Source organism: Pleurodeles waltl, chromosome 1_1 (assembly GCF_031143425.1).
Source record: "Pleurodeles waltl isolate 20211129_DDA chromosome 1_1, aPleWal1.hap1.20221129, whole genome shotgun sequence".
In the NCBI taxonomy this organism is placed as follows: Eukaryota; Metazoa; Chordata; class Amphibia; order Caudata; family Salamandridae; genus Pleurodeles; species Pleurodeles waltl.
Genome location: NC_090436.1, coordinates 965,395,744 through 966,402,348, shown reverse-complemented (window position 1 = coordinate 966,402,348; position 1,006,605 = coordinate 965,395,744). Strand labels below are relative to the sequence as shown.

General features: G+C 45.2%; 1 protein-coding gene across 3 annotated transcripts; it reads right to left on the bottom strand.

Annotated features, from left to right (window-relative positions):
• Nucleotides 1-31,790: 31,790 nt before the first annotated feature.
• EMCN (endomucin) lies at nt 31,791-710,344 on the bottom strand. Of its 3 annotated transcripts, none has more exons than XM_069230226.1 (11): nt 710,194-710,344; nt 560,890-560,952; nt 442,280-442,354; nt 382,871-382,942; nt 281,719-281,841; nt 254,369-254,488; nt 138,123-138,233; nt 132,018-132,122; nt 129,619-129,643; nt 126,553-126,614; nt 31,791-32,397 (listed from the first exon to the last, which is right to left on the bottom strand). In XM_069230226.1, the coding sequence occupies exons 1-11, from the start codon at nt 710,246-710,248 to the stop codon at nt 32,387-32,389; spliced, it is 822 nt and encodes a 273-aa protein (XP_069086327.1). In that variant the 5' UTR covers nt 710,249-710,344; the 3' UTR covers nt 31,791-32,386. The 3 variants fall into 3 exon arrangements, with proteins under 3 accessions (XP_069086327.1, XP_069086328.1, XP_069086329.1); XM_069230227.1 differs by having other exon boundaries at nt 382,889-382,942; XM_069230228.1 differs by lacking the exon at nt 560,890-560,952 and having other exon boundaries at nt 710,194-710,341.
• Between the last annotated feature and the right edge of the window lie 296,261 nt (nt 710,345-1,006,605).

Here is a 1,006,605-nt window from a genome sequence, read left to right as displayed (position 1 = left end):
ATCATGCTAAAGTCCATGCTGACCTTGGACCACAGTCTGATGCTGGGTGCTCCGTGATCACCAGAGCAGTAAATTGGTCATTAGCGGTGATTGCGCAGGGGTGACACCTCCTTACATGGTCATCAACCAGGGTGTCCAGGCCAGGGAACCACACTTTATTCCGGAGACAAGCCTTTGTCTTGGGTAGGGAGTAAGCTCCTTTCTGATAATGGGAAAATTGGGCAGCATTTCTGGCCCTAGGCCCTACCAGTCCCGAACAGGCCCAAACAGGCAGCTGCCCTTGTCCTCTCCGCCCTTAGCCGAGGCGCTCTTTGTCATCTTGTTTGCGGAAGGAAGACAACAGAAGCGGAGCCCACCCCCCCATGTGCACAGTAGACATCAGTAGCACAACCGCTGTGGTGCTGATTGACTCTGGTGCATCGTTCAATGTGATGGATGCTGTCCTGTACGACCAGCTGTCACCACAGCCAGTGTTGGCGCCCTGCAATACAAAAATATACACATACAACAGGCGTGACCCCCTACCCTTGAGGGGAGCCGTCGAAGTGAATATCGCCAGCCAAAGCTGCTCGGCAAAAACCAAGTTCCATGTTGTGGAAGGGGACCGTGGGACCCTCCAAGGGTGCTGCATGGCTGAGAACCTCAAACTGGTCTTTGTCACACAACAGGTCCATGATTGACCCGCAGGAACCCAACAACTACAGACCAATCACAAATGGACCTTTCCTGGCCAAACTGATAGAAAGACCAGCATTCGCCCAGATGTCACAATTCATTGAAGTCAATTCTCAGACTACCAAACTGGATTTCGCCCAGGAAGAGGCACTGGATCAGCACTCATAGCAATCTGGGATGGTCTTATAAACACAGTTGACCGCAGTGGAGTTGCTGCACTACTTCTTTTGGACCTCTCGGCTGCCTTTGATACAGTTGACCATGACACCCTAATTCAAAGACTTCACGAAGCCGGCATAGAAGGGACTGCTCTTGTCTGGATTACATCCTACATCTAAAACAGAACTAATATTATCTATTCTCCCCCCTTCTCATCCAAACCCTATCTCACAAAAGCAGGGGTCCCAAAAGGATCAATCATCTCACCTTTGCTTTTCAACATCTACAAGATATCATTACCAAAACTGATCAATGATTTTCAACTCACATGCTACAACTATGCAGATGACACACAAATACTACTTAAATTGGAATGTCCCAAAGACATTGAAAACTCACAAATCTTCAGTTGCCCCAGAGCTGTTGATCAGTGGATGACTTGGAGCCATCAAAAATAAATGCCTCCAAAACAGAAATACTCTTATGTGGTGAATGGAAAAAGTATGACCCACTGATGTGCCTGGCCTGACGATCTCAGACCACCTCCTCAATTATCCAAGGAAGTCAAAAACCTCAGAATTACCATGGACTCAAAGTTAACTATGAATGCCCTCCCCCACCTTGGATTTTCACACAAGTATCTCTCTTGTACTATCCAAACCGGATTATGCCAATGGCCTCTAACATGGATCATCTTTATCTAGTATGACAAAAATTACAATGTATTCAGTACTCTGCTGCCAGGCTACTATTACCTGTAAAGCCACATGCCCACATCTCCCCTGCCTTGAGAGCACTACACTGGGCTACCTGTTGCCAGAAGATCCACCTTCAAGCTCCTTTGTATCACCCACAAAGGTATACATGGAACAGGGCCACTTTTTATCAGAAACAAAATAACCAAATACATTCAACAAAGAAACCTCCGCTTAAGATTCGCACCCGGCCTTAGAACACCACCATACAAGAAAAAGACTGTAGGTGGTACATCGTTCTCCGTTCAAGCAGCTAAACTATAAAATTAATTACCCCCAAATATAAGATCCAGGGATAACTATCTTGTCTTCAGAAGACTACTCAAGAGTTGGATCTTTCCTTCATAACCACCATACTCAAACAGCAATGGACTGCGTATGCCTGTGTTGATAAATATTTTTAACCTGAATATGTGTATATTCTAAATATGTATAGTTCTTTAGGAAATATGTATCGCTACTATGTCATAACAATACATTACACACATAGGTGGTCATTACAACCCTGGTGGACGGTGTTAAAGCTGCGGTAATACCGCAAACAGGCCGGCGGACAAAAAAAGGGAATTATGACCGTGGCAGAAACCGGCAACATAGACAGCCACTTTAACACTCCACCCGCCACGGCGGTACAGACAAGCAGCACGGCGGTCACCACCAACAGACAGGCGGGAGACAATGTACCGCCCACAGTATCACAACCCGCCAATCTGCCACTTTTTCCGGGGCGGATTCACCGTGGATAAAAACACGGCGGAAACAGCTTTTGCAATGGGAAAACGCTCACCTTAACACACTCCACGAGGAAGGGGGCCACCATGGAGTCCGAACTACAAATACTCCCTGCGCTTGTCTTCCTGCTCCTCTAAGACAACGGTGAGTACTGCACCTACGACATAGGGGAGGCAAAAGTCAGGGGGACACAAACGCAACACCCCCACCCCAACCAGACCCTCACCCACTACAACACACACACCAATGCATGTCCAAACAGCACAGTAACAACCCACAACCCCCCCCCCCGGAAGAATGCAAAGACAAAAGGAAATCAGTTTAACCATTGTAATGTATAAAAATACAGTAACAAAATATATACAGATATATATTCACATTCAAGAAATTATACATAACGATTAGTAGTGCATGTATGCACATATCAATGTCCGTGCACCACTGGGCCCAAAATGCATGGGCGAGGCCCACACTAGATACCTGTCCAGAAACGGAGAGAACACTGCAGGGGCATCAGATAGAAATACAACAGGCACCTCAGGGGGAAGGGAAGGGGGGGCACCTCAGCCGGATTACAGCACCACGCCAGATCCACGACTGGGCTCCATGCCCATTGATGTATCCTGGGGAGTGCAAAACCACAGTCTCTCAAGTCTCTACAGTGGGTGGTTTGCCCACTGTACCATCCTGGGGAGTGCAAAGCCACAGTCTCTCAAGTCTCTACAGTGGGTGGTTTGCCCACTGTACCATCCTGGGGAGTGCAAAGCCACAGTCTCTCAAGTCTCTACACTGGGTGGGTTGCCCACTGTACCATCCTGGGGAGTGCAAAGCCACAGTCTCTCAAGTTTCTACAGTGGGTGGTTTGCCCACTGTACCATCCTGGGGAGTGCAAAGCCACAGTCTCTGAAGTCTCTACAGTGGGCGGGTTGCCCACTGTACCATCCTGGGGAGTGCAAAGCCACTGTCTCTCAAGTCTCTACAGTGGGTGGGTTGGCCACTGTACCATCCTGGGGAGTGCAAAGCCACAGTCTCTCAAGTCTTTACAGTGGGTGGTTTGCCCACTGTACTATCCTGGGGAGTGCAAAGCCACAGTCTCTCAAGTGGATAACAGTCTCCACTGGTTCTGGAGGGGGACTGGTGCCCAGACTGCATCACGCTCCCCGTGACGGTTCCTGTTCTGTCACTGTCCCAGCTGCACATGGGCTAACGATGCTTGATTTGGCGGTCTTTTCCCTGTTCAGCGGTGCTTTGCCATGTCGGTCTTTGCCCTGTTCAGCGGTGCTTTGCCCTGTTCAGTGGTCTTCACCATAGTGGTCTTTGCCCTGTTCAGCGGTGCTTTGCCCTGTTCAGCGGTCTTTACCATGGCGGTCTCTGACCTGTTCAGCGGTGCTTTGCCATGGCGGTCTTTGCCCTGTTCAGCGGTGCTTGACTTTGCTGTCTCTGACCTGTTCAGCGGTGCTTTGCCATGGCGGTCTTTGCCCTGTTCAGCGGTGCTTTGCCCTCTTCAGCGGTCTTCACCATGGCGGTCTTTGCCCTGTTCAGCGGTGCTTGACTTTGCTGTCTCTGACCTGTTCAGCGGTGCTTTGCCATGGCGGTCTTTGCCCTGTTCAGCGGTGCTTGACTTTGCTGTCTCTGACCTGTTCAGCGGTGCTTTGCCATGGCGGTCTTTGCCCTGTTCAGCGGTGCTTTGCCCTGTTCAGCGGTCTTCACCATGGCGGTCTTTGCCCTGTTCAGCGGTGCTTGACTTTGCTGTCTCTGACCTGTTCAGCTGTGCTTTGCCATGGCGGTCTTTGCCCTGTTCAGCGGTGCTTTGCCCTGTTCAGTGGTCTTCACCATGGCGGTCTTTGCCCTGTTCAGCGGTGCTTGACTTTGCTGTCTCTGACCTGTTCAGCGGTGCTTTGCCATGGCGGTCTTTGCCCTATGCAGCGGTGCTTGACTTTGCAGTTTCTGACCTGTTCAGCGGTGCTTGCCATGGCGGTCTTTGCCCTGTTCAGCGGTGCTTAACTTTGCAGTTTCTGACCTGTTCAGCGGTGCTTGCCATGGCGGTCTTTGCCCTGTTCAGCAGTGCTTGACTTTGCAGTTTCTGACTTGTTCAGCGGTGCATGCCATGGCGGTCTTTGCCCTGTTCAGCGGTGCTTGCCTTTGCTGTCTCTGACCTGTACATTGGTGTGTGGCATGACGGTCCCTCAATGCCCAGCGGGGCTGTGGCTGCTGGGGCCCTCCAGGGCACTGATGCTGGCGGTGGTCTCCGGACCAGTGACGATACTGCTGCCCTCCAGGGCACTGATTCTGGCGGTGGTCTCCGGACCAGTGACGATACTGCTGCCCTCCAGGGCACCGACTCTGGCGGTGGTCCCTGGCGGTGGTCTCCGGACCAGTGACAATACTGCTGCCCTCCAGGGCACCGACTCTGGCAGTGGTCTCCGGACCAGTGACGATACTGCTGCCCTCCAGGGACCGACTCTGGCGGTGGTCTCCGGACCAGTGATGATACTGCTGCCCTCCAAGGCACTGATTCTGGCGGTGGTCTCCGGACCAGTGGCGATACTGCTGCCCTCCAGGGCACTGACTCTGGCGGTGGTCTCCGGACCAGTGACGATACTGCTGCCCTCCAGGGCACCGACTCTGGCGGTGGTCTCCTGACTAGTGACAATACTGCTGCCCTCCAGGGCACTGACTCTGGCCGTGGTCTCCGGATCAGTGACGACAGTGCTGGCGGTGGCGTCCCAGCCGCCGGGGAGGATGGCGCCCTTCTCCGCCGTGCTGCTCTTACCAGACTTTGGAGACTTCTTCTGGCCCTTCACCACCTTTGGAGGAGTAACAGCTGACTCGGCACTCCCCACGGGACCCTTGTGAGCAGTTTCGCCACCAGGAGACTTCACCCTGTCCCGTCGGCCACTCTCCAACTTAAGGTGCTTTACAGGGGGTGGACTGGAAGTGCTTTGGCTCCGTGTCACACTGGCTGCCCTGGTGCCCGGTGCACTCCACACACCTTTAACACGCACCACTGGTACTGCACTTTTTTTGGCTGAGGTGCTACTACGGGACCTATGAATTGGAGGGGTGGGGGTGGTGCCAAAGAGGTCAACATTGGTGAGGGAGAGTTTCTGACGAAGACTGGGATGGGTAGCTGGAGGGGGTCTGGGAGTGGAGGCAGAGGAGGTGGTTGTAGGAGGTGTAACTTTAGGTGATTTGGGTGCAGGTGCAGGTACTGGAGGCTGTCGTGAGGTGGATGGATGTTGGGTGTGTGGGTGCCCGCGTTTGTGTACTTTGGGAGGGGGCGTCACAGACACACTGGGAGTGGACACAGGGGACGTATAAATGGTAGTGGGGGTGGTGAGTGCAGGTGAGCGGGGTGTGGTGCTGGGTGTTCTAGTGCGAGTCCTAGTGCCTATAGATGTAGTGCATGCAGGTGAGAGTGTAGACGACACTGGGAGGGAGGAGGGAGACGACGAGGAGGGGGACACAGTGGAGGCAGTGGATGTTGCTGTGTCTGTATGTGGGTGATGCTTGTGTGAGTGCCTGTGGGTTGTGTGGTGCTTATGTTTGCCTGAGCTACTTTTGTGTGTTGAGGTGTGTGCATGCTTGTCTGATGGTGTGCTTGGGATAGGCTGGGGTACAGGGGACTGGGTCTGGGTGGAGGAAGTTGGAGGGGGGAGGCTAGACACAGGGACAATGGCTGCCATCAGTTCTGAGGCCAGAGATTGCAGGGTTCGATGAAGGGCAGCCTGACGAGAATTAATGCCCTCCAGGAATGCATTACAGTGTTGCAACTCCCTTTCTACACCCTGGATGGCATTCACAATGGCAGAATGCCCAACAGTGAGGGACCTGAGGAGGTCAATGGCCTCCTCACTGAGGGCAGCAGGGGTGACTGGGGCAGGGGCTGAGGTGCCTGGGGCGAAGGTGATGCCCACCCTCCTGGGTGAGCGGGCACGGGGCGAAGGCTGAGGGGCTGCTGGGAGGGTGGTGCTGGTAGGGGAGGTGGCGGCTGTACCTGTAGAAGTGGGGGGCACAGATGGTGCCGCCACCACAAGGGAGCTCCCATCGGCGGACGAGTCCGTGTCGCTGTTTGGTGATCCGGTGACCGACGTGAAGCTCCCCTCGCCCTCCGTCCCACTGGTGTATTCAGAGTCTGTGGTGTGGCCCTCCATGGCCATGTGGCTCCCTCGTGCTCCGGTGCCACTGTACCTCTGCCCGATGATGCTGATGCACACAATAACAGGGAGAGCACAAAAAGGGGGGGGGGGCGACAGAAGAAAGACAGGTTGAGTGCATGGCTTACCGCTACCATTGGCGGACAATACAGACACAGCAGCCCCCTGCACTACGCCGTGCTCTTGGCCTCTACAGATGCAATTCCTGGGATCTCGCCTACATGGCTATGGTGGTCATCTGCACACATAGATGACACAGGGGCATGTATACCTGTACTTGCCACTCTACAGAGGTGGGGTGGAGTGCCACATGGCCTGCATTCCGGAGGGGCCTAACCTATGTAACTCGCCCTGGCCTAGGGAAACCCATATCCCTCCTCCCCCACCCAGACCCCTCCACTGCGCGCAAAGTCCGCAGAATGAGAGTGTACTCACCCCCTTGTGTCTGCTGTGATGTCCTCAAGCGCCCATCCAACTCAGGGTAGGCCACCTCCAGGATCCGGAACATCAGGGGGGTCATGGTGCGACTGGCACCCCTCCCACGTTGGGAGGCCAACCCAGCTGAGCCTCCGCCGTCTTCTTGCTCCAGCGGCGAATGTCCTCCCATCTTTTCCGGCAGTGGGTGCCCCGTCTCTGGTGGACCCCCAGGGTCCGGACGTCCTTGGCGATGGCACGCCAAATGTCCTTCTTCTGGTGGGCGCTGACCTACATGACATGTACAGGGGAAGAAGAGAAGTCATTAACAGCAGCACCGTCGAAGTGAGTGGCCCCCATCCCTACCCTTGCCATGTGGCACATGCATTCACAGTCCTTCATGTTCCCTGAACTCTGCCCCCTTCCTACTGACATCCAGCCCTCTCCACCCAGCATAGCCCATTCAACGTGCTCCCTGTGTACTTACCTGTTGGTCTGGAGGACCGTAGAGTAGCGTGTACTGGGGGAGGAGCCCATCGACTAGCTTCTCCAACTCCTGAGCAGTGAAGGCAAGGGCCCTTTCCCCAGACGCAGCAGCCATTGTCTCTTCCAGACCGAGGTCACAGCAGCACTTGCAGTGTAGGTCCTCTCCTGTCGAAGATCAGGTATCGAGTGATTGAACAGATAGAAAATGGCGGTAACGTCCGCGGTGGTGATGTCAGCGGCGGTGCGTATCACGCTCCTGGGACCCACAGGGTCCAATGTTAACCAATGCAGCATTGCGCCACGGTCTACGACCGCCTACCGCGACAGTGTACAAAGCCAGTGCAGATACCTCACATCCCATTATCCCACTTTAGAGGTCAGGCAGCCGCCATTTCAGGGGCCCATATGGCTTCATTTTCTACTGCGTCACACATACCTAGGCTTACACTCAACACACATACAGGAAGAGTTTTGTATTTGGTGTCGTGTTCTGTGTAGCTGTGGGTACATACCTGGGAATTTGTTGACTCTGTGGTCGCTGTTGTCATTCTTAGGCACCGTCAGCTGGGACATTTGAGGAGATGGCAGAATCCTCCAGTGTACCGACCGCTGGTGGACCTGTTAACAATGGAGGAGCGACATTTGATCATCACCTACAGGTTTGACCGTGCCACAGTCCAGGAACTGTGTACCCAGTTGGAGCCAGACCTGATCTCACCAATCCGCCATCCCACAGGAATACCCCCTGAAGTGCAGGTGCTATCAGTGCTCCATTTCCTTGAAAGTGGATCATTTCAAACAACAGTGGCCACGGCATCAGGGATGTCCCAGCCTATGTTTTCCAACGTGTTGTCCAGAGTGTTGTCTGCCCTGCTGAAACACGTAAGGAGCTACATCGTTTTGCCTCAGGTGGAGGATTTGGCTACAGTGAAAGGTGACTTCTATGCCCTTGGACATATCCCCAACATCATAGGTGCCATTGATGGGACCCATGCAGCTCTGGTCCTCCCCCCCCCCACAGGAGTGAACAGGTGTACAGGAACCGGAAGAGTTATCATTCCATGAATGTACAGATGGTCTGTTTGGCAGACCAGTACATCTCCCAGGTAAATGCTATGTTCCCTGGCTCTGTGCATGACGCCTACATCCTGCGGAATAGCAGCATCCCTTATATGATGGGTCAACTCCAGAGGCACCATGTGTGGCTATTAGGGGACTCTGGTTACCCCAACCTGTCCTGGCTATTGACCCCAGTGAGGAATCCCAGGACCAGGGCAGAGGAACGCTACAATGAGGCCCATGGGCGGACTAGGAGGGTGATCGAACGCACCTTCGGCCTCCTGAATGCCAGGTTCAGGTGCCTCCATATGACAGGAGGTTCCCTATTCTCCTCACCAAGGAAGGTGTGCCAGATCATCATCGCCTGCTCAATGCTTCACAATCTTACTTTGCGACGCCAGGTGCCTTTTCCGCAGGAGGATGGTCCAGATGATGGTGTTGTAGCAGCTGTGGAGCTTGTGGAGCCTGTGGATAGTGATGAGGAGGAAGCTGAGGAAGAAGACATAGACAACAGGGAGTCAGTCATACAGCAATATTTCCAGTGACACACAGGTGAGAACAATTTTTGTTTACTATTACATTCACTTTCACACTTCTACCTCTATCCTGTCTGTCAATTAGTAGCAGTATTTGGTAACTGAGTTGTCCCTTTCCATTACGGTTTCACAGGTGTGGTTACCAACGTGTGTCATCTGCTTGCATTGTTCATGGACTTGTGATGTGTGACATAGGTATGTTGGCATTACAATTAAAAACGCATTTTGACACTGTCATTGCTAATACAAAATTTCAAAATCACAGACTGACTCCAGATTGGTTTGTGGTTCAAGGGTGTTTATTGAAGTGCTAATTATTGGAGGGGGTGGCAAAATGGTGATGGGTGATGGTGGAGGAATGTCCATGGCAGAGTCCAGTCTATTAGTCACACAGGTGCACTGCCCATATGGACATAGGATGTGGAGCTGGGGCAGTTCCAATCTGGACAGGGTAACAAAGTGGGACAGTGGGAGGACAATCAGGGTGGACTCATTTCCTGGCGGGGGTCTTGCCATCTTGCTCTGTCCTGTTCCTGGATCTCAGGGTCCGCTTGCGGGGTGGTTGTCCGTCTGCAGGGGGTGGGGTGCTGGTGTGGTGGTCCTGTGGCGGGGCGTCCTGTCCACTAGCTCCGGCGGAGGTGGTGGGCAGTTCATCATCCATGCTAGTGTCAGGGGCCCCTTGGAGTGCCACGGTGTCCCTCATGGTCTTTTGTATGTCCTTCAGCACCCCTACGATGGTGCCCAGGGCGGAGCTGATGGTTCTGAGCTCCTCCCTGAACCCCAAATACTGTTCCTCCTGCAGGCGCTGGGTCTCCTGAAACTTGGCCAGGCCCGTCGCCATCGTCTCCTGGGAGTGGTGGTATGCTCCTATGATGGAGGAGAGGGCCTCATGGAGAGTGGGTTCCCTTGGCCTGTCCACCCCCTGTCGCACAGCAGCCCTCCCAGTTTCCCTGTGTTCCTGTGCCTCCGTCCCCTGGACCGTGTGCCCACTACCACTGCCCCCAGGTCCCTGTTGTTGTCGGGGTGGTGGGTTACCGTGGGTTCCCTGTAGTGGTGGACACACTGCTGATTGACGTGTCCTGGGTACGGAGTTATGGGCCCGCTGGGTGGGTGTTGTGCTGGTGTTACCAGAGGGTGGAAGGTCAGTGTTGGGCTGTGCCTGTGCGAGGAGAACCGACTGTCCCGAGGCCCACGATGGTCCGGGCTGGTCATCAGGATCCAGTTGGCCAGAGCTGCTGTTGTCACTGTGGGCCTCTTCTGTGGGTGGAGTGGAGATGTCTGGACCCTCTTGTGTGGTGACGTTCCGTAGTGGTCCTGCAGGGGTATAAGAGCATGATTATTGCATGTGTGTGTGTCATGGTGTGCAATGGGTGGGTGTGCGTGTACCCCAGTGCAAGCATTCCTGTGTGGGGCTTGTGTGATGATGGTTAGGGGGTTGTTATGGGTATGTGCAGTGAGCATGCTTTAGTGAGGGGTGACCATGCTTAGTTGTTGCATGCAGGGCTTGGTGTTGGGATGTGTGGTTTGTGTTATTAGTACATTAGTGAGGAGTTTGAGTGATAGGGGAGGGTGTGAGAGTGGGGGTATGTGATAGCATGCAGGTACGGTGGGGGATATGATAGTTAAGATTTGACTTACCAGTGTCCATTCCTCCACCGACTCCTCCGAGGCCCTCTGGATGCATGATGGTCAAGACTTGCTCCTCCCATGTTGTTAGTTGTGGGGGAGAAGGTGGGGGTCCGCCGCCAGTCTGCTGAATCGCGATGTTGTGCCTGGAGACAACTGAACGCACCTTCCCCCGTAGGTCGTTCCACCTCTTCCTAATGTCCTCCCGATTTCTTGGATGCTGTCCCACAGCGTTGACCCTGTCCACGATTCTGCGCCATAGCTCCATCTTCCTGGCTATGGAGGTGTGCTGCACCTGTCAGCCAAATAGCTGTGGCTCTACCCGGATGATTTCCTCCACCATGACCCTGAGCTCCTCCTCAGAAAACCTGGGGTGTCTTTGGCATGACATGGGGTGGTGTGGTTGATGTGTGGGGTGGTGTATGTGCTGATGAGTGTGGTGATGTGTAGTGGCGTGTGTTGTTTTGTGCGTGGAGTGTTGTATGGGTGATGGTGTTGTGTGCCTCTGTGAGGTGGGGTTCTCAATTGCTGTGCTCTCTGTCTCTCGGCTTCCTCAAAATTTCTGGTCGTAGATGTTTGTGGGTGATGTGGGTGTGTGTTTTATATTGTATTGATTGTGTGGGAGAGGTGTTTGTATGTGTTTCTGGTGTGTATATTTCGAATTGTCCAATGTGGCAGTGTTTTGGAGATGTGTGTGTAGTTTGAGCGCAGCGGTGTGTACCGCCAATGGAATACCGCGGTTGAAAGACCACCGCGTGGATACGTGTGTCATGATAGCATGGGCGTGTTTCTGTTGGCGTGACGGTGGAAGTTTTGTTTCTGCCAGTTTAACACTGACCTTTGGTGTGGCGGACTTGTGTGGGTGTCTGAATTTTGGCGGTTTACGGTATGTGTGTCATAGTAGCTGTGGCGGAATTCCGCGGCCGCGGCGGTGTATTGGCGGTCTTCTGCACGGCGGTAAGCAGCTTTTACCGCCAATGTTGTAATGACCCCCATACTCTTTAAACCTGTTTACCGAATGTATATTTACTCACGATTAAATATGTATGTGTATGTGAATATATGTATATATTATATATATAGATATATATATCTATATGTATAAATAAAATACAATCTATAAATAAAACTCAAATTATAAATAAGTAAATTAAAGTAAGAAAAAATAAAGTAAATAAATAATAATGATAATGAATAAAGTAAAGAAAAGTAAAATAATGGTTAACAAAGTATATATATATATATATATACATATATATATATATATAAATAAAATTATAAGTAAATAAATAAACAGAATATAAATGTACTCTCTTGTATGCTTTACTGTATCTAATCTATCCTCCATCCCCACTCTGACTCATCCAAAACCCATTCTACTACTTTCCTCTCCAAAATAACCCTGCCTAAGCTCTTCCCTCCTCTTCCACATCTAGCTCACCCAAACCTCACTTTACTACAATGATCTCCCAAAAACCCTAATAAATTCTCTCTCATTTATCTCACCTTGGCTCATCCAAAACCCCTCCTGCTAATATGATCTCCCTAACCGTTTCCACAGACTATTCCCTCCTCCATCTCTCCTTTACTCATTCCAAGCCTCATCCTATTCCTATAACCTCCCAATTAACACTTCTGGATTATTTCCTCCTCTATCCCTCTATTACTCTAGTCAATCCAACTAATAAACTCACATATCCTCTGCTCAAATTAACTCATATAAATACTAAAACCGAACCCATATTTCCCTATACTAATCCACCACTAATTCCTCTTTGACTCCAGAGTAGCATGCTACTCGCCGAAAAGCGCTTTGACTCCTCATCAGGGGTAGTAAACGCTATATAAATACTATTACAATACAATACAAAGGGACCTGGGTTGTAACCTACATATCCAAACGAGCCATCTGTGCTAGGAGGGAGGGGAGCAGTGGTCACTCACACCTGAAAAGGCTGTGCCTGCCCTCACACAATGCAGTCTCCAACCCCCTAATGTGTGTCTGGGGCCTGGACTGGGCAAGGCAGGATCACACAAACAAGAGAGACTTTCCTCTAAAGTAGGCCTACTTCAAAGGCAGAAAGGGATATAAGAAGAGCACTCAAACCCCTGAAAATTAGATCACTTCTGGAATCAAGAGGAACCTCTACCAAGGAGAAGAGCTGAATAGCTGTGGACAAGTGCCGCCCTGCCTGTGACTGTGCTTTGTGGAGCTATCCTGCAGTTGCTGCTTCTGCCTGTGAAAGGGGACAAAGACTGGACTTTGTTGTGCATTCCTGCTTGTGAAGAGTCTCCAATGGCTTGAACTCAGCTTGCCTCCTGTTGTTTTTGAAGACATCAAAGGCTTCCCCTGCCAACACCTGGTCTCTCTGCTGAGACTCCTGCCCTGCCAAGTGGTGCCCTATCCAGTTCCTGGGCCCTTGAAACGTGAAGCTGGCAGACCAAGACTGAAAATCCACGCACATACTGCTATACGGGGAAATTTTCAAAGTACCTTCCGTGACGTGGCTGAGAAACGACACGCCACCGGCTTCAAAGCTAAAATCAACGCTCCACCCTCATCGCGACTGGTGACGCGACGTGCAACACCCGCTAACGGAGGCTGATAACGACGCAAATCCCGTGCAGCGTGGTTTTGTGATACTGTACGACCGGATTTTCAACCCAACATCGCTGGGCGTGGAAAAACAATGTAAAACCTGACCAGACCCGAGGTGCCTGTCAGGATCGACGCATCGCTGTCTTGTAGGAGAGAAGAAACGACGTACACTGATCTGACCGGAGTAGGAACCACGCACGCTCTCACTTGCGAGTGGGAAATCAACACATCGCTCGCCTTTTTCGACGCACACTCGCCCGTGCGGCTTTATTTTGACACTACCCAGGTACTTTTGTACACTAACAACGTTCTCACTGTTTTCTAAATGATTTAAGACTTTTTGTTTTTTAAATTCATAACTTGACTTGTGTATGTTGCATTTTTTGTCGTTTTGGTCTTGTTTTGTTTAGATAAATATTACCTATTTTTCTAAACCTGTGTTATGTCATTTTGTAGTGTTTTCTTGCTTCTGAAGTTGAGCTTGCCTGTTCGTGCCTACTACCAAGGGGGTGAGCAGGGGTAAACTGAGGGTCATTCCCCTTTACCCTGACTAGAGTGAGGGTCCTTGCTTGGACAGGGGGTAACCTGACTGCCAACCAAAGACCCCATTTCTAACAGTACCCATTGAACAAGCAGGAGACCCTATCACCTTCAATAGTTTGCCTCATGTAGCATTACTCAGTTACCTATTGTCATTCAATAGTAGGGCAATGTCAAGTTCATTTACACAGATCCCTCAGAAGGTTATGCATTCAGCTAGTCTTCATATACCCAAGACTACATAATGAAGATAGGATGGCCGAATAATCCAGCCAGGTTGCTGATAGAAGTGCAGTAGCCGGAAGAAGGTGACATAGAAACACCCATGTCACATTGAAAACAAATCAACAATGGTCAATTCATTGTGTGTACATTGTCTAAATGGACTCATGGAGGTTGTACTAATGTTGCTCAGATAGATAACACATCTTGCACGAAAATATACACTGGAGAACAGTTGGACAAAATGTCAGGGAGATTTGTCTACAAAATCCACACCACAATGAATCAGCTAGCCCAAGGGATAACACCTCACTTCATTAGTACTCCTGATAATACCATGCTCTGATTGCATCAGTAGAACCAATAGTCCTTTGAATGTTGTAGAGGCCCAGGTATTCTCAAGTGCATATAGACGGCCCTTAACATTTTTCTCAGTGGGAAGCCATATCACTGTCTCTTTTAGTCCTGCAAACACACATTCCCTTGGATGAATGGTTGTGCACAACCACATATGATTTCCAAGTCACTTCCTGATGCATGCCAACACTTACGTAATGAACATTTCCCATTTAACATATGCAAAACACTTTGCTACACAATTCTATATCAGTGGCACGGAAATGCACATTGTGGGTAAACCTTTAGTCCTATCTGTCATGCCCTTCATTGCTATTGCAGCTGTACATGCCAAATTACATGCAATGACAGGTGAGGTCTATGTGTGAGCCACCAATCAATGGTGACACACGCCTGTCTGTGGCACCACATGAACTGTAGTCCCATAACATATGTCCAATTCTAAACAAATGTTGGCTTGCACACACATGGGACGAAATTTAGACATCATCCCATGAAGACAGGTAGACCAATGCATGAAACAGCAGTGAAAATGATAAGATAAATGTGAAAGGTACACATGTTACACATGTTAACATGTACGCACAAGGAATGATGGCAACAGAGATGTCACCAAAATCCAAGGTAAGTATTGCTATGTGAGCAATGTATGATCTTTCACATGTATGATGTCCATCTTCACATGAGAGACAGTAGTAAGGCACCAGCACCCGCGACACACTGAAGACAAGTGGCCTGTGGGAGACAGATGTCTATACTCACTTGAGCAGACACATGGCTGACGACACTGATCTATTTCATGTTGTTTGGGCTGTCACACTGAAGAGCAGTGTACTGTTGTGTACAAATGACACCCACAACAACAAACAACATAGCCTGATTGATCACTGTACTCAGCCATGTGTCTGCCCAGGAGAGTTGATTGGTTGTGGACTGTACTCTGTTGTGTCTTATGTCAGTGGGCTAATAGGCAAGGCACATCAGCATGCACCAACTTCTATACCCACACAAACAATTACTCATTTTGTGTGTCACACATGGCCCATCCCCACTCTTCAGGGGAAGATGGCAGAACGTAACACATCAACTTAGCAATGTAACAGGCAGGAATAGGGCTGGACTCACCCCCTTGTAGCTTCTGTGCTACCCTCAAACGCCCATCAAGCTCGGGGCAGGCCACTGCCAGAATGTAAGCCATCATTGAGGTCAGGCTCCGATGTGCGTCCAACCCACATTGAGAGGACCTCCCCAGCTGGACCTCTGCGATCTTCCGTGCCCAGTGTCTCAGGTCCTGCCACCTCTTCCGACAGTGGGCACTCCTCCAGCTATGGATCACCAGGGTCTGCAGCTGCAGGACGATGGCTCTCCAAAGCCCCTTCCTCTGATGGGCATTCACCTGTATGAATGCAAGAGACAAATCAAAAGGTTACAAACACAATTTTTTGCCCAGATGGTTGTGTCACACACATTTCAAAAACACCAAGCACAAAAATGTAAACTTTTTAACACACCACATATGTGAAGCCGACATGCTGATAAGTACAGGGACATGACTGCACACTTTTGGAGTCATCAGCAGACTAACCCACTGCCCTGCTCATGACATACACTGACTAAGCAAGCCTCCTAGCATCAGTTAGCCCAGGCTCAAGCAACATGTACTGCAATGTGAGCCACAATGAAACATAACAAACAATTGTGGCCTTCTCCTTGAGCCTGACCAGATAGCCCCACTTACATTCTGCAACATTGACTCACTGCCTTCACACAACTACTATAGTATAGTCTTCACCCTAACACTTAAGTGTCAATAAAAGGGCTGCCATGGCTGGCATGGAAAGTGTCTTCCCTGTGCATGTTTTGATATGTGGGAGACCCAATGATAGCTCATACCACTTCAGGGTGGGTTTGTGTGGTATGTACTTGTAGGACAGAACACACTTTTTATCATATGTGGCAATCCTACAGAGATGGCATCTAAGATACTAAGATTAGTTTGGTCTGATTTGTTGTATGTAATCAAGCTGAGTCACACTCTCCCCGGAATCAATAACTGTCTGCACTGTTAGTTTGGCACTTGTGCATTACGTCTGTAATGGACAAATATAAGGTATGTAAAAGTGACAACAGAGCTGTGGGACTAAGGGGCTTGTCATAAGTCTAGGATACACATTGGTGTTGAGGCAAAAATGTACAAATGTACTAGGTCATGGAGTTACTTCAGTGCCCACCCCAAATGTAGTCAATGGACAAAGGCCTTCTTGCCAAGTCTTACCACTGGAGACTCATTTTGGCCACATGCCAGGTTCTGCAGGTCTACACAGAGTGGGGCTGGTGCCACAGTACTGTAGTATAGCTATAGTAATTCCATACCAGTCTGCCTTATGTCCCATACTGGAAGTTACATATGACAGGCCCTGGTCTCTGCAGGCTGAGCATACAGAACCTTTATGACACTCACATTTCTATTGCGTCTATACATGACAGTACATCATGTGCTCATCATCTATGTTGTCTGTGGCTTGTGTGGCACTCTGGAGGACACAGGGATTTTTATATGATTCTCACACAACAGTTTGCCAAGGCCAGATGTGGGCTGAGTGCTGTGTGGCACTATACACACTGCTAACAAGATCCTCAAACAGTATACATTTACAGCTCATGCTGTGATGCACATATATGTCATTTGACATTTACAACCATCATATCATCGGATGACTGTAAAGTCTCCTTGCCTAGATATATGAATGTAACACAAGTAGGATCTAGGTTCTATTACACATCACACAACACAATGTTAATCTAAAATACATAGAGTACCTAACTCCACTACCTGAACAATGTACATCCTATGCATCCCACACAAAATGTGACAACAGGCACCCAAAAGCTCTAACTGGTACACAGAGGCACATTGTAGTCTATGAGAAAGGAAAGGATGGTGTTGAACAGAGTCAAAAATGCCTAGCCTAAGAGGTTCTTACCTGCTCCTCTGGTGAGCCATAGAGCTGACCATACAGGGGACGAACATCCTCTAAGAGCCTCTCCAGCTCCTCAGGAGAGAAGTTAGGTGCCCTTTCACCTGCTTCACGTAGCATTTGTGCTCCCAGAGGCTGCACCCAGCAGCTGAAGAGGAGGAGGTGTTGATGGCAACAGTGTCAGGAGTCAAGTGAGGGAATTTGCGAAACGCAGCATCTGTTTTCTCCTCGTGCACTGTCATCACCACCGACAGCCACAGCCATTGGCCTGCGACCGTCACAGGCAACAACTTTAGCCTATGGCTGTATCCATCATGGTACAAACCGCCCACTATTTGTCCACCAGTGGCCATGGGCGGTTTCGAATGTCCAGTAAACTAGGTCAGGCATCTGTCATTTTGGCAGTTGGAAATACAGTATTATGCCCTGATAAATGCTTCACAACACCAATACGTGTCAGATCATCACAAACATTCCAAAGCAGCCTTGCAGTGGAGGTTCTACTACACAATTACCAGTGAAGTGTGTTGCTGGGCACAGATGGCATATTACAGCAGTGCATTGTCCACTGCTGCTCATGGTATTTTTGGCAGTCGGAAAAGACTGTTAAATTTCGAAGAACATTTGAGCAGCAGATAGTTGGGTGTTACTTAAATCCATGTTGTGGACACAACCACACAACACACAACCATGGAGGTCACATTTGACCCTTGTGTAGTTGACAGCTGGGATGTGTACTGGGTGTAATGTGTATCCAGTCAGAAATGCTAGCTCACATGATTTTGTTGCCATACATCACATATCTTGGTGTGGACACAGTGACTAATACTCCAATTCATGTATTTTAACAAATAGGTACCCTGGGAGAGGGAGGAGGTGGCAACCTCCAGTGTACCGTCCATTGCCAGACCATCACACGAAGGAAGAATGTTGCATCATCAAACAGTACCATCTGAATGGGCAAACAATTGTGGATTTATGTTATCAGTTGGAGCCAGATCTGATGCCTGAAAACACTAATCCAACATGCATACCACCCATTGTTCAACTCATGGATATTGGGTCCTTTCAATATACAGTGGCCCTATTTGGTGGTATGTCCCAACCTATGTTCAGTGTTGTGTGCTATCAGCAATAATGAAACCGATTGACTGCTGTATCAGGTTCCCCAGATGTGAGGATTCAGCCAATGTGAAGGCTGAATTCTATGGTTTTGCTCACTTCCATACGTGGTGGGAGCAATTGATGGCAACACATGTTGCCTTGGTGCCACTGCAGTCCAGTGAACAATCTATTGCAACAGGAAACACTTCCATTCTATCAACGGGCAAGTTGTCTGCTAGTCAGATCCCAACATCTCAAACATCTGTGCCCGGTTCCCAGGTTCATCCCATAATTCCTTTGTAATGCAGAACAGCACCATACCCCACCTGATGTCACAACTGCAACCAGAGAGGGCCTGGCTGGTTCGTAAGTCACATATGACTTTGACCCTGCTTCTGCAGGCAGGTCGCTCCCCGCTCCGCCATCCGCGCCACCTCCACTCCTTATTTTATTCTTCCTTTCCCCCACCGCTTCATCCCCTGCGGCCCCTCCCACCTCCCCCTCCTCCTCACCGTCTTAGATTGCCTTTTTTCCTGGCGCTGCGTCCCCTGCGGCCCCTCTCACCTCCCCCTCCTCCTCACCGTCTTAGATTGCCTTTTTCCTGCCGCTGTACCCCCCTGCGGCCCCTCCCACCTCCCCTCTCCTCCTCACCGTCTTAGATTGCCTTTCTTCCTGCCGCTGCATCCCCTGCGGCCCCTCCCGCCTCCCCCTCCTCTTCACTGTTTTAGATATCCTTTTTTCCTGCCGCTCACGCCTCCTCCTCACCGTCTTAGATTGCCTTTTTCCCACCACTGCGTCCCTTGCGGTCCCTCCCGACTCCTCCTCACCGTCTTAGATTGCCTTTTTTCCCACCGCTGCATCCCCTGCGGCCCCTCCCGCCTCCCCCCTCCTCCTCACCATTTTAGATTGCCTTTTTTCCCACTGCTGCGTCCCCTGCGGCCCCTCCCACCTCCCCCCGCCTCCTCACCGTCTTAGATTGCCTTTTTCCCGCCGCTGCGTCCCCTGCGGCCCCAACCCCCACAGCCTTACAATTCGACAAGCCCTCCCTCCTCCCAGCTGCCACTCCCCCCCCTCCCCTCCTCTTATGGCAGCCGCGGAGCGGTAACAGGGAGCAACCTTTGACCCTGCTTCTGCAGGCAGGTTGCTCCCCGCTCCGCCATCCGCGCCACCTCCACTCCTTATTTTATTCTTCCTTTTCCCCACCGCTGCATCCCCTGCGGCTCCTCCCGCCTCCCCCTCCTCCTCATTGTCTTAGATTGCCTTTTTTCCCGCCGCTGCGTCCCCTGCGGACCCTCCCACCTCCCCCTCCTCCTCACCATCTTAGATTGCCTTTTTTCTGCGGCTGCACCCCCCTGCGGCCCCTCCCACCTCCCCCCTCCTCCTCACCATCTTAGATTGCCTTTCTTTCCGCCGCTGCATCCCCTGCGGCCCCTCCCGCCTCCCCCCTCCTCCTCACGTCTTAGATTGCCTTTTTTCCCGCCGGTGCATCCCCTGCGGCCTCCCCCTCCTCCTCACCGTTTTAGATTGCCTTTTTTCCTGCTGCTGCGCCCCCTGCAGCCCCTCCCCCCCTCCCCCCCTCCTCCTCACCGTCTTAGATTGCCCTTTTCCCGCTGCTGCGTCCCCTGTGGCCCCTCCCGCCTCCCCCCACCTCCTCACCGTCTTAGATTGCCTTTCTTCCCGCCGCTTCGTCCCCTTGCGGCCCCTCCCTCCTCCCCCCTCCTCCTCATTGTTTTAGATTGCCTTTTTTCCTGCTGCTGCGTCCTCCGCGGCCCCTCCCACCTCCCCCTCTTCCTCACTGTCTTAGATTGCCTGTTTCCAGCCGCTGCGTCCCCTGTGGCCCTCCCGCCTCCCCCCTCCTCCTCACTGTCTTAGATTGCCTTTTTTCCCGCCGCTGTGTCCCCTGCGGCCCCTCCCGCCTCCCCCCTCCTCCTCACCGTTTTAGATTGCCTTTTTTCCACCACTGCGTCCCCTGCGGCCCCTCCCGCCTCCCCCCTCCTCCTCACCGTCTTAGATTGCCTTTTTCTGGCCGCTGCATCCCCTGCGGCCCCACCCCTCCAGCCTTCCCATTCGACAAGCCCTCCCTACTCCCAGCTGCCACTCCCACCCTCCCCTCCTCTTATGGCAGCTGCGGCGCGGTAACAGGGAGCAACCTTTGACCCTGCTTCTGCAAGCAGGTCGCTCCCCGCTCCGCCATCCGCGCCACCTCCACTCCTTATTTTATTCTTCCTTTTCCCCGCCGCTGCATCCCCTGCGGCCCCTCCCGCCTCCCCCCTCCTCCTCACGTCTTAGATTGCCTTTTTTCCCGCTGCTGCGCCCCCTGCGGCCCCTCCCGCCTCCCCCCACCTCCTCACTGTCTTAGATTGCCTTTCTTCCCGCCGCTGCGTCCCCTTGTGGCCCCTCCCTCCTCCCCCCTCCTCCTCACTGTTTTAGATTGCCTTTTTTCCTGCCGCTGCGTCCCCTCCCACCTCCCCCTCCTCCTCACTGTCTTAGATTGCCTTTTTCCCACCGCTGCGTCCCCTGTGGCCCTCCCGCCTCCCCCCTCCTCCTCACCGTCTTAGATTGCCTTTTTTCCCGCCGCTGCGTCCCCTGCGGCCCCTCCCGCCTCCCCCCTCCTCCTCAACGTTTTAGATTGCCTTTTTTCCACCACTGCGTCCCCTGCGGCCCCTCCCGCCTCCCCCCTCCTCCTCACCGTCTTAGATTGCCTTTTTCCGGCCGCTGCATCCCCTGCGGCCCCACCCCCCCAGGCCTTCCCATTCTACAAGCCCTCCCTACTCCCAGCTGCCACTCCCACCCTCCCCTCCTCTTATGGCAGCCGCGGCGGGGTAACAGGGAGCAACCTTTGACCCTGCTTCTGCAGGCAGGTCGCTCCCTGCTCCGCCATCCGCGCCACCTCCACTCCTTATTTTATTCTTCCTTTTCCCCGCCGCTGCATCCCCTGTGGCCCCTCCCCCCTCCTCCTCACGTCTTAGATTGCCTTTTTTCCCGCCGGTGCATCCCCTGCGGCCTCCCCCCTCCTCCTCACGGTTTTACATTGCCTTTTTTCCCGCTGCTGCGCCCCCTGCGGCCCCTCCCGCCTCCCCCCTCCTTCTCACCGTCTTAGATTGCCCTTTCCCCACCGCTGCTTCCCCTGCGGCCCCTCCCACCTCCCCCCACCTCCTCACCGTCTTAGATTGCCTTTCTTCCCGCCGCTGCGTCCCCTTGCGGCCCCTCCCTCCTCCCCCCTCCTCCTCACTGTTTTAGATTGCCTTTTTTCCCGCCGCTGCGTCCCCTCCCACCTCCCCCTCCTCCTCACTGTCTTAGATTGCCTTTTTCCTGCCGCTGCGTCCCCTGTGGCCCTCCCGCCTCCCCCCTCCTCCTCACCGTCTTAGATTGCCTTTTTTCCACCGCTGCGTCCCCTGTGGCCCCTCCCACCTCCCCCTCCTCCTCACCGTCTTAGATTGCCTTTTTCCCGCCGCTGCGTCCCCTGCGGCCCCACCCCCTCAGCCTTCCCATTCGACAAGCCCTTCCTCCTCCCAGCTGCCACTCTCACCCTTCCCTCCTCTTATGGCAGCCGCGGCACGGCCGCGTGCATCTGGCGCCCAAAGGCGCGCCAAAGCCAAGCCCGTCTGCACCCATCCGCGCCAAGACTGCGCCCAGCGCCAGTCCCCCTGGCCCTCTCAGACACACCTACTCCCCCCTCACCTTCCACTCTCTCAAACCAGGCCCCCGCTCCACGTGCACCCCATCTAGCCCCACACACACTCATGGCCCCTTCACCTGCCACACCTGTCATTTCTCCTGCTCCTCATCCCTCACACCACACACCAACCAGAGCGACCCCACCTTCAACAAACACAACACCCCCAACGCAAGACTCACCCGCTCTGCCCCCACCAACCAACCCCGCCGCACCCCAGCCCACAACCAGAACACACCCTGCAACAACACCCTCACGCACCACACCAACACCACAACCACCTCAACTGCCTGCTCCTCAACACCCGCTCCTTTCAAAAACATGCCATAGAACTCTGGGACCTCATCACATCACACTCATCTGACATCGCCTTCCTCACGAAACCTGGACCAACCCCTCCTCAGAACCCGACATAGCCATCACCACCCCCAAGGGATACAAACTCCAACGCAAAGACCCCCTCAACAGGCCAGGTGGTGGCATCGCCATCCTACACAGAGACACCTCAAAGTCACCACCAGCTCCCAAGACACTATCAACAACACAGAACACATGCACTTCCTGATCCACATCAACAACAACTACACCCTCAGAGGTACATTAATCTACAGACCACCAGGACCACGCCCCACCTTCTGCGACACCATCACCAACACCATCAGCTCGCACGCCCTCACCTCCACAGACTACATCCTCCTCTGTGATTTCAACTTTCACTTAGAAAACCTACAAGACCACAACTCTACCTCCCTCATAGACAACCTCACCAATCTCGGACTCAAACAACTGGTCACTGCACCCACCCACTCAGCAGGACACACGCTCAACGCTATTTTCACCGCAAGCCAACACATAGCCTACACCCACACCACCGAACTCGTCTGGACTGACCACCACTGCGTTCACTTCTCCTTCACCAAACCCTCCACACACTACCATCAACACACCACACCCTACCACATGTGGGACAAGATCCCCACAGAACGACTAAACTCCCAACTGGCCCATAACCCCCCCCACGCCAACAACCCCAACACAGGAGCACACAACCTCTCCAAATGGATCACCACCTGCGCAGACATACTAGCCCCCCTTAGAAAACACCTCGCCACCCGCAACATCAAGAATGCCCCATGGTTCACCCCTGAACTCCAAGACTCCAAGGGCAAATGCCGCCAAGCTGAGAAAATATGGTGACTAGAACCTTCTACAACCAACTTCTCCACCCTCAAAACCACCATTAGCATCCATCACCATCTCATACGCACCGCCAAACGAGATCACTACAAGACACTCCTTGACAACAACTCTCAAAACAGCAAAGAACTCTTCACCATCAATAATAAACTCGCCAAACCCAAAGCCAGCAACATAGACCCCTCACACACACAGCCCGTATGTGACGCCCTCTCCAACCACTTCCTCCACAAAATCCTGGACATCCACAACAGCTTCATACCACACCCACCCACCACACACACCCCTTGCTCACCCAACCCAAACCCCACTCTTGATCCCCCACCACTCTCTCCACCTGGACCCCCACCACACACGAAGAAACCGAAAAAAACATGAACTCCATTCACTCATGATCCCCCTCCGAACCCTGCCCACATTGCATCTACAACAAAGCCAGACCAACCACCGCCCCCATACTCTACAACATAATCAACTCCTCTTTCGACTCCGCCACCTACCCAGACCCCTGGAAGCACGCGGAAATCACTGCTCTCCTAAAAAAAAAAAAAGCCGACCCGGAGACCCTCTCCAACTACCGCCCCATCTCCCTCCTCCCTTTCCCCGCCAAGGTTGCCGAGAAATTAGTCAACGCCTGCCTATCCCACTTCCTCAAAGCAAACAACACTCTTGACCCCTCACAATCCGGGTTCCGGAAGAACCACAGCACGGAAACCGCCCTCATCGCATGCACTGACGACATCAGGACCAAAGTCGACAAAGGCGAGACCGTCGCACTCATCCTCCTAGACCTCTCCGAAGCCTTTGACACCGTCTGCCACCACACACTCCGCACACGCCTCCACAACATAGGAATTCGCCACAAAGCCTTAGACTGGCTCACCTCCTTCCTCGCCGACCGGACCCAGAGAGTCCGCCTTCACCCTTCCACTCCAACACTACCAAGATCACCTGCGGAGTCCCCCAAGGGCCCTCCCTCAGCCCCACACTCTTCAACATCTACATGATCCCCCTAACCAACATCCTCCGAGCACACGGAATCACTATCCTCTCCTATGCAGATGACACCCAACTCATCCTCTCCCTCACCGCAACCCCACCACCGCCAAAACCAACCTACACGCTGCTCTCCTCGACACCGCCAACTGGATGACCACTAACCACCTCAAGATCAACTCCAACAAAACCGAGATCATCATCTTCGGCCCCAACAAAACCACATGGGATGACTCTTGGTGGCCCACCGCCCTAGGCCCGCACCCACCCCGAAAACCACGCATGCAACCTAGGCATCATCCTGGACCCCTCCCTCTCCATGACACAGCAAATCAATGCTCTAACCTCCTCCTGCTTCCACACACTCCGCACTCTAAAAAAATCCTTCAAATGGATTCCCTCAGAGACCAGGAAGAAAGTCATCCACGCACTCATCACCAGCAGACTGGACTACTGTAACGCCCTCTACGCGAGCACCACACTCAAACTTAAACGCAAACTCCAGAGAATCCAAAACACAGCTGCACGCCTCGTCCTTGGCCTCCCCCGCCACGAATGAATCTCACCACACCTCAAATCCTTTCACTGGCTCCCCATAGACAAGAGAATCACATTCAAGATCCTCATTCACGCACACAAATCCCTCCACAATACCGGCCCAACCTACCTCAACGAAAGAGTGAACTTCCACACTCCCACATGCAACCTCCAATCAGTCGACCTCGCACTAGCCACAGTCCCCCGCATCCAACGCACCACCACAGGAGGTAGGTCCTTCTCCTACCTCGCCCCCAAAACCTGGAACACCCTACCCACCAACCTTCGCAAAACTAAAGACCTCCTGCTCTTCAACAAGAACCTCAAGACATGGTTGTTCGATCAGTGACCCTCCCTGCCCCCCACCCTCGATTCCCCCCCCCCCAGCACCTTGAGACCCTGACGGGTGAGTAGCGCGCTCTACAAATATTTTTGATTGATTGATTGATCTGTCCTGATTTTGTGTGTGCAATGTCGGGTGCTACAATCATGAAATGCCAAATGAAGATGATAATGGTGAAGAGGAAGGAGCTGACTTGTGACAAGATCTCATCAGCAGCCTTTTCTCATGAGTGTACTGTATGTCAAGAGATGCCATCACTTTGACTGTACATTGAACTGTAGTTGTGATATTGGGTGGAGTTAATACTTGGTAATAGTTAGGGAGCTGATGCTCAGGCAAAATCTGCCAGAGGGTGTTTGATGAGGTACCTTTTAACACATCCACATCTTGATGCTGTTGCTTTGTTTGTGTCGGATTTATTGTCATGTGCTTTTTTCTCCAGATGCTTGCTATGTGACTTGTGTCATGTGTACAGTTTCATACCTATTCTCCTTGTTTTGTTCATTGTTCAGGTACCTTCACCATGACATCTTCATGTGGGCGTTTCAGAGTTGTGACATTGGCACATATGTGATGCTTGTTTGGAGATATGAAGTGGACACAAGACTTTGGGCGTAGAAGACCTGTGCAAAGACGGCTTGCACAGTGATAGGATGGAAGTGCGAAATACTCACCTGGACTTGTTCCTTGATGTGTGGTGGCCATGATGCATCATGTGTGTCATCATGTGGTCAGACAATATGTAGTCTTAGCCCAAATTCCTGATATTTTCTCTTCACATTGGCTGAACACTCTTTTTGTGTGAACTGTATGTAGCTGTTGATGTGTTCCATCATTGTGGGCCAAAGTGCCTGTGGCACATCACTGACATTTGTTTGTGTCATACCACCAGATGCGGAAGGACTGGATTGTAATGATCCTGTGATCAGAAACTGTTGTACTGAAAGTTTGCCTGAGTATTGCCATATATGTTTGCTTATTATACAGGACATTGGCTGGTAAATCTCTTCCTTCCATGGTCTGGAGGTCTGTACCTGTAAATATGATCATTTACCCAGTGAGATTCAATCATGCATGATTGGCTTTGTTTCAGACATATTGATAACCTATGTGCTCAACAATGTAATAAAATTTCTTCTTTGGCAAAACACTTGTATGTACATGTGTGTGGGGAATGGTTTTAATCCTGAGCTGGAACTGTATACTTGAAACATATCCCTGCTTGCACAAGTACCTTGGAGCATCATTGTATGGTTCACATTGTCTGACATAGCTACATGGCTAAATGTAAAATTTAAGGCAGCAGACAATGGGTTTGTGATGGGTGAATTTATTGGAATTCAAAGAAACTACAAAGAAAAATATTTGTGACATGAAGAAACACAAATGTAACGTGAAGGGGTCAGTCATGGTGAATGAAATCATTGGAGTAGATACCACAGCATTGGAAGTCTAAAGTCCAGAGTATTCCTCCCATTGGAAATGGGATATGGTTTAGAATCCGTCCACAGAGTGTATGTGTGACACACAAAGGAGGACAATAAGGAAGAGGTTTATTGTTGGGAGTGGTGGGTGTCTTGCCATTCGTATCTCCTGGATTCTTTGCTGGACGTCCCCACTTGCAAGGGGGGGGGAATCAGCTGCTGCAGAGGCATGGGTGTCTGTGGGTGGTTGTGCCTCTGGCAGGGGATGTCGTTGCCTCACAGGAAGGGGTAGACAGTGGGGTGAAAGCTGTGCTCAGGGTTGTGTTGATTTCCCTCAGCACCCCTGTCAGGGTGCCCATGTTCTCGTTATGGGCATCCATTTCCTCAATTATGTCTCTCTAAAACTGCTTTGTTTCCAGGAGTTCAGTCAACACCAGGCCCATCACGCCTTGGGACTCCTGATAGACCTCCAAGATGTGGTTGACGGTGTCCTGGCCAGGAGCAGACCCAGTGGCCTCACTCCACTGGCCCACTGCATCCCTCCCACACACCATACCCCCATGAGCCTGTGCCCTTGGCACAGGGTGCCCTCTCCAACTGGGTCCTGGAACCTTAGTGTCAGGAGTGTTGAGTTGCACCTCAGGATCCAGGACTGGGGGAACAAGATGGTTGAAACTGTGCTAGGTACACAGGTTGGGGAGGTGAATCCTTGGCTGGGATGTTGAAGCAATAGGGCTGGGAGGTGATGCTGTGGCCACAGTGAGACTCACTGTTGCCATCTGACCAGGTTGCCCAGACAGGCTAGGACCATCCTCCACGTCCACAACTCGAGGAGTATTGTCATCACTGAGGGCTTCATCCAGGGGGATAGTGGGTGTCTGTTTGGTGGAATCCGTGTTCCCAGTGGCACCTCGAATTGTTAATGGGAAAAGTACATTGTTGCTGGTTGAAATGTGATATTTACCTCCAAAGGTTTTATGTTACTGTAAGCAATTGGACATTCTTAAGTTGTAAGTTAGCCCATTGTGCCATGTTACCATGTTATTGGACTATTTGACATGAGTGTGTGAAGCTTGCCTAAACTATCAGGCTAAAGCAGCCCATGAGATGTGCAGATCAGTTACACTTTGGATGATGGAATGAAAACAACGTATACCCAACAGTGAAGCCAACACAGTGGAGGGGCAACATATGCCTTTGACCATTTGGAGGCCTATTTGAGTGAGATACAGGCAAACCCAGAACTTTGTTGTATATGTAATTGTAGTCATCATGTGTGCAGTGATGTGTCAATTTATTTGCTGCCACTACCAATCTGGTGATGCAGCTTAAGGCCTTAGGAATACTTGGTGTACACAATTGGTAAGGTGACATTCATGTCCTCAATAGTTTAATCTTAGGGTAGTAGGTCAAGTTGGAGCTAGGTAGACAGACACTTCTCTGAGTTGAGCATGATCTGTATATTGCTCACTCACAGGTAAGTGCACTTCAATTGAGAGTTTACAAACAGGGGTATATGGGCAAGTGACCACTGGGCTGCTGGCTAGGATTACAGACACAGGACCTCCTGAGAGTTGCAGTCAGGTCACCCTTCTACTTACCACACTTGACAAATGTTATCCTCCAAGGTGAGTATACTTCAATTGAGATTTATCAAACAGGAGTATATGGGCAAGTGACCACTGGGCTGGTGGTTGGAATTACAGACAGACAGCCTCCTGGGATTTGCAGTCAGGTCACTCCTTCTACTTCTCACACTTGACAAATGGTGTCCTCCCAGGTGAGTACACTTCAATTGAGAGTTAACAAACAGGGGTATATGGTCAAGTGACCAGTGGGCTGGTGGTTGGAATTACAGACACAGGGTCTCCTGGGAGTTGCAGTCAGGTCCTCCATTTACTTCCCACACTTGACAAATGGTATCATCCCAGGTGAGTACTCTTCAATTGAGAGTTAACAAACAGGGGTCTATGGGCAAGTGTCCACTGGGCTGGTGGCTGGAGTTGCTGAAACAGGGCCTTCTGGGAGTTGCAGTCAGGTCACTCCCTCTACTTCACACACTACACAAATATTGGGTATTACATATCTGTAGGCAGACTGCATTTATGTTTGAGCATGCATTTACATGCTGAGTCATACCATGAGTCCTATGATTTTGTTTTTGATATTGAAAGACCTACAGGCACCATTTCAACTTACGAAATGTGATGGGCCTTGGTAGCCGAGCTGTTGGGTCTAACAATACACATTGACAATGTTACATCTCATAAACTCTGGGTATTGAATGTAGGTGAAGTACATGAACAGCACTGTGGCAAATGCTGAGCTGTGAGCATACAGATCATTGCAGTTTTGTGACAGTTTTTGTGTCGTAACTTACCAGAATCCACTCCCTCAGTTATGCCTGTCAAGCCCTGAGGATGCAAGATAGCCAAGACCTTCTCCTCCCAGAGAAAGAGTATTAATGGAGGACTGAGAGGGCCACCACCAGACTTGCTGGCCTCCATCTGTTGCCTGGAGGCCAGGGAATGCGCCTTACCCGTCTGATCATTCCACCTCTTCCCAATGTCCTCCTTTGTGCGCAGGGTTGAGTCTACAGCATTCACTCTGTTGACGATTCTTTGCCACAGTTCAATTTTCCTACTGAGAGGAGCATCCTAGACTTGGGCTCCAAACAATTGTGGCTTTACTCTCATGATTTCATCCAGCATGACTCCCAACTCACCCTAAGAAAAATGGGAATTTTTGGGATGTGACATGGTGGACAACTAAAATAGTTGACAGGGACTTACTTAACAGGGGAAGTGCAGTAGGGACTAAATAGAAAAAGTGTGTGCACGGTGTTAAATAGGATAGTGAAAAAAGGGTGCCTAATCTATGGAAATTTTTAAAAACTGCTTTCAGTGTTCTTTGTCTTTCAGAGGAGATGCAAAGGATTGTGGTCTGAGAAGGGTTGTGCTTTATAGTGTGATTTGCAGGTGTGTCCACAGGACCTATCTGTGTCAGTTGTGTTGTTTTTTAATTAATTCAATGTGCATATGTCTATTACTTTGCGGAACGCAGACCAGAGTTGTCGACCTCCATTGGCTCACCGCCGCAAGGGGACCACCACAGCAACTGTGTGTTTGCAATAGGCTTGGTGGTTGACCACGGCGCTGACGGTACTGGAGGTCAGACAGCCTAGAGAGCAGACCGTCACGCCACTAGCGGTCTGCTTTTTTGTGTGGCAGGCGGCAGTTCTGCCTATTTGCATCATAATATGGTGGGCTAGGGACTGCGGGCGCATCGGTCTTATTAGGACCGCAACATGGCATTCTGGCAGTCTGACCGCCAAACTTTTAATCAGGCCCTAAATGCTTTATAGCCAAAGTATTCATGGACATTTACAAGTTGCATTGTTTTCAATTAGTGCTCATGGGAACATTTGGGAATCTCCAGAAATTTGGGAATCTAATCAAAACCAGGAGTAGATTTTTTACTTTTTAAAAGATGTTTGTGTGTAGACCTCACAATGGGTAGATTTGCACAAGTGAGCTCAGTAGTTTTGTATAGTTTTGTTCTTAGCATTTTCATACTAAAATTTTAACTGGCATTAAAAGCCTATGTTTTCTGAAGAAGGGCCTCTAGGTTGACCTGTAATAATATTTCTAAAGTCTACTTTTCAAAATCAAATTATTGATGAAAAAGAGGAGAATTTACTGGGTTGATTTATTTCCAGTTAATGTTTGTATTATTGCTACTGTTGGTTTCAAAGGTTTTGTCTGCCTCTTTACTGCTCTCCTCATTCTCTCCATTGTTTTAACATTATATGCAGACCTCACAATGGGTAGATTTGCACAAGTGAGCTCAGCAGTTTTGTATAGTTTTGTTCTTAGCATTTTCATACTCAAATTTTAACTGGCATTAAAAGCCTATGTTTTCTGAAGAAGGGCCTCTAGGTTGACCTGTTATAATATTTCTAAAGTCTACTTTTCAAAATCAAATTATTGATGAAAAAGAGGAGAATTTACTGGGTTGATTTATTTCCAGTTAATGTTTGTATTATTGCTACTGTTGGTTTCAAAGGTTTTGTCTGCCTCTTTACTGCTCTCCTCATTCTCTCCATTTTTTTAACATTATATGCAGACCTCACAATGGGTAGATTTGCACAAGTGAGCTCAGCAGTTTTGTATAGTTTTGTTCTTAGCATTTTCATACTAACATTTTAACTGGCATTAAAAGCCTATGTTTTCTGAAGAAGGGCCTCTAGGTTGACCTGTTATAATATTTATAAAGTCTACTTTTCAAAATCAAATTATTGATGAAAAATAGGAGACTTTACTGGGTTGATTTATTTCCAGTTAATGTTTGTATTATTGCTGCTGTTGGTTTCAAAGGTTTTGTCTGCCTCTTTACTGGTCTCCTCATTCGCTCCATTTTTTTTAACATTATATGCAGCAGAAACGTGACCTGAAGGTATTGGAGCACTTTACATGAACACCAGTTACATTAAAGAAGGGCACATAAATTTTTGGTTGGGCCTGCGACAGCACATACTAGACATTATTATTTATAATAATGGGCTTGGAGCCCGCTCATTGCTTAACATATGTTGGCTTCAGTGTCACTCTTCTTTGCTTTCTCCTAATTGGCCAGCACAGGGCAAGCATCACTTGCTTTCCTCTCAGTGGAGCATGGAACAAGCAAAAATTGATTCAACTTAATTAGTGCAGCCCCTATCACGGTCTATTATTGCATCTCCCCAGCGCGGCCTGTCTGCAACATGGCTTTACAAAAGCACAGCGCCTTCTTTTTTTACATTAATAAATGTTGGACAGAAGCTCGGGATGCTGTGCACCACATTAAAAAAGACTGACAAAGGCAATAGATATAGCATAGGCGAGACCTATTGGATTTGCCAATGCTTGTTTTGTTAAGCACAGGGAGCTTAAATGATTTGCCCAGAATAACAGGATGTTGAGACGACCTGGGATTCAAACCCAGTTCCAAATACGGCAGGACTGGCTGTAAAGCCACATTCGCTTCCTTTCTTTGTCTCCATCGTCGGCTTCCTTCTCTTTGATGAGAGGGTGGGACAGGAACAACGCCTGGCAGACAGAGCGTAAGCGAGAGGCTCTTTGGGCGTGTGCAGCAGTGCACTTGGAAGAAGGATAGGTGGTTTTGTTTGCATCACTACCTATGTGTCGCTGCAAAATAACAGACCGTGTACACACATTCGTTCAGCCTTTTGGTTTGCTGTTTATTTTACAACTGCGGTTCGTTCCAAACATTCAGATACTTTTGGGTACTATCTTCATAGCAAATACCTTTATTAATCTATTATTCACATGATAGAATGCACCCATTGAGATCCATACAGAATATCAAGTAGTACAATTTTCAGTTGTGGTAAACAGTTTATTTTGCCGTTTTGCATCCCTGAGAAACATAGAAGCTGCCACGTCATTAGATGGCCTCGCCATCAGAAGAGTACAACGTGACCATGATGTCAGAAGTCTACAAGTGTAAAATAATTTTCACCTCCTGTGTTTTGCTGCTTCCTACTCAGACCATTAGCAAGAAAAAAGGTAAACAACAGCGAATTCCGTAGGACACACAATTAAAAGCAAATAAATACGAAAATGTTCTTCTACATTTCTCCTTATTGAGATCAAAAAGATGTTCCCTCTTTAAGGCATTCGTTAACAAAGTAAAGGTACAAAAAACACGACAATTATAAAAAAAAATGACATTTGCAGAGTGCTGTTTGACTCCACCATTAAGTTAAGTGCAGCTGTATGTTCTTGCATGGAAGTCAGATAGATGGCTCTGAATTCACTTTACATCTGAAATTCAAACAGAAGAGAGTGCGGAGGTTAGTCCAATTCAGTGGGCGCATATAAAAGATTTCTAAGGCATCTCAGTCCAAAGCTGCTATTTTTTGACAGTGTGAAATAAAGGCTGCAACTCGGACGTGATATGAATCAGTGCAATACAATATTCTCTACGAAGGCTGAATGCTGCCAATACCTGAGTAGATTACTCCGAGCATGGCCATTTCTATAATAAGAAGCTTGTAAAAGATGCTAGAATTCCCTGGCATTACTCGAGACCGCAACTTAGAAATGACAACTCACAAGACAGGAAATATTGAATTCATAAAGCTGGTCTTGTCTGTGGCTAGACTTACTATGCCAAGCACTGTAGAGATCAAATACATGTTAAGGCATAGGTAAAGTGGGCAATTGCCCATGACCCCCACACTTCCATGGGTTTCCTTGGCAAAGTGAACTTTAGCTCTTTGATTTCTATTTTAATTATCTATCTAAACGTTTCCCCTTCACTGCTGATATCTACCTCTGACTCTCTACTCCGTTTCACCTGATGTCGATTTGAGGTCCCAGGTAAGACATATTTCAGCTGTTTTTCTGTGACACTGCTAAGTTTAACTAATAATTTAGAGCCTCATTACGACTTTTGCGGTCTTATGACCACCAATCTCATGGTGGCGGTCGGACCTCCGCACTCCTAATGGTCCAGTCTCCAGATTACAACCCTGGCAGTCAGACTGCAGGGGACCATGGCCACCACCAGGGTCACGGATTCTGACGGTGTGGCGGCCGTCAAAATCATGGTCAGCACGCAGTGCTGATCACGACTCCTCTTTCCGCCAGCCTTTCCATGGTACTTTAACCATCAGGCATAGGCAGGGAGCAGAGGCCAATGCCGTGGCACTGTTTCCGCCGGGCTGATTGGCGGAAACATCATAATACAATGTTTCCACCTGTCAGCCCAGTGGAAACATTGTAGTACAACGGCGGGTGAGGCCGCCTGTATGAGGGTGGTCTCTTCCTCACGGCTTTGGTGGTCCAAGTGTCAGACTGCCAAATTCGGAATGGGGCCCTTAGTATTGTTTGTTATCACACATAATTGAGTTAGCAGGAGATCAGTAATACAATACAAAATTTGTTCGATACAGGATGCTCCGAAATATGTCCTGCCAGGGGCACCCCAAATCCTTAAGATGACACTACTGGAGAGGAATCAATTTCAAATTTGACTTGAACTGTAAATGGCCAATGCTAATTATCACTAGGAGGCCTATGTTAATAAAAATCTGAAATTACAAAATGTATATTCTCTGTGACCTGGAGACGTCGTTATCAATGATGCCTACCATTCAAGGCTGTGTCATATTGCCAGGACTGGGATTAGCCGCCCCTAGGAAATGGTGCCTAATGTACCTCTAGGAAACAAAAGGGGTACAGCTCAGATTTGGAAGTCTCCCTCTCAAATGGTAGATGCTGATTATCATCTGGTGATCAATGTAAAAAAAGTGTTGAATTGTTCCAGAATTTCTCTTTTTAGTGAGCTGCAGATTACAAGGTCCAAGTTCTATTATGTTGCTGGGTGTTTGAACAAAATATACATTTTTTAATGAAAGGGAGACAAAAATATCAGAAAGGTAAGTAATATTGTTCTGAACATTATCATTGTTTTTAATATTGTTTTCACTAATATAGTGGCTAAAATATATATTTGAGTTATTTTAATTTGTTTGAATAATTGTATTATTCTATATATACATTTTATTACTGTTTTTGCAATATAGCTTGTAATTTTAAGTGAGTGATTTAGAATTTTTAATAGTAAAATATAGTGTAGCAGTGTAGCAGGCTGTTGGATTTGTAGGGGGATATGGTGGGAAGTTAATTAGGTAATCATTAATTAATAACTATTTAATACATTTTTAATTTATTATTTGATTGATATTTCTTATGTAATTTATGTAGTACTTATTTATTTTTTCGTTATTTGTGGGCTTTACCTTTGCAGGGGTATACAGTGGGAAAGTCATTAGTTCATATTTGATTAACAATTATACTTATTTAATTGATTTTAAATTATGACATATATGGAATACTTATTTATTATACTTATATTGAAGTTGTGGGCTGCTAGGTTAGTAGGGGTTTAGGGTGTGAAGTTAGGTAAGTAATATTTAACTAACAATTATTAAATGTTATTTCATTATTTCATACATTTTTAAATATGTAAAATGTGGGATAGTGATTTATTTTACTTATATTTTACTTGTGGGGAATGCTAGATTTGTAGGGGTATAAGACAAGAAGGTAACTAATAATTAATTAACTATTAACTACTATCTGTGATAATTATTTAATTGCGTTTTAAATATGTAAATTGTGGAATACGTCTTTATTTTCATTTTATTTTAGTTGCAGGATACTAGGTTTGTAGGTTCTGGGATGGAAAGCTAATTAAGTAATAATTAATTAACAATGAACGATTAATTGTTAATTAATAATTTATTTTAAATATGTAAGTTATGGAATAGTTATTTGTTAGTTATATTTTAGGTGCAGGCAGCTAGGTTTGTAGGGTTACAGACTGGAAATGTAATTACCAATAATTAAATAACAGTTATTCATTAATTAATAATTAGTTCTTTTATTGAAAAATAGTTATGTAAAATTATTTACTTTTTTAGTTTGTTTTTTAACACATATGCATATTTTTTATGTTAATTAATATTTTTAATAAGAATTAAAAAAGAAATCTACATTCAGGAGGTTACTCATTTATGTAATGTATTTGAAGTGAAGTTTTTCCCTACTGTTGCTTAAACTGCAGTAAGAATAGTACAATTAATCTCTTTGTATTTCAACACTCTTGCTATTGTTGCGATGTTTGGAGTGGGAATAGTAAATTTCAACCCTCCAAAATCCCATGTTTTCCCATGTGTTCCCTATAGTTGCAGAGACTTGAGTGATAACAGTACATTTTACCCTTCCAAAGTTCAATGCTTTCCCTACGGTTGCACTGACTGATGTCGGACTAGTAAATTTCACCCCTCCAAAATCCAATGCTTTCCCAGCTGTTGCACTGTTTTGAGCAGGAATAGTAAATATTACCCCTCTGAAATCCATTGCTTTCCTACTGTTGCCCTGTTTGGAGTGAGAATAGTAAATATAACCCAGCCAAAGTTCAGCCCTTTCCATATTATTGTTTTGTTTGGGTGTGAATAGTAAATTTCACTCCTCCAAAGTCCAACGTTTTTCCTCCTGTTGCACTGTTTGGAGTGGAAATAGTAAATTTCACCCCTCCATGGTCCAACACTTGCCCTACTGTTGCTTAGACTTGAGTGGGAATAGTCAATTTCACTTCTCCAAATTCCAACACATTCCATACTGTTGCATTAGCCAGGGAAGGAATAGTAAATCTAACTCCTCTGAAGTCCAACACTTTCCCTAATATTGCGGTGACTGGAGAAGTAATAGTAACTCTAACCCTTTGAAGTCCAACACTTTCCCTACTGTTCATAAACTAGAGTGGGAATAGTATATTTATTATTCGTAGACTCTGATTGCTCTCATAATATTGGATAAATAGGTTTTATAGCTTTTAGTGTTTTATTTTTTATGTTTTATATTGTTTGTTTTTATTTTTACATTTATTTGAAAATTTTAAATATGTTTTGTAAATGTGGGTTAATTTTTGTATTTTCTAAATTAATTAATACAGTTTTTAATCAAATGTTAATTTTATTATATATATAAATATGAAACCTGTTTTTTACATGATACTGAAAGTTCATAAAGATCTTAATAAGCCTCCGGGAAGACCTGTAACAACTATACAAAACAGTGTATTTGAAAATGTATTGAAGTATAGCAACTATTTTTTAAACCTATTTTCACCACTCTTCTCTCCTACATTAAGGATTCAGCACATTTTTAAAGTGAATATATGAGGAAAAGAGCAAACAAGATATGCTTTTGATAACATTAAATGTCCCAACGTATAGTAGTATTAGACATTAGGATGGTCTAAAGGTAACACAAAATTATCTCTTTATGAGACCTATATGTTATGCAGCACATAACAGAATGCTTGTAGAGATGATGAAGTGGTGTTTAACAGTCAGTCGTTTCAGCAACAGAGAGGGACAGCTATGGGCACCTGCTTCACCCCAGCTATGTGAATTTGCATATGGGTTTGTGGGAGGAGAAGGTGCTCGGCGTCCCAACATGGAACATTGGTTGAGTAACATCATATGGCTGAGGTTTATAGATGATCTGCTTGCGCTGTGGCAAAGCACTGAAACCGAGGCAAACCTATTTATGTTAGAGTTAAATAAAAACAATCTCAATTACAGGTAAAACAAGCAACAGGTTGATGGAATTCTTAGATTTATTAATTTGGGTGGGAGAAGAGAAGCTGGAGACAATTATCTATAGAAAACCCATGGTGGGGAATACTATTCTCCATGCCTGGAATTGTCATCCAGCCCCTCTGATAAAGAGTATCCCCTTTGGGGAATTTTTTTGCGCTAAAAGGGTATGCAGTCTTGAAGAGGATTATAATCAGGCTGAAACAGAGATTATGTTTCATACAGAGAGGATACCCACAAGAAATATTGAAGGCAGCTTCATGTAGAGCTACATTGCTGAATAGGGAAATGGCCCTTTTCAATCCCCCTAAATCTGTTGCAAAAAGAAAAGTTAAAAGAGAATTCTTCGCACAGATTTATGACCATATATAACTCTTAACATACTAGAGTGCATCAAGCCATACAAAAACACTGGCATCTGATCAATGAGGACCCCATCATAGGCACTCTTGTCCCCAAACCCCCTCAGATCACCTACAAGGATTATCTCGTTAAAAGTGATTTTAATACAGATGGTATTAAGAAGATATGACTGACTCCCAAGGATGGGTTTAAGGCAAACACTAAGTGTAAAGCATGTAGGAATGGTGAGAATCTGACTATATTACATACACCCTTTAAAAAAACAATCAATATCAAAGGCACTCTTACTTGCATATCTAGTTTTGTAGTCTACATTCTTAAGTGCCCATGTAGAAAGCTTTATGTGGGTAGTACTATCTTACCCATGCACAAATGTGTCTACAACATATAGGTGCCATTGTCAGTAATGATTGGAGCAACCCGATAGCGTGATGTTTTGAGGGTTGTCATCAAGGCGATCCTACTTATCTGATATGCAGCTGCATAGCACAAGTCCTTAGGAACAAACGAAGATGAGATAGGGAGAAGGATCTCCAGAAACTGGAAACATTTTTTTATTTTGGAATTTTTATAGTAGGGAGCAAGGTGGCTTTACTATAACTTGTGTCCTCACCACACACAGTTTTGTTATCAAAAATATTACTGCAAATATTACAGTGATATTATTAATTATGTTATCTAAGATGTCATGAATGCTGTAATTTGTGGGGTAATTAGCAGTGCATGTAAAGATTGTGAGTTATAGTTAGGTTAGGGCACAAGTTATCCTTACTTGAGATAACTCTAAATTTAACTGTTGAAATTCTATGGTTGTGAACATTTAAAATCTGAGCCTAACTATAACGTATGTGTAACGTTTGTTTTTTTCAGTGAATTTGCATGTTTTTTTTAAATTCTATTTTCTATCTATAATGTCTCTGTAACCTTTGTCTTTTCAGTGAATTTCTATGTGTTTTTTAATGCATAATACTTTTCATTACTATACATTAATCCAACCACCTCCATGCACGGCCTTTGGGCATGCATGACAGCAGTTGGCCTAAGAGCAAACCCGCTTTAAGCACCCAACATTGCACCCTGCACGGCCTTCGCCCATGCGCATTAAGGATGCCTGCAAGACCTGGCCTGCAGGCAGACCCTGCTTCCCACCTCACTAACCACCCTTTTAGTGGGTGCGTGATTGTGTGTGTGGGTCTGTGAGTGGGTGCATGAAGATGTCAATGGGTGTGTGAGTGGATGCATGAGTGGGTGTGTGAGAAACTGAGTGAGTCTGTAAGTGGGTGTGTGAGGGTCTGACTGGGGCTGTGAGTGGGTGCACAAGGGTCTGAATGGGTGTATGAGTGGGACAAGTGATTGAAAGAGATTGAGAGAGAAAGAGAGTGATAGGAGAGAGATGTCGTTTTTTAGGCTTTGATGGATGATATGTTTAGAATGAAATATTTCTGCACAAATTGAAAAGAAAAATGTAGTTGTCAAATAAAAAGAGTAAGATCACCTTTCAGTAGAGAAATGACCAGGGACACACTTGGACTCGAACTGTCAATGCTCAGTGTGAAGGTCTGTGACCTTCACACTTGAGCTAATATATTTGTTTAGGTCTTTATGGGTTATCGGGGACAGTGGGGGAGCCCCAAGGCCCCCTCCATGGTCCTGGATGACTTTTTACATTAATTTTTTTATATACCCCTACGGGCTGTCTGGGACGATGGGGGAGCCTCAAGGCCTCCCCTGCGGTTCCATTGCTTCATCATCCAAGGAGCTGCTTTAAGTAGCAGCTCTGTGGTTGCTGGAGCAATGTTTTCATCTGTCTTTACTACACGCATATCTGCGTGCAAGGAAGACAGATGAAAACTCCACTGGCTTGCAGGGAGACCTGTTTGACTGGTCCCACTGTCAGAAAGTGAAGTTTGTTTGCTGTGACTTGGCTATAGCTGTCAAAGCTGTAGCCAAGCCAAATCAAACAACTATGTCTCGGTGGTGGGCACCTGTGACATAGCAAGAGCCAGCCTTTGGGGATGGCAGTCTGCAGGGCCATCAGTGGCTCCACAAGGGGGCTGCACAGCCCCCCTCCAATGTGGAAGAAGTGCTAGAGAGGTGATGGTCCCAGGGGCAGCAGGGTGGGCAGCGTGGCCACCCCACATAAATTAAAGATAGCCCTGGGGAAGTGGTGGCCCCTGGGGATGTGGGGGGACATGCGCCCCTGCACACGAGATCAAACCCCCACACACAATTAGATCAATGCCCCAGAGAGGTGGTGGTCTCCAGGGCTGTGGGAGTGCCACGCAGCCCCCCTCCCCCAATTAGATCAATGCCCCAGTGAGGTGGTGGGATGCAGGGGGCCACATGCCCCCGTACACAATTAGATACATGCTCAGGAGAGTCTCTGGGGCTGCAGGGGGGCCAAGTGGTCCCCCACATTAACTTTGATTAATGCCCTGGGAATGTGGTGGCCCCTGGGGCCCTGGGAGGGGACCTGGTGGCCCCCCACACTTAAATAATGCCCCTGGGACTTGGCCCACCCAGGGGCTTAAAAAAAACGAAGAGCGGCGCCCTGCTTCATTAAAAAAAAAAAGGTATGGGGATCCACCATGACCACAACGTAAATTTAAAAACAAAATGCTTTTTAGCCTGGGTTGGTCCCTCTGGGACACACTACCAGCGCTAAGGGGTCAGAGTATCTGTACCCTGGCCCCTTTTCTTTTTTTTTACAATGTTTTCTGGGACTCGGCTGAAGATGAGTCCCAACAACGCTGACAACACATCCCCGTTGCAGTGTTTTCAGCCAATCAGATGCCAGCACGAGATCGGCAGGGGTCACAAATACTTTGCGTTCCTGTATACAAATTAGGATTATCATTAATTTCTCAAAAAACTGCTAAATGGATTTACACAAAATAACAAAAAGGGCTCTTTCTGAACCAAGGGCTACCTTTCTGACAAATTTGGTTTAATTAAGTCCAGTGGTTTTGGCGCTATTGCTGTTCAAAATCCCTCTGGAAAAATTAATGGGGAAAACATGTTTTGGGACCCCCCTTTTTCTTTGCCTTCGCTTGACGGATCGCCCCAGAACTTTCTAGATAGCAGCAGAAGTAAGCATCATATTTTCTGAAGATTCATCAAACGGTGCTAAAGTTATGAGCAAAAAAACACTCTTTGTATAGAAACTTGGTCCTAACTATAACTATTAGTAGTAGTAAACACTTTATTCAGTTGTATTCAGCAACCATAAAAGTACATTAAAACATATAAAACAATTTCAAAGTTAGCATGAAGTGAATTAATAAGTAGGACCATAAATACTGTGCATCAATAAATAACAATTAAATAATACCAATAAGCAGCCTATGTCCAAGGAACGTTTCAATGTAAGAAAATGCTTTTTTAATCGCTCAGTGTAAACACAGTTTTAAACTGCATGCAGTGAATAAACTTGTTAAGGCTAAAAAGGAAAAAGAAAATGTGATCCGTTAAAATTATGCAGAGCAGCTAAAAGTTGAGTGCAAGCAATTACAGAATTTATAAGTACAGTGCATGCATGATTATCTAAAAGGACTTTCTGGCTTTTAATACAGAGATAGTTTGTGAGGTCATAACAATTTTCAGTTGTTAGAAGATTTTGAAGATACAAGTAAGCTAGATGGTATTGTCGTATGTGCAAAGATCTTAAAAATGGTATTACAAGTTGCTTTCTCTGTCTAACGTACAATTTACGAAATAAAACTATGGCCCATATTTATACTTTTTTAGCACCGCATTTGCGCCGCTTTTTGACGCAAATGCGGCGCAAGCTTACAAAATACAATTGTAATTCTATAGGTGTTAGGGGGCCCACTGTTCCTCTGGTCTGGGGAGGGCACCTGTGGGCATATTCAATGGTGTTCCACCAAGGAAATAGTCCCACAGGTCCCCTAACGCTTGCCCTAACCCAGGCATTAAAAAATGGGGCAAAGCAAGCTTTGCACCATTTTTTGACCTCTCCTCCCTCCCGTGCAACATTTTTGCACGGGAGTATAAATATGGCGTTAAAGCCATAGAGTCATTTTTTGCACAGGAACGCCTACCTTGCATCTCATTAAGTCAAAGTAGGTTTCCACATCCAACAAATTACTTTAACTCCATAAATTCGATGCTCAATGGGTCTAGATCCAAAGTACGAATACGGAGTTAGTTTTGCAAGCAAATTATAGTAAAAAAAAAATATGACGCTAATTCGGTGTAAACAGAGTGTAAATATGCCCCTTAGTGTTTCCATTATTTCTGAAGTTTCATAGTAGTCCGGGTGGCCCAGTTCCTTAAAAAAGTTCTTAATGTACATCAGCCTTGATATTCTCAAAGAACAGCTTAGGTTTAAACAATCGTTTAATATGGCTTGTTTAAGGCTTGCATGCTCTGACAACCAGGCTTTGTGACTTAACAATACTGGTTGTACCCTTATTAAATCTGTAATGTATGCAGCCCCCAGTTCTGAGTGACACACAAATGATTAAGTGGTTTTTGGGATGGTTAAAAGTGAATTTAGGAAATCATTTTCAGCTGTTTGCAGCTCGTTACACTTTGTGTATCTCCATATCTCCACCCCATACATGGCAGAAGGAACGCATTTAGCATTATGAACTTTCAGCATATCTTTTGGGGTAATCGTACTTATTCGCTTAGTAAAGTTTTTCATGGTTATATTGGTTTTAATAAGCTGTCATTTCCTAGTGCTAAAGTATTTCGACCAGGTGCATACATTGTCAAACAGGATTCCCAAATACGAGAATGTTTCTGTAACTTTCATTTTCCCTCCATTTATTGTAATGGAACAACTCTTAACCATCTTTGTGCTGCATTTCATTCTGTATGTTTTATAGTGGTTAACTCTAAGACCTAAATCTGACCTAAAGTTAACAAAAGTTGCCAAAAGACGCTGTAGGGCGAATGGAGTTTGTACTATGAGAACGGCATCGTCGGTATACTAAAGAGCTGGGATCGCCAGATGACCAATTTGGGGTGGATCCTTACATTTATTAACTAGCAGTAACTCAAGATTGTTTATATATAATGAAAATAGGAATGGTGCTAGTACGCAGCCTTGTCATGCCCCTTTATTTATATTAAATGATCTGATGCACTCCCCTTGTACCCCAAACCTGACCTTTGTTTTGCTTCCAGAGTACAGCTCCCTTATAAATTGAATTATTGTTACATCTACCCCCTGGTCATTCAAGATAGACAATAATTTGCTGTGGACAACACAAAGGCCGGGCACAGGTCTACAAAGGCCATATAAAAATTTCCCTTCTTAATCTTGGTGTATTTCCCTATTAGGATGTTTAAATGTAGGCCCTGTTCCACCTTTCCTTTCCCGGGGTGAAAGCCATATTGAAAATCTGACAGGATTTTATTTGTTTCCGCCCCCTCCTGTAGTCTGTTCAGAATAATCCGTCCAACTATTTTTGCTGAGGAATCAAGACGCAAGATAGGCCTGTAGCAGGCAGGGTTGTGGCGATCACCCTTTTTATATATTGGCACTATGATAGACTCTGCCCAAGTTGAAATGAAACCTAGGGATTAGCATGCTCTCAGAACCTGGGTCGGTAAAGGGCCCCAGAGTGCAGTGTTAGACTTATATAAGTCCACTGGGACTCTATCTGGGCCTGGTGCTTTCCCACCCTTACTTGCTTTAATAGCTCTAATGATCTCTTCTATGCTGAACAGTGGTGTAATAGTGAGGAAGTTGTCTTTATAAGTGGCTGCATCGAAAGGCGGAGCACCTTGGTCCTGGTCTATTTCTGAGTCATACATTTCTGAAAAATTGACAATCCATTCGTCTTCCATAATGGCGACTTCTATTCTGGAAGATTCCGCCCCCCCCCCACACAGTGGAGAATTTACTACCTTCCAGAATGCTAAGTTGTCATTTTTAAGACCCACTTCGTACAGAGTATTCCAGGCCTCTTCTTTTATGTGTTCTTTCTGGTTTTTAAATGCGTTCTTGTACTCCTGTCTAAGTGTGTGAATCTCATTCTTACATCTATGTGTCTTGTTTAGGGCCTTCTTAAGATTTTTATGAGCCCTAGTGCATGCGGAGTCAAACCAGCCCATTTTTTTCTGGGATCCCAGCATTCCCCCACTGATTTCAAGGCTCTTTTTTATGCTGTGTGTAATTGCAGTATAAGTGCTAATTCTTTCTTGTGGGTGTGCGTCATCTCGAGGCAACCCCTAAAGGCTTCAGCGTGGTCACTAATTAACTGCTTTGTGAAGCCTAGTGTTTCAATCTGAGTGAGTTGAGATAAAAAGGTAGTCAATGCCATCATGCCACAGCCACACAGAATACACCAATAGTCATAGAAATGTGCAGTTGCACTGTCTCACCTGTGTGTCATTGGAAGTACAGACGGACAACTGTGATTCTGTTGTCCTCATCCTCGGACTCCTCATTCTCACTGTCCTCAGGGTCTACTGCTGCCACAGGGGCATCTCCAGTTTCCTCCTCCTGCAGAAAAGGTACATGGCGTCTGAGGGCCAGGTTGTGTAACATGCAGCATGCCACTACCATCTGGCAGACCTTCTCGGGTGAGTAGCACAGGGATCCACCTGTCAGATGGAGGCACCTGAACCTGGCCTTCAGGAGCCCGAAGGTCCTTTCGATGATTTGTCTGGTTTGCCTATGTGCATCATTATAAAATTCCTCCGCCTCTGGCCTGGCATTCCTCACAGGGGTTAGCAGCCACAATAGATTTGGGTAGACAGAGTTGGGTAGGCAAGTATTGAGAGAGCACATTTAGCCACACACAATTCTATGGGGTTAACATCAGAAGGCATACACTAACATACAGTGGGTGGGGACCAAGTCTTACCTATTAGCCACACCCTGTGCCTCTGTAGATGGGCCATCACATTTGGGATGCTGCTATTCCTTAGAACAAAGGCATCATGCCCCAACCCAGGATACTTAGCATTGACGTGGGTGATGTACTGGTCAATCAGGCACACTATCTGAACATCCAGAACCAGTGGAAGGAGGAATCCACTCACCCTATCCTTGCCAAGAAGAAGCACACTGGGCACAAAGCCCTCTCCAGAACTAGTGGAAGAAGCCATCTACTCAGCCCCACCTTGGCACGATGAAGCACACTGGGGACAAAGCCCCCTCCAGAACCAGTGGAAGAAGGATTCCACTAGAGAGACTGTGGATTTGCACTCCCCAGGACCAAGCAGTGGCCAAACCACCCACTTGAGAGACTGTGGCCTTGAATTCCCCGGGACCAAGCAGTGGGCAAACCACCCACTAGAGAGACTGGCTTTGCACTCCCCAGGACCAAGCAGTGGGCAAACCACCCACTTGAGAGTCTTTGGCCTTGCACTCCCCAGGACCAAGCAGTGGGAAAACCACCTACTGGAGAGACTGTGGCCTTGCACTCCCCAGGACCAAGCAGTGGGCATGGAGCCCCCTCCAGGAGCAGTGGCATTGTATCATCTTTCGGCTGAGGTGCCCCTCCCCTTCTCCGTCCCCCTGAGGTGCCTGTGTGTTTTTGACCTGATGCCCCTGCAGTGTCCTCTCCATAATGAGGCAGCAGTCAAGTGTGGGCTTGGCCTATGTGTTTTGGCCCAGTGTGCCATGGACATTTTGAGTGGGCATTGTCCCACCTTTTGTATATATTGTATATATTGTAAATATTTTTTTCAATTTCTGAACGTATTTCTAATGTTACACACATTTTACTCCATTCCTTTTGTCCTCTCGTTATTCCAGGGGTTTATGGGGTGTATATGTAATGTTGTTGCATGTGTTTGTGTGTATGGTGTTGGGGTGGGGGTGGGGGTGGGGGTGTTGCGTGTTGTGTGTGTGTGTCACTCTCTTTTTCCTCCCCCCCTCCCCTGTGTGCTAGGTGCAGTACTCACTGTGGTCGTCGTTGCCGGCGTTGGTGCTGCTGGTGTATGAGCAAATACATCAGCATGGGGAAGACCTGCAGCTCGGGCTCCTTGGCATCCTGGTTCTTCCTTGAGTGTCGAGAGGTGAGTTGTTTCCCTTCAGAACACTGTTTCCGCTGTGCTTTTGATGGCGTTGGTACCGCCCCGGAAAAGGTGGCGGCTAGGCCTCTTGTAATACAGTAGGCGTAACCTTGTCTTCTGTCTGGCTGTTAGCGGTTACCGCCACAGTATTTGTTGCTACCGGCGTGGCGGTCGGAGTGTTAAAGTGTCTGTCTGTGTTGGCGGTTTCCGCCGTGGTCATGATTCAATTTTTTTTTCCGCCTGCCTGTTGGTGGTGTTACCGCCGCTTTAACACCAACCGCCAGGGTTGTAATTAGGGCCTTAATCTTTGAACCTGTATTGACAGTCCTAACACATTTCGGTCTCATGACCTTTCTCAAAGGAAGTCTGGCAATCTGATGACCACTCGTAAAATTGCACCTTTTATCATTTTGGCCCCCTAGTGGGCCTCGCAGTAGAAACAAAATAAAGTGCATTGTGGAACTCGTGGTTCTTCCCATATGTTATCTGCCCTTCAGTGGGCATTTGATAATACCATTCTGTTGCTGTTATTGTTCAGCTTTGTGTAGATACTTGGCCAGCAAAAATCAAAAAACGTTGTTAATCCATTTCATGTATTGGATGCACATTGTGAAATTGCATTCATTTAAAGTTTTGGCCCTCCAATGGACCTTCCCAGAGAATTAAGGAAATTGCATTTAGCCACACATGTGCGCCAATTATCTCTTTCTACCCTTGAAGGAGATTTTTCTGTTGCCAAATTTTTTATTTTAAAAGCATGTGCTTTACCTAATTCCTCAATAACATCAATACAATGTCCCATAAACAGTTATTATGAGCCCTGCACCGAGTGGTGTGACCTTTAAGACCAAGGTGTCCCAGGTAGCTAGTGGTCCTATGAAAAAAAGAATGAAACACATAATTAACTGCAAGTACATATAGGTGGGCCGATTTCAAGTATGACGCCCGCGAGTCCGCAGTCTACGTATTGAAAACATCCCCAGCTGCATTGTGAGGCCACGAGTCCCAATTGCATACGGTCAGTTCCTGTTACATACATGGACATCAAAGAAATATACAAAATATCATTCCATGTCAGAAATCATACTGTGGAAAGTATGAGTAAAATCATGGTCATGAGGAATACCAAATTTAATGTAACTTGATGTAACTTCCACATAACAGACTAAATGAAACTGGGAAACTGTGTGTGTGCACTACGGTGTTTGTCTCATGTCAGATAAGGTTTTGTAGCACCTTTCTTCAAAGACTACGGGGGTCATTACAACCCTGGCGGACGGTGTTAAAGCTGCGGTAATACCGCAAACAGGCCGGCGGACAAAAAAAGGGAATTATGGCCCTGGCGGAAACTGCCAACAAAGACAGCCACTTTAACACACCGCCCGCCACGGTGGTACAGACAAGCAGCGCGGCGGTCACTGCCAACAGACAGGCGGAAGTCAATGTACCGCCCATAGTATTACAACCCTCCAATCCGCCACCTTTTCCGGGGCGGATACACCATGGATAAAAACACGGCGGAAACTGCTTTTGCAATGGGAAAACGCTCACCTGAACACATCCCACGAGGAAGGAGGACTCCATGGAGCCGGAACTCCAAATACTCCCAGCGCTTGTCTTTCTGCTCCTCTACGACCACCATCTACGTAGGCGCCAAAGACAACGGTGAGTACTGCACCTAAGACATGGGGGAGGCAAAAGTTAGGGGGACACCCACGAAACACTCCCACCCCCACCCTCGCATATTACAACATACACACCAATGCATTTCCAAACATCACAGTAACAACCCACAATCCCACCGGAAGAATGCAAAGACAAAGCGAGATCCGTTCAAACATTGTAATGTTGCAATAAACAAGTTTAGCAAAAATATACAGATATATACGAAAATCTTTCAGAAATATATACAGTACGAGAAGTAGTGCAGATATGTACATATCAATGTCCGTGCACCAGTAGTCCAAAAATGCATGGGCAAGGCCTACAAAAGATACCTGACGACAATCGGAGAGAACACTGCCGGGGCATCAGATAGAAATACTACAGGCACCTCAGGGGGAAGGGAAGGGGGGGCACCTCAGCCGGATGACTGCAAAGCCAGATCCACGACGGGGTTCCATGCCCACTGTGCCATCCTGGGGAGTGCAAAGCCACAGTCTCTCAAGTTTCTACAGTGGGTGGCTTGCCCACTGTGCCATCCTGGGGAGTGCAAAGCCACAGCCTCTCAAGTCTCTACAGTGGGTGGGTTGCCCACTGTGCCATCCTGGGGAGTGTAAAGCCACAGCCTCTCAAGTCTCAACAGTGGGTGGCTTGCCCACTGTGCCATTCTGGGGAGTGCAAAGGCTCAATTTCGCAAGTACATAACATCCGCCAGTGGCTCGTGAGGGGGACTGGTGCCCAGACTGGATTAGTCTCCCCGTGAAAGTGCTTGTCCCGTCACTGTCCCAGCTGCACATGGGATAAGGATGCTTGATGTGGCGGTCTATTCATTCTTACCCGGTGCATGCCCTGTTCAGCGGTCTTCACCACGGCGGTGCTTGCCCTGTTCAGCGGTCTTCACCATGGCGGGGCTTGCCCTGTTCAGCGGTCTTCACCATGGCGGTTCGGGACTGTTCAGCGGTGCTTTGCCATGGCAGTTCTGGACTGTTCAGCGGTCTTCACCATGGCGGTTCGGGACTGTTCAGCGGTGCTTTGCCATGGCAGTTCTGGACTGTTCAGCGGTCTTCACCATGGCGGTTCGGGACTGTTCAGCGGTGCTTTGCCATGGCAGTTCTGGACTGTTCACCGGTCTTCACCATGGCGGTGCTTGCCCTGTTCAGCGGTGCTTTGCCATGGCGGTGCTTGCCCTGTTCAGCGGTCTTCACCATAGCGGTGCTTGCCCTGTTCAGCGGTGCTTTGCCATGGCGGTGCTTGCCCTGTTCAGCGGTGCTTTGCCATGGCGGTTCTGGTACGGACATTGGTGTGTGGCATGACGTTCCCTAGACTGGGCATTGGTGTGTGGCATGACGTTCCCTAGACTGGGCATTGGTGTGTGGCATGACGTTCCCTCATAGCCCACCTGGGCTGTGGCAGCTGGGGCCCTCCTGGGCTATGACTCTGGCGGTGGTCTCCTGACCAGTGACGATACTTGGGCCCTCCTGGGCTATGACTCCGGCGGTGGTCTCCTGACCAGTGACGATACTTGGGCCCTCCGGGGCACTGACTCCAGCGGTGGTCTCCTGACCAGTGACGATACTTGGGCCCTCCTGGGCACTGAGTCCGGCGGTGGTCTCCTGACCAGTGACGATACTTGGGCCCTCATGGTCTATGACTCCGGCGGTGGTCTCCTGACCAGTGCCGATACTTGGGCTCTCCTGGGCATTGACTCCGGCGGTGGTCTCCTGACCAGTGACAACAGTGGTGGCGGTTGGGTCTCGACCGCCGGGAATGATGGCACCCTTCTCCGCCGTGATACTCACAACATGCTGGTCAGACTTCCTCTGGGCCTTTCCCACCTTTGGTGGAGTCACAGCTGACTCTCCAATCCCCTTGGAACCCATGTGAGTTGGTTTCCCACCAGGAGGCTTCACACGGTCCCGTCGTCCACTCTCCAATTTCATAGCCTTTACAGGGGGTGGGCTGCCAGTGCCTTGGCTCCGGGTCACACTGCCTGCCCTGGTGGCCGGTGCACTCCACATACATTGAACAGGCACCACTGGTATTGGAGGCTTTTTGGCTGAGGCGCTACGATAGGAATGATGAATTGGAGGGGGGTGGGGGCAAAAAGGTCAACTTTACACAGGGACGGTTTCTGACGGACACTGGGATGGGTAGTTGGAGGGGGTCTGGGAGTGGAGGAAGAGGAGGTGGTTGTAGGAGGTGTAACTTTAGGTGATTTGGGTGCAGGTGCAGGTACTGGAGGCTGTCGTGTGGTGGATGGAAGTTGGGTGTGTGATTGCCGGCGTTTGTGTACTTTGGGAGGGGGCGTCACAGACACACTGGGAGAGGACACAGGGGACGTGTAAATGGCAGTGGAGGTGGTGAGTGCAGGTGAGCAGCTTGTGGTGCTGGGTGTCCTTGTGCGATTCCTGGTGCCTGTAGATGTGGTGCATGCAGGTGTGTGTGTAGACGAGACTGGGAGGGAGGAGGGAGAAGAGGAGGAGGGGGACACAGTGGAGGCAGTGGATGTTGCTGTGTCTGTATGTGTGTGATGCTTGCGTGAGTGCCTGTGGGTTGTGTGGTGCCTATGTTTGCTTGAGCTACTTGTGTGTACTGACTTGTGTGCATGCTGGTCTGTAGGTGTGCTTGGGATGGGCTGGGGTACAGGGGATTGGGTCTGGGTGGAGGAGGTTGGAGGGGGGAGGCTAGACACAGGGACAATGGCTGCCATCAGTGTTGAGGCCAGAGATTGCAGGGTTCGCTGAAGGATAACCTGACCAGAATGAATGCCCTCCAGGAATGCATTACCGTATTGCAACTCTCGTTCTACACCCTGGATGGCATTCACAATGGTAGACTGCCCAACAGTGAGTGACCTGAGGAGGTCAATGGCCTCCTCACTGAGGGCAGCAGGGGTGACTGGGGCAGGGCCTGAGGTGCCTGGGGCAAAGGTGATGCTCACCCTCCTGGGTGAGCGGGCACGGGGCGAAGGCTGAGGGGCTGCTGGGAGGGCGGTGCTGGTAGGGGAGGTGGCAGTTGTACCTGTAGAAGTGGGGCGCACAGATGGTGCCGCCACCATAAGGGAGCTCCCATCGTCAGACGAGTCCGTGTTGCTGGTTGGCGATCCGGTGGCCGACGTGAAGCTCCCCTCGCCCTCCGTCCCACTGGTGCATTCTGAGTCCGTGGTGTGGCCCCCATGGCCATGTGGGATGCAGCTCCCTCGTGCTCCGGTGCCACTGTACCTCCGCCTGATGATGCTGATGCACAAAAGAACAGGGAGAGCAGAACAAGGGGGGGGGGGAGACAGAAGAAAGACAGGTTGAGTGCATGGCATACCGCGACTGTTGGCGGACAAGACAGACACAGCAGCCCCCTGCATTACGCCGTGCTCCTGCCCTCTGCATATGCAATTTCTGGGATATGGCCTACATGGCAATGGTGGACATCTGCACACGTGGATGCCACAGGGGCAACTCTACCTCGACTTGCCACTCTACTGAGGTGGGGTAGAGTGCCACATGGGCTGCATTACAGAGGGGCCTAGTCTTCATGTTTCTGCCTGGCCTAGGTACACCCACAGGCCTCCTCCCCTACCCAGACCCCTCTATTGCACGCAAAGTCCGCAGAATGATGTTGTACTCACCCCCTTGTGTCTGCTGTGATGCCCTCAAGCGCCCATCCAACTCCGGGTAGGCCCCCGCCAGGATCCGGAACATCAGTGGGGTCATGGTGCGACGGGCACCCCTCCCACGTTGGGAGGCCATCCCCAGCTGAGCCTCCGCCGTCTTCTTGCTGCAGTGGCGAACGTCCTCCCATCTTTTCCGGCAGTGGGTGCCCCGTCTCTGGTGGGCCCCCAGGGTCCGGACCTCCTTGGCGATGGCACGCCAAATGTCCCTCTTCTGGTGGGCGCTGACCTACATGACATGCACAAGGGAAGCAGAGAAGTCATTAGCAACTGCACCGTCGATATGAGTGGCCCCCCTCCCTACTCTAGCCATGTGGCCCATTCATTGACATGCATTATTGTTCCCTGAACTCTGCCCCCTTCCCTCTTCCAACCAGCCCTCTCCACCCAGGCCTAGCCCATACAACGTGCTCCCTGTGTACTAACCTGTTGGTCTGGAGGACCGTATAGTCGCGTGTACTGGGGGAGGACCCCGTCTACCAGTTTCTCCAACTCCTGAGCAGTGAAGGCAGGGGCCCTTTCCCCAGACGCAGCAGCCATCGTCGCTTCCAGACCGAGGTCACAGCAGCACTTGCAGTGTAGGTCCTCTCCTGTCGAAGGTCAGGTATCTAGTGCTTGAACAGATAGAAAATGGCGGTGACGTCCGCGGCGGTGCGCATCATCACCGCCGGCGCACCTGTTCATTGGCTCCTGGGACCCATAGGGTCCAGTGTTAACCAATGCTGCATTGCGCCGCGGTCCACGACCGCTTACCGCCACGGTGTGCAACGCCAGTGCTGTTACCCCACAATCCCATTGTCCCAGTTTAGAGGTCAGGCAGCCGCCATTTCAGGGGCCCACATGGCTTCATTTACCTCTGCGTCACACATAGCTAGGCCTACACTCAACACACATACAGGAAGGGTTTTTTGATTGGTGTAGTCTTGTGTGTAACTGTGGGTACATACCTGGATGAAAAATTACTGATTCGTCGCTGTTGTCCTTCATAGGCACCGTCAGCTGGGACATGTGAGAAGATGGCGGAATCCTCCGGTGTACCGACCGCTGGTGGACCTGTTGACAATGGAAGAACAACATGTCATCATCACCTACAGGTTTGACCGTGCCACAATCCAGGAACTATGTACCCAGTTAGAGCCAGACCTGATGTCACCAATCTGCCATCCGACTGGAATCCCCCCTGACGTGCAGGTGCTGTCAGTGCTCCATTTCCTTGCAAGTGGGTCATTCCAGACGACAGTGGCCATGGCATCAGGGATATCCCAGCCTATGTTTTCCAACATTTTGTCCAGAGTGTTGTCTGCCCTGCTGAAACACGTAAGGAGATACATCATTTTCCCTGAGGTGGAAGATTTGCCTACAGTGAAAGGTGACTTCTATGCCCTTGGACATATCCCCAACGTCATCGGTGCCATTGATGGCACCCATGTAGCTCTGGTACCCCCCCACAGGAGTAAACAGGTGTACAGGAACAGGAAGAGTTATCATTCCATGACTGTCCAGATGGTCTGTTTGGCAGACCAGTACATCTCGCAGGTAAATGCTATGTTCCCTGGCTCAGTGCATGACGCCTACATCCTGCGGAATAGCAGCATCCCTGAAATGATGGGTCAACTCCAGAGGCACTGTGTGTGGCTATTGGGGGACTCTGGTTACCCCAACCTGTCATGGCTACTGACCCCAGTGAGGAATCCCAGGACCAGGGCAGAGGAACGCTACAATGAGGCCCATGGGCGGACTAGTTGGGTGATCGAACGCACCTTCGGCCTCCTGAAGGCCAGGTTCAGGTGCCTCCATATGACAGGTGGTTCCCTATTCTACTCACCGAAGAAGGTGTGCGAGATCATCATCGCCTGCTCCATGTTTCATAATTTGGCTTTGCAACGCCTGGTGCCTTTTCTGCAGGAGGATGGTCTAGATGACGGTGTTGTGGCTGCTGTGGAGCCTGTGGACAGTGATGAGGAGGAAGCTGAGGAAGAAGACAACGACAACAGGGAGTCAGTCATACAGCAATATTTCCAGTGACACACAGGTGAGAACATTTTCATTTTTACCATTACATTAACTTTCACACGTCTACCTCTATCCTGTCTGTTGATTTCAACCAGTATTTGGTAACTGAGTTGTTCCTTTACATTACGGTTTCACAGGTGTGGTTACCAACGTGTGTTATCTGCTTGCATCCTTCAAGGACTTGTGATGTGTGACATAGGTATGTTGGCTTTACAATGGGGAATGCATTATGACTCTGTCATTGATAATACATATTTACAATCTCACAGACTGACTCCAGATTGTTTTTTGTTTCAAGGGTGTTTATTGAAGTGCTCAGAATTGGGAGGTGGTTGTAATATGAGGATGGGTGGTGGTGGAGGAATGTCCATGGCAGAGTCCAGTCTATTAGTCTCACAGGTGCTTTGCCCATCTGGGCATAGGAAGTGGAGCTGGGGCAGTTCAAGTATGGACAGGGTAACAAAGTGGGTCAGTGGGGGGACAATCAGGGTGGTCTCATTTTCTGGCTGGGGTCTTGCCATCTTGCTCTGTCCTGTTCCTGGCTCTCAGGGCCTGCTTGCGTGGTGGTTGTCCTTCTGCAGGGGGTGGGGTGCTGGTGTGGTGGTCCTGTGGCGGGGCGTCCTGTCCACTAGCGCCGGCGGAGGTGGTGGGCAGTTCATCGTCCATGCTAGTGTCAGGGGCCCCTTGGAGTGCCACGGTGTCCCTCATGGTTTTTTGTATGTCCTTCAGCAACCATACGATGGTGCCCAGGGCGGAGCTGATGGTCCTGAGCGCCTCCCTGAACCCCAAATACTGGTCCTCCTGCAGGCGCTGGGTCTCCTGAAACTTGGCCAGGACCGTCGCCATCGTCTCCTGGGAGTGGTGGTATGCTCCCATGATGGAGGAGAGGGCCTCGTGGAGAGTGGGTTCCCTTGGCCTGTCCGCCCCCTGTCGCACAGCAGCCCTCCCAGTTCCCATGTGTTCCTGTGCCTCCATCCCCTGGACCATGTGCCCACTACCACTGCCCCAGGTCCCTGTTGTTGTTGGGGTGGTGGGTTATCCTGGGTTCCCTGTAGTGGTCAGTGTTGGGCTGTGCCTGTGCAAGGGGAACCGACTGTCCCGAGGCCCACGATGGTCCGGGCTGGTCATCAGGATCCAGTAGGGCAGAGCTGCTGTCGTCACTGTGGGCCTCTTCTGGGGGTGGAGTGGTGTTGTCTGGACCCTCTGGTGTGGTGACGGTCCTTTGGGTTCCTGCAGGGGCATAAGAGCATGATTATAGCATGTGTGTGTGTGATGTTGTGCAGTGGGTGGGTGTCTGTGTACCCCAGTGCTAGCATTCCTGTGTGGGGGCTTGTGTGATGATGGTTAGGGGGTGTTCTGGGTATGTGCAGTGGGCATGTTTAGTGAGGGGTGACCATGCTTAGTTGTGCCATGCAGGGCTTGGTGTTGGGATGGTTGGTTTGTGGTATTAGTACATTAGTGAGGAGTTGGAGTGATAGGGGAGGGGGTGAAGGTGGGGGTGTGTGATAGCATGCAGGTAGGGTGAGGGATTAGATAGTTAAGATTTGACTTACCAGTGTCCCATCCTCCACCGACTCCTCCGAGGCCCTCTGGATGCATGATGGTCAAGACTTGCTCCTCCCATGTTGTTAGTTGTGGGGGAGGAGGTGGGGGTCCACTGCCAGTCTGCTGCTCCGCGATGTTGTGCCTGGAGACCGTTGAACGCACCTTCCCCCGTAGGTCGTTCCACCTCTTCCTGATGTCCTCCCTATTTCTTGGGTGTTGTCCCACAGCGTTGACCCTGTCCACGATTCTGCGCCATAGCTCCATCTTCCTGGTTATGGAGGTGTGCTGTACCTGTGCGCCAAATAGCTGTGGCTCTACCCGGATGATTTCCTCCACCATGACCCTGAGCTCCTCCTCGGGAAAGTGGGGGTGTCTTTGGCGTGACATGGGGTGGTGTGTGTGATGTGTGGGGCGGTGTGAGTGTTGATGTGTGTGGTGATGTGGAAAGGTGTGTGGTGTTTTGTGCGTGTATGTGGTGTGGGTGATGGTGTTGTGTGCCTCTGTATGGTGGTGTTGTCTTGGCTGTGCTGTCTCTCTGGCCTTCGTCCGTAAATTTTGGTCATAGGGGTTTGTGGGTGAAGTGGGTGTGTGTTTTATATTGTGTTGGGTGTGTGGGAGTGTTGTTTGTATGTGTATCAGGTGTGTGTATTTGGAATTGTCCAATGTGGCGGTGTTTTTGAGATGTGTGTGTATTTTGAGCGCTGCGGTGTGTACCGCCAATGGAATACCGCGGTTGAAAGACCGCCGCGTGGATTCGTGGGTCGTAATAGCATGGGCGTGTTTCTGTTGGCGTGGAGGTGGAGGTTTTGTTTTCGCCAGTTTAACACTGACCTTTGGTGTGGCGAACTTGTGTGGATGTCTGTATTTCGGCGTATTCCAAGATGTGTGTCATAATAGCTGTGGCGGACTACCGCGGCGGCGGCGGTGTATTGGCGGTCTTCTGCACGGCGGTAAGCGCCTTTTAGCGCCAATGTTGTAATGACCCCCTACGTCATGATATTATGTGAAGCCATCCAGAATGATGTGTGTTAATTTATGCATTTTCCTCCACAGCATCGACCATGCCAATATGTGATTTTGTGATTCTTGGCTTGGTTTTGTTTTTTGGATGGGTTTTTTTTGTGGCATAATGTGGCAAATATTTCACTAATGTTCGGTTCCATCTGCAACATACGATACTGATGCGGTCTATGTCATGCATTTTTCTTTCATGCTGCCCATCTGGGTTTAATGTATTTAGGGGCAGGCCTTGATTATACCTCGAGTCTTCCCCAGAAGAAGGATGACGAGGCCCTGGTGCCTTTTTTCGAGTTACTTTATAGTATGTGGGATGAGAGCAATCAGGATGGCTTCAGGTGTGCCATACGTTCGTCATAAGTAAGACTGTTGGAACTCTAGTTGTCCTTTAGAAAACTCTAGGAGGCTGCAGTAGAACACAAGGAAATCCACTGACAGACTGCTCCTGTTGGAAGTACATGTTTTACTGAGAATGTCAGACTTCATTCTCATATCTGGAGTACCTTTCATCACCTCTATGGGAAATTCATGAGAAAACAGTTTTCTCTCAAACATGATTCATGAAATCCCAGCAGGGTAAAATCACCTTAGAACACACCACAATTCCTAAAAGGAGTATGGTACAATCAACAAATGATTTATATTGTAACTACAATTTGTTTTTACCCTTTATACATTCTCATTTGTGACCCTCTAAACCTGCCATTCACTGAAATGCATTTCAATGGGGTGCTATCATGTATATTGGTCCTAAGATGGCTGCCAGTACTTCCTTGTTGAAGTGCCGACAGCCAATCAGATCTCACCATCAGATCTGTGTTTAGGCTTTACCTCAATATACAAATTTGGATTTTTTTAAAAAAATCCTGAACTACTGAATGGACCTACACTAAATAATAAAAACACAATCTGCAAAACAAAATTGAGCTTTCTGCCAAACTTAGTGTAATTTCATCCAGCGGTTCGGGCTGTAGTCGTGTTCAAAACTCCTATGGGAATTAACATGGGAACTGCATTTTTAACTCCCCCTTTTTCAGATCACCACAAAACTTTCTATGCACAGCAAGAATCACCGGCACACTTTTTGGGACAATTTTGTGAAGATTCGTCAAACGTCAAAAAAGCTTTTCCTACGGAAACATGGGACTAATTATACCTACTAGCAATGGTCAGTAGGTATATATATATATATATATATATATATATGTGTATATATATATATATATAAATATATACATATATATACATATATATATATATATACATATATATATATATATATATATATATATATATATATATATATATATAATATTTTCATACTAATTTAAATGTAAACAAAAAATAATGTAGTGTAAAATTAATAGCTTTATTAAGTTACAATACATATGTATTTATATACATACAAGAGCACATATATGTTTTTGTGTGCTTATATAAGTATGTATTTATAGAAGTATATATTCATATATTATTAAATATTAGTGGAATATAGGTCATTTGCATTATATTACATTTATTAAAATATTTAACAATTACCACTTTAAACTCTATTTTTTATACTTTAAACTCTATAACCTATATTTTTGTCTATTTTTTCAATGAGATTAGTGTCACCAGCATTTTTTCTGATGATTTTGTACTTACCATTATAAAGGTACAATTTGTCAACGAATTTTTTTTATCACAATATAGTGTCAGTGAACCGATTTGGAGGCCTCCATTGATAATGTATTATTCAATACTGATTTACACAAATCAAACTTTCATGGGGCCCAGAGTCACAGAAGTGTTATTATACCCCTGCTACTGCATGATGCTCTCTCTCTCTCACTAGACGTCCATGACCAGTGATTACTTCTGGGGACAATTCATGAAACATTGGGATTCTTAAAGAATATACCTATCCCTGCATTATTTTCTGAAGATAGTATCTTTACTAAGTCGGTTCTAAAAAGGCCTGCTAGTGGTTTCACAATATACCTAAGTGATGTTCATCATATACTGTATCCTGGTGGGATATACACTCTGTGTAGGAAAGTTCTCCTTTTTGCCTGGTCACCCCGAAACATATTGGACAGATGCTGGTGGTTACTGACTCTTGACTGTGCCCTGGGTACTGCTAACTAGTCCCAGGACCAATGCTCTGTGTAAAATGAAAATGCAAATTAGGCTAAGTATAATGGGGTGTATCAGCCTACCTAAAAGTTCCTAGTATATGGTGTGGCATGTTGGTTTAGGAATCCCAGCATAGGTAGTGCCCCATAGGTGCACTGCTGAGGTGCCCAGTGCCATTTTAAAGGCAGGCATGCCTTGATGGCTGCTAATAAATTAAAGTTACATTCAAGTTCAACTTTGGAATTAAAAGTACTTCCAAAGTCTTAAACTGCTCCCATTTTTTACATATAAGTCACCCCTAAGGTGTGCCCCCAGGGTTGGGTGCAGTGTAACTATAAGCAGGGACCTTATAAAATATGTTTTATAAGCCGTGGTGAAGGACAAATAGCCACATTCATTTTCCCTCATTGTAGTGAATGGGCTCCATAGGCTAACATGAGGAGACTTTATTTTGAATGAATAAAGTCTCAAAAGGAGCTAAATATTTAAAGTTTGTTATCAAACCTATTGTCATTATAAATACAACAACTTGCCATTGTTGAATATAATATAACTAGCTCAGGGTAAGAGTTTTAGAACTCTACCTGAAATTTGTCAGTTTCAGCTCTGTAGTGCCCTTCTCTGATTGGCCAGCCTCTGACAGCCTCGCCAGGCTGCCTTGATGAGGTGTGAAGTGGCCTGGGCTGAACACAAAGGATGTGCCCGGGGGAGGAGAACTGCCTCAGAAGATGGTGAAACAGGATGGAAGGAGAGCAGCCAAGCGGTACTTCAAAGGAAGGAAGGACATTTGGCCCTGTAAGTAGACCTTCCCTATTTGCTGCAAAACCTGACAGCCAGGTGCCTCCTGATTAGATTAGGAGTTGACTGAAAAGGGGTGTGTTGAGGGAAACATAGTCACACCAGTGGGTGGGCTCAGCCAGACCTAACCTCTGAGATTGAATATCTGTCATTTTGGATGTTTGAGGAATGTTGCTCCCTGGGATTGATTTTTGCCACACTTTCCAGGAAGTAGTCATCCAAGAGGGTGGTGGCCTGTGATTGGACAGTTGTCTCCCCTGCTTTCTACCCCAGGAGCAAAGACAAATATAGCAGAGCTGCACCCTCACTTCAGCTCCCTACAAGGAACAAGAAGAAGAAGAAGAAGAAGAAGAAGAAGGACTGCCGTGCTGAACCCCTGACCTGCACCTGGTTACTGCATTCTGAAGGACTATACTAGCTGCACACTTGGGCTTCACCACAAAAGGGACTTTGCCTGGCTTCAACTGGTTCAAGAAAGGTCTCCCTGTTTGTTACAGGTAGAAAATAGCTAACCAGAGTCCCCTGCATCAAAACCTGAAGAAACTGACCAGCAGACCACTGTCCAGTGGTCATTTTTGGATTTGAGCCAGGTGCATTCTGGGAGTTGGAGTCCTAACCCTCAAGGAGCACCTCAGAGCTTCTGGAACCTTGGGGTGAGCTGTGGCACTCCATAAAGGGACCGAACCGACTTTGTGAGTCAAGCGGGCTCACGTCCACTGCGACCTGGCCTGACTTGTAAGTTCATCCTGCTGAAAAGCTCTAGAGCCCCAGAATTCCAGGATTTCACAGGGGACTCCTGGAAAGGCAATCCAATGACGTCAACTCAAAATCGGCTTGCTGAGGAGAATTGTTCGACATTGGAGAGAAACAGACGTCGAACGAGGCTCCTAGCATAACGTATCTGAGGTAGGCTCCAGGGAGGTCGGATCAATTTCAAGTTCAGGCCGAAGATTTCCATCACTAAAAATTGCTTACGTCCGAAGGTAAACGTCTTCACTGAGGTCTCCTGTGACGCGTATCCGAAGAGGGCTCCAGGGAGGTCGGATCCAGTCTGCGACTTCGTCCCAGTGAGAAACTAATCCTGAAAAAAAGCATAAGTCCAAAGGTACAACTTTGCCCAAGGCCTCCCACTCACTGTAGCCAAGCCGGGCTCTATTGCTCACTGCCTCCAATTTTGACTTTTACCCAGTTGAGTGTGACCAGATGTCTACAATGGCGCTTTTAGTTTCCGTGCGCTAAAAAACATTTAGGCCCTTGTTTCAAGTTTGGCGGTGTTCACGCAAGACCGCCATGGAAAATACCACCACCATTCTGCCAGTGTTGGAGGCAGAGTCACTGACGTATTACGAGTTACAAACACCAAGCAGATGAAACACAACCAGAAATCCAATGCCACCAGTGTCACCGATGGTGAAAGAGTGACTGTCCGCCATCTGGGCCCACCACACCGACACCATACCGGCTGCCATATTAAGAATCAGATTTCAGCACAGCGGAACATGCATGCTGGAAACCATTGGCGCTGCGCAGCACGGCTGGCTAGAAAATCACCGCCAATAGAAGGCAACACACCTGTTCACTGTACCATAAAACACCCCCACAGCTCCCTCAAACCCTTCCGAACACCACCACGACCCAGACATACACGACCCATGAACCACTGCACATTGACCATTGAGTTCATATGGTACACGCACCCCCACAACATGTCACGCCACAAGCACCCATGCTTCACCGAAAATGAGTTGCGGGTCATGGTGGGCGAGATCGTCAGGGTAGAGCCACAACTGATGGGAGCACTATTCCAGCAAATGTCAATGGTCAGGAAAACCGAGCTATGGCAGAGGATCGTCGACAGGGTGAACGCAGTTAGCAGCTACCCACACACAAGGGCGGACACCAGAAAGAGGTGGAACAACCTTAGGGGAAAGATCCATTCCATGGTGTCCAGGTACAACATCGTCCTCAACAAGACTGGCGGTGGACCCCCACCTTCTCCCCTTGACTTGACAACCTGGGAGGAGAAGGTCTTGGACATCATGCATCCTGAGGGCCTGACTGGAATCATTGGAGGGATAGATACTGGTAAAGAACCTCCCCCCGAGCACTAACCACTCCAGTCCTGCATGCCTCCCATGCACCTACCACTCCCCATCATATCACAAACCACAAGGTTCCACCCCCCACTATCACCCCACCGTCCTTCTCTGAATGGCACACCACCCCTCTCCCACCATCCACACACCCACCCCGCACAATGCACACTAAACTTTCACTATCTCCTCAACTACCACTCCCAAACTCTATCACTAGGCATGCCGGATCCGAGTCACACTCACACCTCACAATGGTGCACCTGCATTGACAATCATCCCACAACCCACCCAGACTGCTAGCCAACATCACCTCACTAACTATGCCAATTACAGCAATGTCAAATAGCAAACCCACAACTACAATTGACATGACAAGCATGCAGTGTCAGCATTGCTGCAAATGTCATTGCCATCCCTGGGTAACGATTCCACCCATTGCAAGCAGCACACCATGACACTACAACAACATTCCTACGTACTAACTCTCACCCTTTCCACCCAGAGCTAACCCTGCTACTGCCATCCAGCAGAGGATGCCAGGGTCAGACAGCCCTCCTCAGGATGAAGGCCCCAGTGAATGTCTGGAGGATGATGAATTGCCGGGCCATCTGGGGCAACTAGCCAGGCCACCTCCAGCAGCCCCAACCAAGACACCCCAGACTCACCCTCCTGTGAGGCTACAGCACCACAGCTAGACCCTCCTCCCCAAACCTGCACCTCATGGACCACTCAATGAGAGGTGTGTCCCACAGAACAGGGACCTGAGTCAAGGGCACCTGCCCCAGACAATGAAGGTCTTGGTACTACTGGGAGTGGGCACACTGTGCCGGGGCAGAGGCACAGGGGGCCAGGGCTAGTAGGAGGGGATCTATGGTCCAAGGGAGGGGGCAGCAACAACATCAGACTGGCCAGGAGACCCTCACCCTTGTTCTGGGTGCATACCACCAAACACAGGACACCATAGACCAGATCCTCACTATGGTAAAAAAGTAAATAACCCCAGGGGGAACACAAACCCTATCCACCACTCAACACACTACACAATCAAACACACCCACCAATGATCAGTCTTGATAAAGGAAATATCTAAAGAATTATTCAATAATTAATCCCATATAAAACACCCAAATAAAATGCCCCATGAACAAACAAATGCTAAAAATTATACTAAAACCAATCAATTGACACCACATAAAATCCTCGCTACCATGCAGGAGAAACAGAGGCTACAGAGGGAGAACCATCAGGAGGCCATGCAGCAGTGGCAGACCCACAATGCCACCATGGCCTCCTTAGCACGGGTGTTAACAGAACTTACCTCTATCGCGCATCAGTCTACCTCCCTCTTGCAAGCCCCTTCCATTAGCCAGATCACATCTGAGACCTCCACGTCAGCCGCAACCAGTAGAATGGAGGCCCTGCCCCAGGACATGCAGTACACCAGCACCCCTTCCCCTGTAGCTGAGGAGCCCCCAAGCAAGACAGGATGTCCAACCAGACATCCAGCCTCCACTGATGGCAAGACCACCACCAGGAAGTGAACCACTCCAGAACATACCATCTTGTGTGTCATAGCGACACCCTGTTGACTGTCCACTGTCATTACTCCTTTTTCACATGGCCATCACACTGGAAATGACTTCCCACAGGTGAGCTAAGTACTCTGATGATCCCACTCTATGACCCCACTCATCAGCCCTTGCACTTGTATTATAAAAATAAACACCTTTGAGAACAGTTTCTGTCTGTGTTTTTATCTACCATCAGCACAAAATATATAGCCATGACATATGTAACAGCAGACCACTGACCTACCAAGTCATATGGCAGTTTCATGTGGCAGTGCCAGAAGGGGGAGCAATCATTTACAAGTTCTGTAATACAGTCAACAGCACCACATCTAAAGTAATGGGTTCACCCTATTCCTACATTTAAAACACAACCCTGGTAGCAGCCCTGCACACGGCACACATTGCTACTGGTTACATAGCATGGCTTTGACACATAAATGTATGTCAGTGGAAGTATTGTTATATCAGCTCTGCTCTGGAATCACCTGCATCCTCATCATCCTCCTCCTCATCACTCCCCATGTCCCCTTCATCAGCCACAGGCACACCTGCACCCTCCTCAGCATCCAGCAATGGGATGTGACATCACAAATTGTGTAACATGCAGCATGCTACAATGATCTGGCACACTTTTGCTGGTCTGTACAGTAGAGCCCCTCCAGTAAGGTGCATGCACCTGAATCTGGCTTTCAGCACTGCAAAGGTGCATTTGATTACCTGTCGGGTCCTACCATGGGCCTCATTGAAACTGTTTTCTGCTGCTGTAGTCGGTTGCCTGAGAGCTGTCAGTAGCCATAGCAGGTTGGGATAACCAGAGTCACCTGTGTGCACAGAGCTAATAGGCATATTGAAAACTTTAGGTAAATCTGGAAGGTGGTGTAGAGTGTGCAGAATACAGAGGCACACATATGACCCAGTGCATACCGATGAGCCAGGCATGATCCCTTTGCAGTGGTGCCATCAGGTGTGGGATGCTGCTGTTCAGCAATATGTATGCATCATGCACTGATCTTGGGAACCGGGCAGTCACTTAAATGATGTGGAGGTCTGCGAGACATACCACCTGAACATTGGTTGAGTAGACGTTTTTACAGTTCCTAAACACCTGTTCACTCATCCTGGGTGGCACCAGGGCGGCGATGTGGGTCCCATCAATAGTCCTGATCACACGTGGCACATGTGCTACAACGTAGTAGGCTGCTTTCACAGTGGGCAGATCATCACGTTGGGGGAACCTTATATAGGTGCCAATATGTTTGAGTAGGGCATATAGGACATTCTTCAAGATATTACTAAACATGGGCTATGACATTCCGGCAGCCCAGCCCACTGTTATTTGGAAGGACACTGAGGCAAGGAAGTGGAGGACTGCCAACACCTGTACTGTGGGTGTGGGCATTGGGATGATGAATACAAGGCTGCAGATCTGGCTCCAACAGCCACACAAGCTCCATGATGGTCTGACGGTTAAGCCAATAGCACTGGATGACGTGCCTCTCTTCAAGGGTGGCAAGATCGAACATGTGCCTGTAGACAGGAGCATTCCTCACCCTCATTCTTCTACCATACCTGGGAATAGGAGGGAGTGGCAATCATTATGTGCAGAAAGGACTGTGTGGGTGCAGTGAAACTGTGCACAGGTTACTATTGAACCTCAATGACGCACCTCATAAACCCATCTGTACACATTGTAGAAGTAAAATGGAAAGCCGCCTGTCCTGCTTGCACAGGACATATGGAGTGATAGAATTCTGCCGGTGTAAGACGTCATGGTGGTAGGCGGTTGCTACCGCCGTGCAACTCCTCATTGGTTAACATTGTTGCCTATGGGAGACATGAGCCAATGGCGATCACCGCCAACGGTGACGGTGATGTCGGAGGCGGCCGTGGCCGCCATTTCATGTGCTCATGTTTACTTGACTCCTGACACTCGTGTGACCTCCACTGCATGTGCTGCTGTGTTCTGCCACTGGTAGCCAAGATGCCATGTGCTGCAGGGGATAGGATCCCAGCCTTCTCACAGGAAGAACTTGAGAAGCTTGTGGAGAGTGTCCTACCCCTGTATGCGCAGTTGTACGGGGCACCAGGGCAGCAGGTGAGTTCACTATGATTGTACTGTCTGTGAATGGTACGAATGTGAATGGGGACCTTGGGACGAAGATGGGTGACTTGTGGAACGACCTGGGTGAGGGCTGTGAGGACCCCTGGAAGGTTGAAATGTGCGTATGTATAGGGGATGTGTTGTGTCCAATACAGTCCCTAAGATGCCACGCTACATGACTGTCTCCCACTCTCCGTGTTATCCATGAAGGTGAGCGCCCATCAGAAGAAGGGGATCTGGCGTGCCATCGCCAAGCAAGTACGGACCCTGGGGGTCAATGCCCGGTAGAGCAACCACTGCAGGAAGCGGTGGGAGAACCAGAGACACTTGTCGAGGAATGCCAGTGAGGACCAGCTGGGGACGTCCTCCCACCGAGGGAGGGGTGCCCGTTGGACCCTGACCCCGCTTATGTCTCGCATTTTGGCAATGGCGTACCCTGAGGTGGATGGGCGCATGTGGGCAGCGCAGCAGCCACAAGGGGGTGAGTTCACATTCATACTTAGGTGATGTGGTGAGTGAGAGGTGCAGCCTGTGTACTGTGTGAATGCTGTGGAATGTGTGCTAGGTAGCTACTGTCGGACTAGGCTTGGGACACATAGAGGCCGGATGTGCTACATACATGTGTTCATATGCTGAGCAGGATGAAAGTTGAGGTTGACTTAACTGCTATGTGGCATCAATGACAGGGCAACTGTGTAGTACATGAGCAGGGTCTTAGATGTGGACAAGGTTCCTGCTTCTGGAGTTCATACACATTGAAATCCCAACAATCCAATCAGTGTTGCTGGGGCCATATCCTGATCTGCTGTCTGCTGGCATGTGGTGTTTGTAAAGTCTGTGAAGTCTGAGGTTTCACATCATACAGCTATATGTGCTTGGTTTATGTGGCTGTGCAAGTATGCCTCCAAACACCCGTAGAGTACTAAGTTTGGGGCTAGTGATCATATAGAGCCATGAGCCAATGGGCTGGGTCAGTCATGTGTTGAGGGTATGGATTTCATCCTGTGCAGGTTAGATTGTGTGTCAGCATGAGTGAGACTTGTGTGCATGACTGAGGTGGCATGCATGGGCTGTCATTGCAGTGGCATGTGTGTGTGAAGGCATGGCATGTAATGGCATGGCATTAGAGTATGTTGTAGTGATGTGTGTGGCTGTTGTGCTGGCATTGACAAATGGCTCCCTGTTTCTCTTTCTACCACCCTGTTTCTCACTGTCCCACCATGCCTCCCTCTCCTCCTCTGTCTTTGTGTGCATCAGCATCATCTGGCGAAGGAGAAGCGGCTCTGGCGAGTGGGGAAGCGGCATCACACGGGACCCAGGAGGCTGATACCAGCGGAGCTGAGGCCACCAGACGGAGGGAGGGCGAGTGGAGCACCACGGGGGAGACAGGAACATCTACCCATCATCTGATTCTTCCTCAGATGGCGACTCCCTGGTGGGGGCCGAACCTTCAGGCCCTTTGCCTGCACCATCCTTGTCCACCATCCCCCTTACCAGCACCGCCCTCCCTGTAGCTCCCTGCCCAGTTGCCCGTGCCTGCTCACCCAGGAGGATGAGCGTCTCCTTCGCCCTAGGCACCTCTGCCCCAGTCAGCCCTGCTGCCCTCAATGAGGAAGCTATTCACCTCCTGAGGTCCATCTCTGTTGGGCAGACAACCATCGTGAATGTCATCCAGGGACTGGCATCCCAGATGCAACAGTCAAATGGGTTCCTGGAAGGCATTCACGGTGCCCAGTCTGCCCTTCAGAGATCGTTTCAGGCTCTGGCCTCCTCAATGACAGCAGCCAGTGTACCTTCTTCTTCTGTCCCCCCTCCAACTACCTGTTCCCACTCCCACATCCCTCTCCCATTTCCATCCAAAGCACAGTTTCATACCAGCATGCATCCCCTCCAACAGACCCAGAGCGGAAGGACTATTACATGCACCACAAACGCCAACACCGTCATGCACACACCCACCATTCAGACGCACACACAACAACATCTACTACCTACCCGGACTCCCTTACTTGCTACCCCCTCACAGTCACATCATCGTTCACACATGCAGACACCACATCATCATTCCCAGGTTCAGCCACATGTGCCGTCACTGCCACCGTCACCATAACAGCAGAACCACATACATGGATCCCATACACCACATCTGCACACACCACAACATTCAACACAACCACATGCAGCACATCCACCCTACCTGCACACACCAACCCAACATTCACTCACACCCCGCCAACTCCCTGTGTCTCCTCCACTTCTCCTACCAGTACGCCTTTACGCCTACACTCATCCATCCAACACACACCCAGCACACACATATCATACACCTATGCACCAGCACCCAAACCACATCCACGTACACACCTGTCAGCCATCTCCTCTACCTCCACTCCCAAACGCCTTTCCCATGACCTACCTACTGCCCCTAAAAAAAGATTCCTGCATGAATTTTCCCTGTTCCCTTCCCCTGGTCGGGTCCATGTTCCCCCAAACGCCCCGCTACCCTTCCCAGACTCCTGCCTTCCATCTCCCTGTCCTCCTCTGGGCTGAGCCATGCCCCTCAGACAGCAGTCTGCAGTGCTGCCACAACAGCAACACCTGCCCCTCACACCTCCAGCCCGGGTAGCACTCCATCTAGGTCCCCTGCTGTGGTGGCCTCCACAACCGTGCCACCAAAGAAGTCAGGAAAGGAGGGCAAGGCTAAGGCGTCCCCACAAAAGCAGGACAGTAAGGGGGGGAAGCCTAAAAAGAAGAGGAGGGACCCCCCCATCCAAACCCTGATTACATCCCCCCTCACCCCTCATCCCTGAGATGCCTGCATGCCCCATTGGCCATCATCTCCACCGCAGCAGTCCACTGATTGCCGAACCGTAATGAGGGCCCCAATCTTTAAAAATTCATATCTCTCATTTCCCATATCCACTTTTACTCAAATTAAAGATAAAAGTATAGGGGGTCATTACGACCCCAGTGGTCCCGGGAGCTGCCAGGCAGTCGTAATCTGCCAGGGCAGCGCTGCTTGCAGCGCTGCCCTGGGAATTATGAGTACCCACCCACCAGCCTGTCCATGGGGGTAAACACCACCATGGAAAGGCTGGCAGTTAGGGGGACTCGGGGTGCCCCTGGGGGCCCCTGCACTGCCCATGCATTTGGCCCGAATGCTGCTGCACCCGCTGCACATCAACATTGCTGCCAGCTCTATCACAAGCCGGCTTCAATGTTGATATGCTGTTTCCGTCCGCTGGCCCAGCAGAAAAGTCATAATAGGGCACCACGCATACCGCCAGCACTGGCAGTATTGTGGCGAGTGCAGTCTTAATGAGGGCCATAATCTATTTTTATTAATTGGTTTTGGATTTTTAAACAGTTTCCTGTGTTTTATTTTAGTACTGATTTGTGATTTTTGAATGCTTTACACTCTTTGGGCCTCATTACGAGGCTGGCGGTCTCAGGACCGCCAGCCTCATGGTGGCAGTCAGGAACGCCGCTGCTGTGGCAGTCCAACCACCACATTAAGACCCTGGTGATCAGACTGTCAGGGTTCTGCGTCTACACCGGGATCAGTGAGCCTGACAGGTTGACTGTAGGAGGAGGTCACAGTCTGCAGATTATGACCTCGGTCTTTGCCAGCCTTTACATGGTGGTTTCACCCTCATGAAAAAGCTGGCAGAGAACAGGGCAGGAGGGCCACAGGGGAGCCCTGCACTTGGCTTGGGCAGTGCAGGGGTCTTCTTGTCCAGCACCCTCACAATGTTCACTGTCTGCTGTGTCCTGCAGGCGACAGCATTGCCGCAGGCTCGATTCTGAGCCGGAGACAATACTGCTGTCTGTTTCCCGCTAGGCTGACGGGTGAAAACATCCGTCAGCCTAGCCGGAAACACATAGTAGGTCCGGCGGGGTAGTTGCCACTACGGCGGCAGCCACCCTGTCGGGAGTTTGCCGATGGGTTATCCCACTCGCCAACCTCAAAATGAGGCCCTAAGTCTCCTAATTTAAGACTTGTTACTTGTTGTCAAGTTACCAAGGGTTGAGCCAGAATTAATTTATTGAGACCTTGACTGGACCCACGTAGGGGAGTTGTGACCTATTGCTGAGTGTAGGTACTTACCTGCCCTTACCAATAATCCACTTTACATCACTCTGCATAATATTCTGAGTGCATTCATGTCACTGCACAACAATCTGCTGTCATATTGCTTAGAGGCATAGCTATCATCAGATTTAGACGGTTGCAGTTCCTTTCAAAGTACAAAACATTTGCTGGACAGTTGCTGCTGTTTTCCATGACCATCCACCAAACATTTCACATAATTCGTTTTTCAAAATGAAAAGTGAATAACCCCGGCAATTTTCGAGTTTTTTCCTAGGGTGTGGGGTGGAGGGGTAATTATTTGTTTTTTTCCCTTACCACCAGGTTTTTCCTGGCAGTGATGTGCAGAAAAAAAAACTTCAGTCTACATTAAATACACTGGGTTGTGTGATGGCTGTACTCTGACAGATTCTACCTTGTTATGCCTTCAGAGGTAGCCATCCTTTGACAAGCCAATGGGACTCCAGTGACAGAAAGCTGACAGACCGCTTGACCATAAATAGGGTGGGTGGACAATCATTTTGGTGAATAAGGTACTCAGTTGCATTTGTGACAGAGTACTCTGTTCACCAAACTCTAAATCATCCTCTTATATAGTTTGGCTCATTGAACTGAAGAATATCCAGACTTTTCCTGATCAGGAGGCTGTACTTCTTCGATTTGCTTCAGTGTGGGTTGTGTTTTGGAGTAAGTTTATATTAGTTGACCCTGGAGAGTGTGAAGTGGTGCAATACCCTATTCTGTTATTGATGTGTTTTTGGGGCTCCTCATACATCAATTGGTAGGTGGGTTTGGAGAGAGAGGGTATTAAAGTTGATGCAGGCTTTAACCTTTTCACTGCTGAGGGGTTTGAACAACTCTATGCTGGAGATTTTTTTTACACAAATATTGAGGCACATGTACCTTTTTGGTCTCTTTGTCCATATGTGAAAAACTACATGATTTTTGGGCACAGTCTGGGCTACAGATTGGTGCAAACATTGCATTAATATATCAATATCTCATTGTAACCTGAAGATATAGCGCCTTACCGCAAAGGTAACACATGCTTTTGAGTAATTTACACTTTTGAGTAAGTTTGCTACTTTTTCCTTATTCACAAAATCCAAGTGTAAGTTTAAACTAAAAACAAGTAGTAAGGCCAGCACCACACATGGTCTACCACTGGTACTACAACACTCTCCCATGGAAAATAATGGTAGCAGGAAATAATGTTACATTAAATTATTCACAAAATATAAAAATAGCACATATATATTATTTAACTATAAAATATTTTAAAACCCTATTTTGAAATTACCAATCAATTTAACAATAGTTTGTTATGAAAATATAACTAAATCAATTTTCATTTATTTTATGCATCACGTATATTAAGTATTAATACTTAATAAACCTTTTTTTCCTTTGGAAGGGAATTTATTTTTTAATTTGAACTTCAGAAATATTTCTAATTTCATAATTGTTCCATTAATTAAAGGTTTATTCCAAAATTAAGTTACTAATACTGTGGCATTTTTTTGTATTTTGTTCTACATTTAAAATAAAAATAGAACATTTACAATAATATTTAATGTAAAAATATTGTTATTATTTATTTTCATGTTATATAGATTTTTTATAATTTTCAATAAAGTTTCACATAGGGAGATTCCACAGTTGGGGAAGGGATTTCCACAAGGAAACCTGTGTAGAAAAATGTTAAAGAATGTATTTATGGGACAACTAGAGAGACAGCGCATATGTATTGACGCCTTTTTGAATTAAATCCAGCACATTGTGCACTAAGTAAAGATGTTGATGATATTGTTCTCATCTGAGAATAATCCAAAAGGAAACTACAGGAATATGTTATGAGAAAGAATCAAATCACTTATAAGATCAACATGACAGGTCGTATTTATACAACATAAGTAGAGTTTGAAACAGGTACACAGAAGTATCAGCTGCCAACATCATGTTATACCCTGCTTGTGCTTGCCACAGCACCAAATTTTCAGCATCCCCGTATGGATTTCCCACAGATTAGAAGAAACAGTAGTGATGACAGTGAGTTCCAGTTAAAGCCAGAAAAGCAGCTTATCAATTTTATTGATAGAGGCCATTTACTGGACTGACTTTCTGGAAAACATGGATCAAGCTGAAATAACAAAAAGGACAACTCTTTTCTAACATAGATGTACAAATGCAGCTATCCATAAACCACTGGAAGTGTGAGGTGGTCAGAGGTGAGGGTGAGACTGGATTAGTGTACCCTCAGCTAGTAGTACTGGTTAGGCGTGGGTTAGTTCTATGGGGAGGTGTGTATTGAGTGTCTCTATAAGGGTGGCTGTATCATACAAAGGGGAGTTCCTTTTATGGACTAGGTGGTCTCACGCACATAATAGTGTCTTGCTTCATCATTTGACCACCTAGCCCCACCCAGGTAAGATGGTACTACCTGGGCGGACTCAACCTCTTTGTTAAAGGAACAAGAGGGAGTGCTGAAATAAATCTTACTGGATAATTATCAGGGATCCAGATGGGGTAAGAATAAAATTACCATACATATCACCTATCTCAATTGATTAAATTTAATAAAGGTGCATGCAGGTAAGGTTAAAAAGTGGGAATGAGACTCATTTGAGTGCTAATGTCTCTTAGAGTCAAAAAATTAGGGACCAACATGTTTCTGCCCTCTCTAAGTGCTTGAAGGTCAGGGGCATTCGTCAGGGTCTAGGATCCCCTGAGCACAGCTGCTATTGGGTGTGCTCGCAAAGTGCCTTTGTTATTGTTTCTCCCCCCCCAGAGTGTGACTACAAGGGATACCCTCCCCGGCATCACCCAGACCAGAGGCTAATTGCCTTTTTTCCTGGGGTAAGTCACCACTGCATGTGATTGAGAGTGTTTCCATTTCAGCACTGTTTCTTACCACCTTGTTTGCTGTGTTGTGTGCTGTGTTTTGACACTCAATACACACCTCCCCATTGAACTAACCCACACCTAACCGGTACTACTAGCTGAGGGTACACTAATCCAGTCTCACCCTCACCTCTGACCACCCCACACTTCCAGTGGTTTATGGATATGTAGATTTGTCTTGGGAGTATGTGTGGGGCGGTATTACTCCAACAACTCTCTTTTGTGTTCTATTATCAAATGCAGCTATCAACACCAATATAATTCCTTTTAAAGCTCCATAAATTAAATAAAAAGTATATAAAGCACTACAAACAAAATTGAATATTCTCATAGAAATACCGGGGACTTGCTAAAATTCTTCAGTAAACCCCAAAGATGTAAATATTACAGGTTCCTCAACAAAATGAATACAAAACTCCCATTAGCTGAACATTGCTTACAAATACATGAACACGAAAAAGAATGTTACTTCTTTGTCATAGGAAACAAGTACAAAAAAGTGGAGGGAGCAATTGTAAACCATGTTTGCAAAGATGTATTGTGAATTGACTATTCAACATGGTCCCAATAAAGTTAAACTGTACATATAACGGATTTTTCAATACAAGTGCTAACCTTTGTATAATTGTCTCTGTCTGCCATATGTATATTACGAATTTGCAGTGTATTCGTACTGCACATCCAAGTAAGGTAAAAAGTTGCGATACCAAATTGGCTGTTTTTTTAATCAAGATTAGACCATTGGTTCATGCTGTTGAGACATATTTGTTGAAGCACAAACAGATTATCACATCTACCATATCAAATCACATCATCAATTCAAATTGTTTTCTTAGTTTTATTTGACAACTCCCAGAGAAAGTTTATTTTGTCATTCTGTGCCCTCACATGTAGTACCTCTTTGATTAAAATAAGATATGCCTGACTTTATTACTCATTTTCATATTCAATCTATGAATATTATGAAAAAATAGGGCTTGATTTAGAGTTTGAAAGGGGAGTGATGGATACCCCGTCTGCCATATTACGATCCCAGTATAGCCTATGGTGATCGTAATATGGTGGATGGGATCTCTCTCACACTTGTGACGGAGTAACCCATTCGCCAAACTCAAAATCAGGCCCTTTGTCTCCAGTTGTTGATCTGGAGCTAAGGCTGACATCTTGGAAACCTTTTTTTCTATGTGTATGGCTCCATGGCAGCTTCACAAATGACTGTTAACAGATAGATCAGCATAATATAGTGTTCTTTTTTCATTTTTATCGAATTTTATTAATTTTATGGTAACCAAACCAAGAAGGTGAAAACATTTTCTCCAGAACATTCGCCAGGACATTGCATTGCATCATGATACAAAGTATAAGCCTATGAGGACGGTGATGGTGAATTGGACTAATTATATGTTAACATCTGCATTTGTACATGGCTACTTTGGGGAAGACCAACCCCCCTTCCCATTGCTGTGTCAACTCTAGCAATCACATGATGTGCATCCGGGACTAGTTCTGAGTAAGTTACACCCATAGGATTCCGTCCTGCTCCACAAGGGGCACGTGACCATCACTTGGAGTGTCCACCTGTATCAGCATCTCTTTATGTGTGTAAGTAGCCCCATATATCTTTTGCTCTGCTCTTTGGGGGGTCGAAAAGGTAATAAGTGTCCAATTGTTCTTGATGGTATTTTGGGTCCTGAAGCCATATTTTCACTTCGAGTGAGTGGGTACATTCTCCCCCAATGTCATGCTACCCATCTTTTCAACATCAGCAGGGCAATTAATACATATCGTTGCCACCCATCTTTCTGTTATCATTGGTCCTCCTGTGATATGGCAATGGTACAGGCTACCAATGCTAATTCGGGTGATGGCACCAGGGGCCTGCCACCCATTTCAGAAAGAGTATGGAAAATTGTGGCCCAGTATGTGGCTATAGGAGGGTAAAGCCAGGCCCAGTGAATGAAGTCTGCCTCAATGGAACCACATCTGACACACCTGAAGTCCGCTCGTTGGCCCCAGGCAAAAAGTTGGAGAGGGGTATGGTACACCCGATGTAAAAACTTTAAGTGAATAAGCCTGAGCCAACCATTGTGGGCCAGGACTAGATACTGCATGCAGCAGAATGTACATTTTCTGGGGAGTTATTGTGTCTCCCAAGTCCCTTTCCCATGTAGCTCTCACACCTGGCACCACCAAGCCAAGGCTTTTGCAGTCATTTTTAAATGAGTAACCATATGTCTGCAAGACGCCGCCATTAGATTCTAACATTCTTGGGGATCCAGTTGGAAGGTGGAGTAGTGTCCCTTACATTGTGCATGTATCCACGTACATAGAAATAAGTCTAGGGCTTTGGTCCCCTCCCGATCAGTCACGTTTGACATCGGCAAAAGCCCACCATGCAGGAATAGGTTTCCAATTGACTGCACCTCCCATGTAGCCACTCTTGCCAACATACACGACCCAAAGGTATGGAGTAACAAAAGGAAGTGGGTAAGGGCCTGGTGAGGTGAGTACAACCCATCATTCCTATAGGGCTTGCAGATGCCCTCCCTTTCTAGCTGCGTAATGATCACTGTGTGGATTTCTGCATGCTTGCGCTTCACCACCCGTCCCCAGAGTGTAGGGAGCTGGGCTGGGAGGGTTCAATAACAGCGTGCACCATATAAGGTGGAGGGTGCAGCCAATAGTAGGCATAGTGTGCTTGCACACACAGATAGTATAGTTTAAAGTCTAGTGCTGCCTGACCACAACGTCATATGGCAGAGAAAGCGTGTCCCAGTAGACCCAAACCTGTTTACATGCCTTGGCAAGTTTAAAAATAAGCATGCTTCCTGATCTTCCAGGTGGACATCGTAGTGCCTTAGTATTCAGTAATTATTGTCTCTTTATCATGGTTCACCCAAATGTCAAGGTGTTTGATGGATGTACTCGGGGGGAGATAGTCAAGTTGCTGCAGCTTAATTGAAAATGTGAGTGGAAGCATAGCGGACTTAATTGTAGTCTATCCCTATTCCGGATAATATTCGTTATATGATGAATTCCTGTTAGGCCTGATGTTGTGACTAGGATTGCAGAGATGGAGGGTAATGTTTTATGTATATAGAGATATGATTAAATTGCATAGAGGAAAAGTCCATGCCACTTCCTGATGACACACGCAAAAGGCTCAGTTGCCCAGGCAAATAACAGGGGAGACGGGCATCACTGTCAGATGCCCTATATGTTCACAAACAGGTCAGATGTCAGGCCACTTACACTTGTGCTGTAGGGGTAGTGTATATCATTTGTATTAAGCAGGGGAATCACACCGGAAAGCCCATCTGGCTCAAGACAGCAAAGAGATATCCCCACTCAACAGAATCAACTTTTTTTGTGGCGTCCAACATTCCTAACACTGTGTCCTGCTGTGAGTCACTCTGGTGCAATAATGCAAATATTGTGCACAAATTGTGTGACATGTATTTCCCAAGTATGAAACCTGACTGGTCCAGGAGGACCATGCTTCATAGCAAGAATAGGATTCTGTTAGCCAATCTTCAAAAATAAAAAATCTTTGCATCAGTATTGATAAGCAATAATGGGCAATAGGAATCTGAGTACTGTGGCTGCTTGCCAGGTTTTAATAGTGTAATTAGAATAGCCTCTTGGAAGGGAGGGGAAACAAAACTAGCCATACAAGCCTCCTTGAACATTAGCTGGAGTTGCGGTGCCAGAATTGTTGCATATGCTTTGTACAATTCAGCTTTAAATCCCATTGCCTCTCGACGACTTACCTGTTTGAAGGCCAGGTATGGCCTCATTGATCCTGCCTTGTGTAATAGGTTTGTCTAGGAAAAGGTGACGAGATCCCGCTAACCAGGTCAGTGTGATCCTTTCAAAGTGAGCGGTATAGTCAGCTGTGGTGCCCTGATTACTCGTTGTATATAAGTTGGAGTAGTACACCACAAATTCTTATAAAATGGACTCCAATTACTGACAAATTGTCTCATCATCACCTTGCAGGTGTTTTACTATAGGGAGCCCTCTATTCTGTTGTATGAGTTGGGCAAGAGTTCAGCCAGTCTCCCCGTATGCCCAGGCAGTGGCAAAATGCAATAGATGTTTCACCTTTCTATTTGCTTAATCTTGAAATTCAAGTGTGGCCCAGATTTCTGATAATGTTTCTGAAGAGGTGTAATTGTTATACTTAAGTTATATGGTATTATGTCTTCTTTAGATTATTTAACTAGTGGCGGATAGTTGACCACACTCTGTGTTGGTTGGCACTGCATATCCCCATATGTACGCTTTGCATGCTATGCACAGAAGCTCAGGTGAAATAGCAGAGCCCTTATTAAGCAAGAAATATGTCAGGCTCTCTCCTCATGTTTCCGCCAGAAATGCTGTGTTAGTGAGCACCAGTGGGGGAAGGCATCATGTACAAGCGTGGTATTTGGAGTCCGCAATTTTTATGGTGAGTTTAATAGGTGAGTGTTCAGAGTAGGTATGTGGGAAATATTCAGTACTTCTGACCCGTCCCCTGGTGTCCCGAGTACCCAACCAATAATCAAGTCTGGCCCAGCTGCCATGTGCCATAGAAATATGTGAATTTTTTAGGCCTGGGTGCATTTCACACCATATGCATACTAGGTCATGAGTCTCCATAATGCCCGTAAGGGCTTGGGCTGCAGAGTGATGGCTGTGGGTAAGTGTATGGGAACTATCTAGGTACTTGTCTTATACCAGATTAAAGTCACCCCCCCCATAACACCTTCCTGGGGGATAGCAGCTCACAGCATTCCCACATTTGTCAGAAAAACAGTAGGTCTTCCATGATGAGCCTGTATTTACCTATTATTATTATATATTGCATGGCTATACGCACCTGAATTATACTATTCCTTCCTTGTGTATCATTCTCCTCTGCACTAACGGTGAAGGGTACCCCACAGTGGATCAATATGAGAAGGAGAAGGACCTGCTGCTGCTCCGCCATGCCACAAATGTTGGGGTTGTCTGTATTCCGAGGTGTTGCTCCTCAAGGAGCGCTATGTCAATTTTGTAGTGGTAAATTCGCTAAAAGTTGTGTAGCCTTGCAGTGGTTTACAACACCCTGTATATTCCAGGTTAGTAGGTTAATGGTGGCTTGTGAGTTACTCATTGTAGCCACAAGTCTGGTGATGGACTATCACTTTCACGTAGTGTGCTCTACAGCCGCACCAGCATACTGCTGACCTGGGTATCTGTAAAATCAGAATCACCATGCAAAGTGTAAAATTGCTTTTGCCCACTTCCTCCTACCCACACTAGCCACCCCAACTTACCAGTAAAACATTCCCACTGTTAACTTGGCCACCAAAATCTGTCTATATAACACGTAGCATGCCCATAAGTAACCATAGTTTAATGGTGGCAGAGTTTCCCTATGGGGGCAATCAGACTGCCGGCTAGTAGCACCTCCTGCTACAGGGAGCACTCGTCAGGCATCCAGTTGAGCATCTTACTAGCAGGACTTAAGAGGGGGCACTTATTATCATAAGCCACTATGAAGAAGAAATACAAAGTAAAGGAACAGCAGGGGTAATCATAACTCAGCTTTGGGTAGTTGAGAACACCATCCCAATAGGGGGGCACCAGCATAAGCACTGCTAGGGTGTCCCCACCACATAGGTAGGTGTCTGCAATTCAATGCAGAGGTCCAGGATAGATGAAACAGGGACTGCCAGCACTCAGAACGGCCAGCACTTGCCGCCCCCGGGGATCAGCAGTAGCCAGTGTCATTCCACATCACTCAGTTCTGCGTAGGGGGGTCAGGACAACTACTGGAGGGGGTGGGCTGTCCACTCTTAAGTTTACTCAGGAAGCATGAAGTAGCCTTGGGATTGGAGAAGATATAAACCTTATTTTCATGTGTGACCTTGAAATGTGCTGGATATAGCATTACATATTTGGTACCTTCCTGGTGTAGTTTGCGCTAAATCAGTAGGTAAACTCACCAGGCCGCTAGTACTTTTTGGGTGTAGTCTGGATAGATAGAAATAATTTTGCCCACATGGATGAGAGGTTGTCACTTCCAGGCCAACCGTAGGACCGTGTCCTGATCCCGGTAATTGAAAAGGTGGGCTATGATAGGCCATGGGGAGCACATAGAGGCGCATGGGTCCCAGCGAGTGGTGATTTCACCCGCAGCAAATAGAGAAGAAAAAACATCATCCCTGAACAGGCGCTTAAGAAGATTTTCAACAAAGTGAGCTATGATGCCAATGTTTGTGGATTCGGGGATCCTCACCAGTTGTAGATTGTTCTGCCTGGAGCAGGCCTTAAGGTCTTAATTTTTTGCTTGGATTACCTCAAGGACCTTTTGCATATCCAGTAGTGCCACTTGGAGTGTCCTATGTGGTGGAGATGCATGATTTGGCAAAATTAATGTACTTGTCTTGTTTCCCTAAGGCTGAGGTCATCATGCCAACTCTGTGTTAGGGTGTCAATTTTATTTGTTGATTGATGTCAAGCTCTTCTGCATTTGGAGCAGAAGAGTTTGAATATCTGGCTTGGCCAATTGAGGAGGTGGTACCGCCCTGTTAGCAGATAACATTCTGGCTGCCTTGTTGGCTGCAAAGCTCAGCTTTGCCTGTCGGTGTCTTGATCCCCCATTGCGAACGTCGTGAACTGTGCTGCAGGAGTGTTGATCACGGGCGTTGTCGTCTTCATATGCGTAGACTGTACAGGCCCCGTGGCCTCCAGCAGGCATCTTAATAGTCAACTAGAGACTTCAAGCAAGTGTCTTTAGTGTTTCTGAGGTCACCAGTGATGGCCAATCGCCCACAACTGAGTCCCAGCCAAGAACTAACATCACAAGGAGCTCCCTCCCAGGCTCGCACGCATCCCTCTCAGATTCGCCACACCCTTTCTCCACTGAATGCCACCTGTCCAGGTCTCATCATTGGAGTCAATGCTATTCCCATGACAGTTTGGGTTTGTGGTTAGGGCCCCTATTGCAGTCAAAGGAGATTTCCAGTTTAGCGTATCTCTGGAACCCATTCGCCAACCCACGCCCTCCCATGCTGATTCAAATGCTGAGTTGCACGAGCAGGCTGCAACTCTCGCCATTGAGTAGTCTGTGGGCCCCTCACAACCCGATGAAGTCTGTTGGGAATGTTTCAGGGCCCCTCAAAGCATTTGTGTGGTGGCCCATCACCGTGCCACACTGCCCCACGTCTGTTTGACCTACCCCTCCTCCTGATCAAGTGTGTAGGCTAATGCCACCTCAGTCACTGTCGCAGGGTGCAGAAAGTTGCATGCATCTGCCACAGCCATAGCCCAGTGGGGGGCCCAGCTGTAGTGAGGGTGGGGTGGAATTCCGTCCTCAGCACCAGTCTGCTGCAGCCTTGCCCCCAGGCCAAAGTCAAATGCACAAGCCAACTGCACCAACAATTCTGGTTCGGACACCCAGCGACTCAGTCAAAGCCTACAAATACTTGTCGGGGCTCCACACCCCTCACAGTACCACTCATAGGAGCTTGTCCTGGCACCCCACAGCAGCAGGCCTGCTGAGACCCAACTCTTCTCGCAACCGGTAAGGCCTGAGCAGTGTCAGCCCAGCCACCCTTGCTGCAGTGTAGAGTTTCTTTTCCCCTTAGCTTTCAAGTCCCATCGGCACAATTAAGACCTGTTGATTGGTTATCTGGATGCTTGTTCAAGATGCAGGTTTGGCTGGATAGTTTTGCCTGGCACAAGGAGCCTCACATAAGTGCGACCATCTTGGATTCAGGCACTCTAGCACCCCCTTTCAATCTAGTGTTCTTTCATGCGATCTAATGCAAAGGTGTCCATCTTACAATTTTTGTTTTGTAAAAAGTGGCACTAAATACAGACTAGCCCACAGACTGTAACTCAACATAATGTTGGATGTCTAAACAGTGATGATTTTGATCAGTTGGCAAAATAATTCAACAATACCTGTAATAAAGAAGAAGCACACTACTTTTTCTATCATAGTAATTGTCACCCCATTAATGTTTAATAATTTCCCCAGGATGGTCTATAATGTTAGCCTTTTAGTATATATCACTGTCCACAAATTGTTATAGATTGGAGTGGAAATTGTAAATTTAACCCCTTTTGCGTGTATCACCTTCCCTAAATTGGTATGGATTGGAGTGGGAATAGTATATTTCACTCCTTTAGTGTCCTACACCTTCCCCAAATTAGTATAGCTTCATGTAGGAATCGTAAATGTCACCCCTTTAGTGTCCAACAGTTTGTTAAAAAGGGACATGCTGGAGTGTCATTATTGTTTTTTTTTTTTAGTTTTAATGTGCAATCCTTTGAATTAATTATATTTGTATGTAGTAGATATACTTTCAGTTATATAATCAGTATTGTTAGTGTTTAGCGATACAGTAAAAAATAGTTGTATGTTTCCAATAAATATGTTTGTACTCAATAATATTATTAATTACATATTTTGTAATGTATATACTATAGTAAAGACATGTAATAGATTTCTGTAAATTTATGTTTTCAAAATGTATTTATTTATATGTGTACATTTTAAAATATATATTCCAATTAAAAAATACACATTTCTATATAATAACAAAGTAGCTTAATGCATATTTATTCCTACCCTCACATGAAAAGGCTGGCGTAAAGAGGACTCATGATCAGCATAAAAGTGCTGAACTCAGCGCACTGTGGCTAACCAAGACTCTGGCGCTGATACCCCGTCGGAACCCATGATTCTGGCGGTGGCAACAGTCCCCTGTCGGTCCAACCGCCAGCGTCATGATCTAACGGTCAGACCACCAGAAGTGCAGCGGTCTGACCGCCACCGCGGGTTTGCCGGTCCTCGGACCACAAAACTTGTAATGAGGGCCATATTAATTGATTTCCTTTCTGGGATGTTATCTATTTGGCATACTCTGCCATTTTATCTGAACGTAGTGTTAAAGTATAAATACATATATTTTTTCTAAAGTTTATGTCTTTGTTATTCACATATAAATTTATGCAACTAATGCTATTGTTAGTACTTACAAGTATAGATTTTTTAGATGTTTCACACTGTTTCGCAGCTTTTCTGTTGGGGGTGTTGTAATGTGGAGCAGGTGATTCCTTTTATGATAAAAAGTGTCAGTTTTACTTTAAATGTTTATTCTTTGGTATTTTGAGAACTTTGAGGTCTATTTTTACTTGCTACTGTGGTGAGATTATGGGGGTCATTACAACATTGGTGGTAAAAGCCGCTTACCGCCGTGCAGAAGACCACCAACACACCGCCGCGGCTGCGGAATTCCACCACAGCTATTACGACCCACATCTCGAAATCCGACAAAATCCAGGCACCCACACAAGTCCGCCACACCAAAGGTCAGTGATAAACTGGCAAAAAAAAAAACTCCACCGTCACGCCAACAGAAATACGCCCACGCTATCACAACCCACGAATCCACGCGGCGGTCTTTCAACCGCGGTATTCCATTGATGGTACACACTGCCGTGCTCAAAATACACACACATTTACAAAACACAACCACATTGGACAATTCGAAATACACACACCTGATACACATACACACACCACTCCCACACACCCAATACAATATAAAACACACACCCACATCACCCACAAACCCCTACGACAAAAACACAGAAAGAAGGCCAGAGAGAGACACTACAAACTACTACCAAGCATCCACAGGCACACAACACCATCACCCACACTACTTAAACACACAAAAAACCACACACCACTACATATCAGCACACTTATCACCACATACACCACCCCACACATCACCTACACCACCCCATGGCACGGCAAAGACACCCCAGGTTCTCGGAGGAGGAGCTCAGGATCATGGCGGAGGAAATCGTCCGGGTAGAGCCACAGCTATTTGGAGCACAGGTGCAGCACACCTTAATTGCAAGGAAGATGGAGCTATGGCGAAGAATAGTCGACAGGGTCAACACAGTGGGACAACACCCAAGAAATCCAGACATCAGGAAGAGGTGGAACGACCTACGGGGGAAGGTGCGTTCCGTGGTCTCAAGACACCACATCGCTTTACAGCGGACTGGCGGCGGACCCCCACCTCCTTCCCCACAACTAACAACATGGGAGGAGCAGGTCTTGGAGATTCTGCATCCTGAGGGCCTCGCAGGAGTCGGTGGAGGAATGGACTCTGGTAAGTCAAATCTTAACTATCATATCCCCCACCCTACCTGCATGCTATCACAGACCCCCACCCTCGCCCCCTCCCCTATCACTCCAACTCCTCACAAATGTACTAATAACACTAACCACACATCCCAACACCAAGCCCTGCATGACACAACAAAGCATGGACACCCATCACTAAAGCATGCCCACTGCACATACCCATAACACCACCGTCAACCATCATCACAGAAGCCCCCACACAGGAATGCTAGCACTGGGGTACACGGTCACCCACCCATTGCACACCATGACACACACAGATGCAATAATCATGCTTTTACACCCCTGCAGGACCACTACCCAACGTCACCAGACAGGAGGGTCCAGACATCTCCACCCCACCCACAGAAGAGGCCCACAGTGATGACAGCAGCTCTGTCCAACTGGATCCAGATGACCAGCCCGGACCATCGTGGGCCTCGGGACAGTCGGTTCCCCACACCCAGTCACAGGCCACCACAGAGCTTCCACCCTCTGGTAACACCAGCACAGCACCCACCCAGCGGGCCCATACCTCCGTCCCCAGGACACGTCAATCAGCTGTCTGTCCACCACTACAGGGAACCCAGGATAACCCACCACCCCAACAACAACAGGGACCTGGGGGCAGTGGTAGTGGGCACACGGTCCAGGGGACGAAGGCCCAGGAACACAGGGGAACTGGGAGGGCTGCTGGGCGACAGGGGGCGGACAGGCCTAGGGAACCCACTCTCCACAAGGCCCTCTCCTCCATCATGGGAGCATACCACCACTCCCATGAGACGATGGCAACGATACTGGCCAAGTTTCAGGAGACCCAGCGCATGCAGGAGGAACAGTATTTGGGCTTCAGGGAGGAACTCAGAACCATCAGCTCCGCCCTGCGCACCATCGTAGGGGTGCTGAAGGAAATACTCAACACCAGGAGGGATACTGTGGCACTACAAGGGGCCCCTGACACTAGCATGGATGATGAACTGCCCACCACCTCCTCCTGCGCTAGTGGACAGGAGGCATCGCCACAGGACCACCACACCAGCACCCCACCCCCTGCAGAGGGAGAACCACCCCGCAAACAGTCCCTGAGATCCAGGAACAAGACAGAGCACGATGCCAAGACCCCCGTCAAGAAATGAGACCACTCTGATTGTCATCCCACTGTCCCACTTTGTCACCCTGTCCATATTTAAACTGCCCCAGCTCCACTTCCAATGCCCATATGGGCAATCCACCTGTGAGACTAATAGACTGGACTCTGCCATGGACATTTCTCCACCATCACCCCTCACCATGTTACAACCCCCCTCCAATATTTAGCACTTCAATAAACACCCTTGAAGCATAAAACAATCTGGAGTCAGTCTGTGATTTCGAAAATGTGTATTAGCAATGACAGTAACAAAATGCGTTTTCAAATGTAATGTCAACATACCTATGTCTCAAGTCCATGAGGAATCTAAGCAGATGACACACGTTGGAAACCACACCTGTGAAACCATAAGGGAAATGTACAACTCATTTACCATATACTGGTTGAAATCGACAGACAGGATAGAGGTAGAAGTGTGAAAGTACTTGTAGTAGGCAGGAATGTGTTCTCACCTGTGTGTCACTGGAAATATTGCTGGATAACTGAGTCCCTGTTGTCAATGTCTTCTTCCTCTGCTTCCTCCTCATCACTGTCCACAGGCTCCACAGCTGCCACAACACCGTCATCTGGACCATCCTCCTGCAGAAAAGGCACCTGTCGTCGCAAAGCCAAGTTGTGAAGCATACAGCAGGCCACGATGATCTGGCACACCTTCTTTGGTGAGTAGAATAGGGATCCACCTGTCATATGGAGGCACCTGAACCTGGCCTTCAGGAAGCCGAAGGTCCATTCGATCACCCTCCTAGTTCGCCCATGTGCCTCATTGTAGCGTTCCTCTGCCCTTGTCCTGGGATTCCTCACTGGGGTCAGTAGCCATGACAGGTTGGGGTAACCAGAGTCCCCTAATAGCCACACCTGGTGCCTCTGGAGTTGACCCATCACATAAGGGATGCTGCTATTCCGCAGGATGTAGGCGTCATGCACTGAGCCAGGGAACATAGCATTTACCTGGGAGATGTACTGGTCTGCCAAACATACCATCTGGTCATTCATCGAATGATAACTCTTCCGGTTCCTGTACATCTGTTCACTCCTGTGGGGGGGGGGGGCCAAAGCCACATGTGTCCCATCAATGGCATCGATGATGTTGGGGATATGGTCAAGGGCATAGAAGTCACCTTTAACTGTAGCCAAATCCTCCACCTGAGGGAAAACGATGTAGCTCCGCATGTGTTTCAGAAGGGCAGACAACACTCTGGACAACACGTTGGAAAACATAGGCTGGGACATCCCTAATGACATGGCCACTGTTGTTTGAAATGACCCACTTGCAAGGAAATGGAGCACTGGTAGCACCTGCACTTGAGGGGGGATCCCTGTGGGATGGCGGATTGCTAACATCAGGTCAGGCTCAAACTGGGCACACAGTTCCTGGATTGTGGCACGGTCAAACCTGTAGGTGATGATCAAATGTCTTTCCTCCATTGTCGACAGCTCCACCAGCGGTCGGTACACCGGAGGATTCCGCCATCTCCTCACATGTCCCAGCAGACGGTGCCTAGGAATGACAACAGCGACCACAGAGTCAAACAACTCAGAGTTATGTAGCCACAGTCTACACAGAACACCATTCATACACAAAATGTGGCCTGTATTTGTGTTGTGCGACAAGGCCTAGGTCTGTGTGACGCAGTTGATAATAAGGGCATGTGGGCCCCTGAAATGGTGGCTGCCTGACCTGTAAAGTGGGACAATGGGATGTGAGGTAACTGCGCTAGCGTTGTACACCGTCGCGGTAGGCGGTCGAAGACCGCAGCGCAAATGCTGCATTGGTTAACATTGGACCCTATGGGTCCCAGGAGCCAATGACAAAGTACGCCGGCGGTGATGGTACTCACCGCCGCAGACTTGACCGCCGCGGACGTGACCGCCATTTTCTATCTGTTCAATCACTCGATACCTGATCTTCGACAGGAGAGGACCTACACTGCAAGTGCTGCTGTAACCTCGGTCTGGAAGAGACAATGGCTCGTGCGTCTGGGGAAAGGGCCCCTGCCTTCACTGCAGAGGAGTTGGAGAAGCTCATGGACGGGGTCCTCCCCCAGTACACACTACTTTACGGTCCTCCAGACCAACAGATAAGTACACAGGGAGCATGTTGTATGGGCTATGTCTGTGTGGAGAGGGCTCGTTGTAAGAATGAAGGGGGCACAGTTCTGCATGCATGATGGACTGTGAATGCATGTGCCACATGGCAAGGGTAGGGATGTGGGCCACTCACTTAGATGGTGCAGTTGTTAATGACTTCTCTTCTTCCCCTGTAAATGTCATGTATGTCAGCGCCCACCAGAAGAAGAATATTTGGCGTGCCATCGCCAAGGACGTCCGGACCCTGGGGGTCCACCACAGACGGAGCACCCACTGCTGGAAAAGATGGGAGGACATTCGCCGCTGGAGCAAGAAGACGGCGGAGGCTCAGCTGGGGATGGCCTCTCAACGTGGGAGGGGTGCCCATCGAACCATGACGCCCCTGATGTTCCGGATCCTGGCCTACCCTGAGTTGGATGGGCACTTGAGGGCATCACAGCACACACAAGGGGGTGAGTACAACATCATTCAGCGGACTTTGCGTGCAGTGAAGGTGTCTGGGTGGGGGAGGAGGGCTGTGGGTTTCCCTAGGCCAGGGCGAGTTCCGTAGGCTAGGCCCCTCCGTAATGCAGGCCATGTGGCACCCCACCCCACCTCTGTAGAGTGCCAAGTACAGGTATTCATGCCCCTGTGTCATCTATGTGTGCAGATGTCGACCATAGCCATGCAGGCCAGATCCCAGGAATTGCATCTGTAGAGCCCAACAGCACGACGTAGTGCAGGGGGCTGCTGTGTCTGTATTGTCCGCCAACGGTAGCGGTAAGCCATGCACTCAACCTGTCTTTCTTCTGTCGTCCCCCCCTTTTTGTGATCTCCCTGTTCTTGTGTGCATCAGCATCATCAGGCAGAGGTACAGTGGCACCGGAGCACGAGGGAGCTGCATCCCACATGGCCATGGAGGCCCACACCACGGACTCAGAATACACCAGTGGGACGGAGGGCGAGGGGAGAACCACTGCGGTCACAGGATCTGCAACCAGTGACATGGACTCGTCCTCCGATGGGAGATCCCTTGTGGTGGTGGCAAAATCTGTGCCCCCCACTTCTACAGGTACAGCCGCCACCCCCCCTACCAGCACCGCCCTCCCAGCAGCCCCTCAGCCTTCGCCCCGTGCCCGCTCACCCAGGAGGGTGGGCATCACCTTCGCCCCAGGCACCTCAGCCCCTGCCCATGTCACCTCTGCTGCCCTCAGTGAGGAGGCCATTGACCTCCTCAGGTCCCTCACTGTTGGGCAGTCTACCATTTTGAATGCCATCCAGGGTGTAGAAAGGGAATTGCAACACACTAATGCATTCCTGGAGGGCATTCATTCTGGTCAGGCTGCCCTTCATCGAACCCTGCAAACTCTGGCCTCAGCACTGATGGCAGCCATTGTCCCTGTGTCTAGCCTCCCCCCTCCAACTTCCTCCACCCCGACCCAATCCCCTGTACCTCAGCCTATCCCAAGAACACCTATCCCAAGCACACCTACAGACCAGCATGCACACACGTCAACACACAAGGGAAGCTCAGGCAAACATAAGCACCACACATCACACGGGCACTCACTCATGCAAGCATCACACACATACAGACACACCAACATCCACCGCCTCCACTGTGTTCCCCTCCTCGTCATCTCCCTCCTCCCTCCCAGTCTCGTCTACACTCACACCTGCATGCACTACCACTACAGCCACTACGTCCCGCACCAGCACACCCACCACCACACCCCGGTCACGTGCACTCACCACCCCCACTCCCATTTACACGTCCCCTGTGTCCTCTTCCAGTGTGTCTGTGACGCCCCCTCCGAAGATACACAAACGCAGGCACACACCCACCCAACAGCCATCCACCTCACGACAGCCTCCAGCCCATGCACCTGCACCCAAATCCACAAAACTTACACCTCCTACAACCACCACCTCTTCCTCCACTCCCAAACCCCCTCCATCTACCCATCCCAGTGTTTACTACCCCCCGTCCAACTCCTAGGTCCCGTACTAGCACCTCAGCCAAAAAATCTCCGGGGCCAGTGGTGCCTGTTGTTACAGGTATGTGGAGTGCACCGGCCACCAGGCCAGCCAGTGTGGCACGGAGCCACAGCACAGCCAGTCCCCCCCCCCCCCTGTGAAGCACCAGAAGTTGGACAGTGCCCGGCGGGAGAGGGGGAAGACTCCAGCCAGCAAAGCCGCTCACAAGGGTCCCGGGGGAGTGTCAACTCAGCTGTGACTCCTCCCAAGGTGGGGAAGGGGCAGAAGAAATCTCCAAAGTCTGGGAGGAGCAGCACGGCGGAGAGGACCGCCATCATCCCCGCTGCCCAGGAGTCCACCGCCAGCCCCATTGTCACTGGCCAGGAGGCCACCACCAGAGTCACTGCCCAGGAGGCCAGCCCCATCGTCACTGGCCAGGAGGGCACCGCCAGAGTCACTGCCCAGGAGGCCAGCCCCATCGTCACTGGCCAGGAGGCCACCACCAGCCCCAGAGTCACTGGCCAGGAGGCCACCGCCAGCCCCAGAGTCACTGGCCAGGAGGCCACTGCCAGCCACAGCCCAACTTGCCAGGAGGGCACCGCCAGCCCCAGAGTCACTGGCCAGGAGGCCACCACCAGCCCCAGAGTCACTGGCCAGGATGGCCCGCAAGCCATAGCCCAGCTGACCCATGAAGGACCGCCACCCACAGCCCTGCTGGGCAATGAAGGACCACCTTGGCAAGCACCGCTGAACAGGCCAGGGACCGCTGAACAGGGCAAAGACCGCAATGGAATGCACCGCTGAACAGGTCTGACACAGGCAACGCAAGCACCGCTAAACAGGCCAGGGACCGCTGAACAGGGCAAGGACCGCCATGGAATGCACCACTGAACAGGTCTGACACTGGCAACGCAAGCACCGCTGAACAGGCCAGGGACCGCTGAACAGGGCAAAGACTGCCATGGAATGCACCGCTAGCCCATTTGCGGCAGGGGCAGTGACGCAACTGGCACCGTCACGGGGTGTGTGCTGCACCCTGGGCACCAGTCCCCCTCCAGCACCAGTGGAGACTGTTATCCACTTGAGAGACTGTGGCTTTGCACTCCCCAGGATTGAACAGTGGGCATACCACCCACTGCATACACTTGAGAGACTGTGACTTTGCACTCCCCAGGATTTAACAGTGGGTAAACCATCCACTGTAGAGATTGAGAGACTGTGGCTTTGCACTCCCCAGGATGGTGCAGTCGGCAACCCACCCACTGCAGAGACTTGAGAGACTGTGGCTTTGCACTCCCCAGGATGGTACAGTGGGCAAACCACCCACTGTAGAGACTTGAGAGACTGTGGCTTTGCACTCCCCAGGATGGTACAGTGGGCAACCCACCCACTGTATAGACTTGAGAGACTGTGGCTTTGCACTCCCAAGGATTGAACAGTGGGCAATACACCCACTGTAGAGACTTGAGAGACTGCGGCTTTGCACTCCCCCGGATGGGACAGTGGGCAACCCACCCACTGCAGAGACTTGAGAGACTGTGACTTTGCACTCCCCAGGATGGTACAGTGGGCAAACCACCCACTTGTTAGACTTGAGAGACTGTGGCTTTGCACTACCCAGGATGGTACAGTGGGCAACCCACCCACTGTATAAACTTGAGAGACTGTGGCTTTGCACTCCCCAGGATACATCAATGGGCATGGGGCCCCCTCGTGGAACTGGCGTGGTGCACTCATCCGGCTGAGGTGCCCCCCCTTCCCTTCCCCCTGAGGTGCCTGTTGTATTTCTATCTGATGCCCCTGCAGTGTTCTCTCCGTTTTGATCAGGTATCTAGTGTGGGCCTCGCCCATGCATTTTGGGCCCAGTGATCCACGGACAATGAATGGTGCATTACCTGCACTACTAATCGTGGTGTATTTTTTGTTTAATGTGTATATATATCTGTATATATGGACTTACTGTATTTTGATATAGTACAATGGTTCCACTCATTTCCTTTTGTCTTTGCATTCTTCAGGGGGGGGTTGAGGGGGTGTTACTGTAATGTATAGATATGCATTGGTGTGTGTGTTGCAGTGGGTGAGGGTCGGGGTGGGGGTTGGGGTGTTGGTTGTGTGTGTCCCTGTGTTTTTGCCTCCCCCCTCTCCTATGTCGTAGGTGCAGTACTCACCGTGATCTTCGCGCTGACGTTGATGATCCTCGTATAGGAGCAGGAAGACTATCGCTGGCAGAATATGGAGTTCCGGCTCCATGGTGTCGTCGTCACTCGTGTAGTGTGTAAAGGTGAGCGTTTCCCTTTGAAATGGCTGTTTCCGCCGTGTTTTTATCCGCGGTGAATCCGCCCCGGAAAAGGTGGTGGATTGGTAGGTTGTGATACTGTGGGCGGTACATTGTCTTACGCCTGTCTGTTGGCGGTGACGGCCGCGCTGTTTGTCTGTACCGCCGTGGCGGTCGGAGTGTTAAAGTGGCTGTCTTTGTTGGCGGTTTCCGCCACGGTCATAATTCCAATTTTTTTACCGCCGGCCTGTTGGCGGTCTTACCGCCGCTTTAACACCGTCTGCCAGGGTTGTAATGACCACCTATATTTTTTAATAGTTTTGGTATACTTTGGCCCTGATTTATACTTTCTGGTGCAAAACTGCACTAACGTGGTTTTGCACTAAAAAGTTTAGCACCGGCTTGCACCATTTCTGTGCACCAGCCGGGCACCATATTTTTGGAATGGTGCAAGCCGGTGCAAAGGATAGCCTAGCCTCAACAAAAATGACGTTATTCGGGTGGGGCTGGCGATATGAAAGAAGGGGGTTTTGCACCAAAAAATGACATTAGGCAGGTTAGAGTAAAAAAAATAACTGTAACCAGATTAGCGTCATTTTATAGCGCTAAACCTACCATGCCACATGACTCCTGCCTTAGAAAAGGCAGGAGTCATGCCCACCTCCCTAATGGTCAGCACAGGGTCCCCTATGGCACTTTAAAAAATAAAATAAAATATTTACCTGTACTTACCTGGGATGGGGTCCCCCATTCTCTGCTGTCCCTCTTGTGTGGGTGGGGGTATCCCTGGGGCCTGGGGAGGGCACCTTTGGGCTTATTCCATGGTGTTCCACCATGGAAATAGGCCCACAGGTCTCCTAATGCCTGCCCTGACCCAGGCATTAATAAATGGGGCAAAGTAAGCTTTGCACTATTTTTTGACCCCTCCTCCCTCCAGTGCACCATTTTTGCATGGGCGTATAAATATGGCGTTAAGGCCATAGAGTCATTTTTTGCAGGGGAACGCCTACCTTGCATCTCATTAAGGCAAGGTATATTTCCACGTCCAGAAAATGACTTTAACTCCATAAATTTGGAGCTAGACGGGTCTAGCGCCAAAGTGTAAATATGGAGTTCGTTTTGCACCGAATTAGAGTAAAAAATTAACTGACTCTAGTTCGGTGCAAATAGAGTATAAATATGCCCCTTACTTTGTTTTATCATTTTGCTGGTTTGAGATAGTTTTTGTTTTGGCAGCATATCATTTTTCAAAGTCCAGTGTTTTCTTTCAGGTAGTACATGTAGAGAGATAGAAGTAGAAGAGTGTTTTGTTCATTAATTGCTATTTTACATTTTTAAGTGGTTTAAGTTTAAATAGAAGTTTTACAGACATGATTAGGCAGTCCAGATGTCTATATTTCATCTTTAAGGTTCTGGTTAGAGAATGCAGCACAGTTTCCTCCTCTTGCAGTGTTTGTCATTTTAGAAGTATTTGGTTGATAAAATTAGGGTGCCTTTTAATTGCTGATTTCATTGTTTGTCTCAATTTAATTGTTAAGCCCTTCTCTGCTAGGCCTTTTCCCCCTCAGGTGCCAGGCCTTTTTTGGCTTTTTGGGGCAGGGCGCGCTTAGGCCCTCATAACTCTTTGTCAACATAAACTACCCACACCAAATCTGCATCCTTTTTTTTTTACATCTTAGGGGTTCTAGATGTACCCAGACTTTGTGGGTTCCCCTGAAGGAGACCAAGAAATTAGCCAAAATACAGTGAAAATTTAGTTTTTTTCAAAAAAAGGGCTGCAGAAGAAAGGCTTGTGGTTTTTTCCCTGAAAATGGCATCAACAAAGGGGTTGCGGTACTAAAATCACCAGCTTCCCAGCTTTCAGGAACAGGCAGACTTGAATCTGAAAACCCAATTTTTCAATACAGTTTTGGCTGTTTACTGGGACATACCCCATTTCTACGATTGTTTTGTGCTTTCAGCTTCCTTCCAGTCAGTGATAGAAATGGGTGTGAAACCAATGTTGGATCCCAGAAACCTAAGCATTTCTGAAAAGTAGACACATTTTTTAATTAAGCAATGGCTAATTTGTGTAGATCATAGAAGGGTTTCCTACAGAAAATAACAACTGAAATAAAAAAAATATTGAAATTGAGGGAAATAAAAAACAGCCATTTTTCTTTCCGTTTTACTTTTTAACTTTTTCCTGTAATGTCAGATTTTTTAAAGCAATATACCATTACGTCTGCTGGACTCTTCTGGTTGCGGGGATATATAGGGCTTGTAGGATCATCAAGAACCCTAGGTACCCAGAGCCAATAAATGAGCTGCACCTTGCAGTGGGTTTTCATTCTATACAGGGTATACATCAATTCATTTGCTGAAATATAAAGAGTGAAAAATAGGTATCAAGAAAACCTTTGTATTTCCAAAATAAGCACAATATTAGGTGTTGAGAAGCAGTGGTTATTTGCAATTCTGGGGTGCCCATACTAGCATGTGAATTACAGGGCATTTCTCAAATAGACGTCTTTTTTACACACTGTCTTATATTTGGAAGGGAAAAATGTCGAGAAAGACAAGGGGCAATAACCCTTGTTTTGCTATTATATGTTCCCCCAAGTCTCCCGATAAAAATGGTACCTCACTTGTGTGGGTAGGCCTAGCACCCGCGACAGGAAATGCCCCAAAACACAAGGTGGACACATCACATTTTCTCAAAGAAAACAGAGGTGTTTTTTGCAAAGTGCCTACCTGTGGATTTTGACCTCTAGCTCAGCCGGCACCTAGCGAAACCTACCAAACCTGTGCATTTGTGAAAACTAGAGACCTAGGGGAATCCAAGATGGGGTGACTTGTGGGGCTCTCACCAGGCTCTGTTACCCAGAATCCTTTGCAAACCTCAACATTTGGCTAAAAACACACTTTTTCCTCACATTTCGATGACAGAAAGTTCTGGAATCTGAGAGGAGCCACAAATTTCCTTCCACCCAGCGTTCACCCAAGTCTCCCGATAAAAATGGTACCTCATTTGTGTGTGTAGGACTTTTGCTCGCAACAGGAAATACCCCAAAACAGTATCTGGACACATGGCAAGTTCATATATACAGTAAATACTGTAATTGAACAAGCTCAATTGCTGAGCTGTGCAAAACTAGTGTGAGGCATGCATACTGTTTTCTCCTTGACTTATTGGAGCTATGCAGAATATTACATCTTACCAGGAGTCGTAATCAAAGAGATGGCCAGTCAGTTGTATGACTGGTCTGTGATTTTAACTTTCTGGTCTAGCCTCTTATATGTTTGTTCTGTATAGTGTATTATGTTCTAATTAGTTTGTCAATTTATTGCATTCTCTTTCTCCTGTTTTGCACTTCATGTTTTTATGCTTTCACAGGTTCTTTTCACGAGGTGTTGGGGCGGGCACTTGTTCTTATCATGATGGTCAGTATGGCGTGGGATGTCTGCAATTGCCTTGCACTCTGGGATGTCCTCACGGTGACAACTTTCTTTGAGTAGAATGCCCACATGGGCAAGACTGTGCTTTGTTGACTGCTCCCAGATAATTGAATGAGAGAATGGGCTGATACTGTGCTATTGCTCCTTTAAACTTCTTGCGTACTGTGCCGTTGAGTCGTGTAAGGAAATTAGATGTGATAAGATGTGACAAGGCACATTTAAAATGTTCAATTATGGGTGCTATTTTGTTTTGGCTTATCATGGTGTTTTTCTGTTATATGTACTCATCAGCAATTATGATGTTTTCATGGGGGGTTAGTATGGTCAGCATTCTTTGCTGCCCTATTATTGGTGGTTGTTGCTATTGTATGCTACTACATTTCAAGATGGTGTCCACAAGATCATATTTGCATGTTGATTCATTGGTGTTTGTCCTTTTTCCATGCTGTTGACATTTTGTGCTTGTCCCTCACTGCTGTTTATCCAGTAATGGTGTATACTTAAGGTGAAGGGATGTATTATCACTTACCTGTGATCAAGGCCCAGCTGGGCCGAAACGCATTGGGGAAGAAGCTGTATAATCCCACAGTGCAGTCAAGGGCAGCACACTCTCAGCTGGTATGAGTGCAGGGAAGCAGGCCACCCTCCTCAATTCAAGTTTCTCTTCAAGCCTAGAATTCACCTTACTCCGTGAACTTCGTAGTAATTCTTTATTGGAATTTAGAAAATGCAACTGCACTGATGCGTTTTGACCATTGTGTTTTTTTTCACGGTGCAGCAGCAGGGAAAGTCGGGAGGCCCACCACTCTTTAAGGTGTTTCCACAGTGGGAGACAGAAGATTGAATTTATAAAGAGTCCGCATAGTCTGGAAAAAACTCCCTTTTAAGATCCCCATTGTAATGAATATGTTGTTTTAGAGTGTAAAAAATGACAAGGGGCCTGATTATGATCTCAAGGGACACAGTCTCACTGTTGAAACAGTGCCGGATTCCCTGCCAGCCTAGCTGGCGGTCAGTCCAGAGAGTTATGCTATTGGCGTGTTGCTGAACGAGAGACCGCTGGAGTCCCATCGAACCTGCCAGCCCTTCACCGACCACTTCGACGGCGGCATGGGGAAAAGCAGCTGTCAAAGTGTGGGACAGACAAGGTTCCCACCATCAGATTATGAAGTGCCTTTCCGTTGAGCCAACTGTGGCAGGGAGGCCATCTGTATGGAGAGAGGGCAAAATGGAAGGAAATGGGTGCAAGTTCACACATTCCCTTCTTTTCCCTTCAGTGTCTGAAGTGGACCCCTTCATCCAGAGCCCTCCCTCACAGCAGCAACTTGACCCCCAAAGAAAATTACCCAGTGGGGGTTGTACTTTTCACCCTTTTCTCCCATTGACTGGACTGGGCACATATGGTCCGGTCTCCAGCAATGGAAAAGTGATTGTGCAAGGTATTTTTTCACATGTCATGCATATGTGTATACTTATTCAGTCAAAATTTACACAACTGCATCAAGACATATGAAGAAATATTTCTTAAATTGCTAACCGCGTCCTCCGCCAGTCTTCCGCTGTCAGATACACCGCCGGGCCATTGGTGTCATCTAAATTTGGAGGGCGAGAGACCAAAACCAAACAATTTTAACCTCATGATAAGAGTTCTAACACAGATTTCCCGGTGTCTATCTGAACTCTTCCATTGCCCCACACAGGTACCTTAATGTGTAACCTTGCATGCACAATAGATTATGCACTTTGCAACACACACAAGTGGGTTTTGATCTGTTGTTGTTTCACTTTCAAGTAGACCAACCCCAGGCCTCCTGTTTTACCTATCAGTCAATAACTCTTCAATAGCTACCCATCTCCGCTTTTACAGGGTGGCGTGAGAAAAATATTTAACATGGGGAACAGCTCTTCTACCAATTAAAAACATCTGGAAGTGCATCTTGCCCATTTGAGATTGTGGCACCAGCACCCCACGTCTACCCTTCTCTATAAAGACTCTAGACCTATGTCGGACATGGCCCTTCCTAGGGGATTTTCCTGAAATGTTTTGCATTTTTCTCCCAGCCTTTTGCTGACTCTCTGTGTGTGACCTTAGGAGCTCTGAGCACTTTACCACTGTACTACAGTGGGATAGTGCATGCGCCTTTCCTACTCACGCCAGGAAGAGTTTGAGGTGCCATAGAAGTGAGTTTCCCATAAAGAAGTACCCCACATACCCAGGGTAGGTATGATCCGGGCCTCTAGTGGGACGTTGCAAGGAGTGTGCCACCCACCAGAGTAACCTCACCAACATGTATTTGACCTGGTAGTGGAGGCAAAGGAGGCGCAGGTACACCTACGCTCAGGGTGATATCTTCCCTGCAGGGGCCTTCCGCTACCCTTATAACACCCCATACGGTGGGGAAGAAGGTATGCAGAAGTCTGGGATACAAGGGTGTCCCCTGCCCTGGTTGGGGAGAACCCCCATGTGGGGTCCCCTGTTGAGGAGATTGGCTCCTCCTTGAGTAGGGGAGACACATGTCAGTTATTTAGAGATACACTTGTAGAGGCTCAGGGCGGAGTCCTCATACTGCGTGGCACACACTGTCAGAGGAATCTGTTGTGCCCAGGAATATTTACTGTCCTGGGAAGACATCACACACCCTTCCTGTATCATGGCTGGCATGCAGCAAGCAGTGTCACACTCTGAAGTGTGCTCTCCAAGGGCTTGTTGGCTTGCCCCCTATTCTGCAACAAGGTCTCATGGACATCAAAGACCTCCTGCAAGGGACCTACACTGTCTGCTGTGTCATCTGGAGAGTGGTGCCCTCCGACGTGTCTACGTCTTCTGCTGGATTTCACCCAGTAGCAGTGGCGTGGGCGTTGATCTAAGTACAAGCCACATTCAAGGAGTGTGACCTTTCATCATGGGGTCACATTGGACGTAAGCGTTTGGTTGGTAATGAACGAATTACTAGCTACAGGATCCAACGTGGCCCATTGTTGAGTGTGACACATTTCTCTTGCACAACCACCTGACTGCATACTTATTGCGTTCGGTGTAGGTGACACTTTTTGCGACTCTCAGAGGTGGGGGTGTACCTAGAGTAGTGCCGCATTCTACACCATGCAGTGTCACTGATCTGTCATTTCTCTGTGTGACTGGATTTGTCTGCTCAAGTCATTGCGCACCAGATGTTGTGTCTCATTCCAGGGAGGTACAGAACAGGAACTGATTATGTGATCAGAAGTGCTTGGTGCAACTGAAGTCATTGTGCACTAGGCGGGGTGTCTCCTCCCCAGGAGACACTGCAGTGTTAACTTTTCATGCAGTGGGATTTTCTGCTACTACGTAAGTCATCATGCACCAGACTATGGTGGTCATTATGAACACGGCGGGAAAAACCGCCAACCACTGTGGCGACGGTAAACAGAAGACCGCCAGTGGTGGTGAGCAGCACGCCGCCATATAATGATGCCAAAAACAGAAACCTCGAATAATTCTGCAACCTCCAGCCACCGCCAGGGCCCTTGGTGGTGGAAGGGCTGTACACCCCCCCCACCACCGCCAAACAGACAAATCCTCTGCCTACCAAATAATGATGTACAAATCACCGTGGCTGATAGTGGATGTCGAATGAACATTGGCGCTACGGACTGCCACGGCCTGCAATGGGACCCAACAGCAAGAAATGCACACATTGGCAAGTTTGAAACCCACACACCTGACACACATCCACAACACTATAAAACACTCACATGCACACCCCAACAATCCTTTGCAACGCCAATTGCACGACAGATATTGAGAACACAACATGCATACACTATACACAACATAACACCCTTACCAATACACCCAGAACACCACACACATAACACACACCTTGGCACACCCTAAGCACCGATGCTTTACAGATAGGGAGCTAAGGACCATGGTGGATGAAATACTCAAGGCCGAGCCACAAATCTTCGGGGCAAAGGTCCAGCACACATCCATCGATAGAAAGATGGAGTTATGGTAGACGATTGTAAACAAGGTCAACGCAGTGGGAAACCATCCACGCACAAGGGACGACATCCGCAAGAGATAGAATGACTTGCGTGGGAAGGTGAGGTCTATGGCATTCAGGCACAACATTGTGGTACAGAGGATGGGGGAGGACCCTCACCTACACCCCTCGACTACACTGACTGGGAGAAGAAGGTACTAGCTAATCTGCACCTGGAGGGCCTCACTGCAGTCCCTGGAGGACTGGACTCGGGTAAGTCATCTACAATTTCTTCATATTCACCACCTCTGTAATGCGTGTACCACCCCATCCCCTCACTACCACTAGGACTACTACCCCACACAGGCCACAATAACTACATCCAGTCACCTTGCATGCCCATACACCCACTAATGGGTCCACACCTCTCCCCCTGTACACAGTCACCTACCCCTGCAAGGAATCACCATGGCACTACTACACCCACAATGCTCCTCCGCATTCCATGCAAAATGATGGATAATCTCACAAAAGGTCCCTGCATGGCCAGACAGGGGAACAAGTAGCAGAAAATAGGGCAGAGAAGTACATCCTTATCCTTTTCTGTACATGTAACAAATATTTCCACTCCCCCCCACAGGCACCACCACCCATGCCACCCCGATGGAAAGGCCAAGGAGTGTCAGCACCCCACATGAAGACAGAGGCACCACTCAGGAGACTGAAGAGGGATGTATGGACAGTGAGGATTACCTTGGCCTGTCACACAGTCCTGGACTGTCACCCTCCAGCAGCCCCACCCAGTATACCACTGATACCCCTACCACCCAGCCAACAACATCAGCTCAGGCCAAACAACCCCACACCAGTGTCTCCAGGCCACAGACTGGCGGACCACATGTAGAGAGGCCAGAGTCTCCACCAACTAACAGGCAGGATGATGATGGCCCCAGTGCAAGTGGGACTGCCAGACCTGTACAGGGAACACAAACACAGGGGGCTAGGCCCAGTGGGAGGGCATCAGTGGCCCAGGGGGGAGGCCAAAGGATGGATGCTGTAGCCCAGGAGGTGATCTCTCAGGTCCTGAGAGTATACCACCATACCGAAGACAGGATGGGCCAGATCCTGGCCACCCTGGAGCAGAACCAAGAGGCCATGGAGCAGTGGAAACAACTCAATGCCACCATGGCCACCATTGCAGGGGTGCTGCAGCACCAATACCCAAGTCAACCTGAGACCCCCACAAACCTGGAAGCCCCTCTACCCCGCCCAGGGCACAGACCTGCCCTCTACATCTGCAGCAGCAACTGGACTGGTGGCACTGGCAGAGGACACACAGGAGACCAGCTTCCCTACACGTGCAGCTCAGCACCAGTCACTCAAACGTGCCCTCAGACCCAGATATGGCACTGGAACACCTGCCAAGACCAAGGCCCCCACTAACAAGTGACTTTGACCTCAACTGTCTCCCAAGTGTGCCACTGTGTAACCATCTTGACCCGCCAATAGCAACATACCAACTTGCAAGGGACATATGAACCAACACCCACTGCCACTAATTGCCGAGCCCATGTACCTTGTATGAACATGCACCATGATCCCACTCCCTATAACAGTACAGCGCACCTATGAAATTGTGACACGTAATAATACACATCTACACCAATTTGTATGTCCCCTGTTATTATGAATATTCAATTGTAAGTGTGAATGCATTAGCCAGTCAATTCCATAATCATACCTTTATTGCAGGAATGTTACCACACGCACAACAGTGTCTGGAGTAACTCAAAATGTATACCATGGTTGTCTCCATGGCACACGCCACCTCAGTCATCAGGCAATAGTGTCAATGACTATAGACACCACATCCCCAAACAAAGGAGTCAGACAAACATTATGCAGTGCAGACAACAGAATCAGTGAACAGTACCTCATAGTCACTGGAAGTATAGGTGGATCAGCTGGTTCCTGGAGTGGACATCTTCCCCCTCTTCATCCTCTCCATCACTCTCATCCCCTCTCAGAGGTAGCAGGTCTGGATGTACAGTACCCTCCTCCTCTAATAGGGGGATATCTCTCCTCACAGCCAAGTTGTGCAGCATGCAGCAAGCCACCACTATTCCACATACCTTTTCAGGGCCATAGCACAGGGATCCCACCAGAGAGATGGAGGCAACAAAATCTAGCCTTCACAAGATGTATAGTGCGCTCAATCTCCCTCCTAGTACGTCCATGGGCCTCATAATAATTCTTCTGTGCATCTGCCCGGGGATTCCTCACTGGTATCAGGAGTCGTTGCAAGTTGGGGTAGCCAGAATCACTTGCAAAAGTGGGCGAAAGAGCAATTAGACAAACTGCCATCACTTGCCTACTGCCTGGCTGTTAGCTATGTACTGATCCAGTGTCATACACACTCACCTATGAGCCAACCTCTGTTATCTTGTAGTTGGTCCATCATGTGTGGCACACTGCTGTTCCTCAGGACAAAGGAATCATGAACTGATCCTGGAAACCTGGCATTTACATGTGATATGTACTGGTCAGCAGTACACACCAATTTTTATGTTCATTGAGTGGAAGTTCTTCCTGTTCCTGTACGCATGTTCATTTACTCTTAGGGGGAATGAGAGCTGTGTGGGTTCCATCGATTACACCTATCATATGGGGAATGTTAGCAAAGGCATAAAATCTAGACTTGATGGCAGGGAGTCCAGCCCTTTGGGGAAACTTGACATATGTCTGCATGTGCTGTACAAATGCATCCAGGAATTTGGACAGGATGATGCTAAACATTGGCTGTGAGAAGCCTGCACCCATGCCCACTGTCACCTGAAATTAGCCCGTAGCCCAAAAATTGAGTACAGAGAGCACTTGCACTTCAGTATGGATGGCATGCTGATTCCAATTAGCCTGTCTCAGTACAGGATCCAGTAAAGCACATAGGTCCTGGATTGTTGAACGATTGAGTCTGTAGGTGAAAATTATGTTACGTTCCTCCATGGTAGCCAAATCAACAAGAGGTCTGTACACAGATGGTGCCCTTCGTCGCCACATGGGTCTGTAACTATGGGGAGGAAAGAACACATATGAGGGACGACATATATATACACATGCAAAACATGTTGTGATTCAATAACTGGTGTACAATATATAGGTTACACACACAAGCGATGTATGATGTACAACTTTAGGGACATGTATGCAGTGATACCTCTGGTCTGATGTGAGGAACAGACACTCATGTGGGCAGGAGACTAAGGGCTGGGATTTGAAGGCCCTGAATGGGGCCCCTGAACAGGAAATATGTAATTGGTGCTAGCAAAATTGCAGCCTCCTGTCATCCAGATATGAAGAAGTGGAAGTGACATCATTCCGCTGGCGGTAGTTCTCATGGCGGAAGGCGGTGTTCACTGCTGTGCCCCCATTCATTGGTTTACATGGTTGTCAATGGGGAAACTGGGCCTATCATGATCGCCGCCGGCGGTGATGGTGCACACCGCAGTGGAGCGTACGCCATGTCATCACCCCAATTTCAATTGACTCCCAAATCCTGTGCATGAAAGTACTCCACTGAGTGTGCTGCTGTGCCCTGACTCTGGTTACTCCAATGGCATGAGTCACAGGGGAAAGGGCCCCGGCCTTCACCACGAAGGAGCTGGAGAAGCTGGTGGACGGGGTCCTACCCCTATATGCCAAGTTATATGGGCATCCACAGGAGCAGGTGAGTTGGTGGTTGTCTTGCATGGATGTGTGTGATGGTGCCGGATGCCCGTATGCATGTGTGCGCATTTGTAACTGCACAGGCATAGATAGTGTGGTGTGTACTGTTAGTAAGTTGTTAAAATGATCCTGTGAATTTTCCGTCCCATAGGGGATGACATGTCAGCTGTATCAGATGGGCATATCCTGACGTCTGTTTATCTTCCCCTCGTGTCCCATACAGGTCCGCGCCCATCAGAAGAGGGGACTCTGGCAAGCCATTGCCAAGGAGGTGCGACCCTGGGTGTCTACAATCGGCGGAACACCCACTGTCGGAAGCGATGGGACGACCTGCGGCACTGGGCCAGGAAGACTTGTGAGGCCCAGCTGGGGAAAGCCTCCCAACGAAGAAGGGGTGCCCATCAAACCATGACCCCCCCCATGTCCCGCATTCTGCCGGTGGCATATCCGGATTTGAATGGGAGCTTGAAGGCAGCACAGCAGCCACAAGAGGGTGAGTACCAACATTGTTTAATACCACTTTGATGGATGTGTTTGGGTGCTATGGTGTGTATGCTATGTAATGCCAGGCACTCTGACAGGTGTGTTCCAGCAGTCCTGCCCCCCATGGGCACGGAAATGGTGTGGGGCAGGTGTCAACGATCACAATAGGCCCTTGGGGATATTGATCTACCTGTACTATGGGATTCTTTGTGGGCACATGGACTAGTGGGTGCATTGTCTGGCCATGGTCCCCATGTGTGTAGTCCACACAGTTCACCAGGTCTGTGTTTCATGTGGGAAATGAGTTATATTCTGGGGTAGTGGGTACTAGTCAGGGGCATAGTCATGACTTTTGTTGTAGGTGCTGTGTGTAGGGGTGTGAGCTGGATGGGAGTGTGTGTACAAGGAGTGTACATTCATTCAGGTATTAACATATTTCTCCCATGTTTTGTCTCCCAACCCCTGTGCTCTTGTGTCCTTTGTGTACATCAGCATCATCTGGCGAGAGAGCAGTGGCACCGGCGAGATGAGGTGCAGCCCACGGCTCCAAGTCAGCAGAGCCCAAGGGGACCAGTGGGTTGGAGGGTGATGGGAGTACCATGGGGGAGGCAACTACCACTGGTGGTAGTGACTCTAATACCTCATCCGATGGGAGCTCCCTAATGGTGGCGGACCCTACTGGCCCGACCCATTCTTTGTCATCTTCTGCCACCCCCATGCCATCACCGCCCTCCCAGTTGCTCCCCACCCAGTTGCCCGTGCCCGCTCACCCAGGAGGCTGGGCGTCTCCTTCGCACCAGGCACCTCATCCCCTACCCTAGTCAGCCCTGCTGCCCTCATGGAGAGGCTATTGACCTCCTGAAGACCATCTCTGTAGGGCAGACAACCATTGTGAATGCCATTCAGGGGCTAGCATCCCAGATGCAGAAATGCAATGAATACCTGGAAGGTATTCACGGTGCCATGTCTGGCCTACAGAGATCTTTTCAGGCTCTGGCCTCCTCTTTGATGGCAGCCAGTGTCCCTGGTCTTTTGGTCCCCCCTTCAACCACCTCTACCCCTTCCAGCACCCCACGCCCTTCACCCATCCCAAGCACACGTTCAGACAGCCATGCACACACCTCAACACACAAGAAGCACTCGGAGAAACACAAGCACCACACTTCCCACTACAGACATCCACACAGCCAACATACAAAGGCACACACAACAACATCCACTTCCCCCAGTGTCCACCTCTCCTGCCTCCCTGTCTGTCACCTCAACATGCACATGCACTGCACCCTCAGTCACTGATGCTGGCCCCATTCTTGCAGTCACCACAACATCTGACATCCAGCCATCCACCCCAGACACCACACATGCACTCACCACAACTACATTGACTGACACATGCAGCACACTCAACAGACCTGCAGACACCCAGACAACATCCATTTACACTGGCAGCCTGTCTTGTGCCACTGTGTCTACCACCCTCCTCCCAAGACACTCAAACATTCCCGGACACCCACTCAACACACATCCACCACACATCAGCATATTGTACAGGCACCTGCATCCACGTCCAGCACTGCTACACCTGGTACAACCACTGCCTCTACCTCCACTCCCACACCTACCTCCTTATCCACCCCAACTGCCCCTAAGAAGCATTTCCTCGCCCGTATTTACCAGTTCTAACCCACTGGCCCACCCTATCTTGTTCCTAAATGTGCCCCTCTCCTTGCCCTGTCCACTCCTTCCTCTTCCAAGTCCGCTCCAGCCTGCCCTTCCCATTCCTGTGTCCCTTCCCCAGAGAGGAAGAAGCCCTGTGCTGACCCAGGTCCCTCTGCCGCACTACCGGTCCAAGCCCACTCCCCCACCTTCCAAGGGCAAACCCAAAGACCCTCCCAAACGTAAGCCCAACCCCCCCCTTTCCAGGCAAAAGTCCCCACCCCGCTACCTCCTGCCCCTGTCCCCTGAGGTGCCTGGCTGCCTCATTGATGTCCCTTTACAGTGGAGTACCCTGTGCACATGTGGGAGTGAAGTCTGGCACATTTGGGCCCTTCAGGGTATTCTACATGGACTGCCAATGGCCGTATTTGGACAGTAATATTGTAATGTTGTAAAGTTTGTGTGCCCAGTGGTGCTGTTGGCACAATATGGAGACACTGTTCTTCGTTTCATTGTTCGGGTGTGGGGTGCACATGTGTATGCTTTGGCCAGGTTTTTTTTGCCTTGTGTCGGGTAAGTACCTCTTATTCTGGTGTGTATGGCATGTGATGGTGTGAGGGGTTGGGAGTGCATTGCTGGGTGGGTGGGGTGGGTGTGTAACTATGCCCTTTGTCCGCATGTTTACTAGGTTGCAGTACTTACCATTGTCGTCTTTGTCGGCGGCCATGGTCGTGGAGGTATATTGCAAGGAGCAGGACTGGTAGTATTTGCAACTCTCTCTCCATGTCTGCTTCAGCGTGTTCTGTGTGCCTACGGTGTGGGTTTCCTTTTATTTGGTTAATTTCCGCCACCCCGGAACTGACGGTGGTCTGGTGCTTCATTATTTGTTGGGCGGGTGGCACATTTCCGTCGGCCTGTGGGCGGCCTCTTCCGTCATTGTCTGCACTCCAATGATGGCGGTGTGTGGATGGCCCACATGCTGTTTCTCATGTGCTTCATTATTTGGCAGTAAGGACCTCCAGCCTGTTGGTGGTAGTTACCGCCACTGCCGGCGGAGCGGTGAGTGCCGCTATGTTCATAATGAGGGCCTATGTGCCTCATCCCAGGGAGGCACAGCAGTGGTAACTCACTCACGTGGAGTGGGATTGTCTGGTTTGACTCAAGTCATTTTGCACCAGACAATGGGGGTCATTCTGACCCCGGCGGTCTAAGACCGCCGGGGCCAGGGTCGGCGGGAGCACCGCCGACATGCCGGCGGTGCCCCGCAGGGTATTCTGACCGCGGCGGTTCAGCCGCGGCCAGAAAGGGTAAACCGGCGGTCTCCCGCCGGTTTACCGCTGCCCTTAGAATCCCCCATGGCGGCGCAGCTTGCTGCGCCGCCATGGGGGATTCTGACACCCCCTACCGCCATCCTGTTCCTGGCGGTTCGCCCGCCAGGAACAGGATGGCGGTAGGGGGTGCCGCGGGGCCCCTGGGGGCCCCTGCTGTGCCCATGCCAATGGCATGGGCACAGCAGGGGCCCCCGTAAGAGGGCCCCACAAAGTATTTCAGTGTCTGCCTAGCAGACACTGAAATACGCGACGGGTGCAACTGCACCCGTCGCACCTTCCCACTCCGCCGGCTCAATTCTGAGCCGGCATCCTAGTGGGAAGGTTGATTTGCCCTGGGCTGGCGGGCGGCCTTTTGGCGGCCGCCCGCCAGCCCAGGGCAAATGTCAGAATCACCGCAGCGGTCTTTCGACCGCGGTGCGGTGTTCTGACGGCGGTACCTTGGCGGACGGCCTCCGCCGTCCGCCAAGGTTAGAATTAGGGCCAATGTGCCTTATTCCATGGAGACACGGCAGTGGTAACTTTTCATGGTCAGTAGGCTTGTCTGGGGCAACCCAAGTCATCACGCGCCAGGCATGGTGTTTCATTTTCAGGGAGACACTACATTGTTATCTTGTCATGTGCAAGTGGGATGGTCTGGTGTGACTCATGTCATCACGAACCAGACAGTGGGCCTCATCCAAGGGAGGTTCTGCATTGAGCACTTTGCACTGGTGTTTGGAAGTGTCTGGTGCGACTCAGGTCATCAAGCACCAGACCGTGTGCCCATACCAGGGGGCCACAGAACTTGGTAAACTCATCGTGTTAACTGGAATGCCAGGGCAGTCCAAGTCATCACACCCCAGCTGTGGTGCCTCCTGTCCTGGGAGGTGCTGGATTGGTAACTATTTGCAAAGTAGTGTGTCTGGCTTGGCTAGGTGCCACCCTGAACAGCGTGCCCCAAGGCTACCCTCCCCTTGTGCTTTGCAGAATGGGGCCTGTGCCAGAAGGCTGGTGTGGAGATCCTTGAGTAAACTTCCTGAATGGGAACCAAAACCACCATTTGCAGACTGTTTCCTGTTTGGCCATTCTCTCCTTTCTCCCTGTACCTTTGCCCTGGGATCTTGTTTACGTGTAACTACTGTCCGTAAGTGGCCTAGCATCCAGGGAGAAGTTGCTGCACTTCTAACTCTGAGGGGGGCAGAAATAGTTTGGAGGGTGGCAGTGGGTTTGGGTCCATGAGGGGTCTGCAATGCCTTTATACTTCACCTGGTGGTTATCAGGGCACCGCATTAGGGTGCTGGATTGAGTGTGTGAGAATGGGTGTATACGAGCATGACTGACACCTGTGGCACCGCATATCGGTGTACAGTGAGTGTGTGGGAGGGGGTGACTGGGGTTCATATCACCGCACAACTGCATAGCCGTGCACGTTGTTTGCTATTGTTGTTGGCATTGACAATTACTCTGGAGCTATTTCAAAAGTGCTATAATTATCAGGATGTATACATTGCTGATATCATTGGAAACCAGGATGCAACCTATGATGATTTTGGATTGAATTGGAGTGATCGTTGGGGTGGGTCTCGTGCTGCCAATGCGGTAGCACTGCATGTTGTGGTAGGGAGGGAAAGTATTTGTTTTGTCATGTGTACATGCTGTTGATTTTGTATTAACACTGTTGGGCCTCAAACTACTAGCAATATGTTTGAATGTGATTCATGCCACGATTTAGTTGATGTTCATGTAGTGCTAATTCATGTGTGTAGTGAATATAAACTTTATTTACATACACCTCATGTGAAGTCTCATTTGTGACGCTCAGTGTACTTTTTATGTGGCTATGGTGTGCTAGTGCTTTACATATTATCTCTGTGATAAACCTGACTGCTCTGTGCCAAGCTACCCAAGGGTGAGCTCAGGTTATACAGTGAGTGTAATCACCTACCCCTGACGGGAGTGGTAGGTTCTGCCTGATGAGGGCCTTACCTCATCAAACCAGAATGTGAAGCTTCCAACACTGTAATACAGGCAGCAGAGTCCTGTTCCCTTAACAAGACCCTTGTTCCCCCATACCACACCAGCTGGGGCCACCCCTGTCCTGGTTCCTGCGATAACCACAGCCATTAAAGCTGGTGTGCAGCTAGGACAAACAACACCTGTGGCTACCTAGTCAAGGTCACTGGGCTGTTTTGACAGGGCTCGAGCAAGACCTACTGTCGCAAGGGACGCTCAGGGTGTAAAGGGGGTCACAACCAATGGGTACTGCCAGACCAGAGGAGGAACACCGCAGCCAGATTATAACAATTACCCAGAATGCTCTCCTATGGCCCAGAAGGAGATCCAGAGGCCCCACTATGATCTACTGGAGCAACACATGAGCAGCTACACCTTACATTCTGGTGTTGTGTAGAATGGATTTAGATCATTATATATAGCAGTGCCAAATTTAGCTGGCCTTTTTGGTGGTCAAGCAACATCTGCTGCCAGATCTGTTTCAGAAACATCTCCAGCTGGCAGCTCCACAGAAAGTGGGACACTATTGCCCATGCAACCACCTGCCACCATCTCCCCAGTTTGCACTCAGACTGCTTCCCCAGTTGGCACTCAGACTGCTTCAGTGGTCCTTAGGATGGGTCATAATCTAGCCCAGTTGAGGACATCATTCAACAAACCACCACCAAGAGATGAAAAAAATGAACTTATATGAGCATCTGGACTTTTTCATCCTATCCACCTTCTGTTCCCAAACCTGCATTCCATTCAAAGACTGTTGCCTGGAAAAGCACTCTAACAAATAGATGGCTCACCTTTCATTTCTAATCCACCATACCATGTAACTCCTGCGAAAATGCAATTTTTGTATTACCTTTTCTATTTAATAAAAAGTAACACAAATAATGTGCAATGGGACATTAACCTAATATAATTAAGTTAGATCTCTGATGATATTTAACACATACCAAATGTACAATAAAGTTAACAACTGAATCACACTTTTATTGGCTACACTCAAGACACATTTCACAGCAAATAACAAAGTAAGAAATTACTTTTATCTCATTTATTAAAAGCTCATCTACACACTTTATTCACTTTATATAAATAGGATACATTTGGTGGTACAGAATACACTAGTGACAGAGAAGTATCCATCATCTATTTTACAAACACTTTCCGAAATGGAAACCATGCAATAAAGACACATTAGGAAGTACCCAACTAACAACTTATTTGGATGCAAACTGAGAAAATAGGACAATTAAAACTAAACCAGAAAACCTTTTGTGGAGAAAGGAGTCATTATTACATTATTGTAGAAACTCGTCCTCCAAATACATTTGTATCACAAATAAGAGTCTTCAGCCTCAGTTTTGATCTGTCTCACATTTTTCACACGTTATGCTCAGACGTAGTCATGCAATACATCCAATTTTGGCACATATACTACAGATGACTAAATCAAAAAACAGATCTTGTGGCACACACGAACATGTTATTTAGCTTAGATTAAATTTCTCAGTAACAGTGGAATCACTGTATGGATGAGAGGGTGTGTGCAGATATTATTCATGAACAAGTCACACCAATGTTCTAGCAACTTGCAAAGCATATCACTTGATCCTCAGTTTCTACACAAGACTACTATATACCCACCAATGACTTGCAAGTACTGCAGCAGAGGATAGGATGAGATGAAATTGGAAGGAAGGATTTAGCAGACATATTGATAAGGTTTGTCAAACACTCTTGCCTTTTCAAATTCAATAAGCAAATTGTTTTTTTTTTTTTTTTTTATTTCATTGGACACACAGCGGTATAAAATTTCATCACAAAAAAAGACATCATGATCAATACATAAATCTCAAAAATCCATTATTAACATTTTTTATACACCAAGTAGAAAAATATTCATATGTAAAGAGCGGGAAAATTCATTAGTAGCCTGTTTTTTTTATCAGTTCACACTCAGGGCCCTGAAGCCATGAGCGCAATGGTGCCCAAATTTTGGAACCTTTTTTTCTAGCAGCGACACCCTTTATATTATATAAACCGTATTCCAGATGAAATGCAGATAAGAGCTGCGTAATCCATTGATTCCAGACGGAGGGTCAGATTCCCGCCAATCAGACGCCACACATCCACGTAATACAGACATTGCCAAGAACACAAAATATCTTGATTGGTTCTTACAGACAGACTCACCAACCCCTAACAGCACCAGTTGAGGTGTTAAATTAATATTCTGTTTCAAAACTTTCTTCAAAAATTCAGATATTTCATTAATATGCCTTGACAATTTCCCGCAATTAATAAACATATGGCAAAGATCTGCCTCCAAGCTTCCACATCGCGGACAGATGTTGCCCATTCTTTTTCCCCAGTTAGCAATCTTGGCCGGTGTATACTATAGATTATACAAAACCATGTAATGCTTGGCTTGTGGGCCGGGCGAAAATAAGACATTCCGAGCCATGTCCATGGATTCAAAAACTGCAGACTCATTAGCGCCTACCCGCAATTCCCATTTCTTAACAAGCAATGCCAGATCATCCTGTACTAAATCTAAGTGCATATTGTAATACAGCCGCCAAATAATATCATTTGAAATCAGGGAGTGGCCATTCCCCCTCTCTCCCTTGGAAGTGTTAAAAAGCGAAAAGCCCAGCGCGCTTTAGCGTAAGACCATATAAAATTACTAGTCAGCCCTTCCATTTGTTTAAACCATTCCTGTCCAATTTCTAATGGTATAGTTCTAAAAAAGTATAGCACTTTAGGTAGAAAGGTCATTTAATTCACATTACAGCATCCCATCAACAGGAGATGTAAATTATTGATACGGTACAGGTACTTCTTAGCCTTTGCTAAAACTGGGGCCAGTTTTATTTCTACTATCTCATCAAGGTTAGCCGTCATCTTGACTCCTAGATATTGGACCTGAGTCTTTTTGCGTTCATCCTCAAAAGCTGGTCAGCCATTAGGTAATATTTGACATTTAGTTTTATTCAGTAAGTAACCGGACACCATTCCAAACCGTGCAGCCTCATATTCTATTTCCTGTAAAGCGGTTGTAGGGTCAGTTGTAACGACCGCTATATCATCTGCATAGGTGAGTATTTTTGTACTGCCCCCTATCAATTCCTCTGGGCTAATTTGCTTATTGTTAAGTAGTTTCCTTATCAAGGGGTCGATATATAGGGCAAACAGCAAGGGTGAACACAGACAGCCCTGCTACGTGCCTCTCTGAATAATGATGGGAGCAGATTTTAACCCTGCTATTTGCATAGTGGCAGTACGGTTATGATAAAGCTGCTGAATCGCCTTAATAAACCCGGGGCCAATATTGTTTTTATGCAGAATTGTCCATAAGAAAGGCCAATGGACCCGGTCAAATGCCTTTTCCGCGTCAAGCAGTATGACTGCCATTGGGAGCTTAGCTACAGCCCTGGCATCCAACAATGTGATGACACGTCTAATATGATCAGCTGTGCCTTTTAAAGGGATAAACCTGTGCTGCCACAGAGATACCAGATTAGAAATCACTAAACTTAATCGACTAGCCAAAATCTTGGCATAAATTTTGGCGTCACTGTTAATTAAAAATTAAAGAAATCGGGCGATATGAGCCCGGTAGATGCGACTCCTTCTCTTTAAAAAAAAAACCTATTATCTTGTCCTCTTCCCATGAAGTCGGCTGAGAGGACCCTGACTGTATTTCAAGAAATAGCCTAAGTAGTTCCTTCCGTAATTCTAGGAAAAAAGTTTTATAGAACTCAGGTGGAATCGGATCTACCCCGGTTGCTTTACTGCTTGCCAGAGCACTGATTGCTATGCCAATTTCCTTGTCTGTTAGAGAGGCTTCCAGCTCACTCTTATCTCCCTCCTGCAGCTGTCCCAACGGAATATTCCCAATATTTAAGAGCGTCTCCTCCTCCTGAAGTTGCCCTTCTTGTGAGTATAGTTTTTGATAAAACCGTCTAAATACTTCTAGAATTTCAGGGACACTGCTAACTAATTGCCCTTCTTCATTCTCAAGTGTGCTGATGCTGCCATGAGTTATCTTCTGCCTTATTTTTAAAGCCAGCTGCTTACCAACTTTCTCGCTAAATTCATAGCATTCCTGCCGATGTGCCAGACATTTTGTAGCTGCTGTTTCCATATAAATCTTTACGGCCTCTGCTTTTGTAGCGGTTAATTCATGTAAAATATCTGAGGTCTCTCCCTTACTCCGCATCACCTCCCCCAGTCATTGTTCAGCTGCAGTCAGCTTTATCTGTATTAGCTTTAATTGTTCTGTGCGCAATCTCTCTTTTCTCACTGCGTACCTCAGCGTTTCTCCTCTAACGGTAGCTTTAAATGTATCCCATACAACATGGCAAGGGGCAGAACCCCGATTTATCTCGAAAAACTCCTGGATCCAGACTTTCATTTGTTGTACATACACTGGGTCTGCTAGTAGTGCTCTATCAAAAGACCAAGACTTAACTTGTGGCCCTTCCTTCACTAGATCCACCACCAAGACCAACGGATTATGATCCGATGTAATTCTGGGAAATCTCTCAATCCTTAATCCCTTTTGCAGAGATGCTGACACAAAAAAATAATCCAGCCTAACTGATTTATTATGTGGAAAAGAGAAAAAAGTATGGCCTGGTACTCTGCCAAACATGAATAAGCCCATAATTTAATACCAATGTCTGGAGTGCCAAACAAACGTAGTTTTTTCTACCCTGGTATGTCGTTTGCTCTTGAATGGGAATTTAATTATCCAAATGTATATTAAAGTCCCCACATATTACAACCGGGGTTGCCCGAGATACAATTACAGTGTTAACTAAATCCAGAATTTCTGTATCATCCACATTTGATCCGTAAATTGAACAAATTGTAAACTTGGACCCTCTAGCAAAACATTCCAGTAAAACCACATGACCCGATTTATCCGTAAACTGTTTTGCAGCCACTAGGGACATAATTTGTGTAAGTATGGCCACCGCTCTGGTAGTAGTGTTCTGGTTTGTATGTGCCACTAGTTTCCATCCGGGAAATTCCATCAAATGCTTCTGCGTGCCTGCAATATGTGTCTCCTGCATGCAAATAATATCGGCCTTAAAGGCCTTGAAGGCTTCCCTTACCAGCTGCCGTTTTTTACCATCGTTGAGCCCACAGACATTCACTGTAGCTATACACATTTTATTTTCCTGACCCATAATTTACCCATCTTCTCACATACCCTGCCTGGGCCAGCCACATGATCTTTTCAAATTCCATGTCAAAGAAACCCCTCACATTATTACCCTCCTTCCCACTGTGTGCCCCTTTACACCCTCTCCCCCCTTCCCTGATCGATCCCAGCACCCTCCCCTCAAAACCATCCCCCCCTCCCTATCTCACCCTCCCACCCGTAACCCTACACATAGGATCACCAGGCCACTAGGCCTGTAAGATGAATGTCGTCCACCCCACCAGCCCAGCCCACTAATAAAAACTAACATAATCAAAGTTCTTCTCCACCACCACCACAGTTCCCACCTAACCCTAACAGCAATCGCAGTGGAAGAAAAAAAACACACAAAAAATGCAGCAAAATTGAGAAGGGGAGGCCTCCCTTTAGACAAAAGAGACATCATTCCACACTAAACTTCTAATACCCCTTCCCCTAATCACCCTAATCACCCAGACCCATAGTTCAATTTAATTTCCACCACTGTTGCTGCTTCTTAATTGTTTCTTAATTGCTGCAGATATTCCCCTGCTTTGATTTCAGATACAAAAGTCTGCATTGTTGATTTGTAGATGATTTTTAACCGAGCCGGGCTTAGAAGATACGCTTCCGCCCCAGCCTCCTGAAAAGGTGCAATCAACTGCCTCAACCGCCACCGTCTCTCTACCATGGCATGTGCAAAGTCTGGTCTTGAAAAAAAGACACTCCCTCTACATTTGTCTTTAAATTGAGTCAGGTTTTTTCAAACACTATCTTCTGCAGCAAGAAATTGCCAAAGTATATAATAATGGCCCTTGGATAGTTCTGACCTCCATTAGTATCAGATATTTGTTTTGTTTTTTTAAATAGTGAAAATTGGTGTGCTCTCTAAATCTCTGTATCCCAATTCCATTCAAGGAGATCTGGGAAAGCTTTTTTAAACAGCAACACTATGTAGGCCCTGGTGTCTTGCTCCTAAAGGCCCTCTGCTATACCCAAAATCCGAAGATTGTTCCGCCGCTGGCGATTCTCTGCACCCTCTAGTTTCCATTGCATATCCAAGATCTGCTGTCCCTGCGTGCCCATTTGTGTAGCTGTAGCCTTGACCTCTGTCTCCAATGCCTCAGTACGAGTCTCCATTGAAATAATACGGGTACTTATATCCTGACAGGACTCTACCACTCTTTTAATAGAAGACTGCAGTTGTCTGTTTGGAATTTTGCCCTTCCTGCTCTCCTTCTGAGCTTGTTCATGGTTATGTACCATAGTACGGTAAATAAGCTCCAATGAGGGGGCCCGGCCTGTTCTAAGGGCCCCATTATAGATCCTGTTGGGATATCATTAGAACTGTCAATCTTTGAAAATGCTTGCTGGGTGGCCGTATAGTCCCACTGAAGTTCACCTACACCTTCTTGATCATTTGGGGGCACCCCCCTAGGCATTATCCCCGGGTTACCCCCAGTGCTAAACCGTTCAATTGATTTCCTTCTGCAAGTCAGTTTGTTCGACCCACAAATACTGGCCCGGGGAGCTGCATTCTGAATCTATATCTGTTAATGGGATCTCTTCACCCGAGTCCTTTGACTGGTCAGATAGGGAAACAAAACTCTCTGTGGTATCTGCTTGTCCCCAATCACTTTTAGTCCCCATTAGCTTATCCTCCTTCCCCCTATGACTGGAGCTCAATGCTTTAAGTTCAGATATTGGGGGAGTTTTTTGCGCATCTTCGATCTCTTGCAGTGTCTCATTTTGAGTTAAGCTGCAGGTCCCTGCACTGCTACTGGTCTCTCTCAGTTCAGTAATCCCCTCCCTCAGCAACTGGGAGTTTGTCGTATCACCATCCCACGAGGGGCCCCCCTTCCTGCGACCATTTTTTAGGGTCGTACCTGTTTAATCCAGGCTGTCAGTCCCTCTGGCCACCTTTCTTGTACAAAGTGTCAGGTTGCCATTGTCCTCCAAGGGGCCAGCTCGATCATTATATAGTTCTTTTTGGGGGGGGGGCCGTTTTGTCTTCCCTATTTGTTTAAACATTGCAGGGACCTGTGCAACATTCCCCAATGATTTTTCCATCATCGGTGCACCTTGCTGTGCTCCTTTTACTTGAGCGCATGTTCGATCCTTCAAAGGGGGTGCAGGCTGTTTCTTCTCTCTCCTCGCCGCTGTAATCTCCAGGCTGGATTTCCCCCATAGCGTCCGCGGCGTCTTAGTGGTTTTGGGCGCGGTGTCTCCGAAGCGGGTGCAGTAACCCGCCAGAAACAAGCAGGGCAGCGACCGGCCCAGCGCGGCTCGGGCAGCCGCAAGCCGAGCCAAGCGGTACACGGCACCCCCTGCCACACACCTTGCCGCGCACCACCCTTCCAACAGTCGCGCCGTACACTCCCCGGAAAACACAGCCTTCGCGGGGCATGCGCGGCCTAACATCGAGAACCGGCGTGGCAGCCGTAAACAAGCGGGCGGGCTGGAAAGCTGTTCCGAATCAGCCGGATCTACCTGCCGCCATTTTGGATCCCAGGAAGCAAATTATTTCAAATATCCAACATCAAGAGCTATAACATGTACAGCCTCACATAACATGCCCATCTTTATTTATCACATTTCATCTATACGATAAGGTTATTCCATGACAATTGAACTTTTTTTATTTCTGTACTCAAGCCTTCTCTAACATAATCTGTGAAAAATATAGCCTTAGAAGCTTACCTTGTAAAAGAGGAGATGCACAAATTTTGTTATATATTGCCACTGTACTTATATGTACTTATCATCAGACAAAGATGTTTTCAGTGAGCTCACAACTGGGGTCATTGCCCTCATCTTCATTCCTGTCATCTTGCTGACACGTTTCACTAAAATCACTCAGAGGTTCCCACTGATAATCATCATCAGAGATGAATGGGAGTCTGCCCTACAGGGCAATGCTGTGCTACATACAATACAACACAATTATTCGGTATTTGGCACAGCTTTCCAGGTGAGTAGAGGAGGGTTCTCCAAATTTGTCCAGGCATTGGAAGGGGCCCTTAGGAGTCCAATCCTTGCTCCACAGGTCCACTCATTCGTACACTGGCCTCATTGAAACACCCTTTCCATGGCGTTTTTGGGTTTCATAAATAAGCTGAGTTACCTGAAAAAATCAAAACCCAAACATAACTTTAATTATGTCTGTATGCCAACATTAGAACAAATGATATAACTACAATACTAATGTTAACACTTACCAACAAGCCAGGTCCTCATTGCTTCAAGGTCTGCCATATGTTTTGGTATGCAGCAGTTGCGCTACACTAGAGAGTCATTAGTTCAGTCAGGAAATCACGCCACACACTGTTTATGTCAAGACCGTATATGTAAACTATCTGCAGATTGATGTAACGTAAATGCTTCCTATTGCAGTACACTTGCTCCCGGTCATGAAGTGGCACCAATAAAACAAGAGTTCCATTTATGACACTGAAAGCATGTGGTATGACTACCAAGCCATAAAATGTGGCCTTGATATTCTTCAGTGTAGCATTATCTGTACGTAATTGGATTTATTCATTCATACTACTGAGCATCACATCCAGAACGTGGCTATGAAGAGCAGAATAGTCAGCTGAAACATCCCACTGGAGTGACTAACAGTCAGGGACCGCTTTAGCTCTGGTGGCACCTGCTGCAAGTGTCGTTTGTTGCACCCTCCCATGACCTCATTCTCCATGAATTCCCTCAATACCACCCTCCAGCCATCAGTGCCTGCATCTCTCCATAGCCTCTCTCTGGCATACATTTAATTTTTTATAGTACTACTCATAATTCACTCACACTCAGTTCTATTATCAGCTTGGTACACGTTCTTTGCAGCAGGCATATTAATCCTCTGTGCTACTATGATGAGTCAAAATTGCCACTAGACAACATTCTGATCCCTCACCAGCAGCAACATTAATCACCAGAGTTATTTGGACATTTCTATTGTTGCCTGAAAACTACTGGTCGCTCAAGGATGTTCACTTGCTTTTGAACCCATAAGTTATTTTTAAACAAAGCACTAAAGTTAGCACTATGTGAGGCTGCACTTATCGCATTGCCCTAAATCCAGCCCTGCTAAGCATTTACTGGAAGGAGACGTTGCACAGAAATATAATACTACTATTATCTTCACACTAGGTGGAATGTCAATTGGATGTCTAATGCCCAGCAACAGTTCAGATTTAAATTGTAGAGAGAAGGCTTGAATTATAGCATGGTTCGGCCTGTACTTCTTAATAATATGCCTTCTCTGCATGATCTGGAAGTGCTTTGTAGACTCTTTATTTATGTTGCGGTCTAGGTAATCTTTGCTGTCCTGGTGGATGGACATATCTGCTAAATATAAGTGCAATATATAAATATTGTTTGTTTACATACTGACATTGGACAAAAATGAATGAAAACACAATTATTCTTAAATAAATATAAATACATATATTATATAAGTTCATTTGTTGCATTTTTTTGATTTTTTGTGCAAAATGCCTAGCCCTTGTCACCCTCTTGAAAGATGTATGGACAATCTACATTACCACAGCTCCCTCCTGATACCCTTCTCCATTCAGTTAGCAATTCTTCTCTGATCTACCAGATCTGACAGCCCACTCACATCGATGGTTCACAATCTCACTCTCAATGGCTAAAGAGTGTATCCATTGCCACCAGTGACAAGCCTCCGCCCCAACATGTAACAAGTGGTTGGTTGAACTTCATAAAGTGGATGGTAATGAACAGACTACCTACACACTTAATGACAAACTTGACACTTTTAATGGCGTCTGAGAAGCCTTCTGACACTATAAAATGCAATCACGTAATGACCTCTTGGTGCACCGTCTTCAGTGGGTATGGTGACACCTGGCATAATCTTGCCCAATTGATCCCATGTATGCGCAGTCCAGTGGGCCCTGTAAGTACATTCCTGTCCTCGATCCATCCTTTCAAGAAGGGTACCAATAGCCAACTAACTAGTTAACTAGAGCGTTATGCCCTAATATCCTTTTCTCTACCATCTTCTCCTTCGTCCCTCCCTTTCTCCTAGTTTCTCCTTTATTCCCTTCTTCCCCCTCTACTGTTTTGTTCTCACCTTCTGGCTGGTTAGAAAGTGTAATTTTACTGTCCAGGTAAGTGCATCCCTCATATGTTGTCTCCCTCATACAGGGGAGTTTGCTGTACAGCTTGCCTCGTAACCAATGTATCACTCAGTCAGTGTACCTGTTGCTGTTTCTGTACATTTGTTTCCCTGCCAAACATCTCAATAAATAAATGTTGAAAAAAAGAAAATATTAAAGACCCCACCCCTTCTAAGAAGTAGGCACTACACAGATACCAGCTCCAGGAGGATGGAGAGCCCTATGACAAAAGTTGGGAAAGCAAGGTCTACGCATGAAGACATACAAACAATTGTTTGTTGGTCTGTAATAGGACACTCTTTGTTTCCACCCCTGGACTTTGATTTTGTCTTTTGTTCCTAGATTTTCCAGGGGATGAAGATTTGAGTTATCCCCTTTTTGTTACAAAAATGTGAAGCTTGAGAAAAGTCTGTGGTCTCCTTCAAGATATTTTCTGTGTAAAAAAAAAGTTATAAAAGCACTACATAGTTAACAAACCCCCTTTTTGGCATGGTCACCCTATATGGTTATTCTTTTTCAGAACACCATTTTAAGTTGATATGACTTTTGTGCACGTTCCCCCTGCTAAACAGGAGTAAAGTGGCTAAAATCCCCTTCTACAAATGGTTTTGTTAAGTTATCCCTAATTGGCATGTTTATTTTGCCCATAACCCCTTAGTACAAGTTGTGGAAAATACAACCAGGTCCTGATAGTTAACTGCTGCATATGTAGTCAAGCACCTCTGGTGCCAGTCAAAGATTTGCCCTGTAAAACCTGGCTTTACTGTGACTGCAGCATACTAATCATCTGCTGTCAAACAAATCAAAGGAACGTTTTTGCATAATGTGTTACCCCTGCTTTTAGTTCTCAGAAAGTCACCCCCAAGTCCACCTTTTTGGCCAGAAGGTAGGGTGCCTGATATTTAAAACTGGCATGTTTCTACCATGACTAGTCCCCAAAAAATATTTTCACTGGCATGCCTGCAGATGGATAGTAGAAAATGACTTTGTATAGATTAGAACCTTCTCTATCTAGATCAAACAGTCATAGTAGGAGGACTTTTGAAATGTATTAAACGTAATTCATTGCAGAAAATAGATTTAATAATAAATTATGAAAATGTACTTTCACGAAGTTAGTTTTTCCTTGCCTGAAAATACTGAAGGGTATTTGATATTAGCCTGCCATCAGCTGCCCAGCAAGTGATTGACCTTAATGAGTTCTGAAACATTGTCTCCGAGAAGACAAATGGCTTGGGAATGGTGGCAGGATAGACTACATGTGTGGTAATCTTGAACCCTATCAGCCAAGGAAGGACATTTAGGATGGAGCAAGGAGTTTGACTAACTTGAAAGGGGCAGAGGTGAAGCCTGACCATTCAATGTGTAGTGTAATGTGAGACCTGTACCAGGGCAAATTTAGGGTCATATTTATACTCTGTTTGCGCCGAATGTGCGTCAAAAATGTTGACGCACATTCGGCGCAAACCTTGCCCCATATTTAAACTATGACGCCCAACATCAAAAAACCTCTGTGTGCGTCATTTTTTGGATGCGGGAAACCGACTTGCGTTAATGACATGCAAGGTAGGCATTACCGTCCCAAAAATGACTTTAATGCCTGTGCGCCTTATTTATACCCCTGCGTCATTTTGACGCACAGGAGGAGGCGGGCCTTAAAAAATGGCGCACAGCCTGATGTGCGCCGTTTTTTAACACCTGGGTGAGGGCAGGAGTTAAGGGACTTATGGGCTCACTTCCATGGTCTCAGACCATGGAAGCAGTCCAGAGGTGCCCTTCTCTGCCCCCAGGGACACCCCCTGCCACCCTCGCCCACCCCAGGAGGACACCCATGGATGGGGGGACCCATCCCAGGTAAGTACAGGTAAGCTGAGGTAAGTATTATTTTTTTATTTTTTAAAGTGACGGGCCTAATATGGGCCCCCCTACATGCCACTGTGCCCCCAGGCCATGCCCAGGGAACAGAAGTCCCCTGGGCATGGCCATTGGGCAAGTGGGCATGACTCCTGTCTTTGCTAAGACAGGAGTCATTTCAATGGGGTTTGTGCGTCAAAAAATGGCGCAAGTCCGGTTTGAGCCATGATTTTTTACACAAACCTGACTTGCACCCTTTTTTGACGCACAACCCCCATTTTCCCCTACGTCGGCGCTGCCTGGTTTGAGTCTTTTTTTTTTACTCTGACTAACCCGCAGCGCTGCCTAACGCCAATCCTTAAATAAGGCGCCCGCATGTCGTGTAGGAATGGCGTTAGCCGGCGGTACATTTTTTGAAGCAAACCAGTGCCGGTGCTGGTTTGCGTCAAAAAGTGTAAATATGGGCCTTAGTCTGAAAGGCCTCCACTAGCCAGACAGTTAGAAACTTCATGGGACTGACGCTACCTACAGTACATGCCTTCAATGGACTCAAAGAAGGTGACTGCTTGTTTCAATAACTATATCCCTGACTGGAACACACGCTAACTCCAAGGGCAGACGGCCTGCGCCCTCTTGAATAAAACTTAAAATGGCATCACATTTAGGGGCATATTTATACTCCGTTTGCGCCGAAATTGCGTCGTTTTTTTTGACGCAATTTCGACGCAAAACTAACTCTATATTTATACTTTGGCGTTAGACGTGTCTAGCGCCAAAGTCCATGGAGTTAGCGTAATTTTTTAGCGTGGACACCTACTTTGCGTTAATTATATGCAAGGTAGGCGTTCCCGTCTAAAAAATCGACTCCGAGGCATGTGCGTGGGATTTATACTCCCGGGCAAAAATCACGCCCGGGAGTGGGCGGGTAAAAAAAAATGACGTGCGGCTGCTTTTGCGCCGTTTTTTAGCGCCTGCAAAAGGCAGGCGTTAAGGGACCTGTGGGCTCTGAAGAAGCCCAGAGGTGCCCCCCATGCCCCCAGGGACACCCCCTGTCACCCATGCCCACCCCAGGAGGACACCCAAGGCTGGAGGGACCCATCCCAGGGACATTAAGGTAAGTTCAGGTAAGTGTTTAAAAAAAAAAAAATTGTGGCATAGGGGGGCCTGATTTGTGCCCCCCTACATGCCACTATGCCCAATGACCATGCCCAGGGGACATAAGTCCCCTGGGCATGGCCATTGGGCAAGGGGGCATGACTCCTGTCTTTGCTAAGACAGGAGTCATTTCTATGGGGGTTGGGAGTGAAAAAAAAATGGCGCAAATCGGGTTGAGGCGCAAAAATTGCCTCAACCTGACTTGCCCCATTTCTTGACGCCCAAGCTCCATTTCCCCCTACGCCGGCGCTGCCTGGTGTACGTCGTTTTTTTTAACGCACACCAGACGGCGCCGGCGGCTAACGCCGGCTAACGTCATTCAATAAATACGGCGCCCGCATGGCGCTTCAGAATGGCGTTAGCCGGCGCTAATTTTTTTAACGCAAAACTGCGTTAGCGCAGTTTTGCGTCAAAAAGTATAAATATGGGCCTTAATATTTATCGTTAAGGCACATAGGCCGTGCTATAAAAGTGTAGCAAGTTGGCCACAGGAACTTTTTCTGCAGTGTTCAGGGAGAGACCACAAGTGACCTCCACCCACTGGCTAGTGTAAACCATAAATGGGCCACTCCATGGCACCCTGCTGACAACACTTTGCGTACCTGTAGAAGATCAGAAGAGGACTGTATTTACAGTCTGTGACCTGAGAGTTGCCCTGAAAGACTAGACCTCTTCCCTCTTGTACCCAGGATAAAGAGGTGTCACCAGGATCAGTTGCATGACCTCCTTTGTGGCTACAGGGACATAAAAGTATATAAATGCAATTTTCCTGAAGGGACCACGTGACCAGTTCCAATTAGACCAGGATTGGACCTTGAAGGTGATCTCTGATGGGTGATTCTTGGCCAATAGGTGTTGGCCTGTAGAGGTTCAGAAGAGTACTGTACTTGCTGTCTGTGACCTGAAAGTTGCCCTGAAAGACTGGACCTCTTCCGTCTTGTACCCAGGATAAAGAGGTGACTCCAGGATCAGTTGCATGACATCGTCTGTGGCTAAAGGGACCTAAAATTATATAAATTACATTTCCTTGAAGGGACCACTTGACCAGTTCCAATTAGACCTGGATTGGACCTTGAAGGTGATCTCTGCTGTGGTGATTCTTGGCCCATAAGTGTTGGCCTGGGGTCTTGGGAGCATTAGAAGGCACCCTAAGAACCTGCTCAAAGGCCCCTGAAAAGGTGGGACTTAGAAAATGTTTTGACTTCTAAGACCCTGAATCCCTCAGTGCGATATCCTGACAAACATTTACAACTTTGATGCTACTTTATTGGATACATTTTCAGATTTGTTCTGGTGAAGTATTTTGAGCTCCATAAAAATGACAAAGTTTGAAGGTAAACTATTTGACTGGCATGAATCTGCTTACTATATCCAATCTAGGCTCCACTACGCTCGTCCTGAAATGGTGCCTAGACCCCAGTCTAATGCTTCCATAGACTAGCATTGAAGCTCTGTGCATGCTGGAACTTTTTAAATTCTATTTTTGGAAAAAAATACCGTTCACCTTCTAAGATTTAGGACAGTTTTTATGGCATTTAAAAATATTTATAAAAATACATTTTTAAGTTTAAAAAATGTCATGTTTAGTGTTTTCACTTTTTTCTTGTTTTGAAGGTGTTTAAATGTATTTGAAGTTACGGGTCTCTTCTCTGTATCCTGCTAACAAGGGATTAATACATAATTTATATTTTTATAATTTATATTTATTTAATAACTAATTTATATTTTACAATATAACAAGGGATTAATACATATCATTTTAAATAATATTAAATAAACATATATATTTTTAAAAGTATAAGGAACACTATTTTTCAATCATTTATGCTTTATATGTAACTGTAAACATTGATATTTATAAAACAACATTAGTTCACAAACTTAGTTTAGGTGTGGGGATGTAAAAATGACATATGTGAGTTTTTGATAAAGGTGTGTAATATAAAATGTGGCCAGACTTGATGGATGACTACCTTGCATTTACTTAGATTACTTAAAAGGTGCACATATTAGCCGAAGGAATAAAGACTGTGCACATAAAACGCACACAAAAAGCATACCTGTCCTTCATCAAGCATTACCAGACAGAGACCCATGCATTGTAGTAACAGGGCCATCTTGTACAAATTGTTATAGTAGTTACTTTGAACAAAGATTGCCTATTTATACTTTTTTCAGGTGAGGGGGGTCAACTGCCATGATTATGTTGACAGAAAGCTAACTCTAATTATGTCAGGCCAAGTTATGTGTTTGCATACTACGTTCATCCATTAACCGAGGAAGAAAAAAGTGATGGGGACGGCAGTTTGACAGTGTTTCGGCTGTCAAACTTCTGTGCTTTAAATCAGACAGCTGAACCTCTGTGGCAGCAGACGGGTAAACAAACAGCTTTTGGCAGGCCGTTCTGATCTGCCAAACTCTAAATCAGCCCCTTGGTAATCCCAGGAACATTCAGTAAAGTACGCTTTGGGCTGTTTGTACAGGTAGTTGGCAAATAGGATATTGTATAACTTCATTTAAGAAAATCAGTGTTATAAATAATTGCTGCTCTGGGCTCAAGGCAATATCTTGTGCCCTTGTCCCATGGCTTCAGTCGCATGCAGTGGGAAATGAGTGTAGGAGGCAGCCTTTGCCCATTCCTTGTGCACACTCGTGCTCCAAGACTGCTGCTGAGTACAACGTTATCAGGACACTGCCACTTAATTACACAGACTAAATTGAGGTAACTGCAGTTAGAAAATAGAGCCTCAGAGTAAACTACTGTGTGGTGTTTTATGTTTTCCTTTTGTTTTAGAAAATGTACACACAAAATATCTACCACATTTACAGTGATCATTGAAAGACAGTATGAGCCAGGGATATGTAATTGGGTTACCTAGGACAGACATTTGATATGCCCTGTTAAACCACATATGAAGTTGTGATTATTATTGTGAGAGAAAAGGGCTGACTGCAGAGGCATCCTAACTTTTTGCCCCTGTGTTCCACTTTTTGCTGGTGTTGTCCTTACTCTAATGGTGCCCTGGGTACTGCTAATCAGTCCCAGGGCCTGTGCTCTGTGTAAAATCAGTATGCAAATTAGGCTAATTATAATTGGCTAAGTCAACCTACCTATAGGTCTCTAGTATATGGGAGGGCATATAGGTTTAGGGACCCTAGTATAGATATTGCAGCCATTGGTGCGCTGCTGAGGTGCCCAGTGTCATTTTAAAGGCAGGCCTGCCTTGCTGGCTGCTTGTAAATTAAAGTTACATGCAAATCAGACTTTGGAATTAGAAGTAGTTCCAAAGTCTTAAACTACCTTATTTTTACATATAAGTCACCCCTAAGGTGTGCCCTATGTGCCCCTAGGGCTGGGTGCCATGTAACTATAAGCAGGGACCTTATAAAAATAGTTTTATAAGCCCTGGTGAGGTAAAACTGCCAAATTCGTTTTTCCCTCATTGTAGTGAATGACCTCCATAGGCTAGAATGGGAAGAATTTATTTTTATTTTAAAAATCCTCTTAAGTAACAGATACAAGAAGTTTGGTATCAAATTAATTGTTACAATAAATCTACAACTTCTAGTTGTTGGATTTAATATAACTTGTTCAGGTAAAGAGTTTTAAACTTTACCTGAAAAGTTGCCAACTTCAGCCCTGTAGTGTTTTTGCTGCTTTGCTCTGATTGGCTAGCCTCTGGCAGCCTGGCCAGGCTGCATTGATGAGGTGTGAAGTGGCCTGGCTCAAAACAAAGAGATGTGCCTGGGGGAGGAGATCTTCCCTCAGCAGGTGGGGAAGCAGGAAGGGGGAGGGCTGCCAAACTGGTCTTCAAAGGCAGAAAAGGCCATTTGGAGCAACCCAGCAACACCCTCACATCCTGCAAACCCAGACAATTAGGTGCCCTCTTGATTAGATTAGGAGGGGGCAGGAGAGGGGTGTGTTTAGGATTTTTAGCCACACCAGTGGGTGGGCTCAGCCAGATGTAACCTCCAAAAATCACTTTCAGCCATGATGGATTTTTGAGGAATGTTGCTCCCTGGGATTGATTTTTGCCACACTTCCCAGGAAGTGGTCATCACAGGGGGAAGGACCCTGCCCCTGATTGGAGAACCAGGACCACCCTGTTTTTCACCCAGGAGCAAGGATAAAACTGGCAGCCCTGCACCTACACCTCAGTTCCCTACCCCATCCCTACCAGGAAAAACTACAGAAGAAGAAGGACTGCCCTGCTGGACCCCTGACCTGCACCTGGACACTGCACTCTAAGGGACTGCATCAGATGCACACTTGGGCTTCACCACAAGAAGGACTTTGCCTGACTTCAACTGGCTCAAGGAGGGACTCCCTGTTGGCTACAGGTGACAAATTGCTAACCAGAGTCCCCTGCACCAACTCCTGAGGAAACCAACCAGCTGACCACTGTCCAGTGGCCAAAAGGAGTTTGTGCCAGGTGCATTATGGGAGTTGTAGTCCACGCCCTCAAAGAACATCTAGGAGCTTCTGGAACCCTGGGGTGAGCTGTGGACCTCAAAAGAACCTTAAAAGAACATCTGGAAGAAGATCCAGAAGTTTGGAGAACTTTTGAAAAAAAGCTCCATGGAGGGACCGACCCGCCGCGGCAACTCTAGCCCGGTTGCCACATCCACGACCCGGCCTGACTTGCAGGTTTGTCCAGGTGAAGAAAATCTCCAAAAAAGAGACTAAGGGCCTGATTGCAACTTTGGAGGAGGGTGTTAATCCGTCCCAAATGTGACGGATATCCTGCCCACCGTATTACGAGTTCCATAGGATATAACGGACTCATAATACGGTGGGTGGTATATCCGTCACATTTGGGACAGATTAACACACTCCTCCAAAGTTGTAATCAGACCCTAAGTCCGAACAGAGGAAGTTGACCGGGACCTCCCAGCCAGCGTATCTGAGGAGGGCTCCAAGGACGTCGGATCAAGATTCAGGTTTGCCCCGGTCGAAGGATTTTCACCTCAAAAAAGTCCGAAGGCAAAAATCTCCACCGAGGGCTCCCGTGACGCGTATCCGAGGAAGAGGTCAGATTGGACTGGCAGGTTCATCCAGCTGAAAACAACTAGGTCCTAGGGTACACTTTTGACCGAGGCCTCCCGCGGGCTGTAGCTGAGCCGGGCTCCATCGCGGTCGGCTTTAAACTTTGATTTTTCCCCGCTTGAAATGCGACCAAATGACCAGATTGGTGCTTTTTGTTTCTATGCGCTAGAAAGCAATAATTCTTTAAAAATTTCATATCTCCGGTTCCCCTTATTGGATTTTATTTGGTTCTGTGTCATTTTAAAGCTGAAAATATTTCCTATTTTTATAAATCAATTTTGGATTTTTAAACTGTTTCCTGTGTTGTATTTGATTACTGTTTTGTGATATTTGAATGCTTTATGCTTTGTCTCCTAAGTTAAGCCTTGTCGCTCGTTGCCAAGCTACCAAGGGTTGAGCTGGGTTTAATTTACTGAGACCTAACTGGACCTAAGTGGAGGTTAGCGGCCTATTGCTAAGTGTAGGTACCTACCTGCCCTTACCAATAAGCCATTTCCCAAAAATTATGTAAAGGCAAACATACAATTCTAAAATTACAGATTCTCTTACTAAAAGACATGCTAGTTATAGCATAAATTGTGTTTGATTTTCTTTGTGTGTGAGCCAAAGATAGTTTTACAAATTGAAGGAGTGTCTTTGCTGCATTCTCTTGCTTACAAGTGTTTCCAGTGAATCAAGATCTCTATGCTGCATGTTTTAATTAGCATCTCAGGCACGCAATGGCAATCAACAGGCTACAAAGGTATTTCTGAAGAGCCAATAGTGGCACCTTTGACTTATATTTAGAATTTGTTGATAACATTGTTTTCATAGGATCCATATTGGCTGTATTGACCATGAATGATAAGCCCTTGAACACGTTTACTGTTTTAGTCTCTATAAATGATTTGATCATGGTCAAGGCCTTTCCTGGCAAATGTATGCATAAGGACAGTTGTCATTAAATGTGACAAGTATCTTAATCACTGTGCTGTAAGCAAATCCATCATTGGTAATAGCCGTACTCATTAAATGGTAGCAAAGTCTAAACTATTCAGACAAACTATCAGTATGGATCACACTTAATATAAGTCTTCAAATACTGGTAACATGTTTAATAATTTGCTGGAATCATATGATTGTACTCAGAAACAAAACAACTGTTCCTAAAAACCACCATACAAGACTTTTGACCAGGTATGTTTTTAGTGCCCGTGCAGTCTTTATTACAGAAGAGGCCCAACAAGTGCCTCCAGTCCCATCTGTAATACAAAAAATGCCATAGGTGCAGACATCAGGTGCAAATGCCTATTGCATTCTCAGGGCATTTAGGGGGTCATTCTGACCCCCGCCGGCGGCGGATGACGCCGGCCTGGCGGGAACCGCCAGAAGACCGTACCGCGGTCAAAAGACCGTACCGCGGTCAAAAGACCGCGGCGGTCATTCTGAGTTTCTCGCTGGGCTGGCGGGCGACCGCCAGAAGAAAGCGGGAAACCCCCTTCCACGAGGATGCCGGCTCCGAATGGAGCCGGCGGAGTGGAAGGGGTGCGACGGGTGCAGTTGCACCTGTCGCGATTTTCAGTGTCTGCCACGCAGACACTGAAAATCTATGTGGGGCCCTGTTAGGGGGCCCCTGCACTGCCCATGCCAGTGGCATGGGCACTGCACGATACCCGTTCCCGCCAGCCAGGTTCTGGCAGTGAAAACCGCCAGAACCAGGCTGGCGGGAAGGGGGTCGGAATCCCCATGGCGGCGCTGCTTGCAGCGCCGCCGTGGAGGATTCCCTGGGGCAGCGGGAAGCCGGCGGAAAACCGCCGGCTTCCCTTTTCTGACCGCGGCTTTACCGCCGCGGTCAGAATGCCCCCGGAAGCACCGCCAGCCTGTTGGCGGTGCTTCCGCGGTCGTTGGCCCTGGCGGTCCATGACCGCCAGGGTCAGAATGACCCCCTTAGTGCCATACAGCCCTTGGAGCCTACATTATGTTTGCAACCCTGAAGATACCCAATCTGACTCATTTCCAATAGAAATAAAACAAGAATATCCACGGTGCAAATTCATTAAATAAAATAAAAATGAAAATATGCTTCTTGTCGACTGTAAAGTCCAACTTCAGCAGGTATGATGAATTATTGGTTTTATAAGACAAATTGGAATAACATATATATTTCACAGAGGCTTAGGAGTAGTGATCCACTCTGAAACAAGTTAACCACATTTCCAACGACTAGAATACAAAACCATCAGCATTAACTTTCAAGAAAGTGACTTGAGTTGCACTCATCTCTTGCTGCATTTTACATATAAAATTGAGCTTAGTGGTCTTTTGCATTTATAAAGGTTTTTAAGAAGAAAGAGCTGAAACAAAAGTAACATTAAATAAGGTAGCTTATGATTTTGGAGTTTTGTCTCTACTTTAATTCTCAGGTTAGGGGTTTGTTCTTACTTTGTATTTTTTGCTTTGCCAAATGCATGATCAAGAGTAATGAGCAATAAACCAATCAAACCTTTATTACTTGCATGGAATGTCAGTTTGTAGATTATTACAATTATATGTATACTCAATCACTTATTGTTAAAAAAACAAAGCTATTGATATCAAAAGTAACATAAATTCCAAATAAATACAAAAAACAAATGTGCTCTTCTGTCAAAAACTACATATAGCTTTAAAAATAAATATCAGAAGATTGTGGCAACGTCTTCACTGGCCAACTGGCTAATATCATCAATAACCTACTCAACACAGACCATTCAAAGATACCACCCTTAATTCCACTCATCCAATTTAATAAGCTAACTCCTACTCAATGGACTTCCCCAGATCTCTGTCATTCGCAAACTTCAGTTCCTTTTAGACTCTCAGTCTAAGACTGGACTACTCCTGTCATTTAGTTTGCCATTTTACACTATCCATTGCAACTACTATACTGACATTTTTGGCTGACAGGCTTTAACACCTTCTAGCACAGTATCTTTACTGAAAGAATGCAATGTCCGAATGAGAACATTGGACTGGTGTCATTCCAACATGACTGAGAGAGAATAGAACAGCAAATTAAGTTAGAGAATCACATGCAATGAGGTTAAACCGTCACAGTGAGTGAGCATAGTATGTGGTGAGGTTCATATAACACAACAGTCATTTTTACTTTCATTTTATCCTGCTTGCATTTTTATAAAGAGACATATTTATTTGTAACAGTTGAGATGCTTATGTTGTTTGGACTATGTTAATTTTATCATCATTATAAAAAGCTTACCAGCTTGGGGAGTGGTTGTCCTGACAGAAAGAAGTTGAACGCTGCCTGTTTTGGAGACATACCTGTTTTTTTGCAAATAGTTAATAGAGCAGTTAATTGTAGTCATCATAGCTAACATCCAACAAAGCACCTCATAAAAACTAATAAAACATGTATTGATAGTCACCTTTGGATATCAAGGATAGAAAACACCTCACTGTCACTTGAAGATATGTCAGGCTAATTACTTAAACAAATCCACCCCACAGAAGTTTGCATTTTTTAAAACTGGTACATTATACGTCATTAATCTATGACACATACTGTAAATATTTATCTTTTACCTTATTTATTCTAAATTATTACTCATACATATGTGGGTTTCATGTGGCTGAAACAAGACTAACTTGTAGCAGCATTTGTTAGGTGCCTTCAACTGGACGGATAAAAATCGATATCCCACTGATAAGTCAATAAAAAAAGGAAAAGGGCTCTTCTGATACATTTGCCAAGTAGGTAACTGAGAGAGACATAGTAAGGTCCTTTGTGGTAAAGAGTGTGGAGATAAGACCACATATACGTATCAAATGATGGTTATATAGTAGTTCCAGACAGAATATTACAACAAAGTTTTAGTTAAAAATGACAAATGCGCATTTGTATGAGCAGGTCCATTTGGACAAGTTTTTTAACGTCAAAGGACACAATTTAAAACTTTGAAATGGGAGGAGCTATGTTATAACAAGAACCAGTGCTTAGTGAAAAATACCCATTTTTGGGAACACAAACCATCCCGAATAAGGATATTTTGCATGTTTTTCCACATAGCAGCTCACTGTACAAACATTCTGCTTATGAAAAAAAGAGTGTTTATGGACTTTGAACAAAAAATAGGGTAAGAGTATTTTTGGTTTGCTAGAAATAAAGTTTGAAATGTTGTATATGAATTTTAAAAAGCTGCAACTGTATGCTAAAAAATTAGGTTATGTACCAGTCCAGTCTGAACTCTTTGAAAAGATTTGAAAACATATGTAGTAGGTTAAAAAATGGAATTGCTAATTTAAAAATGATAAAAGATTAAAACATGTATATTGTTAAAAATGATTTATAAATAGTGTTGTACTCTCAAAACATATTGTTGCTGAAAAATAATGATTTTTTTTTGTGATGGCAGCAACAATAAATAGGCTTGTATGTATGAGCATAATAACAAACCTAAGAATGATGTAACCAGTATCAGACATTTTCCCAAAATACAAGTATGTACCAATGCAAAGAAACAACATCACATCACTGTCCCAATATAAATTTAGGGAGAACTCTATTAACTTTGTGCAAGAATTATACAGATTCTTACCTCTGTGGTGGTCACACTTCTCCGTTGGATGTTTGACTATATGTCTGCCCACCTAATTTAGATGGACGGACATATAGCCATTTTATAATGCTCATCACTTCCAAGAAAAAAGTGTTCAATTACCCCCCCACCACGCCCACCACAGGAGAAAACTCCCATGGCGAGCACAGCATTGTTTTTTTATTTCTTTTTTATTTTCAAAAAGAAAATCGTGCTTTTGGATTTTCTTTTTGAAAATTAAAAAACTTGATAATATTCCCATATGAGTCCGTCAGGTTGAAGGAGCTGTATCAGGAAAATTGTATTGCACTAACCGCTGCTAATGCTAGAAATGTCCACTGGGCCAGCAGACCTTGCTAAATTTGGCTGTATGCACAAATCCCAGGGTGGTGGAGTAATTTACTCCATTGCCCTGGTGGAGGACAGGCCCACCGACAAATTTTTATTTGGCTCCTTTGTTTCATTCACATTTTAATTCCATATGCCACACATGATAGCAAAGATGGGAGTAAAGGTGAAGGTCTCATTGTTTCTAGCTAGTAATCTGAGGTGGCTGGTAACTGCAGCTGAGAGGGGGTGGAGAGGCATGCACTCACATGCGGACACCAACATAGACACCCAATCACAACACTCATTCACAATACACATACATTCATACATACATGCATGCATGCACAAACTGTGAATAAAAAACAACAATTACCTTCTGTAGTTCTCAGGGATGGAAGCCTCGCAGGTGCCAGGAGGGTACAGACTGCTGCCTACCCTTATTGGTTGAGGGTAAGCAGCAGTCCCTACATTGTCACAGATTAGGATGGGGGGTCAGAGAAACTGCTCACCCCACCTACTCTGTAAGAGGTGTAAGTGGTTTAAAACTGAAGTGCCCAGGTACGAGGTTATCACTGGAGTGCTACCTCATTACAAGGGGGAGGACCTTGAGGACCATTTCTGAGGAGGTCACACCCACAGGAGCTGTGACATCCTCAGCCCAGCAATGATCAGCTAAGGCAGCCAGGGACCTGCACATTTTGCACATTTCTAGATCCTAATTGCCTGACCTGAAGATATAGAGTGTTTGTCAGGCTGACCTTTGCTCAGTCTGAGAGCCACTCTTTATATCATAAAGGTGTGAAACGGGGCCACTCAGCCCATAAGGCCAGGCCAATGCAGCCAGTAATGACACCCATCAACCTTAACTTCTCCATAGCTGGTTGTTTCAGTGATAATATTATGTTAACAAATCCATATCTTGTATCTATACAATCACATGTTTTAAATGAATTAAAGTTAAATATTGTGTATTACTTCGAAATACATCTCCATTATTCACTTACTGCTACACAAAGACATGTAGGTGGAAGATATTCTTTTAGGCAGTTCAGTGCACTCAGATATTAGGGTTTATCAATGTATGTACACAACCTAGAAACTCATTCATGAAATACTCAGATATTTAATTAATAATCTTCGGTAAATCCCTCACTATAGAGAACTGTTACATTTAATTCAAATATTACATATTATCCCACATGCCTAACATATTCTACTTGGAAGTTAAATATTTAACATAGGTGGATAATTCCAAAATGTAATGTTCTAAATTGCTCTCTGTTGCATACAAAGCTTTGATTTTGAAATGAAAAATGTATTTTATTCACATTTTGTAAAGACAATATTTTTGACAAAAGTGACTCTACAGTTATGTTTCTACTTCCCACTTCATTACTTACTTGGGATTTTCATTTTGGTCACTGCCTGTGAGGACAAAATAATGTTTAGTTAGCTTTAAATATTTTGAAAATCAGCATATAACACTGTGAACAGCCAGCTCTAAAAAAACTTAACAAACACTAAAAAGAAAATATTTTGATGAATATATGGCAACTAGATTTAATTAAGTCCAAGAAATAGGACTATGTGATGAAAATGCAATTTTCACTCAAGTGTGTCTTCTTAGCCTCCGGATGACAATGCCACTTTATGGCAACAATTGATTGACAGTTCTTTTTAACATAACATAACAATGCTCTGCAACTGGAACATATTACTATTGAATACAATGTATAAACTATTGCATTCTGTTACAACCAAACAGTGAAACCACGGCTTTGAGTATAAAGATAAATGGGAGAAGTGATGAAGTAAAAAGAGAAGAAATATTGAGATGTAGAAAAAAGAAAAAATACTATGAAAGCATAAAGAAGAGGAACAGATACAACAATAAAGAAACAAGTTAAAACAAAGTAAAATAGAATTTAAAAGAAGGAGAAAAGGTGAAAAAAAAGTTTCCTACTGTTTATAAAGCAGCAATTAAATTGAAACGAATATAAAAATGAAGAAACATTCAGTGATCTTTTCTCCAAAATGACATGGCTATTAGATAAATAAAATCAAGCATCCAAATCACATTGTGTGATTAAAAGGATCTTCATAAAAATGCAGCAGCATTTGTTGCCTTTTGGAGCATAAAAAGGGGCTAATTGAAAATGTGAAACATAAAGGAGAGGTAAGGTTTAACAAACACATTAAATTGTAAGATAATTATCAATCAGTGACAATATAAAAGTGATAATGCTTTCTATCCAATGCATCAGCTTTTGGGGCTTCTGTTTTGTTTTAAGAAAAGCCCTACATCAGTCCATTTTATGTGAACATTTGCATAAAAACAAGAGTCGTCATGTATATAATAATAATCTGTGTCAATGCTTGTTCTGTAGAACCTTGGGCCCGATGTATAATTTTGTGAATGGGTTTTTCCACCACAAACACTACGAGTGTTACAGGATATAATGTACTTACAATAAGGTAAACACTAAGGGGGTCATTCTGACTCCCGCCGGCCGTGGTATCCGCGGGGCCGGCGGGAGCCACCAGAATACCTCTGCGCGGTCACAAGACCGCCGCGGGTATTCTGGGTTTCCCGCTGGGCTGGCGGGCGACCGCCAGGAGGCCGCCGCCAGCCCAGCGGGAAACACCCTTCCACAAGGATGCCGGCTCCGAATGGAGCCGGCGGAGTGGAAGGGGTGCGACGGGTGCAGTTGCACCCGTCGCGATTTTCAGTGTCTGCATGGCAGACACTGAAAATCTTGGTGGGGCCCTGTTACGGGGGCCCCTGCAGTGCCCATGCCATTGGCATGGGCACTGCAGGGGCCCCCAGGGGCCCCACGACACCCCATATCGCCATCCTGTTCCTGGCGGCCGAAACCGCCAGGAACAGGATGGCGGTATGGGGGTCGGAATCCCCATGGCGGATTCCCCAGGGCAGCGGGAAACCGGCGGTACACCGCCGGTTTTCCGTTTCTGACCGCGGCTGTACCGCCGCGGTCAGAATGCCCTTGGGAGCACCGCCAGCCTGTTGGTGGTGCTCCCGCGGTCCCCGGCCCTGTTGGTCCATGATCGCCAGGGTCGGAATGACCGCCTAAATCAGGTCATCTGTCTTTTAACTGAAGATAATTGACCATCTCATCCCATAATATTATTGTATTCCTATCCCAAGTTATTATTACGTTCCAAATCGTCATTCAAAAAAATATTTGAAGCCTTCAAGACAGTGCCTTACCAGGAAGCAAAGTTCTCTTAGTCTGCTTGTAGGAATGTACCCACATGTGAGTTATTTTTCAAGAAAAATTCTGCGGTTTCCATTAAGAAAAAAAATGAGGCATCTCTGCATTTGTTTTTTTTTATTTACTTACTCTTCTAGTTTTTAAATGTTCATGCAGTATTCTTGGTTAACAGTCCCAGATATTCAACACAGATTAGTTCAGTTTATCCAGGTGTAAGGTTTTCTCAGTCAGTAGAGTACAGAGTACAGAGAAAACTGTTCTGTAATAGTGTGCCCTTTAAGAAAAGTGTTGTAATACATATTGGCACGCTGCAGTTTTGTAATGTCTACTATTATACCCCTTTCATAGTAAATTCACTAATTGAATTATTTATAATGAAACAATTCATATCCAAAATCTTGACATTATTTGATGTGCGTGTCTAAAAATTAAAAATGCCAGCAACATTTTTACAACATCAAAAATGACACTTGTGGCCTTTTGGGATCACTTAGTGGGCATATTATTTGAGCTTATTTTGCAATTTTTGTCTTGGCCGAAGACGAGCACTAAAGACCATACATCACCTGGGGGATCACTTTGACACATCTTCCATACTATAAATGAAACAGCTCCCACAAGGAGGATGGGGACCATCACAGCTGGAGCAATATATCTTGTTTTTTCAAGCACTGCAAAAAGAGATCAATATGTGTCAATTCTGTAATCTTCTCAATGTAGGTGTATTTTAGACTAGATCTGTCGACTTCTTTAGTTTAGAAACAGTAAAAAGGTTATTGGTCATTTCTCAAAATAAGCCATTTTCGCAAAAGTCAGAAATGTATACATAGTATATTTTCATGTATGCACTGTTTAGAATTTTATCTTTAAGTGGATTTACAAAATTTGCCCAGAGTGCCTGGAAATGTGTGCATGCCATTCACTTCTATGCGTACTACAGTTCCTCTAAATATACTCCAGCATATTTCACACATTGCAGACAACCTTCATGACAATTCACATTAAGGCCCTCATTTATGGGGATTTGGCATAGGGCAGTGCAGCAAGTCACCTTGCTGCGTTGCTCTAAGCCCTATGCTGAAGTGAAAGGGCAGCAATGCACTGTATTTATGCAATACAGTGCATACTTATTCTTTCCCCCTGCACTCATGCCATTTCAGCAGCCTACCACCAACAAAGTCACCCTTGCACCATGTGTTGCATTCAGGATTGTTTTGTGCACAATATGATTTTGTAGTTTGCGCCACCGGAGCATGACACTCCGGCCTAAATATGCCCCACTGTGCTAGACATGCATAATGCAATGCAAACTGCAATGCCTCCCATCTTTGCCTGTGTGCAAGACCTGAACTCAGGACACCTGCATGTAAACGGTGTCATCTGTGAACACCCAGCTGCCATTCTTGAATTGTGCTTGCTATATTTGTAATCTAATATGCATAAATGGTGCACAGATTTGCAGTGCTTTACCCAAAATAGTATGTTGCCTTCTTTAGCACCCCTTACCTGGGGAAAAACGGCCGGCTTTTGCTTTTTCATTCCTTTTGTTTTAATTTGGTACGATGTATTAATGCTGTCCCATGGCTGCTGCATTACCTTTTTTTATGGAAGAGCATGTCTTACTTTTATTTAGTGATTTATTTTTAATTAAACCACAACTTTCTTCACAACATGTAAATAAAAAGTTAATATTCTGAACTACTTGGGCTCTCACAATATTGGTTCGTTTTTATTGTTTCTTTTGAGGTAATCAAAAGGGAATAACATGAAGAGGCTCTTCCGCACACTCGGCAAAACAGTGCATTAATTGTAGAACCTGGAATGCATATGCAGAGCTCAGGAGTGAGTTTTTTTCCTGCTCATCTTGTAACATAAGTAGAATGCAAAGGAATTGGTGTCAAAACTGTATCTGGTTCACCGTATGCTCTATCGGAGTAAGGCTGTTATTATATAACTGTAGTGGCCTACTATCTCGCAATTTACTAAATTTCCTACAAAAAATAATCTCTTCAAAAGCCCTTCTGCAGTACAGTTAATTTTTTTTTAACAAAATGCATAAAACTGGTATGATTTACAAACCTATTTGCACACCGATATGTAACTGAGCAGTACAATTAGCAGCAGTTATAAAGGCAAAATTGTGTTCCTTGTTCATGGAATCAGGAATGATTTGATTTTGCCACCAAAATTAAGCTTGTTTTCCTTACAGCTGTAGAAGTATGCTAAATTTTGTAAGTCAAAGCAATCTGTTTACGGGCATATGCTTTGGAATTAGGGGTGTTGGGAGTGCTGCAGAACCCCCTATATACTCATGCTGTAGTTCAGAAGGTGAATAAACATTAAAGATGCCTCTGCATTTTGTGTTTATCTTGTTATATTTGCTGCGTGTTTAAAGACAAAGGTCAAATGTCAGGTCATGACTTTTGAGAAATTGCTACTTATTTAGAAACTGAAGTGCACTTCTATTTCTCTGACTGCAAAGTGGGAGGATTTTGTAAAAGTAAACTTGGTGGCAATCCTGCTGGGGGTACAGGAAACCAATGGAAAGACTGCAGGAAGACATTTTATTTCTAACACACATTTAAATATCCGAAAATAAACTATACAAATTTCAAATTATATCAGGAATTAGGAAAGCAGAAATCAAGCACTTTTTTGTACTTCTGAATTGTGATGGAAACAAAAACTTTAGTATGATCAAAACAAATCACTTTACTTGGTGATGATCAAATGATAAATATTCACGGAAATTTGATTTCCATGTATTATTATTTTTGAACTATATATTTTTTCCAGTAAAACCGCATGTCTATGCAAATTTAGTGGTCATTTCAATGGAAAATGTAGGGTCTTTAAGTGACAGTGCCCTACCTCACCAGTGCTTCAAATGGACCACCAGCTACATAATACAGCCTTACCATTCTCCTGCTGAATGGGCATTGCACATTTGCTGCACCTGTTTTATTGTATGTTACTTGGATTTTGCACAAGTCCTATGACTTTGGTGATATAACATTTAGGGCAGCACCCCCAGTCTGGAAATTCTTCCAGCACCACTGCTTACAACGACCAGTATGGGTGTTCCTGGTAGGGATATCAGCAAAAAAGTAACATCCACAAACTTGCATGTTTGTGGATATTCTCAAATCGTTTGCCTGTTGTTTCCCACCAGAAAGTTTCTGGAGATTTAGGCCCGTATTTTACTTTTTGACGCAAATCAATCAATGGGTATTGATCCATCCATGGGTATCCTCCAAGGGTGGTTGAGGGTGGCAGCGGGTGTCCCTGGGTGCAGGGAAGAGCACCTGTGGACTGCTTCCATGGTCCCTGACCATGGAAATGAGCCCACAGGTGCCTTAACACCTGCCCTGATCCAGCCGTTAAAAAACGGCGCAAATCCAGCTGGGCGCCATGTTTTAAGGCCCGCCTCCTCCTGTGCGTCATTTTGACGCTGGAGGATAAATAAGGCGCACATGCCTTAGAGTCATTTTTTGCACTGGAACGCCTATTTTGCATGTCATTAGCACATGGTAGGTTTTCACGTACACAAAATGACTCAAACTCTATAACTTTGGCGCAAGACGGGTCTAGCATCAAAGTATAAATATGGAGTTAAGTTTGCGTCGAATTTCAGACCACATCACTCCAGGACACTACACTGGCTATCATGAAAATAGTGATATGTAGTTTAAAGTTCCTATGCATTGCCAACAGTGCCCTGCATGGGAGGGCCTCAATAAACCTAACCAAGAAAGAAGACCTACAGTTGGCATCCCTGAACCAGTTAGTCATCCAGACCCAAACAGCCAAAAATAATCAGTTCTGTTTGAGATCTCCCCACGCTCTACTATCAAGGTTTACCACTCTAAATGCACCCTACCATATAATTTGCTATACTTCATATTAGAAATAAATTAATGACTCCTAAAGACCTTCTGCCCCGGTAATTTGTTTCAATCCTATGAGAATTCTACAAGACCAAGGCACTCATTATGAGTCTGGCTGTCCTTGCAGGAATGTGCCATACCTTAGGGGATATGGGGCATTCCTGCCCTCTCCATGTGACACAGCGTAGTAAGTTGCCTTGCTGCATTGCATTACTTCTTCATAAATCTGTCCCTCAGTTGTTTGAATTACAAAACCTTTCAGCATTGACTTTTTCTTATTCTTACTTGTTGTAAAACTTGACAGCCTTAGGGTGGTTTTCCTCAAATTTTTCAGTCTCTTTGCTTCTTATTTTGTTGGTTTCTTTTTGTTGGCCTTAGGACTTTGAGCACCTTACCGCTGTTGACCTGTGCTAAAGTGCATGTGCTGTCTCCCCTAAACATGGTTTGATTAGTACACCACAATTAGCATACCTAATTTACTTATGAGTCCCTAGTAAATTGCACTACACATACCCAGGGCCTGTAAATTAAGTGCTTCTAGTGGGACTGCAGCACTGTTGGTGCCACCCACTCAAGTAGCCCTTCAACATGTCTCAGACATGCCCCTGCAGAGCCCTTCAGTGCAATTTGCAATACCATGTCAACTTGGCATTTAGAACGTCTCGCCAAGCACTTAACTCCCCTTTTGTTACATATAAGTCAGCCCTAGGATAGGCCCTAGGTAGCCCAAAAAAGCAGGGTGCTACGTAACTAAAGGTAGGCCTACCCTTTTTATATGGTAACATTGGGGATTCCTTATTACAACTAAAGAGCTATAATTCCTAGATAAAAGGTAGATCTGTCACGCTTAGTGCCTATGGCCTTGTAATGATGAAACCTCTTTAATTGTAAAGTCAGATTTATGGTTACAAATTTGAAAATGTCACTTTTGGAAAGTTGGCATTTCCTTCTCTTATCCTGTGCACAAGCAGCCTGTCTCCAATACATGTTGGGAGGGGTGACAGCTGGACTTTGTATATGACCACTAGACAGCCACACACTGAGGGAGCTTAGGTGTGACTGATGGACCTTCAACACTCTGATGTGCCATTCTGGGCAGGATGGGAGAGAGGAGCTGGGCACATCTTCACACTTACATCTGAAAAGGCTGTGTCCTATCCCCACACAAAGGGATGCATACCCCCTGTAGTAAGTCTGAAGCCAGGGCAGAAAGAAAAGATCTCTGTGCACTTTAAAGACCCTTCTTTGAAGTCACCCCCCACTTCAAAGGTGCAACTGGGTATAAGTACTTGACCTCTGACCCTACCAACTCAGTACACTACTGGACCTTTGAAGAACTCTGTCAGGAGGATGGACTGCTGTGCTGCTACAAGGAGTGCCTCTCTGGACTGCTGCTGTGGAAGAACTGCTTTTCTGTTGTGCTGCCCTGCTGCCTGCTACCCTACGTGACCCATCTCACTTGAACCCAGAGTGACTACAAGGGCATGCTGGCTTGCTCCCTGTTCTAAGTCTTAGGGACATCACAAATTTCTCATCAACCTACAACAGCACCTGGACTTTGCTTGCTGCAAGTGTTGCCTTGCCAAATGGTGCTAATCCAGTTCTGGGCCCTTGGAAGGGGGTATAAAATGCTGCATGTACCAGAACCTGCACATCACCACCTTTGCGCTGAAAGAAACCAGTGCATCTCCCTCGATTCATTGCTGTTGCCACAAGGATTGTGGACACTGCACGCAGACAGCACGGCGCATCATCTCCAGCTTCCTCCGCATCTCTGACTTTGTGCGGCTTGTAGCTGATACATTGTCTACATCTGAAGGGTCGACGTCGCTGCATCACCTCCTCTGCTCCCCGCATCTCGGCTTCAACGTCAATGTATTTAGAGCCAAGGTACTTTTCCAGCAGGACAAGGCAGGTCCCTGTACCTGATCTGTGCTCCATTGTGGTCTTGCCTGAACTTTTAGATTCACCCCGGTCTCGTACGACCAGATAGCCCCAGTTGGTGCTTTAAGGTTTTGAGCACTACATTTTCATTTCACCTTTAAAAATTCAAAACTGGTTATACTGATTGGATTTTTGTTGTTTCAGTCTTGTTTTGTTCATAAGAAGATAAGCTATTTTTCTAACCTGGTACCATGTCTTTTGTGGTGTTTTGACAGTGTTGCTGTTTGAAGTGTTGTACAAATACTTTACACATTGCCTCTTAAGTTGAACCTGACTGCTTTATGGCAAGCTACCTCTGGGTGAACACAGATTAATTTATGGTGTGTTGTTGACTTGCCCTAACTAGGATTGTGGCTCCTGCTTGGACAGGGTGCAGACCTCTACCAACCAGAAACGCAATTTCTATTACTTGCCTTTCTTGTTCCACGGGCTGTGCATTGACAGCTTCCCTTTGCACTTACTCTTGCCAGTAACAAACACTACTCACTTTACCACCACTCTTCGCCCTCGACTTATCCATCATTTTTAGGATAATGTTCTTTTAATAATGAATTAACAACATTCGAAAATATTTAGTGCCCGGAAAATTGGGCCGCACAGAATATAAAAAAGAAGTCTTGTCTGCCAAGTCTGTACATAACTTAAAAATGCTGATGACTCGGGGTGTGAACATAATGTATCGCCAGTGCCTATTTTTTATGGCAGATATCACTCATAAAAAAATCTCAACAATTCAAACATTTTCTAGTGCAAATATTATTAGTATTTGAAATTACTATTTGAACAGTTGTGAAAATGTGCTCTGTGTACTTCAGCAAATCAATTACTTTTTACACTTACTCGAAGGAGTGGGTCCTGAGCTCAGATCGGAATCCTGTAGTGGCTGTGTGGCTTTGGAATAGTCAATGAACTTTGTTGTTAGCTCTGGCAGAATTCCAATTTTTGTAGGACCTGAAAAGGACAAAAACTTGCATTAAGTTTAGGTAGATAATCCGTATTCAAAAGAAATGATTAAACTATTTTCATATGTTGAGGCATGGTTTACTATACAGGGAAAATACATTTCTGCATTACAATTTATTTAAAAAATAACAAAACAGGTTAACTTGAAAGTTTATCTACGTCTTGAATCCACCCATATTTTCATTGTGTCCAATGCATTTATACGAAGAGAAAAATCTGCCGTTTCTATGAGAGTCATTTTTAGAACCATGGACTTAAAGTTATAGAATGTGAAGGTCTTGGAAATGTATTCTTTTATAACGACTTATGTGTCTGAAAGGTAATTGTTAAGGAGGCATCATTTCTCCTTAACAGACATGTTCATGTTGTAACATTCCTTTGCCGGCTACGGTTCCCTTTTTTCACACTGACCTCACACTAAACGAAGCACAAAATCACTGAGATAGTGACGGCAGTGGAGGCCTAAAACAGGTGAGTTATGCAACAAGTAAGGGAAGGATAAGTCTATAAATGGGCCTATGCACGCCTTCATGTATGACTGAAAGCATGTTTTTGTGTGGGTGTGTTTTTGGGTTGTGTGTGTGTATTTTTGCTTGCACACGTGTATAGTGACAGTAAATCTATGAAAACCTAAAAGACTCGAGCACATCCAGTAAATGTCCCTGAAAGAGCGTCTTTATTTTCTTAGTGCAAGCAAAAATCAGGTATCCATAAACCGAAGAAGAAGCAGTGGGCTGCGTGTTCAAAACCACAGGACTTCATCAATGCTGACATATATCTCACAGTTGCATGGAATTCTAAGTTTCATAGTAGTTGCATGGAGTTCCAAGTTTCATACCTTTCTCTATGCTGTAAGAGGACAGTTGCTGAATAACATAACAAATCACCAATTCAATAGTTGTCAGGAGCTGCTTTCTGAGGCACGCTGAAGAGCAAACAATAGTGATTAAAAATGGCTAAATCCTCTCGAGTTAGAATTTCTATTTCAAAAGTTCGGATTTTTAAATCTTAAGCAATATCATGAAGTATTTCCATTTTTCGAGCCAAAACATTATTTCAAAACAAACACTATAGAGACTAGGGCCCTGATTTATACTTTTTGGTGCAAAACTGCACCAACGCAGTTTTGCATCAAAAAGTTTAGCAGCGGCTTGCACCATTTCTGAGCACCAGCCGGGCACCATATTTTTGAAATGGTGCAAGCAGGTGCAAAGGGTAGGCTAGCATAAAAAACAAATGACGTTAGTCGGGTGGGGCTGGCGGTAAGGAAGAAGGGGGTTTTGCACCAAAAAATTACGTTAGGCAGGTTAAAGTAAAAAGAAAATGATTCTAACCAGGCTAGTGTCATTTTCTGATGCAAAACCATCCATACCACATGACTCCTGTCTTAGAAAAGACAGGAGTCATGCTCACCACCTCAATGGCGCTAGCACAGGGGGCCAGGGTCCCCTGGGCATGGCCATTGCACCCAGTGCCATGTATGGGGGCCCACTTCAGGGCCCCCAATGGCACTTTAAAAAAAATAAAAAATACTTACCTGTACTTACCTATACTTACCTGGATGGAGTCCCCCAACCTCCGCTGTCCCTCTGGTGTGGGTGGGGGTGTGCCTGGGGCCTGGGAGGGCACCTGTGGGCTCATTCTATGGTGTTCCACATGGAAATAGGCCCACAGGTCCCCTAACGCCTGCCCTGACCCAGGCGTTAAATAATGGTGCAAAGTAAGCTTTGCTTCATTATATGACCCCTCCTCCCCCCGTGCGTGATTTTAGCATTGGGAGATAAATATGGCGCTAAGGCCACAGAGTAATTTTTTGCATGGGAACGCTTACTTTGCATCTCATTGACGCAAAGTAGGTTTCCACGTCCCAAAAATGACTTTAACTCCATAATTTTGGCACTAGACAGGTCTAGCGCCAAAGTATGAACATGGAGTTAGTTTTGCACTGAATTTGCCCCGAAGGTCCATATTTATACTCAGTTTGCGCTGAATTAGCGTCCTGTTCTTTGACGTTAATTCAGTGCAAACCGAATTCCATATTTATACTTTGGCGCTAGACACGTCTAGCGCCAAAGTTATGGAGTTAAAATCGTTTTCTAGACGTGAAAGCGTACCTTGCATCAATGAGATGCAGGGTAGGCATTCCTGTCCACAAAAGGACGATATGGCCTTTGCACCATATTTATCCCCGTGCTGAAATCCAGCATGGGTTATGGGGGCCTTAAATAATGGCACTAAGCTTGCTTAGCGCCATTATTTAACGCCTGGGTATGGGCAGGTGTTAGGGGACCTAGAGGCATATTTCCGAGGTCCGAGACCATGGAAAGTGCCCACAGGTGCCCTTCCCTGGCCCCAGGAACACCCCCACCCACCCACACCAGAGGGACACCACAGGATGGGAGACCCATCCCAGGTAAGTATATATATTGTTTTTCACTACCCTGCTCAGGGGCCCTCATTTGTGGCCCCCTGCACAGCACTGGCCCCAGTGGCCATGCCCAGGGGACATTTGTCCACTGGGCATGGCAATTGAGGTGGTGGGCTTACTAAGACAGGGGCCATGTCCATGGGGGTTGTGCGTCAGAAAATGGTGCTACACAGCTTAGAGGCAATTTGTCTGCCTCTAAACAGTGTAGCACCATAATTTGGCGCACAAGCCCTGGTTTCCCCTAGGCCTCGCCTGCCCTGTTAACTGCCCTGTTAGCGTCCTCTCCAAGGACATTAACAGGGCAGATATAGCACCCGGCCAGCATCTTGAATTGGCGTTAGCCGGCGCTATACTTTTTGCTACTCGTGCTGCATGGCGGCCATGGTGCTCACAGCACAAACAGGCACAACATTGTGAACTCAATCAGTGGTATTGGAGCGCTGGTCACATTGTTCACAGTTACCTAATCAGAGTCATTTCTTCTGGCTTTCCCCTTAAAACACTTGAAAATGGTAAATGCCTTATGTAAATCAGGAATCGTTAAAGTGAAAGCGGCTCTCCCAGCACAGCAGGAGTGCCCTACAACAATATTCACTGAATTTGGGAAACTCACCTCATAATGCTTTGCAGGACATTACTTTTACATAACATTTTTGCTCATACCTCAGCCTGTGGTGGTCCTAGGACAACGGAGCCACCACCAAAATGTGCAGCGCAACACACTCTTTCTGTCTAGGTCAAATTTGGGTCCCCAGACTAGGTTAGTGGGGACCCCAAAATAATAACTGCTCCACCATTCAGTGTCTTTTGAAGTGCTCTTATAGTTAGAACCTTTGTTTTATGTCTGGGATTTGATTGTTGTTTAAGGACTTTGTTTGTAATATTATTTCTATATGCCTCCTATTTCTGAAATTGCATAATGCATTATGTCCTCTTGGTGTTAATTATATGGTTACGTTGCATTACTTTCTGCTATTTTACTCTTGTGTGATTATGTTATCTATGGGCTAACTATATACTTACATGGTCTTACAAATACTATTTTCATTATGGTGTCCTCTAGGGGCTGTTCTAATTATTACACTCAAGTCAAAATATTAAAATATTCATGGCATAGAAACTTGTCCCATGATTACTTTACAAAACATGTTTGCTCTTAACTTAACTTGTGGTGCTTCCAGGACAATGGGACCACCTTCAAAACATTGACCACAATGTGCTCTTTCTGTCTACATCATCTCTGGGTCCCCACACTATGTTAGTGGGGGGTTCCACAATAATGACCCCTACCACCATGCATTATCTTTTTAAGCTTAAGTTACAACTTTTGTTTTATAGCTACGAGAAATTATGTTTTATAGGCCTTGTTTGTAATATCACTGTAATAGGCCTGCTCATGCTAAAGTGCATATGTTTTCTCTTGTAAACTTGGTATGATTGGCTTATACTTAATTGGCATATTTAATTTACCTATGAGTCCCTTGCAAAGTGGTATTCCTATACCCAGGGCCTGTAAATTAAATTCTACTAGTGGGCCTGCAGTGCAGCATGCGCCACCCACTGAAGTAGCCTTTCAAACCTGTCTCAGGCCTGCTAGCTAAGGGCATGTGTGTGCAGTTTTCTGCCACAGGGACCTGATATCTAAATTTACTTGCCAGGCCCAGAACTTCCCTTTTACTACATGTAAGTCACCCCTAAGGTCCGCCCTAGCTAGCCCTATGAGCAGGGTGCCATGTATGTAGAGGGCAGGACATGTGCCTAGTAATGAGGCCTGTCCTGGTAGTGACTCACTGCTGTCAGTGCTGCCTTCTCATAGGATTGCATTGGAAATGCCCTGCCTTATGTGTAAGGGGTATTGTCTAATTTATGAGGGGTAGCGTAGGCATGTTTTGTATGGTTGTAATGGTGGTAAGAAATCCTGCTTGCTAGTTAGTGTAGGTGTATTTTGTTAGTACTATTACCGAAATGCCACTTCTAGAAAGTGAGAATTTCTCTGTGCTTATGACTCTGGTGTTTTGCAGCTTGACTCCAATCTAAGTCTGGGCAGAGTGACAGTTGGACTTATCTTACTTTTCAGACAGCCTGTACACAGGGAGGGTAGAGGTGTCACAAAGGTGCATCTACATACTGAATAGTCTTCCTGGGCTGAGAGAAGGGAGAGAAGGGGCACACCTGCATTTGTAAAGGCTGTGCCATGGCCTCACACAATAGGGTCATTTACCCTCCACTGATGTTAGAAGCCTGTGCTGGAGGATGGAAGGGGGCACTACCAGAATCAGTTGTAAGTGGCTGAAACACCCTCTCCTTCTCATTGTAAAACACACTGTAAACTGAGTATTGGTACAGGGGAATTTTCCCCACAATTTAGACATTCTTGGGACTCCAGAGACTTACTTGAAACTCAACACAGGACGCTGCTAAAATTGACTCACCAGGACCCACCTTGCACTGCTGCTGCTGTGCTGGCCTGTGACCTGCCTAGTCACTAGGAGGAACTGCCACCATCTGCATCCCTTGTGCTGGCCTGTTGCTGGGCCTGCTAGCCCTGCGCGTACCTTCTTTCTTGTCTCCAGGGGCAGGGTGCCGTGGCCCCTGGCCCCTGTACTCATCCACAGCTCGAGGAGTTCTATATCTCTTCATAAAGTGCCCGGAAGAGCGATTTTGCTGTATGCCCCTGCGCTTCTAAATGTTTTGCCGTGCCAGGGATTTACTCCCGTATCCCGGGACTCATTTGCGGTTTTTCTGTGCTTTGAAAGAGCGTGTGGTGTGCGCCCTGGTGGTTCTTGCAAATCGGGCTTGGAAGCTCATCGCCATGGGAATCATCGCCGCAGCCCGGGCGGGCTGGCTCTGCCAAGTGCGAGTGACGCGCGGTAACTCGGACCCCCGGGACACCATATATTGAGTAAAAGGAGTGAGCATGCTCCTATCGTACCCCCAGGCAAAGTGATCTCTGCAGAGTGCCCCCGAGGCACAAGTAGGCAGCTGCTTTGGTGCCTACACACCACCGCGGCCCGGGTGGGCCGATCCAGAAAAAGGAGACGTCGGGCAGGGAGGGAAGCCTCGTCCGAGGCTCCCAACCCCACCGGAGCCCCGGTGGAGTTATGCACAGGCAGGGGGAAAGTGAGCTCCCCTTGCCCCTGGAAGCCCTAATTGTTTGGGAGGAGATCATGGGCGGGTGGAGGCCTAGACGGAGTCCCCCCACACCGCAGGTCCCCTTTTTACGCCTCTGGTTGTTTTGTTTGAGGGCTGCCTTGCCCCCCATTGGAGGGCCAGAGAAGGCCGGGGCCTGTTGTAAAGTACTAGAGAGGGTGCAGACCGCCCCTCTCCCCAGGAGTAACATGTATCCCCCGTTTCTGCACAGGAGTGCTGGGTGCCCCCACGTTCATCTTCTTGGCACTAGGAGTGCCCTCTCATCATAAAACAGGTACTCTATGTAGGAGGCTGGCCTGGCTTGTAGTGGGTACCAGAGGTACTTACACCTTATGCCAGGTCCAGTTATCCCTTATTAGTGTAGAAGAGATGTTTCTAGCAGCTAAGACTGATAGAAGGTAGCTATGGCAAAGCAGCTTAGGCTGAACTAGGAGACATGTAAAGCTCCTACTATACCACTGGTGTCATACACACAATAGCATAAGAAAACATAATACACAGATATACTAAAAATAAAGGTACTTTATTTTTATGACAATATGCGAAAAGTATCTCAGTGAGTACCCTCAGTATGAGGATAAGATACATACACAAGATATATGTACACAAACCAAAATTATGCACGTAATAGCAAAAGGAAGTAATGCAAGCAGTGTAAAGTTACAATAGATTGCAATAGGAGCACATAGGGATAGGGGCAACACAAACCAGATACTCCAAAAGTGGAATGCGAACCTCGAATGGACCCCAAACCTATGTGAGCTTGTAGAGGGTCGCTGGGACTGTAAAAAAACAGTGAGGGTTAGAGAAATAGCCCACCCCAAGACCCTGTAAGGTAGGTGTAAAGTGCACCTACAACCCCCAGAGAGCACAGAAGTTGTGATAGGGGGATTCTGCAAGGAAAACAAACACCAGCAGTGCAACAACAGTGGATTTCTGGACCTGAGTACCTGTAAGACAAGGGGACCAAGTCCAAGAGTCGCGACAGTGTTGAGAGTGGGCAGGAGCCCAGGAAATGCCAGCTGAGGGTGCAAGGAATCTGCCACTGGATGGAAGAAGCTTGGTGTTTTGCAAGAATGAAGAGGACTAGGAACTTCTCCTTTGGAGGATAGATGTCCCACGTCGTGAAGAAGCTTGCAGAGGTGTTCCCATGCAGAAAGACTGCAAACAAGCCTTGCTAGCTGCAAGGGTCACCGTTAGGATGCTGCTGTGGCCCAGGAGGGACCAGGATGTCGCCACTTGGACGAGGAGACAGAGGGGGCGCCCAGCAAGTCGGGGAGCCCTCACAGAAGCAGGCAGCACCCTCAGAAGTACCGGAACAGGCACTTGGAAGATAAGTGAACCGGAGTCCACGCAAAGTCACAAAAGGGAGTCCCACGACGCCGGAGGACAACTCAGAAGGTTGTGCACTGCAGGTTAGAGTGTGGGGACCCAGGCTTGGCTGTGCACGAAGGAAATCGTGGAAGAGTGCACAGGAGCCGGAGAAGCTGCAAATCAAGCGGTACCCAACAATGCAGTCTAGAGTGGGGAGGCAAGGACTTACCTCCACCAAACTTGGACTGAAGAGTCACTGGACTGTGGGAGTCACTTGGACAGAGTTGCTGAGTTCCAGGGACCACGCTCGCCGTGCTGAGAGGGGACCCAGAGGACCTGTGATGCAGTCTTTTGTTGCCTGCCCTTGCAGGGGGAAGATTCCGTCGACCCACGGGAGATTTCTTCAGAGCTCCTGGTGCAAGAAGGAGGCAGGCTGCCCCCAGAGCATGCACCACCTGGAAACAGTCGAGAAAGCCGGCAGGATGAAGCGATACAAGGTTGCTAGTAGTCGTCTTGCTAGTTTGATGGGGTTTTGCAGGCTTCCTGAGCAGTCAGCGGTCGATCCTTTGCCAGAAGGTGAAGAGGGAGATGCAGAGGAACTCTGGTGAGCTCTTGCATTCGTTATCTGAAGAATTCCCCAGAGCAGAGACCCTAAATAGCCAGAAAAGGAGGTTTGGCTACCTAGGAAGGAGGATTGGCTACTAACAGAGGTAAGAGCCTATCAGAAGGAGTCTCTGACGTCACCTGCTGGCACTGGCCACTCAGAGCAGTCCAGTGTGCCAGCACCACCTCTGAATCTAAGATGGCAGAGGCCTGGGGCACACTGAAGGAGCTCTGGGCACCTCCCCTGGGAGGTGCAGGTCAGGGGAGTGGACACTCCCCTTTCCTTTGTCCAGTTTCATGCCAGAGCAGGGCTGGGGGATCCCTGAACCGGTGTAGACTGGCTTATTCAGAGATGGGCAGCATATGTGCCCATCAAAGCATTTCCAGAGGCTGGGGGAGGCTACTCCTCCCCAGCCTTCACACCTATTTCCAAAGGGAGAGGGTGTTACACACTCTCTCAGAGGAAATCCTTTGTTCTGCCTTCCTGGGCCAGGGCTGCCTGGACCCCAGGAGGGCAGATACCTGTCTGAGGGGTTGGCAGCAGCAGCAGCAGCAGCTGCAGTGGAGACCCCAGAAAGGCAGTTTGGCAGTACCTGGGTTCTGTGCTAGAGACGCCGGGGATCATGGAATTGTCTCCCCAATGCCAGAATGGCATTGGGGTGACAATTCCATGATCTTAGACATGTTACATGGCCATGTTCGGAGTTACCATTGTGACGATATACATAGGTAGTGAACTATGTATAGTGCATGCGTGTAATGGTGTCCCCACACTCACAAAGTCCGGGGAATTTGCCCTGAACAATGTGGGGGCACCTTGGCTAGTGCCAGGGTGCCCACACACTAAGTAACTTTTCACCCAACCTTCACCAGGTGAAGGTTAGACATATAGGTGACTTATAAGTTACTTAAGTGCAGTGGTGAATGGCTGTGAAATAACGTGAACATTATTTCACTCAGGCTGCACTGGCAGGCCTGTGTGAGAATTGGCCTATGGGTGGCAAAAGAAATGCTGCAGCCCATAGGGATCTCCTGGAACCCCAACACCCTGGGTACCTCATTACCATATACTGTACTAGGGAATTATATGGGTGTATCAGTATGCCAATGTGAATTGGTTAAATTGTTCACTAGCCTGTTAGTGACAATTTGGAAAGCAGAGAGAGCATAACCACTGAGGTTCTGGTTAGCAGAGCCTCAGTGAGACAGTTAGTCATCACACAGGGAACACATACAGGGCACATACTTATGGGCACTGGGGCCCTGCCTGGCAGGGTCCCAGTGACACATAGACTAAAACAACATATATACAGTGAAATATGGGGGTAACATGCCAGGCAAGATGGTACTTTCCTACACTCTATAAACGACATATATTTCTGATGGTCCTGGGATGGACATTATTGGTTTATATCTACCTGCCTACTTTTATGATGTTACATATGTATGCTGATTTTCCTTTTACGGGTGTGACATGCAGCTATATGTTTTTATGACTTTCCATATGTTCTCCTATGTTCCTTTTATGGATATTTATGATGTGTTTATGACAAGTACATATATTTCTTTACTGTGATTCCTGACTACTGCTTATGTTGCAGAATCCTGAGTACTTACGTGTTCTAATGTGACAACTGCTGATTCTTGCAGAGTATTAGTAACCTGTGTAACGTTCTGACAACTGCTAAGATAGCAGGGTATTTCTGACATGTAATGTTTGGTCCAATTATGTTTTGTGCAATACAATTTATTTTTACATTGCTGAGTGTTGAGTTTACTTTGTGGTGTACCTATTGCATCACGTGAGTTGCGTATGTTGTGCAAACGCTTTACACACTGCCTCCGGGTTAGGCCTTACTGCTTGTTCCAAGCTACCAAGGGAGTGAGCAGGAGTTATCTTGGATGTGTTACTCCCTTGCCCTGACTAGAGTGGGTGGGTTCTGCCTGGATTAGGTGCATACCCTAGCCAACCAGAAACCCCATTTCTAACATTGGTTGGCAGCAGTGAGGATAGGACTTGCGCTTGCACAGTACCATTGTGACTCATTTTTTCACCACAAATTGCACTTAGACCATTACATGTTTTAATTCTCTTTTATGTTCTAATTCTCTTTTTTTTTATTATTCTCCTGTTCTCTCAAACCAGTCATTTTTATTTGACTCCTGTGTTGTATACTTGCACTTTGGACTCTTGTTGCTTTACGCCAGTGTTGTGCTCTCATCAAAATGGAGTCTACCTTTGACATGGGGATTCTGCAGGGAGAGAGGCATACCAGTTATGTGTGGAGAAACCAATATGATGGACCTCAAGAGAGCCCTTTTTGATTTTGAGGAGGCAGACTGGATAGCAACAGTAAAGGAGGCCCAAGGGGGCGATGGTTCTGAGGGAGACCCTAAAGAGACCCATGAGAGTAGAGAGGACTCTGAGATTTTAGTTCCCTTATTCTATGCCTTTAGCCATTTTTGTAAGCTTGTAAATCTATTTATGAACTTGTATCCAGATATTTAATGCATGCGCTCCCGTTTCTCTGAACTGACACCACCATTTTCTAATCCGAAACCACATTTTGCAGCACTTCCATTTTTTTCTGCCCATGTTTGGATTTGAGCATATATCCCATGTTTTTGCATTTGTGCCAGTTTCTTTCTACATTCTAGTATTTCTAGTCTGCATCTTTCTTTGAACTTGCATATTTGTTTTTTTCTATTTTGAATCTTTGTATGTCGGACATCAATTAGGTTTTTTAATAAGCCTGCACCTGTGCTTTTGTCCTGTGCATCTGCAACAGTGGGATCATGCAAAGCATCACTGGCCTGATAGTCCTGGCCCCTTGATATAACTCAGTAAAAAGATTGTCGTCTAGAGATTTTCATTTTTGATTTGTGTTTTTGTATCATAAGAGAAGTAATTTTGCTTGGGTGGACATTGCTAATCCTGGCAGATTTTTCTGGACAACATTTTTAAAAATGACGGATGTGTTACAGTGATGATGTAATATTTCAGGAACCATGAGAACTATATACTTCTTTTTGGTGTCAAAAGATCGGTTTTGGGGGTCAAGTACTTTTAAAGAGACAGAAAATAACTCCTCAGAGCAACCCTTCTGCCATTTTCCAAAATGGCGACTCTATCATGATGGGTTTTAGCCATCATACTGGTAATTTATTTCCATATTGTTTTGGTTTCAGGTTTTCCATTGATTCAAATTCGTAAACATGAGCAGAGCAGGTGGTAGCAGAGAATCTTTACCACCTCACAGAGTGTTGATAATTACAAGATCTGAGGACTCCTTTAACAAATAAAAATGTGTCATATGCCAAACTAAACTGAAAGAAAAGCTAACATTATCTGGGGTTGGACAGAAGAGAGTTTGAGATGCCACAGAAATATGGCAAGCCGAATTCAGAAAAGATTGAAACTGATGGGTGAAGAGGATCTAATATTTCAGCACTGTAACAACAAGTAATACAAGTCGTATACAATGGAAAAAATCCTGGAAGAAATTCATCAAAAAATAGCAGAAACCAGTGAATCACAAAAAGTATCCGAGTCTTCGGCGAAAGCGACAACAACCAAACCCATTGCCTATCCACTTAGAAGATCGATGGCGACCCCTCCTCCACCTCCAGCAAGTGATCAGAAAGCAGAGGATCTTCAATGTGTTTCTGTGGTTTAGCCAGACAAGGGCCAAAGGTACTGACGAAAGAACAAAGTAGAGAGTTTGTGAGTCTCAAAGGGAAAACATGTTTTTATCTGCAGCTAGTTCCTTCCAGGATTACATTTTCAGCTGAGTAGCTGATCTAAACTGCAAGGTGAATTGATTTGCAGCAGAATTGTATTCCCATCCGAACTGCATGCATGCATACATTCGAAAATATGAATGTACAAAGAGCTCCCAGCAGCAGCGTAACTGCCAGCATTCAGTTAAGTTTGCACTCTTTGAACAAGAAATTAAGTTTTAAAGCCACTCTTGAGTACTGGCTACAGGTTCACACTCAGTGAGATCAAAGACATAATGGTGAGAATGTACAATGACAAAATTTGTTTTTGTCAGTCTAACAAAAAGAATGAGCCACTTATGGTGTTCTCAGCTGATTCCGCTCCTGACAGTATTCAGTAAAATCAGCAGGAACCATTTAAAGATTTAGGTCCATATTTATTAAACGTTTGTGCCACCTTTGCCTCATTAATTTTGATGCAAAATTTTTGCTGACTTAATTCTATGTCTGTATTTTGACGCTAGACCTTTCTAGCGTCAAAATATTGGAGTTAGCGCCATTTCATCATCATCATCATCATCATCAAAGAAACTTTATTCGATTGTTTTTTGCAATCATAAAAGTCATTATACATAAAAAACAATTTTCATAAAAAGAAGGAGTAAAGATGCAGAGAATAAAATACATATAAATATGAATATAAATATAAACAGGTTAATTTTTTTTAAAAAGAAGTAAAAATTAATAAACAATTTGATTAAAAGAAGTAACAAAAAAGACCTCAAATATAGTACTTGAAAGTCTCACCCATTTGCCTCAAGACATTTTCTGGCCTTAATCACTGAACACAGGAACTGGGCTAATCCATTGAAAACCATGATAGATGGAAGGGATAAAAGGTACAAGAAAGCTGGACGACATTTTTTAAAATGCATTAATTTTAAAAGTGGTATAACAAACATTTTCCTAAAAGTTGAATAATATTTGCAAAAGAGAAGTGTGTGCATTGTATTTTGATCAGAAACATTATCACAGGGACATTTTTCCAATTGTAAAGACCAGTCATTGATCAGGGGAAAACAAGGCGATGAAAGGACTCTAGTCTCAGGCGCGTAAGGACAAACCGATGTCTTGGGTTCGTGACTTTGCATAAGTATGGTTCCATGCCATTCGTTTGCTGTATCATATGATTTCTCTTGACACTATATTTATTTGCCCTCGCGTCCCATCTCAATTCGGCCAGATGGGTGAGGCAAGTGTTTTTCAGGTCATTCCTGGAAATTGCTTTCAATTCATCTGGGGTAAAAAACAGCTCAGGGTGGCCTAGTTTAATAAACAAGTGCTTTATATAATTTAGCCATGGAATTTTGGACGAGTAAGTAAGTGCTAGGGCATCTACTATGATAGCCCTATTCAACCTCGCAGGATCTGAGGTCCATACTTTATGCCAGAGTAGGATTGGTTGAACACGAATGAGATCTGTGAGGTATGTTACTCCCATTTCTGAATGGCATACTACTGTTGATGTTGATTGCGGGACACTTAGGACGGTTTTCAGGAGAGCGTTTTCGATCAGCTGTAAAGTAGTGCAGTCGCGATATCCCCAAAGTCCAGCCCCGTACAGTGCTACTGAGACACATTTCGCATTGTAAAGAGTCACCATGTCTTTGGGAGTTACTCTCCCCACCCTTTTAGAGAAGTGTTTTACCGCCATTACGGTTTTTGTAAATAACAATTTTCTCGCTTTTATGGCATGTACCCATGTACCTTTATCATCGAACACAATGCCTAAATACGAAAATGTCCCTGTGTTGACTAGTTTTGCACCTTTTAAATCTATATGGCAATTCTTTGTGCAGCATCTAGGATATGTCATAGAAAAAGTTTTAGTGTGATTAATTTTGAGGCCCAAGACGTCCATGCAGTTATCAAAGGTTGTAACTAATCTTTGCAAAGTAACTGGAGTGCGGGCCATCAGAACGGCATCATCCGCATACAAGAGGGCCGGGATCTTCCGAAAGCCTACTCGTGGAAGATCACCTCAGGCATCGGAAAGGGACCCCTCTAAACTGTTAACATACAAAGCGAACAATAGGGGAGCTAACACGCAACCTTGACACACCCCTCGTTCGATGGGGAAAGATGAGGTGCATTCCCCTTGATGCCCATAGCGGACCTTGGCGTTTGCACCAGCGTACAATTCCCTGATAAAATGGACTATGGAGGTATCGACCCCCATGTCCAGCAAGATGGGCCACAATTTTGAATGCACCACACAATCGAATGCAGAGCTTAGATCGACAAATGCAAGGTATAATGCTCCGGGCTTGGCCCTTGTATATTTACCAAGTATGATCTCTAAGTTAAGAGCCTGTTCCGTTGTCCCTATGCCAGCCGTAAACCCGTATTGTAAATCGGAGAGGATATGATTTTCCTCCATCCAATCTTGTAATCTATTTAAGATGATACGTCCCGCGATCTTTGCAAGTGTGTCAAGCAGTGAAATAGGACGATAACATGCAGGATTATGGCGATCTCCCTTTTTATAGATTGGGATAATTATAGACTCAGCCCAGGTCGAGATGAAAATAGTTGAACAGCAGGCGCGTAGCACCTGCGTCAATAGTGGACCCCAGAGAGAAATATTAGATTTATAGACATCAACTGGGACTCCATCTGGGCCTGGGGCTTTTCCGCTTTTACTTGCATTTATAGCGTCAGTGACCTCGTTTAGAGTAAATGGTAAAATGAGGTCATAGGAGTCTAGTTTAGGGTGATTAATTTCTAGTGTCAAATTTTCTGAGGAGTATATGGTGGAAAAAAAGGCAACCCACTCTTCTTCCGTGATGGCAATTTAAATTTTTGGTGTTTCTTCATCACATAGGAGCGGGGAATTCACAATTTTCCAGAATTTTACATTATCGTTCCGGATGCTTGCATCATAGAGGGATTGCCATGCCTCATTTTTTAAGTTCTGTTTTCTTTTCTTTATGGCATTTTTATACTCCTTCCTCTTTGAACTTAATTGGCGTTTATCTGGGTTTTGTGAATGTAAGTGACATTTTAAGTTCTTACGAGCTTGTGTGCATTCAGCATTGAACCAACCTTTGCCCTCTTTCGCTTTCGATTTACTAAAAGTTGCCTTAAGAGACTGTTTTATACCAGCCGTGATTACCATGAAGGCCTTGATGCAGTCTCGTGGACTCGTGTTATCTGCAAGGCAAATATTAAATTCGTTGGTATAATTGGTCACTAGTCGGTTCATAAAACCTATAGGTTCAATGTCTGACCACTGGATGGTGTAACCATTTCTTGCTCCCAATTCAATATTTTCTACTAACTCTTCCGTGTCCCTATGTATAAAGACGTGTTGGGGAAATGTAAGTCCTATGATTTGAGGGTTATGGTCGCTGAATATGGTGTCTTGAATGTCGTAATCAAGTACATAAGGAAAAAGGTTATTGGAAATTAAAATAAAATCAATTGTCGTGTTAGCTTTCCTACCGTTAAAAGTGGGTTTCAATTGTGGCCTTCCCTGAGTGAGGCAGTTGCATAGGATGAGGTCAAGGCTAAATAAAACTTAATTCATCGAGTTGCCTGAATTGTTGTGTATGAAGTGTAATGAATCATCTTCACCATCAGGGGCGTGAGGGCAGTAGCCCTTAGTTGAGCTGGGACACAGGCATATGTTAAAATCGCCTCCCCACACAATATAAGATTGTTTATTTGAAGAATCACATACTCGGTCTATATCATCCTGGAGGAGGTTAAGTACTGATCGAAGATCTTGAAAAGGTACATTATTATAAAAATTGATGACCACCAGTTGTGCAATATTTTTTAAATGACATGAGATCACTTGGTAAAACATGTTAGATATTAGAGCAAGGTCCTTAATTATATCACACTTATTGGATATAAAAGTGCACAAACCACCCTTAGCCCTGCCCCGTGCGGAAGAAACGGCTGGAGTATGTAGTGTCCTATACCCATTTATCTGAATCGGATTTACAGACCAGGTCTCTTGGAGGCATATCCAGGTGAAACGCTGGATGTATTCTAACCAGGCCTCAATCTCCACCTTAGATCGGAGGCCAGCCACATTCCAAAATAAAAAAGAAAGATGGTCTTTATGCATTGTTTTGGCCTGGCCAGAAAAAGACTTATCAGTTATCTGAGTTTTCCCTGAAGTAATAATGGTTTCTGTGCATACCAAGGGAGTCAGGGCACTAGTAGAAGTTTTTTTGGCAGAGCTCTTAGAAAGAATTCTTCATCGACAGATTGCCTAAAAGAGAGTTCCATATCCGATCGTTCTTCTCCAGCGTCTGCTGCCGAATTGTCTGTACCCAGATGGACGAGGTCCAATATTTCTGTGGGGTGCTTGAGTCTGCAGGGTTCCTTGTCAGATAATAGTCAATCAGTATCTTCCATACTGAGCCCCCAAAATCTGTTCACAGTAGGAATCATATATTGCGACTCAGGCCTGGTTCTATGATCCTCAGGACAAAGGCCAGGTCCATCATAGGTTTTGGTGCTCGTATAAAAGAAACCCAAAGGAAGCAGGGCAACACCATGGTCAGTAATCTGATGTGGACTTAAGCTTCTTAGGATATCTTTAACCAGCGTAGGGGTTTTAAATGAAAGAACTACGAAATCGCCCTTGAATATTTTACGATTTCTGCCCACCCATTTTACCCTTCTGACCATCTTAATGTCTTCAAAAAGTTTGTTTGTCAGGCCAGGTTTCAGGCGAGTTGCAATCCAGTGCAGGGCCTTGTTCCTCAGAGCTGCCCATGATTCCCCCCGTGCTCCAGATAAAGTGGGGACATTGGCAAGGACTGCCACGTAGGGGATTGCCCCAGGCGGGAGATCAAGTATGTCTCTTCCGGTTAAAGGGGCACCCTGATAGACTTTAGGAGTAACTACGTGTTCCCCTCTTTTGGCAATATTTTGTGGGGTTGGGCATTGCCAGTTCTTTCGGGTGATGCACAAGGGTCAACTTGTCTTTGGGTCATCTGAGAAATGGGTGGTTGGGTCTGGTGCGTTGAAGGGGGCCTGGCGTTGAAATCAGTGTAACAAAGCTGTCGTGCAGTTGAGGTTAAAGGGTTTATTAATTGTGGATTCAATGTTTTAAGCAGATGATCCATTTTCCCCTCCAGTTGGGTTAGACGTTCCATTACTTGATCAAAGCGTGTACTAACTAATTTTTCTAAAGCAGTCAATGGCTCTGCGCTACTAGTTTTCCCTTTCGCTGTATGAGATTTATTCTTATGGTCAGGTTTTTGGTTTTGAAGACAAGTTTGAACGTTTTGGATGCATGCATTGGGTTGTATTTTCGAGGAGCCATATCTAACGTTCACAGGCGGCTCTTGTTTGGATGGTATATCCTTCCTTGCTAGTTGGGGTTTCCTCTTACGTTTTGGTGAGGGAGGAAGGTCATCACCATCTGAGATAAAATCAATTGTATCTTGAATACAGCCATTACTAGTTTTAGACTGGGTTTCACTTCCGGAAGGCTTTACCGGATTCTCAGGAGTTGTTGTTAAAGGGGGAGGGTTAGGGGTTACTAATGACCTATTCTGGGTGAGTATTTTCCCCTCAACATTGGTGATCTGTTTGTCGATTTCTCCCATTGCTCCTGAGATAAATTTCAGAATTGACGTATGGCTTTTTTGAAGGGGACTATCAGTTGCACTGGGTTGTTTCCTTTTTCCCATTGTTACTAGCTGCCTTTAGCGCAAAAGTTCTAGGATAATTGTCTGCTAAGTAAAAGAACACTTAAAAGGTGGAATAACAAACTACTGCTTTTGGGAAGATGGAGGCGAAAAAAGGCGAGGTGCAGGCTACAGAAATATAATCACGGAGGGCCAAGAAAGAGAGACACAGTACCTGTTTTGGAGATATAGATGTCAGGTCCTGAGCACGCGGGGGAGATCTCAGGGGGGTAGCCCAGCCCAGCCTCTGCCGGCTACTGACGGGCGCAGGACGGGCCTGCCCTTGGCCCAGTCTTTGCCCGGGCGCCGCCCGTGCACGTCCCGCAGGCGGGAGCGCGAGATAAGAATTTAAAGGGCTCCTGCCCCAATTTCTCCGGTGCCGCTGCTGCCGCCACAGACGCGCCTCTTTCTAGGAAGCACCAACCCACCTTGCGTCAATGAGATGCAAAGCAGGTGTTCCCTTCCTAAACAAGACGCTATCCACCCAGCACCATATTTAACTCCCAATGCTGGAATGACTCGCAAGTAGGAGGTGGACCTAAATAATGGCGTAAAGTCCGCTTAGTGCCATTATCAAACGCCAGGTCAGCGTAGGCTTTAATGTGCAGGTAGACCCATTTCCATGGGAAAACATCATAGAATGGGCACAAAGATCCCCACTCCAAACCCCACCACCCACATCACAGGGACACTACAAGAGGAGGGAGCCCATCCCAGGTAAGTTGCGGTTAAGTGTATGTGTATTTGTGTGATGTGTCACTGGGGCCCCTTACATGGGGCCCCTGGCTGGCACTTGGTATTTTGGGCTTGCCCTGGGACACTGATTCCCTGTGGTGGGCATTGGGATAGTGGTAATGCTCCTGTCTATACTTTGAAAGGCGTCCTTTTTTGGATGCTTATGCCTCAAAGAAATTCTGCCGCTAATCAGCCTAACGTTATTCCTGACCCACTAGCGCCATTTTCCCTAACGCCATCCATCACCTGCTAGTGTCTTTTCTTGTGATGCTAGCCATTCTTTAGTGCAAACATGCATCATTTTATAAATATGGCATGCAGATGGCGTTAGGGAATGGCGTTAGCTCGTGTTAAATAAAATGACGCATAACTGCGCTAGCACAATTGTTCACCATTTTTCATAAATATGGGCCTTAGATTTTGGACTTAATGACAAATTTTGTGATGCCCCAGAGCTCTGCAAATCGTGGGTGTCAACAAGAATGCCTGATGTTGGCTTAACATTTTTTACATCATTGTTTAATATCAGCAAAGCAAAACTGTTACAAATTAAAGTTCTTGAGTTTGGAACAGAAGCCAACAACATTGAAGATGGCTTTGAAGATATAAGCGATGAAGTGGAAGACAATCCCAGGCACTGTCAGGCCTTTGCTATGCAAATATTGGGGCATATTTAAGAAAAGTGGTGCTGCACAGAGTGCAGCATCACTTTTCTTGCACCGTTTACCCCTCCCCATCACCACCATGTGTGCACCGTCTTTAAAATATGGCACACCATGGTTCAGGGTAGGGGGCAATAATGTCATTCTTTATGACGCTATTGATGTACTCTGCAAGAGTAGCACCAACATTTTGGTGCTACTCCTGCAGAGTACATAGGGGTCCATTGCAAACAATGGTGTGCTCTCTTTTAACACCTGCTCTGAAGAAACGTTAAAAGTGCTGAGAAAAATGACGCAAGGAAATCTGTTAGATTTCCTTGTGCCGTTTTTTTCAGCCACCTTACAAGGGAATGCCCCCTTTGCATACATTAGGCCTGGTGCAGGAAAATGTAGTGCAAAGGGTTACAAAGTGGCGCAATGCATGCATTGCGCCACTTTGTAAATATGGCGCAGGGATTTTGGACATCTAGTGAAACATTAATGGTGGTAGATGGCGTTAGAGGCTCTTAAATATGCCCCATACTGTTATTTCCAAATCATGTTTATGAATTACAACCCAGCAAAAAGAAAACTTCACTACACGATGACTGCCCATGCAAACTGTGACAAGTGCAAAAGTAGAGATCTAATCACTTCACTGAATAGGATTAGTGTAGCAACAAGGTATAATGATATAGTATGGAGCAGGAACTTGTTAGCAGCTCATGCTGTAAAATCTTGTGAATCCAAGAGTACACCACTTCCAAATCACTTTACCAGGAAAAGATTAGCAATTGCTGCTCTTGATAATTTTGATTTTGAAGACAACTCTTCTTTGTGTGGAACATCCAGCACACATGCTACTGCCATGGTGCTTTTTCAGGACTGTACCAATGATAAAGCTGCTATAAAACAAGTTGTGTCAGTGTAGGCATAAACAAACTAAGCTGCAAATGTATAACCCAACAGCCTCGCCAAGGTGTGCAAAATCACTAAAAGTCGTCAACTCGTACCAGTCTACCAGAAAGTTTCAAAGTGGCTGGGGACATGGATCATCTTCAACCAGATCCTGTAGTCCACAAAGCTGATTTAACTGAAAAAACAGTTCCTCCGGGGGCTGGAATCCATGCTCTGATCTCCCAGAATACCATCCTACTATAGAAGGTTGGGCTTAACATGACCTTGTAACCTCGTTACAGAGCATAGCACCACCTGAGCATCACGGAAAGGGACTCTCCACCACTAGGGACTCATAAATATGCCACCAAGTTTGTAGAGTTTGTCAAAGAATGTGAAGAAAAATAAGAACTTTTCAAGTACACATAATAGCACTAGTGAAAAACATGGTACATGCATATCGGGAAGGTGATTGGGAGCTGCACGTGAAGACTGTGGAGTCACTGATGATTGTGTTTTGCGAATTTGATTGCATAAACCACCTGCGATATGGGTACTGCTATTTGGAAAGAGTGAAGAACCCAGAGTTGTAAAACCATACCTCTACAGAAAATACATCCAAAGATATTTTGTGGTGAAAGAAAGAGAGGGAAGGTTCAATGCTGTGGCTCCAGATGTGAAACTGGAACAGATGATCCAGAGATCAAAGAAAAGCTCCAAGGGAATTGTTGGTCAGACACGTACAGGTGAATATGTTGCTCAATGGCAGCTGATTTACCATGAAGCCTTTCAATTTGCAATGTTTTCAGAGAGATGGCAAATTTAAAATTAATGAATCGACCATTGTGAAACTATTCCTCACCAGGAACTTGTGGAGAGAGAGTGGAATGTTTTGATAAAAATATTGACACCCTTCTTAATTTCATGCTGCACCAAGGAAACCCCTTTGAAATGACTGAGCCTGTGCAACTACACAGCTTTGTGACCAAACAATATGTGGATAGTGATATAAAGACAGGTCTACTAGATGTCTTGAACATGGAACGAAACTATAAGCAGAACTGAAGCAGGAGAGATTTGTATTGAAAGAGAAAAAGCTGTTTAACATAATCACTAAAGCTAAACATCCACGCTTTAGTTTTGTCCTATCAGCCACTACAAAACAGGTAACAAAAAAACAGCTTTTGCAACACCTAGAAAGATGGATGTAGCAAAAGAAAGGGTTGAATTTATCAAGGACAACAAACGCATTATCTGATGGAGATGCTGCAACCAAACCAGTGAAGCACAATATCGTACAAAAGCTTGAAAAAACATTTTCACCTGAAGAATTTAAATTTGAAAAGGTGTCCTCATTGAAAACTGCTGTTTTGTGGACTATATATCACAATTGCGAATGGTTAAGATTTCATTCATGCAAAACTTCGGAGAGGTCATTCAGACTGTTCTACAGATATCAAAGTCAGTGTGCACTTTGCAAGAACTGCACATTGCCTTTGACAGTTATCTTGAACTATTTGTCAAAGAATGTGAGAGAATCAAAGGAATGTCTACGAGTTGAACAATTGACCTTGCCCATATAAAAAAAAAACACGTATACCTGTTTCACTTGATAAATTCCAGTCATCAACATCGAATAAAATGAACTTTGAGATGTTAACTCCCCAAGACATTGCTGATGCTTTAGTGAACACTGAATTTCCAATTATTGCAAGTGGAATCATTGTCAATAAGGAGTTAGTGCCCGCAGAGATATATTCAAAAGATAGTGGCCATATTGTTCAAGACCTTAACAGTAAATTAGAGGAAGCTGACCTTCGTGTTTGCCACATGTTGACTGGGCTATCAAATGACACAGATGTTATTATTGTGGTACTTAGAGTTGTTGCAAAATCAAGGATTGCCGACGTTTTGGATAAGTTATGGAACAGGCGAGAAAAGACAGTTAGGGGGTCATTATGACCCCGGCGGTCTGTGGTAACATGGCGGTAAGTACCGCCAACAGGCTGGCGGTACCTACCGCCATATTATGACATTGGCGGGTTGGAGGAAGCCAAAACGCCAACGTACCACTCCGATATCTATCGCCAGCCCGGCAGCTGTCACTGTTCCACCCGCAGGCATTATGACCCTGTCTACCACCATGGCCCCCGGCTCCCCCTTCTTCTTCAGTTACCCCCCCATCCACCCTGCCTCTCCAATGCCCCCCAGCTCCCCCTGCATTCACACTCCCCTGTGCACACACACACACATTCCCACAAACATCCACACATGCATACTTCCACTCACACACACCCACACACACTTTCAAACATGCACGCACACATGCATTCACAAATCATAACATACACGCACTCACACCTTCATACATGCACACTCGCATCCAACACGCAACACACACCCGCAATTCATGCACATGCAAACATACACCCCCACACCCCCACACACACAACACCCCTACCCCTCTTCCCCTGTCGGAGCACCCAATTATCTGTGTGCAGGGTGTCCTCCGGCAGGAGACGATTAGGGGCGCTGCTGCCAGCAGGAGCATCCGCCAGCAGAACACCGCCAGTCTGTATTATTGGTCATAATACTGTTGACAGCGGTCTACTGATGTGACGCTGCTGCTGGCAGCAGCGCCACCTTACCGCCATCCGCCGGCATGACCACAGCTGGATTTCCGCCATCCTTCTGGTGGAAATCTGCTGTGGTCATAATATGGTGGACGGCTGATAGCCACGGCGATGGTCTTTTGGTGCCCATTGCTGCAGCAGTAGGTGGTTTTTACCACCAAGGCCAAATGAGGGCCTTAATCCTGCTTTGTATTCTGTACATGAAACTTGATCCAGAGATGCACAGTGTTCTAAACATGGCATATATTGTTGCGGGTAATGACACTATAAGCAAAATTGGAACAAAGCTTGGAGCTTCAACCGCAGAACCTGTGAAGTTTCTAAAAGGATTTGCTGAGACAGAAGAAGCATGTGACTTTAAAGACATAGAAAAATACCTTGGGCTTGTGTGGAAAATGTGTTCTGACTGTCACACATTTGATGGTCTTTAGTAAAGTGAGTTCAAGAGATCACTCCCGCTAAGTGACTTTCCACCAATGTCATATTCTGTGTGTGGACACATTAAAGGAGCGTTATACTTGATCAGAAGATGTGTAAATGTTTTGGATCATGTATGTGTAGAGAAAGATCTGTGTAGATTTGGTTGGGCAGATATTGATGAGGTGCTAAAGCCTACAAAATTTCTAAAGCCTCCACCCACAGAACTTACACGTACATGTTCTTGCAAAACCTGTGGTAAAAAATATATCCCTATTGATATGCTCTTCTCAAAGGTTCAACATTCTGCAAATGTACCACAAGTGATTGCTAAAACAAATAAATAAAGTGAACTATGAAAATGTGTCTAAACAGGAGAGATAAACATATTTTTTCATATTCCGATCATAAACATTGTTTGGTGTATACATGAAAGGATTAAAAACCATTAATATTTGTTTCATTTCTATATATGTCTCTTCTTCCTCTATTATAGCTGCCATTTTGGAAAAAAAAGCTGAATGATTGCTCTGATGAGTTATTTTCTCTGTCTTTAAGAGTAATTTACCCCCAAAACCTATATTTTGGCACCAAAATGACGTATATAGGTCTCATAGTTCCTGAAATATTACATCATCACTGCAACACATCCACCATTTTTAAAATGTTGTCACCCAGAAAAATTCAGCCTGGATCAGCAATGTCTACCCACGGTAAAAACCTTCTCTAATGATCTAAAAACACAAATCAAAAATGAAAATTTCTGGACATTTTTATTACAGAGGTATATCAGGGAGCCCGGATTATGACATCAATGCAGCTGTGTGGGGGTCTTCGCCCCAGAGCAAGCCATCCATGACTAGTAATTTGCATGATGACAGCGCTACAGCATCTTTGATCTGACTCATCCCCTGCACTGACTCTGCTGCTCAGTGCTAGGTACAGTGGGCGTTATAGGCAGCTTTTTGCCTGGTAACTGAAGAGCCCTGATTCTTGCAGTGCTGCTAGACCCAGATACAGATGATGCCCATATCTACAACAATAGCAACAATGAGAGAGGCAGTGATCTGCAGTAAGAACATGTGAAGAGTTTGCCCCTTTTGAGCTGCAATAAGGAGACAAGATGGTGCTGACCCAAAATTGCACAGGATCCGTTAGCCAAGGAAAATTCTGATCCACTGTTTGTGGCACAAGACCCAGGAATTATCACTGGCAAACCGGCCACGGATTACGTCCAGGAGCAGCAGAAGAAGCAGCATATGGAACTTGAACCATTGGAATATGTGTGGGACCCATTATGATGCTTAGAGCTGGAGAAAAAAAATCATCCCCTGAAAAAGGGCATAGAGAAGCTCACCAGCATGGTGATTTACAGCAACTACAAGGTAAATAGATAGTACGACCCAGAACAGTGGTCTTGCATCCACTGCCTTTATCCAGTTCTGGATTTCAAGGCAGCAGAACGTTGAATTCTGGGGCTTGGTGTTTCAGTTTTAGCACTGATAGTACGGGCTCACAAATCCTAGTGTGCAAAGTACTGGTGAAAGACATAGGAGTGCCTAAAGGAGGCACAAAGCAGCAGCTCTGTGCGTGCAGGGCACTAGGGGGTGCGTGTTTATTGTTGTTTGCGTTGTTCATTTGTTCACTGTACTTGTAAAATGGCACCTTACTCTCCTAATGGCACCTTATGTTTTCTAAATGACACTTAATATGAACCTATGTGATTAGTTTTTTTTTACATTGTTTTGTCTAAACACTGATGCAAATCCCTCCGTAAATAAGCCTGTGGTATTTTCATTTGGTTTGTGGTCGTTTTGTTGAAAAATAACTTGAGGTGGTGAGGATAACATGTTTGCTAGTTGTGCTGCAAAATTCTAGCAGGTCTGGCTGCTGTGGTCTTAATGAGCTTTGTAGTTCTAGTGAGACCTTTGGTAGAAATTCGGACTTTCCTGATTTTCTAGAAGCAATGTCACATTATCATCGTCGCCCTTCTTCCTTGTCTCAGTTCTCTCATCATGAGTCTTCTGTCTCCCTTGGTACAAAATACCCCTATGAATAAAAATTAATTGTATTGCCACTCTTAATGTGGATGCTGCGCAGCTTCCTGTCCTGTGACCTACAAAGGAGTAGCCTAACATATGCACTTCTTATTTTTTATTTCTTTATCTTATGAATCATTAATTTTCAGCTCAGAGCCTGTGGTTGACTGCAGCGCACAGCACTCCTTTCGGTTTGATGGAACAAACCGCATTCCAACCAGGTTACAATGTATTAGGGAGCACCAGAGTCTATCACTTAACCCAGTTCGTGGCACAGGTTGGGATTTAGGTAGAAGAAAACCTTCTGTCTCTGATAGCGATGTTTTCTTTTGGGGAAGGAAATGGGCTTGCAGAAAGGTTTAGTCATATAGGGGGTCATTCTGACTCCCGCCGGGCGCCGCCAAAATACCGTACCGCGGTCGGAAGACCGCAGCGGGTATTTTGAGTTTTCCCCTGGGCTGGCGGCGGCCTTCAAAAGGCCGCCCGCCAGCCCAGGGGAAAACGACCTTCCCACCATGAAGCCGGCTCGTAATCGAGCCGGCGGAGTGGGAAGGTGCGACGGGTGCTACTGCACCCGTCGCGTATTTCACTGTCTGCTATGCAGACAGTGAAATACAAGCGGGGCCCTCTTACGGGGGCCCCTGCAGTGCCCATGCCATTGGCATGGGCACTGCAGGGGCCCCCAGGGGCCCTGCGACACCCCCTACCGCCATCCTGTTCCTGGCGGCCGAACCGCCAGGACATGCTGCGCCGCCTTGGAGGATTCTGACGGGCAGCGGAAAACCGGCGGAAAACCGGCGGGAGACCGCCGGTTTTCCTGCACTGACCGCGGCCAAAGCGCCGCGGTCAGAATGCCCTAAGGGGCACCGCCAGGCTGTTGGCGGTGCTCCCGTGGTCGGTGGCCCTGGCGGCCACCGGCCGCCAGGGTCAGAATGACCCCCATAGTCCCTTCCTCACTGTCCATGAGTCTCTGCCCTCAGTTGTTTCACGAAATTCAGAGGTTTGCTTGGTTAAACCTTATTATTACCCTCCAGAATGCCCTTCTCCACAGGTTTTGTTTCCTCCAGCCATGTCCAGAAGCCTGGAGGGTGGATGCAATCAGTATCTGTAATCCAAGAGACATGGGGCCATATGTATGAACACATTTTCCCTTAGACACAAAATGGGTAAAACCCTTTGATACATCTGGCCCCTGATTCGTCTTTTCCAGCAAGGCTCTGTGCAAGATCCGGTAGGAACAAGTAGAAGTACTCTTGGTGGCTCTTTATTAATGTCACTGCCCTTATTTCCAGGTGTTTAATCTGTTATCAGTGCAACCTGTGGTCCTTCCGAATTGTTCCTTCTCTCCTGTGATACCCTCAGCTGTTTCAGAAAAGTCTTCCACATCTGTCCCTTGCAATTTGGAAATTGAGAGGTAGTGCTGAGAGTTGTTGAAATGTTACTCGTTACTATTAAATGCTCTTTCAATTAAAAATTGAAGAAACCAGAGCAAATTAACGTTTATGAGAGGCACTGTGAAAAAAATATTTTTGGTGTAATTAGAGAAATGCAGGCCCATATTTATTTCTTAGCGCCGGCTAACGCCATTCCCTTAAGCCATCTTAGCGCCCTAGTTATTAAATGACGCAAGATGGCGCTAAGGAATGGCTAGCGCCTAAAAAAAGATGCTAGCCGGTCAGAGATGGCATTAGGGAAAATGGGACGAGTGGGTCTGAAATGGTGTCAGGCTAGTTAGCGGCAAATAATATACCGTTAACCAGCCTAGGTTCAGTTTTTGATGCCCAAGTAGCCAAAAAATGACTCCTGTCTAAGTGTAGACATGAGTCATTACCACCACCCCAATGCCCACTACACGGGACTAGTGTCCCCTGGGCTAGCCCAACATACCCAGTGCCAGGCAGGAGGCCCCATGTAAGGGGCCCCTAATGGCCCTTAAAAAAATATATCATACTTACCTAAACTTACCTGGGATGGGGTCTCCCTCCTGTAGTTTCCCTGTGGTGTGGGTGGTTGTGTTCCTGGGGCTTGGGGTGGGCATTTTTGTGCCCATTTCATGGTGCTCCACCATGAAAATGGGCCTACCTGCACCAGAACTCCTGGTCTGACCAAGGCGTTAAATAATGGCACTAAGTGGATTATTTAGGCCCGCCTCCCCCTTGCGCGTCGTTTCTGCGCCTGGAGATAGATATGGGACTAGGGGGTAAGCGTCATGTTTAGGACGAGAATGCCTACCTTGCATCTCGTTGATGCAAGGTGGTTTTGCGCATCCTAAACATGATACTAACTCCAAATTTTGAAGCTAGACAGGTCTAGCGTCCAAAAATAAATATGGAGTTAGGTTAGTGCCATTTAAGCGCCAAAATTAATGGCGCTAAAGCGACGCTACCCATCAATAAATATGGGCCTTAGTTCCATCTTCTTCTTCTGAAGGTGGAAAGTTTCTGGAATCCTTGAAAGATGGGTTTCCTCTCAGTCTCTGAGTTTTTACCTTATGTAGCCAATGGGCAGCCGCTAGAGCTATTAGATGATCCTGTAGTTTAGAATTTAATACCCAGCGGCTCATTTCCTCAGAGGTTCTAATTCACCAGTGCCTTCCTGAGTACTACTCTATGTTCGTCAGGATTACATTTTTGAACCTCTTGATTCAGGATCATTAAAATGACTGACTCTTAAGTTTTTTTGTTTTTTTTTCCGAGAGACAATTGCTTCAGGTTGCACAATGGGGTCAATTCGAGCTCTCCTTTGTCATGAGCCTCTTATTAAGCTTTCCGAGGACAAGGTGGTTCTTAGACCCGATCCTGGTTTCTGCTCAAGGCTGCTTCCTCTTTTCATCTTTCTCAAGATCTGATTCTTCCTGTTTTCTTTCCATTTTCTTCTCCGGATCACAACGTTTTGTGGTAGTCTTTGGATCTACATAGAGCTAGCTCTCTCTATGTATTTTCAAATAACTACTTCTTTTACGTAGCTAGATTCTTACTTATCACATTCGGCATACTGAATAAAAGTAATTGTCCTTGTAACTTGATTTTACGTGGATGGGTGAGGAGAATTATTTTGTTATCTTACCAAAATTTGCTGATTCCTTTAAGTTCTATGGTGCAGGGTTGTTCCACCAGGGGCATGGTTTCTTCTTGGGCTGCAGTTAATGGAGCTCTGCTCAAAGATATCTGGAGCAACAGTATTATCAGCAGTTCAATAATAAATTTGGATTAGGTCACTTATTGTATAATAAATTTACTCACTGGGTTTCATTTGTTTGTGTACTGCTCTTAATAGAAAGTTTTACTAAAGCTTGGGTATAGACTCATGACATGAGGACTGAGTCAAGGAAGATGGACAAAGATGGCAATGCTACTATTACCTTCTAGTATTCTTCATTACTCCAAGTCACAGTCTTCTTCACCACTGACCTAGTTACCTCTCCTCCCCTCTCTGGGATTAAATATACAATAATTCAGCAATTTAAAAAAAACAAAGATGTGGATAAAAATTGCTATTTTTAAGGAAGAGTTTTATTATAATTGGGAAGCACATATGTTAGGCTCCCCCTTTATGAGTCAAAAGACAGGAAGCTGCATGACAGCCATGTTAAGAGCAGCAGTAATATTCTTTTTTAATATGTATATGGGAAATCTGTACCAGAGCAGACAGAAGGCTCATAACGTGAGGACTGTGGCAAGGGTGACTATGACTTGGAATAATGAAGTAATTGACAAAATATATATCTAAGGGAAGAGCAGCATCAAGGCATATGCTGCAACCAGCTAGATGCTTGCAGACAAGTAAAACCTCTAATGCCACCGAGGACAAATGCTGGTCCAGTCTCATTTGCCCCAACAATTAAAAAGTGCACTTTTAAACCGCACTTCTCTCGAATTATATATGTATTATGGAAACATGGAACTGAAAACTAGATTCACATAATGCTTCAATTGCTTTGCGTGCATTATTGTCTTTATTTCGTCACTTGACAGGAACTGAGAGACATAAAAACACACCGACCGGCAAAGGCAGCAGGCCTGGTGCTGGCCGCTGGCCTTTTATTTTTGTCAATCGTTGCTTGTCATGATTTAGGTAAAATGTTATTGTAAGAAAAGCTGTCGGGCCCTCATCAATTTATAAGAAAATCATTGACTACAAGCAAAAATATTTGATCTCAGAAGCGCACGTTTTCTATAGTAGTCCGAGTCACTTAGCCAAACTTCTTTGGGCAGATTTACAAGGAAGTGGTGCATTGGTCCAGATGCGCCACTTTTCTCGCGCCCCCTCTACCACCACCTAACAACACCATGGTTGCGCCATAGTTATAATACATTGCACCATGGTGGTCGTTAGCACAACAGCGTCTACATTTTTGACGCTATTGTGGCACTTTGCTGCCCTAGCGTAAAAAATGTTGATGCTAGTGCAGCAAAGCACAGGGAGGCCCACAGGTTACTATGGCTGCGTAATTTTAACGCCTGACTTGGGCAGGCATTAAAAATGACCCAAAAAATGGCGCAGTGCAATCTTGCAAATTTCACTGGCCCATTTTTTCGGGCCTTCCCTGCATCAGAAAGCCCACCTTGCATACTTTATGCATGATGCAGGCATAATGTGGTGCAAGGGGTCGCACAGTGGCGCAATGCAAGCATTGCGTCACTTTGTAAATCTGGTGCTGGGAGAAGTCCACCTTAGATCCGCCTTAGTATAAAAAAAATTAAGCTAGGGCAACGCAAAGTGTCACAAGGGGATTGTAAATATTCTCCTTTGTGTGTGGATCTGGTCCTTGTGAAAGCCTTGGACACAGTGAATCTAACCAATGGCTGAAGTGGGCTGACCAGTTGCCCCATGCTGTATGTTGTGGTGGGTGAAAGAAAAATGTGATGAGACCATAACAAACCAATTAATGATGATGTTTGGCAGACAGCTCCTATACATGCGCATTTTATACATATAATTTCAGGAAAACAAAAAGGTCTGGGTTATCACCAGACCTAAAAAGGCTGAATGAGGAACTTACCTATTTCCTTTAAGGAGTGCAACAAGCGCAGCTTCATTGCACTTTCCTGAAATAAAACATCTCCCACAGTTGTGGACCTTTTTCTGAAACTGCTTTTCAGGTTGCATCTCACTTTACACTGACAGCGAGCACAATGAAGCCTGAGCACCTAGGTAATTGTTTACTGACACCACAGATCGCGCAGGATGGAAGACAAATGCCAGGGAATAAATGAATGTTCAGAGATAATTTGTTGCGCTTGTACTCTTATCTTCGGAGTGAATGTATCCTGCAACCCTCTATGACCCGTATTCTGAATCATCTGCTTATGATCAATTTGTTTTATGCTAAGCAGTTGTCTGAGCTCTTGCAATATATTTTATTTTGTCTCTTCTGTCTTCCTCCACTATTGCCTCCTGCGACATTGAACTTAAAGTGCGAGTAGGATCCACCTAGGAAGCAGCACTAATCTCTCACACATGGATGGTAGAACAACCACATATTCAGCTATTTTACTTATAAAAGTAATCGACACTTGTATGGAAATTTCAACCCCAATGAACACCATCAAAGAGCAAAAGGCAGCATTTTCATTAACCAATTCGGAGGTAAAAACTGTACGTTGGGCGTGTAAGGAGACTTTGCAAAAGATACTCTTGAAAGGTCGGATTGATGGAGACATGGGACAAATGGGATACCTAAAATTATCTTCAAAACAAACACCGCATTCTGATGTCTGCTAAAACTGTTATTTTTCTCTCTCAGTATAATTATCCTGGCAGGGATCCTACATATACCCCATACATAAAAAGGACGATCCATCCAATTACGGGCTGATTGACCTCCTGGATGTCGAGGCAACATATTTTGCCTATCTGATCACATCTAGGATCACAATGTAGAATAAAAAGCATGGATTTGCTGAAAGCTTCACATATAACATGGCTGCATTCCACGCTATAAAGCTTCATTCTAACTGGCTCGCAATCCTGGTTTGTAAATATGCACCATTACCTCCAGGTATAGTATTTAGAGGGTACAAAATTACAGCACCATTCCAAATTTTACACCTTAAAATGAAAGATAACCCTCAAAGAGTATTGTATTCCCCACATTCCAATGAGCACTAACTTGGAATGTGTGCTATTTTCTAGATAATTTGCAAAAGGCGCAACATGACAGAAATCCGCTGGTTGTGGTACTTAGCAATGAGTTATAATCCCAGTGGTCCACATAGTGAAGTCTGCTTCCAAAATGTTATTTACAGGTCAGATAGAATGAGGCCCTGTTGGTGTAACTGAGGCTTGCACTGCTGCACCGCGTGCTGTACCTGTTTTGAGTGGGAGGCTTGCATTTCTGCTTGCTTCCTGCGCTGCACCTGCTTTATGTGGTGTGCGGGTTCTGCTAACGTCCCTCCTGCAACTGTTTCGGGAGAGAGGAAGGCTTAACGAGCTGCCGCCTAGGTTGTGTGTGTTTTGTTAAGGAGGCTTGCATATGTTCATTACGTCCTGCACTGCTGCTTTGTGGGAGAGGCTTCCACATTTGCTGCTCGTGTTTTTTAATATTTTGGACAACAGAGGTTTGTTACCGCAGAATTTTTAACAAGTTAACAAGTTTATTAATGAATATTCAAGTGTTTTGAGTGTTGGATTGTCGTAGAAATTGTATTAACTTAGAGAAAAATGATACACGCATTTGAAGGTGCGCCTACTAGAGTGGCCGTCAATATTCACAAAGTGTACTTATTAATAAGAAATGTTATGCTTATGTTTAATCAATGTAGTAATATGTCATATTAAGGGTTATGTATTATGTATTAGCTTTAATAATCATGGGCCAGATGTAGGAAACTTTTAGCGAGTCGCAAACGGCAAAAATTGCCATTTGCGACTCGCTAAACGCGTTTCCCAATGCAGAAATGCATATTGCGAGTCGGTACCGACTCGCAATATGCATTTCAGAATCGCAAATAGGAAGGGGTGTTCCCTTCCTATTTGCGAGTCTGAGTGGTATGCAATACCATTTGCGTACTTCAAGTGGATGGTAACCCACTCGCAAATTGGAAGGGGTCCCCATGGGACCCCTTCCACTTTGTGAATGGACCCAAAAATATTTTTTCAGGGCAGGGAGTGGTCCAAGGGACCACTCCCTGCCCTGAAAAAATACCGAAACTAAAGGTGTCGTTTTTTTTTTAAGTGCAGCTCGTTTTCCTTTAAGGAAAACGGGCTACACTTAAAACAAAAAAAACTGCTTTATTGACAGCAGTCACGAACATGGAGGTCTGCTGACGACAGCAGGCCTCCATGTTTGCGAGTGCCTATACTCGCTATGGGGCCGCAATTTGCGACCCACCTCATGAATATTCATGAGGTGGGTCATTGCGACCCCATAGCGAGTTGCAGTCGGTGTCTGAGACACCGTACTGCATACCAATTTGCGAGGTGCAAATTGCGAGTCGCATGGACTCGCACTTTGCACCTCGCAAATTTTTAAGTTGCTACATCTGGCCCCATATGCCTTAATATAGTTAGTTCTTGGCCTAGTTGCACAGCCTCATGTCAAGCTGCATTTCCTAGGCATTTAATAAAGGGCTGTCTAGAGAATTAAATTATGATTTTCCACTAACATGCCCATGTGCTTGTAGCTGAAGTTCTTTCTCAGGAGAAACTGCTTGCTAGAAGATGATGTAAGTGCTAGTGTAACAATGATTAATGTAATGTGTGTAAGACTGACCTTCCCAGGAGAAGACAATGGACCCACTGACTGGAGTAAAAGCGGCAACAATATTGATACCTGACGAGCCGAATTATGAGAGCGGGAGAAGAGGAGCCAATCATCGACATGTGAACCATGTACTAGTAGAATTATAGATCTGAAGTTTTAGCTTCATTGGGCTAAGTGTGAACATACAACTTGTTTACCAATTAGGACGTGGGAAGTAGTTTTAGGAAATCCAACTTAGCCAGACTGCACCGGGAGGAGTAAAATCATTCCAACGCTGTCATTTTCCTTGACTAGATATGTTTAACTTTACTGCTTAGAGAGACTTTGGTTTTTCTGAACTTTGATGCTGAATCCTGATGTCTAGCTGACCGAACTGATGTCCAGATGACAAAGAGTCTCATAGCTTGCTGAACCTTATTGAGGACAGGTATACACTGACATTACTGAATGCGATGTCTATTTGCTTTTGTTTCTAGGTACCAACCGCTATTTTGATAGAGCCATAGATAGATATTTTTCCAAATTTGTGTTGACTAAATTCTTTTGGATGAAGCCCAAACATGCTATTCTAATCTGATGTTAGGGTTCTCACTGATGAAGTTCGCTACATGTAATAACAGCTCATGTCTTTGCTGAATCTAAATGTATATAATATAGTTTGCGCAGTTATTCTTGCTATTCATTTGTACTGTAGCCTTAGAGTGGGTAGTAGCCCATGCTTTGATTAGATTGTGATCCTTTCTCCATTTTTGACAGCCGTATTGTTTCTGTATGTTTATCATTTGATTTTGAGGTTGAGTTACCTGATATTAGCATTGTTAATATAGGGAAATAAAAAAAATTATGCTTACACAAAGGTATGGTTATTCATGGCCACAAGGTCATGGTAAGTGGAGATTACTGACTCCTATTGGTTATTGATGTTATTGATTGTTGATGCTATTGACCTGTATGGGAATGGGATGTATGGTGGGAAAACCTCAAAGCGAGTCAAAAAGCCCATCAGCCTACTCGCGTCTCCCTTGTAAGTTTACTTAATAAGGTCTGACGCACTAACAGGTTTCATAATTCCTTTTTATATTGTGCCTGTTTTGTGAGTGATGCACTGTTACTTTGTCCACTTCGTCACTGCTGCCCTTGAAGAACCAAGATTTTGTTAGCGAGGGAAGCTTGCATTGCTGCTGCCTATGGTAAACTTGGTCCATGTGTGAAGGAATAATACACTTTTGCCTGTGCTGTACCTCCTTTGTGTAGATATGAAGCTTGCAATATTGGCACATTTAAAATACCTGATGCTCATGTGAGTGAAGTGCACTGCTGCTGCCTATACCATACCTTTTCCCTCTTGATGATTTTGCATTCTGTCACAAGTGTTAAAGTTATCTGTGCTCTGGCCCCTCATATGATTTTTGACATGGCCAGAAGACTTGGATCTGAAAGGGAGCAAAGGAGGACTCCCTATGGTTACACATGAGGGCAAACAGTGAAAATAAGAGCAAAAAAGAAGGGAGGGTAGCAGTGAGAGTAAATTAGAACACAAAATAGAAGAGAAAAGATTTAAGGGAGAGGGAAAGGAAAAAGAGGAGATGACAGAGAAGAAAAAGGGAAACAAATAAAGAGAAAGGAGTGTAAAATGGGAGTCAAAAACTAGCAAAACGAAGAAACAGAAAAAGTAAGATGTAACAAAATGTAGATGTAATACCAAAGAAAAAAGAAAATGAAAGTGAGGAAAAGAAAATAAGTGAATAGGAAAAAAAATAAGAACGAGCTAGCAAAAGAGGTAAATAGAAGGATCAATAGAAAGACAAATATATAAAATAAACCAACAGGGAAATACATAAACCGAAAAATGGAAATAGAAAGAGATGCCAGAGAGCATTGAATGAGTAAGAGGAAGATGGCAGCATGGGAGAAAGAAAGACAATGAGAATTGAGACAAGAAAAGGATGTCCAGAGATTGAATACTGAGATTCAAGAAACACAGGTAGAAGAATGTAGTTAGACAGTGCAATGCAGATAAAAAGGTAATAGCGGATAAACAGAGACATAGCAGGCTGAGTGGTGAGATGGATTGGAAGAAGAAAGAGACAGAGTGATAGGGCAGCAAGTAAGAAAATATTGAGGAGGAGGAGTGAGGTTTGAAACAGGAAGCTGAGATGGAAATTGTTATACGGAAGATGGATTGGAGAGAAAGCGATAGAGGTGAGGTTTGTGAGAAACCAGGTGATAAAGTTCTGAGAATATTAGAGCAGTAGATGAGAACTGACATTGCCTGATGATGTCTAGAGAATGAAAGAGTAAAAGCTGAAAATGATAGGACAACTATAGAGATGACGAACATTAGCAGTCAAAACTAGGGGTCAAGATAAAATGGTGGATCGATTAAGTTGAGCTGACAATTTTCCGCATCCGCAGGAGAAAGAGGAATGAGAAATGGAGATGAGAAAGGAAGTGGTGGAAGGGAAACTGGGAAGGATATAGGTTAATGAGGCACAAAAAGAGATAAACATGAATGAAAATGAGCCATAGAGCTTGTGGTCAGAGTGTAACTAGGCAAGAGAGAGGGAACAATGAAATAGGTTGAGCTATAAAGAAACCCAGGAGAAATAGAGAAAGAATAAGACTGCTAGATACAGAGTTGACAGAATGATAGGTGGATGTCATCAGAAGGTGACACTGCGCAAAAGTCTGAAAATATGAAAGGTACATTTTACAATGAACGAAAAGCCGAATGAGTTGGCTGTGAAAGAATTACAAAGGTGTTGTTAAAAGAGTTCTGGGAGACAGATGAGCAAAATAAGAAAGAGATATAAATGAGTGTGACAAAGAACGAGGTAAGATTAGAGGAAGACTGTGACAAAAGGAGATAAGAAGACGTCAGACTGTGCAGTTGAGAGGGCTGTGAGAGTGGTAGACACAGTAAAAGAAATAGTGATGCAATAATATAATCGATCTGTATATGACTGGCTTTCATTCTACCGCCAGAGCCAGAAGCAGCTCTGCGAAGCATGCGGAACTCAATAAACCTGACATATTAACACCCTGCTTATTATATACCTGGTAGCTAAAATATTTATGTAGGTTCTTTAGTAAGAATTCAGGTAATTTGTTATTTTTGCACGTATTGTTACTGATGTAATACATGGAATATCAGTAGGTCACTTCCAGGGAAGATATTGGGTCATATGTTGTCATTTTCTGTAATGTCATTAGGGGTCAAAGTGCAAAGGATGTCAATTTCACTACCAATGGCATTTTGATGAATGAATATTCATTGTTCAGGGTTATCAGTCGCCTAAAATGGGCACATATCACTGCCTAATGTCCAAACAGGATTGAGGATTGAGATCAGAGGCTCCACACTCACAGGGGATCAACCTAGCTGACTGGAGGAAAAGAAAAGTTAGACCATGGTGTGAGCCTCAGAAGCAGGTGCAAAGCCCAAAGGCACAAAGGGCTCTTCAAGACCTCTAAAGAACTGCCCAACCAGTTGCTGGATCAGTGCAACAGGAGGATCAATAAAGATTAAAGATAATAGGAAAATGCAGTGCTGAGAGGGAGTATGCTAGCCAGGCACAGTCACAACTCAGCTCTCCTGCACTATGAGTTGTAGGTTTCTAAGGGCAGGCCTTCTCCAGTTTTTGGAAAGGGGAAGAGAGTGCACAAAGTCCATATCTTTGTACTTCCTGGTCCAGTGGGGTACTTTAATGTAGGTAAAGTTACATTAGGCAACAGAGCAGAAGCTGCATCTTCAGGCTTGTTCCTAGCTAAGAGGAAAGTAGACACACCCAGCTGCTAAGTCTCGAGGCACCCACAGTAGCGGCCCTCACATAGGTCCAGGTCCAAAAGGTGCATCATTAACTGAAGGTAAACCCCATCATGTACCAAAAAGTTCGGGACTTTGGCCAGTCCCACTAGCAATCACAGTCAGTGTATCTCCCTCGGTCACACTATCGCTCCTCAATGAGTCTGGGATGGTTTTCTCCATATATTGCAAAGTTGGGGCTTTGCCTATGTGCAGATAATCAGGTAAAATGGATGGAGGGAAACCTGATGTTTCACATATAGATACCCTAGAAAAACAAAGAACAGAAAAATAATAAGTGGTGGATAGGTTGTCCTCTGGGAAAAACATCCATCCTATATGTCCTAACTGTCCTCTTATGAAAATAAGTGTTTGTCATTATCAATGGGAAACCATAACAGTAATTACACTGGTACTCTTCGCACATCATTTATCAGGTGCACACATTACAATGTTTGTGATGAGTTATTTCAAAGGTTGTGCACATAATGTTTGCAAACCTCTCAAACACAAAAAAATAGACATGAAAGGTCCCCATCTGCCTCACATATCTGGACATATTTTTCAGGTGGATACTACCTCCCCCAGACACAAGTATGTACTTTACAAAGAATAAATATTCTGCTGCGATTCAGGGCTTTTGCAGAGGGGTCAAGTTGGGCTACTTCGTAACTCTGTTGGCTACGGAGTCATATTTAGGATCTCCCCTTTCAGGGTTGAGCCAAACATGACTGTGAAGGGCAGTAGTTTAAGTGGTCCCTCAATGTCAGGGACTCTAGCCACAAAAGGTGGGGATTGCACAGCTATGTGTATAAATATCGACTACCAAATATTGACCCAAAAATCTTGATTAAAAAATATTGAGTTTACATACTTACAATATAAATAAATAATTAATTGAGCACAAACATATTGCGTAACAACATTTTAGCAAACAGTAATGAATGCCAAAATATAAAATACAAAATTCTGTATTACTAAAAACATATATTTAATCCAAATATTGATTTCAAAAACATACTCCAAAAAATATTGTAATAAAAGTTTTTAAATGACAAACAAAAGCAATGTAAAACAATTTAAATGACAATAATTAAGAACCATTTTTAGTTAAAATATTTAACATTTCATACGACTTCTCTATGCAAACTGAAAACAACTAATTCTAGTAATATACAACCTGCATAAATTAGAATACATATTATGTTTTAAATTATCTACTAAAAATGAATACAAATGTATTAATATTACCATTCTGAAACTGTTGATTACAATCTAATTTATATTAAAGCTTGCACAAAATATACATGTAATAAAAAGTACATATTTGTACTTATTAAAAATAACGTTAATAACAATACAACAATATATTATATTTATAATAAAAGTATAAAAATTACAATTCGAGAAAACTATGGATTATTAATTCAAATTAAAACATTTTAAAAAATCATAATTATTATTTTTCTAAGATATTAACATGTCACACTGTGGAAAAATGTCTTGATTTTTTATAGAATAATCTAAAAAGTGTTAAACACTATTATTTTTGTATACTAATTCCTATTGTACAACCAGCACTTAAAAAACAAACAAATGCATTTTATGGGATTCTCAGGTTTACTGTTCTAACACCAGTTCACAAACCTTTTGGAAATTGCATATATGGGAGAGGAGGGAGGTTTCTCTATTTGAACTTCAATCAAACAAACATTCGTAAAACGTATATATTGGGGAACATCAGATTTCCTATGCTACCTCCAGTATAACACGCTCAAACTCAACAAATTGAGGCAAGTGCATATATCGGGATGGGGGTCTAAACTGCAATTTGAATTGTAAACCCACTTATATTTGAGAAAGCACATTTATTGGAGGTGTCAGGCTTACCATTTAAAATCTGGCTCCACTTACACTGGGGAACATGCATATAACGGGGTAGTCAGATTTACTATTCTAACTCAAAGTTAACAAACATGGGGGAAGTGAATATATATTCAGGGTGTCAAACATACTACTCCAATGACAATGATACAAACAGTGAGAACAGAAAACATACATATGTGAGGGCTGTCTTAATTACTATTCTAACACCAGTCTGACTAACAAGGGAGAGTTTGTGTAAGTGGAGAGAGCAAATAAACTATTCTAACACCAGTCCTGCTAACATTGTAGAAAGTGCAGATATAGAAGGGGGGTGCATTCGTTTGGGTGGGAGTATGAATTACTATTCTAAATCCAGTCCATTTAACAAGGGGAAGGTGCATTTGTTCAGGGGTCACATTTCTTATTCTAACTCCAATTCAATGAATATTTTTAAACAAATTAAAACTAGTCTCTACTTTTTGCTTTAAACAAATGTTAGCTAAACTGAAAACAAATTTTTACTAATATGAGGGTGAATAAGTAATTATACAATACATAAAACAAGAACCATTAAAATATAAACATACACACAAATACAACAAAAAAGAAAACCCGACTAAATATGTTTTGAATAAGAAAAAGTGTATCTAACTTTAAATAAAATTTGAAAACTGAACCCCAATATAATAATTTAATGATATTTGTAAACATAATGTCAAAATAACACTTCCTATCACTTTCAACCCACAAAATATATATGTATGTGTGTATGCATGGATAGACAGATAGATAGATAGATAGATAGATAGATAGATAGATAGATAGATATAAGCATCCTAACACTAAAATACTACTCAACCAATACTCCAGTATAATCCTCAGCCAGTTTTCACTTTAGTATTTGCATTACTAAAAAACAATCTGAACCCCAATATAAAATTTTGGTATTATATATATATATGTACATATATATATATATATATATATATATATATATATATATATATATATATATATATATATAAAACCACAGAAAATAAGCAGTTATAGTTAGAGTTATTTCAAGCAACTATGATCTGTGTCCTAAGATGACTATAACTTGTGCCCCCACCATGCCGTCATTAATTTGACTGCTAATGCTTAGTTTATATTTTTAATATTGTTATAGAGGTTGTCATAAGTGCTGTAATATCTGCGGTAACTACCAGTGCATGGTGGGGATGCGAGTTATAGTCACCTTAGGGCACGGGTTATAGTTGCTTGAAATAACTGTAACTATAACTGCTGAATTTCTATGTTTTTGTATGAGTAAATTCAGAACCTAACTATAACACCCCTTTAACCTTTGTTTTTGTCAGTGAATTTCTATGTTTAAAAAAAATTCTATTTCCTAACTCTAAAGTCCCTGTAATCTTTGTTTTTTTCAGTGAATTTCTATGTTTTTGTTAACTTAAAGTATTTTTAATTACTATATGTTACACCCACCACCACTGCACACAGCCAAAGTACCCAGAGCCTGTCTCTCTGGGTGTGAGAACAGGTGTCAGAGGGTGTCTGGGTGTGAGGATGTCTGTCTGAGTGTGACAGAGTGTCTCTGGGTATAGGAGCGGATGTGAGAGTGTATCTGTGAGTGGGTGTGTGAGTGGGACCATGAGTGTCTAGGTGGGTCTGTGAATGGGTGCATGAGGGACTGAGTGGGTCTGTGAGTGGATGCATGAGTGTCTGAGTGAGTCTGTGAGTGGGTGTGTATCTGTGTAGGTCTGTTAGTAGGTGTCTCAGTGTATGGGTGCGTCTGTGAGTTGGTGCATCAGTGTCTGAGTGGGGCCTGTGAGTGGCTGTGTGAGGGTCTGAGTGGGTCTGTGAGTGGGTGCATAAGTTTTTGAGTGAGTCTGCCAGTGGATGTGTGAGGGTCTGAGTGGGACTGTGAGTGGGGGGGCGAGTGTCTGAGTGAGTCTGTGAGTTGGTGCATTAGGGTCTGAGTGCATCTGTGACTGGATGTTGGAGTGTCTGTGTGGGTCTCTGAGTGGATGCATGAGTGTCTGAGTGGGTCTGAAAGTGGCTCTATGGCTCTCTGGGTCTGTAACTGCGTGCATGAGTGTCTGAGTGCTTCTAAGAGTGAATTAATTACTGTTTGAATGAATCTGAGAATTTGTTTTGTAATTTTTTTGCAGATAGTCAAAGATTTGTTGTGACGTTACATGGGGGCCTTGCTGAGTACTACGACGCATTCCCGATTATCACAAGGCGTGAAAACAAATATTTTTAAGGTCATAATTTGAATCTCCAAGGCCCCTATATTACAGCCCTTGGGTCAGGGTACCTCCACCCTGACCTCATATTCCACTTTTCATTTTATTTTTCAGCCAATGGGACTGTGTCCCTTTACCTAAAATGGTGGGCGCAATGTTCTGGTCATGTTACGGCCAGCCAATCACACAATTGCTGTTACTGTGCGCATTCACGAATTTGCTGCGTCTGCTGCAAAAATGTTGCAATGGATCCACGGCCCTAGATATACAAATGTATTTCCCCTTATATCTCAAAAACTACTGAATGGATTTACACTAAATATCCAAAAGTGTAACCTACGTACAGAGCCCTACCTTTCTGACAAATTTGGTGAAATTCACTCGAGCGATTCGGTCTGTAGTCGTGTTCAAAACTCCTATGGAGATTAACATGGGAAGTACATGTTTTTTTACCCCCCACCCCCCCCCCCCCCCCCACCCTTTTCAGCTCCCACTTGATGGATCTTGATGAATTTCCCATGCACAACAAGAATCACTGGCACACCTTTTTTTAACAATTTCATGAAAATTCGTCAAACAGTGCCAAAGATATAGGCAAGTCAAAAAATGCTTTTCCTATGGAAACATAGTCCTAACTATAACTACTTACTGTAACATAATATATTCATTACATTACATTAAATAATCCATTAAATTAATTAAATACAGTTTTAAATTATTATCTTTATATTAATTAATATCACTTCAAATGATAACTCTAAAAACATAATCTCCCAAAGAACCCCACAACATATCAAATACATTTAAAAACTGAATGACTTAAAAATATTTAAAAGTGAATCACTACAAATTATGTGAATTATGTCAGCATAATTTACATTTCCAAGGCCAACTTTTTATGGCCTTGTGCTAGTCCATGGGCTTGTGATCATTCTGGATGTAAAGGCTGTAGAGAACATGTAGGGGTAAGACATTTTCACTACCCACCTAATCACAAAGCAATCCCTAAATGTAGCCAGTTCTGCTCCTAGGGTAGTAACTGCTCGCTAATAAACGCCACTAAGGGCCTGATTTAAGAAAAGTGGTGCTGCATCCAATGCAGTGCCGCTTTTCTTGAGCCCCTTAGCTCCCCCTTACCGTCACAATGTGCGCGCCATATTTAATATATGGCGCACCATGGCGCATGGTAGGGGCAATACTGTTGACATTTTTTATGCTATTGACGTACTGTGTAGGATTAGCGCCAAAAGATTGGCACTAATCCTGCAAAGTACATAGAGGCCCATTGAAAGCAATTGTGTGCCCCTTTTTACTGCTTGCTCTGTTCAGGCTTCAAAAGTAGCCACAAAAAAACAATGCAGTAGAGTCTTTTAGACACCCCTGTTGTATACATTGTGCCTGGCGCAGGCATAATGTGGTGCAAGGGGTTACAAAGTGGCGCAATGCATTGTACCACTTTGTAAATATGGTGCAGTGATTTTGGCCTCGTTGGGCCACACTAATGTGGCGCATGGAGGCACTAGGCCCTCTTAAATCTGAGCATAAGTGTTTTCTGCCATTCTCATTGAGTTGGCTGTAAAGAATTTGTGCCAAAGCCATGAGCTGAGGAGTAAGTTTGTACTATGTAGTGATGGCAGATGTCCAGCATCTTCAAAGCTGGGGCTGGATACAAAGCTTTTCTAAGAGGGTTGAAGGGCTGCTGACAATCCACAGTTAAGTGCATGTTTGTAGTCTACTTCATGAAAGTTAGCTCTGTAAGTCAAGAATACCCTCTTAGGGGTGTAGGTGGTTGCCATGATGATTTGCATGTTAGCCTTTTAAGTCACAACTTTTCCAGCACCTTCTCATATACCATGGTAAACCACTGAGCTCTTTCAAACTCTGTACTTGGTTCATGGTGAGCTTTTCTCTCTTTCGTTTCACCAACACTTTCTCAAGGTGTTTCAAGTGTCATGACCAGGTGTAAAGGAAAACAGCTATACCATTTAAGGAAACAACACAGATTGCATTCAGGTCATGCAAGACATGATTCACCAACCCCTGGAAAGTTGATGGTGCATGCTTCTACCTTAAATGCTTACCCAACAACTGGAACATTATTTTACTCGTGGCAAGTTAGTCAGTCAAGGCAGTTTGCCAATATCTGCTGATCAAGCCAAAGCTACTCATAACATGAGCAGCTCCTAACTTATTAATGAGTTCAGCAGTTCTTGGAAATGGGTGTGCATCAGTCTTAGTGACTGCACTGTGTTTTCTCTATTCATCCCATGTTTCAGCACAAGTGCCACTTGACTTTGGGGTTTAAAATGACTAGATTACATCTAGTCCAGAATCTTGTTTATTTCTATCTTCATGCGCTCTGGACTTGGTGCAACATCAGATAGTTCTTGAATTTGATAGGCATCCTGTCTCGTATCTACGCTGGTAGCTACACAGTGTCAGTCTAGGCAACAAAGAGAAAAGCTCTATGATGCACATTAAGAATTAAGAGAGGCTAACACTCCTTCTCTTGCTGTGATGCATGAGAGTAGAGAGTTTAACATAACTTCACTGAGTCATTTCGCTGACCCTTCACAGTATGTCAGGGAAAAGCTCATTTTGTTTTTTCCTCTGCCATTTCAAACTTTTAGAGAATTTTGTGGAGAATTTAAAAATAAAAAAGTGCATTGTCAAGCACTGCTAGAGAGGTGACTATGGCAGTGCTGCATTCCCCTATATCACTGAGATGTGAATTTTTGAACCTGTATTTATTCATTCATACCTTTTGTTACAGTAGCGGCATCAGCTCACTTTACATAGTCAGCATTTTCTTTTACACATCTTATACAAACAGCTTACATGATAATTGTTTTCCATGATTACAAATACTTTCTATCCTAATAATATACATAATTACAAATACTTTCTATCCTAATAATATACATACATATTCGCAATTGTATCATTTTTGCATATAAATTTATATAATTTTCTAATTCCTGTACATGTTTCATGATCTTCTATCACACCAGTCAGAACCTGTGTTCCTTTTCCGGGAAAATGTGTTGCCTGGCTATTTGGTTCCTCATAGATAGTTTGTACAAATGATCTTGTCCTGTTTTATTGAGCCAAAGTGATTATTAGTAGGAGTTGTTTCATTGTTTCATCCCCTCATTATGGGCAAGGTAGGATGGAGCCTTCCTATGCTCTGGTTGAATGTAATTTCGGATTGCAGGTGACGCACCACAGAATGTTTTGAGAATAAACAATCACCCTGCCTCCAATCCCCACTACAACTAATCCAATTAGACAGCTGTCAACCATCTCTCAAACCTTGACCTGGTCAGAAACCTCAGCTCCATCAACATCACCTCCTATCAAGACAATATGCTGCCACCATCCATTATGAACCTACTCCATGGAGGTTTTCTACTATCCTTTCTTGCCGTTATCAATGCCTTCCTCAATCCAAGGAAACTTCCAAGATTACCTTAAAACACAATAGATTCTTCTACACTTGAAGAAGTTCACCCTGACTCTAGGTGATCACACCCATTAGTGTCCCATCACACACCTTCCATTTATCAGAAATTATTCCAAAATATCATTTATAAGGCAGTGTACAGCACACAGATCAGCACACCAACCTCCTCCTAGACTAGCAATCCAGCTTCACACCATGGTACAGTACAGAAACCACTACTTTTGAGTTTGTCAAAAAATCCCTTTCTCCTGATCCTACTTGACCTCTGTAGCCATTGCCAGATTGACTCCAATCATTACATCACATACTGAAAACATGCAGGGGCAAATCAACAGCTCAACTACAATGGTTCAACTTTTGCCTCACCAAACATCACCAATATATCTAGATAAGAACAAACAAATTCAATAGGAATCTACTGTGGCGTACCAATCTATCCCCCAACATCACCAACCTTTACATAGAACCCCTAGAGCCGATATTCACCAATGGCAACATCAAGCTTTATCCATATGCTAATGATAATAATCATTTATTATTTTTAAAAAAGATAACAATGGCGTATAAGGTACTGGTGTAGGAGCAGGATTAGACATATGGACTGGATGCTGAGGGGAGATGCTGGATGGCTGAATTCCAACTGCTGACTTGATTGCACCTACGGCAAATGTTCATGGCTTGGCATAATAAAGCTTAGTGAACTAATTCAACCCTTTATGATAGATTTCCAGATACATTGGGAAGGGAATAGACTAATGAACTAGGGATGTGTAATTAAATATTACTGGGACTTTATTAACCTTCACCCTAATTTGTATATCATCTGCTGAGTTGTTAATAATAATTGTGATCATTCTGATGTGCTTATGTGGACTACTAATGCACACTAAATAACCATACAAATCTGAACCCTTTCGGTGTGCCGGATGGTTGAGAGCTGCTCAACGTCACGGCACTCATGTGCGTCGGAATGCTCCTAGCCATTCTTGCACATGAGCCAGGAAATCCCTCTGGTGCAGGCACCAGAGGTATTCCCTGTTGCTAAAAATATTCTCAGGAGGTGGGGAACAGCTTCCCAAGGAGGGTGATCCCTCCACCCCACTAAACATGAGGGAGAGGGAGCTGCTCCTTGGGCAAGGGCTTTTCCTCCCCCTATATTTTTCTGGCACAATTCAGTCATTCTGCTCCCCCTCCCCCAGGCCCACCAGGCACCAGGAAATATTTATTTTGATTAGAAAAGGATGGGGCTGCCCAGAATGGGTCAAGCAATGCCCTCACCTCCCCCCAAAAAATAATAGACACAGTCTTTCTGCATCCCTGGGGGGCAGATTGGGTTATTACACCATATCTGCCCCCCTGGGAGGCAGAGAGCCCCATAGACACCAGCGATTTTTTTTTTTTATAAAAGAGGGGTGGGGGCTGTCCACCATAAGCATGGCCATGCCCCCATCCCATATAAATGTGGGCCAAAGTCTTTCTGCCCCCCCACCCCCCCGGGGGCCAGATGGCATCTATGCCACGGGGGCAGAAAGCCCACTAAGCACCAGGATTTCTTTTTTTTTATATGTAGGGGTGGGGGCTTGCCCTCTAATTCCTAGCAACCAGAAGGGTCCAGCGGAAGTACCAGTATATTGCTTTTGAAAATCTGTCATAGTTAAAAGAAATTACTGATGAAAATGGAGACACAAATGGCTGTTTTTTTCAACTTAATTTTAATATTTTTTTTATTTCAACAGTTACTTTATATTTGAAAACCTTGAGGGATCTACACAAATGAGCCCTTGATGAATTTAGAATGTTGTCTAATTTTCAGAAATGTATAGCTTTCTGAGATCCGCTATTGGTTCCATACCCATTTCTACCACTAACTGGACAGAGGTTGAAAGCACAAAAATAGGAAAAATGGGCTATGTCCCAGTAAAATGCCAAAACTGTGTTGAAAGATATGGTTTTCTGATTCAAGTCTGCCTGTTCCTGGAAGCTGGGAGATAGTGATTTTAGCACCACAAACCCTCTGCTGATGCCATTTGCAGAGGAAAAAACAGACGCTTTACCAGGTGTTATAAACATTGCACCACTTACAATTGTAATCCCTACATAAACGGGTGTTTGTGCAGGGATCGGAATTTAATGGGCCACATATAATTTGGCCCATTGGAGACTGCTCACTAATGGTTGGCATGGTTACTCGTGTGGCACAATGCAGCAGGAGCATTTCATCGATGTACTTCAGGAGCGGCTCGTGGGAAGGTGAAGGGCCGGTGCGGCAAGCGGGGGAGGGGGTGGGGGATTAAAATAAAATAAAATAAAAAACATTTACCTCAATGCACCGCTCCGTTTCTGCTTCTCCTTCTCCTCGCTGCAGGCACAGGCTCCCAGCCTGCCCTGTGGCCAATCCTAGCACTGCTCAAAGCAATGTCAGGATTGGCTGGGAGCGCTCAGCCAGGGCGCTCCCAGGCAGATTGGGAGCCTGTGCAGGCTCCCTCCAACCCAGCAACCGAGTTGCTGGGCTGGAGGAAGCCTACAGCGCAGATGTGTTTGGCCGGCCCGAGACGGTCGGCCAAACACATATGCACTTAGAGGGGGAGTGCAGTGCTCAGGTTCTCGCTGCAACCTTGTGGAGGTCACCGCTAATAAGGTAGGTTTCAACAGAAACAGCATTCATTTTGTGTTCCCAAGCAATCCCAGATTTACAAATGTTTCCAAGAAAATTAGATGGATTTAGTTCCATCGCTCCCCACTCTCATTTATGGTCACGTAGGTCATGTCATCTACAATGCTCCTATACAAGGCCATATACTGCACTGTCAACTTGCTATGCACAGGATTGAGCGGTTAGTCTTTCAGCCTGATTGCTCTAGTACTTGCCATCAGCACTGCAATCTTTTTTTAATGGCTGTGTTTTTTTAGTTTGCAGTATAGTATGCATGCCACAATAATTTGTTTCACAAGCAGTAGTGCTGCACTGATAACACTTAAAGTGTAGCTGGGGGTTGTTCCCAGCAATGACTAATAGAGACACCATTTCATAATCACCAAAACATCTCTCAGCAGCCAGCTGGGCAGAGAACAATAAGGTGAAAGAGAAAAGAGGTGGAGGTGTGAGGTGAACAACTGTGTAGTGTTAAGATAGCCCACAGTACCCCATTTCCAGCCCATATTGCGTCTGGCAACCATCAGGCCCTGGACCAGGAACAATTTAGTATATCTTGGGGCAGGTTAACTTCTGACACCCAGTAGCATAATATATGAATACTTTTCAGGTGTCTTAGTGACACTAGCCGGTTTAATAGTCCCACTATCTCAGAATGGATGCAATTTTAGGCACTGTCAAAGCATATGATAAAAGTCCCTGTAGGAGGCTGGCCTGACTTATAGTGGGTACCTTGTGGTACTTACACCTTGTGCCAGGTCCAGTTATCCCTTATTAGTAGATTGGAGGTGTTTTAGCAGCTTATGCTAAACTGACTGCCAAACACTGAAGACGGATTCCTGGACCAGAGGACCTGTAAAGGAAGGGGACCAAGTCCAAGAGTCACGCAAGTGTGCAGGGGTTCAGGAGCCCACTAAACCCCGGATGAAGGTGCAAAAGGGCTGCCTCCTGAGAGAAGAAGCCAAAGATTCTGCAACAACGGAAGATGCCAGGAACTTCTCCTTTGGTCAGAAGATGTCCCACGGCGTGCTGGAGGATGCAGAGTTCTTTCCATGCAGAAAGACCGCAAACAAGCCTTGCTAGCTGCAAGAGTCGCAGTTGAGGATTTTGGGTGCAGCTAGGGACCAGGAGGTTGCCCCTTGGAGGAGGAGACAGAGGGGGCGCTCAGCAACACGGAGAGCCCATGCAGCAGCAGGCAGCACCAGCAGAAGCACCTGAACAGGCACTTAGAAGATCTGAAGACAGCAGTCAGAGTCACAAAGGGGGGTCCTACGACGTCAGAGTCCAACTCAGCGAGTTTGGCAATGCAGGACGGAGTGCTGGGGACCTGGGCTAGGCTGTGCACGAAGGAAGTCTTGCAAAAGTGCACAGAAGCCCGAGCAGCTGCAGTTCACGCAGTAGACAGGATTACTGTCTGGCGTGGGGAGGCAAGGACTTACCTCCACCAAATTTTGACAGAAGGGCCACTGGACTGTCGAGGACACTTGGACCCAGCTCCTGTGTTCCAGGGACCACGCTCATCAGGATGAGACGGTCGAGAAAGCCGGCAGGATGAGGCGCCACAATGTTGCTGGTAGTCTTCTTGCTACTTTGTTGCGGTTATGCAGGCATCCTGGAGCAGTGAGCAGTCGACCCTTTGCAGAAGTCGAAGAGGGAAGTGCAGAGGAACTCTGGTGAGCTCTTGCATTCGTTATCTGAGGAATAGCCCACAGGAGAGACCCTACATTGCCATCAGAGGAGGATTGGCTACTGAGAAAGGTAAGCACCTATCAGGAGGGGTCTCTGATGTCACCTGCTGGCACTGGCCACTCAGAGCTGTCCATTGTGCCCTCACACCTCTGCATCCAAGATGGCAGAGGTCTGGGACACACTGGAGGAGCTCTGGGCACCTCCCCAGGGAGGTGCTGGTCAGGGGAGTGGTCACTCCCCTTTCCTTTGTCCAGCAATTGTTAATTTTAAATAAATGTCATGGTTTTTGGGAGAAAGGTCAGGTCATCCTGCAAAGAAGAAATGAAAGGTGTGCTTTCCTTTCCACAAGTTCCCCTCAAGTCTGAAATCATCTAAGTTAAAAGTCTGTTTCTGCCAGGCAGTACGGGAGGAGCCTGCTCCGAGCAAAGAGATAAAGCGGGAAGGAGATGGCAGGGGGATGAAGGATGGAAGTCATAACTAAAACATAGCCTTGAAAATGTGTAACGTGTATATATATACACTTAGAAGTGTGTATGTGTGTTAGTGTATATATGCGCACATTTACAAGATTTGCAACTGTATCGCGCACACATACACATATCTATACACACGCATACACACTTACAAGGCTATGCCAAAAACGGGACAGGCCTGATATAGAAGCAAGCAGTGGTGGATGGTAATTTTAGGAGGGGTCAGGACATGCAGGCACACTCACACTCATTCATTCACACACAAGTGCACACACACATCTATTCACAACACTCATTATCAAATACTTAAACATACACATGCATGTACTAAACATTTGAAAGAAAAAAAACACATACACACACACACATGCACTTACTTTAAGCTCTGCCCTCGGAGGTCCCAGGAGGGTCGGGACTGCTGCCTTCTCTCACTAGTTAACCTAAGGCCAGCCAATGATCGAAGGCAGCAGTTCCAACTCGTCACAGAGTGGGATAGGGTCAGTGAGACTGCTGACCCCATCTCACTCTGTGACAAGGTGTCACTAATTGACATTCGGCCCTGAAGTGCTTCAGAGCTTAAAACTGAAGAGCCCAGGTCCAAAGCAATCGGTTACGTTCCCCCCCCCGTTATGAAGGGGAGTGCCTCGAGGCACCTTTACTAGGCTGAACAGGTCACACCCAGAGGGCTGTGCCTTCTTCAGCCCAGCAAAATTCAGCTCAGGCAGGCAGGAGCATGCGCAAATAGAGCATGTCTCACTCCTGGCTGCTTGACCTGAAAATGAAGAGTGTCTGTCAGGCTGACCTTTGCTCATCCTGATAGACACTCTTCTTGAGGTGAAAAAGGTTGGGGTGTGTGGCCCTCAGCCCCAAAGGACAGTCCACGGCTGGAATAAGGCTAAAGGCTTTAGTCCTACTTTTATGTCTGACCTGTCCCGGAACTTGCTACTCAAAAAATAGTCCCCTCTAGGGACTGCCACACCTCGGGACGCCAGGTCAGAAGCTTAAACTGGAAGAGGCTGCTCAAGATCTACTAGTGTAAAATAATCTCTCCCGGACTTTAATTAACGAGGAACCTGCAAGTTTGTTGGTGCTCCCACTTCCCTGCCACATTCTAAATGACGTCTAATCGCTTACCGATGTTCTTCAGTGGACTATGTCATCCTCTTCTGTAATCTTATGACTGTCTTTACTCGGAGTGTGTAATACATAGCTGCAGATCCTGCTGCCCCTACTTCCTTCCAAGTACGAAGAAATCTGGCTTTTATTGCATGCACAAAGCATCGACCTTCCCATGACTGATGTGATAGGCTCCCTTTTAGTTGTCATGTGTATGCTGGTCACTGCTGTGTATGACACAAGACGCACTGTGAATCAAGGGGAGGGATGGTTGTCAAGATAAGGGGAGGCTTGGTGGGGAGAGGGAGGTCGGAGGCAGCTCGCTTTGCCGGCTGCTAGATCCTGCCCGTGTCCGGGGAGGTAGGGGTGGAGATTTTAATATAGCAGCAGGTCAGTGACACCAAGGGCCAGGAAAGTGGTGGGTCGACACCAGTGCTTAATTTGTAAATAAAAAGGTTCCGGTGCTCTCCTCTTAAACAGGCGGCTGCTGCAATTAAAAGTGCGAGCACATAATACTGAGGCAGCGTAATCCTGAAGCCACATCGGGCCTCTTCCTACCCCTTCAGCTCACTCTTGTAGCTTCCTGCTTTTCCCCTTTCTGACGCTTTTTCGTTTTTATCTTCCTCCGTCTTTCCCACTGTCTTTTGCTCGAAGTAAATGCTTGAGACAGAAAACTAAGCACCGGCCCTCAGAAATAAGTGCCGGTGCTCAGCACCGGAAACAACAAGCACAAATTAAGCACTGGGTCGACTTCACAGTGACTATTTTTACTACAAAAATAGAGGATGGTGGGGCCAATTCCCTTGATTGAATTAAGGCCCAGGGCACACCTCTTAAGTCATTGTACCGATGAGGCGTCCGAAGTGGGTGAGAGAGGGAAGGGAAGGACCGACCCTAGAGTGGTACGGAGTTGTGAGGAAGTGTCCTTTAACAGGCGGGTCTGGGGGATGTCCCCGATTATGTGTGGAGAAGACGACGCCGGCATCCTCCGAAACACCACGTTATCAGGCGCCTGGCTGAAAACAAGACCTTTCCAAAAGCCTAAAGGGAGTCGGGCTGGTACTAAAGGGCTCCTCATCTAGGGGCATATTTATACTCCGTTTGCGCCGAAATTGCGTCGTTTTTTTTGACGCAATTTCGACGCAAAACTAACGCCAACTAACGCCATATTTATACTATGGCGTTAGAGGCGAATAGCGCCAAAGTTCCCGGAATGTGCGTCATTTTTTAGCGTGAACCCCTTCCTTGCGTTAATGATATGCAAGGGAGGCGTTCCCGTCTAAAAAATGACTCCCAGGCCTTTACGTGGTATTTATACTCCCGGGCAAAAGAGACGCCCGGGAGTTGGCGTGGCTAAAAACGGCGCATTTGCGCCACTTTTTAACGCCTGCTCAGGGCAGGCGTTAAGGGGCCTGTGGGCTCAAAATGAGCCCACAGGTGCCCTCCCATGCCCCCAGGGACCCCCCCTGCCACCCTTGCCCACCCCAGGAGGACCCCCAAGGATGGAGGGACCCACCCCAGGGACATTCAGGTAAGTTCAGGTAAGTATAATTTTTTATTTTTTTATATTTTGTTTTGGTGGCATAGGGGGGCCTTATTTGTGCCCCCCTACATGCCACTATGCCCAATGACCATGCCCAGGGGACATAAGTCCCCTGGGCATGGCCATTGGGCAAGGGGGCATGACTCCTATCTTTACAATGATAGGAGTCATGTTGATGGGGGATGGGCGTCGTTAAAAAATGGCGCAAGTCGGGTTAAGACGATTTTTTCGACGTAACCTGACTTGCCCCATTTTAAGACGCCCATGCGCCATTTTCCCCCTACGCCGGCGCTGTCTGGTCTACGTGGTTTCTTCCCACGCAAACCAGGCAGCGCCGGTCTGATTGCGCCGTCTAACGCCATTCCATAAATACGGCGCCCGCATGGCGCTTCAGAATGGCGTTAGACGGCGCAAAACTTTTTGACGCTAAACTGCGTTAGCGCAGTTTAGCGTCAAAAAGTATAAATATGGGCCCTAACGCGCCATTCCGGGAGGCGGTGCATCAGGGCGCCAGAAAGCGGAGGCTGTTAAATAACACTTTATTTTACATAAACACGGTTTCTCTGCTCTCAGCCCTGCAGGTGATGTGCTTGCTTTTTTCTCATTATTATTGCGCGCATTAGTCATATGCTGGGCTAGGAGCCAGAGGCATAATGACAGAGGCTTTGATAAATGATCGGCACAGCAGCAAGTAAATGTGTGCGCTGAGGAGGCCCTGGCGGGGCTGCACTGTAGAACGCGAGGAAGCCAGTCTGTGGTGCGTTTAAGGAGGGAAACTGAAGTGTAAAGAATTCACCTACATCCAGCGAAAGGCCGAGTGAGCATCGAGAATTGAGTGTTTCCTCGTGTGAATGCCTGTGTTCCCTCATATCAGTGTCGGTTTTCCTTACAATCCGGCGTTACCCTTTTATTAGTCGGAGCCCCGTCATTGAGATTTAATTTCTCACCGATTACCCAGGAAAATGTTAAAACGAGTCATCTTTCACCTCTTGTGTGAATTACTGTAATGTTGCAGTCTGGATTACCTGGGTATGTTTTCAGGGAATAATTTATAATTTGTTGAGAAGGTTGTTCAAAAAACAGTTTCTCGCTATGAACATCACAGTCAGGGCAGCAAAGCAAGGATGGCAAAGCATGTCCTCGTGTTACCCTTTACTGGAGGGAGAGTCTTATGGGCAGCAGATGACTGCGTTGAGTTCGAAATGCCCATATCGCAAAATTAATCTTGGCTATTGCACCAAAAACAATAACTTGGATTATTTAAATAGTCGCACAAATTAAGAATGCGACGAAAGCCTCTAAACCTTTGCATTTCATGTTAAAATATTGTATTCTGGCCCAGATAACTGAAAAAATAATATCTAGAATATATGTTGAATCCGTAAGCACGGCACGCATTATTTCGTGCCTTTAATTGCGCATCTCGTATCGAGATAATATAGCTGTATAGAACATACATTGCTGAGCCATATTTGCTACCGTTTTATTCAGGGAGACGTTTTTGCGTAGATAAACATATTCAAGAATATAGCCAAAAACACATTACTCAGCGCAGTATCATATAGTGTCACTAGAGGGTAGTAGAAGTTCACAAAGCAAAAGATCAGCAGGTGGGCGGCAGACGAGGGAAAAGTCGTTAGGGAATTGAAAACGCTCAACATGCCTTGGTACAGTGTAAGAAACTCCGCGGTGCGTGTACAATGACCCTCACCTTTATAACACGGAGAAGGACTTCTACTCTTCGGAGAAATAAACTGGGCATTTTATATTTCTGCCAACTCACGTTTGATTGCACCCTCATAGCATATTCATCACGAGGTTTTTCATTCAGCCTACAGTCTTTGTGGTGGACAGCTGTTAACCGCGAATTATTTTACCATAAGTCATGTTCTGGAATGTTAAGTCTTCCTGGGTAGTGATGCTGTGCTTAGCAACGGTGCGCTTCCACTTCTGGAATCCGGCTTGATGATTGACAGAAGCTGAGAAGCGGGCAGTTGCTTAGGATCACTCTCTGGCAAGAGGTCCTTGGATGCACTTAATTAACCACGCCTTTACTCTTGATGGATGCCGTGTCTTTCCTCTCAGAAGTGGCGACGAGGATGGGATATTAAAGAAGACACTACCAGCAAGAAGGTGATTCTCGTTTGTGAGCTTTCATCTAGGTTACTACCCCTGGCCAGAATTCTTTTGCCAAGGTGATCGTGACCGGCAGGAAGATACATTTGGCAATTATGAACTTGGCACTCCGGTGTTGTTGAGTGACTCATGATATTTTGGCAGCAGGAGCGCTCAAGTAGAGCAACTTTGTTGGTGAGAGGAGTTGCGGTTGGGGAGAGTTCAGAGATCAGAGATCTGAGGGAATTTTACGAGCCACGTTGTACGGTCAAGGTGAAGCCGGAGCGAGTCTGGATGACTCGGGGGCATTTATCGGGCAGAGAGCACATAGTCTACAGATGAAAACGACGACCTAGCGTGCTGGTGGAGATGCAACACTTTAGAATTTTATGTGGGGGTAGTGTTTGAACTTCACACAGACCATTGGTGGACGTGTTTTCCAAGGTAGATCCTGGAAAGGTCCCACCACGCATAGCAAAATGGTTGTATCGCCTTCAAGAATACATGTTCACAATGATAAATGTGCAAGGTGCGAAAAATATCTACGCTTAGTGTTCTTCAAGATTACCGTTGAAAGACGGGACAGAAAGGGAAGAAGAAGAATGGATGATGGTTGAAGTGTCAGATGTATGTGGTCCCATAGGAGAAAATGAGTGGAACGAGGCTGTTTTAGCAGACCCTCTGTTAGTGAAGTTGATGAAAGCCTTGCCACATACCCGGAGATGGAAAATGGAGGGAGAGTTGGAAGTGCTCAAAGATGTGTGGAAAGAAGTCATCTGTTGTAGGTGGAATTGTGCGAAGAAGTGAAATGCTGGCGGTACACAAACAATTGTGAGACAGATTGTTGAAATTATTACCTGAAGAGCACCAAGAGATGACAGTAATGAAAAGGAACACACAGGTCAATTTTTGATAGCCAGGCATGGACACTGAATAGAAAGATTTGTCCAGGAATGTATTCCTTGCATGTGTAGCAACAAATTGCACGTGCCACAAGAATCTACTATAAGTCCAGTAGCATTCCTGAAGCGGGCTTGGGAGAGGGCTGCCATGGACATTTGTCGGGAATTTGAGTGTTTGGGTATGGGTAAGAAATATGGGGTAGTAATTATGGATTCGTTTTCAAAATAGCCTGAAGTGACATTCATGAGAGAGGCAAGAGCAAAGAATGTGATTACATTTTGTGAAGATATATTTCACTGAGAAGGATTCCCTGCAGAAATATTATCAGACAACAGTCTGTAATTCATTTCTGAAGAATTTTGTGAATTTTTGAAGAAATGGGGAATCAAACATTGTAAGACTCCAGCATATTATCATAGCGGAAATTGCTTAATTGAGCGCTTCAACCATATGTTGCGGGAAGTATACAATTGGCCATATCGTGGAATATATGTTGTAGAACCAGTTCAGAGACATGTGTTTCTTATTCATGTGCACTATATGTAGTTTTAGGTATAGTCACTCTTTGTGTTTTTTGTTATTGTTCTAATGTCATGATTCTGTCAGTTGTTTCCTTCTATTCTGGATGCAGAATTGTAACAAAAAGGGAGTTGACTGCCTGGACTGAAGGCAGTTACTGTGCTATCTTCCCATTAAACCTTATATAATTCTTCTTAGACTTACTGGATTTATTACAATTTAATGGATTTGTCCGCAATTCGTATCTGAAGAATTTTGTGAATTTTCAAAGAAATGGGGACACAAACAATGTAAGGCTTCAGTATATCATCCTAGAGGAAATGGCTTAATTGAGCGCTTCAACCGTATGTTCGGAAAAAGTATACAATTGGCCATATTAAGCAATATATGTTGGAGAAGCCAGGTCAGAGACATGTTGTTGAATAACAGAACCACACCCCACTTAGCCACTGGAGAAATGCTGTGTTGTTTTTTGAAGGGAAGGGTACATAGTAAGTAACTGTACCCGCATTGGAGGCTGGATCTGGTCGACGAATGTGGAATACGAGAAGTTGAAAGTGGAAAGATACCAAATGGCACACAAGCAGCGACTTAATGATAGAGTTAAAAGAAGCCACAAGAAGTTTGTGGAAGGAATGTTTGTGAGAGTGTGCTTGGGGTATATAGTAAGGAAGTGTATCTCCAAGTTATCTGAACCAAGGGAAATATTAGAAGTAAAAGGAAGCACACTGAGATTGTCAAATGGGAAGTGGTGGAATATAAGGACAGTGACAGAGTGTTATGATGTGGAGCAGAAATGTGGGTTGAGGTCATGGTCAAACAGTCTAAGGAGAAATTCTGAAGAGATACACAAAGTCTACAAGGATAATGAAATAAGAGAAAGAATGCCAAGGTCTCATGTTAGACTGAAACCTAAAAACCACAACATTATACATGTCAAACTGTTATGTTAAAAGATTAAATAAGTATGTGACAGGTATTTAAGTTACGTACTAACTGTAGACTTTTTTTTTATAGCCAACTTAATTACTTTTAGATGAGAAATCATGAGGTGGTACAAGCACATTAGGGCCCATATTTATACTTTTTTAGCGCCACATTTGCTCCGCTTTTTAACACAAAAATAGCATACTTACAAAATACAATTGTATTTTGTAAGTTTGCGCCGCTTTTGCGTTAAAACTGATCGTTCCATTTTAGTGCACCAATCCAGTCCCTGCATCCACTGTGCTAGGGAGGAGGGGAGTGCTCCGCGGCAATCATGTAGCGATATCATTTTGGCTATAAACAGTGCTATGCCCAGAAATGTTTTTTGTGCCTGAGTGCCGTCAACTCCTTCCATCACCCCCAGAAGAATAATCAACGGCGAGGGTGCAAGGGTGAGCTCCAGCACCTCTGGCATCTCCCCTAGGATTTGGGACCAGTAACGTGTGATGATGGGGCAGGGCCAGGCTATATGAAAGAAATCAGCAGGAGATTGGGCGCATCTGTTGCATTCCGAGTTAGCTTGTTGCCCTGCTCAGTGGAGGCTGGTAGGTGTTAGGTATGCGCTGTGTAGGTAACATGTTTATATTAAGCGTAGTCTGGCAGATATGGTGAGAGTACGTGGTGCCATTAATGGGTCTCTCCAGTCATCATCGACCCTTGGCCCAATCCATGTCTCCCATCGGGAGCGCAAAGGCAGAAGAGAAGTCAAAGCATTCAACACTAGGGGTCAATACATTCTCGAAATCCTCCACTAGCGCACAGGGCCCCCATCATTATTTTTATTTCCATAGGGCTGAATTCAGGTACAGAAGTGTCCCCGGGAACGTGGACTGCCAGCGCGTGTCTCAGTTGTAGAAATTTATAAAATTGTGTCTTTGCCAGACCATAGATTTGTTGGAGTTCCTGAGAGGAGATTACGTGGCTGCGTTCCTAGATGTCACTGAATCTGGGAACGCAACTACATGAATCCCTCTAGGGTCACCACCTCCTGTATCATTGTCCTTTGACATAACAGTGTGCAGTGGGTGATTCTGTTCCACCAACCCATATGTTTCTGGGCAGAGCGCCACCCCTTAAAAATTTGTCTCGTAATCTCCAGAATAGTCTGACAGATGGGTTTCCCATATATCATATCCATGATTCTGTAACCCAATCATAGAGAGCTCTAGGAGATAGGTTGGGTCTTCCCACCCCCAATAAACCATTTGTTAATAATCAGTGTTTGCATGGCCAAGTAGTACAGATACAGATTTATTATGCCTAAGCTGCCTTCGTATGTATCCTGCTCACATACATCCCAAGAGATGCGTGCCTGCCATTGTGTCAAATAAATGCATAGGCAACCGCACCCATCTCCCAGAACCACTGGCAGGGGAGGTGAATAGGGAGATTCTGGAGGATGTAAAAGAAACACAGTAGAACTAGCATTTTGTGTAAGGCTATGCGCCCATTATGTTCAGCGGCAACGTTTGCCATCGCCTGAGATCGGCTTTCACTCTTTGGACAATAGGGGTGACATTTAGGGACCACATCATGGGTGGCTCTAGAGCGACTTTGATTCCCAGGTAAGTGAAGCTAAGATGTTGTATCGGAATATGGGATTGCCAGTCTATGGTGTCTCGAGAGCTCATAAGTGGGACCTAGAGGGATTTCTGATGGCTCACTCGAAGACCAAAAGCCTCTTATAAAACCCGGAGTAATTACAGGCATTTGGGACCGCTCACTGCCAGATGCAATAAATATAACATAATCGGCATAAAGAGCAATACGTTCCTCCTCTCCCTCAGTCCACCTCCATCCAGTGAGGAAGGCATCTTGAAGAATCAGATGTGCTAGGGGTTCTATGGCAAGGGTGAAGAGGAGGGGGACAGAGTACAAACCTGCTGCCTCCCTTTCCCCACTGGGAAGAACTCGGATAATACTCTATTAACGAGAACCTGAGCAGCTGGTTTCTGGTAAAGAAGTTGCACCATATGATGGAAGGTGGTTCCCAGATCCATTTTCCCAAGGACTGAGTTAAGATATCCCCAGTCTACAGAACAAAACACCTTTTCAGCGTCTATTAAAAGCAAAGCCAGTGGGGAAGAGATGATCTGTCGGTGTGCCAAGGCAACATGCAGCCTCCGTAGGCAGTGCTGAGTCCCCCAGGTGGGTATAAAGCCAAACTGATCAGGATGAACCAACTGGTGTAGGACCGTCTTGAGGCGGGTAGCTAAGATAGTGGCATATATTTTATTTCTCGATTTATGAGGGAAATTGACCGGTAAGGGTGCATGATATGGGAGGGGGATGGAATTTTGGGAGAACTACAATTATGGTTTGGTCTAGTTCCCTGGCTAAACAGCCCCTTTGCAGAGCCTCACTGTAGAGGTTGTGGAGGCGGGGTATCAATATCTCAAATTTTAGAGTAATATTCTGCTGGGTAGCCATCTGAGCCAAGAGTCTTGCCGGTTTCAGAGCCATGATAGCCTCATCAATCTTTTCGGGTGATATAAGCTCATCCAATGCTCGACTGAGCACTGTTGGGAGGCAGGGAAGGGAGATCTCATGTAAGAGTGGGACATCCTGTTCAATGGTCGGTCTGGAACAGCCGTACATAGGGAAGCGTAATATTGGGTAAAAGTGGAGGCGTTATCCCTGGAAGTGTTATGAATTGTCCCAGCTGCATCTCCTATCTCAAGAACCACTCGCCCTGCCAATGGTCCACGGGCCAGTTGGTACAATAGTTTGCTATTTTTATCCCCCCAGCCATATATGCTTGCCTGGGAAGCACACCAAAGCAGCTTCACCTCTTCAACCTGCTCTCGGTCCTCCCCACCACCCTGGCTCAGCTCTCATTTCAGCAGCAGCACCCAGGCCTTAAGCCGTATTATGCGTGTTTGCTTCTCTTTTTCTATTCGTCACAGGAGAGCCTTAGCATGACCCCGGATAGCCACCTTGCCAGCTGCCCATAGTGTTATATTGAAATGGACACTATCCGCCTTTTTCCCAGAAGTAGTGTTCTATTTTAATCCGGAGAGCGGTGGAGTAGGCTGCATCCTGCAGAACCCAGGTGTTAAGGTGCCAAACTGGCCTCTGAGTAGCATCTGGGTTAACCAGTAGTTAGGAGTAGCGGTGCATGATGAGAAATGCCCCGGGCAAGTATATGTACTTAGGTGAGCAAAGGGAGGTCAGTGGCCGGCATGATGAACATATCTATGCATGCATGTGTGTGATGGGTCACCGAGGTATGAGTATATTGCCGGGAGCAAGGGTGCCAAGTGCGCCAGACGTCACATAAACCCAGACTCTGTAGCCATTTGTTAAGAAGAGTGGACCACCTGTGCTGGGTAGCGAGGTGTGGCCTGTAATATCTAGATCTAAATTGAATACAGCATTCATGTCGTCCCCTATGATGGTGGGGCCTGTGGGCATTGGGCACCTGGGCGATTATATCCATTAGTGTAGTGAGGAATGCTTTGAATGCTAAGGAGAGGCATATATACTAAGAAGGTTGATGGGATGCCCTGCTATTGTGCCCGCTAGGGCCATAAACCTCCTGTGGCGGACAGGCCACGTTTGTTGTACCACCATCGGGTAACTACGGTGGAGGAGTATTGCGACTCTCCTGGCTCCATGTACGAAGCCCACATGGTGTATCCTATCGAAGTGATATTGGGCAAGAAATGGGCAATTAGTTCCCGTTAGATGTGTTTGGTGCTTAAATTTGGGTGCTAACACTGAACAGTACATAGGGGCCCATTGTAAACAATGGTGTGCCCTCTTTTAACGTCTGCTCTGAGCAGGCGTCCAAAGTGCCGAAGAAAATGACGCAAAAAAATCTCTTAGATTTCTTTGTGCCACTTTTTGGCCCCGCTAATGGGGGAATGTCCCCTTTGCATACATTATGCCTGGCAGTGGCATAATGTAGCGCAAAGGGTTACAAAGTGGCGCAGTGCATGCATTGCACCACTTTGTAAATTTGGCCCAGCGATTTTAGCCTCGTTGAGCCACATTATTAACATTAAAAAATGACGCTAATGTGGTGCAAGAGGCACTAGGGGCTCCTAAATCTGCCCCTTAGTTGGGGTAGTGATTATTGAGAGGGGTGCCACCAGGGTGGCAAAGGGCAAACCAGAACATTCTTTGGCGGGTTGGCTGTGGCTGGGCTCGTGTGCACCAGTTCCAAAGTCATCAACTTGCACATGTGTAACAAATGTGGCACCCCACACAATTAGTCACTGATTGCTCATATTTCTTTTTTAGTTTTTATTCATCACAGCGTTTTAAAGCACTGCATTTCCCATATTGCTGCACTTCCAGGCAGGAAATGACAAGTAATGCAACAATTAACCTAACAGTATAAATAGGGAAGACCACATGTAACTTCCTCTTTTATTGCTTCTGGGTTTGCACATGATTAACCTTTGAACTTTAGGCTGAAGAGAGAAGGCACAGACTCCCAGTCTGCCTGGGAGTGCCCTGTCTGGGCACCCACAGCCTATCCTAACACTGCTTTGAGCAGCGTAAGGATTGGCTGCAGGGCAGGCTGGGAGCCTGTGGTCCTACCTGCGCTGCCCCAACAAACACCCGCGAGCCACTCCTGGAAAATACTGAATTTTGTATATATAATGTTGAATTAGAGGAGGACATTTTTAAAAGGAATATTATGAATTTTTAGGCACTTCTGTGTCTAATGTCTAATTCAGTTTTGAAAGTGGTGTCAACCTCTTTTAAAAACGTAGTCATAGACATTGGTAACTCCGTAGCAACAACTGCATCAAATTTCCTAACTATGCTCATGGAGTGCACTAAAATTAACAAAGAACAAGCATCTGGGGGTGAAAGATAACATGCAGGAGCATAAAATTGTTGGCGGTTCAAGTGGAGGTCAAACTAAAAGGCATTTTGAATACCTAAATGACGCATGGATGATTTTTATAATGACACCTATTATGATGATGATGATCATGTAAATGTGACAAAGAAAGCAGAAGTGGATAAGCCCCAAACAGTAATTCTGGATGCAAAGAGTAACCCAGTATTCAATCCAGGCAAGGGTGTAACAGAGGCCACTCCAGCCCCCAAGGTGTAGAGGCCTCCTAGCTTACCCACACCAGAGGGGGGGGGGGGGCTCAACCCTTACTTATGTGAGTGTGGGTCGTCCCTTCATCATATCTTGCAAAGTGTCCGCACACATTGTTATGCCATTTGATTTAGGGTAATCACAGTACCCTCAAACTGCGTTATAGTTTTTGCCATCTTTTGGAGACAATTATACTAAGACTAGAACAAAAACTCCTATTGATAGAGCCACTAGAACACCAACACCAGTGTTAGATACAAATTTTTTAACTTTTCTGAGCAGACAGGGTAATGGTCCCTGAAAAGAGGTGCACTGAGCTTGGTCTTCCGGCCAGGATAGCGTACTGGGTACGCTGAGTCCTCTTGCTATGATTTTCTATTCTGCTGAACAGGCAAAAAATTCACAGGAGGCATTGGACCCTGAGATGATTTCTAGATGGGCCGAAAGGGCTATTTGTGTCCTGAGTAATGCAAATGCAGGATTATCCCTTGAGAGTAGAAAGGGACTACTAATAAGGATAGACCCTAAACTGGGAGACTCAGCAGTATCAGAGGTTGCTTTGTCTGCACAAGATTCTCTCCTTGGAGATGAATTTGTAAAAGAAATTGGCTTGTATGCGCAAGTAATTTTTCGCTGGACAGGGCATTTTCTTCACTGATGAGGGTTTTTGGCTGGGGGCTAGCAGACACATGAGTCAATTTGCTAGCTGGTCAAGCCTTTTCAGCTCCCACTACAGCCACCACTTCAGATACTTCAGGTCAATGTTCTTCCCACAAAGAAGAACATTGACTAAGATGCTTTGACTTCAATGATGGACGAACAAAGGGAGGGGGAACCCAATGTAGAGTCTTTTCCTTTCCCTTGCGAAAGTTAGAAGCTGGTTGGCCTTTTTAGTGAGGGAATGGGAGCTCATTTACAGTGACCATTGCATGTTACAAACAATGAGGGAGATTCAAGTAGACTTTTATGCCCTCCCTTTCCAGATCAGACTTTCGGCTCCAATGCAGTTTTCACAGGAAGAGAGATTTAATCTTTATAGAGGTACACAAGCTCATTTTAAGGGTGGCAACAGAACTTTGTCACAGGCATCACAAGGGGTTTGTCAGCAACATATTTTTGGTGCAAAAGAAAAACAATACGTAGGCTGGTGATAAACTTGAGGGATCTTTAACAGTTTGTAAATCTAACACCATTTTGAAATGGAAACAGTGATTTGTCTATGGGATATTGTTCTCCCAGGGGTTCGGATGATAAGGTTGAATATAAAGAATGTGTGTTTAACAGTTCCAGCTTTTTAGGGTCACAGGAAATATCTCTAATTAGTGTGGCAGGGCCAAATGTACAGAGTTCGGTATCTTCCTTTTGGTTTCTTATTTGCTCCATGGTGCTTCACAAAACGGTTAAAATCGGTAGCAGCATTTATGAGATTTAGTGCTGAGAATGGTGGTTTAACTGGAGAAGATGATCTGTCAAAGTGAGAGAAAAGAACTAATGTTAAAGCAAGTTCAGAAGTAATATATTTAATATGGATACTAGGATTTATAGTGAATATAGAAAAATCAGAACTAGTATCATCACAATTAATTGATTTTTTAAGGTTCCAGATGGTTTCCGACAGAGGAGTCTTAATGCTTCTCAACTCAAAACTAATAGTGATCCGAAGGAAGTTAAGAGATACTGTGACTCACCATCTGGTTTTCCTCAGCGACCTTGCAAGAGTAGTGGGTCTCCTTTCTTCTTCTATTCAGGCAATATTTTCATGAACTCTCCATTACAGAATGCTCCAAAGTTAAATATAAAACATTTACAAAGTAGTCTATGTTACTCTCCAGTAATTCCTTTGGACACGGAGACGAAGGAGGAACTGGGCTCATGGGTAAGCCATAGAGAGGAATGGAACAGTCAGGCTATCTTCCCTACATACCCAGATTGAACATTAAAATCAAATGCAACTCTCTGGGGTTTGTAATTCAAGTGTGGCACCTTCTTGACTGGGGGAAGATGGTCCAGGAAAGGGTCTTTAATACACATAGATTGTTTAGAGCTTCTTGCAGATTTCTTTGCAGTTCAGAGCCTAGCAAAAAATGCAAGGTGTGTGGTTTTCCTTTGTATGGACTGTTTGAATGTGATTAGATACCGCAACAAGTTAGATGGGACAAGGTCAAAATCACTAGTGGAATTGACTGAGACTCTATGGGAGTTTTGTTTCCGGCACAGAATTTCTTTGAAGGCAGAGTATCTTTCGGGGCCATCCAAAATGGTGGAATCGCTGTGACAGCAGTATGTGGTTTTGAGATGTACAAGTTTTCAGGGAGCTAGACAAGGTTTGAGAGGGGTGTTTGATATTGATCTAGGCTGAGAATGCAGTAGTAAATATGTTTCAACTGGAGACCTGATCCGGAAGCTCTGGCTACAGGTACTTTTCTCCAGGATAGGTCTTGGAGACTCACTATACATTTCTTCCCTTTACAAGGATTTCCAGATGTCTGACCCAGCTACAGAGGCAACCAACAATTGTGGTAGTAGTCACACTGCCATCAAACTCTACTTCCAATTTTCACATAGATTTTGAGAATCCCTTTTTGATAGAATCACAGTCTAGCCATACAGGGCAGACTAGGCGTAGTAATTTGGAACATTTCTGGGCATTTGCAGCTGTGTCAAAACTTTAGGGGGGCCAGCTGCCAGATATGTTAGGGCCTCCTGGGCCTCAGAATCATGGTTAAGGCATACAAACAAGCCTTGGAATTATGGAGTAGCTGGTGTATGGAACAGGGTTGTGATCCTAATTCAGCATATGTCACAGGGGTTCTGAATGGCATGGAGCCTTTAGCAGAAGGACAGAAGTCCTCCAGGGCAATTAATAGTTATAGGTCAGCAGTATCTGCTGGGCATGACAAAGTGGATGGTATGCCAGTGGGAGAATATCCTTTGGTGTTTTGGGTTAACTAAAGGAATAAGATATACAGTTCACCCTAAACCCATGTATTCAAATTTAGTGTCACATCTGTTTGAGTCATGGGATGAAAATGATGGTTTATCTTTGGAGGCATTAGCTACTAAACTGGCAATACTGCTGTGTGTGGTGCTGTTTAGGAGGGTGTCCAATGACAGAGGTCTGGATGTTTATGGTAAACCTTTTTCTTCAATAGGTGTTCATTTTAACACTGCAAGACATACTAAAAATGCCTCTACTTATGTGGAATTTCCATATTTTTCTTCACATCAAAAGCTGTGTGTGGTGAGGTATCTTAAGCGGTATGTGCAGGTCAATAATGATTTAAGGACATCGGCCCCGCAGCTCTACGTAGAACATTTGCTCATGTAACATCAACTGCATTGAGTAGATGTGTTAAAGGAGCAATGGCTTTGACAGGAATAGATAGAGCTCACTTTGGGGCTCATTCAGCTAGAGGAGCTATAGCCTCTAAAACGGTTTGTGCTGGGGCTCAATTGGTGGACATTCTAAAGTCTGAGAATTGGCCTAGAGTGTCAACTTTTCAGACATTTTGTTGTATGCCTGTAGAACATGCAGCAGTTACAGGTGTCAGTATGTTCTCAATGTGCATGATATGACCCTCTCTCTTGTGATAAAATTACCTATTCTTCTAGTCAGTTGTGAAGGGGAGTCATGATTTTATTAAAGACAAGGCGGTGACTATTATCCCACACCTGCAAATGTCCCACCCGGGAAGTGATGTTTGATGTATGTTTTTAGTTGTTTCTAGTGCCAGTTTCAAATAATCAATGGTAAGCTGTGAGAACTAAGTCTGAGAAGCACAAGGACATCTGCTATTTTGAGAGTGGGTGGATATTTCAAATGGAAAGCAGACAAGGATAGGAGGCACTGATGCAGAAACTAATGACGTTTTTCTATGGTTTCTGCTGTTATGATTTCCACACTGCTTATGAACATATTGGAGTATGACAACTTTAAATCAGAATATATTATATTCCTTTCACCTATATTCCCTTACTATGTAATCATGTATCTATATATGTATTTAGTCCTACTGTACAAGAGAAAACAGAGGTAAACAATCTCTCTCTACAATGCGTTACTCTTTCTCACCCTCACCCTATATCTCTATCAGTCTGTCCTCTACCTTTACTCTCTGACTCACCCCAAATCTCATTCTACTACTATGATCTCCAAAATAGCTCTTCCTAGACTCTTCCCTCCTCTACCCCACCTGGTTCACCCCTAATCTAAGTTTACTACTATGATCTCCCAAACAACCCTACTAAATTCTCCCTTTTGCATCTCTCCTTTGACTCATTCCAAACCTAATTTTCCTACTATGATCTCCATAATCCCTTTCTAAATACTCTTCACTCCTCCATCTCTCCTTTACCCACCCTAAGCATCATCTTACTCCTACGATCTCCCAATTAACACTTTTTGGATTCTTCCATCTTCTATCCCCCCATTACTCTATTCAATACAACTAACAGACTCACATGTGCTAGCGCAGGTGTTTTATAAAAAATTATTGATAAGTGTTCATGTATTCCGAGTAATGGATTTGTGTAGAAAATATAATAACATAGAAAAATAAGGCACGCATTTGAAAAGGTGATTACGATGAGTGGCCGCCAATGTTCACGAAGTGTACTTATTAATAGTCTAATGCTGTGAAATGTTGAATATATGTTTGACTAATGTAGTAATCTGTCATATCAAGAGTTATGCATTACGTGTTAACTTTATTAATTGTAGGCCTTAACTTAGCGCAGGTCGACGAGCCGAATGATGAGGACATTGCAGGACAACCAATCAACGACATGTGAAAGAGTAATGGTAGAATTCATAGATTTGGAGTTTTGTTTTATTGGACAAAGTGTGAACATGCGATCCCTTGACCAATGCGGATTTGGGAACTAGTTTTAGTGAATTCAGCTTAACCCCTTTGCTGCCAGGCCTTTTCCCCCTCAGGTGCCAAGCCTTTTTTTGGCTATTTGGGGCAGTTCGCGCTTAGGCCCTCATAACGTTTTGTCCACATAAACTACCCACACCAAATTTGCTTCCTTTTTTTTCAACATCCTAGGGATTCTAGAGATACACAGACTTTGTGGGTTCCCCTGGAGGAGACCAAGAAATTAGCCAAAATACAGTGAAAATTTCTTTTTTTTTTTTTAAATGGGAAAAAGGGCTGCAGAGAAGGTTTGTGGTTTTTTCCCTGAAAATGGCATCAACAAAGGGTTTGCGGTGCTATAATCACCAGCTTCCCAGCTTCCCAGGTTTCAGGAACAGGCAGACTTGAATCAGAAAACCCAATTTTTCAACACAATTTACTGGGACATACCCCATTTTTATGATTTTTTGTGCTTTCAGCCTCCTTCCAGTCAGTGACAGAAATGGGTATGAAACCAAGGCTGGATCTCAGAAACCTAAACATTTCTGAAAAGTAGACAAAATTCTGAATTCAGCAATGGGTACATTGCGTAGATCCTACAAGGGTTTCCTACAGAAAATAACAACTGAAATAAAAAAATATTGAAATTGAGGTAAAAAAACAGCTATTTTTCTCCACGCTTTACTCTGTAACTTTTTCCTGCAATGTCAGATTTTTGACAGTAATATACAGTTACATCTGCTGGACTCTTTTGGTTGCGGGGATATATAGGTTCATCAAGAACCCTAGGTACCCAGAGCCAATAAATGAGCTGCACCTTACAATGGGTTTTCATTTTATACCGGGTATACAGCAATTAATTTGCTGAAATATAAAAAGTGAAAAATAGGTATAAAGAAAGCCTTTGTATTTCCAAAATGGGCACAGGATAAGGTGTTGAGAAGCAGTGGTTATTTGCACATCTATAAATCCAGGGTGCCCATACTAACATGTGAATTACAGGGCATTTTTCAATTACATGTCTTTTTTACACACTGTATTACATTTGGAAGGAATAAATGAAGCGAAAGACAAGAGGCAATAACACTTGTTTTGCTATTCTGTGTTCCCCTAAGTCTTCTGATAAAAATGGTACCTCACTTGCGTGGGTAGGCCCGATGCTTGCGACAGGAAACGCAACATGGACACATCACATTTTTACATTGAAATCTGATGTGTTTTTTGCAAAGTGCCTAGCTGTAGATTTTGGCCTCTAGCTCAGCCGGCACCTAGGGTAACCTAGCAAACCTGTTTTTGAAAAACTAGAAACCTAGGGAAATCCAAGATGGGGTGACTTGTGGGGCTCTCACCAGGTTTTGTTACCCAGAATCCTTTGCAAAGTTCATAATTTGGCTAAAAAAAAACACTTTCTCCTCACATTTCGGTGACAGAAAGTGCTGGAATCTGAGAGGAGCCACAAATTTCCTTCTACCCCGCGTTCCCCCAAGTCTCCCAGTAAAAATGATACCTCACTTGTGTGGGTAGGCCTAGCGCCTGCGACAGGAAATGCCCCAAAACAAAACGTGGACACATCACATTTTCCCAAAGAAAACAGAGGTGTTTTTTGCAAAGTGCATACCTGTGGATTTTGGCCTCTAGCTCAGCCGGAACCTAGGGAAACCTACCAAACCTGTGCATGTTTGAAAATTAGACACCTAGGGGAATCCACGATGGGGTGACTTGTGGGGCTCTGACCAGGTTCTGTTACCCAGAATCCTTTACTAACCTCAAAATTTGGCTAAAAAAACACTTTTTCCTCACATTTCGGTGACAGAAAGTTCTGGAATCTGAGAGGAGCTACAAATGTCCTTCCACCCAGCATTTCCCCAGGGTTTCCTGATAAAAATAATACCTCACTTTTGTGGGTAGGCCTAGCGCCTGCAACAGGAAATGCCCCAAAACACAAAATGGACACATCACATTTTCCCAAAGAAAACAGAGGTATTTTTTGCAAAGTGCCTGCCTGTGGATTTTGGCCTCTAGCTCAGCCGGCACCTAGGGAAACCTACCAAACCTGTGCATTTTTAATAACTAGACACCTAGGGGAATCCAGATGGGGTACCAGCCAACATTCCCCTCAGCCTCCCAGTAAAAATGATACCTCACTTGTGTAGGTGGGTCAAGTGCCTGTGACAGGGAAGAGTCAATAACATGTCGAAAGTGAGGGGCAACCACAGTGGGTCCAAAAGGGCAGTTTGAAAAAAAGAATTTTAGGCTGACAAGTGCAGCAGAATTTTTATCGGTATAGATGGGACAATGTTGGGTGGTAGGAATTTTGTAGATTCCTGCAGATTCCGGAAGGTTCCATCACAAAAATGTGGGAAAAATGTGTGATTTTCAGCAAAGCTGGAGGTTTGCAGGACATTGTGGGTAAGAAAATGGTGCGGGGTGCATGTGAAGCACACCACCCTGGAATCAACCAGATTTTTAGTTTTCAGATGTGCCTGGGTCTTGTGGATTTTTCTACATGGCAGTGTCCCAAAGTCAAAGAAGTGCAGCCCTCACCATTCCAAGTTCGACGATTTTGAGAGTTACCAAGCTCTCATGGCCCAAATGTAAAACCAAAACCCCAAATAATCAAATGACTTCTTGCTTGCTGTGGGATAAAATGTTTTATTGTGCGGGGGAGAGCTGAAAGAGTGTTATCCCCTTCAGTTGTGGTGGGGGCATAACCAGGCCCATACTGGTTGGTAGCCACCACCCCACTATTTTTTGTTGTTTTCAATTCCATGCCATCTAGTAGACTTTCTGCCCCCCGGGGGTGTGGATCGGGGGTAACTTTGGCCCCATTTACTTGGGGTGGGGGTATGGCCATACCCCCACCCTCTTATTTTGAAAAAAAAAAATCTTCCCTGGTGGGCTTTCTGCCCCCCTTGGGAGCAGATGGGCCTTCCAAAAATAGGCCGATCTGCCCCCAAGTGGGGGAGATATGGCCAACAGTAATGTGCCCCCATGGGGAGCGACCCTTGCCCAAGGGGCAGCCCCCCAAACAAAACACACACATACACACACCAATCCCTGGTGTCTAGTGGCTGCTGCCGCCCCGGGGTAGATTGGCCTAATTATATTAGGCCAATCTGCCCCCGGGGGCAGGAATGGCCTAGAAACTATTTGCCCCCCCAGGGAGCGAACCTTTCTGAAGGGGTCACACCCTAAACCTAAAAGAAAAAAAAAGGAAAAAATCCCTATTGTCTAGGGGGTAATCAGCTTAATTATATTACTCCGATCTGCGCCCAGGGGGACAGAAATGCCCCAAAAAGTATTTGCCCTGCTGGGCGGCGGCCCTTGCCCAAGGGGCCGCTCCCCTTATGTTCATTTAAAAAAAATAATCCTTTGTGTCTAGCGGTTTTTGCCCCCCCGGGGGCAGATCGGCCTAATTATGTTAGGCCGATCTACCCCCAGGGGGCAGAAATGGCCTAGAAACAATTTGGTCCCCAGGGACCGACTCTTGCTGAAGGGGTCGCTCCATAAACATTAAAAAAAAAAGTCAAATCCCTGGTGTCTAGGGCCATGATTTTTTACTCTAACCTGCTTTGCACCATTTTTTTGACGCACAACCCACATTTTTCCCTACGCCGGCGCTGCCGGGTTACAGTCATTTTTTTTTTACTCTGACCAGCCCGCAGCACAGGCTAACGTCAATCCACAAATAAGGCGCCCGCCTGTGCGTTGGAATGGTGTTAGCCAGCGGTAAATTTTGCGCTGGTTTGCGTCAAAAAGTGTAAATATGGGCCTTGGTTTTATGTTGTAATCTGTCTGGGTTAATAGGTTGATCGGGCATGGTCGACAAGTCAAAGTGTAAGTCAAAGTGAGTGAGAGAAAATTTCGACTGAGATCTGGCGAGTCCTATGTGCACCAGGACAGACCGACTGATCAGTTGATCATAAAATTTGCGGGTCAAATTTTGGTTGCTAATCTGGGAGACTGAGAAATAAGGAGTAGCTGTAAGTGCGGGAAGAGCCATCAGTGAAAAAAACATAAAGTTTCTGAAGCGATTGTGTTACCTTTCCTGTAGTAAACCAGCAGATTTGGATTTTGGTTTTTGACTAGTGCTCGCAATTTCTGCATTTGTTTTGGGTTGAATCGAAGTTTGGGAGGACAAGCGGCAAGACTTTGTACAGTACGTGTGAGTGTGTCATTGGAGCAGCGCTGGGATAGGTCGGTTAGTGAAAAGGGTCGCGCATGGATTGGCAGCTGTCCGTGAGAGGCAATTGGCTGAGAAAGTAGGTGGAGGGAATTCTGGGATTAAAAGTCACTTCCTGATTTGATTTTGAAAAGTTGAAAATTTTCAAAGCTTTAAAGAGTGCTTTAAGGGGAGATGCATATATTACAATGAGTATAGGTGAGGCTACACCTCTAGAAAGTACACCAGCTTACATTGTAATGGAAGAGAAGGGTGTTGTGCCATGTCTTTTGCTAAAGGAATGGTGCAAAGTGACAGAGAATGATGGGAACTTAGCATTTCCTACAAATGGGACGTTCAATTTGAGGGTTTTGGAGCATTTAAGGATGGTGCTATATGAATAGAAGCCCCTTCCGAGAACAGCACAGTTTGAGGCATTCGCAATTTGGGAGCTAGTAGCCAGACAGCAACAGAAATTCAAGAGGAGGATGATAAAGGCAGAAAAGACTTTAGCCGCGGCTAGGTGGGACAGTGCTCAGAGCGTTTGGAGGATGGAGACTCTGCACGGAATTAAGTTGTTTCCAGCAATTACGCAGGACAATGAGAAAGAAGGAAGGAAAGCTACTAGAAAGACTAACAGAAGTCCCTCCGAAATTAAGGAGGCTAGAAAGTCTTCAGCAGTGAAGGAAGAATCAGATGATGATGAGTTTATTACACAGTTATTGAGAAATCGCCCACCACCATATACAGTACATTAGAGTGGTCCGAGCACCAGTGCTGATCCCTCAGCTCTGACACAGGTTAATGAGACAATGAGTCAGATGCAAGTTAATGCTAGCCTGACACAGAATGCAATGCAGAGTGGTCTTAATGTGCCTACTACTCCTGTAGTGCAAAATCAGGTGCAACCGCCACAGGTTCAGAGAATGTACCCTGATGTGCCCATTATGGAAATGACTTTGAACTTAATGGTACCTACGTAACAGGTTTTCCCGAGACCGATGTTAGTTCAGACTGAACCAACTCCACTTTTACTGCCCCAAGTGCAGCCGCAGGTAATGCCAAGATTCACTCCAGTATAAGGGACATAGTCAGGTATGTCTTCAATGATGAATCAGAACATGAGAGTTACTCTCCCACAGAGTGTAAGTGTCAGACCAAACCCAGATGTTATAACGCTACCTATTACTGTTGGTCCAGCCGTACCCTTATTTGCACAGAGTAAACCTACTGTAGGTAAACAGGGTGCCATGTCCCAGAATATAATGAGGCGAGGACATAATGAAAATGCTCGGGTAGTCTCACCTGTGGGACAGACTTTTGACAGATCAAAATCATTGTTAGACCTCAGTCCATTTGGAGCACTTCCAGATACAATGGTAGAGTCAAATGTTAGCCAGAGTTTGAAATTGTTGACACCGCAGACCCCAAATGCAGTTGCACAGCAGGTGCCACCAGCCCAAGCCAGTTACATTTTGTTGCAAGGTTTGACAGCTCTACAGTTGACTGAATGGTTAGACAGGTTGAATACCCCGCAGAGTGCTCCTAAGGGAGAGGAGTGTTTGAATTATGCTAGGCTAAGCATTGAAGCGGGTGAATTCATTGAGGGAACTATGGGTGTGAACAGGTTAGAATCCTACAAAGAGGCAGAGTTGAGATATTTGTGTCCGAAGATAGCAAAGGAAGTAATCAATGTGCATCAGAAACTAGCAGACCTGGCAGAGACATACAGCATAAAAATAGAGAAAACAAAGCATTTGAAAAGGAGTTTCAGATTAGACTTTGATACTAAAGATTTTGAACACATGAGATCTGCCTGAATGAAGGCACACCTTAAGGAATTGCTTCAAAGTACACAGACTTGGGGAGAATTAGACAAATGGGAAGGCAGATGGGTGAAGAAAGGAGACAAAAGAAAAAGGGATTCTGTGGAGCTAACTGCAAATGTGCAGCACAATAAAGATCTAGTGAAAATTTAACAATGAGAAAGATTCCAGGGGGGGAATTTTATTCACATACCTTGGAGCAAAAGTGACATTCTGTCATTTATAAATGATTATCCAAAATTGAGAGAGAAGCCAGTAGAGTGGTATCAGCAGACAGACAGGTTTGTGTAAACAAAGTGCCTGTGGGAGGACTTGATCATGTTACTAGAGATAGTGGTTCCCGCTGATCTGTGGCTAGAGTGTAAGAGGAGTGTAGATTGGCCAACAAGCGAACCATAGAGAGACAAGAATACAGGTGCCATATCCTGAGGTAGTGAAATATTACTATAATGTGATTGAATTTTTTAATATGAGAATGTCGCCCAAGAATATTGATTGGCAGAGGGTTGACAGGACAGCTCAGGAAGCTAAGGAGTCGATACATGCGTATTATGAGAGATTGTTGCATACGTTCAAGCATTACAGTGGTACTGAGACCATTGAGGTGAAAGACATGATTCATTTTGTGTTTAGATTTGTGGAACGGTTGAGACCTGAAATTAGCCAGATGATTAAGAGTCATTTGATTTGCTGGCAAGCAAAGCCAATTGATGAGGTGTTGCAGTATGCAAAGTACTGCAGTGATGAGAGTGAGTTGAAGCAGAGAAAGCTGAAAGAGAAGGCGATGGTGATGCAGATTAAGGCAACGCAAACGGATATGCAAGGGATATTTCTACAACAGTTACCACAGCAGCAGCAGGGAAACATAATGTTTCAGCCCCAGATGAGAGGTAGAGGTCACAGAGGGAGTGTTAACTGTGGTCCAGGCTTGGATACTGTAGGAGTTCAGAATGATGTACAGGGAATGAAGAAATTATTGCCATGCCACGTTTGCGGAGCCGTTGGACATTGGAAACAGGAGTGTCCAATGATGGTGCAGGAAGGTGTTGTTCAGCAGAGTAATGACATCAATTAGTTTCAAAACATGAGAGAGCCAAGAGTGAGAGGTCCTGATCCAAATGTTCAAAATAATGTAAATCAAGGGCAGAATTTTCAACCAATGCAGCAGCAGGTTCCCATGGTACCTAGACAGCAAATTCAAATACCTCAAGCCCCAATGGAACAACAACAGATGATGCTTTCTCAACAGGTCACGGGTCAGAGGCTTAACCAAAGTAATAACACAGTGCACCAATTCCCGTTACACAGTGAGAATGAAATAAATGATGATTGGAAGAGCGACAGTTCTGCTGAGGAGCCAAGTGTGCTTGCAACCTCCTTAGAAGTAGATCAGAGAGGTCCCTATGTGAAGGGAAAAGTTATGGGTCACAGAGTTTCATTCTTGGTTGACACCGGATCTACAAGCTCTACAGTGAGAAGTGCAGAAGTTCCAAACTTGCCAATTTCAGGTACAACAGTTCAGATTGTAGGAGTGGCAAATCAGTATTTGACCAACTCATTTACAGAACCAGTTCAGGTTAGAATTGGCAACTTTCAGGGATTACACCAATTTGTACTCTGTGATTCAAGTCCGGTATCCCTATTGGGAAGAGACTTGCTGTGTAAGACCAAGTGTTCGACTACTTGTTTCACTGATTCAGGCAAATAGTGATGATGAAGATGACCAAGTCCCAAAGATAGAAGGTGAAACTACAAATGAGGAGTACCCTCTGACTGAATTTTTCCCGATGTTCACAGTGAAGGAGCTTCATACTGATTTGCAGGGAAGGATTAAGGAAAACGTGTGGGATTTGACAGGAAAAGAAGTAAGTCTGACAAAGGGATTTGAGCCAGTTATAATTACCGTAAAGCCGAATGCAGTTTTTCCTCAACTTCCTCAGTACCACATGCCATAAAATGTCCTTATGAAGGTCACCCAGATAATTGCAGACTTTGTAAAGCAAGGGGTTTTGAAGGAAGTATTGAGCAGCCCATGTAATTCACCGATTATTGGTTTGAAAAAGCCCTGTGGGAAATTTTTAATTGTCCAGAACTTGAGAAAAATATAGGACATTGTGGTCAAATGTTGCCCTGTGGTGCCAAATCTAGCTGTGATAATGTTTCAGATTCCATGTGATGCTGAGTGGTTCAATGTAATTGATTTGTCGCAAGCTTTCTTTTCTGTGTCTCTTCATGAGGATAGTCAATTTCTCTTTTGTTTCAAATTTCTGGATTGAGTTTATTGTTGGTGCAGAATTCCTCAAGGGTTTTCAGAGTCACCTTCCATATTCAATCAGATCTTGAAAAGAAATTTGGAGTCGTTGGAATTGGCTTTCCAATCGACCTTGGTGCAGTACTTTGATGACTTGCTGATTGTGTCCAAAACAAGGGATGAGTGCAAGTACGATATGATTGCCTTAATGAACCACTTGGGAAAGAATGGTCACAAAGTGTCTCCGCTTAATTTGCAATACTGTCAGAAAGTAGTGAAATACTTGGGTCACCAGATTGAGAAAGGATCAAGAAAGATATCCAGAGAAAGGATAATGACCATATTGCAGATAAATCGTCCGACCATCCAGAGAGATGTCAGGATGTTTTTAGGGATTGTAGGCTACTGTCGCCAATGGATTCCAAATTTATCAGTCATTTCAAGACCATTACAGAAACTGACTCATAAGGAAGTCACTGATCCTACAGTGTTAGACCAGTCTGGAATGAAAGCGTTCACTGAATTGAGAGAGAGTCTGTGCAAAGCTCCAGCTTTGGGCATGCCTGACTATATGAAACCTTTCACATTGTTTTGTCATGAGCATGATGCATGTTCTTTGTCTGTCTTGACACAGGTCCATGGAGGTGTAAATCTCCCAGTAGCATATTTTTCAGCTACTTTGGACCCAGTTGCAGCAGCCTTACCAGGTTGTTTGCATGCAGTTGTAGCAGTTGGTCAAAGCCTTGCACAGTGTGAAGGCGTTGTGATGGGACAACCCCTGACTGTAATGGTCCCTCACTCTATGGAGATTCTACTTACAAGAACAAAAACCCAGTATTTGACTGGTGCGAGGTTGACCAGATATGAAACGAGTATTCTAGGGTCACCAAATGTGTCATTGAAAAGATGTACAGTGTTGAACCAGTCAACCTTACCCCGAAATTAAAATGTTGAGATTAAGCAATTGGAAGACATTGAGCATGATTGTCTTGAAGTAACTGACTTGTGCACAAAACCAAGACCTGACATTAGAGATACCCAATTGGAAGAGAATTACCAAATTATCTTTGTTGATGGTTCCTGTCTCAGAGACAATGCAGAGACACTGAGAGCAGGTTATGCCGTGTGCACAATTACTGGGATTTTGGCAGCTTCTTGGCTTCGAGGAGTGTATTCTGGGCAAGTAGCGGAACAAGTAGCCCTTACTATAGTGTGGCATGTTTTTGCTCAGCTGAAAGTTACAATCTATATGGATAGCCAGTATGGATTTGGAATTGTCCATGATTTTGCCCAGTTGTGGTCATAGAGAGGTTTCATGACCTCTTCTGGTTTATCAGTGAGAAATGGTGAAGGGATTAAAGAACTGTTACATGCTATTCAAATGCCTGAAAAGATTGCTGTGGTGAAATGCAGCACACATCTGAAGTCGTAGGATCAAGTCGCAAAGTTTTGCACATTGAATTGTACATCATTCAAAGATAAGTGGGAGCTGTTACCTGAAGAAGACGGAACATGTCCAAGTTTTGCATTGAAAGTAATTGACACCTTGGAGGAATTCAAAATGTTGCAGAATAATGTTGACACAGAAGAAAAACTTTCATGGAGCAAGATGAAATGTGTGCAAAGACAAGATGAATTGTGGGTTTCTGAAGATGGTCACTTGGTTTTACCAAATAGTCTGTTGTCTCAAATGGCTAGGTATTATCGTGGTCAAGCACATGTTGGGAGATATGCCATTATTCGGTTGTTCAAACATGTTTGGTTCAACCCAAGGTTTAGACAGGTTGCTGACGCAGTTTGCATTTGTTCTGTCATTTGCCAACAATTGAACACGGGGAAAGGGATAGTCGTTAACTCGAGCCACATTGGAAGAGCAGAAGGTCCATTCAGCAGAATGCAGATGGATTGTATTGAGATGCCTGTGTGTGGAGGTTTGAGATATGTGTTGATGATTGTTTGCATTTTTAGTCACTGGATTGAAGCTTACCCTACACGAAGAAATGATAGTCTCACAGTAGCAAAACTACCTCTTAGGGAACTGATACTGCGTTTTGGGTTTCCGATCTCTTTAGAATCAGATAGGGGAAGTCACTTCAACAATGAAGTAATTAAATTACTGTGTGCAGTATTGAACATTGAGCAGAAGTTGTATTGTAGTTACTGCCCTGAAGCATCAGGACTAGTGGAACAGATGAATGGTACCTTGAAGTCAAGAGTTGCAAAGATGTGTGCGTCCACATATTTGAAATGGCCTGACGCATTGCCTTTTTTTTATGTCAATGAGAAACACACGCAACAGGAAGACAGGATTATTGCAGCATGAGATCCTTATGGGCTGAGCCATGAGGTTGTCAGGGGTGCCTGCAAATGCACTTATCAACATTACAGATGATATGGTGTTGGGTTACTGCAAGGTCTGGCTGATGTGGTTCGCTCTTTCTCTCAGCAGGTGGAAGCCACCACATTGCCACCTATCCATGACCCAGGGCACAACCTGAGAGCCGGAGACTGGGTTGTGGTCCGGAAAAACATGAGGAAAACGCGTTTGGAGCCTCATTGTAAAGGACCATTTCAGGTAGTTCTGACAACTACCACAGCTGTTAAGTGCGCTAGAATTCCGAACTGGATCCATGCCAGTCACACAAAGAAAGTGGCATGTCCACTGGATTATGAGGAAGAAGAGTTGCTTAGAGTACCAACAACAGCGAAACAGGTCTCGGGGCTGGAAAGAGAACAAAGAGGAACTGAGACCGGATCTGAGCCCGTTGAGGACTGTTCAGTCACTCCTGTGAGAGACGAAGGAGAAGACCTCCAGAAAGGGTGACGGAGAGCCTATCTCAATTGAGGCAGCAGGAGAGCTTAGTCAGAGGAGGGCTTCCAAGAAGCAGACGATCTTGAGAGACAAACAGAGCAATTGTCAGACCCAGAGGGGAAAGGAGTTGAGGCGAATCAAAGCCATTGTGATGCAACTTCTCCTGAACATGTTGCAGGTCCGTGAAGAGAAAACAGCTCAGAACGAGGGGAAGTTCCAAGTTTGACTCTAAAGAGAACACTGACAAAAGGACCACTGAAAGGAGATAAGTGGCCAGAGTTGCAAGGAAAGGGAAAGGAAGTGGTTGTTGAGGCAACAAACGAGGAAGAAGAAGTAAATACAACAAGGAGAGAAGATCTAAGTGAAGGAGAATTGAATGGTGATCGAAAGTTGAAAAGAAAGAGAATAGCAAGTCGGAGATATGCAAGTCCTGAATGGGCATATGCAACTAAAAACAAATGGCAGCAAGAATTTTTGTCTTTTTGTTTTGATAGAGACATTACCAGTCAGTATTTTGTCACTTGAAGGATGGTGATGAACTGAACTGTTGGAACAATCTGAAAGAACTTTTTTGAAAAAGACACTATTCAAAAGTAATCAGACTAGACATTATTAACCTCATTTGACCTTTGAAACCTGATTTTGACAAGCTGCTTACTGATTTTGACAAGGGATCCTGGAAGTCAGACTGAAAGCTGTAAATAATTGCTGAAAGAGGAGTTGTTTGTTTTTGATTTTTTTTGCAGTTATTCAAAAAGTTCTTCTGCTTTCTGATTCTTTACTGACCATGAGTAACATTAGCCAGCAGGGTAGGAATACTAGGTGCTGTAAATATATTAGTATTGGTTTGGTGATTATGGGCCTCATTACAACCCTGGCGATCCAAGACCGCCAGGGCTGTTTTGACAGAAGCACCGCCAACAGGCTGGCGGTGCTTCCTGGTGTATTACGACTGCGGCGGTTTTCCGCCACAATGGCCCCGGCGGTTCTAATCCACCAGGGCAGCGCTGCTTGCATTCCTGCCCGGGGGATTACGAGTTCCCGACCGCCAGCCTTTTTCTGGTGGTCTGAACCGCAAGGAAAAGGCTGGTGGTATGGGGAGTCGTGAGGCCCCTAGGGGCCCGTGCACTGCCCATGCCACTGGCATGGGCATTGCAGGGGCCCCCTGACAGGGCCCCATGCGGCTTTTCACTGTCTGCTAGGCAGACAGTGAAAAGCACGACGGGTGTAACTGCACCCGTCGCACGGCCGCAACACCGCCAGCTCCATTTGGAGCCGGCTCCCATGTTGCGGCCCACATCCCCACTGGGCCGGCGGGCGGAAACTTGGTTTCCGGCCGCCGGCCCAGCAGGGATGCCCAAATGGGCACCGCAGGAGTGCGGCCGCATTGGCGGCCGCCCGGCGGTTACAGCCGCCGCCCGCCAATGTTGTAATGAGACCCTATGTGTGGGATATTGTTTGTGGTGTTGATTATGGGTATGTCTGTTCTTGATAAGAGTGAAGCCAACTGCTTCTGCTTTCGAGACAACTAGTGCACTAACAGCAATAGAGAGGTTTAGGTTAGATGAGAAGTATTTGCATGGGGATTCTAATGCGCAAGAAGAACTTTCTTCTAATGTCTTCTGGCGCTTATTGTTTGAGCATGTTGAGATGATAGATGCGAGGAATTGTTATGTGTGTACGTAGATTCCTTCATCAGTTGAGGAAGGAGTTACGTACCATAGTTTGCCTTTGTCATATGGAATAAGTTGTAGTCTGCTACTAACAAGATTTTATAACCAGGAGTACATCCAGTACTTTTACTCGAATCATGATGTTGGGTTTTCGCTGGTCCCTATGATTAGGTATTTGAGTAGAGCAGCTATGGATAATAACATAGTATTAGTTAGGGGTTTCTTTGGACCTACATTGATGTGTGGCACAGCTTATGCTCTCAGGAATATTCTGACATGCTTGCTTACACGTTTAGAGAAAAGCTTCTTAGATCACACAGATGACAGGAGCAGGGCATTGAAGGAGAAGTTAGAAAAAGGCTTAGAGAAAAGGACTTACAGGAATGATTATGCTTATAGAGCAATTAAAATGCAAGGAAAATTAGTTTTAGATGTGCAACACATAGGGAACCTTTGTATGTATAGGCCTAAATCACGCACTGACACTTTGTTTGTAGGAACGAGTGAATGTAAGCATGTGTTTTTGTTTCAGAGTAAATGGACATTTATGTTGAATGGACAGGACCTGGCAATTCCAGGAATCTATTATATTTGTGGTCTTAATGCTCATTACCGTCTTCCAAGAGGATTATATGGGACATGTTATTTGGGAATAGTTTTCCCAAAGATTTATCAAATTAATGACTTGAAGAAGGTTCCGAAAGTGACTGAATTACATCATATGAGACAGGGGAGGGAGTCTCCTTCTGGTATAGTATGAGATATATTTGGAGCAATGATTCCTTCAGTAGGAGTCATTCTAAATTCGATAAAGATTTAAAAGTTGTCTATTATTGTGGATAACATGCTGACAATTGTTTCAGGAGCCATACTCCTGATAGATATTGAATTAGCTGCTGATAGAGCTATCTCTCTTTAAAATCGTCTTGCTTTAGACATTCTTTTAGCAACGGATTACGGAGTTTGTAGAATTATTAATTCTAGGCATTGTTGTTTGTATATTCCTAATAATAGTAAAGAAATTAGAGGCTTAATTACTAATCTGACTAATGAAAGTGCTGATTTGAAAGAATTGAAAGAGCCAGGAGTTTGGGAAAAGATTGACAAAGGTTTTGCTTCAGTGGGAAATTGGCTCAGCAACATTTTGAATGGGATTCTATTGAGGATCTTGCAAGGGATATTAATTATCATGGTTTGCCTAATTGGAATATGGAGATTGTATAAATTATGCAAAAGAATCAAATTGAGAAGGTTGAAGAATAATTAGAGGAGGGAAGAAAGGAAAAGGGAAAAAAATTGTACAGGGAAAATTCAAAAGGTGAACAAAGGTATGAATGGGTTGAATTGACAGAATTTTAGCTGATGCAAAAATTTGTGGGTGATAGTTAGTGTGATGACACATTTAGTCATCAGAGAAGGGATTGCTAGCGCAGGTGTTTCAATAAAAATTATTAATAAGTGTTCATGTATTCTGAGTAATGGATTTGTGTAGAAAATATAATAACATAGAAAAATAATGCACGCATTTGAAAATGTGATTTCGATGAGTGGTCGTCAATGTTCACGAAGTGTACATATTAATAGTCTAATGCTGTGAAATGTTGAATATATGTTTGACTAATGTAGTAATATGTCATATTAAGGGTTATGCATTATGTATTAGCTTTATTAATTGTAGGCCTTAACTTAGCGAAGGTCTTGGCCTACTTGCCTGGCCTCATGTTGAGCTGTATTTCTTAACATTTAATAAATGGCTGTCCTAGAGAGTTAAACTGTGATTTTCAATTGTATTGTTTAAATGTGCTCATAGCTGAGAAGTTTTCTCATGAGAACCAATTGCTAGAAGATGCTGTTCTTGGTAAATGTAACAATGTGTGTATAATGTGTGTAAGACTTTCTGAGGAGGAGAACAATGGAGACACTGACTGGAGTAGAAGCTGCAACAATATTGTTACCTGACGAGCCGGGTGATGAGGACATTGTAGGACAACCAATCAACGACATGTAAACGGAGTAATGGTAGAATTCATAGATTTGGAGTTTTAGTTTTATTGGACAAAGTGTGAACATGCGACCCCTTGACCAATAGGGATTTGGGAAATAGTTTTAGTGAATTCAACTTAACGAGACTGCACTGGGAAGAAACCAGCATTCCGCCTTTTGCATTTTTGCCTTTAGCATTTCTTGTGCGTCTTTACATGAGACGTACTTAGCTGTATTGCTTAAAGACTTTGCGTTTTCTGAGCTTTGATGCTGAATCCTGATGCCTTGATGATCGACTGATGTCCTGATGACGGAGACTATCTTGTGTTGCCAATCCAATTGAGGAGAGACATAAATCGTGTGATTGTGTCTGTTATGCAAATTAGCTTTTTCTTTCTCGGTACCAACTGCACTGTTTTGATAGAGCCTTAGTTAGATGTTTTTCAAATTTGTGTTACTAAATTGTTTTGCATGAAGCCCAACATGCTGATGCTAATCTGGTATTAGTTAAGAGTCCTCACTAATGAAAATCTTCTAAGAGGGAATAATGCTTGATGAGTTTCTCTGCTGAATCTACTTGTATGTGATCTCGTAGTGAAATTGTTCTTGTTATTAATTTGCACTGTAACCTTAGAATGTGTAATGGTTCAAGCTTTGATTAGATTACTTTTTTCTGTCGCTTGGGACAGCCAATGTTGTTTCTGTATGTGTATCATTTGATTTTGAGATTAACTCACATGACTTTAGCATTGTTAGTATAGAGAAATACATATTTTAACTTTTACTAAAAGGTGAAGTTATTCATGGCTGAAAGGTCATGGTGAGTGACAATTACTGACTCCATTGATTATTGATGTTATTGATTATTGTTGATTATTGATTTTGTGTATTGGTTATTGATTGTTGATCTGCATGCACTAGAATTATGGTGGGATCATCTTAATGTCGAGTCAAAAGGTTCATCTACATATTCCCGTCCCCTTGTAAGTTTACTTATTAAGGTCAGATGCGCTAACACATGTCCACCACTCAAATGAACTCATACCTCCCTATACTAATACTAATACTATACTCATATTTCGTTATAATAATCCGCCACTAATCCTTTTGGGTTTCTGAGTAGCACAAGAATGTATAGTACCACATCCTGTCTTTAATAAAATCTGTACTCTCTTTCACAACTGGCTAGCAGAATCTGCAAATAGACTCTTGGAGTTGGTAAAATATGTAGATCTGGCTGGCAACTAAGGGTATAGATGTGATTACTGTATCTGAGTTGCAGTTCTTCTAGCGCCTTCTGAGTCAGCACTGTTTTCCTTCTGTCACTACTCTTGGAGAGGCGACTGAAGAAAGGGAGTAAGTTCACAATTCCATTGTAGCTAAATAGTGTCTGAGACCTTTGGACACCAATGATAAATGATGGTTTCCACCACACATAGTGGCCAGTGACCACCTACTGATTCAGAGAAAAGTCCTAATATTATCATTCTGCCTCTCTTCCTGTATCTTGGAACATTGTGAGCTCTTGTATAACTGGTTCTATTCAGGTGGGAAGGGGTAAAAAAAACAAGCATTGGCAAGCCAATAGGTCTGACTTTAATCAGCAAACACAGGTAAAGGCAATTGTTTATGCCTGTTGTATGTATTGGCTCATTAAAGCTTTGGCGTTGGTGGTACTGGAGGTGGTAACAGTGGTGGTAATAGTGGTAGGAAAGGTGGTGGTGGCAAAAGTGGTGGTAGCATTGACGGTAGTAATGGTGGTTATAAATTAGTAATGGCAATGGTGGTACAAATGATGGCCATGGCAATACTGGTGATGTTAGTGTTAATTGTGGTAATAGTGGTCATGGTGGTATGGAGTGTGGTGGTGAGGATAGAGTGGTAATAGTGGTCACAATGAACATGATAATGGGGAAAGTGGTAATGGTGACGATAACTGTGGTAGAGGTGGTGAAAATGCTAATGAAGGTAACAATGGTGGGTTTAATGGTGGTGCTGGTAATTGCGGTAGTCATGGGGTAGTGGTAGTAATGGTGGTGATAATAGTGGTGCTATATGTTGATGGATTAAAAAAGCGGGGTGGTTAGGCATTTACCCTTCTGATACAGGAAAATCATACAGCTAAGCAAACATTTTGGGGTCTCTCTTACAAGTGTAAAATGAGAACACACAGAGTACGTGATGCATAAACGGTAGCAATATTAAAGAAGAACTGATCAACTTTACAATACTATGTTGATAAAACTGGTTTATAGGGCCATTCTAAGGTGCAGGTGAGGTACAAGTCCTCTCCACAGCGCTTTTCGGAGTGAACACTGCTGGCATGTTTCTTCCTTAGCTCTAAGAGGAGAGATTGAGTACACTATCTCCTAGGGCTGGTAAACTTCTGCAGGGTTTTAACTAACTGCCATTGCCAACATAAAGCCTAGTTCTAAGCAGAACTGGAAACATTTATTTCCTTGTACTAACTTCAACATCCACAACAACTGTACCACAAGTCTTGAACTACAAGGGGCCAAAAGAAATCCTACATTCCAGAAGCAGCCATGTTTATCTGCTGACATTTAAGAATATTTTGGTGGGGGCTGCAGAAGATTTCATGAGCATAGTCACCTCCAGTGCAGTAGTCCTGTGACAAATCATAGCAAGACACCTTTAGAAGGACCTTTCTAAATACACATTCCACTAGAGCAGCAGTGTCCCAGCAGTGGGATGAGAGAGAGAGCCACAGGGCGTCCTGGATTGTGATCTTCGAGTGATAAATGAAAGAGTACATCCAACTATCAACAGTTTTCAAAATTGTAAAGAAACTTTACAGTGTACAAAAAAGGAGCAAGATAAGTTTAAAGGAACATTTGAATTGTAATCTACTTTACTGCAAAGAAGCTGCATCATGTACCCTGCAATGGTATCAATATACTGTACTGTTTCAGCTTTATGAATTAAATTGTACACAATGATCATTAAGTAAGAGACACATATTTATTGGAAAATGACAGAGCGCGACGCTGCGCCAAAATTGGCAGCGCTGCACTCCATAATTTTCACAATCCAGTGATTTAAGTGAATACGGCTCAACCCTGTGTTGTCCCCTACGCTGGCACTAAATTTAGCTGCCAGCGCCAACGCAGGCATCCTTGCACCATTGTGCACGGATATCTGCGTTGAGGGGTGTGATTGTTTCTGTGCGGGAAGGTGTCACTAATGGCACTTTGGCACTTCTGGGCCGAAGCGTAATTTTCAAATGATTGTTTATGTGCAGGAAGGGGCACCTTCCCGCACATAAACAATAATTTCTGGCATTTTGCTCTTTGCAGAAGGCAGCACGCATAGAAAAAGCAAAAAAACGAGGAGGAAAAAAAGTATTCCTCCTTGTTGTGCCTTGTTAATGCCACCCGTTGGGGTGGCGTTAGATTTCGGCACTGCCTAAGGTGAACGAAATATTGTAAATATGAGGCAGCGTCAAAATGCAATGGGTGTTGCTGTGGCACGCCCACTGCAACACCCATTGGACGCCCCTCTGATGCAGATAACTGCGTCGGAAGGGCCCATATTTACAATGAGGTGTAACGCCACAAAAAGTGGCGTTACACCTCCTTGCAAATATAGAACAGAGATTAGCACCACTGGAGCGTCACATGAAGTGACGCTCCAGTGGCGCTAGGGGCTCTTAAATATTCGCCAATGTATCTTCGATTTTTGCACAAGGGTTTCAATTGTATCCACTCTCATCATGTAAGATGCCGATTTGAAGGTTGCTTAGTGTTAAAAATAGTAATAGGGTGGTAATTAATATTTAAAATCAATGGGAAATTCCATATGATCTAAATTGCTTATTAAATAAACAATATTCTTTCATGAGTGCATCTACATGTTGTAGTCCGACAGAATTAATTTGCAGATAAATCACTTTATACTCAAAATGTAGCTTCACAGTTCCAGGTAGCAAATGTTCACTGATGATGACACCAAAAGCAGAAATACTTGCTGGTCTTTAACAGCACAGGTTTGGAGGCCGGATTTACGACCTCGAGTTTTGCAACTCGCCATTTGTGACTCATTTGTGGGTTGCGAATTGCGAATTGCAAAAACAAAAGTAACTCACACTGTTTGCAATTCCCAATGGGGTCTCAAATGACTTACCTCATAATATTCATGAAGTAGGTCGCAATTTGCGACCCCATTAGCAATGGATGCACTCACAGGGTTGGTGGCCTGCTGGGGACAGCAGACCACCATGTCTGCTTTTTAAATATAGCAGTTTTTTTTTAAAATGCAACCCGTTTTCCTTGAAGGAAAACAGGATGCATTTCAAAATAAAAAATGAAAAAATATTTTTGCACCCATTCACAAAGGGGAAGGGGTAATTGCGATTGTTTTGCGACCGCAGTTGCAGACACAAAACAATCAGACATCCCCCCTTCGATTGCGAGATACAATCCCTATTTAGTGAGTCGATATTTGCATGCCGGCTCAAAAAAATAGGGATAGTACATTGGGAAAGGCCATTTTGTGGCCTCAAAAGGCGAGATTCACCTTTTTTGCGCCCGCATAATGGTGTCGTACATTGGGCCCTTAGTTATATAACTGCAAAAAAACGGATTGAATGTTGTGGTTACAAACCACAATACAAAGCAAGCACAAATCTTTATTGATATAAAAGAAGTTCTGCCAGGCAAATCTTGAAAATTAGCAAATTTAGCTTTACTATTATTGAAAAAAGACACCCAGTTCACTTCTACCGCTAATGTCACATGTATCAAGCAGAGTATCATGAGGAACAAATACAGAAAATTTAGCTACCTGAATTCTTTGGCACTCTAGATATTATTTTACATGCATCTAACTTGCCTCTAATCTGACGAGGATAGCTGCGCATTTAAAGTCAGTACATTGTAAATCATCTTTAAAAGAAGTAGCTAGAGAAGCATACCCCATTTCTTAGCATCCACCTCTGCAGAAAGTAACTTCACCGCACTTCCCAGCATCCCCTTCCTGTGGAAGTAAAACCACAATTTTCCCACCGTCTTTGAAAGAAGCCAAAGAAGCGGCATTCATTTCCGAATATCAACCTCTACAAGACGTGTAATCACTGCATCTTCCAATATCCACATTTGTAGGAAGTGACAGCACTACAGTTTACAGCATTCACCTCTTCAGAAAGTGGTATCTCTTGTATCCAACTGAAATCATGTTTAAAGAAGGAACCAAAGAAGCAACCTCATTTACAGGCATCCACTTGTATGGGGAATTACATCACTGCACTTCCAGGTATCCACCTTTTCAGGACATGGCATAATTGTGCTTCAAACCTGAAATTTCTTGCCCAGTAAGTTCGACTGCTGAGGGCAACTCACTGCCTCAGGTAAGGGTGGACACAGACAAGGGTTTTACCTTTTTGGGCCTGTGATGGCCAGGGTAGCTGTGGGACCAAACTCCTTCTCCATTGCCACCAGACTGAGCATCTACAAAGTAAGATCTCATCATGTGCCGAGAGCAGCACCTCACGTGATGCACGCTTACAATCAAACCCAGACCTGAACTACATTCACATAGCATTCTCATAGCCTCATACCTATGCTTCCAGCTATCACACAGCCCCATGCAACCACGCTCATATTAAAATTCATGTTTAATAATGCATACTCTGAAATACTTGATGCTTCCACCTTCACCTACTTAATTATCTGACACAAGTTTGATGCACTCTATGTCACAGAAATATGATTCTCATCCACATTTTAGTCATTCGCATGCAGACGTAAACATAAGACTAGAGGAGGTCTTTCTGTCATTTATAAGTCCTCCAGGCTCTGCACAGTAGGCGGGAACAACACTTAATGTCACTTTCCAATCTCCCCAACTCAGTCTGCCACCTTCCACCTCAGTACCAAGCCTACTGGAAAGAAAGAGGACTTCATTACATTTTCAGGGATATGCATGACTTCATCTATCTAACATGCACACACACCACTCTGGGGAATTTCAACCCCCGACACAATGTAAGCAGACATATAAAATAGGAACCACTCTGAATCTCATTGACACTGTGTAGAGCATGTCACCCAATCAACACACTCCACAAGATCTCTGTCAGGGCAGGAGGTCCTCCACCATGGGAACAGAAATCATAGCCTTTGCTGACCTGGCAGACTGCAGGTCCGTCATTATGGCTGAACTAAGCCCCAAGTCTGAGAGTTGCATGCAGGGGTGGGTTGAGGGGTGTTTAAACAGTTACTAAGATAAAACATGCATTCAAAAGGAAACTTGTAAGATTTACTTAGTAGTTTTGGGTACTTATTCCCTTCATTTGTCCCTGCCTTTCAGTAACTGTACAAGTTGGAATAGTATTCGTGGCACCAGTAGTGTTAATATAATTAGCACTATAAGTACCCACGGTGGGGAAGCTTGCCAGGCTCATATGTTTATAGCAAACAAGCCATAACTGTGATGTATATTCAACAGAACAGTAGTAGAGAATTTCAAATTTCATACATCTATGTAAGGGTGGGATTGCTATGTATAACAGTGCAAGACATGGGTACTCACAAACATTTGCTTAGGGGTCAAAATTACAGCCTAGTTTGCAGCCGAGGGCCGCACCGATGGGTCTGAGAGGATGGGAGTTGGGGAGGAAGGGCATCAGGGTGTGTGGCTACTGGGTTTAAAAAAAATCACCTACTTTCAAAACATGAATACGCAATGCTGTATTTCCAATCCAGATATAACTACAAAGCGGCAAGGAGGACATCGTGATGATACATTTTTATGACTATACAATAGTAATCTTAATCTTAAAAGGCATTGCATGGTAATCCTCATTAACCGGAGACTCAGCACAGGCCCAATGCAGGGCAGGTTTAACTGAGTCTGAAAAATAGGCATTTTAAAGAAAGAAATACTGAGAAATTATTTTACACTTCATGTCTCCAGTTAGTGTGCTGTAATCTGGTACTATGTCTGAAACCGCAAGCCTTAAGAGCTGATACGCATGTAAGTCTGTAAGCTTATTTCTGAGTTTACTCCTTAACAGTCCCATTGTGGAAAATTAACTTTCATAAACATATGTTGATCAAAACATTCAAATGACTTTTTGGGTCAGTGTAAAAAGAACAGGAAATTTAGTCAGAAGGCACAATTTTCCAGAATTCTTCAGGTGCCTGCCCCAAAAAAGATTACTTCGAGAGCTGAACTGTGCTACATGTCAATCAGCTGCATTTGTGCTTGTGCCCTTTTCATGCCAATATGTTTAATAACGTCAAGATTTTGTGCATTCACCGTCCAGGGGTTTTCAACCAGCCTGAACAGAGAGGTGAGGGCTATGAATTGAGAGAATCACATTTTGATCTCCCCAGCAATTTCCTCAAAACATGCACCAAGGTTTAGCATTGGCAGCACTCCCTGGGCATTTGGAAACCTCTGAGTCACAGCCAACAGTTTTGGGAAGTGGGTGAAGTCAGCAACATCCAGTTGATCTTTGAATAGCACAAGCTTACTTTCAAATGAGTAAATACCACTCATCATTGAGCAAATGAGCTTTTGTTTGCCTTGCAGAATCGAATTGGGAGCATTGAAGTGTGCAAATAGATCTGAAAGAAAATAGACCATTATAAGCCATTTCACATCCTTTAGTTCTGGAATGATTTACCTCTACTGTTTATAAATTGTTCAATTTCAGGAAGCAAAGCGATGAACCGGTCTAGAACTTTCCCTTTGCTTAGCCATCTCACATCAGTGTGCATCAAGGGGTCTGTATATTCAGCTTCAGAATCCTGCAGCATAGCTTTAAAAAGTCTATGGTTAAGGGCTCTGGCACAAATAAAATTATCAATTTTCACTGCAAGTTTTAGGATGTTATCCAGTTCTCGGTGCTTTCATTGTAGGCACAAAACTTCTTGGTGAATATTGCAGTGGTAGACAATCACAGTCTGTCTAGTGAGCTTCTTTTCAAGCAGCGATACAAAGCCTCTGTCGTAGCCTACCAAGGCAGGAGCCCCATCTGTTGTGATGCTAGCAAGAGTGTCCAACAGTATGTGATGTGTTTCAAAGTAGTTCCCGGTGCAGTGCAGTATATCTTCTCCTCTTGTGTGCTCTTGCAGTGGTAGAAGGCATAGGAGCTCTTCTTTGGGACACAGCAATTGTTCCAAATACCTCCAAATACCTCACTCAAACTAATAACTGGGCCACATCGCCTTTATCTGTGGACTCATCCATGGTGATGCTGAAGAGCGGTAATGCTGTGACTGCTTTGATCACCTGCTCCTGGACGTTTTCGCCCATTGCCTCTATTCTCAATGCCCATGTGGAATCTGACAGCTGTAATGTGCCGATTTCTTTTAAAATGCTGGCTTTGTTGCTATAGTTTTCAAATAAAATTTCGGCTGCTGAAAGCAAACATTTCTTCACCAGCTCAGCCTTCATGAATGGCTCCATCTGCTTGGCAAGCAGTAGCATATTTTGAATGATGCTTCTGCAACAGCCTCACATTCCTTCGTCTGGGAAAGGAAGAGCTTCTGCTGGGAAAGAAGCAATTGCTTTACCGATGCCACTTCTGCCAAACGCAGTTTTGAGTGCAATGGCAAGTGCTCAGTATATCCTGTGTGTCAACTTTTGTAGTGCCGTTCAAGGTTATATATCTTAAGAACATTTGCTTTCTCTTTGCAAAGCAAACAGGTGTTTTTCTCTTTTGGCCACTCAACAAACAAGTACTCTTCCCATGCTGCTTGGAATGACCTGTGTTCACTCTGTATGGATCTGGGTCGTTTGCAAGGCTTGGTTACTGGACTGTAGGCCATTGTGGAGCTCTCCAGTGGGTTTGTTACTGTACAATAAGTAACAAGGACCAGGAATCAGATTTCCCCCTTACGACCAATGGACTGACACTGCATTACGAGCGATGAACCAACATAGCCTCACAACCAATGGACCGACACAACGCCTCACTACAGGCCTCATTGAGCAACATCAAAGTAATGTTAATTGTTTAAACATACAAAGTGATGTGTAAAAAGGGAAGCATGTACATTGTGATTAGCATTTAATTGTTAACACACATACTGCCCTTGGTACATTCCCAGAGAAGCATGGTATGAAAAAGGATTTTTTGCAATTATGATTGCATCTTGGTAGGTATCATAGTTTAATGGCTAATACATACCCCACTTGGCCACATCTAGTTTTGTCTGTCCACCCCAGATGTGAAAGCAGTGAACACAGTGCCGAATTGCAAGGCAGAAAAAATACAGTTATAATGAGGCCATTGAATGGTAAGTATAGCCCACTTTTCTGCCCAGGGCCATGTAATGCCAACACAAGGCTAAAGCCTGTCCCTAGGATATGGTGCCCCCTTATGAAGGGTCAGTAATGGCCCTGCAATGCATGAAATCTGTATCTTTGAGATCACACCCTGTGCCTAGGGCTCTGTAATGGGGAAACATCCTTTATTACGACGTTTTGTTTATGAAAGTCGTGGTTAACGAAAGCGAAACAACGCTTTTTTTAACCACGACTCTGTTATTTTGTGCCTTAACTATGTATGTTCTGAACAACGAACATGCGTGGTTAAGGTACAAAGAAGGGAGTTGGCGAAGGAGGATGACGCAGGTGCAAGGGGTCGACTAAGGTTAATGGGGGGTTTTAGGTTTTGGGGAGGGCGTGGGGGGTCAGGGGGTTTTAGGTTTTGGGGTGGGTTGAGGGGGGTGGGGTGTTTTTGGTTTTGGGGAGGGGGTGGGGGGTCAGGGGGTTTTAGGTTTTGGGGTGGGGTTGGGGGTGGGGCGTTTTTGGTTTTGGGAAGGGTTGGAGGGTTAGGGGGTTTTAGGTTTTGGGGTGGGGTTGGGGGGTGGGGCGTTTTTTGGTTTTGGGGAGGGGTGGGGGGTCAGGGGGTTTTAGGTTTTGGGGCGTGGTTGTGGGGTGGGACATTTTTGGTTTTGGGGAGGGGGTGGGGGGTCAGAGGGTTTTAGGTTTTGGGGTGGGGCGTTTTAGGTTTTGGGGAGGGGGTGGGGGATCAGGGAGTTTTAGGTTTTGGGGGGGGTTGGGGTGAGGCGTTTTTGGTTTTGTGGAGGGGTGGGGGTCAGTGGGTTTTAGGTTTTGGGGCGGGGTTGGGGGTGGGGTGTTTTTGGTTTTGGGGAGGGGGTGGGGGTTAGGGGGTTTTAGGTTATGGGTCGGGGTTGGGGGGGTGGGGCGTTTTTGGTTTTGGGGAGGGGGTGGGGGGTTAGGGGGTTTTAGGTTTTGGGGTGGGGTTGGAGGGGTAGGGCGTTTTTGGTTTTGGGGAGGGGGTGGGGGGTCAGGGGGTTTTAGGTTTTGGGGCGGAGTTGGGGGGGTGGGGCGTTTTTGGTTTTGGGGAGGGGGTCAGGGGGTTTTAGGTTTTGGGGCGGGGTTGGGGGGTGGGGCGTTTTTGGTTTTGGGGAGGGGGTGGGGGGTTAGGGGGTTTTAGGTTTTGGGGTGGGGTTGGGGGGTGGGGCGTTTTTGGTTTTGGGGAGGGGGTGGGGGTCAGGGTGTTTTAGGTTTTGGGGCGGAGTTGGGGGGGTGGGGCGTTTTTGGTTTTGGGGAGGGGGTCAGGGGGTTTTAGGTTTTGGGGCGGGGTTGGGGGGGTGGGGCGTTTTTGGTTTTGGGGAGGGGGTGGGGGTCAGGGTGTTTTAGGTTTTGGGGCGGGGTTGGGGGGGCGTTTTGGGTTTTGGGGTGGGGGTGGGGGGGCCAGGGGGTTTTAGGTTTTGGGGTGGGGTTGGGGGGGTGGGGCATTTTTGGTTTTGGGGAGGGGGTGGGGGTCAGGGGGTTTTAGGTTTTGGGGTGGGATTGGGTGGTGGGGTGAGGGATGTAGGGTGAATGGTGCCTATTAGTAATGCTTTTATCAGGAATGCCTTTACAACTAAATATCGTTGTTAAGGCATTCGTGGTGAAATAATTAGTAGTAAGAACGAGGTCGGTGTTCCGACCTCGTTTTTAAGGCACTAGTTGTTTTGAAAGTCGGTGTTCCGTCGTACAACCCTGTAATGCCAACAGAAGGTCTGGATCCGTAGTGGAGGCATGGTGCACTCTTCTGAAGAGCACATGAAGGTATAAAGAGGGTTTGTAATATCAAAAGAATCATATTGGTTACGCCCAAATATTAAGAGGAGTCCTGCCATCTAAATATTAGACGGAATAGGGCGAGGCCGCATTTGTGCGCTTAGTCCTGACATATCAGATGTATCCTAAATGATACAGTGGCCACACAGGCTCTAACTTTAAACAGCAGTGCTATTTCTCTGGAAACGAAACTTACAGCCCCAGACATCAGGAAAAGATTTATATGTAACTTCATTAGCCAGGCATTACACAGGAAGCCTATCCCTCAGTTTAGATAGATGTTAAAAACTCAGGCCTCAAGCACCAGAGCTATTCCTCTGGTTACACACAGATTAAATATTCAGGCCCCACACAGGAGGTCTATCCTCAATTTAACAAGAATGTAAAGCCTTAGGCCTCAAACAGCAGAGCTACCCCTTAGGTTACAAACAAGTTAAAAGTCTCAGGCCTCACACAACAGAGCTATCTCTTAAGTTAAAGTTTACAGGCCCAATCTTCAAATAGCAAAGCTGTCCCTTGTGACACAGGATCTACAAGCTCACATTCCAGACAGCAGAGCTATCGCATAGAGACTGGGCTAAAAAGGCAGAGCTATACTGCAGGTCACACAGAGCAATAGGCTCTGCATAAGACATCAGAGCTATCCTGCATACAACTGAGTGCAAAATGCTTTGAAATTAGACTCGCAAACTATCTCCCATGTTACAAAAAGATTTCAGGTGTTGGTTTTAAAAAGCAGTTACCCTTTAACCAGCAGCGGCCCATCCATACAGGCTGAGGGGCCACATCCCTCTACTTTTTCCCTGACCTGAAGAGTATCCGTCAGGCTGAACAAAAGTCTGCCTGACAGATACTCTTTCTGCTTACGGTCAAGCAGCCAGAAGCTGGACATGGGCTAAATGCGCAGACTCCTGGCTGCCTGAGCTGAACTTTGCTGTGCTGAAGAAGTCACAGCCCTGTGGGCATGACCTCTTCAGCCTAGCAAAGGTGCCTCAAGGCCCTCCCCCTCATGAGGAGGGGAAACAGCACTGATTGTTCGGACCTGGGCACTTCAGTTTTAAGCCTTTAAGCGCCCAGTACTGAGTGTCAGTCAGTGACACCTTGACACAGAGTGAGGAGGTGTCAGCACTCTCACTGACCCCAACCCACTCTGTGACGAGTTGGGACTGTTGCCTTCCCTCATTGGCTGACCTTAGGCCAGCCAGTGAGGGAAGGCAGCAATCCCAAACTTCCTGGGACCTCTGAGGCTTCTCTGTCGGAGCTGCTGAGGTAAGTTGTTTTTTGTTTCTAATGGTTGTGTGTGTATGAATGTATGTGTATTTGTTAGTGAGTGTTTGAATGGGTGTGTGAGTGTGTGTGTGAATGAATGGGTGTGAGTGAGGTGTTTGTGTGCATGTGTAACCTGTCGCCTCCCCTGCTCCTTCTCTCTCAAATTTACCAGCTACCACTGCCTTAAAGGCATACAGGTTTAAGCCTCAAATAGCACAGCTATCTCTCATTCCACACAGAACCTACAAGCCCAGGCCTCACATACCAAAGCGATATCCCATGCCCTCTCAGAAGTTACATGCACAGGCCTCTGACAGCTGAGCTATCCTACGGTTTCAGGCATCAACAGCAGATCTGACAATCCCAAGATTAATGCAATCGAACAATCTCTCAGATCACACTGTTCCTATCACAAGGCAGGCAAAGGTAACACAGATCAACGACATAGCTAGTAGCTCAGGATCACACCAAACACTGCCTCCCCTTGCAGAAGTAAGGCCCCCCCACATTTATAACTACCTACCTTATATAAATCCTCTACAGTGGAGAGTGCTGGCTGGAGGTGGCATGCAGAGTGCGGGCAGTGCAAGTTGCAGGCAGAGACGTTGTAAAAAAAAGTCAGGAGTGCTGGCTGCAGGCAGTGGAGAGTGCTGCCTGCAGGCGGTGTAAGAAGAATCATGGAGACATCCTTGTCAAAGGTGGTGAAGAGTAACAGTGGCGGGGGAGTAATATCAACAGGCTCCAGGCAGAGACATTGTTGTCCAAGTTGGTGGAGAGTGCTGGCTGGGAGTGGAGATGTCGGAAAAGGCAGCAGGAAGCTTCCCAAAAGGCCTGGTAAACCCCAGCTGTTAACGCTGACTTTTAAAGCGCCTTTGCTTCCCGCCAGAGCCACAGGCGTGATGTCGCAAGAGCTACAGTAAACACAGAAGAGGACTGAGAGAGCATGAGCAGTGAAGAAGCTATTACGCATACTCCAGCTGCCTTCTTTTGTCTTTACAGTACAGTGTGCGCTCACTGTGCTGTGAGGTCCGCGGGCCACCAAGTAAGGTATGCCAAGCCACTAGTGGCCCCTGGGCCATAATATGAGTACCACAGGTGTCAGAGGTTGGGTGCAAGATCCCCAGGTATTAAACACATTTACAAAATGTAAGATGACATCTAGCCTTTTACTTTGTTGCTGTAAATGGGTCTGCAAACTGGCCTTCTGACCTCCTTTGATGCCACTTGCTTTTTTAAGAATGAAGGAAGTCAAAGAAGGGGAGAGCATTCTGACTTAGAAGCTGCTTACAAAACATTTGATAGGCAGATTGGCCAGATTTTTAAAAAGGTAGATTTCCCGTACATAACTCCACACATAAAAACCTTGACAATAAATTAGTACAAATAAAAAATGACTGTTGTCTCTTTGCTCTTTTCTGTTTTGGGGCCAATTACAAAGACTTACAAGCAAGTAGAAACTACACCTACAGTACTCCTGTCCATATATGTAAATGCTTTTGCGAATCATTCCCATTGACTATACTCTACCAAACACATCCTCCACTCAAAATAATAATAACCTCTGAGACAGCACATTAAAAAGGTTTGCTATATTCAGAAATATATATAATAAGAAAGAAGGGTGAGTGTACTTTGTTTCTCCTGAAAGGATATGATAGTAAAAGCTGGAAATATTAACTTGGCTCATACATTGCCTGAGCAGTAAAAGGAAACTAGAAGCAAAATTATCAAGCAGCCTATATGAAATATTTGGCCGTCTATTAAACAACTCAGTACAAAAACTCTGTGTTTGTGACCTCTTAAGGACTACCACCACCATGATAAAGCTGTTCTTTCAACTGGAGTTATGTAAAACAGTCAGAAAAACATCTGACTATGCTTTCATCACCAATACAAGAGAAATTATGAATTGGAATACATCAAGATACAGCCGTTTTGTCAAACCACATGAGATGTCTTGGAGTGATCATATCATAAGTCTAATGACAAATGTTACTTCTAAATACACATATATTAGGATCCCATACTTAGGCAAATTAGCAAAATGATAGATCCAAAACCAACATTTAATTGTTTTCTTTCTATAAAGGACTAACCATTTCACTGCCTGGGTGTTTGTGTAACTCTGCGCTGGAGCTTTTTTCAAAATCATGGCATTAGTTTGTTTGAACACATGTACCTCTTTGGACTCCTGGTATTCCCATTCGGCACATTCAGGGCAATGTACTGGTGCGAACCCCACATCAATATCTCTTGCAGCCTGAAGATATGACAAATGTGGCAATATTCACATGTTTTAACAAATGTGCTCAATATTTGTTTGCATTCTTCAAAAGGACAAACCCCAAATACCTAACACTAACAAAAGCAATGATCCCTTGAAAGTCTGGATTCCAGCAATATGAAATGCATAGGAGTGTTCCAATGGAATGTAGTCTGCACAATCAATTATGTAATATTCACATGGATTACTAAGTCATGGCAGAATCACTGTTTATGGTGCAAAAGCTGGGGGTGTGGCAGCTGCTTTTACCTAGCGGTGGTGACGGAAGAGGCTTACATTGTTGCATGCTGATACAGCACCTGCAGAAAAGTGCATGTCCCTGGTAAAGAGCAGGAAACAAGATAGTACAGGTACAGAACTGCCTAATTTACAGCGATGGCAGATAGTGCACATCATGTGGAACAGGACAAGGATTGCTTGATGTGTTTAAGGAATCAAAAAATCATAGGAAAAGAATTAGTGAAATTAGAATGGAAGAGCAAGGACTTGGAAGCTTGTTCTCACAGAAACAACATGGATATACTGGGAGTTCCGGAATCAACTGCAATACTGAGAATGGATTACTTTGTGGAGAAAATGCTACTAAAAATGGCCAAGATAAACTGTTGCCTGTATTCACAGTTGAGAGAGCGCATTGCATGCTGGTGCCAAGGCTGGTCCCAGGTGCACCTCTATGTCCGATCCTGGCCAAGCTGCTACAATACAGTGAGCGGGACTAGATACTATTGCTAGGACATGACATTGGAGACATTACTTATGAAGCCTCTCTGATAATCTATTACTCGGACCATACCCAAGCTGCATTGGATACAAAATGGAAATTCACATCAGTGAAAAAGAGTTGCAAGAACTTAATGCCACATATGCCATGTTATACCCTGCTAAGTTGCAGTCTAGACTAGGTTGGAAAGTTGCTGTGTTCTCCGATTGCCAAATTGGAGCAGCGTTTCTGAACAAAAGTTGTAAAAAAAAAAAAAAAAGCTCGGGCGCTATACTTGAAGAAGTATACTATGATTAACTTGACTTGTCAGGCATGATATTGGCAGTTGTAGTAGGAACATTTCATGTACTCTGGTGGTGAGGTGCACCTGAGATGGGATGCATGCTGATAATCTCTGCCGGAGGCAAAGTATTAAACCTCCTCTTGACCTGCAGAGCAGACTGGTGAAATGGCTAGCATATTAGACGAAGCCATCACCTCAGAACTTGAAGAGATTCGTAGATCTGTGAACAGTACATATGGGCACAATATCGGCAGTTCTATCTGATCCACCATTGTAGACATACTGATGTGTATCTGAATTTATAGACACAACTGGTTGAAAAGAAAATTATGTTACTGGTTATCCACTGTGTTACTAGGATAACTTGATAGGTCACCCAAGGCAGAACTGCAGTTAATATGGGTGAGATTTGGGGGTGGGTAAATCGGGTTAAAAAAGGACAGTTACATTTGGGATTACTGTTGCAAAGTTTGGGATCAAAGTGCACCAGGTTGGGGGAGGTGGAGTTCTACTTAAAGAAAAGTTCTCTACAGTTCATAGTAGCCAAGCAGATGGCTGTATCATCAGGCAGTATCATTGGACCTCTGTCTGAGTAATGCACAAACCAGGTGAGAAGATACCACCGTTGATTACATTTATGACATGGAAAGTACAGGGGCTCAACGATTACAGAAAAAACAAAAAAAGTTGTAGTATGCGCTAATAGACATGCTATTGATGTCTTGCTGTTACAAGACTCTCAGTTTGCAGAGGAGAGATGTAAAAATACGTCCGATTGCCGGGGTGTGTATAGATATTTTGCAAATTACTCTAGATACTCCAGCAGGGTTGCTATATTTATTAAAAGAGGATTACAAAATATACATATACAATCAGCTGCTGATCCGAAAGGTAGATTTTTTAATTGATTTTATTCTATAACAAAACAGTGCACAATATGCAGTGCATTCAGGGGAAGTGCAAGGTCACACAGCAAGCATAAACCCAATTACATATACACGTTCATAGCATACAGATATAAACTAGAGCCCCAGTGTATATCTCTACAAAATGTAGACTTTCGATGAAGTGGAGACACCAAGCAGACAGAATTGTAATGCGAGGGGGAAGCCTCCAGGAGAAGGTCTTGCCAAGATCTGAGGGGGAATTTTCAAACAATACATAAGTGTGGCCAGACAGCGTTCTGGGTAGGTATGTGGTGTTGGCAGTTCAGGTGACTATGGGGGTCATTCCGACCCTGGCGATAAAACCCGCGAGGGCCGTGAACGACGGAAAGCACCGCCAACAGGCTGGCGGTGCTTTCCTGCCCATTCTGACCGCGGCGGTAAAGCCGCGGTCAGAAAAGGGGATCCGGCGGTTTCCCGCCGGATTTCCCCTGGCTGGGCTGAACCTCCATGGCGGCGCTGCAAGCAGCGCCGCCATGGGGATTCCGACCCCCTTCCCGCCACCCTGTTTCTGGCGGTTTTTACCGCCAGGAACAGGATGGCGGGAACGGGTGTCGTGGGGCCCCTGGGGGCCCCTGCACTGCCCATGCCACTGGCATGGGCAGTGCAGGGGCCCCCTAACAGGGCCCCAGCATGATTTTCACTGTCTGCATAGCAGACAGTGAAAATCGCGACGGGTGCAACTGCACCCGTCGCACCCCTGCAACACCGCCGGCTCCATTCGGAGCCGGCCTCTGTGTTGCAGGGTCTTTCCCGCTGGGCCGGCGGGCGCTCCTTTGGCGGGCGCCCGCCGGCCCAGCGGGAAAGTCTGAATGGCCCCCGCGGTCTTATGACCGCAGAGCGGTCATTCGGCTCCGTAAGTTTGGCGGGTGGCGACCGCCGCCCGCCAAACTCAGAATGACCCCCTATGTCTTTGGAGTCTAACCAACAGTTCCTTCTAGACCAAGTTTTGTGAGTGGAGGTGATAAATGTACACTCTGTGCTGGTGGGATTCTTGAGTTGTCGAACATCTGTAAGCTCATAATCCATCATGAGTTTGTGCAATTTTGTAGTAGTTCACCGCAACACCCATTGATTTTTGACACTGCTCAGATTTACAAGGAAACATAAATCTGAGGCAGCACCAAAAGCTAACACCACCCAAGGGGTGGCGCTAGCATGGAGCAACGAGGAAAAATACTTTTATTTCTCCTAGTTTTTGCTTTTTTCTATGTGTGCTGCACACAGTAGAAGAATTTAAAAGCACAATCTGATAATTTAAAAATGAGAAAGCATCAGGATGGGATGGATTTAAAGGAGAATCTCTTAAAGAATATGTGGAGCAATTGGCAACCCACTTATTAAATATGTATGGTGAGTCGATCCGGAAAGGAGAACTTCCCATCTATGCTGAGAGAAGCCATTGTGATAACCATACTTAAGCCGAGCAATGACCCTTGATTGTGTGATACCTTCAGACCATTGTTGTAGGAAAATGCCTCTCATGGCATGGTTACCCCCTAACTTTTTGCCTTTTGTTGATGCTAGTTATGATTGAAAGTGTGCTGGGACCCTGCTTACCAGGCCCCAGCGCCAGTGTTCTTTCCCGAAACTGTACCTATGTCTCCACAATTGGCACAGCCCTGGCACACAGAAAATTCCCTTGTAAGTGGTACCCTTGGTACCAAGGGCCCTGTGGCCAGGGAAGGTCTCTAAGGTCTGCAACATGTATTATGCCACCCTGGGGACACCCTCACTCAGCACATGCACACTGCCTCACAACTTGTGTGTGCTGGTGGGGAGAAAATGACTACGTGGACATGGCACTCCCCTCAGAGTGCCGTTCCTACAACCCATTGGCTGTGGCATAGGAAAGTCACCTCTCTAGCAGGCCTTACAGCTGTAAGGCAGGGTGCATTATACCACAGGTGAGGGCATAGTTCATGAGCACTATGCCCCTACACTGTCTAAGCAAATTCTTAGTCATTGTAAGTGCAGGGTAGCCATAAAGAGTATATGGTCTGGGAGTTTGTCAAGCACGAACTCCAGAGTTCCATAATGGCTACACTGAATACTGTGAAGTTTGGTACCAAACTTCTCAGCACAATAAATCCACACTGATGGCAGTGTGGGATTTATTGAAAAATGCACACAGAGAGCATCTTAGAGATGCCTCCTGTATACCAGTCCAACTCCTAGTGTTACGCTGACCAGTTGTTGCCAGCCTGCCACATTCAGAAGGGTTTCTGGCCACATGGGGTGAGTGCCTTTGTCACTCTGTGGCCAGGAACAGAGCCTGCACTGGGTGGAGGTGCTTTACACCTCCCCCTGCAGGAACTGTAACATCTGGCGGTGAGTATCAAAGGATCAAGCCTGGTGTTACAGCGCCCCAGGGCACTCCGGACACAGCCCCCACTTTTAGCGGCAAGTCCAGAGGAGATAGTGAGAAAAACAAGGAGGAGTCACTCACCAGTCAGGACAGCCCCTAAGGTGTACTGAGCTGAGGTGACCCCTGCCTTAAGAAATCCTCCATCTTGTTTTGGAGGATTCCCCCAATAGGATTAGGCATGTGCTCCCCTCCCCACAGGGAGGAGGCACAAAGAGGGTGTAGCCACCCTCCAGGACAGTAGCCATTGGCTACTGCCCCCCAGACCTAAACACCCCCCTAAATTGAGTATTTAGGGGTGACCCCGAACCCAGGAAATCAGATTCCTGCAACCTGAAGAAAGAAGGACTGCTGACCTGAAAGCCCAGCAGAGACAACGGAGACAACAACTGACTTGGCCCCAGCCCTACCAGCCTGTCTCCAGCCTCAAAGGACCAGCACACCGATGCATCCAACAGGACCAGCAACCTCTGAGGACTCAGAGGACTGACCTGCACCTAAAGGACCAAGACCGTCCCGAGGACAGCGGCTCTGTCCAAAACTAAAACCAAGAAACCATCTCTAAAGAAGACTCCAGCTTTACTCCAGAAGCGTGAGTCTTCACACTCTGCACCTGACGCCCCGTGTCCAGAGAAACCAACACCGCAGAGAGGACCCCTCAGGCGACTCCAACAATGTGGATACCCTGAGTCGACCTCCCTGCACCTCGCAGCGACGCTTCAGAGAGGATCCAGAGGCTCCCCCTCACCGTGACTGCAAGGTAACAAAGGAACCAGATGCCTGGACAAAGCACTGCACCTGCAGCCCTCAGGACCGAGAGGAACCAAACTACTTGTGCAGGAGTGACCAGCAGGCAGCTCTCATCCTAGCCCAGTTGGTTGCTGGCCCGAGAAGCCCACCTGTGCCCTGCCTGCATCGCCAAAGTGACCCCCGGGTCTCTCCATTGATTACAATACAAAACCCGACGCCTTGTTCACACACTGCACCCGGCTGCCCCTGTGCAGCTGAGGGTGTATTTTGTGTGCCTGTTTGGGACCCCCCCAGTGCTCTACAAAACCCCCCTGGTCTGCTCCCTGAGGACGCAGGTACTTACCTGGTAGCAGACTGGAACCGGAGCACCACTGTTCTTTATAGGCGCCTATGTTATTTGGGCCCTACTTTGACCTCTGCACCTGACCGGCCCTGTGTTGCTGGTGCTGGGTGTTTGGGGTTGACTTGAACCCCGAATGGTGGGCTGCCTATGCCCAGGAGACTGAACTTGTAAGTGCTTTACTTACCTGAGAAACTAACTATTACTTACCTCCCCCAGGAACTGTTGATATTTGCAGTGTGTCCACTTTTAAAATAGCTTATTGTCATTTTTGCCCTAACTGTGTATATTACTGTTTTATTTCAAAGTCCCATAATCACCTGTGTGGAGTACCTTACAATGTATGCACTTACCTAAAATCTGCATCTTGTGGTTCTAAAATAAATTAAGAAAATAATATTTTTCTATATGAAAACCTATTGGCCTGGAGTTAAGTCTTTGAGTGTGTGTTCTCATTTATTGCCTGTGTGTGTACCACAAATGCTTAACACTACCCTCTGATAAGCCTACTGCTCGACCAAACTACCACAAAATAGAGCATTGGTATTATCTAATTTTGCCACTCTCAACCTCTAAGGGGAACCCTTGGACTCTGTGCACACTATCTCTCACTTTGAGATAGTATATACAGAGCCAACTTCCTACATTTGTCACTAATTAAATTATAGAATAAGATTCTGGTAAAAATAATTGTCTGAAGGGACTGTCATTACCAGAACAATATGGGTTCATACTGTGGCGTTCTATGGCAGTAATCTGTTCACAGTAGCTCATCAAATACAACCTGACATCAAAGCAATACCAGTGTTTTTGGATGCCACAAAGGAATTCAATTCCATCAAATGGCCATATCTATTGATGGTGCGAAGTAAATAGACTGGGACTGGGTAAAACAATAATGAAATGGTTTATGTTCCTTTATAATAAACCAACTGCAAGGATCAGAGTCTATAGCTGATTTATACCACAATAGCTATAAAGCAAGACACACAGCATTAGCACTCACATTTTCGACAGAACTACTGGTGTGCCTGTTAAGGGAATTTCATGGTGATGGGGTATCCAGTTTGGACCTCGCTTATATCGCTGCATGACGATAATATTCTTTTGGTTAAAAAGCCAGATATAAAGCTAATCCCACTGACTGCCGAGATTACAGGCTACGGTCAGAGTTCTAGACTGTATTTTCTGAGCTAAGTCATTAATGATGCCACTTACAAGTGCACAACATGACTAAGGTTAAGAGACATGCTGCAACGGCAAACAGTTCCAGTGCAATATCTAGGTATGCAATTTCAAGAAGTCCTGGCAATGAATGTCTGAGAACATTATAGGACGATTTTGGCCAGAAGAGCAGCTAATGAAGAGAAATGGATTCAATTTCCAAGACCATGGTGAGAAGAATAGCACTAATAAGGATGGTGATTTTACCACAGTTGTTGTACTTATTTCTTTATGAACATACCCATGCTATGCTGTCACTCAAAACAAGAACAGCAAAACCAAGACAATTATTCAGATAAATATCTACATCCATCGAAACGTTAGAGCAAGGGCAGCGGCCTCTGACAAGCTGATCAACATTATACACAGGCCTGAGCTCAGAGAGGCCCAGCAGTGATGTCTTTGTATCAGGTGATTTCAACATGTGGCTAATGAGTGTACTATCTGCGAATTAGATTACAGAGGCGCAAGACAGCTACTGGATGACCCCTCCTCAGCATACTCAGGGTGGCACAAAGACGAGAAGAGCGGATGACTCCTGCAAAGTAATCTTGAACATCTTTGTCTCCGAGCGCTAAATGGTCGCATACGTCCAGACAAACCACCACGTCTTTCATTCTTAAGCTCATCTGGGGCAGCCCTAATTGATTACATCTTCATCAGCCTCCCTCTGCTGAATAATATTTCTTCCTTTGGCTTTGGGGATAAAATGGTCAATGACCATCAACCACAAGAGATAACTTGATATCACACAGGGGTGACCATGCATGTGTTGCTGACCTAGGTCTCAAAGGGCACACAACCAATCTCAAACAGATAAGGCATACCCTTGATTCCCTGCTGGGGCTTTACTCAGAAGCAAAAAATATTAATGGCATCCATCAGCACATCAGCCAAAAATCCCTTGTCTGAATGGGAAAGGTTCAAAGGGGAATTTGCAAGCCAGCATGCAAAGCCCGTCCCAGCCAAAAAGATGGCTAAACCACAAATTATGACCCACCAGGATGGCTAAAAGGAGGATAAACTTGTTGTGAAGAGCCATTAATAAATCGTCAGTTGGCCCAGCAATACTGTAGAATTAAAGGGAGGTGAGGAGGTACCTACAAAGGGAGAAAAAGAACTTCCATAGGGTGAAACAGAATACCTTTTGGGCAAAACTACTCTAAACATTAGGTCAAAAAGTTCCTCGAACTTTTGGTGGACCATAAATGGAGTTGCAAGACCTCTCCTAAATGCGGTCTCCTCCAACTTCTCTGAATCAATCTGGTACCACTTCTAGATTGACCACTTCAACTAATATGTACACTCAATCCAGACTCGTGCCCAGGGAAATGACTTGGAGTCTACTGAATTCTGTAAGCCCAGTCTGGGAGCAGTGATAGCAAATCATCTTGGGCCCTGTCTCCATAAGCATAGTTCAGAAACACATTTCTAAAAGTTGCAGAGACGTGGCGCTTGGTCTGGGCAGAACTAATTCTGCTATTTACCAGGATGACCCATCATTCTGGGCTGCACATTTGACTCCGCTCTTTTCTAACATCTTGCCGCAACTGGAGCGGCTCAATCCTTGCTCCAGTTTTTAAAGGCAGAGACAAAGGGGCCACAGGGAACTACCGTTTGATAGCTTTGAGTGATAATGAGGCTAATTACTTTGCTGGGGCCATACTGGATAAATCACAACATTAGGCTGAGACTAACAACATCATTCCATCGAACCAAAGCCGGTTCTCTAAGGATGTAGGAACTTAAGTCAACATTATGGCACTCTCTCTACTAACTGACCAAGCTAAGATCAACAAACAGCTTGTATACTTAGGTTTCATCGACTACAGGTCCACTTTTGACAAGGTTGACCGGGGGAAGCTGTGGTGCAAACTGGCAGCCCTCAATATCCCAGGAGGTTTATTAAGGGCCTTGGAACTACTACACAAAGATACATGGATCAGAGTTAAAATTGGAGATGATTCTCGCCTGTCCAGGTCAATCGATACCACGCAGGGCTTCAAACAGGGCTGTGTTCTTGCTCCAACACTTTATAATCTGTTCTTGTCTGACCTTATTTCAGAATTAAATTTAGTGAATTCTAATTCGCCCAAGCTGGTGGGCATCCATCTATCAAATCTGCTGTAGGCTGACGATTTGGTCCTGATTAGTATATCCAAGGTTGGCTTACATCACCTCCTTGGTGCTACCTCAGCTTATTCAGCCAGGAATGGGTTAATAATTAATAAGAAGAATACCAAGATCCCCGCAATCCAAAGTTCTAAATCACACAAACCCACCTGGTTTCTAGATCAAGAAATGATAGGGCTAACCAAAAGCTTTAGGTAGCTTGGATTTTTCTTCAGTGAGAACAGGAGGTACAGGGATCAACTAGAAGAAATTAGGAAGAAGTGTAACTCCTTGGCCTACGGGCTGAGGTCCCTCTACACAAAACTGAAAGACCCCACGCTGATTCTACAAGTTGCCCAAGCAAATGTTTTTTCAACCTTAGTCTCTGGAAGATAGTCCTTAAGGGGACGAGATAGCAACATCTTGAATAAAATGCTATTAAAGGTTAACAGACAAATCTTTCAGCTACCTTCTCACTCTTCCCCTGCCCAAATCAGACTGGAGTTCGGCATAGTGGCCAATTGCATGAATAGCAGCCTTTGTGATATGTTGCTGTGAACTAAAGCTGGCAAACTAAGGCTCATTGAGTTTCATTATCTGGTCTGAGCTGGAAACAAACAAATGCTCCCTGGCCTGGGCCTACTTGCTGCAGGCCCTGAGCACCCTAGGCTTAACAAACGCTTGTGACCTGTCCATAATCCATCAGGAGTTCAAAAACTTGACAAAAACAAGTTTACATCTGCTTTCCCTACTTGAGCACAAGGAATCCCTGTCGCTGCGACGCCATGGTTGGATGACGCTCCAAAGTTACACAAGGTTGAAACCACAGAGGTATCTAAGTGGAGGTTGAAACCACAGAGGTACCTAAGTGAAACTCTCAATGAGTGGTCCAAGGCTCAATTTTTGAAATATAGGTTGGGATTATTGCTGATCTCTAACCACCTGCCTTCATGGAAAAGACTGGGGTTACAGGAACCTTGTCGGTTATGCGCCAAGAGTCAAGAAGACATTGTGCATGTGCTCTGCCTATGCCCCACACTCATGGGGGACTGTTGTGAGCTCCTTCGGAGACTACAGCATTAGATCCTGCGGGGAGGCAGTGATAGTCTGTTTTGAGCCATCTGACATTAGGCCTAACTGCGCCTTGTTTAAATTTCTAAAGAGGTTCAAGAAAAGGTTGGGTTTTGGCTTAGGAGGTGTAAAGGGAACGGGGTGATTTGATAATGCATCGCCTTCTGCTTAGGTTGAATGTCACCCCTGATGCTACAAAGGCTTCATAGGCCCCATTAGCCAGGTTGAGGAATTTGTTGTCAATGTATCCCATGCATCAAACTTTAGGCGCTCCTTTCAACTTTCTGCTGCCTTAACGTTTACTATTAGCAATTCCAGCAATGTCCCTGCCCAGCTCTATTATCTCTAAATGGTTCTTTGCCAGGGCAGAACCCTTATATGCCTAGATCACTTGCTTTCCTCCTTTATAACACCCTTCACACTTCATTTCCCCTGCACTTGATCCCCTAAGGCTAGGTTTCACCAGTTGGGAAAAGCATTTTGTTACTATTGCCCACCATACACTCACCCCGGGGTGTTGCTTTTAATTTCTGCTGTCCCACCACTTATTACTCATTGCTATATTATGGTTTTCTAACCTGCTTTGCCATGTGACTGATGGCCTACCGGCAGGACAGGGCCTTCAGATGCCTACATTGTTGCAACAGCACCTTCCTTAATAATACTTCAGCACTTTATTCACATTGTCCTTGAACCCAGTTTTAACTTGTCTCTCTTATCCAATGGAATCTCAACCAGATTGATCATATTTTACTTATTGTTTACAGTTTTATTGATTTTAACACATCTAGTTAGCATGCCCGAGTTAGCTACATCACAGTGGTTATCCTATTTCTATTGTCCCACCAAGGCTGGCTATGGCCTAATGCTATTGCCCAAGAATCATGTTTATTTTATTTATACGTGTCTTTTCTTAGCATATTTATTGTGTACTGTACTGCATTGCAACAGTTTTATTAATCACACAATGAACATTCTTCGTCTTCTTCTTCTTCTTATTATTATTATTATTATTGTTATTATTATTATTATTATTATTATTATTATTACTATTATTATTATTATTATCATAATACAGCATTTTCTTTGTCCAGCTGTGCACAATTCTAACAAGGCTTACATTGGCTAGGTAGCAGTCGCGTATAAGATTAAGAATGTAAAAAAAAAAACAGTAACACGGGGCAGGCTTGCCCAATTCTGAGGTATATTATGTGATAGCTCAGGTGCAAGTTGAGGAATACTGGTTTCACAGCTAGGCAAGTGTCGTATAATCAAGGCATTTGTAAAGCGCACTACTCACCCGTGAGGGTCTCAAGGAGCTGGAGTCTTGAGGTGTCTCCTGAAGGTAAGTAGGTCCTGTGTCTGTCGCAGGTGGGTGGGAAGAGTGTTCCACGTCTTGGCCACGAGGTGGGTGAACGATCTGCCACTGACAGTCATTCTGTGGATGCGTGGGATGGTGGCAAGGGCAAGGTCAGAGGAGCGAAGCTGTCGGGTCGAGGTGTAGAAGCAGAGCAGAGGTATTCTGGTCCGGTGTTGTGCAGTGCCTTGTGAGCGTGGGTGAGGAGTTTGAACGTGATTCTCTTGTTGACGGGAAGCCAGAGCAGGTCTCTCAGGTGGCTGTGATGTGGCTGTAGAGGGGGATGTCCAGGATGAGGCGTGCGGAGGCGTTCTGTATGCGTTGCAGTATTTTCTGGAGCTTGGCCGTGGTTCCTGCATAGAGGGCATTGCCATAGTCCAGTCTGCTGCTGACGAGGGCTTGGGTGACCGTCCTTCTGGTTCCAGTGGGGATCCATTTGTAGATCTTCCGAAGCATGCAGAGGGTGTTGAAGCAGGAGTAGGAGACGGCGTTGACTTGCTGGGTCATTGATGGCGATGAGTCCAGGATGAATCCCAGGTTTCCTGCACGGTCGTTGGGTGTCGGTGCGGTTTCCAGTGTGGTAGGCCACCAGGAGTCGTCCCTGGCGAAGGGGGTGGAGCCGAGGATGAGGACCTCAGTTTTGTCGGAATTCAGTTTCAGGCAGCTGTTCTTCATCCATTCGGCGATGGCCTTCATTCCTTTGTGGAGGTTGGTTTTGGCGGTGGCGGGGTCCTTGGTAAGAGAGAGGATCAGCTGGGTGTCATCTGCGTATGAGACAATGTTGAGGTTGTGAGATTGGACTATGTTTGCAAGTGGAGCAATGTAGAGGTTAAACAGGGTCAGGCTGAGGGACGATCCCTTGGGTACGCTGCAGATGATTTTGGTGGCTTCAGAGCAGAATGGAGAGAGGAAGACTCTCTGGGTTCTGCAGGTGAGGAAGGAGGTGATCCAGTCCAGGGCTCTGTTGTGGATAGCTGCGTTGGTGAGGCGTGTGCGTAGGGTGTGGTGGGTCCACAAGGTCTCTTAGAGAGACCTTGTGGACCCATTTCCCCTCAAAACGTACCAATCAGACCAAGAGGCGAAATATATTCTGCACATTGTACAATATAACCCAAAAATAGGGCACCCTGTAATTCAAAGAACATGGGTAATACAATCAAAAGTAAACCAGTGTCTGACAGGAAAATTGTTGAATGAATGTTATTTGTATCATTCTGGGATTCACAAGAATTTAGGAAATTACCATTACAGTATTGTCAAGCATTGCAAATAGAGACTTGATGGTGGAGAAACACCACAATAAACTTTGAGGGGATCCCACTCTAGAGGTCAGAACACTCATTAGGGACATTGCTGATAAAGGCCTGGAGTCTGGTTTTCTATTCGAACAGGAGCATTCATTTCTCAATGTCCCCACCCCAGGATCCCTGTTATATATAATTCTACCCAAAAATTCATACAAATGTTAACAAGCCCCCAGGCCGTCCCATTGCATCAGGATGTGGTCCTCTCTTGGAAGCCATTTGCAAGTTTGTAGACATTTTTCTTAAAACTTTGCACCACTCACCTGGTCTTTTGTGCGGGACACTATGGATATCATCAAACAGATTGAAAAAAAGTCATTTGATCCGTCTACCTAATTCTTAGCATCAAGGCACTATATACCAACATCCCACAAAAGGAAGCCTTGCAGGGGATTAATAAAGTCCGTTACACCAGAGACAGGCACCACTGGATACTGATCTAATTTCTGGTTAATCTAACTGAAATTGTCCTTCAAACAGAATTACTTCAAATTCCTTGTTACCTATTGCTACCAGAGAAAGGGGGTAGTGATGGGAGCGGAGTTCACTCCCAACCTAGCGAACTTTCATGGATTATTTTGAAAACCAATACCTATTTATTAACACCAATCCTTTTGCTTCTAATAAAATTCAATAGCATCATTACACTGATGACGTGTTCCTGGTGTGGGATGGCTCAAACCTGGCATTCCATAATTTAGCATATCTCATATTTCCTTTCTTGAGCTCATTGTGAAGACTGATAATGGGTTACTTTATACCTCACTATATAAAAAGAACAAAAAGAGACATTCTCTCTTCATGTATTCAAGTCGCAACTCTTAGGGGTCTCCGGGATATTCTTCCATGTGGACGATTTCTTAGGGTGCGTGGAAACTGTTACAAAAAAGAAGATTATTTCAAGGAATTAGATTTACTAATTTCCCACCTGGAAGAGAGGGGTTATCCTACCAGGTTCATAAAAAGATCTAGAAAATGAGCTTAGTATGTTCACAGGAAACAACTCTTAACCCCCAGAATTCGGGACACCACGAATGGTCACATCATTTTTGTGAGTACCTACAGCACTGACAGTAATGCTATATGCAGTATCATTTTCAAATATTGGCAGATAATAGGAGACACCATCCAAGACAGAGAGCCACCTCTATATTTTTTTTAAGCGAGGTCTAAATCTGAGGGACATGTTAGTCAGAGCAGGATTACTGGCTGTTACTACTTCCACCATTCAATCACAATGGGTTCTCCCACCCACTGTGTAGCATTACAAATGTGAACACTGTCTTGCTTGTGAAATGTACATTCAAACAAAAGTTTTCACTCACATCAATGTATCATATCAATGCATTTCGTAATTGTAATATGAAAAATTTGTGTTTGCTATCTGGTGACCCTGTGAAAAGATTTACATCGGACAAATAACTCAAAAAGTAAAATTGTGCATTTTGCAATATCAGAGTCACATTCATTGTAAAACTATTGGGGCACCATTGGTTGACCATAAGTCGAACATGGACATGCTGCCAATCCGACTCGCTGGCAGGTGGTGGAAATTCTGAAACAGGACATATTGGGCGGCGACCATAAAAAAGGACTCTTAGAGATGAAATGCTGCTGGATGAATCAAGCAAAAATCAATGGAGGATGGACTAAACAACCAAGAAGAACGGAGTTAACTTGTTACCTATGTTCACTGATCACATTATTGTGAGTCTATGTGAACTATTGCATCCCTCTTGTTTCCTTCTGAGGGCACACAATACGTGCATCTTCTCTAGGGCATTTCTCTTTCGCATTACTGTATGTCTATACCCCCTACTGCACCCCTCTTATTTTCTTCTGAGGGTACACAGTACATGCATCTACTCCAAGGCATTTCTCTTTCACTTTTTCTTGTTTCTTTTCTTCATCTATTTCCACCCCACTGTCACCGGCTTTACAACTGTGGCGGAATGAACAAACCGGGCACCATAGGGCACTAGGGCTTTCAGTCGTACATCCATATATCCCAGGTTACTTTTAGGTCAGTTTGCATTTTTTGATATGTGATGTAGCCTAGCTTTTTCCTTCATGGGGAATTATTCCCAATAATAGCCTGGTCAGCTGGTTTGTCCTCGATGGTGTGTTATAAATTTTTGTTCTTTTACAAATTGGAATTGAAGTTTCCTGTTGTTGTTCCCTCCCGTCTTCCCATTACATACAGTCTGAAGGTGCATAGAACACTCCACAGAGTGCCAGTACGCATTCTAGCTGCTTAGGACAGATGACATCTCTAATCTGTCTTTTTTCCCACGCATCTCTATGGTTGATCCTCAGCAACAGCCCTAGTGTATTCTAGTTGTTTTAGACTGATGGCGTCAGCATCTACTACCTTACTTGATTTAGCTGGGTAGTTCGGTGGCACTGACACAGAGACTGAGGTATGTTGTCCTCTCACTTATTTCATTCATCCTCCCTTCATTGTTTTTTATAGATACACACAAATGCGGATATGTTTGCTGAGTAGGTTTTGTTATGACATGCTGCTCCACCGTCTACTTCTACTTGTAGTTTTTTTTTATAGATTATAGTATCTTATAGATTTGCAAAGACACAGATATGTCTGTGGAGAGGGTTTTGTTACCACATGCTGCTCCACCCTCCTATTTTTCTTGCAGTTGGCCTTTCTGTTTACCAGGTATTCGGTATTGGTGTTCATTGCAACATGTTGCAGCCTGGCTACGGCAACACCCTCTATGCCAGCACCTCAACTAGGAACATCAAAAAACTTCAACTCATCCAGAACGCCACAGCGAGACTCATTCTGGACCTCCCTCACTGAGAACACACCTCCCAACACCGGAGGACCCTCCACGTCTCCTTCCACACCACTGCCAGATCCCTCCACTCCGCCCAGGTGGCCCTGGCCACCGTCCCTCGCATTTGCAAAACCACCGCTGGAGGACGATTTCTTATTTACACTGCAGCGAAGACCTGGAACAACCTTTTCCTGCACCTCAGATAAAACCCGTTGCTCACCATCTTCATGAAGAACCTCATGATGTGGCTCTTAGGATGAGGCCCCTCCCCCCCCTACCGCCTTGAGACCCTCACAGGTGAGTAACTGCGCTTTACAAATACTGATTGATTGATTGAGTAAAGGTGGGATATTAGATGACTTCGTGGGGTACACATATGACACACGGGACAGCGTGTTTTCTTGTGGTCTAGTTAGGGGTCTGCACTGCCACTTTTTGTACTGTTATGTACACATGCATGCTCTTTACCATTGCAGCTTAGACATGAACATGATTTTACACTTAGTGATGTTTTCAGCTACTTTTGACAGCACAATCAGAAACTTCAGTATTCTTCTCTATGCACAGGGGGGAGTGTTGTCAAATACTTTTTTCTTCTTAATATGAGCTTGCTATCCAGTGCTAGGCTTGAGATACTCTTTGCTGTCTTCTTTTTTCCCTGTTCCTCTTTCTTTTTTCTTCTATGAGAATTTTATCCCCATGACTAATGGTATGGGCTTTGATGTATTTCTTCTTTTATAAACATAAAATATTCAAGGACTAAGACCTTTGAGGATCTGTACTATATTGACTGATTGTTTCTTGACCGGTAAGATCCCTATTGTTGACCTTGTATTTCAGTTAGCCTTAGATGCCCTTTTGAGACTGATTTTTGTTCACCTTTTCGCTTGCAGGTGACTTCCTGTCAATTTTTGTCCTAATGAAGACACCAGACAATTCAACCTAATAGGGGTTGAAACGTCAACTCATATATAGTGGACAGTTCTCTGATGGTTTCTATGAAGTTCCATTCAAGAGTTTCACCTTCCCTTTGTACATATTGTATAAATTTCCTTTTTCACTATTCACTTCACCAGCACTTGGAGCATTTTTGTGTTTTGACAGATAAGTCTCGGTACATCCCCTGTGAATATAAATATATATATATATATATATATATATATATATATATATATATATATATATATATAACTTTTATGTGTTTTCAAAAGTATATATTTCTTTGAAGCATTTAAAGTTGTGTCTATTTGCTATGCTTGACAATACTGTAATGGTGTTTTCCTAAATTATTTTGAATCCCATAACCATACAAATATCATTCATTCAACTATTTTCAAGAAGAACGCTTGTTTACTTTTCATTGTACATTATATGCATGGGCTAGACGGGTGCAATTATGTGAAAATAAGTCAGTGTATTCAAAATACAAACTCTTAAAGTGTAACCAGAGAATAGCTATTACAAGTAAAAGAAATATGGGTTAGAACTTACAGATGAGAAAGATTTTAGGATGGGATATCTATATAAAGATCAACTGTTTATTTCTGGGACTGAATGTCTCAGTTGGAGACGTTTCTCCCCCCAGATGTTTTCACTATCATAGATTGAGACAATTGGTGAAACAGATGTTAGCCCTGCTTTTCCACAGGAACTTAAGTAGTAGAAATTGTCCTTAGTATCTGTAGGGACGGCACATAGGAAGCGTGCCACTACGATGTATAGTGTGGTTCAGAGTCATATGAAATCAGAAAATAATAGAATTAGGGTGAAATGGTCACAAGACCTGGGAACAGAGATGCTGCAAGAACAATGAGAATACTGTTGACAAACCAAGTAAGTGTCTATGAATAGTCAACATTGATTACTCCATTATCAATACTTATGTTGATTATACTGTACACCAGTCAGTATGTTAAGCTATGGTGGGAGGGGCAATGGTAATTTGTCATACCCAGGGGGTGGAATTCCTGTGATTGACACAGGCCTGTCTCAAAACAGCTGCTTTCTGGCATCAACTGTTTTTACTGTTAAACGAATGGCAGAACTGACCATGATAGCAGAATCAATGCTCACACTACTAGGGTATGTGAAAAAAGTCCCCAAAACCAGTAGAAAATTTGTGATCATAGCAGTGTTGGGAAAGAGATGAGAGCAATTACAGTGACTGGTCAGCGGTGCCCACTATAGAGGCCTGCATAAAAGATTTAGGTCAGGTTAATGTACACTTTGTGACTTATAATATGCTCCTCTCTGTGTCAGGTCCGAGGGATATTTGGAGGCTCCTGAGAAGATATTTGTTAATGAAGAATATAAGGCTGGAAGATCCAGTTGATGGAGTGGCCAATGTAAATGGTACATGCAATGTGAAAGTAATTCATTTATATAGGAAACTATATTTATGTTTTGAACCCAGAATACAGATGTTACCTGGTAAAATAAATGTAGACGTAATCTATGACTGTGCTGCTTGTTTGAGTAGTACTGCTATTTTTTGATTGTATGATATATTGTGATTACATGGTATCATTTGAAAATAGTAAATGAAGAGTTTAAAAAAAGGGAGAAACTTGGTGGCTGCGTATGCTGTTCTGCCAGTCAGCTGCACAGACGGTAGATACATGTTTGCACATCACATGCCATGTTGGAATAGGTAAACATTCATTATATTTCTACAAATATGTCATACGGAGAGCATCTTCATGGCTTTGTAGTCATCAAAAATGTTCTTCAGTAAACCAATAGCGTGACATCAGAATGTTTGGTAGTCCTGGGCAACCTCATGTTATCAATTTCTCAAAAAAGTGCAATAAGAATTACAGAAAAGGAATTTGATTTAGGTCATAAGCCTCCTGCCATTAGTTTTCATTTTTGGGGAGTAGGTGAGTCTTCTGTAGGAGGCATATGTCATTGACTTAGCATTCTAAGAGAGATAAGACTGTTGTGTAGCCATTTTAGATATAGCTCCATGTACGTTATTTTAACCCACTAGGCCAAGCCGTAGTCCACTCTAACCTAGATATATTTTAATCGGCTTTATCTTATTATTGTTACAATAGCCACTTTTATGGTTTTGCTTTATCTAGCTGTTTTGAATGTTGGGTAGAGATGAGGCACTACTACTTAGCTGGAGCAAAACCCGGATTGGAGCGACAGGTGTCACCTGCAGTGGGTCAGACGCAGTCTCCCCACACCCAGGTGATTCTGCTGCTCAAAATCCAGTAGTCTCATTAGAATAATGAGAGCATACACGACAGGACAGCAGCTCCTTTGGTCAGGTTATGGCGGCCTGTACATTGAGGCATGTCACTTTAACCTCCAGGAAAATGGGAGAGGGAAGAGATCTGGAATCCGCCAACCTGGGTTACTGCTGTGCCATGGGGGATATAGGGCTGAGCCAAAGGTGGGCGGCTGGTCCCCTGAGCCTTCATGTACATATCAGTAGGTCTTGAGGTATAAATTAGCAAAATCAAACAGTAACAATTTCCCAAGAACTTTTGTCTCATAACTATAACATTAAGAAGTCCATTAATAATGCAAGGTCTGAAAGTGGGCATAGTCCAGTCGGATGAGCAAGGCATGCTCTTCACTGGGTGTACTTATTCAGCAAGCCATTTGCCGCCACAGACCATGGCAAGCAATGTAGTTCCTGGCATGTTACTGGTAGTGCAGGAACAGATTGTGAATAGAGTCATAAATCATGCAGCTGATGTCAGACTGTCTAGAACCTCTTGACTTTTCTGAGCTCACTCTTTTGGTCTGGGGCATGGGTGTTTCTTGCATTTGCTAGCTTTTTGCCATTGTTGCTCATGTGGGGGCCGCAGGGAGAGCGTGGCATAGAATGCGTAGCAGAGCCCTTGGCAGATCAAGGATGAAGCGGGCTTCCCAGAGTGTTTGCTAGGTTGATAGAGTTGACCCTCCCAGTGAACAAATAGCCTGAAGGAGTGCCCCCATCCACAGGACACCGCCTTGATATGCAAGAATTGAGTGACCGGTCTGATGTCCCTGCAGCTCTGGAAGGTAAAAAGCGAGATGTTTTGGAAGAGCCTAATTTGATGTTCACAGAAGTGGACAGGCTGCTTGGTCCTGGCGTTCTTCATTGGTCTGGAAACATGTACGCATGGCAGGATGTCCGGTGTTAGGTTCCCCAGGGGGGCTGACTCAATGTACCCTATCCAGCTGTAGCTCAGAATCTTCGGCTCAGCCCAGGATCAAATGAAACCTGTGCGTATCATTGGATGTCAGAGCCCTCAGCACCCATGGGGATCCCCCTGAGGCAGATATCATTATGACGGGATCTATTCTCAAGATCTTCCACTTGGGCCTAGAATTTGTCATGTTGCTCATGAGGATGGATGACCTCCTGTTGTGGAATTTCCACCTCTTCACATCTTGTCAATTCATTATCTTCCAGGGAGGAGACCTGCTCACCCACGAGGACAGGTCCTGTCTTACTTTATACAAGTCCTGAGAGAGGTCTATTTTGAAGTCTTGAATGGAGGCAGCTGGCGTGGAGTGGGTGAGCATGTCCCACACTGATTGGTCACATTTGCCTTTTGCTGCTGCAATGACCTGTTGAGTTGGGTATGGGGTAGGAATCTCTGCCCTCTGTGTTGCGATGGCCTGTTAAATTCACCTAGCAGGCCTCCAAGCATAAAATCCTTCCCTTGGCAATCCCCCCAGAGTGCTGAGGGGCACCAGGGGGTCACACCGACAGGCAGACCGCAGAGGTCCAATAAAGGAGTGGAGGAGCAGCAGGGCACACAGGACGCTCAGCAAGCCTGCACACTCTGCCCCATACAGTTCCACCTCTGGGCACCCCTCTCCATTCCCTAGCTTCTGTACTCACTGCATCAGGTGATGTAGGCCTATGTCTGTCTCTAGATGAGGAATTGGAACAGGGGTATCAATGTCACTGTCGCTGCAGGGACTCCCATACTAAGGTGGGGGATCCACTCCTAGCACTGTCCCCTGTCAGAGCTGTTCACCTAGCAGATCCCATAGTCTATTGTCTACCCAGCCTCTGGCTCTCTTCCAGGACTTCGCTCCTGGCTCCAAGCATCAGCAGCCCAGGTCCCAGCGGGCCTAGGCTGCTGGTGTAGAGGCATGTCTCCCCTGGCACTCCTGCTCAATGTCATCTGCCTCCTCCTGTCTGCTGCTTGGGAGGTTTGGCACTGCTGTATCCATGCAGAGTGCCATGGGGTGTCATGATTTATGCACAGGGAAGTGTCATCTTGTACCTCCAGGGGCCATCATCCATGTTTAGTAGGTGCCGGTTGGAAGCCTCAGGTCTATGTCGCAGGCTCTTGACATGCCCTGAGGAGCTTTATGATACTAACCTGGTTGCCAGATATCTGAGCTGCAGAGGGAGGGGATGCGGCACAGTCAGCGGCTCCACTGCTCAGGTGGCTGCCATCTTGTTAACTTTGCAATCTGCCACCCTGACCGCCGCACTACAAACCAAATGCCCCTGGAGCCAAGAGCAGCCTCCCGACGTAGTCCTGTCAGTCACTGCACCAAAGGAGAAAGGCTGGGCCTCAATTGCTTGCTCTAGGACACTGCAAACTACGGTTGTAGAAGGTCTGGACAGTGGGCGGAGGAACAGTAAGCACGTCTACTCCACTGGCCATTTTGGCCACACAGCGACATGTTGCTTTGAAGAGTGTTCTTTGTTGTATTTACTTGGCTGACACAACAACATGTCAATTGCTGATTTATGTTATAATAATCAGATGCTGGAGTTACAGTTTTCTGTTCACGAAGTAAGGACTTGCGCGCTGATTGCTTTTTAAAATAAGCACCAAAAATAAGGAACTTCTGTCAAACATATTGTCGGTGCATTATTTTGTTCTTATTATGTTGCTGCATTATGGGACTTTCTTTATAGGAAAGCTGCTGACAAAAACACACACAAAGTCGACCAACTATTATTAAAAAGTCCCCCAATTAAAAATGTGAAACCTGATGGTTTTGCCAATACTTGCTCAAACTACTTGTTTCTTTCTTTAGTTCACGGCCACCTCTGAATTTTTCCATTTCCACTAGGTATCAGGGCTGAGATGGGTTTTATGTAATATTAAGGTTCAAGCCAGCTTTTGTACAGTATCATTGTCAAAAGTAAATGGAAAAGTTTGTAATTCAGACGGCGAAAGTAGAAGGGATCATTACAAATATTTTCTTGTTAAACATGCTTTGCATCAATTGCTCTAGACAGGAAAAATTGATTACTGCTCACCTTGATGTTCATTACTGATTGATGCCGTTGAAGATGAACCACGTCCTAGTGGCAATGTGAAGTTAGAGTCAGGAACACCAGTTGTGTTAGTGAAGACCGTTGTAATCTTTTCAGTGCCCCCTATAATTAAAAATGATTTCTTTAAGGTGTAATAAAACAAAAAAGTTATTACTGTAAAAGTGCTGGGAAAGTGGAAATTTAGTGAAGAAGGCTGCTTCTAGCAATGTTAGACAATTAATACATGGAATAGAACGAAAAAATACACCCAGTAACGAGGTGCTGTAGTATGGTGTAGAGGGCTTTTTAAATGATTTGCAGAACAGTATTGGGTAACTTCAACACAGGCATTTTGGTCCAGGTCAATGTTACTCAACAAGTCACACCACTTACACATTGAGACATGAGCAAGCATCCCTTCACTTTCAAAACTCAAAATGCTCTCACATATCCACCCCTTTAGCAATTAAGGGCCAGATGTATCACTGTTAACAATAGCAATTACCTAATTGGGATTTTTAGCGAATCGTAATTAAGCAATCGCTATTGGAATGTATGAAACTCCAGGAGTTTCATACTGCGATTTGCAAGGGCTCGAAAATGGACCTACCTCATTAATATTCATGAGGTAGGCCGCAGTTTGCGAGCCATTGCGAATGGCTACAATCTCAGGGATGGTGGCCTGCTGGCCTCAGCAGACCACCATGTCTATGATTGCTTTTCAATAAATCATTTTTTTTTTTTTTCAAATGCAGCCCGGTTTCCTTAAAGGAAAATGGGAAGCGTTTAAAAATGGAAAATGAAAAGTTTTCTTTTCATTTTTTAAGAGTAGGCAGTGGTCTGTGGGACTACTGCCTGCTCTTAAAAAATGTTTTCGCATGCATTCACAAAGGGACTCCTTCCCCTTTGTGAATGGGTTACCACCTACTTGAAGTAGGTGGTAACTGCAATTGTTTTGCGACCGCATTCACGGTCACAAAACAATCATACATACCTCTGCAATTTGGTATTAGGAAGGGATGCCCTTGACACGCCCATTACTTTTGGTAACAAGTTACCAAATCGCAAATTGGACTTGTTACATTCCAAAACGTATTTTTGCGATCGCAAAAATGTTTGATACATCTGGCTCTAAATCTTTTGTTTAATTTTAAGAAATGTATAATTGTCTATGTTGCCACATCTTCTAAGGGTGGGTGGAGTTCGCACAAAATTCTGCTGAGTTACATAAAAGCTGTGCACGATTTTGTGGAGTTCCGTGAGTGGGGGGAATTCGGGCATGTTGCGATGCCCGCTCTAATTTTAAGCACCAGGAGCTTGTTCCATGCTGTAAAAGAGCAAACAGCACCACGTGGCGCTACTTTTTTCTGCTGTTTGAGTAGATTTTCTACTCCAGCACCAGCTTTCTCAACGCAAATGGTCACGGCCTGCTGCAACCGCCTGTGTGGAGAAATTTCGCCGGGAGGCCTTCTAGTGCCTGAAAATCACAGTAAGGGAACACAAATTCTTGCTCGCCAACTTAACATTAAGGAGTCTAGCATGAGAAACATTACTGTAGCTAGGAAGTCCTATAAATCTGCAATACGCATAGCCAAGCGTGATCAAGATAACAAATGGTGGACAGCACTCAGCGACGCTGTGCGCAAGAGGAATTATAGTCTGTTCTGATCCTTGGCAGCGCGAGGCCCAGAAACTAGTGGTTTGGACATTACAACCAACATTGCCCCAAGCGACTGGATAGTTCACTTTAGTAGTCTGTACTCCCCTGATCATGATAGCCCCACCCCTGTCTGTACGGGCCCCAACCTAATTCACTCACTAGCACCCACCACCGCAGCACCCCTGTTGTTTTCCCAAAGTGATATAACCTACTCTCTAAGCACTATAAAACGCGGCAGGGCCCCTGGTTCAGACTGCGTCCCAGCAGACCTGTTCTCAACAGACTTAGCATCCTGGTCAAGATACATCACGATTCTAGCTAACGCAATAGCATCCGGGGCGCCAATTCCCGAGTCTTGGAAAACGGCTATTGTTATTCCAATTTTTAAAAAGGGCGACAGATCACTTCCCTGCAACTATAGACCTATTAGCCTAATTGACTGTGTCGAAAAAGTCTTCTGCCACTGCCTCCTAGGAAAGATCGAAGAATGGATGACTGACCGCGATATCCTTAGCCTCCTCCAAGCCGGTTTCCGAAAGAAGATTTCCACCACTGATCAAGCCCTCAGATTCCTATTATTATATTGGAAAACAGTGATCATTGGTAAAGGCAGCCTTTATGTAGCTTTTGTGGACCTCAAATCCGCTTTTGACCTAGTACCTCGTAACAAACTTTGGGCCACTCTCTCTCGGATGGGAATCCCGGAACACATTCTTGCCATTTTGATACGACTCCACGAGGACAACTACAAAAAAACAGCTGTCAGGGCACCCATGAATATGTAATTCAAAGTGAGTAATGTATCAATATGTAATGTATAATGGCATTAACACCATGGAGAGTTTCAAGCTCAATTTATTCTTCAACAGAAAAGTTCATCATAGTAACCACAGAATTGTCCTTTGACATCAATGTTCATGTAGTAAACACAGTATTGAAGTCAGTATCCATGTAGCACATACAGCCAACACGTGTTTCGTCCTATGAGAACAGTACTCTCACGGACTTCATCAGGGCTGAAAATAAATGAGAACAGTCACTACTTCATAACATGTGTACAGAACCGTCAAGAGCAGACCATAAAATATATCTTATCGTGACAATTTGTGAGATCCTAAGACGAAAACATGTAATTTGTGACTTCTTGTGATCATTCATCTGGTGGGAACTAACATATAGTCCCATCACCATAATAAAATTATTAAAATTATCACACAATATGATAACATTGCCTATAAAGTTAAAGCACAAAATGGGAATATATATGTGAATAACCCATGTGTACAAAGTTTATCACAATATGAGTGTGCATGTTTCCAAAGTCCAAAGAAAAGTCACCCCAGACACCCAGTCAACACCAAAGTGCGCAATGTAATAATAGCTTACCCAGTGTAAGATAACAGAAAAACCACCAGAGCCCTTCATAATAGACAGTGAAAAACCCATAATTCGAAACATACCTTAACTCAAATTACATCTACGTGTATAACCAGTATCATTAAGAACCGTCCAGAGTCTGTGGAAAATAATCATAGACCCACTATATAATCAACTAAGTCTCCTGCATGTCTAAATAGAAAAACGTCCCCAAAAGAGGGTACAAGCAAATATGACCAATGGTCCCAGACTGACCTGAGTAAAATATATATAATATCCAACATTAGGATGCAAATGAAGTATTCAAGAACCGTTTCCTAAGTATGCAGAGTGAAGAAAGAAATCGGAAAGAAAAATTATTATATGCTGCAATTTAGGCATGCTAAATATAAATGAACATGATTAAGAAAAATCCCCAAAGGTAATACTGAGACATCAAGTCACCAGGTCCCCAATGACCAAATTCAGTATCTCACCTATCGTGTACGTAAGTATCAATCATCAAGAAAGGCAACGACCGCGGTCGAAATCCCCCCGCGGCGTCCTCTGTATCGGTAATTAATCTCGAACGTCGAACCAACGGAGGAGGATTGAAATTTAAAGCCTCCGCGCGTTGGTAGTGAAGTAATAGAAAATGGACTAACCCATAAGTATGGGCGCCATCTTAGAAAAGGAAAGAAGGACCAGCCTTCAACAGGACACGAGAGGAAAAGTAGGACTATCTCCCGTAATGGGCGCCATTTTGGAACTGCATATACCCCGAGCTTGATGTATGTTAATAATCGGTATGTACAACAAATACATAACGAATCAATAAGTATCCTCCCAAATTCTTATTAGCCTAAGTCATGCAATACAGCAATAACTGTAAGGAATTCTTTAAGTTGCATACCGCCACCATCCGTGTCAAGATAATGGCCTATGGGGAGAACTCCTTCCCCCAAGATATCTGGTTGTAACCATAATTGTTTATTACCGCATCTAACAAGATATATGTAGGTGAAGTAGGAGTATCCCTCGCACAGCCCAACTGGACAACTACGCACAAGTCAGGTGGGGCAACAAGGGCCAACTAACTGATAGAATCCACGTTTCCCGGGGTGTGCGGCAAGGTTGTGTACTTGCCCCGACCCTCTTTTCCCTGTATATCAATGAAATTGTCCCCTCCCTCCTCAGACTGCAGGCTGACGCACCTTCACTTGGCACACAAAAAATCCCAGTCTTACTTTTTGCCGATGACACTCTTTTGATATCCAAGACCCCCAGTGGTCTAAGGAAACTCCTTGCGTGCTTCGAGCATTTCTGCTCATCACAGGGACTCGAAATCAACGCCTCGAAAACAAAATTAATGACCCTTAATCCCCACAGATCTTTCAAAGGGAAGTTTACTTTAGAGGGCTCCTCACTTGAGAAGGTGGGCATTTTCAGCTACCTGGGCATAACATTCACTGACAACATGTCCTGGAAGCCACACATAGGAAAACAAGCCCTTAAATTAAGACAAACAACTGGGGCTCTACTAAAAAATGTCCACCTCTCATACACAAAACCAATTCGCCCAGCATTACAGCTATACGAAGCTCAGGCCGTTTCCTCAGCGCTTTACGGGGCTGAACTTTGGGGCTATACCAAAACCCAAGACCTAACCACCGCTGAAAACAACTTCCTAAGAAACCTTGTGTCCCTCCCGCAAAGTACCCCACTGTTCCCTCTATTCAAGGATCTCGGCATCAAACGCATTGGTCACAAAGCCCGCCTGCGACCTTTGCTGTACTGGAGGTGTCTCTGGACCACTCCGGAGCTCGACATCTTCACTGAAGCTCTACAGGTCATCCTAAAAGCCGACCATCTTCACAGAATCCCCTGGCTACGATGCATCAAGGATTTACTCTACTCACTCAGGCTCGATGATCTCTGGAACTTACCAGCCACGTCAGTCTTTCCCTCGAAAAGCGAACTAAAGAAACTATACTGGCAAATGGCCAACTATGAAGACTCAAGGGCTGCACTCCACACTACACTATCTTGTGACTTTGCCAACCTAAAAGAGTCATGCAAGTACGAAGCTTTTTGGGACCTAATCACGGCCCCAAGGGAAAGGAAACTGTACTTCCAGCTCCGCATTGGAACACTTCCACTAAGACTTTTCACCAGTAGCTGGTCACACAATGAATCAACCGCATGCCCAGCTTGCAAAGCCCCCGTCGAGAATCTCCCTCACCTCCTTTTTGCCTGCCCCGCGTATACCGCCCCCGTAGGAAATGGCTGGCCCCGGCATGCAGACTACTGGGAGTACGCTGCTCTGCGCTAGCTCTGCGAATCCTCAGATCACACACCAGGCCAACGCTAGTGATCGCCATCGCCAAATTCCTCGGAGCTAGTTGGCTTGTCAGAGGGAAAACTCTTCTAGATAAAGACTCCAAATAAGTCTGTCCCAATATCCTGCCCAGCGCATTTCATTTTATTTCATTTTATTCCATTTTTTATTCCACTTTTTCCATTTTCTCTTATCTTTTACTCCCTTTTATCATCTTTACCTGCAATTTTACAATTTTATTATGTGTATTTATTTGTATTTATTACTGCTCGTGCTTTTTTGGCTCTTGTAGCCGCAATAAAGCTCCTTTGAATTGAGAAACATTACTATCTTCCCCCAAATAATCGAAAATATATAAATTCTTAAATAAGAGAAATTAATACTTATATGTTATAATAATAAGCATTCTTATCTAATGCGATTTTTAAAGTCCTTTAGTGCACAATTACTTGTAGAAATGTAAAACATTTCTTGGAGCTACATATAGAAAAAAGTCACACCCTTTTCAAAACCTCTTTTGGATATTTGGACATTTTTTGGGTACTTGTCTAATTAATACTACTAACCACGATTTTAGCTATAAAGTGGCTACCCTATGGTTTAAATGGAATAACACTTGTGTGTGTATGTTTAAATTGAAATGGGGATTGAGCTTTTGAAAGGGCACATGCAAAGGTATCAAGAAAGAAAGATTTGTATTGGTGGTCACAACCTTGTATTCTTAATTAAAAGAAACTAGCAAGCAAAGGGAGTTTCTGTTACACATTCCTTGTAGACTACAGAGTCTCTGTGATGAAACTTCACAAAAGCTGACAGATGGGGCTGGACTCTACATTTTGCTCGTTGCTGCATGAGTCTACACTTCATGGCTTTAAGTGGGCTGGATCTTGCCAGGTCTGAACACCAGCAGCAATTAACAAGTATTGGCATAGTCAATAGGTCTCGGCAATCTGAGAGCTGTTGGTGCTGTGTGACGAGGAATTGTACGGTGTTGTGTGGAGCTATGTGTAGTGGAATTATGTGGAGTTGTGTGCAGTGTAAATATGTGGATAGTAATTCTGTGGTTTTGAGTGTACTGAAATTATGTGGAGTAGGATTGTTCGTCATGGAGTGGCATGAAGTGGAGTGGAATTATGTGGTGTGGTGTTGAATTTTGGGGGAAGCTGTGGAATTCTGTGTTGTGAATTGGATATATGTGATGTGTAATGGAATTGTGTTGGGGAGTTGAATTATGTGGTTTGGTGTGGAATTATGTGGTGTGGAATGGAATTGTGTGGAGTTTAATTTTGTGGCATGGAACTGTGTGGTGCTGAGTGAAATTATGTTGAGCAGAATCATTTGGCAACATGAGGAGTGTATTTATATGAATTGCTGTTATGTGGCACAGAGTGGATTTATGTGGGGTGTATTTATGTGGTATTAAGTAGCGTGTAATTAGGTGGGCTGCATTATGCTGCTGAGTGGTATTTTATGGGAAGTAAATATGTTGTGTGGTGTGGAATTGTGTGGCATCGAATTGTGTGGTGTGGATTTGTGTGGTTTTGTGTTGAATTATGTGGAGTTGAATGCTTGTTGTTTATCTATTGCAGTGTTGAGGTAGCAGCTTTCATGGGGGGGGGGGTGAAACAATGTTGTTTCTCTTTCCTGGCTAAAACAGGGTGAATAGGCATCCAGCAGCTGTTTCTGTGTTTCCTGCAAGAGCGTTTGAGTGTTGAGATGATTCCAACTACAGGCGGTTGGATTTATGTTCCCTTTGAAGTTTTAGTGTGTAAGTCATTATTTAAAGCTTGCATTCCACTCAGTTACACTATGCACAAAAAGATAAAATGTTGCTTCCAAACAGGGCTGGCCTTTAGCATGGGCAAGCGGGGCTCATGCTCAGGGCGATGATGGTCAGGGTGGCTCACAGGCCTGTCTGTGTACAGGCCACACAGCAATCACCCTCTGATCTGATTTTGGTAAACTGCCCTTTAATCATCTTTCCAGTTGCTCAGGTCTTGCTTGTGAAACAATCTCCTCACTCTCCTCCCTTTTCTCCTTTTCTTATCCTGACCCCCCCCCCCCCACCAGGCCCCTCATTTTCCATTTGGTGCTGGTATCAAAGAGGTTCATGGAAGGTGAGCAAGAAATGAAGAGCTGTGTCTGCAGAGCAGCCCCGTCACTGAGTGAAACAGCCAGTGACTGAACTGTGAATACAAAAGAGTCACCTACGAAGCCCATCAGCAGCAGGGGGCAGGCAGGAGAGAGCAGCATACTGCGGGGAGGTAGGGCAGGTCTTGAGTAGCAGAGAACTCTCCATCCCTCTCTAACAACTTTGCTTGTCTTTTTACTCCTATATAAAAGGCACAAACAGTGTCAGTGGGGGGATAGGGCTTAGGCCGAGGGTCAGGTCATAGCTAACAAATTACTCTATGCTTATTGTGGGCATGTATTACATTCTGTATTTTCTTTGTGCAATGTGGTACTTGCAGTTTTGTTTCCACTGCTAAGTACAGGATACTAAGTTGCAGGTGGCAAATTAAAATATATATTTACAAAGCTAATGGAAGCTTGGGAAATATTTTATTCAAAAGGTATAGGGGGCGCAAAAGTTGGTTTCACCCATGGGGCTAACTGCAAAGGCCTCCCCTGCTTCCAAAATTTAGTTTTTAGTAATACCCAGGCTTTACATGATGCATTTCTTTGTATAGCTGTCCCATAAAAGCAAGCACTTCACAACTCAGCTGGTAACTCCCTTGCTCCCCTCCATTCCTTACAAAATCCACATAAAAAAGATTATGGCTTCTTAAAACCTTTTTGCGGCACATACTTGTTAGCAGACTAAGCTCGTCACCACATGCTTCTGCAGTTGGGGACCTGCAGCTTCACCAATGTGGTCTTTTCGGGAGAGCATGTCAGGGTAGGTTCCCCTGCAGACTGCCGCCATCCACAAATAGTGACCGCTTTCGGCATGCTACTTCCCAAGGGGCCCCCCATGTACCAAGGGATGGGCGACCATTAAAGGTTTCTGACAATTAGTGAACTTCAATGTAAGTGACTATATGATTTGTTTGACATTTTTGCAAACTTTCGGTAATATAGACAGGAGAAGTCTTAGTATGTATTGGTCCTGAAGAAGCGTCATAGGATCTTGTTAGACCACTGTACGCGAAACATGTTGACCATGTCCTAGGAGCCCGACGATAATCTCCTTAAGCTCCAGCACCATGCAGAAAGTGGTTGAGCATTATTCCTCATTTTACACTTTCCTTCTGTTTTTAATCTTGGTCCCGGTCTTATTCCATTGATTAATTAAATTGACTCGCTCCTATTAAGACTGGGAACCTATTTTAGCTTTCACTCTCCTGCCAGGATTAGCGCCTGACCGCAACACCAGGTCTTGTAGTGTCCACTACCACGGCTGCTACCTAAAAGATCTCCGGCAAAGAGCCCCCTTACGGGGAGCCCGTCAGACATTGCAGAGCCGGTCTGACGAGGAGCTACCCGATGATGAAGCATCTCGGATGTGTGAGGGCTCTTGCTCCTGAACTTTAATGTTCCCCTAGTGATTATATTTTTCCATTTGGAACAGTGTACACCTTTTTTGTATGTTCAGTTAATTGGGAGACCGTACACTGGACCAACTAATCTCCCAGTCCCTCCCTTTGTTGATGCTTCACCAATGTGACCTTCTATTACAGTAACTTCGAAAGCCTGCCACTGTTTTTAGAGTTAAAACGCTAACCATATATGTGAAGAAATTTGGTTGTCCCTACAGTATGTTGCAACAATTATTTTCTTGAATTGATGTGTGCGGAGTTTTGCCTCTAATGAGGGAAGTGGCTGTGACTTACAGAAACCATGCTCTTTGTGAAATAAAGCCAGTGTGTCACTGCACAGAATCTCCATGCTGGAAGGGGCTTACTGCATGATGGAGATGCTGGAGTCCTTGTTACACTCGCCATGCCTGGTAGGACTAGCTGTATTGGTATAATGATAATATGAAAACTCTCCGGATGACCTTGGGCTATCTGTCACCTCTGCACTAGCTACCGTCTGTGGCTCAGTTGCTTATGTAAACAAGTGCCTGCAGTTGATGTGCTATTACTTCTTGGTGAAGAACGGTGGTTGCAGTTCTGCCCAAAGTAAAGCACTCCCTCCAAAGGTAAAGCAATGTTAAAGAACACAATATGTTCCTTTAAACACATATGACAATCTAAACATACACCCATTGCAGTACAAGCTCATTGTTTGCTCTACACACAGCAGCCGGGATCCTGTAAGAAGCGCTGACCTAGTTCCGGCTGCAGACAAAATGGTCATGTTGACAGATGTTAATCTTCTAATCAGTTTTTCTGTAAGTGCTTCCAATGCCATCGTCCACATATACACATAAAGAGCATGCTTATATCACAAGCTCTGAACCACCCCAACTCGAACTAACAGGAAAACGGGCAGGCACTTAAATGAAACATGATTTGAAGATTAACATCTGTCGACATGGCCATTTTGTCTACATTCGTTAAAAAGCCAATTTGTTCTGCCTGAGCTCCCACTGGATGCTGTTTGCATTTCAGGTTCCTCTGTTACACCAGGCCTTTTATTCTAGAGAACATGCGCAGGGCACAAAACGGCACCCACAGGGTGTATGCATATGCGGGACGAATATAATTACCATGGGAGGGGGAGAAGTTCAGCAAGTGGCTCTTTCCACTAAAAGATGAGTAGTAGCTGCAGCGCCAAAGCCTCCATTCTTCTGCTCCCATTGCTTAAAGAACAAGTGAAAACACGAGTGCTGTTTATGGCGCTTTGTGCAAGGAAGAGCACACCGACATCAAACAGGTTTTTGTCTGTCCTTGGTAGTAGCTTCAGCGAAAAGCCTCCATCCTTCTGCTCCCGTTGTTTGAAGAGCAAGTGATAAGACAAGCTCTGGAGCAAGTGAAAAAACAGCACTTCTGAGGAGGTCTCGTAAGCCAAGGAAACAAAGTCTCTTAAATGGTGATAAAATGATAGCAGTGAAGGGATAGCGTACTTAGTTCCTCCTCTCTGGAAATGGTAAATACAGGAAGAGTAAGACAATTGCATTCCAGGGGCAAATGGGGAGAGAGAATAGCAGAGCGATGATGGAGCCAGCAAATGGGAAGACAATGGGTGGGTTGAAGCCCACCAAGTAGATACAGCATGTCTCGGTTCGAGACTGTGCATGCGCTGTCTAGAGCCAAGACCTAAAAACAGAGATTAAAACTTGTCTCTGTCAAGCTCTACATTCATCCTCTTCTTTGATGAGCTTAAAAAACAGTATCAGTTCAGCAAACAAAACATTTGATTGACCAGAAGGGAGGTGGTAACCTGGCTCACCATTGCAATTCCAGATAGTATAACCCCAGATTGTCCAGGACAGGAACACCCACTGGTAGGGAGCAGGAGGGATTGATGATTATCCCAGGCTTGTAGTACTGTTTTTCTGTTACTTTTGGAGCCCTGAATCGTCTTCACGCAGGAACGGACTCTCCTGACGACCACACCTCACAGGAATAGGCAGAACATGTTGCTGCTGCCTTGTGGCATGGACACCACACCTGTGAGCCAAGAGGCCTATTGGGAATCAGAATTATTTTTGTTGCTTACAGATGCAGGAAGGAGGCAGGCCTGTCCCATTCTGGATCCCTCTATTGGATGGGAAGTAAACTAATCTATTAGTGAAAAAATAATTTGGGTCTGATTAGCAATGTTTGGAGCTAAAGGGAACTGCATTAGTTGAAGTGGGGTGTAGTTTGTATGATTTCTTCTACCACATTTGCAGCTGGACTGGGACAGAGCTAAATGTAAACCTGCCTTTTTCCCTCAAAAGCAGAAATACTGATTTTCTCCCCTAATTCCTGGCCATATGTTATGTTAGCCTTACTGCTACTTTTGGGCAGCATTAACACTTTGGTGAAATTCTTTTCAACTTTATCCATTACAGCTCAAAGCATACTGGCCTGTGTATCCTTACAGTAAATGTAATGACTGGTGTTGCCTTGTACCTTGTAAAGTGTTTACCTGCTTACAATAAATAATTATTTTGTTCCTGCATTTCAGTTACCGTTTTTGGAGTAAGACTTCATGAATTTGTAAGAAATAAGATTCTAGACTCACTTGATTTAGTTCACTCACTTTTTACATAGGGCATATCCCTTATAATGCACTCCTGGTAACTCTTCTTTGGTCATGTCCATTTTAGGGACTCCATACATGTTTTATCCCATTTAAAACACTGTTGCAGGCTGAGAATTAGTAATCTGCAGTTTCTACAAGAACAGTGATTGCCAGTATGCTCACTTCTGCTGTGTATAGAGAAGGAGTTTGAAACATTTTCTGTAGCGAGAACTATTTCTGATCAGTAAAAATCACCATGAGCTACCAAAAGCTAAACAACTCGTGCATTATTATCATACACCCCCACTTCCCCAGCTTTCTTGACTTTAAGCCTAATGTCCATAGAAACAGATATATATGTGTGGGTAACTGAGAGCCTGTGTTATACTTACTTGTGGCATAGGACATACTTTTCGCCATATGTGGCACCATTTATATATAACGTTTTTTGCCATTGAAAAATGACTATATTTTCCAGTTATAAATAGGGCACTGTGTTCTGCTGGCCAGTGGGAGCAAGAGGCCTGCTGTTTGTAGATGCAACGCTTTGAAAACAAATTGAGAAAATGAAAATGAAAAGTAAACTAAATTATATGGTGACTTTTCATTTTAATTTTGTCCAATTTAAAAGCGTTGTTCAACCTCATTTTGTTCTCACCTCCAACACTGAGTTGACAAGGGCTTTTATTCAAGAGTTAAATACCTTAGTGCTTCAATTCTTCACTTCTGTGCCCTGGGTCATATATTTGACCCCAGCACTGCTCCTTATCAGGCCCTGCCATCTGCAGCTGGTAATGTAAAATAAACACAGGCTTCCCTTAACTTTAAAAGAAAAATCTGACCCTGTACCTATTTAAAAATCAGCTCAAGGTTGTGAGCTACTCTGAAGGGGCATGGGAGCTACTGGTAGCTCCAGATCGACTGGTTGGAGACACCTGGTATGGAGTGTTTTGTTTTTTCAAGCAAGAGGAAGCTCATTTGTGAAATGCCTGGCATGTGTATACACAGCTAATTAAAGTTACAGTGTGCCTCGGGTAGTCAGTTCACCACCCCAAAAGCTCTGCGTGTTTTACATAGATGAGCAGATTGACTGCCACATTGTTTTTTTCTTTTACACAGAGACTGGACATTTGTTAGCGTTGTGCCAGAAATGTTTATGATCATGCAGAAAGTGTGGTTGCTACCATCACGGCATGCATTTTATGCAATTACAAAGCATAATGCTATCTGCAGTGGCAGCCAGCTCGAATTTACAATGGGGGCGGGAGGGGAGATACAATAAACGTGGACGATCCAAAAGTGATTTTTTCCAATGGGGAAGTCTTTCATAAGCAATACCCTTTCACGTTCTTCTTGGGAAATGCACAGGTGATCATAAATTACATTTTATTATTTTACATGAATTGTGTGAGTGCATAGTGGGAGCAAGACATATGAATCCTCTCTTTAAATATTCACTTACTTACGCAGTCCGTCATACCCAAATGTGGCCGATTAATAAGCAGTATACCTTTTGGCAGATATATGAACGGAGGCAGTTCACCACCCCAAAAGCTCTGCGTGTTTTACATAGATGAGCAGATTGACTCCCACATTGTTTTTTTCTTTTACACAGAGACTGGACATTTGTTAGCGTTGTGCCAGAAATGTTTATGGTCATGCAGAAAGTGGGGTTGCTACCATCATGGCATGCATTTTATGCAATTACAAAGCATAATGCTATCTGCAGTGGCAGCCAGCTCGAATTTACAATGGGGGCGGGATGGGAGATACAATAAAATTAAAATTAAAAAAAGGCACCTACCTGTCGACAATCTTCTCTCCTTGTGTTGCATCGTCTTACTCAGCTCTGACACGCGACAATCATGGGAGCCAGGAAACTGCACAACGCTGGTTTCATGTTGGTAATTAGCATGAAACCAGCATCAGGACTGGTGGGAGTGGGCTCTCCCAGCACTCACCAGAGCGCTGGTGGCCTATGCTTTATCTAACCCAGCAGTCTTAAGACAGCTGGGTTAGAGATGTTTAAAGTGCGCCTGTCAGACTGGCCATCACAAGACGGCCGGCCAAAGGGACATGTGCACTTTAACCTAGTGCACAGCTCCCTGCTGCCACTCGGCAGCAATTGCCATGCCTGGTCCTGACACTCAGTTAAGGACGGGGCACTGAAAAATAAAAAGTTTATTAACATTTTATTTTTCTGTTGGGGGTATTTTTTTTGTTGGGTGACGCTCCTCTGCCCACATGGAGGGGCCACCACTAGCTATCTGAGTAAACCTTCCGGATAAGGCAGTTTCAGGAGGACGGTGTGCACACAGTATTTGTAGAACACGAAAGCCAACACGTACATGTGTACTTGCTTGAAGCAGAGGTGATTACTTGTTTCTCTGTAAGTGCACAAGCTGCAGGCAACACAACCCAAACATTGAGGAGGGAATGGTAGCCCACTCACTGTTTTAGAGTGGGTCTGTCTGCTGCTCATGCACTAAATTCTGAGTTAAATGTAATGGCTTTATACATTGCAATCATACAAAAAACACAACAGGCACTCACACACGCTAATGACACAGCTCTGTTCTTTTAGTGATCACTGTGGCAGTGATCTCAAAGGCTTTGTTTTATTTATTCCATTGAGTGGTTTGTATGGGGGCCACCCCACGCATCATCTTCAAGCAACTTTGCAGATCTATGTTGCCCTATGATCGTTGTCAGACATTGATGTAATTGAAAGGGTTGGGGATGGGTCGGATCTAAATATTTTGGTCAAAATATCCTTTGATGGTGGGATCTCTGATTAGTTTTATAGATGACTCGGGATGTGGACGATCCAAAAGTGATTTTTTCCAATGGGGAAGTCTTTCATAAGCAATACCCTTTCACGTTCTTCTTGGGAAATGCACATAAATTACATTTTATTATTTTACATGAATTGTGTAAGTGCATAGTGGGAGCAAGACATATGAATCCTCTCTTTAAATATTCACTTACTTACGCAGTCCGTCATACCCAAATGTGGCCGATTAATAAGCAGTATACCTTTTGGCAGATATATGAACGGAGGCACAGGGAAGTGTGATATTTCGCTGATGATCACACACTGCAGACAAGTGGTATAGTCAGAACTAAGGGCCAGATGTAGCAACCAGTTTGCGACTTGCAAACGGCAAAAATCGCCGTTTGCGAGTCGCAAACCGGAGTTTGCTATGCAGAAATGCATTTTGCGAGTCGGGACCGACTCGCAAAATGCATTTCAGAGTCGCAAATAGGAAGGGGTGTTCCCTTCCTACTTGCGACTCGCAGTGGTATGCAATCACATTTGCGACCGCGTACGCAGTCGCAAATGGAGTCGCAGTTACCATCCACTTGAAGTGGATGGTAACCCACTCGCAAATTGGAAGGGGTCCCCATGGGACCCCTTCCCCTTTGTGAGTGGACCCACCAATATTTTTTCAGAGTAGGAAGTGGTCCAAGGGACCACTACCTTCCCTGAAAAAATCCGAAACTAAAGGTTTCGTTTTTTTTTTTTAAGTGCAGCTTGTTTTCCTTTAAGGAAAACGGGCTACACTTGAAAAAAAAAAAAACTGCTTTATTTCAAAGCAGTCACGGACATGGAGGTCTGCTGGTCCCAGCAGACCTCCATACCCGTGAGTGCCCATAGTCGCTATGGGGCCGCAATTTGCGACCTACCTCATTAATATTAATGAGGTGGGTCTTTGCGACCCCATAGCGACTCGCAGACGGTGTCTGAGACACCGTTCTGCATTGCAAATTGCGAGTTGCAATTTGCGAGTTGCTCGGACTCGCAAATTGCAACTCGCAATTTGCAAAGTTGATACATCTGGCCCTAGGAACCTTGGAGCAGATTTAATAAAAGTGGTGCTGCACTCAGTGCAGGGCCACTTTCTTTGCACCCCACTTCCGCCACCATTTGTGAGCTGTACTTAAAATACAATAGGGGAAATAGTATTAACATTTTTAAGGCTAATGCTGTACTGTTCAGGATTAGCACCAACATTTTGGAGCTAACCCTGAACAGTACATAGGGGCCCACTGTAACACAAGGTGGTGCAATGCATGCATTGCGCCACTTTGTAAATCTGACATGGTATTTTTGCCATAATATCGCCACATTGCATCAAAATAATTATGCTAATGTGTTGCTATTATGGCGCAAGGGGTTCTTAATTCTGCCCCCTTGCGTCTCTGACCCAAATTTGGGGGCATATTTATACTCTGTTTGCGCCGAATTTGCGTCGTCTTTTTCGACGCAAATTCGACACAAAACTAACTCCATATTTATACTTTGGCGTTAGACGCGTCTAGCGCCAAAGTTCATGGATTTAGCGTCATTTTTTTGCGTGAACACCTTCCTTGCGTTAATGATATGCAAGGTAGGCGTTCCCGTCTTAAAAAATGACTCCGATGCATATGCGTCGTATTTATACTCCCGGGCAAAAATTAGCGCCGGATTTTAGCGCCTGGGTCAGGGCAGGCGTTAAGGGACCTGTGGGCTCGGAAGGAGCCCAGAGGTGCCCTCCCAGGCCCCCAGGGACACCCCCTGCCACCCTTGCCCACCCCAGGAGGACGCCCAAGGATGGAGGGACCCACCCCTGGGACATTAAGGTAAGTTCAGATAAGTATTTTTTTAAATTTTTTTTTTTGGCATAGGGGGGCCTGATTTGTGCCCCCCTACATGCCACTATGGCCAATGACCATGCCCAGGGGACAAAAGTCCCCTGGGCATGGCCATTGGGCAAGGGGGCATGACTCCTGTCTTTGCTAAGACAGGAGTCATTTCAATGGGGGTTGGGAGTAAAAGAAAATGGCGCAAATCGGGTTGAGACGAAAATTTTGCCTCAGCCTGACTTGCCCCATTTTTTTACGCCCAAGCTCCATTTTCCCCTACGCCGGCGCTGCCTGGTGTAAGTCATTTTTTTTTACGCACACCAGGCAGCTCCGCCGGCTAACGCCGGCTAACGTCATTGAATAAATACGGCGCCCGCATGGCGCTTCAGAATGGCGTTAAATTTTTTGACGCACAACTGCGTTGGCGCAGTTGTGCGTTGAAAAGTATAAATATGGCCCATAGGCCCATATGTATACTTTTTTAGCGCCGCATTTGCGTCATTTTTTGGCGCAAAACCGGCCCAAACTTACAAAATACAATTGTATTTTGTAAATTTGCGCTGCTTTTGCGTAAAAAAACGAATGCAAATGCGGCGCTAAAAAAGTATAAATATGGGCCATAATTTGTAACACAATCTGCAAATCTTGCTCACATTTTTCTACATTATAATGCGTAGATGCCAAAATCTATATCAACAAATCTATACCTCCCCAAACAGCTTTTCACTCTGTAAACATAGTGTAAAATATGTTTACCAACATTAGTACACTTACTGACACTTCACAACAAAGTTAATAAAATATATTTTTAAATACCTGAACTTGAACGTTCTTTCTTAAATGCAGATGAAGACAACACTGTCATTCAGCTCTACATAAATCCACTTCTGCTGATCACAACTCAAACAGATCTCCTTCTCCTCCAAAGCACCAAGGGCAAACTGAGCTACCTCTGGTTCTGCAGCCAATCACATCACAACATTTCTTCAACCATGTAATAAGGATGGTAACTATTGGTTCAGCCTTGACCCTTTTTTTATTTTCCCACATACAATCTCGCGAGACTCTTGCGGGATCATAAACACCTTGTGCAGGCCCAGACATTTTCCATGTGATCTTGCAAGGTGGATGGACTTTCTTTTGGAAACTTTGGTGAAGATTCATCGATTGGGGCGAAAGTTATTAGCAAACCAAAAAGCACTACATATGTGGAAAAGCAGACCTAACTATAACTAGCTACTGACTTGCATAGTTTATGGTTAAAAAACAAAACAAATGGTTAAATGTTAGGAACAAAATATATAGAGAGATTTCTTTAAAAAACATGTATTTTTAAAAAGGGCTAGAAAGAGATGATGTAATGTAAAACAACAGATACACAAAAAAGAAAAAAGTGAAATAGACATTGAATAGTACTAGCAACTATGGAGGTAGCTTGTAAGGCCATATTTTGGGCCTATACTGGGTGCTCCCTTGCATCTGGTCAGAGCTATGCTTCTCTGAACAAAACATTTTGTAGAGCTCCTTTTACTTATTCAAGGTTGGATTGGATGGTATTTCCGCAATCCAAAGCTGCAATAAAGTTCCTGGAATGCTAAAATGTCTTTATCATTTTTAGCTGAGTATCACTTGTTAATCCAATGCTTAAAGACTTTGTTAAAAATGGTAAGGGGCTTTGTCACCTTTCTAACTCAGTATGAATGGCCTTGTGCCTAACCTGTGATTATAAAATGTGCTAGAAAGACAGTTGAGGGGAACAGCTTTAGTGTGTCATTGATGTTTTAGATATGTTACATAAAAAGGAACAATTCCCTGCTTAAAATTTTGGAACTACTGATATTTTCCATGGTTTACTGGTATTTTGTAGAGAGTATGACGTACTCTAAGCATGTAGGGGCATTGTTTGGACTTATACTGAGTGCTCTGTATTTCTGCATGACGCTATGCTTCTCTGATGAGCTTTAAAAAGAAAAAGAATAAATGCAACATTAGCTGCTTTTACTTTTGTCAAGTAGGGTTGTATAATATTTAACCAATCCATAGCTGCAATAATATGTCTCCAATGGTAAAGTGCCTTTGTAATTTTTTTAGCATGGTATGGACAGTGCTTTCTTATTCACTGCTTAACTTCTTCTGGGCGTGCGTTGGCCACTGGCACACACGCACACCCTCCCTGTTGCGGGTCACGACCAGTGGCCATTGCCAGGAGGGGTTTTAATTTAAAAATCTTCTGGTGCATTGTACCGGAGGATTTTTTTATTTGAAAGACCCTCGGGAGACACGAAAGGGCTTCTGTGTCTCCTCCTGCATCCCCACCGCTCTGTGACATCACAGCACTGCGATGTGTGCTGACATCTCAATTTGTTTTTCCAACCAGAGCAGGAAGCAGAGGTAAGGCTGCTTTCTGCTCCGGTAGGGAAAATGGTCCAGAAAGGGCCACACCACCTTTCAGGAAGGCCTCGTTTGAAAGGGGAGATTCTCCTCTTTCAAATGAGGCCTTCCTGAAATGGTTTCCTGGTGCTGCGATCCATGGCCAGGAAACCCCACTAGACACCAGGGATTACACTAGGGGGGGGTCGGCCCCTCTGAAAATGGAATGCCCCCCTCAGGGGCATATTTAAAAATATATATATGTTAATTTAAAAATAAATATATAAAAAAACAAACTGACAGGTTGTCGCCCGTGAGCAGGGCTGACCGCCTTTGGGGGCATTTTTTAAAAGAAAGATGTATGGTTTGCCTGGAGGCCATGATCGCTCCCCCCAGGAAACCATACAGCTATTAAAAAATAACTGTATATATATATATATATATATATATATATATATATATATATATATATATATATATATATATTTTTATATATCTATATATAGTCTATATATAGAGAGATTATATGTATGTATATCTGTGGATATAGCCATTTATATCATATCTATAGATCTATACATAGAGATATACATAGATATCTATCTATATATATCTATATTTATTTATGTATATAGATAGATAGACAGATATAGATAGATATAGATATATATACATAGATATATCTATATCTATATAGATATTTATATATATAAGGAGATCACTTTTGTCAATGCATGTGAGATTTCCCTGGGGACTGCGATCGGCAGTGAATCTTGACGGCCAAACCAGCCCCATTGGCTACAACTATGTAAAGTACAATAGAAGAAGGTATATGGTGAATCTTGCCTCTGTATTATTATAACTCCCTTTGATCTTACTCAAAACCGATTCAAATTCAATCTTCAGTGTACTGTTGAAATACATCTTTACTATTTCATTGACTTAAAAGGTACAGCTAGGCAAAATGTGTTTTGAGGGGAGAACCCTCTTCCACAGGGCTGATGGTTTAAACACATAATTTGACACACAGGTGTCCATTTCGATGACATTTTCTTTTAATATAGTTTTCATTGCCCCATTCCGAAATCAGCAGGTACGCCGTATCAGCATAATCTCCTTGATACGCTTGCTGAGTTACATGGAAGAAAAGACCTGTTGAATGAAAACTAAAGGACAGTATTTGAGAATCTTGATAAACATGGGGCACAAGGGCTAGAGCAGGGAGCATAAGCTATTTGAGGTCAATCTAGTATCTATCCCAGGCAACCAGACATCCAGCAGCAGAGACCCTGGAATCGGCATTATTCAGTTCACAGGGGTGTGTCTCCTTGTGTCACAAAGCAGTTATCAATCGAAGCGTCCTTATCCTGGAAGTAGTTAATAAGACATGCAAATTTGTTCTTATCCTGGCGAGATACACGCATTTCAAACAAGAAAAGGAAAATAAATTGAAACTTACATGCAATGTAAACTGAGTGGCCTTAGAAAAACAAAGATATGCTGGCTTGTAGTTAACCAAAGGCCAATCAAGTAATACTCCTAGAGATACATAGACGCATGTATCTGGAATGAGCACCCAAACATTTAACTAAGAGGTTTAACTAAGGCTCTCTCATGTGTGTTCGCTAATCATTTGGCATTTGTTAATTAACATGATCACTCATTTCCAAACCTGAATGGCATAATCACTGCGTCTCTTTTCCATGGAAGCCACACGCATAAATAGTACATTGCTTGTAATCTTCACTGACAGCTAAGTAAGGGAATGAAACACTTACATGGGAGGCATCTTTTTATTTCAGGAAATGGCAGCATCCATTGCAGACTAATAGACTGTTGCTCATTGTAAAGTGTGTGGTTGACCCCAGGGACGAATTTGTTGTCTTTGTTTGTTAGGACTCAGTAATCAGGCCAAAACAACAGTATCCATGGATATCTCTATGTGCCTTGCACACTGAGCAGCCTAGACCATTGTTATTTATTTATATCTTTAGGCACACCAAATACAATGAAAATAAGTTCTGTTCACTCTTTTACAGCAGACATTCTGATGTGTTACCTTCCCAATCAACTTTTTAGTCAAGTATGTGCAATTTATTTTCCTGTTTGGGGTCATCTTCTGGAGGAATCTCTCTTGTGATGGCTGTGAAATTACCACATCTAGTGTTTTGTCTTGTGGTGCCTAATAATCTTTAGAGAGGGAGTGCTAATTCATTTTAATCATCATGAGTGTCTCGGTGATTTGAGGTGACAGTCTCATCCTCCTGGCTGTGACAATTGTTCCAGTTACACTGAAATTCCTACCAGAGGGTACATTGGCTACAGGATAAGCTAGAGAGTTTACTGTTAGCCTCCTGAGTTCTGGCCACTGTTTTCTTTTCCACACCAATAGCTCCAAGGGTCTTGATCTAATTGGGGCCTTGTTTGATCCTCCAAGTATTTCAGTTACATATTCACTATTGTGATAGTTGGCCTTGCCGCATTTGAGTTTCCTCCATGTGTGTGTCTGATAGAATTCCTGGAACCTACAAAAATAATTCAAAGCACTGGGTGTTTCTAAAGATGTTACTACTGTTGGTTTGGTAGAAGAGGGATTGACTTGTAATAATGACTGTTTTACCCAGTGGAGGATGCTGCTATTGCAGCATGCCACTGGAGCCACTATTGTGCTTTCCAGAGATTGGTGAGAATAGCACCTCAGTTTCCGTAGCCCTTTAAGTTGCAGTCATTTGTCTACAAATTATCCTCTTTCTTGATTTTCTATTCTTGTACATGGAGCTACCTAGTGCTGAAAACTGAATGAATGAGAGCCTTGTTTGTCATGGATCTACTGCAGAGTCACTAAAGAGTGACAAATATATTCGTCAGAGGCCAGGGTCTCATGTTGCAGCCTTCTACTGTATCTAGATGAAGTGTTAAACTGCTTTCCAAACTAGCTGTTTTTTCACTAACATTGGTAAATGTTTCTTCAACCTTCCACAAATGGGACAATCTTCCTTGGTGATTTCTTGTGTCAAAATCACAAAGAGTGTGGGCATTTTGCTCAGGCACTACATTAGCACCATTTGTCAACATTCATGGACATGGCTCTGTAGGTAGCACCTTCTCTCCTTTTTAGGACACAGCCATTTATAGACTTTTACTGCTCAAATAGGTGTTGCAGTATATAGAAGGTGGAGTTACTTTGGACCCGAACTTTCTGTATAAGGTCTTTCACAAAGAGATTGTTAGCACACTCAATTATCCCAAGCACCTAGGCATTAGTGCCATGCAAAATGTGTGGAAAGACACTGGAACATGGAGAATGGGAAAAAGAACTAGCAGAACATTTACTCAGAGGGAAAGAAACTAATTATTAAGCAAAAAGAAAAGAAAAGCAATAGAAATTTTAAAATGTGTTTCCTATACTAAACACTGCCTTGATACTGACAGTTTATGCACGGAGTCTGACATAACACCACTATAGCACCCACAACTGTGTTAAAGGAAAATAAATAATAAATATCTGGTGCCTCTCCAAAGTCCATGAGACTCCTATGACACCAAGGGTGAGGTTGGCAAAATTGATAACGTTGGCCCAACAGGAGCAATCAACATGACTGCAACTGATGAGAATTTCTTTTGAAAAATGAGAAATCATATCTGGTGCCACTCCAGGGCCCAATGGGCACGTAGGAGAGCAAGGTAAAGGCTGACCGAAGTCAATTACATTAATTACTTATTTAATATTAATAATACCCAAGGACTACAAGACTACAAGCAGCCTATAGGCACACCAACAGAGAATGCATATAAACAAGGAATAAATAGCAAAAACAACTGTGGACTCCTAAAGGAATGTAAAATGCAATGTTCACACCAGAAGGCTTTTAAAAGTGGCAGAAAATGGTTAATAATAAACCAGTGGACTCCTAGAGTGTTTTCACAAAATGTGCACAAGCAAATGGCTTGGCAAGGAAGACATGGGTAAGAACAAAGACAAAATGCCCATCTATCAGATACACACTGTTTCACAAAATGGTGGATACGGCTTGGCTAAGAAGGCGTGCAGAACAAATGGCTGCCAATGAGCGACACACTGGTTTCACAAAATGGTGGATGCTCATGACTGGACAAAAAAGAATGCATGAAGGACATAGACAAAAGAGTTGCCTCCCCTAATGCCCTTTCTCCACCTACCACCAACAAACACATGTTGCTGGGCAACTGTTTGTTCCAGAGACCCATACACCATCAATAAAGCAGAATGTAAAAAATAAACTAAGATAAAAATTGGAACAACCCGGAAACCTGACATAAAATCAATGAAATATAATATAAAAATATCCTAAACATAAACAGTATTGAGCACAAATGTACCCAATACAGTGCCATTTAAAAGATACAGAAAACACACATGTGAAAAAGTGGATTATTAGTTGGAGTGAATGGGAGTCCACCAGAAGTAATAATGACACCATCTTGTTAGGTCCAATAAAGTTTTCATTAATTTAAACCTAAGCTCAACCCCTGGCAACAATGGCACAGAGCAGACAGGCTCATTTTTTAAAAATTTGCAAACTTTAGAAGTACTAAAACAGTTAAGAAGTCTAAAACACAACACAATAAAAATCCCATTCTGCCAAATTGACAACATTCCAATAAGGAGAACCAGAGTTATGAATTTTTAAGGTTTTAATGATAAAATAGCTCTAAAAAGCGTTATGGGGCAATTGCAGACCACTGGTCATGATGAACCGGGACCTAAACAAGATTTGAGGCCAACCGCGATGAAGGGTGGTTCGTGTACAACAACGAGGTTTGACCCCCTTTGAGGTTTTACCCTGGGACTTAGTTTTTTTCTGTAAGTCAAAGTACTTCAGAAGGGTTCTTTGATGTTAGATAAGTGTTGACTAGAGTCCCAGTGAAGCTGTTGGTTTAGGTGGGAACTCCAAGCGGTAAAATTCAAAATTTATACCCTGTGAAGTCCTATTGATGGCCAAACGTATTCACTTTTTCAGAGCTCAGACTGCTCTAGCACGGTGAGGCTGCTAGCTGTAGCCAATGAAGGCTCAATAAAGCCAGATACCTTCTCCATGAGGTCCAGCTGAAATGAATTTGATGTTGTGGATAAGTTCAGAGTGAAAGAACCCTCAAACATCAGCCCAGCAGCAACACACCTTGGTCTTGTCTTTATCTTGATCTTTCAGTGATCTTTGAAGCTAAAAGGTTTCTAATTCCCGTGTTTTCCAGGATCTTAGGAAAATACACCTTGATACAGCCAAGGGTCCCAAGAGACCAGGAACAACATTTAGGGGGTTAAGAATCACTATAGCAGAATACAACAAGCAAGGTCAAGGCCAGGTCCAGCTGGAACTGGTCAGCTGCAATCTTGAGGGAAAGGCATCTAGCAGTTTGTTGTGTCACTGTAGCTTAACAGGAGGACTGTTAGAGTTGTCTTCTTTGTCCTGGGTAAAAGTGGGAGCAGGTCTAGTCCTTCAGGTCTCCTCACAGGTCTTAAACAGCAGGGTTGCAGTCCTTTTTCTGTTCTTCTACATGTTGAAAATGTTCTAAAGAGGGTGTCATTGGGTGGCACATTTATGCCTGGCACTAGCTTCTGGATGAGGATGACCCCGGGCTCCCCATTAACCACTAGGGAAAAGGTTCTCAGGGGTAACAATACCTATTTGAAGCAGTTACCGTGTGCCCCACTGTAAACAATCTCACAGTGCCCATCTCCATCAAAATCCAAGATAGTGAAATCTTTCTCTGCTTGTGTTCTTTTTGAAGATACATTTTTCTTAATATTAATTAAAAATCACACTTCACCAGTGGAGTGGGCTTTTAATAAAGATTACATGGAGGCAAAAATTGAATTTCTAACTGTTTCCTACCCGGAGATAGCATTTTAAATATAATATTGTGTCCCAGTGTTTTTCTCTTGTGGCTTGTTCCTGTAAGGACATGGGCAACATTACATTTCTACATGTCTTACTTTTAAATACCATGCACACTGCCTTTTGGGCAGTACAACCTACATAGGGGTGACTGATTATTATTTAAAATGAATGCTTGTGCCTGTCATAAGAGCTTATTTTTACAAGTTGAATTGGAGCTTTTAAGCTACCACAGTCATTCTACAGCGGTAAGCATGTGTACACTGTCACTGTAGTGGATGGCACAATAGGTGCTGCAGCCCAATTGTGACCTTTAACTTGCAGGTCCTTGGTACACTTTGTTATATATATAATAAAGACTTATAGATACTTTAAACATGCCAGTTAGGAGAATAGGCCATTTTGACATGATTCAGGAGTCAACGCACATGCACTAGGGCCTAGTTAGTAGAGTTTCAGTGCAGAGAGTCAAAATAAGAGTAGCATCAGTCTACAAAAAATGGGGTGACCACGCCAAAGGAGGCATGCTCCTTCAATACATTAATCAACTATCTTGCTTGCTCACAAACAAAAAATTGAAGACAGGCTCATGGAGAAAAAGCCATCAGAAAACGAAGAAAAATGGATGGCTACTTAGGCCAGGAATCATTGAGCTCCCATTCAGCCACTAACAGCCATTAGCCCACAATAATAAACTATGGCCCATATTTATAAATTTTTGATGCAAAATTGCGTTTGCGCAGTTTTGCATCAAAAACTGTAGCGCCGGCTTGCACCATTCCAGGACGCCAGCCAGGCGCCATATTAATGGAATCATGTCATCTGGTGAAAAGGGTGGGCTAGCGTAAAAAAAACGACATTAGCTGGGTGGGGTTGGCAGTATGGGAGAAGGGGGTTTTGCACCAAAAAATGACGTTAGGCTAATTAGAGTTAAAAAAAATTACTCTAACCAGACTAGCATCATTTCTTGACACAAAACATCCATACCACATGACTTCTGTCTTATAAAAGACAGGAGTCATGCCCACCACCCCATTGGCCAGCACAGGGGACAAGGGTCCCCTGGGCATGGACATTGCACCCAGAGTTATGTAGGGGGGCCCATTTCCGGGTCCCCAATGGCACTTGGAAAAAAAATAAACATACTTACCTCTGCTTACCTGGGATGTGGTCCCCATCCTCTGGTGTCCCTCTGGTGTGAGTGGGGGTGTTTCTGGGGCTTGAGGAGGGCACCTGTGGGCTCTTTCCATGGTGTCCACAGGCTCCATAACGCCTGCCCTGACCCAGGCGTTAAATAATGGCGCTAAGCTAGCTTCAAAATATATGTAAGAAGTTAAGTTTGTGCTGAATTAGCGTACAAAGAATTATGCTAATTCAGTGCAAACAGAGTATAAATCTGGGCCTATATTTCACATGAATTTAAGGATATGTATAGGCCCCTTAAATATCTCTAGCTTATCTGTAGTGAGCATGCAAAAATTCCATTCGAAAAACTGACAAATGCATCAATGACTTACCACATAGAAGGCTCCAAACAGTAAAGCACGACAGTATAAATACAAATCTAATGAAAAGGACATAGAAAAAGAGGATATATATATATTGCAAGGCGCCTATCAACCCAAAATGCCCATTGCCCTCATTCTTTGATCCCTCAACATTCACATCGACCTGCGCCACATTCTTTAGTTCAAACTCAAGACCACCCAGGACCAAGCAAACAAAATAAAGAAATAAAAAAGAGGAAAGTAATTGGTGATTATGCCAGTTGCCCAGTATCACTCAACTTGATTGTTAAAAAAAGTCCAACACAAAGAATGAGTGATGTTTTCCATCACGGTCCCAATTAAAAATGACAAGGGGCTCAACAAAGAACCCTGGAACCTGTGGCACAGGAAGAGAAAGTTCCTACTTTATGTACTGTAGCCTCACTCTGTACTGCACTTTGCTTGTAAAAGAAAGATGGTTTTGCACTAAAAAATCTATTCTATATTGAAAAAACAACCTGAAATCAACTTTGCTCTATAATTGGTACGTGACCTCAAACAACAGCATGTACAATAAACACTTAGGTCATGTAAGGAGGCCCATTTCAGGGCCCCCAATGGCACTTTGAAAAACATAAATAAACATACTAACCTCTGCTTATCTGGAATGGGGTCCCCCATCCTCCACTGTCCCTCTGGTGTGGGTGGCGTCCTTGGGGCCTGGGGAGGGCACCTGTGGACTCATTCCATAGTGTTCCACCATGGAAATGAGACTACAGGTCCCCAACGCTTGCCTTGACCCAGGCGTTAAATAATGGCGCTAAGCAGGCTTAGCGCCATTATTTAGGCCTGCCTCCCTCCCGTGCACAATTTTTGCACGGAAGGATAAGTAAGGCGCAAGAGCCTTAGAGTCATTTTTTGCCCGGTAACAGCTACCTTGCATCTCATTGACGCAAGGTAGTTTTCCGCAGGCAAAAAATGACTTTAACTGAACTATTTTGACCCTAGAAAGGTCTAGCGTCAAAATATAAATATGGAGTTAAGTTTGCGCTGAAATAGCGTAAAAAAAATTACACTATTTCAGTGAAAGCAGAGTATAAATATGCCTCTCAGTTTTTTACCTAAACCAAATATCAATTAGGCAACATGATGTAATAGTGTTATCTTGGGCATTACACATCATTATGCAAGAATACACTTTCATAAAGGAAATATTTGTCAGGTTTAGTCAAAATATCACTTTACATAGGACATAAACAAACCTTGTGCCCTGCTGTGTGTAATACCAGGTGATATTGCTCAATGCTCTCTATTTACAGCTGGGTGTAAATTGAAAGTTACAGGTTCAAACCTCTGTAGGCCTGTTTCTTACTCGCGAGTTTGCTTAAGTGAGTACCATTTAATTAATAGTATTACCTGTAATTAACAGCACTTCAACATATCAAAAATCTGTTTGCAAGTGGTACATAAAAAGATTTCATTATTATCATTAACATAGCTTTGAGCTGTACATTCGTCTTTACCATGTTCTATTGTATTAGAAGATTCCGGTGATGTTGTCCTTCCTTGTCCAAAAGCTTCTGTACTGTTGAATACGCTGGTTCCAATCAATGAAGCATTCGTTGATTGTGGAGTTGCATTATTATCTGTGAACATAGCAAATACATTACATTATTATTCAGAAAAGGCTAAAAAAATGCATTCCTATTTGAGAACTAATCAAACCTCTACTTGAACATCACAGAAAGAGTCTTATTTCCAACCACTGACACATGCCACATGGATGTTTTGCTCATAGCTAGGACCACAGGAAGTATGCAATACTCCCACTTTATTGTTTTCCATATAAATCTGTCTTTATCACATTTGTCACTTAATCCATCTTCTGATGCATAATTTTCAGCCCCTACGTGATTTTGCCACCCCACATGCGTCACTAATGCTGTATCCATAGGTAGCGACCGTCTGCCTGGCAGGCTCTCAAGGCTTCTGCCACCCGGTGGGGTCTGTGAGGCATAACAGACGGTTATCCAGCCTGAGACCTAAGAATACTTCTTTATATAGTGGAGTAACCTAACTGAATTTTATATTCACATCAACACAAGGGGGGCAGCTATTGCCATGGAATATATTAAACTGATAGTTGGTCAGTCTAAAAATAGAATATATAGAAGTTGTAGTGCTTCATTGTCCTCAGAGGGGCAACCAAGAAGTGAAGAAGAAGAATTGCAAAACTGCAAGATTCAATAGTCATAATTTTATGGTAGGTTTGTTAAACTAAAGTATTCAAAGGTCTCTGGCTGGACAACCATGTGTATTGTCTTACCGCCTCCAGTTGATGGCATAGACCTCGAAAGCCTACTGGTCTCATTTTCATAAATGTGGAGAGAGAGGGAAAGAGAAACACTTGTATGTGATATCATAGAAACATGATTTAATCAGAAAAACATTACTGAGAAACTATGCATTTTTTATGGAACTGTAGGAAAAAGTGGTATATTTTGAAACTTTGAAAACGTTGATGTGATGTAGACCGCAGTACTGTTTTCCATTGTTAAGATTTGATAAACGTATAATTTCTAAATTAGTTAAATAGTATTGTCCAATTTTTTACTTTAATTTGAAAGTTAATTTAATTGTAGTTCCTTAAATTTTATTTCCTTCAAAATGTTTTCTTTAATTTTCGATTTCCTCAAAATTTGTTTCCCATGATTTGATGTCCTCTAATGTGCTTTTTTGTTTTAGTTTTTCCATTAATTCATATATATCACTGTTAAGTATGTGTAGAGCACCCTCGCACCCAGTCAGATTTTAAGGCCAAAGATGACTTGTGGCTAAGAAGGCCTTCGAGGGCCAGACTGTGGGTCCTTGAGCCGTGCCCTCTGAATAAAAGCCATGTACAAATATGGTAAACACCATTTTAGATGAAAAAATAGTTTTAAACATTATTTTTACTTTAAGTCTTTTTATTGAAAATGTATCAAAAGACAATACAACACATGACAAGCATTACAGGAAGCGAGCACGACTGCATATCAAGCAAAGCATTGCAAGACAATTAAGTGTATCGTCTGTAATAATAAGAAGCAGTAAGCAAGATGTGAAACAACCAATCTATGGTTGACTCTTGTTGACAAGTCATGTCAGAACGAGCAAAGCAAATAGAGAACAAAGGTCAGCAGCATCAGGTTAACAATCACCTACAACATCCCCGAACCCACAGCGGCACCGGGCAAGCAAATGGAAGAAGCCCTCAGGCACAAGGGGGTATATCCCATACACTCAACGCAAGCAAGGCACCTTCGATGAGAGGGGTGTCACATCTTCACATTTTGGGGTGTAAAGCAGGGAAATTCAAGGTGAGTAAGCTATGTAATTAAGAGACACCAAATACGCATGAACTTGGCAGCAGTGTGGGACAGATTATGCAAGAGTTGTTACAACACCATCACGTGCCAGAGGAGCTAAAACCATAGGGCGACAGAGGGTGACACTGGCTTCTTCCAAGCCAGTGCTGTGAGCTGCCAGGCAGCATGTAGCTAGTGACTAATAATCCGCCAGTCTGCATGTGTCATTACTTCCAACGATAAAGGTTGGATACCCAATATAACAGTAGTATAAGTGTGAGGTATTGGGTATCCCACTACACCCTTCATGTGCCCCAGAATCTCCTTCCAGTACAAAAATATAAGGGAACAGGATCACCAAATATAGTAGAAGTCACCTCTCTCTGTTCTGCATCTTCAGCAAAGGGGAGACATAGCGGGGTATATAGTGTGAAGCAGGTCAGCCTGTAGTACCACAGAACCATGGGTTTATAGGCTGTCTCCCATTGGGGAATGCTTCAGAATGTTTTGGGGACATCCCACCACAGGGTCTCCCACTGCTTGGCCGACATGCCTTTCAAGGTGCTATTCTGCCAGCTAGCTTGGTAGGTGTGTGTGCGATGGGGTGTGGAGTGCTGCAGTACTCGGTATGTGTTAGAGGTCATTCCTTAAGAGCCATTATAGGCTCTAGCAAGTTTCTGAAGGTAGTGTAGTCTTAGGTAGGCCCTTGTTAGTGAAGGGGATGTAGTGCCCAGTGACACAATTGATAGTACTGCAGTCGCACCGATTCAGAAAGGTTGAAGTCTGTCTTGCAGTGCTCAAAGAACCTGACAGTGCTACCCATGACTAGGTTCCTTAGCGTTTTTATCTACCCGGCTTAACAGCTAGGGAATGTGTGGGATGCCCACTGCTGGGGTAAACTCTGGGTTATGGGCAATTGGAGTGTTGGGATGGGGAAAGTAATAAGGCCTCTCTGAACCCCAGTCTTATCTCAGATCTCCAGTACTGTCCGAGTGAGGGTGGCCAGGTAGGCACTACGCGGAAGGGCATGATTAGGGAGCCAAGATATGTCCCAGAGTGGGACAACAAGCCACTGCCCGATGCAATTGTTTTTCACTCTTGCGGACAACCCATTCAGAGATAAAAACGTAGGTGGGTAGCCCAGTAGCATTCTAAAAGGTTGGGGCATGCCAAGCCACCACTGTCTCTGGGCATCATGAGCATAAAGTATGGGAGTCGAGGTCGCTTACCCCCCAGATAAAGGCACGGATGTCCCGCTGTAGTTGCAGGATGTCATCCTGCGGAATGGAGGTTGGCAGTGAGTGAAAAAGGTAAAGAACCTGGGGTAGAACGTTAATTTTGATGACATTGATGCAACCCAGCCAAGAGATATATAGAGATTTCTAGGGGTGCAAGTCGTCCAAGATGGACTGTCGGAGGGTTGATCAGTTTGTCAGCATCAACGAAGCCAAGTGGGAGGTGAGATTAAGACCCAAGCACTTGCACCTCTCAAAGAGCCTGTCATGGTATGGTGCGATTAAGTGCAAAGGTTTTATCCATCTTAACTTTAAAGCCTGAGACTGCTTTAAAAACGGAAAGGCAGTCGACAATCACTGGCAGGAAGTTCATTGTTTGGGTTATGGTGAATAAGAGGTTGTCTGCAAAGAGACTAATCTTTGGACTTGGCTGCCAAAGGGGATGCCCACTATGTTCGCCATCTGCCTAATAGTGATAACCATGGGCTCAGCCACTGAGGCAAAAAGGAAGGATAATAGCAGGCACGCATAGAGGCATTTTGGCGATCATACCCTGTCCTAGCCCAATTTTGCCCAGGATGGCTGGCAAGAAGGTCCAGCTCACCCAATCGAATGCCTTCTCTGCGTTAAGTGAGAGGACGCATGCTGGAATACCATGGCAGTGGGATTTTTCTACCAATTGGGCAACTCTGTGAATATTGTTTGTGTCCTGTCTGTAACCAATAAATCACACCTGGTCGGGCTCAATAAGGTTAGCTGAGAACTGCTCAACCGAATAGCCAGTACCTTCGTAAAAATCTTAACATGAGTGTTCAAGAGCACAATAGGGTGATCGGAGGAGCAGCAGGCAAGGTCGTTCCAGGGTTTTGGCATAAGCGCTATCTCTGCTGTCACCACAGTGGGAATGAGGCCAGTATCCTGAGTAAAAAAGTTTAGGAGCTCCAACAAACAGTCGTGCAGGTTAGAAAGGAACAGCAGCTAGAAAGCAACAGGTAGCCCATCAGGGCTCAGCACCTTCTCAAGTGAAAGGTCCCGGGCTTCCTGGTGGAACTCTGTAGGAGGCTGGCCTGGCTTTTAGTGGGTACCAAGGGGTACTTACACTCTGTACCAGGTCCAGTTATCCCTTATTAGTGTAGAAGAGGTGTTTCTAGCAGCTTAGGCCGATAGAAGGTAGCTATAGCAGAGCAGCTTAGGCTGAACTAGGAGACATGCAAAGTTCCTACTATACCACTGGTGTCATATGCACAATATCATAAGAAAACACAATACACAGATATACTAAAAATAAAGGTACTTTATTTTTATGACAATATACCAAAAGTATCTCAGTGAGTACCCTCAGTATGAGGATGCCAAATATACACAAGATATATGTACACAATACCAAAAATATGCAGTAATAGCAAAAGGAAGTAATGCAAGGAGTGTAAAATTACAATGTATTGCAATAGGAGCACATAGGTACAGGGGCAACACAAACCATATACTCCAAAAGTGGAATGCGAATAACGTATGGACCCCAAACCTATGTGAGCTCGTAGAGGGTCGCTGGGACTGTAAGAAAATAGTGAGGGTTAGAAAAATAGCCCACCCCAAGACCCTGAAAAGTAGGTGTAAAGTACACCTATATTCCCCAGAGAGCACAGAAGTCATGATAGGGGAATTCTGCAAGAAAGAACAACACCAGCAATGCGATCAAAGTGGATTTCCAGACGATCCTGTGGAACAAGGGGACCAAGTCCAGGAGTCGCGACAAAGTCGAGATTGGGCAGATGCCCAGGAAATGCCAGCTGAGGGTGCAAAGAAGCTGCCACTGGATGGAAGAAGCTGTGGATTCTGCAAGAACGAAGAGTGCTAGAAACTTCCCCTTTGGAGGATGGATGTCCCTCGTCGTGTAGAAGCTTGCAGAGGTGTTCCCACGCAGAAAGACCACAAACAAGCCTTGCTAGCTGCAAGGGTTGTGGTTAGGGTTTTTGGATGCTGCTGTAGCCCAGGAGGGACCAGGATGTCGCCAATTGCGTGAGGAGACAGAGGGGGTACCCAGCAAGATAGGGAGTCCTCACAGAAGCAGGCAGCACCCGCAGAAGTGCCAGAACACGCACTACAAAGAGGAGTGAACTGGAGCTCACCCGAAGTCACAAAAGAAGATCCCACGACACCGGAGGACAACTCAGGAGGTTGTGCACTGCAAGTTAGAGTGTCGGGGACCCAGGCTTGGCTGTGCACAAAGGAAATCCTGGAAGAGTGCACAGGAGCCGGAGCAGCTGCAAATCACGCGTTACCCAGCAATGCAGTTTAGCATAGGGAGGCAAGGACTTACCTCCACCAAACTTGGACTGAAGAGTCACTGGACTGTGGGAGTCACTTGGACAAAGTTGCTGAGTTCCAGGGACCACGCTCATCGTGCTGAGAGGGGACCCAGAGGACCGGTGATGCAGTCTTTTGTTGCCTGCGGTTGCAGGGGGAAGATTCCGTCGACCCACGGGACATTTCTTCAGAGCTTCTAGTGCAAAGAGGAGGCAGACTACCCCCACAGCATGCACCACCAGGAAAACAGTCGAGAAGGCGGAAGGATCAGCGATACAAGGTTGCAGTAGTCGTCTTTGCTACTTTGTTGCGGTTTTGCAGGAGTCCTGAGCAGTCAGCGGTCGATTCCTTGGCAGAAGGTGAAGAGAGAGATGCAGAGGAACTCTGATGAGCTCTTGAATTCGTTATCTAAAGAATTCCCCAAAGCAGAGACCCTAAATAGCCAGAAAAGGAGGTTTGGCTACCTAGGAAGGAAGATAGGCTAGCAACACAGGTAAGAGCCTATCAGAAGGAGTCTCTGACGTCATCTGCTGGCACTCCCCTTTACTTTGTCCAGTTTCACACCAGAGCAGGGCTGGGGGATCCCTGAACCGGTGTAGACTGGCTTATGCAGAGATGGGCACCATCTGTGCCCATCAAAGCATTTCCAGAGGCTGGGGGAGGCTACTCCTCCCCAGCCCTGACACCTTTTTCCAAAGGGAGAGGGTGTAACACCCTCTCTCTGAGGAAGTCCTTTGTTCTGCCTTCCTGGGCCAAGCCTGGCTGGACCCCAGGAGGGCAGAAACCTGTCTGAGGGGTTGGCAGCAGCTGAAGTGAAACCCCGGGAAAGGTAGTTTGTCAGTACCCGGGTCTGTGCTAGAGACCCGGGGGATCATGAAATTGTCTCCCCAATGCCAGGATGGCATTGAGGTGACAATTCCATGATCTTAGACATGTTACATGGCCATGTTCGGAGTTACCATTGTGACGCTGTACATAGGTAGTGACCTATGTACAGTGCACGTGTGTAATGGTGTCCCCGCACTCACAAAGTCCGGGGAATTTGCCCTGAACGATGTGGGGGCACCTTGGCTAGTGCCAGGGTGCCCACACACTAAGTAACTTAGCACCCAACCTTTACCAGGTAAAGGTTAGACATATAGGTGACTTATAAGTTACTTAAGTGCAGTGGTAAATGGCTGTGAAATAACGTGGACTTTATTTCACTCAGGCTGCAGTGGCAGGCCTGTGTAAGAATTGTCAGAGCTCCCTATGGGTGGCAAAAGAAATGCTGCAGCCCATAGGGATCTCCTGGAACCCCAATACCCTGGGTACCTCCGTACCATATACTAGGGAATTATAAGGGTGTTGAAGTATGCCAATGTGAATTGGTGAAATTGGTCACTAGCCTGTTAGTGACAATTTGGAAAGCAGAGAGAGCATAACCACTGAGGTTCTGCTTAGCAGAGCCTCAGTGAGACAGTTAATCATCACACAGGGAGCACATACAGGGCACACTTATGAGCACTGGGGCCCTGGCTGCAAGGGTCCCAGTGACACATACACTAAAACAACATATATACAGTGAAATATGGGGATAACATGCCAGGCAAGATGGTACTTTCCTACAAACTTATCCAGAGTGGTGGGACCATCCAGGAGTTCTGCAAGATGAGAATCAACGGGATCTCAATCACAGTCCTGCAAGTAAGTGTTTATCAGGCTCTGGGGTATGTCATCTCAGGTGTATAGGGTTTGGTAGTAATTGTGGAATGCCCTTTGCTTATTGGTGTCAGTGGTTGCCCAAGTCACCACCCGGTCCAGAGTTTGGCTATGTGTGTCTTGGCTTGCTACTGATAGACCTTCCGAGCAAGCAGTATACCAACTTTGTCTCCCCCTCGTAAAATGTTTGCTTCAGGGCTATGAAAATGCTCTCAGCCTTGTTAGTCCTATGAGCCTGCAACTGACCCCAGAGGATCGCCAACTGGCATTTATTGTGCCTAGTGGGGGTCACATGACCCTCTTTTCCAGGGCCTGCTTCTGGCAGCCTAGACTCTCACGCCCTAGCAATAGCAATAGAAGTAATCACCCCCTGTATGGTAAGGTTTGTGCAAAGAAGTGTCTGGCTGGGAATTGAGTTCAATATAGTCCACAGTGCCCTTGTACATGTCTGCTACATCTACCGGTCTCGAAGAAGGTGTAGAGGAAAGCACCAGTGCAGTGGTCACTTGGGGGAACACGTGTTGAAGTCCACACCAGCATTACATGAGTATGGTCTGAGATGGAATTATCTGTGATGGCTGCACTGTCCAAATGGTTAAGGAGTGAGTGAGTGAGGAAGAGGTAATAGATGCACAAATATGAGGCATGCACATGAGAGTAAAATGAATAGTAACGCACCTCTGCATGTCTATAGCGCCATGTGTCTACTAGAGATTCAAGATATCTTGTTTAAGTTTTTGCAGACATTGCCCCTGTACCCTAATAAGATGTGGTGCACCTATCCAGGTCCATATTCCTCACCAGGTTCAGATAACTACCCACAATAATGTCCCCCTATACCCCAGGTAGTTGGCCCCGCAAGACTCGCCGGAGGTAGGCTTCCTGCACCTGGTTATGGGTCTAGATATTAACTAGTGTAAGGGAGTGCTGACCCCGCAGGATCTGCAGTGTTAGGAAGTGTCCTTCTTTGTCCCATTTTCTAGACTTTAGTACAGAAAGCCACATTGCACAGGATGCCCATTTCCAGAGTTTTAGTGGGGGCATCCACCAATAAGCAGTGCGGATACTTTGGGTGGACCATGCGGTGGGTGTCCACCCCCAGCATATTGGGTCTCCTGAAGGAGAATGACACCTGGGTCTTGCTGTAGGAGGTACCAACAGACTTGTTTGCACTTGCTATGTGAGTTTAGCCCCTGGATGTTTAAAGAAAGCAGCTTATTGTGCAAAACTTTCCCCATACATCAAAGGATGTCTTGGCACAAGCAGTACCCATAGCTGACAAGGAGCGTCCCACAGGGTCAGGTGTAGGAAGGCAGGGGGTGGAAGCGTGAGACCATGGATGCAGTCCCCCCCAAGAAGTGCTGGACCTAAAACAAAAGAAAACATAACAGAATCATACAAGCAAGGGCCAACAAGCTCCAACATAGTTCTCCACATCCCATGGAGATCAGCTTGTAGATACATAGATCCTGCCAGAGGTGTCACCCTCCTAGGATGCAAAGTGGGGTGGGCAAAGTGCAGGAATGTCAAGCTGTGGCTGCAGAGTGTGAGGTCCGGAACAGCCCCTGGATCTCCATGGGCCAGCAAATTCAGAAGGTAAGGCCCCGTGCACTATCAGGCCCATAAACGGTGGGATAATAGAAAATCACTAAGGAGGTGCACAGCCTTTGTCTGTTCACAAAGGATCATCAGAATAAGCAGACGGAGATGGGTTCCTCCCCCTACTTTGGAAGTGGGGAATGATGTCATGCTTGGCCTCTTGGGATTCAGTCTCTTTTTGCTGTTTGCTATAGCTGTGGCACTATACCCTGCTCCAGACAGGATGCAGTCAGTCTTCCAGGGCACTAGGGGAAGGTGACAACCCCCTTCCAGATGGATCATCCTTCATTCCCAGCAGCTGCTTGGTGTCAGACAAGGAGCACACAGACGTCTGTTTCCTCTCCCAGGAGAACAAGAGAGTGAAGGGGTGCCGCAATTGGTAGCCAATATCCAATTCATTAAGTTGGTCCATGATCAGTCTGAAGTTGTGCCTCTTTCACAGTGTGAAGGGGGAGAGATTCTGGAGAAGCTGAATAGTATGGCCTCTGAACACCATGTCCTCGTTGCCCTTGGCGGGCTGCAGAATAAATTATTTTTCAGTAAAGAAACTGACCCATGTCAGGATATCTGGAGTTGCATTGGGGCGACCTGTTGCTGGTGTCACCTTGTGTACCCTCTCAAGAGCTGATGGTGAGGCACCCTCATCCCCTCTGATCGCATGCAGTAAGTCGCCGGTGAAAGCCATGTTGTCATCACTTCTGTTCCTCTTGGTAGGCCTCATATATGGATGTTGTTCCTGTGACTTCTATTTTCAAGGTCCTCTCTTGGCCTGTAATTAGACCTGTTGCTCTTCAAGTGTTGCCACTCTAGGCCAGAGCATCTCCTGATCCTCCATGTGCTCATCCCCCTGTCCACTCCAGGTTGTCTATGCATACTCCAATGTTACAGACCTTTCTGTGAATGTCCTGTAGGAACAATTTAAAGTTTGTCTTGATCAAGTCTATTTCAGAGCGTATCTCCTTAAGGAAGTGATCCATATGTTCCTGGGAAATGGGCACAGGTGAACAATGGCTAGGTGCATCCGAGGGCGTGCTCTCCATGGGCGTCACCTCCACCATAAACGGTTTGCTCCAGAGCAAGGTCACAGAGGGTTCTTTGACGAATATGGGGCCCAGCATAATAGAGAGATCTGATTGTGCAGGTGCTGAGTCAACAAAGCAATGCTGGTGAAGAATTGACACCCTGCAGTTGTTCAAATGCAAGAACAGCCAGTAGCAGGACCGCAGGGGAAAGGCTGTACCTACGCCCCTGTGAGCCTGATGCTTCAGTGTGCAGCACCAGTGCTTTCCAAAGGGGACCTTCGGGGGGGGGGGCGGAGGTTCGCAGTTCACAAGTCGTGGACTCACTCACAGTCACAATGTGTAGCATGGCATGTGGTGTCAGATAACCCCCAACGGCAATCTCACCGAACCCAAGAATCCCCCCAACAGGACAAAAACCATGAGGCATTAACCAAAATGGTGCTAAGGTGCTCATGCAGGACTGCTGGGACAAGAAAGTCCACATGGGTCCTTCCCCAGGGCACCAAAAGGCCTCCTCTGCAAGATGGGCACAATTCAAGCAGGGAGGAGAGTGAAGCGCAGACAGGCCTTCCCATTCTGCCATTACAGTATCTCACAGGCCCGGGATTCAGAGTGTGGCCCCTCTTCCAATAAGGTCCCCAGGGGGTCACCTCACACATCTACAGGCCCTCCCGAGTGTTGCTTGGTCTGCATAGCCCAATGGCTCCGGATTGCGGTCTTCCCAGGCCTCCCTATGCTGTCCAAATGAGCCAGAATAACAAGGCCCAAATCAAGATGGTGGCCAGGCAAGGCGGTTGCAGGCCTCCGTGCATGGGTGTGGGGGCAGTCGGCCACCAATGACCTCACCGTGGGCCCCCGGGATGTCACTCCAGCACGGCAGGCATAGGGTCAGCAAGGAGTAGAGGGTGGTGATGGCGAGCCTGCTCCGCCGCCGCCCTATGTCTCAAGGCCCAGCAAAGAGGTGCAGGGTCTTCTCCGTAGCCCCACGTGGACCGCACTTGATGGTGCAGGGCCCCCATGGCAGGTTTGACCTATGTTGCTGCTCCCCCCCACTGGCAGCTCAGGCAGTAGTCTTTGGATGTGATGCAACTGTCACCAAGTCGTGAGGCAGCTGGCAAGTTGGCCACTCAGTGATGCCAACTCGGGCCATGGGTCTCTAAACTCAGGGATCATAGGCCACCTCCCAGGAAAGAACTCCTCTCATCAGCCCCTCTACATAGGCACAGGAGCTGCCCCAGGGCAGGAGCAGCAGGATGGGTGCCTAGATGTCCCGGACCTGCTGTGTAGGCCCACGGGAATCCAGGGCTGAGGTGAGATGCATCTCACTTCACTCCTGTCCTGGTCACCCTTTTTTTATACCTTTTTGAGTACATTAGATTGTCATGAGAGACACTGTTCCCAGTCTTGGTTTTTAATGTGGTAAACTAAGACATTATGGATGTTGTAGACTTAGGGGGTCATTCTAAGTCTGGCGGGCGGCGGAGGCTGCCCGCCAGACTTCCCCCCTCCAAAATACCGCTCCGTGGTCGCAAGACCGCTGAGGGTATTTTGGCTTTTGCACTGGGCTGGCGGGCGACCGCCAAAAGGCCGCCCGCCAGCCCAGTGCAAAAACCCTTCCCACGAGGACGCCGGCTCAGAATTGAGCCGGCAGAGTGGGAAGGTGCAACGGGTGCAGTTGCACCTGTCGCATATTTCAGTGTCTGCAATGCAGACACTGAAATACAAAGTGGGGCCCTCTTACGGGGGCCCCTGCAGTGCCCATGCCAATGGCATGGGCACTGCAGGGGCCCCCAGGGGCCCCACGACAACCCATACCGCCATCCTGTTCCTGGCGGGAGAACCGCCAGGAGCAGGATGGCGGTATGGGCTGTCAGAATCCCCCATGGCGGCGCAGCAAGCTGCGCCGCCATGGGGGATTCCCAGGGCAGCGGAAAACCGGCGGGAGACCGCCGGTTTACCGCATCTGACCGCGGCCAAACCGCTGCGGTTAGAATGCCCGGCAGGGCACCGCCAGCCTGTTGGCGGTGCTCCCGCTGACCCTGGCCCCGGCGGTCAGAATCACCCCCTTAGTTTATTACCATTAAGTTAATTAGATTAACATATCTGATACCAATGACTTGTTGGCTGGAAGGCAAGGAATGGAAACAATGCCTATGATGACATGGAGTGAGGTGGTATACCTACATGAAACCAAGTGCTACATCTGAGTCAAACATTCATCCAGAGCCTGGATCGAGCCATGATTGGCTTATCCACCTCTACATCAAATAAGAAAAATTAAAGCATACTTAAGCAAGAGCAAGATGGAAAGGCAGTATCTTCTGTTGTATCTCCCTTTGTGCTCGAGAGGTATAGGATGTCAGCAGGGAGGCAGCGCCAACCCAGGTGCCAGGCACAGGCTAAACTGTATGAGCCCCATCAGCAACAGACACACCTCCTTCCAGTACTATGATGCTCAAGCAATTTTCCTTGTTAGTGAAGGATGAACTGAGCGCCTCGGTGTGGCCCATAAAGTCATTGATGTCTCCTGTTGACATTATCATGAGTTTAGCAGTTCTCAGAGCATCCAACCCTAAGAAGCCCAGATAGGCTAGAATCAGTGAAAGTCCACTGATTCCAAACTATTTGGGGATTTCCTTGTTTCCAATACAGCTTGAACATCCTGACGAATAACATTACATGCTTGAATGAATTAGAGCCTTTCATTCACAGCTTGATGTAATTCATAAAAAACACAGGTTTTGAAAACACTTTTGTTCGTGAAACAAAATAGCCATATGTGATATAAGTTCATTGTAAGAAACGTTCAAGTGTGCCTAATCTCCATTTGCAGATAGACACCCGAATCTTTTTGTCAGTTGTCAATAAATCTACCAAATCCTTCTCATTATTTCTACCATCCTTATGACTGACTATATAAGATGCTTTTACTAAGTTTCTCAGCTATGGCCCTCATTATGAGAGGCTCCGATAACTCCTTGTTAAGCCTGTCCCAGTGGTATTTGTATCTCTGATGCAGTTTTTGGCAACTACAGATGGAACCCGAGGAGCTCTGAAAAATGCAGAATTACTCAGAGTTTAGTAATGTTGTCCAATTCCACTGATTATTCCTGATTGTAACCCAGAGTTTCACCTGCAATTTCATCGCTTCCAATGGCCAAAACCTCTCTGTGAAAGTAAACTAAACAGGTCTGCAGTGTTTCTGCAGGTCTCATATTTCTGCTTGGGGCTATTAACAACAATTACAGAACCGGGGGAAGTCATAGGCCACTCATAATGAGGTCCTATGTGGCATTTGTGAAGTATGATTGATCAGCATTTTTTCCTAAGTATTTCCTAAGTGACTTCTTAGCTATGGCTCTCATTATGAGTGGCCTGGATAACTCCTTGTTGAGCTTTCTCTAGGGGTATAGGTATCTCAGGAGGAAACAGTTATTGGCAATTACAGATGGAACAAAAGGGATCCTCTGAAAAATGTTACTCTAGGATTCAATCATTTTGTGTCCATTTCCACTGGTAATTCCTCATTTTACCCCAGAGTTTCACCTGGAGGTTTCAGCTGTTTCAACAGCCAAATTCTCTGTGTGAAAGTAAGCTAAGCAGGACCCCAGTGTTTCTGCAGATCTCATTACTTGTGATGGGGCCAGGGCCGAGGAACCACCTCACCCAGACTTCCTTGCTGCAGTAAGCTACCCCTGCCGCTTCCTTCGCCCCCGGAGGTGCTTATAATCGGATTGTTGGCCCGCTGTGCGGGATCAGCTGTGATGGGGCAGGGGGCCAAGGCACCACCTCACCCAGACTTCCTTGCAGCAGGAAGCCACCCCTGCCACTTCCTTCGAACCCGGAGGCGCTTATATTTGGATTCTTGGCCCGCTGCACGGGACGCAAGCAGGCGTGCCCGGCCAAGGCCAGGCCCAGAGCTGGCCCATCTGTGCCCGTCAGTGACCGGACGAGGGCGGCTTCTTGCCTTGTTTAATTTGCAGGAGGGGCATTGGGGAATAGTGTGATTTTTATTGTGCAAGTCCCTAACGATAAGTGGAGTCACAATAGGGAAGCAGAAAGATCCAAATGGGCCAGCAGGAGTTCTTCCCAGGGATACGGGTCCGAAATTAATAACCAGCTATCTTACTACTGTGATGGGCGCAATTGAAACTGAGATAGGGAGGGTAGAAGCTGGTCTGGGCCCAACTTTAAAGAAGCTTGGTTTGGGAGACAAAGTAGAAGCAGCCCCCCCTGCGAAGCCCCCCTTGGCTATATCCATGAACCCATTTGTTGTCCTAGAGCAGGAGCAACCAATTGAGTTTATCTCTTTAGTAATTACTGATAGTCCTTCCTCCAAAAAGAGCAGACAACAAGACCCCCTAAATATTGTAATTTCCCCCTCTGGCTCATTATTGTTGTGCCCAAAGACTACAATTTCTCCCGGGAAGGACCTATTAGTCCCAAAGAGGGGAGAAGGAAGGCCTCAGTCAAAGATGTCTAAAAGGGCAGTAAGCGAATGCATTGTTAATGAGAAGTCATCTATCATCCCCTGCGACCAATTTAGTCAGATTGAAATCTTTTTCAAGATATCAGGCAGTTGTGCTCTTTAGTTCTACAAAAAGTGGAAGTCTGGAAGGTAAGGTGAATACCATTATAGCTACTGGGAAATCTCTAGCTCCTCCATCTCTAACAGGAGATAATAATTTGGCTGAAATCTGTGAATCTATATGCCCTCTTGTTCCTACTATCTCCATACGTCAGATAGGAGGTTTAAATCAAGGGCATCAACAATCTGATAGAGCTTTATTCCCCGTAATTAAAGGACACACAGAAAAATCACCTTGCCAACAGAGGGTTGACGATTACATGGCCGCAAGGACTTTGAACAGGCTTTACCGCCGATAAATACTCAGCCTCCTTACCCTTGGATTCCTCCACCATGTGCTCCTTATATTTTGATTTTGGAAAATGTACCTAGAATGGATGTCACACACTCGGAATCTTATTCTTCTTTACGTAATAAAGCTATGTATTGGGTTATGAAATACTTGGGATGGAGTTCAGATCTTTCTGGAGAAATTTTAACTGTGAGAAGGGTACCATGGATAGGCTCCTCTAGCAAAGTTTCTTTAGGGGACTGTATTATTATTAATTTTAGGAACCCACAGCTAGTTGCCACTCTGCATCATCGCCTCTCTACATCAACATTAGATCTCGGATCTATTAGGGTAAGATGGCTGTCATATTTTATCTCTAGACAGGCACAGCAGTTTAGTTCCAGTAAATTTGACATGCAGAAACCCAGTTCCTCCTATCAGTCTAGGCTCTCTGATTGTTTAATTTCTTTAGCCAATAGCTCCGAGTCTACGAACAACTTGGAGCATTTGGACTGACCATCATCTATTGAGAATGTGCCAGATGGAGGTCAGGAGGTAGATACATTCTCTGCAACAAACTCTTATGCAGTTTAACTAATAATCCTTCTGTCACAATCTCTGGGTTTATCTCATGGAATGTGGCAGGATTGAGGAATAAACTGGATAATCCAGATAGGCTAACGTTTGTGGGCCAACACTCAATTATCTGTTGTCAGGAAACCTGGCTTCTAGATTCCCCTTATATTAATGGCTTTACCACCTATTTTGCTCCTGCTACCAAATCACGCTCGGGAAGGGCTAAGGGAGGTTTGCTTACATTTATATCTGTATCTGTAAAAGAAGTAGTCACACGTGTCATTGAAATAATACCATACTACCTGGTACTCCTTATTAAACTGTCTGGGCTATATGACGTTTTGTTAATTAATTACTATAATAACATCTTTGATTGGTCAGGCATGAGTGTGATTGACAGTTTGGAATTCAAGGTCCATTGTACCCTGAACAGAGCAAGAAGGATATTCCGATTATCTGGGTCAGTGATTTTAATGCCCATCTGTGTGATTCGGAGCTACTAGGTTGTTGTGGTGTTACTGATGAATATGGTTGCCCTGTACAGCATTTTAAACATTCTCCTTATGGGAATGTGCTAAAAGGACTGATGGCTGCCAGTTTGTTAAAATTTCCTATTCCAAAAGTTAAGGGGATTCCTACGTTCACAGAGGGCAGTGCTCAATCGATAACTGATTTTATAGTTTATTCTAAAGATCTTACCCCCTTTGTAGGAAAGTTTAGGGTGGTTCCAAATTGCATGAGTGATCATAATCCCTTAACTTTAGAATTTAGGCTAGGTGGGGACAAAGGTTTTGATGGCGAGACAAAGCAGCCAGTGGTGAGTTTAAATAGGCACAAAGGCGCGTCAACCAAGTGGGGCAACGTAGATAAACACAGTATTCATATAGATCTGATGAAGAACAAGAAGGAGGAGATCATGGCTGCTCTTGGTGAACATGCCCCTGCACAAAATATTATTGAGGCCTTCTCTGCCCTAACAAGTTATATGGCTGATAAATTACAACAATCAAGTACTAATAGAAATAGAAACCCCCATTGGTTTAATCACACATGCACATCTGCCCTCAAAGATCTAAAGAAGACTACTAACTCAGTCCCACGTAACCAGTTTGATATTAAAGAGGCAAGAAGGATTTATAAGGCCACTCTTGCTGCTAGGAAGAAAGAAATGAGGGAGCTTGCCTGGGATGAGTTAATTGAGGCTAGAAGTAGTAAAGATACGAAGGCTTTTTGGAAGGTAGTTAATTCCACCCCACTTGAGGAGAAAGATAATACGGTAATAGACACTGTCATCCCTCCGCATTTTTCCAATATCTTTAAAACAGAAATCAATATCTCCCAGATGGATAAGATTGGGTCTGCTACTGGGGGGAATGTACCCATAACAGATCCTCATAATTTATGGGAAGTATCCAAGGTATTTTAGGCTATTCAAAGCTGCCAATCTGACAAAGCTACTGGCCCAGATAGAATTCCAGCTGATATATATAAAGCTTTTCCCGAATTTGGGCCCCTCTCCTTACCAATGTTTTGAAGGCTGCTATGACAGGCCCCTTGGTAGACACCTGTCGTGAGGCGATAATTGTGCCCATTTTCAAGAAGGGGGACAGAGCAGATCCACAGTGCTACCGCCCAATCTCTCTTTTAGATAGATTTGTCAAGATCTTAGGGCGAGTGCTACTGAATAAGCTGGAACATTGGGCTAAGGAGACCAACAGCTTATCGAAGGTCCAGTTTGGGTTCCGACCGGGGTTGGGTACAATTGAACAGACTCTTAACTTAACTCTGATAGTACAGAAATACACTAAGGTCAAAAAAGGCTATCTCCATCTAGCCTTTATGGACTTATCCTGTGCTTTTGACACAGTCGACAGACATAAATTGTGGTCTGTCATGTCAGATATAGGAATTTATAAAGACCTGATCTCCTTACTTAGCAGACTTCATGCGTGTACTACTGCCCAGGTCCGTTTTAGCCAGTAGGGAAACCTTACTGAAGAATTCCCCTCTGTGAAAGGGGTTAGACAGGGGTGTGTGTTGGTCCCTTTTCTTTTTCTGCTTTATATTAATGGCCTGGAATATTTTTTATGTAAGATGGGGAAGGACCTGCCTTTTATTAATTCTCAGCCATTACCAGTATTACTCTACGCGGATGACGCTGTCCTTATTTCAAGGACAGCAAATGGTCTGCAATCCCTATTAGATGCTTTTAATATTTTAATGGGGAATCTTATCCTTGCAATTAATAGAACAAAACCATTTGTGATGAAGTGTGGTCCAAAGTTATCAAAAAGTAAAAAATTTGTTTTGGAGAATGCAGAAATACTTAAGGTTCCTAATTTTACTTATTTGGGGGTCCCAATTGATGTTGATTTTAACTGGAAATTTGTAATAAATGTTTGCATCTTTTCAAAGAAACTGGCACATAAACCAGTTAAGGGAATGATGACTATTTTAAAAAGCAAATGCCTTTCAATTGCTTCATTTGGAGCTGGGGTGTGGAGTTACATGGACTGTTCAAGTCTACAGGTAGTGGGAAATACGTTTTTGAGAAGGATGTTAGCAGTCTCTCAATCCACTCCGGCTGTTTTTTACCATGATGAAGTGGGGTTGAGGGATATAGTCGACCATATAAAAGTGCAATCCTTACTGCTCTGACTAAGAGAATGGCTAAATCGTGAAGCTCACCTGTGTAGATCTGTGATCATGGACTGTCTGTCACTGACGCGGTTTGTGGATATTCCTTGAATTAGATATGTAAATTCCATGTTTTCACATCTTGGGATAGAGGAATATTTTCAGGATCCCAATTCCCTACTGGGGGGGGGGGTGTTATACAGAGAACTAAAGACTTGTATTGTCATTCTAACCATAACCCTGATTTAACTGGTAATATGCCTGGGGCTCTGGAGTGTTTGTCTCCAAAGTCAATACTTCCAAAGTTATACCTTAGTATGATCACCTCTGAGCGGCACAGGTTTTTACTTACTAGATTCCATATGAAATCCCTACATTATTTATTGGCATTTACTACTCAAGGTACTTGGTTCAAGAAACTCCCTCCATGTGGTTGTGATGGCAGATCATGACAAAGCACCTTTTATTTTATCCTTTTTTGTAATCTATACAGAGTTCCTAGAAGAAGGTTTTTACGCCCGTCCCTTCTCTCCATGGCTATCAGGCGTAGTCATCTTGCCTTTTCTTATTTACAGGACGTGGGTTGAGAGGAGACAACAGAGGTGGTGCTAAATTTTATAAATGCTGCTATCCGAATTCGTAATTGTTATTAATTGTTTTAATCAGTTTTTATATCTGATATTGTTATTTATTGTTATTTCTTAATGTTTTTTCTTTATCATGATGTTTGTAATTGATTGTGTCTTTTATGGCTCTTTTGAGCCGAATAAAGTATTTTGATGATGATGATTTGTCCGTTAACAACAATTTCAGACCCAAGAGGAAGTAAGAGACCATTCATAATGAGGCCCTGTGTTGCATTTGTGAAGTAAAGTAAGAATGAACAACATTTTTTCATAGGTATTTTCCAATTGACTACATGATCACAACTAAGCAGAAGAGGGGTGTCCTACAATAAAATTGTCAGAGTGTTACTTTCTGCAGTGCTGATTGTGCTGGTTCAAGTATGGTTTGGTGGAACTGTGAAATATTTCCCTTCCATTAAATGCAGACTTTTAATGACAAGTACGCAAAACATGCATGTATTATATGAAATGCTCTTGGCTAGTATGTAGTTTCTAACATCTATACTGGTTCAAGTACAAAAATGTCTTAGAAGAGCGTTGGCACACTGTGTCAAGAGAACCAAGCTATATCTGGCTGATTAGCCCATTACCTGTCCTGAGTTTCTTGTGTTACGGTTCAGGGTGGACCTGGCTTGGCAGTTCCAGCTGGACTGCTCCTATTGGAGCAGGGTCAAGACTGATTTGCAGATAACTGGGTCCATACTGAGGTGGCATGGTGTGCAAAATAAAGAGTTTTTACCAGGGGCTGAGATTAATTCAAGCATTCCATCCATCACTGTTTCATGTACTTTTAGAAGGCTTTTTTTCTTTCTTTCTTTCTACAGTAAGAGAAATGTAATAAATATATATATACATTATTACACAGAAAGGGTATATATTTATAATGAAAATAATGAAGAGACAAAATTGTATTGCATAACGTTCCATATGTTCGAGAATGGATAGATAGTTGGAAATTCAGAGTTGTGTGTGTTGCTTTCCATAAAAGCTAATTTATTTGTGTATTTGTTTAATTTTTTTTTATATATTTCTTTTATTTTTATGTTTTCCTCAATATTTCAGTAGTGAAGCACTTTTAGATATCATTGTTATGATCATCTTTCCTTTTTTGCATAATTCATGCATCAGTACATTTGTTAAGCAGACCTAAAGAATAAACATATATTTTTAAACCAGAAGTAGTATATATATTTGTACAAAGAAATGCACATATATAAATACATACATATAATCAAATTATACATGTTTATATGCACAGGCATATGCAGGCATATGTTGTACATTTGTGTTTGAGTGTGGTGGTCATGCAGAAAAGAGCCTGCTCTTGAATTTTGATTAATCTTTTGAAGTCAAGATAGCTATATGTTGTTCTAATGTTTGGGTGGAATGAATTCCACAGCTTGGCTACTTGATCAAAGAAAGTTGTACCAGCCCATGTTTTTTTGCTTGTATGCTAGGGCTTTGAGGCAAGGTGCCAACCTTTAGCAGAGGTTCCTTTGTTGTATGTATTTGGAGATTTTATTCTCAATAAAAAGTGGCCTTATCCATGTATTGCTTTGTGGGTGATACAAAGCAGCTTGAAGGTGGATCTTCTGGCAACCGGTAACCAATGCAGGGAGCTCAAGGCAGGGGAGAGGTGGGCTTGTTGCTTTACATGTAGGAATAGTCTGGCAGCAGAGTTCTGAATTTGTTGTAGTTTTTTCATAGTTGATAAAGATGATCCATGGTAGGGACCATTGGCTTAATCGAGTTCAGACAGTACAAGAGAGATGGTAGTTTGGACCTGGTCTGGAAATCCTAGGTGGGGGAGATGAGTCACTCAGTTTTCATGGTTAGGGGAAGGTCCCAGATGGTCAGGCCAGGTGCAGAGTGGGTCATAATTTTTCCAATCACCACATGTGAGTATTTCACTTTTGTTAGCATTCAATTTGAGGTGGCTCTATGTCATGCACTGATCAATAGCTCTGAGGCAAATGAAGATTTTTGGGGTTCCAATGTCTATTGGGCTTCCCAGTTTAACAAGTATTTGTGTCTCATCTGCATAGTTATAGCATGCAAGCTGATATTAATTGATCATTGCTGGTAATGATTTAATGTGGATTTTGGAAAGAATGGGTGTGATGACAGAGACGTGAGGGACCCCTGCCTTTGTGAAGTATGGTTTGGATGACATTTTTCCTGGTTTGAAGGTAGGATGTGATTCAGTCAAGAGCAATCCCCTCTATGCCAGTTTCGTTAGAGTCTTTGGATTAGTATGTCCTTGTCAACTGTGTGGTAGGCAGCTAAAGGTCTAAGAGAAGTAGTGCAGTTACTATGTTGTGGTCTACTGTGTTTTTAGGGTAATCTCAGATGGCGATGAGGGCAGATTCAGTGCTTCTTCCTGGATGGAATTGAAAACTATGGAGTCATCTTTAATGATTTATTTTTCAATCACTTTTATTGGCATTTCTAGTGAAAAACACATAACAAGAGTCACAGCTCTTAAACATGGGATGGGGAGTGAGAGGAGAATGATACCAAAAAAGGGGGGAGGGGAAGTAAGATGAAGAGTGAGAAGGAATAAGCGCGGTATCATTAAGATCACATCAATAAACAGCAGCAGAACGACTCCTTCCACACAGGAGGCTACAACAAAACATTGACAGCAAAGTGGACTTAGGCCCTCAATAACTCATAGCATCAATCTACCAGAGATGCAGGATCAGTGGCATGGAAGCAGGGAAACACTCAGCTATTGCAATGGATTGTCTGTGGGGTGGCATGGTAGGGCAGGGGACATAGGACTAACTCTGGATTCAGGCCTGTGAGGCGAGGTTGCAGGTGAATTCCTTTGGCACATTTATTTAAGCAATAAATGGTTCCTAAATTTCCTTGGGGAAAGATTGTGGAGGTGTCAGGTCCCAAAAATGAGTCAGTTGCTCTTGGCAATATGCCATGTCTCACAGCCAAACGGGCTGAGTGGGATTAGATCGTCGGCATCAATGAATAGCCACTCTGCGCTTAGCTAAAAGGAGGAACATTGCGATGAAGTGGTGATTGCTTTCAGGGGCATCTTTGACCTAGCCCAGGAGGGCCACAAGGGGGGTGGGAGGGAGAGTGTGGCCAGTGATAGTGCATATGATTGAAAATACCTCTTCCCAGAACTCAGCTACTTTAGGGCATCCCCATGCTAAATGTACAAACTTGGCCTGCAGAGAAATACATCGCACATCAGCAACAAGCCCCATACAGAGAAGGTGTGTGAGGTTGCGATAGAGGCAGCGTAGGAACTTAAAGTGTATCAAGCACAACCTGTAGTTAGGAGATAATATTGCTGTCTGGCCACAGTAGTATGACCACTGGGTGTCAGTTATGGGGTGGCTTGTCGGATGTCTATGCTGTGCAGGCTGCTCGTAGGGTGACCAGCGTGAATGTTTGGATGATAGAATGTAATCTGGTTACTAGTTTGCGTGGTGATGGGTTTGTTAGCATATGCTCTGGAGTTGGGAGTGTTGAGGGGTGAGCTGAGAATGTGTTGTGTAAAGCGCAGTAGGAAGCTTGAAGTTGGTGGCATAGAAGCATTTCCAAGACCATGGGGCGTGAGGTAACAGATATCTCAAATGGAGGCAAAAAGTGGTCCTCTGGGTACAAATCGGAGAATGTAGTGAGGTCTCTTACTGCCCCTGCCCATGTCCAGCAGGGGCGGCACCTGGTTACGTCCAAGCTGGACAGATGGGGCATAAAAGGAAGGTCATTTATCACATCTTACAAGTGTACTGTACCCAACTCATGCATCTGCCCATGTCCACCTCGACTCTGGGAGGGTAAGTAAAGGGCAGTGGTGAGTGGCCACAGCGCCTCCTGATCTGCCTCAATAGCTACATTTGGTTGAAAAGGCTGCGGATAGAGGCAATAGTGTAGGTATTGCACTTGAGCACATAGTCATAGAGCTCCATGGCAGGCGCTCTGAGGCCGCCCTGGCTGAGTGGGAGTGTTAGGGTCTCCCACTTAATGTGGGACTGTTTGCCCGCCCAGGTCAGTGCGATTAAGCTGGATCACAGGTTACTCAGATATTGGGCTGTTAGGGGGATGGACAAGTTGAGGAAAAGTTAAAGTAACTTTGGTAAAAAGACAATCTTTACTATCGCTATTCACCCAGCAACCAACAGGGGCAGGCAGGACCAAAGTGGGATTCTGTCCTCAAACCAGGACATGGCCAGCCATAGTTTCCTTTCCAAAGTTCATCCAGATCGCAGTTGAGCCAAATCCCTAAGTAGTGTACTGGCTCAGATGCCACTTGAATGGGAATTCCATAGGGAAGTGGTGTGTACCATCTGTGAGGGGGAATACTATAGATTTTGACCAATTGATCACAATGCCTGAGTAACTGCTGAAACAAATAATCTTGCAAGTCAGTGGGGCCAAGTTAATCTGTGGGTTATGTATGTAAAGTGTGACATCATCGGCATACATGGCTACCACCAGTCCTCTGGAAGTGAAACCAAGGTCAGTGCGCATGGTGATGCTTGAGCTGAGCCATCTTCAATGATTTGTGACATTTGGGTGAATGCTGCTCTGTCTATTAATTGGCCCAGGAAAGGTTAATTTGTAATTGTCTGTAGTTGTTTGGGTCATGTGGGTCCAGTTTTTTTTTTAAGAACTGGGCGTATGTATGCCTTTTTTAAATCTTCTGGGAGGATTCAGGTAATTAAAGAATTATTGATGATTTTTCTTACTGGTGTGGTTTCAGAAGTTAAAATAATGTTCTTGAAGATTTGTAGTGGACAAGGGTCAGAATGGCATGCTGGCCTTCTTGGTTTGATGAGATCCATAAATTCACTTTGTTATAGTTTTTGAAGGAATGCAGAGGCTGCGTTAGCCTACTCTTGGAGAGGATTGTTAGAAATGGGTTGGTGCAGTTGACTATGTTTTAAATAGGAGATTAATATGTTTGCTTCTGTTGTGTAATTATTTTCCAGTTTGTTAGTAATTTCTTGAGTCACAGGACGAGTTCCTTCTGTGCATTTAGGTTTACGAAATTCAGTGAGAATTTTCTAAAATGCTTTATTTGCACATTTAACATTTTGTATTCTGTCTGAATTGTACCTGTTTTAGCTTTTTTGATTGTGACTCGTATATTCTGTTAAGTTTGTGTAGGTGAAGTTTGCCATGATTCCTATTTGTTTTGATCCAGATGTGCTGCATCTTTGTAATTTGTTGTTTTATCTCTTTTAGTTCAGCATTCCTCTGTGGTGCTTGTGTTGCCCTGTTTTAATGTTCCTAGTGGTTTTAGGATAGCAAGTGATTCCTGGAGCCACTCATGAAGTCTTTGAATATAATTTGTTGTATCTAGATCTGTGTTGGAAGTTAGTTGTGTTTCTAAGTATTCAAAATTGAGTTGTTCCACCTTTGATAGGTGAATGCACGTAGGGTAGCATTAGGTATGTTGATTTGTGGTGCTATGAGTTGGAAAGCTACAAGATGGTGGTCTGACCATGTGACTGGAGTAATCCTTTGAAGGGTAACTAGTTGCGGATTTGTAAAAATGACATCTAGAGTATGTCCAGTGATGTGTGTGTTTGTGGATGATCTGATGTATGTTCACTGTGTGCAGGCCAGTGATGTTAGTTTTTAGATGGGGGATATTGGGTCAGTCAGACCATATGTTTAGGTCACCAAGGATGCATATGTTGGAGTTTGGTGTCATAAGGTTTAAAATTGTGTCTAGAAATGTGCCTGGGAAGGTTGCATAGCTATGTGTTGATCGGCAAAGACGGAAGAAGTTACAAGAAGAAGCTGGCATAGGGCTGCAACTGGTCAAGAGGACTTCACAACCTTTTCTGGAAATGTCATCAGCTTTGGTAATGTTTATTGTTTCCTTGTATATAAAAGCTAATCCACATCCTCTTTCGCCTGTGAAATATTGTGTGACAATTTAATAGCCTGGAGGAACTGCTTCATGCAACACTGGAGCAGTGTCATTTCCCAACCAAGATTCAGTTATGAAGAGTAAGTCAGGTTGTGTGTCAGTGAGTAGGTTGTGTAAGTGGAGTTTGTTTTTAGTGAGTGATCAAGCATTTAAAAGTAGGCGGTGTAGAGATTGTGTTTTGGTGGTGGTTTGCTTGCTAGAGGAGTGAGTACCACTCTTTGACTTTGCAGCCGGTGTATTATCAGTGTTGGTATCAACTGCATGAAGATAGCCTAAATATTGTTTGTCTGCATTGTAATCTTCGTCCAAAAGGGTTAAGATGGCATTTTGTTTGGTCTGCGTGTTTAGGTGGTGGAGGTGCTGGTTGAGAGTGAGCTAGTGAGCTGTGGTGTTTAGTAGGATAGCCTTGGTGTGTAATAGACATAGAGATGCAACGTTGTGAAGAGTGGCATGTTGTTTATTTTGTTTAATTCTGTTTAAGGTGGAAGGTGTATGGGTTAGGGATGATGATAGAGTACATGGGTAATGTTTTAAGGCTCTAAATTGTAATTGGATGATAGGCTGATGAATGAGTGTTATTGTGTTGAGTGTTTGTGGTAGGTGTTGGTTTAGGATCTGTATTATTAGTGTAGACATTAGGGTGAGTGTGGGAGTTTATTTTTATTTTAGGGCGGAATATATTATGAAGTTGTGTGTGTATGGGATTTTGATGTGCTGGTGCGAGTGTTATGTTTTGTTTTTGGGCAGTAGTGAGATGAGATATTGATGTAGTGCATTTCTGTGAATGGTATGAATGTAAAGTACTGTTGGTGAGTAGAAGCTGATTGGTAAAGGGGTGGTGATATGCATTGAAGGAGAGCATATGTGGTGTATGAGAGGAGATGGGCAGGGGTTATAAGTGTTCGTGTTAAATTTGGTTGCAGGAATGGGTAATATGTGTGGTGGAGAGGAGTGAAAGGATTGTTTGGTTGTGTGTTTTTGGAAGAAAGAGAAGGAGGGTGTTGTTGGTGCTTGATTTGAGAGAGGGTTGAGTTTAGCTTTGGTGGTAATGGCGAGGGTCTGTTAGAAGTAGAGGGTGGAGATGATGTTTTGAATTAACAGGAAGTGTGCGGAAACAAGGGGAGAGATGGCTTTGAGTTGGGACATTGACTGGGAGGGGGGATGAGCAGGAGCAAGTTGAACAGAACTCCAGAAACTGCATCCATTTTAGGAAGAATGCTTTATTACACCAAAATATGGAATAAATATTCATAGCATTATTTTACACTTTCAAATGAGCCAGGTAACTAATTCTAAGTGCAACATCATTAGTTCATCGGTTGTGAATCTATGCATCATTAAAAACACTAATTATCAAATACAATTTTCAAATGATATTTACCCATTTTGCATATTTCAAAAACGCTACAACAGGATTGCCTTCAATCTTATTTAACCTGCATATCCATCGACTGCATGGTCTGATACACTTATTTCGATTTGCCACTTTGTCTTAAATGGATGACATGCAGTTTCTTCGTAATTAGATCAGCATTCCTCCAACTCTATTGGACGGTTACATGACTTCACGGTAGGCATCCAGCACTGGCCCTTACGACATAATAGAGACACGACAAAGGTTTTAAACACGGGAACTGTCTCAGAGCTATGGTTCTCTGACTTCTGCCTTTGCAGCTTGGCCACCCCCAATCACAGTAGAGAGTGTGAAGAACGTCTAAGTTGTTTTTAAATCAGTTCTCATTCGTGTCCCAAATTCATTACGTTTGAACCACAGAGTTTGCTCTCCTAAAGGTCTTGAGAAAATCTACTCTTATACCCACATAGAGAAGTATGGCCAGATAGTGAGGTCTTGTTTCCTGGCCCGTGTTGATTACTGTAACATAGGCCACCCAGTTGAGTCCCTCAAAAAGTTATAATAGCTTCAGACTATGGCCGTGAGAATGGTGAAAGGGCTCAAGAAATACGTTTGGGTTTCACAGGAGAAAGAACATTTGAAGGAGCTATGTATAAAAGAAAGGATTCAGTTTAAAGCACTCTACCACACCCACGGAGCCTATCACAAAAGTGGCACTGTCTTTGTTTTAGTGACACCCTATCAAACTGCTTTGTTATTAGCGTCAAGTGCTGCCTCATGTACCCTGCGTCAAGCTGACACACTGTACGAGAAGAGAGTTTAGTGTAATGGATCTCAAACTATTGAATAACCTTTTTCGGGATATGCATAGCATTTCCAAAGCAAGCACCTTCGCGAATGTTCTCACAACCTTTTTTTCTCAGTAATAACATCTACCTGCCTGAGTTTCAACCTGATTTCTGCTTTTCATCACTTTGGCCTTCCATTGTTGGTCCTATTGTATAATAATAATAATAATAATAATAATAATAATAATAATAATAATAATAATAATAATAATAATAATATTAATGATAATAGTAATAGTAATAATAATAACATGTATTAATAAATGATATTGTGTTTGCAGTGCAGCTACCAAAAGGGTGGCATCAATTCTAGCTTACTGTAGCCACTCATAATAAGGTTCCATAGTGAGTCTTCAAGTTCATCTTTTTGTGTGAGTAAAAAATAGAACATGTTTAAAACCTCGAAAAAAGAGAAGACATGAAAGTAATCGACAAACCTATGGAGGCTACGGATTTTTAACTGCATGGCAGAAACATTTGCAATACTGCCAGTGAGTCCTCATTTACAGCTTTTAATGAAGAAGAATAGGCAGAAGATCAAATGCTTCACTGAGCAGTTTTATACCAGCACATTTCTAACTGGAACAGGGCTACCAAGGTTAACAAGCTCTGGCAGGGTGTAATACTGAAATCTGCAGTAAGAGAAGCTCAAAGGTGTCACATTCCACTAGTTAGTTTCTCAACTTTGAATCTCTTGAGACAGTCCGATACTGAAGCAGTGGGCTGTGAATTATTAGCGTGAAAGACAAAATAAGCAACGGTGCAATGCACTTCATGTGGTGGGGATATATGTCCTAAAATATTAAATACCTTCAATTTAGTGAACATGCTGTAAAGAGAAGCACTAATACATTTTTGTGGCATATCCCCACCTAGAGAAGATGTGATTAAAACACTGAGGTCCATATTTATGAAAAATGGTGCACAACTGCGCTACCGCAGTTGTGCGTCATTTTTTTAATGCAAGCTAACGCCATTCCCTAACGGCATCTGTGCGCCATATTTAAGAAATGACGCAAGATGGCTCTCAGAAATGGCTAGCATCACCAAAAAAGACGCTAGCTGGTGAGGTATGGCGTTAGGGGATAGAGCACTACTGGGTAAAAAATGACGGTAGACTGATTAACAGCAAAATATCTGCTGCTAGTCAGCCTAGGGTCATTTTTTGACACATAAGCAGCCAAAAAATGACTCCTGTGTAAGTATAGACAGGAGTCATCACCACCACCCCAATGCCCACCACAGGGGACCAGTGTCCCCAGGGCAAACCCAACATACTCAGTGCCAGCCTGGGGGCCCCGTGTAAGGGGACCTCAGTGGCACACCACACACATACACTTACCTGCAACTTACTTGGGATGAGCTCCCTCCTCCTGTATTTTCCCTGTGGTGTGGTTGGTGGTGGTGATGCTAGGGGTTGGGTGGGCATCTTTGTGCCCATTACATGGTGTTTCCTCATGGAAATGAGCTTACCAACACATTAACGCCCGGTCTGACCAGGCGTTAAATATTGACGCTAATCAAGCTTAGCACCATTATTTAGGTCTGCCTCCTATTGGCGAACTGTTTCTGCATCAGGTGTTAAATATGATGCGGGGGGCTTCCTAGAAATGGCGCTAACCCCAATATTTTGATGCTAAACTGGTCTAGCATCAAAATATAAAGGTGTAGTTAAGTTAGCGCTGCTTTAGCGTCAAAATAAATGAAGCTAAGGTGACACTAACTCTCCTTAAATATGGACCTCAATATATAAAATATTTTCAGTGCTGAGTTGCAAACAGTGATAGGGGAGTGGAGAAAGGTTTAGCTGTATGCTGACTGCTTTCCAATTTGATTCCATCCATAAAATGTGTGCAGATGTATGTAGAAAAAACTAGATCAGTAATCCAGTGCTTTGGGCTTTATGCAATACTTTGAAATACTCATGCAATAGGAACAGCAGGTCATTGGTGGCCCTCAACATTTTCAACAGGTGCAGTACCAAGACTGGTTTGCACCCTACCTTGTGTGCGTGCAGTCAAAAACTTTTAGTCGACAGTGGCACCTGTGCGTCTGTCTAGAGAATGGTTAGCTGTGGCGAGGCTGCTTGTATATTTATGACTATTTAGGTAAATCATGCAACAATCCTGTAACACCTCTCACTGCCTTTTTACCATGTTAGCTACCTCTGTACCTGCTGTACCTGCTGTACCTCTTCTGTAGGTGTGAGAGAATTCTGTGATGTTACTTATGTTGTCCTTAACATATTATTTGTGTTAGGGACGGTTGTGCTCATAAATCTGTTCTACCTCTATTGTGTTGTGAAGGTCGGTGTAAAACTTTCAACTCCACATAATTAAAAAAACAAATACACGTTGTTAATGCTTGTTGCACTGCGAGTGAAAAAATGAACTGTCAAAAATGTGTAAGCACCATTTACTGTTGGTTTTACACATGAAACAATCAGCTTGTGCAATGGAGTAGACTTGGTAAAATTTTAAAACATAGCTGACAGGTGACTCCATGTCATGTACTTCCAGCCAATTCAGACATTTCAAACAACATAACTTTGCATGCTGGGGGTTTGAGCCCATAAAGAAACCAGTTAAAGCAAAACTGGAAGCCTCACAAAGCCAATGCTGTCGGCTGGAAAAAATACAAATAGATATTAGAACACTGGAATTTTGGGATCTCCATTGCAGACAATGGAGTGCTCCGGGCTTTTACTGGCTGGTAAAAGCCTGGAGCGTCAACATTCCAATGTTGGAATTTAGGGCCATATGTACCAACGAATTTTCCCATGGACACAGAATGGGTAAAACCCTTTGCTACATCTGGCCCTTAATCCCCTCGGGCTCCTTGAGGAGTTTGTTTTATTTATTAGAACATTCTTTCTTTTAGTGGCAGAATGTTCTAATACCCATAGAGCCTGCTGTAGTGGGCTCCACTGGCAATTAAAGGCCCGCTCCCTTGTTGAAGGCAAGAGCTGAGTGCAGTGGGCCTTTAATGGCAGGTAGAGCCAGCCGCTATGATGGTATCCTATGTAGTAGTGCCAAAGTGCAGAGCCATAAAATGCTAAATAAAACTTAGGAGCATATTTATACTTTTCGATGCAAAACTGCACTAGTGCAGTTTTGCGCCAAAAATCTTAGCGCCTGCAAGAGCCACTCCTGAGCAGAAGCCGGGTGCCATCTTAATGGAATGGTGCAAGCCAGCACTAAGGAATGGTGAGGGGAAAAATAATGACGTTAACCATTGGCCCTGTTGTAATGAAAAATGACGTTAATGCTGCAAAAGTGGTGCAAAACCGTTTTGTGTCACGTAAATATGTCACAAAAGAGTTACCACCATTTTTAGCCCGCATTAGCACCAAATTTAAACAAACAAGCAGGAAAGTGTGCAATTGCAACTGAAAATGGAAGAATCAGGCCAGGAGAGACCCCAAGGAGACCCCAATTGCCCAAGCACCAGCCAGAAGGATCAACAGAAGTCCGTGGAGAAGAATAAGAAAAAGCACAAGTGTTGCTTTAGTGAGGAGGAGCACAACATCCTTGTCAGAGAGGTGATGGAGCATAACACCAGCTATTTGTCACCTCCAAATTGTCAACTGGTAAGAGAGAGGCAATATGGCAGCAAACAGTGGACAAAATCAACTGTATGGCAGAGGTGAAGCAGACTGTCACTGAGAGCAAGAAGTGCTGGCATGATTGCAAGAGCAGAACCAAGGAGAAATTGGGCAGGAACAGAAAGGCAGGAATGCAGACTGGAGGTGGACGTCCTGCACTACAGGAAGGACCTGGATGAGCTGGAGGAGATGGTTGCAGTGGTCATCCCGGAAGAACTGGTCACAGAAATCCAAGGACAGGACAGCGCAGACTATCAACCACCACCACACATGCAGGACAAGTTGCATGGGGGAATTAACGGGAATCTTACAAATGCCAGAAGGGGGAGGCAATAAGACACAACAAATGAATGCTAAAGGTATGCACATGGGGACACATGCACTCTGAATCCAGATGTCCCTGCCCCATACAAGCAAAACACGCCTTGGTTGTACTATGCCCCCAACATATGCACAACGTGGATATATGCCAATCATCAGGGCTATACTCCACCACATACATGTGCAGCACATTGGCTGGAAGGGACGTGTAAATACTGTGCCTGTGGCTGAGCCATCAAAACACTTCTGGCATATTCTCAAACTTCCTGTACTTCCACCACTTACACATCTGAGACTAGGAAGAAAGTCAATACCATTGAGTGGGCTCAGGGTGTTGTATCTCGCAAAAATGCTCCCCTACCTTCTTGTTGCATTGCCTTTACGCGTGTGTGTTTCATCTTGCAGCACACATTGAAACGCCACCTTAGCTAACATGACTTGGACATGTGCATGAAGGGACACCACTCTGCACATAAACAATTCAATCCCTCAAGGCAGCCACTCCTACATCATGCTGCAACAATGGCTGTCTCTTTACAGGGAGAACAAATCAGTGCATCTGCAGGGGAATTGCAGGGCTTTTACGTATCCCAGTAAACATGGCACTTTCCTGCGTAACTAACCTGGTGCAGTGTTGAGCTACACATATTGCTGCTGACCTGAACTGTGCCACAAGAGAAAAATCTGCACTAAAGTTTGCAACCTGTGGAACATAACACATACAGGCTGAACCCACAACAACTCAGACACAACCATATTACCCACATAGGAATGGGCAAACAATAGAACAAATAACACATGGTGCATGTCTGTGAACATTATGGTGCCCATTACGACATTGGCCGCCAGCAGAGGCTAGCCGTCAAAGTTCTGTGTTAGAAAGACCGCCTGTGTGGTCTTCACTCCACAGTAGGCATTACGAGATTCCGGATGGGATGGTGGGTGGAAACCATGTCTCGGGCTGCCAGCTCTGTGGGAAACTCACCACAACATAGATGCTGGCTTGTAATATAGTGAGCACCAATGTTGGTGTGTGCTTATCACTGCCTGTAAATTGGACAGTGGAAAGCACAAAGGGGTTGCCCAGGGGGGCCCCTGCACTGCCGATGCCAAGTGTATGGGCAGTGAAGGGGCACCCCACACCCTATTACCACCAGCCTTTGCATGGTGGACAGACTGCCATGCAAAGGCTGGTGGGAAAGTGGGAATAATCTGGAGGGCAGCGCTGATTGCAGTGCTGGCCTGGAGGATCAAGGCTGGCGGCAACCTGGCAGAGGCAGGCCATTGGACCGTGGCACTTACACCATGGTCCCAATGTGCCGGTTGGACCGATGCAGTTGGCAGTGGTCTGAGTACCACTGCAAGTCTGGTGGTCATAGGACCGCCATACTTGTCATAAGGGCCCATATGTGTAGTGTTACAAGTAGCTGCAATCCGACCATCAAACAAGATAGAGGCCCTGATCAAGCTGGAAATGAAGGTGGGTGCCTGTGTACCAAATAACGGTGGATTACACACTGACATTTAGTAAATGTAGTCTTGACCAAAAATCAAAAGTAAATGGGCCATCCATGTTTGCATCCTTGTGCCAGTGGTAAATTAGCTGTTGGCTGCGTTGAGAGAGGAGAATATTGTTGTGTAGGAAGGACCGCCTTCCTGCACAACAAGAAACTGATATGCCAATCTGCTTGGTCCATGTGTGCAGTGTAATTCAGCCCACATTGACAAAGGAAAACAGGATGAGGAATTAACGTATATGTCAACATTGTGCCCTGCTAATGTCACCATGGGTGGTGTTAGATATTGGCGCAGCCTCAGGTCTATAGAAACAAGAAAAACTGGGGCTGCGTCAAAATGCAATGGGTGTTGGAGTGGGCCGACCACAGCAACAGCCGTTGCACACCCCTGCCACGCAAAGTCCTGCATGGGAAGGGGACGATTTTTACAAGGTGGAGTCAAGGCACAATAAGTGTTTCAATTACACCTAGTAAATATGACACAGCCCATAGAGCCACTGGAGCTTCCCTTTACGTGACACTCCAGTGGCACTAGGGGCTAAAAATATATGCCACATAATGTACAATAACAACCTTGGGCCTTTAACTAGTCACTGAGCCTCTACTACTGAATACATTATGTGCCATGTCAATTGCCACAATAATCTAAGATTGATTTTACACCATCTCATTGAAGAGGATGATGGCTTCCCTCCAGTCGATCTGCCTGGCCTGGATTACAGATGACCTGGATGACCAGCTGACAACCATCAATGAGCTGACTCTCCAGGATGTCCTAGGATCCCTTCAGACACCATCTCCAGTTGAAAGGAGGACACACTGCCTTGCAGGGTCTCCACATGAACCACCCAACAACCAAAACATGCCACCTGCCAGTACTGACACAGCCCTGGACTCTGAGGCCTCATAGACCAGCTTTCAGAGGACAGTGGTTAGAGTCCAGCTGGAGCTTGGCAAGCAGGTGTGGGTGGGAATGGAGACAGGCGGGCAGCCTAGAAGGAGTGCTGACGTGCCTCATAACACCTAATGAAAACACAGCTGCCATACAAGGCAAACACTCCCCACTGCGTGGACTCCAGCAGTCTCTGGAGACATAGCTGCTGCCATGAGGGAGAGGCCACAACAATTCCCCTCCCAAACTGGCAGCAGCATAGCAGACAACAGGCTAGAGTCCATTCAGCCGGAAGTGGCCTTCCTCAGGGAAGTGGCCTCCCTCAGGGAAGACATGGCTGTCTACCACCATGATGTTGCAGCTATATTGAAAAATCAGCAGTTCCTCCTTGCTGCAGTGATGCCTTATGTCTTACCACAAATGGGGGATGCTGGTAACTTGGACTCCACATCTTTATCCCCTGAAGTGTTTGTAGCCCCATCTACCTCTACAAGAGCACCACCAATGGTACAAGAGGCACCACACACATCAGAGGATGAAGATATTTGTTAGAAATGGGGTCTCTAGTTGGCAGAGGTCTAAATAGGGATCACAATCCCAGTCAGGGTAAGTCACACACAATCCAAAGTATCCTGTGCCCACCCTCTGGTAGCTTGGCACTGAGCAGTCAGTTTTAACTTAGAAGGCAATGTGTAAAGTATTGTGCAATAAATCATGCAATTACACCGTGAGAACACCACAAAAACACACCACACAGGTTTAGAAAAATATAAGATATTTATCTGATTTAATTAAGGTCAAAACGATTAAGATTTGACCATCACAGGCTGAAATATCACTTTTAGTAATGATAAGAAGAGTCTTTAGTTCTTAAAAGCAACAATTGTCTCTTGCAAGCACAAAGTACCTGGTTTGCGTCAAAATTACACGCATGAAGACCACAGAGAAGGAGATGCATGGAAAAAGGTAAATGTGCCGGTCTCAGGGCACACACAGACGATGCGTCGATTCTTTTCCATTCAGCAAGGGCTTTGGGCCAAATTCTGGTGCGCAGGCTTGAATCCTCTTTGTGATGCGTGATCTTTTGATGCTCAGGGATGATGCATGGAAACCCTGGGCATGTGGGACGAACTCACAGCTGTTGCGTCGATCTGGTGGACGATGCAGTGGAGTTTCTGTTGCATGGCTGGCGCTGCATCGATTCCTCTTGCAGGAGGTCGGGCTGCGCCATTCCAGTTTGGCAATGCGTCCATCCGGTTGGCTGTGCTTCGAAGTTCCGGTCGCAACGCTGGCACTGCATCGATCTCCAGTCTGGGAGCCTGGATGCGTCGTTCCGGTTCGGCAATGCAGTGATTTTGCCACCCCTGGACAGGCTGTGCATCTTTTCTGGCAGGCTGTGCATTGATTTTCACCGCACAAGGAGTTTCTTTGCAGAGATTAAGGCCCTCATTACAACCTTGGCGGGCGGCAGAGGCCGCCCGCCAAGGTTGAACCGCCGAGCGGCCGCCTATGCAGCTGCAATCCCGCCGGCCGCAATACAACATACCCGCTGGGCCGGCTGTTTCCGCCCGCCGGCCCAGCGAGGATGTCAGCCGTAACATTGCTGCCGGCTCCTGATGGAGCCGGCGGTGTTGCAGCCGTGCAACGGCTGCAGCAGCACTCGTCGCGCACAGCAGACAGTGAAAAGCAGGGTGGGGCTGTGCCTGGGGGCCCCTGCATTGCCCATGCCAAGTGCATGGGCAGTGCAGGGGCCCCCAGGGGCCCTCCGACTCCCCATCCTGCCTGCCTTTCCATGGCAGTCTCTACCGCCATGGACAGGCTGAGGGGAAGGGGAGTCATAATCCCAAGCAGCGCTGCCCTGGCAAATTAAAACCGCCGGGACAACGATGGCGGGAAACCGCCGGTCAAAATATGGCGATTTGTACCGCCAGCCTGTTGGCGGTACGATCGCCAAAAGACCGTCAGAGTTGTAATGAGGGCCTAAGTCTTTTTGGCCCTGAGACTTCAGGAAACAGGAGGCAAGGTCAATCCAAGCCCTTGGAGAGCACTTATCAACAGAGCCAGAGGTCAGTAAGGCAGCAGGGCAACAGCAAGGCAGCAGTCCTTTCCAGCAAAGCAGTCCAGGTGAGTCCTTTCGGCAAAAGCAAAGCAAAATACAAACGCTGTGGGATAGCGTAACTGGATGGACGGAATGCGGAACCAATCAAACATTCACCCCCAGTCACAGATCTGGGTTTAATCCATCCATTATTTTACTCACCATGCCACCCCAGTTTGAACCCAGCCATATGCAAATCAGTCTTGACCCTGTTCCACATGGGAACAGTCCAGCCCGAACTGCCAGGCCAGGCTCTCCCTGGACCGGAAACAAGCATCCTGGGACCGGTTTCGGGGTTTCACCCCTCTTCAGCCAGGCTAGCTTGAATCCAGTGGCACAGTGAGCCCAGGACCCACGTCTGGGCATACCCGGCGCACTTAGGGCGGCAAAAGCAAAGCAAAATACAAACGCTGTGGGATAGCGTAACTGGATGGACGGAATGCGGAACCAATCAAACATTCACCCCCAGTCACAGATCTGGGTTTAATCCATCCATTATTTTGCTCACCATGCCACCCCAGTTTGAACCCAGCCATATGCAAATCAGTCTTGACCCTGTTCCACATGGGAACAGTCCAGCCCGAACTGCCAGGCCAGGTTCTCCCTGGACCGGAAACAAGCATCCTGGGACCGGTTTCGGGGTTTCACCCCTCTTCAGCCAGGCTAGCTTGAATCCAGTGGCACAGTGAGCCCGGGACCCACGTCTGGGCATACCCGGCGCACTTAGGGCGGCAAAAGCAAAGCAAAATACAAACGCTGTGGGATAGCGTAACTGGATGGACGGAATGCGGAACCAATCAAACATTCACCCCCAGTCACAGATCTGGGTTTAATCCATCCATTATTTTGCTCACCATGCCACCCCAGTTTGAACCCAGCCATATGCAAATCAGTCTTGACCCTGTTCCACATGGGAACAGTCCAGCCCGAACTGCCAGGCCAGGTTCTCCCTGGACCGGAAACAAGCATCCTGGGACCGGTTTCGGGGTTTCACCCCTCTTCAGCCAGGCTAGCTTGAATCCAGTGGCACAGTGAGCCCGGGACCCACGTCTGGGCATACCCGGCGCACTTAGGGCAGCAAAAGCAAAGCAAAATACAAACGCTGTGGGATAGCGTAACTGGATGGACGGAATGCGGAACCAATCAAACATTCACCCCCAGTCACAGATCTGGGTTTAATCCATCCATTATTTTGCTCACCATGCCACCCCAGTTTGAACCCAGCCATATGCAAATCAGTCTTGACCCTGTTCCACATGGGAACAGTCCAGCCCGAACTGCCAGGCCAGGTTCTCCCTGGACCGGAAACAAGCATCCTGGGACCGGTTTCGGGGTTTCACCCCTCTTCAGCCAGGCTAGCTTGAATCCAGTGGCACAGTGAGCGCGGGACCCACGTCTGGGCATACCCGGCACACTTAGGGCGGCAAAAGCAAAGCAAAATACAAACGCTGTGGGATAGCGTAACTGGATGGACGGACTGCGGAACCAATCAAACATTCACCCCCAGTCACAGATCTGGGTTTAATCCATCCATTATTTTGCTCACCATGCCACCCCAGTTTGAACCCAGCCATATGCAAATCAGTCTTGACCCTGTTCCACATGGGAACAGTCCAGCCCGAACAGGGTCAAGACTGATTTGCATATGGCTGGGTCCAAACTGGAATGGCATGGGCAGCAAAAAAACGATGGATTTAGGCCCAAATCACTGTACTGGGGGTGAATGTTTGACAATGTTCAGCATTCCGTCCATCACTTGTTGTTTTTGCTTTGGAGTCCTTTCGGCAGCAAGGCAGCTTCTCTTGGCAGTTTGTAGGTTCTGGTGCAGAGTCTTTCCCAAGAAGTGTCTGAGTTGGTAGGGTCAGGGACCCTGTTTATATACCCAAAAGTGCCTTTGAAGTAGGGGAGACTTCAAAGAGTGGTTTTGAAGTGCACAAGGTCCCAGTAAGGGGTTTGGCAGTCTCATTGTGTGAGGAGAGGCCACTGTCCTTTGAAATGTAAGTGTCAGGCCCTCCATCCATCCAGCCCAGGAAGACCAATTCAGTATGCAGATGAGTGCAGGTGTGACTGAGCATCATGAGTTTGTGGTTGTCTGGGTGAAATGCACAAGGGAGGTGTCAACCAGCCCAGCCAGACATGGATTGGAGACAGGCTGTAAGGCACATATGGATTTTAAGTGCAGAGAAATGCTAATTTTCTAAAAGTGGCATTACTAAAATAGTAATATTAAATCCAACCTCACCAGTCAGCAGGACTTGTATTACCATTCTGCCCATACTAAATATGACCTATCTATCCCTTTATTTTCAGAATCTACCACTCAAACAGTTTATGAGGTTAGCTTTAATGTTACCCTATGAAAGGAGGAGGCCTCACAGCAGTGGAAAATAAATTTAGGAGTTTTCCACTACCAGGACATATAAAACACAAAGGTATATATCCTGCCTTTTCCCTACATAGCATCCTGCTCTACGGGTTACCTAGGGCCTACCTTATGGGTGACTTATATGTCGAAAAATGGGGAGTTTAAGGCTTGGCAAGTACTTTTGAATGCCAAGTCGAAGTGGCAGTGAAACTGCACACACAGACCTTGCAAGGGCAGGCCTGCAACATGGTTAAGGAGCTACTTGTGTGGGTGGCACAATCAGTGCTGCAGGCCCACTAGTAGCATTCAATCTAAAGACCCTGGGCACATGTAGTGCGCTTTACTAGGGACTTACAAGTAGATCAAATATGCCCATTGGATATGAACCAATGTTTCCATGTTTTAAGAGAGGGAGAATATGCACTTTAGCACTGGTTGGCAATGGTAAAGTGTGCAGAGTCCTAAAACCATCATAAACACTGTCAAAAAAGTGGAGGGAGGCAGGCACAAATTTGGGGGTGACCACCCTAAGGCTGTCAGGTCTAACAATTTGAAACAAATTACTTTCAGTAGGAAGAGTACCCGGTACCACCAGTCTGTGCCACATGGACAATTTTACTTAGTTCTGGCCTTAAGATCAAGTCAGTGTTGTGACAGTAGGAAATGTGCTCTCTTCCCCCACCCACTGTTGGCGTCTCTGCTATGTACTGTCATTGTCTCTGACATACCAATTGCCACATTTTGTTCCTCCTCACTAATAGACACTACTCCTAAGCCTGTCTCATGACATGTGTCTCAACCCTGGACTCTGATTGTGTCACATATCCATGACTTTCACTAATGGGGTCTCAGACCTAGGACATTGTAAATAATTCACTTTCACACTTCCACCAGTATATAAACACCTTCTACACATTTAGAAAGTCTACATTTTCTGTGATCCACCTACTCAGCTAAATGATTGAATTGTGTGAATCCATGTCAATGATTACAGTATAGCAGTACATGAGTGCAGGACTGTGGGACACCAAGCTACACACAAGGATACTAACATGAGAAACTTGTATTATGGTGTTGTCTGATACAACCAATTCACTGAATATAAAAACTAAAATGTTTGGATATATCATTTACTTCTGATATATGGCAGGTATGGCCGAGAACCAAGTCAACGCCAATATAGACAGCTGGGAGTCCCAGAACAACTCATTTGTGTGGTGCAGAGGCAGCTAACCTCATCAGTGATGGGCACCTGGCAGTGTTTAAGAATACAGTTCCAATTGAGCCTGTTATCAGATGTGTCACAGTTCCCAGTATTGAAACTACATGACCCTACCAATGACAGCTGAAGTACCAGACTTACCTATCCAAGACAAAGTACAGACAGACATTGTGAATGGCGAGTATACTGGATGGCAAATGCATGGACCAGTAGACGTCATGCTGCAGCCAATGTGAAAGCTCCTTCTTCAATAGGGGAAGCACATGGTAAATCAGGGATTATAAAAAAGTAAGGATGCCATTCCCCCAGTTTGCCTAGTGCACTCATAAGGAGACCCAGATACTCAGGCAACTTACACACAATGTATGCTAAAATAAAGAGGATTTATTATAAACCCATCAACCTATATATTAACTAAAAACTTCCCTATCCTAAACTAACCTATACTAACTATGCTCATCAAACAGCTACATCTATCTAACCTAATCTAAACGTATCTTACACATGGAACACCACACTCTAAACATTGTCCCCCTACCCTTCTTAAGAAACGAGATACAAGTAGGACAACAGATACTATAACTACACATGTACTAACTTATCCTATGGCCTATACAATATATTTATTTTGGTAATTTTTAAAATATTTTTAAATAGTTTTTATTCATAAATACATATACCCCACCATGTCCCTCCCACCCAAACCCCCACCAATAAAAACATAGTATTAACCCCCACTATACTTAACTTATGCCTACCCTACACTAACCTAATACTAACTATCTAAAACCCAACCCAAAACTAACAAAACCTTAATAGGGAGGGGAAGGAACTAAGAGGAAGCCCAAAAGTTCATTTTTTTTGCTTTTTGCTTTTTTTCTTAATGAACTTTAACAACCTTCAGTTGTCAGCCGATTCCTCCACCAATTCGTCTAGTTGCTTGAGGATTGCATTCAGGTCCCTCCTGAGGTCCAAATCAAACTGAGACGGTACACTGGGTGCTGCTGACAGGTGGTGCTGATGTTGAAGGTGTAGGTCCAGCTGTGACCGCCTGCATCACTGAGGAGCTTGCTCCTGTGTCCCTTGGTGCCTGCTTTGTTGGACCACCATGTGCGAAGGCACGCCATTCCCCCAAAGCTTTCTCATGCCTGAAACGCCTAGCCATTCTGCGGTATCCCTCTTCCACCTCAAGGATGTGGTGGTAACGTTCTGCCCTCTTCATGAACATGCGCCTCTGCTCATGAGTCATGTTGGCAGCTGAAATATGAGGACAAGCAAGCATCGGTATCAGCATTGGGTGGAGTTTGTACAGAGTTTTAAATTACACTACAACAGCAACTAATAAATACAGTCTGACACACACTCCACAACAATGACTTCATCCTAATCTATGTCTAATACCAACCAGTGATATTGACACTGCATTGGGTGCTGCAACTGTATCCTGAAATGTGTTACATCATTAGCACATGCATGTCATACATCATCAAGGTACCAGCTACACACACACAATTCACATCATATGCATATGTGATGTGACCTACATCAGTCACAATTATCATGGTGGCAGGACGATGTTGTGAAAACTTCAGACATCTGGTCCAATATTTATGGGGAAATGATGGAACGCGGCGCAGCACCAAAATTGGCAGCGCCACAATCTGTCAATTTCACAATGCAGGGATGCACTGTATCTAATTGAATACAGAGTACACCTGTGTGTCCCCTGCGTTGGAGCTAAATTTAGCTGTCCGCGGCTAAGCAGGCATCCTTGCACCATCGTGCAAGGATGTCTGCGTTGAGGGGTGTGATTGTTTATGTGCGGGAAGGTGTCCCTTCCTACACAGCAGCAATCAATAATGGCGCTTTGGCAGATTGCAGCACACACAGAAGTGCCAAAGTGTCTTATTCAAATGATTGTTTATGTGCAGGAAGGGGCACCCTCCCACACACAATAATTTCTGACAATTTAGCTCTTTTGATGCATGCTGCAGAATGCAGCACGCATAGAAAAAGCAAAAATCGAGGTGGATTAAAGTATTCCTCCTCCTAGTGCCTTGCTAACGCCACCCCTGGGGTCGGGTTAGATTTTGGCACTGCCTCAGGTTTACGGAATCTTGTAAATCTGAGGCAGCATCAAAATGCAATGGGTGCTGCTGTGGCACGCCCACAGCAACACCCATTGCACGCCCCCCTGATGCCAAAAACTGCATCGGAGGGCCCATATTGTCAAGGAGGCGTAACCCCACAAAAAGTGGTGTTACACCTCCTTGTAAATATGGAGCAGAGGTTAGCACGACTGGAGTGTCACGTTAAGTAACATTCCAGCTGCGCTAGGGGTTCTTTAATATGTCCCCTAGTGTTGGGGAATCAGACTTTTACCCCAACCATCTGGAGTGGAGTTGTCCACAAATTGTGTACACTACTGACTGTTGTACAGCACAATATGGCTCCTTGCTGTTCACCAAACACATTATATCTGAAGGTTACTGAGGCACCTGTGGTGTGTGTGTTTCCTACATAATCCCCCTAGTGACTTCTGCAGATAGAACCCACATATGTGCCATCATGTCAATGAGTGTATGCTATAGCTGGCACACAGTGCTGACAAAGGATGGATCTGGTGGTGCAGGTTAGTGAGTGGTATGCCAGTGATGGAGCTGATGTAGGGCACCCCCATACAGTCAGTGAGAAACTGCAGACCTGTGGAACTGACTAGTGTCTAGTTATAGACATCGTATAGGCTGTCTGTGATACACAATTAACTGGAACTTGGAACTGCCAGAAATCTGGACCATTGCATGATCAAGCACCCTTACATGGCCTTGGCTAATTACATAAAGGGCCCGATAGGACTACAGTGGTGCAGCACCAGTTGCCTCTGTACTGCCCTTGTGGACCTCAGCGCACCCCTTACTCACTGCCATGTGCGTGCATAGTCAGAAATATGTCACAGCATAATGCATCTGTCGTCCAACATCATTTTTTCATGTGAAGGTCAATGATGCACTCAGCAGGAGATGCAACAGACCATGAAAACCACTGCTGAGTATATGTGGGCCCTTCTCATACATTTGTAGGCCCACATTACACAGCTTTTCACAGCAGCCGTTCTGGGTGTTAGAAAATGATACCTAGGGAATTATCTTCTGACTCAGCAGATGAAACTTTGGGTTCCTAACAATTTTTTGGGGCCCCCTTTCATGCATGTTGCATGATGCAGGCCTCATTTGTAGCTGCTCATTACCTAGTTACACTATGTATGCATCACAACACTTGGAGATAGTTGTGCAGGGTAAAATATTCATCTGCCCTGCATTTGCTTCCTTGCTGCACAATTGAAATGCAGCTCTAGCATGGGCACGGACTCTTCATACAGATCTCATACGACATGTCCACATGCAGCACTCAAACTTAACAGCAATTGTCATGCACATGCTAACAATATGAGGTTGTATGGAGATTGGAGACTTACCAACTGTTCCATCAATCTCTATTCCCTGATGGTCGAGCAGATCCTGCTCCCTCAACACCAGATCTGCCCAGCGGTGCTTAATTTTGTGGTTGTTCCTTCCTGTTTTAAAAATCCAGGTAAGGTGGTGGAGCACCTTGCCCCACTGTAGCCGTCTTGCCTCCGTGGGGTAGCCTAGTATTAGCAGTCCACCCAGTTGCAGCATCAAGAGGAGGTCGTGTGCCACAAGCCAGTAGAAGCCCCCTCCCCCTGCTTATCAGCAGACACCTGACTCTTCACTTTCCCAGACATTCCCAGTGGTGAATGGAGTTTACCCAAATAATAAAGAAAGGAAACTTAACTCCTACACCTACCACCCAAACTACCTCAACTACTAAACTACCCCAGACAAACACCCAACATCATAGAGACAAAAACAGTACACTCACTAGACAAAATACAAGTTTTGAGACAATAATTATACAAAATGACACAGGACACAGCATAACGTACAACAACAAACACAGCAAACACTCCACATATTCACCAGCACCTAAAACACACAACCTCACACAGTCACAGAGAAACAGACTGTGAAGTAAAAGTGAAACTACACTCAATGTAGCATGTTTGCAGGCAGGATGTCCTGGTACATCACTTCCTAGGCATGTGTGTCATGTTTTTCAGTCATGCGTCGTTTTTTTTTACGCACAATTTTTTTGCATTGTATTTTCACACCATTTGCGTGGAAAAGGCCTGTGGACGTGCGATAGCCTCATAGGGGTTATGCGTCTATTACTTTTACTTTTATCAGGAGTATTGTATGGCAAATGCTCATGTGCAAAAAAAAATCACGCATGACGACATTGCGTGGATTTTTGCATTGTGTCCCTTGAGTGAACCGTGAGTGTTTATGTGTTATGGCATCATGTGGATGTAAGTCTAGAACTGTCATTACAGTGACAATGGTATGTTGAACCTATGGTTATGTTTGTGAGTCTGCTGAATGCGATCACTCAATACTTCATGCACATGCGCATGTGTAGCTACATTGTGTCCACAGACATGTTGGCACATGTATGCTATTTGAGTACACATGTATACGTAAACTTATTTGGGTGTGGACTACATTGTTATGTTTGAGAAACAGATGTACACATACCTACAACACTAAACATGTTTGGTGGTCTATGTCCAACACTTGGTAATGCATGTGACAACCATGTAGGTTTCTACACACAGTGCTCAGTGAACTTGGACTGCATTACCATCATGTCAACCGAGTTAATGTGCCTGTGTATGTGTGTTCACTCTGTGGTGTGTCGTTGGATTTCCCTTCATGTTGCTCTGCTACACATGTGCCATTTGTGCCTCCGTGCACTGTAGTTGCAGGAGATGTAATGTACACATGTGTTGTGCAGGATTGGTATCTGCAGTGTCTGTGTATGGACATATGTTTTGTGATTTCTGTCAAATATGATGACAGTGGTGTGTTCATGGGATGTGAAACCTCACATAACAATCTTCCTGCATGGACACATTGCTATTTGACAAATGCATGTGTTGTCACATCAGTGCCACCCATGTTTCTGTAGACCATTTCTGTCAGTCACTGATCTAGTGGCACCTATGTCCTATTTTGGTGCAAAGTTGCCTTTTGCTCTCAATCCCTACACATTTCCATGGCTGAGCCAATGCAGTGGTCCATGTGTGCTGACATATGTGGCATATGTGTGCATGTCATAAACCCATATTTGTCCACATCAGGTTAGTAATGACTGTCACAAACAATGGCATACCACTGTGTCACAGTGTTGCAGTCTGGCATAGCTACCAGCCTACTCATCATCACAACAGTGTGAGTTCCTATAGCAACACAAAATCATGGATGCATGTGAAGAGGTAGGTCAATGGAGCCCCAGTTTAATCACCCCCCTGCGCACATGCATCAGGCCCCTGACAATGTGATGTGTTCATTTAGCTAGAGCAGTAATGTGTGGGTTCATTGAGAAGGGACCTAACCTCTTCATGTTTGCCACTCAGCAGTACTTTGCACACTCCCCAGCAGACACACACATGCACAACTGTGGTTATTCAGTCCTGGATCTCACATTTATCACTGCCGTACTTGATGTCAGCTTTCCCCTCTCACGTACATCACTCTGGTCTAAGATATTTTGTACATTTGACATGTTTTGATGTCCTTAGCATTTCCCTTGGGCATCTTTTTGGGCTTGTATCTCTGTTGTGACTTCAACATTGGAAACGTGCCAGGGTACAGATGGTGTTATCTGTCACAGCCTCCTGTCATGTTGGCATGTGATGGGCAAATACCATAGTATGCAAGTGGCCAACATGACTGGGTGATGTACTGACCTGGCCAACCCCTCTGTACATATATGAAATGTTGACATGTAGACATTGATGTGTTGTACAGTCAGTGTTGGTCTATGTGTGTCCCTTCTCCATGTATTGCTGCACTACTGGTGAGGCATGTATTGTCACCTACACTGCTCCCATTCTTTAGTCTGTTTGCACTTGGTGCACATCTCATACTGCAACATTGTCTATAAATATATGGACATGATGCAACATGTGGCATGTTCAGAAAAGATGTTTACATCTCCTTCTCCTGCCAACTTGATAGGTACTGTTCCATTGTCTGTATTTGTGAGCTGTCATGTGTTCCACAAACACATGACATCACTCCTGCCACACCACTTCTGTTGTCTCCATTTGGCATCCCATGTTGTATTTGCAAGTATGTGTGGGTGTCTGGAAGCAGTCCATTGAGTATGTCCATTGTACCTGTGCTTGCATTTCTTCCAGCATGGCACAGCCCAGCTAACTCTTACCATAACTGACTGATATTGAGGTGTCACATCATCTGAGTGCTAGAGAGTTAATTAGACAATTGCAACATATATGGGAAGGTCTACTCCCACTCTGTTTGGCGTTGGGTCTCAAACATATTTCAACAATGTTGGACATGTATGGGACTAATTGTCAATATTGCAATCATGCACATATCTTGTCAAGTGGGTGACAATGGGTGGTGTGTATTTCTTTGTGCTGTGTGATGTAGTTGTACATAGCATACTAGATATACATACTGACATCAAGCATTGTTGATCCTGCCAAAACCGTTGCTACCTAGAATATATAGCCATACATCAGTCTGCTTATGTTTGCCTAGATTAGGGCTAGCCAGGTGTCAGGACAGGAGATTGCACCTTATGTACATGGTGATTATTTGCTACTCTGCCTACATTCAACCCAGTTGAATATGTGGTGGTGCATTGTCCCAAAATATCCATGAATGGTGACAATGGATCAAGTGTTTGGATAGTGATTCTGAACTCATAGCTGCTTATGTAGTCAAGGCAACCCATTGATCACTCCACAGCCCACGTGGGTGTGTCATACGTGAGGTACAGCCAACCATGTGCCCGGGTTGTGCACATTGGCAGTGCTGGGATACATTTTCATTGATACACTGTGCAGGCTCAGCATGGGACATTGGTTAAAATCCCTGGACTTTAACTGAGGGTCCACAGTTCACAACCATGTACCACCCTTGTCACACACGTACCATGCAGGCAATGCTACTGTCACCATGAGTTGTGACAGTGTGCTGTTCATACATAACTTGTTATCCATTTGTTGACAGCCCCTACCTCCTTTGCATTCATCCTGTTACGCATGGTGTTGTTGTGGTGAATGGGCTAGGTATTAGCACCTTTCCAACTTGATGGGACAATATATGCGGTGGTGCACGGATCTAGACCTTTAGGATTCACATGCTCGCAAATTGTGTGTCACTGATATTTGAAATTGTGGCAGTAGACCCATTCATGTCACAAACGTTGTTGCTACCATACTGCTCATCTTTGGTTTACCGACCTGCTCACTGTAGTTAGAGTCACATTCCAATGGTGTATGTAGTGGAGAATGAGAAGACCAAGGAGATTCGGGTGCAAAGTGATTTATTAGTGCTATTTACAAAGGATGTTTAAAGTATTTTGGTTATGTGTAGAAGTTCCCTACAATGTGGAGTCTCCTATGAACTCCGGCAGCAGTGTTAATTTGTTCCCCCTCCACATGATCTGCTCCATTGTCATTCTCGTCCTCGCTGGGAACATCATCCTGTTCATCCCAGGGGATATCTGACTAGACACAAATGATGTGCAGATTTGCACATGCCAAGATGATCTTGTAAACAAGTGGTGGAGCATATAAGAGGCTTCCTCCTGTCAGGGCCAGATACCTGAACCTCTCCACTACATTGTGGGTTTTCCTGTGTTCCTCATTGTAGGCCCACTGCTCCACCATTGTGGAATTGGCAAAAGGAGTCATCACCCACGGCTGGATGCCATACCCTGGGTCAGCAGCAAAGGATAGAGAGGAGATGTGTTGGAAAGTGTTCATAATGGTTTGGAACATCCCATGGCAGTTGTACTTTTTAGTTGGAGTTGTGACACAAACTTGCTTATGGTGTACTGTATGTTTCTGTTCTTGTGAAATGGTTTATTTGGACTGTGTTGATGGACATGACAAACTTGGGTAGTGGCTCAAAGGCCTAGGAAGGTTTTATGTTGTTCCCAGAAGTGATGGTCATGATTTGGGCCCATGTAGTGTGTAGTCCATATTTGGAGCAGTGTACTATTCCTACATGGCACATACCACTTCCTAGCAGCACAATGGTGTCAGTTGTTGATTCAGAATTGTTGTCCTACAAAGCAAGATTGTGCCATCTATTTTACCATCTTGCACTATGCATGCAGTGTGACACTTAGGGGCATATTTTGAGCCCCTAGTGCCACCAGAGCATCACTATTATTGAATCTCCGGTGGCGCCATGCCCTGCCCCGTATTTTAAAGGTGGCGTTATGCCACTTTTTGTAGCTTAATGCCACCTTGTGACTGCAGCCCCTTCACACGCAGCCCTTTGTGTGGTAGGGGCATGTAATGGGTGTTGCTCTGGGTGTGCAACAGAAACACCCATAGCATTTTCTTGCTGTCTCAGATTTGCGAGTTTTTGTAAACCTGAGGCAACACCAATACCTAACCCCACCCCAGGGGTGGCATTAGCAAGGCGCAACGAGGAGGAACACTTTTATTCCTCCTCGTGTTTTTGATATTTCGATGTGTGCTGCATACTGCTGCAGGCATAGAAGGAACAAAATGCCAGACATGGTAGTTTATGTGCAGGAAGGTGTGCCTTCCTGCACATAAACAATCTCAGACCTCAACGCAGACATCCTTTCACAATGGCGCAAGGATGCCTGGGTTGGTGCTGGTAGCTAATTTCTGCACAAGCACTGGGGACCACACAGGGGTGTGCTGTATTCAATTAAATTAGGTGCATTCCCGCAATGTGTAAATGGGGGTCCACGGCACAGCCTATTTTGGCGCAGTGTTGCACTCTGTCATTTTCCTTTATTTATGGGCCCTAGTGACCCATTGTGGCAGATGATGGTTGTGCCAGCCATGAGGTGTACAGAAGTTTGTGTCCCACATTGGTAGGATGAAGTAATTTGTTGCAGAAGCATCCCCTGCCTTCTATTACATGATTTTTGACAGACACTTTGAACACATGCATAGCGCAGGCTTTGGGAGGGGCCACAGCTATTTTTCACATGGATCCCTTAGTACGGTGCATATAAGATCATGTATCTCTACTATACACCTACCACATCTGACTATGTCATCCATGAATGTTAGCGTTTTTTCACAGACACAGCACCATGGTGGACCATTTCTAGTAGTTGGAACAGACATGGTGTTCTTAGTGGGCACTAAGGGCTCATGTGAGTTGGCACTGGAGTAGGTGCAGCCCCATTTCTCATGATTCAATCCCATGGTCTTCAATGGCAAATATTTTTTTAGACATATGCGTGGGACACAATCCAGCAGACAGGTGTATGTGAACACCACAGGTACGTCAGGTATGTGTAGCTGATGTATACTTGGTTATGGCATCACTTGGGTGGCATTGGATTTAGGTTCTGCCCAAGGCTTGCACACCAAGGTTTACATGGGACTGTGTCTATGTGTGACTTCCTCAACATGACCATTGCCGATGCCATTGACATGCCTGTACGCTTCGTTGTTTGGTGTAATGTGTGTGTGTGATCTGTATTTAGTTGTCAACCTGTGGACACTTGTTGTGGTTTTTGAGCAGCTTCTGCATGCAAAGGAGACTTGGCTCCACCTGTTCACACATGGTTTGCCAGTCATGGTGTTGCTGTGTTATGTAGATTTGGGTGTATGCATTTTTGATATGCAATGTGTACAGTGTAGTGTGGCCTGTGGCTTATGTGTTGTTGCCTGTACATCTCTGCAGGACTGCCTATGTGCATTTATTGTTGTGTTTGTCATGTTTGTCCTTGATGGTTGGTGTGTTGTGTGGTATGATTGGTATGGTGACTTACCTATGAGTAGCCTATTGTCATATTTGCCATCCTGGAACCGCTAGTTGATGGTGCAATGGTGAAAGATGTATGCGTTGTGAATGCTGTTGGGATATTTTGCCAGGATGTTTGTGAAGAGCCCACAGTGGTCCATGATGGCCTTCACATTGCTGGAATGTGTGTGCTTGTGGTTCCTGTAGAGGTGTTCTGTTTCTGCAGGTGGCACCAGTTGGACATGGTTGCAGTCCATTGCTCCCAGCACATGTGGAAACCCAGCTATCATAGAATATCTGCTTGGTCTTGTGCTGCAGCTGCTGGGTGTTTGGGAAGCAGATGTATTGTGGCGTGAGGCATGGGATTGCATCCAGGACCCTTGGTAGGCAGATAGAGAAGGATGACTGGGAGATACCAGCCACTACAGCACCTGTTGTCTGGAATGATCCTGATGCCATCATGTGGAGGACAGCAAGGAGTTTTGTAATGGGTGGAATGTTATGGAGAGTTTGCAGCCTTGCCGTGATATGTGGCACTATCAGGTGCAGCAGGCGTACGATGGACTCCCGGTTGAGTCTGTACATCTGCACCACATCTTGTTTCCTCATTCCTAAGATGGTGATTCGCTGTCTAAAGATTCTCTCCCACCTTCTGCGCTGCATCTGTGGCTGTTGTGGTGGGATTTGAGGTTGCTGCAGTGGTGGTGGTTGGATCTGCTGTCTTTGCAGACGTCTGCGGCATGTGCCAATCTGGAAGAGTAGCACTTCCATGTTGTCCTGGCAGTTTCTAAGGCTCCTTTTGGGTTTTTTCTTTGGGTGGTGGTGTGTGAGCCTCTTTTTAATGCCTGGGTCTGACCAGGTGTTAATTTATGGTGCTAATCAGACTTTGCAACATTTTTTAAGTCTGCTTCCTTCTTTAGCATAGTTTTTGCATCGGGTATAAATATGGCACTAGGGGGTAAGCGTTGTGTTTAGGACGGGAACGCCTACCTTGCATCTCATTGAAGCAAGGTGGTTTTGCACATCCTAAACATGGCACTTACTCCAATATTTGACGGTAGATGGCTCTAGTTTCAAAATATAAATAAGGAGTAAGCTATGCGCCGTTTTAGCCGTCGATATGTTTGACGCTAAAATGGCGCAAGCCAAGTATAAATATGCGCCATAGTTTCTGGCTTTCTGTCTCTTTTTGCTGTAGAGTATCACTGGTTAAACAGCCCACTGGCTGAAAAGGTAGAGATAGCTTTTTAGATACAAATGCTATCATTACACTCATAATGAGCTAGCATTAACACTCCTTGGAAATTCGTCAAAAGATGTAATTTGCCAGAACAATGCCAGCAGCAGCTGGATATGTCTGGGCACACAGAGAAAGGAAAAATAATTGACCTATAGACTCCTCTTCCCGAGCTACTCCTTGGCCTAGGAGTTGGTGTGATTTAGGTGGCCTGCATAACAAAACTGCTATGATGTGCCCTGCATATACTGCCAGTGCCGTCCTACAAGGTCAGCTAGTGCACTCCAGCAGATACAAGTTCACTCTCATAGGCTATGTTTTATTGATTAGCTTGCTTCATATTTTGTGCAGGTTAATTATGCAAAAATGCAAAACATTTAACTTAAGGACTTTGCACGCCACTTGTCAGAACACAATGGGCCAGATTAAAAAAACACACATAGTAGAACTTCTGAATGTAGTAGATAGAAATATAATCTGACATAAATATTATTCCCAAGAGCTATCTTACAAAAATGTTTCCATTGGATATAGATTTTCTATTATTAACTCAATTTGGGCCAAATTTTTGTACATATTTAGAACACTACAATTATGTAAGACAATATGATATTCTAGTACCACACCTCAAAAACTGTCAGTGACACCTCTCTGACTAGGACCAGACCAGAATATAGGTTCCGGACTCACAAATGGATCCTGCATGTTGTCAGAAAGCTGAGAGTGATTTGCAAGTGTTGGTGCTGCTCAGAGCAGGCGTTAAAAGGAGGCACACCATTCGTTAAATGGGCCTCAATGTACTTTGCAGGATTAGCGTCAACATTTTTTATGCTAATCCTGCAATGCGCCAAACTAGCGTAAATAATTATGATGCTAGTTCCCTAACTACCACCATGGTGCACAGTATATTAAATATGGCGCACCCATGCTGGCGTTTGCGGGTGCTGGGTGCTAAGGGGTGCAAGACAAGTTGTGCTGCATTGGGTACAGTGCCACTTTTCTTAAATCTGACCCTTAGGGGCTTATTTACAAGCCGCTTGCACCGCTGTTACTTCACTTTTTCCCCCATATAAAAAATGACGCACCCGCAATGCAAGGGGATTGCAAATAAGCCCTTTAGGATGAGAGTGAGACTATGTGTATGTGTGAGAGTGATAGAAGGGCATAATAGAGGAGCAGGAAGAACGTAGTGCAAACTTAATCAGGCACAAGCTACTATTTGGCAAATTAGTCGGCAATAAATTTCAAACATCCATATACGTATCATCTACTCGAATTCGCTCTACTAAAATTCCTACAAACCTATGGCACAGCACTTGCAGAATTTCTTGGAGGGCAATGATTTCCATTTTAATTTAAAGTAAACCATTCCCATGCGCAAGGAAGGAGCAGAACATGGGAATTATCAGAGCAACTTCAAATGCTGAATGCCTTTTCTTCCGATTGTCTATGTGTACATATTAAACAGCTATAATAACATTTCGAAGAGTCATACATAAATTGGACACCACCGTCGCTGCAGTCATTGATTACAAATGTCCATCTGCTATTTAATCGTAGGCATCGTCATTTTAATCATTTCTCGCATAGCATGCCAAACAGAAGCATTCACCAGACACTTAGACACCAAACACTGGTATGATACATCAGAGGCATTGTGAAACCAGCATTGGCAAAGCCAAAATGTTTGATTATTTTACAGTGGATGCAGTGGTGTTGGAACAAATTTTAGAGTGGGGGCCGGCTAATACTGTTCCTTTCTTAAAGACATAGGGACTGTGAAAAATCCAAGCATCATACAAATAAAAACACATGTAGGAAAGGTGCCATATCCATTCAGCAGGATAGTGATAAGGGTGTGTTGTGTAGCTATTGGTGCATTTTAGGGCTCTGGTTTGGTAGCACACTGTCTTTTATAGCCAGCACATTTTCTGTTGAAATGACAAACTACATTTGCACAGACATACAGTTTCCTGGTAAAACTATATAGCACAAAAACAATACTGTGTAGGAATCCGGTTTCAGTGAATATTTATCATGTGTGCATCATCAAGTAAAGTGGCTAGATTTGTTTTGATCCTATTAAAATCCTTGTTTCCTTCACACTTCAGAATTACACAAAAGGTGTTCTATTTGTGCTGTGAGAAGCTGGCCTGGTTTGTAGTGGGTACCAGTGGTACTTGCACCTTATACCAGGTCCACTGATCCACTTTAGTGAAATGTAGGCAGTGTCTAGCAGCTTAAGCTGTCTAGGGGTAGCTGTAGCAGAGCAGCAAAGACTGAACTAGGAGACATGCACAACTCTTGCAATAGCACTATAGTCACACAGCACTTCTACACAATAAAAGACAATACTCAGTGTTACCAAAAATAAAGGTACTTTATTTTAGTGACACAAGACCAAAAATATCTTAGAGGCAATACTCCTTCTGGAGATAAGTATTATACACAATATATACACTAGTAACCAAAATCAGGTAAGTAAACAGTCATAGAATAGTGCAAACAATGAAAACAGATTGCAATGTGCCTAGGGGCAACACAAACCATATAATAAAATAAAATAGTGGAATGCGAATGTTGGTTTCCCACCTCGGCAAGTGTAGTGTGTAGAGGGGCACTGGGAGTGTAAGAAAACACCAAAGGTAAGTAAAATACCCCACCCCAGAGCCAAGGAAAACAGGAGTAAAGTACAGCAAGTTTCCTCAGAACAGACTAGAAGTCGTAATAAAGGATTATGCTAAGACCAAGCAAGGCTGCAAGAAACCAACAATGGATTCCTGGACCTAAAGACCTGTGGAGAGAGGAGATCAAGTCCAGATGTCGATGAAGAGTCCAGGAAAAACAGGAGCCCCTGCCAAGCTGAATGAAGGTGCAAAAGTGGATTCTCTGTTTAGAAGAAAAGTACAGAAATGCACCAAAGAAGGTAGCTGTGGGTTCCTGCTTGGTGAAAGACATGTCCCACGTCGAGTCGTTGGATGCAGGCTATTCTCATCGCTGGATTCCACCAACAAGCCTTGGTTCGTGCAAGAACGTGTTTTGAGTCAAAGAGGTGCTGCTCAAACCCACGAGGGACCTCGGGGTCTCGACTCAGACTGAGGAGACAGAGGGGGCTCTCAGCACTTCAAAGAGCCCTCAGAAGACCAGGCAGCACCCACAGGAGTGCCAGGACATGGGGACAAAGGAGTTGCAAAGTGCAGTTGTCGCAGCACTACAAAAAGGGATCCCAAGCTGCTGGAGAACAATTCAGGGAGCTGTGTGTTGCAGGATAGAGTGCTGGGGACCTGAACTACCCGTGCAAGAAGAACTTTTGGAAGTAGTGCACAGAAGCCCAAGGAGCAAGCTCTTACCTCGACCAAATCTGGACAGCTGAACCTTTGGACAGTCAGGATCACTTCGGTCCACCACCTGTGTTCCAGGGATCACGCTCGTCGGCAAAAGAGGAGTCCCAGAGTACCGGTTGTCGTTGCAGAGAGGTGCCTGCTGAAGCAGGGAAGTGACTCCATCACTCCACAGGAGATTCCTTCGGTCCTTCTGGTGCAGAATGAAGACAGGCAGTCCTCAGAGCATGCACAACCTGGAAACTGATGCAGTTGCTGGCTGAAGCTGAAGTTGCAGGGTCTCAGTAGCCTTTCTGGATACTTTGTTGCAGTTACAGCGGATCCTGGAGCAGTCTGCGGTTGATCCGACGGTCAGAAGCTGAAGCAGAGGATGCAGAGGAGTCCTGGTGGAGTCTTGCAAACCGACTCTGAGGAATCATCCAGAGGAGAGACTCTAAATAGCCCTGAGAGGGGGATTGGCTACCTACCCATGTATGCACCTATCAGGAGGGGTCTCTGATGTCACCTGTGGCACTGGCAACTCAGATACTTCCAGAGGGTCCCCACACCTTGGAATCCAAGATGGATAACACCAGGGACACTCTGGAGGAGCTCTGGGCACCACCCCTGGATTATGCAAGGAGGGCACTGTTTGTGCCCTTCAAAGCATTTCCAGAGCCTCTGAGATGATACTCCTCCTATGTCTGTAACACCTATTTCGAATGGGAGAAGGTGTAACACCCCTCTCTTAAAGGAAATGCATTGTTCTGCCTTCCTACGATTGAGCTTCTCAAACCCCAGAAGGGCAGAAACCTGTCTGTAAGGTAACAGCAGCGGGGGCTGCATAGGACACCTCAGAGAGCTGGTTTGTCAGTACTGGGGGCCTATGGTGGAGCCCACAGGGTGCATGGAATTGGCCCCCCAATACTAGATATCGATTGGGGGTTCAATTTCACAATCTTAGACACCTCACATGGCCATATTCGGAGTTACCATTGTGAAGCTACATATATGTATTGACATATATGTAGTGCACGCTTATAATGGTGTCCCCGCACTCACGAGGTCCAGGAAATTGGTCCGGGACAATGTGGGGGCACCTTTGCTAGTGCAAGGTGCCCTCATACACAGTAACTTTGCACCTAGCCTTCAGTAACTGAAGGTTAGACATTTAGGAGACTTATAAGTTACCTGGTGCAGTGAAAATCGCTGTGAAATAGTGTGTGCACTATTTCACTCAGGCTGCAGTGGCAGTCCTGAAGGAGTGTTTGTATGAGCTTTTTATGGGTGGCAAAAGAAATGCTGCAGCCCATAAGGATCTCCTGGAAACCCTATGCCCTGGGTACCTGGATACCACATACTAGGGACTTATAAGGGGATTCCAGTATGCAAATCTGAATTGGGATCTGGAGTCACTAAACTATAGTGACAAATTTGGTAAACAGAGAGAGCATAAGCACTGGAGTTCTGGTTAGAAGAACTCCAGGGACACAGTCAAGCATACTGACAACACATATAGGCCACTAACAATGAGCACTGGGGTCCAGACTAGCAAGATCCCAGTGAGACAGTAAAAACACACTGACAAACAAATTGGGGGTAACATGCCAAGAAAGATGGTACTTTCCTACATGTGCTTTCTTAGTTGCTGATATAATTTGTAATATTCATATAGTTCATTTCCCAATATTTAACTGTTGCTGTGTGTTTGAAGAAACTGACATGTAGTGCCTTTCCCGCACAGCACAATCACACAACTTTTACCAAATTGCATATGCATTTTATTAATTGACTGAACACATTGGTATTGCAAAGTGTTCTCGGATCCCTGTAATGTGATCAAATGTGTCAGCACCAATTAGTTTACTGAGGGGAATGGATGTAAATGTTTCTAGAAAAAGAAAATGGTGCACCTACTTTATGTTGTAGACTTTGACCCCAGAACCTGGAATGACTAAATTAATTAGGGCCCAATGTAAAAACAGGCGGGATGCATTTAGTTGGTGAAAATTATGCACCACTTTTTAAGACCTGGTCATCATTTTGAAGTGCAAACTTTGTACTAAGTCACACAGCAAAATGCCTATACACGGGGTCGTAGAATGACCTGCCAAAAGAATGTTTAGGAAGCTCACTATTTGCAACCTCTTACGGATGGTTACCAATGCAGGGATTACAGTCTTCAAGGGACTACAATAATCCATCTCTGGAATTAACATTCCCAAATAGCGAAGGTTTTATTAAAGCAGACCTTAAGGGCTGCTTTAATTGTTGAACTGTTTTTCCATTGAAGGAAGTCACTTTATAGGAGTCCCACAAATCGATGTCCGTGGAGTACTTCAAGATAAGCCCCCTCAAATCAAGCACCTGAAAGAAAAGTAGTCCCACCTAATTTTGTTGCCATAATTTTAGCTTAATTTATTGCCAGATAATTAAACTTGCAACAGTATGCCAAGCAATCAATACTAAGTTGCGTTTCAAATGCAGAACACAAGAATAGTACTAAATCATCTGCACAACGCAAGGCAGAGAGACTGAGCAACCCTTACTTTCCGGAGGTCGATATCCTCCCAAAAACTGAATAATAGAGTACACGATATGCACCAATATTGATTCATGGGCCTAACTATGAGTTTGGCGGACCTAAGACCGTACTCATGGTGATGGTCTGACCGCCCCAATCTTGGCGGTGCAACCACCAGATTACAATGCTGGTGGTTGGACCGCCAGGAGACTGCCTCCACCATCAGGATCATCGATCCCGATGGGCTGATGGCGGTGCAAGTCGTGGTCAAGCACGGCATTGCTGATATCAGCCCTGCGGTGCTGATCATGACTTGCATTTTTGCCATCCTTTTCATGGCGGGATCACCGCCATGAAAAGGCTGGCGAAAAGGCAGGAATGGGGCCACAGGGGCATCCTTGCACTGCCCAGGACGGTGTCATGGGCAGTGCAAAGGTCACCTGTGTTAGCACACCCAGAATGTGCACTGTCTGCCATGGCAGACATTGCGCATTCCAAGTGTGCTGACAGCACTGACAGTGCAGTGGCATTGGCCTCCACTCGGAGGGAAAGCGGTGGCTAATGCAGCTAGTGCTGGCCAGCCCAACATAGAAGTCATAACACAGCAGTGGAGAGGCTGCTGGCTTGGTGGCCCCCTCCCCACCGCCATATTAGAGGCCCCACCCGGATTGTAATTAGGTCCCAAATATCCTGCTGCAATCCTCTGGGGCCAGCCTTCCGTCTAGACATAACGCCACCCAGATGAGCAAAACAGTGGAATTAAACTTATCAAACATGGAGGTCTTTGACCAGAAGAGTTCTCTGTCATTGTAGTTGAAAGCACATATAAGAGTCACAAAAGTAGCAAAGAGAGAAAAGTTCATTTGTTCTTGTGTAGGCACCTAAGCCAGGCTGTTGTGCAAAAGTGTATATTTAGCATTAAAACCTGTTTGGGTCTGTTAGGGAGCCCCACGATTTACTGTACTGCAGAAAGGCTGGTTGTGCTAGACCCAGCAGCAGGGCCGGTGATTGCAAGTTCTTCATAGAACTAATTAATTGGGTGCTAGACACATTGCTGGAATGTGTGTGCTTGTGGTTCCTGTAGAGGTGTTCTGTTTCTGCAGGTGGCACCAGTTGGACATGGTTGCAGTCCATTGCTCCCAGCACATATGGAAACCCAGCTATCATAGAATATCTGCTTGGTCTTGTGCTGCAGCTGCTGGGTGTTTGGGAAGCAGATGTGTTGTGGCGTGAGGCGTGGGATTGCATCCAGGACCCTTGGTAGGCAGATAGAGAAGGATGACTGGGAGATACCATCCACCATATTGATAGTCAAACGGAAGATCCCAGACCTCATTTTTAATTTCATTTTCTATTGAGCATTTTTCCCAATCATGCCTTCATTGATCTGTTCCCTAAGCTCTTTCAATTATTTTTTTGCAGTTTTATATAGCACAAACATGGCCCAAGGGCATCTGTGTGCTTTACAGGAGCATCGGATGTTACACATTTATAGGCATCTGAAGATAAAGTGGTTTGCCCATAATCACAGGATTTTGAGCTCGTGTTTGGATTTGAAACTGATCACCAGTTCAAAGGTAGGCAGTTTTAGTCAATCTGCCCATCATCTGCCTCTCCTATATAGCACATCAAAAAAAATGTCATGATTGCAAATACATATACCTCTAGTCCATTTCTGTTGTTGAGAAGACACTTATACCAAGTGTCTGATTTAGGATTTAGGTGAATGGAGTAAAGACAGACAGGGTGGTTGAGGACACCCTCCAAATTGAGAGCTGGCTGCCTCAGCGGACGTTTGTATACATTGGCAGCAACTGCTATTATGGCGGTTATTGTCAATGTTAAAAATGTTTGATAGATAGTTCCATCAAACATGTTGGACGACAGTCAAACTTTTCCAAACTTTATTATTTTTCAAAAACAAACTCCAGTAGGACGTGTTTGTTTCTGAAAAATGTAAAACTAATCACCACCACACCATAAGAGATTTCTCCCATGATGCAGGGAGGGCTTTTTTATGTCTCAAAAACCTGGTGATGATGGTAAAATAAGTAAAAAAACAGCAAAATAAAAGTCAACCCGACCACCCACCCTAAATTGGACAGATGGTCAGATATTTTATCTCTGACTCTGTCATGTCACTATAGGAGTATTTCAGCACAGAGCTGAGATAGGCTCAACCGTTGACCTACTATTAGTCCGCCTGGCCCTAAATTGGGTGTGCGGATAGAGTGTTTGATGGAGATGGTACTCTGTCATTGATGCAATGGCATACTTTCTCTACCAAACTCTAAATCAGCCCCTAAGTTGTTCTAACTATGGTCCTAATGTTTTTCCTGAGATGAAACTAAAAAGTAATATTAAAAAACGTGAAAAATTATAACTTAATAGTTGCTGAAAGGCCTCTTCCAGAGAAAAGGCACCGCCGTGCCTCACTGCCAGAGCATTCTCTGAGACACTGAAGAAAAGCAGAGGCATCAAGAAGCTGAAAGAAAACAATGTGAGAAGGAGAGCGAGTGGAGAAAAAGAGAGGGGGAAAGAAGAAGTGAGGAGCGTGAAAAGAGAGGAGAAGGGCAAGGGAATAGGCAAGGAGAAAGGGTGGCCATTAGCTGAACACAACAAACTGCGAGAAGCAGATGAAAGATAAAAGGAAAGAGGAAAGGAGAAGGAGGAGAGATGAAAGAGAGAAGAAATAGAAGGAGAGAAATGGAAAGACAAAGAGAAAATGTGAACTGAAAAAAGTAGAGAAAGAGAGACAGGTAAGAGGTTGCAGCAGCAGTGCAGGGCTTCTGGATCCTGGTCCATGATGCAGCGAAATGTCATCTTCGCCCTTCTCTGTCTGCTTTATTTTTGAGTAGCATCTGAAAAACACTTCGGTTTATGACTTCCTGCCTGAATGTGAGAGTCCCCCTCCATGCATTTCTTAGGGGAGTCCTCTTGAGTTTCATTACGCCACTGACCCTATAGTAGATGCATTTGTGACCACATGATCTGATTTATTGGTAACAGAAGCTGTGTTTTTACAACCAGCGGTGTAACAAAATTTGTCCCCCCTCCCCAATATATAGAGGGGCCCCTCCCCTTCCCAGTCACGAGCTTTCAGGTCAGGGGCCTTCCACGCTTGCACAGTGTACTGTGTTGAAGGGGGGCCCTGGAGCTCAGGGACACCCCCGCTGGGCAGGGGTATAGTGGCTATTGTTATGCCAGTGACCACCAGCCTGAAATATTTGTAATCTCATAATTAGGGACTATTACCCTCATTATGACATTGGCGGTATATGCCGCTTACCCCTGCGGTGACAGCCGCCAACATACTGTCGCGGTGGTGAACAACAGTTCACCATATTATGACACAGACACACACACACTAAACAGACAGAATACTGCCACAAACACATATCCGCCAGGCCAAAGGTTAGTGGTAAAGTTTTTGTACGAACAGCCATACCGTTAGGCCAACAAAACAATGCCCACCATGATATGACCCACAAATCACCACGGCGGACATTCAACAGCGGTAAACCATTGGCGGTACACACCGGCGGGGTCAGAATGGCCACCCAAATACAAAACAACACAACATTGGCCAGAACTAAAATCACACACCTGACACTGATACACACAATAAAGCACTAAAAAACACACACCCACAACCCTTACGAATGCGAAAAATAGCCAAGAGATAGCCATGCAAATCACAGCACCAACTACACACACCACAAACACCCGTCCATCCGTCATGCACCCCACACCGACTGCATTATTCAACACCCACTGCACAACACACACCACAAAACACCCATGTCCCCACAAAGGCACCCCCGTTTTACAGATGCGGAGTTGCTTGTCATGGTGGAGGAAATAGTCAGGGTAGAGCCACAGCTGTTTGGAGCACAGGTACAGCAAATCTCCATTGCCAGAAAGATGGAGCTATGGCGGAGAATCGTGGACATGGTGAACGCCGTGGGACAGCATCCACGAACAAGGGACAACATCAGGAAAAGGTGGAATGACCTATGGGGGAAGATACGTTCTATGGCAGCAAGGCACCAGCTCACCATCCAGATGACTGGTGGTGGACCCCAACCTCCTCCCTCACAGCTGACAGCATAGGAGGAGCAAGTCTTGGCAATACTGCATCCTGAGGGACTCTCTGGAATAGCCGGAGGACTGGACACTGGTGAGTCAATATTTATTACCTATCACCACCCCATACCTGCATGCCATCTCACCCCCTCACCCTGACTCCCATCACTCCATTCCATCCCACAGAGTGCACCAACACATTTAACTAACCCCAAAGCCAAGCCCTGCATGCCAAACCAATGTATGTACAGCCCTCCCAGCCCTGCATGTACACCCACCACCAATGCATGCATAGCTTCGAGAACAAACAATCCCACAATGCATCACCATACACAAACAAAGGTGGTAGGGCAGCAACAACGATAAGGGGAAGCTAGGGATGTGGAATATGTCACAGACAGGAAGCATAGCACAATGGAGATGGAAATGTAATTTGTGGGCCATACGTGTGACAGGCTGGATTGTATGGTTAATGGTGTCCTCCTGTCTGTATTACTTCTGCAGGTCAGCCCCCATCAGAAGAAGGGATTGTGGTGTGCCATCGCCAAAGAGGTGTGGACCCTGGGAGTCTATAGAGGCAGAGCACCCACTGCAGGAAAAGGTGGGAGGACATGCAACGCTGGGCCAGGAAGACAGCGGAGGCCCAGCTGGGGATGGCCTCCCAGCAAGGGCGGGTGCCTGTCGGAACCTGACCCCCCCGATGGCCTGCATGCTGACGGTGGCCTACCCAGAGCTGGATGGGTGCTTAAGGGTAGCACAGCAGCCACAAGGGGTTTTGTACAGTGAGCGTGACAACCATTTTTGTTGCCTGGCATGGGATCCTGGTGGTGGGTTTCAGTTAGTGGGTGCCCCTTAATGCCAGCTCTGACATTGCTGCGTCAAGGTACATGGGTGTGTAGCAAAATCTTGTACCCTAGCTAGTTGGCATTCCATGTCAGACAGGGCTTAGTGGGTTCCAGGAGGGGTGCAGTTGACGGTGATTGGCTCACATCTTGCTGTGGTACCTAGCCAATGGAATACCACTGCGATGCTTAGTGCTTAATCCTGATCCCTGTGTTTGATGGTAATGTGTATGCCATCTGTGGTGATGGCGCTGTAATTTACCCAGTGCTCCCTCCCCCATTTTCTTCTGTCATCCTGTTCACGTGTGCATTAGCATCATCTGGTGGAGGAGCATGAGCACTGGCAACTGAGGGAGCTGCATCCCACAGGACCCAGGAGTCAGAGCCCACCGACACTGATGGGACCAGTGGGATGGAGGGCGAGGGGAGCACCACGACAGAGGCAAGAAGTGACAACACTGACTCTGATTCCTTCTCCGTTGGGAGCTCCCTGGTGGTGGCGGACACCTCTAGAGCCACCCCAGCTACAGGCACAGCCGCCACCCGCATACCAGCACCGCCCTCCCAGTAGCCCCCCACTGAGTTGCCCGTGCCTGCTCACCCAGAAGGGTGGGCAACCCCTTCGCCCCAGGCACCTCAGGCCCTAACCCAGTGAGCCCTGCTACCCTCCGTGAGCAGGCTATTGACCTCCTGGGATCCATCTCTGTAGGGCAGTCAACCATAGTGAATGCCATCCAGGGGCTGGCATCCCAAATGCAGCAATGCAATGCATACCTGGAGGGCATCCACTGTGTGTTGGCAGCCCTACAGAGACCGTTTCCTCTCTACTGGCAGCCAGTGTCCATGGTCCTACCATCCCCCCTCCAACTACCACTTAACAGTCCCGGTTGAGGAGACTGAGGTGGTGGATAAGGTCTATGAGGTGGTGGATAAAGTCCCTAGCGCCAGGCAGTGAGTCTCCCTTACGTCTGCTAGTGCCCCCACCTACATGGTCAAAGGTAAGACCAATAAAAGGCTAGTCATAAAGTGGGTGGTGTATGCCCTGCAATCTTTGGTAGTATAATGTTACTACATCCTTTAGGTCCCGATTTAAGAGGGCCTAGCGCTACTTTAGCACTGATTTAGCGATTTGTTTTTACTTTAAGGTGGCACTAAGGTGGCCTTTTCCCCGCTCCATATTTACAAAGTGGTGCAATGCATAGATTGCACCACTTTGTAACCCTTTGTGCTACATTATGCCTGTGCCAGGCATAATGTACACATAAGGGGTGTTCCCCCATTAGGGGTGCTGAAAAAATGGCGCAAAGAAATTTAAGAGATTTGTTAGCGTAATTTTTTCCAGTACTTTTAACGCCTGTTCAGAGCAGACGTTAAAAGGAGGCACATCATTGTTAGGGGCTCAATGGGCCTCCATTGGCTTTTCAGGATAAGCGTAATTTTTTTTGCGGCTAATCCTGCAAAGCTAATCCTGCAAAAAGTTTGATGCTAGTTCCCTGACTACCGCCATGGTGCACCATATCTTAGATTCGGGGCATACATGGTGGTGTTAGGTGGGCGCTAAGAGTCACAAGAAAAGCGGTGCTGCACCGGATGCAGCACCACTTTTCTTAAATCTGGCCTTTAATGTCCATAGTGAGATGAGTGGGACATGATTTGCATACATATGCCACATTCAAATTAGGCCTACCAAACACATCAGTGAAGGTGTGTCTTGCTAGTGAGGGTCTCATGCAGTTGAGAGCATCTGCGTGTCACTAATAGCATAATGTGGCTGTAGATCAGATGCCCAGCTATAGCCCAGCCCACCACTGGGCAAGAACTTGTAATTTTTGTGTAACAAGAATCCCATGTTCAGGATTTCCTGTTTCTCTCCAATGAGGGTAAATCAAAGTTGTTGTTTTTTAAAAAAAAATTAGCAACATTGTCTATCACGCAAACGTACATTCTGCTGCATGGGCAGACCTTCTTCACTCAAAATATTGCCTCTTGTATCACTATAGCCAACACCCAAGTATCATCAGCATACATCTGAACTACTATGTACTCCTTCACTAATTGGGATTTGTCTAAAGCCTACTTCTAATATAACATGCTTGCTTTCTAACTTCATCCTGCAGATATTTCATTCTCTTTCCTGCTATTTACTTACCCTGTGGTTTCACAAGTTGAATGGAAAGCCAATGTTGATGAGAACGTTTGGCTTCTTGCTCCAAAAACGTGCTACGTCAGCAGCTATAGGGGGTGACAATAGGGCTCAGGACATCAACTGGGGTGCCCAATACTTCAAGGAAATAATTAGGCATAAGATGTGGTCCAACACTTTGAAGCCGGTTAGTTTCCTTGGTCAAGGTAAGGTCATTTTATCTCTCTTATTGTCAATGTGGAAATTATGACTGAGTGCAAAACATGAAAATAAAATTTCTAATACCATAGTTCTTTATAAAATTGTTGAATTCTTTTGTTAGGTCTTAGGAAAACTGAACATATTTCAGAAATGATGATACCCGTTTCATGAAATATGGCATGAATCACACAAACGATGCAGCAACCCTGAATCTCTCATCAGAAACTTGAGTCACTTGTGAACAAGGTCCGTTTTGACACGGGGGTATGTTTCAAGTGCATTTCCAGCTCTTCACAGAGAAATGAGGACATGGTACCAGATTATCATTTTCAGAATATCGTCTGACATGTATATTGTGTCCTAAATATAATTTCCTAAAGAATTGCCCTATTGGGGATAATAATTGAAAATCTACACCCATAGGAACCCTTTTTGGTAAAGGACATTTAGTATTTGATCACACGTTTTTTTCTCTGCCCAATATTCAGACATACAACCAGAGCTGATGGAGACATCGGGGAACAGGCATCTTTTATCACAAGTGCTTCAAATGGTGCAGTGAATGGAGAATTGCTGAGTTGAGTGGGCATAATTAGTTGTAGTATTCCCATGCCTTAATCTACACGTTGTTCTTAGTGAGGATTCAGTCTTACTGGGGTCACTGACCAGTTTAGTTCAATCTTTAACCAGTTAAAAAAAACATAAAATCACAAATAGATATAAAATGCATTTCGTTCTTAAAAGATCCAATCATGTGTAGTAAAATCGTTATGCTCAAAATTGTTCCACATCCATGCATAAGCATGAGTTACATTCAAGAAGAAACACATATTAAAATGGATAGAATACATTTCAGATGCATAACATGACCTAGGTCCTCAGCAAACGATATTATACATGAAGTGACTAGGAGCATAAAGTGCTGAGAATATAACATAAATAACGGTAAAGATATAAAAAACAATCCCACCACAAAGATAAAAAATGAGTCATCTAATCAACTCTCTTACTTATGGCTGGGTGCACACAAAAGTCGCTGTTTGACTATGACGGCAATAGATCTATAGATTGCGCGGCAAACCACGTCAGTTTGGTGCCGCTGGTGCTACTCCATTGCCGCCTTGCACTTTCTGATGTTACGATTTCTCAATAAAGCCCTTAAAATGCATATTTCCGAGACCTTATGTAGTTTGCATAAAAAGAACAGGTACAGCTGGGACTGGGAAGTTAATGAGTCGCATGGGCACAGAATTAGATATCTGTAGGTCTAAACTCCCGAGGAATAGGATACCAAATAGTAGACCATACCAAGTCTGAGCCTTATCAAATAAAACCTGTGATGGCGTGACACTGTGGCTAGATATGTTTCCAGGTGAATAGCTGTGTGCAATGGGAGACATGCTTCGACTAGCGCAGTGGTTCCCAAACTTTTTCGATCCCCGGCTCCTTTGACCTATTGGCCGTGTTGGCCACGGCTCCCCATTATGTTACTTTTTTTTGGCGGGTGGGGGAACGTAATCCCAGCCTGTACCTGTACCTACACTATTTACAGTTTGACTTCTTAATTCTCTTGTTCAGGTTCCTGAAAACCATTTATTTTAAACTATTTATTTTCTTTTGTCATAGGGATATTATTAATGGTACTCTGGCGCCCTCCGCTGGTCACAATAATTAATGCAGGGGGTTTTGTTTCCAAAACCACGGTGAAAAGCTACCGATTAAAAGCACCTCCGAGTGGTTTCCAGACTGTGTGCGGCGCCCCTGGCTAATTTTGACGGTGCACCAAGGAGCCGCGGCGCACAGTTTGGGAACCACTGGACTAGCGTCTTCCTCAGTTCAGTGTTCGCTCTTTTACCTGCTACAAAATGTAATACTTCACTGAGGTTTTAATTAGTCGGTTGATGCTCTGCAGGTTTTTGTACAAATCCATCCTACCAATAGCTCGCAGATCTTCTTTTACATGCATCAGCCATTTAATATTTTGCACTCTTGATATTTTTAGGCAATCAGCAATCACCATTTGGCTAATAACGGCTTCAGGCCTGGACCAGACTGAAAGCCACAGCAGAGATGGTGCTAGCCTCAAGAAGTCTCCTACATATTGGAGCCCAAGTTCCTCATGCCTAATGAAAGTCAGGACGCTATTCGGGAGTGATAGCAGTCTTTGCAGAAAACTGTTTTCAATAATGTGGAATTGTGAGTGGTCAGTGTTTGCCCTGTGCCATAGGAGGCAATCGATGCAGATCTAGCTTTATGAAGTTTGATAGCTGCGGTAAGTGGCATGGACTCTAATTTGGCAGTCAATTTGAAAAGTGAAGCTATAGTCTGCTCAAACTGCATTGTTCTCACACTCATTAGGTGCTTCCGGGAGCTGGTATTATCGAAGGGGACCCCAAGGTAAGTAAAAGTAGATACATACTAAAGTGCGGTGTCTTCATTATGAAAGGGAGTGATCTTACTCTGAGGGCGGCCAAACACCATAGCGAATGATTTTGCTTTATTAGCTGATAAGCCGAATTCAGACATAAAAGCCACAAATCTGTCTAGCAGCCTCTGAAGTCCCTGTCCTGTTCTTGCCATGAGTACACAGTCGTCGGCATACATCAATACTGGTAACATTATGGGCCCACCGTGGAAGCATCAACTTCAGCCTCAGTCAAAAAGCTTTTGAGATCATTTATGTAGAAACTACAAAGAAAGGGAGTCAGCACACACCTCTGTCTGACCCTTCTTCTTATCTTTATAGGTAAGATACATTCTCCATGGGCCCAAACCTACCACTGTCTTCCACATCCTCATGGAGGTGAGAAAGCAAGTAGACAATCTTTGGATCAGCACCTCTTTTTGCTAGCATACTCCGCAACCTGTCCCATATAACATTGCCAGACGCTGTACTAAGGTCCATAAATGCCAAAAAGGCATCCTTCTTTGGCAAACACATATTTACTGATTAGAAGATGTAGATGAAAACACTGGTCTCTTGTTCCTAATCCCTGTTTAAATTTGTACTGCACTGTCTTTAGAATGCCCCTTTCATTGGCCCAGTTCTCTAAATGGTCCAATTCTCTAAATGGTCCAACAGTACTCTACCTAACACCTTAGCTGTTGACTCTATTAAATATGTTGGCCAGTAACATGGGGGTAGCCACTGTCCCCTTTTTAAAAATGGGAACAATATTTTCCCTCGGCCAGGATTTAAACCGCACTATGTAGTACATTCACGAGGATCAGAGCCCAGAATGCCAGATTTTTCTTAAAAAGGTTAGTCAGGACCTCATCTGGTTCTGGTGCTTTGTTGTTCGGTCACCTTTCCACAGCAGATATTACATCTTTAAGTTAGCTGGTTGTTGCTTCCAGGGCTTGTTGCCTCCTTCAATGTACTGCTGTAGCTGCACGACAGATTATGGGAGTCATATTCATTGGTGAAATGGTTGACCCACATGTGTTCTGGGATGGTCACATCATACTAGTGGCAGGACTATTCATAAAAAAGGTGCATATACTGCCTGACAAAATTGGGACACCTCATTCCTAACACAAGCTACAGTTAATTGTTCCCAAGCCTCCCTTCTGATTGTTTCTTTCCTAGCCACGATGGTCTCCTTGTAGAGTTTCCTAGATGTGGTGATTTTAACTTCCACCATATCTTTTGGTGACCTTTTGACTGCTTGCAGTAAACTACTGTGGGCTTTTGAACACGATTTGTTGAACCATTTTTTGCACCTAGAGACTCGCTGTGAATGTGACACCATTAGTAACTCAGTTACCCTCTGACAAATTTCAGAAAGAGTCCCCATTACCCCCTTTGGGTCAGGCTAAACACGTAGGTGTAGGTCGAATTGCTTCCTCTTTTCCTCCAGAAGTAGGGGCAGGACTGCCTCCAGGTCAATATCCTGACATTTAAGGCGTACTTCCCCATTCCTGGTGTGCTCAATTGGGGCACCCACCTTGTTACAAGCCAATGGCGGCAACCCTAAATGAAGGTTCAATGCCAATTGCTTGTGGTCACTCATAGGGCTCTCAAAGAGATAAGTCTTGTGTACCTTCCTTGCCCCTACTTTGGATTTCGCAATGTAGTCAATCAAGAACCCCGTTACCCTGCATGTATATGTTACCTGTTAGTACACTTCGTTAGAGGCCAGGTCAAGGCTAACAGTAAGTCATGGGTCACCATCAGTTTACTTAATGTCACCACAGGGACTGCATTCGAAATGTGGGTGGTTGCAAGTTTCGTTGTCACGTAATACACATACACGTTCATTAGAGCTAGGGCATAATTTAAGATTAAAGTCACCCCCTCCACCCCATAATATAACAAAATCTTCACTCAACCCTGCCAATACCTTGCCCAGGGCATTAGTTAGCAACTTTACAATGAAAGCATTTTTTATGTTAAAAATGATTGCGAGAAAAATTAACGAGGACAATAATCTGTATCCCTGCGAATTACACAGATGATCTGAAAGATCTGAAAAATCTTGGCTTACATAGTAATGCTTATTAATCTTATAAAACCACCACTATGGTGCCCTGAAATCGACGGGGTGATGGGAGTGATAACTGTGTAAAAAACATTTACATGCATATCTGCCCATGACCAAGTGTCTTGCAAACAATCTGGGGGTTGATTATCATTGCTACCCAGTTTTTGTCATTGAGTTTGGTTGTGATGCCGGCAACATTACAGAAGAGGAGGCTCATACCCGGAGCTATGATGTTAATATGTGCTTCAACAATCAGCATCAGATCTTGGTTAGAAGATTTAGCAGAATCTTCAAGCCCACTATGCAGCGGGATAGTAAAGTTTGGGGATTTACCATCAGAGTTGCTAACAATGATGGATAATTGAATAAAGTTACCCATCATCTGATCGCTTACCTCAGAAAATAGATAGTAATACTTGGGCCAGAGTTAGGATTTTCGTTGATAAGGGACTGAGTAGGTTTAACCTAGTCAGGTCGGGAATGGTATATCTCAGTGGGCCCAGTAGTTACAGCAGTTGGTTCAATAATGTCAGGGCCTACATGAGCACAAGGCAGTCAATCAATCTCCTTGAGGACGGCAAAATGATTTTGTGTCAGGATGATAAATATCCTATTGCCTTCAGGATTACAGCTTGCCAAGCGAGGGCTAAGTCTTGCTTGGGTCTGTAGAAGAAGCCTAGTGGTACCAGCTATATCCCTATTAGAGTCCCCAGGGGACTAGAAAACCTGTGCAGGATATGTCTTCTAATTGTGCATCACGTAAATTAGTTACAATACAGTCGCCTGCTTCCTTTGGCCTGCTTCCAGCCCAATGTACCCCGCGAACACCTATTATGGCTCTAGAGAGAACGTTACTACTGATGATCCCCAGGAACCCACTGAGCCAGTGAATTACCTTGTTCTTCAACTGATGATCTATTTCAAGGTGACGTGGGCGTAAGGGTGGAACATTTTTTTAAACTACTACATATGGGTGCAGTCGGGTGGTAGCTCTAAGTTCTGGGGGTTGTTGCTACTATAAACTATGGGCTCTGGATGCCCTTTCCTAGTTCCACTACATGCTTGCTCAGGGCGTTTACTGTTGCAAGCCTTAACTGCGCGTATTGGGCGCAAATTGCTCTTTTTCCTTTTAGTGGGAGGAGTATGTAACATCTTTAGTAGGGGATTTCCCAATGCAGGTCTGCTGTCCTTGTGGCATTGTTACAAAATCCAAGTCCCCAATGTGTAGGCATGGAGTATATGTTTTTTATGCCGACCTCGTTTGGGACTCCCCAACAGTTGTGAAGCTCCGTCAACTTGTGTAGATTTGCATGCATGATTGCTATAAGCTGTAAGTGATAAACACATCCTGACTGCCCCCAGTCTTTCTTCCACAATCTCAATTTCAGAGTTGGTCACACTCACTGTAGTATTCAAATAGTTAGTAAGTGAGTCTGCCCCCCGGCGCTCATTAGTGGAGACGGTAATAACACTGGCTTTTCTCTTACCTTTGGTTCCCAAACAACAAATGATGTAAGATGTACAGCCCCCTCCAAGCACTGACGGGAGCAGAAGGGCCCGCTCTTTGCTCTGGAGCACCCTCGAGCATGCATCCTGTGTGCGTTCAGTAGGAAATGTACAGCGCCTTTAGCGCAATTCAGGCTATTCCTTTAACACAGGAAATGGGGGATAAAGTCTCACCCCAGCCAGGCTGCCAAGGATCACTGCGGGCAGGGAAAACAGCCCGGTTCAGTCAGCACGGTGTCCCGCACCGCAGAAAATGTCCAGTACCTTTAGCACAATTCATGTCCCATCCTCTAGGACAAGGAAAGCTGAGGGATAAAGTCCCCTCCCCAAGCCGGGCTGCCAAAGATCACTGTGGGCAGGAAAAACAGACCCGTTCGGCCAGCTCAGTATCCTCCGTTGTCCGACGCCTTTAGTGCAATTCAGGGCCCTGCTTTAGCACAGAGAAGGCTAGGGATGAAGTCATACCCCAGCCGGGCTGCCAAGCATCACTACGTGCAGAGAAAACAGCCTCGTTCAGCCAGCATGGAATAATTCCAACCAAACGTACTAAGAACAGGGTCCCAGGCACTCATAGGAAATACCGAAGACAAAATAGCGAAACCAAAATATTGAAGTGTGAATATAGATTTTCTATACCTAGAAAAGAAAGGTTACAGGGTCGAAATAGTTAGGATCTGAATTTCCTCGCACATAACTATAGAAATTCAGCAGTTATAGCTATGGTCATCTCAAATATCTATAACTCGTGCCATAAGGTAATAATAACTTGTGCCCCTGCCATGCACAGTTGCTAGAAATTGGGACTCTAGTTGGCAGAGGCATGCACCCTGTCCAAGAAGGGACCACAATCCTAGTCAGGGTAAGTCATAACACAACCTAAATTATCCTGTGCCCACCCTCGGGTAGCTTGGCACAGGGCAGGCAGGCTTAACTTAGAAGACAATGTGTAAAGTATTTGTGCGATAACTCATACAGTAAAACAGTGAAAACACCACAAAAAGTACTCCACACTATCTTAGGAAAATAGATATTATTTACCTGAATAAAATAAGACCAAAATAACAAGAATCCAACAGAAACAAGTCAAGATATCACTTTTTAGAGTTTTAAGCAAGTCTTAGTCTATAGGAATCAATGGATGTATCTTTTTAGCATAAAATACCTGGGATGCTAAAATAATAACAACGCACAGGGCCACAGAGGAGGTAATGCGTCAGAAAGTAAAGCAATGTATTGATTAATCTGGCATTGCGGAGGTGATGTGTCAATTCTTTCCTTTGCAAGGTGATGAATCAATTTCCAGGGTGCACAGCCTTGACTCCTTACTGCGTTAGAGGGATATTTTGACACCCAGGGACAGTGCGTGGAAAATACAAAACACACTGTGATGGTGAACAGGAGCTGTATTGGTTTTGCAGGTGTTGTATTGGTTTTTCTGGCATAGTGGATTTTCTCTCTCTGGTGAAGTCTTTGATGGCCCTGAGACTTCTTAACAGGAGGCAAGCTCAGGCCAAGCCCTTGGAGATCACTTGTGGGGTAAGGCAAAGTCCTTCCAGCAGAGTCAGGAAGCAGCAGGCAGCAGGGCAACAAGCAGAAGAGCAGTCCTTCCAAGAAAGCAGTCCAGATGCATTCTTTGGGAATCATGGCAGTCCGCCTGACAGCGTCCTGTTGTAGATCCAGAAGGGTCTGGCTTGTGGGGGTCACAGACCTAGTATGTATACCCAAATGTGGCTTTGAAGTTGAGGAGATTTCAAAGAGTGGGTTTGAAGTGCACCAGCTCCCCTTTCATCCCAGTCATGTCTGTTGGGAGATCTGTGAGGGGTTATCAGTCCTTTGTTTGAGGTCAGCCACTAACCTTTGAAGTGTAAGTGAGAGCCTCTCCACCTTTCCTGCCCAGGAAGACCCGTCCGTATGCAGATGAATGCAGATGCAGCTCAGTGTCCTGTGTTTATGGCTGTTTGGGTGGAATGCACAAGGGGAGCTGCAAACCGGCACAGACCAGACATGGATTGGAGATGCTGTAAGGCACAGAGAGAAGTGAGTGTAGAGAAATGCACACTTTTTAAAAGTGCCATTTCTAAAGTAGTAATGTTAAATCCAACTTCACCAGTAAGTAGGATTTCTCACTACAATTCCAATCATACCAACCACGACAATGCCACTCCTTTCAGATCAGAAATGACCACCTAAGGGTATATAAGGGAATTTCCAATGCTGGCCTGTGAGAGGATCAGGCTTCACAGTAGTGAAAAACGACTTTGTGAGTTTTTCACTACCAGGACAGTTAAAACTTACAAGTACATGTCCTGCCTTTTACTTACATAGCACCCTGCCCTATGTGCTATCTAGGGCCTACCTTAGGGGTGAAATTGTAATAAAAGGGGAGTTTAAGGATTGACAAGTAGTTTTAAATGCCAAGTCAAAGTGGCAGTTAAACTGCACACAGGCCTTGCAATGGCAAGCCTGAGACATGGTTAAGGGGCTACTTATGTGGATGGCACAAGCAGAGCTGCAGGCTCACTAGTAGCAATTCATTTACAGGCCCTGGACACATGTAGTGCACATTAATAGGGACTAACAAGTAAATGAAATAAGCCAATTGGCTATAAGCCAAGCACCATGTTTTAGGGAGAGAAAATATGGACTTTAGCACTGTTTAGCAGTGCTAAAGTGCCCAGAGTACTAAAGCCAACAAAAACGAGGTCAGCAAAAGAGGAGGAGGAAGGCAAAAAGCTTGGGGCGAGCCCTTCAGAGAAGGCCATTTTCTAAAAAAACTTTTCCCCTAAATAATTTTACTGTAAATTTTAAATTTATATTATCAATGATGCTATCAAAGATGTCATGAGTGATGTAATATGTGGGGTGATTAGCAGAGCATGGTGAGCGCACAAGTTATAGCTACCTTAGGACATGAATTATAGTTACTTGAGAAAACCAAAACTATAACTGCTGAATTTCTATGGTTTTGTGCAAGTAAATTCAGATCCTAACTATTACATCCCTGTAACCTTTGTTTATTTAAGTGAATTTCTGTTTTTTACATTTTATTTCCTAATCATAATGTACCTGTGACATTTATATTTGTCAGTGAATTTCTGTTTTTTTAAAAACTTAAAGCCATTTTAATTACTATATGTTAATCCAACTACAGCCAGGGCATGGCCTGTGACCAGACCTTGCAGCAAACCCGCTATAACTACCCAACCCTGTGCCACGCACATCCTTTGGATGTGCACAGTCGGTGTTAGCAACCTCCTATAACCACCCAAATCCATGCAATGCACGGCCTCTGGCTGTGTGCTGCGGGGTTGGATGCAGGGCCTGGCTTGCGGCCTGGTCCTTTGACCAAACCTCTATAACCACCCAACCCTTCATGCAGTCTCTAAATCGGTCTGTGAGTGTGTGCATGAGTACATCAGTGGGTCAGTCAGTGAGTGCATGGGTCTGTTAGAGGGTCTGTGAATGGGTGCCTGAGAGTCTGAGTGGGTGCATGAGTGTGAGAATGGATCTGTGAGTAGGTGTGTGAGGGTCTGAGTGGGTCTGTGAGTGGGTACATGAGTGTCTGAGTGGGTCTGTGAGTGGGCGTGTGAGAGTTTGAGTAGGTCTGTGAGTGGGTACATGAGTCTCTGAGTGGGTCTGTGAGTGGGTGCATGAATGTCTGAGAGGATCTGTGAGTGGGTGAGTGATTGTCTAAATGGGTCTGTGAGTGAGTGCGTGAGTGTCTGAATGGGACTATGAGTGAGTACTTGAGTCTGAGTGGGCCTGTGAGTGGGTGCATCTGTGAGTGGGTGTCTGTGTGGGTGTTTCAGTAGCTGTGTGAGTGACTCAGCCGCAAAGAAACCTTACCTGCCTTTTTTATCCAACAAGAGTCCACAGTTTTGCACAAACTATCTACGCAAGTGGAACTCTTTCTGCCTCCTTGGGTAAATGTCCAATACATAATCTATATAACAGCTGCGTACAAGGAAATGCACAAGGAAATGTCCCAATGCCCTTTATGAGTTTTGGCAATATGACTGTTCCTGGTGCATAACATGAGTCCTCCTATATAAGCCAACGAGACTACAAAGGCATTTATTTCCACTAAATGAGGGTCCTTCTTGTTACCTACATGACTTAAGTGCTTCTTTGTTCTATGGAGATGTCCTCATAAACCTTGGCATCAAGAACGTGCCACCAAAATTCAATGCAAACACACTGGGGGCCCCGTTGTTAAGCTGTCGATCATCCTGGTAAAAGGAGGGAAGACCTTTGCATACTACTAAAGTGGACGGTGTGGAGCCAAGTGCGCAGAGCTTCCAGGTGATTTGCACATTTGTATAGTCATTGTAATTTAAAGGGAGAACCATGGACTCTGTTCTTACTAGGAGAGGACAGGAAAGAACCCACTTGTCACAGTCCCATACAGATTGCGCTCCAATAGATCAGTGATGCATTCACCTCCATGAAGGATTTCAGATAATTTTTCACTATGGAATCGATGAGTGATCACACTTAAAAGAAGAGGGGGCTGAGCGGCCCCACTGCCCTTCCCGGGCAGATCGCGGTCCCTGGGACCCCATCCCCTGGTGCACGGCTATAAATAAATGAGGAGGGGGCTGTGCAATATTGGCCCCAAAGACCCCATCTCCCAGGGCCCAGCTTTCATTCGATAGGGAACGGGGGCCATGCAGCATCCCTCCCCAGGCTGATTTTGGCCCAGGGGCCACATCCTCTGGGGCCTGTCTCCTAAGTGTCCCCCAGGGCACCAAGTGTACAATGGGACCGTGGGGGGAGCCTCAAAGCCCATGTGGTCCCAGCCAACTCGTACCTCCTATGGGAGCCGGCATTGCTATTGCACACAGGGAGCTGCTAAACATGGAGATCCCTGTGTGCAAGAGCAATAGTTACATCTCTTTCCCTGCCAGCACCTCTGCAAGCAGGGAAAGAGATTAAACCTCCGCTTTCAGCAGGCAGGAGCACTTTGCAGCTCTCGCCCACTGGAACTGGAGTGTTTGCTCTGACTTGACAGGAGCTGTCAAAGCTCCTGCTAAGTCAGAGCAAACAGCTATGTAGCAGGGATGGGCACCCTGAGACATAGAAGGAGCAGGACCTGGGGGGGGGGGGTGGTCCCCATGGCCATTATTGGCTGCAGGAGGGGGGCATGTGGCCTCCCTCCAGCGTTTACAATTTACCCCTTGGAGGTAGTGGTCCCCAGGGCTGACCTATCCTTATTTTATTTAGTAGCCTCAGGGTCTCTAGGGCACAGGGTGGTCTGCATGAACCCCCTATTATAATTAACTTATTTTGCCCTGGAGAAGTGGTCGACCCCATGGCATAATTAAGCCCTTCGAGGGGGGCCCCATGCTTCCTCTATTTTATTTTTAAGCACAGCATTTCCCCAGGACCTGCCCCACCGGGGGCGTGATTAAAAACAAGCTTGGGAGACTGCGCTTTTGCAACTTTTGACTCAAATTAAGTGAGTCTGCAGCAAGCCTTTTGTTTTTAAAAATGCTTTTTTGCCTGTGGGCAGGAAAATAAATGAAACCTATGCTTCCAGTGGGTGGGAGCATTTTCACAGCTTTCGTCCACTGTAACCGGATTGTTTGCTCTGACTGGGGAGGAGCTGTCAAAGCTTCCACAAACACAGAGCAAACAGTTATGTTCCGGGCTGGGCACCGTGGGACAAAGCAGAACTCTGCCTTGGGGGGGTGACGGTCCCCAGGGCCATTGTTGGACCCAGAAGGGGAACCATATGGCTCCCCTCCAGCGTTTACAATTCACACCAGAGAGGTGGTGGTCCCCAGGATTGGGTGTCTGCAACCACCCCTCCTTATTTTATTCAGTAACCTGGGAGGGTCCACAGAACCCCGCCTTTTATAAATATAGTATTTTACCTCTATTATATTTAACATATTTTGCCCTGGGGAAGTGGTGGTCTCTGGGGTGCAGGGGAATAGTTTAAGTCCTGAAAATCACTGCATTGCATTACACTGTACAAGGGAGGCATTCCTTGGGTGGTTGTGTGGATGTTCACATGGAGCACCCATGGTTTTTGACACATTCCCGGTTTTACCAAACCTGGTAAACATGAGAATGTGCCCAAAAAGATACACATCCTCAGGAGAGGTGTAACAAGGAGAAATATCTTTATTTCTCTTCATTACTTACTCTTTCTACGTTTACTGCATTCTGAAGCACACATAAATAGAGTAATATGCCTCTAAGGATTGGTTATGTGCAGGAAGGCGCCCCTTCCTGCACAAAAACAAACCTGCATGCAATGCAGACACCCTTGCACCATGGTACAAAGATGCCTGCATTGGTGCTAGTTAGCCCATGGTGCGCCAGTGCAAGGGGCAAGGACGAATGCACTGTATTAATTAAATACGGCACATTACTATCCTTTCACTGTGACGCAGTGCAGCTCAGCAAGGTGACGTGCTGTGCTGTACTGCGCCACTTTGCCATAAATATGGCACTAAGGGCCTGATTATGTGTTTGGTGGTCCTTCAACCACCATAGCCGCAGTGATCATCCGACCACCGCCACGGTGTCAGTTGAACGCCGTTTTACGAGTCATGCAAGCCTATGGAGCAAAGACTGCTGCAATTCCACTGGCACTGCCAGGCAACCCAGACCACCATGGTCATGAGGAAGCACAAACAGGCTGGTGGAGACAGTGTTTCCCCTGGACACATTACAAGGTTGCAGAAAGAACAGTACAAAGGGAGACACTCACCTGCAGGCAGCTTTACATGCCGGCTGCTGCTTAGCAGTTCAAGATAGAGCTAGGTGGCCAGCCACATCTCTGAGCTGAGCATGAGCTGTCTCTTGGTCCCTCCCAGGTGAGTACATGTCATTTGAGAGTTATCAGGCAAGTGTTTTTGGATAAGTGACCACTGTTCTGCTATTTGGAGTCATTTGAACAGTGCCTCCTGTGAGCTGCATTCAGGTCACTCACTCTACTTCCCAACACTATCCAAATATTATCTTTCCAGGTGAGTAAACTTCCTTTGGGAGAGTGAACTTCATTTGGGAATTGAGATCCAGTGGTGCTTTGAGAAGCGAACACTGAGCTGATGTTTGTAGTTACGGATACAGTGCATGCTGATAGTTGCAGTTATGTCACTCACTCTAGTACACACACTTGACCAATGTTCTCCCCCTAGTGGCCACACTTCAATAGAGAGTTTGCTGACAGATGTTTGGGGTTACAGAAACCGTGCCTGCTAGGAGCTACAGTCAGTTACCTCTCTCTACTACACAAACTATAAAAAAGTTAGCCTCCCAGGTTTGTAAACTTTAATTGGGACTGACCAAACAGGGGTATTTGGACAATTGTACTCTGGGCTGGTGGTTGAAATTTTATACACATGCCCCCCTGGCCTTAGCAGTCGGGTCAGTCCCTGCACCACACCTACTATACAAAAGTTATCCTCTCAGGTGAGAAAACGTCAATTGCGACTTACCAAACGGGGGTATCCGGACAATTGCACACTGGGCTGGTGGTTGAAATTACATGCACAGGCCCTCCTGGCCTCAGCAGTCCTTTAATTCCCTGTACTACACCCATATAGAAAGATGTTATCCTCCCAGGTGAGTCTACTACAAATGTGAGATGCCAGACAGGGGTCTTTGGACAGGTAGACAGTGGACTGGTTTTTGGATTTACAGACTCAAGGCCTCCTGGGAGTTGCAGTCATGTTACTGCCTTTACTACACACAGTATACAATTGTAGTCCTCCCACTTCATTTGTGAATAAAGACACAGGGGTATTTGGGCATGAGAACACTGGATGTGCTTGTAGTTGGTGAGACAGAGCCTCCTGGCCTTAGCAGTTATGTCACTTCCTCTACTTCATGCAATTGGTAAATGTAATCCCCACAGGTGAGTACACTTCATGTGTGATTTCCCAATCATGAATGTTTGGAGAAAAGGACACTGGACTTGTGGTTGAAGTGGCAGTAAGAGAGCCTCCTGTGAGTTACAGACATGTTACTCAAAGTACTACATACATTATACATATGGTTTCCTCTCAGGTGAGTAAACATCAACAGGAAGTTGAAACACAGGTATCTATTGAGGAAAGAACACTGGTCTGATGGCTGAAGTTGAAGGAACAATCCATGCTGGGAGTTACTGTCCTGTCAGTTTCTATACTACACACACTATACAAATGTTACCCTTCCAGGTGTGTACACTTCAATGGTGAGTTCACAAACAGGAGTATTTGGAACAGAGGACTCTGTGCTGGTGTAAGGAGTCACTATAAGAGTGCCTGCCGCGAGTTGTAGTCCTGTCAGTCGCTGTACTACACACTCTATACACAGATGTTTTTCCCCCAGGTAAGTCTACTACAAATGTGAGTTGCCAGACAGGGGTCTTTGGACAGGTGGAAGCTGGACTATTGAGTGGTGTGATAGTAAAGGTGGTAGTAGGTGAGTTGTTATCATGCATGACATGGCATTTATGTGACATTTTTATTGTTGTGACTTACCAGACTCTACTCCCTCAGGTATTCCTGTCAAGCCCTCAGGTTGCAGGATGGCCAAGACTTTCTCCCCCCAGGAAGTGAGTTGTAAGGGAGGAGTGAGGATGCTACCACCAGTCTTCTTGGCCTGCAGCTGGTCCCTGGAGACCAGGGAACGGACCTTGCCCCTGAGGTTGTTCCACCTCTTCTTGATGTCCTCCCTTGTGTGCAGGGTGGTGCTTGCAGCATTCACTCTGTCGACGATCCTGTTCCACATTTCCATTTTCCTACTGAGAGAAGTATGCTGGACTTGTGCTCCAAACATGATTGCCCGCCTCTGCGACTTTGGAGTTGCAATACAGTCAGTGGTTGGTCGCTGGGCTGTGGGGGCTGGAGGTCAGACCACCTATTTCCAGCCCTATGTGTTAAAGCAGCAGTAATACCGGCAACAGGCCGGCGGTAAAAAAATTGGAATCACGACCACGGCGGAAACTGCCAACACAGACAGCCACTTTAACACTCCGACGGCCACGGAGGTAGCAACAAACACTGCAGCGGTCACCGCCAACAGACAGGTGGAAGACAATGTACTGCCCACGCTATTACAAGGCACCAATCCGCCAGCTTTTACGGGGCGGTACCAACGACATCAAAAGCACGCCGGAAACAGTCTTTGGAAGGGAAACCACTCACCTTTCAACACTCTATGAAGAACCAGGACGCCATGGACCTCGAACTACAGGTCCTGCCGATGCTGGTGTATCTGCTAATACACCAGGAATATCAAAGTAGGCGGCAGCGACGACCACGGTGAGTACTGCACCTAGCACACAGGGGAGGGGAGGAGGAAAAAGAGAGTGGAGGGGGCCTTGGCCAAGTGATGCTGCACCTGGGGTGTGGCAGCTCCCATTCCCTCACCTGGGTGTCTGAGTCACAAGATGTGCAGGGAACAGGTACCATGATACTCCATGGAGGCAACTTAGGCTGCAAACTGCTGGTAGTGCCGGTGCTTCAAGTGGGGGGTGGAGGGTCCAGGCCACCTCCTGCATCCCCAGATGGCTGTCCACTGGGGATGCTGCTGATGACAGATGTAGTGGCACCAGCTGGGCATGTGGCGGTGCAGATGGCGGCGCAGGTGGCGGTGCTTGTGGCGGTGTCTGCGGCGGAGATGCTGCCGGTGCAGGTGCTGGTAGGAGTGGAGGGAGACACCAGGCCATTTCCTGCAGCTCGGACGGCTGCCCACTGGGGATGATGCTGCTGACTGGTGTTGTGGCAGCAGCGGTGCAGGTGGCAGTGCATGTGGCAGGGCAGATGGAGTTGCAGGTGGCGGTGCCTGCAGCGATGCCTTCTGCGGTACAGGTTGCTGGGCTGTCAGTACTTATGGTGGGCACCAGTCCCTCACCTGGAGGGTCTGAGGCCTGAAGTGCCTTGTCCTGGGTTTTCTTGTCCTTCCCCACCTTGGTAGACGCTGCTGGGACCTTGGCACTAGCAGATGCAGTTTTGGAGGAGGCCTTGCTTGGTGGGTCCTGCTTTTTGGCTGTGCTGCTTGCTGGCACCATCTTCACGTTGGCAGGTGGCAGAATGGGTTGGTCCTTTGCAGGGGTCGCTGGCACACTGGCAGCCCTGGCGGGTGCCCCCTTTGATATCCTGGGTCTTTCAGGTACCACAGCGGATGCCGACTTGGTGGCTGAGGTGCTGGCCAGAGGTTTTTGACACCCTAGCCCGAGGGTAAGGATGGGGGGTGGGGGAGGCATAGGGAAGAGGTCAAAGTATGAAAGGAAAAGTTTTTTAGACACACTGGGATGGGACGATGGAGAGGATTTGGGAGTGGAGGAAATGGGAGTGATTGTAGGAGGTGTCTGTCTGCTGAGTTTGGGTGAAGGTGCATGGGCTGGATGCTGTTGTGAGGTGGATGGCTGTTGAGTGGGTGGGTGCTTGCGTTTGTGTACTTTGGGAGGACGGGTCACAGACACACTGGGAGAGGACACAGGGGACGTGTGCATGGTTGTGGGGGCGGTGACTGCTTGTGAGGGGTGTGTAGTGATGGGCGTGCTGGTGATGGAGGTAGTGCATGAGGATGTAGTGCATGCAGGTGTGATTGGAGACGAGACTGGGAGGGGGTGAGCGAAGAGAAGGAGGGGGACACGTTGGAGGCAGTGAATGTTGCTGTGTCTGAATGGGCATGGTGCTTGTGTGAGTGCCTGTGAGATGAGGTATGGTGCTTATGTTTGCCTGAGCCACTTTTGTGTGTTAATTTGGGTGAATGCTGGTCTGAAGGTGTGCTTCGGATAGGTTGGGGTTGAGGGGATTGGGACTGGGTAGAGGAAGTTGGAGGGGTGAGGCTAGACACAGGGACAATGGCTGCCATCATTGCTAAGGCCAGAGCCTGAAATGCTCTCTGTTGGGCTGCCACGCCAGAGTGAATGCCCTCCAGGTATGCATTTGTTTGTTGCAAATGCCTCTCGACACCCTGGATGGCATTCAGAATGGTTGACTGCCCAACAGTGAGGGATCTCAGGAGGTCAATAGCCTCCTCACTGAGGGCAGCAGGGTTGACTGGGGCAGGGCTTGAAGTGCCTGCGGCGAAGGAGATGCCCACCCTCCTGGGTGAGTGGGCACGGGAAACACGCTGAGGGGCTGCTCGGAGGGCGGTGCTGGTAGGGGTGGTGGTGGCTGTACCTGTTGTTGGGGTGGGCACAGAGGTATCCACCACCGCCAGGGAGCTTCCATCGGAGGAGGAGTCGCTGTCACTGGTCTGCCCTCCTGTCCCCATCGCGGTGCTCCCCTCGCCCTCCGTCCCACTGGTGCCTTCACCCCCAGTGGATTCGCCCGCATGGCTCGTGTGGGATGCAGCTCCCTCCGTCGCCGGTGCCTCAGCTCCTCTGCCAGATGATGCTAATGCACACAAGGACAGGGTAACAAAACAAAAAGAGGGGGAGGCAGAGGATACACTTGGTCAATGCCAACAACACCACTACCGTTGGCGTACACAACACACAGGGATCAACCCTAAGCACTAGGCCATGCCCAACCAGTCACTAACGTAGTCATAAGCCCATAGGGTGCAATGTCTACCACCAGCATCTGCACACCTGACAGCCACAGGACCCTGCCCAGTATTGTATGCCCACTTACACCATTGGGTTTGGAGTGCTTCAGAGCCTGCACACAAGGGACCAACCCTGCCATGATCGCCTTGGCCTAGGGTCCCCCACAGCCCACATACCCCACCCAGCTACCTCCTAAAGCGTGCAAAGTCAGGAATCAGAATCTGTACTCACCCCCTTGTGGCTGCTGTGATGCCCTCAAGCGCCCATCCAAGTCCGGATAGGCCACCGCCAGGATGAGGAACATCAGGGGGGTCATGGTGCGACGGGCACCCCTTGCACGTTGGGAGACCAGCCCCAGCTAGGCCGTCGCCGTTTCCTTCATCCAGCAGCGCAGGTCTTCCCATCTCTTGCGGCAGTGGGTGCTCCACCTGTGATAGACCCCCAGGGTCCACACCTCCTTGGCGCTGGCATGCCAAATACCCTTTTTCTGGTGGGCGCTGACCTAGAGGGAAAAGACAGGAGGAAAGGAAATTGCTCACCCGTTCGGACCAGCGTACTCATTGCCCCCAGTTCCCACCCATGCCCTGACGCACATACACTGACCACCTCTCATGCAGCATTCAGGCCAGGCCGCGTCAGCACCCCCACATGTGGCTTACATCCACACCACTCTAAACATGCATTGCCCACACATCATGCTCTCAGTGTACTCACCTGTTTGTCTGGAGGACCGTAGAGTGACGTGTACTGAGGTAGGACCCCATCCACCAGTTTCTCCAACTCCTCCGTAGTGAAGGCAGGGGCCCTTTCCCCTGACACTATAGCCATTGTCGCTTCCAGACTCAGGTCACAGCAGCACTTGCAGTGTATGTCCTCACCTGTTGACGGTCAGGTAGCAAGTGAGTGAGTAGTTAGAAAATGGTGGTCACGTCCGCGGCGGTGCATACCATCACCTCCGGCGTACATCGCCATTGGCTCCTGGAACCCATAGGGCCCAATGATAACCGATGCAAAGTTGCGCGGCGGTCATCGACCTCCTACCGCGACGGCGCACAACTCCAGCGCACTTATCTCATTTCCACTTGTCCTTCCTCACAGGTCAGGCAGCTGCCTTTTAAGGGAGGCACATGGCATGGCACCTAACTGTGTCACAGCAGACATTGGCCCATCAACTGATTCTCGACTTCACATACTGCTTCTGTGACCTAACTTCAGCAACAGTTGTGCATTCTATGTGGAAATATGACCTTCTGCTCACCGTTCTCCTCCATAGGCTTCAACCGCGGAGGCAGATGATGAGATGACGGCATCCTCCGGTGTACAGACCCCTGGTGGACCTGTCGACAATGGAGGACAGACACATTATCATCACATACAGATTTGATCGTGCCACAATTCAAGAGCTGTGTGCCCAATTGGAGCTAGACCTGATGTCAGCTATCCACCAGCCCACAGAAATCCCCCCTCTAGCGCAGGTTCCATCAGTGCTTTATTTCCTGGCAAGTGGTTCATTTCCAACTACAGTGAACATGGCATCAGGAATGTCTCAGCCAATGTTGTCCAACGTGTTGACCAGAGTGTTGTCTGCCCTGCTGAAACACATGTGCAGCTACATCGTATTCCCCCAGGTGGAGGATTTGGCCACAGTGAAAGCTGACTTCTATGCCCTGGGACATATCCCCAACATCATTGGTGCCATTGATAGTACACATGTGGCATTTGTTACCCCCCGTAAAAATGACCAGGTATAAAGGAATAGAAAAAGTTATCACTCGATGAATGTGCAGATGGTGTGTTTGGCAGACCAGTACATCTCCCATGTGAATGCCAAATATCCTGGCTCTGTGCATGATGCCTATATCTTGAGGAATAGCAGCATCCCTTATGTGATGGGCCAACTTCAGATGCACTGGGTGTGGCTAATAGGTGAGCCCAAGGTCCCCACCCACTATAAGAAGGTGTCTGGGTATGGGGTTGTCCCTAAGGGTTAGTGTGCGTCTAACAGTTGTCTCTCGATATCTAGGGGTGACTCTGGTTACCCCAACCTCCCATGGCTACTGACTCCAGTGAGGAATGCCAGGACAAGGGCAGAGGAATGTTACAGTGAGGCACATGGGCGTACAAGGAGGATTACTGAGAGAACCTTCAGCCTCCTGAAGGCCAGGTTCCGGTGCCTCCATCTGACTGGTGGATCCCTGTACTACTCACCCAAGAAGGTATGCCAGATCATCGTGGCATGCTGTATGTTACACAACCTGGCCTTGAGACGTCAGGTGCCTTTTCTGCAAGAGGATGAGCCTGGAAATGGTCTTGTGGCAGCGGTGGAGCCAGTGGACAGTGAGGAAGAGGAGGCAGATGAAGAAGATGTGGACAACAGAACAAACATTATACAATTGTAGTGTGGTCAGTTTTACATATCCCTTGCGCATAAGCTTCAGGCTTTAGGCCTTTTTGCATTTTGCCCTGGATGTATTTTATTCCTTTGCTTGCAGCTTAGAGCCTCTGTGCACTTTGCTCTAGATGCTTTTATTCGGCTTCGTACTGTTATTTTTCAAAAAGCCAGTTCTACAGTCTTGTTTTATTTTTTATATCACACTGTTTAGCCTACTTCAGCACTGGAGTTCTCCATAACACATTCCTGTTCACTCTGTGCTTCAGTCAAGGATACAGTCTGGTACATTGCTGATAGACGTGGTAGGAGTTTAGTCTTAGGCATTCCTGCGTAGGGACATTTTGTGATCACGCTGACATGTTAGTTATAAAAACACTTCCTTGTCCCAATACGTGAAAGAGGGAGATTCCGACCAGGGAACCACAACTAGACGCTGACTGCCTCGTTGCAGATGCTGAACCAGATCACAGGCCTTTGCTCAGGTATGAGGGCTGATGTCTCCCCAGGGATTCAGAAAGGCAAGTTAGAAGCTTAACATGCTGTGCTCGAAATAGAACTAGCTGAAAGAGAGTAGAAATTGTTAAACACCATGATAGCGTTGTTCTTATGTTTCACTCTCCTCGTGACTATTTCAATCCTACTGTGTTGTATGGTTCTGGTTATTGCGGCTCACGCCTTAATATCTAAAATGCAGTTGTTTTATTAAAACATTATATAAAACGTATACTGCCTTTGTCATTTGTATATGAGATCATATTGTAAATGAGAGAGTTGGCTTGGATCTGAGTGACCACGACTTCCCTGAGAAGTTCCAAAGATGTCATGCGCTCGGCTGCCCAATCATCTCTTCCCTTTTGGAGAAATGAGGCACTGCTAGTTAGCCAGAGCAAAACTGGGTTTAGGGTGACAGAGGTCCTTCCAAATGGGTCCGACTCATTCCCCCACACCGTGAACGACCCTGCTGCCTAGAAATCCAGTAGTCTCATTTAGGATAATGAGAGCCCATGCGACATGGCGCCGCCAACGATTGGTCTCGCTCTAATTTTTGGGTCCGGCTGACTTTCTCGGTCTCATATATAAATTGACTCCTCGGTTCCGTAAGCAGAGACGTCCGTGGGGCTGAGGATTTCCGCCACCACGGGATAGGTGCATCCTATTACTTAGTGGTTGGTTGTTCAAGCTTGAACTTTGAAAGGAAAACCCCGTTATTGGTGTGCCTTCTCTGCCCTATGCTATTTTTATAATGGCGAATCCCCAGGTAGTGAATATAGCGCTTAATATGCGCCAACCGCTCACAGGACATCTGATAGCACATGGTCTGACGATCCAGGGGGGTCCGGTCACTTTTGTGGTGGACGCCCATGCAGCCTATAGAACAGAACTTTTTTATTCTTGGGTCGTATTTCCAGCAGCTGATGGGGGCACAAATACTTTTCACGATTACACTGTTGCGAATGTCCCTGGACAATAGAGGGCTTATGCCTACTTAGAGATACCTTTATCTTATCAAGAACACCATAATTGGCTTGATGGCGCCGTCCCACACACAGTAGCACAAGTTAGGTTAGGTCCACTGAGTAATGATGGTCCGACCTGGCCTTTATTGGCTACATACACACCATATCTTGCGGTTGCTAATTTGGCAGTGGCTGACGTTCGTCGTTTATATATAGACTTAGCTACTACATACAGAAGACTGGTTCAGTTTGTAATGCAGACTTTAAATACTAATGCAGTGCGTGCTGCTCCGGCACACCCACAGGCAGTGGTTCCGGGTATCAATCCGGCCACTGTACACTCAGTTATGGGTAGGGCACCGGCTAAACGTGAGGAAACTCCATTTTGGCTGGCACAAAAAATTAATACGCTGGAAGCAGTATTTCCCCATACAGGACCTCAGGATAAACATAGAATATTGACGATGTGTTTGCAGTATGGCATGGTTCCCACTGTGGACCACTGTAATACCTGGGGCACAGTGTTTGCCACGCTCTACACAACAGCACACGGTACTCCGACATTGGCTAATCTACCGGAAGTGCTTAAACAAATTCAAGATGAATATGGGGCTGCCCCGGCCTTAGATTTGGGGATGCAGCTCATGGGCAATTTTGCCACAGTTTCGTCTATTATTTTGAGTAATCTCAAAGGAGAGGCAGTGGCGCTGGCAGTGCGTATGTGTCTTTGAGACGTTCCGCAACCTAATCAGGAGCAGGAACTGCCGAGAATAATAGCAGAAACATATATTTAAGTATTGGTCGTGATAGCCTTGGGACTAGACCGCAAAAACCCCAATTACAGCAGCCTGAGGGTACTAAGAAGCACTGGGAGAAAAAACAACAGACACCTAAGAAAGATGAGGGGCAGTCTCCACAACCGGAGAACCCGCAGAATAGGTATAATCTCAGGAATAGGGATAATTTGAAAACGCCTGATAGATATCAATATACTGATACACGCCAATCTCGTTCCTTTCAGGACTCCTCGGACAAGAGAAGTGAGAGAGGTGGGCGGTCAGAGCGGAGAACTGAGTACGTGAAACCAAGATAGGAATCACAACGCTCAACGGAGGTTTCTATTAAAGAGGAAGAGAAACCTCTCCAACAAAAGCAACAATTTAAAAAGAAGAAAGTGGCAGCAGTCTCAATTAGACATGCCGCTCAAGAAAAGAGTTCTCTTGAAGAACAAGACATGGGCGTTAGCACTGTTAGACAGTGCGGCAGAGTTCACAATAGTTCGCCGGAGTCTTCTAGAGCATCTGGAGGTGAAAGCAACTGATGACTTCATACAAGTCGAAACAGCAGATATGCGTGTCTCTGATCCCGATAGAGTATATAAAGTAACTTTGCAATTAGAAGGGGACATTGACCGCATTGTACACGCCATCTTTTGGGACCATATGGTAAAATTGTATGACGTTCTGCTGGCCGAACAAGATTGGCCGCCTGACTTTGTTCGCGACTGTCCAGTTGGGGAGGAGGTTATTACACCTTCATTCTCACCACTTGTTCTGAGAGAACTAGCTGAGTCCTACAGTACATCATGGGCTCTGGCTCAGGCCCCGCCCTATATAGAAATCATGTGGGGTGGGATAGACAATCACCTTACCATGTCATTCCGATAAAAGGCGAACCTCAGCTGTAGTATCCTATAAAATTTGAGGCAAGGGCATCGGTTAGGAAAATTCTTACACAATTGGAGTACCAGGGAGTAATTGAACCCAGTGTCTCGCCAATGAATAATCCCTTATTTCCAGTTGCTAAACTGGACCATTCATATAGGATAGTAGTGGATTGCAGACACTTAAATGGACATACACGCACATATGCAATACAGAATTCACACAGCGCAGCGCTTATGAATAATATTGTGCGTAAAAAATACAAAACAACATTAGATATCTCTAATGGATTTTTCTGCCAAAATATTGCGCCCGAAAGTCGGGACTATACCAGCTTCAGTGCGTTTGGCTCTCAAAAAAAGTTTTGTCGTCTGCCTCAGGGGTATAAGAATAGCCCAGGACTATTTTCGGCTCGTGTTACTGAAATTCTGCACGAGTTGGACCCTGAAGCTTTATCATATGTTGATGACATTTATTTGACAGACGATGAGATTCTGTAACATCTAAGGCGTGTAACACGCATTGTTGTGGGGTTTGCTGAAATTGGCTATAGGTTTAATTTAAAAAAATCGAAGATTGCCTTCCTCAGCGTCATTTTCCTGGGATATGAGTTGTCTAATGAGGGCAAGAGCTTAGCGCCGCATTTTTGGGAGAAATGTGCTAAATTGCAGCCTCCTAATACGGTTCGGAAGCTCCAGTCATTATTGGGGTTTCTGAATTTTGGCAGAACTTACATTCCTGAATATGCTACACGTATAAAACCCTTATACGAGTTGATTCGCCCACATTTTTCAAGTAGATTTTGGACTATTGAGCATACACATATTCTTCGAGATCTACAAACTGATCTCTTAGCTATTAAACATTTACACACTCGGGACAATAAAACGCATCTGGTCATCAGGGTAATACCTGGTGCCGTTGGGTTTACGTATGTCACCTTTAATGAGGGTGAGACAGTCCCGATAGCATACAAGTCACACTTGTATTCTGCAGCAGAACAACGATTTGCACAAACTGAGAAAATACTCACTGCTGTACAGATGGCTGTGATTAAAGAAAGACCTCTTGCCCAGGGCCAACGCATTATTGTCGTTTCCCCGATTCCAGCCATAGAGGCTGTTACGAAAGCGAGTGTTCCTAATTCGAAAGCTTTACACCCGCGATGGATACAATGGGCTACGTCTTTGACAGCCACTGATGTAGATTACATATTTGACCCTAAACTGCAGACTCAAGAATTTTTACAATATGAAATGGAGTACCCAGTTCCCGCTGGCACATTGCCTATTGACCAGTATCAGGTGGTCATGTATACAGATGGCTCTGCGCAGCCAGCGGTTGGGACTAAACAACAGTATTCTGCTGCATGTGCGGTGGTGAGCGGCACTATGGAGGGGGAAGTGTTCTGCCCCCAACATACTTATACACAGACCTTGGGAGATTGTACGGCACAGTTGGCTGAGCTTAAGGCTTTATTGTTAGCCTTAGAACACGCGGATCCGGCGATACTTACTTTGCTGGTCTGTGACTCCTACTACTGTGTTCAGTCTTTCAATGAATATTTGCACTACTGGAGGTTGAATGGGTACAGAGATTCCAAAGGCAACACCATTAAACACAAATTGCTGTGGGGGAAGGTTGCGAATCTGAAAGAAACACTTCCTAAAGTCCATGTTGTACATACACTTGGACACCAGCGCGCTGGAATACACGTTGCTGGAAACACTTTGCCTGATGAAGCCGCAAAATCGGCAGTGGCAGTTGCCACTGTGGCCGCAGTGACTCGTTCGAGTTCCAAACCAGACACAGAGATTTCGGCTGCCATAAAAGTTACGGCTGGTGGCACGCCATTTCCTAAAGGATTTCCTTCTAAATATAGTTACTGCATGGGTAGTATGCTAAACGCTGTAGTTAAAATCCCAGGCGTTGGTGTACCTGAAATGCCCAATAAAGTCGAAAGACCTCGATTGATATCTGCAGCACATGAGGGGGCGGCATCTGCACATGCTGGTGTGGCTGCCACGATTTCACTTTTACAGGCTCGTTACTGGTGGCCTGGTCTCTATAAAGAGACAAAGCAGTATGCCCTTTGTTGTGACATCTGTCAACAAATTAAAGCTTCGACGGCTAGACGCCCGCAGCAGACCCCCTTTCTGATTTCAAATAAACCTTTACAGTGTGTGTACTTGGATCATTGTGGTCCGCTGACGCCAGATAGGGCATACAAATATATATTGGTTGCTGTAGATTCGTGCTTCAGATTTGTGTGGGTCTGGCCACAGCGCTCGGCTGACGCTCGAACTGTTATTAAAGATTTGCGCATCTTTGTCGATACATTTGCAGTTGCGGCTTTTCATTCGGACCAGGGCCCTGCTTTTGCCTCTAAGGCATTCAGGGACACCATGGCTTCGTTGGGGGTCCAACTCCAATTCTCGTCTCCATTTCATCCCGAGAGAAATTCTGTCGTGGAGCGTTTAAATTGTGATTTAAAGCAATCCTTAACGGCCAGAGTTATAGGTACAGGTCGTAGTTGGCTAGCCCACCTGTATGGAGTACAGAGAGCACTTAATAACTTGCCTAGAAGGTCCTTGGGGGGTCGTACTTCATATGAGTGGCTGTTTGGAACACAAATGTATGTTCCTGATCTAGATGGTCCTGGTGTGGAGACGGCAGATACGCCCTTTGACATAAATGATTGTGTCACTGTTTTGCAGGATTTACAACAATTCCGTGAAGATAACTCTTCTGCAAGTGCTGCCTCCACAGGAATTAAGGATGAGCCAGTAACGCCTACTGGTTGGATACCAAGGATTGGGGATCTTGTGCGTGAAAAGGTTGCAGTGAAGAAAGAATTTGGTCCTTCTTATCGAGTGCCTGTCCCAGTGTTAGGGATTAGCGGCACGAGAACTGTAATTTTACCGCCGCTGCACGGGGCCAAAAGAAATCGCTTTGTTTCCATTGATAATGTCAAGTTACAACATGTGGCCGGTTCTGCACAGCAGACCAAGAGGGACACCCAGTAGTTCCGGAATCCCTCTCATTACTGGGGAAGAAGTCCCGCTGCAGGTGATTTGCACTGATGCTATTTCCTCTCCGAGCTTGGGGAGGGTGGAAGATAATCTTGCGATTGTTCCACAGACGGCGAATACCTTGGAATCTTTTGATCAAGTTGCTGTACGTTCTAATGATATTTCTGAACATGTGGTTTATAGCGTGCCAAGGCGAGAGCCACCATCTGCTTCTTTGTTCACGGTTGCACCTTTTGCACAAACTGCCTCTGGCTGCTTCAATGACACTGATGATGCCGTGTCAGACTCCACGTCCTATCTATCTTCAGCCCGGGGTCCACATAAGCTGCTGTGTTGGCTTAAGCACACATATTTTGTTTTTCCTTGGAACTATTTGTGGCTTTTTATGACTGTAATGACTGTTTTCTTGTGGTTGGGATTTGTGGTTACCTTTTTTTTGGTAATACATGGTCATTTTCTTCCTGAACGATCTGACATTGAGCATGTGGAGACGGTGTTGAAACCACATTTTTCGTCTCATTTGGTTCGAAGAGACTTGTCCTATGTGAACATTTCTGCAATATCGATTTCGGATGGGATTGTGTGGGATAAAGTTATGTTTTATATATATGGTCCCACTGAATTGATTCAAATACCGTATGTACTAAAGTTATCAATGAATGATATAGTTATACCAGGCATTGTTTCTGATGATTAGGATGTGAGGACAGTAGATTCTATGCTAACAGAATAAACAATATTAAACTGTCTATGACGATGAAGATGCTTACCTATTTAGAGATAATCATGGTGACATGTTTTGCTACAATTATTATGGACACCACTTTATTCATAAAGCTAGTAGCCCTAAGTCAATATTTGAATATATGCAATGGGAACATTGCCCGACTCCTCCACAGGGGAGCTCTAAAACGTATTCTGATAAATTTGCATATTTTTCTGGGCATAATCAACAGAATGCTAAGTCTTACTATTTTAAAGTTACTCCGCATGCTAATAAGCAAATGTTATTGACCAATACTAAATTACTGTATTCAAATTTGTTTGTATCAAAACTTTCGGTTGAGGGGTATGAATACTGGTTAAAAACTATTGACTTGAAAAGTGTCTGGGGAACGAAAAATTGGCAAATGCGGGGCAGGGACACTTTATTTAGGGCGTATATTATTCCTGTCCAAATGATTTTCCTCAATGACACTGTGCAACAGACTAGCTGTATGGGCTTAGCAACGATTGGAAATTTGAATTTGCCTAGTATACCTGTCCCTTCCAAATTGAACAATTGGCAGCGATATATTAATGCCACGTTTAGTGAGCTTACACACTGGGTCCAGAATGGTACGCTTAACACTTCATTGATACATGCGGGTGGTTATTATGGCCCATAGACACTAATGGGTGTCATCAGCGTTTTGTCACCTCTTCGGGGGGTTCAGGACTAGTTGGGCAGACCCTCGCTATATATCACCAGAGCATGCTGATATCATTACTACATACAGCGTGGGGAAGCTTTGTCAGCAATGGTTGAAGTCATCCACGCTGGATGCAGTTAAGACACATCTCACGTTACTGTCTAATGATACTGACTTACAAGATTTTTTGTCAGGACCAAGAATGCCGCGGAAGAAACGTTTTCTATATGAAGTATATAATGAGATTTGGAAACTTTCACAACAAGAGGCAGCGGCCCGGTTGAGACAAATTGATCAGGAAAATTTGATACAGGCTTTGTCTGTTGTGGATTATGGGATGCATACCCTTTCAGACTGTGTTTATACAATTGACAACATCGTTTCCTCTGCTATAGACATTATTAAATCGGATATGTCTTCTTTATATCATGGGCAGAGTCAGACGCGGTCCATTACGCAGCTGGGTTGGACTCTACAGACCTTGAAGGCAGGTTGCGTTCCATGGCAGCACATTCGTGCCAGGGAGATATTTATTTCCTTTAATTTGACTCGTCAACAACAGCTGATGGCTAAGAAGGAAGCAACATATGTTATGTTAAATATTGAAAAGTTTGAAAAATTGCCTTTTACTGTTGCTGAGATTCCGTCAGCTGAGTGGTTGATTCATGGGGTTATTAATTTGCCACTCTGCAATTTACTTCTTGTTTAAAGCACATTCCGGTGGGTAGATATGAACGGTTGGGAGACAGTTACATACATGAGGTGTGGGAGCTTCCCTTTCTATACAGATGTATTAATGGTTTGAGGGAGGTTTTTCTTAGTGGTAGCGAATGCGAAACTTCTGTCAGCCATTCCATGGTTTGTAAACAGCTGTCCTTGCACGGGGCGTGTAATGCCTCGATTGCTAACTTAGCTTGTTATCTGAAGGGAGTTCCAGTCCCAGTAATTAAAAACACTTTCCAGGTGCTTTCAAACGGCAGTTTCGTCCTTCTTAACAGTGAACCCTGTTGTGGCATGCGTGCCGGAATAGTTTACGTAGTCGTCACCAAGGCTGTTACGTGCTGCGGGAATGTGTTGTTTCCTCCCACTCAAATTAGGGAGGTAGCGGACATCTGGCCTCATATTGCTACTTCCAAGGTGAATTTCGACAAGTTGAGTCGACTAAAAGCTCTATTGTTTCAAAAGAATGTGGCCCTTACATCTGCTAGCGAGACCTACGCACTTCAGGTGGCAAGGTCATCGGCGGAAATACAGTCCCTTTTGAATACTAACTTTCCGAGTGACTTTGGTGAACTCGTGGGACGTATATTTAATGCGTCCAGCACTGCTGGAATTGCACATTTTTTTAAAGCTGTTGGTGTTGGTTTTGCTCACACCTTCTCTTCCATATTCGGTTTAATACCTTCGGCTATTCATTCTATTTTCGGAAGCATTTTTGGGGGTTTCCCGATTACTTTGGCTTTATTGGCTGGGGTTTTGCTGTTGCTGCTGTTCCTCCGCAATGGCTGTCCCTGCCGCGACGAGATCCCATATTGGCGCTCCCGTCAGCGCAGCTGTGTCGTGAACGCATGATGGAGCATTTTGGAGCGACACTCCTGGGACAATTGGAGTGTGACTGGTCTCTGACATTCTGGCCAGTTTTGGCTTGTGTGCAACCCGTGTTTCGGTGCCTTTGGTGCTCGTTTGAACATGCACTGGCTCTCTGTCTCTCACTGCAGCGCCCCCCCCAGTGGTCGATACTGATCTGTTGATGTTCCCGATTAGGGCTCATTCCCAGACTTGTGCACTACAGTTGCGTTTACTTCGTGAGGCAGTTTATGAGATTCCCTTCCTGGAGGAAGGTGGTATTGTCTCATTCATAGGCCCTGCACGGGGTGCAGCCCTGGATGGTTTTGGGACTTTGGAACACACCTGCTCCATGATACTTTTTGGCGTGGATCTTCCGATATTGACATATCGAAGTGGAGGAACTCCTGCTTTCTATTGCTTCTATCTGACAATTGGATTTTTTTTTTGATGACATACAAATTGCCATTATGTTGAATTTGGCTTTCTCGTCACATGCTTCCCAAATTTATGACTTTGTTGTCCTCTGATCTTGTCGAAATATATATTTTGATGTATTATTTAAATCTGGGGTATACTTTTATATTATTGGAACCACTTGCTACCGACAAGGGGAGGGTGTAGTGTGGTCAGTTTTACGTATCCCTTGCGCATTAGCTTCAGGCTTTAGGCCTTTGTGCATTTTGCCCTGGATGTATTTTATTCCTTTGCTTGCAGCTTAGAGCCTCTGTGCACTTTGCTCTAGATGCTTTTATTCAGCTTCGTACTGTTATTTTTCAAATAGCCAGTTCTACGGTCTTGTTTTATTTTTTATATCACACTGTTTAGCCTACTTCAGCACTGGAGTTCTCCATAACACATTCCTGTTCACTCTGTGCTTCAGTCAAGGATACAGTCTGGTACATTGCCGATAGACGTGGTAGGAGTTTAGTCTTTGGCATTCCTGCGTAGGGACATTTTGTGATCACGCTGACATGTTAGTTATAAAAACACTTCCTTGTCCCAATACATGAAAGAGGGAGATTCCGACCAGGGAACCACAACTAGACGCTGACTGCCTTGTTGCAGATGCTGAACCAGATCACAGGCCTTTGCTCAGGTATGAGGGCTGATGTCTCCCCAGGGATTCAGAAAGGCAAGTTAGAAGCTTAACATTCTGTGCTCGAAATAGAACAAGCTGAAAGAGAGTAGAAATTGTTAAACACCATGATAGCGTTGTTCTTATGTTTCACTCTCCTCATGACTATTTCAATCCTACTGTGTTGTATGGTTCTGGTTATTGCGGCTCACGCCTAAATATCTAAAATGCAGTCGTTTTATTAAAACATTATATAAAACTTATACTGCCTTTGTCATTTGTATATGAGATCATATTGTAAATGAGAGAGTTGGCTTGGATCTGAGTGACCAAGACTTCCCTGAGAAGTTCCAAAGATGTCATGCGCTCGGCTGCCCAATCATCTCTTCCCTTTTGGAGAAATGAGGCACTGCTAGTTAGCCGGAGCAAAACCGGGTTTAGGATGACAGAGGTCCTTCCAAGTGGGTCCGACTCAGTCCCCCACACCGTGAACGACCCTGCTGCCTAGAAATCCAGTAGTCTCATTTAGGATAATGAGAGCCCACGCGACACAGCAGTATTTCCAGTGACACACATGTAAGAGACTGTAACTCAAATTGACATTACAGTAAACTTTTGGACATTGTACATGGCAGCCTCTTACCCTCTGTCTATGGATACAGACTGTTCCCTTTGGACGTTGGAATGCTTTGATTATGTTGTAATAATACATCTTTCTAATCATTACACTGACTCCAGTATAGTTTCTGTTTCAAGGGTGTTTATTGTTTGTGCAAAATAGTATGGGGGTAAGTGCAAGGGGTTGGGGTGATGGTGTTGGAATGTCCAGTTAGAGTCCAGTCTATTGGTATCACAGGTGCATTGTCCAATGGGGCATTGGAAGGGGAGCAATGGCAGTTCAAGGTGGACAGGGTGACATAGTGGGACAGAAGGGTGACAATCAGGAGAGTCTTATTTCCTGGCGGGGGTCTTGGCAATGTTCTCTTTCTTCTGCCTGGATCGCAGGGACCATTTGCGGGGTGGTTCTCTTTCTGCAGGGGGTGGGGTGCTGGTGGCCTGTTGGTCCTGTGGCGGTGCCTCCTGTCGACTAGCGCCGCCAGAGGTGGAAGGCTGTTCCTCGGTTTGGCTAGTGTCAGGGGGCCTTTGTTGTGCCACTGCGTCCCTAGTGGTCCCTCGTACCCATGTCAGCCAGAACCCCTGCAATGGTGACCAGGATGGTGTATATTTTAGTTAGGTCCTCCCTGATCCCCAGTTACTGTCCCTCCTACAGCCGCTGGGTCTCCTGTAAGTTGGCCAGTACCTGGCCCATGGTCTCCTGGGAATGGTGGCATGCTCCCATGATGTTTAAGAGTGCCTTGTGAAGGGTCGGTTCCCTGGGCCTGTCCTCCCCCTGTCGCACAGCAGTCCTCCCAGCTTCCCTGTTGTTCTGTGCCTCTGTCCCCTGAACAGTGTGCCCACTGCCACTGACCTCAGAGCCCTGATCGCCCTGTGTTTGTGGGGATGCCTGGGGTCCCTGTAATGGTGGACACACTGCTGATTGACGTGTCCTGGGGACAGTGTGTTTCCTGAGGGGGGAGGCTCTGTGGTGGGTTGGGACTGTGGCAGGGGAACTGACTGTCCAGAGGTCCCTGATGGGCAAGGTTGGTCATCGTGATCCAGACGTGCCGAGCTGCTGTCATCACTGTGGGCCTCTTCTCCAGGCGTGCAGAACTGCTGTCATCACTGTGGGCCTCTTCTGGGGGGGCTGGATGTAGCTGGCATCTCCTCTCCAGTGACTTTGGGTAGGGGTCCTTATGGGATGCAAATGCATTGTTAATGTATTTGTGTGTGCCATCTTGTAAAATGGGTGTGTTTCCCTGTATGGTTGTGCTTTCCCTGTCGGCTTGGCCTTGTGTGAGTGGTGATTTTGTGGGCTGGGTGAGTCTCTCTATTAGGTATTCTGGGATGAAGGGTGTCCATGCAGGTCTGTGATGGGGGTCCATGCATTGTTGTTGCATGCAGGGCTTGGTATTGGGATGGGTGGGTTGTGATGGTGGGGTATATGTGAGGTGGTGGAGTGATGGGGGCGAGGGTAGGGGTAGGGGTTTGTGATGGCATGCAGGTAGGGTGGGGGATATAGTAGCAAAGATATGACTTACCAGAGTCCAGTCCTCCTGCTACTCATGCAAGGCCCTCAGGATGCATGATCGCCAAGACTTGCTCCTTTTTCTAATGTTGTTAGTTGTGGGTGAAGAGGTGGGGGTCCACCGCCAGTCCTCTGTACAGCAATCTGGTGTCTTGAAACCACAGAACGTACCTTCCCCCGTAGGTCGTTCCACCTCTTCCTGATGTCATCCCTTGTTCTTGGGTACTTTCCCACGGCGTTGACCTGACCACGATTCTCCACCATAGCTCCATCTTCCTTGCAATGGATGTCTGCAGCACCTGTGATCATAGTGGCTGTGGCTCTACCCGGATGATTTCCTCCACCATGATCCTTAGCTCCTCCTCAGAAAACCTGGGGTGTCTTTGGTGTGCCATGGATGTGGTGTGAGTGATATGTGTGAGGATGTGTGAGGTGATGTGTGGGGTGATGTGTTGGGGTGTATACGATGATGTGCGTGGATGGTGTATGGGTGATGGTGTTCTGTGCCTCTGAGTGACTGTGTGCTCTTTGCTTGTCTCTCTGTGCTTGGTCTCTGTTTTTTTCATTGTAAGGTGTTGTGGGTAATGTGGGTGTGTGTTTTATAGTGGTATGATTGTGAGGGTGTGGTGTGTGTATGTGTGTCAGGTGTGTGTATTTTGAATTGTCCAATGTGGTGTGGTTTTGTAAGTGTGTGTGCATTTTGAGCGCAGTGGTGAGTACTGCCAATGGATTACTGCGGTTGAAAGACCGCCGCGTTGATTTGTGGATCGTGATACTGTGGGCGTATTCCTGTTGGCCTGTTGGTGTGGGTTTTGCTACCACCAGTTTATTACTGGCCTTTGGTGTGGCGGACTTGTGTGGATGTCTGTATTGTGGCGGATTTCTATGTGTGGGTCATAATACCCATGGCGGATTACTGCCGCGGTCATGGTATCTTGGCAGCCGTCGGCACGGTGGTAGATAGCATTTACCGTCAGGGTTGTAAAGAGGGCCAAAATGTTTTGAATATAAATATGAATGAATGTAGCTTTTAAAACATAATTCTGTCAAGCATAAATTATTCTACACACCACTTTTAATAGATATTAAAGCATACTAAACCAGTTTTGGCATATTTTGTCTAATATTTAATTTAAATCTCAGAATAATAAAGTGAATTTAATTTAGCATATGTAAATGATTCCAAATAAAGATAATAGTGCTGTATCATTTGTTTCTTTTGTTATAGCTTTAAAATAAATCTATATAACTATTCTACTATAAAATGTAACCTAAAGGTATTTATAATAATTTAGGGCCAGTTGTAGCAAGGTCAGAATTTGCGATTCTGAAATTGCGAGTCGGTGCGACTCGCAATTTCAGAATCGCAAATCCTGATGCAGAACGGTGTCTCAGACACCGTCTGCGACTCGCTATGGGGTCGCAAAGACCCACCTCATAAATATTAATGAGGTGGGTCGCATTTTGGGACCCCATAGCGAGTCCCTGCACTCACAGGGATGGTGGCCTGCTGAAGTCAGCAGACCTCCATGTCTGTGACTGCTTTTTCAATAAAGCAGTTTTTTTTCAATTTTGCAGCCCATTTTCCTTAAAGGAAAACGAGTTGCAAAATAAAAAAAATAACAAAACCATTTGGTTTTGTTTTTTCAGTGTAGGCAGTGGTCCATAGGACCACTGCCTGCTCTGAAAAAACCTTTTTGGCAACATTCACAAAGGGGAAGGGGTCCCATGGGGACCCCTTCTCTTTTGCGAATGAGTTACCACCAGTGTGACACTGGTGGTAACTGCGAATTGCTTTGCGACCGCATTTGCGGTCACAAAGCAATTCTGCATTGCGATGCGAGTCGCAAATAGGAAGGGAACACCCCTTCCTATTTGCAAGTCGCATTCACAATTTGCGGGTCGGTACCGACTCACAAATTGTGAATGTGCATCGCAGAAGGCTGTTTGCATGGCGCAAACTGCGATTTTCGCAGTTTGCACTATGCAAACGGCTTCCTACATCTTGCCTTCAATGAATTAAATAACCACTTACTTTTCTCTTTATGTAACAATAGGAAGATTCTGTAGTCAGGTGAAGATTTCTGTTTACAGCAGTATTACCATTATATTGAATTGATGCTTTAATTAATTTGCAGATGTTACATTAATTTAAAAATGTTTTTCAGAAGTTTGAATTGAGCAATAAATTCTCCATAATGAAAACAAATTGTTTTTGAATATTACTTACTAACTATTAAATGTGATACATAGCATTATTTATAAGTAGCTTAATTATATTTAAAATAAATTACGACAATTTTAACATTACAAATGGTTGTTAAAATATTTCAAAATTAAATGAAAAATATTTAACATTTGTATTTATTTTTCAACATTATGTATATGTTGCTTATATTTGTAACTATTTAATGTAATTTAATTTAACATAATATACTAACAGGGTTTAATTTAAACGCCTACCTTTCTATGGGATGGTGTTGTAAAACATGTGATTGGCCATGTGTGGTGGTGTACTTACTACTACTTCGGCAGTAGTAAAGTACCCTCAAAAAATTAGGTCCACCTATATTTTCAGGGGTTGGGGAGATGCAAGTTACACTTTCAGAGTATGTTTACACTCAGATTTTGTGAACAGCTAGAAAGGTGTAAACGTACTCAAAAGTGTCAGTTACTCAAAAATGTAAGTTACCTTTGTACATTCAGTAGCAAATGAACCTAGTGTACAAGGATTCAACAGACATGCTATAAAAAGACTAACTGAAGTGTAAGCCTGAAAAATTGGAATGCTCTCATATTCAATAAGCAGTTGTTATCATTGTTATTATATGCAAAAAGTGGAATATATTATATTTTTATTTAACCAGGTGAGTTGGAATTTAAATGACCAGTAATGATCAACACACAGAACGGTCTGGCCATTAAAAAGTCCCCTCCAAAATGGGAAACAACTGCTCAGACCTGGAGTTGGTTCTTTACCAGGCAGTTTTTGCCTATTTCAAGGAAACAATGTTGCCATTGAAGCAGAAAGTGTCAGTGGGAGTGCCAAGGGACAGCTGTCCCCGCCAGGAACATGGTTCCCGACGGGCTGACGGCAGTCAGACTTGTGGTCACCCACGGCGGTGCTGAATTCAGCACTGCCGTGCTGATCACAAGTCCCCTTTTCAACATGAAAAGGCTGGTGGAATTGAAGTGCTAGAGGCCACAGGGGGGCCATGCCCTGTACCTTCAAAAAGTGCATTGTCTGCTTTGCAGACAGTGTGCATTCTGTGGGTGCTGTAGTGCTACGGTATTGGCCTTGGCTCCCTACCATACGATGTTCCTTCTGGTCAGGCTGGTGGGAACATTGTAATATGACTGGGGATGAGGACGCCGTGTTGACGGCGGTCTCAACCCCGTGAGTTTGGAGGTCGGCATATCTGAACACCAAACTCATAATGAGGTACTAAGTTTTGTATCATGATAAGATTTTGTTTACTTTGGAGTTGGATGTATTAGCTGAAATTTATTTTCTTCCTGTCAGTTGTTGAGGACTTAGGTAGAGTTCCCCTCTGACACTTGAGATGCATTCAGATATATTCTTCCTGATGGAAATTAAATGATTTTTGTGTAGATCCTCCAATGCCTTTCTTCCCATCTTCTCAAGAGATGTTTGTCATCTGGCTTTGTTCCATCCATGGCAAAGGATCCACTGGTTTCTAGTTCTGTTTTGGCCGCAAGCATTTAAGAAGAACTCTGGGCCTGATTTCGAATTTGACGGACAGGTTACTCCATCACAAACGTGACAGATATCTGTATTACGATTTCCATAGGCTATTAAGGATTGAAATACAGCAGACTGGATATCCATCACATTTGTAACAGAGAAACCCTTTCTGCCAAACTCTAAATCAGGCCCTCTGCAAAGTGGTTATTTCTTCACTTTACAAAGGTTGATCATATTTTCTCCTCTTCCAAGCAGTGCAATTTTCAAGTTTAGCCTTGGAAAATTGTTGCCATCCAAATGTTGCTCCAGTAGCTGGATCTACTTAAAATGCATGTTACAAACAGCTGTGATATGGAGTGATTCCAATGTATGAGATAACAGGCAGAGTAGTATCGTGAGCACACACAATGTGGCACAGGTTTAATAACCTGAACTACAACTTCTTCCATAGTCAAGGGCACATCATTTAATATTTTCTTCATATTAACATCAGACTATTTTGAAATGATTCTAGAGTTTAGTATGTATTTAGATAACATTTTAGCACAATTGAAAATTGTAGTTGTCAAAATTAAGGCTGTGAAATGTTTCAAACAATTCCACAGCAGAATATTCAAATTGCTAATCTACCTGAAATACGTAGCTTAATCCAAAGGTATGTTTTACATGTGAACATTTGAGGTGGAGCAAAAAATGATTGAAGATTGAATAATACATTAATGTGGACACATGAGGATCAAATTGAAGGAGAACTTGAAATAACTTTCATTTTTTTTTCTTGTTACTCAAGAGTTCTGTTATTCAAGTGCTTTAAATAATAGATTTAAAACTCATAGAGATTTGAAAGATTGCGTCATTTTTAATATGCTACTATTAATAATGGACACCTCTTATTGCCAGCCTAGTGTCGTGATTCAGGCCTGTTTAACAATAGCAAGGCTACGCTGAAGGTGTGTGGAAATAGCCATTTTACATAGAGCATATAAAGCTCAATTCACAAACAGTTTGCTGTCACTCATTCTTCTTGTACTTACAGTTTCCTCCTACTTTCCAGGAGTAAGCCAGAAATGTTCATGGTTCACTCCTGAAATTCAGGATTACTACAAGAGTATTGTCATCAAAGGTGGTATTGCCTTAAAGGTAAGTGGGAATTAACACTATGGATGGCAGGGGTGGCTTGCAACCACTGAGAGTGGTTGGGCATGCAAATAGGTGGGGGTAGGTGCATGCACATGCACGCTACATGAAAGTGGGGGGACATAGAATAAATAAAATTCAAAAAACTTACCTTGTTTGAAGTTGGTGATGGACATGTCTCCTCACTCCGGTTTCCTTCTTCGCTCCAGCCTTCATCTCAGGCCCTATCCAACTACCTTAACCAAACCTGGCGCTGTTCTCATGCTGGTAACCAGCATGAAAGCAGCACCAGGATTGGAGGGAGTGGCCTCTCATGGTGCTCTTGAGAGCACTGAAGGCCTGGGCTATCTCTAACCCAGCTGTCTTTTTCGTCTCTGGGCAGTGCCTTGGGGCATTTTTTACAGCGGGGCGACACTCCTCTGCTCTAACAGAGGGGCCGCTCCTGCCCTATGGTGAGATGGTAAAATGCAACCATTACAGGGGTGCATTGCCCCTTCAAACATGTGTGGGCCCCAGTGTCACTGCATCTGCCACACTATTGGTAGTTACACCATTGTACAGGAGCAAGTCACACCTTCAATACACTTGTCTTTGTGAATTGGGCCCATCGTTTCTCAGTCCCATAACTCTATGGACCCATAGTCTCTCAATCCTGGTTAAGAAGGCTTTTGTTCAAAGTACAGGTCAAAAATCAAGGGGTTCAAAAAGTGAAAAGCAGTAGTGATTTCACCACTGCTAATAACACCTCCTTTCAGGAAAAAGGTAGAGAGAATTAGAAAAGTCTGTGAAGTAAAAGCGAAAGGTGGAACATAGGAGATATGAAAAATGAGTTAGACAGACTGAGAGTGAGTCTGTTAGAGAGGAGAGAGAAATAGAACGTGGAGGCCAAGAAAGGGAGTGGAATAACAGAGAAAGGGTGTGGGGTGTGTTAGAGATAGGGGGAGAGAAAGAAATATAGAGCAGGTTACAGAAGTGAGAGAAACAGAGTACAAGAAATTGAGAAATAGAGATGCAAATAGAGAGATATACATATCTAGTTGCAAAGGAAGAAAGCAGATGAAAGATGAAAGAGAATCTGTGTATGATGTGTTTGATTTCTTGTGTGGATACACACATAGCAAAAGTAATAGAAGTTCCTATTTTTGCTTTTTGTTCATTACCATATTACCAAATTACCCATCCAAGATTCACCACATTTGTGGTAAATAACTACCCAATTCCTTAAGTAGAAACATTTGTCAGGGTGATCCTTTAAAGCAACACAGCTGATTGTGAGGCCCTTTCTGTATATAATTGAGGCTAGAACACTGAACAATAAAAAGACATTCATGGACTTGCAGATAATTGTAAATATTTAAAAGGTACCTTCATTAGGATCCTTACTTAGGCCTGAGGATGTAGTTACTGTTGTCTCTTTTGGCTGTTGTCCATTTGTTGCTGTGTTGAATAAAGAAAATGTATGTGTTACTGTTTTACCTTGTAAGGGTAAACAAAAACAATGAGCATTTCATTTTGATTGTTTGCTCTCCATTTATCCTGCATTATGGGGGTTTGGGGTTATACATCTACTTATTTAGTTCCAGGTGATAATTACCTTTACAAATGTTTGTACTGTTGCAGGAACATTCTTGCTGCTCTCGTGTGTTATCCTTTTTACCGTTACTGTAATTTTCATTTCTACCCGAAGAACCAAATTGGGGTCCACACTTTACCCCAAATATGCTTATTAGGGTTTTTCAGTGTATGCCATTGTTCTTTTGAAAGACTTGAATGCAACTTACATTAAATATATTGATGATTTATTAGGAAGATACCTCTGCCTTAGCCACAGTTCCTGCAACTTTCCATCTTCCATATTTATTTTGATTAATTTAATGGCTTTTGTCATTGAAGGTGCCTTCTCCTTTTTCCATAAGTTTAGCTTCTGTTGTCTTTTTTCATCTTAGCAATTTTTCCCAGCATACTTGTGAGTTTCACAATTTACTGTTTGTCTCACTCAACTACTATCTAAAAAACATTAACATCCAAAACTATTTCAAACAATGTTCAATTTTTGCATTTTATGGGTCATGATTGTTTTTGTTTTTTGATTTTTTATTATTTTGAAACACGTTATTTCATCCTATCTGAGGTTAGCTTCTAAAAGGGAAAAAATATTGGTACCATTTCAATTCATGTATGACGAAATATCGGGGAAGCAGCCTCAATAATGACGCAGGAACAACAAGGTGTGTTGTCCATGAAAGCTGAACAAAGAACATGCGTGGTTAAGGCAGAGAAAAACAGACTCCGGATTGGAGAGGACGCAGTCAGGTAAGTGGGGCTGGGGTAGAGTAGTGGGGGTTGGGGTAGCCTTAGGTTTTAGGTGCGAGGGTGGGGGGTTGCTGTAGTTTTAGGGGCAGAGGTGGGGGGTTGGGGTAGTTTTAGGTTTTAGGGGCCGGGTGGGGGGTCGGGTAGTTTTAGGGGCAGGGGTGGTGGGTTGTGGTAGTTTAGGTTTTAGGGGTGGGGTCGGGGAGTCAGGGTGGTTTTAAGGGCAGAGGTGGGGGGTTGGGGTAGTTTTAGGGGTGGGGGATGGGGTAGTTTAGGTTTCAGGGGTGGGATAGTTTTAGGTTTTAGGGGTGGGTGGGGTTGTGGTAGTTTTAGGGCAGGGGTTGGGGGGTCAAGGTGGTCGCATGCTGGAATCATGCATGCCATTTCACGCATGCCTTTACCAGGAATGCCTTTACAACGAAAAACCGTTGTTAAGGCATTTGTGGTAAAGGCGTTAGTGGTAACAACGCGATCATTGTTCTGACTGCGTTGTTCAGGCATGCATGGTTCCAGCATGGTTGTTTGAAAATATATTCTAAATATCGATCACAAACATCATGCCGTACAAAAATATTGTGGTTAAAATACAGCCCACAAACATATCAACTTTAAATGCTTATAACGGAAAATACAAAAATAGTATTGTGTTGAATATTCTGGTTGAAAATAACATCATAATTGATGGTATATATTTAATTGTTTTTTACTATAATTAAAGTGAAATTACATTTAACAAAAAGAATATATAAAAACTTATTGATTTAATTTCATTTTTTTAAAATGCATGATACTTTATAAAACCTTCATAATCAATCACAATGATATTTTATTAGTAAATCATAATAAATGTTTTATGCATAGAAAAATTATTCTTAACTAAAATATATAAATGAATATTTATAAAATTCTAAAAAAAGAAACATGGGGTAAAGAATTAAAAAAAATAAAACCTAATAGAAAATAGAAAGAACAGAAAATAAAATATTTTAAAAATATATGTACTATATACTTTTGAAATAACTATGCTCAAGCTATCTTAAAGCAGTTCCAGAATTAAATTAATTTGCAGTAAACCTAACTTCAATCCGAACTGATTAAAAAGGAACACAAAAATACAAATGAGCTTTTCTATTGGTGGGTTGGAATTTATTATTCTAACTCAAATCTATCAAATACTATATTGGGGGTGTGGGGAGGGCAGATTATTCTAACTCTATACTAATACACATTGGGATAATGTTGTGGACTCTGCTGGTCTCTGACATCATTGGAGCCAGTGATGTCAAAGAACGGAATCAGAGGACTCAGGGTTCTGAAGGAGTTGGGAGGAAGGTGGCAGGAAGCAGGGATGAAGAGTTGGCACTGTCGTGGATGCTGAATAATAAAGGATCTTATCATACAAATCTTGACTTCATGGATATTGGATTCCTAACAGTGGAGACGAGGGTCTTCAGCATCCACTGAACCTGGCGTGCAATGGACCAATGATTAATCTGATCTTATACTTTTAAGAAGAACTGCTGCACCTTAGCACCTTGATTTTACAGGTATTTCACTATAATACTAATGACTTGGATCTAGGAACTACGATCTACAATTCTGAGCTTTCCTGCAACTTTGACATTTGGATTACCAATTATTGCACTTATGAGCAGTGTTATTATTATTCAGTGAGCCTAGAAGGAAACAAAAGAGTATTTCGCTACACTTATTATTTCTACTTTTATGAAAAACGCCTGGTAATACTCTTTTGAACTTTGTCTTTATAATTGATTATATTATCCTATTGATAGCGGCAACGACGATATCAATGCACAGTTGGACCCTTTGTAGATTTGAACTGTGACATTCTTAACGCGCGATTGAAACTGCACCGGTGTTCTCATCGCGTGAAGCTGCCGTCGCTCATCGCGTGAAGCCGCAGCAGCTGATTTTGAAGTCGCGCGACCGCACGTGAAATTTCAGTAAGGAAAAACCTTTTGGAAATAATAATAACCTGGCAGTCAGCAACTCACCTTGAAGTCGCGTGACGACGCGTACAGTTTCTTTGAGGAAGTAATAATTATCTCTTCTTCAATTTCAAGTGAAGTGTTTCACAGCCAGAGGAGTTTCGTTTCAAACACTGTGAGGCTGATATTGATATCAAATCTCGCGTGTGTTGAACACACAAATGACTAGACTGCTAACTTCATTTTTTTGTTTTGTTATTTATCATTCATTTACTTATAACTTATAACTTAGGTGGAAGGTATTTAATGATTAGTGGCTCAATTTTTAATATTTGACTACATTTAAGTGTTATAGATATTATTATTACTACTACTATTACTTTTACTACTTCACATTATTACTATATTTTTCACGCCATGTCTCAATTAGCTATGCTGAGTTTGGCTCAACCACCGCAATTCTTATCTGAACGTGGAGAACCCATTCTACCTTGGAAGAAATGGATTAATCTTTTTGAATCTTATTTAATTGGAATAGGTGGAGAAAAGTTTTCGCCAGCAAGGAAGCAAGGTATTCTTCTTCATAATTTAGGTATTGAAGGAAGAAATATTTATGACAGTCTTGATTTAATTGCGTTGGGCACTGCTGATGGAGACCCTAGAGATGTATATGACATGTCTGTCATGATGTTAAAAAAACATTTTGATATGCGTATAAACATAGTCATGGAAAAACATATTTTTTTTATGAGAGCACAAGCCAAAAATGAAAGAGTGGGTAATTACATTGCATCTCTGAAAACATTAGCTCAGACTTGTGAGTTTGCTGGTTTAACTGATTCTCTCATCAGAGATCAACTAGTAAGGTGCACAAATAATCCAAGGGTACAAGAAAAATTATTAGCTAAGAATCCTTCTTTGGAAGAAGCTGTTGCCATTGTGGAAAGTTTAGAGCATGCTACTTCTTGGGTTCAGGAAATGAAGAACACCACTTCAAACTGCTTAACTGAACCTTTGGTTAACTCAGCAGTAGCTAAAGTCTCGACTCAAGCAGACAGGAACGTTATACAGAAACCGATAACATATCATTTGAAAGGTGGCAATGAAATGATCAAAGATCCCAAACCAAGATGTTACAAATGTGGTAGTCCTGGACATTTGGCGAATAATCCAAGATGTTTTGCTAGAAATGTCAACTGTAGGAATTGTGGGAAGAAGGGACATTTGGCGAAAGTTTGTAAGAACCAAAAGGTCAATGCAGTAGATGAAACTGTGTTAAGTCAAGATTTGATCTTAAATGTGAAGTGTCCTATTATTCATAATTCTCTTATAAATAGTGATACTAAGTTAATTATGCCAAAATATGATATAGAAATTGATGGTAAGATTGTTCAGGTTCTAGCGGATTCAGGTTCTCCTTTCACCTTAATAGGAGACAAAAATTGGGAAACAATCTTTGGCAATGATCATATTGAACTTCTTCCTCCAGACATTGATCCCATAGGTTATGGGGGACAGAGAATTGATTTACTTGGCTATTCTCTAATGACAATCAAATTCAAAGGGCGTGAAACGGTTGGGAAAATTTATGTAGCCAAACAAGGTGATAACTTGCTGGGGTGGAGACATCAAAGGGATCTTGGCATTATTCTCAACCCAAACTCTCCAGAACAAGTTCTGTCTATATCTAATTTTGGGAATGATACTTCAATTGTAAATGAATTTTCTGAAGTGTTTAGTGACAAATTGGGTTTATTAGCTGGTTTCAAACATAGAATCATTCTAAAAGATTCGGCCAAACCAGTAGTATATAAGGTAAGAAAGGTCCCTCATTTGATGTTGTTCCTATTGCAGGATGAGCTTAATAGATTGTTAAATTTGGGTGTTATAGAGGAAATTGTGGCTTCTGAATGGTTGGCCCCCATTGTTTTGGTTCCCAAGGATAATGGTTCAAAAATTAGGATGTGTGTAGACTTGGGAGGCCTCAACCAGGGTATATGGGTCGATCGCCAACCATTACCTAACATTAATGAGACTCTAACCATGCTCTCGGAGGCTAAGGTATTTAGTGTATTGGATCTATCGGCGGCTTATCATCAAGTTTTACTTCATGAAGACTCGAGACATCTAACTTCTTTTGTCACGCCTTTGGGGGCTTTTCGGTTTATTAGAATGCCGTTTGGTTTAGCATCGGCTGCTGCATGTTTTCAAAGGGTAATGAAGGAGGTCCTTAAGGGTTTAAATTCAGTGTTATTTTTTCAAGATGATATGCTAATATATGGGAAGGATGAAGAGGAACATGACATTGCTCTCCGAGCAGTTTTGAGAAGACTAAAAGAAAAAGGTTTAACCTTAAAAAAAGCAAAGTGTAAATTTGGAGTTGGTACAGTCTCTTATCTGGGACACACTATTTCCAGAGACGGTATCAAGCCTAAAGAGATGTTGGCTAAATCCATGATATCTATGCCTATCCCTTCTGACAGAGATCAAGTGCGATCATTCCTTGGTTTAGCTGAATACTACTCAAAATTTATTAAGCATTTTGCAAGTGTAGTTCAGCCGTTGAGAGCTATGCTAAAGAAGGGTGTTGATTTTTTGTGGTCTTCGGAGTGTGATGAGGCTTTTGATATTGTCAAATCCAGAATTGGTGAGATGCCCACACTGGGGCATTTTGATACTCGAAGAAAGACCTTGTTGTCCACAGATGCAAGCCTTAAAGGTTTGGGTGCAGTCCTTTCACAGTTGGTTGATGGTGAGGAGAGAGTAGTGGCTTTTGCCTCTCGTTCCTTAAGAGAGGCAGAAACACGTTATTCAGTAATAGAGCGTGAAGCTTTGGTATGTAATTGGGCTGTCAACCATTTTAGATATTACCTTTGGGGGTTACCATTTGTAATTAAGAGCGATCATAGGCCTTTGGTACAAATGTTTTCATGTCGCAATATAGAGAATATGACTCCTCGCATCAAACGTTGGGTGGAGAACCTAATTGAGTAACATTTTCATGTGGAATACTTTCCAGGAAAGGAGAATATTCCTGCCGATTCTCTTTCTAGATTACCTTTGTCAGACAATACCACAAATGTTCAGGTTCCAGTTTTGTGGGTGAAGGAGCCAGCTGTTGATAAAGAGGAATGGGAACGGGAATGTGAACAAGACACTGCTCGTGCACTTATTTTAGAATATGTTGTGAAAGGTTGGCCTGATTTACACATTTGTCCAGACAGTATTAGAGCGTTTTGGAATGTTAGGGATGAATTGAGCATTGTGGGGATGGATGTGTACAGAGGTGACCCACTTGGGTTGCATGAGAAGTTGATTAATTTAGCCCATGAAGGACATTTTGGAAGGAACTTGACCAAGTCCAGGGTCAGAGAATGTTATTGGTGGCCTGGCTTGGACAGACAGGTTGAAGAGATAGTAAAGGATTGTGTGCACTGTGCAAGGAGTGATAAATCCAGGAATGTAAGAACTGCTCCTTTATCCCCAATTGGTGTCCCTGATGAGCCATGGTGCAAACTAGGCTTAGATCTTGTGGGGCCATTTGAAAATCTATCTCACAATGAGAGATTTGTAATTATATTGGTTGATTATATGTCTAAATGGGTCACTGCTTGTTGTGTAAGTGCCATTACCACTAAGGTGGTGATAGAGTTCTTAACTGATGTTTTTGCATGTGAAGGCATTCCGAAAGTGATAATTACTGATAATGGAGTGCAATTTACTTCACTGGAAATGAAGAATTTCCTCAACAATTTGGCCATCTCTCATCTTCCCACGGCTTTATATTCACCTCAAGCCAATGGCTTGGTTGAGAAAATGAACCAATTGGTAGTGGCCAGTGCTCAAACTGCCATGGACAATAACGTTCCTTTAAAAACTGTTCTCAGGGAGAAATTATGGGCTCACAGAAATACCCCCAATGCTGTTACTGGTATGTCCCCTTTTAGACTATTGAAGGGTAGATTAGCGGGTTCTAAACTTAATCCCTTGTGGTTATTAGCTGATAAGGGTTTTGGGGAGTCACCTGCAGACAAGGGTACTGTCCAACGCAAAATTATTGATAATCAGGCGAAGTATAAGGAGGCATTTGATAAGAGACATGGTGCCCATCAAAGGTTATGGCATGAAGGTGACCTGGTGTATATTAAAAAACCTTTTTGGTCAAAAAAAGGAATGTCTAAGTTTATGGGTCTGAAGAAAATTGTACAAGTAAAAAGAAATGTTGTTGTTCCTGAAGGAGGTGAAGTATGGAGCATGTCGCGTCTAGCTAAGTGTATGAATGATAAACCAGTAACAGATGAACCACTTAAAGAAGGAAATCTTCATGGGTCTGATCTAGATTCTGATGAGAAGTTTAAAAAAGGTGTAAGGAATAGGATAACTCCAAAATACCTAGAAGACTTTATACGTTAAGGATGTCATCACATGATTGCACATTACATGATTATATGTTGATTTCATATTTAGTACTCATTCTTTTGTCATTTCATTGTTTCTGCTTGTATTCTTATGAACTGTAGCTGCAATTTTGTTGATGTACCTTTTATTTTTATGTTGTTGAGTTTACAATGTTTCAAGTAATGTTTAAGTTAAATTTGTTATTATTTCTATAGGAGGGAGATGTGTTGTGGACTCTGCTGGTCTCTGACATCATTGGAGCCAGTGATGTCAGAGAACGGAATCAGAGGACTCGGGGTTCTGAAGGAGTTGGGAGGAAGGTGGCAGGAAGCATGGATGAAGAGTTGGCACTGTCGTGGATGCTGAATAATAAAGGATCTTATCATACAAATCTTGACTTCATGGATATTGGATTCCTAACAGATAAGTAGATACAACGCTAGAGGGAGGCTATTCCACAGTTTTGATGCTGGAAAAGCAAAAGATCTGTCACCCTTGCTGGCTTTATGTACTTTTGGAATTTGTAGTAACAGATATCTAATAGATCTGAGTAATCAGGCTGATAATAGGGCTTCAGTCTGTTCCTTAAATAAACAGGGCCAATTGGATAAAAAGCTCTAGAAATAATGACTAAAGCCTTGAATTCTGCATGTTTAAACACCGTAAGCCAATGCATCTGTTTCAAATAGGAAGTAACTGATTGCTGAAAAGAAATTCTGAAAATCTGTCTAGCACCCGAAATTTGAATCATCTGGAGTCTATAAATCAAAGATGTTAGAGTCAGAAATACAGGATGTTGGAGTAGTCCGGCCTTGATGTAACTATAGAGTGAACAATGATCTTCTGAGTATTATCAGGACCTAATTGAATTATTTTTCCAACATTTTACTTTTGTACAACAGACCAATGACAGATTTTGAATTAGTGGTGCCAATATTAAATTGGTATCAAATTTGATAACCAAGTTTCTTGCAAGAGAAGAAGGTATTGGAGCAGGCCCTAATTCATCAGGTCACCATTTAATAGTTTGAGGAGGGCTCTTCTTCTAAAATACATAATATAAGTCTTGCCTGAATTTAGTTTAGGACGTTTCATGGCCGTTCACTTTGATACATCACGGAAACACTGTTTTAACATTGGTAAGGCATCACAACTATCCTCCCGAAATGATAGAAGCAGCTGGGCGTCATCCGCATGAGGAATCACTTATAAACTCCAGGTTTCAATCAGATTGTCCTGTGGTTTCACATAGATATTTAATAAAGTGAAGTTTATTGCGGAACCCTGAGTGACCCAATAACGGAGAGGTTCAGCAGGGGAGGTAATGGGGGGGAGGTGAACTGCCTACGTTCAGTCCATGAAATATGATTTTAGCCAAGCATGTTACAACCTGTTACAATCATGTTATTTCAGCCAAGCAATAGAGAACAATGGAAATAGTGTATTGAAGGAAGCATTTTGTAGATGGACACTTGGATTTTGTAATTCTTTGGGGAAATAAAAAAAAAATCAGCTGATTATCTAATGTAGTCTGTATTTCTATTGGGCACTTGAAGAAAATATTCTACAGATTGTTGCTGTGATGTTATATAGTTCAGGAAAGCATTTTTTAGATCAAACTCTGTATTTTTCTGTTGATAAATGAAAATGATTACCATTGTGTTGTGATAAATATTTGCAGATAATCCCATGTCTTAATAAAAGGTATTAACTCTAGATTCTTTTTGAGGTTTAGTGAACTCCATGGTAACATTCCTTTCAGAGCACCCTTTCTAGGATAAGGACATGATCTCTGATGCAGATGAACTACTAGCCTGTGTCAAGCAGCTCCCCTCATAATCCTCTCCCCTCCTGCTCGTGCTGCTCTTCAAAACTTGAAGAGCTTCATATCGTTCATAAACTGAAAGCCAATTTATATTGAACAGCTGTAGCTGGAGATCTGCAAATACTTCACAATTGTCTATAGGTTTGAGGGTGATCTTTTCCCATAAGTTTAATTTATAAGTAGTGTCCAGAAATTTTGAAACTACAGACAGCTAGAAATTAAGCAAGGACATATAAGTAGAACTAAGGCCCTAATTTTGAGTTTGGCAGATGGGAACACCAGACTCCCAGGACTGTAGTGGTGACCACCCCACTGGTCCCATTATGACTTTCCAGCTGAGCTGACGGGCACCTGTCAGCCCAGCAGGAAAGTGGTGGCAGAATTGTCACCGGCTTGTAATCAAGCCGGCGGCAATGCTGCCTCCCGCAGGTGGTTCCAGCACCCTTGTAATGCACACTCTCTGCTGTGGCAGGAGGACCCCTTCACAGTCCATGCCACGGGCACAGGCAGTGCAGGGGCCCTCCTGGGACCCATGCACCTGTTCTCTGCGAGCCTTTTCATGGCGGTGAAACCAGCATACAGTGCCACAATGGCTGATTGCAACCTGCACCTGCTGGCAGCCCGGCAGGATCACCAATCCAGCAGAGACGCACTCCCCTAGCAGTCGGACTGCCAGGGTCGTAAATTGGCAGTCAGACCGCCACAGCAGCGGCAGTCCGACTACCACCGTGGGTCTGGCGGTCCTAGGGCCTCCAGACTCATAATTAGTCCCTTGGTCTGACAGGGCAGACAGTGTGTTAAGCTAAATCCAAATGCAGCAAAATCATTGTGATACCAACACATAGAGGACACTAATTTTGATAGAAAGATGAGAACCATGTGCAGTGAGTTAATAATGCTCCATCCTTTGGAAAGGAATTTTTGACAAATTTAGAGTGACAGAAGTTACTAATCCCTAAAAGAGTATGTTTGTCACCCATCACTAACACAGAAGTCACTTACCACAAAAACCTTAGCGGTCACATATCAAATTACACCACCTGAGGAGGCAAGCTGCTCTGAGGATGAATAATTGACCAAGGTGTTCAAGAATAGCAACACCGACTTGATGTTGGTCAGGGCAAAAGGGTAACACCACCTTTTTATGGATTAGGGCACTGTAATAGAGCTCCCCAATGATTAAACAGGACATAGAATGCACTGAACCACTGGTATGATCACTTCACTTCCAGCTGCCTGAGGAGAATCTCTGACTCTTCACGTCTTGAGTGAGAGCAATAGGTGGCCCACAACTGCCCTGCAACATAACACTTTGGGAAATTATGTTTTATAAATATTGGGGTCAGTATACACCTAGGTCAGTTTAATCACTTCTGGTGTTACTTCTAGTAGTTGTGTATTGCTTATTTTGTAATATGAATTACATGACATGAAGATAAGGAAGACGTTCACTCACATTCACTCATTTCATGGAAAAACATATACCTATATCAGACATTATTAGCTGTGGTTATTGATACAATCACTGGTGTTGCTGCCAATTGTTTTGACTTTGTTGCTTCAATATATAAATAAATAAAAAACTGATTGTTGGTTCCATTTCTTATCAAAGTATGACAGAAACATTTGTACTTGAATTGTTATACTTCAAGATACCTTTTTCTCATTGGCTAGTTGCACTGTTGCGAATGTTATCTAAGACTGCTGAAGCAACTTTAGAAACTTTGGGAATACAGATCCTTCTTATCTTATGGACCATTTCCAAGGACAGCATGATCAACTTTCAATGACTCTGACTATGTCTCTCTCTACCCATTGTAATTGGACAACACATATTTCAACTGTTTTTCTGTGATCCTGTTTCTGGAAGTTTAACTTATAATTTAGTATTGTTAGCATCATGAGGACTTGAATTAGCAGAAAATGAGTAATATAATTTAAAGTTGTTCCTATCAGGAGACCCCAAGATATTTCTTACCCAGGGCCCCCAAATTCTTTAAGATGACACTGCTGTAATGTTAGGCATGTGGTGCAGTGGACTTATGGTGGACTTGTTTCACTGTTACTCCTAACATCTGCTGTGTCTAACAGAACCTTGGCTAACAGATGGCAGTGCCTCCATGGTGGATGAAATAATGCTTACTACATTCAAAATCTATGAGTAAGATTGTCGCACCCCTCTTGGGGTGTGGTTGCAGTTCCAACCTTTCAGAATATATCTTCTCCAACTAGACTTTTCTTGTCAGATCTAAGTTTTATCCATGATGTCAGGGTATTAAATTTGCAGTTGCTCAATACGGAGCCAACATATTTGGCTTAGCATCCTCTTCATTCAGTATGGACAACAAGCATAGTCGTAGTCTTGTGGGACCCAATGCCTTTCTCTTGCACAGCCACTTTGGGCTGCCTCCAGGCAGCAAAAATCTCAGGAAAATCTCTCAACATGGCTGCAATGTAATTGGAAAACCTTTCATTTATAATCCATGACCAGCTTGCTGATTAAAGTTGTGTCCACTTCCAGGCCCATCACCTCGCAAGTAGAACCCCCACACACATTTTCCTTACTATTTTAGCAAGTAATATTTTGCAAGGACAACCCCATATGCACACGGGGACCGGATCAATATCTTCTATATGTACAGTGTCCCATGGGACTCATTCAAAATGTAACACATTTTGGGAAATCCACCAATTAAAGTCATATCATACTATCCCAGTAATATCCTATTCAAAGTTCATGTGCAGTAGTCAGTAAGACAGTTTGAGACACCTCCCTCCCTCTGTTACTAGATTTATTGTAATCAATAAGAACTGCAATTTGATCCACAGTGCCCTTATATGTATATCTGAAAATTATGTACAGAACCAGAGGCAATGTACAGTGTTTTAGTTATATTATATATATGTTTGTTTACCCATTTGAGCACTGTGTCGTCTGCACTTTTGTTCACTATCATACTGACCACTACATATGAACTGTGAATATATACTAGCGAAAGTAACCTCTATCAATCCTGTGTTTTCTTCTTTAATTTCAAGTAATAAGATAATACTGTGATAGTATGATATGTCATTGATTGGCGGTGCCCCCAAAATCTGTTACGGGGTGTCCAACATTGCAAGGCATTATCTACTTTTTTTTTTATTTGCTTGGAGAGAATATTCAGTTCATCACCATAATACAGAAAAGAAAAAAGACACGTATAAATTAAGATGCATACACATACAAAACATCTTTTAAATCTGGTACCTGCCCCAAATCTTCTCATATTTATCTAACAAATGTATCCTTTTATAATATTTTTTTCTGTTTGGCTACCTATCTTCATTTTCGAACCCATGAATAAAATGAAGGTGACTCCTTTGCCTTCCATAATTCGGTAATCAATGAACGTTCACAAGCATCACTATATGCCACCACCTATGTCTGGCCGTAGATGACACTCCTAGATTTTTAGAACTACCTAATAATATTAGCAAAGTATCTGGGGCCACAATTATTTTTTTCCATCTGTTTGTTAATTCAGTCAAATGTGGCTTTCCAGAATGCCTGTAATTTTGAACACGTCATTAACATATGAAGCCATGTTGCCCTTCGTTGTCATCTTGGGCATTGATCGGGGATAGGTGGGTTCCGTTCATGTATAAAAGAAATGGGTGTTTAATATTCACGCCATTTACCAAACAGTTGTCTTATTTTAACATTTGCCCCTTCTAACGCTCTGCTACAGTGATCTGAGGCTCCTACCCAATCTTCGCATTCACCCGAGTGTCTATCTGAAGTTTATCTGTTTGTATAATTCTTTTTATTATTGTTCTTGTTTAGAATTTAAAGTATATAAATATCTAACCCATTCTTTAGTTCTTTATAGTACATTAAGACAGCGTTTCAACAACAGAGTGTGAATTTTCAGTCTAATTCAGTTAAAGAATACGAAGTTAAGCCATAATTTGTATATATATGAAAATGCATATCAGCCCGCAGCACCTTTACATTCACTACAGGCTTGCTCTCCAGTGATGAAGTTCAGTTGTTCTGTCCAGCTTCCTATTGGGCCCAGCCCTAGCAGTTGCCAGTGATGCCGTTTGTTAAATGCTAAAATATCACTTATCAAGAAGGCTTTCTGAATGTATGGAAGGAATTTGTAATCTTCAGAAAAAAAGTTGAGTTCACTCTATATTTAATGTATTTAATGTGCGATAGGGCACCAAATTAAGATTAGGATTTTGTTTGAGGAAGATCAAACAGAGACTTTTACCACCACACACTGAGCTAGACAATAATTGCCACTAGTTGTCATACTAACACCTAGATGTAAATATTGTGGTGTTTAGTACATTTGCGCCATATATAGGGGGTCATTCTGACCCTGGCGGTCGACCGCGGGAGCACCGCCAACAGGCTGGCGGTGCTCCCATGGGCATTCTGACCGCGGCGGTACAGCCGCGGTCAGAAACGGAAAACCGGCGGTGTCCCGCCGGTTTCCCGCTGCCCTGGGGAATCCTCCATGGCGGCACTGCCTGGATTCCGACCCCCTTACCGCCAGCCTGGCTCTGGCGGTTTTGACCGCCAGAACATGGCTGGCGGTAACGGGTGTCGAAGGGCCCCCTAACAGGGCCCCACCAAGATTTTCAGTGTCTGCCGAGCAGCCACTGAAAATCGCGACGGGTGCAACTGCACCCGTCGCACCCCTTCCACTCCGCCGGCTCCATTCGGAGTCGGCATCCTCATGGAAGGGGGTTTCCCGCTGGGCTGGCGGGCGGCCTTCTGGCGGTCGCCCGCCAGCCCAGCGGGAATCTCAGAATTACCGCGGCGGTCTTCTGACCGCGCAGCGGTATTCTGACAGCGGGACTTTGGCGGGCGGCCTCCGCCGCCCGCCAAAGTCAGAATGACCGCCATAGTCTCTAAAATTAGATATTACTAATCCACTTTATAGCCTGGCAGTGATCAAGCTTTTGTAATCCAGTCCTGGGCTGTTTTTTAGAAATGCGCTGATCAGAGCTTTAAAATGTGTTCCAAAGAATACAGCAATATTGGTATCATTTTAGAAGCTCCTCATACATGGCTTTTGAACAAGTCGCAGTGGCTGGAAACTTTTTAACTTGTCACAGTGTCTCAATTTAGGGCAATCATCTATGAGAGCCACCTCGGAAATCTATCCTTCAATCTCTTCCTAAATATCCTGTCAGAATCAGGAAACAGAAAAAAGTGATGATAAAGGTAATTTTCACCTGATATCTTTGACACCACTGTTCGACAAATTGTTAGAAACGTTTGGCTTTCACCAACTGCAGTAATTTTTCAAAGAGAACAATCTCTTAGGCTTGTTTTAAACAGGTTTTTGACGAGGCCAAAGTACTGAGGTAGAAATGCCACTTGTTGTAGATGAACTAAAGATCTACTTTGAAGGCAGTGCTAGCCACATTAAACACTGCCTCTTAATTAAGATTTTGGCTGAAGCTAGATTTGTAGTCACTCTGCTGGAGTGGCTATTATCCTTCCTAGCTGATGGTGGCTGAGGGGTGCCTCCTTCGTTTTTTGCGTGTGAAAAAGGGCAAGTGAACATTGGTGTTCCACAAAGAGGTGATTCTTTTTTGCTTTTTTAAAAATTCTATACCTGTGTCCCCGGTTTTAAGTTTTATAATTAGTAGGTCCAATTTCTACTCGTATGTGAATGACATCCTGCTCATTTTTGGATTATATCCTTTTGATCAATGAGGATTTGGAAGCCATGATTAAGGGCCTCATTACAACTGCCTGGGTTACAGTAGCGGTTTGACTGCCGCCAGAGCTTTTGGTTCAACTGCTTTGGTGGCAGTCTGACTGCCATATTACGACCGTGGCAGTTGCACCACAGTCAGACCACCAGCACTGCCTATTTACCTTCACAGGAGGGACTGGCAGTGCTGGCGGTCCTAATCCTCCGGGACAGTGGTGCAAGAAGGACCATCCTGGGGATTATGACCCCCTCTCTGCCAGCTTTTACATGGCGGAGACAGGGTGCAGGGGCCCCAAGGCCCGCCCCGTCGTGCTGCACAGTGCGATGAGTGCTGGTGCACCCTATGCACTGTAACATTGCCACCGGCTCAATTATGAGCCGGTGTCAATGTTGTATGCTGTTCCCCGCTGGGACAGAGGGAGGAAGCACCGTTTCCGCCTGCTGACCCAGCGGGGGACTCGTAATGTGGTCTGCGGGACCGTGGCCATACTGGTGGCTATCTTCAAACTGTAGCCAAAGAACAACACCACCAAAATTTTAATTCTCTTTGCCACCACTGCAACTGTCTGTTGGAGCATCATTGTGACACCTTTGGTCAGTGGTCCATCGCTTGAAGCAGCAAAATAATGATTGCTGTTCATCTCTCGACATCCAGATAGCCAAGATCACTAACAAATGTTTTGTAGAGCTGAGTATCCATAAAAAAAACCTTCTGTTTATTGACACTAAATATCAAATTTCTGTTGTCAGTGCCATGATCCAGGCCAGATATGACTACTCAAATGTAATCTGTCTATAGCCCCTGGGGAAAAAACTTTAAACTTCTCTTACTAGTGCAAAATACTACTGCACCATTGTTTTCTGGTGTTTTCTGGTCTTCCAAGAAAGGGAACATATCTTCACTGAGCTCAGACAGTCACATTGGTTACCCATCCACAGCAAGTTTCGTTTCTAGGCCTTTTCAATTGCATAGTGTGCTTCATTTGATAACTCCTATGGATCTGGCAGATACATTTGAGTGGTACATCCCCAACTGTGCACTTAGATCTTTGAACCAAGGTTTTATGGTGTTTCCAAAGACAAATAAACGACTTTCAGCAACAGGGCGGTCTTTGTCACCACAGCTAAACTGTGAGATTATGTGCCCCTCTCTTTACTTGTTAAGTTTAATATCAGACATGTTAAACAACGTCTTAAAAGCTGCCTTTTTAACTATTATTTCCGCTAGACCTTTTTCAGAGCTTCTGTGCCAGGTTTCTCCTCTTTCATCTGCACACTAGCTTCCAGTTGTTTATCAGTCAGCGTCAAGAACCTCTGTAAATGTGCACATTCCAAATCAATAAACATAGAACAGCAAAGCACGCCTACCTGTCACCACTGACATTTTCACCCATATGGGCCTTCAGCCATGCAGGTGGGAGCTGATTTAGGCAAGAATGCATGGCGTACTTGTGGTTGCTCAGGCTCGAAATGTAGTGATGCAACTGCCCTTGTGCCTGTGTGCAGTGCTATGCCACTGCTGTGCTGCCACACTCAAAATGAGGATGAAATGCCTGATTTAGAAAGTGGTGTTATGTTATGTTATACGGACCTTCTAAAGCCCACGCTCACCAACAGATTTCATGGCACTGAGAGCACTAGCAGCTGAAGGCAGACATATTATTCATATGCTTGTCTGAAAAGCCATGTTTTTAGCAAGGTTCTGAAAAGCTTGGTGAGGTAACAGCTTTTATATTATCCGGGAGGGACTTCCAGACCCCAGGTGCCAATACAGCGAACCTGGTTCCCCCGCCATTCTTTCCTCTTGAAACTGGAAATCTGTAAAAGGTTGAGATGATCACACCTGAGATGGGTGTATGATTCCATATCAAGAGGGACAAAAAGTGGGACTTTTCCCATGGCAAATTCTAAAGAGTGTACAGCATGTTTTGAAGAGGGATCTCTAAGCCACTGGAAGCCAGTGCGGTTCCTTTAACAAAGGTTTAGTGTGACAAAATCTCAGACGTTAATAGACCAGTCTAGCATCTTTGTTTTGGAAGACCTGCAATATTTGGTTAAGGCCCTGCGGGAAACCCAAATAAAGAGCATTGGCATAATCGATACGCAACATCACCAGGGCTATTACTATCTGAATAATGGCCTTCAACAGAGAAAAATTTCCTAATTTTTTTAATATATATATATATATATATATATATTTTTTTTTATTTTTTATTTTGTTAAAATATAATTTTCTGAAAAGCATTAGTGCCATGCTTTACCTCACAATACTTCCCATAAGGGGGAGGAAATTCTCCCAGAGTTATGTTCTCTGGATTTAGAACTTATTCAGAAATACAAGCATTTACTGTTATTATTCAACACTTCCTTACTATGCGCCCCAGGAGCTTCATGTTATCCTGGGAAGAGTAGCCTGTATAAATCGGACTTGTGCTTTCTGGTATGATAGGTTTTATTTATTTTAACCTTTCTGCCATTACTTTGACCAAGATCATGATATCCTTCTTGGGCAATGAGATGACACTGTAGCCTTCACATTATAGAAATTGCCTGGGCATTATAGAAATAATTCTTCTGATGAAGTCCCTACTCAGTTCCCCTTTACTATGCCATTGCAACATGTTGGAGAGTTGGGGTGTCAGTTGGGCACTGTAGTTCATACAGACATCTCACAGAAGGCTTCATTCCTACGGATTTGCCACCAGTAGTCATGTCGCTCACAACACTTCTTTTTCTTCTCCCATAATTCCTTCACAATTGCCTTCTTCTAGGTCTCTCCAGTATTGTCATTCAAGATGAAGAGTTGGATATGACACTTTCTCTTGGTTCATAGAATCTCTGCTTTCTGATTTGTCATCATGACTCAATTTGCCTGGTGAAAATGCTATTTACTTTATGTTTGGATGTTGTGAGATTTCCAAGGTTTTGCTTGTCAGGGTTCACAGTGCATAATTTTGTTTGTTCTTTGATGATCCCTTCTAGTCCTTTTATTGGTAAATTATTTCACTCCTGCGACAAGCTTTCATCATTATTCCCACAACTAAACGTGCATGTTGCCCATCTTACTTGGGGTAATGTAACTGAATTTTGGCTATTTTTTTTAGCTATTCAGTTATCTCTGTCTTTTTGTTAGCGATCTGCTATGGTTCTTTTTGTAAATTCCTCTCTGTATTGTGGCTGAGTTTCCTTGCCATCTTTCTGAACATGTCATATGCCTTTGGGGCTTCTATCAGCAGGGTCTTGCTAACGTTTTGATGCCTTACCCTTTCTTGCCCAGACTTGAGTGACTAAACTTCTACGACAGTCCCTTCTGTTTAGTTATCTGCCACGTCCACAGATCCATGGAATTCTCTGGTCCCTCGATGTTAAGAGGTGAGCATCCTGATGGTTTTCAGCAATATATATTCGACCAACAACTTTCTCAAGAGATAAATATCAGCTTTATCTTAGTGGCAAAATAGTCGGTTGGAAAATATATTTTGCAGGAGTCATACGTTGTGGTGCACTTTTTTTTGGCTTTATGCATAACTAGAGTTGTATGCTGATGATAAAGCAACTATAGTTAGCTGCAGGTTATTCTTTCCTTCAGTATCCTCCTGTCCTGACCCTGTCCATCCTATACATTTGAAAAATAAGAACAGAGTTTCTGTTTCAAGTTTTTGGTACTCATCTTCAGAAAATACTGACCATTTTGCTTTAATCTTCGTTTTCATTTGGATTTCAATCTTCTACGTCAGTATTTTGGCATCCTAGGTGTTAAGTTGTTCTTCCTGTGTCTTAGCTCTTCATTCTGTTTCGTTCATCCATTTTCTGAAACCTGCTATATTTGTTGTGATCAAAGGAATATCTTTTTTTATTTTGTGGTTCTCTTGTCAACATGTTCAGTAGTCATTTTCAGGCAATATAATTTCAGTTTTACCCAATACTATCTTTTCTAGTAGCGGACTAGACTGGTATGTCTCATACCAGTCCCATGGACAATAATTTTGTTTGTCAGTTGGCTGGTCTTCTATGTAGGCGTGGGTCAGGTGGCTGAGTAGTTTGAAAATGCAACTGGGTACTCTGCCCGTCCAACCTACAGGTCACTTGCTTCATTTAGAGAAGGCAGATTTTAAGTATTCCATCAATGGAGCACCTTTTTGTTCAATACAATTAGGCCGATCTGCCCCACCAGTGGGCAGATTGGGCAATTACCCCTGATCCACACCCCGGGGGGACAGAAAGAATACTAGATGCCAGGGAATAAAAAAAATAAAAGAAAATAGTGGGGTGGTGGCTACCAACCAGTATGGGCCTGGTTATGCCCCCACCCAAACTGAAGGGGCTAACAGTCATTCAGCTCTCCCCCGCACACTAAAACATCTTATCCCATGGCAAGCAAGAGGACATTTGATTATTTTTTGTTTTTGTTTTACATTTGGGCCATGAGAGCTTGGTAACTCTCAGAATCGTCCCACTTGGAATGGTGAGGGCTGCACTTTTTTTTACTTTGGGACGCTGCCATGTAGAAAAATCCACAAGACCTAGACACATCTGAAAACTAAACATCTAGTTGATTCCAGGGTGGTGTGCTTCACATGCACCCCACACCATTTCCTTACCCACAATGCCCTTCAAACCTGCAACTTTGCTGGAAAGCACACATTTTTCCCACATTTTTGTGATGGAACCTTCCGATATCTGCAGTAATCCACGAAATCCTACCACCCAGCATTGTCTCATCTATACCGATAAAATTTCTGCTGCACTTGTCAGCCTAAAAATGTTTTTTTTCAAACTGCCCTTGTGGACCCACTTTGGTTCCCCCTCAAATTCGACGTGTTTTTGGCCCTTCCCTGTCAGGAACACTTGGCCCACCTACACAAGTGAGGTACCATTTTTATCGGGAAACTTGGGGGAATGCTGGGTGGAAGGAAATTTGTGGCTCCTCTCAGATTCCAGAACTTTCTGTCACCGAAATGTGAGGAAAACGTGTTTTTCTAGCCACATTTTGAGGTTTGCAAAGGATTCTGGGTAACAGAACCTGGCGAGAGCTCGACAAGTCACCCCATCTTGGATTCCCCTTGGTCTCTAGTTTTCAAAAATGCACAGGTTTGTTAGATTTCCCTAGGTGGCGGCTGAGCTAGAGGCCACAATCCACAGGTAGGCACTTTGCAAAAAACACCTCTGTTTTCTTTGAGAAAATGTGATGTGTCCACTTTGTGTTTTGGGGCATTTCCTGTCGAGGACACTAGGCCTACCCACACAAGTGAGGTACCATTTTTATCAGGAGACTTAGGGGAACGCTGGTGGAAGGAAATTTGTGGCTCCACTCAGATTCCAGAACTTTCTGTCACCGAAATGTGAGGAAAAAGTGTTTTTTTAGCCAAATGTTGAGGTTTGCAAAGGATTCTGGGTAACAGAACCTGGTGAGAGCCCCACAAGTCACCCCGTCCTGGATTTCCCTAGGTCTCTAGTTTTAAAAAATTTGCAGGTTTGGTAGGTTTCCCTAGGTGCCGTCTGAGCTAGAAGCCAAAATCCACAGGTAGGCACTTTGCAAAAAACACCTCTGTTTTCTGTAGAAAAATGTGATGTGTCCACGTTGTGTTTTGGGGCATTTCCTGTTGCGGGCACTAGGCCTACCCACACAAATGAGGTACCATTTTTATCGGGAGACTTGGGGGAACATAGAATAGCAAAACAAGTGTTATTGCCCCTTGTGTTTCTCTACATTTATTCCTTCCAAATATAAGACAGTGTGTAAAAAAGACGTCTATTTGAGAAATGTCCTGTAATTCACATGCTAGTATGGGCACCCCAGAATTCAGAGATGTGCAAATAACCACTGCTCCTCAACACCTTATCTTGTGCCCATTTTGGAAATACAAAGGTTTTCTTGATACCTATTTTTGACTCTTTATATTTCAGCAAATGAATTGCTGTATACCCGGTATAGAATGAAAACCCACTGCAAGGTGCAGCTCATTTATTGGCTCTGGGTGCCTAGATTTCTTGATGAACCTACAAGACCTATATATCCCCGCAACCGGAAGAGTCCAGCGGACATAACAGTATATTGCTTTCAAAAATCTGACATTGCAGGAAAAAGGTACAGAGCAAAACGTAGAGAAAAATGTTTTTTTTTTCACCTCAATTTCAATATGTTTTTATTTCAGTTGTTATTTTCGGCAGGAAACCCTTGTAGGATCTACACGAATTACCCATTGCTGAATTCAGAATTTTGTCTACTGTTCAGAAATGTTTAGGTTTCTGGGATCCAGCATTGGTTTCACACCCATTTCTGTCACTGACTGGAAGGAGGCTGAAAGCACAAAAAATCTTTAAAATGGGGTATGTCCCTGTAACATGCCAAAATTGTGTTAAAAAATTGGGTTTTCTGATTCAAGTCTGCCTGTTCCTGAAAGCTGGGAAGCTGGTGATTTTCGCACCACAAACCCTTTGTTGATGCCATTTTCAGGGAAAAAACCACAAGCCTTCTTCTGCAGCCCTTTTTTCCAATTTTTCTTAAAAAAATGAAGTTTTCACTGTATTTTGGCTAATTTCTTGGCCTCCTTCAGGGGAACCCACAAAGTCTGGGTACCTCTAGAATCCCTAGGATGTTGGAAAAAAAGGACGCAAATTTGGCGTGGGTAGCTTATGTGGACAAAAAGTTAGGAGGGCCTAAGCGAGAACTATTCCAAATAGGCAAAAAAAGGCCTGGCACAGGAGGGGCAAAAGGCCTGGTAGCGAAGAGGATAAACAATGTTGCACTTTGTTTGTTTCTGTGGCTTTTATAATATTTGTACTAAAAAGTATTTGGTTCCTTTCTTAAAATATAGGCGCCTTAGGAACTGCATAGGGGCATTTTTTACCTACAACAGCTGTCAGATGAAGAGACTTGTCAATGTGTCAGTTCACTCTGCCATGAAATGACGCAGCAATATGTCCCGGATTAAGCGTTCCACCATTGCATGATTATTTTATTCACTATTTTATCACTGATGTATATATTTATGTTTTTAAGATTTTAAGTAAGATTTGCTTTTATGGTCTATAAATGAACTGACAAACGTTATTTATATCATATCATATACATATATTCGAAACCACAGAAGGTAAAAAAAATACGCTTGGTCAAGATTGCAATGCAGGAACAGATTTACTGCATCCCAAGCAAGAGGCATCTTGCCCAACACGCGGGCTTGATCACATGTATATATATGATTTCTACTTACCTGTAAAAAAAGTGTTGTAAAAGGCTTTCATGTAAAGGCTTTCTTGTTGTAAAGCCTTCGTTGTAAAGGCATCTTGATGTTTAGCCTTCGTTGTTAAGGCTGTTTTCCCTCTGTACCAGCCTTTTTCTCTGAGAAGGACCTTTCTGCCTCAGCCTTTTTTCTGCCAAGGCCCTTTCTGCTTCAGCCATTTTCTCTGCTACAGACTTTCCTGTCCCAGGCTATTACATCGCTCTAGCCAATTTCAGCTGGGCTAGCTGCAATTTGAACTCCCCTTTAACTATCCTCTTCTCCAATTCCTCAGTGGATTAATTGTGGAAGGACACACTGCTTCCTGCTCTGGATCTAGCAGGGATCTTACTCTGGTGAGCCCTCCCCTCTCCTCTGGAACCATGGTTAAGATGTTCTATCCCGCCTCCTGGAGTTTTTTCTCTCCTTCCAAATCCTGTACATCCTCCTCCCACTCCTGTAAAGTAGACAGCAGACACTGAGCCTACATAGAGTGCTACATGGTACTACATGGTACTCCTTTATCTAGGAGCCTTTGTGCCATCACCAGCCTCCTTTCCTGGCCAACTGTTTCGGTGCCACCAAAGTGTAGCCTTCAATGCTGCTGTGGACTACTTCCAATTATTCAAAGTGTAAAAGGTGCCAAAATAAGTCAAGAATTACATTTAGAAAAACCAAAAAATGCCTGAGCTTAAATCAAGGAGAATAAAAAAAAAAAGATTCTTAGGTCAGATTAATAGAAGGTTTTACACTAATCATCGACTGGCACTGCAGAAACAAAAGTACTTGGTCCCACCACTGAATGCCAATGTAAGAAACTGCTTTATTAGTTGAGTGGGGTGAGAGACCCAACAACACAATCCTTCTCAGCGAAAATTACAAATTCCATATTTGCTTGGCACAAATCAGTCAGGCTTAACTTAGAGGCAATGTGTAAATTATTTTTGCAGCTCTCAAACAGAAATAAAGTGAAAACACACACAAGAAAAATCCCAAAACAATTTAGAAAAATAGAGTAAAATTTACTAATTAAATGAAACCAAAATGATAAAAATCCAATAAGTAGGGCCAGAATTCTGAATTGCTAAAGTTCCAGCTGAAAGTAGCACAAAAAGCACAATCTGTCACCCATGGATATCTGATCTCTCTAGACCAGGTCAAAGTTACAAGTTCTGGATAACCATGATGCAGCACGGGTTGGATACTGGGGTCAGGTTCGTCCCAGTGAACAGTTTACCTTTTCAAAGTCCAAGTCTGTGCAACAAGCCTCAGCTGGAGCTTTGCTTTGGCAGTGCAGCAAGAAGATCATTGTCGGAGGGGGTTGCTGCTGGAAGGTCACGTTGGCTATTTAGTGCAACAGGCACTTTATCACTGGGACTTCTCATTGTGGGGGAGATGGTGGTCATTGCTGACATGGACTGTAGTAGCTGACATAAAGACTGGGTCATCCCTGGGGCTTTACGTCAGCAGGAATGGTGCACTGCTGTTTGTTGATGTAAAGACTTCATTTGTGGTTGTAGGGAGCCCAAGACATCTGGATTGTGACCTGTAGTTGCCGTCTTGAGTAGGAGCAATATCCTCTGATGCCAAACAAGGATCCGAGGCCTGGGCAGAACCTCTTACTCCAGCAGAGGTCAGTTGTGGTAGGTGCTTGTCAACTAGGCAGTTGAAGGGAAGGCCTCTGTAAGCTTGCTTTGTCCCTCTTGCTCAAACAGGAGGTCAGCAAACTGACCCTTGTAGTCACTTTTGGGGACCCTGGGTTCAAGGCAAGCAGCTCCAGTCTTTCTTCTTCAGTTAGATGGACAGTGTTACTTTTACAGGTTCAGGGGTGTTCTGATGAATGTTTCTTGAGGTGCCATTCTTATACTCAATGCCTGCCTGTAGGCGAAGAATGTCATCTTTGTTTAACTTTCCTTATTTCCTGGGTTTGGAAATCTATCTAGGTGAACAAAAGCAGGCAGACCTAGGTGTAAGCTGCTTTTGTTGATGGAAGGGCAGGCAGCCTTCGTAAGTCAGGAAGGGGATGGGCACAGCCCTCAGGTTACCCTTTGAAGCTCAGGAAGGACTCAGTACAACATCCCAGGACATCCTTTTCAGGAGAGAAAGACCCTGCCCCACACTCAAGACTCTTTTGTCCCCATGTCTGGAAGGAATACCCATCTTACGACAGCATAACTATTACAGTCATGTGACCCTAACACTGGCAGAAAGGCACGTTTGGTTTAGGCAGAAATTGCTAACTTCTAAAAGTGCCATTTTTAGAATAGTAACTTAAAATATGACTTTACCATTTAAGAAAATTTCAAATTACCACTCAAAATGAGTGTAAGAAGTATTTCTCTGCTCTCAAACTGAGGTTATCACTCATTAAGCATGATAAGGTAACCCAGCGTTACTCTATGGGAGTGGTAGCCTCGACTCTCCCAAGACCATTTTCACAGCTTGGAAATGCTAAACCTAAGTACACATCACCTACATTCTAAATACCCTAGACTCTGCCCTATGGGCTGTTATGGCCTACTTCAGTGGTGACTTATAAGTATTAAAAGGGAAGTTTAAGGCACAGAAAAAGGTTTGCTTTGCCTGGGCGAAAATGTAGTTTACAAATACACTACTGGCTGCAGTTGCAGGCTTGACACATGTTTTATAGTGCTACTTTTGTGGTTGGTAAAGTGTGTGGTACAGCCCACTGGAAGCATTTAATTTTCAGGCCCCAGGTACATGTAGTACCATATACTAGGGAATTACAAGTAAATTAGATGTGCCAACTGGGTGTATAATACTTTTACCATGTTTAAGGGACAGAGGACTAGCACCTTGCCACTGGTTAGCAGGGGGAATCTGCACAGAGTCCTAAAGCCAACATAAACATGTTCAGCAAAAATTATGGGAATGAGGGAAAACATATGGGGGAATACCATGCCAAGGATATTGCGTCTATTACAGACAAATGAGGAGGGCAGTACAGAACAGTCATTAATTCCAGACAGACAGTTTGGGTAGAAGATGTAGATGACTGGTGCCTGGGGTGCCAAAAGCATCTGAGGGAATTTCACGGCTCAGAGAGCCAGAGTCCATGCTGCTTGATGAAAACACATTTACTCAGCAGAGGATTAAGCACTTATGAGGTTAGTTTAAGAAGAGGTAGTGGAAGAACAGATGCCTTCAACTTTCATTGGCTCTATGGTTTCTGCGGCTGTTGTATGGTTCCTACAAGGGATTATAATTTCACTCAGTGTTTCATGCCCCTTCCACTTTGTTTTTTTCCCTTTTCCTGGGTCCCTTTTTCCTTGCAGTTTCTGAATTGGGTATCTAACGTTAATTCATCGCAGATATAGTCCTTGTTATTTCCAGTACTTATTTGGAGAGATGCACTGTGACGCCTTCATTTTTCTGGTTCCTGGAGGAAGATTCCATGTGCAACCTGGGAACAGATGTGACTGTGGAGTACTATGCGAAAATCCTAAACTGTGATGTTAAATGACTCTGCATGGTTTAAACAATAGACACTTTTGATTCATAATATGTTATGGGTTATTTGAATGCAGGACTCTATTAGCACCACAGAGTGCATACAACAACTAACAGTGGCCTATACCTGAATTAGTTATCAAGCTGTTACACATCTGGCATTTGGATCAAAGCCTCTGTCAGTTCCAGAGATGTCCAGAGAGAGTCTTCAGTTCTGAGGCTTGAAGAGCAGATCAGAAAACAGTGTTTGCTTTTCTTCTCTTCCCCCGACCTCCACTCAAAAGCACTCATTGAAGCCCTTGGGAGCCTGGCCTCACCTACCAAGTGAAGGGACCTACTCACTTTGGCAGACACCCCCTGGATCCAATTTTCACCACCTCTGACAACATCTAAGTCATCAAGCCCAAACCAGTCTCCTGGACAGACTGCGCCCATGTCAAATTTAGCCTCCCTGTCCAAAACACACACACCAATTCCAGATCAGCCTAGGAAAATGGAACTGCATTATTGACAATTACTAGGACACCGCTCTCAGCACCCATTGACCTGGACATAGCAACAGCCTCCTCAAACGCATGGTTGGGACAGAAAAGTCCTTGGCATGGTAATGGATGTGTACCCCTGCCCTGCGTGCCCAACTGTACTGTTGCATAGATCATAATGCTGATTTGTGTTGTCATAGGCCAACATGGATCATGCATGTGTGCCATGTCATAGGTCTGTCTCACAGATTGAGGTCTTGTTGGACTGGGAGGAGCTCCCAAGTGCTATCCTCATAGTGGTGGAAGATTACCACTTTCACCAGGAGTTAAACAGCTCAAGCAAAGTGGTGTCAGAATGCAGTGTATTGATCAGGAGTCGTGAACAGGTCATTTTTAACCTGTGCCACTCCTACACCTCCCTTTGCCACTCACCCTGTGAAAGTTTTGCTACTGTGTACTTAACTTGCTCTTTGTCCAATATCAGTTGGATGCAAAGTGATGTTCAGTGCAGAAGAGGTGACTCTGCACCAGTTGTATGTGTCCCTGGGAAGCGATGCTCTGCAGTGTGTGCATCGTAAATGCATGTACTGGTTGTATGTAAACCTGCAAGGAGTGCATTGCATCAATCAATCAATCAATAAATCAATCAATGTATTTGTAGAGCACGCTACTTACCCGTGAGGGTCTCACTGCGCTTTGAGGGGGGGAGAGGCTGCTACTGCTTGAACAGCCAGGTCTTGAGGAGTCTTCTGAAGGTCAGTAGGTCCTTGGTATGCTGTAGGTGGTTGGGGAGGGTGTTCCAGGTCTTGGCCGCGAGGTAGGAGAAGGATCTGCCACTGGTTGTTGTCCTGTGAATGTGTGGGATGGTGGCGAGGGCGAGGTTGGTGGAGCTGAGCTGACGATTCGGGGTGTAGAAGGTGAGACGATTGTTGAGGTATGCTGGTCCGGCGTTGTGGAGTGCTTTGTGGGTGTGGGTTAGGAGTTTGATTTTGATCCTTTTGTTAACGGGAAGCCAGTGTAGGTTTCCCAGGTAGGCTGTGATGTGGCTGTGGGGGGGATGTTGAGGATGAGACATGCGGAGGCGTTCTGTATCCGTTGCAGTCTTTTCTGGGGAGCTGCCATTGTTCCCGCGTAGAGAGTGTTGCCGTAGTTGTCTGCTGCTGAGTAGGGCCTGGGTAACCGTCTTTTTGGTTTCGGTAGGGATTCACCTGTAGATTTTGCGGAGCATGCGGAGGGTGTTGAAGCAGGAGGACGAGACAGCGTTGACTTGTTGGGTCATGGACAGCGATGAGTCAAGGATGAAACCCAGGTTGCGGGCATGGTTGGTGGGTGTTGGTGCAGCTCCCAGCGAGGGCGGCCACCAGGAGGCATCCCAAGCTGAGGGGGTGGGGCTGAGGATGAGGACCTCTGTCTTATCTGAGTTTAGTTTTAGTCGACTGTTCTTCATCAGGTTGGCGACGGCCTTTCATACCCTTGTGGAGGTTGGTTTTGGCTGTGGTGGGGTCTTTGGTGAGGATGAGGATCAGCTGGGTGTCGTCGGCGTAAGAGATGATTTTGAGGTTGTGAGATCGGATGATTTTGGCAAGCGGTGCCATGTAGACGTTGAAGAGTGTCGGGTTGAGGGAGGAGCCCTGCGGTATGCCGCAGATGGTCTTGGTGGCTTCAGGTAGGAATGGAGGGAGGCGGGCTCTCTGTGTTCTGTCGGTGAGGAAGGAGGTGATCCAGTCCAAGGCCTTGTCGTGGATCCCTGCGTCGTGGAGGTGTGTACGGAGGGTGTGGTAGAAGGCGGTGTCAAAGGCGGCCAAGAGGTCCAGGAGGATGAGGGCTGCTGTTTCGCCTTTGTCCAGGAGAGTCTGGATGTCGTTGGTTGCCATGATGAGGGCGGTCTCGGTGCTGTGATTGTTGCGAAAGCCGGATTGTGATGGGTCCAGAGTGTTGTTTTCCTCCAGGTGGTGGGACAGTTGCCTGTTGACGATCTTCTCGAGTACCTTTGCTGGGAATGGAAGCAGGGAGATGGGCCGGTAGTTTCTGAGGTCCTTAGAGTCCGCCTGGGGTTTCTTGAGTAAGGCGTTGATCTCGGTGTGCTTTCAGATTTCCGGGAAGGTGGCGGCCTCGAAGGAGCTATTGATGATCATACAGAGTTGGGGGGCGATGCTTGAGCTCGCTCTGTTGTAGATGTAGTGCGGGCAGGGGTCAGATGGAGAGCCGGAATGAATGGTGTTCATTACTTTGATGGTGTCGGCGTCGTTGATGTGTGTCCAGGAGAGCAGGAGGTTGGTGTGGTTGGGGGGTGAGGAGTCGGAGGTGTTGGTGGCTGCTGGTGGGGTCTTGTTGTTGAAGCTGTCATGGATGTCTGTGATCTTGCGGAGAAAGAAGGTGGTGAGGGAGTCGCAGAGGTCTTGCGAAGGTGGGATGTCGTTGGTGCTGGAGCTGGGGTTTGAGAGTTCCTTTACAATGTTGAAGGGCTCTTTGCTGTTGTGCGCATTGTTGTCGATACGTTCCTTGAAGGAGGATCTCTTGGTGGCCCGGGTGAGCTGGTGGTGCTTGCGGATGGCGATCTTGAGGGACGTGTGGGTGTCTGGTGTCTGTTCCTGGTGCCACTTCCTCTCGAGTTTGCGGCAGGCTTGTTTGGAGGTCCGGAGATCGGTGGTAAACCAGGTGGCCTTTTTGATGGTGCGGTTGTGAGAGGGTTTTTTGATCGGGCAGAGAGTGCTGGCGCAGTCGTCGATCCATTGCCTGAGGTTGCGGGCAGCTGAGTCGGCGTCAGTGGAGTCAGCTGGTGGGGTTCGGGCAAGGGCGGAGATCAGCTGGTCGTTGATGATCTTTGTCCAGCTGCGGCAGGGGATCGGTTGTGGGTGGTAGTGGGTGGCGGGTTTATTGAAGGTGAAGTGGACACAGCAGGGGTCGGTCCAGTGAAGCTCGGTGGTGTGGCTGAAGGTGATGTGTCTGCTGGTGGAGAAGATGGGGTCAAGCATGTGTCCGGCGGAATGGGTGGGAGATGTGACGAGTTGATTGAGTCCAAGGTTGGCAAGTTTGTCGAGTAGGGAGATCGAGTTGCTGTCATTGGTGTTTTTGAGGTAGAAGTTCAGGTCCCAGAGGAGGATGTAATCTGTAGAGGAAAGGGCTTGAGTGCTGATGATGTCTGTGATGGATTCACTGAACTGAGGTCGAGCTCCGGGGGGGCAGTAGATGAGGGTACCCCTGAGGGTAGTCTTGGGGTCAATGTGGACTTGGAAGTCAAAGTGTTCGGCAGTGCTGAGGGTGTCTTCGGTGTTGGTTGAGATTCTGATGGTGTTCCTGTGGAATATGGCAATCCCTCCTCCCGGTCTGTTGGTGCGGTCTCTGCGGGTGATATTGTAACCGTCTGGGATGGCTATTGCGATGTCGGGAGCTGAGGATGGGTTCATCCAGGTCTCTGTCAGGAATGCGATGTCCGGGGAGGAGAAGACGAGAAGGTCCCAGAGCTCAACGGCGTGCTTGTGGACAGAGCGGGTGTTGAGAAGGATGCACCTGAGGTGGTTGCGTCCAGGTTACGGTGGGTGGGGTGGTGGTGGTACGGAGGGTGGAGAAGTTGCAGCTCCGGCAAGAGGAGGGTCTGTGGGCGAGCTTTGGTGAGGCCTGGAAGCAGGTGGTAGAGCAGCCGGTGTTGAGGCCACGGAGGGTGTTGTTGTCGTAGTGGCGTCTGGTGCCGGGGGGATCCCGGCGGTCGGGGGACTGGTGCTCGGCACGGTCCAGGCGCAGAAGTACACAGACAGGTTTGCCTGTGGCGCGCCTTTGGCACACCTGCTGCTCGCGCGCGCATAGCGGCCACCATTAAGAGGGGGAGGTGGGAGGGAGGAGCAGCTGGGAGGCGGGAGGGAAGCGCGAATGGGCACACGAGGGGTCGAGGCCGCGGAGGACACAGCGGCAGGGGAACCACGGGGAAGCCCAAGGAATGGAAACAGGGCAGGAAAATAGAGGAACAGACAATAAAGCACAAAAAACAGTGCAAGAAAAACAGAGAAGCAGTGAAAAAAGAAAGTGAAAAACAGACACAAGGCAAACAGACAGACAACACTTACAGCACCACTAGACTACCAGGGATGAGGCGCAGGTGCGGGCCTGCGGGTGGAGGAGGGCCTCAAACTTGCAGTAGCAGCTGCGAGGGCGGGGAGAGGGACCCGGGCACAACGGTGGAGCTGTGCGGCACGGGGAGCTTCTCCTGACCTAAAAAGCAGGTCAGGGGTTGCATGAAACATGTAGTGCTAGTATGTGTATGGTGAATGCATGTACTGGTTGCATGTATACCTGCCAAGGGTACATGACATGAGATATTTAGGGGCATATTTATACTTGTTTTGCCCCGAATGTGCATCAGTTTTTTTTTAATGCAAATTCGGTGCAAAACTATCCCCATACTTATATTTTGGCGCTAGACCTGTCCAGCGCCAAATTTATGGAGTTAAATTCATGTTTTGGACGTGGAAACCTACATTGCGTCAATAAGATGCAAATTATGCATTCACGTGCAAAAAATGATTTTAAGGCACTAGCGCCTTATTTATCCTCCCTTGCAAAAGTCATCACGGGGGTAAGTATGGGTCAAAAAATGGTGCAAGGCTTGCTTTGCACCATTTTTTAATGCCTGGGTCAGGGGAGGCGTTAGGGGACCTGTGGGTCTATTTCCATGGTGGAACACCATGGAATAAGCCCACAGGTGCCCTCCCCAGGCCCCAGGGACACCCTCACCCACACCAAAGGGACAGCGGAGGATGGGGGACCCCATCCCAGGTAAGTATAGGTAAGTACAGGTAAGTATTTTTTTTTTTTTAGTGCCATTGGGGGCCCTGAAACGGGCTACCCTACATGGCACTGGGTGCAATGGCCATGCCCAGGAAACCCTGGACCTGGGCTGGCCATTGGGGTGGTGGGCTTGACTCCTGTCTTTTCTAAGACAGAAGTCATGTGGTATGGATGTTTTTGCATCAGAAAATGACACTAGACAGGTTAGAATAATTTTCTTTTACTCTAACCTGCCTAACATCATTTTTTTGGTGCAAAACCCCTTCTTCCATATCACCAGCCCCACCAGACTAACGTCATCTGTTTTACGCTAGCCTACCGTTTGCCCTGTAAATATGGTGCCCGGCTGGTGCACAGAAATAGTGCAAGCTGGTGCTAAACGTTTTGGTGCAAAACTGCATTAGTGCAGTTTTGCACCAAACAGTATAAATCAGGGCCTTAGTGTTGTGCAGTGTGTGAATGATGAATGCATCTATTGACAATATGTATACCTGAAAGAAGTACAATATGTGAAGAGTGTAGTGTTGTGCAACACCAGCATTGTGAATGTGTGTGCTGTATGTATGTGTGTCTGCAAGTGACCAGTACAGAAAAGCTATAGTACTGAGTAGTGCGAGCAGAGTAATTGCGTGTGCTGAAAGCGTGTGAGCTTGTGGTGGCACAATACATGGAGCTAACAGTGCCAGACAGTGTGTGTGGCTCTGTATACACACTGATTGTAAGTGTACCTGTAATGGTTACATTACATGGAGGACCTTAGGTGCAATTTTGGTAAGATATGGCCTGCCTGGTGAAGGCATGAGGAAGTAGAGGAATCCCCACTCTCCAAGACAGATTTGTGTATTGCTCTATTCCAGTGAGCTGGGTGGGACACAATGAAGAAGGAAGTGAGAGATTTCTCCTGTACATTTCAAAGGGTGCTCTTTGATTCTGTAAGAAATCACAAGGAAAGGCCCCGGACACATCTCAGGAAGGAGATGAGGCTGATAATGGAATCACAAAGAGTAGGTCTGGGGGCCTGAGATTAACCGTTTGATGCACATTTTACTGTTGGTGACATCCAGGTATGAACTCTAGTCACTTTTGTAGCCTGTGGTGTGGGACTGTCAGCTTCAAGGTCTTTCCTGCTGTGACAGACAGCTTTTCAAGAGGAAGAGGGAGCGAAAAAGTGTGTACTTCTTGCTTGCCAAGACTCGGTGAAGAACATAAGAGCATTGGAGGGAGCAAGGTCAAGTAGAGAGCCCTATCAAGTGGACTCTCTGTGTAAAGTGTGAGGAGATGGTTGCTGCACAGATTGAGCCATTTGCCTGTGCAGATTCAAGTCAGCAACTCCCATATGCCAGGTGAGGAATGCCCTGAAGATAGCTAAGAGCAGAGTGCAGTGCAGAGAAAATAAAGCCTATGCTTCATCATTGCAGTGACCCTGTATGCCAGGAGGGGCCACTGTGGAAAATGCTGCTGCAAAACAAGGGCCAAAGCCAGTGCGGAACCTTAGTGGGGACCCCATATACTAGGAGAGGCCACCATGGTATGGACTGTTGTGCTGTGAGGACTGGCCTCTCAGTTGGTATTGTTGTGGCAACCCTGTATGCCAGAAGAGGATGCAGGTATCAAGAGTGCTGTGAGGACCGGGCCGCCACAAGGAAACATTCAGGATTGCACCTGACCTGCCCCTGTGAATTGAAGAGACTCCAAGCCCCTTCCCCTGTTGGAGTGCAGAACTTACCATACAGGAGGTGCACTGGAGCACCTCAGATCAATGCTGGATCCGACCAGGTGAGCTCATAGGAGAACTCATGCTTGTTGGATGCTGCCACATCTCCCACATGCAGTCGACTCACTGAACAGGGCCAGAGCCTTATGAGTGCCTACCAACTGGGCACCCACTGAGACGCTGCACACTTGTTCGCTGCTGGAGTGGGTAAGACTGGCTATGGGCCTACCATAGATGGTGGGACAGGGATTTGTCAGTGAAATACTAATCCTGTCATCATGAGGAAATGTGTTATTGCTTATAAATGTCATAACATTTCTTTGAATGCATAGAGTTAGAAGTAAATTACTTTTTATTATGAAATAGGTATTTGACTGGTCATTGATTTATTGACACTGCTCTGTGGTCTTTGAGTTATTAGTCGTGCTCACTAATCTAAACTCACACTTCTCCCCGAGGGAGCCTATGATTGCTCATCCACAGCTACTACAGATAGTCAAGTGCAGAATGCATACTTGGCTCAATCGCTCAGGATTCATAGTAGGTCAGCCCTGGAACTTCAGGAGTAAAAGGCCTCAATCACTACAATTGGATCCCCTACCCTTATGTGCCCTGTGGCCCTCTCAAAGGGGTTCTGGCAGCCCTGAATTTCAATGATAGGATCACCTCCTGCACTGACTCCTTAGCAATACAACAAGATTTAGACCCCAGGCTAATTCTTACATGGAGAAACGCAGACCGATGAAATGCCACTGCAAACAACTGGAGTGTAAATGGAGAATGAACCAGGCAATGTAGACAGGAGCAAATGATCTGGGCCACCAAACACACAGCTCTGGCTGCCAGTGCCAACAAAAGCAAACAATCTTCATACTTTTCAAGTATTTCAAATCATTTTTCAACTCAGTTACTCCCTCATAGGACATCTGCAACATATCTCCCTCAAAACTTTGGGAACAACATCACCCCCACCTCAGCAAATTCAACCCGCAACTTGCCCAGATATACCTCGTCAAACACCTCCTGATCTTATCCAGAGAACCAATGCTAACCACATGACACATCATTACTCCAGAAGAAACTGCCACCACCATGAAAACCATCCACTCAGGGGCTCCATCAAACCCTTCCCTCACCACACCTACTCCAGAGGACTGGAACCTGTCATTGCCATGCTCACACACACTCTGAATGCCTCCATCTCTTCTGCAACCTTCCCATATGCTTGGAAATATGCAAATGTTTTCCTATTGCTGAAGAAACTCTAAGTGGGCACTTCATCGCCTGCCAACTACAGTCTGAACTCTCTGCAACCATTCCCAGTCAAGGTATTTGAGAATATCATCAACAGATGTCTTGCAGAATACCTCAATAACCACCACCACTCAGTCTGGTTTGAGACCCAACCACAGCATGGAAACTGCCCTCATTGCTGCAATGCAAGACATCCACATGACTCTGACGGAGACACAGTGTCCATCATCTTCCTGGATCTTTCTGTAGCATTTGACACAGTCTCCCACCCAATCTTGATCCAACGCCTACGTTGGAATACAAGAACAGGCACTGTGATGGATCTGCTCCTTTGAAAATTCAGTCTGGCACCGTACACCTTGGCCACCCGCAATTCTGCCAGGATCCTCCTTGAGCCCAATTTTTTATGCATACATGATTCCTCTAGCCAGCATCATAAACTCTTATAACATCAACGTCCTGCCTATGCTGACAGCACATAACACATTCTCTCCCTCATAGACAAGACGCCGAGTACCTGGATCAAGTTCAATGCCTGCATGACTGAAATCGCCTACTGGATGAAGACAAACTGCCTAAAGCTGAAAACTGACAAGACCGAAATTGTGATCGTCAGGAAAAGCACTTCACTGTGGGACTCTATCTGGTGGCCAACAGACTTTGGACCGACTCCCATACCAACAACCCATAACAAGAACCTCAGGATTGTTATTAAGAGAAAACCAAACATGAAAGAACATCAAGGCTGGATTGGGACAGAGAATAGGCCTCTGTACCAAAATAAAAGCAGTCCTCAATGAATCAGGTGCTAAAAAATAGTGTCCCATTTTGCAAATCAAGCAGCTTTGAACAGATAAAGAAACCCTTCATAGGTGTTTTGCAATGTATGGGAGACTATATAGATTTGAGCTTGCTACAAGCAATGTACAGTAGTAAAAACCAGCCCAACAGACCATAAAACTAGGGGTGGGTGAAAATTCTGCTCTGCTGGTGGAGTTTGCAGAGTTTTGCCCACTCTGTGTTCCGCTTAAAGCGCGGAGTTCCAGCAAAACTCCCCCAACTGCATGGTGGCAGAGTTTTTTCTCGCATGCAGCTCACCAACACTAAGGCCCTCATTCCAACCCTGGCGGTCTCTGACCGCCAGGGCAGAGGGCAGCGAAAGCACCGCCAACAGGCTGGCGGTGCTTCCAGGGCTATTCTGACCACGGCGGTAAAGCCGCGGTCAGAAAAGGGGAACCGGCGGTTTCCCGCCGGTTTTCCCCTGGCCCAGGGAATCCTCCATGGCGGCGCTGCTTGCATTCCGACCCCCTCCCCGCCAGCCTGTTTCTGGTGGTTTTCACCGCCAGAACCAGGATGGCGGGAACGGGTGTCGTGGGGCCCCTGGGGGCCCCTGCACTGCCCATGCCACTGGGCAGTGCAGGGGCCCCCTAACAGGGCCCCATACAGATTTTCACTGTCTGCTTGGCAGACAGTGAAAATCGCGACGGGTGCCACTGCACCCGTCACACCCCTGCAACTCCGCCGGCTCCATTCGGAGCCGGCATCCTCGTTGCAGGTGCTTTCCCGCTGGGCCGGCGGGCGGCCCTTTGGCGGTCGCCCGCCGGCCCAGCGGGAGTTGCAGGGGTGCGACGGGTGCAGTGGCACCCGTCGCGATTTTCACTGTCTGCCAAGCCAGAATGGCCGCCGCGGTCTCCTGACCGCAGAGCGGTCATTCGGCGGTAACCGCATGGCGGGCGGCGACCGCCGCCCGCCGCGGTCAGAATGACCGCCTAAGTCTGCAAGAGAGAATTTTGATTTTTAGGTGCTAGAATGCCTCCCAGTGAGATTTCCCAACTCGGGCAATCCCAGCATGTCGCAACCATTTGCATTGAGAAAGCTGCCACTTGAGTAGAAAATCTACTCGAGCGCAGAAAGAAGCAGCACCCTCTGCCATGCCGCGTGGTGCAGTTTGTGCTGATTTTACAGCCCAGAGGAAGCTCCCTGTCGCTAAAAATCAGCAGAAGCAGGGCGACGTGCTTGATTCCGTCCACTCGCAGAACTCCGCAGAATCTTGTGGAGCTTGTCTGTAACTCTGTGGAATTCCACAGAGTGAAACTCCATGAGTTCCGCCCAGATCGATAGAAAACAGTCCCAGACACAGCCAAATCAATAGCCCCATTCTGACCTATGGGCCCAGCCTTATTGCACTATCTGATTGCTCTTTGGGCCAGCCTGACATCGAAGAACATTATTCTCTCATGAACGGCAAAACCATGAAGTACATGTCACGAGATTCCCAGCACTGGCTGGGCATGGACTTGATTGGTGAAGCAATAGAAATGTAGGAAAAAATAACCGATTGACCTGCATCTATCAACGGATTGTGTGAGAGCTATGCAACATGTGCAGGTTGAGTTCAACACCTGTCAAATGTTAAAACAACTGTGATACATACCAAGTAGGCAGCCAGGAACACTTTTTGTAAAGGCAAAAAGGCACTCTTATTGGATGCATTTCCATGCATGTCACAGTCAGAAAAAAGTAACTAGCTGTACAATGAGTGAAACGTTCTGGTAGCCAATCATATTGTTTCCCTTGCAATTATTTTAGAATATCAATGTTATTCCAAAATACCTGTAAAGCTACAAATAGGGAAAATAGTGTTTACAAAAAGATGTTACCTTCTCAAAAGAGTTTCTCATGTGTTGTTAGATCTTTTTTGTAAGGAAAAGGCGAAATTTCAGGTAGTCCACCCACTGTTCACTGACCTCCGGAGAGAGGAAAATATAAGTTATTTCCAACACAGTGAGAGCCCTGCTATTGCATTTTTATGAATGTGGAGCATTTGACAATCTGTCCACTTTAACACATAAACTTTTTTGCCCGTTTCTTGCGATATTCTCAATAGAGAAATAGGGAATTCTTATCTCTATAAAGTGACATATATGTCACAGAGAGTGGGTTAATTCGTTTTTTAAGAAGTTGCAAAGCTTGATGCCTCTCAGCATCGCATTTTATCTGCAAAAGGTTTGCAAGCTTCGGTATGTGCAAAGCTGCCAAAAATTGAAAAACATTAAGAACAAATGGAGCTGTCCACTCCACAAGGAGCATTTTTTTGCTGCTCGACTGGTCCAGAAGTAATAGCCTCTTACCTCTCTTCCTATAGGACCTCTTTCATCTTTTTTTTTCTCCTGAAATTCTTGCTGCAAAGGGGTTGGCTGCAGGGCCTGGCACTAGAACGGACATGCTCAGCAGGGGGAGGCCATGCACGGTGGTTGGCTTTAGGTATGGTAATGGAATAATACTTTAAAAAAAGAAATACAAGAAATTCACTGAACAAAAGCAAAGGATAAAGTGACATTATAATTAGGTGAACATTTTAGAGACAAGGTAATGTTTGAAACTAAAAAAAAAACAGCTGAAATTCCACGGTTATAGTTGGCTTTAGTAATTTTAGCGCATGCCCTAAGGTAACTATAACTTGTGGCCTTGCAAATGTAAAGCTAATTGTCTCACATTTTAAATGTCTGACATGGTATGACATGTTCCATTACATCATTGATAACATCACTGCAACATACGAAATGACATTATTGAAGACAAGACTTTGCATGCAGGGGTTGAGAGTCATAATTACCTTAGGGCACAAGTTCTATTTACTAGAGATAACTGTGACTAGTGAATTTCAGTCATTTCAGTTTAAATTGTTATGTTGTCACTGAAATGTTCAATTAATTATAATGTCACTTTAATCTTAGTTTTTTTGTGTGTTAATAAACAATGTGTCGGGTCGTAGATCATTACTAATTTGTAGAAGGGCGCAATATTGAATGTAGGCTTCCATGCAGAACTTCGAATTTTTTTTAATGGAAAACAAGATGGTGCTGGATTGCATCTCTGTGGGCAGGGGCATAACGGAGGCCTCTACAGCCCCCGCAGTGCAGGGACCCCCATCCTTACTGATTCTGGAGGAGGCCCTCTCCGCCCCTACTGATGTGAGTGTGGGGGGCCCTTCAGCATATCTTGGAGCCACAAACAGGGGCGTAGCTACCACTGGTGCTGCAGGTGAAGTGGCACCAGGACCAAGAGCCCTAAGGTGCCCTTTCAACCCTAAGAATTGCTGTATTTTACTACACTAACAACAGTCCAGGGGCCATTTGCTTTGCTTGCACCACGGCCAATGGCAGCCTTGCTCTGCTGCTGACCACGAGCCCATGCCGAATCAATATTTCCATGGGGTGAGATTGGGTCCAGCACAACTTGCAACTAGCCCTGCAATCAACTTTTGTGTGAGAGACAGATAGAACAGGCAGACAGCAATAACACCAAAATCTAACACCTCTGTGATGAACCAATTTTTCTAAAAAGTGGTTGGTCCTTGATTAGAAGTTGCTGAGAATTTATTTTCAATTTTACTCTGAAGGGCAAGTGGAGATCATTTTCTCTCTCCATATTGTTGCTCTTTTTCAGTGTGTTAACCTTTTGGCTCGTACTTTCAATATGAATTGAATGTGAGATTAATGTTAAAGAAACATCCTGGCACCTTAATGATATAATTGGCCGTCAAGACGAGTTAGTGTTGAAGGTGGCATGCACTGATCTGTGTAACCGCAGCTCTGGTGACGGTAATAGCATGCTGAGACACTCTGGCATTACTGTTGCTCATCATCACTGTTATGTCAGGCTTCAAGACTGCAGACCGTGTTTTAAAATAGTAATGGAAATATTTTTACTAAAACAGCTTGCTTTACATATCAAACTTGACTTGACCTGATAATGGGATAATGTGTTCTGCTTCTAACATCGAAATACGAACATGCTGTCAGTAACAAGAGCAAAACATGTTATTCTTTCATCAGAGGACTGTACTTTTGAGTTGCTGTGCGCCTCAATCTAATCACCTCATGTAAATCTTCAATAAAGTTGGTGGAATAACATTAATATTTCTAGTTACTGATTCACTCATGCTTTCTGTGTTTTGATAGCAAGTAAAAGTTTACTTTCTATACATTTGTATCAAGGGAATCTTTGGAGACTCTGTAGAAGCTGCTTTTTGTGTCTTACAGTTAGCATTTTCTGTCACTAACTTTCCTACCATTCACATAGGAAGCTGGAAGCAAATTGATGTTGGTCATGTCCAATAGCATTTATGTTTATTTGAAATGAGTACAAATTTAATAACCTTGACGTGGTGGTGTAAGCCCGTTCGGTTGCACGGTGTGGCATGGCCATGTCAGTCATTGTAAGGGCTTAAAGAAGTGCCTTAGCAACTTTGCAGGCTAGGTTACTTCTTTGAGTGGTTACATTTCTGGGTTAGGTGAGTTGTGCAAGTGAGTTGTATCAGGGTCACAGCCTTTTACATGGTACTAAAGGTTGCACGGGGTGAAGAATTAAGAGTTGTAGGGACGTTTGCGTGTCCTGAATGACATGGCAAAGGCACCAGAATCCCTGATGGTAGTTAGTTTGGCCTTCAGTCTAACAGTGGATCAAGAGCTCTATAAGAGTGTAATGCAGCCAGGTCAAAGCCTCCTAACATTGGCCTAACACCATCACTTGTGGTGGCACTATAAGGGGAAAGGGTAAGAAATAAAAGAGATTGCATAATCTTTTTCTTAAAAAAGAGCACAAGCTCTGCCCCAGACGGCTGTGTAGAATGGAATCCCTTATGATCAAGTGTATCATCATCTTGTCAAGCGCAGAGACCTTTTTGTACTTCCGGAATTTGACAACAAGGTATATTTCCTTAAAGGCGATGGTCAAGAAAGCCTCTTAAGGAGAATTATCATTTAAATATGTCAATTCAACAGTGCCCACCAGAGTGACTGGCAGAAGATTAAAGCCTTAGAGTTGTTCCAATACTGCTGTCACTGTGGACAAGAGAAGAGAGACTGGTGGGGAATCTCATAGAGATCCGGTTTAATTCTTGAGTTCTAATTCTAATTCTGCAAATTGTGCACCTCCTCCTAACTCATCAGCTAGTTTCAGCCAAACATGCCACTTTTCTGCCAGACAAAGGAACATTGTGGTAGAGCAACTGGACAAACTAGCAACTTGGTCCCTGATGCCAGGAACTAAACTGAATCAAATAATCTGTAGACAAGCCTTGGGCCCAGAATTATGAAGCCCTTATGGTGCCATTGCATCACACAAGGCTGTGCAAGCCAACACAAGTGCTTCAGTAAGATCTGCGTCACTCTGAGTGGCTTACTAAATACAGAGTAACGCAAGACACTGCAAGTCACTGCCTTGCACTGCTCTGCACCGGGGAAGTGTTCCATGGGTGGAACACTGGTGTTCCCAGGAATCCACTTATGGATTTTAGTGCAGTCCCAGATTTAGTAAGGTTAGTAAACCTGGCAATGTGTCAAAATACTATGGCTTCCCAACAGATCAGATACATAATGAGGAGAAACATGTTTATTTCTCCTCATTATTTCAGCTTTCTATGTGTGTTGCATTCTGCAGCATACATAGAAAGAGGAAAATGCCTCTGAAGATTGTTTTAGTGCACCAAGGTGTCCCTTCCTGCACAAAAACAATAATGCATTCACTCTTGCACCATGGTGCAAGGGTGCCCGTGTAGGTGCTAGGCTGCAGTATGTGCACCAGCGCAAAGAGAGAGAGAGTGCAGGAAAATGCCACATATTAGTAAATATGGCACATTCCCACTCCCTCCATTTGTCGCAGTACGTTGTCTTGCTGTGTTAAATTGCACCAAATAATAATAAATATTGGTCTAGGACTCTTGGTCCCAGCAAGTGTAAAAGGGATCATATTATTGGTTTGAGGAGGCAATGCAGGCCTTCATTCAGTGGGCATGGATCTTCAGTAGAGTCTATTGTAGCAAAGATGTTGGGCTTGGGGTTGCCTCATACCTTGAGTCTCTTGTAGCAAAGATTTTAGGTTTGAGGGTATTCCCTATGTTTTTATATTTATGGAAAACACTAGTTGGATGTGGAAGGGTTAATATGGGGTGTAGATGCATGACATGAAAGAGGAGGCTTCACCATGAGAACCTTGAAAACTGATGGGAAGTAGAACTGGTCAGAAAGTGCCACTCTACCTCAGTGCCACTTGTTCTATTGTGCTTTCCTTTGTGCTTTTCATGAGACATTGAAGGTGGTCAGGTTCATGGCTATAGTAGATTCTAGAGAGGGGTGGAGCCAAATTTGACCAGATGCCCACAGGGCGTGTGTTAGTGTGCTAAGGTGGGGATTGGGAGCACTCACACTCACTCATAAAAACATGCACTCAGTGTGGCACACGTAAGATGTAGTGTGGCTGCACACTGTTTCACTACTGCAGTCCTATCAGAGTCAGCAGGTCACCCATCTGACTGGCACATTATAAGTCTCAAAATTAAGAATATGTTGTTATTCGGATTCTGGTTTAAGGTGTAGTGCCATCCATCTCCTAAGTTAGCCCAAAGGTGCTTCTTAAGGAAGTAACTAGATTGTCTCTAGCGATTGACTGGATTGTCTCACCTCACAAACACAATTTTCTCTATTTGAGTGGTTTTGAAGTGTAGCAAGGCAGACTAAGTCATGAGCACCTTGCATAATTATATGACTGGCAATGTGTAACACATAGAAAATGATTTTATTTTTCGACTTTGGAACTGTTTTATAGCTGCAATTTAGCTATATGTGTGGCAAGTATGGTTTGGCCTTATTGTTATGGGCTGTGACTTGGGATACCATGTTGTATCAATGGCTCATTGTAGCACTGCTAGGAAGAAATAAAGTGAGTTGTAATAATTAAAAGTCCCATCTCCGGGCTTTGCTCATTTTGTGGTGGAATCAACTTGGTCATCATAATTTACAAATTAGGTCACCCTGCATTGGGACTGTTAGACTTAGCATCCTTAGCGCGGTCTTCCTTAACCTTTTGCCTCTGCTTCCCAGGTTGTTGATGTGGGCTAGTCTTTGTTTTTTTCTGTTTTTGATACTCTGGGCACTTTACCACTGCTAACCAGTGCTAAAGTGCAAGTGCTCCTATGTAAAATGTATGTGTAAATTGGCTTATCCTTGATTGGCATATTTGATGTAAAAGTAAGTCCCTGGTAAAGTGCAATGGAGGTGCCTAGGGCCCGTAATGCTACTAGTGTGCCTGCAGCACTGGTTGTGCCACCCACATTAGTAGCTCTATAAACATGGCTCAGCCTGCCACTGCTGTGTCTGTAGGTGCAGTTTTAAACTGCCAATTGGACTTGGCAAGTGTAATAAGACAAAATAAATGGCAACACTGAATAATCAATAAATGCACATTCCTACAATTTTATACGTGTGATAATGGAACTCATTTGACAAATTTATCAGCCCTCCAGAAGTCCATATTTGGCCGAAACACATGTTAGCCGAAGTTTTATGTGGGCTGAAATACACATCTTGTGGCCCCCTTTCTTCAAGATTGGATCACCTTAGAAAGGATATATAGTGTTTTTAGTGGTAGATGTAATTTGTGATGCATCTGTTTTGTATTGTTTTGTTATTGTGATTTGTTTTAGAGTATATATCTTGTCTTTAATAAAATTTGTTGTGTAAAGATAAATTGTTTTGTATGTTATAATAGAACTAACACCTTTGTCATTTATGTGTACGTTAAATCTATAGAGGAATAGCAATTTACTATGTTTTCTTCAAGTCGAAATTGATTCTCAATACGTTTGAGCAAATTATAATCAGTGTGCTCCACTATTTCCTTTGTTTTTTGTCTATGGGACTTAGCAAGTGTACCCACTTTCCAAGCCTAAACCTTCCCTTTTCATACATGTAAGGCACCCCTACAGTAGGCCTTAGGTAGCCCCATCAGCAGGGTGCAGTGCATGTTAAAGGTACTGATGTGTGTTACATGTCCTAACAGTGAAATACTGCTAAATTCTGTTTTCACTGTTGCAGGGTCTATCTCTCTCATAGGTTAACATGGGGGCTGCCTTTAAATAACTTTAAAGTGCAGATTCCCTTTGAGAGCAGATTGAAATATGGCGTTTGGGGTCTCAACTCACAATTTAAAAATACAAGTTGGTTTTTAGATTGTTAGTTTGAAAATGCCACTTTTAGAAAGTAGGCTTTTTCTTGCTTACATCTGTGACTCTGCCTGCTTGTGGATTGCCTGTCTGGATCAGTTTGACAGTCGGGCTGTTTGTGAATACCCTCTAAACAGTGAGACAAAAGGAGCTGTGGTGTAGCCTGCACATCCTAATGAGCCATCTGTGCTAGATGGAGGGAGGAGTGTTCACTTACACCTGAATGGGCTGTGCCTGCCCTCTCACAATGCAGTCGCCAACCCCCTGGTGTGTGTGTCTGGGGCCAGGCCTGGGCAAGGCAGGATCCTGTGAACAACAGAGACTTTCCTTTGAAGTAGGCCTACTTCAAAGTCAGAAAGGGGTATAAGTATTGGACCCAAAACCCCTAAAAAGTAGATCACTTCTGGATTCAAGAGGAATCTCTGCCAAGGAGAAGTGATGCCCATGCCTGTGCTTTGTTGGGCTATCCTGCAGTTGCTGCTTCTGCCTGTGAAAGGAGACAAAGACTGGACTTTGTGGTATATTCCTGCTTGAGAAGAATCTCCAATGGCATGAGTTGAGCTTGCCTCCTATTTTGAAGTCTCAGGGCCATCAAAGACTTCCTCTGCTAACATCTGGACTCTCTGCTAAGGCTTCTGCCCTGCTAAATGATATCCTATCCAGTCTCTGGGCACCCAAAAGGTGTAGTTGGCAGACAAGAGCTGAAAATCCATGCACAGAATGCCATGCAGGGAAATTTGCGACGCACCATCTGCAAAGTGGCTGATAAACGATGCACCGCTGACCTCGCAGCTAAAATCAATGCTCCACCTGCATTGCGGGTGGGAGAACGACGCATCGCGGCTGGAGAAATGATGCGCAGTGCCCACTTGCGGCTGCTTATAATGACGCAAACCCCACGCAGCGTGGTTTTCTAACACCGTGTGACAGGATTTTTCATGCATTGTCCCTGGGGGTCAAAGTCAACCTGACTCTGTGAGGATCCGAGGTGTCCTGTCGGGAAATTGACGCATTGCTTTCTTGCAAGGGAGAAAAACCATGCATTGCCAATCCGACCAGAGAAGAAACGATGCACGGCCTCCCTTGCGAGGAAGGAATCGATGTATCGCTGTCTTTTACGACGCACACTCGCCCGTGCAGCTTAATTTTTAACCAGGTGCTTCGTGCAAAATCAACGTTTCCATTGTTTTCTATGGAGTAAGATTCTTATTCTTTTGAAAATTCATAGTTTACCTTGTGTATCTTGGATTTTTGTCATTTTGTTTTTTTTGATTTAGATAAATATTGCCTATTTTTCTAAACTGGTGTGGTGTCCATTTTGTAGTGTTTTCACTGTATTACAGTATGTGTTGGTACAAATACGTTACACATTGCTTCTGAGTTAACCCTGTCCGCTTGTCCCAAGCTACCAAGGGGGTGAGTGGGGTTTAACCAGGTGTGTTTCTCCTGTGCCCTGACTAGAGTGAGGGTCCTTGCCTGGACAGGGGTAACCTGACTGCCAACCAAAGACCCCATTTCAAACAGGGACAAACACCAAACCTCCCTATGAGTGAAAGGGTGGCTTTATCATTTGCAGCTAAGTGTAACCAAGACTAATTGGGAAGAGGAGTCAATGCCATTAAGCATATACATGCCTAGGTGATTTCAGGAGGATATCCTATTTATTAAGACCTATTCCGGGTGCACCCCTATTTAATTCCAGTTTACAGTCTGTGTCTGCTTTGTGCACTAAATTGGTTCCTGATTGTAAGTAGCATTACAGGTTTTGAAGCTTTAGCACGTTCGTACAGATTTACATTGCACATAAAAATGTTTTCTAATTAATGTATGCATTCCTTTTTTCAGTATCTGTTGTGAATTCCCATTTTCTGATTTCCAATTTTTAGTGATTTGCAGTGTTTTCAAAAAATGGAAAAGCCAGTATTTATCCGTGTATATTGTTTCTTCCTTCATAAAAACATGGAGGTGGGTATTTATAGTGCTAATAATCAAGTTGCATTTATTTCTGTCCTTCCCTCATTTGTTCTTATAGTCAATTCTTCTTTACTTCTGTCCTGCTTCTAACTCCCTTATTTAAAACGTTAACTTGCTCTTCTAATTATCTTGTCATTGTTTCTCTCACTTCCCTGCATGTCACATTTCTCAGAACTCGAACTCTACTGGCCAGCAGGCCAGCATTACCCTTTATCACGGATGTGCATGGATGGGGAAATGTTTGCACCTTATTAATATCTATTTGCTGCAGATAAAACGCGGATCAGAGCGAGGGCTTCCATCACAGAAAAAGTGCTTAGAGGTAGGGTCAGTACCTATACTGCTTTAAATCCAGAATGCAACATAGCAGCAAGAAGGACAGAAAAATTCAGTACTTTCCAGTTACTACTAAACAGCACAAAATCCCTTTGACATTGTTTTATTGGCAGTAATCGATTTTATCTAAAAACTAGAAATCGTATTTGTTTAGTACACGGAGAGAGAACATTTGGAGAAAAAGAGTGAGTTCCAATGAATGGTCTAGCTAGTGAAGTGAAGACTTTTTGGATCATACAAAACTAGCAAAATGTGAGTCAGCTAATATGGCGTTGGCCAAGTCATTATCTGCATGCCCACCATACCAATATGAATCGTACATTCAAAGCAGAAGCTTGGTTGATCTTTAAGATTGCCATGAGATGATGAATGAGTGGACTGGGAGTGCTGTGGGTTATGGCTAGGCTGCAGGAACCTCTTGCACCTTTGTGTTCAACAGACTCTGGTAAAGGACAGCGTGGAGGGTGAGGCAATGGTAAACAGGAATGAGGCGAATAATAAAGCTTCTTGTCTGAAGACGCACAGATCATGAGACTAGAGAAGAGATTTTCTGATGAAGTGTTATAAACAGCAACCACTCCATGCATAGGTTTCTTGCAGGCAGTGTATGCCAAGTGAACCATTACGTTAGAGGACAGACAGCCAGAAAGACTGCAATGCATCCATGCTTATTTGGAAAACTGTAAGCAGACTTATTTGCAAGGCAATTCATAAATTTACTCCCATAGATTCAAGTCTACATTTGTAGAAAAAGTCAAATGAATCCTGGAAAAAAAGAGTAAAGTTCAAAAGTATATTACAGATTAAGGGCCAAATTTAAAACAATGATCTCAAAAACATGCTATATAAGTAAAGAATCACTGAAGGTGAAGTAAAACATTGAATGAGATTAAATCATACAAGCATAAAGGATACAAAAGATGAAGAGCAAATACTGAAGTATATAAATCGCGGTCCTCTTGCCAAACCATTGGAGAACCTAGATTGCAGTGCTTAATTTGTGCTGGTGGCTTCCGGTGTGGAGCACTGCACTTATTTTTGAGGGCCAGCACTTTGTTCTATGCCTCAAGCATTTACTGTGAGCAAACGACTCATATGGAAAGCTGGAGGAAGAGAAAAACGAAAAAGCATCACCAATGGAGAAAGGAGAAAGCAGCAAGAGTGAGCTGAAGGGGCATGGAGTGTCCATAAATGCATTAAGGAGGCGCAAGATGACTTCAGGATTACGTTGCCCAGTATTCTGTGCTCCACATTGAACTGCAGCAGCCACTTGTTTCAGAGGAGAGCTTTCGGCACCAGCATGTTTTTATTTACAAATTAAGCAATGCTAAATTGATCTAAGTCCCCTGTACTAATCTGAAAGGATGTCCTAATTAAGTCTCAAGAAATATCAGAAATAATGGAAAAATAGGAAATTGTCAGCATAACAGAAACCTCAGTAGTAGTTCTGATAGAGAGGGGTTGTGTAGCATAAAGCCACACAAAGGGATAAGGAGTAGGGAGCTCTGTACCCCTCTAGGTTTCAAGGGAACTATGCCCTTATGTAACTAGGTGGATACTTAAACCTACAGAACCTTTGAGAGATCCATGTCATCAACACCAGTAGTTTTCCAGATTCTTTGCACAATTGAAATTGGCAACTCGTATCAAGTTCTTATCCCATGAATTGAGCATTAGGACGACGTTGAGCGTCCCCTGGATCCTGGTACACAAACAGGAGTCCTTTCTTCTCAGTCCGTTAACGCCTCTTTGTCCTTATCAAAGTATCCTCACGTATCACACTATCTCAGATACATAATATGCCTTTCATTACCTGTAGCCTCAGACAGACGCGCCAGCAAATAAAGAATATTGCAACACTAGCAAAACTACCTGTTTCAGGTTGAATACACAAAATCAACATTCCAGGCCTTTGGTTAAACTTGCTTATACAGACTTTTCAATGAACATTTGTAATACATAATTATATGTGCATCTTCAATTATAAGTGCAGCATGATTATAAATGAAACATGATTATATGCAAGTTCATCATAATTCTTCATTCAAAGTACATGAATATAAATGTTTTTGAGTAATACATTTCAGCATGATGAAATCAAACATTAGAACACATATATATGAAATATTAATCTTCTATTGTGAATGCACCTTCAGTGAAATGTTTTAGATGCTCAACTTTACATTAGTAACATTAGGGCACACAATATATGAACTGCTGATTAGATTATTATCTCACTCCTATAACGCATAATGGTGCAGCCAAAGTTATGTGCTCCCTCATGAATCAAAGAGGATGTAGATATATGAATACATTTGAACTCACATATTTGTGGACATAAATGTGTCTTAGATCTATACTGAGAAAAGGATGCCATACAGTGCAGTAGGATACTCCATGAAACAAACATTGTACTGAAGCTTTGCTTATGGATGAACAGTGGCGGCCAATACTTATAGCAGGGACATAAACGCACACATAAACACTGACTAACACCCATGCATTCACACACACACACACACACACACAAACACACACACACACACACACACACACATATCCATACACAACACTTACTCCTATATATCCATGCACGCATGCACCAAACATTAAAAAATAAAAAAGCACACTACCTGAAGCACTGCCTCGGAGGTCCCATGAGGGTCGGGAGTACTTCCTTCTGAAGGCAGCAGTCCCTACTCATCACAGTGAGAGTTACTGGCCCCACCCCACACTGTGACAACGTGTCACTGATTGACATTTGGCCCTGGTCCCTTCAGGGCTTAGAACTAAAGTGCCCAGGTCTGAGGCAAGTCCATGACGCTCCCCCTCATCACGAGGTGGAGGGCCTCGAGGTGCTTTGCCAGGCTGAAGTTGTCATACCCAAAGGAGCCGTGACATCTTCAGCAAAGTTCAGCTCGGGCAGCCAAGAGCCTGGCTTTTTGCACATGTCTAGTTCCTGGCTACTGACCTGAAAATAAAAACTGTGAGGCTGACCTGTGCTCAGCTTGACAGACACAGTTAATTTTCAGGCAAAAGGTGGGGGGGTGGCCACGGCTTTGGATGAAGAAGCAGGAGTAAGTTGCCATCAATCATTAACCTATTTGCACACCTGAGCTTGACCTTAGTGTGGTGGTGACTCCGTCACCAGAATAAAATATAGTGACATGAAATGTTGCCCCCTCCAAACTTTGTCATTATGGGGGAATTTGGCTCCAATTCAGGAGTTTTTTTCCATGAACTTGTGACTTACTTCTGGAAATAGAACAGTAATTCAGAGTCAATTACACAGACTCATAGAAAAATCTTTGTGCGTTGACCATGTTGGCTCCCAAGTACAAGTCTGGATAGTGCTTAAATTGTGAAAGAAAGAGTGCTGGCACCCGAAACTTAGCCCAGAAACCCACGGCCAGTGCAATAAAACTTGAGCATGCAGCGTACCAAGGCTGGTCGTTTTAAAACCACCTCATATCTCTTTAATCCACTACAAGACACTCCCTTTTCCTTTATCCCATCCCTGCGGATTCCTGCTTTCTACTTTTATGACAGAATTGCTGTATTTCTTTTCCTCTGTCTTTGTGATCTGTGTAATTTCCCTCTTTTGTGCTTAGTAAATTAATGGTGCAGAAAAATAAGCACAAGTCCCCAAAAAGAAGTGTTGCGCCCCTGACCAGCAACTATCAACTCAAATTAAGCACTGTCTAGGGAACTTACTATCTGAGTTCACAAGCAAAAAGTGATGAACATAGATAAACTTGTTTGTAGGTATTTTGTGGTAGTAGCATCTTCACGGTAGGAATTACAAAGTCTTTTATACAAGGAAAGTATATTTTCAGTGTTGAATCAAAAACAATTTGAAAGCATTTGGTTCACATTTCTGCATGCCAAAAAGGTTGCATTTCCATTTGGAGTATTTTGTATGCATGTATGCATTCCTTCAAATAGGAATCAGTTGCAGAATTCTAGAATTACTTCTGGAATTCTTTGAGAATGCTTCTAATTCTGAAATTGTCTTCAAAAGTAGGCGTGAGCCTTCAAGTGTAAATTTCTTACTTTGGAGAATGGTGCTTAGTCTACTGCAGTTGTTGCTAGACGGTGCTACAAAAGTGGCTGGCAATGGATGAGAAGAATGACATTCTGATCTGTTGGGTGCAGAACCGTTGAAAAGGGAAACATCGCTGGATATATGCTCCACTTCCATATCAACACCCTATCTAATTATAAAACTACAAATTTGTCTGCCTTTAAATATCAAGATTTAGGCCCTAATTATAACCCTGGCGGTTGGTGTAAAAGTGTTGGTGATACCGCCAACAGGCTGGCGGTAATTACCGCCAAATTATGACCATGGTGGTGTTATCCCCAATAGACGGCCAATGTACCACACCGACTGCCAGGGAGGAAACAACAGGCACCACGGTGGTAGCTGCCTACAGCCAGGCGGAAGTCAATGTTCGCCCACCATATTATGACCTAGGAAGCCGCCACCTTTTCCAGGGTGGTACCAACAACATCAAAAGCCTGGCGGAAACAGACCTCAAAAGGGAAAGGACTCTCCATTGGAGAAACAGGGAACAACCATGCCTCCATGGAGCCCGAGCTTCTTGTCTTCTCCATGGTCTTCTATGTGTTGCTCCACCACGAACACCAATGACGACAAAAACGACGATGGTGAGTACAGCCATCTGGCACACAAGGGAGGGGGGAGGAAAACGACAGTGACACACACACGCACAACACCCCCCAACACCATACACACAATCAGCTGCAGCACTAAAACATATTTACCCAGTACCTCGAATGAATAATGCAAGAACAAAACATTTTAGAAAAAGTGAATGTAATGAGAGCAACACATCAAGATAAATAAGTGAGACAAGATAATAGATATATACATATATACATAAAAAGGGACACAGCCCAGTCCACAATGTACGTTGTCCACATGGCCACATGCCAAATTCCAAGGCCACACATGGCACCTATCTCAACACGGAGAAAACACTTCAGAGGCATCAGTTGGTAAATAGGCAGGCACCTCAGGGGGACGGGAGACGGGGGGCACCTCAGCCAGAAGATGGAACAAGACCACTGGTCCTGGAGGGGAAAACATGCCCTGTGCTTGGTCCTGGGGAGTGCAAGGCTGCAGTCTCTCAAGTGGGTGACTTGCCCACTTGCTTTGGAGGGGGCAACATGCCCTGTGCTTGGTCCTGGGGAGTGCAAGGCCACCGTTTCTCGAGTGGGTGACTTGCCCACATGCTCTGGAGGGGGCATCGTGTCCTGTGCTCTTGATCCTGGGGAGTCCGGAGTAGGTATGTCTCTTACCCACTGGTTCCAGAGGGGGCATCATGCCCTGTGCTTTTGATCCTGCGGAGTCTGGGGTAGGTGGGTGTCTTACCCACTGGTTCTGGAGGGGGCATTGTGCCCTGTGCTCTTGATCTTGGGGAGTCTGGGGGTAGGTGGGTGTCTTACCCACTGGTTCTGGAGGGGGCATCATGCCCTGTACTCCTGATCCTGGGGAGTGTAAGGTCACAGTCTATCAGGTGGGTGTCATACCCACTGGATTTGCAGGGGGCAGTCATACAGTCCGCCAGCGGTGACAGCTGCTCACAGGTGGTGTTGATGGTGCTGCTGGGAGGGAGGCTCCTGCCCAACCCTGCAACCTTGGATGGCTGCTCACTGGTGGGGGTGGTGCTGCTGCTGGGGGGGAGGCTCCTGCCCATCCCCTGTAACACTGGATGGCTGCTCAATGGTGGTGGAGGTGCTGCTGCTGCTAGGGGGAGGCTCTTGCCCATCCCCTGCAACACCAGATGGCTGCTCAATGGTTGTGGTGGTGCTGCTGCTGGGGGGAGGCTCCTGTCCATCCCCTGCAACCTCGGACGGCTGCTCAATGGTGGTGGTGGTGCTGCTGCTGCTGGGGAGGGAGGCTCCTACCCATCCACTGCAACCTTGGTCGGCTGCTCCATGGTGGTGCTGCTGCTGCTGGGGAAGGGAGGCTCCTGCCTATCCCCTGCCACCTCGGACGTCTGCACAACCGTGGTTGGTGGTAGGGGCTCCGTCTCAGTTCCTGCCCCAGGCCACTTGGCCTGCCTGCCTGCTGGTGCTGGCTCCTTGCTCTTCCTGGCAGCTGTGGCAGGCTCCTTAGTCTTTCTGGCAGCAGCTGTGGCAGGGTCCTTAGACTTCCTGGAAGCAGCTGTGGCAGGCTCCTTAGTCTTCCTGGCAGCAGCTGGGGCAGGCTCTTTTATCTCCCTGGCAGCAGCTTGGGCAGGCTCCTTGCTCCTTCCGGCAGTTGTGGCAGGCTCCTTTCCCTTGAGGCTGCCTGGTGCAGGCTCTTTCATCCTCAGGACATGTACCTTGGATCCTTTTCCACCACAAGTGGGTATAGTGATGACTGGGCCCATATACTGCGTGGCTGAGGTGCTTGGCTGGGTTTTTGCCACCCTGGCCAGATGTGCAGGACGGGGGGAGGGGTAGGGAAGAGGTCTATGGGGGATAGTAAAAGTTCTTTAGGGACATTGGGGCGGGACGAGGGAGAAGGTTTGGGAGTGGAGGAAGAGGGAGTGGTTGTAGGAGGTGTATGTCTGCTGATTTTGGGTGCAGGTGCATGAGCTGAATGCCGTTGTGAGGTGGATGGCTGTGGGGTATCTGAGTGCTTGTGATTGTGTACCTTGGGAGGGGGGGACAGACACAGTGAGAGAGGACACAGGGGACGTGTGCATGGCTGTTGTGGAGGTGTCTGCCAGTGAGGTGTGTGTTCTGTTAGGTGTGGTGGTGATGCAGGTAGTGGATGATGGTGTAGTGCATGGAGGTGTGAGTGTAGACGGAACTGGGGGGAAGGTGGAGGAGGAGGAGGAGGGGGAGACAGTGGAAATTGTGGATGTTGGTATGTCTGCATCTGGATGGTGTTTGTGTGAGTGCCTGTGGGATGAAGTGTGGTGTTTGTGTTTGCCTGTGCCACTCTTGTGTGTTGTCCTGTGTGCATGCTTGTCTGCCTGTGTGCTTGGGATAGGTTGGGATTGAGGAGAATGGGATTGGGAAGAGGAAGTTGGAGGGGGGGTGGAAACACGGACATTGGCTGACATCAGAGAGGAGGCCAGAGCCTGGATCGTTCTCTATTGGGCCGCCAAGAAAGTGTGAATGTCCTAAAGAATGCATTAGTCTGTTGCATCTGGGCTTCCAGCCCCTGGATTGCATCCATAATGGTTGACTGCCCTACAGAGATGGATCAGGGCACCAGGGCTTACTGGGGCAGGGCCTGAGGTGGCTGGGGCGAAGGAGATGCCCACCCTTCTGGGTGAGCAGGCACTGGCAACTCACTGAGGAGCTGCCGGGAGGGCGGTGCTGGTACGGGGGTGGCGGCTGTACCTGTAGCTGGGGTGGTCACGGAAGTGTCCGCCACCACCAGGGAGCTTCCATCGGAGGAGGTATCTCTGTCAGAACAGTTCCCTCCAGTCTCTGCCGTGGTGCTCCCCTCACCCTACGTCCCACAGGTGCCTTCAGCGTCGGTGGACTCTGCCTCTTGGGTCCTGTGGGATGCAGCTCCCTCCGTCACCAGTGCCTCTGCTTCTCCACCAGATTATGCTACTACACATAAGGACAGGGTGACAAAACAAGAAGGGGGGGTAGAGACAAAGGATACACTTGGTCAATGGCTGCACCAACACCACCGTTGGTGTACACAGCACCCTCACACACAGGGAACAGCCGTACACACTATGCATTGTACTAACAGTGATATTGCTAGCCACCAAGGGATGGGGAGGGGCACACACTGCCACAGCTGCAGCCCTGACCAGTAGTGGATGCCTACGAGCTAGGTAGCAGGATTATCCCTTCAGAACCCCAGCCTCCACGGGACGGACGCTGAAATGTCAGGCCTGGCCTAGGGGCACCTACTGACACACATCCATCACCCGGATACCACCCATCCAGGCGTTAGTAGTAATGATGGGCACTGGACTCACCCCCTTGTGCCTGCTGTGATGCCCTCAAGCGCCCATCCAGCTCTGGATAGGCCACCGCCAGTATGCGGGCCATAAGGTGGGTCAGGGTTTGACGGGCACCCCTTCCTTGTTGGGAGGCCATCCCCAGCTGGGCCTCCACAGTCTTCCATGCCCAGCGTCTCAGGTCCTCCCACCATTTCTAACAGTGGGTGCTCTGCCTGCCCTAGACCCCCAGGGTCCGTACGTCCTTGGCGATGGCAAACCATATACCCTTCTTTTGATGGTCGCTGACCTGCTGAGGAAATACACAAAGGAAAATAGTATTAGTCAGACAGTCCTGCCTGTCCCCTTATGGCCCACCATACCACTTCACATCACCATTTCCACACACATGGCCCAGCACACAACCAATACGCCGCCCAAAGGACATCCACCCACCCCCTTACACGAGGCCTTCACATACCACTCCATGCATTCATGCCACATGCATCGTGCCAGCAGTGTACTCACCTGTTGGTCTGGAGGTCCATACAGCAGTGCGTACTGGGGTAGGACCCCATCCACCAGTCTCTCCAACTCCACCGAAGTGAAGGCAGGGGCCCTTTCCCCAGTCACACAGGCCATGGTAGGTTCCAGACACAGGTCACAGCAGCACATGCAGTGTAGGTCCTCTCTTGTAGAAGATCAGGTAGAAAGTGAGGAATCTGATATAAAATGGTGGTCACATCCGCATTAGTGCATACCGTCACCGCTGGCATAGATCACCATTGGTCACTGTGACCCATAGGGCCCAATTATAACCAATGACGAGTTGCACTGCAGTTGCCGACTGCCTCCCGCAACGGCGTACAACATCAGCGGAATTACCTCACTTCCACCTGTCCCTCCACACAGGACAGGTGGATGTCATATCGGGGTGGGGCAGTCCCTAGGTAATTGCTGCGTCACTGTTTAAATTTGGACACACTGGACAGTTCACACTGACCCATTACAAGTTAACGGCATGCAATGTTCTATTGTAGCCCCAGTGTTCGGTTTGTGACCGGCTCCTCACTCTTTTGCCCCATAGATTGCTACAGCTGCGGATGAATAGGAGATGGAGACATCCCCCGTGTACAGACCCCTGGTGGACTTGGCAACAATGGAGGACAGGCACATCATCCTCACCTATAGACTTGACAGGGCCATAATCACAGAGCTGTGTGCCCAATTGGAACCTGACCTGATATCTGATATCTGTCACCCCACTGGGATCCCCCCTCTTGAGCAAGTTCTATCTGTGCTCCATTTCCTGGCAACTGGTTCCTTCCAATTGACAGTGGGCTTGGCAGCAGGAATGTCACAGCCAATGTTCTCAATAGTGCTGACAAGAGTGTTGTCTGCCCTGATTAAACACATGTGCAGCTACATTGTATTTTCCCAGGTGGAAGATTTGGCCACAGTGAAGGCCGACTTCTATGCAATGGGACATATCCCCAACATAACTGGGGAGATTGATGGAACACATATTGCATTTGCCCCCCGTCAAAATGAACTGGTGTTCAGAAATTGTAAGAGTTTTCACTCTATGAATGTACAGATGGTGTGCTTGGCGGACCAGTACATCTCCAATGTCAATGCTAAGTATCCTGAGTCGATGCATGATGCCTTTGTCCTAAGGAATAGCAGCATCCCAAATGTGATGGCCCAACTACAGAGGCACAGGGTGTGGCTAATAGGTGAGCCCTGGTCCCCACCCAATATATGTTGGTGTACGGTGTGGGCCATATGGGATTGTGTGTGGCTAATTGTTGTCCCTCAGTATTGCACGTGACTCTGGTTATCCCAACCTATCTTGGCTGCTGACCCCTGTGAGGAATGCCGGGACAAGGGCAGAAGAACGTTACAATGAGACAAAGGAGAAGGATTATAGAAAGGATCTTTGGCCTCCTGAAGGCCAGGTTCAGGTGCCTCCATCTAACAGGTGGATCCCAGTGCTACTCACCCAAGAAGGTCTGCCAGATAATAGTGGCATGCTGCATGTTGCACAACCTTGCCCAGAGACGCCATGTGCCTTTTCTGTAGGAGGAGGAGGCTTGAGATGCCCACGTGGCAGCAGTGTTCCCTGTGGACAGTGAGGATGAGGATGAGGACAACAGAACAGCAGTCATCAGACAATACTTCCAATGACACACAGGTAATACAGTGTTACTTCACATTTAATTGTAATTATTTTGAATTTCTGTGGCACTGGCATGCTCTTATTTCCCACGTCTATTCCCACTTACTGTACCCTTTGGCAATTCATTTTACAGATGTTGGTGCCTCACAATAGCTTCTGGTGTGATCACTGCAGCCAGCTACAGGTCATTAACATATGCTCATTTGCTGTACAGTTGAATTGCAATGTTTGAACCTGGTTTAATGAATACATACTCGAAATATTTGACATACTCCATACTTCTCTTTTTTCCAAGGGTGTTTCCCGAACTGCTAAAATATTGAGGAGCAAGTGCAATGGGATGAGGTGATGATGGAGGAAAGTCCAGGGTATTGTTCCAGTCTGTAGCACAGGTGCATTGTCTAAGGGGAGCAATGGCAGTTTAAGGTGGACAGGGTGACTGTGTGGGACACAAAGGTGACAATCAGGAGAGTCTCATTTCTTGGTGGCGGTCTTGGCAAGTGTCTCTGGCTTCTGTCTGAATCGCAGGGAATGTTTGCAGGATGGTTCTTCTTCTGCAGGGGGAGGGGTGGTGGTCACCTGTTGGTCCTGTGGTGGGGCCTCCTGCCCACTAGCGACAGCGGAGGTGGAAGGCAGTTCAGATGTCTGGGTAGTGGTAGGGGCCTGCTGTTGTGTGACTGCCTCCCTCAAAATATTGGCCACATCTGCCAGCACCCCCGCTATGGAGAGCAGGGTGGTGTTGATGGCCTGAAAGTCCTCCCTGATCCCCTGGTACTATCCTTCCTGCAGCCGCCTGTTCTCCTGCACATTGTCCAGGATCTGGCCCATCGTGTCCTGGGAATGTTGATATGCTCCCAGGATCTCTGCAAGTGCCTCCTGGAGAGTCGGTTCCCTGGGCCTGTCCTAAGCCTGGTGCACAGCAGTCTTTCAAGTTTCCCTGTTGCCCTGTGCCTCTGTCCAATGAACCGTGTGTCCACTGCCACTGACCACAGGTCCCTGATTGTCTTGGGTATGAGGTGTGCCCTGGGGTCCCTGTAGAGGTGGACACACTGCTGATTGATGTGTCCTGGGGACAGAGGTATGGGTACGCTGGGTGGGTGCTGTGGTGGTGTTTCCTGATGGGGGAGGCTCTGTGGTGGTGTGTGACTGGGCCTGTGTAACCAACTGTCCAGAGGTCCCTGATGGGCCAGGTTGGTCATCCAGATCCAGTAGACCAGAGGTGCTGTCATCACTGTGGGCCTCTTCAGTTGGGGGACTGGATATTGCTGGCACCTCCTCTCTGCTGACATTTGCTGGGGTACCTTTGGGGATGTAAATGATGTGTTATGGTTTCCGTGTCTGACATATTGTGCATCTGTGGCTAGCCCTCTTTGGTTGTATTTGCCCTGCCAGTTTTCACTTGTGTCAATTGGTATGTGGTGGGATAGCTGATTCTCTTTAGTGTGCATGCTTTTGTGATAGGTGCCCATGCAGGGCTGTGAGTGGTGTCTATGTATTAGTATGGCATGCAGGGCTTGGCATTGGGATGAGTGAGATGTGATGGTGGGGGGTGGGGGACGTGGTGGTGTGATGGGAGTGAGGGTGACGGTGGGGGTATGTGAAGCATTGCGGGTAGGTGGGTGATAGTAGTAAAGAGTTGACTTACCGGAGTCCAGTCCTCCTACTACTCTGGCCAGGTCCTCAGGATGCAGGATTGCCAAGACTTGCTCCTCATATGCTGTGTGTTGTGGGGAGGAGGTGGGGGTCCACCGCCAGTCCTCTGTACAGCAAATTGGTGTCTTGCTGCAATGGAACGTACCTTCCCCCGTAGGTCATTCCACCGCTTCCTGATGTCATCTCTAGTTCTTGGGTGCTGTCCCACAGCATTGACCCTGTCCATGATTCTCCGCCATAGCTCGATCTTCCTACCTATCGGTATCTGCTGCGCCTGTGCTCCAAAAAGCTGAGGCTCTACCTTGTTGATTTCCCCCACCATGACCCTTAGCTCCTCCTCTGTGAATTGGGGGTGTCTTTGTGGTGCCATGGGGGTTGTTTGAGATGTGTAGGTGAGGGTGTGTAGGGTAATGTGTTGGGGTGTGTGATGTGGTGTGCGTGGTGTATAGGTGTAGGTAGTGTGTGGCTCTGGTTGTGTCCGTGGCTGTCTCTCTGGTGGCAATTGTTTGTAATGATAAAGGGTTGTGGGCAATGTGGATGTGTGTTTTATGGTGGTGTGAGTGGGTGTGTGTGGTGTGTGTATGGGTGTCAGGTGTGTGTTGTTTGAATTGTCCAATGTGGTGTTGTTTTGTTTGTGTGTGTGTATTTTGAGTGTGGCAGTATGTACTGCCAATGGTTTACCGCCTTTGAATGTCCGCCGTGGTGATTCGTGGGTTATAATGTGATGGGCGTTGTTCTGTCGGCGTAACGGTGTGGGTTTTGATACCGCCAGTTTATCACTGACCTTTGGTGTAGCGGAATTGTGTATGTGGCTGAATAGTGACGGATTGGTGTGTGCGTGTCATAAGATGGTGAACGGATATCCGCAGCGGCAGCAGTAAGTTGGCGACAGTCAGCATTGCGGTAAGTGGGATTTACCGCCAATGTCATAATGAGGGCCTTAATCTGCAGGTTTATTTGGTTTTTTTGTTGCTATTTTTAATGATTTTTCTTTGTTTTCTAACTCCAAGTTGTTCCTATATAAGAATGTGAACTCTCTTTTACAGTTTATTGCACATGTGTGACAGTGTCATTATCGTATGAGCAGTCGTGGCTCGCTTCGTTCTACAGGACCAGGTTGGGTGCGGCACGCAGGGATAGGGAGTGAAAGTTTTGACCCAAAATTTTATTAAATTAATTTTTTTTTTAAAAAGACACCTTTTCTAAGGCGTCCCGCGTCGCGCTCCTCTTCCCTGCTGGCTGCACGCAGGCACAGGCTCCCAGCTTGCCCTGCGGACAATCCTGACGCTACTCAGAGCAGCAACAGGATTGGCTGGGAGCGCCCAGCCAGGGCGCTCCCAGGCAGACTGGGAGCCTGTGTAGGCTCTCTCAAGCCCAGCAACTCTGTTGCTGGGCTGGAGAGAACCTACATCGCTTGTGTGTTTGGCCGGCCCGAGACGGCCCGCCAAACATACATTCGCAGTGAAGGCGAGTGCTCAGCACTCCCCCTCACAGTTCCTCATCCCAGATGCCCCACCCCTTTCACAACGAGTGGATAATAAACATAGTTTGTTATCCCCACGTTGTGAAGGTTTTGCAGCTTCTGCTGCTGGAGGGGGTGGCGACGCTCCTCTGCCCTAAGAGGGGAGCCATCCCTGTGTACGAGTACTCTGTACAACAAATGGAGTCGTCATCGAGTATCCGAGGATCCGAGGACAGACCCAGTCTGCTGTTTTTTCCCCACCAGATATTTCCCTGGTGGGCTGAAGCCTTTGGGGTGCCACTGCTGGTGCCTGTGTAACTTTCTCTAGTTTCCAGAAGAAATTACAGAAGTTGGTGGGCGGGATTTAGAACACCCGAGAGAGGGAGAGATGAGAGAGTGAGGAGGAAGGGAACATGGCTGGTTTGAACATTTTGCCCAGGGCTGCCTTTGGTTCGTTTGCAGTCCAGCCCTGTCTGTGGGAACAGCTTTGGCCGGAGAATCAGAGCTCACTGCACTTTGATTTTTATTGTCATCATGCACAAATATGTTCCTTATTAAGCTTTAAATTCTCGATCCAACTTGAACAATTTCACACTTTTGCTGGTGTTGTTTCATTCTTTGAACTGCTATATAATTAATTTGAAAAACAAACTGAATCCTTCACCTGCACAATTATTAAAACACAAACGGTGAGGAAGATTTCTGAATTCTTCCCATCTGGGGACGTATCATGATGAGTCAAGATGCCTCAGCGAATAGTCGAGCGCCTGTTTTTATGCACCTGCAGCGTGAATATAGTGAATTCAACTTGACATTTCTCAATAAGGCTTTATTTTCAGACAGTACAGCTAGCAAGATTTGCCTCTTGTAGTTTCTGAGCTGTACTGTCTAAAATAAAGCACTAACTCGGTTAAAGTAAACAAATTCCCTTTCCACTCCGCGAGTGCATAAAAACAAGCACTCGCCTCTGGGCTGACGCAACGCACCCCATCGTGATACGGTCCCTAGTAGCATGATGTGTTACAGGAAATATGCGAGGGAGGTCATAAAGCATGTTACGGCATTACTTATTGCACCTTACTTAGAAATATTTACAGTTTCATGGAGGTACAGTACCTTGGCTAGTCTGAGTGGCAAGCTCACGGACAGAGAGAGGAGTATTTTCAGAAACTGGTATTAATTCTGTTGACCCTGCGGACATGGTGATAAAATAAACTTACTGTTAATCAATGTGCACGAAAACTATTGATCTTACACTTAATCAGCATGTAACAGATGGGATTGTAACCAAGGTTTTCTTTATCAGCGCCTGTTCCATTACAGGCAATGGAGAGGGTTGTTTGTTAAGATTCGCCACTCTTGTCTAGAATTATCGGCTTTCATGTATTTCAACAAGCATAACTGCTCCAAGCTTCAGTGCTGGTATTGTGTCCTCAACTATTACAAAGCATTCATTCTGTCACTGTATGTACATTTTTTCTAAATTAACTTTTCGTTGGTCAACATATGGTGGTTTCCTGAGAGATTTGAAAAACAAATTGGAAGCCAGACCATTGCAGACAATGCTTACAAAGTCCTCATATTTCAAAGTAGGATTTTCAGTTCACCCAAATCTAAATCAGACCCTGAGCCTAAAACGCTGGCCAAGAAATTCATGATTAGCATGGTAGTTTTTTTAGAAGCCAAGCCATTGTTTTATACACTTGTCCTGTTTCTACGGACCGCAGCGGGGTTAATTCTACAAAACCATCACCTGGATCTGACATGCTAGAAGTGTGCTAGCTGCCACACAAATAGCTCTTAATTTATGCCAGTGGTTGCAGGTGGTGGGCAGTAGTACTCAGATTTGGGGCCAGGTGCTTATTTTTTATCATCAAACTATGACTCTGAGAGAAAGACATGACGAAGGAGAAAGCAAAAGCTAGTAAAATTGTGACAGGGAAAGAAAGCAGGACGAAAGATAGAATGAGAAAATTAGAAAAGAAACATATGGTGGCGGAAGAAAGATGAATGAGGTGGAATCAAGACTAAGGGCCTCTTTACGAGTCTGGCGGTCTGAGGCAATGACAGTCGGACCACCGCACTCCATGCTGTCCAACCATCACATTACAACCCTTGTGGTTCCCGACGGGTTGATGGCAGTCTGAGTTGTGCTCAGCCATGGCGGCGCTGAACTCAGCACTGCCGTGCTGCATACAACTCAGCTTTCTGCCAGCCTTTCCATGGTGGTCACACCACCATGGAAAGGCTGGCAGAAAGCCAGTGCCAGGGGTCACAGGGGATTCCTATGGCATGGGCAGTATAGGACCCCCCCTGCCCAGCAGCCTCGGAATCCGCACTGTCTGCTTTGAAGACAATGCGCATTCCAAGGATGCTGTAGTGCTATGGTATAGGCATTGGATCCCTTAAGGGAGCCAATACCAATACCATGGCAGTGTTCCCACCTGGCTGACCAGCAGGAATGGTGTAATACAATGTTACAGCCAGTCAGCCCAGCGGGAACATTTTAATACGACTGGGGTGGATGCCACTGCCATGACGATGGCTTCCTCCCCTCAGCATTGGTGGACCTGTGCTGGGACCGCCAGTGTCGTAATGAGCCTCTAAGCAATCTTGGTATTTCAAAACCATGGCATATGCAGGATTGGCAGCGTGCTTCTAAGAACTTTAGGCCCCTATAACATTTTTTTAAAACAAACTAAGCTCTTTTGTCACATGTCAACATCACATACCAGACAGAAATACTGGATGTGCTCATACAAGCATTTCTAAAAAGTTGTCCAATAGAAAGTAAGCTGCATTTGCTTTTAGCGTGCTAATTCAGTTCAAATCTGCTGTTTACATTGAGCAGCATATTTGAACATCTGCCCGCATTTCACATCCTTCCTTAGCTGCAGTCCTCAGTAATTGTACCCAAAGGATGTCAGGAAAAAGTACAAATAAGGAAGAACACACCCTAGAACTGATGTTTTTTTTTAAAAAAACCCTACTAAGACAAGTCTAAACAACATACTCACTAAAACGAACATTTAGTGGTAGCAGTTTTACAGAAGGTGCCAATCAAAAAGAATCCCAAAGCCCATAAAAAGTGGCATTGAGGTACTAAAAATAAGCCCAAAAGAATATGTTACACCAATTTAGCTGTGTATACAGGAATATGATTCTCCACAAACACATTTTTATATACTGTAGCACTTGTATGGGTACGATAAATAGGCCTGGGTGAAATTTAAAACATGCAGCGTAATTTGTGTAATTTGATTAATTTTGTTTTACATTTGCTATGAGAAATTCCCCAACCTATAACATTACAACATTTTGTATAATGATGCCTCCATTTGCACCACAATTAAGGTGCGGCAACACAGGAACAATGCAAACAACCAAAAGCAAGCTGAGGTTGATCGCAGAGCTTGTGTTTTTTGTGCCATTTTGTAGTGCAAAATAAGTTCTTGTGTAAAAAACAAAGGATTCATTTCATGCTAAAATACAGGGCTGAATGATTGAGTTTCACCTCACGGAATTCCACAGAGTCACATAAAAAGTCTGCGAGATCCTGTGGAGTTCAACGAATGGGCGGAATTCAGGCATGTCACCCTGCTTGATTTTTAGTACTTGGTGCATGTTCTGTGCTGTAAACCATGCAGTGTGCCAGAGGGTACTGCTTCTTTTTGCCACTCGAGTAGATTTTCTCCTTGAGTGGCAGTTTTCTCAAACCAAACGTCCGCACTGAAAAATCTCACTGTGAGACTTTCTAGAGCCCGAAAATCATGCTAGGGGATGCAAATTCTCACTTGCGCCTGCCAGCTTAACATTGGCAAGTCATGCGTGAGAAAAAACTCTGCCATGCGGTGGTTGATGGAGCTTTGCTGGAACTCTGTGCTCCATGAGGAACACAAAGTGGGCAAAACTCCGTGAATTCCACTGACAGAATGGAATTTTTCAGACATCCCTAGTAATTGCGCACTTTTTTGCATCATTTTCTCAAAATTTCACATAATTAGGCAAAACCAAAGCAAATTTTGATTACCCCTAACAATAACACAAAACAAACAAATACAAATGTATGCATAACCATTCTCAGGTACATATAGCTGTATTACTGTACAAATACATCTTAAGGTACACGCACTTGTAAAAGACTTACAGCAATTGCCACAGTGTTTTTTCATTACAAGAGACATGCCTTATTACAGCTGTAAGCAGGGATCTATCCATGCAAAGTGAGTTTGTGAATAAGGTGACTAGGTTGCTAGGGAGTCTGCATGCAGGTAAAGTAGGTCTGGTGACCAATGCGTTCATTGTAGAGATCTATGTTTTCATTAAACGTCACAGGTGTGAATCCAGTTCGGTTCATTCATCCTTCTGAGATTGATAATACAAGGTTTATTAAATTGGTTAACATTGTTTTTCTATGTATTATTTTTTTTATACTGGAAAACAGTCTTCTTTAGGTGACTCTCAAATCTGTTTCTCACTACTGCCGGACCTAAAGCTGGAATGGGGATTTAAAAAAGGTATAAAGTTTCTTGATGACGCCTAAACGTCTGCAGACAAATGTACATATGTTCGTGCTGCAGGGCAAATGTTTTCATATCAGAAATTTTATTTGTTATGAAATGTGGAAATATACCAGTTGTAGCTTCATTTTCCCACAATTCCAAAAATAAATATGGAGAAATTGGGTAAAAACGAGTGAAAAACTATTCTGGATAATGACCAAATTACCCTCTAATAATAACCAACACCTTTTATCAGCACCTATAGACGAGGTACATCGTTATGTATATTCATTATTTATGTATTTCAATATTAGGGAGGTGAATCTGGGCTCAATGTGCCCCCATTGACCCTCTCAGGGTGTGATGCTGTATATGGTCTAGAGAGGGTGGTAACCAAACTTGTATACTTTAACAATGGAAATGTTGTTTGATAGTTTACATGGGACGGATCTGGTGGTTAATGTGAGGAAGTGGTTGTCCAGGTGGATAGGAATGACTGAAGCCTATCTAAACTGGTATATCATGAGAAGAATAAGGTATGCGAAGACACCTCTGGCATGGCTGGTTCTCATCCCTTGATGTGGTGCGATTCTCATTGGATTAGGATCCCCAAAGGATGGAAGAAAAACTAAGGAATATCCCAAAAGTTGGAGGGATGGTTGCACACCTGAGTCACTAATGTGGGATCATTTGGCGTGCCATAATGCCTCTTGCTCACATTACAGAGAATGGAATGGACTTGTACTGACAGATGGCACAGGAAGAGAGAAACAAGTGGGTAGGTTGGTGGGTTGGATGCCAAGCAGGAGTTAAGGGGCCTGCCATTGGGGCTGAGGGGTTTTACTCTTGATGTCCCCAGCCCAACCTATTATGGATCCTGAGTAACTGGACAAAGTACCCCTTCTGCACTTGACTCCGTAACAGTGTGGGTCGAGCAGTACAAGGCTTCTTGGGGGAGTAGTGGATACAGGAAGTAAACATAGTCTCACAACTCAAAATACATGCAGCAATATATGATTGACCAGTCAAATACTTGCTCTTATGAAAAAAAGAAGTATTTTATTTTACTGCTGTCAAATTAAAGGGATATATGACAATCACAAACAACTTCCACAGTCACCTGAAGTCAGGGCTCTAGTGTTTCTATAGGTGGGTCTCTGAGTCCACTCCCTTCTTGCTCTAGCTATAGTGCCTATTCCCTATTCACTACACTTCATGAGTGCCACTTCGACTCTGTATTTGAAGTCAAAAATGTTTCAGTGTCAATATGCTATCTGGCAAACAAGCCGCCCTGGGGCAAACTAACCAAAAATCAGTGTTACCCGCACTTGCAGGATTGGAGTGGCCAGTGTCTCTGAGCGCACACCCCTGAGAGCACAGGAGTTGCAGACTGCGCGTGGTCGAGTGGCCACACCGACCTCAGGTTCTTCATAGCTTCTCCAAGCTAGGTAAGTTCATTGGTCCTTCTCATGGCGAGTAGGGGTGAAGTAGTGCGAAGATCCCAACACTGGTCGACAGTCACAGTGCAGGTCCTTAGATGTCCCCAAGGTGGCTCCTCTCCTCGTGGACCATCTTGACCAGGTCACACTTCTTGCTTTGTCCTGGTGGCTTCTTTTGGCATTCAAGGTAATCGTTTCTCCATTGCACACAAGCACCGTCCAGATCAGCACAGCAGATTTCCTCTCTGCAGCCCCTCATAGCATACAGGGTCAACGGCTCACGACTGCCCAAGATTACAGCTCTCTCAGCAGGCAATCTCTTCAAAGCGGCCCCTTCTGGCATGCAGGCTTGTGTGCTTTCCACTGTGGATGGGCGACAGCCCATTCCCTGCAGCAAACTCTTCATGGGGAGCCCCTTCTGGCATGCAGAATCACTGGTTCCTCACCATACATGGGCGATAACCAGTGCGGCACAGAAGCACAGAAATAATCACGGCTCACACCTTGGCGGACCGGCTCTGGCATATAAGGGACACTAACTTTCCATGCACACAGGTAATGCCGCGATCGGTGTAGTGACCATCTCTTCACACCTCACAAAGAGAATCCTCTCAATAGGATTCCTAAATGGACCTCACTCCCTCCAATGCTCTCCTCTTCTCACAGGTCCCACTGGTCTTAGCAAGCAGACAGGTGCTGGTGCACTAGGCTCCAGGACAGGTGGTCTTGGATTCCATAGGTGACATCCTCTCACCCAGCTGGTAGACTAGCAGGCCTGGTCACAAGCAGAAGTGCTGCAGAGAGCCTCCTCTTCTCACAGCCCAAATGGCTGATTCAAAGTAGACAATATTTGGGCCCATAAGCTCCCCTTTTATAGTCCATTTGCAGACACAGGGGCCAGATTTATTAAAATGTGATGCAGTACAAAGCAGCAAAACAACTTGCTGCACTGCGTCAAATGGAGAGGAGAGGAATGTGTCATATCAGTCAAGACATGGTGCATTCCTGCTCTCCTCTTGTGCTGGCGCTCTTGTGGTTGCCTATGGCCAAAGCAGACACCCTTGCGCCATGATGCAAGGGTGCCTGGGTTGCAGGAAAGATTGGTTTTGTGCAGGAAGGGACATTTTGCTGCACATAAACAATAGTTAGAGGCTTTTTCCTCTTTCTAAGTGTGATACATGATGCAGTACACTTTGAAAGAGGAAACAACAAGGAGAGATAAAGATATTTTGCCTTGTTGCGCCTATATGTAGAAGGCATACAATTATGACCCATTCGGGTTTGCCAGACTTGGTATATCTGGGAATGCACCAAACTACATGGGTGGGTAAATGGGAACACTTGGCACAGAGTAGCACAAGGCAGAGACTGGCCTTGCATGGCTTGGTAAATATGACTTAAGGATAGCATTGCCTTCGCATCACCTTGCATGATGCAAGGGCAATGCACTTCTATGATAAAAATTGCCCCAAACGTGATTTAGAGTATGAATCTTTAAAGTTTATGTTCGGGGGTCTGCTTCCTTTTGAACTGCCGCTCCTCTCCCTTCTCTTCCTCCACAAAGTAGTCTGTCACAGTGGGAGAAACTCCGAAACTGATAGCCCCACATCGCAGGCCATAGGTTTAACTCAGAGTTCACACCTGGATGTCATCCACAGTGATATGTGCATCCAACGGTTAGCCCAGGGCCTCATCCTTACTCTTTACGATTCTCTTTTGAGACCCATTTCCTTCTGGGATGAGCCCAGGCTCCTTCCTTGTGACCGCTCTCTGAATTAAAGACCACCCTTCGAAGTGTACTGGGGGAGTCTGCCCCTTTCTGTCTCCAGTCACACTACACTACAACCTTCATGTATGGTGGTACTCACAGACACACATAAAGCCAGTGCATGAATGTAACATACATGCACTGCAGAGCACTACATCCTTCATGTACCACTCACATGCACACATACACTACACCAAGAACATGCATCTAACATACATGCACTGCCCAGTACTGCATCAGCCCTGTACTGTACCACAGGCATACATACATCCAGCACATGTACACCACACATGCACTGTCCAGCACTATACACCAAACCAATGTAGGCCAAGAGTGAATTAACTGCAAAAAAGCAGAACTTTAAATGAGTGACTCTGTAGGCCTCACTTCAGTGAAGCAAATAAAAAGGATGTGTTAACTCCTACTAACCACTGCACGGTATAGGGGCACCACAGGGTTCATGCTGCTTAACTCCTCATAAAGGCTGTAGCTTTTCACCACTATGAGGGTAGCACTTAGGGCACCCTTTATGGTCCAACAAGACTACAATCCATGAGACAGGCATATGTCAAGGTGCACATGCAAAATATCTGTCACTTATGACAGTAAAAAGCAGCATTGGTGAACCAAACATCAGGACAGTTGGGGCTCTCAGGGCAGGGATGCACGTCCATTACCATGAAAAGAACTTTTCCATACAAATAGATGCCCCTATCAGATCAAAACACCCTGAACCGACTACTAAACTGGAGAGTTTAGGTGATCAGATTGGTAAAACTGGCAGGAAAATCCATCAGCATTCCAGTGGCTCAATCCAGCTCTGTGCTCCACCACAAAGTATAACTCTTGCAAGGAAGTACAACATCTCAACAACTTGGGATTATGTCACTATTTAGCAAGTAGGGAAGAGGCTCACAGTCTTCCTAAAGTTCCTGTGCAATAGCCATGGCATTCACTGTGTAATCTCTCTAGCGGTAACATTTCACCCTGTTCACACAGAACACCCTCTTGGGTTCCCATGTGTCCACCAAGTAGTTAACTTCAGAAATCTTCTGAAGTACCTTGTTTAGACCACACCATTTGTCCTCCAAAGCCCTGGGACAAATAGGCTTTAGCACAAACACCTCCTCAACTTCCTGAGACCAAGTCAGTGTAGCTTTTTGGACATACCATTTCTTAATCAGTGCTTGGCTGGTCTGTAGGTATTCCATTGCCTGACGTATGTATTATGCCATCAATTTTCTGAGGCCAATAACATAGTCTGCCACATCCCTTTGTGGTGATTTTGAAGTTCCTTCCACCCATCTCTGACTAAGGTGTGTGGACCCCACACTAGGTGTTCATACAGAAGCTCAAAGGGAACACACTCTGAATGTGTCTGGGATAGATCTGTCCTAAGGGGATCCTAGAGCCTCAAACCATAGCACTCTTTCAGGTTCCTATCATGGTTCCCTCTGCAGAGTTAACTGTATCCATATCCCTTTCACCCAGAGTCTCCAACTGGTCCCTAATGAAATTATCAAGGACCTCTTTGTCCCTACTCCTGGGAATCCTCCACCCTCTGTCCCTACATAAATCCTTCATCTGATCTATGGACATGGTGCTAAGGTCTATTCACAGGCCTGTATTTTACATTGCCTTTGCATTTCACCTTTGCATATAAACAAACTGGATTTATAGTACTACTGGCGCAAATTGGAAGTGGAGAATGCTAAAACAGTATCCACGCTCCCACGCAGTCCAAGCCTTCTCAGGGGGAGGTGGAAACAAAGAATTCACACAGACTCACAACTCCAAATATGTGCAGGAGGCTCAAAACATGATTGTCTAGCCAAATACTTGCTTTATGAACAAAAGTGTTTAATTTTACCACTACTAACACAAAAGGAAATACAACATTCACAAACAGCTTCCAGAGTCCTCTGCAACACTACACAGCAAACCGATGCAACAGCAATCCAAGGGTGAGTTAAGCACACAGCAGCAGAAATTTAAATGAGTTAGTTTGTAGGCCTCACTGCACTGACACAGGTAAAAAAGACCTGTTCACTCCTTCTGATCACTCCATGGTATGCTGCTACCACCGCACTTGTGCTGTTTAAATCCCAGTAAAGCCAGCAGCCTTTCATTACTACGAGGGTAGCACTCTGGGCACGCGTCCTTGTCCAATAAGATCCCTGAGATAGGCCTATGTGATGGCACGTACTCATTATCCGTGCTTACTCGTTACAACTAAAATCAGCCTTATGGATGCAGACAGAAGAACAGTTGGGGCACTCAGGGCATGGCTGAACATTAATTACTATGTGGATGAATTTTCTGTCCCAACATATGTTATGCCAGTACAAGATAGCCACTCAATGCTTTCTTCTAGAATGAAAGGAACAACTCACTGTCCTATAGCCCTCATTCTTCTTAGGGTAATTTGTAGTTTCAAGGGCATACATGTAAACGTATGTAAAGTAGCATGCTGTGCATATTTGTTTATAGTACCAATTGTATAATGACACTTGGTAAAATAACACAAACAAGCATAGCCTTACATTACTGTGGAATTGTAGAGTATATATGAAGCAATACACACTTGAATACTTGCACAAACAGTTAAGGTATTGTAGACAAAAACTGTGATCCTTTTCTCACTTACCTTGCAATGTGCACCCACATGCATATATACACACACACACACGCTCCTGTAAACTTAGTAAAGTAAATATGTAAATACATGTATAAATGTGTGAGCACTCTAGCAGAATTCATTGACTTGTAAAAACATGCACATCCAAAAACACATGTATTTGGTAACAAGTGACAGGATAACAATTGTATATATATAGATAAAACGACATGGATACTATGATTTAAGTTTGAATGCATTGTGGGTGTACAGGAACACAAGGAAGAACCAAACTGTAAAGGGAAGCTGAACCTTGCAAGCCACAAGTATGCAGATGAATTAAAAAAAACACAACGATGATGGAAGCGCAGGGATGCACTCTCAGTACTGCCACCCACAAAGGAAACAGCATTGTCGCCATAATTCAGATTGTGTTGGAAAAGCAGGTGCAATTTATTGTATTCACAAAATATGACTCTATGGGGTGCAGAATTTATTGGCACCTATATAAATGTAGCACCCATTCTGAGGGCCAGATTTACAAGGCCTCCTTGCGCCACATTAGCGTATTTTTTTACGCTAATGGGGCTCAACGAGACAAAAATGACCACTCCATCCTTACAAAGTACTGCAATGCACGCATTGCACCACTTTGCGATCCCTTGCGCCACATTATGCCTGCTCCAGGCATAATGTATGCAAGGAGGGCACTCCGGCGTTAGGAGGCCCATAAAAATGGCACAATGAAATCTACAAGATTTCATTGCACTGTTTTTTGCCTCATTTTAAACGCCTGCTCAAAGCAGGCGTGAAAAGGATGCACTCACTGAAATGGGCCTCTTTGCACTTTGCTGCACTAGCGTCAACATTTTTGACCCTAGTGCAGCATAGCGCCACAACAGTGTAAAAATGTAGATGCTATTTGCCTACGTGCATAACTGTGCACCGTTTTGTAAATACGGAGCACCCATGCCCCCCGCATGCCATGGCGGGAGGGGCGCAAGAAATCTGACGCATCAGTACCGACGCATCAGGGCCCGTATTTATACTTTTTTTAGCGCCGCATTTGCGCCGCTTTTTGACGCAAAACGGCGCAAACCTACAAAATACAATGGTATTTTGCAAGTTTGCGCCGTTTTTGCGTCAAAAAACGACGCAAATGCGGCGCAAAAAAAGTATAAATACGGGCCCAGATTCTTGTAAATCTGGGCCTGAGTTTTATGGGAATGATGTGTAGATTTTGGAGTTTAAGCCACCAACTTTGCATGTTGTAGTAAATAGAAAGGCCCTCATTGCCAATGCTTGCTGGGAAGGTGATTATGTTCGCACCTTTTGAAATCTACAGGGATTGTGTAATAATTATCTTTTATTAAAATGTGTGCCCTTTAAAAAGGGTCATTACATGCACATTTTAGTGCTTGCTACAAGGAGGTTTAAGGATTTGCCTTAAACAAACTGATGTGACCAAATAATCGAGGCTTGAGGTTGTCTTCAGTGTTTTCACCAAACAAAAGTGCCATTTAGCTCTACAGAAATCCAATTTAATTTCGGTGAAATGTCATAACACAGTCAATTCCTTGAAGAACACGACCTAATTAAGGAAGCACAAAAAACAATTTCAGAGCACTGCAGTGAACAAAAACATAGGAAAAATGGGGCACTAATAATTTTAAAAAGGCCTGGCCAGGCCCTTCTTATTGTCTGGAGATTAATGTTAAACACCACGGAACGGATTGATGCTGTGCCCCAATCGTTGTTTGCAGCTTGGGTTTGAGACTCCTTTTCTTACTACAGTTCAATAATACAGAAACTTGCCTATGCTAAAAAAAACACTGGCATATTTTCAGCACCAAAGCTTTCTGTGCAACTACTGCTTCAAGCTTAATTCAGAGGGCCCAGTTAACAAAGCTGTATGTATGCAGGAGTTACTTTGGTGTTCACGCGCAGATAATCACACAAAAGGTGATGGGAGGAATGCTTGAAATGTGTCTAGTCACTGGCAATCACTCCGAGTATGGCCCTAACCCATTGCTCATTTGTCCAACATGTCATCTCAGTTTGGACACAGCCATATACAAATTAGTCTCAGCCCTGCTCCAAAGGAAACAGTCAAGCCCGAACTGACTGGCGATGTCCTCCCTGAAATAGAACACAAGATACCCAGGACCAATTTCACCCTAATAAGGGCTTATTGATTCCACTGGTACACTGAGCAAAGGACCCATGCCTGGGCATTTCCTTGCCACTTAGAGTGGTACATAAATCACGTAAAAGGTGATGGGTAGAAAGCTTGAAATAGGTCTAACCACAGGTAGTCGCTTGGGTGGCTTTCCAACCCATCAATCTTTTGCTCACCATGCCACCTCAGTTTGGATCCAGCCATATGCAAATCAGTTTCAGCCCGCTCCATTAGAACAATCCAGCCTAATTAGGACCTGGCCATTCTTGCTAAACAAAGTACTACTATAGGTGTACCTCTATCACCCACCAGAGTCTAGAACTCTGTAGTGAGCAGTATGCTAGTATCAGATACAGCACTTGTCAGGACACCCTTGACATGGGTCACCTGCACACGAAATCATACCAGGTTTACCAGAATGATAAATTGAAGAGCAGGTTGTAATAGGAGCAACGTCTGACCTTCAATCATTTCTCTAGTGTTTCTGTATTTGTATCTTCACCAGGCATGCAAACCCAGTCCTGTTACACCTAAAGTTCTCTGTGTGCCACTCACTGACTACCAAATTGTTGTGTGTCGCAATTTTGACTTCAAAATAGCATGGTACCAGAATATTGTGTCAAAAATGTTGAGGAACAAAATATTCGATGTTTTTGACACATTATTCTGGTACCACAATATTTTGCAGTCAATATTAGGGTGAAATACCCACCAAACATGTCCTGCATGCTTTGTTCATTATACACAAAAGAAGCAAATTGTAGAATATGCTTAGCCTTTAATAGAACAGTTAAATTATTTGTCTATGCCATGTCCCGCTTTGCATAATAAAAGAAAGTGTCGAGTCAATGGAAAATTTGCCTGTCAACTATATTCAAGACTTCAATGTGCCATGACATTCTTTTTTGTAAAAAAGGAAAAGTATTTGTGCTAGGGGGCTTCTTTCAGAACAAAGAGGAGTTCCATAATGTAAGCATGCAACCAGGACCTCACTCTAGTCAAGGACCTCTGCAATTTGGGCTGGTTTGAACATTTTTGCAAGGTATGCATTTGGGTGGTTCAATCCGGTGCTGCACACGCCCCATTCTGAGCCTTACTATAACATCATCTCGATTTTAGGAATCAGAAAACTCGCTTGACAATGTATTACTTCATCCGGCATTAACTATGATGCCATATTTTTCTAATTGCTTTATGTCGCTTCAACATTAATAAAACATGCTCATTTTTTCAGAATGGATGATTGTATTCTGAGTTGTACACCTTCTGAATTACACTTGGTTTAGGGTCCAAACATTAACCAACTATCTTCTCTTTCTGCGCCCTGCCTCTCATCATCATTAGACAGCCTTGTCTGTTCTTCCAAATTCACTTTGATGTTGGGCGATCTAAGTAATATTCCCTCGTCTTCCTTAATAGAACAACACCTAACAAAGAAACGCTAATAGATATTTTGCTAAATGTTTCACAAGAGGGCATTTCTGACACTCATGTTGGAGTAGTAACCAAACCTCTGTCTTATTTTGTGCCCAGGATGATGGGGAACAGCTGGCTTTCCCGACTACCTCATCAGTGGTAAAGGCTCTCTGATAGTTTAAAAAAGCTGTCTGTAGCGGGACCCTAAAAAAGTGTCCCGCAAGGCAGCAGGAGAAGGATACAATTCATCCCATCAATACACCGTGATACCGAAAAGATCCTGGGAGGAATAAACATAAGCATAGGGAGGGAAGCCTTTCATTCAAGAGACATACAACAAAGCCATCTAATTATGAGCAAAGGGCTGACCAAAGGCACACTCTAAGTGTTTGCTATATATTGGAAACAATAGATCTGCCTACAGACTTAGCTAAAACATTAAAAATGCTGTTTACACTGTTGCACTGAATGTTTCATTGAGAACACGGGTTAGGTAGGCGTTGGTGAAAACTAATCATGAAGCATAGTTCTTTGTTGATATGAAGTCTGACAATATGTAATATATTTAGACTAAAGAAGATTTCTAGTGTTGTATGACACATTCCACAATGGGTGTAGGGACAATGCTGGTGATAACTTGAGGCAGCAGTACCATACTCATACAGAACTTTCTCCAATGTGCATTAGAAGAGTGAGAGCCATGGAAGACTCCAGCCTAGGTCAAGCCCGATGCCTACCTCTGGCTCAGCCTGTGGCTCACTTGACCCTCGAGCTTAGAGAGAGTTGAGTCAAGCTGTGGATTTCTCATGACACTTGCCTCTGTGCTGCCCATTGGTGCAGCATTGGAGAATTTTACGTAGATGGGGAGATTGTGAAGAACCTCACACCCCATCTGTACTTGCTCCCCGTCCCCAGCAGGTATGTCAAAATGCAAAAAAAAAACTTTCACTGTTTGAGCTCTGCCATGAAGGTCTCTCTGCAGATCTGCAGCTAAGCGCAGCACTTCACTTGTGACATGTAATGGTGTTAGATTTTAAAGACCTTTTGTTTTGTTAATTGGTTTAATTGCATTTTTGAGGTATTAAGCCTGCCCTAAAGCTGGTCTCTTTATTAAGTCAGTGGAAACTGAAGATATCATCATTAAAATAGGATGCTCTGCCTTCTTATTCAAAAAGCCTTCTAGTGTCAACTTGACTTATCATGTAATGCATACATTGATTTAAGAATGTACTGAGACATAGCTTTGAAATAAAATGGAAAAGCGATCCTTATCTAGTGGCCTGAACGCACACTAGGAAACCAGGAAACCTGTAATCAATCCCACTTTCCAAGCTTGATCAACTGTTGTGATCATTAGCTATTGTTTTATTTCACTGTACCTCCTTTAACTTCATCATCACATTTCATAGCACCTTGAAATACACTAGTTTAGGGTGGGCGTTGTACAAAATCTCCTCTTACACATGGTTTAAATATGGTCTTTCATGATGCTCATCTATTTTAACAGCTTAAACCACATATATTGGACACGTTACACCCAAATTGCCTCTTCTGATGGCATCATCTAATCAGAGTAGACGGGTACTCATGGATGCTTTCTGGTTCATATTTAGAAACTATCACTTCTTATAAATGGTACTCAATGCAGTGATATCATGTAATGTAATAAACTGAAGCACTTGCATCTAACAAAGAAATACTCTTTTTTTTAAAAATGTTTGAAGTCTTTATCTAAGGTAAACATCATGTCTGTGGTATGAACAACATTCTGAATATTTTGATGGCTCCGGACGTGCTCAGGCGCTTAAGGCCAAGCCAGATCTTTGGCTCGGCTTTCCCTATAAATTTGCCAGCTCACCTTCCTTTGACATGAAACACAATTGCAAAATCAGCCTGCTTTCCTCACCACTGTGATCCTCATAGCAAAGGGACAGCAATATTTCGAAGAAAGAATTTCCTTAGAACATGTCTACTGAAAATTATCTTCCGGCCCAGTCAAACCCTAATTTTTACTATATGGCAAATTATAGATCATGATGGTGGTGCAGTCATACCAGATAATAAAGAAGTTTGTTTTTGGTTCATTTTTTATTAGTTAGTGGTCTGAAAGATCAGGATTTGTGGTTTTCTTGTCCAAAAAAGGTCTGTTTGGTGGGTGTTTTGCCAAATGCATCTGCATCATTAGCACCAACTGGGTCTGTTCTTGCAACAGACACAAAATTGCTTTCTGGCTCTGTCAAAGACTAAAACATCCTTAGATAAGATAAAACTACAGTTCATCCAAAGTAGATCGGCAATTACACAATGGGGGTGCCTGGGGGGAGGGGCGAAGATGGCTCCTAATTACAGCCTGCCCCAAACATATCACTCGCCAGTGCACACACTCATTGTGAAGATCTTGCGTAATTCTACCATTTCATTTCACATATATAAACGTGGTGTTGGAAACTGGGTTATTAGTTTTGTGGCCTGCACAAGTAATAGGTGCGCAATTCTCCTTACTGGGAACCAAGCCTCCCACTGTGGCGCTTGACTCTATCAAGGAAGAGAAGCAGAGCAGTGGAAGGCTTAATCATGCGAGGTGATGTGGGCTAATTATCACCTCTCACAGGCATGCAGTAATAACACTCAATAAAGGATTTTCCAGTATGTACCTTTTCTTTAGAAAAAGGAGAAGGATAGTTACAAATATATATATATTTATATATATATATATATATATATATATATATTATTTCACCAATTGGTCCCCTCCAGGCGCGCTCAAATCGTCGGTGCCTGCGTCAGGGAAGGACCGATTGATCAAGACCTTGTTGGTTGAAACTCGTTGGTGTTGGGTTAATCAGTTGCAGATTAAACAAGAAATTCCAAGAATCCTGTGAGTGCCACGTTTGACTGGTGTCAATTTGTGTAACGATATATATATATGGTATATATATATATATATATATATATATATATATATATATATATATATATATATATATCTATACATAAATATATATATTTTACAAATATATACATTGGTGGATGGAAAATGCAATAGATGACATTACATAATCACGTACGACCCCTAAAGCAGTCATACAAACATATAAGGTAAGTCTATTGGCTTGGTCACAGGTTCAAGATCAACAAACCACTTCTAAAGACATTACTCACTTTGTGCATAAATGTAATCATCAGTAATAGTAATGTGTAAATACCCTTTTTACTCGTAATTAAGCATATTCATGTGATCAATAATCATTGACAGCCTTATTAGCTCAATAAAGCATTTAAAATGAAAAAAACATATGTTTGCATTTTTTTAATAAATTGTCCAATCATAAAAATGCAATTAGAAAAGCAGCCCCTAGAGGGCATCACATTTCGATTACATTACATGCAACAATAAAGCTTGACTACTAGAGACCGCTTCAGTACATCTATCTCCTTTCTACACCTTCAGACCACAATAATTGCAACCATCCAATAGGCCCCTAAAGCACTCCTAGCTGTACAGCAAAAGCCCCAGCCTTGGGAATGCTCAATATGCACAATCCTGGCTTAAGCTTTTTTTTGGTGACCCTGCAAACGTAAGGTCACTACTTTTTAAAAACTCTTTAGGGGAAGCTGCTGTGCTCCTGCAGCCTCACCCCATGCTTCCTAGGCCACGTTGATAGTGCCCCTGCCATCCTGCGGCCACACTGGGGGAAGAAAATGCACACATGAAAAAGCTCCACAGGGCATTATTGAGCGCTCCAGCCAGGAGCATTGTATATTTTACCAGTAGCTCTCCTGCTGTGCTGGGAGAACTGAGAAGATTTCTTTTGGTGCTTTTTTGCTTTTTATTAGGGAAAGGAGGGGGCCTGCCCGGGAACGCCCATGCCTCCTCAAGTTGAGGGCAGCTAAGGGAGCTCACCCTTCACTGCCCCATTGGGTCCAGATTGCCCTCAAATCCATGAGCAGACACAGTAGTTGCAGCATTTCTCTTGGGTGGATTCTTCTAAGGTGGCTACAATCAATCAATCAATCAATCAATCATAGTATTTATAAAGCGCGCTATGTACCCGTCAGGGTTTCGAGGCGCTGAGGGGGGGGGGGGGAGCGCTGCTGATTTAGCGGTTGAAGAGCCAGGTCTTGAGGAGCCTTCTGAATGCGAGGAGGTCCTGGGTCTGGCGAAGAGATGTGGGGAGAGAGTTCCAGGTCTTGGCGGCGAGGAAGGAGAAGGATCTGCCGCCGGATGTCTGGCGCTGGATTCGGGGTACGATGGCGAGGGCGAGGTTGGCGGATCGGAGTTGACGTGTTGGAGTGTAGAAGTTAAGTCTGGTGTTGAGGTAGGAGGGTCCGGTGTTGTGAAGTGCCTTGTGAGCGTGGGTCAGGAGTTTAAAGGTGATCCTCTTGTCTACCGGGAGCCAGTGGAGTTCCTTTAGGTGAGGGGAGATGTGACTTCGGCGGGGTATGTCGAGGATCAGTCGGGCGGAGGCATTTTGGATACGTTGGAGTCGTTTGATGTCTTTGGTTGGGATGCCTGTGTAGAGTGCGTTACCGTAGTCAAGTCTGCTGCTGACGAGGGCCTGGGTCAACGTCTTTCTGGTTTCTGTTGGAATCCACTTGAAGATTCTGCGGAGCATTCGAAGGGTGTTGAAACAGGAGGAGGAGACGGCGCTGACCTGTTTTGACATGGTGAGGGCGGAGTCCAGGATGAAGCCGAGGTTTCTTGCGTGGCTGGCAGGGGTGGGCGGGGGTCCGAGGACGGAGGGCCACCATGAGTCGTTCCAGGCCGAGGGAGTGCGCCCGAGGATGAGGACTTCCGTCTTGTCGGAGTTGAGTTTCAGGCGACTGTTGTTCATCCAATCGGCGATGGATTTTAGTCCCTCGTGGAGGTTTGTTTTGGCGGTGAGCGGGTCTTTGGTCAGGGAGAGGACGAGCTGGGTGTCGTCGGCGTAGGAGATGATGCTGAGATGATGTTGGCGGGCCAGTTGAGCGAGGGGGGCCATGTAGACGTTGAACAACGTAGGGCTGAGGGAGGATCCTTGGGGGACGCCGCAGATGAGGTTGGTGGCTTTGGAGCGGAAAGGGGAGAGACGGACTCTCTGCGTTCTGTCGGAGAGGAAGGATGAGATCCAGTGGAGGGCTTTATCTTGGATGCCGGCTACCCAGCTCTTCCCGGACACAGGCATGGGAAGCAGGCGCAAGGCCACTGCCAATGGCGCTCCCCCATCCTTCTTTGGTTTCTGGGCCCAGAGATGGCATCCTGGTCCCCCTTTAACAAAAAAACAGCCCGGGGGATGGGGTCCCAGGGTCAATAGAGAGCACGGTAGGGATCCCACGCATGTCCCATCCCTGGGGGAAATTAAGTAATGAATCCTGGCCGTGACTCACCCGAGGGGTAAGAAGTTAAACGGCAATGGAGAGCCTGATGGTTTGCGGCCTATAAAAAGTCAAAAATAGGCAGTCTTTAGAAAGCAAGAGCTCTGGCCCCATTGAGTTGATTTTGAAGATCCTGAGCTCACCTTACTCATTGTCTTTCCCCAAGCCATCAGGGGAAGTTGCAGCAGGCCTTCTCACCTACAAAGTGGTGCATTCCTCATGGAGCTGGTGCTCTTAGCTCCCTATGCCAGCCTTCTTTCTGGTCTTGGTTGGTGGGCGCAGAAGCCAAGGGCTTTCTCCCAACTGTTCCTAAGAGGCTGTAAAGGGGGCAGCCTCGCTGGTCCTTGGTAAGACCCAATGGTCCTGGGGTCAACTAGGCATAGTCGTTAGTCCTTTCTGGGCATCAGGGGTAACTCCTTCCAGTTCTCCATGCCGAACCCAAGGTCCAGCAGTGAAGCACAGAGAAATCATTAGGCAAAAGTATCTCCCCCTCAGCAAGAGTTTTGAAAGGGGAGAGGAAGATTCAGGAAGCCAGGCACCCCTGGCCAATCCTAAAGTGCCACGTCACCTCTCCACTCCTGTCCCAACCCTCCTTCACAGCAAAGTGAGACAGTTCAGGATGGTGTCATACAGGAGTCACTAGTCACACCTCCTCGGGGGTCTCAGCTCTACCCCTCGCACACACCACTGCCAGGTCCTTTCTCACTACATTTGTAAAAGAGAGCCCCCTCCTGTATTGGCTCCAGTGGTCTAAGCTACCTCCTTAGATCAGGGAGCTTTGGCAGGGCCATCCCTGGAATAATGGGACAGCTGACTGATTGATGTAGATCCTTCAGCCCCATTTCTTTCCTCCTCAGTAGCTCAGTGAAGTACTGCTAATTGCTCCCTTTGTGTGGGGAGACCGTTCCTCCTGCTGCTAGAGAGAAATGTAAATAAGCTGGTACAGCATGGTGACAAAAGGCCTGGGCTCTGATCGTGAGCTGAGTCAGAGAAATTTGACAACTCTGGATGACCCATAAATTGCACAGATATATTTTTGGAACTTGCAGGCTAGACCCCATTTCGATACATCACTGGTCTATGTATGCCAAAGGGAAGTGAAACTGCACTCGAAGGCAGTTCTCTCCGTAAGTGTACAATAAAGTGTCATTAAAATTACACTGACTATCGCCCTTAGTATACAATGGCATTATAAGGCCTGCCCAGGTCAATATCTCATCTTTCAGAGTCCTCACAGCTCCAGGCTTCCTATGCGCAGTTACCGAGCTGTTCATAACATAGGTATCCAACATGCAGCCTGCACACATGTGCATACATGTGTGTGCACATGGTTATGTGTAACCAGTCAAGTGCCCCTGACCCTTGCTGCTTTGCAGCAGCCTTATCTTAAAAGGCAGATCCTGGCAGTAAACACAAAGAGTCCATTTGTCATGTTATTGCTGTGAGTAAAGTACATTTAGTGACACTCACCCACAGTAAAAGCACACAACTGGGTGATCCAAAAAACAAAATAATCCCGGCGTACTGAATCGGAGGAACCCAATTGCAACACTTGTGGTAGGTGAAAATTGACCTCAGAAAAGCATTATCTGGACCAATATTGGCTTAAGATTCTCAGTTTCCGCAGTGTGCAATTGAACCGCTGGTTGTTCTCTGCAATACCACAAAAGCAATTTGAAAAGCTACCTCTTTAGTTACATTATAAACAAGTGGATGCTTTCCCCCCATATATCAGTGTATGTGTGGACAATGGTAGGACAGTCAACACAGGGCCCACAATCTTTATGTCCCACCCTTCCCATCATTTGCAAGCTACACATTTTACCTTGGATGGGTCATAAAGTACTATAACGTATAATGTTTACTGCTTTTTTAATATGTCTCCTCTGGACATGTTCTATTGTTACCATGGACATTCTCAGCATCCCACTAGCCCCAGGTGCACAGGAGGCAGTGACAGACAACATCGCCCCAGTCATCACTCTAAATCTTTAAATCCCACCTTTCTCATCATTTATAAGCTGCAGATTTTACCTTGAATTGGTCATTAAGGACTATGATGTAGAATGTTTAATGTTTTTTTTATATCTCGCCCCTCGACACGTTCTTGTTACCATGGACATCTCTTTTTCTGTTTTGTGGGTGACTGCTTAATGCTGGGCACAAATGCGGATGTATGTGCCCTCCCCACCTTGGATCCACCCAGAATTAGCAAAGAGGAGGAAATGAGACATGTGACTTCACAATCATTTGGGTCTGCTGAACCAGAGGATTTGTTAATAGGAAAAGAGCATAACACAAGGTGATGCCCACCTTTACAGAATTTGATGAAGGAACTATGAAACTCTCCTAACTTACAGATATTGAAAGATTTTAAGTTGAATGTGGTCCTCCTTAAGAGAAGACCCCTTCCCCTGCTGCAAAGCAGAGGCTGCACTGGCCTGTGTTTCCCTCATACATTTGGCCTGTAAAAATGCCAAAGCATGTAAAAGAAGTGTGTGGTACTGAGAGACAAATAGTAAGGGCCTTCAGCAATATGGCAAGGGAAGTAGGTGATAACAGTCAGCATGAGTGGGACAAATGTGCATACGGAGATGCAGAACAATAATCCTATGCCTAATAGCACATACGTGACATGTATGCATTGTGAATTAGTACCAATGGTGCCAATAGAGAATGTTAGTGAAAAGTTACAGGGTGTGTTCAGAGGGCAGCGATTACAGGAACTTGTTTCCACAACTACCACTCTCTCTTTATGGATCTATTTTCTTAGTTTTATATTACAGTGTTTGAACTTTATAGGAAATGCTTCTGCCTCTTGACACTCAGTCACTTCGAATGAATGATTATAATGTGGATTATGATGCAGGAGCATTCCAATTATTGGTTGAATATAACAAACAATGAAGCTTAAGAGTAAATTGGATCCACCACTTGTTAACATTACAATTAATTTAATAAAAAGTCCCATCAACAAGGACCTTCACAATATATATTATCTAATGGTCCAACTGTGGCAATTATAGAGACAATCTAGCATTCGTTAGAAGCAGCAGAAAAATACATGGATTTTGAAAAGAACAATAACATTACTCATCAATAAACATCCTGCAACACTAGTGTTTTGTGTGGCACCAACAATTCACAAGTCTCACCAAACCTCCTTGTTCCCAGCAAATATTGGATTTATTTCAGTAAACCAACCACTAGCCAGTTATGTATATGAGTTTTTAAATCTACTGGCAGAACAGTTATTTATTTGCGAAAACAGTGGCTTTCTGTGCCAGGCTGACATTTGAAATGAAGAAAGATTTATTTTAATACTGGATGTAGGCAGGCAGCCTTTGACTTCGATCCCCCATGGAAAAGGGACACTGTCTGTTGAGGAGATACTACTGGAGAATGAGAATATAGATGTAAATACATTCTATTACTAATATATATAGGATCAAACATGGTGCCCTAGGATGGAAACATATATATGAAGAGAGGAAGCGAGTTCTAAGAGTTGGCAAGGGACCAAATGAGCAGGTATAAAAGCTATATAGATAGCATCTTAAATATAAGTTTAAATAGAATTCATCCTTATTCACAATTCGCAGTTAACTTTGCAAAACCTGAGATTAACTATTTGGACATGAATCTTACGATGATGGGAAGGAAAACTGATCCTACAATTTATAGGAAACTCGCTTATAAAAAAACATTCCTAGATCACCTAAGGAAATTAGTTTTATCTAAGGAAATAGAATAGAGGCATTACTTTATAGTTATGTATTGCATTACAAAACAGTAATTATGGATGATAGCTGTTAGCAGAGAATACGTGAAACGGCTGGGACAGATGGCAAGAAGCAGCTGCATTGAAGGTCAATTAAAATCAACAGTACAAAAATCAAGAAAATAAAAATACACACATCATCATGTTCTTCCTAAAAGGAAATAACAGATAAAGGAAAAAGAATGCAAACTCTTTGCTATTCAGACAAATAAAAAAATAGATCTGAAGAATTGGCACATGATTCAGATGGATAAAAACCTATATGGAATCTTCCCAGAACATCTGCCCATTGTATACAAGGGGGAGCCTAACTTGAAACAAATATTATAGCCTAAAAGTCAAAAATGGATATCCTTTGAATGCCCTTGATTAAAAACAAACAATGGGAACATTCTACTATCTCAATTGCGGACACTGATATCAGATCATGAAAGGAAATAAGAGTTTTCACTCTCATAGTGGAAAACCAATATTAAAATGTCATAGTTCACACACATGTAACACGTTTAACACTGTTTGCATAGAAGCAGACTCTTTTATGTGGGACAAATTGTATGTTACACAAAACAGTACGGGAATGAGCATAAATCTGACATTACAGCAAATAATTGTAGGGCATTAGGTTATTGGTTGGGGAGGGGAGATAGAAACCCTTCTCAATCAACAACCACAATCATTATCAGGGCAAACCACAAGAAGTCACTAAATGAACTTGGGCATAACCTTCTAGTAGCATTGCAGAAAGCAGTCAAGCTTAATTTAGAAACAATGTGTAAAGTATTTATGCAGCACACAAACAGTAATAAAGTGAAAATACAACATAAGAAAAATCCCAGAACAACTGAAAAATAGAGTACATTTTAAAAACCAAAATGATACGAGGATAACAAATATCCTAACAGTACAACCAGAGATATGCAAATGTAAAGTTTTTACTGAAAATGGTGCCTAAAAGCACAAAGCCCCACTTGGAGTCATTTGGTCATGCTAGACTGTGGAAAAGTCACAAGTACAGGCCCACTGTGGTGGAGCGTGTGCCGGATACAGGGACCAGGTCTGTCGCACTGAAACAGATACCTTCTGAAAGCTCAGTGCAAAGAGCCCAGTTTGCTGTGGAGGTCAAGAGAAGTGAGGAGAGCGACAGAGATGGTTGCTGCTGTAGCATGAACATCGGTCAATGTCACAGATGGTCATCATTGGAGTTTCGCTTTGGCAGTCACCGTGGACTGTTGTTGTGGTTGTGTTACGTGCAAGTCTCCCATTGCTGGTTGTTGATGTTGGTCACTGTAGTAAACAGGTTGGGTTCACCGGAGCTTCACGTTGGCGGTAGTCACAGGCGGCAGAATCTCGGCAGTAACAAGTCCATTCATGGCCTTGAAGAGCTCAAAACTTTAGGATTTCTCCTTTTCTTCCAGAAGAGTACACTCTGATATCAGTCAGGGGTCCAGGACCTAGGACGGCAATTCTTGGAGATCAGAGACTCACTCTAGCTGACACCAGCATGGTTCAGATACATCCACTTGCTGGTCCAGGCAGGTCCAGTTGTAGCAGGTCAGTTGTGCAGTTGCAGGAGGTCTCTAAAGCTTGCTGTGCGCTTGTAGCTCAGAAGAGGAGGACAGCCAACTAACCCTTGGAGCCAATCAGTTTCCTGAGATGAAAGCAAGAGGTCCAGTCTTCCTTCTCATAAGGGAGGACAGTCGTCTGGAGAACAATGCAGACCCCAAGTAGCAGGACAGTCCTCTAGTAGCAGCAGAGCAGTCCTCTGAATAACAAGGCAGTACTCATGCAGCAGGGAAGTTCTCGGGGGAACAGGGCAGTCCTTCTACTGTAGGTCACAGGTCTAGGAGTGTACTCAAGAGGTTGTTCAGGAGATCCAATATTCATACCTGGTGCCAGCCTTTGAAATACTGGTGACATCCTGGCTACCCCTACATCTGCTCCTGGAAAGTTTCTCTATTCCCCTGCCAATGCTCCAAGTAGTCTGTGGTGACAAAAGACTGGTGTCAAGTCCCTGTGTGTGCACTTGTGTTAGCCTTTGGAAATAAAAGTGGGACACCTCTGGCCAAACCAATCTGTCAGGATGGCCCATCCTGTCAACACCTAGACACCCTTTGTCTCACTATCTGGTCAGAATACATAAAGGCAAACAGCTAAGCTAATCACAGTCATGTGACCTAGAATACTGGCAGAAGGAATAAATGGTTAGGACAAGAAAGTGACAACTTTCTAAAAGGGGGATCTTCAGAATTGTGACTTAAAATCCGTATCACTAAAGAGGACTTTAAGTTATAATTTATGTGAGTGTAAATATAATTTTCTCATCTGCTCCATTACTTAAGTTTTCACTTATTAAATGCAATAAGGTATCCAAATGATATCCAATGGGAGAGATGGGCTTTGCAGTAGTGAACCATGACTTTAAGAGCTTTTCTCTACCAGGATATGTAAAACATAAACCCATATGTCCTACTTTTTAAATACAATGCACGCTGCCCTATGAGCATTTAAGGCCTACCTTAGGGGTGACGTATATGGATTAAAAAGTAAGGTTTAGGCCTTGCAAAAAAAGTCATTTCAACATGGCAGTTTAAAACTACACTACAGTCTGCAAACAGAGTCCTGAGGCATGCTTTAAAAAGCTACTTCAGTGGGTGACACAATGCGTGCTGTAGACCCACCTGTAGAATTCCATTTACAGGCCCTGAGTCCATGTAGTACCATTTACTAGCGACTTACAAGTAAATTACATGTGCCAGTTGAATGTTGGCCAGTTTTACCATGTTTAAAGGAGAGCGCACAAGCACTTTAGCAGTGGTTAGCAATGGTAAAGCCAACAAAAATGAATTCAGCAAAATAGGAGTTGTGAAGGCAAAAGATTTGGGGGTGACGCTACAGAGAAGGCCAGGTTCAACAAGAGTCTAAAGTCCCATGTTACTTGACACTCCAATCAGAGAAACCATTCCGAATTGCAAATGAGATTTCAGGTGGTAGGTCACGCAGCAAACTTTGTGAGAGGGAGAAATGGTGACCTCTTATTATACCACAAAAACACTCATTTAATAAACATGATGGAAAATCTTGCAACATGGAAGATTGTAGAAAGCTGGCTATCGATGTAGTGTACCAGTGTAAAGGAACACTATGCAGATAGTCTAAGGCGACCCTTATTGTTTGACAAGGGTTAAAATAATGTCCTCTTTTGTGGTAGTGTAGGCAAGCAGTTAGGCTTATTAGAGGACAGTGTTAAGCATTTATCACTTAGACAGAGCCAGTAAGCGAGACACAAACTCACTAAAGAAATTCAACACCAATTTATAAAAATAATACTTATTTTTTAATGAATATAGATACCAATATACTCAGAATCAAGTAAGTACTTTTCAAAATATGAATTTTTTTATGTTTCAAAATTTGACAGTACAATTTCTGGAATCGGTAATGTTATCCTATGGCAAAAAGATATATACTGCATTCAGGCACTTAACAATGACTTACAGGACTGTTCTTCCGGAGTTAAGGTAAGTATGGGGTAAGGTTCAAAGCAGTACCAACAGGTCACTTCAGGAGGCACTGAAGCATCGGGGTGCAGAACTGCATTTCAATATTGGGTGCCCTAATGTTATCCTTTGGGAAAGAAACAAACACTGCATTCAGGTACTTGGCAAGAACTTACAGGACTGTTCTCCTGAACCTGCGGTGGAAAAAAGGCAAGGTCCAAGGCCACACCCACAGGTCACCTCAGGGGGCTGTGGGGCATCCTGGTGCAGAGGTGCCTTACAGCATCAGGTGTCCCTTTCACTTCAGTGGAGATCGGTCTGGTTAGAAAGTGGCTACCAATCCGGGGAACCCACAGAGTGGCTCAATCTTGAGATCCTCTGACATGTAGGGACACCGTTGGTCCACTTCTTCTAGGGCTGTGGGGCTCAGGTGCGAGGGCACTTTTAGCTCCGGGTTCCAGTGCAGGGGATACACACGGTTGGAAGGGGCCTGTCGAAAGAGGCTTCAGGCAGCATCAGGAAGTTCACTCAGGGCAAACTCAAAGTGGGCTTTGGCTCTGGTGGGTCTGGGGTCCATGCTGGCACCATTGGTCCACTACAAATAAGGCTCGGGCATGGGTAAAAAGTGATGCTTTTGGGTGTTGGATTTTTGGCGGTCCAAAGTCCTCAAAGTTCTTCTTTGATGACAGAAGGGTGCAGGGAAATAGCTCCACTAGTCCACAGGAGTTTCAGGTTATTTCTCGAAGAGCTGGCTTTTGGAGGCAGATAAGCGGCAGAACGAGACTTCTTTGGCATTTCTAAAACAGCAGGCAGACCAGCGTGGTTGGGGCCAATTCAGTTTCTGCTCCGCTGTTCTTGCTTTTCATGGCTCTTTGGGTCCTTTTTCTTCTGTAGTCCAGCAAATCTGAAGTCCTGGTATCAGGGAATCCCCTAAATACTCATTTTAGAGGCTTTGAGGGGAGTGAAGGGTAGTAGCCAATGGGCTACTTACTTCTGTGGTCGCTAAATCACCTAGATGACCTCTTCCTTTGGGAAGTTGGCATCACCCTGTCCCAGTATTCCTAATTCCACCACACACAAGATGGTGGAGTTCCTAATTTCATGTGAACTTCAGGCTGGTCGCCCTAAAGGTGTCTCCAGCCTGACAGTACAACACACCTTCCTCATATCTAACTTTCCTGCCTGTCCTGGTGAGAAATGGGCCTCAGGGTAGGGGGTTGTCTCTCCCAGGTCTGGGGGAAGCGGGGTTGCATACCAAAGGCGGCAGGGACTTTGAAGTGCCTGGCCTTGTAAGCCAATTTACTAGCCATTCTGTTTGTGGAGATGATAACACCTCCTGCCAGAACAGGCATTGTTTCTGACCTCAAAAAGCAGAGGCTCTTCCCTCCGGGGAGCGAAAGCCTGCTGCCTGGATGACTTACACGTAATGCATGCAGTGACTTTGGCATGGCACACAATGTGTGTGCCACATTGTGTTTTACATCAGGGTTTGCACCCTGACATGCAGTCTGCAATGGCAGGACGTGTATAATTTGTGTGTGGGTCCCTTAGGGTGGCATAAGTTATGCTGCAGCCATTAGGGACCCTCTTTGGTACCCAGGCCTTATGTAGCGGGGTATTACTTACTAGGGACTTCCGGGTGTGCTAAAGTCCTGTGCCAATTGTAAACATTTAGACAAACCTTCCTTTTTAAGGATAGAGCACTGGCACTGAGGTCTAATTAGCAGGCCTCAGTCCACTGTCAGAGTAAAAAACCAGCATCTAGTAGTTCTAAAAGGGGGCAAAAGGTGTGGGGCATCTGCAAAGAAGCTTATTTTCCTACAAAGATGAGGCTGAAAAGCTCAAGATTTTTGTGAAATACTTAACCAAGAAATATTTTAACTATCTACATTTTTGAAGAACAATGTAACAGATTAACTTTGTCACTTCAAATTTGCGCAGTGGTTCACTCTTGCCTTAAATAATTGAGATTACTTCGTCAGATTATTTAGCAGGTTCCATTTCCTCACAAACTAATGAATCTGCAACTCATTGAAAATGTTGAATTTAGAATTATAGTAAGTTTCTCCAAACAGGATTACATTTCCCTTGCTCTGTCCACACTGCATTGAATGCCTGTACATCAACATATACTATTCAGGCCTATGTGTCTGCTACATAAAGCCTTGCATTTGAATAATCACAATTGGCATCCTACAGTGCCTTCTGAAAATTTCTAAATGAGAGTTTTCTTCTATTGGCCTTCTGAGTAGTAGCAGCATCTGACTGGAACAAAACATTTCAGTTGACCATTTGCTAATAGAGGAACTTGGTGAAATTCAGTAAGGCATTCAAATCTTTCTCTACTCCCTCTCTCGGTCAATCTGAATATTTATGCATTTGTGATTACATTTATGGCACCAAGATGCCTCTGGTGGACACTGCGCTCTGTACATTCACAAATACAATATGTAAACTCATTTATGAAATGAAAAAGTACGGATTTGAGTCATGGGAAATACTTGTTACTTTTTCTTTATTATTTTTTGTTCTAATTGTTGTTTAATGGTGGAAAATGTTTTAATTTAAGATAATAATTTGCAGGGCTGGATAATGAGGGAAGGCACAGTACGGAGGTATAACAAACCCAGAGAGTAAACACGTGCTAAAACGCATTTCCAGGTAATGTTGGGCCGTGAATAATAAGTACTAGTATTTAAGTGTATACAGAGCATTTTACACATTTATAATGGTGGATGGTGTTTGACACAGAGATCAAGCAGGCAGATCTGTAACAATAAGATAACACTAACATGGAAGAGGTTATGTACGATGGAAAACTATCACACTCAGAGGACTGATTGCTATTTATTATATTGCAGAATATAGGCACACATCTACAAAGAGACAGGGCACTAATAGTAGTTACAAAGTGCACACCAACTATTTGAGTTCTGTCTCTGATTTTTCGATGTGCTTTATGTACTAACAGGTTACGCTGAAAAATCTCCATTTGCAGGGGGACACAGAATTCCCTGCTAAATTATTACTAAGTAGGCGGGCCACTCTGCAACCTGATTTGACTACAAACACATTGATGGTGGCATGTAAGGAACTGCAGACCTCTGTTATCCCAGGCCACAATGGAATTGGGATAGAAGTTGGAGCGCGCCGAGGGAGAACATATTTAGTTACTCAGAATCTAATAGTATTTCTCCTACCTACATAGGCAATGGGAGAATCAAGCACAACGTTAATCACCTTTGCCACAAAGGCCCAAACAACTATTTGTTTTTAGGCCAAGCACGTTTAATGGGGACATTCAGCAAAAATGTTTGTAGAGAAAAGAATGTGTCATCATGACCAGGTAGGTTTAGAAGAAAAGCAAGACTCATGTATATCAGTTAACAGTTCTTCAGGAGAGAAGGACACTGCTCATTTAAAAAAAAATCTTAATGGTAGATAAGAAGGAGTCTTGGGAATGGGAGCTTCACTTGTGGTGATTTTGGCACAAGCAAACCATAAGGACATGAAGGGCACCTTCATCACTGATGATTCATTTAACGGAAACATATAAAGCTTGCATTTGACATTCTCATCTTCCTTCAAATCATCATCAGATCTTGACCCAGAATCTGATCATTTTACAAAGGAAAGGAGTATACAAAGACCAATTATAGTTGTATTCTATTATCAAAGGGGAACTCTGGGGTTTCTAAAAACAGAGGGTACTCAGTACTAACAATGGTTATTCGGGCAGTTCCACCATTCATCCATTCAAAAACTTTCCATTCATCAGGTGATGAATGATCAGGCAACCAGAGAATAGAGAGATAAGAAGAAAGCATTTATCCTGAAGTTTATGACATGAATGTATGATCTGGAAGGGGGAGTCGGTTTATGCTATACGTTATCTATTTTCATGAGAAGAGACTCAAAGCTGCATCTTCAAAACACACATCATGAATAAGGAACTCCTTCAACAAATGTAAGACACCAACACCATGTTAAGTCAGCTTTCACTGAAGCCCGATTCGTAAAGATCTTCACCTAGCTAGGCAAACAATATTTTCTCATGCTCAAAGCAAATAAATTGAACTGCCTAGCTACCATGTAGAGGTGAATATTATTAATTATATTATTAATATTGCACTATGATCTGTTCCTCTTAACAAGCTCCTCAAAACGTCGGAAATATGTTGACTATGAAAAGGATGCATGGGGAATTATATCCATAGGCGACCACATATTCAGCTTTTGACCATACCAGGGGCACCCAAAAATAAAGGGATGTTAGGATAGCTGTTAAACCTGTCATCCTTGGTGTGGCCTCCCCTGTCTTTTTTGCCTCTGCTTCCCATGTTTTGACTGTGTGCTGGACTCCGTTTTTGGTGTTTTTGTACTAACAGTGCAAGTGCTCCTGTGTAAATTATCTGTGTAATTGGCTTATCCCTCATTGGCATATTTGATTTACTAGTAAGTCCCTGGTAAAGTGCACTAGAGGCACCCAGGGCCTGTAATCAAATGGGCCTGCAGCACTGGTTGTGCCACCCACAAAAGTAGCTCTGTAATCATGTCTCAGACCTGCCACTGCAGTGTCTGTGTGTGCAGTTTTAACTGTAAATTCGACTTGCAAGTGTTCCCACTTGCCAAACCTAAAACTCCCCTTTTCTACATGTAAGGCACCCCTAAGGTAGGCCCTAAGTAGCCCCATGGGCAGGGTGCAGTGTATATTAAGGGTGGGACATGTACTGGTGTGTTTTACATGTCCTAACAGTGAAATACTGATAAACTCAACTTTCACTGTTGCAAGGCCTATCTTCCTTATAGTTTAACATGGGGGCTGCCCTTAAATGATATTTAAGCACAGATTCCCTTTGGGGGCAGATAGGAATATGGAGTTTGCTGTCTCTGAACTCACAATTTAAAAATACATCTTTTGGTAAAGTTAGTTTTTAAATTGTCAGTTTGAAAATTCCACTTTTAGAAAGTGGTAGAAAGAAAGTTTGCTTAAACCATTCTGTGACTCTGCCTGTTTGTGGATTTCCTGTCTTGGTCAGACTGGCAGTTGGGCTGGTGTGAATTCCCTAGACCGTGAGACTAAGGGTGCTGGGGAGTAGCCTTCTTATCCTGATGGGCCATTTGAGCTAGAGTGGAGGGAGGAGTGGGCACTTACACCTGAATGGACGGTGTCTGCCCTCACATAATGTAGTCTCCAACCCCCTGGTGTGAGCCTGGAGCCTGGTCCGGGCAAGGCAGGATCTGTTGAACAACAGAGAAATTGCTTTGAAGTTTGTCAACTTCAAAGGCAGAAAGGGGTATATGTAGTGGACCCAAGACCCCACATTTTTAGATTTCTTCAAGGATTCAAGAGGAACCTCTGCCAAGGAGAAGAGTTTGAAGAGCTGAGGAGAAGTGCACCCCTTGCCTATGACTGTGCTTTGTTGGGCTATCCTGCAGTTGCTGCTTCTGCCTGCGAAAGGAGACAAAGACTGGTCTTTGTTGTGCACTCCTGCTTGAGAATAATCTCTGAGGGCTTGAGTTGAGCTTGTCTCCTGTTGTTGAAGTCTCAGGGCCATCAAAGACTTCTCTCTGCCAGCACCTGGTCTCTCTTGTGAGACTCCTGCCCTTCCAAGTGGTGCTCCATACAGTTCCCGGGCCCTTAAAAGGTGAAGCTTGTGGATAAGGACTGACATCCACGCAAACACCCCTGTGTTTGACGCACGTTCCGCAACACGGTTGATAAATGATGCACTGCTGGATTTTTGGCTAAAACCGACACTCCACGTGCATCGCAGCTGGGAGATCGACACAACGCGGCTGGCGAAATGACGTGCAACGCCCGCTTATGGAGGTTGATAACGACGCAAACCCTACGCGGAGTGGTTTTCTGACACCGTGCGATCGGATTTCAATGAAACATCGCTGGGCGTGAAAGATCAAAGTAAGCCTGCCTGGATCCGAGGTGCCCCGTCCGGAAATTGACGCATCGTTCTCTTGTGAGGGAGAAAAACAACACACTGTCAACCCGACCGGAAAAGGAAATGACACGCAGCCTTGCGTGCAACTAGGGAACCAATAAATCGATTACTTTTCTGATGCATGCTCGCCCGAGCTGCTTTGTTTTTTACGCAAAACAGGTACTTTTGTGTAACAACAGCATTCTCACTGTTTTCTAAGGATTAAGGGAGTCATTACATCGTTTTGGTCTTGTTTGATTTAGATAACTATTACCTAGTTTTCTAAACTGGTGTGGTGTCCATTTTGTTGTGTTTTCAAGGTATTACTGTATGTGTTTGAACAAATACTTTACACATTGCTTCTGGGGTTAAGCCTTTCTGCTCCAAAAGGCTGAGTGGGGGCTACCCTGGTGTGTTTCTCCTGTACCCTGACTAGAGTGAAGGTCTCTGCTTGGACAGAGTGTAAACTGACTGCCAACCAGAGACCAAAATTTCTAACAATAGCCCTTAGGTATTTATATTTCTTATGTCATATATCAAAGTGCTCCCTCCACTGAAGTTGAGCCCATCCTAATCTCTAGGGACCATGATGAGGCCTGATGATGAAGCATGCTAATATTGCCACAGGGTGTAACTAAAAAATAAAAATATGTTAGGTTTCCAACACTCCACTCAGGTCTGGCCCAAGGATACATTGGTGTTTTGATTGTCTTAACTGGGTGGTAGTATCCTTGGATGTTTTCCAATCCTCTCTTCACATGTTCCTTCATATATTCTCTCATGTGGAAGAGGTCTTATTTCATAAGCCGGAATATCAAAAATCATTTTGATGTCATTAAAACTCCATGATGTTTTAATCACTGCGTCTATGAATTCCACATCAAAAACCTCATCCTATACCTGCCTACATGCCCCCTGAAAGCTAACCATCTAGATATTCTGAGACCCCCCTGACTTCATATAAGCTTTCAAAGATAACCAAGACAACATGTTTAGCAGACATCGCATATCTTCCCCTTTTTATCATAGCAGGAAAACTGAACAGAAAGGACACTTAAAATTAATCACACACAAATAGTTATCATACTTGCTATTATGAAAGCAACAAAATATTGCTTCCAAAATATTAACTACAAAGTTATCACATATTGACTAAGTCTAAATACCAACAAATTACAAAATAATGGCTAAGTATAGCACCGAAAACAAGGCTCCAAAAGGACATCACAATCTTGAAGGTTATTTTACAATATTCTTCAAAGAAAACACCAAGCAAGGAAACGACATACATATTTCTCATTCCACACCAAAATCTGTGAATCTTGCAGGAATTGTGGGTGCTCTTCCATAAAATGAGGTTGTCGCTATCTTCACAGACTTTGTCCAATCAATGGTCTTTCTACTAGATTCACTAGTTCCTAAGGGCTCTGTGTTGCAAGTGTTTTAATCTCTGAAACTTTAGTAAAATGTTAGCTGCATTGAAACTATCTACATCTAAGGATTGTGGTTGCACGTCTTGAGGTTATGTTGAGAAACTATCTCCACTTCCTCATCCCCCAACCTTTATCCTGAAGTTTATGACATGTGGTTTTTGACATGATTTGTTTTTGTCAGATTCAGCACACTCCTTTTCCCAAACAATAATCTTGTTCCATTTAGACAATCTGCTGAAATGCCAAATGTTCCCATCGCTCAGCTTATCAGAGCATCTAAACACTTTTCTCACCTGAAATGGTGTAGAACATTTCCTGTCTCCTTTCCTGATTATTTTATCTGATTTTGTTCATACCCAGTGAACCCTTTGAAGAACACCTTATTTCGTTCTATTGCCCATATTTATACTTTTTTAGCGCTGCATTTTTTGATGCAAAAGCTTGTAAGTTTGCGCTGCTTTTGCATGAAAAAGCAGCGCAAATGCGGCGCTAAAAAAGTATAAATATGGTCCTATGTTTGTTATCACACTGTTATTATAGGTCTTAGAACCTCTGGAGACTACTTCATATAATACTCAGGAGACATCCATACATGTTTGTCCTTAGTGAACGGTTCTCTGCCCTTTAAGATCAGGAACGGACAATACCCTCTTACAGTGGGAATGATTCTATATGCCCTAAGTAATTTATGCCATTCATTCTCCCAATCTCTGTCTGCATCAATGGCAGACTGCACACTCCCCATGATCACTGTTTTAAATCTTTCCACTGCTTCATTCCTAGCTGATGGTATATCACCGTTTTTTTTTTATAGAGCATCGTTTCTAGATAAAAACTCTTCAATTTCTCTGCAGTGAAATGGAGACCATTGTCACTCAAATTGGATTTAAGAATTCCTTCCCTCATGAAGATTCTCTCAAAGAAACTATGCAAGAAGAAAAGTGGCCTTTTACTTCATGCCATTTAGAACATAGGTCTAGAAGAACAATAATATTTTTAGGTACATCATTGAGGTATAATGCTAGTTCAAAAAGTCTATGTCTAAGGCTTCCCATGGAGATACTGACAACTCACTAATACCTAATGAGGACCTGAACACTACTTGAGAATTGTCAGAGTTTGCACATCGTTCACACGTTCTTACCATTTTTTCCATGTCCAGATCTACTCCTGGCCACCAATACGAAGACTTGACTCTCCTTTTGGATTTAACCTTTATTCACTTTATGCATTTTTTTCTCCAAAATAGCTTATCTTAGTCCCTTAGGCAGTACTACTCTCTCACCAACCATTAAGAGTCCAACACTATAGACGGACAATTTCTCCTTAAGTTCCCAGAACTTTCTGCTGTCATTTCCCTATTTTGGCCAGGTAGCACACTCCCTATGCACACAGCACCACCAAGCCGTGCCGTGTCTCTATGGATCAACGACTGCACCGACCGCCTTGCTCAACTCAGAAAACCCTCCAACAAAGGCTCCAACAAAAAAGCCACCTGGTTCACTGACGACCTCCAAGCCTCCAACCGCCACTGCCGGAAACTCAAGCAAATATGGCTACTCAAACGCACTCCAAACAACCACACGGCACTCATCAGGCTAGCAAAAAGATCCTCCTTCAAAACCCACCTAGAAAACAATGCCCACGTCTGCAAAGAACTTTTCAACATCGTAAAAGAACTCTCCAGCCCTAGCACCACCGTCAACGACATCACCCCCTCCCAAGAACTATGCGACGCCCTTGCAACTGCCTTCCACCAGAAAATCACTGACATCCACAACAGCTTCAAATCCCTTCATACCTCGGACACCCCTATGCCGCCCTCTACGAACTCCACCCGCCCCAGCCGACTGACCTCCTGGACCAGCATCAACGACGACGAAACCCCCAAGACCATGAACTCCATCCACTCTGGATCACCATCAGACCCCTGCCCTCACCACATCTTTAATAAAGCAGACACAGCCATCACTCCACACCTACGGAGAGTCATCAACATCTCCTTCGAAACTGCAAGATTCCAGGAAAGCTGGAAACATGCTGAAATCAACGCCCTTCTCAAGAAACCAAAAGCGGATCCCACGGACCTAAAAAACTTCTGGCCCATCTCCCAGCTCCCTTTCCCGGCAAAAGTCATCGAGAAAATCGTCAAATCTCAGCTTACTCGGTACCTCGAAGACAACAACATCCTCGACCCCTCCCAGTCTGGCTTCAGGCGTAACCACAGCACCGAAACCGCCCTCCTCGCAGCCACAGACGACATCAGGAGCCAACTCGACAACAGAGAAACATCAGCCCTAATCCTCCTAGACCTCTCGGCCGCCTTTGACACTGTCTGTCACCACACCCTGAAAGCCCGCCTCCGCGAAGCAGGAATCCAAGTCCAGGCCCTCGAATGGACTGCATCCTTCCTCGCCGAAAGAGTCAGCCTCCACCGTACCAATCCAAGGCCTTCAACATCATCTGTGGCGTACCCCAGGGCTCATCCCTCAGCCCGACGCTATTCAACATCTACATGGCCCCCCTCGCACAGGTGGCCCATCAGCACAACTTCAACATCATCTCCCATGCCGACAACACCCAACTCATCCTTTCCCTCACCAATGACCCTCGCACCACCAAAACCAACCTCCACAAGGGACTGAAAGCCATTGCCGACTGGATGAGAGACAGCAGGCTAAAACTGAACTCGGACAAAACAGAGGTCCTCAATCTTGGGCCCAGCACCTTCACCTGGGACAACTCATGGTGACCGACATCGCTGGGTCCCCCACCGACACCCACCGACTGCGCACGAAACCTCGGTTTCACCCTCGACTCATCCCTCTCCATGTCAAAACAGGTCAACGCCGTCTCCTCCTCCTGCTACAACACCCTCCGCATGTTCCGCAGAGTCTACAAATGGATCCCTACAGAAACAAGAAAAACAGTAACCCAGGCCCTCGTCAGCAGCAGACTCAACTACGGCAACGTCCTCTACGTTGGCATCCCATGAAAACACCTACAAAGCATCCAAAACGCCTCCGCCTGACTCATCCTCAACATCCCTCGCCACAGCCACATCACCCCCCACCTCAGAGACCTTCACTGGCTCCCCGTCGAAAAGAGGATCCCCTTCAAGCTCCTCATCCACGCACATAAGGCACTCCACAACACCGGACCAACATATCTCAACAGCAGACTCAGCTTCTACACCCCTACCCGGCAACTCCGCTCCGCCAACCTCGCCTCCATCCCCTGCATCCGATGCAAATCTTCCGGCAGCAGATCCTTCTCGTACCTCGCCGCCAAGACCTGGAACACCCTCCCGGCTGACCTAAGACAGGCCCAGGACCTGCTCTTCTTCAGAAGACTCCTCAAGACCTGGCTCTTCGAGCAGTAGCAGCCCCCCCCCCCTACCCCCAGCGCCTTGAAACCCTCACGGGTACGTAGTGCGCTTTACAAATAATTGATTGATTGATTGATTGATTTCCTCATTTGTTTTTTTAGGGCAACCTTGCTACATGTACTCCATCACTGTACTTTGAGTACCTTGAGTAATTGCCTCAGATTGAACATTTTTTCAGCGAAGTTCCTCAAAGATTTTTAGTAAAACTCTGATAGTCCTAAAGATCATCTCACATCATATTTGCAAGTTGGGGCTAACTTCTCTAATCGACTCCAGAACTTCCTTTTGTGGAGAAATGTCATTTCCGTTCACTTTATGCCCTAAATAGATCACAGATTCCCTATATAATTTGCATTTCTTTAATTCAGCTGTCAATCAATATGTTTTCAATTTTACCAGTCTGTAATTTGCTATCGTACTCTGTTCTATTCTTTCCCATAACCAATATATATCATCTTGGAAGAAACTACACCAGTAAGATCCTTAAATAATTTATGCATCAATCTTTGGAAAACAGCCAAACAGCATGCTAAAGAATGTATAGCACCCACAAAGAGTAATAAACACTGTAAGATATTTCCTGTCCAAGTGCAGAGTGTCTTATGGTAAGCAGATGTCAAATTGATTGTGGAGAAGTAATGAACTCCTTTAGTTTTTCTAGCAATTCATCAACCTTAGGCAGGGATAATTTGTCCACAACAATATTCTTGTTTAAATCATGTAAGTCAAGGCAAAGTGTTATCGTCCCATTTGCTTTTCTGGTGACTACTACGGGTGTAAGCCACTCTGCACATTCTACTTGTCTATGATGCCTCTACTTTCCAAAATTTAACAATTCTTTTTCTACTTCATCTCACACTTAAGGGAACATTCCTGCCTTTGTGACTTACGGGGGGGTTGTATTTGAGCAATATTGTACAAACCCTTTCAATTTTTCCTTATCTTCACTGTTTGAATCTAGATTTATTCCTAAAGCTCCTTTATCCATCCAAACAGGAACTGCTGGCTGTACATCAGCCACATACCATTTCCCTACAATTTCTCTTCCTTTAAATTCAAAATCTAATGTTCTGTACCCCAACATACAAATCTTTTCCCTTGTAAATGCCACATGGTGTATATCAGACTCTACCAAACTGTCACCCAGCTCTGTAAATAAATTCTCCACCCACACTGTCTTATTTATTATGGTATATGTTGACCCAGAGTCTGCTACTAAAACAATTTCAATAACTCCAATTTGTATTGCACACAAGAAGAGCATATTCTTGTACTTAACATCAAAACTTCACCCAAGATCACAAACACATAACACTCCTTCTGACTCACATTTTCTTCCTGGTCAGATTCAAACCTCTCAGATTCTTCTTGGGTTTTGTTCTGCATACCTTTGCAAAGTAATCAGATACGCCACAGTAAGAGAATGTTGCCCTTATGGCAGAACATGATTTGTCTTTGGTTAAATGGTCTTTACTATCACACTTAAAGGAATTGAGATATTTATCTTTAATTGGCCATATTCCACTACTTTCCCACAGTCACTATCTTTCTTTTGTTCACATTTCACATGCAACACCTTACAAACATAGACATTTTCTTTGCCCTTACTATTCAAGGAACCTGTTGCAGCTTTGGAACACCTAAGAAACTCTAAATTTTAAACACAAGCTATAATATCCTTAAGAGAAGGATCAACTCTGACCCAAAGTCTTTCTTGCAAGTAGGGATTATTAGTGTGCATAATAATCTAGTTGCAGATAAACTCATCATGAAAAGCCCCAAACTTGCGTGACACAGCTAAATTCTTAAGCGCTGATACATGATCCTCCACCAGCTCCAACTTCCCTTGCTTCAGTTGAAAGAAGCTGTATCTATTGATGGCTGGAAAAACTGCCTGTTGAAAATAGTTGTCTAGATCTTCTAATGTGTGTAAAAAAAAATTACCCAACTCTTCTGTTCTCGATTTTTTTTTCAATTTAGGTGTATACATCTAATCCTCTAGGGTCAAGACAGTGCAACAAAATATGTTTTTCCTTAGAAGCCAAAAAGTCTTCTGAGCATTCTCCCTCTCAATAACATTGATGTAACCAAGAAACTACTCTGTCCAATCCGGTCATTTCCTGATTCACTGCGAATGTACTCCAAGGTGTGTGTGCCACCATATCCTTAAAATGAGTATATTCAGGTGTACGTGTCACCGTTATTCACTCCCTGACATGCGCTCACTAGTGCTAAGGCTGTTGATGCTAGGGACTAATTCCGACTGTAGATGAGGTGAGGTGATCGTGCTATTGAAGTATGTAGATGAGGACAGCCTACACTAATGCTTATGTAGCGGACGAGCCATGCCTAATACACCTCTCCACAAATAAGAATCCAGCTGCCTGGCAACACACATACACCGGTGCATATACACTGGTTGCTCAGCCAATAAGAATCCAGCTCTGGCTGCTTGACAATGCTGCAGAGACATCCCTTGTCTCGACCTCCTGGCGTGCAACTTACACTCGTGCTACTCAATCTTGTGCTCATCCTCGCAGCTCTATCAAATGAATAGAGTCTAGGGGAGCCTGGCAATACTGTAAGGACATCACTCGTCTCGACCTAATGGCGTGCTACTGGGACTCGCAGTGCCCAAACCTGTGTTGTGGGCTTGCAATGCTAAAATATAATGGTTGCTTGATCTCCACTTTATAAAGGCTTCATACTCTATAGATGTAACCATAAATCATAAAGAAAAAAAAACATTCTCACTAATCCGTTATTAAGGCTGAGTGACGTTGGGTCACATCAATGAGCCACTGAAATTGTTGGTGCAGGAAGGCAGTATTGTAATCTAGTCGGCATCACTACGCTCTGGTAAGAACCATAACTCACCACCAAATTGTAGTGATGGGGCAGATACAATTTGTATATTTCAGGGGTTCATTAGAGAGCAAGTGGTAATGCGTGATACAATGAATCCCACCATCAGAATCACTTCAACCATCCCAGTACTAGAACCATAGCTCCCACACACAGCAACTGTAACCTAGACAACAGGAGTAGCATACACCACAGTACTTGTGAGGCAGATTACACTTAGTTATTTTGCAGTTTTATATAGTGTGTACTAGAACACACTGCAGTGCCAGTGGCGTCAGAGCACTTAGAAGGGACTGCAAGTGGTTTACAAAAGAAGATAAGCAGGAATTTATAGGAGGGGGATTTCAAAAAGGCTACTTAACTTCGACAGGGTAAAAGAAGCCCAATTCTATTTACAGATGACTTTTACTCTACCTATTTCTGAGTTTAGTGGCTAATGCTAGCCTTCATACTGATGGTTACTTTCTTGATTGGCACATGAAAATATAAATTACAGGTGATATACCCTTCCACTGTGGCACTTTCTGTTAGGTAAAACTACTGTCGAGAAAAAACAGCTCTCCTTACCTAGCCCTGCATCTCAAACAGTCCCCAGCAGTAGGCATTTAAGAATGAACATTTGTTTCCTGATGTCTGCTTGCGTTTTCAAACCTATCATGCCATCACTCACAAGAAGGCCCCTATAAGAGGCTTTCGAACTTATCCACTTGTGCCAGCCACAATAGAGAACCATACATTTTTGGAAAACTGGAGGTGAAGAAATTGTATAATTTATGTGAAAACCCAGTGGTTCTTACTCCTACATTAGTCACCTCAAGGTGTTCAACAAGGTTGGCGTAAAACGTGCTCCTGATTTCATTCATTAGCTTTATTTCGGTAAATATAAATACCATAAAAGCACATCACACAAAAAAGGAACGGCAAGCTACATGATAAACAATTTAAGTCATAAAAGATTAAAAAGGAGAGAAAAAAGAAGAGAAATATTTACACATAAGCAGTTCCCTACTGGAAAATCGCACCTTATAGTTATGTAAAAACACATTATGGGTAAAAGAATAAAATACAAGCCTGGCAAACCATATCAGATAAAAAGGACGTTTCTATTTAAAAAATATCTAAGAACAAAACAAAATAAAAACAACAGGTAGGGAATGCGTCTGAACCAATAAAAGTGATATGTGCATACAATGATAAATCCATCAATTGTTGTTTACCACATTCATTGTTAAATTTCCCTCTGCTTTTTTAAGCGTGTTCAGTCTGATACGCCAGATTGAATCTAAATATTTTGACAAACAACAAACCACTAAAACCGATGAATCAGATTTAAAAATTCTCAAAGCTAGCAAGCAGTTTTTAAAACCCTTACTTCTGCACAGAGGAATAATCCAACGGGCTCTTTGTTTGGAGTATGCGGGGCATTGAAAGAGAATATGAGTTACTGATTCTTCTCTGGCACAGCCCATCGGACACATCTTAGAAGAACAACTAAAATTAGACCATTTATAAGTGAGGGAACGCAAAGGAAGAGAGCCCACCCTGAATCTGATGTATAATGAACGAGCAAACGGAGAAGATACTATATCCATATATTGTGCAAATTCATAATGGCATTTAAAATATAGAAAGTTTCCCGTCATGGATGATGACGAGACAGCGGACAATTGGGAAAGTTGAACGTGGAGCCAGAAAGCATCCTTTAGTGTCTGGGTTGCGTTCTTAGGGATAGATAATGGTTCCTTCCAATAGGACCCCAAACCAAGAAGCGAGAGGGTCCTTTCTACATATGCATACCACTTGATTTTGGAGCTAGTGTTGTTGGCCATCAAGTTAGCTAGCGCACATCTATAATGGACAAGAGAATCTGATGACCATAAGCGAATCCAGTACAACAGGGGCTTGAGTGCAACAATCTGGCTGATAGAAGGGAGATTTAGGTCCATGCGTATTGGGAGCAGTGGGGTACTGGAAGGAACTCTTAGCAGTGACCTTAAAAAAGAGTTCTCCACTTTTATCAAATCATCTAGGCAACAGTGGCCCCACAGTTCAGCTCCATAGATTGCTCCCCCTCTTGCTTGTCGTTTATAAATTTCTACTGCGGGCGTCATGGCAAAGCTAGGAGATCTAGCTGCAAATCTTGCAATGCCACTCGCTCGCTGTTGCAATCGTAAAGTTGCCTTCTGGATGTGGCGCTGCCACTTGTGCGAGTCTTCTAGTTTCAGGCCTAAATAATCAAAGTCGCTGACTCTTTCCAGCGCGGCACCCTCTAAATAAATAGGTCGTCTCATTCTGCCTTTCCTATCGCCAAACACCATGCACTTGGTTTTTAATCGGTTGATTTCGAGCCCATAATCATTGCAATAGTCAATGAATCTTGAAAGCAGGGTTGAAAGGCCTGTGGCTGTTTGAGATACCAGCAGGGTGTCATCGGCAAAAAGAAGGCAGGGGATCTTCTGCCCTCCTATTTTAGGCGAGTCGTTAGAGCACTCCATAAGATAAGGGATGCATGCGTTTATGAAGAGAAGGAATAAGGTAGGGGCAAGAACACAACCTTGTCTTACACCTCGGGCAGTAAGGAATTTTTCTGTTAATTCACCTTGTGGGCCCCATCTAATTCTACCATAGTTGCCAGTGTAAAGATCCCTGATAATATTTAAAATAGAGCACGGGACTCCTATTTTAGACAGAACTTCCCACAGTTTATGGCGGGGTACTAGATCAAAGGCCGATTTTAGGTCTACAAATGCTACATATAGGTGGCCTAAGTCAACATCGACAACTTTCCATTTAATAGAAGTAAAACGAAATATCTGATCTAATGTGCTAATTTTTTCTCTGAAGCCCGCTTGTAGATGATTTAAGATTTGATTTTCAACTAGCCACTTATTCAGCCTGCTCAACAACTGATAACAGAAATTTTTTTGAAGGTTGTCGAGGAGGCTGATGGGTCTATAATTACCCGGGTTGTTCCTCTCTCCTTTCTTATGGATGGGCACTATGATCACCTCTTTCCATGAGTCAGGATAAATTCTGCTAGTCAAGATGGCATTAGAAAGTCTGTTAATATATGGGCCCCAGGTATTCTGGTCCACTTTAAACATATCAGAGGGGATCCCGTCCATCCCAGGGGCTTTTGCTGCTTTCTGAGCTGCAATGGCCGACACAGTTTCGTTCAGTGTAAAAGGGGGCAAGAAAGACATGGACTCGTCAAAAGTTGTTAGCTCCTCCGAAATTATGTCAGGAATATGACTTGCCAACAATGGTCCATACAATTCCTTAAAGTAGGAGAGCCAGATGTCAGGAGGAATATAAGACTCCAGGTGAGATGCGCGGTTCTGATCACCACAGGAAACTAGGAGACAGAACCGTTTTGAATCATGGACGGTAGCTGCCTCAAGTAAATTGCTCCATAGCCCCTCTTCGTACTCGAATTTACTTTTATTGCAAGTAGAAGCATAATGGCGTCTAGCAATGATGATGCCTGATCTGTCCTTGGTCTTTAGCGCGATGGCCAAAGTATTTTTGGCCTCCCTACACCTCTTGTTGAACCATTTAGTATGTGGTCGAATACAGGAGATAGTCAGTGGCCTAGGACGTTTAGTAAACAGCTCTTTCAAAGTAGTAAAAAGGTCCAAATGAAGAGGCAATATTTCTAATGGAGCCAGAATAAGGTTGGTATCAAATAACTGATGAGAAGAGGTTAGGGCACGCAATTTTCCTTGAAGCTTGTTTGATTGCACAAAGGAGTCCCACCTGACTGTACGCCTATTACTAGACAGCTCCATAGCAGTAGAGGAGACAGGGGGAAATGCGACCCCTACTAGGAGAGAACTCTTGTATGTGATCTGGAGGGGAGCATGATCACTAGTATGGGGAAGACCCACCTCTAAGTCTAGAATATGGTGCCATAGTCTTAAGTCAAAGAGGATATAATCCAATTTGTTGCTATATGAGCCCCTGAAGAAGGTTGGTCTGGCCGGAATGTCCGCTGGAAAGCGGCCATTACCCAAACGAAGGCCATGGGATATCATGAGATCCACTATCTGTGAGGCCCTAACGCTTGGTTTATATGAATTTTGCTGGGTAGAATGAAAAGTCACAGGAGGAGGGATATTCCATACACTATCTTCAGACTGCATGACCTCTATGTGATCTGCATTAAGTTCAAGTAGAACGTTAAAGTCACCAGCTATTATGATATGATATTTGAGGCGAAGGTCTGAGATTAAGATATTCAATAGCTCGACAATGGGAGATCGGTGATTTGAGGGTCCCGGTCTGCTATAAATATTTAGACAAAGGACAGGAGTGCCTGAGGCTGGGTAGATAGCAACGGCCAAAATATCATGGGAATCCACATATATCTCCTTTGTACCACTCCCCTCTATAGATTTTACCCATGTGATTAAACCCCCTGCCGCCCTGCCAGCTAAAGAAGGCTTAGCAGGCTTGAAAAAAGAACTATACCCTTGTTTGTATGTACAATGCGTTGCCCATGTTTCCTGGAACATGCAGACGTTAAAATTTCCGACGAATGCCCCCCACTCAGTGTCAACAAGTTTGCTGTTAATGCCAGCCACATTCCAGGATAAAAGTTTTGCTGTGTGCTGGGCACAAGAAATGTTTGAGTTCGTGGTAGTATCAACTTGGACGTAACTGGCAACGGGGTTCGCCTTAAATAAACTTGTGGTATTATTAATAGTTCCAGGTTGTGAGTCCGATAAAAGAAGAGAAACTGGGCAAGGTGAATTAGATGGAAAGTTCATGGCTGCTGTGGCTGTGCAAAGGTTGGTGAAACATAGTCAGTCAATATCCGAGGTAGCCCCAGGATCATGGGTTAGATGGGCCCTTGAAACAGGGCCAAAACAGAACTTAGGGGCCAAATCAGGGAGTGGATCTCTCTGGACCTGATGGCCTGTTGGTCTTATATCTTGAGTAGTTGTAAAATAGTTCGGGGCCAAATTGGCTGATCTAGTGGGAGGATTCACACGCATATAGCTAGCAATAGGGCAGCTAGCTGAAAGAGTAATTGCTGAGGACTTCCTGCGTATAGACCGTGCTTCCATTTCCATGAGGCCTGCTACCAAATGTGGGCTTTTAAGACTAAGTGTTATAAAGTCACTAGGACCAGAGAGACCAGGGGAACCATTAGATCGCTCAACAGATACAATGTCATCATGGATGATTGAACCACAACCCCTGGTATGTCTCACCCAGTGCAAGACCTTGTTTGTTAGTGAGGCTTTGTCTTCTCTCACGTTTGGAGGCAAAGGTGGAACATTGCACATGTATATGTAGTTGTTGCTAATTAATTTATGATTGTGGTATAAAGCTTTGGTAGTATCCCATTTGAAGGGAACATTAGGAAGGAGAGGAGTAGTTCTTCCAAAAGAGGACGTAAGCTGTTTTGCAGGACACTGATCGTCTATGGGACCTGCAGCACAAGCTAGTGGCAGAAGAGGCCCGTTTGAAAAAACGCCTTTTGCAGGTGGATGCATGGTAGGCAAAAGGTTTGAGTTAGGCTCGCTAATAGGGGAAGAATATTTGCTTTTAAGAAGGGTGGTGATTTCAAGCAATAATGCTCTCAACTCGCCGACTTCAGTCTTAAGGCTACACACCAATGTGAACAAATCATTTTGTAGAGGAGGACTCACTGTACATGGCAGAGCTGAGACGGCTGGTTGCTGATTGTCCGAATCAATGGATGCCAGCGGAGAAAAACGATTAGAGCATAAAATTGAAGGGTGAGGTGTGCAAGCTCTAAGAGCATCTACGTCAGAATAGGGTGTAGGGAGGGCAATAGGATCTTGACAAGGCAACGACTGTTGGAGTGGTTGGTGAGATGAGGCGACAGAATGTGAGTTAACAACAGTATGTGAACTAGATGTTAGAAATGGATTAAGCGTGCCAGATTTTGAGCCCTTTCGACTAGGCTTCTCCTTGTTGTTTAGAATCTGTTCTACCTCTTCTATTAAATCGTCTATTTCCTTGGCAACATGGCTAGTGTGGGGTAACATAGTCTTATTGATTTTGAGTATTTTGGATTTGCCAGAGCCTAAAGTCGGGCTGTCTTTGGCCTTACGCTTCCCCATTGGCGAATGGTACTATGTCACAATGTAGAGGAGAGATTGGAGTACTTCCCTATGCAGGAGGGGCAATTGCCGTGCCTTAGGACCAAGAGAGGTGGCCCAGCCCGGCCTCCTTCGGCCTCTGACGGGCACGGACGGGCCCGCCCTTGGCCCGGGCTTTGCCTGGGCACGCCCGCGCGCGTCCCGCGAGCGGGAGCGCAAAGGAAGAATTTAAAGGGCTCCTGCCCTTGAGCTCTGGTGCTCCGATGTCAGCCCCCAGGTGAGGAGAGTCAGGACAAACCAATAGCGCAACCCGCGTCCCGCGAGCGGGAGCGCAAAGGAAGAATTTAAAGGGCTCCTGCCCTTGAGCTCTGGTGCTCCGATGTCAGCCCCCAGGTGAGGAGAGTCAGGACAAACCAATAGCGCAACCCGCGTCCCCGCGAGCGGGAGCGCAAAGGAAGAATTTAAAGGGCTCCTGCCCTTGAGCTCTGGTGCTCCGATGTCAGCCCCCAGGTGAGGAGAGTCAGGACAAACCAATAGCGCAACCCGCGTCCCCGCGAGCGGGAGCGCAAAGGAAGAATTTAAAGGGCTCCTGCCCTTGAGCTCTGGTGCTCCGATGTCAGCCCCCAGGTGAGGAGAGTCAGGACAAACCAATAGCGCAACCCGCGTCCCCGCGAGCGGGAGCGCAAAGGAAGAATTTAAAGGGCTCCTGCCCTTGAGCTCTGGTGCTCCGATGTCAGCCCCCAGGTGAGGAGAGTCAGGACAAACCAATAGCGCAACCCGCGTCCCCGCGAGCGGGAGCGCAAAGGAAGAATTTAAAGGGCTCCTGCCCTTGAGCTCTGGTGCTCCGATGTCAGCCCCCAGGTGAGGAGAGTCAGGACAAACCAATAGCGCAACCCGTGCTCCTGATTTTGTGTTGTAGAATAGTGCACCACACCTTTGCTTGTTCCTTTCACAAGTTTCCTGGTCTCAGCACGTTTCCTGCTCTGGAAGACTGGAATGATGTCATCTATTGATACGATCCTAAATGATCAATCTTATAATTGCAAAAAAAAAACATGTTTTCAGGATATCCCTGCAGCAGGTTGCATTTTGTCCAACACTTCTTTGGTACATTAAGTTCCAAAGCGCTGCGATTCTTTTGCGAGGAAATACTGAGCTCTAACTCAGCTAAATTTGCAGTTTTGTTTTTAAGCTTCCATTTTATTGTGGCTATTAGTCACTTGTGTCTCTTGTCCAGATGATAGACATGCATCTCTACGCCACTGCTATGACCTATAACCACTCATCACGGACGACTTCTGTTGTGATGTGTTATACTGGGTTTTTTCTTGCATGCTCTCATACTGATCCTGACATGTTTATGTTACGGAGATATTGGCATAGAAAACGGATACAAAGTCCTAGGGTGGAAGAATTTAATTTCAGGCACTGCTCAGTCACGGAATGTAATTTCAGAAATGAAAAGACAGAATATTTGAAGGTCGTATGCTGCTTGCAGAATTTGTATGAAACAGTATTTCTCATTGCCACATGCTGGCTCCTACCGCTCCAACAGCTCTTTTTTACATGCTGTAGTTTTTGTAATTTGCTTTGTGTTTCCTCCAGGATGGGATGTGGAACATTAAGATTTTTAGTAATTCACAGACTGGCACTCAAAAACTCAGATAAAAATAAGAAATGTGCTATCCACATGTGTTTATATTTTCTACTTATAGCCCCATTGCCATTAGATAAAAATCACATGCAAGCATGGTTTTGGAAAACAGAAAAAGAAAGAGGTAAACTTTGCTCACTCTTTCCATGCTTTACTGTATGAAAATAAAGCATTGACAGGTTAAGACCAGTTTTATGCTTCGTCCATATGGATAACCACAGACGCAATTATTACAGGCTAATGTAATCCGTAAATTGACCTAGCCTCCATTCAGAATGGCTAACATAGGTCGAGGTGCTTTTGGGTACAGTGCGTAACTGCCTCAATATCTACAAATCAAGGTTTTCCCGCATGCCCTGGAGGCCCGCTCCATAACTTGCAATGGGGAGACTTTTAACTTTTTATACCGCGATCAGCTCATTCTACAATTTAGTCCCAACTTGGAGACAAAACTAAAAAGTGCCTCAGTACTCCCTGCAAACTCAGTGCTCCTAAACCATCCCAGTACTTTCCAATTACAAGCCTCATCAAATAAAAACCCCAAACAGGGAAAGTGGGTACTGATTCAATCTTAAGAGCTATCAAGAAAAAAACGTATTTCTCAACTTAGTAACACCATAAATCATAATCAGTGTCTTATCATAGTTCATTGAAAGACTTCGATCTTCCATAAACTTGGTATAATGATCAAGCAACCTTTGGAGCCCTACTGGAGCTCTTGCAATGAGCACCACATCAACAGCATAAACAACACAGAGATAGGGAGGAAGCATGCTCGGGGAGAGTCTGCATCCAAACTTACAAACTGTTTCCCAAGGCTTTTAAAGTGAAAACAAACAAGGAGAAAGTATGCAGCTCTAATGAACTTCACTCACAAGCTTTACTGCCTCGGCCATTTCACCATTCTGCCCATTTCTTACACTAATGGTGAATTGCCTTAGAAAACAAACAAAATGTTCGTCCACCTCCATATGGAACATAATTTGCCACAGGTGTGGTCTATTTGCATGATGAAATGCAAAACTCAACTCCATCAACGGGAGATACAAATTGCCTGGCTTGGCTATGGTGTACTTGCTAATAAGTAGGTACTGATTAAGACATTGTTCAATGGTACAAAGACCCAACCAAAAATTATACGGTGGGTCTGAAAGAGCATGGTTTTCCTGGACTCATGTTTCAAGACAATCTAGAACAATCCTGACTATAATTTCAGCTGTACTATAAATCAAGGTTATGGGCTGATAGGATTTAGGATCAGATGTATCCCCCTTCTTGAAAAACGGAGCACTTGTGGCATGGGGCCAAGATTGGGGAGGGCCATGTCTAGAAATAGCCTTTAATGCATTGTTCAATAGAGAGACCGAGAGATCAACTTCATTCTTAAACAGATACACAAGCAGCTCAATCTAACCTGATGCCTTACTACCAAGACACCTGTTTAGGGCTGCAGTCACATTGAATAATTCAACAACTATGCTTCCAGGAAACCTGTTCATGGGCTCACATCTAACATCTGAAAAATCTGTATTAGCAAAAGGGATAGAATATAAATTTAAGTTGCCCATTTACCAGGGGGGAATCAGGATATGAATACTTGACTCTGGTGAGTTCCTGAAACAAGAACAATTACCAACCTTCCACAAGGCACTGTTATCTCTACACAAGCTGTCTGTCAACAGAGATTTGCAGGCTTCCAATCTAAAAGCCTCTTCCCTGCATTTAACCTCCCTTTTATTTGTACTTTTGCATTGACACACATCGCCAATGTTCCTAGGTACTGCGTTAATGCACTAAGCATGTCATTATGTGGCTTGGAACAACGTGAGACAAACCATCTGTTCAGCTTGCCCCTAGTACCTCAAAAAGGGACAGTCAGAAGTACAGGCCCTTACACATCCATTGGATGTCATGCTTCATCATAGGGCCCGCTCCACACCAGACCAACGCTGCAATGTCTGACGAACCCCCTTGAGGGGGCACTTTGCCGGAGAACTTCAACAGAAGTGTGTGCCAAGAAACGGGGTCTGGAATATATTCAAACCTACCTTCAAAGAATGAAACGCAGCAGACATTAAAAATAAGAGTTACAATTGGCTCAAGGACCTCCTAAAAGGTAGTTTTAATGAAATGGAAGGCCTTGGTCAATATTAAAAACAGATCAGGAGTGGGCAAGGAGTAAGGTTCCCCACTCTCTAAAAATAAGAAAGAAAAAGCTGCTAGGGACACTCTTCCCTACAGCTTATACATACGGTCAACATGTTTCACACCCTTGGTGTCCCTACAGATCGGGCGGCGCTTCATCAGGACCAGCAATCACAACATTTCTTCTGCTATGCTAAATACCCCTAATGGGTTATTAATGTACAAGATTTACTTACATAAACAATACACTTTGAAAGGCCTAAATAAGCGAACTTGTGTGGAAAAAGGGGCAAAACTTTATACAGAGCTAAATCAAAGTAAACAGTCTGATGAAAAACACCCAATAGTGTTGTGACAATCAATGTGATAGATGTCACTCGAAATAACCATGCTTTACTAGGCACAGTATTGTACTCCTTACCCTCCCCTCCTAGGGAACGAGTTCTTTGGGATCAGGCGGACCTTAGGACTCGCAATATTCTAAATAGACAGGGAAAAAAGGATAACCAAATATGAAATTTATTCTAAGCGAAAGGTCTCTGACTCAAGTTCAGTTCACAAAAGTAGTTCATCATGAAAATAAAAATTCTCCATCAGTTAGCACAACTCCAATATTGCCATACACAAAGTATAGAGAATCTGTGTCAATAGTAAAAACCGGTTTGAACTAGTCAAGGACAACTCATGAATTGAATCTCTTAATAATATAGGGGGTCATTCTGACCCCGGCGGTAAAGACCGCTGGGGCCGGGGTCGGCGGTAGCACCGCCAACAGGCTGGCGGTGCTCCGCCGGGCATTCTGACCGCGGCGGTACGGCAGCGGCCAGAAGCGGAAAGCCGGCGGTGTACCGCCGACTTTCCGCTGCCCATGGGAATCCGCCATGGCGGCGCAGCTTGCTGCGCCGCCATGGGGATTCCGACCCCCTCACCGCCATCCTGTTCCTGGCGGTTCCGCCCGCCAGGAACAGGATGGCGGTGAGGGGTGTCGTGGGGCCCCTGGGGGCCCCTGCAGTGCCCATGCCAATGGCATAGGCACTGCAGGGGCCCCCATAAGAGGGCCCCACTTTGTATTTCAGTGTCTGCTTTGCAGACACTGAAATACACGACGGGTGCTACTGCACCCGTCGCACATCTTCCACTCCGCCGGCTCCATTCGGAGCCGGCATCCTCATGGAGGGGTGTTTCCCACTGGGCTGGCGGGCGGCCTTTTGGCGGTCGCCCGCCAGCCCAGTGGGAAACCCAGAATACCTGTGGCGGTCTTTTGACTGCGCAGTGGTATTCTGGCTGTTCCCTCCAGGCGGGAGGCTCCCGCCGCCCGCCGGGGTCAGAATGACCCCCATAGTATCCTACATATGGCAGAATCAGTAAGAGTCAACTTAATCGGTGTATTATACATATGACCTGGCGGGGACAATGAACAATATGAATACAAAATAAAGATCAAGAAAAAATGAAATAAAAAAACAATAGATCCGGGGCGCGGGGCATAAATATGCGCGACCGCCGGTACATGCATCAAGAAGGAATGTGGCAATCAGTTACACTTTTGTCACACGTGAGAAAAAACCTCACGCGAGCGAAATCAAAAACGTCATCATAAATGTGCTCCACAGGGCACCGCAAACAATAGTGTCACCGTTAGCCTGGCAGGTAGAGTATTCCTAAGATCAGAAAGGAGAGCACTTACTTATTCTGTGCGGTCCCAGAGCCAGAGACCTACACAGCGTTCACTGTCCCGCAAGTACTGCACGGGAAACAGCACGCCAGGTAAAGGTCTCCGGCGGAACATCGATCAAGCAGAAGGCGAGTTCTCCTGAAAGGAGGGGCTAGCGAGGAACGGTAGAAACGCCCAACTAATGTAGTTAGTCCTACAGTCAAATTCAAACAATTGAAAATATGGTGAGGCCAGATTAGATGACACAATATTTCCTGGAAAGCAAAGTGAAACCGAAGTGAGCAACCCCTTTGGCTGTACCTCGGAAGGAATTGCTGGAGTGAAATAAGAGGTGAAGATGTCTAAGTGGAATGGAACAGTGGCCAAGGTTTCCTGACAGTAAATTACATCAAAATTGCCCACAAAGCCCTGGCAATCTAGATTCTTAAACTTGGTCCCCATACCTGCCACACTCCAAGAAGTAAATTTATTTGTAATAGAATATTGAATTTGCAGGGAGTGGCTCAGGTTTGATTGTGGATGAGGCCAGTGGGCTGTACTTTCAAACTCAAAACAAATAAGAGAACCTTTAGGGTTCAGCAGGCCGAGGCGACCATGGCGAGTAGCACACTTGGGCTCTCATTTTGACTTTGGCAGGTGGCGGAGGCATATGCTGCCGTCCCTCCATAGTACCTATTAAGAGTTTCCTTTTGGGACGGTCGGTGGAAACAGCGTTTCCACTCGCCGGCCCAGCATTAAACACACCACAACATTGACGCCGGCTCGTAATCAAGCCAGCGGCCATGTTGCAGTGCGTTGGGTGCAACAGCACCTGTCACTCTCTTCACTGTTCATAAATCGGGCAGTGAAAAGCGCAACTCGGCTGTCCGTGGGGGCACCTGCACCGCACCCCCTTTCCACCAGCCTTTGCATGGCAGAAGGCTGGCGGAAAGGGGACTCAGAATCTGGAAGCAAGCAGCGCCAGGCTTTCGGCTGGTGGCAACCTGGCGGGGTTGGTGGTCGGACCATGGCGGTGGAGACTGGACTGCTGCTTTAACGGCGGTCCAACGTCCACCACAGCCCTGGCAGTCTCATGACTGCCAGGGCCGTAAGGAGGGCCTTGGTGTGATTAGGTGACAAGTCACACTATAAGCGCTCAAGCCAGCACCAGCATGGCTCTGCCCTCTCAGCAAAAAGGGCCTTTAAGCTCCGTAGTCCTGCCCAGACCTAATTTCCACCAGGCGAGAATCATCTCACCCTATTAATTTGCTGGTGCGCCCACCTTCACTTTTTAACTTGGGTTTAGTACACATGGCCGTCAGTCTCTTGATGAAATGGTTTGTAAAAGGCAAGGCTGTAAAGATGGAGCCTTGACTACATGCACAGATTTGAAAACTTTACCATTAAGGCATCTAATTTTTTACCCCCTGTGCCACTCTAGTCAGAGGCCCACCTAATACAAATCAGTACTGATACTGTTCTTCACCGAAACAGTCCATCCCGGACCTTGGTCATCTGACCCCTCCACCCAGCAGCCCACAACTTTTTTAATTGGAAATGGAGATTCACACCCTTAAATATCACTGACCAAAGCCCTTTCACGTTTTCTTAAATTCAAATACGCTTTTAGCATTCTCAAGCACTCTCTATATACTGCGATCTTTGCCACGATCTTTCAAAGTCAGACTGGGGCCAAAAGCCAGTTGTGTCACATTTTATATCTCAAAAACCTGTGATACAAGAATGTATGACCAGAGCAGGATGTCGATATCGGAAAAAGTATAATGCCAAAACCGCTGCACCGCAAACACCTCAGCAAATAACAGTTTTAATGTATTTAAAAACAATGGTTAATTATTCTGGTTAGTCTGTGGCAGTACATTTCAGGTCAAAAATAAATGAGCAAAGAATTTGTTTTTTGCATACTGAAACCTCTGTAAATCGGTCTGGATGACTTGCTTTGCTGAACTGTACTGTTGTTGCCCATAGCAACAGGAAGCCAAAGTTGGCTTTTTCTCCGCAACTAAGTGACCAGAGATGTTGAGGACACTGATTAAACAGATGAGAAACACCGTGTGTCAAAATGTGGGTCAAATAGGATATAGCAAAACAAGGGAAGCATATCAGTTGTAAAAATCATATTTTCATGAGCAGGAAGTCGTGTGCATGCCTCTCCACTACCTAATGTTTTTACACTAATTATCAAGCCCATTCTCTTTCTTCCACTTCTACCAGATACATCACCCTTGTCAGTGTTCATCGCATTCATTTGATATTTTAGCAATTAAACATTAACCTCCTCACTGCCTGGCCTTTATCCCCTCACGTGCAAGGCCTTTTTTTGGCTATTTGGGGCAGTTCACGCTTAGGCCCTCATAACTTTTTGTCAACATAGGCTCCCCACGCCAAATTTGTGTCTTTTTTTACCAACACCCTAGGGATTCTAGAGGTACCCAGAGTTTGTTCCCCTACAGGAGGCCAAGAAATTAGGCAAAATACAGTAAATTGTCGTTTAGAAAAAAAAATGGGGAAAATGGGCTGCAGAAGAAAGCTTGTGTTTTTTCCCCTGAAAATGGCATCAACAAAAGGTTTGTAGTGCTAAAATCACTGTTTTCCCAGCTCTCAGGAACAGGCAGAATTTAATCAGAAAACCAAATTTTTCAACACAATTTCGCATTTTACTGGGACATACCCCACTTTTACTATTTGTATGCTTTCAGCCTCCTTCCAGTTAGTGATAGAAATGGGTGTGAAACCGATGCTGGAACTCGGACAACTAAACATTTCTGAAAAGTAGACAAAATTCTGAATTCAACAATGGGTCTTTTGTGTAGAACCTACAAGGTTTTCCTACAGAAAATAACAGCAGAAATAAAAAAATATTGAAGTTGAGGTGAAAAAAATAGCCATATCTCTCTACGCTTTACTCTCTAACTTTTTCCTGCAATGTCAGATTTTCAAAAGCAATATACTGTGACGTTTGCTGGACTCTTCTGGCTGCAGGGATATGTAGGGCTCGTAGGTTCATCAAGAACCCTAGGTACCCACAGCCAATAAAGGAGCTGAACTTTGCAATGGGTTTTCATTGTATACCGGATATACAGCAATTCATTTGGTGAAATGTAGAGAGTAAACAATAGGTATCAAGGAAACCTTTGTATTTCCAAAATAAGCACATGATATGGTGTTGAGAAGCAGTGGTTATTTGCACATCTAGCATGGGAATTACAGGGCATTTCTCAAACAGTCGTCTTTTTTGCACACTGTCTTATATTTGGAAGGACAAAATGTACAGAAAGACAAGGGGCAATAACAAGTCTCCCGATAAAAATGGTACCTCACTTGTGTGGGTAGGCCTAGTGTCCGCAACAGGAAACGCAACATGGCACATCACAGTTTTACATTGAAATCTGACGTGTTTTTTGGAAAGTGCCTAGCTGTGGATTTTGGCCTCTAGCTCAGCCAGCACTTAGGGAAACCTACCAAACCTGTGCATTTCTAAAAACCAGACATCTAGGGGAACCCAGGATGTGGTAACTTGTGGCACTCTCACCAGGTTCTATTACTCAGAATCCTTTGCAAACCTCAAAATGTGGCAAAAAACACTTTTTCCTCACATTGCAGTGATAGAAAGTTCTGGAATCTGAGAGGAGCCACAAATTTCCTTCCACCCAACATTTCCTCAAGTCTCCCGATAAAAATGGCACCTCACTTGTGTGGGTAGGCCTGGTGTCCGCAACAGGAAATGCCCCAAAAAACATCGTGGACACATCACATTTCCTCAAAGAAAACTGAGCTGTTTTATTGCAAAGTGCCTAGCTGTTGATTTTGGCCTCTAGCTCATCTGGCACCTAGGAATACCTAGCAAACCTGGACATTTCTGAAAACTAGACACCTAGGGGAACCCAGGATAGGGTAACTTGTGGCACTCTCACCAGGTTCTGTTACCCAGAATCTTTAGCAAACCTCAAAAGTTTGCAAAAAAAACACTTTCTCCTCACATTTCGGGTCTGCAAAGTTCTGTAATCTGAGGAGAGCAACAAACTTCCTTCCACCCAGCATTCCCCCAGGTCTCCCGATAAAAATGGTACCTCATTTGTGTGGGTAGGCCTAGTGCCTGCCACAGGTAATCAGGATACGCCCAAAAGCACTACTTGGACATATCAAAATTATCAAATACTAACTACCTGTTTTTGCAGGGGGCACCTGCGTTTTTGGTCCTGGGATCAGCAGTCATCTAGGGAAATCTATCAAACCAAGACATTTCTGAAAACTAGATACCCGAGGGAGTCCAAGGAGGTGTGACTTGCATGGAAAAAATCTAATTTTCCCACATTTTTGTGTGGACTCACCAAACCACCACACATTTCCGACCACCTAACATTCCCCTCAGTCTTCCAATAAAAAATGATACCTCACTTGTATAGGTGGGCCAAGAGCCTTTTACAGGGAAGAGCCAAAAACATGTTGAAATTGAGTGGGAACCAAAAAGGGTCTAAAAGGGTAGTTTGAAAAAGGCTGACAATTGGGGCAGAATTTCTATCGGTATGGATGCAACAATGTTGGGTGGTAGGAATTTTGTGGATTCCTGCAGGTTCTGGAAGGTTCCATCACAAAAATGTGGGGAAAATGTGTGATTTCAAGCAAAATTGGAAGTTGGCAGGACACTGTGAGTAGGGAAATGGTGCGGGGTGATGCACACCACCCTGGACTAAACCAGATGTTTAGTTTCCAGATGTGTCTAGGTCTCGTAGATTTTTCTACATGGCAGCATCCCAAAGTCCAAAAAGTGCAGCTCTCACCATCCCAAGTGGGCCGATTTTGAGAGTTAGACAAACTCTCATGGCCCAAATGTAAAACCAAAACCCAAAATAATCAAATTTCCTCTTGCTTGCCGTGGGATAAGATGTTTTAGTGTGCGGGGAGAGCTGAAAGTCTGTTACCCCTTCAGTTGGGCTGGGGGCATAACCATGCCCATACTGGTTTGAAGCCACCACCCCACTATTCTTTTTTTTTAATTCCCTGCCATCTAGTAGGCTTTCTGTCCGCCTGGAGAGTGGATCGGTAGTAATTGCCCAATCTGCCCACTGGTGGGCAGAACAACTTTATCCTCATTTATTTGGGGTGGGGGTATGGCCATACCCCCACCCTCTTTTTTTAAAAAGAAATCTTCCCCGGTCTCTGGTGGGCTTTCTGATGGGCCTTACAAAAATAAGCCAATCTGCCCCCAAGGGGGGCAGAAATGGCCAACAGTAACGGGCCCCCATGGGGCGCGACCCTTGCCCAAGGGGCTGCCCCCCCAAACAAAACACACACAAACAGACCAATCCCTGGTGCCTAAGTGGTTTCTGCCCCCCGCCTCCCCGGGGGCAGATCGACCTAATAGAAAAATGCCAATCTGCCCCCCAGGGGGCCATAAATGGCCTAAAATAAATTTGCCCCCCCAGGAAAGCGACCCTTGCCTGTAAAAAAAAAAAATAATAATCCCTGGTGCCTAGTGGTTTCTGCCCCCCCTTGGGGGCATAGCAGCCTAATTCAAATAAGCTGCTCTGTGCCCCAGGGGGGCAGAAATGGCATAAAATAATTCCCCCCCTGGGGAGCGACCCTTCCCTAAGGGGTCACTCCCCTTGCATGAAATTGGCGCAACAAAAAAAAGAATCCCTGGTGTCTAGTGGTTTCTGCGATTGGCCTAATAAAAATAGGCCGATCTGCCCTCAAAGGGGGCAGAAATGGCCTAAAAACAATTCTCCCCCTAGGGGAGCGACTCTTGCTTAAGGTTTCGCTCCCCACATGTAAACAATAATAAACCAAAAAAAATTATCCCTTGGCTCTAGAGGTTTCTGCCCTCCGGGGGCAGAAAAGGCCTTCAAGAAATGCCCCCCAGGGGAGCAACCCCTGCTCAAGGAGTCGCTCCCCATTAACATTTAATTTTTTTTTTAAACTCCCTGGTGTCTAGTGGGCATTTCTGCAGCCCAAACGCTTCACCATCGGCCGCATAAATGCTTAGAGAGACATCAAAGGAAAGGAAAGGCCTTTCCTTTTCTTTGATGGCTCCCTGCCTGCCCCCACCCCCGATCGATCGCGCTGGAATGGGGCAACCTCTGATTAAGTCAGCGTACGATTGCGTGCTGATGTCATCAAATGTCACTGGGGGGGCAGGTGTGGAAGTGTAAGCGATTCTCCTTCTATCCCTGCCAATGGAAGGGGGGTGGGAGTCTCATGGGGGGAGCACTATAGCTCCCCCCATAAGCCAGGTCCAGGACGAGGAGGTTACATCCCTGGCACCTGAGCACCACGGCAGCGGGCGTAACCACCTCGTCCTCTGCACCCAAGGGGTTAATGCAGTTTGCCTTAACACTTTCACTTCTTACTCAAGCTACCATTTTTTCAATTATTCTATTGTACTTGCAATTACTTAATTGCAGGACTGTAAGTGGGCCGGGTCCTACGTGCTCAGCACTGGCAGTTCTAACAAGCATTTTCTATGCAGTAGGTCTCTCATTTGTGAGAGTTAGAGCGAGTGGCGCTGTAAATGACTTTGGCCCTCATTTTAACATTGGCGGTATATACCGCCTACTGCTGCGGCGACGGCTGCCAAAAGACTGTCGCCATGGCTACCAACAGTCAGCCGGATTATGACCATAGCCGGATTTCCACCAGAAGGATGGCGGAAATCTGGATGTGGTCATTCCTGCATACAGAAGTAAGGTGGCCGCCGCAGACCGCATCATGACCCATAATACGGCCTTGCGGTGTTCTGCTGGCGGACGTTGCTGCTGGCAGCAGCGCTCTGTCCAGTCTCCTGCCGGAGGACCCCCTCACAAAAGGTAAGTCGGGTGCTCCGACAGGGGAGGAGGCTGCTGTGTGTGTGTGGGTGTGTGTGTGTATGTCTGTGTGTGTATGTGGGTGTGTGATGCGTGTTGTCTGTTTGTGCATGTATGGATGTAGGTGGGGTCATAATCCCGCGGGTGGCCTAGTGACGGCCGCCTGGCTGGAGACTGAAGTCTCCGCCGTGGTGGACGGTGTGGTACATTGGCGGTTTGGCTTGAGCCAAACCACCAATGTCATAATATGGGGAAAAGTACCGCCAGCCTGTTGGCAGTACTTTTCTCCATTTTACCGCCATCCACCGGGGTCATAATGACTCCCTATGTCTTTTACCCATGTGCTTTGGTCTGGAGTGCAGTGGATGTATGAACTGAGACGCATCTGCAGCACTGTCTAGAGGACTAAGAATGGGGAATTACCACTGGGAAAAGAGACATAGGGGGTCATTCTGACCCTGGCGGCCGGTGACCGCCAGGGTCACCGACCACGGGAGCACCGCCAACAGGCTGGCGGTGCTCCCAAGGGCATTCTGACCGCGGCGGTTCAGCCGCGGTCAGAAAGGGTAAACCGGCGGTCTCCCCATTGAATCCTCCATGAATCCTCCATGGCCCGCCGCCATGGGGATTCAGACACCCCCTACCGCCATCCTGTTCATGGCGGGAAACCCGCCATGAACAGGATGGCGGTAGGGGGTGCCGCGGGGCCCCTGGGGGCCCCTGCAGTGCCCATGCCAATGGCATGGGCACTGCAGGGGCCCCCGTAAGAGGGCCCCACAAAGTATTTCAGTGTCTGCTTTGCAGACACTGAAATACGCGACGGGTGCAACTGCACCCGTCGCACCCCTGCAACTACGCCGGCTCAATTCTGAGCCGGCGTCCTCGTTGCAGGGGCATTTCCGTTGGGCCGGCGGGCGCTCTTTTGGAGAGCGCCCGCCGGCCCAGCGGAAATGTTTGAATGGCCGCCGCGGTCTTTTGACCGCGGTGCGGTCATTTGTCGGCGGTACCTTGGCGGACGGCCTCCGCCGTCCGCCAAGGTCTGAATGACCCCCATAGTTGCAACACTGTCTAGAGAGTGGAGGAGTTACCCCTGGGACCAGAGATCTAGGGGACTTAGAATGTGGAATTAATACTGGGAACAGAGATACGGCTGCAGCACTGCCTAGAGGACTTAGAACGGGGGAGTTACTGACGGGAACAGAGAAGTAGCTGCAGCATTGTCTAGAGGACTTAGAATGAGGATTTTTCTCAGTGACCAGAGACACAGCTTCAGCACTGCTTAGAGGACTTAGAATGGTGGGGTTACTGATGGGACCAGAGAAGCAGCTAGTAGCACTGTCTAGAGGGCTAATAATGCAGAATTACCACTGGGAACAGAGAGACAGCTGCATAACTACCTAAAGGATTTAGAATGGAGGAGTAACTGACGGGATCAGATAAGCAGCTAGCAGCACTGTCCGGACGACTCAGAATGAGGAATTACCACTGGGACCACTTCCGAGATGACTTATAATGAGGAATTACCGATGGGAACAGAGAAGCAGCTAGCAGCACTGTCTACAGGATTTAGAATGTGGAATGTCCGACGGGATCAGAGAAGCAGCTAGCATCATTTCATAGAGGACTAAGAATGAGGAATTACCAATGGGACCAGAGAAGCAGGTGCAGCACTCTCTAGAGGACTTAGAATGAGGGATTACCAGTGGGATCAGAGAAGCAGCTAGCAGCATTGTCTGGACGGCTTAGAATGAGGAATTACCAATGGGACCAGAGAAGCAGCTGGCAGCTCTGCCTCGAGGAGTTAGAATGAGAAATTACCAATGGGACCAGAGAAGCAGCTAACAGCATTTTCTAGAGGAGTTAGAATGGGGAACCACAGACGGGACCAGAGAAGCAGCTGGCAGCATTGCCTAGAGGACTAAAAATGAGCAGTTACCAGTGGGACGACAAATTCAGCTGCAGCGCTGCCTAGAGGGCTTATAATGATGAATTAGCACTGGGACCAGAGAAGCAGCTTCAGCAATGTTTACAGGACTAAGAAGCAGCTAGCAAGATTGTCTTGAAGACTGAGAATGAGGAATTACAAATGGGACCAGAGAAGCAGTTAGCAGCACTTTTGTGGAGGACTAAGAATGAGGAAATACCACTGGGACCAGAGAAGCAGTTGCAGCACTGTCTGGAAAACTTAGAATGAGGAATTATCACTGAAACGAGAGAAGCAGCTGCAGCACTGTCTACAGGACTAAGAGTGAGGAATTTCCACTTGGACCAGAGAAGCAGCTGCAACACTGTCTAGAGAACTCAGAATGAGGAATTAACACTGAGACCAGAGAAGCAGCTGAAGCCTTGTCTACAGAACTAAGAATGAGGAATTACCACTTGGACCAGAGAAACAGCTTGCAGCTTTGTTTAGAGGACTTAGAATAAGGAATTACCGACGAAACCGGAGAAGCAGCTAGCAGCACTACCTAGAGGACTAAGAATAAGGAATTGCCCCTGGGAGCAGAGAAGCAGCTGTAGCACTGTCTAGAGGACTTAGAAAGAGGAATTATCACTGGAACCAGAGAAGCACCTGCAGCATTGTCTACAGGACTAAGAATGAGGAATTACCAATGAAACCTGGGAAGCAGCTAGCAGCACTGTGTAGAGGACTTAGAATGAGGGATTACCACTGGAACCCGAAAAGCAGCTAGCAGCACTTTCTAGAGAACAAAGAATGAGGAATTACCACTGGGACCAGAGAAGCAGCTAGCACCACTCAAGCAGAGGCACAAGAAGAAACAAAACCTGAAACGTTTGGTGCCTTTCTAAACACAGTGTTTTCACTGGTGTGGTGTGAACACATTGCTATGGACAACCTAAAGAACACTAAGGGTGCAATGCCTAGATGGGAGGAGGGGCCATCACACGCTGTAACAGGAGGAAGCGTGAACGCAAGTGAATCTAGTGGGATAGCCAACCAAAATGTTCTTTTAGTGAAATTGTTTGTGGGTGAACTAAGCACACAGAGGAGGGAGATTAGAAAAATGCACCATTTCAAAGGAAGCATTCAAGACAAACACAACAATGAACGAATGGCAATAGTGGGAACGATTTAAACCTTTAGACTGAATACAGCATGTCTTGCAGACTGCGCATGCTCGCTGCCTAGACTGCACCTAAAAAGCAGGTTTAGAGACCTGTCCCTATCAGGCTCTCTATTTTAGCCCTCACCCTTGATAACGCGTCAGAACCTTGATAAGTAAACTTACAAGGAGACACGTCTAGGCCAATGAACCTTTTGCCCACGTTTGGAGACTTCCCAGAACGAGATATCCGTTTAGCATTGCAATCAATATGTCAATAACCCTTTCAATATTCACAATATCTAATTGTTTAGCTAATCAATAACATTCAATATGTCTCAATACAGTGAACGCACCATGACCTTTCAGCCATGAATAACCACACAAACCTAGTTATTTGTTAGGATATTTATTCCTTAATAGTTACAATCGAACATCATATTTATTAGTTTCAACAACAACAAGCACATAAAAACCACTATAACTTGGCAATCAGAGCAAAACTTTATCAAAGCATAGATCATGAACATTAGAATGAAGCACGACGTTAACGTGAATCAACTTAAGCAGAGTATCATTAGTACATTATTCAACAAAGCAAGATCTTATTAATTTGTCTATTTGCATCCAATATTAGTGAATTCCTTAACTAACTTCGAATTAGCATCAGCATGTTGGGCTTCATGCAAAACAATTTGGCAACTATGGCCTCTATCAAAAGAGCAGTTGGTACCTAGAAAGCAAAGGCAAACAGACAATTACAATTTTCATCAGGTAGTTACCCCTCCAACGTATCAGCAATCAGCGTCAGTCTTCGTCCTCAGGACATAAGTCGATTCGCCATCAGCAAAGATAGGACGGGACAAGTCTCAGTATGGCATAGTTAAGAATAGACTATTCCCTCACAAGGAGGAGAAGTCAGTATCAGGTAAGGATTCAATAGAGGATGGTTAAGATATCAGAACTACTTAGTCTCAAAGAATAATAGCAAAGTATAATAATTTTTCGGTAGAATAGCAAGGGATGGTGAAGGATGGCGGGGAATGTCCCAATAATGGTTGATTTCTTCTCGGGTCATCCTGTGATATCAAAAGTGCCGAACTAGTCCTTAATTTCTTATTGGATCAATTTTGGTGCATCATTATCTCTGTCCAATAATTCTCCACGCACCTTACTAGAATTTTCCACAAAACACAGTTACACTTTATTCTCCAGTCAGTAGTTCTATTGTCTTCTCCTAATCCAGGCGGTCTTGCACCTGTTGCGAATTACACTGTTGCATTCGGCAAGAATGTCTCCTTGAGCAAGTCGGGTCCCATGAGAAAGAATTTACTATGGCTACACACACATATCTCTAACTTCTGGAAAAGTACAGCTTTGTGTCCTTCAGGAAAGCAGCACATTGCACGTTAGAAAAACACAATTAATATGAGACCAGGCAGCTAGGCCCAGACCCTCGCTAACTAAGGCCTAATGATTAATTTAGCATAACCCCTAATACATAACTCTTAATGCCAATATAAAGTCAAACATTAGTACATTGTTAATTCATCATTAGTCAGTTTCATTAATCTTCTTATACATTGGTGGCCACTCCCCGTGGGCACATTTCAAACGCGTACATTATCTTCTATAACATATTTCTATGCAGTTTCACTACACATTATTGCAAGCTTTTCATATTAATATTAGTTTTAAAGGTCACACTCCAGCACCCTCAGGGTAAAAAAAAAAACTTAACTCGACAGCAGTACCTCCCTTCACTGACTTTTGTGTAACTTCAAATAGACTTGTTAGAGATCTTTCACGCTCTCATCATTTCAGAACTGAAGCATTTTCAATATTTATACAACGAAGCCATTGTTGTTGATTATTTATCTTATGCAACTAACAACAGATGACAAAGCCAATAGTCATGGCTTGCTGTAGATATGATTTACTTGCTGTATTATGTATCGGGATGAAATGACAGAAAGAAGCAGAAAAATACCAGTGAATTGGCACACTATGCTAAGCACAGATTTTTTGCTAACATGTTTTTAAGCAGCGGCATTAATTACATCGGCCACGCCCATTAGAGGGACCACACAGTTTTTCCATCCCACCTAAAGCCATGATTTATTGGCCAAATTCATGTCACATTGATTAGCAGCAAAATACTCTTTTTAATTAACATTGTAATTTAGGGTCTTTACATTAAATCAATCAAACTGACTTTAAAAAATGGCCACATCCTATGCTGGATAATATAAGGCGTCACTTCTAAGGAAGTGATTCTTAAATGTTTGTAAGAGATCTGAAGGAGGATGCCTGCTTCTTTCCAGGTGTGTGTCTACCAATAATGCAGCATAGTGGCTCTGGCGCTCACTGATTTGTGGGAACCAATGCACCCCAAATATAGTCGCCTTTTACTACCCAAGCAGTGAGCAAGGGTCAGTTCTCCTTGCTTGAATGTGAGCCCATGGCCATTGCTTCGGTTGTCCTGTTTTCTTTTCTGTAGTTCTCTAACATTTTTGTGGATATTTGCTCCTTGGAGGTGCTCGTCCTGCTCTGCCCTCGCTCTTCTAAAATAATTCTATGTCCCTTATATGCATTGAAATGTGTTGCATAGCGTGTGGCTGTTAATTTGCATGGATATGTATTGAGGTGAAAAAAATAAATGATCTCTCCCATGGATGTTTTCGTGAAAGAAACAAATCTGCAGCTATAGGTAAATCCCAGAGTGCAAACGTATAGAAAAATTTCCACACCAGGGATCTAGTGATCTGAAAAACGGTGATAAATCCACCGGGGTCAGGAAGTTAGAGAAACTGAGCTGCATGATTTCCCAGTAGATCGCGGAAAATATCGTCGTTTGAGTAGGGTTCTAGGTCATCGTATGGGATTTTTGGAAAATATTTGGAGGCCATTTTTCGCATCCATTCATTTCTTGATGGTGTTTGCTGTGAAAGTGAGAATGAACATATTTTTGAACCTTGGATGTCTACTGTACTGGTTCATGGCACAGATTCTCATATCACAAACATAAACAGTGCCTTCAGGAAAGCATATATTTTTTCCTATATTATATCAATGGCAGAATTATTTTAAGCAACATCTATAGTTCAGGATCACTATTGCCCTTTAAAGGTGATTTACATCTTTGGTCAATGCAGACAAACGTTTTATCCAGCAAATACACCAACGCTTGACTTTTCCTTCAACCTGCTCCTGAAATATCTGAGGCAGTTTACATATTTGATAAATTATGAGTCGTGGGGTGTAGCTACCAGTGGTGCAGTAGTTGAATTAGCACTGGGTCCCAGGACTGTGTGAGGGGACACCGATCCTGAACAATTAGGGGCAAGGAACATGCTTCTTTCCCTTGTACAAAGGTCTATTACACTCCTTATGCGTGAACCTTTGATCATTGTTTATGGAAATGGCCTCCAGAGCAGTGGTGGTTGGCACCCAAATATATGGGGGGGGGAGGGCAGTCACTGACCAGCAGTGCCTGGTAAACACTAAAGCTGTTAGTCGTGGCTCTTTATAAATATAGGGGCAGATTTATGAAAGGTGGCACTGCACCTAGTGCAGCACCACTTTCTTTGTGATCCTTAGTGCCCCCATAACACCACCATGTGTGCCCGTATTTAAAATACAGCACACCATGACAGTAGTTAGGGGGGCTAGCATCACAGTTTTTTACGCTAGTCCGGTGCTTTGTAGGATTAGCGTAAAAAATGATGACGCTAATCATGCAAAGGACCCAGAGGCCCATTGAACACAATGGGAGCCTCCTTTTAACACTTTAGCAGGCGTTAAAAAATTCAGATGAAAATGACGCAAAGAAATCTCATAGATTACTTTGCACCATTTTTCGGCCCCCCTAGATCCGAAAGGCCCCTTTGCATACATTTTGCCTGGTGCAGGCATAATTTGGTCTTCTACTGCCACATTATCATCAAAAAATGGTGCTAATGTGGTGCTAGAATGGCACTGAGCCCACAAAAATCTAGGCCATAGTTTATAATGAACCACAACTGAGAACGCTTCAGTCCCCCTGGGCTGGTCTGGTCTGCCTGCAGTTCTCAATGCCAATCTGAACACTGGTCTCCTGCTGCTGATAATGGTAGCAGCATAAGGGCAACACCAGGTTTGTCTGCAGAGGGCTGCCCCAACGCTCCTGCAGGCACTTGTGGCCTGTGCCTGCTCTCCACCAAGCTGTTTTAGACATCTGAGTGAAGAAACCCAGACTTTTAAAAGTGCTGCCATAGTTGGGTGTTGTCTTTACTAATAAGAATTGATTTCTACCCAAATTAACCCTTTTTGCAATATTAGGATAATGGGGAAAAACACATAACGCTCTAACCTATATCTTGCAGTTTCCATGTAGATCTTTCATAGCAGTTTCTAGTCCACTGTTCTTTGTTATGATTTTAACTTTTAAACTGCAAGCACTTAAAGGATATCTCTAACAAAAGCAGTAACCCACTGGCATTTGCTTTATATGCACTTTGTGATATGCATGGTAAACATTCTGTGCAGCAGGCTTATTAACCCTCTGCACTACCTTATGATGAGTTAAAACTTCCACTAGACAAAACTCATTCTTTCTCCAGAAGGTCCATTAATCACTGTCATTATCTTGACACTTTAATTGTTGGAATTTGCTAAAGGCAGTGAACCCGACAGCAGGTGCTTTTAAAACCTTAAGATACTTGTGAACACGGCGCTCCCACCCGAAGTCAACACAGTGGCACCGGTCGCACCACCATAGAGCCACCCCTGGCTCCAGAGCCATGAGGGATGTGTGTAGTGGTCTATATCCAATATGCTACAATGGCCCACCATTGCTCATTTATGAGCATGGTCAAGTTTGACCTAGTTCTAACTTCCATAATGATGATAATGTGACAGGTTGCCCTGCAAACAGTATATTAGCATTTGGAAAGTCATTATATATTTGCAGGATTGAGCACCAAGTTATAGGCATTCCTACATTGTGAAAGGAACTGCTGCACCATCAGATCAAGATACAGGCCAAATAGGTTCTGTGTCTAAGGCAGAGGCTGGTCCTTTCATTTTGCAGACTCCATAATGCAGTTGTGATTGCCTCCAGGACTGCACATTGTCTATTGCAACAATCCATTACTTTGTGGGGGGTTATAAGTACAGCATCAAAAGTTCCGAAGAAACCTACCACTGCACCTCTATCTGTTGCACCAGAGGCGGCAGAACAGAGGTGGGTTAGAAGTAGAAGTCCTATGAAGCACAATTTGTGCTCCTTGAAGACACTTATATCTAGATTTACTAACCCCATGCACCAGGTTTGCTTCACATTTGTGACACGAACCCGGCATCAGGTGTTAGGGTGGGATTTGCTATGCAATACAAACTATGATCTGCGATATATAGTATCCCAAAGTAAAGCAATGTTGCAGTATGCTTTGTGTTACTTTGCATCATGGTGTGTTCCATGGATGCTGTATGGGAGCTTCCATGCAACCACACATGGATTTACACATAAATCTCTGTCTGGAACATTTCTAGACTGGGATACGGCTCTGAGCAATTACCAGTGGCTAAGATTAATTCAAACTATCCATCCATCACTTTTTTTTTATATACTTCAGTGTCTCTGTGCAGTGTGTCATCTGTAGCTGCACATCCTTATAATATTGTTTCAGATCTGGGCATGAAAATGCTTTTTAACTCTGGATACAAAAAAGAGCCTAATATTCATTCAGGGTTTCTTTCTTTAATTTCAGTTCGATTTCTGGGATCTCCACAGATAGGTTTGCTAGGATCACCTTTCAATCACAACTATCCACATAAACCCAAAAATGTAGTGCCTCTTCAGACTGCTGTATATATGTAACTTAGGGTAGCTGGCTTGATAGAGTTATTGAGCTCCTAGAGCACTGCTGGAAGGGAGTTAATAACCAAGCCCACTGGAATTATGCAATGGAGAGGATCAAATTATGCAGCAGCATTGACTAAATTATGCAACAACAAAAGGCAAAAAATGCCGAATAATGTGGCACATTTTGTGAAAGTATTACCACATTATTTTGTCTTTTTTTACACGTTAACACTGCATAGCAAACATTCTGCCTCAATAGTAACAGTTTAACACTTTAATTATAGCTATAGGCAATTCAAAAGTGATCAGTCGACCTTTGTGAAGGGCCTTTCCACTGTTCTATGTGCTGATGTAATTTTAGTAGTTTTTGATCTGTTTGAGCTAGAAATATATTTGTTTTTGGTAAAATCTGCAAATTATGCAGCCGAAAATGGATTATGTGGCAAAAGCGGCAAATGTAAAAGTATTTAAAAACACTTCAGATGCAGAATTACATAATTTAAGAAGCTCTGTCTGTACTATTGCTCAAACATAACATAAAGTTGTGTGCAAATCAGCTGAACTTACCTTTTTCTTTTATTATGAAGCCCCTTTTTTAGGTCGAGCAGAGCAGCGTGCAGGCACTGCTCTTCTCGACTTCTTGTAATCTATTCGTGGGCTTTAACCATGCTCATCTCACGCTCATCACTTTCATTCATTCCTGGGCCTGCCTTTCAAAAATTCCTTGGTGTTGTTGGTAAACTCCTTGCATTTGTCCCGTCTTAACCCTGTAATTGACCCTGTTACATTTATTATTGCACAATTGGGAATTTAACTTAGTGTGGTACACTATTTTTAATTTTGTCTCACTACTTCGCTCATGCCAGTATGTTGTTCTTTCATCATCCTTGGTTTCAGGTATCTTGTCACTTCTTTGCGATGTCTGTGGTGGTTTTTTTATTTATTTTTTTTTTTGCATTTTATGTGGTGCTTGTTGGGGCAGTCTGGGTAAAACTTGTGTTTTTTTATACAGCCAGTGCTTAATTTGTGCTTGTTGTTTCCGGTGCTGAGCGCCAGCACTTATTTTTGAGGGCCGGAGCTTATTCTTCTGCCTCAAGCATTGCTGCGAGCAAAAGACACATATGGGAAAGGCGGATGAAGGGAAACATGAAAAAGCGCCACAAAAGAAGAAAGTAGAAAGCTGCAAGAGTGAGCTTAAGGGGCAGGGAGTGGCTTTATATCGATTGAGGAGGCCTGAGATGGCTTCAGGATTACGCCGCCTCAGTATTCCATGTTCACACATTTAATTGCAGGAGCTGTGAGTTTAAGAGGAGGGCATTGGGCACCGGCACTTTTTTATTTACAAATTAAGCACTGTATATAGTGCTTAATAATACAGGTTTTACCATTTCATAGAGCTGCAAAGCAGGTGCCATTCTTGACAAAATCACTATAATTAATTTGCATCAACCTTGCAGAGGTGGTGAAAAAGCTATGTCAGGAATCTAATTTATGACATTTGCGTTCTGTCAAGACCTCTGCAGTGGCTGCATTAACCAACTGACTTGAGTAGAGCTTAAGCAAAGCAAAACACAAACGCTGTGGGATAGCGTAACTGGATGGACGGAATGCGGAACCAATCAAACATTCACCCCCAGTCACAGATCTGGGTTTAATCCATCCATTATTTTGCTCACCATGCCACCCCAGTTTGAACCCAGCCATATGCAAATCAGTCTTGACCCTGTTCCTCATGGGAACAGTCCAGCCCGAACTGCCAGGCCAGGTTCTCCCTGGACCGGAAACAAGCATCCTGGGACCGTAGAGTCGAGCTTAACACTAGGTGATAGGATGTGCTCTTGATAACCTATGGAGGGTCAACAACCAACCACATAGGTTAATTCTAGGCAAGAAGATGGTGAAAGGTGTTGTCTCAAAAATGATAAAAAAGGAGTTGTGACTCCAGAACCAAGTACTTCACAGCCTCAAGCTTAACAGCAAATAACATCTAGCCGTTGGCGGTAAATTGGGCCTCTTCAAGTAGAGTTCAGTTAGAAGAGGTAGCCATTTTCCAAACTTGTAGCACAAAGAAGCTAACACAAGGATGCCACCATGAGAGGAGCAGCATATCATAGGGCACAAAAGTGGAGCAAACTCCATCACTTCCTCCTCTCCGAATTCACTGGTGTCATCACTTTGACAGTCCCCTCACAGCTACTGTAACCTTTCAGATGCCACTTCCAGAAGCGCTGTCTAAAACAGCGCTCGAATAGCCCTGCTTCCTGTTTGAAAAGGCCCCAATTCGAATACCCCCCACCGTCGCTGTCACAGGGACAGAGTGCTTCCTCATCACCCTCTGGACTCCTGCGTATAATGATCCACTCATCGTCTCACACAGTACAGTAATGCTTAACCTGCTCTCCTCTCTTCCAACCCCAGGCTTCATGTAACCGCTCCACTAAGTTCCCATGCATCATTTGATGTAGGCTCTGTGCATTACTTCTGATTGCCATGGTTACCAAGTACAAGAAAAATCTATGTCAAGAAAATATCTTTCTGATCCGCACAAGTTGCCGATATTGCCAATGTAGAGGAATAATTCCTTTAAAAGTTTAACACATAGAAATATATGGCTGCCACATTCTCTTTGCTCCTAACTCTTTAGACCCCCTCATTCGCCAGGTTAAATGCCATGAAGGTGCCTCTTTGTGTCTCGTTTGGTGCTGTAAAAGTTTAGGTAAACACACTAGAAAGGGTTGCATCTCTACTGTATCACAGCCAGTCTGTAGGAATGAGCCAAAAGCACTTTCAAGATGGCGGCTTTGTTGTGTCCTCTCTCCTGCAGTGACAGGCCTGGGAGGATTGCTGTGGCACCTGGCATGCATTCACTACACTCCAAACCAAAACACATAGGTAAAATACATTGTCATTTACAACGCCAGTAGCTCTGACTCTCACAAATGCTAGTGTATTGCATTGAAATACTTGCTTGTTCCTTATTGGATTAATGCCACTGCTTCTACTAATGAAAAATCAGGCAACTTTAAGTCACTTGCCATAGGTTTGATTAGAAAACGGGTTACTGGTTGACTGGGGTGTGAACCCTGGTCAAGCAGCAATCACAATCTTAGTTATGGTATGGCACAATGAAACTCCAAATTGACCGCCACTCAACCCCCTTGTAGCTTGGCACAGAGCAGTCAGGCTTAACTGAGAGGCAATGTGTAAAGTATTTGTGCAACACTTCAAACAGTAAAATTGTGAAAACACCACGCAAAAGAATTCCTACAGGTTAGAAACATAGAGCCTTATTTATTAAACAAAACAACACCAACATGAGAAAAATCCAATCTGTAGAACCGGGGTTCTGCGTTTTTAAAGGCTACACTGTAAAATAGCACCTAGAACCATAAAGCAACAACCTAGGCCATCTGGTCACGCCCGACTGTTCAAATTCAAAAGTTCAGGCCAATTGCGATGCATCGCAGGTCGGATACAGTCCCAGATTAGTCTTGCTGAAGGTTTACAGTCTCACGTTTTGTGCCAAGAGTCATGTTCGCCTGGAAGAATATTGGTGAAAGCAAGGAAAGTGTCACTGGCGGTGGGCGGGGTGGAGCAAGAAGTAGGCCAGGCGTCACGAATGGGCAAGCTGGAGCCTCGCTCCGGCAGTCCATGCGGACTGACGTAGCTTGTTGTGCAAAGAGATGGACTTGCAGGGGCTTTCGCTTATTTTCCATGTGAGCGGTATGGTTCTCGTGTGAATGGGCCAGTTCATGGTCGCAATAGTTCAAAAGCTTGACATTAGGAGCTTGAGAGCCACATCACGAGCCCGGGACCAGAGGGGTGCCGCTTGGGGATCAGGAACATTTTGGATGCGGGCTCAGGAGCTGTGGGGAGCCTGTTATGTCTCTGAGGCTCACATCAGAAGACCAACAGACTAGCCCTTTGAGTTACTCTTGGGTCCTGATCTCAAGATGGAGATTGTAAGTCCAGTTCTTCTTCCCCAAGCAAGGGGAGAGCCGGTCAGCACAACAGGGCAGCCGCTCTTTCAAGTAGCAGTCCAGAAGAGTGGCAGCCCTTTCAGCAGCACAGCAGTTCTTCTTCCTCGCAGAGTTTCCAAAGGTCTAAAAGTGTACTGAAGTGGTGATGTCCCAAGTACTTCTTTTGTACACAGTTGTGCCTTTGAAGTGCTGAGAAGCTTCTAGAGATAAGCCTTTGAAGTGTACAGATTCCCTGGCTCCAGGTTGGCTGAAGTGACAATGCAGGGCCGTAAGGCCCTTTATTTGGAGACAGGACCTAGCCTATTCAGGTGTAAGTGGGCTGGGCCCAGCTCTTTCCTCCCATCCTGCTAGTGATGGTGCATTCAATCACACCTAAGCTCCCATTGAAAGCAGCTGTCTGGAAGGAATACACAAAGCCCAATTGCCAACTATACCTAGTCATGTGACCCAGGCAGGCTAGGGCAAGAAAATGCCAACTTTCGAAAAGTGGCATTTTAGAAATTGTAGCTTAAAATCTGACTTCACCATGTTAGGATGTTAAATTAGGATTCCAGAGACATCAAACTTGAAGGGGTCACTACCAGGACATGCAAAACTTTAAGGAACATGTCCAACATTTTAAATACACTGCACCCTGCCCTTGACGCTGTCAAGGGCTTACCTTGGGGGTGACATATGTATCAAAAAGGAAGATTTGGGCCTGACAGAAGGTTTACTTTACTAGTTCGCAATGGCAGTTTAAAACTGTGCACACAGGCTCATGCAATGGTAGGCCTGAGACATATTTAGAGGGCTATTTAAGAGGGTGGCACAATTAGTGATACAGGCCCACTAGTAGCATTTTATTTACAGGCCCTGGGCACATGTAGCACACTTTACTAGGGACCTATGAGTAAATTAAATAAGCCAATGCTACCATGTTTTAGAGGTAGAGCACGGGCACTTTAGCACTGGCTAGAAGCAGTGAAGTGCACAGAATCCTTAGGCCAGCAAAAACAAGGTCAGTCAATATGAGTTGAGGGGAAACATGCCAAGGATGCCTTGTCTAACAAGTTCCCTCTCAGTGAGTTTTCCATTCAGAAGTATAAGAATATTAGGAGATAAATAAGGGCATATTTATGAAAGGTGGCGCTACCCACTTTTCTAGTCCCACTTAGCACCCCCTTAACGCCACCATGTGTGCGCCGTAATACGGCGCACCATGTCAGTAGTGAGGAAACTAGCATCATAATTTTTTATGCTAGTTCGGCACTTTGCAGGATTAGCATCAAAAATGTTGACGCTAATCCTGCAAAGCTGCTAGAGGCCCATTGTAATCAATGGGAGCCTCCTTTTAACACCTGCTCAGAGCAGGCATTAAAAGTGCCGAACAAAATGGCGCAAAGAAATCTCTTAAATATCGTTGCAGCATTTTTTCTTCCCCCCATCGGGGAAACGCCCCTTTGCATATATTATGCCTTGTACAGGCATAATGTAGCTCAAAGGGTTACAAAGTGGCGCAATGCATGCATTGTGCCACTTTGTAAATATGGCGCAGCGTTTTGGGCCATCTAACGCCACATTAGTGAAAACAAAATATACTAATGTAACCTTACAATGACGCTAGGCCCTCTCAAATCTGGGTCATAATGTTCTCCAATGAGATATGTCGACTCCTAGCCCTGTTTCATCACGTTTTTCAAGGAAAGGCCTCTCTATTCAGCCAAAAGCCTTCTGGCCTCCAAAGTCATCAAGCTTTAAATACGAAGAATGAATTAAATATGAAATCTTCATGATGCTATTGAGAGAGCGTATCTTATATAATCTATATTAATATGAAACGTTTATATATTAATGTGTAATGATGCCACCTAGAGACTATAATAATAGCGATTTTGCTTAAACGTGCACCTGAAATTGTGACCACGGTGAGTGGCCACCAATGTATATGCAAACTAATAATGATGAATAAAATGTTTATGTTATGTTCAATTAAGCTTATATTAACATTCGCATTACTGAATCTGTATTGAAAATCCTCATAAGCCTTAAATTAGCGTGAGCTGCAGATTAGCTGCTCAGCTCTCATATTAAATGCATTTCTCTGTTTTCTAGTTTGCTGACTCACAAGGGGAACATGACCCCACAATGTTCTTTTTCTTCTAGCTTGGAAGATGAATGTAACCATGTTAAATACGTTCCCAGGTGCGTTTTCGGTGCCCTGGAATAATTTTTATAAATGAATTGAAACAAGTGTAGATTAATATAATGTACAAGGTCAGTCAAACCGGGACGACGAAGAACTGCTGACCAAAAGATGTACAAAGAATTGCCAAGAAAATTAAGTAATGCCGGATGTGCCACCTCTGAAGACGTCAATTATGAAGACCAATCAAAAGCTGTAGATAATATGGGGTGAAGATTTGGGATTATCTAATGTGTTATACGATAGGTTAAAGATAGTGGGGTATAGCAAGTGTCCAATAGAATTTTGGGGGAATGTACTACGGAAAAGGGATAAAAACCCATGTCACAGAGGGGTCATTAGAAATTAGGTAGGGAATGCTATTGATTTTATCCAGAAACTCTGTCACTCTGTTTGGTGACTTGGAGACTTATTAAAACCATCCTCACCCATAGACTGCTCATTTACACTTTTCCTCCTTACGAGGGAAGTGCCCCTATGCCCTTTAGTTGAGTCCTGACTGATGGCGTTTTGACTGATGTCCTGAAGACGAAGATTGATCCTGTGTGCTGACCAAATCTCTGGAGGGTAATTATGACAATGCATTTGTGATTTGTCTGTTTGCTTTTCCTTTCTAGGTACCAACTGCTCGTTTTGACAGAGACCATAGTTAGATGTTTTCCAAATTGGTGTTCTAAATCTTTTTGCATGAAGCCCAACATGCAGATGCTAATCAGTGGTTAGGACAGGGGTTCACCAAAGCTGATGCAAATAGACAAACGACTGACATTATGCTATGTTGAACTGATGCACATTTGACACTCTGCTATCTTGATCTATGTTTACACCGTGCTATGTTCGGATGTATGTGATTCTCGCGCTAATGAAATCCTATCACAGCTGCCACATTGTGACTATACTCTTAGGTTTCTTGGTTTTGAGATTAACTCATTTACTCGTAGAATGTAATCAATAGGGAATAAAATTCATAAAATTCTATTAAACTGGTGTGGTTATTCATGGCTGGAAAGTCATGGTTACGTTGTCAATTTGATTAATGACTTTAACTAAAGTGAAATGTATTGTTGTGATAAATATTGATGACATTATTGACATATTGATTGACATATTGATTAGCTATCTCGTCCTACGGTGTCTCTCAACTGGGTCAAAAGATTCATTGGCCTAGAACGAGTCCTAATGTGTAATAAATTAACATAAAAGGACGCGTTAGCACTATCAAACGCCTTCTGTTATGTACTAAGCAACTCGATCTTCATGTACCAGCCAGAGGACTGTTTCCAAAGGTGTAGTCAAATCTTATTAAGTAGTTTGTGTTCACATTAACTAATGTAATCAGTTTGTAAGAGATCATTCTCAGATCCTTGTTTGTTTTAAGGATTACGGAGATATTTCCTTCAGGCATAGATGGAACATTCTGCATACCATCCAGTGAAGCAAATTATACATGTTCTCCTAAAAGGCCTACCAGTACTGTCTCCATTAATTTGTTGAATAGGACAGAAAACCACCTAACTCCCGAGAATTTTTTGTCTTCTTGATGATGTTTCCTTTTAATTTTTTCTCTTTACTAACAGGATTCTAAAATTCCTTTCTCTGCTGGAGTGAAATTGCTGTCAGTTGGATCTTCTACCAGCAGATGTGTTGCTCTGCGTCTATCATTTCTTATAGAAATGCCAGTAAAGACCCAACTTTCCCTCGTAGGAGTGCACCTTGATTCCATCTCTGTTCGCTAGTCACAATGTATGATTTTAGCAATGTATCTTTGAGTGTGGAGGCCAGTATTCTTTCTGTTTGGTTGTTCTTCTCGCACAGTAGCTAATCACTTCTTAACAGGGTGTGTTTTTCCTTTTTTGACGAGTTGTACTCTCCATGGCATTAAGCTATGATAAATCTGGAGCACTGCCATTTTCTTGTGTTTTAACTTGCAGGTCCTTCAATTCTTCCTCTACTTTCCACTGTTTTAGTAGTGAAAGTTCCTTCAGTCCTGATGCTATGGTTATGAAGTTTCTACTTACTGCTAGTTTCAAACCTTTCAAGGCCCTTCCACTTATTGTGGAGCAATATTGTGCTATACATTCCCTTAGTTCCTTGATAGTCAGTGGGTTCTGACAAGAGGCATTGTTAAAAGGCCATCTTCTGTCTACCAGGGGTGTTGTTCTGCATATCTAAATCAACTGTAGCTATAACCGGAGTGATGTTAAATTGCAATACTTACTATGCAAGCATCCTCGTGGCCCGTGCTATGGTAACTATGGATACTATATAATCTGTTCATGTAAAGGTCTACTTCAAGAATAAAATTAAAAAGCCCTGTCACCTGCGTGGCCCACTGGGAATGTATGAACGAATCCCATGCATACTAGCTATCTCTTTATCCTTAGGACAACACTTTGTGGAGAACCAATCATATCCCTATGAAATAACAAGGTTCAGATTTCCTCCTAATATAACTGTTCAACTGATTTTACTATCTTAACAAGGAGCTCTGTGACGAACCAACAAGGCTCTTGTTTAGTATATAAACAGATGTAATGATAAGGGTCAAGAAGAAGGACTCTACCTTTACCTTCACAAAAATGAGTCTGCTCACTTTATTCATATATTATGGCAAACACAGATAGCCATCCTGCTCAGGTTTTCGTGTCCCCTGAAGAAAACACTGTTGTGGGGCTTGGGGGACCAACCTCTTTTAGTCTGCCACCCGGAAATGTGGCTCCTAAAAACCATCAATCTCACAATATTTTTTTCAGAAAATTCAATACACACTCCCTTTTGTTTAGGACATTGAAGTGTTTGACATTAGTCAAGTCAAATATAACTTCATTTTGGCAAAGTCATAACAGTTTCAATAAAATACAACAGCTATGTGAATAAAAGAAAGATGCAACACATTATTACATTGTTAATGAGGAAGTGTCATGTTAAAATCAACAGCAGAGACACACAAAGTATTTAAAAACAATGTAAAATTCCAAAATTGATAAGACAAATACCAATACATCACTCCGCTAATATCAATATAAAAAAAATGATCATTTTATGACAGTTCTTCTCTTAGACCACATCAGCTCCAAAAATGTTGCTACTGCACAGGCATACAGTGTGGAATGATCGGAGCTCAATAACCTCAATGCGGTGCAGTGGCTAAATGTGCTCAGTGTTTGCAAATGGCTGTCAGCCGTGCAGAGCGTGACTGGACATAAACCAGGCATGCGAACAGCACATGTGGCACAGACTGGGTTTGATCAAGACAGAAAGGGCAATTTGTAGAGGCAGATTCCGACCATTTCACAGTGAATGATTTCAAAGGGAGAGATTCTACACAAAATTGATGGTATAACTTCCTGTCTAAACGCACCGTATTCAAGTCCCAGTACTTTTCTAGGTCATACACCGAGTTAAACAACAAAACTTCTCCCGTCATTGAAGTGCCTCCAATATTTTGCTCCTCCCTTTGCACATAAACATCCAATACCGTTTTTAACATCTCCTTGGAGGGGCTTTTGGGGTTCAATAGGGTGGTGCCGAATATCCCCAACACCTACAGAAACCAAAACTTTTTTGATCAGGGTTAACCAGGCAATCTTGTGGAACCTATATAGCTTAATAATGTCTTGTAATGCAGCAGCGTAATGGGCCAGCTGAGTTGTAGCTCATAGACTTCGCCAGAATAGCAAAGGCCGTAGGTTTACTTTAAGGGTTACCTTTTTAAGTCCTATGTCCAAAAGTAGAGGATGCAATGCGTACTTGATGGAAGGGAGGTCAGTGGTCTTAAAAGTGGTCTTAAAAGCTATTCTTTGATCACTCCAACACAGAGACATCACCAAAGCCCCACAACTCAGAACCATATAGTGCCGTGCCAATGGCCTTGGCCTCATTCACCTGTAGAGCTGGCAATATTGACTTAGTGAAAGATGCACGATGTTCTTTCAAGATGGCACTAACATTCTGTCCGTGCTTCAAGCAAGCCCTATTGATGTGTGGACACCATGACATATTGGCCGACAGTTTGATCCCTAATTAATCAAACAAATCAACCCACTCCAGGGCCTTATCTCGCAGCAATGCTTTCCTTTAACTTTTTATGGTTGCTAAACACAATACATTTCATTTTGGCAGCTTTGATTTCTAAGCCACGAGCATGACAAAAGGCAGCAACATTATTAGGAGGAAATTGCAGGCCATTCAGGTCAAAGGCAGATTTTAGATCGACATGGACAGCAAATAAGTCCACCTGTCTATCAAAACAGTCTCCCAAAAAATAGGACAAAGTAAAACACGTGGTCTATCTTGGAGGTTAAGGCTCTAAATCCTGCTTTTCTGATATCTACGTTTGGATTTTTGCAAGAACCAAACAAGAGAAGACCTTTTGGACACAATCTGTAAGGATAATGGTCCTATAATTCACTGGAAAAGACTTGTTGCCCTTTGTATATTTACTGGTATAACTTCAGTGGCCCTCCATGATTCAGGAATGGATGCATCCAGAACAATCGCATCAGACAGAGCTACTATACATCACCCCAGGCATCAATATTGTAAACAAACAAATGAAGAGCTATGATTTCTGGGCCAGGAGCCTTTCCTTTTTCAAATGTGGACAGAGAGTCTAGAACTTCTTCTCTAGTAAACGTGAGAGAGTTAAAATTCTGGAAACTACTATACAACAGGGTGCCTTCAGTGGCAGGGGCTACCTCCTTATAGTACAAGGCGGCAAAATGAGTAACCTTTTCAGAGGGTGTAACATGGATTTGTGGTTTCTGCCCTTAGTGATTTGCGCCACTGGCAACCCATTTTCAGGAGCGGGAATGATCTCTGGATGAACATGGGTCCTCTAACTCCTGCCATCTATTGTTTTCCCACTACGTCTTTGTGTTCAATTTGCTGTTTGTATTCCTTTCTGTGGCTGCAGTCATGGACAGATTTTGCTGTAGTCAGAGTGCACCTCCAGGGCCTATACTCCCTTTTAAAACAACCATTGTTTTAATTACATTTATTTACATTGAAAGATGCTGCCTTCCTGATCGTAATAAGTGCTATACACTATGGGGTATATTTATTATTAATTCACAAAAAGTGCCGCAGCAAGGGAACTTGCTGTGCTGCATTCCGTGAAATAACGAGATCAGGAAAGCTCCACATTTACCAAGATAAGGGAGCATTTCTGCTTACTCCTTGTGCTGGTGCACTCTGGTCTGCCTAGTGCCAACTCAGGCACCCTGACACCATATCGCAGGGGTGTCTGCGTTACGGGCAAGGTTGTCTTTGTGCAGAAAGGGATACCTTTATGCATAAAAACTATCCAAAATAGGAAATCATGAGGAAATAATGAGGAGAAAATTTCATTATATCAAAGTCATGTTGTCAGGAGGTTTAAATTACCAGTAATAAAAGTTGATAGACACGAACACCTTATATTATATATTCCTCCCGTTTTGCTTATGTATGTAACTGCAATGACTTTTGCTATTTACAGCACTCTGATGCTTTGGGGTCATGTTTGCGGTTTAAAAAACTTGCTAAATAAATATTTTGCCCCTTGCATGGCTGTGTAAATCTTACTGAAGTGTTTGGGTTGTCCTTGTTTTGTCTTGCACGATACAGTGACAACGCACCAGCTTAGCTGTCAAGGTCTCTGTGTTTTTTATTTGTAAAAGGATATAGGGCATTTTAAGGATGTTTTAAAGGAGATGCAGTAATATGGTAAATCAATTATAATATTTTATGCTACCTGTTTATTTGTTAGGGGCTAATTTGAGTGACAAATATGTTTTTCATGAATTTAGTTTTGGGATTAATGGCCATTTAAATTCAAATAAATATTTTTCTTCTGCTGGTGCAGAAACTCCAGAACGTCTATGCAGTGAAGCATAATTTATGATCTGCAACAGGCCTCTGGACTGCATTTCTATTTTGTCTACTGCCCCATTCATACGTGTGTTTCAATTCCAAGTATCAGCAGCAGCCGTCTGTACGGGGTGAGGGGAATTGCCCCTCCTGCCCTTTTCCTCACATGAAGAGTATCTGTCATGCTGAACAAAAGTCAGTCTGACAGATAATCTTCTGGTTCAGGTCAGGCAGTCATGAGCTGACATGTGCTAAATGCACATACTCTTAGCTGCCTGAGCTGAACTTTGCTGGGCTGAGGAAGTCACAGCCCTGTGGGCGTGACCTCTTCAGTCTGGCAAAGGTGCCTCGAGACCCTTCCCCTCATGACGAGGGCGAGCGTCACTGTTTGCCTCAGACCTGGATGCTTCAGTTTTAAGCACTAAAGTGTCCTGGGCAGAGTGTCACTCAGTGACACTTCGTCACAGAGTAGGGTGGGGTTATTAGTCTCATTGACCCTATCAAACTCTGTGACGAGTTGGGACTGCTGCCTTCCGTCATTGGCTGACCTTAGGCCAGCCAATGAGGGAAGGCAGGAAGGGACCTCTGAGGCATGGGACTGTTGCCTTCCTTCATTGGCTTACCTTAGGTCAGCCAATAAGGGAAGGCAGCAGTCCCAACCCTCCTGAGACCTCCGAGGCTTCCCTGTCGGAGCTGCAGAGGTACTTTTTTTTTTTAATGTTTGGTGCATGTGATAGAGCGTTCCGTCCTAATAAATTACCTGTATTTGGACGCTCTTGGGTCGATGAATCTTTTGACCAAGTGGGGCTCTCTTCACCCGAGATTAGTCAATTTAATCTAATCAATAATCAATAACGAACATAAGCAATGCCCTGATCAACATAACACTTCACAATTAATCCAGAAAACATTTCGGTGAACCATGACCTTTCGGCCATGAATAACCACACCAGTTCATTCAAAGTTAATGAATTTATTTCCCTATATTAACAAAGCTAGCACGATATAAATGTGTCTCAACACCAAATGATATATGTAAATGAACATTATTAGCTGTCCATAACGGCGAAAAAGATGTAATCTATGCAGCATTTGAATAACAATGCATTCGATAATAGCAACGCAAACCACTAAAACTATAATCTGTAATGGGCTAATTGCATACATTAGTCAGCATAACAAGGTCTCAAATTGCATCGTGCAACAAATGAATCCTCATCTAACCTCAAATTAGCATCTGCATGTGGGACTTCATGCAAAAACAATTTAGCAACATTGATTTGGAAAACTCCTGACTAGGGCTCTTATCAAAAATCAGCAGTTGGTTACCTAAAAAGAAACACAATGCAATTGTACATTTTCCTTTCATATTTACCAAATTCAATCAGCATTCAAGGAAGTCTTCGTCTCACAGGTACCGGTTTCGATCAGCATGTAACGGGGGCAAAGGGGGCAGGGTGGACGGGGCAATTGCCTCACAGCGGCAAGATAAAAGGACAAAACTACTACTTTATGCAAAGGGGCAAATCAAAGTTAAAGTCTCTAGGGCGAGAATTACTTAAAGTCTCTTTCTCTCGATTAGAGAAAGCATCAAAGTCTCATTCAAAATGGAGTCGAACATCAATTGGCATCGTAGAAGATGGCAAAATGACGAGGTCGGCAAGATGGGCCATAATGGCTGCAATGTCCTGCAAATGGCGGGTAATGGCTAATGGCTAAAAAATGGCTAATGGCTAATGGCTGCTTTCTTCTTGTGCACCAGGTTTAAATAAACAACAGTTCAAATCCAGTAGGGTCTTCCATTGGAGGGTTCATAGGTTGGCTTCAAATTGTCCAATCAAAAACAACAATTCACAAGCTTCTACCTAGGCATACATTATCCTTGGAGTCGGGAACGTAAGTTGCAACATATTTTACCAATTAACTCACTTTCAGAGCTTCCATTGTCTGCACCTGCAGATTGACCTTGGAGCAAAGAAGAAGATGCCAGGCTGGCCCGAAACCTTAAAGATAAGCATGTGAACCGATCTCACTGGAAAAGTACAGCTTCAAGCAAGAATACACGTTTTATTAGCACATTAGAAAAACACGAGCATCTAAACCGTGAGACAAGGCAACTAGGCCGAAGCCTCCACTAAAGTTATGCTAAGTTAAAACATTTCAAACAAGCAAATCATGGCACACGTTTACGGTTATGTCAGATTAGTACAATTCTAATACATCACGTTATATAAAACACGCTTATAAATGTTGGCGAACTACTCTGAGGGCACATTTGTCCTCGTACAATCTTTGTTAGTTCGGTTAAAGTCACACTTGATTATTGCGGCACTACGTTTATGCGCTAATAAATGTAAAACCTTCGTTTCTGCGTCATCAATCCCTCCTCTGATGACTATTTGTCATCACACAAAACTATTCCCACAAATTTTATTCCATTAAAATTCTGTCAGTTCTCTTTGCCTTTTAGTTCCCCTTGTTCTTGCCTTGTATTCTTCTGCCATTCTTTTCATCATTTTCTCTTCCTTCCTTCTCTTAATTCTTGCCATGATCATTAGTATTCCCCTCTTTATTCCCCAAATCCCAAAGATGCAAATTAGTACTATTAGTATTCCCTGTATTATTTTTAGTAATATTCCATTCCAAATGCCACCAATCCAATTTCCCACTGAAGCAACTCCCTTTCCAACCTTCTCCCAAACTCCTGGTTCTTTCAATTCCTTCAAGTCTGCACTCTCTTTTGTTAAATTTGCAAGCATTGTTTTAATCTTCACACTGTTGTCTGGTATATACGTGCAACAGTGACGCGCTCCGAACATTTTGCAAACGCCGCCATCCTTTGCTAAAAGAATGTCTAGGGCAAGCCTGTTTTGAAGAGTCATAGCTCTTTCTGCTGCAAGTTCAGCATCCATCAGGATTATAGCACCTGAAAACTTTGTCAACATGTTATCCACTATAGTAGACAACTTTCTTATTTTGATGGAATTCAACACAACTCCCAATGAAGGAATCATGGCTCCAAATATATCTCCTACCACAGCAGCTGCGGTCTCTCTTTTCTGGATACGATGAGATCCAGGCGTCTTTGGAATCACTGATAGGTCATCCAGTTGATAAACCTTTGGGAACACTATACCCAAATAACATCTCCCCCACCATCCCTTTGGAAGACGATAATAGGCATTATGCCCACAAATGTAATATACACCAGGTATGACAGGGTCAAGTCCGTTCAGCATGAATGTCCATTTGGCCTTAAAGATAAACGTATGTTTACATTCACTCGCTCCCACGAAAATGTTATCATAATAAGATTCACCACGATATATACAAAATTTCCCTACATGCCAAGCGTCTAAACGCTATTTTTCCTTGTGTTTTTATTGCGGCAAAAGCATAATTATCTACTGAAGTCCTCTTACTTAGCTCCTTTTCTAATTTCGCATTCATTTGTGCCCTTCTATCATCTGTGCGATCTAAAAAGCTTATTTCTACTGCAGAGAGCGAGCAGGTAAGGTTTTCCCTATGAGCGTGAGCTGTTTCAAAAGGTTGCATTGGCTCGAAAAATTCCCTCATTATTTTAGCATCCCAATCTTTAGCAATCTGGCTTAGTTGCGTTATTATAGGAACATATGCAAAGGTAACATCATAATTTGAATAAAAATACTGTATGTTAGTTTGACCATAAAATCTAGAAGTTACTAAACTACATGTAATCCCATATGTAAGAGGCATGTGGTGATAAGTCACCCCTTCCGTTACCGATGTCGGTATCTGTGTACACACATAACAATCTTTCGCATCCATAGTCTCAACATATTCTGTTAGTAGGCGATAGAAAACATTGTACGAAAGTTCCTTCTTATCATGCAAGTGTCTCTCATCTAATTCTAGTCTTTTCAATGCGGTTAGTTCAGTGACAGTAACAGGAGCAGAAGTAGAAGCATCAATTTTCTCATTCTCACCCTTACCACGCGTTGCAAGCACTATTGCCATTATTATTATTACACATGCAGTTATCAAGCCTATACACGCATATTTACAATATTTCACTCTACTGTTTTGTGTAGCGCACTTAGTCATGATCTGTATAGAATCAGAGAGCTAGAAGCACTTATAAAGAAACTATTTAGCAATTAGTTACAAAGCTGAACAAGCGCAATGTTTACACAGTTTTCTTCAGGAGCCCAGTCACTTATCGGTTAGCAGCATTTGTCTCAATTCGGCAATAACTCAGTCTTTTATCAGTTAGCAACGTTGTCTCAAATCGGGTTTAAGAGTCAATCAGGTTATCAAAGTCTTATCAAGTTAGCAAATGTCTCATCCGGTTTAGCAATGTCTCAGCTGGTTGTATCACGTTAGATTATAGCAAGCAATGTCATTTATCAGTTTTTCAGTCAATAGTGTCCATAAAACTTTTCTTTTCTATTGGTATCTCTTCTTCTTCGTTCTCGAGGCTAAGAGATACAAATTCGTCGGTCCAATCGTCATTGACTACATATGCCCATTCTGGACCGGAATATCTCCTGTTTGGTATCCTTTTCCTTTTCAATTTTGCATCTCTCTTTGATTCTGCCTCACTGGTACTTTCCTCTTTGGCCAAGTCTTTTTCTTCACTTGATGTTGGTACCACGACAGACACTTCCTTTCTTTTCTCTTTCACTCTTGGCCCTTCACTGTCGTTCAACGTTTCTCTAGTTCTTAGTTTTACTGGTGATATACTTGGTCTTCTCTTTGCACTGTGTCCACTTGATGGACCTGCAATCTCTTCTGAGGAAGTTTGAACAGTTTCATTCTGTTCTGCCTTGTCCCCTCCTTCTGGGGAGTCAATCAGGTTTTCCTTTTCTTTTTCTGTACCGTCTGCTTCTGGGAAAGCCCTCCTCTGATCAGGCTCTCCTGCTTCTTCACCTCTTTCGAGCCCTTTGTCACCGTTACTTTCTTCAGGCTCTTTGTCACTTTCAGCTGCTTCAGGCTCTTTGTTACCTTCAGCTGCTTCGTCGCTGTCTGAGGTTTCTCCTTGGTCTTCCCCAAGTGAATCGGTTGTTTCGTCCTCAGAGAATATTTCTCTCTCCTCTATTTCTGCCTGTTCGCTTCTAGTTCTGTTTTGCTCTGTCTCAGCGCTCGGCACTTTGTTATCAGGTACTGGCAGTTTCAGCACTTCAACTTCCTCATCTGTGGGACACAACACTTTCTTTGTATGACTGGCGTGGATCCAGTTGGGAACTCCCGCACACTTCACAGCGGTAGTGGTCGTCAGGATCACTTGGAAAGGGCCTTTCCAACGGGGTTCCAGACACGACTTCCTCACGTGCTTCTTTATCACGACCCAGTCACCTGCTTTCAGTGTGTGTCCTGGACCTTGGATCGGTGGCAAGGTGGTTGCTTCCACCTAGTGAGAGAAAGAGCGAACCACGTCAGCCAGACCTTTGCAGTAGTCTAACACCATATCATCTGTAATATTCAAAAGCGCGTTTGCGGGAACTGCAGGAAGTCTCATGGCCCTGCCCATGAGAATTTTGTGCGGGGACAATCCAGTCTTTCTGTCAGGGGTGTTTCTCATTGACATTAACACCAAAGGCAATGCGTCAGGCCATTTCAAATTTGTCGATGCACATATTTTCGCCATTCTTGATTTCAGTGTACCATTCATTTGTTCCACCAGTCCTGAGGCTTCAGGGCGATAGCTACAATGCAGTTTTTGCTCAATGTTCAGCGCTGCGCAAAGTAACTTTATCACCTCGTTATTGAAGTGACTTCCTCTATCTGATTCTAAAGAGATCGGGAATCCGAAACGTGGTATCAACTCCCTCAACAATAGTTTTGCAACTGTAAGGCTGTCATTTCTACGTGTGGGATATGCTTCAATCCAGTGACTAAAAATGCACACAATCACCCACACATACTTCAGACCTCCATGCACAGGCATCTCAATAAAGTCCATCTGCATTCTGCTGAACGGGCCACTCGCCCTGCCAATGTGGCTCACGTTCACAACCGTTCCCTTTCCTGGGTTCATCTGCTGACAAATGACACAACGATGGCAAACTGCTTCTGCAACTTGACGGAATCTGGGGTTAAACCAATCAGTTTTGAACAATCTTATCATGGCATCTCTCCCTAGGTGAGCCTGCCCATGATAGAACCGCGCTAGCTGCGATAAGAGACTATTTGGTAAAACAAATTTTCCTTCATTTGAAACCCATAACTCATCTGGTCTCCTTGTACATTGTGACTTAATCCAGGAAGCTCTTTCATCCTCCCTGACGCTATTCTGTAATGCTTTTAGTTCATCCATTGTATCCACGACCTTCAAGGCAAATGCTTCTGCTGGTTCGAGCTCTGGCTCACTTATCAAATTCCATTCATCCCTGAGCAATATACAGTTCAAGGCACAAAATCTTGCGACTTGATCCGCATATGCATTTCCCAGGGAAACATAGTCCTGTCCTTTTGTATGAGCACTACACTTTACCACTGCAATTTCGGCTGCCATCTGAATGGCGTGTAACAATTCCCTTATTCTCTCCCCGTTTTTCACTGGGGACCCTGAAGAGGTCAGGAAACCTCTCTGTGACCATAGTTGCCCAAAGTCGTGCACAATTCCAAACCCGTACTGACTGTCAGTGTAAATGGTAACCTTCATCAATGTAGACAGTTGGCATGCTCTTGTAAGGGCTACAAGCTCTGCTACTTGTGCGGAATAGTCTCCTTGAAGCCAGGACGCTTCCAAGACACCTGTTACAGTACATACAGCATATCCTGCTTTCAAAATTCCCAACCCATCTCTTAGACATGAACCATCAACAAAAATAATATGGTAATTTTCATCAAGCTTAGTATCCCTAATATCAGGTCGGGGTTTTGTGCAAAATTCAGTCACCTAAAGGCAGTCGTGCTCGACGTCTTCAGCGTTCTCAATTTCAGCATTTTCACCGGGAAGCAAGGTTGCTGGATTCAACGTAGTGCACCTTTTCAGCTGCACATTCGGTGAGCCCAGAATTATTGTTTCATACCTTGTGAGTCTTGCTCCAGTCATGTGTTGTGTTCGGGAGTGGGTCAAAAGTATCTCAACTGAGTGAGGAACCATGACTGTTAATGGGTGTCCCATCACTATTCCTTCACTCTGAGTGAGCCTGATACCAACTGCTGCTACGGCGCGCAAACACCCTGGCAGTGCTGCTGCGACCGGATCCAAAGTAGCTGAAAAATACGCTACTGGTCTGTTTATGCCACCATGGGCTTGGGTAAAGACAGACAAAGAACATGCATCACGTTAATGACAAAACAGTGTGAAAGGCTTTGTGTAATCAGGCATACCTAAAGCTGGAGCCCTGCACATGCATTCTTTCAATTCAATAAAAGCATCCATCTCATCTCCTTTCAGCTCAATTTCATCCAAGGCATCCTTCTGGGTCAGTTTCAGTAAAGGCTTTGCTAGAGTTGAGAAGTTGGGAATCCACTGGCGACAGTAGCTCACCATCCCCAAAAACTTCCTCAACTCCCTCCTTGTCTTTGGTGGACTCATTTGAAGTACACTTGTTATTCTTTCCTTCATTATTCTCCGTGACCCTTTCTCTATTTGATGACCCAAGTATTTTACTTTCTTCTGACAGAACTGCAACTTTGAAGGAGACACCTTGTGTCCATTCCTTCCCAAATGGTTCAGTAGAGCAATGGTGTCGGCTGTGCAGCCACTTTCTGTCTTAGATGCAATCAGTAAGTCATCAATGTACTGTACTAGGGTTGACTCGAATGGCAATTCTAACGCTTCCAAGTCTTTCTTTAGAATCTGATTGAAAATTGACGGTGACTCAGAAAACCCTTGAGGAATTCGACACCAACTGTAAACTCTGTCTAAGAATTTGAAACAAAAGAGAAATTGGCTGTCCTCATGAAGAGGCACCGAAAAGAATGCTTGTGACAAGTCGATGACTGAGAACCACTCGGCATCGCAAGGGATTTGAAACATTATCACAGCTGGATTCGGTACTACAGGGCAGCATTTAATTATGATGTAATTTATTTTCCTCAAGTCCTGCACGATTCGGACCTTTCCACTCGGCTTTATTAGTCCCATGATTGGTGAATTACATGGACTGCTTAACACTTCTTTCACCACTCCCTGTTTTACAAACTCGTCAATGAGTTGGGCGACTTTCATGAGGGTGTCTTGTGCCATGTGGTATTGTGGGGTCTGGGGAAAGGTTACATTGGGTTTTACGGTCACTTTCACTGGTTCCACTCCTTTCACCAATCCCACCTCTTTTCCTGTCATATCCCACACTTCCTTTCCGACTGTTTCCCGTAATTCAGCTGGAATATCTTCTTCAGTTATCATCGGAAAAAGGTTAATCAGAGGATATTCTTCATCGACAGTTTCCATCTCATCCCCTTCTACACTGTCCTCTTCTTCCCCATCACTGCTCGTCTGAATTCTAATTCCATCGTTCGAACACATAATCGAACATCCCAATTTGCACAATAGGGCCCGTATTTATACTCCGTTTGCGCCGAATTTGCGTCGTTTTTATCGACGCAAATTCGGCGCAAAACTAACGCCATATTTATACTTTGGCGTTAGACGCATCTAGCGCCAAAGTATTGGCAAAGAGCGTCATTTTTTAGCGTGAACGCCTTCCTTGCGTTAATGAGATGCAAGGAAGGCGTTCCCGTCTAAAAAAATGACGGCGACGCAAATGCGTCGTATTTATACTCCCGGGCAAAAATCACGCCCGGGAGGTGGCGGGTCAAAAAACCCCGCATTTGCGCCACATTTTAACGCCTGGGTCAGGGTAGGCGTTAAGGGGCCTGTGGGCTCAAAATGAGCCCACAGGTGCCCTCCCCTGCCCCCAGGGACCCCCCCTGCCACCCCTGCCCACCCCAGGAGGACACCCAAGGATGGAGGGACCCACCCCAGGGACATTCAGGTAAGTTCACGTAAGTATAATTTTTGTTATTTTTCAATTTTTTTGGGGTGGCATAGGGGGGCCTTATTTGTGCCCCCCTACATGCCACTATGCCCAATGACCATGCCCAGGGGACAGAAGTCCCCTGGGCATGGCCATTGGGCAAGGGGGCATGACTCCTGTCTTTACTAAGACAGGAGTCATTTAAATGGCCTCTGGGCGTCGAAAAAATGGCGCTAATCGGGTTAAGACGATTTTTTTGCGTCAACCCGACTTGCGCCATTTTAAGACGCCCTAGCGCCATTTTCCCCCTACGCCGGCGCTGCCTGGTCTACGTGGTTTTTTTCCACGCACACCAGGCAGCGCCGGTCTGCTTGCGCCGGCTAACCTATTCCATAAATACGGCGCCCGCATGGCGCTTCGGAATGGCGTTAGACGGCGCTAAATTTTTTGACGCTAAACTGCGTTAGCGCAGTTTAGCGTCAAAAAGTATAAATACGGGCCTAGGTCTCTCCCTAACAGTGCTATCGGGCTTGAGTCACATACCACAAAATTATGTGACCCTTGATAGTTACCAATTCTGACTTGTACTGGATCTGTTATTGGGTTCGTCAGGTGCCTGTTTGCTACTCCCACTACTTGAACTGTTCTCCCTGAGAGTGGCAAATTTGGTACTTCAATGCTCCTAACAGTTGAACGTGTGGCTCCTGTGTCAACCAAGAATGAAACACGATGACCCATAACTCTTCCCTCCACATATGGACCCTTTTGATCAACTTCCAAGGATGCTGCAAGCACACAATTTTCCTCCTCATCTGAACTTTCACTCTCCCATACATTGTTTATTCCATTCTCACTGTGTAATGGGAACTGTTGTACTGTGCCATTTGTATTCATCACCTGACCCGAGACCTGTGGAGGAACCATCACTTGCTGCTGATTCACTGGTGCCAAAGGTATTTGCATTTGCTGATTAGGTACCATGGGAAACTGCTGTTGCATTGGCTGCATTTGCGTCATCTGCATACGGGGCATCTGCATCTGCTGCGGCTGCATGGGCTGTAATCCCTGCAGCTGATTTATGGTCTGAAAATTTGGGTTTGGACCTCTCATTTTCGGTCCCCTCATTGTCTGGAATGCATTGACATCATTGTTTTGCTGACCAACACCTGCACCTTCCTGCACCACCATCGGGCACTCGCGTTTCCAATGCCCGACGATTCCGCACACGTGACACGGCATCACCCTTTTCATTGCCTGCACACCATTCGGAATCGCAACAGTGTTCAAATCCGGACCATTACTCCCAAAGCCTCCTCTGCCTCTGCCTCTCGCCTGTGGCTGAAACACCATGTTTCCCTGCGGCTGCGGCTGCGGCTGCGGTATCTGCTGTTGGAACCCTTGCAACCCTTGCAAACCTGTCTGAGCTGCTTTAAGTTGCATCACCATCACTTTCTCTTTCAACCTTTTCTGTTTCACTTCAATTTCGTCGCTACAGTATTTCGCATAATTCAACACCTCATCAATAGATTTCGACTGCCAACAAATCAAATGCGTCTTTATCATCTGACTTATCTCTGGTCTCAGCCCTTCCACAAATCTAAACACAAAATGAAGCATATCCTTCGCCTCTATTGTTTCCGTGCCACTGTAGTTCTTGAACGCCTTCAACAACCTCTCATAGTAACCATGAATCGACTCTTTAGCCTCTTGGGCAGTTCGATCAATCTTCTGCCAATCCACATTTTTCGCGGCAACCTTCGTCTTCAAATGCTCAATCACCTTATAGTACAAGCTCATTACCATAGGTGATGGTGCACCCGTATCCCTGTCCCTCTCTGGTTCACTTGTCGGCCAACCTACAGCCCTTTTGCAGTCTTCCCACAAATCTGCCGGAACCACAATCTCAAAAAGGGTGTTCGGGTCTTCCCAAAGACATTTTGCAAGCTTCACAAACCTATCAGTCTGTTGATACCATTCAATCGGTTTCTCTCTCAGTTTGGGAAAATCATCCGTAAAAGACTGAATGTCGCTCCTGTGCCACGGTACATGTATTAATTTTCCCCCTGCTTTCTCCCTCATTGGTAACATGGTTATTGCATCACTACTCTGTGATCTTTTCTCGTTGTGCACTGGGACACTATCTTTCCTCTTTTCCGTTTTCTTTGCCCATCTGCTTTCCCATTTGTCTAAGCACCTCCACACTTGTGCACTCTGCAGCAATTCTCTAAGGTGCGTTTTCATGCCTGCTGACCTCATGTGTTCAAAGTCTATGGTCCCGAAATCCAATCTATAGCTCCTGCTCAAGTGTTTTGTCTTGTCTATCTCAACCCCGTTTTTGTCAGCTATTTCTTGCAACCTTCTATGTACCTTGTTCGCTTCTCTCGTAATCCTGGGACATAGATACCTCAGCTCTTCTTCCGAGTAGGACTCTAACCTATTCAAACCCATAATCCCTTCCACCAATTCTTCTGCTTCCATGTTCAACCTGACCTTATTCAGATAGTCTTCTCCCTTCCCACTGGCTGAGCTTTGTGTGGAATTCAGACTGTTGAACCACTGTGTCAGCTGTTGCGCATTCAACCCCATCAGTGTAGCATTCACATCGACTGCCATTGATGGTTGCAGCAACTTTTCAGTGTTCGATGATAGCGGTATCATCAGTGGGGGACTCGACCTCACCACTGTTGACTGAGCACATATGGGACTAAACTCCATCAAGGACCCAGATCCAGTTGGCTGAACCGCTATTGGAGTTGTCTCTGGAGTGTTTTCTATGCGCCTCCTTTCCGTCCCATTCTGCACCACTGATCCTTGACCGCTCATACCTGAGTTAGGCTGAATGTACAAAGGTACCGGTGGACCTACAGTAATGGGTAGAGATATTGCATCTGGGTTCTGTCTATTCCCCAGGTTCTGAGGCATGTTCATTCCCACACTATGGGTCATCATTGCCGGCATGACCGTCTGACTCCCCGTCATCTGAGCATGTGCGGTCCCCCCCTGCATCTGCTTTTGAGGCATCAAAAGCTGGGTTGATTCAGCTTGTGCCAATGTTGGGTTGCGACCATTCTGTACTCCCATTACGGTTGGATCTAGAATCATTCCCGTACTGTTGTCACTGCTGTAGTACCTTGGGACCTGCGGCTGATAATTTTCTGCTGTTTTCAATATAGGCACATCTGGATATATTCTCCTAACCTGCGGTATCTGCGGGGTGAACAGTAAACTCGGGTCCTTAGACCCCGATGGCGTTTCTGAATTCGGAGTTTCATTATTCTGTACCGGTGCCGGAGGGGCAGAACTGGTACTTGGACCTTGTTCACTCTCTACATAAGGTGGTGGACGGTCGTTCAGCAATTGCATGATGAACTCCTCATCCTCTGACTCGTCTTCTCTCCTTAACTTTTCCTCGTCCTCTCTATCTTTGGAACACCTCCTGTTTGTCTTACAGGTAGCTTTCTTGCCTGTCGCCTCTTCTTCCTTAGCAATTGCGGGAAACAATTTTATCCCCTGCAATATATCTGACCTCCACACCTTCTGTGCATTATCCCACCTAGCGTCCGCTAGTGTCTTTTCTACCTTTCTTATCCTGGTCTCGAACTTCTTTTGCTGTTGCTGTCTAGCCATTAGTTCCCAAATCGCTAGAGCCTCAAACTGTGCTGGCCTTGGAGGTACCTTCATGTCGTACATCGCGAATCTCAAATTCTCTAGGATCCTTATATTGAATGTCCCATGGATCGGGAACGCTACGCTCCCATGTCTCTCTGTCAGCTTGTGCCATTGCTTTAGCCAAAGGCACGGAGCTACCCCCCTTTCCTCCATTACAATGTAAGCTGGTGTACCTTCGGGTGGCGTCTCCTCTCCTACGCTCGCTTTAATGTAAGACTCCCCCTTCATCGCACTCTTTAATGCTTTAAAAAATTTCATTTTCTCGTCTTTTATTTCACAAAGTTTGTAATCAATAAGTGACTTTAATTCCCGGAATACTCTTCGCTTGCCTTTCCCCTTCCAATCGAGCCCCACGGACTGCGTCCAATCCGTGCGCGGCCCTTCTCTGCAACCAACCTATCCCAGCGCGGGTCCTAGTGACGTCACACTCACACACTCTGCGGCTGACAAAGCCTCGCGGCTTGTCCTCCTTCACTCAGCTCCTCTCGTAACAACTTCTGGCATGTATCGCGAGCAACCAAATAATAATAAAACAGATCTGTCGGTTTACTACAGGAAGGGTAACACAATCGCTTCAGGACCTTAGGGATTTTTCACTAGCCTCGGCAGTTATTCCATCTTTCTCGGTCCCCACTTTCGCAAGCAAATCCTGACCCGCAGACTCTGCTCTCAACTTGTCAATGATCTATTCTAGTGCACTTAGAATTTGTCAAAGCCCGAAGTCGAAGTTTTCTTCCACTCCCTTAACACACGTACCGACTCGTTGACCACGCCCGGTCAACCTATTAAACCGACCAGACCACAACATAAAACAAGTGTCTCATACACTTTTCAACATACTCGGAGTCTCTTGACCTCGCAGGGCCCGTCTCAACAACAACAACCACGTGGACCTTTTTCTGCACAAAGCGCCACATGCACATGAAGTTCGACGACTTCCCTACTCTCACACTCGGAGTCGCACCTCCGCTATTCTCTAAAATCCTCGCAACCTTTTCAAACAATCTGCGGCAATAAGCTGTGCAAGCGCAAAATCCTGACTTCACTCATACCGTCACTAGTACCGCCAACGCCGATTTCACACCTCCATTCTTTCCATTCGCAAGCTCCGAGATCCCGGGAAAGTCGCGGGGGACTTAGGGCATCATCATTCTCTCAATCTGTTTTACCCAAGAAAAATCTAATTCAACACCATATACTTCTCGAGTGGGGTCCCAAAGGGCGAAACCGCTACCTCTCGAGTGGGGTCCCAAAGGGCGAAACTGTTACCTCTCGAGTGGGGTCCCAAAGGGCGAAACCGTCCTCTGCTACCATCTACTGATAGAGCGTTCCGTCCTAATAAATTACCTGTATTTGGACGCTCTTGGGTCGATGAATCTTTTGACCAAGTGGGGCTCTCTTCACCCGAGATTAGTCAATTTAATCTAATCAATAATCAATAACGAACATAAGCAATGCCCTGATCAACATAACACTTCACAATTAATCCAGAAAACATTTTGGCGAACCATGACCTTTCGGCCATGAATAACCACACCAGTTCATTCAAAGTTAATGAATTTATTTCCCTATATTAACAAAGCTAGCACGATATAAATGTGTCTCAACACCAAATGATATATGTAAATGAACATTAATAGCTGTCCATAACGGCGAAAAAGATGTAATCTATGCAGCATTTGAATAACAATGCATTCGATAATAGCAACGCAAACCACTAAAACTATAATCTGTAATGGGCTAATTGCATACATTAGTCAGCATAACAAGGTCTCAAATTGCATCGTGCAACAAATGAATCCTCATCTAACCTCAAATTAGCATCTGCATGTGGGACTTCATGCAAAAACAATTTAGCAACATTGATTTGGAAAACTCCTGACTAGGGCTCTTATCAAAAATCAGCAGTTGGTTACCTAAAAAGAAACACAATGCAATTGTACATTTTCCTTTCATATTTACCAAATTCAATCAGCATTCAAGGAAGTCTTCGTCTCACAGGTACCGGTTTCGATCAGCATGGAACGGGGGCAAAGGGGGCAGGGTGGACGGGGCAATTGCCTCACAGCGGCAAGATAAAAGGACAAAACTACTACTTTATGCAAAGGGGCAAATCAAAGTTAAAGTCTCTAGGGCGAGAATTACTTAAAGTCTCTTTCTCTCGATTAGAGAAAGCATCAAAGTCTCATTCAAAATGGAGTCGAACATCAATTGGCATCGTAGAAGATGGCAAAATGACGAGGTCGGCAAGATGGGCCATAATGGCTGCAATGTCCTGCAAATGGCGGGTAATGGCTAATGGCTAATGGCTAAAAAATGGCTAATGGCTAATGGCTGCTTTCTTCTTGTGCACCAGGTTTAAATAAACAACAGTTCAAATCCAGTAGGGTCTTCCATTGGAGGGTTCATAGGTTGGCTTCAAATTGTCCAATCAAAAACAACAATTCACAAGCTTCTACCTAGGCATACATTATCCTTGGAGTCGGGAACGTAAGTTGCAACATATTTTACCAATTAACTCACTTTCAGAGCTTCCATTGTCTGCACCTGCAGATTGACCTTGGAGCAAAGAAGAAGATGCCAGGCTGGCACGAAACCTTAAAGATAAGCATGTGAACCGACCTCACTGGAAAAGTACAGCTTCAAGCAAGAATACACGTTTTATTAGCACATTAGAAAAACACGAGCATCTAAACCGTGAGACAAGGCAACTAGGCCGAAGCCTCCACTAAAGTTATGCTAAGTTAAAACATTTCAAACAAGCAAATCATGGCACACGTTTACGGTTATGTCAGATTAGTACAATTCTAATACATCACGTTATATAAAACACGCTTATAAATGTTGGCGAACTACTCTGAGGGCACATTTGTCCCCGTACAATCTTTATTAGTTCGGTTAAAGTCACACTTGATTATTGCGGCACTACGTTTATGCGCTAATAAATGTAAAACCTTCGTTTCTGCGTCATCACATGCGTGTGTGCGTATGCGTGTATGGATGTATGTGTATTTGTTAGTCAGTGTGTGAATGGGTGTGTGAATGCATGTGTGAATTAATGGGTCTTCATGAGGTGTATGTGTGCAGGTGTACCTCCCACCTCACCCGCCCCCCCTTCTTAAAATTACTGTCCACCGCTGCGAAGTATGCAAGGCAGATTTGTACGGATGTAAAAACATCAGCTCAAAGTGTCTTGTGATGCCTATTGCCTATATATCGACTGCAATCATATAGGATATATGAGTGATGTGTATCTGGCAGGTGAATGAATAAATGGATGAATGAATACACTTATAGAGTGCACGATATGGCAATCATTTCTAGGAGTGCAATGTGATCACACAGAAACTGTTTGTTCTGTGATGGGTGTATGTTGTATACTGGGTCGCTTTATTGTCCTATTGGGATTTGCACACATAAAACAGAACAAGGAATGTGAATTTGTTATGGTGTGGCAAGTCACAGTGACACTAACGTCTCAAATGTCAAGACTGGCCATGTGGTAGAAGCCATTACCTTATTTGCAGGAGTCTATGCCCCATGCAAATAAGGGAATGCCTTCATGCAACTGGATGAGTAATAAATGTGCACCTACACCAGTATTACAGAAGGGCAGCACAAGCCTCTGCAGCTCCTTCTCTCCTATGGTAGAGCTCTGGGGGTGCAAAATGACTGCAAATAACCAATTGCACTTGTGGGTAGGGTGACCAGATCTTGAGAACAAAAAAAGGGACATTTTGCAAAAATAGAAGAAGGACTACAATTTTACGTCAGCGGAGCACCCTGAATGACATCTCTCATCAATTTAAGAACACAGAAGAGGCACTAGGAAAAGAAATAATAAGTAATTTTGAAAACCAGCATCATACCTGTTAATTACATGGCTTACTGATAACATCCGCTAACTTCCACATCTTTAGAACATCAAAAAAAGTGCCTTTCACTGTTTTCAGTCGCCCCCCTCTAAAAACCGGGTCATAAGCCAAATTTGCCAAAATCTGCTGGGACAGCAAGTGAAAACCGGGACTGTCCCGGCAAATACGGGACGCATGGTCACCCTACTTGTGGGCTACATCTATAACACAGCCCAGGTAGTTATTGCAAATGTGTGCTTTTTGCACCGATTACTTAGTGCAAATACTGTTTAAAACGTTTGCTGCATTGTGGTGGGGAAGTCATTTATTTAATCAGGCGCCAGTCTGAGTGAAATGTAGGTAAAGCTTATTTTGTAGCTGAAGCGCACCTGCAAAACGCCTTAAACAGGGCTTTCATAAAGAACAATAAGCAATATTCAAAATAAATCCATTTCTACATTTAGGTCACCGTAGACTTTGCTCCTAATCTGAGCGTATACACACTGAAATGGATGAGGAGAGGCTAAAGAGAGCAACGATTAAACCTGCAGAGAAGAGCGCTCTCATTGAGAGGATCAGTGATGACAACGTGCCACTTCAATTACCTCTTTTCTCCGGCATGTGGTGTTTAGTCAGACAGTTATTCCACACATTCAATATCTGTGTTAAGTGAAGTGAGTATGAGAGACTTGGCCCTATCTCACCTTGGAAACAGTTGAGAACCGCTAAAAAAAAACAAGGCTTCTCTGCAAAATGTGGTGCGAGGGCACCGAGTCTCTAATATCTAACAGGCGTTCATAGACCGCGAGCTGGTAATACCCACCGGAAAGGGGAGCCGAAACACCACCACCTGCCCCTCTCCCCCCAACCCGCAGGGGCTGCTGTGGCTGGAAAGTCCCCGTCTGCGAGAGCTTGAACGAAGCAAAGTATTTCTAACTTGTGGGATGCAGGCAAATGTTCCCATGTTCATCACCTACTGCTTACACCTCAGGAGCTTCTCGTGCTCCCGACGCAGTCCACCTGCGTCACTTCATGCCGTGTCAAACAGTCCGCAGCACGCGACGGGAATGAGGCCCTATACTCTGAAAAGCTTTGCCCTTTCCATGACGCAGGAAAGTTATACAGTGCTCTGGTTAATATAAGCTCTCCCTGTGGTATATTTGACTTTTGAAGCGAAGAATTCGAGCGGTGGATTGTACTGTAGATTTCCCACTCGGGTTAAAAGCTAATAAAAGATACACAACACATTATTAACTAAGAGTGGGTTGGATTAGCACTGGGACAGCAAAGCAAAGGCGAATACTGCGTTTAGATAAATAATAGATCCGAGATCGCTCTGCTTTGCTGTATCATACCGTGATTGTACTGCTAGCGTTAATCATACAGTGAGCTCAGTGGCAAAAGTGGCATTATGGGATGCTTAATGCAGCAATTCCAAGTAGAAGAAGGCAAAGCGTTTCGCTGATATTAAGATTTATTGTAGGCGCTCTTCCCCTTGTCTTTACTGACTGATTTGATTATTGTTATCTGTAAAGTGATCAGATTTTTATAGCAGTGCAATGTATTTGAACACAAAAAAAATAGGATGCTTGTAATAGACTGCTAATGGCAGGAGGATTGCTCAGTCACTATTACCTAGAACCAAGATTCATCTCTGTCAAGCATTTTAAGAATAAGGAGCCTCTAGGGCTTGTCGCTTTGTGGATGGCTGGTGATTATTGGAAGCAGGGACGGCTTTTGCGCCCGTACTGCACGGTGCAGCAGTCTTTTTTGGCGCCCCCACCCATCACCACCTCCTCGGATGCCCTCACTACCAGCCGTAAAAAATGAGCTCATCTGTCAATAGCCCCTCTCTTACATACATTTAATTTGCTTTAAAGCACTGGTAAAGGCTGACTTTACCAATCCACTCAGCTATCCACATATAATACAGATCTGTTCTTTATAGCCAGCTCATTAACCCTCTGCGCTACTTTATGGTGAGTCAAAACTGCCACTGGACAAACTCCTCTCTCTCTTGCAAGAACATTATTCACAAGAGTTATCTTGACATTTTAATTGCTTCCAGAAGGCTGGATGCATAAGGAACTTTTCAGCATGTGTTTTTAAATCACAAGTTTCTTAAGTTATTGCTAAACACAGCGCCTCTCTAAGGTCAGCGCCCTCCCCACCCCAGCCAGGTCAGCACCTAGTGCGGCTGCACCGGTCGCACTGCTCTAAAGCTGGCCCTGTTTGGAAGTGACCACTGCCTTAAGCAGCTGCCTCAATTCACACCGGGCGATCGAGAAAAGTTAGCACCTATATCTTCCTCCAGGGCTGTGCGGCAAAGTTATGACTCTGGGGAAAGTTAGAAAAAATGAGTCTTTTGGCACGGGAGTGCCCTCTGCATGGTCTACAGTAGTGTTAAGCAGCCCTGAGTGCCAGACTCCATGTATCTGGAATCTTGATTTTGGATTGTCGGCCCTGGAAGCATGATAATCTAGCATTTGCACAGAAGCCTAGGCCTGTCCCAGTACAGTAAGTCCTGGATTTGTCCTGTTAATTAGAAGGTCACATCAATCATGCTCTCATTGACAGACAGAAGATGACTGCTCCTGTCGTGGGTTTAGCATAATAAGTCATGGTGGCAGCATGCCGTGTATTATGAATCCATAATTGTGACCAGACCCTTTTACCTATATACATGTTGTGGAAGCCTATCAGCCCACTCACAAGAAGTTCAATTTCTCTGCACTTTTCCAGTTTCTAGTTCTGACATCCATAGTGTATGTTGTCTGTGTTTGTGAATGAAGCCTGCGTGGTAAATACATGGTGTGTGAGTCGGGCAGAGTAATTAAGGTCTGTGGGATCCATTTTGGATACCCGAGCCTATTCTTTGCACAAGATGGAGATTATATTGTTTTTCCCACCCAGTGGAAATGTATTGCATGCATTTATGAAGCTAGAGGGAGGAGACTTAGACACTGAAGTGAGGTGAGTGGAGACAGGGCTCCTTTAGAAATTCAATCAGGCCTTTTGCAAGTAAGGAGCTGCTGATTAGTTTTCCTGACTACTGTCATTTGGTAAATAGTAGGAGAGAGGGTAGGACTACAGTCACTAATGTACAGAAGTAAGTAAACCTTTGGGTGAGGCCTGCCCTCTTGACCTTACCTGACTACTCCGTAAGTTTGGTGATGACAGCTACATGCAGAAACCTCACAGCTCTTTGTGCTTCTCTTGTGGGTGTTCCAGGCTGAAGGCTACTCTGCTGTGAGAAGCACCACTCTACACGAAGGCTTTGTCTAGAAAGCAGCATGCAATGAGCACTTGATAGAAGAACCACACCTTACAGACAGTGGATACTTGCCTCTTGACTGACACCTTCATTAGGAGTTTGGCGGGTGGAAAAGGCCACCCGCCAAACTCCTGCAGGACAGAAGACCGCCAGTGCGTTCTCCTTACCGTTGGACCTATTAAAAGTTTCCCGCTAGGCTAGCGGGAAACGCACAACAACATTGACGTCAGCTCGTAATACGGCCGGCGGCACTGCTGTTGTGCGTCTGCTGCACCAGCACCCGTCACGCAAATCACTGTCTGCAGACAGTGATTTGCGCGATGGGGCTGGGCTGGGGGGCCCCCCCGCAATGCCCATGCCAAGTGCATGGGCAGTGCAGAGGCCCCCGACACCCCGTCTCCGCCAGCAATTGCATGGAGGTAAAACCACCATGTAAATGCAGGTGGAGAGAGGGGTTGTAATCCCCAGGGCAGTGCTGCTTGCAGTGCTGCTCTGCGGATTGGGACCGCCAGCACCTCCATGCCGTTTGGTACCCGAAAAGTGGTGGTGCCCACGGACCGACAGTGGTGCTTTCACCACAGTCATAATGTGACTGTCAGACCGCTGCTTTGGCGGCAGTTGGACCGCAACCATGACCCTGGCGGTCTGGTGACTACCAGGGTCATAATAAGGCCCTGAGTTTGGTGTGTAAAAGTAGAAACTCATTACCCCACTTGTTCCAGTTTCAAATCCTTAATGTGTGAATTAGGGAATTCTACGCTGAGCTGTCAGAGGACCGCTGTGCAACCAGACCTGGTGCCTGCTTGACAGCTAGCTTTCAGAGGTGAGGGGATGTCACCTAAACCTGGATCTCTTGCTGAAAGATCTATGTACATTCCTTTAAATGCCTAGTGGCCTGCCTGCCTTCTGAGAGAGGCAAGCAGTCTGCCAGCCCTGCAGGAGGAGTGCCTGTCCAGGAACAGCAAGATGCAGCAACCCCAAGTGTGTCTTTGGGGCATCCTTAAATAGAGACTACGGTGATCAACCTTAGTCCATGGTGTGTGTGGGCATGCAGTCTGTCCATGCTGGTTCCTGACTGGAATTGTGACCACAATTTCCAAATCCTAGTCAGGGCTGTGATTGCATGTCGGAGTGGTCAGCCTGTGCATGGCCACAAATGCCAGAGAAATGTATACAACCCACTGAACCCACTATATGCAAATCAGTCTTGACCCTGGCCATAGTAATCGCCTATGCATGGTTTCAACTGCCCAGAGTGATTGGCCTTTACGTAGGCACAACTGCCCATAGTGATTGGTCTGTGAATGGAATCAGACTGTGCCCAGATGATACACCTGTGAATGGCTGTAACTGCCTGCCCGTGCAAAGCTACATTAGCTGATGCCACAAGAGGCTGCACCTGTGGCCAGTGTGGACCGCAACAGCCTCAACACTTACTGGTGGTCCAATCGGCAACAAGATGACCCAGGACTGCCACATCCACTTCTGCAGGATGCACTGCACAATTGTGGGTCCAGAGGTGAAAGTGAGACTCATGGACCATGCTGCCAGCTGGTGCAAAGTTCCCGGGAGAGAGGATGCAAACTCACTGCAGAGCTGGGCAGCTACAAAAATCCTACGGGGAATGATGCACTACATTTGGTAAGACTGAGAATTAAGTGGGTGTATTGATTTCAGAGTGATGTATCTGCATCCAAGCCATAATAACTGTACATCCTCATACCCCAAGAGCTTAGGGGGCCACCTACACCCAAGGGGAATAGAGCATGTATTAAGGTAGACGGTTGGGTGGATAGTGGTTAGAGAAGCAGCACTGCCAAAGACAAAAAATTACATCTTGTTGTCATAGTGTGTATTATTTTATTCTATTATGCATTAAGATATTTCGTGAAAAGATAAACACTGGGTTGGACTTGAATTTATTATGTTGTAGCGTAAGTGTTGAACTGTGAGCTTCAACACCCACACACTACCTCCCTGAAAGGTCTGTGGCTGCTCACCATCGCTACCACTGAGAGTTAAGAGAAGAAGGAGGTGTACTTTGCCCAGTTTGCAGAGCCATAGTAGGACGTCCCCTAGAAATCAGAGGTAAACTAGTTCAATACCCACTACTGAGGCCCAATTGCCCCTGCTTGCCCCATGGCCCCCTGAACCGAGTTTGCCAGGGTAAATGGTGCAATTTATAGTACCATTGTTTTATTAATGTGCAAATCACCCATATGTTCTGAAAGACTGTAGTTCAGTATATAGCATACAGGGAGATCACATGACAAATGTATCCTAAATATATTTGATAAAGATATCCTGTCAATAGTTGTAGGATTTTTATTTCTAACTCCATTTGGACGAGACTTTTGAAAATGATCTTTAGAATACAGTATTTATGTCAGGCAATACTTTGAAAATATGTTTCTTCCACTATATTATTCAGAAAGCATATTAATGATTGTTTTTAAATACTTTCATTCTGTGCAAAGCAAACCTTCTCAGTGTAGTTGGAGGTTCACCTCCTCAAACAAAAGTTTGAGAAAATGGTGCCAAAATGTTGCTATTTTCAGCACGATATCTCTAAAATAATATAATTGAAAACATAAGTGTTTGAGGCAGTTCAGAAAGCTCATTACGACGTGTTATCATTTTTAAAACAATCTTTTTTCACTTCTATATTTGATTTCCATTTATTTTCTCTCATGCACCTTCCTCAGAACCTACCAGCCATAAATTAAGATTGAGAATCTCCTAAATTATATTTTAGGAATGCAAGTCTCTATGGGATGGAAAATAAAAAATATAGAAATCTGCCAATCTCATCATAGACAACAGAACTAGAGAGGAGTTACAGGGCAATGTGGCTGCTCGGATTATGGAAATTTTACATGTCTGATCAGCACGCACATTACATCAGTCATACAATGCAGGGTCTTAGACAGCAGTAGATGGTATGACTCAGACATCAAATTTAAATACGTATTTGGAAATGCAATAAATTTGCCCACCAGCACCAGCTATTCAGTTCATGAACGTGGCCACATTTGATATGAAGTAAAAGCTTTTCATTTTGAACATTTGAAAACTAAATTTCACAAAAAAACAAAAACATAAATATTGAAAAAACACTTTTTGTATTGAACAAAACACATTTTTATTTTTAATGAATTAATGTTTGGTATACAAACATTAGTTTGCCTTTGTTGTGATAAACATGGTTAACAGGGTGCCAGGGCAGTCAGAAATTACTCAGCCCCAACTGTAACAATGGGAATCGTTGCTTCCGATATCCTGGTACCCCCTTACTGCATACCCCCATAATGGGAACAAAGTACCCGTTTTAGCTCTTGACTCCCAGGGAAAAAAGTCAGAGGATTCTAAAGTTTAGTCAAGGCAGTGCTATGGGCTTGAGACAGAGTGCAACAAAGAAGACAGTGAATCTCTTTCCAGTCTCTACTTTTATTTAAAAAAGAAAAAGTTATATTTAGCACTCCAAACAATACTATGCACAAATTAATAAATACATATGGACTGGGTGGTGAAATTGCTTTAAGGACGCTCTTTAAAGGGCCTCACAAACTACAAAGGACACCACCAAGACATTTACCTAAAACCCGCCCAAATATAATCTAGACCTCCTATGCTGGAAACCCCTTTAACGATTTGAGCTCTTGCAGGCCCTAAATCGTACACTGAGGGGCATATTTGAGAACCCCTGGCACCACCTTAGCGCCGCCATAGCATCATTTTTTAACGCTAAGGTGGCACTAAGGTGGCATTTTCCCTGCATCGTATTTACAAAGTGACGCAATGCATGCATTGCTCCACTTTGTAAACCCTTGTGCCACATTATGCCTACGCCAGGCATAATGTATGCAAGGGGGGCATATCCGCATTGGGGGGGGGTGAAAAAATGACTCAAGGAAATCTAAGAGATTTCCTTATGCCGTTTCTCCGGGACTTTTAATGTCTACTCAGACCAGGTGTTAAAAGAGGGCAAACCATTATTTATAATGGGCCCCTATGTACTCTGCAGCAGTAGCGCCAAAATGTTAGCACTACGTCTGCAGAGTACATCAATAGCGTAAAAATGACACTATTGCCCTGTATCCTGCGCCATGGTGCAACATATTTTAATTTATGGCGCACACATGGTGGCGGTAGGCGGGCGCTAAGGGGTGCAAGGAAAGTGATGCTGTACTAGGTGCAGCGCAACTGTCCTTAAATCTACCTCTCCTCCCCACGTACCTAACACAAACATGTAAAGCACAAGAAGAAATATTCAGCCTACCTGCTTTTCCAGGGTGTCACAATACTATTCATAAGTAAAACAAATACATCTCCAATTAATGAAAAATTTCAGAGGATACGAGAAATAAACATTGATTTTAACTTTTATTTTTAACATAACATTCCTGCAGCAGTCAACGACAGCTTGACGTGACATTTCATTTAAATTACAGACCGTGAGTTGATAAGATAAAGAATCTACTTCAATGTTTCAGGCTTGCTGACATTTAATAGCACCGGCCACAGGTTTCTGATCAGAGTTTTGGGCACTGACACTCATTTTTTTTTTTACAAATTAAGCACTGGTAAAAGCTCATAGTGTATTTTCACGTCAATGAGCGGAATAACTAGTGCTTGGCCGGCCAACTTAGGGGCATATTTATACTCTGTTTGCACCGAATTAGGTAATTTTTTTAACTTTAATTCGGTGCAAAACTAACCCCATATTTAAACTTTGCCGTTAGACCCGTCTAGCGCCAAAGTTATGGAGTTAAAGTAATTTTTTGGAAGTGGAAATTTACCTTGCATTAATAAGATGCAAGGTAGGCGTTCCCGTGCAAAAAATGAATCTATGCCCTTAACGCCATATTTATACTCCCATGCAAAAATGGTGCACGGGAGGGAGGAGGGGTCAAAAAATGGGGCAAAGCATTTCTTAATGCCTGGATCAGGGCAGGCGTTAGCGGGCTTGTGGGCCTATTTCACCATGGAACACCATGGAATAAGCCCACAGGTGCCCTCCCCAGGGACACCCCTCCCACACCAGAGAGACTGCAGAGGATGGGGGACCCCATCCCAGGTAAGTACAGGTAAGTACAGATAAGTATTGCATTTTATTTTTTAAAGTGCCATAGAGAGCTGAAATGGGCCCCCCTACATGGCACTAGGTGCAATGGCCATGCCCAGGGGACCCTGGTCCCATGTGCTGGCCACTGGGGTGGGGGGCATTACTCCTGTCTTTTCCAAGACAGGAGTCATGTGGTATGGATGGTTTGCGTCAGAAAATGACTCTAGGAAGGTTAGAGTCATTTTTTTTACTCTAACCTGCCTAACATCATTTTTTGGTGCAAAACCCTCTTCTTCCATAGCGCCAGCCCCACCAGACTAACGTCATTTTGTATTTTATGCTAGCCCACCCTTTGCACCAGCTTGCACCATTCCATAAATATGGTGCCCGGCTGGTGCACAGAAATGGTGCAAGCCTGTGCTAAACTTTTTGGTGCAAAACTGCGTTAGAGCAGTTTTGCACCAAAAAGTATAAATCAGGGCCCTAAGGTATTGTTTTGTGTGAAGATCTGTAGACTGTAGTCTAGTTTAAATTGAAAACTAGCATTTCTAGACATCTCTTTTACATGGAGATTGAGCTGGAGTAGAAAGTCAGGGCCTAAGCCAAAGGAGTTTGTGGAGATGACAGTTTTAGCTAATAGCCCCAGTGCTGTGAGTTTTTTTCCATCTGATATGTAATTCCAGGAATTTGTTAGGTCAGAGCAAGAGTTCAATTAGGTTATACCTCTAACACCGAGATTCTTAAATATAGACCAAGAAGGCTGGAAGTGAGCAAGAGAGAGTATATGAAGCATTTTCTTCTTCCAAGCCTTGTATTTTGTCTCGGAACAAATTGTAACTAAAATTCAAGCTTCTTCTTTGCAGTAATCCATTAGCACACATTGCTCAGGGAGGACATCCGGCTATTCTGCCTCACAGACTAAGAAAGAAAGCATGGTCACCCACATCTGAAAGCAGAATCTGCAAATTCGAGATAAAACCGGGTGGTATAAACATACTTCAAATTGAATACTCATTGATTAATACATTCACCTTGAAAGGAAACTCGCATAAGCCCGTTTCCCTACATTTCTTAAAACTGCAAACAAACCATTCTTTAGTGCTTGACATCCCTCCTGGCATAGGTATGCAAAGACTGGTGTGGAAATAACTTGCTCACTATCACACAGCATTTGAAAGTGAAGAAGCTCATAAGCTGCTTCCTTTTTCCAAATTTGACAGCCCGCCCAAAGATTCCCTCAAGACTGTCTCAGAAAGGCAGACCAGACTGGGCTTCGTATCACTTACTGACAGACCTACGGGTTATTGTACTCCCTAGGAACATATGTATACAGTTTCCAGACCACAATCCTAAGTATGGCATGAGAATTGCAGCTCCCCATCCACGTCATACCAACAAAACAGGCATGACGAAGCTAAATGACAACCACATCTGACACCCAAAACCTCTAGAAGATACATAACTAAGGCAACAAGCTAGCACACATTACAACTAGTTCCATAATTTAAAAAAACTGTAGAATAGAAACAACACAATCTGGCCATTCAGAAAGACTACGTTAGGGAAATTCAGGCCTCTTTTTGTTCACACTCTCAAGAGGCTTCATGTCTTCAGTTCATGGAGGATGTCAGACTCTTGTAAATGTGTCCTCTGTGACCTCTAGTTGGGTATCTCATATGTAGGATGGTGTGCTTGTGTCACAGGACTTCTTCATCATAACTTCAGGGAATCCCTTCATGTGATGATGAACAACAATTAACTTTTCTCTTTCTTGACAACTATAGTATCTGAGGGTCATAGGGTGAAAGGGGAATGCAATGAGTGGAGCAAGCATGATTCAGATGAAAGGGCTGCAAACTGAGATGACATGTTCACACAGATGGTATAAAACATGACTGTTAGACTTGGCATAATTGGCATGGTCTCCCCTAACTTTTTGCCTCTACTTCCCAGGTTGCTTCTGTGTGCTGGACTCCGTTTTTGCTGTTTTGTTTGCTCTGGACACTTTACCACTGTTGACCAGGGCTAAAGTGTAAGTGTTTCCTGTACACATTATTTGTATACATTGGTGTATCCATGATTGCCATATTTGATTTACTATTAAGTCACTTGTAAAGTGCACTAGAAGTGCCCAGGGCCCATAAATCAAATGTTACAAGTGGGCCCGCAGCACTGGTTGTGCCACCCACGTCAGTATCCCTAAAAACATGGCTCAGACCTTCCACTGCTGTGTCTGTGTGTGCAGTTTTAAACAGCCAATTCGACTTGGCAAGTATACCCACTTTCCAGGCCTAAACCTTCCCTTTTTAAACATGCAGTGTATGTTAAAGGTGAGTGTTAGAAATGGGCTCTTTGGTTGGCAGTCAGGTTACCCCCTGTCCAAGCAAGGGCCATCACTCTAGTCAGGGTAAGTCACACACAATCCCAATTATCCTGTGCCCACCCTCTGGTAGCTTGGCACTGAGCAGTCAGGCTTAACTTAGAAGGCAATCTGTAAAGTGTTTGTGCAATAAATCATGCAATAACACAGCAGAACACCACAAAAATACACCACACAGTGTTTAGAAAAATTTATAATATTTATCTGGTAAAATGGAGGTGAAAACAATTAAGATGCAGTAAGTATATGTTGAGATATCACTGTAAAAATGACATAAAGTGTCTTTAGTCTCTTAAAAGCAATAAATGTCTCTTGCAAGCACAAAGTACCTGGTTTGCATTCAAACTCTCCGCAAAGAACCACAGAGGAGGAGATGCGTGGAAACAGGGAGGTGTGCGTTGATTTCTCGGCCCGCACACGGCGATGCATCGTTTATTTTTGATGCAGGGAAGGCTTTGCGTCGATTTCCGCGCTCGGTCTTGGATCCTCTTCGGGTTGCGGGGTTTTTGGACGCCCTGGGGATGATACGTTGAGATCCGGCACTGGCAAGACGAAGTCACAGGGGTTGCCTTGATCCGGTGGGCGTTACGTGGAAAATTCTACCGCACGGCAGGCGCTGCGTTGTTTCCTCTCTGGATGTCGGGCTGCGCCATTCCGGCTCGGCTGTGTGTTGATCCAGTGGGCCGTGCATCGAATTTCCGGTCGCTACGCTGGCGCTGCATTGATCTTCTCGTTGCGAAGTCGGGCTGCATCATTCCGGTTCGGCGTGCGGTGAAATTTTCACTGTGATGCAGGCTGTGCGTCGTTTCTGGCAGGCTGTGCGTCTATTTTCACCGCACAGGGAGTTCTTCTGGCAGGAATGAAGCCTTTTTGGTCCTGAGACTTCAGGGAACAGAAGGCAAGCTCAATCCAAGCCCTTGGTTAGCACTTCTCAGCACAGCCAGAGAGCAGCAGGGCAGCAGGGCAACAGCAAGGCAGCAGTCCTTCACAGAAAGCAGTCAGGTGAGTCCTTTGGGCAGCCAGGCAGTTCTTCTTGGCAGGTTGCAGGTTCAGGTTATCTTCTCAAGGAAGTGTCTGAGTTGGTAGGGGCAGAGGCCCTGTTTAAATACCCCGCAGAACAGGCTGTGCGTCGTTTTTAGCAAGCTGTGCATCAAATTTTGCCGCACAAGGTGTCCAGTTGCAAGAGAGAAGTCTTTTTGGTCCTGAGACTTCAGGGAACAGGAGGCAAGCTCTATCCAAGCCCTTGGAGAGCACTTCTTCACCACAGACAGGGAACAGCAAGGCAGCAGGGCAACAGCAAGGCAGCAGTCCTTCACAGAAAGCAGTCAGGTGAGTCCTTTGGGCAGCCAGGCAGTTCTTCTTGGTAGGATGCAGGTTCTAGTTCAGGTTCTCTTCTCCTGGAAGTGTCTGTGACAAGAGTGTCCTGTCAAGAAGTGTCTTGTTCAGAAGTGTTTAAGTTGGTAGGGTCAGAAACCCTGCTTCAATACCCAAATGTGCCTTTGAAGTGGGGGGAGACTTCAAAGAGTGGCTCAAAAGTGCACAAGGTCCCCTTTCAGTTCAATCCTGTCTGTCAGTGTCCAAGTAGTGAGTGTGGCAGTCCTTTGTGTGAGGGCAGGCTACTGTCCTTTAACATGTAAGTGTCAAGCCCTCCACCCTCCCAACCCAGGAAGACCCATTCAAAATGCAGATGTATGCAAGTGAGGCTGAGCATCCTGTGTTTGGGGTTTGTCTGAGTGAATGCACAAGGGAGCTGTAAACTGAACCTAGTCAGACGCGGATTGTAAGGCACAGAAGGATTTAAGTGCTGAGAAATGTTCACTTTCTGAAAGTGGCATTTCTAAAATAGTTATATTAAATTCAACTTCACCAGTCAGTAGGATTTTGTATTACCATTCTGGCCATAATAAATATGTCCTTCCTACTCCTTTCAGATCAGCAGCTACCACTCAAAAAGTGTATGAGGGTAGCCCAATGTTATCCCATGAAAGAAGCAGGCCTCACAGCAGTCCAAAAACGAATTTAGTTTTACACTACCAGGTCATGTAAACTACATAGGTACATGTCCTGCCTTTTTGTCTACACAGCACCCTGCCCTATGGGTTACCTAGGGCCTACCTTAGGGGTGACGTATATGTAGAAAATTGGGAGTTTTAGGCTTGGCAAGTACTTTTAAATGCCAAGTAGAATTGGCAGTGAAACTGCACACACAGGCCTTGCAATGGCAGGCCTGAGACATGGTTAAAGGGCTACTTAAGTGGGTGGCACAATCAGTGCAGCTGGCCCACTAGTAGCATTTAATCTACAGGCCCTGGGCAGATATAGTACACTTTACTAGGGACTTAGAAGTAATTAAATGATCCAATTTGGAATGATCCAATGCCATAATGTTTAAAGGGAGAGAGCATATGCGCTTTAGCACTGGTTTGCAGTGGTAAAGTGTGCAGAGCCCTAAAACCAGCAAAAACAGTATCCAAAAAAATGGAGGGAGGCAGGCAAAACGTTAGGGGTGACCACCCTAAGGCTGTCAGGTTCAACAGTGGGACATGTACTTATGTATTTTACATGTCCTGACAGTGAAATACTGCCAAATCTGGTTTTCACTGTCGCAAGGCCTACCTCTCTCATAGGTTAACATGGGTACTGCCTCTAAATATCATTAAAGCGCAGATTCCCTTTGGAACAGTTAGAAATATGGAGTTTATGGTCACTGAAATCACAATTTAAAAATACATCTTTTAGTGAAGTTGGTTTTTAGATTGTGTGTTTCAAAAATGACACTTTTAGAAAGTCAGCATTTTCTTGCTTAAACCATTCTGTGACTCTGCTGTTTGTGGATTCCCTGTCTGGGTCAGTTTGACAGTTAGGCTCTTTGCACCTCTCCTCTACACAGTGACACAAAGGGAGCTGGTGTGTAGCCTGCATATCCTGATGTGCCATCTGGGCTGAGGGGAGGGGAGGAGTGGTCACTTGCACCTGAAAGGGCTGTGCCTGCCCTAAAACAATGCAGTCTCCAACCCCCTGGTGTGTGTCTGGGGCCTGGCCTGGGCAAGGCGGGATGTTGAAAACAACAGAGACTTCTCTTTGAAGTAGGCCTACTTCAAAGGCAGAAAGGGGCATAAGAAAAGCACCCAAAACTCCTGAAAATCAGATTACTTCTGGAACCAAGAGGAACCTGGCTCGGTAAAAGAGCTGGAGAAGCTGGAGAAGCTGGAGGAGGAGTACTGCCCCTTTGCCTGTGACTGTGCTTTTCTGGGTTGGCCTGCAGTAGCTGCTTCTACCTGAGAGGGGACAAAGTCTGACTTTTGTGTGACTTCCCACTGGTGAAAAATCTCCAAGTTCTTGAACTGAGCTTGCCTCCTGTTGTTGAAGTCTCAGGGACAACAAAGACCTCTCTCTGCCAGCACCTGGACTTTCTGCTGAGAGTCCTGCTCTGCCAGAAGGTGCCCTAACCTGTCTCTAGGCCCTTGAAAGGTGAAGCTGGTGACAAAGGACAGAAATCCATGCAAAGGCTGCTGTGCGGGGGACTTTCAATGCATCACCTGCCTCGCGACTAATAAATAACGCACCGCCGGCCTCACTGCTAAAATCGACGCTCACCTGCATCACAGCTGGGAGATCGATGCAGCGTGACTGGAGAAACAACGTGCAACACCCATAGCGGCTGTTATTAACGACGCAAGCCCACACGCAGTGCGGTTTCTTGACACTGTGCGACCGGATTTCAAAGCAACATCGCAGTGCACGGAAAATCAATGCCAAGTCTGCCCGAACCCAAGGTGCCCATCCGGGATCAACACATCGCTCTCTTGTGGGAGAGAAGAAACGACTCATGCCAACTCGACAGGAGGAGGAACTACGCATGGTCTCACTTGCCGGTGAGAAATGTATGCATCTATGGCCTTTTCCGACGCACACTTGCCCGTGCAGCTTTATTTTGACTCTACCCAGGTACTTTTGTGCAATACTAGCGTTCTCTCTGTTTTCTAAGGATTAAGACTCTTATTCTTTTTAAATTTCATAATTTGACTTGTGTATGTCAGATTTTTATTGTTTTGGTCTTGTTTTGTTTAAATATTACCTATTTTTCTAAACCTGTGTTGTGTCATTTTGTAGTGTTTTCACTGAGTTACTGTGTGTGTTGGTACAAATACTTTACACCTAGACTCTGAAGTTAAGCCTGCCTGCTCATGCCAAGCTACCAACGGGGTGACTGGGGATTAACTGGGGGTGATTCTCCTTTATGCTGACTAGAGTGAGGGTCCTTGCTTGGATAGGTGGTAACCTGACTGCCAACCAAAGACCCCATTTCTAACAATGACTGAGGAAGGAAGAGTGCTAGATGGACCAAAGAATGGGAGAATAAGTGGCAAGGGTAGACACAGATCCCACACTGGCAGGTGCAGGAGAGAAGCTCATTAATAGTGTAGAAGACCAAGTTGGGTCAACAAGGCTGTCTCTAAACCGGTAGCAACTGTAGTGCTAGAATGCATCATATGACTAGAACTATGTAGTCAAGTGCCTACATGGCGAATACAGAAGAAGCAGGAGTATTCTTTGCATCCTGTGCAAATTGAAATATAAAATGTCCCAGGAGTATGGTAATATCTTGAGCAAATTGATGTTCTTGGATACTGGACTAGGGCCCAAGTTTACTAATTTGTCACTTAGCTCAGCATCCAAATTTGCTGTGCTGCATTGTGCAAAGAGGAAAGGAGAGCAGAGAGCTGGCCTGCTACTGGTGTGATCCCATGAGGTGGCGCTTAATCATGGCTGCCTTGTGCAATACACAATCTCACACCATAGTGCAGAGGTGAGAGTGCACTGTATAGCAAAGGATTTGAATTGGATGCCCGCCGTTCCACTAAAAGTTTAAGTGTGTAGACAATCCCAGAAGATTCCAACACACTGGATTTTTTGTGTACTGCAGCACACATGCAATGCTCTATTTTTAAAATAAATGAACACATTTCACCTTGCTTACCCCGCCTTTTCACGTAGCACCAAGCAGTGCAAGGCAGTTTTTTGCACTGTGAAAAGTACATCTTTCCAGCACAAACAATGCTTTGTGTTACAGGGCAATTAGCATGTGCTGCATTGTGTCACTTTGCATTGTTGTGAGTTGTACCAGTGCTGATGCTGAGCCTTAGTAATCTGGGCCGTGCTATAAATACTTGTTGTGCACTGCACATGCCTTTTTTCACTTTGGTGAAATTTAAATCGCATTATGGGCAGTGCTCTAAAAATTTTCTCAAGCACTGTTGAGGGAGCTAGTACAAGAATGTATTAAGCCCCAAGATAGTTGCTCGGTCAGAGGTCTTTTTTAGACAGCCAGGTGGCTGTTTAAAACATTAATTCGCCAAGGTGATATTAATTCTGTGACTGTATGCATGAATTGATTAATACTTCCAGGAGCCTGGATATGTGGGGGTAGCAGACAGCTCTGTGATCCATAGAGCCCCACCCATAAAAGCCAGGGGTATAACTGCAGGTAGACGGAACAGGTCACTGCTTTCACGGGTGGATGGTCTGAATTATTTGTACACCTCACACCTCTGCCATCAAAGTCATGCAGAGGGAGCGGCACATACGTTTGTGATAGGCACATACACGGTTTCTGTGGAGCAGTAATGCTGTTAGGTACAGTGCCAGACCTTGAAGTATTGGAATATTATGAATTTCTCTTATGGACTGCCTGAGAAAATGATGCCCAACATAGTTGCAAAATCGTGCAGATTTTTTTTTATTGTTTCCATTTTTTTAAAAATTGTGGGTATAGGTTTGTGTAGTGCTGTTTTCTCAGTACAGTTAGAGGGTTTTTCAGGATGAGCCCTGGCCCATTCACTAAGCTTGCTTCACTAGGAAGCCCAGCTATGGTCCCCAGCCACTGGCAGCTGACCATTATTCATGACGTCATTATACATGAAAACTGAGGGGCCACAGACATAGGCAGGTCAGAAATACACAATCATGACACTGAGGTGTTGCTTATCGTTCAGCAGTTATGCTGTGGGTGATGCCCACCTTGCCCTCGTCGGATCATTCTAGCACCTCGCCGCCAAGACGTGGAACACTCTTCCCACCCACCTGCATCAGACCAAGGACCTCCTTCCTGTCAGGAGACATCTCAAAACATGGCTGTTAGAGCAGTAGCAGCCCCCACAGCGCATTGAGACCCTCACAGGTGAGTAGTGAGCTTTACAAATTCCCTGATTGATTGATTGTCCATCACTACTCGAAATTTCTCCTCAGAGATAGAGATGTAAGTGGAAACAATGCCATTTGATGGCTATCACTTCTCTTTCAATTTAGACGCATCAGGCTTCCATGTCTGTAAGAGCCCTGCATGCACTTCTAATGGGCAACCACGTTCCTGGTCCCTGTTTTTGTGTCAAAACAGGCCCAAACCCCAGTGAGCTGACTTTCACAATTAGCTCAGTGTCTTTATTCAGACTGAAGTATGCCATTGTGGCATCCTTGAGCATGGTGCTCTTGATTTCTTTGAGTGCCATCTATTTTGGGGCATTCCACTCCCACAGGGCATTTGCCTTTTTCAGAAATCTGGAGCTCAGAAATCGGCCCCAAGTGGAGTACAAACTGGCCACAGTATTTGGCCACCTCCAAGATGCTCCTCACTTCTGTGGCATTCTGAGGAATGGGAGCATCTGTAAGACTTCTGCTGCCATTTTTAGAGAAGAGATATCCAAAAAATGTAATTTGATCCTTAAAGAATGAACACTTTTTCCTATGCAGCCATACACTGTAAGTCTTGTTAGCGTCACCCTCAGGCAGCAATGGCTATCTGTCAAGGTGGTTGAGTGTATCAGATTTTCATTGCTGATATTTGGCACACCCTCCAGGCCTGGCAGAGTATTCCGAATAGCATTTTAGTATAACTTGGCAGCTGACGATGTGCCAAAATTACTGTCAATACCTCCTTAACCCCAGATGGGTGGAAAATGTGGTAATGTACCTGCTAGCAGGATCCAGCATCAGCCAATGGTATCTGGCATTCAGGACCAGCTTAGTGGACCATTGTACACCATTTAGGTCAGCAATGATGTTATCCATTGTGGGCATTATGTGTTTTTCTCATCATATTGCCTTATTGAGGAGTCTCATGTCAGTACATAGCAGGACAGCACCCAGCTGCTTCAGCTTCGAGGTGATAAACATGGGGGTATCCACGGCATCAGCATCAATGTCTTCTTGATTACTTTCATCTGTTCCAGCCATAGCAATTCTTCTTCCTCCAGTGGCCGGAGGTGGAATGGCACCCATTAATGTCTTTGGGCTATTGGGTGAATTTTAGTTTACCGATATAAAGTTTGACAGTCATGCCTTTAAGGCACTGAGACATCTGAGCCCCTTAAATAGTCCTTGATGACGTTGTCTATCTGGAACTTCTGCACAAAAAGAACACTAGCATCTGGTTCTAAGCTGTGGGGCGTCTGAAAAGGGTTCCCTCTCCTTTTTTGATGACATAAAAACAGAGTCCTTTTTCACTGTGGCCATCCTGCCCTCCATAAGCATCAATCTTAGTGCATGTGGTAGTGAGCGGTGGCTTGGGTTGTAGATCCTGGTACTGCCTAGTGTTCATTACATTCATTACATTGACTCTTGCTCTGTTGTTGATGAGAGCAGATATCTGCATGCCTTTGGTGGTTACAGCCCAGAGAGGTCGCTGTTGTCTCCCATTTTAGTTTCACTTAGCATACAAGATCTGAAAAACCTCTTCATCATCTGCTGAGTTTGTCAGGTTTTGTGCCCCCCATCCTTCTTTGTTGATCTTCATCTCATGATAAATGACATAGTCCTGTGATGATGAGTTGGTGTCCAGAGGCTTTTTGACTTCATTTGCCTCCTTGACACACCCTGTCAAAGTGGTTGACCATGCCTCTCTTGGAGCATATTTTGCCCTGAGTGGCACTTGTTGAGTATGTGGATATCTAATCCATAGTTCTGGCATTGGTTCAACATAGGGTCTACTTGTTTGCTGGTTTAGGTTGTGGGGTTATTCTTTGTTTGCTGTTGACCACTTCTTCTTTGACTTGTATCACTTGGCATGCCCGCAGATGTATGGGCCCTTTGCTAGAGGAATCTCCATTTCTTCAGCCCTACTGTTTGATAGTTCAAGGAATCGGTCTAGTATGTCTTTCAGTCTTCCTTTAAAAAAGTCTTCCCTTCTTGCAAGCCATAACATAAAGCAGAGGTCTTTGGGACAGTTTCTCTTAGGGCGAGTATGTCTTCCATTTATATAGCTGGATGTCGCAAGATCAGGTGCTCCTGGAATGAGGACATGCACCCTTGAATGGTTTGCGCTGTAACTTTGTTTGCCTGATCATCATCAGTGCATGTACTAGCTACTCACTCAGGCGGTTGTAAAACCCATCAATTGTTTTGTCTTTGTTTTGTCGAGCCTGACACTTCTGTTTAGAATGGTGGCACATCTGTTTTCTGATGGGGATAGTTTGGGAGAGACAGTAGGGATAAGGCTTCCATTGATTGTAACTTACATTAGCAGTGTTGTGTTCCTTCACAACAAAGATTCCCCTTCTTGAAAACCATAAGATAAAATAGGGTCTTTAGGACATTTTCCCTTAGGGTGAGTATGTCTTCCAGTCATAATCTCCATTGTCGCAAGACCAGGTGACTCGCAAGACCAGGTGGCTCGGTACTGAGGACCTACACCCCAGGAGGGTGTAAAAACCTATCAACTGTACAATTGTAATCTGAATAGAGCTGCGGGTCAAAATGCACATTCAGCGCAGATACAGCAAAATCATATTTGTGATCAGTTTCTGTGTTCAAGAGATTCAAAAAGCTTATTTACCTTCTGCCCAACAAAGTGCATTTTATTTTGTTGTCTGCATTCCTTGTGGCACCAAAGTAATTGTTGAGGTGGCCCTCTTAAGTTTTCCATCTGGGGCTGTGGTGACAGGGTCTACTAGCTCACAGAAGGCCAATAGCGCGGCTGCCCTTGGTGTATTATCGGTGCCTGGATATGGGAAATTGGTGGGTCATCAACCACGTTTGCTGCCGCAGAGTGCTATCATGACCTGCTTCAGATAAAAATTGTCATGCAATCCCTTTCTTGCATTTTAGCCAGGCACTTTGTGCTAGTTCCTTCGATCGTGTCTTTGAATTTCTTACAGCTTTAGTTGTTGGTATTCTTTCTAGGTTTTTTTAGATGGTGCTTCTGACTGATTGTGGGGCTTTTGCAGTATTCAGCGGTGCCATTCATCTGCTGCAATGTCTTCTGCTTGTTGTGGTGGCTTTTTGTCACCAGGAAGTGCACCATGTCTCACTTGCCTCAGGTTTTTTTGGCTGCAGTTTGCTAAATGCCTGGGGTGGCAGATACCTATTACTAGTGGGCGCTATATATGCCACTCTCCGCATTACCTTTCGTCTTGGCGGAACCAGTGCTGCTTGCATTGGTTCATCACCAATCAGGCTCCCCCTGCACAGCTCCAGGTGCCCCAAACGCAGACACCTCCATTGCTGCCAAGCTTTTCAAGGAGCAAGGTCCGTGGGAGTGGTGAGGGTGGGTCACAGCGTCCTAAAAGGGAGTTGGTTTTCCGTTAATGATGAGAACTGGTGTGGGTTAACTTCTGACTCTGCCAGCACTACTGCAGTAAGGACCATCGACATCCTTTTTGCCATCATACTGCCACATTAAAGGGCCTCCACATCCCTTGCATAATACCCTACACTCAGTAAGGTTGTAGACCGGAAGTGACCTCAAGTGGTCAGCTACCCTTTTGTTTATCCCCTCGGCCGCGCCCGCCACTGGGGTGTGTGGACATTTCATACGCTCATGTGGGTGCCCGGAAACTCGCTACATTTTCCCTTCTGCACTCTACACACTCATCTTGGCTAAGTTAAGTGATCAGAATTAATTCTCGTGTTTACATTCACTTTCATGCCCTCAGTGCTGTTGAGGTTTTTCTCACTTCCCAAAGAATTTAAAGGTACTTTTTATAAGTAATTGGGAAACATGAGCCAAATTTGAAATCTGCCACATTTGTTAAAATCCACATTTAGAAACATCGACGTAGAGCACAGTGCATCTTGGTGAGGCAACATAATTTCCTAATTGTATTTTCCCATCTTGTGCATATGTGACTTATTGCATCTGCATAGTCATATTTATTCTTCACAGCAGGTATTACATTTGCAGTTCGTTACGTAACACAGATCTCACATAAAGTGAGATGGGATCTGCGCAGTGTTCAGAGGTAAATTGCAACGCATCTGACCAGCTTATGGTTTCACAATAAAACTTGCAATTTGGCCTAGGAACAAAAGTGATTAAAATGAAAACAAGTTTGTTGTCGACTGTCAATGCTTAACTTCTCTCTCTTAGCACATATTAATGTGCCATCTGCAGGGGCGATCGACAACTACTGAGAGTGGTTGGGTGTACAAATGAGTGGGAGTGGGTGCAAGGAGAGGGTAAATAAAACAAATAAAATAAAAATAACTTTCCTTGTTTGCAAGGTGAAGTACTCTGCGCTCTGGTAACTCCCTTAACCAATCTTGGTACTGCTCTCATGCTGTTAACCAGCATGCGAGAAGTGCCAGAATTGGAGGGAGAGGCCTCTCTCGGCACTCCAGAGGGCACTGGAGGCCTGTGCTTGCTCTCAACCCAGCTGTCACAAGATGGTCGCCAAAGAGGCATGCACACTTTAAACAAGTGCACAGACAGACCATCACTCCTCCCTGCTTCTGGAACCTAGGTAGCCCCACCCCGTTCTGTCATTCGGTTCGGGACGGAGGATGAAAAATAGTATGTTGATAAATTAACTTTAGCACCATTTTATTTTTCATCTCCGGGCAGTGCCTGGGGGCATTTTTGACAGTGGTGGGACACTTTTCCATTATAAGGGAGGAGCCGCCCCATGTCATCTGATGTCACAAGCAAATTTTTTAAAAAAGTGTGCTCCTTTGTTGCAAGTATAATTAACTATATTCTAAACGTTATTTTTAGGGTTTCATTATTTGGGGGTGGTGGTTCTGAACTATGTAACTGATGCATCGCAGATAAAAATAGACAGTTCCATCTTAGGCACATAGGTAGGTGTTACCCCATTACGAGTTTGGACAAGGGGATTACTCCGTCCCAAACGTGACGGATATCCCGTCCGCCATATTACAAGTTCCATTGTATCCTATGGAACTTGTAAAACACCAGACGGGATAACCGTCACGTTTGGGACAGAGAAATCCCCTCCCCCAAGGTTGTGATCAGGCCCTAAGTGTAATGAACATCAGAACTGGCATTGTTCGTAGGAGCCCAAGATATAGAGGGTCATGTGGATTCTGGCAGTTGGCAAGCAGGCTTACCAGGTCAGCAGAGCTGAGGAATCACTCACTCCTGTGCCATGTAGAGAGTCCAATCTGCCTAGCGAGGATCTCTAAAGACTTCAAAAAGCCGGATTTGAAAGCCCAGGGCAACTCCACGTGCTTCTGTAACGTCCCCCGAGATTAATTGCAGAAGGCTTCAAGAGAGAGAGAGAAAGAGAGAGAGTGGGAGAAAGAGCAATCAGAAGAGTGAATGAGACAGAAAGAGAGAATGGATGCATGGAATGAGAATTTTTGCCACGGCTTCTTTTGGTTCCCCAGTTCGGCCCTGCATCAGAAACTCTGAAGTTAACATGCATCTAAATGTTATGTGGAAACATCGATTCTGACAGACTGGGGGCCATCTGCTAAAGAATCAAGGATCCGCTACTCTGTCACCCCCGCATAAAGGGTTCACTGTCACGACGCAGCGCTCTTGATGGGCATCTCATACATGAAACCTGGGCTTATATCAGCTGTCAGCAAAACCTCCAACAGTGTGGCACAACATAGCCTGCAACTAAAATAGAACGTTTCGCTTGGATTAAAAGAAATATATCAAGTAAATAATAGACTGTGATCTTCATTTCGTGAATTTTAAATAATTCAGTAGAACACTGGTACTTCTTTGTATGATTAAAAACATACATTTGTGGAGAGACTAAGAAAGGACCACATTTCTTTCATTTCTCACAAAAAATAGAGAAACAAGATTATGGCCCTTTATAATTTTCAAGAATCAAAACTTTAGTACGATAATCATGCCATCAACGTGTAATGAATATTTTATATGAGTTTGAGAATGGGTGAAAGGGTGAATGAGACTATTTAAACAGCACCCACACGTATAAAACCGTCTCTGGACACTAGCTGGAAGGCTCCAGGTTAATGGTACAGGATTATTGTATCAAAGGACAGAAAACCTTAACAATTTCTCACATAATACAAATCTGATGCAGCTGATTCCATGAAGATTAGGTGCACGCTAACACTTTGTTGCCTCCACTGAAAACATTTGGGCCAGTAATTTTCTATGACCTTGTCACTGTCAGGGGCTACTTGGGTAGAAAATTCAGATTTTAGATCACCAAATAGATGAGAATTGTATCATAATAAATGCTGTGGATCGCACACCCTATGACTGTAATCCCCTCAGCGGAAGAAACCCAATAGAAGGCCACATGAGGATTGATTCATCAAAGAATCTGAAATCACAGGCCTTTGCATTCGACATGACAGAAAAAATTGTGAGATTTATAATGTAAACAACAAACAAAGAGTATAATTGGAGAAGTAAAAGTGAGGAAAATAAGACTACTTGTTATTGTCGTGGTAGAACTTCTCATCTGGCATCCTACAAAGGATACCTGGTATTGAATAAGGTCTGTACCTTGTATGAATTGACAGGGCAACTCTGTAAAGTCTGCAAGGAGGGCAGGCGCATGTCTAAACCAAGGATGGCACAAGTGTCTAATGAAAGTGCGACAAGTAACAACCCACGGGATGATCATGGTTTGGAAGCAAGTAATATGGTAGAGATAGTCGGGGTAAATCGCATTAAAACTACCAATGTGGATAATGATTTGAGAGAGCGGACTCCCTGGATCCCCATATACACTATCACCAGAGACAAATTTGAACTCTTATTTGTTTCCAGGGTGCATGATATGAGAGAAGCTGATAGTAGTATGTTTTGATGGGAGACAAGTTGATTTTTAGGAGCACTTTCCAGCACTTCTGCAGTTCAAGTGAAGATTTGCTGAAATCAAAATTCACATACCTGCAACATGTGTATACAAACTGGGCTGGGCTGTTGATCCTTCTGCTACCGATTCTGTGTTGGCTGTAAAAGAATCAAACAGTGATGACCTTGAGAGAGCGTAGCTTACATAACCTATATTGAAATGAAATGCTTATATCAATGTGTAATGATGCTGCATAGAAAACAATAATAATAGCGATTTTGCTTAAACGTGCACTCGAACTATGACCACGGAGAAGTGGCCACCAAAGTATACGCAAACTAATAATGACAAATAGAATGTTTTATGTTGTGATCAGTTAAACCTATATTAACATCTATATTGTTGAATCTGTATTGAAACTCTTTATAGGCCTCAAGTTAGCGTGAGCTGCAGGATTTAGCTACCCATCTCTCATATTAAATGCATTTTTCTGTTTTTTCAGTGTGCTGACTCGTAAAGGGCCATGACCCTGCAAATGTTCTTTTTCCTTCAACTCGGAAGACGAATGTAACCATACAAAACCAGTTCACAAGCGCATATTCGGTGCCTTAGTCTAAAAGTTATGAATAAATTGAAACAAATGTAGATTAATGAAATGTACAAGGTCACTTAAACCGATGGACAATGAATCTGCTGACCCAAAAGACGTGCCAAGGAGTGAAGTAACGCAGGATGTGCCACCTCCAAAGACGTCAATTATGAAGACCAATCAAAGAACTACGAATTAATGTGGGGTGACAATTGGGATTACCAAATGTTAAATTTGATAGGTTAAAGATAGTGGGGTTTAGTAAATGTCCAATAGAATTTTGGGGGAATGTACTACGGAAAGGGATAAAAACCCATGTCACAGAAGGGTCATTAGAACTAGGTAGGGAATGCTATTGATTTTATCCAGAAACTCTGTCACTCTGTTTGGTGACTTTGAGGCTTATTAAAACCATCCTCACCCATAGACTGCCCATTTACACTTTCCTCCTTAAGAGAAAAGTGTTCCTATGCCCTTTAGTTGAGCTTAGACTGATGGTGTTTTGACTAACTTCCTGAAGACGAAGACTGAACCTGTGCGCTGATCCAATCTTTGGAGGGTAATTATGACAATGCAATTTGTAATTTGTCTGTTTGCTTTTCCTTTCTAGGTACCAACTGCTCGCTTTTGACAGAGGCCATAGCTAGATGTTTTCCAAATTGGTGTTATAAATTGTTTTGCATGAAGCCCAAAATGCCAATGCTAATTAGTGGTTAGAACAGGAGATCATTATTTGATGCAAATAGACAAACGACTGACATTATGTTATGTTGAACTGACGCATATTTGACATTCTGCTATAATCTGATCTATGTTTACGCCGTGTTACATTCTGATGTTTATGATTTTTGCCTTATTGAAATCTTACCAAAGTTGCCATATCGTAATTATGCTGCTGTGTTTCTTGGCTTTGAGATTGACGCATTTAATCTTAGATTGTAACTAATAGGGAATAAAATTCATAAAATTCTATTAGAGGTGTGGTTATTCATGGCTGAATGGTCATGGTTGCGTCGTCAATTTAATTAATGTCTTTGACCGAAGTGAAATGCATTGTTGTGATAAATATTGATGACATTATTGATATATTGATTGACATATTGATCAGCTATCTCGTCCTACAGTGTCTCTCAACTGGGTCAAAAGATTCATTGGCCTAAAACGAGTCCTAATGTGTAATAAAATAACATAAAAGGACGCGTTAACAGTTCTTGTAGCAGAGCGACGGTTTGGCCCTTTGGGGCCCTAGGACGGAGAATCATTGTTTAAATTTGTTTTTCTGTGATAATGCAAATTGGAGGTATGATGGGTTTCTAAATTCACCATGACTTTCCCGGGATCTCGGAGCCTGCCTAAGTGAGATGGGAATGTTCTCGGCGTGATAATGTGTGTGGTATAGGGATTGCGCTTACTCAGCTTATGCCTTTCTGCAGGTGATTGATGAAGTTTGTGTGTATCTAGGCCAGGTAAATGTTGTTTTAGTAGGAGTGGGCGTACTCCGCGGTATGAGAGTAGGGAAGTCGGCGTACTTCACATGAGTGTGGCGCTTTGTGCTCAAAATTATCCACGTGGTTGGTTGTTTATGTACGGACCCGTTGTGGTCTAAGACTCCGGAGTATATTGACAAGTGTAAGAGACACTTGGGTTTATGTTGAAATCTGTGCGGTTGATAGGTCAATCGGGCGTGGTTGACAAGTCGAGTTTGAGTCAAAACGTATGAGTGAAACCTTCGATGGAGATTTGGCAAGTTCTAAAGTGCACTAGGACGAACCATTGACAAGTCGAGAGTAGAATTTGCGGGCCGAATTCTGCTTGCGTATGCGGGAGCTGAGAAGGAGAGAGTAGCAGCCGAGGCTTCAAGTGAAATCTCTGTAAAGTTCTGAAGCGAATGTGTTACCCTTCCTGTAGTAAACCGGCAGATTTGTGTTGTCATTAAAGGTGCTCGCAATAATTTTTGCATTAGTTTGTGTGGATTCAGTGAAGAGTGGACTAGTCACAAGACTTTGTCAGCTGCAGTGTGTGAGTGTGATGTCAGTGGTGCCGCGCTGAGATAGGTCAGTTGTCGAGAGGGGTCGCGCACAGATTGGCTGCCATCCGTGATATGCAATAGGTTGAGAAAGGTGGGTGAAGAGTGTTCTGGGAACTAAGTCACTTTCTGATTAAATACAATAAGAGAAAATCGCAAAATGAATTTTGTCAAGGTATTTAAGAGCGCTCTGAAAGGAGACGCATATATTATGCAACTGATGGGGAGCCTACACCGCCTGAGGGTACTCCAGCCTACATGGTTATGAAGGAGAAGGGTGTCGCGCCTTGTTTATGGATGAAACAGTGGCGCAAATTAACAGAGAAAGAGGGATGTTTAGCGTTCCCAGAACATGGGACGTTCAATCCGAAAGTGCTAGAGAACTTAAGATGGATGCTAAGTACACAAAAACCACCTCCGAGGCCAGCTCAATATGAGGCTTTAGCGATTTGGGATTTGATGGCTCTTAAACATAGACAAGAAAGGTTCCAGAGAAGGCTAAAAAGGGCAGAAAAATCTTTTGCAGAAGCTAGGTGGGATAACGAGAACAAAATGTGGAGACGGTTGAATCGTTGACGGATTAAAATTGTTCCCAGCAATAGCTCAGGGAGAAGAATCACAGGGAAAGAAAGCATCCTGTAAAACAGATAAAGACTCTAGTAAGTCTAAAGAGAATAAGAGACCTTAGGAAGAGGAAGATGATTCAGACGATGAAGAATTCATGGACCGATTATTACACGATCGCCCGCCACCTTATGCGGTGAGCGACAGTGTTCCGAGCACTAGCGTGGGTCCTGGGAACCAGACGCAGGAGAAGGGAGTTGCTGATACGGTACAGACTAGTGATACGACTTCGATATAGAATGGTGTCAGTGTAACCACTGCGCCGGACATGCAGATACAGTTGCAACCTCCACCGCAGATACAGAGGATTTATCCAGACGTCCCAGTACTTGAGACTACTACAAATCTGATAGTTCCGCCAGACCCGATATATACAAAATCGAGGTTAGTGCAGATTGAGTCAACTCTGAAATTGCTGTCCCAGCCGCAACCACAATTGATACCAGGGTGCAACCCAGTGGCTGGTCCTCCAATAGTACTGGTCCCAGGTACTTTGGAACAGACCTATGGAGTTACTGCTCCACGAAGCTTGGGACCATGTGAGAGACCTGCCGCTATATCATTACCAATTACTGTCGGTCCACCAGTGCCATTGTATGCACAAGGCAAATCTGGTGTATGTGATCAGGGAGTGATGACCCAAGATGCGATAAGAGGAGGGTCCATAGGAACTCCCCAGATAATGGATCCAGGAGAACAGGCAGTTGAAAAGCCGAGATTCTTAATAGACCTTAGCCCGGTGGAAACACCCTTGTCAGGCAGGGTTAGGGGTTTTAACTCCACAAAAGATAAACACAAACACTTCACAGTCGCCAATGATACATGCAGGGAACATTTCACTGCAAGGTTTTACAGTGAAACAGCTGAATGAATAGCTAGAGAAAACTTATACTTCACAAAAGACTACAGTGACTGCAGAAGAACCAAAAAAGGTAGGGCAAGATGACTACCTAAACTTCATAAGACTGGGAGTGGAGGCTGCCGAACTAGTGGAAGGGACCATGGGGGTAAACAGATTGGAGTCGTACACGGAAGCAGAACTGAGATTCCTGTGCCCTAAGATTACTAAAGAAGTGGGCAAGGTGCATCAGAGATTAGCAAACCTGGCAGACAAATACAATATTGACATTGAAAACACTAAACATTTGAAAAGAAGTTACAGATTAGACTTTGATTCGAAAGATTTTGAGCACATGAGGTCTGCCGGAATGAAGGCGCACTTAAAAGAACTATTGCAAAGTGCGCAAATTTGGGGTGCATTAGAAAAAGGGGAAGGCAGATGGGCAAAGAAAAGAGATAAGGAAAAAGGTGACAGTCCAGGGTCAAGTCAGACCAAAACCTCACCCAACACAGAATCAGTAAAAATACTACCAAAGAGAGAAACAGCTGGGGGTGTTTTAGTACATGTACCATGGTCCAGAGGAGACATCCTATCCTTTACTAACGATTATCCCAGATTGAGGGAGAAGCCGATCGAGTGGTATCAGCAAACAGACAGATTTAAGAAGCTTGCGAAGTGTCTCTGGGAAGATTTTGAATACCTTGTTCGAGATCATTCTTCTGCCTGATTTGTGGCTCGAGTGTAAGAGAGGGGTAGATTGGCTGACGAAGGAGCCGGCAAGGGATAAGGTGACCGGAGCTCCCTCTGAGGAGGAAATGAAGTACTATCATAAGATGATTGAGTTTTTGAAACAAAAGGTGTCGCCGAAGGTGACTGATTGGCAGAAAATCGACCGGACCTCGCAAGAGGTTAAGGAATCTATACATGCTTATTGTGAAATGTTGTTAAAAGCATTCAAGCATTACAGTGGTACTGAGACTATTGAGCCAAAGGACATGAACCATCTTGTGTTCAGATTTGTTGAAGGGCTGAGACCAGAGGTCAGTCAAATGATTAAGAATCATTTGATTTGTTGGCAAGCGAAGCCAATTGATGAGGTGTTGCAGTATGCAAAATATTGTAGCGACGAAATTGAGTTAAAACAGAAAAAGCTGAAAGAGAAAGTGATGGTGATGCAGATAAGGGCTGCACAGGCAGGAATACAGGGAAATGGAGCCCAGCAGATGATACAGCAGCAACCACAAATGAATGGTGTGTTTTAGGCGCAACCGAGAGGTCGAGGCCGAGGGTTCGTGAATTGCGTTGAATACCGTTCTGGTTCAAAATGACGCACAAGGAGTGAAAAAGATGTCACCATGTCACGCGTGCGGGGCGTGGGGCACTGGAAACGGGAGTGCCCGAATGTGGTGCAGGATGGTGTCGTTCAACAAAGCACTAATGTTGGTACATTGCAAAATGTAAGAGGTCCAAAACCGAGACACAAAATCCGAACTTTAAGAATAACCTGGTACAGATGCAAGGGATACAGCCCATGCAGCAGATGCATATTCTGCGTTTTCAGCCAGCGCAGATGCAGCAAGTACAACAGCAGGTTCCCATGGTACCTAGACAGCAAATGCAATTACCAATGGCTCCGATGGGACAGCAACAGGTCATGCTTCCTCAACAGGTCACAGGTCAGGTAATGAGTCAAAATAATACAGTACAGCAATTCCCATTACGAGGTGAAAATGGCATGAATGAAGAATGGTCGGATGATAGCTCAGATAGTGAAGAATGCAGGCTTGCAGCATCCCTAGAGGTGGATCAGAGGGGTCCCTATGTGGAGGGGAAGGTAATGGGTTACAAATCTCATTTTTGGTTGATACCGGAGCTACACGCTCTACAGTCAGGAGTGCGGAGGTTCCGAAACTACCACTTTCAGGGCATACTATAAGGGTAGTCGGAGTAGCAAACCAATACCTGACAAACCCGATTACAGATCCAGTACAAGTTGAGATGTGCAACTTTCAGGGACTGCATAGATTTGTAGTCTGTGATTCGAGTCCGGTATCCCTACTGGGAAGGGACTTACTGTGCAAGACAAAATGTTCAATTACCTGTTCCAATGATGGAATCGAAGTACAGACAAATAGTGATGATGAAGGAGACGAAGGTCAGTTCTCAGAGGAAGAGACAGGGACGGCAAATGAAGATTATCCTTTGATTACCTTGTTCCTGATGCTTACAATGATTGACCTACCTGTCGAGTTACAGGGAACTGTGACAGAGAAAGTATGGGACCTGACAGGAAAGGAAGTGGGACTAAAAAAAGGTGTGGAACCAGTTAAAGTACAAGTGAAGCCAAATGCAGTGTTTCCCCAGGTGCCACAATATCATATGGCACAAGATGTTCTTATTGAAGTGTCACAAATAATTGCAGATTTTCTGAAACAGGGAGTCCTGAAAGAAGTCTTGAGCAGTCCATGTAATTCTCCAATAATGGGATTGAAAAAGCCCTGTGGAAAAGTCCGAATTGTGCAGGATTTGAGGAAAATAAATGAGATTGTGGTAAAATGTTGTCCCATAGTGCCCAATCCAGCAGTGATCATGTTTAAAGTTCCGTGTGATGCTGAATGGTTCACCGTTATGGACTTGTCACAGGCATTCTTTTCGATACCTCTTCACGAGGACAGCCAATTTTTGTTCAGTTTTAAATTAAGGTGTACAGTTGGTGCAGAATTCCTCAAGGGTGTTCTGAATCACCGTCCATCTTTAATCAGATATTGAAAAAGGATTTGGAATCCTTAGTACTGCCTTTTAACTCGACTCTAGTGCAGTACATTGATGACTTGCTGATTGCATCCAAAACAAGGGATAACTGTAAATATGATACAATTGCCTTACTGAATCATTTGGGAAAGAACGGACACAAGGTGTCACCCAAGAAGCTGCAGTACTGTCAGAAAGAGGTGAAATACTTGGGGCATCTGATTGAAAGAGGGTCCAAGAGAATATCAAAGGAAAGAATAACAGCCATTTTGCAAATGAACCCCCCAACAACGAAAAGGGATGTCAGAATGTTCCTGGGAATGGTGGGCTACTGTCGCCCATGGATACCCAACTTCTCGATCATCTCAAAACCTTTGATAAAACTGACAGGCAAAGAGATCAAGGATGAGCCATATACCATAGCCTTGTCCAAAGAAGAGCTTGAGTCATTCATGGAATTGAGAGAGTGCATGTGCAGGGCACCAGCGTTAGGTATGCCTGATTATACGAAGCCTTTTCTATTGTTTTGTCATGAACGTGATGCTTGTTCTTTGTCTGTTTTGACACAGGTCCATGGAGGTGCAAATCGCCCTGTAGCGTATTTTTCAGCTACCTTGGACCCCGTCGCAGCAGCCTTACCAGGTTGTTTGCGCGCAGTTGCAGCAGTTGGTCAGAGCCTCACGCAGTGTGAAGGCATAGTCATGGGATACCCCCTAACAGTAATGGTTCCACATTCAGTTGAAATTTTGTTGACTCGAACCAAAACACAGCACATGACAAATGGTCCACTTACTAAATATGAGACAATCATACTGTGGTCACCTAATGTTTCGCTGAAACGATGTACTGTATTGAACCCAGCAACTTTACTTCCTACTGAAAATACTGAAATTAACAATGAGGAAGAATTTGAGCACGATTGTCTTGAGGTAACAGAATTATGTACCAAGCCAAGACCAGATATTCAAGACACACAGCTGAAAGAAAATGACTGCATTATGTTTTTGATGGGTCTTGTTTAAGAGATTCCGTCGGAACACTAAGAGCTGGTTACGCTGTATGTACCATAGCTGGTATCATTGAAGCCTCCTGGCTCGTGAAAGTGTTTTCCGCACAAGTGGCAGAATTAATTGCCCTTACTAAGGCATGCCAAGCAGCTGTGAATGTGAGAGTTACTATTTATACTGACAGCAGATATGGATTCGGAATTGTACATGATTTTGGCCAACTGTGGTCGCAGAGAGGTTTCATGACCTCTTCTGGTTCTCCTGTGAAAAATGGTGAACAAATAAAGGATTTGTTACATGCAATTCAGTTACCTCTTGAAATTGCCATGGTGAAATGCAACGCTCACATTAAGTCACAAGATTTTGTATCTATGGGAAATGGTTATGCAGATCAAGTCGCAAGGTTTTGCACATTGAACTGCATATCGTTCAAGGAACAATGGGAATTGTTAACAAAAAACGAAAATGACACATGTTTGAACCTTGCATTAAGGGTGGTGGATACCCTAGATGAGTTAAAGACATTACAGGGTCTTGCTAGTAAAGAGGAAAAATTTTCCTGGCAAAGAATGCAATGTGTACAGAGGGCTGATGATTTGTTGGTCTCAGAGGAGGGGAAATTAGTTTTGCCAAACAGCCTTCTGTCACAATTCACCAGGCTATACCATGGACAGGTTCACCTTGGGAGAGATGCAATGATCAAGTCATTCAAAATCGATTGGTTTAACTCAAAATTCAGACATGCCGCAGAGGTTACCTGTATCCTCTGTCAACAGATGAATGCCGGGAAAGGGACTGTGGTAACTTTGAGCCACATTGGGAGAGCTGGTGGTCCTTTCAGCAAAATGCAAATGGATTTCATTGAGATGCCTGTTTCTGGAGGATTGAAGTACGTGCTGGTGATTGTGTGTGTTTTCAGTCACTGGATTGAAGCCTACCCCACACGTAGAAATGACAGTCTCACAGTTGCAAAGCTGTTAGGGAACTAATACCAAGGTTCGGGTTTCCGGTCTCTATAGAATCAGATAGGGGCAGACACTTCGACAATGAGGTGATTAAACTTCTGCGTGCCACACTAAACATCAAACAAAAACTGTATTGTAGCTATCGCCCTGAAGCATCAGGACTAGTAGAGCAAATGAATGGTACTCTGAAATCAAGAATGGCAAAGATGTGCGCAGCTACCAATATGAAATGGCCAGATGCATTGCCCTTCGTGCTGATGTCGATGAGGAACACCCCTGAGAAGAAAACAGGACTGTCCCCCCATGAGCTCCTCATGGGCAGAACTATGAGGTTGCCAGCAGTAGCTGTGAATGCTCTAGTGAATATCACAGATGATATGGTGCTGGACTACTGCAAAGGTTTGGCTGACGTGATTCGCTCTTTTTCTCACCAGGTAGAGGCTAACACATTGCCACCGATTGGAGATCCAGGTCACACCCTACAAGCCGGTGACTGGGTGGTTGTTAAGAAGCACATGAGGAAGTCGTGTTTGGAACCACGTTGGAAAGGGCCATATCATGTAATCTTGACAACAACCACTGCTGTGAAATGTGCAGGCATTCCAAATTGGGTACATGCCAGTCATACAAAGAAGGTAACGTGCCCAACTGACGGGGAACTTGAAGTTTTCAGCACAACAGTTCCAGGAAGAGAAGTCTCAGGGCCAGAAAGCAGCCAAGAGGGAACTGAGACTGCAGGAGAGCCCACTGAGAACAGCCTTGTCCCTCAACCAGTGAATGAGTTCGAGAGAGGTGACAGAGTGCCTATCTCAGCAGAGGCGGCAGGAGAACTAAGTCAAGGAGAGGTTCTCCCAGAAGTAGACGGATACGGGTTAGAACTTGAACCCGTTACAGATCAAAAAGAAGAAGAAGGAGAAGAAGGAGAAATAATAGAAAGAGACCAAAGTGTACCGGCATCCCCTGAACTAATTGCAGGTCCATCAAGTGAAAACACCATGGGGGTCATTCCGACCCTGGCGGTCCATGACCGCCAGGGCCGGGGACCGCGGAAGCACCGCCAACAGGCTGGCGGTGCTTCCTGGGCTATTCTGACCGCGGCGGTTTTCCCCTGACCCAGGGAATCCTCAGCAGTGCCGCCATGGGGATTCCGACCCCCTTCCCGCCACCCTGTTTCTGGCGGTTCTTACCGCCAGGAACAGGATGGCGGGAACGGGTGTCGTGGGGCCCCTGGGGGCCCCTGCACTGCCCATGCCACTGGCATGGGCAGTGCAGGGGCCCCCTAACAGGGACCCACAAAGATTTTCACTGTCAGCTTAGCAGACAGTGAAAATCGCGACGGGTGCCACTGCACCCGTCACACCCCTGCAACTCCGCCGGCTCAATTCGGAGCCGGCTTCCTCGTTGCAGGGGCTTTCCCGCTGGGCCGGCGGGCGGCCTTTTGGCGGCCGCCCGCCGGCCCAGCGGGAAAGTTGGAATGGCCGCTGCGGTCTTTTGACCGCGTGGCGGTCATTCAGCGGTGACCGCAGCTGCCCGCCGCGGTCAGAATGACCGCCCATATCACAAGAGGAGGGTGATAGCCAGCGTTTTGAAAAGACAAATCGGAAGATGACGCACAAAGGTGATAACTGGCCAGAGAAACCACTTTTAAGGATAAGAAGCCTACCAGATGAAACAATAATAGAGGAAACTGATACATCCCGAGTGGAAGATCTAAGTGTCGGAGAACTGCAAGGTGAACGCAGGTTGAAAAGAAAGAGAATTGCAAACAGAAGATATACAGGTCCTGAATTGGCATATGCTACAACATCTGAATGGCAACAAAAATTCCTAGCATTCTGTTTTGATCGAGAAGTACCAGGTCAATACTACGGTACCTGAATTAACTCAAAGAAAAGACTTTGTTAAAACTGGAAACTGAAAACCAAGAAAGAGACTTATAAATTACCGGATGCAACATTAGAACCTGATTTGACTTTAAGAAACCTGATTATGACAAGCTGCTAACCTGATTTGACAAAAGGGGTCCTGGAGTGAGCGAAATGCTGTAAATACACGCGGAGAGCAAGGGAGAAAAGTTTATATCACCCTTGAGTTGATTATTACTCTGCTATCTGATTCTATACAGAAATGGCTTATAATAAAGGTAGTAACAAGGGAAGTAAGGTGTGTGGTTGGTTAAGCCTTATAATAGGTATTGTGTGTGCAATAATTGTGGGAGTGATTGTGGGAATGCCATGGTTGGAGAAAAAGACTGTAAATGCCACTTCGAAACCTGAAACTACAACACTAACACCGTGGGATAAGTTTGAGCAAGATGCAAGACACATGCATGAGGGAACTAATTCAAAAGGGGAACTTTCTACTAATGTCTTCTATCGCTTACTGAATGAGTATGTAGAGACCATGGACGCGAAAGACTGTTATGTGTGTACCAAGATTCCTTCGTCTGTGCAAGAAGGGGTTACCTATCATAGCCTTCCCCTAACGTACGGGATTAGCTGTAGTTTGCTACTAACCAGATTCTATAATCAAGAGCATGTGCAATACTTTTATTCATATCTGGATGTTGTGTTCTCTTTTGTGCCTGTGATTGAATTTTTGAACAAGCTAGCTAAGGAACATGATATAAAAATGGTTAGAGGATTCTTTGAGCCGACGCTTACATTTGGAACTGCTTATGCACACCGCAACAAGCTGACTTGCTTACTATCACCTGTAGAGAAAAGCTTTTTAGATCACACTGATGATAGACGCAAAGCATTAAAAGAAAGATTAGAAAAAGGGTTAGAAAAGCACACATATGCAAATGATTATGCTTACACCGCAATCAAAACGCAAGGCAAATTAGCCATAGACGCATTACATGTAGGTAGGCTTTGTATATATAGGCCAAAATCTGAGCAGGATAATTTGTTTGTGGGAACGAGTGAATGTAGACATGTGTTTTTGTTTCAGAGCAAATGGACATTTATGTTGAATGGACAGGATCCAGCGATCTCTGGGATCTATTACATCTGTGGACTTAATGCTTATTACCGTCTCCCTTAAGGATGGTATGGGACATGTTATTTGGGAATAGTTTTCCCAAAGATTTACCAGATTGATGACTTAAAGCAAATACCTAAAACATCTGAATTACAACATGCTAGACAAAAACGAGAATCAGTGGCTGCTGTCATTGGTGATATATTTTGGAGCTATAATCCCTTCAGTAGGGGTTATCTTTTGATTCAAAAGTTGTCTACTATTGTGGATAACATGCTGACAAATTTTACAGTGGCTATGCTCCTGATGGATACTGAACTTGCTGCAGAAAGAGCTATGACTCTTCAAAATCGGCTTGCTTTAGACATTCTTTTAGCAAAGAGTGGAGGGGTCTGCAAGATGCTCAACGAGCGCCATTGCTGCTCATTCATTCCTGATAATAGTAAAAAGATTAGAAGTATGCTTACTAACCTAACTAGAGATAGTGCAGATTTGAAGGATTTGAAAGAATCTGGAGTTTGGGAGAAATTTGGAAAGGGAATTGCCAGAGTAGGGAGCTGGTTTACCAACATTTGGAATGGGGTACTTGCAAAAATACTAATGGGTCTATTAATTGTTCTAGCCTGTCTATTAGGATTATGGGGGACATGCAAAATGAATGATAAAATTAAAAGAAATTGGACCAAAAGAACCAGGAAAAACGAAGAAAGTTAAAGAGAGAAAATGTTCAATGAAATTTGGGAGAGTTCACATAAGGGACAAGATGTTGAAATGCGCATTATGCGTAAAGTGAAAAATTAAAATGAAAGGTTAAAGAGAAAGGTTTGTGTGATGACGAGCATCATCAGAGGAGGGACTGAGACAGCGTAGCTTACATAACCTATATTGAAATGAAATGCTTATATCAATGTGTAATGATGCTGCATAGAAAACAATAATAATAGCGATTTTGCTTAAACGTGCACTCGAACTATGACCACGGAGAAGTGGCCACCAAAGTATACGCAAACTAATAATGAAAAATAGAATGTTTTATGTTGTGATCAGTTAAACCTATATTAACATCTATATTGTTGAATCTGTATTGAAACTCTTTATAGGCCTTAAGTTAGCGTGAGCTGTGGGATTTAGCTACCCAGCTCTCATATTAAATGCATTTTTCTGTTTTTTCAGTGTGCTGACTCGTAAAGGGCCATGACCCTGCAAATGTTCTTTTTCCTTCAACTCGGAAGACAAATGTAATCATACAAAACCCGTTCCCAAGCGCATATTCGGTGCCTTAGTCTAAAAGTTATGAATAAATTGAAACAAATGTAGATTAATGAAATGTACAAGGTCACTTAAACCGATGGACAATGAATCAGCTGACCCAAAGGACGTGACAAGGAGTAAAGTAACGCTGGATGTGCCACCTCCGAAGACGTCAATTATGAAGACCAATCAAAGAACTACGAATTAATGTGGGGTGACAATTGGGATTACCAAATGTTAAATTTGATAGGTTAAAGATAGTGGGGTTTAGTAAATGTCCAATAGAATTTTGGGGGAATGTACTACGGAAAAGGGATAAAAACCCATGTCACAGAAGGGTAATTAGAACTAGGTAGGGAATGCTATTGATTTTATCCAGAAACTCTGTCACTCTGTTTGGTGACTTTGAGGCTTATTAAAACCATCCTCACCCATAGACTGCCCATTTACACTTTCCTCCTTAAGAGGGAAGTGTCCCTATGCCCTTTAGTTGAGCTTAGACTGATGGCGTTTTGACTGATGTCCTGAAGACGAAGACTGAACCTCTGCGCTGATCCAATCTCTGGAGTGTAATTATGACAATGCAATTTGTAATTTGTCTGTTTGCTTTTCCTTTCTAGGTACCAACTGCTCGCTTTTGACAGAGGCCATAGCTAGATGTTTTCCAAATTGGTGTTATAAATTGTTTTGCATGAAGCCCAACATGCCAATGCTAATTAGTGGTTAGGACAGGAGATCATTAAATTGATGCAAATAGACAAACGACTGACATTGTGTTATGTTGAACTGACGCATATTTGACATTCTGCTATAATCTGATCTATGTTTACGCTGTGTTACATTCTGATGCTTATGATTTTTGCCTTATTGAAATCTTACCAAAGTTGCCATATCGTAATTATGCTGCTGTGTTTCTTGGTTTTGAGATTGACACATTTAATCTTAGATTGTAACTAATAGGGAATAAAATTCATAAAATTCTATTAGAGGTGTGGTTATTCATGGCTGAAAGGTCATGGTTGCATCGTCAATTTGATTAATGTCTTTGACCAAAGTGAAATGCATTGTTGTGATAAATATTGATGACATTATTGATATATTGATTGACATATCGTCCTACGGTGTCTCTCAACTGGGTCAAAAGATTCATTGGCCTAAAACGAGTCCTAATGTGTAATAAAATAACATAAAAGGACGCGTTAACAACTTGTTTATAACTTAATCTAAGATGTATTCAACAGTGGGTTAGGGAAGCTTAAAGGTTTTATCATCTGTGTTAAATTCAAGGGAGGTGCTACTCCAGTTAAACAAACCTAGAGGGGAGTCCCCATATGTGCTGATAAGGAACGCCAGTGTCCTGGCTAAAACATAATAGAGGTTTGCGTTTGTACCCTGGACTCCTGCATTGTCACGAGCTAACATCCATTGTGCATGGTCAATGAGATTAATTAATTTTTTCTTTTTAGATGGGGCTACCATTTTTTCTACTATTGGTCTTCGTCTGTTAGTGTACTATCAAATCGGATTGAAGACGGAATGTAGGCCTCTGACTGTCTGTATGATGCCTTTTGGGTTGTTCAGATACAAGAGGATGCCGTCCAGCCTAGCGTCTGAGGTGTATATATTCCAATGAATAATGTTCCATCTGTTCAAAGATTTGGATGATAGAGTCAAGTGTTTCAAAGATGACACCTTAATTTTCATCAAAGAACAAAGAAGAGCACATTAAAACACTGGAGGAATTTTGTGTTTGCATTGAATGCATAGAATTGGTATTTCCATCAGAGAAGTACAATCAATTCAAATCACAAGTTGATTATTTGGGGAATTCTGTCTCAGCCCAAGACCTGTCACCTGGACAGACTGCGTAATAGTTCTACAAACAACATCCATCAACTCAGAGGAGCCCCCAAAGGGGGTTCAACATGCCAATACTGGAACAGCCTAACAGAGGTGGACTAGATGACCACCCTTCAAAGAACAAACCGAAACCCACAAGGCATCCTGACACCAGACATTGAGAACGTCAACAAGTGGATCACCAACTGCACTGACTTTCTGGTCCCCATAAATCAACAGCCAAAAACGGAACACAAGAGGGATGATACACAGAAGGCCTCAAAATAACCAAGCAACACTGCAAACAAATGGTGTCATCTGAAGTTTTGAATCTTTTTCAAAACTGTGACATACTATGTCACGTAATGTTCTGCCTTATCTGTGTATGATGGTAGGTTTCTCCGTGATGGAGGCCCTAAGGGTCCCATCAATGTCGGCAAATGGTTTTATATACATTATGGCTTAATGGGCTATATGATGTAATGAGGCTCCATCTTTCATACTTTTTTTTCCTATTCATTTTTTTATTCATTTTATTGCAGTGTGTAATTAATGTTTCCCGTTTGGTATTCAAAATCCTATTCCTGGCAGTCGTCATGAGTCTCTCTGAGTAACCCCTGGTTTTAAACCTGATCTCCATCTTTTCATATTCCATCACGAATTTAGGAACCTCATTGCCTAATTCTGGTCATTTCCCCAAGCAGTATGGCCTGAATCTGTGAGATGGGATGCGCACTAGAAGCATGCAGGATGGCACTGCATGCTGTAGTCTTTCTAAACAGTTCAGAACATATCTTATGGCCCTGGACATTTAGTCTAATGTCTAGATAATATATTCTGTGTGGGCTGTACTGGTATGTAAAGGAAATGTTGAAAGGGTTGTCATTCAAGTAACTAATAAACACTATCAGTTCCTCTTTGTTACCTGACCGAAACATTAGAATATCATCAATGCAGCATCCCCTAATATAGGATATGTTCTGTATAGTATACAGGCCTGTCCAACCAAATATGTTCCTTTTCAGAGCATCCCATGTATAGATTGGAAAAAGATGGTGAAAATGTTGACACTATGACCACCCCTTATATTTGGAGGTACCAAGTCCTATCATGTATGAAAAAATATTATTTTCCAACACAGTGGCAATTTAGTCTAATAGCATTGTAGTGTGCTCATACAAGGTTGCATCCTGTGTTTCTAAATATTGTTGTACAGCTAGGATACCACTGTCTTTAGGAATGCACTTGTACAATGAATTCACATCCAGTGTTACCAAAATATTGCCTTATGTCCACTCATAATCTGAGATCCTACTGAGTAAATCGTTTGTATCCCTTATGTAAGAGGGCAAGTTGCCTACCAAAGGCTGTAGGTATAATTATATGTATTCAGATATCTTTTCCATCAAGGATCCAATGCCATATGCAATTGGTCTTCCAGGCAGAAAATCTGTCCCATGTTTGTGGATTTTGGGCAATATGTACATACAAGGTGCCTTTGGTGTAGCATTGCACAAATAGCAATATTCTGTTTCCGAAATCAGACAAAAATCCTTCCAGTGAACAGGTCTTTGTTGTATTTTCCTATTAGTATCAATTAGTTGGTTCCCTGATAGTTTCTGATATGCCACAACATCTGACAGTTGTCTATTCATTTCTCCATTATAATCATCTCTGTTCATCACAACTATATTACCGCCTTTATCAGCCTCCTTGATGATGATATTGGTGTTAGTGCCGCCCTCTCTTATCTGGTAATGTTGTGTTGCTGTATATGTTTGGCCTCTTGTGTTTAGGAGTCCTCCAATTCATAATCATGTGTGTTAGAAATGGGGTCTTTGGTTGGCAGTCATGTTACTCCCTGTCCAAGCAAGGACCCTCACTCTAGTCAGGGTAAGTCACACACAATCCAAATTATCCTGTGTCCAACCTCTAGTAGTTTGGCACTGAGCAGTCAGGCTTAACTTAGAAGGCCATGTGTAAAATATGTGTGCAATAAATCAAGCAATATCACAGTAGAACACCACAAAAATACATCATACAGTGTTTAGAAAAATATATAATATTTATCTGATAAAGGTCAAAACAATTAAAATGCAATAAGTATATTTTTTAGAATATCACTGTAAAAATGATATAAAGTGTCTTTAGTCTCTTAAAAGCAATAAATTTCTCTTTCAAGCACAAAGTACCTGGTTTGCGTTCAAAATCTAAGCAAAGAACCGCAGAGGAGGAGATGCGTGGAAAACAGGGAGGTGTGTGTCGATTTCTCGGGCCAAACACAGCGATGCGTCGTTTAGTTTTCACACAGGGAAGGCTTTGTGTAAATTTCCGGCACTCAGTCTTGAATCCTCTTCGGGTTGCGGGGTTTTCGGACGCCCCGAGAACGATGCGTGGATTTCTGGCACTGACAGGACAAAGTCACAGGGGCTGTGTTGATCCGGTGGGCGTTGCGTGGAAATTTCTACTGCACGCCAGGTGCTGCGTCGATTCCTCTCTGGAAGTCGGGCTGCATCATTCCTGCTTGGCTGTGCGTCGATCCAGTGGGCCGTGCGTTGAATTTCCGGTCACTATGCTGACGCTGCATCGATCTTCTCGTAGCGAAGTCGGGCTGCGTCATTCCAGTTTGGCGTGCAGTGAATTTTTAACCGCGATGCAGGCTGTCCATCATTTCTGGCAGGCTGTGCGTCGATTTTCGCCACACAAGGAGTCCTTCTTGCAGAGATGAAGTCTTTTTGGTCCTGAGACTTAAGGGAACAGAACAGGAGGCAATCTCTATCCAAACACTTGGAGAGCACTTCTCACCACAGCCAGAGAGCAGCAAGGCAGCAGGGCAACAGCAAGGCAGCAGTCCTTCACAGAAAGCAGTCAGGTGAGTCCTTTGGGCAGCCAGGCAGTTCTTCTTGGTAGGATGCAGGTTCTAGTTCAGGTTCTCTTCTCCTGGAAGTGTCTGTGACAAGAGTGTCCTGTCAAGAAGTGTCTTGTTCAGAAGTGTTTAAGTTGGTAGGGTCAGAAACCCTGCTTAAATACCCAAATGTGCCTTTGAAGTGGGGGAGACTTCAAAGAGTGGCTTAGAAGTGCACAAGGTCCCCTTTCAGTTCAACCCTGTCTGCCAGGGTCCCAGTAGGGGTGTGGCACTCCTTTGTGTGAGGCCAGGCTACTGTCCTTTGACATGTAAGTGTCAAGCCCTCCTCCCTCTCAGCCCTGGCAGACCCATTCAAAATGCAGATGTATGCAAGTGAGGCTGAGTATCCTGTGTCTGGGGTGTGTCTGAGTGAATGCACAAGGGAGATGTCAACTAAACCTAGCCAGACATAGATTGGAAGGCAGAGAAGGATTTAAGGGTAGAGAAATGCTCACTTTCTAAAAGTAGCATTTCCAAAATAGTAATATAAAATGCAACTTCACCATTAAGCAGGTTTGTGTATCACCATTCTGGCCATACTAAATATGACCTGGCTACTCCTTTCAGATCAGGATCTACCACTCAAACCTTATAGGAGGGTAGCCCCAATGCTATCCTATGAAAGGAGCAGGCCTCACAGCAGTGTAAAAACGAATTTAGGAGTTTTACACTACCAGGACATATAGAACACACGTCATGTCCTGCCTTTTACCTACATAACACCCTGCCCTATGGGCTACCTACAGCCTACCTTAGGGGTGACTTATATGTAGAAAATGGGGAGTTTAAGGCTTGGCAAGTACTTTTAAATGCCAAGTCGAAGTGGGAGTGAAACTGCACACACAGGCACTGCAGAAGCAGGCCTGAGACATGGCTAGGGGGCTACTTATGTGGGTGGCACAACCAGTGCTGCAGCCCACTAGCAACATTTATTTTTCAGGCCCTGGGCACATGTAGTGCACTTGACTAGGGACTTACAAGTAAATTAAATAAGCCAATTGTGTACGAGCCAATGTCACCATGTTTTAAGGAGAAAGCATATGCACTTTAGCACTGGCTAGTAGTGGTAAAGTGAACAGAGTCCTAAACCAGCAAAAATGAGGTCAGAAAAAGAGTAGGAGTAAGGCACAAGTTTGGGGGGTGACCCTGCAGAAAGGCCATTTCCAACACTGTGTGATTGCTTGAAAAAATTTGTCAATTACATTATCAGCCAGAAATGTTGGGGTCAATTTGGACAGTAGCTTTAAACCACTATCTAAATCCAAATTGGACCTAATGTCAAGGTTCTCTAAAACCTGTGATAGTGAAGGTGGATTGTCAAGTGTGTCTTCCAGGGATAGTAATAGTAATGTCTGAATGTCTTTCAGATCTCTAATTGTCTCTAATTGTCATATTACAATCCAGTATTGGTTGCGTAGGTTTTGTCACCACCCGGTCATTATTGTGAAATAATTTTCTAAGCTTCATTTTGCTTACAAATTTAAAACAATCAATATGTAGGCCCACAAAGTCTGGCAGTGATGTGGGACAAAAACCCAAGCCTTTACTCAAAATTTTATTTTCATGTGCATTCAGCTCATATTCAGAAGAGTTAACAACATTCACATTCTCCACTTGTTCCCCCTGACCTGTTTCAGTGTTTTTGTACTATTTTCTTCTGATTCAGTGAAGCTGACCTGATGATCATCCCCTCCCTTGTTATGAGGTCACCCTGTGTGTCTTGTTTTTCCCCGCATTGTTTTCTTAGGCTTGTATCCTGCTTTGTGTAATTCTGCTGTGTCCCTTTGCAGTACCTTCCTAATTCTACTAAAAAAGAGTTGGTGTGTCCAGTAGAAGGCGCTCCTATAGTGTCAAGGAGTTCAAACTAGTATGACTAGTGATTCTGGATCCATCAGATTTACTGGTTGAAGCAGTTGGGCCTTGTTTACGTGCTGTCTGAGTTTTAATGTCATCAGGTTTTCGGTCATAAGTAAATACTCGCCTGTTTTTGTAGTAATTGTTGTTTCTTCTTAGTTTCTGCATTTTTTAAATCCTTGATGTATAGCTGATGGTTGTGCAGAACTTCCCTTAAAATAGTGTAATAGTTTTCTGCTGCCTCTGGCTAGTTCATATTTTTAATCTCATCCTCTAGGGCACTGGTTTATTCCAGTAACTTGGCCCTTTTTTAGACTGCATCTCTAATTAGTATAGCCATCATACCAAAAGATGAAGTGAGAAATTGTTGTTTCCATTCTTTTAAAAGGTATTTCTCTAAGTCTTCAAATGTAGGAAAAATTACCCCCTTTATCCTCTAGGTATCTATTTGTTATCTATATACTTTTGTAATATGGTAAAGTCCCACCATCGTGATAATTCTCGCATTTTAGGCGCTCTAATGTAATACATTTACTTTTAAGACCCTCTTGACTGATATCAACTCATATATTAGAAGTGATTGGGTTGGTATTCTTAAACAATTCCTCTAGCAGTGTATCCCAATTGCCATCAAATGTAGACATATTTATTCAAGATAAGTACAGTATATATATATATAATTTCAGTATTAACCCAATATAAAAGAGTGCAATGCAGCATATGTGAAAAACACATCTATACAAAGTGGTGACAAGGCTAATGGGCCTGCACATCAACAGTTAGCTGATAATAGTGAGGTTAAGTGTATATGAAAACAAACGTGAATGCCCTCGAAGCATGTGATGCAGGTGCAGTTCTGGGTCAGAATCACCCTGCCATCTCGGGTGAAAGGAATATCCGTTCTGTCTGGGAAACCAGGTCGTAAGCACAATGTAATTTGAAGTACTGATGCATACTGCTAATAGTATATTTAGTGTATATATAGGTATATATGTATATGTATGTATATGTATGTATGTATATTTATATATATATATATATATATATATATATACATATATATATATATATAACAAATCCCTTTCAGGGTTAGAGTGACACATAAATGATGCAAAAAAGAATAGAAAACTCTGGGTAGTTCCTAAGTTTAGGTGGAGAGCAGCTCTAGTAAGGAGCACCCTGCAACACCAGCGACGCTCTAGATTTGCTCACCTCAAATGCCTGTTTATCTAGCAAAGTCTTTAAGCATTGGATCAGCACAGTGCTATCCACGCCGAGCTAGACAGTGACAAAGTCTTTTGCCATTTGTACAGCAAAGTCTTTAAGCATAGGTCTGACACAGTGTCAACCTTGCCGAGCTGTAAAATGACAACCACCTGGGGGAAAACAATGTAGCTGCACATGTGTTTAATCAGGGCAGACAACACTCGTGTTAGCACTATTGAGAACATTGGCTGTGACATTCCTGCTGCCAAGCCCACTGTCACTTGGAAAGAACCAGTTGCCAAGAAATGGAGCACAAATAACACTTGCACAAGAGGGGGGATCCCAGTGGGGTGACGGATAGCAGATAGCAGCTCAGGCTCCAGATGGGCACACAGCTCCGTGACTGTGGCCATGTCAAGTCTGTAGGTGAGGATAATGTGCCTGTCCTCCATTGTTGCCAAGTCTATCAGGGGTCTGTACACAGGGGTATGTCTCCATCTCCTATTCATCCGCAGCGGTTGCAAACTATGGGGCAAAAGAGTAAGGATCCGGTCATCAACTGTACATTGTAGGCACAACAGTACAATGCATGATGTTAATTTGAGCTGTATAAGTGGCATTTGCCCTGTATGTACAATTGTGAACTGTGACGCAGTTATAATCCAGGGCCTGCCCCCCCTCTGAAATGGCGTCCACCTGTCCTGTGGGGAGGGACAGGTGGAAGTGAGGTAATTCTGCTGACGTAGTGCGCCGTTGTGGGAGGTGGTCGGGAACCGCGTGCAACGCCTCATTGGATAATATTGGGCCCTATGGGTACAGTGGCCAATGGTGATGTACGCCGGTGGTGATGGTATACACCGCCATGGACGCCACCGCCATTTTCTATCTGTTCACTCACTTGCTACCTGACTTTCAACAGGAGAGGACCTACACTGCATGTGCTGCTGTGATCTGTGCCTGGAACCTACCATGGCCCGTGTGACTGGGGAAAGGGCCCCTGCCTTCACCTCAGCGGAGTTGGAGAGACTGGTGGATGGGGTCCTACCCCAGTACAGACTGCTGTATGGGCCTCCAGACCAACAGGTGAGTACACTGTGAGCACGATGCATGGGGCATGAATGCATGGAGTGGTTTGTGTGAAGGCCTCGTGTTGGGGGTTGGTGGATGTCTCCTGGGCGGCGTGCAGCTTGTGTGCTGAGCCATTTCTGTGCAAATTGGGATGGGAAGGGGTCCGGTGGGCCATGAGTGTAACAGGCAGGATGGTCTGAATAATACCTTTCCCTGTGTGTATTTCATCTGCAGGTCAGCGCCCATCAAAAGAAGAGTATATGGCGTGCCATCGCCAAGGACGTGAGGACCCTGGGTTTCTACGGCAGGCAGAGCACCCACTATCGCAAACGGTGGGAGGACCTGAGACGCTGGGCACGGAAGACGGCGGAGGCCCAGCTGGGGATGGCCTCTCAACGAGGAAGGGGTGCCCGTTGAACCCTGACCCCCCTGATGGCCCGCATACTGGTGGTGGCCTATCCGGAGCTGGATGGACGCTTTTGGGCATCACAGCAGCCACAAGGGGGTGAGTACAGTGCCCATCATTACAACTTACGCCTGGTGGGGTGGTATCCGGGGGGGAGATGTGTGTCTGTGGGTGCCCCTGACATTGCAGAGTAGGTCCCATGTTGGGCAGGGTTCTGATTTGATATGCCTCCTACCTAGCTAGTAGGCATCCACTACTGAGCAGGGCTGTGTGGGTCCCAGATATGCTGCTGTTGGAGGTATGTGTCCATCCCCATGCCCTGGCGACTAGCATTGTTACTGGTAATGCATTGCATAGTGCGTAGGGCTGTTCCCTGTGTGTGAGGGTGCTGTGTATGTCAACAGTGGTGTTGGTGTAGCCATTGACCAAGTGTTTCCTTTGTCTCTCCCCCCCTTTTTGTTTTGTCATCCTGTCCTTATGTGCATTAGAATCATCTGGCGAAGGAGCGGAGGCACCGGCAACGGAGGGAGCTGCATCTCAGAGGACCCAGGAGGCAGAGTCCACTGACACCAGTGGGATGGAGGGTGAGGGGAGCACCATGGCAGAGACTGGAGGGGACAGTCCGGACACAGATACCTCCTCCGATGGAAGTTCCCTGGTGGTGGCGGACACCCCTGTGCCCACCACAGCTACAGGTACAGCTGCTACCCCTGTACCAGCACCTCCCTCCCAGCAGCCCCTCAGCGAGTTGCCTGTGCCCGCTCACCCAGGAGAGTGGGCATCTCCTTTGCCCCAGGAACCTCAGTCCCTGCCCCACTGAGCCCTGCTGCCCTGAGTGAGGAGGCTATTGACCTCCTGAGATCCATCTCTGTTGGGCAGTCAACCGCTGTGAATGCCATCCAGGGGCTGGCAGCCCAAATGCAACAGACCAATGCATTTCTGGAGGGCATTCACACTGGCTTGGCGGCCCAACAGTGATCAATCAGGCTCTGGCCTCCTCTCTGATGGCAGCCATTGTCCCTGTTTCCACCCTCCAACTTCCTCTACCCAATCCCATTCCCATCAACCCCAACCTATCCCAAGCACACAAGCAGACCAGCATGCACACAAGACAACACACAAGAGTGGCACAGGCAAACACAAGCACCACACTTATTCCCACAGACACTCACACAAATACCATCCAGATGCAGACATATCAACATCCACTGCCTCCAATGTGTAACCCTCCTCCTCCTTCTCCACCTCCCTTCCAAGTTGCGTCTACACTCACACCTGCATGCACCACATCCTCATCCACTACCGCCATCACCAGCACACCTATCAGAACAAACACCACACTGGCATAAACCACCCCAACAGCCATCCACACGTCCAGTGTGTCCTCTCCCACTGTGTCTGTGCCTCCCCCTCCCAAGGTACACAAACGCAAACACTCAGACACCCAACAGCCATCCACCTGACAACAGTATCCAGCCCATGCACCTGCACCCAAACACAGCAGACAGACACCTCCTACAACAACTCCCTCTTCCCCCACTCCTAAACCTTCTCCCTCTTCCCGCCCCAATGTCCTTAAGAAGTTTTTCTTCTCCTCCATTGACCTCTTCCCTACCCCTCCCCTCCATCCTTCACGTCTGACCAGGGTGGGTAAAACCCAGGCAAGCACCTCAGCCACCCAGTCCACGGGCCCAGTAGTGTCCACAGCAACTCGTGGTGGGAAAGGATCCAGGGCACCAGCAGCCTCACCGAAAGGGTGCCTGCCCCAAGTGCTGCCAGGAAGGGCAAGGAGCCATCCCCAGCTGCTGCCAGGAAGGTCAAGGAGCCATCCCCAGCTGCTGTCAGGAAGGGCAAGGAGCCATCCCCAGCTGCTGCCAGGAAGGGCAAGAGGCCTGCACCAGCTGCTGCCCTGAAGAGCAAGGAGCCATCCCCAGCTGCAGCCAGGAAGGGCAAGGGGCCTGCACCAGCAGACAGGAAAGACAAGATCCTGGTGCTGGGACTCAGTCGGAGCCCCCACCACCAACAACGGTGGTGCAGCCATCCGAGGCTGCAGGGGATGGGAAGGAGCTTCCCCCCACCACCACCACCACCAGCAGCAGCACCACCACCAGTGGTCAGCCGTCCTAGGCTGCAGGGGATGGGCAGGAGCTACCACCACCACCAGCATCAGCAGCACCACCACTGAGCAGCCATCAACGCCGGCAAACAGTCTGTAGTCCTGCGTCATGGGTTGTTGTGCGACCTGCACCCTGCTAATCCTGTGGGTATGACACCCACCTGAGAGACTGTGACCTTGCACTCCCCAAGATCTGAATCACGGGGCTCGATGCCCCCTCCATAACCAGTGGGTATGGCTCTCACTCACCCCATCCTCCCCAGGATGAAGATCACAGGGCGCAATCCCCCTCCAGAACCAGTGGGTATTGCACCCACTCACCCCATCCTCCCCAGGATGAAGATCACAGGCCACAATGCCACCTCCAGAACCAGTGGGGAAACACCCACTCACCCCATCCTCCCCAGGATGAAGATCACAGGGCACAATGCCCCCTCCAGAACCAGTGGGGATGGCACCCACCCAAGAGACCTTGCACTCCCAGGACCAAGCAGTGGGCAAGTCACCCACTTGAGAGACTGTGGCCCTGCACTCCCCAGGACCAAGCAGTGGGCAAATCACCCACTTGAGAGACTGTGGCCTTGCACTCCCCAGGACCAAGCAGTGAGCAAGTCACCCACTTGAGAGACTGTGGCCTTGCACTACCCAGGACCAAGCATGTTGCCCCCTCCAGGACCAGTGGTGTTGTTCCATCTGCCGGCTGAAGTGCCCATCCCATTCCCCGTCTCCCTGAGGTGCCTACCAATTTCCAAAATGATGCCCCTGCAGTGTTCTCTCTGTGTTGTTGCAGGAGACAAGTGGGGCCTTGGACTTTGTCATGTGGCCCTGTGGCCCACGCACATTGAGGACTGGGCAGTGTCCCTTGATTGTACATATGTATATACTTTTAGATTGGATGTACGTATTTTTGATGTATTTATATTATTACACTCACTTTCATCTATTCATGTTGTCCTTGCATTATTCCTGAGGGGTACGGGGTATGTATGTTTTCTTACTGCATCTGATTGTGTGTATGGTGCTGGGGCTGGGGGGGGTGTATTGCGTGTGTGTCACTCTCTTTTTCATCCTCTCTCCCCTGTGTTCTAGGCAGCTGTACTCACCATGGTCGTTTTTGCCGTCATTGGTGTTCAAGGTGGAGCAGGACGTAGAAGATCATTGGAAAAATCTGCAGCTCGGGCTCCATGGCAGCGTGGTTCTTCCCTGTGTCTCCAAAGGTGAGTCGTTTCCCTTCTGAGCTCAGTTTCCGCCAGGATTTTGATGTTGTTGGTACCGCCCCGGAAAAGGTGGCAGATTGTATTGCCATTATACGGTGGGCGAACATTGTTTTCCGCCTGGCTGTAGGCGGCTACTGCCATGGTGGCTGTTGTTTCTGCCCTGGCGGTCGGTGTGGTAAAGTGGCTGTCTATCTGAGCTCTTTCTGCCATGGTCATAATTTGGCTGTATTTACCGCCAGCCTGTTGGTGGTGTTACCGCCACTTTATCACCGACCGCCAGGGTTGTAATGAGGGCCATAGTGTATTAACAATAATCTGTGAATATTGTCTTTCAGAAAACATTTATCATTTACACATCACTAAGTAAAGTGTTCTGACTTTTTTTGATCCTATTCACCAGCTAATCATAGAAACCAAGAGGAAGGCCCTAATTGAACAAATAAATGCAAGCTCCCACAGAAGTGAAGAAACCTTTGCAACCGTTGAATCCTTCACCACAGCTGTTACCAGCAATATGAACCTATCACAAGATATGTGTAATGATCTCTCTAACTTCTTTCACAGGAAAACTACAACAATATACAGCAACTTACCCCCACAACCGGACCTCCTGGCCCTCTCCAGAAGTCTCCCGTTGATTAAGGAAGTCAGTACAATCACCTGATGGGACACCATTAGCACGGGGGAAACCACAACAATCATGAAGACCATTCATCCCACATCCCTGGTGCACCCCTGCCCCCACCACACCTTTGACAATGGAGCAATCCCTATTAGAGAGGCCCTCACCTCTATCCTCAACACCTCCTTCAGTGCATCCAACTTCTCAGAACCATAGAAACATGCAGGTGGCAATGCCCTACAAAATAAACTCTCAGCTGACCCAACCAAATTTGCCAATTACCGACTGATATCCATCCTTCCCTTCCCAGCCAAAGTCCTGGAAAAAGCTTTCAACAAGCGCCTCTTCAACCACCTCAAAACACACAAGCTCTCAACACCACACAATCAGGATTCAGACCCAATCATATAAAAAAACGCCCTTTAGCAGCAATGGATGGCATCTGGTTGAACCTCGATTGGAGGAAACAGCAGCCCTCATTTTTCCAGGCCTATCAAAAACCTTCAACACCATCTTTCACCCCATCCTAATCTAACGACTCCACGAACTAGGCATCCAGGCACTCGCCCTTGTATGGATCTACTCCTTCCTCACTGGAAGAACCAAAACCATAAACATTTCCCCACTTACGCCCCTGGAGCACAAAATCTTAATTGTGGAGTCCCACAGGGCTCCTCACTCAGCCCAACATTAATTAACATCTACATGACCCTGCTGGATGACATCATAAGAGCTCACAACATAAACATTCTCAATTATGCCAACATCATGCAACTAATACTGTCGCTCAGATAAATACTCAACACCAGGAACAAGTTCACCACATGAATGACAGAAGTGGCCACCTGGATGAAATCCAACTGCCTCAAATTTAACTCACAAAACAAGAAGAAGGTGATTGATGGAATGCTTGAATTAATCTCAGCCAGTGGCAATCGCTCAGGCCACATCCTAGTCTGCCATTTTTCAACTACCATGTGACCTCAGCTTGGACTCAGCCATATGCAGATCAAATTTGGCTCTGGTCCAATGGGAACAGTTCAGTCCAAACTGCCAGGTCCTTCCTGAACCGAAACACAAGCAACATAGGACCAGTTATGCCCAGATTAGGGTTCACCAGCAGATATAGCTTTTTTCCAAGGCAGAGTGAGCATGGGACCCACGTCTGAGCATTTGCATCGCACTTAGGGCAGTATCTAAAAGAACGACATGGTGATGGATGGAATGCTTGAATTAATCTCAGCCACTGGCAAACACTCGGGCTGCATCCCAGTTCTCAATCGTTTTTCACCCACCATGCCACCTCACTTTGAACCCAGCCTCATGCAAATCATTTTTGACTTTGCTCCAGGGAAAAGTCTAGCCCGAACTGCCATGCTGGTACTCCCTGAACTGGAATGCAAGCAACCTAGAACTGGTTTTGCCCTGATTAGGTCTCATCATACAGTTATAGCTTGGTTCCTGTGGCACAGTGAGCACGTGATCCAAGTCATAACCATTGCACTTAGGGCGGAAAGTGCAACAACAACAAGGTGATGGATGGAATGTTTGAATTAATGTTAGCCACTGGCAATCACCAGGGCTGCATCCCAGTCCATTCTTTTTCAACTACCATGCCACCTCAGCTTAGGCCCAGCCATATGCAAATCAATCTTGAACATGCTCCACTGTGAATAGTCCGGCACAAACTTCCAGACCAGGTCGTCCCTGAACCAGAACACTAGGGGCAGGTCATCTGCAATAGCAAAGGAGCATCGTCCCACTGGCTCAAAGCCAGCCGCCAAAAAATAAAACTATAGTTGATTATTGTTTTATTTTTAATCTGCTGACTCTGAGCCAGCATGTGCAGGGAGGGAAGGGGCTGGGCCATGGGACAGGGAGAGGGAGTAGAGTGAGTGGACTCTTAGGCTGGTCAAACACTGACATGCATGCTTAGGTTTCTCCAACCCGGCTGCGCAAGAAACTGCACAGACTCCCGTGCACTATGTGAGCGGCAGACCAAGCCCCTCAGACTAACCCTGATGCTGATCTCATGCTAGATATAGCATGAGAGTAGTGCCAGGATTGCCTGAGGGAGCCTGTGCTGGTGTCCCATGTACTGCTAGAACACCAACACCATCGGGCTAGGAACAAGGCATCCATCATTTTTTAAATGTTTTTTAAAAATGTTATTGTCTCCCCCATTCCCCACTCCCACTGTCTCCCCCACCCTTGATATTTGTGGTGCCTGCTACTGCCGAATAAAAGCAAGTTAGGACTGGTTGAGCCCTGATTAGGGCTCATCAACCAGGTACAGCTTGGTTCCAGTGGTACAGTGTACACCGGACCTCGATTTGGGCAAAAAAGCTTGGAACTCAACAGTCAACCAACAGACTCAATAATATATTGTCCAGGCAGGTGCTTATCTTTTAGGTAATCTAAAGTACTTAGGGGGTCATTCTGACTCCCGCCTGCCGCGGTAACCGCAGGGCCGGCGGGAACCGCCAGAATACCACTGCGAGGTCAGAAGACCGCCGCGGTTATTCTGGGTTTCCCGCTGGGCTGGCGGGTGACCGCCAGAAGGCCGCCCGCCAGCCCAGCGGGAAACACCCTTCCACGAGGATTCCGGCTCCGAATGGAGCAGGCGGAGTGGAAGGGGTGCGACGGGTGCAGTTGCACCCGTCGCGATTTTCAGTGTCTGCATGGCAGACACTGAAAATCTTTGTGGGGCCCTGTTACGGGGGCCCCTGCAGTGCCCATGCCATTGGCATGGGCACTGCAGGGGCCCCCAGGGGCCCCACGACACCCCATACCGCCATCCTGTTCCTGGCGGCCGAAACACCAGGAACAGGATGGTGGTATGGGGGTCGGAATCCCCATGGCGGCGCAGCAAGCTGCGCCGCCATGGAGGATTCCCCAGGGCAGCGGAAAACCGGCGGTACACCACTGGTTTTCCGTTTCTGACCGCGGCTGTACCGCCGCGGTCAGAATGCCCATGGGAGCACCGCCAGCCTGTTGGCGGTGCTCCCGCGGTCCCCAACCCTGGCGGTCTCGGACCGCCAGGGTTGGAATGACCGCCTTAATCTCAAATCATAACTAAATTCTACACAGGTTTACTGTAATATAATTACTGAATTGTAACATAAATTGTTACAAATACCCCCGCCAGTATTATTTCCTCCTGCTATTGGAAATATCCCACAAATTTAGTCCCAAATATACTGTGGGTAAAGGCACAGGCATAGAGTACTTCACATACCTCAGCTGATGAGCTGTGTAATGTCTTTTGCCTTTTGCATTTATTTAGGCAACAAAGCCTCAAGCCCAAGCAACAGACTGTTCTGTGCAGTCTACTCTCTTGTTACACTTGCAGGCTGGGCCTTGCTTTTATCTGCCATTTGGCGTTGCAGTTCTAGTTGTGCAGCTGATGTGTTTCATTAACTCAACATTGTGGCTTGACTTGTTCTGTGGCAACAGTGTCCCACTGAATGACGTTGGCATGGCAGGCCTATGTAGCATCTCTTATCTTCAGCAGAGATGGCATCCCTGGTTTAGTGCAGACAGGTGCTCAGCTTTAGTACCTTTGGTCTCCAAACAAAGTGATCCAGGTTGTCATGTCTTCGTCAGCTGTGGCCTCTAGGCCTATCAGGGCTTTCTGAATTGCCGGCGGTGCAGCTCCTCTTCCTGACATTTGCATCAGTGGTAGTACGAGCCATTGTGGCTCACATCAAACTTCAGCACACCTTGGTGGTATTATGTCTGGTTGAATGCCTGGTGCAATTCACACAATCACCTCTCAGACAGATCGTCGTACTCCCTCCCAGCACTATTTGCAAGGCTTTGATCTCTGTGGTATTTAGCTTTCTCTGGGTGCTCCTCATGCCAGGAACACACTGAGCTTCACATACAGCCTCTCCTTCTGCATGGCCAGGCACACACTTTCCCTCTTTCACCAGGCATGATCATTTCTAGTCACACTAAGCAGTCCCTCAGCTTATCTAGCAGAAAGTGTATATTTCAGTTGATGTCCCCAAAGCTTTTGAGGCTTGTTGTCATGCAAATACCAACCCTGGTTACACAGCACTTCTTTAAGAACTCTGTGGAGCATCCCCTTCCTTGATCAAGAAGAACCTGGAACTGGAACCAATGGAGTGGTTTGGATCCTAAGTGTACACACATTTTCCAGAGTGGAGAGGTGAATCCACTGTCTAAGGCTTCACAGGCCAGTTCTCTTCCAAAAGTCATTTTCTAGCTGTTCCTCAAACTCAGCCTTTGTGCAAAGTAATGGACCTCACAGCAAGTAGCAATGGGACTAGCTCCAAGTAGAAGTATGGGAGTGTTAAAAAAAAGTGCACAATGAAGTGAGATCTTTGCACCTGCCTGTCATCAGCCTTTCTGTAGCAGCAATCAGAGGGAGACAAGATGGCATGCCCTACCTAGAAACTTCCTCACCTTGTAGAACAGAAACTGCATTCTCACCTCTCACCCATTCCATTTACTAAACTGTAGTGCTTTGGAAACATAATCACCAGTCCTTAACTAACGAGGCCGTAACATAATTTCTCAGGCATACAGTGTCTCTATCCTCCACACTTAAGTGACTGAGTCCCCAAAAATGGGGCAGGCAATAAACAGCAACAGCCTCAGGAATGCAGGCAGTACACTTCAAAAGTCTGGTAAATAGTGCTGACCATCTATCTTGTGCCTTGCTGAAGCATCCAAAATGGATTCCACCGATACTCAGACTCACACCACTGACAGTTCTACAACCATAAATGTGCTACACAATCAGTGCACAAACAAGCACCAGACAGGCACACAGGTTGTCAGCATAAAGTTCTGGGGCCTCACATAACAGCTGTAGACTGCACACTCTCTGACACAGAGAAAAAGGTCTGATCATTCCAAAGATTCACAAAACATGGTAAACCTTTTGTGTTTCACCCGGATCTTGAACACTAGCCCTGCGCCTACAGCGAGGACACAATTGCATGGCAGTGGTTCATGTCTGTTTACCATGCAGGGGTCATTCTTGGGCCAACAGTGATAAACCCCAATTTGACATCTAAACCAAACTATGAGTGGTTCAAAAAACAATTAGGGTATGGTAATTTTCAAAGTGGCTCCAACTTATCTCTATATAGGAATGTAGCTTATACTGAACAACATTGGCAAGTTTTTCATCACCAAGCAGACTCTAACATCTCACCTCAATGAGAAAAACAGACTTTCTTTCAAGACTTCCAGTAGACCCAAGAAATCAAAGGGGGAATCTAGCACTCTATAGAACCTCTAGACACTCGAACCAGCTGCAAATTCAAAAAATATAATGGTTGTCTGTAAACGGATTGAGACTGCTACAGTTAGCACACTCCAGCTACAAATACTGACCTTGCAATCCTAAATCTCTTTACTGGTGAATAATATTGTAAGAAAATACCATTTTTGAATGGTTCCCCCACCTCCCCCGACCCCCAAAAAAACACATACATTTGCTGGATTTTATTGCAGGTGTATGGACTCAGAACATGGGACACTGCCGTCCAGCTGGCACTAGTGGACTGCAGCCCATATTGGGCTACTACCACAGTGGCCATGTAAAACATGACTCTTAGCCACATACAGCAGCTTAGAATGTCAGTTGTATAACTGCCTTTTTGGCTAGTTAAAATCACTATTTTAATAGGCCTAAACCTTCCTTTTTAATACTTATGAGTCACCCCTACTGTAGGCCCTAATTTCCCAAAGGTCTGGCTGCATGGTATATACAAAGTAGGACATGTGTTCTTAAGTTTTACATGTTTTTCACTGCAGCAAGGATGGCTCTCACATAAAAAGGCACTGAGTACATTATAACACCTTGTAATGCATAACTTAAGCTTGGAAATAACTAGAACCAAGGCCTCAAATTAATAGGATTTAAAATCCAATCTTGTGGTCAAGTCAGAATTTAAATTATTACTTTGAAAATACCAGAAAGATGGCATTTTCCTGCCAAAGGCCTTGAGTAGCCTTTTCAGAGTTAATCCCCAGCTGTAACCTCACAGCCTGCTGGGAGGTGTGAACAACTCCCAGGAAAGGAAAAAAAGAGCCTTGGCTAGGAGGAGATGTGGCTGCCTCTTGACCGTATGGCATGTGGCCGCCAACTGCACAAACATCAAAGGGGCAAACGACCTAAGTCTGCCCCTGACATTGCCCAACTAGCCAGAGTGGCACCAAATCCCAGCGGGAGGAAAAGCTGTTCCAGAACTGGTTTGTAGGCTGAGTTCCTCATTTCCCTAGACAACCATCAGGGGAGTGCCCAGAGCTCTGACCAGGGGGAGAAAGATTTTTCCCTGTTGGATTTTAGCAGAGCAGGACACTGTGGGACTGTTTAGGGCCATACCCCCAGGAAATGATGTCAAAGTGGTTAGTGGTCCCCTGGGAAAATTTTGCATGTTGAGCAGGGCAATTTAACCAACCACAAACTAGTGCAAGACATAAAAGTAGAACCCATGGGAACCTTCTCCAGAACTCCTCAGCACTTGTGGATAACAATAGAAGGGCTGCACCTACTGTTAAAACTGTGGAGAGAGACCTACCTCAACAGCTAATTTGGCTGCCACATGTATCCAAGGGTCAATTGACTGACCCCCTGTTAAGCAACAGGCATACAAAAGCTGCAAGAAGCCCACCTTCCTGAAGAGTCCAGTTGACCAGTTCCAACTGGACTTGCCCTAAACCTTACTGGTGGTTCCCCTGGAGTGAATAAGGACCCCCAAGAGTACCCCTAAGGTTCTAGTTCCTAAATCTGAGGTTAATCCTCCTGCCTACCCCTAAAAGCTGAACTTAGGAACTTTTCAAAGGGGTTTTGCCTAAAGAATCAGAGGCTACCCCCAGACAACTGACTAGCTACAGCTACTGACATCAAACTGGTGGTGAGACTCAACTAGCTTGTTTGCCTTGCTGAAATCTTCCTGGCTTCCAAAACAGTCTCTAAGTCCAAACATATAGGACTTCACCTAGACAAATGCCAAGCAGTACCCTGTCCTGCCTTCCTGGGCCTGGTCTTCAGACTTTGCCTGCCTCCTCTGAGTTTTCCTGCCTTTTATAATAAGAGCCTCAACTTCCCAATACTACTAAGGCTCCCACCGAGGCCCTGTACTTCAACAACCTGACATTGGTGAGCTCCTCTTTGATACAGCCAGCCCCTCAACCCACTGATGGCCTCATCGATGAGGATTTTCAACACAAAAAAGACTAGGGGCCAGATTTATATTCTGGTGGTATGTATACTCCATTGCAATGGTGACGGAGTATACATACCGCCAATATGGAAATCCACCCACCAGAATTAAATGTGGATGGACCTTCAGTTTGTCCACGGCGTAGACTACTCTCCACCATGGCCAAACTTTTCCAAAGGCCATGGCTGTCAAAGAAATGAATACATGTCCACCTCCTAATTTGGATGGGTGGATATGTAGTCATCTTTTACTGTTTCTTACCACCAGGTAAAGCCTGGCAGTAATGAACGGTAAAATCATACAAATGCTCCCCCACCATCGGAGAAGACTTCCATGGTGAGGGTAGCATTATAATTTATCTTTTCAAAAAGAAAATCTCATCTCAGGATTTTCTTTTCGAAAAGAAAAAAAAAAGAATATTGTTTGCCACAGGGCTGCATCTTGCCAACACAGCACTGTAGCAAAGAGCAAAATGCATTGACAGGAACCGATCTGATTGTGGCACCTGCCAGTGCCTTTATAAATGACCACCTGCCTTGTGGTCATTTATAAATTTGGCGGGCCATCTGTCAGTCATGGATAGAAAGTAATTGACTCCATCCCCATGGTGGAACAGCGGGCTACTCACTGTGATATAAATCGGGCCCTTAATCAGAAGATAAACTTTCCTGTAGATCAAACCTGATCCCTGTGTTCAACCCGCGCTCTATCATAGTCTGCCTTAACTTTTAACTTTGACCTGGTGTAGCGCGACCAACTACCCTTGGTTAGTGCTTTGCACTTTTTGATGCTTGAAACACCTAAAACTTTGAAAAATCGTATCTATGGTTCCCTACATCTGATTTTTGTCATTTGGTGTCTATTGGCACATTAAAAGTTTCACTACTTAATTTGGTACTGATAAATATTTTAGTGATAATCTAATCATGAATTCAATTAATTATTAATTATTTAATAATAATATAATGGTACATTAATTATGTTGGTACTGATTAATGCTTCACACATTTATCCTAAATTAAGTCTGTCTGTTCTGTCCTTCACCTACCAAGGGTTGAGGTCAGGTTTAAATTATTAAGACCTAGCTGGACCTTGTAAGGAATAGTGCCATCACTAATTGAAGAGGACTGCCATCCACTTCAATTTATATTCCACTTTCCTACAAATACTACTCTAAGTTGGTCTAATATTGAGCATAAGCAATTGATGGTTAAGGGATAGAATTGTGTTTTGCAGGGGTGTTTTCAATGAAAACCTAGGTACACCAATCTATTAGTTTGTGAGCGTTCTCAAACTGCTCTCTGATCTGTTCCAAATCATGAAATGGTCAGAGATTAAATGATACTAATCACAGGATTAAATTAATTTATACGTAAAGAACTAACCATAAGTCCAGGGTGTGTAGTAGATGGGGTCTTCCACAAAGAACAACATTTTTGCAAAGAAGAAAAAGAAATACAAATCAATTTACGATTACTAAAAGGTAATGGCATGTCATCAGGGCAGGCTCTAGGGCGGTGCGACCGGTGCCACTGCACCGGGTGTTGATGTCAGGTGTGGGTGCAGTGTTCACAAGTATATTACGGTTTTAAAAGCATCTGATGCTGCTGTTCCTTGCCACCAGCAATTTTCAGGCAACAATAAAAATGTCACAATAACTATGCTGATTAATGTTCTTCCTTGAGAGAGATGGGTTTTGTCTAGTGGAAGTTTTGACTCATCGTAAAGTAGCACAGAGGGTAAATATGTCTGCTGCAAAGAACATGTACCATGCAGGTCTTAAAGTGCATATAATGTAAATAGGTCAGTGACTTATTGCTTTTGTCAGACAGATCCTTTTGTTACTTACTGTTTCTAAGTTAAAAACCTTAAATAGGACCGTGAGCTATAAACTGTTATCAAAGAGCTGCATGCAAACTGTAAGGCAAAGAATGGAGCTTTATTATTCTTTCCCCAGGTTTTTCATTATCCTAATGTTGCGGAATGGGTTCATCTGGGTAGAATTCAGTACTTATTATTAAAGAGATTCCCCAACCATGTTGTTGCGTTTTAAATTCTGAGTTTGTGCCTCTCCGGACCAATCACTCTTAAACTGTGCTGCCTACCAATATGGATGACATCTGACTCCTACACTTTGAAGTCCTTTGTCTTATGTAACATTTCTTATACAGTGATTTATATATGATTAAGTGTCTCTGGGTAATGTATGTGTGATGTAAAGTGCTCTGGCATCCTACACTGGTGTGAGTGGCGTCATCAAACTAATTAAATTAAATGCATTTGAGAGAGAGTGGTTATGGAGTCTTAAGGGGGACTGTTAAATGGTGGTAGTTAGGGAATCCATGACGGAGCTGGTCATTGATGGGTGCCAATAAACATTGTCACACCAGAAGCCACCGGCGCTAAAGCCAGCCCTGCATGTCATCATCCATTGTTGTTCAATACATACAATTACGCATGAGGAATAGCCATGGAACCAGTAAACAAGGGAATTCCAAAACATATTCCAGGTGTGTGTGGAAACCTGTAACTGTTGCAGCTTTCCATGAGTACTTCTAGAAGCACTGTGAATTCCATTAAGCTGTAAATCACCATCCTTGCAAGGTAGCAAACATTCAGGCTCAGTTTTAGTACTAGTAAATTGGGAAGTGAATGACTAAAACTGGCAGAGGATACCCTTTCCCATTCCTATTTTGGCATTCTCTTGGTAAGGCAATCTACCCTTGTAGTCTGGATGATCCACCCTTGAAGTAGGGTAGTGAACCGTTCCCTTTTTTGTAGGTTAGGCTTGCTATTAGATGGCTTGTCTAGTTGCCCACACCCAGCTGTAGCGTAGCATCAAATGCTCTGCTTTTTATTGCTCATAACTAGCCGCTTGTCTGGACACTTTGAGCCGCCTTGCAGAGTGTTCCCATCTCAAGAGCGGGCCACTGTGAGGAAGGAGCTGCTGTATAAGAGGAGTTCTGCACAATGCACCCGACAGGGAATTTTGAGACCAGCAGTTAAACAATCCTGAATTAGTGAATGAAACTATGCTGGTTTCTTTTCATGTAAATATGTGCAGAGTGGCATATTCAGAAACTATTTTATTATGTTTAGCCATACTACAATAGTACTACTAACGTACTACAAAATTCCGTTCACTAAGCTACATGCAGAGCTTGGTGCCTTCGCCTCGCCAATCTTTAAGATACAGAGATCTCAGCTCGGACTGTGGACATTTCTACACATGTAGGTGTATGGTTCAGTATTAAATGTGGGAGACACAGTGGCTGGAAAATAGAGAATATTTATGCACAAATGGGAGTGGTTTAGGAAAGAGCAAGGGGGGGATTAAAGGAAAAAGAGGAAGGGGTTTAGAGAGACCCTAAATGGTTGGAAAGTACTATGCATATAAATACAGTGTAAGTATTTGTTTACTGTATAATATTTTAATAGCCATTTTTAAATTTAAACATGACTGTAATTTTAATTAAACAAATAATTAAATTACAATAAATACATTTTAGACATAACTTTAAATCATTTTTACTACATAACAAATACACATAAACGGTCTACTTCTTTAGGTGGGGATTATTTTTAAGTTTAAGTCTTAAGAAAAACAATTTAAATTTAATTAAATGCATTAAAAGTAAGTACATATTTAATTAAAAACTGAGTTAATGTGGTAACATTGTGTTTTATTTTGTTCTACATTACAAATGATTAGTTAAATTAAAATTAATTTGCTTTATTTTATAACATTGATGTATTTGTACTAATTTATTTTTAAGTTTAATAAACCTTTGTACTTCTCCCTATACCTTATCACTTTCCGCAAGTTGCAAGTAATAACGTTACACTTGTAAATTAGGCTCTACCCCTGAATTCAGGGGGGGAGGGACATGTAGGTTGATACGTTATACTTGTAAATGGTGAATATCCATAAGTAGTACTGTTACGCAAAATTGTAAGTGAACTTAGAACATGTAGATTTATAAGTTTAACTGTGTGAATAGTCCCTATTGTGCTTATTTCCTCCATTAAAACTATTTCAAGGTGCACACATATTGTTAGATAAGAGAACAGAGGCACAAGGAGGGTATGATTTGCCCAAGACCGACAATTTCATAAATTTGGGTGCCCAAGATTATAATGTAGCACTGCTCATTGCATACTCTATTACTTTTGCACCTTATTACATTTTGGTTACCAGCTCATGTGAGTTGGCAGTCTACTCCTACACCCCCCTGATGTAACATCCAGTTCATGTGTTGGGGATTTTGTTTTTAGTTAACCACAAACTTACTAACAGTTTTCTGACTGATTCTAAATACTACTAATTTTGGACACACAATGGAGACAGAGGAATATGTTATGCAAATGATTGCTCAAGAGCACCCAGTTTGGCCAAATGGAATCGGCTGGATTTAAAAATCATGTCTCCTAGTTCCACAGTTTACAGCTAGCCGACTACACCATCACTGGGGTGATACTCTACATTGAGGCCCTGCCCAGAGTTATAATTCAGTGTTTATTTTCAGCATATTTAGGTGAAGGTGTAATGCTTGGATTGAGATGTTAAATGTAATAGTGGGGAAAACGGCAGAAGGTAGATTGTGGGGCTATTTCTTTACGTCCTGTGGCAGTAGGTGTTTACTAATCAGTATCCATGTTGGATACTATTGTTTACCTTTGATGTATCAGGTCTTAAGACTTTTCCATTCCATTTGGATGATGGAGTGATTCATTCTTTAAGCTTGCCTTTCTAAAGCTGCCAATACTGAGCAGTCATGTTTTACTCCCGGGATGGAAAAGGGATTGTTACTCAAATACATTGAAATAATAATCACATCAGAAAAGCTCAATATCTGGGCAAGTGTTAGAAATAGGGTCTCTAGTTGGCAGTGGTTTACACCCTGCCAAAGGAGGGACCCTCACTCTAATCAGGGTAAGGGAGTCACACAGCTAAGATAACCCCTGCTCACCCCCTTGGTAGCTTGGCACGAGCAGTCCGACTTATCTCAAAGGCAATGTGTAAAGCATTTGTGACATTCACAAAGTAACACAGTGAAAATGCAACAAAAATACTCCACACACACAAGACCAAAACAACAAAAATCCATCATACACAAGTAAAGATATGTATTTTCAAAGATTAAATCTTAGTATAGTGCTTAGAAACACAATAGTTCCAATTCAGGCTATCACTGCATCTTTACGGAGTCGCTTCCAACAGTGCGACACCACTCACGAGGGAGTGCGGGCCAGTAATGGAGTCGCATGGACCTCGGGTACAGTACATGGGACAACGATGAGGAAACAAAGACGTTGCACAGTTGGGGAGGTAAGGCATTACTGGAGTCAGTGAAGCGTCAGTTCCTTTCTGCCACAAGAGATGTGAGGCATCGGTTCCTTACTTCTAGGCAGAGGTGGTGTGGCATCCTTTCCATTTGGTTGCAGGGGATGTGATGCAGCATTGGCAGTGAGGCATTGGTTCCTTACGACAATTCAGGGTTCATTGATCCAGCAAGTCAAGATGTGAGACGTCGACTATGTGGTGTCACAATCACACCACAGGGCCACAAGTGCTGTGGCAGAGTCGGGAGCCACGGACATCGTTGACATGGACCTCTGGACTCACGCTGTGGCGGGATTTTGGAGGAGCTGCGACAGCGTCAAGCCTGCAGTGGAGATCGCAGTCGTTGCACTCAGCAAGGAGCAGGGCTCTGGTGCAGAGTCAGAGAGCAGCACTGGTCCTGGAGTAATTCTGGACATCGATGCACTACTTTCTTCCTTGTGGCACCAGAACTCACTCCCAAGGGCCCAGGAACTGGATTTGGCACCACTTGGCAAGTTAGGACTCTCAGCAAGAGAGCCCAGGCACTGGCAGTTGAAGTCTGTGATGTCCATGAGACTTCTTAAAAGGAGGCAAGCTCAGCCCAAGCCCTTGGAGAACCTTTGGATGCAGGATATAGAAAGCAAAGTCCAGTCCTTTCACTTCCAGGACAGAAGCAGCAAGCAGCAGGCCAGCACAGCAAAGCAACAGACAGAGTGGCAGTCCTTCCTACAACATCCAGCTCTTCTTCCTGGCAGAATGTCCTCAGTTCAGAAGGATTCTAACTATGTGGTGTCAGGGGTCCAGTACTTATACCCATTTCTGTCTTTGAAGTAGGCAAACTTCAAAGAGAAGTCTTTGTAGTTCACAAGACCCTTCCTTTCCCTGCTCTGGCCCCTGACACACTCCAGGGGGTTGGAGACTGCTTTGTCTGAGGACGAGCAAAGCCCTATTCAGGTGCAAGTGTCAGCTCCTCCCACCACTCTAGTTCAGGAAGACCCATCAGCTCGGTGATGGGCTATCAGGATATGCAGGGCGCACCTCAGCTCCCTTTGTGTGACTGTCTAGAATGAATGCACAAACAACCCAACTGTCATCCTGACCCAGATGTGTATTCAGCAGACAGGCAGAGGCACAGAATAGTTAAGCAAGAAAATGCCCACTTTCTAAAAGCGGCATTTTCAAACTTATAATCCAAAAACCAACGTCACCAAAAGACGTATTTTTAAATTGTGAGTTCTGAGACCCCAGACTCCATATCTCTATCTCCTCCGAATAGGAACATACACTTAAAAGATATTTCAAGGCAATCCCAATAGTGAAAAACGAACCTTGGCAGTATTTCACTATCAGAACATGTAAATCACACAAGTACATTTCCTACTTTTTAAATACATTGCACCCTGTCCATGGGGCTGCCTTGGACCTACTTTAGGGGTGACTTGCGTGTAGTAAAAGGGAAGGTTTCGGCTTGGCATGTGGGTACATTTGTGAAGTCAAAATGGCATGTTACAACTGCACACACAAGCACTGCAGTAGCAGGTCTTAGACAGGTTTGCACTGTACTCATGTGGGTGGCATAATCAGTGCTGCAGGCCCACTAGTAGCATTTGATTTACAGGCCCTAGGCACCTCTAGTGCACTTTACTAGGGACTTACTAGTAAATCAAATATGCCAATCATGGAAAAGCCAATAACACATACAGTTTACACAGAGGAGCACGTGCATTTTCGCACTGGTCTGCAGTGGTAAAGTGCCCAGAGTCATAAAGCTAACAAAAACAGGTCAGAAAAAATAGGAAGAAGAAGGCAAAAGGTTTTGGGGGATATCCCTGGAAAAGGTGCCAGGTCCAACAGCAAGTGATAGCTTTTCATGGAATTCAAACTGAAAAATGTGCTCTTCAACTCTTAATCCCTCCAGCTCCACTGCAAAGGCCTTCTAATTTGTCAGTGTGCACAAAGTGTTTCAGCATATGAAAAATGCCTGTACACGGGTAAAGTGTACTGAGAAGGGAGACTGTAAAGTGAGCCAACTACTTTGTGGGAGATTCCCAAGACTGTCAGAAAATGGAAAAATTCCACCTCTCTTAGGAGTTGGGTCAAGTTTTTTGGTTATAAAACCACACACATCAGCAACATTAGCACAATAATGCAATCGGTGCTTGCTATTTGATTAATGTCTACATTGTGATGAAGCAGCTTTCGAACTTTTCTTTCACTTCCTTAGTGAACTTCTGCGCCCAAGACTGGACTACTTTTTTATTTTTTGAAAAATATTTTTAAATATTTAATTGGTGTAGCTATCCCCATCGTACCAGAGTCTACCGATTGGACAAATATGTTCCTTCTGTACAGTTGTTTGTCTTGTTTTCATCTGTAGGCGTTTTTGAATTGTTTAGATGTGAAATCAGTGCTTGGGAACTATGTTGAGGATATTCATCCGCAGGATACATCTGCAGGAAGTAGGTAGGAAGCGAGGCACGCAATAATTAGCAAATAATTGCCCAAAGTTCCGTGTTCTCTAACTTCACAAGAGCTGTTATCGGATGCACGGAATATGTCTGGTTGTGGGTGTATACTTAGAATGCTATACACCAAAGTTTGGTTTCTTAGCACTGCGCAGCAGGGTAACAGACGTAAAGTAAGGGCCTTAACTACTCAAAATCTATCTAGGTCATACAAATCGAATATTGTCAGTCACAGGGAAAGTGGGTTTGAGGAAGATAAACCATCTTGCTGTTGTTAACATTTACTGAATTCCTTGCTCTGAAACCTAACTGCTATCAAAATGGAGAGAATTGAACGCCCTAGAATTTGGCATAGAAAAAAACATTGGTAAAGCCAATAGCTTTTTTTAATATGGGTAAAAGGCTTAATTTTGCGACTCCAGTGCCTTAGCCTAAACCCACTAAGTCTAATTCCAGCACCAGTTGATATTGAATATTGAAGTGGTGGCCGAACTCAAACAATTAATTAAAATACATTTACCTGGCAGGATGAACCTTTAGTAAGAAAATGATACTTTTTCTAAACATAAAATTCAGATATCAGTGTTACCTACTTCTCTTCGAAGGGCCTCATCAAAATCCGACTCCCAAATTCATGTGTAAATTATGCACATGTAATTTGGGACTGCACAGTTGGAAAATTAGTAGGTATGCTATTTGTGCTAAATTACGTAGGCCTAGGGAACAGCATGAAAGTAGTATATATTACTCCCCATTCACACATACAATTCGCCGCATTTGTGCAGTTTGTTTCATGAAATGTGCGAAGCCACCCTAGCTGCAAATCTCTGTGATTTGCACACAGATAGTAATCCCATTTTGAATGCAAACAGGAATGTGAGCGCAAATATGATTTGGCAGTCAGGGGCTGCTGCATACAGTGCCCAGGGGACGCAACAGGTCTGTGCACCTGTTTTTTGCACCATAGTGGCATTGTATTAGAGTGAGCTGCAAATGTTTGTGTGGCCCTTTCTGTAATACTGGTAGCACTGACGCACATATAGTGCCAATGCTCTCTTTAGAGGGCTTTCCCTCATTTGTATGGGAGCGTGGTCCTATGCAAATGAGGGAATAATTCTGCCTCCACACCAGCACCCTATTACAGACATGGGCTAAGCGGCAAGCAAGGCCTTAGGAGGCGCACTGACAGAGCACCAGAAAGGGTGATGTACTGGCAGTGCTCGCCCTGAGCACAGCTACCGAGGGGCGAAAGGGGATCCCAAGGATCCCTACAGACAACCCTGTGCAGGCTGCTGCAGTCACTCACTGTACCAGCCTGCTTGAGGGTCCCCTTTCTGAAGTGCAGACTGGTGTCATCTGCACAGAGAAAGGACCGGCTGCTTTAAAAGGCAGGTCTGACTTTCACTAATAGTGTGAGGCTGCCCGGAGGGCAGATAATTTTTTCTATATAAGGAGCACTATTCCTCTTTCCGTCCGGCGCACCACGGCCCGTATTTATACTCCGTTTGCGCCGAATTGGCGTCGTTTTTTTCGACGCAAATTCGGCGCAAAACTAACGCCATATTTATACTTTGGCGTTAGACGCGTCTAGCGCCAAAGTATGGGCAAATAGCGTAATTTTTTGGCGTGAACGCCTTCCTTGCGTTAATGAGATGCAAGGAAGGCGTTCCCGTCTAAAAAAATGACGGCGACGCAAATGCGTCGTATTTATACTCCCGGGCAAAAATCACGCCCGGGAGGTGGCGGGTCAAAAAAACCCACATTTGCGCCACTATTTAACGCCTGGGTCAGGGTAGGCGTTAAGGGGCCTGTGGGCTCAAAATGAGCCCACAGGTGCCCTCCCCTGCCCCCAGGGACCCCCCCTGCCACCCCTGTCCACCCCAGGAGGACACCCAAGGATGGAGGGACCCACCCCAGGGACATTCAGGTAAGTTCAGGTAAGTATAATTTTTTATATTTTTTAATTTTTTTTGGTGGCATAGGGGGGCCTTATTTGTGCCCCCCTACATGCCACTATGCCCAATGACCATGCCCAGGGGACATAAGTCCCCTGGGCATGGCCATTGGGCAAGGGGGTATGTCTTTACTAAGACAGGAGTCATTTAAATGGCGTCTGGGCGTCGAAAATAATGGCGCAAATCGGGTTTTGCCTCAACCTGACTTGCCCCATTTTAAGACGCCCTAACGCCATTTTCCCCCTACGCCGGCGCTGCCTGGTCTACGTGGTTTTTTTCCACGCACACCAGGCAGCGCCGGTCTGCTAGCGCCGGCTAACGCCATTCCATAAATACGGCGCCCGCATGGCGCTTCAGAATGGCGTTAGACGGCGCTAAATTTTTTGACGCTAAACTGCGTTAGCGCAGTTTAGCGTCAAAAAGTATAAATATGGGCCCACGTGTCTATAATAAGGTCCAAATCGTGATCAAGGCCCAGAGTCTCTTCTGTTCTGGAGAAGAAATGGAGGTGACTTTACTAGCGCCGTGTTGTGTGCTCTTTTCTTGTTCCTCTACCTGACTGACAACTGGTCGCACAGGGAGACTTGTGAGTGATGAGTCTAGTAAGGCAAGGGGGGAGAGGAAGAGGGAAATCATAAGATACAGCGCTGGGGAAGCAGGAGAGAAAAGAGAGAGGAAAAACAGTAGCGGGAGCAAGCGAACAGGAGTGAGGACGGAGTGAACGGTAGAGAAAAGTGGGGAAAGTTGAGAAATTCAGAAAAATGGAATGATAAAATAAAGGATGAGCAGAGGGATGATTGTAGAAGTCGGCGAAGGTAAATAGTGTCATGAGCCAGCACAGCTTGTCAGGGTTCAGGAGCTAGAAATGACAGGGATTGTGGAAGCACATATTAGCATGCATTTAAAGGAGCTCATATCAATGAACAGTGTGAGGAGCTTGCACAATTGAACAAAGTACAGAATTACTTTAGGCTTTATGGGTCGGAGCACAAAACATTTTTGACTGTGCTATTTCATATCCTTGGTATGAAATAAGGCAGTACTTGGTGCTAAAACCCTTTACCACTGTATTATGAAAGTAGATTTCTGGAGGTCATAACATGCTAGAAGTATCCTTGTGAATATTTGTTGGGTAGCAATTTGTGGTGGTAATGTGGTGTTTTTGTACTGTTGTGATCTTCTGATGCATTCCTGCTAAGTTGTGTTTTACCCTAGTTTTCGGGTCACAGCATACCAGAAAGCGCATCTGTCTAGATAACTAACAACATTTTTGAGACTTTCAGAAAGTTGACCTATTAATGCTTTCCACTCCTTGATTACCAATGGCTTTGCGGTTTGTAGGTCACACTTTCTGGCTTTCATTTGCCTGTTTTATTTGCTTTAGGCTCTTCAGGTTCAGTTCATCCCTCCTGTTCCCTGTACAGAGTTTTCTGTATCCTTCCATGAACTCACTTTCTATTAACAGCATTTTATACTGTTGTTCCTATCTCGTCACATTTGCTGGGCATTCAAAGACCAAGGACAATTGTCAGGCGCTGTCTTCTAATGATGCTTGTTTATTTTTCTTTCTCTGCCTTCAAAGTGAGAAGATTTATGTGGCAATCTTGCTGGATAAGGGAGGCAAAAAAGAGTTTTTCCCAGCAGATGACAAAGTTTAGATGAACTGTATAAGTATTTCAGAAAATATCAGAATTATGAATGCACAAATGAAACACACTTTTTGTTACGTCTGAAGTGTGTTGGAAACAAATACCTTGATATGATCAAACAAATCATTAAACTAGGTTTTGCAATTTCCACACATTTTTGTTTATGCAATGTAAAGTTTTTCTAGTAAAACTCTGTCTGTGCAAATATTATGGTCATTTCAATTGAAAATGTGTTGCCTGTAAAAGCAGTATTCTACCACACCATTAATATTCTACTCCACGTCTTTCAACTCTTCAATGCAACATTCCACACCACTGCACTCTAGTCTTCGCCACTCCACTTTGCACCACTACATGCCACTGCACTCTGCACCACTCCACTCTACGCCACTGCACTCAATGCCACTTCTTGTTGCACCTCTCTACTCTACCCTGTACCACTCTATGCTATGCACCCTCCACAACTCTGCTCTACACAACTCTAGTCTACACCACTGCACTTTTCGGCACTGCACTCTACAAAACTCCAGTCTTGGCTACACCAATCTACACAGCACAACTACATTCTACACCACTGTACTGTATGCCACTCTGCAACACTGCACTCTACGCCACTACACTCTATGCCAGTACACTCTACGGTAATGCACTTTACTCTGTAACACTCAAATATTTGCCGCTACACTATAGGCCAATCCATTCTACGCCACTCTAACCTACTCTATGTCACTGCACTCTACGCCACCACACTGTACTCTGCATCACTGTACTCCGTTCCACTGCACTCCATGCCACTCTATGCCACCACACTCTACTCTGCATCACTGTACTCTATGCCACTGCTCTCTATGCTATTCCACTCTACTCTACACCCCTTCAGTCTGAAATTCTACTCTGCAACACTGCCCTCTCTGCCACTGAACTCTACGCCACTCTACTCTGCACTACTCCACTCTATGCCACTTCACTCTATGCCATTGCACTCTATGGCACTATATTCTTCTCTGCACCACTCTATGCTACTCTACTCTGACCACTGTATGTCACTGCACTCTATGCCACTCAATTGTACTCTGCACCACTGCCCTCTGTATCACTCAACTCTACTTCACTCCACTCGGCACCACTCTATGCCACTCTATTCTATGCTACCCCACTCTACTCTGCCCCACTCTACTCGGCACCACTCTACTCTGTGCCACTCCACTCTGTACCACTCCACTCTGCACCATTGCACTCTACAATGGATCACTATAATCTACGTCACTGCATTTTATGATGCCTTCACGTACGCGCTGAACTAAATGCCACTGCACTCAATTCTACTGCACTCTATGCCACTATACTCTGCAACACTCTACACCAATGAACTCTACACCAGTCCACTCTACTCTGTGCAACTCCAGCGTATGCCACTCTACACAACTCCACTCCAATACGTGACACAACTCTCCACTCTACAACACTCTACTCCACTCTTTGCCATTCCACTCTACGACATTCCACACCACTCTTCTCTGTGCTACTAACTTTTAGCCATGCTGAATAGCTGCTATTCTGGTGAAAAACATGTCTAAAACGCTTTGGCAAAGCCAATAGTGCTGGCATAGACAAGGCCTATTTGCTTTGCCTGTGTCTGTTTCTGTTGTATTCACATTTTGACTGTTTTAATGTGTTGTGCCCTAATATCATTTAATTGTGTCATGCTACTTTATTTATTTTATTCCATTATATTCAGTTGTTTGCTTCCGAGATGTCAACAAATCCTGCTACATTTCCAGCCAACTGCAGTACATGCCTTTAAAATTCCTGTGACAGGCACCCATTTACCACTGCCTAAGGGGAAAAAATGGTTGCTACTCCAGCTCTTCAATCACTTAGGTCACTGGTCTGCCCAAAACTCTGGCAATTACATTGTCTTAGTGATATGCCTCCAATGCCCTTAAAACTGCTCCTTCACAATAACTAAGGCCCTGATTTATACTTTTTGACGCTAAACTGTGCTAACGCAGTTTAGTGTAAAAAAGTATACCACCGGCTAGCGCCATCCCAAGACATCGGCCAGGCATCATATTTATGGGCTGATGGTAGCCAGCGGTAAGGCCCGGCTAGCATAATAAAAAGGACGCTAGCCGGGTAGGGGAGGCGTAAGGGGACATGGGGTTTAGCGTCAAAGGATGACACTAATATGGGCAGAGGGATCAATAATGCCTCTAACCAGACTAGCGTCATTTTCTGATATTAAAACCCCATGGACATGACTCCTGTCTAAGTTAAGTCAGGAGTCATACTCACTACCCCAATGGCCAAGCCCAGGGGACATATGTCCCCTAGTCATGACCACTGGACCCAGTGCCATGTACAGGGGACCAAGTTAGGCCCCCCAATGGCACTACAGAAATACAAATGTTTTACTTACCTATACTTACCTGGGATGGGGCCCCCATCCCCCTCTGTCCCTCTGGTGTGGGTGGGGGTGTCCCTGGGACTAGGGAAGGGCACCTGTGCACCATTTGTGCACAGGAGGATAAATAAGGCGCCTGGGCCTTAGAGTAATTTTTTGCCTGAGAACGCCTATCTTGCATCTCATTGACGCAAGGTAGTTTTCCACAGGCTAAAAAATGACTTGAACTCCAATATTTGGACGCTAGACAGGTCTAGCGTCAAAATATAATTATGGAGTTAAGTTTGCACTGAAATAGCGTAAAAAATGAAACTATTTCAGCCCAAATAGAGTATAAATATGCCTTATCTGGAGTGGTGGATGTTCTGCACACAGTATTCAAAGTGCTTTACAGCCTGTAGCACTTGTAATACAGCAGGCGGGACATCCAGCAAATTTTGAAGGAGTATCTCAGTATGCAAAAAATAAATAAGGCTCTAAATTTCTTTCTATGCTCACACAACTAGTGCATTGTACAATCTCGGGAGAGGTCGCAGAGCATACCAACCAATACTTACCAGTCTGTGTGACAATACACCAAAGATGTAGAAAGCATTGCTCTATGTTTAGTCTGCTGCATAGTTTTAGGCCGACATGAAATTAGTGTCACATTTTATTGTCTTTTTCTCTTCCGACTATTACAGACCACTAGCTTTCAGTTAATTGTTTTGCTTCTGTTTGAAATGTTAAAACACAGCCAGCTCTGCTCTTCTGCTTTAGTGCAGAGCAAAGCCTATTTTTGGCACACCAATTTTCATAAATACTTATTGCTAGAGCTGACAGCCTTAGGGTGGTCACCCCTAACTTTTTGCCTGCCTCCCTCCACTTTTTGGACACTGTTTTTGCTGGTTTTTATACTCTGCGCACTTTGCCACTGCTAACCAGTGCTAAAGTGCATATGCTCTCTCCCTTTAAGCATGGTAACTTTGGATCATACCCAATTGGAATATTTAATATACTTATAAGTCCCTAGTAATGTGCACTGTGTGTGCCTAGGGCCTGTAGATTAAATGCTACTAGTGGGCCTGCAGCACTGGTTGTGCCACCCACTCAAGTAGCCCCTTTACCTTGTCCCAGGCCTGCCATGGCAAGGCCTGTGTGTGCAGTTTCACTGTCACTTCGACTTGGCATTTAAAAGTACTTGCCACGCCGAAAGCTCCCCTTTTTTTACACATAAGACACCTCTAATGTGTGCCCTAGGTAACCCCTAGAGCAGGGTGCTGTGTGGGTAAAAGGCAGGACATGTACCTGTGTAGTTTACATGTCCTGGTAGTGTAAAACTCCTAAATTCGTTTTTACACTACTGTGAGGCCTGCTCTCTTCATAGGCTAACATTGGGGCTGCCCTCAGACATTGTTGAGGTGGCAGCTGCTGATCTGAAGGGAGTAGGCAGGTCATATTTAGTATGGCCAGAATGGTAATACAAAATCCTGCTGACTGGTGAAGTTGGATTTAATATTACTATTTTAGAAATTCCACTTTTAGAAAGTGAGCATTTCTCTGCACTTAAATCTTTCTGTGCCTTACAATCCACACCTGGCTGGGTTTAGTTGACAGCTCCTTGTGCATTCACTCAGACACATCCCAAACACAGGGTACTCAGCCTCACTTGCATACATCTGCATTTTGAATGGGTCTTCCTGGGCTGGGAGGGTGAAGGGCCTGCTCTCACACAAAGGACTGCCACACCCCGTACTGGGACCATGGCAGACAGGATTGAACTGAAAGGGGACCTGGTGCAATTCTAAGCCACTCTTTGAAGTCTCCCCCACTTCAAAGGCGCATTTGGGTATAAAACAGGGCCTCTGCCCTACCACCACAGAACCTTCCTGGAGAAGAAACTTGTAACCAGAACCTGCATCCTGCCAAGAAGAACTGCCTGGCTGCCCAAAGGACTCACCTGACTGCTTTCTGTGAAGGACTGCTGCCTTGCTGTTGCCCTGCTGCCTTGCTGTTCCCTGGCTGTGTTGAAGAAGTGCTCTCCAAGGGCTTGGATAGAACTTGCCTCCTGTTCCCTGAAGTCTCAGGACCAAAAAGACTTCTCTCTTGCAACTGGACTCCTTGTGCGGCAAAAATTTGCTGCACAGCTTGCTAAAAACGACGCACAGCCTGTTCTGCGGTGAATAATTCACTGCACGCCGAACTGTGACGCTGCCGCTCGACTTCGCAAGGAAAAGATCGACGCAGCGCCTGTGGTGCGACCGGAACTTCGACGCGCGGCCCACCAGATCGACGCACAGCCGACCTGGGATGACGCCGCCCGACTTCCAGAGGGGAAATCGATGCAGCTCCTGCCGTGAGGGAGAAATTTCCCCGCACTGTCCACCGGAACGACGCAGAGCTTGTCAACAAGCCCAGGATTCGACGCACAGACCCCGGGGCGTCTGAAAACCCTGCTACCCGAAGAGGATCCACGACCGAGAACTGGAAAACACCGTCCAGCCGTCCCCGCTTGGAAACTAAACGACGCATCGACCGTGTGCGGTCTGAGAAATCGACGCACACCCCTTTGTTTCCATGCTTCTCCTCTTCTGCGGCCCTTTGCAGAGATTTTCACTCAAACCAAGTACTTTGTGATTGAAAGAGACTTTGTTTGCTTTTAAAAGACTTAAGGCACTTTGGGGGTCATTACGACCCTGGCGGTCATGGACCGCCAGGGCCGGGGACCGCGGATGCACCGCCAACAGGCTGGTGGTGCATCCAGGCCTATTCTGACCGCAGCGGTAAAGCCGCGGTCAGAAAAGGGAAACCGGCGGTTTCCCGCCAGTTTTCCCCTGGCCTGAGGAATCCTCCATGGCGGCGCTGCAGGCAGCGCCGCCATGGGGATTCCGACCCCCTTCCCGCCAGCCTGGCTCTGGCGGTTTTGACCGCCTGAACCTGGATGGCGGTAACGGGTGTCGTGGGGCCCCTGGGGGCCCCTGCAGTGCCCATGCCAATGGCATGGGCACTGCAGGGGCCCCCTAACAGGGCCCCACCAAGATTTTCAGTGTCTGCCAAGCAGACACTGAAAATCGCGATGAGTGCAACTGCACCCGTCGCACCCCTTCCACTTCGCCGGCTCCTTTCGGAGCCGGCATCCTCATGGAAGGGGGTTTCCCGCTGGGCTGGCGGGCGGCCTTCTGGCGGTCGCCCGCCAGCCCAGCGGGAAACTCAGAATGACCGGCGCGGTCTTTCGACCACGGTACGGTCTTCTGGCGGTTCCCGCCAGGCGGGCGGCTTCCGCCACCCGCGGAGGTCAGAATGACCCCCTTTATATCACTTTTCAGTGATATCTTTACATTTTCTTATTGCATCTTTGATCGTTTTGACCTGCAAATATCCAGATAAAATATTATATATTTTTCTAAACACTGTGTGGTGTATTTTTGTGGTGCTATATGGTGTTATTGTATGATTTATTGCACAAATACTTTACACATTGCCTTCTAAGTTAAGCCTAACTGCTCAATGCCAAGCTACCAGAGGGTGGGCACAGGTTAATTTGGATTGTGTGTGACTTACCCTGACTAGAGTGAGGGTCCTTGCTTGGACAGGGCGTAACCTGACTGCCAACCAAAGACCCCATTTCTAACACTTACCACTCAGCCTAATACGTTTATGTACTGTATCATACATGCAAAGCAAGTGAAGTTCTCTTTGGCAGAAGACAACTCTTGTGACTATCTGCCCGTGGAAACGTTTTCTTGCTAACATCTCTGTGATTTCCAAAACATGTTACTGAACCAGAAAGTAAACAAGCATGAGCAAACCCAATAGCTTTTGCTTCAATTTTCACACAAGCCAGACCTATTGCTAAGGTCCATGTTCATTGATTTATAAAGTGAGCTGTTACCCAGAGAATGCCCTGGTGCTAAAAGAACTGTCCAGTATAAGAAAAATTTGTGCCAAACGTTTGGCTCTCAACTTACTGTCCGTTAAAAAGAAAAGTCTTTAGTAGTTTCCTAAATGTAAAATGATTTGTCTTTTGTCTCGCAGCTAGTAACAGGGCACTCCAATTCCTTGCAGCATGCCCCGACATAGAGTGGCTGCCAGATCATTCTCTTTTAGAGGGAAGCAGCCTCTACCACGATAGCTGAACCATGCGCTGCAGTTACATCTTGGCCATTACATCGAATGCGTCTTTACCATGCATTCCTTCAACACGCATGTTATTACAACGACATGCCTTAGGGAAAGCAGCGCTGGACTTTAAAGTCCAATGCTTTCCTTAGCGTTGCACAGTCTGGAGTTGGAATAATAAATGATACTGCTCCAAAGTCCAGTGATTTCCCCAAGGCATGTTGTTGTAATGATATGCATGGTAAAGGAATAAGTGGTAAAGGCGCATTTGTTGTAAAGACTATGGAGTAATGGCATGCATAATAAAAGCATGCATTTTTCCGACATACAACCCCTTTTAGAATGGACGATAGTCAGGTTAGCAGCTGGGATGGAACAAAGCAGTCTGTTTAGTTCAGAGAGTTGAAATATGTCTTGAATATGAGCGAGCAAGTTTTATTAATAAACTAGTGGCATAGAAGCAGCATAGAAGTAGCATATGACTACTAACAAATCTGTGTTTTAAAGGCCTAGTACAGAAATGAAGTAGAAATGAAAACGTGCATGTTTACACTGTGGTGGGCATTTGTGACTACCATTCATATTTCGACATGAGGTTTAACATGAAACCATTGTGCATTTATATTTGAGTGTATTAGTAATAAATATTAACACGAAAGTATTATTTTTAAATAGTAATAGTAGAAATGAAACATATTACGAATATTAGATGAATGTGAATTAAACACACTTGTATTGAATTAAATGAGTTTCATAACGTGCAAAAGAAAAATAAACACACATTTAAAATTGCTTTGACTTAACATGAATAATGTTATAAATAATTTGTTTTGCATATTTGATTTGAATTTTATGGTGCAAAATAGGGTTTATTAATGTATTAATTGTATTAATGTGTTTGGACTTTCGTAACATACATAGGCCTGAAGGTTAATTTGGCAAGCAGTAATGGAATTTTCTGTTTGTTTATTCTGTCCCCTCTTACCAAAATTAGTTTCCTAGGCAGCTAATGTAAAGTTGAATGTTCTACCGTATTGCAGGAGAAGAGCATGTTTCAAGTTTAGTTAATGTAACAATATTTGTTCTAACGGTTGAACTGGACAGGGAATCTTTAGTGTTTATGTTAAAGTATATTAGTTTAGTTTATTGTGTATCGTGTGAAAGGAATCGTATGGTGCAAATTATTACAAAATGTAATATTTTGGCAGAATTGTATTATATCACAAGGTGCTGAGAAGAGTCCTAAAAGTAACAGAAATTGGTGGTGCCATCTGAATTGAGTGGATGCTGGAACTGACACACAGAGTGTGCCCACCTGAAGAACCAATGAATACATTTTGCATAATTTAATTAGTGAAGAACTTTGAAACTGAGGTCAGTCTATCTCCATCTCCTGTTAGAGTCAGTTTTTTGTTTCTTAAGTCTGCTGTCACATTCTCTTCTCTGAGTTCCCTGATGAGTTGCCTCATCATTGTTTTAACTGCCCTATTCTTTTATGTGATTCAGTACTAATAACACCAACTAATTTGAACTGCTAAATTTTTCCTAAGTGCAGCCAGTGTTCTGCACCATCCTGATGATGTTATCAACTGATGCTGGAAGAAGGTGACCATCCTGTTAGAAGAATAATTGCTGTGTGCTGTCACATGAGTGGTGTAACTAAATGCGGTTTCTTGTTTCTTTTTAGCTTAATCACTTACACCAACATATTTTTATAGTGCGTTATCTTAGTTAGATGTTTTCCAAATTATTTTTGTCTTTTTTTATTTTTGCTTTTGCCTGCATGTGTTCGCCCGTTCCCACACATGCAAGTCTTAATTTTGGTTAGAGAAACTGATTTCTAAAACTGTATTTTGATGATTTACTGATGTCACCATCATCTGCTTTGAAACCTGGTGACAGTGTGCATATTGTATTGTTGTTAATCTGCATTATTCTTTTGGAGTGTTTAACAGTACTGATGTTTTCTAGGTTGAATCTTTTCAGACTTTTTGGTCAGCCTATGGTTTTCATATGTTTATAATTTATTTTGTGCACCATTTATGTGACATTGATTTTGGGATTGTAATAAAGCTTTGAAACTTTATTTAGTTTGGAATTTTGATTTAGTGTTGAATTGTTCATGGTGTTTAATATTGTTGATGGGTTTCATGTCAATGATTTGTGATTGTATGATTCTAACTGCTGACTCCGTCACCAAGTCCGAAGGTTCTGTCGACCTCCGAGGGTGAGAATTGTTGATGTTGTCTCACCAGGGTGTTTTTGGTTTCTGAACCCAAGGTGGGAAGAAGACCTCTGCGGGTACTCCAGCAAGTATACGTTGATGCAAGCCACTGAAAAGTCCAATGAGCAAAACATAGGCTTTTCAATAGAACTATTTTTCAATCAGCAGCCATAGTAGCATGGCAAAAAAGGGTAAAATATGGGTGTGCCTTTAGAAGTCTAGCAGCACCCAGGTGGCTTAGTTCTGGTTCAGATGAAGCCTTGTGGCCAAACTTTTTAGTGATTCTACAGAAAAAAATGGTACAGTAGTCAATTCTTGTAAATCATACTTAGAAATGCTTCAGCTACTTTTCTGCACTGCAGTGACACAAAGAGGTTGATTTATTGTATTTTTTTAAATAGTAAGAGCAGAGAGCACAAAGCTACAACTTTGTTCTTCGGGGACAGTATTACACATAGTGACCCCGGGTTGCAACATGCTTGTGTGCCCACCTTTTGCACCACCAGGGTACTATTGTATTACAGAAGGCGCAGCATACACATGTGCAGCCCCTTCTGTAATAAAATTGAAAGTGGTGGTGCACATGTAGCTTTAGTGCTATCCTGAGAGATTACCTAATTTGTACTGGGGAGTTTCCCCATGCAAATGAGTGAATCACTAAGCTTTTGTGACATATTACCGGTGTGGCTGCAGAGGCAAACTTGCCCTTAGGAGGCGTACTGACAGTGCACCACAAAAAGGATGTACATTCTCAGTGCACCTCCTGAGGGCAGCCATCTCGAGAGGTGAAAGGGTGTCCCATGAGCGCCCCAAAAGCCCCCTGCAGGCAGTTATAGTCACTCACTGTGCCAGCCTGCAGAGGGATCTCTGTCCCCTCTTTAAAGTGCAGGCAGGCTGCCGCAAGCACAGAGAAACATGGAGCGGCTTTTAAACTGCTGTTCCATAATTCCCTGTATACACTGTCTTCAGAGCAGTGCGAGTTTGTGGCTGACCTGGGGCAGCACGTTTATTGTAATAGGACACATTGCCCCTGTTTGTGCCAGGTGCGCATGCTTGAAGGTGCTCTGTGGCGCAAACAAGGAGAGTGTGCCCTATATGTAATATGGACACTGATTTTTAAGAGATAGGATTTTATCTTGAGTGGCTCCTAAATTCCTGACCATTTGTACTGGAGCTGGAGGGGAGCCTTAGCTGCCAAAAATTGGAGCAATCCTCATGGGTGCCTCGAATGAAAATTTCATTTTTTTGTCATCCATTTATAATTCATTCATCTGATGAGACACTGCTGAGAGAAAGTTTTTTTTACATTTGATGTTACTTAAGCCTTGACTTCATCAAGGCAAATTATTTATAGTGTGTTGTCTGCATGTGCTATTGACCTATAACCAAAAGATCTTACCACACAAACTAATAGAGCTACATACATATTAAATGGGGTTGGACTTATTAGGGATTCACACATTCTGCTTAACTGGCCAGCATTTTGAAGAGAGCAACATGGTTTTCACTACTTGAGATCTATCTTGTATATCATCTAATATACTGATTCATGGAAAAGTATTATCAGATTATGGGAGAAGGTATCAAAGGTAGCCAAGAGGTCCAATACAATTAGTACCGCTGTGATGTGTTTGTCTAAACCTGATTGAACAGGGTCTAGCGCTATGTTTTGGTCAAGATAAGTGGAAATCTGTTTATTGATCTGTCTTTCAGAATTTTAGCTTGAACTGAGTGTTGTTAAATTGAAGGATAATTGTCCTGAATGCTAGAACCAGCTGTGCTCTTTCTCAACAACTGTGTAATCACAGCTTATTTCCAAGCCATTGGTATAAATGCAGAGGAGAAAGGCATCACATAAGGAAGTAAGAGATGGTCTGAAACTGAAATTCTCATATGTAGATTGAGAAACAAGTCACTATTTAAAATATTTATTTAGAGGAGTTAGGTGCTAGCATAATCTGTTTTTGAAGAAGGCTGCTTCAGCTCCTTTGAGCATTTTTTATAATTGTAGGTAGTGGCTAGATAGGTACCCTTTGCTTTATTCTTACATTGAATTCTCCAGTTACATTTAAATCCTTGTAGACCCATACCTTGGTGCTCAAGGTCTTGACCTATAAAGATTCTTTTAACAAGTGTAGTCGAATATAGAGACTCCATTGCCAGTCTCCCAAAATCTGGAATCATCTCATCATTTTATTTATATTATGATTATCTGAGAAAGCACCAGTGAGCTTCAATACCCGAGCCAGGGCTTCTGTAATTATTGCCCAGATTCAAATAGCCACAACTAGGTGTCACGCACTCACCTGGTTCTGACCACAGAGGCGATGCTGGACCTCCTGCCCCCCAGAGTGCAGCCCACGATCAGGGAACCTTAACCCCTTAAATCATATTCTACCCTCGAAGGGAAGGGGGACTGTGAAAAAGTAATAAAAGATAGACTTGCAACAACGGTCCTGCTCTGCTGCCTTACAATACTGTGCAAGAGGCTCTGCACTTCCTGGACCTTTTGTCTTAGTGTGGTTGTAGTGCACTGGAAATAACAAGAACAGCTTGCCAACAGTTCTCAGCACACAAAGATTATGTTGTTATTCACAATATTGTACACTTACAGTATTCACCATAAGTACTGCATGAGAGCAGGTTCAAATCAAGATTTAAGGCTGGAGTTTTTGGCACTCCCATTAATTATTTTACATTCAGTTCCTTGTACAAGTTTGTATACATATATAGGGGGTCATTACGACCTTGGCGGGCGGCTACTGCCGCCCGCCAGGTGGTAACCGCCGTGCGGCCGCTAATGCGCCGCACTCACGCGGCCCCCATTATGACATTCCCGCTGGGCCGGCGGGCGCAAACCAAGTTTGTGCCCACCGGCCCAGCGGGGATGAGGCCGCAACATAGGAGCCGGCTCCTAATGGAGCCGGCGGTGTTGCGGCCGTGCGACGGGTGCAGTTGCCCCAGGACACCCCTTACCGCCAGCCTCTTCCTGGCTGTGCAAACCGCCAGAAACAGGCTGGCGGTAGGGGTGTCATAATCCCCAGGGCAGTGCTGCTTGCAGCGCTGGCCTGGAGGATTATCACCGCGGGGGCTAAAACGGCGGGAAACCGCCGGCCCTGGCGGTGCGACCGTGGCGCTTCCTCCACGGTCATAATAGGGCAGGAAGCACCGCCAGCCTGTTGGCGGTGCTTCCGTCATTCAAAATGACCCCCATAGTGTCCTCTAATCAGTCCTCTCTCATTCTTAATACAATAACATGTCAAGAATTACTTTTAGAGGATTTCAGTTCTGATATAGTTCAAGTCCAGAGCACCCACTCTGTAAAGGAGGTCAGAGCTTTAAAGCTATTGAAACAAAGGTAGTGTCCGATTTCCGGAAAGCGAGCTTTCGCTATTCAGAATTCAGTCTTATAGATAGTCTTAGGCTTAATCTACGGATTAGTGCGCACTAAACTGTGATCAAGTACTTAGCCTTATCTCACCTACTTAAAACTGGAGTCTGGAGAAAATCTTTGTAGCTGTAGTGCAGGAAGCTGAAGAGGACTCGTCACATTGGAAGCGAAGATGACAGATGCATCAACGGCGTCAAGATCACAGGATCTGCAGGGAGGCTTGGGCTGAGGAAGACTAGAGTGCTGGAGGAATCGGGTTGACTCAGAAGGTGAGTGCTGGGAGGATGCTTGCTCAAGAGAGAAATGAAGCCAAGCACTCACATTGGCTCACATGGGAGACAGGAAGGTTCCAACGGCCCCTGGGAGAGAACACCCGTCAGCCTAATGATTTTGACCTTTAATGCAAGCAGGAATGATCAATTCAAATTAGCAGGCGGAGTCACAAAGTCAAGGAAGCTCGAACCAATAAACAGAAGCAGGTGGAATTCATTCACATTAGCAGGTGGAGTCAATAGGTCAAGGCAGTTGGAACCAATAAACAGAAGCAGGTGGAATCAATTAACATTGGCAGGTGGAATCAATAGGTCATGACAGTTGGAACCAAGAAACAAAAACCAAGGGGGTCATTACAACATTGGAAGACCGCCAACACACCGCTGCAGCTGCGGAATTCCGCCACAGCTAGACCCACATCCCGAAATCCGACAAAATTCAGACACACACACAAGTCCCCCACACCAAAGGTCAGTGAGAAACTGGCGAAAACAAAACCTCCACCGTCACGCCAACAGAAATACACCCATGCTATCACGACCCACGAATCCACGTGGCGGTCTTTCAACTGCGGTATTCCATTGGCGGTACATACCGCCGTGCTCAAAATACACACACTCTTACAAAACACAGCCACATTGGACAATTCAAAATACACACACCTGATACACATACACACACCACTCCCACACACCCAATACAATATAAAACACACACCCACATCACCCACAAACCCCTACGACAAAAAATTCAGAAAGAAGGCCAGAGAGAGACACCACTATCCACAAACTAGCAGCCACAGGCACACAACACCATCACCCACAATACTTCCACGCACAAAACACCACACACCACTACATATCACCACACTTATCACCACATACACCACCCCACACATCACCTACACCACCCCATGGCACGGCAAAGACACCCCAGGTTCTCTGAGGAGGAGCTCATGGTCATGGTGGAGGAAATCGTACGGGTAGAGCCACAGCTATTTGGATCACAGGTGCAGCACACCACCATAGCTAGGAAGATGGAGCTATGGCGAAGAATTGTCGACAGGGTCAACGCAGTGGGACAGCACCCAAGAAATCGGGATGACATCAGGAAGAGGTGGAATGACCTACGGGGGAAGGTGCGTTCCGTGGTCTCAAGACACAACATCGCAGTACAGCGGACTGGCGGCGGACCCCCACCTCCTCCCCCACAACTAACAACATGGGAGGAGCAGGTCTTGACTATTCTGCATCCTGAGGGCCTCGCAGGAGTCGGTGGAGGAATGGACTCTGGTAAGTCAAATCTTAACTATCATATCCCCCACCCTACCTGCATGCTATCACAGACCCCCACCATCACCCCCTCCCCTATTACTCCAACTCATCACAAATGCACTAATAACACAAACCACCCATCCCAACACCAAGCCCTGCATGACACAACAAAGCATGGACACCCATCACTAAAGCATGCTCACTGCACATACCCATAACACCCCCCTCAACCATCATCACACAAGCCCCCACACAGGAATGCTAGCACTGGGGTACACGCTCACCCACCCATTGCCCACCATGACACACACAGATGCAATAATCATGCTTTTATACCCCTGCAGGACCAATACCCAACGTCACCAGACAGGAGGGTCCAGACATTTCCACCCCACCCACAGAAGAGGCCCACAGTGATGAAAGCAGCTCTGTCCAACTGGATCCAGATGACCAGCCCGGACCATCGTGGGCCTCGGGACAGTCGGTTCCTCACACCCAGTCACAGGCCACCACAGACCTTCCACCCTCTGGTAACACCAGCACAGCACCCACCTAGCTGTTGTAATTTAGCAGTGATTAGATTAAGCATTAGCAGAAGACATCTTGTATTTAGTAACTATTGTGAACATTTTGCGGAATCTATTTTGTATTCATGGCAGCCATTTTCTCTGCTACATGCTGCCATGTGCTCACCATGTGCTCTGTCCTACCTTTCTGTTAACTGCTTTTGAAATCTGCCTAGTGACAAGTTATATTTAGCATCTCTTACTTTCGCACATGCTCAGTAAGGTCTGCAGCTGTTAGTCCTTGGAAAATGTTAGCTCCTCCTACCTGTCGACTGTGCATTTTCCACATGACCTTACATGTATACAAGTCTTGTTTCCATAATTGTACCATCTCTTTTTAGCCCCTGTGTGGGTATAAAAGGACCATGCTCTCTCAGTTCAGTGTGCTACTTCAGACATTACCCAAGGGTGCTGTCTGAACTGTAGTACCACCTCATGAGGTTAATAAACTTTTGTCTTTTATTCCAGTTTCTGTGCTAACTTCTTCCTACATGGTCTGAGGACTTTGTGCAGAGAAAGGAGAACCCCTTGCACTAGTATGCCTTGCTGAGGCTTACTTCAACAAATTGGCGCCCGAACAGGGACTCATCGGCGACTCGGATGCCCAACGGATTGGTCGCGACGAAGGATTGGGATCTCGCTGCGGACGATCAATGCCTGAGGAGACCTGAGTCTTGGCAACCACAGCATTTTTTCCTTCCTTCTGACTTGACCATCCAGGTGGCGCCGGTCCTCGACTGAGATCCTTTTTGTTCATTCGTCATGCAGTGACCATTTGGTCGATTTTAGAACTTGGCAGTTGGAACCAGGACACCCTGTGATTGGTAAGAGCCGTTTTACGGCACTTGCTGTGGGTTTTGATGCCTGTGTTTGGTAATGTAGTTTAGCACTTCTTACTGTGGCTCTCGTGATTTGGGTGACTAGTCAATTTGTATTCTTTGGATTTGATATATAAATTGCAATTTATATAGGCAGGTAATGAGGAGACTTTTCTCCAATTTAATTTTGATTTGAACGGCACCTTAAGTGCTACTTTGATTATAATATTGCATATTCTGCACTATTTTTGGCATGCCTGTTTTTAGCGCACTTCGTAGGATGTGTTGCTTTTGTAATGGTACCAATTTGAGACTGGAAGAATCACAACCGGCACCCCCAAAGGGGACGCCAAATAGAGATATGTATGTTAAACATGGTCTTTCTTCTATAATGTACAGCACATTATAGAATAAATACACCCGCGCGGATCCTGAGTTACGTAGGCTTATGCATGGGTCATTTGATTTGCGAAAGATTGAGTATGTGGAACAATGTATGTGTAAGCGAAAGTCTAGGCAAGATATGTTTGACTGTGTACGAATGTGGGAGAAAGAAGCGCGTGGACGAGGGAAGCGTGAGCAAGCCTTGCTTGAGAAAGAGCAGCGGAAGAATGTATATGTGAAAGCGTTGGAAATGAGAAAGAAAGAAATAAATGACTTAAAGGAGCTAGAAGAGAAAGAACGTAAGCTACAGGTAACTGGCCAATACACTGTTAGGCAACCTCTCTATCCTATCCTTAATAAACCACATGATGATTTATTGTTACTAGATCGCCCTCCACCTCCGTATGTCGGCCCTTCTGCCCCTCATGAGTTACCTAAAGTCTCCAGTTCGGAGCAACAGAAGATGCGGGACAGTCGCTCTATGCTGCCTGCTGACCGTGCGTCTGAGCTTAGATCTATTGCTCGTAAAACAATTCGTAGCGTTGTTTCTGCTTCTGAACTTTTAGACAACATGAAAGGGTGGACGGAAAAGGAGCAGCTATATTTTACTGAGGCATTTGGCTCAGAAGTTATTGAACTATATCGGAAATATTCTGATGAGTTAGAGCCCGATGATGTAGCAGCTGATCATAAGCAAATGCGTGATGGTCTTTTTGTTTTCTCCCAGGTGGCTGATGCAATCAGGCTTTTAATGAAATTACGTATTGTGGCAGTCCGTTTGCAAGAAGAGAAAAGGGCTGCGGACGCAGTTGCATGAGCATCTCAGACCAAAGGGGCGCAAGCTTCCATCTTTGAAACAGATAAGATTATGATAGTTCACGCGAAACCAATGAGGGAGGCCACGCCTTTGTATGTTCCTCCTAAAGGATTGGGTACAAGTGATGATAAAACTTCTGTTGATACTAAGGGTTATTTTATTTATAATTGGGTGTATACTCCTTGGAATAGGGCAGATGTAATGGCACTTAAAACAGCATTACCTGACCCGCGGAAAAATCCAGCCGCCTTTTATGAGGAAGTTGAGTGAGCAATTAGTCCTTGTACTATGACTTTGGACACCTTGATTCTTTTGTTTTACCTGAAGGTGTGGCTCTCATACAATATGTTGATGATATTTTGTTGGCAGCTGATACCCCGGAGCAATGTGAAAAGTGCACTTTGTCCTTACTTTCTTTTCTTGCTTCAGACCATCATAAAGTGTCACGAAAGAAATTGCAATATTGTAGACCAAAGGTAACCTATTTAGGTCACCTTTTGTCTAAGGAGGGCCGTGCACTTACATCAGATCGTATTCAAGTAATTTTAGACACACCAGTACCCTCTACTCAGAAAGATGTTTGTGCATTCCTTGATCTTACTTCTTTTTGTAGGCAATGGATATTAGGGTTTTCACACATTGCCAAACCTTTGCTAGCACTTTTGACTAAAGATACTCCAATGCCCCTCCCATGGACAGATGAATGTGAGACTGCTTTCCGGCAGCTGCGACAAGCCCTTTGTTCTGCACCAGTGTTAGGTACTCCAGATTACATGAAGCCTTTTGCACTTTACGTACACGAGAAAGATGGATGTGCATTGTCAGTTTTAGTACAGACACATGGCGATAAGCAGCGTCCCTTTGCATATTTTTCAGCAGTACTTGATCCTGTCGCTCGAGCGTTGCCTGGGTGTTTTCGTTCAGTTGCCGCAACAGCTGTCTCAATACGTCAGAGTGAAGGGATAGTTTTGTCACATAAGCTGTTGGTGCTAGTACCCCATGCGGTTGATGCTCTTTTAAATCAAACAAAGACACAACATTTAACTAGCGCCCGTATGACAGGTTATGAGTTGACATTGTTGGCTCCTCACATTACACTGAAGAGATGTGCGACACTAAATCCAACTACTTTGTTGCCATATCCGGTGACTCAGCCTCAGTCACAAGAAACACATGATTGTATATTCCTTACCGAAGAACAGACAAAGGGTCGTGTTGATTTACAAGATACGCCCCTTTTAGATGTAGACGGGGAACTGTGTGTTGATGGGTCTTGTTTGAAGTTGCCAGATGGTACGACCTCAGCTGCATATGCAATCACCACAATACACACGGTAGTGGAGACAGCTCGTATACCACAGAAGTCAGCTCAAGCAGCTGAACTAATAGTTTTGACACGAGCATGTGAGCTTAGTACTGATTTAAGTGTGAACATTTACACAGACAGCCGCTATGCTTTTGGAGTGGCTCATGATTTTGGTTTGCTTTGGAAGGAGAGAGGCTTTCTCACATCCCACGGGATGCAGATAATGCACAGAGAATTAGTGCATAACCTCTTGACTGCATTGACATATCCAAATAAACTAGCTATTGTGAAATGTAGTGCACATAAGAAAGTGACCGATAAGATAGGGCAAGGTAATGTTCTTGCAGACCGTGTAGCACGTGAGACTGCGATGCAGCGAAGTACTACTTCTATGTATGTAGTGAAGTCACAAGCTGAACGTTGGCATAATGCTAGACAAGACGTATTAGATATACAGAAATCTGCTTCTGTGAAAGAACGTGAGTAATGGTCTAAAGATGGAGAATTGGATGATGAGGGCTGTTGGCGGAATAAGCAGATGGATAAATGGAAATTGCCTATAGCTTTTGTACAACCTATGGCTCAGATGGCACATGGGCTGGCACATGTTGGAGCTTCAACAATAACGAAGTTGCTTACGCAAGTTTGGGAGCATCCAGAAATTTCCAGTACAGCTAAGAGAGTAGTACAGTCTTGTTTGATCTGCTTACAATACAATCCTGGAAAAGGGACACATACTCCTGCAGGAGGGTTTGCTACACCAACTGCACCTTTTGAAGTTCTACAAATGGATTATATTCAGCTTGAACGCTGCAACAATTTAAAGTATGTCTTGGTGGTGGTTTGTGCCTTCAGTAAATGGATAGAGGCGTACCCCACAAAGGATAATACTGCCATTACCACAGCGAAGGTGTTTTTGAAAGAATTTTTCCCTAGGTTTGGTGTTTGCAGACTTTTATGGAGTGATAACGGACCTCATTTTGTTGGGGAAGTTATTAAGTATGTCCTGAAAGGATTAGGGATCAAACAGAAGTTCCATGCGGTTTTCCACCCACAATCAGCAGGGTTGGTGGAAAGGTATAATGCTACATTGAAGCTGAAATTAGCGAAGATACAGGCTTCCACATCCTTAACTTGGCCGGATGCATTACCATTGGCATTATTGTCTATTAGGTCAGTGCCACACTCCCGACTTGGCCTTAGCCCCTATGAAGTAGTATTTGGGAGACCAATGAATATTTGGGGAGTTCCTAAACCAAAATCCGTATATGATGTAACTTGTGTCCTGATGAATGATTATTTGGCACAGTTAACCAACAATTTGGTTTCTATTCATTGACAGGTTCGAGAAGCACTTCCTGACAGATCTACAGGTGAAGGCCATGAACTCCGACCTGGTGACCAGGTGATGATTAAGTCTTTTGAAAGATCAAGCAGCTTGGAACCAAGGTGGCGAGGCCCAGAACAGGTGCTCCTTGCGACAAGGACAGCAGTTCGAGTGACGAACCGAAAGAATTGGGTCTATAGTACTCACTGCAAGAGAGTGCTACCTACCTTGGTGGAACCTGCTGTGCTGACCGATCATCGAGAGATTTTGACTACGGAGAAAGGCCGTGCTATATCACCTGACGAATCTGCAGAGGTCTTCCCGGCCCATACGACTTCTGGAGTGTCGCGATATAATTTGAGACCAAGGAAAGAATCTGAAAATTGTTTTGAAAAGACTGGTTGAGCTACCGCCCTGGGTTAGTGAAACGGAGAGCCAATGTGGCAAGGGGGGTGGATCAGCCGTGCATTAGAGTAGTGACACCCGTCTTGGCCCGTGGTGAAGAAATCAGCGGCTGCCCAGGGATAAGAGCTCCAACGATTGTTTTTAATTCATTTCTGAAAGGGTCGATTATCACTGTTGCGAAAATGAATAACAAATTGATCATTAGTATTATGTGGTTTGTTGTTGTTTTGGTGGTTACAGCAACAATCACCTGGTTTATTGAAAAGAAGTCTCCTGCTCGTGAGTTTTTTGTTGCCACTACTCCAGTACCAGAGGATCACTATAACTTTACGCTTCCCTATCAGGAGCAGAAGCACCGTCAATCGTACTTCAATAATACTTTCATTCAGATGTTGCATCATACTCATAATGCTACAAATACTACTAACTGTTGGGTATGTGGAATGATACCTGCGCATCAAAAGAAAGGAGGAACACCTTTCATTCCTCTTCCTTTTTCACAAAATTGTTCTTGTCAAGCTTGGTACATGCTTTTGTTTGCATCTGGAAAACGTACAGAGGGCAGACTTCTTTTTCACCTTAATAAAGTGTGCTACCAAGACAAAGATGGGTATCCCCAAGCTAAAGGAACTAAATGGGAATCGGAAGAGTATCAACCGGACAATGTTTCAATACCATATGTCTTCACAAATATACGAGACTCTGACAAGAAAGAACAATTTGTGATTTCTGTTACAAAAACTAAAGCAGATTTATGTATACGAAGAATTGGACGAATTCCAGTAGGGATAAGCGATTGTACCTTGATTTTAACGATTGACAGTGTAAATAATAGTAGTTTTACAGCTTCACATAATACATATTTTGTTTGTGGTAACTATGGATATTACCAACTACCTGTTGGAAGGTCTTGTGTGTAATAATTGCAATATTTTTTACATGCTGTATCTGTATTCAGTGTGGTCCAATGTTCTGCTCCATGTGTATTACTGCTTGTATGCCTACCAAAAGAAATATTACAGAAATGAAGGCACAACATATGTTAGATAAGGAAATAGCTGAAATGATGAGCATAAATATACAGGATGAATATTTAGATTATCCCAGAAAGACGAATGTCTTCAGCTAATGCTGAAAGGGTCGTCTGTTGTAATTTAGTAGTGATTAGATTAAGCATTAGCAGAAGACATCTTGTATTTAGTAACTATTGTGAACATTTTGCGGAATCCATTTTGTATTCATGGCAGCCATTTTCTCTGCTACATGCTGCCATGTGCTCACCATGTGCTCTGTCCTACCTTTCTGTTAACTGCTCTTGAAATCTGCCTAGTGACAAGTTATATTTAGCATCTCTTACTTTCGCACATGCTCAGTAAGGTCTGCAGCTGTTAGTCCTTGGAAACTGTTAGCTCCTCCTACCTGTCGACTGTGCATTTTCCACATGACCTTACATGTATACAAGTCTTGTTTCCATAATTGTACGATCTCCTTTTAGCCCCTGTGTGGGTATAAAAGGACCATGCTCTCTCAGTTCAGTGTGCTACTTCAGACATTACCCAAGGGTGCTGTCTGAACTGTAGTACCACCTCATGAGGTTAATAAACGTTTGTCTTTTATTCCAGTTTCTGTGCCAACTTCTTCCTACATGGTCTAAGGACTTTGTGCAGAGAAAGGTGAACCCCTTGCACTAGTAGGCCTTGTTGAGGCTTACTTCAACATAGCTGGCCCATACCTCCATCCCCAGGACACGTCAATCAGCTGTGTGTCCACCACTACAGGGAACCCAGGATAACCCACCACCCCAACAACAACAGGGACCTGGGAGCAATGGTAGTGGGCACACGGTCCAGGGGACAGAGGCACAGGAACACAGGGGAACTGGGAGGGCTGCTGTGCGACATGGGGCGGACAGGCCTAGGGAACCCACTCTCCACGAGGCCCTCTCCTCCATCATGGGAACCTACCACCACTCCCAGGAGACGATGGCAACGGTACTGGCCAAGTTTCAGGAGACCCAGCGGCTGCAGAAGGAACAGTATTTGGGGTTCAGGGAGGAACTCAGAACCATCAGCTCCGCCCTGGGCACAATCGTTGGGGTGCTGAAGGAGATACTTAACACCAGGAGGGACACTGTGGCACTGCAAGGGGCCCCTGACACTAGCATGGACGATGAACTGCCCACCACCTCCACCGGCGCTAGTGGACAGGACGTCCCACCACAGGACCACCACACCAGCACCCCACCCCCTGCAGACGGAGAACCACCCCACAAACGGTCCCTGAGATCCAGGAACAAGACAGAGCATGATGCCAAGACCCCCGCCAAGAAATGAGACCACCCTGATTGTCACCCTTCTGTCCCACTTTGTAACCCTGTCCATCTTGGAACTGCCCCACTTCCTATGCCCATATGGGCAATGCACCTGTGAGACAAATAGACTGGACTCTGCCATGGACATTCCTCCACCATCACCCCTCACCATTTTACAACCCCCCTCCAATATTGAGCACTTCAATAAACACCCTTGAACCACAAAACAATCTGGAGTCAGTCTGTGATTTCAAAAATGTGTATTAGCAATGACAGTGACAAAATGCGTTTTCAAATGTAATGTCAACATACCTATGTCACACATCTCAAGTCCATGAGGAATCTAAGCAGATGACACACGTTGGAAACCACACCTATGAAACCGTAAGGGAAATGTACAACTCAGTTACCATATACTGGGTGAAATCGGCAGACAGGATAGAGGCAGAAGTGTGAAAGTACTTGTAGTAGGCAGGAATTTGTTCTCACCTGTGTGTCACTGGAAATATTGCTGGATAACTGAGTCCCTGTTGTCAATGTCTTCTTCCTCTGCTTCCTCCTCATCACTGTCCACAGGCTCCACAGCTGCTACAACACCGTCATCTGGACCTTCCTCCTGAAGAAAAGGCACCTGTCCTCTCAAAGCCAAGTTGTGAAGCTTCGAGCAGGCCACGATGATCTGGCACACCTTCCTTGGTGAGTATAATAGGGGACCACCTGTCATATGGAGGCACCTGAACCTGGCCTTCAGGAGGCCGAAGGTGCGTTCGATCACCCTCCTAGTCCGCCCATGGGCCTCATTGTAGCGTTCCTCTGCCCTGGTCCTGGGATTCCTCACTGGGGTCAGTAGCCATGACAGGTTGGGGTAACCAGAGTCCCCTAATAGCCACACCCGGTGCCTCTGGAGTTGACCCATCACATAAGGGATGCTGCTATTCCGCAGGATGTAGGCATCATGCACAGAGCCAGGGAACATAGCATTTACCTGGGAGATGTACTGGTCTGCCAAACATACCATCTGTACATTCATGGAATGATAACTCTTCCGGTTCCTGTACACCTGTTCACTCCTGTGGGGGGGGGACCAGAGCTACATGGGTCCCATCAGTGGCACCTATGATGATGGGGATATGTCCAAGGGCATAGAAGTCACCTTTAACTGTAGGCAAATCCTCCACCTGAGGGAAAACGATGTAGCTCCGCATGTGTTTCAGTAGGGCAGACAACACTCTGGACAACACGTTGGAAAACATAGGCTGGGACATCCCTGATGCTATGGCCACTGTTGTTTGAAATTACCCACTTGCAAGCTAATGGAGCACTGATAGCACCTGCACTTGAGGGGGGATCCCTGTGGGATGGCGGATTGCTGACATCAGGTCTGGCTCCAACTGGGCACACAGTTCCTGGATTGTGGCACAGTCAAACCTGTAGGTGATGATCAAATGTCTTTCCTCCATTTTCGACAGGTCCACCAGCGGTCGGTACACCGGAGGATTCCACCATCTCCTCACATGTCCCAGCGGACGGCGCCTAGGAATGACAACAGCGACCACAGAATCAAACAACTCAGAGGTATGTACCCACAGTCTACACAGAACACCATTTATACACAAAATCTGGCCTGTATTTGTGTTGCGCGACAAGGCCTAGGTCTGTGTGACGCAGTTGGTAATGAGGCCATGTGGGCCCCTGAAATGGCGGCTGCCTGACCTCTAAAGTGGGACAATGGGATGTGAGGTAACTGTGCTGGCGTTGTACACCGTTGCGGTAGGCCGTCGAAGACCGCAACGCAATGCTGCATTGGTTAACATTGGACCCTATGGGTCCCAGGAGCCAATGACGATGCACGCCGGCGGTGATGGTACGCACCGCCGCGGACGTGACCGCCATTTTCTATCTGTTCAATCACTCGATACCTGATCTTCGACAGGAGAGGACCTACACTGCAAGTGCTTCTGTGACCTCGGTCCGGAAGAGACAATGGCTCATGCGTCTGGGGAAAGGGCTCCTGCCTTCATTGCAGAGGAGTTGGAGAAGCTCGTGGACGGGGTCCTCCCCCAGTACACGCTACTCTATGGTCCTCCAGACCAACAGGTAAGTACACAGGGAGCACGTTGTATGGGCTATGCCTGTGTGGAGAGGGCTGGTTGTAAGAATGAAGGGGGCACAGTTCTGCGTGCATGAAGGACTGTGAATGCATGTGCCACATGGCAAGGGTAGGGATGTGGGCCACTGGCTTCGACGGTGCAGTTGGTAATGACTTCTCTTCTTCCCCTGTACATGTCATGTAGGTCAGCGCCCACCAGAAGAAGGATATTTGGCGTGCCATCGCCAAGGACGTCCGGATCCCGGGGGTCCACCACAGACGGAGCACCCACTGCCGGAAAAGATGGGAGGACATTCGCCGCTGGAGCAAGAAGACGGGGAGGCTCAGCTGGGGATGGCCTCCCAACGTGGGAGGGGTGCCTGTCGAACCATGACCCCCCTGATGTTCCGGATCCTGGCAGTGGCCTACCCTGAGTTGGATGGGCGCTTGAGGGCATCACAGCAGACACAAGGGGGTGAGTACAACATCATTGCACGCAGTGAAGGTGTCTGGGTGGGGGAGGAGGGCTGTGGGTTTCCCTAGGCCAGGGCGAGTTCCGTAGGCTAGGCCCCTCCGTAATGCAGGCCATGTGGCACCCCACCCCACCTCTGTAGAGTGCCAAGTACAGGTATACATGCCCCTGTGTCATCTATGTGTGCAGATGTCGACCATAGCCATGTAGGACATATCCCAGGAATTGCATCTGTAGAGCCCAACAGCGCGACGTAGTGCAGGGGGCTGCTGTGTCTGTATTGTCCACCAACGGTAGTGGTAAACCATGCACTCAACCTGTCTTTCTTCTGTCGCCCCCCCCCTTTTTGTGGTCTCCCTGTTCTTGTGTGCATCAGCATCATCAGGCAGAGGTACAGTGGCACCAGAGCACGAGGGAGCTGCATCCCACATGGCCATGGAGGGCCACACCACGGACTCGGAATACACCAGTAGGACGGAGGGCGAGGGGAGCTTCACGGCGGGGACATGATCAGCAACCAGCGACACTGACTTGTCCTCCGATGGGAGCTCCCTTGTGGTGGTGTCAAAATCTGTGCCTCCCACTTCTACAGGTACAGCAGCTACCCCCCCTACCAGCACCGCCCTCCCAGCAGCCCCTCAGCCTTCGCCCCAGGCACCTCAGCCCATGCCCCTGTCACCTCTGCTGCCCTCAGTGAGGAGGCCATTGACCTCCTCAGGTCCCTCACTGTTGGACAGTCTATCATTTTGAATGCCATCCAGGGTGTAGAAAGGGAATTGCAACACACAAATGCATTCCTGGAGGGCATTCATTCTGGTCAGGCTGCCCTTCATCGAACCCTGCAAACTCTGGCCTCAGCACTGATAGCAGCCATTGTCCCTGTCTCTAGCCTCCCCCCTCCAACTTCCTCCACCCAGACCCAATCCCCTGTACCCCAGCCTTTCCCAAGCACACCATCAGACCAGCCTGCACACACCTCACCACACAAGGGAAGCTCGGGCAAATATAAGCACCACACATCCCACAGGCACTCACGCAAGCATCACACACATACAGACACACCAACATCCACTGCCTCCACTGTGTCCCCCTCCTCGTCGCCTCCCTCCTCCCTCCCAGTCTTGTCTACACTCTCACCTGCATGCACTACCTCTACAGCCACTACGTCCCGCACCAGCACACCCACCACCACACCCCGCTCATGTGCAGTCACCACCCCCACTCCCATTTACACGTCCCCTGTGTCCTCTCCCAGTGTGTGTGTGACGCCCCCTCCGAAGATACACAAACGCAGGCACACACCCACCCAACAGCCATCCACCGCACGACAGCCTCCAGCGCATGCACCTTCACCCAAAGTCACCAAACGTACACCTCCTACAACCACTACCTCTTCCTCCACTCCCAAACCCCCTCCAGCTAGCCGTCCCAGTGTTCCTAAGAATCTTTTCCTGGCCAACCTTGACCTCTTCCCCCCCCCAACTCATAGGTCCCGTACTAGCACCTCAGCCAAAAAATCGCCGGGACCAGTGGTGCCTGTTACAGGTATGTGGAGTGCACCGGCCACCAGGCCAGCCAGTGTGGCACAGAGCCACAACACAGCCAGTCTCCCCCCCCCTGTGGAGCACCAGAAGTTGGACAGTGCCCGGTGGGAGAGGGGGAAGACTCCAGCCAGCAAAGCCGCTCACAAGGGTCCCAGGGGTAGTGTCGACTCAGCTGTGACTCCTCCCAAGGTGGGGAAGGGGCAGAAGAATTCTCCAAAGTCTGAGAGGGGCAGAATGGCGGAGAAGACCGCCATCATCCCCGCTGCCCAGGAGGCCACCGCCAGCCCAATCGCCACTGACCAGGAGGCCACCGTCGGAGTCACTGCCCAGGAGGCCAGCCCAATCATCACTGGCCAGGAGGCCACCGCCAGGGTCACTGCCCAGAATGCCAGCCCCATCGTCACTGGCCAGGAGGCCACCGCCAGAGTCACTGCCCAGGAGGCCAGCCCAATCGCCACTGGCCATGAGGCCACTGCCAGAGTCACTGCCCAGGAGGCCAGCCCAATCGCCACTGGCCAGGAGGCCACCGTCGGAGTCACTGCCCAGGAGGCCAGCCCAATCGTCACTGGCCAGGAGGCCACCGCCAGGGCCACTGCCCAGAAGGCCAGCCCCATCGTCACTGGCCAGGAGGCCACCGCCAGAGTCACTGCCCAGGAGGCCAGCCCAATCGCCACTGGCCATGAGGCCACTGCCAGAGTCACTGCCCAGGAGGCCAGCCCAATTGTCACTGGCCAGGAGGGCCCCGCAAGCCACAGGCCTGCTGGGCAATGAAGGACCGCCTTGGCAAGCACTGCTGAACAGGCCAGGGACCGCTGAACAAGGCAAAGGCCGCCATGGCAAGCACCGCTGAACAGGCCAGGGACCGCTGAACAAGGCAAAGACCGCCATGGAAGGCACCGCTGAACAGGCCAGGGACCGCTGAACAAGGCAAAGACCACCATGGAATGCACCGCTGAACAGGGCAAGCACCGCTGAACAGGTCAGAACTGCCAACTCAAGCACCGCTGAACAGGGCAAAGACCGCCATGGAATGCACCGCTGAACAGGGCAAGCACCGCTGAACAGGTCAGAAACTGCCAACTCAAGCACCGCTGAACAGGGCAAAGACCGCCATGGAATGCACCGCTGAACAGGGCAAGCACCGCTGAACAGGTCAGAAACTGCCAACTCAAGTTCCGCTGAACTAGGCAAAGACCGCCATGGAAGGCACCGCTGAACAGGGCAAGCACCGCTGAACAGGTCAGAAACTGCCAACTCAAGCACCGCCGAACAGGGCAAAGACCGCCAAGGCGAGCACCGCTAGCCCATTAGCGGCAGGGGCAGTGACGCAACTGGGACCGTCACTGGGTGAGTGCTGCACTCTGGGCACCAGTCCCCCTCCAGAACCAGTGGAGACATGCATCCACTCCGTCTGTCCTGCACAGGATGAAGCACTCTGGGCACCAGTCCCCCTCCAGAACCAGTGGAGACATGCATCCACTCCGTCTGTCCTGCACAGGATGAACCACTCTGGGCACCAGAACCAGTGGTGACTGTTATCCACTTGAGAGACTGTGGCTTTGCACTCCCCAGGATGGTACAGTGGGCAAACCACCCACTATAGAGACTTGAGAGACTGTGGCTTTGCACTCCCCAGGATGGTACAGTGGGCAAACCACCCACTGTAGAGACTTGTGAGACTGTGGCTTTGCACTCCCCAGGATGGTACAGTGGGCAACCCACCCACTGCAGAGACTTGAGGGACTGTGGCTTTGCACTCCCCAGGATGGTACAGTGTGCAACCCACCCACTGTAGAGACTTGAGAGACAGTGGCTTTGCACTCCCCAGGATGGTACAGTGGGCAACCCACCAACTGTAGAGACTTGAGAGACTGTGGCTTTGCACTCCCCAGGATGGTACAGTAGGCAAACCACCCACTGTAGAGACTTGAGAGACTGTGGCTTTGCCCTCCCCAGGATACATCAATGGGCATGGAGCCCCCTCGTGGATCTAGCATGGTGCACTCATCCGGCTGAGGTGCCCCCCCTTCCCTTCCCCCTGAGGTGCCTGTTGTATTTCTATCTGATGCCCCTGCAGTGTTCTCTCTGTTTTGATCAGGTATCTAGTGTGGGCCTCGCCCATGCATTTTGGGCCCAGTGGTCCACGGACAATGAATGGTGCATTACCTGCACTACTAATCGTGGTGTATATTTTGTTTAATGTGTATATATATATATATATACATATATATATATGTATATATTTGGTTACTGTATTTTGATATATTGCAATGGTTCAACTCATTTCCTTTTGTCTTTGCATTCTTCCGGGGGGTTTGGGGGTTGTTACTGTAATGTTTGGTTATGCATTGGTGTGTGTGTTGTAGTGGGTGAGGGTGGGGGTTGTGATGTTGGTTGTGTGTGTCCCTGTGTTTTTCCCTCCCCCTCCCCTATGTCGTAGGTGCAGTACTCACCTTGGTCTTCGCCGCCGGCGTTGTTGATCCTCGTATAGGAGCAGGAAGACTATCGCAGGGAGAATATGGAGTTCCGGCTCCATGGTGTCGTAGTTCCTCGTGGGGTGTGTAGAGGTGAGCATTTTCCCTTTGAAATGGCTGTTTCCGCCATGTTTTTATCTGCGGTGAATCCGCCCCGGAAAAGGTGGCGGATAGGCCTGTTGTGATACTGTGGGCGGTACATTGTCCTCCGCCTGTCTGTTGGCGGTGACCGCTGCGCTGTTTGTCTGTACCGCCGTGGCGGTCGGAGTGTTAAAGTGTCTGTCTTTGTTGGCGGTTTCCGCCACGGGCATAATTCCAAATTGTTTACCACCGGCCTGTTGCCGGTTTTACCGCCGCTTTAACACCGACCACCAGGGTTGTAATGACCACCCAAGTCTTTTCATCTCACGTGTGCAAACCGAGAAACCAATTGAACCATGGTACCAGAATGTTCAAATGGGTTCATGTGCTTTTGGAAAGGTCCTGCCAACTTGTTAAGTTTAGTGGGGCAGTGGGCCCTGAGGGATATGTATCCTGGTGTTGCAGGAGGGTATGAAGTGCCAGAGGGGAAATACAACATAAGTCCTGTGTACCAGATCCACTGTGCAGAGGACCAAAGAGGGGGTCATGACACTAGGCTTGTCTGGATGGTTCTTTAAAAAATATATCACTCCAAACATTTACCTGATAGTTGGTCTAGGCCAAAGGAATTTATTATGTGTGTCAAATGTTAGATAATGAGTTAAATATGAGGTCTAGCATATGCCACTTTTTATAGGAAGGGTGACTGCCATGTTAAGACCACCTAGTGCTGTATATACATCAGTAAGATTACAAGTATCAGTTTGCTCTGATCACCTAAAACTAAAAGATGTGCAACTGATAGTAATAACATTGAAAGGAATTACCATAAGTCAAAGCTGAAAATAACATGGGAGAGGAGAGAGTTAGACTTGCCATTGTGTACATGCAAGAACCTCTGAATAGCTGCACAAAAGTGAAAGGATAGTTTAAAAACCAAGCAAATACATCCAAAGTTAAAGGGACACTGGATAAATGTTATTAATAAACCACAACCAAACCCATTTCCTTCTGTTTCACTTCTATCTGCTCTAAAAAGTTTGAAACCCTCTGGGTCGGCAATCACTGAATACAGATCGGATGCTTCGCACACCCACAACAGATACTATGTCAGGATTGTATTCAATGAGAAAATTAAGGGCCATATTTATACTTTTGGATGCAAAACTGCGCTAACGCAGTTTTGCGTCAAAAAAATTAGCGCCGGCTAACGCCATTCTGAAGCGTCATGCGGGCGCCGTATTTAATCAATGACCTTAGCCGGCGTTAGCCGCCGGCGCTGCCTGGTGTGCGTGGAAAAAAACGACGTACACCAGGCTGCGTCGGTGTAGGGGGGATATAAGGCTTGGGCATCAAGAAATGGGGCAAGTCAGGTTGAGGCAATTTTTTCGCCTCAACCCGATTTGCGCCATTTTTTTTCACTCCCAACCCCCATAGAAATGACTCCTGTCTTAGCAAAGACAGGAGTCATGCCCCCTTGCCCAATGGCCATGCCCAGGGGACTTCTGTCCCCTGGGCATGGTCATTGGGCATAGTGGCATGTAGGGGGGCACAAATCAGGCCCCCCTATGCCACAAATTTTTTTTTTTAAAAACACTTACCTGAACTTATCTTAATGTCCCTGGGATGGGTCCCTCCAGCCTTGGGTGTCCTCCTGGGGTGGGCAAGGGTGACAGGGGGTGTCCCTGGGGGCATGGGAGGGCACCTCTGGGCTCCTTCAGAGCCCACAGGTCCCTTAACGCCTGCCTTTTGCAGGCGCTAAAAAACAGCGCAAAAGCAGCCGTACGTCATTTTTTTTGACCCGCCCACTCCCGGGCGTGAATTTTGCCCGGGAGTATAAATCCGACGCACATGCCTCGGAGTCGATTTTTTAGACGGGAACGCCTACCTTGCATATAATTAACGCAAAGTAGGTGTCCACGCTAAAAAATGACGCTAACTCCATGGACTTTGGCGCTAGACACGTCTAACGCCAAAGTATAAATATGGAGTTAGTTTTGCGTCAAAATTGCGTCAAAAAAAACGACTCAATTCCGGCACAAACAAAGTATAAATATGCCCCTTAAAGTCTCCAATTTGAGTTTAGCTGAAGACCTTATTTTAAGTAATGTGTGAAAAAATATAAGACTAACATGTTCCTCAGAACCTGGGTTAAATACAGTATACTGCGTAATGGTTCTGTACGATTTAGTTTGTGTACATCAGGGAGTCCGAACACACAGATCCTCCTTCAGGGTCAAAAGATCCCGATGTGAAGCACGTAAACACATAGGGGCATATTTATACTCCATTTGCGCCGAATTTGCGTCGTTTTTTTCTACGCAAATTCGACGCAAAACTAACTCCATATTTATACTTTGGCGTTAGACGCGTCTAGCGCCAAAGTTCATGGAGTTAGCGTCATTTTTTTGCGTGAACACCTTCCTTGCGTTAATGATATGCAAGGTAGGCGTTCCCGTCTTAAAAAATGACTGCGATGCATATGCGTCGTATTTATACTCCCGGGCAAAAATGACGCCCGGGAGTGGGCGGGACTAAAAAACCCGCATTTGCGCTGGATTTTAGCGCCTGGGTCAGGGCAGGCGTTAAGGGACCTGTGGGCTCAGAATGAGCCCAGAGGTGCCCCCCCAAGCCCCCAGGGACACCCCCTGCCACCTTTGCCCACCCCAGGAGGACACCCAAGGATGGAGGGACCCATCCCAGGGAAGAAAAGGTAAGTTGTGGTAAGTATTTTTTATTTTTATTTTTTGGCATAGGGGGCCTGATTTGTGCCCCCCTACATGCCACTATGCCCAATGACCATGCCCAGGGGACAGAAGCCCCCTGGGCATGGCCATTGGGCAAGGGGGCATGACTCCTGTCTTTGCTAAGACAGGAGTCATGTTAATGGCATCTGGGCGCCCCCAAAAAATGGCGCAAATCGGGTTAAGACGATTTTTTTGCCTCAGCCTGACTTGCCCCATTTTTGGATGCCCAAACGCCATTTTTCCCTACGCCGGTGCTGCCTGGTGTACGTGGTTTTTTTTCACGCACACCAGGCAGCGCCGGTCGGCCATTCAATAAATACGGCGTCCGCATGGCGCTTCAGAATGGCGTGAGCCGGCGCTAATTTTTTGGGCGCAAAACTGCGTTAGCGCAGTTTTGCGTCAAAAAGTATAAATATGGGCCATAGGCCGTAAAATGAATCAAGAAATGTACATTATTTTCCAAAAGGTTCATCCACATGCGAAAAATCACCGAAAATGTTAAAAAGGAACAGAAGGTGCTCAGTCAGAGGTGAATGTAAAATGCTTCTGCAAGAAAAGTTCTTGTGCGGTTGCAATTCCAAATATGTAATAGATTTGAACATTTTGCACTCAGCTGTCCGTTGTACAATTTCCGGAAACGTTATGGCTGTGTGTATTCCTCCATTAGCAGCCAGTTTCAAGTATGCAGAAAGAATATTATCGTCAACGTTTTGACCTCAGGACTCCAAAGTGTATCTGAAAACATCATTAGGGTCTTTGTTAAGACAGAAAGAAATGTATACCATACGAAGCCACCCTAGAGGATAGAAAAAAGCCTACTGTATTATTCCTATGTGTATTGGATAATAAGCCAAAGAGTTCACAATGTTCTCATACAACACTCACCTCTGCATGAGAGTGAGTGTTCAAATAGTTCCAAAAGATCACCTTAAGTTTTGCGCAAAAACCTTTGTGTTATTTTCAGATCCAAACTGCAAGACATAATATAGTACCAAAGTGTAACTATGCAGTTACTGAATCTCTTGTAATTCGAGTTTTGGTAAGAGGTCTGAAATACTGACCTCTTTCCAACTTAGGTGGGGCATGCGGCATCCACCTAAGGGATGACTTTTATTCACAAGGATAAATTCTGTAAAATATCAAAATTTAAAAAAACACACAGCTTGGGTAAATACTTAACCAGATCTATCTTCAATTGAACTGGCTTCAAAGGAAAAAAAATAATCTCATCACTGACCTTAAATGTATATAGATCAGGAGTGAATCTCAGAATTAAATTAAAGTTGTTAGCATCCACCCTGATTTTTGCTGTATTGCCTACATTTTAAGTGAAAGACAATATATGGGTTCAAGAAGGCTATTTGAACCCCAGAAGCAACTATGTGAAAGCTGCGCCGACTGAAAAACAAGAGAACATACCTTTGCATCAGGATGAAGTAATTGCCAGAGGACGCCGTGAAGGTGAGTTGAGAGACAAAGACGTAAGCGTGTATGCGGAAGGTGGGCCACTTCCTCCCTACCAATGTGGCTGCAGCGTGTGGAGTGCTAGTTGTTAGCCCACAAAATACATTGTATAAAATAAAGATCTCTTGTCGATACTGGAATGAGAAACCAAAGGGTATGTGAGGAGATTAGTACCCATGATGGATTAGATGCATTAGACCAATTAATACAACTGTGAAGACCCCACAGGTGCACAGAATCATTGACATCCATAAGGTTGTGCCTTGGAAAAACTCATCAACGAACATAGAAAAAAACAAAAATATAAAGTCATCCTTTCATATTTTGACAAAAAGGAAGGTAAGGTGCCACAGACTAATTCACACAATATCACAAGTTAAAACAAGATAAAAATCAAAATGCATATGTCAGCCATCTTGTCATATATCCCCATTCTGGCTGGAGTGTCAAAGGAATTGTATACTGAAAAGTGCATTGAAACAATGTTTTAACTTGAATAGTAGGTAATGAACAAACAAATAGTCAGTTCCATTGATATTAGTCACTTTTGAAATGGACTACCTGGCTGTTAATTTCCTCATATTCATTGAGACCATTAATTACAGTGCCTAAATTATGTATCCAATTACATTCCTTGAAAATGAGAGTAGCATTAAACCCCCTCTCACATTCAATATTATTTTTTTCAAGGCCCAGCCATCTTATGTTACTAGCCTGATGTTTTGTATTTGAACACTTTTGGAATGTACAGAGTTATACAATAAGAAGAGTACAAAATACAAGACAGATCTACAAAAATAATAAAGAGAACTACACTAAGCTACAGTGGGGTTCAAATGTACTATTCCCACTCCAACCTGACCAACAGTAGGGAAAGTGTTACACTTTGGGGGTGGGGGCTTAAAAAAGATATTCTTGCCTTCTGTATTCTTCCTGATATTTTTCACAAGGCAAATAAAATGTGCGCAAAAGAGTGAAGGTTGCCTGTGGGAATGTTCTTGCCATAGGTTGGGGAGTGTCCATGAGTCACCCCCACCTACTCACAGGTCAGTGACCTCTCAAAAGTATCACTGCACCTTCAGCTCTGAGATCACTTTTGAACCTGTGAATGAACAGGAATGGCCTGGACCTGCTGTCTATGACCTATGTGGAGGCCTTGCTTTCACCCATACATAGGACTAAGAAGTGGACTCCCAGGGTCAGTTGGTTTACTTCCTGGTTGGCTAGAGAAACACAAAAACCTGCATAGATGCCTGTTAACCTGGAAAGAACAGTTGACCAGTAGCACCTGTACCCTGCTCCTGGCCACTGGTAGAGTTAGTCCTGACCCCAAGTGCTGGCCTAGGAAATAGGAGCTTTAGCAAGAGAAGAGAAATTACTTCAGAAAATCTGAAATTTTTTGAACTTGTCTGGATGTCCTAAACCTCCTGAATGTGAAAATACCCGATCATTAAGAGTACTCTGGCAAGTGGCAAATTTGAACATTCCTACTCTGACTTTTCCCTGTCAAAATCAATGGCTTCAGCTGGACCTCAGTCAACAGGTATCTGACTTCAAACGTGCCCCACTGGAGGATACTGACTATATTTCAGAGACTCTGTGTTTGATTTATATCTTGATGGTATGGATATTCCATTACAACGGAGTATCCATACCATCAAGACTGTGGTCCATCTGCCTGATTAAAGTGTGGTGGACCTTTGGTTTAATCACAACAAATACTACTCCATCTCTGCAGTGATTAAACCCTTCAAATGGCACAACAGAGTAAGGGCCGTCAGAGGTTGACCTTATCGCCAATAACGTTATCACAAGCAATACTGCTTTGGGATTTTCTTTCTGAAAATAAAAAAGAAAACAGCTTGCCATATGGCCCCACCATGCTTGCAAGCTGCAAAAAGCATTGACAGAAAATCACCAGGATGGTGGTTCCTGGCATTGCTTCAAGATATGAGTGCCAACTTCACAGTAATTTCATAATTTGGGAGGCGGAGATGCATATAAGCGACAGAGTAAATAACTCCGTGACCCTGACTGCCAAATCAGAGTCCATCAAATTGTAAATTGCCCCCTAGGTATGAAAACAAAATCTTTAACCTAGACAACCCGCTTGGTGTAGCTGATCACTGCTTCATTGCAGGTGGACTTAAATCACACCTAGGCCCAGGTCAACCATAAACTATGACTTCAGATTGTTGCTTTACATTTTCTTGGTGGTTTTTCCCCTAAAAGCTTCTGTTTTCATATCTCTTGTTGCCCCTTATAGGATTTTATTAATTTTTGTATCATTTATCTAATAAAAAGGTTCTCTATTTTTAGAAATTGGGTATGGGATTTTTACTGTGTTGCATTTTGACATTCTGATTGTTTTGCTATTGCTAAAACATTTCCTTAACTTCGACCTGCCTGCTCTGTTCCATAGCTACAAGGAATCGAGCTGAGGTTTAATTAATTAACTTGTGTGCTGGACCTAACAAGATTTTTGACTTATTATTAGGGATGGATAACTCATTTTCTTAGAGGCTAAAATGATGTAATCGCTAAAAAGACAATTTGCTTTTTTGCTAGTATTAGTAATACTGCATTCTTAAGCATAGTTATACAAAATTATAAGTACTCACTGCACAACAAAAGCCCAAGCCAGGTTGATCTGTGCAGATTTAAGTTGATTAGAGGGAGGGCATTCTGGAACTAATGATGGAGATTTTTAATGCCGCTTATGAAAATAATACATTTGACATTCATAAGCACAGGCATTTACTTCAATCCAGCATAATCTTCTTCATGTAAACATAGCAAACCACAGAGTACCAGCAGGCAATTTTAAAAATGGAGATCTCACCATAGAACAACTAAGTGCTCTCTTGTCTTACCAGGTCAAGCCTACCCAGTCTCACAAAGTAGCTTGGATGAGTACCCTAGAATGAAGCATGCTACTGAGAGAGCGTGTTTATGAATTAATGTGTGATGATGTCGCATAGAAACTATAATAACAGCAATTTTGCTTAAACGTGCACTTGAATTGTGACCACGAAGAGTGGCCACCAATTTATACGCGAGCTAATAATGATGATCAAAGTGTTTATGTTACGTTCAAATGAGCTAATACTAACATTTGCGTTATTAAATCTGTATTGAAAACCTCATAGGCCTTAAATTAGCATGAGCTACAGTTTAGCTGCTCGGCTCTCATATTAAATGCATTTTTCTATTTTTCAGTGTGCTGACTCACAATGGGCCATGACCCTGTGTGTTCTTTTTCTTCGACTTGGAAGATGAATGTAACCATGTTAGATCCGTTCTCAGGCGTATTTTCTATGCCCATGGAATAAGTGTTAAAATATATTGAAACAGTGTAGATTAATGTAATGTACAAGGTCATTCAAACTGGTGAAGACAATGAAACCGCTGACCAAAAGATGTGCAAAGAATTACCAAGGGATGAAGTCACACCGGACGTGCCACCTCTGAAGACGTCAATTACGAAGACCAATCAAAGACTTGTAAAATAATATGGGGTGAAGATTAGGATTATCTAATTTACCTAATGCTAATTTGATAGGTTAAAGATAGTGGGGTATAACAAATGTCCAATAGAATTTTGGGGGAATGTACTACGAAAAGGGATAAAAACCCATGTCACAGGAAGTCATTTAGAATTAGGTAGGGAATGCTATTGATTTTATCCAGAAACTCTGTCACTCTGTTTGGTGACTTGAGATTTTATTAAAAGCCATCCTTGCCTTTAGTTTGTCCATTTACACTTTACACTTTTCCTCCTTATGAGGGAAGTGCCCTTTTGCCCCAGAGTTGAGTCCTGACTGATGGCCATTTGACTGATGTCCTGAAGACGAAGACTGAACCTGTGCGCTGACCTAATCTTTGGAGGATAATTATGACAATTCATTTGTAATTTGTCTGTTTGCTTTTCCTTTCTAGGGTACCAACTGCTTGTTTTCACAGAGACCATAGCTAGATGTTTTCCAAATTGGTGTTCTAAATTGTTTTGCATGAAGCCCAACATGCGAATGCTAATCAGTGGTTAGGGCAGGTGTTCACCAAAACTGACGCAAATAGACAAACAACTGACATTATGCTATGTTGAACTGACACGTTATTGACACTCTGCTAAATTGATCTATGTTCACGCCGTGTTATGTTCTGATGTTTGTGATTCTCGCTTTAATGAAATCTTATCAAAGTTGCCATATCGTGACTATTCTATTATGTTTCTTGGTGTTGAGATTAATGCATTTGCTGTTAGATTGTAATTAATAGGGAATAAAATTAATAAAATTCTACTAAACCAGGTGTGAATATTCATGGCTGAAAGGTCATGGTAATGTTGTTGAATTGATTAATGACTCTGACTAAAGTGAAATGCATTGTTGTGATAAATATTGATGACATTATTGATGTATTGATTGATATATTGATTAGCTATCTCATCCTACGGTGTCTCTCAACTGGGTCAAAAGATTCATTGGCCTAAAACGAGTCCTGATGTGTAATAAAATATCATAGAAGGACGCGTTAGCAGTTCTGGTAGCAGAGCGACGGTTTGGCCCTTTGGGGCCCTAGGACGGAGAATCATTGTTTAAATTGTTTTTCTGTGATAATGCAAATTGGAGGTATGAAGTGTTTCTAAATTCACTATGACTTTCCCGGGATCTCAGAGCCTGCCTAAGTGAGTTGGGAATGTTCTCGGCGTTATAGCGTGTGTGGTATATGGTTTTGCGCTTGCTCAGCTTATGCCTTTTGCAGGTGATTGTGAAATCTGTGTGTATTTAGGTCAGGCAAATGTTGTTTAAGTAGGAGTGGGCATACACCGCAGTATGAGAGTAGGGAAGTCGGCGTACTTCATATAAGTGTGGCGCTTTGTGCTCAAAATTATCCACGTGGTTGGTTGTTTATGTACGGACCTGTCGTGGTCCAAGACTCCAGAGTATACTGACAAGTGTAGGAGACACTTGGGTTTATGTTGTAATCTGTGCGGTTTAATAGGTCAATCGGGCGTGGTTGACAAGTCGAGTTCGAGTCAAATTGTATGTGTGAAACCTTCGATGGAGATTTGGCAAGTTCTAAAGTGCACTAGGATGAACCATTGACAAGTCGAGAGCAGGATTTGCGGGTCGAATTCTGCTTGCGTATGCGGGAATTGAGAAGGAGAGAGTAGCGGCTGAGGCTTCAAGTGAAATCTCTGTAAAATTCTGAAGCGAATGTGTTACCCTTCCTGTAGTAAACCAGCAGATTTGTGTTGTTGTTAAAGGTGCTCGCAGTAATTTTGCATTCGTTTGGTGTGAATCCAGTGAGGGGCGGACGAGCCGCAAGACTTTGTCAGCTGCAGTGTGTGAGTGTGACGTCAGTGGTGCCGCGCTGATAGGTCAATTGTCGAGAGGGGTCGCGCACGAATTGGCTGCCGTCCGTGAGAGGCAATAGGTTGAGAAAGGTGGGGGAAGAGTGTCCTGGCAATTAAAGTCACTTTCTGATTAAATACAAATAAGAGAAAACGCAAAGATGAATTTTGTCAAAGCTTTTAAGAGTGCTCTGAAAGGAGACGTATACATTATGGCGAGTGAAGGGGAGCCTACACCGCCTGAGTGTACTCCAGCTTACATAGTTATGGAGGAGAAAAGCGTTGCGCCTTGTTTATGGATGAAACAGTGGCGCAAATTAACAGAGAATGAGGGATGTTTAGCGTTCCCAGAGCATGGGACGTTCAATACGAAGGTGCTAGAGAATTTGAGGTGGATGTTAAGCATACAGAAACCACCTCTGAGGCCAGCGCAGTATGAGGCTTTAGCAATTTGGGATTTAATGGCCCTTAAACATAGACAAGAAAAATTCCAAAGAAGAATAAAAAGGGCAGAAAAGACTGATGCGGAAGCTAGGTGGGATAATGAAAGCAAAATATGGAGACGGGGAATAGTGGATGGATTGAAATTGTTCCCAGCAATTACACAGGGAGAAGAGACGCAGGGAAAGAAAACCAACTGTAAAACAGACAAAGACTCTAGTAAGCCTAAGGAAACTAAGAGACCTTGGGAAGAAAAAGATGGTTCAGACGATGAAGAATTTATGGATCGAATATTACATGATCGCCCGCCACCTTATGCGGCAAGCGACAATATCCAGAGCACTAGTACAGGTCCTGGGAAACAGACGCAGGAGAAGGGAGTTACTGATACGGTACAGACTAGTTATACGGGTTTGATACAGAATGGTGTCAGTGTACCCACTGCGCCAGACATGCAGATACAGTTGCAACCACCACCGCAGATACAGAGAATCTATCCAGACGTCCCAGTGCTAGAGACTACCACAAACCTGATAGTGCCGCCAGACCCGATATATAGAAAATCGAGGTTAGTGCAGATTGAGCCAACTCCGCAATTGCTGCCCCAGCCGCAGCCACAACTGATACCAGGATATCAGCAGCTGGACCTCCATGAATACCTGCCCCAGCTTCAGAGAATCAGACCTTTGGAGTCGCTGCTCCACGAGGTTTGGGACCAGGTCAGACACCTGCAATAATATTGTTACCAATTACTGTTGGTCCACCGGTGCCATTGTATGCACAAGGTAAGCCTGGTGTATGTGATCAGGGAGTAATGGCCCAAGATGTGCTAAGAGGAGGGTCCGTGGGAACCCCTAAGTTAATGGCCCCAGGAGAACAAGTGATTGAAAAACCGAGATCCTTGTTAAACCTTAGCCCAGCTGAAGCACCGTTGGAGGCAATGAGACAGGCAGGGCTAGGAGTGTTAACCCCACAGACAATAAGTACGAATGCTTCACAATCGCCAACGATGCATGCAGGGAACATTTCACTGCAAGGTTTTACAGTACAACACTTGAATGAGTGGATAGAGAAGACATATGCTTCACAGAAGACTACAGTGACTGCAGTAGATCTGGAAAGGATAGGGAGAGATGAGTGCCTGAACTTTGTAAGACTGGGTGTGGAAGCTGCTGAACTAGTAGAAGGAACAATGGGGGTAAACAGATTAGAGTCATACACAGAAGCAGAATTGAGATACCTGTGCCCTAAGATTACTAAAGAGGTAGGCAAGGTACATCAGAGATTAGCGAACCTAGCAGACAAGTACAACATTGATATTGAGAACACTAAACATTTGAAAAGAAGTTACAGGTTAGACTTTGATTCAAAAGACTTTGAGCATATGAGGTCTGCCGGAATGAAAGCGCATTTAAAAGAAATACTGCAAAGTGCGCAAATCTGGAGAGCGTTCGAAAAGTGGGAAGGTAGATGGGCAAAGAAAAGAGATAAGGAGAAAGGTCCAGGGTCGAGTCAGGCTAAAGCTTCACCCGATATGGAATCGATAAAAATACTATCCATGAGAGAGACAGCTGGTGGAGTTTTAATTCATGTGCAGTGGTCCAGAGGAGACATCCTATCTTTTACAAATGATTATCCCAGATTGAGGGAGAAACCGATCGAGTGGTATCAACAAACAGATAGGTTTGTGAAGCTTGCATAGTGTCTCTGGGAAGACTTGAATACCTTGTTTGAAATCATTGTTCCGCCCGATTTGTGGCTCGAGTGCAAGAGAGGAGTAGACTGGCCGATGAAGGAGCCGGCAAGGGATAAGGTGACCGGAGCTCCCTTTGAGGAGGTGATGAAGTACTATAATAAAGTGATTGAGTTTTTGAAGCAGAAAGTGTCGCCGAAGGTGACTGATTGGCAGAAAATCGACCGGACCTCACAAGAGGTTAAGGAATCAATTCATGCTTACTATGAGAGGATGTTAAAGGCATTCAAACATTATAGTGGTACTGAGACCATTGAGCCGAAAGACATGAACCATCTCGTGTTCAGATTTGTTGAAGGTCTGAGACCAGAGGTTAGCCAGATGATTAAGAATCATTTGATTTGTTGGCAAGCGAAGCCGATTGATGAGGTGTTGCAGTACGCAAAATACCGTAGTGACGAAATTGAGCTGAAGCAGAAAAAGTTGAAGGAGAAGGTGATGGTGATGCAGATAAGGGCTGCACAGGCAGGAATACAGGGAAATGGAGTTCAACAGATGATACAACAGCAACCGCAAGTGAATGGTGTGTTTCAGGCACAACCGAGAGGTTGAGGTCGAGGTTTTGTGAATCGCGGTCCAGACTTAAATACTGTTGTGGTCCAAAATGATGCACAAGGGATGAAAAGGATGTCACCATTTTACGCGTGCGGGGGCGTGGGGCATTGGAAGTGGGAATGCCCAAATGTGGTGCAAGATGGTGTCGTTCAACAAAGCACTAATGTCGGTACATTGCAAAATATGAGAGGTCCAAAATTGAGAAATCAAAGCCCGAACTTCCAAAATAACATGGTTCAGATGCAAGGGCTACAGCCCATGCAGCAAATATAAATGCCTTGCGTTCAACCAGCGCAAATGCAGCAAGTACAACAGCAGGTTCCCATGGTACCTAGACAGCAAATGCAATTACCAATGGCTCCGATGGGACAGCAACAGGTGATGCTTCCTCAGCAGGTCACAGGTCAGGTGATGAGTCAAAATAATACAGTACAGCAATTCCCGTTGCGTGGTGAGGATGGAATGAATGAGGAGTGGTCAGATGACAGCTCAGATAGCGAAGAATGCAGACTTGCAGCGTCCCTAGAGGTAGATCAGAGGGGACCCTATGTAGAGGGAAAGGTAATGGGTCACAAAGTTTCATTCTTGGTTGATACCGGAGCTACACGCTTTACAGTTAGAAGTGCAGAGGTTCCGAAATTACCACTTTCGGAGCGTACCATAAGGGTGGTTGGAGTGGCAAACCAGTACCTGACAAATCCAATTACAGATCCAGTGCAAGTTGAGATCGGCAACTTCCAGGGACTGCATAAGTTTGTAGTCTGCGATTCGAGTCCAGTATCCCTACTGGGAAGAGACTTATTGTGCAAGTCAAAATGTTCGATTACATGTTCCAATGACGGAATTGAAGTGCAGACAAACAGTGATGATGAAGGGGATGATGGTCAGTTCTCAGAGTTAGAGACAGGTACTGCAAATGAAGATTATCCTTTGATTACATTATTCTCGATGCTCAGAGTGATCGACTTACCTGCCGAATTACAGGGGACTGTGACAGAGAAAGTGTGGGATTTGACAGGGAAAGAAGTGGGATTGATAAAAGGAGTAGAACCAGTTAAAGTACAAGTGAAACCAAATGCAGTGTTTCCCCAGGTGCCACAATATCATATGGCACAAGATGTTCTTATTCAAGTGTCACAAATAATTGCAGACTTTGTGAAACAGGGAGTCCTGAAGGAAGTGTTGAGCAGCCCATGTAATTCACCGATAATGGGTCTGAAAAAGCCCTGTGGGAAGGTTCGAATTGTGCAGGATTTGAGGAAAATAAATGAGATTGTGGTAAAATGTTGCCCCATAGTGCCCAATCCAGCAGTGATTATGTTTCAGGTTCCATGTGATGCTGAATGGTTCACCGTTATAGACCTGTCACAAGCTTTCTTTTCGATACCTCTTCACGAGGACAGCCAGTTTTTATTCAGTTTCAAATTCCTAGATAAGGTGTACAGTTGGTGCAGAATTCCTCCAGGGTTTTCTGAGTCACCGTCCATCTTCAATCAAATATTGAAAAAGGACTTAGAATCCTTAGTACTGCCTTTTAACTGGACTCTAGTGCAGTACATTGATGACTTGCTGATTGCATCCAGGACAAGGGATGACTGTAAATATGACACAATTGCCTTACTGAATCATTTGGGAAAGAATGGACATAAAGTGTCACCAAAGAAGTTGCAGTACTGACAGAAAGAGGTGAAATACTTAGGACACTTAATTGAAAGAGGGTCCAGGAGAATATTAAAAGAAAGAATAACAGCCATTTTGCAAATGAACCCCCCAACAACAAAGAGAGATGTCAGGATGTTTTTGGGAATGGTGGGCTACTGCCGCCAGTGGATACCCAACTTCCCGATTATCTCAAAACCATTGATAAAGCTGACAGGCAAAGAGATCAAGGATGAGCCATATACCTTAGCTTTGTCCAAGGAAGAGCTTGAATCATTCATGGAATTGAGAGAGTGCATGTGCAGGGCACCAGCTTTAGGTATGCCTGATTACACAAAGCCTTTTCTACTGTTTTGTCATGAACGTGATGCTTGTTCTTTGTCTGTCTTGACACAGGTCCATGGAGGTGCAAATCGCCCTGTAGCATATTTTTTAGCCACCTTGGACCCCGTTGCAGCAGCCTTACCGGGTTGTTTGCGCGCAGTTGGTCAGAGCCTTACGCAGTGTGAAGGCATAGTCATGGGATACCCCCTAACAGTAATGGTTCCGCATTCAGTTGAAATTTTGTTGACTCGAACCAAAACTCAGCACATGACAAATGCTCGTCTTACCAAATATGAGACAATTATACTGGGGTCACCTAATGTTTCGCTGAAACGATGTACTGTGTTGAACCCGGCAACTCTACTTCCTGCTGAGAATACTGAAGTTAATAATGAAGAGGAAGTTGAGCACGATTGTCTTGAGGTAACAGAACTATGTACCAAACCACGACCTGATATTCAAGATACACAGTTAAAGCAAAATTACTGTATTATGTTTGTTGACAGATCTTGTTTGAGAGACTCAGTCGGAACGCTGAGAGCTGGTTATGCTGTATGTACCATAGCTGGTATCATCGAAGCTTCCTGGCTCGAGAGAGTGTATTCCGCACAAGTGGCAGAGCTAATTGCCCTTACTAAGGCATGCCACACAGCTGAAAATCTGAGAGTCACTGTCTATACTGACAGCAGGTGCGGATTTGGAATTGTACATGATTTTGACCAATTGTGGTCGCAGAGAGGTTTCAGGACCTCTTCTGGTTCTCCTGTGAAAAATGGTGAACAAATTAAGGATTTGTTACATGCGATTCAGTTGCCTCTTGAAATTGCCGTGGTGAAATGCAATGCTCACATCAAGTCACAAGACTTTGGGCCTGATTCCGAGGCCGGAGGGCGGCGGTCGCCGCCCGCCTGGCGGGAACCGCCATATGGCCGCTCCGCGGTCGAAAGACCGCGGAGGCCATTCAGGCTTTCCCGTTGGGCTGGCGGGCGACCGCCAGGAGGCCTCCCGCCAGCCCAGCGGGAAACCCCTCCCCACGAGGAAGCCGGCTCCGAATGGAGCCGGCGGAGTGGGTATGTGCGACGGGTGCAGTTTGCACCCGTCGCGTATTTCAGTGTCTGCATTGCAGACACTGAAATACTTTGTGGGGCCCTCTAACGGGGGCCCCTGCAGTGCCCATGCCATGGGCATGGGCACTGCAGGGGCCCCCAGGGGCCCCACAGCACCCCCTACCGCCATCCTGTTCCTGGCGGGAGACCCGCCAGGAACAGGATGGCGGTAGGGGGTGTCAGAATCCCCATGGCGGCGGAGCGCGCTCCGCCGCCATGGAGGATTCTGTAGGGCAGTGGTAAACCGGCGGGAGACCGCCGGTTTACCCTTTCTGGCCGCGGCTGAACCGCCGCGGTCAGAATGCCCTTGGGAGCACCGCCAGCCTGTTGGCGGTGCTCCCGTGGTCGGTGACCCTGGCGGTCACCGGCCGCCAGGGTCAGAATGACCCCCTTTGTGTCCATGGGAAACGGTTATGCAGATCAAGTCGCAAGGTTTTGCCCATTGATCTGTATATCGTTCAAGGATCAGTGGGAATTGTTGCCGCAAACTGAAAATGACACATGCCTGAACCTTGCATTAAGGGTGGTTGATACCCTAGATGAGCTAAAAACACTACAGGGTCGTGCTAGCAAAGAGGAAAAACGCTCCTGGCAAAGAATACAATGTGTACAAAGGGCTGATGACTTGTGGGTCTCAGAGGAGGGGAAATTAGTTTTGCCAAACAGTCTTCTGTCACAATTCGCTAGGCTCTACCATGGACAAGCTCACCTCGGGAGAGGTGCAATGATCAGGTCATTCAAAATCGATTGGTTTAACCCAAAGTTCAGACATGCCGCAGAGGTTACCTGTCACAGGTGCATCATCTGTCAACAGATGAATGTCGGAAAAGGGACTGTGTTAACTTTGAGCCACATAGGGAGAGCTGGTAGTCCATTTAGCAAGATGCAAATGGATTTCATTGAAATGCCTGTTTGCGGAGGATTGAAGTACGTGTTGGTGATTGTGTGTGTTTTCAGTCACTGGATTGAAGCTTACCCCACACGTAGAAATGACAGTCTCACAGTTGCAAAGCTGTTGCTTAGGGAACTAATACCCAGGTTCGGGTTTCCGGTCTCTGTAGAGTCAGATAGGGGCAGACACTTTGACAATGAGGTGATTAAGCTCTTGTGTGCCGCACTAGACATTGAACAGAAGTTGCATTGTAGCTACCGCCCTGAAGCATCAGGACTAGTAGAGCAAATGAATGGTACCTTGTAATTAAGAATGTCAAAGATGTGCGCAGCTACCAATATGAAATGGCCAGATGCATTACCCTTAGTGCTGATGTCAATTAGGAACACCACTGATAAGAAGACAGGACTATCACCACACAAGATCCTAATGGGCAGAGCTATGAGGTTACCCTCAGTACCTGCAAATGCTCTAGTGAATATCACGGATGATATGGTGTTGGACTACTGCAAAGGCTTGGCTGATGTGATTTGCTCTTTCTCTCACCAGGTAGAAGCTAACACATTGCCACCGATCGGTGATCCGGGTCACACCCTACAAGCCGGTGACTGGGTGGTTGTCAAGAAGCACGTGAGAAAGTCGTGTTTGGAAGGGGCCATATCAAGTAATAGTGACAACGATCACTGCTGTGAAATGTGCAGGCGTTCCAAACTGGATACATGCCAGTCACACGAAAAAGGTAACGTGTCCAACTGATGAGGAACTTGAAGTTTCTGGCACAACAGTTTCAGAGAGGGAAGTCTCAGGGCCAGAAAATAGCCAAGAGGGAACTGAGACTGAAGGAGAGTCCACTGAGAACAGCCTAGTCCCTCAAACAGTGAATGAGTTTGAGAGAGGTGACAGTGTGCCTATCTCAGTAGAGGCAGCAGGAGAACTAAATCAAGGAAAGGTTCTCCCAGAAATAGACAGACACGGGTTAGAACTTGAACCCGTTACAGACCCAGAAGAAGAAGAAGAAGAAGAAGGGGAAATAATAGAAAGAGACCAAAGTACTCCGGCATCCCCTGAGCCAGTTGCAGGTCCGTCAAGAGAAAACACCATAGTACAAGAGGAGGGTGCTGTTCAGCGTCCTGAAAGAACAGGCAGGAAGAAGACGCATAAGGGAGATAACTGGCCAGAGAAACAGGCTGCAAAAGCAAGAAGCGTACCAGGTGAAACAATAACAGAAGAGACTGATACGTCCCGAGTAGAAGATCTGAGTGAAGGAGAATTGCAAGGTGAACGCAGACTGAAAAGAAAGAGAACCGCAAATAGAAGGTACGCAGGTCCTGAATGGCCATATGCAACGACATCTGAATGGCAACAAGAATTCTTAGCGTTCTGTTTTGATCGAGAAGTACCAGGTCAATACTACGGTACCTGAAATGATTCAAAGAAAAAGACTTTGTTAAAATCGAAAAACTGAAAAACTAAAGAAAAGAGACTTATAAATTACCGGATGAAACACTGATAACCTGATTTGACTTTAAGAAACCTGATTATGACAAGCTGCTAACCTGATTTGACAAAGGGGTCCTGGAGTGAGTGAAACACTGTAAATATACGCAGAGAAAAAGAGACTTTTTGCATCAAAGAAAAAAAAAGGGGTTTTATATCGTCCTCAAGTTGATTGTTATTCTGCTATCTGATTCTTTACAGACATGGCTTATAATAGAGGTAGTAACAAGAAGGGTAAGGTGTGTGGTTGGTTGAGTCTTATATTAGGTATTGTGTGTGCAATAATAATTGTGGGAGTGATTGTGGGAATGCAGTGGTTGGATAAGAAAGCAACTAACACTGCTTCAAAACCTGAGACTACAACACTAACACAGTGGGAAAAGTTTGAGCAGGATGCAAGACACTTGCATGAGGGAACTAACTCAAAATGGGAACTTTCTACTAATGTTTTCTATCTCTTGCTGAATGAGTATGTTGAGACCATGGATGCGAGAAACTGTTATCTGTGCACAAAGATTCCTTCATCAGTACAAGAAGGGGTCACCTATCATAGCCTTCCACTAACTTACGGGATAAGTTGTAGCTTGCTATTAACAAGATTCTATAATCAAGAGCATGTGCAATACTTCTATTCAAATCTGGATGTTGTGTTTTCTTTTGTGCCTGTGATTGAGTTTCTGAACAGACTAGCTAAAGAGCATAGTATAAAAATAGTTAGAGGCTTCTTTGAACCGACGTTTACATTGGGGACAGCTTGTGCACACTGCAGCAATCTGACCTGCTTATTGACACCTGTAGAGAAAAGCTTTTTAGATCACACCGATGATAGACGCAAAGCACTAAAAGAAAGATTAGAAAAGGGGTTAGAGAAACGCACATATGCAAATGACTATGCTTACACCGCAATCAAGACACAAGGCAAATTAGCTATAGATGCATTACATGTAGGGAGGCTTTGTATATATAGGCTAAAATCTGAGCATGACACTTTATTTGTGGGAACGAGTGAATGCAGGCACGTGTGTTTGTTTCAGAGTAAATGGACATTTATGTTAAATGGACAAGATCCAGTGATCCCTGGGATCTATTATATTTGTGGACTTAATGCTTATTACCGTCTCCCTAAGGGATGGTATGGGACATGTTATTTGGGAATAGTTTTCCCAAAGATTTACCAGATTGATGACTTAAAGCAAATACCTAAAACGTCTGAATAACAACATGCTAGACAAAAACGAGAGACAGCGGCTGCTGTCATTGGAGACATATTTGGAGCCATAATTCCTTCAGTAGGGGTTATCTTAAACTCCATAAAGATTCAAAAGTTGTCTACTATTGTGGATAACATGCTGACAAATTTTACAGGGGCTATACTCCTGATGGATACTGAACTTGCTGCAGAAAGAGCTATGACTCTTCAAAATCGGCTTCCTTTAGACATTCTTTTAGCAAAGAGCGGCGGAGTCTGCAAGATGCTCAACGAGCGTCATTGTTGCTCATTTATACCGGACAATAGTAAAAAGATTAGAGGTATGCTTACTAACCTAACTAGAGATAGTGCAGATTTGAAAGACTTGAAGGAACCTGGAGTGTGGGAGAAATTTGGAAAGGGAATTGCCAGAGTGGGGAGCTGGTTTAGCAATATTTGGAAAGGGGTACTTGCAAAAATATTAGGGGTCTATTAATTGTTCTGGCTTGTCTATTAGGATTATGGGGAGCATGCAAAATTAAGGATAAAATTAAAAGAAATTGGACAAAGAGAACCAGGAAAAATGAAGAAAGTGAAAGAGAGAAAATGTTCAACGAAATTTGGGAAAGTTCACACAAGGGACAAGATGTTGCAATGCGCATTATCGTAAGGTGAAAAATTAAAGTGAAAGGTCAAAGGGAAAGGTTTGTGTGATGACGAACATCATCAGAGGAGGGACTGAGAGAGCGTAGCTTATATAATCTATATTAAGATGAAATGTTTATGAATTAATGTGTGATGATGTCGAATAGAAACTATAATAACAGCAATTTTGCTTAAACGTGCACTTCAATTGTGACCACGAAGAGTGGCCACCAATGTATACGCGAGAATAATGATGATCAAAATGTTTATGTTACGTTCAAATGAGCTTATACTAACATTTGCGTAATTAAATCTGTATTGAAAACCTCATAGGCCTTAAATTAGCATGAGCTACAGCTTAGCTGCTCGGCTCTCATATTAAATGCATTTTTCCTTTTTTTCAGTGTGCTGACTCACAAGGGGCCATGACCCTGTGTGTTCTTTTCCTTTGACTTGGAAGATGAATGTAACCTTGTTAGATCCGTTCTCAGGCGTATTTTCTATGCCCATGGAATAAATGTTAAAATATATTGAAACAGTGTAGATTAACGTAATGTACAAGGTCATTCAAACTGGTGAAGACAATGGAACCGCGGACCAAAAGATGTGCAAAGAATTACCAAGGGATGAAGTCACACCGGACGTGCCACCTCTGAAGACGTCAATTACGAAGACCAATCAAAGACTTGTAAAATAATATGGGGTGAAGATTAGGATTACCTAATGCTAATTTGATAGGTTAAAGATAGTGGGGTATAACAAATGTCCAATAGAATTTTGTAGGAATGTACTACGAAAAAGGGATAAAAACCTATGTCACCGGAAGTCATTTAGAATTAGGTAGGGAATGCTATTGATTTTATCCAGAAACTCTGTCACTCTGTTTGGTGACTTGAGATTTTATTAAAAACCATCCTTGCCTTTAGTTTGTCCATTTACACTTTTCCTCCTTATGAGGGAAGTGCCCTTTTGCCCCAGAGTTGAGTCCTGACTGATGGCGATTTGACTGATGTCCTGAAGACGAAGACTGAACCTGTGCGCTGACCTAATCTTTGGAGGGTAATTATGACAATGCATTTGTAATTTGTCTGTATGCTTTTCCTTTCTAGGTACCAACTGCTTGTTTTGACAGAGACCATAGCTAGATGTTTTCCAAATTGGTGTTCTAAATTGTTTTGCATGAAGCCCAACATGCGAATGCTAATCAGTGGTTAGGGCAGGTGTTCACCAAAACTGACGCAAATAGACAAATGACTGACATTATGCTATGTTGAACTGACGCGTTATTGACACTCTGCTAAATTGATCTATGTTCACGCCATGTTATGTTCTGATGTGATTCTCGCTTTAATGAAATCTTATCAAAGTTGCCATATCGTGACTATGCTATTATGTTTCTTGGTGTTGAGATTAAAGCATGTGCTGTTAGATTGTAATTAATAGGGAATAAAAGTCATAAAATTCTACTAAACCAGGTGTGGTTATTCATGGCTGAAAGGTCATGGTAATGTTGTTGAATTGATTAATGACTCTGACTAAAGTGAAATGCATTGTCTTGATAAATATTGATGACATTATTGATGTATTGATTGATATATTGATTAGCTATCTCGTCCTACAGTGTCTCTCAACTGGGTCAAAAGATTAATTGGCCTAAAACGAGTCCTGATGTGTAATAAAATATCATAAAAGGACGTGTTACCACTACTATTGACATTAGCATATAGACAAGATCCCAGTGCGATCATAGGGGAGGCTCATAATAAACAGATCTTCATGTAATCCCATGATTTATTCGTTTATTACATAAAGATTTATAGATTATATTTCATTTCAGTTATATAGTGCAAAACAATAGTAAAAGTTATGAAAGCTGCAATTACACCCTAATGTTGGTATTACTAAGAATTGAATTTACTATGTATGTGAAGGGTTGGCTGCTTCAAGCGATGAAGGAATTGTGTCCTGTAAAGAAGAAGCTAGTACCAAGAAACAAAACACACCTTCCAGTAAAGCATGTATAGATTTTGGGGTTTTCACATACTTGGGCCTGATTCCGAATGGCTAGAGCAGTAATCGCAACCAGAATACTGTTACGGCTAATCATGTCTGATAATGTGTTCCCACATCCAGATTTACCAGGTGCAGGAACACTAGGTCAGTTTTACCAACCAGAAAAAAAAATCTAGTAAAATCGCATATGGATCTGGCAGGGACCTAAAGCACAAGGGAAGCCAGATCCCCACCTGACCCTTCTCTAGCTCATGTGGTGCTAGGATCGCACAACTGCCAGTCCATAGCATGATCTGTATCTGGAAACCTTCCCCACTTCAGTGCTCCTTCCAAGCACAGACCAGTGGGAATTTTGTGCAGATAGCTGCCAGTAAACTGGGTGTGTACTGTTATTCCCCATGCATTAAGGTTTAACCCATAATCGCATGGTGAATGTTACCAGTAATTATGTACACAGAGTTTACTCCCGATCAGTACCATGAAACTTGTAATGAGAAGCTCCGACTTAGAAGAGCACAACTTCTAACTTAATAAAGCTCTACGGTTTGTTTTAGCACGTGTGATGTGAAGCTGTTAAGTGTCTGGTCTGTTTGAAAGGGAACAATATATTTAATCTAGTCCTGGATGGTAAGCCACTGTAGTTGAAGATAAAGCTGGCCGAATCTGGTAACAGCTCTTCAATTTTAGATGCATGTGAGCAGCTGCATTATGAATCAATTTCAGCCACTTGATAGAGGACTTAGTAAGACATAAGAATCTTGTATTGCGGAGTCAAGCTGTAATGAGGTGAGCATATTCAGAATCTTTACCTTACAACAAGAGGAGGGCAAGGCCTAACATGTTGACTGAATATTGAATTGGCAGCCCATTTCATTCAAATTTACCACCACGGATCTACGTATACAATTGCGATTTTGTGATGTTATGAATCCTTATGACACAGCTTTGAGATAAGTCATAGGAGGTAGAACCAATACCAGGTTATGTGTTGAGTAGAGTCAGGGATGTAACAGACTGCAATGCAATTTCCAATACACATTGTTGAAGAAATTCGGCTTTCAACTACTGGTTAGGCCAAATTGTTGGTGGGAGTAGTATTAGTAATCTAAGGACCAACTATGAATTTATATAAAATTTTGAATAATACAGTAAATTCTTCAAAGGCATATGATTATTGATGAACCCATTTGTCTGCACTGGAAGGTGGGCCAGAACGGTAGAGGCCATTCCGGATTGCAGATGAGTTAGTTTGCTTGTCTGCTTCTTATTTCTACTGTACATTTAGATGCACAATTCACAGCTTTTTCTCACAGTGTCAGAAATAACCAGTTAATGGGATCATAATTGTGGAGATAATGCTATTCAATTACTCCCCCAGTAAATAATCTCAGAATTTTTGGAAGAAGTTACAATTGAATTACACTTCGAAATGTCAAGTATTTTCCTATAACATAATTTAAGTATTTTTCTCTTTTAACTCTGCAGGATAATGGGAAATAATACAGACTAAAACTATAGCGGTTTCTAAATAAGCACTGGATAGAAAGAGCTTCCACATGATAAATAATGTTATTTCAAGGGTTGTGAGTTATCCATCTCTGCCATAAATAAAGATACAACTATAATAGGCCCTGCAGTAAAACTGATATGTCCAGATTATCTATGATTGATCAGGTGCATAGTTTACTGATACATATTGTCCCAAGGAGGGCTTTCTTTTCCTCACTTCTCTGTCATTATTTTACAGTCATTTGGGAGTTGTGTTGCTCAAAGTGCGAATTCCGTATGCCGACACGTGGACAAGAGTAAAGCTGGGAAAGAAAGAAGAAAGTATCTACCAGCAATGGCCTAAAGCAAGGGTGTGCTTTGACTTTGATTCTCTTCAATGTGTATTTAGCAGAGCTGTCACATGTCCTCCATAGTGTCAATTCGCACTCTTCCATCTGATCTCTGGGTTTAGTGCCTCTCAGACACTGTATGCAGAAGATGTCGTTTTGATAAGTTACAACAAGGTCGACCTACAGAGTTTAGAAAATGCAAGTGTCCAGTATGCTGCAAATCACAGACTACAAATCAACCTTAACAAAACAAAAACCATGCTAATAACCACAAAAAGATGCCCACCATCTAGTACAAATATCTGGGCATAATTTTTTATTCAAGAAGTACATTTACCAATCAGTATAGTGCTATTCAAACGAGAAGTAATACTTTAACTGCCACTTTCTGCTCTTTCAGAAACTCTAAAGGAATGTCTCTCCAGCCACTCATTCAAGTTATGGTTGCTAAGCATTTTCCATCTCTTACGGATGGAGTGGCGGCCTTGAGAGGAAAAGCTGACAAAATAATTCATAAAGCTATGACAGGGACATACCGGCGTGCGATTAATCTCCCTTGTCATGCCTCGCCAGCTCAAATTTGACTGGGTTCGGCTTACGGAAACAGAACATAAGCAGCATGGGTTCTTATTTGAAACGTTGCTGCTAGTTGAAAAGTGAATCCGTCCACGTTAAGCAGCATCATGTGGAAGGCCACTAACGATCCATAAAAATCCCAGGCTCAGTGCTACCTAAACCTAGCTCTAATCACTTTTAGGGCAGAGGAGCTCTGGGCCCCACCTTTTTCACAACCAGATTTTAACAGAGTCATAAATTCAACTGTCAAAAAGATCCCTCAATGATAAAACTGTGCTGTCAAAGAGATCCCATGCTTGGATGATAATAGGCTTGTATGGCCTATTAAAACCTCAGTCATACTTAGGGAACCTGATTTGGGTTAAAGGCCTAGTTTAAACTGCTGAATCTCCTGCCAGGTGAATTCTGCACCTGCTTTAGCTCCCCTGTTTGGAAGATATACTCCAACTAGGCTATTTGTCGGCTCTGCAACTACTCGAAGGAAGACATTTGCCACATTGTCTGTATTCGTACTGCTTTAATGATGGTACAAAAAGGTCTGCTGAGACAGTTCTATATACCTTCATGTCGGCAAGAGATTATAGCTTGTATGCAAGGAGAGGACGCAATGTTTTAAAGGAAATTTCTTAGGTTTATGAGAATTGCAGAGTCAAAACTAGCAAAGACAGAATTATAAAGGAGCTGTTCCTTATTTGATTTGGCTTATCTGGCAAATCAATTAAAATCAAATCAAACAGGGTTTATAGAGCACAACTACTCACCTGTAAGGGTTTCAAGGCACTAAGAGGGTTTCTCCTCTGAGCTTCAGTGGAAGATATAATGTCCTTTCTAAATTGGGGTAACAATGGTGACTGCCTGAGGTGCAGGGGAAGGGTGTTTCAGCTCTTTGCCGTGAGGTAGGTGAAGGATCTCCCACCAACTGAGGTCTTCCGTATGCAGGGCACGGTTTCTAGTGCTTGTTGAGTGGAGAGGTCTGGTGGGGGAGTAGAAGGTGATGCGGTGGTTGAGGTAGGTGAGTCGTAGGTCATGCAGGGCCTTGTAAGCATGGGCAAGGAGTCTGAAGTTTAAATCTCTTCTCGATAGGGAGGCAGCGGAGGTCCCTATCGGAGGAGCTGAGCGTTGATGGCCTTTCAATGACCTTGGCTGGGAAAAGGTAGTAGAAAGATGTGGTGGTAATTCTTGAGGTCCAAGAGGTCGGGCATGGGTTTCTTCAAAAGCGGCCAGATCTTGGCGTGCTTCCAGAGAAGGTGGCTATGGAACAGGTGAGGGTGTGTCAGAGTTCGGGTTTCTTGGATGTGTTGGCCTTGTTGATATTGTGGTGAGGACAGGGGTTCGTAGGGGCTCCACCGTGGATGCTGCTCATGATGGTGTGGGTCTTATCAATGGGATGGATCTTGGGGGGTTGTTGGAGGGCTCGGAGGTCCTTGAGACATTAATTTAGTAAATATTGTGCCAGATCAGAGAGGTCCTTGTTGTAATTATAGAGGGCACCAATCAAGATAGGAGTAAGCAGTATGCACTTTTCCCTGGCAGGCCTTTTAACACTTGTAAGCTAGCAGCATGCATCTTCTGTAGCCTTTAGTGTTAACAAGGAGAGTTTTTGTTTTGAAATCAAAGTACTAAGCATTTTCTACTTGTACAGCTTTTAACATCTGTGACACGCAGAATGCTCCTCCTGTTCCCTTAGTGTTAACAATAGAGACCTTGGTATGACTTGTTGTTTTCTTTTTCAGCCTGAGTATTCTTCTTTCTATGTTAAATCGAAATCTAGTCAAGGCACTAAGCACTGTCTTTAGAGTTCTCATACCACCTATGTTACTACGGATCATGCCCTGTTATGTTCCTCTTTTGGCTCAGTATTCTCTGTGTGATGAAACTGATCTCAAGTGAAAGCATAAAGCATTTTACTTTGAGTACTTGCTCCATGATTGCAATCATGTTAATGCACTAGGCACTTTTCTTAGAAAATTTGTATGGTGAAATTAAATTATGTCAATGCACTAACTACGTTCTCTAGAATATTTGTTTTACTAAACCTATTATGGCTAAGCCAGTTGTCTTCCATTACTGGCTCTGTATGTATTGTGCAACGAAATTGACACCAAGTCAGGAGACTAAGGGGGTCATTCTGACCCTGGCGGTAAAATCCGCCAGGGCCAACGACAGCGGGAGCACCGCCAACAGGCTGGCGGTGCTCCCATGGGCATTCTGACCGCGGCGGTACAGCCGCGGTCAGAAATGGAAAACCGGCGGTGTACCGCCGGTTTCCCGCTGCACTGGGGAATCCTCCATGGCGGCGCAGCTTGCTGCGCCGCCATGGGGATTCCGACCCCCATACCGCCGTCCTGTTCCTGGCGGTTTTGGCCGCCGGGAACAGAATGGCGGTATGGGGTGTCGTGGGGCCCCTGGGGGCCCCTGCAGTGCCCATGCCAATGGCATGGGCACTGCAGGGGCCCCCGTAAGAGGGCCCCACAAAGATTTTCAGTGTCTGCCATGCAGACACTGAAAATCGCGACGGGTGCAACTGCACCCGTCGCACCCCTTCCACTCCGCCGGCTCCATTCGGAGCCGGCATCCTCATGGAAGGGTGTTTCCCGCTGGGCTGGCGGGCGGCCTTCTTGCGGTCGCCCGCCAGCCCAGCGGGAAACCCAGAATAGCCGCAACGGTCTTATGACCGCGCAGCGGTATTCTGGCGGTCCCCGCCAGGCCGGCGGCTTCTGCCGCTGGCCGGGGTCAGAATGACCCCCTAAGCATTGTTCTCTGAGTATTTGCTACAATAACACCGACAGGGTTTATGACTTACGTCTACTCTAGTAATCTGGTCTCGGTGCTGAGGAGTGTTAAGGTTTTATATGTAATGATGGACGATTGTACAGAGACACGCAAAGCGCTGTTGTCTATTTTAAGATGTTTTTAAACTGTGATTTTATAATTGTAAGTTTTAATTAACTGAAACATAAAGACTATTTACTTCATTAAAAAAAGAATTCTGAATATTAAGGCTGAACTCTAATTGCAATTGTATTTCATTGTATTATTGTATTTCTTTAATCTTCGAAGACAGTCCTTCAAGGAGAGAGTTTCATTTTTAATTTAACCATACACATTTTAAGGTAGTTTACCTAAAAACGTAGCACATGTCCGAACCTGGAAAGATATCTGTTAACAATTGAAAATCCCAAAGATCATTCAAATAACATCTTTCTGGGATAGCATCATATTTTGTTGTTATTAATTATAACATTTCTTATGTGTACCAGAGCTATTGTATTCTTTGGCCTTTTCTCTAGAGGAAGGCAGCGGTGGTCTGTTAGGTGACTTGAGATATGTTTGAGGCAGGGAATTTCCAGGATGAGTCTGGCAGAGGCATTTTGGAAATGCTGTGATTCTGTTAGGTTTTTCTGGGTGGTACTGGTGTAGAGGGCGTTGCCATAGTCGAGCCTGCTGGTAACCAGGGCATGGGTTACGATACCTGGAAAGATATCTGTCAACAATTGAAAATCCCAAAGATCATTCAAATAGCATCTTTCTGGAATAACATCATGCTTCATTGTTATTAATTACAACATTTCCTAGGTCTACCAGACTATAGTATTCTTTGGCCTTGATTATAGCTGGTTCTGATAACTGTGATCAGGCAATGATGAAAGTAGCAGATGGTGCAAAGTTCACTGCACATTATAATTACGAGGTGTGATAACCTCTGCACCTCTGTTAAATGCAGCAGGTGAAACCGTCTGAAATTTAAATGTGGAAAAAAGGCCCTTTAAATACCTGAACATGCAGAATTCGGTGTGGAAAGCACCCAAAACATTATGTTATTTTCCCTTTTTAGAGCAAAACCATTGATAGGCAGAATGTGTTCCACAGAAAAAATCCAAACCCAAAAGTATAGGATGTCTTAGGGTGCAATAACGTCTGGATGCCCCTTCGGTACATTGGTACTCAGGCATCTGTTGGGCAAATGATTCAGTTGGATCACTTGCTTACCTTTTATTTGTCTTCAGTGCGGTCTTGAAGGTGGACCCCTTTATAAATGTATTCATATCTGTTCAGGTTCAGTCCAGCATTTTTTCCAGGGGGAACTGCAGGCATACTGTAAACCTGCTTCAGGTTTTTTTAATCATACATTCGATAGGAGGATAATATGAATGACTGAAAGATAATTCCCACTTTGATTTTGCCGTGTTAGTTCAGGTGAGATTTATAATACAGTCCATTATTTTTTTCAGAAATGTGGTCTCTAGTTGGCAGTGGTATACACCCTTGTCCAAGTAGGGACCACAATCCTAGTCAGGGTGAATCACACACAATCCAAATTATCCTGTGCCCACTGTCTGGTAGATTGACACTGAACAGTCAGGCAATGTGTAAAGTATTTGTGCAATAATTCATACAGTAACACAGTGAAAAAAAAAAAAAAACTACACCACACAGGTTTAGAAAAATATAAGATATTTATGTGGTTAAATTAAGGTCAAAACGATAAAGGTTGAATAAGCACAAGTTCAAATATCACTTTTGCAAGATTAAAAAGAGGCTTAAATCTTAGAAATCAAGAGTTGCCTCATGTGTGCACAAGGTACCTGGTTTGCGTCAAAGGTATCACACACGAAGATGGCAGAGGAGGAGATGCATGGAAAAATAGGGTGTGTGTTGGAATTTCCAGCACAACACGGATGATTCTTTCCATTCTGCAAAGGGCATTGTGTCCATTTCCAGCGCGCAGGCTTGGTTCCTCTCTGCAATTCAGGAGTCTTCTGACGCCCTGGGACAATGCGTGGAAATCCTAGGTGTTGCGTCGATCCGGTACGTGATGGGTCGAATTTTCTGTTGTATGGCAGACACTGCATCAATTCTTCACTCAGGAAGTCGGACTTCACCATTCAGACTTGGCTGTGCATCGATCCGGTATGGCTGTGCATTGAATTTCTGGTCACAATGCAGGTGTCAATCTTCACTCAGGAAGTTGGGCTGGGTGTGTTGGAATTTTTTTGCTTTTGCAGGGTCATCCCCAATCTTTTTGCCGCCTGCCTCCTATTTTTCCTCCCCAGTTGCTGTTGGCTTTTCAACTCTGAGCACTTTAACACTTCTAACCAGTGCTATAGTGCATATGCTCTCGGTGTAAATTGTATTGTTGATTGGTTTATCCATGATTGGCATATTTGATTTACTACTAAGTCCGTAGTAAAGGGCACTAGAGGTACCAGGGCCTGTAACTCAAATGCTACTAGTGGGCCTGCAGCACTGATTGTGCCACCCACATAAGTAGCTCTGTACTCATGTCTCAGACCTGCCACTGCAGTGTCTGTGTGTACAGTTTCTAACTGTAAATTCGACTTGGCAAGTTTACCCACTTGCCAGGCCTAAAACGTTAATTTTCTTACATGTAAGGAACCCCTAGGGTAGGCCCTAGGGAGCCCCAAGGGCATGGTGCAGTGTATGGTTAAGGTAGGACATATAGTAATGTGTTTTATATGTCCTGACAGTGAAATATTGTTAAATTCGTTTTTCACTCTTGCAAGGCCTGTCCCTCTCACAGGTTAACATGGGGGCTACCTTTAAATCTGATTAGAGTGTAGATTCCCTTTGGGAGCAGATGGACCTGTGGAGTTTGGGGTCTCTGAGCTCACAATTTAAAAATACATCTTTTAGTAAAGTTGATTTTAAGATTGTGTGCTTGAAAATGCCACTTATAGAAAGTGGGCATTTTCTTCCTTATACCTTTTCTCTGACTCTGCCTGCTTGTGGAGTCCCTGTCTGGGTCAGTTTGACAGTTGGGCTGGTTGCACCTCACACTAGAAAGTGACACAAAGGGAGCCGAGGAGGGAGGCGAGGAGTTGTCACTTACACCTGAAAGGGCTGTGCCTGTCCGCACACAATGCAGTCTCCAACCCCCTGGTGAGTGTCTGGGGCCTGGCCTGGGCAAGGCAGGATTTCACATTCAAAGTTGGCTTTACTTTGAAGTAGGCCTACTTCAAAGGAGGATTTGGTATAAGAAAGACATCCAAAACCACAGACTTTAGAACACTTCTGGAAACCAAGAGGAACATCTGCCTAGAGAAGAGCTGAAGAGCTGAGGAAGAAGAGCTGCCCTGCCTGTGACTGTACTTTGTGGAGCTATCCTGCAGTTGCTGCATCTGCCAGAGTAAGAAGCCAAAGACTGGACTTTGTGTGCCTTCCATATTGAGTGGAACTCTCCAAGGGCTTGATTTAGAGCTTGCCTCCTGTTGTTTGAAGTCTCAGGGACAGCAAAGACTTCTCTCTGCGAGCACCTGGAGTCTCTGGAGAGACTCCTACTCTGCCCTGTGGTGCCCATCCAGTTCCTGGGACCATGAAAGCAGAAGCTGGCAGCCTAGAGGAGGAAACGCGACTGAAGAATGGATGCACAGAGCTTGAGAAATGACACCGAGCATCGCTGATGGAGGCTGGGAGATCGCAACCCGCGCTGTGTGGTTTTCGGATCATCGTGCAGCTGGATTTCCGATGCAAACACTGCTTGGTGTGTAAAAACAATGTAAGGCCTGCCTTGACCTGAGAGTGCTGACCGGATTGACGCATCGCTCTCCTGCGTAGAGACGAAACAACGCGCCCGACCCGACGAAAGGAGAAACGACGCAAGGTCTCGCTCTTGAGTGAAATCGACGCATCTCAAGCCCTTTTTGACTCACACTCGCCCATGCAGGATTATTTTTGATGCACCTAAGGTACATTTTCACGCTAACAGACTCTTTTTGCTTTTTAATTGATAACTCCACTTGTGTATTGTGTATATTTGTCGTTTTGGTCTTGTTTTGTTTAGATAAATATTTCCTATTTTTCTAAACCTGTGTTGTGTCATTTTGTGGTGTTTTCATTAAGTTACTGTGTGTGTTGGTACAAATACTTTACACCTAGCACTCTAAATATAAGCCTACTGCTCTGCCAAGCTATCAAGGGGGTAAGCAGGGGTTAGCTGAGGGTGTTTCTCTTTTACCCTGACTAGAGTGAGGGTCCTTGCTTGAACAGGGGGTAATTTGACTGTCAACCAAAGACCCCATTTGCAACACTGCGTCATTCCGGTTCGGCTCTACAGCGGTTTTCACATCACAGGGCAGGCTGTGCATCATTTCCAGCAGTCTGTGCATTGATTTTCAGCACACAAGGAGTTACCTTGAAGAGATGAAGTCTCTTTGGCTCTGAGATTTCAGAAACAGGAGGCAAGCTTGATCCAAGCCCTAGTGATGTCGCCTATTCATGCAACACAACTTTACTTGCCACCCTAATTTGTGTGATTTCTATGTAAATCTCTGCCTTTGTAGATCGGGACTTGAGTCAAACCCCACGTGTGGTTGCATGGAAACGCTCATGCACCAAGCATGGAATGCCCCATTGACACAAAATAACGCAAGGCAGTGCATTGCAAATAAGTGATGCTCAACAATTAAGTTTCACAATTATTTAGTCATGTTTGTAATTTGTGGGCAAATTGAATTTCCTTAATGGTTTCTAAATGTTATCACATTGTTTAAGAGAGGAGACGAAAGTTGTAACTGCAGTCATAGAGCAATGATGTTAGTTCTTTCCAATCACATGGGTGGCAGAAGTGACATACCAAGCCCTCAGGTCCCCTTATGATATCATAAGAAATAACATTAAATGTGCATTGACCTTAAAACCATCACATAAACTTGTTCTAACCGAGCCCTGGAGTCCGCTTACACCACAAGAAGTTACATCCCAGAAATGTAATCGAAAAACCTACATTAAAGGTAAGGTAATTAAGAAAAACCAAAGATCCTACTAACACGAATAGATAGCTTTTTAGTTGCTAAACATAGACTTGGATAAGGAATGCTCAGCTAAGGAGCATAGAATTTTAATAGAACTGCAATTCTAAAATATATACAATTCTGCTTCCTGGGCTTCAGCACCTTATGTTAAGCTTGGTGGCACATTTTGAAGAAATGCATAAATGTGATTAAAAATAAATTAACATCGGTAATTCTCCATGACATTCAAATATGGAGACATGCAGTAACCCTTAATAAAGAAGCTATTCAAACTCCATATTGGAAGGTAATAATTGTGGGATTCTTCTACAAGGCCATCATCCAACATGCAATTGACGACATGGTGATATCTATGACAGAAAGACTAAGGGGCATATTTATACTCTGGTTGCGCCGGAATTGCGTCGTTTTTTTTTACGCAAATCCGACGCAAAACTAACTCCATATTTATACTTTGGCGTTAGACCCGTCTAGCGCCAAAGATCTTGGAGTTTGCATCATTTTTTTGCGTGGACACCTTCCTTGCGTTAATGTTATGCAAGGTAGGCGTTCCCGTCTAAAAAATGACTCTGAGGCATGTGCGCCGTATTTATACTCCCGGGCAAAAATGACACCCGGGAGTGGGCGGGTCAAAAAAAATGACGTCCAGCCGCTTTAGCGTCATTTTTTTGTGCCTGGTCAGGGCAGGCGTTAAGGGACCTGTGGGCTCGGAAGGAGCCCAGAGGTACCCTCCCATGCCCCCAGGGACACCCCCTGCCACCCTTGCCCACCCCAGGAGGACACCCAAGGATGGAGGGACCCATCCCAGGGAACTTAAGGTAAGTTCAGGTAAGTTTTTTTTTTTTTTTTTTTTGTGGCATAGGGGGGCCTGATTTGTGCCCCCCTACATGCCACTATGCCCAATGGCCATGCCCAGGGGACATAAGTCCCCTGGGCATGGCCATTGGGCAAGGGGTAATGACTCCTGTCTTTGCTAAGACAGGAGTCATGTCAATGGAGGGTGGGAGTAAAAAAAAAATGGCGCAACTCGGGTTGAGGCAGATTTTTTGCCTCAGACCGACTTGCCCCATTTTTTGACACCCAAGCTCCATTTTCCCCTACGCCGGCACTGCCTGGTGTAAGTCATTTTTTTTTACGCACACCAGGCAGCTCCGCCGGCTAACGTCATTCCATAAATAAGGCGCCCGCATGGCGCTTTGGAATGGCGTTAGCTGACGTTAAATTTGTTGACGCACAACTGCGTTGGCGCAGTTGTGCGCCAAAAAGTATAAATACGGCCCTAAAGTTTTGTAAACAGATGGTCAGATCTAAGCCAAACCCAAATGTGTAGAATGTGGTGGCAGAAAACAGTACACCACATCTGCTTTGGGACCATTCAAAACAGTGTCATTTAGCAACAGAGATGAGTATTTGCATCTCCCGCCAGTCAATTATTTATTGAGTTCACAACATAAGTGAAGCGATCAAAGAAAGTGCTGGGTACCACTGAGTAGTTGTTCAGTCTTGTGGACGGGGTTTTGTAATCAATTTTGAAATGAGGAATAGCTCGATTTGATTTTGAGCTTGGAAGCTCGAGAGATAAACAACTCCAGTTTTGTTTGACATCCTGCTTCAAGAGTCTAATCAAAGAGACAGATTCCAATCGGTTGCAATGACGTTCAAAGAAAGGTACATTTATTTACCTTTTGCTTTCTCTGGGGAATGATGTTGAAAAACATATAATGGAAATGTTGAAACCTTTATGAAGGGAAGCTGGAAGCTGAGGAAGGGCACTTAAGGTATTTGTTTACTTCAGTTATGCTTCAAGTCAGACTGAATCTTGTCCAAACCATTGCAAATCCTTCGATATTGCTCTCTCAGCAAGCAATAATGCAATCATTTTTTTTCAGATGTGCACCTGCCCTGTTCTGCACACAATCTTTGTGTCTGAGAGTTTGATTACCCTGGATGATGCCGAGACCTTGATATTTAAGTTTTGTCTCAGCTCTTTTCTCACTTGTTTTGGCAATAACAACATTTCTGCTACCTTGGATTTGTTCTTTCAATCTAATGTTGTATGTAAGTGGTATTCTACAGCTCAATGCTTACCAAACGGTAGTGGAGCACTGTACAGAGTCAATTATCCACTGATTGCATTTTGGGGTCTCTTCATCAATTTTTGAAGTGCCATCATTTCAGGTTGATATACAGCTTCCCTGTGTTTCCCTGAGTTTACTCCTCTAAACACAGCTAATCATAATTCCAATTGCCTAGTCTTCGGTATCAGATGATAGAAGCACATTACTCCAATCCGGATCACTTGTACATGATTTCAGAATTTATTCCAACTTATCTCTATAATTCATAAAATACTTCCTGGTTGGGCAACAAACTACCTGGCACAAAAATAATTGTTATTTCTGTAGGTTCCTGTTCAGATATTTAAGAACCTTAAGTGATATGAAAGTTTGGAATTCCATAAATTTCATAACTTCCCTCCCAACTCTGCATGAGAACATGTAAATCACTATAATCCGTGCATAAGTAGCTAGTCGGTTAGTATGTTGTTCAGTGCGTATCTGTATAGGCATTTTTTCTAACTCTGCTGGGGTGCCTAATTATCTGAACTGTATTTTATTCATTTAAACGCATTGTACTGTAACACCATATTTGTACATTTGACTCTACTATCTTGAAATTTCCATGCACCTAGGTAAAACACTCTGCTGTCCAGCTAGACTGGTCTACACTATATACAACTTTAAATCAATACATAAGTGGTTCTCTGCCATGTAGCAGAACCCTCTGTGAGATTTTAGAGAAATTGAGTCTCATAGAGGGACCATTTGTATGGGATTGTGCTCCATTCAGGAAGGAGTACCAGCGCAGCCTGGTGGCCACATTTTGCCTGTTGTTCCCTGTGAGACCACTTTTAGCGATGAAGGTGATCGGGTCTGCTGTTTGCATCAACCGTTGAAATATAAACTATGACATAATGATTATGGCGGTCATTCTGACCGCGGCGGTCGGCGGTCGCCGCCCGCCAAGCGGTTCCCGCCGAAAGACCGCGGCGGTCATTCCGGCTTTCCCGCTGGGCCGGCGGGCGACCGCCAGAAGACCGCCGGCCGGCCCAGCGGGACAGCCCCTTCAACAATGAAGCCGGCTCAGAATGGAGCCGGCGGAGTTGAAGGGGTGCGACGGGTGCAGTCGACCACGTGGCATGGGCAGTGCAGGTGCCCCCAGGGGCCCCACGGCACCCGTTCCCGCCATCCAGGTTCCGGCGGTGGACACCGCCAGAAACAGGCTGGCGGTAAGGGGGTCGGAATCCCCATGGCGGTGCTGCAAGCAGCGCCGCCATGGCGGGTTCCCTGGGCCAGCGGGAAACCGGCGGGAAACCGCCGGCTCCCCTTTTCCGACCGCGGCTTTACTGCCGCGGTCAGAATCACCAAGGAAGCACCGCCAGCCTGTTGGCGGTGCTTCCGCCGCACTCCGCCATGGCGGTCATGGACCACCAAGGTCAGAATGACCCCCTATGTCTTGAACAGATACGTTCCTTATATCTTTGCCAGTCCATCTCTCAGATTTCTCAATGTCGCTTTTGGTAACTCACTTTTCCTCTATCCCAAACTCCATCATGGGAATCCACTGCTCCTGACTACACCAGGCTGGTATCGGATTTTTTTGCTATAGTACCTGGGTGTAAATCTAACAGGCACCATGTTGGTATTTCAGTCCCTAAGGGAGAATGGCCTTTGAGGTGAAGGGCTTATTTCTGTGCCCTTTTCTCAGTCGCCTGTGAACCTTCCCATCTGGTGGAATCCCTACCACATAGAAGGACAGCTGCTTAATGCAAAACAGCGCATAGTGCACAGGTGATACACATCTCAATGCTCCTGGTTCTGATTGGATAAAGGATGTAGCTGCTGTCATGCTGTTGCAGGTGAGCTCACTCTGTGGCTTTCTGACTTCAAGATCACGTTGCTATATCACTTACTCCTTTTTACACTCCCAGATTGCATGTACTGTATTTGCCTTAATGGCAGGTGTGCATTTTGTGGCAATATCTGCAAAGCCATTGCTATGTTTACTGGTTCTAGGTGATACACACATCTGTGTTCAGGAGGGTTTTAGTCTAGAGCATTTGGCATGGCATCTGTATAGTGTCTGTTGACACCTGTGGAGGGGGACACTGGTTATAACGTCTTGGGCTTCTCCGACAGGCAACCGCTTTAGACATTTTATCAGGATGCATATCTTGACTCTCAAATGAGAGCGTCCATAAAATGGAGTAATTGCAATTCACAGCAACTTCAAATTTCGAATTTACTGTAATTTCCTGGCACACCACTTTTCCTTGAGTAGGGTTGTTTACAGAGTTGTTTTTGTATCACGTCTGGAATAGAAGCAATGAATTTAATTAGATGCCTGGGAGTTTAGGTGTCAAAGAGAGAGAGAGGTGATGTAATGAAGACTTTGAAAGCCACTTTTCACTCTCTTAGCACATCTCCTTTCAAACATAAAGGACTACCATGACCCTGTTTAAAGCAATTATAGAGTGCTGGTTAAAATAAGCCAAAGAGTTATCCACCAGTACAGGTAACAGAGGAGTGCATTGTAGGTATATTGGCTGCTGCAACCTAGCACCCCTGTATCATGCTTCATTTTAATCTCAGATTGGAAACAGGAGAGCAGATTGCACCACACACTCGGAAAGCAGTATTCACTAAGGATTAAGCCAGCTGCAAGTCCATTCACCACTCCTGTTGACCAAACAACTGAAAATGCTACGGTGCCAACACGCATCACTTTTGCATATGTGTTATGTGGAGCAAAGGGACTTTACCATGTATACCCAGATATGCACAAATACAGCATTTCGGTGATCTATAATGCATCGTATGCCCATAGCCTATAATGCCCACAGCAACAAATGTCCAAGTGTTGCCTCATGAATGGAAGAATGAATTGCACTTGTAGAGAGGACTGATACCCAGAAGGGTGTCCTGGCACTGTTGGATCAGATTGATACACCTAACAGATAGGAGAACTGAGATAGAATGTTTTGAGTTGCATTGTGAAGGATGAGCAATTTTCAAGCCTGTTAAGTTTGAAAAGGAGAGATTGAGTATCATTGGTGGGCTGTAGGAAATTAGAAAGAGCAGCTACCAAGATAAATAAATACTATCAGAGACAGAGTAAAAGGATTAACAGAGGAGGAGCAAAGTGAGCCACAAGGGATAAAGGGCTGAATGTTTTATTATTTTTTGTTTTGTTATGTTACGCTATGTAATTATAAGGAATTTTTAGAGCATGATAAATGCACAGCAAGGTTTCCTTATGGTAAAAGGAAAGCGAAAAATGCAATACAGTGGAACAAAGAGAAGAAGACAGATTACAGAAAGAGGAATGTCTTAACTTTCTTTCTAAAGGTAGGGGTACAGGAGATTGATTTCTGAGACAGAGAAAGGGAATTCCAGAATTTGGAGGCAAAAAATCAGAAGGAATGACCACTCATGCATGTGTTACTGATATCGATTTAGTAGTGGAAGACCAAAGATTAGAAGCAAGTAGGTAAGGCAGAAATCTGTTCCTCGGCTAACTGGAACCATTGTTATTGAAGCCTTTGCACACAAAGTAAAGGTCCTTGAACTTCAGACTCTGTTTGATGAGCAATAAGTGGAGGTGTTTCAGATGGGATGAGACAAGAAGTAGAAGGGAGATTCAGGATGAGTCTTGCTCCAGAGATTTGGATACTCTGAAGACAGTGAAGCTACCGTGGGAGACAAAGGTAGATGGATTTACCATAGTCAAGACAAGAATGATAGCGTGAATAATAGTTTCCCGAGTAGAGGGAGGAACAGCGTGGATGACCGTCCTCAGTATTCTAAAGAGAGCAGTGCAAGGCAGAGACATGATTGATCTGAGGAGCAAGGGAAAGATAGTGATCAGTGAGGATCTCAAAGTTCTTAAATGAGGCAACTGGTGATTGAGAGTGAACTAATTCTGTAGGCCACCATTCCAACGAACAAAGCATGGGTTTCTGGCTGAATACAAGAACTTCGTTTTCTCTCCTTTCAATTCAGGACAGCTGTTCTGCATCCAGAGTGCGACGGTGCTTATGCAAGGTCAAAAGTTAGATTGAGCAAAATTAGGGATTTTATAGATAGAAGTGATTATCTGACTGTTATCAGCATAAGATAATTTATTCATATTGAATGAATGGATAGGTTCACAAGTGGTCACATACAAACACTGAACAAGCATTGAATACAGAGGAGGGGTTGTTCAAGGAGAATCCCTTAGGGACACCACAAATAAGGCAGGAAATAGAAGATCTGAAGGTAGAACAACTTATTGCTGTGGAATAAAAGAAGAGGCAGATCTATTTGAGGGCAGGATTACTGTTGCCTACGTTGTATAGTTGTTCAGAGAGGTCTAATAGTACTAAATCTGATAGAATTTGGTGATCATCAGTGACCAAAGCTGAGGCAGTTTTGGCACTCTAGTTGAGACAAAAACCTGACTCAGAATAGTAGAGCAGGCAGTGTTTTTCCAAATAAGAAGAGAGGTGCATATGGATAGCGTTTATAGCATTTAGAGTACTTCAGTCAGAAAGGGAAGGAGAAAAACAAGGCAATACTTAGCAAGGACTTTAGGGTTATCAGAGGCCTTCTGAAGCAGTGGAGGTGGACAGGAAGGTGGCAGAGATCTGTGAAGCAACAGCAATAGTTTACAGGACAACGGCAGGAATTCTGATTTGGTGTGGATCCACAAGGGAGTCAAATTTAGCAGTCTTGATAAAGGAGATAATCTCATCCTTAAGCAAAGTGTGGAATTCAGAGAGTGAGGTATTTCCTATTGGAGCAAGCTGTTACCTACAGATGGCCCTGACGAGGGAATTGAGAAGAGAGTCCAGGGGCGGCTTGGGAGGAAAACCACCATGGATGGACAAAATTGTATTTGAAAAAGATAAGAGATAGTAGCATAGGTCCTGGGAAGGCAGGATAGGAGAGCTGCAGAATGATGAGAATGAAGGCCTTTTACAATAGAGAACATTTTGCAGGAGTATCATGCAGTGATGTCAAATCTGTATTTGAAATAAGCAGTATAGGTGGGTTTTATCAAATCGGTTGAATCAAATTTGTTCTTAGCATACCTACCTGTTTCTTGAATTGTGAAGGTCCCAATAGCAGAGGGCTGTAGATATTGAGTGTATAGTGGTGGACAGTCAATCAAAGTATTTGAGATGATTTTCAATAGGAATGTAAAGATGAACCTCAAAGATGAGGTTAACAGACACATTCTGAATCATCTGGAGGAAAGGCAGGAGGTTTCAGTTGATTTGAATTCCAATAGTCTAACAAGAATAGGATGAGATCCTCTAGAATAGTTTCCCTCAAGAAACAATAAAGGAAGGAAACGATTTTCCAGAGCATAGGAGATAGAGAAAACAAGTGGATGAGAAGCAGCCAACCTGATTAGAGAAGCAGAAGTAAGAATCACTGAGAAAAAAAACTCAAGATTTTAACTGATGTGACAGGGACCAGAGCAAGGCTGAGCTAAGGGTGGCCACTAAGAAGACGTGTAGGTGAAGAGTGGGCACCCATAAAGGGGATCTCTGTTTTGTCACCCTAGAGTTTGAGATTATTATTCCACCTCCCTTGTAACATCAGGTAATCAAGGTCACCACTGAAGGTAAGGTCTGAGATATCTACAGCACATTTAGGAAGAAAGTGGACATTCAAAGACAAATGTTTAACTCTAAATGAAAGTGCTGACCCAAAATGACTGGAGTTAGGTGGGGAAGTTATAGTTTTATATCAAGACATTTATATCACAGTTCTTGGCATTGAACCTAACTTGTGGTCTTGGCTGAGCCTGGGTGAATATTTCCAGATGGAAATTGTTTTGGTACTTCTTCGGTGTTTACTGCCATTGGTGTGCACTATGCACCCATTTGTACTCCAAAGATGGGAGGTATATTACTGAAAGGCAGCAAACTAGACTACTCACCTAGTTCTCGGTGTGCACCACTAGAACATCTCCCATCTACTGATTAGGCAGAAAGGGAGCTGATTTGGCTGACTCTGGGGTATTCCTAGCTGACCTACAGTCTGCTAAAAAAATGTCAAAACCATTGTGAAGTCGTAAACGTAGATGTTTGGTCTAAGTTTAGACTAAACATCCAAGTTTACCTTTGAGAATCGGGCCCTAAATGTTTAATTAAAGTTATCCTGACTAGAGGTCTTAATTCTTAAATGTAAAGTGTTATTTCTTTGCAGGTGTGTTCCAAGGCTTCTGTAGATAGAGGAAAGGTGTATAGCTTGTGTATTAGATTCACTGGTATTAAGGAGAAAATCTTGGAATGAGACATGAAGATTTAATAAGAAGCTGAAGTTTCCTATTTATTGTGTACCAGGAACATGAACATACAAGGTTGTAGAGACTGTTTGAGTTCCGTGGGATGAGAAATCTAGGTGATATTCCAAATTACGAGACAGATGAGAAACTCAACAGTCCCTGAAAGGGATGGGAAAATCCTACGAATGCTCAAGTTTCAGTTTGTTCGTGTTAATGCTGACACTGTTAGATGTGGGGATAGAATTCTCTTAGACTTTGTGGGGTACAGACCTCTCTGCTTCTTGTATTCTTGCAATTGTGAAGCTTTATGCTGAAAACGAATTCCTATTTGGAAGACTTCAACTGAAGTCTTCACCATGCTGCCACCTTCTCGCATTCCCAAATTGCCCTAAGCAACCCTCCACCCATCCTTAAGCTATTTTCCAGCCATCCTTAAGATTTATTTCTGAACCATCATCATTCCGTACTTAGAACTCTGATTATATGTTTTAGAAATATTTCATGTTCAAGAGAGAGAACAGGAGTTTATTTATGGAACACCTCTTTCTAATTCTCAGTTTCTGTATTGCTCTGTGCCTTAATCTATTGAGACTGAACTGATTGAAATATTTCAGCTTGTCAGCTGTAATCCTGTTTTTTAAAAATATTTTCATGACATGCATGTATATTTGATTGATTTTTGATTTGGGAATAAATCAACTTAACTTCAATCATTGATTCTTGGTCTTCACAAGCCGTCTGGACTACGGAAACACCCTATACGCAGGGACCACCGCAAAGCTACAGAAACATCTTCAACGCATACAGAACGCCTCCGCACGCCTCATCCTCGACATCCCGTGCCACAGCCACATATCCGCCCACCTGAAACACCTGCACTGGCTCCCCATCAACAAGAGGATCACCTTCAGGCTCCTCACCGACGCACACAAAGCTCTCCACAACATGGGCCCCGAATACCTCAACAGCCGCCTCTCGTTCTACACGCCCACCCGTCAGCTTCGATCAGCCAGCCTCGCCTTCGCCACCGTCCCACGTATCCGCAGAACCACCGCAGGAGGTAAATCCTTCACCTACCTGGCAGCCAAAGCATGGAACTCCCTCCCCGCACACCTAAGAACTACCCAGGACCATCTCGCCTTCAGGAAGCGCCTCAAGACATGGCTTTTTGAGCAGCAGTAACCCACCCCCCCCTCCCCAGCGCCTTGAGACCCTCTCGGGTGAGTAGTGCGCTCTATAAATGCATTGATTGATTGATTGATTGATTGTGGGCCCAAATGGGCTTCATGGAAATTTGAATTGTTTATTATTGAAACTCTCTTGTGCATCTCTATCAAAGTAAAAAGGTCCAGTAGACTAGAGTGTAAAGTCACGCTCCTGTGCGCCATCAGCTGTGTGGCAAACAGGGGCAGTGCACCTGGGCCCAGATTTGCTTACAATTGTGTGTCTTAGGTTGCCTTGTATGATGGAATGGCAAAGCAGGGGCTTAGTATATCTGGGCCAAAAGTATCCAACTGGTTTACCTCTCCCCTTAAGAGTGACTCTTCATTTAAGCACAGCCTCTTATATAACTTGCTGAATATTTAAATCTTTCTGAGTTAGCCATATCAACTTTAAATTCAGAAACCTTTTCGTATTTTGCTCAATGTATCAAACACAGAAGAAAGAACATCACCAAAAAAATATAGTTATATATATTGTCCTGTTTAATAGCAAAAACGAGACGATGTTTATGGATCATAGTTCAGTCAATGGCAGCCTAATCCAACACAATTGGAAATAATTCAGCTTGCAGAGACAAGGGCTGCTCTGTGCCGTCATTTCTACCTTCTTAGATTTTAACGGGTTGATTGGTTCGGGTTTACCTAGCCATTTGATACGTTTTTCAAGACCAAAGGCTAAGATTAAGAGGCTTTAAAAAAAAATAGAATTTGTTGAGCGTATGGAACATTTTGGCAGGAAAAAGAGAGCGAACCACAAGGTCACGTTTTAATGTATACATTGATAGAAAAAAATCAAAATTTAAATATGTCTTTATGGTAAATGGTAACTGACGAGAGCATACCCAAGAAAGTGACACGATTCTGGAGTCAAGTTTGAAGCTATTTTATCAGTTCTTCTTTTCAAAGAATGGTGTCAACAATGACCTTATTTGCTTTGCCATGTCATTACCACATCTCAAAATGGTCATAACGTGCTGAAGTAAGATGGAATAAAGGAGTTACTGTCTGAATATTATTTCTATATCATGATATTCTTGAAGAAGAGATTCGTGATACGACTTCATATTTCAAAATTGAAACAGTGGTTGAGCAAACAGTGTCAAGATGGGGAATAGAATAAAGAGTGGGAAGCAGTGCTTAATTTGTGCTTGTTGTTTCCGGGACTGAGCACCGGCACTTATTTTTGAAGGCCGGCGCTTAGTCTTCTGCCCCAAGCGTCACAATGGGAGAAAGCGGAAAGCTGCAAAAGTGAGCTGAAGGGGCAGGGAGTGGCTTTAAGTGGTTTGAAGAGGCCTGAGATGGCTTCAGGATTAAACTGCCTCAGTATTCCGTGTTCACACATTTAATTGCAGCAGACGCATGTTTGCAAGTAGGGCTTTGAGCAACGGCATGTTTTTATTTACAAATTAAGCACTGGTGGGAAGGAAGTTGCCCTTGGTGTTAATGCATTTGGTTTAGAATGATCAACTCACAGAACAAACAAGCAAATTCATCACAGGTTTTTTATTCCGAATTATTGGCTTTGCCAATGCTTGCTGGCACTAGCATGCAAATGCATGGGTCAAAACACACGCTCACACATGGCTGTCAAACTTGGGTTTTCTGTTACAGTAAATTGATTCCAAGGTGGCCATTGATGTAGATGCATGTGTCATGATGCATGCATGTACGCCAGTTGAGACATGCCCAGACATGCATGGTGACACACATACATGAAGAGTGACAAAAGAAAGCAAGAGGTCTGGCACAACTTTGCCACTACTGGGCTTTAAAAAAAAGGAAAAAGTCACATGGTCAGAGTGATGGGAAGCAGGACACATGGCATCATGGAGGGGGAAGGAGGGAAAATAGAACATGGAGAAATATTGAGGAAACAAAATCGGGCAGACCTGCAAAACACAAGCATGCTCATGGAGTGTAGAAAAACAAAAATGAAAAGAGTTACATCATGTATGATGTGAATACAACTAATTTAATCAGACTGCTGTGAAACCAAAAAGCACCTGGGTAGGGCAATCAAAAATATAGGGAGGGAAGTCACTGAATCAAGAGTGGACAACCGAGGCAGACAATAAAGCCATCCCATCATGAGCAAGGAACTGCTCCAAAGCCCAGTTATAGTAATGTTGTGTAATGGAAACAGTAGCTATGCCTACACACAGATAAAGCTTTCTATAGCAGAGACCTAAAAAATACAGAGGTGGGGTCAGTTTTATCAATTGCACATAGTCAGGCCAAAGGAAGTTTGCAGCTGTATGCACAACGTCCAATCAATTGCCTGGTGTAGCAAAGAGCTGACAAAATGTCATTATTTAAAAAAAGAATTAGAGGGCAGGAATATAGCATTCCTGATCAAGTTCAGTGGTGTCCTATCAGGAATCAGTTGTCACATAAAATTACATGAATGTTCACTATAGTTTTCAATAATTTCCGAGTTGCTAGAGGGGCCTAGATGGTGATCTTGACTCGGCAGAAAGAAATAAAGATGAATTCACTGAGGGTCATCTTTACTATAAATGTTTGAAAGGATGCTATATCCGCAGAAAAAAATGGGACTAGGAAACCCTCACACAGTACTCACAGGAATTCACATAGAAAATTGAGAAGAGTTGTCACAGATTTATTGTCATATCAAGAAATATGGAAAGGTGTGTATATTTGGTACTGTGTCGTAATTTCTAACATAAAAGGAAGGTTGTTTTGGAATAGCTGTCATTGAAAGCTTTACCAGCAGTCTAGAAAAACACCTGTGTCTCATTAAAACACTCACTGTAAAAAAGCAGATCTTTAAATTGTGCTGGAGAAAACGTAATGACTGCACATGACTCCACAGCAACAACCTACACACTCATGTACCTTCCAGAATCCGTGAGGTGGGCCCAACAGAAGGTAATATTGCCACTGACCAACAGAGCTTAACTACCTGAGGTAGGCACTACATATAATTTGGGGACACATGTACGAAATACAGGTTTTGCGACTCGCAAACTGCGAGTCAGAGAGACTCGCAATATACGACTTGCAAAATCTTATGTACAACAGTGTCAATGACACTTTGCGATTCGCAAGGGGGTCGCAAATGACCCCATTGGGAATGGCCGCCCTCACAGGGATGGTGGCCTGCTGGAGACAGCAGACCACCATGTCTGTGACTGCTTTTAAATAAAGCAGTTTTTTTTTTGTTTTTTAAGTGCAGCCCGTTTTCCTTAAAGGAAAACGAGATGCATTTCAAAAACAAAAAATGAAAAGTTTTTTTTTCATTTTTTCGACCACTGCCCGCTCTGAAAAAAATGTTTTCGCTGCCATTCACAAAGGGGAAGGGGTCCCATGGGGACCCCTTCCCCTTTGTGAATAACTTAGCACCCGTTTTGAACTGGTGCTAACTACAATTGTTTTAAAACAATCATATATGGGACTGCGACTCGCAATTAGTAAGGGAACACCCCTTCCTAATTGCGACTCGCAAACCCTTTTTGCAATTCGGTAAATAGATTACCGAATCGCAAAAATGGGTCTGTACATCCCAAATTGCATTTTGCACGTCGCAAACGGCCCGATTCGCCGTTTGCGACGTGCAAAATGCTTTGTACATGTGGCCCTTAGTGCTTAGCAAGAGACACCATGAAGCTATATCATTCGAAGTGAAACTCAACTCTTCCGTGCTATGTGGTACTGCATCTTTGATTCCATGAAGAGACATAGGGCACACACTCCATACACCACAGCCATCCATTTGAAAGTCAGCTTGGTAGGGCAGTAGCTAAAGACACTCATACTCCTTGTGATTTTTTCTTCACCATTTTGTGTATTCTGTATGAAACACAAGTCTTCAGAGGGACGGGTTAGTAGCATTTGAAGTTTTCCCCTCTGAAAAGAGGCCTTAGACTTTTCGTACATCACCATAAATGTGCTATTAATTTGATTGTAGCCTTCCTTTTACCAAAAAGCACTCCTAGCTCTAAAATACACTGTGCATATCATCCCCGGATACTCTTATGCCTCTATTACAAGTTTGCCAGATTCTGGTGCAGGGAAATCAGTGTCAGAACAAAATAATTCTGACCTGTATACCTACAACAAAATAAGCAAGTACAAGATATGTCCCACCAATTGAATAATAGCAATATCAGGAGTACTGGGTTCTTTCCTTCAGGTTTTTGCGTCGATTCTGGGGGCAATCTTGAAATGTTCCACCTGTTAAGAGCAGGTGGAAATTTTCAGGAGGAGGGCTGGTGGCATTTAAGGGTGGAGGGGGGTCATCAGATTGAAAAACAAGACATGGTAAGATTAGGCTGGGTGAGTATTGTACGTCCGCCCCCGATGGTGCTGCCAGGGTCAAGCAGGGAGCAGGCTGTGCCCCTCCCTGCAGTTCCTGAACGTGTAGCATTTTCTAGTGCACCACTGTACCTGGGAAAACTAGGCCCAGGTTTGCTGGGCCAGGAATTACCAGTTCTGGAGACCCTAGTCAACCTGTAATAGCCTTGGGCATATCTCCCCATCGTAGTTAATGCTCCAGGTGGAATACTACCTCTCATAATAAGCACTTTTAAGTAGTTCTGTTCCCTAGCATGATATTGCCTTTTGTTCAGCTGTGTGCAGAAACTGAGACAGAAATAATGTCAACTAATAAATGCTTCCACAATAGCACATTATGTGATAAAGTGATGGATAAAATACCATGGACCACATCCTGACCAAATGAACTATTGAAAGAGCAACTGGCTAACTAAAAAAATGCACTTAATGTTCAGTTTGTCCTTGGCTAGAAGAAGACCTGTCACAGGTATGCATCGTGCTGCGTAATGTGGCACTCTGTCAACCTACACACACAAAGGACCAGATTGCAAGTCTGACGGTCTGACAGCAAAAAAGACCTTTGTCTCTGTCAGGATCTCTGATCCCTACGGGCTGATGGTGGTCTTGGTTGTAATCAGCCAGGGTGGCGCTGAAGTCAGTGCCACCCTGCTGACCATGTTCACCATCAAGGCGGTTCAACTGCCCTGAAAAGGACAAGTGCTTGGGGCCACATTGTCGTGGGGAGTGCAGGGGCCCTCTCCCCAACACTGTCAGAATGCACACTGTCTGCTCAGCAGACAGTTCATATTCCAAGGGTGCTAAGGAGGCCCCCTGTGAGACGCCATTGGACTCGGCTTAATGTGGAGCAGAGTCCAATGCCGTTGCATGTTTTCCACTGGGCTAACCAATGGAAACCTTGGTTTCCACCAGTCAGCCCAGTGGAAATATCCTAATAGGGCAGGTGGGGAAACCACCAGCTCTGCAGCGGCCTCCTCACCATTTGCCTGGTGGTCGGGTTTTCGATCTCCAAACTCATAATCAGGCCCTTAAACATGGCCCTAGTCTTATGACTAGGATCAGAGTTCACCTTCAAGTGCAGTCATTAATTTGGTTACATTAAACAACACAAACTTTAGTGCAGCAATGGGAATATCTAAATCTGTAAATAGTACTTCAGTACACATGCACTGTCAGTGACCTGACCAAAGAAGGCATGAAATAACTGAATTTGGATGATAAATTCAAAGATGTTCTAAACAGGGGCTCCCAAAATACATTTGCCTAGGGCCCCCAAAGCGAGCTAACTTGATCCCGCCAAAAATCAGAGTTTAAAGTCACGCTATTACAATATGTGGATGATATTGTTCTGTTAGACCACTCCAGAATTGGGCTTCAAAAAACATTAACTGCCCTGCATACATAACTGCAACGAAACAAACAAAATGAAAACAACTGTATGGAAGACTAAAGTAATAACCTTTGATGGGACGCCTAAAAAACAGTGCAGCAGAATCATACAACTACTTAGGAGTTTAGCTGACCATGAATGGAAATTCTAAAATCCACTTCTGCCATCTCAAATTTAAGGTCGAATTGATAATCGCAAGAGTATGCCAACTTAATACTTTATTAGAAAGCCCTTCCTCAATCCCGATATGGCGAGTGAATAGGGTATCTCTTCTACCGGCATTAAATTATGGTGATGAAGCCTTCCCGGGGCAGTTCACTACAATAGTGGAAAACTACAAGTATAGGCTTATAAGAGAGTGTTTAGGTTACCTCAATAATGCAGGAGGTTTCCTGATCAGATTGGAAGTTGGCCTGGAAGGACAGAAATGGGCCAACATGCGCACTATTTAAAAATATTATTACAGAATCATCAAGGCCCCACCCAAAACATTGAAAGCAGCTCTACGTCCAATCTTTGACTAGAAAATGAACACTTGGTCATAATACTTATCCAAAGTGCTTGGAATCCTTCAATTACATCAGAAGTAATTATGTAAACTGGTGCTTTCTCACACCTCACTTAAAACTATACTGGAAAAGCAGATAAACATTCTTCCCATGACAAGTGATCTGGCAAAACTGGACACAACACCAGTAACAGCGGCAGTGGCATTACCCTATGACAAATGCCCACAGCTTCTGACGCCACAGCCGCATTTAAAGTATGGAATTGGGAATGCCTGCCTGACACAAATCATGGCAGCAAGCTTGCTGCTTCTTCAGATCAAAGACACAAACCCAAAATGGAACTCCTGGTCTATGACTGTGAACTGTAGCTTTGTGGCTATCAAACCGAGTCCTTCAACCACCTGTTTTGCTGCTGTCCGGTATTGCTGAACATGTGTCGCACTTTGCTAAAAACCCCGACAAAGTGGTTGTCAACAGTCATGCCATTACATAAACAGATGCCCTGACAACTATCATGGTAGACATCAATGATTATGTGGCCAGCCATTACAATTCCTAATACACACAATTCTATGCCAGCACACGTTGCCTCTTGTGCTACAAGCAAGTCATTCTCATTGCACAACATTCCAACAGACATGATGTCACCAGACATTCTCCAATTAGATCATATCATTGGTCAGGCAAAACCATATTTCATAGAATTCCACACTTCGGACTGACTCACACCAAACCCTAGATTGGTACACATGATGCACAAGATGACACCTACCGGCTGAACCATGGTCTTCAAATCAGGCCACCTCACCAACGGTATAGGAAGGAGGTCCACCTGCAAGACATGAATGGGAAAAAATTGCTTAGTGCAATTTGCACATATCAGTTAATGGACGACATTTTTCACTGTCAAACTTGTTAGGCTGAGTGAGCAAGTCATTCTAGTGGTAGATCAGAGCAACTGACAAACATCTATGATCAGTCAATCACACATAGTCTCGTAATGTAGATCCATGCACCTACAAACCATTACTCTCCCTGACACTCCTGTGGTGCATCTCACTGCACCATTTATATATGGCATTATCATGCAGGTGTTTGTTAGCTCTAGACCTCCATGACCATTTGTGACTGCAAGACATGCATGCGATGGTTGTTGCAGTGGCTATCCCATTAAGACACCCACAGCATTCCAGCCTTCCCCAGATGTTGTAGACATCTATCTCATTGTCACAGCAAACTGACAAACAACTGCCTATGGGTTGTGTGGTTATTCCAAAGTGTTGAAGAATGCTGTGATACATCCTTGTGTGAAGTAAGTAATATGTGTGTGCCATCACAAGGCACACACATGATCAATAATGCTATGGGAGTTTACTCATGTGAAAATAGTTGTATGTACCTGAACATTGACTGACTGAAATCATGGATGTATTGCCAATAGTGTGTGGCCAGCCATTATTGGCATGGTATTCCATTATTTGTCCAGGGAGAGATAAGAACATGGAAATAGACATATGCCTCAACACAGACACACTTGCTCTGTGGTCCAAGGATGCATTTGTTGGAGCAGGTTACTGAGTAATGTGCCAGTGATGGAACAGATGAAGGGCAGCCCTATACTGTTAGTGAGAAGTGGCAGGCATGTGGAACTAACTGAGCACATGTGTGTGTGGTAATAGACATAGTTTAGGGTGTATGTAATACACAATATACAGGAAGAGGAAAGTGCTAGTAGTCTGGACCCAATGCATGGTCAAGCTCCCTTACATGGCCTTGGCCAATGATACAAAGGGGCCAATTGAACAACAGTGGTGCAGCACCAAGTGCATCACTACAGTCCTTGTGGCCCTCAGTGCACCCCTTACCCCGCCATGTGTGCGCCTAATGAGAATTAAGGCACAGCTGATGCAGGTAAAGTCCAACTGCATCTATTTATGCTTCGGTAAATGATGTACTCAGCAGGAGTTGCAAGACAACAGATCATCATGACTTCTGCTCAGAACATATGGGCCCATCACATATATTTATATGCCCCCATATCACATCTGCTCTCAGCAGTCATTCAGAGTACAGGAAATTTGGAAGTTAGGTATTTCAAATTTTTCCGAATGGCTTATGCATTTGCCTGCCAAACAGCTTTTGGGATGCCCTCCCATTCATGTTGCATGGTGCAGGCCTCATTTTGTGCTGCTCAATACCGAGCAGCATGCATCACAACACTTTGTAATGGTTGTGAAGGGAAAATGGTACATCTGCCCTGCCTTGGCTTCAGTATTGTACATTTGAAAGGCATGCCTAAGGTGGTGCTGGGGCTCTTCATACAAGTAGCATACTACATATCCAGATCCACAACCATGACATGCAGAACTCAACCATACCTGCAACTGTCATGCACATGCAAAAAAAGGACTTTGTATGGAAATGGGATACTTACCAAGTGCTCCACCAATCTCAATAACCAGATGATCCAGCAGAGCTTGCTCCCTTGTAACGAGGTCTGCCCAGCGATGCTTCAGTTGGTGGTTGTTCCTTCCTGTCCCACCACAGCATCCTTGCATCATGGGGAGGTAGTGCTGTACTAGCCATATGAAACCCCACAGCTCATCGCCCGACATCCCGGCCATCCTCCCTTTACCTGACATACCGGAAGGCAAATGCAGTTCACCAAAAAGAAAAGAACTACTCAACAACTATACTACCGCAGGCGAACACCCCACAATACACAGACAGTAACAGAACACTTACAATACAAAAGACAGGTTTAAAGACAAATAAAACAAAACAGCTACAGGACGCAGCACAATAAACGTTCCAAACGCTCTATACACTCCAAAACTCCTACAGCACCAGCTCCACACACCTCACAAAGTCAGAGATAATAAGGCTGTGAAGGGAAAGTGGACTCACTGTGCCATGTTTACAGGCAGGATATCCTGTTTCATCACTTCCTGGGCCTGTGTATCACGTTTCCAGTCATGCACCGGTTTTGTTACGCCTGTCGGTCAGGCATAGATTTTTCCCCCATTTTGCACGAATTTGCCTGTGAATGTGCAATAGACATTCAGGGGCTAGGCGTCTTTTAGCTAAGGAGAATAGTATGGTATATGCGTATGTGTGTATAATTTTGACACATGGCGGTCATGCGTCAATTTTTTACCATAGTGCAGGAAATTGCCTGTGGATGTGGGATAGACGTTCAGGGGCTAGGCATCTGTTAGCTTAGGAGAATAGTATGGTATATGTGCGTGCGTGAAAATTTGTGATGCATGGCGGCCATGCATCGATTTTTCACCATGGTGTGTTAAAAGGCGTGTGAACACGTGATAGCCACTCAGGGCCCAGGCATCATTTTACTGATGTTGCAGAGTGTAGATTTGATGCGTTTGTGTCATTTTTTATTACGCATGACGGGATTGAGTGCATCCTGATTCACTTACCATGTCACATGGGCTTTGCTACAATGTTGTATATATGGTATGGCTACATGTGTGTAAATATCCAGTAATGTCATGATGGTGACATTGGTATGTTTAATCCATAGGTTTGTCAATGAGTCTACTGCATGTGATTACTCATACCTTGTGCATGTGTATCTACACTGTGTCCACATACATGCTGGCACATGTATGCTATGTGTGTACGCAAGTGTTTGAATACTAATTTGTGGGAGTACTACATTGTTATGTCTGATATACAAATGTACACATACCAACAACACAATATATATGATGACCTATGTCCAACACATGGTAAGGCATGTGACAACCATGACAATTTGTACTCAGAGTATGTAGTGGACTAGGACTGGATTGACATGACATTACCCCTGGCAATTTGCGTGTGCATGTGTGTCCACTCTGTGGTGTGGTGTTGGTTTTTACTTCATGATGCTCTGGTACACGCGTAACATATGGTTCCCTATGCATCTTAGTTGCAGGAGATGGTATGTACATATGTGTTACTGAAGGTTGGTATATGCCGTGTGTAGTGTCATTTCTATAACATATGACCACACTGGTGTGTTCATGGGATGTGAAACCTCACATTACTGTCTTCCTGCATGGCACATGTTGGCATTTGAAAAATGCATGTGTAGTCACACCAGTGCCACCTATGTTTCCGTTGGTGGCAAAACATGTAAACGTCATTTCTTACAGTCACTGATCTTGTGATACCTATGCCCTTACTTTTGTGCTAGGTTGCCTTTTGTTTGAAAATCAAACACATTAACATGCCTGTGCCATTATAATGACACATGTGTGCTGAGATCAGTAGCATATGTGTGCATGCCTCCAACTAGGCACTCACATTTGTCCACATCATGTTTGTATTGACTGTCATGTGCAATGGCATACCACTGTGAAGCAGTGTTGCAGTCTGGCATAGATGCCAGCCTACTCATCATCACAACTGTGTGAGTTTGTATGGCAACACAAACCCATGGTTGCATGTGGAGGGGCAGGTTAATGGAGCTCCAGTTTACTCAGCTCCCTATGCACATGCATTAGGCCCCTGACAATGTCATATGTTTATGTAGCCAGAGCAGTGGTGTTTGGGTTATTTGAATTGGAATCTAGCCTCTTCATTATTGCTACTCAGCAAACTATGCACACTCCCCTGCAGACACATGCACATTTGTGATCAAACAGATCAGGATATCACATTTTCCTCTGCGGTACTTGATGTCAGCCTTACCGTCTCATGTACAGGGGACTTGGTGCTTGCACGTGTAGGACATGTCTCATTATTTGACATCCTTAGTTGTTTCCAAGGGCAGCTTGTTTAGGGGTTGTATATCTGTTGTGAATTTTGGTAACGTGCAAGGGTACAGATGGTGTTGTATGTCACTGCCTCCTGTCATGGTGGCATGCGATGGGCAAATACCAGGATATGGTAGTGGCAAACATGACTGGGTCATGTACTAGCCTGGCCACCCTCCCTGTACATATGTTAAATGTTGACATGTAGACATTGATGTGTTGCACAGTCAGTATTGGTCTATATGTGTGTCTTCCCCATGTTTTCCCGCATTACTGGTAAGGTATGTATTGTCTCCTACATTGCTCCAATTCTTTAGGCTGCTTGCACTTTGTACACATCTTCTACAGCAACATTGTCTGGTCATACATGGACAGGATGCAACATGTGACGTGTGTAATTTATGAATGTACACATCTCCTACTACTGGCTACTTTATAGTTACTGTCCCATTGACGTTATTTGTGAGATGTAATGAGTTCCACACACACATGACATTACACCTGCCACAGCACTTGTGTTGTCTCCAAGTGAACTCCCATGTTATATTTGCAAGTATCTGTGGGTATCTCTCAGCTGTCCATCCACATCCTCAGTTGAACATGGGTTTGCATTTCTTCCAGAATGTCACAACCTAGGTAACTCTTACAATGACTAAATGATGTTGAGTTGTGAAATCATCTCAGTGCTGTATTTATCATTAGCCAAATGCAACATATATGGCTAGGTCTACTCCCATTCAGTTTAATGATGGGTCTCTTACATTATTGAACAATGCTGAATGTAGTTGCACATCCCACACCTGATTGCGATGTTGGAGCCCAAAACATGTATGGGAAAATTTGTTACTGTTGCTACCACGCACTTGTTCTGTCATGTGAGTGACAATGAGTGGTGTGTTTTGCTATGTGCTGTGTGATGTTGTTAGACAGAGCATACTAGGTAAACATGCTGACACATTTCAAGCACTTTTGATACTAGCAAACCCGTTGCTACCTCGGACATACACCCGTTCATCAGTCTTCACATGTTTATCTGGATTTGCTGTAGGCATGTGTAAAGACAGCAGATTTGTGTGACGAGTGTGCATCTTATGTACGTAGGGAGTGTAACACACTCTGCCTACATTCCACCCAGACAATTATTTGGTGGTGCATCGTCCCATTAAATTCTTAGATCCTGTCAATGTGTCATGAGTTTGGATAGTGATTCTGCACCTGTAGCTGCTTAATTTGTCTGGCAACCCATTGTGCATTCCATAGCCAACTTGTGTGTGCCATACATCAGGTACAGTCCACCGTGTGTCAGGGCTGTGCCCAATGGCAGTACCAGGACATAATCCCATGGATACACTGTGCAGACTCTGCATCTAACATAGTTACCTATGATGTTCCCCCTTGTCACACATGTACCGTCTAGGCAAAGCAGCTATCACCCTGCTATGTGACAGTATCCACTTCCCACATTACTTCAACTCCATTTGTTCACAGCAGTTGTTAGTTGTAGTTGGAGTGGTGTCTCAGACTTGCTTGTGGTATAGTGAATGTTCCTGTTCTTGTGAAATGGTTTCATTGGAATGTGTTGATGGGCATGACAATCTTGGGTAGTGACCCAAGGACCTGGGAATTTTCATTTTGATTCCAATACAAGTGCTGTATTTATCATTAGCCAAATGCAACATATATGGCTAGGTCTACCCCCATTCAGTTTAATGATGGGTCTCTGACATTATTGAACAATGCTGAACATGTAGTTGGTAATGCCACCACTTGGGTGACATTTGATACTGGTTCTGTCAGAGGCTTACATACAATGAGTTACTTGGGACTGTGTCTATGTGTGACTTTCTTTAAATGGCCATAGCCTATGCCATTGCATGGCCAAGATATTCTTTGTTTGGTGTAATGTGTGTGTGATCTGTATTTAGTTGTCAACCAGTGGACACTTGTAGTGGTTTGTGAGCAGCTTCTCTATGCAAAGGGACTTGGCTCCACCTGTCCACACGTGGTGTGCCAGTCAGGGTGTGGCTGGTTTATGTACATGTGGGTGAATGTGTTTGTGAAGTGCAAGGGATGCGGTGTAGTGTGGTATGTTGCATATGTGTTTTTGCCTGTACATCTATGTTCTCTGCCCATGTGTATTTAGTATGGTGTTTGTCTTGGTTGTCCTACATGGTTGGTGTGTTGTGTGTGTAATTATTAGTATGGTGGCTTACTTATGAGTAGACCATTGCCATATTGCCCATCCTGGAACCACCTGTTGATATTGCAATGGCGGAATATATAGGCATCATGGACGCTGCTGGGATATTTTGCTAGGATGTTGGTGAAGAGCCCACGGTGGTCCACAATGGCCTGCACATTGATTAAATGGGTGCGTTTTCTGTTCCTTTATAGGTGTTCCGTTGCTGTAGGTGGCACGAGTTGTACACGGGTGCAGTCCATTGCACCCAGCACATGCAGGAACCCAGCAATTTGGTAGGAACCTTTCTTGGTCCCCTGCTGCAGATGCTGGTTGTTAGGGAAGCAGATGCAGTGGGTTGTGAAGCATATGATAGCGTCCAAGACCTTAGGTAGGAGGACCGAGAAGGATGGCTGTGACATAACAGCCTCTTGTGCACCCGTTATCTGAAAAGAGCCCGATGTCAGGAGGACAGTGAGGAGTTTGGTCATGGGTGAAATCGTAGTGGGAGTTTGCATCCTTGCTGTGATGTGTGGTGCAATGTGATGCAGCAGGCGTATAATGGGATGGTGGTTTAGTCGGTATATCCTGATAACATCTTGTTCCCTGAGGCTAAGGATAGTTGTGCGCTGTCTAAAGATCCTCTCCAGCTTTCTGCGCTGCCTTTGTGGCTGCTGTAGTGGTTGCTGGGGTTGCTGCAGTGGTGGTGGAGGGACCTGCTGTTTTTGCTGATGTCTACGGCATGTGCCAAGCTGAAGCAGTACCACTTCCATGTTCTCCTAGATGTTTCAAATGCTCCTTCTGTGTGTTTTCCTTGAGTGGTGGTGTGTAGGCCTATTTTTAACTCCTGGTCTGACCAAACTTGAAATGTTGACGCTAATTGGACCTAGCGCCGTTATTTAGGTCCGCTTCCTTGGTATGTATCGTTTTGATGATGGTAGGTTAATATGGAGCTAGAGGACTAGCATAATATTTAGGAAGGGAATGCCTATCTTGCATCTTTTTCTCACAATGAGTCGCAAGGTGGATTGGTGCTACCTAAAAATGGTGCTAACTCTGATATTTTGACGCTAGACTGGTCTAGTGTCAAAATATAAATATGGAGTTAGGTTTGCTGCGCTTTTTCGAAAAAAAACATTACGCTAACGCGGCACAAACATTTCATAAATACGGGTGGTCCCAGGGGTCAGCATGTTCATATTCCACATACCTGTTTTCCTTAGTACAGTAGCTCCTGTGGGTGGAATGGATGGCCCACCAGCCACAGCACCTTTGCCAGCAGTCTCCCTGCTCCACTCACCTCTCCCTGCCTTGAACTTCATGTCAAAAAGATCTGGCCTTGTCTGAAGTGGATAAACATTCTCCCTAAAGTTTCTTAATGTCTATGAAGGTTTAAAGGAGCCTAACAAAAGTCAAAGCTTCCAAAAGATCAGTCTTGACCACATGTACTGGGCCTCTGGACTACCACGCTTTGATAGGTTTTTTTAACATCCAAAACAGAAGCACAGAAGGGTAGAAAAGAAATCTGAGTTCCAGAGGTAGATCTCTGGTTGTGATTACTTTTTATATACATTGTGGACTTGTACATCAAAACATCAACTACAAAAATTGTAGCTAAACTATTGACTAACAAAATATTATGAAGGTAAGTATACATAGGTATAGATTTACTATTCTTCATGCCACATCTATGTACACATACATTAGATGATGTGTTGTTAGTATTTTGGCTTTATTATTATTGTAGCACAATATATAGCACTCAATATATATTCCAGTAGTATACCTCTTGAGGACAGGTCTGCACCAAAGACTTTATGGGAAGTGCTTTTGTGATTGTTATGTATGAGAAGAAACTGCTGATGAAGTAAGATGGTGGATTGTGCCTTTCAAGAGAAGTGCGTGCCTGCCAGAGAGGTTGACCACCCAGCTGAACTGTGAGGACATGTAGGGGGTGTCGTAGGACTGTGCCAGCTTTGGGACTTGAGGTTCCCTCTACCCTGATGGTTGAGATCTTGTTATCATCATTCTTTGCACCACCTCCTAGCAATGAGCAGAGAGATGGCCTTCTGGGACTATTGAGAAGGGGCTCATTTGTCTCTTACCTAAGCTGTGCTCAAGAAAAGACCAGTGTATGCCTTCTAGGTGCCCTCAGTCTCCTGGAAGCTTACTTTGACTTCAGCCCATGAGCACACTTTGCAGAGGTAGGCGAGACGGTTACCTAACTCCACAGCAGTTGACTACATCTTTCTGTCATTCACAATGAACCTCTGGTCAACACCCAGTAAGGTACATTGTCCCCAGTGGTCAGATCCAATCCTTGGAAATGGAATTTCTTGATCACAACTAGGAACTCCTAAGAGAATCTGAATCATCTAGTGACATCATGTGACATTCCCGTGTACTGGTAGTATCACAAACCTTTTCCACAAAACACTAGCCTGTGATGTATTAACAACCAGGGCACAGTGCACCAGATATTACCTCTAAGCCCCTAGAAATAAACCACTAGAAATGAGAGAATGAATGACAAAGATTTAGGTGAGCATCAATTTCTCACTAAATCACATCGCTATAGCTTGGTTTGATGCCTATGAACTAGAGCTTCTAGGCTTTCAAATCAAGAACCGAGATTTGTGTTACTGCTATTTTAGTTGTCAGTGTTCCAAATTCATTAGATAGGCATCATAACTCTGTTCTATTGATTAACATTGTTTGTAGGCACCCATGTTATATCTTTACCTTGTATAGCACCTAACCACCATAATAGTGAAAGGGATCCTATGTCTAGCTAAGAAAGAACTGGAGAGACCTTGTTTTCTTTGTTGAGTATCTCTTTCTATAAGAATTTTTTCCTTTATATATGAAAATACATTCCATACCATAAAGAACTGACAGCACAATCAGTTTAAGTTAGCAAAATGTCAGACTGCATTATGAGAGCCAAATTTGCTAATCTTTTGTGCCACGCTGCATTGCATCATAGGGAGAGATAAAAACACTGTGACATCTGTAGTATAAGGGTGTGTATGTTCTGTCATGCATAGGTTTTTTAGTGGAAGGGTACCCTTCCAGTAAACAGAACTATGCACTGAACTAATTTAGTACTTTAGCCCCTTTGTATGTGTGCTGTACAGTGCAGCACAAATGAAAAGCTAGAAAAGTGTGGAGATTTGTAAAGCGTGATCCACTGTTATTTCTGCCAGGATGAAGTGTAATGTTGTGCCACAATTTTCTGTTTACAAATTTTAGTTGATAAGTATGTGTCAAAATCACAGAGGGGTTGCATGACAATGCCAATGTATCACCCATAGGATGGCCAATTAACCCAAAGTATCACATAGGGATATTTTGCTTTACTTTAGGCAACATTCCAATGTAAATCATGATTTGTTCTGGAAAGTAAATCCAAACACTTTGCACTGGGTGCATCACTTTTGAGAGTCGAGTGCTAACAGAAAGTACTTGGATATCCAGTGTGGGGGCAAATAATATTGTGATCCCAAGACATCAGTGGTTGAAATTTATTTCAACCGATGCCCTGTAGCCCCTGTCCCCCTGAGACCCCCTGATGCAGATCTAACAGCATTACACAGAAAGCGTTTACTGGGAATAAGCTTTTTATACCCTTGTAAATTCATAAGTAAGTCATAAATAAGTCTGAAGTAAGAGGCAACACAGAAAATGCTTTTGAAATCAGGCATTTTGCATATTCAGGTAAATTAAAATGTACCCAAGACGTAGGTGTGAGTCTAAGTGTGTGCATTTTATTCTGGTGAATCAGGGTTTCGGTACTTGAAAAAGGACCACAGCAACCATGGTATGTACCTACAACAAGAGAGGGAAAATGTGTGCAGAAAAATGTGCCTTTAGTAAGTGTATGTCTTGTCTCTTTTTTATCTCTCCTTCACTGTCTCCATCCTCCATCTCTGTTGAAGTGATGCTCGCTGTCTCTTGTTTCAATGTAAGCATTACATTGGCCTGTTCATTGTCTTGGTACGTAACTGAAGATGGCAGGCACTGAAGCAATGCACCTTTTTATTTCTCTCCACTGTTTGCAAATATTTTATTTAAAAACCTGTGAGTCTATTGTTAACACTGAATTTGACTAAATTCCGTATTTGCATGTGCTCATTGCACATTCTTGAGCACTTTGTCTTGCCATAGGCATACTCTTAAGGGGCTGTAGTACAACTAAAACCAATACATGTACTGCAAGGCCTTCTAGCATTAGTACTGATGTCATGGCATGGGTGCCAGTTTTAAGGCAGGCTGAGATAGCAAGTAATGCTGTTATAGGTAGCAACAAGATTTAACATGTGGGACATTTTACCAAAATCACACGTTCAGTTCGTAGAAAGGGACTATAATAAATGTTTTTTTGAAAAGTACCTTTCTGAAAAGCATAAATAGCTAAATATCATAGTATGCATTGTAAAAAATTACTAGATAGCAGTGACACAAATGCTAAATACAAATGAATACAAATAATTAGTGATATATCACTTGAATTATACCAAAGGTACGTTTTGCAATGTTTTGTTTTTACAAATCGTTTCCTAAATAATAAACTTGACAATTCCTATATAATGGTTTAACAACATTCGTGCCAATTCAGAAATGTATATCTACATGTATAAGTTTACTGAAAGTAAATTTACTTTTACACTTTTGAGCAACTTTACTACTTTTGGCTATTCACCATTTACAAGTGTAACATTACTAAAAAGTATAGACTTACACCAGGGGTCTCCAACCTTGTTTGTGAATAGACCTACTTATGTTCAATGAAAATCATCCCGAGCTATTAACCTTATTAGTATTGCAATAGCAACCATATATCCAAGATTTCATTAGTAGCCATTATATGCAAGATTACTAGCAGTGGTAACCTCAATGCATCATGAAGGGTTGTCAACAGTTTGTAAAAAAAAAAAAAAGCCTTTGCCAATTTGGAATGCCTCTACATGGATAAGACATAACAGCCATAGCTGCAATATTCCTAGGCAAAGATGACATTAGTAAGTATTCTTTTTTTATTTCTCAAATATCAGCTTTGAATATATTTTGGAAATACAGAATTTGTTCATCAACCATCAACTTATGAGTTCTGAAAATACATATATTTTCATCTCGAGTATGCAATTTTAATTTTGATATACATATATTAATTAAACCAAGCAAAAGCTTCTAATTTAGTAGGATGGGCTACACTCGGGTGAGCTACTTATGGGTAGCTGGAGGACTCCCAGATGCTCAAGCGACTTGTTGGGCAAGTCTGACTTACCCATCTCCACCACAGAAATTGGGATGGAGTCTGTAAACACATCACATAAGACATACAAGTTACTAGTAGAAGGGACTTTATGGCCTCATTTCATGTCCTGCAAACTTGGCAGAGGATCTTTAATCAAGCAGAAGGTGTTCCTGTGGTAAAGTACAGGAAAAACTATAACAGTTTATTAAAATATTTTTTTTTTATTAGAAAAAATATTTTATGCTAAATACTAATATTACTTTTATATATTTCTTTTAAATGTAGACCAAAATAAAAAATATTACAGCATTAACAACTTATTTTTAATTTAAAAATGTCATTGTTTAGAATATATTAAATGAAAATATATTTATTTTTCTGGTTTGCAAAAAATCCCATATATATATATATATATACATATATATATATATATATATGTATATATAAATATGTATATATATATATATATATAGTTAGTTACTAAATTCTTGTTTTAATGCAAAATCTTGCATTATTATGTTATGTGAAATTTAAAAAATTGACTAACATATTTGAAAGTTAAAATATACATGCATTTCATTGCTAGATAATTGTTTACCATTAAATTGAATGCATTTTATGTTTAAATAGTATAAATAATTTAATTAATTTTAACATTAGTTAATTTAGGGTTTTATTTCAATTACCTACCACCATTATTTTCTATGGGAGCGTGTGGCAGTACAATTGTTTGGCCATATGTGGTGCTGGAACTTTTTTGGGTCATTTGTGGCATTAGTATCAAGGGAAGGGAGGTCTGTGAATAGTAGTTGGCTTACCCTTTTGTGAATGGGTGCATGCCCCTTCCTGAACGCCTCCTTACCACTCCGTTACTCCTAGCGCTTACTCCTAAGCCTTAACCATTTTTCAGCCATTCCCCACTGTCCCTTCCACATTTACTACTAAAACATATACTTATGTGTGCGAAGAGCTCTGCAGTCAAGGTGGAGCTCTCCATACATAATAGATAGGAGAGGCGGAGGCTTGAAACTCTGTACACAGGTATGTGAATAGCATTTTAAAGTATGTTAGTAGTACTATTGTAGTACTACTAAACGTACTAGAAACCTCACTTTGTGAATAGGCCCCAAAGTGTCCTTCATGATATCCTATTGAGCTTGTAGTTGTTAGACAGAATATTAGCATGATGTAATCTAGCCTGTCCATAGTCTAATAGGTATCCTATTAGTGGCAGCTGGTGATCTTTGAAAGCAATGTGGTGTAATACTAGCACCAAATTCAAGCAGGAGAGTGCCAACTTTTTCTTGGACTGTTAAGGGATTGTCACTTGAGAAAAAAAATTAAAACAATAGCAACAAATAATGATTTAAAGTGCAATGTTCTCATAAATTGGCTTAAAAGCTCTATATGAAAACTCCTAAAATATTCAAGGGTCAGATGTACAAAGCACTGGTCATGAAATACTGGTTGCAATTTCTAACCAGTATTTTTCAACCAGTGTTGTAATTTGAGTACCGACTTATGTACTAATAGATCGGTTTGCAAATTACTGATTCCTAGTGGGTCACAATTAAATCTATCTCATGGATATTAATGAGGTAGGTCACAAATGTTGACCCACTAAGAATGACAGCTATAAAATGGATGGTGGCCTGCTTGGGTCAGCAGACCACCATGATTGTGACTGCTTTTAAACAAAACACACTTAAATGCAATCCATTTTCCCTAAAGGAAAATGGAATGTGTTAAAAAAAAGAATTAGATGTGTAAGTTACATGGGACCACTACCTGCTTCAACATTTACAAAGGGGAAGGGGCCCTCTGGGGATCCCTTCCAAATTGTGAATGACTTACAGCCTCCTTTGAGGAGGTGGTAATAAATTAATGATCTGCGACCCGAATTTGGTTGCAAAACATTACAATGCAAATCAGTATTTGGAGAGGACTCCCTTATCAGGCCCCTTTCAAATATCAATTCAGACCCTGGTTGGAAACCAAAATTGTGACTTGGCAACGTATTACCAAATCTCAATTTGTGATTTGTACATAGAGAAAAGCATTTTGCGGTCATAAATGGCCTGATTATGCATCTCAAACATTTTGAAACTAAAAAACGGCTAAGTACATCTGGCCTCAAGTACTTTTGCAGTATGCCAAGTCAATGAAGCATGAGGATTGCCAGGTTTTTACCCCATTTTTTTAAAATGTGCATTGCTTTCCCCATCATTATTTTCTTCCATTGTGCCTGAGTGCACCCTTTTGAAATAGATGCCTCTTTCTGCCAAATATTACATGCTATTCCAGTATCAGAATTTTGGCATTGATGCCACCCAAATACCATGAGGGACCCATAAGTTTAGAATGACCACTAGTATGTCAGGTCCAGCATTGTGTTATGGTTTCTGCACTCCATTACGTGCCATGTCTGTCCTCCCTAATATCAAGAATGACATCTAATGTGCCCCAGCATTTTGCCATGGTGTCTCATATGCCAAGTATTACATCAAGTATGTCAGTGGCAGTCAGCATTGTCCATGTGTAAGAATTGCCCCCAGAATGCCAGCACCAGCATTTTGTCATAATGCCGCCTATTCCAAAACCTAGCCCTAATATACGAGTGCCAGCATTTTGCCATAAGTACCGCATATGCAAGAATTGCCTCCAGTATGGCAACCCCAGCGTAGTGCCATCGGTGGCTCTTTGGTCAAGAATAACACTTAGCATGATGGTGCTAACATTTTGCTTTGGGTGCTCCATATGCCAGGAATTACTTCTAGAGTGCCACTGCCAGTAATTTGCCAACTGTGCTCATTGTGCAAATAAGTACCTACAAATATGACAGCTCCAACATTTTGCCATGGATACTCCATATTTCAATAATTGCCTCCAGAATGCCAGAGCCACTCATAGATTCACAAGCATAACACACTAGCACACACAATCATGCTCACTCACTCCCTTTCATTGTCACTTACACTCCCTCAAACACATTCTCAGTCATATGTAGTCACTCACTCTCATTTTCATGCGCTCACTATCACTGTCACGCATAGTCACCTTCACTCACTTTTACTCTCACTCACTGTAAGGCTAATATCTCACTCTCACTTAGTCCCACTTAGTCCTACTCACTCTAACTCACTCATTCTCACTTACAGTTTCAGTCACTCCAAACAAAGGTTGTGTATGTTATAACATGTGTATGAGACCCTGACAATCTGTCTCATAAAATGCCTCCAAGAAAGGCAGGAAATAACTGCTAAAGCAACAAGAAAGTATCCTACTCAATGTCAAATGATACTGTAGCATGAGCAGTTAGTGAACTAGTTTGGGATGACTTTTCAGCCGTATATCAGCTTGAAATATTTCGAAAATGCACAATGTTCCCCAAATTATCAATTCATCATTATCAGTTCAAAACACACGCCGGTATTGTTCTAAAAAACATGCATTGCCCTTCAAATGTCAGCTGTCATTTGTCTCACACCTATTGGCCAAATACTTTCTTGAAAAACTCTGATTTGACCCCACATTTAACTCTTTCAATTTTAGCAAATAATTTATATCAGTCTATGACATCCTATCCCCAGATATCACCATCAGTGCCACCCATTGTCATCAAGTGCACAGATATCCTGATATATGTCAGTCAGGCCAGTATGTGCCCAAATATTTCTGTATCATATGCCTGTAACCATCAGCATGTTCCCAGGCAACCCTTTGACATATGATAATCAACACCATGATGTACTCAGTCATCACCTATACATCAGCTAGTGTTATGATGTGCCCCGGGCATGACAACTACAGTCGGAACACTTCTTCAGTGTTCACTACCAAACAGTGTCCTCTATTCCTTCTATCTTTTCCACTCCCACTTGAATAGACACAGGTAGAGTGTAGCTTGAAAGTGGGATTACATTAGTTTTATAGGTCTTGGTTAATGGCCCCTAAATGAGCAACAACTTAGTGCCTTCATGTTATGGGTTGTAATTTCAGCACATAAATGCACCCTAACCTGATATTTCAGGTCTCCTCCTATGTTTGTTCCCAAACAACATCACCTTTATTTTATTTTTGTTTCCTTCCGCTGCAATTTCAATGCAGTAGTCTATTTATCTTGTTGCGAAACAGATGAAGCATTACATTGCACATTGTGTTGCCATTTTCATCAATCAATCACTGTGCCTAGGGATATTATTTAATGGTTACTGATTACCTTGGTTGACAGAGTCTTGGAGAAAGAGGCAGCATTTCAACAAAAAATTAATATAGAACATTTTAATCAGATGAATAGTCTCCAATTGGCTTTCTGCCACGACATGGTTTAGGGAAAATCCAGAAAAAGCCTTAGGGGTAGCACTTTGGGGGTCACAGATAGGGCAGAGATGTCTATTCCTTCTCCTCAAAGATCTGACTTCTGCCTTCAACGCTGTTAACTTTAACTTTTTGCACTACTTAATTTCCACAGAAGCTTTAGTGTCACATCTATAATTAAGGTGGTTTAGATCCTTTCATTCAAGGAGATCTCAATGTGACAAACAGGAAACGTTTTCATTAATGGAGGACATGCCTGACTGTGGTGGCAACTCTATGTTTCAATATCTTGATGTTACCCAACTTCAGAATATTTAATGAGAAGTACAACAGTACAATTCCTTCACTGATGATACATTAATACTTGTAGGGGGTCAAGGAATCTACTGTATGAATTTTGGGGTGTTAAGGTCAGGGCTGAACAAAGTCATGGCCTGTATGACTTTTAGTGCACTGAAGCTCGGTGAAGCTGAAGAACTCTTGATGGGTAATAACATCAGTACATCAGTCCAGAGACATATGCTCATCCCCATCCGTCTGAAATGGTAGTTTTCCAACTCCAATTTGTTACTATGTTCTACTGATAACGCCCTACTTCAAGCTGTTACTCTGCATGCTGTAATACCACCTTGGAAAATAGCAAAATCATTGGATGCAGTTTTTTCTGATGCAAATGTAATCCCAATTTGTGAGTTCTGCTAGTTGGACTGGAGGATAATATGGCAGTACCACACATTTTCCCCTCTTCTGAGCTGCTAAACTTGGAATCTTGTGATTTTTCCCTACACAGATTTTGCAGGGTGTTACCTGGAAAACTTTTTGTAAGAAAACATTTCCTGGTCAGGACAAATTGGTGTGCAATTTAAGAGATTTTGGATGCAGGTGTGGAACTCTCTAATCCATTATTATTGCGTTTTTAATCCATACATTTCATATATGCCTAAAAAGCACATTTCACCTCATTTTTTGCAAACGCTAGTTTCAATTCTGTATTCATAATAAGCTTTACTACATAGCACCCCACCCTATTTTATTTGCTTTTTGCAGCCTGCACCACTGTAGATTCTGTGTGTGCCACATATACTGGTCCATCAAGAAGTTGTTTAAATGTGCCTCACAATTATCAAAACTACAGCATGTCAGCACTTAGCTATTCGTTGTAATTTTCTGGTAAAGTTACTGCAGAACATCAGAATCATCTGACAATCTGACATTTTTTACTGAGACAGATTATTTATCCATTTACAGGAAATGTAACCACATTTCATCTTTCTGGACCACTGGCTGGTTTTTTCCTTAAAAGTCTATGTTTTCTCCTAAAGATTATTCATTGTGCCTCAGGAGCGTGACAACAGTTTAGACGGATCTACTACTAAAATTAATAATAAAATTTTGAGTAAAAGCAATTATCATCTTTTTCCACTTGGACCTTTGTTATGACCCTCAGTCATCCATTCCAGTGCTTTTCAGTACAACGTCCACAATGCTCTATAAGAAACTAATGGGTGATTCTTGTTACCAAAATAATGTATTTGTTAGTGTAAGACATGAGGTCTTTGGTTGGCAGTCAGGTTACCCCCTGTCCAAGAAAGGACCCTCACTCTAGTCAGGGTAAGTCACACACAATCCAAATTATCCTGTGCCCACCCTTTGGTAGCTTGGCAGTGAGTAGTCAGGCTTAACTTAGACAATGTGTATAGTATTTGTGCAATAAATCATGCAATAACACAGTAGAACACCACAAAAATACACCACACCGTGGTTAGAAAAATATATAATATTTACGTGGATAAATGCAGGTTGAAACGATCAATATGCAATAAGTACATGTTGAAATATCACAGTAAAAATGATATAAAGTCAAGCAACAAATGTCTCTTGCAAGCATAAAGTACCTGGTTTGCGTTCAAAATCTATGCAAGGAACCACAGAGGAGGAGATGTGTGGAAAACAGGGAGGTATGCATCGATTTCCCTTTCCGCACACGGCGATGCTTTGTTTATTTTTCATGCAGGGAAGGCTTTGCATCAATTTCTGGCGTAGGCACTTGGATCTTCTTTGGGTTGCAGGGACTTCGGAAGCCCCGGGGATCATGCGTTGAAATATGCCGCTTGCAGGACGGAGTCACAGGGGCTGCGTCAATCCGGTGGGCGATGCGTAGATATTTCTACTGCAGGTGCTGCATCGTTTCCTCTCAGGAGGTTGGGCTGCATCGTTCCGGCTCAGCTTTGCGTCGATCCAGTGGGCTGTACGTCGAATTTCCGGTCGCACCGCTGACGCTGCCTTGCGAAGTCGGGCTGCGTTGTTGCGGTTCAGCGTGCAGTGATTTTGTCACCGCGATGCAGGCTGTGCGTCATTTCTTGCCGGCTGTGCGTTGATTTTCACAGCACAAGGAGTTCGTCTTGCAGGAATTAAGTATTTTTGGTCCTGAGACTTCAGGGAACAGGAGGCAAGCTCTATCCAAATCCTTGGAGAGCACTTCTCAGCACAGCCAGAGAGCAGGAAGGCAGCAGAGCAACAGCAAAGCAGCAGTCCTTCACAGAAAAGCAGTCCAGGTGAGTCCTTTGGGCAACCAGACAGTTCTTGGCAGGTTGCAGTTTCTGGTTCAGGGTTTCTTCTCCAGTGGTATCTTGTCCATAAGTGTCTAATGAAGTAGAATGTCTACCTCAAAAGTTGGTAGGGTCAGAGACCGTGTTTAGATACCCAAATGTGCCTTTGAAGTGGGGGAGACTTCAAAGAGTGGCTTAGAAGTGCACAAGGTCCCCTTTAAGTTCCATCCTGTCTACCGGGCTCCCTGTAGGGGGTGTGGCAATTCTTTGTGTGAGGGCAGGCTACTGTCCTTTGACATGTAAGTGTCAGGCCCTCCACCCTCCCAGCCCAGGAAGACCCATTCAATATACAGATGTATGCAAGTGCAGCTGGGCATCCTGTGTTTGGGATTTGTCTGAGTGAATGCACAGGGAGCTGTCAACTAAACCTACCCAGACGTGGATTGGAAGGCACAGAAGGATTTAAGTGTAGAGAAATGCTCACTTTCTAAAAGTAGCATTTCTAAAATAGTAATATAAAATCCAACTTCACCATTAAGCAGGATTTTGTATCACCATTCTGGCCATACTAAATATGACCTGGCTACTCCTTTCAGATCAGGATCTACCACTCAAACAGTATATAAGGGTAGCCCTAATGCTATCCTATGAAAGGAGCAGGCCTCCCAGTAGTGGAAAATGAATTTAGGAATGTTACACTGCCAGGACATACAGAACACACATGTTCATATCCTGCCTTTTACCTACATAGCACCCTGCCTTATGGGCTACCTAGAGCCTACCTTAGGGGTGACATATGTAGAAAAAGGGGAGTTTTAGGCTTGGCCAGTACTTTTAAGTGCCAAGTCGAAGTTGCAGTGAAACTGCACACAGGCACTGCAGAGGCAGGCCTGAGACATGGTTAGGAACAGTATATAAGGGTAGCCCTAATGCTATCCTATGAAAGGAGCAGGCCTCCCAGTAGTGGAAAATGAATTTAGGAATGTTACACTGCCAGGACATACAGAACACACATGTTCATATCCTGCCTTTTACCTACATAGCACCCTGCCTTATGGGCTACCTAGAGCCTACCTTAGGGGTGACATATGTAGAAAAAGGGGAGTTTTAGGCTTGGCAAGTACTTTTAAGTGCCAAGTCGAAGTTGCAGTGAAACTGCACACAGGCACTGCAGAGGCAGGCCTGAGACATGGTTAGGGGGCTACTTAAGTGGGTGGCACAACCAGTGCTGCAGCCCACTAGTAGCATTAATTTACAGGCCCTGGGCACATATAGTGCACCTGACTAGAGACTTATAAGCCACTTGAGTGTGAGGCAATGTCACCATGTTTTAAGGAGAGAGCGTATGCACTTTAGCACTAATTAGAAGTGGTAAGGTGTGCAGAGTCCTAAAGCCAAAGAGAGGGAGGAAGGCAAAACGTTTGGGGGTGACCCTGCAGAAAGGCCATTTCCACAAGTTAGCCTTCCTGTTATCTCCATTAAAACACACCTAAAAAAATATTGTGAATTGTAAGTAAATGTGATTTAAATTGTATAACATACAATATTAATAATATACAAAGGTGAGTGAGCTCCTTGGTGTTTATTAACAGGTGGTGGAGTAAGGCCAAAGGTGGAGTATTTTGCCTTCATAAGATAGTAGGGGGACACTAAGTCTAAGGACTGCAGGCAACACTAATTGCATAACATTGTCACAAGAAGACATAATCAACGCCATGATGTACTCATGAGATCAGCAACGTTCAACTACCAGGAAAGGAGCAACAATGGTTGAGGTTAGAAGATCGAAGTCTTGTTTGATAATAGCAGAAGGTACAGTAGATAAAGTCGCAACTCAGCAACAATGCAAAACTTACACGACATGACCGGGCATTCAAAAAGCGTACCTGTGGCAATGCAGAGCAGTATATATGGCTCCTACATACTCAGGAAAGGGCACACCAGGATTTAAAACTGCACAAAGAAAGAGATAAAGGACGACTATTACCTTTATCAGGGGAACATGACAACATTCCTTTGTACTCATCCTTTCACGACTGAACCCTTTGGGGGCATTCCAAGTACTATCAAACGTGTGGCTGGTAATTTTGTCTTTGGCGAAATGATCACTCATTCCAAGTTTCACATGTCAGAATAAGGGATGGCATGTATGAGCAAATTGCATCTTTTTCTTGTTTGGAAAAGCAAAACTCAGAATTTTTTATTTTTTTTCCTCACACAGTTTTTGCCAAGTTTTACCCGGAGAAATGTGTGGGGGGGGGGGGGGGGCGCGGTAGGGGCGCGACGCAGGATCTCTTCAAGCTTTTTGCACAACTTGTAACCCAAATTTATGGCTGTGCTTGGATTGGGATTTAGATGGTATGTGTAATAAGCGTTATATTTTCAATGATTTCAGCAGTTTTGTTTGAAAGGGGCTTTTTCATGCACGCAGGTTTAAAAAAAACATATATCAGCTTGTGGAGTCAAGTATAAATAAAGAACTTGGTCAGAAGAAACATAAACTTCCTGAAGAGAGAGAATAAACATAACTGTGCTAAAAAAGAGAGGAGCCAGGTGTGGTCAGGTAGCATTATTTCAGGATGCGGTTGAGGACAGAAGGATTTTTTACCTTTTTATTTTCATAAATTGCAAGTTCGTCAAGTTTTTCACGAAATGTAATTTGTGATTCAGAAATCTCATTTTTTCACGAATTAATTAGCTTTTGTATCAAACTGATTGCTTTTTCCCCGTAATCATTTTTTTTCATAAGAATATTTTTTGTCATGAATTGATTGTTTCTGCCGCAAGAATGGTTCCGTTTTTGTCGAAGAGCTTTTTTAGGGATGTAGAGGGGCTGATGCACAGGTTGCAACATTTCACTTTTGGACGACTTATATTTACTCAGCTCTGTTGCATAAAAAACATAGAAGGGAAGGGCAACGTATAAAAAAGTAAGCTCCGTTGCATTTGGTCGATGATTTTGGAGGGGCTGGCCAGTTACGAGCCAGCCGAGACAAACTTCCATGTTGTAACACTTCCTAGGGGAATTAAAACGTGTGGGTAAAAGCTGATCAGCAATACTTTAAAACAGATAAACTTGTGGCTACCTTCCACTTGTATTTCCAGGTAAAGGCATGCCTTCTACGTTGTGCTTTTATTCCACATTTTTACCAGCCGTACATACTTCAAGACCCATCAGTTTTGATTAAAAAACAGATATTTGCTATATCTGCGAGCTGAAAAGATTTTTTGAGGCCCATTTACCTCGTGTGCACGTTTACCACTGTTCGTGGTACAGCTCTTTAGCTCTCACTATACAGCCCATTCAGACCTGCTCTGTTTTTTAAAAAAGAAGGTAAAGGAATGCCTTGTAAGTCCGAAAGAAGTCCGTACATGACTTTTGCTAAAAATATCTAACCACATTTGTCCCTGGAGGCTACTGTAACATTTCAGGCGGAGGAACCAACTGAACGAGCCTCAATGGCTACTTTCATCCATCCTTCAACCACTAATTTCCCTTTTGATACATCTGCCATTCGTGAGAGTATGTAAATGGCTCTGCTGCCACAGTGGCTAGGTTCCTGCTCTACAGATACAAAAAAAAAAAAAAAATTGAAACGTGCCCAACTTGTTTGGTTGAAATACTTGAATTTACAAAATAACAGTAAGTCTTGAGAACACATAATTTTTCCATTAATAGTGCACCCTGAATTCTATCTCAACTGTTTGCTTCTTTTTGTACAGCATTTATGCAATTCATAGAGTTTGAACGTGTTACGACTCTTGCACATTCAATTGAAAGGTGGGTTGGCTTCATTATTATTTGTGTATCTTGTGTATTAGCAATGATGGGATCCTTTTAGTTCCTGGTGGTCTCTGTAGAACTGTGACATAAGTGTTTGGGTGTAGTGAATAGAGTTCATGGAATGTTGACTTCACTGCTCCACGCAGAGCAATGAAGATGTGCAGAACCAAGCTCCATGTGTAGTGTAGTGATTTATGAGTACCCAGGCTGAAGAGGAGGCTACAACTGGTAAGAAATAGGGGAGAAAATTGACAGTGTTCTCTCAGGCAGTTTTCCGTGCTCCAGTAAACTGCTCGTGCATGCCACACAAGCCTCAGACAAACTGAAGATCGACGTTTGACACTTGGAGTCAAAAGTGCCACTCCAGCCAGTGAGAAGCTGCTGAAGTTAACGAAAGCCTCATTGAGAACTTTATGCATTGTTGGCCAGAAACTAGATAGTAAGGCTGTGAAAGAGGTACTGTGCTGTGCCACTGCGCATGAAGGATACAAAGTGACGTCTCCAAAGTACAAGAAACTGTGATTTAGATGTGGAGTTTTCTTCTAAACAAAGGTAAATATCCCGCTATTGAACACGTGTGCAACAGCTGTGGGAAGGAAAACCATTTTGTAACAGTTGGTAAGGCGTATGAAAAGCTAAATACGTCACAATGAGAAAACAAAATGGACTCTAGAACGCTCCAGAAGCAACATTCTATCCACGCCCACAAAGCCAAGAGGCAGTTGAGGCAAGTTGGCACCAAACAAAGTCGATCATCATCTAAACCTTAGTCCAAGAGTTATTTAGTTTCATTGTCAAGTGACAGTGGGGAAGACAAATGTGCCATGTCGATATTTATCTCTGAAACACATGGGCATGTTGACTGGCTACATGCAAAGAAGAATCTGAGTCAAAAGTTGACAAGTAAAGTCACAAAAGTCAGACAAACATTGTCCAAAGATTAAAAGATTAAAGATGCACATCAATCCTGGAAACAACTCACTCAACTTCTCACAAATGACAGTGAATATCAGAAGTTAAAAAATGTGAAAGACAAACTGTTGGTTACTCAAGAGGATATTTCTTATGTGGTTCAAGAACTGTCATACTAGAAAGTCTGGGACAACAAGTAATTGAAGTGGCCCATGAAGGACATTGTGGAATTATTGCCAGTAAACGAGCTCTAGATGACTGAGCTTGGTTTCCTCATCTTGATGAAACAGTTGAAAGAGAGATGAAGGCCTGTCATTTATGCAATCTGTTATCACCCAAAATCAGTCAACATACCTTAAATGTGTTGGATTTGCCAAAACCTGTATGTGAGAGAATGGCTGTTAATTTATTTGGTCCTCTTAACAATGGAAATCACTTGATGTTGATTATCAATGAACCCTCACGTTTTCCATTAGTAGAGGATCTCTCATCCATTACTCAAGACAAAGTAATCAAGAAGTTAGATGGCATTTCTGTTATATGTGGTATTTCTTCAATTCTGAAGTCTGATAATGGCTTGCCTTTTAACAGTCGAGAAACCATTGACTTTCTTGATCATCTCAATTGGAAGCATCACAAAAACACACCTCTGTGGCCACAAGCAAATGGTGTTGTCAGACGCTTTATGAGCACACTCAAAAAGACCATCCAGTGTGTCAAATTGGAGAAGCTTGATCTAAAGTAAGCTCTCCAGACTACTGTTCAAGCTTATCAGTTGACTCCTCATTCAAATACAGGTGAAACTCCTGCCACCCTGTTGTTTGGGAGAGTCATGATAATACAGTTACCGCAATGGACCAATAAAAGATCTACAACAGATGGTGAACTTAAACAAAGAGATTTGTATCATAAGCAAAAGATGAAAGTATGTGCTGACAAGGGTCGGTGTGCTAAGCACATTGTTTTCAATAAAGGAGATCGAGAAAACATACATCTGGTGCTCCCTTTAATGCTGAAGCTTTCAAAGTTGTAACTACCAAAAGATATATGGTGACTGCTCACCATCCTGGAAAGTACGTTACGCAAGATTCTTTGCACTTCCAGCATCTGTCTCATAATTCACCAGATGCTGATGTCAGAGATGAGATTAGTTTGTTTAAGTCTGTAGAAGCACCTTTGGCTGCATCTGTCCCTGCATCACAGGAACCACTAATGGATGCTTCTCTTCTCTCTTCACAGCCTCAGGTTTGCGTGTTTAGTCAGAGCTGTACGATGGCTTATAGAGAAGTTATATTATGTACATCTAAAAAAATGAAGGTTTTTTTACATAACAATGGAGAAGATGTAGTGTCTTGTGTGTTAGCGATGACAGGACCCTCTTAGTTCCTGAGGGACTCTGAAGAACTGTGACTTAAGTGTTTGTGTGTGGTGAATAGATTTCATATTAGAATGTTTTGTTCTCAGTTACACGCAGTGCAATGTAAATGTGTAAGGCCAAGCTACGTGTGTAGTGTAGTTATTTATGAGTACTCAGGCTGGGGAGGATGATACAATATTAATAGTGAGAATCGAGTTTGCAACTCCATGAGACCTGTTTTGAAAGTTGGGATGGAGGCTTGTATGGGACAAAAGATCTTTTTCCCTCAATTACATGCACAGATTCAACTTTTGGAGCTGTTTTAGTCCTGTCTTTTACTTCAGTGGCAGCTCCTGCTCCAGCAGTGCCCACTATTTTTGGTTGGGTTGGGGGCGGAGCTAATAGCATTACTGATATGACCTGCATGGCAATAATGGCTATTAATTACACAATTCTTATGTGCCCTTGCCTGTTTCTAAGGTCCATAACTACAGAGAGGGTAATTAACAACTGTTGTTGCCCATGTCTGGTGGCTATAAGGCCTAGTTGTTTTCTTGCATTTTGGAGATAGTGGCAGGGACACATAGTAGACAAACAGTGGATGCGTTTTTTTGCTGTGATGAGTAAGACTATGAGGGAGTGCCATTTGCCTTATTGTCTGTATGTTGTTCAGTATTAACAGCTTTAATTTCTCTCCCTCTCATAATGGATGTACGTTCTCAGACAGGGTTCAAGATTATGCATTTCATTCTTGAGCAACCCCAAAATGAACATTCATACTGTCAGGTGATTGTTTTACTGAATGGGACCAAAGGCACCTTTAAAAAGAATAACCACTGTTAACGCTACTAGCAGTGGTCAATATTGCATACATTTTTTACACCCAGTTTGTCAATTTACATTGACATCGTCAATGTTATCCTGAAACTCCGGGATGAATCTGCCCTTAGAGCTTGTATCGGATATGCCTGCTCAAATTATGACATTTGCTTACTGTAGGTAACAGTAGGGCCACACGTATTCTAATTGTGAATTTCATAATGTGGCACATAGCCTTTGAGAAAATTCCGAACAGGTATTCAGTTAAACATATGTATAATCTGTGACCTCACAGCAACTTACAGCTGTTTTGAGAGACGCTGTTGTTAATTACATCACAAGCTGAACCCCTGGGTCAACACAGGATACAAGCTGTGCAGGCATCTGTTCCAGTTCACGTACAAATACAGTGGATTTTGCCATTGAAACTACCTCCTCATTTATTGAGTTTTGCAAGAAGCTGAAGACCTGGCTCTTCTAAATAAAGCCCCTCAGCCCTAACCATGGCTAGGCAGGCACACCTGCTCAGCACCAGGATACTCTCCTGCATAATAATACAGTTTACAAATACACATAACATTGACTGTGATTTCTCTCCCCAATCCAATCTAATCTTTCTCCCATACTTCAGCAACTGTGGTGTATTATCGAATACTAGCTAACACCAGTGGCTAATCTGCTCTTTCCTCACATGAAAGGGCTGGTAATGCATTTGATGAAAATCTTGACGTAGCTAGTTGAAGTCACCTAAGCTTGTATCACATGCACAAAATACAAAAAGCATTGCTTAGTCAGAACACAACACACCTTCCAATACACCACAGAAATCAGGTGTGGTGCAGTGTCATTATGATTATGCTTGTGACACTGTTCATGTCTAATTACAAGCCACGCTCATAACGTTCAACAGTAATTATTGGACATGACGTTGCACACACAATAAACATGGCACAGATAGGTCACACAGTTGGGTATTACAGTGCTCACAACATCAGTCTTTACCAGAACACACCACACACTACAAAAATACACGCAACAACAAAACTACTAACACACCAGCACAGCCCAAATATAGAATAAACTGACTATTGTGGCACCAACAATTCTAACTATCGCTAATTCTATTCTACAAGGACACTTCTGACAGGTAATTGATTTGCCTCTAAAACTTTGTTTGCATTATATATCTATGTGGAATTTCTATAGCACAACCCGTGTAAAAAGGCAGGGAGACGCTGTACAGGTGCATGTCCATGAAGCTATGTAATCGATATGACCCACTGATCTCACCCAACTGACGCGAAAGACCATGCGCGGAATTCACTGAAACTCATTCTGAGAGGACCACGGCAATGCTACTGATAACACCTCTTCACGAGACAAAACAGATGCCAGACTACCATGGAGCTCTCACAACTATTGAGAAAGTCGCCTCTGGACTATTGAAAACACCTCATTGCAATATCAGTGGCAGACTTAGTACCAAACAAATGTCAATAACGTTACATATAATGATACAAGTGTTGGGATGGAGATAAATATGAAATGTAGACAGATAAGTTCCTACCAAACGGCACTAAGTACACAGTATAAAATCATTTTCTGGGGAACACTCACAAATGTTTAGTAAAAACAATTCTGCTAAGTATAGTGCAAAATACGATTGTACAGGTGAACAACTCACAATTTTTTTACAATGTAACATATTCCCCAGGAAACCTAAACCAAAAAATAAATGTATGCGATATAATATGAGCACTTATGAAATGTCTTTAACTAGAATGTTGACACGTTCCTATCCTTATGTTTGAGTAATGTAAGCCACGTGCATTGTACACATTTAAGAGGGTTAAGAAAAAGGTGTGCTTTTGAAATTGATCATTGCTACTATTTTCCTCACAAGTATATTTGTCAAACATGTCAACCCATCCTAAACACACTTTGTAAACACCTGATTGTTGCACTTTACCCGCCCGTCTGCACAACTTATGCCATCTGCATTTAGGTACCGATTAGGTGCCAGGATACGTGTAGCAAGGGCACTTCTAATAATTTGTTAATGCACAATTGTACTAATTTCTTAGTGTAAACCAACTTTGCAGAGCGTGTGCTTTATCCCTTCCATCGGCTCTCAAACGCAGGCCCACTTTCCAGACCGATCCTAAACTGGGTGTAAACTGTTTCAATTTGTACGCTATATTGCACACAGTTAGCAGACATTTTGCATAAAACAACACCTGTAGTTTCTTACTCATATATATTTTACGCTTGTATACTAATGGCTTAATTTGTTTACGTTCATTTTCTGCCAGTAAAAAAAAAACATTTTTTTGATCTTGCACCATCAATCTCCACCTTTAAAACTAACCTCAAAAACACTCATAGGTTCTAAATACAAAAAAAAATACAAAAAAATACAACATAATGTTCTTACAGAAAAGTACCAATGTAATATTGTAATCTTTGCTTCAGAGAAGAACAAGCTTTCCGATTTGCCTTATACGGTGCGGTCATATTGTATTAGTCACTCTTTAGAGACCAAGGATATTTTAACACAAACTTCCCAATTGCAGATATGCTAAATACTTGGCGCAAGAGGAGCCGCGTAAAACAGCCACGAACGGTCGATTCACTTTAGAGTACCAGAGGGGCTCTACACACCGAGCCCAGCGTGTGACCACGCTAGGCGCACCAGCACTCAAAGTGACAGGAAAGAGAGACAAAAACGTGGTTACCCCAGTGGATGTTTGCCACGGCGAGGAACAGGACGGCGGCTCCGAGGGGCTGCATGGCTTCCCGGCGGTGTTTCTTCGCACAGCCCTGTGGTGCCAGCCTGTGTTATTTTTCCCAACTGAGGCTGGGCCGCATTAACGAATGGAAAAGGTGCGCGCTGCCCCGGCCCCTCGTTGCTTATTTTGGGACTTTGGTAAAGAACCGGAGGAAATGCACAAACTCCCTTTGGGAGTTGAGCACAGGGGAGACCCATTGTTTTAAAAACCCTTCACAGGAACTTCTTTACTTTGGCAGTGAACCGTGTTTTTGTTATTAAACATTTTAATGATTCATTCTGAAAGGTCAGGGGAGTTTGGAACAGAAGCCTCTTTTCCTCTATTAGCATGTGCTGCAGCTCATCCCCTGTTGTTTCTTGCCGCTTATTTTTAGATCTTTTTTCATCCTTCTGCAAATGTTTTGAGTGCGAAAAAAAGATCATGATTTAAGATAATTTAGGGAGAAATTGCCCAATATCAAGAAAGCAATATGTTATAAAACTTTGATAAACCCTTTGAGGGTCGAATAAAAGTGTGTTGCCTCCTGTGTGTAGGGAAACTCTTGGAAATTGCACCTCAAAACAATAACAGCAGTTGCAGCTTATATCCGCACATGTAAACAGCATCACAGGGCGGAGTCGCAAGTCAGTGTATGTGCAAAACCCACATTCGTGTGTTAATGAGCACTGCCTGCATAAGGCTGTGCCTTACAGCAGGGACTCTGGAATTATGTGGCAGGGGAGGACCAAATTATGTGCATGGTTGCCTAAATTAAGGGCCAAGAAAGGAAATTTATGTGGCATAATATGGCACATTTTGTGATAGTATGCCTTCTTTATTTTCCCTTTTTTACTACTAACACTGTCTAACAAAAAGTTTCACCTCATTAGTACTGGTTTGGTATCCAAATATAGTAATACGCAACAGAAAGGTAACCAGTCAATGCAGGACTCCAGAGGCAGAGATCTACTAAAGGAACTCGAGGAGATGGGCCTCTTGAATTTCTATGATATTGAAGCAGTAGGCACTCACCAACTTCCAACCTATGTCGGAAGAGGGTCTGGATCCACCATCGACTATATTTTTGTGTCCCCTCCTATGAGAGACTTGGTGATGGGAGGTAAAGTGTTAGGCGAATGCTTTAGCGATCATAATCCCCTTATATTGTCCTTTAAACTCCCGGGGGCATTTCACTTACTGGGACGAGGCAGGCCTGTAACGGTGGTGACAAGGGACCAGGGTAGGCGGCTTGGGTGGAAGCAAGTAGACCACCAAAAAGTTGTGGGAAGGGTTGTGGGGGACAACCTACATCTATTTATGGAAATACTCCTGACAGAAGCGCCAAATCCCATGACTGTTATAGATGCAATAACAGTAGTATATGCAGCAGTCAGAGACTGTCTTTTTGTTGTAGGCAACCACCCTAATAAACGTAAATGTGGCTGGTACGACAAAGCCTGCTATGATGCAAGGGCAAATTTAAAGATGGCTACCAAGACCCACCCTAGAGATTGGGTTCTCATAAAAGAAGCGAGAATAAGGTATAAAATGACCCTGAGGGATAGTAAGCTAAAATATAAAGATAAAGCTTGGGAAGAGTTAGAGCATGCTACAGCTTTGAAAGACCCCGGCCTGTTTTGGAAGGTGGTGAATAGAGGTTCCCTTGAAACAGAAACCTCCGAGGGCCTTGGATGTAATATAGCCCCGGAGGCCTGGGTAACTCATTTCTGTAATATATTTGAGGGTACCCCCCTAAGTAATACACGGGAGAGTGTGTATGATGTGGCTCCTAACCTAGCAATCAGATTCTCCCTACAGGAGGTTATTGATGCGATACAGAGTTGTGCGCATAATAAAGCTCCGGGCCCGGACTCGATCCCGATGGATTTGTATAAAGCTAACCCTCAGTTATGGGCACCCATTCTCCTAAATGTTCTCAATGCAGCCGTAACTGTGGGCATCCCTGCCTCTTGGAGATTGGCATGCATAGTCCCAGTGTTTAAAAAGGGTGATCGTAATGATCCTAAGTCTTATCGCCCTATTTCACTGCTGGAGGCCTCTGTGAAGATTCTGGAACGGATTATCCTAGGGCGTCTGGAGGCCTGGATGCTAGGAAATGATATTTTAAGTCGGGAACAGTATGGCTTCAGGGAATGTCTCGGTACGCAAGAACAGTGTCTCAATTTACTGATGATAATCAACAAATACACGCAGGCCAGGAAAGGTACCCTTTATCTTGCTTTTATGGACCTCAGCTGTGCTTTTGATAAAGTGAACCGGTCTTTATTATGGGAGAGGCTAATTCAGTTAGGGTTGGACCCTATTATAGTAGAGCTTCTCCGATATCTCCATTCGGGGACAGTGGCAAATGTGAGGGTGGGCCCAAATGGGGAATGTTCGGAGGCATTCAAGCTTTCAAGGGGTGTGCGCCAGGGGTGTGTCTTGGCCCCTACCTTGTTCCTTCTATATACTAATGGACTTACAGATTTTCTGATGGAACACTGCAGGGACGTCCCGAAGGTGAAGGGTATTGATATCCCTGTGCTGACGTATGCGGATGACGCGGTCCTTATGGCCCGCACGATGAATGGTCTCCGAGAATTAGTTAGAGCTTATGTCGTCTTTATGTCAGCACTGGGGATGGAGGTAAATTTTAAGAAGTCGCACTTTATGGTTTGTGGTAAACCTATGAGCAGGGTTGGGGAGCTAAGGGTGGAGGATTAAGTTATTCGCAGAGTCCACGAGTTCCCATACTTAGGGGTCATTTTTGATGAGAAAGGATCTTGAAAACCCTGTATTGCCAGAAGGATTGTGCTTTTTCATGCAACAGTTGGTGCAACCTTTGACTTCGCGGCTAGGGTAGGTAGCAAACCGATCAAACCGCTGCTTGAAATCTTTAGGCGGAAATGCCTACCTGTCCTTCTGTATGGTTCAGCACTTTGGGGGTTTAGGGATACCCGAGCCCTTATGGTGGAAGAAAATCGTTTCTGTAGAAGGCTTCTGGGTGTTGGTCAAAATATTCCTGGATTTTGCCTCCACCTGGAACTGGACCTTGAGTATGTACAGGACACTACCCAGCTGGCTCCCCTTTCGTTATGGATTTCAGTTTGGAGTAACGAACATGCCTCTCTTAATAGGGATATCCTAAGGGATTGTTTGGCCTGCGACCATGTAAAACATATCCCCTGGTTGTCGCACATAAGGAAGATGGCACATGACCTGGGGCGGCCTGAATTGTTTGATTATTCCGAAGACCTAACTAGCTATGATAAGAAATGGGTTAAGGATAACTATCAGAGATTCCAGGAGACCAAGAGGGAGGGGGAGGCTCTAAGGAAAAAATCGATCAGGGAATTTACTATGCTAAAGATGTGGGTGGGTCCTGAGCAATATCTTTTAGAAATCAAGGATGTGAGGGAAAGGTCTCTCATAACTCGATTTCGCTTGGGGATCATTAGAAGTAATTTGTGTTTCCCCCTAGGTCAGTATGGGGAGAAATGTATTAGACCCTGCCCCTGTGATGGGGTGTCCCATCAGACTTTGATCCATTTTACACTGTTCTGTGTCTTCTATGCTCCATTTAGAACCCGATTCCTACTACCGCTCCTTAGGCCCAAGGGTTTTGTGCAATACCGTCCGGCTTTCATGTGGCTGCAAATGGCCTCAGATGTACTGGTATGGAAGGGCCTGGGATCATTTCTGAAGGGAGCTACTACTTGGCGCAAAAATGTAGAATGTTTAGAATGATCTCATTTATTTTTCTTCAGTTTTTTTATGAATGAGGTTTTTATCTTCTTTTGTTTTTTATTTTATATTTTATTTTATTTTTATTTTATTTTATTATTTTTCTATATATATATATATTTATATGTACATGTTTTATGATGGGTGCTTTTATTATACATGGTTTTTATTGGTATTCTTATAATGTTTTGATGATTATGTGTTGTAATGGATGAATATTTTTATACCGAATAAAGCTTCTTCTTCTTCTAACCAGTCAACCTTTGGGAAAGGGCTTCAACTGCGTGGACACATCAGTTGCAGTGTTTATTGTAACTTTTAATTCATTTGAGCTTTAAACATTTTTAGTTCAAATCTGCAGGTTAGGCAATAAGAGACTGATTACTTGGCAAATTCATAATTATGCGAAACACACAGCAGCTGCATAATTCCAGTAGCCTTGCCTAACAGCTTGGAAGTGTGCCGACTATTTGCCACATACTAGAAATCTACTGTTAAAGATTTTTTTTAACACTTTTGTTTTATTGGCATTTCAGAGTAAGTAATCAAGTCATAGTACATCTCTTCCAACCAGTGCATACATATAACAATAACAGATGCATCTATACTCAGAGTTCAACAGCACTCTGATAATGGAATACAATCTATTGCAATCTTACTACTCCTTTGTATGAGCATCCCACTAGCAGGGTGCCAGGTGGGAACATTGTCTCCAGGATAGCATGTTAGAGACTATGGTTGGGTTAGGGTTGAGGTAGAGGTGAACATGTGAGATAGATTTACAGATTGTTATTACATCTGGTCAACACATGCCAGTTGGGTGAAACTAATCAACTTTAAAACTAGTAACTGGTAACTTGCCCTTGTTATATATATGTTTTAGAATGACCAAAGTGACAGCACTAAAATGATGTTGCACCTTCTATGTGGTGTCGTCCAGAGGTTCTGTGGGGGTAATTCAACAGGCAAGGGCAAGGAGGCATCATGGTAACTATGCTCCCATCCGACCAGGACTTTTTGACCTCTATGGGATTGCCCTTCCCGCCACATCAACCCTATCTGGCTACTTTAACACTTCCTATGTTGCTTCCTGAATCTGACTGTCCTCCCGTACTTGAGATCTCCCAACTGTCAATCACCTCTGTCCACAGTGGGGCAATCGGTCTCCACCTTATCCCCCTACTCTCCTCTCTGCTCAAGGCCCTCTCTTCTGCTCTGGCCCATCTTGTCACATCTATTATTCATGCAGCCAAGCTGGGACCTCTGTTGTGTTTCCAAGTCATCGACACGCTGCACTTAGCTAGTACTAAGGCCCAAGTCTACAAATCTGTTACCAATTTTTTTGGGGTGTGGTCCATTAAACAATCCCAACAAGCAAGTCACTATTGTGTTCTCAAGTCGCATATTCAGCACATGATTAATTTTTTGTATGACGCCATCACAGAATTCTTTCAGCTTCGGGCATCCCCATATCATACGGCCAAATCCAAGTCGGGCAGGATGCAGCTGGGGCAGCCTATCTCGTCACCTCCATATGTGAGCCTAAGCCGTGGAGTAAGATAAGTCCTGTGAGTGTAGTTATATTGTATGTACTTTAGTTGTGTGTTTTGGGATACTGAGGGTGCATACGCTAGAATCTTGCTCCAGTCTATGGGGGTGATTCTAACCCTGGCGGTCGGTGTTAAAGCGGCGGCCAACCCGCCAACAGGCTGGCGGTAAAAAATATGGAATTCTGACCCTGGCGGGAACCGCCAACACAGACAGCCACTTTAACACTCCGCCCGCCACGGCGGTACAAACAAACAGCGCGGCGGTCACCGCCAACAGCCAGGCGGCAGACAATGTACCGCCCACCCTATCACAACTCACCAATCCGCCACCTTTTCCGGGGCGGGAGCACCGCCGATAAAAACACGGCGGAAACAGACTACGAACGGGAAAACGCTCACCACTACGCACTCCAGGAGGAAGGAGGACAGCATGGAACCCGAATTAAACATCCTACCTGCTCTCGTCTACCTTCTCATCTACCACGAGTACGAAGTCCGGCGCAGACGACAATGGTGAGTACTGCACCTACGACACACGGGAGGGGGGAGGAAGAAAGGTTACGGGCACACACATATGCAACCCCCCCCCCCCCCAACTATGTACACACCAATGCAGAGCAACAAGTCACAGTGACACCACCCAAACACCCCAGAAAAATGCTAGGACATAATCAAATTTGGAATAAATATTTATGTACCAAAAAGGTCCTGAAAAATATCGTACAACCATGAAAGATATTCACAAGAAAACAAATGACATACACATCAGTGTATAACTGAAGTAACAAGTCCTGCACATCCTACGAATTCATCATGTCCGTGGGCCAAAGTTTTGAGAAACAAGGGCAAAGCCCACACAGGAGACCTGAGTCCTTTGGAGAGAACACTGCAGGGGCATCAGATGTAAAAACTACAGGCATCTCAGGGGGAAGGGAAGGGGGGGGCACCACAGCCACATGAGTCCACGACGCCAGATCCACGAGGAGCCACCATGCCCACTGTACCATCCTGGGGAGTGCAAAGCCACAGTCTCTCAATGTCTCTACAGTGGGTGGGCTGCCCACTGGACCATCCTGGGGAGTGCAAAGCCACAGTCTCTCAATGTCTCTACAGTGGGTGGGCTGCCCACTGTACCATCCTGGGGAGTGCAAAGCCACAGTCTCTCAATGTCTCTACAGTGGGTGGGCTGCCCACTGGACCATCCTGGGGAGTGCAAAGCCACAGTCTCTCAATGTCTCTACAGTGGGTGGGCTGCCCACTGGACCATCCTGGGGAGTGCAAAGCCACAGTCTCTCAATGTCTCTACAGTGGGTGGGCTGCCCACTGTACCATCCTGGGGAGTGCAAAGCCACAGTCTCTCAATGTCTCTACAGTGGGTCGGCTGCCCACTGTACCATCCTGGGGAGTGCAAAGCCACAGTCTCCCAATGTCTCTACAGTGGGTGGGCTGCCCACTGGACCATCCTGGGGAGTGCAAAGCCACAGTCCATCAGGTGGATGACAGTCTCCACTGGTCAAGGAGGAGGCATGGTGGGCACAGTGAACCATAAACAGTGATTGAGACAGCGGTGCCCAGCGGAGCGGTGCTTGAGATGAAGGGCCCAGCGGAGCGGTGTTTGAGACGGCGGTGCCCAGCGGAGCGGTGCTTGAGATGAAGGGCCCAGCGGAGCGGTGTTTGAGACGGCGGTGCCCAGCGGAGCGGTGCTTGAGAAGAAGGGCCCAGCGGAGCGGTGCTTGAGAGGAAGGGCCCAGCGGAGAGGTGGAGAGACAGCGGTGCCCAGCGGAGCGGTGCTTGAGAAGAAGGGCCCAGCGGAGCGGTGTCTGAGACGGCGGTGCCCAGCGGAGCGGTGCTTGAGAAGAAGGGCCCAGCTGAGCGGTGCTTGAGAAGAAGGGCCCAGCGGAGCGGTGCTTGAGAGGAAGGGCCCAGCGGAGAGGTGGAGAGACAGCGGTGCCCAGCGGAGCGGTGCTTGAGAAGAAGGGCCCAGCGGAGCGGTGCTTGAGAGGAAGGGCCCAGCGGAGAGGTGGAGAGACAGCGGTGCCCAGCGGAGCGGTGCTTGAGATGAAGGGCCCAGCGGAGCGGTGTTTGAGACGGCGGTGCCCAGCGGAGCGGTGCTTGAGAAGAATGGCCCAGCGGAGCGGTGCTTGAGAGGAAGGGCCCAGCGGAGAGGTGGAGAGACAGCGGTGCCCAGCGGAGCGGTGCTTGAGAAGAAGGGCCCAGCGGAGCGGTGTCTGAGACGGCGGTGCCCAGCGGAGCGGTGCTTGAGAAGAAGGGCCCAGCGGAGCGGTGCTTGAGACGGCGGGGCCCTGTTCAGCGGTGCTTTTCTCCACGGCGGGCCCTGTTCAGCGGTGCTCTTCTTCACCGCGGGCCCTGTTCAGCGGTGCTCTTCTGCACGGCGGGGCCCTGTTCAGCGGTGCTCTTCTTCACTGCGGGCCCTGTTCAGCGGTGCTCTTCTGCACGGCGGGGCCCTGTTCAGCGGTGCTCTTCTTCACCGCGGGCCCTGTTCAGCGGTGCTCTTCTCCACGGCGGGCCCTGTTCAGCGGTGCTCTTCTTCACCACGGGCCCTGTTCAGCGGTACTCTTCTGCACGGCGGGGCCCTGTTCAGCGGTGCCTATCTTCACGGCGGGCCCTGTTCAGCGGTGCTCTTCTGCACGGCGGGGCCCTGTTCAGCGGTGCTCTTCTTCACCGCGGGCCCTGTTCAGCGGTGCTCTTCTCCACGGCGGGCCCTGTTCAGCGGTGCTCTTCTTCACCGCGGGCCCTGTTCAGCGGTGCTCTTCTCCACGGCGGGGCCCTGTTCAGCGGTGCTCTTCTTCACGGCGGGCCCTGTTCAGCGGTGCTCTTCTCCACGGCGGGCCCTGTTCAGCAGTGCTCTTCTTCACCGCGGGCCCTGTTCAGCGGTGCTCTTCTCCACGGCGGGCCCTGTTCAGCGGTGCTCTTCTTCACCGCGGGCCCTGTTCAGCGGTGCTCTTCTGCACGGCGGGGCCCTGTTCAGCGGTGTTCTTCTTCACCGCGGGCCCTGTTCAGCGGTGCTCTTCTGCACGGCGGGGCCCTGTTCAGCGGTGCTCTTCTTCACCGCGGGCCCTGTTCAGCGGTGCTCTTCTTCACGGCGGGCCCTGTTCAGCGGTGCTCTTCTTCACCGCGGGCCCTGTTCAGCGGTGCTCTTCTTCACCGCGGGCCCTGTTCAGCGGTGCTCTTCTCCACGGCGGGCCCTGTTCAGCGGTGCTCTTCTTCACCGCGGGCCCTGTTCAGCGGTGCTTTTCTCCACCGCGGGCCCTGTTCAGCGGTGCTCTTCTTCACCGCGGGCCCTGTTCAGCGGTGCTCTTCTCCACGGCGGGCCCTGTTCAGCGGTGCTCTTCTTCACCGCGGGCCCTGTTCAGCGGTGCTCTTCTCCATAGCGTGCCCTGTTCAGCGGTGCTCCTCTGCACCGCGGGCCCTGTTCAGCGGTGCTCTTCTCCACAGCAGGCCCTGTTCAGCGCTGCTCCTCTGCACCGCGGGCCCTGTTCAGCGGTGCCTATCTTCACGGCGGGCCCTGTTCAGCGGTGCTCTTCTGCACGGCGGGGCCCTGTTCAGCGGTGCTCTTCTTCACCGCGGGCCCTGTTCAGCGGTGCTCTTCTTCACCGCGGGCCCTGTTCAGCGGTGCTCTTCTGCACGGCGGGGCCCTGTTCAGCGGTGCTCTTCTTCACCGCGGGCCCTGTTCAGCGGTGCTCTTCTTCACCGCGGGCCCTGTTCAACAGTGCTCTTCTGCACGGCGGGGCCCTGTTCAGCGGTGCTCTTCTTCACCGCGGGCCCTGTTCAGCGGTGCTCTTCTGCACGGCGGGGCCCTGTTCAGCGGTGCTCTTCTTCACCGCGGGCCCTGTTCAGCGGTGCTCTTCTCCACGGCGGGCCCTGTTCAGCGGTGCTCTTCTTCACCGCGGGCCCTGTTCAGCGGTGCTCTTCTCCACGGCGGGCCCTGTTCAGCGGTGCTCTTCTTCACCGCGGGCCCTGTTCAGCGGTGCTCTTCTCCACGGCGGGCCCTGTTCAGCGGTGCTCTTCTTCACCGCGGGCCCTGTTCAGCGGTGCTCTTCTCCACGGCGGGCCCTGTTCAGCGGTGCTCCTCTGCACCGCGGGCCCTGTTCAGCGGTGCCTATCTTCACGGCGGGCCCTGTTCAGCGGTGCTCTTCTGCACGGCGGGGCCCTGTTCAGCGGTGCTCTTCTTCACTGCGGGCCCTGTTCTGCGGTGCTCTTCTGCCCCGCGGGCCCTGTTCAGCGATGCTCATCCAGCAGGTCAAGGGAGCCAGACCTGACCTGGACTCCCTGCTCAGTCGCCCTCGGACCGTGACGTTTCGGGACCCTTCGGGGACGGACTCCTGGCCTCCTTAGTGTCCTCCTTCCCAGCTGGGATGTGGCATGTGGGGTCCACCTTCTCCGCGCTCCTGCTGCCCTTCCGCTCCTTTGATGGGGCTCTCGGGCCCTTGCCTCCCCTAGATGGTGTGGGTGGTGAAGTGGCCGCACATTGCTCCTTGGGGGCAGCTCTGTCGGTCCTCGCACGGCGGCCCTTGTTTTTGCGGGTCCTCTTGCCGGGGGGGGGGCTGGACGTGTCCTTGCTGCTGATCGATGTGTCGCTGCTGGCAAAGGGTGGGCTCCAGAACCCATGCACAACAGTGACACCTGAAGCTGGGCTGGTGGTGGCTGCGGTGCTCTTGGGACTCTTTGAAGATGGATGGGGGAGCTCATCGGGGGGAAAGAGGTCAAGGTTAGCCATGAAAAGTTTTTTAGGGCCAAGGTAAAGGGTAGGAGAAGTGGAGATGGAAGTGGAGGTAGAGGAGGTGGTTGGAGGAGAGTCAGGTGTGCTGTCATTGGGTGAAGGTGCTGGTGCTGTAGGCTGTCGTGAGGTGGATGGCTGTTGGGTGGGTGGTTGCCTGCGTTTGTGTGTCTTGGAAGAGGGGGTGACAGACACAGTGGGAGAGGACACAGGGGACGTGTAAATGGCAGTGGGGGTGGTGACTGCACGAGTGTGGACTGTACTGGAGGGTGAGGTGGTGATGGAAGCACTGGCAGATGTTGGGGTGCATGCAGGTGTGAGTGTAGACATCACAGGCAGGGAGGAGGGAGACGAGGAGGAGGGGGACACAGGGGTGGCAGTGGCTGTTGGCATGTCTGCATCTGGGTGTTGCTTGGGTGAGTGTTTGTGGGATCTGTGGTGCTTGTGTTTGGATGAGCTGCTCTTGGGTTTTGAGGTCTGTGCAGGCTGGTCTGATGGTGTGGATGGGATAGGCTGAGGAACAGGAGACAGAGAAAGGCTGGAGGCAGTAAGAAGAGGGAGGCTGGAAACAGGGACAATGGCTGCCGTCAGTGCTGAGGCCAGAGCAGTGAACGCTCGTTGATGGGCAGCCTGACCCGAATGAATGCCCTCCAGGTACGCATTGCTCTGTTGCACCTCCCTTTGCACACCCTGGATGGCATTCAAAAGGGTCGTCTGCCCAACAATGAGCGTCCTTACCAGGTCAATGAGCTCCGCACTGAGGGCAGCAGGGGCAACAGGGGCAGGGGCTGAGGTGCCTGGGGCGAAGGAGACGCGCGCCTTCCTGGGCGGACGGGCACGGAGCGAAGACTGAGGGGCTGCTGGGAGGGCGGGGCTGGTGCGCTGGGTGGCGGCTGTACCTGTAGAGGCGGGGGGCACGGATGTTGCCGCCACCGCTAGGGAGCTCCCATCCGAGGACGTGTCGCTTTCGCTGCTCTCACCAGCGGTCCCCGTCGTGGTGCTCCCCTCGCCCTCCAGATCACTGGTGCCCTTGGTGTCTGTTCCTGGGCCCACCGGGGCATTGTGTCCTGCAGCTCCCTCATGCTCCGATGCCAAATCTCCTCCGCCTGATGATGCTAATGCACACATGCACAAGAAGATGAAGAGAAAGGGTGGGGGGAGAAAAAAGAAGACCAGGTTGAGTGCATGCAATGTCAACACCGTTGGCGGAGAGGACAGACACAGGAGTCTAATGCACTAAGCCGCGCATTCGGGGTACACTACTCAGTACTACTGACTAGGACAACAGGCCAAGAGACGTCAAACGCGCACATGGGAGATGCTGGACCTTCAATGGCTGTACTTGTCACCCTACCGAGGTGGGGGCCGGGGGCACAGGGCCATGCCTAAGGGAGAGGACTACACTACAGAAAGCGCCCTGGCCTAATGTCACCCACAGCCCTCCTCCCCCACCCAGACGCCTCCACTGCGCAGAAAGATAGGAGAATGTGCTGATACTCACCCCCTTGTGTCTGCTGTGATGTCTTAAAGCACCCATCCAATTCTGGGTAGGCCACCGCCAGGATCCGGGACATCAGGGGGGTCATGGTGCGACTGGCACCCCTCCTAGGTTGGGAGGCCATCCCCAGCAGTGTTTCTGCGGTCTTCCTTGTTCCGCGGCGGATGTCCTCCCACCTCTTGCGGCAGTGGGTGCCCCGTCTGTTGTGGACCCCCAAGTTCCGGACTTCCTTGGCGATGGCACGCCAAATCTCGATCTTCTGATGGGCGCTGACCTATTTGACATGTACAGGGTGGAAAGGAGGAAATCATCAATGACCTGCATGTTAGATGTGATTGGCCCCCCCCACCAACTTTGCCATATGGCACATGCTCTCATCTGTCGGGCGTTGCACTCCTCATTCGCCCCCCACCCCACCAACTTACATCCACCCCAATCCACACAGGCATAGCCCATTCCATGTGCACCCGGTGTACTCACTTGTTGGTCTGGAGGACCGTAGAGTAGCGCATACTGGGGGAGGACCCCATCCACGAGCTTCTCCAACTCTTCAGACGTGAAGGCAGGGGCCCTTTCCCCAGTCGCAGCAGCCATTGTATCTTCCAGACCGAGGTCACAGCAGCACTTGCAGTATAGGTCCTCTCCTGTGGATGATCAGGTCTCGAGTGATTAAGCAGATAGAAAATGGCGGTCACGCCCGCGGCGGTGCCTACCGCGGCGGTGCGTACCGCGACCGCCGGCGCACTTCGTCATTGGCTCCTGAAACCCATAGGCTTCAATGTTAACCAATGCGGCTTTGCGCCGCGGTCTTCGACCACCTACCGCTACGGTGTGCCCCGCCAGCGCATTGACCTCACATCCCATTGTCCCACTTCACAGGTCAGGCAGCCGCCATTTCAAGGGCCTACATGGCTTAATTTTGACTGCGACACACAGGCCTAGGCCTTGCATTGCCACACATACACGCCTTTCAACCCATTGCCATTCTTTAACTGTGCAAGCTGTCTGTACGTACCTGTGGTTTGGCTGACTCTGTGCTCCATGTTGTCCTTCCTAGGCACCGTCCGCTGGGACTTGGGATGAGAAGGAGGAATCCTCGCGTGTACCGACCGCTGGTGGACCTGTCGACAATGGAAGAACGCCATATAATACTTCGATACAGACTTCACCGTGCCACTATCCATGAACTGTGTGCCCAGCTGGAGCCAGCCCTGATGTCCCCCATCCGCCAACCCACAGGGATTCCCCCTCTGGTGCAGGTTTTGTCAGTCCTCCATTTTTTGGCAACTGGGTCATTCCAGACCACAGTGGCTATGTCATCTGGAATGTCTCAGCCTATGTTTTCAAAGATTTTGAGTAGAGTGTTGTCTGCCCTGATGAAACTCATGCAGCGCTACATCATTTTCCCAGAGGAGGGTGACTTGCCTACAGTGAAGGGTGATTTCTATGCCCTTGGACATATCCCCAACATCATTGGTGCCATTGATGGGACCCATGTGGCTTTGGTACCCCCAAAAGACGATGAGCAGGTGTACCGAAACAGAAAAAGTTATCATTCGATGAATGTCCAGGTGGTCTGTTTGGCTGACCAGTACATCTCCCATGTAAATGCCAAGTTCCCAGGGTCAGTGCATGACGCGTATGTGATGCGAAATAGCAGCATCCCCTATGTGATGGAGCAGCTACAGAGACAACGTGTGTGGCTAATAGGTGACTCTGGTTACCCCAACCTGCCTTGGCTACTGACCCCAGTAAGGAATCCCCGGACCAGGGCAGAGGAACGGTACAATGAGGCCCATGGGCGAACTAGGAGGATCATCGAAAGGACCTTTGGCCTCCTGAAGGCCAGGTTTAGGTGCCTGCATATGACTGGGGGATCCCTGATGTACTCACCAAAGAAGGTGTGCCACATCATCGTGGCCTGCTGTATGCTTCACAATCTGGCATTGCGACGTCAGGTTCCTTTCCTGCAGGAGGATGGTGCAGATGGTGGTGTTGAAGTAGCTGTGGAGCCTGCGGAGAGTGAAGAGGAGGAAGACTCAGAGGACGACACAGACAACAGGGACAGAGTAATAGAACAGTATTTCCAGTAGCACACAGGTAATAATCACCCATGCCATTTTACATTTCCTGAAAGCCTCCTGCATCTCAACTTTGTCGGTTTCCCCCCAGACCTATGAACATGATGTTTGATTTTCCCTTCCCTTTTCTGTGCTGTATGAGCCACTGCGTGACCTCGGCTTGGTTGGCCCATGGACTAATGCTAAGTTACCTCGGTATGTGTAATTCACAATGTTCACAATACGTAATTGATATGTAATGTGTCATACATTTGTAAATAAGACAGGCTGAGTCCTGATTGATTTCAGTGCAATATGTGATTTATTATTAGTGCATAGATATTGGTACATGATAGTGAAACAGTGATGGGTGGGGGTGGAGTAATGTCCATGGCGGAGTCCAGTTCTCAGTCTCACAGGTGCATTGTCCATATGCCTGTGGCAGGATGGAGCAGGGGCAGTTCAAGGTTTGACAGGGTGGCAATGTGGGACAGTGGGAGGACTTCAGGGGGTATGTGATGCTGGCGGGGGACTTGACATCCTACTCTGTCGTTTTTTTTTATCTCAGGCTCCTTTTGCGGGCGGTTGTTGTTCAGCAGGAGGTGGGGTTCTGGGGGGCTGTCGTTGTGGTGGGGCCTCCTGTCCACTAGCGCCGGCGAAGGTGGGAGGCTGTTCCTGGCTAGTGACAGGGGCCCTGTGTGATGCCACATGGTCCCGAAACGTGTCCTCTATGCGGTTCAGGGCCTGGACTATGCTCCCCATAGCGGTTGAGATGTTGCTGAGTTGGTCGCTGAACCCCATGTAGCGTTGCTCCTGCTGTGCCTGGATCTCCTGGAACCTGGCCAGTACCGTCGCCATCGTCTCTTGTGATTGGTGGTAGGCAGCCATGATGGTGGTGAGGGCCTCTTGGAGAGTGGGTTCCCTGGGCCTCTCCTCCCCCCCCTGTCGCACAGCAGCCCTCCGAGTTGCCCTGTTTCCCTGGGCCTCTGTCCCCTGGACGGTGTGCCCACTCCCACTGCCCCCAGGTCCCTGTTGCTGTTGGGTTGGTGGGTTACCCTGGGGGCCCTGTAGTGGTAGACACACCGCTGCTTGACCTGTCCTAGAGACAGAGGCATGGGCCCGCTGGGTGGGAGCTGTGCTGTTGTTCTCAGAGGGGGTTGGGTCTGCAGTGGCCTGTGTCTGGGTGAGGGGAACCGACTGCCCAGAGGTCCCCGATGGTCCGGGCTGGTCATCAGGTTCCAGGTCGACAGAGCTGCTGTCATCACTAGTGGCCTGTTCCGGGGGAGGGATGGACATTTCTGGTCCCTCCTGACCGGTCTGTTGTCGTTCGGGTCCTGCATGGGGTAAGAGGGTATGGTTATTGTTTCTGTGTGTGCATTAGCTTGCGTTTTATGGGTGCCCTTGTCCCCCAGTGCTGGCATTCCCTTGGGGGAGGTGTTGTGAGGGTGTTTTGGGGGGGGGGGGTGATGGGTATGTGCAGTGGTCATGCTTAGGTGATGGGTGTCCATAGTTTGGGGGTGGCATGCAGGGGTTGGTGTTGGGTGGGTTGTGCTGGGGAGACATTCTCAGGGAGGATGTGTGCTGGGGGTTGGGGGTGAGGGTGGGGGTTAGCATGCTGGGGGGGGGGTGAAGTGGTTGGCCTTGTACTTACCAGAGTCCATCCCTCCGTGTACTCCAGCGAGGCCATCAGGATGCAGGATGTTGAGTACCTCTTGCTCCCATGTTGTGAATTCGGGTGGAGTGGGTGGGGGTCCCCCGCCAGTCTTCTGCACTGCGATGTTGTGTCGCGAGACCATCGAGCGCACCTTCCCCCGTAGGTCGTTCCATCGTTTGCGGATGTCCTCTCGATTTCTGGGATGCTGTCCCACCGCGTTGACCCTGTCCACGATCCGCTGCCAGAGCTCCGCCTTCCTTGCTATGGTGGTGTGCTGGACCTGTGAGCCGAAGAGCTGGGGTTCCACTCTTATGATCTCCTCCACCATGACCCGGAGTTCTTGGTCCGAAAAGCGTGGGTGCCTTTGTGGTGCCATGGGGTGGTGTGTATGAGGTGTGGGGTGGTGTATGTGTGATGTGTGTGTTGGTGTGTGGTGCTTTGTGCTTCTATGTGGTGTGTGTGATGTTGCGGTGTGCCTCTGTGTGTCTGGCTATCTATTCTCTGATGTGTCTCTCTCTCTCCTTCGTCTCTGGTTTTTGTTGGTAGGGGTTTGTGGGTGATGTGGGTGTGTGTTTTATATGGTATTGGATGTGTGGGAGTGGTGTGTGTATGTGTTTCAGGTGTGTGCCTTTCAAATTGTCCAATGTGGTAGGGGTTTGTAAAGGTGTGTGTATTTTGACCGCGGCGGTGTGTAGCGCCAATGGAATACTGCGGTTGAATGACCGCTGCGTCGATTTGCGGGTCATAATGGGATGGGCGCATTTCTGTTGGCGTGGCGGTGGAGGTTTGGTCTTCTCCAGTTTACCGTTGGCCGCTGATGTGGCGGACTGCAGTGGAGGGCGGATTTTCGGAGGTTTTGCAGTTGTGGGTCAGAATGTCCGTGGCGGCTGACCGCGGCCGCGGCGGTATTGTGGCGGCCTTCTGACCGGCGGTAAGCGGCTTTTACCGCCGAGGTCAGAATGACCCCCTATGTCTGTAAGGGTCTTATTTAGTTCTGTCTCCCATTTGGTCCGAAGGGTGTCCAGTGGTCTATGCACCATTCCCATCAGTGCTTTATAGAGCCACGAGACCAAGTGAGAGCCCCTTCCAATGCACAATGTAGTCTGAAGAAGTCTGTGTGTGGGTGGTTCACCCTATGCATCGTTCCAGAGTTCACTAATATCTCCCACCACTGCCTCATAAGTCATAAATTGCGGTCGTGTCAGTCCGGTCTGGTCCATTAGGTCGTTAAACGTATGTATTCCTACAGTTGTCCAGTGAAAAAGCTGTCTTTTTGTAAAACAGGAATACGGATCTCTGTGAGAGATCCCCACCAGGAGGGGTAGCCAGTGCATAGGGGACCTTAGTTTTTGTTTTCCTGAGTACTCTCCACCCATTGCCTAGGGCCATCGGTAGTAGTATACCTGGCTTTGGGCCCCGCAGGCTAGGTCTAAGCATCCTAGCTAACAGTCTATTTCGATTTGGGTCTCCCTCATTAGCCTCCAGCTCCCAAAGCCCCACCTCACTGAGCCAACGCATAGGCCATTGTAGCTGGGCTGCCAAGAAATAGAGCTCAAAAGGAGGGACTCCAAGCCCCCCTGCCCCCTGCGGTCGGTGGAGATTAGCCAAGGCCACTCATTGATGCCCGCCATCGCACAGTAATTCCCTGAGGAGTGCATCTAATGAGTGAAACCAGGAGGCTGGGAGCACAATGGGCAGGTTGGTAAAGTAATAAAGCAACCGGGGGAGCATCACCATCTTAAGTAGAGAGACGCATGCCATATTAGGCAACCAAAGTGAACGCCAAAAAGTGATGGTGGGCCGTTGTGCTCGAATTGTTTTACCCAGATTGCCCTCCCAAATATCTTGCAGCTCATGGTAGACCTGAATACCCAGGTAGCGGAATGAGTGAGGCGCCCATGTCACATTTTCGGGGCAAGAGTCCGCGCGGCCCACCCCAAGGAACATCGGGAAGACATATGTCTTCCTTTGGTTTAAACAGAGGCCTGAACAGGCGCCAAATTTGTCCAGCAGTCTGAACACACGTGGCAACGTCACCGACCCAATCCTAAAATAGATAAGAAGATCATCCGCGTATAGGGAGACTATGTGAAACTGCCCACGCTGGTATATTCCCATTCTTGACCCATTTCCCTGAATTTGGCCACCAGGGGTTCTATGGTGATAGCAAATAACAACGGTGACAGCGGACACCCCTTTCGGGTGCCTCTACATATGTTATAGCTGCAAGAGATCATCTGTCCTGTCTTAACACGTACAGTAGGGTGCGAGTAAAGTAACCTAACCCAGTCACCCCAAGCACTCGCATGTCCCATCCTCGACATGGTTGCCCCTAGGAAGTCCCAGCTCACCGTGTCAAAGGCCTTCTCAGGATCCACCAACACAATCATTGCCATCGGATCTGGAGGGTTGATGTCATCGTAGAGCAGGGAGTCTAGTCTACGGAGGTTATTAGACGTGTTACGGGTGGGAATAAACCCATTCTGATCTTCATGTGTGAGGTTACTCATATGAGGTAGCAATCTAGTGGCTAGGGCCTTGCTGAGGATCTTGAAATCAGTATGAAGCATAGACAATGGCTGAAAGTTGGCAACCTTCCTGTCACCCTGTATGGATTTGGGTAATGGGATCACCATGGCTTCCCGGGTTGAGGTCGGTAGTGCCACAGTTTCATAGGCTTCAGCATACAACTCTACTAGCCTCAGTGCCCGAACCCCACAACCCACTTTATATAACTCGGGGGCAAGCCGTCATTGCCCGGAGTCTTACCAGTCGCTAACGTTTTAATGGCCGCCATAATCTCTTCCACTGACAGCTGCGCCCCTAGTGTGTTCCTGCCTGTTTCAGAGAGAATACTCTGGGGTAGTATAGCCAAGAAGTCCTGCCTTTTGTCAGATGTGTCCACCTGTAGGGGACCATACAGAGATGTGTTGTAGGGCATGAATTCATTGTTTATCTGGCTGGGCAAGTATAGTATAGTACCCTCCATGGTAGTCAGTAGGTAATCGTCGTCCCTCCGACCCCCGGGCGAACCAGCCAGGCCAGTAATCTCCCCGCCTTCTCCTCTTCTTCATGTGCTCTGGCTATATACTTCTTGTAGTCATGACATCAAAGGCATTCCAGAGCTACATTGTACAGCTCTCTGGTATCCAGCAGCTTCGCCTGTGCTTCTGGGGTACCGTGAAAGTTGTTGTCTTACTGGTGCAGTCTGTCCTCTAGTCGTGCAATGTCCCACTCAAAGTCCCGCCTAATACCCACAGTTTGTCCCAAGCAATGCCCCCTTATTACCACTTTTAGGGTTTCCCACTCAATACCCCGACTAGATGCTGTTAGAAATGGGGTTTTTGGTTGGCAGTCAGGTTGCCCTCTGTCCAAGCAAGAACCCTCACTCTAGTCAGGGTAAGTCACACACAATCCAAAATCAGCCTGTGCCCACCCTCTGGTAGCTTGGCACGAGCAGTCAGGCTTAACTTAGAAGGCAATGTGTAAAGCATGTGTGCAATAAATCATACAATACCATAATATAACACCACAAAAATACACCACACAGTGTTTAGAAAAATATATAATATTTATCTGGGTATTTGCAGGTCAAAATGATCAAAGATGCAATATGAATTTGTAAAGATGTCACTGAAAAGTGATATAAAGTGTCTTTTTTTTTTGTGTACATTTTTTATTAGAGAAAAATATAAGACGATACACAGTATGCATTGAAATTTTTTCAGTAATCCGTGGTTCAGTTGGTAATTTTACAAATGATATCTGAATGTACATTGTCTAATAGGTACACTGATTCGTCGACATAGACTATGATTTGAAAATTAGGGAGGGTGCGGGGAAGGGGGTAAAGGTTATTGGGGGGTCAAATTGTAATAGAGGGGAGCAGGAGAGAGAGAAGAGTGATAGAGAGGAGAACGGGGAAGTAGGGAGGTTAGGTAGAATATTAGGGGGGAAAGGCAAATATTTTGGCTCAGTGTTTCTGTGTTATTAAATGGATATTCCGGTTGTTCCTCGTCATTTGCCGACGATCTTACAGGGTTGTGCCATGTGATACACTTATCAGAGCGTATTGTAGGGTGGGCCAAGAGGATACATTTATGGGGGGGAGAGGGCCATTCCGGGGGAGGGTAGACAAGGGAGAGTATCTGTGTAGATTCAGGGTGAGATGTATTAAGAATCCGGCCTTGCCGACTAATGTTGGACAGTTAGCCTCTGATCGAGCAAATCCAAGAAGCATAGTTTCTAATACGTATTTAAGCGGGTCGATATGGCATGGTGTAAAGGGTGTTCTCTGAGATGAATAGTCTCCGGAGTGGAGGAAAAGGATAGGAGAGCGGGGAGGGAAGCGAGGGAAGGAGAGAAAGGAAGATGGTGGGGTGTCAACTGCCATCCGCTGACCATCAGCCAGCTGCCTCATGGTCTTGTCAGGAAAGGGCTCCAAATTTCTGTAAATAGGGCCGCTTGATCCTGTAGGTTATAAATGACTCGCTCATGGGTAGCTGTTTGGAACATGGCTGTCATCCATTCCGTTGGTGTTGGGGCAACAGCAGACCTCCAGTGTCGAAGAATACAGATTTTCGCTGTGGCAATTGCCGTGTGAAGTAGCCGTTTGTGGGGACGTGATAGGGAGGGGTATGGGCGCATGTCGTGTAAGCTAATGAGTGTTATTGGTGACGAGTTTGGTATTGATATGAAATCCCTAAGAGTCTGGAACACAGCTTCCCATAGGGGCTGTATTGTCGGACAACGGCACAGAATATGAAGTAGATCACAATGGAGCTCTGCACATTGCCAACACCTCACATGTGGTATCAGACCTGCCCTGAACAGTTTTGTGGGGGTCCAGTACCAGTCCTGGAGAATTTTGAAGAGACAGAATTTCAGACGGGCCTCGCGGACCCCTCTGTCTAGGGCTTCGATTATGTCTTGCCATTCTTCTTCTGTGTAGGCTATCGCTAGTCGTTCTTGCCATCTGAGACGCATTCGCTCTAGGAGAGGTTGCGAGTAAAGATGGTTCGTAATCTCTGCGTATAGACTGGCCATAACTCCTCTGTGTTGGCCCCATTTCTGCAGGTAATTGACAACGGGTGAGGTTTTGATCGTCCACGGGGGGGGGGTCCTAGGGCCTTGCGCATACAGTGCATGAGTTGCATGTACCTCCATTCCTGATTTTTGTGGATTCCGAACTCTTCCCGTAGGGATTCAAAGGACCGGAAATCATTGCCATCTATTATTTGGGTTATGTTGTGGATACCAGCGTCGTTCCACTGGGGCCATCTTAGGGTACTTCCCCCTATTTTTATACATTTGTTTCCCGCTAAAGGGGCTTGAGCATGTAGAGAAGGGTGCACTCCCAGTAGCCGGTGGGCTCTGCGCCACGCTGTATTTGTGGCCGCGAGGATAGGATTGGACGAGTGAGAGTAGTTGGTATATATCCCGCCTAGTTCGGAGTGCTGTCCCTGTATGTGTTTCTCCGTGATTGTCCATTGTGGGGGGTCTGGGGTGCCTGGTAGTGTGTAGGCTAGTTGTGATAGTTGTAGGGCTAGAGCGTATTGTTCTACTGAGGGTAGACCTAGTCCTCCATAGGGTCTGCGTGCTAATATTGTCCCCGGTTTTAGTCTTGGCCGTATAGAACCCCAGACAAAGGACCTTATCAAAGTATCAATCCTTCTGAGAAGAGAGAGCGGAATCTGTAGGGGGAGCATGCCTAAAACATATGTGAAGCGGGGGAGGGTGACCATCCTAACCGCCTGTGTTCTGCCCCACATAGATAGGCCGAGTAAGGTCCACTTGGCAAAGTCCTGTTTCATCCGGGATATAAGAGGGTCTAGGTTATCCCTGACCATGTGTTCTAAGCCTCGGTTAATATATGTTCCCAGATATTTGAGGTGGGTTGGGGTCCATTTAAATGGGCGGCCATGGATTGCAGCTCTCGTTGTTACACGAGATAGGGGCAACGATTCACTCTTGTCCCAGTTTACTCGATACCCGGACAAGGGTGCAAAGCTTTCTATGATAGAAAGTAGGGATGGGATGGATCTTTCTAAGTCAGACAAGGTTAGCAGAATATCGTCTGCATATAAATAGATTTTGGAGGAACCCCCTGGTAAGGAGATGCCTGTTATCTGTTGAGAATTCCTTATAGTTGCCGCCAGCGGTTCCATTGCTAGTAGGAATAAGAGCGGAGACAAGGGGCAGCCCTGTCGAGTGCCCCTTCCGATGGGGAATGGGTCCAACAGAAAGCCCCCGCAGTTAACTTGTGCCGTAGGGTGATCGTGTAATAATCGGACTTTAGAAATAAATTGATCTCGGAGACCAAAATGTTTCATGGTGGTGAATAAATAGGGCCATTCGATGCGGTCAAATGCTTTCTCCGTGTCGAGGGATAGTGCCAAGGCTTCTTCTGGTAGGTTTAACGATTCAAGCAGTGTGTGGCATAGTGTGCGCATATGGTTTCTGGAAGTGCGGCCCGGTATGAATCCCACCTGGGTATTATGGATTAGGGACGGTATGACTTTGCGTAGACGTGCTGCAAGGACACTAGCTAGTAATTTAACGTCTCAGTTTAAAAGGGAGATGGGGCGATAGCTACTGCAGAGTAGGGGGTCCCTTCCAGGTTTAGGCAGAACGACAATCGTGGCCCTGTTGGACAGGGCACCCAGAGAGCCCTCCTGACACGCCTCCATGAGTGCCTCGTGTACTGCAGTGACTGTCTCTTCTCCTGACCATCTGTAAAATTCCGCGGGGAATCCATCTTCGCCCGGAGATTTATGGTATGGGAATTTTGTGATAACCTGTGTAATTTCTTCCTTGCTTATATCGCCCTCAAGGAGAGCTCGGCCGGCTTCTGATAGGCAGGGCAATTTTGCCGCAATGAGAAAAGCCTCTGTCTGTGCCTGGTCGGTCGTTGTTTCAGGGGTGTAAAGGTGTTGATAATATGTTGCAAATTCATTCACAATTTCTTGCGGGCGGGTCAGTACTGCTCCGGAGGGAGACGTTATGGCCGGGATAGCTGAGGCAGCATCTCTCTGTCAGAGCTGTGCCGCTAAGAGGCGTCCGGCCTTTTCATCTTGTTCATAGTGACGGTGACGTAACCTTTGTAGTGCGTATTCTGCCTGTGTTGTGTAAAGATCGTTTTGTGCCATTTGGGCGTGTTCGAGGGAGCGGCGTAGCGCTGGGGACGGCTGAGTAGTGTATTGTTTGGTGAGGCGTTGGATTGTGTCTTCTAGGGTGCGGTAGCGGACCTCCCTATCTCTATTGGCCAGTGCTGCGTCCCTCATCATGTTCCCTCTCAGAGTGGCCTTAGCCGCTGCCCATAAGACCTGCTTGGATGTCACAGAGTCTATGTTTTCGGTCATGTATGTGGATATGTGGGCCTTGAGTTGCTCTTTCCCCTGTGGGGAACGGTATCTGTGTATGGCAAAGCGCCATGGTTTACGACCAGGAGAGGTCAAGCCCACCTGGATAGAGAGTAAAATCGGGGAATGGTCTGAGAGTCCGCTATCTAAGATGCTAGTGTCTTGTATTTGGGGGATTATGGTGTGTGTTACAAGAAAATAGTCCAGGCATGATTGGGTGCCATGGACGGACGAAATGAATGTGAATTCCTTGTCCTTTGGGTGTGTTAGTCTCCAGCAGTCGACTAGGCCTACATCTGATGTGATGTCCGTCAGTAAGGCCCTATCGGGATTATTGCCCACATCGATGGGGCCTGTCCTGTCCAGTATGGCATCTCTAGCAAGATTCCAATCCCCCCCCATGATATAGCGTGTGGTCCCTATTTCGGTCAGTACGCGATTGAGTTGTAGGAAGAAGGAACGCTTTGGTCCGGTTGGTGTATAGACAGAGCTCATACATAGGAAGGTATTTACTATTTTCAGTTTGACAAATGTATATTTCCCTTCTGTGTCATTCCATGTTTTAATGATCGTGGTCGGCAGAGATTTACGTATTAGTATCGCTACGCCACATTTACGAGGTGTGCCTCCCTTGATTCCCTGATCTTCTGGACAGCAGCTGAAGAAGACCTTTCCTACCCAGTCACGTCTAAGTTTATCGGACTCTATATTATCAAGATGCGTTTCTTGGATCAGGGCTATGTCTGCTTTTTTAGATTGAAAATATGACAAGATCTGTTTCCGTTTGATGTAGTTCGTCATGCCATGAACATTCCAGGAGAGGATTCGTAATGGGTGCACTATGTGGGGGGTTGTCTCTGACATACTGAGTTAGAGGAAGGAATTTCAGCAATACTGGGGGTGGTAGTCGTGTGGTGCTGTGTTCGCTGTAATATGAATATTTGGGAGTTCGAGGGGTGAGACAAAGGCAGCTGGTGAGGGTCGGGTACCCCAACAAGAAAAAAAAAAAAAAAAAGGGGGGGGGGGGGAGAAACGAGAACGTGGAGGGGTTGGTGAGGGAGGGGAAAGGGATAATATGGGAGTAAAGAAGGCTAGAGTTAGCGTTTGTCTGTAAAGTGGGATGGATGTGATGATTAGGAGGGAAAGAGGTTAGAGGGATATAGGGAGGACCGGGAGTACTATGATCCCTTAGGGATGGTCTGTAAACGGCGAGTCCGAGTCCTATCCGAGTTCCTAATGCCGTCGATGCAGCCTCTCTGCCGAGGAGGCGGCGTTGGGGCAGGGGGAGTCCAGTATTGATCCAAGGTGGTCGAATGCACAGGTTTCCCACCGGATTTCCCCCGGCTGGGGGAATCCTCCATGGCGGCGCTGCATGCAGCGCCGCCATGGGGATTCCGACCCCCTTCCTGCCAGCCTGTTCCTGGCGGTTTACACCGCCAGGAAAAGGCTGGCGGGAACGGGTGTCGTGGGGCCCCTGGGGGCCCCTGCACTGCCCATGCCACTGGCATGGGCACTGCAGGGGCCCCCTAACAGGGCCCCATTCAGATTTTCAGTGTCTGCTTGGCAGACACTGAAAATCGCGACGGGTGCAACTGCACCATTCGCACCCCAGCAAATCCGCCGGCTCCATTCGGAGCCGGCTTCATCTTTGCTGGGGCTTTCCCGCTGGGCCGGCGGGCAATCTTTTGAAGATCGCCCGCCGGCCCAGCGGGAAAGTTAGAATGGTCCCCAAATGGTCATTTGACCGCAGGGTGGTGTTTGGGCGGTTTCCGCCCGGCGGGCGGCGCCCGCTGCCCGCCGGGGTCGGAATGACCCCCAAAGTGTCTTAAGTCTTTAAAAAGCAAACAAAGGCGGTCATTCCTACCTTGGCGGGCGGCGGTCGCCGCCCGCCTGGCGGGAACCGCCAGTAGACCGTACCGCGGTCAAAAGACCACGGGGGTCATTCTGTCTTTCCCGCTGGCCTGGCGGGCGACCGCCAAAAGGCCGCCCGCCCGCCCAGCGGGAAAGCACCAGCAACGAGGAAGCCGGCTCCGAATGGAGCCGGCGGAGTTGCTGGTGTGCGACAGGTGCAGTTGCACCCGTCGTGATTTTCAGTGTCTGCCAAGCAGACACTGAAAATCAATGTGGGGCCCTGTTAGGGGGCCCCTGCAGTGCCCATGCCGGTGGCATGGGCACTGCAGGGGCCCCCAGGCCCCCACGACACCCGTTCCCTCCAGCCAGGTTCTGGCGGTGAAAACCGCCAGAACCAGGCTGGCGGGAAGGGGGTCGGAATCCCCATGGCAGCGCCGCCGTAGAGGATTCTCAGGGGCAGCGGGAAGCCGGCGGGAAGCCGGCGGGAAGCCGGCGGGAAGCCGACGGGAAACCGCCGGCCTCCCTTTTCTGACCGCGGCTTTACCGCCGCGGTCAGAATAGCCCCAGAAGCACCGCCAGCCTTTTGGCAGTGCTTCCTCCGTCCCCTACCCTGGCGGTCTCGGACCGCCAGGGTAGGAATGACCCCCAAAGTCTCTTTCAAGCACAAAGTACCTGGTTTCTGGTGAAAAATCTCCACAAAGGGCCGCAGAAGAAGTGATACGTGGAAAAATGGTGTGTGCGTCGATTTCTCCCCAGCACACACAGACTTCAGTCGTTATTTTTCACGAGGGGAAGTCGTGCGTTGTTTCACGGCGCGCGGACAGTCTCTTTCTATGGGTCGCTGGGATTACCAGATGTCCCGGGTCTGTCCGTGGATTCTCCTGCTTGTTTTCCAGCTGCACGTCGTTCCGCTGTGCTATGCGTCGAAGTTTCGATCTTATGGCTGGCGTTGCGTCGATTTCTCCTCTGGAAGTCGGGCGTTGTTGTCTTTGCGAGGCCGTGCGTCGAAGTTCCGGTCGTCCCGAAGGCGTAGCGTCGATCAGCGTCGGTGTGCGGCGTTTTTCTCGCCGCGGAACAAGCTGAGCGTCGAACATATCGGCGCACGAAGCGTCCAAGTGAAAAAGAGAAGTCTTTTTGGTCCTGAGACTTCAGGGAACAGGAGGCAAGCTCTATCCAAGCCCTTGGAGAGCACTTTTACAGCCAGGCAAGAGTTCAGCAAGGCAGCAGGCCAACAGAAAGGCAGCAGTCCTTTGGAGAAAGCAGACAGGTGAGTCCTTTGAGCAGCCAGGCAGTTCTTCTTGGCAGGATGTAGTTTCTGGTTCAGGTTTCTTCTCCAGCAAGTGTCTGATGAGGTAGGGCAGAGGCCCTGTTTTATACTAAATTGTGCCTTTGAAGTGGGGGTGACTTCAACGAGTGTCTAAGAAATGCACCAGGCCCCCTTTCAGTTCAATCCTGTCTGCCAGGGTCCCAGTAGGGGGTGTGGCAGTCCTTTGTGTGAGGGCAGGCCCTCCACCCTCCCAGCCCAGGAAGACCCATTCAAAATGCAGATGTATGCAAGTGAGGCTGAGTACCCTGTGTTTGGGTTGTGTCTTAGTGAATGCACAAGGAGCTGTCAACTAAACCTAGCCAGACGTGGATTGAAGGGCACAGAAAGATTTAGGTGCAAAGAAATTCTCACTTTCTAAAAGTGGCATTTCTAGAATAGTAATATTAAATCCGACTTCACCAGTCAGCAGGATTTTGTATTACCATTCTGGCCATACTAAATATGACCTTTCTGCTCCTTTCAGATCAGCAGCTGCCACTTCAACAATGTCTGAGGGCAGCCCCAATGTTAGCCTATGAAGGGAGCAGGCCTCACAGTAGTGTAAAAACGAATTTAGGAGTTTTACACTACCAGGACATATAACTACACAGGTACATATCCTGCCTTTTACCCACACAGCACCCTGCTCTAGGGGTTACCTAGGGCACACATTAGGGATGACTTATATGTAGGAAAAGGGGAGTTCTAGGCTTGGCAAGTACTTTTAAATGCCAAGTCGAAGTGGCAGTGAAACTGCACACACAGGCCTTGCAATGGCAGGCCTGAGACAAGGTTAAGGGGCTACTGAAGTGGATGGCACAACCAGTGCTGCAGGCCCACTAGCAACATTTAATCTACAGGCCCTAGGCACACATAGTGCACTCTACTAGGGACTTATAAGTAAATTAAATAGCCAATCCTGGATAAACCAATCAATAGTACAATTTACACAGAGAGCATATGCACTTTAGCACTGGTTAGCAATGGTAAAGTGCCCAGAGGTCAAAAGCCAACAACAACAGGTCAGAAAAAATAGGAGGAAGGAGGCAAAAAGTTTGGGGATGTCCCTCTCAAAAAGCCAGGTCCAACAGATGCTGACCCAGGATTAATTTCTAAGTATTCAGTCAACTTATAGATCAACGCCTCCCAATAGGCGTCATCCTTTAACGCAGCGGAGTGCAACTGCCATGTCGGGACAGGCTGGCGAGTCTCTGTCATTTTTAAATAGATAAATAGTGGGCTGTAGTCAGATATGGTACAGCCTAAGTATTCCACGTACGTCATCAAACCACTAAGAGAGGCAGAGCAGAAGATATGGTCTATTATGGTGTGTACTCTGTAAAGGTGTGAGTAATACGAGTAGTCCCTACCGAGAGGGTTCTGAAGTCGCCAGACAACAACCATGTCCAATTGGGATATCCAGGTCGACATACCCATTGCCACTCTAGCTGTTGCCGCACTTCGTAGCGGTGGGGTCGATCAGTCTAGAAGGGGGTCTAGGACTCCGTTAATGTCCCCTCCAATAAGGAATGGAACATCAGTGAATCTCGCCAGTCAGGCAGACAGGGAGTGCAGAAATTGGATCTGGTCTTGGTTAGGGGCATAAATACTTCCTAGTACTAGTGGTTTGGAGTGGAGGCGGCTCTCTACCAATACATAGCGACCATCTTTATCTATGTCTACTGTGGAGGCCTCAAAGGGTACCCCGCTTTTACCCAGATTGCCACAGCCTTGCAAAGGCAGAATATGTAGTTGTGAACAGTTGCCCATGCCAACGCCAAAAGAGGCGGTCTCCCTCTGCCTGGGTGAGGTGTGATTCCTGCAGCATGGCAATATGTACCCCCGTGTTTCATGTAGGAGATAATTTTATGGTGTTTCACCATTAAGCCCATGTCCCGGATGTTCCAAGACATTATTTTAAAGGGGAGATGTGTGGCAGCCATTTCATGTAATGAAAGCATCAGGTAACATAATCCCGCCCCCTTATGATCCCTCACAAGGCACCTCAACAATGTGTTGTGCTCCCTAAAGTGACCACAGGCTAAAACAGGCAAAGCAAACAAACCCCAACTCCCTTCCCCAAGAGCAGCCAAGCAACCGATGGCCATCCAAACCATAGAAATCAATTTGTAAGTGTGTATTGTCATCATCCAACTGGAAAATCTGGCGGGTGATCAGGGGCCTGGCAACAGGAGCATCAGGGCGACCCATTAGCGATCATGTTGGCCCACATCTTTAATTCAGTAGCTGGCCATAAGCGAAGGTAGGGCCCTGTATTCTCAAGCAATGTCATTTGTTGTCTAGGGTGTTATGTGGGGGAGTCCCTCCATTATGCTAACCACAGAGTCTTTGTCAGTGGATTCTCCTATGTCCAAGGGGTCTTGCCCAGACTCAAGTTCCTTGTCCAAGTTTCTTACTTCCGCCGGGGAGGCTGCCGCCTGGAGTGGCGCTTCTTCCATTGGCGTGCCTGTTGCTATGTGGGCTTTGTCACCTGCTTGTTTTCTGCAGGATCCCGTGTCTGCCTTCTCTTGCCATGGCACCGGGACGGCTTGTGTTCTGTATTCTTGACTCTGTCTGTAGCTGCACGGTACATCCCAAGCCAAGCCCATACTTCATCTGATTCTTGGAAGAAGTGGGTATTGTCCTCCAGCATAATTTTCAGCTTAGAGGGGAACATCAAGGAGTACCTGATTCCCTTCTCACGTAGAGCCCATTTCACCTCCATGAAGGTGGATTGTTTGGACTGGATCACCATTGTGAAGTCTGGAAATACGGTGGTCCGGCTCCCCCCTACCTCAAACGGGCCTGCTTCACGGGCCCTCTGTAGCAGCAGGTCGCGGTCTCTATAGTGTAGCAGTTTTGCCACTATTGGTCTAGGTGGCCTTCCCGTTCCAGCATACGACCCGGGACCTGATGTGCCCTTTCCAGCGCAACAAATGGCGTGAGGGGCCGATCGTCCATGAGTGATTGCAGCCAAGACTCCAGGTAGGTCTTAGCGTCAGGCCGCTCCACTCCCTCTGGTATCCCCACAATGCGGACATTATTGCGCCGGCTGTGGCCCTCTGCATCCTCAGCTTGATGCTCAAGTTTCTGGATCCGTTTGGTGAGTTGGCCAATTTGGGACCTAATTGCTTGGTAGGCAGGCTGCAGTTCCTTCAAGACCGCCTTTGTGTCTTTCATCCTGCCGGACAGCTTGTGATGGTCTGTACATAGGTGGCTCAGTTCAGCGGATACCTTACCTATCTCTTGGCTCAGAGTCAATTTGGTATCCTCAATTGCCCCAGGATCCTGTTTAGGGTGTCTTCCATATTGGAGGGTGCCAAGTCCTCCCCTGCTTCTCTGTCGATCTGCGGGCAAACAGGGCTTGGGGCCGGTAGGTGTAACCCATGTGACTTGGGTCTGGGTTTCCCCATATTCAGCTTGTGTCAGTTAACAGGTGGAACCCAGAACTATCACGCCCACACCTAGAGTCCTGGCAGCTGGGCCAGCCCCACAGCGCAGGCTCCAGCAACCATCAGTCCAGCGTACCCCCCGCAACCTCCGGCACAACAAAAGAGCCCGCAACATGAGCCCGTAAGCAGGGGCCAAACCTGTGGGCACACCAACTCTAGTGCACATGCAGCCGTGGTGCCCCCACGTCTCCCCACAGAGGGCCAGTTAGGTCACTAAGGGCGCTCCACTTCTCCGTCTGTTCCAAGAGCAGCATGCAGACCAGTAATCCAGTGGGTGTCAGTAGTCTGGTACTCTGCAGACTCCTCTGCCCCCTCGGGCACTGCTCAGTCATCAGGGAGCCCAGGGCATACCACCCCCACAAAGTAGTACCAGCCGTTGGTTCCTTTTGCAGGACCCTCCTCCTGTCGACCGGTGTATCCACTCACTGGACCAGGGGGACCCCAATCATTGCTCTCTCACCAGGCCGCACACAGTGCTGGGGCCCTGGCTCAAGAGCGTCCACATCAGCGGTTGCCCCCATGCACCTGCCTTCTACGCCAGGGGGGATTCTTCTACCCAACACCCCTTCTGATCGGGCCGTCCTGCTCCAGCCCTTACAGGGCCTCCACTCACGGCAGCTCCAGCAAGGTCCCCAACAGCAGCCTTCACGGGGTTAGGATCCCTCCCGTCAACTCGAAAGGGCCTGTTTGCCTGCCCTGCACTCTTTCCTTTGCTCCTCACCTCCTAGTTGCGGCCCTAGCTGTTGGCCCCCTTGCTAGGGCCCCGGCTACACCTCAAGAGCAGGGAAGGTCACTGCACACCACGGCAGCATCCAGCCCGATGACCGTAGCAGTGGGCAGGTTCAGGCCCTAGTTCTCCTCCCGCTCGCCTCCATGCTAGGCCACACCTCTTCGTACGAGGAGCACAGTCGTCGGCCGAGCCGTCCGTCTGGGCAGACCCGGAACCTACCCAAGTCCCTCCACCGACAGGTTTGTGCCCAAGTGGGCCCCTGACCCCACTTTTATGTGACAGGGGCCCCCCTTGCCAGGTTTAAAACAGGATATTTGGCAGGCTGACCGGGTCATCTTGTCCAGTCAGTCTCTGCCCCTCCTTATGGGCTGATGTATGAAACCACTTTGAGATCGCAAAACCTGCAGTTCTCCAAATCATAGAGTTCACAATTGCAAAATGGCTTTTTAAATGTACTAAACTCATTTTTTATTCAGTAACACATTAAAAAAATCACAAAAGTGGTTTAGAAACCCATAACAAATCACTATTTGAACAGCCCTGGTTACGGGTTCCCTTCCCAATAGCAAGTTGTTAAGGTATGCGTAATTGTTTTGTGACTGAAATCCAGTCGCAAAATATTTAGATTTTACTAACACCTCAAAGGAGTTGCAAACGTATTTGTAAATGGGAATGGGTGCCACTAGGAATGTAAAAATAAAATGTGTTTGGGGGTAGGCAGTGGTCCAGAGAACCAACTTTCAAACAATCAAACAAAAAAAACTTTTCTTTTTAAATGCAGCCCTGTTTCCAAAAAGGAAAATGGGCAACAATTAACAAAAAATTTAAATTACTTAAAATGCGCTCACAGACATGGTAGGTTGCTGACCCAATCAGGTAACCAGTCCTGAGATGGCATCCAATCCTAGTGAGTAGCAATTTACAACCTATCTCATAGATATGATTGGATTGTGACCCACTATGAGACAGAATATTGTCACTGAACTATTAGTTTCTCAAAATTATTTTTCATTTGCAAAAATGCGGAGTACATTTGTATCCACTTTTTGAGAATAGAAATGTTATATGTAAGGCACTCAGCTTGTGAAAAATATATTTATTTTTCTTGTTTTCTGGAACAGTTATTCTCAGGGAGTGCACCAAAACTCTGGAATTCCACCACACTGACAATCAGGATGAATTCCCTCTATGATATCTTAAAAAGTGAAATGAAATGGACCCTTTTTGAGCATCAAGAAAACAATGTTGATTCACAAATATTGAATACAAATACCGGTTACAAAAATATCATCATTCTATACTTGATTAACAACATACATATCAGTGATCAAAAAATCACTAGTAAAAATCTCTATTTCTACTAATATCAGAAATACAAATATTGTAAGCAAAAATAGCACTACCTATAAATAAATATATAAAAAGTCAAAATTACTGAAACACACAATATCGACTACACTAATATTTCAAAAAGTAAAGCCAAATTTTACAATTAATATAATAACTCTGTTTCACTTTGAACAACAAATAAAATTAAACTCTACATAAATCAATAAATTGTCTACATTTTTAATTTTAGTAAATTAAAATAAATTTTAAACACATAAATACAAAATTAAAGAACATTTCAAAACATCAAATACATCAAATAACAATGTTTTCTGCAACTAATGGAATATAAAAATAAACATTAATAATTAAAGCTAAACATTAAAAATGCATCTAATATAACACAAAAAAACTAGAAATATATATGTTTCAGATAAAAATAAAAGTGCTAATTAGGTTCCACCATAAAAGGTAATAATTGATAATAAAAATTAAAGCAAAGTGAACACTAAACAGTAAATCAAACTATCCTATAAAAAATAGGAACTTAATTAAACACACAATATAAAAGAGCAGAAAATGTCAACACTGCATCGAAAACACACCTTATTTAAAAAAAAAAAAAAAATTCAAATAGTGAATCAAACTCTCTATTTTTAGTTATCCACCAAATTTTTGGCAGTACAGAAAATGTACAACACCATCTACAACCTACAGACCACCAATAAAAATAAAAACACATGGAAAAAAGCAAACCACTTCGAAATATCAACTAAACCTTAAGCATAATAAATAAAAATAACAGCCCTCAACCCATACAGATAACCTACAAATAAATATTATAATATAACATCAAACTTTTCTTCTAACAGAAAATGAACCACCTGTTCCACACTAGAAGAACTTCAACTGAAAACTGACAAAAAGTCAGTCATTGTAACGTAAGTGTATGGGGTTCGTCGCAATAAGATTTCAGCCCTAGGTTATAAAACCAGTACCTTATATGATGAAGCCACGAAAGGGAGACTGATTTATCAAGGTCCATTATCTCTATTAGTGCTTGCCTATAATGAATCAGTTCGGGAGTTGTCCAAAGCCTACACACATAAAGCAGTGGCCACAAAACAGCCAAGTTACCTATTTGCTTCATGTTTAAATCATAAGTAAGAGGGATCAATGGAGTAGATGGTGGCAATCCCAATACCCCCCTCATAAAGCTGTTTTCTTGGGATACTAGTGAGGTTAGGTTTGCAATTCCCCAAAGTTCAGCAACATATAAAGCAGCAGCCTGCGCTTTATACCTATAGACCTCGAACTGTGGTGAAACAATTCCGGTTCTTGAACATTTATAATTGTTACTTATCGCCGTGGAGCTGTGAACTAAGGAAGTTACAGCTTTGTTAACATGCGGCGTCCAGGACAACTTAGCATCCATCAATATCCCTAAGTAATTAAAGTTATTTACTCGTTCCAGTTCGTGCCCCTTGATCAAGATACTTCTTTTAAGTGCTTTGTGGGGATTGACAATCAAATATTTTGTCTTATTTGTGTTTATTTCTAGCCCCTTCAAACTACAGTATTAACTAAACATTCCGAGAAGGGTCTGTAGACCCATGGGAGTTTGGGATAGTAAGATGGTGTCATCTGCAAAAAGGAGAGCAGGATTGCTCCGTTTAAGATACTCTACCAGATCGTTGATGTATAGTGAGAAGAGGGTTGGGGCAAGCACACAGCCCTGCCTCACTCCCCTCTTAATAGGTATTGGGTCAGTCAGCTCTCCATTTGGACCCCACCGTATCTTTGCATATGTGTTTTCGTGCAACCTCTTTATCTGGTGTAAGAGATTCCTCTTCATACCCTGATTCCCTAACGCAGCCCATAGAGAGTCTCTTGGGACCAGATCGAAGGCCGCACGCAAATCCACAAACGCAATGAAAGATGGCCCTTCATTAATTTTGTGTATTTCCACATTATTGCTAGTAGCCTGAAGGCCTGGTCAATTGTGCTTGTCTGCTGCCTAAAACCTGCCTGGTACATTGTCAAAGTGTTATTTTCTTCTATCCAGCTGCCTAATCTATTCAGCAGCTGCCTAGCATAAATGTTTTGCATGACATCAATAAGGCTAATTGGCCTGTAATTCCCAGGGCCCTCCCTAGATCCTTTTTTATAGACTGGGATAATTTCTGCTCCTTTCCATGTCTCAGGAGCTGGCTCTGCCCTTGCTATGGCATTGCTAAGTAGATTTACGTAGGGTGCCCAGACTTCTATATTATGTTTAAACAGATCCCCAGGGATTTTATCCAAACCTGGGCTTTGCCTATTTTGATCGCTTCTATGGCAGTCACAGTTTCTTCCAAGCTAAACTGTATATCAGGTAAAATGCCCCAGGAGGGTAGTTCTTTATACAGGGAAAGATGTGAATCAAGCTCGGAAAAATCTGAATAGAGGTACGTAAAATGGTTGACCCACGCACTGGGATCTATATGATGTTCGGTATTATATGTCCCCTCTTTTCTACCATGAGTAACTATCTTCCAAAAAGCTACGGCATCGTTACATTTGGCTGCCTCTAAGAGGTCATGCCATTTTTGGTCCTCCCAGTTTTCCTGTGCTGTAGCCAGAATTTTCCTGTAACCGGCCCTTGCCTGTTGCACAGCTATTAAGTTTTTCTATTTTAAGGCCTCTACCAGTAATGTTTTTCCCTCTCTACATTCAGTGGTATACCAGGGGTTAGATGAAATAATTTGCTCCTTGCCCTTTTTATACTTTTGTTGTATCTGTTTAGTAAGATAGGGTCTTAGGGCCATATGTACCAATGAATTTTCCCATAGACACAGAATGGGTAAAACCCTTTGCTACATCTGGCCCTTAGTGCAGTACTCATTGATTGATGAATATCCATGATAGGGATGTCAGTACAATTTTTATGGGTATGGGGTTCCAGCAGTTGTGTATATATCTTATAGATGTTTGTCATGACACCCAAATTGCCCAAAATCGCCGGCCATTTTACTGCCCTTCGATTATTACTGAGAGTGGGTTGCAACTCCACCTTATCCTTTTTCATGCAGTCCAGGTCTATGAGATAGCCCCTGAGTTCAATTACTAACGGAAAGTGATCACTTTCCCTCCTCTTGTCTATTTTAAAAGTCACTATTCTCTCCCATGTAATCGTGCTATGCATAATATAGTCTAATTTTGAACCTGCATTACCTCTCTGGAAAGTGTCCGTGTTAAGACCACCTTGGCCCACTCTACTGTTGCAAGCCCTCAATCTGTGCTTTAGTGTGAGGCCCAAGAGTTGCAGAGCAGCAACCGTGCCGGGGACAGACTCTTCAGTTGATAGGAGGGGGACTGCTCTTGCTAAGTCTTCATCTTCTGCTAGATGTTCAAGACCAATTATGGGTTCGTAGTTCAAATTGAAATCTCCCCCTATCATGATTGTCTCTCCTACCGGGATTTTTTTAAGCATGGCGTCTAATATTTCTATTTCATATGACTCCTGGTTTGATCTTCTGGGCCTTATATACACATTAAACAAGTGGGATAGCACCTTGTTTTTGTCCCCTAATTCTAACCACAGAATGTCAGCAGACCCTGTATCATGTTTATTTATCTCGGTATTATGGGAAATTTTCACCCATACAACCAACCCCCCAGACGGCCTCCCTCTTGCTGCTGAGGGCACTAATAAAAAAAGTTTTATAACCCAGTTTGTGTGGTGGATCCTTTAACCAGGTCTCTTGAAAGAGACAGACATGAAATTGTTCAATATAATCGTGCCTAAGCTTACTTTTTAGGCCTGCTACATTCCAGGAGACCATAGTGACTAATCCCCTTCCAATTGAGATCATATCATTGGTAATAGGGCTCTGAGATATGGTCGGCTCCTTTCTACGGGGCAAATGCCCCTCGATGCTCCCTACCCCTGTAACTTGGTGATTATTTTCTTCCTGGGACTCTACTACTATTGGATCTCTAATCAGTCCCAAATATGCTTGGTCTAGTTGAGTTAGTCAATCAACTATTTCAAGATCAGAATCTCCTTTTCTCATTTGCACTCCCCCGTTTCTGTGGTTACTCCTCTGAGCTATAAACTTACAGGTAAGCAGATCCAGGCTAAACCTGATGGCATTTTTTTTGGGAGCACTGGCTCTCCGTTCCATAATAATCAGACCTTCAATTAGTCTTTCATCCCTTAGTGTCAGAGCAACAACATCTTGCTTCCCAGCCTCTCCCGGCATTCTTTCCGCCCTCATAATATCTGAGCGGATTAGGGATAAGAAATGTCGTTTATATCTGATCCAGTGTATAAGTTTGTTCTTTAGGGAGTCCTCATCCTCCATACTATTTTGAGCCAATTTCGGGACATTTAACAAATAAATAACATCAGCACTAGGAGACCTTAGTTTTTCTTCAAGGTGTCTACTCCTTATAGTAGTGGGCACGCTATCATTATGTGATAGGGTATAGGGTTTCAATGTACGTTCCACCTTCTCTTCTTGTAACCCTGTTTTCAGGTGGAACTCCCTTAGGGAGTTCCCTGATTCTTGTTGTAGCTCTCCTACCTTAGCTACAGAATGATTGCGTGACCCAATATTGCACTCATTGTCCCCTTTCGCGCATCCTTGTGGTGCACATGGAGCACTAGCTATAGTTGAAATAGGGTTGGGCTGGGCATTCAAGCTTTGGGGGGATATGGGTCTACCTTGTAAGTGTAGTGATACTGTTAAAGCCTCCTCTGCACACTGATCTCTATGGGTTCCCATGCCCCCCCCTTTTCCACAAGAGCTGAAAAAGTTCCTACTTCAAGTTTTAGCTCCCTGACTTCCTGCATTAATCTAATCATTAGATCATAAAGATCTGTTAAGCTTCTTGTTTTACATTTTAAGCAGTCTTCTGGGTCTTGGTTAGCTGATGGTATCTTCTCTATGGCTAACTGTATTAAGGGGGTGGTTTGATTGTGCTTACCCATGGATTTCCCCTCCTGGACCTTCTGTGCTTTGTTAATACCAGGATCTGCCAGGACTGCATACTTATTAGAACACACAATATCGCTCTTCTGCACATAGCTCTTCTTCCTAGTGCTTTCTAGTGTAGTTAGGGGATGGTATATGGCCCGTGTTGTATCATCTTTGTACCTAGCTATCTTGATAGCTGGGGATAGGTTTTCCTCTTGCTGGCCGTCACTCTCTTTCCTATCGATTGATTTCCCTTTCCCTAGATCTGTTTTCTTTGTATAATAGGAAGTTATCTTTTTATCAGAACCCTCCCGAGGGGTGGTCCTATTACTTAGTAAAGACTCTACCTCCTCTATAAGGTCATCAATTTCAGATATCGTACAATTCTTGCCTGCGTTCCTAAGTTTCTTTGTGATTTTCTCCTTTCCCCGTGGGGGTTCTGATGCCTTGCGTTTCCCCATACCTGTTTACCAACTATTTAATCCTTCGCCTCCACTAGATCTAGTGCAAGGGTCCTAGGCTCTTGCCCAGTGGTGCTATTTAAATTATACTAAAGTACCAGAACAAAGATTAAAGAGACCTGGCCCAGCCCATCCTCTTCCAGGCTCTGACGGGTGCGGCGGGCCCGCCTTTGGCCTGGGCTTCGCCTGGGCGCGTCCTGCGCACGTCCTGCGCACGTCCTGCGCACGTCCTGCGCACGTCCCGTGCTGCAGTTTGGCCCCCTGCGCTTTATAGCGCTCGTTGGAATGATAGTGGAAGCAGGTGGTGCAAAGATGGCTGCCTCCTGGGGCCTCTAGGCAGTCTGGGATATCTAGTCCCCTTCGATTCCGGTAAGCGCGTCCCGCGCTGCGGTTTCGCCCCCTGCGCTTTATAGTGCTCGTTGGAATGATAGTGGAAGCAGGTGGTGCAAATATGGCTGCCTCCTGGGGCCTCTAGGCAGTCTGGGGTATGTAGTCCCCTTCGATTCCGGTAAGCGTGTCCCGCGCTGTGGTTTTGCCCCCTGCGCTTTATAGCACTCGTTGGAATGATAGTGAAAGCAGGTGGTGCAAAGATGGCCGCCTCCTGGGATGAATATTACATTTTACCCCTTATGAGTCCAACTCCTTCCCTACTATTGCACTTACTGGAGTGGGAATAGTAAATTTTACCCTTCCTAAGTTGAATGCTTTCCCTACTGTTAGACTTGGCATCCGTGCCGTGGGTGCCCCTGTCTTTGTTGCCTCTGCATCCCATGTTTTGGCTGTGTACTAGACTCTGTTGTTACTGTTTTTGGTACTCTGGGCACTTTACCACTGCTGACCAGTGCTTAAGTGCAAGTGCCTGTGTAAAGTGTATGTGTAATTTGCTTTTCCATGATTGGTATATTTCATTTACTGGTAAGACCCTCGTGAAGTGCACTAAAGGTACCCAGGGCCTGTAAATCAAATGGTACTAGTGGGCCTGCAGCATCGGTTGTGCCGTCCACATTAGTAGCCCTTTAAACATGGTTCAGACCTGCCACTGCAATGTCTATGTTTGCAGTTTTAAACTGCCATTTCGACCTGGCTAGTGTACCCACTTGCCAGGCCTAAACCTTCCCTTTTTATATATGTAAGGTACCCCTAAGGTAGGTCCTAGGTAGTCCCATGGGCAGGGTGCAGTGTATGTTAATGGTGGAACAGGTACTGATGTGTTTTACAGGTCCTACAGGGAGTGGTCACTTACACCTCAATGGGCTGTGGTTGCCCTCACACAATGCAGTCTCCAATCCCCTGGTATGTGTCTGGTGCATGGCTTGGACAAGGCAGTTTCTTGTGAACAACAGACACTTTCCTTTGAAGATTGTCTACATCAAAGGCAAAAAAGGGTATAAGTAGTGGACCCAAAACCCCAGACTTGAGATCACTTCTGGAACCAAAAGGAACCTCTGCAAAAGAGAAGAGCTGCTGATAATGACACAAACCCCCACACAGCGTGGTTTTCTACCACCATGTAACCGTATTTCTCACGTATCATCCCTGGGCGTCAAAGTCATTGTGAACCTGCGTGGATCCGAGGTGCCCTGTCTGGAAATAGAAGCATTGCTGTCTTGCGAGGTAGAAAAATGATGCCTCACCAACCCAATCGGAGAAGAAAAGGACACACGGCCTCACTTGTGAGTAAGGAATTGACACATTGCTGACTTTTCCGATGCACGCTCGGCCATTGCCTTGACTAGAGTGAGGTTCCCTGCTTGGACAGAGTGCAAACTGACTGCCAACCAGAGATCCCATTGCTAACACCTACTGTTGCACAGATTGGAGTGGCAATATTACATGTATTAATCCTAGATATGTATAGTTTTGCTTATGTTATTTAAACTTATATTATTATTTTTCTGTGTAATTTAAATGATATTTTTTTAATTAGTAATGTTTGTCATATTCAATATATTTTTACTAAAATGTATTTTCTTATAATGTTTCCTTTTTTATGTGCAATAAAATTAAATCTTTAAAGTTTTTACATTTGTATCCAGTTTGTTTGTTACGGTGTTTAATTTATTGTATATATCTATCTATATATATATAGAGAGAGAGATTCCCTACTGGCAGTCGCCGGTAGGAGTATTTAGTTCTAGTTAGGACAATGTTTTAGGCCCAAGGTTTCATAGAAAAAGTGTTTTTGACTTGCCTATTTTTATCGCACAGTGTTAGGAATCTTCACAAAAATTTCCCAAAAAGTGCCTCACTGATTTTTGTTGCTCATGGTTAGTTTTGGAGTGATCTGTCATGTGGGGACCAAGAAAAAGGGGAGTCAAAAATCGTGCGTTTCGCATGTTAATTTCTACGGGAGTTTTAAACACAACTGCAGCCAGAACCACTGGACGGAATTACACCAAATTTGGCAGAAAGGTAGGTTTCGGAATGTAGATTATGCTTTTGCATATCTGGTGTAAATCCATTCAGTAGGATTTGAGAAATTAAAGGGGAACAAATTGTATACCGAGGGCTGCAGCTCTGTTGCAATGTTTTTGCTGTGAATGCGGCATGTTTGCGAATGCACATGCCAACAGGAATGCTGTGGAAAGTTGCGGCCACCATTTTAGGTAAAGGGACTCAGTCCCTGTTGCTGAAAAATAAAATCAATAGTGTCATAAAGGATCAAGATGGAGGTATCCTGACCCTAGATCTGTGATGTAGGGATCTGTGAGGGTAAAATTATGTCCTTAAAATTTGTTTTTTTTTTTCACGCCACACAGTATTCGCAAATACGTCACAGCACTCGGCGTGGCCCCAAGTGTAACTTCATGACAAATTTGTGAATATCGGCGAAAGAAAAAAAATCACAGATTAATTCATACACTAATTCACTTACTCATATCAGCTTTCTTACTCCCACTCACAGACACTCACACACCTACGCACAGACCCACTCAGACCCTGTCGCTCCCACTCAAAGACCCACTCAAACGCTCAGCACCTATTCACAGACCCACTCAAACATTCATGCATCCCCTCTCAGACCCACTCAGACCCTCACGTGCCCAATTAGACCCACTCACTCATGCACTCACTCACAGACCCACTCAGACCCTCACGCTCCCACTAACAGACCCACTAAGACATTGACGCACCCACTCACAGACCCACTCAGACCATCACACATCCACTCATAGAACTACTCAGACCCTCACGCATTCACTCTCACACCTAGACAAACACTCTTACACCCACAGACACTCTCTCATACCTATTCTCACACCCAGAGAGACAGACCATTTAGCTTTGCATTGTGCTGCATTGGGTGATTATGGGGTTGGGTGCAGAGCTTGGGCAGAGGCCAGGCCCTCTAGCCAACCCCTGCCACACACAGTCAAAGGCGGTGTGTGATGCAGTGTTAGGTGGTTATTGGGGGTTGACCGCAAGACCTGGCCACAGTCTAGGCCCTGCGGTCAATCCCCGCCATGCACGGCTGAAGGCTGAGCATGATGGTGGTTGGATTAATGTATAATAATGAAACTTACTTTATGTTTAAAAAAAAACTAGAAATTCACTGAAAAAAACAAACGTTACAGGGATGTTATAGTTAGATTCTGAATTTACTCAACCAAAACCATAGAAATTCATAATTTATAGTTAGAGTTATTTCAAGTAACTATAACTCGCCTTAAGGTTACTATACCTCACACCCCTTGCCATGCACTGCTAATTACCCTAGATATTACAGCACTCATGTCAGCTTCCATAACATCATTAAAGATACAAATGAAACATTAGCAGTTAAATTCTTGAAGAAAAAACTGTGTATGGCGGGGGCACGAGTTATACTTACTTGAAATAACTCTAACTATAACTGCTGAATTTAGACGGTTTTCTACGTGTAAATTCAGAATCAAACTATAATGTCCCTTTAACGTATGTGTATGTATATATATATATATATATGTGTGTGTGTGTGTGTGTGTGTGTATATATATATATATATATATGAGTTATGAGTTACATGCGGGGGCACATGCCTCCTCTGCTGCCCTGGAGACCACCTCCTCCCCAGAGAAATCTTAAATATGCGGGTGGTCCCGGTGTTCCCCCGGTGCCCCAGGGACTACCTCCTTCCTTCATGTGTGGGAGCCTGTGCCCTTCTGCAAACCCGAGGGCCACCACCCCATGGGGCTACACTAAATTTTAAGCAGGAGGGCTGTGTGGCCCCCTTGTCCTGAACACCACCACCCCCGGGGCTATACTGTATTTCGAGCAGGGGGGCTACATGGACCCCGGCACCCTGGGGACCACCACCCCTTGGGGCAAATATTTAAGAAAAGAAAAAGAGTCTCTTTAGGACCCCCAAGCCACGGGGACCACCACCTCCCAGGGCTGTGTGCACAGTTGGAGGGGGGCCACACAGCCCCGCTCATGGAGCCATTGATGGCCCAGGGGACTTTCAGCGCCAGGTCCAGGTCCTGCTATGTCCCAGGGTGCCCACTACTGGGACATAGCTGTTTGCCTTGCCTTGACAGCAGGTCTCAGCTGCAGCCCAGTTAGAGCAAACATTTCAGGTTTGACAGCGGGTTTCGCTGTGTAAATCCGAAGATTTCATCTTCACACATGCAGGGGACATAGATGAAATGCTTGAGCGGCTGTCAAAGCACATCCGTGCTTGCTGAAGCAATAGTACTGCGAGGAAAGCCCTAAGGCTTCCCCTGCGATGCCAGGTTGTCTGTAAGGGCTTTTTATTTAAAAAAAGAAACAAATTGGGGGGAAAAAATATAAATAAATAAATATACAGTGACCACGGGGGGCCTTGAGAGCTCCCTTGCGGTTCCAGATGGCCCATAAAGGGCAATCTTTTGTTTTTGTTTTTAAAAACATACTTCACCGTTTAGGTCAAAGACCTTGACACTGAGCTTTTGGGGTTCGAGTCTAGCTGGACTAATTTCCTTCTTTTTTTTCATTAAAAAAATTATTATAGTTTAAAAAAAAATAGCAAATTCATTTTTTATTTCAAAAGGAACACAAATACCTCATTCTAAGTATATGTGATATTAAAGCCTAAAAAAACTCTGGGCCTCATTTTGAGTTTGGCAGTCTGTCGGCAAGACCGCCATGGTGGCAGCCGCCAAAAGACTGCCATGTTGGCGGTAATCCGACAGTTGCATTAGGACTCACACAACAAAGTGCTTCCACCTCACCATCTAGTCCATCACTGCCATGTCCCTGCAAAAACATCTCACAGTTGATAAATTGAGGGTCATGGTGGACAAAATCTTCAGAGTAGAGCCACACCTATTTAGAGCACAAGTCAAACAAAGATTTATAGCCAGGAAAATGGAGCTGTGGCAAAGAATAGTTGAAAGGGTGAATTCTGTAAGCAACTATCCACGCACAAGGGAGGACATCAGAAAGAGGTGGAACGACCTCAGGGGGAAGGTGCGCTCCATGGCTGCCAGGCACCAGCTGGCGGTCCTCAAGACTGGTGGTGAACCACAAACCCCTCCCCCTACTTTCACATCATGGGAGGAGAAGGTCTTGAACCTCCTGCATCCTGAGAGCCTGACAGGAATACCTGGGGAGTGGAGTCTGGTAAGTACCAACAACATTCATGTCACAAAATTGTCTTGTCTTGCATGCTCCACTACCATTTATACCCTCACCAATTTACACTCTACCCACTACAGCTCTCTCCTATTCACCTACTATTCCTCCCTAGCATGCCATGTGTCCACAAAACACATCTAGCCCCATAGCCCTTGGAAATGACACATGAAGCACTGGCTAATTATAGCACTACAACCATCAGAATGCATAATCCCAACATATTCAACACCAGTACACTGCACCAAATATTACTTGTCGTGCATGTCAAACCAATATCCAATCTAACCCATCTTGATTGTACTAGTGTGGAACAGTACAAGACAATGACAGCAATGCAATTGCTCACTCACAGCAAAACACAGCTATAGCTCAGACACCCATGTAGAATGGCCACAGATCAAAGATCCCAAGCTAGACATATACTCACCTGGATTGGAAAGTCTGTGTGGATACACATGCAGTACATCCAGATACAAGTCAATGTCCCTTGTAAAATCATATACTGTATTCCAACAAGGACATCAATGTGCATTCTACAGCTTATTTTTGCCAGCTAACATGCCAGACAGTTCACTAGGTAACAGAGGTGATCACCCATGTCAATTATCTGACAACATCAGATGCCATCAGCTGTACAATCACTACCAACATGGTTTACCAGCATACAACATGGTGTATGGAATTAAAATTACATAGTTTCATGTTGTATCTAAGTATCATAGTGCATCAGCTATCAATGTCGTTGCTGTGGATCATGTCACGGTACAGTCTGCATCTCACACAACTTCTACTGTGCCCCCATTGTAACCTGAACTCCGTGTTCCATTTCCTTCGCAGGTACCCTTGCATTGTCAGCAGGGAGAAGATACCAGAGACTGGCACAACCACTCAGGATGAAGGTCCCAGTGAGGACAACACTCCTGCATGTGACACTGAGGAAGAACCTGGCGCTTCTGGGACACTAGGACAGTCAACAACTGTCAGCCTCACCCTGCCCACATCAACCCCTCCCAACCCTGTTGCATCTACATCACAGCCAACCATTCACCTCCCAACCTGTGTCCCAAAGACTGTTTCATCCATTGTGTACCCCACAAAACAGGTACATGAGTCTCACCTTGCCACCTGTCAATGATGGACATGCCACCACTGGGAGTGGGCACACTGTGCCAAGGGCACAGGCACCTGGGGGTATGGTGTGTGGGAGGGATGCTGTGGGCCAGAGGATGGGGTCTCAAAGGAATACTACTGACCAGGAAACCATCTCCCAAGTCTCGGGATTCTACCAAAGTTCCCAAGGCATGATGGGCCAAGTTATCACTGTGTGGGTGAAATCCACAAGCTCCAGAGGGACAACCACCAGGAAATCATACAGCAGTGGCAGGCACAAAATACCCATGTGGCTTCCATTTCATGGGTGCAGAGAGACTTGAATACCACACTGAGTAGGTCTTGTATGCAACATCTGGCCCCTTCCACTAGCAATGATACATCCGGCCCTTCTGCATCTGCGGCTGCTAGTGGAATGGAGTCCCTGCCAGGGGAAGGACATGCCTCAGACACCCATCCCTCTGTATCTGAAGAACCCCCTGCCAACGTGGACATCCACCTAGACATCAAGCAGGAGCAGATGCCAAGACCAAACCCACTGCCAGGAAGTAAACCTCTCCTGAACTGTTCCCATTGTGTATCACAGATACACACTGATGACTGTTCTGTAACCAATCTCCTTTTTTCCCATGGTTCAAGGACACTGGACTTATGTTCCCAAATGGTGCAGCAGCTACCCTGATGATGTCATCCAATATGACTAAATCTATCACCATATTTTTGTGTGTGTGTTTAACGTTAATAGTCTCATATATGTTTAGTTTTTCCACAATAAATCACACCTAAATGCAGTGTAGGAAAGTACCATCTTGCCTGGCATGTTACCCCCATTTTTCACTGTATGTATGTTGTTTTAGTTGTATGTGTCACTGGGACCCTGTCACCCAGGGCCCCAGTGCTCATAAGTGTGCCTGAATGTGTTACCTGTGTAGTGACTGTCTCACTGAGGCTCTGCTAATCAGAACCTCAGTGGTTATGCTCTCTCATTTCTTTCAAATTGTCACTAACAGGCTAGTGACCAATTTTACCAATTTACATTGGCTTACTGGAACACCCTTATAATTCCCTAGTATATGGTACTGAGGTACCCAGGGTATTGGGGTTCCAGGAGATCCCTATGGGCTGCAGCATTTCTTTTGCCACCCATAGGGAGCTATGACAATTATTACACAGGCCTGCCACTGCAGCCTGAGTGAAATAACGTCCACGTTATTTCACAGCCATTTTACACTGCACTTAAGTAACTTATAAGTCACCTATATGTCTAACCTTTACTTGGTAAAGGTTAGGTGCAAAGTTACTTAGTGTGAGGGCACCCTGGCACTAGCCAAGGTGCCCCCACATGGTTCAGGGCCAATTCCCCGGACTTTGTGAGTGCGGGGACACCATTACACGCGTGCACTACATATAGGTCACTACCTATATGTAGCTTCACAATGGTAACTCCGAATATGGCCATGTAAATTGTCTATGATCATGGAATTGCCCCCTCTATACCATCCTGGCATAGTTGGCACAATCCCATGATCCCAGTGGTCTGTAGCACAGACCCTGGTACTGCCAAACTGCCTTTCCCGGGGTTTCACTGCAGCTGCTGCTGCTGCCAACCCCTCAGACAGGCATCTGCCCTCCTGGGGTCCAGCCAGGCCTGGCCCAGGATGGCAGAACAAAGGACTTCCTCTGAGAGAGGGTGTTACACCCTCTCCCTTTGGAAAATGGGTATCCCTTATTAGTGTATAGGGTGTCTAGCAGCACAGGCTGATAAGGGATAATTGGGCCTGGTGCAAGGTGTAAGTACCCCTTGGTACTCACTACAAGCCAGTCCAGCCTCCTACATGCAGGTCCTGTGTATTTCTTATTTATGTCAACTCTAGTCTGATCATGTCCCTCTGTACTGTACACCCATTGGTATGGACCCCATACGCGGACTCCATCAGTAGGAGACTCATTACAATAGGATTGTAACTTTACAGATACCAAATAGGTTGTAAACTACTACTACACACAATCACTGAAAGATATGCTAACAGAACGAAAAGCATGACTGAGGTTGAACACAACACTAAACTACACCATTCAGAAGTATGGGTCATGCCACTCGACCAGCAAGGCAAGAAGCACAAAGATTGGTTATTTGTATCACCTGGCCAAGCCGTATCACATACCCATACCATAACTTCCAAATATACACATCACATGGTACAGAAAGAGATTAGTACAGATCTACTGATACCTGGAAACTTTCACTCACATACCTGTAGGCTTGTCACTCACCTATGTCAGTGTAGGAAGGTAGCCTTTTTCTAGCCTTGTTACCACCACTTTTGGCCTGTTTGTGAGTATATGTCAGGGTGTTTTTGCTGTCTCACTGGGATCCTGCTAGCCAGGACCCCAGTGCTCATAGTAAAAACCCTATTGTCAGTGTGTTTTATATGTCTCACTGGGACCCAACTAGCCAGGGACCCAGTGCTCATAGTTTGTGGCCTGAATGTGTTCCCTGTGTGGTGCCTAACGGTGTCACTGAGGCTCTGCTAACCAGAACTTCAGTGCTTATGCTCTCTCTGCTTTTAAAACTGTCACTGCTGGCTAGTGACCATCTTTACCAATTCTGATTGGCACATTGGAACACCCTTATAATTCCCTAGTATATGGTGCCTAGGTACCCAGGGTATTGGGGTTCCAAGAGATCCCTATGGGCTGCAGCATTTCTTTTGCCACCCATAGGGACTGAGACAATTCTTACACAGGACTGTCACTGCAGCCTGAGTGAAATAACGTCCACATTATTTCACAGCCATTTTACACTGCACTTAAGTAACTTATAAGTCACCTATATGTCTAACCCTCACTTGGTGAAGGTTAGGTGCAAAGTTACTAAGTGTGACGGCACCCTGGCACTAGTCAAGGTGCCCCCACATTGTTCAGGGCAATTCCCCTGGACTTTGTGAGGGCGGAGACACCATTACACGCGTGCACTACATATAGGTCAATACCTATATGTAGCTTCACAATGGTAACTCCGAATATGGCCATGTAACATGTCTAAGATCATGGAATTGTCCCCCCATGCCAAATCTGGTATTGGGGTGCCAATCCCATGCATCCCCGGGGCTCAAGCATGGACCACAGGTACTGCCAAACTAGCTCTCTGGGGTTTTCACTGCAGCTACCGCTGCTGCCAACCCACAGACGGGCTTCTGCCCTCCTGGGGTCTGGGCAGCCCAGTCCCAAGAAGACAGAACAAAGGATTTCCTCTGAGAGAGGGTGTCACACCCTCTCCCTTTGGATATGGGTGTTAAGGGCTGGGGAGGAGTAGCCTCCCCCAGCCTCTGGAAATGCTTTGAAGGGCACAGATGGTGCCATCCTTGCATAAACCAGTCTACACCAGTTCAGGGATCCCCCAGCCCCTGCTCTAGTGCAAAAACTCGACAAAGGAAAGGGGAGTGACCACTCCCCTGTCCATGACCATCCCAGGGGTGGTGCCCAGAGCTCCTCAAGTGTGTCCCAGACCTCTGCCATCTTGAATGCAGAGGTGTGAGGGCACAGTGGAGGCTTCTGAGTGCCCAGTGCCAGCAGGTAACGTCAGAGACCCCTCCTTATAGGTGCTTACCTGGTTAGGTGGCCAATCCTCCTCTGAGGGCTATTTAGGGTATCTCCTGTGGGTTTCTCTTCAGATAACGAATGCAAGAGCTCACCAGAGTTCCTCTGCACCTCTCTCTTCGACTTCTGTCAAGGATCGACCGCTGACTGCTCCCGGACGCATGCAAAACCGCAACAAAGTAGCAAGACGACTACCAGCAACATTGTAGCGCTTGATCCTGACGGCTTTCTCAACTGTTTCCTGGTGGTGCATGCTCTGAGGGCTGTCTGCTTTCACCCTGCACTGGAAGACAAGAAGAAATCTCCTGTGGGTCGACGGAATCTTCCCCCTGCTAACGCAGGGACCAAACTTCTGCATCACTGGTCCTCTGGGTTCCCTCTCATCTTGATGAGCGTGGTTTCTGGAACACAGGAGCTAGATCTAAGTGACCCCGACAGTCCAGTGGCCCTTCTGTTAAAATTTGGTGGAGGTAAGTCCTTGCCTCCCCACGCCAGACAGTAATCCTGTATACTGCGTGATCTGCAGCTGCTAGGGCTTCTGTGCAATTTTGCAAGGAATCCTTAGTGCACAGCATAGCCCAGGTCCCCAGCACTCCATCCTGCATTGCTCAACTCGCTGAGTTGACCACCGGCTTCGTGGGACCCTCCTTTGTAGTGTTGAGATGACCGTTGTGCTCAGATTTCTTGAATGCCTGTTCAAGTGCTTCTGTGGGTGCTGCCTGCTTATGCGTGATCTCTCAGTACTGCTGAGCGCCCCCTTTGTCTACTCCTCCAAGGGGTGACCTCATGGTCCTTCCTGGGCCCGGGCAGCACCCATTTACTTCAATCGCAACCTTTGCAGGTAGCAAAGCTTGTTTGTGGTCTTTCTGCGTGGAAAGAACTCTGCATCCTCCAGCACGCTGTGGGACATCCCCTGTGCAAAGGAGAAAATCCTGGCGTCTTCTGCTGTTGCATAATTTTCAGCTTCTTCCACCCGGAGGCAGCCCTTTTGCACCTTCATCTGGGCCCCCCGTACCCCCCCGGACACTTGCGTGACTCTTGGACCTGGTCCCCTTCCTTTACAGGTCCTCAGGTCCAGGAATCCACCTTCAGTGCTTTGCAGTCAGTTGTTGTCTTTGCAGAATCTCCTATCACGACTTTAGTGTGTTTCTGGGGAAGTAGGGTAACTTTACTCCTACTTTTCAGGGTCTTGGGGTGGGGTATCTTGGACACCCTTAGTGTTTTATTACACTCCCAGCGATCCTCTACACACCACACTAGGCCTGGAGTCCCTAAGTGGTTCGCATTTGACTTTTTAGTATATGGTTTCTGTTGCCCCTAGGCCTATTGCATCCTATTGTATTCTACAGTGTTTGCACTACTTTTCTAACTGTTTACTTACCTGATTTTGGATTGTGTGTATATTTTGTGTATTTCACTTACCCCCTAAGGGAGTATATCCTCTGAGATATTACTGACACATTGTCACTAAAATAAAGTACCTTTATTTTTAATAACTCTGAGTATTGTGATTCTTATGATATAGTGCTATATGATATAAGTGGTATAGTAGGAGCTTTGCATGTCTCCTAGTTCAGCCTAAGCTTCTCTGCTATAGCTACCTCTATCAGCCTAAGCTGCTAGAACACAACTAATCTACTAATAAGGGATAACTGGACCCGGCACAAGATATAAGTACCACCAAGTACCCACTATAAGCCAGGCCAGCCTCCTACAGTCAGTCCACAGTGGCATGCACATTGGTCTGCAAAGTAGGGACACACTGACAGCTAGATTCAAGGTAGAATACATAAAACTGTTACAACTGTGCAGGGAGGGGCCATGGTCCTACATTTACACATGAGCCAGACCCACATTCAGACACAAATGACAGCATTAGACAACCTAATATACCCTACAGGTGACCTTGACGGGAAAACACTTTTCCACCCCAGTGTCCTGACAGTCTAATAATGTCAGTCACAATCCACATAATCAAGACTCATAGTACCTGGTATCAGCCATGTCCACTTCTCATGTCTGTCTGCAATTCCCATCTGCTCCTGACACTGTCTGTTGTTTACCAAGGTTGATGAGCCAAAAAGGATCTAGGCAAATCTGTGTTTGTAAGAAAAGAGGGATGAGCGATAGCAGAATGCACTTCTCAGTTCAGGAGAGTCATGCCCAGAAGTGTAACTTTGCATCTGCTATAACAATACATGAACTGAAGACCCCCCTGTTCTGTACACAATACAACTTACAGTTTGCATGCACAACTCACCCATTGGCATTGGAGCTATCTAAAATCCCACAGATGATGCAAGAAATGAGGTGACATGCTGCCCATCTACTTCAGGTTGCATATTTGACCCACAACATTACGTCAACTTCACACACCTTTCAGTCAGTTGAAGTACTGATGGATGAGATCTACCCTAAAGTCTCCTGCTTCATATTCCTGTGGCTCTTCATCACTTGGCAAATCTGCATTTTCACCCACAGGTTCTGCTGAGTCCCTCTCATCTGGTATAAATGGTATCTATTATCTCAGGGCAAGATTGTAGGGCATGCAGTAGGTAACTATTATTTGACATACCTTGCTGGGTGAGTAGAGGAGGGTTCTTCCTGATCTGTCCAAGCACCTAAATCTTACCTTTAGGAGCCCAAACGTCCGCTTAGCGTCACGCCTTGTCCCCTCCTGGGCCTCATTGTAGCAGACTTCACCTGGCTTGGTTGGGTACCTCACTGGTGTCACCAACCAAGGACGGTTTGGATCACCAGAGTCACCTGTGAACAAAGTGGTAGAACAACACACACATATATGTGGGATATGCAACATTGTGATGACAGGAGACATACCTTACAGACAAATATTTCAATTGTAACTTACCATCCAGCCAGGCCCTCTCTGTGTGGGGTTATGTCATCAGCAGTGGGACATTACTGCTCTGCATGGTGGAGGAATCATAGACTGATCCTGGATACTTGTCACTGACTTGTAAAATGTACAGGCCTGCCAGACACACCACCTGAACGTTTATGAGTGGTAGTTTTTTCTTTTCCTATACACCTGTTCATTGGCACTGGGGGGAAACAAGGCTACATGGGTGCCATCTATTACTCCAACCACATGTGGAATGTGCCCCATAGCATAAACCTCTGCCTTTACATAGGCAAGCTTCACATGTTGGGGAAACCTGATGTAGCTGTCCAGGTGTTTCAGCAATGCACACAGTACATCCCTAAAAATCAGACTGAACACGGGCTGAGACATTCCTGTAGTTAGGGCCACTGTATTCTGAAAGGAGCTAGTGGCCAGGAAGTGTAGAACTGATGAGACTTGAACAATGGGAGGTATGCTATAGGGATTGCGAATTTCAGGCATCAGATCTGGCTCCAATTGATCACTAAGATCCATAATAGTATGATGATTCAGCTGATAGGTCTGGATACAAGGGGGGTGATTCTAAGTCTGGCGGGCGGCGGAGGCCGCCCGCCAGACTTCCCCCACCAAAATACCGCTCCGCGGTCGAAAGACCGCTGAGGGTATTTTGGGATTTGCCCTGGGCTGGCGGGCGACCGCCAAAAGGCCGCCCGCCAGCCCAGGGCAAATCAACCTTCCCACGATGACGCCGGCTCAGAATTGAGCCGGCGTAGTGGGAAGGTGCGACGGGTGCAGTGGTACCCGTCGCGTATTTCAGTGTCTGCAAAGCAGACACTGAAATACAAAGTGGGGCCCTCTTACGGGGGCCCCTGCAGTGCCCATGCCATTGGCATGGGCACTGCAGGGGCCCCCAGGGGCCCCGCGGCACCCCCTACCGCCATCCTGTTCCTGGCGGGAGACCCGCCAGGAACAGGATGGCGGTAGGGGGTGTCAGAATCCCCATGGCGGCGGAGCGCGCTCCGCCGCCATGGAGGCTTCACAGGGGCGGCGGGAGACCGCCGGTTTTCCTTGTCTGACCGCGGCCGAACCGCCGCGGTCAGAATGCCCAGCGGGGCACCGCCAGCCTGTTGGCGGTGCCCCCATCATTTTAGCCCTGGCGGTCTTGGACCGCCAGGGTTAGAATGACCCCCAATGTCTCTCCTCCATGGTATGCAGATCTACCAGTGGACGGTATATCGGTGGTTGTCGTCCTCTCCTCAAAACTATGTGAAGAAATGTCAACATAGTATGTGACATACAGCATGCAGACATCTTGTAAAGTCAGATACACAACTCACACATCTCTGCTGTTGAGATCGGTCACAAACTCAGATATCTACATTACAGCACATAGGTATGAACCTGATGACACCCTACTTGGTGCACATTCCCTCACTTAACTATTGAACTACACATAAGGATTAATGTTACTGCACATAGCTGTAAGTCCAACAGATTTGACATGTCTTACACATATTGTTGCACATTATCTAAGTTTTCAAGAAACCATGGGAACATCCGAGTAGGTGTACATAGCTATCACCACATGTCCTCCGGTAAAACAGCATTTACTGCAAAAGCTGCACAAATTGACAACTAAACATAAAGGCAGTACTTACAGTTGTACTGCACGATATGGGGTATAGTTAATGTCACAGTGTCCTTTCCTTGGGATCTGCACATCGCTGAACAAAAGGCTCACCTTCCAGCATCACCAACTCAGAAAGCTAGTATAGCACAGAGTTATGATGAAGCCAGTCGGGGGGAAGGGTATTAGGGTAGGGAACAACAGGGAGAGAGATCTGAAAAGAAAAGGTTAGAACAAATATGCATTTACTCATTCACTGAAATGTAACTCATCAACAGACTCTTGACTAAATGCGTCTCTGAGATATCAGATGGAGACTCCTTTTGAAATGAGGGCAAAGCCCCTTCTTTGAAACATGGAACAAGAGGAAACTACGACCTCAGAATCAAGAGATGGCAAGAGCTTTGGACTATGATTATACTCAGAATATCAATCCTGTAACATCTATGCATTCAAAACATAAACCTTTGATCATGACCTAGAAAATCTCAAAGAATTAAATATGCTTTTCACATCATAAGCTTTTCAAAGAACAATGAAAACTATGATTTGCTTATCTCCAAAAATGCTTTCACATACACAACTATAAACACCGAAAAGTTTTACTCATTGAACTTGAAGCGCTTTACTTATAATACCAGGAAGCGATTTTACTTGTCTTGCCTTAAAGCGCTACGCTCATTATACTAAGGGGGCGCTTTTACTCAAGTGGCCTGAATCACTTTGATTGTTGTGCCAAGAACCTTTTACTCCTGTGAATTGAAGCACTTTGATTGTCATGCCAAGAGCACTTTACACCTGTGGACTGAAGCGCTTGAATTGTTGTGCCCAGAGCGCTTTACATCTATGAACTGAAGTGCTTGAATTGCCGTGCCAAGAGCGCTTTACATCTCTGAACTGAAGCGCTTGAATTGCCGTGCCAAGAACGCTTTACATCTGTGAACAGAAGCGCTTGAATTGTCGTGCCAAGAGCGCTTTATATCTGTGAAATGAAGCGCTTGAATTGCCGTGCCACGAGCACTTTACATCTGTGAACTGAAGCACTTGAATTGCCGTGCCAAGAGCGCTTTACTTCTTTGAACTGAAGCGCTTGAATTGCTGTGCCTAGAGCGCTTTACCTCTGTGAACTAAAATGCTTGAATTGCTGTTCAAAGAGCACTTTCCTGTGAACTGAAACACCTTTGATCTTTGCTCCAAGGCCGCTGTACTGTGGAAACTGAAAACGCTTTGCTCGTGTGCTAAGGGGCGTTTTACCTTTGGAAGTAACGACTTCCTCCAAAATTGGATTCATTAAGGCCTTACCGCTACGAGTACGGCCTACTCCTTTTTGAATGCACCATGGAAACAAGGATAATTCGGTTGGATCTCACTCTGCCATTCAGGAACTCTGCTCTACTTTAGAGAAACCCCCAGGAGGTCTGACCGCATCAAAGTCTTCAAAATAGTGAGCAACGTGCTTGGGTGTGGCTGGGCTATATAGGCCTGCCCCACCCCAAGATGGCTGCTGCCTCTAAAAACATGGGAATTGTAGTCCCTTCATGGAATAGCACTGATAAGTGCATCTTGTCCACCAATGTCCTGAACCTGCAGTTCTATGAGCTTTGCCACAGGGCAGACGACGCTGATGGCCATCTTTGGAACAAGAAGGAATGACAAGTGGTGCGCCTAAAGTGCCGCAGAGCCGCGCAGCTGAGTTTCCGGCGAGACCTGGACCGCACATGGCCTTATTCCTGACAGTTAATGACACATGATGAAAATCTTCCATATATGTAATGTGCTTAAGATGGCAGCCGCCTCACCTACTGTACTGGACACATGGAAGTGACCTAAGTCCACCAGCGGAAGTTGTCATTGTGGTAGGCAGTCACAACCGCTGTGAAAATTGTCATTGGAAGACATTGCTGCCTTTGGTGGACTTGGGCCAGGGGCGATGTCCACCAGAGGTGACGATCACGTACGTGGCAGATCTGAATGCCATTTTCTTTAGTATTGCTCACTTGACTCCTGACACTGCTGCCTGCAAGACCACCATAACTGAGGTGCTGTGTACTGCCTCTGGGGGCTATCATGCCATGTCCTGCAGGTGATAGGGCCCAAGCCTTCACCCCTAAGGAGCTTGAGAAGCTAGTGGAGGAGGTCCTACCCATGTATGAACAGCTATATGGTGCACTAGAGGAGCAAAGGAGTCCAATGCAATACCAATGTGTGAGAGGTGTAGTGGATGATGGTGTACCTGAAATGTAAAATAGTGAAGGTGTTGATGCATGCAGATGACAATTTGTAAATGAGTGTTAATTGAGAGAGTTGGAATGTTTGCCTACTTGCTGTCACTGTTGTGTACTGTCCACTACTATTGTTATGGTGCATGAGGACAAGACTTTTTTCCTTTTGTTTGTGTCATCCATGCAGGTCAATGCCCCTTCAGAAGAAGGAAATTTGTCCTACAATAGCCACACACAAGTGTGGACCCTGGGGATCCACAGTCAGTGGAGTACCCACTGTAGGAAGCGGTGGGAGGACTTGAGACACCGGGCCCAGGGGACCGCAGAGGCCCAGCTGGGGATGTCCTCCCAACAAGGGAGGGGTGCCTGTTGGACCTTAAGCCACCTAATGGCCTGCATTTTGGCTGTGGCCTACCCTGAAGTGGATGGGCATTTGAGGGCAGCACAGTAGCTACAAGGGGGTAAGTACTGCCAGAACCATTTACTTGCCTCTGATAGTTTAGTGTATGATGTCTAAGTACAGCACCTGTGATGATGTGGTAAATGTTACGGGTATGGTGACTACCAGGAAGACATGGTGCTACAGTTGCCCACATAGAAACACAGATGTGGCCTTTGTATTGTGCATGGCAACATGGTAATCTCCTTTTTCTACCAAATAGTATGACTACATGTGGAGATGCACATGTGACTGAATAATATGAGTGACTCTACTCAGCCTTACAAATTTGTAACCTGCTGTTTCATCATTCCTACCTAGTGTTCTCAAGTCTATTTACCTAAATGGTGAGTTGTATAACTCTTTGGTCTTTGACCACTCCTATTCTACTGGCTATATGTGTAACATTGGGTCTGCCAGATGAGTTACAGGGCCAAGTAATCCTGTGTCCTGAAATAGTTGAACACTTCATGTGACACTGTCATCCAAATCAGGCTTTTGATATGCCAACTTACTACACTCCCTGTGAGGTTTGAGGAGGTGTCTCTATTGTCATGTAAGATTCATACATTGGGAAATATGAAGTGTGATAAGGATGGACATCCTACAATGTGGAACTCATGGTAACAATATGACATTGACAGTTAATGCTATTGCATTGACATGTGTACAAATGCCTTTTATTCTAATTAATTTGGTGTAGAGAAGGTAAGTGGCTAGGCTGCTGTACCCTTAGCCCATGTATATTGTCCATGCTACATAGGGCAATACCATACCTATATAAATGCAACCTATGGTATTTGCTGCCTACATCATGTGTCAATTGATACTTCATGGATGTTTTGATATCAAAGCCTCTTTTTCCCAGACTTACCTTAGCAAATCTGAGGCTGTTCAGGCAGTTTTGGTTATGGCTCTGCTAATTTCTGCCTGACCTGATGGTGTACCAGGTGTTCCATTTCGCATACACCTGTTGGTGTTGTGGGATATGTTGTCAATCAATTTGCTTGACTCTAGGTGTATGTGTCATTCATGGGTACTTTAGTAATCAGTTGTGTGTTAGTTCTGGACTTAGGTAGTAGAACAGTAGGACAGTTGTTAGTGAAGTAGGTGTTCAGATGTTGTCATGCTGGAGTTTCTATTCAGCATGTATGGTGGAATGCTATAAGCCCTTCATGCACGTTGTTTGGTGTCTATTGTATTGTTGGTGTTACTATGCTGCCTGTGGTTGTCTGTGGCTATTTCCTGTGTGCTAGATAGGCCTCTATTGCAGTACATAGAATTGATGTCTATGTGACAATGTATCAGATTAGTGGGTGCAGAAACTCTTAATTAATCTTTTCCTAGTATTTAGATAGTTGTTTCAATGACAAGCTATGTCATTTTGAGCTGCACACTGTATGGGAATGCCACACGTAGTGTCTTCACCTTAGGTGTTTGCCATTTTGTAAGGTGTGTACAGAATGATCACTTAGGCATGTGATTGGAAAGCAACATGCTGTGTCGTTTGTGAAGTGAGATGAGTTTACTTTCAAGGAACATGAGTATTGGTGATGGACTGGACAGATGTGGAGTAGGAGTAGGCAAGATATTGTGTTATCAGTCAACTACATTTCCTTAGACTGTTTTGATGATGGACAGTGATGATCGGTATGGGGATAGATTTTTGATGTAGCCAATTCATCTTGTGCATGATGCTTTTGAGTTACAGCTGAATTGATGGGATGGTGATGTTGTAGTCAGATGGTTGGCTTATGTTGTGGGTGAGACTGTTGTCATATGGGAAAGTTGGAAGTATCTTGTTGTGACATGATGTAGGCTCTGAATAGTTACTAACTGGGGCTTTATTGGCAAGAGACGTTTTGCTACTATTTTGCATGTTGTGATGTATGTGTGTGTGAAGACTGTGATGATCCTCTCTCTTTCTCTCTTTCTGTGCATCAGCATCAGCAGGCAATGAAGACGGGGCACAGCGGAGTGCGGAAGCTGCCGGTCACAACACCTGGAGTGCTAAGACCAGCTACACCAAGGTTCCAGTGACCCAGGAGGGCGAGGTGGACATTTCCTTGGCAGTGGTGGACCAATCTGGGACCACCCCAGCACCATCCCTGTCCACCACCCCCCCCCAATACCACGACCTCCCTGTAGCTCCCCACTCACTTTGCTGTTCCTGCTCACCCAAGAGGGTGATCGTCTCCTTTGCCGAAGGCACCTCTGCCCCTGTAAGCCCTGCTGCCCTCAGTGGGGAGGCTATTGACCTCCTGAGGTTGATCTCTGTGGGTCAGTTGATCATAGTGAATGCCATCCAGGGACTGCCAACTGAAGTTCAACAGAGTAATGTGTTCCTGGAGGGCATTCACGTGCACTGGATGGTCTACAGGGATCCTTTCAGGCTCTGGCCTCCACACTGATGGCAGCAATCACCCTATGTCTTCCTTCCCCCTCCACCTTCCTCTTCCTCTTCCCAATCCCATAACCCTCATCTCTGACCCAACCAAAGCACACAGATAGATAAGCATGCATCTACCTCAACATCAAAGGGTAGCTCAGACAAACACAAGCGCTACAAGACACACCACTGGCATGCACACAAGCAACATACACATGCACACACATCAACAGTCACTACCTGCTCTGACACTCCCACCACCTCCAGCATCACAGACAGCACACCTGACACACCTGCAGATGCCACACCAACATTCACCAAACCAGCCATTACACCTGTCTTACCAACAGACAGAACCACAGCATTCCCTCAGACATAAACCACAGTCACCACATCTGCAGACATCAAAACTACTGACACTCCTACATGCCGTACATCCACCATACCTGCATTAACCACCCCAACAGTCATCCACCTACCACAGCATCCCCCAGCACCTCCACCCCCTCAGTCCTGTACACACAAATGCCCTCACTCACCCACCCAACAGACAGCCACAAGCATACCGCCCACACACACGCACCCATGATGACCACACCGACACGTCAGACAACGACTCCCTCACCCTCCACTCCCAAACCACCTTCTGGTGACCATTCTGTGTGTCTAAAAAATTGTTCCTTTCATGTTTTGACCTTTTCCCTACTCCTCTTTCCCCCTGTGAGACCCCGAAATGCTCTGTTTCTCTCCCCAGACCCATCCTTTTCACTTCCAAGCCTAAGCCCAAACCCGCCTCCAACCCCATAATCCCTGAGGTGCCTGCCTGCCCCCCTGATGCCCCTACCTGAGGAGGTTACATGGCAGTTAGAAGTCAAGTTCAGGGCACCAAGATGTGCATCAAGTGCATGTTGCACAATTTCTATTTGGAATGGCCTATGGCCTTGGACATTTTAATATTTGTTCAATGTTTGCATGTAGGAGTGTCAGTGGTTTTTGTGTCTGCAGGCATGGTGACTGGGGTGGATGTCTGAGGGTCTGCTGGGGTGCTGTCTGAGGGTAGGATAGGTATGGTGGCTGGAGCAGTAAATGTTGGTGTGATGTCCGCAGGTGTGCCAGGTGTTGTGTCTGTGATGCTTCGGGTGATGGGGGTGTCAGGGCAGGTTGTGACAGTTGCTGCGCCTGCAGTTGGATATTGCTGTGGTGCTTATGTTTGTGTATGCTTCCCTTGTCTGTTGAGGTGCATGCATGTGAGTGTGTTTGTGTGCTTTGGGTGGGTCGTGGAAGGAGGGATTCAAATTGGGAAGAAGAAGGTGGAGGAGGAACGGTAGACAAAGGGTGACTGGCTGCTGCCAGTGTGGAGGCCAGAGCCTGAAAAGATCTCTGTAGGCCAGCCAGTGCATTGTGAATGCCCTCCAGGAACACATTGCTCTGTTGGATTTGAGTTGACTGTCCCTGGATGGCATTCAGGATAGTCGACTGACCCACAGAGTTCGAACAGTTAGGAGCGCACCTGCCTGACATCCCAGCAATTAATCTGCCCCATTGCATCATGGTAGATGTAGTATCTTCAAAAAACGAACTCCATTAATTTTTAAATATTTCACCTTTAAGTAGGTACAGCCTTTACTGTGCATCTCTGGACACATGTGTTTCTGGGTTAGTCCCTTCTTCAGCAGAGAACATATTTGCGGGGTGCTGGGAATGCTGCCATAAATCACCCGGTTTCAGTACCTCTTTCCTGGCCTGCTGGTGCCTGCTCCAGAGCTCGTCAGCCCAGTAGCTCAAGGGAGCCTTTAAAGTCACAAACAGTTAGGAGCGCACCTGCCTGACATCCCAGCAATTAATCTGCCCCATTGCATCATGGTAGATGTAGTATCTTCAAAAAACGAACTCCATTAATTTTTAAATATTTCACCTTTAAGTAGGTACAGCCTTTATTGTGCATCTCTGGACACATGTGTTTCTGGGTTAGTCCCTTCTTCAGCAGAGAACATATTTGCGGGGTGCTGGGAATGCTGCCATAAATCACCCGGTTTCAGTACCTCTTTCCTGGCCTGCTGGTGCCTGCTCCAGAGCTCGTCAGCCCAGTAGCTCAAGGGAGCCTTTAAAGTCACAAACAGTTAGGAGCGCACCTGCCTGACATCCCAGCAATTAATCTGCCCCATTGCATCATGGTAGATGTAGTATCTTCAAAAAACGAACTCCATTAATTTTTAAATATTTCACCTTTAAGTAGGTACAGCCTTTACTGTGCATCTCTGGACACATGTGTTTCTGGGTTAGTCCCTTCTTCAGCAGAGAACATATTTGCGGGGTGCTGGGAATGCTGCCATAAATCACCCGGTTTCAGTACCTCTTTCCTGACCTGCTGGTGCCTGCTCCAGAGCTCGTCAGCCCAGTAGCTCAAGGGAGCCTGTCTGCTGTCTGAGGGTAGGATAGGTATGGTGGCTGGAGCAGTAAATGTTGGTGTGATGTCCGCAGGTGTGCCAGGTGTTGTGTCTGTGATGCTTGGGGTGATGGGGGTGTCAGGGCAGGTTGTGACAGTTGCTGCGCCTGCAGTTGGATATTGCTGTGGTGCTTATGTTTGTGTATGCTTCCCTTGTCTGTTGAGGTGCATGCATGTGAGTGTGTTTGTGTGCTTTGGGTGGGTCGTGGAAGGAGGGATTCAAATTGGGAAGAAGAAGGTGGAGGAGGAACGGTAGACAAAGGGTGACTGGCTGCTGCCAGTGTGGAGGCCAGAGCCTGAAAAGATCTCTGTAGGCCAGCCAGTGCATTGTGAATGCCCTCCAGGAACACATTGCTCTGTTGGATTTGAGTTGACTGTCCCTGGATGGCATTCAGGATAGTCGACTGACCCACAGAGTTCGACCTCAGGAGACCAATAGCCTCCTTACTAAGAGAAGAAGGGGGAAGAGGGGCTGAGATAGAGGTGCCTGCAGCAAAGGAGATGCCCACCCTCTTGGATGGGTGGGAACGGGTAACTGGAAGGGGAGTTTCAGGGAGGGCGTGATAGAAAAGGGGTGGTTGACATAGATGGTGCTGGAATGGTCCCAGATGGGTCCGGACAGGTAGGGAGTGGCCACTGGAGGAGGAGTCTGATGAAGATGTATTGTATCTAATCTCCCCTGTGGCACACCCCTCGCCCTCTGGGCCAGTGAGTCCCTCGATGTCTGTGGTGTCATGACTGGAGGTCCCGTGGCCAGAAGCTAACCAACTCTGCTCTGCCCCCTCTCCTTCGCCTGCCAGTGCTGATGCTTAAAAACAGAAAGTTAAGTAGGATCATCACATTCACAAGATAACTCTTCCATCATAATTTACACATATGTATCATTACAACCAGTTCACCAGCAACCCCAGGTAGTACCCGTTAAGTGCCAACATCATGTCACAACAAGATATAGGGGGTCATTCCGACCCCGGCGGGCGGCGGGCGCTGCCCGCCGGGCGCAAACCTCCAAAAGACCGCACCGCGGTCAAATGACCGCAGGGGTCATAACAACTCTCCCGCTGGGCCGGCGGGCGATCTCCAGAAGATCGCCGCCGGCCCAGCAGGAAAGCCCCTGCAAAGAGGAAGCCGGCTCCGAATGGAGCCGGCGGATTTGCAGGGGTGCGACGGGTGCAGTGGCACCCGTCGCGATTTTCAGTGTCTGCAAAGCAGACACTGAAAATATTTGTGGGGCCCTGTTAGGGGGCGCCTGCACTGCCCATGCCAGTGGCATGGGCAGTGCAGGGGCCCCCAGGGGCCCCACAACACCCGTTCCCGCCAGCCTGGTTCTGGCGGTAAAAACCGCCAGAAACAGGCTGGCGGGACGGGGGTTGGAATCCCCATGGCGGCGCGGCAAGCAGCGCCGCCATGGAGGATTCCCTGGGCCAGGGGTAAACCGGCGGGAATCCGCCGGTTGCCCTTTTCTGACCGTGGCTTTACCGCGGCGGTCAGAATTGCCCATGAAGCACCGCCAGCCTGTTGGCGGTGCTTCCACGGCCCTCTGCCTTGGCGGTCAGAGACCGCCAGGGTTGGAATGAGGGCCATAATGTACTTCCCCCTACACAAACATTGTTACACAACAGCTATGCTACATAACTCTCACCTACAATACCATGATATCAGTAGACCTATCACACTGACCATTCCATGACAAGGATACAGGTTCCTAACCACAACAACATAGTCAAGCACCAATCAATCTATAGTTCTGAAATATGACATTGTTTTCCAATAATAAAATACACAAACTCAACAAATACAAACATTTAACCCTGTTGTCATGTTCCAGGCAATGAAACATGTTGCATAGTAAAGTCAAGCCAGTCTGGTGTTGACAAGCCATACATACTTCACTTCACATAGTTATCAACATTCATTCTGCACTTATGTAGACATGTAACTCCACTAATTGACATACATAAAAATTCTGAGGTGAAAGAGTCAGAACACATGTCACACACACATGTACCAATATTGGTGTGCAAAGGATTGTAAATACATTGTGGACCAATGCAATTTGATCATTGGTCTCCAGAAAACATAATTTATCAGTCATGTAAGGGCCGAGTAAGCTCAGACCAATGTCTCATACACAATAACAAGTTGGCAATCAAATGTTATTTGAAAATGGACCACTGCCATGTGCATGAAGGTAACAATCAGCCCTAACTAATCAACCAATAATTCCATCAAGTGCCCATTGACTGAATGGCAACATCACTATCCACACATCAGACATGAGTAGGGTTACATCTGTCTGTGAAGAAATCTTAGAGCCAGAGCACATGTGATGATAACATGACAGGTACACCAGCATGATGCAAGCCAAAAGCATGAATACACATACTATACCACTCACATGTGTACACGAACTACCACACCTGCACCACATAGGTGTCAGTGCAAACAATTGGTTCCCAAACAGCCAGTACTGAGTAGACATATCCTTCAAACCAACAGGAAGTATGTATATAACTCTTAACAATGTAGAATCATGACATAACCTGCCAATTTGCATATGATGTTGGCAAAAAACTGTAACGAATCTAACTGTGAATAAACTACTCTTGCCTATGTATCATGCCTACAACAGTATGCCCAAGGACAATGCTGTGTAGCCATTTTTCACCTAAAGTACATTTGTATGGTACTTACATTCCTGGCTATAACACCAATATACAGGGAGTGCAGAATTATTAGGCAAGTTGTATTTTTGAGGATTAATTTTATTATTGAACAACAACCATGTTCTCAATGAACCCAAAAAACTCATTAATATCAAAGCTGAAATTTTTGGAAGTAGTTTTTAGTTTGTTTTTAGTTTTAGCTATGTTAGGGGGATATCTGTGTGTGCAGGTGACTATTACTGTGCATAATTATTAGGCAACTTAACAAAAAAAAATATATACCCATTTCAATTATTTATTATTACCAGTTAAACCAATATAACATCTCAACATTCACAAATATACATTTCTGACATTCAAAAACAAAACAAAAACAAACCAGTGACCAATATAGCCACCTTTCTTTGCAAGGACACTCAAAAGCCTGCCATCCATGGATTCTGTCAGTGTTTTGATCTGTTCACCATCAACATTGCGTGCAGCAGCAACCACAGCCTCCCAGACACTGTTCAGAGAGGTGTACTGTTTTCCCTCCTTGTAAATCTCACATTTGATGATGGACCACAGGTTCTCAATGGGGTTCAGATCAGGTGAACAAGGAGGCCATGTCATTAGATTTCCTTCTTTTATACCCTTTCTTGCCAGCCACGCTGTGGAGTACTTGGACGCATGTTATGGAGCATTGTCCTGCATGAAAATCATGTTTTTCTTGAAGGATGCAGACTTCTTCCTGTACCACTGCTTGAAGAAGGTGTCTTCCAGGAACTGGCAGTAGGACTGGGAGTTGAGCTTGACTCCATCCTCAACCCGAAAAGGCCCCACAAGCTCATCTTTGATGATACCAGCCCAAACCAGTACTCCACCTCCACCTTGCTGGCGTCTGAGTCAGACTGGAGCTCTCTGCCCTTTACCAATCCAGCCACGGGCCCATCCATCTGGCCCATCAAGACTCACTCTCATTTCATCAGTCCATAAAACCTTAGAAAAATCAGTCTTGAGATATTTCTTGGCCCAGTCTTGACGTTTCAGCTTGTGTGTCTTGTTCAGTGGTGGTCGTCTTTCAGCCTTTCTTACCTTGGCCATGTCTCTGAGTATTGCACACCTTGTGCTTTTGGGCACTCCAGTGATGTTGCAGCTCTGAAATATGGCCAAACTGGTGGCAAGTGGCATCGTGGCAGCTGCACGCTTGACTTTTCTCCGTTCATGGGCAGTTATTTTGCGCCTTGGTTTTTCCACACGCTTCTTGCGACCCTGTTGACTATTTTGAATGAAACGCTTGATTGTTCGATGATCACGCTTCAGAAGCTTTGCAATTTTAAGAGTGCTGCATCCCTCTGCAAGATATCTCACTATTTTTGACTTTTCTGAGCCTGTCAAGTCCTTCTTTTGACCCATTTTGCCAAAGGAAAGGAAGTTGCCTAATAATTATGCACACCTGATATAGGGTGTTGATGTCATTAGACCACACCCCTTCTCATTACAGAGATGCACATCACCTAATATGCTTAATTGGTAGTAGGCTTTCGAGCCTATACAGCTTGGAGTAAGACAACATGCATAAAGAGGATGATGTGGTCAAAATACTCATTTGCCTAATAATTCTGCACTCCCTGTATATGATCCAATGGAACTGTTGCAAAACCTCAATGGTTTCCAACATGCATGTTGTCTATTCAGATGCGACATCTCTCACTTACTGAGGGGGATCACCTTGTAACAGGTCTGAAGAAGTTAAGCTAGTATGCCATGTGACATGTCAGGTAGACATCACAGCCTCACGTGATGCTGTCACTCATCAGAAACCTTTTGAAAATTACGTATGAATTGAATATCTTGGATTAAATGTTGCACATAGACAAGACTCAAGGGACATTGCAATGGAGAGAGACTAAGGACCTGGACACCTTGCCATCATGACACTGGGAATAATGACCTGCGGGTGGGAATGAACAACTACCAGGGTATGCAAGGCTGTATGGTGGTATACATATGATGCAGTCATATCTTCACAATGATGTGCCATTGTACTGAGGGGACAACATAGGTGATTAACATGTCTCAAAACATGTTTGTATGTACAAACCTGTGTGCTCTAGGTGGCAACTGTAAACATGTTCACAGGAGATCTGTGACACTTTGCACTTGCCATACTGTCTGACCTAGCAATCTGTTACATCTGACAAGAACCTGGTAAAGTTGTGAACTTGTGTTAAGTCTGTACTTACCCCCTTGTGGCTGCTGCACTGCCTTCAAACACCCATCCAACTCAGGGTAGGCCACTGCCAAAATGCAGGCCATTAAGGTGGTCGTGGTCTGACAGGTACCCCGTCCTCATTGGGAGGACATCCCCAGCTAGGCCTCTGCAGTCTTCTGGGCCCAGCATCTCATGCCCTCCTACCTCTTCCTACAGTGGGTGCTGCGTCGGCTGTAGGTCCCCAGGGTCTGCACTTTCTTGGTGATGGCACAACAAATCCCCTTCTTCTGAAGGGTGTTGATCTGCATGGATGACATAGACAAGAAAAGAATGTCATGTCCACATGCACCATACTGAAACAAGCCGGGTGAATGACAAATTAGTTCAACAAGCCAAACACAGACTGTCTACTACATCCCCTCCACTGATAGATGACCAAATGCAGTCAGGCCATGTGTAAGGTTGAAACAGGCAGACTACATTCAGAGCCAGCACCAGCTTTCAGGTTTTTACATATAACCAGACAGCAAACACATTTGTAACCATGGTATTCCAGAAGACGTTTGGTATACCAACTCCACTACTCATATACAACAGTCACAAGGTGGGTCAGGGAACATACATTGCACACTCTGCACTATGTTTCAGAATCTGTCAGCACACATAAGTACATGCCCATATACCTACACATACTACCACTACTTTAGAACCTTACAGGCTTTGAGGAAACAATCAGAAACATTGTCTATCAGCCTTTGCTTAATATTACAAAGGATAGATGAGCTAATAATACTAATGTCCACATGGTGCACTTACCTGTTCCTCTGGTGCACCATAGAGCTGTTCATACAGGGGTAGGACCTCCTCCACCAGCTTCTCAAGCTCCTAGGGTGGGAGGAAGGGGCCCTATTACCTGTAGGACATGGCATGATTGCTCCCAGAGGCAGTAGACAGCAACTCAGGTCATGGAGGTCTTGCTGGCAGCAGTGTCAGGAGTCAAGTGAGAGATGAGGTATGAAATGGCAGTTACGTCCACCTCGTAAGACACCGTCAGCACCAGCAGACATCGCCACTGGTCTAAGACCGCCAAAGGCAGCAATGTGTTCCAATGGCAATGTCCACCGTGGTAGTATCCACCTACTGCCATGATGTCTTCTGCTGACGGTCGTAGGTCATTTCCTACTGTTCAGTACAGTAGGTCAGGTAACTGCAATTTTAATATCCTTTTTCCAAATCATGAGTGAGTTATGGGGATTACATTGCAGCAATAAACCATTAAATCACTAGGTATGTGCTGTGTACTATGTTTTAACTATGTCTTATAGAATGTCCGAGCATTCTGTGTGACATTTGTATCTACACAATTACAATGGACACAATGACTGATAGACATACAATCTTGTTTTCACTCACATAGTTACCCTGGCATGAGAAGAGTCAGAGAATCTCTAGTGTACCATCCACTAGCAGACCTGCAGACCATGGGGAATCCATATGCCATCCAGATCTAACACCTGGATAGGTAGACAATCATGGATCCCTGTTGTCAGTTGGAGTCAGATCTGATGCCTGCCATTCGTCATCCCAATAGCATACCACCCATTGTACAAGTTATGTCAGTGCTGCACTTCCTGGCCACAGACTAATTTCAAAATACTGTGTCCCTAACTTCAAGGATGTCTCAGCCTATGTTCAGTCTGGTCTTGAAGGCTGTACTGTCTGCATTGTTGAAACACCTGGACAGCTACATCAGATTTCCCCAGTGTGAAGATTTAGCCCATATCAAGGCTGAGTTTTATGCTTTGGCACACATCCCGCGTGTAGTAGGAGCCATTGATGGCACCCATGTAGCCTTGGTCCCCCTAACTGACAGGTGTAAAGGAACAGGAAGAACTTCCTCTCCATAAATGTCCAAGTAGTCTATTTGGCGGGCCTCTACATTTCACAAGTTTGTGCAAGGTATCCGGGTTCAGTCCATGATGCTTTCATCATGCGGAACAGCAATGTCGCACTGCTGATGACACAACAGTACAGAGGGCCTTACTGGCTGGTAAGTCATATATGTCTTGTATGTAAGTACCCTATGTCTGCTGCCGAATATATATCTATGCAGGAATTTGATTTGCACACATGTAACTATTCCTTACAGAGAACTCTGGCTACCCAAACCGTCCCTGCTTGTTGACACCAGTGGAGTACCCAACCACGTCAGGGGAAGTCCACTTCAGTGAGGTCCACAGAAGGACAAAGCATGTCGTGGAGCGCACCTTTGGGCTCCTGAAGGCAAGATTCTGTTGCATTGATAAGTGTGGTGGAGCCCTCCTCTACTCACCTGCCAAAGTGTGTCCGATCGTTGTGGCCTGCTGCATGCTTCACAACCTCTCCCTGAGACGTCAGATCCTATACATCCCAGATGAGGTAGAGAGAGCAGTTCCACCGGGTGAGAATACAGACATGCCAGGTTTGGATGATAGTGATGAGGATGAAGGTGGAGACATCTGGGCAGATCTCATCATTCAGTACTTCACCTGACTGTAGGTATATGTTGTTTTGTTAAAGTATTGGTTCAGTGGGGTATTGAGTAGGTTAGAGATGTTCTTTGTATGGCCATCAGACAGGTCATGAGTTGCTTAGCAGCACATAGCTCAGATGTGCATGCAAAATCGTACCTGGAGTTGTGTGCAGCATGATGATACATTGAACCTATCTGTTTGCCTAGTTGGATAGAGAAAGACTGACATGTACCTAACTTCAGTAATCTGTGGGGTGCTAGTTATCCACACCTATGGTGAAGCACTAAACTGTGCAGCTGTACTTCACAGTGTGATAATTGGCATATTGTTAACCTATGTGTAGGAAGGTTCAATGATTGGGAATAGAAGTGTGTCCATTAGTGTCATTATACTAAAATTATACCCATATTAACAGTACATGTGAGATGGGAGTTGGTAGATTTGGTACATTAGTGCATGCCATGTATAGTCAAGATATATAGCAGTAAACTGGTCAATATAGGTGACTAATAACCCTCAAACATGATCTGTTGTTTAGTAGTGTTTATTCACAGGTGCACAGGTAAATAAGGGGAACTGTAACAGATACAAAATGTGCAAACAGTGAAGGGTTCAGTCATGGTGGATGTAATTATCAGGGTAGCTGCTACAACATTTGTAGTCTCAAGTCCAGTATCGTTGTACTACTGGAAAATGGAGATTGGTTGTAAAACAGTCAACAGGGTGTATCAGTAACACACAAGGTGAACCAATCAGTTGAGGTTCATTTCCTGGCAGTGGCGTAAGTTTTAGCATATACTTCTCCAGGATGTTTTAGTGGATGTCCACATTTGTGAGGGGAAGGGGTTCTTCAGTTACAGAGGCAGGGGTGTCTGAGTCATGTCCTTCCCCTAGCAGGGCCTCCATTCCATTGTCTGCCACAGATGTAGAAGGGGTGGATGTTATATGGCCAATGGAAGGGGTCAGCTGTTGTGGACATAACCTACTCAGGGTGGTATTGATGTCTCTCAGCACCCCTGTTAGTGAGTCCAGGTAGGCATTGTGGGCCTCCCACTTCTGCATGACTTCCTGATGGTAGCCTCTCTGCAGCTGCTTAAGCTCCCCATCATGGCAACTGCCTGACCCATCATGTCTTGCGTCTGTTGGTAAGCTCCACAGACTTGGAAGATGGTGTCCTGGCCAGTTGCATCCCTCGGAGCCTCAATCTGCTGCCCCACACCATTCTTCCCACACACCCTAACCCCATGTGCTTGTGCCCTTGGCACAGTTTGCCCACTCCCACTGGTGGCAGGTCCTTCGTTGTCTGGGTTTTCTAGTAGTGACTCAGGTACCTATACTCGGGGAACATGATTGCAGAAACTGTCCTTGGAATACAGGTTTGGGGGTGAATGGTTGCCAGAGATGTAGATGCAATAGGGCTGGGAGAGGTAGGTGTAGGCAGGGTGAGGCTGACAGTTGTTGACTGGCCTGGTGTCCCAGATGAGCCAGAGTCGTCCTCAATGTCCTCACATCCAGGGGTGTTTTCCTCACTGAGGGCTTCATCCAGAGGGGAAGTGGCTGTCTCAGGTGTCCTCTTGATTGTCACAATGGCTATGTGACCTGTTGAAGAAGTGGAACAGACAATTACAGATCGTATTGCAATATGTGTTATTCAACTTTCACAGGTAGCGATGCTATGAGCCAAACACAGAACGGCTTTTCTTGATCTCCTGATATCACAGTGACACCTGCTTCCAATTCAAGGGAACAGCTATATGGGATACATACACTTCCTATATCATACACCTTGCTACAGGATGTCAGAGTATCTTGGGAGTTGGATGTGTGTTCATAGACTCATATCTTGTCCGCTGTGTGGCTGTACGTTTTTCATGTTATCTTCCTGTTGGGAGTAAATCGTTATTGAGTCAACAGAGAGCTGCACAATGTACAGTGGAAACTGACTTGGCCATCAAATTAGGGGTGAACGCTACACCTGGGCCTCTGTATGGGTTTACTCCAAGTACATCACACTTCATATTTGTGCCCCCTAGATGAGTTAATTTCAATGGATGGTTGGATGTTTAAAGGCCAGTTTAGCAGAAGACACAGCTGTGGCTGTGTGTTGGTATTATTGTTCTAGCAGATGCCCATTGCAATGCTGTAATTGCCATAGACTGTACAATTGTAGAGCATTCAGGTGGGTTTAGGCAATTGTTTAGTTGACATGCAAAGCAAATGCCATTGTGATGAATTGTTCTGGTTTTCTTAAAGGTGGAACATTGCCTGCGGGGAGTTGTAGTGCTGTCAGTCCCTGTACTACCGATGCAATACATAGACACTGTGGTGAGTTTAGTTGACACGTGGGATGCCAGACATGGTTATTCAGACAGTTGGACACAAGGGTGGTGAGTGGGTTGTCTATTAAGAGGTCAATTGGTGATAAGTGGGCATGCAAGAAAGAACGTTTTCAGTGACATTATTGTTGTTGTGACGGACCCGACTCGACTCCCCCAGGTATTCCTGTGAAGCCCTTAGGATGTGGGATGTCCAAGACTTTCTCCTCCCATGATGTGAACATTGGGGCAGGAAGTGGAGATCCACCACCAGTCTTGAGGACCGCCAACTGGTGCCTGGAAGCCAAGGAATGTACCTTTCCCCTGACGTCGTTCCACCTTTTCCTGATATCCTCCTTTGTGCATGCATAGATGCCTACAGAATTCACCCTGTCGACTATTCTTTGCCACATCTCCATTTTCCTGAGATGGAGGTTTGCTGGACTTGGGCTCCAAATAGGGGTCGCTCTACTCTGATGATTTCCTCCAGCATGATCCTCAACTCATCATCTGTGAAACAGGGATGCTTTTGTGGAGACATGGTAGTGGCGGACGATACGAAAGGGAATTACAAAAATAAGGTTATGAGGTGTGGGTGCTGTGTTGTGAGTGGGTTCTGGTTGGTGTTTAGTGTGAAGGGTACTAATTTGTGTGTTAGGAGTGTTGTTCAGCTATGGGATGAGGGCTATGTGAAGTGTGTAGGGGTGCCTATTCTATAGTACAGTGTGTCTCTGTTTCCGGCTGTATCTTCTGTGTGTGGCATTTTTGTTGCAAAGGATTGTGGTGCTTGTGGGTTTTTTTGGTGGGTTTGCGGTGCTGGTGGTGGGGTGTGTTTTATAGTGCAATTTGTAGGTGTGTCGGGTATGTGGATGTGTATCAGGTGTGGGGATTTTTAACTATTCAATGTGGTGTGGTGTATTACGGTGTTGACTGCTGACCTCCGAGTTTCACACTCCCATTGGTCTTTTGCCATGGAAGAACCGCTATTGTGATTTGTGGGTCGTAATAGGTTCAAAGCTTTTTTGATAGCCTTGCAGTGCTGGTGGTGGGACGGCCTCTTGACTGCCCTCCTGAGTCCTGGCAGTGTCAGGATTTTGGCTGCTTTTTAAGGGGCTTGGCTGTGTAACTCATAATACGGCGGTCTGTATGACCGCCGACATAGTGGTCTTTTGGATGTCTTCCCATAAAACCACCAAACTTGTTATGAGGACCTTAATGTAAGCATTTTGACACTAAAGGGTTGATGTTTACTATTCACACTCAAATCTAACCCATTTAGAGGAAGTTGTTGGATACTGAAAAGGTGACATTTACTATTCCCCCTCGAATCTAAGGGCCTGACTATGATTTTGGTGGTCGGACAGCAAAACTGCCATGTTGGCGGTCCTAAAAAGACCACTACACTGGTGGTCCCAATACCGTCATATTAGGAGTTATACAGGCAGGACTACTGACCACCAAGCAAAAAATGCAAACTGCCAGTGGCGCAGTGTAGGAGGCTGGACTGGCTTGTAGTGAGTACCAAGGGGTACTTACACCTTGCACCAGGCCCAGGCATCCCTTATTAGTGTATAGGGGTGTCTAGCAGCTTAGGCTGATAGAAAAGGTAGCTTAGCAGAGCAGCTTGGGCTGAACTAGGAGACGAGTGAAGCTCCTACAGTACCACTAGTGTCACTTGCACAATGTCATGAGAAAGCACAATACACAGATATACTAAAAATAAAGGTACTTTATTTTTATGACAATATGCCAAAGTATCTCAGTGAGTACCCTCAGTATGAGGATAGCAATTATACACAAGATATATGTACACAATACCAAAAATATGCAGTATAGTAATAGAAAACAGTACAAACAATGTATAGTTACAATAGGATGCAATGGGGACACATAGGGATAGGGGCAACACAAACCATATACTCCAAAAGTGGAATGCGAACCACGAATGGACCCCAAACCTATGTGACCTTGTAGAGGGTCGCTGGGAGTGTAAGAAAACAGTGAGGGTTAGAAAAATAGCCCACCCCAAGACCCTGAAAAGTGAGTGCAAAGTGCACTAAAGTTCCCCAAAGAGCACAGAAGTTGTGATAGGGGAATTCTGCAGGAAAGACCAAAACCAGCAATGCAACAATGATGGATTTCCAGACGAGGGTACCTGTGGAACAAGGGGACCAAGTCCAAAAGTCACGATCAAGTCGGGAGTGGGCAGATGCCCAGGAAATGCCAGCTGTGGGTGCAAAGAAGCTGCTACTGGACAGTAGAAGCTGAGGATTCTGCAAGAATGACAAGGGCTAGAAACTTCCCCTTTGGAGGATGGATGTCCCACATCGTGAAGAGTTGTGCAGAAGTGTTTTCCTGCAGAAAGACCATAAACAAGCCTTGCTAGCTGCAAAGATTGCGGTTAGGGTTTTTGGGTGCTGCTGTGGCCCAGGAGGGACCAGGATGTCGCCAATTACGTCAGGGGACAGAGGAGGTGCCCAGCAAGACAGCGAGCCCTCTCAGAAGTAGGCAGAACCCACAGAAGTGCCAGAACAGGCACTAAAAAGTGGAGTGAAATGGTGCTCACCCGAAGTTGCACAAGAGAGTCCCACGCCGCCGGAGGACAACTCAGGAGGTCGTGCAATGCAGGTTAGAGTGCCGTGGACCCAGGCTTGGCTGTGCACAAAGGATTCCCTCGGAAAGTGCACAGGAGCCGGAGTAGCTGCAAAACATGCGGTACCCAGCAATGCAGTCTGGCGTGGGGAGGCAAGGACTTACCTCCACCAAACTTGGACTGAAGAGTCACTGGACTGTGGGAGTCACTTGGGCAGAGTTGCTGAGTTCAAGGGACCTCGCTCGTTGTGCTGAGAGGAGACCCAGAGGACCGGTGATGCAGTTCTTTGGTGCCTGCGGTTGCAGGGGGACGATTCCGTCAACCCACGGGAGATTTCTTCGGAGCTTCTAGTGCAGAGAGGAGGCAGACTACCCCCACAGCATGCACCACCAGGAAAACAGTCGAGAAGGCGGCAGGATTAGCGTTACAGTGTCGCAGTAGTCGTCTTCGCTACTTTGTTGCAGTTTTGCAGGCTTCCAGTGCGGTCAGCAGTCGATTCCTTGGCAGAAGGTGAAGAGAGAGATGCAGAGGAACTCGGATGAGCTCTTGCATTCGTTATCTAAGGAATTCCCCAAAGCAGAGACCCTAAATAGCCAGAAAAGAGGGTTTGGCTACTTAGGAGAGAGGCTAGGCTAGCAACACCTGAAGGAGCCTATCAGAAGGAGTCTCTGATGTCACCTGCTGGCCCTGGCCACTCAGAGCAGTCCAGTGTGCCAGCAGCACCTCTGTTTCCAAGATGGCAGAGGTCTGGAGCACACTGGAGGAACTCTGGGCACCTCCCAGGGGAGGTGCAGGTCAGGGGAATGGTCACTCCCCTTTCCTTTGTCCAGTTTCGCGCCAGAGCAGGGCTGAGGGGTCCCTGAACCGGTGTAGACTGGCTTATGCAGAAATGGGCACCATCTGTGCCCATGAAAGCATTTCCAGAGGCTGGGGGAGGCTACTCCTCCCCTGCCTTAACACCTTTTTCCAAAGGGAGAGGGTGTAACACCCTCTCTCTGAGGAAGTCCTTTGTTCTGCCTTCCTGGGCCAAGCCTGGCTGGACCCCAGGAGGGCAGAAACCTGTCTGAGGGGTTGGCAGCAGCAGCAGCTGCAGTGAAACCCCTGAAAAGGCAGTTTGGCAGTACCCGGGTCTGTGCTAGAGACCCGTGGGATCATGGGATTGTGCCAACAATGCCAGGATGGCATAGAGGGGGCAATTCCATGATCATAGACATGTTACATGGCCATATTCGGAGTTACCATTGTGAAGCTATACATAGGTAGTGACCTATGTATAGTGCACGCGTGTAATGGTGTCCCCGCACTCACAAAGTCCGGGGAATTTGCCCTGAACAATGTGGGGGCACCTTGGCTAGTGCCAGGGTGCCCACACACTAAGTAACTTTGCACCTAACCATTACCAGGTAAAGGTTAGACATATAGGTGACTTATAAGTTACGTAAGTGCAGTGGTAAATGGCTGTGAAATAACGTGGACGTTATTTCACTCAGGCTGCAGTGGCAGGCCTGTGTAAGAATTGTCAGAGCTCCCTATGGGTGGCAAAAGAAATGCTGCAGCCCATAGGGATCTCCTGGAACCCCAATACCCTGGGTACCTCAGTACCATATACTAGGGAATTATGAGGGTGTTCCAGTATGCCAATGTAAATTGGTGAAATTGGTCACTAGCCTGTTAGTGACAATTTGGAAAGAAATGAGAGAGCATAACCACTGAGGTTCTGATTAGCAGAGCCTCAGTGAGACAGTTAGTCATAACACAGGTAACACATACAGGGCACACTTATGAGCACTGGGGCCCTGGCTGGCAGGGTCCCAGTGACACATACAACTAAAACAACATATATACAGTGAAATATGGGGGTAACATGCCAGGCAAGATGGTACTTTCCTACACAACCCCCCCCCCCAAACGAAGGACAATAAGACTAGCCATGACCTGATGAGTCTTCATTGTCTAAGTGGAAATATCTGGAGAGTCCATCTGCATTGGAGTGGGTACTCCCAGGTCTATGTTCCACTGTATAATCCATTCCCTGTAGGGATATGGACCACCTCAATAATTTAGGGTTTTCACCGTTCATTTGTTTTAGCCAAAGTAGAGGTTTGTGGTCTGATTGAACAATAAAGTGAATGCCTAACAGGTATGGCCCCAACTTCTTCAGTGCACAGACCACAGCAAAGGCCTCTCTCTCTATGGCAGACCAACGCTTTTCTCTAGGGGTCAACCTCCTGCTGATAAAAGCAACAGGTTGATCCTGGTCCTCAGAATTAAGTTGTGATAAGACTGCCCCTACCCCTAATTCAGATGCATCAGTTCGGACAATGAATTTTTTGGAGTAACAGGGGCTTTTCAGGACAGGTGCAGAGCACATGGCCTGCTTCAGCTCCTCAAAAGCTTTCTGACAGCTAGCTGTCCACAATACCTTTTTAGGCATTTATTTTGATGTGAGGTCATTAAGAGGGGCTGCAATGGAGCCATAGTTCTTTATGAACCTCCTGTAATACCCAGTGAGGCCTAAGAAGGCTCTCACCTGGGTCTGAGTTGTAGGGGGAACCCAATCTATAATAGTTTGGATTTTTCCCTGAAGTGGTGCAATCTGTTCTCCACCTACCAGGTGTCCCAGATAAACCACCTTCCCCTGCCCTATCTGGCACTTTGAAGCCTTGATAGTGAGGCCTGCCTTTTGCAGGGCCTCCAAAACTTTCCATAGGTGGACCAGGTGATCATCCCAGCTGGAGCTAAAGACAGCTATATCATCTAGATATGCTGCACTAAAAGCTTCCAGCCCTTGCAGGACTGTGTTCACCAACCTCTGAAAAGTGGCAGGTGCATTTTTCAATCCAAAAGGCATTACTGTGAATTGATAATGGCCTCCAATGGTTGAAAATGCAGTTTTTGCTTTTGCATCTTCTGATAATTTGATCTGCCAATACCCTGCAGTCAAATCAAAAGTGCTTAGATACTTGGAAGATGCCAGTGTATCTATTAGCTCATCTGCCCTGGGTATAGGGTGAGCATCAGTTTTGGTTACCTGGTTGAGGCCTCTGTAGTCGACACAAAACCGCATTTCCTTCTTTCCATCCTTGGAATGAGGTTTTGGTACAAGTACCACAGGAGAGGCCCATGGACTTTCAGAGTGTTCAACCACTCCTAGTTCAAGCATTTTCTGCACCTCTTGCTTTATGCAGTCTCTGACATGGTCAGGCTGCCTATAGATCTTACTTTTGACCGGCAAGCTGTCTCCAGTATCTAAAGTGTGCTCACACCAAGAAGTGGTACCTGGCACAGTAGAGAAGAGTTCAGAAAACTGACCTAGGAGATTTATGCAGTGGTCTTTCTGCTCAGCAGTAAGACAATCTGCCAAAACTACACCTTCCACTAGAGCATCTTGTTCTGTGGAAGAGAAGAGATCAGGGAGAGGGTCACTCTCTTCTTCCTGTCCCTCATCTGTTGCCATGAGCAGGGTGAGATCAGCCCTGTCATAGTAGGGTTTCAGGCGATTGACATGGAGCACCCTAAGGGGACTCCTGGCAGTGCCTAAGTCAACTAAGTAGGTGACTTCACCCTTTTTCTCAACAATTATGTGGGGTCCACTCCATTTATCTTGGAGTGCTCTTGGGGCCACAGGCTCCAAGACCCACACTTTCTGTCCTGGTTGGTACTGAACCAAAACAGCCTTATGGTCATGCCATTGCTTTTGGAGCTCTTGGCTGGCCTGAAGGTTTTTACTGGCCTTTTTCATGTACTCAGCCATCCTAGATCTAAGGCCAATAACTTAGTTTACTATGTCTTGCTTTGGAGCTTTTAAAGGTTGTTCCCAACCCTCCTTAACAAGTGTTATAGGACCTCTCACAGGGTGTCCAAATAGGAGTTCAAAAGGGCTGAAGCCCACTCCTTTTTGGGGTACCTCCCTGTAAGCAAAAAGGAGGCAAGGTAACAGGATATCCCATCTCCTGCAGAGTTTTTCAGGGAGTCCCATAATCATGCCTTTGAGAGTTTTGTTAAATCTCTCCACCAGTCCATTTGTTTGTGGATGATAGGGTGTGGTGAATTTGAATGTAACACCACACTCCTTCCACATGGCCTTTAAGTAAGCAGACATGAAATTGCTTCCCCTGTCTGATACCACCTCTTTTGAGAAGCCTACCCTGGAAAAGATTCCCAGGAGGGCCTTTGCCACTGCAGGAGCTGTAGTGGTCCTTAGAGGAATTGCTTCAGGATATCTGGTGGCATGGTCCACTACCACCAAGATAAACCTATTGCCTGAAGCAGTAGGAGGGTCAAGGGGGCCAACTATGCCAACCCCTACCCTTTGAAAGGGAACCCCAACCACAGGCAGTGGGATAAGGGGTGCCTTTGGAGTGCCACCTGTCTTGCCACTGGCTTGACAGGTTTCACAGGACTTACAAAATTCCTTTGTGTCCTCTGACATTCTAGGCCAATGAAACAAGGGAACAAGTCTGTCCCAAGTTTTCATTTGCCCCAATGTCCAGCTAAGGGAATGTCGTGGGCTAGAGTTAGGAGGAACTTTCTGTACTCCTGAGGAATCACCAATCTCCTGGCAGTTCCAGGTTTTGGATCCCTTGCTTCAGTGTACAAGAGGTTGTCCTCCCAGTAAACTCTGTGAGAGTCACTTACATCCCCATTTTCTTTTTTGACAGCTTGCTGCCTTAGACCCTCTAGTGTGGGACAGGTATGCTGTGCCAAACTCAGCTCCTCCCTGGCAGGCCCCCCTTCACCCAAAAGCTCAGCAGTGTCTGCTTCCAGCTCCTCTGGTGTAGGTTCTGCACAGGGTGGAAATTCTTCTTCCACAGAAGTAGAATCCACTGTAGAGGGAGGGATAGTAGGTAGTGATTTACTTCTACTAGCCCTAGCTTTAGGGAGCACTTGGTCCATTCTTCCAGGATCCAAGTCACCCTGTCCTTTTTGCTTTTTGGCCTGAGCCCTGGTTAAAGCAAAAATATGCCCTGGAATGCCCAGCATTGCTGCATGGGCCTCCAACTCCACATCTGACCAAGCTGATGTCTCAAAATCATTTCCTAGTAGACAGTCTACAGGTAAATCTGAGGCAACCACAACTTTCTTTGGACCAGTAACCCCCCCCCCCCCAGTTGAGATTCACAACAGCCATGGGGTGGCTAAGTGTGTTGTTATGAGCATCGGTTACTTGGTACTGGTGACCAAGTAGGTGTTGTTCAGGGTGGACCAGTTTCTCTATTACCATTGTAACACTGGCACCTGTGTCCCTGTAGGCCTGAACCTCAACACCATTTATTAGGGGTAGTTGCTTGTACTTATCCATGTTAAGGGGACAAGCAACTAAGGTGGCTAAATCAATAGCCCCCTCAGAGACTAACACAGCGTCTGTGGTCTCCCTAACAAGACTAACCCCAACTAAGTTACCAAAAGTGAGCCCAGCTACTCCCTTGGATTGGCTGTTAGTAGGTTTGCTCCCACCACCACTGCTATTACTAGGGGCACTAGGTGTAGCAGCAGGGGTTGTAGTGGTAGGAGGCTTGGTGCTTTTCTTTGGACAACTGGGATCTGTTGTCCAATGGCCTTTTATTTTACATAAATAGCACCATGGTTTCTTTTCTTTGTTTTGATTTGAAGAGGATTTGGGCCCACCACCCCAACCAGAGTGTTTTTGTGGGCCTGATGAAGACTCATTTTTAGATTTGTCCCCACCCTTGTCAGAAGACTTACCATCCTTCTTCTTGCCATCTTTGTCACCCCCTGTATGAACTTTTCTGTTCACCCTTGTTCTGACCCATTTGTCTGCCCTCTTTCCCAATTCTTGGGGAGAGGTCAGATCAGAGTCCACCAGGTACTGGTGCAACAAATCAGACACACAATTATTAAGAATATGCTCTCTCAGGATCAAGTTATACAGGCTTTCATAATCAGTAACTTTACTGCCATGTAACCACCCCTCCAAGGCCTTCACTGAATGGTCAACGAAGTCTACCCAGTCTTGTGAAGACTCCTTTTTGGTTTCTCTGAACTTCATCCTGTACTGTTCAGTGGTTAAGCCATAACCATCTAGGAGTGCATTCTTAAGAACTTTGAAATCATTGGCTTCACTTTCTTTCACAGTAAGGAGCCTATCCCTACCCTTTCCACTAAATGATAGCCATAGGATAGCAGCCCACTGCCTTTCAGGGACATCCTGTACAACACAGGCCGTCTCAAGTGCAGCAAACCACTTGTTAATGTCATCCCCCTCCTTGTAAGTGGGAACTATCTTATGCAGATTTCTAGAATCATGCTCTCTTGCAGGATGACTATTGGGAATACTGCTGCTGCCACCATGGGTTTCTAACCCAATTGTCTGTCTATCTCTTTCTATTTCTAAGGACTGCCTATCTAAATCCAGCTGTTGCTTCTTGAGCTTCAGTCTGGATTGTTCCACTCTCAATCTATTGAGCTCCCTTTCTAACATTCTGTCATCAGGGTGGGTGGGTGGGGCATGCCTTGAAACAGAAGTATGGTGAGAATGAACAGAAGGAGACCTGTCCCTAATAGATGGCACCCTAACAGCCTGGCTAACAGAAACAGCACTTCTACTATGATGAGAAGGAATACTCTTACTGTGATGTGAGACAACACTATTACTATGATGTGACTCTACATCAGTACCAGCTATGCTAGGTTGTCTGCTAATGGGCAGGCTAGGAATTTTCCCTTCTAAATCTTTTGCTAGGGGTGCCCCAGGGTCAGATTGGGAACCATCAGCTAATTTCTCAACAGAAGTGCCACCTCTGGCCTTATCCTGTTCAACAAGCATATTAACCAACAGTTCTCTAGAGGGATTCTTCCCTACACTTAAACCTCTTTCTATGCAGAGCCTCCTTGCTCCTTTCCAGCTAAGGTGATCATAAGCAAGTTTGGACAGATCAACAGTTTGGCCTGTGCCAGACATTTTAGAAAGTGTTTAAGTGATAGAAAAAGTGAGAAAAAGTTTTTCAGAACTTTTTGAAAGACAGAAAAAAAACTTTTAAAACTTTTAAAGAACTTTTTAGAAAGTTTAGAGGTACTTTTCAGCACTTAGAAAAGAAGTGAAAGGAGAAAAGCAAAACTTTTTGGTTAGGTGTATATACACTGAACTTGTTTTGTATATTTTTCTCTTATGAAAAGTACAATGACAAAAGTAGTAAACACAACACAAACCATATACTCCAAAAGTGGAATGCGAACCACGAATGGACCCCAAACCTATGTGACCTTGTAGAGGGTCGCTGGGACTGTAAGAAAACAGTGAGGGTTAGAAAAATAGCCCACCCCAAGACCCTGAAAAGTGAGTGCAAAGTGCACTAAAGTTCCCAAAGAGCACAGAAGTCGTGATAGGGGAATTCTGCAGGAAAGACCAAAACCAGCAATGCAACAACGATTGATTTCCAGACGAGGGTACCTGTGGAACAAGGGGACCAAGTCCAAAAGTCACGATCAAGTCGGGAGTGGGCAGATGCCCAGGAAATGCCAGCTGTGGGTGCAAAGAAGCTGCTACTGGACAGTAGAAGCTGAGGTTTCCACAAGAACGACAAGGGCTAGAAACTTTCCCTTTGGAGGATGGATGTCCCACGTCGTGAAGAGTCGTGCAGAAGTGTTTTCCTGCAGAAAGACTGTAAACAAGCCTTGCTAGCTGCAAAGCTTGTGGTTAGGGTTTTTGGGTGCTACTGTGGCCCAGGAGGGACCAGGATGTCACCAATTGCGTCAGGGGACAGAGGGGGCACCCAGCAAGACAGGGAGCCCTATCAGAAGCAGGCAGCACCCGCAGAAGTGCCAGAACAGGCACTACAAAGTGGAGTGAAACAGTGCTCACCCGAAGTTGCACAAGAGAGTCCCATGCCGCCGGAGGACAACTCAGGAGGTCATGCAATGCAGGTTAGAGTGCCGTGGACCCAGGCTTGGCTGTGCACAAAGGATTCCCTCGGAAAGTGCACAGGAGCCGGAGTAGCTGCAAAACACATGGTTCCCAGCAATGCAGTCTGGCGTGGGGAGGCAAGGACTTACCTCCACCAAACTTGGACTGAAGAGTCACTGGACTGTGGGAGTCACTTGGACAGAGTTGCTGAGTTCAAGGGACCTCGCTCGTCATGCTGAGAGGAGACCCAGAGGACCGGTGATGCAGTTCTTTGATGCCTGCGGTTGCAGGGGGACGATTCCGTCGACCCACGGGAGATTTCTTCGGAGCTTCTTGTGCAGAGAGGAGGCAGACTACCCCCACAGCATGCACCACCAGGAAAACAGTCTAGAAGGCGGCAGGATTAGCGTTACAGTGTCGCAGCAGTCGTCTTCGCTACTTTGTTGCAGTTTTGCAGGCTTCCAGCGCGGTCAGCAGTCGATTCCTTGGCAGAAGGTGAAGAGAGAGATGCAGAGGAACTCGGATGAGCTCTTGCATTCGTTATCTAAGGAATTCCCCAAAGCAGAGACCCTAAATCGCCTGAAAAGAGGGTTTTGCTACTTAGGAGAGAGGATAGGCTAGCAACACCTGAAGGAGCCTATCAGAAGGAGTCTCTGACGTCACCTGCTGGCCCTGGCCACTCAGAGCAGTCCAGTGTGCCAGCAGCACCTCTGTTTCCAAGATGGCAGAGGTCTGGAGCACACTGGAGGAGCTCTGGGCACCTCCCAGGGGAGGTGCAGGTCAGGGGAGTGGTCACTCCCCTTTCCTTTGTCCAGTTTCGCGCCAGAGCAAGGCTGAGGGGTCTCTGAACCGGTGTAGACTGGCTTATGCAGAAATGGGCACCATCTGTGCCCATGAAAGCATTTCCAGAGGCTGGGGGAGGCTATTCCTCCCCGCTTAACACCTTTTTCCAAAGGGAGAGGGTGTAACACCCTCTCTCTGAGGAAGTCCTTTGTTCTGCCTTCCTGGGCCAACCCTGGCTGGACCCCAGGAGGGCAGAAACCTGTCTGAGGGGTTGGCAGCAGCTGCAGTGAAACCCCTGAAAAGGCAGTTTGGCAGTACCCGGGTCTGTGCTAGAGACCCGTGGGATCATGGGATTGTGCCAACAATGCCAGGATTGCATAGAGGGGGCAATTCCATGATCATAGACATGTTACATGGCCATATTCGGAGTTACCATTGTGAAGCTATACATAGGTAGTGACCTATGTATAGTGCACGCGTGTAATGGTGTCCCCGCACTCACAAAGTCCGGGAAATTTGCCCTGAACAATGTGGGGGCACCTTGGCTAGTGCCAGGGTGCCCACCCACTAAGTAACTTTGCACCTAACCTTTACCAGGTAAAGGTTAGACATATAGGTGACTTATAAGTTACTTAAGCGCAGTGGTAAATGGCTGTGAAATAACGTGGACGTTATTTCACTCAGGCTGCAGTGGCAGGCCTGTGTAAGAATTGTCAGAGCTCCCTATGGGTGGCAAAAGAAATGCTGCAGCCCATAGGGATCTCCTGGAACCCCAATACCCTGGGTACCTCAGTACCATATACTAGGGAATTATAAGGGTGTTCCAGCATGCCAATGTAAATTGCTGAAATTGGTCACTAGCCTGTTAGTGACAATTTGGAAAGAAATGAGAGAGCATAACCACTGAGGTTCTGATTAGCAGAGCCTCAGTGAGACAGTTAGTCATAACACAGGTAACACATACAGGGCACACTTATGAGCACTGGGGCCCTGGCTGGCAGGGTCCCAGTGACACATACAACTAAAACAACATATATACAGTGAAATATAGGGGTAACATGCCAGGCAAGATGGTACTTTCCTACACGCAGCGGCTTGGATATAGGCGGTCCGACCTTCAGTGCTGTCAGGCACGTCCAACCACCGAGCATATTACAAACACAGTTGGCATAGTGGTCCCCTCACGGCGGTTAGCCAATGGCGATCGACCACTGTGGTTCCCGATCAACAAAGTAACAGACAAGTGCACATTGAGTGAATTAAAAAACAACACAGCTGACACCCATTGGCCAAGTGGACACACATGAAAAAGGACAGTATAAAAAAAACCTTCACAGACCACAATCCTTTGCATTTCCACTGCAGCACAGCAAGGCAGCCTTTTTTCCCCAACCCATTTTACACCCTTCAAACACATCGTTTTTTTCCCCCATATTCACCTGTCTTAGTCACTGTCACCCCCTTTAATTTCCAGTCATGGCATGGGTCATGAGGATGAGTTAAGAGTCATGGTAGATGAAATCATTAGAGTAGTGCCACAATTGATTGGATCCCAAGTCCAGCACACTCCTCTCAGTAGGAACATGGAAATATGAGACTGACTGACTACAACTCAGAGCAGGCTCTTTTTCAGTAACTCCAACCACCAGCACTTCAGTCAAATGTCAAAATACCCCTGTTTGTGAACTCCCAAATGAAGTGTACTCACCTGGGATGATACCATTTGTATAATTTTTTGTAGTAGAGAAAGTGACCTGACTGCAACTTAGCAGTGATCAAGCTACAGCTCATGCTCAAATCAGAGACGTGTCTGTCTACCCAGCTCCATCATGACTTGCTAAACCAAGTTGAAACTATTGAGAATAGGAATGATAGGTACCACCCTCTGCACAAAGGAGGACATTAGGAAGAGGTGGTATGACCTCAGGGGCAAAGTTCTTTCCCTGTTCTCCGGGCATCAGCTGCAGGCCAAGAAGACTGGCGGTGGCCCTCCCAGTGCCCCATTACAACTCTTTCCCTGGAAGGAGAGGGTGTTGGCCATCCTGCGTCCTGAGGGCTTGACAGGAATACGTGGGGGAGTAGAGTCTGCTAAGGTTCAACACAAAAATTAAATGTCACACATGTCCACAGCTCAGCTTTTGTCACTGTCTTGGTCATGCACCTCACCAACATTCAATGCCCAGAGTATCTGAGATTTAAAACTGTCAATCAGTATAATTGGATCCAAAATCATAGCTGCCAAGGCCTATCATATGCCATATGTCCAGAAGGTGCCTGGAAATCCCACAAAAACTAAAACACATTCAATGATTCATGGTATGGCCCAAAATGTAAATGCATGCTCAAACCTAAATGCAGGCTGCATACAGTCAACATTTGTCAAGTGTTGGGAAGTAGAAGGAATGACGTGACTGCAACACCCAGCAGGCTCTGTTTCTGTAACTCCAACCACCAGCCCAGTGGTCACTTGTCCACACACTCTTGTTTATTAACTCACAATTGAAGTGTACTCACCTGGGGAGATATTATTTGTCAAGTATTGGGGAGTAGAGAGTGACCTGACTGCAACTCCCAGCAGGCCATGTTTTAGTAACTCTAACCACCAGCACATAAGTCACTTGTTCAAATACCCCTGTTGGTAAACTCCCAAATGAAGTGTACTCACCTAGGAGGATATCATTAGTATAGTGTATGTAGTAGAGAGAGTGACCTGACGGCAGCTCTCAGCAAGCCCTGTTTCTGTAACTCCAACCACAAGCCCAGTGGTCCTGTGTCCAAATACCCTTGTTTGTGAACTCACAATTGAAGTGTACTCACCAGAGGGGATACCAATTGTCAAGTTTTGGGGAGTAGAGAATGTCCTGAATGCAACTCCCAGAAGGCCCTATTTCAATAACTCTAACCACCAGCACAGTGGTCACTTGTCCAAATACCTCTGTTTGTGATCTCTCACCTGAAGTATAGTCACCTGTGAGGATGTCATTTGTATAGTGTGTGTAGTGGAAAGAATGACCTGACTGTCACTCCCAGCAGTGAACTCATAGTTGAAGTGTAGTCACCTGAAGGGATACCATTTGTCAAGTGTTGGGGAGTAGAACGTGAACTGACTGCAACTCAGAGCAGGCTCTTTTTCAGTAACTCCAACCACCAGCACTTCAGTCAAATGTCAAAATACCCCTGTTTGTGAACTCCCAAATGAAGTGTATTCACCTGGGATGATACCATTTGTATAATTTTTTGTAGTAGAGAAAGTGACCTGACTGCAACTTAGCAGTGATCAAGCTACAGCTCATGCTCAAATCAGAGACGTGTCTGTCTACCCAGCTCCATCATGACTTGCTAAACCAAGTTAAAACTATTGAGAATAGGAATGACACAAGGCCTCAAGCTGCTTCGCCAGATTGGTAGCAGCAGCAGACACATTGACACAGCACTGTGTACATGACTCCAGTCACCTATACAACAAGCCCTGTGTTTGCCGGCATACCACTAAACTAGGCCTTCAAATGGCCAAAGCCATATCTTGCCTCTCCACTGTTTTGGCTGCACCGGTGGTAAAATGCCATTTTCAGGCCATTTTCCAAAGTGCAACTGATCTGCACATCTCATCAGCTGCTTGAGTGAAAATAGGTTGGCATACTTCACACATGTCATGTGAAATCACCCAGTACTATGGTTACTTGGCACAATTGGATTGCTTACAACTTAACTTTGTCCAAGGCCTCTTCTTACTTTAACTCTAAACCTTTGGAGGTAGATGTCACAATTCAACCAGTAACAATATATGTTTTACATCAACAAGTGAATCTGCCACTGCGCACACGGAGGCCATTGAACAGAATACCACTACCTACCTGAGTGAAGCCCTCAATAACAACAACATTCCTGATCTTCTGGTGTGGAGGATCATTCTGCTCCATCTGGGGAGCCTGGTCAGATGGCAACAGTGAGTCTCACTGTGGCCACAACATCACCTCCCAGCCCTGTTCCATCAACATCACAGGAAACCATTCTCCCCCCAACCTGTGTCCCTATCACAGTGTCCACCATCTTGTGCACCCAAGTTGGAGAGGGCACCATGTGGCAAGGGCACATGCCTGTGGGGGTAGGGTATGTGAGAGGGCTGCTGTGGGCCAGTGGGGTGAGGACACTGGGGCTGCACTTGGCCAGGACACCATCAGTCACATCTTGGGAGTCTATCAGGAGTTCCAAGGTGTGATGGCCCAGGTGTTGACCGAATTCTGGGAAATCAAGCAGCTACAGAGTGATATGTATAGGGACATGCATGAACAGGTAGAGCCTCACAATTCCAACATGGACTCCTAATAGTGTTGTTGAGGGACATACACACTACCCTGAGCAGGGCTTTTCAAAATCCGTCAACCCCTTCCTTTGGGTCATCAACAGCAGGCCCATCAACATCGATGTCAGCAGCCACAGGAATGGAGGTCTTGCCAGAGGAACAACTAGCCACAGGCGCCCTTGCCTCTGTTGTAGCAAGTGGGGACATTCAGCAAAGAATTCAGGAGGTGCCGATGGCAAGACACCCACGACTGCCTGAAACAACCCTCTTTCTTAAGGACCTCATTTGTGTGTTACACATTCACTTTGTGGACCGATCCTGAACCACCTTCCTTTTCTAATAGGAGGAGTACTCTGGACTTTGGACTTTCAGTTGTGTGGCATCTAATCCAATGGTTTCATTCACCTTGATTCACCCCTTCACATATTTTTTTCGGTTGATTCGTGTTATGCATATTTTCTGTTATTTGTAGCTTCACAATAAAATTACCTATCACTGATTCATTGTCTGCTGAATTTTCTTTGATAATTCACCATGTAGATATGCCAGATGATATGAACCATACAATGATGATCCAAGGTATTTGTTCAAGATTGGGATATGTTGCATGTACACAGTTTCCAGGTCAGGAGTACAACCATCCCACACAAACACATGCATACAAGTGTCTGGTCAAACTAAAAAAAATATTCCATTGTTCAGCATGTAGGCTGTTAATATGTCAGAACTATTGGAAATCAGAAATGACTGTCTCATACTGAGTAAATTAAGATATTTACAGGTACAGACCTCCACACCATGGAAGGAAGGGATTTGTCAGACATTGTCCTGTAGAACAAGCAAACGTTAAAGTGGTTGATGTCATCAGCTTAAGCCTTACCACATACCACAGCAAAGTCATTCAACATCACATTATCCAAGATTCAGACAGATGTCAGTACGACAGTCCCTGATCACAGGGCTGTCATAATCCAATGGTCATGCATAAGGTGGTATGGCACAAAAAATGTCAGTGCTGTGGCACAAGCACTGTGGCCTACAATGATGAAACATATCTACAGCTATATACAGGACATACAAAACGCAAAAAGAGTGTTTGGCCAATGTTAATGAAAAATAACTTGGTTGTGAAGTAGGATTATTACATTTTTATGACCACATGATGACATACATGATGCATCAGGCCCACCACAGGACACAAAACAAGTCCAATGGGCACTCCTGATCTTCCATCCAAACACTGTATAAGCTGTCTTGGCCCAGGTCTTAGAAACCCAAAGTATGTGACCTACATTACCTGGATCAATCCAAGACCACTTTGTATGTCAAAACAGCATCACATACCTACCAATGTCACAACTCTGAAATGTCCACATGAAGATGTCATGGTGAAGGTACCTGTACAAAGAACAAAACAAAGAGTATAGGCTTGAAACCATACCTATGACACAAGTCACATAGCAAGCATTTGGAAAACAAAGAGCACTGCAATGATTTTGACACAAATAAAGCAACATCATCAAGGTCGGGTTGTGTCAAAAGCTATCTTACCAATCAGCCTTTGGATTATTTTTGCAAAGTATTAGCTCCCTAACTGTTTCAAAAACACTAAACTTCACACATTCTTAAAACTACTACTCATTGTACAGTCACAGTTATAACATCACATGACATACACTTATGAGAAGTAGCTGTGGATGAGATCTTCTCGCAAGTCAGCTCCTTCCTTTTCACCACTGTCATCTTTAGTTAGCATTTCGGGATTCTCACCCGGTGGCAGTGCAGGCTCCCCCTCCTCTGGGTTGTATGGAATATTCCTCTGCAGGGCGATGTTGTGGAGCATGCAGCAGGCCACGGTGATGTTGATGAGCATGCAGCATGCCACGGTGATGTTGTGGAGCATGCAGCATGTCACTGTGATCTGATATACTTTCTGGGGTGAGTAGAGGAGGGCTACACCAGTCCTGTCCAGACAGCGGAATATGGCCTTCAGGAGCAGGAAAGCCCACTCCATTGCCTGCCATGTTTCTCCATAGCCTCATTGAAGCAGACTACCTTTGGGATATTTGGATTCCTCAGTGGTGTCAATAACCAAGGACGGTTTGGATAAGCTAAGTCTCCTGTCAATGAATGGGACATAAGTGCAAAAATGAATCACTCACTTCATGATTGTAGAACGTCACGTTGCACAAACATAATCAGGACAGATGTGCCTTACCGACAGGCCAGGCCCTCTCTGGTTGCAGTTCTGGCATCAGCTGTTGTATGGTGCTATTCTGCATTATAAAGGTATCATGGGCTGATCCAGGAAAATGGACACACACATATGAGATGTAGAGATCCACCAAACAGACAACTTGCACATTGATGGAATAGAAGTTTTTTCTGTTGAGATAGACTTGTTCAGTGGCCTGTGGTGGTACTAGGGCAACATTTATGCCATCAATGGCCTCCACCACATGTGGGAGATGGACACAACCATAGAAGTAAGCCTTCACATTGGTTAAATCCTCACGTTGGGGGAATCTGACATAGCTGTCAATGTGTTTCAACATTGCTGATAGGACATTTTTCAACACCTGGCTGAACATAGGTAGGGACATACCAGCAGATAGGGCCACGGTATGTTGGAAGAACCCTGTGGCCAGGAATTGCAATACTGACATGCTTTGTTCAATGGATGGTATGCAGTATGGACTACTCTTAGCTGGCATCAGATCTGGCTCCAACTGATGGTATAAATCCACTATTGTTTGCCTATTCAGACAGTACAGCTGGATGACATGCATTCCTCCATGGTCTGAAGGTCTGATAATGGATGGTAGACAGGAGGTTCTCACATCCTCTCTCTCCCAGGGTACCTATGTGTGAAAAGACATGATTTGGATCATTAGTCACTGTGTCCACAGCAACATACATGATGTATGCCAACAATATCATATGACAAAGCACTCCTGACTGGATAGAGATGATACCCAGTACACATCACAGCTGACAACTGCCCAAGGGTCAAATGTGACCCCATGGTAGTGAACACATGTTTCCATAACATGGATCCGGGTGACACCCAAAAATGTGACTATGTTTTCGGACCGCCAAAAATACCATCAGCAGTGGTGGCCCGGGCACCACCGTCATATGATCTTTATGCCCTGAAACACACTACACTGGTGGTTGTGTAGTCAGACCTACACAACAAGACAGATTGAGGATGTTTGTGATGAAATTAATCATATTGTTTTTGTGATGCATATTACAGGGCCATATACACTCTTTCAAGCCCCCAAAAAGGCAAATGCCTGACCTACTCCACTGGACATCAGGAACCACTGGCGGAAGCCATCTGTGCAGTAGGGGGTTCCAACAGCGACGGACACAGCCATAGGCTAACATTGTTGCATATGGCGGTTGCGGTCCTATGGCTGTATCCGTTAGCAGTGATGACTGCATACATGGCGTTTGTGTACTCTGCGTTGTGCAAAATCAGTTCCTTGACTCCTGACACTACAGCCAGCAACACCTCCACCACTTTAGCTGCTGTGTGCCACCTCTGAGAGCAATCATGCCATGTCCAGCAGGTGAAAGGGCTCCTGCCTTCTCTCCAGAGGAGCCGGAGAGGCTGGTGAGTGTAGTCTTTCCTATGTATGGTCAGCTCTATGGCTCACCAGAGGAGCAGGTAAGTCCCTCATAGGCACAATTGACTCTGTTCAACACTATCCTTTACCGCCTCCTAGGCTACAATGTGCACCTGTGTGACAGTTACACTTTTTGTGTGCCTGTTGTTGCAATCTGTCTGACATAAATGGGATGTACATGGTGCCGATATTGGTGACCAGTATTATGGCCCTCATTACAACCCTGGCGGTCGGTGTTAAAGCGGCGGTAATACCGCCAACAGGCCGGCTGTAAAAAAAATGGGATCACGACCATGGTGGAAACCGCCAACACTGACAGCCACTTTAACACTCCGACCGCCACGGCGGTAGCAACAAACACCACGGTGGTCATCACCAACAGACAGGCAGAAGTCAATGTACCGCCCACCCCATTACAACCCGCCAATCCGCCAGCTTTTCCTAGGCGGTACCAAGGCCATCAAAAGCACGGCGGAAACAGTACTTGGAAGGGAAACCACTCACCTCTCTACACTCAATGAAGAACCAGGATGCCATGGAGCCTGAGTTACAGGTCGTGCCCATGATGGTCTACCTCCTCATACACGAGGAATATCAAAGGCGGTGGCGACGACCACGGTGAGTACTGCACCTAGCACACAGGGGAGGGGGGGAAGGAAAAAGAAAGTGACACACACACGTAACATGCAACACCCTTACCCCCAGAATATGACACTAAACCACTACAACCTAAACAACTACTACTTAAACAACGACTTCCCAACACCGAAAAAACCTATAAAACAAATTATTTTACAACGAAGTCTAAACAACGAAAAAAAAATTAACTAAATGATTCCTGAACAACGAACACCTATTTAACGACTACGAAAACCACTAAATCACGAACATTCCACTAAACGACTATTATGTAAACCACGACTACCTAAACAACGACTCCCCAAATAACTACTACCTAAACAACGACTACGCAAAAAAAAATTACCTAAATAACTACTCCCCAAATAACTAAAACCCAAACAAACTACTACCCAAACAACGAATACTTAAACAACGAATCCTAAAATAACTACTACCCAAACAAACGACTAGCCAATCAACGAATACCCAAACAAACACTACCCAACACCGAAAACGACTAAACACCTAATATATTGAAAACGAACCCCAAACAACGAAAAATATTAATAATTTATATCACAACTAAACAGTAACGATTAATAAATAAATTATTAAAAGGACTACAATACTACGTAGAAAAAAAACGAAATCGAAAATAACAATATATTTCCATACAAAAAATAAAACATCACAAAAATCCAAAGCATATAAACACAGTTTTAAATCAAATAAATAATACTTAAATAATTATAAAACAAACACAACACAAAAAAAAACCTATATAAAACGATAGTCCTACAACACTTTCTACATGACCCAGGAAGTACTTCCTCTACTGAACAAATGAGAACGAACATCAAAAAAATACAAACTACAAAACAAATACACTCCACAATTATATATATCTAACATCACAAACGAATTCGCAATAAAAAAACACATCCAAAACACATTCAATTTACAAATAAAACAATACTTACAAAAACACATATAAATACCAACGACCTCCATTTTCTACTCATTACTACACCGAACAACTTACAGAGAAGACGAGCATATCACTACGGAAAAGAATTAAAATATAATTTATCCAACACTGCCATCTACTGAGATAACAAGGTAAAATATCCATAAATAAATACTTTAAAAAATTACTAACCTATACCACATCTAAAATAATATATAATTAATGTACCTTTCAACTATTTTGTTTCAGGCATAAATATCAAGAATCTGACCAAAAAGATTAACACAACACCTTCACCATCAAAGGTAAACCATTACCATTATACAAAAACAATTTCACTAAACCACAAACAATTGCATTAAAAAATGTGTTAAATAACGAATACCATAATATAATTACAAAATATATATTAAATATTAAAACTACAAATTAATTTAAAAAATGGAATTAATTCACCTAATAAATTTAACCAAAAAACAAATATTATTCACCAAATTTCAAACCTACTAAAAAAATTACTTCTAAATCAAAAAAACGAAACAATTAATAAAATAAAAGAATAAACTAAATAATACACTCTCTCTTATTTCTTACAGACTCCAAGAACCCAAAAAAACACCAGAAGACATAAAAAAGTGAAATAAATCATTTAAAAAAAAAAAATAACATCTAAAATAGGAAATAAAACTCAAAGTAAGTATAATATTTTCATTATAACATACAACCAGATTTTCTAGTTAAATAAAACTAAACAAACATTCTTATTCAAATACCCCTTAACTTAACACCAAACACACATAAATTCAATAAAATTAAAAACACTTCGCAAACACACTACATATATTATATCCAAAAAATAACTAGTACAACTCCACCAAACACTTACCTCTAAACAGCTGCTAAACAATAAACATAAATAAATTTTACAACAAAACACCAACTTCCAAAACAACTAGTCCCTTAACAACAAGGACACAACACCAACCTTGTTCTTACTACTAATAATTTTTCCACAAATACCTTAACAACATTTCATTCTAAAAGCATTCTTGATAAAAGCATTACTAATAGGCACCATTCACCCTACATCCCTCACCCCACCACCCCAACAACACCCCAAAACCTAAAATGCCCTGACCCCCCACCCCCTCCCCAAAACCAAAAACACCCCTCCCCCAACCCCACCCCAAAACCTAAAACCCCCTAACCCCCACCTCCTCCCCAAAACCAAAAATGCCCCACCCCCCCAAACCCGCCCAAAAACCTAAAACCCCCTTACCCACCTCCCCAAAACCAAAAATGCCCCACCCCCCAACCCCAAAACCTAAAACCCCCTCACCCCACACCTCCTCCCCAAAACCAAAAACACCCCACTCCCCCAAACCCCACCCCAAAACCTAAAACCCCCTAACCCCCCACCTCCTCCCCAAAACCAAAAACACCCCACCCCCACAACCCGCCCAAAAACCTAAAACCCCCTTACCCCCACCCCTCCCCAAAACCAAAAACACCCCACCCCCCCAACCCCACCCCAAAACCTAAAACCCCCTAACCCCCACCTCCTCCCCAAAACCAAAAACGCCCCACCCCCCCAAACCCACCCAAAAACCTAAAAAACCCTTACCCCCGCCCCCTCCCCAAAACCAAAAACGCCCCACCCTCCCAACCCCACCCCAAAACCTAAAACCCCCTCTCCACAACCCCCTCCCCAAAACCAAAAATGCCCCACCCCAAACCCACCCCAAAACCAAAAACCCTCTACCCCTCCACCACCTCCCCAAAATCAAAAACGCCCCCCCCCAACCCCACCCCAAAACCTAAAACCCCTAACCCCACACCCACTCCCCAAAACCAAAAACGCCCCACCCCCCTAACTCCACCCCAAAACCTAAAACACCCTCACGCTCCACCACTTCCCCAAAACCAAAAACACCCCACCCCCCAACCCCACCCCAAAACCTAAAACCCCCTCACCCTCCACCCCCTCCCCAAAAACAAAAACAGACCACCCCCCAAACCCACCCCAAAACCTAAAACCCCCTCACCCCAACCCCCTCCCCAAAACCAAAAACGCCCAACCCCACCCCAAAACCTAAAACCCCCACTAACCTAATTAAAACCTTGTCACCTGCATAATCCTCCTTCACCAACTCCCTTCTTTGTACCTTAACCACACATGTTCATTATTCAGAACATACATAATTAACTCACAAAATAACATATTCATTTTTAAGAAAAGCATTGTTACACTTCAATTAACCACGACTTCGTAAAAAAAACATCATAATAAAGGCTTTTTCCCAAAATTTACTATAATAACTCCACCACATACTTACATCACAGCGCCTGCTACACAATAAATAGCACAAAAATTACTATTCCTACTGCACCAACTACTTACCTCATATCACATTAAAATACTCAAAACATTAAAAAATTATCAAAGCAACTTCACTAGATACTTACATTAACATAGATGCTGCAGAATAATTATCAAATAATATACTATTACAACTCCACTAACTACTTACCTCATAACAAAAACTAGGAACACAATAGACCCACAAATACAAATCTAAAAGCAAAAATTACTTACCTCAATAAATAACACACAATCACCAAATATAAAAAATAACAAACCACCTACACCAAACACTTACAAATAGGACACATTATATATTAATTACCTTACTAAGTGGAAAACTAAATCTACCACAAATTTTATAATAAAAACTGCATCTTCTTTTAACCTATTTCTTTTATATTATTTACAGATATTTCACAAATGGCATCGCAAGGAAAAGCAAGTTACATAACCTCAAGAACCGGAAACCAGCTATTAAAGTATGAAGGTTATCTTTATTGCAGAGACAAAGTTGTCAACCTCAGGAGCCATTGGAGATGTGTACAATTCTACTCTTCACATTGTAGAGGCAGAGCTGTAACTCTAGAAAACACCATTATTAAAACAACAGATCACAACCACTCTGCCTCTGCAATAGAAATTGAGATAAGAGAAAACATACAAAAAATAAAAAACATTGCACACACCTCCAATGACTCCTGCAGACAGGTTATAAGGGAGGTAGTACAAAATATTCCAATACAGATTTCCGGTAGCATGCCTTTTGTACCAAACCTTAGGAGAATATTTCAACGACAAAGACTGGCAAGTAATCCCCAACATATAACACCACAAACCTATGAAGACATTAACATCCCCCCAGAACTAACAATTACCTTCTCCAAAGAAACTTTCCTCATTCATGACAACGAAAACCCTCAAAAAAGAATTTTAATATTCAGCACAACATGCAACTTACTAATCCTACAAAATAGTGAAATTTGGATGATGGATGGAACCTTTAAATCTACACCCCATCCATTCACTCAAATTTACACCATACATGCCACAAAAAAACAACACTACAATCCCCCTAGTGTATGCATTACTGCCTGATAAAAATTCCTCTACTTACAATGAATTTTTATCAACAATCAAAAACAAAACATCAAAAAAAACACCTAGAAAAGTAATACTAGATTTCGAATTATCAATGATAAATACAATACTAAAAATATACCCACAAACCGAAATTCAAGGATGCTTTTTCCACTTTTCACAAGCATATTGGCATAGAATACAAAAATCATCCCTAAGTAGAGAATATTTCTCAGATTGCATACTACAATTTGAATTTTAAAAAAACTCACAGCATTATGCTTTGTACCACCTACAAAAGTAGATGAGTATTACAACACAATAACAGAGTCTAACTATTATACACAAAATGAAGACAAATTAGAACCCTTAATAAATTACTTCAAACAAACCTGGATTGGACACCTAAACAGATCTGGTCGCAGACGAAAGCCAAGATTTCCAAAATAATGTTGGAACTGCTATCAAACCTGTTTAGAAGAAGGTGTAAAGACTAATAATGCCATAGAAGGATGGCACAACGCCCTCAATAAAGTAATAGGTAAACCCCACCCAAACCTGTATCATTTCATAGAAATTTTGAAAAAGGAACAAAGTTTCCAAGAAATGAGACTTGCTCAATCACTGTCAGGTAGCCTGAACCCACGCACAAGTAAAAAAAGCAAAGAAATGACCAAAAGAATTTTGGCAAAAATACAACAACTTGATACAATAACACCATCAGACTACCGCAACAGTCTAGCATATATTCTACATTACTAACAATCACTAACCTACTAAAAAATTACTTGCCAGTTCTAAAAAAAAAAAACCCATCAATTAAATTGGCATTTTTAATTTTTTTTTTACACTAAATGTACACAACAAAAATTGTTCCTACCTTTGACGTTTTCATGTCTTTATCCAAACACGTGATGCTGAATAAATCTTCTTTATTAATATAGAAAACAACATCTCATACTTAGAAAAGAAAAAAAAAAAAACATTAATCCTCCAAAACAAATTAAAAATTATTGATGGATGATAAAAAAAACAACTCTATATACTATACAAACAATCAAAGAAATAAAATATAATACTTAACCAAACCAGAAAATCGAAAAATATCAAAAAAACATAAAATACCAAACATACTTTTTTTTACCAAAAAAAAGTAAAAAAATGAATCACATACTAACCAAAGCCACATCATTAATTAAAACATTAACTATCAAGAAAAAGACATGAAAACGATATAAAGGATACTACTAACACAAAAGAAAAATTAATCACAAAACCTATTACAATGAACTAATTTTTTTTTTCATAAACCGAACAACTGACTAGCTCAAAAATCCCAAAACTAAATTTATCCAAAAAATATACAATTCTTTCCAACTACTACAAAAGCAGTATAATCATTTGTAAGATATAACACTGCTAAACAAATTTGTTTACTTTTACGAAACCACTATCGTATACAAAAATATACGAAAACAAATAATTAAACAGAAAAAACATAACAAACACCGAAAATCTACTACCTACCTTATAACTACCTCCGACAACTATTTCCGTAATAAAAATACCCTACTGCATACTGTAAAAAAAATTATAATCCAACTTACCTGAACGAGGTCTCCGCTTCCGTCCTATCTTGACCGCGACGCTCCTCCGACTGAATACAGAAGACGTCAAACAATGTAAACATGGAAGAGCACTAAAAATAGAAAACTGACTATTTCACTCATAGACTACAATAGGGAAAATAAGAAAATACCACATAAAATAGATAAAGAAATATAAATAAATAAGGAAAAAATGTCTATAAATCTGTAAATATAAAATTAGAATTAAATTTTTTTTTTGCATTTTTTAAACTTGATTATGTTCAAAATAAAAAATATTTAAAAAAGTGAATGGTATTTTTATTTTTTTTAAATTAAATTTGCACGAAAAAAACATTATTGCACATACAAAAATTTCTAACACCTAAAAAAAAAACAAAAAAAAATATCTATAAATAATCTACAAATAATTATTTAATTAATTAACTTTTAGAAATAATATTAAAACAAATTAATTTATATATTAAATTATACATTCCAAAAAATTATTAAAAATATTAATAAAATTAATTACATCACATAAAAAAAAAAAAAAAAAAATCTAAAACATTTTAACACATTTTAAAAATCACAAAAAAAATAAAAATCTCATAAATATTTCAAATAAAAAATATAACATTATTATATTCCAAAATATACTATACCAACTACTATACTATTAAAAAATCAAATATAAATTCTTAAACATAACTATTTTTAAACAAAATTATTTTTACACCTTCAATAACAACAAATGAAAAATACGATACCTAAAAATATAACACAAAAAAAAATTCACCCATAATAATTTTTTTTTAACTATCAATACATTTCAAAATCATAAACCACCAATAAACCAAATTGCATCCCAAAAAAATAAGTAAAATAAATAAAAAAAAACTTAAACATAGAAAAAAAAACTAATCATAAAAACAAAACCCCAACCATAAACCCTACATCCCCTATATCCCACCCCTAATTCTAAATATACTTTCAATAAAAAAAATAAACAAACAACCAAATACAATAAATAATACCAAACTTCTAATATACTTCCCACCCATAACTCCTAGATCCCATATATCCCACCCCTAAACCCACAACATAAATACCAAATTTTAATAAAATACAATAACCTAAATTAATACCTGAGTATTAATACACTTCCCCACCCATAACCCCTACATCCCATATATCCCACCCCTAAACCCACAACATAAATTACAACATATAAAAAACACAAGTACTTAAATTAATACCTGAGTATTAATACACTTCACCACCCATAACCCCAACATCCCATATATCCTGCACCTAAACCCACAAAATAAATTACAACATATAAAAAAAAACAAGTACTTAAATTAATATCTGAGTATTAATACACTTCCCCACCCATAACCCCTACATCCCATATATACTGCCCCTAAACCCACAACATAAATTACAACATATAAAAAAACACAAGTACTTAAATTAATACCTGAGTATTAATACACTTCCACACCCATAACCCCTACATACCATATATCCCACCCCTAAACCCACAACATACATTACACCTTATTAAAAAACACAAGTACTTAAATTAATACCTGAGTATTAATACACTTCCCCACCCATAGCCCCTACATCCCATATATCCCACCCCTAAACCTACAACATTAATTACAACATTTAAAAAAACACAAGTACTTAAAATAATACCTGAGTATTAATACACTTCCCCACCCATAACCCCTACAACCCACATATCCCGCCCCTAAACCCACGACATAAATTACAAGATATAAAAAAACACAAGTACTTAAATTAATACCTGAGTATTAATACACTTACCCACAACCCCTACATCCCATATATCCCACCCTAAACCCACAACATAAATTACAACATATAAAAAAACACAACTACTTAAATTAATACCTGAGTATTAATACACTTACCCACAACCCCTACATCCCATATATCCCGTCCTAAACCCACAACATAAATTACAACATATAAAAAAACAAAACTACTCAAATTAATACCTGAGTATTAATACACTGACCCACCCATAACCCCTACATACCATATATCCCACCCCTAAACCCACAACATAAATTACACCATATAAAAAAACACAAATACTTAAATTAATACCTGAGTATTAATACACTTCCCCACCCATAACCCCTACATACCATATATCCCGCCCCTAAACCTACAAAATTAATTACAACATATAAAAAAACACAAGTACCTAAAATAATACTTGAGTATTAATACACTTCCCCACCCATAACCCCTACAACCTATATATCCTGCCCCTAAACCCAGAACATAAATGACAAGATATAAAAAAAACTCAAGTACTTAAATTAATACCTGAGTATTATTACACTTCCCCACCCATAACCCCTACATCCCATATACCCCGCCCCTAAACCCACAACATAAATTACAACACATAAAAAAAACAAAAGTACTTAAAATAATACCTGAGTATTAATACAATACCCCACCCATAACACCCACAACCCATAGAATCCATCACTTAATCCACACAATATACTTTAAAAAATGAAACATATAATAATTAAACCCTAAACAAATAAAAAACAAAACATAAAACTCACCTTAAAATTAATCAAAAAATAATTCACTTACCTTAAAATTCGTTGTTCTGGCATTAGTTGTTAAGGTAAAATCGTTGTTAAACCAGTAGTTGTTCAAAACTTCGTTATTAATACCCAGTAGTTCTTCAAGATTCGTTGTTAAAGCAAGTAGTAATTCAAACTTTCCCTTACCCCCATCCTCACCCACAACACTATACACAAACACATGCAACAACAGTGCAGTTACACCCCGTTAACCCCGGGAAGAACGCAAGGACAAAAGGAACTGAATGAAATCAGTGAAATAGGCAGATATACGTAACGAATAGAAAAACTGCATATACAAATATTTACAATATGTACAGAAGGTTGTACATTGTCCTTTGCAAATGTCTGTGGCCTACTGGGCCAAAAATCATGGGCCAAGCCCACACTTGACTTCTGCCTCAATACGGAGAGAACACTGCAGGGGTATCAGGTCGAAAACACACAGGCACCTCAGGGGGATGGGGAAGTGGGGGCACCTCAGCCGGAAGATGGAATAACGCCACTGCTCCTTGAGGGGGCTCCATGCCCACTGCTAGGTCCTGGGGAATGCCAAGCCACAGTCTCACAAGTCTCTCAAGTGGGTGGGTTGCCCACTGCTTGGTCCTGGGGAGTGCAAAGCCACAGTCTCTCAAGTCTCTTAAGTGGGTGGGTTGCCCACTGCCAGGTCCTGGGGAGTGCAAAGCCACAGTCTCTCAAGTCTTTCAAGTGGGTGGGATGCCTACTGCTTGGTCCTGGGGAGTGCAAGAACACAGTCTCTCAAGTGGATGGCCTCTCCACTGGTTCTGGAGGGGGCTTTGTGCCCAGTGTGCTTTATCCTGCCAAGGAGGGGGTGAGTGGGTGCATATCTCCACTGGTTCTGGAGGGGGCTTTGTGCCCAGTGTGCTTTATCCTGCCAAGGAGGGGGTGAGTGGATGCATATCTCCACTGGTTCTGGAGGGGGTTTCTGCCCAGTGATGCAGCACTTGGGGTTTGGCAGTTCAAGTTCCCTCACCTGGGTGTCTGAGGCATGAGATTTGCAGGGACGAGGTAGCATGATACTCCATGAAGGCAGGGCCAGACTCCATCCTGTGGCGACTAAGGCTGCAAACTGGTGGTAGTGCTGGTGCTGGTGGGGGTGCTTCCAATGGTGGTGGGAGGCTCCAGGTCGTCTCCTGCAGCCTCGGACGGACGCACGCTGGGGCTGCTGCTGCTGGTAGTGGTCCTACTGTTAGCAGTGCAGGTGGCGGTGATTGCAGCGGTGCTTGCGGCGGGGATGCTGGTGGTGCTGGCCGTGGTGCAGGTGCCGGTGCTGCCAGTGGTGGAGGGAGGCACCAGCCCATCTCCTGCAGCCTCGGACAGCTGCCCACTGGGGATGCTGCTACTGACAATAGTGGTGGCGGTGCTGGCCGCGGTACAGGTGGCGGGGCTGTCGGTTCTGATGGTGGGCACCACACCATCACCTGGAGCCTCCGAGGCCTGAAGTGTCTTGGCTTGGCTTTTCTGCCCCTTCATCACCTTGGCAGATGTTGCTGAGACCTTGGCTCTGGCAGCTGGAGTTTTGGAGGAGCCCATGCTGGGTGGGTCGTTCTCCTTGCCCTTGCTGCATGCTGTCCCCTTCTTCACCTTGGCAGGTGGCGGAATGGTTTGGTCCTTTGCAGGTGTTGGTGGCACACGGGCTGGCCCGACGGGTGCCCCCTTTGATCCTCTTGGCGTTGCAGGTACCACAGTGGACGCCCACTTGGTGGCTGAGGTGCTGGCCTGGGATCTGTACACCCTGGCCCGAGGGTAAGGACAGGGGGTAGGGAACAGGTCAATGTTTGCCAGGAAAAGTTTTTTAGACACACTGGGACGGGAAGATGGAGAGGGTTTGGGAGTGGGGGAAGAGGGAGTGGTTGTAGGAGGTGTCTGTCTGCTGAGTTTGGGTGAAGGTGCATTGGCTGGGTGCTGTTGTGAGGTGGATGGCTTTTGGGTGGGTGGGTGCTTGCGTTTGTGTACTTTCGGAGGAGGTGTCACAGAGGCACTGGGAGAGGACACAGGGGACGTGTGCATGGTTGTGGGGGTGGTGACTGCTTGTGTGGGGCGTGTTGTGATGGGCGTGCTGGTGATGGAGGTAGTGGATGAGGATTTAGTGCATGCAGGTGTGAGTGTAGACACTACTGGGAGGGAGGTGGACGATGAGGAGGAGGAGGGAGGCATAGTGGAGGCAGTGGATGTTGGTGTGTTTGCATGGGTATGTTGCTTGTGTGAGTGCCTGTGAGATGAAGTGTGGTGCTTATGTTTGCATGAGCCACTTTTGTGTGGTGATTTGGGTGAATGCTGGTCTGAAGCTGTGCTTGGGATAGGCTGGGGTTGAGGGGACTGGGTCTGGGTAGAGGAAGTTGGAGGGGGGAGGCTAGACACAGGGCTGCCATCAGTGCTGAGGCCAGAGATGAAATGCTCTCTGTTGGGCAGCCACGCCAGAGTGAATGCCCTCCAGGTATGCATTTGTTTGTTGCAAATGCCCTGCTACACCCTGGATGGCATTCAGTATGGTTGACTGCCCAACAGAGATGGATCTCAGGAGGTCAATAGCTTCCTCACTGAGGGCAGCAGGAGTTACTGGGTCAGGGCCTGAGGTGCCTGGGGCAAAAGAGATGCCCACCCTCCCGGGTGAGCAGGCACGGGAAACACGCTGAGGGGCTGCTGGGAGAGCGGTGCTGGTAGGGGGCGTGGTGGCTGTACCTGCTTTTGGGGTGGGCACAGAGGTGTCCGCCACCGCCAGTGAGCTTCCATCGGAGGAGGAGCCGCTGTCTGTGATCTCCCCTCCTGTCCCCGTCATGGTGCTCCCCTCGCCCTCCGTCCACTGGTGCCCTCTCCCTCTGTGGATTTGGCCTCCAGGCCCATGTGGGATGCAGCTCCCTCCGTCGCCGGTGCCTCTGCTCCTCCGCCAGATGATGCTAATGCACATAAGGACAAGGTAACAAAACAAAAAGGGGGGGAAGAGACAAGGAAACACTTGGTCAATGCCAGCAACACCCCTACCGCTGGCGTACACAACACACAGAGAGCAGCCCTATGCACTAGGCCATGCCCAACCATTTACTAAGACAGTCACCAGCCCATGGGGTACATTGCCTAACGCCAGCATCTGCACACCAGAAACCCACAGGACCCTGCCCAGTAGTAGATGGCCTCTTACACTATTGGGGTAGGAGTGCTCCAGAGCCTGCCGAACAAGGGACCTACCCTGCCATGTTCGCCCTGGCTTAGGGGCACCCACAGCCCACATCCCCCACCCAGGTACCTCCTAACGCACGCAATGTCAGCTTTCAGAATCTGTACTCAACTTCTTGTGGCTGCTGTGATGCCTTCACGTACCTATCCAACTCTGGATAGGCCACCGCCAGGATGCAGAACATCAGGGGGGTCATGGTGCTACGGGCACCCCTTCTTCGTTGGGAGGCAGCCCCTGCTGGGCCTCCACCATCTTCTTTGCCTAGCGGCACAGGTCCTCCCATCTCTTACTGCAGTTGGTGCTCCTCCTGTCAAAGACCCCAAGGGTCCTCATCTCCTTGGCGATGGCACGCCACATACCCTTTTTCTGGTGGGGGCTGACCTGGAGGGAAAAGACAGCAGAAAAGGGAATTATTCACCCGTGCGGACCGTCAGACTCATTGCCCACCAGTTCCCACCCATCCCCTGACACACATACATTGACCACCTTACATGCTGCACTCTGGCCAGGATGCCTCAGCACCCCCCAACATGTGACTTGCATACACAGCACTCCATACATTCATGGCCCACACATCATGTTCACAGTGTACTCACCTGTTTGTCTGAAGGACCGTAGAATAATGTGTATTGGGGTAGGACCCCATCCACCAGTTTCTCCAACTCCCCTGCAGTGAAAGCAGGGGCCCTTTCCCCAGACACATGAACCATTGTCGCTTCCAGACACAAGTCACAGCAGCACTTGCAGTGTAGGTCCTCTCCTGTTGAGGTCAGGTAGCAAGTGAGTGAAGAGATAGAAAATGGCGGTCACGTCCGCGGTGGTGCATACCGTCACCGCCGGCGTACATTGAATGGGCTCCTGGAACGATGATAACCAATGCGAAGTTGCGCAGCGGGCATCGACCGCCTACCCCGACGGCACACAACGCCAGCACATTTACCTCATTTCCACTTGTCTAACCACGTAGGTCAGACAGCCGCCGTTTCAGGGGGGCACAGGACATGGCACCTAACTGCGTCACAGCAGACATTGGCACATGAACTGACTCTCAAGTTCACATACTGTTTCTGTAAAGTAAATAAATCAATATTAGTGCAATAGATGTGGGAATATGACCCTCTGCTCACCGTTCTCTTCCATAGGCTTCAACTGCTGAGGGAGAATATGAGATGGCAGCATCCTTGGCTGTACAGACCCCTGGTGGACCTTGAGACTATGGAGAACAGACACATTATCATTACCTACAGACTTGATGATGCCACAATCTAAGAAATGTGTGCCCAATTGGAGCTAGACCTATTGTCAGCTATCTGCCAGCCCACAGGAATCCCTCCCTCTAGTGCAGGTCCTGTCAGTGCTCCATTTCCTGGCAAGTGGTTCCTTCCAAACAACAGTGGCCATGGCATCAGGGATGTCTCAGCCAATGTTCTCTAACATGTTGACCAGAGTGTTTCCTGCCCTGCTGAAACACATGTGCAGCTACATCGTGTTCCCCCAGGTGGAGGATTTGGCCACAGTGAAGGCAGACGTTTATGCCCTGGGACATACCCCCAACATCATTGGTGCCATTGATGGTACACATGTGAAATTCCCCTCCCCACCCCCCGGAGAAATGAACAGGTTTACAGGAATAGAAAAAGTTATCACTCGATGAATGTGCAGGTGGTGTGTTTGGCGGACCAGTACATCTCCCATGTGAATGCCAAATATCCTGGGTCTGTGCATGACGCCTTTATCTTGAGGAATAGCAGCATCCTATTTGTGATGGGCCAACTCCAGAGGCACCAGGTGTGGCTAATAGGTGAGCCAAAGGTCCCCACCCGGTATGAATTGGGGAATGGGGATGGGGTTGTCCCTAAGGGTGAGTATGTGGTTAACAGGTATCCCTCGGTATTTGCAGGTAACTCTGGTTACCCCAACCTCTCATGGCTACTGACCCCAGTGAGGAATGCCATGACAAGGGCAGAGAAACGTTACAATGAGGCACATGGGTGTACAAGGAGGATCATTGAAAGGACCTTCGGCCTCCTGAAGGCCACGTTCCAGTGCCTCCATCTGACAGATGTGAAGGCCGTGAAATGTGACTCAGTAGCTTAGTTACGTAGCAGAAATTGTACAATACATACCTTTGTATGTTGGATGCCATCTCTGTAGGTTAGAAACATATGTCCAAAGGAGTGTTCTGTGGTACAGGTACATACCACAGAAACCCAACCTGGAGTGGCATGAGTTTGCATTTGGAAGGCCACCTGTCCACACATGCACACGGAAGACTCTTTCTGTACCCACCGTGCCAGCTCTTACATTGTCACTCAAGTGTAAGAGTGAAGTCTGTCATATGGTAGTTGCCTGTAGGGACTGTATGCAGTGAGTCAATCTTGGAGAGTGTAAATGTGTTGGTCCAGTCAGGCCTAAGGAGGTTACCCTTCAGAAGCCACATTGGTGTATAGTATTTCATTGTGGCTCACATCACAGTACATGTTACTGGAGCAGGGGCTACCTGATGTCAGTAGGCTTGCTTAGTCATTGTAGGCCATGATCAGGGTAGTTGGTTAGTCTGAAGAGGAATCTAAAAGCGTGTATTCATGTCCCTATACTTATTGGTATGTGTGCTTTAGACTTGTGGTATGTTGACAAATCGCCCATTTTGTGCTTGGTGTTTCCTACATGTGTGTGACGCAACCATTTTGGCAAAAACATGTGTTTATAAGCTCTTGATTTGTCTCTTGCGTCCATACAGATCAACACCCATCAGAAGAAGGAGGAGATTTTCTGGGCCATCGCCTGGAAGGTGCGGACCCTGGGGGTCAATAGCCTGCGGAGCACCCACTGTAGAAAGAGATGGGATGGCCTGAGACACTGAGCCCGAAAGGACACAAAGGTCCAGCTGGGGCTGTCCTCCCAACATGGGTGGGGTGCACGTCGGAGTCTGCCCCCGCCTAATGACCCTCATTCTGGAGATGGTGTACCCGGACCTTGATGAGCATTTGAGGGGAGCACAGCAGCCACAAGGGGTTGAGAACAGGACATATTTCTGCCTGTCACATAGTCAAGTTGATGTGTTAGGTTCTGATATCTCCCTCGATGATTGGGGATGGGCCAGGTGTGACACACTAGATGAGTAACTGTTTGTGTGGATATGTAATGTGGCGCATACTGATGTGTCTGCCTTCCAGTCCAGGGACCTAGGACACAACTGAGTACAATCCACAAAAAATATGCTCTCCAGGAACAAACATGGCTGTGTACATTGATCAATCAAATAATGTTTGTTGTAGAGGGTATAAATTCTACACAACAGACAACTACTCCTCAGTGTTACAGGACAAAGAAAAAGAAGAGATTGATCACCATCCTCAGCCATGTGTCTGGTCAAGAGAGTAAATTTGCATCAGCACCCTAGAGGCCACTTGTCTTCAGTGTGTGACGACTTCTGGTGCCTCACTACTGTCTGTCATATAAAGGTGGCCATCAGACTTGAGACAGAACATACATTGTTCTTTGGGTGCAGCTACAGATCAAAACGTTCTTTTGGTAAGTGAGAAATGTCCATTGACACGGTTTATGTACCACCACTGATGCCAACATTACTTGTGCAAACATGTTGTGTTCCTTTCTCTTTAACAAAATATGCACACTACTGTTTCATGCATGGTCTACCTGTGTTCATGGGATGATTTCTGGATTCCCTCACATATATGTGCATGCCGACCTGTGTTTAGAATCGGACATTTGCAATGGTGCTACTTTTCATGTTGTGCCACAAACAGGAGTGTGTCACCATTGATTGCTGGCTCACACCTTCCCTCAGCCATCTTTGCATGTCATTTGACATGTACAACTGAAGTAGCAATGAGGGACATGACAGGTAGGACTAGGGTTTTACACACAATTTGCACTTCCATGCCATTGATGTGGCATCATATGGAAAGGTGCACTACACATATATAATGGGGAAAGTTCTTTACCTGATTGTTGAAATGCATCACTCAGTGACTTGTAGTTATGTTGGAATCACATATGGTTGCAAACATTCACTCATTCATGGGCACCTGGGTTTGCAGGACCAAAATTGAGGCAGTGATGTAGCTTCCCATTGGGCAACATGTTGAGAGCCTTCTACAAATACTTGAAAATCCCTGGGCCTCCCCAATATACAAAGGACTAGTGGTTTCTACTGATGCAATCAGAGTATGTCATTGTAAGAGGTGCCAGACGGTAGTGGTGATTTCCCTGGGGCTAGCTGATTGATTGTGTTGTGGATTTTACAGACATATCTCACTGACAATTTGCTCATTTTTCTTGACAGAGCACATTACCATGTCAAATGTGTATTATATCTGAGCAACATTAGTACTACCTCCAAGACTCCATCAGGACAAATTACACATGGTGAAGTGTGCATTGCTGCCATGTTTCCAGTATGACATGAGTATTTCCATGTCACCTTCTTCAGGCTACTGTACTGCTCTCAGCAACATGGCAGGATTTTGGAGCATCATTTCTTATTGTTGTGTTATGTGTCAAATTGGTAACTGAGATATGCTCCATGAAAACAAAGCATTGAAGGTGATGTGGTCTCCTACTTGTTCAATGGTTACCGTGATTGCACAACTTCACCCATGTAGTTGTAGTTGTCTAAGGTCCCGATTTTCATATGGACAACTGTTGTCAATCATGTGGCATGTATGCATATGGCATTGTAGTTTGTTGCTGGGGCCTACTTGACGTCATGGTAGTGTTTGTTAATCACAGCTGTTGTTCAAGTGTGATCAGGAAAATGTAGTGACCCTTTTCCTCATTGTATTTGCAGCATCATCCCAGACAAGCGAAGGAGACAGGGCACAACCAGGAGGCGAAGCATCTGGCAATGGTACCTCCATCATGACACCACTGACAAGGAGGAACCTAGTGGCTCGGAGGGTAAGAGACGTGTGCCATGGAGGACACAGGATCAACCATGTCATCATCGGATTCTACCTCCAGTGGTGACTCCCTAGTGGTGGCAGACCCATCATGACCTGCTCCCATACCATCCTTGTCCACCACCCCCAGTTCTATCACCACCCTCCCTGTTGCTCCCACCCATTTGGCTGTGTCCGATGACCCAAAAAGGTGGGTGTCTCCTTTGCCCTAGCACCTCAGCCCCAGCCCTGTTAGCCCTGCTGCCTTGAGGGAGGAGGTTGTTGACCTCCTGAGGAGTATCTCTGTGGGGCAAACTGCCATTGTGGATGCCATCCAGGGGTGTGGAAACCAACTTCAGCAGACCAATGCTTTCCTGAAAGGCATTCATAGTGACATGTCTGACCTACAGAGATCTTTTCAGGCTGTGGCCTCCTCAATGATGGCAGCCACCCACTCCACCACAATCCTCCCCCACCACCTCCCTTTTCTCAATCCAAATTCCCTATTTCCCTACCTGTCCCAAGCACAGAGACACATCTGCACACACCAACCTCAAAACACACAAGCAGCACACATTGACGCAAATACCACAGGATACACCGGCATGCAGGCACTCAACATTCAACCATAGACACCACAGCAGCACCACTTCAACAGAAACCCCGTCACCCCTCTGACCACATATCACATCCACAATACCCACAGACACTACCGCAGCATGCAGTGACACATCCACCACACCCACCATACACCAAGACAATAGCTCACAAAACACACAGCTGCACACCTCAGACACCATACCCCCAGCCACCAGCACAACATCCACAGACACATCCACCAGATCAACCATACCTGCAGACACCACCTAAAACACACACAGACACATCCAGCATATCCACCACACTCACAGATACCACTGAACACAGACACATCGACAACATCCACCATACCTACAGAGACCACCCCAACAGACACACACTTTCACTACTCCCACATCTCCCAGTACCTCCACCTCCCAGACCCCCAGACATGCAAAAGCCCACACTCACACATGCAACAGACACCCCTAAAACACAAGTATACCTCACACACACCCACACACCCAAGCCATCTGCATCCGCAGACAAGCCAACCATTCCCTCAATCTCCAAATCCCCAACCCCTTTCCATGACCATGCCCATTTTCCCATAGAGAGTTTCCGTTTCGATCTTACCCTTTGCCCTGTTACCTCCAAAGCCCCTTCCAAACCCAAGAGGCCCCCACCCACATCCCAACCCATCCCTTCCACATTGAAGTCCTCCTCTTTCACACCTACCCTCTGCAAGCACCCATACCCCTCCAGCAAGAAGAAGCCCACCCCTCCAAAGAAAGAGACCCTCTTCCCAAACCCAAACCCACCCATGCGAAATCTGACCCTACCCAAGGATGATCCCTAAGGTGCCTGTCTGCCCCTTGATGCCTCATCCTGTGAAAGGTTCCCTGGCAATGACTCAAATCAAAGTCGGGCACAGCAATGTGCATGAACTCATGTGCACTGGCCAATGGCCTTTTCTCTTAAGCATTTGAATTCAATAAACCCAAGTTGTTGTTTTGTTGGGTACACATTTGTCCTGCAATTACTTTTCTACCTTTTTGTTGTTCCTGAGTAACATGTGTTGCGTGCCTACAGTTGTGTGTGTTTCACCCTGTTTGCTGCTCCATTTGCTTTTGTTTGCAATATCTGACTTTGACAATGCCAGCAAGTATGGAGTTAGACTTGCCCCCATGATATGGACTGTACATTTGTCTCATGAGTGGAAGCTAGAGTTTAGTTTGTCCATACATTGAGGGTGTTCAATTGTGCTAGCTCCTTTGCATTTGACTGACCATGTCTCCATTTTTTTATGTGTACCTTGCCGCTACTTCATCTAGATGTACGGCCATGCTGATGGTGTTGTATGTCCTTTCTTGACTTGGACTTACACATTATGCAGATAGACATGTCACTTGACTCAAATTGTGTTTGTCCCTGAGATTCATGAAGGGCCAGTTCCCATGCAAATTTTGTTTTAGGGACATGTGCAAAGTGAAATGTGTCCCAGGGCAGCATCCTTCCATGAGTGCTCCTAATGTCCCCATCCACCTATTGTGTAGGTATTGTTTGCATTGTGAGCTTTGGACATTTGTCTCAAAATATTGTGCATCCCATTGACCTTCCATTGTGCTATAATGTGGGTGATGTGTAGGTCCAAGGCAGAACTGTTTCATGGGAGGGGTATTTGTGTTTCATGACACATCCATATATATGTGACTTCAATCCGACAACAGTCCATGGGATGTGCGCAATGTGAGGGTCAGTTGAATTATGTGTGATGTTGATGTGGTGTTGCTATTGTGTGACACAATGTTCTGTACACTTCACTTTCCCTGTGCCGAAAATGAGCAGATATATTATTGTGGAGTGTGGCAGTGCAGTGTCAAGGTCCTGCCCAAAGGGGGCGTTTAATGGATGTAAATGTGTCATTCTTTGTGAATGACTCCGACCCAGGACACATTGACATGTGTACTTGATGCCCGCCACATGACCCTCATATCATGTGGATGACGGTGCGCCAATCTGTTGTTGAGCCTCATGACACAGGTAGGTGTGTTTTCTTACTGTCAGTTGCGTCCACGGCATCGTGGATTGTGGGCTCCATCAATGAGCAGCGGCAGGATGTGTGTGATGGGCTTCACGGCAGCATAGGATCTGTAACTCTGCCTCCAAGTGAGTTGCTTTCTTTATGCTCTCTGTTTCCACCTGATGGGATGTGGTGGTTGGACTGCTGCAGTCACATTGGTGGTGTGCAGCATCAAAATGTGTCCGTTGGAAACACTGGCTCTGTCGGCTTATTTGGCCTGCCTTGCCACCATGGCGGTCGGCGTTGCCTGACGGTGCCGGCGGGACCACAGCGGTCTTTCCTCTGTGGGCTCACCAGCATCCTAATGTGGTGGTCCGACCGCCAATCCGATGGCAGTCGGACACCACCATCACCATGGCAGTGCATTGACCACCAAACTCGTAATGAGGCCCTAAGAGGCAGCTGCCGTATTATGATGTGTCTGTCGGAAAGAGGCAAATACTGTCGCACACAGCACCCTGTGAGGGGGGCCCTTGCACTGCCTACAACATGGGGATCCCACCATGAAAAGGCTGGTGGAAAGGAAAGTTGTGATCTGTACGGCGGAGGTGAACTCGGTACCACTGTGACTGACTATGACTTTCACTGCCACCAACCCATCAGGAACCCTGATCCTGGCCTGTGGTGGCAATCACTTGAGGATCATCTCCTGAGGATCATATTCTGGTGGTTGCACCTCCAGGATTGCGGGGATTGGACCGCCAATGCGAGTTTGGTAGTCTTAGGACTGCCAAACTCATAATCAAGCCCCAAGTCATTAAGGGGAAGGTGGTGGACACTAAATTGGTCACCTTTACTATTTACTATTCCTACCCCAATGTAAGCTGTTTAGGGGAAGGTTTTGGACACTGAAAGTTTGACATGTACTATTCCCACTTCTTCTAAGCCTTTCAGGGCAAGGTTTTAGTCACTAAAACATGACATTTTGTATTCCCATTCCAACATAAACCATTTAGGAGAAGATTTTGGACACTAAACCGGTCACATTTACAATTTACACTCCAATCAAACAAGCAAAGCCTATTAGAGGAAAGTTCTGGACACTAAAAGGGTGACACTTACTATTCTCACTCCAGTCTAAACTCTTTAAGAAAAGGTTATGGGCACTAAGTAGTCACATTACCTATTTCCAGTCCAATTTAACATTATTTTTGAAGTTATTGAAGACTAAATATAACACATTACATATTAAACATACCAAATAACAAAACATGTTAATAACTAATTGGTAATAGTGGAGAAATATATAAAATCTTAAACATTGTATATTAAATATTTTCCTGAAATCTTAAAGAACAAAACCTACAATAATCTTAACATATATGATGACAAACAAGAAGCAAATATATAATACATGCAATTAATATATAATCCTTTGCATGGTACATAATTAAATTAAGAATAGAAAATTAAAAAACAATAATAACTGAATATATCACCAATATACAACCAAAGTAAAGGAAAACATAAAATGAAGAGGAAAACATATATACAAAACTATGAATAATAGAAAGTTAGTTTTTCATATATCTTTAGAAAAATAACAGTAAACCTATAAACTACACATATAAAATTGCATACATAATTTACTTTTTCTACTTTACACTTAGTAGCAATAGTAATCAATGAAACATATAATTTATCTTTTTTTATCGAATTTGTACAATTTATATTTAAAACTTAAAAAATTATTTAAAAGCTATAAATTATTAATTAATAAAATATTATATGAAGTAATTATTCTACACCTTATATATATAATTCTAAATAATATGTTCAATAATTTATAGCTTTAAAAATTGAAAATAAATATACAAATATAAAACATTTTCAATAACATACATTTCTACGTAAATAACTAAATAAATTAAATGGGATACTAAACTGCAAGTAGCACATTTCTACCAAAATATATCAAACATTTCGAACAGAGAACAATCTTTAAAAAACTATTAAAATCAAAGATTTATAATTTGGTCAAAATATTTAAAACATATATATTTTCGAGTTTATTTACTAAATTATAAATGAAATTTAAAAACACTGTAAAATAAATATGTAAAACAAGAAAGAATCAATATAATACCAACATTGTCATTTTTAACTAAACAAAATGTTTTTACAAATATTTAAAAATAGATATTTTCATTAACTGAGAAAATTAATTTTAGAATTACAAGACACAAGTTAAATTAAAATAAGTTCATAATAACATTAATAATTCAACTTTTACTTAAAAATTATTACAACCTATTTTAAAAATCTCTCCACCATTTTTCTCATGAGCGCAACATCCTGCTCATATAACATTATCAAACTTATAAATACTCAAAATTGCTCTTAATGATGCTTAAAAAATAAGTATAATATTTACAAATTACATTAATTAGAAACAAAAAAATAACAAAATGATTAACATAAAACAGTAATTAAATACTACACAAATATAACAAAAATGTCCATAAAAGCAAACAATAATAAATACAATGATAATATAGAGAACAATATTTTTACTACCATATTAAAACAACATTTAATATGATATTTTTAGCTTTGATATTTCTGTATTTTTGACATCATGATAATCTTGACATCAAACCCAGCTCTGCGAACTACAGCTATTTAATTTCACATCATAGGGACTGATGCAGAATACATTAGGCGCACCCAAGGACAGCAATCGCTAGAATACTGCTCAAAAGGAAGATGGCTACCCAGAGACAGGCAGTTAGGAAGAGCTGGATGGGGGAATAGAGCGCAGTGATTAGGGCAGAGTCAGAAGAAGAGAGAGAAAAACCATTAGAGGAAGAGGCAGTGTGAAGGGATCTTTTATGACTGGAGGAACAGAAAGCAGGAGTTGAAGAGGATGCTAGCTGAGGAAGGCTAAGAGAAGAAGTAATTGCAATTGAAAGCAATCCAGTACCACCGAATGCCTCAAAGGTGAGGAATTTAGACGGGGAAGAGGTTAGGAGATTTAAAGAAAGAGGAAGTAGTCTTCTACTGGTTGAGGAAGCTGACTAGAGTCAGTCACCCTTCAAATATTTTAGAGGAGGTTGTGGAGAAAGAGGATAATTGGACTATTCAAAGAGAGGTGGGGCATGACTAAAATAGTGGCGGGGTTCATGGGTTGAGGTGCTAGAAAATTGTGGTTAGAAATGTCAACCATACCCTCTCTGGATTTTAGAGCTTGGCAGAATGTACGAGATAGCAAGCATTGCTCATGATAAATGAATTCTAAAAGTGTAGCACAGTCAGAAGTCCTCTAGACCACAGATCAATCTCACCCACAGAAGGACACTACGTGCCTCATTACAAGTTTGGTGGTCGGACCACCAGACCGCCATAGTGGCGAACACCAAAAGACCGCCATGTTGCTGGTAATATAGAAGGCTGGATTATGAGTTACACACGAAGGACCGACAAAAGCCAGCCAAAAAAACAACACCAACAGCACTTTGGAGAGTGGGAAATAGGAGTCCGACCACTAGTACCAGCAGTCCTTCAACCAACCACAGTATCTATACAAGTACAAAGTCAGCCATGGCGGTCAGCTATGGCGGTCTGAACCAAGGTGGTTCGCGGTCAACAAAGTAAAACACAACACCACATTGGATGGATTTGAAAACAGCACAGCTGACACACAATGCCACACCTTACACACCTGCAAAGTATACTATAAAACACACCCCTTCACACATCACAATGTCAAACACTGTGGCCAGAGTGTATTATCAAAAAAGATAACCAATAGAATAGGCACCCAACCCACTTTCACTAAGCACATATCCCACACCCTCAACACACTCCTATCACATCCATTTGCACCTTACTACTCCATTTACTCCCTGTCACCTGTTTAATTCCCACCACCTATCTATTCTTTTAATTATCTCTATCATGTCACCCCAGAAAAATCCCTGTTTCACTGAAGATGAGTTAAGACTTATGGTGGATGAAATCATTAGAGTAGAGCCACATCTATTTGGAGCCCAGGGCCAGCCCATACTATCACCAGGAAAATGGAAATGTGGCAAAGGATAGTCGAAAGAGTGAATGCTGTAGGCCTCAACCCGCACACAAGGGACAATATCCAGAAGAGGTGGAACAACCTCAGGGGGAATGTCTGTTCCATGGCATCCATGTACCAGCTAAATGTCCAGAAGACTGATGGGAGGCCCTTGCCTCCTCCCTTACAACTCACATAAAAGGAGGAGAAGGTCTTGTCCATCCTACATACTGAGAACTTCATAGGAATACCTGGGGGAGTGGAGTTGGGTAAGTCACAACAGCAAAATATCAGCAAAATGCATTGTCATGGATGCTCATTGATCCCCTTTTGCCAAATTCACTGTCAACCCACTCAACAGCCCAGTGTCCACCTGTCCATACACCCCTGTCTGGTCTCCAAAATATGAAGTAGACTTACCTGGGGCAACAACAACTTTGTATAGTTTGTGTAGTACAAGGATTGACAGCACTAAAATTCCCAGCAGGCACTATTCCACTGGTACAAAAACCTGAACAGTGTATCCTACTCAAAATTATCCCGATTGGCACCTCCACATTGCAATGTACACACCGGAGAGTATGCCATCTGTATACCTTGTGTGCAGAACAGGCACTGACAAGAATGCTAAGGCCAGGAGACACTGCTACTGTCACTATATTCAGCCATAACAGTGTCCTCTGCTCCAAAGAGACTTCTCCCTCTATTGAGCCTTTGAACTGTACTCACCTGAGAAGATGACATCTGAATACTGTGTGTAGTGCTTGGAGTGGCATGATTGTACATCCCAGGAGTGCCAGCTCCTGTAACCCCAATAACCAGGTCAGTGTCCATTTGACAATGTGCATCTGTCTGTGAACTCACAAATGAAGTTAACCAACTGGGAGGGACCAAGATAGCAGTCAAGGCTCACTTAACTGTGAAGGGGTGAGGTGGGTGCAGCGCACAGGGGGGCAGGGATGGGGGGTTAGCATTTAATAAAAAAAAGTAAATAAAGAAAAGCTAACCTCCTCTGTTGCCGTGCCGCTCCCTCGTCATCGCTTCAGACAGGCACAGGCTCCCAGCTTGCCCTGCAGCCAATCCTGATGCTGCTCAGAACAGCATCAGGATTGGCTAGGAGCGCCCAGCCAGGGTGCTCCCATGCAAACTGGGAGCCTGTGCAGGCTCTCTCCAACCTGGCAACTGTGTTGTCGGGATGGAGAGAGCCTACAGCTCATGTGTGTTTAGCCGGCCCAAGACGGTCGGCTAAACACACATGCGCTCTGAGGGGAGTGCACAGTGCACTCCCCTCAACTGATCACCCCCCATGGCCTGAACCTTTCACCAAGAAGGGATAATAAACATATTATTATCCCTTCATGGTGAAAGGTTTTGCAGTTTCTGCTGCTGGCGGGGAGAAAAGGGGGTGGCGACACTCCTCCACCCTAATGGACGAACCCCCCCTGCAAGATAGATATCAGGGTACACTCTCTGATGTGGCCAAAAATGTAGATCCGTCTTGAGCAGCTATGCCAAGATTACAATGTTGTTTACAAGAAGGAAAGCTCAACCTGTGCACTAAAACAATTTGAGACAGATCAAAGGCCCCAAGATGCATCATATAAATGGTATTAGCAGCAGAAACATTCACAATGCACCACATGATGACAACTAACACATATACAACAATGTTCTGGCACTGCCTGCATAACAGTCAACTAGGTCTCAAAATTATCTAAATCACATCCTGCCCGGCCACTGTTTCACCTGCACTGCTGGCAACAAATGAGTCTATGGCATCCTTCCAAGTGCTAATAAACTCAGACATTCTGAAGCTAGTTGACTGAAATGGAATTGGTATGTTACCCAAATCTCAGGTCAATACAACAGATAGCATGTGTACCTGTCACATAAAGGAAATCTGCAAATATATTGTGTACATGGCCTAAGCCAAATTTCACTGTCTACTATTAGAGATAGATGTCACAATGCAACCTTTAATATTGTATCTCTCACATCAATAGGTCTAGCTACCCTGTGAATACCGAGCATACTGAAGAGACTACCACTACCCCTGAAGTCCTCTATGAGGACATCATTCCTGGACGTCTGGAAGTTAAGGACAGTTCTGGCCAATCCGGGCAACCTGGTCAGATGACACCAGTGAGCCTCACTGTGACCACATCAACTCCTCCCAGCCCTGTTGCTTCAACATCTCAGGCAGCCAGTCGCCCACAAACCTGTGTCCCTAGGACTGTGACTACCATCTCATGCCCCCAGTCCAGGATCCTGAGTTACAGCAAAACACCTCAGACAAAGATGGTCCTGGAACCAGTGGGAGGGGGCAAGCTTTGCCAAGGGTGCAGGAACGTGGGGGTAGGGTGCATAGGAGGGATGATGCAGGCCTGTGGCAGGAGGCTAATGGGGATGGCCCTGGCCAGAACACCATCAGCCAAGTCTTGGGAGCCTACCAACAATACCAAGGCGTGATGGGCCAAGTATGTGCCGAACTCAGGGAGATCAAGCAGCTGCAGAAGGACTTCCATTGTGAGTCTCTGGAAAAGTGGGAGGCCACCAACACAATCCTGGCCTCCCTAACAGGGATGTTCAGGGAGATCAGTAGTACCCTGAGCAGGGACCGTGAGAAACACCACACTCCTTCCTTTGGCCAAGCAATACCAGCTACTTCAACATATGTGACAGCCACTGTAAGGGAGACCGTGTCAGGAAAAGCACCCTCCTCAGATACCCCTGCCTCTGTGGCATTAGATTCCCCCTGCAAACGAGGATATCCACCCAAGACTCCAGGAGGTGAAGATGGCAAGACATTAACCACTTCCGGCAAGTGATCTCTTCCTGAAGGAATATCTTTGTGTGCCACAGATTCACTCGGTTGACTGTTTTTTAACCACTACCTATTTTCCAAGGATGAAGGACACTAAACTTTGGACTTCAAATGTTGTGACATCTACTAATTTGATTTCATCCACCATGACCGATCCCTTCACTTTACTTTTTTTTAGAGTCTCAAAATTATGTACTGTACATATGTAAATAAACACACCTATCACAAAAACACTACCTACAATGTTTCTTTATTTTGAAAGGATGAATTGTAAACCCAAGTGATGCACATGAGGGAGACATAAGATTGCAATGGAAGGAAGGATATGTCTCAGGTAGTGACATGCTGAGAAGAATTTGCAACACAATGACACAAGTGTCTGATCACACCAAACATTTTATTGCACAGTACAGCACATAGGCTGTAAAATGTCCGGCCTGTCATAGCCAAGAATGGCAGAACCATCTTAGGTCAGGCTAGATATCACAAAGGTATCGTTCCCCAGACCAAGGGCACATAATCACACACATGAGACAATTACACCAACTCACCATATCAAACAAGTGTTTTGTAGACTTCAGAAGTCCATCCACTGACTGTCCAAGCACCTCATATCTGTGACCAACATTATCTGGATCAATCAATGTCCACTTCATATGTCAGAACAGCAACAGCTACCTGCCAATGTCACAACTCTGAAATGCCCACATGACATTGTCATGGCAATGGATGGTTGCTACCACGGTGGACACAGCCATAGACTAAAGTTGTTGCTAGTGGCGGTGGCAGGCAATGGCTGTGTCCGCAGGCAGTGACAGCCTGTAATGCTATTCATATTTAATCACTGGTTCCATCTTGACCACTGACTCCCTTTTGTGCTTAGCTTATCTGCAAATGCCCTCACATTAGTGGGGCAGATAGTTTTCTGCGCACACCATGTGCAACATGTTTTCGCTCTTTCTCACCAAGGATGGGAACATAACATGGAAGAGTGAGGGAGATAAGGGTGTACCAGGCTGAGAATATTTATGGTAAACCAGGGAACAGCTCGGACTTGGAAGTGCACCTTTGGCCAGTCTCTTAACGTGTAACACTGACCTGGTATGGCCAGCGTTTAAACAACAACTTACCAGGTGGGAAGGGGGTTTCTAGAATCTTCCTCTTAAGGTTGTTTAAGGTTTTTAAGGTGGAGGGAGCTTGATGACTGGGTAGACGAAGCTCATTTGAGGAGGGACACCCTGCTCATCCCATTGTGGATAGATCTCTCTTTCCGGTCGTCAGGATTCCACGACCTGAAGCTAGCAAACAAAGGGATGATATCGATGTCAAGCCCCATGGCGATGTATTTTTAATTCTTACTTTTTAGCTTTGCATTGTGCATGCGTGAATACGTAATCCATATATATATATATATATATATATATATATATATATATATATATATATATATATATATATATATATATATAGATAGATATTATAACCATTGTTGAACTCTGTGATCAGTATTATTTCACTGCTGTGATTATATTTCCAAGTTGAACTTGTGTTACTACTTTTGAAATAAAAGTTCACATTATTCTTTCAGTGCATGAAGCTTAGGGAGTATCTTAATAAATTAATTACTCAGGCTAAGAGTGCTGCATTCTTGGCATTCCTTTTATTTTGTCTCCTCTCAGTCTGAAGTAGAGCAGAACAATTTGGCATAGTCGTGCAGTACGAAGAGGAGAAAGGTTGAAAAGTGTAAGATTTAAAAGTGAAAAATGTTTGGCAAGAAGTCAAAAGTGGCTTCACAATCCATTTCCGAAGTTTCATGTGAGATTCCAGGATGGATCACAGAACCTTATGATGTTTTTCCGAATGAGTGGTCTTGTTGTGCAAGGCTTTCAGAGTCCTTGAATGAAGGTATTGGTAAAAATAAGCCAAAGGATGTGCCCACATGTTTACAAAAAGCATCTCTTGAACGGGGTTGTAATTTATCTATTTTAGGTCAGGGAGGATGGATATTTCTTTCTCCTTATAAAAAAAATGCATGAAAAATGTAAGCAACTGCAACATGAAAACCAGCAATTACAGAGGCAGCTTGTTGAAACTAAAAATACTGTAAGTATGCTGTCTTGTCAGAATAAGCTATTGCAAGATAAGGCCAATACCTATCAGTCTGTCGCAGAAAGGGCAGCTGTCAAAGTCGCTCAGAACAGATTTCAGAAACGCAGGGGTGAAATAAATCAAAAAAGGTTGTGAGAAAGTAGCCTCTTTCTGGCATGGTTACCCCCATTTTTTGCCTGTTTGTCAGTGTGTTTGACTGTGTCACTGGGATCCTGCTAGCCAGGACCCCAGTGCTTATGGTTTGTGGCCTACTTGTCAGTATGTTTCACAGTTTTTGTCTGTATGCCTGACTGTGTCACTGGGATCCAGCTAACCAGGACCCCAGTGCTTATGCTCTCTCTGTTTCCAAATGTATCACTACATACTGGTAACCAATGTTCCCTGTAAGGCGCCCGCGCGAGCGCACGCGCACCTTTCCTTCCCCCATCGCGCAGGCCCCTTCGGCAAGCGCGCACATTAATAAATAAGCCTTTTAGAGCGATAGACGTGCTCCCCTAAGGCAGATAATGCTCATATTTGAATCTGGATTGAAGTGAATGAAAACAGCGTTTAAATGCCGCGGGGAGTGTTTTAACATCATTTGGCGTACTATAGCATACAAGCGAGCAAGTGATATTTATGTTGAAAATTAATGGTTAATGAGCTAGGAAATGCTTCAGAACAGTAGGAAATGTGCTGTTATCAACTTTTCCATCATTGTCATACTTCATAGTTGTTTATATGCATTATCACTTTCTCAGATCAAATAAGCCTTTTAGAGCGATAGTCGTGCTCTCCTATTGCAGAAAATGCTCATATTTGAATGCGGATTGAAGTCAATGAAAACAGCGTTTAAATGCCGCGGGAGTGTTTTAAACATCATTTGGCGTACTTTAGCATACAAGCGAGCAAGTGATATTTATGTTGAAAATTAATGGTTAATGAGCTAGGAAATGCTTCAGAACAGTAGGAAATGTGCTGTTATCAACTTTTCCATCATTGTCATACTTCATAGTTGTTTACATGCATTATCACTTTCTCAGCTCAAATAAGCCTTTTAGAGCGATAGTCGTGCTCCCCTAAGGCAGATAATGCTCATATTTGAATCTGGATTGAAGTGAATGAAAACAGCGTTTAAATGCCGCGGGGAGTGTTTTAAACATCATTTGGCGAACTTTAGCATACAAGCGAGCATGTGATATTTATGTTGAAAATTAATGGTTAATGAGCTAGGAAATGCTTCAGAACAGTAGGAAATGTGCTGTTATCAACTTTTCCATCATTGTCATACTTCATAGTTGTTTATATGCATTATCACTTTCTCAGATCAAATAAGCCTTTTAGAGCGATAGTCGTGTTCTCCTATTGCAGAAAATGCCCATATTTGAATCTGGATTGAAGTCAATGAAAACAGCGTTTAAAGGCCGCGGGCAATGTTCCTCTGTTTTCTCTAACTGGGGTGTAGGTGGCACTTAACAGGTCATGTCCTTGGGGTGTGCAACCAGGTCACAAAACTGCCTTGATGCCCTATTGCATGGAGCAATGATATCCCTTTTTTGCTTTAGTGGTATGGAGAGGCTAATGCCAAAGATCTTGGCTAGTTATGCGCTGCGTGCGCGTGAATGGTCAATTTCTTGGCGCACGTATCCTTGGCTGCAGCGCACAGAGACCGCACACTGCTGCACACAGTGGAAAAAAATTCAGTTGAAAATTGGCATTTTTGGGACTGGGACTTTTAAGGGCATTGGGGTTCCAGGTGTCAGCTATGGGCTGCAGCATTACTTTTGCCACCCATCTGGAGCCTATGCAAAGGCTTCTGCAGGACTGCCATTGCAGCCTGCATGAAATGGTGCATGAACCCTTTTACAGCCATTTTCACTGCACCAGGTCACTTATAAGTCAACTATATGTCAGACCTTCCAACCCTAAAAGCTGGATGCAACGTACTTGTGTGTGAGGGTACCCCTGCACTAGCAGAGGTGCCCCCACATCATCCAGGACCATTTTCTCAGACTTTGTGAGTGCAGAGATGCCATTTTACATGTACACTGGACATAGGTAAATTTTTATGTCCAGCTTCACAATGCTAACCCTGAATATGGCCATGTAAGCTGTCTCACAACTGGGAATTGTACCGCAGTACTGATTCTAGTATTGGGTGTACAATCCCATGCACTCTGGGAGCTCCGCAATGGACCCCCAGTACCTCCATACCAGCTCTCTGAGGTTTTCTAGGCAGCCCCAGCTGCTGCCACCTCGCAGACAGGTTTCTTCTCTCCTGTTGCTTGAGCAGTTCAAGCCCAGAAAGGCAGAACAAAGGACTTTCTTTGGGAGAGGGGTGTTGCACCCTCTTGCTTTGGAAATAGGTGTTAAAGGCATGGGAGGGGTAGCCTCCCAGAGCCTCTGAAAATGCTTTGAAGGGCACAGATGGTGACCTCCTTGCAGAATCCAGTGTACACTGGTTCAGGGACCCCAGTCCCTGCTCTAGCATGAAACTGGACAAAGGAAAGGGGAGTGACCACTACCCTGTCCATCACTACCCCAGGGGTGGTGCCCAGAGCCCCTCCAGAGTCCCTGCGTTTTGCCGTCTTGGATTCCAAGGTGGTGGGGCGCTCTGGGAGCATCTGAGTCACCAGTGCCAGCAGGTGACATCAGAGACCTCCCCTGATAGTATCTTACCTTGTTAGGTGACCAATCCCCCTTTCAGGGCTATATAGGGTCTCGCCTCCGGGTGTTTCTTCAGATTCAGATTGCAAGACTCCGGCAGGAATCCTCTGCATACTTTACTTCATCTTCTACCAGCGGTACCGCAGCTGAACCCTCCAGGAACTCTACAAACTGCAACAAAGAAGCAAAGACAACTTCTGCGACATTGTATCTTCAGCTCCTGCCAGCAACTGCAACAGTTTCCAGGTCGTGCATCTTCCGAGGACAGCCTGCACCAGAAGAACCAAAGGAATCTCCTGTGGAGTATCAGAGTCACTTCCCTGCTTCAGCAGGCACCTCTCTGCAGCAACAACCGGTGGCATGGGTCCCCTCTTCAGACGACGAGCATGGATCCAGTAACACAGGTGGTGGACTAAAGTGACCCCGGCAGTCCCAATGTCCAGCTGTCCAACTTTGGTGGAGGTAAGAGGTTGCCTCCCCACACAAGACAGTATCCCCATGGACCACGTGTCTTGCAGTTGCCAAGGCCTGTGTGCGACCTTCTAAGAAGGTCTTCATGCACAGCACTCTATATTGCAATGCACAGATTCCTGAGTGGTTCTCCAGCAGAGTGATATCCCTTTGTGTTGTGCAGTGTGAGCCTCCGTTTGCACCTTCTTTGTCCCCGTGCTGTGGCACTCATGTGTGTGCTGCCTGGTCTTCTGAGGGCTCTGTGAGTTTCTGAGGGCCCTCTCTCTCTCCCCCTCCTGGATAGAGGCCACCAGATCCCTTCTGGTCCCGGGCAGCGCCATTTTCTGCTAACCACAAGCTTTACATTGTTGGCAGAATCCAGCAATGCAAACCAGACTGCATTCATCCATCTGGCGTGGGACATCTTCTGTACCAACCAGGAACCCGCATCTGCCTTCCTGGGTGCATAACTGACTTCGTCTTCTCACCGGTGGTTCTTCTTTTGCACCTTCACCCGGGTTAGCAGGGGCTCCTATTCTCCCTGGATTCTTCTTGAACTTTATCCTCTACTTCCACAAGTCTTCAGGTCCAGGAATCCATTGTTGGTGTCTTACATTCTGTTCTTGCATAATATTCTATCACAACTTCTTGTGTGTTTCAGAAAACTTACTGTGATTTACTCCTGTTTTCCTGGGCTCTGAGGTGGGTTCTATTACTTACCTTTAGTGTTTTCTTACACTTACAGTGCCCCTTTACAGACTACACTAGCCTAGGTGGGAAAGCGACTTTCGCATTCCACTATTTTAGTATATGGTTTGTGTTCTCCCTAGGCCCACTGCAACATACTGTGATTTTCACTATTTGCACTGCTTTCTAACTGTTTACTTACCTGTTTTTGGATATTAGTGTTTATATTGTTTATAGTGTTTATATATTACTTACCTCCTAAGGGTGTATAGTCTCTAAGGTCTCTAAGGTATTTTTGGCATTTGTGTCACTAAAATAAAGTACCTTTATTTTTGTAACAATGAGTATTTTCTTTCATGTGTATAAGTACTGTGTGACTATAGTGGTATTGCAGGAGCTTTGCATGTCTCCTAGTTCAGCCTTGACTGCTCAGCTACAGCTACCCCTAGACAGCCTGGCTTCTAGACACTAACTACATTTCGCTAATAAAGGATAACTGCACCTGGTATAAGGTGTAAGTACCTTTGATACCCACTACAAACCAGGCCAGCCTCCTACAAAGGTTCATTTAGCAATTGCTAAAGCTGGGTTAGGCTGGAATTCTGATAAATGGGATATGAATATTTGGGAGAGTACTGATTTTTCAACTTCCAGTGATGAAGAGATAAAAAAAGGTGGGGGCCAGTTTGAGCCAGACCAGCCAAAAATGGTTTGCGCACAGCCCATATTTACACAGAAAATACAGGGCACTCCACAGAATACGGAAGGAATTGAAATGCACTCTAGAAGATTACACCCAGCAAGGAGCCTCTGGAGTAATGTTAGATATCGGAGACACTCCTACGTTTTGTACTCTCAGCACTGACCCCATAATACAGGAGCAAGTTAGGAGTTATCAGGGCCACCAACAGATCACCCTACTGCAAATCCTGGTATTCCTCAAGAGGTGCAATGGAGAGAATGATTGAGGAGGGAATGAAAACTGCTATTTTCCTGAGTGATGTTCACCGTCTGTTAGACAGACCGCTCTCTGTAGCAGTACGAAATAAAATCATTTGCCTTGCACCCCCAGCCTACAAGCAAGTAATAATGACTCTCCTAATTATTCAGACAGGGCGATCATTAAAAGATGTGCTGGAGGCATTTCATGAGCTAGGAGAGCTTGGAGACTGGAATAAACCTGAGAGAGCTTTGAGATCAGGGTTGCACAGATAATAACCGAGTTTCTAGGAGAGACATGTTTACGGCATTACTGAAGGTTGTTGTCAGCAAGGAGCAGATAGATAATAAAAGCTTGTGGGTGATGTACCGCAAAACAGGGCTGAAACTAAAGGAAGGCAGTAGAAAAATAAACAAGCAGGATAATAAATGAGTGAATCAGGGCCAGCCACAGAAGCAGGAGGATAGAAAAGGAAGGGAACAAAATGTTTCTTCACGGGGGAAAGAGGAAGAAGATTTGGGCATTGAGTGGTTAACCAAGAGCAGGGAAGGAGGAGAATCTACTTGCGGATATGAAAGCATATATCCAGACCTGACTTGGGCAAAATTTGACCGGTTTAAATCAGGTTAGGAAACAGGGCAAGCTCCAGTACAGGGATGGGCTCGTAAAAATTACAGCCCCCATGTTGATTTAAAAATGTTGTTTTGCTTGTACCCCTTCTAGAATATATACTGGGAATTGACATTCTAAAGGGGATGACTTTATGTTTGGATGATGGTTGTTATCAGTTTGGTTCAAAGAGATACATTTCATTGGCAGCCACGAGGGTGGGTTTTCTGAAGATACCCCCAGTGAAGGTGCCCCCAGCAATCAAGGTTATCCGTTTGAAGCAATGCCGCATTCCAGTAAGGCATGAAGAAATAAGTAAACCTATACGAGAATTGATTGAGGATGGTGTGATAGCTCCAACCACCACTGAATAGAAAAATCTTTTGTGGCCCATACATAAATCAACGAATGTCAATTGATTACTGCAAGCTGAATAAACATACACCCCCTTTGACCGCCGCGGTTCCCGACACCATTACTTTGATTGAAAGAGTTCAGAAACATAAATGGACTTTGTATACAACCATTGATATTGCTAATGCTTTCTTTTCTATACCATTAGCGCCTAAGTGTCAAGAGCAATTTGCATTCCCACATTGTGGCAGACAATTTAAGATGTTGTCTTTGCCTATGGGTTATATACATAGCTGCACCACCTGTCACTGGCTAGTGGCAGAGCACCTGGATGAAGTATCTTTCATTACAGGGGTGTAATTGACCCATTGCATTGATGATGTGATGATTCCAGGAGAAACATAAGAACACTTGCAGACTCAGTTGGTGTGGGTTGTGGAACTCTTGCAGAGTAAAGGATCGATGTTTAATCCAGACAATACACAGGGACCCTCTCAAAACGTGAAGTTTGTAGGAATTCAGTGGAATCAGGGACATAGAGAGGTGTTGCCGTAGGTAAAACAAAAGGTTTTAGAGTTTGCCTCTCCTCGCACCAGGCAGGACACACAGCGATTCATTGGATTGTTAGGTTTTTGGAGACAGTACATCCCTCATTTGAGTCAGATCTTGGCCACTCTGTACAAAGTGACATGAGAGAAACATGAGTTTGAATGGGGTGAACAGCAGCAGTGTGCGTTTGACTTGGCAAAGGAGGTGAGTCAACAAGCTTTAGACTTATGGCCAGTTCAGGAAAGAGACATTGAGCTGCATGTAACCGTTCAGGGGCAATATGCGCATTGGAGCATATGACAAAAACAGGGAAGAACGAGGGTGCCCCTGGGTTTCTGGACTAAAAAGGTACCTGATACTGGAGAGCGATATACTCCCTTTGAGAAACAGCTACTTGCATGAACTAGCAGGGTGCAGTGGCCCCAATGCACAGCCCCGTCACACATTCCGCTGTCCAAATGACGGGCAGTGGAAAGCACGACGGCTGCTGCTGCATCCACTGCACCGCCACATTGCCGCCAGCTCCATTATCAGGCTACAATGTGAAGGCCCTGTTTACCGCAGGGTCGGCGGGCGGAAACTCTGTATCCGCCGGCCGGCCCTGCGGTGAACTCCTAATAGGGCCGACGGGGTTCAGGGCGCCTGTGTGGCCTGAAAGCGGGATGACATTGGTGGGTGGCCTCTGCCACCTGCCAAAGTCATAATGGGGGCCTAAGTCTTTAGTTCCCTGCTTTCGTTTCTGCAATTCTCTATCAGATAAGAGAGTCGCGGATCATCAGTCAAAAAGATTCTCAAATTCACCCACAAACCATTGCCAGTTGTATAATTAGGGACTGTCATGCCACGCTAGTGGAACAGCCCATGTGGCAACATCTCCCGATAAGTAGGATTACAAAAAAGCTATTGTAGATTTTGGGTCGGGAAAGGTAGTTGGTCTACAGGTGAAATGCAATTCAGCTTCGGTCAGAAAGACCTGTACCTTGGTCAGGTCCCCTGTAAATCTTTCTGGAGAGGCCAAAGGGATTTGCGTTGGCAGATTTGCTGTGATATTTGTGGGGGGTTGTTGGCTCGTGCGTTGTGCTTGTGAGGGACCTTAAACTCCCTGACCACTCCCCACCTGTTGCTGTAACTGATTTACTCCATCTGCAAGCAACGTGGCTGCTGCCTTCGACTCACTAAGGTCTTTTTGCATTTGAGTAATTACTTTCATTACATCATCCAAGGTAGTCATTTTGAGGTTTGATACTGACCGGGAGGAATTTAATTTGTGGGCTCACTATTCTGTCAGACTGAGCGTCACTTCCCCAGGATCTGTATGAAGCTCAACAAGCCCACCTTCAGGTACCTCCAATTCCGTATGCTGTTACAGTACAGATTCTTGCAGCAGCCTGGCGAGGGGAAGGGTGTGGGATGGGGTCAGCAGGGAAGGAGACCTGAAAAGGAATATGGTTATACAGTTTCAATACACATGCTATTGATTCATAGCATTTCAGGATTATGTAAATATATATCGCAACAGGGTTTCTTTACCACCGTTCGTCAAAGTTCTGGTCCAATAAACAATATTTTTGTAGTCCTCATAGAATGCCAAAGCACTTGCATTCATATATATATATATATATATATATATATATATATATATATATATATATATATATATATGTACACAACAGTACCCGAGATACTGAGGCTCATAGATGCAGCGGTCCGACCATGGATTCGGGAATTTCCATATTATTAACCAAACATTTTCTTATGATGCAAGAAAAGGTCAGGACACTTCCAGCCAGTCAAGAAAAAGTTTTACTGGTACAAAGGAGGTGCCTCCCAACGTGTTTTGGCCTTAGCCTTGTTCACATAGGGGGAAAATAACGCATTGGTCACTGAAATACCTTAATCCGTTGACACAAAAAACAGACAACTTAAAACAAATCAACAAATTACTCAAAACGGCAGTGGCCATATTGGAATGGTGCATGGTATCCAAGTTAATTCAAACCACAGAATCATATTTAGAGAGCATTTCAAACTTATTGTGCTTGTATCTAGGAGCTTATCAGAGAACTCTTCATAAAGCATGTCAGAGGACTCTTAATACAAGATTCCAGTACTTGCCCCTATCAGCTCTACTAATAAATATCCGTATAATACTTAGGCAAAGCCTTACACATATTGTCAAAATACCAAAAAGCACATTGTTGTTTACACTCACTTAGGTATATTCTGCACCTTCGTAGCCCTGCCAAAGAGTCTGTGTCTAAATATGCCCATTATCGCTCCACAACCAGTGCTAACAATTTCAAAATAGCATATAATACATGGCAAAACATACAATATAAACAGCACCACCAAAAACACATACCTCAACTAATACCCAAAAAAAGAAATCACTATCCCAGGTGACTACTCATTTCTTCACTAGAATGTAATCCTCCAGGGGAGAGGGTCATGAATCTAATAATGTATCTAATCACCTCCCCCCATGTCCAAACTGACTTGATCACAGACCAAAAAACTCAGCAATTTTCCATTGCCTTGATGCTCTTCCTGGAAATGTCTTGCCACAGGGTAGTTACGGTCATTGTTATGAATAGCTCGTATATGTTCCAGGACTCTCTTCCTTGATTTGTGTATAGTGCTCCCCACACATATTTTATTGCATGGGCACTTCAGACAGTATATACAGAACTCTGTATTGCAGTTATAATGTCCCAAAATCCTGTACTTGTTGTGTCCATTTCCCCAGATGACATCCGGGCAATTCACGCTGTGGTGGTCATTACAACATTGGCGGTAAAAGCTGCTTACCGCCGTGCAGAAGACCGCCAACATACTGCCGTGGCTGCGGAATTCCGCCACAGCTATTATGACCCACATCTCGAAATCCGACAAAATTCAGACACCCACACAAGTCCGCCACACCAAAGGTCAGTGATAAACAAAACCAACACTGTCACGCGGTATTCCATTGGCGGTACACACCGCTGCGCTCAAAATACACACACACATACAAAACACCGCCACATTGGACAATTCGAAATACACACACCAGATACACATACACACAAAACTCCCACACACCCAATACAATATAAAACACACACCCACATCACCCACAAACCCCTACGACCACTATTACAGAGAGAAGGCCAGAGAGAGACACCACCATCCACAAACTAGCAGCCACAGGCACTCAACACCATCACCCACACAACCTCCATGCCCAAAACACCACACACCACTATATATCACCACACTTATCACCACACACACCACCCCACACATCACCTACACCACCCCATGGCACGGCAAAGACACCCAAGGTTCTCGGAGGAGGAGCTCAGGGTCATGGTGGAGGAAATCGTCCCGGTAGAGCCACAGCTATTTGGAGCACAGGTGCAGCACACCTCAATTGCAAGGAAGATGGAGCTATGGAGAAGAATAGTCGACAGGGTAAACGCAGTGGGACAACACCCAAGAAATCGGGACGACATCAGGAAGAGGTGGAACGACCTACGGGGGAAGGTGCGTTCCGTGGTCTCAAGACACCACCTGGCGGTTCAGCGGACTGGCGGCGGACCCCTACTTTCTCCCCCACAACTAACAACATGGGAGGAGCAGGTCTTGGCGATTCTGCATCCTGAGGGCCTCGCAGGAGTCGGTGGAGGAATGGACTCTGGTAAGTCAAAGCTTTACTAATATATGCCCCACCCTTCCTGCATGTCATCACACACTCCTACCCGTACCCTCACCCTCAGCACTCCACCAACTCACATATACCCCACTATCAAAAACCACCCATCCCAACACCAAGCCCTGCATGCAACCCCAACGCATGGACACCCATCACTAAAGCATGCCCACTGCACATACCCATACAACCCCATAAACCATCATCACACAAGTACCCACTTAGGAATGCAAGCACTGGGGTACACCGGTCACCCACCCATTCCCCACCATGAGACACACAGATGCAATATTTAAGCTTTTACACCCCTGCAGGACCACCACCCAACGTCACCAGACAGGAGGGTCCAGACATCTCCACCCCACCCACAGAAGAGGCCCACAGTGATGACAGCAGCTCTGTCCAGCTGGATCCAGATGACCAGCCCAGACCATTGTGGGCCTCGGGACAGTCGGTTCCCCTCGCACAGGCACAGGCCACCACAGACCTTCCACCCTCTGGTAACACATACCAAGGTCCCATTCTATTTTTTTTATCATAGTGGAATTTGTACATTTCCTTGGCCTTTTTCAAATGTGTCTCTATGTTTTTAGGATCCGATGCATATGAGTCACAGTATCTTTTACTGCTGGTGTGTTATGTATGGATGGCAGGTTCACTGGTAAAGTGTTGGAGTGATAGCCATATAGTCCTGAGAATTGAGTGGTGTCTGTAGAGGAATGGTAGGAGTAAATATAAGCTAATTCTGCCAACGCTAACAATTCTACCCAAGAAATGTCCACATCATTTGCATAACAGCGTATAAATTGTTTTAAAGTCTGATTTAGTCTCTCAGTTTGACCGCCCGTTTGTGGATGGTAACTAGTAGAAAGAGTGGCAGAGATGTGAAGCGCAGAGCACCAGGTTTGCCAAAAGTGCAATGAAAATTAACTCCCTCGATTGGCTGGAATCGCCGTTGGCAGACCATGTAAAATGAACAACTTGTTGGAATAATAAGTTGGCCAATTGACTAGAAGTAGGTAGAGATTTACATGAAACACAATGCGCATATTTATTAAGGCTGTCGACTATAACCAGAATCACTGTATGTTGTTGTACTTTGGGTAGTCCAGTGAAAAAGTAAATAGAGATGTGTTCCCAAGGGTAACGATGGAGTTGCTATAGTTTGTAAGAAACCTTTAGGTGTGCTATGGTCCATTTTACATCGCACACAGATTTCACAGTTCTGAATTTTTTGTAGGACATCTTTTCTTAGCATTGGCTGCCACTGTCTTCTCTGGGCCAGGCTGTCCTGCTATAGGATTAACATTAGACCATAAAAAGGCTGTTCGCTGAAGTTATTGCATCGGCAAATATACTTTGGAATCACGTAGTGGTAACCCTTGTTTTATGGAGTTCTTCTCACTTTGTTGGAGCCAGTATGACCAAATGGGTAATGGGATTTCTTGCTGTATATCATCGGGAAACTTTTCAGCAGAGGTAACAAATAATACTTTTGAAGGTGCTATAATTGATTGTGGATTTGTATTGTTGTGAGTCAAAGGAGAAGTTTGTCTGGACAGGGCATCTGCTTTTCTGTTGTTTACCCCTGACCTAAATGTCACAATGAAATTGAACTCTGCGAAAACATCATCCAATGCATTTGTCTTGGAGTCAATATTCTGACTGAACTCATAAATTGTAAATTTCAATGGTCTGTGTACATTGTGATTGTGTGTTCTGCCCCTAAGAAATAGTGTGTCCATTCCTTAAAGGCATCACGGATAGCCAATAATTCTTTTTCTGCAATCGTGTAATTTTGTTCGGCACTATTCAATTTTCTGGACATGTAGGCCACGGATTGAAGTTGCTCGGTGTCGCTGTGACGATGCAACAAAATAGCTCCAATTGCTATGTCAGAAGCATCTGCCTCTACTATAAAGGGCTTCTTGGTATCGGGCTGAGCTAACACCGGGGCTGTAGTGAAAATGGTTTTTAATTTTTGAAAGGCTATCTCTGCTTCAGCTGACCATTCAAAATTTACCTTTTTCCTAAGCAACCTGGTAATAGGAGTCACTGTCTGAGAAAAATGGTTGATGATGCGACAGTCAAAATTAGCAAATCCTAAAAAACACTGGACATCCCTTACAGATTTTGGTGTTGGCCACTCTGCTATAGCTTGTATTTTCTTTTCCATCATCTGCATACCAGCAGGTGTGAGAATTACTCCTAAAAATTCTACTTGGGTAACATGAAATATTATTATAATATTATATATATATTGCTTAGTTTGGACTATAAATAATGTTTTTGTCAGATCCTGTTTTACATGACTTTCATGACCAGCTACAGTCTCTGAATAAATGAAGATGTTGTCTAAGTAGACAATGACAAAATGATCTAAAAAGTCTCGCAATACATCATTCAGAACAAATTGGAATGCAGCTGGAGCATTACAGAGACAAAAGGGCATGACCAAATGTTCAAAAAGTCTATATCATGTTTTGAAAGCTGTTTTCCATTCGTCCCCTTCTCTTATCCGGACTAGGTGATAAGCCCCACATAGATCTAATTTTGTATATATTACTGCTGATTTAACCTGATCTAACAGGACCGGAATAGGAGGGAGAGGATACTTATTCTTCACAGTGATCTTATTTAATACCCTATAGTTTATACATGTTCTTAATTCTCTGTTAACTTTTGGCACGAAGAAGAGTGAAGATGCCGCAGAGGAACACGAGGGGCGAATAAAACCACTGGAAAGATATTCGTCTAAGTATTGTCGTAGGTGTTTATTCTCATTCAAAGAAAGGGAAATTCCTAGAAAGTTTTAAGTTTACTTTTTCTCTTCTTACCACACTCTCACCACCTTACACTGGCACATTAGCTCACACACCAGGTTAAACCATCTTTATGGCACAACTAAAAAGATCTCCACCAAAGTGCCTTCTCACGGGGCCCCTCAGGCGTTACACCAACTGCTGAAATGAGGTGCTCACCTGATAATGAAGCATGACACCTATCCAGGTCATCCGCGGAGTGAACAGCATTAGTTTGTCTTAAGCTGTACTTGTCCCATAAACCTACTAGGTAGAGACTAAGGGGTATATTTATCATACTTTCACACAACACATTAAGGGGGTCATTCTGACCTCGGCGGTAAAAGGCCCTTACCGCCGGTCAGAAGACCGCCATAACACCACCGCGGTTAACCGCCACGGTCATTCTGACCCACAACGGCCAAACCTCCAAAATTCCGTCCTCCACTGCAGCCCGCCACATCAGCGGGCAGCGATAAACTGGAGATGACCAAACCTCCACCGTCACGCCAACAGAAATACGCCCATGCCATTACGACCCACGAATCCACACAGCGGTCATTCAAACGCGGTATTCCATTGGCGGTACACACCGCGGCGGTCAGAATACACATACATCACCAAAACACAGCCACATTGGACAATTTGAAATACACACACCTGATACACATACACACACCACTCCCACACAATCAACCAACTATAAAACACACACTCACATCACCCACAAACCCCTGCGACCATAATTACTGAGAGAAGGAGAGAGAGACACAGCAGACAATCCAAAGCAAGACACACTGAGGCACACTACACCATCACACACACCACATAGTAGCACAAAGCACCACTCACCAACATACTCATCATCACATACACCACCCCACACCTCACCCACACCACCCCATGGCACCCCAAAGGCACCCACGCTTTTTGGACCAAGAACTCCGGGTCATGGTGGAGGAAATCCTAAGAGTGGAACCCCAGCTCTTCGGCTCGCAGGTGCAGCACACCAGTATAGCTAGGAAGGCGGAGCTATGGCAGCGGATCGTGGACAGGGTCAACGCGGTGGGACAGCATCCCAGGAATAGGGAGGACATACGCAAAAGATGGAACGACCTACGGGGGAAGGTCCGATCGATGGTCTCCAGGCACAACATCGCGGTCCAGAAGACTGGCGGCGGACCCCCACCCACCCCTCCCGAATTCACATCGTGGGAGCAAGACGTCTTGAACATCCTGCATCCTCAGGGCCTCGCAGGAGTAGCCGGAGGAATGGACTCTGGTAAGTCCAATCTCAACTACTATATCCCCCCCACCCCACCAGCATGCCAACCCACACCCCCACCCTCACCCCCAACCACCCAGCACACATCCTCCCTGACAATGTCTCACCAGCACAACCCACCATTCCCAACACCAACTCCTGCATGCCAACACAAATCATGGGCACCCATCACCTAAGCATGACCACTGCACTACCCCCCCCCCCCACTAACTACCCTCACAACACCTCCCTCAAGGGAATGCCTGCACTGGGGGACAAGGGCACCCATAACACGCACGCTATTGTACTCACAGAAACAATAACCAAACTCTCTTACCCCATGCAGGACCCGAACGACAACACACCAGCCAGGAGGGTCCAGAAGTGTCCATCCCACCACCGGAACAGGCCCACACTGAGGATAGCAGCTCTGTCGACAGTGAACCTGATGACCAGCCCGGACCATCGGGGACCTCTGGGCAGTGGGTTCCCCTCAGGCAGCCACAGGCCACACCAGACCCGACCCCCTCTGCCAACACCAGCACAGCTCCCACCCAGCGGGCCCATGCCTCTGTCTCTAGGACAGCTCAATCAGCGGTGTGTCTGCCACTACAGGGCACCCAGGCTAACCCAATACCCCAACAACAACAGGGACCTGGGGGCAGTGGTAGCGGGCACACCGTCCAGGGGACAGAGGCCGGGGGAAACCGGGCAGCTCGGAGGGCTGCTGTGCGACAGGGGGGGGAGGAGAGGCCCAGGGAACCCACTCTCCAAGAGGCCCTCACCACCATCATGGGGGCATACCACCACTCCCAAGAAACGATGGCGACGGTACTGGCCAGGTTCACTGAGATCCAGGCACAGCAGGAGGAACGCTACATGGGGTTCAGGGAGGAGCTGAGAATCATCGGGACCGCAATGGGGACCATCGTCCTGGCCCTCCACAGGATAGAGGACGCGTTGTGGGACCATGGTGCACCACACAGGGCCCCTGTCACTAGCCCGGACCAGGAACAGCCTACCACCTCCGCCGGCGCTAGTGGACAGGAGGTCCCAACACCTCAACAGCCCCCCAGAACCCCACCTCCTGCTGAAGAACAACCACCCCGAAAGAGGAGCCTGAGACCAAAAAAAAAGACAGAGTAGGATGTCAAGACCCCCGCCAGCAGGACATACCCCCTCAAGTCTTCCCACTGTCCCACATTGCCACCCTGTCCAACCATGAACTGCCTATGCTCCATCCTTCCACAGGCAAAAGGACAATGCACCTGTGAGACTGAGAACTGGACTCTGCCATGGATATTCCTCCACCCATCACCCTTAGAATCACATGTACCGATATCTAGCACTGTAAATAAATCACATTTTGCACACAAATGTGTTTTGAGTCATGCTGTATTATTGACAAATGTATTACATATTACTGTTCGATTTCTGTTCTGTCAATTAGTCATGACAACATACCAATGTCAATACGCTGTATTTCATGGGCGAACCAAGCAGAAGTCAGGTACTGAGTCAGACAGCACTGAGAAGGGAAGGGAAAGGCAAAAATTTATGAAAAACATCTGTGGGGAACTACAGAAAGTACAGATGCAGGAGGCTATAAGCACTTGCGAAATGGCGTGGGTGATTCTTACCTGTGTGTTACTGGAAATACTGTTGTATCACTCTGTCCCTATTGTCTGTGTCGTCCTCAGAGTCTTCCTCCTCTTCACTCTCCACAGGCTCCACGGCTTCTACAACACCACCATCTGGACCATCCTCCTGCAGGAAAGGCACCTGGCGTCGCAAAGCCAGGTTGTGGAGCATACAGCACGCCACGATGATATGGCACACCTTCTTTGGTGAGTACATTAGGGATCCACCAGTCATATGCAGGCACCTAAATCTGGCCTTCAGGAGGCCAAAGGTTCGCTCAATCACCCTCCTAGTACGCCCATGGGCCTCATTGTACCGTTCCTCTGCCCTGGTCCTGGGATTCCTCACTGGGGTCAATAGCCACAGCAGGTTGGGGTAACCAGAGTCACCTATTAGCCACACACGCTGTCTCTGTAGCTGTTCCATCACATAGGGAATGCTGCTATTTCGCATAACATACGCGTCATGCACTGACCCTGGGAACTTGGCATTTACATGGGAGATGTACTGGTCAGCCAAACAGACCACCTGGATATTCATTGAATGGTAATTCTTCCTGTTCCTGTACACCTGTTCATCGTCATTTGGGGGGACTAAAGCCACATGGGTCCCATCAATTGCACCAATGATGTTGGGGATGTGTCCAAGGGCATAGAAATCAGCTTTCACTGTAGGCAAATCACCCTCCTCTGGGAAAATGATGTAGCTCCGCATGAGTTTCATCAGGGCAGACAACACTCTGGATAAGATCTTGGAAAACATAGGCTGAGACATCCCAGATGACATGGCCACTGTTGTCTGGAATGAGCCAGTTGCAAAGAAATGGAGGACAGACAGAACCTGCACTAGAGGGGGAATTCCTGTGGGTTAGCGGATGGGGGACATCAGGGCTGGCTCCAGCTGGGCACACAGTTCATGGAGGGAGGCTCGGTCAAGTCGGTATCGTAGTATTATGTTGCGTTCTTCCATTGTGGACAGGTCCACCAGCGGCCGGTACACGCGAGGATTCCTCCTTCTCATCGCTAGTCCCAGCGGACGGTGCCTAGGAAGGAGAATATGGAGTACAGAGTCAATCCACTCACAGGTACGTACAACACAGCTTGCACAGTACAGGTAAATGTATGGTTTGATATGTTTGTATGTGTGCCATTGCAAGGCCTAGGCCTGTGTGACGCATTAGAAATTAAGCCATGTGGGCCCTTGAAATGGCCGATGCCTGACCTGTGAAGTGGGACAATGGGATGTGAGGTCACTGCGCTGGCGGGGTGCACCGTGGCGGTAGGCGGTCGAAGACCGCTGTGCGAAGACGCATTGGTTAACATTGAAGCCTATGGGTTTCAGGAGCCAATGACGATGATTTTCTATCTGCTCAATCATTCGAGACCTGATCATCCACAGGAGAGGACCTATACTGCAAGTGCTGCTGTGAACTCGGTCTGGAAGTGACAATGGCTGCTGCTACTGGTGAAAGGGCCCCCGCCTTCAGTTCAGAAGAGTTGGAGAAGCTCGTGGACGGGGTCCTCCTCCAGTATGCGCAACTCTACGGTCCTCCAGACCAACAGGTGAGTACACTCAGTGCACATTGAATGGGTTATGCCTGTGTGGAGGGGGGGGGATGTAAGTTAGTGGGGTGTGGAGGGAATGGGGAGTGCAACGCACGACAGATGAGAGAATGGGAACCATGACAAGGTTGGGGAGGGGGGGGCATGTACTCCAAACATGCAGATATGTGACGGTTTCTCTTTCCCACCCTGTACATGTCAAACAGGTGAGCGCCCACCAGAAAATCGATATTTGGCGTGCCATCGCCGAGGAAGTCCGGAACTTGGGGGTCCACAACAGACGGGGCACCCACTGCCGCAAGAGGTGGGAGGACATCCGCCGCGGAACGAGGAAGACCGCAGAAACACTGCTAGGGATGGCCTCCCGACCTAGGAGGGTTGCCAGTCGCACCATGACCCCCCTGATGTCCCGGATCCTGGCGGTGGCCTACCCTAATTTGGATGGGCGCTTGAGGACAGCACAGCAGACACAAGGGGGTGAGTATCCGCACATTCTCCTATCTGTATGCGCATTGGAGGCGTCTGGGTGGGGGAGGAGGGCTGTGGGTGACATTAGGCCCGGGCGCTTTCTGTAGTGTAGTCCGCTCCCTTAGGCATGGCCCTGTGCCCCCGCCCCCCACCTCTGAAGGGTGCCAAGTGCAGCTACCCATGCTCCAGCATCACACATGTGCGCGTGTGTTGTCCCTAGACCTGTTTGCCTACTCAGAAGTACTGAGTAGTGTACCCCAAGTTCGCGACTTAGTGCACGAGGCACCTGTGTCTGTCCTCTCCGCAAAGGGTATTGCTAAGGCATGCACTCAACTTTGTTTCATTTCTCCCCCCACCCTAAATCTTTGTCTTCTTGTGTTTTAGCATCATCAGGCGGAGGAGATTTGGCGTCGGAGCAGGAGGGAGCTGCAGGTCACCAGGCCCCGGTGGGCACTGACACAGACACCGAGGGCACCAGTGCTCCGGAGGGCGAGGGGAGCACCACAACGGGGGCCGGTGGAGACACCAGCGACACGGACACGTCCTCGTTTGGGAGCTCCCTAGCGGGGTGGCACCATCTGTGCCCCCCGCAACAACAGGTACAGCCGCCACCCAGCGCACCAGCACCGCCCTCCCAGCAGCCCCTCAGTCTTCGCTCCGTGGCCGCTCGGCCAGGAAGGCGCGCGTCTCCTTCGCCCCAGGCACCTCAGCCCCTGCCTCTGTTACCCCTGCTGCCCTCAGTGCGGAGCTCATTGACCTGGTGAGGACGCTCATTGTTGGGCAGACTACCCTTCTGAATGCCATCCAGGAGGTGGAAAGGGAGGTGCATCGGAGCAATGCCTACCTGGAGGGCATTCATTCGGGTCAGGCTGCCCATCAACGAGCGTTCACTGCTCTGGCCTCAGCACTGACGGCAGCCATTGTCCCTGTCTCCAGTCTCCCTCTTCTATCTGCCTCCACCCTTTCTCTGTCTCCTGTACCTCAACCTATCCCATCCACACCATCAGACCAGCCTGCACACACCTCAACACCCAAGAGCAGCTCATCCAAACACAAGCACCACAGAAAACACAAGCATTCACCCAAGCAACACACAGATGCAGACATATCAACAGTCACTACCACCTCTGTGTCCCCGTCCTCCTCGTCTCCCTCCTCCCTCCCTGTGACGTCTACACTCACACCTGCATGCACCCCAACATCAGCCAGTTCTTCCACCACCAGCAAACCCTCCACTACAGCCCGCACACCTGCAGTCACCACCCCCACTGGCATTTACACGTCCCCTGTGTCCTCTCCCACTGTGTCTGTCACCCCCTCTTCCAAGACACATAAACGCAGGCAGACACCCAAACAACAGCCAACCACCTCACCACAGCCTACGTCCCAGTCACCTGCACCCAAGGACAGCACACCTGGCTCTCATACAACCACATCCTCTTCCTCCACTTCTCTCACCACTACTCCTACCCCTTACCTTGGTCCCAAGAAAAATTACCTCTCCAGTTTTGACCTCTTTCCCTCCCCCGACCCACCCCCTCCAACTGGGAAAAGTCCCAAGGGCACCTCAGCCACCACCAGCCCAACTACTACAGTGCAAGTGGTGCATGGCATGTGGAGTCCACCCTTTGGCGGCAGTAACACTTCGGTGAGCAGCAAGGGGACAGCCAGCCCCCCCCCAGGCAAGAGGACCCGGAAATTGAAGGGCCGCCGTGAGCGGACAGAGACGGCTGCCCCCAAGGAGGTGACTCCGGCCACTTCACCGGCCACAGCAGAAGAGCACCGCTGAACAGAGACCCGCCGTGAAGACAGGTACCGCTGAACAGGGCCCCGCCGTGCAGAAGAGCACCGCTGAACAGGGCCCCGCCGTGAAGACAGGTACCGCTGAACAGGGCCCCGCCGTGAAGACAGGTACCGCTGAACAGGGGCCCGCCGTCTCAAGCACCGCTCCGCTGGGCCCTTCCTGTCAAGCACCGCTCCGCTGGGCCCCGCCGTCTCAAGCACCGCTCCGCTGGGCCCTTCCTATCAAGCACCGCTCCGCTGGGCCCTTCCTGTCAAGCACCGCTCCGCTGGGCCCCGCCGTCTCAAGCACCGCTCCGCTGGGCCCTTCCTGTCAAGCACCTCTCCGCTGGGCCCCGCCGTCTCAAGCACCCCTCCGCTGGGCCCTTCCTGTCAAGCACCGCTCCGCTGGGCCCCGCCGTCTCAAGCACCGCTCCGCTGGGCCCTTCCTGTCAAGCACCGCTCCGCTGGGCCCTTCCTGTCAAGCACCGCTCCGCTGGGCCCCGCCGTCTCAAGCACCGCTCCGCTGGGCCCCGCCGTCTCAAGCACCGCTCCGCTGGGCCCTTCCTGTCAAGCACTGCTCCGCTGGGCCCTTCCTGTCAAGCACCGCTCCGCTGGGCCCTTCCTGTCAAGCACCGCTCCGCTGGGCCCTTCCTGTCAAGCACCGCTCCGCTGGGCCCCGCCGTCTCAAGCACCGCTCCGCTGGGCCCTTCCTGTCAAGCACCGCTCCGCTGGGCCCTTCCTGTCAAACACCACTCCGCTGGGCTCTTCCTGTCAAGCACCGCTCCGCTGGGCCCCGCCGTCTCAAGCACCGCTCCGCTGGGCCCTTCCTGTCAAGCACCGCTCCGCTGGGCCCCGCCGTCTCAAGCACCGCTCCGCTGGGCCCCGCCGTCTCAAGCACCGCTCCGCTGGGCACTTCCTGTCAAGCACTGCTCCGCTGGGCCCTTCCTGTCAAGCACCGCTCCGCTGGGCCCTTCCTGTCAAGCACCGCTCCGCTGGGCCCTTCCTGTCAAGCACCGCTCCGCTGGGCCCCGCCGTCTCAAGCACCGCTCCGCTGGGCCCTTCCTGTCAAGCACCGCTCCGCTGGGCCCCGCCGTCTCAAGCACCGCTCCGCTGGGCCCCGCCATCTCAAGCACCGCTCCGCTGGACATCGCCATGTCATGCACCGCTGCGCTGGGTCCCGCCGTCTCAGGCACTGTTTATGGTTCACTGTGCCCACCAGGCCTCCTCCTTGACCAGTGGACTCTGTAATCCACCTGAGAGACTGTGGCTTTGCACTCCCCAGGATGGTCCAGTGGGCAATCCACCCACTTGTGAGACTTGAGAGACTGTGGCTTTGCACTCCCCAGGATGGTCCAGTGGGCAACCCACCCACTGCAGAGACTTGAGAGACTGTGGCTTTGCACTCCCCAGGATGGCACAGTGGGCAACCCACCCACTGCAGAGACTTGAGAGACTGTGGCTTTGCACTCCCCAGGATGGTACAGTGGGCATGGTGGGTCCTCGTGGATCTGGCGTCGTGGACTCATGTGGCTGTGGTAGCCCCCCCTTCCCTTCCCCCTGAGGTGCCTGTAGTTTTGACATCGGATGCCCCTGCAGTGTTCTCTCCAAAGGACTCAGGTCTCGTGTGTGGGCTTTGCCCTTGTTTCGCAGAACCTTGGCCCACGGACATGTTAGATTCGTAGGATGTGCAGGACTTGTTACTTCAGTGATACACTGATGTGTATATCTTTTTGGTTTTTGTAAATATTTTTCACGGTTGCTCAATTATTTCCAGGTGCTTTTTTTGTACATGAAAATTTATTCCAAATTTGGTTGTGTCATTGTATTTTTAAAGGGTGTTTGTGTGGTGTCACTGTGACTTCCTGCTCTGCATTGGTGTGTACATATTGGGGGGGTGGGGGGGTCGCATATGTGTATGCCCATAACCTTTCTTCCTCCCCCCTCCCGTGTGTCGTAGGTGCAGTACTCACCGTTGACGCCTGCGCCGGAGTTCGTACTCGTGGTAGATGAGCAGGTAGACGAGAGCAGGTATGATGTTCAATTCGGGTTCCATGCTGTCCGGATTCCGCGTGGAGTGTGTCGAGGTGAGCGTTTTCCATTGAAAATGTCTGTTTCCGCCGTGTTTTTATCGGCGGGGCTCCCGCCCCGGAAAAGGTGGCGGATTGGTGGGTCGTGATAGGGTGGGCGGTACATTGTCTGCCGCCTGGCTGTTGGCGGTGACCGCCGCGCTGTTTGTTTGTTCCGCCGTGGCGGTCGGAGTGTTAATGCGGCGGGCTGTGTTGGCGGTTCCCGCCAGGGTCAGAATTGCATTTTGTTGACCGCCGGCCTGTTGGCGGGTTGGCCGCCGCTTTATCACCGACCGCCAGGGTCAGAATGACCCCCTAAGCCTTTCTGTGCAATGTTAAACAGAAAGGTCAGGAATGTACTTTTTTAACATCATTCCTGTCCTTTTCTTGCGCTGGCCCACTTCTGACTGCCTAGTGCCAACGCAGGCACCTTTGCACCATCTAGCTCAGTGTGAATAGCACTGTGCTAATCCTATGCTTAAAAACTTTGCTAGATAAACAGACATTTGAGGTGAGAAAATCTAGAGTGTCGCTAGTGTTGTAGAGTGCTCCTTAATGGAGCTGCTCTCCACCTAAATTTTGGAACTACCCAGAGTTATAGCTTGTGTTTGGCACAATGTATGCATCACTCTAACCCTGAAAGGGTCTTGTTTTGATATATTTGACATATATATATATATATATATATTTATATATATATATATATATACACACACACATAGGTCAGGACTTCATGAACTTCATGTTGCAGGCATTTAATCAGAGCGCTTTCTCTGGCTGGAGCCTGACTCCTGTGAGAGCATGATGGCCCAAAGGGGGAAAAAACCCTTGGGCCAATCAGAACGCTCAATTGTTTTAAAATTGGGTTTGAGGGAGTCTCATGAGAGTTCCTCAAACCCAACTGTCCAGCTATACAAACATTTTTCTACCTTAATATATTAAAATCTACGCAACTGATTTACATTAAAAAGCATGCTTTCTGGACCATGATCTAGCTTCTTGTCAAATTCAGTGAAAATCTGTTCAGCATTTTCTGTGAAAGCGCTTCTTAAGAATGTCTGTGGAAAATGCATAGGGATTTTGGGTTTCACTATCCCCTTTTTTTCTCAGCTCCCGCTTGGTGGTTCAGCCCAAAACTTGCCATGCACCAACTAAGCAAAAAGAGCACTTATTTGGAAAGTTTCTTGAAGATTCATCAATCCGTGCCAAGGTTATTAGCAAAACAAAAAATGCATTTTTTATGTGAACACTGACCTAACTATAACTACCCTGTGGTGGTATGTATATTTCCCAGTTATATTTAAGAAAGAGTGAGTGGGCGTGCCACACACCTCCCTAGGCTGAATATCACCTTGGGGACCTCATCCCCTGGAGTTGACATTTAACTCCAAGAGCCTTTAATGGCACTGGGGACCCGATTCCCTAGAACCAGCACTACAGTGGTATCCCAGGGAGCTCACACCTGAGATAGGGTTGCTCTGCCTGCAAGAGTGTGGACAGGGAATCCTGCCTGCTCCCACCTGGTGGGATCTTTGAAAATTCTCCTGTTGGGTGGGAGCAGACTTTTTTCCCTTCCCATGCTGTTGCGAGCAGAGAAACTCAGATTGCTTGAGCCCAGCAGAAGCAAACAGAAAACAGCTGCTCCTACTGGGCTGAAACAATGCTGGCTCTCATAGCACCCAGGATCGGTGCATGCAGGGAACTGGTGGGGCTGCGGGGACCCTGGTGCTCCTTCTGCAGCCCCCAGCATAGTGTGCAGTAAGTGCCTCAGGTGGACACAGCAGCACCTACGTAAGGCCTCGGGCAATGGGTTTCATGAGGCTCTATTTGACTGGGGGTGGGGACTGTGTTTATTGCAATCCCTGTGGCACACCATAATAATTTATTACACAAATGTGACAGGAACCTACTAAGGTTTTTTGCTACTGTCAGAATTATATTCACAGTTAGAGGTGGCAATCATACACGGAGTCTAAGACGACTTGAGTCAAGATTTATTTTGAAACTTAACACAAACATTCCTAACTGTCTCAATTCAGATGAAGAGATGTTCTCCATCTGGGAAATTAGTTTGTGTCTACTTTCTTACGTCTGTTCTCTGCCACATATTTATTGATTGGTTGCTTTTTAGGTGACATTTGATAATGTGAAATTTTAGTGGTGGGTTCGCTTGTCTTTGTTGATCTGTATTCAACATAAGAGTATATGGCTTTAACTTGTATTTCTTGTGTTTTTATGTTCACACAGGGTTGGGCTCTCCATCCTGAATTGACTTGGCCGCTTGTAACTGTGCCCTACAAGGTTGCCCATGGTCTTGACTAATTTCTTCTAAGCTCCATTGAGCCCTAGTAGCAGATGAGAAGCAAAAGAGCTGAGATATCTATTATTCTTATCATATTTCTTTATTTTTCCTTTTCTCTGTGCGTGAGGGCGTGAGTTTTAGTTACCTTAGGGATCAAGTTATAGTTATATTTGCCATGCGCAGATGAAGCTGGCAGCAGGATCACGTGGCCCCCATCTCCCGACCGATTTCAGACCCAGGGATCCCATTCCCTGGCCTTCTACATTTTCCCCTGGTGGATTTCAGCCCCAGGGACCTCATCCCCCAGGTCCCTGTCATTGTATTTATTTATTTGGGTGAGAGGGGCCGCGTTACCCCCCTGCCCAGGCTAATATATGTCCTGGAGACCCCATTCCCAGAGACCTACCCTTCTAAAAAAGTTTTGGGGGGAGGTGGCCCACATGGCTAAAGCAGCTCCCTCTATGGGAGAGCAATGTTTCCTCTTTGTGCCAGCCTGCATCTCCGCGGGCTGGTGAAACAGAGAAAAGTTCTGCATGCATGAATTGAGAGCTGTTTGGCAGCTCACTTCATCCGAGTGTTTGCTCTGACTTGATGTGATCTGTTAGCTCCCACCACGTCACAGAAACCAGCTTTGTCCATAGGGGTGGCCACCCCGGACATAGCAGGAGCCGGCCCTGTAGAGTAGCTGTTGTCAGGACCATGTATGGTTCCTCGAGGGGGCCATGCAGCCCACCTACAACTCTGCAATTTAGCACCCGGGGGATGGCAGTCCAGGGGGTTGCATGACCCTCCTGCATTTGGTTACATATTCTGCCCTGAGGAGGTGTTGGTCCCCGCGGCTGTGAGATGTGGTAGGTGCCCCCCCCACATTTGTTTACATATTCTGCCCTGGGTATACGGTAGTCCCTGGAGCTGCAGGGAGGGACCGTGCAGCCCCTCACATCAATTTTCTATTCCACCTCAGGGAGGTGGTGGTCCCTGGGGCTAAGGGGGCGTGGATAGCCAGCCACATTTGTTTACATATTCAGCACTGGGGAGCTTGTGGGCCCTGGGGCTCTGGGGGGCCATGAAGCCCCCGCATCAATTTATTATTCTGCCTCAGGGAGGTGGCAGTCCCCTGGTCGGCAGGGGCACCGTGTGGACCCCGCCTCAATTTATCTGCCTCAGAGAGGTGCTGATCCCTGGGGCTGCAGGGGGCCCTGAAGCCCCTGCATCTGCTAACATATTCTGCCCCAGGTAGGGGGTGGTCCCCGGGGCAACAATAAACCCAGGAGGGGCCGTGTGCCTCCCTCCTCATTTGTTAGTATGCTTCCGTAACCTAGCCCACCAGGGGGCCTTAAAACAAACACATGTGGAAGCCTGTGCTTGTTTTTTAATTTGTTTTGTAACAAATCTATGATTTTTGCTAATTCACAGCAAAACCTTTTACAAAAAAAGCTTTTTTGCTTTGCTGGGGTCCCTCTGGACCCCATGAACAAGGCTGTGGGGTCAGGGTATTCCTAAGATGGCCCCTTTCCTTTTTCAAAATACACACAAAAGTACGGGGTTCTCTAAAAGAGGACGTCGCGGATATTAGCGTAGCCCTGGGTTGTATGTATTCCTATTTGGAAGGGTAAAGTCAGTGGAATGTCAGTTGGAAATTGCCGAGTGCATATTCGGAGAGGAACAACGGGGGTGGGAAAAAAGGGGATTTCCTTTTACGGACTAGGTGGTCTCACACACTATATAGTGTCATGCTTCATCATTTGACCACCTAGACCCACCCAGGTAGGACAGTGCCACCTGGGCGGACTCAACCTCACTGTTAAAGGAACAGGAGGGAGTGCGTAAATAAACTTGTTTCTGGAAAGATCGGGATCCAGCTAATCTACTGAAAAAACTAAAAACACCTAGGCAGACACCTATGAAGAGCAACAAATTTAATGGTGGTGTCTGACTGGTGTAGTTAAAAACGGGGGTTGGGACACCTCTGTGAGGACAAGGACTCACAGGGTCACCTAACTAATTACTAGCCAACATGTTTCTGCCCTCAGGAGTGAGCCAATGAAGGTCTCGGGGCATTCGTCAGGGCCTAGGATCCCTACGTCTCACGTTGGAGGAAAATACTCTATGGGGAAATCAAAGAGTGAAAAAATGGAAAATGAATGATCTACCTTACCCAAGGAGTTACCTTGAGGCGGCCTATGGGGGAAAAACCAATAATTAGCACACTGGTGGCACACAGCACTGCAAAACCAACCAACCAATTACACACGTGTCAAGGGGATGCATTCATGCACGAAACACATATGTTCAAAAAGGTAAAATACATGCGTGGAGTGACTGAGTGGGTATATCTACACAAGTGGACAGTCCTATCACTGCAGGGAATTATAGTTCTTACCCTTTTCTTAGAGGCTGTTAGCCTCTGGTATTCAGGAGGGGGAGTGTCCCCTTATAGTCACACACTAAGGGAAAGAGATGAACATACAGACGAAGTGAGGAGAGGAACAGAAGTAGGCAGAACAGATACAGAGGGAGCATTAGGGGGGGAGCAAGTTCCTACTATTGCTGGTAGAAAAATACTGGTTAAGAGAAACTTTTTCTTCACTTTTTTTGAGGGACTCAACTGAAGCCGAGTTCCAAGATGGCTGCCAACACTTCCTTGTTGAAGTATTGGCCGAAATCAGAGCTATGCATTTCCCTGTACGAACTTGTCATTATTTGCAAAGTCGGCGGGAAAGATCTGTGGCCCTAGATATACACATTTGTTTTCCTTTTAGTATCTCAAAAGCTACTGGAAAGATGTACACCAAATAAGCAAAAGCTTAATCTGCATATGGAAATCTAGCTTTCTGCCAAATTTGGTGAAATCCGACCAGCAGTTCGGGATGTAGTTGTGTTCAAAGGTCATATGGGAATTAACATGGGAAACATTTTTTTGTCCCCCCCTCCTTTTTCTCAGGCCCCGCTTGTCAAATCACCCTGAAAGTTTCTATGCATCACTGGGGCACTTCTTTGGGAAAGTTTTGTGAAGATTTGTAAAATGCTGCCAAAGATATAGGCAAATCTAAAAATACTTTTTTTATGAAAACATGTCAGAAGATTACCCATTAAATCAAACTTCTACAGGAGCAGACGCCTTTTACCCATCTTCCTCCAACAGATGCGTGCTCACACTTTAACTGATTATCTAAACCCTGCATCCTCTAGGGGGAAGGGAGAATGGGAATAGAAAAAGAGAGACCGCCTCCAGATCCAGTTCCAGCCTGTGTTTCCCACTTGAAGATAGGATATTCAGTGTGTGTCTCTGAAAACCTGCACCTTTCTTCTTATTGCAATTTCTTTAAAGGAAGGACCTACAGTCGGGTGATAAGAGCATAGATAAGTACATTCCTACTGCGCATTCAACCGTTCAGCCACTCACATTCACCCAATTCTATCGCTCTCCTAACCTGGATCTATTGAGAGACTAGCCTCTCTCTAAAAGAATAATGTTAACTTAATATCTTCTTTTCTCCGGGAGTCACAGGTTTCCAAGGTTCTCTGTAGAACAGTTCAAAAACATACAAACTGCTAATGTCTTTTACAGGAAACTAAAACTCCTTCACAAAGATCAGTTTTCTCATTCACAATCTCTAGGAATTAGTCTGAGCACTGAGGTTTGTCTCTAGGACTGACAAGTCTGCAAAGCAAAGAGTTCTTGAATATATATGTACATATATATATTGGCAAGTCTGGAAATCATAAAAAAGGATTCCTTACTGCAGTTGCTTGAAGTTCTGTTAAGCCAAAACTCATTCTCCTCAAAAAGCCCATAGCCAGTTGTTGGAAGAAGGAAAAAATTCAGCTTCTTCAAAAGGGAAAAAGTAGCTTGTGTGCACACGGTAGCAAGAAAAATAATTAATTACTCAAAACTGGATGAATTCTCTATGAAACTGAGAGAGCGTAGCATATATAATCTATATTAACATGAAAGATTTTATATATTAATGTGTGATAATGCTGCATAGAAACTGTAATAATAGCAATTTTGCTTAAATGTGCACTTGAATTGTGACCACGATGATATATGAACTAATATCGATGATTCAAATGTTATGTCACGTTTAATTAAGCTTATACTAGTATTTGCGTTATTGAAACCGAGCTGAAATTCATAGGCCTTAAGTTAGCATAAGCTGCAGCTTGGCTGCCTGACTCTCATATTAAATGCATTTTCTGTTTTTCAGTGTGCTGACTCACAAGGGGCCATGACCCCGCAATGTTCTTTTCTTCAAGCTTGGAAGATGAATGTAACCATGTTAAAACTGTGCCCAGGCGCATCTTCTGTGCTCCGGAATAAATGTTATAATATATTGAAACAAGTGTAGATTAATGTAATGTACAAGGTTATTCAAACCGGGATGACAAGGAAACTGCTGACCAAAAGATGTATAAAGAATTACCAAGAGATGAAGTAACACCGGATGTGCCACCTCTGAAGACGTCAATTACAAAGACCAATCAAAAACTTGTAAATCAATATGGGGTGAAGAATGGGATCACCTAATGTCAAATTTAATATGTTAAAGATAGTGAGGTCTAACAAATGTCCAATAGAATTTTGGGGGAATGTACTACGAGAAAGGGATAAAAACCCATGTCACAGAAAGGTCGAGAGAATTAGGTAGGGAATGCTAATGATTTTATCCAGAAGCTCTGTCACTCTGTTTGGTGACTTGAGATTTTATTAAAACCATCCTTGCCCTTAGGCTGCCCATTTACACTTTTCCTCCTTATGAGGGAAGTGCCCCCTTATGCCCTTTAGTTGAGTCCTGACTGATGGCGATGTGACTGATGTCCTGAAGACGAAGACTGAACCTGTGCGCTGACCTAATCTTTGGAGGGTAATTATGACAATGCATTTGTAATTTGTCTGTTTGCTTTTCCTTTCTAGGTACCAACTGCTTGTTTTGACAGAGACCATAGCTTTTCCAAATTGGTGTTCTAAATTATTTTACATGAAAACCAGCATGTGAATACTAATTAGCGGTTAGGACAGGGGTTTACCAAAACTGACGCAAATAGACAAACGACCGACATTATGCTGTGTTGAACCAATGCGTAGTTGACACCCTGCTATTCTTGATCTATGTTTATGCCGTGCTATGTTCTGATGTTTGTGATTCTCGTGTTAATGAAATCTTATCACAGTTGCCACATTGTGACTATGCTATTATGCTTCTTGGTATTGAGATTAACTCTTTTGCTCGTAGATTGTAATCAATAGGGAATAAAATTCATAAAATTCTACTAAACTGGTGTGGTTATTCATGGCTGCAAGGTCATGGTAGTATCGCTGAATTGATTAATGACTTTGACTAAAGTGAAATGCATTGTTGTGATAAATATTGATGTATTGATTGATATATTGATTAGCTATCTCATCCTAGGTGTCTCTCAACCTGGTCAAAAGATTCATTGGCCTAAAACGAGTCCTGATGTGAAATAAAATTATCATAAAGGGACGCGTTAACAGTTCTGGTAGCAGAGAGACGGTTTGGACCTTTGGGGCCCTAGGACGGAGAATCATTGTTTAATTTGTTTTTCTATGATAATGCAAATTGGAGGTATGATGTGTTTCTAAATTCACCATGACTTTCCCGGGATCTTGGAACCTGCCTAAGTGAGTTGGGAATGTTCTTGGCGTCATAGCGTGAGTGGTATAGGGTTTTGCGCTTGCTCAGCTTATGCCTTTTTGCAGATGATTGTGAAGTTTGTATGTATTTTAGTCAGGTAAATGTTGTTTTGGAATGAGTGGGTGTACTACGCAGTATGAGAGTAGGGAGGTCGGTGTACTTCACATGAGTGTGGCGCTTTATGCTCAAAATTATCCATGTGGTTGGTTGTTCATGTACGGACCCGTCGTGGTCTAAGACTCCGGAGTATATTGACACGTGAAGGAGACACTTGGGTTTATGTTGTAATTCGTGCGGTTTAATAGGTCAATCGGGCGTGGTTGACAAGTCGAGTTTGAGTCGAAATGCATGTGTGAAACGTCCAAAGGAGATTTGGCAAGTTCTAAAGTGCACTAGGACAAATCATTGACAAATCGAGAGTAGGATTTGCGGGTCGAATTCTGCTTGTGTATGCGGGACCTGAGAAGGAGAGAGTAGCGGCCGAGGCTTCAAGTGAAATCTCTGTAAAGTTCTGAAGCGAATGTGTTACCCTTCCTGTAGTAAACCGGCAGATTTGTGATGTTGTTAAAGGTGCTCGCAGTAATTTTGCATTAGTTTTGTGTGAATTCAGTGAGGGGCGGACGAGCCACAAGACTTTGTCAGCTGCAGTGTGTGAGTGTGACGTCAGTGGTGCCGCACTGAGATAGGTCAGTTATCAAGAGGGATCGTGCACGGATTGGCTGCCGTCCGTGAGAGGCAATAGGTTGAGTAAGGTGGGTGAAGAGTTTCCTGGGAATTAAAGTCACTTTCTGATTAAAATGAAATAAGAGAGAACGCAAAGATGAATTTAGTCAAGGCATTTAAGAGTGCTCTGAAAGGAGATGCATACATTATGGCAACTGATGGGGAGCCTACACTGCCTGAGGGTACTCCAGCGTAAATAGTTATGGAGGAAAAAGGTGTCGCGCCGTATTTATGGATGAAACAGTGGCACAAATTAACAGAGAAGGAGGGAAGTTTAGCGTTCCCAGAACATGGGACGTTCAATCCGAAGGTGCTAGAGAATTTAAGGTGGATGTTAAGTACACAAAAACCAACTCCGAGGCCAGCTCAGTATAAGGCTTTAGCGATTTGGGATTTAATGGCCCTTAAACATAGACAGGAAAGATTCCAAAGGAGACTAAAAAGAGCTGAAAAGTCTTATGCAGAAGCTAGATGGGATAATGAGAACAAAATGTGGAGACGGGGAATAGTTGATGGATTAAAATTATTCCCAGCAATAACACAGGGAGAAGAGACGCAGGGAAAGAAAGCCTCCTGTAAGACGGACAAAGATTCCAGTAAACCTAAGGAAATTAAGAGACCTTGGGAACAGGAAGACTATTCAGATGACGAGGAATTCATGAACTGATTATTACATGATCGCCCGCCACCTTATGCGGTGAGCGACAATGTCCCGAGCACTAGCATGGGTCCTGGGAACCAGACGCAGGAGAAGGGAGTTACTGATACGGTTCAGACTAGTGATACAGCTTCGATACAGAATGGTGTCAGTGTACCCACTGCGCCAGACATGCAGATACAGTTGCAACCTCCATTGCAGATACAGAGAATCTATCCAGACGTCGCAGTACTTGAGACTACTACAAATCTGATAGTGCCGCCAGACCCGATAAATGCAAAAACCAAATTAGTGCAGATTCAGAGTCGACTCTGAAATTACTGTCCCAGCCGCAGCCACAACTGATACCAGGATATAACCCGGTAGCCGGTCCTCCATTAGTACCTGTCCCGGGTACTTTAGAACAGACCTATGGAGTTACTGCTCCACGAAGTTAGGAATAGGTCAGACACCTGCTGCAATATCGTTACCAATTACTGTTGGTCCACCGGTGCCATTGTATGCACAAGGTAAATCTGGCGTATGTGATCAGGGAGTAATGACCCAAGATGCAATAAGAGGAGGGTCCATAGGAACTCCCCAGTTAATGGCCCCAGGAGAACATGCAGTTGAGAAACCGAGATCTTTAATAGATCTTAGCCCAGTGGAAGCACCATTAGAGGCAATGCGTCAGGCAGGGCTAGGGGTATTGACCCCTCAGACAATAAGTATGAATGCTTCACAGACACCAATGATGCATGCAGGGAACATTTCACTGCAAGGTTTTACAGTACAACAGTTGAATGAGTGGTTGGAAAGTACCTATGCTTCACAAAAGACTACAGTAACTGCCGTTGAACCGGAAAAGATAGGGCAAGATGAGTACCTGAACATTGTGAGACTGGGGGTGGAAGCTGCTGAACTAGTAGAAGGAACAATGGGGGTGAACAGATTAGAGTCGTACACAGAAGCGGAGCTGAGATACCTGTGTCCTAAGATTACTAAAGAAGTAGGCAAGGTGCATCAGAGATTAGCGAACCTGGCAGGCAAGTACAACATTGATATTGAGAACACTAAACATTTGAAAAGAAGCTACAGGCTAGACTTTGACGTAAAAGACTTTGAGCACATGAGGTCTGCCGGAATGAAAGCACATTTAAAAGAAATACTGCAAAGTGTGCAAATCTGGGGTGCATTAGACAAATGGGAAGGCAGATGGGCAAAAAAAAGAGATAAAGCGAAAGGAGACAACCCAGGGTCGAGTCAGACTAAAGCTTCACCCGATACGGAATCTGTAAAAATACTACCCATGAGAGAAACAGCTGGTGGAGTTTTAATTCATGTGCCGTGGTCCAGAGGAGACATCCTATATTTTACAAATGATTATCCCAGATTGAGAGAGAAACCGATCGAGTGGTACCACCAAACAGATAGGTTTGTGAAACTTGCAAAGTGTCTCTGGGAAGACTTAAATACTTTGTTTGAGATCATTGTTCCGCCTGACTTGTGGCTTGAGTGCAAGAGAGGGGTCAACTGGCCAACAAAGGAGCCGGCAAGAGATAAGGTGACCGGAGCTCCCTCTGAGGAGATGATGAAGTATTATCATAAAGTGATTGAGTTTTTGAAGCAGAAAGTGTCGCCGAAAGTGACTGGCAGAAAATTTACTGGACCTCACAGGAGGTTAAGGAATCAATACATGCTTATTATGAGAGGTTGTTAAAGGGATTCAAACATTACAGTGGTACTGAGACCATTGAGCCGAAATACATGAACCATCTTGTGTTCAGATTTGTTGAAGGGCTAAGACCAGAGGTTAGCCAGATGATTAAGAATCATTTGATTTGTTGGCAAGCAAAGCCGATTGATGAGGTGTTGCAGTATGAGACGTACTATAGTGACGAAATTGAGCTGAAGCAGAAAAAGTTGAAAGAAAAGGTGATGGTGATGCAGATAAGGGCTGCACAGGCAGGAATACGGGGAAATTGAGTTCAACAGATGATACACCAGCAACCGCAAATGAATGGTGTGTTTCAGGCACAACCGAGAGGTCGAGGTTGAGGTTTTGTGAATCGCGGTCCAGACTTAAATACTGTTGCGGTCCAAAACGATGTGCAAGGGATGAAAAAGATGTCACCATGTTACGCGTGCAGGGGCGTGGGGCATTGGAAAACGGAGTGCCCAAATGTGGTGCAGGATGGTGTCGTTCAACAAAGCACTAATGTCGGTACATTGCAAAATGTAAGAGGTCCAAAATTGAGAAATCAAAACCCGAACTTCCAAAATAACATGGTGCAGATGCAGGGGTTACAGCACGTGCAGCAAATGCAAATGCCGCGTGTTCAGCGAGCACAAATGCAGCAAGTACAACAGCAGGTTCCCATGGTACCCAGACAGCAAATGCAATTACCAATGGCTCCGATGGGACAGCAGCAGGTGATGCTTCCTCAGCAGGTCACAGGTCAGGTAATGAGTCAAAATAATACAGTACAACAATTCCCATTGCGAGGTGAAGATGGAATGAATGAGGAATGGTCGGATGACAGCTCAGATAGCGAAGAGTGCAGGCTTGCAGCGTCCTTAGAAGTAGATCAGAGGGGACCCTATGTAGAAGGGAAGGTAATGGGTCATAAGGTTTCATTCTTGGTTAATACTGGAGCCACACGCTCTACAGTCAGAAGTGCAGAGTTTCCGAAGTTACCACTTTCGGGGCGCACCATAAGGGTGGTCGGAGTAGCAAATCAGTATCTGACAAACCCGATTACAGATCCAGTACAGGTTGAAACCAGCAACTTTCAGGGACTGCATTAGTTTGTAGTCTGTGATTCGAGTCCAGTATCCCTACTGGGAAGAGACTTACTGTGCAAGACAAAATGTTCGATTACATGTACCAATGAGGGAATCGAAGTGCAAACAAACAGTGATGATGAAGGAGATGAAGGGCAGTTTTCAGAATTAGAGACAGGGACTACAAATTAAGATTACCCCTTGATTACATTGTTCCCGATGCTTACAGTGATTGACCTACCTGCTGAATTACAAGGAACAGTGACAGAGAAAGTGTGGGATTTGACAGGAAAAGAAGTGGGACTGATAAAAGGAGTGGAACCAGTTAAAGTACAAGTGAAACCAAATGTAGTGTTTCCCCAGGTGCCGCAATATCATATGGCACAAGACGTTCTTATTGAAGTGTCACAAATAATTGCAGACTTTGTGAAACAGGGAGTCCTGAAGGAAGTGTTGAGCAGCCCATGTAATTCACCAATAATGGGTCTGAAAAAGCCTTGCGGGAAGGTTCGAATTGTGCAGGATTTGAGGAAAATCAATGAGATTGTGGTAAAATGTTGCCCCATTGTGCCGAATCCAGCAGTAATCATGTTTCAGGTTCCGTGTTATGCTGAGTGGTTCACCGTTGTAGACCTGTCACAAGCCTTCTTTTCAATACCTCTTCATGAGGACAGCCAGTTTTTGTTCAGTTTCAAATTCCTGAATAAGGTGTACAGTTGGTGCAGAATTCCTCAAGGGTTTTCTGAGTCACCGTCCATCTTCAATCAGATATTGAAAGAGGATTTAGAATCTTTAGTACTGCCTTTTAATTCAACTCTGGTACAGTACATTGACGATTTGCTGATCGCATCCAAGACAAGGGATAGCTGTAAATATGACACAATTGCCTTACTGAATCATTTGGGAAAGAACGGACATAAGGTGTCACCCAAGAAGCTGCAGTACTGCCAGAAAGAGGTGAAGTATTTAGGGCATTTGATTGAAAGAGGGTCCAGGAGAATATCGAAAGAGAGAATAACAGCCATTTTGCAAATGAACCCCCCAACAAGAAAGAGAGATGTCAGGATGTTTTGGGGAATGGTGGGCTACTGTCGCCAGTAGATACCCAACTTCTCGATTATCTCAAAGCCATTGATAAAGCTGACAGGTAAAGAGATCAAAGATGAGCCGTATACCATAGCCTTGTCCAAAGAAGCGCTTGAATCATTTATGGAATTAAGAGAATTCATGTGCAGGGCACCAGCTTTAGGTATGCCTGATTACACGAAACCTTTTCTACTGTTTTGTCATGAACGTGATGCTTGTTCTTTGTCTGTCTTGACACAGGTCCATGGAGGTGCAAATCACCCTGTAGCATATTTTTCAGCTACCTTGGACCCTGTCGCAGCAGCCTTACCAGGTTGTTTGCGCGCAGTTGCAGCAGTTGGTCAGAGCCTCACGCAGTGTGAAGGCATAGTCATGGGATACCCTCTAACAGTAATGGTTCTGCATTCAGTTGAAATTTTGTTGACTCGAACCAAAACTCAGCACATGACAAATGCTCCACTTACCAAATATGAGACAATCATACTGGGCTCACCTAATGTTTCACTGAAACGATGTACTGTGTTAAGCCCGGCAACTTTACTTCCTGCTGAAAATGTTTATAGAAGTTATAAAAGTTAATAATGAGGAAGAGGTTGAGCATGACTGTCTTGAGGTAACAGAATTATGTACCAAACCACGACATGATATTCAAGATACACAGTTGAAAGAAAATGATTGCATTATGTTTGTTGATGGGTCCTGTTTGAGAGATTCCATCGGAACACTGAGAGCCGGCTACGCTGTATGTACCATAGCTGGCATCATTGAAGCCTCCTGGCTCGAGAGAGTGTATTCCGCACAACTGGCAGAATTGATTGCCCTTACCAAGGCATGCCACGCAGCTGTAAATCTGAGAGTCACTATCTATACTGACAGCAGATAAGGATTTGGAATCGTACATGACTTTGGCCAATTGTGGTCACAGACAGGTTTCATAACCTCTTCTGGTTCTCCTGTGAAAAATGGTGAACAAATAAAGGATTTGTTACATGCAATTCAGTTACCTCTTGAAATTGCTGTGGTGAAATGCAATGCTCACGTTAAATCACAAGACTTTGGGGGTCATTCTGACCCTGGCGGCCGGTGACCGCCAGGGTCACCGACCACGGGAGCACCGCCAACAGGCTGGCGGTGCTCCCGAGGGCATTCTGACCGCGGCGGTTCAGCCGCGGTCAGAAAGGGTAAACCGGCGGTCTCCCGCCGGTTTACCACTGCCCTACAGAATCCTCCATGGCTGCGGAGCACGCTCCGCAGCCATGGAGATTCTGACACCCCCTACCACCATCCTGTTCCTGGCGGGTCTCCCGCCAGGAACAGGATGGCGGTAGGGGGTGCCGCGGGGCCCCTGGGGGCCCCTGCAGTGCCCATGCCTATGGCATGGGCACTGCAGGGGCCCCCGTAAGAGGGCCCCGCAAAGTATTTCAGTGTCTGCAAAGCAGACACTGAAATACGCGACGGGTGCAACTGCACCCGTCGCACCCCTGCAACTACGCCGGCTCAATTCTGAGCCGGCGTCCTCGTTGCAGGGGCATTTCCTCTGGGCCGGCGGGCGCTCTTTTGGAGAGCGCCCGCCGGCCCAGAGGAAATGTCTGAATGGCCGCCGCGGTCTTCTGACCGCGGTGCGGTCATTTGGCGGCGGTACCTTGGCGGACGGCCTCCGCCGTCCGCCAAGGTCATAATCAGGGCCTTTGTGTCCATGGGAAACGGCTATGAAGATCAAGTCGCAAGGTTTTGCGCATTGAACTGCATATGGTTCAAGGACCAGTGGGAATTGTTACCACAAACCGAAAATGACACATGCTTGAACCTTGCATTAAGGGTGGTCGATACCCTAGGTGAGTTAAAGACACTACAGGGTCGTACTAGCAAAGAGGAAAAGCGCTCCTGGCAAAGAATGCAATGTGTACAGAGAGCTGATGACTTGTGGGTCTCAGAGGAGGGGAAATTAGTACTGCCAAACAGTCTTCTGTCACAATTCGCTAGGTTATATCATGGACAGGCTCATCTTGGAAGGGATGCAATGATCAGGTCATTCAAAATTGATTGGTTCAACCCTAAGTTCAGACATGCCGCAGAAGTTACCTGTCATAGGTGCATCATCTGTCAACAGATGAATGCGGGAAAAGGGACTGTGGTAACTTTGAGCCACATTGGGAGAGCTGGTGGTCCATTTAGCAAGATGCAAATGGATTTCATTGAGATGCCTGTTTGCGGAGGATTGAAGTATGTGTTGGTGATTGTGTGTGTTTTCAGTCACTGGATTGAAGCGTACCCCACACGTAGAAATGACAGTCTCACAGTTGCAAAACTGCTGCTTAGGGAACTAATACCCAGGTTCGGGTTTCCAGTCTCTATAGAATCAGATAGGGGCAGACACTTCGACAATGAGGTGATTAAACTCCTGTGTGACGCATTAGACATCGAACAAAAGCTGCATTGTAGCTACCGCCCTGAAGCATCAGGACTAGTAGAGCAAATGAATGGTACCCTGAAATCGAGAATGGCAAAGATGTGCGCAGCTACCAATATGAAATGGCCAGATGCATTACCCTTAGTGCTGATGTCAATGAGGATCACCCCTGAGAAGAAGACAGGACTATCACCCCATGAGATACTCATGGGTAGAGCTATGAGGTTACCCGCAGTACCTGCAAATGCTCTAGTAAATATCACGGATGATATGGTGTTCGACTACTGCAAAAGTTTGGCTGATGTGATTCGCTCTTTTTCTCACCAGGTAGAAGCTAACACATTGCCACCGATCGGGGATCCAGGTCACACCTTGCAAGCCGGTGACTATGTGGTTGTCAAGAAGCATGTGAGAAAGTCATGTTTAGAGCCACGCCGGAAGGGGCCATATCAAGTAATCTTGACAACAACTACTGCTGTGAAATGTGCAGGCGTTCCGAATTGGATACATGCCCGTCACACGAAAAAGGTAACATGTCCAACTGATGAGGAACTTGAAGTTTCCGGCACAACAGTTCCAGAGAGGGAAGTCTCAGGGTCAGAAAACAGCCAAAAAGGAACTGAGACTACAGGAGAGCCCACTGAGAACAGCCTAGTCCCTCAAACAGTGAATGAGTTCGAGAGAGGTGACAATGTGCCTATCTCAGCAGAGGTAGCAGGAGAACTAAATCAAGGATGAGTTCTCCCAGAAGTAGACGGATACAGGTTAGAACTTGAACCCGTTACAGATCAAGAAGAAGAAGAAGAAGAAGGAGAAATAATAGAAAGAGACCAAAGTGTACCGGCATCCCCTGAACCAGTTGCAGGCCCATCAAGCGAAAACACCATAGTACAAGAGGAGGGTGCTGTCCAGCGTCCTGAAAAGAAAAATCGGAAGAAGATGCATAAGGGTGATAACTGGCCAGAGAAACCAGTCGCAAGGGTAAGAAGCATACCAGGTGAAACAATAACAGAAGAGAGTGATACGTCCTGAATAGAAGATCTAAGTGAAGGAGAATTGCAAGGTGAACGCAGATTGAAAAGAAAGAGAATTACAAATAGAAGGTACACAGGTCCTGAGTGGGCGTATGCAACAACATCTGAATGGCAACAAGAATTCCTAGCGTTCTGTTTTGATCGAGAAGTACCAGGCCAATACTACGGTACCTGAAGTAATTCAAAGAGAAAGACTTTGTTAAAATAGCAAACTAAAAAAAAAACTAAAGAAAAGAGACTTATAAATTACCCGATGCGATATTGATTACCTGATTTGACTTGAGAAACCTGATTATGACAAGCTGCTAACCTGATTTGACAAAAGCATCCTGGAGTGAATGAAAACGCTGTAAATACACGCAGGGAGAAAGAGTCTTATATAGTCCTCAGTCGATTGTTATTCTGCTATTTGATTCTATACAGACATGACTTATAATAGAGGTAGTAACAAGAAGGGTAAAGTGTGTGGTTGGTTAAGCCTTATAATAGGTATTGTGTGTGCAGTAATAATTGTGGGAGTGATTGTGGGAATGCCGTGGTTAGATAAGAAAACAACTAACGCTGTTTTGAAACCTGAGACTACAACATTAACACCGTGGGAAAGATTTGAGCAGGATGCAAGACACTTGCATGAGGTGACAAATTCAAAGGGGGAGCTTTCTACTAATGTCTTCTATCGCTTGCTGAATGAGTATGTTGAGACCATGCATGCGAAAAACTGTTATGTGTGTAGAAAGATTCCTTCATCAGTGCAAGAAGGCGTCACTTATCACAGCCTCCCGTTGACCTACGGGATAAGTTGTAGCTTGCTATTAACCCGATTCTATAATCAAGAGCATGTGCAATACTTTTATTCAAATCTGGATGTTGTGTTTTCCTTTGTGCCTGTGATTGAGTTTCTGAACAAATTAGCTAAGGAGCACAGTATAAAAATAGTTAGAGGCTTCTTTGAACCAACGCTTACATTTGGAACAGCTTATGCACACCGCAACAATCTGACCTGCTTATTGTCACCTGTAGAGAAAAGCTTCTTGGATCACACTGATGATAGACGCAAAGCATTAAAGGAAAGATTAGAAAAGGGGCTAGAAAAACGCACATATGCAAATGATTATGCTTATACCGCAAGCAAGACACAAGGCAAATTAGCTATAGATGCATTACATGTAGGGAGGCTTTGTATATATAGGCCAAAAGCTGAGCAGGACTATTTATTTGTGGGAATGAGTGAATGCAGACATGTGTTTTTGTTTCAGAGCAAATGGACATTTATGTTGAATGGACAGGATCCAGCGATCCCTAGGATCTATTACATCTGTGGGCTAAATGCTTATTACCGCCTTCCTAAGGGATGGTATGGGACATGTTATTTGGGAATAGTTTTCCCAAAGATTTACCAGATTGATGACTTAAAGCAAATACCTAAAACATCTGAATTACAACATGCTAGACAAAAACGAGAATCAGTGGCTGCTGTCATTGGCGATATATTTGGAGCCATAATCCCTTCAGTAGGGGTTATCTTGAACACCATGAAGATTCAAAGGTTGTCTACTATTGTGGATAACATGCTGACAAATTTTACAGGGGCCATACTCCTGATGGATACTGAACTTGCTGCGGAAAGAGCTATGACTCTTCAAAATCGGCTTGCTTTAGACATTCTTTTGGCAAAGAGTGGAGGGGTCTGCAAGATGCTCAACGAGCGTCATTGTTGCTCATTCATTCCAGATAATAGTAAAAAGAGTAGAGGTATGCTTACTAACCTAACTAAAGATAGTGCAGATTTGAAAGATTTGAAGGAACCAGGAGTGTGGGAGAAATTTGGAAAGGGAATTGCCAGAGTAGGGAGCTGGTTTAGCAACATTTGGAATGGGGTACTTGCGAAAATACTAATGGGTCTAATAATTGTTCTGGCCTGTCTATTAGGATTATGGGGAGCATGCAAAATTAATGATAAAATTAAAAGAAATTGGACAAAAAGAACCAGGAAGAATGAAGAAAGTGAAAGGGAGAAAATCTTCAACAAAATTTGGGAAAGTTCACACAAGGGGCAAAGATGTTGAAATGCGCATTATGCGTAAGGTGAAAAATTAAAGTGAAAGGTGAAAAAGGGGAAAGGTTTGTGTGATGACGACCGTCATCAGAGGAGGGACTGAGAGAGCGTAGCATATATAATCTATATTAACATGAAATATTTTATATATTAATGTGTGATAATGCTGCATAGAAACTGTAATAATAGCAATTTTGCTTAAATGTGCACTTGAATTGTGACCACGATGAGTGGCCACCAATGTATATGTGAACTAATATCGATGATTAAAATGTTATGTCACGTTTAATTAAGCTTATACTAGTATTTGCGTTATTGAAACCGAGCTGAAATTCATAGGCCTTAAATTAGCATAAGCTGCAGCTTGGCTGCCTGACTCTCATATTAAATGCATTTTCTGTTTTTCAGTGTGCTGACTCACAAGGGGCCATGACCCCACATGTAACCATGTTAAAACTGTTCCCAGGCGCATCTTCTGTGCTCCGGAATAAATGTTATAATATATTGAAACAAGTGTAGATTAATGTAATGTACAAGGTCATTCAAACCGGGACGACAAGGAAACTGCTGACCAAAAGATGTACAAAGAATTACCAAGAGATGAAGTAACACCAGATGGGTCACCTCTGAAGACGTCAATTACAAAGACCAATCAAAAACTTGTAAATCATTATGGGGTGAAGAATGGGATTACCTAATGTCAAATTTAATAGGTTAAAGATAGTGGGGTCTAACAAATGTCCAATAGAATTTTGGGGGAATGTACTACGAGAAAGGGATAAAAACCCATGTCACAGAAAGGTCGAGAGAATTAGGTAGGGAATGCTATTGATTTTATCCGGAAACTCTGTCACTCTGTTTGGTGACTGGAGATTTTATTAAAACCATCCTTGCCCTTAGGCTGCCCATTTACACTTTTCCTCCTTATGAGGGAAGTGCCCCCTTATGCCCTTTAGTTGAGTCCTGACTGATGGCGATGTGACTGATGTCCTGAAGACGAAGACTGAACCTGTGTGCTGACCTAATCTTTGGAGGGTAATTATGACAATGCATTTGTAATTTGTCTGTTTGCTTTTCCTTTCTAGGTACCAACTGCTTGTTTTGACAGAGACCATAGCTAGATGTTTTCCAAATTGGTGTTCTAAATAATTTTGCATGAAGCCCAACATGCGAATACTAATTAGCGGTTAGGACAGGCGTTTACCAAAACTGACGCAAATAGACAAACGACTGACATTATGCTGTGTTGAACCGACGCGTAGTTGACACTCTGCTATTCTTGATCTATGTTTACGCTGTGCTATGTTCTGATGTTTGTGATTCTCGCGTTAATGAAATCTTATCACAGTTGCCACATTGTGACTATGTTATTATGCTTCTTGGTATTGAGATTAACTCTTTTGCTCATAGATTGTAATCAATAGGGAATAAAATTCATAAAATTGTACTAAACTGGTGTGGTTATTCATGGCTGCAAGGTCATGGTAGTATCTCTGAATTGATTAATGACTTTGACTGAAGTGAAATGCATTGTTGTGATAAATATTGATGACATTATTGATGTATTGATTGATATTTTGATTAGCTATCTCGTCCTACGGTGTCTCTCAACTGGGTCAAAAGATTCATTGCCTAAAAGGAATCCTGATGTGAAATAAAATTATCATAAAGGGACGCGTTAACAAAACAAAACACCTCATTCTCCTCAGGATGACACTTGAAGTGCACGGCTCCTAGAGAGAAATAGCTGTAGGGAAGCTTCAGCACAAGACTAAGGTAGAAACACTAGAGCGCTGACCTCACACCGATTTGCGGCCACCATCTTGAGTGGCAGTTAAACCTGAAGAAGCTAGTTCTAAGAGCAGCCTCCGCAATAGCCACCGGGAGTGAGCACGCCACTGCAACCAACGTGGGTACAAGGAAAAGGGGAGTCGTTTTTGCTCATGGAAGAACTTAACAATGCTAACAATAGTTTTCCTGACAAGGCATGGTTCTAACTATAATTACCTATTAGCAATTGTCACTAGGTAAAAATATATCTATGTGTTAACATGATGTTATAATTATGTGACTGTCAGTTAAATTTGAACATTATAAACTCAAAACATTGGGATTCATCAGTTATAGTTAACTGAAGGTACTATAACTTGCACCCCAGTCATGCACAGTGTAATTTAAGAAGTTAGCAGTGATTTTTTTATTGCTGCCATGATACATGTGATAATTGATGTAATATGTGAATATATAAGCAGGATGACAAGGGTGTGAGCTCTAGTTTCTTCAATTAACTATAAATGGTGAATGTAAATTGTAGTGTTTTTTATTTGAAAACATTATGCTTTAATTGACATTTTTACCTATTGATAACACCAACTTAACCTTTGCTTTTTTCAAACAATTTCTGAGTTTTTTAAAATAATGTTAGATATTATTAAAAGACATAACTACAATGTCACTTTGAACACTTTTTCAGTGAATTTCTAGGTTTTTTAGCATAAAGGCCCAATATAAAGAGTTTGTTTTAAGTAAGGCAGACCTACTTAATGTTTCTTATGTGAGGTATCACCTCAGTCCCCTCTGTGTTGATACCTCCTACTAGCTGTCCTTTCTTTTACAGGTCAGATTGTTGATGTGCTGTACCTTAGTAGTTATAGTAGACACAACACTCATATTTTGATTTTATAATTTGATTTGGTACTTTACACACAGATGACTTCCCAATCAAGTGTAGGTTCGGTATCTCATTTTCTAGTCCTGACAAATTTCTGGTTGGACCACGCAAGTCAAGAAATATGTTAACCCTGATTCACATCTTATTTGCTGCACTATTAATGTTTATAAACTCCTAGGACAGCTACTGTCTGTTTTAACTTGTGCCAAGCAGGCCACTATATTAAATTTGATTAGGTACCCCATAGACATTCTTAACCACTCACTTCACCACCCTACACTCACAGCACCATCACTTATACTCATCATTACAGCAGCTAACTCTAAAGATCTTCAGGAAAGAGCCCCCTTCAAGGGGCCCATTGCGCATTTCAGTGCTGGCCCAACGAGGAGCTGCCCGATGACGAAGCATGACACTGTTCTGGGTGTGTGAGGGTCATTACTTCTGAACAGTCAAATCCCCGATCCTGTTGATCAGCCCCCCTTTTCTGACCGACAGCTACCTCTCCTCCACCCCTTTCCTCTTTTTTGAGGACCCCACACTTCTTTGTTGCTAAACACCTACTGGTTTTGTCATGGGATCAGTACACTTATGAAAAGCTGTCCTATTGGCTTTAGAAAGGGGTCAACGCAACAACCTATATAAAGCAGACCTATTGGTTTTATCAAAAAAGTCACCATAGTATTTTATCAATGACCATATTGTAAAGTATTACTTACAAATGCACCCATGGTAATGCATTATAATAATTGTCACACATATATTTAAAATAAAGCATTTTTATTTAATTAATTATTCAGGCCACCGACTGCCGAATCAACCACTAGTTGTCCCTGAACTCCAGCTGAGGATCCTGCATCCCCAGCTTGGAGTGATTTTCAAGATGAAAATTAGCTCTTTCTGGGTTATGCATTCAATGACCCTGGAGTTGCAGTTCTTTTTTAACTTTCCTGGGGGACTGCCCTCCTTGGGCACCACCACTGCAAATGAAATATGTGAAAAGAAACCCCATGTAGGTCATTATGGGATGCTCCTGGGAGGTAGCTGTGAATATATAATTGAGCAGCCTCACCACTTAAATAGCAAAACAGTAAGGCCTCATCTATTTTTTTGTTCTAAATAATATTTTAGCACTATATTCTTGGTGTCCTGATCTCCCTTATCTACATTTATCTTGCTATGCTGGTGGAAGACGGCTCTAGTTTTTTGCTGTACACAGCAGGAGCAGCTTTTGTTTCAGCTCCCATTGCCAGGAACAAACCTATGTTCTCTGACTAAGACACTGCAGTCAGCGAGTTAAGTTTCTGTTCCTTGCCTGTGCTCGCCCTGTTAGGGAACAAAATAGTGTTCCAGGGGAGGGGATCCCCGGGTCTCTGCATGCACCGTGTCCTGGGGTCAGTCTGTAGATTGAGTAGGGGGGTTTCATGCTCCCTCACCATGCACAACAAAATGGCACAGTGGACTGGGACACTTAGGCCTTTAAATGGCCCAGGGAGAGGATGTGCAGGGATGGGGCCGTATGCCTCCTCCCCATAAAAGGATGCACCAACCCCACATGGCTCTTACTCACCCCAGAGAGCTTTTTTTTTTAAAGGGTCTTCTTTTAAAAATTTCACTGCATTACCACAGTTCTACCATGGTACCGCAGTACTGCTAAAGTTTTTTTTTTTTACCCAAGTGGATGTCCCAAAGGGACGCCCCCCACAACAAGGCCTAGAAAGTCAGTGTATCCCTACCCTGTATTCCTATGTATTATTTTTGTTATTTCCAGCACTCGGAGACTGAGGGCCTCATTACAATTATGGTGGTCCACGGACCGCCAGACTCACTGTGGCAGTTGGACTGCAGCACTCCAGGTGGTCTTCAGCCACATTACTACCCTGGCAGTCAGATCACCAGGGGACCGCCGTCATCACCGGGAACAAGGTTCCTGAAGGGCTGACGGCGGTCGGACTCGTGGTCAGCCAACGTGGCACTGAACTCTGTGCCGCTGTGCTAATCACAACTCCTGTTTCCACCAGCCTTTCCATGGCAGGGTAAGGCTGGTGCAAACACAGTCCTAGGGGCCACAGGGAGGCCCCTGACCCTCCGATGCCTATGGCTATAGGATGGGCAGTGCATTGGCCTACTTCCCAGCACCCTCGGAATGCGCACTGTCTGCTTTGCTATGGAGCCGAGACCAATATCGTAGCACTGTTCCCGACAGTCTGACCAGCGGAAAACCTCATAATAGGATGTTCCAACTGGTCAAACCAGTGGGAACCTCATAATATGACTGGGGGAGGCTGCCGGTATGACAGTTGCCTTCTCCAGGCAAGTTTGGAGGTCAGAGTTTTCCGACCGCCAAACTCATAAGGAGGGCCTAAGTCCTTGAGTCATAAAATATCTGCCAATAATTTTTGGTGACATGCAGCAGCGAATCATATCTCATTGCTTGATCGATACATTAAATCATAAAAAGCATACTTTCTGTGAAAAGATCTAGCTTTCTGTTAAATTTGATATAATTCAGCTCAGCCGTTTTGGCTGTAGTACTATTCAATTTTAATATCGGAAATTGGGTAGGCAAAACATGTTTTGTTATTTCCTTTTTCACTGCCCCCTTTGATGGATTACCCCGAAACTTTCCAGGAAAGGAGCAAACTATAATTTAAATGTCACTCATACACTCAAGCAACAATACCTCACCAAATTTATATTACATAAACAAGAAAATGTTTGCAAAATTAGATCACATATTAATACATTGTTTTGAAACACGTAATTTCATATAGTATATAACTGGCAGTTATAGTTGCTTGAGTGTCTGAGTGACGTTTACATTTTAGATAACGCTGTGGGTTGAAGTGTAACTTTGGCAAATAATGTTTTAATAAAAAGGGCAAATAACTATAACTATGGTATTTATAATGTTTGTGTACTTTAAATGTGTTAGGTAGTACAGTACTGTTATAATAACCTCTAACCATAACTTAGTTGTAACCTTGTTTTTTTGTGAATTGAGTTTTTAGAAGTTGTAATTTTTTTTATATGTTTTTGTATGTAATTACTGTGATATATATATATATATTTATGTATATACACATACATGTTAATATTAGACTGTATATGTTTTTGGTTTCACTAGAGTTAGGCTACAGTAGTGCAGCCTAATGCATTTTTCCTTATGTATGTAGCAAAGTATTGTTAATTACTCCTATGTTAGTAACTAAAAAAAATGTGCTTAATATGTATGTTTTTTTATTTTTGACGGTACTGCAGTGCTATCTCGCAGGTACTGCTGTATTTTGTGATAGTAAGAAAGTATCTAAAATGCCGGAAGCATTTGGTTTCCAACCAATAGAAAACGTATTTCCATTTCTGATTATTCTTGGTGTGCTTTAGTCCTGTTCATACGTGAAACAGGTCTAGTGCTGCTTTTGCTTATTTGTAATCAAGTTATTGATCCTAGCAGAAGGAAGACTACGGACTGCTGTTGCTGCTGCTGCAAGACAGGAAGAAGAGGAGACAAATACTGTTAAGGAGGATGAACTGGAGTGGCAAAAGCTACTCAGAGCGTCAGTGGTGTGTTGTGTTAGTTCTTTACTCTTCTGATGGGTGAGAAAAAAAAGCAAAGGCCCGGCTTCTGACATGTTCCTTGTGTCACAAGGTCATATCCCATGGAAGCAGCCAGCTTTAGGGGTGACAGGAATGTGGAAACACTTTTGCACAATGCTTTCCACCCACTTGGGCAGAAAGGAAAACAGAGCTGGAGTTGGCACAGTTGGAATACAGAACATCTGTTGAAGCTGGAACTATGACAACCGCAGGACTGTCCACTTTATCTGTGGCCACCCAAGTACTCCCACCAGTGAGTACCTCTGCAACACCTGCCAGTCCACCACCTGGTTCAGCAATTATTGTAAACCTCCTAAGGCAGCAATGGAACATTGTTGAACCGTAAGTGGATATAGCGATGTACTGTTTAGCTTGCCAACTGTTATAGTCACAGGGGAGAATGACCTTAACATTCAATGTGACCTTGTACTAGCTCACCTCTGTCCTCTCCAAAACTCTTAGGGTTATTTTCTGTTTTTTTGTTGCAGCAGGTTTTTGTGCCTTGTTGGTTGTGTTTTCTTTGATTCTTAATTGGTCCAGTTGACCAATAGTTTGAGAAAAAAAGAAAAAGCAAAACCTTTTTCACATACAGGTGCAAGTAGTAATATATAGAAACAAAGATTAAAGGGAAAGATAATTGAACAGTAAGTGACATTCTGTACGTATGTATAATAAAGGAATAATATTTTTACTTACAAATGTAATTTTTTCAGTTATCGTAAAACAGTACATTACAATAGATTTCATGTCCTTTTGTTCACATACATAACAAAAGCAAATGTTTTCCTTTAGCGTTGTTTGGAAGGTAGTAAAGGGAAGTTACTAATACCTGCTATCATTTATCACCCACCAGGGTGCACAAAAGCACAAAGCAAATGGATTCTGAAGAAACTCATTTTAATACTGTGTGTGTTCAACTGTGAGTTGTACTTAAAGTTCTAAAGCAATCCCGAGTAAGAAAATCTGTGTTTAGAGGTTAACTTAGTGTCATTTCATTCAGTCCATCCTATACGGTTCCTTAAATATATGATGTAATGTCCTGAAACAGTATTTTCTCCATGATGGAAATTAATTGTGGGACAACTAATAGTGCATCCAAAATTGTAAATTTGGATATCAGTGAATTCAGTAATTAAGCTATTATTTTTTACATTATCTGGAGCAATGCTTTCAAATTCCATGATGTTAGAAATGGGGTCTTTGGTTGGCAGTCAGGTTACCCCATGTCCAAGCAAGGACCCTCACTCTAGTCAAGGTAAAAGAGAATCACCCTCAGCTAACCCCTCCTTATCCCCTTGGTAGCTTGGCACGAGCAGTATGCTTAACTTCAGAGTGCTAGGTGTAAAGTATTTGTACCAACACACACAGTAACTTAATAAAAACACTACAAAATGTCACAACACAGGTTTAGAACAATAGGAAATATTTATCTAAACAAAACAAAACAAAACCAAAATGACAAAAATCCACAATACACAAGTCAAGTTATCAATTAAAAAGCAAAAAGAGTCTACATGTAATTTTAAACACACACTAACACTGTTAGTATGAAAATGTACCTTGGGTGCGTCAAAAATAACCCCGCACAGGTGAGTATGCATCAAAAGGGGCTTGCGATGCGTCGATTTCACTCACAAGCGAGACCTTGCATCGTTTCTCCTTTCATCAGGTGTTAGAGTTTGTACACAGCAAAGAGCATGTCCCCTCTCACTGCACTAGTGGCTTCTGTATTAGCTCCCTTTTAAACTTACTATTGAAAGCCTTTCTTGTTATCTCACCTTCCCCCCCCCCCCCTAGGCTTCTGTGTATGTTGTTTAATGTGCTGTTTTGTTTACACATTGGGCCTTGCTTTTACCAAGGCTTCTTTAAAATACTCCTCCCTAGGCCATGTGTTAATCCAATTCATTTGTATAATAACTGAAACTCTGCACACCTTTCAAGAACATGTGCAGCATGTGAGGACCACACCCATCTCTTCAAACCACACCCAGCTCTGCACACCTTCCAAGAACATGTGCAGCATGTGAGGACCACACCCAGCTCTTCAAACCACACCCAGCCCTGTCTATAAAAGGCATCCCCCGAGCCTCACCCAGTGCTTGTGCTCGTCTACCTCCCGCTTACCTGAGAACAGATCCCTCGGCGCTGGCACTCCTGCTCTTTACAGACTTTCATTGACTTCAATGGGCGCAGCTTCTGGCTCTTCCTTCTTCCGGTTTCCGGTTCCTCCTTGCTTCAGCCTCTCTCCTATGAGTAACCTGCAAAAGAGAAAGAAGACAAGGTTAGACTGATCAGTATCTCTTGCCAGCAACAAGTAAGTGCAAAACCTTTTATTGCCTGAAAGAACTTTGACAACAATTTCTGGATTCGTGTATAGACAATTTGAAACGAAATACCTTCCACGAACATTGTGATTCAAACTCTTTGTTACAAGAATATTTTGCAGAACTTTGTGAAGCAAACATTGTTTTTTCTCATGGAACTTTTAAGAATCGAACAGTGGAAACCATTAACAGCAAGGCAAACAGTAAATCAAGGACTTGCACAAATTACATGCTGTATTTTGATGTAAAAGTACAGTATTTGTTTTATAAAAGATTCTGGAAATATGGGAAAAGTGAGTCTGCTATTGGGAATTTAGACTTTAGTTATATTATGATGAATGTTTGATATTGGTAATTCTGATAACGGTATTTGTTTAATGTTTTAGAAGCTTTACAGTAATAGAAAACACATCCCAGAGCAGTAACACATTCCAAACCTAGAAACTAGAGACCAGGATCCAAAAGGTACTTTTAGAAGAGAATTTCTAATAAATAAAGGGATAGTCAGGAACCCATTTAGGAATAGGTTGCACTTATCTGTTCTTTGTTTATGTTTCATTAGGCACCAGTTTCTACAGAAGTCAGAAAGGGCCGCAGATTTGTGCAGCACTTCAACAGTGGAAACGCAAGAACGGTGTTGTCTCTCTTTTTTATTTTATCCACTTCCCCCCTTCCCTTGAGCTTCTGTTCTTAGTGCACTGTTTTAAAAACTAGTGTGCTGGAACAAGCAGTTTCAGGGTGGGGTCGGATTGTCTTCAACCTCCATCAGAACTGAACAAGAACTCAGGTGAGCTGGGCTTTGACAGAAGCACAAGCCTTAAAAAATTTCAGTTCTGGTGGACGATGAATACCGGGGAAGAAATAGAGGGCATTGACGTCACGGATATGGCGCAGGCCCTAAATGAGGACTTGGCTCATAATGAATCAGTGTCTGGCATCTTGCAACATATGCAAGAGAAAATAGAGAGATCAAAGATGGAGAATACCTCTTTAAAACAGGGTTTAAGCAGGTATAAATTTAGGGGATCTCAGTGGAACACAGCTTCTACGCCTTTGTTTAAAACCTCCTCAGAGACAGGGGCGCCATCAAAACATACAACTTTGCCTTCCCCAGTTGAGGTTACTGTTAATGTTCCTAATGTTGTGCCCTTAGCAGCACCTGAACGTTTTCATGGAGATAGTAACAAATTCCATGTTTTTATCAATCAATGTCAATTACACTTTATTTGTAAGCCACAACGGTTCCCTACTGATGATACGAAAGTGGCATTCGTCTTGTCTTATTTGGGTGGCACAGCAGCCAATTGGTCAATTCCTTTCGTGGATAGAGATGATCCCATCCTCCATAATTGGAATCAATTTAAACGTACCATGACCAGCCTTTTTGCAAAACACACTTTCATGCAGGCAAGTGATAATGAGCTTTTAAATCTTAAACAAGGTAACAAGGATTTATTGACCTATCTCACTAGTTTTAATCGTTTACTCACCGAGACACAGTGGCCAGAAGAAAAGCGTGTCTCCCTTTTTTATAAAGGTTTGAGAGACGAGTTAAAAGACGCGCTGGCTCATATCGTTGATTTGCCAAAAGACTATTTGGACTTTGTAGATTTAGTTGTGAAATTAGAACATAGACTAGGAGAAAGAAAGGGAGATAAATACAAACTGGAATCACTGTTAACTTTTATTAGACACGAGAAGAAAGACACAGATAATAAACTCCCTGAACCAGAGCCTATGCAAATAGGGACACTCAGAGGTCCACTCACATCAGAGGAAAAAGAAAGAAGGAGAAAATTTCAATTATGTTTATATTGTGGCAGGGCAGGTCACTTTGCCAGAGAATGTCCAGTAAAGCCTAAAACTCCACGAAAGGGTGCTGTTTCCTCCACCTCCTCAACTGAATCGGGAAACGATTAAGCTCGACAAGGGGAGAGGTTACTTGTTCGAGAAAACATCTTAATCAAACCTCTAATGCTGCAGCCTTCAGGGTACCGCACATACCTAGATATTTCATAATTCGGGTCGTTTTAATTGTTACTACCCAAGTGAGGCATTCTCTCCCTGTCCTACTGGACTCAGGCGCGACAGGCAATTTTGTGGATAATAAGTTAGCTGAAATCTTAGGACTTCCTATGGGCCTAAAGCCTTGTCCAGAAGCAGTATGTGCAGTGGATGGGTCAGAATTGACCTCTGGATTAATCACAAAACAAACAAGTCCACTTGTTATGGTCTGTCAGAACGGGCACACAGAGGTGATTAGCTTTGATCTGATAGATACTCCTAATTTTGGTTTGATTCTCGGGGTACCCTGGTTAACAACTCATAACCCAAAAATTGATTGGGTGAATAGAACTGTTACTTTGGATTCCTCTTTCTGTAGAACCAATTGCTATCAAGAAGCAGGTACAGAACAGAGCACAGTATTACACTGTGCTAGTGTTACACAAGATGAACCAAGTCTCCCTCCTGAATATTCTGACTTTAAAGACGTCTTTGATCCAGTAAAGGCTAGTGTGCTGCCCCCACATCGGTCTTATGACTGCCGTATAGATCTTATCCCAGGGGCCCCTTTACCTAATAACAGAGCATATGCTTTGACTGACGAAGAAACCAAATACTTAAGAACCTACCTAGATGACCTACTACAGTCTGGGTTCATCCGTCATTCCACATCTCCGGTGTCATCTCCACTCTTTTTTATCCCGAAGCCGGATAAATCCCTGCGCGCGTGTATCGATTATAGAGGACTAAATAAGGCTACAATAAAGAATAAATATCCTCTTCCTCTAATACCTGTGTTGTTGGATCAATTAAGACATTCTACTGTATACACTAAACTAGATCTGCGGGGAGCTTACCACCTGGTCCGAGTAAAAGAGGGGGATGAGTGGAAGACAGCTTTCAAGACAAAGTTTGGTTTATTTGAGTACACAGTAATGCCCTTCGGGTTATGTAATGCCCCTGCGGCCTTTCAGTTCTTTATAAATGAGGTCCTACACAAATTCCTGGACGTTTGTGTCATAGTATACATAGACGACATCCTCATTTACTCTAAGAACTCAGAAGAACATACCCAACATGTTCGTGCAGTATTATCAAAGTTAAAAGAAAATCATCTTTTTGCTAAGTTAGAAAAGTGTACTTTTAATGTCAACAAGGTGGACTTTTTAGGATACTGCCTGTCACCTCAAGGAATAACTATGGATGTAAAGAAAATCAGTGCTATTGCTGATTGGCCAGAACCATCCTCTGTAAAAGATATTCAGAAATTTCTGGGTTTCGCCAATTTTTATAGGAGGTTTATTGCACATTTTGCAGACATTGCGGCCCCAATAACTACCTTGTTGCGGAAAGGGCAACGATTTATTTGGACTGATGAGGCGGCACACGCCTTTCAACTCCTAAAACAAAAATTCACTTCAGCCCCAATTCTGAAACATCCTGATCCTGACTTGCCCTTTTTTTGTTGAAGCGGATGCTTCACAAGTAGCTTTAGTAGGAGTTCTCTCTCAACGAGATGCAGTAGATGGCCAGTTACATCCTGTAGCCTTCTATTCTAAAAAGTTATTGCCAGCTGAACAAAATTACACTGTGGCTAAAAGGGAACTACTAGCTATCAAAGTAGCCTTTTCAGAATGGAGGCACCATTTAATGGGAGCCAAGTACCCAGTTACAATCTTTTCTGACCATAAGAACCTACAGTTTTTTGGATCACTTAAAGCACTAACACCACGTCAGATGCGCTGGTTAATTTTTTTTTAGCACATTTGACTTTGTTATAACCTATAGACCAGGTGCACAACAAATTCAATCTGATGTGTTATCTAGATACGGACATACCTCAGACATGAAACAAGATAAAATAGGAGAACCCATTATACCTCCCCAAAAGTTGTTGGCACCAGTAAAACAGAAGGATTTCATCACAGATCTATATAATGCACACATGCAAATAGCACCTCAGGATTGGTTAAAGGATTCCCATAACACAATACAACGAGGTTTATTGTATCACGACAACATGCTGTTAGTGCCCACCTCTGAATTACAAACACAGGTGATAATTTGGCATCACGCCTCACTGTTGGCAGGTCATCCTGGTTGGGTAAAAACCCTGGAAAATGTGCAAAAACACTTTTGGTGGGACACTATAAGAAAGGACATTAAGCAATTTGTCACTACCTGTCCAATTTGTGCAAGACATAAATCTTCTCATAAGGCTCCTGACGGCTTGTTAATACCAATGCCAACACCCAAACAACCTTGGCACACTGTGAGCGTAGACTTTATTGTAGGTTTACCACCTGTAAAATCCTTCACAACAGTGTTGGTTATAGTGGATTTTTTATCTAAAATGGCACATTTTGTACCATTACGGAAATTACCCACGGCGGCAGAATTTGCCGATATTTTTATAAGGGAAATTGTGCGTTTACATGGTTTGCCAAGCAAAGTGGTGTCAGACCGAGGGAGCCAGTTCAACTCCAGATTTTGGAAAAAATTATGTGAAAAACTGAAAATAGATGTGGCCTTATCCACTGCTTTCCAACCAGAGACAGATGGACAGACTGAACGACTGAACCAAACCTTACTTCAAACGCTACGTTGTTTATTGGCTGATTATTCTAGTGAATGGTTGGAAGCTCTCCCTGTAGCAGAGTTTGTTTATAATAATACTGAGCATTCAGCTCTACTTTGCTCACCATTCTATTTCTTGCAGGGGTATCATCCAAGAGCTATACCCATTTTGTTAGAAGATTCCCTGTTGCCTACAGTAACGGATAGACTAACGAGATTAGGTGACATACAAGACAAAGCCAGGAAACATTTATTAAAGTACAAGGAAAGCATGAAAAGACAAGCAGACAAACACAGGTCTGAGGCCCCAATGTATAAAATTGGTGACAAGGTATGGCTCTCCACAAAGAACCTAAACATAAAGGGATCCCGAAAGCTGCAACCACGTTTCATTGGACCCTTTAGTATAACTGCCATAGTAAACCCGGTAACAGTAAAATTAGATTTACCAAAAGAATATCCAGTACATACTACATTCCATGTGTCCTTGCTTAAGCCGTACAACTCAAAAACCCGACCTGAACCACCACCTCCACCCATACCAATTAAGGGAAATCTGGAATATGAAGTGAAAAGCATAAAAGACTCAAAAAGAATTAGTGGACGTCTGTTTTATTTAGTAGAATGGAAAGGATATGATGAATCTGAGAATTCATGGGAACCAGCATCATATGTACATGCCCCACAGCTGATTAGACGGTTTTATTTAAAAAATCCAGGAAAACCCCGTCCTGTAGGAGGGCCTTTGAGGGGGGGCAACTGTTAGGGTTTGTACACAGCAAAGAGCATGTCCCCTCTCACTGCACTAGTGGCTTCTGTATTAGCTCCCTTTTAAACTTACTATTGAAAGCCTTTCTTGTTATCTCACCTTCCCCCCCCCTAGGCTTCTGTGTATGTTGTTTAATGTGCTGTTTTGTTTACACATTGGGCCTTGCTTTTACCAAGGCTTCTTTAAAATACTCCTCCCTAGGCCATGTGTTAATCCAATTCATTTGTATAATAACTGAAACTCTGCACACCTTTCAAGAACATGTGCAGCATGTGAGGACCACACCCAGCTCTTCAAACCACACCCAGCTCTGCACACCTTCCAAGAACATGTGCAGCATGCGAGGACCACACCCAGCTCTTCAACCCACACCCAGCCCTGTCTATAAAAGGCATCCCCCGAGCCTCACCCAGTGCTTGTGCTCGTCTACCTCCCGCTTACCTGAGAACAGATCCCTCGGCGCTGGCACTCCTGCTCTTTACAGACTTTCATTGACTTCAATGGGCGCAGCTTCTGGCTCTTCCTTCTTCCGGTTTCCGGTTCCTCCTTGCTTCAGCCTCTCTCCTATGAGTAACCTGCAAAAGAGAAAGAAGACAAGGTTAGACTGATCAGTATCTCTTGCCAGCAACAAGTAAGTGCAAAACCTTTTATTGCCTGAAAGAACTTTGACAACAATTTCTGGATTTGTGTATAGACAATTTGAAACGAAATACCTTCCACGAACATTGTGATTCAAACTCTTTGTTACAAGAATATTTTGCAGAACTTTGTGAAGCAAACATTGTTTTTTCTCATGGAACTTTTAAGAATCGAACAGTGGAAACCATTAACAGCAAGGCAAACAGTAAATCAAGGACTTGCACAAATTACATGCTGTATTTTGATGTAAAAGTACAGTATTTGTTTTATAAAAGATTCTGGAAATATGGGAAAAGTGAGTCTGCTATTGGGAATTGAGGCTTTAGTTATATTATGATGAATGTTTGATATTGGTAATTCTGATAACGGTATTTGTTTAATGTTTTAGAAGCTTTACAGTAATAGAAAACACATCCCAGAGCAGTAACACATTCCAAACCTGGAAACTAGAGACCAGGATCCAAGAGGTACTTTTAGAAGAGAATTTCTAATAAATAAAGGGATAGTCAGGAACCCATTTAGGAATAGGTTGCACTTATCTGTTCTTTGTTTATGTTTCATTAGGCACCAGTTTCTACAGAAGTCAGAAAGGGCCGCAGATTTGTGCAGCACTTCAACAGTGGAAACGCAAGAACGGTGTTGTCTCTCTTTTTTATTTTATCCACTTCCCCCCTTCCCTTGAGCTTCTGTTCTTAGTGCACTGTTTTAAAAACTAGTGTGCTGGAACAAGCAGTTTCAGGGTGGGGTCGGATTGTCTTCAACCTCCATCAGAACTGAACAAGAACTCAGGTGAGCTGGACTTTGACATCAGGTCGGGGCACATCGTTTCTTCTCTCCGCAGGAGAGCGATGCGTCAATCCGGTCAGCACTCGCGGGTCCGGGCAAGCCTTGCGTTGTTTTTACATGCCCAGCGGTGCTTGCGTCAGAAATCCAGCCGCACGGCGATCCGTAACTGAGCATTGTTTCTCCAGCTCCATGCGTCGATTCTTCGGTCGCGTTGCAGTTGAGTGTCGATTTTCAGCCGCAAAGCCGGCGGCGCGCCGATTTTTCAGCCGCAGATTGGAGTTGCGTCAATCTTTTCCCCTCACAGCGTTCTGTGCATGGATTTCTTCCTCTTAGGCTGCCAGCTTCTCCTTTCAGGGTCCCAGGAACTGGATGTGCACCTCTTGGCAGAGTAGGAGTCTCTCCAGAGACTCCAGGTGCTGGCAGAGAGAAGTCTCTGCTGTCCCTGAGACTTCAAACAACAGGAGGCAAGCTCCAAATCAAGCCCTTGGAGATCTTCACAAGATGGAAGGCACACAAAGTCCAGTCTTTGCCCTCTTATTCTGGTAGAAGCAGCAACTGCAGGATAGCTCCACAAAGCACAGTCACAGGCAGGGCAGCTTCTTCCTCAGCTCTTCAGCTTTTCTCCAGGTAGAGGTTCCTCTTGGTTTCCAGAAGTGTTCTAAAGTCTGTGGTTTTGGGTGCCCTTTTCATACCCAAATTCTCCTTTGAAATAGGCCTACGTCAAAGCAAAGTCTCTCTTGAATGTGAAATCCTGCTTTGCTCAGGCCAGGCCCCAGACACTCACGAGGGGGCTGGAGAATGCATTGTGTGCGGGCAGGCACAGCCCTTTCAGGTGTGAGTGACCACTCTTCCCCACCCTCCCAGCACAGATGGCTCATCAGGAAATGCAGACTACACCCCAGCTCCCTTTGTGTCACTGTCTAGTTTGAGGTGCAACCAGCCCAACTGTCAAAATGACCCAGACAGGGAATCCACAAACAGGCAGAGGCACAGAAATGGTACAAGCAAGAAAATGCTCACTTTCTAAAAGTGGCATTTTCAAACACACAATCTTAAAATCAACTTTACTAAAAGATGTATTTTTAAATTGTGAGCTCAGGGACCCCAAACTCCACATGTCCATCCGCTCCCAAAGGGAATCTACACTTTAATCATATTTAAAGCTAGCCCCCATGTTAACCTATGAGAAGGACAGGCCTTACAACAGTGAAAAACAAATTTAGCAATATTTCACTGTTAGGACATATAATTCACATTACTATATGTCCTGCCTTAACCATACACTGCACCCTGCCCTTGGGGCTACCTAGGGCCTAACTTAGGGGTGTCTTACATGTAAGAAAAGGGAAGGTTTAGGCCTGGCAAGTGGGTACACTTGCCAAATCGAATTTACAGTTAAAAACTGCACACACAGACACTGCAGTGGCTGGTCTGAGACATGATTACAGAGTTACTTATGTGGGTGGCACAGCCAGTGCTGCAGTCCCACTAGTAGCATTTGATTTGCAGGCCCTGGCACCTCTAGTGCACTTTACTAGGGACTTACTAGTAAATCAAATATGACAATCATGGATAAACCAATTACATACAATTTACACAGAGAGCATATGCACTTTAGCACTGGTTAGCAGTGGTAAAGTGTTCAGAGTTCAAACGCCAACAGCAACAGGTCAGAAAAAAATAGGAGGCAGGAGGCAAAAAGATTGGGGATGACCCTACATAACCTCAAAAGTCTAACACATGACTGTTTAGAAAACATTTAAGCATTGGAAACATTTATTTTCCCAACAGTAGCTTAGAGCAAAGAGATCTATATGTGTGAAACTCTTTGCATAATAGCTATACAAAATTACTGGGCATCCTGTTGTTCATTTATAGAAAAGTGAACAGTTCCTGTACAAATATCTACAATATCTCTTGCACCGCTTGTAGATTGTTTGACCAGCTGAAGTAGGGAATACAAATTAGTTAAAGTCTTACAAACAGGCTTATCTGTATTTCCCAAAAGTCATTCCTTCATTAAAAGTAAATATAAAATCAGATTAAACCGTGAGTTTTATGTATTGTTACTGCATATGCAAAATATAAAGGAAATTGTCCTTTTTGAATATATACGTCTTTCACGAGTAAAAATCTTGCTGACTCCCTTGCATTTTGCTTCCTCCACATTGACAAATTTGACAATTACAAATTTAGGCCCTCATTTCGACCTCTGCAGTCTTTTCTAAAGATCGCTGAGGTACCGCTGTGCTGAAGACCGCCAGTGCAGGCGGTTTTCCGCACAGCGTATTATGACTGCTGGCAGCCCTCCATCCTTTTTCGGATGGAGAGCTGCCAGCAGCCATACTGGCGGTCGGCGGCGAAGTAGAGGCTGCTCCACCTCCACTGCCACGTCATCAGAACACCGCCCACCGAATCACATCCCATGATTCGGCGTGGCGGTGTTCTGGTGACGGGGTCTTGTCTGCGGAGCAGCCCCCATGGATCCCATTCCCTCCCGGAGCATCACCGGACCAGGTAAGGTGATCGTCCGTTAGGGGAGGGGGGTGGGAGGGTGTTGTGTGCGTGCATGGGGATGTGAGTGTGAGTGTGTAGAGGGGTGTGTGAGTGCGTGTATGCATGCGGGGGGTGTTGTGTGTTTGGAAATGTGTGCGTGTCTGTCTGTTTGTATGTCTGTGAGTATGTGTGCATGTATGACTGTGTGTGTCTGTTGGAATGTTTGTTAGTATGTGTGCGGGTATGTGTGGTGGTAGTGTCTGTGTACGTGTAGGGGGGTGTCGATGTTTGGGGTGGGTGGGCAGGTGGGTCCTGCCACCTTTGACGGGTGGTAGGGGGGTCAGGAGTGTGGGGGGAGGACTCAGGGTGCGGGACGGGGGTGTTGGAGACCCCAATCAGTGCCAGGGAAGGAATTCCCAGACACTGATCGTGCCTACCGCCATGGATTTCCTGGCGGTACAAAATCCCACTTAACCCATGACGGTATGCAGGGTCGTGATACCACCTGCGGTGTTGTGACAGCCGCTGGTCTGGAGACCAAAGTCTCCAGCCCAGCGGTCGTTACCACCCTGGCGGTCGGAGTGGAGAAATGGCAGCCAGACCCATTATGAGTTTCATGTTAGGCTAACAGCCTAGCCGGAAACTGACGGCAGCATTGTCTCCGGCTCAAAATCAAGCCGACAGCAATGTTGTCACCTGCAGGGTGCACCAGCACGCTTGCAATGTTTAATGTCTGCACAGCAGACAGTGAACTTTGCGAGGGTGCTGGGCAGGGGGATCCTTGCACTTCCCATGCTAAGTGCATGGGCAATGCAGGGGCCCCACTGTGGCCCCCAGCACATGTTCTCTGCCAGCCTTTTCATTGTGTTAAAACCACGAAAGGGCTGGCAGAGAACGTGGTCGTAATTAGCAGGGCGGCACCGCATACAGAGCTGCCCTGGCTGATTGCGACCTCCACCACCGTCAACCCGTCGGGATAACAGATCCCAGCGGAGATGGTGGAATCCTGGTGGTCTGACCACCAGGGTCTTAATGTGGCTGCTAGGCCACCACAGCAGCAGCAGTCCTGACCGCCGCCGCAAGGCAGGCAGTCTCAAGACCGACAGACTCATAATGAGGCCCCAAGTCTTTCTAATCTCGGAGTTCGTGGCACACATTTCTTCATATTAAATAATTTTGTAGATGAGATTTTTGTCATAGGATTATTTGCTCTATGAGCTTGAAAGCAGTCTTTACATGGTATGTCTATAATTGTTTCATTTTCCATTGATACCATATCCTTATTTACATCATGGCATTCTTTTAGTGTTGGCATCAAACAAACAATGGGTAGTGCTTTCAAAAGTTACCTATACTTCTTAAGGAGTTTTGAGTTTCTTTGGCTGTCACAGTTTTGAAAATTGGGTCCCCTTTTACTAGAGTAAGTTGAAGGAGGTCACCAAAAATGATCACATATTTCCTACCAAATAGATTATCATGTGATGAATTCAGTATTTCTGTCATACATAAGTGAACAAAAGCCATCAGAATGTGTTCTACTCCCAGATTAATTTCAACCCTATGGACCCCGTGCCTCGGAAAATGGTGTGATTTTTTAGAGGGAGGGAGGCACATACCCCCCTCCCTGAGCCCTAATTGGCCTTGGGGACCCCATCCACTGGGGTCCCTCAGATGTAAGGTTGGTGCCCACCCAGGGTACCCACCATACTCTTATTGGAGACAGTAGAGGGAGCCCTAAGGCCTCCCGCAGCCTCAGCCAGCTTCCCACATGCAGTGGAAGCTGGTATTAATCCCAACCAGAGCAGCTATGTAATGCTACATAATTCTGCTCCCTCTGGGCGGAAGCAATATTTTAATCTCCTTCGCTGCCCACTTAAGTGCGGGTAGGAAAACAGATCAAAAGTCCACTCCCAGAATTTCTTAAGACTTGGTGTTTGCTCCTGCTTAGCAGGAAATTCAAAAAGCCTCCATGGGACATAGTTACTCAGCCAACCCCGGAGGATGGGGTCCTGGGCCCATTAGTGACTCACGAAGGGGGGCTGAGTGACCCCCCTCCCTTATAGTAATCGACCTCAGGGGTGGACTCCCCAGGGCCTTTAGCCCCTTCTGTGCCCAGGACGTAATGGTTATGTCCTGAGGCACAGTGCTGCTGTGCCCAGGACGTAACCATTACGTCCTGGGCACACAGCCCAGAGGGAGTGCTAGCGCTCTAGCGCTCCCTCTGTGGGGTTCTCCCCCACCCCCCCCAATTCAGGGCTGGAAGGGGAAGACCTTCCCCTTCCACCCCCGATCCCCCCTACCCCCCTGTGACGTCAGCGCACATTATTGTTATTAGGCCGATCTGCCCCCCATGGGGGGGGCAGAAACCTCTAGGCGCCAGGGCAATTTTTTTTGGTGTGTGTTTTTTTTTTGTTTGCTTGTTTTTTTAGAGATGGGGGTGACCCCTTAGGCAAGGGTCGCTCCCCTGGAGGGGCAAATTGTATTTAGGCCATTTCTGCCCGCTTTGGGGGCAGATCGGCCGATTTTCGGTCAATCTGCCCCCAAGGGGGGCAGAAACCACTAAGCACCAAGGATCTTTTTTTTGCGCTGTCACGCAAGGGGAGCGACCCCGTAGGCAAGGGTCGCTCCCCGGGGGGCAAATTTATTTTAGGACATTTCTGCCCCCCCGGGGGCAGATCGGCCTATTGTTATTAGGCCGATCTGCCCCCAGGGGGGGCAGAAACCTCTAGGCACCAGGGCAATTTTTTTTTGTTTGTTTGTTTGCTTTTTTAGAGATGGGGAGCGACCCCTTAGGCAAGGGTCACTCCCCTGGAGGGGCAAATTGTATTTAGGCCATTTTTGCCCGCTTTGGGGGCAGATCGGCCAATTTTAGGTCAATCTGCCCCCAAGGAGGGCAGAAACCACTAGGCACCAGGGATCTTTTTTTTTGCGCTGTCACGCAAGGGGAGCTATCCCCGAAGGCAAGGGTCGCTCCCCGAGGGGGGGGGCTCAAATTCATTATAGCCCATTTCTGCCCCCCCTGGGGCAGATCGGCCTATTGTTATTGGGCGATCTGCCCCCGGGTGGGCAGAAATCTCTAGGCGCCAGGGCAAATTCTTTTTTTGTGTTTTTGTTTTTTTAGAGATGGGGAGCGACCCATTAGGCAAGGGTCGCTCCCCTGGAGGGGCAAATTGTATTTAGGCCATTTCTGCCCCTCTTGGGGGCAAATCGGCCGATTTTAGGTTAATCTGTCCCTAAGGGAAGGGGGGCAGAAACCACTAGCCACCGGGGATCTTTTTTTTTGCGCCGTCACGCAAGGGGAGCGACCACGTAGGCAAGGGTCGCTCCCCGGGGGTGATTGGGGGGGGCACATTTATTTTAGGCCATTTCTGCCCCCCCTGGGGCCAGCTGAGCTAGAGGCCAAAATCCACAGGTAGGCACTTTGCAAAAAACACCTCTGTTTTCTGTCAAAAAATGGGATGTGTCCACGTTGTGTTTTGGGCCATTTCCTTTCGTGGGCGCTAGGCCAACCCACACAAGTGAGGTACCATTTTTATCGGGAGACTTGGGGGAACGCTGGGTGGAAGGACATTTGTGGCTCCTCTCAGATTCCAGAACTTTCTGTCACCGAAATGAGAGGAAAAAGTGTTTTTTTGGCCAAATTTTGAGGTTTGCAAAGGATTCTGGGTAACAGAACCTGGTCAGAGCCCCACAAGTCACCCCATCTTAGATTCCCCTAGGTCTCTAGTTTTCAAAAATGTGCTGCTTTGCTAGGTTTCCCTAGGTGCCGGCTGAGCTAGAGGCCAAAATCTCCAGGTAGGCACTTTGCAAAGAGCACCTCTGTTTTCTGTGAAAAAATGGGATGTGTCCATGTTGTGTTTTGGGGCATTTCCTGTCGCGGGCGCTAGGCCTACCCACACAAGTGAGGTATCATTTTTATCGGGAGACTTGGGGGAACGCTGGGTGGAATGAAATTTGTGGCTCCTCTCAGATTCCAGAACTTTCTGTCACCGAAATGTGAGGAAAATGTGTTTTTTTAGCCAAATTTTGAGGTTTGCAAAGGATTCTGGGTAACATAACCTGGTCAGAGCCCCACAAGGCACCCCATCTTAGATTCCCATAGGTCTCTAGTTTTAAAAAATGCACAGGTTTGCTAGGCTTCCCTAGGTGCCGGCTGAGCTAGAGGCCAAAATCTACAGGTAGGCACTTTGCAAAAAACACCTCTTTTTTTTGTGAAAAAATGGGATGTGTCCACGTTGTGTTTTGGGGCATTTCCTGTCGCGGGCGCTAGGCCTACCCACACAAGTGAGGTATCATTATATTCGGGAGACTTGGGGGAACGCTGGGTGGAAGGAAATTTGTGGCTCCTCTCAGATTCCAGAACTTTCTGTCACCGAAATGTGAGGAAAATTTGTTTTTTTAGCCAAATTTTGAGGTTTGCAAAGGATTCTGGGTAACAGAACCTGGTCAGAGCCCAAACAGGTCACCCCATCTTGGATTCCCCTAGGTCTCTAGTTTTCAAAAATGCACAGGTTTGGTACGTTTCCCTAGGTGCCGGCTGAGCTAGAGTCCAAAATCTACAGGTAGGCACTTTGCAAAAAACACCTCTGATTTCTGTCAAAAAATGGGATGTGTCCATTTTGTGCTTTGGGCATTTCCTGTCACGGGCGGTAGGCCTACCCACACAAGTGAGGTATCATTTTTATCGGGAGACTTGGGGGAACGCTGGGTGGAAGGAAATTAGTGGCTACTCTCAGATTCCAGAACTTTCTGTCACCGAAATGTGAGGAAAATGTGTTTTTTAGCCAAATTTTGAGGTTTGCAAAGGATTCTGGGTAACAGAACCTGGTCAGAGCCCCACAAGTCACCCCATCTTAGATTCCCCTAGGTCTCTAGTTTTCAAAAATGCACAGGTTTGGTAGGTTTCCCTAGGTGCCGGCTGAGCTAAAGGCCAAAATCTACAGGTAGGCACTTTGCAAAAAACACCTCTGTTTTCTGTGAAAAAATGGGATGTCTCCACGTTGTGTTTTGGAGCATTTCCTGTAGCGGGTGCTAGGCCTACCCACACAAGTGAGGTATAATTTTTATCGGGAGACTTGGGGGAACGCTAGGCTGAAGGAAATTTGTGGCTCCTCTCGGATTCCAGAACTTTCTGTCACCGAAATGTGAGCAAAATGTGTTTTTTTGGCCAAATTTTGAGGTTTGCAAAGGATTCTGGGTAACAGAACTTGGTCAGGGCCCCACAAGTCACCCCATCTTGGATTCCCCTAGGTCTCTAGTTTTTAAAAATGCACAGGTTTGGTAGGTTTCCCTAGATACCGGCGGAGCTAGAGGCCAAAATCTACAGGTAGGCACTTTGCAAAAAGCACCTCTGTTTTCTGTGAAAAAATGGGATGTGTCCACGTTGTGTTTTGGGGCATTTCGTGTCGCGGGCGCTAGGCCTACCCACACAAGTTAGGTATCATTTGTATCGGGAGACTTGGGGGAACGCTGGGTGGAAGGAAATTTGTGGCTCCTCTCAGATTCCAGAACTTTCTGTCACCGAAATGTGAGGAAAATGTGTTTTTTTGGCCAAATTTTGAGGTTTGCAAAGGATTCTGGGTAACAGAACCTGGTCAGAGCCCCACAAGGCACCCCATCTTAGATTCCCCTAGGTCTCTAGTTTTCAAAAATGCACAGGTTTGGTAGGTTTCCCTAGGTGCCGGCTGAGCTAGAGGCCAAAATCTACAGGTAGGCACTTTGCAAAAAACACCTCTGTTTTCTGTCAAAAAATGGGATGTGTCCACGTTGTGTTTTGGGGCATTTCCTGTCACGGGCGGTAGGCCTACCCATACAAGTGAGGTATCATTTTTATCGGGAGACTTGGGGGAACGCTGGGTGGAAAGAAATTTGTGGCTCCTCTCAGATTCCAGAACTTTCTGTCACCGAAATGTGAGGAAAATGTGTTTTTTAGCCAAATTCTGAGGTTTGCAAAGGATTCTGGGTAACAGAACCTGGTCAGAGCCCCAGAAGTCACCCCATCTTAGATTCCCCTAGGTCTCTAGTTTTAAAAAATGCACAGGTTTGGTAGGTTTCCCTAGGTGTCGGCTGAGCTAGAGGCCAAAATCTACAGGTAGGCACTTTGCAAAAAACACCTCTGTTTTCTGTGAAAAAATGGGATGTGTCCACGTTGTGTTTTGGAGCATTTCCTGTGGCGGGCGCTAGGCCTACCCACACAAGTGAGGTATCATTTTTATCGGGAGACTTGGGGGAACGTTGGGCTGAAGGAAATTTGTGGCTCCTTTCAGATTCCAGAACTTTCTGTCACCGAATGTGAGCAAAATGTGTTTTTTTGGCCAAATTTTGAGGTTTGCAAAGGATTCTGGGTAACTGAACTTGCTCAGAGCCCCACAAGTCACCCCATCTTGATTTCCCTAGGTCTCTAGTTTTTTAAAATGCACAGGTTTGGTAGGTTTCCATAGATGCCGGCTGAGCTAGAGGCCAAAATCTACAGGTAGGCACTTTGCAAAAAGCACCTCTGTTTTCTGTGAAAAAATGGGATGTGTCCACCTTGTGTTTTGGGGCATTTCCTGTTGCGGGCGCTAGGCCTACCCACACAAGTGAGGTATCATTTTTATCGGGAGACCTGGGGGAACGCTGGGTGGAAGGATATTTGTGGCTCGTCTCAGATTCCAGAACTTTCTGTCACCGAAATGTGAGGAAAATGTGTTTTTTTAGCCAAATTTTGCAAAGGAATCTGGGTAACAGAACCTGGTCAGAGCCCCACAAGGCACCCCATCTTAGATTCCCCTAGGTCTCTAGTTTTCAAAAATGCACAGGTTTGGTAGGTTTCCCTAGGTGCCGGCTGAGCTAAAGGCCAAAATCTACAGGTAGGCACTTTGAAGAAAACACCTCTGTTTTCTGTGAAAAAATGGGATATGTCCACGTTGTGTTTTGGAGCATTTCCTGTAGCGGGCGCTAAGCCTACCCACACAAGTGAGGTATAATTTTTATCGGGAGACTTGCGGGAACGCTGGGCTGAAGGAAATTTGTGGCTCCTCTCAGATTCCAGAACTTTCTGTCACCGAAATGTGAGCAAAATGTGTTTTTTGGCCAAATTTTGAGGTTTGCAAAGGATTCTGGGTAACAGAACTTGGTCAGAGCCCCACAAGTCACCCCATCTTGGATTCCCCTAGGTCTCTAGTTTTTAAAAATGCACAGGTTTGGTAGGTTTCCCTAGATGCTGGCTGAGCTAGAGGCCAAAATCCACAGGTAGGCACTTTGCAAAAAGCACCTCTGTTTTCTGTGAAAAAATGGGATGTGTCCACGTTGTGTTTTGGGGCATTTCGTGTCGCGGGCGCAAGGCCTACCCACACAAGTGAGGTATCATTTTGATTGGGAGACTTGGGGGAACGCTGGGTGGAAGGAAATTTGTGGCTCCTCTCAGATTCCAGAACTTTCTGTCACCGAAATGTGAGGAAAATGTGTTTTTTTAGCCAAATTTTGAGGTTTGCAAAGGATTCTGGGTAACAGAACCTGGTCAGAGCCCAAACAGGTCACCCCATCTTGAATTCCCCTAGGTCTCTAGTTTTCAAAAATGCACAGGTTTGGTAGGTTTCCCTAGGTGCCGGCTGAGCTAGAGTCCAAAATCTACAGGTAGGCACTTTGCAAAAAACACCTCTGATTTCTGTCAAAAAATGGGATGTGTCCATGTTGTGCTTTGGGCATTTCCTGTCACGGGCGGTAGGCCTACCCACACAAGTGAGGTATCATTTTTATCGGGAGACTTGGGGGAACGCTGGGTGGAAGGAAATTAGTGGCTCCTCTCAGATTCCAGAACTTTCTGTCACCGAAATGTGAGGAAAATGTGTTTTTTAGCCAAATTTTGAGGTTTGCAAAGGATTCTGGGTAACAGAACCTGGTCAGAGCCCCACAAGTCACCCCATCTTAGATTCCCCTAGGTCTCTAGTTTTCAAAAATGCACAGGTTTGGTAGGTTTCCCTAGGTGCCGGCTGAGCTAAAGGCCAAAATCTACAGGTAGGCACTTTGCAAAAAACACCTCTGTTTTCTGTAAAAAAATGGGATGTCTCCACGTTGTGTTTTGGAGCATTTCCTGTAGCGGGTGCTAGGCCTACCCACACAAGTGAGGTATAATTTTTATCGGGAGACTTGGGGGAACGCTAGGCTGAAGGAAATTTGTGGCTCCTCTCAGATTCCAGAACTTTCTGTCACCGAAATGTGAGCAAAATGTGTTTTTTTGGCCAAATTTTGAGGTTTGCAAAGGATTCTGGGTATCAGAACTTGGTCAGGGCCCCACAAGTCACCCCATCTTGGATTCCCCTAGGTCTCTAGTTTTTAAAACTGCACAGGTTTGGTAGGTTTCCCTAGATACCGGCTGGGCTAGAGTCCAAAATCTACAGGTAGGCACTTTGCAAAAAGCACCTCTGTTTTCTGTGAAAAAATGGGATGTGTCCACGTTGTGTTTTGGGGCATTTCGTGTCACGGGCGCTAGGCCTACCCACACAAGTGAGGTATCATTTGTATCGGGAGACTTGGGGGAACGCTGGGTGGAAGGAAATTTGTGGCTCCTCTCAGATTCCAGAACTTTCTGTCACCGAAATGTGAGGAAAATGTGTTTTTTTGGCCAAATTTTGAGGTTTGCAAAGGATTCTGGGTAACAGAACCTGGTCAGAGCCCCACAAGGCACCCCATCTAGATTCCCCTAGGTCTCTAGTTTTCAAAAATGCACAGGTTTGGTAGGTTTCCCTAGGTGTCGGCTGAGCTAGAGGCCAAAATCTACAGGTAGGCACTTTGCAAAAAACACCTCTGTTTTCTGTCAAAAAATGGGATGTGTCCACGTTGTGTTTTGGGGCATTTCCTGTCACGGGCGGTAGGCCTACCCATACAAGTGAGGTATCATTTTTATTGGGAGACTTGGGGGAACGCTGGGTGGAAGGAAATTTGTGGCTCCTCTCAGATTCCAGAACTTTCTGTCACCGAAATGTGAGGAAAATGTGTTTTTTAGCCAAATTCTGAGGTTTGCAAAGGATTCTGGGTAACAGAACCTGGTCAGAGCCCAAGAAGTCACCCCATCTTAGATTCCCCTAGGTCTCTAGTTTTCAAAAATGCACAGGTTTGGTAGGTTTCCCTAGGTGCCGGCTGAGCTAGAGGCCAAAATCTACAGGTAGACACTTTGCAAAAAACACCTCTGTTTTCTGTGAAAAAATGGGATGTGTCCACGTTGTGTTTTGGAGCATTTCCTGTGGCGGGCGCTAGGCCTACCCACACAAGTGAGGTATCATTTTTATCGGGAGACTTGGGGGAACGTTGGGTGGAAGGAAATTTGTGGCTCCTCTCAGATTCCAGAACTTTCTGTCACCGAAATGTGAGGAAAATTTGTTTTTTTAGCCAAATTTTGAGGTTTGCAAAGGATTCTGGGTAACAGAACCTGGTCAGAGCCCAAACAGGTCACCCCATCTTGGATTCCCCTAGGTCTCTAGTTTTCAAAAATGCACAGGTTTGGTACGTTTCCCTAGGTGCCGGCTGAGCTAGAGTCCAAAATCTACAGGTAGGCACTTTGCAAAAAACACCTCTGATTTCTGTCAAAAAATGGGATGTGTCCATTTTGTGCTTTGGGCATTTCCTGTCACGGGCGGTAGGCCTACCCACACAAGTGAGGTATCATTTTTATCGGGAGACTTGGGGGAACGCTGGGTGGAAGGAAATTAGTGGCTACTCTCAGATTCCAGAACTTTCTGTCACCGAAATGTGAGGAAAATGTGTTTTTTAGCCAAATTTTGAGGTTTGCAAAGGATTCTGGGTAACAGAACCTGGTCAGAGCCCCACAAGTCACCCCATCTTAGATTCCCCTAGGTCTCTAGTTTTCAAAAATGCACAGGTTTGGTAGGTTTCCCTAGGTGCCGGCTGAGCTAAAGGCCAAAATCTACAGGTAGGCACTTTGCAAAAAACACCTCTGTTTTCTGTGAAAAAATGGGATGTCTCCACGTTGTGTTTTGGAGCATTTCCTGTAGCGGGTGCTAGGCCTACCCACACAAGTGAGGTATAATTTTTATCGGGAGACTTGGGGGAACGCTAGGCTGAAGGAAATTTGTGGCTCCTCTCGGATTCCAGAACTTTCTGTCACCGAAATGTGAGCAAAATGTGTTTTTTTGGCCAAATTTTGAGGTTTGCAAAGGATTCTGGGTAACAGAACTTGGTCAGGGCCCCACAAGTCACCCCATCTTGGATTCCCCTAGGTCTCTAGTTTTTAAAAATGCACAGGTTTGGTAGGTTTCCCTAGATACCGGCGGAGCTAGAGGCCAAAATCTACAGGTAGGCACTTTGCAAAAAGCACCTCTGTTTTCTGTGAAAAAATGGGATGTGTCCACGTTGTGTTTTGGGGCATTTCGTGTCGCGGGCGCTAGGCCTACCCACACAAGTTAGGTATCATTTGTATCGGGAGACTTGGGGGAACGCTGGGTGGAAGGAAATTTGTGGCTCCTCTCAGATTCCAGAACTTTCTGTCACCGAAATGTGAGGAAAATGTGTTTTTTTGGCCAAATTTTGAGGTTTGCAAAGGATTCTGGGTAACAGAACCTGGTCAGAGCCCCACAAGGCACCCCATCTTAGATTCCCCTAGGTCTCTAGTTTTCAAAAATGCACAGGTTTGGTAGGTTTCCCTAGGTGCCGGCTGAGCTAGAGGCCAAAATCTACAGGTAGGCACTTTGCAAAAAACACCTCTGTTTTCTGTCAAAAAATGGGATGTGTCCACGTTGTGTTTTGGGGCATTTCCTGTCACGGGCGGTAGGCCTACCCATACAAGTGAGGTATCATTTTTATCGGGAGACTTGGGGGAACGCTGGGTGGAAAGAAATTTGTGGCTCCTCTCAGATTCCAGAACTTTCTGTCACCGAAATGTGAGGAAAATGTGTTTTTTAGCCAAATTCTGAGGTTTGCAAAGGATTCTGGGTAACAGAACCTGGTCAGAGCCCCAGAAGTCACCCCATCTTAGATTCCCCTAGGTCTCTAGTTTTAAAAAATGCACAGGTTTGGTAGGTTTCCCTAGGTGTCGGCTGAGCTAGAGGCCAAAATCTACAGGTAGGCACTTTGCAAAAAACACCTCTGTTTTCTGTGAAAAAATGGGATGTGTCCACGTTGTGTTTTGGAGCATTTCCTGTGGCGGGCGCTAGGCCTACCCACACAAGTGAGGTATCATTTTTATCGGGAGACTTGGGGGAACGTTGGGCTGAAGGAAATTTGTGGCTCCTTTCAGATTCCAGAACTTTCTGTCACCGAATGTGAGCAAAATGTGTTTTTTTGGCCAAATTTTGAGGTTTGCAAAGGATTCTGGGTAACTGAACTTGCTCAGAGCCCCACAAGTCACCCCATCTTGATTTCCCTAGGTCTCTAGTTTTTTAAAATGCACAGGTTTGGTAGGTTTCCATAGATGCCGGCTGAGCTAGAGGCCAAAATCTACAGGTAGGCACTTTGCAAAAAGCACCTCTGTTTTCTGTGAAAAAATGGGATGTGTCCACCTTGTGTTTTGGGGCATTTCCTGTTGCGGGCGCTAGGCCTACCCACACAAGTGAGGTATCATTTTTATCGGGAGACCTGGGGGAACGCTGGGTGGAAGGATATTTGTGGCTCGTCTCAGATTCCAGAACTTTCTGTCACCGAAATGTGAGGAAAATGTGTTTTTTTAGCCAAATTTTGCAAAGGATTCTGGGTAACAGAACCTGGTCAGAGCCCCACAAGGCACCCCATCTTAGATTCCCCTAGGTCTCTAGTTTTCAAAAATGCACAGGTTTGGTAGGTTTCCCTAGGTGCCGGCTGAGCTAAAGGCCAAAATCTACAGGTAGGCACTTTGAAGAAAACACCTCTGTTTTCTGTGAAAAAATGGGATATGTCCACGTTGTGTTTTGGAGTATTTCCTGTAGCGGGCGCTAAGCCTACCCACACAAGTGAGGTATAATTTTTATCGGGAGACTTGCGGGAACGCTGGGCTGAAGGAAATTTGTGGCTCCTCTCAGATTCCAGAACTTTCTGTCACCGAAATGTGAGCAAAATGTGTTTTTTGGCCAAATTTTGAGGTTTGCAAAGGATTCTGGGTAACAGAACTTGGTCAGAGCCCCACAAGTCACCCCATCTTGGATTCCCCTAGGTCTCTAGTTTTTAAAAATGCACAGGTTTGGTAGGTTTCCCTAGATGCTGGCTGAGCTAGAGGCCAAAATCCACAGGTAGGCACTTTGCAAAAAGCACCTCTGTTTTCTGTGAAAAAATGGGATGTGTCCACGTTGTGTTTTGGGGCATTTCGTGTCGCGGGCGCAAGGCCTACCCACACAAGTGAGGTATCATTTTGATTGGGAGACTTGGGGGAACGCTGGGTGGAAGGAAATGTGTGGCTCCTCTCAGATTCCAGAACTTTCTGTCACCGAAATGTGAGGAAAATGTGTTTTTTTAGCCAAATTTTGAGGTTTGCAAAGGATTCTGGGTAACAGAACCTGGTCAGAGCCCAAACAGGTCACCCCATCTTGAATTCCCCTAGGTCTCTAGTTTTCAAAAATGCACAGGTTTGGTAGGTTTCCCTAGGTGCCGGCTGAGCTAGAGTCCAAAATCTACAGGTAGGCACTTTGCAAAAAACACCTCTGATTTCTGTCAAAAAATGGGATGTGTCCATGTTGTGCTTTGGGCATTTCCTGTCACGGGCGGTAGGCCTACCCACACAAGTGAGGTATCATTTTTATCGGGAGACTTGGGGGAACGCTGGGTGGAAGGAAATTAGTGGCTCCTCTCAGATTCCAGAACTTTCTGTCACCGAAATGTGAGGAAAATGTGTTTTTTAGCCAAATTTTGAGGTTTGCAAAGGATTCTGGGTAACAGAACCTGGTCAGAGCCCCACAAGTCACCCCATCTTAGATTCCCCTAGGTCTCTAGTTTTCAAAAATGCACAGGTTTGGTAGGTTTCCCTAGGTGCCGGCTGAGCTAAAGGCCAAAATCTACAGGTAGGCACTTTGCAAAAAACACCTCTGTTTTCTGTAAAAAAATGGGATGTCTCCACGTTGTGTTTTGGAGCATTTCCTGTAGCGGGTGCTAGGCCTACCCACACAAGTGAGGTATAATTTTTATCGGGAGACTTGGGGGAACGCTAGGCTGAAGGAAATTTGTGGCTCCTCTCAGATTCCAGAACTTTCTGTCACCGAAATGTGAGCAAAATGTGTTTTTTTGGCCAAATTTTGAGGTTTGCAAAGGATTCTGGGTATCAGAACTTGGTCAGGGCCCCACAAGTCACCCCATCTTGGATTCCCCTAGGTCTCTAGTTTTTAAAACTGCACAGGTTTGGTAGGTTTCCCTAGATACCGGCTGGGCTAGAGTCCAAAATCTACAGGTAGGCACTTTGCAAAAAGCACCTCTGTTTTCTGTGAAAAAATGGGATGTGTCCACGTTGTGTTTTGGGGCATTTCGTGTCACGGGCGCTAGGCCTACCCACACAAGTGAGGTATCATTTGTATCGGGAGACTTGGGGGAACGCTGGGTGGAAGGAAATTTGTGGCTCCTCTCAGATTCCAGAACTTTCTGTCACCGAAATGTGAGGAAAATGTGTTTTTTTGGCCAAATTTTGAGGTTTGCAAAGGATTCTGGGTAACAGAACCTGGTCAGAGCCCCAGAAGTCACCCCATCTTAGATTCCCCTAGGTCTCTAGTTTTCAAAAATGCACAGGTTTGGTAGGTTTCCCTAGGTGCCGGCTGAGCTAGAGGCCAAAATCTACAGGTAGACACTTTGCAAAAAACACCTCTGTTTTCTGTGAAAAAATGGGATGTGTCCACGTTGTGTTTTGGAGCATTTCCTGTGGCGGGCGCTAGGCCTACCCACACAAGTGAGGTATCATTTTTATCGGGAGACTTGGGGGAACGTTGGGCTGAAGGAAATTTGTGGCTCCTCTCAGATTCCAGAACTTTCTTTCACCGAATGTGAGCAAAATGTGTTTTTTTGGCCAAATTTTGAGGTTTGCAAAGGATTCTGGGTAACTGAACTTGCTCAGAGCCCCACAAGTCACCCCATCTTAATTTCCCTAGGTCTCTAGTTTTTTAAAATGCACAGGTTTGGTAGGTTTCCATAGATGCTGGCTGAGCTAGAGGCCAAAATCTACAGGTAGGCACTTTGCAAAAAGCACCTCTGTTTTCTGTGAAAAAATGGGATGTGTCCACCTTGTGTTTTGGGGCATTTCCTGTTGCGGGCGCTAGGCCTACCCACACAAGTGAGTATCATTTTTATCGGGAGACCTGGGGGAACGCTGGGTAGAAGGATATTTGTGGCTCGTCTCAGATTCCAGAACTTTCTGTCACCGAAATGTGAGGAAAATGTGTTTTTTTAGCCAAATTTTGCAAAGGATTCTGGGTAACAGAACCTGGTCAGAGCCCCACAAGGCACCCCATCTTAGATTCCCCTAGGTCTCTAGTTTTAAAAAATGCATAGGTTTGGTAGGTTTCCCTAGGTGCCGGCTGAGCTAAAGGCCAAAATCTACAGGTAGGCACTTTGAAGAAAACACCTCTGTTTTCTGTGAAAAAATGGGATATGTCCACGTTGTGTTTTGGAGCATTTCCTGTAGCGGGCGCTAAGCCTACCCACACAAGTGAGGTATAATTTTTATCGGGACACTTGCGGGAACGCTGGGCTGAAGGAAATTTGTGGCTCCTCTCAGATTCCAGAACTTTCTGTCATCGAAATGTGAGCAAAATGTGTTTTTTGGCCAAATTTTGAGGTTTGCAAAGGATTCTGGGTAACAGAACTTGGTCAGAGCCCCACAAGTCACCCCATCTTGGATTCCCCTAGGTCTCTAGTTTTTAAAAATGCACAGGTTTGGTAGGTTTCCCTAGATGCTGGCTGAGCTAGAGGCCAAAATCTACAGGTAGGCACTTTGCAAAAAGCACCTCTGTTTTCTGTGAAAAAATGGGATGTGTCCACGTTGTGTTTTGGGGCATTTCGTGTCGCGGGCGCTAGGCCTACCCACACAAGTGAGGTATCATTTTTATCGGGAGACTTGGGGGAACGCTGGGTGGAAGGAAATTTGTGGCTCCTCTCAGATTCCAGAACTTTCTGTCACCGAAATGTGAGGAAAATGTGTTTTTTTAGCCAAATTTTGAGGTTTGCAAAGGATTCTGGGTAACAGAACCTGGTCAGAGCCCCACAAGGCACCCCATCTTAGATTCCCCTAGGTCTCTAGTTTTAAAAAATGCACAGGTTTGGTAGGTTTCCCTAGGTGCCGGCTGAGCTAGAGGCCAAAATCTACAGATAGGCACTTTGCAAAAAACACCTCTGTTTTCTGTGAAAAAATGGGATGTGTCCACGTTGTGTTTTGGGGCATTTCCTGTCGCGGGCACTAGGCCTACCCACACAAGTGAGGTATCATTTTTATCGGGAGACTTGGGGGAACGCTGGGTGGAAGGAAATTTGTGGCTCTTCTCAGATTCCAGAACTTTCTGTCACCGGAATGTGAGGAAAATTTGTTTTTTTAGCCAAAATTTGAGGTTTGCAAAGGATTCTGGGTAACAGAACCTGGTCAAAGCCCCACAACTCACCCCATCTTGGATTCCCCTAGGTCTCTAGTTTTTAAAAATGCACAGGTTTGGTAGGTTTCCCTAGATGCTGGCTGAGCTAGAGGCCAAAATCTACAGGTAGGCACTTTGCAAAAAGCACCTCTGTTTTCTGTGAAAAAATGGGATGTGTCCACGTTGTGTTTTGGGGCATTTCGTGTCGCGGGCGCTAGGCCTACCCACACAAGTGAGGTATCATTTTTATCGGGAGACTTGGGGGAACGCTGGGTGGAAGGAAATTTGTGGCTCCTCTCAGATTCCAGAACTTTCTGTCACCGAAATGTGAGGAAAATGTGTTTTTTTAGCCAAATTTTGAGGTTTGCAAAGGATTCTGGGTAACAGACCTGGTCAGAGCCCCACAAGGCACCCCATCTTAGATTCCCCTAGGTCTCTAGTTTTAAAAAATGCACAGGTTTGGTAGGTTTCCCTAGGTGCCGGCTGAGCTAGAGGCCAAAATCTACAGGTAGGCACTTTGCAAAAAACACCTCTGTTTTCTGTGAAAAAATGGGATGTGTCCACATTGTGTTTTGGGGCATTTCCTGTCGCGGGCACTAGGCCTACCCACACAAGAAAGGTATCATTTTTATCGGGAGACCTGGGGGAACGCTGGGTAGAAGGATATTTGTGGCTCGTCTCAGATTCCAGAACTTTCTGTCACCGAAATGTGAGGAAAATGTGTTTTTTTAGCCAAATTTTGCAAAGGATTCTGGGTAACAGAACCTGGTCAGAGCCCCACAAGGCACCCCATCTTAGATTCCCCTAGGTCTCTAGTTTAAAAAAATGCACAGGTTTGGTAGGTTTCCCTAGGTGCCGGCTGAGCTAAAGGCCAAAATCTACAGGTAGGCACTTTGAAGAAAACACCTCTGTTTTCTGTGAAAAAATGGGATATGTCCACGTTGTGTTTTGGAGCATTTCCTGTAGCGGGCGCTAAGCCTACCCACACAAGTGAGGTATAATTTTTATCGGGACACTTGCGGGAACGCTGGGCTGAAGGAAATTTGTGGCTCCTCTCAGATTCCAGAACTTTCTGTCACCGAAATGTGAGCAAAATGTGTTTTTTGGCCAAATTTTGAGGTTTGCAAAGGATTCTGGGTAACAGAACTTGGTCAGAGCCCCACAAGTCACCCCATCTTGGATTCCCCTAGGTCTCTAGTTTTTAAAAATGCACAGGTTTGGTAGGTTTCCCTAGATGCTGGCTGAGCTAGAGGCCAAAATCTACAGGTAGGCACTTTGCAAAAAGCACCTCTGTTTTCTGTGAAAAAATGGGATGTGTCCACGTTGTGTTTTGGGGCATTTCGTGTCGCGGGCGCTAGGCCTACCCACACAAGTGAGGTATCATTTTTATCGGGAGACTTGGGGGAACGCTGGGTGGAAGGAAATTTGTGGCTCCTCTCAGATTCCAGAACTTTCTGTCACCGAAATGTGAGGAAAATGTGTTTTTTTAGCCAAATTTTGAGGTTTGCAAAGGATTCTGGGTAACAGAACCTGGTCAGAGCCCCACAAGGCACCCCATCTTAGATTCCCCTAGGTCTCTAGTTTTAAAAAATGCACAGGTTTGGTAGGTTTCCCTAGGTGCCGGCTGAGCTAGAGGCCAAAATCTACAGATAGGCACTTTGCAAAAAACACCTCTGTTTTCTGTGAAAAAATGGGATGTGTCCACGTTGTGTTTTGGGGCATTTCCTGTCGCGGGCACTAGGCCTACCCACACAAGTGAGGTATCATTTTTATCGGGAGACTTGGGGGAACGCTGGGTGGAAGGAAATTTGTGGCTCTTCTCAGATTCCAGAACTTTCTGTCACCGGAATGTGAGGAAAATTTGTTTTTTTAGCCAAAATTTGAGGTTTGCAAAGGATTCTGGGTAACAGAACCTGGTCAAAGCCCCACAACTCACCCCATCTTGGATTCCACTAGGTCTCTAGTTTTTAAAAATGCACAGGTTTGGTAGGTTTCCCTAGATGCTGGCTGAGCTAGAGGCCAAAATCTACAGGTAGGCACTTTGCAAAAAGCACCTCTGTTTTCTGTGAAAAAATGGGATGTGTCCACGTTGTGTTTTGGGGCATTTCGTGTCGCGGGCGCTAGGCCTACCCACACAAGTGAGGTATCATTTTTATCGGGAGACTTGGGGGAACGCTGGGTGGAAGGAAATTAGTGGCTACTCTCAGATTCCAGAACTTTCTGTCACCGAAATGTGAGGAAAATGTGTTTTTTAGCCAAATTTTGAGGTTTGCAAAGGATTCTGGGTAACAGAACCTGGTCAGAGCCCCACAAGTCACCCCATCTTGGATTCCCCTAGGTCTCTAGTTTTTAAAAATGCACAGGTTTGGTAGGTTTCCCTAGATGCTGGCTGAGCTAGAGGCCAAAATCTACAGGTAGGCACTTTGCAAAAAGCACCTCTGTTTTCTGTGAAAAAATGGGATGTGTCCACGTTGTGTTTTGGGGCATTTCGTGTCGCGGGCGCTAGGCCTACCCACACAAGTGAGGTATCATTTTTATCGGGAGACTTGGGGGAACGCTGGGTGGAAGGAAATTTGTGGCTCCTCTCAGATTCCAGAACTTTCTGTCACCGAAATGTGAGGAAAATGTGTTTTTTTAGCCAAATTTTGAGGTTTGCAAAGGATTCTGGGTAACAGAACCTGGTCAGAGCCCCACAAGGCACCCCATCTTAGATTCCCCTAGGTCTCTAGTTTTAAAAAATGCACAGGTTTGGTAGGTTTCCCTAGGTGCCGGCTGAGCTAGAGGCCAAAATCTACAGATAGGCACTTTGCAAAAAACACCTCTGTTTTCTGTGAAAAAATGGGATGTGTCCACGTTGTGTTTTGGGGCATTTCCTGTCGCGGGCACTAGGCCTACCCACACAAGTGAGGTATCATTTTTATCGGGAGACTTGGGGGAACGCTGGGTGGAAGGAAATTTGTGGCTCTTCTCAGATTCCAGAACTTTCTGTCACCGGAATGTGAGGAAAATTTGTTTTTTTAGCCAAAATTTGAGGTTTGCAAAGGATTCTGGGTAACAGAACCTGGTCAAAGCCCCACAACTCACCCCATCTTGGATTCCCCTAGGTCTCTAGTTTTTAAAAATGCACAGGTTTGGTAGGTTTCCCTAGATGCTGGCTGAGCTAGAGGCCAAAATCTACAGGTAGGCACTTTGCAAAAAGCACCTCTGTTTTCTGTGAAAAAATGGGATGTGTCCACGTTGTGTTTTGGGGCATTTCGTGTCGCGGGCGCTAGGCCTACCCACACAAGTGAGGTATCATTTTTATCGGGAGACTTGGGGGAACGCTGGGTGGAAGGAAATTTGTGGCTCCTCTCAGATTCCAGAACTTTCTGTCACCGAAATGTGAGGAAAATGTGTTTTTTTAGCCAAATTTTGAGGTTTGCAAAGGATTCTGGGTAACAGACCTGGTCAGAGCCCCACAAGGCACCCCATCTTAGATTCCCCTAGGTCTCTAGTTTTAAAAAATGCACAGGTTTGGTAGGTTTCCCTAGGTGCCGGCTGAGCTAGAGGCCAAAATCTACAGGTAGGCACTTTGCAAAAAACACCTCTGTTTTCTGTGAAAAAATGGGATGTGTCCACGTTGTGTTTTGGGGCATTTCCTGTCGCGGGCACTAGGCCTACCCACACAAGAAAGGTATCATTTTTATCGGGAGACCTGGGGGAACGCTGGGTAGAAGGATATTTGTGGCTCGTCTCAGATTCCAGAACTTTCTGTCACCGAAATGTGAGGAAAATGTGTTTTTTTAGCCAAATTTTGCAAAGGATTCTGGGTAACAGAACCTGGTCAGAGCCCCACAAGGCACCCCATCTTAGATTCCCCTAGGTCTCTAGTTTAAAAAAATGCACAGGTTTGGTAGGTTTCCCTAGGTGCCGGCTGAGCTAAAGGCCAAAATCTACAGGTAGGCACTTTGAAGAAAACACCTCTGTTTTCTGTGAAAAAATGGGATATGTCCACGTTGTGTTTTGGAGCATTTCCTGTAGCGGGCGCTAAGCCTACCCACACAAGTGAGGTATAATTTTTATCGGGACACTTGCGGGAACGCTGGGCTGAAGGAAATTTGTGGCTCCTCTCAGATTCCAGAACTTTCTGTCACCGAAATGTGAGCAAAATGTGTTTTTTGGCCAAATTTTGAGGTTTGCAAAGGATTCTGGGTAACAGAACTTGGTCAGAGCCCCACAAGTCACCCCATCTTGGATTCCCCTAGGTCTCTAGTTTTTAAAAATGCACAGGTTTGGTAGGTTTCCCTAGATGCTGGCTGAGCTAGAGGCCAAAATCTACAGGTAGGCACTTTGCAAAAAGCACCTCTGTTTTCTGTGAAAAAATGGGATGTGTCCACGTTGTGTTTTGGGGCATTTCGTGTCGCGGGCGCTAGGCCTACCCACACAAGTGAGGTATCATTTTTATCGGGAGACTTGGGGGAACGCTGGGTGGAAGGAAATTTGTGGCTCCTCTCAGATTCCAGAACTTTCTGTCACCGAAATGTGAGGAAAATGTGTTTTTTTAGCCAAATTTTGAGGTTTGCAAAGGATTCTGGGTAACAGAACCTGGTCAGAGCCCCACAAGGCACCCCATCTTAGATTCCCCTAGGTCTCTAGTTTTAAAAAATGCACAGGTTTGGTAGGTTTCCCTAGGTGCCGGCTGAGCTAGAGGCCAAAATCTACAGATAGGCACTTTGCAAAAAACACCTCTGTTTTCTGTGAAAAAATGGGATGTGTCCACGTTGTGTTTTGGGGCATTTCCTGTCGCGGGCACTAGGCCTACCCACACAAGTGAGGTATCATTTTTATCGGGAGACTTGGGGGAACGCTGGGTGGAAGGAAATTTGTGGCTCTTCTCAGATTCCAGAACTTTCTGTCACCGGAATGTGAGGAAAATTTGTTTTTTTAGCCAAAATTTGAGGTTTGCAAAGGATTCTGGGTAACAGAACCTGGTCAAAGCCCCACAACTCACCCCATCTTGGATTCCACTAGGTCTCTAGTTTTTAAAAATGCACAGGTTTGGTAGGTTTCCCTAGATGCTGGCTGAGCTAGAGGCCAAAATCTACAGGTAGGCACTTTGCAAAAAGCACCTCTGTTTTCTGTGAAAAAATGGGATGTGTCCACGTTGTGTTTTGGGGCATTTCGTGTCGCGGGCGCTAGGCCTACCCACACAAGTGAGGTATCATTTTTATCGGGAGACTTGGGGGAACGCTGGGTGGAAGGAAATTTGTGGCTCCTCTCAGATTCCAGAACTTTCTGTCACCGAAATGTGAGGAAAATGTGTTTTTTTAGCCAAATTTTGAGGTTTGCAAAGGATTCTGGGTAACAGACCTGGTCAGAGCCCCACAAGGCACCCTATCTTAGATTCCCCTAGGTCTCTAGTTTTAAAAAATGCACAGGTTTGGTAGGTTTCCCTAGGTGCCGGCTGAGCTAGAGGCCAAAATCTACAGGTAGGCACTTTGCAAAAAACACCTCTGTTTTCTGTGAAAAAATGGGATGTGTCCACGTTGTGTTTTGGGGCATTTCCTGTCGCGGGCACTAGGCCTACCCACACAAGAAAGGTATCATTTTTATCGGGAGACTTGGGGGAACGCTGGGTGGGAGGAAATTTGTGGCTCTTCTCAGATTCCAGAACTTTCTGTCACCGAAATGTGAGCAAAATGTGTTTTTTTGGCCAAATTTTGAGGTTTGCAAAGGATTCTGGGTAACAGAACTTGGTCAGAGCCCCACAAGTCACCCCGTCTTGGATTCCCCTAGGTCTCGAGTTTTTTAAAATGCACAAGTTTGGTAGGTTTCCATAGATGCCGGCTGAGCTAGAGGCCAAAATCTACAGGTAGGCACTTTGCAAAAAGCACCTCTGTTTTCTGTGAAAAAATGGGATGTGTCCATGTTGTGTTTTGGGGCATTTCCTGTTGCGGGCGCTAGGCCTACCCACACAAGTGAAGTATCATTTTTATCGGGAGACTTGGGGGAACGCTGGGTGGAAGGAAATTTGTGGCTCCTCTCAGATTCCAGAACTTTCTGTCACCGAAATGTGAGGAAAATGTGTTTTTTTAGCCAAATTTTGAGGTTTGCAAAGGATTCTGGGTAACAGACCTGGTCAGAGCCCCACAAGGCACCCCATCTTAGATTCCCCTAGGTCTCTAGTTTTAAAAAATGCACAGGTTTGGTAGGTTTCCCTAGGTGCCGGCTGAGCTAGAGGCCAAAATCTACAGGTAGGCACTTTGCAAAAAACACCTCTGTTTTCTGTGAAAAAATGGGATGTGTCCACGTTGTGTTTTGGGGCATTTCCTGTCGCAGGCACTAGGCCTACCCACACAAGAAAGGTATCATTTTTATCGGGAGACTTGGGGGAACGCTGGGTGGGAGGAAATTTGTGGCTCTTCTCAGATTCCAGAACTTTCTGTCACCGAAATGTGAGCAAAATGTGTTTTTTTGGCCAAATTTTGAGGTTTGCAAAGGATTCTGGGTAACAGAACTTGGTCAGAGCCCCACAAGTCACCCCGTCTTGGATTCCCCTAGGTCTCGAGTTTTTTAAAATGCACAAGTTTGGTAGGTTTCCATAGATGCCGGCTGAGCTAGAGGCCAAAATCTACAGGTAGGCACTTTGCAAAAAGCACCTCTGTTTTCTGTGAAAAAATGGGATGTGTCCATGTTGTGTTTTGGGGCATTTCCTGTTGCGGGCGCTAGGCCTACCCACACAAGTGAAGTATCATTTTTATCGGGAGACTTGGGGGAACGCTGAGTGGAAGGAAATTTGTGGCTCCTGTCAGATTCCAGAACTTTCTGTCACCGAACTGTGAGGAAAATGTGTTTTTTTAGCCAAATTTTGAGGTTTGCAAAGGATTCTGGGTAACAGAACCTGGTCAGAGCCCCACAAGGCACCCCATCTTACATTCCCCTAGGTCTCTAGTATTAACAAAATGCACAGGTTTGGTAGGTTTCCCTAGGTGCCGGCTGAGCTAGAGGCAAAAATCTACAGGTAGGCACTTTGCAAACAGCACCTCTGTTTTCTATAAAAAAATGGGATGTGTCCACGTTGTGTTTTGGGGCATTTCCTGTCACGGGCGCTAGGCCTACCCACAGAAGTGAGGTATCATTTGTATCGGGAGACTTGGGGGAACGCTGGGCTGAAGGAAATTTGTGGCTCCTCTCAGATTCCAGAACTTTCTGTCACCGAAATGTGAGGAAAATGTGTTTTTTTAGCCAAATTTTGAGGTTTGCAAAGGATTCTGGGTAACAGAACCTGGTCAGAGCCCCACAAGGCAGCCCATCTTAGATTCCCCTAGGTCTCTAGTTTTAAAAAATGCACAGGTTTGGCAGGTTTCCCTAGGTGCCGGCTGAGCTAGAGGCCAAAATCTACAGGTAGGCACTTTGCAAAAAACACCTCTGTTTTCTGTGAAAAAATGGGATGTGTCCACGTTGTGTTTTGGGTCATTTCCTGTCGCGGGCACTAGGCCTACCCACACAAGTGAGGTATCATTTTTATCGGGAGACTTGGGGGAACGCTGGGTGGAAGGAAATTTGTGGCTCTTCTCAGATTCCAGAACTTTCTGTCACCGAAATGTGAGGAAAATTTGTTTTTTTAGCCAAATTTTGAGGTTTGCAAAGGATTCTGGGTAACAGAACCTGGTCAAAGCCCCACAAGGCACCCCATCTTAGATTCCCCTAGGTCTCTAGTTTTAAAAAATGCACAGGTTTGGTAGGTTTCCCTAGATGCTGGCTGAGCTAGAGGCCAAAATCTACAGGTAGGCACTTTGCAAAAAGCACCTCTGTTTTCTGTGAAAAAATGGGATGTGTCCACGTTGTGTTTTGGGGCATTTCGTGTCGCGGGCGCTAGGCCTACCCACACAAGTGAGGTATCATTTTTATCGGGAGACTTGGGGGAACGCTGGGTGGAAGGAAATTTGTGGCTCCTCTCAGATTCCAGAACTTTCTGTCACCGAAATGTGAGGAAAATGTGTTTTTTTAGCCAAATTTTGAGGTTTGCAAAGGATTCTGGGTAACAGAACCTGGTCAGAGCCCCACAAGGCACCCCATCTTAGATTCCCCTAGGTCTCTAGTTTTAAAAAATGCACAGGTTTGGTAGGTTTCCCTAGGTGCCGGCTGAGCTAGAGGCCAAAATCTACAGGTAGGCACTTTGCAAAAAACACCTCTGTTTTCTGTGAAAAAATGGGATGTGTCCACGTTGTGTTTTGGGGCATTTCCTGTCGCGGGCACTAGGCCTACCCACACAAGTGAGGTATCATTTTTATCGGGAGACTTGGGGGAACGCTGGGTGGAAGGAAATTTGTGGCTCTTCTCAGATTCCAGAACTTTCTGTCACCGGAATGTGAGGAAAATTTGTTTTTTTAGCCACAATTTGAGGTTTGCAAAGGATTCTGGGTAACAGAACCTGGTCAAAGCCCCACAACTCACCCCATCTTGGATTCCCCTAGGTCTCTAGTTTTTAAAAATGCACAGGTTTGGTAGGTTTCCCTAGATGCCGGCTGAGCTAGAGGCCAAAATCTACAGGTAGGCACTTTGCAAAAAGCACCTCTGTTTTCTGTGAAAAAATGGGATGTGTCCACGTTGTGTTTTGGGGCATTTCGTGTCGCGGGCGCTAGGCCTACCCACACAAGTGAGGTATCATTTTTATCGGGAGACTTGGGGGAACGCTGGGTGGAAGGAAATTTGTGGCTCTTCTCAGATTCCAGAACTTTCTGTCACCGAAATGTGAGGAAAATTTGTTTTTTTAGCCAAATTTTGAGGTTTGCAAAGGATTCTGGGTAACAGAACCTGGTCAAAGCCCCACAAGGCACCCCATCTTAGATTCCCCTAGGTCTCTAGTTTTAAAAAATGCACAGGTTTGGTAGGTTTCCCTAGATGCTGGCTGAGCTAGAGGCCAAAATCTACAGGTAGGCACTTTGCAAAAAGCACCTCTGTTTTCTGTGAAAAAATGGGATGTGTCCACGTTGTGTTTTGGGGCATTTCGTGTCGCGGGCGCTAGGCCTACCCACACAAGTGAGGTATCATTTTTATCGGGAGACTTGGGGGAACGCTGGGTGGAAGGAAATTTGTGGCTCCTCTCATTTTCCAGAACTTTCTGTCACCGAAATGTGAGGAAAATGTGTTTTTTTAGCCAGATTTTGAGGTTTGCAAAGGATTCTGGGTAACAGAACCTGGTCAGAGCCCCACAAGGCACCCCATCTTAGATTCCCCTAGGTCTCTAGTTTTAAAAAATGCACAGGTTTGGTAGGTTTCCCTAGGTGCCGGCTGAGCTAGAGGCCAAAATCTACAGGTAGGCACTTTGCAAAAAACACCTCTGTTTTCTGTGAAAAAATGGGATGTGTCCACGTTGTGTTTTGGGGCATTTCCTGTCGCGGGCACTAGGCCTACCCACACAAGTGAGGTATCATTTTTATCGGGAGACTTGGGGGAACGCTGGGTGGAAGGAAATTTGTGGCTCTTCTCAGATTCCAGAACTTTCTGTCACCGGAATGTGAGGAAAATTTGTTTTTTTAGCCAAAATTTGAGGTTTGCAAAGGATTCTGGGTAACAGAACCTGGTCAAAGCCCCACAACTCACCCCATCTTGGATTCCCCTAGGTCTCTAGTTTTTAAAAATGCACAGGTTTGGTAGGTTTCCCTAGATGCCGGCTGAGCTAGAGGCCAAAATCTACAGGTAGGCACTTTGCAAAAAGCACCTCTGTTTTCTGTGAAAAAATGGGATGTGTCCACGTTGTGTTTTGGGGCATTTCGTGTTGCGGGCGCTAGGCCTACCCACACAAGTGAGGTATCATTTTTATCGGGAGACTTGGGGGAACGCTGGGTGGAAGGAAATTTGTGGCTCCTCTTAGATTCCAGAACTTTCTGTCACCGAAATGTGAGGAAAATGTGTTTTTTTAGCCAAATTTTGAGGTTTGCAAAGGATTCTGGGTAACAGACCTGGTCAGAGCCCCACAAGGCACCCCATCTTAGATTCCCCTAGGTCTCTAGTTTTAAAAAATGCACAGGTTTAGTAGGTTTCCCTAGGTGCCGGCTGAGCTAGAGGCCAAAATCTACAGGTAGGCACTTTGCAAAAAACACCTCTGTTTTCTGTGAAAAAATGGGATGTGTCCACGTTGTGTTTTGGGGCATTTCCTGTCGCGGGCACTAGGCCTACCCACACAAGAAAGGTATCATTTTTATCGGGAGACTTGGGGGAACGCTGGGTGGGAGGAAATTTGTGGCTCTTCTCAGATTCCAGAACTTTCTGTCACCGAAATGTGAGCAAAATGTGTTTTTTTGGCCAAATTTTGAGGTTTGCAAAGGATTCTGGGTAACAGAACTTGGTCAGAGCCCCACAAGTCACCCCGTCTTGGATTCCCCTAGGTCTCGAGTTTTTTAAAATGCACAAGTTTGGTAGGTTTCCATAGATGCCGGCTGAGCTAGAGGCCAAAATCTACAGGTAGGCACTTTGCAAAAAGCACCTCTGTTTTCTGTGAAAAAATGGGATGTGTCCATGTTGTGTTTTGGGGCATTTCCTGTTGCGGGCGCTAGGCCTACCCACACAAGTGAAGTATCATTTTTATCGGGAGACTTGGGGGAACGCTGAGTGGAAGGAAATTTGTGGCTCCTGTCAGATTCCAGAACTTTCTGTCACCGAACTGTGAGGAAAAGGTGTTTTTTTAGCCAAATTTTGAGGTTTGCAAAGGATTCTGGGTAACAGAACCTGGTCAGAGCCCCACAAGGCACCCCATCTTACATTCCCCTAGGTCTCTAGTATTAAAAAATGCACAGGTTTGGTAGGTTTCCCTAGGTGCCGGCTGAGCTAGAGGCAAAAATCTACAGGTAGGCACTTTGCAAACAGCACCTCTGTTTTCTATAAAAAAATGGGATGTGTCCACGTTGTGTTTTGGGGCATTTCCTGTCACGGGCGCTAGGCCTACCCACAGAAGTGAGGTATCATTTGTATCAGGAGACTTGGGGGAACGCTGGGCTGAAGGAAATTTGTGGCTCCTCTCAGATTCCAGAACTTTCTGTCACCGAAATGTGAGGAAAATGTGTTTTTTTAGCCAAATTTTGAGGTTTGCAAAGGATTCTGGGTAACAGAACCTGGTCAGAGCCCCACAAGGCACCCCATCTTAGATTCCCCTAGGTCTCTAGTTTTAAAAAATGCACAGGTTTGGCAGGTTTCCCTAGGTGCCGGCTGAGCTAGAGGCCAAAATCTACAGGTAGGCACTTTGCAAAAAACACCTCTGTTTTCTGTGAAAAAATGGGATGTGTCCACGTTGTGTTTTGGGGCATTTCCTGTCGCGGGCACTAGGCCTACCCACACAAGTGAGGTATCATTTTTATCGGGAGACTTGGGGGAACGCTGGGTGGAAGGAAATTTGTGGCTCTTCTCAGATTCCAGAACTTTCTGTCACCGAAATGTGAGGAAAATTTGTTTTTTTAGCCAAATTTTGAGGTTTGCAAAGGATTCTGATTAACAGAACTTGGTCAGAGCCCCACAAGTCACCCCATCTTGGATTCCCCTAGGTCTCTAGTTTTTAAAAATGCACAGGTTTGGTAGGTTTCCCTAGATGCTGGCTGAGCTAGAGGCCAAAATCTACAGGTAGGCACTTTGCAAAAAGCACCTCTGATTTCTGTGAAAAAATGGGATGTGTCCACGTTGTGTTTTGGGGCATTTCGTGTCGCGGGCGCTAGGCCTACCCACACAAGTGAGGTATCATTTTTATCGGGAGACTTGGGGGAACGCTGGGTGGATGGAAATTTGTGGCTCCTCTCAGATTCCAGAACTTTCTGTCACCGAAATGTGAGGAAAATGTGTTTTTTTAGCCAAATTTTGAGGTTTGCAAAGGATTCTGGGTAACAGAACCTGGTCAGAGCCCCACAAGGCACCTCATCTTAGATTCCCCTAGGTCTCTAGTTTTAAAAAATGCTCAGGTTTGGTAGGTTTCCCTAGGTGCCGGCTGAGCTAGAGGCCAAAATCTACAGGTAGGCACTTTGCAAAAAACACCTCTGTTTTCTGTGAAAAAATGGGATGTGTCCACGTTGTGTTTTGGGGCATTTCCTGTCGCGGGCACTAGGCCTACCCACACAAGTGAGGTATCATTTTTATCGGGAGACTTGGGGGAACACTGGGTGGAAGGAAATGTGTGGCTCTTCTCAGATTCCAGAACTTTGTGTCACCGAAATGTGAGGAATTTTTTTTTTTTAGTCAAATTTTGAGGTTTGCAAAAGATTCTGGGTAACAGAACCTGGTCAAAGCCCCACAAGTCACCCCATCTTGGATTCCTCTAGGTCTCTAGTTTTTTAAAATGCACAGGTTTGGTAGGTTTCCCTAGGTGCCGGCTGAGCTAGAGGCCAAAATCTACAGGTAGGCACTTTGCAAAAAACACCTCTGTTTTCTGTCAAAAAATGGGATGTGTCCACGTTGTGTTTTGGGGCATATCCTGTCACGGGCAGTAGGCCTACCCACACAAGTGAGGTATCATTTTTATCGGGAGACTTGGGGGAACGCTGGGTGGAAGGAAATTTGTTGCTCCTCTCAGATTCCAGAACTTTCTGTCACCGAAATGTGAGGAAAATTTGTTTTTTAGCCAAATTCTGAGGTTTGCAAAGGATTCTGGGTAACAGAACCTGGTCAGAGCCCCAGAAGTCACCCCATCTTAGATTCCCCTAGGTCTCTAGTTTTCAAAAATGCACAGGTTTGGTAGGTTTCCCTAGGTGCCGGCTGAGCTAGAGGCCAAAATCTACAAGTAGGCACTTTGCAAAAAACACCTCTGTGTTCTGTGAAAAAATGGGATGTGTCCACGTTGTGTTTTGGGGCATTTCCTGTCGCGGGCACTAGGCCTACCCACACAAGTGAGGTATCATTTTTATCGGGAGACTTGGGGGAACGCTGGGTGGAAGGAAATTTGTGGCTCTTCTCAGATTCCAGAACTTTCTGTCACCGGAATGTGAGGAAAGTTTGTTTTTTTAGCCAAAATTTGAGGTTTGCAAAGGATTCTGGGTAACAGAACCTGGTCAGAGCCCCACAAGGCACCCCATCTTAGATTCCCCTAGGTCTCTAGTTTTAAAAAATGCACAGGTTTGGCAGGTTTCCCTAGGTGCCGGCTGAGCTAGAGGCCAAAATCTACAGGTAGGCACTTTGCAAAAAACACCTCTGTTTTCTGTGAAAAAATGGGATGTGTCCACGTTGTGTTTTGGGGCATTTCCTGTCGCGGGCACTAGGCCTACCCACACAAGTGAGGTATCATTTTTATCGGGAGACTTGGGGGAACGCTGGGTGGAAGGAAATTTGTGGCTCTTCTCAGATTCCAGAACTTTCTGTCACCGAAATGTGAGGAAAATTTGTTTTTTTAGCCAAATTTTGAGGTTTGCAAAGGATTCTGGGTAACAGAACCTGGTCAAAGCCCCACAAGTCACCCCATCTTAGATTCCCCTAGGTCTCTAGTTTTCAAAAATGCACAGGTTTGGTAGGTTTCCCTAGGTGCCGGCTGAGCTAGAGGCCAAAATCTACAGGTAGGCACTTTGCAAACAGCACCTCTGTTTTCTGTGAAAAATGGGATGTGTCCACGTTGTGTTTTGGGGAATTTCCTGTCACGGGCGCTAGGCCTACCCACACAAGTGAGGTATCATTTTTATCAGGAGACTTGGGGGAACGCTGGGCTGAAGGAAATTTGTGGCTCCTCTCAGATTCCAGAACTTTCTGTCACCGAAATGTGAGCAAAATGTGTTTTTTTAGCCACATTTTGAGGTTTGCAAAGGATTCTGGGTAACAGAACTTGGTCAGAGCCCCACAAGTCACCCCATCTTGGATTCCCCTAGGTCTCTAGTTTTTTAAAATGCACAGGTTTGGTAGGTTTCCCTAGGTGCTGGCTGAGCTAAAGGCCAAAATCTACAGGTAGGCACTTTGAAAAAAACACCTCTGTTTTCTGTGAAAAAATGGGATATGTCCACGTTGTGTTTTGGAGCATTTCCTGTAGCGGGCGCTAAGCCTACCCACACAAGTGAGGTATAATTTTTATCGGGAGACTTGCGGGAACGCTGGGCTGAAGGAAATTTGTGGCTCCTCTCAGATTCCAAAACTTTCTGTCACCGACATGTGAGCAAAATGTGTTTTTTTGGCCAAATTTTGAGGTTTGCAAAGGATTCTGGGTAACAGAACTTGGTCAGAGCCCCACAAGTCACCCCATCTTGGATTCCCCTAGGTCTCTAGTTTTTAAAATGCACAGGTTTGGTAGGTTTCCCTAGATGCTGGCTGAGCTAGAGGCCAAAATCTACAGGTAGGCACTTTGCAAAAAGCACCTCTGATTTCTGTGAGAAAATGGGATGTGTCCACGTTGTGTTTTGGGGCATTTCGTGTCGCGGGCGCTAGGCCTACCCACACAAGTGAGGTATCATTTTTATCGGGAGACTTGGGGGAACGCTGGGTGGAAGGAAATTTGTGGCTCCTCTCAGATTCCAGAACTTTCTGTCACCGAAATGTGAGGAAAATGTGTTTTTTTAGCCAAATTTTGAGGTTTGCAAAGGATTCTGGGTAACAGAACCTGGTCAGAGCCCCACAAGGCACCCCATCTTAGATTCCCCTAGGTCTCTAGTTTTAAAAAATGCACAGGTTTGGTAGGTTTCCCTAGGTGCCGGCTGAGCTAGAGGCCAAAATCTACAGGTAGGCACTTTGCAAAAAGCACCTCTGTTTTCTGTGAAAAAATGGGATGTGTCCACGTTGTGTTTTGGGGCATTTCCTGTCGCGGGCACTAGGCCTACCCACACAAGTGAGGTATCATTTTTATCGGGAGACTTGGGGGAACGCTGGGTGGAAGGAAATGTGTGGCTCTTCTCAGATTCCAGAACTTTGTGTCACCGAAATGTGAGGAATTTTTTTTTTTTAGTCAAATTTTGAGGTTTGCAAAAGATTCTGGGTAACAGAACCTGGTCAAAGCCCCACAAGTCACCCCATCTTGGATTCCTCTAGGTCTCTAGTTTTTTAAAATGCACAGGTTTGGTAGGTTTCCCTAGGTGCCGGCTGAGCTAGAGGCCAAAATCTACAGGTAGGCACTTTGCAAAAAACACCTCTGTTTTCTGTCAAAAAATGGGATGTGTCCACGTTGTGTTTTGGGGCATATCCTGTCACGGGCAGTAGGCCTACCCACACAAGTGAGGTATCATTTTTATCGGGAGACTTGGGGGAACGCTGGGTGGAAGGAAATTTGTTGCTCCTCTCAGATTCCAGAACTTTCTGTCACCGAAATGTGAGGAAAATGTGTTTTTTAGCCCAAATTCTGAGGTTTGCAAAGGATTCTGGGTAACAGAACCTGGTCAGAGCCCCAGAAGTCACCCCATCTTAGATTCCCCTAGGTCTCTAGTTTTCAAAAATGCACAGGTTTGGTAGGTTTCCCTAGGTGCCGGCTGAGCTAGAGGCCAAAATCTACAGGTAGGCACTTTGCAAAAAACACCTCTGTGTTCTGTGAAAAAATGGGATGTGTCCACGTTGTGTTTTGGGGCATTTCCTGTCGCGGGCACTAGGCCTACCCACACAAGTGAGGTATCATTTTTATCGGGAGACTTGGGGGAACGCTGGGTGGAAGGAAATTTGTGGCTCTTCTCAGATTCCAGAACTTTCTGTCACCGGAATGTGAGGAAAATTTGTTTTTTTAGCCAAAATTTGAGGTTTGCAAAGGATTCTGGGTAACAGAACCTGGTCAGAGCCCCACAAGGCACCCCATCTTAGATTCCCCTAGGTCTCTAGTTTTAAAAAATGCACAGGTTTGGCAGGTTTCCCTAGGTGCCGGCTGAGCTAGAGGCCAAAATCTACAGGTAGGCACTTTGCAAAAAACACCTCTGTTTTCTGTGAAAAAATGGGATGTGTCCACGTTGTGTTTTGGGGCATTTCCTGTCGCGGGCACTAGGCCTACCCACACAAGTGAGGTATCATTTTTATCGGGAGACTTGGGGGAACGCTGGGTGGAAGGAAATTTGTGGCTCTTCTCAGATTCCAGAACTTTCTGTCACCGAAATGTGAGGAAAATTTGTTTTTTTAGCCAAATTTTGAGGTTTGCAAAGGATTCTGGGTAACAGAACCTGGTCAAAGCCCCACAAGTCACCCCATCTTAGATTCCCCTAGGTCTCTAGTTTTCAAAAATGCACAGGTTTGGTAGGTTTCCCTAGGTGCCGGCTGAGCTAGAGGCCAAAATCTACAGGTAGGCACTTTGCAAACAGCACCTCTGTTTTCTGTGAAAAATGGGATGTGTCCACGTTGTGTTTTGGGGAATTTCCTGTCACGGGCGCTAGGCCTACCCACACAAGTGAGGTATCATTTTTATCAGGAGACTTGGGGGAACGCTGGGCTGAAGGAAATTTGTGGCTCCTCTCAGATTCCAGAACTTTCTGTCACCGAAATGTGAGCAAAATGTGTTTTTTTAGCCACATTTTGAGGTTTGCAAAGGATTCTGAGTAACAGAACTTGGTCAGAGCCCCACAAGTCACCCCATCTTGGATTCCCCTAGGTCTCTATTTTTTTAAAATGCACAGGTTTGGTAGGTTTCCCTAGGTGCTGGCTGAGCTAAAGGCCAAAATCTACAGGTAGGCACTTTGAAAAAAACACCTCTGTTTTCTGTGAAAAAATGGGATATGTCCACGTTGTGTTTTGGAGCATTTCCTGTAGCGGGCGCTAAGCCTACCCACACAAGTGAGGTATAATTTTTATCGGGAGACTTGCGGGAACGCTGGGCTGAAGGAAATTTGTGGCTCCTCTCAGATTCCAAAACTTTCTGTCACCGAAATGTGAGCAAAATGTGTTTTTTTGGCCAAATTTTGAGGTTTGCAAAGGATTCTGGGTAACAGAACTTGGTCAGAGCCCCACAAGTCACCCCATCTTGGATTCCCCTAGGTCTCTAGTTTTTAAAAATGCACAGGTTTGGTAGGTTTCCCTAGATGCTGGCTGAGCTAGAGGCCAAAATCTACAGGTAGGCACTTTGCAAAAAGCACCTCTGATTTCTGTGAAAAAATGGGATGTGTCCACGTTGTGTTTTGGGGCATTTCGTGTCGCGGGCGCTAGGCCTACCCACACAAGTGAGGTATCATTTTTATCGGGAGACTTGGGGGAACGCTGGGTGGAAGGAAATTTGTGGCTCCTCTCAGATTCCAGAACTTTCTGTCACCGAAATGTGAGGAAAATGTGTTTTTTAGCCAAATTCTGAGGTTTGCAAAGGATTCTGGGTAACAGAACCTGGTCAGAGCCCCACAAGGCACCCCATCTTAGATTCCCCTAGGTCTCTAGTTTTAAAAAATGCACAGGTTTGGCAGGTTTCCCTAGGTGCCGGCTGAGCTAGAGGCCAAAATCTACAGGTAGGCACTTTGCAAAAAACACCTCTGTTTTCTGTGAAAAAATGGGATGTGTCCACGTTGTGTTTTGGGGCATTTCCTGTTGCGGGCACTAGGCCTACCCACACAAGTGAGGTATCATTTTTATCGGGAGACTTGGGGGAACGCTGGGTGGAAGGAAATTTGTGGCTCTTCTCAGATTCCAGAACTTTCTGTCACCGAAATGTGAGGAAAATTTGTTTTTTTAGCCAAATTTTGAGGTTTGCAAAGGATTCTGGGTAACAGAACCTGGTCAAAGCCCCACAAGTCACCCCATCTTAGATTCCCCTAGGTCTCTAGTTTTCAAAAATGCACAGGTTTGGTAGGTTTCCCTAGGTGCCGGCTGAGCTAGAGGCCAAAATCTACAGGTAGGCACTTTGCAAACAGCACCTCTGTTTTCTGTGAAAAATGGGATGTGTCCACGTTGTGTTTTGGGGAATTTCCTGTCACGGGCGCTAGGCCTACCCACACAAGTGAGGTATCATTTTTATCAGGAGACTTGGGGGAACGCTGGGCTGAAGGAAATTTGTGGCTCCTCTCAGATTCCAGAACTTTCTGTCACCGAAATGTGAGCAAAATGTGTTTTTTTAGCCACATTTTGAGGTTTGCAAAGGATTCTGGGTAACAGAACTTGGTCAGAGCCCCACAAGTCACCCCATCTTGGATTCCCCTAGGTCTCTAGTTTTTTAAAATGCACAGGTTTGGTAGGTTTCCCTAGGTGCTGGCTGAGCTAAAGGCCAAAATCTACAGGTAGGCACTTTGAAAAAAACACCTCTGTTTTCTGTGAAAAAATGGGATATGTCCACGTTGTGTTTTGGAGCATTTCCTGTAGCGGGCGCTAAGCCTACCCACACAAGTGAGGTATAATTTTTATCGGGAGACTTGCGGGAACGCTGGGCTGAAGGAAATTTGTGGCTCCTCTCAGATTCCAAAACTTTCTGTCACCGAAATGTGAGCAAAATGTGTTTTTTTGGCCAAATTTTGAGGTTTGCAAAGGATTCTGGGTAACAGAACTTGGTCAGAGCCCCACAAGTCACCCCATCTTGGATTCCCCTAGGTCTCTAGTTTTTAAAAATGCACAGGTTTGGTAGGTTTCCCTAGATGCTGGCTGAGCTAGAGGCCAAAATCTACAGGTAGGCACTTTGCAAAAAGCACCTCTGATTTCTGTGAAAAAATGGGATGTGTCCACGTTGTGTTTTGGGGCATTTCGTGTCGCGGGCGCTAGGCCTACCCACACAAGTGAGGTATCATTTTTATCGGGAGACTTGCGGGAACGCTGGGCTGAAGGAAATTTGTGGCTCCTCTCAGATTCCAAAACTTTCTGTCACCGAAATGTGAGCAAAATGTGTTTTTTTGGCCAAATTTTGAGGTTTGCAAAGGATTCTGGGTAACAGAACTTGGTCAGAGCCCCACAAGTCACCGCATCTTGGATTCCCCTAGGTCTCTAGTTTTTAAAAATGCACAGGTTTGGTAGGTTTCCCTAGATGCTGGCTGAGCTAGAGGCCAAAATCTACAGGTAGGCACTTTGCAAAAAGCACCTCTGATTTCTGTGAAAAAATGGGATGTGTCCACGTTGTGTTTTGGGGCATTTCGTGTCGCGGGCGCTAGGCCTACCCACACAAGTGAGGTATCATTTTTATCGGGAGACTTGGGGGAACGCTGGGTGGAAGGAAATTTGTGGCTCCTCTCAGATTCCAGAACTTTCTGTCACCGAAATGTGAGGAAAATGTGTTTTTTTAGCCAAATTTTGAGGTTTGCAAAGGATTCTGGGTAACAGAACCTGGTCAGAGCCCCACAAGGCACCCCATCTTAGATTCCCCTAGGTCTCTAGTTTTAAAAAATGCACAGGTTTGGTAGGTTTCCCTAGGTGCCGGCTGAGCTAGAGGCCAAAATCTACAGGTAGGCACTTTGCAAAAAACACCTCTGTTTTCTGTGAAAAAATGGGATGTGTCCACGTTGTGTTTTGGGGCATTTCCTGTCGCGGGCACTAGGCCTACCCACACAAGTGAGGTATCATTTTTATCGGGAGACTTGGGGGAACGCTGGGTGGAAGGAAATGTGTGGCTCTTCTCAGATTCCAGAACTTTGTGTCACCGAAATGTGAGGATTTTTTTTTTTTTAGTCAAATTTTGAGGTTTGCAAAAGATTCTGGGTAACAGAACCTGGTCAAAGCCCCACAAGTCACCCCATCTTGGATTCCTCTAGGTCTCTAGTTTTTTAAAATGCACAGGTTTGGTAGGTTTCCCTAGGTGCCGGCTGAGCTAGAGGCCAAAATCTACAGGTAGGCACTTTGCAAAAAACACCTCTGTTTTCTGTCAAAAAATGGGATGTGTCCACGTTGTGTTTTGGGGCATATCCTGTCACGGGCAGTAGGCCTACCCACACAAGTGAGGTATCATTTTTATCGGGAGACTTGGGGGAACGCTGGGTGGAAGGAAATTTGTTGCTCCTCTCAGATTCCAGAACTTTCTGTCACCGAAATTTGAGGAAAATGTGTTTTTTAGCCAAATTCTGAGGTTTGCAAAGGATTCTGGGTAACAGAACCTGGTCAGAGCCCCAGAAGTCACCCCATCTTAGATTCCCCTAGGTCTCTAGTTTTCAAAAATGCACAGGTTTGGTAGGTTTCCCTAGGTGCCGGCTGAGCTAGAGGCCAAAATCTACAGGTAGGCACTTTGCAAAAAACACCTCTGTGTTCTGTGAAAAAATGGGATGTGTCCACGTTGAGTTTTGGGGCATTTCCTGTCGCGGGCACTAGGCCTACCCACACAAGTGAGGTATCATTTTTATCGGGAGACTTGGGGGAACGCTGGGTGGAAGGAAATTTGTGGCTCTTCTCAGATTCCAGAACTTTCTGTCACCGGAATGTGAGGAAAATTTGTTTTTTTAGCCAAAATTTGAGGTTTGCAAAGGATTCTGGGTAACAGAACCTGGTCAGAGCCCCACAAGGCACCCCATCTTAGATTCCCCTAGGTCTCTAGTTTTAAAAAATGCACAGGTTTGGCAGGTTTCCCTAGGTTCCGGCTGAGCTAGCGGCCAAAATCTACAGGTAGGCACTTTGCAAAAAACACCTCTGTTTTCTGTGAAAAAATGGGATGTGTCCACGTTGTGTTTTGGGGCATTTCCTGTCGCGGGCACTAGGCCTACCCACACAAGTGAGGTATCATTTTTATCGGGAGACTTGGGGGAACGCTGGGTGGAAGGAAATTTGTGGCTCTTCTCAGATTCCAGAACTTTCTGTCACCGAAATGTGAGGAAAATTTGTTTTTTTAGCCAAATTTTGAGGTTTGCAAAGGATTCTGGGTAACAGAACCTGGTCAAAGCCCCACAAGTCACCCCATCTTAGATTCCCCTAGGTCTCTAGTTTTCAAAAATGCACAGGTTTGGTAGGTTTCCCTAGGTGCCGGCTGAGCTAGAGGCCAAAATCTACAGGTAGGCACTTTGCAAACAGCACCTCTGTTTTCTGTGAAAAATGGGATGTGTCCACGTTGTGTTTTGGGGAATTTCCTGTCACGGGCGCTAGGCCTACCCACACAAGTGAGGTATCATTTTTATCAGGAGACTTGGGGGAACGCTGGGCTGAAGGAAATTTGTGGCTCCTCTCAGATTCCAGAACTTTCTGTCACCGAAATGTGAGCAAAATGTGTTTTTTTAGCCACATTTTGAGGTTTGCAAAGGATTCTGAGTAACAGAACTTGGTCAGAGCCCCACAAGTCACCCCATCTTGGATTCCCCTAGGTCTCTAGTTTTTTAAAATGCACAGGTTTGGTAGGTTTCCCTAGGTGCCGGCTGAGCTAGAGGCCAAAATCTACAGGTAGGCACTTTGCAAAAAACACCTCTGTTTTCTGTCAAAAAATGGGATGTGTCCACGTTGTGTTTTGGGGCATATCCTGTCACGGGCAGTAGGCCTACCCACACAAGTGAGGTATCATTTTTATCGGGAGACTTGGGGGAACGCTGGGTGGAAGGAAATTTGTTGCTCCTCTCAGATTCCAGAACTTTCTGTCACCGAAATGTGAGGAAAATGTGTTTTTTAGCCAAATTCTGAGGTTTGCAAAGGATTCTGGGTAACAGAACCTGGTCAGAGCCCCAGAAGTCACCCCATCTTAGATTCCCCTAGGTCTCTAGTTTTCAAAAATGCACAGGTTTGGTAGGTTTCCCTAGGTGCCGGCTGAGCTAGAGGCCAAAATCTACAGGTAGGCACTTTGCAAAAAACAACTCTGTGTTCTGTGAAAAAATGGGATGTGTCCACGTTGTGTTTTGGGGCATTTCCTGTCGCGGGCACTATGCCTACCCACACAAGTGAGGTATCATTTTTATCGGGAGACTTGGGGGAACGCTGGGTGGAAGGAAATTTGTGGCTCTTCTCAGATTCCAGAACTTTCTGTCACCGGAATGTGAGGAAAATTTGTTTTTTTAGCCAAAATTTGAGGTTTGCAAAGGATTCTGGGTAACAGAACCTGGTCAGAGCCCCACAAGGCACCCCATCTTAGATTCCCCTAGGTCTCTAGTTTTAAAAAATGCACAGGTTTGGCAGGTTTCCCTAGGTGCCGGCTGAGCTAGAGGCCAAAATCTACAGGTAGGCACTTTGCAAAAAACACCTCTGTTTTCTGTGAAAAAATGGGATGTGTCCACGTTGTGTTTTGGGGCATTTCCTGTCGCGGGCACTAGGCCTACCCACACAAGTGAGGTATCATTTTTATCGGGAGACTTGGGGGAACGCTGGGTGGAAGGAAATTTGTGGCTCTTCTCAGATTCCAGAACTTTCTGTCACCGAAATGTGAGGAAAATTTGTTTTTTTAGCCAAATTTTGAGGTTTGCAAAGGATTCTGGGTAACAGAACCTGGTCAAAGCCCCACAAGTCACCCCATCTTAGATTCCCCTAGGTCTCTAGTTTTCAAAAATGCACAGGTTTGGTAGGTTTCCCTAGGTGCCGGCTGAGCTAGAGGCCAAAATCTACAGGTAGGCACTTTGCAAACAGCACCTCTGTTTTCTGTGAAAAATGGGATGTGTCCACGTTGTGTTTTGGGGAATTTCCTGTCACGGGCGCTAGGCCTACCCACACAAGTGAGGTATCATTTTTATCAGGAGACTTGGGGGAACGCTGGGCTGAAGGAAATTTGTGGCTCCTCTCAGATTCCAGAACTTTCTGTCACCGAAATGTGAGCAAAATGTGTTTTTTTAGCCACATTTTGAGGTTTGCAAAGGATTCTGAGTAACAGAACTTGGTCAGAGCCCCACAAGTCACCCCATCTTGGATTCCCCTAGGTCTCTAGTTTTTTAAAATGCACAGGTTTGGTAGGTTTCCCTAGGTGCCGGCTGAGCTAGAGGCCAAAATCTACAGGTAGGCACTTTGCAAAAAACACCTCTGTTTTCTGTCAAAAAATGGGATGTGTCCACGTTGTGTTTTGGGGCATATCCTGTCACGGGCAGTAGGCCTACCCACACAAGTGAGGTATCATTTTTATCGGGAGACTTGGGGGAACGCTGGGTGGAAGGAAATTTGTTGCTCCTCTCAGATTCCAGAACTTTCTGTCACCGAAATGTGAGGAAAATGTGTTTTTTAGCCAAATTCTGAGGTTTGCAAAGGATTCTGGGTAACAGAACCTGGTCAGAGCCCCAGAAGTCACCCCATCTTAGATTCCCCTAGGTCTCTAGTTTTCAAAAATGCACAGGTTTGGTAGGTTTCCCTAGGTGCCGGCTGAGCTAGAGGCCAAAATCTACAGGTAGGCACTTTGCAAAAAACAACTCTGTGTTCTGTGAAAAAATGGGATGTGTCCACGTTGTGTTTTGGGGCATTTCCTGTCGCGGGCACTATGCCTACCCACACAAGTGAGGTATCATTTTTATCGGGAGACTTGGGGGAACGCTGGGTGGAAGGAAATTTGTGGCTCTTCTCAGATTCCAGAACTTTCTGTCACCGGAATGTGAGGAAAATTTGTTTTTTTAGCCAAAATTTGAGGTTTGCAAAGGATTCTGGGTAACAGAACCTGGTCAGAGCCCCACAAGGCACCCCATCTTAGATTCCCCTAGGTCTCTAGTTTTAAAAAATGCACAGGTTTGGCAGGTTTCCCTAGGTGCCGGCTGAGCTAGAGGCCAAAATCTACAGGTAGGCACTTTGCAAAAAACACCTCTGTTTTCTGTGAAAAAATGGGATGTGTCCACGTTGTGTTTTGGGGCATTTCCTGTCGCGGGCACTAGGCCTACCCACACAAGTGAGGTATCATTTTTATCGGGAGACTTGGGGGAACGCTGGGTGGAAGGAAATTTGTGGCTCTTCTCAGATTCCAGAACTTTCTGTCACCGAAATGTGAGGAAAATTTGTTTTTTTAGCCAAATTTTGAGGTTTGCAAAGGATTCTGGGTAACAGAACCTGGTCAAAGCCCCACAAGTCACCCCATCTTAGATTCCCCTAGGTCTCTAGTTTTCAAAAATGCACAGGTTTGGTAGGTTTCCCTAGGTGCCGGCTGAGCTAGAGGCCAAAATCTACAGGTAGGCACTTTGCAAACAGCACCTCTGTTTTCTGTGAAAAATGGGATGTGTCCACGTTGTGTTTTGGGGAATTTCCTGTCACGGGCGCTAGGCCTACCCACACAAGTGAGGTATCATTTTTATCAGGAGACTTGGGGGAACGCTGGGCTGAAGGAAATTTGTGGCTCCTCTCAGATTCCAGAACTTTCTGTCACCGAAATGTGAGCAAAATGTGTTTTTTTAGCCACATTTTGAGGTTTGCAAAGGATTCTGAGTAACAGAACTTGGTCAGAGCCCCACAAGTCACCCCATCTTGGATTCCCCTAGGTCTCTAGTTTTTTAAAATGCACAGGTTTGGTAGGTTTCCCTAGGTGCTGGCTGAGCTAAAGGCCAAAATCTACAGGTAGGCACTTTGAAAAAAACACCTCTGTTTTCTGTGAAAAAATGGGATATGTCCACGTTGTGTTTTGGAGCATTTCCTGTAGCGGGCGCTAAGCCTAACCACACAAGTGAGGTATAATTTTTATCGGGAGACTTGCGGGAACGCTGGGCTGAAGGAAATTTGTGGCTCCTCTCAGATTCCAAAACTTTCTGTCACCGAAATGTGAGCAAAATGTGTTTTTTGGGCCAAATTTTGAGGTTTGCAAAGGATTCTGGGTAACAGAACTTGGTCAGAGCCCCACAAGTCACCCCATCTTGGATTCCCCTAGGTCTCTAGTTTTTAAAAATGCACAGGTTTGGTAGGTTTCCCTAGATGCTGGCTGAGCTAGAGGCCAAAATCTACAGGTAGGCACTTTGCAAAAAGCACCTCTGATTTCTGTGAAAAAATGGGATGTGTCCACGTTGTGTTTTGGGGCATTTCGTGTCGCGGGCGCTAGGCCTACCCACACAAGTGAGGTATCATTTTTATCGGGAGACTTGGGGGAACGCTGGGTGGAAGGAAATTTGTGGCTCCTCTCAGATTCCAGAACTTTCTGTCACCGAAATGTGAGGAAAATGTGTTTTTTTAGCCAAATTTTGAGGTTTGCAAAGGATTCTGGGTAACAGAACCTGGTCAGAGCCCCACAAGGCACCCCATCTTAGATTCCCCTAGGTCTCTAGTTTTAAAAAATGCACAGGTTTGGTAGGTTTCCCTAGGTGCCGGCTGAGCTAGAGGCCAAAATCTACAGGTAGGCACTTTGCAAAAAACACCTCTGTTTTCTGTGAAAAAATGGGATGTGTCCACGTTGTGTTTTGGGGCATTTCCTGTCGCGGGCACTAGGCCTACCCACACAAGTGAGGTATCATTTTTATCGTGAGACTTGGGGGAACGCTGGGTGGAAGGAAATGTGTGGCTCTTCTCAGATTCCAGAACTTTGTGTCACCGAAATGTGAGGAAATTTTTTTTTTTTTGTCAAATTTTGAGGTTTGCAAAAGATTCTGGGTAACAGAACCTGGTCAAAGCCCCACAAGTCACCCCATCTTGGATTCCTCTAGGTCTCTAGTTTTTTAAAATGCACAGGTTTGGTAGGTTTCCCTAGGTGCCGGCTGAGCTAGAGGCCAAAATCTACAGGTAGGCACTTTGCAAAAAACACCTCTGTTTTCTGTCAAAAAATGGGATGTGTCCACGTTGTGTTTTGGGGCGTATCCTGTCACGGGCAGTAGTCCTACCCACACAAGTGAGGTATCATTTTTATCGGGAGACTTGGGGGAACGCTGGGTGGAAGGAAATTTGTTGCTCCTCTCAGATTCCAGAACTTTCTGTCACCGAAATGTGAGGAAAATGTGTTTTTTAGCCAAATTCTGAGGTTTGCAAAGGATTCTGGGTAACAGAACCTGGTCAGAGCCCCAGAAGTCACCCCATCTTAGATTCCCCTAGGTCTCTAGTTTTCAAAAATGCACAGGTTTGGTAGGTTTCCCTAGGTGCCGGCTGAGCTAGAGGCCAAAATCTACAGGTAGGCACTTTGCAAAAAACACCTCTGTGTTCTGTGAAAAAATGGGATGTGTCCACGTTGTGTTTTGGGGCATTTCCTGTCGCGGGCACTAGGCCTACCCACACAAGTGAGGTATCATTTTTATCGGGAGACTTGGGGGAACGCTGGGTGGAAGGAAATTTGTTGCTCCTCTCAGATTCCAGAACTTTCAGTCACCGAAATGTGAGGAAAATGTGTTTTTTAGCCAAATTCTGAGGTTTGCAAAGGATTCTGGGTAACAGAACCTGGTCAGAGCCCCAGAAGTCACCCCATCTTAGATTCCCCTAGGTCTCTAGTTTTCAAAAATGCACAGGTTTGGTAGGTTTCCCTAGGTGCCGGCTGAGCTAGAGGCCAAAATCTACAGGTAGGCACTTTGCAAAAAACACCTGTGTGTTCTGTGAAAAAATGGGATGTGTCCACGTTGTGTTTTGGGGCATTTCCTGTCGCGGGCACTAGGCCTACCCACACAAGTGAGGTATCATTTTTATCGGGAGACTTGGGGGAACGCTGGGTGGAAGGAAATTTGTGGCTCTTCTCAGATTCCAGAACTTTCTGTCACCGGAATGTGAGGAAAATTTGTTTTTTTAGCCAAAATTTGAGGTTTGCAAAGGATTCTGGGTAACAGAACCTGGTCAAAGCCCCACAACTCACCCCATCTTGGATTCCCCTAGGTCTCTAGTTTTTAAAAATGCACAGGTTTGGTAGGTTTCCCTAGATGCCGGCTGAGCTAGAGGCCAAAATCTACAGGTAGGCACTTTGCAAAAAGCACCTCTGTTTTCTGTGAAAAAATGGGATGTGTCCACGTTGTGTTTTGGGGCATTTCGTGTCGCGGGCGCTAGGCCTACCCACACAAGTGAGGTATCATTTTTATCGGGAGACTTGGGGGAACGCTGGGTGGAAGGAAATTTGTTGCTCCTCTCAGATTCCAGAACTTTCAGTCACCGAAATGTGAGGAAAATGTGTTTTTTAGCCAAATTCTGAGGTTTGCAAAGGATTCTGGGTAACAGAACCTGGTCAGAGCCCCAGAAGTCACCCCATCTTAGATTCCCCTAGGTCTCTAGTTTTCAAAAATGCACAGGTTTGGTAGGTTTCCCTAGGTGCCGGCTGAGCTAGAGGCCAAAATCTACAGGTAGGCACTTTGCAAAAAACACCTCTGTGTTCTGTGAAAAAATGGGATGTGTCCACGTTGTGTTTTGGGGCATTTCCTGTCGCGGGCACTAGGCCTACCCACACAAGTGAGGTATCATTTTTATCGGGAGACTTGGGGGAACGCTGGGTGGAAGGAAATTTGTGGCTCTTCTCAGATTCCAGAACTTTCTGTCACCGGAATGTGAGGAAAATTTGTTTTTTTAGCCAAAATTTGAGGTTTGCAAAGGATTCTGGGTAACAGAACCTGGTCAAAGCCCCACAACTCACCCCATCTTGGATTCCCCTAGGTCTCTAGTTTTTAAAAATGCACAGGTTTGGTAGGTTTCCCTAGATGCCGGCTGAGCTAGAGGCCAAAATCTACAGGTAGGCACTTTGCAAAAAGCACCTCTGTTTTCTGTGAAAAAATGGGATGTGTCCACGTTGTGTTTTGGGGCATTTCGTGTCGCGGGCGCTAGGCCTACCCACACAAGTGAGGTATCATTTTTATCGGGAGACTTGGGGGAACGCTGGGTGGAAGGAAATTTGTTGCTCCTCTCAGATTCCAGAACTTTCTGTCACCGAAATGTGAGGAAAATGTGTTTTTTAGCCAAATTCTGAGGTTTGCAAAGGATTCTGGGTAACAGAACCTGGTCAGAGCCCCAGAAGTCACCCCATCTTAGATTCCCCTAGGTCTCTAGTTTTCAAAAATGCACAGGTTTGGTAGGTTTCCCTAGGTGCCGGCTGAGCTAGAGGCCAAAATCTACAGGTAGGCACTTTGCAAAAAACACCTCTGTGTTCTGTGAAAAAATGGGATGTGTCCACGTTGTGTTTTGGGGCATTTCCTGTCGCGGGCACTAGGCCTACCCACACAAGTGAGGTATCATTTTTATCGGGAGACTTGGGGGAACGCTGGGTGGAAGGAAATTTGTGGCTCTTCTCAGATTCCAGAACTTTCTGTCACCGGAATGTGAGGAAAATTTGTTTTTTTAGCCAAAATTTGAGGTTTGCAAAGGATTCTGGGTAACAGAACCTGGTCAGAGCCCCACAAGGCACCCCATCTTAGATTCCCCTAGGTCTCTAGTTTTAAAAAATGCACAGGTTTGGCAGGTTTCCCTAGGTGCCGGCTGAGCTACAGGCCAAAATCTACAGGTAGGCACTTTGCAAAAAACACCTCTGTTTTCTGTGAAAAAATGGGATGTGTCCACGTTGTGTTTTGGGGCATTTCCTGTCGCGGGCACTAGGCCTACCCACACAAGTGAGGTATCATTTTTATCGGGAGACTTGGGGGAACGCTGGGTGGAAGGAAATTTGTGGCTCTTCTCAGATTCCAGAACTTTCTGTCACCGAAATGTGAGGAAAATTTGTTTTTTTAGCCAAATTTTGAGGTTTGCAAAGGATTCTGGGTAACAGAACCTGGTCAAAGCCCCACAAGTCACCCCATCTTAGATTCCCCTAGGTCTCTAGTTTTCAAAAATGCACAGGTTTGGTAGGTTTCCCTAGGTGCCGGCTGAGCTAGAGGCCAAAATCTACAGGTAGGCACTTTGCAAACAGCACCTCTGTTTTCTGTGAAAAATGGGATGTGTCCACGTTGTGTTTTGGGGAATTTCCTGTCACGGGCGCTAGGCCTACCCACACAAGTGAGGTATCATTTTTATCAGGAGACTTGGGGGAACGCTGGGCTGAAGGAAATTTGTGGCTCCTCTCAGATTCCAGAACTTTCTGTCACCGAAATGTGAGCAAAATGTGTTTTTTTAGCCACATTTTGAGGTTTGCAAAGGATTCTGGGTAACAGAACTTGGTCAGAGCCCCACAAGTCACCCCATCTTGGATTCCCCTAGGTCTCTAGTTTTTTAAAATGCACAGGTTTGGTAGGTTTCCCTAGGTGCTGGCTGAGCTAAAGGCCAAAATCTACAGGTAGGCACTTTGAAAAAAACACCTCTGTTTTCTGTGAAAAAATGGGATATGTCCACGTTGTGTTTTGGAGCATTTCCTGTAGCGGGCGCTAAGCCTACCCACACAAGTGAGGTATAATTTTTATCGGGAGACTTGCGGGAACGCTGGGCTGAAGGAAATTTGTGGCTCCTCTCAGATTCTAAAACTTTCTGTCACCGAAATGTGAGCAAAATGTGTTTTTTTGGCCAAATTTTGAGGTTTGCAAAGGATTCTGGGTAACAGAACTTGGTCAGAGCCCCACAAGTCACCCCATCTTGGATTCCCCTAGGTCTCTAGTTTTTAAAAATGCACAGGTTTGGTAGGTTTCCCTAGATGCTGGCTGAGCTAGAGGCCAAAATCTACAGGTAGGCACTTTGCAAAAAGCACCTCTGATTTCTGTGAAAAAATGGGATGTGTCCACGTTGTGTTTTGGGGCATTTCGTGTCGCGGGCGCTAGGCCTACCCACACAAGTGAGGTATCATTTTTATCGGGAGACTTGCGGGAACGCTGGGCTGAAGGAAATTTGTGGCTCCTCTCAGATTCCAAAACTTTCTGTCACCGAAATGTGAGCAAAATGTGTTTTTTTGGCCAAATTTTGAGGTTTGCAAAGGATTCTGGGTAACAGAACTTGGTCAGAGCCCCACAAGTCACCGCATCTTGGATTCCCCTAGGTCTCTAGTTTTTAAAAATGCACAGGTTTGGTAGGTTTCCCTAGATGCTGGCTGAGCTAGAGGCCAAAATCTACAGGTAGGCACTTTGCAAAAAGCACCTCTGATTTCTGTGAAAAAATGGGATGTGTCCACGTTGTGTTTTGGGGCATTTCGTGTCGCGGGCGCTAGGCCTACCCACACAAGTGAGGTATCATTTTTATCGGGAGACTTGGGGGAACGCTGGGTGGAAGGAAATTTGTGGCTCCTCTCAGATTCCAGAACTTTCTGTCACCGAAATGTGAGGAAAATGTGTTTTTTTAGCCAAATTTTGAGGTTTGCAAAGGATTCTGGGTAACAGAACCTGGTCAGAGCCCCACAAGGCACCCCATCTTAGATTCCCCTAGGTCTCTAGTTTTAAAAAATGCACAGGTTTGGTAGGTTTCCCTAGGTGCAGGCTGAGCTAGAGGCCAAAATCTACAGGTAGGCACTTTGCAAAAAACACCTCTGTTTTCTGTGAAAAAATGGGATGTGTCCACGTTGTGTTTTGGGGCATTTCCTGTCGCGGGCACTAGGCCTACCCACACAAGTGAGGTATCATTTTTATCGGGAGACTTGGGGGAACGCTGGGTGGAAGGAAATTTGTGGCTCTTCTCAGATTCCAGAACTTTCTGTCACCGGAATGTGAGGAAAATTTGTTTTTTTAGCCAAAATTTGAGGTTTGCAAAGGATTCTGGGTAACAGAACCTGGTCAAAGCCCCACAACTCACCCCATCTTGGATTCCCCTAGGTCTCTACTTTTTAAAAATGCACAGGTTTGGTAGGTTTCCCTAGATGCCGGCTGAGCTAGAGGCCAAAATCTACAGGTAGGCACTTTGCAAAAAGCACCTCTGTTTTCTGTGAAAAAATGGGATGTGTCCACGTTGTGTTTTGGGGCATTTCGTGTCGCGGGCGCTAGGCCTACCCACACAAGTGAGGTATCATTTTTATCGGGAGACTTGGGGGAACGCTGGGTGGAAGGAAATTTGTTGCTCCTCTCAGATTCCAGAACTTTCTGTCACCGAAATGTGAGGAAAATGTGTTTTTTAGCCAAATTCTGAGGTTTGCAAAGGATTCTGGGTAACAGAACCTGGTCAGAGCCCCAGAAGTCACCCCATCTTAGATTCCCCTAGGTCTCTAGTTTTCAAAAATGCACAGGTTTGGTAGGTTTCCCTAGGTGCCGGCTGAGCTAGAGGCCAAAATCTACAGGTAGGCACTTTGCAAAAAACACCTCTGTTTTCTGTGAAAAAATGGGATGTGTCCACGTTGTGTTTTGGGGCATTTCCTGTCGCGGGCACTAGGCCTACCCACACAAGTGAGGTATCATTTTTATCGGGAGACTTGGGGGAACGCTGGGTGGAAGGAAATTTGTGGCTCTTCTCAGATTCCAGAACTTTCTGTCACCGGAATGTGAGGAAATTTTTTTTTTTAGCCAAAATTTGAGGTTTGCAAAGGATTCTGGGTAACAGAACCTGGTCAGAGCCCCACAAGGCACCCCATCTTAGATTCCCCTAGGTCTCTAGTTTTAAAAAATGCACAGGTTTGGCAGGTTTCCCTAGGTGCCGGCTGAGCTAGAGGCCAAAATCTACAGGTAGGCACTTTGCAAAAAACACCTCTGTTTTCTGTGAAAAAATGGGATGTGTCCACGTTGTGTTTTGGGGCATTTCCTGTCGCGGGCACTAGGCCTACCCACACAAGTGAGGTATCATTTTTATCGAGAGACTTGGGGGAACGCTGGGTGGAAGGAAATTTGTGGCTCTTCTCAGATTCCAGAACTTTCTGTCACCGAAATGTGAGGAAAATTTGTTTTTTTAGCCAAATTTTGAGGTTTGCAAAGGATTCTGGGTAACAGAACCTGGTCAAAGCCCCACAAGTCACCCCATCTTAGATTCCCCTAGGTCTCTAGTTTTCAAAAATGCACAGGTTTGGTAGGTTTCCCTAGGTGCCGGCTGAGCTAGAGGCCAATATCTACAGGTAGGCACTTTGCAAACAGCACCTCTGTTTTCTGTGAAAAATGGGATGTGTCCACGTTGTGTTTTGGGGAATTTCCTGTCACGGGCGCTACGCCTACCCACACAAGTGAGGTATCATTTTTATCAGGAGACTTGGGGGAACGCTGGGCTGAAGGAAATTTGTGGCTCCTCTCAGATTCCAGAACTTTCTGTCACCGAAATGTGAGCAAAATGTGTTTTTTTAGCCACATTTTGAGGTTTGCAAAGGATTCTGGGTAACAGAACTTGGTCAGAGCCCCACAAGTCACCCCATCTTGGATTCCCCTAGGTCTCTAGTTTTTTAAAATGCACAGGTTTGGTAGGTTTCCCTAGGTGCTGGCTGAGCTAAAGGCCAAAATCTACAGGTAGGCACTTTGAAAAAAACACCTCTGTTTTCTGTGAAAAAATGGGATATGTCCACGTTGTGTTTTGGAGCATTTCCTGTAGCGGGCGCTAAGCCTACCCACACAAGTGAGGTATAATTTTTATCGGGAGACTTGCGGGAACGCTGGGCTGAAGGAAATTTGTGGCTCCTCTCAGATTCCAAAACTTTCTGTCACCGAAATGTGAGCAAAATGTGTTTTTTTGGCCAAATTTTGAGGTTTGCAAAGGATTCTGGGTAACAGAACTTGGTCAGAGCCCCACAAGTCACCCCATCTTGGATTCCCCTAGGTCTCTAGTTTTTAAAAATGCACAGGTTTGGTAGGTTTCTCTAGATGCTGGCTGAGCTAGAGGCCAAAATCTACAGGTAGGCACTTTGCAAAAAGCACCTCTGATTTCTGTGAAAAAATGGGATGTGTCCACGTTGTGTTTTGGGGCATTTCGTGTCGCGGGCGCTAGGCCTACCCACACAAGTGAGGTATCATTTTTATCGGGAGACTTGGGGGAACGCTGGGTGGAAGGAAATTTGTGGCTCCTCTCATATTCCAGAACTTTCTGTCACCGAAATGTGAGGAAAATGTGTTTTTTTAGCCAAATTTTGAGGTTTGCAAAGGATTCTGGGTAACAGAACCTGGTCAGAGCCCCACAAGGCACCCCATCTTAGATTCCCCTAGGTCTCTAGTTTTAAAAAATGCACAGGTTTGGTAGGTTTCCCTAGGTGCCGGCTGAGCTAGAGGCCAAAATCTACAGGTAGGCACTTTGCAAACAGCACCTCTGTTTTCTGTAAAAAAATGGGATGTGTCCACGTTGTGTTTTGGGGCATTTCCTGTCACGGGCGCTAGGCCTACCCACACAAGTGAGGTATCATTTTTATCGGGAGACTTGGGGGAACGCTGTGCTGAAGGAAATTTGTGGCTCCTCTCAGATTCCAGAACTTTCTGTCACCGAAATGTGAGCAAAATGTGTTTTTTTTGGCCAAATTTTGAGGTTTGCAAAGGATTCTGGGTAACAGAACTTGGTCAGAGCCCCACAAGTCACCCCATCATGGATTCCCCTAGGTCTCTAGTTTTTTAAAATGCACAGGTTTGGTAGGTTTCCCTAGGTGCCGGCTGAGCTAGAGGCCAAAATCTACAGGTAGGCACTTTGCAAACAGCACCTCTGTTTTCTGTAAAAAAATGGGATGTGTCCACGTTGTGTTTTGGGGCATTTCCTGTCACGGGCGCTAGGCCTACCCACACAAGTGAGGTATCATTTTTATCGGGAGACTTGGGGGAACGCTGTGCTGAAGGAAATTTGTGGCTCCTCTCAGATTCCAGAACTTTCTGTCACCGAAATGTGAGCAAAATGTGTTTTTTTGGCCAAATTTTGAGGTTTGCAAAGGATTCTGGGTAACAGAACCTGGTGAGAGCCCCACAAGGCACCCCATCTTAGATTCCCCTAGGTCTCTAGTTTTAAAAAATGCACAGGTTTGGTAGGTTTCCCTAGATGCCGGCTGAGCTAGAGGCCAAAATCTACAGGTAGGCACTTTGCAAAAAGCACTTCTGTTTTCTGTGAAAAAATAGGATGTGTCCACGTTGTGTTTTGGGGCATTCCGTGTCGCGGGCTCTAGGCCTACCCACACAAGTGAGGTATCATTTTTATCGGGAGACTTGGGGGAACGCTGGGTGGAAGGAAATTTGTGGCTCCTCTCAGCTTCCAGAACTTTCTGTCACCGAAATGTGAGGAAAATGTGTTTTTTTAGCCAAATTTTGAGGTTTGCAAAGGATTCTGGGTAACAGAACCTGGTCAGAGCCCCACAAGGCACCCCATCTTAGATTCCCCTAGGTCTCTAGCTTTCAAAAATGCACAGGTTTGGTAGGTTTCGCTAGGTGCCGGCTGAGCTAGAGGCCAAAATCTACAGGTAGGCACTTTGCAAACAGCACCTCTGTTTTCTGTAAAAAAATGGGATGTGTCCACGTTGTGTTTTGGGGCATTTCCTGTCACGGGCGCTAGGCCTACCCACACAAGTGAGGTATCATTTTTATCGGGAGACTTGGGGGAACGCTGTGCTGAAGGAAATTTGTGGCTCCTCTCAGATTCCAGAACTTTCTGTCACCGAAATGTGAGCAAAATGTGTTTTTTTGGCCAAATTTTGAGGTTTGCAAAGGATTCTAGGTAACAGAACTTGGTCAGAGCCCCACAAGTCACCCCATCATGGATTCCCCTAGGTCTCTAGTTTTTAAAAATGCACAGGTTTGGTAGGTTTCCCTAGATGCCGGCTGAGCTAGAGGCCAAAATCTACAGGTAGGCACTTTGCAAAAAGCACCTCTGTTTTCTGTGAAAAAAAGGGATGCGTCTACATTGTGTTTTGGGGCATTTCGTGTCGCGGGCGCTTGGCCTACCCACACAAGTGAGGTATCATTTTTATAGGGAGACTTGGGGGAACGCTGGGTGGAAGGAAATTTGTGGCTCCTCTCAGATTCCAGAACTTTCTGTCACCAAAATGTGAGGAAAATGTGTTTTTTTAGCCAAATTTTGAGGTTTGCAAAGGATTCTGGGTAACAGAACCTGGTCAGAGCCCCACAAGGCACCCCATCTTAGATTCCCCTAGGTCTCTAGTTTTAAAAAATGCACAGGTTTGGTAGGTTTCCCTAGGTGCCGGCTGAGCTAGAGGCCAAAATCTACAGGTTATCACTTTGCAAAAAACACCTCTGTTTTCTGTGAAAAAATGGGATGTGTTCTCGTTGTGCTTTGGGGCATTTCCTGTCGCGGGCACTAGGCCTACCCACACAAGTGAGGTATCATTTTTATCGGGAGACTTGGGGGAACGCTGGGTGGAAGGAAATTTGTGGCTCTTCTCAGATTCCAGAACTTTCTGTCACCGGAATGTGAGGAAAATTTGTTTTTTTAGCCAAAATTTGAGGTTTGCAAAGGATTCTGGGTAACAGAACCTGGTCAGAGCCCCACAAGGCACCCCATCTTAGATTCCCCTAGGTCTCTAGTTTTAAAAAATGCACAGGTTTGGCAGGTTTCCCTAGGTGCCGGCTGAGCTACAGGCCAAAATCTACAGGTAGGCACTTTGCAAAAAACACCTCTGTTTTCTGTGAAAAAATGGGATGTGTCCACGTTGTGTTTTGGGGCATTTCCTGTCGCGGGCACTAGGCCTACCCACACAAGTGAGGTATCATTTTTATCGGGAGACTTGGGGGAACGCTGGGTGGAAGGAAATTTGTGGCTCTTCTCAGATTCCAGAACTTTCTGTCACCGAAATGTGAGGAAAATTTGTTTTTTTAGCCAAATTTTGAGGTTTGCAAAGGATTCTGGGTAACAGAACCTGGTCAAAGCCCCACAAGTCACCCCATCTTAGATTCCCCTAGGTCTCTAGTTTTCAAAAATGCACAGGTTTGGTAGGTTTCCCTAGGTGCCGGCTGAGCTAGAGGCCAAAATCTACAGGTAGGCACTTTGCAAACAGCACCTCTGTTTTCTGTGAAAAATGGGATGTGTCCACGTTGTGTTTTGGGGAATTTCCTGTCACGGGCGCTAGGCCTACCCACACAAGTGAGGTATCATTTTTATCAGGAGACTTGGGGGAACGCTGGGCTGAAGGAAATTTGTGGCTCCTCTCAGATTCCAGAACTTTCTGTCACCGAAATGTGAGCAAAATGTGTTTTTTTAGCCACATTTTGAGGTTTGCAAAGGATTCTGGGTAACAGAAATTGGTCAGAGCCCCACAAGTCACCCCATCTTGGATTCCCCTAGGTCTCTAGTTTTTTAAAATGCACAGGTTTGGTAGGTTTCCCTAGGTGCTGGCTGAGCTAAAGGCCAAAATCTACAGGTAGGCACTTTGAAAAAAACACCTCTGTTTTCTGTGAAAAAATGGGATATGTCCACGTTGTGTTTTGGAGCATTTCCTGTAGCGGGCGCTAAGCCTACCCACACAAGTGAGGTATAATTTTTATCGGGAGACTTGCGGGAACGCTGGGCTGAAGGAAATTTGTGGCTCCTCTCAGATTCCAAAACTTTTTGTCACCGAAATGTGAGCAAAATGTGTTTTTTTGGCCAAATTTTGAGGTTTGCAAAGGATTCTGGGTAACAGAACTTGGTCAGAGCCCCACAAGTCACCCCATCTTGGATTCCCCTAGGTCTCTAGTTTTTAAAAATGCACAGGTTTGGTAGGTTTCCCTAGATGCTGGCTGAGCTAGAGGCCAAAATCTACAGGTAGGCACTTTGCAAAAAGCACCTCTGATTTCTGTGAAAAAATGGGATGTGTCCACGTTGTGTTTTGGGGCATTTCGTGTCGCGGGCGCTAGGCCTACCCACACAAGTGAGGTATCATTTTTATCGGGAGACTTGCGGGAACGCTGGGCTGAAGGAAATTTGTGGCTCCTCTCAGATTCCAAAACTTTCTGTCACCGAAATGTGAGCAAAATGTGTTTTTTTGGCCAAATTTTGAGGTTTGCAAAGGATTCTGGGTAACAGAACTTGGTCAGAGCCCCACAAGTCACCGCATCTTGGATTCCCCTAGGTCTCTAGTTTTTAAAAATGCACAGGTTTGGTAGGTTTCCCTAGATGCTGGCTGAGCTAGAGGCCAAAATCTACAGGTAGGCACTTTGCAAAAAGCACCTCTGATTTCTGTGAAAAAATGGGATGTGTCCACGTTGTGTTTTGGGGCATTTCGTGTCGCGGGCGCTAGGCCTACCCACACAAGTGAGGTATCATTTTTATCGGGAGACTTGGGGGAACGCTGGGTGGAAGGGAATTTGTGGCTCCTCTCAGATTCCAGAACTTTCTGTCACCGAAATGTGAGGAAAATGTGTTTTTTTAGCCAAATTTTGAGGTTTGCAAAGGATTCTGGGTAACAGAACCTGGTCAGAGCCCCACAAGGCACCCCATCTTAGATTCCCCTAGGTCTCTAGTTTTAAAAAATGCACAGGTTTGGTAGGTTTCCCTAGGTGCCGGATGAGCTAGAGGCCAAAATCTACAGGTAGGCACTTTGCAAAAAACACCTCTGTTTTCTGTGAAAAAATGGGATGTGTCCACGTTGTGTTTTGGGGCATTTCCTGTCGCGGGCACTAGGCCTACCCACACAAGTGAGGTATCATTTTTATCGGGAGACTTGGGGGAACGCTGGGTGGAAGGAAATTTGTGGCTCTTCTCAGATTCCAGAACTTTCTGTCACCGGAATGTGAGGAAATTTTTTTTTTTAGCCAAAATTTGAGGTTTGCAAAGGATTCTGGGTAACAGAACCTGGTCAAAGCCCCACAACTCACCCCATCTTGGATTCCCCTAGGTCTCTAGTTTTTAAAAATGCACAGGTTTGGTAGGTTTCCCTAGATGCCGGCTGAGCTAGAGGCCAAAATCTACAGGTAGGCACTTTGCAAAAAGCACCTCTGTTTTCTGTGAAAAAATGGGATGTGTCCACGTTGTATTTTGGGGCATTTCGTGTCGCGGGCGCTAGGCCTACCCACACAAGTGAGGTATCATTTTTATCGGGAGACTTGGGGGAACGCTGGGTGGAAGGAAATTTGTTGCTCCTCTCAGATTCCAGAACTTTCTGTCACCGAAATGTGAGGAAAATGTGTTTTTTAGCCAAATTCTGAGGTTTGCAAAGGATTCTGGGTAACAGAACCTGGTCAGAGCCCCAGAAGTCACCCCATCTTAGATTCCCCTAGGTCTCTAGTTTTCAAAAATGCACAGGTTTGGTAGGTTTCCCTAGGTGCCGGCTGAGCTAGAGGCCAAAATCTACAGGTAGGCACTTTGCAAAAAACACCTCTGTTTTCTGTGAAAAAATGGGATGTGTCCACGTTGTGTTTTGGGGCATTTCCTGTCGCGGGCACTAGGCCTACCCACACAAGTGAGGTATCATTTTTATCGGGAGACTTGGGGGAACGCTGGGTGGAAGGAAATTTGTGGCTCTTCTCAGATTCCAGAACTTTCTGTCACCGGAATGTGAGGAAATTTTTTTTTTTAGCCAAAATTTGAGGTTTGCAAAGGATTCTGGGTAACAGAACCTGGTCAGAGCCCCACAAGGCACCCCATCTTAGATTCCCCTAGGTCTCTAGTTTTAAAAAATGCACAGGTTTGGCAGGTTTCCCTAGGTGCCGGCTGAGCTAGAGGCCAAAATCTACAGGTAGGCACTTTGCAAAAAACACCTCTGTTTTCTGTGAAAAAATGGGATGTGTCCACGTTGTGTTTTGGGGCATTTCCTGTCGCGGGCACTAGGCCTACCCACACAAGTGAGGTATCATTTTTATCGGGAGACTTGGGGGAACGCTGGGTGGAAGGAAATTTGTGGCTCTTCTCAGATTCCAGAACTTTCTGTCACCGAAATGTGAGGAAAATTTGTTTTTTTAGCCAAATTTTGAGGTTTGCAAAGGATTCTGGGTAACAGAACCTGGTCAAAGCCCCACAAGTCACCCCATCTTAGATTCCCCTAGGTCTCTAGTTTTCAAAAATGCACAGGTTTGGTAGGTTTCCCTAGGTGCCGGCTGAGCTAGAGGCCAATATCTACAGGTAGGCACTTTGCAAACAGCACCTCTGTTTTCTGTGAAAAATGGGATGTGTCCACGTTGTGTTTTGGGGAATTTCCTGTCACGGGCGCTAGGCCTACCCACACAAGTGAGGTATCATTTTTATCAGGAGACTTGGGGGAACGCTGGGCTGAAGGAAATTTGTGGCTCCTCTCAGATTCCAGAACTTTCTGTCACCGAAATGTGAGCAAAATGTGTTTTTTTAGCCACATTTTGAGGTTTGCAAAGGATTCTGGGTAACAGAACTTGGTCAGAGCCCCACAAGTCACCCCATCTTGGATTCCCCTAGGTCTCTAGTTTTTTAAAATGCACAGGTTTGGTAGGTTTCCCTAGGTGCTGGCTGAGCTAAAGGCCAAAATCTACAGGTAGGCACTTTGAAAAAAACACCTCTGTTTTCTGTGAAAAAATGGGATATGTCCACGTTGTGTTTTGGAGCATTTCCTGTAGCGGGCGCTAAGCCTACCCACACAAGTGAGGTATAATTTTTATCGGGAGACTTGCGGGAACGCTGGGCTGAAGGAAATTTGTGGCTCCTCTCAGATTCCAAAACTTTCTGTCACCGAAATGTGAGCAAAATGTGTTTTTTTGGCCAAATTTTGAGGTTTGCAAAGGATTCTGGGTAACAGAACTTGGTCAGAGCCCCACAAGTCACCCCATCTTGGATTCCCCTAGGTCTCTAGTTTTTAAAAATGCACAGGTTTGGTAGGTTTCCCTAGATGCTGGCTGAGCTAGAGGCCAAAATCTACAGGTAGGCACTTTGCAAAAAGCACCTCTGATTTCTGTGAAAAAATGGGATGTGTCCACGTTGTGTTTTGGGGCATTTCGTGTCGCGGGCGCTAGGCCTACCCACACAAGTGAGGTATCATTTTTATCGGGAGACTTGGGGGAACGCTGGGTGGAAGGAAATTTGTGGCTCCTCTCATATTCCAGAACTTTCTGTCACCGAAATGTGAGGAAAATGTGTTTTTTTAGCCAAATTTTGAGGTTTGCAAAGGATTCTGGGTAACAGAACCTGGTCAGAGCCCCACAAGGCACCCCATCTTAGATTCCCCTAGGTCTCTAGTTTTAAAAAATGCACAGGTTTGGTAGGTTTCCCTAGGTGCCGGCTGAGCTAGAGGCCAAAATCTACAGGTAGGCACTTTGCAAACAGCACCTCTGTTTTCTGTAAAAAAATGGGATGTGTCCACGTTGTGTTTTGGGGCATTTCCTGTCACGGGCGCTAGGCCTACCCACACAAGTGAGGTATCATTTTTATCGGGAGACTTGGGGGAACGCTGTGCTGAAGGAAATTTGTGGCTCCTCTCAGATTCCAGAACTTTCTGTCACCGAAATGTGAGCAAAATGTGTTTTTTTGGCCAAATTTTGAGGTTTGCAAAGGATTCTGGGTAACAGAACTTGGTCAGAGCCCCACAAGTCACCCCATCATGGATTCCCCTAGGTCTCTAGTTTTTTAAAATGCACAGGTTTGGTAGGTTTCCCTAGGTGCCGGCTGAGCTAGAGGCCAAAATCTACAGGTAGGCACTTTGCAAACAGCACCTCTGTTTTCTGTAAAAAAATGGGATGTGTCCACGTTGTGTTTTGGGGCATTTCCTGTCACGGGCGCTAGGCCTACCCACACAAGTGAGGTATCATTTTTATCGGGAGACTTGGGGGAACGCTGTGCTGAAGGAAATTTGTGGCTCCTCTCAGATTCCAGAACTTTCTGTCACCGAAATGTGAGCAAAATGTGTTTTTTTGGCCAAATTTTGAGGTTTGCAAAGGATTCTGGGTAACAGAACCTGGTCAGAGCCCCACAAGGCACCCCATCTTAGATTCCCCTAGGTCTCTAGTTTTAAAAAATGCACAGGTTTGGTAGGTTTCCCTAGATGCCGGCTGAGCTAGAGGCCAAAATCTACAGGTAGGCACTTTGCAAAAAGCACTTCTGTTTTCTGTGAAAAAATAGGATGTGTCCAAGGTGTGTTTTGGGGCATTCCGTGTCGCGGGCTCTAGGCCTACCCACACAAGTGAGGTATCATTTTTATCGGGAGACTTGGGGGAACGCTGGGTGGAAGGAAATTTGTGGCTCCTCTCAGCTTCCAGAACTTTCTGTCACCGAAATGTGAGGAAAATGTGTTTTTTTAGCCAAATTTTGAGGTTTGCAAAGGATTCTGGGTAACAGAACCTGGTCAGAGCCCCACAAGGCACCCCATCTTAGATTCCCCTAGGTCTCTAGTTTTCAAAAATGCACAGGTTTGGTAGGTTTCGCTAGGTGCCGGCTGAGCTAGAGGCCAAAATCTACAGGTAGGCACTTTGCAAACAGCACCTCTGTTTTCTGTAAAAAAATGGGATGTGTCCACGTTGTGTTTTGGGGCATTTCCTGTCACGGGCGCTAGGCCTACCCACACAAGTGAGGTATCATTTTTATCGGGAGACTTGGGGGAACGCTGTGCTGAAGGAAATTTGTGGCTCCTCTCAGATTCCAGAACTTTCTGTCACCGAAATGTGAGCAAAATGTGTTTTTTTGGCCAAATTTTGAGGTTTGCAAAGGATTCTGGGTAACAGAACTTGGTCAGAGCCCCACAAGTCACCCCATCATGGATTCCCCTAGGTCTCTAGTTTTTAAAAATGCACAGGTTTGGTAGGTTTCCCTAGATGCCGGCTGAGCTAGAGGCCAAAATCTACAGGTAGGCACTTTGCAAAAAGCACCTCTGTTTTCTGTGAAAAAAAGGGATGCGTCTACATTGTGTTTTGGGGCATTTCGTGTCGCGGGCGCTTGGCCTACCCACACAAGTGAGGTATCATTTTTATAGGGAGACTTGGGGGAACGCTGGGTGGAAGGAAATTTGTGGCTCCTCTCAGATTCCAGAACTTTCTGTCACCAAAATGTGAGGAAAATGTGTTTTTTTAGCCAAATTTTGAGGTTTGCAAAGGATTCTGGGTAACAGAACCTGGTCAGAGCCCCACAAGGCACCCCATCTTAGATTCCCCTAGGTCTCTAGTTTTCAAAAATGCACAGGTTTGGTAGGTTTCCCTAGGTGCCGGCTGAGCTAGAGGCCAAAATCTACAGGTTATCACTTTGCAAAAAACACCTCTGTTTTCTGTGAAAAAATGGGATGTGTTCTCGTTGTGCTTTGGGGCATTTCCTGTCGCGGGCACTAGGCCTACCCACACAAGTGAGGTATCATTTTTATCGGGAGACTTGGGGAAACGCTGGGCTGAAGGAAATTTGTGGGTCCTCGGAGATTCCAGAACTTTCTGTCACCGAAATGTGAGCAAAATGTGTTTTTTTGGCCAAATTTTGAGGTTTGCAAAGGATTCTGGGTAACAGAACCTGGTCAGAGCCCCACAAGGCACCCCATCTTAGATTTCCCTAGGTCTCTAGTTTTCAAAAATGCACAGGTTTGGTAGCTTTCCCTAGGTGCCGGCTGACCTAAAGGCCAAAATCTACAGGTAGGCACTTTGAAAAAAACACCTCTGTTTTCTGTGAAAAAATGGGATATGTCCACGTTGTGTTTTGGGGCATTTCGTGTCGCGGGCGCTAGGCCTACCCACACAAGTGAGGTATAATTTTTATCGGGAGACTTGGGGGAACGCTGGGTGGAAGGAAATTTGTGGCTCCTCTCAGATTCCAGAACTTTCTGTCACCGAAATGTGAGGAAAATGTGTTTTTTTAGCCAAATTTTGAGGTTTGCAATGGATTCTGGGTAACAGAACCTGGTCAGAGCCCCACAAGGCACCCCATCTTAGATTCCCCTAGGTCTCTAGTTTTGAAAAATGCACAGGTTTGGTAGGTTTCCCTAGGTGCCGGCTGAGCTAGAGGCCAAAATCTACAGGTAGGCACTTTGCAAAAAACACCTCTGTTTTCTGTGAAAAAATGGGATGTGTCCACGTTGTGTTTTGGGGCATTTCCTGTCGCGGGCACTAGGCCTACCCACACAAGTGAGGTATCATTTTTATCGGGAGACTTGGGGGAACGCTGGGTGGAAAGAAATTTGTGGCTCCTCTCAGATTCCAGAACTTTCTGTCACCGAAAGGTGAGCAAAATGTGTTTTTGTTGGCCAAATTTTGAGGTTTGCAAAGGATTCTGGGTAAAAGAACTTGGTCAGAGCCCCACAAGTCACCCCATCTTGGATTCCCCTAGGTCTCTAGTTTTTAAAAATGCACAGGTTTGGTAGGTTTCCCTAGATGCCGGCTGAGCTAGAGGCCAAAATCTACAGGTAGGCACTTTGCAAAAAGCACTTCTGTTTTCTGTGAAAAAATGGGAATTGTCCACGTTGTGTTTTGGGGAATTCCGTGTCGCGGGCTCTAGGCCTACCCACACAAGTGAGGTATCATTTTTATCGGGAGACTTGGGGGAACGCTGGGTGGAAGGAAATTTGTGGCTCCTCTCAGCTTCCAGAACTTTCTGTCACCGAAATGTGAGGAAAATGTGTTTTTTTAGCCAAATTTTGAGGTTTGCAAAGGATTCTGGGTAACAGAACCTGGTCAGAGCCCCACAAGGCACCCCATCTTAGATTCCCCTAGGTCTCTAGTTTTCAAAAATGCACAGGTTTGGTAGGTTTCCCTAGGTGCCGGCTGAGCTAGAGGCCAAAATCTACAGGTAGGCACTTTGCAAACAGCACCTCTGTTTTCTGTAAAAAAATGGGATGTGTCCACGTTGTGTTTTGGGGCATTTCCTGTCACGGGCGCTAGGCCTACCCACACAAGTGAGGTATCATTTTTATCGGGAGACTTGGGGGAGCGCTGTGCTGAAGGAAATTTGTGGGTCCTCTCAGATTCCAGAACTTTCTGTCACCGAAATGTGAGCAAAATGTGTTTTTTTGGCCAAATTTTGAGGTTTGCAAAGGATTCTGGGTAACAGAACTTGGTCAGAGCCCCACAAGTCACCCCATCTTAGATTCCCCTAGGTCTCTAGTTTTGAAAAATGCACAGGTTTGGTAGGTTTCCCTAGGTGCCGGCTGAGCTAGAGGCCAAAATCTACAGGTAGGCGCTTTGCAAAAAACACCTCTGTTTTCTGTGAAAAAATGGGATGTGTCCACGTTGTGTTTTGGGGCATTTCCTGTCGCGGGCACTAGGCCTACCCACACAAGTGAGGTATCATTTTTATCGGGAGACTTGGGGGAACGCTGGGTGGAAGGAAATTTGTTGCTCCTCTCAGATTCCAGAACTTTCTGTCACCGAAATGTGAGGAAAATGTGTTTTTTAGCCAAATTCTGAGGTTTGCAAAGGATTCTGGGTAACAGAACCTGGTCAGAGCCCCAGAAGTCACCCCATCTTAGATTCCCCTAGGTCTCTAGTTTTCAAAAATGCACAGGTTTGGTAGGTTTCCCTAGGTGCCGGCTGAGCTAGAGGCCAAAATCTACAGGTAGGCACTTTGCAAAAAACACCTCTGTGTTCTGTGAAAAAATGGGATGTGTCCACGTTGTGTTTTGGGGCATTTCCTGTCGCGGGCACTAGGCCTACCCACACAAGTGAGGTATCATTTTTATCGGGAGACTTGGGGGAACGCTGGGTGGAAGGAAATTTGTGGCTCTTCTCAGATTCCAGAACTTTCTGTCACCGGAATGTGAGGAAAATTTGTTTTTTTAGCCAAAATTTGAGGTTTGCAAAGGATTCTGGGTAACAGAACCTGGTCAGAGCCCCACAAGGCACCCCATCTTAGATTCCCCTAGGTCTCTAGTTTTAAAAAATGCACAGGTTTGGCAGGTTTCCCTAGGTGCCGGCTGAGCTACAGGCCAAAATCTACAGGTAGGCACTTTGCAAAAAACACCTGTTTTCTGTGAAAAAATGGGATGTGTCCACGTTGTGTTTTGGGGCATTTCCTGTCGCGGGCACTAGGCCTACCCACACAAGTGAGGTATCATTTTTATCGGGAGACTTGGGGGAACGCTGGGTGGAAGGAAATTTGTGGCTCTTCTCAGATTCCAGAACTTTCTGTCACCGAAATGTGAGGAAAATTTGTTTTTTTAGCCAAATTTTGAGGTTTGCAAAGGATTCTGGGTAACAGAACCTGGTCAAAGCCCCACAAGTCACCCCATCTTAGATTCCCCTAGGTCTCTAGTTTTCAAAAATGCACAGGTTTGGTAGGTTTCCCTAGGTGCCGGCTGAGCTAGAGGCCAAAATCTACAGGTAGGCACTTTGCAAACAGCACCTCTGTTTTCTGTGAAAAATGGGATGTGTCCACGTTGTGTTTTGGGGAATTTCCTGTCACGGGCGCTAGGCCTACCCACACAAGTGAGGTATCATTTTTATCAGGAGACTTGGGGGAACGCTGGGCTGAAGGAAATTTGTGGCTCCTCTCAGATTCCAGAACTTTCTGTCACCGAAATGTGAGCAAAATGTGTTTTTTTAGCCACATTTTGAGGTTTGCAAAGGATTCTGGGTAACAGAACTTGGTCAGAGCCCCACAAGTCACCCCATCTTGGATTCCCCTAGGTCTCTAGTTTTTTAAAATGCACAGGTTTGGTAGGTTTCCCTAGGTGCTGGCTGAGCTAAAGGCCAAAATCTACAGGTAGGCACTTTGAAAAAAACACCTCTGTTTTCTGTGAAAAAATGGGATATGTCCACGTTGTGTTTTGGAGCATTTCCTGTAGCGGGCGCTAAGCCTACCCACACAAGTGAGGTATAATTTTTATCGGGAGACTTGCGGGAACGCTGGGCTGAAGGAAATTTGTGGCTCCTCTCAGATTCCAAAACTTTCTGTCACCGAAATGTGAGCAAAATGTGTTTTTTTGGCCAAATTTTGAGGTTTGCAAAGGATTCTGGGTAACAGAACTTGGTCAGAGCCCCACAAGTCACCCCATCTTGGATTCCCCTAGGTCTCTAGTTTTTAAAAATGCACAGGTTTGGTAGGTTTCCCTAGATGCTGGCTGAGCTAGAGGCCAAAATCTACAGGTAGGCACTTTGCAAAAAGCACCTCTGATTTCTGTGAAAAAATGGGATGTGTCCACGTTGTGTTTTGGGGCATTTCGTGTCGCGGGCGCTAGGCCTACCCACACAAGTGAGGTATCATTTTTATCGGGAGACTTGCGGGAACGCTGGGCTGAAGGAAATTTGTGGCTCCTCTCAGATTCCAAAACTTTCTGTCACCGAAATGTGAGCAAAATGTGTTTTTTTGGCCAAATTTTGAGGTTTGCAAAGGATTCTGGGTAACAGAACTTGGTCAGAGCCCCACAAGTCACCGCATCTTGGATTCCCCTAGGTCTCTAGTTTTAAAAAATGCACAGGTTTGGTAGGTTTCCCTAGATGCTGGCTGAGCTAGAGGCCAAAATCTACAGGTAGGCACTTTGCAAAAAGCACCTCTGATTTCTGTGAAAAAATGGGATGTGTCCACGTTGTGTTTTGGGGCATTTCGTGTCGCGGGCGCTAGGCCTACCCACACAAGTGAGGTATCATTTTTATCGGGAGACTTGGGGGAACGCTGGGTGGAAGGAAATTTGTGGCTCCTCTCAGATTCCAGAACTTTCTGTCACCGAAATGTGAGGAAAATGTGTTTTTTTAGCCAAATTTTGAGGTTTGCAAAGGATTCTGGGTAACAGAACCTGGTCAGAGCCCCACAAGGCACCCCATCTTAGATTCCCCTAGGTCTCTAGTTTTAAAAAATGCACAGGTTTGGTAGGTTTCCCTAGGTGCCGGCTGAGCTAGAGGCCAAAATCTACAGGTAGGCACTTTGCAAAAAACACCTCTGTTTTCTGTGAAAAAATGGGATGTGTCCACGTTGTGTTTTGGGGCATTTCCTGTCGCGGGCACTAGGCCTACCCACACAAGTGAGGTATCATTTTTATCGGGAGACTTGGGGGAACGCTGGGTGGAAGGAAATTTGTGGCTCTTCTCAGATTCCAGAACTTTCTGTCACCGGAATGTGAGGAAAATTTGTTTTTTTAGCCAAAATTTGAGGTTTGCAAAGGATTCTGGGTAACAGAACCTGGTCAAAGCCCCACAACTCACCCCATCTTGGATTCCCCTAGGTCTCTAGTTTTTAAAAATGCACAGGTTTGGTAGGTTTCCCTAGATGCCGGCTGAGCTAGAGGCCAAAATCTACAGGTAGGCACTTTGCAAAAAGCACCTCTGTTTTCTGTGAAAAAATGGGATGTGTCCACGTTGTGTTTTGGGGCATTTCGTGTCGCGGGCGCTAGGCCTACCCACACAAGTGAGGTATCATTTTTATCGGGAGACTTGGGGGAACGCTGGGTGGAAGGAAATTTGTTGCTCCTCTCAGATTCCAGAACTTTCTGTCACCGAAATGTGAGGAAAATGTGTTTTTTAGCCAAATTCTGAGGTTTGCAAAGGATTCTGGGTAACAGAACCTGGTCAGAGCCCCAGAAGTCACCCCATCTTAGATTCCCCTAGGTCTCTAGTTTTCAAAAATGCACAGGTTTGGTAGGTTTCCCTAGGTGCCGGCTGAGCTAGAGGCCAAAATCTACAGGTAGGCACTTTGCAAAAAACACCTCTGTTTTCTGTGAAAAAATGGGATGTGTCCACGTTGTGTTTTGGGGCATTTCCTGTCGCGGGCACTAGGCCTACCCACACAAGTGAGGTATCATTTTTATCGGGAGACTTGGGGGAACGCTGGGTGGAAGGAAATTTGTGGCTCTTCTCAGATTCCAGAACTTTCTGTCACCGGAATGTGAGGAAATTTTTTTTTTTAGCCAAAATTTGAGGTTTGCAAAGGATTCTGGGTAACAGAACCTGGTCAGAGCCCCACAAGGCACCCCATCTTAGATTCCCCTAGGTCTCTAGTTTTAAAAAATGCACAGGTTTGGCAGGTTTCCCTAGGTGCCGGCTGAGCTAGAGGCCAAAATCTACAGGTAGGCACTTTGCAAAAAACACCTCTGTTTTCTGTGAAAAAATGGGATGTGTCCACGTTGTGTTTTGGGGCATTTCCTGTCGCGGGCACTAGGCCTACCCACACAAGTGAGGTATCATTTTTATCGGGAGACTTGGGGGAACGCTGGGTGGAAGGAAATTTGTGGCTCTTCTCAGATTCCAGAACTTTCTGTCACCGAAATGTGAGGAAAATTTGTTTTTTTAGCCAAATTTTGAGGTTTGCAAAGGATTCTGGGTAACAGAACCTGGTCAAAGCCCCACAAGTCACCCCATCTTAGATTCCCCTAGGTCTCTAGTTTTCAAAAATGCACAGGTTTGGTAGGTTTCCCTAGGTGCCGGCTGAGCTAGAGGCCAATATCTACAGGTAGGCACTTTGCAAACAGCACCTCTGTTTTCTGTGAAAAATGGGATGTGTCCACGTTGTGTTTTGGGGAATTTCCTGTCACGGGCGCTAGGCCTACCCACACAAGTGAGGTATCATTTTTATCAGGAGACTTGGGGGAACGCTGGGCTGAAGGAAATTTGTGGCTCCTCTCAGATTCCAGAACTTTCTGTCACCGAAATGTGAGCAAAATGTGTTTTTTAGCCACATTTTGAGGTTTGCAAAGGATTCTGGGTAACAGAACTTGGTCAGAGCCCCACAAGTCACCCCATCTTGGATTCCCCAAGGTCTCTAGTTTTTTAAAATGCACAGGTTTGGTAGGTTTCCCTAGGTGCTGGCTGAGCTAAAGGCCAAAATCTACAGGTAGGCACTTTGAAAAAAACACCTCTGTTTTCTGTGAAAAAATGGGATATGTCCACGTTGTGTTTTGGAGCATTTCCTGTAGCGGGCGCTAAGCCTACCCACACAAGTGAGGTATAATTTTTATCGGGAGACTTGCGGGAACGCTGGGCTGAAGGAAATTTGTGGCTCCTCTCAGATTCCAAAACTTTCTGTCACCGAAATGTGAGCAAAATGTGTTTTTTTGGCCAAATTTTGAGGTTTGCAAAGGATTCTGGGTAACAGAACTTGGTCAGAGCCCCACAAGTCACCCCATCTTGGATTCCCCTAGGTCTCTAGTTTTTAAAAATGCACAGGTTTGGTAGGTTTCCCTAGATGCTGGCTGAGCTAGAGGCCAAAATCTACAGGTAGGCACTTTGCAAAAAGCACCTCTGATTTCTGTGAAAAAATGGGATGTGTCCACGTTGTGTTTTGGGGCATTTCGTGTCGCGGGCGCTAGGCCTACCCACACAAGTGAGGTATCATTTTTATTGGGAGACTTGGGGGAACGCTGGGTGGAAGGAAATTTGTGGCTCCTCTCATATTCCAGAACTTTCTGTCACCGAAATGTGAGGAAAATGTGTTTTTTTAGCCAAATTTTGAGGTTTGCAAAGGATTCTGGGTAACAGAACCTGGTCAGAGCCCCACAAGGCACCCCATCTTAGATTCCCCTAGGTCTCTAGTTTTAAAAAATGCACAGGTTTGGTAGGTTTCCCTAGGTGCCGGCTGAGCTAGAGGCCAAAATCTACAGGTAGGCACTTTGCAAACAGCACCTCTGTTTTCTGTAAAAAAATGGGATGTGTCCACGTTGTGTTTTGGGGCATTTCCTGTCACGGGCGCTAGGCCTACCCACACAAGTGAGGTATCATTTTTATCGGGAGACTTGGGGGAACGCTGTGCTGAAGGAAATTTGTGGCTCCTCTCAGATTCCAGAACTTTCTGTCACCGAAATGTGAGCAAAATGTGTTTTTTTGGCCAAATTTTGAGGTTTGCAAAGGATTCTGGGTAACAGAACTTGGTCAGAGCCCCACAAGTCACCCCATCATGGATTCCCCTAGGTCTCTAGTTTTTTAAAATGCACAGGTTTGGTAGGTTTCCCTAGGTGCCGGCTGAGCTAGAGGCCAAAATCTACAGGTAGGCACTTTGCAAACAGCACCTCTGTTTTCTGTAAAAAAATGGGATGTGTCCACGTTGTGTTTTGGGGCATTTCCTGTCACGGGCGCTAGGCCTACCCACACAAGTGAGGTATAATTTTTATCGGGAGACTTGGGGGAACGCTGTGCTGAAGGAAATTTGTGGCTCCTCTCAGATTCCAGAACTTTCTGTCACCGAAATGTGAGCAAAATGTGTTTTTTTGGCCAAATTTTGAGGTTTGCAAAGGATTCTGGGTAACAGAACCTGGTCAGAGCCCCACAAGGCACCCCATCTTAGATTCCCCTAGGTCTCTAGTTTTAAAAAATGCACAGGTTTGGTAGGTTTCCCTAGATGCCGGCTGAGCTAGAGGCCAAAATCTACAGGTAGGCACTTTGCAAAAAGCACTTCTGTTTTCTGTGAAAAAATAGGATGTGTCCACGTTGTGTTTTGGGGCATTCCGTGTCGCGGGCTCTAGGCCTACCCACACAAGTGAGGTATCATTTTTATCGGGAGACTTGGGGGAACGCTGGGTGGAAGGAAATTTGTGGCTCCTCTCAGCTTCCAGAACTTTCTGTCACCGAAATGTGAGGAAAATGTGTTTTTTTAGCCAAATTTTGAGGTTTGCAAAGGATTCTGGGTAACAGAACCTGGTCAGAGCCCCACAAGGCACCCCATCTTAGATTCCCCTAGGTCTCTAGTTTTCAAAAATGCACAGGTTTGGTAGGTTTCGCTAGGTGCCGGCTGAGCTAGAGGCCAAAATCTACAGGTAGGCACTTTGCAAACAGCACCTCTGTTTTCTGTAAAAAAATGGGATGTGTCCACGTTGTGTTTTGGGGCATTTCCTGTCACGGGCGCTAGGCATACCCACACAAGTGAGGTATCATTTTTATCGGGAGACTTGGGGGAACGCTGTGCTGAAGGAAATTTGTGGCTCCTCTCAGATTCCAGAACTTTCTGTCACCGAAATGTGAGCAAAATGTGTTTTTTTGGCCAAATTTTGAGGTTTGCAAAGGATTCTGGGTAACAGAACTTGGTCAGAGCCCCACAAGTCACCCCATCATGGATTCCCCTAGGTCTCTAGTTTTTAAAAATGCACAGGTTTGGTAGGTTTCCCTAGATGCCGGCTGAGCTAGAGGCCAAAATCTACAGGTAGGCACTTTGCAAAAAGCACCTCTGTTTTCTGTGAAAAAAGGGATGCGTCTACATTGTGTTTTGGGGCATTTCGTGTCGCGGGCGCTTGGCCTACCCACACAAGTGAGGTATCATTTTTATAGGGAGACTTGGGGGAACGCTGGGTGGAAGGAAATTTGTGGCTCCTCTCAGATTCCAGAACTTTCTGTCACCAAAATGTGAGGAAAATGTGTTTTTTTTAGCCAAATTTTGAGGTTTGCAAAGGATTCTGGGTAACAGAACCTGGTCAGAGCCCCACAAGGCACCCCATCTTAGATTCCCCTAGGTCTCTAGTTTTCAAAAATGCACAGGTTTGGTAGGTTTCCCTAGGTGCCGGCTGAGCTAGAGGCCAAAATCTACAGGTTATCACTTTGCAAAAAACACCTCTGTTTTCTGTGAAAAAATGGGATGTGTTCTCGTTGTGCTTTGGGGCATTTCCTGTCGCGGGCACTAGGCCTACCCACACAAGTGAGGTATCATTTTTATCGGGAGACTTGGGGAAACGATGGGCTGAAGGAAATTTGTGGGTCCTCGGAGATTCCAGAACTTTCTGTCACAGAAATGTGAGCAAAATGTGTTTTTTTGGCCAAATTTTGAGGTTTGCAAAGTATTCTGGGTAACAGAACCTGGTCAGAGCCCCACAAGGCACCCCATCTTAGATTTCCCTAGGTCTCTAGTTTTCAAAAATGCACAGGTTTGGTAGCTTTCCCTAGGTGCCGGCTGACCTAAAGGCCAAAATCTACAGGTAGGCACTTTGAAAAAAACACCTCTGTTTTCTGTGAAAAAATGGGATATGTCCACGTTGTGTTTTGGGGCATTTCGTGTCGCGGGCGCTAGGCCTACCCACACAAGTGAGGTATAATTTTTATCGGGAGACTTGGGGGAACGCTGGGTGGAAGGGAATTTGTGGCTCCTCTCAGATTCCAGAACTTTCTGTCACCGAAATGTGAGGAAAATGTGTTTTTTTAGCCAAATTTTGAGGTTTGCAATGGATTCTGGGTAACAGAACCTGGTCAGAGCCCCACAAGGCACCCCATCTTAGATTCCCCTAGGTCTCTAGTTTTGAAAAATGCACAGGTTTGGTAGGTTTCCCTAGGTGCCGGCTGAGCTAGAGGCCAAAATCTACAGGTAGGCACTTTGCAAAAAACACCTCTGTTTTCTGTGAAAAAATGGGATGTGTCCACGTTGTGTTTTGGGGCATTTCCTGTCGCGGGCACTAGGCCTACCCACACAAGTGAGGTATCATTTTTATCGGGAGACTTGGGGGAACGCTGGGTGGAAAGAAATTTGTGGCTCCTCTCAGATTCCAGAACTTTCTGTCACCGAAAGGTGAGCAAAATGTGTTTTTGTTGGCCAAATTTTGAGGTTTGCAAAGGATTCTGGGTAAAAGAACTTGGTCAGAGCCCCACAAGTCACCCCATCTTGGATTCCCCTAGGTCTCTAGTTTTTAAAAATGCACAGGTTTGGTAGGTTTCCCTAGATGCCGGCTGAGCTAGAGGCCAAAATCTACAGGTAGGCACTTTGCAAAAAGCACTTCTGTTTTCTGTGAAAAAATGGGATGTGTCCACGTTGTGTTTTGGGGAATTCCGTGTCGCGGGCTCTAGGCCTACCCACACAAGTGAGGTATCATTTTTATCGGGAGACTTGGGGGAACGCTGGGTGGAAGGAAATTTGTGGCTCCTCTCAGCTTCCAGAACTTTCTGTCACCGAAATGTGAGGAAAATGTGTTTTTTTAGCCAAATTTTGAGGTTTGCAAAGGATTCTGGGTAACAGAACCTGGTCAGAGCCCCACAAGGCACCCCATCTTAGATTCCCCTAGGTCTCTAGTTTTCAAAAATGCACAGGTTTGGTAGGTTTCCCTAGGTGCCGGCTGAGCTAGAGGCCAAAATCTACAGGTAGGCACTTTGCAAACAGCACCTCTGTTTTCTGTAAAAAAATGGGATGTGTCCACGTTGTGTTTTGGGGCATTTCCTGTCACGGGCGCTAGGCCTACCCACACAAGTGAGGTATCATTTTTATCGGGAGACTTGGGGGAACGCTGTGCTGAAGGAAATTTGTCGGTCCTCTCAGATTCCAGAACTTTCTGTCACCGAAATGTGAGCAAAATGTGTTTTTTTGGCCAAATTTTGAGGTTTGCAAAGGATTCTGGGTAACAGAACTTGGTCAGAGCCCCACAAGTCACCCCATCATGGATTCCCCTAGGTCTCTAGTTTTTAAAAATGCACAGTTTGGCAGGTTTCTCTAGGTGCCGGCTGAGCTAGAGGCCAAAATCTACAGGTAGTCACTTTGCAAAAAACACCTCTGTTTTCTGTGAAAAAATGGGATGTGTCCACGTTGTGTTTTGGGGCATTTCCTGTCGCGGGCACTAGGCCTACCCACACAAGTGAGGTATCATTTTTATCGGGAGACTTGGGGGAACGCTGGGTGGAAGAAAATTTGTGGCTCCTCTCAGCTTCCAGAACTTTCTGTCACCGAAATGTGAGGAAAATGTGTTTTTTTAGCCAAATTTTGAGGTTTGCAAAGGATTCTGGGTAACAGAACCTGGTCAGAGCCCCACAAGGCACCCCATCTTAGATTCCCCTAGGTCTCTAGTTTTCAAAAATGCACAGGTTTGGTAGGTTTCCCTAGGTGCCGGCTGAGCTAGAGGCCAAAATCTACAGGTAGGCACTTTGCAAACAGCACCTCTGTTTTCTGTAAAAAAATGGGATGTGTCCACGTTGTGTTTTGGGGCATTTCCTGTCACGGGCGCTAGGCCTACCCACACAAGTGAGGTATCATTTTTATCGGGAGACTTGGGGGAACGCTGTGCTGAAGGAAATTTGTGGGTCCTCTCAGATTCCAGAACTTTCTGTCACCGAAATGTGAGCAAAATGTGTTTTTTTGGCCAAATTTTGAGGTTTGCAAAGGATTCTGGGTAACAGAACTTGGTCAGAGCCCCACAAGTCACCCCATCATGGATTCCCCTAGGTCTCTAGTTTTTAAAAATGCACAGGTTTGGCAGGTTTCTCTAGGTGCCGGCTGAGCTAGAGGCCAAAATCTACAGGTAGGCACTTTGCAAAAAACACCTCTGTTTTCTGTGAAAAAATGGGATGTGTCCACGTTGTGTTTTGGGGCATTTCCTGTCGCGGGCACTAGGCCTACCCACACAAGTGAGGTATCATTTTTATCGGGAGACTTGGGGGAACGCTGGGTGGAAGGAAATTTGTGGCTCTTCTCAGATTCCAGAACTTTCTGTCACCGAAATGTGAGGAACATTTGTTTTTTTAGCCAAATTTTGAGGTTTGCAAAGGATTCTGGGTAAAAGAACCTGGTCAGAGCCCCACAAGTCACCCCACCTTGGATTCCCCTAGGTCTCTAGTTTTCAAAAATGCACAGGTTTGGTAGGTTTCCCTAGGTGCCGGCTGAGCTAGAGGTCAAAATCTACAGGTTATCACTTTGCAAAAAACACCTCTGTTTTCTGTGAAAAAATGGGATGTGTTCTCGTTGTGCTTTGGGGCATTTCCTGTCGCGGGCACTAGGCCTACCCACACAAGTGAGGTATCATTTTTATCGGGAGACTTGGGGAAACGCTGGGCTGAAGGAAATTTGTGGGTCCTCGGAGATTCCAGAACTTTCTGTCACCGAAATGTGAGCAAAATGTGTTTTTTTGGCCAAATTTTGAGGTTTGCAAAGGATTCTGGGTAACAGAACCTGGTCAGAGCCCCACAAGGCACCCCATCTTAGATTTCCCTAGGTCTCTAGTTTTCAAAAATGCACAGGTTTGGTAGCTTTCCCTAGGTGCCGGCTGACCTAAAGGCCAAAATCTACAGGTAGGCACTTTGAAAAAAACACCTCTGTTTTCTGTGAAAAAATGGGATATGTCCACGTTGTGTTTTGGGGCATTTCGTGTCGCGGGCGCTAGGCCTACCCACACAAGTGAGGTACAATTTTTATCGGGAGACTTGGGGGAACGCTGGGTGGAAGGAAATTTGTGGCTCCTCTCAGATTCCAGAACTTTCTGTCACCGAAATGTGAGGAAAATGTGTTTTTATAGGCAAATTTTGAGGTTTGCAATGGATTCTGGGTAACAGAACCTGGTCAGAGCCCCACAAGGCACCCCATCTTAGATTCCCCTAGGTCTCTAGTTTTGAAAAATGCACAGGTTTGGTAGGTTTCCCTAGGTGCCGGCTGAGCTAGAGGCCAAAATCTACAGGTAGGCGCTTTGCAAAAAACACCTCTGTTTTCTGTGAAAAAATGGGATGTGTCCACGTTGTGTTTTGGGGCATTTCCTGTCGCGGGCACTAGGCCTACCCACACAAGTGAGGTATCATTTTTATCGGGAGACTTGGGGGAACGCTGGGTGGAAAGAAATTTGTGGCTCCTCTCAGATTCCAGAACTTTCTGTCACCGAAAGGTGAGCAAAATGTGTTTTTGTTGGCCAAATTTTGAGGTTTGCAAAGGATTCTGGGTAAAAGAACTTGGTCAGAGCCCCACAAGTCACCCCATCTTGGATTCCCCTAGGTCTCTAGTTTTTAAAAATGCACAGGTTTGGTAGGTTTCCCTAGATGCCGGCTGAGCTAGAGGCCAAAATCTACAGGTAGGCACTTTGCAAAAAGCACTTCTGTTTTCTGTGAAAAAATGGGATGTGTCCACATTTTGTTTTGGGGCATTCCGTGTCGCGGGCTCTAGGCCTACCCACACAAGTGAGGTATCATTTTTATCGGGAGACTTGGGGGAACGCTGGGTGGAAAGAAATTTGTGGCTCCTCTCAGATTCCAGAACTTTCTGTCACCGAAAGGTGAGCAAAATGTGTTTTTGTTGGCCAAATTTTGAGGTTTGCAAAGGATTCTGGGTAAAAGAACTTGGTCAGAGCCCCACAAGTCACCCCATCTTGGATTCCCCTAGGTCTCTAGTTTTTAAAAATGCACAGGTTTGGTAGGTTTCCCTAGATGCCGGCTGAGCTAGAGGCCAAAATCTACAGGTAGGCACTTTGCAAAAAGCACTTCTGTTTTCTGTGAAAAAATGGGATGTGTCCACGTTGTGTTTTGGGGAATTCCGTGTCGCGGGCTCTAGGCCTACCCACACAAGTGAGGTATCATTTTTATCGGGAGACTTGGGGGAACGCTGGGTGGAAGGAAATTTGTGGCTCCTCTCAGCTTCCAGAACTTTCTGTCACCGAAATGTGAGGAAAATGTGTTTTTTTAGCCAAATTTTGAGGTTTGCAAAGGATTCTGGGTAACAGAACCTGGTCAGAGCCCCACAAGGCACCCCATCTTAGATTCCCCTAGGTCTCTAGTTTTCAAAAATGCACAGGTTTGGTAGGTTTCCCTAGGTGCCGGCTGAGCTAGAGGCCAAAATCTACAGGTAGGCACTTTGCAAACAGCACCTCTGTTTTCTGTAAAAAAATGGGATGTGTCCACGTTGTGTTTTGGGGCATTTCCTGTCACGGGCGCTAGGCCTACCCACACAAGTGAGGTATCATTTTTATCGGGAGACTTGGGGGAACGCTGTGCTGAAGGAAATTTGTGGGTCCTCTCAGATTCCAGAACTTTCTGTCACCGAAATGTGAGCAAAATGTGTTTTTTTGGCCAAATTTTGAGGTTTGCAAAGGATTCTGGGTAACAGAACTTGGTCAGAGCCCCACAAGTCACCCCATCATGGATTCCCCTAGGTCTCTAGTTTTTAAAAATGCACAGGTTTGGTAGGTTTCCCTAGATGCCGGCTGAGCTAGAGGCCAAAATCTACAGGTAGGCACTTTGCAAAAAGCACTTCTGTTTTCTGTGAAAAAATGGGATGTGTCCACATTTTGTTTTGGGGCATTCCGTGTCGCGGGCTCTAGGCCTACCCACACAAGTGAGGTATCATTTTTATCGGGAGACTTGGGGGAACGCTGGGTGGAAAGAAATTTGTGGCTCCTCTCAGATTCCAGAACTTTCTGTCACCGAAAGGTGAGCAAAATGTGTTTTTGTTGGCCAAATTTTGAGGTTTGCAAAGGATTCTGGGTAAAAGAACTTGGTCAGAGCCCCACAAGTCACCCCATCTTGGATTCCCCTAGGTCTCTAGTTTTTAAAAATGCACAGGTTTGGTAGGTTTCCCTAGATGCCGGCTGAGCTAGAGGCCAAAATCTACAGGTAGGCACTTTGCAAAAAGCACTTCTGTTTTCTGTGAAAAAATGGGATGTGTCCACGTTGTGTTTTGGGGAATTCCGTGTCGCGGGCTCTAGGCCTACCCACACAAGTGAGGTATCATTTTTATCGGGAGACTTGGGGGAACGCTGGGTGGAAGGAAATTTGTGGCTCCTCTCAGCTTCCAGAACTTTCTGTCACCGAAATGTGAGGAAAATGTGTTTTTTTAGCCAAATTTTGAGGTTTGCAAAGGATTCTGGGTAACAGAACCTGGTCAGAGCCCCACAAGGCACCCCATCTTAGATTCCCCTAGGTCTCTAGTTTTCAAAAATGCACAGGTTTGGTAGGTTTCCCTAGGTGCCGGCTGAGCTAGAGGCCAAAATCTACAGGTAGGCACTTTGCAAACAGCACCTCTGTTTTCTGTAAAAAAATGGGATGTGTCCACGTTGTGTTTTGGGGCATTTCCTGTCACGGGCGCTAGGCCTACCCACACAAGTGAGGTATCATTTTTATCGGGAGACTTGGGGGAACGCTGTGCTGAAGGAAATTTGTGGGTCCTCTCAGATTCCAGAACTTTCTGTCACCGAAATGTGAGCAAAATGTGTTTTTTTGGCCAAATTTTGAGGTTTGCAAAGGATTCTGGGTAACAGAACTTGGTCAGAGCCCCACAAGTCACCCCATCATGGATTCCCCTAGGTCTCTAGTTTTTAAAAATGCACAGGTTTGGCAGGTTTCTCTAGGTGCCGGCTGAGCTAGAGGCCAAAATCTACAGGTAGGCACTTTGCAAAAAACACCTCTGTTTTCTGTGAAAAAATGGGATGTGTCCACATTGTGTTTTGGGGCATTTCCTGTCGCGGGCACTAGGCCTACCCACACAAGTGAGGTATCATTTTTATCGGGAGACTTGGGGGAACGCTGGGTGGAAGAAAATTTGTGGCTCCTCTCAGCTTCCAGAACTTTCTGTCACCGAAATGTGAGGAAAATGTGTTTTTTTAGCCAAATTTTGAGGTTTGCAAAGGATTCTGGGTAACAGAACCTGGTCAGAGCCCCACAAGGCACCCCATCTTAGATTCCCCTAGGTCTCTAGTTTTCAAAAATGCACAGGTTTGGTAGGTTTCCCTAGGTGCCGGCTGAGCTAGAGGCCAAAATCTACAGGTAGGCACTTTGCAAACAGCACCTCTGTTTTCTGTAAAAAAATGGGATGTGTCCACGTTGTGTTTTGGGGCATTTCCTGTCACGGGCGCTAGGCCTACCCACACAAGTGAGGTATCATTTTTATCGGGAGACTTGGGGGAACGCTGTGCTGAAGGAAATTTGTGGGTCCTCTCAGATTCCAGAACTTTCTGTCACCGAAATGTGAGCAAAATGTGTTTTTTTGGCCAAATTTTGAGGTTTGCAAAGGATTCTGGGTAACAGAACTTGGTCAGAGCCCCACAAGTCACCCCATCATGGATTCCCCTAGGTCTCTAGTTTTTAAAAATGCACAGGTTTGGCAGGTTTCTCTAGGTGCCGGCTGAGCTAGAGGCCAAAATCTACAGGTAGGCACTTTGCAAAAAAACACCTCTGTTTTCTGTGAAAAAATGGGATGTGTCCACGTTGTGTTTTGGGGCATTTCCTGTCGCGGGCACTAGGCCTACCCACACAAGTGAGGTATCATTTTTATCGGGAGACTTGGGGGAACGCTGGGTGGAAGGAAATTTGTGGCTCTTCTCAGATTCCAGAACTTTCTGTCACCGAAATGTGAGGAACATTTGTTTTTTTAGCCAAATTTTGAGGTTTGCAAAGGATTCTGGGTAAAAGAACCTGGTCAGAGCCCCACAAGTCACCCCACCTTGGATTCCCCTAGGTCTCTAGTTTTCAAAAATGCACAGGTTTGGTAGGTTTCCCTAGGTGCCGGCTGAGCTAGAGGTCAAAATCTACAGGTTATCACTTTGCAAAAAACACCTCTGTTTTCTGTGAAAAAATGGGATGTGTTCTCGTTGTGCTTTGGGGCATTTCCTGTCGCGGGCACTAGGCCTACCCACACAAGTGAGGTATCATTTTTATCGGGAGACTTGGGGAAACGCTGGGCTGAAGGAAATTTGTGGGTCCTCGGAGATTCCAGAACTTTCTGTCACCGAAATGTGAGCAAAATGTGTTTTTTTGGCCAAATTTTGAGGTTTGCAAAGGATTCTGGGTAACAGAACCTGGTCAGAGCCCCACAAGGCACCCCATCTTAGATTTCCCTAGGTCTCTAGTTTTCAAAAATGCACAGGTTTGGTAGCTTTCCCTAGGTGCCGGCTGACCTAAAGGCCAAAATCTACAGGTAGGCACTTTGAAAAAAACACCTCTGTTTTCTGTGAAAAAATGGGATATGTCCACGTTGTGTTTTGGGGCATTTCGTGTCGCGGGCGCTAGGCCTACCCACACAAGTGAGGTACAATTTTTATCGGGAGACTTGGGGGAACGCTGGGTGGAAGGAAATTTGTGGCTCCTCTCAGATTCCAGAACTTTCTGTCACCGAAATGTGAGGAAAATGTGTTTTTATAGGCAAATTTTGAGGTTTGCAATGGATTCTGGGTAACAGAACCTGGTCAGAGCCCCACAAGGCACCCCATCTTAGATTCCCCTAGGTCTCTAGTTTTGAAAAATGCACAGGTTTGGTAGGTTTCCCTAGGTGCCGGCTGAGCTAGAGGCCAAAATCTACAGGTAGGCGCTTTGCAAAAAACACCTCTGTTTTCTGTGAAAAAATGGGATGTGTCCACGTTGTGTTTTGGGGCATTTCCTGTCGCGGGCACTAGGCCTACCCACACAAGTGAGGTATCATTTTTATCGGGAGACTTGGGGGAACGCTGGGTGGAAAGAAATTTGTGGCTCCTCTCAGATTCCAGAACTTTCTGTCACCGAAAGGTGAGCAAAATGTGTTTTTGTTGGCCAAATTTTGAGGTTTGCAAAGGATTCTGGGTAAAAGAACTTGGTCAGAGCCCCACAAGTCACCCCATCTTGGATTCCCCTAGGTCTCTAGTTTTTAAAAATGCACAGGTTTGGTAGGTTTCCCTAGATGCCGGCTGAGCTAGAGGCCAAAATCTACAGGTAGGCACTTTGCAAAAAGCACTTCTGTTTTCTGTGAAAAAATGGGATGTGTCCACATTTTGTTTTGGGGCATTCCGTGTCGCGGGCTCTAGGCCTACCCACACAAGTGAGGTATCATTTTTATCGGGAGACTTGGGGGAACGCTGGGTGGAAGGAAATTTGTGGCTCCTCTCAGCTTCCAGAACTTTCTGTCACCGAAATGTGAGGAAAATGTGTTTTTTTAGCCAAATTTTGAGGTTTGCAAAGGATTCTGGGTAACAGAACCTGGTCAGAGCCCCACAAGGCACCCTATCTTAGATTCCCCTAGGTCTCTAGTTTTCAAAAATGCACAGGTTTGGTAGGTTTCCCTAGGTGCCGGCTGAGCTAGAGGCCAAAATCTACAGGTAGGCACTTTGCAAACAGCACCTCTGTTTTCTGTAAAAAAATGGGATGTGTCCACGTTGTGTTTTGGGGCATTTCCTGTCACGGGCGCTAGGCCTACCCACACAAGTGAGGTATCATTTTTATCGGGAGACTTGGGGGAACGCTGTGCTGAAGGAAATTTGTGGCTCCTCTCAGATTCCAGAACTTTCTGTCACCGAAATGTGAGCAAAATTAGTTTTTTTGGCCAAATTTTGAGGTTTGCAAAGGATTCTGGGTAACAGAACTTGGTCAGAGCCCCACAAGTCACCCCATCATGGATTCCCCTAGGTCTCTAGTTTTTAAAAATGCACAGGTTTGGTAGGTTTCCCTAGATGCCGGCTGAGCTAGAGGCCAAAATCTACAGGTAGGCACTTTGCAAAAAGCACCTCTGTTTTCTGTGAAAAAAAGGGATGCGTCTACATTGTGTTTTGGTGCATTTCGTGTCGCGGGCGCTTGGCCTACCCACACAAGTGAGGTATCATTTTTATAGGGAGACTTGGGGGAACGCTGTGCTGAAGGAAATTTGTGGCTCCTCTCAGATTCCAGAACTTTCTGTCACCGAAATGTGAGGAACATTTGTTTTTTTTAGCCAAATTTTGAGGTTTGCAAAGGATTCTGGGTAAAAGAACCTGGTCAGAGCCCCACAAGTCACCCCATCTTGGATTCCCCTAGGTCTCTAGTTTTCAAAAAGGCACAGGTTTGGTAGGTTTCCCTAGGTGCCGGCTGAGCTAGAGGCCAAAATCTACAGGTTATCACTTTGAAAAAAACACCTCTGTTTTCTGTGAAAAAATGGGATGTGTCCACGTTGTGTTTTGGAGCAATTCCTGTAGCGGGCGCTAGGCCTACCCACACAAGTGAGGTATAATTTTTATCGTGAGACTTGGGGGAACGCTGGGCTGAAGGAAATTTGTGGCTCCTCTCAGATTCCAGAACTTTCTGTCACTGAAATGTGAGCAAAATGTGTTTTTTTTGGCCAAATTTTGAGGTTTGCAAAGGATTCTGGGTAACAGAACTTGGTCAGAGCCCCACAAGTCACCGCATCTTGGATTCCCCTAGGCCTCTAGTTTTTTAAAATGCACAGGTTTGGTAGGTTTCCATAGATGCCGGCTGAGCTACAGGCCAAAATCTACAGGTAGGCACTTTGCAAAAAGCACCTCTGTTTTCTGTGAAAAAATGGGATGTGTCCACGTTGTGTTTTGGGGCATTTCCTGTTGCGAGCGCTAGGCCTACCCACACAAGCGAGGTATCATTTTTATCGGGAGACTTGAGGGAACGCTGGGTGGAAGGAAATTTGTGGCTCCTCTCAGATTCCAGAACTTTCCGTCACCGAAATGTGAGGAAAATGTGTTTTTTTAGCCAAATTTTGAGGTTTGCAAAGGATTCTGGGTAACAGAACCTGGTCAGAGCCCCACAAGGCACCCCATCTTAGATTCCCCTAGGTCTCTAGTTTTAAAAAATGCACAGGTTTGGTAGGTTTCCCTAGGTGCCGGCTGAGCTAAAGGCCAAAATCTCCAGGTAGGCACTTTGAAAAAAACACCTCTGTTTTCTGTGAAAAAATGGGATGTGTCCACGTTGTGTTTTGGAGCAATTCCTGTAGCGGGCGCTAGGCCTACCCACACAAGTGAGGTATAATTTTTATCGTGAGACTTGGGGGAACGCTGGGCTGAAGGAAATTTGTGGCTCCTCTCAGATTCCAGAACTTTCTGTCACCGAAATGTGAGCAAAATGTGTTTTTTTTGGCCAAATTTTGAGGTTTGCAAAGGATTCTGGGTAACAGAACTTGGTCAGAGCCCCACAAGTCACCCCATCTTGGATTCCCTTAGGTCTCTAGTTTTAAAAAATGCACAGGTTTGGTAGGTTTTCCTAGATGTCGGCTGAGCTAGAGGCCAAAATCTACAGGTAGGCACTTTGCAAAAAGCACTTCTGTTTTCTGTGAAAAAATGGGATGTGTCCACGTTGTGTTTTGGGGCATTTCGTGTCGCGGGCGCTAGGCCTACCCACACAAGTGAGGTATCATTTTTATCGGGAGACTTGGGGGAACGCTGGGTGGAAGGAAATTTGTGGCTCCTCTCAGATTCCAGAACTTTCTGTCACCGAAATGTGAGGAAAATGTGTTTTTTTAGCCAAATTTTGAGGTTTGCAATGGATTCTGGGTAACAGAACCTGGTCAGAGCCCCACAAGGCACCCCATCTTAGATTCCCCTAGGTCTCTAGTTTTGAAAAATGCACTGGTTTGGTAGGTTTCCCTAGGTGCCGGCTGAGCTAGAGGCCAAAATCTACAGGTAGGCACTTTGCAAAAAACACCTCTGTTTTCTGTGAAAAAAGGGGATGTGTCCACGTTGTGTTTTGGGGCATTTCCTGTCGCGGGCACTAGGCCTACCCACACAAGTGAGGTATCATTTTTATCGGGAGACTTGGGGGAACGCTGGGTGGAAAGAAATTTGTGGCTCCTCTCAGATTCCAGAACTTTCTGTCACTGAAATGTGAGCAAAATGTGTTTTTGTTGGCCAAATTTTGAGGTTTGCAAAGGATTCTGGGTAAAAGAACTTGGTCAGAGCCCCACAAGTCACCCCATCTTGGATTCCCCTAGGTCTCTAGTTTTTAAAAATGCACAGGTTTGGTAGATTTCCCTAGATGCCGGCTGAGCTAGAGGCCAAAATCTACAGGTAGGCACTTTGCAAAAAGCACTTCTGTTTTCTGTGAAAAAATGGGATGTGTCCACGTTGTGTTTTGGGGCATTCCGTGTCGCGGGCTCTAGGCCTACCCACACAAGTGAGGTATCATTTTTATCGGGAGACTTGGGGGAACGCTGGGTGGAAGGAAATTTGTGGCTCCTCTCAGCTTCCAGAACTTTCTGTCACCGAAATGTGAGGAAAATGTGTTTTTTTAGCCAAATTTTGAGGTTTGCAAAGGATTCTGGGTAACAGAACCTGGTCAGAGCCCCACAAGGCACCCCATCTTAGATTCCCCTAGGTCTCTAGTTTTCAAAAATGCACAGGTTTGGTAGGTTTCCCTAGGTGCCGGCTGAGCTAGAGGCCAAAATCTACAGGTAGGCACTTTGCAAACAGCACCTCTGTTTTCTGTAAAAAAATGGGATGTGTCCACGTTGTGTTTTGGGGCATTTCCTGTCACGGGCGCTAGGCCTACCCACACAAGTGAGGTATCATTTTTATCGGGAGACTTGGGGGAACGCTGTGCTGAAGGAAATTTGTGGCTCCTCTCAGATTCCAGAACTTTCTGTCACCGAAATGTGAGCAAAATGTGTTTTTTTGGCCAAATTTTGAGGTTTGCAAAGGATTCTGGGGAACAGAACTTGGTCAGAGCCCCACAAGTCACCCCATCATGGATTCCCCTAGGTCTCTAGTTTTTAAAAATGCACAGGTTTGGTAGGTTTCCCTAGATGCCGGCTGAGCTAGAGGCCAAAATCTACAGGTAGGCACTTTGCAAAAAGCACCTCTGTTTTCTGTGAAAAAAAGGGATGCGTCTACATTGTGTTTTGGGGCATTTCGTGTCGCGGGCGCTTGGCCTACCCACACAAGTGAGGTATCATTTTTATAGGGAGACTTGGGGGAACGCTGGGTGGAAGGAAATTTGTGGCTCCTCTCAGATTCCAGAACTTTCTGTCACCAAAATTTGAGGAAAATGTGTTTTTTTAGCCAAATTTTGAGGTTTGCAAAGGATTCTGGGTAACAGAACCTGGTCAGAGCCCCACAAGGCACCCCATCTTAGATTCCCCTAGGTCTCTAGTTTTAAAAAATGCACACGTTTGGCAGGTTTCTCTAGGTGCCGGCTGAGCTAGAGGCCAAAATCTACAGGAAGGCACTTTGCAAAAAACACCTCTGTTTTCTGTGAAAAAATGGGATGTGTCCACGTTGTGTTTTGGGGCATTTCCTGTCGCGGGCACTAGGCCTACCCACACAAGTGAGGTATCATTTTTATCGGGAGACTTGGGGGAACTCTGGGTGGAAGGAAATTTGTGGCTCTTCTCAGATTCCAGAACTTTCTGTCACCGAAATGTGAGGAACATTTGTTTTTTTAGCCAAATTTTGAGGTTTGCAAAGGATTCTGGGTAAAAGAACCTGGTCAGAGCCCCAAAAGTCACCCCACCTTGGATTCCCCTAGGTCTCTAGTTTTCAAAAATGCACAGGTTTGGTAGGTTTCCCTAGGTGCCGGCTGAGCTAGAGGCCAAAATCTACAGGTTATCACTTTGCAAAAAACACCTCTGTTTTCTGTGAAAAAATGGGATGTGTTCTCGTTGTGCTTTGGGGCATTTCCTGTCGCGGGCACTAGGCCTACCCACACAAGTGAGGTATCATTTTTATCGGGAGACTTGGGGGAACGCTGGGCTGAAGGAAATTTGTGGCTCCTCTGAGATTCCAGAACTTTCTGTCACCGAAATGTGAGCAAAATGTGTTTTTTTGGCCAAATTTTGAGGTTTGCAAAGGATTCTGGGTAACAGAACCTGGTCAGAGCCCCACAAGGCACCCCATCTTAGATTCCCGTAGGTCTCTAGTTTTCAAAAATGCACAGGTATGGTAGGTTTCCCTAGGTGCCGGCTGAGCTAGAGGCCAAAATCTACAGGTAGGCACTTTGCAAAAAACACCTCTGTTTTCTGTGAAAAAATGGGATGTGTCCACGTTGTGTTTTGGGGCATTTCCTGTCGCGGGCACTAGGCCTACCCACACAAGTGAGGTATCATTTTTATCGGGAGACTTGGTGGAACGCTGGGTGGAAGGAAATTTGTGGCTCTTTTCAGATTCCAGAACTTTCTGTCATCGAAATGTGAGGAACATTTGTTTTTTTAGCCAAATTGTGAGGTTTGCAAAGGATTCTGGGTAAAAGAACCTGGTCAGAGCCCCACAAGTCACCCCATCTTGGATTCCCCTAGGTCTCTAGTTTTCAAAAATGCACAGGTTTGGTAGGTTTCCCTAGGTGCCGGCTGAGCTAGAGGCCATAATCTACAGGTAGGCACTTTGCAAAAAACACCTCTGTTTTCTGTGAAAAAATGGGATGTGTCCACGTTGTGTTTTGGGGCATTTCCTGTCACGGGCGGTAGGCCTACCCACACAAGTGAGGTATCATTTTTATCGGGAGACTTGGGGGAACGCCTGGTGGAAGAAAATTTATGGCTCCTCTCAGATTCCAGAACTTTCTGTCACCGAATGTGAGCAAAATGTGTTTTTTTGGCCAGATTTTGAGGTTTGCAAAGGATTCTGGGTAACAGAACTTGGTCAGAGCCCCACAAGTTACCCCATCTTGGATTCCCCTAGGTCTCTAGTTTTTTAAAATGCACAGGTTTGGTAGGTTTCCCTAGATGTCGGCTGAGCTAGAGGCCAAAATCTACAGGTAGGCACTTTGCAAAAAGCACCTCTGTTTTCTGTGAAAAAAAGGGATGCGTCTACATTGTGTTTTGGGGCATTTCGTGTCGCGGGCGCTTGGCCTACCCACACAAGTGAGGTATCATTTTTATAGGGAGACTTGGGGGAACGCTGGGTGGAAGGAAATTTGTGGCTCCTCTCAGATTCCAGAACTTTCTGTCACCAAAATTTGAGGAAAATGTGTTTTTTTAGCCAAATTTTGAGGTTTGCAAAGGATTCTGGGTAACAGAACCTGGTCAGAGCCCCACAAGGCACCCCATCTTAGATTCCCCTAGGTCTCTAGTTTTAAAAAATGCACAGGTTTGGCAGGTTTCTCTAGGTGCCGGCTGAGCTAGAGGCCAAAATCTACAGGTAGGCACTTTGCAAAAAACACCTCTGTTTTCTGTGAAAAAATGGGATGTGTCCACGTTGTGTTTTGGGGCATTTCCTGTCGCGGGCACTAGGCCTACCCACACAAGTGAGGTATCATTTTTATCGGGAGACTTGGGGGAACGCTGGGCTGAAGGAAATTTGTGGCTCCTCTGAGATTCCAGAACTTTCTGTCACCGAAATGTGAGCAAAATGTGTTTTTTTGGCCAAATTTTGAGGTTTGCAAAGGATTCTGGGTAACAGAACCTGGTCAAAGCCCCACAAGTCACCCCATCTTAGATTCCCCTAGGTCTCTAGTTTTCAAAAATGCACAGGTTTGGTAGGTTTCCCTAGGTGCCGGCTGAGCTAGAGGCCAAAATCTACAGGTAGGCACTTTGCAAACAGCACCTCTGTTTTCTGTGAAAAATGGGATGTGTCCACGTTGTGTTTTGGGGAATTTCCTGTCACGGGCGCTAGGCCTACCCACACAAGTGAGGTATCATTTTTATCAGGAGACTTGGGGGAACGCTGGGCTGAAGGAAATTTGTGGCTCCTCTCAGATTCCAGAACTTTCTGTCACCGAAATGTGAGCAAAATGTGTTTTTTTAGCCACATTTTGAGGTTTGCAAAGGATTCTGAGTAACAGAACTTGGTCAGAGCCCCACAAGTCACCCCATCTTGGATTCCCCTAGGTCTCTAGTTTTTTAAAATGCACAGGTTTGGTAGGTTTCCCTAGGTGCTGGCTGAGCTAAAGGCCAAAATCTACAGGTAGGCACTTTGAAAAAAACACCTCTGTTTTCTGTGAAAAAATGGGATATGTCCACGTTGTGTTTTGGAGCATTTCCTGTAGCGGGCGCTAAGCCTAACCACACAAGTGAGGTATAATTTTTATCGGGAGACTTGCGGGAACGCTGGGCTGAAGGAAATTTGTGGCTCCTCTCAGATTCCAAAACTTTCTGTCACCGAAATGTGAGCAAAATGTGTTTTTTGGGCCAAATTTTGAGGTTTGCAAAGGATTCTGGGTAACAGAACTTGGTCAGAGCCCCACAAGTCACCCCATCTTGGATTCCCCTAGGTCTCTAGTTTTTAAAAATGCACAGGTTTGGTAGGTTTCCCTAGATGCTGGCTGAGCGAGAGGCCAAAATCTACAGGTAGGCACTTTGCAAAAAGCACCTCTGATTTCTGTGAAAAAATGGGATGTGTCCACGTTGTGTTTTGGGGCATTTCGTGTCGCGGGCGCTAGGCCTACCCACACAAGTGAGGTATCATTTTTATCGGGAGACTTGGGGGAACGCTGGGTGGAAGGAAATTTGTGGCTCCTCTCAGATTCCAGAACTTTCTGTCACCGAAATGTGAGGAAAATGTGTTTTTTTAGCCAAATTTTGAGGTTTGCAAAGGATTCTGGGTAACAGAACCTGGTCAGAGCCCCACAAGGCACCCCATCTTAGATTCCCCTAGGTCTCTAGTTTTAAAAAATGCACAGGTTTGGTAGGTTTCCCTAGGTGCCGGCTGAGCTAGAGGCCAAAATCTACAGGTAGGCACTTTGCAAAAAACACCTCTGTTTTCTGTGAAAAAATGGGATGTGTCCACGTTGTGTTTTGGGGCATTTCCTGTCGCGGGCACTAGGCCTACCCACACAAGTGAGGTATCATTTTTATCGTGAGACTTGGGGGAACGCTGGGTGGAAGGAAATGTGTGGCTCTTCTCAGATTCCAGAACTTTGTGTCACCGAAATGTGAGGAATTTTTTTTTTTTTTGTCAAATTTTGAGGTTTGCAAAAGATTCTGGGTAACAGAACCTGGTCAAAGCCCCACAAGTCACCCCATCTTGGATTCCTCTAGGTCTCTAGTTTTTTAAAATGCACAGGTTTGGTAGGTTTCCCTAGGTGCCGGCTGAGCTAGAGGCCAAAATCTACAGGTAGGCACTTTGCAAAAAACACCTCTGTTTTCTGTCAAAAAATGGGATGTGTCCACGTTGTGTTTTGGGGCATATCCTGTCACGGGCAGTAGGCCTACCCACACAAGTGAGGTATCATTTTTATCGGGAGACTTGGGGGAACACTGGGTGGAAGGAAATTTGTTGCTCCTCTCAGATTCCAGAACTTTCTGTCACCGAAATGTGAGGAAAATGTGTTTTTTAGCCAAATTCTGAGGTTTGCAAAGGATTCTGGGTAACAGAACCTGGTCAGAGCCCCAGAAGTCACCCCATCTTAGATTCCCCTAGGTCTCTAGTTTTCAAAAATGCACAGGTTTGGTAGGTTTCCCTAGGTGCCGGCTGAGCTAGAGGCCAAAATCTACAGGTAGGCACTTTGCAAAAAACACCTCTGTGTTCTGTGAAAAAATGGGATGTGTCCACGTTGTGTTTTGGGGCATTTCCTGTCGCGGGCACTAGGCCTACCCACACAAGTGAGGTATCATTTTTATCGGGAGACTTGGGGGAACGCTGGGTGGAAGGAAATTTGTGGCTCTTCTCAGATTCCAGAACTTTCTGTCACCGGAATGTGAGGAAAATTTGTTTTTTTAGCCAAAATTTGAGGTTTGCAAAGGATTCTGGGTAACAGAACCTGGTCAAAGCCCCACAACTCACCCCATCTTGGATTCCCCTAGGTCTCTAGTTTTTAAAAATGCACAGGTTTGGTAGGTTTCCCTAGATGCCGGCTGAGCTAGAGGCCAAAATCTACAGGTAGGCACTTTGCAAAAAGCACCTCTGTTTTCTGTGAAAAAATGGGATGTGTCCACGTTGTGTTTTGGGGCATTTCGTGTCGCGGGCGCTAGGCCTACCCACACAAGTGAGGTATCATTTTTATCGGGAGACTTGGGGGAACGCTGGGTGGAAGGAAATTTGTTGCTCCTCTCAGATTCCAGAACTTTCAGTCACCGAAATGTGAGGAAAATGTGTTTTTTAGCCAAATTCTGAGGTTTGCAAAGGATTCTGGGTAACAGAACCTGGTCAGAGCCCCAGAAGTCACCCCATCTTAGATTCCCCTAGGTCTCTAGTTTTCAAAAATGCACAGGTTTGGTAGGTTTCCCTAGGTGCCGGCTGAGCTAGAGGCCAAAATCTACAGGTAGGCACTTTGCAAAAAACACCTCTGTGTTCTGTGAAAAAATGGGATGTGTCCACGTTGTGTTTTGGGGCATTTCCTGTCGCGGGCACTAGGCCTACCCACACAAGTGAGGTATCATTTTTATCGGGAGACTTGGGGGAACGCTGGGTGGAAGGAAATTTGTGGCTCTTCTCAGATTCCAGAACTTTCTGTCACCGGAATGTGAGGAAAATTTGTTTTTTTAGCCAAAATTTGAGGTTTGCAAAGGATTCTGGGTAACAGAACCTGGTCAAAGCCCCACAACTCACCCCATCTTGGATTCCCCTAGGTCTCTAGTTTTTAAAAATGCACAGGTTTGGTAGGTTTCCCTAGATGCCGGCTGAGCTAGAGGCCAAAATCTACAGGTAGGCACTTTGCAAAAAGCACCTCTGTTTTCTGTGAAAAAATGGGATGTGTCCACGTTGTGTTTTGGGGCATTTCGTGTCGCGGGCGCTAGGCCTACCCACACAAGTGAGGTATCATTTTTATCGGGAGACTTGGGGGAACGCTGGGTGGAAGGAAATTTGTTGCTCCTCTCAGATTCCAGAACTTTCTGTCACCGAAATGTGAGGAAAATGTGTTTTTTAGCCAAATTCTGAGGTTTGCAAAGGATTCTGGGTAACAGAACCTGGTCAGAGCCCCAGAAGTCACCCCATCTTAGATTCCCCTAGGTCTCTAGTTTTCAAAAATGCACAGGTTTGGTAGGTTTCCCTAGGTGCCGGCTGAGCTAGAGGCCAAAATCTACAGGTAGGCACTTTGCAAAAAACACCTCTGTGTTCTGTGAAAAAATGGGATGTGTCCACGTTGTGTTTTGGGGCATTTCCTGTCGCGGGCACTAGGCCTACCCACACAAGTGAGGTATCATTTTTATCGGGAGACTTGGGGGAACGCTGGGTGGAAGGAAATTTGTGGCTCTTCTCAGATTCCAGAACTTTCTGTCACCGGAATGTGAGGAAAATTTGTTTTTTTAGCCAAAATTTGAGGTTTGCAAAGGATTCTGGGTAACAGAACCTGGTCAGAGCCCCACAAGGCACCCCATCTTAGATTCCCCTAGGTCTCTAGTTTTAAAAAATGCACAGGTTTGGCAGGTTTCCCTAGGTGCCGGCTGAGCTACAGGCCAAAATCTACAGGTAGGCACTTTGCAAAAAACACCTCTGTTTTCTGTGAAAAAATGGGATGTGTCCACGTTGTGTTTTGGGGCATTTCCTGTCGCGGGCACTAGGCCTACCCACACAAGTGAGGTATCATTTTTATCGGGAGACTTGGGGGAACGCTGGGTGGAAGGAAATTTGTGGCTCTTCTCAGATTCCAGAACTTTCTGTCACCGAAATGTGAGGAAAATTTGTTTTTTTAGCCAAATTTTGAGGTTTGCAAAGGATTCTGGGTAACAGAACCTGGTCAAAGCCCCACAAGTCACCCCATCTTAGATTCCCCTAGGTCTCTAGTTTTCAAAAATGCACAGGTTTGGTAGGTTTCCCTAGGTGCCGGCTGAGCTAGAGGCCAAAATCTACAGGTAGGCACTTTGCAAACAGCACCTCTGTTTTCTGTGAAAAATGGGATGTGTCCACGTTGTGTTTTGGGGAATTTCCTGTCACGGGCGCTAGGCCTACCCACACAAGTGAGGTATCATTTTTATCAGGAGACTTGGGGGAACGCTGGGCTGAAGGAAATTTGTGGCTCCTCTCAGATTCCAGAACTTTCTGTCACCGAAATGTGAGCAAAATGTGTTTTTTTAGCCACATTTTGAGGTTTGCAAAGGATTCTGGGTAACAGAACTTGGTCAGAGCCCCACAAGTCACCCCATCTTGGATTCCCCTAGGTCTCTAGTTTTTTAAAATGCACAGGTTTGGTAGGTTTCCCTAGGTGCTGGCTGAGCTAAAGGCCAAAATCTACAGGTAGGCACTTTGAAAAAAACACCTCTGTTTTCTGTGAAAAAATGGGATATGTCCACGTTGTGTTTTGGAGCATTTCCTGTAGCGGGCGCTAAGCCTACCCACACAAGTGAGGTATAATTTTTATCGGGAGACTTGCGGGAACGCTGGGCTGAAGGAAATTTGTGGCTCCTCTCAGATTCCAAAACTTTCTGTCACCGAAATGTGAGCAAAATGTGTTTTTTTGGCCAAATTTTGAGGTTTGCAAAGGATTCTGGGTAACAGAACTTGGTCAGAGCCCCACAAGTCACCCCATCTTGGATTCCCCTAGGTCTCTAGTTTTTAAAAATGCACAGGTTTGGTAGGTTTCCCTAGATGCTGGCTGAGCTAGAGGCCAAAATCTACAGGTAGGCACTTTGCAAAAAGCACCTCTGATTTCTGTGAAAAAATGGGATGTGTCCACGTTGTGTTTTGGGGCATTTCGTGTCGCGGGCGCTAGGCCTACCCACACAAGTGAGGTATCATTTTTATCGGGAGACTTGCGGGAACGCTGGGCTGAAGGAAATTTGTGGCTCCTCTCAGATTCCAAAACTTTCTGTCACCGAAATGTGAGCAAAATGTGTTTTTTTGGCCAAATTTTGAGGTTTGCAAAGGATTCTGGGTAACAGAACTTGGTCAGAGCCCCACAAGTCACCGCATCTTGGATTCCCCTAGGTCTCTAGTTTTTAAAAATGCACAGGTTTGGTAGGTTTCCCTAGATGCTGGCTGAGCTAGAGGCCAAAATCTACAGGTAGGCACTTTGCAAAAAGCACCTCTGATTTCTGTGAAAAAATGGGATGTGTCCACGTTGTGTTTTGGGGCATTTCGTGTCGCGGGCGCTAGGCCTACCCACACAAGTGAGGTATCATTTTTATCGGGAGACTTGGGGGAACGCTGGGTGGAAGGAAATTTGTGGCTCCTCTCAGATTCCAGAACTTTCTGTCACCGAAATGTGAGGAAAATGTGTTTTTTTAGCCAAATTTTGAGGTTTGCAAAGGATTCTGGGTAACAGAACCTGGTCAGAGCCCCACAAGGCACCCCATCTTAGATTCCCCTAGGTCTCTAGTTTTCAAAAATGCACAGGTTTGGTAGGTTTCCCTAGGTGCCGGCTGAGCTAGAGGCCAAAATCTACAGGTAGGCACTTTGCAAACAGCACCTCTGTTTTCTGTAAAAAAATGGGATGTGTCCACGTTGTGTTTTGGGGCATTTCCTGTCACGGGCGCTAGGCCTACCCACACAAGTGAGGTATCATTTTTATCGGGAGACTTGGGGGAACGCTGTGCTGAAGGAAATTTGTGGGTCCTCTCAGATTCCAGAACTTTCTGTCACCGAAATGTGAGCAAAATGTGTTTTTTTGGCCAAATTTTGAGGTTTGCAAAGGATTCTGGGTAACAGAACTTGGTCAGAGCCCCACAAGTCACCCCATCATGGATTCCCCTAGGTCTCTAGTTTTTAAAAATGCACAGGTTTGGCAGGTTTCTCTAGGTGCCGGCTGAGCTAGAGGCCAAAATCTACAGGTAGGCACTTTGCAAAAAACACCTCTGTTTTCTGTGAAAAAATGGGATGTGTCCACGTTGTGTTTTGGGGCATTTCCTGTCGCGGGCACTAGGCCTACCCACACAAGTGAGGTATCATTTTTATCGGGAGACTTGGGGGAACGCTGGGTGGAAGGAAATTTGTGGCTCTTCTCAGATTCCAGAACTTTCTGTCACCGAAATGTGAGGAACATTTGTTTTTTTAGCCAAATTTTGAGGTTTGCAAAGGATTCTGGGTAAAAGAACCTGGTCAGAGCCCCACAAGTCACCCCACCTTGGATTCCCCTAGGTCTCTAGTTTTCAAAAATGCACAGGTTTGGTAGGTTTCCCTAGGTGCCGGCTGAGCTAGAGGTCAAAATCTACAGGTTATCACTTTGCAAAAAACACCTCTGTTTTCTGTGAAAAAATGGGATGTGTTCTCGTTGTGCTTTGGGGCATTTCCTGTCGCGGGCACTAGGCCTACCCACACAAGTGAGGTATCATTTTTATCGGGAGACTTGGGGAAACGCTGGGCTGAAGGAAATTTGTGGGTCCTCGGAGATTCCAGAACTTTCTGTCACCGAAATGTGAGCAAAATGTGTTTTTTTGGCCAAATTTTGAGGTTTGCAAAGGATTCTGGGTAACAGAACCTGGTCAGAGCCCCACAAGGCACCCCATCTTAGATTTCCCTAGGTCTCTAGTTTTCAAAAATGCACAGGTTTGGTAGCTTTCCCTAGGTGCCGGCTGACCTAAAGGCCAAAATCTACAGGTAGGCACTTTGAAAAAAACACCTCTGTTTTCTGTGAAAAAATGGGATATGTCCACGTTGTGTTTTGGGGCATTTCGTGTCGCGGGCGCTAGGCCTACCCACACAAGTGAGGTACAATTTTTATCGGGAGACTTGGGGGAACGCTGGGTGGAAGGAAATTTGTGGCTCCTCTCAGATTCCAGAACTTTCTGTCACCGAAATGTGAGGAAAATGTGTTTTTATAGGCAAATTTTGAGGTTTGCAATGGATTCTGGGTAACAGAACCTGGTCAGAGCCCCACAAGGCACCCCATCTTAGATTCCCCTAGGTCTCTAGTTTTGAAAAATGCACAGGTTTGGTAGGTTTCCCTAGGTGCCGGCTGAGCTAGAGGCCAAAATCTACAGGTAGGCGCTTTGCAAAAAACACCTCTGTTTTCTGTGAAAAAATGGGATGTGTCCACGTTGTGTTTTGGGGCATTTCCTGTCGCGGGCACTAGGCCTACCCACACAAGTGAGGTATCATTTTTATCGGGAGACTTGGGGGAACGCTGGGTGGAAAGAAATTTGTGGCTCCTCTCAGATTCCAGAACTTTCTGTCACCGAAAGGTGAGCAAAATGTGTTTTTGTTGGCCAAATTTTGAGGTTTGCAAAGGATTCTGGGTAAAAGAACTTGGTCAGAGCCCCACAAGTCACCCCATCTTGGATTCCCCTAGGTCTCTAGTTTTTAAAAATGCACAGGTTTGGTAGGTTTCCCTAGATGCCGGCTGAGCTAGAGGCCAAAATCTACAGGTAGGCACTTTGCAAAAAGCACTTCTGTTTTCTGTGAAAAAATGGGATGTGTCCACATTTTGTTTTGGGGCATTCCGTGTCGCGGGCTCTAGGCCTACCCACACAAGTGAGGTATCATTTTTATCGGGAGACTTGGGGGAACGCTGGGTGGAAGGAAATTTGTGGCTCCTCTCAGCTTCCAGAACTTTCTGTCACCGAAATGTGAGGAAAATGTGTTTTTTTAGCCAAATTTTGAGGTTTGCAAAGGATTCTGGGTAACAGAACCTGGTCAGAGCCCCACAAGGCACCCTATCTTAGATTCCCCTAGGTCTCTAGTTTTCAAAAATGCACAGGTTTGGTAGGTTTCCCTAGGTGCCGGCTGAGCTAGAGGCCAAAATCTACAGGTAGGCACTTTGCAAACAGCACCTCTGTTTTCTGTAAAAAAATGGGATGTGTCCACGTTGTGTTTTGGGGCATTTCCTGTCACGGGCGCTAGGCCTACCCACACAAGTGAGGTATCATTTTTATCGGGAGACTTGGGGGAACGCTGTGCTGAAGGAAATTTGTGGCTCCTCTCAGATTCCAGAACTTTCTGTCACCGAAATGTGAGCAAAATTAGTTTTTTTGGCCAAATTTTGAGGTTTGCAAAGGATTCTGGGTAACAGAACTTGGTCAGAGCCCCACAAGTCACCCCATCATGGATTCCCCTAGGTCTCTAGTTTTTAAAAATGCACAGGTTTGGTAGGTTTCCCTAGATGCCGGCTGAGCTAGAGGCCAAAATCTACAGGTAGGCACTTTGCAAAAAGCACCTCTGTTTTCTGTGAAAAAAAGGGATGCGTCTACATTGTGTTTTGGTGCATTTCGTGTCGCGGGCGCTTGGCCTACCCACACAAGTGAGGTATCATTTTTATAGGGAGACTTGGGGGAACGCTGTGCTGAAGGAAATTTGTGGCTCCTCTCAGATTCCAGAACTTTCTGTCACCGAAATGTGAGGAACATTTGTTTTTTTAGCCAAATTTTGAGGTTTGCAAAGGATTCTGGGTAAAAGAACCTGGTCAGAGCCCCACAAGTCACCCCATCTTGGATTCCCCTAGGTCTCTAGTTTTCAAAAAGGCACAGGTTTGGTAGGTTTCCCTAGGTGCCGGCTGAGCTAGAGGCCAAAATCTACAGGTTATCACTTTGAAAAAAACACCTCTGTTTTCTGTGAAAAAATGGGATGTGTCCACGTTGTGTTTTGGAGCAATTCCTGTAGCGGGCGCTAGGCCTACCCACACAAGTGAGGTATAATTTTTATCGTGAGACTTGGGGGAACGCTGGGCTGAAGGAAATTTGTGGCTCCTCTCAGATTCCAGAACTTTCTGTCACTGAAATGTGAGCAAAATGTGTTTTTTTTGGCCAAATTTTGAGGTTTGCAAAGGATTCTGGGTAACAGAACTTGGTCAGAGCCCCACAAGTCACCGCATCTTGGATTCCCCTAGGCCTCTAGTTTTTTAAAATGCACAGGTTTGGTAGGTTTCCATAGATGCCGGCTGAGCTACAGGCCAAAATCTACAGGTAGGCACTTTGCAAAAAGCACCTCTGTTTTCTGTGAAAAAATGGGATGTGTCCACGTTGTGTTTTGGGGCATTTCCTGTTGCGAGCGCTAGGCCTACCCACACAAGCGAGGTATCATTTTTATCGGGAGACTTGAGGGAACGCTGGGTGGAAGGAAATTTGTGGCTCCTCTCAGATTCCAGAACTTTCCGTCACCGAAATGTGAGGAAAATGTGTTTTTTTAGCCAAATTTTGAGGTTTGCAAAGGATTCTGGGTAACAGAACCTGGTCAGAGCCCCACAAGGCACCCCATCTTAGATTCCCCTAGGTCTCTAGTTTTAAAAAATGCACAGGTTTGGTAGGTTTCCCTAGGTGCCGGCTGAGCTAAAGGCCAAAATCTCCATGTAGGCACTTTGAAAAAAACACCTCTGTTTTCTGTGAAAAAATGGGATGTGTCCACGTTGTGTTTTGGAGCAATTCCTGTAGCGGGCGCTAGGCCTACCCACACAAGTGAGGTATAATTTTTATCGTGAGACTTGGGGGAACGCTGGGCTGAAGGAAATTTGTGGCTCCTCTCAGATTCCAGAACTTTCTGTCACCGAAATGTGAGCAAAATGTGTTTTTTTTGGCCAAATTTTGAGGTTTGCAAAGGATTCTGGGTAACAGAACTTGGTCAGAGCCCCACAAGTCACCCCATCTTGGATTCCCTTAGGTCTCTAGTTTTAAAAAATGCACAGGTTTGGTAGGTTTTCCTAGATGTCGGCTGAGCTAGAGGCCAAAATCTACAGGTAGGCACTTTGCAAAAAGCACTTCTGTTTTCTGTGAAAAAATGGGATGTGTCCACGTTGTGTTTTGGGGCATTTCGTGTCGCGGGCGCTAGGCCTACCCACACAAGTGAGGTATCATTTTTATCGGGAGACTTGGGGGAACGCTGGGTGGAAGGAAATTTGTGGCTCCTCTCAGATTCCAGAACTTTCTGTCACCGAAATGTGAGGAAAATGTGTTTTTTTAGCCAAATTTTGAGGTTTGCAATGGATTCTGGGTAACAGAACCTGGTCAGAGCCCCACAAGGCACCCCATCTTAGATTCCCCTAGGTCTCTAGTTTTGAAAAATGCACAGGTTTGGTAGGTTTCCCTAGGTGCCGGCTGAGCTAGAGGCCAAAATCTACAGGTAGGCACTTTGCAAAAAACACCTCTGTTTTCTGTGAAAAAAGGGGATGTGTCCACGTTGTGTTTTGGGGCATTTCCTGTCGCGGGCACTAGGCCTACCCACACAAGTGAGGTATCATTTTTATCGGGAGACTTGGGGGAACGCTGGGTGGAAAGAAATTTGTGGCTCCTCTCAGATTCCAGAACTTTCTGTCACTGAAATGTGAGCAAAATGTGTTTTTGTTGGCCAAATTTTGAGGTTTGCAAAGGATTCTGGGTAAAAGAACTTGGTCAGAGCCCCACAAGTCACCCCATCTTGGATTCCCCTAGGTCTCTAGTTTTTAAAAATGCACAGGTTTGGTAGATTTCCCTAGATGCCGGCTGAGCTAGAGGCCAAAATCTACAGGTAGGCACTTTGCAAAAAGCACTTCTGTTTTCTGTGAAAAAATGGGATGTGTCCACGTTGTGTTTTGGGGCATTCCGTGTCGCGGGCTCTAGGCCTACCCACACAAGTGAGGTATCATTTTTATCGGGAGACTTGGGGGAACGCTGGGTGGAAGGAAATTTGTGGCTCCTCTCAGCTTCCAGAACTTTCTGTCACCGAAATGTGAGGAAAATGTGTTTTTTTAGCCAAATTTTGAGGTTTGCAAAGGATTCTGGGTAACAGAACCTGGTCAGAGCCCCACAAGGCACCCCATCTTAGATTCCCCTAGGTCTCTAGTTTTCAAAAATGCACAGGTTTGGTAGGTTTCCCTAGGTGCCGGCTGAGCTAGAGGCCAAAATCTACAGGTAGGCACTTTGCAAACAGCACCTCTGTTTTCTGTAAAAAAATGGGATGTGTCCACGTTGTGTTTTGGGGCATTTCCTGTCACGGGCGCTAGGCCTACCCACACAAGTGAGGTATCATTTTTATCGGGAGACTTGGGGGAACGCTGTGCTGAAGGAAATTTGTGGCTCCTCTCAGATTCCAGAACTTTCTGTCACCGAAATGTGAGCAAAATGTGTTTTTTTGGCCAAATTTTGAGGTTTGCAAAGGATTCTGGGGAACAGAACTTGGTCAGAGCCCCACAAGTCACCCCATCATGGATTCCCCTAGGTCTCTAGTTTTTAAAAATGCACAGGTTTGGTAGGTTTCCCTAGATGCCGGCTGAGCTAGAGGCCAAAATCTACAGGTAGGCACTTTGCAAAAAGCACCTCTGTTTTCTGTGAAAAAAAGGGATGCGTCTACATTGTGTTTTGGGGCATTTCGTGTCGCGGGCGCTTGGCCTACCCACACAAGTGAGGTATCATTTTTATAGGGAGACTTGGGGGAACGCTGGGTGGAAGGAAATTTGTGGCTCCTCTCAGATTCCAGAACTTTCTGTCACCAAAATTTGAGGAAAATGTGTTTTTTTAGCCAAATTTTGAGGTTTGCAAAGGATTCTGGGTAACAGAACCTGGTCAGAGCCCCACAAGGCACCCCATCTTAGATTCCCCTAGGTCTCTAGTTTTAAAAAATGCACACGTTTGGCAGGTTTCTCTAGGTGCCGGCTGAGCTAGAGGCCAAAATCTACAGGAAGGCACTTTGCAAAAAACACCTCTGTTTTCTGTGAAAAAATGGGATGTGTCCACGTTGTGTTTTGGGGCATTTCCTGTCGCGGGCACTAGGCCTACCCACACAAGTGAGGTATCATTTTTATCGGGAGACTTGGGGGAACTCTGGGTGGAAGGAAATTTGTGGCTCTTCTCAGATTCCAGAACTTTCTGTCACCGAAATGTGAGGAACATTTGTTTTTTTAGCCAAATTTTGAGGTTTGCAAAGGATTCTGGGTAAAAGAACCTGGTCAGAGCCCCAAAAGTCACCCCACCTTGGATTCCCCTAGGTCTCTAGTTTTCAAAAATGCACAGGTTTGGTAGGTTTCCCTAGGTGCCGGCTGAGCTAGAGGCCAAAATCTACAGGTTATCACTTTGCAAAAAACACCTCTGTTTTCTGTGAAAAAATGGGATGTGTTCTCGTTGTGCTTTGGGGCATTTCCTGTCGCGGGCACTAGGCCTACCCACACAAGTGAGGTATCATTTTTATCGGGAGACTTGGGGGAACGCTGGGCTGAAGGAAATTTGTGGCTCCTCTGAGATTCCAGAACTTTCTGTCACCGAAATGTGAGCAAAATGTGTTTTTTTGGCCAAATTTTGAGGTTTGCAAAGGATTCTGGGTAACAGAACCTGGTCAGAGCCCCACAAGGCACCCCATCTTAGATTCCCGTAGGTCTCTAGTTTTAAAAAATGCACAGGTATGGTAGGTTTCCCTAGGTGCCGGCTGAGCTAGAGGCCAAAATCTACAGGTAGGCACTTTGCAAAAAACACCTCTGTTTTCTGTGAAAAAATGGGATGTGTCCACGTTGTGTTTTGGGGCATTTCCTGTCGCGGGCACTAGGCCTACCCACACAAGTGAGGTATCATTTTTATCGGGAGACTTGGTGGAACGCTGGGTGGAAGGAAATTTGTGGCTCTTTTCAGATTCCAGAACTTTCTGTCATCGAAATGTGAGGAACATTTGTTTTTTTAGCCAAATTGTGAGGTTTGCAAAGGATTCTGGGTAAAAGAACCTGGTCAGAGCCCCACAAGTCACCCCATCTTGGATTCCCCTAGGTCTCTAGTTTTCAAAAATGCACAGGTTTGGTAGGTTTCCCTAGGTGCCGGCTGAGCTAGAGGCCATAATCTACAGGTAGGCACTTTGCAAAAAACACCTCTGTTTTCTGTGAAAAAATGGGATGTGTCCACGTTGTGTTTTGGGGCATTTCCTGTCACGGGCGGTAGGCCTACCCACACAAGTGAGGTATCATTTTTATCGGGAGACTTGGGGGAACGCCTGGTGGAAGAAAATTTATGGCTCCTCTCAGATTCCAGAACTTTCTGTCACCGAATGTGAGCAAAATGTGTTTTTTTGGCCAGATTTTGAGGTTTGCAAAGGATTCTGGGTAACAGAACTTGGTCAGAGCCCCACAAGTTACCCCATCTTGGATTCCCCTAGGTCTCTAGTTTTTTAAAATGCACAGGTTTGGTAGGTTTCCCTAGATGTCGGCTGACCTAGAGGCCAAAATCTACAGGTAGGCACTTTGCAAAAAGCACCTCTGTTTTCTGTGAAAAAAAGGGATGCGTCTACATTGTGTTTTGGGGCATTTCGTGTCGCGGGCGCTTGGCCTACCCACACAAGTGAGGTATCATTTTTATAGGGAGACTTGGGGGAACGCTGGGTGGAAGGAAATTTGTGGCTCCTCTCAGATTCCAGAACTTTCTGTCACCAAAATTTGAGGAAAATGTGTTTTTTTAGCCAAATTTTGAGGTTTGCAAAGGATTCTGGGTAACAGAACCTGGTCAGAGCCCCACAAGGCACCCCATCTTAGATTCCCCTAGGTCTCTAGTTTTAAAAAATGCACAGGTTTGGCAGGTTTCTCTAGGTGCCGGCTGAGCTAGAGGCCAAAATCTACAGGTAGGCACTTTGCAAAAAACACCTCTGTTTTCTGTGAAAAAATGGGATGTGTCCACGTTGTGTTTTGGGGCATTTCCTGTCGCGGGCACTAGGCCTACCCACACAAGTGAGGTATCATTTTTATCGGGAGACTTGGGGGAACTCTGGGTGGAAGGAAATTTGTGGCTCTTCTCAGATTCCAGAACTTTCTGTCACCGAAATGTGAGGAACATTTGTTTTTTTAGCCAAATTTTGAGGTTTGCAAAGGATTCTGGGTAAAAGAACCTGGTCAGAGCCCCAAAAGTCACCCCACCTTGGATTCCCCTAGGTCTCTAGTTTTCAAAAATGCACAGGTTTGGTAGGTTTCCCTAGGTGCCGGCTGAGCTAGAGGCCAAAATCTACAGGTTATCACTTTGCAAAAAACACCTCTGTTTTCTGTGAAAAAATGGGATGTGTTCTCGTTGTGCTTTGGGGCATTTCCTGTCGCGGGCACTAGGCCTACCCACACAAGTGAGGTATCATTTTTATCGGGAGACTTGGGGGAACGCTGGGCTGAAGGAAATTTGTGGCTCCTCTGAGATTCCAGAACTTTCTGTCACCGAAATGTGAGCAAAATGTGTTTTTTTGGCCAAATTTTGAGGTTTGCAAAGGATTCTGGGTAACAGAACCTGGTCAAAGCCCCACAAGTCACCCCATCTTAGATTCCCCTAGGTCTCTAGTTTTCAAAAATGCACAGGTTTGGTAGGTTTCCCTAGGTGCCGGCTGAGCTAGAGGCCAAAATCTACAGGTAGGCACTTTGCAAACAGCACCTCTGTTTTCTGTGAAAAATGGGATGTGTCCACGTTGTGTTTTGGGGAATTTCCTGTCACGGGCGCTAGGCCTACCCACACAAGTGAGGTATCATTTTTATCAGGAGACTTGGGGGAACGCTGGGCTGAAGGAAATTTGTGGCTCCTCTCAGATTCCAGAACTTTCTGTCACCGAAATGTGAGCAAAATGTGTTTTTTTAGCCACATTTTGAGGTTTGCAAAGGATTCTGAGTAACAGAACTTGGTCAGAGCCCCACAAGTCACCCCATCTTGGATTCCCCTAGGTCTCTAGTTTTTTAAAATGCACAGGTTTGGTAGGTTTCCCTAGGTGCTGGCTGAGCTAAAGGCCAAAATCTACAGGTAGGCACTTTGAAAAAAACACCTCTGTTTTCTGTGAAAAAATGGGATATGTCCACGTTGTGTTTTGGAGCATTTCCTGTAGCGGGCGCTAAGCCTAACCACACAAGTGAGGTATAATTTTTATCGGGAGACTTGCGGGAACGCTGGGCTGAAGGAAATTTGTGGCTCCTCTCAGATTCCAAAACTTTCTGTCACCGAAATGTGAGCAAAATGTGTTTTTTGGGCCAAATTTTGAGGTTTGCAAAGGATTCTGGGTAACAGAACTTGGTCAGAGCCCCACAAGTCACCCCATCTTGGATTCCCCTAGGTCTCTGGTTTTTAAAAATGCACAGGTTTGGTAGGTTTCCCTAGATGCTGGCTGAGCTAGAGGCCAAAATCTACAGGTAGGCACTTTGCAAAAAGCACCTCTGATTTCTGTGAAAAAATGGGATGTGTCCACGTTGTGTTTTGGGGCATTTCGTGTCGCGGGCGCTAGGCCTACCCACACAAGTGAGGTATCATTTTTATCGGGAGACTTGGGGGAACGCTGGGTGGAAGGAAATTTGTGGCTCCTCTCAGATTCCAGAACTTTCTGTCACCGAAATGTGAGGAAAATGTGTTTTTTTAGCCAAATTTTGAGGTTTGCAAAGGATTCTGGGTAACAGAACCTGGTCAGAGCCCCACAAGGCACCCCATCTTAGATTCCCCTAGGTCTCTAGTTTTAAAAAATGCACAGGTTTGGTAGGTTTCCCTAGGTGCCGGCTGAGCTAGAGGCCAAAATCTACAGGTAGGCACTTTGCAAAAAACACCTCTGTTTTCTGTGAAAAAATGGGATGTGTCCACGTTGTGTTTTGGGGCATTTCCTGTCGCGGGCACTAGGCCTACCCACACAAGTGAGGTATCATTTTTATCGTGAGACTTGGGGGAACGCTGGGTGGAAGGAAATGTGTGGCTCTTCTCAGATTCCAGAACTTTGTGTCACCGAAATGTGAGGAATTTTTTTTTTTTTTGTCAAATTTTGAGGTTTGCAAAAGATTCTGGGTAACAGAACCTGGTCAAAGCCCCACAAGTCACCCCATCTTGGATTCCTCTAGGTCTCTAGTTTTTTAAAATGCACAGGTTTGGTAGGTTTCCCTAGGTGCCGGCTGAGCTAGAGGCCAAAATCTACAGGTAGGCACTTTGCAAAAAACACCTCTGTTTTCTGTCAAAAAATGGGATGTGTCCACGTTGTGTTTTGGGGCATATCCTGTCACGGGCAGTAGGCCTACCCACACAAGTGAGGTATCATTTTTATCGGGAGACTTGGGGGAACACTGGGTGGAAGGAAATTTGTTGCTCCTCTCAGATTCCAGAACTTTCTGTCACCGAAATGTGAGGAAAATGTGTTTTTTAGCCAAATTCTGAGGTTTGCAAAGGATTCTGGGTAACAGAACCTGGTCAGAGCCCCAGAAGTCACCCCATCTTAGATTCCCCTAGGTCTCTAGTTTTCAAAAATGCACAGGTTTGGTAGGTTTCCCTAGGTGCCGGCTGAGCTAGAGGCCAAAATCTACAGGTAGGCACTTTGCAAAAAACACCTCTGTGTTCTGTGAAAAAATGGGATGTGTCCACGTTGTGTTTTGGGGCATTTCCTGTCGCGGGCACTAGGCCTACCCACACAAGTGAGGTATCATTTTTATCGGGAGACTTGGGGGAACGCTGGGTGGAAGGAAATTTGTGGCTCTTCTCAGATTCCAGAACTTTCTGTCACCGGAATGTGAGGAAAATTTGTTTTTTTAGCCAAAATTTGAGGTTTGCAAAGGATTCTGGGTAACAGAACCTGGTCAAAGCCCCACAACTCACCCCATCTTGGATTCCCCTAGGTCTCTAGTTTTTAAAAATGCACAGGTTTGGTAGGTTTCCCTAGATGCCGGCTGAGCTAGAGGCCAAAATCTACAGGTAGGCACTTTGCAAAAAGCACCTCTGTTTTCTGTGAAAAAATGGGATGTGTCCACGTTGTGTTTTGGGGCATTTCGTGTCGCGGGCGCTAGGCCTACCCACACAAGTGAGGTATCATTTTTATCGGGAGACTTGGGGGAACGCTGGGTGGAAGGAAATTTGTTGCTCCTCTCAGATTCCAGAACTTTCAGTCACCGAAATGTGAGGAAAATGTGTTTTTTAGCCAAATTCTGAGGTTTGCAAAGGATTCTGGGTAACAGAACCTGGTCAGAGCCCCAGAAGTCACCCCATCTTAGATTCCCCTAGGTCTCTAGTTTTCAAAAATGCACAGGTTTGGTAGGTTTCCCTAGGTGCCGGCTGAGCTAGAGGCCAAAATCTACAGGTAGGCACTTTGCAAAAAACACCTCTGTGTTCTGTGAAAAAATGGGATGTGTCCACGTTGTGTTTTGGGGCATTTCCTGTCGCGGGCACTAGGCCTACCCACACAAGTGAGGTATCATTTTTATCGGGAGACTTGGGGGAACGCTGGGTGGTAGGAAATTTGTGGCTCTTCTCAGATTCCAGAACTTTCTGTCACCGGAATGTGAGGAAAATTTGTTTTTTTAGCCAAAATTTGAGGTTTGCAAAGGATTCTGGGTAACAGAACCTGGTCAAAGCCCCACAACTCACCCCATCTTGGATTCCCCTAGGTCTCTAGTTTTTAAAAATGCACAGGTTTGGTAGGTTTCCCTAGATGCCGGCTGAGCTAGAGGCCAAAATCTACAGGTAGGCACTTTGCAAAAAGCACCTCTGTTTTCTGTGAAAAAATGGGATGTGTCCACGTTGTGTTTTGGGGCATTTCGTGTCGCGGGCGCTAGGCCTACCCACACAAGTGAGGTATCATTTTTATCGGGAGACTTGGGGGAACGCTGGGTGGAAGGAAATTTGTTGCTCCTCTCAGATTCCAGAACTTTCTGTCACCGAAATGTGAGGAAAATGTGTTTTTTAGCCAAATTCTGAGGTTTGCAAAGGATTCTGGGTAACAGAACCTGGTCAGAGCCCCAGAAGTCACCCCATCTTAGATTCCCCTAGGTCTCTAGTTTTCAAAAATGCACAGGTTTGGTAGGTTTCCCTAGGTGCCGGCTGAGCTAGAGGCCAAAATCTACAGGTAGGCACTTTGCAAAAAACACCTCTGTGTTCTGTGAAAAAATGGGATGTGTCCACGTTGTGTTTTGGGGCATTTCCTGTCGCGGGCACTAGGCCTACCCACACAAGTGAGGTATCATTTTTATCGGGAGACTTGGGGGAACGCTGGGTGGAAGGAAATTTGTGGCTCTTCTCAGATTCCAGAACTTTCTGTCACCGGAATGTGAGGAAAATTTGTTTTTTTAGCCAAAATTTGAGGTTTGCAAAGGATTCTGGGTAACAGAACCTGGTCAGAGCCCCACAAGGCACCCCATCTTAGATTCCCCTAGGTCTCTAGTTTTAAAAAATGCACAGGTTTGGCAGGTTTCCCTAGGTGCCGGCTGAGCTACAGGCCAAAATCTACAGGTAGGCACTTTGCAAAAAACACCTCTGTTTTCTGTGAAAAAATGGGATGTGTCCACGTTGTGTTTTGGGGCATTTCCTGTCGCGGGCACTAGGCCTACCCACACAAGTGAGGTATCATTTTTATCGGGAGACTTGGGGGAACGCTGGGTGGAAGGAAATTTGTGGCTCTTCTCAGATTCCAGAACTTTCTGTCACCGAAATGTGAGGAAAATTTGTTTTTTTAGCCAAATTTTGAGGTTTGCAAAGGATTCTGGGTAACAGAACCTGGTCAAAGCCCCACAAGTCACCCCATCTTAGATTCCCCTAGGTCTCTAGTTTTCAAAAATGCACAGGTTTGGTAGGTTTCCCTAGGTGCCGGCTGAGCTAGAGGCCAAAATCTACAGGTAGGCACTTTGCAAACAGCACCTCTGTTTTCTGTGAAAAATGGGATGTGTCCACGTTGTGTTTTGGGGAATTTCCTGTCACGGGCGCTAGGCCTACCCACACAAGTGAGGTATCATTTTTATCAGGAGACTTGGGGGAACGCTGGGCTGAAGGAAATTTGTGGCTCCTCTCAGATTCCAGAACTTTCTGTCACCGAAATGTGAGCAAAATGTGTTTTTTTAGCCACATTTTGAGGTTTGCAAAGGATTCTGGGTAACAGAACTTGGTCAGAGCCCCACAAGTCACCCCATCTTGGATTCCCCTAGGTCTCTAGTTTTTTAAAATGCACAGGTTTGGTAGGTTTCCCTAGGTGCTGGCTGAGCTAAAGGCCAAAATCTACAGGTAGGCACTTTGAAAAAAACACCTCTGTTTTCTGTGAAAAAATGGGATATGTCCACGTTGTGTTTTGGAGCATTTCCTGTAGCGGGCGCTAAGCCTACCCACACAAGTGAGGTATAATTTTTATCGGGAGACTTGCGGGAACGCTGGGCTGAAGGAAATTTGTGGCTCCTCTCAGATTCCAAAACTTTCTGTCACCGAAATGTGAGCAAAATGTGTTTTTTTGGCCAAATTTTGAGGTTTGCAAAGGATTCTGGGTAACAGAACTTGGTCAGAGCCCCACAAGTCACCCCATCTTGGATTCCCCTAGGTCTCTAGTTTTTAAAAATGCACAGGTTTGGTAGGTTTCCCTAGATGCTGGCTGAGCTAGAGGCCAAAATCTACAGGTAGGCACTTTGCAAAAAGCACCTCTGATTTCTGTGAAAAAATGGGATGTGTCCACGTTGTGTTTTGGGGCATTTCGTGTCGCGGGCGCTAGGCCTACCCACACAAGTGAGGTATCATTTTTATCGGGAGACTTGCGGGAACGCTGGGCTGAAGGAAATTTGTGGCTCCTCTCAGATTCCAAAACTTTCTGTCACCGAAATGTGAGCAAAATGTGTTTTTTTGGCCAAATTTTGAGGTTTGCAAAGGATTCTGGGTAACAGAACTTGGTCAGAGCCCCACAAGTCACCGCATCTTGGATTCCCCTAGGTCTCTAGTTTTTAAAAATGCACAGGTTTGGTAGGTTTCCCTAGATGCTGGCTGAGCTAGAGGCCAAAATCTACAGGTAGGCACTTTGCAAAAAGCACCTCTGATTTCTGTGAAAAAATGGGATGTGTCCACGTTGTGTTTTGGGGCATTTCGTGTCGCGGGCGCTAGGCCTACCCACACAAGTGAGGTATCATTTTTATCGGGAGACTTGGGGGAACGCTGGGTGGAAGGAAATTTGTGGCTCCTCTCAGATTCCAGAACTTTCTGTCACCGAAATGTGAGGAAAATGTGTTTTTTTAGCCAAATTTTGAGGTTTGCAAAGGATTCTGGGTAACAGAACCTGGTCAGAGCCCCACAAGGCACCCCATCTTAGATTCCCCTAGGTCTCTAGTTTTAAAAAATGCACAGGTTTGGTAGGTTTCCCTAGGTGCAGGCTGAGCTAGAGGCCAAAATCTACAGGTAGGCACTTTGCAAAAAACACCTCTGTTTTCTGTGAAAAAATGGGATGTGTCCACGTTGTGTTTTGGGGCATTTCCTGTCGCGGGCACTAGGCCTACCCACACAAGTGAGGTATCATTTTTATCGGGAGACTTGGGGGAACGCTGGGTGGAAGGAAATTTGTGGCTCTTCTCAGATTCCAGAACTTTCTGTCACCGGAATGTGAGGAAAATTTGTTTTTTTAGCCAAAATTTGAGGTTTGCAAAGGATTCTGGGTAACAGAACCTGGTCAAAGCCCCACAACTCACCCCATCTTGGATTCCCCTAGGTCTCTAGTTTTTAAAAATGCACAGGTTTGGTAGGTTTCCCTAGATGCCGGCTGAGCTAGAGGCCAAAATCTACAGGTAGGCACTTTGCAAAAAGCACCTCTGTTTTCTGTGAAAAAATGGGATGTGTCCACGTTGTGTTTTGGGGCATTTCGTGTCGCGGGCGCTAGGCCTACCCACACAAGTGAGGTATCATTTTTATCGGGAGACTTGGGGGAACGCTGGGTGGAAGGAAATTTGTTGCTCCTCTCAGATTCCAGAACTTTCTGTCACCGAAATGTGAGGAAAATGTGTTTTTTAGCCAAATTCTGAGGTTTGCAAAGGATTCTGGGTAACAGAACCTGGTCAGAGCCCCAGAAGTCACCCCATCTTAGATTCCCCTAGGTCTCTAGTTTTCAAAAATGCACAGGTTTGGTAGGTTTCCCTAGGTGCCGGCTGAGCTAGAGGCCAAAATCTACAGGTAGGCACTTTGCAAAAAACACCTCTGTTTTCTGTGAAAAAATGGGATGTGTCCACGTTGTGTTTTGGGGCATTTCCTGTCGCGGGCACTAGGCCTACCCACACAAGTGAGGTATCATTTTTATCGGGAGACTTGGGGGAACGCTGGGTGGAAGGAAATTTGTGGCTCTTCTCAGATTCCAGAACTTTCTGTCACCGGAATGTGAGGAAATTTTTTTTTTTAGCCAAAATTTGAGGTTTGCAAAGGATTCTGGGTAACAGAACCTGGTCAGAGCCCCACAAGGCACCCCATCTTAGATTCCCCTAGGTCTCTAGTTTTAAAAAATGCACAGGTTTGGCAGGTTTCCCTAGGTGCCGGCTGAGCTAGAGGCCAAAATCTACAGGTAGGCACTTTGCAAAAAACACCTCTGTTTTCTGTGAAAAAATGGGATGTGTCCACGTTGTGTTTTGGGGCATTTCCTGTCGCGGGCACTAGGCCTACCCACACAAGTGAGGTATCATTTTTATCGAGAGACTTGGGGGAACGCTGGGTGGAAGGAAATTTGTGGCTCTTCTCAGATTCCAGAACTTTCTGTCACCGAAATGTGAGGAAAATTTGTTTTTTTAGCCAAATTTTGAGGTTTGCAAAGGATTCTGGGTAACAGAACCTGGTCAAAGCCCCACAAGTCACCCCATCTTAGATTCCCCTAGGTCTCTAGTTTTCAAAAATGCACAGGTTTGGTAGGTTTCCCTAGGTGCCGGCTGAGCTAGAGGCCAATATCTACAGGTAGGCACTTTGCAAACAGCACCTCTGTTTTCTGTGAAAAATGGGATGTGTCCACGTTGTGTTTTGGGGAATTTCCTGTCACGGGCGCTACGCCTACCCACACAAGTGAGGTATCATTTTTATCAGGAGACTTGGGGGAACGCTGGGCTGAAGGAAATTTGTGGCTCCTCTCAGATTCCAGAACTTTCTGTCACCGAAATGTGAGCAAAATTTGTTTTTTTAGCCACATTTTGAGGTTTGCAAAGGATTCTGGGTAACAGAACTTGGTCAGAGCCCCACAAGTCACCCCATCTTGGATTCCCCTAGGTCTCTAGTTTTTTAAAATGCACAGGTTTGGTAGGTTTCCCTAGGTGCTGGCTGAGCTAAAGGCCAAAATCTACAGGTAGGCACTTTGAAAAAAACACCTCTGTTTTCTGTGAAAAAATGGGATATGTCCACGTTGTGTTTTGGAGCATTTCCTGTAGCGGGCGCTAAGCCTACCCACACAAGTGAGGTATAATTTTTATCGGGAGACTTGCGGGAACGCTGGGCTGAAGGAAATTTGTGGCTCCTCTCAGATTCCAAAACTTTCTGTCACCGAAATGTGAGCAAAATGTGTTTTTTTGGCCAAATTTTGAGGTTTGCAAAGGATTCTGGGTAACAGAACTTGGTCAGAGCCCCACAAGTCACCCCATCTTGGATTCCCCTAGGTCTCTAGTTTTTAAAAATGCACAGGTTTGGTAGGTTTCTCTAGATGCTGGCTGAGCTAGAGGCCAAAATCTACAGGTAGGCACTTTGCAAAAAGCACCTCTGATTTCTGTGAAAAAATGGGATGTGTCCACGTTGTGTTTTGGGGCATTTCGTGTCGCGGGCGCTAGGCCTACCCACACAAGTGAGGTATCATTTTTATCGGGAGATTTGGGGGAACGCTGGGTGGAAGGAAATTTGTGGCTCCTCTCATATTCCAGAACTTTCTGTCACCGAAATGTGAGGAAAATGTGTTTTTTTAGCCAAATTTTGAGGTTTGCAAAGGATTCTGGGTAACAGAACCTGGTCAGAGCCCCACAAGGCACCCCATCTTAGATTCCCCTAGGTCTCTAGTTTTAAAAAATGCACAGGTTTGGTAGGTTTCCCTAGGTGCCCGGCTGAGCTAGAGGCCAAAATCTACAGGTAGGCACTTTGCAAACAGCACCTCTGTTTTCTGTAAAAAAATGGGATGTGTCCACGTTGTGTTTTGGGGCATTTCCTGTCACGGGCGCTAGGCCTACCCACACAAGTGAGGTATCATTTTTATCGGGAGACTTGGGGGAACGCTGTGCTGAAGGAAATTTGTGGCTCCTCTCAGATTCCAGAACTTTCTGTCACCGAAATGTGAGCAAAATGTGTTTTTTTGGCCAAATTTTGAGGTTTGCAAAGGATTCTGGGTAACAGAACTTGGTCAGAGCCCCACAAGTCACCCCATCATGGATTCCCCTAGGTCTCTAGTTTTTTAAAATGCACAGGTTTGGTAGGTTTCCCTAGGTGCCGGCTGAGCTAGAGGCCAAAATCTACAGGTAGGCACTTTGCAAACAGCACCTCTGTTTTCTGTAAAAAAATGGGATGTGTCCACGTTGTGTTTTGGGGCATTTCCTGTCACGGGCGCTAGGCCTACCCACACAAGTGAGGTATCATTTTTATCGGGAGACTTGGGGGAACGCTGTGCTGAAGGAAATTTGTGGCTCCTCTCAGATTCCAGAACTTTCTGTCACCGAAATGTGAGCAAAATGTGTTTTTTTGGCCAAATTTTGAGGTTTGCAAAGGATTCTGGGTAACAGAACCTGGTCAGAGCCCCACAAGGCACCCCATCTTAGATTCCCCTAGGTCTCTAGTTTTAAAAAATGCACAGGTTTGGTAGGTTTCCCTAGATGCCGGCTGAGCTAGAGGCCAAAATCTACAGGTAGGCACTTTGCAAAAAGCACTTCTGTTTTCTGTGAAAAAATAGGATGTGTCCACGTTGTGTTTTGGGGCATTCCGTGTCGCGGGCTCTAGGCCTACCCACACAAGTGAGGTATCATTTTTATCGGGAGACTTGGGGGAACGCTGGGTGGAAGGAAATTTGTGGCTCCTCTCAGCTTCCAGAACTTTCTGTCACCGAAATGTGAGGAAAATGTGTTTTTTTAGCCAAATTTTGAGGTTTGCAAAGGATTCTGGGTAACAGAACCTGGTCAGAGCCCCACAAGGCACCCCATCTTAGATTCCCCTAGGTCTCTAGTTTTCAAAAATGCACAGGTTTGGTAGGTTTCGCTAGGTGCCGGCTGAGCTAGAGGCCAAAATCTACAGGTAGGCACTTTGCAAACAGCACCTCTGTTTTCTGTAAAAAAATGGGATGTGTCCACGTTGTGTTTTGGGGCATTTCCTGTCACGGGCGCTAGGCCTACCCACACAAGTGAGGTATCATTTTTATCGGGAGACTTGGGGGAACGCTGTGCTGAAGGAAATTTGTGGCTCCTCTCAGATTCCAGAACTTTCTGTCACCGAAATGTGAGCAAAATGTGTTTTTTTGGCCAAATTTTGAGGTTTGCAAAGGATTCTAGGTAACAGAACTTGGTCAGAGCCCCACAAGTCACCCCATCATGGATTCCCCTAGGTCTCTAGTTTTTAAAAATGCACAGGTTTGGTAGGTTTCCCTAGATGCCGGCTGAGCTAGAGGCCAAAATCTACAGGTAGGCACTTTGCAAAAAGCACCTCTGTTTTCTGTGAAAAAAAGGGATGCGTCTACATTGTGTTTTGGGGCATTTCGTGTCGCGGGCGCTTGGCCTACCCACACAAGTGAGGTATCATTTTTATAGGGAGACTTGGGGGAACGCTGGGTGGAAGGAAATTTGTGGCTCCTCTCAGATTCCAGAACTTTCTGTCACCAAAATGTGAGGAAAATGTGTTTTTTTAGCCAAATTTTGAGGTTTGCAAAGGATTCTGGGTAACAGAACCTGGTCAGAGCCCCACAAGGCACCCCATCTTAGATTCCCCTAGGTATCTAGTTTTCAAAAATGCACAGGTTTGGTAGGTTTCCCTAGGTGCCGGCTGAGCTAGAGGCCAAAATCTACAGGTTATCACTTTGCAAAAAAACACCTCTGTTTTCTGTGAAAAAATGGGATGTGTTCTCGTTGTGCTTTGGGGCATTTCCTGTCGCGGGCACTAGGCCTACCCACACAAGTGAGGTATCATTTTTATCGGGAGACTTGGGGGAACGCTGGGTGGAAGGAAATTTGTGGCTCTTCTCAGATTCCAGAACTTTCTGTCACCGGAATGTGAGGAAAATTTGTTTTTTTAGCCAAAATTTGAGGTTTGCAAAGGATTCTGGGTAACAGAACCTGGTCAGAGCCCCACAAGGCACCCCATCTTAGATTCCCCTAGGTCTCTAGTTTTAAAAAATGCACAGGTTTGGCAGGTTTCCCTAGGTGCCGGCTGAGCTACAGGCCAAAATCTACAGGTAGGCACTTTGCAAAAAACACCTCTGTTTTCTGTGAAAAAATGGGATGTGTCCACGTTGTGTTTTGGGGCATTTCCTGTCGCGGGCACTAGGCCTACCCACACAAGTGAGGTATCATTTTTATCGGGAGACTTGGGGGAACGCTGGGTGGAAGGAAATTTGTGGCTCTTCTCAGATTCCAGAACTTTCTGTCACCGAAATGTGAGGAAAATTTGTTTTTTTAGCCAAATTTTGAGGTTTGCAAAGGATTCTGGGTAACAGAACCTGGTCAAAGCCCCACAAGTCACCCCATCTTAGATTCCCCTAGGTCTCTAGTTTTCAAAAATGCACAGGTTTGGTAGGTTTCCCTAGGTGCCGGCTGAGCTAGAGGCCAAAATCTACAGGTAGGCACTTTGCAAACAGCACCTCTGTTTTCTGTGAAAAATGGGATGTGTCCACGTTGTGTTTTGGGGAATTTCCTGTCACGGGCGCTAGGCCTACCCACACAAGTGAGGTATCATTTTTATCAGGAGACTTGGGGGAACGCTGGGCTGAAGGAAATTTGTGGCTCCTCTCAGATTCCAGAACTTTCTGTCACCGAAATGTGAGCAAAATGTGTTTTTTTAGCCACATTTTGAGGTTTGCAAAGGATTCTGGGTAACAGAACTTGGTCAGAGCCCCACAAGTCACCCCATCTTGGATTCCCCTAGGTCTCTAGTTTTTTAAAATGCACAGGTTTGGTAGGTTTCCCTAGGTGCTGGCTGAGCTAAAGGCCAAAATCTACAGGTAGGCACTTTGAAAAAAACACCTCTGTTTTCTGTGAAAAAATGGGATATGTCCACGTTGTGTTTTGGAGCATTTCCTGTAGCGGGCGCTAAGCCTACCCACACAAGTGAGGTATAATTTTTATCGGGAGACTTGCGGGAACGCTGGGCTGAAGGAAATTTGTGGCTCCTCTCAGATTCCAAAACTTTCTGTCACCGAAATGTGAGCAAAATGTGTTTTTTTGGCCAAATTTTGAGGTTTGCAAAGGATTCTGGGTAACAGAACTTGGTCAGAGCCCCACAAGTCACCCCATCTTGGATTCCCCTAGGTCTCTAGTTTTTAAAAATGCACAGGTTTGGTAGGTTTCCCTAGATGCTGGCTGAGCTAGAGGCCAAAATCTACAGGTAGGCACTTTGCAAAAAGCACCTCTGATTTCTGTGAAAAAATGGGATGTGTCCACGTTGTGTTTTGGGGCATTTCGTGTCGCGGGCGCTAGGCCTACCCACACAAGTGAGGTATCATTTTTATCGGGAGACTTGCGGGAACGCTGGGCTGAAGGAAATTTGTGGCTCCTCTCAGATTCCAAAACTTTCTGTCACCGAAATGTGAGCAAAATGTGTTTTTTTGGCCAAATTTTGAGGTTTGCAAAGGATTCTGGGTAACAGAACTTGGTCAGAGCCCCACAAGTCACCGCATCTTGGATTCCCCTAGGTCTCTAGTTTTTAAAAATGCACAGGTTTGGTAGGTTTCCCTAGATGCTGGCTGAGCTAGAGGCCAAAATCTACAGGTAGGCACTTTGCAAAAAGCACCTCTGATTTCTGTGAAAAAATGGGATGTGTCCACGTTGTGTTTTGGGGCATTTCGTGTCGCGGGCGCTAGGCCTACCCACACAAGTGAGGTATCATTTTTATCGGGAGACTTGGGGGAACGCTGGGTGGAAGGAAATTTGTGGCTCCTCTCAGATTCCAGAACTTTCTGTCACCGAAATGTGAGGAAAATGTGTTTTTTTAGCCAAATTTTGAGGTTTGCAAAGGATTCTGGGTAACAGAACCTGGTCAGAGCCCCACAAGGCACCCCATCTTAGATTCCCCTAGGTCTCTAGTTTTAAAAAATGCACAGGTTTGGTAGGTTTCCCTAGGTGCCGGCTGAGCTAGAGGCCAAAATCTACAGGTAGGCACTTTGCAAAAAACACCTCTGTTTTCTGTGAAAAAATGGGATGTGTCCACGTTGTGTTTTGGGGCATTTCCTGTCGCGGGCACTAGGCCTACCCACACAAGTGAGGTATCATTTTTATCGGGAGACTTGGGGGAACGCTGGGTGGAAGGAAATTTGTGGCTCTTCTCAGATTCCAGAACTTTCTGTCACCGGAATGTGAGGAAATTTTTTTTTTTAGCCAAAATTTGAGGTTTGCAAAGGATTCTGGGTAACAGAACCTGGTCAAAGCCCCACAACTCACCCCATCTTGGATTCCCCTAGGTCTCTAGTTTTTAAAAATGCACAGGTTTGGTAGGTTTCCCTAGATGGCGGCTGAGCTAGAGGCCAAAATCTACAGGTAGGCACTTTGCAAAAAGCACCTCTGTTTTCTGTGAAAAAATGGGATGTGTCCACGTTGTATTTTGGGGCATTTCGTGTCGCGGGCGCTAGGCCTACCCACACAAGCGAGGTATCATTTTTATCGGGAGACTGGGGGGAACGCTGGGTGGAAGGAAATTTGTTGCTCCTCTCAGATTCCAGAACTTTCTGTCACCGAAATGTGAGGAAAATGTGTTTTTTAGCCAAATTCTGAGGTTTGCAAAGGATTCTGGGTAACAGAACCTGGTCAGAGCCCCAGAAGTCACCCCATCTTAGATTCCCCTAGGTCTCTAGTTTTCAAAAATGCACAGGTTTGGTAGGTTTCCCTAGGTGCCGGCTGAGCTAGAGGCCAAAATCTACAGGTAGGCACTTTGCAAAAAACACCTCTGTTTTCTGTGAAAAAATGGGATGTGTCCACGTTGTGTTTTGGGGCATTTCCTGTCGCGGGCACTAGGCCTACCCACACAAGTGAGGTATCATTTTTATCGGGAGACTTGGGGGAACGCTGGGTGGAAGGAAATTTGTGGCTCTTCTCAGATTCCAGAACTTTCTGTCACCGGAATGTGAGGAAATTTTTTTTTTTAGCCAAAATTTGAGGTTTGCAAAGGATTCTGGGTAACAGAACCTGGTCAGAGCCCCACAAGGCACCCCATCTTAGATTCCCCTAGGTCTCTAGTTTTAAAAAATGCACAGGTTTGGCAGGTTTCCCTAGGTGCCGGCTGAGCTAGAGGCCAAAATCTACAGGTGGGCACTTTGCAAAAAACACCTCTGTTTTCTGTGAAAAAATGGGATGTGTCCACGTTGTGTTTTGGGGCATTTCCTGTCGCGGGCACTAGGCCTACCCACACAAGTGAGGTATCATTTTTATCGGGAGACTTGGGGGAACGCTGGGTGGAAGGAAATTTGTGGCTCTTCTCAGATTCCAGAACTTTCTGTCACCGAAATGTGAGGAAAATTTGTTTTTTTAGCCAAATTTTGAGGTTTGCAAAGGATTCTGGGTAACAGAACCTGGTCAAAGCCCCACAAGTCACCCTATCTTAGATTCCCCTAGGTCTCTAGTTTTCAAAAATGCACAGGTTTGGTAGGTTTCCCTAGGTGCCGGCTGAGCTAGAGGCCAATATCTACAGGTAGGCACTTTGCAAACAGCACCTCTGTTTTCTGTGAAAAATGGGATGTGTCCACGTTGTGTTTTGGGGAATTTCCTGTCACGGGCGCTAGGCCTACCCACACAAGTGAGGTATCATTTTTATCAGGAGACTTGGGGGAACGCTGGGCTGAAGGAAATTTGTGGCTCCTCTCAGATTCCAGAACTTTCTGTCACCGAAATGTGAGCAAAATGTGTTTTTTTAGCCACATTTTGAGGTTTGCAAAGGATTCTGGGTAACAGAACTTGGTCAGAGCCCCACAAGTCACCCCATCTTGGATTCCCCTAGGTCTCTAGTTTTTTAAAATGCACAGGTTTGGTAGGTTTCCCTAGGTGCTGGCTGAGCTAAAGGCCAAAATCTACAGGTAGGCACTTTGAAAAAAACACCTCTGTTTTCTGTGAAAAAATGGGATATGTCCACGTTGTGTTTTGGAGCATTTCCTGTAGCGGGCGCTAAGCCTACCCACACAAGTGAGGTATAATTTTTATCGGGAGACTTGCGGGAACGCTGGGCTGAAGGAAATTTGTGGCTCCTCTCAGATTCCAAAACTTTCTGTCACCGAAATGTGAGCAAAATGTGTTTTTTTGGCCAAATTTTGAGGTTTGCAAAGGATTCTGGGTAACAGAACTTGGTCAGAGCCCCACAAGTCACCCCATCTTGGATTCCCCTAGGTCTCTAGTTTTTAAAAATGCACAGGTTTGGTAGGTTTCCCTAGATGCTGGCTGAGCTAGAGGCCAAAATCTACAGGTAGGCACTTTGCAAAAAGCACCTCTGATTTCTGTGAAAAAATGGGATGTGTCCACGTTGTGTTTTGGGGCATTTCGTGTCGCGGGCGCTAGGCCTACCCACACAAGTGAGGTATCATTTTTATCGGGAGACTTGGGGGAACGCTGGGTGGAAGGAAATTTGTGGCTCCTCTCATATTCCAGAACTTTCTGTCACCGAAATGTGAGGAAAATGTGTTTTTTTAGCCAAATTTTGAGGTTTGCAAAGGATTCTGGGTAACAGAACCTGGTCAGAGCCCCACAAGGCACCCCATCTTAGATTCCCCTAGGTCTCTAGTTTTAAAAAATGCACAGGTTTGGTAGGTTTCCCTAGGTGCCGGCTGAGCTAGAGGCCAAAATCTACAGGTAGGCACTTTGCAAACAGCACCTCTGTTTTCTGTAAAAAAATGGGATGTGTCCACGTTGTGTTTTGGGGCATTTCCTGTCACGGGCGCTAGGCCTACCCACACAAGTGAGGTATCATTTTTATCGGGAGACTTGGGGGAACGCTGTGCTGAAGGAAATTTGTGGCTCCTCTCAGATTCCAGAACTTTCTGTCACCGAAATGTGAGCAAAATGTGTTTTTTTGGCCAAATTTTGAGGTTTGCAAAGGATTCTGGGTAACAGAACTTGGTCAGAGCCCCACAAGTCACCCCATCATGGATTCCCCTAGGTCTCTAGTTTTTTAAAATGCACAGGTTTGGTAGGTTTCCCTAGGTGCCGGCTGAGCTAGAGGCCAAAATCTACAGGTAGGCACTTTGCAAACAGCACCTCTGTTTTCTGTAAAAAAATGGGATGTGTCCACGTTGTGTTTTGGGGCATTTCCTGTCACGGGCGCTAGGCCTACCCACACAAGTGAGGTATCATTTTTATCGGGAGACTTGGGGGAACGCTGTGCTGAAGGAAATTTGTGGCTCCTCTCAGATTCCAGAACTTTCTGTCACCGAAATGTGAGCAAAATGTGTTTTTTTGGCCAAATTTTGAGGTTTGCAAAGGATTCTGGGTAACAGAACCTGGTCAGAGCCCCACAAGGCACCCCATCTTAGATTCCCCTAGGTCTCTAGTTTTAAAAAATGCACAGGTTTGGTAGGTTTCCCTAGATGCCGGCTGAGCTAGAGGCCAAAATCTACAGGTAGGCACTTTGCAAAAAGCACTTCTGTTTTCTGTGAAAAAATAGGATGTGTCCAAGGTGTGTTTTGGGGCATTCCGTGTCGCGGGCTCTAGGCCTACCCACACAAGTGAGGTATCATTTTTATCGGGAGACTTGGGGGAACGCTGGGTGGAAGGAAATTTGTGGCTCCTCTCAGCTTCCAGAACTTTCTGTCACCGAAATGTGAGGAAAATGTGTTTTTTTAGCCAAATTTTGAGGTTTGCAAAGGATTCTGGGTAACAGAACCTGGTCAGAGCCCCACAAGGCACCCCATCTTAGATTCCCCTAGGTCTCTAGTTTTCAAAAATGCACAGGTTTGGTAGGTTTCGCTAGGTGCCGGCTGAGCTAGAGGCCAAAATCTACAGGTAGGCACTTTGCAAACAGCACCTCTGTTTTCTGTAAAAAAATGGGATGTGTCCACGTTGTGTTTTGGGGCATTTCCTGTCACGGGCGCTAGGCCTACCCACACAAGTGAGGTATCATTTTTATCGGGAGACTTGGGGGAACGCTGTGCTGAAGGAAATTTGTGGCTCCTCTCAGATTCCAGAACTTTCTGTCACCGAAATGTGAGCAAAATGTGTTTTTTTGGCCAAATTTTGAGGTTTGCAAAGGATTCTGGGTAACAGAACTTGGTCAGAGCCCCACAAGTCACCCCATCATGGATTCCCCTAGGTCTCTAGTTTTTAAAAATGCACAGGTTTGGTAGGTTTCCCTAGATGCCGGCTGAGCTAGAGGCCAAAATCTACAGGTAGGCACTTTGCAAAAAGCACCTCTGTTTTCTGTGAAAAAAAGGGATGCGTCTACATTGTGTTTTGGGGCATTTCGTGTCGCGGGCGCTTGGCCTACCCACACAAGTGAGGTATCATTTTTATAGGGAGACTTGGGGGAACGCTGGGTGGAAGGAAATTTGTGGCTCCTCTCAGATTCCAGAACTTTCTGTCACCAAAATGTGAGGAAAATGTGTTTTTTTAGCCAAATTTTGAGGTTTGCAAAGGATTCTGGGTAACAGAACCTGGTCAGAGCCCCACAAGGCACCCCATCTTAGATTCCCCTAGGTCTCTAGTTTTCAAAAATGCACAGGTTTGGTAGGTTTCCCTAGGTGCCGGCTGAGCTAGAGGCCAAAATCTACAGGTTATCACTTTGCAAAAAACACCTCTGTTTTCTGTGAAAAAATGGGATGTGTTCTCGTTGTGCTTTGGGGCATTTCCTGTCGCGGGCACTAGGCCTACCCACACAAGTGAGGTATCATTTTTATCGGGAGACTTGGGGAAACGCTGGGCTGAAGGAAATTTGTGGGTCCTCGGAGATTCCAGAACTTTCTGTCACCGAAATGTGAGCAAAATGTGTTTTTTTGGCCAAATTTTGAGGTTTGCAAAGGATTCTGGGTAACAGAACCTGGTCAGAGCCCCACAAGGCACCCCATCTTAGATTTCCCTAGGTCTCTAGTTTTCAAAAATGCACAGGTTTGGTAGCTTTCCCTAGGTGCCGGCTGACCTAAAGGCCAAAATCTACAGGTAGGCACTTTGAAAAAAACACCTCTGTTTTCTGTGAAAAAATGGGATATGTCCACGTTGTGTTTTGGGGCATTTCGTGTCGCGGGCGCTAGGCCTACCCACACAAGTGAGGTATAATTTTTATCGGGAGACTTGGGGGAACGCTGGGTGGAAGGAAATTTGTGGCTCCTCTCAGATTCCAGAACTTTCTGTCACCGAAATGTGAGGAAAATGTGTTTTTTTAGCCAAATTTTGAGGTTTGCAATGGATTCTGGGTAACAGAACCTGGTCAGAGCCCCACAAGGCACCCCATCTTAGATTCCCCTAGGTCTCTAGTTTTGAAAAATGCACAGGTTTGGTAGGTTTCCCTAGGTGCCGGCTGAGCTAGAGGCCAAAATCTACAGGTAGGCACTTTGCAAAAAACACCTCTGTTTTCTGTGAAAAAATGGGATGTGTCCACGTTGTGTTTTGGGGCATTTCCTGTCGCGGGCACTAGGCCTACCCACACAAGTGAGGTATCATTTTTATCGGGAGACTTGGGGGAACGCTGGGTGGAAAGAAATTTGTGGCTCCTCTCAGATTCCAGAACTTTCTGTCACCGAAAGGTGAGCAAAATGTGTTTTTGTTGGCCAAATTTTGAGGTTTGCAAAGGATTCTGGGTAAAAGAACTTGGTCAGAGCCCCACAAGTCACCCCATCTTGGATTCCCCTAGGTCTCTAGTTTTTAAAAATGCACAGGTTTGGTAGGTTTCCCTAGATGCCGGCTGAGCTAGAGGCCAAAATCTACAGGTAGGCACTTTGCAAAAAGCACTTCTGTTTTCTGTGAAAAAATGGGAATTGTCCACGTTGTGTTTTGGGGAATTCCGTGTCGCGGGCTCTAGGCCTACCCACACAAGTGAGGTATCATTTTTATCGGGAGACTTGGGGGAACGCTGGGTGGAAGGAAATTTGTGGCTCCTCTCAGCTTCCAGAACTTTCTGTCACCGAAATGTGAGGAAAATTTGTTTTTTTAGCCAAATTTTGAGGTTTGCAAAGGATTCTGGGTAACAGAACCTGGTCAGAGCCCCACAAGGCACCCCATCTTAGATTCCCCTAGGTCTCTAGTTTTCAAAAATGCACAGGTTTGGTAGGTTTCCCTAGGTGCCGGCTGAGCTAGAGGCCAAAATCTACAGGTAGGCACTTTGCAAACAGCACCTCTGTTTTCTGTAAAAAAATGGGATGTGTCCACGTTGTGTTTTGGGGCATTTCCTGTCACGGGCGCTAGGCCTACCCACACAAGTGAGGTATCATTTTTATCGGGAGACTTGGGGGAACGCTGTGCTGAAGGAAATTTGTGGGTCCTCTCAGATTCCAGAACTTTCTGTCACCGAAATGTGAGCAAAATGTGTTTTTTTGGCCAAATTTTGAGGTTTGCAAAGGATTCTGGGTAACAGAACTTGGTCAGAGCCCCACAAGTCACCCCATCATGGATTCCCCTAGGTCTCTAGTTTTTTAAAATGCACAGGTTTGGTAGGTTTCCCTAGGTGCCGGCTGAGCTAGAGGCCAAAATCTACAGGTAGGCACTTTGCAAAAAACACCTCTGTTTTCTGTGAAAAAATGGGATGTGTCCACGTTGTGTTTTGGGGCATTTCCTGTCGCGGGCACTAGGCCTACCCACACAAGTGAGGTATCATTTTTATCGGGAGACTTGGGGGAACGCTGGGTGGAAGGAAATTTGTGGCTCTTCTCAGATTCCAGAACTTTCTGTCACCGGAATGTGAGGAAAATTTGTTTTTTTAGCCAAAATTTGAGGTTTGCAAAGGATTCTGGGTAACAGAACCTGGTCAAAGCCCCACAACTCACCCCATCTTGGATTCCCCTAGGTCTCTAGTTTTTAAAAATGCACAGGTTTGGTAGGTTTCCCTAGATGCCGGCTGAGCTAGAGGCCAAAATCTACAGGTAGGCACTTTGCAAAAAGCACCTCTGTTTTCTGTGAAAAAATGGGATGTGTCCACGTTGTGTTTTGGGGCATTTCGTGTCGCGGGCGCTAGGCCTACCCACACAAGTGAGGTATCATTTTTATCGGGAGACTTGGGGGAACGCTGGGTGGAAGGAAATTTGTTGCTCCTCTCAGATTCCAGAACTTTCTGTTACCGAAATGTGAGGAAAATGTGTTTTTTAGCCAAATTCTGAGGTTTGCAAAGGATTCTGGGTAACAGAACCTGGTCAGAGCCCCAGAAGTCACCCCATCTTAGATTCCCCTAGGTCTCTAGTTTTCAAAAATGCACAGGTTTGGTAGGTTTCCCTAGGTGCCGGCTGAGCTAGAGGCCAAAATCTACAGGTAGGCACTTTGCAAAAAACACCTCTGTTTTCTGTGAAAAAATGGGATGTGTCCACGTTGTGTTTTGGGGCATTTCCTGTCGCGGGCACTAGGCCTACCCACACAAGTGAGGTATCATTTTTATCGGGAGACTTGGGGGAACGCTGGGTGGAAGGAAATTTGTGGCTCTTCTCAGATTCCAGAACTTTCTGTCACCGGAATGTGAGGAAATTTTTTTTTTTAGCCAAAATTTGAGGTTTGCAAAGGATTCTGGGTAACAGAACCTGGTCAGAGCCCCACAAGGCACCCCATCTTAGATTCCCCTAGGTCTCTAGTTTTAAAAAATGCACAGGTTTGGCAGGTTTCCCTAGGTGCCGGCTGAGCTAGAGGCCAAAATCTACAGGTAGGCACTTTGCAAAAAACACCTCTGTTTTCTGTGAAAAAATGGGATGTGTCCACGTTGTGTTTTGGGGCATTTCCTGTCGCGGGCACTAGGCCTACCCACACAAGTGAGGTATCATTTTTATCGGGAGACTTGGGGGAACGCTGGGTGGAAGGAAATTTGTGGCTCTTCTCAGATTCCAGAACTTTCTGTCACCGAAATGTGAGGAAAATTTGTTTTTTTAGCCAAATTTTGAGGTTTGCAAAGGATTCTGGGTAACAGAACCTGGTCAAAGCCCCACAAGTCACCCCATCTTAGATTCCCCTAGGTCTCTAGTTTTCAAAAATGCACAGGTTTGGTAGGTTTCCCTAGGTGCCGGCTGAGCTAGAGGCCAATATCTACAGGTAGGCACTTTGCAAACAGCACCTCTGTTTTCTGTGAAAAATGGGATGTGTCCACGTTGTGTTTTGGGGAATTTCCTGTCACGGGCGCTAGGCCTACCCACACAAGTGAGGTATCATTTTTATCAGGAGACTTGGGGGAACGCTGGGCTGAAGGAAATTTGTGGCTCCTCTCAGATTCCAGAACTTTCTGTCACCGAAATGTGAGCAAAATGTGTTTTTTTAGCCACATTTTGAGGTTTGCAAAGGATTCTGGGTAACAGAACTTGGTCAGAGCCCCACAAGTCACCCCATCTTGGATTCCCCTAGGTCTCTAGTTTTTTAAAATGCACAGGTTTGGTAGGTTTCCCTAGGTGCTGGCTGAGCTAAAGGCCAAAATCTACAGGTAGGCACTTTGAAAAAAACACCTCTGTTTTCTGTGAAAAAATGGGATATGTCCACGTTGTGTTTTGGAGCATTTCCTGTAGCGGGCGCTAAGCCTACCCACACAAGTGAGGTATAATTTTTATCGGGAGACTTGCGGGAACGCTGGGCTGAAGGAAATTTGTGGCTCCTCTCAGATTCCAAAACTTTCTGTCACCGAAATGTGAGCAAAATGTGTTTTTTTGGCCAAATTTTGAGGTTTGCAAAGGATTCTGGGTAACAGAACTTGGTCAGAGCCCCACAAGTCACCCCATCTTGGATTCCCCTAGGTCTCTAGTTTTTAAAAATGCACAGGTTTGGTAGGTTTCCCTAGATGCTGGCTGAGCTAGAGGCCAAAATCTACAGGTAGGCACTTTGCAAAAAGCACCTCTGATTTCTGTGAAAAAATGGGATGTGTCCACGTTGTGTTTTGGGGCATTTCATGTCGCGGGCGCTAGGCCTACCCACACAAGTGAGGTATCATTTTTATCGGGAGACTTGGGGGAACGCTGGGTGGAAGGAAATTTGTGGCTCCTCTCATATTCCAGAACTTTCTGTCACCGAAATGTGAGGAAAATGTGTTTTTTTAGCCAAATTTTGAGGTTTGCAAAGGATTCTGGGTAACAGAACCTGGTCAGAGCCCCACAAGGCACCCCATCTTAGATTCCCCTAGGTCTCTAGTTTTAAAAAATGCACAGGTTTGGTAGGTTTCCCTAGGTGCCGGCTGAGCTAGAGGCCAAAATCTACAGGTAGGCACTTTGCAAACAGCACCTCTGTTTTCTGTAAAAAAATGGGATGTGTCCACGTTGTGTTTTGGGGCATTTCCTGTCACGGGCGCTAGGCCTACCCACACAAGTGAGGTATCATTTTTATCGGGAGACTTGGGGGAACGCTGTGCTGAAGGAAATTTGTGGCTCCTCTCAGATTCCAGAACTTTCTGTCACCGAAATGTGAGCAAAATGTGTTTTTTTGGCCAAATTTTGAGGTTTGCAAAGGATTCTGGGTAACAGAACTTGGTCAGAGCCCCACAAGTCACCCCATCATGGATTCCCCTAGGTCTCTAGTTTTTTAAAATGCACAGGTTTGGTAGGTTTCCCTAGGTGCCGGCTGAGCTAGAGGCCAAAATCTACAGGTAGGCACTTTGCAAACAGCACCTCTGTTTTCTGTAAAAAAATGGGATGTGTCCACGTTGTGTTTTGGGGCATTTCCTGTCACGGGCGCTAGGCCTACCCACACAAGTGAGGTATAATTTTTATCGGGAGACTTGGGGGAACGCTGTGCTGAAGGAAATTTGTGGCTCCTCTCAGATTCCAGAACTTTCTGTCACCGAAATGTGAGCAAAATGTGTTTTTTTGGCCAAATTTTGAGGTTTGCAAAGGATTCTGGGTAACAGAACCTGGTCAGAGCCCCACAAGGCACCCCATCTTAGATTCCCCTAGGTCTCTAGTTTTAAAAAATGCACAGGTTTGGTAGGTTTCCCTAGATGCCGGCTGAGCTAGAGGCCAAAATCTACAGGTAGGCACTTTGCAAAAAGCACTTCTGTTTTCTGTGAAAAAATAGGATGTGTCCACGTTGTGTTTTGGGGCATTCCGTGTCGCGGGCTCTAGGCCTACCCACACAAGTGAGGTATCATTTTTATCGGGAGACTTGGGGGAACGCTGGGTGGAAGGAAATTTGTGGCTCCTCTCAGCTTCCAGAACTTTCTGTCACCGAAATGTGAGGAAAATGTGTTTTTTTAGCCAAATTTTGAGGTTTGCAAAGGATTCTGGGTAACAGAACCTGGTCAGAGCCCCACAAGGCACCCCATCTTAGATTCCCCTAGGTCTCTAGTTTTCAAAAATGCACAGGTTTGGTAGGTTTCGCTAGGTGCCGGCTGAGCTAGAGGCCAAAATCTACAGGTAGGCACTTTGCAAACAGCACCTCTGTTTTCTGTAAAAAAATGGGATGTGTCCACGTTGTGTTTTGGGGCATTTCCTGTCACGGGCGCTAGGCATACCCACACAAGTGAGGTATCATTTTTATCGGGAGACTTGGGGGAACGCTGTGCTGAAGGAAATTTGTGGCTCCTCTCAGATTCCAGAACTTTCTGTCACCGAAATGTGAGCAAAATGTGTTTTTTTGGCCAAATTTTGAGGTTTGCAAAGGATTCTGGGTAACAGAACTTGGTCAGAGCCCCACAAGTCACCCCATCATGGATTCCCCTAGGTCTCTAGTTTTTAAAAATGCACAGGTTTGGTAGGTTTCCCTAGATGCCGGCTGAGCTAGAGGCCAAAATCTACAGGTAGGCACTTTGCAAAAAGCACCTCTGTTTTCTGTGAAAAAAAGGGATGCGTCTACATTGTGTTTTGGGGCATTTCGTGTCGCGGGCGCTTGGCCTACCCACACAAGTGAGGTATCATTTTTATAGGGAGACTTGGGGGAACGCTGGGTGGAAGGAAATTTGTGGCTCCTCTCAGATTCCAGAACTTTCTGTCACCAAAATGTGAGGAAAATGTGTTTTTTTAGCCAAATTTTGAGGTTTGCAAAGGATTCTGGGTAACAGAACCTGGTCAGAGCCCCACAAGGCACCCCATCTTAGATTCCCCTAGGTCTCTAGTTTTCAAAAATGCACAGGTTTGGTAGGTTTCCCTAGGTGCCGGCTGAGCTAGAGGCCAAAATCTACAGGTTATCACTTTGCAAAAAACACCTCTGTTTTCTGTGAAAAAATGGGATGTGTTCTCGTTGTGCTTTGGGGCATTTCCTGTCGCGGGCACTAGGCCTACCCACACAAGTGAGGTATCATTTTTATCGGGAGACTTGGGGAAACGATGGGCTGAAGGAAATTTGTGGGTCCTCGGAGATTCCAGAACTTTCTGTCACCGAAATGTGAGCAAAATGTGTTTTTTTGGCCAAATTTTGAGGTTTGCAAAGGATTCTGGGTAACAGAACCTGGTCAGAGCCCCACAAGGCACCCCATCTTAGATTTCCCTAGGTCTCTAGTTTTCAAAAATGCACAGGTTTGGTAGCTTTCCCTAGGTGCCGGCTGACCTAAAGGCCAAAATCTACAGGTAGGCACTTTGAAAAAAACACCTCTGTTTTCTGTGAAAAAATGGTATATGTCCACGTTGTGTTTTGGGGCATTTCGTGTCGCGGGCGCTAGGCCTACCCACACAAGTGAGGTATAATTTTTATCGGGAGACTTGGGGGAACGCTGGGTGGAAGGAAATTTGTGGCTCCTCTCAGATTCCAGAACTTTCTGTCACCGAAATGTGAGGAAAATGTGTTTTTTTAGCCAAATTTTGAGGTTTGCAATGGATTCTGGGTAACAGAACCTGGTCAGAGCCCCACAAGGCACCCCATCTTAGATTCCCCTAGGTCTCTAGTTTTGAAAAATGCACAGGTTTGGTAGGTTTCCCTAGGTGCCGGCTGAGCTAGAGGCCAAAATCTACAGGTAGGCACTTTGCAAAAAACACCTCTGTTTTCTGTGAAAAAATGGGATGTGTCCACGTTGTGTTTTGGGGCATTTCCTGTCGCGGGCACTAGGCCTACCCACACAAGTGAGGTATCATTTTTATCGGGAGACTTGGGGGAACGCTGGGTGGAAAGAAATTTGTGGCTCCTCTCAGATTCCAGAACTTTCTGTCACCGAAAGGTGAGCAAAATGTGTTTTTGTTGGCCAAATTTTGAGGTTTGCAAAGGATTCTGGGTAAAAGAACTTGGTCAGAGCCCCACAAGTCACCCCATCTTGGATTCCCCTAGGTCTCTAGTTTTTAAAAATGCACAGGTTTGGTAGGTTTCCCTAGATGCCGGCTGAGCTAGAGGCCAAAATCTACAGGTAGGCACTTTGCAAAAAGCACTTCTGTTTTCTGTGAAAAAATGGGATGTGTCCACGTTGTGTTTTGGGGAATTCCGTGTCGCGGGCTCTAGGCCTACCCACACAAGTGAGGTATCATTTTTATCGGGAGACTTGGGGGAACGCTGGGTGGAAGGAAATTTGTGGCTCCTCTCAGCTTCCAGAACTTTCTGTCACCGAAATGTGAGGAAAATGTGTTTTTTTAGCCAAATTTTGAGGTTTGCAAAGGATTCTGGGTAACAGAACCTGGTCAGAGCCCCACAAGGCACCCCATCTTAGATTCCCCTAGGTCTCTAGTTTTCAAAAATGCACAGGTTTGGTAGGTTTCCCTAGGTGCCGGCTGAGCTAGAGGCCAAAATCTACAGGTAGGCACTTTGCAAACAGCACCTCTGTTTTCTGTAAAAAAATGGGATGTGTCCACGTTGTGTTTTGGGGCATTTCCTGTCACGGGCGCTAGGCCTACCCACACAAGTGAGGTATCATTTTTATCGGGAGACTTGGGGGAACGCTGTGCTGAAGGAAATTTGTGGGTCCTCTCAGATTCCAGAACTTTCTGTCACCGAAATGTGAGCAAAATGTGTTTTTTTGG

Bases quoted from the DNA above. Each gene is read 5' to 3' on its own strand.
- EMCN (XM_069230226.1), bottom strand. From the start codon at position 710,248: ATGCAGCCCCTCGGAGCCGCCGTCCTGTTCCTCGCCGTGGCAAACATC. The intron at 442,355-560,889 runs GTATGTGAATTT...CCATGTCCGCAG, and splicing joins TTTGTATACACATGTTGCAG to GGTCAACAGAATTAATACCA. The intron at 382,943-442,279 runs GTACTGTACCTC...TATTCAACACAG, and splicing joins TGCCACTCAGACTAGCCAAG to CAACAAATGGACAACAGCCA.